This window comes from Metopolophium dirhodum, chromosome 1, assembly GCF_019925205.1.
Source record: "Metopolophium dirhodum isolate CAU chromosome 1, ASM1992520v1, whole genome shotgun sequence".
Taxonomy (NCBI): domain Eukaryota; kingdom Metazoa; phylum Arthropoda; class Insecta; order Hemiptera; family Aphididae; genus Metopolophium; species Metopolophium dirhodum.
Genome location: NC_083560.1, coordinates 84,853,116 through 86,006,548, shown reverse-complemented (window position 1 = coordinate 86,006,548; position 1,153,433 = coordinate 84,853,116). Strand labels below are relative to the sequence as shown.

Sequence of the window (1,153,433 nt, the reverse complement as noted above, 5' to 3'; positions counted from 1 at the left end):
AAAATAGCATGAACACCGAAGACTGAACAATAAAATCATTTATGAATTACGATGCGGGTCGGGACTATTGTAATACCTAGTCCTAGTACTTACCTACAGCTAAAATGTATAATAATATATTACCATATTAATATGACGTTACAATATTATTTTAATGATAATTATTTATAACAACAATAAATGATATGATAGTTGACATACGTTGGCCAGCAATTTAATTTTGAAGAAAATCTCAAAATAGATTACTAAAATACGTCATTTGATTATACCGAAAACCCCAAATGTCTGAAAAGTCAAATAATCGTATAGTCGAGAGTCGACAGCCGGTATCAGTGTTTCATTTTCATATTGTGAATAATGTGAAGACTTGAAGTGAATTGTGATTTGCATTTGTTATACAGTACTACAGTAGTTATAACCGTATAAAAAAAAAAACTGCAGTCAGTATTATTTTCTTAAACTTAATAGTAAATTATAAATTTACTTGAAGGTATGTAGGTATAAGTATAATTAAAAATTAAAGTACCTAAATATATCTGTTTAAAAAAAAAATTGATGGTTAAATAAGAATTTTAATTTTATCTGGAACTAAAAAAGGAACTAGTTCTTTTTCCAAAGGAACGACAAAGGAACGAATTCTTTTTTTTAAAAAAGGAACAAGGAACGGAACGAATTCCTTTTTTTTTTAAAGGAACAAGGAACGGAACGAATTCCTTTTTATAAGGAACTTGACAAACACTGGTATTACAGTGTAGGTACTCGGGGTTACATTGTTGCAGTATTACAGTATACTCGAGATTACTTTGTTACAGTATTACATATATAATTTCATACAATATAGAATATACATGGTCTAACCGTCTAGAAAACGATTTATTGGTTTAGGATTACAGCATTTTTGAACATAACATTAGCATAAATTGTAGTAAGATAGATCTTAAATAATATAATAATTTGATAACGATAACAACAGAATAGTCCTATACTCATGATGGAGGGTGACACTGAAAAAAAAAATGACTGTATTATTTTTTTTTTATTAATCTGTAATATATTACCTTTTTTTTGTGACGGAACAGTTGTATTGACTGGCTAATTAGTTTGGTTGTGATCATAATAATATAATAATTTGATAACGATAACAACAGAATAGTCCTATACTCATGATGGTGGGTGCTGAAAAAAAAAAATGACTATGTATTATTTTTTTTTATTAATCTGTAATATATTACCTTTTTTTGTGACGGAACAGTTGTATTGACTGGCCAAATGTCATACCACACTCTTGGCACTTAAATTTTTTAACTTGTTCGTGAACATCATTGTAATGATTTTTCATTAGTTTGGTTGTGCTGTAGGTCTAATCGCAATGTGTGCATTTGATTTTTGTTATGTATAGTTTTCTGGTGGTACACCAAAAAAAACGATTTTGAACACATCTTACACTTATGTTGTTGCTGTCGGTTATCACTGTATATGACCATGTGACGGATAACTGAGTCCTTGGTAGCAAATTTTTTGTGGCATATGTCACATTCAACAGTCTTCCCTTGACTGTGTGTAGCTAAATGCTTTACCAACCACGAACTATATCTGAACTTTTTAAAACAATACGGACACTGATACTTTAATTTATTTTAATTTTTACAATTTAATATAAGGCTCCTGATATATCGTTCTAATAGCAGTTGAAAAATATTAAAAATACATATGCACAATTTTTTTTATAAGCATTTAAAGTTCAAATTTTGACAACATTTATCAAATTTATAATTTATTAATTATTTTGTGGTTAAAAATTTATAAATTTTTAACTTTTATGGCTAAGGATAGAAAATTTAAAACAAGGCTCCACGTAAATAGGTTATATATAAATTACTTTATTCACAATAATATCATCAAATATACTTGGTAAAATCATAGGCTGACTGACCGTTTTCGCTCAGAATCGTTTTTCTTATACAATGATATTATATCATTGAATTCAAATTTAATACCATCCATAAGGGTGACCCACTTGTAACATACAGTACAGCAGAGCGACATCCACTTATCCACCTTTTTTTTTTTAATATTCATCTGAAATTAATTGTTTGTTAAGATTATTCATTCTTATGTATGTCCGTGTTCTCACTAGACAGTCAATTCCACAAGAAACGAATAGACAATTATTGAATTGTTGGTGTCAATCTATTTATCACATTCTTCATTATTCCTTTACTTTTTATAATATTGTCACCATAAACTAATTTAAATTCGATTTCAAGAAATTTGATTGCTGTCATCAAATTATTTGATGGTAATTTCAAACCACGTCTTGACTTGAAATTAGTCCAACAGTCTTCTGCAAGATCACCATCATCTGTTTGTTTTACCAACTCTGTATATATGCTGTCAAACCGATTACAAATATAGCCAGCTATATATTGAGCACTATCCTCTTCAAGTTCATTAAAAGGTTCATTTCTTTCCATCTAAATCACATTAATTATTAATATTTACTATGTTTGATTGTGTAACTTCGCTTTCTACTAAAATATTTTTAATTTACTTCAAATTCTTACAGGAGATCATCAAAGCACCACTGATTGATGGTGTACATCCACTTCCAATATTTTACTATACGTTGGCTACTTCAATTGGGTCTTCAATTGGGTTTTCTATTATATCTTGATTCAGCCTTCTACCAATGATGTACTCCATACCGTGTTCATCTTTTAAATATTTTATTAAGAATTTTAAAGATGTAGGTATTGCACACTGCTATTCCTATAATCATGAACAAATAATTAATAAAACAATATATATTTCATTATGAAATATAAAATTACAAACTTTTTGAAAAGGAACAAGGGTTTTTTTTTCCATATACTCGCATTTCCAGTATAAAAGTAGTCATTTTATCTAGAAGTTCATCTTGATCCTCTAAATTGATTCCAAAGCTTGGAATACCGCCATCAAACTTATGCTGAGTGTTGAAGATGTCAAACCAATTATTGAACAGTAGAATCATTTCAGAAGCCTATTTTACAGGTAAATAAATATTCATAGATATATTATTCGTAGTACATAAATTAAAAAGCTTCTTACACCCTTCCAATTGAGCTTATCTAAATAATTTTTTCCCCACAATAAGCTATGGGAATAAGTTATTAAGAACATTGATTAAACTACCTTTTTTTACTGAATTAAGTTTAGTTTCTGAATAACATAATTATTATATTTTACCCTTGGCTTTCATTAGAGTTAGTACACCTTTTTAGTATTCTTGGTTCAACTTTATAAGTTGATGCCCATCTTCTTAATGTAGATAAACCTTAAATTCAATTTTATAGTTGATACCTAATTATTATTATTTTTTATTTGTTTTTATATTTTGTTAATTTTATAATTTATCGAGAACCGATTAATTTGTGAGTTAAATTTAATACAAGGCTCCTGATATATTTGTTACAATAGCAGTTGAAAAATATTAAAAATACATAGGCAATATTTTTTTTATAAGCATTTAAAGTTCAAATTATGATAAAATTTAATAATTATTTTGTAATTAAAAATTTATAAAATGTTCAAATTTTATAGCTAAAGATTGAAAATTTAAAACAAGGTTTCACTTAAATAGGTTATATATAAATTACTTCATTCACAATAATATCATCAAATATAGATATTTAGTAATATCATAGGCTGACTGACCGTTTTCGCTCAGAATCGTTTTTCTTATACAATGATATTATATCATTAAATTCAAATTTAATACCATCCATAAGGGTGACCCACTTGTAACCTACCGTACAGCAGAGCATCCTACTTACCGACCTTCTTTAATTTATATTTACAATGTGTGTCAATTAATTATTATTATTATTATGCCAATTAAATTATGGTATAGTCATATTGTCTCATAAGTAATAATTAGGGAACTGATTTTAATCTAAATAAATATTTTTATGTAGTAATAGCATCGGAAAGTTTTCGATATATGTATATATGTTTCATTTAATTTCAAGTAATCTGATGCTAATTTTATTTTCAATATTTTAGAATAATTAAATTATTTTACAAATAAATACATAAATTATGTAATATTGTAGAATTGTCGTGTATAATTTAATTATTTTACAAATAAATATACGTATTCTGTATTATTGAAGAATTCCCGTTTTTATTTTAGTAGTTTACGATACGATATGCGATACGATTAGGTCTCTGTACTGTACGCCTTTGACATCAAACGACAACGATTCTATATCTTATGTAAGTAGTAGGTATACGAGTATATGCGTTCACTTTTCGATCAGTATTCGTATGAGCGTTATTCGATCACGTTCTTTTCGTATTGTGTCCGTTTGTGTAGTTAGTATAATATAATATTGTTAACTATTTAAATATGCCCAAAGTAGCTCGCACAAAAAAGGCCAAAAGTTAGTATTTATTCTGAAGAATTTCCAAATGAAACTTGTAGGAGTGATGGATGAGTTTTATGCTGTCAGTCTTGTGATAAATCAGTATCTATCGACCAACGTGGTAAAGTTATTCAGCACATCAATACCAGTAAACATAGAGGCAATAGAGACAGAAAGCTTATATTTCAACAAAATGTTATTTCTACATCATCCGCATCTACCAATAGTGAGTCAGTATGAATTGTATCGTGCACTAATACGTTCAGACATTCCTCTTTTTAAATTGAAAAATGTTGCATTTCAAAATTTTATGGAAAAATATACTGGTCATAAAATTCCTGACAAGAGTAAGATATGAATTCAGCGTTTTAAACGCTGCGTCGAAGCTGCGCGTCTGAAACGCTGCGTCGAAAACGCTAGGTGTGTAACCAGCTTAAATCGTTATTGTGTTTTTCTTATTATCTTTTATTGCGGCCAACGCCCTTGTTGTCATAAACTTTTGTATTGTTGTTTTTTGTTCTCTCGTCAAATTTTTATTGTCCCGCTATTGCAGCGTTCTTTTTGTTAATGTGATCGTCGTGTTCTTTACAATCTTCGGGTGTACGTATTTATTGGTACACACCAAGCATCTTTTATATATATATTGTTAATTTCGATCTGTACAATCGGACTGTCTGATCATTGTGATCAACCAAATTGTTATTATTACTGCGGTGTTACTTGCGACGCTACTGAAATCCGTCACTGCACCTGCTCATTATTATTGTTTAAAATAAACGGCCAAATTATTACCATTCAAACCGTGAGTTATAAATTTATATATTTTAACTATATTATTGCCATCCGTGGGTCACCTGATCCGACGGCTTGTACGCCCACTTTGCGCCTCACCGTCACCAAGTGCCAGCTCCTCCCGCGTAAGTCCGCCAGCACTCGCTGTAGTGTGTGAGAGGCCGCCCAGGTCTTCGGAATCCGCATTCAACGGGTGTCTCCAATGTGGGCAGGCTGTCCGGGTCCACGTCAAGACTTCAATAGTTTAAGCTTAGTCATTAAGGTTTAGCCAACTCATGTGAGCTCCGTGGTCATTGCACCTGTCCTAACCAACTACGGAGACCCCCCCCCCCCCAATAACTAAACTCTAGAATCTTGTTCTCCTCAACACCTCACGTCCCTTTACTAATCTGAGGTCATCGTTGTCGTCGTGCATATTAAGTTGCCTACACAATTTATAAAAGGCGACATAAGCAATCCAAATCAATTTTTTTTTGGTCTCGACTGTTCGTCGAGTGGTCCTTCGGGAATGTGCTGCGTCAGCTGTCTTGGCGTACACACCCCTGATAATACACAAAAATGTACTTTTACTTTTAACGGACGCCGCGCCGTATATGTGTAAGGCGGGAATAGTGTTGGATACATTTTATCCAAGAATGATACATTTAATTTGTCTAGTACATGGTTTTCATCGTATAGCTAAAACAATTAGATTTCAATTTTCTGAAGTTGATTCATTAATTTCCAACGTAAAAAAAATATTTTTAAAAGCGCCAAGTCGTGTACAAACTTTTAAAGATATGTACCCGGATTTAACTCTACCTCCCGAGCCTTTTATCTTGATGGGATACGTGGTTATCAGCTGTATTATATTATATAAATAACTTTGAAAAGATTAGAAACGGTGTCTTATATTCCAATGCTGCAATGGCAATAAAAAAAAATATCGAGCTCATAGAAAATAAAAATTTGCAAAATAATTTAGCATTTATTTAGACTAATTTTGGATTTTTAGTTGATACTATTTCAAAATTAGAAACTTCTAAAATGCCACTAACGGAGAGCTTAAAAATAGTTGATAATGCCATAAAGCAATTAAAACGTGTTCCTGGAGAAATTGGAGTTTTAACCAATTCAAAATTAAAAAAGGTGGGTAAGTGGATGTCGCTCTGCTGTACAGTAGGTTACAAGTGGGTCACTGTAATGGATGGTGTTAAATTTGAATTCAATGATATAATATCATTGTATAAGAAAAACTGAGCGAAAACGGTCTGTTAGCCAGTAGCCTATGACATTACTAAGTATATTTGATGATATTATTGTGAATAAAGTAATTTATATATTTACTTATTTACGTCGAACCTTGTTTTAAATGTTCAACCCTTAGCTACAAAAGTTGAACATTTTATACATTTTTAACTACAAAATAATTATTACGTTTTAAATTTGATAAATTTTATCGAAATTTAAACTTTAACCCTTAACTTGGCAGAAACAAATATATTGCAATAAAATTCCAAACTATCACTTTTTTTAATAATTAAAACCCGTAAAGTTCATTTTTGACCTTATTTTTAAAAAAGTAACTTTAGTTTTTGAGATATTTTGAGTGGAAATGTATATCTTTAAAGATACATCACCTCAAAGAAGCTGTTTTCAATTTCGTGTCTTTTAAGATACACTACCTCGTAAACGATATTTTATTTTTGTATCTTAATGGATACATCACTATGAATAAGTAAAACTAGGTAGTAAAAAGTCAAAAAAATATTGTTTTTATTGATTTTCAATTGGAAAAATGTAAAAAAAATTATAATAATTCATAACAGTTAATGAATATATTATTTTTTTATCTACTTGGTAAATAATGTATACATATTATATATTATTGTATACAAACAAAAACAATTTTTTAAAATAAAACTAAAAAATAATTATAAAATAATACTGTTTTAACGTATATAAAAATTTAAAGTTATTAGAATTTTGAAATTAGAAAAATCATATTTAAAATCTTTCAAAACAAAATTAATTAATTAATAAATATCAAGAAAACAACCGCATAAAAATATAATTGTATTGCGCTTGTTACTATTTATGTTAAGTGTAGGAACAGTTTCTTTCATCATTAGGAACAATTTAAAAAAAAATTATAATAATACATAACAGTTAATGAATATATTATTTTATATACCTACTTAGTAAATAAAATAATGCACAAAAGATAACAATTCTCTCAAAATAAAACTAAAAAATAGTTAAACATCCATACTGTTTTAACGTATATACAAATTTAGAAATTAGAAAAATCATGTTTAAAATCTTTCAAAACAAAATTAATTAAATAATAAATATAAAGAAAACAACAACATTAAAATATAATTGTATTGCACTTATTTCTGTTTATGATAAGTGTAGAAACAGTTTCTTTCGTCAAGAGTACAAAGTCTCACGTTACATTTAGTACAACCATAAACCGTCTGACCTTTGGGGCATAACATACATCGTCCTTTTTTTAAATTTTTTTTGGTAAATTGTCTTCGTTATCCAAGCGTATATCATCTGTAGGTCTTGACCTGGGTAATTTCTGAATTCGTGGATTAGTTAGCAATTCTTTTATTGGTCTGCCAGGTTTTCTTTGGTTAATAAGAGTTTTAGCTATTGCGGTTCTAAATTGTTTTAATGGCATATATTTAACGTTTAAATCATTATTTAACTCTTCAAATTCACGCCTATATAATAACCACGCATTGTTGACAGATATATCCAATAACTGTGAAAATACAGCCAAATACCAACGATGAGATTTTAGACCAGTACGATATAAAGATACTAGCATATCAGCTAAATCAACACCACCCATCTTAGAGTTATACTCTTTAATTATTGTTGGACAATTAATAGGAATTTTAGCTTTCATATTTTTATCATAGCGACGAACTGAAGACGGTTGTTCATTTACAGGTACAAATGAACTTACCAGTGTTACACATTTGTTGTCTGCCCATTTTACAACAGAAATTTTTTTTTTATTATCACACCTCATTTCAAAACTTCCTCTTCCTTTTTTTAGTAAATCTTTGTCATTTATGATATCACATCCACGCAGTCTATTTTGTTGTATTGTTCCAAGGCTTAAAATTCCGAACCAATTGTAAACCAATTGTCAAAGTAAACAGCTGTAAGTGGTTTATCCGAAATGGTTTTACAAAGTTGGAGAACAACTTTTTGTCCTAACCCAAAATATGTTTCTTCATATTCTGAGAATGATTCTGTTCTAAATGTTGTTTCACCCGCGTATGGAAAAAAATCATGCACAAAACCATCAATTCCAGCTCTTACAAAAAATTTAAAACCCCATTTTTTTGGTTTGTTTTTTATATACTGTCTTCTGGAACCAGCTTTGGTCCCTTTATAAGGAATCATCATCTCATCTATTGAAAACTGCTTACTCTGTTCAATTGACAAACAATTTTTTGTTATGACAAATTTCGTTAAAAAAAATTATTATTGTGATATGTAAAAAAAAAATATTTGAGGACAATAATAAATTGAAATAAATAAAAAAACAAAACATTATTGACAGACGTATTTACTTCTCCAGAACGCCCTATAAAAACATCAAACAAAAAATTAATTATAATATTATAACATAATAGAATAGAGAAATATACTGGTCCAAAATAATTTTGTTATTATGTTATAATTATTATTATGTAGGTAAAAATAAAAATTGTTATTAATTAAATAGCTCATTGCGTGACGTGAGAAATCTGTCATGACAGTAAAATAACAAATTGTTGTGCCCGAGGGTGGAAATTATTTAATTTTAATTTTTTAACACTGACGTAGACGTATACTTAATGTATATTCAAAATAATTATGAAAATTTTAATTTTAAAGCATTATGAACTTACTTCTACCCATAAATCAAGATATATTTATCTTAATAGTTGCTTCTACCAAATACTAACTTGGAACATATCATTCAAAAATATGAAGCAATTTATTTAATATTTAGATTTCAATATATTTAATGTAAGTTATTTTTCTGACATGTGGTATAGCATCAGGTTTTAAATTTTTACTCTCCCTTTGAAGCTAATAATAAGAAGAATGAAATAAAATAAGTTTTGATCTACTTATAGTTATCCAATAAATTAAAAAAATATTAATATAATCCTACTGTAGTCATACAATTTCTACGATAATATCACTAGCTTTGAAATGCTTTTCACATAGCCTATGTGAAATTGTATTTACATAATTTGTATTAATGGTCTGCAATAATAAACAGGGTCGGCGCTAAGTATTTGACGCCCCGTGCAAGTAAAATAAATGCCGCCCCTTTCAACCAATTGTTGCCATTGTTAGCTCATTGCGTGACACGAGAAATCTGTCATTGCAGTAAAATAACAAATTGTTGTGCCCACCCTCGTTCCTCCGTAAAGCGATTTAATTTCAACAACACGGTTGTATAGTATATTGTAGGTATTATTATTATTATTATTATTATTAAAATATACCAACCGAGGGAACAGCTGTGGATTCATCACTGGAACTGTCGCTTTCGTACTTTGGAGGTTGTGCGTTTTGTCTGCCCCTCGGAAACACCAGACCACGGAAGACTCTTCTTGCTGTGTTCCAGTCCGGTGGTTGGCGAACACGGCGTCCCACTGCAAGAGAACTGTCGTTTTCGGTACTCGACAATACTATTATTTCTAATACTTGTCAGGGACGTATTAGTTCTTCCACCGATTCATCCGTTCTAGGATGGATGCGATTGCTAGGCATTGTGTTTTTTTAAAGATATAATCAGAAACAGAAACAGAAACGACAAATAAGCGCTAGTGCTTGAATCTCCAGATGCCAAATTTAACTTTAAGAGGACGCCACACTGGGAAACGAAACCGAGCAATGACCGAGAATGCGCTGTTAGGTGTTTTCGCAATCCGCTAGTACGCGAGGTTTAAGCCACACCCACTAATCACAGTCGCGAACCGACCGACGAGTTACCTCGAATACTGTGCTTAAAGTAACCAACCACTGATCTAACTTTCTTACACAGTGCTTCATGTTGTTTTTCCTTTATAAGTACATCATTAATTGCCTGAAACAGAATAATTAATAAATGTAAAATTAAAATAATACACTTATTAGTTAATATTTAATAGTTATTTCATATTTATTAAGTAGATTTTTTTTTCATAATAAATAAATAAAAATAATGTATACAATTCAAACATTAAAATATAATTTACCAATTGAAATGTGTGAGAAATACATGAACAGATTCAAAATTTCGATGACGAAAAGCTTTCCCCATGATTGAAGCATTGTCGTGGACAAAGACATGAACATTATTTATGTTAATATCCCATTTCTCAAAAATTTCAATAACAAAATCATAAATTTCATCACCACAGTGATAAGATGGTCGAAATGGAATAACTTCCAGCAAAAATATATGTTGTTGGAACATATTATCCAAACAATGACAAGTAATTGATATATAATCAGTTGCATTTATAGATGACCACTAGTCAGATAAATGATTGGCAACATTAACTACTTGCTTCAATTTAGCTACTACCTACTTTCTCAAACTGTTGTGGTTTTATCATCCTTGAAAATGTTGTTCCATTTGGAATGATATAACGTGGTTACAAATAGATAATTAGATCAACAAAACTTGAAATACTCTGATGAAGGTTAAAGGTAAAAAAAATAATAAAAAATAAAATTGAAATTGAAATTAATAATTTAATTTATAATATTTTACTGCCGCCATCCCCCACCCGGGCATGGCAGATACCTACGGGTGCCCAATCAAAAATTCTGCCAAACTAAGCACCTACGTGTTCCTCCCCCTACCAACTTAACAACCTACATTAAAACTAAAAATAGCTAATGGCCTCAGCTGCCGGGCTCAAGATCAATAAAAAAAAAAAATAAAAATATTTTACTAAAAAGGTGAACAATTAACACAGATTCAAAAAAATACAGTCTTGTCATTTGACGAAACGTATATTTCTAAACGTATTTGTTATAATAAAAAAAATAAACAAATCATTACACACAAGAGTGTCCAATGTGTAATTATACGAGATAGACTTAAATAAATGTAGTATCATATTATCATAAAGAATTTAAGCAATAAAAAGTAAAAATTAATTTTGAAAAATTAGTTCTTACTGAAAACTGGAAACAACCTATTTTCTTTGATTATGACACACCAATGATAATGGAATTGTTATTTCAAATTTTAAAGTGTCTTCAAGAAATAGGATTTGTAGTTGTGGCAATGGTGCATGAGATTATAGAAACATTTAGGTATAACAATTGAAAATACTTCATTTCTCCATCAAACAACGTGCAAACAAATACATATATGTTTGGTTACTAGATAATCTAAACTTTATCATTATCTGGAATATCATTCGACGCTATTTCACGATTGTCATAATGATTTGTTTATTATTAAAGATTAGATGTGTACGTATGTGTACCTTTAACGTATTTTTGTTAACACATTCGTGGACAGTTGAAATTCCCGGAGCGGAAATAAACTACTTATAAAAACGCACTTAATTATTACTGCTATAGCAGTAGTAATTTGGGTACTGCTATAGCAGCACTGTCCCACTACATTGTTGTTTACAACTACGTACATCACTGCGCTGCTATAGCAGTATAATTATATTTTAAAAATAATATAATAAAAATAATGATTCAACTCAACCTGGTTTATTTTGTGTAATACATTTTGAAAAAGAATATTGTGACATAAAAAATAAACATAAAAATGTAGTCTTATATAAATTGAATCAATACAATATAAAATAATGAAATGTTTTTTTTACAACATATTTTTGTGAAAGTCTTCAAAACATGATCCCGGACACAGTGGAACATTGCAAACTTTACATTGATACTGGGTTTGTTTTCTCACGTTTTTTTTTGTGCATATTTTGCAGTTTTTGAAGTAATGTTTTCTTTTATACAGTGGAGGTAATGGGATTTTTTCTTGGTAGTGTTGTCCTTCTTCTGGCATTGGTCGTTTGTTTTTTGGATCTTTTGGTTTTGGGGCATTAAAAATTTGATTAGCTGTTAAATCTATTGGAAGGTTTATCATATTTTTTATTAGAATATCGCGAAATTCTTTAAAAGTCATAGAATCGCAACCAAAATGTTTTTTGTATATGTAAAAACTATTCCACACTGTAATATCTAACAGATGAAACAAAACTTTTTTGTACCATCGTGATTGTTTTCGTGGGCTGCTATAATATTTTACCATTTGGTCTGACCTATCGATACCACTCATGTTATTATTATACTGAATAATTTCATTCGGTTTTTTTTTTTCATTTCCAAATCGATTTTTGGATGATAAAAGTTGTGGTTGGTATTTTGTAGTTATCGCTAGTACATCCCTTTTATCTTTCCACTTAGATACATAAATTTTTCCTTGTCGACGCCAAATATAGTCTCCAGATTTCAACTTTTTTGTGGTTACGCATTTTGGGTTGCCTTTAAGGTTACTGCGTAGTGTTCCTGTTGTATGTGTTTTTCGATGTAGAAGTTCTTTAGAAAGACTTATACTATTATAATAATTATCCATAAAAACTGTATGTCCTTTATCAAGAAATGCTTCCAAAATACGAAAAACTAAACTATTTATTTTTGATGTAGAACCGACTTGAATTTCTTCTCTTTTTCCTTTATACATCTCCATATTTAGAACAAATCCGTCGGGTGTACAGAGCTCGAAAAACTTTATACCATATCTTGCTTTTTTAAGTCTCATGTATTGTCTAAATAAAAGGCGACCACGATGTAATAAAAGCGATTCATCAAGTGATAGACATTCGTATGGAATATATGCAAGTTGAAAATTATTTATAAGTTTTTTAAAAATTGGTTCAATTTTTTTTATTGGATCATATTTTGTACTATTTATTTTTTCTGGGTCATTATATTCGACACTAAAACATCTCAAAATCTGTTCAAAGCGTCTACCCGACATAGTTCTCGATATGATAGGATGATAATAGAGCGGATTGTAAGAGAACATATCTCTGATTACAGAAAATTTCACGGATCCAGAGAGCAAACAAATGGCCAAAAATTTATATATTTCCTCCGCATCAACTTTTTTAAACTCAGCTGCACGACAGTGTTTTTTATGTGGACGAATTTGTGATGTTAATTTTACACCATAATTATTTGTCGAGGATACCACCATATCAGTTATTTCACGTGTCCATAACATTTCGAATATCTGTAAAGGATTATCTTTTGCGGAATCAGGTATATTTAGTTTGATTCCTGACATACTATTGTCAAATTGGAAGTCTGGTATATCTTCCCAATTCTCGTACCATTGATCATCATCATCATTGTTATTAGCATTATTATAATCATCATTATCACTTGAACTTACCTCAAACGATTCATTACCTGTGTCACTTTCAGTATTTGTAAAAGTATGAGACGGCCCTGCTCTTGGTGACGAATCTTGTCTCGTACTTGGTAACGAAAAATCTGGGTCAACATCTGAATCATCTTGATCAGAAAAATCAGACGAATCAAACGACTCATCTAAATATTTGCGCACTTTATCGATATTATTACGTGACATATTCAGACACCTATTACGTACGATGTTTATAATCGAACTGAATACTTACACGGACAACAATGCATTTCTATCGGTTATGGTTCAAATATATGGTGTAGACATTTATATATTGTGTTGTATCATTATAAAACAATAATGATATAGCTAAATTATAAATAATAATAATGATATCGAATATAGGGTTCATGGAAATACCAAAAAAAAAAAACGATAAATAAAGCTAAAAATAACACATATATAATACAGTGCCCAATGCTCTGAAGTATTGCAGTGGGACAGTAAAACATGCTCTTTCATATGAGACTATTGAAATTATTACTGCTATACCAGTACTGTGTTAATTTGAATGGTTTATATTCTACTGCTATAACAGTAGTGATATATGTACATCAACTTTTGAAATTACTGCTATAGCAGTAGCTGTCCACGAATGTGTTAATATGAACTGCCCAATCGTCTTTTTTCTGTCGAATTGTTCATAACGTTTAGTAAACGTGCAATGCTCACCGTCTGTTTTATCGTTGTGATTTCGTTTGTTTTCGTACTGATTTTAGTTTTTACTCGCTAATATGCCACGTACAGCTTTGACTTTGTCCGATAAAGTTAAACTTATCGAGTTGAAGGAGACACAAAAACTAAGTACGAAGGAACTTATTACTAGATTTAAATGTGGAAAAACTCAAGTTTACGATAAAAAAATAAAGAAAATATTATGGATGAATGGGTAAATAGCAAAAACTCGGGAAAGAGTAAAAGAGTAAAACTCCCTCATTTGAACAAATTGACCAAAAGTTGTAAGAGTGGTTTGTCAGCGTTCGGTCAAACAATTTGCCAATTCCCGGTCCAATTATACAAACAGAAGCTATGAAATTGACTGAAAAATGAATGTCAAAGATTTCAAGGCTTCAAACGGTTGGCTAGAAAAATTTAAAAAAAGGCATGACATTGTTTGGAAACAAGTTAGTGGTGAGGCTCGCTTAACAGTACTCATGTGTGGTAGTATGGCTGGAGAAATTAGAAAGTCATTGGCAATTGGCAAGTCTAAAAAACCACGGTGTTTTAAGAACATGGACATTTCTTCATTACCTGTCATATGGAAATTTAATAAAAGAAAGCCTGGATGACAACAGAGATAATGGAGCAGTGGTTGCGTTATTTTAACGCAGATATGCGATCTCAGAATAGAAACGTCCTAATATTCTTAGATAATGCTGCATGTCACCCAAAGATCGAGTTATCTAATACGAAAATACTTATGCTACCCCCAAATACCACATCGATCACCCCAATGGATCAAGGAGTGATTTACACGTTCAAGTCTTACTATCGTAAGTTTTTGTTACAATTGTTATTACGCAAGATGGATAATTGTTCTTCAGCTCATCAGTTCGCTAAATCAGTAAGTGTTTTGGATGCAGTCAACTGTATAGCGTTGGCTTGCGATAATGTAAAAGCTGAATGTGTGCAAAAATGTTTTCGTAAAGCCGGGTTTCTTTCAAATGAAGGAACAAATACTAATGGTATAGATTTACCAGAAAATGCTTTGAAAGATATTAATGAGGAATGCATTATAGCCAATGTTAATGTAGAAGATTTTATTACATTTGACAGTAAATTAGAGACGCACCAAACTTACGTTCGGCGATTTTTTTAGAAGAAGAAGAAAAAGAAGTAGAAAACGATGATAATGATGATAGTGAAACCAACGATGAGCCAAAAATAAAAGATTTTAAAACTGCAATATCATACTTAGAAGAATTACAAAAGTTATCAGCCACCATTTCAAATTCAAATCTATTAGAACTTACAACAAAAGCCCGAGAATGTGCTGAACGTTGTAACGTCACGGAATTTTTAGCCTTATTTATTATACTATTATTCCCCGAACACACCTATTGCTAACGTTGTTGACAAGTCAACGCACCTTTATTATTATAACCATTAGTAATAAAACGTAGATATCACGCGCTAATGCACTAATGACCACAGTGTTATGCAATAATTGTTCCCCATTCTCCCCTTCATCATGCAGTGTTCGTCGAAGACGTGCCGCGGTTGTCCGCCACCCGACGCCTCCAGCGCTTTTGTCACGTCCGCCGGCACGGCCGCAGGCAATACTGTCTCGATACACCAATAATGGAACAAATCCCGCATCAACACGACACTGATCCACCCCACCACGACAACTCCCGATCGGCCTCCGATATATTATTTTTTTTTGGCAATACATCACCTCGTGGCCAGTTTTTCGCTCCACGGCACTGAATCGGTTCAACGACACCTGTACATGAATATCTACGTGCTGTTCTACAACAACATGATGGGCTGAGACACGACTACAGGCCCGATGTTCGGGCGAAGTATCCGTCACCCACGTCAATATAGTCAGCAGCAGTCACGTCCATGTATCGTAATTATATTTTCCCCTTGGTCCCCCCTTTCAAAGCACAATTTAGAGGCGTAGCAAGACGCGGGTCCTTTTTTTTTCATCCCCATTCCCCTTAGTATGAAACATCCCGGCTGTAACGAGCCTCCACACACACATTTTCCCGGTAACCCCGTGAGGACACACCATGAATAATATGGTGTGCCGCCTCCAGTGGGCCGGACAAAATGTGCTGAAAATTCTTATACTTATTATATTTGCCATGTGCCACCTTATACTGTATTTTGTAATGAAATTATGAAAATGTTATTATTAAATTATTTATTATTCAACTTATGTAAAATATACCCACGTGATTACCTTAAAATTATAACATATTATATCTTTATTAATCCACCCTTTCCCCAAAATAAATCTTGGAGTTTCAATACCCCATGCGTGTATCAAAGCCTTTGGTTCCACCGACTTGGCCCTCGGGTCTCACGCGGTGCGGCTCACAGATCACGAGGAAAGTGTTCCCCTTTGGGTAGTTTTTTGGGAACTAAAAAGCCCAAATCCTTACAACGTGCTGCTCTTAAACGCAAAAAGCAATCAAATATTAAAAAATATTTTTCTTAATTATAAACAAGGTACAAATATTACTTTTATTTTTTTAGTATTATACACAAAACAAATTTAAATATTAAGTCATATAATATGTATAATTGTATAAATTTAGGTTTTACGAGGTATTTACTTAAAATATAATTTTTTAACACATACGTACACATACATACATACTTGAAACATTTTTTTTTACCCTCTCTAAGACGGAAAACTCTTTATAACGGAAAATTATCTCTTAAATCATATTTAAGGGACCTTATTAGCTCACTACTTATTCGTTAAATGTTTAGTGATATTCGGGGTGATATTGTTCATCGCAACCCGACATTAACATTATTACATGGTTGCTACAATATTTTATTATGCAATTTCCCTGGCTTCTACATTTATCTAAGATACATTACAAAGTAAATAAGTATTATTGTGTATAAGTTTGTTAATTTAATTTTTTTTTTAATTCTTTAATTTAAATATATAACAAATAAATATAACAAAAATAACTAGTTGCCTACTGGGCTGACTAAAGTTTTACTAATAAAAAATAGAAATATTATTTAGATGCAATTAAAAGTAATTCAAATTTATCAGCTAATTATTAATTTCATTAAAATATTAAACAATTTCTTAGGTATAATTTAATATAATATTATCATTATGGATAGTACGATCTTTATTAAGTTGAATAAAAAATTACATGATTGTGTGTTAATTATACTTGGTACACGGATCAGTTTTGTGTCTAAACCTATTCAGTCAATTTCCAACATTTGGGTTAGATGGGTGTACTGTTAATCTGCATAGCACGGCAGTATACCTATAACTATTAATTGAGAAAATCAATTAATTATTCCTATTTCTTCGAAGCTAGCACAATATAAGCAGTAGTTGCTCATAAAAACAATGTATATATTTGGGTAAACTATGTATTCTTTAAAATAATTATAATCCAATAGATATAATAGGTATAGGCTTTCAATTTAAATAGGGTCTTTCAATATAAATCGTCTAATGTTATTTGGTCCTGTTCAAATATTAAATTTAATACTTAATACAAATAAATTAAATAGGTATTACATAGGACATACTTATAAGTAGTGACGACAAAATAGTTTTATTGAAAGCATTTTTTGAATTTTTGGGACCAGTGTAGCTGTACGTTTTGGCATATTCATTTGATATTAATTTTTGTAATATACGCCTCACTGATTCCTTTATATCTCCTCCTCCAATTAATGACAACATTTTTACTTATGTATTAATAACAAAACTGAACAAAAATTATAATTAATAATTATAATTAATAATTGAAAACAAATACTTACAGTTTTGTTATATAAAATAGTATTGTTGGTTAATGCTTGTTGTAAATTATTTAACGATTCTTCATCTGATACAGGTAGTGTTTCATACATTTGTTCAAATTCATGATTAGGTGACGAAGTCGCAGATGATTGGTCAGCAGATGATTTTATTTTTTCTTGCATATCGTTTAGCATCATCATTATTGTATGTAAATATTCCCTATGTTCTTTACTCCGGGCATTTAATGTTACCAAGCTGTCTGATTATCTGTGTTTGTACTAACAATTTTTCTAATTCTTTGAACTACCTGAAGAAATGTGAGTTTTCTGTTTGTTTTGAGCTATAGAAGCTAAACTCCCAAAGTCAATATCATTAAGATTAATTTCTTGCATGATGTCTGCTTGATTATTTACTGTGTCTTCTAAATTAAGAATAATTTAAAATATAATTTAAAAGACAAATAAAAACTAATTTATATTGAATATTGCGTTAATAAATATCTTGTTTAACATCCCCCCCCCCCCCCCGGACTTCGGATTTCAGAGAATACAATTAAAGAGGACCCCCTCACTTTAACCACTGAATAAAATAAAATCAAATTACAGCTGTCATTAATTAGTATTTTAAATAACAAATATTAATATTCTTTGGAACTAGATCCACACTTTGCATTACACCTTGCCAATATTTAAGTACCTAATACAAATTTAAAATATTTACCATAAAAAATAAGTTTTATTTTCAAAAATGTTCAAATATAACTGTACCTGGAGGATTGTAGTTTTAGTTTTTGTTACCAATAATAGATGTCAAATTGTCTAAAACTCTAAGCCATTACCAACACCAATATCTAGTACCAATATAGTTAATTATTTAATTTTAGTTAATATATTGCTTTATTTAAAGCAAATATGAACTGTCTTCAACAATTAAAATAACTAATGAGATATTAAGTGAAATTACAAATTAAACAATTGCAGAGACATTTATAACTAATAAAGTAATTAAAAAATATTATTATTTATACCTGAAGAGACACAATTTTGATTAGTAGATAGTAAAGACTTAAAACCATTACTGAGATCCATATTTTGGTTTTCTTCTTCACTGATAACTGCAAAGAACAACAAAAAATGATTAAAGAACGATCGAAGAACCTTATTTAAAAACTAAACAATTGATTGCCTAACATGTATCAGATTTAAATCATACATAATACAATTAAAAAAAAAATAACATACCAAAAATGTTTTGATTTTCATTAGATGCCATTATGTTTATACCATCATTTAGACTACATTCTTCTGTATTATTGTGTGAGACATCTATACGGGGATTCTGTTTCTTTGGAATCATTTTCTAAAAATCAAAAATACTTATTGTATTATAAAATTATATAATGGCATCTTAAGAAAAACAAATGCATTAGCAAAGCATATCTTACTTTTGAATTTTGGAAGTGTTGGTAGTTCATCATCTGATTGTTTTTCATCACTACCTACTTGATAAATCAATTTCTTTATTCTTTTTTTCACGTTAATTTATTTATTTTATTTTTTTAACATTTATTAGATTATATACAATCTGTAATATAATATTTACAATGAGCATTTGTGCTGAATTTATTTACATGGCTTTTGAATGCGGGAGGTGAGTAGCTACCCAGCAGTAACACTCGACGTGATTTAAGGTTATTTTACATTATATACATTTTACATACTTAAGTAAGTGATTTTTTTTTTCTTTTTCTTTTTCTTATTATTGTTTAATTATTGAAGTAAGTCTTAACTTAAATCACGACACCAGCGCCTCTTTAATCTTCTCGGAGGATAACCTGGAATGTTTACGGAGTTGAGGGCGAGAATAGGTTGGTTGGAATGGTTTGTAAGCCGATAGCTGTACCGCTTGTAGGAGGATGTGGCCACATCGGCTACAGTTGGTCGTCCAAGATCGGAGTGTAAAGTATGGTTGGTAACATAAAAGGGAGCGTTGGTAATTATACGAATTGTTATTGATTGGAACGTTTGCATTTTATAAATTTTCGATTTTTTTGCCGTTCCCCATAATTGGATACCATAAGCCCAAATGGGTTTCAGAAGGGTTTTATAAAGCAAAAGTTTATTCTTAAGGTTTAGCTTGGATTGTTTGCCTAGCAGTGGATAAAGACATTTTCGTCTGGAGTTAAGTAAGAGGCGTTTTTGTTTAATATGCTCGGACCAAGCTAAACGTTTGTCTAAGAGTAGGCCTAGGTATTTAACTTTGGTAGCTGATGGTATTATTTTGTTCGCCAGAGAGACGGGTGGGACTACGCCTTGTCTGAGGGTAAAGGTTATATGTGAAGACTTTTCATTGTTTATTTTTACTTTCCAGTTAGAATACCATACTTCCACGTCATTAAGATGATTATGTAGGTGTTGGCTGGCGATAAGAGGGTTTTTATTAAAAGTGAAGATGATTTTGTCATCGGCAAATTCGGCTACTGATGTATTAGGAGAAATTGGTTGGTCCGCGGCGTATATGTTATAAAGAATTGGAGACGAAATGGCACCTTGCGGTACTCCAGCTAAGATGGGTGCTAGGTTAGAGAACTCTGAGCCTATTTTAGTCACAAAGTGGCGATTTTCCAAATATGATTTATAGAATAAGAAGTAGGGAGGAGGGAGAAATTGTTTAAGTTTATACAGAAGTCCGGTGTGACAGACTTTGTCAAATGCTTGAGCAACGTCGGAGAGAACTGCTGAGCAGTAAAGTTTGTTTTCTAAGGAGTAAGCAATGGCGTCGGTTAAGCGATGTATCTGGTGTATGGTGGAGTGCTTGTTACGAAAACCAAATTGGGTATGAGGAATTATGTTTTTATCGTTAACAAACTGTGATATGCGTTTGATGATTAATTTTTCACAAAGTTTTGAAAAGAAAGGAAGGAGGCTTATTGGGCGATATGATGATGGAACGTCAGGGGGGTTGCCAGGTTTCGGAAATAAGATAATTACTGAGACCTTCCATTGGAGGGGCATGTAATATAGTCTTAATATAGAATTAAGAATATGGGTTAGGTGAATAATTGCTTTTTTAGGGAGTTGTCGAGCTACCTCTGCGGTGATTAGATCTAACCCTGGTGATCTTTTAAGAGGAAAAGATTTAATATAGTATTGTAGTATTGAACCTCGTTTGGTGAGAACGGTTTGGTGGCAAGATAGAGAGGTAGAGGGGAGAAGAGGGAGTTTTCAATATTTGTGTCTAGAAGAGTGTTGTTAATATCATTGTGAGGTTGGAAGACTTTCGAGAGGTGTGAACCTTCTGTTGATGCCTTCTGCATCTGCTTGTTCTTTATCTGTTTTGCACTAGTTGCCGTTACTATTTTTTAGTGGAGCTTGGGTGGTTTTCTGTTTCAGGCAGCTACGGGTTGCCCTCCAGAGTGACCCACGTTCTGTGGTAAGTGATGAGGTCCAGTTATTGAAGGATTCATTTCTTATTTTACTTAACATTCGTTTCAAAGATGAGGCGAGATTATTGAGCAAGATTTTGTCAGAGGGAAGTCTAGTGCGTTGCCATCTAGCTCGAACGCGTCGTTTTTGAGTAAGTAGTTCTCTAACGTGAGTGGGAGTTGCAAGGGAGTTTACAGGATAATTTTGGATGGTAGTAGAATTCCAAGCAGCTGATTGAATGGATTCGGTGAAGATTTGAACTGCATCCTCCACCTCGTTAGACGTGTCTGCCATCAGTCGAGACGTGTTAGCCGTTCAGAAAGGACGTACGTTGCCGTGAGAGCTCCTCAACATTCACACGTGGCTACATTCCATACGCAGACGTGAATCAATTTTCCATATTAAGACCAGCTCAAGTGCGCAGGCGTAGCTTCACCACGCCCAGCGGCCAATAGCCAAGCTCCGCGTGCGCAGGCGTACTCAACGCCCCAGTCCCGCCACGGTCACTAGCCATCAGATCCAGCGACCCCAACCCAGGTTAGGTTTTTCGCGGATATCTCGGCCGGCTTTGGTTGGAGAGCTTCGGGATCGAAAAACGCTTCCACGGACACGATCCTAACGCTGTGTCCTACGTAAACGCGACGAACGCGAAATTCGTATGTATTGTATAAAAAATATAAAAAAAAACAAAAGAACAGCTTCAAATGTAATATACAATGATCGATTGGTATTTGGAGAATATTATCATCTATATCCTCAATTAAGAGAAAATGAGGTATCATTTCGATCATACGCTAGAATGTCAACAAAAACATTTGATTATATACTAGAAGCTATAACACCTGAATTTGATTTTCAAACAACTAATTTCCAAGAACCGATATCAATCGAACAACGACTACTGGTTACAATAAGGTAAGTTATACATAAATATACATTATAAACCTCAGAACGTCATAACTTTGTATTTATTAAAAATAATAATTGGTTCCACACAAAAAACCATAGGAAAAAATTACCAACTTGGTATTATATTATAATAAACAATTAATAAAAATAAACAACTTTTTTTGAAAATTTTTTTAGTAAGAAAATTAACTTAATATTGGTACAAGCAATTTAGATCAATTGACGCATGGGCGGCTTGATTAGAATTTGAAGGAATATACAACGGTTGTGTGGATAATTCGTTGATAAATATTGATTGCATTTGGTTTCTGATCTTAAGTTTTTGTAGGTTAGTTAAGTTATGAAAATATGGGTGAAGGGATTTTAAAAACAGCATATCTTCATCGTAGGTATAGTTTGGTTTTTATTTGATTGTAATAATGCGGATAGTTTTTGTGTTTCAAGTTTTAGCAATTCATCTTCAAAACTTATGTTTTCCTGCTTTTTTCTCCTTTTTTTTGAAGAAACTTCTTGTGTAGCTAAAGCTGAAACATCTGATTCATTTGAAATATTAGATGACAATACTGACGAAACACTTAGAACACTGGCATAAGAATCTGTCTTAAAAAAAGGACTTACGGGACTTTGGATATGTTCAATACTGTCATTATTTTCTTTGACTTCTGACTGGTCTTCTTCGGAAACATTTCCTTCTGTGTCTCTAGGCGTCGTTGTATCTTTTAAGAACAACATAGATTTATAATATATAAATCTATAGATTTATGATATATCCATTTCCCTGTATCTATTTCAGCAGATTCTTGTGCATCTCCTCCAGATCGGCTTTTTTTTACTTTTTTTACTTCCCTTAAAAACGTATCTCTAAGGTTCTACCATTTTTTTTAGCGTCATTTTCTACAAACACATTTATAATAACGTAAGAAATGGTAATACGCGTTTATAAGCGTTTGAAGTTAAAATATTGACAAAATTTGTCAAAATACGAATATTTGGAAATTATTTTGTAGTTTAAAATATTATAATTATATTATATTATATTTAATCACCCTATTTATAGGTACCTAGCAACAGGACTGGCGTTCAGACAACTTGCATTTTCATTCAGAATATCGAAAAGCGCTGTATCAACAATTCTTATTGAGATATGTAAAGCTATTTGGATAGTGCTAAAAAGTGAACATATGCCTACTCCAAATACTAATCTATTTAAAAAGACTGCGATAGAATTTTATGAAAAGTGGGACTTTCCTAACTGCGTGGGTAGTATAGACGGTAAATATATTAGAATGCGATATCCTAAAAACTCTGGAAGTATGTACTTTAATTATAAGCAGTATTTTTCAATTGATTTGATGGCAATAGCTGACGCAAATTACAGATTTTTAATGATAGATGTTTGGTGCGTATGGCAAAGATAGTGATGGTACCGTTATGAGTAACTCGAATTTTTATACACGTATTGAAAATGATTCTTTGAAACTTCCAAATGAAACGAAATTGCCTAAATCAAATATTTCAACTCCTTTTGTTTTTATTCCCGATGAAGCTTTTCCATTGAGAAATTATTTGATGCGCCCGTTTCCAAGAAAACTGTTTCTCAAGAAAATGAAAAAGCATATTATAATTATAGGCTTTCCAGAGCTAGAATGACTATAGAATGTGCATTTGGTATTATGTCTTCGAAATTTCGTATTCTATTAAAGGCAATTGAAACTACAGAAAAAAATGCAGACCATATTGTAAAGGCCATTTGTATAACACTATAATTGATTTAGAAAAAAACATATTAATACAAAATGTACCAGTATCTAATGATACTAATTTACATATGGTTCAGAATCAGATGATAGCACTGAATCATGGAGGTAGAGATAATAATCCGCGTACAGCAATTAACATAAGAAACAATTTTGTCAAATTTTTATGGAAAATAAAATTTAGTGTGTACGTTACAATATGTGGGTGCAATATTATCTATCACAATATTAGCTTATACAACAAGTACTATTATCATTATTATTATTATAAATATTATAATTCTTATTCTACATTATTAGTATGTTAGTATTCTTAGTACCGATTCCATTATTATATTTTATTCTGTGTTAATAAGATTATTAAATAATGTTTCTGCGTATATACCTACTATTTTATAAAATTAATATACTTACTATCCATATTTGTTCTTTTTGCGACTATATTCCACTCTTTGTCAGTGATAATTCTGTCCCTATACTTCTTATCAAACTTGTTCCACAGAGCACTTTTTTTTTGAACTTCGGATATAAGAAGTTCCATATTGTATTCCGTTGAATATTTAAAATAAATTACAATATAATGTGCAGGACACTATGTTCGAAATATCACGCGCGATTAAAAACAAACCAATTTGATTATTAAACACGGCGACCGACGCGAATGAATTCGTTCAGTCGCGCTATCTGTATTTTCACTGTACGTTGGACATTTCCATCTATTTTTATAGATTTTATTATTTCAGTCACCGCGATGATCGCGTCACGACGCGAATTTTGCGTTCGTTGCGTTTACGTAGGACACAGCGTAACACCGAGCTGGTGGGACAGCGATAAGACAATCACGGCGAGGGCGGCTTCCAGGCGCAGACCTGCCCGGAATCCTGCTGACTCAGTCCAGCCCCACGCCCCCACAGAAACCGAAGACGACACAGCCATGGAAACGGACGCCGTTGCCACCAAGGCCAACGTCACAGGAGACGTAGAACGAGAAAAGCCGCGGCCCCCCAACCTCGCACGCCACGCCGGCCCCTACGACGCCCGCGAGACCTACCAGCGTCACGAAGAAGCCGCCAGCAATCCTCGTCATGCCTAAAGTCCTTCGCGGACACCGTGCGCTTGGTCCGCTTCTGCGGGCTCACCGCCCTGGAGTTGGGCTCCAGCGTCTCCATGCGTGAGACCCGTGACGGCGCACTGCTGTTAGAACTGCCGCGGGGGGCAAACTCTGCGGCGGCAATCAAAGCGATCACCGAGGCTCTTGGCAACAAGCTCGGGGACTCTGTTGGGAGAGTGTCCCAACTTGGCGTCCAGGTAGAGGTAGAGGTCCTGGACCTGGACGCTGTGTACACCGCAGCTGAGGTCTTGGAAGCACTCCGCCCTGCAATACACGGTGAGAACGACCCCGCGGCGGCAGCCGAGCGCGAGGCCATCTGCGACGTCCGCATATGGCCGGTCCGGGTGGGCCAACAGATCGCTACGGCCCAGATGAGCCTCTATGCAGCGTCTAAGATCTCAAGGGTCCCGGTAGGCTGGACAATCTGCCGAGTCCGCAGCAGAACCCTCTCCCCAGAAAGGTGTTTCCGGTGCCAGGCCTTCGGCCATAAAGCTGCTCGGCGCAAGAAGATAGGACGGGCGCTTGCCGGAGGTCCGGCGAGGCAGGTTACCCGATGAAAAATTGCACGGCCGACGCCGATCGATGTCTGGCGTGCGAGATGGCTGGACTCAGCAAGACGTCACATAAACCTGGGTCGGGCGCCAATTCTGGCGAACGAAGGGGCGCCCCCACGTTCGTCCGAGGAACGGCCACCTCCATTATTGACGTCAGCTTCTACCGCGGAGTCAACTGCATGGGTTGGCAGGTCCTGGAGGACGGATCGCTGAGCGATCACCAGTACGTATTCTTCTCTACGTCCGCCCTCGGCCAGCCCCCCGTCGCAGCCGGACTTCCCGTCGACGCGCTCCTCGGATGGTCCGTCCGGAAGCTCGACGCGCTGGACCTGAGCCAATTCCTCGCCTCCTCGTCGCTGGAAACCGTCGACGGAGACGACGGCGCCGCCAGAGCGGTGAAATCCGCTGAGACTTTGGACGCGTACCTAGCGGCCGCATGCGAGGCCTCAATACCGAGAAAAAGATACGGCCCGCCGGGCAAGCTGCCGGCGTACTGGTGGTCTGAGGACATCGCTGCCCTGAGAAGGAGCTGCCTCGCCACCCGCATGCAATACCAAAGACGACTTGGCCGCGGCTTACAACATATTCGAAACATTTGACCCGATCCTGAACGAGATAGTCTTAAAGCGGGTCATTCCCGAATTCACGGTTGAAGAACTAAGGAAAGCCGCCAAGCGCCTCCTGGCCGATAAGGTGACCGGGCCCTCGGGGATACCAAACGAGGTCCTCAGGGCCCTGCTGAACATCCGTCCGCGCAGGGTCCTTGGCCTGCTGAACAACTGCCTCCATGCCCTGACCTTCCCGCCTCACTGGAAGAGGGCCCGTCTCGTACTGTTGCGAAAAGGACCTGACAAGCCCGCCGAAGCCCCGTCCTCGTACAGATCCATCTGTATGCTTGACACGCCGGGCAAACTTCTGGAACGCCTTCTTCTCCAGAGGCTCGAGGACCACCTCGACGCACACGGTGGTCGCAGGAGGGCCCAAAACCAGTACGGCTTCAAGAAGGGAGTCAACACGGAATCCGCCGTCGCCAGGGTCCTGGAAATCACTGCCCTCGCCGCCACCGGCCGAGGCCAGAAGGACTTATGCATCCTCGTGACACTGGACGTCAAAAACGCCTTCAACACCCTGTGGTGGACGGTCATTGACGCAGCCCATAGATCTAAGAACCGACGGAGTATCTCGTCGAGATGTTCCGTTCCTGGCTGTCCAACAGAAATCTGCTGACGGGAGCCGAATCGACTGCCAGACCCGTGACGTGTGGCGTCCTGCAGGGATCCGTCCTCGGCCCTGCACCGTGGAACGTGTCCTATGATGGTCTCTTGGAGATGCAAGTCCCGCCCGGTGTCCACCTGGTGAGCTTCGAAGATGACTTGGCCATCATAGGAGTGGCCAGGACGGGTCCGCTGCTGGAAGAAGCGCTAAATCCCACGCTGGCCGCCATCGACGTCTGGATGCAGCAGAGGGGCCTCCAGCTGGCGCACCACAAAAGCCAAGCAGTGCTCCTGACAAACAGGCGAGCGTTCCAGCCTCCCGGCCTGGAGATCGGCGGGCACCGGATAGAGATCGTGAAGAGCCTCAGGTACCTCGGGGTCATCCTGGACCAACGTCTCACCTTCGCGCCGCATATCGACACCGTTGCCAAGAAAGCCGCCCGTTCCGCCGCGGCCTTGGCCAGACTCATGCCGAACGTCAAAGGACCATGCCAATAGAAGCGCAGGCTCTTGGCAACGGTCGTGGAAAGCCAGCTGCTCTACGCGTCAGGCTCGTTTCACACTACACGGTTTTGACCGTACGGCAAAAAACTGGACGGCATAAACCGGATTTGTGGCTTATTACACATTAAACAGTTTTGACCGTACGGTAAAACACGATTTATGCAGGGTTCCTATGCTTAGTATACTTTTGTACAGGTTTAGTTTTATAAGAACACTCAAGTCGCGCGTTGTTACAATGAACGACAAACAAATTATTGCACTATTGTTATACAATCATCGCCGCAAAAGACAACAGAAAAATCGTGTTTTTTGGGTACATCCTATTAATGCTAGAAGAGAGGAAGTGGGATTATTTTATACTTTATTTAATGACTTACGAAATGATGAAAATAAGTTTTTTAATTATTTCCGTATGTCATGTGCTTCTTTTGATGTATTACATGGAAAACTCAAGGATAAGCTTCAACGTGAAAACACGCAATTTAGAAATTGTATACAACCAGTTGTTATCGATTACATTGAGATTAGTAATTAATTAATTTAATATGATTATACTGTTAACTAATAATACTTATATAAATTACGCTAGAAAATAAAATAAAAAACAATTTAATAGAAAAAAAATCGCATCTTTATTATTATAATATAACTGATAATACTTTATAAATAACAATAGAAAATAAAATAAAAATGTTTGACTGTTGATACTAAAATGTACTAAAATCTGGAGTCAGTTGTTTACTGTATGATGGAATTTGGTGATTTCCAGTTGAATATGGCTGAGATAAGAAAACATTGGAGTGGTTGGAAATGTTGAACAATTGTTGAGGATGATATTGAGTAGGATTTGATGTATTTACATAAAGTCGCTGATAAGGTGCGAAATTAGAGGATGTAGCAAGATGTTTTTCTTTCTTACTTTCATTGATATTTTCGATAACTTTCAAAACACCCATTTGAAATTGTAAATAGTCCTGATTATCAAATTGTTGTATGTGAGGTAAGAGACTTTGTAAAAAAGCCATTTTATTGCAAGGTTGATCCTTTTCTTCAAGTAATTTTATAATTCTTAAATCAATGTCGTTCTGACTTTTATTTTTCCTTCCTTTTTGTGGATTAATTGTTTTTTCCCTAGAAATATCTGAAATATTACCTGAAGCTTGCATTTGTGAATCTATGTCATCTTTTTCATTCTCTGGATCGTTTCTCGCTTCCGGTTCCAGGCTATTCAAAGTCGGTCGCTCAACATAAATTTTTGGTAAAAACTGCAATTGATCAAAGTATACATATTTCTTCATTTTTCTTGCTCCTGAGCCATTTCTCTTACACTCTTTGTCTTTTTTGAAATATTTTGAAAATGAATCGCGAAGATTAGTTCATCTTTTAAGAACTCCTTGACCTGAAAGAAAAAATATTAACCAAATATTCAAATAAAGAATATTGATAATTCTAAAAAAATTGTACTACTTCAAAATGTGATGACAGATAAAAAATAAATAAATAAATAAGGCACCCACGTCATTGTAAAATCAATACATCCATCACGCTGTTCAGAATCTAAAAATAATTGTATATGCTACTCATAATTTAAATTTTTTCTAGGTTTCTTGCAAGTGGTTGTACATTTACCGATTTACATTTCAGTTATAGAATTGGAATTTCAATGGCAAGTAAAATAGTAGAAGAAGTATGTACAGCAATTTGGTGCTTAATGAGAGAGGATTTTATTCCAACACCAACGAAAGAAATATTGGAGTTAATTGCTTCTGGATTTGAGAAAAGAGCTAATTTCCCGAACTGCATAGGAGCCGTCGATGGCAAACATATCCGTTTAACTTGCCCACTTAACAGTGGGTCAATGTATTTTAATTATAAAGGATATAATTCTATAGTTCTCATGGCAGTTGCAGATTCCAAATATCGATTTGTGGACATTGACGTTGGAAGTTACGGTAAAGACTGCGATTCGTCAGTGTTTAAGAGGTCTAGTTTGTGGAAGTTAATAGAAAATAATGAACAACAATTGCCAGAAGCAAAATCTTTGCCCGGAATAGACAGTCCAAAACTACCTTACTTCTTCATTGGAGACGAAGCATTTGGATTACATAAACATTTACTGAGACCTCTTGGTGGAACACATCTGACAGCCGATAACAGAATTTTTAACTATCGACTATCTAGAGCAAGAAGATTTGTTGAATGCTCTTTTGGGATCCTCAAAAATAAGTGGCAGATATTTCATCGACCAATTAATGTACAACCAGAATTTGCTGTCAAAATTTTAAATGCTTGCATTGTATTACATAATTTTGTACTTGAGAGGGATGGATATAACGATTTGGATACAATGTCAATCACAGCTTGTCAGATATATCTGATGAGAGTAACGTAAGAGGAGGCCTTACACCAAATAACATAATAAATAAATTGTGTAAATATTTTGTTTCTGACGTCGGAAGTTTACCATGGCAAATTTCGAAAATATAAACTTGAAATACCAGTGAATATTATAACAAATTAACTAATTTATATCGGTATTTCAATTTTTTAATAAACTAAGAATTTATATTTTAAATAATATTTTATTATTGTAATATTAGTAAAAATATACTTACCAAACAAATTTTTGTCCTTGTCATCAAGAGCATCAAATTCAGGGTTAAGTTCTATTAAAACTTCTCGCCAGGCATTTTTTGTAACATTCCTATCTTTGTATAATTCTAAACCTTTGTCCCACAACACTGGTCTCTCTTGCACGAGAGTTATTAAAAATTCTACATCGAATTCCGCCATTATTTAGACAATATATTGTAAGTTTAATCACAAGTTTAAGTAATCGTGTCTCAAAGTGACTGATGTGACTGATCGAACCTAATCTAACCGCACAAATAAAATCGTATAATGTGAAAACGTGTATTTTGTCACGTACGCCACTAAGCTTATCGCGCCGTCCGGATGCCGTATACTGTTGTGGCAGTAGACGGCAGCTGAACGGCACGGCGCCAGCAATTTCCCGTGACCGTATAATATGAAAGCGTATAAGCTCTTATTCGCACCTCTAACAGAATGTCGCTGTCCGGTTTTTTGTCGTACGGTCAAAACCGTGTAGGTTAGGTTAGGTTTTTTTTTTTTGTTTTTGAACCCTTACAAGTCCTCCTCCGCCACCCGCGTTGGACGACCCTTCATGTTCCTTCGATCCACCTCTTCACGCTGGGGATAGCTTGACGGGTCCAAGCACCTTTCTCGCTGGTCTCCCATCTCGTCTGCCAGAGCACGAAGGTCGCTTGTCTCTTCTCGCGCTTGACGGTTGATTTTGACGGACGCGCTGCCCCAGGGTCAACAGCTGCGGATAGCTGGTCCCTGATCCTGGTCCTTTCTAGAGCGACTAGGTCCGCCGGTGGCCAGCGCGCCAGCAACAGGGATGCATCATCGGAATCCGTGCGGTAGGCCCTTATGACCCTCAGGGCGGCAGCCCTCTGGGGCCGGATGAGATTCGCCTTGACACCTGGCTGGCCCACACTGGAGCCGCGTACATAAGTTGGCTCTCAACCACCGAGGAGAGCAGTCAACGCTTCCACTGGCACGGACCCCTTACATTCGGCATAATCCTGGCCAAGGACGCGACCGTACGGGAGGCCTTCTCGGCCGCGGTATCGACGTGAGGTGCAAAGGTCAGACGCTGGTCTAGTATCACGCCGAGGTACCTCAGTTTCCTGGTCAGAGCTATGTGATGTCCACCCACCACGAGACGAGGAGTGACGAACGCGAGCCTCTTGGTGAGGAGCACCGCTTCCCTTTTGTGGTGGGCGAGCTCCAGGCCCCTGTTAGCCATCCACCTGTCGATCGCCACCAGGGTGGGGTTGACGGAATCTTCCAGAAGCTGGCCGGTCCTGGCCACTCCGACCACCGCCAGATCGTCGGCCAATCCAACCAGGTGGACGACGTTGGGGACTTCCATCTCCAGGAGGGAGTCGTACGCGATGTTCCACAGAGCGGGGCCCAGGACCGATCCCTGTGGGACACCACACGTGACTCGTCTCGGGGTCATTTCGTCGCCTGTTAGCAGCTCCCTGTCAGAAAGCCAGGACCGGCAAGCATCTCTACCAGGTATTCGGGGGTGTTCTTTCCCCGGAGCGCCTCGTCGATCACGGGCCACCGCAGGGAGTTTAAGGCGTTTCTGACATCGAGCGTTACCAGTACGCACAGGTCTTTTGTGCCCCTTCCCGCGGCGGCGCCCGCAGCGATATCGAGGACCTTTTTTACGGCGGTCTCGGTTGAGACTCCCCTGCGGAACCCGTACTGGTTCGGGGCTCTCCTCCCCCTCCCGTTGGCGTCGAGGTGGGATTCCAGCCTCTGCAGGAGCAGTCTTACAGGAGCTTTTCCGGCGTGTCGAGTATGCAGATCGGCCTGTAGCTGGAGGGCGACTCGGCTGGCTTGTTCGGGCCTTTCCTGATGAGTACCAGACGGGCCCTCTTCCAGCAGGGCGGAAAGGTGAGGGCGAGCAGGCAGTCGTTATACACCCTTAAGGCGTTGTCCATGTTCGTTGTGACGAACGTTTTCAATATCTCGTTCGGAATGCCCGTGGGTCGTGACACGGCGTGTGACACTATTTCTGCGTTAAATACTTATGAGACGGCTCTTGCTCCATCTGATGCTCTTAACTACTGTGTTTCTAACTTTGTTCCATTGATAAAATACAAAAAGTCAACGTTTCCTCTGTGGTTTTCTAGTTATCTAAAACGCCTAGTTATTCGTAAAAAAAGCCCGTGCTATTTATAGATTCTCTTTGAATCCTTGTGATTATAGCTGTTTTTCTTCTTTAGTGCCCAGTTCAAGTATGAGTCTAGTAGATGTTACCAACAATTTGTTAAAAAAACCGAATCATCTTTCGTCTCAAACCCCAAATCTTTCTGGGACTTTGTACGCAAAAATAAAAATGGCAAAAATCTTCCATCTACTGTAAATTTTAATGGTACCTTTAGCACTGACAATGTAGGTACATCTGAGCTCTTTTCTAAGTGTTTTAGTTCTGTTTTTTCTTATGTGCTAGGAACGCTGTAAATAATGGTCTACAATATGACCTGCCCTCATGTTGTTACATAAATATTGAAGATATTGAATCCGGTCTGTCTTAACTACACTCTGTTAAGTCTATTGGTCCTGACGGTATGCCGGGAACTTATCTGTATCGCTGAAGGTCAGTTTTATGTTACCCACTGCTTCTTATTTTCAATAAATCTCTTGGTGAAGGATTATTCCCGAGTATATGAAAATTAAGTTCAGGCACACTGGTTTTCAAATTTGGGGACAAGTCTAATGTCTCCAACTATCGACGCATCTCCAACATTTGCCATATTGCTAATAAGCTTTTTGGATCCCTTGTGCTAAAATCGATTCAAAGGTCTGTGAATCACATTCTTGTAGATAAACACTATGGTTTCCGTCCTGCCCGCTCTACTACAACCTGTAATGCTATCTTCACCAGCTATGTACTTAATGCCTTCAGCAACCACTCTTAGCTTGACGTAATTTACACTGAATTTGCCAAGACTTTTGATCGTGCAAATCATAAAGCCTTATTGAAAGTCCTCCATGCAACTGGTTTCGGCGAACCGCTACTCTCATGGCTTGAGTCTTATCTAACGGATAGGAAGCAATTCGTGAAATTCAATGGTGTGTTTACCTCAAGGTGATCATCTTTCCCCGGCATTGTTCACCCTTTTCATTAATGGCATCAGTTTCGTATTAAAGAATTGCCAATTTCTCGAATTTGCTGATGCTATAAAATTATTCCTTCGCATTGATTCCTCTCGTGACTGAACTGCTCCAGAGCGAACTTAATGTCTTGGTAACTTGATCTAGACAGCTTGGCTTGGAACTCTGTACTCCAAAGTGTCATTACATGTCATTCGCGCGTTGTCATAGTCCTATTCAGTATGATTATTTAGTTGATGATATATTAAGTTTTTCTGGTAGAAATGTTGTTGACCTAGGTGTCACATTTGATCCCACTCTAAGTTTCAATGTCCATATAGAAAAAAATCACGTGCAAGGCTTTGAAAATGCTTGGTTTCATCAAAAGAATTTCATCTGAATTCAGTATGTGTAGTTCTTTAAAAGCGCTTTATTGTGCCTTTCTTCGTTCCCACCTGGAATACGGTGTAGTGATTTGGGACCATCAGACTATACGTGACTCTTGCCATATTGAGCGTGTATTACGTAAATTTTTTAAATATGCATCTTTTGCTTTGCATATTGACTGCTTACTGCACGATTATACACCAGTTCTAGAGAAATTAAATTTAGAGGCGTTGAGTACTAAAAGAACCAACGCTAACCTAGTTTTCTTATCGAAACTCATGAGTGGGGAAGTTGATGCTCCTGATATGTTGGCGAGGTTAAATTTTAATGTTCCCGGTGCTGATTTGCGTAATTTTTCTCCTTTTCGTGTCCCGTTCTGTGCAACATATTATTTATATAACGATCTCGTTTTGCGAATGATGAAATTAGCAAATGGGACCCATCACTTATAAACAATACTTTTTTGTATAAAAATGTTTTTTTATTATATATTAATTATTATTATCTTTAAGTGCTAAGTATGTGTATTATTAAATTATTAATTATTTATGTTGTATTAAAATGTCAATGGTTAGGTGTTCCGTTTATTATTATAATAAATAAATAAATAAATATTTTTTGAAAATCAGATTCACTTAAATGATCACGCATATTATAAGCTTCTAGAGTTTGAAACACTTTCACTTTATGTTGTAGATATTGTAAGTTATATATCTGGATTTGTAGTTAGGCAAGTAAAAAAAGTTGTTAAATGTAATATTTGTATTTGCGCTTTAATTTCAACTGATCATACATCTCGACTTGTGACTCCGAAACAATATTCTTCAAACCCACAAAGCGGACTCATAATTGCTTCATCTGATGTTATCTATTTGTGTAAACCATTACGATGCCATATCTATGGTAGAGTGTAACATTTTTATATATTCAATGGTTTACGAAATTACGAGAGTATCGCAATAATATCAAATTGCAGTCAAATTGCCTGTACAGAACACTTTTTAAACTATATATGTTTTAATCATAGAGTAAAGAATATAATAAAATACATAATGTATTCATTATTCTAAGTCTTTTCCATAGTATAAAGTTTTCCTATTTTAAATTCGTTCCTTAACTTAACAAGTTTAAATATTTTTTTTTCTTTAGTAAATTATTTATCTTTTATAATTTTAATAATGCAGCACCCCCTACAAGTCAAGCTTGTGCTGGGGAAGTGGTTCTCATCAGTTACAATTTACATACAATATCATAAGTAATAGTATACCTACACTAAAATAAAAAAGTATAGTAATATAACATAGTTTAAAGTATCTATTGTTTGTTCAGATAATAGAATCGAAGTATCATCAGCATAGCTTAGAATTTCTGTATATAAGTTAATGGGAATTATACCACGAATACCTGCATGTTCTAATTTATTAATTAATAGTTCATGAACAATACAGTCAAAAGCTCTCTGAACATCTGAAAAAATACCCATTACCTTATTATTATTGTCAATATTATTTTTAGCAATGTTGTCAACTTGAAAAAGTGCACCTGCCACCTATAGTAGGAAATCCACATAAGATACATAAGATGTTTTCTTCTTCTATATAGTAGAATGCATACTGCATAGTAATATAGAACCTAGTACCTGAATCAGTTGTATTCTTGTCGAGTATAATTTTATATTGTATAAAAAGTAACAACATGTTGTGCAATAAAAACATCGTTGCTATATCGTAGGTAAATTGGTCACTCGTATATTAACCTGACTTTATCATACTGTAGACACTACATTATAATATTACTTATTATTAAAAGCAGTGTTGTCATTTTTGTCTAGATCGATCTACAAACATAATCCTAAACTCAACAATTCTGCATACCAAATTTTTTAGTAACATTATTAATTATTATACATACATAATTGCTAACTAAAATTCTTAAAATCCATTTAACTGTTTAATAGAATTGATTCATTTCAATTAATTAACTAGATTCCATACTTAAAAACATCAACAACATAAAATTAGTAATTTAAAGTTATACGCTAGTGTTTGTCTAACATCCAAGGGATTTTTAAGTAAAAAAAAGTTTGATTAATAAGTACAATATTTAGATTATAATTTTTTATTAATTTAACAATATAAGCTTGTAGATTAAATATATTGTGACTCCTTAATAAGCTCTATTATCTGTCCGTAGTGGATTATTAGTCATTCTATTACAAAAAAAAACCGTACTATGACATTGTATCCATTGTTAAGAATCCCTGAATAATATAATATTATATTGTGTTCACATATAATATAATATTAACAGTATAAGGATAGTGTGTTGGTCGACAGCTCGTTGACAGGAATCCGCTGACTAGGTGATTAGGCGTCCGGCTGAACCGTAGGCCGACACACACGGAGGAGGTTAATCAGTCGTATTAGAACAGAGCATAAAGCCTCGATTACACTGAGCGATTTTACACGCTAGTCGCCGGCGAATTAACCCATATACACCCAGTGGCCTATATGTAGGACACCGGAAATAATTATTGCTATCGGTTTTATTTTTAGAATTTTCCCCATTTTATCGATTTAGGCTGTTAGATAATATAATAATCGACCCGATGATATTATTTTGCGTTGTATAGTCGAACGTTATTACGTGTTAGTAACATTTTGTACACCGCCTTGTTCAAATAGAAAAATGGCTTCATCGTCAAAGTAAGTGAACTATATTTTAGATTTTTTTTTTATACATAAAACACATACAATCATATATATTACTATTTACATTTTATATTTTTATAAATTAAATTAATTTATTCCACATACTTTTTCATTTATTTGCGTTTAAATATTAGTGTTCTACATGTAGGTCACTGGGATATTCTGTAGCCTAATATGTATATTTTTTTTAGATCTCTTTGTGTGAATGATATTATAAATTTGCTGGAAGCAGATGAGCTGAGTGAAGATACTATTTTCTTAGAACCTCCGGATGAAAATATTACTGACGAAGACTCCGATAACGATGAACATACAGGTGATATAAACCATTTACCTGCTAGTGTATTGAAAGCTAATGTTATTTTACCGAAAGAAATTCTCAACACCGACAATTATTACGAATCAAAAAAAAAAAAAGTTGTGACTACAAAAAAAAATCGGGTTGTAGTGGGCATGAAAAAAAGTCAAAAAGATTCATCTCAAATTTGGCGTGAAGGAGATTTAGAGACTCCTAAAATAACAGAGCTTTGGGGTCCAGATGAAAACAGTAAAATAAAATATGGCTCACTTGCGCCATTTGAACTTTTTGAATTATTTTTCGATGATCAAGTTTTTGATTCTATTGTACAATATACAAACATTTATGCTTCTTCTAAAAATATTTCCTTGGACTTGACAAAAAATGAATTGAAATGTTTTATTGCAATTCTCTTATTATCTGGGTATAATGAAATGTCTCGGCAACGTATGTACTGGGAAAAGGCCCCTGATACAAATAATGGTTTAGTGTCCAATGCTATGAGGCGAAATAGATTTGACGATATATTTCATAATCTTCACTTTTCAAACAACAACAACTTGGATAATTCTGATAAATATGCAAAAATAAGACCGTTGATTACTATGATAAATACTAGATTCCTAATGCACGCTCCTCACGAAGAATTTCATAGCATAGATGAATCCATGGTGCCATATTATGGTAAACATGGATGCAAACAATTTGTCCGAGGAAAACCAATTCGTTTTGGATTTAAAGTGTGGGTTGGGACATTGCGTCTAGGATATGCATTATGGATCTCTCCTTACCAAGGAAAAAATACCGGGTTCAACCAAACAGATGTCGGATTAGGAGGATCTGTTATTTTAGCTTATGCTAACCAAATTATAAACCATCGACCTGCTCCATATCATTTGGTGTTTGACAATTTTTTTACGGGTGTCACTCTTTTGGAAAAGCTCAAATCTATCAACATTCGCGCGACAGGTACAATTCGGTCAAACAGAGTTATGAAATGTCCAATTGATTTTGGAAAAATGAAAAAACAACCAAGAGGGTCTAGCTGTAGTTTTGTTTCAAATAATGCAATTTTTATTTGCTGTTGGCGTGATAATAACATTGTTTGCTTAGCTTCAAATACTATTGGGACAGATCCTATTTCTGTGGCAAACCGTTGGTCTACTTCCGAAAAAAAAAGATTACGGATTTCACAACCAAATATCGTTTCTGTTTATAACAAAAATATGGGTGGTGTAGATCGAATGGACCAAAATATATCACAATATCGTATTGGGATCAGAGGTAAAAAATGGTACTCTTCTATTGTTCTATATATTATAGACTTAGCCGTTCAAAATGCATGGCAGCTTCATAGGATGTATAATAAAAATAAAATGGATCAATTGGCATTTCGAAGAAGCATAGTTATTTCATATCTGACACGTTACAAGACAGAACCCACTCCAGGAAGAAGTGGAGGCAAACCATCCAGTGTTATTATGGAAATAAGATATGACAAATTTGAACATTATTTGATTCCCCAAGACTCTCAAACACGGTGTGGTCAATGTCATCAAAAAACAACGACAAGATGTATGAAGTGCAATATTGGTGTCCACGCAAAATGTAACGTTTTATATCACACAAAATAATGTTCGTATGTACCTAAGTAAATTCAAAAAATATACATTGTAAGCCTCTCATTATCATAATTTAAATATAACGTGTAATAATTAATTATCAATTAAAAGTATTAAATTTCAATTATTTTTATTGGTATATTTGTATATGAAAACATAATAATATTTATAATTGTTCATATGCCCAGTGTCCTATATATAGGACACTCAATAACTCTTGTATGGTATATAATTTTTTTTTTTTATAATTTTTCAATCACATTTGGCTCCAATAATATAAGTTTATAGTAGAAAAATCAATTTTATTCACAAAAATTAACCTTGGGCGTAAATGGGTTAACTCGCTGCGATTAAAGTCGCTCAATGTAATCGCCCTAGCTGGCAAAATCGCTAGTGAGTAGTGACTGGTCAAAATGTCGGAAGCTGTAGTTCGTGCGGGAGTTGTTGTGATTTCTCATTTATTGCGACAGGAGTTGGAAAAGAAAAAGTAAAAAAAGAAAAGATTATGGATCAGAAGTTGGATTTTAAGGCGAGAGAAATATGGTGCATTCAGTACATTATTAGAAGAGTTAAAACACGAAGACTCTACAGCCTACCGAAATATTCTAAGGATGAACGGGGCCCAGTTTGATACATTGTTACAGATGATTGACGGCCTAATAAAGAAAGAAGACACTCAAATGAAGATGGCGATTCCGTCGAAAATCAAACTGGAAATAACTTTACGTTATTTAGCTACTGGTGATTCATTTAAGTCTTTACAATATCTTTTTCGCGTTCCTGAATGTACAATTTCAGTATTTTTACCCGATGTACTTACAGCGATTTCTCAAGTGTTGGAACCATTTATTAAAGTTAGTATAATTATAGAAAAATAAGGTACTAATAAATAAAGTTAAATTAAACTAAATATCAACAAAATTATTTTATTTTTTTTTAAACTGTATCATTATTAAATTGTATAATATAATAATTAATTTTAAATTCATACAAATTATTGGTCATTGTCTGAAAAAGAATTTATAATAGCTTGGCTTAACATATCGTATTCCTCGTTCACACGCGGAGTAGATTTATAATTACTTATTGAACTTGACGAGGTAGAAGGTGATGCGACATTTACATGAAGTTGTTCCGTGTATGGTAATGGTTGTTGATGGTATTGTTGAGGTAGAGGTTCCAAAGTAGATAATCTAATCCGAGTAATACAACTTTGTATTTCAGACTGTAACAAAAAAGCATGGAGTTGTGGTAGTTGGCGAAGCTCGTATGCAACATACTTTCCAAACTGATCATACGCTTTTTCTTCATATGCACTCTGAGCGATTTTGTCTAATTGTTCAATTGCAATTGCTATATCAGGGGCAGTTTGCTTTTTAATTTGTTTTACTGACCCTAATAGTGGTTTCATTTTTGTTGGCGACGGTCTTGGTCTCCCAATTGTTTCATCTATATGAATATCGTTTATGGATCCCCTTGTTGAACCTTCATTTTCAATCTCTTCGATTGGGTTAGATTCCACCTCATTCGAACATTGACTTAAATTGGTTAAAATCTAAACAATAATAATCAATTTAGAAATTTAGATTATTTAAAATATGATTCCATACATATTTAAAAAAAATTATTATACAATATAAACTTAATTTAAATTTAAAATTCTGAAGTGCCTGCGACTGCTGATGAATGGGGGAAAATAAAGGATACATTTTTTCATCGTTGGAATTTTCCAATGTGTTGTGGTGCAATCGACGGAAAACATGTGATAATTAAACGACCTCCTGGTTCTGGCTCATTATTTTATAATTATAAAAAAACCTATAGTATTATATTGTTCGCAATGGTTGACGGTGATTATTGTTTTACATACATCGATATGTCCAATGCAATATTTCGAGACAGCACCTTAAATATCGCATTGGAAAATAATACCTTAGGTATGCCCGAAAACTGTGTTATTATTGGCGATGATGCATTTCCATTAAGAACAAACTTATTAAAACCATATATTAAACTGGACTTAATAATTATGAAATGATTTTTAACTATCGTCTTTCACGTGCTAGAAGGGTGGCGGAGAACGCATTTGGCATTCTGGTGTGGCGATTCCGAATATTTTCTAAACCAATTGATCTACAGCCAAAAACAATAGATAAATTAATATATGCAGCTTGTAGTCTACACAACTGGCTACGTAAAACTACTCCAAATAGCTATATACCTCCACAAGCAGTTGACCAAGAGGATTTTAACAACGGCAATATTATTCCTGGGGAATGGAGAGAACACGTGAATAATCTAGAAACTGTCAATAGAATGGGCAGCAACAACTATAAACGAGCTGCAGAAGATGTTAGGAGTTCATTGGCAAAATATTTTATAGAGGAAAATCCTTTACCGTGGCAAAGGGAGAAAGTTGGCATAACTATATAAATAAACCTAATGAATTTATTTAAAGTACTTTTAAGTAATCAATTATGAAAAATTAAATTTAAAGTATAATTAAAATAAGCAAATAAATACATGTTAAGCTATTCATTTACGTTACATTTATATCTATAAAATTAAACAAAATATTCTCTTATTTATATTGTCTGAGTTTTGTTCATTATGAAATATTTATCATTGCACATTATATACTAATTTTAAATAGGAAATAGTTTCTGCATACTTTGAATATTGGTATTAATTATTAATTTATAACACTAACAATATTATTATACTATATAATATTCAAACTTACCAAATTTGACTGGCTGTGTCTTGTTGATAAAACTTCACGAAAAAAGTTGGCAGAGTTGAACCAAGTAAGTTTTGGAGAATATATTTCATCTGCTCCACTTCCACTTTTTCTACTTTTTTCGATTTTTGCAAGCTCATTTCTATAAACATCTTTTAAATTTTTAATTTTTGCCTTGAGTTGCTTTTCATCTATTCCCGTTACCAATCCTTCATTCTCGAGGTCTGCATACAACTTTTTAAAAATTTCATCTTTTAATTTTATGTTCAAATAGTCCTTGTGTTTTATGTTCCACAGTAATGGATACTGTTCGTAAATTTTTAAAAAGTCAACAATTTTATTACAATTCCACTTCATCATTAAATTGTTTTTATTGTATTAATTCATTTTAAAATGTTTAATATTAAAGAAAACGAATGAATTATCTATATCAATGACAACTTCTTGTCACGTGTATATCACATGAATGCGTGTGCGCGACTAGCGAGCGAGCGAATTTAATAGCTCAATGTAATCGAACAAGTCGCTACCTACACGATCATACATGCACGACTTTAATCGCCGTCACGCAGCGTGTAAAATCGCTCAGTGTAATCGAGGCTTTATACATAACATATGTTTAAGAAGAGCATTTTATAATATTTACACAACTAGTTAAAGTTAATACCTGAAATAAAACCTATAATTAATATTGATCTAATCGTGCGTTGAATTATTTGTGTTGGAACCACGGTTCCATAACATTTTTGGTGGCAGCGGTGGGATACATTACAGTACAATACCACGTTCGACTAGTGACATATTTATTAATAATATAGTGTGGTTAAGGCGTTAGCCAACATTTTTACTAAGTGCAAATATTAAGGGTTTCAAAGAACATTCAGAACATTCAGAGCAACAATAAAAAAAAAAAAAAATCAAGAGAAAAGAAACAGAACATTTCAGACAAATATTGATACGTATAAAGTACGTAAAGGTGGGTCCACACTTGAGCAAAATTACATTGTTTAAAAATTTGCGCCGCAAATATTACTTGCGGCGCGGCGCAAGCGATCCGTAGGCCAACGGATAGCGTGCGTGCCGCACACCAAATCTTACGTGACGCACAACTAGTGTGGACGCGGCTTAAGAATAATAATTGATCGGGTATACGTGAGAGACCGAGCCGCCGCGTCGCGTACGTTATTTCCAACGTTGTTGTATGCATCTCCGCCGCGAGCTCATCGCCGCCGTCGACGCGTACAAAGGTTAAATATTGCCGCCCGTGACGTCACTACGCCGTGGCCGTAGTAGGCGACCGTGACGTTACTTCGCCACCGTAGTGGTAGCCGCCGCCGTCGTGGCTGTAACAGCTGACGCCCGTGTTGTAAATAATCATATCATTTAAATACGCGACGCAACCAAAGACAGAATATCAAAAACATCACTGAAGAGAAACCCATTATTATCAGTGGTCCCCGCGCATAGCCGTTTCGGGGCTAGCGAACTTCGATACATCAAGCGCAGACAAAAGGACGATTCCAGAGCATTCCAAATTCAATCAGAGCCGTTACGAGCATTCCTGTCAATCCGAGCGGAACATCACAGACACCATGAGCCAATTCACGCGGTATTGTGAGTAGAAAAAAAAATAATATATTTGTGTTATTTTATTTTTTATATATATTATTATTTTAACCTAAACATTGTAAGAAAATTTTATTTTAATTTTCTATATAGTTGTAGTAGTTAAAGTAGCTTTGATAAAGGGTAAGAATATTTATTCGTACATTTAGAGGGAATTGTTAGGTTGTCAATGAGCGGGACATCCGAGAGTGAACAAGCGTCCACAGTTATAGAGGGTGAGGATCTCGGGGGAACCAGTCAAACCCCACGGACAAGTTTACCTGTGAGATTTTCAGACCCAAATAACTCCAATTACGAACGTCTTGTAGACGACGTCGAACCTGACGATTTAATCCGACCGGCACGTCCGTTACAGAAATTACAAACCTCATACAAAACGTTTCTACCATGTTAGAGGAAGCAGACCGATTCGTCGGAAGAACACAGAACATTCTTGATCAGACCTTTTACGAAAACAATATGGATGCAGAGAATCAGTCACCATTGCTCAACGTGACGTCATTAGGACCGCACATACCGGAGGGGACCGTCTGACCAAATACGTCAAACGAAGATAACAATCAAGGATTCAGTTAGAACATTTCCGTAGAAGACAGTTTGGGATCCGAAGCCATTAGCTTGGAAGCAGCATTAAGACTACTTCCAGGTTCGTTCAATGGAGAAAACCAGGAGGAGATGGAAATCTTCCTGGAAAAGTGTGAATTTGCATTAGCGTGCACTAATAGAAAGGTACAAACTCGTCTCCTTCAGGGGATCACAGTGCGACTCGCCGGGAAGGCCCGGCAAGCAATTAAATTCAGAACCTCTAAAAGCCGCGTTGGAACCGCAACGTACCACTACGCATCTGTTTTTAGAATTATATTCCACGAAACAAAACATAAGGGCTAGGATTGTTGGATTTCATACAATACACTAATCTATTTAGTCTCGACATTGTTATACCAAAGACAGATATGAAAGCTTTTTTACAAACATTATATTCTACAGAATTAATTTTTAATTGAAACTTACAAAGAACTGATTTGGTATTTTTAACACCAGATCTAGGTCTAAGACGCACAATATTTTTTCCTTAGATTAAACCACATAAATATGTGTCTTGTTTTTCCTTTTCCCCAATATCATTACAAATATTAAATATATCAGCCATGTCATCTTCCGATATTTTAGAAAAACAGTTGTTTTTACAAGTACAAGATGTACCTGATAACTTTTATCAATAACTTGTCCACTTGTATTTGTGTACTCTAAGCCAAGGGCTTTCCTGGTCTTGGCTTTATTCCTATTCCATAAACTTGGTTTTTGGCGCCTCTTCTTATCTAACCTTTGACTATTACCTATTTTATCAGTGCTAGATGCTTCTATTACCCACAATGAAGTAGATGGAAAATTAATTTGGTTTTGTTCAGAACCATTAGGGTAGTTATTATTGCTATCATCATCACTGTCATCAGCTAATATATTAGATGTCGCTTGTTTATTATTATTTAAAAATGTTGATGTACCTGAATAATTATTAGCCTTTCGATCGTTTTCAAGCAGTATACTATAAGTGTCCTCGTCAAAATCAAATACAGCTAAACTAGAATCACTGTTCATTCCATCAATAAAAAAATCTGGATCAGAATCCGTGTTGTCAAATACGCTCAGTGATTGATCACTCATTTTTATTAAGACGATATTATATCATAAATATTAATTAATATTTTTTAATAAAATAAGAGACTACCTACATTATAACTTTTTCATTTTTGAAATATTTGTACTGATAATACACCAATGTGAATTTGTATCAAATATTATTTGATTAAATACAGTGATACCATTACAACAATACTTAATGATCACCAAAAAGCTGTACCAGAAGACTCCAACAAACAATAAAATATATTAAAATAAAATAAAATACAACTTTATATTTTTATGCTATGAAAAAAATACAACTCTTTATATCTGGTTATTTCAATCAATGAAAGATCAAAATTTATATGGAAGTGTCGGGCACAAAAAATGGATACATACTATTTCAATGAATACGTCCGGACGTATCTGGTTATTGCACCCAACAGAAATTTAAAAATCAATTTTTATGATTTTATTTCAATACTATTCATCGGACGTATTCGGTTTTTGCACCCATCGATAGAGATTTTTTTTCTGAACTTTTCTATAACAAAAAACGATTTTTGAAAAATTTGGGCGTATCCGGTTTTTGCACCGAGGCCTTTAATTTAGTACATTGTTGAATTTTCTATGGCAGTATCACACGATACTCCGTGTGAAATGAAACCAACAACAAACTAATCTGCTGATTGGAAAAATGTGTTCGACTGCATTCATCAGTGTTTTTTCATAATCAGTCACAAACCGAACTCTGTCGTAATTTAAAGGTAACATTTGTCTGATAATTCTAAGTACACCACAGTATGTCTCTTCAGTCTTCAGTCATACTCCCCAAACTACATACACCATTGGAAATGCTTAAAACAGAAAAAAAAATGTCGAAATAATATTAACTGATAACAGTGATATTTAATATGTACTTACAACACTATTAAATACTATTTGAAATGTCAGCAGACATTTTAAGTCGGTTGGGTGACTAGGTACAGTTTTAAATGTTTCATCAATACCAACCAAAGTCAGTATTTAAATCTTCTCTGTACAGTTCTATTGCAATCCTGTTTGAAAATACAACTCCTACACTTCTTCCATTGACTACCTCTTGCTGGAAAATTCTTGAAGGTGGCGTTTGCGATGTTTGAGAATAGGTAGGATATGATGTTATGTAAAGTGCATGTATGTCTTGTGGTATTGCTGGTCGTTACAAACTTCTCATCGCACCTACTCTTCTAACAGCTTGTAGATGAGTATAATTACGAGCGGTCTCCGCATGTCTTAAGACAACACAAACCATAATTAATATATAATAATAGGTATATATTATTAAAAAAGAAAATATGTTTGTCTAAATGTAAAAGTACAAACGAGTATAGACAATTAAATAGTTAAAGAAATACAACTGACTGGATAATTTCATTTGTATATAGTTCTTACAGATGCTGTTGTATTGGTTGGGTCAAGTCCCTTATTACCAATTGCTTCTCTCAAGTATGGTATATGTAAGTCTTTATCGTCGGCCCGATGGGTTGTGAGGATTAATGAGTGAAAATCTGTTGTCCATAATATCTCTACTTACTGATGTCTTACCGTAACACATTGGATGTCTTTTTTGCCTCTCACAAATTAGTGAAATGATGTTGACCAGAAGCTCACGTTTGTAGTATTTGATTTTCAAATTGTCTACATAGATAGTTGAATTACGTCGAATTCAGGGAGATTTCTGTATGTTTCTGGCGGTACTCCTCCAACTATAACATCTGCAACTACAGCTACATCTTCTTATTCTTTTTCTAAGGGGGGTTGACCATCTACTTCTACAAATTCAAATGTTTATAAGTTTGTAGTTATTGTTTTTAAGTTTTCTTAACTTCAAAACTTCTCTAATTAATTCAACCAGTGATTCTCCATCGGTTGACTTGGTTCAATAAAATCTCAAAAACCCTTCTTATAGTTTCAAATGAATGACCTACTTACGTACCTAGTAAAAATAGAAACTTGTTCATGACGAATCAAAACTTGGGTTTCATCAACAAGAACGCTATAATAGCTATTCCATGTTTAGCACAGTATAGCAAAGTTTTTCTTCAATGATAAACTAATAATTAGTATTTGCTTTAAATTATTTAAAGCAGAGCGATTTGAATTCTCTTATTATTCTACCATATTTCAGTTAATATTTGTCGGGTTACATTGTACTTATTTAATATAAATAAATTTCTTATTTTTACTTACATAATATCAGTGTTACGTTTTAATGTATATATAATTTTTTTTTAGGTACATAGAGCTAATTTAGCTCTCACGGAAGACCTAGAAGTAGAGACAGCTGCATAATATGATTACTACTATCGTCACAACATTAACTTAACATTAAATACGTTAAATACATAAATACTTGAACGTGCCCTCAAAGTCTAAAACATACAAAATGGAAGGTATGTACATATGTAGTTATGACCTTTAAACTGTGTAGCATCCCGTGTCCTTTTTTACCAGTCTGCACCTGTTTACAATGGGTTGTTTATTTTTATTTTTGAGTCTGTATACATTTTGAATTACAAGAGGAGTTAATGCAGGTGGAATACATATAATTCCAAGAATTTGATAGATTTATATGGCAAATATAGGGAAAAAGTTGGATTGTTGAAAATTAGAAGCTTAAAACAGATGTGGGTAATAACTTCCGAAGAAATGAGTAAAACATATGAAATGAAAATCAATCCGAACAACTGTGAAAACCGATGGCGCGTTTTAGAAAGGAATTATAAAAAAATATATATAAAACAAAAACAGCTCAGGACGAGGAAAAAATATTTTGAGTTTAGTGAAGAAGTGGACCAGATATTCGCTCATAAAAAAAATGTTTATCCTGAAATTTTATTAACTTTTGAGGATGTTAATGATTTTTTTTTTCAGTTCAAGATGTAAATTCAACTCAAGAACTGTCTTGTCCAGGGGTCGCCAACCTTTTCAAACAAGTGAGCTACATTTGAATTTTTTAGTCCCAGGTGATCGACATCCAGGAGAATTTAGGTTTTTAGGGAGAGATTTGTTTTATGAGCAAAAAAAAAAAGGTCTAAGCTCCAAAGAATAAATATTTATTGTTTCTTCATAACAATAATAATAATAATGTAATATTTTAATGCACGAGAAAAAGTAAAAATAAAATTTTATATAAATCTGATATTGTTATTTAATTAATGTGATTTTATTTTATTTTATTTTATTAATGTGATAACTGGCATTGGTATTTTGCAAGTTTTGAAAATTTTGGTATATAATTAGAAACAGCTGCTCTTAACTTGAATCCAAATTACTGTCTGTAATTCTTGACCGATATTTGTTCTTTAAGTATTTCATACTCGAAAATGTTGACTCACATAACCAATTTGAACCAAAAAATGAAGTTATACGAAGAGCAATGCTTCGTAGATTTTGGTATTTTTGAGTACTTGCGTGTTTCCAAAACTCCGAGGTTATCTTAAGTATTGAATCATTTTGTAACGTTATTATTTCCATTTCCAAAACTGTTTTATCAAGATAAAACAAATTTCCAATTTCATTCGCTTTTGTCTCAACATTCCCAGTAAATAGATTTGATATAAACTGCGCAACTGGCCCAAGTATTTTAAAGTCGTTGAATCTTCTTTTAAATTCGGAACGTAAATGTTGAATTATATTTATGTGGTTTGTAGGCTCATAAATATTTTCAGAATAATTAATTATTTTTTCTTGAATGGTAGAGAAATGCTGGAAATCACCATTTTTCATTTTATTTTCCCAATATGCTAATTTACTAGAAAACGCTTGAACATGTGATATCATATCAATAATTTGTTTTTCTTTTCCTTGTAACTCTAAATTTAGGAAATTATTTTTTTCGGTAATATCAACTAAAAATGCAAAATCTTCAAGCCATTTTATATTTTCTAATTCTTCATAAACAATATCAATTTCTTGTAAAAAAATTTTAATTCTTTAAAACGATGTAGTACTTTACCTTTACTTAACCAACGAACGTTAGAATGTAATAGTAAATTTCCATAATGACAATCTACTTCGTCCATCAGTTCACGAAAAATACGTCTTTTTAATGCCTTACCTCTGATGCTGTTTACAATTTTCACTACAAGTTCCATAACATTGTTTATATTTATAACTGTCCCACACAATGCTTGTTGATGAATTATACAATGATATTGAAAAAAATGAGGAAACGAATTATCGTTTTTACATAACGCTAAAAATCCTTTTTTATTTCAACAAAATGATGGGGCTCCGTCTGTTGTGATACTAGCTTATTTTTCAATTGGAATTTATTCTTCTTCAACAAATTGTTTAAACGTTTTATAAATATCTTCTCCTCTAGTTCTTCCGGTTAACGATAAGACTTTTAAAAACTCTTCCTTAACAGAAAAATCGTCAAAACACATTCTGATGAAAATAGAAAGCTGTGAAGTATCAATCATATCGTTAGACTCATCCATTTGCAAACTGAAGTATGCAAATTTTGATAAATCAGTCTGTAATTGAGTTTTTGATTTGAAGATATGGCTCCAATACGACGCATTACCGTGTTACTTGATAATTGAATTGAACTAATGGCACCTACAATTTCACTTTTGTTTTTGAAGTCCGTAAATAATGAGTCAGAAGCTTCTTTAATTAATTCACCATCAGAAAACGGTTTTTTCTTCTTTGCTAATAAGTATGCTACTTTGAATGAAGCAATAGTTACATTTCGGGCTATTTTATTTAGATTTTTAAAAACAGACTGCTCTTGGTTCAGTTTTAATTTCATTGTTTTTAGCTTATCTTGTCGTAAGCTGGAATGAGTTGGAAACTTTAAATCGAAATCTGCATGTTTAGTTCGGTAATGCCTTTCTATGTTTCCACGTTTGAAAATAGAAAGAGTATCTCGGCATAATAAACACACGCACTTGCCTTTAATGTCAACAAAAAAAAACTCCAACTCCCATTCCTGATTAAAATGATAAGTTTTACACTTTTTATTTGGATTCATTTTATTTGTTGTAAATTCTAAATAAATTTGGAACTTATTAACGAAAATATACGGAACATATACGCATTGCACACTTGCACGTGACGACTAATAGACGGTCGAGTTATAACTGACAATAATTCTGACTATGTATTATGATTAACCGATAATGGTAAATTCTTAGAATACAATATATCAATCTGCATTATCCAATTATTTATTACGCGATCGACTGATAATGGTAAAATTAATTTTTATAACGATCGACCTATATTCCTAGAAAGATCGACCGGTCGATCGCGATCGACTGGTTGGCGACCCCTGGCCCGGTCCTTCGACATCAACAATGAACACAAATTAATATAATATTATAATTTATCAAGAAGAAGCAATAAAAAAAAAACCTTTAAAAAGGAAAATAACTACAATAGAAAAATTAGATAAGGTCGGTTAAATTATCAACAAAAAAGACTAGACAAAGAAAGTGAAAAATTACCACAACTTAAAACTAGGAATGAGCTCATTAAGGCAAAGGAATATGATATTACAATCACAATCATAATGTTGTAAGGTCAAAGTGTACCAAAATAAGAGTATTTGAGTAGTTATTAGGCTTGTGAAAAGTTTTAAAATTTTTAAACAAAGTGAGAATGTTATTTAATTTTGTATCATTTTAAAATTAATTACTATACTATACTTAAATGAGTTTGAGTACTTATATTAAGCCATAAGTCTTAAAATATTTTTTAATTCACTACAGCTCGTCCCGTCTACAATTTGGACTAAATTTCAGCACCTGTGGCGGTGGAATCACGTTGCGTTTCTGCAATAATTTAGATTATTCCATAATGTTTTTACCAAAAACTAGGGTATAATATATTCAAATTACTGAAATGCGTTTCGTAAGTTTTAATTCATTTTTGAATTAACTACAGCACGTCCCGTTAAAATATTGACCCAATTACGCGCACCTGAGGCGGTGGAATCCCGTCCCGTTTTTTGCAATAATTTAATACTCTTGTTTACACTCGAGAATACAGACGCCAGTGTGAAGAAGATACGTGCAGCAACGCCGAGTTGAAAATAAACGAGGACTGCCTTTTTTACACTTGAGAATATAGATGTCCGTGGGAAGAAGATAAGTGCAACAACTCCACGTTGAAAGTATATGTGGACTACCTTGTTTACAATCGAGAAAACAGATGCCGTGTGACAAAGATACGTGCAGAAACGCCACGTTTAAAGTATATGTGGCCCACCTTGTTTACACTCGAGCAAATAGATGCCCATAGGACGAAGATATGGGCAGCAACTTCACGTTGAAGGAAAACAAGGACAGCCTTGTTTTCACTCGAGAAAATAAATGACCGTGGGACGTAGATACGTGCAGCAACGCCGTTTTGAACGGTCACTTAGTCTGCCCCGTTTATGCCTTTGAAATTGGATGCTCATGGGACGCAGATAAGTGCAGCAACGCCATGTTGAAAATAAACGAGGACTGCCTTGTTTACACTCGAGAAAACAGATAACCGTTGTAACGTATGTTACATCATTAGGGGAGACCGGGTCTAGTTGTAACACTTTTAATATTTGTGGCTGTATCATAGAAAATAATATTCACCATCAGTTTTTTCTTATACCAATAGATAGAGAACGTTGTCTTGTTTAATAATGTGCTTTGCATGCGCTTAGTAATAAATAAATTAATTAATATAAAGTTGAATTTCATGATTTTTTTTGTTATATTTTACCCCGGTAGTGGGGTAAGTTGTAACATGGTGTGGGGTAAGTTGTAACACACACAAATATATTGTTTCATTTCTATATTTATTCAAAAAAACAAAAACAAATAAAACAATTCTGTTAAAATAATAATAATTGTCATATAAATTATTTAAAATAAAATAGTTCTTAGTCATGTGTAATAGATTTTACACAAAAGTAAGTTGTACTAATAAAAATAAACATATTAAAAAATAATGAACATAATTATTTAAAATAAAATAGTTCTTTGTGTCATTTGTAATAGTTTTTATGCATAAGTATAATTAATAACAGCACTACAGCAGTAAAAACAATAATAATAAACAAATTAAAAAATTAATAAACAAAAAAATTAATTATAATAAAATCACTTTTCAGTATTAAGTTAGAGGAACCTTCATTACTTAATAATAATAAAAAAACCATAGGTAATTAGGTATTTAAATTCTTCAGTCTTTTAATAGCAGTTATCACACATATAAAACGGACTCTTACATTCCCTTGCACAGTCTACATGACTCCAGAACTTACACTTACTACACTTAATCCACTGTTCGTTTGCTTTACTCGAACTGAAAGTTTCCATGCACACTAAACAAAACGTCTCACCCTCATCTGAACTATAATTATTTTCCTTAGACATTTTAGCTTTTTTTGGTTTTGTAGTTTTGGCTTTCTGTTTTTGTTTTGATTCAAAAATGTTTCTTTCAATAGCTTTTGCTTTACATTTTTTTTCTATTTCGTTCTTTTCTGGTGTATCAGTCAACACAGCACTATTTCCTTTTTGTCTACCTTTTTATTTAATTTTTGTTCTCTTACTTTCTGGTGAAATCACATTGGAACTTGTTGAAGGTTGGATTATCAGCCATTAAAGCTGATGTTGAAGTTGAAGGTATTGGATTATCATTTGACACTTGAATAGCAACATTTGAACTTACATTCAGTGGCGTAGGAAGACTCGTTAGCGCCCCTGGCAAACGTAGAAAAATGCGCCTTTTTAGCGATTAAAAAATTGACGAAAATACGGAATGATAAATTTGACATTTATTCTTTATATGTATATTATTAGGTAATACCACATTATATAATTATCAATTATTATTATTTATTACAATGTAAATTTCAAACTTTGAAAATGTTCTTTTCTTGCTTTTAAGCTAGAGAATTCATCAATAATTTCGTCATATGAAATTTGTCTAGCAAATTCATGTTCTATGGATAAAATTGCCATGCTTGTTAATCTCTCTTGTCCAATAGTTGATCTTAAGTAATTTTTTATTAGTTTAAGTTTACTGAAACTTCTTTCACAACTAGCAGTTGTTACTGGAAAAGTGAGAAATATTCTTAACGCTATTTCTATGTTAGGATAAATATCTTGTAAGTTTTGTTTATGAATAGACTTTAGTAAATCAATCGGTGCGGCCATTTTGAAATTGGTCATCAATGCAGAAGCCTGGTGTTTAAAACATTCCATTTCAGAGCAAAGCTCGATTCCATTGAGGTCCTTGTTGTATTTGATTGCTAAATCGTTAGTCCATTTTTAATTTCATCAAAATCCATTGACGATAGCTTACTTCCACATAAAAATTCAAAGTCATTAGATAAAATGGTCATTCTTTTAAATCGCCATTTTAAACTCGATAGGATTGAGTCAACTGCCATGTAAAAATCATTTTTGATTTTGGCGTGGACGGATGTTGCACCTTCATCTATTGCTTCTTCTCCTTCCATTCGTTTTATTTTATGCCTTCGTTTTTCTAGAAATTCGGGTGACAGTTCCATTTCGATAACAGTATTCTTTGCATTTTTTAACGAATCCTCAAAATTGTTATCACGAATTTCTTGAATAGAATTATACAAACCGTTTAACATTTTACTTGCCATATCAATTGTAGTATCTTTAGCTTGCAAAGACTTATTGATTTTATCGATATGCGTAAGTATTTTATCCCATATATTTAGTAAACAAAGAAATTTTAGATCTAGTGTCATAGTGTCATAGTTTATATTAGTAGTGTCCCTCATTTGTTTTAATATCATACCAATACTGATGATATTAGTATGCAAAGCTGAAATGGCGTGTTTCTTTGATGACCAACGAGTATCACTATGTTTCTTTAAAGTAACATTTATGACATTTTTTAACATATTCCATCTTGAAGTAGAACTAGAAAATAACACAAATATTTTCTGAACACTTAAAAAAAAAGTTATCATAGCAGGTGAAGTTTCGGCAGCATGAACACCAACAAGGTTTAAACTATGCGCTGTACAAGGTACAAAAACTGCTAATTCATTTAGTTTAGTAATGTTTGCCTGAACTCCTTTAATTTTCCCTGCCATATTTGCCCCATTATCAAAACTCTGTCCTCGGCAATTATTGTTATTTAAGCCATCAACTTGTAATTTATCAACAATATCGGAAGCTAGACCAGTTCCAGTCTTTTCTTTTGTTTCTATAAAATCGATAAACCTTTCTTCAACCATTACTTCATTATTTGAAATTTGTACGTATCTTATAATTTGTGATAATTGTTCTTTGTGTGAAAAATCAGGAGTACTATCAAATAATATAGCATAATATTTACTTTTTTTAATGATTTCAAGAATTTTAGTTTTAACAGTTTTTCCCATCAACTCAATAAATTCATTTTGTATAGTTGGTGAGAAATAACTGATTTTAGATTTTCCCTCATTAAGCGCTATAGAATGTTCTTTTAAAACCGGGTTATAACGACTAATAAGTTCAATAAGATCAAGAAATATTCCTTTTTTCGAGTCTAAAATCTTTTCTGAATGACCTCTAAGAGCAAGATTATTTCTACTGCAAAACATAATAATATCAACGATTATTTTTAAAATACTGCGCCATTTTTCTTTTTCATTTTTCAACATTTGTTGTACTTTACAGTCAATAGTTTTATCATCAAGTAATCTTTTTTCTAGTTCTTTCCATTTGATACAGTTTTGTTTATGCAGTAAGTTACTTTCATGATCAGGCAAACGAGGGTTCAAATGTTGCCAATCGTCAAAACCAGAAACAAAAGCACAATTTGTGGTACAAAATAAAATGCATGGAAAACAAAAAAGTTTATTTGATTGGACTCGAGAATACAGATTCCCGTGGGACGAAGATAAGTGCAACAACTCCACGTTGAGGAAAACCAAGGACTGCCTTGTTTTCACTCGAGACAACAGATTACCGTGGGACTAGGATACGTGAAGCAACGCCGCGTTGAAAATAAACAAGGACTGCCTTGTTTACACTCGGGAATACAGATGTCAGTGTGAAGAAGATACGTGCAGCAACGCCACGTTGAAAGTATATGTGGACTGCCTTGTTTACAATCGAGAAAACAGATGCCGTGGGACGTAGATACGTGCAGCAACGCCGCGTTGAAAATAAACGAGGACTGCCTTTTTTACATTTGAGAACACAGATGGCCGTGGAAAGAAGATAAGTGCGACAACTCCACTTTAAAGGAGAACAAGGACTTCCTTTTTTTCACTCGAGAAAACAAATGACCGTGGGACGAAGATACATGCAGCAACGTTGTTTTGAACGGTCACTTAGTCGGCCCCGTTTATGCCTTTGAAATTCGATGCCCATGGGACGCAGATTAGTGCAGCAACGCCACGTTGAAAATAAACGAGGACTGCCTTGTTTACACTCGAGAATACCTACAGATGCTTGTGAGACGAAGATAAGTGCAACAGCTTCACGTTAAGGGAAACCAAGTGTAACGTGGTCGGGAGAACGACCAGTCAAATATAAGATATCCAAGGAGAATCGTAGGATCCTATAGATATAAATACTGTAGCCAGGGGCAGATATGTAGATATTAGGATCTTAAATATATTTAAATTACTAGGATTCCTTTTCAGTTATAATTATGTTTTATTGTCTACTAAACACTTACAAATATTTATACTCACAAATATATCAACTATGTTCTATTATACTATTTAACTGTATCGTAGTCATACGGAGACCGGTAATCGTAGTGTGTATTGAGGTCTAAGGTGCACACCGAACTAACTTACTAATTATTAGTAACTAATACATTGTGTGTGTTGGCCTTACAATTATGTGTGTTTTAATATTAATGTATCGGTCAGCAGTTAATCGTACATACGGTAGAGTTTGTATTATATACATAGTTTTCATGTAACATATTTATATCTATAATTGTTACATTACCCCCTCCCTTTAGGAAAAAAAAATACAAAAGAAATTTTGAATATAAACATTGTTTTTATCTCTTGACCGACTGGATTGATTGAATATGGTGAAGGTGGACTGTTGATTGAAGTTTTTTGTGATTGAACAATGCTTCTTCATGGATTGGTTAGTCGATATGTTTGAAAACTTACATTTTTTCATTATATTTTAAAACAATAAATTTTATTTTTCACATCCTATATATTATACTTTAGTAAACTCTACTATCTGTATTCTTAACTAATATTTCCTATATTGTCAACTATCATTATTAAACTTTATTTTAACTGGATGCCCCTACCAAACAATATTTCTTCATTAACAAGTGCAGACTATGTGTGTATTACATAGGTATATGTATAAATATACCTATGTATCGTATGCTAACGATGCGTTTTATTGATATGTAAGTAATAAGTATATAATATTTGTAGAGAGGTATGTGTGATGTTGTTAGGTACCTTATATTATGAGCATGACGTATGTTCGTATATATACATGTATGTATGTATGTATGTTTGTATGTATGTATGTATGTATGTATGTATGAATATATGTATTTATGTTTGTATGTGTGTTTGTACGTAAGTGCGTATGTAAGTAGGTATTTATAGATGTGATAACTGATAACATAGATATGAGTTCGCGGCGGCCCTTTGTAAGGTTTAGTGGTTGTGGTGGTGGTGGTGGTGGGGGGAAATTATACATTTCGTACGTATGCGAACGATTGTCGTAAACTTGAATTTAAAATTATGCTGCAGTGTGACTTTTTGTATATTAAATTTCAGGTGACAAAAAAAATACTACAAAAAAGTGCAATCTCCTTATATTTTAAACACTCGTGTGGTTATATATTATATATCTTATACTAATTACTACACATATAAAATTTATATTTATATAAACATGCAATAAATACAAATTAAAATAGAAATATAATGCGCTTAACCGTTTTCTTACCTATATTATTTATTTATTTTCTCGATTTTTAAATTTTTTTAGTTGTCTAACGTGTTTATAGTCGTTAATTAACTGTCCATTCTTAGTTATTTCCACTATATATGTAACATCTGATATTTGTCGTACAATTTTGAATACCCCCCTCCCCCCCGTATCTGTATGCAAATGTTGACCCTTTATTTTCTATCTTTACTAATACTTTTTCTACTACTACAAATCGGATTTGTTTTTTGCGTAAATCATAATGTTTTTTATTTTTTAGAAACTTTTCCTCCAGTAATTTTGGTAACCCGTCTATGTTATTTTATTTTTCTAATTCGTTTAAAATTTCTGGTGCTGTATCTGTGCTAATTATATTATAATCAAAAATTTATTTTGTTGATAACCGTGCAATAGATAAAATGGAGACTGATTCGTTGTTTTATTGACCGATGTGTTATATCCGAAAACCACGTGTTTTAATTATTGATTCCAGCAATTTGTTTTTTCTTGTACAAAATAACTAATCATGTCTATTAAAGTACCATTAAACTTTTCGGTTTGTCCTTGACTCTGGGGGCGGTAAGCTATTGACTTAGTATTTTGTATATTCAGTGCTTTTAATAAGTATTTTACTAATTTATTTGTAAAGTGTAACCCCCTATCTGAATGTACTTCCCCTATCGCCCCGAATTGTAATATTACGTCTATGAGAAAAGCTACCGTTGATTTTGAGTCAGCATGTTTATATGCCTTCGCTATGGCGTATTTTGTAGTCCCGCATGTGCCTACTAAAATGTATGAAAATCCATTACTCGGCGGATTTATCGGCCCTATATAGTCTATAGTGAACCTCTCGAAGGGCCTTCCTGTTATTTTTGGTGATGTTAACATATGACCGTGTGTAGCAGTTTTATCAGCCTTTCGTTTTTGGCAACTTAAACATGAAGTTACAAATGTGCGAATATCTTTATACATGGTTGGCCAGAAATAACGTTCTATGATTTTTTTGTATGTTTTGTCTATTCCGAGATGGGCCGCGAATGGGTGGTCGTGAAAGTTACATAAAATTTCATTTTTATGACAGTTAGGTAACGCTTTTAAATGTACTTTGTTTCGTTTGAACATATGTTTGTACATAAGAATATTTTCTTGATTTAAAAAGTAATTTCTCGATTTTCTTATCCATACTTGGTCCAATACGTCCGGGTTGTCTAATGCTTGTATTATTTTGTTAAGTATCGGGTCATTACGTTGTTCTATTGCTGAATTAATAACGGTAACGTGACTTGTGTCATTGTAACATTATTAACAGTTTTATAATGAGTGTTAACATTTTTTTTTCGCCCGTCATTGTTTTTTGTTAAAATATCGACAACGTCATTTTTAAAATGTGTTCAATTAATGAAAATGAAAAACTAATAAGTGCTATGATCGATGCAATTTGTGGACTATTTGAGTTTACCAATGAAGGTAATTCTGTGGAAGTTGGATTCTTATGCTGGATTCAGACTACACCAAGCACAGAGGATAAAATTAATAATCAAGATTTAATCAGTGAAAAAACTGAGATAGTTTTATTTTGGCCTAGTAATATGGATGTGACGTATGCTTCAGGTATGGTTAAAATATGTAAAAAAAAAGAGATGCAATGGATAAAAGTTTCAGCTATACTTTTAGCACAAGGAAGTGAGTAATAAAATTCAGTTTAGATAATAGGTATATATTAATATTAGTAATATAGTAATTACCAGTGGCGCACCGAGAAATTTTGAGTTAATAAAAGAAGTAATATTTATTGTATGAATAAAATACAGTTTATTTTAAAAATTTTAAATCAAATCTAAGTATGTACTGATTATTATTATTATTTATCTACTTATAATTTACATAAGCACCCATTACACCAGTCATTTACACACACCATAATATCTCCCAGAGTGCCCGAGTTGCATTAGGTACTTATTAAATTATTAACCTCCCTGAGCGTTCCCTTACCGGCCTTACCTACTAATTATTCCAATTTATAACTTAAATAACATATTTTCTTACTTCAACTTGTTATACAGATTATTATTTATTATTATCCTAAAAATATTGTTACAGTGTGCTTTTTACATATCATTAGAGATATTTCAAAACAATATTGAACACATGTTGTTTTTTATTCTTTTAAATATTTTGACAATAGTCCTGCTCTAAATGTACTAAACAAGTAAAGCTTAGAAATTGTAGAAGCCTTTCCAGTTTCAAATGTTATTTGTCAACATTTAGGTATGCTAAATGCTTAAATAATTTCTTACAACAGTACCTTTCCTAAAATACATAGAAAAAATATAACATTTATATATTTATAAATTTATAATTTGGGGGACGAGGTGGCCGAGCGGTCTAACGCGTCGACTGCGGCGCTGGCAGTCGCGGGTTCGACTCCCGGCCACTGGGCGGCATTTTTCTTCGGGCAAGTCACGGTGTCCGGAGAACAAGTGCCGCCATCCCCCACCCGGGCATGGCAGATACCTACGGGTGCCCAAATTGAAAATTCTGCCAAAACCCAACACACACGTGTTCCCCCCTACTACTACCAACAATACAATACACCTAACCAAAACCATACACCAAAAAGACCATACAGCTAATGGCCATAGTTGCCGGGCTTACGATCAAAAAAAAAAAAAAAAAATTTATAATTTATATTTTTTTTTTTTTTTTTTTTTTTTCTTCTTTTTTCCTTTGTTCTTTTCTCTATTTTGTTCTGTTTTATGTTATTTGTATTCACATTACTTTTAAGTTGTAACCCATATTATGTGCACTTAACACAAACTGTCACTACAATATTTTTGTAATTGGAATTTATTTCCGTAAATAAATTATTATTATTATTATTATTATTATAGTATTAATATAAATAATCAAAAATACTATGTGTATACAACTCTATTTATTTATTTCAAACTTTAAATTTTTTAAGTATATTACAGCACATGATGGTAGCTTTCCAAAGCGCTTCTTGTAAAAAAAAATTACAATTTATTAAATTTATATTAGTTTTTAGTTGGCAAGTTGTTTTTTTTTTTTTTTCGTAACCCTATTAGTTGCCTGTGCTAACCACTTTGCTGTTACAGTGGATATTTCATGGTCTGGTGTTGCAATGAACTTCTTATCACTTCTTAAAGCATCTGAAAAAAATACTACAAATTTAAATTAACAGAAACTATATTATTAAAATAACTTACGTTTCTTCATACAAACGCATAATATTATACTATATTTTAAGTTTAAAATAATCCAATTCATTGGTTTTATTTTTCATTTTTATATTAAAGTTATCAAATTTTAAAGAAAAATATTAGGAAGATTTAATGCAATAATTATCATCATTTAAAATTTTAAAATTAATTGTTAATTATAAATATTTTTCTATAAAAAAAGCTTAGTTAATATTCTTAACTTCAAATTTAATAATAATTCAATCACTCTAATATTCAAAATAATATAGATTTAAATATGGATTATTCTGAATGTGCCATTATTTACTATGTTATATTTTTAAAGGAGGGAGACTATATATACATTGGAAAGTATATCCACTATATAAAGTCCACTGTACATAGGACATGGATTTAAAAATAATGATATATGTTATTAAAAAGTAATTGTTAATAGTATTATATTAGTATCTTTCTAAAATTAAAATCAAAACTATAGCCATTAGGGTTAAGGAAAAAAGTATTACCAAAGAGTAATTGACAAGAGTTTAACCCGTAGAATTTTGATTATCCTTTAAAACCTAAAAAAGAATATTGCTGAAGAAAGGAATCTTCAAACATCTTTGACATCATTCGCCGAACTGATTCTGATATACTTTTCCCCACTAATCTTGCCAACAGTCTTACCTAAAATCATTACAATTCCATAAAAATATTTTAATACATAGAACATGCTCAAACTAAAGTTATATATAATGATATATAATTTCTATTAAAATACATATAAAAATATCATACTTCATTTTTTTTTATGTTAGTGTCCGTCAACAGTTGTTCATTAACATCTAATTGCGTTGGATTTGATATAGGCCATATCAACTCTTGAATATCCATAACATTATTATGTTCTGAATTAATAGAAGAAATGTGTCTATCATAAAATGGTCTATCAGAAAAATATAATTTCATACAGTTTGGGTGAAAACTAAAGGGTAAATAGATTTATGTTCAAAAAAGAAACCACTGTAATTACGATATTTTGGATTATCACAATATACATTTTTTCGAAGTAATTTAGGGAAAAACTATCTATCGTACTATGACAAAAGTTATATTTTCTTAATTGTCATGACCTGGTCTATCAGAAAAATACAATTTCATAAAGTTTAGGTAAGAAATAAAAGATTTATAGTCTTATGTGCAAACACAAAAAAACCCGCTAAAACGATGAAATTGTGCCATATATTTAGGTTCAAAATGTGATTTCTGGAAAAAAATTTGAAGTTAAGGTAATTTTTGTATACATAAAGATTCTGTGTGTTATTATCTATCAGAAAAATATAAATTTATGGATTTTGGTTGGGAAATATAGTTTTCCCACTACATTTGGTCCGCAGAGTTAAGAAATATCGTATTCGCAGCTATACGTAAGCAGCCTGGGCTTTTTATTAAAATCTATGAAAACCTATTTTCTTTAATATTGCACTTATCGACCTGATTTTTTTTTTAATTGTTCATGATGATATTATTAGTCATATTTTACCGTTGTCTGCTACTTTGAATGATTATAAAAAAATCGATTGACTTTTTATCGCTTATCCCGTAAGAACTAATAATCCCGTAAAAATTATGAAATTTCTAAAAAATTGTATTTAGTCAATTTTTTTGGTCCGACACAATCCAGATAGTGCAACAGACTAAGAGAGTCCACCTGAAAACGATAAAAAAAAAATTAGACCGATTAAAAGAATTGAAAGAGTTAGAAAAATCGAATTTTGAAAAAAACACCAAAAAACTAATTCTTGCCACCGCATTTAAAAATATAAATATGTTGTCAATAGATATTTTTTTCCTAAAACGTACTTAAACAATTTAAATTCACAATTGTTATTACATTAACCACTGTTAGTATTAATATTGTAATAAGTTAAAATGAAACTGGTTAAAAAAAATATTGCAAAAGATTTACGGTCCCCCTAACGGGTATTGATCCCAGGACCCTCTATCTCCATGCTATACATGGCAGCTTTTCGACTGGCCATTGCGCCAGAGCTGGGCCCCGCATGCAGTTATTAAAAACTACTAGTATTTAAACAATTTAAGGAGCAACATTTCTTGACTTAGCGAACTAAACGTAGTAGAAAAACCTATATTCCTCAACCAAATTCTAAGATACTATGGCAGATACTATCACGCTGAATCGTTATATATACAAAACATGACTTGATTTAAATATTTTTCGTGTAATATGATTTTAGACTCTGAGCGGAGCACCAAATGCAGTGTTGAGCCGAGATAAATATAATTTTATCTAGATAAAGATAAAGATAAATTATAGTAATGTTATCTAGATAAAGATAAAAATCAGGTCGATAAGTGCAATAATCAAAGAACGTACTTAAACAATTAATATCATCCCACTATTAATATATTAGGTAAAATAATACAGGTAAAAATTATATTTTTAACAATTCCATACATAACCAATCTTGAATCTTAATCATCTTATGTGGTTTTAATCCTTTAATTTTATTCTATTCCTCATGTGTTCCAACTGAATAGTGATATTTATATCTTAGACAACTCTACTACTTTAAATAATCAATAATTCTAAATTACTGTACGTCGTAGTCGTAGTCTCAGTCGCACGAATTGTTGATAACTAACATAATTATATTGTGACTATCCAAAATATCGTCGTTTTTACCCCATTAATTCAGTCTTAGGGTTGATGGAAATTTTCCAAATGTAAAATATCACTCAGAATACCATTCTGAACAATGTAAAAAAAAAATCAGGTCGATAAGTGCAATATTAAAATTTAAAGAAAATATGTTTTCATAGATTTTATAATAAACCCCAAGTAAACTCTATGATACGATTTTTTTCAGATAGATCAGAACACACAGAAAAATGTGCTAAAAAAAATTAAATATAATACCTAATTAAATTCATTCAGTGGGATTCAAGATATGGTGGGATTGTACTCTTTGTGGGATTCAAAGTAGCAGACCACAGAGAGAAAAAAAAACTAAAATAATTGAAAACTGACAATGTCTGTAAACAGCTTAAAAAGAGTCAAATTATTTTTTACAGGCTTATACTGAAAAATAAGGGGTTAAAGGGGTTCGCTATAGGCAACTTAATATAGGCAGCTATAGGCAAGGTGGTTATTTTATAGCGTTGGAAACTTTTTACAGGCTTATACTGTATATAAAGTTGTATTTTTCTGATAAATCAGATTGTTTCAAATAGTTATATGTAATTTTTGTCACAGTACTATGGTTATTTTTTTTTGGACCAAAAAAATATACAAACGGCCACGTCTCGCCCATAGCATCATAGGCCGTAACGCCGTATATTCCTTAATCATATAATAAAAATCAAAAATAATAATTTAATCTTACCTTATGATGTTGCAACGATATGTGCCGAGGGCTGGACTCCTTTGTTCGATGCGCATGCGCAAATTGTACATTCATGAGGGATAATCTATAAGGATATTGGGTACTGCAGTATAGTTTAGTACCGCTTTCGTCGTTTCGAACGTCAAAAAAAACGATTTTTTGTATTTGCACGTAAAAATCAATTTATTTTCAATACAAATATTAATGATTAATATAACCTGTGTATATACTTGACAATGTGTCATATACGTGAATATTCTCGTTCATAGAAATTTTTAACGCACACGCGCGCATGTACGTGGGTAAAATACAATATTATTATAGTATAATAATATTGTGTGTATGGTGTCGGCGTGTACCTATGTCATCACATCCACATGCAATGTTCATTTGTATTTTTTTTAACTGTGTGTAATAAATTAGTGAACAGTGTTTATACAAAAAAATGGGCCACCGCAGTCTACACATAATATTGGCACATAAGGTATGGCTTAATTATTATTTTTGATTATTAGCGATTATAAGGCTAATTTACAATTTATTGTACATTCAAATGGGAAGGATGTCCTAGCTATATGACTATTGGTTACTGCAGTAGTCTATTACTACTCTCGTCGTTTCGAACGTCAACAAACCAATGATTTTTTTTTAGTTTTCGCTTAAAAATCGATTCATTTTTAATAAAAGTATTAATATTTTTTCAGGTCGGTAACGGTCCGTTGTATTTAACATAAGTACGATCCAATCCCTAAGCTTTATAATATTTATGCACAATTAATTTCATCGTAATTATTGTTATTGTAGTGTGAGGTATAAGAACAATATAATTAATGTTTGTTTTGTTTAAGTTGAACACCAAAATTGGAATGCGAATAATATATGACGATCCAAAATATCGTAATTTTTACCCTATTATTTTGGTCTTAGGGTTGATAGAAATTTTCCAACAGTAAAATTTGACTTAGGATACCTTCCTGAACAATTAAAAAAAAATCAGGTCCATAAGTGCAATATTAAAAAAAATAGGTTTTCATAGATTTTAATAAAAAGCCCAAAGTGCTTACGTATACCTGCGAATATGTTATTTCTCAACTCTGCGCACCGAATTGTAGATCTGTTATTGAATTTTCAAGAAAACCTATTTTCTTTAATATTGCACATATCGACTTGATTTTTTTTTTTTAAATGTTCAGAATGCAGACTTGGGTAAAATACTTTTTAAAAGTATTTCAAATACATATTCCGAATACTTTAAAAAAAAGTATTCAGAATATGTATTCGAATACTTTGTGATAATAATATTCCTAAGTATTTCCCACTATTAATACCATCCCACAATTAATACAACGTATTACGTAATTTTCGAATCTTGGGGATCGCGAAAAAAAGGCCCTAGGCCCTAGGTTAGGTTTTTTTGCAGTAAATGCAGGTCCTACACTTTGATAAAAACTAGATATAACTTTTTGATATAATTAAAAGTAAATTAAATTCATCAGTCTTATAAATAAGTTCATTAAAATATTAAAAACAAATATGCAATGTCTTTGATAGGTGTAGGGATAATATTTGGTCCGTAGGCAGAATATCAGTATTAATAAGTATACCTACTAAATATAATTAAGATAATATTTGGAAAATATATATTAACTTAACATTTGATAATAACAAAGGAAATATTTTAACATAAAGAAGTAAAAATAATTAATATAAAAATTGTAAATAAACAATATACCTCTATCATGTATTAATAATATATATTTTAATGTTTATAATACACTTATAATAAACATATAGGCATGATGACGCATGAACATATAAGTGAGAAAACAAAATAATTAATTTAATATCAATCAATATATTATTACCTATTAATAAATAATATAATATTTTATAATAACAAAACTTACAACACTATTAATATTACTCACTAAAATATATTGTATTAGTATTCAGGTTTTTTAGTAGATATTTGAATAATAATAATAGTTTTACTTTTATTCCTACTCTCATTTAAATAAATTTATAAAAGCAACTTTAATATCTTATACTTGTATAATATAATATGTTGTATAATATACTACTGCAACGAATATAATAGGTGGTCTACCGCAAATAAATAAATAAAAAATTGTATCATAATATTATAGTATAATAATTGTTGTCAAGAATGATGAATTTTGGGCATTATTTTAAATAATTTTAAAAAAAAATGTAATAATTAAAAAATGTGTTTGTCACCAGCCGATTACAGGTAGACCGCATACTATGACAGCCGCAACTTGTGTACACCACTACTTAACTACTATTTTTTTGTATTCAACACTAAAAAGTAAAAAAAACTATGAAAGTGCCAATAAGTCTCAAAACCTTTAAAGCAATAATATTAACCAAATCAACAATAAAATAATTGTTTCATTTAATTCCTAAATAATTGAAGGGTGGGCGGGAATAACGTGCTATCTAGCAATTCGTAAATTGTCCAGTAACAACTAAAAACGAAAAATGTATTATAAGGTTTATTATACGGTTTCTAAGTTTGTACATGATGATTGTTTGTTATAGTTGTCATTATTTAACCTTATTACTATAATATGTAGCTGGAACGATGGTTATAATTCTAACCGGTATATAATATAACTGGTATAATATGATACTATATAATATAAAATATAGGTAGGTACTTACATTTATGAAACAACTGATGAGTGTTGAAAACAAGCTATAGTAAATATACTGAAATAGTGAAATGACAAATGAGTAAGATGACAGTATTAGGGGTATTAGGTATAATAAAAAATAATATCGACAGTGGTCCGTGGTAAAAACCAAAAATAAATTATACTCGCTACTCGCTAGTCGCTAAACAGTTAATACAATACAAACAAGATGCAGACGACCGATGCGACTCGACGCGGCACGGACGAACGGTTCACAACGCGCGACAATAATAATTTTGTCTCGTGCGTCAAGGGGGCCTCGGGCACTTGTCCCGAAATTTCATGGGAGAAAAAAAATTTAAAAAAATTTAAAAAAAACCAACCAGCTCATCCATGTGTGCCAACATAGAAACCTAAATTCCTCACAAACTATACAAATGGTGATACCAACCCAAGAATTTTAGTTATATATTTATGAGAAAAATTTATTTTAATATTCAAATATTATTGTACAATTATGGCGTGGTACAATTATTATTGTATAATTCAAAAAAGTTAAAATATAAACATTTCGGAAAAACGAAAAGCAAGACTTTCTAAAGAATGCTGATGAGATCAATTTGATCTCTGAGGGAAATCTTCGTAGCACCTTCGGATTCTGGACAAAACGCAAATGAAAATAGGAAATTTCGAAATTTTGAAAATCTCTCTTACGAGTTGTTTTACATTATTCGTTTGAATTACATTAAATGAAAATTTTTATTTTAAATTATATAATACCCTGCAAGTTTTATAAAATAATAAATAATATAAATATGTACAATATAAAGGTTAAAACTTTTGGTTCTCTTTTCAAAAGCAAAGCTTGTGCTAAAAAGAAAGTTAGGAAAGTAGTCAAATAAAATCTATATGAAAAATAACAGTAAGTAATGGTAATAGAACAACGTTGATAGTATACATATAATAAATTTAAAATTGAAATGTTACATAATAATAGAACAATATAGCTATTATAATATAAATTACTAGTAGAGAAAAAAACAAGCTTAACATAATAGTAGTTATTGAATCAAAACATTAATTATATAGTGAAACCTCCGAATAGCAGACACTCTCGGTCACCAAAATTTTGTCCGTTATTCAGAGGGGTTACATATTTGAAATTTATTCATCCGTTCCCCAAAAAACGTCCGCTATTGGGAGGTGTCCGTTAGTGGAGGTTTCACTGTATTTTTTATACAAAAACTATTAAAATTATGAATATTTATATTATAATTAATACAAAACTAAATTAACTTATATTTAGGGTTTTGTTGCCCACATACAATTAACATTATATTTTAATTAGAACATTTAATAATTATTTGTTTAAAATAATAAATACAAAATTACCGTAGAAAAATTTGTTAGGATTAATGGATAAAACAAAATAAAACAAGTGTTATAATATTTTAGAACGATCAACGTTTATAAAAACTTAAAATATATTATAAATATAATTAACAATGAAATTAATTATAGTTGACCATAGAATCTCGGGCTGATTGTAAAAGATACAACTTATCAAACCTATGTAAAAACAAAAAAATCATATTAAGTAATTTACAAAGTTAATTAAAATTAAAAAATATTTTTACCTGTGGATATGGCCCGATTATGCCTTGTACATATCCATCATTGCGATGTCCAGCCCTTCTCAAAAATCCTATGAGGTCCCCATCTTGGTTCAGTTGCTCCACATGACCAGCTCCTCGTTCCCTTCTTGATGCACCATCTCTAATCTGTAATGTAATTATTAGGTATATAATTAAGTTAAAAAAAATAATTAAAAATTAATAATCACCCTGAGGTTTCTTCTGGCTTGTTCAAATTCAATGAAATATTGATTTTCAATGATAGTCAGTTTCTCTGTAAGTAAAGTTATTGATCAGTATGAAATAAATAATTGCAATATTTAATATCTATTTTAATAAGACACATGTAATAAAAATACCAAACCCAAAGATAAAAATCAAACATTTTAATTGAAAATCAAATTTTAAACTACGCATTTACTTACCAATTACTAACCAATAACTTCTTTTTGTTAGGTTACACATGAAACACATATAGTTATACATAAACACAAACATATAAGACAAGCAACACATCTTGGAAGTACTACTTCTTATTAGGTTAAACATGAAACATAAAATACAACATTATATAATACATATATAAAAACAAAGACAAGGGGATGCAACATGAACACACTATGTGCTACAAAAACTCACGAAGGAAATTCCAAACATTAGGGTGTCTTTGCATTTGAACAAGAAGTGTAGCGTGGAAAGACTCCAAGTAGTTGTTGGTTCTATATTCTTCTCCAAAAACACTGATTAAATCTGGACCGACCTGTAACAACCAAAAAGATTCTACATAGCCAATTAAAAAGTTTCTCATGTCTCGTTCAATCTCAGGAAATTGTCTAGTGTAATGAATGATAGCCCTGAAACCATCAGTCATGGAAAATTGTGGACAGCGTGGGTCATTCCTAGTAGCGGGTAGATGAGGTAATGCCAAAACCTAATAATACAATAGAGAAGTATGAAAGAGAAATACAAAATACATAATTTAATAAAAATATCAAACTTATTTACCATTCTGAGAACTCGAGCTGCTACCGGGTTTGTACGAACCAAGTCCAAAACACTATTCATCCTTCGGTGACAATAACGTACAATTGACTAAAAAAAAAAACAATTTTTTTAAAATACAATGATCACTTATTACACACACTTTATAACATAGTTACTTGAGTAAAATGGAACCAACAACATCTTAATTGGCTTTCTGGAAATGATTGCTGAACAGCTGACATCAAAGCTTTTTCATAATCTGTAATAAAACAAACAAGTTCATAATTTAATGGTAAAATATTTCGTACAATATCAAACAGAGCCGAATAAACTTCTTCAGTCATACTCCCCAGTAGAGCATAGACCATTGGAAACGACTAAAAAAAAAAAAAAAAAATTTATGAGAAATATATCAAGAAAAATAATGTTGGTTATGTATACATAATAAAAATTATAAAACACTTACTACACTTCTGAAAACCACCTGGACTGTTAGGAAACATTTTAAATCTGCTGGAACACGAGGCACAGTCTTGAAAGTTCCATCAATCCCAACCAATGTCACCGTGGCCAAGTCTTCTCGGTATTTTTCAATTGCAGCCATATTTGCAAAGATCAGTCCAACACTCCTTCCATTGACCACTAATGCTTGTTGAAAGAACCTAATACCAATTTTTAAAATAAAAAGTAATAATTTTGAACATTCTAACTGAAAATAATTTAATGTATTATTCAATTTGTCATTGTAAGGTTAAACATGATGTATTCACAACTACAAATACCTTGATATAATTTTGTTTTTTATAACTGTGAATAATAATTAATGAGTCAAATATTAAATTTGATAACTTAAAATTTGTAAATTTACAGTGAAATTGTTTAAGAGATAATTATGTCAACAGCATTAAGTATAGAATGCTTATCATATTAATAATTATTATAAACAGACAATGTCCTTTAAAAGCAATATTTTAACTACTTGATGATAAATAGAGATTAAATACACAAAAATACTATTCATAGATATGGGAAAAAAATAACCACAAATGTGTCCATAAAGGCATAAAATATTATTAAAGGTTTTGATAAAAATATAAGCATCTACCTGGAGGTCCAATTATTAATCTCAATTTAAATTACTAGACATTTTTTTATCAGTAATTGTTAATTTAAAATTGAATAAAATATACATTTCACATATTGATATTATATTGTTAATATATTAAATGTATGTGACTAATTATAATAAAATAGTTTATTAGTTATAAGCTTATTACAAACAATTTCATTTACCTAGATGGGGGATTTTGAACTGTAGAAGCATAAATGGCATTACGTTCTTCATTCAGCGCAACAGCAAGTTGTCCTATGTCAAGTGGTTGTAGTGGGAATCTTCTACGTCTCATCTTTTTCACTCGTTCTTGAGCTTGAAGGAATGTGTAGTTGGGAGCTGCTTCTGGGTGGCTAACAGACATAATTAAAAAATACCAACAAAGTAGTTAAAAATTAATTTATATTGTTCATTATTTATAAGTACTAACAAATAATAAATAATATGAATATGATTATATAGATAAGTTTGAATATGACTCACTTGATAATTTCATTATTATACAATGTTCTCATAAATGAAGTTGTAACTGCTGGATCAATTCCTCTTTCACCAATGGCTTCTCTCAAAAACGGCACATTCAGGTCAATCTCTGCAGGTTGGTGATCGTGGTAGTTCTGTAGATGAATCCTATTATCCCTCAAATCTGTACTTACAGTTGCAGTGGAATGACAGTACTGGTTCCGCTTCTTCTGCCGTCCGCATACTAAATACCTATAAATTTAACAAATATACCTATATTATACATAATGTAAAATAATGTTAATTAAGTTAACAATAAAGGTCAAATAAAGTTGGGTGATTAATAATTAAATTGAATAGGTACTATATACAAATTAAAAAATAATACTATTATACATACACGCGGCCTCCTCGAGCTTCACGTTTGTAGTACTTAAATCCTAAATTGTCCACATAAATCCTTGATCGGCTTTGAACTCCAGGAATTATAGAATAAGTTTCAGACACTCCTACAACGACAATCTCTTCATCTTCTTCATCTTCTAGTTCCTCTTCTTCTTCATGCAGTATATGATCATCTTCATACACAACTGGCAAAAATTAGTCATGGTCCACCAAATGATCTGGAAGAGCGACGATTTCTTCGTTGTTCATCATTATTACAAACCTATATGCTAAAGTAAATACACAAATAAAGATAAAAAAAAGTAATTGTTTTTAATTAATTATAACAAATAATATCAGATGAATAGCAGGTAGGCAGTTTACAACGAATAACGAAACACAGAAAATACAAACAAAATAAAATTATTCAAATTACTACTGAATAGACAAGTGATAGCACAAAGTCGACGGAATCGGGTATGACCGATGGTCAAAGTTTTAAAGAGCGACGTACAAAGCACGAAGAAGTCAATGACCGATGGTCAATATTTCAAAAATGACGTGCGAAAGCACGAACAGTCCGCGGAATCAGGTGTGACCTATGGTCAAAGTTTTAAAGAGCGACGTACAAAGCACGAACAAGTCAATGACCGATGGTCAATATTTCAAAAATGACGTGCGAAAGCACGAACAGTCCGCGGAATCAGGTATGACCTATGGTCAAAGTTTTAAAGAGCGACGTACAAAGCACGAACAAGTCAATGACCGATGGTCAATATTTCAAAAATGACGTGCGAAAGCACGAACAGTCCGCGGAATCAGGTATGACCTATGGTCAAAGTTTTAAAGAGCGACGTACAAAGCACGAACAAGTCAATGACCGATGGTCAATATTTCAAAAATGACGTGCGAAAGCACGAACAGTCCGCGGAATCAGATATGACCTATGGTCAAAGTTTTAAAGAGCGACGTACAAAGCACGAACAAGTCAATGACGGGTATGACCGATGGTCAATATTTCAAAAATGACGTGCGAAAGCACGAACAGTCCGCGGAATTAGGTATGATCTATGGTCAAAGTTTTAAAGAGTGACGTGCGAAAGCACAAACAAAGTCGGCAGAATCAAGTATGTCAACGTTTCAAAGAACAAACGAACAACTTAAACAGCTAACGGTGGTGCGTCGTGCGTGTATAGAAGCGAAATAATTCCGTAGACGTAGAGTTCGAGGGCGAGTCGTTGTTCAATCATTTCGACTTAGTGCGGTAGCACATCCTTCGATAATCGTGATGGTGGGAGGTGGCTAGGCGGTGGGAAACTGGGAAAAACGTCTCTCAAAAACCGTTACAAAACACAACAATAGAATAATAAAAAGGCGGGAATTATTAAATACATAATTGATATTGAACTTCAAGGTGGTGAATTTATGAATACTAAATTCTGTATTGAAAAATTTGAACTTATTTGAGGTTGGCTAAGTTGGTTTATCATTTTTTTTTTTATTTTTTCTTTTTTTTTTTCTCCCATGATATTTCGGGACAAGTACCCCTATTCCGCGTCAAGGAGGTACCGATGATCGGAGATAACATAATCGAAATAACCATGTTCATAGATGATAGATAATAGACATTTTATATTTGTATCATTGGTAGTGGCAGCCTGCACTCTGCAGTGGCGTACAGCGTTGAGCGTACTGGTGCGTAATATATTATATTATAATGTACTTAACCATAAATTAAATTAAATCCTATCCTATTATAAATGCGAAAGTCTGTTACTTTGTTACTCTTTCACGTAAAAACTAATGAATGGATTTTAATGAAACTTTACAATAATATAGCTTATACATCAGAATAAGCTGACATAGGCTACAAATCACACCCCTAGGTCATACCAGGGTATGTGCTCTGGTGCTCAGACGGGGATTTAGATACCTATTTAAGGTGGACATTTTTGTTTATAAATGGTCGCCATGGGTTTTAAAGCTATTATAATTATAAATATTATTGGTTGCTGTGAAAAAAAAAAAACAATTAATCAATCACGGATTTTGTTTTCTATCTACACTTATGTACAAACAGCACGGGGTCCCCGATCTACCGGACCTACCTACTGCTGCGATTAAGAATTTTTATTCCGGGCAACGGAAAAGATAAGATAAATGTTGAACACCATACTACACTGAATAACGAATTGAACAAAGTTTAAGTCATATAATAGAGTTGATACATTTAACGGGTAACGAAGTGCACGGGATCAGCTAGTATAGGTAATATATAATAATATAATAAAGATGATACAAATACTAACCAAACCGAACCAACCTACAATAACTATTGTAACAATTTTTACCTAGGTACATCATTACTTATATTTTATAAACATAATAATATGTGTACAATAGCCAACATACACATATTATATATAATAATATGTACCTAGGTATCTATTATTTACAATAATATACTGTTTATATACCTACTGGCTACTATTAATATATTATATTATATTTATATTACTATATATATATATATAGGTACTGTATATATTATTAATACAGCGATTACGTTACGCGCACCTGAACTCTGAGACAATCCCACATTTTGGTATACTTTGCTCGTTCAGCGTCGATTACACTGAGCGAATTTATTCCCTAATCGCTGGCGAATTAACCAGCTTCGACTAAAGTCACTCAATGTAATACTCGCTGCTCGCCCGCGATTAAAGTTGACGGCTGGGCTGCTTTAGTCGCTATTAAATACTGGTGTTTTTATACTCCAGCGAGTAAAATCGCTTAATTATAAAACCGCCCTAGCGGCTAACTGCCAGCTGGCAAAATCGCTAGTGTGCCAGCAAGTAGTGACTGGTAGCGAGCGAGCGAGCCGCGAGCGAATTCAATCGCTCAATGTAATTGGACAGGTCGCTACACGCTCACACACGCGCAACTTTGTTCGCCAACGACTAGCGAGTAAATTCGCTCAGTGTATTCGACACTTAAGTCATAATAAACATTATTTTGTATTATTTATAATTATTTGGATCAATCGTAATTTATTATTGTAATATTAAAATCCTAAATACCATTCGTGCTCCGAGCTACGGTTAAAATATATTCAAAAGAAACTAACTTCTTCCCTGAATATCCTATACTTAACTAAATATGTTCTTGTACTTTAAATAAAAGTAGTATACATTTGTATGTTCACAGTCTACTTTTTGTGTCACCACGGTAATTTCACACCGTTCAAGGGAGGATGTCCCCCTTGGACACAATAATTTTACCGTGTAAAAATTATGAAGAATTTGTACACTTTTTACACGGTAATTTCACACCGTTCAAGGGAGGATGTCCCCCTTGGACACAATAATTTTACCGTGTAAAAATTATGAAGAGTTTGCACACTCAAAGTCAGTTTTGTCCAAATATTTACAGTGTACATGCTAAATGGTTTTTTTCTCAACAAACCTTATTACTAAAATGGAATAATTATTTAAAATACAGAACACAAGCCTTATTATAAAACTGAAATTATAATTACTAAATATTACTATATATTCACATTTTTTTTTCATTTAGGTTGGTTTCACTGTAATTTATCTAATTAATGAATGTCTATATTTTTTTTTAATTTATATACTTTTGAGTTATAAGCTAATCGTTTTTTATATTCAGTCGTCAATGATCCGCCGTTTACTCAAGTTGTGTCTCATTTTACTTTATTTTCTTAAAATTTCATTAAATTGTTTTTCAATTTATAAATTTTTTTCAAAAATGAACTTTCAAAAATGTTCAAATGATTTTCAATCATTAGTTTATCGTATACGAAATAATCCGGCTGCAGTTCATCCAGAATTTTCTTCGTTTTCATCAAGATTTAAAACATTCAAATTATTCCCAAAAAATACTTTTCAAAATAAATATACATTGTCTGAATGTGGCTTAAAATATTCAGGAGTGGATGATGTTGTAGAATGCTTTTGTTGCGGACTTATTCTTCATAACTGGGAAAGGCTGGACGATCCATGGATTGAACATTGCAGATTCAGCCCAAGGTGTTTATTTGTGTTATTAATGAAAGGTAATCAATATGTTCAAAACATATTAAGTAAATATTGTAAAACCGAACATATTTGTAATTGTGAAACTGGGTCATACGATACCGTTTGTTAATCATGTTTTTTTATTATATTATGTTATAGTAAATGAAAATAAATGTTGATTTTTTAAAACAACTTATATGTGTTAATATTTGATTTAATATCTCGTGAACGTATAGCCTAGTGGGTTAGCGCGTGTAGCAATAATTTAAATGTTTTCAGGTAACAGGTAAGTATATGTAATTCTCCCCTCTACTACATGCAGTAGCCGACTATGCTATACGTTCACATTTTTTGCATTTTTTTTTTTTTTTATCTATCAAGTTTAGTATATAATACGCTTGCAAAGTAAAAATGCTTTCAGTTCAAAGTATATCCCTCATCGGTTATATTACATCAAATTTTTAAAAAAAATAATTACGTTTATAGTTTAAAGGTTTTTTAATTATTAAAAAGAAAAGAACTTTAATTTGTTATGGGTCTACCGGTAATTGTGTCAAAATCGGTATTTGACATACGTCCATTTGGTAAGAAGAGTGTTACGGTTGGACTATTAATCAGCAAACAAATTTCAATTATTGTGTTATTAGAGTGTAAGTTAACGAAAAAAATTATTACATTAAATTTAGAGCAATGGTGTACGCTCATGTCTGAATCTAATTACATTTCAATTACTAACAACTTACATACCAGGTGTAGACGTGTAAAAATTACTGAGAACTTTACATATTCAATTAATGTGAAGCAGAGTTCAATAACCTTGCATATAAATGATGATTATATTACACTCTCGCATATAGATTTCTGCAGACTAAAACAACTTCAACATTGTGTCGACCTTTATATCGCAGAAAAACAGAAACGTCTACCGAGTTTTCAAACAACATTCGATGCAGCTTACGAACTGATTAAAAACGATGTCCGTGGTTTGCCCATCAGTTGCCAGAGAAACGAATTCACAAACCAGTATATACAGAACTATGATTTTAGTTATTATTCTCATCTACAAAACGATGACACTTCATTTTTGTATGAGATTTTACAATTTCATTTTAATGTAATGTCTGACATGATTTTACAGGACTTAATAGTATGATATAATACAAATTCATTTATATTTATGTATTGTTTTTTTTATTAAATAAATAAAAATATTTTTATACTACATTTTTTTTTTTTTCATGCGGCTAATTTATTTCTTATTGTACGACGTTCCGGGTCTTTCAAAATTACATCAAATATAACCTGCATGGTCTCGTTTAAACTTGTATTGAGAGTCTGATCTTTTGACTTGTCCGATGTCGTCACCTTGACAGATGCCTCAGAGTGTCGCCACCTGCAACATAAATTAATTATTCAATCAGTTTGGCAGTGAATAAAAACTAATGATTTTTTTCATTTAGCAATAGTTTTTTAATTAAAAAATAAACCAAAGTCTAGTCTTTACCTTTCCTTTGTTGGGACGTTGTGTATATTCGCACACTTGTAATGTGTTATCGTCCAATAATCCGTCGGCTTTTCGTCTGGATTAAATTGGCTTTTGATGGTAGCCAAACCATCTCCCTGACGAAAAGTGACAGAATTAAAAATCTCTTCATCAAATTCTTCCGCCCGCAATTTCTCTTCGAGAATTTCTCTGTATGATGAACTCTAAAAAAAAAAACAAATAAATAAATTCATGCCATAATTCATAACCTTAGAATATTAGATAAAGTATTAATATGATAAATTATTATTTATCTTACTGTTTTCATCTGTTTTTTTTTGTTTTTTTTTGTCTACTGTTTTTTCAGCCCCTCTTTTTAACGATGTTTTGGCCTGCTTTGAAGTAGAAGGCTTTTTTGTGTCCAGGGACTCAAATTCGTTCTATAAAACATAAACTAAGGTGAATAACTATAAATGTATGAGTGGCTTACAGCCGATCTCTAAAACAATATTGAGCAACGTTACAGTCACACTCTAATTATTATTTAATTTTAATATTATGTTTAAAATAAAGTTATAATCAACCACGAATTTATTATAACCATAGCGTTGAGTAGTTTTACGACTGACCTCCAATTTGCTTTAGTTATTAAAGTGATTCAATTACTAACCTCTGATCCGGAATCGATGATCGAAGTTCTGTAAGACATCTTGAAGCTGAATTGTTATAGATGATGAAGAAGTTCTAGTTGCTGAATGTTGACTGTAATATTGCTGTTAATACGCTAGCCTTATATACTGTAATGTTTCCACTACCATAGATACTTTGAAATGTGGAATATTCATAGCAATGTTCATTAAACCAGCCAACGCCCTTAATTTGTCCTCTTATTAATATCAGTTTTATTCCGCCAACGGTCTTATACGACCTCCTATCGATACTAGTTTTTATTCGGACAACGCCCAGTTTTATTCCGCCAACGGTCTTATACGACCTCCTATCGATACTAGTTTTTATTCGGACAACGCCCTAAAATTTGACCTAGCTATTTTTAAATGAATATTCCGGACTACGGTCAACACCAATACATACATTATATATTATAATTACTATTACTACAAAATAACTTAGTTGTTTTTAAAATTAATATTACATGAACAGGTCATACGATTTCTTCGAATAAGTTTTAAACGATAACTAGGAAAGTAGGAGATGATTCTCGACTATATAACGCAGCATTTGATAGTCAAACGATATCAGTCCAGCTTGTGTTCTCTACCAGCAACAACAAGCGGCAGTCATTCACCATCGAATATTGAAAATACTTCAATCCTACCAAGTTTACCAGTCCAACATCGACATCATCAATAAGGGTTCATCACTCAACATTGGAAAATACTTCAAACCTACATAGTTTACCAGTCCAACACCGGCATCATCAACAGTCATTCGTCTCTAAACATTAGAAAATACTTTAATGTAAGTACCTATTTATTTCATTATTTATATATTTTTTAAAAAAAAAAATCATCTTATCGAATCTAAAACTCCACATCTTTACTAGTTTTTAAACGAAAAATAATACACGATAGCAAAAAACATAACATAACATAAGCGTTTAGGGAAGTGGTTATAAGTGGTTATAATGAACCGATATTCAATAGTTTTATTAGTAATTTTAATATTAAATGTACAAGGTTTTTATAATTAATTTTTTTTTTTAAATTTAAAAGGTTGATTAATTAAAATATCTATGTTTATCATGTTGTATATTAAATGGTTAAAAAAATGTTAGAAAGTTGAAATAAGTTGAAAAAAAACAAGTGTATACAGTATGTATATGATTATAATTATATGAATAACATAATATAAAAACTTGATTATTATAATATATAAAATATAGACATATTAGCTTACATTAAATTATTCACTATGCTGACTGATATATTATAGTCATTTTAACTACCATAATGTATATTTAATGATTAAAAAATGCTAAAAAGTAGGGATACGTTTAAAAACAAGTTTGTATTCCGTATACAGTATGTAAATGATTATATTTATTGAATAACATGATATAAAACTTGATTATCAGCTAACTTTAAATTATACGCAATGCTAGTTGATATAGGAACCAGTTTCTAATTATCAGATTTTTTTTTTTTTAACATATTTCTTTATATATATTAGTTCTAACATTTTTTTAACCATTTTAAATAATGAATTCTCACAATGATATTTTAAACGAAATAGACTATTATAAACAAATGATTGAAAGTTATACAGAAACGGATGAAAAAGACCATTTCATGAGAAGATGGAGACTTAAACAGAATAAAAAAAATATTAAAAATATAAAATATCAATTGTTTTTAACTAGAATAAGTCCTTCTCCTTCTCTCAATGTAACTTATATTAACGAATATTATATACATACATGTGTATTAAAAGAAAAATTGCTTTTTTTTAAAGAAGAGAAAGAAAAGATCCTTATATTTTATCGTTCTAGATGTACCGACTATTGGCAATGTATAAATAATTTTAATATGCAGATACAAAATCTTAATTATCAGTTACAGGAATTGGGTACAATCTGTTAAAAACAAAATAAGATTATATTTTTTTAATATAAAGTATTGTATTTATTATGTTTATGTTTAAAAAATAATTTGATGATAGACACATGTAAATAAATAAACATTCTAAATTAAAAGTTTTTTGTTCAATTATTTAATTGTAAATAAGCTAAATATACCAACCATACAAAAAAAATGTTTTATTTATTAATTGAAGTAAACTTAACATAATAATCACAAACTAATGTTTATAGATGATGTATAACCATAATTTATTTTAATTTGTTGATAATATTTATACATATGTGTGAATACATAAGCTAGTCTATTATTATAAGTATTATTCACTAATTAATATACACTATTTTATTTTTTTTATTACTATCAGTTAGTGTATAAAAAAAACTATGACATTTTCAGAATAAAAAAAAAAAAAAAAAATAAAAAATAAAAAATGGAATCAAAATCATTTATTATGGATGAAATTAACGATGTTATCCGAAAGGCCGAGCAAATTGATCAAGCAATGGATGAGGCAGCAGTAGAATTTAAAAAAAAAATTAAAATTATTGATATAAAAATAAAAAAAGCGGGTTTAAAACAAAAAAAAATAATGAATGAAAAAAAAAAGATTGCAAATGATTATTTACATTTGCTACATACAGATAAGAAACGTGAAAAAAATATTCGAAAAGAATTATCTATATTATATGCACAGTACAATTATATGAACAATGGTTAATAGTAATTCATAATTTTCTTGTTTTCATTCATTATTTTTTCACCTCAAAACAGCTTTTTTTATTTTTTATGTTTTGTAAATATATTCTAAATGTATTAATTTATTTGAATGATATTTTAAATAAAATGATCTTTCTACATTATTATATTTTTTTTTTTTTATATATTCTATTACAGTTTCATCATGAAAAGACAAACGGTGAGAAAATGCCAGCGGACAATTTCTACTGATAAAGAATTATTCGAAATTGAACGATTTAAAAAATGCTCGAAAACTTTTATCATTAAAAATACATTGGATTTTATAGATTACACGCTTTTTTTTTAACTATATTTCAGAGAAATTAATTTTTAAGTTAAAAGAATCGTGTAAAAATACATCTATAAAATTTAATTTAGTCGTGGATAGTGTTTACGAAAGAATTATTACACAAGAAGTACAGGATATTGCGTTCAAAACTTTTAATGTTCTTGCATGTAATTCATCTAATTTTAAAAAAATACTAAACGATATGTTCAATAAATTGTTGCGGGAAGAGACAGATTTTACACAGAAAGGTTCTGGATGGACGCTTAAGGTAATAGAAACATTACAGTTGAGAATCAATATAGTGAATCCTCTTAAAGGAGGAACATATATTGATTTACCTAAGCATATTAAAGATAAAAGAGCGATTATTAATGTGAAAAATAGTGATAATAAATGTTTTAAATATGCATTATTATCCAAGTTTGATAATCGCTCTAATAAAACTAATTTTCATGAAAAATATTTTAAGATGTTAGAGTTAAAAAGTAGTTTAAATTTTAAATGTGTTGATTTTCCAACACCAATCAGTCAGATACCTAAATTTGAACGTATAAACAATATTTCAATAAATATTTATAGTTTGAATGACAAAAAAACTATTTTTCCCTTGTATGTATGTAATACCGAAAGAAATGATCATTTTGACCTATTTTTGTATAATAATGATGAAACATCACATTATTGTTATATTCATAATTTTTCAAGATTAATCAGAAGTCAGAAAACGAAAAATTGTTCGAAGCTAATTATTTGTAAGAGATGTTTCACAACTTTTGGTACTCAACCGTGCAAAAGTAAGCTTTGGGGTGTAGAAGGATTAAATGAACATCGACGCAATTGTGGAAAGAATCCGTTGGGGAGGCCTATAATGTTTGAAGAGGGGGATGATGATTTCATCTATTTCAAAGGTTATAAAAAAACGCAGAGGATTCCATTTGTCATTTATGCAGATTTTGAATGTATATTAACTCCTAAACAACCTAATAAATTCATTAATAGACGTAAAAAACAAAAAAATCAGAAAACTCATGTTACACATTTACATGAAATTATGAGCTATGGGTTTTATGTAAAAGTTGACTATAGTATTATATCGAAAGAGCTGGTAAAACAGTTTGAAATTCCGACGAAAGTAATTATTTATAGAGGTAAGAAAGCTGCAAAAAAATTTATGAAAAATATGATCGATATTGGAAATGAAATTAATAAAATTTATCAAATTAATACACCGATGGACAAATTAACTGATAAAGAGGAACAACGTTTTCAAAGAACCAAGTTCTGTCAAAAATGTTCAAAACATTTTAAAAACAATAATTTGGTTAAAGTTCGAGATCACTGTCATTTTACTGGCAAATATAGGCAATGTCTCTGTCTTCAATGTAATTTCGAAATAACTAGTCCATCGTTCGTTCCAATATTCTTTCATAATTTATCTTATGATAGTCACTTCATAATTCGGGAACTAGGTTGCGATGATAAAGATATTCATATTATTCCTAATTCATCGGAAAAATATATATCCTTTAGCAAGGAAATCGCACCTAGATTTAGTATTAAATTTGTCGATACATTCCGTTTTATGAGTGAGTCGCTAAGTAAACTTGCAGCCAATTTATCTGAAGATAAGTTGAGGTTTAGAGAAACCCTAAAAATATTTTCAATCAAATCATTAGATTTAGTTACACGGAAAGGAGTCTTCCCTTACGAATATGTCGATAGTTGGAGTAAATTAGACAATGCTTTTTTACCATCAAAGCTTGAATTTTATAACTCGTTAACAGATGAACAAATTAGTGATGAAGATTATAGACATGCAAAAAATGTATGGAATACATTTGACGTAAAGACTTTGGGTGAATATAGCGATCTTTATTTAAAAACTGATGTTACCATACTAGCTGACGTGTTCGAAAATTTTAGAGACATATGTTTATCTACTCTCAGAATAGATCCTGCTCATTATATGACTGCCCCTGGATTTGCTTTTGATTGTATGCTTAAGTATACAAAGGTTAAATTAGAGAGGTTAAAGGATTATAATATGTTACTCTACTTCGAAAAATCAATCCGAGGCGGTATTTGTCAATCAACTAAAAGATATGCTAAAGCAAACATACCAAATATTGAAGGATTGGACTATAATTCGAATGAACCGATTACTTGGATTACATATCTCGACTGTGTAAATTTATATGGAAAGTCTATGTTGACAGAACTACCTTTTAAAGATTTTGAATGGGTTGATGATCTCGACATAGATGTAACTAAAATTTCTGAAGATTCTGAAGTAGGATATATATTAGAAGTTGATATCGAGTACCCTAAACATTTACATAAAACCCATAATGATTTTCCGTTTTTACCGTTTAACGAATGCCCACCAAATTCGAAAGTTGAGAAATTGTTAACTACTCTATCACCGAAAAAAAACTATATTGTACATTACAAAAATTTAAAACAAGCGATTTCTCACGGTCTTAAATTAGTAAAAATTCATCGAGCTATCCGCTTTTCACAAAAAAAATGGATGGCATCATACATTGAGTTCTGTACAAAAATGAGAGCAGAAGCAAAAAATGAGTTTGAAAAAAATTTCTGGAAGTTGTTAATTAATAGCGTTTTTGGTAAATGTATGGAGAATGTCCGAGCAAGAACTTCTATAAAACTGGTTTCATCAGAAAAAAAAGCGAATAAACTAATGACGAAAACTAGTTTTAAAGACAGAACTATATACTCTAAAAATCTCATGGCTATTCACCAACATAAGGAAACTATTAAATTCGATAAGGCAATTTATGTAGGATTTGCAATTTTAGACGTTTCGAAAACATTTATGTACGATTTTCACTATAATGTCATGAAGAAAAGGTATGGTACTAAAATTAGTTCTTTATACTCGGATACTGATTCCTTGATATACGCTATTCAAACTACAAATTTTTTCAATGATTTAAAAAATGATTTATTACCATATTTTGATACATCTAACTATCCCAAAGACCATTATTGTTTTAGCGAATTACATAAAAGTCAGCCAGGCTTTTTCAAGGATGAATTGAAAGGAATTATACTTAAAGAATTCGTTTCATTAAGACCGAAATTATATGCGTACAAAACTGTAGACGGTACTGAGGAAAAAAAAGCAAAAGGCGTAAAGAAATATATTATTAAAAAACATATGCAATTCGAAAATTATAAGGATATACTACACGCTTTTATAAACCATTTATCTGTTAAGGATAAATTAACTCACAGGGTCATGAATTTTATCCAATCAAACAAACATGTTGTTCAATCGAAAACAATGAACAAACTTGTTCTAAGCGCTAATGACGATAAACGTTATATAAATGACGACGGGATAAATACTTTGGCTTATGGTCACTACAAACTAGATAAATTATATAATTAAAGAAAAAAAAGACTTGATAAATCTCCAATCGGTATAAACAGAAAGCGCTATCAAACGGTAGTGAAGTAAATTTTTTTTTTTTTTTTGTTTTTAAAAAAATTACAAACTGAAAACAAATAATTATTTCAACTTTTTTCTGGCATTTATTATAAAAGTATTACATGTTATACATAAAAAATTATTATTTAAAAATATCTGATGATGTTATCCACGAATTTTGACTTGAATCAAAACCCAACCATTTAACAAACATTTTATTCCCAACTTTTTTCACAATACGTTCAATAAGAAAGGTGTTTGGAAAATTAGTTAATTTAATTTCCTGTTCATAAAAACCACCTAAGATTATATTGTTTGATTCATCCTTTAGTTGATAAGTTACTGGATTTGTCTGTAAAACTTTTGAAACTGTAAATATTTCCGTTGTCCAATTCGGGGTATATCCTTTACTAAATATATGTTTATACTTAGATATTCGTACTTTATCGCTAACTTTAAATTTTGGTTTATACAATGTTTGTAAATTTTTATATGTACTAAATTTAATTCTGTTTGTATCCATTCGAGCTTCATTAGGTGTGCATTTGATTGTTCTATGTTTTGTATTATTATAGTTATTTATAATTTTTGATATTGTATTATACCAATTCCATGTACCTGTTGCAGTGAAATGTTTATATATATTATTTTTAAGTGTTTGTATCACACGTTCTGCGATTGAACATTTAATAACACTGTATGAACTGTAATGTTTAATTTTATATTTTTTCATTAAATCTTGAAATTGAGTATTATAAAATTCTGTACCATTATCTGTCTGTAAAAATTTCGGATTAGCTTTTTTCAATATATTAACCATTCCTTTTGTACATTCTTTTGCTGATTTATTTTTCAGCGGTTCCACAAATACATATTTGCTATATGTATCTATAACAACTAATATAAATTTAAAACCGTAATTTTTTTTAGAATGAGATTGCATATCCATTAAATCAGCTTGCCATAGGTCGTCAATAAACCGTGTAACCACACTACGTCTAGGAAATATTTTTCTCGCTGGTCGATGTAGCTCATTAGCTATACCCTCTAAGGTCGTCATTATGCTATAATATTTCTCTCACGCAGTTCTTCTAAAATAGATATGATTTCGTTATTAACACCAGTATTACCAACACTTTGCGATGATGTCAAAAGATTTAATCTAGTTACTAGCTCATTCGGATCGTCATAATAAACTAATTGGGTTTGAGGTAAGACATCTTTATATAAACCACTACCTGTCTTAGGATCAGGTGATGAAGTAAAATTAATCATATCTGTAGACATACGATCTGAAGGTGAAAAACTGCTTGCTGATTGATTAAAATCAAATGGATCATTTTCTTGTGTTATTTTTCTACGTTTAGCGTTTAATAAGCCAAAAGGACTAGAAGGTAAAGTATTGTTAAATGATTTTAAGTTAATTCGTGGAGTTGTATTCTCATTAATTTTATCTATTTCTTCATTAAACTGTTTTTCCTCCATTTTCATTCGATCATACAACGGTTTTACAACAGTCACCCATTTATGATACCTTGAGGTTCTAGGTTTTCCATCTGCTTTTAAATGGACTCCAGAAGTTTTCAAAATATTGTAATAAGATTCTATATCTTCTATAGTTGTTTTTTTTGGTTCCTTCTCACATAATAAAGACCATAAACCTGGTGTGAATTTATAATATTTATTAAGCAGCAGTAATTTACCGTGACTAAAAGTTACAGAATGTTTTCCTATTTTATATGAATCACTATTTTTATCATAATGCATACCATAGGATTTATCATAACGTATTGATTTAGGACGGTTATTTAAAAAATTTTCAAATGGTGAATTTATTTCGTTATCATCATCATCTTCACTAGTGCATGAGGTTTCTGATTTATTTTCTAGTACAGTTGACTGTGTGTTACATATTTCATTTTGTTTTGCATGTGTACTCAATGGTTCAATTATTGGTTTAAATGCCTCACGGAAATAGTTTTCAGAATCTATAACACCACGTTTCATTTCCATTATTTTTCGTTTAATATTTTTTTTTGATGTTATTAAATTTTCCAATAAAACTTTTTGTTTGTTCATTGTAAATAATAAAAGGACTATACCTGTATCGTATGACTGTCGATAACACTATGCAGATAATAACTGTGTGACGGTATATTTATATAGGTATAAATATATAAAATTATTTTATTTTAATGAACGTATGAAACCCACATCTATACCTTCCTTCATTCATTTCCCGAGTTTTATCGATGACCATAAACCCATAATCACTATGATTCCAACATAAATGAGAAATTTTACGAAATTCTGAGAAATCCATATCTGTAGACGAATGATCGTTGAATATATGTCGTAAATTTGTATCATCTTGTTTAAGTATCATTAAGAAGTTTGCGTTATCTCTTACTAGCTGTTTTGATATTTTAGAATATGTCTGTGCTAAATAAAATACAGAGCTAGCACCTGAATGTCTGCCCATGCTAAAGTATTCTCTGATTACGGATTGTGGACCACATATCACATCATCAAAAATGATAATTGAATTTTTTTTGGTTAAGTTTGGTTTTATAACCTTATCAGCGCTTGTAAATATGAAAAAATTAGCACCTTTTATATCATCTATTATTTTTTTCAGTAAGACATATTTTTCCTGATTAGAGGTTTTCGAGTATAAATAAATATTTTCAAATCTTAACCCGTTTGCATGTGTGATCAGATTATACATTATATTTGTTTTTCCTGAGCCACTGGGACCAACTAGTATAGCACGTATAGTATCAGGTAATAACGAACCATGTCTTGATGGTTTTTTTACTACCTGAACATCTACATTTATTACATCTAATTTATCTTTCTGTTCAATCAAATTCATATTATTTTCGTATAAATACTCTAGATTTTTTAAATTTATAACCAGTTATAGATGGCGTGTTCAACTCGTAAGTACAATTCAAACAAGACTGGTAAAGGATTTGTAAACTCCCTTATAAATAGTCTCCCGTTCGAAGCTCATATTTCAGGATATCAGTATTGTGGTCCTGGTACGAAATTAAAAAAGAGACTAGATCGTGGTGATAAAGGAATAAACCCATTGGATGCTGCTTGTCGTGACCACGATATTGTGTATGCAACAAGTAAAAATTTAGACGATAGACATAAAGCTGATAAAGTGTTAGAAAATCGAGCTTGGGAAAGATTTAAAGCAAAAGATACACCTAGAAAAGAGAAATTAGTTGCGTACGCAGTAACAAACGCAATGAAAGCTAAAAGAAAAATAGGTATGGGTTGCAAACGGAAACGTGCTATAAAAACAAATTGTATACTAGCAGCGAAAAAAAAAAGAATCTCAAAAAAAAAGAATGGTGGTAAAAGGTTGATTTTAGTACCGAGACAATCAGGAGGTGCAATTCCCTTAATACCTATATTTGCAGGATTGTCAGCACTTGGTAGTTTGATGTCTGGAGGTGCTAGTGTGTATAATGCGGTTCAAAATTCAAAAAGAAAAAAAGGCAGTGGTTTGAAATCAAACAAGAATAGGTTAAGGAAAAAAAACTGATGATCACGCTACCTGATAGACCGCTTTCGTCTCAAGATATTATAAAATATATCGGAAAGTTGAAAATCAATCATTTCCGTGGTGTCTTTTCACGTGATAACTTACCTAAAAAACCACATACGATTGAATGTGGTATATTAAACTTGGATACATCTTCAGGCGACGGAAGCCATTGGGTAGCGTTTTATAAAAATAAGGACAAAGTTGTATATTTTGATAGCTTTGGTGATTTACCACCACCAATTGAATTACAACATTATTTCAGACAGTTCAAAATAGTATACAACTATTCCAACTATCAAGACTTCAATACATTTAACTGTGGTCATTTATGTCTTGAATTCTTGCAATGCATGAATCTATTACATTAAATCTAACTGGAAATTCAACTGTATTGTCGGTAAATTATTTTCCATCTCTAAACGTTTACGAGGATTCAGAAATAGCTTTGTTATCTTTGCAAACGTGCAATTCATTTCCAAATATTATAAATCCAACTAATAACCGGCTGAGAATAAAATCAATTCCTCCAGATAGAATAGCAAAAATTCAATTTTTTGTACCAGCCGAATGCCGTGACATAGAAGATATTAACAAATATATGGTAGAAGAGTTATCTCAAGTTAATAAAGTCTACGGAACAAAGCTGACATTCAGTGTACGTATTGATCCTGTCGATTTTAGAACGTATATAAAATGTAATGGAATACTAAACTTTGAGCATCCGTATAGTATAGCACCTGTTTTTGGGTATAGAAAGAAAGTTTGTGGACCGTTTCATGAAGAACATCGATCGGATAAAGCTGCAAATTTAAACACAATTAATTCTATAAAAGTAATGTGTAATATAGCACATGGGTCATTCAACAACCAACTTCAAAACCATTCGATATATGAGTTTTTCCCAAGTGGGAGAAGAGGAACAAAGGTTGTTCAATCTCCGGTAAACCTTATATATTACAGATTAAACAAAACAGATATTAATTCAATTACTGTTCAGTTAGTTGACCAAAACAATAATCCAATTGACAATTTTAACGAAACGTTAACAGTTGTTCTGCATATTAAACGTCACGGATCTCATCATTAAATTTATATCTTAGATTTTGTAATGTATGAGTCAGTTACTTTAAGTTTAACTGGGAATGCTACCATATTATCTGTAAATTATTTTCCACCTATAAACCTTTACGAGGACTCAGAAATAGCTTTGTTATGTTTACAGTCATTTAATTCGTTTCCAAATATTAATGATAATAATAATAAATTTTCTATACAAGTAGCTGAGAATGAAAACAATAATGATCCTATGATATGTTTTATTACATTGGAAGAGGGTTGTTATGAAATTGAAGATATTAAGCAACGAGTTAAGAAGCAAATAGATGACTATAATAGTAAAAACTTAACCAATTTAACATTCGACATTACAGTTGATCCTAACGATTTCAGATCGTATATAAAATGTAATGGGATACTACACTTTGAGCATCCGTATAGTATAGCACCTGTATTCGGTTTTGAAAAACGAGTATATAAGCCACACAATGAAATTCTTCGATCGGAAAAAGCTGTAAATTTAAACACAATTAATTCTATAAAAGTAATGTGTAATATAGCTCAAGGATCATTCAACAACCATCTTCAGAGTCATTCGATTTATGAGTTTTTCCCAAGTGAAAGGACAGGGTTGAAAGTAATTCAGTCACCACCTAATTTAATATATTACAAATTGAATAAAACAAATATTGATTCGATAACCGTTCAGTTAGTTGATCAAGATCATAATCCGATTGATAATTTTGGTGAGGCATTGACAATTGTGTTGCATATTAAACGTTACGGATCTTGAGATGGGTTTAAAATTCAATATAAACCCACTACTTCGGATCAGTACAACTAGTCATAAGACTAAAGTGCTACCAGCAACATCAAATCAAATAAAAAAATTGACGGTGAAGAATAAAAAAATTTTACAAGCTTTGGGTTATCAATTAAAGCAGAATGCCTGAAAGTGATATTTTGGATATAACTTCACAGTACGAAACGGATTCTAAAATTACAAAAATTGAATATCATTCATACGCACCGTATACAACATCATTTAATAATAATGATGAAATACGTATATCGATCCAGCAAACGGATGTCTATCCATATCTACACGAAAGCTTTATTTTTTTGGAAGGAATAATTACTGATGCTACCAAAGTGAAACTAACTAATAACGGTTACTCTTACCTTTTTGAGCAAATACGGTTGGAAATCAATGGGATAGAAGTAGATAGCACGCGTGTTCTTGGAATCACTAGCTCGTTGAAAGGTTACTTATCCGGTACGCCAGACAACTACAATTGCTATGAAAATGCTGGCTGGAATTTTAAAAACGCAACGCAATCAGAAAATGATAAAGGTGAATTTACCGCTTGTATTCCATTAAAATATTGGTTAGGATTGTTTGAAGACTACAAAAGAATATTAGTGAATTCTAGATTGGAATTAATATTAACCCGAAGTCATAGTGATTTAAATGCTTTACAAGTTAAAAGTGGTGCAACTGCCACTGAAGGTAAAGTCACCTTAAATAAAATAGTCTGGAAGGTCCCACATATAACGGTCGATGATGAAGAAAGGTTGAAATTATTGAAACTTATAGAAAAAGAAAAAAGTTTGTTTATCCCTTTTAGATCTTTTGAAACTTTTGAACTCGGGACCACTAAAAAAGTTGTGTGGAATTTGAAAACTGCTTCAAAATTAGAAAAACCACGATTCGTCGTAATTGGATTACAGAAAGGACGCAAAAATGTGTTATCAAAAGATTGTAGTATATTCGATCATTGTAATCTAACAAACGTTAAAGTATTTCTGAACTCAATAGCTTATCCATACGATAATTTGAATTTAGATTTTTCGAAAAATAATTTCACCTTATTGTATAATATGTATACATCGTTTCAAGAATCGTACTATGAAAAAAGTATTCGTAACCCGATATTGAGTCCTTCTACTTTTGTAGCAAACGCACCAATTATAGTTATCGATACTTCAAAACAGAACGATTCAACCACAGCCTCAGCAGTGGATGTTCAATTGGAAATCGAAGCTTCAGATTCGCTTACAGGTGTAACTGCTTATTGTTTATTAATTCATGATCGTATTGTAGAATATGTACCTTTTACTAGAGAAGTAAGAAAACTTGTGTAAATATATTTTAGAATTAATTTACAATAATAAAAAATCTGTTATTACATAACTTGTGTTCTGTATTTTAAATAATTATTCCATTTTAGTAATAAGGTTTGTTGAGAAAAAAACCATTTAGCATGTACACTGTAAATATTTGGACAAAACTGACTTTGAGTGTGCAAACTCTTCATAATTTTTACACGGTAAAATTATTGTGTCCAAGGGGGACATCCTCCCTTGAACGGTGTGAAATTACCGTGTAAAAAGTGTACAAATTCTTCATAATTTTTACACGGTAAAATTATTGTGTCCAAGCGGGACATCCTCCCTTGAACGGTGTGAAATTACCGTGGTGACACAAAAAGTAGACTGTGAACATACAAATGTATACTACTAATAAACATATTGTCAGATTATCTATCGGAACATATTTTATCAATTACTATAGATATTCATTGTCTCAATATTTTGACTTGATGTTGATTAAAATATTTTCTTGTCCATTAAATAAACTTATTGCCAGAATATCTACCATGAAATATGGTATCAATAACTTTAGATCTACATTGTCTCAATATTTTCGCTTGATGTTGTTTAAAATATTTTCTTGGCCATTAAATATATATATTGTTACAATATGTTTTAAACTTGCATTTATAAAATATAGTTTTGTTCATAATATAAACATATTGTAAAAATGTATTCGACCAACATATTTTGAAGAATATAAAGAAAACATGTCTTCAATATAAATATTTTCCAATTGCTGTGTGGAAAAATATGCCTTACAGGAAAAACTCTCACGTATCGTAGATTGTTCCGATTTCAATCATTTTTTTTTGTTGAAAGAGAAACATTTCTTACAGGGCGCATTGGACTTGGATTTTTAAAATTCTATTTCTAACCCATATAATACGATTTTGAATATGATCAATTTTCATAAGATTTTGTTATTTTTATTATGTTTGTTTTAAGCAACGAAATTAAAAATCGAAGTCTAATGAGTACTGTAAAAAATGATCCTCTTTCTAACGAAAAAAAAAATTAATCAAATCAGACCACTCGCGTGACGATGCGAGACGATGTGTGGGTGTTTTTCCCGTATTGCATATTGCCTAAACATTGCGCCTTATTAAGACACACGAGCAGGCCCCTTAAGGCACTCTACTTGAGAGCGCTAGTATCGTTTTTCTAATTTTCCGGATTTTTACGTCCGCACATTTTTATTTTCTGAATTTTTACAGTCCGGGATATAACTGCCTTGCGCCTTATTAATACGCACGAGCAGGCCCCTTAAGGCACTCTACTTGAGAGCGCTAGTATTGTTTTTCTAATTTTCTGGATTTTTACGGTCCGATGTATTATGTTCCACACATTTTTATTTTCCGAATTTTTACGGTCTGGGATATAACTGCCCGTACATTTTGACTTTCCGGATTTTTACGGTCTGTGATATTACGGTCCGAATATTTACATTCCGGAATTGTACGGTCCGTTTAATTATTTTCCGAGATTTTACATTCCGTTATTATTTTAGATACAAAATAATTCTTAAAATGTAAGTGAACTTTAAAGACATTTTAAAGATAACGGTTAAGCCATCGCTCAGTATTGGCAAGTTTATTTAAAATGTCTTCTTTGTTTAGAACGTTTGACAAATCTCTCTCAATTGCTATGATAGATAACTTTGAAAATCGATTTGGTAGCATGGTTGTAAATGTTTATTCGACGCATTACTGAGAACGTTCTTTCACAAGATGCAGAACTCGTTGGAATTGAAAGCGCTAAATGTAGCATTTTGTATAAATTTGGGAAAACCGATTTTTCCACGATACCCTTTAACTTTAAATGTTCCTGATGATTGTTAATAATCTTTTCCAATTGAGTATCATAACAGTTTTTTGCAACCAACATTTTGGATTTTAAGTAGGTAAAAATGCTTGGATTTTCTTCAACAGTAACTTTTCTGATAGGAAAGTGAATCTAAATGGTACTTGGGGGGGGGGGGGGGGGGCTCCTAGGTTATTGTTTCAAAGGCAGATAAAAAAAATTAAAAAACTATAGTCACAATTTTTTTATAAGCATTTAAAGTTCAAATATTGACAAAATACGTAAAAATGACGAAAATTTACAAATTATTTTGAGTTAGAAACTCATAAAAAATTTTGTTTTTAAATTTAAGATTTGAAAATATAATACAAGATTCCTCATAAGTTTGTCTACCTTTATCAAAAAAAAATGTCTACAAGAAAGTCAAATTAAATTTTTATGAGCGTTTGAAATTCATATTTTTACAACATTTGATATTCACTCGATTTCTCATGTAACGATTTTCTTATTTTGTTGTAATTAAAAAACGAATGACTGTAGATACTTGAAAATTTCACTGAATGTTTATATTAGCATTTTATATACACGATAAAATGTATAAAATAATTTGACTTTTTTGATCTGTTTACGGACATTGTCAGTTTTCAATTTTTTTAGTTTTTTGTCTATAAATATCAATAAAATTTTATTTCTTGGTTAAAAAAGCGTGAAAATTTAATGCAAGGCTCCTGATATATTGTTACAATAGCAGTTAAAAAATATTAAAAATACATAGGCACAATTTTTTTTTTATAAGCATTTAAAGTTAAAATTTTGACAAAATTTATCAAATTTATAATTTAATAATTATTTTGTAGTTAAAAATTTATAAAATGTTCAACTTTTATAGCTCAGGATTGAAAATTGAAAACAAGGCTCCGCGTAAATAGGTTATATATAAATTACTTTATTCACAATAATATCATCAAATATACCTGGTAATATCATAGGCTGACTGACAGTTTTCGCTCAGAATCGTTTTTCTTATACAATTATATTATATCATTGAATTCAAATTCAACAGAGGATATGAGGACCATAAAGACGTGGCGAAACATTTTGTTGAGGCGGTACTTGAGGTGGCCTAGAAAATTGAGAATCTGGTGAAGACAAATATACCTATAACTATGACTGAGCGCTAAGAAAAAACACATCAAGAATGAACCGAGTTTAATTTATGTAAAAGTAGATTAGCCGAGGGCGATACAGTTAGAGATCCTGACCACCTGACGGGCAAATTTAGGCAGACCTCGTGTTCGAGGTGTAACTTGGAGTTATAACAGCCTAAATTTGTTCCAGTATTCTTCCATAATCTCTAACTACGACTCGCACTTCATAATAACTGAACTTGGTTATGATACCCAGACTATCAACGTTATTCCGAACAGTGAGGAAATCATTAAATCTTTCTCGAAATATATAACTAATACCTTCGTCCTTCACTGTTCGGTATATCGATACGTTCAGGTTTATGGCGCTGAGTATATCATCCATGGCTGAAAACTTGATTACACCAAAACTAGATAACTTATGTGAGACTGCCAAACATTTTGTCGCCGGAGATATGCCGCTCGTTACATGAAAGTGGGTGTACCCGTACGAGTACACGGATAGTTGTGAGCGGCTGGAGGAGACAAGATTACCAAACAAGAGGAGTTTTTATAGTACGTCGACGGAGACTGGGATAAAGAAGAGGGAATTTGACCATGCGACCATGTGTCTGGGACCACTTTGAGTGGAATACGTTGAGCGAGTACAGCGATTTGTATCTCAAAATCGATGTGCTGCTGTTGGCGGACGTGTTTGAGAATTTTAGAGACCTGTGTATGAAGCCGTACAACTTAGACGCCGTCCATTATTTCACTGCCCCAGAACTCAGCATTGATGCAATGTTAAAGTTCACAGGGAAAAATCTATAGTTGCAGTATATTATTTTTATTTTTAAAATGTTTATTTAATAATAATCTTATATATATTTAATTGCTATACGTGGTAGTTGGTGAAAGCGAGTAAGAGGTACGGAAAGGTAAATAATGTAAAGACCCCGGATTATGATGAGTTTAAGGAGAAATCGTGGACTGTAAGTTTATATTTTTTTCAAAACTTTTAAATATTTTTTTAATTTTATAGGCAACAACTAGCATGGATAGACGAGATCTCAGCACAGTGGGTTCAACTAGGTTGAACCCCACTTAAATGGATTGGGTGATTTGGATGACACCTCTAACATAGGACGAGTTTACCAGGTGGATGTAACATACCCGCATGATGGACATAATGACCTCCCTTTCCTCCCGCAAAATTGTATTCCACGTAGATCTAAAGTACGAAAACTGATGGCGACGTTCGAGAAGAAGACTAATTATATTGTACATTACCGAAACCTGCAGCAGGCTATTAAAAACGGACTTATAGTTGAGAAAGTAAATATTTGTATTTTATAAGATTTTAAACAGATTTTTCAGATTTTTCTTATTTTTATAATTACACAGAGTTATCTAGTTTAACCAGTCAGATTGGCTGGGGAAATATATAGATTTAAACACTGAGATGAGGAAGAAGGCGAGGAATGCATTTGAGAAAGACTTCTTTAAATTAATGAATAACGCTGTATTTGGTATGTTACTTTATAATTGTTTTCTATTTAAACTTTTTTACCAACATTTTATTTTTCCAGGTAAAACAATGCAGTTGAAACGGAATGAAATTAAGATGGAGTTAGTGCCATGTGAGAGAAGGTTGCAAAAACTGATCAATAAGAGTACATTTTAGTACTGTACTAGGTATAGTGAAAACCTAAATGCAGTTACTCTAGAGAGTAAGATGATAACATTTGATAAACCTATTATATTGGTAAATACTAAATACATACTTTTTAAATTATATAATATACACTTTTATCATACATTTATTAACTACAGGATTTACAGTGCTTGATATAAGCAAAACTTTAATGTGCGACTACTATTATAATGTCATGCAGAGGCATTATGGAGATAAAATTAAACTCATGTACACTGATACAGGTAAATATATTAAGACTATTCTCTTGTATATACATAATATATTAATTTAATATCATTATTACAGATTCACTAGTGTACCACATCGATACTGAAGATTTTTATGCAGACTTAGGGCTAATCACAACTTGCTGGACCGATGGACACTGCTAACCTGCCCAGTGCCCATCCGTGTTATGTAGCAGATAGGAAGGAGTCCCCAGGATACTTTTCCGATGAAGTCGATGTCAATGTGATTACAGAGTTTTGAGCGCTGAGGGCCAAGTCATATGCCTTCAATATTTATGCTGGACCAAATGATGAAGAGAAAGATGAAGAAAACAGAGTAGGCGGGGAGAAAATCAAGGCGAAGGGGATAAGGCAGTACGCAATATACATACCTACATAGTACATACATTATACATTTATTAGTAAATACATACATAAATAAATAATTAAAAAATTGAAGTCTTTGTGTTTTTAAATAAAAAAAATGTTTTCAATAACTCGAATTTTTTTTTCGCCCCCAACCGATTCCAGTTATCGAGGTTCCACTGTATTTTTATTATTTCATATGGACCGTGGAAAAGGTTAAATAGTTTCTTTATTTCACCATGTTCCGCATTCGATAGTTGGTGGTTTTTAATAAGTATTAGTTGGCCAACTTCGTATTTTTTCCTATTTAATGTCTTCGTTCTATTTTCTCTTTTTTCTGCCTTTGTTTTTATTCTATTTGCCACCAAACAAACAATGTTTTTGTCCGTGCCTGGTTGATCGGGGTATGATATAATTTTGTGTATTTTGTGAATTGCCTTTTTCTTGAACATAACCTCGAATGGTGTTTCCTCTGTTACTTCCGATTTCATTTTATTCATCCATTCTTCCACCATTCCCAGCATGTTCGGCCATTTTGAATGTTGATCGTTACAGTATGTCCGCAATATTCTCCTGATTTCACTATTGTTTTGTTCAACGGGGTTTGATTGAGGGTGATATATTGTCGAAAACGTTACAGTTATGCCAAGCTCGTTCATTTTTTCTTTCCATTTTTTGTTGGCGAATTGTGTGCCGTTATCCGTCAAAATTGATTGGGGTTTGCCCTATGGTCCTTATGTAATCCATTTCGATTTTGTTTAGGATTGCTTTAGTTGTTGCTCTTTTTAGAGCATATAATTTTATGTATTTTGAGAACGTGTCTAGGACTGCTAGGATGTAATGTACACCACCCCGGCCTGTTGGAAGTGGCCCCATCAAGTCAACGGATATTCTTTCTAACAGCATCGTTGGCTTATGTGCCATTATGTTTCCAGCCGCTTTGAAGTTGAGTGGTTTGTTTCTTTGGCATTCATCACAAGTTTTTATGACATGTGCTATTGCTCTATTCATATTTTTGAATGTACATATATTGTTTAAGATATGGAAAGTTTTGAATTTTCCTGGATGTCCCATGGTTCTATGTGTTTCCCGTATTATTTGCTATTGTATCTGCTCCGGAATTATCACTCTCCATTGGTCCGTAATCTTGGTTCTTGTAAACGTTATTTCATCCTTTGTTGTTGTGAATAATGATTTTTTTCTCTTAACTTTTTTGTATATTGGTCCGTATTTTGCAATTCACCAATTATTTTCAGATTATCAATAAGCTCTTTATTGTACGTTATTTCTTTTATTGCATTGATTGAAATTTTCTTGTCTTTTCGAATATCATTTACTCTTCGATATCTGGTTAAGGTGTCTGCAGCTACATTTAGTTTACCGGGGATGTATTCGATTGTTAAATCATATTCCTGCAATGCCAACGACCACCTAGTTAATCTTCCGCTCGTCAGTCTGCATTTTCTTATAAATGTTAAGGCATGATGGTCGGTTTGCGCTATTACTTTGTGGCCGATTATATACTGTCTAAATTTTGCGCAATAGTACACCATTGCCAATGCCTCTTGTTCGGTGGTTGTATATCGAGTTTCCGCTGGTTTGAGGGTTCTACTAACGTATCCTAGCGTGTGTCTGTGTCCGTTGATATGTTGAAATAGTTCCCCACCGATTGCTGCCGTGGATGCGTCCGTATTTAAATAAAATGGTTGTGAGAAGTCCGGAAATGTGATTATTACTTCTCGTAAGAAGACCGATTTTGCATCCTCGAACGCTCTCTGATGATGTTCGTCCCAACACCATTTTTTGTCCTTCCTTACTAGCTCTATCAGTGGTTGTATGGTATGTGCAAATTTGAAAATAAATCTTTTTATTTGATTGAAATCCTGTATGGTTTTAATCTTTTTACTATCCATCTTTATTCCTTGATTGGAAATGATATGACCCAGAAATGTAGCTTCACTCTTAAAAAATTGACACTTTTCAAGGTTGACTGTTACGTTGTGTTCCATAAATTTTGTTAGTACCCTTTGGATATGTTCATACTGTTCTTCAAGGGATGGTGATGTTATCAATATGTCGTCGACATATATTGTTACAAATTCTTCTGTTAAGTGTCCCAGTACTCTGTCCATCGCCTTCTGGAACTCTGCTCCACTTATACACAGCCCAAATGGCAGCCGTGTGTAGGAAAAGTTTCTCCTGTTTATTAGGAATGATCATGGTGCCCTACTTTCTTCTGCTTAAGGCACCTGCCAGTATCCTGATCGTAAATCTAATGTGCTAATGTATTTCACCCTCTTAAATTTTTCCAGTATTGATTCGATAGTGAGTGGTCGTTCGCAGTCCATAACGATTTGTTCGTTGATTTTCCTTGCGTCTAAACACAATCACACCTCCCCGTTCTTTTTAAATACTGGAATTATCGGAATTGAGTATGGCGATCGTGACCGTTCGATTATCCCCATGTTTAACATTTTTTCGACTTCTTTGTTTACCGCGTCTTGTTTAGCGATGGGTATAGGATATGGTCTTACGCATGCTGGTATGTGGTTTTTTAGTTTGATTGTGCATTCATAATTTTTTATCTTGCCAGGTTCGTCTCTAAACACACTTGAAAATTTCTTTAGAATTTTGTCTAAATAATTTTGTTCTGAAAGTGAATGTGTATTTATCACTCTTGGACAAATGGGTTCTTTTGATACTTGTGTTTGTATTGTTTTCAAATGCATCGGCGCACCGTTAAGTTTGTTCACAAATGGTATTCTCATTTCTTCTTGTTCGATTATAATTGTCATCGTTTTCTTCCCAAAGTCAATTTTGGCGTTGTATGCCTCAAGAAAATCGTTACCGATTATGCCTCCCTCATTTAGTGATGGCACTGTAATGAACGAGGTTTGTATTATTTTGTCATTGACTGACATTGGAATTAGCAATTGTCTAACTACTTTTATTGCCTTGTCCTCGGTCGCGTTATGAATTATCATTCCGTCAGTGGAAGGATTGGTGTTGATTCATCAGTTTTTAATATCGCAGCTTCATATTCAGTGGATAACGCACTAATTTCAGCTCCCGAGTCAACCAACATCTCATATTGTTTTTCGTGTATTTTTACGTTTATGTATGGACAACCGTTTTTTTCATTGTTCAGTCTGTTCTCGTAGTCTTCATCTTTTGTCAGTTCACTAGCAGTGATTATAGACGTTTCGTTACCCTTTTTTTTGTGTGGTTGTAACTTAACGTGTTGTTTTCTATACGAAATTCGTTTTATTGGTTTTTTGGAAGTATCGGGATGTTTGACTATTGGTCTTCCGGTTCCATAGTCTCCCTGTACTCGTTTTTTGATTCGTCTTCATTAAGTGGCTCTTTAACCTCCCCATCGGTTGATTTATCATCAATACAAATTGTTTTGCCTTTTTTTCTGGCTGCGGATAACTCGGTGGTCTGTTGTTGACCTGGGAAATCGGTATTTGGTCATTATTGGGTCTCCTCCATCCTGACACTCCTGTCTTCACGTTTTGTCGATCCGACCTGTCGTTGTTTTCTATCTCGCCGAGTTTTTCCTAGATATCTATAAATTTCCTTTCTTGTGTTGTTTGTATGTAAGCTTGAATGGCGATTGGGAAGTGTTTTGCGATGAGGTTTATTGCCTGATCTTCAGTTAGTTTTGGTGAGTAGAAATCTGAGTTCAGACATCCAATGATGAAAATGTTCTTGGTAATTAGTTCGTATTGGGCGTTTGCCGGCCTCAGTGCATTTTATAAAAATTTCCCATTGCGTGTTTTCAGAAAAGAAATGCTTTAAGAATAGACCCTTGAATGTTTCTTCATTCGGTGTGGCATCTTTGATTATACCGAACCACTTAGCTGCCTTTCCTTGTAGACAGTTCTCGATTACCACTATTTTATCTTCATCGGCAATTCTTTTGTGTGTGAAGTACGTGTTGATTTCTTTTAGAAACTTCTTCGGGTGGTCCGATGGTCGTTCTCCACTGAATTTCGGCATGTTAATTTCCACTGGTTGTGGTCGGTGAATTACGTCCCTACCTCTTTCTGGTCCTTCGGTAATGTTTGATATCAGTCCGTCTTGTCTTGCTGTTTCAACTATAAATTTTGATTCTGCATCGTTGATTAGCTGTCTCAATATTTCACACTGCTGTTCAGATGTGACTTTTAAATCATCAATAGTTTTGTCTTGATGTAATTCCGTAATTTTTGTATTTATGCTGTCTTCTGGTCGTGTTAAGATCCTCTTGTTGGGCGCCAATTGAAACGTTACTTGCTATTCAGTAATATTGCCATTTACCATGAATATTAATACATCTGTTTTATATATATGATTAGTCCTTTATTTATATTTATATAATTTTACATATTACAATATTTGGGGATGGGAAACACTTTTTTCCCGTTAATTGCTATATAATACAAAAGGATTTAGTCATTCTTACAAAATAATAGATGGAACAGATAATTGAATTAGGCCTGCTCAAATAAGTGGCGACTAATTACAATCTCTCTTCGGATTGAGCGAGGCCTAGGCAGGCGCGCTTGGGGGGACTTGTTTTATCAGAGCTGTCCTGAAAAGGACAATTTGTTTCACAATTTGAACCGTCTTTTGGTCGTTTACCCAAGTGTCGAATCCCCGTGTCTGATTGGTTGTTGTTGTCTGTATTTTGTAAGACCCTCCATCGCTGTCCTACACGTTGGGCAAAAACTATGTAGCACGAATCTTATGGTGGCGCATCGAGTATCCACATTGGAGTTCCGGTCTAAGCCATTCTCCGACGTCGGATATAACGAGAGGTTACCACTTAGTTAACTCCGTGGACAAAGATATATAGGCAACCGGCAATGTTCTGGAATTGTCGTTAGACCGCACGATCGATTAGTGGCGATGCTCTAGAGAGTTGCACACGGGATCGTTCCGGTCGTCGTTCGCTGGTCGAGGCACTTGATCGCCGTGGACTGGAGTCGACGTCGTCGTTGGACCGTACGATCGATTTGAGCGACACTCTGTGAGAGTTGCACACGGGATGGTACCGGTTGTTGTTCGCCGGTCGTGACACTTGAACGCCGTGGACCGAAGTCGGCGTCGTCGTTGAACCGTACGATCGATTTGTGGCGATACTTTGTGAGAGTTTCACACGGGATCGTACCGGTCGTCGTTCGTGGCACTTGAACGCCGTGTATCGGAGTCTTCAGTCTTCGTTGTAGTTTGGTCGAAGCTTGAATGAGAAATGAGAGTATACTGATGTGGTTATTATTTTTTTTTTTTTTTGTTAACTATACCAGGCTTTTGCCTCTACTAGTGGATGAAAGTTGGTGAGGGTGGTTAATTAAAATTGTTGGCTTACCCATGATAGTTGATCCTATTTTTAGTGGTTGGAGGGGGGTGAGTTTTACCTAAGAGTCGGATGTGGGCATGAGCAGAGAAGGAGTTTTTGTAGAACATCGATTTAGATTGGGTACGGATAGAGTTTTGGATAGACTTGAAATTGGCAGATTTTAAAAGGACCGAGTTTTTGACGATAGAGGGCATACTTGTTACTGTGCGAATACCGATGTTTTGGACAGATTCGATGCGTTTCCAGTGTGAGGGACCGATAAAGGGTGCCCAAGAGGAGCCTGCATAAGAGAGAATTGGAGAGACGTAGAGTTTTAGAATGTCGAATTTCGAAGTCTTTGGGACGGTGCTAGAACGGTTAAGTATGGGTTAGAGCATTCCGCGAACGCGAGTGGCCTTTTTGGTGATGTTTTGGACGTGTTTATCGAAGGTGAGTCTGCGGCTGATTGTGACGCCAAGGTATTTTGCGTGATTGGACCAGTTCACTGGATGATTGTCGATTATTAATGGTGGGATGGGTGAAGTATTTGAACGTCCGAAAAGGATACCTACGGTTTTGGTTGGGTTTATTTTGATTCTCCAGCGATGAAACCATGTAGTAGCTAGGTTGAGTTGGTGTTGTAATTGTATGGCTGCGCGTTTCGGGTTTTTGTCGAAAGTAAAGAACATCGTGTCGTCAGCGAATAGTGAGAGATGAGCTTTTGGAGTTGTTGGTATGTCGTTTATGTAAATCAAGTAGAGAGTAGGAGAGAGGCAGGATCCTTGAGGGACACCTGCGAGTATGTGTCTGGTGGACGAGAATGAGTCTTTGATTTTTGTGATGAAAGTGCGGTCAGTGAGAAAGGATTCGATGATTTTAACGATTTCAGTCAGGATGTTGAGTTGAGATAGTTTGTAGAGGAGACCTACGTGCCAGACTCGGTCGAAGGCTTTCTCTACGTCAAGAAAGATGGAAGCGGTCTTTACGTTGTTGTTAAAGTTCTGGCTGAGTTGGTGAGTAAGTTTGGTCAGTTGAAGAGTGGTAGAGTGTTCTGGCCTGAAGGCAAATTGTTATGGGCGGATTTTGTCACGGAGATTGTTTTGCAGGTGAGAGAGGATGATTCGTTCGTAAATTTTGGATAGGGAGGAGAGAAAAGCGATTGGTCGGTAACTTTCAGGTAGTCTGTGGTCTTTGCCTGGCTTGGGAATGGAAATTATTATTGCTTTTTTCCAAGCACGTGGAAAGTAACAAATTCTGAGGGAGCAGTTGATAATTTGAGTTAGGGATAGTAGAATGTTATTGGGTAGAAATTTGAGAGCAGTGTTGGTGATGAGGTCATCACCAGGGGCTTTCTTTTGGTGGAGGTTGTTGATGATATTTTGGATTGTGCCAGGAGTGGTAAATAGGTTGAATTTAGTGATTTTAATGTTTTGTAGTGAGTTGAAATGTGCAGTTACTTCAGGAAGGTCGGGGCCAGGGTTTGGTTGGAATTGAAGTTCGAGAGAGTCGCCTATTAACTCGGCTCGATCGGTGGCCAAGAAGACTAGACCATTTGGGCCAGACAGCGGTTGGGATGCTGGGCGTTTGTGAAGGAGACATTTGTTTAGTTTGTATATGGAACCGTCTTGGTGGTCAAGTGAGTCAAGAAAAATGTCCCACTGGTCAGTTTTGTGAGTTTCGAGTAAAGTTCTGATTAGTGAGATTTTGGCGTTAAGTTGACGTTTGGTAGTCGGGTCACGGTTTCTCTGCCATTGACGACGTAGGTGATTTTTTTCCGTTATTATTAGTTTTATGTAGTCGGGTCATTGGAAGGATGAGTTTTTATGTCTGGGGGTAAATACGCTAGCTGTGATCGCGTGTTGTAGGTTTTTAGTCAGACTGTCGATTGCCGAATCGATTGACTGACTGTTGTTGGTCGGATGTTCGGTTAGGTTAGGCAAGTTGGAGAGGATTGTTTTTTATTTTGTCCAGTTTATGAAGCGGTTAGTAATTGGAGGGGACGATGATACCGGAGTACACATGGTCTCCAGAAGAATAGGGTTGTGGTCAGAAGATAGTTCGTTGAGGTTGTCGATTTGGGTAGGGTATGGTAAACGAACGAGAGCGATGTTGAGTATGTCGGGTCTGTATCGAGAGTTTGTCGGGAAGTGTGTGGGGGATGAGGGAGCTGTAATGGTATAGTCCGATTGTTGAACGTGGTCAAAGAGAACGCGGCCGGCAGCGTTTGTCGAGTGGCTAAACCACAGTGGGTGTTTGGCGTTGAAATCACCTGCCAAAATTTGCCATTCAGCACTTTGGGTTAGCAAGTCTAAGTCACGAGTCGTGAGTGTGGTGCCGGGTGGTTTGTATACCGCTGAGATAAGTACTTCGTGGCCATTTATTTGGATAATGACGGAAGAGGTTTGAATGAGTGTGTTAAGGGTGGTAGGTTGGTGAACGATGCGTCGGTGAATTAGAACTGCCGTGCCACCGTGAGCAGGTGAGCCGCGGATGGGTGGCAGATCGTTCCTGTAAGTGAAATAGTTAGGAATATGAAGTTTGGTAGAAGGGGATAGACGGGTTTCGTTAAGTAAGATTATGTCGGATTTAAGTAGAAGTGCGAGGGAACGTAGTTCGTTGAGTCTGTGTTTAATACCGTTGGAGTTCCAAAATAGTATTTTTAAAGAATCCATTTTGGGGTGAGAGTATGGACAGGAAAGTTTTAATTGTAGTTTCTATAAGTGTTTTAGGATCTTGATTGTTGGATAGTGCAGTCAATAAGTTGGTGAGCAGGTTGAGAATCATTGGTAAGTTAAATTGTGGGACTGGAGAAACTAAAGAAGTGTGCGCTGATTTAGATGTTGCTGCGGAGTAAGTCTCTGCAGAGTTTTGTTGATGGGAAGGTGGTGGTGGTGGAGAGGTCGGGATTAGTTGTGATACTTGTTGTTGGGCGGAGTTTTGGTTCGGTGATGGAGATACCTGCTGTTTTAGGGCCAAGAATTGGGGGCAGCCTCGAAAGTTTGCCGTGTGTGGACCGCCACAGTTGCAGCAAGTCGGAGCTTGTTCAGGGGTTTTGGGGCAGACGTTGGCAGTGTGGTTTCCAGCGCATTTAACACACCGCGGCGGGTGACCACAGTTACGGGAACCATGGCCAAAGCGTTGGCACGAGAAGCACTGGGCAGGGCTGGAGGGTTTGAGGGGTTCAACTGAGATTTCCAAGTAGAATAAGTTGGTAAGGAGAAATATATCCTTGGCAGTCGGGTTGGCAGCGATATGCACGAGACATATAGGCATTGGTTTGTCTGGGGTTCTGCCTGCTTCTGCTTCTGATGAGGCTATGCCGAATCTTGCTAGTATAAGTACTATTATCCGTACCGACTAGTAAACACATCTACTATCCGGGTGTATGTTGTGTTTTCTCTCGTGATGAATTTGATGATATCTCCGACGTTTTTGGGGTTACGACCATGGGGAAGGTATTGATGTCTTCGTCTTGACTTCCCCTATCCGTTGATGTGCTTTTGATGTTCATATGATGTATGGAAGTACTTGTAATTCCTTTTTAAGTCCAAAATGTGGTGTTTCACTCTCGTTCTGTCCTGTGATTGGCTGTACTCGTCCTACGCTGTGATTGGCTGTCGTAAATAATAGTTGTTAGCTCTGTTAAGAGCCTTTTTTGTAGTGATTATATTTTATGTACTGTTACATAAATTTAATTAAAAAATCTTGTAAATGTCAGCATATATAAATGTGTGTAGGTATATAAGTTAGCATATAAGTACAAAAAAAAACAATGTAGTGTTTTTGTGTCTGTCATCACGGTTTGGGGCAATAAAACTGCTCCAATTTTGTTCAACAGTATCTTGTTTGATGGGAAAGTGAATCTAGTTGGTGCATTCGGGAGGTAAAATTTTCAAATTTTTAATAGTTTTCAAAAGCACCAGGAAAAACAATATAAAAATTAGGGAAAAATGGGAATTTTTATACAAAACTAGTTTTTGACAAATTTTATTTTTTTATTTTGTTATAATTCAAAAACGAAAAACTACAGATGCTATAAAGTAGGTAAAATAATATAGTATAACAGTTTGGGGTAAATGTAGCACACTTGAAGCTCAAATTATTACGAAAAAAGATTGATATTATGATTTTTTTTATTCATACACTTTGTAAAATGAATTATACAAAAGTACCTACTTAAACTATTCACATAATATAATTTTGTATCATAACTAATAGTTTTAACGAATATTTAGAAAGAAATGCCTTATTACCTTAAATTTTTGAGAACTCTGGTAGGCACTGAGTCAACCAGGTAATAACTGAATTATGCGCAATGCCTGACTTCAGTATTATAACATTTTAAGTTCTGAGCGAAGCAATGATGAACAAAATCTATTATGTTTTTTTGTTGTATCTCAAAAAACGAACAACCGAACTATAAACTTTGACCAAATATTTATACTTAACAGCATTTTCTTTTTATGTATGATAACATTTCATAAAATTGTTATCACCTAATTAATTTTAGCTATGAATATAAAAATAAAAACACTCCAGCTTATAGAGTATTGGAATTTTTATATCCGACTTACAGTGACATAACTAATCACACGATAGATGTATTAACTATTACCGATTTTACGGTTACGTAGGTTTATTTAATATTGCTATTTAATATTACCATGCGATATTAGACGATTGGAATACGATATAAAAATCAGATTTCTTACGATTGTTAAAAAAGTTCTCCTCTACAATTTTTGTAATAGGTATTTTTATTGTAAACCACTTCAATACACACTGCAGTGGTGGCGGTAAAATTCTTTTGTCTTGGTGATGCCGCCGCGGTGGCGGTAAAATTGTGTCCGGACACAATTTTTCCGTAACCGCTACCGCCAACCGCCACTGCTGAAGTGTGAGGGGACTTTTGATATCTTTAAAACATCATGAAATATATCATTATTAATAATACACTTTTTTTATTTTTCAAAAGTTATTTTTAGGACTTAGAATTTTCAAAAATCGGGCTATCTACGGACCAGATAAAAATCTTCTCTACAATTTTGTTCATAGGTGTTTTTATGATTCAACCACTCAGTAACCCATGTTATTGGAACGCGCAAACGTGTTTTTAAAGGAACTTTTCGAGTGATTTTTTTCCGTGACACGTTCGCTTAATGATTTTAACAATATATAATTACATATAGTAGATATGTTGAGTATACTAATAGAATAATGTAATTTACCTATATTATAAAGGTTACTTTGTAATAAAATAAATGAACTCGATTAAGACGATTTGGTTCATTAAGTTATTATTTTTTATGTTTATTATAAATGTTCAATACATATTTATATGACAGTGTTTTTTTTATATTTAATTATACCGTTTAAAACAGTTTAACAAGGAATAAAGTTGATAATATCGATGATTTTACTTGGACTTACGCTAGTTGGTATTTGGACTGGGTACATCACACATTTGGCAGCTTGGGTGGATTGTGGCAATGTAGTATATGAACGGCACAGCGGATGGGCGATTAGCAGCGTTCTCGTGAGCTCGAACTAGTTTTATTCCACGTAGTATAGTCGTACTGGCACTACAAGCCCTACGGCTCAACGGACGGACGGCGGCGGCTCGTACCAGTCAGCGGCGTACGTTGGCAGCGACGGCGGCTAGTACCGGTCAGTTTAAACCAGCGTATGCTGGCCTCAGACATGGCAGAGTGGACGGCACTACAGGCGGCGGTTCAACGGACGGACGGCGGGATGCGGCGTACGTTGGCGGCGATATCCTTCCGACCAGAAAGTACGGAAGAATATAGGGAGTGATCGGAGAGCTTTCCGGGGCCAAGTGTCAGATTGAACCAGCTATTGCTGGGCCCTAGCCACTAGTTTGTCACCGGTCCGCCTTAAATCGTATACCGTGGGTATGGCGAAGTAATTACGTTTTTCGTTTTTCGTTGTTTGGTCGTCTCTCCAGGGGCGTATATATTGACCATCGCGGCTGCTTCCGTCTGCGGGAATGGCCGGTAGTAGCGTGTGTCTTTTATGGGTATTGTAATGAGCTGTGACTATTTACCAGATTAACTAATATATAACACCTATTTAGGCAGTGTCAAAGTGTATACGTAATCATATATAGTAGGTACGCGCCGCGTAACATTAATAGTAATAATAATAACGTAGGCGCTGCGTGTGTAGTAGTACAACGAATATCGAGCGCGTGACCATGGACGGCATGCGTCAATATATATATGACTGCCTACGTATATAAATAACTCGTATAATATGTCCGTATAGATCTTGTGTGGTTATATGGAATAAAACACCACAAATGCACAACAACAACACATATATGTCAGACATCCGGCCGTGTGCAAAGCGTGTGACAATCCCACGGTAGGCCTAACCGCAAGATGACTATGTACGGTTATACAGAATAAAGAAGGGACAGGGACTGACCCATCGAGGAGAGCTGATGGACAAGCGTTCATCAGATGAACAACCGACTAGCTCAAGAACAGTCATTAGTTAACTATAGTCACATCTCGCTAGCTTCAGTTGTATAGTTGGACTTAGAGTATTTTTTATATCAATCACAGTAGAACAAATTAAATAAATCAAATATATTATACCATAAAACTCAAGATCTATATTATTACCATCGTCCTTCCATTCTTTTGACTGCGGCACATTACAGTATTAAGTGGTATATTTACAAATATGGGTGATGGGTTATTGATGGTTAGGGTCTAAGATTACATTCTTACTGTTATTGTTGTTGTTTTAACATTTTATTAAGTCTTAATGATGAAATTGACTACTGGTACGCTCATTCTCATAGCGGGTGCGAGTTGCACGCTATCTAGTGTGTGTGCCCGGCGCGTGTTGCCGAAAACAACCCACTCAATAGTTCATTATTATTCAACTGGTGGCGCGTCGGCGCGTTCGGTTCACGACACATTTACTACCGGGAGTGCACTGCGCGCGCTAGTAGAATCGTTCTTTGCAGGAAATTGGGAGTGCGTGTTCTGTCTCATTACATAGTCCCCTTTTTCACTCATAAAATTGATTGGGCCGAAAATTTGATGAATTAAAATAAATAGTAATGAGATAGAATTTTGAATTTTGATATATTATTGAGTTTCTTTGAAAGTGTTTGGTCCTTATTGTTTCATTGTCTTTTTTTTTCGTTTCGTTGTTGGCGGATGAGCAGCCGTGTTTCCTTGTATAGTTCCCTCTTTCTCTGTTTATTGCTGATCTTGTTCTGGAGTGATGTCTGAGGTGTAGTATTATATATTGCTCCACTGCCCCTTTCTCTCCAAGTGGAAGAGGTAGGTTCAGTTGGAATGATTTCTTCATCTTAGATAGGAGTTTGTCCTCCTCTTTTGTAGGGTTTTCGGTTGGTGTTTCTGGTGTCTGTCTGGATCGGATGATATCCGGTATTGTTAATGTCGGTTCCAATATATAATTTGTAAGTTTAGCGGCAGCTTGTCTGTCATATTTGGCCTGTGCTTTTAATTGTACTATAGCATCCGTTGGTTGCGTGACTATTGGTTGAATCCGTTGAATTGAAATATCGGCCTGGTACTCGCTGTCTAGTTCTAGATATTCCGGTCTGAACAGCTCAAGTATCCTATCCGGGATGTCATTTTCCAAGTGGTGTCGGAAATGTTCGTGTTCCATGATTACTCCTAGCGTTACTTAACTTTGAGGGCCTATAGGAGTTAAGAATGTCATGGTCACAAACAGGTTTATTTAATGGTTTAATTAGGATGAGTGAAGGATTGATCACTGGATATACCAGGATCAAGAGGAAAGAACAAGACTCTATCTTCAGTACCAGACGAAGTGTAATAAGGTTTAATATTTTTTATATTGCACTGAATGATTTGTCGACCTTCGTCTTCTAGCATCACAGTGTTGTTATCGTAGGTTTGAATGACTGTATATGGTCCTTTGTAAAGTAGAAAGAATTTGTGTATTTCATTGTCTTCCGCTGAAGAAAGTTTGTGTTCTTTCACTAGTACCTTTTGACCAACTTGATACTGTTGAAACTTCTTTCGCTAATCTTTGGTTTTGTTTCTGCTTTCAGCTTTAGTGCGTAATCTTCTTCTTACGATCTCGATCACTAGTTCATCGTTGATTGAACAGTCGTAGTCTGGAAATTGAATGTTTGGCGTGATTTTGGTATCAGGTTCTTGTCCAAACAGTATTTGATATGGTGTATACCCAGTAGACTGGTGATGTGAGTGATTAATCCAATATTTAATGTTGGGGACCTACTTCACCCGATTCGTGTGTTTCGCATGACAATATTTTTTTTCATAATACATTTTATTGTAAAGAAAACATTTATAATACAAGTAAATTAAAACATTAAGATTAAATTTTACAATAAATTATCTACCTCCTTTAAATATATGCTTGTGATGGAGGTAGAGAGTTACATTTTATAATGATAGACACAAATTTATAGGTACACTATTAAATGTTAATATTAAATCTAAGATTGTTACATATAGAAACAAGAAAAAGTAAGTGAAATAAATTAAAAAATGTTGCATTTTAATCTTTAAACACTTACTAAAGAAAATAACCATAATTTTATTTGCTTTTTTATACATGCAATTTTAAGATTCCCAATTGTAGAGTAAATGAGTTTTTTAAATGAAGTGGCATTAAATTAAAATATTTCGGACCTAAATAATTAATACATTTTTGCCAAATGCTTTTTTTTAATAAGTTATATTCACATCAAATGCTGTAACTTCTCTTTTTTTTTCTATATATTCCCTATCTACAAATGTTTTGTAATTTTGTAATACATATATAATACATATAGGTAACTACCTTCTTATACACACTCTCAAATGGTAACACTCTGAACAGTTTAAAATTATCTCCCGTAGAGCCTACTAAGTTATTCTTGCATAAACAGATCCTAATAATCTTTCTTTGTAATATTTTTAAAGGTCTAACCGCAAACTCATTCAGACCTCCCCAGACCAATAAACCATATTGAAATATTTATTGGAATAAAGATATATAAATTATACGCATAGTTTGCACAGGTAAATACTTACGTAGTTTGTAAAAACTAAAAGTTAATGTACGCATACGCATTACAATATTATTGGTGTGTAATTTCCATTTCATGTGTTTGTCAAAAGTTAAACCCAAATACCTGATACTAGAGACCTTATATCGCACTCCTAGAACAAAACTGCCATAATTCAAAATTCATGAATTTTGAGTTATGACTACTTTTGGATAGAGAAAAATAAGCTCTATTAAATGCAAGAACGCCACATTCAATATCATTGTCATTTAGCCACTATAGAGATGTGTCAGTATTGAATTATTTAAATATTGGTTAATTTTCAATGCAAGATAGCCATATTTACTTAATGGCAGTATACTTATTTTTATTTATCCAAATTATCACTGAAGTCAAAATTCAAGACTGCCTTATTTCGACTTGTGGCGTTCTTGCACTGAATAAAAACTAATTATCGTGTAATATGTTGAGTGCAAAACAGCAATATTTAGAGTTGTAGCAGTATTGCATTTTATAATTTATAATTGCATTTTTTCATGGCTTAAATTCAATACTGCCATATTTTAATAGGTGGCCATCTAAAAATCAATTTATGTATGCAATACAGTCGCATCTCAAAATATGGCAGTCTTGCATTTACTTAGAAAATTGTAAATGGCCACAAGTCTAAATTTTTGGGTTTAAGAGTGAATTTCAAAATATTTGAAAAATTAATATTGTAAAGTATGATTGTAAGTATTTAAGTGTTAAATTTCAAACGCATAAGTAAAAAACTCATTTAAATATTTTAGGTCCAAACTTCAAATTAATTTTTCTCAAAACTATAAATTTTGAGTTGTGGCAATCTTGTTCTAGGAGTATTATATTGTTTGACATAAAGTTGTATTACAACTATCTTCATTCTCACAGAAACAGATTTTTAATTCATCATAATGGTTCTCATCTTTATTAATTGAAAAGCTTATATAATTAGTTTTTTGATAATTTATAGAGAGTTTCCTATGATTGAGATATTTAATTACTTTTTTAATTCTTTTGTTGTTTTTGAGCGAACTTCATCCCATGAATCACCCGAAAACAGTAGACAAGTGTCATCAGCATAAGTCACAATCTGTCCATCAATTTTTAAATTTTTAAATCACATATAGAGTTGATGTATAATGTGAACAGCAGAGGGCCTAAGACGCTACCTTGTGGTACTCCAAATTGAATATTAATTTCATCACCTTTACTGTCATTGATTTGAACTAATTGTTTTCTGTTTTCTAAATAATTCTTAAACCATTTAAAACTGTTATTCTTTAGACCAAAACTTGGTAAAATGTTGCAAAGCTCATTATGATTTACCGTATCAAATGCTTTCGCTAAGTCTAAAAATATTGCCATTGTTTTTTTACTATTGTCAAGTGCATTATAAATGAAATTACTGGCACTGTACAATGCATTTCCAGTGCTCAACCCAGGTCTAAAACCAAACTGGTTTTTAGACAACAATTAATTTTTTTCTAAGTAAACTACCAATCTAAACTTTATTATTTTTTCAAGTATTAATTTTGTCCTGGGATTTTATTTTTGAAAGATTTTTACTCAAATGTCTTAACACATGCCTTGTACATAGAAGCTGCTTAGGAGTTGGGCCCATTATAAAACTCCATGCATTATAAAACGCTGGCTCGTCGTCTGACATAAATACTGATGGTTTAATAATTCCTATAGAACTCCTTACAGATTCAAAAACAACATAAGTAGCTGTGTCTGATTTGATGCTGAAACAAAATGCCCCTGGAACACCATTATCATATTCATCCACTACAAGCAAAGTATAAAGTTGAATGCTGTAACTATTCAACCCGTGAGTTCCATCAATGCATATCTTGTTATTGCCAAATTGTAGTAATATCTCAGCTTGAAAATTGGTCATTATTACAAGAAAAAAGTCATCTTTTGATAAATTTGATTTGGAATCTTCCTGTCCTTGATGTTTGAAATATAAAATTGGATTCTTTCCATCTTTTTGTTGTTTCATTTGCTCTACCCATAATTGAACACTTATAAAGTCATTTTCATGTCACTTAATTGAATTGTTCTTTATTTTATAATCTCTTAAGATGTTGTATAAATCACGTTTTTCTAATAAATGAATTCGTTTGAAATCTGTCCCAACTACTGTTTCTCTGATATCATTTAGCCCCCTTTAACTGGTACACCAAGAGCTAATTTACCTAATACAATATTTTTAATCATTATTATATATTTATTAAAATATTTTATAATTACTTTTTTTTGATTTATTTAATAAAATAATTTTAAATTTTAATTTATTATTAGTAGGTAGTAAACTGTAGTTAGTTGACAGTTATATGTATTATAATAGTTACCTACCAGCTAACATGGATCTATCCTTTGTATGCAATCTTTGCATTCCAATTTCATTTTTATGCCATAAATGAGTACTCCAATGCTGTACATTTATTATATTTTCTTTTCTGTGGACTATTATATGTGAAGGACAAGTTTTTGACATTTTAACTGATCCAATACTTTTTAATACTCTCTTTCCCTAATTATGCATGTAAATAATTTTTTTAAAGAATAAATAAATTTATTATATAATAAGTTTATTTACTGTGCTTGAAGATCTTGGGTTATTTGAACGATGACAAACATAATATAAATATTCGACCCCATTACGTTGTTTTTTTGATGTTCTACGTACATACTGACATTTATCTTGATTTTCAACCTAACCTAACCAGTTTTCCATTTAAGAAATTCTAAACAAAATTTTCCGTAATAATTTTTTGCCAACATTATTAATCATTTTTTAGTTTACCTTCCATAGTATTGAAATTAAGTGATACCATTTGAATATTCATATTGTGTTCGAATGACACATGTTTTGAAAATGCTTTCATTGTTTTGAATGATAGTTTACAATTTTCGTAAGAACATTTAATATGGCCTAATTGACTACCATTATGTGAATTTACGTGTTTATTTATTTTAATTTTTGAATTAAATGTCTCACCACAGTCATTACAAGTATAAACTTTTCCTTTACATTCCTTCAAAAAAAAAAAAATTTTGAATAATATAAATTTTGAAAACAAAATGTTATATCAATGAAATACCTTTAATACAATATTCACGTGTTTTTTCCGCATATGTTTATTCAAATTATAAATTGTTGAGTACTTAGAATTACAGTAAAAACACACATTACTAGAACTCATAATAAATAATAAATAATAATAAATGTTAAAAAAAAATAAAGTAACCGTTCACTTAGTAGTTAGTATTATATTATAAATTGAAACAATCATGGTATTGGTATTATGTACTGCTGTAAAACTGACATAATATATAATTATATTTCTCTTTTATCTCGTAATAATTAGGTGTACCTATATATGCTGCTGTAATTTATAGCTTTGATGAAGTCACTCATTGTAAGCTTTATCTGGTTATGTTTGGGATTTCCTATTGTGCACAAATTTTATTCTATTATAAAAATAGGAAGCAAAGTATCAATACTATAAAAAAAAAAAATATTACAATGAGCACAATAGATGGAGGGATACATGAGAGGGCTTGGTTTGGTTGATTAAAGAAACTATTGAATAATAGTACTTCATGGCGTGGTTTTAGTCGACTAGTCATTGAACTGATTGAATTATTGATTATTAATTATTTATTGATTGATTTTAAAATTAAGTATTTTTGTAAGTATTTGTATTTATATTTAAATACTTTTAAAAGAAAGTGTTTGAATACGTATTTTAAATACAAATTACACCAAGTATTAAAATACGTATTTTGAATACATTTGAAAAGTATTAAGTAATAAGTCTTAACAAGACTGCCTAATAACAAGTTATTGCTTTCAAAAGTCGGCGGTAAAAATTCAATATTATTTTGTGATAAGAGTGTAATGACGCCATATTGGAATAATTTGTGATTTTTCCTGCGAAGATCCATTCGTGCATATTATAGCGATCAATTTGTGATAACAACTGAACATTTCATGGAGAAAACAATGATTTTATTCGATAATCGAAAAGTATATCGAATAAAATAATATTCGACATTCAATATTTGATAGTTGTTTGAGAATACGATTGATCGAATTTAATGGGTCGAATAAATATTACTGATCGAATATTCACAATCGAACAGTTTTATTCGACCACTGCTTTCGATACCTTTGAGAACAGGCCCCCAAGTACGGAAGAATATAGGGAGTGATCGGAGAGCTTTCCGAGACCAAGTGTCAGTTTGAACCAGCGATTGCTGGATGGGCCCCAGCCACTAGTTTTGTCACCGGTACGCCTTAAATCGTATACCGTTGGTATGGCGAAGTAATTACGTTTTTCGTTTTTCGTTGTTTGGGCTGCTTTGCTTTGAAGGGGCGGCTATGCCGTTAACTATACCAGGCTTTTGCCTCTACTAGTGGATGAAAGTTTGTGAGGATGGTTATTTAAAATTGTTGGCCTACCCATGATAGTGTTGTTTGGGCGTGTCTCCAGGGGCGTATATATTGACCATCGCGGCTGCTCCGTCTGCGGGAATGGCCGGTAGTAGCATGTCTTTTATGGGTATTAAGTGGTATATTTACAAATGTGGGTGATGGGTTATTGATGGTTAGGGTCTAAGGTTACATTATTACTGTTATCGTTGTTGTTTTAACATTATATTAAGTCTTAATGATGAAATTGACTACTGGTACGCTCATTCTCATAGCGGGTGCGAGTTGCACGCTATCTAGTGTGTGTGCCCGGCGCGTGTTGCCGAACACAACACACTCGATAGTTCATTATTATTCGGCTGGTGGCGCGTCGGCGCGTCGGCGCGTTCGGTTCACGATACATTTACTACCGGGAGTGCACTGCGCGCGCTAATAGAATCGTTTTTTGCAGGAAATTGGGAGTGCGTGTTCTGTCTCATTACAACCTTATGCGCAGCAAAGTACTCAACGTATATATATTTATATATGTATCTGTTATTAAATATTAATGTACTAAAATTACTACAACATCGAATCTTATAATATATCGAACATCTAATAATATGTATTAGGTATACTTATGAATTATAACTGAGGGTTACCGATCGGACCATGGTGTGTCGTGGGTGCCGATATCCAATGTGGGTTGAGCTGGTCGTCCACGGGTCCTCTGTATGTCGTTGTCACACATCGACTTCCACTACCGACCATCCTCTAGAGTCTAGGACTCGTCATTCTCGACCACCATTGACTATCGTCTTCGACTACCTAACTGTAGACTGCCAGAAGTCCCGTTTGGTTATTCACACGACGTGAGCTAAACATCGCGTCAGAATAATATATTATACTTCATACATATACACATTTGCCATTACTAACACTCAGCATATTAGCCGTGCTCAACGTAGATCGACAATCGTTACAATATTAATAATATTATTATAACGTATAAACATTAAACATTATGTCGCATATTATAACATTGATATACTGTGTTGGCTAGTATTGTTTATTGTTGACGACGATTGTGCCTATACGAGTACACTGTTTAATCGAATGGAATTAGTTTATTTATATTGTAACATTTGTTAAATGTAAATTGTTTCCAATAAGCATTTAACTTTTTTTTTGTTTGGTATTTATATATATAGTGTTTAAATTAAAGTAAAGCAAAGTAGTGTTTCCAATTAATTGAATTATTTTTCCTCGACTTAAAATAGCTGCCGACACAGTAGGTACTGAGCGTGCTAAGTTTCACGCGTGAAGTTATATTCCGTCAACCAATTAACATGTGGCTGCAGGTCGTAGTTTAGATTGCATTAATTAAAATTAATCATACATGTATAGGTGCACTTAGGATGGATTTGGTAAGCCAGATTTATTCAAAAACCGCTTTTAGTTAAATAATTTATCAGCGTAAGGCCCATCAGCCATGGACTCGTTATATAATGTTTAAAATGTATACGAGACAAAATTCCTTTCAAAATTCAAATCCTAAGACCACCCCTATGGTTATCGTAGTAAATATTAGAACTCGTATTATTCTTCTTGTCGAGTCCGGTTTTATAATACGTCAATAATAATAGTGCTAATATAATATAAACATTTTTTTATAAAAACACAAACATAATAAAAAAAAGAAAAAAAAATTCATGATACATACAAAAGTAACAAAACACAACTTAATAATGGAAAAAATAAATTAATTTATTTGGTAACAAATTCGGTAAATCTAATAAATAAAAATCAGATACCTACTTTGTAACGTTCTAGATGTTTTATTTTTGATGTAGTTTTGCTATAATAATACGTTATTAGGTAAGTACTATGCAAACTCTACAAAATTTAAAATATTTTATACATTATAATATCAAGTCTATATAAAATGTAGGTACTTGATTAAGTATTTGATTAAGATTTTAATTCATTAGGGTTACCTAATCATTTTTAATTTCAACAAAAACATCAAAATAAATTTAATCCAAAACTAGTGTCGTGTTTCGTTTTACCGCTGTTTTTTGTTGCCAAGTTGTTACCTATTATTTGCAATGGTTAAATAGATATAACTTATATTTATAAATATTTTAACCTTGTTTTGAAATTTTAGTTCTTAGCTATGAAAATTGAACATTATAATATTACATTTTTAAACACAAAAAATTTGATAATGTTCGCGATTATGATGGATTTTGTCAAAATTTGAATTTAAAATGCTTATAAAAAAATGTGTGCCTTTAATTTTTATATGTTCGTTACTTTTGAACTTCTAATACCTATGAAATAACTTATGGTCTATGGGTAAATTTTCAAGTTTTTTGATTCAGCAATCATTTCATTATCCTTTTTTGATACATGCCTAGTTTATTATTTCTATGACTAATTAATAGTTAGGTCAACTGTTTAAGTCTTGCTAATACCAAATAACATAACGTACCAAGTCCAATATATTATTATACCTATTATAGGTATATTTCTGAAACCTTAATTTTCTAAAATATACAAGTATCTATTAAATCTTTTCAAAATCACCTTTTAAATATGACGATCAAGTTACTTAAATACTTGATTTTATCGATTTGGCAACGACCAACAAATGATTCAATTTACACTAATCTGTATATACCATTAGGTATATATTTTACTACACAGAACTATTGCTATATTATAAGGATTGTAATATTGTATACAATTTGTTGATATGTCAAATGTTACATATAATACATTTGGCAAGAATTTAAATTGGTTAATACATAAACATATAATATACAATTTAACGGGGTTGGTTAAGAGTTCATTGTATGGTGACCTGGTGAAGCGCGGTGATTGGACGCAGTTACTAATATAGTAATGTGTGCAGCGGTCGAACAGGCTCCCAGATGGGTGACCACCTTGGTTCTTTGTGACGATCTATCTGCCTCACATAAAAATACGCCACCAACTGTAGCCTCCACACAAACCAAATGGGGTTGCCGAGTGCGAAAAAAACGAAGTTCATTTTTGATTTATTTTTGAACCTCTCGCATGACATAGTGAATTTCCAGTTAAAAATAATGGCGTGGAATATTGTCCACAGTAAAAACTAGCTAATAACCATGCAGTTTGAAGTCTTGAAAAAAATGATACTAAAACCTCCTAGTTATTTACCAAAGGACTTAAATTTATTGGCTGTGACTAAAATAGTGTTAGCACCTTTTTATCTGCTAGTCAGCAATATAAAAAAAAAATAAAAACACTTTGTTTCTTTAAATTAATAGTAGGTATTCGTTATAAATGTAGTAAAATGTATAATAGTTGGAGGTTTGATGTTTTCTCAAATCAAATCTAAATGAACACATTTTTAAATGATTTAAAAATAAACATCTAGTTTAAATCGTCATTAAATGTATTTATTGTAATTTGTAAGATGATTTAAATCGATGGTGGGTTGTTGGTGCTTGTAGGTTGACATCCCGCTGCAGCAGTGTTCGCGTGATGTCCGATGTCAATCTCTTACTATTATACATACAGTATGTGTGCTCAATATGTACGTTATGTACATGTCGTGGGTGTTGTGACTTGCGGGACGTAGGGTTTACAAACAATTCAAAAATTCGAGACACTACGAAAAATATTAAAACACATAATATTCTATTCGATTAGTTCAAATTAGAAATATTTGATTTTTATCGTGTTTGAAAATATGCGAGCATATTATTATTTAAGTGTAATATTATGCGGTAAAAACAATTTGTAATCAGTATTTTTACTATCTATTAATTTGTAATAGTTATCTATTCCCAACACTGGAATCATTTCGTATAAGCATTTGAAATTAATTTTTTTACGATGGATATTCAACCGTTGGTTAATAGTTTCTCTTCAAACAATTTTCAATATTTTGTTGTAATTCAAAAATTAACTATAAATAGATCCTTCAAATTTTCACAAAATAATTATGATAAAATATTATAATTTTCTGTAGGTACCTAAATGATAAAATGTTCATAAAATGTCGACTCTTTTTTACCTAATTAAGGACATTTGAAATTTTGAAAAAAAATCAATCAATTTTCGCCGGGTCTAAAAGATTGAACAATTAATACAAGGTTCCACATAAGTTGTTATAATAGCAATTTTTAAATAATCAAGATTATTTTTACGATTATTTTTTTAAGTAAGTATTTTAAGTAGGTACAGATTTTTACAAAATTAGTCAATACCGCGAACATTTGCAAATATTTTTTTGGGAAAAAATTTATAAAATGATCAATTTTTATAACTTATAGATTGGAATTTTAAAACGAGATTTCTCATAAGTGGGTAATACTGTTACCAAAAAATTAAAAAAAAATTTTTATAGCAATATTAAGTTTAAACTTAGACGAAATTAGATGTTTAAACGAAGATTAACAATATTCATTATTTCGTTATAATTCAAAAACATTATTCGTGGTGACTTAAAACTTTTACTTATATTATTATATTTTATACATACAATGAAGTTTTATTATGCAATGGTTTAAGCAAAATTTAATTTTAACACGTTGTTTTACTATTAGTAAAATGAATTACTTAAATAGCTGCAGTATAAATATAAATACCTATATAATATCATCTAGATAGCTATAATTACCTATATGGCTATATTATACTATTATATGTATAGGATGATATAAGTATCAGGTGAAAATGATATTGGCATTAAAACTAAAGCAATTATTAATATTCTTCTATGCATCACCTATAAAAACTACCAAAAGCGGTAGTAAATACTTCCTGAAGTTTGATTGTAATTTCTAAAAAAGGGTTGAATTTGTAAGCTCCTAGACTATTCTTTGTAGGAACCACTTTTTTGATATAAAACCCAAAAAGCCCAAAATAAATACAAATGTAATGCAATTATTTTATGAGATTTTTTAAAAAAATATCCAAATTTTATGGTCCTTTAAAATTGAAAATTGAAAATCGACTCTCTAGAAAGCCTAGTTATTTTGCCAAAGAATTTATACATATTATATTAAAAATTAAAATCGGACATTCAGAAGTATGTGTAATTTACCGTCATGTACGAAAAATACGTGACATGCAATCCCCTTAATATATTGATATAGTACAGTATACTAAAAAAAATATTATGCAAACCATTAACCAAATAATATGCATAATATATTTACATGGATATAAGAAAAAAAATTGAATGGTTCTAATTATTACGGAATGATGTGATGTACCTAACTAATAGCTTAAATAACTAAATTAGTGACTTTGAATATCGTTTTTAGATGATAATAACTTTTTTATTTTGAGAAGATTAAAATATGTTAAAATATAAAATATTATAAATATAATTAATAATTATAATTATGCTATAAATATAATTAATAATTAAAATTATATTATAAATATAATTTTAAATATTATTTAATGTGTTAAAATATTAAATAATGCTAAAATGTAAACATAATGCGGTAAATATTATAACTTGATAAATATTTTTTAGATTAAAAATTGGTGGGGAGGTGGTTGCCCCTACGACTTAGTTCGGGGGGTAGGTGGGTATAAGTAATTTTTATTTTTTTGGGTGCAATATGAGAGGGAAATAATATGGTATTTTAACAAGACAATAATATTTAATTTGCACGTGGCTAATAGTGCACTTAAAATAATATAATAATTTTGGGGCACATAGTTTGTGCAAGGAAAATAGCAATATATGTTTTTTTGTTTTATTTATGAGGATAGGTAGTTATTTTTTAAAGCATGTTTACATAGGATAAATAGATAAAAAGAATAATTTGATGGACATCGCAAGCATGATTTTTACTTTATAAGAGCTATGGCATTGTAACGCATCATACATAAAATAATATAATAATAATAAGCAGTCATCTTCGTACAGGAAATTTGTTACCCAGAGACCACATATCATTTGTGGCGCCCGGAGAGTAGATTTTAAGTCTCAGGTAATTTATCTTTATATGTGAAATTTGAACCGTGATTTACATTTATATTATCATAAATCATAATAAGAACATTTTTGTAAATAACTTTTTACAAATAACTTTAATTTTAACAAAATAACTAAGTTAAGTTACAATTATTTATAAAAAGAAATAACTTAGTTACTAATTAAGTTATTTTCTACATTCTATTTTTATTTTAACTAGTTGAGTTAAAAGTTATCAAAAAAGTAACTATTAACTTAACTTTTAACTTTTTAACTAGTTACTGCCCAGCTTTGCATGAAACCAATAAACATTCATCATTCATGATATCATATATTTTGTGCTTTAGACAGATATTATAAGTCTGGACGTTAGTGCTTGATAAAAACAATAATATTTTCACTATTTACATGATGATATTATGTGAAAGTATCTACCATAGATTTTTACAAAAACCATTATAAGGTGTAACATGCAGTTGTTCCTAATAATAATATAAATATTATATAAAGACTTGTTAGTTTGAAGTGTGTAAGTAGAGTAGAGATGTGTATGTTCTGGTACACCTAATTTCACATCGACAAAGAAAACAATGTGCAAAAAAAACACAACATTTATACAACATTCTATTAACGTATTCCGATCACAAACGATTATAAAACTGAATTTATCATAATAAGATCTCAAAATGCTTAGAATATAACTACAGTTTTTCAGTAGAACTGATAGGGCGTCTACACCTATGCAATTTACCGTAAACGTCTTCAAAGCATGATGAAATTAGTAGGTGGATATTATGCACATTAACACATTATAACACATATTTGACCACCATTTTCAATCCGACTAAGAACACATTTAAAACAAACAAAAAGTAAAAAAAAATTGTTAATTTACCATGCGATTGGAATACGATATCAAAAATCAGATTTCTTACGATTGTTAAAAAAGGTTCTCCTCTACAATTTTTATAATAGGTATTTTTACTGTAAACCGCTTCAATAAGCCGTATTACTTGAAGAACAAAAGTATAGTTTTCATTTGTATAAAATTCGGATTCTAATACAAAATATAAAATCGAACCAAATTAAATAATATTTGTCAAAATAATATTGTGTTGCTAAAAATGTTTTTAAATTATTTTCGTATCTCAAAATTGTCGCCCGTGTATTAGGTGTTTTTATTTGGTTCACTGGTTTTATTGGCATGAAACTTGTGCCGATATATTGACTTTGGTAGTTTCTTACGTTTTCTTTTGGGTACTCAAACAATTTTCCATTATATTGAAAAGGGAATTTCACCCTAACTTTGTCCGATTCAACTTGTTCTACAACGCCGGCCAGCCAAGGACCTCCGTGTATTGTTGTGAGGCCACTCATACCAGGATTTGGTACCTGTCGAAATACGTATTTATTTTATCTTTATTTTATCAAGATAAATCTATATTCAAGTGAATGTTTACGTACCCAAGTTTGAATATTTTCTTCTTGTATTTCGTCAAACAATGAACCACATGCGGCGTCGTTGGGTCGTACCTCTTAGGTCTCTTTCGTTCTCTCATTGACCGGAATTTGTATCCTCGGCAGTCGATTATCGGACGGTCTCCATAAGAGTTTGGCAAATTTATCGTGATTTGATCGTTTAACGTTTTGTTTGTAGAAGGTCCAGCAAAACATTCTATTAATTCTTCGTTATCTAACACATTGTCTGTTGATTGTCCCACGTGTTCTTCTACATAACATTTTCTCCTGGCCCTCCTTAATGGGGGCAATTCCTGGTAATCTACAACTGGAGGACGAATGCGAGTAGTCACTTCATAGTTTCTTGAACTTGGAAACACTGGATGATCATACTCAGCAAGAACAAATTTTTAAGATTGTCGCCTCATGCGGATCGTAGAAATTATTGTGCACTGCACAATTCCAGTCCGACAGTTTTAAGTCATAGGGATCAAAATCACTGTCTGTAAATTTAAACCGTCTATTGATAACTGAGGTGTCCGGAAAAATTGGCTAAAAGCAAATAAATAATAAAAATAATTAAAATGTATGTTGCTACAATGCCTCCACTAAAATATAAGGTATTACTTACTCCAATTAAAACTCGTGGATACCTTGTCCAACATTCAACAAATTCTCGTATTTCTTTATGTTTTGGTAAGTTCTTAAATAATATCAAAAATATATCATTAACCAACTCAGATCTGCATTTCACGGTGTTTTATTTTTTTTTTTATAGATGTAACTTATTAGATAAAAATGCGTATACACAAGTGTTGATTTGATTTTTATACTTTCCTCGTATAACATCAAGTTGTTTAACTATATTAATTATTAGTTGAACACTTGAAAGTTCCATCTATAAAACAAGTTTCTGCATAAGGTAAAATATTTAAAGCAAAATTTAGAGGCAAAAGTCAAAATTCACGAATCAGTTTGTTTATTATCAACAATCAAAAATTGCTTAGGTTCAGCATACATCGTAATTTTCCACTCTTCAGGAAGACAACAATTTTAATTTAACGGTTCATTTTTTTTAACGGAATTTTTTATGTTGGTAATTACTAATTTCGTATGTTACTTTTTATAGAAGACTAGAATTTCAAAGTGTTACCGCTGTATCTTCTAGTCATACAATTTAAAAAAAAATTAAAATATAATAATATTTATTTAATATTAAAAATAATCATCTAATCATCAGAAATATTGTCCATGATGGGCGAAGCCAATTGACTTGGAGTTTCTCGTATATCTAAGGCTCTTTTTTATATCATGTTTAAAAAATAAAATTTATTATTTGAAGTGTGATTAAGTGGCACTATATTTGATATTTGAATAGTTTATACACTCAAATAAAATTAATGATTTCATCTTATATAATACATCATACAATAATATAAAATTATTACTAATTTAAAACTTGCGGGTTTAATTAAATTCGTTGTAATTTTTTCACGGACATTGAATAAAATGTTTTATTTTGTGAACATTTCCACCTAATAGTACTATTATTTTTTCTTAAAATCACATACGAATAATTCTTGTACGGAATTAATGCATTTCCCTTTTCAGTTTTAAAACTATCCATTATGATAAAATTGAAAATTGTGGGCATGTGGAATAAGTTGTATGTTGCAGTTATACTAGGTCGTATGTAACCCATACAATATCTTTATTCATCGTTATCGACAAGGTAATTTACTGTTGATGATAAGATTAATACTTTCTTAAAATGTCATGCAGTACTTATCTAACGTGTAGATACTTTATGATTGTGTTTTTTTATATCTTTTAAGAAACCCTGAATTTTAACGACCGTACCCATATTCCACGATCAAAAACAACCGTACCAATTTTCTGAGAAATTCTGACAATATAAACAATCCTGTTCCTGGAAATAAACCAGATAATATAACATTTTATATTTTTATAATATTATAAAGAAGATCTTCTAAAAGAAGTAATTAATTTAAATTTCACTTTAAAAAAATATTATTCAAAGTTTTAAGTTACTTTTAGATTTTGAGCGAAAGATCTATTGAACAATGATGTGTGTTTTTTTTTTCAGTTTGTCGTCACTCGTCAACATTTTGAATAGTAAAAATGCTTCAATTTTAGAAATCAACATCTATTCTGATAGAAAAGTGAATCTAGTTGGTACTTTTGGGAGGACAACTTTCCAAGTAGTTTTAAAAAACGTCAAGAAAAACAAAAAAAGTGTTAATTTTTAAGTAAAACCAAATTTTTGAAAAATACGATTTTATTTTTTTGATGTAACTCAAACCCTTGACATTTCCCTCAACTAGTTATAATATGAGTATTTTCAATAAATGGTATCATATTCGAAATATTTTGACTCTGTTTGAGAAAGTTATAGCCTTCAGAAATTTTTTCTCGATAAAAATTTTTTACAGAGTAAAAAGCTTAAAAATATAATGCTAGGTTCCTTATAAGTTTAACTAATGAAAGTTAATAGGATATTGTATGGCAAGGGCGGAAAGTGAGCTATTTCAGTCGCAGTTGCGGGCTAACCTAACCTAACCTAACGTGTATGTTTTGTAAGGACTGAGGTATAGATTTCAGTATAAATAATAATTATTATATTAAAATAAATAAGAATAAAAAAAAGATGGGTAAGTGGATGTCGCTTTGCTGTACAGTAGGTTACAAGTGGGTCACTGTAATGGATGGTGTTAATTTTGAATTCAATGGTATAATATCATTGTATGAGAAAAACGATTCTGAGCGAAAACGGTCAGTCAGCCTATATATCACCAAGTATATTTGATGATATTATTGTGAATAAAGTCATTTATAAATAACCTATTTACGTGGAGCCTTGTTTACAATTCTCAATCCTTAGCTATAAAAGTTGAACATTTGATATTCACTCGATTTCTCATGTAACGATTTTCTTATTTTGTTGTAATTAAAAGACGAATGACTGTAGATACTTGAAAATTTCACTGAATGTTAATATTAGCATTTTATATACACGATAAAATTTATAAAATAATTTGACTTTTTTGAGCTGTTTACGGACATAGTCAGTTTTCAATTTTTTTAGTTTTTTTTTTCTATAAATATCAATAAAATTTTATTTGTTGGGTAAAAAAGCGTGAAAATTTAATGCAAGGTTCCTGATATATTGTTACAATAGCAGTTAAAAAATATTAAAAATACATAGGCACAATTTTTTTTTATAAGCATTTAAAGTTCAAATTTTGACAAAATTTATCAAATTTATAATTTAATAATTATTTTGTAGTTAAAAATGTATAAAATGTTCAATTTTTATAGCTAAGGATTGAAAATTTAAAACAAGGCTCCACGTAAATAGGTTATATATAAATTACTTTATTCACAATTATATCATCAAATATACTTGGTAATATCATAGGCTATTTTTTTTAGTTTCACTCAAAAACAACATTTCTGTTTGGTTTTGAGTAAAAATCCAAATTTTCCCTTCATTTTTTGTTTGTTTTTCCTGACGTTTTTGAAAACTATTGGGTATTTTTTGCCAACTAGATTCACTTTCGTACCAGAAAAGATGCTGTTGAAGAAAATCGTTTCGGCATTCATCGCTATAGATACACTCAGACTATAAGAAATTTTAAATTATTTATTTATCCAATAATATAATAATATAATTTTATTACATAGGTAACTATTATTATTATTATAATAAATACATGATATATTTTTTTATATAAAAATGTATTGATTTAACATATTTTTAATTTCTTTAAGAGTAAAAAATCAGAAAGAGAAAACTATTAAACGTATATTCAACTTATTTGCTATATAATATGTAATATATATTATTATTCCTATACTCATTACTTAATATCTCATTTTGTAAAATATAAATACTGATAAACTAGACATAGGGTAAATTTAAAAGCAGGAATCATAATATAATAAGGTAAAATATATAATATATTTATATGGATAAATATGCGTAGAAATTGAATCATATATATTTTACTTCTCCTACAAAATGTAGTTCACATTGTATACATTAGTGTACAACGTTAGTATATGATGAAATATTATAATATATAATATTATATATATAACAGTTTATAATACATTTGAACTATAATAAATAATGAATACAAAACAATTAGTATGTATTTAAGTAATTTAAATTACTCAAACTATTAATGTCGTTAGATAAAATTTGTAATTAGAAAAAAAAAATTGTAATTGTAACAAAAAAAAAAAACTTAAAACTTAATTAATAATCTATTAATTATATGGACAACAATATTGTAAAATAATTTCATAAAATAATCAATCAACAAAATTATTGCACACTCAAATTACTCTGAAAACAGATCACAAAACTTCTAATTTTAAAATTGCTCATACATGGACGGTATACGTTTGGTTTAATATAAAACTATACTTAGATAATAAAATATAAATACATAGGTACTAAATGTTCATTTTTATCAAAAATATCCCATTAATAAATTAGTCAGAGTATAAAAAGTTAGAATAATAATAAATATGCCACTATTATATTATGTACCTATTGCTGGCTACTATAATATTCGTTAAATATTTGAGTGTTCCAATATAATATGCACCTGACTTTAATAAATTATTCTAATCCTTTATAAGACTTACTAACTTTGACTAAACTGATTCATAATTACAAAACTAAACCGTTATTTAAACATACTCTCGATGTAAACATACATTTTTTTGAATTTTAGTATAATATATTGCTTGTCTATTGTCTAATATAGTTAACTAAAGTGTTGGTAATTTGATTTATAAAATACCTTAGTAGGTATTTATCTAATTTTAAAAATTTGTTCATTTAATAAATTCGAAAACAATTTTTATACAGTATATCTATTATCTATGTAAAGTTTTAAACAACCAAACAACTTAATCTAAAGTAATACTAAAGCAACTGCGATAAAAAAAAAAAAAACTAAGATTTACGAGCATTTTCATAACAACTGGAAAACTGCTTTAATATTGTGCTTAGACATGCAAGTGCACTCGAATGATTTTGAATTGAATTATACATTTTCACATTAATTACGTCATAATATATGTGATTGTGTATGGGTGCAATGTGCATGCAGTTTATCTATTTTAATACACTATTATAGTGCCTTTGATAAAAAAAAAAAATACATAAATATATTATATTATATTATATACATATTACCCTGTACATTATAACTACAAAAATATAATAGCTGCAATCTCATATTACTATAAATACCATATTATTGAAAATATATTAATAGAACTTAGCAAATATGACACTTAAAAATTTGCTTCGGATATGGTTAAACAATTTTAAAATAAATATATACTTAAAAAATATTTTCATAAAATTTGTGCGCAACATAATTATAATTTACAATTTTAAATTGTAATTAAATATCACGTGAACAACACAATTATTTATAAAATTGTTAGAAGTATGTTTGTATAAAACTAACAGTGGTCAGTTTTATTTTGAACAAATTTTGGTGTCAAGGTAACATCTTTATTATTTATTTACTATAGTTTGTTTTGTTTATTTGTTTATTTGATTGTACACAATGTTAACAAAAAAAATATATACTTGACTATAAGAGATCTATGTATTTTTATTTAAATTATGATGAATTATAATTAATGTACTATTTGAATATAATTACCTATTGAATCGCGTCATGAACTAGATAAAATAAAACCATTACTGGGACCCCCATAATATAGCATATCTTGAATTTATAATATAGTCGATAAGAGAAATGATGTATAGTATAGATAATGTATATTATTTTGTTATTATTATTATTGTTACTATTATACAATATTTATAAATAGATTATAACGTAATACGTATTATATTATTAATTATTATATTATTATGTGCAATTTGTTTTTGTGTATACATTCACGAAATAAACAAATCCCGATTTCTTAGTAGGTACAAACAAGTATTTTTTTTAACAAGTTTTCCTGATGGCACACTAAATACGATGAATTTAACGATTACCTATATTAGAATATTATTAACGAACAATATCCTAAAAAATTATATTTAAAATTGTAGACTATACGCATTATACGGTAAATTCGAGTTCTTAATTAAACAAATTACAAAACATACCTAATGTATCACATTTTTGTTTTAAAATAACTATATTAAAAATGAAATAAACACATAAAATATTAGAACCCTCGTTGCTGATAACAGATTTTTACGATACGAGTCATGCGAATATTGTGGAAATTAAAACAGACAACAAAATATTTGTCAACAAGAACAACCGTCAATACGTATACCAAAATTAAATGAATTCTATAGCTGATGTTTTGGGAGGATAAGTGAAAAAAAAATGTTACAAAATAGAGATGTGTATTATATTTAATATTATAGTATTATATTATTTATTGTTATATACTACAGTACACGTTCGTTGGACCAAAATTGGCACAATACCATATATAATAATATATATTATATGCGTAAAAATAATTAAAAATTTTGATTAAATAACAATTACATAAGACCAACGAAACGAAAAAATAATAATAATAACAATAATAATAATGGATGATAAAACGGATGCTCGTAAAATATGACGTATCTAACTAAAATAATAATAATAATAATAATAATAGTGTGTGCGCGCACGTCAGCTAGACCCTTGTTACGGTATAATATATTTTCCCTGCATAAACAATGTTTTAAACAATATTGAAGGGCGAATGTCACTGAAATTCAACTGTTAACGATGTTTGCCTCGTTGTTATGATACTATTGTGATTAGTACGTATTGTACTATACGTACCTGCAGTTAAATCACGAGACGTGAACAACACTAGGTATCTATACTATAATTAAAAAGAGATTGGTATGATGCAAGTACAACCATCGAAAGCCTAAACCAACCCGTGAGTCGTCTGTATAAACTATGATAGCGATTTCGTAAATCGTTGAATACGAATTTTACAACGAAATTGCCAGGCAGAATATTTTTTCTCTCCGTTTGTAGTCTATGTTTTAATATTAGGTATTTCGTCAAGTCAATGCGCATCGCTTTATCCTAGCTTTACACAGCCGTGCTCTGGGTCTGTATGCGAACTTTTTTCACGCTCCCGTTCCGAGACAGAGTGGGCGAGGTGCCGCTGAAACCGGGATTCTGGATACCCAGCCCGCCAGCGCCTCCTCCTGCCCCGTTTCCATTGGCCGACCGTGGTTTCTTCAGACTGGATCGCAACGGGCTGCGGACCGGTATTGTCGTCGACCCATTTGAGCTGAGTGTGGGGGTCATCGACATTGTACTGCCGTTGGTCGTGCCGCCCGAGTACGGCTTTCCGCTGGCGTCCGTCACCGATATTCTACCACTGCCACTGCCACCGACTCCAGCTCCGCTTCCTCCTCCTGAAAATATATAATCGCCTAGATATAACACCTTTTACATCATTTTGGATTATGTTCTAACAACTGGGTCATTGAACAACTTGATACTTAAAAACTCATCATCTAGTCCAGTAAATTGTCATATTTTTTTAAAACGATTTACATGGTTAAAACAGTATAGGTAATTAAAAAATTACGTGTTTGACACAGTAATTTTTTTTTGTAAAGGTGATATTTTTTTTTTCTTTTTTTCTTATTGACTGCACGTTTACACTCTATATTTTTTATATTTAGCTGGCAAGGGGTAACAAACAAATCAGCGATGTACTGGTGCAGAACTTCTCAGAATATTAGTTTAAAATTAGGTGGGTATGCATCAACCAAATTTGAAAATTATAAGAGCTATTTTTGAGTAAAATTGTAAAAATATAGATTTAGTTTTTTTGTTAGTATACTAAAAGCTTTTAGGAACTTTAAAAGATATTTTTTTTTTCAAATAACAGTCAATAGTTGACTAAGATAATGAGTGTTCACTATAAAATAATTATTCCCGTATGTAGGTCTCGGGAAGTCAGGACTCAGATCAATACAACTAGATTAGAGGATATACGTTCAGTCACGTATACTCGTATCGAAATCATCTCGGCAATCGTCACGAATGTTGATATCTTTTAATTTTAATAATAGGCATTTTTTGTCTAAAAACCAAATTTGAAAAATTTAGGTAGTATGAACAAAACCGGTTATTATAGTACAGTTATTTTAAATTGAATGTATTATAACAGTAAATAAAATATGTAGCAAGTTATTCGAAACATTATTTAAAATCCATAATTATTTTTCATTCTAATACTTTCCGAATTTGAAATAGCGTGCCATACGAAAAATAATATCGAACAATTGAATTGTGTATTAGAATAGCCAATAGGTGATCCCTAAATGAACATTGTTGATGTAATGTACCTACGTACCATTTTGACATTATTCTAACAATGTTCTACAACACGTGTATAGTCGTTAAAAAAATATCCTAAAATAATAAACACGTTTTATAAAATATATTTCAATAGTTGTAGAAAAAAAAATGAAAAAAAAACGGTAACATTTTTGTCTTTTATTCGCTTTGTGAATAGATCGAAATAAAAATACGAGTATAAGAGCAGTTACGTAGTAATTTCACGGTTATAACTACATTTTAATATTTATCGTTGAAATATTTAGAAATAAAAATATCATTAGTCAAAATATGTTTTGTGATGTGTTTACATGTTATTAGTATTAACTCACTTGGATTCTTTGACATCTTCTCCTTAAAGGCAGGATTATTGAATGTGGTAGCTTCTACACCAGATGGATCACGGTGACTGATGGTCGGGTCACCGCCCAAACGACGGGAAAATATCAAATCATATATTGCAGCCACGAATAGCAAAAAGTTCAATACAATTAAGCCAATCTGTTGAGTAAAAATATTGTTTATCATAGGTATTTTTAATGATATACGATAGTATACCATATACATTATATTATTGTACCTATAACATCAAATTTTCAACAAAAAGTAATGTTGAAAATCCATCTGTTTTCATTAAAAAAAAAAAATAAAATAAATTTACAGTATTCGAGAGTATACAATTATACATATTTAATAGCATACTCTATAATGCATTAAATTACGTGTATATACATTATACTTCATATTATATTAGTTTTTTTATTGAAGTTTAACGAAAGATAAAATATCCAGTGGCATAAAAATTAAATTTGAATAATTCATCAGCACAAGATACAAGAATACAATTTGGTTTAGTGTATAGGTGATAATATTTCATTATGCAGTACTATATAGTAGGTACCTAGGTGTACCGAGCGTATAGCCAAATATTACGCTTGAAAAGAAACCGTGTCCTATATTTTAGAAGACACGAATAGAACAGATGATGTCCGTGGAAAACTTTTTAGAAGAACAATGCACAATAAAATTATAAATTATTTTATGCATTTTGATTTGTAGTTTACATTATAGAAACATTTTAATTAGTTCTAACACTTCAGTGCTCAGTGAAAATAAGGATAATTGTTTGGCATCGTCTGACATCATTAAATAAACTGTAGGTAAGTGCTATTATGTTGCCTATTCGAAAAAAATATATTTATTTTCAATTGTGAATTAAAATTAAAATATTAAATATTAAATAAATTAATAGTTGATTTTATGCCTACTATGAAAGAGAAGATAAAAAAAAATAGATTTTCTACTTTACTAATTTTCATTTTGGTTGTAACTTATAAGCACTATTTTGAATAAAACTTGATATATATATAATACTAAATTATCTTTAGTCAAAATCAATTATTGAATATGAGTCCGTAGTTACTTTAAGGATAAAACCAGGGAAGTCGTTCTGCTATATAGGTTCTAGCGTACCTCGTCATTCAGTTGGTTACAGTAATGAAATATATTATATATTATAATCATTAATATTAGGTATATGTGTTAAATTTAAATTGCATGATAAACCGTTGCATATAATGATGATTCTAAGCGGATATGGCGTGTTACCCCATATTTCTAAGAATATTTTAGAGTTTATTTATAACAATGTTATTAGTAACTTATTTTTTTATTCGGCAGTAAAAAGTACATTAAATTAAACTAAATTTTAGTAGCTGAACCAATTTTTATCGGATAGCTGCGTGTTTTCTCGTTGGACAGAGTATCCAATGATGTAATAGAAAGTACAAAAATGTAATAGACTGCAGTTTGGTGATAAGTTTTGTTGCTCCAAAGCGTGATGACAGACACATATTGTAAAATCAATACATGTATAGCTCCGCTCAGAATTTAAAATAAAATTTTAATATAACAAAATCAAATATACTTATTAGTATTCGAATATTATTATTGTAATTATTCGTTTCGTTTTGTCGAAGACTTTTAAAAAAAAAAAATATTATACAATCGATGATTTGAAAGAACAGGGCGGTACTCTTTTCGCCCACGTCTCATTTCGCCCAAATATTTTAAAACTACTTTCCCTTTTTGCCCAAGAATATTATATAGCGCTTTTCAGCCACATTTTTATAACACACTTTGGAAAACACTATATCTACATCATATATCTACAATGGGCCGCTCAATATTTTGATCTTATCTTTATAATATTTGGAAACTATATAAGTATATAATAGTATATAATATATATAAAGTTGATTTTGAATTAGCTATTCATAAAGCTTTAGAAAATGTCTGGCCGAATACAACAATAATTTGATGCTGGTTTCACTTAACTCAATCATGGTAGAGAAATATTCAAAAGTGTGGTTTAACTTCTTTCTATAAAGACGAATCTTCAGAAATTGGTAAGTGGATACGGTATACATTTGGTTTAGTATTTTTAAAGCCAGATGAAGTGTCAAATTGTTTCGTTGAAGACCTACTATCTGACTGTCCAGTAAATGACGAATTAACAAATTACTGTGACTATTTAACCGATACTTACATATCTGAAGATAGTTTATTTTCACCAAGTATTTGGGCATCTAATACGTCGGAATTAATAAGAACAACCAACGCGTGTGAATCTTTTCATTTTTTTTTAAACAAAGGTTTTAATCATATTTCTCCACAAATAAGTACCGGGTTAAGTGTTATAAATGCAATTCAAACCGAGGTCTACATAAAATTAATAGTGTATTCATTTACAAAGGTGTCCCAAAGATAAAAACAATTATAGATCGACAGCGAAAAAATGAGGAAAAAATACAGCAATATAAAGCAGGAACAATTAATCGGTATGATTTGATTAAATCAGTGTCATTTAACTATTCTATCTAATACTACAATACTAACAAATAGGTAATAATATTTTGACGATTTATATTTTTGATAAAAACTTACTTACATTACATAAAAATTATTTAAATGTGCAATTAACAAACACAATACATTTTTGGAGGGTGATAAAAGCCGCCTCCTCGTGGTACTCTCTGGGTAATGCTAAATGGCTTTATAAAACTAATTTACCTAAATAAATAATTTAAATATAACGAATTTATTATTATGTTAGATATAATTTAAAGTAAGTGTTTTCCAAAGTGTGTGTTATAAAAATGTGGCTGAAAAGTGCTATATAATATTCTTGGAAAGTAGTTTTAAAATATTTGGGCGAAAAGAGACGTAGGCGAAAAGCGAAAGGTCATTTTTGGGTGAACGGGGTCTTGCCCGAAAGCACATAGGTATACAAAAGTAAAAATACAAATATTTTCATTCATTTACGGATATTATAGGTGTATGTAGTATAGGATAGATATCCTCCCGAATTGACATTCATCCCCATAATTTATTAAACTCACCATTATTATAATTTCACTATTACATTACTGTTTGTTTAACTATTACTAAAATAGATATATTTATTATTTAAATTTTTTGGAAATACGATTTAATCATTTAGAAGTGTAATTTTTGTATTAAAAAAAAGTTAAAAATATACATACAACAATTACGTGCAAATCTAGATACCTTAACAAATTAAACACATTTTAAGCAAATCGGCTAGAATTACGATTAGTAAAAAAAAAACTTATTTCATGGATAAAATTTGTTATATTGTGAGACATTATAGTCAGTGCGTACTTATGAAAGCAATTTATTTTTAATGTTTTTAACTAACCTGGGATTTTTATTTAATAATATGTAAACGAGTACATGTAGGTAACCTATACAGCTATTTATAATATCACAGTATAATTACATATTATTATAGTAAGATCATGTTATGAATTACGTAGTACGTTATTAAAATACATAATAGGTATCTCATAAAATATACACTTTTGCGCATTGCGTTGTGGAGTTTTTTTTCTTTTGAATCGTGGATCTCAGTTCTCACTAATTAATGAAGAGCACACGCAAAACAGTTAATTTTAATACTTGAAGTATAGGAAAATGGTTTATCTTATTCACCTGCATATAAAACGATTCCCCTCTGGTCACTTGGTAGCTGTTGTCTTTGTCGTCGGTTTGAAGGGCGAATAACCCGGCTGCGATGATTGCTAGCAGAGCTATATATACAAAAAGTAAAGTCATGGGGTTAGGCACTTCATCCGTGTACGCGCTTAATATATGTGCCATGATATTGTGTATAAATTATTTCTAATATATAACGTGGGCACATATGGATAATATATTTACTTGCTGCGAATGCAAACACCAATTTGCTAGCCACGGTCTTGCTATAGGCGACCACGACTTTTTCCTTTGACACCACCATGGCCAATTGCACTATGCTCAGGATGCAAAACACGGCCAGGCTTAATGTACCCGCTATGGCAAAATATCCGGCTATCTTTACCATTTCTATCAGAAAACACCAAACGATAATATTATTATAATTTATTAATAGGCGATTTACATACAGAGCTCCCACGCGCCACAACGGAATACGTCGAGACACAATGCGTATACGTGATTACTTACCCACAGGATGAAACCTGGATATCGAGTCTCCACATTTCGTTCGTCCGTAGTACGATTGTTTGCACATTTGCCATGGTCCAAAATAACCACGATCGATTCCTGAAGTCCCAATTTCGGCTGCAACACATTACGAACAATGCAATTGTAATACACGTGATAATTAATAACCAAAATAATCATAGAGCGGAATTTTTCGTTAAGAATTCCAATAACAGGTGAAACTTATCCTTACAAATGTATACCATATAATTTAAATGAAAATGAGAAAATAAATCGTGCCTTCGTTACATAAATCATGAATATTAATGTTTTGTTTTATAAATGCACCTACCTATATACGATTTGTGTACGTATAAGATTCAAAATTTGCCGATTGTGAACTTTACGTATTGATATAATGTGCACAGGTAGGTACTACACAATATTAGACATAACTAGGCATATAAGCGCAATAATATAGGTACATCTGGCATAGTTATTTATTTCGAAATGTTATTTTAATTTGTTTGACTAAAATGTTCATGAATGTTATACAGATCACAGTAAATAATATTATTGAGATAGTGAACGATATAATACAAATCTACCTGATGAATTAATTCATTATGTTGTTCAATTTGAAAATGTTTAACATGTATAATAAAATAGAAATAAATTGTTTAATACTGATATATCCCATTTAAATTTATAAAGTAATTTATAAAACCGATACATGTATTAAAAATGTAATGACTTATCTCACTAGTTAATATAGTGTAGGAATATAAAAATCAATCACCCGAAGAAATGTAAATCGTAATACGGAAATATTAGGATGTAGATTTACGACAAGAAAACCTTCAAATTAGTAATACATAGGTAATATAACAGTATTATTGGTTATACAATTATAGGTATATACGTTATATTAATACATTATCGCATTAAATAGTTATGAGGCAATATGTTACAACATTCGTATTTTCCATTCTTGTAAAGCATTCAAATTAAATATTTGATTTAATTTAAGTATTTTAAAGATTTTTTACTTGAATACAATTTTGAATACATTTAACTCATTTAAATGAACTAATTAAATAGGTATAATACTGAATATGTTTTTTGTATTTTTTTTTTATTGATGGGAAAAATATTTTATAATAATAACATGCTAAAATGATAAATAATAATTATTTGTGATTAAAAAATGTTCTTATACATAATCTGTCCCAATCAAGTTTTGTTTCAAATGTTTTCAACCAAATTCAAAAAACTTCAATCACATTCGAATATTTGTTGTGTTATTTTTGAATAGGTACTCTTTACAAGTTACGACTATTACAATAAGACTGCAGGTTTCTTGTATAATGGGACCCTAGTTTATACTGACATTTTGCACAGATGCAATGTAATTACAAAAAAATAATTGAGCAAATTTAAAATTATACCATTTTATGTTAGATTATATTTTAGATTCCTAGAGAACTATAGGAAAGCGTCAATCGACGAATGCCACTGGTTTACAGTGATTTATATTTCTGTGACTACTGTTTAGGCTAGAGAGGGAGTATTGAAAGTTTCAAGTAACCGTATCAATAGGTTTTCGGAAAGTCTAAGTCTTAAGACAACAATATTCGATTTCGTCAGTAGTTTCCGTGAGTGTAAGGAATAACAGATGACAACTTTTGAAAATGTTGAAGTATCTTACATATAGTGTTAAGAAACCCACCCGATGTCCAAATTAATATCCAATTTGATACTTCATTTCAAATTGAATGCAAAAGGACTTATCATAGTAAAATTGCATTAAAGAGTTTACCTATATAATAACAATATTGACCGCCAAACGCCTCTATCCGGTTCTAATATAGAATCAAGCGAGACAAAATATGTCAAAAATATATAGACTCAGAATCCTGTCCAGTATTTTTTTTTCTTTTTTAGAAATTATAATACGTGTCATTAATTATCCAGTTGAGAGGATCTATTGTTCAAATTGCAAGAATAATATATATAAATTCCAATGGTACACGAAGATGGTTCGAATATGATCCTCACTCCCAAGAATAGTTCGCTGATTGTAGTCAATACTCAATAGCCTTTTTTTTTATTCATACATCACGTATTGTGTGTTCTATAGATTTTATTTTGGAGGAATTTTTAAATTAAATTATTCAAAATAGTGAAAAAAAAAGGAAAGAAGAATTGTTTATTGTGCTGTTAGTAGTATATTGTGTAAAAAAATGTTCAAATACGATTGGCGAACAACTTGGAAAGTGATTATTATTATTAAATAATGTATAATGCGCATGATGTAGTTTTCAGCAAAAGTTTATTTTATTTAACTTAAAGCTTTTTAACTATAATGTTTTTTATTTTATGTTAGTAGCATTCAATATTTCAATAGGAAATACTCGATGAAAACATACATTTTTGTTTCATTGAAATAGCTAATTGTTTGTATTGAAGTCTTGTACTGTTAACATATACATCGCATATTACTACGTTTAGTAAATTTATAGTAGTACCTTAGGTTACCTAATAAATTGTATTCTGAGCGGAGTGATGAACGTATTGATTTTACAATGTGCGATTTTTTATTTTATTTTAAGACATGTTTTATAGTATATACTTTGAGCGTAATTTTTGGTAGTAAATTGAATATATAGTATGAATTTTTGTGAAACAAAAAAATTAGGAAAATTTGTTAAAATGTTAATATTATCTTTAAATTATTGTTTGGTAATCTTGATTGGACCGTCTCTGCTCAGAATTGTTTTTCATCGTATAGGTGCTATGATTTATCATTGTATCTTTATGCGTAGTGTTATGAGTTCGAAATACTTCACATGCAATTTTCACTTTAAAATATTTTAATCTTTAGTAAAAAATACCTATATTTTTTTAATTTTGTGTTTTTTTGTATAAAATCATAAAATTATCACTAGATTATCAGACTAATTTCATACCTGATTAGTGATTATCAATATTTAATTTCCAATCACGATGTAGATAAGATATATATAAGAAAAATAATTATTATGTAATTTATATGATGTATGGTGTAAACAATAATTCTATAACATTTTCCACTTAACTAAGTATAGATATAGACTGTACTTTCTACTACAGTTTAAATTGAAATTTTATGTTTTATTTTTCATCAAAACAAAATAAGTATTTCAAAAAATAAATTTCATAAAATGTTTTACCTAACTATACGTTATAGTGACCTACTCAATGATGTGGTACACTCGACACCTACTGTACAGCAAAGCAGGGTACTATTAGTTACCTAAGTACTTGTAGTTTTTTTTTTTTTTTGTTAAAAGTGCAATGATAGCATTATACTTTTACATTTTAATATTATTTTAATACAAAAAATTACTGTTCATCCAATTTGTTTTCGATGTTTTAAAAACCAATGTAAAATCGCATTATTACGTTAATATAATCACATTCGACATTAATAGATATTATAGATATACGGTATACCTCTCCTATAATATCAACGTAATAATATTAAATAATGCATCAATATAGTAGGTAAAAATGCACCTATCGTTTACGCACAAAATATGTTATCGTAGCTACGACGTTGTATACATCACTAACATAAATATAATAAATTATTAATCACTGCACAACTATTTGTGTTTGTGTTTTTAAATTTATTTATCATAATGTCTGTACAAAATACTTGGATAGTAAAAACAATACGTGTTATCTTTATAATACTTTAATCCATGGCAACTGTAAATACTGTAATCCCTATCCCCTATAGTAGGTAGGTACATGCTGACAAACAATAATAGTTTGTTTTACAAACCATTCTTTCAGGTTTGGTGTTAAAAAATGTTTACCTACCTATATGATTTGTGAGACAAATGTAATAGGTATATAGTGTATCAAATAAAAGTGTATGCTTGTTTTTAAAATTTAATATATTTCATATTTAGAGGAAAAAGTATAATTTAACTTCTTTTCATATTTCATCTTTTGTGTTACCTAGTTATTATTTTTCATATTGTTAGAAGAGTCATGTTTTGTTGTAGAATGTTGTAAGTATTTAAGGTGTAGCTAGAGTTTATTGAACTTAAAATGTTAAATGTTTAAACATAATTTTAATTATGTTATACATGTAAAAAACTACTAATAACAGACAATATTTAGTAAAAGTATAATAATAATAATTACAAATTATTCAACTGCCATTAAAACAAATTTAATTATAATAAACATTGGGTTGTGCAATTTAATTAAGTTTTTTATTCTGGTTTCTACATTATTGAGTATTTTAGATTAGGTATAAATTCAAAGCAGTTAGCTTAAAATAATTTAATTGTCTTGCATTTTCATTCTTGTTCAGCGATATTCATTTTGAAAAATTTTCGAAATATGTAAAATAATGTAGGTATGTTTTTAAATTTTGATTTGTTATGTTTTATTATCTGATATCTAATTAAATAGAAATATATAATACAATTTAGGTATTAAGCCAAGTTTAAGAATTAATTACAATTTGTGTATTTGATTCTTGTTATAGTTTACTATTTGTTTTATATAATTTAAAATAAATATGACAAATATTTATAATTCAATGTACATTTACGGAATATCAATAACAATAACAATATAATATATTATTTATCGCTAACTGTTATTATATAGTAGTACATAAAAATTAAAAAGACAATTTAAGATATATTTGTAAAGGTTTCAGGACGTATGCGGCCTATCCCTTTTTCGTGCCAGTTGCGGTCAACTTATTTACCTGAGTATCAAATTTTTAATTTGTTATATTATATTACATGCTAAATATATGCTATAATATATATTTAAACTTCCCTTCATACTTTTCCAGGCTTAGGATTAACAGTATTTTTCACTGACGTGTTTAATAGCTTATTATTATCTAATAATGAGCTAATAATTATAATAATATTATTATAATATATTTTTAACAAATATTAATAAATTTATATCTATCTTTTTTTATTTCTGTGTGAGGTTCTACTCACTTTTCATTAGCATATTTAACTATTTATGTACTGACCATGTTCAAACTATCTAAATGATCAAGTAAAATAAAAAACAAAATAACAACCAACTACAAAATTAATAATGTCAATATTAAATATTTGGATAGCACAATCACGAAACTTGTGCATAGTAAAATGTAAATTCAAACATTGTTAAATATTTGGACAAAACCTATCTTAGTGTGTGCAGCATGAATGATTAATAAAATATAATACTCAAAGATTATGGATAGGTAAATCGTAAATAATATAAATAAGAAGTAAAAATATGTCCGTTTTAAATTCTGAAGAGAAGTCTGATAAAAATAGTTTGGATTAAGTTTCGTATTTTCAAATAGGTATAATACATTTTTAGTACTTGAGTTAATTATTAACTACCTACTGTAAGAGAAAATAACTTTATAATTGTTCGCTTGTCACATGAACTTGCTATACATATCTGCAACTATTTTTCAACTTGATTCACAGTCGTTCGAAAATTTAATACGTGCATTTAATCTCTAGATGTTTTTTCTTTAATAGTCGTAATAAGACAACGTCGAGTTGGCAATAGATAAGTATTATTTTCGTATTTATACGCTTGAGAATATACTGCGCATATTTTTTTACAGTCTGGTAGTACCTACTACGTGCGAAAACGACAAAATATAATATAGAAGAGAGTGTTGATAACAGTAAAACAAAAAAATAACATAATATGTTATTATATAATATTATATAATACTAAATTCACAAGAATTGTGCGTATAATCCAATAATAATAGTATAATTCTTTGCGGGGACGACAACTTCATTCGACCATTTGGGCGAAATTAGGTACTGATCATTCTAATATTGCAACGATTTATGTGCAGGTGAAATGTTTGTAATTTGAATAAAGATTTGATTACACGCGTGGAGATATGAAATTATAATATTATTATTAAACGCACACGTATATGTACCGATTCGAGTATACAATCATTATACTATAATATTATATCCGTCACGACCACCAAGTCCCTAAACGTTAGTTTCTGGTTGTTCATCTACTATACGCTGGTACTGACGATCGCATTGAATTTTCTAAGACGCGAAACAGTGTTGTACATCGTACATGTAAGATGGGAGGACACAGTGGCGTAGCCAAGAATTTTGCATGAATATGTCTTTTGTTTACATTTTAATTTTTTTATTAATCTTGATAAAATTCTAAGGTCAACACAGTCAATGGGGGAGGGGGGGGGCTATAGCCCCCTTAGTCCCCATGGCTACGCCACTGGGTGGACAGGTGGGTATTTATATTTGGAAGAGCAGTGGGTACTAATAGGTATAAAGGTATAACAAGCTTCGAATAATATTATTTCATCGAAAAACTTCATAGTAGGTAAGTATTAATATTTAATATGTGCGTATATTACATTATGACGGAAATAATACATAAATAATAACAGTACATCCGTTCCACGCTGTTTTACGCGTGCTCGTAAAGTATAAAATTCTTATTACGCGCGCGCTTGTATTTGTATGCGTATACATTGGTATAAATACCTAGGTAGCTACCTACGACTATAGCGTAACCACATAGCAGTGGATTGCGTGACCGAACCGTTAAACTTTTACAACAAGGTTAAACCGTTTCGGAGGATGGAACGTTGTGGTGACGGTGACGTCTGAGAATACTACTTTTAACTGTGGTCGATACGCAACGGGCTATGGACGTATATATACATAATATTATGCACTGTACAATACTAAAATCCGTCGTCATAAGACTATATTATGTATATTATTTTTACACTGCCGTGGTCGCAGTCAACTTAAATTGCGAATTGAGGAGAAAATAATAATAATAATGGTACGACGACAACAAGAATAATTGTATTCATTATAATAATACACTCGCGACTTATTATTGTTGTAGTCTCACTAATAACGCAAGACGAACGCCATCAATTCGCACGATTTGTTCTTATTCGTTAATTATTATTTATTACAAATGCGATAAATTGCAGTTATCATTTTGTAATAATAATAATTATTGTTGCGATAAATGTCAAACGATGACAATGAGGATCTATATTTTCAGTCTTCGTGTACTGAATAACGATATTATAAGGATTGGAAACGAGATAGATCAAGTAGGTACACAAACACAATACACAATAAATTACACTGCACAAACTCAATATTGTTCAATTACCTAAATAATATGTTGTGAATAAAAATAAAGATATTTTAAGGTTTGGTTCATTATCATTTTCAGTGTAAATCGTAAATATATTATATACTAAATAATTATATTATTTTACTTTAATCGATACTTGTTTATGAATTATAAATGATGATTATTTGGCTGCGCTAAAAATACAATTTTTCGTATACCAGATACGAGATTGTAGTTCAATTGTATTCTTATCAGTGATTATTAAAGTAATATTTATTGTAATTGATTGGCTGAATACATTAATAAATACTTTTAAAATTTAAAAAAAAATAAAAATATTATACCAATTGCAGATTTCATTTCTACTAATTAATATTATGTCAACAGAAAATATGTATCCACAAGATAATATCACGCTATTAAACAATATTAAGCAAAATTTAAAAAAACAAATTGATTTTGTCTTATTGCATAACAAGTCTAAGTAATCAATATTAATCAATAGAAGCAGGACTTAGTAGGTGTATGCAACTTATTTGCTTGATAATAGACATTTTGTTTTATTTCTTGGCAAGTTAACTAAAAATTAAATATTATAATCGGGAAAATAAGTTGTAAATTATTGATGCATTTCCATATAATAATAATAGGTACAATGACTAACTTTATCCATTTCATTTTAATACACAAATAAAATACTTTGTACCAATGAAACGATTATTTTTGCATTTACAATACATGCTTGCGTGTCAATCGTAAACACGAACACTTCTATCGAAGTTATTGATTCAAAACCTTAGGTACTTTTTGTTCACATTTTGTTTTAAAAACATATTATAATATTAAGCTGAGTACGTTTCATATCCCTAAAAAATAAAAAAGCATTTTTATAGTTCTTTCCATAAGTTCATTTCTAACAGACAGTGGTTTTATTGTTCTACAATATAACAAGACCTAATGTTAATTTTTCGCCTTCTCTCTCTCTCTCTCTCTCTCCTAACCTAACCGAGAGAGAGAGAGAGAGAGAGAGAGAGAGAGTTTCTATTGTGTGATGCACATAATTTTCTCAACTACTATAGTATACCTGTCATTCCCGTTTTCACATTTATATATTGTATGCAGTTTACTTGATCGTTTTGATTGTTTGATCACGATTATTATATGACGTTGTTGCAAACATAATATATTCATATCAAATGAAATATTTCGTTAGTAATCTTCACGTGACCACATTACAATGAGAATATAACAACGATTACTCTTAAAAATCACTGATAGGACTTCGGAGGAGGAGGAGGAGGAGGAGTGAGGATCAAATTGATATATACTGTCAAAGTGTCAATAACAATAAATAAATAGGCGTAAACCTATCAAAAAGCCAAACAGACCATATATGTTGTTGGTAATTGGTATCAACTCAAACTTTCGAACACTAACAAATAGATGGACTGAATTTATTTGATTTAAACATTGATTATATTTAAATATTAGCTGGTGCCTAGCTATATACGTAGAGATACGTAGATTTATTGTAATATCAATAAAGTAAAACAAAATAGTGTGTGGTTACCTATAGGTAGAATATATTGATGCATCGTATATATATAGAGTATAGGGTGAATGTGAACATTTTCATAATCTATTTAAGTGGTGTTTACCTATTCACTAAAATATAAACATGTAAGACAATTAAATTAATTACCTGTTTAAAGCACAATCAATATATTCTAATTTACTTAAACATAGTAAATATAAGTTTAGTAATATTTTAATAACCACACCTTCTAACCTAGGTACTAAAAAAAAAAAATACCAAGGCCTTAAAAAATATAATAAAATGTGTCATGTTAAAACGTATACATCCTCGATTTTACTCAGAATTTAAAATAATTGGTTATTATTCTATATTATGTTTTGTAATTTTACTTCGACTTCTTTAGCGTCATGCGAGTGCACTCTCCCTCCTGGGGCGGTCGTTCGGTGAAGAATGTGCATTCTTCGATAGGTACGCGAACTAATCAAACCGTAATATTAATTTGAAAGGATAGGGAGCAAAAACCGTATTATTATCTTTGTAAAAGCGCACATGAGCATTCTATAGGAGTGAATATAAATTCGTCATGTGTATTCCGCAATTGAAGTTCTGTACAAAGACTCGGGCGGGTACAAAGAGGGTTTTTCTCACGACACATATAATAGCCAAGGACGACGCGATTAAACACGAACATAGTACCTACTATTATCGTGTTTTTAATAAATATACTCGATAAACTGATAATAATATTATCGTCTTTGACAAAATTTTGAAACGAAATATTAATTATTGTTACTGATACTTAAAAAAAGTACCTTTACGCTTCAGTAAAAACATGTAATGTTTATTATTGGTATTTGAAACGTTTGATTAGGTAGGTATAACATCAGTAGGTTGTAGGTAAATTCATATTTAATCAAACTATACTATTATAACAAATTTTAATTTAATAGGTGTCGAGTGTACCTATCATTGAGAATAGGTCACTGTAATGGATGTGTTAAATTTTAAATCAATGATACATCATTTAATTATTGCGTATCTACGCGCAACGTTTCTGAGCGTCGACGATCTGTCATTATTTAGGATATTTTATAATAATATTTTATTATTACTAGTAATTTACAAAAAGTGTCTCCAATCTCAAGGTTTAAAATTCGATATAAAATGATGCATTTACATTTAAAGCAAACAAATGTTGAGTAGTATTAATATTATTTATCATTGATGTTTGTAAATATACTTATATAAAATAATAAGTATAACGCTGTTTGAATAGGATCTTTACAAAATATTTAAATCCCATACAAAAATGTGGTAAATTTAAATTTATAAACTAGAGTATGAGTAATTTAGTAATTGACAAATATTGAACTAAACTTGAAAAATTATGAACTTGATTAATTTTAAGGTTTCATAATAATTATAACAATATTACATATTAACATAATCAGAATGTAATTAAGGCATTATTATTTAATATGATGTACCTACCATCTATACCTTCCTATTTATTTTAATATTTCTATGTATTTTATCAATATTCTATATTTTTAATTTAAGTAATGCTCGTTGATAAAAATAACCTAAGTTATTTTCTGAATGTACAATGTCTACGTTAAAAGGAAATATTAAAAATGCAAGTATTATATTGCAATAAACTTTATATTATATTATTATAATAATATGTTTTTGTTATTGAAATATTAGTTTTCAAAGTTAATATAATATTCAACTCAATACCAAATAATGTGAACACATTTTAATAAAATCTTTTACTAAAAATAGCAGAAATCCCAACCAATAAAATAAATTCATTGATACTGATTTTTCGAATAACATTAAAATATTATTGTTAGACTAGAATGGAATATGATATTCCATATTATTATACAACCACTTCAAATACGAATAAAAGCTCTATAAAAATGTATTAAGGTTTCAAAATTGATAAAAGTTCAGAGTGCGTTACCAGTGCGCCATTTGATACGCTCAAGGTCCTTTTTAGATTTAATTAATTCAGAATTTAAACGAGAATATCCGAGTGGATGGGTGTCATCGTGTCGATCACTCGTGGTAAGTCAAACACACACACCTACATATATATATATATAAGACCTAACTTACGGTGGTTAGTAAGAGATACCTACAATGTTTACGGTTGAAAATTAATTCGACGTTGAGCATTAAAACAACTGTTTGGTAGAAAATCATACCGAAAACCACAATCCTGTCTATTCTAGTGTACGCGCGATGATTTGCAAAATTTGCATATTATATAATACATTATTATTATGATAATTTTCCAACACCTTATTTGGTTTATTATGTTAGTCTGTGGGTATCAGGGCGGCCAGTAAAAATAATATAAATAATGATATTATGGACGGTGGATAAATTAAATATAATATTAATTATTAACGAGTACGAACATATACGTACAATACGAGGAGAACGAGTATACTATATTATCATGGGTACAAATGGCATATTATATACGATTTAACAGGTATAATGTAGTTGCTGAAATAACAATACTATGCCGTACAGCGATAAACGAGGAGAATAATTTGTGTGGCTTACCAATGTACCGGAACTACCATTGACGGTATTCGTGTATCATTATGCGTAGGTAGATCCTATATAATAATATTGTGAACCACCTGTACAAATATAAAATAGCGTTCTGGTTTTATCATTAAAATTAAAATGCACGCGTGCAGGAGTGGACGTTATCAGATCAGGTCACACGATCGATCTCCGTATACAATAAAAAAAATATATAATATTCTATAGGTGGATCTATGATAAAAACAAAATAACAATAACTTCGTAAAATACTGTATGGACGTTATATTTTGTTTTTGTGTGGCGGTCATTGTTTTGATCGTGACGAGACACATATAGGTAACATACGAGAATACGACGCGCGTTTATCTAGACAATGATGATTATTGGTGTGTCGTCAAATTTGCTGTCCTGTTCCAATCAAAGGCAAAAAGAATAACGTTTACCGTGGGTGGAACACCATGCCACAAGATAATGAGTTTTAGTAACGATGTAATATAGGCTTCATACACTTTATCGGTAATACGTGGTAGGAAAAACATCTGCGGAGGCCGATAAAAATGTGGTTGTGCTGTTCGAGAAATAAAAAAAAATTATACAACGGAGGAAGACTTGAATATTATTATAAATAAAAATTGCCTACACCGATTTTATCAAAAGATCATGCAAATAATAAAACATATACATAAATGCATGAGGTATTAATTATTAAGGTATTCTCAATCACGAAGTGTTTATGTTCAATCGGATGATACAAGGTGAAAATGCAGAAATAACTGACAAATATAATGAAATATGGAGAACTTTATGCGAGTATAAAAAGTGAATATAGACGTCAATTTTGGTTAATAAATTTCCTTAAATAAATACTTACAGCCAAATTTTTACAACCATTATTAATAAGCTGTTTTTCAGGAATCAAATTCTTAAAACTTGTAAAAACAAATGTTGTTACCATACTACAAAGGTTTTTTTTATTGCGAGAAATGAATTTATAATTATATATATGGTATTAAAAATATTTTCTAATAAAAGTACAACTTATTCGATGTAATGACATAATTAATGGATGAAAAATAATAATTGGATCCGGGATACAAAAAAAAAACAATGCAGGTTATCTATTGTTTACTGTGTATAGTGTATATAAGTTTTACAAATATCTTTTGAAAAATTAGAAAACAAAATATTATATAGATACATTCAAAAAAGTTTTTATTATTATGTTATTTTCTTTTTCATTCTTTTAAAAGTGAATTTATATGTTTTAATATTTATTATAAAACTTGTATTCAATCATATATATCTTATTTACTAATTTTATATAAGTTTAAGATATTATATACTATTTTTAGTTATTTTATCGTTATACCTATGTAGGGACAAATATGCTAAGTAAATACTCACTATTGATTTAGCAGAAAAAAAAATGCATAATATGCATATCATTAGAAACTAATAGCTAAGATAAATAGACGCTTAAAATTTAAAACAGAAACAAGGACCAAAATTATCACACTGGATTTGTTTTAATATTTTGTTATTCAGCCAGGTTCACGAGTTCAACAACCTGATTGTATTCAGACAATGTGCATAAGCTACAAAAGTAAAATCCATGGCCCCCGTGGCATGACCACATTTTATTTACCTGTCCAACGCACACATATTTTAATAACTCCACCTCCCCACCATAATAGCTCCATCCTAATTTATATACAGCGGCATGTAATATTTTAACAACGAACAAATAATTGACCAAGATTACTGCATCACATATTACCAGACCTGTAAAATACTCATACTTACATAATATGTAATAAAAATATATAATTTTATTAAAACTCACTAGTTTCAATACGATTTAAAACAAAAGCTTAAAACACGTTCAAATAATATATGGATAGTATAACATCCTAGCTACAAGAGTAATAATGTGTATACGGTAGGTATACGTAATACGTATAACAATGTAGAATTTACTTAAAGTTAATTTGTTAAATGTCAAATTTACGAACAGTATTTTACGCATTTTATGTTTATTTTTCTCCATTAAAAGTAAAATACTATTTTACATTGGTACTCACATAGATCCTAAAAACTAAATACCAATACGTTTTCGGTTTTAATTTTAAACAAAACAGGAAATGTCAAGAAGATAAAGTGCAAATTCTTGTGACAACTGAAATTACTAAAAAAAACTTCGTTAACTCCATGTCAAAGACCCGATGTGTAAAATAAACAAACATTTTAAAATGCGTGATATCATCAAGGTTAAGTAATCTATTGCCATACTATAATTGTTATTATATTTATAAAAGATATTCAAAGAGGAGACGCGTATAGACAACATGCCTACTGTACTGAATAAACTTAACTCGGTGATAATACGCACGTTTCAATTCAGTTTAATGAAAGCAAAATTTAAAAATAATATATTTTTATTTTGACTAGATTATTAGTTTAGTTGGTACTTTGAGGGATAAAAGTAAAAATATCACCATAGTTTTCTTAAGAACTAGGAAAACAATAAAAATTATAACTAAAAACTGTGATATTTTTGCAAAATCAATTTTTAAAAAACGATTTAATTATAACTCAAGAATGATTATAGGCAACGTAAGGCACTTACTTGAAATGTTTACCAAATAGTTTGGCTAGTTTTAAGCTATTTATGAACATTGGGAATTTTTGACTTTTTCTCTATAAATGTAGCAGACATTTTTATGTTCTGTCAAAAATCTTATACATTTATTACAAAATTCATCAAAAGTTGTCATTATACTAGAATTTAAAAAAAAGTCGAGAATATACACATTCTTTTTTTATGAGTATTTGAAATTATAATTTGGATGAATGTTTACAAGATCGTCAATTCTCTTGTATTTTCTCATTAGATTAGACTCCGAGAAGAGTGATGAATGTATTGATTTTTCAATAATGTTTATTCTTCAAATTGTATTTCTTATGTATGAACTCTGAAGACACTTTTTATAGTATAACAAATGCTCTGATCTTTGAGAGATATTTCTGGTAGACAGTTGGATCTAATCAGTACTCGGAAAAGGATGACATGTTCCAGTACTTTAAGTTGGTACAACAAAAAAAATAATACGAAATACTGGATTATGTACGCAAATCCTGCTTGTTTTAACAAAAGCGATTTTGTTTTTTTTTTATGTACCAAATTCAGTAACGATTAACGAATAACCATAGACTTGACATTTTCATGAAATATTTATACTATTTTAAAAATATTTTGAATTTTTTCGAGCTATTATCATTTAAGCTATTTTGAAATTGCCTAATTTTTTTTAATTTGTAATCGACTTATGTATGATAAAATATTTTTATGAGTAAAAAAGTATGATATTTTAGTACAAAATTCCTTACACGTATTTAATACAGTGATTAAAAAATATAAAATATATTTTTATAATTATTCAAATTTCAAATTTAAATGAAATTCGTTAAAATTAAAATTGCGAATTATTTTGTAAGCATATGGCCTGACAGCTGTCACTTTTTAGAATGGTATTCAATGATTTATAATTTAATTCAAATTTAACACATCCATTACAGCGAACAATCAATGGCGTGGTACACTTGACACCAACAATACAGCGCTGAGCAAGAGAATTTTGATACCTAATAAGTCTTGAAAATTTAAGACTATATTCCTCATAAGTTTTTCTTACTGGAATTAAATAATAAAGTTTGCGCCAGTTCACATTCATTTTTATTAGTGTCTTTAGATGTTAACAATATTAGATATTCAAAGTTATTATAACGGTTTATCCTTAATCAATAATTGTTATTATTTAATAAATACTAATCGTAGAATCTTGGAACATTCCACCATTACTAAAATTATCTTTTTCTATATTATATGCACACTGACATTTAAAAACATTTGGACAAATTTTTAGCTATTTATAAGCATTACAATTTTTTTAAATAATTTTCTATTAATATTGATAGTAATTTTTATAAACTAATATTGAACTACAAAGATATTTTAAAGTACCTACCTACTTTTTATAATATATAATTATTATGATAAAAATATTGTTACCAAATTATTATATAAATAATTTAGTTAATGTAGTGAGTGTTCCATAATAATTTGAGTCATTTACATAATATATCAGTGCGTTAAAAAAAGTTTTAACAATGTTTTATTTTTATTTTTTTTTTACCATGAAAGGTTTAACGTATAAATATAAAATAATACACAAATTATTTTATCGGGAAAATGCAAACAATTGGCTCTAGTAAATGTGTATAAGTATAAATTAATTAACGAATGAAAAAATACAAACTTTTAACCTAGAAGCACAAAATTATTTTATTTTTTAACTCATATTTACCATTTTTGTGTATTATAGTAATTATTTGAATTAGTTTTTATATCAATAGCCAGTGGAACAAAAATAAACAAATATCTGTCGGAATCGATAGCCGGTGGAATTAATATTAAAACGGCGGAATCGATAAAACTCTTATATAATTCAAAATTGAGGGAAATGGCAACATCGCAGAATTTTTTTTTGCTCCATCGTGTAGGTTTTGTTTTGTATTTCTATTAACTTTGATAAGCCCAGTAGCGAATTTACGAAGGGGGTTGTCCAAGGGCACTGGACACTCCCCCAGACACTGACATATATATTTAAAATAATACAGTCGTTAATTGTTTTGAATAAAAATAATACCTTTAAAAAACATATTATTTTTCAGTTAGCACTGGATACTCCGAAAAATTTGCTCAATCATGTTGTAAAATTTTTTTTTTAAAAAAAACCAAATACGAATTATGGAATATTTATTTGTAAGGTATATTTTGAATCTAATCTTAAAAATAAATGTTTTTTAAATTATGTATACCTAAATAATAGGTCCTCTATACATTTCACTTCGGAATAAAGTTCAGCATTTATAGATAGTATGGCTTACAAATACTTGATCTGTACGTACTTAAGCTAAAAATACTGATTAGCTACGTTCAATTTTATGTCACATAAATCTCAAAATAATAAATTGGTTTTTTTATTTATTTTTTACATAGAATTTTGAAGTATTGCACAAAAAGTATAAAAAAAAGGCTTGATGTTTGTGCTTAATAATGTATTAAATATTTAAAAAAAAACATTAATTTAGTTAAATACAATTATTAACGATTTTTTTTTTTTTTTTGAACAGGTTCAAGATGTCATTGTATAATATTAATAAACATAAAAGTTACGAACATCATTTATAACTGTCGCTTAAGTCAATTGTCACCAATTTCCTTGACCTAGATACTTGATTCTCTATTATTTAATGGTATATTCTTAATAAACTATATTTATATTTAATGAATATACCTAACTATTAGTCATTGAATTGATTATTTTGGGCGGAATTAAAATATCTTCGAACAGTATTTATTATTTATTAAATTAACGATCTGTTTAATACAGAAAAATATTATTATTGTACAATTCATAACTTATATATATAAAGTCTAAAGATTTTTTTATATCTTTAATGCGGCATAGATTGTCAAGAAACCCGTCGAGTTCCTAAACTCGTGCCATCAGTTACAATATATTTGCTAAGTATATAGGTAATATAACTCATATTTCAAAAATGATTTATAAGGTTCAAACTTTTTATAATAGATTTAATATAACTAAATGTATTCATAATATTTTATGCAATAGACAGTTAAAACGATAATAACACATTATCTAAAGTCATTCATTGAATGAATACAATCAGTCAAGGATTATTAAAGCTATAAATAGATTACCATACATTGCGATATAAAATGTATGATAAGAAAATATAAGAATAAAATGAAATTGGGGAAGAGAAAATTCAATAAAAATTGGAAACAGAGAGATACAGTGCGCTTAAAAATAAATTAGTTGAACAGATATCCAATTGGAATTTATTATAAATCAAATTTTAATTATATGCCAATCAGGTTCATAGTTTTCTAAAGACTACTTTAACATGGCTACAAAATATTTTAATGAGAATGCTGGTAACAATTTAAAAATCAACAAAAAAATAGTACCTCCATGGATACTTACCTCAGGTACCTATGTGTAAATGTACCTATAATGTGTATGCATTACGCATATTATGTTCTATAAAAGAACAGTTTTTTAAAAAAATGTAATTATGATTGTGATTAGTTTTAAATTGACAGTCATAGCTGTACTTAGGTATCCAACACGTCATTAAAGATATATTTTTTTAATACAGCCCAATGTAAAAAATAGGTAATATATACTGATGTAAGTGCATAAAGTTGTTAGCATCTTGACTGGTAGTGGCCATGTTAAAATTGTATAACAAATTACATATAATATTTAGTTTTTAAACTTAAAAGTTTAAACTACAATCTACATATTATAATATATAAATTAAAACTGATTGAAGTTTCTTAATTTAATCTACTTAAATTAGTTATTTTATAGTTTTGTAATATGATTTAAAATAAATTACATCAATCATTTTGGATGACGGAAAAACTTTTAAAAAACCAGTAAAAATCCAAAATGTTGTAAAACCACTTTAGCTCGTGATCCTACAAATATAAATACACTTATCATAGAAAAACTAATAACCCACTCCAAATAGATTCTTATAATCGTAATTATATATATGATGTTCTTAATTTTACAAACTGCATAATATTTCCTACTTTAATTAAGTTTGACCTTATTAATTTTATAAAAATTATTAGTAAGTGTCAGTGGTGTTCTCAGGAATTTATAATTTCCCTCCCGGGTTAACCACATTACCCTCCCACGAGTACACCTATGTACTAAATGTATAATTAGGTATTTATCTATATATTATGTTAAGCATGTCCATAGTTAATGTTATAATTGTCATAATGTCAACAATATATAATATCTACTAATATAATTAATTTTAATTTTAATATTTTATTAATATTTGTGAATAAAAACCTATTGTAAGTACAGCGATTTTACGACCCTTTATACAAGGATTTTAGTTCTTAATACAAAACATGCACGATAATTCCACAACCATTGTATTAATCAAATTTATATCAATTTTCAAAACAATATAAATGTATTATAAAAGAAAAATACACATTTTTCAGTCAATCATAGTGTTCTAATACTGCATATTTATATACTCTATGATTGCATTCTGTTTTACAAATATAAAAAGTATTATGATATGGTAGGTAACGGGATTTAATCCTATTAAATCATAAGACATACCAACAACTATATTATTATAGTTCTAGGCTTCTAGCATACCAAAAGTATTTTTTATCAGGTACAGTAATTTCTAAGTGACATAAAAGGAACCTATAAAATGTCATGAAATAAAAACTGTTAAACAATTACACATTAAAATACTATGATTATCTATACAGGTTATTGATACTATGTAATCAACTCATTAAAGAATTACGTGTCCATTAAGCAAACGACAATATTTTAATGAGTCACATAATGAATCATGGTCAATGAAAAATATACTTTAGGTATTTTATTTTTATGTTTACCCACTGAGTCCATTTTCATAGCGGAGTAACATAATTATTATTTAACAAGTTATTTTAAAATACGAAGAACGGTCAGTGACAGACCAAACTAATCTGATCATTCTATATCAATATACATTTATCATAGATTATAGATTTATTCGTAATTATTAATTATAATATACACGCGTATATACAAATTGTAGGAAATTTAAGTTTTATATATCCAGTATAAAATGTGCAAGCTTACAAAAAAATATGCATACAAATATACTATTATGACTTTAATAGGATTTAATTTAAAAAAAAAAAATTGTTCATTATACCCATGATTATTTTAGTTATTACAAATAGCAGAAATAATTTACTTTGATAAATTGTATAAATCATTATATTGTTACCTTGTGTATTGCGTTTTATATGAGACACACAATGTAAACTATAAGAATTTTAGGATTTCATTGTTTTCAATTTAAAATATTAACAAGTAAAAACTCCCGAAAAACTATAAAAATTACCATACAATTTTTTCTAGACAATACCTAACTATTATTTGTTAGGAAAAATAATAAGCTGACCTAGTTTGATAAAAATTAATGTAGGTATAATGTATATACGTATACCTAATACAGTAAAATATATAATATAATATAAAAGATAATATGATATGTCCTTGAATTTCACGATATACATACACAGACTAGTGAAGTAACAATTGAACATTTTAGCAATTTGACTATAGTTGTATTTAATCAGACATCCATGTATTTGACGTGGAGCTGTGTAAATCTCCTCACATAATAAAGTTACCTATAGATTGAGTTTTTAGTTAAACAATTGAATTCGTATTTTTATCTATAAATCGGCAAAACCAGCTAACCGAGGTCATAAAATTCGACAAACGTATCTATATTAACCCGGCTACCGACTTTTAATACACTTGTAAAAATAAAAATAATTTGTTAAATTTGACTTTTATTTTTTTATTGATACAATTTACTGAAACAACATTATAATCCACTCAGTTAATAAAAATAAAAAACAAACAAAATTATGAGAGTGCCTATACTATTAAATGAAATATTTGATCTTTTGTTATGAATACGTTATATTGTAGATGCTTGCTATAGCATATCATAAAATGTTTCTTATTTTATTCATAAGATTATACCTGACTAAATAATTTTTAGGAATTGTATCATCAAACATTAATTGATTAATTTAATTTAAAAAGCAGTGTAATTTAGGCGATGAATGTTTATTCACGAGATAATACAGTAGCTGGTATCATATTATATAAGCTAGGCACCTTTTTGCTTATGTGTGTATGTATGCAGCATATTATATTGGTGAAAAATGTTATATTTATTATTTATTAACTTACTAAAAATAAATATAATGCATTCGAGAAGAAAATATATTGATAGATCGTCGATTAAACATTCAGAATTATACTAAAATATATTGTATAAACATTAAGAACCAAAAAAATATTGCACACAAGAAAATTAATTTTGTCTGAAAGATGATGAATAATTTCACTTTGTTGGTTCATAGGGACTCATATTTTTGTACCCAATAAATATTAATGTACGGTCCCATTAAATCGAAATAATAGAGTAGATGAAAACTGTCAGAATAAATTGGTTTATGCGAATTTATTTAAAGCTGGCCAAATAATATAAACCTCTTATTTGAAAGTTATTGATTGAAATACAAACAATTTTGTTCCCTGTCGATATGCTAATCATGTTGTTTCGGCTTTTAAACAATACCATAATAAAACGGCTGACAGATAAGAATAACAACAATGTTGTTTCCCCGCAAGAAAGGGTTTTTGGAAGTTCTGCGAGGGAAAATCACTCTGATAAATAAATTGTCATAATAATGTTTCAAACAATAAACGTAGAACATGATCTTGAATAACTACCTACGTATATAAATTATAATAGTATTTGATAATAATTTTTTAACTGAATTTCTACTCAAATTTTACATTATATAATACGTAATGCATGTGTTATTGGTGGGTACAGATAGGCATGGGTCCGATAATATGTCTACAATTATATTATAAAATTTAAATAAACTAAGTATATTGTGTTAAATTTTGTTAATAATATATTAATACAAAACTCAGATTTTCGTATCAACCAGATAGTTTACCCCGCCATGCTCGAAACTTACCTTGAGGATTTTCGTAGTAACCCCATAATGGCAATCCAATAGCCGTGGCGGCTAGTGCAAAACAGGCGAACCCTAGGAATGCCACCCCGGACGAATACAGCGCTTTACTCTTGTTTGGATCAGCCATTTTACGCCAAACCACATGATGTTTCCCGACGCTTCTTCGCCAGCCTCGCACACAAAGCTGCAGTCGGTGTCATTCAGCTGTCCGATTTGCTCCACGTCCATCCATCCATTTTTTTAGCATACACTTCAGCCATGTCAACTGCCTGTACGTTAGTTATCATCTAAAACAATAAAGTTATTGTTGATAATATGTTTCTAAGTATATAGAATTCATGTTTTCGGTTAGGTATAGGTATAGACAATCTGGGAAATATTTTCTTTGCTTGTTTGTTGAGAATGTATATCCAGTTATTATGAATTTATATAATGATATATAATGTTATCATTGTTAGTGATATAATTAAGTATTATTAATCGACGTAGTACCTTGGTATCTGAATTTACCTGCGTAATTAAAAACGAAACCAAGTGGCAATCGTTACATTATAATGATCATTAAAATATTAAATAATAACAATACAATAACTGTCTAGTTATATCTAACATTATATTATTGTCAAACATTCTCAGAGTTACCCCTCACCCGTATAAAAAAGTTGTCTCCGGTAAGTCACTTCGATTTGATGTAGGTTTGTGTGCGGTGTAGTATAATATGTACTTACTATTTATTATAGATTGCATATGCCTATACAACATTATCGACGCTCTCTACCATCACGTGATCCCCGGAACTGGTTTTCACTCTTTATAGTTTATTGTATGCATTTTTATTTATTTTATTCACAGTCACTATATTATATTCCCCTTACAGCCAACATGGCGCAATGTCTTCACAGATACTACCACTATATCTGAGAATAGTTGCTGTAGCTGCTGTCGTTTATTAAGTAAAAAAATATATTACAAGGAATTGCCATCGTATCGCAGTATTGGCGATGGCGAAAAAGTAATGAGTTATTTTAGTTCCTACCAATATAATGATATAATATTATATAGTACCTGCATACATAATATAGGTACACTTGTAATTCTGCAATACCTGCGTGTACAAAATGTATCCCATATCTGTGTTATTAATTTTAATTAGGTACATAATTGTCCATGGTTAATTCATTAGTAAAATATTATTTTGAAGTTTATCATACACACGAATGAAAGAAAACAAATATGCCTAACACTGTTTTAAGTTCACGGTTACTGTAGGAAATAACTGTTTTTATACACAAAACCTGTCCCATTAAAAACTATGTCTGGACGTAGGTAGTATATTTTTGTGTATCTCACAAAGAGATTTGAAAAAATGTTTATACAAAATACACGACGTACGAGTTATTTAAAAAAACCACGTTTAAATATTATACGATAATTTATATTAAACACGATATTATTATAAGAACCTATTTGCATTCACGATTTTAAATTATTAATAAACTAGAATTTATTAGAATTCCAATACAAATTAATGATTATTGCGCATGTATACCTAACAAAAAGTAAGCTATATTTATTATAAACTATTAAATTCAAATTTAATTTTTGATTTCATAGTTTGTAAATATAATTGTATAACCTACAACCTATATAACATAATACTATAAACTATCACTTACTATATTTAGTAATTTAAATTCATAAAAAAAATAAGTATGAAAATAATTAGTAAGAACACCCTGTATAATGTATAACTATAATAATAGTCAAGCGTTACAAAAAAAAAAAAAAAAAATAGACGTGTGCGACGACGCGTTTGGTCTGTAGCCACTGTCGGTGAAAGTATTCTTTAATAATATGCTCGTGCGCCATTCATCAAAACGGAATCATAAAACGACCAAGACGACGAGGACAAAGACAACATTTGAACACATGTCGTATACTTAAAAGTAAAATGTAAAAATTTCACACAAAATAGACGATCTAGAAGCTAGAGTTGACATTGATATTTATTATATATATAATATAAAGGAAACATTTAAATTATAATTAAGATTTAAAAATGTAATTAAATACAACGTTAGAAGAGTGCTAAAATGAGTGCGTACAACTTGGTAACATTTATTTATAATATAATGACAAAATGTGCATAATGACAAAAAATAACTTTTTTTGTAATAAAGAATTTTTTTAATTAAACATTTTTTAAATAAAAAATTAAACTGTCAACATTTTCCGGTTTTTAAGTTTAGTTGGGCTTTAGAAAATATACACAGAAATATATAAATGACACGGAACATTGCTGTTTTATATCTATTTATATTAAATTTTGTTATTATATATTTATATCAAACATTTTTACTACCTAAATGTAGTTTTTTCTTAAAAATATGTTTTTATTTATAACTGTATGAGTCTTAACTACGCAATAATACTTATATTGGTACTGATATGGGACAACTTAAAAATTTACTAAAAATGAAAATAATATTTAGTTATTAACTATAATTTTTCTTAAAAAATCGATAGAATTGATTATTTAAAACTTCTTGAAAGTGGGTAAGTATGACAAATTGATGATATGATTAATTATATGGTATTTTAACTATCTATGACCACCAAAACCTATATTCTTAAATTATGTAGACATTTTTATTGGTAGGTTTACAACAATATTGTATTGCATTTTTTATCAATAAAATTAATAAAAAAAAAATCGTTAAACTTTCATTAAATCAATTATAATATGTATCAAGCCATCAGTTCATTATTATGCGAGTAATTATTTCATATAAATATATTAATACAATGACAAGTATGTTACAGTTATGTTACAATTAAGTAAATAAATACGATTAGGTAAAATGATAAAATTATCATGCAAGATTTAACATCTACCTATTTATTTTTCTCGTTAGGAAAATTATAACGGAGTAAGTACAATATATTTAAATTTATTTATATAGATTATGTTTATTTTTATGTTTACTTGCAAGTTATACAAATTATTATTATTGTTATTTTTTTTTTGAGACAGAGCTAGAGTAAAATACCCACTTGGATATTTAAAAATGACAACATTACTTGAAATTAATTTATGATGGCACACCGGTACCTAACACTGTCATTACCTATTCCAGTTTAAAATATGTTTTACTCAGAAAACGGTTTTAAATATAATTTAAACTAGTGAGTTAATTTACATGCTGGTTTCCGAAGACAATAAAATTGCTTCTCTCTGACACATTATAGGCGCGTGCAATTATAGGGTCTAAGGTACATTACATTTTAGTCATTTGACCCGATGAGTGTAATTTATTAACCCCAGCCCACTTGCAATGACATGGTTAATTGTCTATAGTAGGTATACACCTATATTAATATAAGCGATGTTTCGTTATGTAGCTTCAAATGCTAATTAATTATTATAACCACTGTTTTCTGTTTGTACTGAATAGTTTGTAACCAAATATCCAAGAAACGATTGTCTTCTATCATTAAATATCGATGATCAAATACCAAAGGTATATTAATTCTTGTCGTATTGTAAAAGGACTTACCATTTATTTTTAGTTTGCATACTACAATGAGTTTCATGGAGTAAGTTATACATGCTTACTACACATACGCGTGATATAGCCATATAGGTAATAGGTATACTTCAAATTGTAAAATATGCAGCTTGAAATATTACCTATTATATTGCATTATAGACCAATTCAAAGTATAGATATATAATTGAAAAATAATTTATTACCTAATGTATTTTATTCTATTAAATATCCGTTTATATGTCAGTCATAATTTAAGAATAACAATAATATTATACTTAATTTTTAAAAACAATAAATTTTAAAATCTTGGTTGACTTGTATCACATTGCATATTATATATTAGTTAGGTACTTAATATTTATTATTTATTTAATAATTTAATAATATTATGTTTATTTAATATTTTTTTTATTTATTTGATATTTATTTACTTAATATTAACTACTACATATTATAATTATAATTCAAAACAAATTAAATATATTTAATTTATAGTTTTCATTCGTATAAATCTAACTGGATATATTTACTGTTTAATTATTTATAGATATAGAATTATTGATATTATATTATTGTATGACTATGACCTATTTAATGTTTTGACCGAATTTCGTAATCAATAAAATGTGCGTTATAAAATCTTATAAAAAATAGATTTGTACCAAGAAATGTATTATTATTATATTTATTCTATTATAATATATTATATAGTCTTTGTTTATCACAAAAAAATAACTCATGATTCATGAATGACCTACTATTATCTTTATGAAATTAAGTATAAACATTACAATTGTTGACACAGACAACCTAATTAAGAAGTTATTTTATTACTGATAACAATTATTATTCTGAAGAAACTATTTCAATACAAAAAATGTATTAAAATTATTTTTATAATAATGTATAATATTAGGAATACGTAGGACGTAGGTATCTAATGGTATATGATGTTTTGATGATATTGCCATCGTTAAAATAGTCTTTAAAGCAATTTACGAGGATGATTGTGACATTGAAATAAATCTTATAATAATTGTCCTCAATTTATAGGTTGTTAAACCCATATGCAAATTATGAACAGAAGAAATATTGTTCAATCAGAGGTGAAAAGAAATAAAATGATGTATACTAAACACTGTTTAACCAAACATGAATACTTGGCTGTCTACTAAGTACTAAATAGTCTGATGAGGTTAACTTTTAAACTTTGGTGATAAGTTATTTACTTAAAAAAATAAAGATATTAATGATTCCAGATGCATATTTATTTGTATTTAAAATAATTGTAAATTACAATGAATCAAAAATCAACAAAAAATGTTTTTATCGATATTTATAGAAACACAACTAAAAAATAATCGAAAATTTCTTATGTTTATAAATATTTAAAAAAGGATCAACATTTTATCTTGTATAGAAAATGCTAACATAAAAATTCAGTGAAAATATTATGTAGGTCTCTACCATTGTTTTTCTTTAAATTACAACAAAAAAAGAAAATCGTTTCAATGAGAAATCGTTAGTTTACGGGTAGTCAAAATTAATTACTTTGCTGTAAACTTTTTTTTTTTGTTAAAAGTAGACAATTTTATATTCAATTTTCAAATCTTAGATATAAAAAAAAAATATTTATGAACTTAACTCAAAATTATTTTCAAATGTTCGTAATTTTGGCGATTTTTGTCAACATTATGACATTGGTCACTCAACTTTTTTTACAAAATTACACAATTATTTTAATCATAGTATTGATATTATACACATTTATTCAATTCGCATTTTTTTAATCATAAAATAATTACAAGAAGAATCAAACAATAATTGTTCCGGGATTTTTCTGTTATTAGGTATTTATTAATAATTAATGTGCTATACAATAATAATAGGTACCTAATGTGCTAGACATTAAATATTTATTTTAAAAAACAAATTTAGGTATAGGCATGTAGCCCCAAATTTAAATTATGTATGTACTATGACTTCCTTTTTTTATGGCTTGAGTCTCTCATGTCATTTGAAAAAAAAAAAATTTAGTTTTAAGTATATACCTATATGATATTTTTATATGATATTATTATAAGTTTTTTTTGATTTTTTTTTTTAGTTATTTTGTGACTATCTAATCATACATTTTCGATAATCTTTTATGATTAAAAATTATTATATAGACACACATTAAAAAAACTAGATAGCTACATTAATTAGTGATATAATTTGTATAATCACTTATCAAGAACCGTGTTGTAGAATATAGATATGTTATGTATACACTATACACAGGTACATAGATAGAACATACTACTATAATAACTAAAAAGTTAAGAACTACAAGATACTATAAGAACGTAAGTATATAAAAAAAATATACCTTAATTAGTAATATAACATTTACATTTAAAAATGTGACAAACACATATTTTAGTTTATTAGAAGTGAGAAGTTCTATTAAAATTAATTATAATGTTCATCAATTATAGTCATAAATTAATATTATATGGCTTTAAATTGTATGATATAAAATATAAATTATTATTAATTTAGATACTTTTTAAAACCAATTATATTGAGTTCATATATTTTAATTAAAATTATTTAACTCAGCTGGTTAGCATTAAATGTATCCTTAGTATAACTATAAATTATAGTTTTAAATCATTACGTTATGGTTTTAATGTTATGTTATGCTATGCGAATGATCAGTCATTCCTAAAAAGAAAAAAGAAAACATCTCACGTGACACATACAATTAAGAATTTATTTATTTATTGTGAAATGTAATACACATATCTTTATATATATAATATATGTATAATATGTGTTATTGTTTTAGTATGTGCAACAGGTAAATGGTGTTTAAGACATAAATGTGTTGGCGCAATTTATTGTTGAAATAGGTATGTATGCAATTGGAAATAATTATAACTTAATGAAAAGACAACTTAAAAATACATTTTTTAATAGATAAATTGTTATTTCCAGTGATAAAAGTGCATACGTAAGATGAAGTCAAACGGTTATTTGTATGATATAGAAAGTAAAACTGTCCATCGTTATGCTCAATTGACAATTAGTTACCTACCTATACTGTTGGTCGGAACCAACTCGATTACGTAAACTCGGTCGAATATCATCCGTATTGTGCGTGTATAAACGATTCGCGCCAAATTATCTAGTTACCTAACCCCAATGTAACCCAACAAACGTAACGGTCACAAGTGAGTAGCTACCTAAAAATATTTATTTGGTCTGGTGGTCAGTATACTTTTGTCATCAACTGTAAACAATATTGAAAAAAAAAATATTTTATTAATGAAGAAATGTATAATTTAATCACCAGGCTAGTATACACTGACCATCTTTATTACAATTGTATTCGTACAAATAGTTTTCAATTTGTTTATTCATCTGCCCAATTATATAGTTATATTGTCAATTTACTCATAATAAAATAATATGCACCTTTAAAATAAATTACAATATTACCTAGTAAATATTAAAAAAACAACGCTGTAGTACTTATAACGGCATGTACTTAATTGTCTTAATCTTTTGGATTAATTTCAGCCAGAATCATCAAACAAAGATAAACACTTTGAAATATATTTAAAATAAGAAAAATATTTTTGATAATATTTAAGTGTATGTATCATAATTATAACAGAGATTTAGAAAATAAATAATGTACCTATACCTACCAAAATACATAGTTTTATGTTTTATAATATATTATTATTATTATTGTTCAATAGGTTTGTATTATTTTCATATTCCTCTCTCGTCTTACATTTATTTTGATTTCCTTGACTACCTCAATCTATTTTCTTTTATTCTATTACTTATTGTTAATTTTAAAATACCGCTATAATATTATAATTTATATTCTTTTGTCAGTGAATTATTTTTATCGCTTTGAACATCCGTCCAAATATTTAAGTTTCACTCACAATTCACATTGCCGTTTTAATAATATAATATATGCCATATAAATGGTATCACATAAAAATTTTAAAATTATAATCACTTTGTTATATTTTTATTGCGATTTCCTTGTAAATTATTAATATCCAATATTGTTGATCGAAATCATTCATACAACATTTTAAAAACAAAATTAAATAACATGCATTAGGATTTGGGATGGATCAAAATTAAATATAATTTTTGAATCTCCCGTTCAACTTTTCAAAGTAAATTGCCAGATATTGGAAACATTTAATCCTATAAAATCAACCTTAATGCGATGTGTTCTATATTAAGAATTTAGATGGTTGTGGGAAGGTTTAATTTACAACATTAAAATATGAAATAAAATGTAGGTACCAATGTTATAATATATTACATTAGCAGATACCTATTATATTATACCTATAAGAATAATATTAGGTATACAATAAATATATTATAGATATATGTAACTTGAAATTGTCAAATGTAATAGTAGATAAAGGGTATACACTATGTCACTATACATTATTAGTCTCGGTATTAGTACTCGTCAGTCATCATTACCAAATTGAAAAAAAATCTAAAACGTATAAAATAAATATTAACCTAATCTAACCTAACCTAACAAATCTTTAATTAATTAATGTATTATATAGGTAATATAAGAAAATCAGAAGTTGAAAATGTTCCTCGTCATTTCATTTGGATTTTTGTAAACGAATCATGTGCAGTCGTCTCCGTCTCACTAACACATAATATGTAAAATATAACGTTCAGAAGAATTTGTTTACTCTGTTATTTTTAATAATAGAGTGATATGACTTATTATCAAACTTAAAGGTAAGAATATTATCCAGGGCGTCTTTTAAAAAGTTTTTTTTTTTATATTTTAATTTAAAGCAAGTTATTAGCGTATTTAAACACAATTTACAATTTAAAATGCAAAATTCTCATAATTTGTTTCAAAATTAAAATATCAATAAAAACCTTTCGAGGTACCATAGATAATATTCTTTTTGAAAATGTTAAAACCTATATAGTTTACAAAAAGAAAATACATAGGTAGGTAAATGTTAAGATTTTATCAAAATTCCACACGCCTAACTATAATAGGTAAATATACTAATCTAATTACTTATTACCTATATACTTAGTATATTTATTTATTATCATTTATCATTATAAATAGCTTACTAATTTTAAATCAAATAATGAAATAATGTAAAATCTATGATGAAATAATACGATATATAATGAACTTGTGGTAATTTTACATACCTACAGACTACAGAAACAGATTTTTACGAATTATTGTAAATGTACATTATACAATACATTTCTAATCAATAGTTGTGCTTAAAAAAACTTTTGTTATAGGTACTTTTGTTCCTAAAAATGTGGTATCCGAAAAATAATAGGACATTAAGGTATTAGGTATTTGTTTATAATGTTGCATTGATTAGAACCTAAACTTTATGTGGTTCGGGACAAATATAAAAGTAAATTATACTAACTAATCAAATAATCATGAATATTTAGTTAAAATATATTGCTTTTCTTTATGATAAACAAAAATATTTTAACTTGACATAATTTTGAATTTGTTTTATAATAGAATGACATTTACACTAATAATAGTTACTTATATAAGTTAATAGCTAATGAGCCATAACAATGAGAACAATGAGATGGCGTTTTATTTATTCAATTTAATGTTTTAAACTTATAATACATAGGAATATGACATTATCAAAAATATATTATACAAATAATATTGTTTTTATACAAGTTTAGCGAATTTAATAATGTATGCAATCCTATTAATAGATACTGAACGTAATATTGCAGTAAGCTATGTAATTTGTATATTGGATCACCATACTATTATTTAATATATTTTTTTGGAATACGGATATTTAAAATAAATAGATTGCACGGTAGATATACAGGACGTGACAGGGCGTAACAAAACTAAAAATTCGACTTAAAAATAATGGTTCAATTGTACACCGTTTGACGGTTTTAAAACGAACGGATTTTAACACGTACCTGTGTAATACTGCACAATACGTCGGACACGCGCAATAGTGTGTATATAAATTCGCGTGTTTCGTGCGGACACCCATAAAAAAAACATAAACGGTCGATTTTCGAAAAAATAAAACCGATGATGTTGTTGCAGATGCGTCAGTGTTTGCATACGGCCAAAGTGTAATCAATAATAAATTGTTTAAAATGCATAATATTAATAATAATAATATTATATTGGAATTTTACGGAGGTCCGTTGTGCGTGCGGGCGCGACGAAACCTGTATTATTAGTTATAGGTAGGAACCTAACTATACAGTATACGGTACACGTGTGTTATAACAACGAGGAGTGGACTCTTTTTTTTTTCTCATTCCGTACGCACCATGACCAGTGGGACCACTATATACGTCGATAGACGTATACCTAAATCGAATATATTATCGTTTTACGTGTTGCGAAACTAGTGGACGACCAGCGAGCTGCAGGGTCAAGCGCGGCGATGTGTTTTGGAAAAAGAGTGACTCGGTGACGTTGGTATTTTTTAATATTATTATTTATTTGGTTTTTTTTTTTTTTTTTGGTTTTTAATGCAATTGATTAGCAGTCGGAAATCGTTGCGAAGGACGGTGGTACGCTCCCGCCCACATGCACACACAAGCGGACCACATATTTTATACGCGACTCGGACGCTACGCGCGCGCGCACACGACAAACGCGCGCGCACACACACTCTCTCTCACACACACACACACACACACACACACAAACGTTTGTCCGCGACCCGCCGGTTGGCATGGAAATTTGAAACGCAACGCTCGTCGGTGCGAGAAAACTTTTTCCAAATTTCACAACAGAAAAAAAAACCTGAGCGGACGTAATGCGTTTATGCGTATACATACAACTACATACCTACAACTACAACACTATATTATATACTATAAACAATTCTACATATTTAAGCTATAAATAGTTTACATTCTAGCGTGTATCAGATACTTACCCCGATATTATTATTATTTTTTTTTACCTCCATATGATGATAACATATTGTATATTATTATGTAAAAAACGAATTGTAGCGATGGCATCGATATTATGCGTGAGATGTTGACAGTCATTTTGTCAAGTATTACGTAGTATATAACCATAATATAGGTACCATCGATGTATCATCATATAATCGTGATAGCATAATTTTTTCCATAAAAGTGAATTTTAAAAGCGTTTTTTTACTTACTAATGATACGATATAGGCACAGAGTGGCAGCAGCAGCTGCAGTAGGACGGTGCCGCGTACGATAACCGTCGGTCTTCGCGCGCAATCGTCCACTCTGTCAGGTATGGTTGATAACAGTGCTCGAAGCTTTTAAGTTCGTGAAACAGCTTCAAACCGCGGTCGTCTTGAGTGTGGTATACGAGCGACGGGTCGTCACATTTTTCTCATGATTCGGCGGGAAAATTATCAAAATAAATATCGCCCGCGACAATTTCACGGCGGTACACGCTGACGCACTGTGCGTGTAATATAATATATTTTAACAAAATAATGACGAAAATGACCAAAACGACGATGGCGATGATAACAGCCAAAACAACAACAATAATGAGTGCAATATCGTATAACAACTTACTGGCCGTATTACACGTCGCTGGTACACTGCTGGCAAACGGTGTGGTTACAGAGTAGGCCAGCAAGCTCTCTCTCCGCGGCGGCGGCGGTGGAAAAAAAACCATACACACGACAACAAAACAAAACCCGTCCGATGGTGGGGCGACCGAACGAATACACGTAACCAACAACACACTCACACGCGCGGGCGCTCGCGCTCGGCGGCGGCCGTCGGAGTAGAGGTATCTAATACCTGTGCGTATAACGTCATGTAATAATAATAATAATAATAATCTTATATACCGCGGTACGTACCCGTAGCAGGTATATACCTCGGTGCGTTTAATAAAATATATTTTGAAAACGCGTGTCACGTGCACATACGTCGTACACCTATTAATATTAGTTTAGTGATATAGGTACATGCATTACCGTATGGGTATTATTATACGTACCTAAATATATATATTATGTCATTGTAATGTTATAACATGCGCGCACCTTCAGTAAATAAATAAACCACCCATAAAATATCAAGACGTCGTACGACTACCTATGTTTATGGTTAGGTGCTATTGCGCGGATGCTAGAATGATAATATTATTATAATATATTTTATTTTGTACACACACGAAACGCGCGTAATATTACATACGCGAGAATCATCTTTGGCATGAGTGGGGTGGTGGTGGCGGTCGAGGCGGTGGGATGCGTGTGAATCGTATTACCTACGCGCACCCGACTTTTTTCCTCTTCTTTCTTCTCTTGTCGTCGTCATTCGGACGCTGGCCGGCCACGGAAGACTGCCGACGCCGCCGGGTGGACGATGTATCGTCTGCGGTGTGCGCGCGTATTATCGCATGTAGTGGCGTGCGGCGTGGCCGGCCGAACGTGACGGTGACGCGCCGGAGCGGCGCGCCACGGCTGAACCTTACATGTCGTGACCGCCGCGCATCCCCTGCCTTTTTTTCACCGTGCACTTTTACCTATATCGTATTATCATGCCTTACGACGCGGCCCGGCTAACAAATTTATAGTGCGGGAGAACCGACACGGTCATAATATAATATTAATATTATAGTGATATTATAGCTGTTCATTTATCATCATCGTTGATTGGCACATGATCACGGTATCATATTTTTAGGTGTAGGTTTATAACATTATTATGTTAGAAGTTGGAGAGCGTACGCGATAGAGTCGTATGTATCGCACGCGTTATATACAGTCGCATTGTTGGTACCTACGCGCTCGCATTGTTATCGTTATTACTAATTACCCAGTAAAAGTTACCTACCAATATTTCTAATCGTACTATTATACTGCAATAAGACGTGATCACATCATATTATAGTGACCGGGTGCGTGGCGGTGGTGGTGGTTGCGGTGTGGGGGGGGGGAGACGCGAGACGGTCACAGCGGTTCTCCGCCCCGCCAGTTCCGGTTACCGCCACATGCCGCGGCACAACAACTTGCGAAGACGGCAGTGAATATAATATTATTATGTATAGGTATGGTGGTAATATGATATTATTATAATAATATTATGCACGCTGCACCTGCAGTCGGGCCCGGTGTTGAAACCAGTGTTATAATATTACGACTTAGGTACAGGTACGATTTTTTTTTTATCCTTATTAATTATAGCTACGTCGTAGGCGAATACAATTCATTATCAAGAAACGTATCGACAAAATTAATGTTTTATTTTTATTTTTATTATCCAATTAATATTCCACGAATAACTCGTATACCGCTATATAATAGTGTTATCGAGTTCGATGTTTTATAGCAGGCTGTATTTTTATTCGTGCACTTAACCAAATTTGGTTTTGAACATGTACGCATCTGAGAATTTCACGAACCACCGAGCTTGTCACTTTTACAACTTTCTCGTATTTACATAATACGAATTACCATAATTTCGTGTCACTGAACTTGAATAAACTCGACGAGAAAAGTTCCTATCAGGTTATTAGCCCGTCCTCGGTCGCAAGACATTCGACTATAAATTAGGTAGGTTTATTTTTTTGTTAGGACCTACAAGAATTTAGAATAATATTATCAATGTTAGTTATGCATTTTACAATCACATAGAAAACCTGTTTTCTTCATTCTGCTCGTCATCACGATTCCGCTGTTGACCTGTGTTATATTTCTAGTATATTTTGTACCTATAATCGATTCAAGTGATGCATACTTACGGACAATGATATTGTACAAAATATTAAAATAACGCTATTTGTTAGTAAGAAACCATGTCGTAAGAATTAGGTACTACTAAATGCTAAAACTGCATCTGTTTTCACTTTTTCAGTAAAGTTATACGTAATTGAGCATTTTATTTCTTTCAAAATAAAAAAATAATAAATACCTACCTATAGAACAAAATTTTTTTCCAAACTAAGTATAAAATATTTTTTAAAGTATTTAGAGTAACATTATATATATTATTCATTGTATTACCTATACCCACTACTGACTACATATTTACATATTTATTTCAAATAATAAGATACCAAAACCATGAATAATCACTTATATAGATAATACTACGCAATAAAATGGGTTTCATTTCTGGGAAATTAGTTTTTTTTTCCTAGTGGATGAAAATACATTTATTGTTATATTTCTTATGGTGAACATTGTGTGAGACGGCCAAGGTTTGAAAATAAGTGGTTGTATGAAAATTGAAAACAGTCAGTCTCACAAAAATGATTTCTCATTATAATAAATAAAATATCAAAAGTACATACTAAAAAATATTATCAATATTTGTAAAAAATTCTAAAAATTACTCCTAGTAGGTACTATTCCACAGAATAACTGATTAATAGTATATGGTTTCATAGACACCAATTATGGATTATTGACAGTTTTACCAATGACATTGAGCATACGTTTTATCAGTTGCCATTTATGTATTTTATTACCTAGGTACCTACCTTCTAAATAATATAAAATACTATACATTTTGCCATCAAACAATGGTGATTAGTGCATACCTACTGATTATGGCATACTGCATCACTGTATCAGTATTCAGTACAACAGTACCTAATGCTAAGCTTATACAATGAGTATCTTCAAACGTGTAGTTATTTTATACTCTCATCGCCACACTTGAGTCTTGCAAGATGCAACATTATAAGTTATAACTTATAATATTACCTATAACGTGATACGTTTTAATTATCTTATGCGTATTGATTACGTTCTCGGTCCAATTTCTATAAAATTCAATTGTTTTAATATTAATCTGTAAGTTATACAATTTGTGATTTTGTGATTTGTGTAAAAAATAGTATCTACCATCCTATTATTTTGGATTTAACATCACAACACATCCTCATTCATTTACAGCATTTTTTTCCAGGGTACACATATTTAGTTTAGAATAAAATAGGTCAAACTAAATAAAAAAATTACATAGGTATTAACTATATAAGCACCTAATTTATGTATCTATAGACAAATTTGGTTTTTAACTAAAATATTTTACATTTTTTTTTACGTTAAGTTTTGCTTAGAACAAAACAAATTTTAATGCTTGACGCAGATTGCAGAACAACTTAGTTCATTTTTAGATTTTGACAATCATTAAAAATCAATCAATATATTATAGTTTGAAGTTCAAAATTGCGCTCCCGAACAATATGATATTTCAAGATAGTTTTGAGTTTTGGTTTTGAATCGATGACATGTATATGTCTATAATATTATATACAAATATAGTAGTTATCCTGTTGACTATAGTAAAAAAGTCGTCATACCTGACTCTGACTTATGAAACTTCATCCCTTTCATGGAATTCGATACACGTTCTCTTGAGAAAAAATAACACTCTAAGGATGATCTCGAATGATGGTTCATGTAACGTGTTTAATCTAAGATTATAGCTCACGTTCACGCCGTTCACGGTCTAATAATTTTTTGCTATTTATTTAAGTCTCTTCTTTTTTTGTATATCAGTAAAGGATTTTATCAAAAAGGCTCTTACTATATTGTTACAATGACATTTGAAAAATATTAAAAATCCTTAGTGACAGTTTTTATTTATAAGCATTTAAAGTTCAAATCTTGACAAAATAGGAAAATTAGCAAATTATTTTGAGTTAAGAATTCATAAAAATTTTTCTTTTTCAATCTAAGATTTGAAAATGTAATACAAGATTATCTATAAGTTTATCTACCTTTATCAAAAAAAAAAATGTCTACAAGAAAGTCAAATTAAATTTTTATGAGCGTTTGAAATTCATATTTTTACAACATTTGATATATTCACTAGATTTCTCGTGTAACGATTTTCTTATTTTCTTGTAATTAAAAAACGTATGACTGTAGATACTTGAAAATTTCACTGAATGTTGGTAAGTACTAGCATTTTCTGTACAGGATACAATTTTAAAAATAATTTGACTCTTTTTGAGCTGTTTACGGACATTGTCAGTTTTCAATTTTTTCAGTTTTTTTTTTTTATAAATATCAACAAAATTTTATTTGTTGGGTAAAAAAGCGTGAAAATGTAATATAAGGCTCCTGATAATATACCAAAAATCACTTGATTCAAATATTAAACATTCGATACAAAAACACAGAACTTTTTCCGACAATTGAGTTACATTATCTCAGAAAGCAGTCTACAAGAACTTATATTGCTGGAAATTTAAATGTAGGAAAAATGTACAGAATGTACGTAGAATATCGTAAAGAACAAGGTATGCAAAAATGGTCTAATCTCGCTATGTATCAACATATTTTTAATTATAATTACAATATTGGTTTTTTTGTACCAAAAAAAGATCTATGTAATACTTGCGAATCGTACAAAAACACAGAAAATAAAACTGACAAAATAGAATTATTGCAAAATCTTCATCTTTCTGAAAAAAATGCTGTTCGTTAAGGAAAAAGAAGATGATAAACAAAAAGCAATTGATGGTTTTCAGTTTACCGCTTGTTTTGATTTACAAGCTATATTGATTGCACCTGACGGTGAAGTATCAAGCTTTTATTACAAAAGACGATTAGCAACATACAACTTTACAATTTATAATATGAAGAACGGAGAAGGAACGTGTTACGTTTGGAATGAAACAATAGCAAACCGGGGTGCAAATGAAATTGCTACTTGTTTATTGGATTTTATACGTAATGAATTTAATGGTACTGAAAATAATTTAGCAGATATAATATTTTATTCTGACAACTGTTCTGGACAAAATAAAAATAAATTTATTGCATGTTTATATTTATACGCATCATTAGTATTAAATATCAATAAAATTCGTCACAAGTTTCTAATCGTGGGTTACACACAAAATGAAGGAGACTCTATGCATTCAGTAATAGAACGTCAAAAAAAATTGGTACTCCGAAGTGGCCCGATCTATGTACCGTCTCAATGGGTAGCAGTTATTGAGCCGGCAAAACAAAAAGGAAAACCATACACCGTAAAAGAAATGTCTACTGAAGATTTTTTCAATTTTAATGATTTAAGCAAAGATATCGGTTCAAATTTTAACATGGATGTAAATGGTAAAAAAGTTGTGTGGAATGACATTAAAGAAATTCGTGTCGACAAAGCAAATCCATACACATTGAAACTAAGAACATTATTTAACAACATGGATTACCAAATAGTCAAGGTGATTATAATTTAAATTTATTAATATAATAAAATCCAAAGAACTTATTTTTTTAAATTGTATTGTTTATTACTTTATTAGGTTAGGAGAGAAACACGCAATAACAATTTCAACAGTTTGGTACTTAAAATAGCTTACGACTGTCCACCTGAAATAAGTGCAGCGAAAAAATCTGATTTGCTAGACTTCTGTAAGCAAAATTTAATACCCCAACTATATCATAATTATTTCAACAGTATTATTCAAATTTTAAGCATGGCATTTTATGACTTTTTATGTTGTACAAATTATTTATATTAAATATTTATTTTTATTTTCTACTTATTTTCTACTTACGACTTATGACTTAAATTGATGTATTTTTAAACTTACGAAATATTAAATAAAATATGATATTGTAACCCAACAATCATATTATAAAGTAATAGTACGTGTTCTCTTAGTTATTACAAATAGACCCAACTCAAAGGGTATGATAAAAAAAATAAAAAGTAAAATAAACATAACTAATTTAAATATTAGGCCCAAAACTTTTTTAAATTTGTAGAATACATGTTTGATAGAGAATATGAATTTGAATCTATTGGTGTAAATACCAAGTATGTAGAATGAGAACTTAAATTTTTATGTTAATTTTAAATTTTAGCCATTATGATTTTTACCTGTACTGTATAATTATTATATTTGAGTTGTGTCGTTCTTCTTCTGGGTGTGCGATATATCGTTCTAATAGCAGTTGAAAAATATTAAAAATACATAAGCATTATTTTTTTTTATAAGCATTTAAAGTTCAAATTTTAACAAAATGTATCAAATTTAAAATTTAATAATTATTTTGTAGTTAAAAAATTATAAAATGTTCAACTTTTATAGCTAAGGATTGAAAATTGAAAACAAGGCTCCACGTAAAAAGGTTATACTATATAAATTACTTTATTCACAATAATATCATCAAATATACTTGCAGGTAATATCATAGGCTGACTGACCGTTTTCGTTCAGAATCGTTTTTCTTATACAATGATATTATGTCATTGAATTCAAATTTAACACCATCCATTACAGTGACCCATTTGTAATCTACTGTACAGCAGAGCGACATCCACTTACCCATCTTTTTTTTTTTTATAATGATGGAATTCATATAATACGTTCATAGCACCACAGAGTTGCTCACGTTGGACGCATATATTATGCATCCATAGAAATGAAAGAGTTGAGTGCAAAGAACAATTAATTAGTACGCATTATAGCAAGGATGGGCTTAACAACAAAATGCCATTGAGAACAGCGAGTATTCAGAATTCGTTATCTGGGGTACAAAGATTTATTTTTGTTCTTGCATAGGTATATATGTACATAGGTATATAGGTACTACCAGGAGATTTCTGAGGGTTGCCTGGTTTCAACTTTTGTCCGTAACATAGATAATATACTTATGTATACGTATTGTGTACCATTGCCCATCGGTAACAATGCGATAATATAATTACATCGTTGAACATCTTAAAGATTCATGTCATGCGTCATACATCATCAAAACAGCGCGTGTTAAATGTTAATGATATTATTTATTACATACGTGATAATATAAACAACATATAAACAACTATCAATAAATATTGTTAGCCCTGAATATTTCAAATTATTTTTTAATAGATAATGAATCAAAAATAAAAATAATTATTTCAACGATTATTATTATATTAACCTAATATTTTGTGTATCTACCTATCATTTTCATTATAAATTAAATTATTATAATTTTTTTCTAAAAGTGTATGAAACTATATGCCTAATTAAAAATATATAGAGTCTAAGATTTTTACCCAATCGGATAAATTGTTCTTAAAAGTAAGTACTTGTTACTTCCATGATGATAAATTGGACTGAACTACCTAACTATTCAAAATACACCAAGTAATATCAAAATTCGTCAAAATTTTAACTTCAAACGCATAGAAAATAATATGCATGATATAAGAACAATTTATCTTATATTCAATTTTCAAGACTACAATTGTATTGACACTTAAAAAACTAAAAAAATTCAATTATTTCAAATGTTTACGAATAGCTTGAATTTAGTTTAAATAGTTTGAAAATGTTATCAAAAAATCAATTCGTCAACATTTAAATTTCAGGCGCTCATAAAAGTATTTGTGAAATTACACTCAACTTTTTTAATATTCTAATAAGAAAAATGTATATAGTACTTACTTTTGATTTGTGTTTTTTTTCATAGTGTTGGGATTAGTTATAAACTTTGGTAATTTAATAAAAAAATCCTATATAAGTTGTTACTTGTTCTTATAGCAATTTAAAAAATATATTATAAATACATATGAACGGTTTTTTTTTGTATGAGTTTGAAGTTTTAATTTTCATAAAATTCCTTGAATTCATGAAAATTATTATCACAGTGTTATATAGACATTAGAAATTAGTTTATAATAGGTAATCAATAAAGTAGTAAATTCGAAAATTAATTTAACATAAGTACCATATTACTTTTTTTTTTATTCGAAATAAGGCTTCAACATCACCAGTCATTATCTTAGTGTAAAAGAGATAAAAGTAAAATTAGAGGAAAAAGAAAAAAAAAATTAATTATAAATTGTATTGGTCTTAAAAATACGGAGCAAGATTTGTACAATGCTAAAATTTATTTATGAGGTTAATATCGGTTAGAAATGTAATAATTTTAGTGATATTATACAAATTACTATAAAAGTAATATAAATAAATATTTAATTAAATTTGTAGGTAAGTGACTTAGAATATAAGCTGATAGACGTCTCTGCTCAGAACCGTTTTTCATATGCAATACTTAATCATTAAATTCAAATTGAATACGTCCATTATAGTTACCTACTCAATGAAGAAATACACTCTAATTAGGAACAAATACATCAATAGTTAAAACTCTCGTTTCACGAGGATAAGATGGCCAGACGAGAGGAGCACACACAATTGCGTTATTAGGTGTATATACCTATAGAGCAATTGTGGGTGGTGCAATCTTCAGATCTTGTTAACCACCGGGATAACACAACTTTCCGACGGGAAAGTACCTATAGTCTTATGCAGACATCTGATGGTATGGAGGGGGGGAGGGTGTGATACAACGAGGCAGTGATTCTCATTATATTCTATACATTATTTCGTTTTATCTTCATTTTCATATTATTAAAAAAATATTCAAATTTGCTATAACAGATTAAATTATATTGAATTATATAAATATATATTATTACATTCGTGTTATATACGTTATTTGTTATTTTCAGATCAAATTATGTTGTGATTATTATATTTCATCGTGCCGAGTTTACATAAAAAGGTAATCGAGGGCCCTGTTTAAATTTTCCCGAACAAAGACCTATTTTTAAGGTTATTAGTGACTTTTTGGACAAAAAATAATTCTAGACCCTGGGGGGGGGGGGGGGGGGGGGTGACAGTTTTATATTCAATTTAAGGCGTCCCATGACAAAACAAGTTTGATGAAATTTGACAATCAGTTGCACAAACTAATGTGTCTAGGATTTTGGAAATAATATTTAAATTAGTAGGTATTTTAATATATACAATATACATATTATGATCTTTATGACGCGACGTAATATTTTTCACGAAATTACTTAATTTGTACGAATGATAATGATTTGAATAATATTAACCTTTAAAATAACTGTACATTTACATATTAATAAACTATAATAAAAATGTTGGTAGGTAATATCATATACTATTGTATAATATAGGTAGTATTGTAATAATATAACCATAAAAGCTGAGTAACTTTTATGAAAAACAATCAATTGTAGACTATCGGGTATTCATTTTATTGTAAATAAAACACAATAAATGACAATCAAATATAATTGTATTTTATTACACTGTTGAAATAAAAGCAAAAAGATAATCTTTGGTTTTGTAGACTGAGTTATTTTTGAAACAATTTACTTTGAAATTAGTCATTAGAACTTATTTACTTTCCCCATCTCTGAAAGAATCCCATTCTTTGACATTTGCAATTTACTCCCCAAAGATTGCAACGACAGGAACTACTGTTACAGCAGTATTTGGGCCTGTGGTCGCAGTTTTCTCCTCTTGGCACACAATATCTACGGAATATTCTATGAGACGATAGTTTCCTTGTTCAATAAAAAATAGATAAAACAGAACATTTTTAATATTATTTTACTTTCATAAAAATTGTTTTTTGATTTTATATAACATTATTAATTTAATGGAAAAATTATATTTTAATAATTTTAACGATGTATTATAGTAATGTTTTTTCTAACCTTTTTTGTACATCAGGAAAGTCTAAAGCGGATCCATTGTCTTCTGCATCCTTATCCATGTATTCTTCTATGTCTGTCAATAGTTCAACTCCATTTTCTTCTAAATCAAAAATAAAAGTATACCTATAAATTGTTTTTTTGTGTTATACTTCTTAAATACATTAATAATAGAAATATGTTGAAAAAAGTAACATTTTTCAGCGTTAAAAGTTTGACAGAATTGTACTGCTATACAAATATATTATACGTACCGACTGTAATATTATATTTGATATACATAAATATATTATAATTTCATTAATTAATTAAATCAAATTTTCAGTTTTTAAGTAGAAAAGCTACAAAATAATATAATAATAACTATATAATATGATTATACATTGTAGATAAGCCTTATTTGTATACCTTTACACTATTTGTACCTGTTTAGTTTTAAGTTCATAAATATTAATTTCCATAGAATCTTACATGCTTATGTTGGATTATATTTTTACCTTGTATCGAATTTGATCACAAAATGTTAATAATTATCTACATCTGAACTTTAAAACGCCTTGTCAAGACATGTTTGTTTTGATTACTCTGCCAAAATCACATATTATTAAAAATGTTGTAATAGGTAATACATCTTGACTATTGCAACTTTTTTAGATTCACTTGTATATATTTTTAAGGTAAAATATTACAATATTCTAAAAAACTCAATTAACTAGTAAACCGTAGTATTATGTTGTATCATATCAAACAATGAAATGATCAATATATACCTATTATATTTATTAACAGTATAATATGTACATTGTATACCTATCACCTGCACGGCTGCACATAACAACTATTATATAATTTATTTGAAAGATTGGGTAACTAATTTTACTAAGTTATTTTTGTACTATTCAAAAATATTGTAAAATAATATTATATCTTATTTAGGCCACAATAACCAAGGGTTGAGGAAGCCGTATTATTAAAATTGTTTTGACCCTTTTTTATAGACCGTAGTACTGGTTTTGAGTTTATAATATGTTCATAAAATATATTCTCAAAAATATTAATATTGCATGGTAAATTTTGAATATGATTTTCATATCATATTATGTAGTATAGTAGGTAGTTAATCATCAAACAATTTATATAAAAAAACGCACTAGACAATCTAGACTTGTTTAATTATTGTATAGAAAAGGAGTACACAAAATCAAAATTGATGCTAAGTATATTAGTTAGTTGAATCAGTTGAAGTTAGACCAAGGAACTGACATTTAGTAAAAGGACTCTAATATAGAGGTATAAAATGTAAATCGTAAGTATCTCGTAAATATCACGCGTAGGCTGTTAATAATAAAAGCTAATGTGTAAGTCATTGTATAGGTACCTATTATATGTCTTATTAATTATTATTATAATATAATATATAGTTTGGGAACGGAGTGGCCGAGCGGACTATGGCGTCGGTTGTGACGCACACCGGCGCTGGATCAAACCTCGGTTCACGGGTGGCATTTTTCTTCGGGCAAGTCACGGTGTCCGGAGAACAAGTGCCGCCATCCCCCAACCGGGCATGGCAGATCCCTACGGGCGCTTATTTGAAAATCTACCAAAACTACACATGTGTTTACCAACCAACAGTATCCTCCCCTACAAACAAATAAACAGCTAATGGCCATAGTTGCCGGGCTCAATGATCAATAAAATAAAAATAAAAAATATATAGTTTAAAACACTATTAAATTGAATATATTTATTGAATTACTTACATAAATATCTTAATAATATTACTTAATATTATATAGGTATAGATTGAATTATAGTTTATTAATATTGATATTCCTTGTGATTTACAATTAATTATTATATGCTTCAAGCACAAACATGACAAAATATGTACTAATGTAATATTTATAGCAATAAATTTTCAATAATTTTATTTTACTCAGATTATTTTGGTGTCTGTTTAACAAGGTGGGTTGTTAATATTGAAGTTTGCATAATATTAGAAAAAAATATTTGGGCTGATTACAAAACTATTTATCAAAATAAGAGATTTGTGAAGACAAAGACATTTTTTTAAGCGAACATTTCTTCTTACAATATAAATTAAAATGCATACATTTTTGTAAAAACAAATTGTTTAAAAAAATGTATATATATATTAATATAATAAACATTGCAAGTACTAAAACCAGCCATTAACTTAGTAGTCAAGGCATGTTTCTAATAACAATAAAATAATATTTTTACTCGATGATATTCGTTAAGGGAGTTATCTTTTCTCTTTAGCGTACATTTCAAAATTTAAATAATCTATTTTGAGACTTATTACCTTGTTGTTGAAGATAGCAGTGTTTTTATGAATAGTTTTTTTTTTAATATATACCAAACGCATACCTAATATACTAGAAATATTAATTTAAAAAATAAATCTTTTATTATTAACGTTTTTGACATTCACTTTAATAAGTGAACTTGTGGTATTAATGTTGAATTTCAAACAAGCTAAATATTTATTGTTTTTAAACTTTTATCCTAATCAGTTAAAAAAGAAATAATTCTATACTTACCAAGTGAATCTTTATCCAAGTAGTTATCCAGGGGTGATGCAGTTGACGTCTTTTGTAGCAAAATTAGAGATATATGGAAAACCATAAAAATGGTAACGAAGTACTTCATTTTTAATTTCTAGAATTAAAAAAAAAATATTTCTAATAAATCTGTAAAATAAAAATGAAGTCATAATATTATAATACATAGGTATGTATACTGTATAGGCACAAGATACAAATGTAATATGTTTGTATATATTATATTCAGTAAACATTATAATATATAAAATTATTTTATTAACATATTTAAATTAGAAACAAATTTAGTATAAATTAAGATTGATGATGTATAATAATATTTTATATTATTCAATATAGTTAGTAAGATATGGGCTTTTATTAGTTTTATGTTTGTACTATCAGTTTTACAAAAGCGATACTATTACGAATGCTATTTAAACTTCCACAGCTATTAGGTTATTATCAAACTTATAATGTTGTAAAATTACCTACCTACCTAGCCGCGTAAATATTGCATATTTATTTCCATTTGAGTCTTAATTTATTTTCTTCGTTAACGCATGGTTTTAGAAACGAACAAAAACATAATGTAAAGCTGTACACCTACGTAGTGTATTAATGTATTATGCGTCATTATACATAAAAACAGTAGTCAGGAACTATTAAATATCATACAAAACAATTATTTCATAGAAATGCAGTCATATATGTAATATTATTATACATATTATATTCAAAAGGTACCTATTATTTTTTTACGATTTATTACCGATCGGTTATATTAACATATACATACACATTAAAATTAAAATTAAAATAATATAGTGTTTAGGAGTTAACCTGGAATATTTAGTAGTTATTTATGAAATTCATCTTAGAACACATTCCAGTAGTTCGCATTACTTTAAAACAATAGCTGTCGTTAACATAATAATGTGTTTACATAATGACCGATAATGTATGTTTGGCGTGTATACTTATGGGTATAACAAAGCGTTACACCTAGCAGCTATTACACCAAAACCTTTATAGTTATTCATAATATTAGTTATCCATAGAATAATGTGTTGGCAAATGAAGAAGAGAATTCGACTTTAAATTTTCCTCGGTCAGCGTGAATTTCCTGGACAAATCAACTGAATAGTGTGTTCAAACAATATGAGTTAGTTAGGTGCTCGGACGTCTAGGAATTTTGTTATTAAATTTAAATTTGCAACCAAACTAAACTTAAAATTATTGTTGATAAAGATAAGTAGGTATATGTTTAAAATTATATTTTATTAGTTTCTTTATGTCAAATAGGTATACAGTTTTTTAGTAGTCCATTTTTCTAAAATAATTTCATTATATAACGAAACTCGAAAATATGCAAAATAATTATTTGTCATATCTGTCATTTTTTTTTTTTTATTATTATCAGTTGGAACTAGGAAGTACTATAATATGAGTTTTGTGTTGGTAGTAATAAGTTACAAATAGGTGACTAATAAAATCATTGGTTCATAATTTAAAATAATTCATACCCAAGAGAATTAATTTATATAATTTATTTAACTCGAGTATCATGTTTCCCCTTATTTTAGGAAATAATACATCATATTTATACTATCTTTATATTAATATTATTTTTAGTTTTCAATAACTGAAGCCATGATCATCAGTTTAAGTTAAAGTAAGATTGGTTCCTAAAAAATATATTCAAAATTCTAACAAAAAAATAAAAACGTCAAATGCAATTATTTGTATTAAATTATACTTAAAAATTAAAATGCATTGTATTATTTAAACCATAAATGTATGCAATTTATTTTTATGCCGAGTTAAAAAAAAATGTTATTATTAAAATAGCTGTATATTGAATAAAAAATTGTATATTGTAATTTTATTATTATTGTTTTGGTATATATAAGAGTAAAGGAAATCTTTAAATAACAATTAGTATTTATTTGTAGAGTTCAATTTTTAAAATTAGGTATAGATTATTGCTTAAAATATGTATTTATTTATTTTTATTGATATAAAAACCAACGTTCGAATGTTTAAAAAGTAAACATTTATCAATATTGTGGAAACATTGAACGAATCGGAACCCTGACTATCAAAATCAAAATCAAATCATCGTGGCCACTTTTGTCTATCTACTCAACCAAATTTAATATCTCTAAACCGTTCTGTTGTATTAATTAACCGTATTTATTCATTTTTGCATGATAATATTCTATATTTATACAAATAAATATAATATGTAATAAATATAATATAATAAATCTATTCAAAAACAGTGACTACTGATTCCAATGGTTATTTTAAATAAAAAAAAATTATCAATTGAATTATGTCTGAATGAATTTATTTCTATGTCTTTTATTTGTACGATTTATATTCAACATAGCCCGTTATTAAACATTGAAACAATTAAATAATAATGTTTTAGTTTTATAAAGTGATTATGGTTTGTTTATTAAGTGAATTTTTAGTAAAAAAAAAATAACAAATAATAATGAAAATATTTTACATCGTTTTATATAATGATTTATACTTTGAAAGGAGCTCACGGAATTTAATTTATGGATTATCATTATTTATATTGATATAAATTCTTAGCTGTTATTTTTAACTAAATTTGTATAATTTATAAGGTGTATTTATAAAAAAACAATGGACTTAAAGTAATTTTAGCTAATAACCACTGTAAGTAAAAGCTTATAATATAAGATTAAAATAAAATAATAAACTTTAGCTTAATTTATAGTATTTAATCAAGTAAAAGACAAAAACCCTTAGTTACTTTATTAATTTGTTTTACTATTGTATAATATGTATGGATTTTATGTATTTTATGAATTGTATGTATGTAATTGTTATTATTCAACAATCATCAAAATCCTATAATACATTTGACTACCTAATGTGAGACAAATATTATCGTATAGACCATTAATACATTTTGAAAAAAATCTCCAACAAAAAACAAACTACGATTAAAAATAACTTTATCATTTTTAGATGGTTTTCGATGGTGTTTATTTTTTTAAATTTATTTTATCCTGTGTACAAAATGTCTACCAGAAGGAGTGCTTCGATTTCAACATAATATAGTACCTTATCTTTTAGCAAATTGGATCAAGATGGTACTTTAGAGAGGTTAGGTTAGGATTTTCTCAATAGTTATTTAATGCCACGAGAAAAACTACTGACAAATTACGAAAAACCGCTTAAAATGGGATTTTATTTTCAAACGATTTGTATATCACCGTAGCAACGAATAACAAATTTTAATATTATAATATTAATTTTACTTAAAGGCTGTAATAAATAATAAAAATTTAAAAAATCCAGACTGATAAACCGTCTCCGCTCAGAATCGTTATTCTTATACAATGATATTATATCATTGATTTCAAATTTAATACAATCCATTATACATTGTCCCACTTGTAACCTACTGTACAGCAGAGCGACATCCACTTACCCGCTTTTTTTATTATAAAATAGTGTAATTTAAGTATTTAACTAATACATCAATACCTATTAAATTATTTTAAAAAATCTAAAAAAAATGTATAAAACATAATATTTTGTACTACGTATTACGGCAAAGTATTTACAACTTTTTTTCTTCTAATAAAAAAAAATGTAAAATACTATACCCTTTCGTTTAATAGTATAAAACATATTTTACACTCCTATACATTTAGATAGAAAAGTAGGGACAGTATGTAACCAATTTGCTGTAGAGTAGGATCCAAGTGTATCTCGTGATTGAGTTGGTCACTGTAATGAATGTAATTAATATGATTCAACTGATAAATCATTGCATACGAAAAGGGATTCTAAGCAGAGACGACTGTCAGCCTTATATCATATCAATGTACCTACTCAGTACTCATTACCATTATTAATAGGTACCTATAGTAATTTGTTCTACTATTAGTTACACGCAACTATAAATAGGCAATATCATCAAACTAACCTAAATGTTTTGAAATTGTCATCGCGTATATTATAAAATATAGAAATAAACTTGAAAGTTTCAAATCCCCATGAAAATTTTTACTACTAAATAATTTAAATTGTTATTTTCTGTTCAAATATCGAACGTTGTCTAAATTCTAACTTAAAATGTCAATAAGTATAATAATATCTAGTTTATATATTTTTTGATTTTTTGGTTTCAGTATCCTCATACATTGTATTACATTTTCAAGTCTTAGCTATAAAAATAAAAAAATTTAAAATTTAATACATTTTCATTAAAAAACAAAATGAGAACATTTTCGTGATTTTTACTAATTTCATTTTGTCAACATTTAAACTTAAAATATTATTAAAATAATTATCATGGATATACATTTTTAATATTTTAAATAGCTATAACAAAAATGTATTAGGAGCCTTGTATAGAAATTTAAAACTTTTACACAAAAAAAAAAATTTATCAATAATTTTAAAATAAAATCTAAAATAAAGTCGAAATATTTTAAAAACTGTATCATTTAAAATTACAAAATTAATATTTGGTGAATATTTAAATTATTTACAGTTATTAGTTATTAAATAACAATAAAATATCAAACGTTAATTGAAGGAAAATGGTTAGTTTGCGGATGAATATCCAATGTCATAAAAAACTTCAAGCGTTCATAAAAAATGAATGTGACTTTCCGGCAAAATTGTTTTGTTAAAGGTTGAAAAACTTATAAGGAATCTTGTATTAATTTGTCAAATCTTAGAAATAAAATATAAATAAAACTTAAAAATAGTATAACATAATCGTGTTAAATATTGTTAATGCTACCTACATAATATCACGTTTACGTAATATGTATAGTTTTTTTTCGATGACGCTGCTTACACTTATTTAGGTTATTTAATTAATATTATAAGCTAATTACATGTATAACCGTTATTCGTATGCCCTTATTTTATAATTGCCCTTAAAATAATTGTTTATTGAGTTTATTTAATTAGTTCAATATGAAATTTGGTAAGTTTATCTATGTTACATTGGAGTGTATTATAACTATTACTGGAAAGGTATTTTATAAATCAACAAAACATATAACGAATATTTTTATTGAAACTAACCTAGGGTTACTAGTAAATATGTTAAATTGTATTTTTATTATTTATCATTAGTATGATAATTATATATTTTTAAATATATTAATGATTTCATAAGCATTTTTTTATTTTTACAAAAGACATTGAAACGTTAATCTTTTGTGTAAAAAATCTTAATATTTTATGTTAAAAGTTATATAGTTTAATTTTTAATAAGAATATTGTCAAATTCTTAATAGGTACATGTTATAATATGATCAAAATAAATAAATGACGTACTTACCTAGATAATATTATTTTAATTTTAAATACTTATTATAATATAAAACTAAAATTATAAGTATTAGTAAACGTAATATGTATAATATGAAATCCGTTTATTTATTATACGTCCTATATTAAAAAAATTATAGCATAAAAACTTACTTTTAAGATGATTATAGACGATGGAAAACGATGAACGTAAGAGTATGAAGTATACTGAGTGGATTCTGAACAATATTATGACAATTTCTGCTTTTATACGGAAGAACCGCCGAGCGAAGGGTGGAAAAATCACCCAACAAGCCTTGTAAGCGCAAACTCCTCTTCTGATTTGGGCCACACGTAATAATAACGAATTATATGTTATTTAGTTTCTCCGATGTTTATAATAAATATTTAATCAATTCAAGCTAAAATACAAATATAAAAAATATATATATTTATTTATAAATATAGAGTAAAATACATAATAATAATTAACAATCTATACAAATAGTGTATAATAACAATATTATATGAGAAAAAATGAAAGAACATAAATATTAACTATTTATTTATATCGAATATGGGTTAATTAAATAAGTTAAAATACAAAGCAAAATAATTATTTTATACTTTAACATAACGTGGTATTCGTTTTTGTAGTAATCATCTTAAATAAATTAAATTTAAAAATGCATTATTGCAATAATTTGTAGAAAATTAGTATTAATTTATTTTAAATTATATATTTATTAAATAAATCGTAAAAAATGTATTTTGGTTTTTACACTTGTGACTTACACATAACGCTGTATATCAATTAATTTCAAAGAAAAAATTAAAAATATACAATATTAGATCTATTTAAACTGGGAAAACTATATTTATAAAAATATTTACTATAAGTTTATATTAAATTGTTCGACCTTTTTGATTTTCAGCCATCTGTTATTGGAAATGTTGAATGTATATGAGTTTGTTAACACTGTATTAAATTGAGTCCCCCTAAAAATTGGCTTTCGAATGAAATTATATAGTATAGCCAGTACAGATATAATTTAAATTAATAATTATAATTATTATTGATTGATAGTAATACCTATCTTATCTAAGAATAGTAATTAGTAAACTACGTATCTAAAGTTGGATTAAAATGTAATTTTATCTATCTTGTCTTATGAATTAAATAATTGAGTTATGCAAATAATTAAAATGTTTTAAGAACAATAGAATAAGTTTTCGAAGAAAATGTATTAAATAATGTAATAAACGTAATGTCGTCAATGTCGTTTAATTCCCTACGGATAGTTTGTGAGTCAGACGCTAATTATTATTATAATATTATAATAAGATATTAACTAGGTTAATGGAAATATAAACACTTGAATACGTAATTGACTTTAAAAGTTTTGATATCATAACAATTTAATAAGTATTAGGTACTTTCTTCAATAATTCAAAGTTAGATTGTCATCTATGAAAATAAGTATACTTTATATATATTATTACACTTGGGTCACTGGATTATAAACTTTCATAGTGTTTGTTAATTTTAAAATTAAATTCACCATATGAAATGTTTAATAAGGTAAGTTATTTGATAATTTTTTTTTATTTAAGTCTCGGTATCACTCGCCATTAAACGAATATGAACAGTAGTGCCATAATTTAAATATATTACAACAGTAAGTTGTAAGTAAGTTAATTTTCATTATAAGATAGTTTTCATGAAAAACTAAATAAATTATAACATCTAAAACCTCAATATGACATTCTGTGACATTTGAATATTTCATCATAAGAGGCTGCACGTCAACGCTGTTTTGGGCGTCAAACTCATGTTTTAAACTAGGAACTTTGGTACTTATTTTTTAGATTCTGAGTGAAGTAATAAATGTATTGTTTTTACAATAATGTGTATGATTTTTTTTCTTATTTAAAAGATTTATAGTAGAATATTGTATCAATAATTGTTGCTTTTTGGAGTCAAAAATAAAAATAAACTGCTCTGCACCAAACAATTTTCAAAACACCTATATGATCTAGAGTAAATTATGAATCACATTACTTTTGTTTTAAGGTATATTTCACTGGTTTGAATAAATTGACATATTAACTAACGGTATATGCTTATTAAAATTTAAGACAAAACTGATAATTAGTAATTTATAGTGGACCCAAACAAATTAAAATTATTTTAGTTCCTACCTTTATATTTTATAACAGCAATATAACAGTTATAAATTGGTTGGTATTGCTAAAACGAATACTCATAGTCATAAATAAACAATTAAATCCTGATTGCACAGTCGCATAGGTAAACATTCAATTTTAATAGTGAGCTAGTGGTCCCTTAAACATTATACAAAGGCTAATTACATTTTAGTGAATCATTAAATTGATTAATTGTTTATGCAGCCCTGTAAAAATATATTAAAAAATTATTTTTATTATTATATAAGTCATTAAACATTAAATAAAATAATGTATTTATATACTAGGTAGGTAGATGATAAATTATTGTTTGCAAAATATATAGGGTGTAGGTAGTATCCCATCGACAAATAAGACACTACCTACAAGGAAATACGAAATAGCTAAACACACTCATTGTATTTTGTGTCTCGAGTCCCAAAAATCGAAATAGAATTGCATTGTACATATTAATATAATATATTACCATTTACCAATACAGAGACTACTTCCAAAAACACGTTTTTTTTTTAATCAGAAATCAGAATATTATTGTATTTATATTAGCTAGTCTATATAGTTACTAACATAATTGTGTGTGTGTGTGTCACGTGTACTCGCGTTAGAAGTGAAACTTCTTTCGCAGTTGATGAGTTTGTGGAATTTTATTTGTACCTATGTATCTGTAACACAAATTGTATTTTATTATGACTATAAAAAATACTGTAATGTAAAAATGATGTTATTCATTGTAGCCAAGATTGAAAAAAATATTTATAATTTTATTATAAAGTAAAATCAGCGATACAGTAATATTAGGTAATTGGAATTTGGAATATACTGTATAAAAAAAATTGTTCAATTAATTTTTATAGTTTCTGCACCTGAACGTAACACCCGACTGCTACAGTAATGTGACACATTTTTTTTTCTAGGTTCCTACGAAAAGAAGTTTAAGAAAACAGGGGGGTCATTCTGCCGTGTAAAAAGTATTGAGTGTACTTCGTCATTGAATAGTACATTAGATGTATTTATATTTGAATTTATTGATGAAATATATGTTCATCATTGTATAAATTAATATACTATGGAGTATGGACGTCAAAATACGATTCTGAGAGGAGACGTTTTGTCAACCTTTATTTCTAAGTATATTATTTTATTATGTTTACTATTATCTAATTTATTTTTGTGTTAATAAAATTCTTAACACATTCATCGTTTGGTTTCGAAAATAAAATGTAAACTGAAATACTATACTGTACAATTATGACACATTTAAAGATATACGATATGGTACTACCTACCTATTTTTATGATAATAATAATATTAATATTCGTATTTTAAAAGACATATACGCCATCTACTGGTTAATAACTGACGCATTTATGATTATTTAAAGAGTTACATTCAGACTTTTATTAAACTTTGACAGATTATAACAGGAAGAACCACATCAATATTTTAGTGTGACATTTGATGAAAGGGAAAATACCTAATAACAATTAACAACTATAATATTATGTACAACAAATAATTTAAAATATATTTTATTAGTGATGTTTTTATTATTATCCAATACATGTTAGGCTTTAAATTATTATTATTTACATACCATTAGAGATGAACATATTATAAATATTGTACTTCATACATTAGGTAGGAACAGTTTTATTTATAATTTTTGTAATATACTTGCTCGATAAAGTATATTAAACTGTAACAGTGGAAGTACGGAACAGTAAAAGAGCAGTAAGACCTTGTTTAATTAATAATATAATAATTTATAACAATAATAGCGACATTTGTACCTAATGTTCTAATAGATACATTTGTCGCCATAATATTATTTATTATTTTATTTTTTTAGCCTCACGTCGACACGTGGTATATTTATAATGTTTCTTAGACTGAGTTCCTCCTTTGGTTATTTAAAATTATCTCTTAAAAACAAAATAATTTTTTTAGAATAAATAATGTTTAATCTCTATTAGTTAACTCCAGAGCTTGGATTTGAAAATAAAATCCGTTTTATGTTATTTACAATTAAAACATTACACAATTTTTGCGTGTATCGTTATTTAGAATTAAAACGTTATTCAACTTTGCGTTAATCGTTATTCAGAATTAAAACGTTATCCAAGTTTTGCGTTTATCATTATTCAGAACTAAAACGTTGTACAAGTTTTGCGTTTATCGTTATTTAAAATAGTGTTAATACCTAATATTAAATTTAAAAATAATAACTAATGTGGGTATGAATAATGGCACGGATACGGAACATGATATAATCAATTCTTAGATTGCACGAAATGAATGTTTCTACGAAACCAATAGACCTTTTAAATAAATAGATTTTAAAATATTTCGTTTTGCGTTGTTTTTCGTTCAATGATATTCTATAAATTACGTTTTGCGTTATTTTTCGTTTAATGATATTCTATAAATTACGTTTTGCGTTATTTTTCGTTTAATTATATTCTATAAATTACATTTTGCGTTATTTTTCGTTTAATGATATTCTATAAATTACGTTTTGCGTTATTTTTCGTTTAATGATATTCTATAAATTACGTTTTGCGTTATTTTTCGTTTAATGATATTCTATAAATTACGTTTTGCGTTATTTTTCGTTTAATTATATTCTATAAATTACGTTTTGCGTTATTTTTCGTTTAATAATAATCTATAAATTACGTTTTGCGTTATTTTTCGTTTAATGATATTCTATAAATTACGTTTTGCGTTATTTTTCGTTTAATGATATTCTATAAATTACGTTTTGCGTTATTTTTCGTTTAATAATAATCTATAAATTACGTTTTGCGTTATTTTTCGTTTAATGATATTCTATAAATTACGTTTTGCGTTATTTTTCGTTTAATGATATTCTATAAATTACGTTTTGCGTTATTTTTCGTTTAATTATATTCTATAAATTACGTTTTGCGTTATGCTTTGTTTAATGATGTATAGCCGTATAGGTAATTTTGTTCATCGTTATGTCTGGTTTTACGGTATTTATTTTTGATTATTGCTTTCCGTTATAATTACGTTTACAAATTGCAATCGTTTTTTTGTCAAATATTACGTTACAATCATAACGTTATTAAAACGTTTCCAAGCCCTGGTTAACTCCGGTACGACAAAAAATATATGAGAACGTATTTTTATTGTATGGTTTCCAATTTATTTTATTTTACGTTCATAAATAATATTATTCAACAATAACAGTTGTAGATAAATCAAGTATTTTTATTAACCACTATCGTTGCAATATTAGTCTCTTAATTTTAAATGTCTCTCGATGCCTTGTACATACTTCGTCGGTAATTTATGTGCCCTAAAATAACAATATTAAGATAATTATATTGTCAATCCATTATACATTTATAAATTTATAAATATTAAATTATATTTTACCTAAGCCCATCGACTTTCTTTTGCATTGTATTACGTAATGCTTTTTCCCTGGCAGCTTCTTCTTGTTGGTATGTGACGCCTTCCTGAAAAAAGTCTTTTCTTTCCTTGATTCTTTCCAATTCTTTTTCACTAATCTGCTTCAGTAAATTTTTCCTATGCTCATCAAGTTTCTAATTTTAAAACACATTGGATTGTGATCAAAAGTGAATTAAGTAATAATTTTAATCAGCAGCATACCATTTTAGTTTGTCTATCAGATTCTTTCGTTCTTTCGATGTCCTCTACGTTGAGTTTAATAATTTTGTCAAACTCTTCTTTTTCCCTTTGTATTTCAAAAGCATAACTTTCCCTTTGTCCTTCAATTTGTTGTCGCCGAGCTTCCTTCAAATCTTCGTTTTGTTTTACTTTTCTTACAGCCTCTTCGTGTTCTTTACGTCGCCACTCTCGTTCTACCTACGCGTCCACTTTACTTGTTATAAATGCACCACGTTTTTTTATAATTTATCAGTGAAATTACTTTGTCTTGTGTTCGGAGTGCATTTAGCTCATCCTTTGCGGCCTGAAAATCTTGCGTGGCCTTTTGATTCGCTTGAATCTTGGCAATTTCTTTTTCCTTAGACATCTTAAGTTTTTTCATCTCCTCTTCATATGCCATTTCCCGTTCATTCTTTTTTTTATCGTATGCTTGTATCTACGTTTGGAAATCAATATTATATTTAAATACAAGTATTATTTTTATATTAGATGGAGCGAGAAATTTTGTGCTTTTACAATGGTATTTTTTTTTTACAAATTATGAAAAACCACTAAAAATGGGATTTAAATTTCTAGAGGTTTGTTTATCACCATAGCAACGAATATAAATAATCATATTATAATACTAATTCAACTTACAGACTCAAAATAGTTTTTCTTATACAATGATATTATATCATTGAATTCAAGTTGAATACAATCCATTATACATTGGTCCACTTGTAACCTACCGTACAGCAAAGCGACATTCACTTACCCGCTTTTTTTTTTTTTGTAGGGTGAAGGTTAAAAACATTTAGTCTTAGTAAATTCTATTCAATATAATTTAGATGTAGCACTTCAAAATGTATGTAGATACAACCTAACCTATCTTTAACATATATATTGCATATATTTTTGTATAACTACCTGTAAGATTTCAACTTTGACTAATTCTTTTTCGATTGATTTTAAGTCTTTTAGCTGCGCATTAATTTGTAAAAATTCTTTTCTCATCTCAGCTTGTTTTATCAATTTATCCCTGTAATCTATCACTTCAGCTCGCTGAGCTTCAATTGCAGCTTCTGTACGAACCCTTGCATCCTAAATGAATAATTGTAACACATACATTGTATAATCAATCATTAATTATACTTCTGAAGCTCTAGCAGCTTCCCATTCTCTGGTGATCTCATTTTCTTTCATCTGTTGTACAATTTCTGTTGCTTGTAATTTTTTTTTTAATCTGTCAGCTTCTACTGCTTTTTCGTACTTCTTAGCTGCCAATAAACGCTGTTGTTCCATTAATTCCTCCGATCTGCGTTGTTCTTGTTTCATTTCTTTTCTAAAACGTATTTTAATAATTTTTGCCCATCATAGCATGTGAATTAAAATTTATGTTTAAAATGAGTTTGGTTTTTTGTAAACTGATTATTTTAAAATAACATAGGAATACATTATTTCTAATCTAATTTTAGCTGATGACAGATGAATCGTTTCAGAATTTTTCATAGAATAAAAAAAACCAATAGCCAACCATAATCAGAGTGACAGAGTTTGTCAAAAAATATGTACTTGATTTCTGATTTTTACTTGTTATGTACCAATATTATACATTATATTTTTATAATAAGCATCATTTTCGGTTGTCGTAAATTTAACATGTAGTCCTGAGAAATAACTAATAAGATTCATCTTAATAATGTATCGTTTTCTCTACTACTTGCTAGCTATAAGACGTATATTACAAGGGTCGCCAACCAGATCGTACAAACCTTTAGGTTGGTCATGTGCGTAATCTTAAACACACTCTTAAGCATTATATACAAATTAAAGTATTTATTTACGATGGAAACCGTACAATTTTCCGATAGAGAAATAATAAAAGAAGAATATCATTAGATAATATACAATTTATTATTATGCTGCATGTAATAATATAAATACTATATGTACCTTCATATATAAATTGTGGTTGATCACCAGATACTTAAAATGCAGCTTTAATAAAGCTCACTTTTTGTGAAAGGTTGGTGAGTGGGGACTCCTGGTTTAGTTAGATTACTAGGAACATTTCCAATTTAATGTAACCTTTTTGATTAATATTTTCTCGAACAAATTCTAAATATAATCCTAATTCCTAGGATTTACTTTAAAAAAAACTAATTTACCATCTACGTTTGTTGACTCATTCAACTCGTCGTGAGTCATTTTATAATAATTGTATTTAGTACCTATATTGTTGAAACAAAACTGTAGGTACATATTGCTGTAGAGCTGTTTAGCAATATATTACTCACTGTATAAGTTCTTTTTCTTCAATTTGTGCACATCTTATTGCATGACATTTAGTACTCAATATTAACGAATTGCATTGTTTTATTTCATACTCTTGTTCTTGCCTTAATTCATATGCTCTATTCAATAGATAGTTAGTCTTTTTGTTTGCTTCTTCATCTAACTATTAAAAAAAAACGGTTTTTATCAAGGGTTATTATAATCTTTATTATCATAAAGAAATAAGCAAAATTAAGTTACGTAGTAAGTACTGGTAACAAAACAATTTTAAATAGGTAAATTATAGAGTTAGTTTGGGGATGGAAAATTTCTGTAACGTTACGTGCCTACAATTGCTTCGTGCCGTTAATTTATGAAAAATGTGTATAGGTATATAATATATAAATAAAAAATATGTGGTCTTATTATTTGTTATTATAAAACTATTATAAAAAAATACTGTAATATATGCAAAACAATTTCGCTTAGAAATTTAAATTGTTTTTTTTTGGTATTTTGTCATTTTATAAATAATTATAATTTACTATACAATTTGAAATTATGTGGCAAATATCGCTCACCTGAGCAAGTTTTGGCCCTTTAGTCTTAAACATGTTAAACTTTTGTAAATGTTCTTTCCTGGCTGCGCTTTCAGCTTTTAGCCGTTCTTCGTTGGCAATGTGCTGTTGAATAGCCATTCGCCGTTCTTCCGCAGTCACCACCACGGCAGCATTTTTTAACCGACCGTACGTGTTTTTGTCCAGTACCCGTTTGCCCGGTAAAGACTGAATTGATTTACCTAATTTGTCTAGCTTACAAATTTGCTGCTGTAATTTGTACTGGTCCAAATCACTACGCGGCTGCTCTTTGGAGCTTTCTTCGGATTTCTTAATTTCATTATCATCCTTGCGGTCTATTTTGTACGCTTCACATGGTGTACGATATTTTTGAATTTCTATTTTTTTTGAAGGAATAGGTTCCACCACAACATTATCGGAGAACTTTGTACTCATTTTTACAGTGCTTCGTTGAAAATAATTATTTATATAATATATAAGTATATAAACTATAGATACTGGAAGAACGGGGACGTCAATAATACTTTATGATAATGTATGAAACTAAGTTTTAACAATTAAAAAGGGATATGATTTCCGAAAACTGTTCATAATAAATATAAACTACAAGTTTGTTTAATCGGTCACTATGAGTGCATATCGAGAAATATTAACATTTTGCCATCGTCCAAATGTTCGTGTATATATATATATTTTACCAGAAAATGTAGAGTAAATCTAGAAACACCGACTAGGAATATAGTAGTTGGTAGGATATTACGATAATCATTATTATACTTTAGACTTATCAGATGGATAGAATAGGGTATGTAAAGATAATATCTATGTTCTTTATGTAACTCACCGTATATAGCAACCGTTGTATCGAAAACTCTAAAAAAACTCAAATAAATACCAGGAGTAAAAATAATCTGTAGATTATGGATGGGTTTCAAATGTTCAACCTTTTAACTATTACGAGCTGCATTTGTCTTTTATTACAGTTCAAAATAATTGTTAGATGTGCTGAACAAAACAGACCATGTAGGTATTATGACAAATGATGATAAACTTTTTTTTATAAAAATTTATTGTATCAACCGTTTTTTTTATTAAATAAATAACTCCGTTTTTTTTTTTAGTAATAGCCAAATTTAAATATAGTTCGTAATGAATTTACAAAATATGAAAAATAGCTAATCGATGCTTGCACTTTTATCTAGTGAAAAGTGTTATTTTTTTGTACTCGATGCAACGGTACTAATGATATAAGTCAACAGATTGCAGTTTTTGTTTACCTAGCGGCTAGTTTATTGTTTAAATACATCTTCCCGAAGCCCATACACTCTCTGTATACAGTGGACGGTGATCGTAACTTCAGCCAAATAAAAATAATATACCCATATAATAAATATAATTAATAATCACCTTATAATATTTTTGAGATCCATTTAGCACCAATCACAGGAAAGTACCTAGTCCTATGCATACTTCTTTAATGGTGTGTGGGGATGACACTACGAGAAGGCGATTCTCATTATCCTCCAAAAATAATTTCGTTTTATTTTCACTGTCATATTATTAAAAAGTATGCAAATTTGTTATAGCAGAATTAAATTATAAAAATGTTATTATTTTCAGATTAAAATTATCGGGCTGAGCTTACAATCGACTAGGTATTAGTTCATATTACCTGCGATTTCTGGGCCCAGTTTAAATTTCTCACAGTGGATGTATGAATAAAAAAGATTTAAAATAGTAATGATTGAGGTATTTTTACTGTTTCTCGATTTATAGATACTATTAGGCCGCTGGAATTGCTGTGGTTATCTTTATTTATATCTATTAATCAGTTTAATCTAATACTTTTACCATCGGAAATGTTTATTCATTTACATGTAGGTTTTTTGGGTATATAATATGTTAAATGTTTGTATTGCTCTATAAAACATTTCATAGAATAACCACTGTTTGACTTGAAACTTTATTTGCAACTAAGTCAGTGGCTTTGAACCCAGGTTTCATATTTTCAGTAATATTTTCGAGATCATTCACTTTCGTTTTAAGAATCCTCAAGAATTCAGATTTAGATATAGGATGGACAAAAGTGTTTTATCTTCCGAGTATTTAAATTTATTCTCCATTCTATTTTTATTGGTAGAAAAATATTCCATTTTTTAGGGGTAGGTACTAACATTTAGTTTTTCAAACATGTAAGTTAAGATTTCGCATCTACATATTGGTTATTTAACCTATAGATTAACAATTTGACATAGATGTACATTTAATAATAAGTAATTTTAGATTATTATAAACAATAGTAATAAAATATTTTGAAACTATTATGTTCACCATTAATGAAACGATTGGTACAATTTAAATGGTTGGTACCTAATCCCAATTTGAAATCTATTTTAATTAACTAAAATTTTTCAAATCGGTAAAAATAATCATCATAGATTACATTTTCAAAATATTGAAATTGCTTTAGATTTTGGAAAAGTTAACAAAGTCTTGTTTCAGAACAAGGCAATATTTATACAATAAATAATTTTTTATTTTTATACAATTTGAAAATATTTACATACAATTTAAATTTATCCAACACTTTAAATGTTAAGTACAACAAATAGGTACTACGGTAAAATGTTGTTTCAATTGTCACTCAATTAAAATAATATAATTGTTCTCAAATTTAGTATTTGATATTACACAAGCCTGTATGGGCTGTATGGCACGTAATTCAAACAACGGTCTGTACAACGTGTAATGTATAAGAACGTCAGCTATTGACCAATTTGAAATTATACATATATAAAACACATTAAATTACAATGATACAAATTAATATTTAAAATATCCAATTTAAAGTTTCCCGGAAACATTTAACATTAAATCAATTATGTTTGCTAAGATATATTTTATAAGTTCGATTTTTAAGACGAATAATCAGTTCCTTCCACATAAGTGTGTGATGGCATCAATGGTTTGAACGCAGACGTAGATGATATTGGAAGTCGTTGTTGTTGAGAAGAATAGTTAGAAGAGTTGCAAGATGATCCAGGAAAACTGCCGCTATGATGATCTCTGCGTTCTCTGGCTCGGCGGTTTTGAAACCATATTTTAATCTGTCAACAAATAGTACAAATAATTATAATACATAATATTTTACTATGGACTGTTTTATTAGAAAAAAACAATTACATCATACTGTAGAATCATTGTTAAAATATTACAATCGCAGCTATATACTGATAACTGACGGGCGGAAACAACGAGGATAAAAGGTGTTCCAAACATATGTTTAGAAACTTGAAATGAAAAAACTGTATCGAAGATTCTGAAGGAAAATCGTTTGTGTTTTCGGTTCGTTAGACAAAGACATCACAATACGCGTGTGGTCGTAAACGAGGTAAATGTAAATTATTTTTATTTTTATATATTTTTTTTCAATCAATAACTCAGTTAAAACATAACATTAACTTGCAATGAATAATACATTTTGAGATTATATGTTTCCAATATCTCATTTTGATAATATAAAAATTATTGTCACGGCGTTTTGGATAGGCTATTTAGGTACATTATGGTCGTAAGTATTTTTTTCCGGGTATTTCAGCATTAGAGCACCTTATATGATTTATGAATCAGTCAATTTTTTTTTCTGAGTAAATTCATTTTCCTATGATTTTACAATTTATTAAAAATACTTATGTTATTTCTTTAGTAAGTAGTTTAAAGCATGTTTTCATATTTTAAGTTCTGATTGGAGTGAGAAATATATTGATTTTACAATAAAGTGGTTTTTTTGTGTTTGCCGAAACTATTTGGAGTATAAAATTCTTTGAATCTTCAACGTTTGGTAGCAAATATTATATCATAATAATATTCATTGAATTCAAATTGAACATATCCATTACTGTAACAGTGGTCATATTATACTCATATGGTAGGTTAGGTTAGGTAGCAATTTTTTGTTTAAAAATATTATTATAACATTATACTAATATTATTCGTGATTATAATCTTAGCATACAATTACTATAATAATATTATAATTACAAAATACTACCATATATTATATTATACTTAATGGCAAGGTAGGTACATTTTTCAAAACATAATATTACACAAAAGTGCGGGTTACCTAGTTAATAATTTTTAACAACGTTTGATATCAAAATGTAGGTTTTGGTAAACGTTTATTGACAAATTCCATAATAATGTATTTGGCTATATATTTTTCTTATAGAATACATTTGGAACATTAGACTAGAAACTACTCAAACTAAAATATTAAAAACTCAAGAAAAATAATTTTTTTATCATAATATTTTATGCGGTGCGAGGCAAATGGTCAAAGGGTATTGGTCGATGTTTAGTGATCGAAAAAAAGGGATCAAAAATCGAAATGGCCTGTAATCAAATCGTTTTTTGGTCAAATAATTTATGAATATAATCGAAATGTTTTGTGGTCGAAAATTGATTTTTAATTAACTAGACTACTGATAAGTGATAACTCATGTATTGTTGGAGATGTGTTTAAAAATATAATGAACTTAATACAACCAACATTACTTCTACACTGCTTGAAAATATGTTAAAAATTGAGTAATATTTAATTTTAAATAAATTTATTTGGGTAATAAATGTTGTCTCGCATTTTCGGCACTAACTTTTATTCATATTGGAGTACAAGTACCTAAAGGCCACACGGGCTCCATAACATTTTTCGCATCAGGGCTCCACAAAATCTAGTTACAGCTCTGCTGTACGTAGGTTCATCGCGTAATAGCTAGTAGGTATAGTAGGTACTTATGCTAATATCTATAATATTACTTGTAACTAACAATTATTTTTATACATTTTTTTACCTACGTTAATTAATTTTTTTAAAACTTAAAATTTTTTACTTGTATGATTTTTTTACGAAATCAATGATTATTTTATAAACATTTAATGTGTACCAGACGTTCTAGCTTAGAATAATAGCTTAGAATAATTTTTCATCGTGATGATTTATCATTGAATTCAGATTTAACACATCCATTATAGTGACCTATACATGACGAGGCACACTCAACACTTAGTATATAGCTAAGCGACTTCCCCGGTTTTTTAATTTATACATTTTCACATTAATGTTGGACTATCATATATCATTATTATTTACGCACTCCAGTTAGAACCATTTTCTGTACAAATTAAATAGTGCATCATTGTTTTCAAAGAGATAATTCTGATAGATATACATCAATTTTTTCTTGTTTACGGTATTGCATTATACTGATGATAATATTTTTTCGTCAGTGATATTTTGATTACATTAAATTTGAAGTAGGTACTAATATAATGTTATTGTTCATATAAGTACTCACTCTACTTTCCGATAGTCTCAATCTGTCAGACAATACGTGTACATCATTAGTTCCCCCTAAATATGCGCTCCGCCTGAATTCATGTTCCAATACCGTAACTTGTTGAGTGGTAAATGGTATCCTTGGATTACGTCCAGGTCTTCGTTTCTGTCTATGTTGTCCATCTTTTCTTTTTATCCCTATACATTCACAACACACAATTAATAACATTATATTATAATACACATATCGAACTACAAAATATTTATAATTTTACATAATCTCAAAATAGTACAAGGTACATACAAGATAACAACAAAATTATATACCAGCTATAACTTATAACTAGGGCTGAGGACTTCTAGTAATAGTAAATCTGAAAATATGTATGCACTTATGCACTAAAAAATCAACATAAGGGTACGCACTTAAAATATGCTCCAAAAAAATGTATAACTTGACTTTTGATCCTACTTAAATTATACAATTAATATGAAAACAAAAATAGTTAGTAATTAATAGTTTGATTAATGATTATTTACTTTAAACTAAAAACTAAAAACTTGAAAAATTAGTAATTAACACTACCTGTTACACGCGTTGCAGTATTTATAGGCCAAATAATCGACCGATATGCTGCGATTAGTGTAGATTACTATTATATTTTAAACATTAAATTTTCCAAATGTGTACATAATATGCTCTTAATTTGTCAAAGTTTAAAGACCAACATTTTATACTTAACATTTTTTAAAATATGTTCTTATTTATTTTGTCCAAACTAACTTTATTGGATCGAAAACTGGTAAAATATGTTGTTATTTTTTCTAATATACTCAAATATGCATTTATATGCAATAACAAAAAAATATGCAAAAAATATGCAAAATAAAATATTCGGTGTAACTTAACTTGGCAGAATTTTTAAGTGGGCATCTGTAAGTGTCTGCTATGCACGGGTGGGGGATGGCGGCCTTTCTCTACGAACACCGTGACTGCCCGTAGAAAAATGCCACCTGTAGCCGGCATCGAACCGGCGTCGGTGCGCGTCACAATCGACGTATTATAGTCCGCTAGGCCAATCCGTCCCCCCTTTTTACAATTTATAAGTATATTAATTATATATTTTATATTTATGTTTGTAAAAGCAGCTCTCGAGCTCTACCTTAGTAGAGTTGTGAGTGGATGTATAGTGCATTTTGAGTGATTCATTTATAAGAAACATTTGAAGAGAAAATATTCACTGCTGTAAATAAATACGTTTATTTCTTCATTCATATCTAATTTAAATATTCTAAATCTTCACAATAGACAATAGTCAATATATTAAATAATACAAAATGATATCTAGGCTGGATGTTTACATTTAAATAAACAATTTTGTTTCGTTGTGTCTAATGTCTACAACATGTTTTTTTATTTAAAAAAAAATATAAAAGCGTAAGAGTGTATATTCTAATTACAAGTGCACGTAAGCTTCACAATAACAATTAAACATGATAGGTATAAACGGAATAAAAATTATGGCTACATTTTGTAAATTTTTAGTGTGTATTAAGATGATCATAAAATAAATAATTTAATTTACAGACTAATTGTCAACATTTTAAATTTTAAACCAAAAACGATGGAACTTATCCATACTGAAATAAATGTCTTCTTTTTCACGCTGTTTTATATACAATTTAAATTGTGATTATTTTATGATAATTCAGTATTATTTTTCTTAAGTAATTAAAGATAGTTTCGTACAACGCCATCTATACCTACCTACATAAACATAATATTATGTAACTTTTCTTCTGTATTTATTTTTAGTATTTTTTATATCGTGCATTATGTGTACTCCTATAATCTATATTATTGTGTAGAATGTTACTCACTGTCAAGTTTTGGAGGCTTGAATCGTGTACAATACAACCAGTCGAAATGCTGTTTATTTTGCTGGTTGGTATCGTCTTCGGTATTCGTCTCTCCGGCTTTATTCAATATGTAATCCACACTAAATAAAAACATGGGTTTTCTTCTTTGATCATCATCGTTGTGCGTTTTTAATACCTTGTCGTTTTCGGGAGGCTCTGACGTGTCTTGGTTCATTATAGTAGTTTTGGATTCTGGGATTTTCGATATAATTCTAGGTATTAGTCTATAAAATAAAAAAAATATATAATATTATATTAATTTAAAAATTGATATTGTCTTATCCATAATAATGTATATTATATTGTTCTATTTTATGTAATAGGTACCTATAATATGTTTATAAAAACAAAATAATAATCAAACAATTAAAACTTTGTACTTATTTGAATATATTAATAATTTATTTACTCAACAAGTATGAACTTTACTAAATTGTTTAATGTATACAAAATATCAACTACATATACAGAGATAATTACACATTATATTGACACAATTTCATTCGATCAGTTCAAAAAAATACATTTTTTTATTTATATTAATAATTATACTGTACGCTAGTACCTATGCTTTAATCATTAAAAAATCTTATTCGTTTAATATTTAGGCGTTTTACCAAATTGATATTGAATGTTTTTGTATGAAATATAATTACTAATTAGTTCACACAATTTCACATTAAACAGTATTATTAAGAAATGTTAAGAACATAATTTATGTGTTACTTGTAACCGAGTAGTCTTAGGTGATAGTATACCTACCACCTACCTATTATTATTTACTTATTAGTTATTATGCACCTATGCCACGCCGGTGAGGAGTCATGATACCGGCCGATAAACAATTTTAAAGTTATACAAACCAATTGAATGATTAAAAACTATATAGAAAAAACAAATATATTCAATATAATATGTAAGTATTGAGAAATAAAACGAATTATTTCACTTGTAAGATTTACTTAAATTAAAATAATATTTTGAATAATATATGGTAATAACGAATATTTTAATTGATATAATATATCCCATAGGTATATGTAATACAGACATTTTTGCTGTGTATCATTATAATTTATTTATTAATATTGTTTTTATTATTATACCTAACCTTATTTCGATTTCACTAAGTAACTATAATTTGCATCAATGATATTTTATACATTTGTAGTGAATATATTTAACTCATCATACAGGTAAGGCGTTTTATTTTAATTTTATTTTAATATACGTTGTATCTAATCTTACTATAATTATGTGATTTCTAGGTTTAACAGTTCAAATAACAAGTCTATATCATTGAAAATTCAAATAATCTAAAACTTTCAGCATCCAAATACTTTCTTAAGTTAGTTTTAAACATCTTTGATTAGACAACTGAAATTCCAAAATCTTAAGAATTAAAGTTAGTCAGTGAAACTTGGATATCTATTAAATTATTCATTATTAAAAACTAATTTAAATTATTAAACTATTAAACAAATTAATATTTATCCATACTAATATTATAAAGAGGAAAGATTTGATTGTTTGTTGGGGATAAACTCCGAAACTACTGAACCGATTTCGAAAATTCTTTCACCAATACAAAGCCACATTCTTTGTGAGTGTCATAGGCTAATTTAAAAAGGGAAATGATCACCCCCGGTAGGTGCTCAAACAGGAATTTTGAGATTTACGATAGACATTTTTTTTTTTAATGGTTGCTATGGGTTATATATATATAGATAAAAATAATTGTATAGACGTTGTTCTTGTTTTTGCCTATGTCACCAGGTGTGCACTTAAGAGGCCATAACTCCGGAACCACTTATCCCACAGCGTACAAACTTCACAGAAACCATCTACATATAAATCTTAATATGCACTAAAATTTTTATCAAAATCGGTTTGGTACATCTTGAGTTATAAAATTTATTCAAAATGTACACTTATTTTTATATATATAGATTATAATATCAATAGTATTATACTATTATTTAGTATAATTATTACTATTAATTAATAAATAAATATATTCAATGATAATCTATTTATACAAAAATGGAGCGTGAAAAATGTACGTTACCTCATCAATCGAGAACGGCTGGTCCGATTTGGCTCAAATTTTTTTTAAAATTATTCTTCTATAAACCAATAGCGACCTTTATATAAACAATTACTCCCACTGTAAATCTCAAAATTCCTGTTTGAGCACTTCCCCAGGCTTCTATAAATTTGTAGTAGCGTGGTGTTATGATATAGCCTAAAGCCTTCCTCGATGAATGGACAACAAGAAAATAATTTTTTATTTCAAACCAGTAGTTCCTGAGATTAGCATGTTCAAGACAAACAAACTCTACAGCTTTATATATTAAAGTATAGATATATAAATTAATGTTTTTGTGTAGATTAGGCCTCTGAGAAGAAGACAGGCTAATTTAAAAATGGTTAAATTTGGTTTTCTTTTATTCATCTGATATTAGTACGATTAGGTTAGGTTAGGATTTTGTATTAATTGATTATATTAATCCACCATAGGTGGAATACGACAAACTTGGTATAACTTTGATACTTTAGAGTTGAATCATACACTTACGTACAAACAGCACGGGGTCCACGATCTACCGCAGATAGATTGCCTACCTGATAATATACTGCTGCGAATCAGAATTTTTATTCCGGGTAACGGAGAAGTTAAGATAAATTTTGAACACCATACACCGAATATTAAATAACGAATTGAACAAAGTTTGAGTCATATAGAGCTGGTACATTTAACGGGCAACGAAGTGCACGGGATCAGCTAGTTTAGAATAAATTGTAATAATGATTCAAGATCATACATTATATACCTATTATTGTAATCACCTAAATTCTAATAACAAATGTATAATTTTTCTACTTTTTTAATATTTTGATGCAGTGAAAACCAGAATAATAAACCTATATAATGCATACATTTTATATTCAGTAAAATGTATAATTCTAATAAATCTTATATTTACACGCATCATCTATACTTGGTCGAAAATAATTTATTAATCCAAGAACATAAATGCGAAGATGCTTAACAAAAAAGTATTATTTTTAACCAAATTGATTTCACTTGCGTATTATGTGTACATCAATGTTGGTTATTAGCTAATATTTAATTACTTACTAATGAGTAATGATTATCGAATATGATTATTTTTATATGAAAATATTAACAGTGTCAAAGAACAAACCGGTATTTCATAAACAAATTGAAACATTGAATCAATTAGATTTATAAATTAATATTCAATAAAGAAATACTGTACTATAAATTATAGTGGAATTTCTCAAAGTATTGAACCCTAGTAATAATATAATCTCTTGGTAAGTTTTATATTTAATTTTATTATTATATTGTTCTTTTTAAATCAAGACAATTTTTCTTATTCTGAATTTTTATTTACTGATATCATTAAAATATATGTACATATAATTTACTACCATTACTGAAGTTAATAAATAACATACTAATTTATTATAACACATTTTAGATTCTGAGCGAAGCGATGAATGTATTGATTTTACAATGATGTGTGTTTTTTTATTATTTTTTATTTTATTTTTTTATTTTTGTGTCTGTCATTACCTTTTAAGACAGTAAAAGTTCTTGGATTTTCTTTAACAGTAACTTTTCTGATAGGAAAGTGAATCTAGTTGGTACTTTGGGGGGTCAAAAGTAAAAATTTGCCAGTAGTTTTCAAAAGCGACGTGAAAAACAAAAGAAAAATTAAGGAAAAACGGGAATTTTTACGCAAAATCTGTTTTCGAGAAAATCGATTTTGGTTTTTGGTGTAACTCTAAAACAAATGACCGTAGGGACATGAAATTTTGACTGAATGTTTATATTAGCATTTTCTATACACTATTAAATTTTGAAAATATTTTGACTCTATTTGAGCTGTTTACGGACATTGTCAGTTTTCAATTTTTTTAGTTTTTTTTTTTTATAAATATCAATAAAATTTTATTTGTTGGGTAAAAAAGTGTGAAAATTTAATATAAAGCTCCTGATATATCGTTCTAATAGCAGTTGAAAAATATTAAAAATACATAGGCACAATTTTTTTTTATAAGCATTTAAATTTCAAATTTTGACAACATTTATCAAATTTATAATTTATTAATTATTTTGTAGTTAAAAATGTATAAAATGTTTAACTTTTATGGCTAAGGATTGAAAATTTAAAACAAGGCTCCACGTAAATAGGTTATATATAAATTACTTTATTCACAATAATATCATCAAATATACTTATTTCATAGGCTCCTATCATAAGCTGACTGACCGTTTTCGCTCAGAATCGTTTTTCTTATACAATGATATTATATCATTGAATTCAAATTTAACACAATCCATTACAGTGACCCACTTATAACCTACTGTACAGCAGAGCGACATCCACTTATCCACCTTTTTTTATTTAAGAAGTTCTATAGAATAGTAAATTAGGTAATCAGTAATTACTGATTAATATAATACAACTATATTATATATCAGTGTTTTTTTAAACTGGGTGCTGCGGTACACTAGTGTGCCGTTGGCAATCTTTAAGTGTTCCACGTTGTTTTGGAAGTATTTTTTTCCTTCGTATGTCACCAATTTCATTGAACTGTGATATATGAAAATATAAAAAATCGACAGTTTCTATAAAGGAAACGATAAAGAGGACATGCATGATTTTTCATGCATGAGTGTTTATAACAAACCCAATAAATAGTTGGTAAGTAAAACAAAATTGCCATGAAGACTAGATTTACCATAGGGCATGGGTTTATTTTTAGACTTATAGTGACTGAAGTGTAGTTAGTGACTGAAAAATTTGTATTCACCTCTGGGTTACATGCTTTAGATATTTGTGATAATGAGTTGTATCCAAATATTCATGAACTCTTGAAAATATTTTGTACTTTGCCTATTATCTACTGCTACACCTTTTCAAGTTTTTATTAAGTATTAAATCTTACCTAATAAATAGTATGACAGAAGTAAATATTTTATCAATTTTCCTATCTAATATTAAATAATAACTTTAAATTGAGTAATAATTATTATATACTTTGTTTATTAGAATCGACTTAAGGCCCGTTTTACAATCATAGTTTAAACTTCGGTTCGCTTAGCCCATATGGTTTTACCGGTCGAATTCAGCGGTTTAACATTAGTTTAACTATTGCAATACGGGCCCTTAATGTGTTGACTTTATTGGCATGTCACCGGTCAATACAATAATCATACCAGATGAGGTTATCAATGAACTGAGCATAAAAAAAAAAATAGAAAATGGGATTTTGTATTATAACTATTTATTTTGTTTATCGTATTAAACACCGGATTGGCGTTAGTATGAATTTATAATAAATGCTATTAGGTACTATACAATTTGTGTTAATACTTATTTCGCCTTGATCCACACTAACTTCAACAAGTTAGGGGATTTAAAAAAATTATGTATTTATGGATGTACCTATTATTATATATTTCACCCCCCCCCCCCCCTAGCAAAATTCCTAAATACACCACCCCAATGTACACTTAATTTTTTATAAATTATTTATTATTTATGACACTGAAGCATTTGATAATAAAACAAGAAAAGAAGACGATCAAAGTTGAATATAATAATTAATAACAAGCAATAAAATAATAATTTTAAGAAGCAAGGCCACAAGGGTGTTATCTAAACTTATCTCATTATCTGAAAATAGCAATTTAGCTTTAGGGGAAAAACTTAATTTTGGTTTTCTATAAAGTTAAATTAGTTCATTATTGTAATCGGTGCAATGCGATGTTCTGAGAATAGACGTCGGCGAATATTTACCAATTATTATATTAAATACTAAATAAGATACAATCTTTGTATATGCGTCTTGAATGCAAAAACATATATTAGTAAAAAATACGTTGAATTAAAATATTGAGTACAAAGCAAGAGCACATATTATTATTGTCATATTGATTTATACATATTATGACATTCCAAATTCTAATATATTATTACGAGATGTTGACATGCTCTGTTAAAAACGAGTTAAATAGTTAATATTGTAACTTTTAAGTATGTTTTCGCTGTATTGAACTCTTTAAATAATAATCTTAACAATATAATATTATATATTGTTACCTTAAAAAACATCGTCTCAAAAGAAATGTATGGGCAAACGCGACGAATTAATAATGTCAGTTTTTAGAATAATTGTGGTGTGAATTTAATTTTTGTAAGTGTTTCTGAATTATTTTTTCATGCAGAGTAGGTACGCGTTTTTCACTGGTTTCCGCCAAAAACAGCCTTTCGTTTTCCAGCGATATCCTTTTGCGCTATATTAGAATAAACAACATTCCTTTTCGCCACATATAAATTATAGGTTTTAAACCCATATAAAATGTGCACACATTGCAGTAAATAATAAACTATTAAATACGTTGAAGGTCTATAAATAAATCGTGTGGGGCACTTTACACAACTTGCGCCCCCAAAATAGGGTAATTAAATAGATAGTGATAACTTACTATCTGTAGCATACCTTATAAGTTATATTATACAAATTATCAACATTTAGTGTGTATCAAAAGTCACTAATCGTATATATTGGCTTGTAGAAACTAGGAATATAAAATCTGTAAGTAAAAGTATTTTAGTATATCCGTATAGTATAAGATATACCTGAATACATTAGGTAAAAAAAAGTAATATTTGGGTTTTGTTCGAATTATTTCTTTTACATTTTAACGTGTATCTAAGGCGAGTTTTTGTAACATTTTAATTATTATATTATTACGATCACTTCTATTATTTATTTAAATACAATTATATTTATGTTTTAGTTATTAACAAAATACATTTTGAAAGTTTAACCAGTACCTATATAATTATGTATATATGGATAATTGGCATATGCATTTACTGAACGTGTTTTGTTTGAAAATTGTATCATAGCTAGTTATTATTATTTATTTTTTGTGCATTGTATGAAATATTGTAACAGAAAATACAAATTATTATGATTAATATAATATTTTTTTATAATAAGTATAGACTTTTTGCATTGTTTAAAAATATTTAATTTAATAGTGTACATTATAGTATTACAATAAATATTATTTTATGCCATTTAATTATCATGTCAATGGATATCTATGGTTATAAGGACGCAGTTAAGTTAAAAAAGACACGCTGAGATACAAATTAACGGGTTCGGCAGGTTTCCGCTAGATATATATTTTCCCTATTAATCTATATTAATCTATATTTGTATAGATTCACACTATATAGTTAAATAATAAGTCGTAATTTTGTATGACTAATTGCATTTTTACACACGATTTTATTCAAGTTGTTATATAAGTAAAGATATTGTTGTATCGATAAAATGAGTTAAGAAATGTAATTTTATCATACCACTTAGTTATCTTATAGTTTATACTGATAAGTGATAATTCACTAACGTTTATTTTGATATATCTTATATATAATAGGGTTTTATCTACATAAAATATATATATATATAGGTCTATATCTAACATGATATCATACTGAAATTTGTTCAATTTTTTGTAAAACTTATAGTATTGAATGATGATCACTGATTAGTGTGTGATGTATATTTAACTAAGATAGTCTTCAACAGTCATGTCCGCACATAAACTTACTATTAGTATAGTAAACGTGAAAATCCCAAAATTATTATTAATAATTTTAAATTTAGTAAAGTAATTTAGAAGGGAAAAGTACGATTAAGTATGTTGGAAATATATTCGCAAAAAAAAATGTTTATAGTAAAATATTGAACACGGGAAATGAACACAATTACGATGCTGTAAATTAAAATAATATACATTGACAAATTGTTACCTAACGCAAAATAAAAGCACTAAACGACAAAAAATAAATTATTTTACCAGAAATAACACATAACTTAATAAACTACCTATGACCTTTGCTGAACCTTTTTTATTTGGAAGCAACCTACTGATTATAATTTTAGATGCAAGAACCAAAAAGCTTGCACCAGTATCAAGTATATAATAACTAGGAGGTAAGTGGTGGAAAACAGAAATTACTTTTGGTGGAAATCTTTGACGCCCAATCAAATACATACAGTATAATTAAAATGTTAAAAACTTTGAAAATTGAGAAAAAAACATCAAAACATTTTAATAACAAACATTTAGTTTGAAAAAAAATGTACAACGTTTATTTTTGATAGGTAAATGTTTCAATTTTAGTCACAATACATAGCTTATGGTAATTATTATGTTTTTAATATATAAACAAAGAACCTAATGTATGATAAACAAATTGATAAACTTTATTAGTTGGACGTAGTATTTTTTTTTTATGATAAATAAAATAAAAGTTTGATACACCGTTGCCATGAAGCAATAATTTTATAGAGGCTTAACCATTTGTTATACCTAGTTATCATATAATATAATCAGTGGTTATATTACGAGACAAAGTAAATGCCAAATGGAATGAGTATCAAATATAAAATATGCCCATCTTAATAGTGGACAACGCAATTCCTATACCAATTATTTAAGCAAAAGACTTAAAAATATTAAGATATATGCGCGAATACTTTAAAGTGATCACCAATGTAGTTGTCCATAATAAAAGTGCTGGTTAGAAATACGCACTTGGTTCGACACATTTGTTACGTAATAAGACTGACGGTTATAATTAGAAAATAACGAAATTGTAATTTGTTCAGTTCTTTTGAACAGGTACCTTATAGCTAAAATTGCATAGATAAACGAGTTGTGCTTAAACTATCAGTAAAAATATCGTACAATATTGGCGATGACGAGTTGAAATGCGTAAATTTTAAAAAAGAGAATCGAATAAACCAAGTAGAAAATAATGGAAGATGAATAAATTTAAAAAAAAAAAAAAATTTTCGGATAAAATTACGTGTGAAACAGTCACAGGCTGCCGACTTACCCGTGAGTAGGCGACACAAAACCGGCGAGCACGAAATTTGGTTGACGCGCGTGTTGTCGCGGTGACTGGTAGCGGCTGCAGCAAGCCCCGCGGAGACGTTTAGCGGAGACGGTCTAGATGGCTACTGACCGCCGCGGCGGTGGTGCAGATATCACACAAATCGGCCAAAGATAAATGCGTTACCGAAAAATAAACGAGTGTACACACACGAATAAAATGTATACATTTTTTTTTGACTACCACCACCACCACCACCGCCGCCGCCGCCGCCACCACTTTGGTTCTCCGCGCCTGTGAGGGGATCCGTTCTCGTTTCGAAGAAGGGTAGTGGACGAGGCATTGTGCGCGTGTATTATAGTTGGTAGGCAGGTAGGTGCGGTTTATAACCACACGCCGCAGATGATATACAATATAATAATATTATGTACTACCGTATACGCGACCGGGTTAATTAAGCGGAAATTTTCTATTAACTTGTTGCCGCATCCCCGTGTGTACGCACACACACGCCGACCAAACCAGTTTACAGGACGGAATAATAAGAATTATTATAAAAATCTCAGTGCCGCCGCCGCCACCGCCGCCGCTGCCGATGAGAATATTGGCCATCGATATCCGATGCGTTTTTGTTTATTTTTCAATAACCATGCTTCAGTGGCGGTTGGGTATACTTACCACACACACACACACACACACACACACACCCACACATACACATAATGCAAGCGTACAATATACTCGCCGAGGAAGTTATTGTATCATCTTTGCACGGCCGTTTCCCAATTATTGCCGAGTGTTTGTTATCACACGCGCGGTATAAACTTCTACGGAAAATAGGAGATCTGAGCCGAAGACTTGTGCGTTTTTCTCACTCTCACGCAGCGCGCAGATATTACGTAATGTGCGAAAGAGATGGATCGCCGAAAAATATTATGCAGAAACGACGCCGAGGGTCGCCGTTTTTTTACGGGGGCAGCAACGAATTATTTACACTGTCATATTATTATAAATTCGTCTAATCGCGGTATTAAATTTACCGAAAAACCACCGCAGGTACACCGGTTTTCATTTGTTTTTTTTTTTTGTTTTCACATTACGATTAGAATAGCTATTAAAATATTCAAGACTTAGGTTTTTTTACTTTGTTCATAGTCGGCACGAACAAACACACATCTCAATAATGTAGACAAAGAATAGCCGCCTGTTCATACCGAAGACTTCAACAAGCGTTATGAACGGATCAGCGGTTTTTGAAAGGAACGGCTTACTAATATTTTAATATTTATAACATTATATCGTATGTCACGTCTGAGCTACCAGATTTCTCGTAAAATGCATCGTTATTATTATTCGTTTCATTTTACACGACTTTTGATTATTATACCGTTGTGGCGTTGTCAGTAGGCACGAAATAACATTCGGAAAATAACGTCTTCAATTCGTTTTCCGTTCAGTCAGTGAATATGTTGAATACAGTCGGGGATGCAATGAAACAAAGACCATTTACGTTATTAATCTATTCGTACTATTCCTGTACAATGTACATCTACTCGTATGTCAAGTTCTCCTTATAATTTTTTGAATGGCCATGAGTCATTATTATTATGAAGCGAACCGAGTAAGTTTGGTATTTAAATCTTTCAATATTTCAAAAATAATAATAACTATATTTTATAATATTATTGAGTTATTTTTCCAAAACTATTGTCTAGACTCTAGAGAGTAAAAACTAATGTATAAGGTGTATGTAGCTATAAATATTGACTTATAATCATAAAATATATTACCAAAATAAACTATATTTGTTTTACAATTAGGTAGGTACCTATGTGTTTTAATTCGTTTTAATGTTATAATCTATAATAGTACTATAGTAGAAGTGTTCTAAAAGACTGAAACTGAATTACATAAAGTTATAACATTGAGTATGACTGTCACTAAGAGTGCTCAGCTGCTCAGCAACCATATCATTAAATTATCTTGCAATAGCAATATTCATAATAAAGGAAATATCAAATAATTAAAACTACAATAAGGAAATTTCATACTGATATGTTTCCAAAATCGCATGGGTAAAAAACATGGGTGATCTAAATACTAAATTGGATACCCACCACTAAAGCTTGGAATAGTTACATAATAAATCAACAGGCGGGTCAAACAAATTTGCTAAAAATATGATGATAGCAGGGAATTTAAAGTATTCCAAACTTTATTATAAGAATTAAAATAATTAAGACGCGCATATCACAGTTTTAAAATGTCAATAATGAAAATATTATGTACTACAATAGTTGTTAATTGTTTAGTGCATGTATTACATGTTTGCTGTATATTAGTAATATTTGTTCTAAATGGTTTAAAAAATGAAAAGTTGTAGTCTAGTTGTAAAGTTTTTCACCGTTGAATAATACACAGTTATTATTCATTTATACGTAAACCAATCAAACAACTTGTCTCCAAACTAGATGTCCTGTGACTGTGATTGTGATGTCATGTATATTGTGAGCTGAGTAATAAATTACAGGGTTTTTTTAAGAGGGCCGGGGCGAGAACTACAAATCTATTATTATTGTAATATAAAAAAATATTTTATAAATAATAATATGAAATAATTGCAAAACCAACCACATGATCCAAAATTTATAAAAATACTATATATACCAGCCATTGCTATAGAAATTACCAAATTATTTTACAACCATCCTACCAATAAAAATAGTTTTTTGATTAAATTGACATTCGATACGCCCCAAAAAGGGAATGAGGAAAATACCACCCTTTTGGTGTACCACAGATCAATGGTATAGGTTTTTCAGTAAAGGTTTTTTTGTTTATTGATTTTGTTTATTTTTACGCAGCTTTCCTTTGATGTACACCGCCTGCTAGGCCGATCCATAGATATTAAAGAATGGATAGGCCATGGCTATATTAATAAAATAGAGGGTGAAGTGTGCCGGGATGGGGAAGAGAGAAGGACTGTTTTTTTTTATCATTGCCACTCATTCTGACAGAGGTCTTATCATAAATAATATACAATAATTTTAAATATATATCTATTTGTGTTAAGATCTCTATAACCTCAAAATATTTTCATGTTTGTTCCCGTATGACAAGCACAAATGGCCTATCCATTCTTTAATATCTATGGGCCGATTGGAAATTTTGCTATGCGGTATTCAAAAACGCAGAAATCAAATTTGTGACGTCACACTCATGCCGCACGACAAAAGCTGCTTCGTCTGGACGTGCCTTTAAAATATATATTATTTTAAAGGTACAAGTTGCATTTTGTACGTTTATAAGACGGAGACAACACATGCGGATGTGGCGTTCTCAAATAGTCTAGTATTTGAGAGTGACTAACTCTCAAATACTTACAAATCTTGATATAAACGTGTAAATAAAATTTAAAATATTCAAATATGTAAGATGAAATTTTTTATTTTACAAAGACTAATAGACGATATTTTAGATAAATAGTTCAGAAATGTTTGAAAACGTAATTTCCACAACATTTGTGCACAAATACAGATTCTTAACAAAACAGGGGCACAATATATTTTTGAATTATGTTGATAAATTTATTGTTAAGTATGTTTTAGTCGTTTTACTTTTTTCAATAGCTTATACAGCAGTCACTCGATAATTCAAAAAACTCCATAAATCGAACTAAGCACTGAGACCCCTGAAAAAAACCTCTATAATTAGAAGAAAATACATGTATTCCGGTCCCCTCGATAATTCGAAATGTCTGTCGGTGGGACACACTCTACAATTTGATTTCTTTTCCACGAACCTCTATAATTCGAATTTCCTTAAACACGATTATATGTAAGTTCATATGTAGGTATGTACATATAAAGATTATGTACAATCTATTTGACGTACTTGTAATGAAACTCATAACGACGGTAGTTAAATATTATCGTAGTTTATAAAAATGTAATCTAATCTAAACTTTAATATGCATGTATAATAAATAAATGTTAAAATAAATGTAATATACACATGAGATTTTTCACCTCTCTTTAATTTGAATTAATTTGTTTTCCCTTGATTATTCGAACACTCTGTAAATCGAAAACCTCTATAAATCAAATTTTTAACTCGGTCCCCTGAATTTTGAATTATCGAGTGACTACTGTAAATAAAAAAAAATATCGAATGCATTTTTTTCGAATGCAATGACTTTATAATAATAAATATTTGCTTGTGACAAGGTAAGCGTGGGTACAACACACTAAAACCAAATTTGTATACTGTTTATATTTCCTACGTTTAAGTTTTATTATTAATGGGTTTCTATAATGTTATTGGGTTCTCATGCACATACATGGCATATTTACAATACTTTATAATTATTAATAAAAAATATACATGCACTAAAAATAAAAAAATGTATTAAATTATTTTATGTATATTTTTTTATATTTATAACCGAGGCTGTAAATTTCAATATTTTATTGCACTATAAAATCTAAAAAAAAAAATCCAATTTAATATGCAAACAAATACGCATTTAAAATTTTGAAAAACCGTCTTAAATCAAAATGTTTATACTTTAAGAGTATCATATTATTGAAAATAATACGTACCCACCTATAGTTGTATATTCATATCAGCTATTAAAATATATTGGTATTTAATTTATTTAGGTTGGTGCTTACAAAAAATTATAAAACAATATTTATTTAGATTTTAGACTGCTCTACAACAAAACATAATTTTAAAATGTTGGTAAAAAATCTATTGTAATTGGTGGAAATTGTGAAAAAAAACTATTAAATGCAATAAAAAAATAAATAATGACCTTAAAAATCTGCAAAAATGTTTCTAAAATTAATGCATGAGTTGCATTATTGTTGTATAATTTAAACTTTAAGGAAATCTTAAAAAAGTCGGCTTAATTAAATTACAAAATCACAGCCTTAATTCTAACCTAAACTCGTAATTTTATTAACATCAAAGTACTTAGAACTTTTATTATTTTACAAAATGAAGACAGGCGCCAAAATTATTTGTATTTATCATGACCACCGCAGCCATGTTCAACGTGGTTTATACAATTTTGAATTAGTATCATTGATCATTTTATCATAAATCCCTAAGTTACCTACTTTAACCACAGAATAAATGATGTATCGTTTAATCCATGTTTTCATAATGTATCATGAAGTATACATACCTGCTTAATTACATTAAACCAGTAAGTTATTGATAATGATTTTTGATCGTTCAAATTACAAATTTCTTTTCACGTTATACTTTATTATATAATTTATTATCTACTATTAACATTACTAAAAGTTTCACAATCACTAAAAACTCAAAAACTTGGTGGCCATTAAAACCTAAACTAAAGTGGTCCTTTTGTCGATGCTTAGCCGCTTAGGGCGTGCAGATGCATACCCTGCACGCCCCATGACTCCGCCTATTAATATAATGATAACAGAACTGCAGGGATAATAGGTACTAGTCGATGAAAAAAATATGAGTATCACAAGCTATATAGACATTGACACGAAGTCAGCAAATTTTAACAACGTTAACCACTTTTAGGACTTATTGGTAATTAATTAGGGCTTAAATGACAATACATTTTAAATTCTGAGTGGAGCTATGAATGTATTGGGTTTACAAATAAATTATTACGTGTGTGTTATTTTTATTTTTGAATTTACTTTTTGCAGATGTTTTTAATTTTTTACTTTTATTAATATTTTATCGAATGCCGTTTTCCCGTTATCGAACAAATATAATGGGTGGGGCTGGAGTGATGTGATTTTGGCCCCACCCAAGGGTAAAAATTATAAATTCATAACCATTACTACATCATAATTTAGTACGTTATTTTGTATGAATTTATACGACTATCCAAAATTTGTACGATCATCGTGTGGTGGCAATGTCAAATATTTAAAAAAAACGCCGTCACTCCAGCCCCACCCCTCACTCCTCAGCTAAATTACAGTGTTTTCGAATTATTCGTTGTTATATTTTTGGTAGGTTCCATTCAGATTTGAATTAATTATATATTATTTTATAATAAAAATATGTTATATTATATTACTAACTAATATTGTAACTTATACTATATTGTACAATTTACATTGATGCTCAAATTTAGTTGTATCATTGATCATTATGCGTGACGATTACAACTTACAAGTGTAACTATAACGGGTCACTATAACACGCTTCCAGACTAAAAATCAACCCAAAAATAGAGATCAACAATGAAACAAAAAAAAAGTTCATTAGTCTTCAAAATGTAAATGTTTTTCAAACCTCGGTGTGATAGACGGTAGTTCATTATCAATAATGGTACAAAACTAATGAACCCTACTTACGGTTTTCTACATCCAGTGGCGGGTACCTGGGTGGGGGAGGGGGGTAATTGGTGGACCACCCCCCCTCTTTGGGCTTTTCACTACCGCTATACATTATGACAATATTGGCTATAACTATTGATTATAAATATTTAAATATTTATACTGGTGTCATCTTTTTTTCGTTTGTACAATATTATTTTTTCTCCATGAAACCATAAACCATAATTATCTCTGTGGATTTGAAACTCACCCCCCCCCCCCCCCCCCCTCAGAACTAGGATATATCCGCCACTGTCTACATAGCGATTATTACCTATGTGTTTATAATACGTACGATGTATGCCTGTATGGTAAAAACAATCTGTACTAGATTTTGAGAAAAGAACCAATTGAAGAAAGAAGTTTTAAAACGTTTATTAATTTAAAGTGTGATCCATTACCTTTATGTTTAAATATTATATTGTGTAAATTAAAAATTCGCAGGGTAGGTACCCAATACCCATATATTACATTTTACTGGTATAGTGGCATTGGTTTGGATTTGAAGTCATCATAAAGTTCCAAGTTGTTTGTATGGATGTTTTTAGTAGTGGCATAGTATCACAAGTCACAACAATAATTACAGACATAGTAGAAATAAATATTTATTTAATTTAAATACATTTTTTAGAATTCTTATTATTTAATTCGTATTCCTAATAATAATATTTTTAGAATTCTTATTACTTAATTCATATTCCTATAATATTTAAAAATTATTATTCAATTTATTATATTTTTCATTTTAGTCCTAGCTGTCCTGACTACTACTACTGGGTGTCGCACTGTAATAATATAATCATATATTTGATCAATTTTATACTACCTACGTGCTTCCGATTAGTGACTTTTAGTGTTTTAACAAATTTAAACAAATTAGTACCAGCGATGAAAAATATTTACTATAAAATATAAATATTTTGTTTGGGGCAGTTGATGACTTATGTAACAATGTTACATTATAAGTATTCCATACTGGTGTTGGTTCCTTTCTGATGAAGTGAGTTAGGTGTGAGTGGCCTATTTTAGCTCGAGTAATGATTATTTCCTCTCTTCTTATAGTAATAAATATTAGTATAACAGTGTTACAGAAACTGAATAATAAGTAATAACATAAACACTAATCAAAAATTCAAGTACAGTAAAATCAATAATATGTACATTTTGTGTTAAAGCCGTTCAAGGTTGATTTTACGTTTGTGGTATTAAACAGTTTTTTTATACTAATATGTAATATTGTATTATTAATATTGTCTGTTGCTACTAGTAAAATAATATGTTTTAGCATCTAAGTAAATAGTCATATTGTTATTGTACCTAGTATTTTTCAAATAGTACCTACACATAAATTTAAAGTAGGCCTAGGAATTTTTAACCAAATATTACATCTAAGAACAACTAGGTATCTTATATCTATCTATTTTAATTTCATTAATATAATCATTTTTGTAGGAACAATTAATACACCATAGAAATTAATCTTTAAAGGACTAAAAAAAATACCACCTTCAATATGGTACACTTGCCTTCTGCGAGCCCCCAACAATACACGATTGCTAGTGGACCGCTAAAAAGTCATTTTTCCGGGCTGGTCTAAAATTGTAATCCTTCCCTGAGCAATACAATTACCTATATAAAATATATCATAAAATACAAGGACATAACCAGGATTTATTTTAAGATGGTCTTTTAATTTTATATTTAAATATCACTTGGAGGGGGGATTACACACTCACCGTTGTAGTAATCAATCTTTGTAATACTAATATCAGATATAAAATACAACCATATGAGTATAATTTGACAACATATTTTTTGATATCTGAAGCATATAATATAATTTATTATACTACCTACTCGTAAATATATTTATAACAAATATCGGGTGACGGAATAACACCCAATACCCAGCCCCCCTGGCTACTACACTGACAAATTATATTTAGTAGTATAGGGTGACAGACCATCTCAGAATCGTTTTACATGTGTGGCGATTTATGTTTTCAATTACAAATATAACACATTCATTACCACTATGATCAGTTGATACATAAGTACATTACAGCAGAGCGACTTCTTCAGGTTTTCCACCCTTAATGTTTTAAATATTTTATTTTTTTTTATACGTCAACGATGATCCATATTATCTAAATAATGCTATTTTGTTTACCGTTTGTTAGTTATTTTTAAGTATTCAAGGGTACATAGTTTCTCAGACAGGTATACAAGGTCATTGACATCTGGGCTCTACTGTAATGTGATCTGGTAATTTTCGTGAATTGACTTTATTATAGTATAGTATAACGGTGCAGATGGGAGGTCCACGAATGGCCTATTACTTCACATCCGTGTAACGTTAGGTTTTCAGTGAGTTAAGCAAGACGATACTCCACGTCCGGTTGGGTGTGCAATTATCGGTTGCTTAGTCGGGAGAGGTGGTGAAATATGAGGAGGTGGAAGGGGGAAGATAATTTCATACGGATAAAATCGCATGCTCGCATCGTTCACTTTGATCAGCGAGCTCGCATAATATAATACTGTAACCGCCGGCGCTATGGGATACGAATTTCAAATAAAATGGCCGTCGGTATAACGTAATCGGGAGCCACGCGTGATGGGCAAAGATAATCATCGCATCTACAGTTAGCCCCCTTCCATGACACCGGTGTAATGCGCACACACGCACACAGGTATTATAACAGCCAAAATATATTAATGACAAATATAATAATAACGAAAACGGTCGTGGAACCAGGACGGGGCCCATGACATTGTAGGCACACACCTAAATCATATCATATAGAGGGAGAGCTCGACCGCAGCCGGAGTCTGTTGCGCTACCGGCTACCGCTCGGTGTAGTACGACTGTGGTGGTGGTGTGTTTGTGTATAATATACGTGCGGTAACAATATCGACGATACCCTCCGCGGTTGACGTTAACGACCATGTTATAGGCGGAGCGTACACATAACCGTATACCAGTGTCGGTGGCGGCCACCGCGTATTATCATGCCCACAGAAGAGGTACCCTTGTGCGCGTATAATAATAATAATAATAATAATAATATAGATCAGCACTCGCGGGGTAGTTTCCGCATTTGTACTGACAATAGACGCACGCACACAATCGTCTTCGCTTACGCGAATATTTATATGATATGCACACACATGTAATTTATTATCATTATTGTTACACGCGTGTATCGATGCGCCGTGTACACAATATGATATTATATTATTATAACGTCGTTATTGTTGTTTCGGCGGACCCTTTATAATGCGCGGTAAACCTATACCTACCTCCAGGGGTGCTGCGTGGCGCGGGGAATCCAATAAAAACGTTTAGTCAAGCGGACTGAATAAAACAAACACAGTCGCGGAAGCCACGACGACTACGACGACGATACGTCACGGCCGTGGGTCTTTCGCGTTGTTGTTGTTGTAATAATAATATAATAATAATAATAATACCAAAACAGAAAATTATAACAACGTCGGCCGTACATGATGCAGTCAGTCTTGTTCACGGTTCGTCGTTTCCATCGCGTCGCATCCAGAAGTCGGCGGACCCACATAATATACCTGCCACCAAACGCTATTATACACAAACCAGAAACCAGGTGTGTGGTCTTCGGATCCGCGCGGCTTTTTGTGCCTACTTGAAACCACTCTTTCCATTTTCCGCGTATTCCTATACAAAATCGATTAACTCATATGTTTTCCGTATAATAATATGCGCTTTGTGTTCGATATGCGTGTAATAATAATATAATATGAACTATTATTGTTGCAGGTATATTCGGCGGTTTTCGATATATTATGTTTTTTTTCCTTCTGGTTACCGCGTTTCCGCCGACATTTCAACGTGGTACGTACCCACGTAAGAAATAATGATATGCGCCACGTCTATACCTACCTATTATAAACGTCCCGCCTGCAGTGAAACGAGGTTTTATGTCTGTTGAAACGGCGTGATCGCGGTTGTTTAGGTATAGGAGTTGTAAGTACGCGTGTATTCACGAGTTGATGGTCGAGGCGGGGACTTGGGGGGTCCGAGTCTCTCCATCCCAAAAACATAAACAAAACTAACGTCCGATAATAATTCCAAATTTAATAGTATTATAGTGGCTACCATGCAGGGCTTACAAACGTTATAATAACGTTAAATTTGACAAAAAAACGATTGAAATTTGTAAACGTAATTATAACGGAAAGCGATAATCAAAAATAATTAAATACCGCAAAACAAAACACAACGATTTACAAAATATAATATATATCATTGAACAAAATATAACGCATAACGCAAATTTTTAGAATATCATTGAACGAAAAATAACACAAAACGAAATATTTTAAATTTAAAATCTATTTATTCAAAAGGTCTATTGGTTTCGTAGAAACGTTTATTTCATGCAAACAATGTAAGAATTGATTATATTATGTTCCGTATCTGGGCCAATACCTACCGGATACCCACATTAGTTATTATTTTTAAATTTAATAGATATGAAAACTATTTGAAACAACGATAAATGCAAAACTTGTATACGTTTTAGTACTAAATAACGATAAACGCAAAAATTCGCGGTTTTTTAGCTAGGAGTTGTAAGTACGCGTGCATTAACCTAACCTAACCTAACGAGTTGATGGTCGGGGCGGGAACTCGGGGGTCCGAGTCTCTCCACCTCACAAACATAGACAAGACTAACGTCCGATAATAATTCCAAATTTAATAGTAATATGGTATAGGTAGACCTACGCCTATAGTTCAACTAATATAATTTTCTGGCCTAAAAATACTTTAAATTACAATACGTTTTATTATACTCTTTATAATCAATTAGGTGAATGAAAAGATTACAATAGGTTTTTACTACGAACAATGTATTATAATATAATATTATATTCAAAGCACTAAGTAAACCTTATTTGATATCAGCATATTATTATTATCAATAATCGAAAACTAATGCATTCAGTTACTGAACGGATGTAATGCAGCTGTATTAAAACCGTTAAGTACCAACACTATTTAATAAATAATAATCAAACTATTTCTAATGAGTTTCTATATTATTAACTGAAAATTCATAATGTCCCATTTTATTTTGATCACACATTTTTCACAAATATTAACTATGAAATTAAAATGTACTAATTCTGTATTGTAGCTAATGATATTTTAATATTATTTAAATGAATCATTCAGACATAATATATCAATGGGGATGAAAAAAAAGGCAAGTAATGGATTTTATACGTTCAATAGGGCACGAACGAGCTAACCAAAGAAACCAATAATAAATGGCTAATTGGTTTTTAAAAATATTAGAATTATAATATGTTTAGAAATTGATAATGTCGTGTTATTAAATATTAGATAGTACGTACCCAGTTAAATCGATGTAATGCATGCATGTGTGATCATGGTTTGTATTTCAATAGAAACGTCGATATGTACTAATAGTGTTAAATGACTTAAACACTGTGATTAAATTATTCTTAAAGTAAAGTTTTAGTAACGAATTATTTTGTATTTGTCAAACACAATTTGTGGTTATATTTTATTCTCAACTTGTCTGCAATTTATTGAACAGTTGTTTTTTTTGTAAAACAGTTATTTTTCTGTGTTAATCGAACAGTTGTGTTAATATATAGGTATATTTATTTTCTTTGTAAATTTATTACTATGTACAGACGATTTAAACGAATAAACGAAATAAATTGGGTCATCATTATCTCTGCTGAATTACTTGGCCTACCTTAAACGAATTAAAAACTGTATGTCTTATCCATTACATACACAATATCCACAGCTACCTACAAAATAATATATTTTAGATTTTAAATATGTACGTTACTTGATAAAGTCTAGCTGCAGATATTTCGAATCATTTATACCCTACCAAACTATATATATTATATATTTATATCATTCCACGAGGTACAGGTCATGGTACCAATATATTTTTACTGGGATACTGGGTAGGTAATGATCATAATGCTCTATATATTTTACTATCCGTTTGTAAATTGTTTATCAATTGTTTAATTCGTTTAATTTAAGTTTTTATTTAAATATTTGTTTACTCTTTAATTTCTATGTTACTTTATATATTCCGTACAAAAAGCTGTTGGTATGGCGTCTATAAAATAAAAATATTATCAGTGCGGCGTAGCACTAAGGGGAACGGAACGCCACGATTCAGCCGATTTAAGAAGAACGGCAACAGTCTTATTCTTTTCTTTACAAGTATATATTTAAATATTATGTTAAACAAGAGTAGTTTAACTACTTGTTTACTTATTCAATGTACATTTGTATAACTTTCATATTTTTTTATGAATTTGTTTCACGCATATACGAATTTGAATCAATAGCCGCTTACTGTTTGAACATTATGAAATATATTATTTAATTGTATTGAAGGATTATAATAATTTTATCTTATACTATATCATTTAAATCTATGACAGGATATTAATATTAACCATAGCATCTTTAGTATATTTACTTATAATTATTATGTTATATTAATGTATATACAATGTACTACCTTTGTTGGCTATGTACAATGATGCATAGTATCAAAATAATTGTAAGTACATACGTTTTTAGTATAAATAATATTATTAGACAAGCTGTATATTTTCATCAGTTTATTAATATTAACAACCTTCAGTACAATCCTTATATTAATTGACAGATTTTTAATTTATCTAATATTGTCTGTTATTGTATCATACAATTTTTTCTCATATTTTTTGTAATTAATTAATTATTATATTAATTAAATAATTTTAATATATCCGTATGTAATTAATAACTATGAAATGCAATACAAATATTTTCAAACTTTTCGATAAAAAAAAAATTAGTAATAGCATTATCATCATTGTGTACCAATAGTACTTTTGTGTTGATACAACTGTCACTAAATGTAGGTGCCTACTTGCGGCACATGGATTAGGCCATTAGGGTATGACTATTGACCTGAATATAATAATGTGTTGTTTTTTTGAATTGAGTTTCGACTACTGTCGCAGAAAAATACTTACCTACATTATTGCTACCATAATATTTAGTATATGCGAATACCGACATAATCACATTTTGTTGTTGTCGATTATAAGGATTATTATGTTGACGTAACTAATTGTAGGTAATATAAGTATTATAATTTGAGCATTCACGTATATTAAATTGTAGCGGTAACTAATCTTAACCATTTGACGAAAAATCTAGGTAGGTACTACCTACTTAATTTTTTTTAATAAGTTGCAATATCCAATTATACAATTTTTATATTGGTCTATCATCTGTATATATATATATACCGATATAATTATGGAATATATTATGAATCACTAAGTATAGAAACAGCACATAACTATATAAATATTAGTTTTTAATGCATCGATAAAATATATTAAATACATAGATTAACATAGTATGCATATATGGGGTTCATGGAAAAAATATTAAGAAAATTGTGAATCGTAGCAATAAACATTTGTCCTGGACACGAATAAACCTTTTCGTCTAACCTTTTTAGTATCAAAATTGATGAAATGTATGGCCTACTCATCATTATTTAACTACTAAATGAGTGGTAAAAGTGTTATTAGCATTTAGCATGCAATGTAAAAGTATGAGTTATACATAAACATGTAAAATTTTAATATTTTTTACATAAATCAACCACAATTTCTAACCGTTTACCGTAAGAGTAAAAAAAATATGACGTAGTATTCATTATTATACCTACCTGATAAAACCCTGTTAGATTATTGTACATTTTTTCAGTGGCGGTTGTTCTTCTGTTACGAATTTGTCAATGTTCAACCGGTTGACACGTTATTATTTTTGTTGCGCACTGATACATTTTCATATAGATGAATGAATCGATGAATTTAACATTGAAGAAAAGCAGTTATGCTATATACCTCCACTGGATTTTTTGTTTGAGAAAAACGGTTACAAATTATAATATTGGATTTTGGCTCTCTACGATGTCTATTGTCTAAATTGTAATTGTCCAATCCAATTATTTTCAAAGTATAATAATTAAGTGGTGTCATTAGTTGAAAAGCATTGAGTTTTAATAAGAGTTTCAAACGATTCAATGACGTCTTGTAGAGATATAAATGCCAAAAGCTGGTATCAAATGGACATGCAGAGCAAACTCAGAGTGCTCTCTATATTTTTTTTAATAAACTAATCTTTCAGGTGTGTATACTCACCACGACAAGTGAAAGAAAAAACCATTTATAACGGAAGTATCCAAAAAGATTTTGAATTTTTGTTTATTTTACGTCTTATACCTGTCTATTTATTAAAATGTTCATGTTTAATAAACAATTATTTATGTAATCATAAAAATAGAGATAAAACTAAAAGTAACGGTGGAGAAAAATATATTATGATATAGCGGTTAGTTATTCGTGGTTAAGTTTACTTAAATAGTTAAATATTGCATATATAAGATATTACCTAGGTACATTAATAGAATATAATAATAGTACAAAATTCTACGTAATTTGCATGAGCTTTTAATTATATGTGATTTTTTTACGTAGTTGTATTTATTTATTTTTTGTTTTTTTTTCCCCGACAACCGGTATTTTCATAACCAACTTATATTTTAGTGACACCAAAAACCATAACTTGAGAAAGGTACTTTTTGAAATTATAATTTTGTTAAAAATAGATAATAATTAATAAACGTAATACAACTATTCAATTTTTTTCCGTTAAATATGTGTTAAGTGTTCAAAGTATTATTTCTAAGAACTTACGTATGGGGTAATATTTGTTTTAAAAATAAAAATAGTTTATACAATCACTGTCAATACAGTAGATATTATTTTCAAAGTATGAGAGCTCAAAAGAGTTCAGTGTTAAAATATTGTATCGTATTCTTTGATTATTACATGATATCAAAACGCATTTTGTAAATTGGTTCATTTAGTTTCAGTAAATTAATTTTAAAAGGTATCTCTTTTATGTATATAATTTTATTCTGTTAATTAAAGATTTGAATCGCAAATGTTTTGTAACGAATATTCATCCAAATAAGTGTTTGTTTCGTCTAAACTATATTGATCACATTTTAAATGATTTTAAACTTGATAATTTGTTCATTTTTCAATTCATTAATTTTCTAAAAAATGATTAATAGTTAAATAGTTCAAAGTTGAAAGTGCGTCACGCATTAAAAACAGTTTTGTGCAAAATGTTCATCATAACGTTGAGCAATATTTTTAAGAACTTAACTTGGCAGGAATTCTCGAAAATGGCTGGGTATATTAAAAAGTTCACGATCATTAATTACCCGTTAGTAAGTTATTTAAATAATTTGTTAATAGCCAGATAATAGGTATACTTTTATGATCGCTCGATAAACCAGCCATATTATATGTATATATACATGTGTAGTCATCATTCTAATGACAAATCTACAACAATAATCGAGATTCGTATTGGAACATGTTTGTAGCGAACATTGTACCTATACCCATGCATTGCCTTTGATACCGAGACCAATATTGGCATCGGTTGCGATCTGATCGTTAATCAGTGTGCGAGAAACAGTGTATAAAGTGTACCAATAGTGTTTGTTAGTCGACTGTCGAAATGTCTTTTGTTATAAAATGTGTTGCGACAATACACAATAAAGTTATATTAAATGTCAATAATTATGAGTATAATCATGAGATTGCGTGGACGAACCCAAAAACCTCCGATGATCTCTTCAGAGTTATGGTCAGTTGCTGCACGCGTGGAGATTGAATTACCACGAACAACTAACATTGTTGAATCATGGTACAGTCACCTGAATAAGTAAAATACTATAATTGTTTGGTATTCCAAATATTTTTCTCAATGTTATGTTTATTTATAGGTTAACATCCAGGAAGTCAGGCGCATATAAAATGATTACCCAATTTCAGCACATTCAGAACGAGACAGAAAGTTCGATCGAACTGGTTAATGAATTAACTATTCAAAACAGGTTTCCATAAAAGTTCAAAGAGTCCAAACAACAAAGAGAAGAACGTCTTAAAAATCTTGTTCTAAGCTTTAAAAACAATGCTGACAATGCTGATTTTAATATTTTAGATTTTTTAAGGGGAATTGCTTAGGGATTTACATTTTTGTTTTTTTAAATAATATAATATCATATTTAATTGTATAGTTGAATTATAAATAATAATAATAATAATTAATTTTTATACCAAAAAATTATATTTTGTTGATTCCACGATTAAAATAATATTCGAACATTTAAACTTTCTAACAGATAACATTCGAACACTTTTAATTTGGACACACTCATTCACACATAATATTCGAACACTTAAATTTTGGTACATATAAAATTCGAACACTTTTCATTCGTACATATTCATTCGTACACATAATTTTCAAACAAACAACCCCTCGCCAAATAAAAGTTAGTATCGACAAATGTGTTATATATAGATGGTCAATTGATGGCATGCCAATAGATATTGGACAACTGATTGCTTGTAAATTTATAGTTGCACAATTACGTTATTATTTAACTATAATATTTTCAAATTGGTTTTAATTGAAATCATACTAAAGTTTTTTAATTATACTTTATTTTATTATAAATATACAATTAAAATACACATAAAGAAGCAACGGCATTGTAGTCAATGATGGTATCAGCCCGAAGAAAAGCATTCCACGGTTTGTGTATAACATTGAGAAAAATGTTGTTGTCAAGTTTATATCCCTAATGATAAAAAAGTTAAATACATAGATCATAATCACGTTCCTCAAGTTTCCAGAAATGAAGCTAATACCGCGGTCAATAAGATGAAAAAAAAGCTACGAAGTACAGAATAAGTACATGCCAATCGACACACTCGATTCTTGGAACAGTAACTAAGATATTTTAATTTTGTTAATTATAAATAACTAATATTAATATTAATGTTGAAAATGTTTATCCTCCTTTTGAAAAAATATAACTCCTAAAACATTCAGTTCATAATATTAGTTAGTTCCAATTAGTTCTATTATTTAAATAACACAAATATTAACCAGGTTATTCGAATAACCGTATATACATACATATTACTAATACATTTGTCCATAGAGTGTAGACTATAAGTTGTTTGTACCGGTGGAGTAGCCAGGGGGGTTAGGTAAAATGCAGTAATAGTAAAAAAAAAATCAAAAATATCTCATAGCTATAAATCGAGTGACTATCCGATGAACCTTCTATTACAATTTCTTATGTTAGAGGTGAATATAAAAACTTTTACGAATTTCTAACGGAAAAATAATTTCAACCATGAGTTTTTTCCCGCAAAGGGAATTTTTCCCACAATTCGAAAATACTGTCTACAATATTTTGTTGCTTTGATAGTTTATCAAAATTGTTCATTATTAGATTTCTATACGATATCCAGTTAATGACGGAACTACCCGACTACGGGTGGGTTTCCTGTTTCCGGCAGTTATAATATTATTATGTGCGATCCAGGGCCAATCGTATTCAATAATAAATAATAGTAATAATAACGAAACGACTACGGTTGAGTACTAGGGTCACGATAACTCGAAGTTGAAGGGAGATAAAAAATCGCTTCGAGCTACCAAACTATAGAATTTAAACTAACCTCAAGGGGAATAAAAATCGAGTTGTAAAGTTTTTCGAGGTATCGTGACTCGTATTTATTACACGGTTGACCGTAAATGCTTAACGTTCAGCCAGCTATATTATAGTATAGTAATAATTATAATAATATAGACTTCGGCGGTACCTTGGGCGGCATTTACCACGCATGCGTTGCGTGCACATGCGCGTATGGCGATAATAATAATGCGAATATATTATATTATAGTGTACTACACGATGATGATAATAATAATGATAATATTAATAATATAATAACATTACGTATTATACAACGCGTATAATATACGCGACGCGGTTCGCTGAGCAACGAGCATTACCGTCGTTCGATTCCTCCCCATTTATCTCGTGTCCATTATTATATTACGGTACCTAATATTATTATGTATAGTACGTACCTACTACATACGCGGTATTCGATTACCCGAGTGGTATAAAAGCACTTCTTTTTTTTTTGTGCGTATGATCTCACCACCACTCGTTGCTGTTGCGGAAAATAATAATAATATAATAAATAAACTCTCAGCGATCGAGGATTACGATCGGACATTATAGTATTAGCGGGGCAGCTGATGCGTCGGTTCGTTCATCGACATCATAATATTGTATTATTATTATCATTATAAACGGCCGGCGGCGGCCCTGGACCTAGCTGGTTATAATCGTATAATGCATAATAATATCATGTAAGTACCTTTATAATATATGTCGTTGGTCGTTCTCGTTTGCATTTCAGCGGTCACGTCATACACACACACACACACACACACACACTGTACACATAGGCACCCATTATTATGTTATAATATTATATCGCTTTTATTCAGGGCGCACAATGCGAGAACAACCGCAAAAGGGAGAAGACGACGACGACAATATGTCTCTGCGTCTCTAGACGAAAGGTCGGACGTATCGACATAATAATAATAATAGGAGTTAGGCCGGACGGACAATGATAATTCCTATTGTCGTCACCGCGCCGCACCGCCGCACATTTTTTCACTATATTATTATTTATTATGTTTCTACCTACTTTATACTTAGGTACTTCTGTATATAATACATATTGTATTAGAGCATAATGCACGCCGGGCCGCCACGTAAACAAACACAGTGACAGATGCAGCCTAATAGATTCTCAGTGTTACTTCCTCAGTTCCTCGTCGTCGAAACGGTATAGGTACACCGCTGCCGCCGTACAAATAATATTGTCATTAAATTATCATTGCCTGTACTTTTGGAACACGAACATGGTCGGGACATAAATTCTAGAAAACCTATACATGTACCACGGTAACTTAAAATAAGCTATGTATCTATACCGATTGGTTACGATTTACGATTTGAGGTTCCGTTGGTATAGTTCAATATTATATTATAATAATATAGTAATGCGCTTGACTAGTTTGTTTGCGGATCAATCAAAGCACTTCACAATGAACTCGATACATTTATATTTTTACTACTTATATATTAATGTTTCACATTAACCGAATAAAAAAAAAATTATTCATTTTATTTTCATAAATTCACTGTAGTTGCAGGTCATCATCGTGTTAATGGTAGGTATATAATTTAATATAATAATACCATATAGACCTTTATACATGTATGCTATGATATTTGTAAATATTTTTTTTATCATCAAAACCCAACTATATTGACCGCATTAAGAATTATATTGAAAAATGATAAATAATAAAAAGCATAATAAATGACTCCGATGATTTTTTTTTTGTATTACCAATTTCTTAGGTCTCACCAGACTTCATTGAAAATTGTATAAGACGACAAAAGATTAAATTAATGTTGTATGTTTGCGTATAAATAATGTTTTTAATATATTAAGCCTTGGTTAGAAAGAATACTGAGTGAACGTATATTAAAATCAAATCGGTTTGTAATATTTTGATGGCACATAAATGGTTGTTAAACAATATTATAATCTAATAAATAAGTAACTGTTGATAATATGTAATGCTTGAAGACTGATAGTTAGGTAGAAGCGCCGTGTCAGAAAAGTATCAGACATAACAATTAATAACTTAACCAATTAGGTATAAAATAAACCTGAACGATAAAAGGATTTATTGATTTAGAAAATATTTCTTCGGATCCACTTAACAGCTCAAAGCAGTTCACGTACCTATTATTTTATTTTGTATTTGCATTTTAAAATTAATATCCACAAGTGCATGTTTGTAATATAATGTTACTCGTTGGATATTGGCCGTTTGGTTCGGTGTGCTTCAATAGTTTTATATATTTTTATTTTTTTTGTTTAATATTTGTTTAGTCATGCAAGGAATCGGAGCTTGAAATACTGCACACGATTTTCGGCTATATTAATTATATTTTTTAGTATTTTCAATAGGTCTCTGACAAATAATAAAAATAATATTTTCATCTCAGAATATGGTACTATTTGGAGTAATAACTACTTTAGTATGAATAAAGAAAATTATTTCATGAAAATTATTTTTATTAAGTAACAAATAGTAGATAACTGTAATCACCAGTAATCAATAATACTTCAGGATACTTCGATTTACTACGGTCATTTATTTTAAGAGTATTGAAATCTGTGGTTTAGAAGGACTGTATTTGCCGTATTTAAATAGCAAGTGGAAAGCAGCTGTACATTTATGATTTATGGGTCCATACTCCATGGGCGGTATGTTGAGCTCCACCCAGAGGGTCACGTTCAACTAAATTATGATTGAAAGAGGTCACAGTAATAATTGCGTACGTTTATTGGGTAGGTAGCTAACACAAAAGTGTGTAAGAAACGCCAATGATGTCCACGTTCGAAGGGTTAAATAATGTTATAATTGGCTATATACTGCACACACGATCAACAGTCGCGGAAACGGAAAATATATTAGATAAAAAAGTTTAGGACAACAAAGTTACGAGAGACGTGTTTTGGATTTTTTTTTTTTTTGTACCAAAAAATACAATTTTTAACATTATAACGACATCTGATGCCCAAATTGTCTCAAAATACTACGCAGCTGCGGCGGCGATAGAGTCGGACTTGCCACTGTCACTGCTGGTGCTAGAACTTTCGTTACTCGGCAGACGGCCACTGCTCCGGTTAAGGTGTTCGCGTAGGCCATCGATCATCTTTTGCCTGCTCTTCCGGCCGTTGGCGGACATCTCACCGACGGTGTTGGACACGTGCGTCATGACTGCGTCGAGGGTGCCCGTGACCGTGCCCAAGATCGGCAAATCTCCAACGATGTCGTCGATGTTCCTGACACCGCTGGCCAGGTAACCACTACTGGTGGCCACGGTGGCGCTGAGGCCGTCAAACAGTTGACTGCAAAGGTATCCTAGAGCAAGCGTGGCCCGGCCACCGGCCTGTGCAATCTCCTTCAAACACTTACCGGTTTCGCTGCTGACGTTCGATACCGTCGAGCCCGTGTTCTTTACCAGTGACTTGAATACGTCACCGACGTTCTCCACTCCATTGATTGGCGTCTTTGTCCCGTCATTGGTCATCGAATTTGTCTTGTCCACCGTCTCCGAGGCCGTGTTGTCGGGTGTGGAAGCCGTCTGAGAACTTTGAGGCACGGGTATAGTGTGGATGTTGCCCATCTGCATGTGGAAAAATAAAAACGAGAATCACGTTATCAAGCATTGCCTTAGGAGTGCGTATATGAGAGTTCCAGGTTATTTTAAAAAAAAACAAAATTAAATTGTAACTTAAATTATTTAGACAAATTTGTCTTGTTTTCTACGACCGTATAATATATTTTGTACACTGACTACCAGGTATATATCCAATCGTTAATGCACATTAGATTAAGTTGATTAAGGGGATATTATTTAAATGCATATTTAATTCACATTAATTATTTAGAAGATTGATGAAATAAAAATGAAATTAACTCTAACGCACATATTAACGAATAGCGATCGTATATAAACGTGGTTTGTTATGTATTGTAAAATGCCCATTTGATTCGATGCTGTAGATATAATATTAGTGATGAAATACGTGTACCGCAAAATAACTGTCATTAACTACTCATTAACATCAACGATAAAAATAACGTTATATTGTAAGATCTAATGCTGTAAATGCATTTTTTATATCAAGATATTTAATATAATATACATATTATATTTATCTATTGATCCGATTGGTTTTGCGACCTGCACTGCTGAAGTGAACAAGAAATTAAAACGTTTTACGTATATAAACGATATTAAGATAATAATTATTAAGATTATTTATTATGAAGATCGAGTTGAATTATATTGTTGGAATATTAAGTTAAATTCTGAGTGAAGCGAAACATGTGTTAGTGTTAGGTAATATTATGGTTTTAGAATGATGTGTTTTGTCTTAAATTTTTCTTATTTTATAGATATGTGACAGTCTGTAAAACTAATTCTAAAAAATGCACATTGTAATTGATCACACTGAATTATTTGCCCCCGCTTTTCGGTGCAAAAATCTGGCAGTTTATAGTGAATTTTCGTTGGTCTATTATAACAATAATCCTCAAATTAAAGCTGCATAGATTTTAATATTTAAAAACACAAGGTAAATTTTAGAGGTAATCTATAACAAATGTATTAATATAAAATGTAAAAACGACACAATTATAAAAATTTGTTGTATGGTTTAGTATATTTACTAAGCCAAAATATGAATGATTTTTCAGTTTTTAAATAAGTACTAGTTCCAGATCAAATAACCTTTAAACGCAAACATTATTCTTGATATATATTTTATAATAAACCTGGATCATAAAAACAAATCTTCATATTACATAACAAAAAAATCACTATTTTTCTTTTGATGTACCAACAAAAATTATTGCTTTTTAGTGTTGAATATATAAATAAATATTAATACTTTTAATCTATTCATAAATACTTAGGACGAAAAATTAAAAAAGCATACCTGGAATAAACAAACAACCAACAAGTAAATTATTATATTTTTAGTATTTTGAGCGACACAAGTCATTTTGTAAATTGTGTTTTATCGAAATTGAATTTTACCAAGTCACTTGTAATATGGAAGTAATGCTGAAATACCATAAGTGATCGCTTTTATTCAGTGATTATAACAACGGAATAAACATTCAATTAGCAATTAAGTAATATACATGTGTTGTTTACAGATGTGCTATAAACGTTATACTCAGCCTACATTATAAAATTATCAATTAAGCGATTTAATTACAACCAGGATTTACACTTATATCCGTCTCCAAAACAAACATGAGTACATAACCCATTTCTCTGCGAATTTATGTTTTCAACATGTCCCCTACTTGAGGTTTGAGGTCATAATTCTCATAACCGAGGTGATAAAATAAATAATTTCTTATAATCACTTATTTTAGTTTACATAAGACTTCGATATAAACTAAGTAGGTAGGTATGTAACTAATTACTAATTAGCAATTATGTTAAGTAAAGCTCAATTTTTTAACAACTAACTGAGTTTTATTCTCATCCAAATTTTAATTCTAAAATGATTAATATTGTACCTAATTCAAGGTATATTTATTTTATAAGTGTATATAATTTATTAATTTACTAATTATTGAAATGGACATTTGGGTTTTGGATATAACGTTTTAGATTTCAAGAGAAATTTGAAATATATTGGTTTAAACCTTTTGTTTTTTCTCTACTTATATTTTTGCTAATATAAGTACTTAATTGAAAGACCACTTCAAACCGCAGGTCATTTTTCGATATTCTATAGGTCCCTATATAGTATATTACTTAAGTGAAACCCAAACGGAAACCTTCCGGAAGTGTAAACAATAGGTATTGACAAATTATGTAGAACATTTAACAAAACTAATGCTGGCTATCCACTTATACTATAAATACTTATGCTGTAAATAAAAAAAAAGTATTGTGTGAACTCTAAAATATGACGATATATATTTTATCCTACGTTTTTTAAATAATTTAAAATTTAATTAGCTTTGACATTTCCGTATAAGATAGATTCGTTACACTAGCACCACAACCTAAACTAACTATTTTCTTCGAATTTGGTTCCATACTTTGGTAACCGCACATTGAAATATTCTACTTAGGAAGTTCAAAACCAAACTAGGTTTTAGTAACCGATTAGTAACCATTTGTAACCAAAAATTTGGAATTCGTAACCTAAACCAAGTACTAGGAAAACCATTTTTCCCAACCGGGCGCTGATATTATAATCCTTAATATACCTAGTCTTTGAATATTTTATTTTCATAACAAGTATATCCTTGATCAAAAGTATTTTGGATAGTTTTTTTAACATGAATATATAAAATATTTGTATTTTTTAGCTATATTTTTTTCAAAATTTTAAACTAGTATATTTTTATATATATTTTTTATTTTTATATTTTAATTTTCTTACTGAATATAAAACAAAAATATATAAATATATGTTGTTAAGTATGAACATAGGAAATACCTATTTAATTTATCATTGTATTTTATATAAAATAAAGATGTTTTTTATCTAATAAATTATTTTTTATTTTTATTCAATAAAAAAAATTGATTTAAAAAAATTATTATTTAAAATAAATGATAAGTTTAAAATTAATTTTAATTTTAAAAAGGAAAAAAAATAATTAATATTTTATAATTATTTATTATTAAGTCCTTAACTATTTATATTGATATAAATACTATTTATTTATTTATGTGATAACAATTATAATAAATAAAGATAAGATCTTAAAGATAAAGATCTAAAGATAAGATAAGATCTTTATTTTGTTTCAAACCATCGAAATTAAATTCCTTTTCCAATAGTTTATGTGGTGGTGCCTTAGCGTAACGCAGTTGATTATTTTATTTTAATGAAACAAGTTATTTGTTTTAGTAAAATACAAGTTTGTGTGTGTCGAAAATATACTTAAGTAATGTAGTTTGCTAATTATTTTTTGATTTTTCTATTTACTTTTTAACAATTTTCTTAAAAGGACATAATAATTCTATTCACTTTTTGTACTATCAACTAAAAATGTATCAAATAAATAACACAATTATCTATTTCGTATTAAAAACAGAATCATTCGTTGCTTTGCTTTAAACTTAAAATATATTTGTTAATATAGTTTTTGTTTTACTTAGATACCTTAGTTGTTATTTTTATAAGATCGTATAGTAATTACTATAGGAAAACTTTTGTTCTAAAATCAAGTATTAACCAAGCCATATAATAAATACCTTTATTTGTAAGTTACCTATATGAAATAAAAAAATCATAATGAGTAGTGCTCTAAACTGTGCAACTGTTAAAATATAAATAACAATAAAAAATAAAGTTTTTACCTTCTATTTAAGTAAAAAATAAATTAAGATAAAATAATGTATTGTATTAAATTGTGAAAATTATAACTAACTTAACTTGTTTCATTAAAATAAAATATTCTTTAGTAGCACTTGATTAGTGCGTTACGCTAAGGCACCACTACATAAACTATTGGAAAAGAAATTTAAGTTCCATGGTTTGGAAAAAAAAAATCTTATCTTTATTTATTATAATTTTTATCACATAAATAAATAAACAGTATTTATATATATATAAATAGTTAAGGACTTAAAAATAAATAACTATAAAATATTAATTAATTATTTTTTTTCCTTTTTAAAAATAAATATTTTTTTAAACTTTTCATTTATTTTAAATAATTATTTTTTAAATCAATTTTTTTATTGAATAAAAAATAAAAAATAATTTATTAGATAAAAAACATCTTTATTTTATATAAAATACAATAATAAATTAAATAGGTATTACTATGTTAATACTTAACAACATTTATTTATATATTTTTGTTTTATATTCAGTAAGAAATTTAAAATATAAAAATAAAAATATACTAATTTAAAATTATAAAAAAATAAAGCTAAAAAATAAAAAATATTTTATATATTCATGTTAAAAAAACTATATAAATATTTTTGATCAAGGATATGCTTGTATATATTAAGGATTATAATATCAGCGTCCGGTTGGGAAAAACGGGTTTCCTGGTACTTGGTTTAGGTTACGAATTTCAAATTTTCGGTTACGAATGGTTACTAATCGGTTAATAAAACCTAGTTTGGTTTTGTACTTCCTAAGTAGAATATTTCAATATGCGTAAGGTTACACCAGCACCCGGTTGGGAAAAACGGTTTTCCTGGTACTTGGTTTATGTTACGAATTCCAAATTTTCGGTTACGAATGGTTACTAATCGGTTACTAAAGTATGGAACCAAATCCGAAGAAAATAGTTTAGGTTGTGGTGCTAGTGTAATGTACCTGTATAAGATGACTTTTACCAAGTTACTGTGTTACAAATATTTAATAGATAATCTAAATCGTTATTATTATAATATTTTAAAGTGAGTAGTGAATATTATTGATAAATGGTGTTAGTAAATTAAAAAGTAAAAAAAAATGTTTAGTAAAACAAGCTCATTAATAGTTGTTTATAAGAATGTGATTAATTTATCATTGAACTTAAATAATATTTTACCTAACCTTACATATTATCTAATAAGAATACAACAAAATCTAATGCTTAACATGGTGGTTCTTCAACAACAGTAAATCTAGTATTTATATTCTGTTCACATTTGTTATAATAAATCATTGATTTAGTTAACCTTTTTTTAAATATTGCTGTAAATATAGTACTCAAGAAGATATATGTGCTATAACTATCAATTTTAATTTTGAAATTGATTCTGTAGGTGCAACCATGTATCATTTTAAGAGGTTATTATTAAATTTTCTCAATCGTTTATCATCATAATAAATTAATGCTGACAACCATAAAAATGTTGTTTACTAAAATAAATATCAGCATGATCAACTTTAATCAAGCTTATGAGAATCGTTTTTCAAATTTTAAAATGTATTGTTGCTTTGTAATTAAATGTTATCAAACACTATACCTTGTGCCGTGATAATTGTGACAATTTCTAAGCACATAGTTTCTGTATTATATCTGACTTTATATCCATCATAAAAAATGTTTAAACCAATTTTTATATTATTATGTTTTATTAATTGTATGGCTATTTTTCATTCATTTTTTTTCTTGTAATATACATTTTTAATACCTATTAACATTACACTTTATCTGTGTAAGAAATTGGATATTTTTATGGATTTTGAGTAGGTATTTCAAATATTGTCATTGGAATAATAATTGAAAGCTTTACCTATTAAAATTGTTTGTATTTATTATCCATTTACGTCACGAGTCATAAGTATCTATAGTCAATTATTAGATAACTCACAATGCATTTAACTACACTTGCACGCAATTTAATTCAAACAGCGATCGAGTATCATGAAAAAATCTATAAAACCAAAATACATGTCTTTAAAATTGGATTTCACTATTCAGTGACTTACCACTGTTAATTAATGTGATTGCATTAGTTTTGGTTATTATGGTTCCATAATTTATATCGTATTATGGCCATGCATTTTTATGGATAACGCGGCGTATACGTCGACATTAAGTAGTCTGTTCTATCGATACTTGGAAGTGTATAAAAAAAATCACAATATAATAATATAGGTATATTGTACTTATATAGCAGTCTGCTCTCAACAACGTTCAGGAATTGAAAATAAATTGACATTCGGTACGAGTATATTATTATTATTATAATTATAACTATGATAAAATATAATATTTCGTGTTCTAGACAATATTGAATCAGCAGCTTTACATAATGTTACACGTTTTTGGTGATAGAAAACTTAAAGACTAGTGCTCGCGGTTATTACCACAATTTTTTTTTTTTTTACTATATTGTTATGATGTGTAACTATATATAATATTATAATAATACACTGATAGCATTCGTGCTGGTGTCGCTATTCACTGCTGAAAATGCCGCTCAGAAGACCCGACCAACTCCGACCGCCGTTCTTCACCATCTGCCCCATTCTGTTGGCGGTGCTGGTGCCAAAGTTCACGGCCGATTCGTTCATTTTGTGTAAGAACGCCATCATGTTCTTGCCAGATTCCGCAGCCACGTCCGCTGAGTCCGAGTACGCCGAGGCCACGCGTTTTGCCATCGAACTTGCCCTGCTAGTCAGACCCCCGAAGATGCTTTCCATATAGGACGTATCAGGGCCGTCCACCGAAATTGCCTGCGGATCGGGTGCCGCACGTCCGGCGCCGACCTGCGTGCGTGTACAAATATCAAGACATATCCGGGCCAATTGTCATAAAACCTAATCAATTATTATATCTAAGATTTTTGGAAATTTCAAACTATAAATCGTGTCCTCCAATTCTCGTCCCAATGCTGTAATAAGTGTGTGATCTTTGAGTATAATGGAAAATAAACGTTTGGATTATCGTCTACGTTTCCACATCACTATGTAGGTTCCTATACACAGATTTAGGTTTACTTCAAACTTAACTGTCTTTCGTCCTATAAAAATGGTGTACATAGCTAGGAAATTGTGAAAAATAACCATTAAACGGCCGTGGCAGGTGCATTTCACACAGCAATAGTAAAAATCATAAATAATAATTTTTAAATAATAAAACAGCGTATATTATAACAAATAACAAGAGTGATCTAAATGCGATAGCAAGACTCTACATACATTATATTGACTTATTTAGTTAACTAAGTTACTAGTTTGTACAATTAATTTCCTTATTATGGACTATGGTTATGATATATTTTTTTAAATTTAATAATTAAAAATCAAACAAATTCAGTAGATTCAACTAGTCCGAGCCTTTGATCTTCGGTGATTGTATATTTTAGTAAAACAGAAACGGTTCCCCACATGACCAAAAACAATTATTTTTAATACTTTACTACCTAAATAGTATACTGTTATAACTTGATTTATTTTTATCATTTTTTTTTTGCGTATTTATTTAATCATATTTTACGTCATTATTGTGAACATTCGACAAAGGCACCTAAGTTATCAATTCAAAGACGCGATTTTGAAAACATATAATTAAAAGTTGAATTTTGAATTTTTGTTAATTACATAATTATTTATTTATACTGTTATGAGTTTTCAAATTTTGGAATGATTATTTGGAGACTGGACTAAAAAAATATTTCAAATGAACACACCTACAAATAAAAATGTTATTAAATTTATACAATATTATGTTGTTTTAGACTACCTAGGTGTAAGGTTCACATTTTAATGCATTTGTTATTTTTTAACAACAACGAAGTACAGATTTAGTGTGATCATTCAATGTTTAAAATGCAAAATTGTATGTATTATAATATTTTATATAAAAAATAATAATAAATAATAATGTGTTTGCTAACGTCTATTGTAAAATTAATAATTGATGTACAATGTACATATTAACTATAGTCATACAAATTATAAACTTTACATTTTAGCCTTTAGGTATGTTTGATATACAAAGCAACATAGATCATTAATAATTTCTAGTATTCTATCATCACTCAAAATATAAAAACAACAATATTATTTCTGTTATTATTATTATTATTTTTTTTATTAATATTTTTTGTTGACTTTTAAATAATTTATTTTTCGAGAATTATTACAATTTATTAAGTTATTAAACTATTACTAGGTACCTAGTTATATTAACAAAAAAAAAATTAGAAAGCAAATTAAAGTCAACGGAGATTAGTTAGTGCACGGATATTACTGTATTTATTCATCCCTATAACATTTACTGTCTAATCGATGGTCATGAAATCAATGAAAGATGTGAAAAAAATTAAAATGTGAAGACGTTTAACAGAAATATTTTTTAACCATCTAAATTTTTAATTTTAATTTTAAAAACTTTAAAAATAAATTAATGATCAATATAATTTGATTATGTAATCATCATATAAAAAATGATTAAATATATGTATACAACACCTACATATTATATGAATAAACAAATAATTATTTAAAAACAACAGATAGTAAGTACAAAAAAAGCAAAAAAAAAATCCTGATCATAATAATTATTAGTTTACATTAATAACCTAAATATAACTACGTAAGTAACTATTTTAGGATTAGTGTTATTTTTATAAATAAATTTTAATGTTTTGCAAACATGTATTACTTAAGGTATAAACAAATTACGTACTTGGAATAAACAAGCAACCAATAAATAAATTATCATATGTTTAGTATAATACTGATTTAGACAAGTCATTTTGTATAAATTCTTTTGATGTTAAAACTTAATTTGACCAAGTGAAATTCAATGCGGAACTTATACCAGAATATTCAGAGTGGTCGCTTTTATTCTGTGATAAAAAAACGGATGTATGTAGAACAAAATATGATAAATGAATAAACACAAGTGTGTTTACTGAAAAATATTAAACGTCATACGTACCTACTTATTTTATAATGGGGAATGATCAATTAAGCAGTTTAATTGCGATTATAATTTACATTTCCAACCGTCTCGAAAACAAACAACTGTATATTCACTGTTCTAATGTATACCACTGTATTTTTATGACGACACATAATATATTTGATCACATATTATTCGTATGCTTTATTTCTAATGTAGCAATAGCTTTAAAAAATTAGATAACTGTTCTATTGTAACAAACTATACAACAATGTATATCATTAGAGTTACACTACGAGTGAACATCGAGTGTCTTACAAATTATAATGTTTCATCAATCTTGCGTTTTAGAATTATTGAAAAGTTAACAAACAATTTTTGTTATAACATATTGTATTATTATGTATATATATATATAATAATATATTAATATATAATAATATATATATATTAATTCGAAAACATTCTTACATTACATACACTTAATTTATGATATATTTTTATGTACACGTATATATTATAATATTGTTTTAAATTGTTATTTTCTGAAGGATACTTGCCTTGAGGTGTTTCAAAGTGGTTCTTAATACTTGTTTTGAGCTATATCATTAAGAAAATATGATTATTTTAACACTTGCAAGTTACAACTTGTTTTTCAATAACCCTAAACTGTAGAAACGCAATATTCTCATTCATAATATTACGCTACTTAAAAGGTTGTAAATGATTTATGCCATGATGAATAATAGTTATTTTTAAAATATAACCTGTTAAGTATTGTTTGCACTTAAAACACTCTACATTTAGTACCTAAAATATGTTTTTGCTAGGTATTGTAATGATGGTTGATTGTTTCATATTATTTAAATAATTATAGAAATTGCTTATAATTACAACATCCAATGTAAATTACAAACCTCGAGTTTGTGGAAAAGGAAACGATTTTAGTTATGGTTGTTAGTTAATGGCATTATGGATACATGGCGTGAACCAAAAAAATTCAATTAAAATCTTTTATTACCACAGTTTTTTTTTTTTTTTGTAAGAAAATATTTAATTTAAATTTATTGACAGGTTAATTACCTATTCATCTACTTTATTTTTATTAACTTGTTTAAATTAGAAAAATAAACTGGTAAAATATATTAATTTAATAGCGATTTAATTATTAATTAACTTTTCTGCAAAACGTGATCTTTAGAGAATTTTTTGTTATAGATAAATTTGAAATTTAGACTTAAGGTTAGGTATGCTTGGTTTGCAAACAATATTATGGGGTCTAGAAGTCTAGTATAATAATTGCACTCTATTAATAACCATACTATTAAATATTTTATATTACCACATTTGAAACAAAAAACACTGTAAACGGTTAAAAATTATTTTCGCTTAGGTAGGTATATTGTTGAAATTATTTTTTACAAATTTAAAACCAAAAAATTTTTAAAACATTGAACAATTTAAGTCTTCAAAATATTATGGTTTGATTAAGCTTCGAATTATTTTTCCAAACTATTCCTGCATCCTTTGATCAATATTCAGATGCAGCATAGGTATATGTGTTCTATCTCTTATATGTCAAATGCATGGTAAAGTATTTTTGCGTCTATTTTTGTAATCGAATGCTTTCTTATAGAGATCACGTCATCATAATCATTAAGTAACATAGCTTATCTTAAACTGTTGGATACAGTTTGGCAACAATTAATTAACCAATATTGAATAAACAATTTTTACATACCCTGAAAACATGGTCTTAATTGTTGTATGAAACAAACATTTTTAAATTTAATCCATACAATTTATATGAATCTACCTAAGATTATCTATAGTATATTACACGTTGAATTCTTTAAAACTCGTATTAAGTTTTTAACGTGTTTGTGCCTTCTATCCAAATTACCCTTTTTACCAAGAATGGAAATATATAAGTCAACATTTCAAATTACTCGGCCAGGGTTTCTGCTCATAATTTTGTTCAGCTATAATAAGTTGGTAGTAATATATTACATTAGGGTTACGTTTTTAGTTAATTATTTTATTTTAATTGTGTTTAATAGCTTTAGATATTTATGTCTAAATGTTATCCCAAAATATGCAGATTTTTCAAATTATAAATGACGTATATAAATGCAGGTTTTTGATATAATTCCTAGCAATAAATAAATTCAATCTTTTAAAAAGTGTTACTTCATTATAATTGTCATTCTAACCGATTTCCTGGAACAATGAAATAATATTTAGGCAATGTTCTGATTTTGCGTTTACAATAGTTGGACCATAATATTATTTATTGATTAATATCGTTAGTGCCACAAAATTTTGTTTCTAAGTTTATTATTGTGCGCCCATTATTATGGTTGCTGGCATTAAAACAATTAGTTTATTTGTTTATTTTAAGCTATATTATTATATATTGTTCATGGTTTAAAATAATTGTGAATTTTTAAAATTTAATTTGATATTAATAAATAATATTATGTTATTTGTAATTATTATATAATATGCGTACCTAACAGGTGATAGTGTAATAAAAATTTATACATTTTTTTTATTGACAGCTTCCGTCCTTCCACCCATCCCTCCATCGCTCGTTAACCAGGTTACAATCAAATAATGGCTTTCCAAGTTTTTGATTAACGTGGTTATGTACACGGCATAGCCAATTCGATAGGGATTGTTGAGAATCTGTTTCAGGTGGTTGACTGGTTAAACTGTTGAAAAAAAAGATTTATAATTGCACATTGAATGTATTTTAAACATGCACATCAAACTATACTCAGTCTTGTACAATATACTTTTTAAAATAATTTAAGTACAGATACAAATAATCAGTTTGATAAGTATTTAAATACGTGGTAATAAATTAATTATCGAATATTTATACATACTTTAAAATTTGTTTTTCATTATAAATATGCATCCATTTTCATGTTTTACAATTATTTTGTACAGAATTTTACTCTATTTGGTTTAACTTTAAATTAGTCATTTATTCTATGTAAAGGTATTTAAATTTTCGGTTGGGTATGATGCAAAATAATTCATTAAATAAGACTGTTATATTATATTCTTAAAATTTATATTTTTTTATGTAATTAAAATGTAAAAAGAAAATATATGCACTAAAAATAAAGAATATTTGATTTTAAATACAGATAGAAAGTATACTTTGTCCAAGTACTTTTTTTAAATGTATAAATGTATTTAAAATACGAATCGAGTAAGTATGTATTTATTTGATTATTTGAATACTTTTACTCGAATGCCTTACAACACTTACTGTACTCGTACTTGAAATAAAGTATAAATGTATCCAACCAAATACTCAATTACTTACAGCAAGGTGAAATCTCGTGCACATGTTTCACAAGGATATAAACGGCCAATTAATCTAAAAAAATTATCCATATCTTTCCGTTGTTGGTGAGAAGGGTCATCCGGATAGTACGCTACCATCGAGTGAAGAAGACTCCAGGTATGATATCCTATAGGTTTAGAATAAATTAAGTATAGGTTATAAGTCTACGAGATTTGTATTTCACGACGCTGCAATCCAGGTTTATTTTGCATAAAAACTAATAAAAAATTAAATTAGTTGAATTAAAATGCGTGAAGCGTAAATTGAAAAATAAAGTTTTACTTTATTTTTATTTCATATGTATAAAGAAGAGACAAGTGTATTATATAATTTAATATATGTTATATTTTAACACTCATTTATAGCAAATTGAGTGTAAACATTTTTAACTAAAGTTAGAAATATTATTTCACAAAGACCAAAAGTAAGTTGACGATAATGTTATTATTATAATATATTATCTTATAGCTAAATGATAATATTTAAGACATATTTAATTAAAAACAATATTTTCAAGAATGATCACCTATTAGAACCTTACAATTTTTATGACATTTTTTTTTTATCGTTATAATGGCTGAGCACTTATAGATTTTTATATTTTTCTAATAACGTCACAAAACAATTTGAGTGATCTATAAATGTTTCTTATAATACTTGGAAGCTATATTTTAAATTGTATTGAGCATATTTTACTTTACCTACTATATAATATAAGTATATAATATTTGAGCAGATTAGAAAAATGGAGAACATGTTTTGCAACTCTTCGATATAGCAAAGTTAGCATCAAATGAGTTGGGGACAAATATAGAAAATTGCCATTATAAAAAAAAATAATTTCACTTTTGCGAAATTATTTGTCTATTCTATTTATTCATTTATTATAGACATTTATCTAACTTTGTATAAATAACATTTTTATATATCAATATTTTATAGTATATAAATAGGTAGGTATTGTTATTAGTGTCATGTTATTATTTCTTATTTTTTTTAAGTGCATACCTAATAGAGATATTTTAAGTACTAGAAGTTGGTAACCGTTTATTCTAGTTATAATATAATATTATGAAGGAACATTTAAAAAAAGGTACCTAACTAATGTTTAAGTTTTACTTAGTTCCCTCAAAAGAAAGTGATAGCGGTTATATTGTGTTAAGCATTAGTGATCTATCCTTATGTATGGAATAATTTATTTATACAACTTAAATTGTACATAATGTGATAATTCGACTTACCTAATTGTGCTTTATCCAATGGACAGTCTTCCATATAATTGTTGTAAATTTTTTAAATTTTGAATTGTTTAAAATCGTAAACACGTGTATCACTATAGGCAACAAACAGAACTCGTGCATCAAATCTACTTTTTGAGTAATCTTACGTGATAATGGTACCTAATAAAGATTTCATGAAAAACGATTTCATTATAACTTTTCTTTAGAATAAAAAGGCAACCGTTAAACCATATTTTAATACCTAATAATAATTATTTGATGAAATACCTTGGAAATATGGGCTACCTATAATTTATAGTTTTGTCTATAACTGAAAAGCGAAGTAAATAAACAATATAAATGTTTTTTTTTTTGTGAAACTGTTTTGTTTTGTTTCTAATGCAATTATATTTATTCTTTGAAAATTAATATGATTTAATGAACTTCTGACTTCAATGTCAGTTTTACTTCATGTTACTTAAATTCTTAGTACATTTTGTGTTATTGTTTTACGAAAATACTATTTTATTGATAATTTTGTAATGATTAATATGAATTTAATAGTCTTTATTAGTCTATAAACATGAATATAATATGAAACATTTTAGTGTTTACACTAATTCAATCCAAATTACTTAGTGAACTGGAAATTGAAAAATATATTTATTTTATTCTTATTAATAAAATAATAACATGTCTAGTAGTTTTCTTGATTGCATGTACTAAATAGAGTAGTACGTACTCTTAAGAATTTGTTTTAAAATATGTAAATAAAAAATAAGGTTTTAAATTGATTGTATATCAATTAATTGATTCTAACTTTTGTATATTTTTATTACGATCGTACATTTTGTATTAACTAAAAACTAACTTATATGAATTGCAATTTTTCTTGAAATTTAAATTATGTACCTACTTATAGATTTCATAAAAACTATAATATGTTAGATTCTGAGCGAAGCGAACAAATGTATTTGTGATAATTTTTATGCAAAACCAATTTTTTTTAAAATTCAATTTTAATTATCGGCAACTCAAAAAACTAATAATCATAGACTTTTGAAATTTTTACCAAATATTTATATTATAATGTTCAATGAATAGTAATATATTTCAAAATATTTAGACTAGGTATAGTCTTGAGAATTTTGTAAATGTCATTGAAATCATTCTCGATAAATACTTTTTTACCTAGTAAAAGAGTTTGAAAATGTAAAACAAGGTTCCTTATAAGTTTTATTAATGTTAGTTCAAAAATATTAGAAATATATATGCATTCAAAGTTCAAATGTTTACAAAATTCATCAAAATGTCGAAATTTTTCAAACTATTTTCTAGTTAGAAATATTCATAAATGTTTTTCTTTTCATAGCTAACATTAGACATTTTGACTAAAGACAAATATTCCTACCGTAACAAAAAAAAAACTACCGGAAAGTAACATTACATTTTTAAAAATTTATAATTTATTTTTCAGTTGGAAATTAATAAAAGTTTTTATTTTCATAGTTAAGATTATAAATGTTAATAAAAGATTTCCCTTACGTTTTTCTATTTATAAAAACTTTACTTTACTTTAAAAAAAAATTTTAAATTTTGTAAATTATTTTTCAGTTAGAAATTCATAAAAGTTTTCTTTTGTATGCAACATAAGAAATTTTAATAGAAGGTTTCTAACAAGTTTTACACAACGTCTTCATTCAGAATAGTTTTTCGTATACAATGATACCCATTTGTCCACCGTTTTATTTATTTTGTTTATTATTATTAAAAAAGAGACAATTAACGATTTAATAAAAAAATTAATTTATTGGAATATCATTGTGTATTATAGTAAAATAAACAAACAATTGTTAAGTTTATAGCTATCGTTTATATTACTTATAATACATACATCAAAAGCTTGGACAAAAAAAAAAGAGAGAAGAACATGGTTAGGAACACTTTAATTTGAATTATTTTATGATAATATAGTCATCATATTGAGAACATATTTTATTGTTTAAAAAAAAAAGTAGAATACGGACAAACAAACGAACCGTCAACATTGCCAAAATAGAGGGCCATTTCCAAAGAAATACAATTATTACAACTTGTACGTGGTGTAAACAGTTAAGTAGGATGTTAATGGGAGAATATAGCTTCTGAATAATAAATAATATATCTTAAATTGTTCAAACTAATAATTCAAAAGAAGTTAAGGAGATGTCAAAACCGAATGTTTTGTTTCCGTTTTACAAACGTACAGCATAACAAATTTACATTTAGTCGAATAAATGTAGTGATGTTACCTTCACAGTTTTTAAAGTAAATTAATCGAAAGTTAAAGACAACTAAGGCAAGTATACTATGTAAGGAACTACATACATTTTTAGTTTTAGTGTGAGTTATATTAGGTAAAATATTACAATTTATTGTACTACGTTCATAACTAGCATTTTATTTTAAGTAGATATCAAAAAAAATTAAAAGCCTATGATTTGTCCTGGATAATATATTCTTATCTTTAAATTAAATAGTTAAATAGTCAATTCACCGTAATATTCAATATGATAATAAAAAATTGGTTCTGTTCAATACAGCTTTGTTATGTTATACGCTTGTAAGACGGAAAGAACACAATAAAAGAGTTCAGGGTCTCCTTAATACTGTTCAAAGTAATTCAATTGTAAATAGGTACACCGAAGACCAAAGGTGTCAGAGCTGAGATATTTTTAATACAAAAAATAGTTACATGAAAAACTCTCAAGCCCGTGAAATTGTCAATCATATATTATAATATATTTGATATATTACTATTTTTTTTTATTCGGAAACTCAAGACCTTATGTAGATAGTATTGGTTTCTAATTATAAAACTATATTTTAAGAAGTTAATAAACGTCTATCAAACATCACAATTGATTGAGTAATTTGGAATGCATTTTTGTTTAAATGTACATTTCCAATGTTCAGAGTTAATAAAGAGTTAGAGTCTAACCGGAATAAAGTTGTCCTATCCACATGAAAAAAATTAATACGTAATCAAATTTCGACTATTCTATTAGACATGATAATTTTTCGTGTAAATTCGTTTTTGATCGTTGACATTTTTTGATTTGATTTTTTCGTACTGTCTATAATTGTATGGCTTTCTTATCACGTAACTAGAAATCGCCTACATTTTTACCCCTTATTAAAATATAGCCTACTGCGATATGTCTGACACCCTTAAGCCCTACGTACCAATATGCTTATATTATGTATTATAGTTTTGTATTGTTATAGTACTAGCTTGAAGTAGTGTAAGGTTTTTGTCGAGTTTGAATGTGACAAAGTGACAACTCGGTTACGAACGAAAATGGTATGGTTGACAGTGATAAAATTATAAAAACGTGGTAATGTATGGTCGCTATGACTGGACCGGAGCTGTCGTTGCTGGTGCAGCTTCGGCAGTGGTCGCTTGGGCGCCTTCGTTAGTTGGTGGTGCTGCGGCGGCGGCAGTCGTGTCAGTTGATTTGCCATCCTGGCCAGTGGTAGGCGCTATCAGGAACTTTTCGGACTCAGGATGGTAGTTGTCCAGTCCTTTGTCCAATGAATCAAATAGCTTATCACGATTCTCGATTATGAGTTCCGAGTTTAGGCGGTTCGTGGTGGCCAGGCTGGTGGCCAGTGTGGCCGCTCCACCAGTCACGTCGCGCACCAGTACGATGCTGCCAGTAGCGTTGTTCACTAAATTTACGCCAGTGGCCAGCGTGTCCCCAGTGGTCGCGGTTATCGAGAGTAAGCCATTAAACGCGCCGAACAAGGCGCCCATCACGCTTAATGCGGCCTGTCCAAAACCCTTCAAAAACATACCGGCACCTCTGCCAATGGTCGATATCGACTTGTACAGCTCCACTTTGCACTTGGAGAACGTCGATGCTTTTCCATCGTCGGCCGGAGGTGGTTGATCGGTGGTGGCGGTGGCTGGATCGGTGGCTGGATCGGTGTCTGGATCGGTGGTTGCGGTGGTTGGATCGGTTTTTGCGGTGGTCGAGTCGGCGGTTGCGGCCACATCAGAGATCGGCAACGCAGCATCGTCAGACGAACAGCGACCGACCTGCAATGTAAAAATAAAAATATTATACCGTTCGAAAAATTTGTCAAGCTCCATTCCGAGGTATACGCGCGAGAGTATGACACTATAGAGATCGGTTCTCGAGCTGTAAGTACTAAGTACGAACTGCCGACTCCTCATACTTTAAGAAATTAAAACTGATCGAATTATGACCAAACTTTAGTTTGAACTCTTATTCAAATATATTACTATCGAACAGTTTAAATTGGTTGACACTTATACTCCACAGGTTATTATTTATTATTTTTACGGTGTATTATGTAAATCGTTTTTATTTTTATTTTTAATAATAATATGCAACTACAGTTATAGAATCTAGTACTTTGATACTTTTATAAACTTAAATGTGAAACTAAACTTTTAAAAGTTCAAAAAACGTTCGATAAATAGTAAATCTCAAGTACAGTGGAAGAAACCAATTAATCTCTGGTTCCTGAAAATTTAAGTTTGAAACATTCAAGTTTTATTTATATGAATTTAAGAAATTAATAAAACTGCTGATGAGATCACTACGAAGAATTACTTCGAAAATTGTTTTATCTCAGTACTATACTTAGTACTTTTATGTTTCTAGGTGCCAGTATATTTAAATCTACGCTATCTTTATATCCATACTAGCTTAGTCCATACATTAATTACCTTTCAGAGTTCAGATATAATATAATGTCTAAAAGTAGAGCAATGATGTTATATTATAATATTATTTCGTACTCAGAACTAACTAATAATTTGAATTTTTAATATTGATGTTCGTATAAATTGTACATTCAGTAAATTATTACAAAATAAATTATTTTCATAAATTATGAGTTATACATTTATTTACAAAATTAAGAATCTAACATCACGGTAATTTTATTGTACAATCGGTTTGAAAAACTCCATGAAACGCACTAATAGGCAACACAAATAACAGTAGATATTTATATTATAACTTATCACTTGTTCATTTCAGTACTTAGTTAAGAATAGTCAAATCAATTAACTTACATAGTTACATGTTTAGAAGTTACATAAAGTAAATTAATTATAATTATTGGTAATGTTTATTTCTACAATTAGTTATTTATTGTATTAGGCATTTAGGATTCCATTAAATTATGTCATACATATCTTATCTTTTGCCCTTTTTTATAGCTGGTTTTTTAGCTAACCATTTTTGATTCATCTGGTTAATCAAAGACATAGAATATAAACGTTCAAGTTTAACTTGTTAGATAATACTCAAATCTATGGATAGTTCTTATACTAATGCATTTCGTATTTGTACCACATTATTTTTATTCAGGGCTTGATATCAAATTTAAATCGAGAGGTAGAAATCAAAATAATTAAATTCGTAAAAATATAAAAATGTAATATTTTATAATATCGAAAAAAATCGGGTAAGTTAAAGTCACCCTGCTGTACAGTAGGTTACAAGTGGTGACTGTAATGGATGGTGATAAATTTGAATTCAATGATATAATATCATTGAATACGAAAAAAGATTCTGAGCGGAGACGGTTTGTCAGCCTAGGATAATATTTTATATATTTATATTGTTATTATTAATACGGTGGTCGGTTAAGTTAAATTATTATTATTTGTTTGTTATTATATTTGTATATAATACCTAATATATTATATATTAATACACTTTAGAAGTTTCAATTACCCACGAATAATATTTTTAAAATATCACGCAAAACTTAAACTGTTCTTCTTCGTTCAAATAGGCAATTTTAACATAATATTCAAAAAACAACTAAATTGATATTGTGCAATAATATACAAATCGTAAAACTACATTTGTATAATGTGCGGCAAGGGCGGGAATTTTGCTATTCAGTTGCGGCCGCATTTCGCCCAAGACTGAAATTGCCTTCCCGCATGAGCTACACATACTATTTTTTTTCACACCTCTGCGTTCATCAAACACGGCAAAGGTTATGCAAAAATCTATTTAACAACCTGACTATTCTACGAAAACAATTTCATGAAAGAAAAATGTTTACTTGTCATGCCAAAGAGGTTATAATATGAAAATAAGATTTAACCGAAAGTTTATATTTTGTAAGGACCGTGGTAAAGATTTCAGTGTCTGGTTGTGCAAGGGGATACACCCAGCACTTTTGGCTACTTCCATTTTACCATCTAGCACTTTTGGGGATTGTCACTTTACCACCACGAACTATAGTGATTCCCACTTTACCGCCCGCTGCATTGAAAAAGGCCGCTTTCCATCGCTTCAACCGTCATCAAAAACAAAACTTCCGGTGCAGGCGTGACAAAAAATCAATATACATATTTTTAAACAATTAAATCAGAAATAACTATAATATCAATAATCAAAATTGAAATTAAAATTTAATTTCGATTTAAATCCTTGGTTTTTATAATGCAATAATCTCTTTCTCTTATATAGGTATTATTATTATTATTATACTTCTAAGTTCTGATACTTCTGCTTCAGTGACTTATACCATCGCTTGTGAAAGGTTTACGCTTTTAAAATAATGACTATTGTTATTGTCACGTGTTAGCTGCATTCTATTTTAATCCGAACCTAAGATAACCGTTGAATAAGAGAAGGGTAGTAAATCTAAATGTAATTGTGTGCCTAATCTAATTAGCGATATTATTTAAAAACATGTTTAGCTAAAATCTCGTTCATAAGCATTTTTAATACCTTTGTCAATTATAGTAAAGTAGACATATTGTATATTATAATATTGCACTATGAGTATGGTACTAAAGCCATCTTAATACAGTAAACTTAAACGAGCAACTTATGAGACTATGTTTTAACTAGGTGTCTAAAATAAAATTATTGTCATGAACAAATATGTTTGTTTCACAATACAAATTACGACTTTTACCTTGGTAAGACGTAAACATGTTGTTGTAGGACTTTAAAAATGTTCAGTAGTTAACTGACAAATGTATATCCGGGATCGAATAATGTCAGTCACAAAAGCATCTCTGGTTCAAAAATTTGCAATTTCCAAATACGAACGACAACAATTGTTAACAAGGGCATTGGTGAAATGTAGACCAGTATAGGGCACAGCAACACCATATAAAAGGAGGCCCGTAGTACAGCATAGGCAGATGTATCATGGCCATTGAAGTCCATGCACCTCGTCACTATTGTAGGTACTATTCAATTTTAACTTGTGTTTTATTCAATAAAATATAACTGTCTTATTTCAACTGATGTAAATTGTCTTAAATTAATTGATTCACTATAATATACAACTCAATAACTAGATCGCAGGCAGAGCCACACGCAACATGATATACAGAACACACAACTGTTTTACAGAATATGAATATAGTGTTTATTTTTTATTTAGCTAGGTATACAAAATACAGCTCTTTAGAAATAAAATGTCATACAAATAGCTGATTTATTTTTTAGTTACTAAAATAAATAAATTATTACAAATATAATAAGTTATACAAACAAATTTTAAAATACCTTGTATCAGGCGGTAGAAACTAGAAATATAGTTGATAGGAATATAACATGTAATTTATATATACTTTGTGATTAGTAATGTATACATTCTTATTATTCTAATATAGGTACAATAAAAACAATATACACAATTACCTCGGTACCTCATCCATTATAATATATTATTATCTTATTTTCTTTTTCTGTAAAATATAATACAAATTATGACGTACCTACTAAAATACCTACCTTAAAGTAGATCTCAAACTTTTTTGTTCGCACAGCCCACAAGTTGCTAAAAAGAAATCTAAGGACCTCCAAAAGTTAGGAATATCAATTAAAACAAAAAATTATAATAAATAATAATAAATCATAATGATCATTTTAATGCAACTAGGTAATAATATTAAATTTGGATGTGCTGCTGTCTTAGATTATGATATTGCTCAAGATAGTTAAAAAAATCACCGTATAGAATATTGTATGTATTAAATATTATTTGATCATAAAATTATAACTATATACATTTTGTTATTTCACTAGACTAGTTAAAAATTTGTAGGTATCAAATATGTGCATTCTAACTTACAGTCAGTAGCGTAGACATAGTTTCAGAAAGGGGGGGGGATCAATAAAGAAAATGACATAGCTAAATGGGAAGGGAAAATTGAAAAATCCCCTACCCTCTTAAAACGTTTTACAAAGGTAATAAAAAGCCAATGAGGGGGGGGGAGATCTGACCTCTACGTCCCTCTTGTCTACGCCACTGCTTACAGTTTTATATATTAATATTATATATATCATTCGAAAAAATTGGTCTTAGCGTCAATTGATCCGATAATGACCACCATTGTTTATAGATTTAATATTTATACACATTTAATATAAACATAATACAAGTTGAGTTATTATTTTTCACCAAGATAGAATTTGTGTAATTAAATCTATAATTTTTGTAAACAATATATGGGTGAATTTTCAAAGTGCAGATATGAAACGGAAGGACACCATTCTATAATATTTTAGTATAGGTCTATATAGACTAAGACTTACAGACTAAGGTCAATTTTTTCGTGATTGGCCATTTTATTTTTTATCTATCTACCCTGTTTACATGGTAACCTGATAACATATTAGGTAGACACCCAACAATTATCCCTGCTCTTAGAACTTAAAGACGATTACCTTATGTGTACTTAATCGACTATATTTTCCTGTTTATTATATCTACTAAAAATAACAATAACAATTTATAATAATATATTCATTTTCATGTTTGGTACTCGATTTTAATTAAAATATTTACAGAGAGCGTGGATAACGTTATCACCAATTATAGCTGACTGGCTTGGTTACAACAAAATAAAAGTGATGATTATTGTAAAAATGTAAAATATGTAAACGTAAATTTTATTTGGTTTAGAATGGTGTCGTGGGGGGGGGGGGGAAGTGGCGGATCCAGGGCTTAATATTGGGGTGGCATGGAGAGGCGGCCAAAAGTACAAAAAATACATAAATTACCGGGACCGAGTACCCAAAATTAATTTTGCAGGTATCAATGATAACATTACCTAAGGGTATAAAAATCCTTATCTACAAGTTGTGTGGAATGCTTTGCGTGGTACACAATTTTGGTAAGGTAATGTGCAAGAACGTAACACTCCTTTCATAGTTTCTCGGGAAACAATTCCAAAATACAATTTTTGTTAGTCGTTGTGATTAGTCGAATAAAGGTATTTATAATAAAACATATTAAGAACCACTACATGTAGGTATAAACAATTTAAATAAAACTGAGTTAAAAGTATGTACCTGTTTTGTAATTAGTGACCCGAAGTATCGTGCGATGAAATGTAATGATATGACGGTGATATGTGAATTATGTACGTGCTGAGAAACACAATTTTCCGATAATAATCAGAAGTGATTAGAGTAGCCCTAGAATTTTGTTTTCCAAGTCAAGCACTGAAGTTGAGTATAGGTGTGTCGTGCACGATAAAGACATCTGACGTGTATAACATATTATTGTAACGCATGCGCGTAGGCCTTTCGATGTTGTTGAATAATACGTGTTAGGTTGGGCACTGTGCTACCCGATTGGAAAAAACGAGACCGGGCCTTGCTGGTCAGTCGCCGTGGTCGCTTGTGCCGGAGCGCCTGTCTCGCCCGCGGCCGGCCGCAGACGGGCGCCGCTCTCGTTCAGCTTGGCGTTGAGCGCGGCGAGCGCCTGACCCCGGACCACCGAGTCGTGGGCCACGTTGCTGGCCACCGCGTTCACCGCTACGCCGACCACCTCGTGGACGCCGGACGCGCCGAACCCGATCACCGGGACGTGGGCCAACCGTTCGGCCACCGAGCCGCACGCCGCGCCGCCGGCCTTGAGCAGCTGGACAGTGGCGTTCAGGGCCGCGTCCCACACGTAGTTGACAGACTCGCCCGCCGACAGCAGCATCTTGCCAAAGCTCCATAGCACTTTGTCTGACACTCGGGCCGTGTCCCGTACCAGTGCTGCGGCCGCCCGCTGCGCGGCCTCCAGCAGCCGGAACGGTGGCGTCGACGAGGTTCCCGGCGGAGGTGGGCCTGGTTCCGTCTCGGGGAATCCCCATTTTTCCAGTGGCGTAGCGCTGCCGACCTTGATAAAACAGACATATAAAACAAAACCACAGAACAACACGGAACACGCACGGCATCGCGACACTGTTATAATAAGGGCACAACTGCAGCTGGTCATCCAAGTCGCGGGCCACGTGGCGCGTAAATGCATAATAATAATATAATATGTCGGAAAATGTTTCAAGATCAACACATTATTAACCTCGCATGAAAATTGCAAGTCCAAACATACCACAGGACACGAGTTTAATTAAATGCAACTTAAAACAAAACAACAATACAAAATCGTCAAATGATAATATATACAAATGCAGTGTTAATTACCGAAATATAATAAAATTCACAAAAAAAGTATGACTATTACGGTTTTGAGATCTTTTACATTTCTACAACAAGTCTAATTATTCCAATAATTTTTTCAATATATTATATTTTTAGTTGCTAAAAAAACCGTTTTAAAATTGTATTAAATATTTTTTTTTTATTATTTGTGAAATAATAGATTCGATTTAACCAAAAATTTAAAAACCATAACGAATGATTAAGTTAGACGTTAGTTAATATTAACCAACTACTATAGTCCAACTAAGTCAAAATAAGTAGATAGCTAAAATATCAATTATATTTTCAAATTGTTTGTAAGTTTTAAGTAGGTAAGTATTGTGGCTTTTTGTCAGTGAAATAAAAAAAGACATCAAATTTTAAAAATAATCGAAATTTGTTACAAATTATAACACATTATAGTATTATATCAATAATGCAAGTTTGAAATAAAGTTCAAGGAAGTTAAATGTTGAAAAAAAAAACTTTAATATATATTAATTAATTTCTACCTCAATATATATTTTTTTTAAACACGACAAATTATAATTTTACTAAATATCTAACAAGGTAACAAAATTCATTCAAATTGATAATATATTTTATAGATGGATTGAAATATAATAAAAATTTATCATAAAAAATGTATTATTTCTCAAAAGTCAAGACGATAATAAGTACTTAAAATTAACTAAACTATAAACATTTTTAAATATATTCTACTCTTATAGGTGATAGCTCTATAGTGTTTGAAATATTAAAATATATTTTCAAACTATTTATGTTTTAATCAGAAATTTAACTATCCAGTTTGTAATGGCTTCTATAAAATTAAATATATAGAGATACCCGGTTACTTCACTGAACCTTTTATTATTTATTATAATATCGTTTCGATAAAATCTGCTATGTTTTACGTTTTTAGTACCTACCTGTAACTGTAATGCATTTTTTTGAATAAAACAAGTGGGATGGAAAATTTAAATGAAAAAATGTGAAGGGATGACCTCCTCCCGTGTCCAGCCCACATCGATCACTTGCAGTTAGTTATCATTATGATAGTAATATAAAATATAAATATGAATAATATGTATAATGTATAAAGAAAATTAATGTACATATTATATATATAAAGTTAAACCATAGAAAAAGTTTTCAAATGTTTTGAAATTTTTTATATAACAATATTCGAATTGTCATTATGTTAAATTCCAAACGGTAGTACTAGTAAGAATATTTTTAAATATATTTCTGCACCCATTTAATGTTGTAAATCTTATCGTATTTTCCATAAATTTATAAAATATAGAACCGTAACAGAATTTATTGTATAATAAAATAATAAGGACATAAAAAACACAGTGCATGAACTCAAACTCTATCTGGTGGTGACAATATAATGTTGTTTCATCGTTAGCAGCCACGGATAGAGCGCTATAGTAATTACCGTTTCAACAAATTCGACAGTAGAGTCATTTGGTGCTTAGAGTTCGAACTAAATGTGCACTGATATTACATGAATGTCCTGTTATATTATTATTAAGTATATGTACTTATTATAATTGTATATTTTGATACAGATTGCAGTGGGGCTCCTTTAGTATCGGTAATCCTATTTCAATGTACAAAAAACAAAATCAAAAAATATTGAGATCGGTTGTCAGACTCACAATTTGAAGAATAAAAATAATATAAAGCAATTAGACGATTTAGAATTAGGTCTTAGACAATTAAGGGCGTATATCATTAGTAAAATAATATATTATTTTTGAGGGAAAGGTATGTAAAATCTTAATAAATAGGTACGTAAAAAATAGTAAATGATAAAAAATTGATAAAAAAAAAAAATTTAGTTGCCACGCGTATAGGGAGGGGATATTAAACCCAAGTCCCTGTTATCTATATAGTAGTAAAAGAAACAGTATGTTTAAACAGTGATTTCAAGATTACAAGATTCCAAGATAAATATTATCATAACATAACACACTAGTGATAATAAGCGTTAAGTTTTTAATTTTTTTTTTTAATAAAGAACCACATAAGTAGGGATAGCAGATACGAATATCGTACAATAAAATATTATGGTTTTATAGTTATCATTACATTCACTACATACCGAGGTTTATTTGGAACATTATATTTTACAATCCATTTATTTAAGACTTATTGACAAAAAAAATTTAGTTTTCTTTTAAATCGTATGTTACAACGACAATTATTATTTCAAAGTAAAGAAATACCTACATTGATGTTAAATATATACAGAATTTTCATTTCATTAATTTCAATTTATTATTTTTAACACCACTCGTATTGATGTAGGTACCTAACAATAAACATTTTATAAAATTATATAAATATTCGTGAAATGAAAAATATTCTTTGATTATTTATCGATTGGTAAAATAATATATTAAGTAATAAATACATTTTTAAATATCACGAATATTGAAAATATTTTATGCCAAGAAATTACAATGTAATGTTGAGAACATTATGATAATTTAAAAATGTACTGTTAAAACTTAAATATTTCTTTGTTATTAAAATTTAAATTTGGGTATCTATTTATACAACTTTATGTGGTAAGTCATGAAATGAAGTACATACACTTTACTATTATATTAATGTATTATAATAATTATATATAACTTTTTGTATAAGATTTTACGTCAATAGTGTTTTCCTGAAGGAAAAATGAATGTTTGCTGAAGCTGAAAACTAACAATAAGTTTGAAAGTTAATAAGTAGGGAATATAAGAAGTTATAACCATAACATTGGACTCGTAAAAGTGCGATACAATTAAGTTTTAAGATTAAAATAACGTTATTTGAGGGATATTATAAAATGTAATAATACATAGTTGGTATAATTGCATCATTAAAAAATGTAATTTTTATTTAAAAATGATGTTTTATCATACATTTTAAAATATCATAAAATACCGTATAAAAGTTAAGAAAATAAGAATTTTGACCCATTAGTATATTTCTATATCTTTATAGTTTTATACTATATTATAAGTAAAGTTTCAAGTATTATAATAAATATTATAGATATATGTAATACATACTCGTATGAAGTACGTCACCAACAAGACGATCATTAGAGATCGATTATAACCAACAGGATAATGCATCTGAGTTTGTGATTTTATTTGTATTTTAAGATTTTGGCCACGATAAAGTACAAACTGTCACTGAAGAAAATGCGTTTAAACTAATGGCAAGTTTAGCTATTACGCACACGGTGACAATAAATATTGGTTTGCTGTTGTCATTTTACTTGTCATAATACCACCAAACACATGTAAAATACTAAGGTACACATAATAATACACTGTATTAATGAACAATCACGATGTATGGCAAATACCATTTGTTCAATTGACGTGTCATAATTAATAATATGCAGCACTTTACATGTGTCCTTGTCACAATTCTGACATCACACCAAAGTATTGTTAGTAACTATTTTGTTTTTATGTATTTTGTACTTTTATAGTAATGCCAGTATCGGCATTTTATATAAAAATGTATTTGTTAAAACCACAAAATATAAATAAGGTTTAAGTAATTTATTTTTTATTTCAATTCTATACACCTTTTTTTGAAGATTTTATACGTACATATACCATCAATGAATTCCTACTAGATATGAATGTTGAAATGCCAAATCAAAAAAAAATATAAATATTTGAACATTTTTAACGCTATGCATTTGTGGTGGGTATTTTTCATCGATCGCGAGTATTAGACACCTCTAAATGTTTAATAAAATTCAAATTCGATCATTAATGACTGACTTTTAAAAGTTGTTTTTAGTTTCCTTATAATATTATTCAAGAAATTTAAAATTACATTTTTTTTTTCATTTAACTTCAGGTTTGCAAAATACTTATAGGTTTGGGAACTATATTTCCAATTCATATTGTCTATAATAATTAAATTTTTTATGATATGAGAAAAATACGATTATTAAGATAAAAAGCTGAACTCACTTCTGCTGCATAATCGATTTTGAGAGTACCTGGTGCCTATGCCCATTAAGTAATTGGGATTCTTCACTATGATGTGTGTGTTAATTGCAGGTAAATAAAAATCAGTTCTTAGCTAAAGATACATTTTATTTTATAATATTTTATACATTTTTATATATTTATACATCACAGTATATAATAATAATAATAAAACATGAACACACGTGAGAAGGGAGGCCTACCGCAGAGAAGGAACCATTTCATATTATTGTTAGAATAATTTTAAATGTGGTAGGTTGAACTTTTATCACCAAAAAATATCACGTTTAAGTCAGTACCGTAAATGGAGTGAATAATTGTGTTATATACTTGACTTGCAATTAGTCTAAATATTTTAAGAATTGTATTATTGTGTTAGTGTATAGACAATTATAGTACTTACAAGAAATGATGGAAAGTTTCAATTCTCTACGAGTACAATTTATTAAATAACAAGATAATAAGTAATAATCGACAATGTCAGTGGAAAAATCATTATTTGTAAATTGTAATTTAAATATCCAATTTTGTCAAAATGCGAACTTTTACGCTTGTAAAAGTTGTAAGCGCTTGAAAGTGTTTCAACTTTCAATATTATTTGATTCATTTAAGGAAATATTATTAGCTTATATTGAATTGTAAATCTTTTTGACCATTAATTTGAACATAAATCAGAAGAAATCTAAAAAAGTAGATAATTTTAAATGTCTATATAATTAACTCAAAAAGAATTAAAATATTTTTAAAACTATAATATGTCTAGAAATCTCTCACCAAATAAGAGTGGCGTATTGTGACATTATATTTAGAATGAATGATTCATCATAGTATTTCAATAACAATTATTGTACGAATCTACGTGTATCGATAAATGGGGTAATTTGTTTTAAACAAATGTGACTTAAATGCAACAGTTTTATTTTTTTGAAAAACTTTTTCTACCAGAAAATATATTGAATTTGAAGTCTTACTGCTCCAAAAAGTAATGTTAGACACAACAAATAAAAAAACCGTTTGTTAACCGTCAAACATATAATATCAGACTGTTTAATGTTCAACCAAGAGCGGACCACACATAAGATATCCCACAACCTAGACTCTTCACTCGGACCCAATCAAGAAAAAAACATTGATTTAATAAAGTTTATGAAAGAAACCAAATTGTTCAATCTTATATAAAAACAAATGTTTATTATTTAGTATTTAATTAATGTAAATCCTTATTTGTAACTAATGGCCTTTGCTGTCGACGTTATTTTTTTGAGATCAATAAAAAAAAAAAAAACATAGATGGTTGTAAATCAGGGCTTGCAAACGTTATAATAACGTTATGATTATAACGTTATATTTGACAAAAAATGATTGAAATTTGTAAAGTTATTATAACGGAAAGCGATAATAAAAAATTATTAAATACCACAAAACAAAACATAACGATTAACAAAATATATTATATATCATTAAACAAAACATAACGCAAAACGTAATTTATAAAATATCATTGAACAAAAAATAACGCTAAACGAAATATTTTAGTATTTACTTATTTAAAAGGTCCATTGGTTTCGTAGAAACATTTATTTTATGCAAACAATCTAAGAGTTTATTATGTTATATTCCGTATCCGGACCTACCCTAATTAGTTATTATTTTTTAATTTAATAGGTATTAACACTATTTTAAATAACAATAAACGCAAAACTCGTATAACTTTTTAGTTCTAAACAACGATAAACGCAAATCTTGGATAACGTTTTAATTCTGTATAACGATAAACGCAAAAGTTGGATAACGTCTTAATTGTAAATAACATAAAATGGATTTTTTTTTTCAAATGCAAGCCCTGTTGTAAATAAATAATTTTGTCGATTCACTTAGAATCTAAAAATATTTTCAGTATTTATTATTAGTTTTCAGCAGGGCTTGCAAACGTTATAAAGAAATTATATTTGACAAAAAACGATTGCAATTTGTATACGTAATTATAACGGAAAGTGATAATCAAAAATAATTAAATACCCCATAACAAAACAAAACGATCAACAAAGTATATTATATATTATTAAACAAAACGTAACGCAAAACGTAATTTGTAGAATTTAATTAAACAAAAACTAATGCAAAACGAAATAATTTAAAATTAATTAATTTAAAGGTTATATTGGTTTCATAGAAATATTTATTTCATGCATACGGACATAGAACCGATTATATTATATTCCGTATCCGGGCCATTTACATTACCTGCACGCTTTAGTTATTATTAATACATCTGATAGGTATTTACACTATTCTAAATAATGATAAACGCCAACTTTGTATAGCGTTTTAATTGTAAATAACATAAAAGGGAATTTTTTTTGTTCATATGCAATCCCTGGTTTTCAGTAAGTTATACCATGTTGATTGTTGAAGTACTATATTATTTTATTACGTTCGCTGGCCTATATATAAGAGGTTGTTCAATAGGCCACGACGGCGGACTGTGCTGCCGGACGCCGGTAAAATTCCCTGTGGGTCACTGTTCGTATTTGAGTACCTATACCACAGTTAGCTATATACGAAAAAATAATGTACCCCCCTGTATCCGATATCTATAGACTAATTCAAATTACAATATGATTACTGATGAGGCCTATCAACTACTAACTTACCACGAGTGTCAGAGTAGGTATGGCGCGTGTTATGATTGTTTGCATTTTAATAATACAGATTACCGTTTAAAAATAAAAAAGAATGTTTGGAAATTTGGAATATTAAAAATAACGACGAGTGTTTTTCATCACAGACCGTAGAAAACTGTAGAATTATTACTAATATTATATAATTGTATTATTAATGGGAACATAGTATTATTTTTGACGAAGCCGTCGATATTGTTACAATTATATTATCACCTATAGTATACGACTATTTTACACTTGGACCAGTTGTACGCAGACCATGAATTTATCTGGTACTAAGTGCTAATAAATATGTTGACGATTTGACGAATTACATTGCACTTCTAATTAATTTTTTTTATTTTGAATATGGCCACCCCAACAATAAATAGTAAGGAATATAATATGCATGTTGGTATTTAATATTTAAATTAAAATTGATTTTTCAAATTAGTTTTTATACAAAATCAATGATATTGTAAACATAAAACTACCTTATTAAAAGATAAATATTGAAAAATTAGAAAATTAAAGTATATTATAAAGGGTTGGAGCATTTTAGATAGAAAAATAAAATGTTAATTTTACTCTTAACTAGTGACGTGCGGTATGACACAACGCTACTCATTCAATTGGGGCTGTACTGTAAGTTTTCATGTAAAATAAAACACATTTGTTTACCTAATATTCTATGGACTACAGTTTATAGGTATACTAACTTATCTCAGTAGTAAAAACCGGATAGGTAAAGAATATAAGTTTGTAAGTTATATATATATATATGTTATGTTTTTAGTTATTCAAATATATTAATATTATTGTATAATATATATTTTGTGGGTACCAAAAAAGAAAAAAATACTTATTAAGTGACGTGTGGCATTACATACCGCTTATCAACTTTTATATACACACGATGGTCAACACCACGGTTAATATACTAAAGTAGGTGGGTAATAGTAGGTGAGTAACACAGCTGTTTTTAACACATATTATCAGTACTTAACTATATATTTCTTATACTATGATCAATATTCAATACTTACGCTGTTCCGATTGATAAAAATCATATAAATAAAAGAATAATCTGAGCGGTATGAGATACTGCACGTTACTAGTCAAGGGTTAAGACTTAAGAGTGATGGTGATAAGTGATAGGTGACTGTAACTAAATTAAGGCCACTCGAACGGTGATTTTCCTGGATCAATTTTTCCCAGTCTGCGGCTTACGTAAAACCTTTAAAACGCCAAGAAACAAATTTTCAAATAGAAAAAAAAAATCATATTTTTGGAAATCTAAAAATCGATTAATTTCATTGAATGATGCAAAATATGTTATTTTCATTTTATTCATCTGTGAGAACAATATTTAATACGAATAGCCAAACATAATACAACAAAAAGACAATTTATTGTTTGTCAAAAAGGAATTTTATAGTTTGTAATTATCTAAAATATTATTCTTCACGTGTACTTTAATTGTTTTCTTTTTACACATATCCGTTTCTTTTAATTTTTTTGTTCTTATCCAACAAACATTTAATAATATAGGTACTATTTTTGTTAAAATGTTTGCGTTTTGTTTCTACCGTAAATTATTTAAATACCAAACATATATTATGTCGCGCATTCCCTATTATGTTGGCAACGCGATAGTTTAATTATTTAACAATTAGTTTGTGTTTTGAATACTAAACAATATTCACAATATTTGGTGTGCGTAATCTTCTTACGGTGAATCACTCATAAGGGTGCATTTCGTGTTAGCAGCCTATATAGATTCCGAGCTTTCGCGATCGAATAGTTTAGTAGGTAAATAAATTCAACTAATTGAGATGTGTAAACCAGATTATAAGAGATTATTAGTAAGTGCATGCGAGCTCATGAGATTATGAAGGTATGACTCGAAATCCAGTAGGTGATATATATTTAAATCACATTAGGCTCATATTATTAATACCAGCTTGAAATGTACGCTTTTGATTGCCGGATCGCATACTCTACTGATAGTAATAAAACTCAGCATCGCGTTAAACCTAAAAGTGACCCTAAATGTAAAAACATGGTTAGTGTCACTGACACATATTATTGTTTTCCAATATCGGTCGGAGATATTATGTAGTTTTGTAAAATTTATTAACTAAAAAAAGGTTAACAATAAAAATAATAATAAATCGTAATTTTCGTAGTGACGACGACGACACATATTAATATATTGTATATTACAGTTATTGGTCCTGTGTATTATTAAAAAATAACAATACACATTTCATTCAAATATTAAATCAAATAATTATTGTTTTTATTTCAAAAATGTTTATTGTCCACGATGGTCAAGTATCAGTCATTAACATTTATTCGAATAACTATAATCTAGATACGCGCTTAGTAGATTTCATGTTTAAGTTTTTTATTTTCTATCAGTTTGTTCAACCAATAATTTATTTTCAACTTTTTATAATATAACATAAAAATTGGATTTGGTAAAAATTTGGAAACTTTATAAAAAAAAGCTTTTAGATCTTTTCTGTCTAATTGCGCTGAAATTACAGAACATAACTGCAATATAACATAGAGACAGTAATATAATTTCATTTTATTGTTGTAAGTTTGAAAACTTTATCAGCGTACCTACATGTATAAATATATTATAAGACTATAATACGTGTACGATGTACCTTTACAGTATTTCACTGAGGAAAATTTAGTACCGACTACTTACAATTAACAGTATAATATTCATACGTGGTAAGTTATCTGCATATCTTGTGTATTTTGTGTATATGATGATGATAAATGCGAGTTGCATATATTATATTAAATTATTATACTTATTACTCATTTGTTTTTGAAATATTTCATTGAAACATCGATTTTGGTGATAAAAATATGGTTCAATGGTATTATGCAATCAACTTTTAAGAACAAGAATAGTGTCTTCGTGTTCTAGCATAAAATAATATACTTACGGTGTTTATGAGTATATTTACCATTAACCAATACAAGTTACAATATTTATAAGAAATGAATGAACTCGTAAAGTCATGAAACATTATAACACTTCCGTATTATTGTATTGGTATACGCGAGTACGAGACTCATACATTTTATTTTACTTATAAAAGCTCCATAATATATTAGAAAATATATTATATTGATGTGGTCTGATCGGGATTGTTGTGGAAAATGAGATAAAACACTTGTTGTAAAAATTCAATTAATGATTGTTATTACTAGGTATTTCATAAACATTCATCTTATTCACATTAACACACAGTATTATGTATTTATTTTTTTTATTGTTGTTAACATTATAAACTATAATTTATAAAAAAATAATAATTGATTTAAACAAGTGCGTGAATCGTGTGCTAATAAATTATCATAAATATGGGCGTTTCATTTTTTACTCCTCATTTAAAACGAGTTAAAAAATGTGTTACGAAAATGTTCGACGTAGGTAAGCCTTGTATTTATACCGATGGAGTGTGTCTCGTGGTGTTTGTCACCCAATGGCCATTAAACATTACAGTTTGGCGCTCACCATACATACTTATATAGGTACAATGCTGCTATTGACTACCTGTCTATTGTTTGAAAATTTATCTGATTACGTTAGAAACCTACCTATATGGAAATTAGTAATAATTTAACTTTTAAATATTTACATTAATGTTGGTCATCGTAAATGTTTAACAAACGCAAAAAAACTTGAATTTTCTTAATTTCGAGTTCAGGTGAATCAAAAATTACAATCTATATATAACTATGTTATACCATAACAATTGTGGCTCTTTACAATTTAGTAATAAATAACAATTATACGACGTAATTTTGTTTTAAAATATATAGGTAATCAGGAAAAAGTTTATGGGGGCAATCACCAGCTTGAGACACTATATTATATGAAGTATTATTTATGTGCAATAATCGTTTGTTCTTCTTTTAATATGACATATTATTCTTATGGTTTGCTTGTGGAGGCAACGGCTGCTTGGCTTCGAAGTATTTCTTGGCCCCTTTGACGCCCACGCGGCCGACGTCGATCTCAGGCAGGGCACACAACACTCGGCGGGCCCATTCCACGTTTTTGCGTTGCGTTATCAGAAACTGTAAAAGATAAATAATAATAATAATACAAACAAACAAACAAACACATACACATTTGGAGGATTGAAATTTGATTAGCAGGAAAAACGTTACAAGTTATTGCTTTTGGATCAAAGTATATCTGTTACCCCTTTTTTATTTAAATATTATAAAAATCGTATTATTTTGTATTATTTGTATTTATTGTGTGTTTATTAATTTGTCAATTAATTATATTATTATTTTGAGCATTAGAATCTCATAAAACATGATTTTGGAAAATTTGTATATCGTAATATATGTTTGAGTTTCGTCTAAATGAACTATTTAATTTACACGTTTACCAATATCTTAAATGGAAATGGTATACCTATATATGGCGCAAATGCTGGTACAAAAGTATATTCGTGCTCGCTGTTTATTGAAATATTGTCGATTGGTTATCATGGAGACAGATAGTATAAATTAAATAACAAAGCATACAGACGATAATGCTCTCTGCAGGCGTAAGTGTTTCACGAATCACTCGATTGATAACCAATCCCGGTTGCAGATCGTAATGAAACAGAACCATAGTAACAATTGTCGAAGTGATCAATAATTTCACACGTCTTTATATTATACTTACAAGAAACATTTCGGTGCTTAACGAGAGGTTAATTTATGACACTTTCGGCCAACTTTGAGGATGACGTTTTTCACCGAGACTATTATTAGTTTTACCAATTTCGGCATTTGGTAGTGTGATAATAATTTCCGGCCGTGGAAACTATTTAAAATATAATCACGTCGCATACAAAGTATTTCGAAACCCTATAGGACACCACCCAGCGCGGTCGCGCGCTCAACCGTTTACACAAAGCGATTAAAATATTTAATTATAATATTTAATTTAATGCATTAACCTACAAACAATTTTCTTACGCACCCCCATACGGAATTCCGAGAATCCTAAGAGTTTCAAACAGTTTCATATCGTCCGCATCTTTTCCGATTTCCCGTGTCAACATGATAATATATTGCTTTGGTATCACATGCCACCCCAACCCACACGGAAGAAGCGTTTCTGCGTTTTTTCTATAGTCGTGCATTCTAACATAGGCATTGTGATTATATAATATTATAATGTCGTATCAACCATTTTCGACTTTGTGAATAGGCTGCAGTATGCCTTCCTTTGTACGATATTGTTTTCAACCGAAAATCAGTTTCCATAATATTATCATAATACCAAATAATATTATGATGTAATTGTCGTACTAAATCCTGCATATTATTATTATTTTACATAGATGCGTGCTGCGAAATTCAATACATGCTTTATTAGACTGTTGACAGCAAACCGACAAATTGAAGTACGTATAGGTTAGTTTTATGTTTTCCATGTCAATTTTCATACTTAGTTATTAATTCTAAAAAGTTCATTCGAAAAATTTATATTTCTCAGTTAATACATCGTTATATCTATGTCACTTGAAAAAGGTTTGCAATTTCAATTGTTACATTTTGATACTTACCAAGTTTCAAATTTTAAGAGGATAAATCATTTTATTAAAAATGGTTTTTTAAGGTAATTAATAATATTACTATAACATTTTTGAAATAAATTAACTTGAAATATTATAAAATTTGTTTAGGTTTCTATTCACAAATATTTAACCTGCTCGTATACTTAAATATATTTTTTATTATTAATTTAATCAGATTCAACATGAGCTATGTACAATAGAATTTATTATAATATGAACTAAAACACTATTTGTTGAGGTATCATTTCTTCGTAAGTACATAATAATAACCCATAAGTAAAAAACGTTGTAAAAAATAAATAGATGCGAAATTCGTTGTTTTAGAAAAAATTATGTAGCATTAGTTTATAATTGTAGACATTGTTAAGATTCTAAGAAAACAATGAATAACACAATTAGAAAAAACCGTTGTGGTTTCGTAATACGTGGTCTACATAATTCTCATTGTCTAGAGAACAATAATTTCAGTACAAGATAATATTATGATTAACATTATTATTGTAGAAAATAAATCATTTTTTTTTTACTAGAGTAGACAGTATTCTCATGGACTTGAGTAGTTATGGTTTTGGATGGACTTCAGTTGCAGTTTTTTATGTTAATAGATGTAGGTGTATTGTTGTTTAGGTACTTACTCTTTTTTTAAATGCAAACTGAAATAAGAATTATATTTTTTTTTCAAATCAACAGCAAATAATATGTGACATTTTATATTTTCATCGTCAAACAATTATTTAAAAAAATTGTCTAATTCATTTAAAACTCTATGGGGTTATTCATTTTTGAATTGAAACAAAAAAAAAACATTATCTATCGATTTTTTTCAAAAACTTGTATTGTACTAAGTATACGTTACTTAATTCGGAAGGTTATTTCTAAAAGAAAATTTTAAAATTTTAACTTTGATTTCAACTAATTTTTTTTTGTAACATAAATAAAAAAATTTATAACCAAAAATTAGATTGTGATAGTTCTAAACTAACAACAAACAGAAAAAAATGTATAAATAACATGTAAATATTGAATAAACACAATCACACTGACCTCACGAAAACTCAGTTTTCCATCACCATCTTCATCTGCGTCTTTGATAAGCCGTACAATCGCTGAGTGAGTCCATGGAACACCACGCACCATCATCATTCCTTTGAGGTCTTCGACATCCAAATATCCGTCGTTGTCCGTGTCATATCTAATTATTATCATCATGAAAATTATGCAGCTTCTAAGCACACTCAAGTTTTTAGTATTATAATTTATTATATTACCTTAAATAAATTAAATTGGTTATGAAATAGGTACGATTTATTTAGTTTACGTTAATACGCTGTTATAGTGTTATGAGTTATTAATTTGTATAATTAATCGAAATGAAATATATATTTTTAAAAAATGTTATACTTCAAATTATTAAATAATTGTTAATCAATGATACAGATACTAGTTACTAATAGTTATTATTCATTATCTTTATTCATGTTCATATTTTAAATTTTTCTAATGCATTGATTTGTATTCTATTTCAAAGCTATAGTTTAAATTATGTTCAAAAAATTACAAAAAACAAAAAAACAAAAATGTCAATGAAAATAATATGTATTCAACCACAGAAATATGACTTTCCATTGAATAATAGATAATGTCATTTTATTTCGTTAGTTAAAACGAATATTACAAATAAAAATATGTAAACATGCATTGTGTTAATTATAACAGAAAAATATAGTACAAAATGCAAATATTATAGAGGCTATTAATATAACTATGATAATGTCTATAATAGAATTCCTTTAAATTAACATGCGATAAGACTATAATAATATTAATAAGTACTAATTTCATAATATGATATATTTTTAAAATAAACGTTACCTAGTAAACGTTTTTTCGTAACGTTTTATTAAATTTGGTGATAGTTCTGGAAACTCTTTTAATATATATTGTCGCTCTTTGAATGAAAGATTCGAAAACATTGTTTTATTCAGATTTAAACCAAAATAATTTTTAATACAAAACTGTTATTGTTTATTTTAATTGTGTGCGTTATAAAAAACCAAATCACTTTTTGTAGCGAAAATATCACTTCAAATAGACGATAGTCGATAATGTGTAATCGATCAATCTGTTACATATTATCACAATAACTGTTTTATGTTTGGATTGTGGTGCTATTTAAATACTATTGATCAAAACTTACCGGAAATTCACGGACATAACCATGACCACGGAAAATCGTCATTAGCTATGATAATCCCATTGAAAATTACGAGCTAAGTTGTCAAATCATGTTGTTTTTTTAATATTGTCCTCGGCCTTGGTGGTGGGTGAATGCGTTCACGGGGACATCATGCAAAGGTCGGAGATGATTTTTCATTTTTCAGATGCATTTCATTGGGGAAAAAAATTGCAGAGTAATAAAATAATATGTTTAATTTGTTTCATGAGTATTCAGTAGAATATCTGTTTCATTCTAGCCTTTAGAAAATCTAAAAAACCACCTAAAACGTATTATTTTTTTTTATTGACTTACATAATATGACACATGTATGTATACGTTGTAGTACGTTTCATTTTGTTTCATTTTGTTTCATTTTGTTTCATCCAACTATATCTCAATAGAAAAAAGTACACTATTGCAAAACAATGGATACGGCACTGAGTACCTATACCTACTGAATTAAGCCATTATGCACTTTTCCTTGGTAAAATAGTCCCAAGCGTATTTCAATTAAGGCTAACGTCTCCTTATGAAAAACTTAGCTATCTATCCTTAAATATACATCATTATAAGATTAATTATTTAAGTGTTCAGTATAATTTTAGTTTTATTTAGCTCTCGTAAAGAAAAAAACTATACATTTAATAGTGCGTTTTCAAATTCCAATCAGAAGGAAAATAATTGTTTTGAAATTAAAGTAAAAAAAAAACTAAAATAAGATGGAAGTAGGCACTTGTTTAAAATAATATATTTAATGATATTCATTGATATTGAAGCTTTATTCCACCTAAATTTCTTTTAAAATTTGAGCCAATTATTATACCAAAAATATGTATCTAATATAACTCAATGGTGAAAAATGTCTAGGCTGAAAATCAATTACCTAGTAAGATTCTTTTTCTTTTTTTATACATTTTTGTTTTCGGTTAAACAATTTTGTTAGATAAACACAGTATTGTTAAATAATATACATGGGAATTCCAAACCACTGGACTGTAGTATAAAAGTGGTAGTTTTTTTTTTAACTGTCCAGTTTTGTCGCGTTACTTTTATTATAATATGTCTATTACTTGAAGAAAACTTGATCACTGTTTTCCATTGTTGACATAATTTATAGATTAAGTACATTTTTCAGGCAAAGTAATTTATCTTTATTTCAATACTGACCATAAATTAAATTTAACTGTATGACACATTAAAAAAAATATATATTATTACAATTATTAAATTCAGCCAAAGTTTATTTTTTATTAATATATACAATCGGATTCAATAAAATATATAAGTGAGAAAAGGAAATAACATTATCGTGGTGGCGTGATAGCCAAAGTTAAATAATTTTTAGATGTATTATATTTATTTAGCAATTATTACGGAAAAAACTATAAATTATTTCCAAGTGTTATAATTTTATTTAATATTCATTGAAATAAATATACTCCTAATCAACTAATCAATGAGTTAGCTTCTCTAACACTTCAAGGTGACTCAACCAGACGCCTCAAGAGAATATGGTGCCGAGATTTGATAACTTAAGTTAAAACTTATAAATGTAAGAGGTGTCGCAAATGTGTGATTTCTCTCCTCATGTGAATACTGAATAGTCATTGTCAACTGTTGTAAATTAATAATTTTACTTATTGTACATACTGTATGGATCGTAATTTTTCAAATTAAGTCAATTCTTTAAAAAAAAAATAAAAAAATATTCATTCATGGTTATATAACTAGCAATAAATTTTTAATTTTTAATTTTATTATACTTCATTATTAATAGTGAAACATTAATAATAATATTATCTAAAACTCAAAAACAATTTTGTTTGAAACGATAATATGTAAGTATAATTAAATGATTTATTAACCAAAACTGAGTTAAAAACTTGACAAATGGATTAAAATAGTAAATGTAAATACTTACTAAAAGAAAGAAAAGTGATTTTAAATAGAAGATGCCTTCTTTAAAATCAAATATTGTACTTTTTAGTAAAAAATTAATATTTAATTATGAATTATAATAAAAATATTGTAGTAAAAATGAACCTACAATGTTTAACAGATAGAAAGTAAGAAATGTATAGTTTTAGTAATCATTGAAAATTAATATTATACTTACCTGTTTTGGAAGAAAAAAATATGGATTAGTAAGAAAATGATGGTTTTAACTGTTATCGATAATTATATTTTTAGATATTTTAGATGCTAAGTTGTTATCTAATATCGATGTTATCTTAAAAATATGATATACCTATAGGTAGTACTAAATATGCAGGTATTTCAATAGTATCTAGTATTTTCTAGTTACTCGTTAAACTTATTACTTAGTTATGCACTAATGCTTCAGGCTGAAGCCTTCAGCCAAAGTAAGTGATCGATATCACGCTCATATTATTATGACTCATCAAATCGTAAATACGAAAATAAAAATAAAAACAAGATATGAAGAAAAAATCGTCACATGTATATTTTCGTAAAACAATTTTGTAACGATTGAATAATAATCAAACACAATTTACACACTTACTCAGTAATAATAATTAATTAATTATAGTAATAATAATAGTTTTAATAATATTAATAACCGTCCTTAGGACAAAACGAACAAATTTTGATCGATATATTTATGTATTTATTATATTATGCATAATTCTAAATAGATATGATAGAAGTATATATTATTATTAAATGTATATTACACATTATATTGTATATAAACACACACGGATAGTATTTGTAAATTAAACTTCGATCGAATACGCACTAATTATAATCGAAAGAAAAATAGCATTAAATTCTAAACAGAGTTGGCATCTTATATGTGCGAATACGATTACACTTATTGACTTATATTTAATTATATTATATAAGTAGCGACAACGTGAATAAAACAACTTTTTTTCTAATTATGTAAATATTTTTTAAATTAATGAACATAGAGCTATTAAAAACTTAAAAAAAGTTACTACGTAATATTATAATTTAAATGTTAATTATATTATTTATGCGTTGATACTTGATAGTAAAAAGATTATTAACTCTAATATAACACCATAATAATATAGTACAATATAGAACATATAAACCGAAAGTCGGAAAAGAAATAAACTAATAAATAATAATATATAATAATAAAGTTTTGATACAAATTTAAAAAAAAAAACTTTAGTAGTAATTATCAACTCAGTTGAAAAACTAAATTCTAAGATGAAACAGTGTTACTAAATACCTAGTTAATTAGTAGTTGAACAAAATAGTTTTCATTAAATATTCCCTAATATACAAATTTTAATTTACTTGATAAAATCCCAAAAAAAAAAAAAATGTTTATTCATATAAACGAATAGTAGTAATTTCTAATGTCTTACAAATTAAATAAATGTTTCTTAGGTAACCAATAAATGATAATAATATATAATAATAAATTGACAAAATAAAAATATATTTTACAGATCTAGCTACCTACTTACTCAAAATATAAAATAAAAATTTTAAAATGTCGTGTGTGTTTTTAATTTAAAAATGTATTATTATATATCAATATCATTATTAATATTTTGTTTAGACATATAATTAAACTAGTATACCTATTAATAAATAATTACTACGGGTAACTCGTTATCTTTATTGATACCGATATTTAATATTAAATATTTACATAAAATATAATATTATTTATATCAATAATAATAAAAAGTTTATACACATTTTTTTAAATGTCATACCTTATCTCTCAGTAGACTAACGATGTCGCTGGTGCGCGAATCAATGACAGTTTTACTTCAACAATTGTTTTCCAACTTTATAAATACAAACAACAACAATAGTATTACCTAGCCATTAATATAATAAATTTAAACACATATAATTTGAAACTTATTTTATACAAAAATTATAACACTTAACAACTGTCCTCCAGCAAAAAACCAGCATTATTGGTAATTTGGTAAATTATTCACTATGGATGTTATAATATAGATATTATTATTATACAGTTGTACATGGTTGGATTAAATTTGATTTAATTAAACATTAAAGTGAAGATGCAAGGAATTCGTCTAGTTGCCTCACACTCAACACACGAAATAGTATTATGGAGGACGTTTCCAAGATTGGTACCACGTTTATAACAAAGATATTTGTGTAACAATTTAGGCGGGTATTTGAATTTGTTTTTTTAAAAATAATCCATCTACTTGAAATCATTTTGGAATTACACACTTTTTGATACAGTACAACGAAACTAACACGAATTTAACGGAATTTAACGGAATTATTACGCCATGTTCTAGCTGGGCGTAAAACCCAAAAATTACATATTGAAAAACTTGCCACATAATATCATATTTATGTGGTGCGATTTTCGTACTAGATTGGACATATCATTAATAAATTCGAAGGCCAGAAATATTACATAGTATTTCACGAGACGATATTAAATAAGAAACAGATCATGTTAATAATAATAATTTAATTTAGATAATTCCAACTGTCAGTTATCATTTTCATGACTCATAATTAAAATATTCCGGTAAAAAAAAGATTTCAAAATGTCATTATGGAGTAGTTCAAAAGACAATAGAAGTGCATATATACTGGCAATTAGGCGATTATTATACGAAAAATGAATTTAGTAGAGTTTATAATGACAAACACTTAGATGCAACATGAGTACAAATGTTAGAAACGAACATGGGGAAATAAACAGAGGAAAAATCTTTGAATAATATACATTTAGGAAGTTATTAACAAAATACATTCACAATACAATTAATAATAATAATAATAATATTGGGTAATATTAGTTATAATAATAATAATAATAATAATAATTAGGACTATAGGACTATGAATTTTATGTATACATTACATAAAATAATATTATCATACGAATACACGTTTGTAATAATAAATTTAAACGCAGCTTTCCTGTTGGCTAGACATCAATGGAGTTCGGACCGTAACGATTTCCCGATGGTGGTAAGGTGGTAACCGGGACGATACCGCTATGGTTGTCGACATATGTTGTTCAGGTCTATAGCCGTTGTTGCTATAACCAGGTCCAACTGATGTAGCAGGCTGTAATCAACATTAAACAATTTTAATATTGATATTAATCTTTAAAAAAAAAATCACCTCAAACATTTTTATTATGTGTTTAGTCTTTGGGTACTTTAATTAAAATATATTAAATATTTTCACTTGTGTAGTGAACATATTAGTCAACTGAAATAACTGCATTGAAAAGACTATTATATCATATTTTCCATAACATTTAAATATTAAATACGATTGTTACAAAAAAATATATGAATATGAAAAAAAATCATTTGTTCAAAATTTAAACAATGGACCTTTGTTTTAGTTAATTTTTATTTCAATACATAATATTATGTAATTATAATATAATATTGTAATTGATATACAATATATAACTCGTTTATAGGTCAAATATTGTTATGTTGATTACGTTTTTTTAAACATAATTTTGTAATATCTTATTCAATAATGAGAATTTTCGTTAAATTCTATAGTTAATATTAGTTAATATTACCTATGTAATGTATAATATTATAAAACCTTGTAGTTTAAATATTAAAAAAATACAATATGTCCTATCCTCAACTGAGCTCACAATATTTTAATTTACGATTCCTAATGGTTAATTAAAATGTACTTTTAAGAAAGAAAATGTGTGGAGGTTTTCAATTTATCAAATTAAATCCATGTTTTCCTTTCCCGAAATTGATTACACTGAATAATGGCAAGCAGAATTGATTTTCTATGTATAGGTAAAGGATGTGATAATAGATTTGCTATAATCACTTCGGGGGTGTTTCAGGATTTGAGGTAATGTATATCACACAAACTTCTCAGCTTATAGGTACGTGAAATGTTTATCTAACTTAAGTTTTACCAACCAATTATAAACGGTTGTACAGATTTGTGATTAACTAAATGGATAGTGGTTTACCCGAAAATAGTTGTTCCAATGAGTATAAACGATAGTATTAACATTTAACATACATTTTTATCATCAAAGTAATCTATTATATTTTATGGATAAATACAAAAACAAAATCGCAGTATAATATTTTTTTAATTGGATAATTATTGATTTATGCGTATCGCTTGTATGCGTGGTAGTTATTTATATTAAAAACAAACAAAATATAAAACCTTATAATTTATAATTTTTTTTTAGGTAAATTGTAAGTACTGAGAATATGGATAGAGAGAATAACAGGTAAACAAATAATAATTAAATATACCCTATGAAAAAAAATACTATGCTATAAACACAAATAATGGCATAAAATATCATTTAATATTCATTAGGCCTTATTTTATAAAAATAACATAATATATTGTAAATACCTATTATGTAATATGCGATATAATAAACTGAACATTCTAGATGGTCAGTATAAACACCTGATGTCATAATATATGACATATTATTGTAGTTTTAATTTTAATTTACCAATTTATATGTTTGTCGAGATTATATATTATATTTAGATGCGTTTGTCATATTAATCTGTTTTGATAATTATGCAGATTGATAATACCATAACAATTAATAGATTTATCAACGCACCTAGTATTATATTATGATATATTAGGTTATAATGTTATATTATACGTATAATATTTAGTGTATGTATGTCATACCAACGCACATTGAATATCGAATTTTTCATGAACTGGATATCCAATACATATAATTCGATCATGACGATCATAATGTTGTTTTTATTTTCATGTAATGGACACAAATTGTATTTAATTCTTGAAGCTGATAGGTACCGTTAATTTACTGGATAAAATGTGTAAGCATTACATGAACCTAAAAACTACTTAAACGTTATGATAGAAGTTCGTGAAACGGAAATCCATTTCGATTACACTATATTATGAGAGTGACATACACATTTTGAAAATAAAATTGTTAAAATGTATTTAGATATATATTAATATATTATACTTCAAGAACCAAGGAAGAACATGCCGTTTTACTGAAATAAAGAACCTATAATTTAGGTACCTACAATTATTTGTTACTATATAATTTGGATAACAGCTATAGACATCACGTAACTTAGATTCAGATTTTTGAAAATCGTTATCATTTTATTGATACAATAAACTATGAACGTATTATCAAATGAAATGCGCAGTGGACTCACGTGTCGGAGTGAACTGACGGATGGGCGCGAGCCAATACCGTCGACCGGAAGTGTCGGGTAACCGGATCGTTCATCGTCTGATGATTCGGCAGCATCCAAGTTTTCATCATCGTTGTCATTTAATCCCATCATCGGCTGTTGTTGGACAACACGGTATCCGATATTGCCTCTGCTTCCGCCTAGATTAATATAATATTATATGTAGGAATTTCGATGATGATTATCAACAAAAATAGTGTTTTTTTATTTTCAACAAATAATTTCACACGGTAGGTACATATACGCAGTGTAACATATTATTTATGTAGGCTCACAACGATTATAATGCAATATTTGGAATGCAGTATTTCCGATACGATATATATTATGTCGTTTGTTCGATTGCTGCAATAACGGAACTTCAATTTTATATACATGGTGCGTAGGAAAATCAAATCGTTTCGGGCTCACTTGGCGGAAATATATCGTTACGTCTAGTAAAATATGTCATAAATGTATATACTGTAAATTGTTATCGGTGTATTTCACCATTACAAAAATATATATATATATATTTATTATATTTTATATATAGCTTCCGGTGTTTTTTATAATAAAGTTTCGAATTTTTTACACGTATAATGACTTTGACCCGTTGACCAGTGAGTCGTTTAAGCGTGCGGGAAACGTCACTATTAATCGGTAAAGCGGTCACTCAACGTAGGTACTTATAAGGTGAAATCCAATTTTATTATCAAAAACTAGAAAACCTATGCGGGTCTGAATTCGAATTTCCCCAGTGCATCGGTTCACCGTTCATATTGGAATATTTAATAATTTTCCACACGACATCTTTTCGGGAATCGAAGAACGACGTAATAGTAAAAGTATAATGTACCATTCACATAATATATTTTAAAGAAACATTATATTTAGGTATGGCTACTCATTTCCGGAATAAATCAAAAACAAAGAAAATGGTACCAAGCAAGCAATGTTTATCATCGGGATGAGGTAAACGACCATGAATTTGATGGATAATTAAATTATTGATTTGTTTAATAGATAATTGACTAAAATGTGACTCATTGTGAAATACAAAGGTGTTATATACAAATACAACACCTTATTGTGCACTAGATAAATGCAAAGAAATATAAGTGCTTTACTCTATTTATTAAAAAAAAATAATAATAATAATATTGTTTTAAATTTGTTTAAAACTAATATAGGTTTATATGTTTTTATACTTTATGGCCCATAAATAAAAAATATGATTTTTTACTAATATTTTAACCAGTATAAGATTAATTAAAATCACGTGATTAAATTAGGAAATTTCATTACATTTTTAGAAAAAAAATTAAAACAATGATTTATAGTTGCACATAATGTGGAATTTAATTTTTAATTAAAAAAAATTTCTGAAAGACAAAAACCATACCTAACGTAAAAATAAAACTAAAAATAAAGCAATTATACCTATATAAAACAGTGGCTATAATATTGACATAGAATATAGAAGCGTTGTACAACTACATAATTAGGTTCACTGTCAATATATAGAATAGTGTATAGTGCTTTACGGAGGTTATCAATCGAATCACATTAAACAATGATTAAACTCTATAATTATATTAACCTATGTAACACAAAATTATTCAGATCCTCTATCGTGATTCCACCGTATCAATAACTTTTGCCTAAGATGCTAATAAACCAATTTTATTCCATTTACATTTTCTTTTACTTTCGTTTGAATTTCCAATATATTTTCGATGGGCAGCTAAAAGGTGTGCAACTGTTATAGGATAGTCAGTTTTTAACACTACCGTATTGCACCTCGACTAAGGTTGAGATTAAAATAAATGCAAATACGCTGTTAAACGCACTTTTAATCTTCGTCGGCGGGATCAGGTCTGGATTTTTGTCTGGGTCCGATGCCGCCGCCGCGTACTCGTCGTCGTCGTCGTCCGCTTTCTGCTTGCACACGGCGATTACAGCAGCTCCACCGCCGATACCTCCGCCCATAACGCTGCCAGTTCCGGCGCCACACAAGTCCTGCCGACGTTGGTTCCGGTGCCGTCGAGATCGCACACGGAGCGCGCACATCACCGCAGCTGCGGCCACGGCTGACACAATGGTGATGGCCAAAAGGCCGGCGACCACTGGCGTCAGCCGGAAACGGTCGTTGCCGCCGGCACCCACGGCAGACGAACCTGTTAAACCGAAATTAAATAATATTATTTTTATGATAATATTACATTGTACTATACTATTATGCGTCGTCGAGCTTAGAAAGTAAACTCAAATGACGTTTGGTAAAGAAAAAAATAATTTTTATCGTGGAAACCTGATCACGTCAACCGGTGTGAGTGACGCTAAAATGATTTTGGAAGTCCATATTGTGGCTCTTAAAAATATGGTTTTTTTAATGAAATAAAGTAGGTAATACCTACATTACAGTAAATCAAATTTAAGATTATGTGCGGCGTACATTTTCATACAAATTTTATTTATTTTTTAAATTAAATTACAATTGAATCACATTTTATTATAATAAGCTGTTGAAAATAAGCAATAACTAATAACAACTAATAACCCACTAGTATGATGCACTGAAATCGCCTATACAAGACGCCGTATAATCATAATTTTATTATATTATATGAGTATTAATTGTATCATAATAATAATTATCAGATACTGAAGACTGAACAAATGTTTCAACAGTGACAATAAATTAATTTTTAGATGAAAATAATAACAATTTCTCGTTAAAAATATTATAGAAGACACGAATACGTTATTTATCTTTATCCCAGCACTGATTGAATAATAATATTATGTGATCCTATCTGCGGCGTCAAACACGGCGTAGAAGAATACAATTTTTTGATTAATTAAACGAATCACACATTGAACAATAGTCTACAATTAGTGGAGTTGATAAAAATATAATATATATTATTAATAGCAACTTTCAACCTATAGTAATACTGGGCGGCCGAAATATTATGCGTGCTGTGTGATTTAAGCGCCTTATCGTGGACAAATCCAAACGATCGGTAAATATATATACTATAAATCTGACTATATCAAAAATAGGTTAACTGCAAAAGTTTTCGAATTTTGAAATATCTACACGCGTTTGCCCCCAGAGGAAATTACGTGGCGGTGCTGGGTGATATTGCGCGAATAATCTAAACATTTTCTTATCGAATGACAAATTTATGCGTTAGTGGATTGCAAATTTAATGTATACAAATCCGTAAATTTGAATAAAACAATGCTTCTGGCGTTCACAAATAAATTCTCTCCTTTAAATAAACTACATTGTGGGTACCCCTATTATAGTTAATACAACATAATATTAATTATTACACATTTTGTGCGGACCTGTATACGTGGATACAGGTAGTATATAATATAGGTTTATATATTTTCCAATTATTCACATATTGTATAACAATATTATTATTATTGTTATTACTATTTTTATAGTATTTACACTGATACTAGTAAATCACGTGAATAACTATGTCTGAAAATAACAATATTTTTTTATATTTATTTAATTATTAGTTTGTAGTCGTTGAAGTACAAAACATATGGATCTGTCTAAATTTTATTTGTATTACTTGCAGAGTTGCAGTGGTTATGAATTTCGATATATTATGTATAGCCTACGCAAAGCTCTTTTTTTATTTCAAATTGATTGATGGTGTGTAAATAATTTTAGTATACTTGTATTGTTATTTGTTTTTAATCTGCTTTGGCTTCTGTGGTAATTATTTTACATAATGTTTACATAAAATGCTAGAAACAATTTTTATACATGCTTTGTTATTTAAAATAACATTCCATAAGATGAAAATGTTGGCTACATTCGGCCCAATAAAATTGTTGGGTTTACAAATTTAATTAGATCAATATTTTTTGTTGATTAGATTCTATATAAAGTAAACGAATAAATTTTTTGTTTTATATCATAAATGCCTATTGAAATTTTTATCGATTTTCAAAATATATAAATACAAAGTATTAACTGTACACATTTAATACTGCAAAATTAATCGATGTAAATTAATTAAAGCTAATCAGTTGTCTCTAAAGTATAAGAGTACTATTAAAAAAACAATTGTTATCATAACTCTGTAAGTATAATATTATGTAAAAATTTTGAAAAAAAAATAAATTATCACATAGAAGAATAGTTGTATGAACAAGTTGAATATGAAACATAAAACTAATAAAGTAGTTTATTAAAAAATAAAAAATTAAGTATTATTACGGTGAAATATAATCAAATGCTTACAACTTTTATGAATAAAATATATATATAGCTATTTCAAACTTGATATAATATGAGAATATGTTAGGTTTATCGTTGTTGTTCAAATTTGCATTAGCATACTTATAATACAACTTTATTCAAATCTTATTTTATAGCGTTATGGGAAACTGTTTCTTTTATAGTAATTGCATGTCTTAAGAACTCAAAACTTATAATATAAAAGTATATTTCTAGAAAACGTTGAGTGTTATATGCGGTATGCATAGCCGCATAGGTATGGTTTAGAATTTTAGACACAAATAATAATATATTATCATTTTTCTCAAGAAAATAAAATCCATACCAGCACCTGTATAAATATTCACGTTATGTATAGTATGCATTATCATCAAAATGTTTTCTTATGATAATATTTAAGTAATTATTATAACTCTTTTATAACGAATCGACGAAAAACAAATTATCAATATTTAATACCTTGGTACATATTATAAGTACTTATTGCCATATAGATTTGGAACTCCAGGTAATTGTTATAGCTGAAAGCCTTTTTATGAAAGGTAATAAATTATGATTGATTTATTTTATTATATTTCATAAATTGTTTATTTAATGAAAATAACGGGTTTTCGTAAAAAAAATATTTAAGCCTTTGTTTTCATATCGATCTTGTCCATTTTATATAACTTAATGATATGGTATGTCGGTATAGTTTTATAAAAAAATGTATATTTTGTGCTATCTCCCTATACTTGACTCATTTAATCAAAACAATAGAATTGTTAATATAGAAAAAAAATAACTTTATTAACTTATGCATGAATATTGAATAAGTTAATATCTCAGCCGGGCCTATATACATGCAAATGCGTGAACGTAAATTTAATATATGCATAATACGTTCATCTAAAGAGCGCCGCGTAGAGAGAAAAAAAATTAAAATATCAGTTGCTATGGAGGATATGAAAGGGGAAATACGTTTAAGTGATTTTGTTGTATAAAAATAAATATTTTACAGGTTTCCATTTTTCATTAATTTTATACGAGTACCTACATGATAATATTATTATGTATCAAAATATATAAATATGAATATATTTTAAAATTAAGTAGAAAATACAAAATTTTTAATCATGTAATACCAAAATCGAATGGTCTCGTGGGCATTGAGGTTATTAAAAGAGTGCGTAGTGTGTATTAGCTGGTTGTGAAAATAATATAACTGAACCGGAGTCAACATAGGTATATGGAAACATGATAGGTACACATAAATGGTTATGACTATGACAATATAATATTATATCTTTACACGACATTGTTTATGCGTATTCTTCAGTTCTTCGGAGACTCGTAGAACACCGACGGAAGTATAAAATATTAAAATACTTCAGCTGCAGTTGTGCAGTTTTCTACGCGTATATACCTGTATAGTGTATACATATACCACCGAGGTGGAGGCCTCTACGGTGTTTACAACCATAATAATCGTTAACGCGGTACAACGACCGTAAAATAACAATATGTACAACTACAGCGACTACACGCGCACGGTCAGTAAACAGAAGGGTGGTTAAAAAATTTATTTTTATGACACATAAGGGTTTGGTTTGTCGAAAGTATTAAAAACTAAATCAAGTCCAAACATCGCATTATTGGTCAACCAAACAATTTCGTCCTATGTATAGGTTGCTCAATATCATACCTACCCAAATCAAAGTTTAAAACTGCAGTAAAATATGAATTATAGGTACCGAATTCAAAATACCCATTTATTTAAGTATAAATTAGAATTTTTTTTAATTGTACTAGATTATAGTTATGTATAAAGTTTTATAACTAGGTACATAACAATATTATGAAGTTGAGAATCGACTCTAAATTAATAAGAGTCGTTTCCTTTACGATTATTGTTTTCATTATTTTTATATAATTTGTGAATATATTCATAAATTAAAAACATTGTATAGTGTATGCATAAAATAATATTATATATATATCGTCTTGGCTAATATACGTTTCTTACTTCAGCATCAATTGATTCTATAAACGAGTATATTTCGTTTTTCAGCTATTTAAGTCGATACCTTCAAAACTGCCCAACATAATTAACCAACAAATAAAAAAAATTGTTAAAATAATTTGATAATAAAATTGACAGTGAAAAAAGATTTTGCTTAAACGACTTATATATTATATCAGTGCTTTTATCTGGTATATATAAATATATGATATAAACACCGAACATTTTAAGGCAATAATAATTATTAAGCTGGAATGTAACGTAATATTATGTAAATATTATAAATGAATACATTCTGCTTATAATTAAAAATCGTTATATATTTTTTTGTGAAGCGGATACGTTACTCTTATTTGCATTAAAATAGTTATCACAAAGTTTTCTTTATAAACATTATAACCTACCTAGTTTATTGTAAAGTTGTAGTTCTGTACTGTATACATAACTTATCAATTTAACCACCCACATTTCTGTAAATTTTCGTGATTTAAAAAAAAGTTTCAATATAGCCCGAAGTATTTATGTAAGGTTTATTCAATGTTCAATATGTTGCAAGTCTTTTAACTTTGAACATATTTTTAGATTTATTATTTGCTTTTAAGTTTTAACGCTCATCATTTTATTTTATTATTCTAAGACAGATAACGTATGAACTATTATAAAATATGTAAACGTATAATATTATCAAATATCGATTGAACTGTTTTTTATTTACGGACGTTTATAGAGTGTTAACAAGAGAAGTGGAGTGGCAAGGGCCGATAGTCCTCCGTGAATATATACCCTGCGATGCTTTATGCACTGATCGTCTAAACCAGAGATTCTCAAATTTGTGCGTACCACACTAGTGAATTATGGATAGGTCCGTTATTTGACTATTTGACGTTAAATGCATTTTTAACAATAATAATTTAAGTACATTTAACAGTATATTCAGTACCTATTTACACAAACCATAAAATAATATTAGACATAGAGGTACTACAAACATCAGTATAAAAGTATTCATTTATACATTTTCCGTACTACCACCACACGGTCCTTCGCGTACCACCATGTAGTCCTCTGTGGCCCTGCGTACAAAGTTTGAGAACCACCGGTCCAAATTTTAAATTATAATAATTATGTGTACAATCTACAATTAGATTGGATAGATCATAAATAGAATAAATTTGATGAAACGATAATAGTTTATTAACGTCGCGACGGCTTAAGATGATGTCAGCGCACTATTTGTTTTCTCTCTCTAGCCCAAGCGCAACATAGACAAAATGCATTTGCGCAGAATCGTTTTTTCTATGTTTTTAAGTAATCTTAGAGTAAAATCACTCATTACAGAAAAGATAGAGAACAATATTTTTGAGGGAATGACATATCGATTTCTCTAATTATTGTTTCGAAACGATTTAAATTTACAACATATTTTTGTTTATTTTGAAAGTCGAATACAAAGTCAAATAACAATAAAATATAAAACCGATATGTCATTCCCTCTGAAATATTATTCTCTGTATTTTTCGTAATAGGTGATTTTATTCTAAGATTACTTAAAAACATAGAAAAAGCGATTCTGCGCAAATGCGTTTTGTCTATGTCGCGCGTAGGTCAGAGAGAGAGAGAAAACAGATAGTGCGCTGACATCCTCTTAATACAACGGAACATGTTGTACACATCAATTACTAAACAGTTGTCGGAAATGACAAATTACTCGGCGTCAATACGCTGTTAATAATATAATATTATGTAAGTATCGTTATGTACGTACCGGAAGTGGTCTGCTTGTCGGCCGAGTTGAGTGTGTAGGCGGTAAGCCACGTGCGGTCGCTGGTACCACGCGAGTTGTACGCGTACACGGCCAACCGGAGCCCGACGGACGGCGACAGCTGTCGGAGCGTGAAGTCCGGTCGGTCGGCCGTCAGGTTGGCCAACATGGGTGGCGCCGGTCCGTCCGCGGCCACCGCGGGCCCGCCGTACCCGTCGTCCGGACCAGACGGCCCTCCGTCGGCGGCGCCAGCGCGGCCCGCCGAGTCGTACGCCTCCAGGGCGAAGCGTTGAGCAACGCCCCCGTCGAACCCTTGCGTGCACCACACGTGCACCGAGAACAGCGTCCGGTCACCGGAAGTGCAGTTGAATGGTGGGTCGGGTCTCACTGCGATCCAAGAAAGGAACAAAATTAACGATTGCGAAAAGAAAAACCACGGTTTAATATAAAAGTATGAATAATCCTTTTTAAGATTCTTAAATTCCGTTGTCGTCCACGCGACGAGCCTGCAATTTATCCGGACGATTGGAATAACAGACATATTATTAGGAATTCCAAACGGACAAAGGGTCTTGTCTTTTAGCAAAATTTGGATATCTTTTGGGTGGGTAGAACCCTACTTCGTACGAATCACCTTTTTGGGAACACGATTGCGCGCATGTATATATTTCTGCCTATAACAAAAGAACCCCTATAATACATCACGATTGCATACTAAATAGGCTCCAACGTTGTCGAATTTCAAATTATACAATTTTAAATGTAGCAATTAAATCAAATATTTGTTGGTCTGCAGCTTAGAAAAAAAATCAAACGTCGTTTCAAGGAATTAATTAAATTTTGTTTGTAAATAATCTGTAGCATAAGGCCATAGCTAAATATCATCATTAAAATAATTATTAAAAAAAAAAATCATATATGGGTAAGTAGTTTGTGTTTTATGTAAATGTATAAATATGGTTAGCTTGAACTCGTCATCTATAGTTTAAAATAAACATTTTCTTGGAATATAATATTGTAAATTGGAGATAAATATATTTTTGTAAATTTTATATTTATTATTTATTTTAATTGGAGTTTGAGTATAAAATCAGTTGGTCTGATCTAATTAAATTAAATGAAACTAAATATAATACCATGGCACCCCACTTAAACCCCTATTTGTTTGAGAATCAGCTCAACACATGGTTATCGTATGGAAAACAAATAGCCTATAACATGTAAATCGTGTGAAGCAAATAACAAGTCAAACACATCTTCACAAGCTGCATAGGTATTATACAAAGAAGCAAAACTAAAGTTCAATTTACATTCACCCAACCCTTTATGATTCCAAGGTCAAACACCTAATTCCCTTTCTGAAAGGTACCGGACTGGATAAACAAATGTAATATTAACTACAATGAGCAATTTATTGTATTTTACATATTATATGTAAAAAAAATGTAATTTAATATACTAGATTTTTATAGAAATATGTTCAAACTAATGGCCTTACCAACTGAAATTGTATATGATCAATATAAATAAGAAAAAAAAATAAATAAAAGTTAGTCAGATGATCCATTTATTATGGATGCTCCTTGAAATTAAGCACATTTTACTCATTATTTCAATTTAGATCATCATTAATATGATCACTACATGTCTGGGTGTTGCTGGGTGAGCACTATGGAATTGCTTGTTGTACATTTTATGGAAATTTTCCGGACCATTAGTTGTAGTTTAAAACATTTATTATTTTTTTTATTTAGTTATATACAATTCTAAAACTCGTTAATTTTAGCAACATTGCACAAACATAAAATTAATTTAACGTACAGAACAGTATTATGAAAAAGGTTAGGTACGCAATTATATGCAATTGCTAGGCAGAGTTATATTGTGAATACATATTTTGGTCGTCAATTCATCATACTGCCAATACCAGTTTAACGAATTTGATTAAAAATAAAAAAAAAAACAATAAAAGACTTATTATTGTAGCCATATATTTTGAAGCCGTCTACTTTCATTGTAAAATAATTGATTTAATTATCGATCGCATGAAATACCTATACCATATTATATAATTCAATAATTACTAATAGTTGCTAACATACGGTGATGATTAAAACTATGGCAATGCATTTGGTAAATATTAAACAAAGATATATAACATTAATAGGTAACTGATATCTATCACAGTGAACTCAATGAAATATAGCATTTTCTGAATTTTTCCTATTGATCAAAGAGTAGCTAGTAGGCATCCATTGTTATCAGTTTTTATATAAAATCTATAAATATCATAAACTAGGTTCTGTGCCTAAAAGGGTTATTTTACAAGTGGGTACAAAACGTATTTTCCTTAAACTATTTAAGTTTTAAACGTTTTCAAAATATAATAATGATCCAATAATTGTGCACAAAAAATTTATTATAAGGTACTACTTTTTTATAGCTCACGAAATACAAAATGTATTATACATTCCTATGACAGTATGACTAAATTTTCGAATGAAATATTGTTTTTATGATTTATTATTTTTGACATTGTTATATGCTCGATATTTATAGACAGTGCAGTGGCTCAAATGAACCAGACATGTAATTATAATTATAATATATTTGGGTGTTCAATAATTTATACAGAAATAAATTAAAAATAATTGTTATACCAAACTTCTGTAGCTGAATTTATGCACGTTCATTTTATGCAAACAAAATTTCGTGAGTTATTGAAAAAAATTAACTAAGAATAATTGTATAGTGTGCCATGTTGTAATACAACGTATAGGTATAGAGGTACACGATAATATAACGTACTCGTGATGTCAGACTTGAAACGCTTACGAGCCTTGGCCATATATTTACGCTCTGGGATAATAATAATAATATAATTATTACGTCCGTTATTACCTGGGGCGTTGTTATTAAACGTAAACCACCGAGCTGAAAAGAAATAAGCGGTAAAAATTCGATGGCAATTATTGTAAAGCCGCTCGAAATTTCCCCATCCAAAATGCAGAGTATTTAAATGCACGTCTGAATACCTACGTCTAATCCCCGTACGCAAATGCAGCGAATGATTGCGAATTTCATTGTACCCGACGCGATGCGACTGCAGCATAGTTATTATTACCGGAAAACGCAATTGACCGTTGCCTTTTAATGTTTTTTAATTCGTTTATCCTGTGCCACGTGTAAATGTGTTATGCGGACGCGAATTCCGAGTCATAATTTTACTATAAAACGCACGGCAAATAGAAAATAACGAATCGATCGTACCGGATTTAATGATGATAATATGTGTAACAGTTATAGTTTAAATGGAAATTACGTTTTAAGCCACAACTATATAATCATTACAGTTTCAATTTACGTAATAAAATAGACAAAGTACGTTGTACTGAGCGATAAACTATTATATTATTATTATTGTTTGTTAATTATAAATTAACGACATTTCTAATTAAGTGCAATCCATTAAAGTTATCTGTTACCTATCTATTAAAATCCAATGATAAAACTCTTAATTCCACGAGTTTATTAACTTGCCGAATATTCCAAATTATATTATTATTTTCACGTACCTACCTACTAATAAGTCATAGTTAGAATTTGACGTGAGTTAAGTTGACCCGTGAAATATAAGCCCGTGTTCAGGGAAAATGAACGGTAAGTAAATTCTGGAAAATGATGAGCAAATTTATCAAAAGCGTCAAGTCTACGAGTGTAGATGAGGAGGATAAGGAGAGGAGAACATCACGCACATTAGAAATTGAAAAATATCAATTAAGTGCAATTTATAAAGTTTTTCGAAGAACACCTTGGACATTTTAGATTTAAAGTCAATTCAAACCCAAATTCGTCAGGCGTTACAAGGTCTGAGAGTAAAATATTTTTTCATTGTACTGAAATCACCTTTATTCCAGCAGACGTATCGAAAAGTGAATCTTATTGATATGCACACACGCTTGCAACGCACATATTACTATCGTCGAAGATTTATTTTGATGGTAATAATTATTATTTGTATAGGTACTCACCGGCTGCGATCACGTGGAAAACGCAAGGCTCGATTTGCTGTCCGGCGGTGTTCGAAGCGCGGCAAGTGACAGTTCCGTAATCGTTGTCTCCGACGTTGCCTCCATTTCCACTGCCTCCACCGCCGCCACCCATTCCCATGACTGAAGGACTGTACGTGAGCACCGACGATAGTTTGCCGCGCTTGCCGGACGACAACGAACCGCCACCGCCACTTCCGGTTTCGCTTCCGCCCGGTCGGGTGTGCTGGACCACCTCGTTGCTGCCGATTTCGGACGCCACGCCACCAGTCCGATTGAACGTCCATTTGAATACGTCTGGTGCCGGATATGCATCCACCTCGCACACAATTTCCGTGTTCTCGTTCCGGGCCACCCCATACGTCAGCTTCTGGTTGTGCCTGCACACCGGTTTGTCTGCGGACCACCCGAAAAGAACGCCACCATTACACATAATATTATGTTAAATGTATCATTTGCATTATCTGATCCCGTCAAATTGTTATGTTACAAAACATTGATTTAACTTTTTTTTTAACAACAGACCGTTGTTATTTATTTTAATATCATGGTAATATTCTAAATCATAATTAATTCTAAAAATGTTTCAGTAATTGAACAATTTTAAATTTTATTCATTAAATTTAGTATTATTATAAAAATCACAAAATATATCGTTGGTCTCGATAGCTAATGAAGTACCTAAGTTAAATTTATAAAATTGCATAAAGATAGTACATTGTACATCGATGTAAAACCAGGTTAATAAAAGTTTACAACGTATGTGAATATAACGCCGAGATTTATCCATACGTTCAGTATGTTTGTGTGTGAAAAAGTTGTACTAAAAAAAAATAACTACTTTTGACCATTACAATAAAGTTATAGGCCTCTATCAATATTCATTGAAATTACCTCTGACTAGAAGAGTTATATATTATTATTATTACTAACGGAAACTAACGTCAAACGTCCAAGTTCAACACAAAATGTGAATTTTTATATTGAAGTATCAAACAAATTTTTATTTGAAAATGTTTATTTATTAGAATAGTTCAACAATGCACTATTTTTATTTATAAGTATAATTCATTATAATTTATGATCATGTATTTTTGACCAAATAGGGTTATAGTAAATTATTTGTACATTAAAAACCATATGTTGTTAAAACTGTTTGTACTTTACACAATCATAGAATACACTTTAATTGAATAGTGTAATTATTTTAATTCTAAAAACTTCTTTAGAGTTTTGACTTATTTAAATTATTAAAACACCATATTATACTACTTTTGTTTTGTAAGATTATTGCACAATTTTATTTTTGGTTCACCTAGTTAAATATATCATAATTATTATATATATTATATATCTATCTTAATAAAATAAATATAAATAAATCAAAGATAATTTATGATTTTTATACAGCGTAATCCAACCTATTTATTAAGTTGTTACAAATCATAGCCACACTATTTATTTGAAATTTAATTTGACTTGGTAAAATAAATGTTCTGAAATAAAGTATTATTTAAAATAATTTTTCTAATTGTGTTACGTTAATTAATAAAAACATAATACATACATTTTTTTTTATCTTGGTTTAGTGTTTTATTCAGATTACATTCAGTTTTTAAGATATTCATAAATTAATGTATTAATGCAAATTACAATTTTAATAAACATCAAGTCAGTTTAGCAAATATAAATGTATTAATACATTATTTATGTATATTTTAAAGAAATAATTCAATTAATATATAAGATGAAAATTTTATGTTATGTTTTTGTTTACATTACACTTCAAATAATGATACACTGTAGGTATTATAATACTTTAAACAATACAATGAAAATTAAAGTGATTTCTATAATGTTTTAAATGTTTGAAAAACATTACATTAAATGCAACCATAAGATAAAAGTACACCAAATTGAAAACAAATTCCTATTGGTTATAGTATAGTATAACATTTACAATGTATTATTATTAATTGGTAAAAATGTATTAGGATAAATAAATCCAATGTCGTTATTATAATATATATTTTAAGTAAATTGGATTGTTCGAATTGTAAAATGTACAAAATAAAAAAAAAAACCATACTCATTGAGTTCATAAAATAATATTTAAGTTTGTTATAAATGGTAGCATTTTTCAACGTGAAATAATAGGATATTGATTGTCCAACATACATGCGAAATAAGTATATAGGTACCAGTTAAATATACCAGCTACCTATTAAATTTTATAATTACTGAAATGTACTAATATCGTTTGGAACCTATCATCAAGTCTCAAAACTATAGTAATAGTATTAATAATATAAAATATCGTTGAGTAATAAATATCGTCAATTATTATTTTTTATTAGAAAAAATATATATTGTAATCGTCCAATTTTCAATTTGACAAAACATCTTAAATTTAAAAGTTTCATAAGTTTTCGTTTACACGTATACATAAAACTGATGTTCTGTGGTGGACAGACTACATACTATGTATGTGCTGAGAATGCGTACAAAGTTTTATTAAAACACTTTTCCTCTATTGCTAAAACCACAGTGGATAAGCTGGGTGTTTATCAGATTACATAAACGACAACTGTCTAATACGGGGCAGTCGGTAGGCAATTTCGCTACGTTCTCGTAATCAACTGAAACGTGTTGTCGGACGTGAACCGTATGTGTTGTAATAATAGTTTTATTTTGAGTTATTCTCAATGTGCGTTCCATATTAAAAATTACGTGTCTGATAATAATTTAAATGTCGTTCTTATTGTTTATATTATCATTCGGTTGATTAGTATTGATTTTATTAAACGAGCTAAGAATACATTAGTCGAACAGTAGTTGTTATACATTTTGTATACAGGTCAAGGTAGTTTTTAATTTATTTACAACAGTCACATTATTGTTAAGAGTTTCAAAAATAGTTTGACCAACTATCAATAAAAGAACTTTAATTATAAATTATTTTGCCATTACATCGTGTTAAACGTACTATACGTTCTATCATTCACGCAAGCAGTCTAAAATAGTGAAATATCATAATATTGCGATTATAATATTTTATGATAATTATAATACATAATAATATTTTCAACTAGACTCAGATTTTTCTGTACATCGTAGATATTATAATATGAGTAAATATTATCATAAATTGCCCTTACACATGACTGTTAGCCGGACGACGTTGCTCTCGCCGTCTCCCTCCACGTTGCTAGCCAAGCACGAATAGTTACCCGCCTGCTGTCTCTTGACGTTTTGAAGTGCCAGGTCCTTTTGATTCATAATCACGCCGCTTTTCACATTTCCCTGGACCACTTGACCCTGTGTCCGGTGAACAGAAAACAAACACGTGTAGGTATTCATTACTAAAACGCACTCATTACCCTGGACTGTATTCAAGGCATTATATTTTTCACGTGAAAAATGAATGAATTCAGCGATAGAAACTATACGGAGTAATCAGAAAAATACACATATATGCTTAACATAGCACTCGAATAGAACTGTTTTTTTTTAAATATATTTTTTTCTACCCACGCAAAATATTTCGCCTCGCGAACTTACCCTTTTCCGTGTTCTAATGATAACATTAAAATAATCACGTGATTTTTAATATTAATTTTATATGTTTACGTAAATTTAATAATGGATCCTTGAGTTTTGAATAGTTAACTGTATTAAAAATAACTTACGTATGGTTTAAAATAAATATGTGACATATAAATCGAGATCGTACACATTTTTTTTTAAATATGGTACACATCAAAATATACTGAATAAATTAGTAAATTTAACAACAATGAATCAGTTAATCAAAGTTGAACACTACAATAAACCTACATATTATGTCATAAGGTTTTTGATTATATAACTGAAACAGGATTATTCGCTTTCATATTAATACGCTAATACGGTATTGAAAGTTTGTTCAAACGCTCATAAATTAATATCCGAGAACAATTTATTTAGTACTGAAATCTAAAATATAGGTACAATTAATAGAAATATGTTTGACATAAAACATATTGTTTTCAAATTTATTTTATAAATACTAACCAGTCCACCACGACGACCCGAGACTTAAAAAAAAACAATTTAACAATAAATTCCGTTTCATGCTGTATTATTATTTTTTTATTAATATAATTATTGAGAAATATAACGATGACAAAATGGATATCAATTACTTTTTTTGTGTTTAACCTACATCACAGAACGGATTAAGTCTGTGGATGACATAGACGCACACCATAATATAATAGATGTCTTATTGAAATATAATGGAAAATAAAAATAATGAACTGAAAATATAGTTATGAAAAGTAATTACTAAGATGTTTTGACGAAATAAAATGAAAAAAAAACCAACGTGTCTATCACACCACAGCGTAAGTTCTAATATTTATGTTATGGATGGGTAAAACATTTCCAATCAAGAAGTTAGCGAGCACCAGTATAACATGGTGGGTACCATGTTTATCTTTTCTTTCAAATTAGCAGAGCTGGAGGTTATATTAATCAGAAAGGTATTGGAAGAATGCAGTAAAGTATATTAAAAACCGTCTGTGTAACAAGGGCCACGTCGCCGTAGAAGAAAATAGTATTTTCGAACCAATAGTTGATTTTTTATTTATATTTTTTTTTATAAATTGTTTGACGTCCGTTCGCCGTTTCTGTGCGTTCGTTGCGCGGGCGAGGGGCGACGTAAATTTACGAGCATCGTTTATGTATGCACAAAACTCAAAAGCGCTCAGTCACGTCCTACAACCACCTTAACTTGTTGATCCCGTGGACAAGAGGTTTCCATCACTAACTGCAGAATACACAAACGTACACTTTAGATGCAATCGCGCTGTGAGGGAGTTCGGCGGCGGTGTGATAGCGGATTTTCTTAAGACGCTCCCTGAGAACTGCAATTATATAATATACGGGGATGCTCGCGAGTATCTTTTAACGGAGGTTATCATTTTATGTCTCTTCATTAACGCCACTGCTGTATTGTAAGTATAAAATAGGCCGTCCTCCATTTATATGTAACTCCCCTCTGTTTGGCAACAGCACAAAAGACGTCCGACGGAGACGAGCATTTTTTAATTTTTTTTAATAGTGAACAATTATTCTATTATGTAGATTACAGCTCGTGATAAACGTCGATACATTTGTATATACATTATACACGACTCTGAATTTTAAATTGCAATCAGTTAGTTGACTGAATATTTTCTTTGGCGCTACTTGTATACGCAATTTATTATGTTACATTAACTAAACAGAAAATATATTAATTTTCGGATGACTTACGTTATGCTTCCAAATCACTTTATAGGCTGGTGGGTTGGCATCGATCTTGCACTCAAAATACACATCGTCGCCTTCTTCAATGTCTGCTGGATTCATGTTGATTCCCAAAGCCAGTTTCAAAATCGGTACGTCTGAAATAGCATTCGTATGGAATATTTAAAATAAAATATTGTACGCGTGATTCAACAAGGAGTCATGGGTTTCAACAAATCACAATAATATAATTCAATAAATGTTTCAATAACTTATTTTTCTATTCCACAGGTCTATATGATATTATTTCAAAGCTTTAAAATCTTATTAATTCAAATTTTGAAGAATGCTTTATAAATTATTGTTTATAAAATGTAATATTTTATATTATAATATGAACCTAACGAATCAACACTTGAAATTTATTTCATTACGAAAAGGAAATGATATTCAATAAGTAGAATTAATATAAATCAATATCAAGGGGAAATATAATGTAGAGTAGTATATTGTATATTTAAAATAACAGATTTATCTAATTTAATAACATCGAATATCAAATTTCATATTTGTTTAATTGAATCAAATATAATTGTTATATTTGTTTATATTGTAATATTGTATAAACGCTTGATTTTACAACTGAAATTTAACAAAATAAATGTTAACTTTATTTCTCTCTTTTAAATAAATAACCGGAAAATAATATAGTATTATATTATGTAAATATACATAATAATATTTATTTGGTTTCAGTTCTATTAAGTCAATCAGAAATATTTTATGTTTTGGAATCAGAAAAACATTTCCAATATACATGTTATTGGAAATAAAATGTATTATTTATAATTAGTTTATGTACACATATTTATAATTATTGGTTAACACGATTTATCATTTATCATGTATTTACATGTATTGTATATGATCGACTTATTAAGTATATTGTATAGATATACAATTTTACTAAAAAATAAATTGATAAAAAAACCATTTATATTATGTGATTATGAAGCTGCGTCGTCCGTGTCAATAAAATCTCATTATGATTGAACGTTACTTTTTTGGTATCGTGTAACAACCAAGTTGGAACCTAGTATACCAAGAATTCACAACAGCACAACATTTAAACCAATATCGCTACCATGTGTAACCACATATTATTATAGTTACCACTCCCTCGCACGAAATGACACGACACTCAGCGTAGCTGTAAATCCGGGTTTAGTTAGGGATATTTTTCTTTAATTTTCGACATAATGACAACACGTTAATTAATACAACTATTGTATTTTTAGTTAGTTTGTTTTTCTTAAAATTTTTGATTTTTTCATAGATGAATGGAATGAAGAATAATATTATTTTGTATTAGACATATAAACTAAATAACTTACAGTGCACATCAATTGTCCATGAGTCTTCCACTTTACCACCAACCATCTCCTCCAACTGTTGTACGTTTTGGTTTTCAGCACGGCACACCAATGATTTACCATTATCTGATTTTGTTGGTTGGAAAGTTAAAGTGGATGATGTTACGTTACCATCTGGTGATACCTGTTGGATAAAAACAAATAAGCTTAATATTAGTATACGTTTTCGTTAAAGTTAGTTCAAAAGCAAAGTTATTTTACGTTTCTTAATATTCGTCGATATCCAATTATTAAAGTGTAAAGTTTACATTTTGCTCATAAATAATGCCATTTTAAATTAAGGAATGTATTGGAAACTTAATTAATAGTTTTTAAGGTTTTAATAAGACAATTATTTACACTATAGAATATTAATAAAGTTTTTTAATAGGAAGTTTGTTTTAGTAAAATATCTAACACAATTAATATTTAAAATTATCATAAATATTATATAATATGGCTATTAAATATTTTAAGTCAAATCAAATTTAATTGTTAAGACTATGATTAAATATTTGCATACAAAGTAAAATTAGTTTAAATTTATAAATGTATCACATTCCAAATTTCAAGTTTACATAATAAAACTTAAATAGATTACATTTCACACAATTTAAAAATAAAAATGTCTAGTTTCTGCTCATATAATTAAATATTCAATAAAAAGTTGACTTTAGAATTTTTAAGTACGTGCATTTTTGATGGATAGGTTTTAGACTTCCTTCGTTATACGAAATACTATTTCTGAAATATCAAATACTTAAATTACCTACACATATTTTAACAGGAAAATACATACAGACTAAAATTAACTGATACGGTTTTCATGTACAGGAAATACAATTATATAGATTCATTACACCTAAGTAAACACATAGACATGTTTAAGTTCAGGAACAACCGCACACATTTCCTGGCGTTATAGTTATAGGGGGAGTGAGAGAAAACGTAATGATAATATTTTTGATTCTGAGCCCATTCATTGTAGAATTGATATACAATGATATGTGTTTATTTTATTTTTTTGTAATTGTAATCACCTTTACGAGCAGTTAAAATGCTTAGATATTCAACTTGAATATCTTTTCTGGTAAGAAAGTTAATTTTGTTTCTAGTGTGGGGGTGAAAATATAAAAAAAATGTCAGTATTCTTCTTAATTACCAAAGAGGGGAAGTGGAAAATTTGTATGCAAAACTAAAAATTGACAAACGATACGATTTTTTTAGAAGCATTTGATGTTCAAATCTTGACAAAATTCATCAAAATTTCGGAAATTTGCAATTTATTTTGTAGTAAAAAATCTATAAAATGTTCAATTTGTATAACTTAGTCTTATCATAAGTAGTTTGTTTTGAATTCAAAATGTCTAAACAATATTTAAGCAACGTTTTTGACGACATTTAAACGGAGAATAACAATATTAATTATTATGTTGCAATTCAAAAATTATTCGTGATATTAATAACCTTTTCTTCATACATTAAATAAACGTTTCGTATTATAACAGTAAAATAAATTTCTTCTATTACAAATATCGAAATATATGATATCATGAAATATACTTAGTGACTGACTGTTTGTCTCTCCTCGTTTTTCATATTTCGCATGCATTGAATTATCATTTAATTTTAATTTAACACATGCATATTATAGTGACTTGCTCAATGATGAGGTACACTATAGACACCTATTGTACTGCAGAACTATCACCTACTTTTTTCATTTTTTGTATATAAGATTAAATTAATATAAATAATTTAAAAATACTTGTATTGAATTATAAGTGTCTAAATTTGATAAATTATTGTCTCTGCCATTCATTCTGACTTCATTCAGTCAGGCACTTAATGTTTATACTGAATCTATGATCAAGTAATCGAAATAAAATAAATACATTTGACATTTTTACGTGTAATTGATAGCCAGAAGAAACAGCAAGGCCATATTGTGTAAATTAGTGAATGGAGAAGTATACGAAAAAAGTTTCATCAATTTCATCATAACGGAGGTCGACAAGGATTGAGAAAAGTTTAAGATTTTTAATACAATTTTACCGTAAGACTACCGGTAAAAGTGTTCACAAAAATATCACTTGATTATGTATCTTTAGTGCCTACTTGGGGCCAGCCATTCCAGAAAATAAATATTTTTTTCGATTAAATTTTATGAATCAAACCATATATGTATAGTATTTACTTTTTAACCTATAATATACGATTTGAATTCACTTTTTTAGGTACCTGTACACTTGAAATGTATAACTTGGTAATTTATGTCCAAGGGAGATATAAAAAAAGAGAGATTTAATAATAATATAAAAAGATTTTTACGTACAACGTAAAATGTTGTCACAATAACTGTATATTTATGAATGAACGAACTTTTTATGTAAATACTAAAAACTATATTTGTTGTACCTTAGTCGTAGGATATTTTGTCTTCAAAGAAAAAGTCACCATGGTAGTTTGTTATGATCAGATTTCAAAAATATTTGTGTGTCAGTACAAAGTTTAAAATCCAATCCAAAGATAAAATTAAATAGCATCTGCCATCGTGATCATAAATATAAATTGAGTTTATTTTTATATTTTTAAATTTACAACCTATTCATAATAAACGAATTATTATGATATATTAAAAAACTTTTTAAACAGTTAATATAAAAACCCAAACTCCAATAATTTAACGGTAGGTTAATAATTTTCGACAAATATTCAAAATTAGTACCTACCATAAGTTTAACAAAATGTGAAATCCGTGATATATTATATTGGTATTATTATTTATTGTTTAAATATTCAACATTAAACGATTAATAAAACCATTTTGACAGATTGCAAAATATAACTTTACAAATCGTATCGTTTGATGTGCATTTTTCGATTAATAATTTCCAAGTACATAAAAAATATTGAGTTCGCGCTAGACATTTACAATGTAATGTTCTACGAATTATGACACATAATTGATAATATACTCGTATCTTTTTAATGCATACTATGTTGGAGCTAATATAAAGTTTACTAACAATGTACCTCATATGAAATATATTTAGAGGAATAAAGGCTGTGTTAAAACTGTATTTACTATTTTGTTATTTTCTTAAGAAAAATTGGGATCTCATAACTTGCTGCGAAAAAAAGTCTGCGTAAATGTGTAATCATAACTATCTGTTTGGAAATTATAAAAGAAACGTTTGGCTATTAGCTTCATTTGTACCACACGATAGTGAAAATAATACGTTAATGTATTATGTTCAAATGAATATATTACTTATGATCCAAAGGCAAACCAGGCGAGTACAAAAATAAACTGGGTATAGATTTCATCCCATTAAATTTGACGATACGATTTTTCGCTCAACTAACTGTTTTGGTACTTACAAAAATAATATTACTGACGCTGTCATTGAAAATTGAAAATGAAATAGTATTTTTAGTTTCAACTTTAACAACTGTAAACTGTAATTTCTTAGATTTTGTTTGGTAAAAATGTCATGTTTAGATGAATGTATAAGAAAAAAAAATGGCGCTGGCGTGGAAGATTATCGTACGCTTTTTGATTTTCAAATTCTCATTGTGCTTATGATATAATATTATATTTCGTTCCAACGATTCGTACACGGGTCCTCTTAAAAATCGTTAGTGCCGTGGCCTCCTAACGCCGGTAATAATTTCGGCTGTGTATTAATTATGTAGGTATACGTGTGCGGTTTTCGCGACGTACCTACCCCCTAAATAATGCACTGCACGCAGATAAGCGCAATTAAATTTTAATTTAAACCCGGCGACGTAGTTTCGCGCCCAGAAAGAAAAACCAAACTGAACGTCACGCGTTGTCAACCGTCGTTGGATTTCGAGAAATGCAGCGCTGCACCCGACAAACGAAATAAAAATAATTAAATTAAACATGGTAGGTATGCCTATTTAATATCAGATGACATTTCGGGACGGCGGCGCGGTCTCTTACAACGCGAATCCCTTTTTTGATTTTGTTTCGTTTGCGAAACGTCGCGGTGCTTATCAGCGACCGTAGAGTTTGCCCGGAAAGGGTCGCTCAACGAACATTTAGCGGTTATGTCTCGGTGCAAGGGACGAGGCCGTGCAGGGGGTGGTTTCCGAGAGGTAAAAGCACGCACAGATTAGCCAGCGGGCAGGTTGTCGGTGGTGTTGGTGTATGATATTCTTTACTTACACACACACACACGCACACGCACACACACACACACACACACTTTAGTGTAGTACTTACAGTCTGTGTAGCATTGGTCAACCTCTCATTGTCCTTCCACCACGTCACGTTGGCCGGCGGCTTGGAGCCCACCGCTTGACACTGCACCTCGTACGTCCTGCCGCAACTAAGCGGCTGCCTGCTGCTGAGCACTTGAACTTCCAACGGTTTGACTGTGGGACAAATGAAACGAGTTGATTATTACAAAAGAATATTGCCATGGCTAGTAATATTATTTGTTATAATACATCATATAGGCATAATTCGTATACTGAAAGGAAATTAAAAATCATAAATTTTCTAACATTTTAAAATTAATTTTACTTTGATGGTAGGACGACATTGTTTGATATCAACATTTTTACATTTTGGACATTCACGGAATCGTCCATAGTCGTCTTAAACATTTCTCAACATTGTTTCAGAAATGTAACATTGTTATATGCATTGTTATATGTGTTTTTTTTGTTATTCGTGTGCGACGATTGTGTACATTACTAACTTGTAATAACAATATAATATTATCACGGTGTCTTACAATGAACAAAAATATTGATGTCGGTGTATTTGTAGAAAACGTGTTTCGTTATGAAGTTAATCAATATCGTTTATTTAAAATGATTATACGAGTAGAGTGATGAAGTATGATACATGTTTTGGATTTGTGTTTGTTTTTTTATCTGCCTCCGTACCGGCCTAAAGTTTCATTTAGACATATCCTTCTATCAATCAGCAATCTAGTCAAATAGCCAATAGTCGATAAATTAACGGAGAGGTCGTATTAAAGTGTCATCAATTTATATATATATATATATTATATACACGAATGTAGGAAACTACAGATTTAATATATCAGAAAATAATTTAATTTGGAATTTCAAGCATCAAAAATAAATTAATAAAAAATAATAATATCGAAGTGGTTGGGCGTACATGGTTAGTAAATACTTTTGATAGTATAAATTAATATTTACGGATTTCGACTTATTTTCGGTGAGACGCCTTTTTTCGTTAGATCTAACTTTGACGGTGAATGCAATTTCGATTTTTACCGTGCACTGAGCAAAACAATTACATTGACTTTATCCATTCTTATTTTTTACATTAACTTTTTTCAGATTCATTTATTTTTATTTAAGAATCAACAAATTTAATTTTTAAAAGTCTATTGATCTTTGAATAGAATAAATATTTAATTAAATTCCAATATTGTCGAATTTAGTATTTTAGTTCAAAGTAGCTGGTGTGTAAAATCTAAGATCAAAGTTTATTAATTTTGAAAGTTTAAATTGGGTTATTAATCACTGACTAGTCACTTAAACTGATATTTAGAATATTTTTTAAATTTTAAACACACAATTTAAATTCCCGACAGAAAAGTGGTGCTTAAATTTTAATCAGCTGGTTAATCTATTAGACAATACAGAGTTGTTTAACTAGTATAGTTTTTAAAATATTGTTGTTAAATTAATATACTTAATGTATTCCAATCATACGGATCAAAATCTACAAAATATAAAAACAAATTATATAGTATATTCCTACAGTAATAAAACGTAATATTACGTTTTTATAAGTCAGAATACATTACAAATTCGCCTCCCTGGTAGGGATCGCGTATGGCCAGATCACGGAAAATATGCGACAGAATATCAAGTAGGCAATGTGCGAAAATTCTATTTAATGCAAACTTTCATCTAATCTGCCTGATTAACCAATGGCAACCATTTTTAAACAACAATTTCTACAATAAATCTTAAATTTTCCGTTTGAGCACCTCTCCGGGTTGAACCTACCGGTTCAAATTGTAAATCGAAATCATCCCGAGAACCACTCAAACACACGTAAACAATTTCATCGAAATTGGTCCAGCCGTTTAGGAATGCATAGAGCACACACAAGGCATACGGACAAATAACATTCATTTTTATATAATATATATAAAATGCTGTAAATATAGCAATGCAGGGAAATTATTATCTTTATATTAATTGTTTTTATTGATATTTGAATAAAACTCTCAAGCTACTGAGTATCAATATAACCTATATGGCTATATGGTTATTTTATTCATGTTATATCACGATAATTATAAACAAGTTATTGCATACTTATTGCAAAAAACAATTATATACTACAAAGGTTGTATTTTATTAAACAAACATTAAAAAAAAAAAAAAAAATTAAATTAAATAACTCAATAAATTAGTAGAATATATTTTAAATACATCAATTCAATTTAGAATTAACTTAACAAATACCATTACAATTAATTAAAAACATTTAAAAAAATGTCATTAAGTGTTACATAATAAGTAATAACCTTGATTATTATAATAAGACAGTATTGTACTTGATATATTGTTCCTTTAAGGGCAATTGGCAGGAGCGAATACTATATTATGCTAAACTACAGCTATAGTTGATAATATACCACAGCAGTGCAGTGAAATAAAATGGGAAAAATGTACAATTTCTATAATCTATAAAGGTGGTAACCTTAACAAAATTATAAATTTAAATTGAAATGGGCATGATTTAATTAATAGATTATGGTTATTATAATCCCAACAAAAACACTCCGCCAAACTCCGTGAAAAAAATGGCTATGTATAAAAAAAAAGGCTCTAAAAGTTATGATATCATTTTATAGGTAGCTGCTAAGTCTTTGTACTATAGATATTATTTTAACATAAATGATATAATATATAGTTCAATTATATTTTCTAAATTGGTTATAACTCTGTTGATATTATCTAAAATGATTTGAAAACTACACCATATACTTCTACTTAAAATTTCCAATTAGATTATTGTATTTTCAAACTTCGTTATTTAACTACAAATTGTTCGTGATTCATGTTACTTCTTGTAATTGTTGTCCGGCCATTTTCGCGTGTTTTTTGCCTATATGTGTATTTTGATGCACACTTTCCTTTTTATACTTAGGGTGACCCTGCCGGGTCGTTCGATAATAACTTATTAATATTAAATATAGACAAGTGACTAATATTTACCCTATATTATTTGTTTTTACCTTTTGCTATGATAAATTTGTTTTTAACTTAAAATTATAACAACATGAAACACATCATTATCAATTATCATATTTCAATTATCTTATTTTTTGATAATATTTCAAATATTCTATGAAACTAAACATGATAATGTATTTGTTACTACAAATATGCAAATTCAATACTATCTTAATTGAGAACATTAAACAAATATAAGTTAGGTTAATAGCAATTCCAAACTAATAAGTTAAGCTAAAATGCTAAAATTTACTTAACGGATAACTTAATAACTCGTTAATTTTATTAAATTTGATTCAATTACTAAATTCACTTAATTTTAAATATTTATCAAATTGTATATGTATTTTTTTTATTTATGAGTTAACTGCGTAAATATAAAATGTGTTAATATTTTAATAAAAATGTATTGTTGATAAATATCGAAAATTATTATACGACGTACTTACTTAATATATTGAAGTTAGTGTAAATACCCATATATTCCTAAAATTGCTATACATTTGAAAAACTATACAACCTTTAAATTGCCATCTATCTAATCTAAAGCTATAAAGCAGAGACCCGTGTGGCGCTCCCGTGTCGATTTTTGTACTGCTATAGAGGAGAATGGGGGGAAAACGAATTTCTTTTGTGGCGCTCAATCAAAATTTTTGAGACGGCCAATGAAAAAATTCGATGGGCGGTCTCCCAGGCCTTTGCTTTGTAATATTATATATCAGAAAAAAAGTTATATTTACGAAGAACTTAGAGATTATAAATTTGAAGATGTATAGAAAATATTATCAGAAAAAAAAGGTATATTTACGAAGAACTTTGTATTTATATTTAAAAATAAAAACTTATATATTTTATTGATTAGTTTATTTAATAATCTATTAATATAAATAATTTAGTTTATGTATGAAGATATCAATCTTTACTCCTTTTGAGGACTTCCTGCGTCCTTGCTCGGACCTTATTCGCGTTCCCCGCTAGAGATAACGTGCAAACCGAGTGCCGCCGTCGCGCGTGTTTATCGATAATTTTTTAGAAAAGTCGAGTTTTACCACTTTACGTCACGTAGGTATTACTATACACAGGCATAAATACATGTGTCGAAAAGTTCGATTTTTTTTATAGATTTTTTTTTGGTTCAATAAACTGCGTTATTATTATATTATATTTGACTGCCTTTTGTCCTTTTGCCTACTCGGTCACGCCGTGGCTTCCTTATTTTGGTATTTATATATTTGATTTGGCATAAATATACACGGCACAGCCACTGTATCGGTCTGTAGGTAGGTACTATTATAATAAATAAACGTATAAATATTAATTATATAATAAAATATCCCAGCTCGAGTCGAGTCGACTATACTATAGGTATGCTTAATCAAGAGCATAAAATCAAATTAATAACTAACCTACATGTATATACTATATGACTTAATGAGGATCTATTTATTTATTAATATATATTATATAGTAACTGTAGCAGTATTTGTATGCTACATTCAATTATTAATTACCAACATAAGAAAATGGCTATTTGATTACCTCAACCAGTTAACTCACCTGACAACTGTAATATCAGTTCATATATCATAGGTATATACAATATGTGTTTTTTTAGTTTGTGTAGTACCTATATCGTTTACATTGTGTGTCGTCATATACTACGGAGAACGTCATTCGAGGCGACTGACCTGCTAGACATCAAAAGAATCGCGGCAGCTATATGATTTTTTTACGGAATTTCGAATTTCCAGCGGCATAATCCGGGCTACTACGTCGAACTGCGGTGGTCCTAACCTTATCATATTTCCTTATCCCCGGACCTCCTTATCACACACCAACCGGCTCGAGACCGACGACCAGACCAAAAGACTACTGCAGCTTCCGACATTGGTTAAAACTCTTCGCCAACTCGGGGGGTTTGGGGGTCTCCCCCAGTGACGCTCGGAGAGCTAGTTACCTTATAAAATCGAAATATATGATGTAAAATACTGAGATTTAAAAAAATAATCCATATACATTTAAAAAATGCCATTCCATGAATGCTGATGCTGACCAAACAATTGTTGGTAGATCGCACATTTGGATCAAACATTATGTAAACAAGATTCTGTGAACAATATCTTATCCAAAAACATATTACCCACCTAGTACAATACTATAATATGCTTAAATTTATAATATAATATTATAAACAATTTTTGTATATTTTAATATTGTGACAAGACACAATAACTGAATACTTATAGGAAAAAAACAAATTGAATGTCCTAACAAGAGTTTTGAAAAAAATAAAAATATTTTTACTTAACAATGTATTTTTTAATAAAAAATAATACATTCAATTAATATATATTGTATTATGTTGATGAAAAATGTAATTGACTTCGGAAACTTACGAATACCATAACGTATTTATGAAAATCTAGAGAGTACAAAATTAATTTTTTAAATTAATTGACTGTTTATTCTAGAGAATATAAAATTCAATTGAGTTTACTACGTGTTAGTCTTAAAAAAAACAATTTGATTTGGGAAACAATGGAACGGCGATAAAAAAACTAAGATAAAAATGATGCGATGGGTTTGGAACAACAGTAATAGAATAATATTTCAGTATCATTTAACATTTTGTATTTTAAATGCATTTATCTATACTTTCAGTTATACAAAATAATACACGAGCCAGTATCCAGTGTTTAATTTATGAATTCACTGACCAGACAGATCTGATTTTTTTTATTAGAACTTGGCTGTCAGAGTAATATGTCAACAATTTTTGGCGATCACGTGATTTATTGTTATATTTGAACAGTTGAATGTGTAAGTTGTTCTGTTCATATTTTTACTGTTGTTATTCAAAACTATTTATTGGAAATGCAATGGTGATATTTTAAACAAATAATTTCACGATGAGCTTAGAATAATAAACCATAAGCAATAATATTTTTTTATTTGATGATATAAATTATTTCATATTCACATCACATAATAATTAACAATAAGCATTTGAATCTCATATGAATTTCATTATAACTCAAACGTAATTTCAAATACTAATTAATAGTCATTAGCTTTACACTTTTGTGAATCTAGTATTACGATAAAATTACATTATTCAAATATTTAAATACATTTTATCTAGGTATGTAAGAACGTAATATAGAATGATGGAAAAATATTGCCATTAACATTTTATAACACAAAATACATTCAAGAAGAATCTGACATGGAAGCTGTGTATAATGCAGAATAATCTGGTGTAATTATTTTACTATAGAACTTTGTATTACACTACCTACCTATACAGTATACCTAGTTGAAATCTGATTTTTGACAACTTCAATAATGTGAAAAGCAATTTTCTTCGAAAATGGTTTATTTTTATTTTCTATTAAAACCTTTTAAGGAATTCCAGGGGAGACGATCCCGAGTTAATTAAAGTTAACGGATCAGACAAAGGGGCTTTTAAATTGGAGCTTAAAAAAAACAGGGGAAAAAAATCAGTAATCACTGATACGTGGTATTGAAAGCTTGTTTGCCGTCAATGGTAAAAAGTTTTTACCCAACTCAATTTTGATCCAAAAACTGTTAAAACTCATGTTTATTGGTTATTATTTGATGTAAAATTAAATTAACATTTTCTAAAAACCTATACACACATAAATACATTGCCCGAGTCAGCATTTATATAAAGATTTACATTACATCATTGATATATTAAATATTTATTATCTGGTATATTAATTATAATGACAATATTATGGTATTATAGGTACACCTAATTTACACTTTTTGAATTTATAGTGATGGTTCAGAGAATGGAATAGAAAATAATAGTTTTCCATTTAGCTTCTATACGTAACTATAACGTCACGTATTTTAAATTACCCACTCCTTTTCCAGTTTTATCGTATGCTGCAGATACTCCATAACGTTCATAATCTATAATGAATACGTGAAATTAAAATGGTCGACATCACGATTTTGATTAGAGTCACCTACAACGTAACGAGTCGGGGATGAAGGGACCGCGATTTTTTTTATTTCTGAGGTGACGAAAGAATAGGAATGAGTTTTGGAGCTTAAATGATTTAAACCAATGGTGGTTTAAAGCAAAACAATTTTGCTGGTACTCAGAAAATTGACATTATTAATTGATTTTTTATTGTATTAAATGTCAGAGAGCACGCCTCAGTATAATAATAATGTAATACATTAGTTATGTTCTTCGTTATGGTGTGTAGGTGCTATAGTAGGTAGTTATTCGTTATCAGTCATATCTAAGAACGTCTGGTCGTTCGAACCACCGTCGATGTCGAACGTGCTGTTATTACGAAAAAAACAATATAATTATATTTAAAAAACCAATAGATTGAGTAAAAAAAGTGGTATAATACTAAGGGTTTATTTACGTTATTTTGGGATAACAAGACTTAGGTTCTGAGAAAACTTACTAAACTCGATAAACATATACCAAGAAAAGTTCAAACAGCCCGTGGCACAAATATAATAAATATTTGAGAGATAATCACCAGTACAGTAATAATAATACCATACACGTTAAATCTAATAGTGGTCAAGAAAAATACTGAGAAATAAATTAAATAAAGTAAAGAAAATGTAGAGTAACGGTCAATGTGTAAAAACATGACGTCCCTATATGGATATGGTGTAGAGGTAGGTTAGGTAAGTAGGTACGTATTACCAAGTACTTGTTGGATCATCCACAAGGTGAAACATGCCAAGGTTACGATAATTTGTTCTACCCTTATAGTGTTAAGAGCATAATATATGAAAATATATTATATTGGAGACTTGAACAGATTGTTTCACGTGACTATTGTGGCATTGGTGGCAGTATGGAGTCTATCTCTTCCGCAGTAGGACAGTGGCAATACAAATCGGGAATTACATCACTTGTTTCGATAGCTAGAAAATACATTCCCGGAAATGGTGTCTATGTGTGAACATTATTATAATACTAAAATATAAGCTACAAATAAGTACAGCGTTAAGTATGTATTGTGAGAATGTGTATATAAATATATATTATAACCTACAGCAATAGATGTGGTATTAAAATTCTGATGAACGTTTGACGTGTAAGAGGTGGTTAACGAACGACTTTAAGCGTATATACATATTATTATACAGTAATGTTTCAGTGGGTCACCCTGTTCGGGTAATGGATTGGAAAAATGATGGCACGCCGATCCGGAAGCAAGCCGGTGGTCAGGCCAATGGCTTTCTCCGAGTCAGAACTGGCGTACGAGTATATATATAAGACATTTTTCTCTTTCCTCCGATTCCTCATTCCGCACACCCATTGCCCGCGGTTCTACCGACTTTTGTTATTATTATTTTCTTCACCCTTGCTCATTTTTTTCCCTCTTTCTTTTTGTCCGTACTTCTTGTACCGTGAAAGCGCTAACCATTCCGTAGATTTGATCGCGTAACCGGCCATGGTAGTCGACGGTAGAGGTATGGTGGAAAATTCATGGTCAAGCGAGTTTCCATTTTGATCTGTTCCCATTCTCCACGCACGTGCAGTGCTCGCCTACCTATCAACGGAGATTTTTTTTCGAACCATAACGCGCCATCTCCCACGTACATCGAGTAAGTAAGTTTTGGGGAAAGGACATAGATTTTTATGTTTTCACGCCCGCTCGCCGCGATCATGGACATGGACAACAATACCACCTGACAAGCCGACCCGAAGACAATTTTGATTTCTCATATATTATGAAACTATCGTATTTCCAATTTATGCTTTTGAAACACACTCACAATTTATGGTTCACTGGCATTTATATCGTCAACCACAATGGCAAGATGACCTAATTTTCGACGCGATGTTACGGACTTTTCCCGCATGTATTTGCAATTTGTTTTCGCCGATGAGTTTTGAAATAAATGTACCTTTACCCTATTTAAAACCGTTCTTACTCCGGTAAAAGGGTCTGTAAAATCATATACCAGTATATACGTCGTACATATGGCTTGCTGTTACTTTGTAGTGTAACAACGAAGAAAAACTACCAAACCCACACTTTTCAGTTTTAATTAGAAATAAAAGACCGAATTAAATAACCATTATATATTTATCAACTTGCGTGTACTTAGTATCTACCTTGTGGTTATGTTTTATCCATAGGTGCATAGCGTATACCTATAAGAAAACTTGAAATAAACCTAACAAAGTGAAAACTTTACATTAACTTTAAATATAAGTATAGACATATAAATAATATACTAAAACTTTATACCATATACATATACATATATTTATATTGTTTAGTGAAACTATACATTTTCAATACAATGATATATTTATAGACTGTTATTTGTGTAACTACCTACCTAACCATTTTGTTTATTCGACCAACAATTACGTGAGTTTTTGATCAGTCATTATTTATTTATGAGTCATTAAAAAAAAGCAGCTAAGTATTTATGCTGTATGCCGTATTTATTGAAGATTCGAATGTCCCTGCCGTTATTGAGTAGGTTACTGTAAAGGACATATTATTATATTTGATTTCAATGACGAATCATTGCATATGAAAATCGGTTTTGAGTGGATACTGTCTGTCAGCCTATATTTGCAAAGATATTTTTAAATATTACTATGGGTTTATATTACTAGTTATGCCTTTTTATATAAGTAATACCAGTTAATTAAAATACGGTGGATTGAACTAATTGTTTCTATGCTTTAAACCGATATTAATAAATGTAGGTATGCGTGGTCTTACAAATAACATTTGTTTTAATTTTTCAATTGAAAAAAAAATAATTAAGGAATCTTGTACACACTCTTAAACAATTTGTATAAAAATTAAACATTTTATGAAATTAATTAGAAGATAATTTGCAAATTATTGGGATTTTAACAAATATAGTAAAATATGAACTTTAAACGCTTATAGAAAAAATTCATAATTTAATATTTTCAATAATTTGTATTTGTTGTAAGAAAACATAATTGAAACCTTGTGTTAAATTTTCTAGCATTCTTACTCAAAAACAATAATTTTGGCATACAAAAATTGAATAAATAAAAATAAAAAAAACATCTTAGATGAAAATATCACAAAAATAGTAAAAAAAAAATGATATCAAGCTTACACAATGTTGTATTATTTTTGAAGAAAACAGTTTTTCGATGTAATAAACATTTTTGAATCACTACAAATTCACTAAATCAATTTTCTCAGATATTGGCCATGCGTGAAAATTCTCGTACTTCTTACCTTAAAGTTGTATGATTTTCTATAATTATTTTAAAAATATTTGATATTTTTGACTTGCTTTTTACAAAACCCACCATCCCCCCAGACAGCAATTTTTTTGATTAATAATATTATTATAACATTGTAATAACGAATAATATTAGTATAACGTTATTATAATACTATTATAAGATTACAATTATACAAAATGCTGTCTGGGCCCCCACTCATACAAAAAAAAGAAATAGCGACTAGAACTGATTCAATTAATTTTAGAAACCAAGTTTAAGATTAGGTGTCTAAAAAACCATTACAAAATCTGAATTCTCGTTCTGAATTTGAAAGAGTTTGAAAATTTTGTATATATTATGTATTTACATTTTTATTTCATGATAGGGTAGTATTGAAATTCATTACTCAATATTTATAAATTGTATTTAAACATGTGCACGCTATTGAAACTCAAGACAAATATATGACAATTCAGCAATAAACAATATATATTATTATTTACTTCAAAAAATATTAGTATAGTCTTTAGTATGAAAGTTAAAAAAAAAATAAACTAATTTATTAATAAAAATATTAATTAATGTTTTTGTAAATAATATCCATCAGTTTTAATTGTTCATTTTTTGACAAGAACTAGCTTATTAAAATCATTTTAACAACGCCGTCTTGTTCCTAACATATTTCAATCATTTTTTTAAAATCATTCTGTCTTATTTTTATTATTATTCCAGTAGAGACAGAGTAAAAAAAAATAATTCACAACGACATTTTTTATAGTGTAGATTTATAATTTTTATATTTTAAATCATTCGTTAAAAACAGAATATTTGTTCTTGTAATGTGCATAAAGTTGAGTTATCAGAATTAGCATTATAAATGGATGTATTATATCATTATGACCTATGAATTAGTGTAGTGACTTAGATTAGGTACCTATGTTGTATTATTTTTATTTAAAATGTAACTGAGAATTTTTCAGTACAATTATATAGGTACTTTGAAGGTTAGAATTTTGGAAATTATAAATAATTTAGTTATAGCTAGATTTTTATAATATTGTACTTCAATAAAATATGGAATTCTATATAATTCTACATAAATTCTCAAACTACATTTCGATTTTTATATTTAAATGTTAAATATACAATTTCGTTATTAAAATAAACACCAAACCACTTGCTTATATAGGTAATAAATAAGGTTTAATTATAATTAAATGATTGTACCTTCAAACCTACATTTTTTTTTGAACAGAGCGTTGAATGTATTGATTTTACAATAATGCATTTATTTATGTATATATTCATAATAATATAATATATCAAACGACACTAGTCTTAAGATGAACAGCTAAATTAACACATTGACGAACTAAACTGGGTATATATTTTGTTACTTTAAATTAATGTATAATTTAGTTGTAGACATAAACTGTCATAATATACTAATATTTATACAGCTGAATAACAATCCATGCGAGGTAAACCCACAGAATGACACACAAAAAAGTTTTTCAAGCTACACATAAGTAAGATAAAATGAAACCTCTAAATACCGGACACTCTCGGTAACTGAAATGTTGTCCGCTACTCAGAGGTTTCAGTTTATAGAATTTGGATTAGTTTTTTGCCAAAAAAACGTTGGCTACTTAGAGGAGTCCGTTAATAGAGTTTTCACTGTAATATTTTTTAGAAAACTGAGTTTGGTGAAATTATTTTTCATTATCTAATTATTTTTATTTTATATAATTTTAGATTATTAACTGTGGTCAAATTATTTGATTTCTAGAAAAACCAGACCAACATATTATTATTTGAATTGGCCACCTTAAATATTGTAAGCTATTTATTTTTATCAGGTTATTACAATTAAAATAATTATATTAAATTATAAATATTTAATGTACAAATATAAATAAGTACATAATACCTGCATAATATTCAAGTATAAATCAAGTTAAAAATAAACGTAATATATTTAGTATCAATAATACATAATATTATGTGATTAATTTAAATATTTATGTTAGGTATTTTTTGGTGGAAAAAACAAAACTTAAATATAGTAATGCTAGTATCAGAAAAAAATCAACGAATGTTCCTTGCTCGCCCACATTGAAATTCCCAAAATTGTTAGCTATTAATATTTAGCATAATATAAGTAACATTTACACATCATTCCAAGATCATATTACTATATGAAAGAATACCACAAAAACCCATTACTGCCGGAAAAAAATCGAATCTCATGTGCTATTGGTGAAAGTGGTGAAGATGGCGTGACGTGCCATTAAAGCTTTCTCCAGTCCGCGCCATCACCAATTTTTTCACCCACTTCTTTGTCGTGTTCGTCCGGAAATCGGATATCCAGCTGCAACTTATTGACGAGACATGGACATTCCAGATTCCCCGTTGAATACGGTGATGGACTTTTCCGATCTGCGTTGGTCGCTACCTCAATCGAAAACCATCGTTTGTCATTGGTTTCCCCATAATGGGTCCTCGACCCTCTCCTTGTACGATCTGCGGTGCTCATGGTATCGTCCGCGGTTGTCGTCAAGTTGTCGATCACCACGTCGGTCGTTGTCAATTGGTCAGTTGTCGTCTCGGTCGTTTGTTCCGGTAGTGGATGGGTGACGGACTCACCATCCTCAAATGAATGCTGTCTATTTCTCCAATCGGCCATCATCAATCTTGCTGACGCCGGGTTCTTACCGTGTGCGATCAAGACGGTGGTCATAAGTGACGACGGCAAGAATTTCGATATTTTCAATTCATGATTAAAAGCTGAGCTTACTGTGGACTTCTGAACTTCCCGGAATGTGATTCCGTCTGCTGTTTTGGTAGATGATACGCTGTATTTGTTTAAACTATTTCCCTTCCTCGTCGTGTGTGCCTTGTTTACCACGTCCATTGACCTTGCTACATTATGATATGAAGGTTCCCCAACAGTTGGTAGATCCACAACAGACGACGGTATAGGATATCCTCCGGCTTGCTGCATTCCGGTATAAAGTACGGACACAATGACAATTGTTTGGAACATTTTCAATAATGCTTTGAAAAACTATAATGAGGTATAGTTAATGTCGATCAAGTTTATGAATTAACTGTTAAAAAATTATAGACAGTTTCATTGAAAATCGAAAAACTTGTACTTTCAATTACGTATATTTTCCACGCACGTAACTGACTTCTAAAGACCAGCCATTCGGACACTATAAATAATTATTTTTTTAAACTAAAGAAACTTTAAAAAATATGAATGCTTATTCATAGGGCAAAAAAAATACTAGTACTAATACTATTTCTACTACTATAACTACTACTACTGTTACTATTTTTTTTTATCTCATCGCCGGACTCGGGGAGGACTTTGCTTTGCTTTCCCGCAGAGTCACCATCGAACTACTACTACTTCTACCTACTACAACTACTAATAATAATAATACAAATAATAATAATCAATTTACATATAAATGTGAAATTCTTTAAAACAATCAAGACAAAATCTAAGGCAATCCTTTTCATTTTTGACAAAAAAACGAAGTCATTTTCCGTATGCTTTCTGAAGTACACAATTTGCATCGATTGTAAATAGTTCTTAAATAGTTATTTATTATTGGTTACCATGCGTTTTTATGGATATTTAATATTTAAATAAAATAATATAATGCATTTATTGTTTTATATAAAAAAAAACGGTACAAATTTTAATATATACCTGCTTTATACATTAGTATAATACGTGCAATCTATATAATATACCTATATATATTTTTAAATCTCCATTAAACTAATCGAAATGTGAAACCATTATGTAAAAATAGGGTTACATGTTTAACACATTAAAAAGATAAAATTATACATGGATAATTATTATTTTCTGATGATACTTTTTCAAAGTATCAAATTATATGAATACATAAATATTTCTTTTCCTTTTATGTTTTACTATATATTAAATATTTCTTATATTATCTAAGAGTTAATTTTTTTCTTATAATAATTTTAAAGTTTTTTTTTAAGTACTGTTTGAAATGTAGGTACCTATATTACTTTCCTTTGTGGATGCATCATGTTCCATGTTCGAATTGAATTTTAATCAGATACATAATATTATTAACTATAATATTTGTAATAGTGCATTCAAATGTTTGGACGATTACAACAAATAATATGTTTTTTATTTAGTCTAAGAGAACATTATGGTAATCAAATATTTACGTCGTATTTAAATTTAAAAAGATTGCATTAAAAAGTTTACTAGGTGATGTAAAAAACAATAATAATTATGTATTACTTCTCTCTGAAATGTCTCTAGCAATTGCGATATAGATCAGAAATAAAATAATGGTATGGCCTCGAGGAAATTGAAAAGTCGAGTACCAACTATATAAATAAATTACATTTCAGTTTAACTAGAGTACAAGTATTTTATTTTTATCTTTTTATAACATTGATTGGTTGTAAAAAAATTTTTCCTCAAGTCTTTTCTATACTTTGAGAGTTAAAATAATATTCCACTGATTATTTTTTCTTGTACCTAGGTATATTTTTCTTTTTCTTTGATTATTTAATTTTAAAGAATTTTTATAGACTGTAAAAATAATGAATTTGATAAATAGCAGTTTTTCATTGGTTCACTTTGTTTGACTACTAGTGTCACTTGAAAATTACGCGATATCACGCCACGGGTTTCGATAGGTAGCTGAAAAGTCGAAACAAATTAAATATTATTTTGGTACAGTGCATAACGAGTTCATAAGCCATAGGCGTTCCATTGTTCTATAGAATGGGTGAGTTGAGATCTTAAAATGGTAAACATTAATGATGATATTATTTCGGTATACTATTTAATGTTTATAATGGTATTTTATTTTAAGCCAAACAACTAAAATCTATGAATAACAATGGTCGTTTATATGCATAATATCAAATGTGTTTTATTTTTTTTCAGCGCGCAGTGGTGCAAGTATTAAATTGGAGTTTTAAATTATAATGATGTTTTTCTCATAAAATAAAAATGTCCTAAGCTGTAAAAAATTGGAAGTTTCGTATAATGATAATATTATCAATTGCAAAATGGACACAGATGTGTCTATTTTAATTAAATTTAAATAATATGCGTAAAAATTATTGTCCATAAGTCTGGAGAGTTTAAAAGAATTTAAAAAAAAAAAAAAATGGAAAGTGGATATATTGCTTAACTTACAATATTTGTGGAATAACACTCATATATTTTTTTTTATTTCTTGTAATAACAATTTATGAGGAACATTGTATAGTATTGATTTTTCAAATCTCAGATCTGAATAATAAATATGTTACGAATATCTTTTGAACAACAAAATAATTTGTGGTTCGTAATTTTGACGAAATTTGCTTAAGTTCTAATTCCACGGGCTCTTAAAAACATATTTTCAATTTACGCATTTTGTTTTTATCCGATGATTTTGAAAAAACCGGACATTTTAAATTTAAATCCATTCCCCCCACCCAAGTATCAACAAGATCTAATTCGCTACCAGAAACGACCTTCAACATTAAAATTAAAAGGATTACTCTAAAAGGTGATAATAGACTCAAAAAATAAAATAAAAATAACACACATCATTTATTGTAATTTTCATGCATTGGTCGCTACGCTCAGAATCTAATAGAATCATTCTAAGATGTCGTTTGAAAAAAAAAATGAATATTATAATTAGATACCCACCATTATATTATTATAACTTATTATTATTGTATAATATTTTATATTGTTATTACTTAAGTCTTAGTTCTACTAATTTACAGTATAACTATTAATGTATATTAATTGATTAGATAACATCTAAATATAATAATAATTTAAAAACATGTATTTCTACACTTGAATTGTTGTGGATATTTAAAAAATAAGACGTCTTTACTATTTTATTGATTTTAATGTTCAACTTTTAAAAAGAAACAGATCCTTATTCCATATTTGACTTTGCTGACTAAAACAATGCAGATACTGAGTATATTTAAACTACCAAAATCAAATAAAACGGCTACAGCTGTGTATGCGAATGTAGAAGTATGTATTGTATACATAAATTTCACCTTATATGAAATGTAAATTGTATATTACATGTATACAATGTACATAATAAACAAGGCTCAAGTAATATGTGTTAATAAAATATTTATGTTGAGAACAAATGGTAATACATACCCGAGAACAATTGAAAAGCGCTCAAGTTAGGTTTATAAATTGTCACGATGGTGATTTTGAACATTGATGATAAACATTTTTTTTTTTATTTATCTATTCAAATTATTGAAAAATAAATAATAATTTGAATAAAATGTTGCAAATTCTCGTTTGGATTTAAAATTATAATATCGTCATATATGTCGTGACTTAAATGTATTACAATATTGTAGGTAGGTTAGATACCTACTAAAGAATCGTGGAAAAAATATGTAAATATATTATAATATAATATTATAAAGGAAATTTGACACGGCAGTGATAATTAAATTTTTATTTTTGTACCAGAACCTAGTTTCGAATAATTGTTTACAATATAAAATGATTATGATTTGACATACAATTGTGTATAATCAAAACAAAGACATTTATTTTGGTAAAAACATAATTTTTTACCAAACAAATAGAGACAGGAAGTAAGAACTATTTATAGAGTATGATAATATTATATAACTTTTGAAAGTAATAGCCCATTTTTCAAAACAAAATACAAACGATTAATCTTAAATATCTGCTGTTTCCAGAAGTTAAAAATAACAATGAACATTTAAAGACCCAGATAATAATATGGTTATTGAGTATTTTTGTTTTAAAATCATTCTGGACGGATGTTCGACCAATATTAGAGAGCATATTTTTACTAATTATTTATATATGACTAAACAATCATGCAATAACCAATAATAATATGCACATAGGACCACTTGTGAGTTACTTGGTAATAGTATTAACATTCAGTGAACATTTTCTGAAGTTGTAATACAATATTGCTTGTATTAAGAGGACGTTATACCCGCATGTGTTGTCTCCGTCTTACAAGTGCGTAACATACCAAATTTTACACTCAGCAATACACGTGTAAAATCTAAAGGTAAGATCATTATCTAGAAAATCTCATGGGCTTTTTAGTACATTTTAATTTTAAAGCAAGTTTGAAGTTTGAGTAAAATTTGCTGTGTTACGCACTTATAAGACAGAGGCAACACACGCGGGTATACCGTCATCTTAAACTTGTATTGAGCGTATGCTCGTAAATGAACAAATAACTACGCTTTACTTCAAATTCGCACACATAGTTACGTCTTCTACCTGCAGTTTCTATTAGACTTGCATTCAAAAATCAAGTTGCATTTAAGGGTGTAACCGTGGATACCACTGGACAGGTGAGTGGTTTTATACAGCATTAATATGCTTTTGTGGTATTATCCTTTTGCTCGTATACTATGTTATAGACTGAACAAAGTTTAATGAAAGCGTTTTCTGTGAAGGCTATTCATCTCGATTGATGGTATTTAATGTTTCTAGCATCACAGTACGTGATTTGGAGAATGTTGGGTGGTCTAATCTTCAATGCCGGTTAACATTCATTACCTACATATTATTATCTCTGAAGACAATATGTCTACATTATACGCATTGGATAACTGAATATACGTTGGATATTTTATAACACAATAGATTTTCTGTTCACTGAGAAATCAATCTGAGTAATTATGAATAGGGAGACTCTACGAATAAGTGAACATCAGTGGTAGATTTAGGATAGATGTAATCGTAATTGTATACGTATAGGTAACTAAATTTCATGTGTGTATAATATTAACACAAGTTATTACAATTCAATCATTTTGAATTCTAGTGAAAATAGATTATAATTGACAAACAATTCCCATGTTAATCTCAAGTTTAATAATTAATAAATTTAAAAAATAATAATGTTAAGAATTCAGTTTAGAACAGTTTTAATTACAGTTACATTATTAAAGGACAGATCATAAGTAGTATAAGTTAAGTTGGTGTAATGAGAAGAAAAACTAGTTGATACTTTATCTTTTAATATTTGATATGATGATATCAATATATCATAATATGAGATACGACGAGATTTAGATAAATCAAAAAAGCGTTTCGTTTACTGCTTGTTTGGTCCCTAATGGAGTATGGATTTAATTTTCCGTAATTACAAAAGCATGATTACCTACGAAATTTCTATGTAATCAAGTTATTTAGTTAAACATTAATGTGTCTGTCTTTAATGTAATTCGATTTTGATAACAAACCTCACAACGTAATGTTGGTAATTAAAGTATGTAATTCTCATATTTTAGATGTTTGAAAAAAAAAACCTTTGTGGAATTTTAAGAACGATAGACTAGTCTTTATTAAGTAGCCATTATCAATGGCGGATTCTCAACATTTTTCTAGAAGTGGTCCTGAAAGATAATATGTATTTCAAAGGTAACCTAACCTATATTATTATTATTTTAATTAAAAACTGTTAAAAAGTTTTATCTCTATGAATTGACTTCAAAGCCAATCAATTCAATCTAGCCTGAAATTCAAATTTAAATGTAATAATAGCTTTGATTATTGGTTTTATTTTGTTTCTATTTTTTGAAATTTGTTTGGCCCTTCCGGTACTTATTGAATCGTTCTTAAATAGACGTGCATGGATTTTAAAGACGTTTGAAAACTCACTAGCAGCAAGAAAAATTTTTTTCGTAATATTTCAAAAATGTTTCAACCGCATGTTTCCAGATATTAATTTTTTTTAACACGATACTATATAACACTTGATAATAATGGAGCCCACCACGAGACTTAGCAAACATTACACACACAATTTGTAAAATGCACCACCTTGTATTACTGAATATGACAACCAGGGAAATCGTATTAACCATGAATTGACATTTGAGATTTTTACCTTTTTATTTTACTCAGAAGTATTTGAAGTTACTGGAAATTTATAATTTCTTTCAGGTGTCTAGAATTTATTGAGTATGTCATTTTGTGAAAGTATTTTGTCGCAAAATAAACTGATATCATAATTACTATGAATTTAAGGTGAACACGGATTTGCAAAATCATGGTTAGTCTTCGGCTTTTTTTTTTGTAGATAAGTACTACTTATAACTTTAGGCGAAACTGATCTCTTATGTTTTAGTTGATAAACTTTCAATTAACATATTAATTTGGATTAGCATTGACTAGACGTTTCAATAAGTTTTAAAAATAAAGTTTTGAACGGATGTGGTTTTTAGACGAAATTTTTTTAAAAAACAAATTACAAAGTAGTTAGTTCTTACTTTTGATTTTATATTCAACTATCGTAGTGCCAACGTCAACTAATGTCGGCGGTCAAATAAATGTCTATACATTTAAATTGTATGAAATAGCAGAATTAGTGTTGTAATTATGCCCTTTAGAAGAAAGTAATGGTAGAGAAATAAATGCATTATCGCAAGTAGCAATAAATAACCGATACTTTGGATGATTTTATCAAACTATAAATATATAATTGTTGAAAAGTTAAAAATAATTATTCAACATATTATTTCAATATATTTGAAATAGCTGGTAAGTAGGTATATAATAATAATATATAATATAATTACCCTTTGTCCCTATATAATAATGTGTTTTTAGTGTATAGCTATAATATTATACAATAAATATTTATACCAGTGTCTGCCAACTCCCCCCTCTTTTCCCCATCCTAGTAAATCTGTCACTGTCTGCTATTATATTTTTAAAATAAATTTTTTGTCCAAAATTCAAGTAACTATTAATGAATAAAACAATTTAAATCAATTGATTAAAATTAATATGACATTTTAATGACACGTAAACATAATATTACGTAAACTCGTGGTACAATAATAAGACTACTGTAAAATACGTATTTTGAAAATAATATTTTAATATATCCAACGCAAGCCTTTTTTTTTAGATTTTTAACATTGTGAGTCTGATAGTTACGGTATTGGTGTGTACATAGGTATTATGTTCAATGGCTCAGGTTTTCAACATATGAAATATTTAATTACAGACAATGGAAAAGAGGGTGGAATAAAGAAAAAGCAAAACACTTTGACACCCAGCTATCACGAAGGCCATACAAATAATAGACACCGAGGCCTGTTCGGAGGGGCTATTTCCGGAAACGTGACACCCGATCGGGTAAGAAGACACGATTATTGGAATCCGTCCCGCGCGTGTTGGCAGTCCATGATTAGGGTCCGATGACCGATCCGGTGCAAATAATAAAAAAAACACTGTCTGCGCCGATATATAATATATATATGTGTGTGTGTGTGTGTGTGTATGTGCGTGTTTGAGCCAAATTTAAATAATTGCAGTTGTGTATTGGTATACACGATATGTGGTGTGATGGCGTTGTTTACTTCCGGTCCGTAAGTGTATAGCAATATAACTGTATAATACAATTATTATATGAATTCAATGGGATATAAGTGAGGCTGAGTACACTAATGATTGGTTTTAACTTAATTCAGTCAGGTTAAAAATAATATTTAACGAACTAAAAGTCAACAATCGAACAGCATTTTTTTTTTTTTAAATAACCGAGGTTTGTTTAAAGTGCATTAAAAAAATAAATAAAATCAACTCATATAATAATAAATTGAATAAAATAATAATTTTTTAGCACACACGATTTTCCTTGTATTTACGGTATCGACATTGTTTCTGGGGGACAATTTTTTGTTAATAAATTACTGGAAATCCATCAGGTAACTTTCAATAAACTGGGTCAAAATCACAAATTCGTGGCTTATCAAGTGGTTGAACGTAACACGTAAAGTGATACGGTCTACTAACATTATTGGGTACCTTAATTTACTACATTCGGTTCGGTTGTCTAAAATATATCAACCAGAGAAAGAGTCTTCAACCTTTTTTTTTTTTTTTTTTTTTTTAATTTGCAGCTGCATTGGTAATTAACAAATGATTTAATTAACTAACAATTTATTAAAAAAAATCTTGCATGCTAAAAATGTTTCGGTGGGCCTCAAATAAATATCTCTCTGTATGATGTATAAAAATGAGGTCAACTGGCCTAGGCTATAGAATTCCTAGACGAGCCCGGCTTGATAATAATAATAATAATAATAATACAAAACTGTTAGCTATTTATATAAATATATTTTTAGGTTACAGTCAATGGATGTACTTACGGTACATTTCGATCGTGACGCTGGCACTGACGGGGGCGGACAAGTTGCTGTTTGAAGCCTGGCAAGTGTACACGGCTCCCTGGTCGTACCGGCCCAGCGCTTCGATGGTCATTTCGTTTTGTTTCACCGACGATGATGATGCTGTAAATTGTCCGGAAATCCCTTCGTTTCCGGTATCCATTAACGTCTCACCCCGCCACCATCTGACTTTTGGTTCCGGGCGACCTATGGCATACGATAATGATATATTAATAACTATGTATTATACAGAGTTATTTTATTTTATTTTAATTAGCAATTAAATTATTGCAAACGTTATAAATAATATAATAGTAATATTTTACAAGTCTCAGTGATTGATAAATTGTTCTTCTATTATACTATATGTATATAAGTTGGAGGAAGGGAGTAGTTATCCAATATCAGTAAACTAGGATCGATAATATAGCAGTAAGATAGGACGCATCGTCAAATAATTCTAAAATAATATGATATTAATATAAAGCCTTATCTTAGCCTTTATCTATGTTCATGAAATCTCTAAGATTACAATTGCATGTAATGTATTTATATGTTTTTATAGGTTTGCTAAAAAATATCGAGTCTAAGGAAGTGCCTAAAAAGCGCTCTGCCAAATCTGACCTTGATTATTTTCAATCTATTGCAATAGATAACTTTTCATGCATGTAGCTAAAATAGTGTTAGAATTTGTAGAAAAGTCCATAATACTTTCAGTGATTCAGTAATAATAATATTTCAACATTTTTGTACGGTATTGATTTGTTACGTATTTTTATGTGCGTATAGTAAATATTATTGATAACACAAATTTAAATATCACAGCAGCAGGCTGAATATTACTTAATACAAAGGTTGTTAATTATTTCGATCAACGGATTCTATAGAAACATCGACAGGATCAAGCTGATAACAAATTTACATTATGTCTTCAAGAAACTACGTGTGGAGTGCGCATTACCATCAATCGCATTTTAATCGAATTCTAAACCAATCATAACACCAGATCCAATTGAATTCTTCTAGGCTAACCCGTTGAAATATTGAACATCCTTTCTCAATCAATTTCTAGGTGCCACTAATTCAAATTCATTACATTTTTGAAAATATTTTTTTGATTATTTTTATTTAAATGCGTACCTGCCTACTAAAATATTATCATATGGTCAATTTACATATTCATCAAATGAACAAATGCTACCGGGGGTTTTAAGTAATAATCATTAAAACAAAACCTTTCCTGGAAACCATACCCATACCTAGTTGTAATTAATTGTTATTCGTAGAACAATGAACTTCATTAATTGTCAAATGAAACGTAATATGATATATTATTATATCGTAAATTAATTCAAACAATATCTTCTAAAAAAAAAAAAATAGAAATAAATGTTAATAGAATTATTTTTGGATAAAATGGTGTCCTATTTTCTTTTCAATAGTTGACTAATGACTATCCAGCGAAAAGGACACCGAAGATCGTTCATATGTAAAAGGCAACGGTAAACCACTGCACAGTAGTAAAGTTATCTTGTACAAATCTAGTCTGTTACAATAAAACAAATGACTGTTGGTCAAACCAACCTAAAACAGGTTGTAAATTGAAAAAAAAAAAATTATAACATTTTGTTATTCACGTTTTAGCAGTATAATAATCCTTCTGTGTATCGTTTTAATTATTTGCACCAAAACGCATAGGTAGTTAAGTAAATTGCAATACTGTGTGTTAAATTGTAAATTGACTAAACTAGTGTTCATGGATTTTTTTTACAGAACTGTTTACCTACTGGGTATACATATTTTTTGTTTTTATTTGTATTGAATATATAAATAGAAAAATACTATTTGAAATAAAGTAACTAAAAAACCAACGATTAAAAGTACTATTCATAAAAAATGAATTAAAAAAAGTAAACAATAATAACGAAATACTATTTATGTAGCTATTGTTTTTCATATACGTAACGTAACGGGCTAGGCCCAAAACCGAATTAAACAGATAGTATAACATGTAGAATATATTAAAAGTCATTTAATTATTTTTTAATTTAAGTTAAACAGATTGGCGTCATGTATTTTGATCAAAATATATAAAAATAAAATTGTACCAGTTACATAATAAAGTATTACTGTGGAGGATAATTAAATAATATTATAATATATTATTATTGTTCAAATTAATACCGTTAACTATACGCAAAGAAATATAAAAATGATAAAATAGTATGACGTTCGTAATTTAACACCATATTTAGTTTATATGCTATAAGTACCTAGTTTGGTATAAAAATTGATCCGTTTGATAAATTGAAAACATTTAATTCAAAAGTAATTTGTATTTTTTTTTTATTGGTTCGTAAAATACATATTAAAAATAATGTGTTTTTATAATATTGATAGTTAGTAATTTAATATTAACTTAACTTGTTTTAACATAATATGTACAAATAATTTTATGAATAATTTACACAATTTTAATCTGTCTATAAATGGATTACTTTTTAATACAAAGTTGAGCTATTTGATATATTTAAAAGTCTAATTTATTAAATAACTGTGTTTTATTAATGAATTTCAACTAGTCATTCAAAACTGTTTAGATTACTATTTTTAATGAACCAATTTATATTTGAAAAGTCAGTTTTAAACATTTGAAATCCAGTTTTGTTTCGTTTTAATAATTAATTGCCGTTTTAAATACTTTTTAACAAGTTTAATATGTTCAAAAGTAGGTACATTAAAAAACAAACAAATTAAATATTAATAATCTCAAACGTTGAAATTTCGACCTATAACAATTATTACAGGAACATATTTTGTTTGATTTGATTTTAGTATCATAAAATATACAACATAATTCGACTTAGCTTTAATTGAATTTTATTTAGATCGACATTTTTATTTCGAATAATTTGATTCACAGTGCAACGTGATAGAATTTTATATTAATTTTGGCATTTTTTTTCACTTGATTATTATATTATATGACTATAATAAATATAAATTAGTATTAATATACAAAATAGCTGATCCCGCTGGCACTTCGTTGCCCGCTAAATGTACCAATTCTATATGACTCAGACTTTGTTCAATTTGTTATTTAATATACGGTGTATGGTGTATGGTATTCAAAATTTATCTTAACTTTTCTGTTGCCCGGAATAAAAATTCCTGATTCGCAGCAGTATATTATCAGGTAGGCAACCTACCTGCGTTAGATCGCGGACTTCGTGCTGTTTGTACGTAAGTGTATGATTTAACTCTAAAGTATCAAAATTGTACCAAGTTTGTCATTTTTACTTAATTTCACCTACGGAGAATTAATATAATCAATTAATACAAAAGCCTAATGCAACCGTACTATAATCCGATGAATAAAAAAAAACAAATTTAACACTTTTTAAATTAGCCTATCTTCTTTCCAGTGGTATAGTCTACACACAAATATTCATTTTTATACATAAATATATTGACAAAAAATAATAATACAAATATATTATGATTTATTATGATTTATTATAATACACTATTATTATTTTAATCTGCAAGAATAAACTACATTTTTTCCTGGACAGATAGCGCCACTATTGTATTTTTGACATCTAGATTTCCTGCTTTTCTGGTAGATTTTCCTAAAATTTTCTTTCATAAGAACCTTGTCCTGACAATTGCGAACACAAGAAGAAAAAAAATCAGCCAAATCGGCCCAGCAGTTCTCTATTGATGAGGTAACATATATTTTTCACACTCCATTTTTATATTCATATATAGATTACTGTTTTATATATTTATGTATCATAAAATGGATATACATCTCACATGTGTATATAAATTAATGAACAAAGTTGAAGATAACATATTATTATAGATATATAGATATGACTGTGAAACAATGAACACATTAAAGTTGAATATATAATTATAGAGATGGACAATTTACGCAAAAAAATAAATCATGGTAAATATTCTAATCATTGAAATAGAATGGTAAAATATGTGTAACTTGGTATGAATAATACATTATAGGTACTCATCAATATAATTTCTTGGTATAGAACAGAAAAAAAAAATCTGATATCGAAATATTAGAAGAGACCTAATGATGAATAACAATTAACAGATATGTATAATATGTATCATGATGTATGGTAGTAACAACTAGTTAACCATAAAAAATTTTAGTAAATCATTTAGTGAAAGCCGTAACAAAAATTAACAAAACACTAACATCCGCCAAAAATCAATAACACGTTTCACGAATCGTGATCAATTGCAATTAGTTTTACGTGTCACATAAAATTTTAAGTGGTAAAAACATTAATCAGTGAAAAAACAAGTTGGTACTTATAATTTACAGTCAATTATTTTACTGACACAATAATTTTACCTTTTATATTTTTTTTTTTAATTTTTTTTTATTTTTGTATGAAGTAACTTATTGTTTTTATAAAATGTACACATTTCACGATCAAGAGATTTTATTTTCCACTGTCAAAAATATTGTGGTACTCAAATTGTATAAAAAATGGTTTCTTACATTCTATTATTGAAATATATATTGTACATTGTTTGTTTTGTTGTTGTCAAATTCTTATTAGCGAGTTTCCATTGCCACTGTTCATAAACTATGGTTGGACCTATATTGAAACTATAGTGTTGGGCCGATGTTGACCCATCAATAGAATAAGATGCCAAAGACTGTGAGTTGGTTGGCTGTGGCAGGGGTGGCATGCCAGACCCAGATACAACAGGTGGTATCTGAATTCGAGCCATGGAGACGGTAGCTACGGGTGTGCCGGCCGCAGCCACCGCCGCCAAGCTGACTGGGACTGTGGTCACGGTGCGTTTAGCGCTCACCATTTGCTGGGTGCTGCGCAGGGGCGCTTGTACGTTTATGCGCAGCTGTGCGTTTAGCTCCAACAAGAAATCATTAATCGCTTGCAATTGATCATTGCTCTTTTTAAACTCAACCACATGCTCACGCAATATTTCCACCTCATCTTGCAAAAACCGATATTACTGTTGATGTACAGGCCCAGGTGGCACGGAAAAGTCCAAGACGCAATTATCGCAGGGTAATGGGCGCCCTAACGACATTTTGTTGTCAGATTCGTAGCCCCTACCTTGGGATCGGGCTCTTCGAAATCAAAGCGACTGCGGAACAGCTCATTACCGAAGTGGCATCGCTGGCTGGGGTGAATTTAAAGGACCATTAGGATCTCTAACAGGTACATCAAGCGGTTGATCAGTTGTTTCAATCGTCGTCAACACTTCTGGTGCCATGCGTCTGGTCCAATTATAATACTCCTCATCCTCACGAGAACAATGAATGAACCAGCAGTCATACCGACTACACTTGACATTTTGAAAGTCATGGCAAAATACATATTTGCACTGATCCTCTTCTACAGGAGGATGAAAAAATTTGCATGATCAGCCTCACATATTGCGCATGAAATCACGACATAGATCGATTGTTTGTGATTCCTGTTCCTTTTTCCCCAGCGTCCCTTTAGAAGATTATTTTTACAAAAATTAAACCAAAACTCCAATTAATTATTGAGATGTAGGAACACTGCGATAGCTGTATTGAGACTATTTAGATCAACTGTATTTTTTTTTATATACTATGAAAAACTGTATAATATACAACAGTAAAATTAATGTTTAAGGTTTAAGTTACTATGGTTAACTCGAATATCATACTTTGTAAATTCATCAATTGGTTTTACAATACAACAGTATATTAAAAATAACTACCACTTTTTTAACGCATTCACATCTCTAGTTAGGTTATATTATAATATAATGTTATAGAATATTACATTATTCTCTTAACTATAAATTATTACCAACATTTCCATTCCGAAATAAAATGGTCTATAAAAGGGGGGAAATATAGAATATACTATAATTAACTATAATCGGTCGATATTTTGATGAGATACATTACTTTATAATAGACTAGGTGAAAGAGCAAACGAAGTTACGAATGATGGAACTGCATTTAAAATAACAGATTTTTCATTCATTATCAAACTAATTAAATCCACTGTGTTAATATTAACGTTCGCTGTTTCACAAAATATGAAATAACGTCACAATCGTTCTTGTTTTGAACGAATACTACACTTTATGCAACAAATGCGATGGTCGGTGGAAACAAATAATTGCTAATATTGTCGTTTACAATAATTGAAGACTAAATTCAATGGATAGCGATACGATATTATTTAACCTATTGTTTATTCGAAAATAATTTTGAAAGCCGTTAAAAGTTTTGTTATTTATAAGAAGTCACAACTTGATACGCACATTAGCTGTCGGCAAAAAATTTCCAATATCTAAAGGATTTAATTACATTGTAACACGTCAAACATTTGAAATTCGGTTAAATAATATACTTAAAATATGTGTGTGCTTGAGAAACAACAGTAAGTTTTATATGAATAAAGGAGCAGGTGACACAGCAAAAATAGCAGTGAGGTAAAATTTTATATTATACACACATAAACATCTTATATATAGGTTAAGGGATTTATTTTTACGGAAATAAATATGGAAGTATTAAAGATGAATTTTCTACAAATGTATATTTTTTTATTTTATTATCTTCCAAAAAATACAAAGAAGAATGAAAGGAACAATATTTATACTAATTTGTGTCAATTTGCAATGTACATAACGGAATAAAGTGCATCATAAGTTACCATGGAATCAAATAATATGATTTGGTTGCCATCATTTTGGGCAGAGAGATTTCGTATAGTTTTATTCATATTATTAATATAAGGAATTTTTGCATTATTCACCTTTCATTGTTATTTGATATGATAAATCCATATAGGATTTAAATCTTGACGTTTAATTTAGAATATCATTCCATACCCGAGTAATCTCGCAGCGTTATTATAAAGTAGAATATTTTTGTTTACATTTTTATCCATTACGGTGTCGTTTAAATGCAAATCGCACAAAGCGTTTCGATCACCATTAGCATATTCGAAAAGAGTAATGCCTAGGTACTTGTAAATATTCGTTATTATTTATAAAAATCAATTGCATTGCGAATCATTTTACTAGTTTAGCATTTTATTTATAATACCTATTTATTGCATTTTAATGTTATTTATCTCTGAATTTATAGTTTCCACTGAAGAAATGAAATATAAATAAACAGTTACTTCATTTATAGGTACGAACAAATAGCTATTTTTTTTATCCATGTATCATCAATAAAGAATATTAAAATACTAAAGTATCAATATTCATGTTGAAATATTAAACAATCTGAGAAAATTCATATAATTCTGTTTGAAATAAAGACTTAAAAATATTATTTACAATTATTATTTATTCTCCATTACGACTAAAATTATTAAAAAAAACTATACAAATTAAAAAAGTTTAAAGTTTTAAGTATGTGCAAAAAAAATTATTAAGTCATCATGAAACGTGAATAATAAAGTTTGGTACACGTTTAAAAAAAAAACAAGTTAATTTGTATAGATGAGATTTAAAATAATAATTAAAATATTATTAATTTCCTTTCTTAATGAAAAAAATGTTTAAATATCTAACCTAACCTAACCTACACAGCTTAAAGTTGTAAGAGCCACTATTTTATCGTTATGTTTAGGTATATAATGAAAAGTTTTGTTACAAATATTTAAAAAAAAATCATATTATGTAGAAATGATTTGTTGGCTATAAACATATTAGGTAATTATTTTTCTTAGGAATCTTACTGACTGGTAAAAGTGAAGAAGTATGAAGTAGGTACCTATAATTGGAAATAAAAATAAATACTTTTTCAGTTTTCTATTATACGAGAGTAATTTCAAATATAGAAATAGATTAGAGTCAAATTATAAATGTTGCATTGTAAAAATAATCATAAACAACAATAGTGTAGGTTAGGTTATAGATTTTATAAAATGTCTTTGTTTATTTTGGTGAATTTTCATTATCAAAAGTCCCAAGTAAAAAATCATAATATTCATCATATTTTTGCACACAATTCTCAAAAAATAACAATCAATTCAACAGGAGTGGAGTAGAATATTCTTATATCGGGTTCACAGATATTTCAGGTCATATTGGGATAAGTTTGAAAATTGTATATTTGATTATCACACATTTCTTTCACTCTATTAGTCTAAGTAATATTTTAATCAGAAAACTGTTTGTACAATCTCGTGTGATTACTCAATAATTATCGTTTTATTGAATTAAATGAACGTTGGATTTCATCACATGTGATAATTCGTAATGACTGTTACAATATCAAGATTAATTTAATTGTAACAAATAATTTATAATTTATTGCTATTTTGGTAACTTCAAGAAAATTCGACCAAACTCAGGAAAGTTTTCAATATTCATTTAATTGGATTACTCGTTTACCCTAGAGATAAGTACCTACTCAATATTTTTCATGCAAAAAATAATGGAGAATCGGAAAACGTGCCAGTTAGAGTTTTGCAGATTAAAAATTATATACCATGTTGATGAATCTGAATTGTTTGTTCGTCTTACACCGTTCCCAAAAAAAGGTTTTAGTGGGTAAACGCAAGCGGGGGAGGTAAAGTTTACAATAAAAAAATATAAATGTATTTTTTTTTGTTTATTTGTGTAGTTCAGATATAACGAAGTTCAGATCTGATTCTCTAGGTCCACGGAAGAACGAACTTGACCATATATAAATATTAAATATTATATATAATAATATTATGTTTTGGTCTACCAAACTCACATGACTGTCATCGGATCAATTTTACACATTCTCGCCCGAAACGCAATAATAATAATAATAATAATAATAATAATAATAATATATATTATAGTTTCTCGCGAAATCGATCGTTTTGGCGCGTAACGTTCAGATTACCGATGAGTATATTATATATATGCTATTACACGTATGATATCATGCGATTGTTGTATAAGACGCATCTTACAGCGAGGGTTGAGACTATAATAGTATATAGCCCGGGCGGTTAGGGTGACAAATAACTGGAGATTTTCTGGGTTATTTACCGCTCGCATATTATATAAACCGCGCGACGATGTTATCTTATTATTATTATTATTATTACGATCGCGGCGGTCGTATAACGAAAAATATATCACTACGGGTGGAGAGGATACCGTCGATAGCATTGGCCGAATAACGAGCGTCGACATTTTTATTATTATATCTTTCGTATTTCATACCATTGTACAGGGTGGTTTTCCCATTCCCCATGGCTCGCGTGCAGATAACACGAACGAACGGGTAGACCACTCGCCCTGTATAACTATGTAATATGTGTGTGTCCGTGTGTGTGCATAATAATATATTACATACGAACTTGCGTTATTATTATAATAATACACCGCGACCGCCAAATCGATATCGTGGTCTTGCGGCCCGTGACGACCGGCCGAGCGATGATAACGTAACAAAATTATAATATGCTTATACAATAATATAAGGACGTTTATTCGATAAATAAATTATATTATTATTTATGGCTACGAAAAACGGACTTTGGACGAATTTTTTACCGGCTGTGTAGCGAATTATTGAATAATATTAACACGGACATTGGCGCCACCCGGGCCTCGAGTTGTATCTGTCACGTCCCTATACTGTTACGTATAAACGACCCAATTTACGTTTCACTGCAGATGTTTCAACAAACTGTACAAGTGCTACTCGAGAAGAATCGAAAATTCCGGGTGGATACCTGCATGACAACAAATCGCGCCTTACCGTCAATGCGTTAAAAGTATGATATCACGTACACTCAATGTTATCGGACTCTAGAGTTGAGGTGATATCATAATATACCATAGCAATTTGTTTATATTACACATAATATATCTCACAATATTAAAAAATCTTGGTCATAAGTTCCCCGAGAGCAAACTTACAATAATAATAATAATAATAATAATAATAATATGTGATATCGTTTAGGGACAACATAGTAATATGATTTAACTCCTAATAATAGTTTCCCTAAAAAATAACAATTTTAACTGAATGTTAATGATTTAAATTAGTTCGGAAGCCAAATTTTGGAGAGCGCCGTAGTCCGTAGGTAACGTTGAAGCAAAACAACAGAATTAAACCTTTTACTTACCACCTAATAATATGAGCTTGCCGTGTTATGTATATGTATTATAGCTAGTGGCAACTTGTGGAATTTGTTTTAATTTTAAGTAAACATACTTAAATTAAGTATTATTACTTAGCCTATTTTTTTACCCACATCTTATAACGAAGTGTGTTTGATGTGATATCAACGTTTTTGTTTTAACAATAATTATTTTTTTTCAACACAGTTTTATAAATGTCATAATTACAAAGACTAATGGGTGCACAGACTGTATATTTAAAATAAGTACAAAAAAGAAACCGACACGCGATAATATTGAACGAGAGCAAAATAAAGAATGTTTTTGATTTTTTTATAAATACATTTCAATAGAGCACATACAAAAATATACAACTGCGAATAATAAAAACATTTGATCATGTTTGTGGGTAGGTTGAAACTGATAATTTATTTTTGCAATAAAAGTGTTTTGAAAGTTATTTTTTGTATCCTGATTTGCATACTATAATTTATAAATGCATTAACTACGCAACATTTCTGATGTTTTGATATGATTTATAAATTAATTGGCCCATATTTTAATTAGCTACAGGGTGTTATGGTGTAACAACAAATTTACACGGTTTAAACGGGAAACTTTTGGTTCAAGATAATACACTCACATGGTTGCGGGCCCCTATTATTAATTTAACTTATCAGAGGTTACGGCCATGGTACATGTGCTGAATAAAATAATAATATAGTATGGAATGTAAGGCGCCAACGTTAAAATAATAATCTGAGATAATGTGGCAATAGTAGATTTCGTGTGGATTTTGGGAAAATTACTGCTTCCCTCGACAAATTACGAGTACACAAAGACTAAATATAAAAAAAAAAATAATACGATTTTTATTCGGTATGCTCACCGACTTAAAGGTATATGTAATGTATGATTGTACATGTTAAAACGTTTACTATGATAATGTATTGAAATTTATCTAAAGGGACCTCGATTCTTGGCCGTAACATAATATAAATTATTGTTTAATCAAAGTCAAAATATGATCGTAATTTTCTATATTTTACATAATATTATTTAAATATATTTTTTCTACTGTCAAGTTCAGAAACATTTGATCAATATTAACGTTTTCTTTATTTAAGCATTTTTTTTCAATATATCTGGTAACATGTATTAAATTATAACTATTATAATTATTATATTACTTGAAGCTATTGAAAATATTTATTCATGAGCTTGTAAAATGTATTTGCAAGACATAATATTATTATGGTCTATTAATGTAAATTACCTCCTTTGATGAACAAACCAAACATATAACTACTAATTTAATTTAATTAAATTCTATTATCGATAGGTAAATTTAAACTTTCAAAGATGTTATATAAAAGACTTCAATGAAATAAACGTAATTACAATGTCAAACCATATATACAAGGTTTTTTTTAACGCATTAAAAGCCTGTTCCCTCGTGAATCAACACAGTACCTTTAAAACAATTCATATACTTTGAACATTGAATTATCTTATTATTTTCAACCATTGTAACATATTTTCGTTAAATTGTTCAAAAGCCACTAAAAGAGACAATGCCGTATTGTTTTCGGCTGGTTGATAAATTTCAGTATGTTAATTAATAATTTCAAGCAATATTAATATGTGTTTTATTCGATAAGCGTTTTAATGACGCGCAACTCTGCACAATTGCAAAATAAACTGTGTGTTGAAAGAAACCAAACAAGTTTCGACAAATGTATAAAATAAACTTAACCATAACACACTACCATACTTAATAAAATACAATATAAGTATAATAAAAAAAAAAAGTTAGAATAATATACGATATAGGTATAGCAGACAGTTTTTAATTAATTCGTATTCTCAAAACGTATAATGCGCGAACTCGTTTTAGTATGAAAAATGTGTTATTATTATATAATGTATTGTACTGTAAATCAAACAGAACCAAATATATAATTGTTTAAAACAAAATTTAAAAAAATAAATACATTTTGTAAATATACAACAATATAACTTTCCATTTTTCGAATATTTCGCACTGCCACTGATAACTCTACAATATATATCCAACACCCCGTCATATTCTGGAAAGTCTTTAATATAATGTATGACTTAGAAATAAATTGTGATTATATGTGGGCAATGTAATATACGCCTTGGTAAACATATCGAGTTTTTGGTTTCCCCGAAGACATTGGATTCCTAAAATATTTTCCGTCATCGAGACTGACTACTTACAATATATTTGAATTCACGTGTTACAGTTATTACTTATCTGTCGAGGTGCAGCTATGGTATACAAAGAAACTAATGCTTTGGAGACAAAACACCAATATGTTATTTATTGCACATGGCTTATCATTAACATACAGAAAACGTTAACTTATTCAGTTGTTTAACTGTTACGTCTTTATCAGTTCTCTGGTTACGAAATTCATATTTTACAGTTAGTAATAAATCAATTTCTAAATCCAATCCTTAGGTAGTTAGGTAGCAAACTAAAATATAAAATCAAGGTAATATACATAATATTATAATTAGGTTTTTAAAATTTCATGAAATTTATTTTCTTGAATTATTTCATTTTGATGAAAAATAAAATAAAATGTTTATTATACCTAAAAGTTTATAGTCGTCAACTTCTAAGTGAATATTTTTAAAAGTTGGTTTATTGTATGAAACAAAAAAAAAATATGTAACATATTTATATATAACCTATAAGTTGTTTAACAAATCTATAATAGTTATTACAAACTATATGATCCAAGTATTAAATAATGAACCCAGAGCGCCTTCACATCACTCAGCCACATAATACACACATATTAAACGACTTTTGTACACTTTATAATAACTGAAAATACACTATTATTTCATTCATTGTTGGAATTGACTTCAACTTTATAACAAACCATTATCTTTTGGATCGTTGATATACAACAATATTTTAAAACTCATGTTAAAAAATATTTTTATTTCAAAATAATGCCAGGAATATTTTTCAGCACTATATAATATATAATATACAAAATAAATATGATGTAATAATAATAAGCCAACAAAAATAATATGTTTTTTTTTTTAATTCTAAGTGTGTAATCAATTTATTGTTTCTAATCATCTATAACCGAACACGTTTAAAAGAAGAAAAAATATTTTTCATAATATCATTGAAATATTACAAGAACAGTGAAATTTTCAATTTTGAAAAATTTCAAGTGAAATGTTTCAAATTTAGAACCCTAATTATAATCACATTATTAAATTAGTATTAAATAAATTATGTTACAGTTCATAAAAGTGAAGTTAAACGTAAAGTTAATAAATAATGTATTTGTTATTTAATCAAATAATGTTAATTATAATAAAATAAAATGATATCAGCTTAAAGAACATAGTGATGTACCTAAATTGCCTATCCAAATCGCCGTGTTATCATGATTCCATCATAGATATTATAATAAACAATTAATATTAAATATTATATTAAATTCAAGGAAGATATTTTAATGAAATTTATAAAAATTACTTTTAAGACTACATTTAAATGATGAAATAATTATTAAATAATAACGAAATAATATTTGTAAAAACAAAAACTCTTCACTGTACATTATACATATTATACCCATAATCTTATTCGATTGACTCAATATAGTATGATAAATATAGTTTAAGTATTTGACCGATGAACAACTTATCGGTAAATTACAGTTAACACGAATAAATTATATTTAGATACATCAGGTAATCCAATAATCTGTTCGATGTATGTTTGTCAGTGTATCTTTAGAAATAGTGTAACTGACGCGAGAAATATTATTATCTCTAGGTGGTTTACGAATACATAACAATAAGGTATACGAGAGTAGATCAATGACAGCATAAGGTTTCGTATATCGTAGAAAACCGTAAGTCTTACGTATTGTGACAGACTAAAGTCGAGTAAATTTTCGAGAAAAAAGCATTTTATCAGATTTCAAATTTCCCACGTATTCTTGCACAGCGATCATTTTCAAATAAACTAAACAACTTCCGTTACGGTATCCTTAAGTATAAATAGTGGGAAAATAAAAGTTAGGATTTTCCGTTTACTCGATATATATTATTAACGTTTTCTTTTCGATTTTCCACTCTAAAAACCATATGTTATTGACTATTTCAACTGTCGTGAAAAAACCCAAATAAGATTGGGTGTAAGGAAACTGTTGTGTGATAATGCCACAGTACCTTTATATTACCGTAGTAGAGTAGAATTATTTTACTCAATAATTCTACACTAATGAACTTCAGAAATTATAATTTTTCCTCTACGTCTTGCTAACAAATTTAAAACCTTTCCAAGACTGCTTTGAAGTCTAAATTACAATATTCAAAACCACCTTATACATATTTATTCACTCATGCACGATTATCAGTCTTATATAATATTTTGTCCAAAATACTATAAAGTTATAAATCAATTCTTCTTATCTCCGCTTGTTTCATGTAGTCAGGCACTCCACCACGCTATGCGCCTATTGCTGATGTGCGTCATCCCTGTTTTACATTTATTTTAGATTTATATATTCGATCCGTCGGAAAATCTGAGAATCCTTCTCGATACCGTATCATTACATATGCCATAATGCTATTACTGTACTATTTGTATAATATGATCCTTGCAATTGCAGACTACTACTGCCCGGAACAAATGAAAAACTAACAAGTAAATACGTCAGCGAGTAGGTATTTTGTTGAGTGGATTCTAGCCTCTAAGGAGGAGTTGACCCCACGAATCTTTGAATGCAAATGTTTAATATGTATATTTCCGACCGTCGTCAATGGATCATTATTATATATTATTATTATTATTATTATAATGTCGTATTGTTATCACGATGTACAACCGTAAAGACGCGTCATTGCGTATTCCGACGAATCACATGGCACATCCGGAGAGAAACGCATGATATATATATAAATATATTAAAAATTACATAAAGGGTGTTTCACCATTCACTAAGTATACGCTCACGCCTAATTTTTTTTTTATAATTCAGTATTCATTGAAATTATTATTTTTAGAATTTTTATATAATATACTGAATGTATATTTTCAATTATTTAAAATCGTATACCATTTGAGGAGTGTCCTGAGATTGTAAAAGTTTTATTTTTTTGAACCAACCTTTTGTATTATAAATAATTAAGTAGATCATTTTTTTTCAAAGTCGTTGGTGATGTATCTAAATTATAAATTAAAATTTGAACGTGTAGTTTCTGTGTCAATATAATGTAAGGAAATAAATAAAACGGCTAATTCAAAAATATAAAATATGGAATATTGTATGTTTTATTTATTATACTTAGACAATTTTTACAAACTATTTAATGTTGATAGATTAATATTAATTACTAAAGTTTTCAAATCAACATGGCCCCCATTTCAACACATATTATAATGATCATCTATAGTACACAAATTTACACTTTATAAATGTTATAAAAAAATCTAAATATTTTAAAACATGGCCTTTAAGTATATTATTTAAAAGCTTAATTTTAATGAACTCATTATTGAAGAAATACGTGGGGGGGGGGAATGCTTGGAGAATAACCTTGGCCATGTGTGTCGCACGGAAAGAGCACGTCATATTGTACTGAACGTCACATGCAGGGGACCAGGACGTGTGCAGAAGATCCAAATTACTCCGGAAATTGTCGTGAAATGGTGGGTTCAGCGAGAGAAGCGGAGGGAGTCGGAGGGAGAAATTAGTTGGAAAATATTATTACATTTCACAGCAGTCGATTCCGACCGCTAATGTAATACATATATACGGCGTATACACACGCAGGGTGGTACCTACATTTTCCGATAGCCGACTCGTGTAGTACGGTACACAAGTAAATATAATATACTAGTAGTCGGAGGATGCTAAAGATTTTCGACCGGACGTAATTTTTCGATTTCTTCGAGCAAATGCGTATATTGCAGATACCTATTGTTATAGGCCCCCTGCGACCATAACCCGATTTACAAGGAAACGTTCGGTGAAATCCGGTAGCGCCGGTCAGTGTACATAATATGTCGCTAGTGTATTCCGTACGAACAAAAATAATCATATTTCATTCGCTCGATTTCGATGACATCGTACGCATACGCCCGGCATATTGTAAAATATAGCTGGGGGTAACGTTGAAAAGTATTCGATTCGATTTATATTATGAATTCGACAAAATATCAACAAAAAAAATCGATTTGTTGTAACTACTCGTGCCCGAGCTATTATGATACAAAGGTACCAGCCCGGAGGTAAATGTACAATATTACCACTAAAACGTAACAGTGTATGAGTAAAATATATACCTACGAACAATTAATTCGAGGTAATGTATGCAATTATTTATTCTTAAAAATGTCCGTTTTATTTTTTTTAATTATCGACTTAGTTGACTTATCAATATTAACGTTACACTAAATAGTATGTTTTTTTGATATTTTACAATGTCAAATTATTTAAAGAACCTGTAAAAATGAGTATCTATTATTTTTTCTGATTTTTATTTATAATAAATACGTTTTAATGATATAAAAAATAAAACCAAATGTTATCTTTTATTTTTGCTACCTATAGTAAGTTTTATTATGACAGTAGTTACTACTAAGCAATATTACTAGGTATATAATAAATTAATTTGAAATAGGTTGATCGATGTTCATTTCACCGGGACGAAGTAGATACTTACTTATTTCTAAATAATTCCATTTAATAACGAAATATAATACTTGTTTATTTAATCTTAGTTAGCGTAAAAGTAGTGAACTCATATTACACTTTATTGTTTACAAAAGAAAATTGTTGATGTCTATAGAAAACTACATTGCAAATTTCTATTTCTCATGATTTATTATTTTTTTTGATCTATTTGTACCCACGGAAAAAACAAATCTTGAAGTTAATAATCAAATCACCTCTAATTATATTTATTATTAAAAAATATATAATAATACATTTCCGTTTAATGTGATTTCAAAATGTATTCAACTCATATACATTTAATAAAGACCTCATCATAATATCATTGCCTTTGTTAGATTTAGAGCGAGCAGGAGTATTGATCATCATTAATTTATCCCAACAAAGGAAATATATTTCTTTGTTTTTCCTGTTTATTAAGAAAAAATAAAACAGATCGACGTTATAATATATATTATTATTAAACAGCGACAGAATAAAACTATGCCCACCTGTATTGCAACGTTTCGTTTGTTTTGAGAAAATTAATGGTGCGTTATTTTACTTTTAAAATCCTGATTGGTTTCATTATTTTATGGTTTATCAAAAAAGAGCAAAAAAATGCATTTTATTAATATCAATTTTAAAACAATTCCCAATAACTGCCGTTTCCCGACGGCCGCGGCATACCAACGATATCGGCGATTTATATCGGACCCGTCATAGGGTAGAGTTGTTTGTCATTGGTCGAGGGTTGCAAGCAAAAAAAAAAACCCTTTAGTGTCAGAGACATGAGACCTCCGCATTAGATGCCCACACTTACTCGTATAGACAAGACGGTCGCAAACGAGAGCGAAAATTAACATGCCCACAACGCCGTCTCGCTGCAGCACACTGTTCCATTATTGTTATTATTTTTATGATCATTGTTATTTATTTATTTTTGTTTTACTTTGCCCTTCAAGTTGTCAAAAATTCCCGAGTACCTACCGGATTTTAACGAGCACCGTTAGCAGTGAAATAAATAATTTCGGCTATTTATATTCGTCTCGTTAAACCAGCCCCCCCCCCCCCCCATCACGCTCGTGATCCACTTTTAGCACCTCCCCCCCACGAGAAATATTTCGTTTGTACCCGTTAATGTGCTAACAAGAACGACCATCTCGCGCGATTCTCTTCCGGCCCTTTCGTAAAACGTCTGCCTCAATTATTCAACTCCGACGAAATTCTTCACTACTTCGTCGGCGGCCGCCGTCGTCGTCGCGGCAGTCGGACGCACCTGCACGCCGTGTTCTTTGTTCACAAAACGACGAGAGACGTCTCCCACGGACGAATCGAAATATACAAAATACGCGACACACCGGGTGAAATTTGAAATTTTTTTTGTTCTTTTTTTTACATTTAACTATTGATTTGTATATTTTTTTATTGAAACGCATTTGTGTTAAAAAATAAAATATAATATATTATACGTTTCGTATTGCGAAACAATACGATGTTTTTTTAATTGGGCACACGAAGGGTTTTTACGGATGCATAATATTATAGAGAATGATCACGGTAATGACCATAATGAGCAATAAGCATATTATTATGATTATTTCGACGTCATTCGTCGATTTAACACGGTGTACATATCCTGGAAGCTCGGATGTAACATTATATTAATTATTGTATGTAATTATGTAAGCGTCATATTATTATAGAGTAGTTACCGTGTACACACGTTGAACAGCATCACATACCTATGGTTTGTTTTTAACGGCATAAGTGACAAAAGTAATGTCACGTCATCGAAACGAAAACATTTAAATTCAGTAATGTACATGATATGGATACAAGTATCACTAGTGAAAACTGAAAATAATATCATATTTTCATGGTTCATGAGAGCAAAAACACATGGAAGTTGGCTAGGTGACTGCAATGGATGTCGAGTTATTTAGTGATTCAATTTAAATCATTGCTCAAGAATAATGGAGACGGTCCTATATCTATATGGATTTTTAATTTATTTATAATACAATATTAATAATTTATTTTTCTGGTAGTAAGAGAAAAGTTTACCTTACATTTATATAATGGTTTATTGTTATTATAATATCGTATTACCTATATATTATTGTTGTTTACTTATAAGTTATTACCACGAGCCCTAGAAAGGAGTGAAACGGTTTGTGGTATAAATAGTATTGTTCATGGTCTAAATATTTTTGAAATTTATATTGTAGATTATTTAAGTAATACAAAATTATATTATGTTTAAGTCATAAAAATATTTTGTGAATTATGACGAAATCCTTAATATTTGTTTGATCGTCATAAAAATGCCATTAGAAATGTATCTACATAGGTTTACGGTAAACCTTTATTAGAAGAAAGTTATAAAAACATAATATGAGGAATCTTGTATTGATTTTTTAATCTATAAAAATAAAATGTCATAAATTCATTCATTTAAAATAATTTTTGACATTTTTTGATTTTGTAAATTTTCTTTGAAATGTAATCTTTAAACTTTCATAGTAAAAACTGATATTTATTTTTAATATTTTGAATTAATACAAAACCTAGAGAATTCTCATATAAATATTTTGGGAAAATTACATACATCTACCATGATTTAATTTTGAATTATAATGAAATAATAAAATAAAATTTGCTGAAAGCTGATATTATATTATGTAAATATTCCCGTTTTTCCGTATTTTTTTTTTAGTTTTTATCAATTATTTTGTAAAGTTGGTATTTTTACCTTTTCAAAGTACCAACTAAATCAAATTTTCTACCAAAGTGTGCCATTGCCATTTGGAGCAGTAAGACCGCTTTAGTTTTAAACATTGAGGGAGGTACCTAGCTAATTTGATCTAGTCGAGGTCAAAAGTAAAAGAATTAGTACTTTGCAAAATAATTCGGAAAAATATTAAAAAAAACGCATTTTACGCATCTACGGTATTGATTAATAAGTTAATAACAGACAGTAAACAATAGTATAAACTACTATTATAATAATAACCACTATATAAAATATGCGATTTGATTTTGTCCACAATTTTCTCAACCTACCTGATTAATAATTTTAAAATAAAGTACAATTATGTATATTCAATATAAATATAAAATAGTCTAAAAAATATAGGCTGAAAGGCCTTCCACACACAGCCTTTTTCCATCATATTAATTATATTACTTAATGATTTATCATTCAAATTTAACAAATCCACTAAAGTTACCTACACAAAAACGATAGATATACTCGACACCTATTAGACAGCCTTCCAAGGTTTTGTTAAGTAATAAACCTAATAACACGTAAACTCACAGTTATACAACAAATTTAACTGAGCTATGTATATAATATTATAACTTACAGTTTATTATTTTTAATACCATTATTACGATTATACCTTCTTTTAAATAATTGACGAATATATTAAAAAATATTAAAAAACAAGTTAATTTCACTAAAATCAAGAATTCGTTATTGCTACATATTTTAAATTTTTGGTTACAAGACGAATTTCGTATACATTATACACAGATAATTTAGTTTTGTATTTGTGTAGAACTCGATAAAACAATAATAATAATTATGATCATATAATTTATGTCATCTGAGATTTGCGTATACAGCGGTAGTATAACGTTAATATAAAACAAACAAATGCGCTCAATTATGTTGGTGTTCAATTAAGAAAATACAGTCAAGCTCAAAGAAAAACAAATTATTCTTCATTTCTGTGTATATTTTAGAACAATATAATTTTTCAAGTGGTTTCTTACCACATCATCATATTATTTTACTATGTCATATTTCAATTAAATTCTCATAAGGCATTATAGAATATAATTGCATCTTATTATTGGATTGTATTCAATATTTAAGTGTTTTTCCTCCACAGTTCTACACTAAACATTATGATAATATTATTCTATATATTTGTATATGCAGTGGCGCATTTGGAATATATGCGGCCCGGGGCGAAATAATTTTAACACTGCCTCCTTCTTTCCCAATTATATCCACCAACTACTCTTTACAATCTCAGACCTATTCCCTCTCCACCCTCAAATACTGAAAATTGTGCTCCTTGCTTGTTTTGAATAACATTTTAAAATATATATCCTATAGGGTTTAATAGCTTACAATTTCAAGGTGTTTTATTTAAATAAACATTTATTCCAAATTATAACATACCCAAGTAAATTTCAATAAAAAAAGTTGAATTACAATAATTTTTTGCTTGCCTGTAGGTGATTATTCTTATTCTTATTATTATTATAATTCAATAACGTCATAATATTGGAGTTCACTGGTTAACTTTGATTCTAATAAAGTATGGCAAAGGAGTTTAACCTATTCATACCAATTATAGACCGCAGATAATTGTAAACTTTTTAAGAGTAGAAAATTACCTCTCTTGCGTTGTTTCACTTATCACAATCAACTCAGAATGAATTAATACGATAATCTGTTATCACTTATTACTATTATTACTTGGGGTACAAATAGTGTATATAACATAGTGCAGAAAAAATTCTACACTAACTTGATATAAAATCACTCACGGTCCTCTTATACAACAGCGCTAACAATAATTATCTATATCTTGAAAAACAAAATCGTTGATTAATCAATTTATTAATCAATGATGCTATTAAATGTTATACATTTTTTGATACACTCAATAAAACTGCCACACCTAAAACTGTTAAAATGTTGTCGCTGGTTGAATCACCCCCCTCCTCTGGCCCTAAAATTCACCACCGTCATGCATGTATATACATTTGTAATTGAGTCATAACTGCAGTTATTACTCTTAGATTTGTTTATTATCGAAAACACAATAAAATATACACTGCATTGAACATAATATTTCAATCGGGCCAGGAAGTAAGTAGTCCATAGACGTTTGAGATTTTAACAAACATAAAACAAATGACAAAAATAAATAATAATTACCGGCAAGGTATCACCAAAAATAGCTTTTATTTCATTTTCTCAAATGTCCTACTGGACCGTATAGTGAAGTAAAAATCGTTTTTAATTCCATAATGGTTTTAAATTGCCTCATGAACTGATTGTACGAGGACATGAATACAAATGTAGAAGATAATGTACAAGTCGTGACAGAGGAAAATACACGTTCTTTACCGTACATTCTGTCTATATAATATATATAAAGGAGACCATTATCTTTATACGGTGGACAATTGCTGGTGGCCAAATGGATTTTCCATAATGGTAATATCCAAAGTCCTACTTACGTTTCAAATAAACCAGAAACTATTTTATTACTCTATAATTTTTCAATTATTGGTTTAAATAGATTTTCCCATCTGTATCAATTCAAATTAATTTATTATGTTTTTATGGGGGTTTCCGTTTTCCGCCAAAATGACCCTCGCCCGTTATCACCATGGCCGTTTTCCGCCAAAGGTTATATTCCGATTTCCACCAAAAAATATTATTAAAGTATTTAAGATATTTTTTGAGAACCCCTGAACTAAATTCATCGAATAGCAATGATTACGATATTATTATTTTTTCATCTCAGCGCTATCCGCTTTCAGCCGTTCGCTGTCAGTCTGCACCTGTCAGTTGAAACCACGGTGTTAAAAAAAAATGTCCGAGAACATTGAAGTGATAAGAAGTAACCGCAGTCATATTATGCTAGTATACAAACATTTTAAATTTACACGTGCGTACTCGTCAAAAGACGGTATTACTCGGTGGAGGTGCTACGAGAAACAGTGGGGTGCTAAACTTTTTACAAAAAATAATAATAATAATTACGTACTGGTGAAATTTGAAGGTAGTCATACACCAGATCATAGTGCTATTGATAGACGTATAATTGACAGACAAATTATTAATTCAGCCTGTGAGCGTAAAGCGGTAAAAGATGTAAATATGAAATTATTTTACGGGAAATTGGACAAAGTTCATGTACAACTATTTCCGTTAATGACGTAGATCGTGTACGAAAAAATATGTGTAAAATTGGTATGTGGCTAAGGCATACCTTTGGTTTATTATTTTTAAGTCCCAGTGAAGTAATGAGTTGTTTTATGGAAGATTTTATGCCACAGTGTCCACCTGATAATCGTGTTCTAGCGTATTCACAATATTTATTGAACAATTACATCTCAAATACAAGTACGCCCCCCCCCCCCCCCCCCAAGTTATGGATGGAAGCAACTTCTTCATTAACAAGAATGCGTGTGAATCATTTCATTCCGACTTCAATCAATCGTTTTATAAAAACTCGCCTTCGATATTTACGTGGGATCAGAATTTGATTGATGAGGTACAGCCCAGTGTATATTGTAAAATGTCAAATGTGAATCAACTAAAAACTCCACGAAAAATAATTCAGTTAAGACAAATAAAAAATCAAAAATACATATATGGGCATTTAACTAGGTCCGAGTTTGTCAAAAAAGTCTCTTTTTCGTACAGTAAATATTCAAAATTATGTTAATAATCAAAAATATTTTATACTTAGGTATACTGTTTTTACACACAATTTGTTTTAATTTTAATTTTTATAATAATGTATTATTTGGACGACAAACTCAATATATCGTATAATATATACTATATATATCGTTTTAATTTTATTGTGTATTATAAAAACGTATACGTTAAGAGATACATTGGGTATAGGTACCTATATAATAGGTGAATAATAATAGTTAGATAAGATATAGTCATATAGATAATAGTTTATGATCAATATGTGTGATACAAGGTTAGCCCATACATCAAATTTTGTTCTTCAGGGGTTCTCAAAAATATTTTTTGGCGGAAATCGGAATATAATGTTTGGCGGAGAACGGTTACGCCCGCTTTTATTGACACTTTTACTTATAGCAAGATCAAAATAATTAATTTTACTAAGTCGGTAGTAAAAAAAGTAAAATTTACAAACATTTTTATTTTAAGGTGAATAGTAAGAGGAAATAATAACTCTATTTTTAGTATTTGATATGCATTTAAAAATGGTACAGTTTTAACGTAATAAAAAAAAAAATAAATGCATTTTATTGTTCTTCTTAGAATCAACAATTATCATTTTATTATATGCGTTGATAAAAATTGTATTGTATTAAAATAGGATCTTTTTATTCATAGTTTGAAATTTTCATCGTATATTTGTTTCTTATTTTATACAAGTTGTAGACTTTATAATATTTCTGACGTAAACAATTATAAAAAAATATTTTATTTAATAGGTAAATTAAATTAAAACAAAACATTACCTTTAGTATTTCAAACTTATTAATATTGTATATATTATCCTGTAATAGTGAGTCATTTTTAAAATTAACTTTAATCTCTGCACACTTTGTTACCTAGTTAAAGTACAACTTTTATAGGCATACACTACGACTACATAAACATAACAGTACTTATACATTAATTTCACTATAATTAATAGTTCACTGAGAAATTGTTATTTTCATAAATGTTTACTTTTACTTTGTTAATATATTTTATAGGTACTATATATTACGTTGTATGTGGACCAATTCAAGTAATTTAAAATTCATACAGAGTGATTATTTTAACAGTAAACATACACTATCATACAAAATTAACGTTTTAGAATATTTATGTATTTATTTTGTTTACCTAATTATTTTGTAGTAATATTCAACAAAATTCTTGAAGAAAATTATATAATTATCTATTATTTTTAATATTTTATATTCTCAAAATGTTATGAAGTTTCTTAGTTTTTATTTTTTGGTTTGTATGGATATTTAAAAGTCCATACTACAAAACAAAATATTTTTCTGAAAATTATGATAAATGAAAACAGTAATTCAAACAAGGAGTTAATTTGTTACAAGTATTTAAATTTTAAAATATTTATGAGTAGAGTAGTGTGGCATACGCTACAAAATGTTGATGAAATATATGCGCATCCAAACATTCAATAGGTACAGAATAATAATTAAAAGATAGTTCAAAATTAATACAAACGTACAAATGTTCAGACTATATTCTGCTTTAGATTATGAAATTAAAAAACTTATATTGTTTTTTTAAGAAATTAAAAACTTAAACATTAATTACAATATCAATTTTATTTTATAGAATCATATAAATATAAATATTTTAGAAACCATTAATAGTTTTTCGAGATTATAATATGAGATTTTACTGCTGAAATAATGACCCATCAGTATGAGATAACTAATTTTATTTACCTATTTTAAAAATGTATAAGTGTTAATTCAATTGTTTATTATTTAAATTAGTTCACCCAACTGATCTTAAACGTCACTAGAAAACTTCTAAAACAATCTGTATAATATATTAATATTAAAACAAACAATAAAATAATAACTGAACCGTATTAAGTACTCATGTTTAATACATAGTAAGTAATAATATTATGATGTAACTGATATAATCATTCGATAATACAAATAATTTACTTCTCAATTTTAAAGTCAATAAACAATATTATGTATATACTATTTATATTATATTTCTTAATATTTATCGTTGAAATACAAAAATACATTGAAATAATATATATATTATTGTTTCATTCCATTGCATGTGAAGTATATTTTTGCTTAAAATTGAATTATATTTTCGATACAGTTAAAATCAAAGATATACTTTTTTGTATTGGTTTAACATTTATGAACTTGAAAACAATTGATAGCATGTGTTAAAAAGTTTGAAATAAAATCAAATCGTCTGTAATGTTGAACACGCAACAACACCACTTTACTTGATCTAGCCTCGCGGTTAGAAATATAAATGTTTTTAATACGAAAAATTATAATATTATAACGATTGCGCGATTGCTGCGTACAAACACGCACAAATGCATTATTCCTTTGTAAAATATATAATATAGTCGACGGTCTTATTATTATTATTATTTTTTTTTTTTGTTTCATTTTGAATATTTTTTACGACCGGCAAATGCTGTCAGTCATAAAAAAAAAACCATCGCCTTCGCACGTCGTCGTGTACCTACTCGAAGTGAAATGAGTGCATAAAGTAATATACGCCAAATCCTTGGGGAATAAAAAAATCTGTAAATTGAATTTCACACGGTGGTGACGAGGGGATAAATCTATCCAAGTATTCGGAATGCAATTTGTATAATATGATGTTATCTAGGCCACAGGCTTTTGCAATTTTGATTCCCGCGCCCTTCATTCATTACTCTGGTCTCGGTATTCAGTGTTGACCATAATAGTTGGACACGATTGTCCGGAATTTCTAGTAGTTAGAAATTATTATTACTAATAGATTGGCAGGTACCTCCACTTCACCGCCACAACATAATGGTTGCTACGAGAGCATGTTGTCTGATATCAACCATAATCGTTACGCTTCGATAAAATAGGTACATGGACAGTACGCAGTATATCGTGTACCCGATTAGGTATAATGATATCTATAATTCTCATGATAATGTTTATTTATGGTGTTAAATAATTAATTGAAGCGTAAATATATTTTTTGATTGATTAATCAAGTTAAAGAGTGACTAGGATGAGAGATATCATATTATATATGAATGGGATAACAGGTATAAAATGGTAGCTGGCGGAATCGATAAGTTCTTTAAAACTACCTGAACTGGCGGATTCCATGCTATATTGACGTGATAGATGGGTCCAGTGATCTCCCTCTAATGGCAGCATTATGAACGCTCGAAAAATTTTAAATCGTGATTCTCTAGCAATACCATTCTCGGCTTTTATAATAAAAATAATAATGAAACGACATCCGAATACGATTTTTTCCATTTCGCATACCATAATTTTCCATTAATTAACGCGTTTTATGTAACCCAAAACTATGAACCAAAAACAAAAGAAAACCTTAAATTGAATAGGTTTAATGTACAAGTTCAATAATTTCACGCTGTTTCGTATACTGTAATATTATGGGGTCTTTGGTATTTTGACGGCAATCTTGGGCTGTAATTGCATTTACGAATGTTCTCAGAATTTACACTGTTCTATCAAAATATCAAATACTTAAGACAAAATAGGAAAACTTGCGTTTTTTCAACAGATTCTATAAAATTGTTTTCCATTTTACGATATCTAAGTCTTGTGGGGGGCACAGATGAATTCCGTTACCCATAAATTATATTTAAAATTTAAATATACAAAAGCCACAAATCAATGTTCATTAAATTATAACGAATTACTGAAACGGAAATCTGTTCCTGTTTAGTAAAGTATAACATACCGTCGATAAAAATGAAGACAGTTTGAGGTTTTTCTTTTCAACCAACAGAAAAATGTATGGTAGATAGCAGGTATATTGTATATAAAAATGTTTCGGTTGTACGTGAATTTATTTTGGTGACTTTTTTTATCACCACAAAGAATATGATATGGATGGTAATTCTATTGTTATTATATACTTGTAATTTGTTTTTTCGATATGCAAAAATGGCGAATACTTAATAAATAATAACACAACACCACGATGTCACAGTCACTCTAAGAAAATTATAATATGTTGATAAGTCAGACTACGGTGCATATGAAATTATTTGTTTCCTTCATTTATTCAGTATGATTGATAACTATTGAAATATAGTTGTATGGTCGGGTAATTTGAAATTTAAATGAGTTTGAGATATCTCACGAGGAAGACGAAACTTCGAAGATGATGCTTTCGTTAGACACATCATTTGAATCGTAAATTGTGTTTTTGTTTAAATAAACGACGTGGAAGCAAATTGGAAGGTATGCAATTCCAGAGAGAAACTAAACTTTGATGTTGGCAGGCACAATTTGATTAATAATTATTATCTACAAGTAAACATTTGTCTTGCTTTTGCTAAAATATTTAAAAAAATATACTGCAGAAAAACTGATATTTACCATTTCACTGGTAAACGGTTGTTACTTCTCAAATCACTTCTCATTAAATTTTTTCTGCTTGTAGATTTTATGGTAGACATAACGTCCTTTACAATCAATGAAAAACTACTTATTTAATATATTTTAACGATGCACATTATTATCGTTAACTATCAAACAGAACTTTGAAAGTTTGAAATATTAAATGGTTATTTTAAGGTTAGTAGAAACACATACCATGTGTATACTGTAAATAGTTAATCAATTTATTATAAATTTATACATCTGTATTTGTCACTGTTGTATGTTCTATTATATTTACGCTTTACATAATTTTTATTTTACGATTGCTAATTGATCAAAGTAGATTTTAATTATAAGAATCTAATTAGTTCCTATGAAAACATTCACTACCCAGTCAAGAATAATATTTTTTATCTGTTATTCGTTTTAAATCAAACTTATTTTGTTTGGTATCAATGAGCTAGCCAGTATTTTTAAATATCATAATTAATAGGGCAATAATTCCTGTAATTTGAAATAAACATTTGTACAATTTCACTAAATATTATCTGGAACGTATATTTTTTTTTTAAGAGGTGTATTATGAAAATGATTTCTATTTTAATTAAAATACCTAAATAACCAATAAATGTATAAAAGCGATAAAAATTATCAAACGATATAGTATAATACTATGAATTATTACATCTACACACCGTACATTAATAAATACACTTAAATTCATTATACATTTTCAATTATAATCAAAATACGTCAAAACTTATTATAACATTTATACATTTTAAAATCTAAATATATAACCTTATAATTAAGCGTATAGTATAAATAATATAAATTTAAAAGATACCTTTCCTGAAATAAAATATATTATTTTTAAACTCGGTTTTATTATTAACACTTTACTTTATTGTATTACAGTATTTAAAATTGTGATATTGATTGTTTTTATTCTATTTTTAAAAACATTTCATATCATAATATTTGCGGTTAAATAAAAATATACTATGCTTATTTGACGGTCACTTATCTATTTATCACATGTTGACCTTTTCCGATTAATTTATAATTAATAATCAATGCATACAAATTGTATATTTCCATTGGTGTTTCATATTGTAATAGGTAATTTAATATTTTGAAATATGAAAATCGATTTTATGAATTGGTAAAATTGATTTTATTACATTTGACTTTTAAAAATTAACTAACGATAGTATAGTAATACCCACTTTGCATAATATTTGAAAATAAAAATATATTTCTTTGTGAATAAATAAACTTTAATTCATAATAGGTACTCATATACACATAGTAAAGATTAGGAATCTTTAGTTTTCGATTAAATAAACTTGTTTATTTAATTTTGTTGTTTGTATTTTTTTGATTTAATTTAAATTAAAACGACACTGGTATTAGTGTATATTATATATTATCTCAATTTCTTCTGTGATTTTCAATATAACAAAAATAATATTTACTACTATTAAAATATGCTATAGCATTATAGTAAGAAAAATGGTATTGAATATTATATTTATTTTATTTGTAAACAATTATTATTTTTCCAAGTCAATCGCACATAATAATATGTAATATTAAGTCCGTACTTAGATTAACGCGTATCGTGTAAACTCTATCCATTGGTTCTGGGAAACATTTGCTATTAATTAGTATACAAGCTTAGATAATTTTTTACCTTAGGGATTCATTGTTCTAAACTTCTCAAGTTAAACATAATATGCAGTTATTAACCTTTTGATTTTCTTGAGTTTGGAAATTCGTCTTTTGAATTTTATGTGACATTACATATTTATATACATACACAACATAATGTTGGTTGGTATAGTTAAAATTAATATGCATTACTAAATAAGGTCACTTATTGTGGGTGTCAGATTGCTTTTTAAAATAACTCTACAATGTTTTTTATGTGAAGTATTTGGATTAAAAATGTGTAAAGTCATCAGTTAAATTTAAATTGTTTTTTGTAAGGTTATGACTTATGAGTATGAAATTGTTCACATGAAATTTTCACTTTGAAGTATTTTAATCTTGAAACTCTCATCCTTCTTGAAATATTTCAATGAAATATTGAAAAAATTTTTTTAATTTTGTGTTTTTTTGTATAAAAGCATAAAATTATTACTATATTATGGTCAGATTGATTTCATACCTGATTGGTGATCTTTAATATTTAATTTATGATCATGATGTAGATAGGACATATATAAGATAGACAGTTGTTATGTAATTTATATAACATTAATGTAATATTTCAATAATATTTTCCACTTAACATGTTTTGACTTTTATTTCTTATTTTTCATCAAAATGGAATATGTCATGACATTTTAAAACTCTATTTTTTCGTGCAACGCGTTTAGACAAAAATATTTATTGCACTAAAGAAAATTTAACGAAATTGTATGAACCGTTTTATAATAATATATAGTCAGTTGTACAATATATAGATAAATTGTTTTTATTTTTATATTATGAACTTGACTGGACGTCCACACCCTTTGAATTTTGGGTAACAAAACTTAAAGCCTCTTAGATAATTTTGGGCTAAATTATACTTGGTTAGGATAATATATTTTGTCTTTGATAATACACTCCATTACCGTTGTTCGTTTAAGACCGTATATTTGAGTGTAATTACAATTATCTCTTACAATATTGCGAAATATTATTTCATTTTTCTCTCAGTTTAATTGTTTATGATAGCGTCATAAAAAGTTTGTTTTACAAAATATGCAGAAGCGTTTAGTAAGAGATAACCACAATACAAATTACCTAAGGACATGAGGTGTTGGGAAATTGCCTCCTTAGCGCTCACTTCAACGCAATCTGGTTTAAAGAATACATATTATTATTTTAAATTTTATAATAATAGTAAATCGTTGTATTTGAAAATCAAATCAGAGCGAAGATCGGTTTACTTAAAAGTGGAGGAGATTTTATTAAAAATGGGTACACTATATATTATGTTCTTTGCAGTTTTCCAAATGAGTTTTTTAAACTACTAAGAAATTTGACCTTTATAAAATACGAGCTTTGTTCAATTTCCAATCAATTGATAAGGTCACACGCAACACTTTTACTATCCTAAAAATTGTTTTCGAAAAAAAAAAGAAAAGCTATTGTAAACCAAATAGCTCCCTCGATCCGCTCTAAATCTAAAATGGGAGCAATCGGATTGTGGTTTTTGATTATTTTTTTTTCATCATTTTGGTTCGTTATAATATTAACAGAAATTAAGTTTTTGTTGATATTTTGTTTATTTATTTTAGTGATATAGTTTTATGTTACAATACAATTAATAAGATGACTATTTTATCTGTAATTTGTTGTAGAATAAATTTATGTTTGAAAACATTTCTTTCACACTGTTTTGAAGTCGTTAACTTATTTAAAAAAATATTTATATTTTTTAAGTTAGTTATTTTTTAAATAAAAACATTTTTATTTTTTACATTTTAAAATAAACAGAAGGTTTTCTAAAAATGTTCATGTTTAAAAGTTGAATTTCAAACCTAGTAAAAATGTAGATTCATCAAGACATTTCACACTTATATCAGTGACCTATAATAACTAGTTAACTAGTTAACCATTGGCCGGATATTTGATTTTTGTGTATAGTAAATCGCTTTTTGCTTATTATTATTTACCTTACCTAGAATTTTCTAAATAGTTGTAAGATATTATATATGTAACATAACAATCTTTAATAAATCAATTTTTCAAATTTTAACTTTTGAAATACATTACCTTTGAACATTTTGTTTGTTATAAGTTACTGATGGAATTTTTTTGAGTTTTGGACATAAAACAAACCTATTATTTTTAGTATATATATAAGAAATATATACTGCTAGAAATATACACTACTAAACATCATCTGAATTTATTATTATATTTTTGACCGTCAATTTAATTTTTGAATTATTCAACATCTGGCTATTAGATCTTTCTCCAGAGCTTATATTATTTCTTCTTTCATTTCCGTTTATGTTTTTCATGGTGGATAGGTGTCTAAAAATGGATGTTATTATCTTTACTTACAATTTTCGGATCTTTTTGACGATTAAGTATAGTATAGATATATATATTTCATAAAAAAAAATTCATTCGAAACTTCTATGAAAAAAGGATAAAATTACTTTTTGATGTAGGTACCTACTACGATTGGTGTAAAATTTAAGAACTAAAAAGCGAAGAAATAATAGAGTAATAGAGTAAGTAATTGCTTTTATCTGATATAATAAATTTTAAATACAGACTGAATATTTAATGATTTATCGTATATCTCAAGAACATAATTAAATATGAAATTAAAACAATGACGTTAAGCTAACATAGAGCTTCCACTGCTGTCGGTTATGCAGGGAAAAAAATAGCTAACATACTCAGAATGAAAATTAATTAAACGGTATTCTTATTTATTAATAAACTACCATATTACCATATGTGTTTTTTTTTAATTTTGAACCATTATAATATAAAGTTAAAAATATATAATTTTTCATACTTATTTTTTGTATGCAGGTATTGTATGGATTTTGTACGGATGTCGTGTGGATATACCTTTATTCTAAATCAATTTAAAACGTTCCACTTTAAGTATTGTATTTGTCGTTTTCATCACAGAATATGGATTCATTAATTTGTAAAAAAAAAAAAAACATTTTTTGGTTTTGAATGATATAATTCATAGTTAATTTGAAAATATAATGTTAAATAATTTAAAACTGCGAACAGTAGTGGACTACTTAAAACAGTGTCATATAATTTATACAATATAATATACTGCACACTTTAATCTAAGTTCTTTTCGTGTAACAGTATATCCTATTTTTTTTTCTCAAATGTATTTTTGTAGTGATTAACAATTTATAACAAAGTAACTCAACTCTATAAGTTTTTGACAAGATCGCATATTATAAAGTATACAAATTTTATGCTTCTTCGCACTTTTCCTGACATACGTTATAAATGATAAAACTTTTAACAAATATTAATCCAACTTTAAGTTACATATTATAAAGTTTATGCGACTAGCTGTAGTATGTAATGAATACGTAATAATTTTAACTTACCTTATATGTAGGTAGCTAAAAACTATCCATTTTACATAATAACACGATCGTATATAATAATGTTTTATTTGTTAAGTAATTTATTTCAGCGAGAAATGTGAACACTGCATTATGTGGTAGTAGAAAATGCTAGAATGCCATCACGGTCATAATTATAATTCTCCGTGGTGAACTGTATAAATTAAACATATGATTCCTAACTTTGGTACACGCAAAATCAAATCATGAGTTTTGTTTTATATATTATATTATATACCAACCGTCTACAATGTACATTGACGAGTATTTAAAATAAAACGATACACTTAAAACGGAGAAACGAAATTAAATAATCCGTAAGATATTTATGACGCATTTATTTCGAATAAAATATTTGGTATGTCGCATTCTAGTACAACACTATAGCTAATAGCACTGTAATGTTTTTAATTATTTAATCGACACGGTCGAGTGACATTTTAAACGTTCAATGTTGGCAGTATCTACACATTAAAACACGATGCACCATGTTTTTTTTCCCCTTATGCGATTGATTATCTATTGCACAGGTACGTATGATATGCCTATCACACATAATAGTATGTAATTGAACATAATGACCATGGTGATGACAGTTTATATTACAGTAAAACTTCCATATTATTGTAAAGTCTCAGGGGCAACAAAAAAATGCAGTAGGTAACTAAAAGGTACCTATTATTGAGAATTTCGTTTAATATAATTAAATAAATTTAGTTCTAATATTTTGGTTTGGTTCTCAAAAATATTTTACTAAACAGGCAATTTTCTTGAATGAAAGTTCGTTGTAACATTATGGAATTGTATTTGTTGTACTGTATTTGGAGCTTATAGTAGGTAATGTTTGTTTTAAGTGGACTCCCATTCGTTAAAAAAAACTCACTATGCCACAATGGGTTGTATAGATTTATTTTATTATATTGAAAAAGTCATTAAAATTATATTACCTCCAGACACCATGCATGTCAACTTCACGCGATCGCCCTCGTAGAACGGTCCTGTGTGTTCTATCTCCTCGTTGTACTCGCTCAGGATGACCGGTTTCTGTGGTGGCACTGTGGAACGATAGATACTCATAGTTAATAATGTGATACTTATAACATGTAAAATATGCGATTATTGACAAACCGACCAGAAAAACTTTCTTAGACAAGGTATAAGAATAGTATTATATAATATATTATACACGTGCGACATATTAATACGCACGTGACGCAACCCTCAAACGTCTCCTAGTTGTTAATATTGCAGGATGCACGTTATAATAATATATTGTTATTATTTTAATCAGAAAACCCACGAGTATAAACACATTTATTTATTTATCATTATGCACTATTATTGTTTTTTTTATAGCCATTTAAATGTTAAATAAATTGAGTAATAAAAAAAAATATTAATAATTCAAAAATTAAATAAAAAAAATAATATATTTATGTAACACAATTATTTTTCAAAAGAAACAGAAAACCTAATTTTCCGAAAAAATGTTCATGGAATAATGTCAAGTACTTATGACATACGTATGACAGTTTCCAGGAGGTACCTACAGAAAAATTGATGGTGGTTTCAGGTAGAAAATTCGATAGAAGTACGACAAGTAACTTTAAATAATACAATAATAAAATTAGATTTATAATAATACACAGAGTTAAACGAATACAAAATAATATAACATTCGTTAAAGTATTATTGGCCATGAACCACCTTTGTTACTGACTCGTTTAACAGACGCATTAGCAAGCTGATGTGGCGAATACGACCATAGTTGAAGACACGTAAGTGGATTACAAAAGGAGCAACAGAGTGGTTGAAGTATTTGGGAACTCGGAAACGTATAGGTACAGGATAGGAAAGTGGATACATTATATAATGCACTATCAATAATTCTTTGGAAAAACTTTAAATTGGCATCAACCCTTTTATCTGATAGATAGTTACATGTCTAATGCATGTGGGACAGTCGCTCAATACTGTGGTTGATATTGAGAACGTGACTCGCGAAGTAGAGGAAACGCCTTTACACACACTCTATAATTGATGAGGTGGATGCAATATAGGGGTCCCATAGGACGGAGCTGCACTATAATAGGGGACGAGTTACAGCGCAGTATTAAAACAGCCTCCATTGAGGTGGACCCAGCTTGAACTAGTATGAAATACGTTTTTAAGAATTCTATCGTCTTGTAAGCTTGGCAACTTATGGATCGGATGTGGTTATTTAGATACTACAGCTGGTCGGGCGGAAATGTCATTGAAATATATTTTATTAACAGTGAATGCAGAAAAGTTATTTGTATAATTTGTGTATAAAGAAGCATTTTGGGAGGAGATTATTATTTGAAACTGTGAACTCTCTATTTCGGAGGGGCTTTCCCACCACCAAAATTATTTTTCAGTTATGACATGTATAATATTAAGTAAACATATACATTATTAATATAAAAACTATTAACTAGGTCATTTAAAAATGTAGTACTTATTAAGTCTTAGTCAATAAGTTTAAGTAGATGTACTAAATTGGAAACTAGGTTAAACGATAGCATATAAGTGATAGGAATAGACAAAATATGTCGGTCCGAAATATTATTGACTTGAAGTGGTCACTGTGACACTGTGACACTGTTGGATAAAAATAATAAAGTATTATATTTTAATAATTATTTTGTGCGTCGAAAGCCATTGGAATATACGATAGTGCACATGATACCAGTTCGCCACCCCAGACGAGCTTCATATTCACCGCTGGCAGCGATTAAGCAATTGGATGCGTACTATATGCGATGTTTATCAATAAATAATGTTTATTACATTAAATTGTATTATTTCTTAAGCAAAAGTAAGTGCGATCACTGGATGGTTTCTTCCCTCACGCTATTCATGTTTTTTTTGTTTTAAATATTGTTGTAGCACATATTCTTATGATGCCTTTGTATATATAAATTGTATATTCTCTAACAATATAAAAATAAAATAAATTGCATTATATATTATAATATCATTGTTTGTTTATTCTCAAAGAGTATAATTTTACGACCACGACTATAACAAATTTAAAAATTTAGCCAAAATATGATCAGTATCTCCAGTTTGGTAAAGAATATTTTACAGACGGTGACAGCTTGGATTACATTTTATTACGAGGAAATTTACGACAGCCAGCCTAATATTCATTCCATTAATCGATTTTATTGACAATACCACAGGTACTGAATTGCCGAAATCGAAAACTTTTTTAAGTTTCCATTAGATGAGTTTCAGTATTTGGCTTTAATTTTTGCCCGAGTTGAAATCATGATAAAGTTATAATATGTGTATTATTTAACCATTTCCGGTGTTCTGAATTATATATTATTTGATTTGAAAAAAATTTAGTGCTTCCGGTCCGATTTATACATTTTTTAGTTCGAAATGGAAGAGATAAAAATCGCACGGACCCATTTAAATCATTTATAATAATTAATACGAATAAAAGCATGAAAAAAAAAATGCTCATAATAAATGTAGATTGACATATTATTACTATGCAAAATATAATATAGTATACCTAATATAATATTATATGGGTACTTAATAATATTATAAAAATAAAAACATAGTTAATTATTCACGACCCCCTAACCAATAACTCAGTAGCTCATGTTTATAATAATAGGTATGACATTTATTTTGAAACTATTAAAATGAATAAATAAAATATAATATCATAGCAATGTAATGTGAATGATTATTGTGCACATTTTAATATTATGTTTGAAACTTCATGACTGTATGCACCTTGTAAAATATAATTACACATATTATTTTAAATAAAACTATGGGACTTCCCACAACTAACTATACTCACCAATTCTTCCAGATTATACAATTGGGTATTATCTTACCGGATATTTAATATATAATATTTTTTATGATTCAATAATATGATATATAATATCGTTTTTTTTAGATTCTGGCCTCTGGGTATAGCGATGAATTTATTGGTTTTACAATGATGTGTGTTTTTATTTTTGTATCTAAAGGCGTTGTTCTTCTTATTGGAGAAATTCTCTAAACATCAGTTTCGATGGAGGTTTCTTGTATAAAATTAGATCTAGTTGGTACTTTAATGATGTCAAAATTAAAAATTCTCAGTATTTTTGAAAACGATCGGAAAAAATTAAAATGAACATTAGATACATTTCAATATTATTATAGAAACAATTGTTTGGTGACTAACGTTACCTAGATTACAAGTTAAACCATCTTCGCTAAGAATAATTTTTCATCGCATCCAATGATTTACTATGAGACTCAAATTTAACATATCTTCCATTACCTACCTACAACAGTGCCCATTCAACGACGAGGTACACTCGACATAATATTATATTTTATACTGTAACAGGAGTTCGGTTACCCACTTTCTCCCTTTTTTTAAATTATTATTTTCTCATTTCTTGGTCACCATGGCAATAATTATAATGCACTAAATAATATTTTGAAAACTTTATTTTGTATAATAGAGATAATATCTAAAATATAAAACTTAAAACTTGAATGTTACGTCGTATTGAGTATCAATATTATTTTGAGTACCTACTGCGCATGCTATGATAGTGATGCTATTTACATGAACAACTTTATCTCATGTTGCGTTAATATTGGTGCCGTATGATATCTACCAATATCATTTTATCTTAAGTACCTATATAATGATACAACGTTTTGAAATTCCCAATTATTGGATGAAATATTACAGGGTACCTATTACCTTACAATATCTAATCAGAAAACGACTTCACATAATAATCGTAATTTTTATATACGATATTCAACTTACTAAAACTATTAGAACAATTGTGTTTTTATTTGTAAGTATCGTAGTTAGTTTTTGTGGGTTTTAAAAATGAATACGTTTGGTGATTTATATATTATTATCCAGCCATATGGTTTACAATGACGAAACAAACGTTCTATAAAACCAAGAAACTCATTTGAAATTTTTTTTTAGATATGGCTAGAATGTTTGAATTGACAACCTTCATTTATTAACATCATTTATACCTATCAAATAAAATTGTTTTTTAAACAAGGTGAAATATTAATAAATTAAAACGATAACTATAATAAAATCTACTAGCATTCGACATCTTTAAAGTTTGTTTATACAGAATACTACCCATTTCATATTAAGTATAATAGTACATTATTATGAGACATAGAGATTCAAAACTATACAAACATTATTTATTTGTTTAATCATGATTATTATTGTGCTTATTCGTTTTCTTCGATAACGTTTACTAACTACAGTGGAAATAGGTTGTTATAGTTATAATTATTTACACGTAAATTGTATCTTGACATAATCAAATATCTACATTAAGTATCTACATACTTAATCTTTTAAAAATTATAGACTTTTAAGTTCCTATTGTGTATTATTTTAAAATTTCTTTTAATTAATATCAATTCAAATCCGCTGATTTCTACCCGTTGATTTTAATTTGTAATATTTTTTTATTCCTTTATATCTTAAATTTCACTTTAACGAACCTGAATATTATGCCTGAACAAAATCTAAACTACCTTATTCAATTTGTTCCCTTCTCTAATTATTATTTTAATTATTCTATTTACATAAAACGCGCTAATAGAGTCAATTATCCGTTATTGTTATATTTTTTTTACAACTATATCACATAAAAATGCTATTATGACAAACACTAAAACTACATATTTAATAACATTAGTACACATTTTATGATCGTGCTCCATTATAGCTCATAATTCACGCTTAAATGGACGATTAATATTATATAATTTTTTATTTGCACAAAAACACATAAATTCGTGAGCGTGCGGTTATGTTAGGTAATGAATGAACTATATTTTCTAAGTCTAATATTAAATCATAAATATAAGAACTAGTTTTATACAGTAAATAATATAAAAACTCTAACTATTTCCAGCCCTCCTGTAGATGGTCTGCAATATTAATACATAGTAAATTTATGTAGGTATACATACACCAATATGTCATTAATTACAGATAGGACGTTGATGACCAAAAAAATATAGAATATGACCTAAACAATATAAAACAATATTCGTGAACAGAATTTAGTAAACATTTAAACTGTAAGTTTAATTTACAGTAAAAATAAATTAAAAAGTAAAATATAAAAAACAAATGTATTGGCTCTCGATTAATTTAGTTACAACCAAAACCAACCAATAATAATAACATAATTTTTTTAAACAAATTTTCTTTAAAATTTAAACATTTAAGAAAAATGTCCCACATTGTACAAAAAATACACAAAATGAATTAAAAATACTAAAAAAAAAATAGGTTAAAATAAATGCATTTACCTATATCTAAAGCAAAATTCATTAACATCCTTTATCTAGTCATGATTCATAAATTATCTTTAGGTACGTAGGAAATAAATATTCATTTGATAATATCAATAACATTAAGTTATTAAATGATTTTTAAAATAGTTAGATTTATTTGAGCACAAATTATATTGTTACATTTCCACCCACCATCTCAAGTTTTAGACTTTTTAATATAATAATATAGGTAAAAATGTAAAAATCTTATAACATATTCATTATCACATATTATTTTGAATACTGTAAATGTGCTATACATTTTCAAAAACAAATATATTAAATACTTCCACCCCATAAAATTTTTCAAAAAAACCGTATGGGTTAAAAATAATTCTCTCCCATTTTCTATCTCTCGCTCTTTTTTTTCTTTCTAAGTAGTCGAAAACGTATAGCAAAGAAAATGGAGAAATCTAAACAAATAAAACATGTCTTTTACGTTCGGGAATTAAGAAAGTTTAAATTACTATCAAATGAAATAAGTTTTGCTAATGTGTCTGTTTCATCATCGTCAAATTCTGACATTTGCAATCCCAGAGCCCAGATTTGTATCCAGTAAAATCGTTTAACTTTCAACGAGTAAAATGTTCATATTATATAATATTAAGAAAAAAAAAAATGAAAATACTGTCTTGCTCTTGTAATATATAAGAACATAATAACATAATAAATGTCATCTATTACCATTTGAAAGACGATTAAAGTTTTCAAAGCTCAACATTTACCTTAATCTTATCCTTTTAAATGTAATTCGTATTTATTTTAATGAAAGCTACAAATGTGTTTTATTGACGGTCCTTTGATTTTCATAAACTTTAAGACTTAATGCATTTAACAATAACCTTAGAGCTGCCTAATAAAAGAACCCCCTTGAAACTTAACAGTTATAAAATACGGAATCGATATAATATGTTATTATTAAAAATGTGAGAACAGTAAATTGATGATAACCAAAAGTGTATTAAAAACCTGTCATAATATTAATTTTTTAATTGTTTTTTTCCCCTTTCAACCGGTTACATTACAGTTTTTTATACACTATGAAAAATATTAGTAAACACAAGGTTAAAATAATATGAAACAATATAATTTTTTAACTGCATATCCACATAGACCCAATTTTTTTTTTATGTATACTCATCAAAGTTTTTGAATTTGATAAGTGTATTTATTTTTTTTGTTGTTGTAAAACAAAATGTTCAGAAAATTTAACCTTTGTTTCAGCAGAAAACCGTACGATTTTATTTTTGAAATTTGTTCTACGGTTTTATAGAATTCGTGTTGACATTTACAATGTAAATTGGCCAAAAATTCATTCGACTGTAGGTTTTAGAAATAATCACGTTATTATGCTCGTCATTCCTTCGATTGAATATAAAGGTCATCGGAGTGTATATAATAATAATAATATCCTTTCACGCAATAATGTTGACATAGTGCAGACGTCTAAATACGTGTTTTATTCGTATTTATTTAAAGTATTTTAAACATTCTCTGTAAAAAAAAAAAAAATGGTTGGAAGTTCCCATATGCGTTTCTTTAATTTTATTCCGTGTGTTTTTGTATTTTGTTATTATAACTATTGTTGATATAATTTTGTAAAATGTATGCTTGTGATAATATTGTGACGTATACAATGCGCGTTACAACATTACAAATCTACTACCTAATAAACGTTAAACACCCAAAATAGTTATAGACTTGTAATGGGCTTTCTTAGATAGATGTGTCAAAATTACACTGTCCGGATGCTCTTAAATTAGCATATTTTTAAGATAATGATCATAGATAACTCTCGAGCGAACAAAAATGATGCTTCATGAATACATAAAAAAAACACATTCTGAATTTGTTTGCATATTATTGTTATTTTAAAACTACAATATAATAATATTTTCATTTATATGTATTAAATTTTATTTTTTTTTTTAGTTGTAAGAACATTCCTTATGCATTTCCTACCGAAAAATGAAGCAGCTACAACTATACAAGTTTAATGTATTTACGTTGAAATTTAAGAATCCGAAGATTTTTTTTAAAAAATTATTCAAAACATAAAACATTTTAATGGAAATTAAAGACAATCATAAAAAAATACAAACACAAATTTTGTCTGTGATTCCGTCGTTTTGTCTTACAAAGATGGAACAGGTAAATATTAGTTTTGTAATACTTGTAAACACAAATATTACATTTTAAGAGAACATTATATGTATTAAACATAATAATATGTTACATATTACATATAAAAACAAAAAACAAATATTTATTCTTAAAATATAAATTTATTATTATTTGTAGGTAGGTATTGAATTAATACGTAAATATTACCTCGAAGCGCAAATATTTTGCTTATTGACATTGTTATAACATTAAATTAACTACGAACATAACTTTAAATTAATGAAAAAAGTAATTTATATTTGATAGCTTAAATATCATAATAAATAATTTCCCATGTTCATCATGGACATAACTCCCAAAACTAACTAAAATGAGCTAACGCCCTTTAATATGACTCCCTCACAATAAATCTTCACCGTATTAAATGTGTTACCTTACGGATGTATAATTTACTGTTACGAACTTTTAAAAAACTAATATCGGATATTATCTGATTAAACGTTTATTTAGTGTAATAAGTTAGGTGAATTATAATTTACGCTCAAAGTGTGAATATAATAATAAAACAGACTACGCAATTAATTACTATTAAAGCTCTGAGTCATTGATTTTCCAGCAACATCGTAAAATCATCCTATTATTTGATGTTTACCCACCATAGTATTTTGGAGAAAAAAATGTCTACCCGACCAGTGTTCTATTTTGCGTCACTACGATCGTAAATTTATGACCTCAAGATAAATAATTCAACTTAGGTAGATAGGTAAGTGTAAACAATACAGCAAGCTCATATTATTAAATGATAAGTATTGGTTTAGTTTTTTAATTTTATAATATACACAATATAATATTCTTTATACATATTTAAGATATTTATCAATTTTAAATGCACTCATAGCATTTACTGAAAAGCGACAAGTTGAAGTATAATAATATATCATTAGTAGTTAAACTAATTTTTGTATTACTCAATTTATTTATCTATTTTTTATTTTTATTGAACTTCAGTCCGGCGACTATGGTCATTAGCTGTTGTAGGGGGATATGAACTGTGGTTGGTCAGATTGGTGCGGTAAGGTGTTGTTACGGTAGGTAAGCAAACACTTGCTGTGTGGCAACATTTTTACTAGTACGATCCGGGTGGTCACCCATCCGGGAACTAGTAGCAACGGGCGATACTTACTCTCAGTCGCATTATTTACTCACAGCCAACGCGCAGCGCCAAGCCACTTAGTTTATTATTAGAGGTTTATATACATTTAGTATTACCAAATAATATAACAATGTTTCATGTTTTTTGATCAATCGACCCAGTTTTTAAACGGACTTTGAGTTGAAGTGTTTTCGATGTGATTGAATCTGAATGACAAAAAAGGACGTTGCTTGTTATATCGAGTGTACGATGTTTCCATAATATAAAGCTGTAGTAATTTAATATTAGCCTTCTATAATTATATCCTCATACTTGAAATTGTGTATGCTTGCTGATAATAACGCGATATATTTAAGGTCTAATGGTAAAGGCAAGTTCAAATGCGCACATTGCAACACAATTTGCAAACATCGACTAGAAATTGCTCCAAAATAATATATTTAAAATCCATTAGAAAAGCGAGACAAGTAATTGTATTATCAAACACATTCAGTGGACGATGATAGAACAATATTAGATAGCATTATGTTTTAGTAGGTAGGTACACAATGTGTTCCATAATTTATGAGTTAAATAAACCTTTTACATTCTTATTAATACATAATTTATCAAATAAAGACGTGTAAATATTTGACGTAAAATGTTTTTCAAGGGTATGAGATTCATTAAAAGGATTCAAACAAAATCGAATTCAAAATTAATGCAAACGACTATGCTCGTAATTTTATTTATAATCCTTGTCTGTTCGAATGAAACATTTATCGGGCATGAATCTCAATCCTTAATCCTTACGGTGTGTTCCGGTAAGTTTATTCAGACGGGGATTTTAAACATTGTTTATGTTAACTCGAATAAAAATAATTAATTACTAACCGATTGTATTTATGTACTTATATTCAAAATACGGATTACACGTGAACGAAATACAATGACGAGATGAAAAACAAAAATTGAAACATCCACACAATAGCACTGGTGCAAGCGTAAACCTAACAGAACACTAAACTGTGTTTCGATTGAATATCTAACGAATCGTTTTATAATAATACACCACGGTCCACGGTTAGGGGGGGGGGGGATTAATGGCATAATAACAATATCCCTCGATATTGTTATTAACAATTTAGTGATAACACGCAGTTATTATAATATTATTATCATCATCATCGTCATCGTCGTCGTCGTCGTCGTAACCGTCATTGCAGCTAGCGTTTAGTGAATAAAATGGATATTGCTCGTAAAAGAATCCGTGCGTGCGCGATGGTGGTAATTCGAATTTCGAAAGAAAAAAAAACCTGAAAGATTAAAAATCACAATAGTTATATACTGCTACATAAATCGAAGACGTAAATATGCGAGTTACCCGCTTAAACATTATAATATCACACGCGCGTATCAAATTATAATTTATTATTATTGTTATGCGTATAGTGACCTAAACGCATCATAGATATCCGGCCGGCATCAGCGCTTTAAACAATACGTTTTGTAAAACGTATGTATGCATTTTAACACAATCACTCATATTGTATTGTACAGTTTAAAAAAATTGACAAAATTTGAAATAATTGAAACAAAATACAAACGGGTTTACTGTACCTACGTCTCACATATTATATATAATATTATGCTAAATGTAAAGAGGCGTTCAATAAATTTTCATGATCTTCACAGTCCATAGATACATGTTGTAATATTATATATTATAATCGTTATTTGTGGTTGGTGTTTAGATGCACGACGGTAATGTGTAGGTATACTTTTATTTAACGAGGATTACAAAAATTAACAAATGTGAATTCAAAGGGATCGAACAAAGTATTCAAAATGGTAGGTATTCAGTTGGAAAAATAGGTGTTAAAAATACCGTTGCAGAAATAGTTGGAAAATAAAAGTATTCGAATACTTCACAACACTATGCCGACCGGACAGGACTGTCGTAGTGGTAAAAATCGTCACGCATTAAATTCTCCCACTCGTATATTTTTATTATTTTTATGCCCAACCGCTTCGAAACCGATCGATTCGTTGCGTGCACGCATAATACAATACATCATATGATCATAATAATATGTAATACAGCCAAGAAAAAAAAACATTGCTCACGTGTGGATATTAAAATTTAACGATATGAATGTTATTATTGCATGCCAAACGTGTGTGGGATATACACACACACACACACACACACTTACATGATATAAATTATAATATTATATATAGCACATATAAGGCGTTGCTGCTACTGCAGTTTGTTCGACGAAGGCACGCGCTACCCGTTCTTCCAGAATCGAAATCCCCAGCTTTTATAATATTATTATTATTATTATTATTATTATTATTATTATCGTATACCTATATTATTATGTGTACGTCACGAGTGAGGCGACGACCGGCGGCGTTTTCAGGTCGGACCGAGCTCGTTTTTTTCTCTATTCCTCACCATCACTCTCTCTCTCTCTCACTCTCTCTCTCTCACCCTCTCCCGCTGTATATACGCGTTTTATATTTCTCACATTTTATAAATTTTTTTTAAAATAAAAGAACGACTGCTGCAGCTCTTGGAACGCATACCACCGTGTGTATAATATATTATATGCGTGCATTTTTTATGACGTATATGACATGGGTATATTATACGCACAACATCAAATGCGAAACACCGTATCAGCTCTCGAGGGCGTGAGAGAGTTTATCTGTGCGTCGTCACAACGCTACCTGCCACCGCTGCTGCTCCAATCGGACTGCACAATGTCTGCCTTTGGTCGATTTTTTCCCTCGAATTATATTTTGTGCAGACTGGCCACGAGATTTTTCGCAAAAGTCATTCCCAGATCGTTACAGCCGTTTTGAATAGCAAATTCATTAAAAAAAAAATTTTTCCTTATGCGTTTATCTGAGATTTCTATCGTAAAATTGATTTTAAATATGCCGTGGTGTCCGTTCGGAATAGGTTATCAAAAGAGATGTTGACAAATTGTGAAATTTAAAATTTTATTAGAACAATATTGAAATATACATTAGCCCTAACTCTTATGCTAGTACATTTATAATTCCAATTTATTATTTTAAGAAAGTTGTAACATACATTTTTTTTTGCAAATATTTTGACATTTATTATTTGTCATTTATAATAATTTATTTTAAGTTTGATATTTAAAAATATAAGTGTCTAGAGAATTAAGAAATTGAACTTTCAGTATTTTTTGTCTTAGAATCTGTTTATAAAAATAGTATATTGTGTGGCAAGGGCGGGAAGTGAGCTATTTCAGTCACCGGTGACGTGTGTGGCACGAGCCCTAGGCGACGGTAGCATTTCGCCCAAAACTGAAATGGCCTTCCCGCACGAGCCACACATACTATTTTTTGTCACGCCTCTGCATTCATCGATCACGGAAAAGGTAATATAGGGATCTATGCAACAGCTAGACTATAACCCTACGACAACAATATTTCCATGAAAGAAACGATTTGGTTTTATTTATTTTAAGCGTCACGCATGTTGCATCAAAATCGTATGTTTTGTAAGGACCGTGGTATAGATTTCAGTATGAATAATAATTGTTATATTAAAATGAAATAAGGTGCACTATGTAGGGATCATATGCGCAGTACAGATTATTCTACGAAAAAAATTTCATGAAATAAAAATGTTTTCGCGTCATGCAAGGAGGTTATAATATGAATATAAGATGTAAGTATGTAACCAAAAGTTTATGTTTTGGAAGGACCGTGGTATAGACTTCAGTGTCTGGTTGTGCAGGGCATACGAGCGTGATATGTGTGCCTAGCACTTTTATGGATTTATATTTTACCACCCGGCACTTTTTGGGATTTTCACTTTACCGTCTGGCACTATTAGGAATTCCCACTTTACCGTCCGCTGGACGAAAAAAGGACGTTTTCCAACTCTTCAACTGCTTTCGAAAGCCAAACTTTCGGAACAGGTGCGACAAATAAATATTTATAACACTTATTCGGGAAAAGATCGCCGAATTCGATATGTTAAGACAGTGTCTGATTTTGTTTAATGTGAGTCAAAATTATTTAAAATGGATCGGATTTATGGCATATTAAAATTCATAATATCATCTTGGTTGTGACAGAATAAAATACATCGGTTAAATACTGACGTGCGTTGAAGAGGTTCGATTCGACGTTAAAGTCACGTGTACCCACTCAATTTACCACTTAGAGCACACGAGAAAAGGCGAAAATTCTTCATAAACTGTGCAGGATGCAAAAAGGTATCATCGTATCGCCGGTATGCTTAACGTAATATTTCGAAGTTAGCAGCCATTTAATACATCAATAATAAGTATATGTTAATAAAAAAAAAGTATTATTGTCTATGCCTAAAGGTGCCCACGTAAAAATGACGATATTAATGTTTAGCGTTGTATGAATTGTACATTTATGAATATTACAAATTGCATATTATAGGAACACTATACCTACACATTATGTGGCTTATAAAAGTAGAAATTATAGCCATACACACGGTAAATATTTCAGCCAAAATAATATGCTTAAAACACGTTTAGAAAAACGTTTTATGAGTGACACGATAAGATGTGTCCATTGTTCACCGAGATCTTTGAAAACGTTGGCAATTCTTTACCGCAGAGATAATAATTGTTTGATAAAATATAAAGTGTGACAACGAACTATCTATTTAGTTTCAGTTTAAACGAAGCATAATAATTGTGAACGTATGTATAATGAAATAACAATTAAAGCAATGATTAGCATTCTTATACATTATCCCTAAAACTACAATATAATATATTATTATTATGAGAATAAAATAAAGAATTTATTCTTAACTAGGTACATTTTACGTTTTTCATTAAGTTTGACGTGTTCTTACATAACATTATTGTACAGTTCAGTGTGTACAATTATACTCAAATATTCTATAAACCATAAACGACCTAGACTAAAAAAAGTAAGCAAATATTGGAGTAAAAATCAAATGAATATGAAGTTCTTTTTAGAATTTATTTAATTAATCTATATATTTTTTGGAATACAGATCGACAATAGATGATGACGTATGTACTTAGATTCTATATTGACTTTTTATGTTTTATGAATAACGCATGAGAAGACGTATAAACAAATTACCAAAAATTGATCGCAATCATATTTCTAAAAAAAAACTCATGGTTTTTCTTGAAATTATGAAACTCAATACATTAATAAACTTGACTGAACTGAATTCGTTTACATTCGTACTCTCGGAAATTTCACGAAACTGACCTTATTTAATGTGATGTTGTATACGTTTAAAATATGAAATAATCATTATTTACTCGACCTTTGAACGTTAAAACGTTTGTATAATGTTGATGTAATAGGTAAATCAAATTATATTAAAAAATAAAAATAAAATTATGATTGATGTTATATAAACCACACGAAACAGCAGTTGAAAAGTATAATTATTATTATTTCTATGTACCTATACGTATTATATACAGTAACAATTTTGTACAAATATGTGTATATATATTTATAAATATAATATTATTGAAAAATATCATATTTATTTTTCGATCATTAATTTAATACCTACTAGAATAATATTTATGATGATAATTATTTAATACAATATTAATAAATAAAGCAACATTAAATTGAATGCATAAAAATAATATGTAAAGATAAACGCATCATGTTTATTACAAACGATAGTATTATTTAAAATTGTTTATATCATAAAATAAATCATCAAATTTAAAAAAATATATCCATTAGAATACATGCAATAGCAGAATGTCCTTATAGACGGAAATTAGCAAATAAATATTGTTATTCACTTTCTAAATAGGTATCAAAAATAAACACATTAATTTAAATTAGCATTTTATTATAAGCTGCCTATCTATATAATTATGAACATAATATCTACAATATATTAATTTAAATTTGAAAGTGAAGTTTCACAAGTATTATTCAACGCGTTAGATTAGATACCTAGCTATAAACTATAATTAATTTAAAATTAAAAATTTAATTTTCGACATTGCGACGTTGAGAAAAAGTGCAAAACTTTTTGATTGAAATTTTAATTATTTAATCAACCATCGTGATTTTCGTTTGGGGATGCACCCACCTAATTTTTCTAAATTCAAAAAATAAAAACGGACATAGTTTAGATGAATAGCATAACAAGGAAAAGCTTTATAATATGTGAAACCTGTGCACTAAGTAATTTCATATTCACCTGTAATTTTGCGAATTCAGAGAAACGCTGATCATAATTAAATTCATAATGACTTGTCATAAGCTCTAATAAACTTTTCGGAACGTAACTGTGTAACCCTATTAAAAATGTATGTTATCTTAAAACAGTATACCTACATCAGTTTGTACTCAAACTTCAGTACCTACCACCATAACGGAATTTCAATAGGTTTTAGCGTATATTGTAGTTTCACAGCTAGTAGCTACATGATGATATTAATAATAATAATAAAGAGATAATAATAATAATTATTATTACTATCTCTTTGGTTCGTAATATTATAATTTATTGATTATTCAGATAATTCATAAACGCGATTTCTCGATGTACGCGATTTTTACAAAAATAAAAAAAAAACACTCAAAAACTATACATAAAACTAGACATAACCAAACCTCATAGATTTAAATTGAATTTTTTAACAGCCAATAATAATGTTCTGAATTTGAAAATCACAATATAATGGCCACGGTATAACTATAATAGGTATAGTTAAATTAAATCTTTTTCATTAATACATAATATTTATATAATATGTTTTGTATAAAATATTATTTGTGGTTGGTTTACTTAGCACCTAAATCATATTAAATATTAAAATATAGTTATAAACATGTTTTGTTTTATTTATTTTTTAGACTTGTGAAGTTCACATCGGAGTATTATATTATTATTTACGATTGTATAGGAGAAACAACGATGATCGGTATTGTATTATTGTGTAAATGATTTTTTTCAGTGTATTGATGTAGTTAACAATGGAGTGTCACAATGAGTATTTTTACAAAAATTATTTCTTAAAAAACTAACGTTCTGTGTGTTCATATTTGATTTGATACAGAAATATCTAGAAAAAACTTCGATTAGAACTTATGACAATAGTGAGATGTTTTCAAACGGTAAAATCGATTTTCTCAGATCTTAGATAGAAACATTACACACTTCTGCATCATTTCTCCTGTTGTGATTCAAACATATTTTTTTATCACTGACTTTTGGTGACAATACGGACACCAAGCCACCAGTATATAGAATCATACAAGACAAGTTTAGAGATTACAATATTTCATGATGATTCAACTCGATTTCAAAATTAAATTTACATAATATCACAATTTGGTGCCCAATTTCGATAGTGGAAATATAGATAATAATCGCAAAATGTGTTCAAAACATATATTTTCGGATTTCAAACGTAGTATGAGGGATTCGTGAAATGTTTCCAGGCTGAAAGTTTTGTACTCATCAAAATGGAGAGAATACTATGGTTTGTCAGACGTTTTTACGTTTTTTTTTTTCGTACGCTTTTCATCCGGTCTAATTTATCACTACTAAAACATAGTATGCAAAAAAAAAATTGTCAAGTGAAAAAACTTAACACATTTTTCACAGTTGTGATATCATGTGTGCGCGCTAAGTATGACAGTCATAATTCCCATTTTACTATCATATTAATGCTTTCGTGTACCCAAAATACATGGGTATGATATCACGAATTTTAAAAATTGTAATCTTTTATTTTGTAATTATCATTTAAGATTAGTTATAAAAGTATACCTAGATAGTAGCTTGTTTGTTGCAAAATTGTTCCTCATAATGTAATAAAGGTATATTATGACCATTCATTTTTGATGAAGTGAAACTATTAAATTATTTAAAAACATTAATTGTAAAACCACTAAAACAAAAATCCACTCAATAATTATATACACTAATTCACTTTTGTAATATACGCAATAAAACAACTCTGTATTCATACAAACTGTGTATAATAAATATATGATCAATAAAACCGCACGATGAGTGGTGGTTAATAACCCTATGATTTTTATAGTTTAAACTACACTATTAATGTATTAAATGTGCATTCATATAATTGTTCAATACAACTGTGGATCAATATAGTATCATCGTTATGATTTAAAATATATTTATAATTAATATACATATAACACTCAGAATGAATCGAGGACATTGGACTAACATTTATACACTTATACATGTGTGAGTGTACTGTGATACGTCAACATCAAACACCATCTCAGTCGCGCATTCGTACAAGTAATAATAATAATAATAATAATAATAATAATAATAATAATAATAATAATAATAATAATGAAGACAGGCAGATGGAGGTAAGCGATCGAACGAAAATATAATGAAACCGATGGTCTTATAATACCAAATACTAGTCTCACCACATAATATGGTTGAGTCGTAAAATGTATTTTTCGAAACGACGTCGTGGTGTTTGACCGGTATTCGTCGCCTCTTCCGTAGCGCCCACACCATATACGACCCATCTCGGAGTGAGTGTGCGAAACGACTAGTTTAGAACGGATCGAGGGGTACGACAATATACACAATTATACAAATATATTATACATTATACATACATGTGTGTGTGTGTGTGTGTATTATAATCCATCCCAGAGTACCTATGTGTGCAAAACGACTAATTTAGTACAGATCGAGGGCATGGGGCTAAAATGTATACACTTATACATGTGTGAGTGTACTATGATACGTCAACATCAAACACCATCTCAGTCGCGCATTCGTACAAGTAATAATAATAATAATAATAATGAAGACAGGCAGATGGAGGTAAACGATCGAACGAAAATATAATGAAACCGATGGTTTTATAATACCAAATACTAGTCACACCACATAATATGGTTGAGTCGTAAAATGTATTTTTCGAAACGACGTCGTGGTGTTTGACCGGTATTCGTCGCCTCTTCCATAGCGCCCACACCATATACGACCCATCTCGGAGTGAGTGTGCGAAACGACTAATTTAGAACGGATCGAGGGTACGATAATATACACACTTATACAAATATATTATACATGTGTGTGTGTGTGTGTGTGTGTGTGCATGTGTGTGTATGTGTGTTATATCTAACACGCGCGCGCATCAGCACATACATTGATACGTGTAATGTGCCGTGCGCGCGATCATATAATGTATACCGGACAATCACGAAACGGTTTTAAGTGCAGTAGAACGTTTAGTGCAAACAAAAGAGGAACGCCCCCCTCGTTTTCCACTTAAACCCCTTGTCTTTTCCATTCAATAGCAAAGTTGTTCGAGTTGCTTAATGGTCACCACCCGGCGTACATATATATATATATATATATATATATGTATATTCTCTTCCTTTTTTTTGCCTTTATATTTTTTTTTTTTTTGCTCCTTCCATACCCATTAAACTTTGTTGGTCGGACAGTATAATAGTACGCATGTGACAAGAATGTGATATTTATCTGAATTTAAGAGTTCCCTCTACCTCGTGTACATGTCAGAACTCTCGGAACGTATTCATAATTTACGCAATTAAAATGTAGAATACACTCTCTTGCTGCTGTTACAAAAACTTTTAACAATGTTGTTATTTATAACTAGGAGTCGAAAAGTTTTAGAACCACAAAAAAAAATATTAGTAATAAAAACTGTATATATAATACAGAATAAGCATGTATATATATATATATATACAATAATAAATATAGAAACGTATGGAACAAACACGAGTACCACAAACGTTTAGGTACTGGCTTCGGTGAGGTGACAATAGAGCGTAGTTAAAATGGTATGCGTGCATTACTCGCGTTTATCTTATTAATTGGTAGAAAATTATAAGTAGGAGGTACCTATATTATATATCCTGCGAATCATAAATACGACTGTGGGTGCATTTAATTTTTTTGAAGAGCACAGATTCGTACGGGGGAAACAAAAAAGAAGACCGAGAAACTAAAAAGGCGATGTAGTTGATGAGCGGACCACTGACAGAGGTACCCAATATTATAACCGTTTGCATACGTCAAAATCCAAGTAATCGTCTCAGTCAAAATTGAATGGAAAACCTTATGGCAATAACTGGATTTAAGACAAAGGAAAATCAAAAGCACTAACGTTTAATGGTCAAGTGACAGTACTGATTCAAATAGAAAAATCGATAATAAATGGACTTCGCGATGGTCATACAAGACTAACTAATGGGCACTCAGAGATAATAAACGACCAATCGATATATCATATTTGAGAAATGGTACTCACAGTACACAAAATATTTTTATTACGTAATGTCACAAATGCCCTGTCAACCTTACCAGCTAAAACATTCCTAAACACCTATGCCAAAACCCGAACTCATCAAACAAATTATATTTTCTTAATTAGCGAAATGTATAATGTATAATATAGTGACTTAAAATCTATAATGATAACAAATTATGTTAATATTGTTATGATTATTATACAGTGATAAATAATAATAAACTATCGATTTGATATTTAAATTATAATTTTTAACCCAAAAGCATACCACCAAAGTCAAACAATTATTAAAAAAAAATATGACATTTTCAAGAAAATTATTTTAAAAGATTTAATGAATATTTTTTACTAGGGTTTCATTTCTTATTGTTTGCTTGTATTATGCAACCAATAAATAAATATTGGAAGTGCTATTAGTTTTGATAAAAAATGTGTCAATTTTGGAACCCTGACAACAGTTATTTGCTTAAATCGGTTAGTAGTTACGAAACTCATAACTTACAATAATAATAATAATTATACGAAATGTATACATGCGCATGTTATAACAAATTTAAATAATATGAAACCCCAGCTAAACTAACAATATAAAATATACCTAACATTTTGCTACCTATTGTGGGATAGGTAAATTTACATTTTCAAAATATATAACAGAATAATATTAATATATAGTAAAATACAAATACAAAGTATATGAATTCTCGAGTTTCCAAACAAATCGTACATTTCTATGAATTGAAAAATGCATAAATAACAAGAAAACAAGTATAATGTAAATCACACCTGTCCACAGTCCATTATTATTAAATTTTGTTTTCTAACCCGAATCGTAATGTGTTTGAGAGAATTACCTTTTTTATCGGAATGAGAAAAGCAATGCGCAGGGTGAGTTTCATATAATGTGTTTGCGTGTGTATAATGCAATGTGTTAAGGTGATGGGAAATTTTATTTCGTGACCGTAAATATTGTCAAATATTTATAGATTTATCGAATGATCTATTATGGTTATAACATTTACCATTGAACCTATAAATATCAGTAGTGTTTGAATGTTGGAAATGTAAAGTCGTTATGGAAGTTTTATCAGTTATTACATGTAGTGTATTCATCACACCCGAATATCTATTAAGTAACTAATGCATTAAAACAAATTTAAATAGAAAAAAAAATTCAAAATGATATATTCACAATATTCCTCAGAAATGTTTGTATAAGCAAGAATATTTACAAACTTGAGACAAGTGCTTACATGATAGGTTAAATAATAATTAGGGAGTAGATACATACAGAGCATTGAATTATAAAATTTCCAGGCAAAGAAATTTAAAACAAATATGTTACTGTAGGATATATGATACAGACGGTTTTGAATATAAAAAACAATGCATTTATAATTTTCATATCAGTTTAAACAATACGACTTTTAAACTTGATTCGTGATTTTTAATAATGAAAAAAATTCAATGAATTTTAAATGATACCAGTAGAATTCATAGATAGTCTGAATTTTATTAAAATAAAAGGGAATACGCTTTCATAAAATACTGTCCAAATGCATTACAGAAGATTAAAAAATGATCACCAAATAACTTTTTAATATTTTTCAATCATTTGTGCATACGCATCAGGTATGCATGATTGCACAAAAAATGCATTGCAGTTTGTACAAACTCGTCTAAACGCATACACTCTCAGAGTTATTTTCACTACGATTAATAGGAATTTCGGGTAATAATAATTATACGATATGATACCGAATCTGATTGGTTGCCAATCGGCCGTCTGTATTGTTTTCTGGCTAATGCTAAATGGTGCTTATTAATGTGCGTACAAAAATATTGAATTATAACGAATACCAGTAGAACATTAATACTATGAAATTTCAATTCAAATTTCGACAGTGGAATTAAAATTATATACCTGTTTTTCGTAATAAATATGAACGAATTTGTATATCATACAACAAAATACGTATTTACGTAAAACAGTTTTAATATTTTATAATACTATTATAATAAAGATAATACAGTGGAATGTAAGTATTGATCCATCATCAATGTCAGAATTTCTAAATTCAAAGTAAAAAATGTGGGCAAGTGGGTGCACTCTGCACAGTAGGTTACAAGTAGGAAACTGTAAATTAATATCATAGTATACGAAAAATGATTTTGAGCGATGACGGTCAGTCAGCCTATGGTATATTACTAAGTATATTTGATACAATTATTATAAATAAAGTAATTTAGTTACCCATTTACGCGGAACCTTGTTTTAAATTTTCAATTCTTAGTTAAAAAGTTGAACATTTTATAATTTTTCAACTACAAATCATTTTTAAATTTGATAAATTTTGTCAACATTTGAACTTTAAATACTTATAAAAAAAGTTTGTGCCTAATACATTTTTAAGATTTTTCAACAGATAATATAACAATACATCAGGAGCCTTGTATTAAATTTCCAAACTTTTTGATCCAACGAATAACATGTAATTGACATTTATCGAATAAAGAACTAAAAAAATCGGAAACTGAAAATTTTCGTAAACCGTTCCAAACAAGGAAAAATGTTTTTAAAATTTTAAAATATAAAATGCTAATATAAACATTCATTAAAAATTGCACGTATCTACGGTTATTTGTTTTAGAGATTTTGTCGAAAACCAATTTTATGTAAAAATTACCGTTTTTCCTTAATTTCTAAAAATATACGGATATCCTCTACATAGTACCTAAATTGAATGGCCAGTACCTATACCTAATACGTACAACTTAGGAAAATTTAAACATTTGAAATATTTATTGTATCTTTATGTCTTAAAATCAATCAATACCTACATAAATGGTCAAGCTCTGGTAGAAATATACACAATATACTTAAAAGCGTAATGATATAATATCAATGACAGTGGGGAACATTATTCATTTCGAAATAAAATATTTGATATTATGTGAAGAAAAAACAACCAAAACCAAGTAAAATAAAATTGTTTTGTGAAATATCACGGTTGTTGCATTGAAGTTATGATAATGATAATGAAAGTTATAAAAATAAAACCACACAATACGAATGCCTCCTAAGACTTTTTATCCCGTACAATATTATACTTCAGCAGTTGTTTAAGTCTTTAGTGCGTTCAAAATATATCAATTGATATAATTATAATATTATAGTATTAGGTATGTTTACTGATGAATTACTTAATAATAATATATTTATTTATAATAATGCGCTTGACATATTAGTTTTATAATTTATCGGTTGCATCCAAAATGTGGTAAATACACTTATTGCATTTAAAATTCCCTTTCCAGTATTTCTGACCTAACCAAAATTGTCAGCATGGCAACAAAATTGAACATTTTCTGGTGTAGATATCAAATTGTAAACCCTATATAGTGTATAATATTGTACTTACCTTGGTAATTATTATAATAATATGTAAACATATAAATATATATATACATGTATATTTTTTAAGCAGTATAAGTTTAAAAAAATTTGATTGATTAAATTAATTGCACCTTTATTTAGCCTTGTGATGCGTTAACTATATTTTCCAAGAAGAAAATTCCATTAAATTGTGTTCCAGAAAATTTTCATCCAGTACCTGATCTGAAGTTAACAACGTATCAATACCATAATTTAGTAACTCACATTGTATACGTTTAAAAGGTATTTAACGTGGATCATCGAGGGCCTTAATTGGTATTATCGTTAACTACTAAATACTAAGTATTTGTTTGTTCAAAATTTCAACTTTGTCTATCGTTATTACTCAACGCTAAAAATGTTCGATTTTTATAATTTATAATTTGATATACATGTCATACATGTCATTCGCTTAATATGTGTCAAACGTTCAACATTATTATTTTAGCACTTCAAAATAAAATGTGTACCCATCGATAGCAAAAAATTATTTTATTTTGTCACCTTGCCATACATTTGTCAAGACTTTCGTACTGCACAATTCTTAATCTATCACTGACCACATGTCCGTAATAAACGATTTTTACGATATACGATAATGAGACGTATAATGATACGGATAATGAGACGTTATATTAAAGTAAAATCCTGTGATTTGTTAGTTATCATTAGTAATATCACTCGAAAACCAGATCACGGTTGCACTAAAAATAAACTTAGCATACAACTCGGATGTTATGATTTTTAATCTTTATCTACCGCATGTGATACGTGCAAATTTGTACCTATTGGATATTCTACGAGATTTTTTCTGAAATGCCCAAAGGTTGACACATGACAAAGAGCTATACATAAGCCGGTGAATGATAAAGGTCTAGAAATAACATTGGAAATAAAATAAAAATAAATACAATGCACAGCATGAGATTAAAATGTGCGTGTTGTACAGTTCGATAGAAAAGTGACCGTGGCAAGGTCATGACTTTCTTATAACAAATTCAAAATTATTTTTTGTCATATGATTTATGGACATTTCATGGAAATCATGCATCACTTCACTACCCCGAATAATTTGCACCAACGAGTTTCATCATAATAATATGCTGTACTTTGGAGTGATCTGAATTTTTTTTTGAAATTGGGAAAATTTTATAATATCTCAAAAAATGTGCCTTAATATAATATCTCGGAATCTTTTTTTCTAATCCATCAGTTTTTCGTTGATTTTAAACGAATTAAGACACTTACGAAAAAAAATTCGTACATCACACTGCCAAAGAACGATTGATCAACTTTGCACGTCCTGAATCGCATATAGGGTTTATTTATTATTATGTTTTTTTCTCGTGTAATTCCACGAGGTGCTCGGCCTTATACGACAACATGGTTGTGCACAAAGAGACACGAAAACATGTCCCTTATTGAACTGAAACTATATATATATAATATACTATATACAGTAAGGAGCTTACGCGGAAAACAGCGTCAGCGGTCGTGAGAGAAATGCGAATCGCTGAATGGATCTGCAAGTGGTGGTGGTGGAGGTGGTGGTGGAGGTGGTGGTGGCGGTGGTGGTGGTAAGGAGCTTTGTGGGATACGATGATCAGACCATCGCGAATCAGACAAGCCGGCTGAGTCTGGTGAATAGACTGAAACGTCGGCGGACGGATGAACACAAAGAAAGTAGTCGTCATCGCCACCGCCATCGGGGTGCAGATCCGATAATCTCGAGTTAATCTCGTCGGGCAACGACCTGGTATCAACCATACCCTATACATGCCTACATACCTGGGAGTAACCCGCGTGCATTATACCATCACGCAAAACACAGGTCGGGCGCACATAATATACTTGGGTTGGGGTGCACGTGTTAAAGGAATTTTCGTTGGGGGCGCGTGCCTTTACCAACATACTGCCCCAACCTACCCCTCGCTGGAGCAACTCACCTTTTATAAGGCGTCGCCATGGCCCTAATATGACCTGCAAATTTCATTAACTCCGAATCGTCCGCCACCGACCGCATTACGTTATATATATATAACCATGCTCGGTTTGGACCATTCATTTTAATGCGATGAAATTCTCAGTTTGTGTGCGCCGCGCGTGTGTACGGGTACGTAAGCGTTTATAACGTCTTCGTTTTCATTTTCACGCAAACGGCTAAAGGACTTGCTCGCCCGGCCGTGTGATTGCACCCGTCCGCACGTGACCATGAACGCGGTAACATAATGTTAATTTAATATTATACACGGCGAAACCGCCTCTAAGCGGCCGTCACGAGTCTTATCGCCTATCGTTAACACCACGAGTGCTTTTCAAATTTCAAATTTCACCGGATGGCGGATGTCGATTTTCTGAGACTATCGTTATACCAAACAAGTTCACCCAAACATGTTTACGGTTTTATTATTTTTGTTTTTTATTACCATGCACAATCGATTTTTAAAATCATTCGTCAGGTTAGCTATAGATTCGAGTGACAGTGTTTGCTACGATTATGCAACACAACGCATTCGAAAAGTCTTACAAATCCGGATTAATGAAATGACAACAACTCGTCGTGCATATATATTTACGTTTTAGAAGAATTGTGAATGTCTCACTTCTCTCCGGGGGTTCGTGATGCCGATAATGTAATCGATATGGCATGAAGATTGATGACTTCGTGCGTTCCGGCTCATTTGTATCGATTGACTGGCTTATAAACTACGTACCGACATCGTGTTAATATAAATATTATATAAGTAATGTTCATAGCTGTTAGCGAAACATTAGTTCATTAACTTGGGTAATTCAGATGCTAAAAAAAAAATACGAGTGGATGTCCCTATCACAATTATTATTTATAAATCGACTATAAATTATGTATGTATTGAAACCTATTCAAATATTTTTTTTCAAACTGAAATTAATAATGTACTTTGTTAAATAAAAAAAATATTCATCGTTGAGATAGTACGTATAGGACTCTTTATTTGGATTTCCTAATAAATTTTCATTTATGATTTACGTGTAGGTAGGAAAAATTTTTCAAATCATTTATAATGCCGCTAAACGTACCGTAAAATGTTTGTCTAACATTTAATTTTATTCGGGATTTGAAGCTCGGTGGATTTCAATGGTCACCTATAGTAACCGCCGTGCAAATAGAACTTAAATCCCGATAGACGAGACTAGTTGGTACCCAAAAGTTTTCGGCTTAAACTTTTCAAACCACTATATAAATTGACTTATGTGCGAGGACGGGAATGAAAAACCAACATTTGAGAAGGTCAATATGGATTTCACAATCTGAGTCGCGGAACGAATTTAAATTGTCCGGAAAGCGAATCCTCCGTCTTTAATCACGTAATCCCGTAGACCCGCGTATATTCTTTCCAAACACACTGCCACGGTCGGATTATGGGTAGACTCGCAAAATGAAAACCACACAAACTTGCTAAACCTTTCCAGGCCCATATTATGCAGCGACATTAACAAGTGTAAGTTATACTAGGCCAAAATGGTTAAAAACAACTCCCGAAGATAAACTATCGTACGAAACCCGTATTATTATACGATTTAACGTCGTCTACCAACCAAAAACATGTGTATAATAAAACAATATTGTATTTCGTTTGATTGTGCGTTTACGTTACCTATTTTTTTTTACCGCGAAACTTTATTCGAGACAAAAAAAAAGCTCAAACTTTTTGCGATGAACATTTTCGTTTTTATTTTTTTATGTTCAATATTAATTAATACTGAAGGCATGATAACATAGTTTCAACCATACATGTTCTCGTAAAACTATTTATTTGAGTTTAAAGGAATTTCGTTCTTTTATAGATTTTCAAAGTTTTGAATTTAAGTTTACAAACTTTGTATTGAATATAAATATTTCATATTTTTAACGGGATGGAAAATGTATCGAAAATTATACCAAACCATGTATTATTTATACAGTTTGAATAAAAAACGAAAATGAAAAGTTCACAATATAATTTATTATTTCTTTTGGTGTGTACCGACTATATAATATTTATATAATTTTTGTTTTTCACCAATTCAAACATTTTAATACGATTTCACGAAACAAATTTTTAATATGACAGGCGATACAAATTTAACTGTTATCGAACTTAACGAAATAACAAGTGCATTTTTATGCACACAACTTTTTTAAACTTTTAAAAAATGCAAATGTAATACACGTTTTTTGTCCAAAATAACCTACCTAGAATCAAATTCAACGCGAAGACACCAGCGTTAACTTTTTTTCAAAATTGTAAAAAAAAGATCAAGCTTATGATAGTGATTGTAACACTTAAAATATTCCTGTATTCGATTGTTATGTTGACTAGACATACACATGAGTAGATAATAGATGCACAGAAATAATGGAATAGGTACTATGAAATTATAGCGGGCGAAAATAAAATCGTTGCCTGGTGTGGCGTGGCAGTCACAAAACGTGTTCTGAGGTCAAGCGTCAGTCAGTGTCACTAGTTCCCGGATGGGTAACCACCCGGGTTTTCGTGACAAATCCATATACACGCGTGCCCCAACCAGCCATACCCTCCCCACAGTTAAAACCTACTAAATGGCCTTCAGACTAATGACCGTAGATGTTGAAGCCATAACTCAAAAAAATGAAATTAAACTGTAGGAATAATGGAGACTCGTCGTCATTGGTCAAGCTCGCCATAATATCGACTTTGCACGTCATCTAGGACGGCGGTTAATATATGATAATAATATATTCACGGATAATCCCATCAGCAAACACTATGTATAATACGCAGACGCACAATCAGCTTCAAACGGTTAGGTATATAAGTATAGCCTCGGATCGTATCGTAATTTTATGTGTTTTGGGTAACCAAGCGCACATAGTGTTGTGTACGAGCCCCGACGCATCGGCCGCAGTAATGATACGAAATTAATTTGTAGGATTTCTGCCTTAATTACCTGAGCTCAGTCCATATTTACCGTACGTATACACAGTCGCGTATGATCGCAAATACGCGCACCCGCAACGCATAACTACCCACACACACACACACACACACACACCTACACACACTCGTGTTATAAGACGTTCACCACGAATGTACAGCCTCGGGAAAATGTGACTTGAGATAACGCAAGTTCATGATATTATTGTGAAATTCTAATATCTATCAGAAACGTGGATTTCTTTCCAGACATTCGTTCCGGTTGTTGTAAAAAATAACTTATTTAACTTCAGATGGAGCGAATTCTACGCTGAACGTTGAAATATAAAACTAATTTCGAAATTAATATACATATTACCTATATGTAATTATTATACGTATGAAATTACATTTAAACTATGTATTTAAGACGGTACCTATAGGTATTTTTAGCTGATTATCGATACCATCGATATTGATAACAATACTGGAAAATTCAGTTTTAAGTTATTGATAAATTACATAATCAATTTTTTAATTAGTCTAATTTCATAAATCAAAATATCATTAAAAAAAAAATTACAGTTTGTAGTTTAAGACCCGATTTTAATCACTAGCAAGTTTTTTGTTGTACTAAATGACCGTGAACCAAGGAAACTTGAACGATCAATATTCCGATATAATTTATAAGCTCCCAATCAAAAATTAATGATGTGAAATAATGTAAAAGACTGAATTTAGATTGACAACGACTAATCGTTTTACTAACGATATTCAAAGGTACACTATGTTAGCCGCGTAGACAATTTTTGTATGTGGCAGACATTTTCCAAACGAATGATTTTTTTTTTTTAATTCATGATTTATGAGAATTAAACTTTCATTGGAACAGAGTAAAATGTTTCCGAGTAAATGAGAAAATGTATTGTTCCACAAATGTTCAAGATGATTTGAATTTTGAGTTCCGAGAACGCGTCCAAATTAATTGTTTGTTCAGACACTGAACTTGTTGTAATATCCCAAGCTTTAAATTTTTTTTCTTTTTTATATGTATTCTTATAATATTATGTTCTCGACCAGATTAAATTTAATTGCGTACAATTAAATTTGATTCTTTGCAAGTCAACACGTATTGTTATGCTTAAAAATGTTTTTTATTTTTGGTAGAAATTCAGTCACAGCCTCTTGAAGAAACCCAAAACTATTTCGATCCAACCAACGCCGTTACACGTTAGACTGTCTGAAGTTGTGGGAGGGGAATTGAGTTGCCACTCAAAACAATAAGTTGAAAATAACGACTAGCTTAGTTCATTTTGTTCGATTTCGTATTTCGATTGATTTATTAACATAACATTCATCGTTTTAATCTTACGCGTTTGCTATAAAAAAAAATACAATACATATAATACATTTTTAAGAACGACAGAAGACTGCGACAGTCAGATGGAGACATAATGGGTACACGACGCAACTGAACGTATCGTATATTGGTTATTGGAAGAGGCGGAGCTACAGTCAGTGGTTATGGTAAAAAACACCATTTTTTCACGACATTTCAACAGATTGTTACATTTGTTTTTTTTGCGATCAGAACGGAACAATAATGGTGAAAAAATAAAATGACATCCGTTACTATACGACTGGACAATACTATATTGTATGACAATAATAATATTTCCGTTTGGACGTGCTCCTCGGGGAAACATTAAGTAAAATATTATATTCGTACAGGTATAGCATAACGCTGTGTTGTCAGCCACCATAATAACGGTAATAATATTATCGTTTAACGGATACCACACCGAGATTGTTTCAATATTTATTATTTATAGTTGAACGGTCGGTGGTTTTAATTTTAAACTCTTGCGTTGTTTATCAAAAGATGCATAATCATAATTAATGAGCTTGGCGCAACATTAAACGATAGTATTGCGTATATAATCAAAATATTATGTATTGTATCCAAACGTTCAAACAAAGCCCGCGGGAGTCCATGTTTGTATTTCGCCGAGCGCTCGATGATATTATGAAAACTCTCTGACTGTATATACATACTGGACTCGGCTTATTAAGTAAAATATATTGAATGTTGATACTAAACAAGCAATAGCCGTGTCCGTGCTGTGAGCGGACTGTTCGCCGAAATCAATTTTTAATACGCTTATCAAATAACATAATAATAATATGCTCTGACTTAAAACTGTAAATTGAAATACGACTTACTAAATAATTGCAGGTACAGTTTTATATTACGACGATTTGATTTATACCTATACCGTATCATCAAAACCGTATCGAGTAAAATTCCCGGTGTGGCGTCTAAATCGCGGTTTTTGTTTTTAAAATCATAAACTTTTCCGTTTGTCGCTTAGATTACACGACGATTTATTTAATATGTTGATTACTAAAGCGTTTATTGTGAAACTTTTTTGTCGAAATTAAATGTTTGTCGTCACCGCGGTATATACCTACGCGAGTTTTAGTTCACCGAATGCATGCGGGTGTATATTGGTGTTTTATGGTGCCAAAATGTAATATGGGTATAGAACATTGATCAATAATGGATTTAAAGTTTAGGATTTGTATCATTAAAAAAGTTTACTTAAACGACCCGAATTTTCCAATCTCGTAGTTTTCTCGTTGCCTGGTGAATAGAAGCCCAGAAAGTAATTGTAAACTTGTTTGGAGTCACACACATACGACAAATGACGCGTGCAAGTCGAATGTCACGCCCTTGCCAGCCAGCCATTCGTACAACAGTTCTACACAGCTGTTTTTTCGTTAAATACATTTTATTTTCTTAGAAATCCATCACGCGAGTACGACCAACGTCCATCGGTTCAAGTATTAAAGTATATTACGATATATTGTACAATAATTCTGCGGCATTGTACATTATACCTATATACCGAGATGCGAGTGAAATATCCGATTTTTTTACCGTGAAAGCTGGAATAATATAACAAAATGCATCTCATGATTTTCATTTTTTAACTTATTAATCTCTCTTCATTCCAAAACTTTTTATAAATGTCGTTTATTTAGTAAAAGTTTTCCAAACCAAACACATTTTAAAAAGTTAGATTACAACTTTCAACGCAAACTGGGGTTTTGGATTCATCAATACGACCTTGGTTAAAATTGATGGGATTACGTTTCATTTTTGTTTTGATTTTTTTAACAATAAGACGAACAATCAAATTGCTGGTCTTGAAATGAAAAACTATTTGATAGAAAAATAAAACTTACAAAAACATAAAATATATCAAATTATTTTTAAAATGTGTGTCCATCCACATGCAGTATTAATAATTAAAAATAATTAGAATTCAAAAACAACGAGTTAAAACAAATAGTTATTTGCGACGTAATGCAAGAAATCGTATCAATATTAAAGAGGATAAATATGTATTATATAATATAAAATGTTGTCACTAAACGAGTGATAATTGAGGGCAGTGACCTCGGATTAACTCCTTAATATATTAATTATGGTATTTCACTATTTGTTTTTCGTTAGAAATCCACATTTTCTCAATTATTCTATCACTATCAAATGTCAATACATCTAGTAGATGGTTGGCCGGATATAGAATGTGTGCGTAGAAAGGTAAGATTTTGGTGGTAAAAGATAACTTTCGTTTGGTCCTGCAAGCGAAATAAAATAATTCAATATAATTAAGCAATAACAGTCTAGGATCATTGTGGTTAGGTATTGTTTTTCTAAATTATTATCGTTCTACTATTGAATCAATAATATATTATACTATTATTTATTTTAAAATACGTGATAGTATAAGACACACGACCGAAGTGAATATTTAAATAAATATTTAACTTTGATTAGATTTATATAAAAATGTAACATATTATTTTGTTTTCAAACATCGTTTAGTGTAACGAGGAATACGTAAACGAATGTAGAGCGCCTTCTCTGAGCTTCCATACCACGCGTCTGGATTACATATGATATTCTATGGCTATGGCAAGGAAATGGGCTCTGGAAGTTTGCAGTTACTGCTAGGTGCAAACAGGTATACCATAATTACCATATCTGTACGGTAAAATACGACCAAGTATGGTATACTTACATACAACTATATATAAATACTAAATGTCCCGTCCGACTACGTTTCCCGGGCCAAAGATTTGAATTTGTAAAAAAATGTAAATCAAGTGTGTGTTATTAGGGGTGTTGAAAAAATACGATATAAACATTCCGCAATCCTCAAGGAACCTATTGATATAACTTTATGAAAACGGTCCAGTAGTTTTTGAGTCTATTAACTTTGGATGAATCAACATCCATTTCAAGCTGTATAACCCGACTTTCTCATGAAAAAATTAAAAATATAAAATATGGAGCTATATTATAGGTGAATCTTGGTTTTGGTGTACCTAGGTTCACGGGAAAATTTGCCTCTGTGTACCTCGATTTGTGAACTAATTTGACCGAGATCGACAATTCGCTTGCTGTGGATTGGGAATGAAGTTTTATATAAATCGAACCTAGTCAAATCTAAATCTAAATTTTCCTGAAATCTCCAAAAACGATTTGAAATATTCCCAATATCGGTTAAGCAGTTTTTAGTACCCATATAAGCAACTCTTATATTTGTTTTAAGATAAAATTTCTTTGTTCGAATCTACAAACGGAACATTTTAATACATGCTTTTACCTCATCTACCCGAGTAACCAACGGCAACCATTTATAAACGAACCTAATTTTCAATTTCAATTAGAAATTATTTCCATCGTAAATCTCAAAATCCTTTCTTAAATTTGCAATAAAAAAAGGGCACTTATCGAGATAACAAGTATCCTATCTCTGAAGTTGGACCAAGTAATAGACATTTACACAATTTCATTAAAATCGGTTAAGTGGTTTCGGAGATTAGAGTGATCGAACATCGTGACACGAGATTTATATACATATATACTAGCTGAGTATCCCGACTTCGCCCTTGTGCAGTTTTTTTTTATGGCAAATCCTATATGGTATATTAATACGCTATATAGGTGTATTTTAGTCTTAGTGTACCTCGGTTCACTGGTAAATTTCCGTCAGTATACCTAGCTTGTGAATTAATTTGGCCTAGATACGCAACCACGAGTCATGGATTGGATTTAGCACTTGGTATATATTTTTTTAACACGGTTTAAGCTACTTACTCTCTATACTATAAAAACCATTTCTGAGATTTTCGTCGAATTGATTTTCAGCCAGATCTGCCCAGTGGTTTGGACTGTGCGTTGACAGATCAGTCCGTCAGTCACTTTATCCTTTTATATATAGAGAGATAAATAATATGTTCAGTTTGTGATTATCTTTCTCGTATTCACTTCTGGCATACGAGGTTTTTTTTTTAAGTTACTATAATGAAATTAAGGTACCTTACCAATAATGTACTATTACGGTAGTCCTTAAGACTATAGGCACAGACATACTTTAATAATTAGTATTGTTAAAGAGTATTTTAAAATGATAAACACTCGGTATGAATTTTAGAAACCTAAACCATTCAGAGTGTCGCCGATATCCCTCTGCCCACGAAAAAACCAACCCCCCTCCCACCAAGAAACATCTCACCAAGAAACATCCCTCTGCCCGACCGAGAGACATCGGTCGCGCCCGGTTATCGTCGAGGGAAATGAGAAACGATTATCATATACGCGGCGAGTTATTTATCGTCTACCCCACACGTACTGCACACTTGTATTGCACATTCGGATCATCTAGACGTGATAAATAAACACGAACGCGTTATACATATACTCGTTGTATAATATATATATATATATATATTATATACTATCAAGTGTGTGCTCGATTGACGTTGGCAAACGCGTCTGTAGCCGGCGTGGGAGCAATATTCGCGAGTATAGGAACCGCCGACGTCGTGCATCATTTGTCGAGAGAAAAGCGAACGCGAAAAGAGAATAATAATGCGTTCTGCTCGTTGATCGTCCGTCACGATTACGTTAGTATATTATTAATAAATCGCCGTCGTGTATTAAACGGGGCGCGTGTATTAAACGGGGGTGCGTGTCTCAAAACGGCGACGTCGCGTAGTTGCAAAACGAAACGGATTTTTACGATCGTCGACAAAGAAAATCGTATACGATTCACGGATGAGCCACCGTGACCGCCCACCGGTGCACGTGTCTGAAATTAGTTTTCGCGTGAACTTTATTGTGATACCTTAACGGAAGATTTACTATCGAACGTAATGCCGAAATATTTCCTCTGAAAAAGTGCGAAAATGTCGGATAGACACGATTAACTCTGTGTCATGGAAGGTTGAACCAAAAATAATGCATTTCCTAAAAAAAAAATATATAATCGTTTGTATTTCTTGGGAAATTAAGAACGTGTTATTTCAAACAACGAAACAAACATAAAATAGAATATAAATTAAATAAAGAATTTCAAACTTGTCCCTCACAATTTGTTTTTACTAAATCATAATTACAGACACTGATTCGTCATAATATAATTATTATTTAGCGACAACTACTGTGCAGGGAATCAAAATATTACAAATTAAAATAAACGACAAATGATTATGTAATATATATACACGCGTAACCTATAATATTATATTGTATTTTAATCAATATGTTGTGTAGATGAACCATTTATTAGTTTGCACAATAGTATAATTTTGTATATTCGTGGCGTTAAATACATTGAACCGATTTAAAAATGTATGATATATTCTCTCACCCATATCCGTATCTTAATTGAAAAAAACGTAGGTATATATTACCTATATGCATTAAGTATATATATTGTAATGACTATTATTATTTTACGGTGACTAACATTTTTTTAACAAAAGTAGATGAAGATAAATCAATATAATGTTTATGATCATAATACGTTTAAAGCCAAGTATAATATTCTTTTTTATTTATTTATTATGTTTTTGTTCGATAAAGAGAAGATAGAAAAATAAATTATTATGTGGCTTTGCTCGTCTTAAAAGTTATTATATTGTTAACTTGTGATAAAAAAATATGTGCTACCTACTAAATAGAATGAGGTGTAACAACTGAACCGACGCACCATTATGATATTATATACATTTATATATATTATATTATGGGTAATCATTAAAATGTAACAATACTCGAATGATAAAAAAAAAAATAAGTGCATCAAAGTTGAAAATAACCGCAAATGCAAAGTCACTAGAAACCAGAAATATAGAAAAGTTTCTTATTCTTAAAACATTATATTGTGTATACCTACTGTATATATTGGCAAAGGGTTAAAATGGATTAATTTTGTTTGGCATCCTTTAAAATAAATTTATAATATCAAAACTTTTGAAAATAATTATTGAAAGAAAAAGTTTGAGGTACCTCACAACTTTTTCTTCTTCATATTATCATTCAGAACATATTATTTGTATTTATATATTTTGTTTTAATAAGCCTTGAAAAGTCAATTTTATTTTCAAAGCATTACAATTTATACGCTCTTTTTACAGTAAGATAACTTCAGTATAATATATACAAAATTACACTTGAACACGTATATTTCTGATTCCATATAAATGTGAATTTTCAAACTTTTAATGGTTTATTCTATTTAAAAAGCACGTGGTAAGAGTTATTGAAATTTCAAGTATAAATATTGAAACATAATAGAACAGTTTCAAAACAGATTCACCTAGTACCGTACATGTTTTAACACCACATAGTGTCTAGAGTTTAAGTATACAAAATCCGATAGAACAAGACTGTACAACAAAATCAATAGTTCGAGATTGTTGTAACAGAAAAAAAAGGTTATAAACGACCGATGAAAAAACAGCCAGAAAAAAGAAAGTATAATTGGATCTTAAAATTATTCTAATCGATCGACGGTCGGATAAAAACCGCTTGTTTATTTCTGTATATTTGAATTACTCGGTCACCAAAACTTTTTTTTTATTTTTTCATTTCGGTTTTTTTTTTAATGTCTTATTGGTCTTTTTAATACCAGTTGTAAAATAAAAAAAAATAAATAAATAAATCGAAAAAAAGTGGGGAAACCAAATCGCATCGCTTAGTAATTTATTTAGTGTCTTATAAAAGTCTAATTAAACCGATATTTAATGCTCCAAATAAACGCAAACTCGCGTATTTGTTTTTATATTTATTTTTTTTTTTCGTCGTCATTATTGAAACGGCCGAAAGAAGTTAATTTTAATTCTCCTAAGGAACACAGCCAGCACAATCTGTGGCGACGCGACTGAGCCTTTAAATCATCTCACGTTTTGCCGACGACTTTTACGCGTTACGGATTATAAATCGAACAATTTTCTAAAATATCGCGTTTACTGGCTTGTACGATATAACGTCGTGTACACAGTAATTTTCCACTACCTTTGTCGATGTAAGAGTGTGTGCCACGCCGCCGTGTTCACGGACATTACACATTCCATGACATCGTCCGATACGATGGTCCGTGCGGCGAGTGCATAACCATGTACTTGATTAATTTATTGTAAATCAGAACTGTTAAAATTGTACAATTTTGTTCGTATAGAACACACTAGTACTCTACTGTGGATATCGTATAATACCTGGTCTGGGACTGAATCGAAAAGATCCTGAACGATTAAAAACAAACATGACCCACAAATGACGAATTTTTTTTTTATATGTTCTTAGTAAACCGAATATTAAGAACGGATATTTTAAAGTGAAAGATTTTCCATTTTTGTTTCACTGTTTTTGATTTTAATTAAATATTCAATTGGTGTACTTAATGCAAAATATACCAATATGTAAGCTCGGAAGATTATAGTAATGAAATTAACATTAATTAACAATTAACTCGATTCTGATCGAATTAGTTGAGGATAAAATAGTTATATTTTTTTCTCGTACGGCCGTAATTATTAAGTTATATTTAACTAACAAAAAAAAATTAAAAATAGGTATGTTTATAGAGATATTAAAATATTTAATTTTGAAAATACTGATTAGTGCTGGAGATTATCATAGAAAAATTCTTATTTTGATGAATTAAGATCTATACAATCATTAAAGTATCCAGTATAGATTTAATCATTCTTGGCTAGCTACTAAACAAAATATCTTGCCTTTTAGTGGGCTTGCACAATAGCGTTATACATCATAATATTAAATTACCCATTCAATATCAATAAATCTATTTGAGTCGGACAACATAAATGAGAGACTAAAATGTGCGTCCGACATACCTTTGGTAGATTAGTCGCACCCAGCATATTTTGTAAGTTATATTTTATTGTATACCATCACAAATTAAAATTAATGTAATAAAATATTATTTTTTTAATCTGAGTATTTAAGTCAGATTGAGATATTTTGGCAAAACATTTTTATTACACTAAATATAATACGGCTCATCGCACATTTTATTACTTTAGACATTTTATAATCATATTATTACTAGAACTAAAAATATAGTCCCAAATACAATATGAACATTTTATAAAAAGTTATTCGTGTTTATAAATACTATTATACGATACGATACTTTCGTTTATTTAATAACCTTTTCCATAAAAATGACATAAAATTATCAAATCTAAAAGTTACGTGCGTCTGAAATCCCGAGATGCAATTATTAATAACCAGTCAAAAAAAAAAAAAAAAAATTTAACGACAAAATTGGTGATCTGGGACGCAACAAGTTTGTCTCTAAATAAATATATTATATACGGATAAATATAATAAGCTACGACGTATATTCGACTGAAGAAAATAATTAATTTATATTATAATATAGTAATGTTAAATCCATAATATTATTACCGTTCGTAATAATATTCCAATCGTTTCAAATGCTACGTAAAATATTATAAGGACAAAAAAAAAAGTTGGATTGAACAGCGTATTACGCAGCGATTACGCATTGCACAGGTATATTATATTTATTTTGCCTACATCATAATATCGTCGCCGTCAGTCTACTTAAAATATAGTTTTATTTTAGTTTTCGAGCACAAGTTGTAATGCGAGGGGTTATAAATCGTTGTACGTACGAGATTCATGATCGCACATGAGTTGAATACAATTTGATTTCCCACCGCCACACGCTCCCATACAGTTTGTTTTTGACACATATACGCACATATGGTATTTCAGTGGCTCTTCTCACTGACTCACTGATGTGTTAAAGTCGTTCTCAAGAATTTTCGTATTTGGAGACATTGTTTGGCTGACGTTAGCAGGTTTTAACGAGATGTTTGAGAGTGAGTTTATTATTTATTTTTATAACATTGATTTTATATATTGTACAATGTATATATATACAATGCATGTGCCTATATATAATATTATATAATAACGTGTTAAAACGAGATTTAAAGGACGAAAAAAATATCCAATGTGTGACGTAATTCGCCGACACCTGTCAATCAACCATAGATTAGACCTGTATACAATGACAAGCTTTAAGATGGTGGCGACGTTTCTATCATCTCTTTTTTGAAAGTTTTTAATAAACGCTAATACGATATGAAAATAATAGGTCACGGATTATTATTTTCGTCTTTTTTCCTTACATTTTTTTTTGCTCACACAAACATTTAAAATTTTTATTCACCCCACTAAAATATAAAATGTGACAACATTAAAATTCAATTATGAGACATAATAACAATTATACGTTTTGAAAAAAATAATATTTCTACCTTACAATACATATCGAATTTAAACTTTTAATGGACACAAACATGAAACATTTTGAGTAAGATTTAGCTTTCGGTGAAATGTTTTAAATTTGTTTTATTTTAAAATGTGCGTCATAAAAATAGGAAAAAAAAAGAATCATTTCAAAAACTAATTGCAATACGAGTTTCACAAATGTTTCTTAGAATTTGTATAATACCTAATATAGTTAATATTTAATTATAATTATTAATTAATACGATACTTTAAAAATAATAATAATTGAACAAAATCAATAATTTATACATGACTCTACAAAATTATTTGTTATAAATTAAAATAAAATCTTAATTTATTTTTAGTTGTTTATTTTGTGGGTGAATTATTAATATAAAATATTATGTTTATATTATAATATTATGGAAAATTAACGAAAATCAACGTTCTTTGCAAATATTTTGTTATAAATCATGTTTCTGATGTATAAATACAAAATTTACTTGGGTACCATTTACTTTTAAAAGTTAAATTATGTTTGAGTAGGTTCCTAATAGTATTTGATAAAAAAATATATAACAAAAGTTATTATAAACACGAAGAAAGTACACAACGTTCACACGAGTCTACGCAAAATGTTGTAAAAAAAATATGTTACTATAGTTGGTAAAATATTTTAATATTAATAAAAGTATTTTCAGATATCTATTAAAATACATAAAACCATATTAAGGACCCATTACAAAATATAGCTTGGCTTTGAAAATTGGTTGAAATATGTTCCAGCAACTTGGTCTTGTATCATTCTATCCAAAAATTTGTTAGATTAAATCGGTGACAAATTGAACGGTTATACTACAAAAATTTAACCGGTGGTAAGATATGTCCACGTTTGATAATAATAGCTAACCCCCTCCTACAACAAAATAATTATCTTTTATCATGTTATCATTGTTTATTTAATAAATATTGATAACATGTGCCATTAATTAGGAGAGGTAATATAAGGATCGGGGACTATAAATTGTAACCGTCCATAGGAGACGGTCATTATAAGAGTTTGACCGGTTTGTAACCAAAGTGATCGGTTTGGTAAAACAAGTTTCTTTTTTAATCATCTATTATAATTTTAAGGGGAAATAGTCACCGATTACACGTAACAAAGTTCCGGTATGTTAAAACATTTTTGACGAACTTAAACTGTATGACAAGGCTGAAGTATAATATTATTTAATTATGCCGGCGTGTTTTATAGGCAAATTAACTACACGTATGATAAAACTATTTTAGGTTTTTAGTAATATTATTATAATTTTATTTATGTACACTAAAACAGCAAAGCGTTATATTATAATAATATTTATTCATGGCTAATGAGTGGTTATATATTTTAAATATACAAATTGTTACAGAATAAAGGAATATGTATTGTTTGTAAAATAGAGAGAACACGATTTATATTGTGTCGAATAACATAACAAGTGTTTTGTGTACATAACATTTTGCAACGAATGCATATTTTTAAAACATTGTTATTTCAGTGAATGTATATAATTTTTCTCTAATATGTTAAAAACTAATTTTTAAATTATATTTTATGAGCACCTTTTCACAATATGTATGGGAGAATTTGTTTTAACTACTAAACCATGCTGGTTTTTGTGTGCAAAATAATAATTTCATTTCATGTAAAAATGATTAAGACACATTCGTAAGTGGTAGAAACCATTTTTGATCTTACATCTCTGATTTAGATTTATTTGTAGAGTATTTAAATGAACATTTTACGTATGCAAATTAGACTAGGTACTCAATTTTGTTAATTAACATTTTATTTAAAGAATAAACAATTAAGATAAGATTACATTTTTATTGATTTCGAATCTTCGGATTATTTTTTCTTTGAAACTTTACTTTAATTTTAATCTATAAATATTTTATATTTTTATTTTTTGCTTTGTTATTTCAAAATATATTCTAGCTAGCTATGTGTGTGAAGAAGAAAAATGATTGCAATTTTTATAAAAATATAATACAAAGAATTGATTGAACACACATAAAAATGATTGTTTCTGACTGCTGGCTGACCATATTTTAACGGAAATGAAGTGAGAATTTATTGCTCGTAGTTTTTTTTTTTACTTCAAACAATGGTTAAACAAAACATATCTTGATGCCCAATGGACATGCCGAGAGCATTAAGAGAACATTTTTTTCGTATAAATCATAATCGTCAACATTAAAATAAATATTATATTTTTGGTATAACTACCATACACTTTACTAATGATGTGTAGAGTTAGCAAAATCGGAAACATGTTAATTAATGTTATTGTCTATAATCAATCGTTTATGATACGTATTAGTTATATATGTAGACAGGTGTAATTTTACATTTTAAAAACGTCACGATTAAAGTTGCAATTGTATGTGATAAAAATGTTAGCATTTATTTTTGCCAACAAAATTGGTTAAAAATAATCACGAAATGACAAACACCGAAATGAAAACTGAGATCGTATGACAAGAGACAGATATATCCTTTCTTCTCAAGTGAACCGCGTTGGGCATAAAATTCTCTACGGTATTTTGCGTGTGTGTGTGTGTGTGTGTGTGTGTGTGTGTGTGTATTATATACAAGTAAAATAATTTGATCACGTTTCTTAGGTTACACGTATGGTCACAAAACGTAATAAGAAGCCCTGTGCTGAAAAATTCATAAAAATGGAATTACATTGCGTTCACTTTGGTGTGTCTCGTGTGATATTTTTTCTACGTACGACATTTTATTCAGAACACATGATCTCAAAACAAAGATAAAAAATATCAAACGCGTTACACGGCGTGGGTGTGTGGACCGTGGACACTGCAAGTCCATTCCCCAGTGTCAGTCCGGTGCGATATGTCTTGATGATTTGGGACTCGACAAACGCGCTCAGAACAAAACCACAAAACCACAAAGCGACAACTGGTAGGTACTTACCAATAACTGTTAGGTTCAGTCGGGAGTTTCTGGTCGGTGATTTTCGAAAGTCTACTCGACATCTGTAAATTCCGGCGTCCATTTCCGATACGTTATCGATGGTTAACATGGCCGGTTCGGATAGCATTCGGAAGTGTGACCTGCCCTCCAACGACTCGTCTTTCCAATGCGACTTGTTTGGGTCCGTAAACTTGTCTCGGATGTCCACGCTGTGAAATTCAAAACACACAATATCAATCGGTGAAGCAAAAAATAAATATCTTATCGTACAATCCTATGCAAACTAAACGCACAGGCCGTGGGTACTTAAGCTCAATTTATTAATGCCATCAAAATACGCGATAATACGCACTGGTTAACGTGGTCATCGGGTACAGTAATATTGTATACAGGTGGGGGGAATGTTATAATTATAATAAAAATAATTCATGACATAGTTAAATGCGGACCTGGCGTTTCGTATGCTACAATGAAAAATCCATCAGAAGCATGGTTTGTCGATTCAATTAAATAGGTATGGGAAATATGATGGCTGTGTTCCAAAATAAATGCTTTTAAACCATTGAATCAATTGAAAGAAAAATTTTTGTTTTGAGAAAAATATAATATTAATTAGGCCGACAAATATTAAAATACGAATGCAAACATATTTTAATAAATTATATTTAATTAGAAAACTATTATTCACAATCGAAACAATATGCATTTGCTCTGCGAAACTTGAGTATTTTTTAAAATTAAAAAACTCATAAATTTAAAGTACATAATGTATAGTTTTATAATAAACTTGGTAAATAGTATTTGATAATACACTTTTTATACGCATTTCCGAAAAAAAAAAATTAATCCATATCATATTATTATACCATGTGCATACAAGTTTTAATTAAATCTCGTCATGCAACATTTTCATCGGTTGGTGTATGAGATCCTAGATTTCTCTATATAACTGGATAATTTATTCAGTATAAATAATAATAATTAAAAAACACACGCATACACAGTTTATTTACTGGATGGGAAATAGTGTATTGAAACTGAATTCTATTTATTCACACTAATTAAGACATGAAAGAGAAAAACATTTTTTTTTTTCATAATAATTAAAATAAGAGCTTATATAATATGAAGTTGGCAAGTGCAATATTATATGTATGTAAATTATGATATAATATCTAATTATTGATTTTTGTGTCTGATTTTAATAGTTTTACTAAATTCTATAAATTTGAGTATGATTGGTTTCTAGAAAAATGTTCTCCTAACGGAAACTTTTCTATTTCTAGATTTTTAAGTGTTTTTTTTATAAAAAATTTTTAAAATATGTAGACAATAATAATAATTTAATTAAGTACAATATAATATTATCTTCATTGTTAAATAGTATATTTTGTAAACACATTTCCACCTCGTTACATCTTGGTCAGACCTTTCAGAACTAGAGTGTGTGGGTGGTCTATTAAATACATGAAAGATCAAATGAAAAATAAAGGTGGCTTTTGTTAGCAAAAATTTACTAAAACTACAACGTATTTTCGATCATTTTTATAACTCGTTTGCGAACAGATTATTTTTCGTTCAATAAATTGTTTGTACATCTATTATACACATATTATATTTATAATTAAAAAAATGCTTATGGAAAGCTTGGTCTAGGTAGATAACCAGATTTTTAATTTGCATTTGTTTTCTCAATTTGTTATGGTGATTGAGACTGCAAACAGAAAATATTATTTTAGCCATTTAGGAATCTCGCAGCGATTATTCTTATACTATCGTAGTAACGAACTATTTTTTTATATTCAAAGAAACTAATATTGAATCAAATTGAATGTATAATATACAATTTTACATTGAGGAGAATCATTTTTTATTTGAGTTTTGTGACTGATTTTTCAAAGTTGACGTAAAATTCTTCGATAAAAAGTTTTCGATTGAGAAGATTACATTGACGTTTGTTTATTTTATAAAAAACAAAATACTATTGTTATGTAAAAATATTTTTTACAAATATACTTTGTATACCGATGAGTAAATATTTTTGTACAATATGAAAATAGTAGGTATATACTTATGTGCATAAACACATATTATATTATCGCTCAAATGAGTGGTTATTAATTCTATAGTATTTTTTGTAGCCGAAAATAATGCATGGCGTGGGATTTGAGCTTTACATGCCATGTAATTTTATACCACCGTGCCAACACTGAGCCGCCGCAGTCTTATCAATTTCTATTAAACCTCTGTGCATTCCTGTTTGGGTCGATGTGCACGTTGTATGGCTGATGAGAAAATGCTACCGTGTCAAACTATAAGGAAAATATGACAAAATATCCACGTTAGTTTTAATTAAATTTATCATTGTTGAACTAAGTAGTTTTAAGCACAATATTTTCTAATTAATACCTTTTTTGAGTGTAAAAATAATTGAAAAATAATGAACCCAGCAAATTGGAAAGCAGTTTTGAAATTCCCGAGGCGCGGTAAATTTATTACATAATATTATGAAAATATGCACTTTGAAAATGTTAAATTTAATTTAATAAAATTTTGTAACAAAAAACTTTTAGACAAGTCGTTATTGTTCAAAATTACATAAGTGTAAGTAAATTTACATACACTTTGTGATAAAAGTGATTCGGAAAGGTGCGCATTTTTACAAAACTGCTTATGCATTTTTCTTTACATAAATGTAGAAGGTACCCAATAAATTATTTTAAATGAAAAACAAGATGTTGCTATACTAACCAACGTTCGAATATAATAAAAATAGTAAATTTACAAACAATCAATGATATAATATACCTACTTCAACATTGGAAAACAAAATATATTAGCTGAATCAAAGGATTTTTGAGCACAAATTTAACAAATATATTTTCAGGTAAATTAAAAGTTTTCCATATCATATTTTAAAAATAGCTTATGAATTTTTGTTTAATAATATTATTGAGTTCTTAATAATAGCTCTAAATACGTTTTGAATTTCAACCTAGATGGTATAAGAACCAACTACCAACATAACATAGTATATATCATTAATTGTTAAAAATCAAACAAATTATAATAATTTAAATCATAAACTGAATAACAAATATTTAACGAAAGACTGTTCCGTGCATAATTATAGTAAATTGTATTTTGTGGAATAGAATAAAACATTTTTATGAAATTAATTTTGAATTGCTTGCAGAGCGTTAAACATGTATGTATATTTTAAATGTCTCATTTATGTCAGTACAAGGACAACTTATCACTGACTAAGGACCCGACCATAAGCTATAAAATTGTCCAATAAACAAATATTTTTATATTTTACAATTTATTTATTTCTCACAAAAAGTTTAGATATTATATCATTTCTTTCTAAAAATATGATATAAAAACAAAATAAAAAAAATATTGTCATGGTTTAAGCCTACATAATATTTTAAAATGTAACAGCGCACAAAAAATACTGTACATCATAAGTCATAACGTATGGCGACGGATAGACATTCGTCTGTCTGCTTGGCATCCCTAATAAGTTAAAAAAAAAAAAAAAATAAAAATAAACGGAATTTATGTGGTAAGTCGCTCGTTACAAATTACAAAATATATGTGCTTGAAAATTGTCACATAATAATGGTTAGCAAATTCCTATGGTACAACGAAAAGTTAACAAGTTCAATTCAGGATCGCGGCTCAAGGAACGTCGTCGGTGGAACGGAATACTATGCGTATCTAGCCCGCGCCAAAGTTCCCAGAGCATAGTTTAAGTTTTTTATGGTGGGTAAGAAAGCACGGAAATCACCTAAAGTCAACAGGAGTTGTTTAAAATATGTTCGTCGCAAGAGGACTTTTAGTCGTTTAAAGCCGAAAGTGCGCACCTGCCCGCCATTTAGTGAGTGTATGTGTGTGTGTGTGTGTGTGTGTTGCGCAATGATATTATAATTACGTGGCTACATACACTTTGCGCATAATGTAATCACATAATAATAATATATTATACCGTTACGGTGCAGTGGCGGTGTAATGTATGATGCGAAGGTTCGATTGCGAATTCGTGTTCGCTTAATATTACAATAACAACGGCGGTAATCGTTCGTCTCGAGTGCCAAATATCGTCGCGTTACCGGTTCGGAACGAATCAAATTATAATACCCACATCATCGGCGGGGTGGCGATCGCGGGTGCCGTGGGGTTGGGAGACGCGTCATCCGATAAATCTTCGCGAAACGATCGTCTCGGATCGGCAAACACCGTGTTCGGGTGCAAAATATGCGTCGGTGCATAATACGTGTGCGTAAACGTCGGTCGTGTGTGTGCGCATAACATTGTCATTGTTGCGTTTAATTATTTGAATTGCCGCCGCGGGACGGTTGCCAATGAGCGAAACCAATACAACAAGTGTTGGGCGTATTATTGCCACTCGATGGATGCGCCTCGTCGTGTCACCCGCCACTGGTCCGTGATACGAATATATATATATAAAGTCGTTTCCCGCACACGTTTTCTTGCCAACGATCTCCGTCGGGTGCACCCCTCGAACCCCCCCCCCCCCCACCCACAAGCGGTCCAATAGACCTTACACACGCGTACATACTGTGTAATATTGTATATCGTACGCATATAATATTATTACTCTATCGAACGCGCGCCCGCAGTGCTATGCGTCGGATTACTGTACACGCTCGGATCGATAAGACAATAATATATTATACTATAGTACCTATACGCACATATTATTATTATTATTATTATTATTGCACGACGGACGACGTTCGTGAAACGAATGAAACGAAATCGTTTACTGTTTACGTCCACGCAACGTAATAGCCAGGCGCGGGCCTAAAAATCTAAAAAAAAGTAGTAGGTACATAAAATATATTATTATTATAGATATAAGACGTACGAACTATTTACTATATTGTATAAATAAATATAATATAATACTATATTAGAACATTTACAAAGGTGGGGGGGGGGGGGTGCTAAAGCCTCTTTGCCCTCCTGGATCCGCACCCGATACTTATAGCATGTGGCAAGTTATTATATATCAAGATTACATTTCGAGGATTTACCGATCAGCGCATATCTACGTCATTGCATGGGTTGCTTTGTGGGTGCATTTATGCATACAGTTCCGTGCATTCCGTTATAAGCTATATGCTGATCATAGTTATCTAGATAACCATGGTCCGACCCACGGCTCTAGATAATTTTATTTTACCCTACTTAGAAGACATATTGCAGTAAATATATTTAAAAAAAACAACGATATATCAGGAAGTGAGAGACGGCGGCAGACAGTTATACATATAGATAAATTATAATAATAATAATGAATTATATTAAATTAATATTAATCTGTAATGTGATAACATGTTGTTTGTTATAAAGACAAATATTATTTTCCTTTTGGCAGCCCCAGTGTGAATATAAATGAGTAAATTGGCCCGCCAACTACCAAAGGTTGGACCACCCACATCTAGGCAACTGTGGTCGTGGCCGATTACGCAGGAAAACAATAACATCATTATTATTATTATTGTTATTACAATGACAGTACTATGCGATTCCTCAGAAACAAGTGTGATGTGTGATTTTGCAGCTAAATTTTTTTCGCTGCACATTTTTGTGGTTTTGTGTTTATCGATGTTGTACAAACGACGTTTCAGTGAAAAATATAAATTAAAACAAAGCACTCGATACGTGAACAATGTTTCTGTGAATTGTAAAAATATAAACAAAACACTCGATGCGTTCTGTTTAACGTTATTTACACGGTCAGATGAAAAGAGCTGTAGTATTTCTGGTTCGTCTAAATCCGATAATAGTATAGGTATTCACAAAATACTCGAGATAGGTATTATAAATATATCGTCTATCAGAATCATTGCTTATATTGCACTCGTACTACCTTATGGTACACTTTTGGTTGCAATGCACGCTAAAACACTTTAACCCCTGCAATAGATAGCTAACCTAGGAATAGGTATTCTTAAAATATGTTTTAATTTTTGTTGAACATATTATTAGACTAATAGATGTTTAAAACTACAACAATCAACTGAAAAAAAAAAAAAACAATAAATAGAAACCAAATTAAGTTAAATTTAATTAAATATAGGTTAGATATTACATGCAACTGCAACAGCGAATATATACATATATTTTTAATATTATATCATTGTGGAATAATTCTTAATATTAACAACGAATTAATAATAATTGTTCATTGTTTTATAAGACTAGGTACTGATGTTTTTATAATGGTACATTAAAGCATAATGCTTTAAAAAAGTTGTTTGTTATCCGGCGGTCAAGTTGTGTTGATTAACAGAAACTTAAATTATGTTTTAGTTTTCAAACGGAACAAAAGCAAAAGCCCTGTCACCAACTACTTTACATGGCATAACGACTATGTTACTACGTATCCACATTTAAAATAATTTTCGATATTATAAATTACATTATATTTTACAATAATTCTGGAACTACAATATAATATGCGATAAAAAAAAATTGTTCAAGTCTTCCAATTAAAATTATAGTTGTTTAACATGTCCTATTGATGAAAATATAATAAATAATTCGTGGAATTCCGTGGTCGAAATGATTTTACGTACAACTGAGCACGGAAGAATCAAGTCATTTTACAAACACGAGTCCGGGCTAATAATAATTATAAATATAACAAATTACAATATTACAACGAACGTGGGTGATGCCATCGTCCACCAATCGGCTTGTTGTATAGATTTCAGGTAATATAATAGGTGATATAGTAATATAGGTACTTATAATAATAGTAAAATACTTAAAATACAACAAGCTATATCACATACTCGTATTTTATGTTTCTGGAAGGTAGTCAATTCACGTTCGTTTGATGGAGAAAAATAATCAAATGCCTATGAAGTTCAAATTCCATACAATAATCGTGTAAAACATATTATTTATTAAACATAATAATATAATATAGTTTATGCATGGACGGACACTTGATCTCTGAGCTGAATTCTTAAACCAATCAGCTTTAGACGGAATAATGCGTTAATTTATCCTATGAGTATTTCTCGACCTCTGCAATTTGAGATATTCATTAACATGGCTAGACCTACAGATCCATCATAGATATATAATGTACTCAATGAATAAAATTATATAGACCAGAAATTCACCATCACACTCTCAAGTAATTTAACGGTACATTGTGTTTAATTATAGTATAGAATATATATTTATCTCTTGCACCTTAGGTAGGTATTAATAGGAAAACTATAGCATGCTAACCGTTAACAGTGGTTGGATGAATCTGAATATGCTCAGGCACATATTAAGCCTACATATGACATTTTATGGTTTCATATTACGAATATTTTATTAAAGACAATTTCGGTAGGCGAAACAGTTATAACCCGATGATAGATCGTAAAAATCTAGTGTAAGTTGTACGGACTCTGGAAGAAATCGGGTCTTGTATAATAGACATCATATCGATGAGATTATAACTAAAAACAAGGACTTCTCTAAGTGTTTTCCAACACGAAAAACCCATTGAAGCCCTTCTCTTAACCTACACGCATACGAGTAAGCAGTTTATGAATGAATATGAGTTCAGCACTCCTCGGCAAGTCATTCATTTTATAGCTATTGAACTTTGGACTAACGGATCCCCGTTTACCATTGTCCTTGTTTTTGGCTGATCTCGTGACCCAAAAATCGAGTAAAAGCTGCAACCCAGCAAAGGCGTTGAGGGATATAGTAGGTGTCGGGTGGTAGCACGTGACGTCGAGTATTTTACGACTTATCAAGAGATTCACAATCTTTCGATCGTGGTCGTATGTGTGTACATGACTCGAGAAAAGTTTTGTCCGTTTTTTCACCCCATCCTCCCTCCAGCACACTCACCGACACCGCCCGCCAGTGTTCGTTAACGTGTTTTCTTTCTTGTTTCACCCGGACACACGCCCGTAAGTTATTACAATTTGTTTGGGATGAAACCGCACGTAATGACAACTACTATAAGTGTGGTTTTTTTCCCTTCCCTTCGTTTTTGATTCACGTCGTTTTCTCTGTGACCGTATACTTTTGCTCTATTTGACGCGACATCTATAATATATATATACCTATTCCCTTACCTATTTAGAAATGTCCCAGCCTGTCGCCAGCTCGTACACACACACACACATACACACACGTGCGAGTAACGACTCGTATTAAAGGACAAATGTCCGAAATGATCGGATGCCACCAACGACGGTGCGGTGGCGTTGCAGTAAGCAAAACTTTTGTCTACCCGTGCCCGTCCTTAGGGCGGCGGAAAACTGTTCTCGCGGGCGACGCGCCCTCGTGCCACGGGAGAAAAGAAATTCGTATATATAATCTATATATAGCTCGTAAAAGGAAAAAAAGTTGATTAATCTAGTCGCGGTAGGTGAGCGCGGTGTCGCCTCGCCTTTGTAATAATAATAATAATAATAATAATAATATATATATAATAGAATAAAAGCCCAGTCCACGTACAATATTTTACGTGCCTCTCGCCACTGCCACCGTCACCGCTATATATAATAATAATAATAATAATAATATATATACACTCTCCCCGTTTCCTCACGCACAACCATTCCTTCCTCCGCTCTGCTTCACCCCCTAAGCGAATCGTCCCCGGAGTCCCTTTTACCCGAAGCACGGATAATCTTCTTATTTGCGCTGGTTTATTATTATTGCCGTTTCTCGCGGGGTTAGTGTCTCACTCACCTCACCTCTCGCACTCGTCGTAGCAGTGTCGGCGGTGGACTAACCGAGATAATATTCCGGACGTGTCATCTTTTACTCTTACTCCCCCGAACAGCGGTGCGTGAGTATAATAAAAGGCAAATTTTATTTGCTTTTTTTCCCTTATGAAATCCATTTTATTCTTCTTCTCCGTCGTCTTCATCGACGTCTGCAGCCGACAATCACCGATTCCACGAGTAAACCTACGCAGGAAGAATGTTGGGACTAATAAAAACAAAAATCCCTCTGTATTTAATAACTAAATCACGTTAATTCGTTTCCGTTGACAAACTCGCCGAAATATTTGATTTTCGTTGAACCTATTTTTTTCACGATATTATTTTAGAAAATACCATTTGTTTCGGTCGATTGGTTTACTGCAACTCCTGCATGTGGTTCGAATTCGATAGTAAATGATAATATTACTGACAAATGATTGGCAATATACTCTCAATTTAATATTTGCTCACAATGTAAATAAATTAAGACAAGTACGGTGAATACAATTATAGCTCGTTCGACATTAATAAGTAATGCAGGTCTATGACATAAATGAGTGAAAAACACAATAATAGTCTTTCAAACTATCGTAAAGATATAAACGCGTTCTTACCCCAGCTGCAATCAACGCAACGGATAGATCGCTGGAAAAGTACCGTTTCAATTTTATACTCGCATGATAATTTACAAAATTCGTTTGCAAAGCTAGAGAAGTACATATTATTTTAATCCAGTAGAAAGAGCCAGTAACATATTATTATGTATATATAACTATGGAATAATATTTATATATATATATATATGACGTCAGCAGACGAGTTTTAAACAGCTAATAGTTAAGTTCTAGACGTTCACGTATTGGATGGAAAGAGAGTGAATGAAATATCCACGTGAATTAAAGTACAATAATTGTTATAACTACGGGAAGTACGATGTAGTTGCCGCAGCGTCTAGGTCCGTCGACACCTCTCGTGGGTATTCAGCATCGAGGGGAGGGGTACGTAAGTATAATCGTTTGCGATACTAAACGAAAGTCAGGGGATGATAGTGCATGGGGTGTGCGTGGAGGTGGGTCATGGGTCTAAACACACGTGGTAGTAAAAACGAAATGTTAAACGTTCTTTCGGGCAGTCGTAATGCGTTTCGCGCCGTCAAAAACGTATTCACGGGCCTCGTTCTACCCACCAATCGCCACACCACCACCGCACCGGTATATGCAAATATTTGTGCGCTTATCTCCACTCGTTCACCTCTCCCGCACCACACACTACTTCCTATTTCACAACAACGCCGCCGCCGCCGCCGCCACCGGTCTTCCGTCCACAGAGCGGGTAGTAATAATTCACAAACAGCCGACGACGCTATTTCATCGGCAGCACTATATAGATGTACCCAGAAAATATATATATAGGTACGTAGTCGCAGCATTACCGGCACGAAGAGAGAGTATAATATCACGAACACACCCACATACACACTCACGTTTATATATATATACTATGTATATTATATATATATATATATATTGTGACCGATGTTCGTATATAAATATATATGCGATACCTATACATGCAGTCGGTGGTGTTGCGGCTGTAGTGGCGGAGACAGTCGGTGAAGGTACGCAAAGGACTCGTGCGCAGATTTCGACGACTTCCTCTCTCCCCCTCCCTCACTCCTACGCCTTCTCTCTCACTCGCTATTTCATCATATAATATCATCCTCGCCCTCACCACGATGCGTGTTTGACGTATACGCGCCAACGTTCGTCGAGTATGAGTTTTTGCAGTGTACGGCGCAAGGCCCTCTCGAGCAGCGTTATACGACGGCGGTAATTGTTTTTTACTCGCGTGCCTTGACTTGTCACGCCACCTCCACCAACACCACCGTCGACCACGTATTGTTATTTACGACTGCTCCCCTCCCCCACCCCCACAACGACACTGAATCCAAACGTTCCTCTACATTCCGGAACCGAAAACTACCCTCCTCACGAACACCTCCGCAGTCTAATCATTACGTCGGCGGAGGAGGGTAGTTGTGTGCTGAAAGTTTCTCGTGTGTCGTGCATGAGCGCGTCTCGGGACGGACAGAGAATAATTGCTCGGCAAAGTGATAAAACGTCATTTTAAACATCCGAGAATATAATATCTACTTCGAATTATTGTCAACGTCAAACTATGATATTATAAACTATAACACAACATCAGCTATATTATACACACACATATTATGGGTGATAATGATGTAGTCTTATACTGCGATAAGGTTGGATCTTATTGTATTTTCGAATATCCGATCGAATCATCGCATCTGGTATATAATAAAATAATAATGTGTAATAATAAACCGAAACATCGTCATAAAATGTATTTCGTCTCGTCGGCGAGCCGCGCATGGCATGCTGCAGTGTACTATCAATATCGGGGTAAAGTCTGACGAGCCGTCCATCAGTATTTACGATCGCTCGTGTAAATATTATACATCGGACGTTGTTGATCGTTCCCGGCGATTATAGAATTGCATGGCATATTATAGACATTATAATAGACAGTGGTGGAACTACATAATACAATGTGGGCGAAATTTTCCACAAATGGTTGCCCGCTAAAATTAATTTTTTTCAAGCTTTATTTCAATTGTATAAAACTAAAGAAATAATGAAACCCTCCTAATTTCGTGAAAAGTAATACGCCTTTGAAGGTCTTATAACTGCCAGCAAATTAAAAATATCTCATAGTAATATTTATTTGAACGCAGAACAAATGATTAAAAGTGTATGATTTACGAAAGTTTCAATTATTCAATATTTATAGAGAAACAGAAAAACTATAAAACTAGATAACATATGGTTTTCGCATACATAAATACATAAAAAAACGCATATTTTATGATAAAATATTGCATTTTAATATATTATATTACCTACATACCTCCAATATATGGACCCTAAGTATTAAAAAAAAATGTTGAATGATTTCTATCGAGAACTAACGTGTTAAAAAAGAGTACATTTTCAAAAGACAAAAGAAGGAAAAACGATTTTCAAAAATGTATATTATTTGCTTTCATTACGTATCGTTTATATTTTTAACCATTAGGTAAACAGTGGGTGTATATTATATATCACATATTATTAAGTATATATACATAGTATGTATTGTTTTACATTAGTATGCACTGTGTAGTACTGTGTACTGTGGTACCTATGGCCAATCACATTAGGTAGAGATATTTTATGTGTGTACATTTATTGGTTGCCGTTAGTAGTAAAAGGACCATAAAAATAAAAATAACTTAGGTGGCCTATGGGAATTTTATCAATAGACCTCGAGAAACCTAGCTCCTCCTCTGGATTAGGATTCGTGAACGCTTTAGCGGTCGGTGTTACAGTATTTGGTAGACTTTGCAGTTATACCTATACTATACTTATCGTTCTCAGTATAAAGTCGCAATAGACATTTGGAAAATATAAAATTTTTTTTTTTATCACAATACTTCATTTTGTGCGTGCGTCTTTGTCTTTACTTTTGTATTTGTTGTTTTATGCTTTCCAAGTGACGCACTCACACAAGCGCGTGCGCACAACGAAAAACAATAAAAATGGCTTTGCCACGGTCGCATTCCATTTTGAGTAATCGATTCTGTAAGAGGAAAAGAATTGTGTATTAAACAAATAATTGAAATACCTTCGAGGGATATATAGTTTTTTTTTTTTACAAACTTGTCACGTCAATTTCTACAAACCCTCCACTTCGGGCTGGCAAAAGAAAATCGACGCACTAATATTATTGTACCTGCGTATTAGGTTACCAGGAAGAAAAGAAAACATTTATTGTTTCACTTCAACCGTAACTCGGGGTAAAAACCATATACCGTACGGCGGATATTGTTTAGGTATATGTGCATAATAAAGATACATGCATTTTTTTACCTCACTACGAGTTCTTTGAACGTATCGTCGCTATTGGTATTGGGCTGTACAAATATAATAATAACATATAATATTACATATTTTTTGTAACTCGACATTGTGCTTATAGGGGTGTCGCGTACCGCTTGTTCACGATCGATTTAATAGTGCGCAACAATATTGTTGTAAGACATTTTAATTCGTTTCATTCCATTAAATTACGGCCAACAGACACTCGAGGACATTGTTCTTGGATTTTCAAGTCTGACGCTGACTTTTAAACCAGCCTCATACTATAGCGCAAAAGAAAAAAAAATATCGTAATACTATTTTATTTGTATAGCACAATGAAACCGCTGACGTACTAAATGAAACAAAAGCGTTTCCCTTAAAGTGAAATAAAAGATCTGCCATCAAAACGCGTTACATTTCAAAAGCGATTTGTTCTGACATGATTAAAGTGGGGATACGGTAACCAAAAACAAAGTCTTTGGAAGTCGTAGATCGATTTAGACGCTATACACTGTATCGCTTATGATATCCGTCCGTTTCGAGTGTTGTGTTCACCCACTCCCGAGACAATCGTTAATTTTCTAGCATATTCCAAACTTTTCACAAATAATAAAATAAACCTTTCGCGGTACCGTGTACTTTGATTTTCGTATTTATATTGACTGATGCGTGACTAGTAAATTGATTTGAAAACAATAATAGTTTCGGTGTACGTATATAGTATAAAAAAAAAAATAATAAAATACAATCGAGCTAATTTCGAAACGGTATTGTCGAGGTGAAATCGATATCATCTCGTCATCATTAATTACCTACAGCATTTTGAATATTCATCATATTATGACTTAATACCATAGCTGCTGTATTCATTGCAGAATGGAACGATTTCGAATTACGAATACGACGTAACGAGCCTGGGTTTGGTTGTCACGTACTTATACGTATGTGTGTGTTTGATTTGCACAATAATATACGTTTGCCGTCTGTAGTTAGCAGGCCTCTTATCGTGAAGATTTGTACCACAGCTACTGCACATATTAATATAATATTTCTGTTAAAATCGACGTCTATGTCTAATAAATCCACGACGTTAATACTATGAGGGATTATTCATATTATTACAAAATTGATTTGTTTCTTCGAAATAGTTTCGAAATCGTAATTTATTACATGCTACAAGGCAATATAGTATATTGTTGTATTATAGGAACTTGAGTGATGGAACGTCAAAATATACTTAAAGATAATTTAGTCACTAGGAATTAGGATGTCATTGGAAATTCAGTATTGTAATAATATGTAACCAATTCTCATTTAGTTATAGCTGTTACCCAACTACAAGAGACGGAAGAGTTATCAACGCTATTCTGTAAAAATCAAAACTCTCGGCGTTTGTGAAATTCGATTTAATTGTAATTCGAAAAATAATATAGTATCATAAAATTCAGAATATAAGTTAACAGTTTTTATGATTAAAAATAAAAACATGGTACTAAAATTTTAGCTTGTAAAATTTAGCGGAGTAGTTTTTAATTAAAATAAATATTAAATGATTGAGAGAGTCTATATTGATTCTAAAACATTTTTTTTGTTACGAGCCTGACATTTTTTAATGTAACATACCTAATAATATATTTAATTGATTGAAAACTACAATACTATTTAACGATTTTTCCATTGTAAACTGTTTTATGCTTTATTCATAATTTGAGTGCAAATAATTACCTAGTCTACACAATATTATCGGTTTAATAGTTTACGTATTATTTATGATTATCCATGGTTGAGTAAACAAGCACACTTTCGACATTATTTTTCATTTTGAAAATCCAAACACACAATATTGATTTTAATTTTAATCAAAACGATTGCAAATAAAATACATTTATCAAACTAGAATTGTATTGCTTATCACAGAGAGATTTGATGTATTTTACATTATCGAAGAGAACTTACAATATTATAAATAAATAAAAAATGAGCTTTGCGTCAGCACAGCATACACGTCAAACTTAATACAATATAATATTATTATAAGGGTAAACGCTCAAAAATACGAGAGCGATAAAAGAAAAATTGCTCTCACGGAGATAGAATATATTATTATAATTTTGTAAAGTTAAGCGTATACGGGTAACACAGGAACATTTCGAATTATAAGTGTCGACTTAAGCACAACAATGTTTTCCATCAACCGTAAATAGTTTAGTTACTTACACATACTAATTACTAACTCCTCCGCAGTTCACTGAGCTAAATATACGTAAAACTCAACCAATAACGGTCGGATGCATATTGTTTACCGTAAACGTCGACTTACACGGGTCAACGGAAATAAGTCGCATGCGATGCCACTCGGTAGTCGGTCTCGTTTAGTATGGATCACACACCATCAAAACACTTGGAAATGTTTCAATAACTGTTATCCTTCTTGAAATTCAATAAAAATAATTTGTCAACGACGTACTGACAGGAACTTACGAAAATGCATTTTCCGCTACACTAATGTAATGTTTTTTTTATTATTATTTAACTCATATAAATAACGCCCGGTAGGCGCACGAGAACTTTACACCCCGCATGTATTGTCACCGTCTGAGTAACGTACAAAATGGAAAAAAAAAAAAAAAAAGTAAAATCCAGTTTTCTCTATTTTCTTTTATATTAAAGTAAACTGACCCATTGCCAAATATAAAAATAAGATTATTTATCGTGGTAACTTTTTTTTTTTGATATTTTGATTTTGTGAACAAGCTATGAATATTTTAAAATTTACAAGACATTTAAAATGTTCAATGCTGATATTTTCTTTAAAAAATTAAAATACAAAAAAAATTACGAAGTAGAGGTTTTTACCCGAGATAATATTCTTACCTTTAAATTTCATATAGGTCAAAAACAACAGAGTAGAAGTACTCCTTCAGACGTTAAATTGTCTATGATGTGCTTCTGTAAAACGGAGACGACACATATTGGCGATTGAAAGCTTACCAATTATCAGGCCGGCGGGCGGTGGATATGTAACGGGGAACTGGTAAAATAACATATAAATGATACACAGCGTCCCCGTTATACATCCTATCACTTTGAATCGACAATTATATGGTGTAACGCATAATTATCTTAATAAAACTTCTTCATTCATCCTCCATTTATTTTATCAGCATCCAAATTTCAGATTTCATGAGATTTTTATTTTACCTCGCCATCAACGTTGTCCTTCGTTATTTTTAGTATTTGTTTTTCATGTAGCTATTGAATTTCAATACAATCAATTCAGATTTTGTTAAAATTATAAAATTAAATGTGATAAAAAAAGAAGAAGATTGACTTCGATCGGGTTACGTAAGAACATAATGTGTAATATTATCACCTCGGCGTAGGACAGTGGTACCTATTCTCTGTTATTACATTTTAAATAATTATTCTCAAGCTTCGAATTTCTAATGTAGAAATTATAACAATATAGTCATACTTGGGGACATTAATAAACTACAATAAAACGATATATTAAACGGATCAATGGATGTAACATGACGTATTGGTTGGGAATGTTGAACTAAACACATCAAACCATTAAGGGTGTACCAAATAATAATAATTAAAACTTAAATCCAAAAGAACTCGTGCTTGTGTAGTTGCTTTCTTCTGGTTGGATGATAAAACACGACTTGAGAAAATCCATTGTCAGATAGTTTTTACACAGATTTTACAAACTGTTTTTTAGACAGTACCTATGCAAACAGTTGATAGACACTTGGGGGAAATTCATACCGAAACTCACTAAACTAAAGACACTTAGCTGTCAGTCATCTTTCGGGTCTTAAAAGTAATAAAGTTATTTATTACGCATGCGTATTATGTATATCAACCAATTCTCTAGACTATTGATAAATTCGATAAATTTCCACGCCACATAATGATCAGGTCACGTTCAATAAACGGTTCAGAACGGAACTCGACTACAACAAGTCACAATTTCTTCAATATTAGTTTTCGATGGTTGTTAGTAGTTGCTTTTACGTACTACGTTTAACGTTCGGGAAAACTATTATAAGATTTTTGAATTATAGTGTAAACAATGCATTATTATATTATCATTATCAGTACCTATCTCGCCGCTGGTGTAAAATAAAAACTAACGATTTTTAAATGGATGTAGTTCAAAAAGTTTTCTCTTAACCCGTGTTGTTGGCGTCGTAGTATTTTACAATTTACCGAAAAGTTACTGACGAATTTCAAAAATTACATTTTCAATTTTTCATCTCCGTAGAACACATAATTTGACTTTACGGAAAAGCTTTATAAAATATATTGGAAACAACCATTTTATCGAGAACTATGTTTAAGAAAAAAAAAAAAAAACAAAAAATATTCCCATACTTATACTTACTGTACTATTTATTATAAAGCCCAATACTACATAATTAGATTAAACGGCTAGCGGCCTGCTCATAACATATTTAATCACATAAAATATTATATTATTGTTATGGTGTACAAAGTTGTGTGTATAATTTCACGGCGAGTTGATCGTGTTAAGTCATTTCAGTGGCGCGGGATATGCGACGGTAAAAGTTATGAGGAAAAACTCGAAGAATATTTGAGGAAATAATAACACAACGTGACGTATCGGCATCGTCGCATTGCGCAGTAAATCTATAATATACGAACGTGGATACATCAAGTACGGTGTAATAACTAACCACAAAGTATGCTTTCATGTACCGTCATAATATTTTATCGATATTCGATTTCCAAAGTCACCAAATATCTATATAACATATGTTTATGCACTGTGCTTAAGGAGAATGGCGATATTTAAAATCCTGCACCACGATCGTAAATATGTTTATTACGATCGACGCTGTTTTTTTTTTACTGGATTCGAACGGATCGTTGGAAACATAAAACGATATTTACTCGGTACATATTATTATAGTTGGAGGGTTATCGCCAATCGGGTTTGATGCTTAACAGCCATCCGCCGCTATACACCGTGTCTAAATATAATAATATTATACATTTTTGGTGCTATATTTATGTTTGTGTAGTCTTCAGTTTGAATGGAATATTTCACAGTAAAGGATGCGATATGCATCCTTTTGCCACGCAGCACATGTGCAAAATGAATACGTTTTGTTTATAAGGATCGGACATTTATTTTAGGATATAATATATTATAATCGGACATAACAATTAATCATTAAACCGATTTCTACCCATCGGGATTGGACGCAACCACAATTTTTACATATAGTAGAAGCTTTAGCGTCTATTGTTATTATTATTATATAAAGTTATTTCAATATTTTACGGTATAGTTAATATAGTTAGAATTAATTTATATTATTAATATGCCACTCAAAGAATCAACTATAATATTATGTGAATAATTTAAATAATAATAATAATATTATTATGCTCTTATGAATATATTACTTGTTAAGTTAACTGTATTGATAATTTATCACGAAAAATAAAACTGCAGTCATAATATATTTTAATACATTTTCAAACAAATAACAATATATTTTATATATATATATGTACTGATGCCAGTGACGAATACAATAAGTTATGAAAAGTTCAATCGAATTCCTATTAACTTAAAAATGTATTTTTTTTCTCAGTGATTCTCTATAAGTTGTATTTTGTGTTGATTTTTTTTCTTCTTTTTTGATCCTTTCTTCACATACGTTTTTTTCATTGAAAAATCGGATATTTTGTTCGTTATTTTTTAATACACAATATTATATAGACTAGTAAAAAGCTAAAGGAGCTAAGGGAAAGCATAACCAGTACTGAACCTAAGGGGGAGGAGGCAATGCGGAGTCCATGCCCCGGGTGCTAATTATAGAGGGGCGCCAATTTACAATTATAAACTCATAAAGCACATAGCATAGGGGCGCTAATATTATGTTGTGCCCCGGGTTACATAATTTGGAGATCTGGTACTGAGCATAACTAACAACTTTTCATGAGATAAAAATAAAAATAGTTATAGTATTATAACATATTATTATGTTCTTGACTTTTATGTTGGGACTTTATCATAAATTATTTAGGAATTTGATAGTTAGGTATATATTTGTATTACATAATGTATTGTTATCTTAATAGCTTGGGCACTTCGATACTAGTTATTAAAACGCGCATCACTTGTATATTATGATTGATATCTATATTATAGTTTTAAAAACTATAACACTTTATTCTGAACAATATTTCAACTTAGAAATTGGTAATAAATGTTTTGAGCTTACCTTACAAAGTATAAGCTATAGTTTTAATCGTGTCATTTGTATCTAATTTAAAAAAAAAGAGATAAGTTAAAATAGTTAACCCGTTAATAGATATTCCACAAAATGTTTACAAGATTTCCGTGTGTACCGCAAAAAGTCACTTAGCCCCTGCTTTTTGTTATTTATGTTAGTAAATATCACTTTCATTGGAAATTAAAAGTAAAATATCTCATAGTTAAATGGCCTGCAGAGGAACTCTAGTGTTGTGCATTCGATATCTTAATCTATCGGTTATATAGATACTTCTATGGTAGTATACACGTAATGCATGTGTAGTATGCACTGTTGCTTAGCCCATAAATGTTGCTATGTCCCTTTTTATTTTTACCAGTCTTTAGATAGATTAAGATATCGAATGCACAACACTAGAGTTCCTCTGCAGGCCATTTAACTATGAGATATTTTACTTTTAATTTCCAATGAAAGTGATATTTACTAACATAAATAACAAAAAGCAGGGGCTAAGTGACTTTTTGCGGTACACACGGAAATCTTGTAAACATTTTGTGGAATATCTATTAACGGGTTAACTATTTTAACTTATCTCTTTTTTTTTAAGTATCTTACATTTAATATCATCAAGCTGGTCCAACCCGCGGGCCTCAAAGCATTTTTTTCTTGGCCCCCATGAGAAAACATATTATATGTATTGTAATCATTTAAAGTGATTGGCGATTGGACACGGTGGCTGTCGTAATAACAATAATTAAATTATTCTGATGGTTTTCCTAGTCAGTAATCACTAATCAGTCAAAAAATAATAATTTTGGTTTTCCCCCAGTATTTAATTGGCCTTCCAACTACAAAAGGTTGTGCTACCCTGATGCATGTTACAACACAAACTGCCATGTAGTATACGGTTTTTTTATACAACCGATATTTTCAACTTTTTTCAAGTAAATATGATATGTTATTATGTTTGCATTATATAGACCGTATGGAAACAAATAGGATAAATCGATTTTTTTCTATCTCGAGAATCAATATTATAGTGGCGCGTGTCCATGTAGTTGGGAGATAAAATCGCCTGTGCGTTGACTTTAAGTAGAGCGTCTACTGTAAAGAGTGTGTCGACATTGTACAGGTGTCCATTAGCAGAGGTTTTACTGTGAGTAATATAATAATGCATATAATAAATATATATAGTTGAATTGACCGACCGCTGCTAATGACCGTTCGGTGTATAACGCAGAGTACAATCCCGCGGCCTTTGAATACGACCAGTCGAAATCTGGTGTATTTGTTTGCAGACGTCGAAAATGGGGGTGGCCGTTTTCGACGGAACATTGTTTTTCGATTTCTTCGACAATAGCCACCAGCCACCACCTACCCCCGTGTCGCCGACAATCAACACCACCCCCCGGAGTGCAATATAATATAATTATTAATCGGCCGATTGCTGTTATACGAGCCACGTCACGGCCCACGTACACCATAATAATATACGTGGAACGTACACGTGCATACACAGCCATGGACATAATAAAACGATCGTATTTTTCCATGTCAGCGCCCGCGTTCATTTTTCCGGGTTCAGTTAATTATTAATCACGCCGGACAATAAACGGGAAAATTACAGACGAAACGGCAGTATACGTTTGGATGCAGTTGAGGGCTGAACTGAAAATAATTTTGATAAAAATGTAAACGGAGCGGAGAATTGGACGCGAAAAGTTATAACAACGGTATACGTTAAATAATCTAAACTTAATTTACACCAGTGATGATTTCAACAGTTATTTGAAGATATTTTTTTAAAAAATCTATTACGACATGTCGTTTTCAACGAAAGAAGAAGAATAAAAAAAAAAGAAAACAATATTTAGGCACTATAATAATATGTTTATAAGAAACAAACCATTTATTCAGTTTAAAAATGGTTTTATGCTTGCGAAAATTTAATATGCATGTGTGTAGGTAAGATCGGACTCTGGGAAACAACATTAGGTACTAATGTAACAGCGTTTTACCGCGCGATAAACTGAACGTAAACTGGCATATTATTATGTACTACAATTAAATCTTTTGTACGAGTACTCTATCTAAAAAAGTTTTGGATGCAAATCAATAATACGGCACGACATGATTAATACAGAATTGTTTATTTGTTTGATGTATCGTTATTATAATATTACACAATCAAAGATATTTACGGTTAGAAAATCAACATTACGCATGGTTAATACCATATTGTTGAAACATTACGATTCATGTTCATTTGGCCGGAGAAGTTTAAACAATGGTTTTAGAACCCGCTGTAATCTACCTATCCTTATTGCGCAATGTGCCTGATTTTGGCAGGATAATATTGCAAGTTTCAAGCAGACGTCTCGCTAAATTTTGTGATCAAATCGAGTTTGTAAAATGTGTACCAAAGTGTCTCGATTTGTACCGATAATAATATGTTCAACGCATTGGTATTATTTGGTATTTATTTTCGTTGCAAGGCATATGTTTTTAAATATTAATTGTATTCCTATTACTATTAACGAGTTTAGGTTCAATTATGTATAAACGCATAATAATATAGTCTATAATATTATAAAATGTAAAAAAAATATATTTATCTTTTTGTTTTTTTAATGGAATTGCCATATAGGTAAGCTTGTAGACTAGGACATCTCATTAACTAACCTAAATCCCTGGTAAACAAAAATAAACTAGATTGATTACCCGTCTAGTTTGACCTTTAAGACTATTGCGCCGCTTTAACAGGGTTTCGTCTGTCCACATTATTATTGCGTTACAATCTGCGTCGATGGTTAAGTCGTTAACGTATTCACTAAAGAAATCAAATCATAATAACTGATAATATTATGAACGACGTGCCTATAATAGTTATTAGACTGAAGACTACAAATAAAAATAACAGTATATGTACAGTAATATTATGAATGTGGCCAACGAATACCAAACGGCTATTACTATCACAATATTTATATAAAGTATAGTGCGACGACATTTAGTGTTTTGACAACTTGAAACTTAAAATAATCGAAAAATAAAGATTTTCTTATTTACACAAAGTCTGGTTTTATAGAAAATAAATATTTTCAGACTTCGATAACTTCAATTTTTTTAATGTGTAATACATTTTTTTAAATGGATTCGATCCAACTTTGTTCTATATCAAAATATAATTACTTATATTATGCAAATTGTAACTAGGTACCTATAACCTATAACTACAATATTATATTTTAGTAATAAGATACAATACTTATGAAAAAATTTTTAATTCATCATGGAGTTTTCACTTTTAACTTTATTTTTGATTTAAACAATAAGATCCTTCAAAATTTGATTTTTAAATTTTGATGAATATTATGCAGAATTGAATTGGTATGTATAAGTTATGATTATAATATTGAACTCAAAAAGTTATTCTAAATACGTAATAATTTATTGAAAATGTATTTTTAAGTAACAACTTCATGACGGATTTAATTTTCGACTTAAGAAATGATATCAGATCTCAATGCAATATTGGAAACATGATATATTGATAGCTTCATAGCTTTAGTCAAACAAAATAAGTATTACCAGTTTAGTGCGTTGATCACTCGTGCACCTGTACACGCTCACTCGTACATAATATGCAAAACACAAATGTCCTTAAAATGTCCCATACACAACCCCTGAAAACGGTTTGGTTAGGCAGGTAAATAATAAAACAGTCAGGAAACTTGAACACGAACGAGTAGCGAGTAGAATAAAAAGACATGTCGTCGTCGTGTCTTAGGTTAAATACCAGTTACCCATGCCTATATTTTACGTAGATATTTGATGCTTTATTTTATGTTGTAAAAATTGAGGTTCGACTCTACTACGATGTCATATAAGCGTCTGACGTGGTACACAGTTGTTTATAATAGCTGATTGTAGCACATATGCACACGAATGACCGACATATCATAATAATATTGTATACTCGATAGGTAAGCATTATCCCGCAATTTACATAATATTGTATACTCGATAGATAAGCATTATCACGCAATTTACATAATATTGTATACTCGATAGATAAGCATTATCACGCAATTTACATAATATTTTTTAATTGATCATGCCAAATTTCGTGTGGCATCCGACGGTCAATCGGACGAAGCGCAGGCGCGTAAATCGGACCCGACAACGCAGCCGGTCGGCGGGGCATGTTTTCTGACTATTAATTCTTTCTTTCCGAACGGTCCCGCGAGACGTATTAACCCTTTCTCCGAATTAGCTTTAATCATTTTCCCTCCGTAAACGGGAGATACATCGATTGCTCGGCCGCGCAAAACGTTTCCGCCACCGTTTATTACCAGCTCCCTGTCGAACGGCAGTCCCGGGACCGCATGCTATCACGTGTATAATATATACGTATATTATACATATTATATATATATATATATATATTTATACATTATCCCGATCCAGTAGACTTTTTTAGTCTCTTAAATCACTCGGAAAACGATATTTTTTTTTTCGCTCCCGGGACGCATGCGAAACGCTTTTTTGGTCACCGAAACCCAGACCGGAAATTTATTGCTACCGAGAAAAACGAGTTATTGTTTAATAGTCGTATATCATGAACAACTTTTAACAGCGGCGGCGGCGGCGGCGACGGCATCGCAATTTTTCTTTCACAGTTTTTTTCTTTTCCTTTCCTTCTTTCTTTTCTAGTAGTCGCGCGTGTCTGCGTTGAATAATCGCGCGACGCCTAAATATTTAAATACCCTATACTCGTGTAATGTATGCCAACGAGATTGTTTAGTTCCATCACCGAAACACTATACGCGCGCAGTAGTGATAAGATATCATTGGATTGGCGTTCGACGTGTGCAATAATACTATTGTTATTAAATCATAATAGATATATTATAGTCTCTATGAAATCAATGCGGAAAAAAGCAAGGCTGGGCATTAACGAGTTAAAAAGTTAAAGTTAAGTTAAAAAGTTAATTTTATTTTAACTTTTTAACTTAACTAGTTATTTTTAGTTTTTCATTAACTTAACTGTTAACTTATTAAATTTCTTTCTTAATTAACGTGAAATTAACGAGTTAATTTTTCATTTTAAGAAGTAAGTTAAGTTAATTTATTTTGTTTTTAATTTTATAATATTTCATTATTTCAATCTATTTAGTTTTCATGTCAAAAAATAAAAAAATATGTATTGTAAATTGTTTAAAGTTAAACATTTATATCATTCGAATCTTACTTATATTGAAATCTGTATGAAGTATTAACACTATATTCTATAATTTAGTTTTGGGTTGGAAAAAAATTAAGTACGTTAGTGTTGTATAAACAAATTAACTTTTTTTTTAACTTAATAAAAAGTTAACAAAAAATGTGTATTAACTTTTAACTTAACTCAGTTAACCCATAGTTAATTTAACTTTTAACTTTTAACTTTTTGTTATTGGTGCATATTAACTTAACTTAACTGAGTTAAAAAAAATCATTAACTTGCCCAGACTTGGAAAAAAGACAGGTAGATGCCCTGGACGACTATTGTGCATCAATGCATCACGATCACGAACGACCTAAATACAAATAAGCTAATACTGTGATTTATTATTATAGCCAAGCTTTTGGAATTTATGAAACGCTGTCGGAACAACACAAAGTGGACATTTCTGATTTGTATTTTTTTTCTTAATTTAATTTTACCATTTCATTTTACCTACGACAATTAATATTCCAAGCGATCTATGTACAACGAAATTATAAATTATCGATTGAGATTATTGACCGACCATATTAATATATTTTAGTAAACTGTACTTTGTGAGGTACTTATGTACGTCATTGTCAGAGTTTACATTTTCGTAATATATTATTAGCTGTACACTTCCAAGCAGGATATATTACAAAAATACAACAATTGACCACTTCGTCTTTCCACAGTATTTCTATGGAAATTTAATAGGAAATCCCGAACATCCAGTATTTTTACATTGAAATCGAATATTAGCAATTTCTTATACAAATGCAAGGGTGGGTCGCCAACAACTGTCAATGTAGCTCACGTTAAGAAAGCGCATTATAATATCGTAACGTTTGATACCTATCAACGATGTAGTTATAAAATCACGATAAAAAGAGTGAAAAGAGGAAGAAAATTCCTTCTCTGTAGAAAAGAAAAAAAATGTATTTGAAGTATAATATCAAATATAGGTACTTGATTAGACGTTATATCATTATGCGATGTGATTGCACGTGCAACAGACATAGTATTCTATAATATTATAAACAAACTGGAATTATTTAAATAAAAATAAGTATCTAGGTACCGACAAGAATCCCTTTGACCATTGCAAATGAGTCAAACGTATTTTTCTTTTGCACGCATTTTTAACAAATCAACATCCGTGGCATATAGTTACTCAGTCAATTATTTCTGAAATCGCTGATTTGCTTTTTGCCAAGAATAGTTGATATTTATGTATAGGAGTATTATATTATATTATATTCATGAATATTATCAATATAACCTTAACTGTACATTTTACGTGTATAATTTATATGTACAGCTTCAATATTCTTTGCAAAACCTGTATCGTACTTCAAACAAATAAAAACAAATAATTTGATAATTATCACAGATTCCAGTTAAATGCACTTACAAATTACAATTGTCGCATGTATTTAAGTTTATTTGGGCCTTTAAAAAAAATAGCAACAAACATTATAGTCACTCTCTATAACAATAACAAAATAATACAACATTCAAAACTTAAAAATATATAAGTACCTGCCGCAGACACACACGACAACTCACTTATTAATAGTTTCTTATTTTGGATAACATATTATGTTAGTAAATATAATGATTTAAGTCTTATTGTAAATATTATGACCAGGGTGATGCAAGGTGGTTACAATGAAAATATTACATAACACTTTACCGAGTATAATACTTATTATACTTTTTTCTTGTTTCTGTCATTACTCATTATCGTTTGGGGCAGTAGAACTGCTTCGATTTACTTCAACAGTATCTTGTTCGATGGAAATATGAATCTAGTAGGTGCATACGGGAAGTCCAAAATTTGAAAAACTCAATAGTTTTCAAAAGCGCAGAGAACAATAAAACAAAAATTAAGGAAAAAAACGGTAATTTTTACGAAAAATCGGTTTTCCACAAAATTCCCTATTAATCGCATTGCAAAAAACCCTGAGAAGGTATGCGAGGGTATACGAGTTTGTAAAAATTGCAATGGATTTTCGTGCAATCATGCATACCTAATGCGTATGTGTAAATGATTGAAAATTATTACAATGCATCGTAACCAACTGTACAGCAGAGCGACACCCATTTACCCACATTTTTTATTCTCAATTTTCATTTAAAACAATGCTTAAAAAATTAAAATATCAAATAAATTTAATATTTCAATTTTTAATACGTTTGATGTTACCTACTTTGATGTTATACGAATCAAATAATTAAAACTAATATTTAATATTGGAAATCATTGACCAGAGAGCATGATTGTCCTAAATGTACCCAAACTCGATTCCGGTATAATTTTATGAATCGATATAATTTTTATTTTAACAATTATGAACCACAATATTTTAGTATACGATTACAAAAAATGTTTTATATTTTTACAAAGAATTTATGTTTGTCAGATATTATAAGTATTGTTATTATTATTATTATTACTATTTTTTATTTTTTGAATAAGTGCCTACAATGTTTAAATAAACCTTCAAAAACATACAACATTTTTTTCATATGAAATTATAGTATAATAGTATGATGTAATTTGGGTTTCCATTGAAAATAATTTTACGCTTTATTTAACCACCTGAATGTTGGGTGATTTAATACCAAAATATGGAAACCAAAAACATTGACGCCTAATGACTCGAAATAAGTACATAAATTACCTTGGAATGTATGTTGTGTTTTTATTCTTTGTTATACTTGTATACTTTAATAATTACTATACGATTGCTACCCATTAGTGCATTACGGGTTTATTTACAAGTCTGTGAAATTGATATATTCAACACATTATTATCAATAATATCGTAACAGACGTAGTCAGACTGACACGTAGACATTTCCATTACAACTAAAACAGTTTGTAACAATGTATACACATACCTATTCAAAATTATTAACTATCGATACATTATCATAAATTAATAGCAACCTAGTTTATTTTTTTTTTAATAGATTATTCCATTTTTAGTGATCGGTTGATTTAAACTCAGTGCCAACCGCAAAGTTGTCATTCATTCGATTTACGAGACCCCCATTCGGACGAAAAAGAAAAAGGTAGTAAACACTTTCGACACGTCCACTCCATTTACAGAAAAACGTAAAAGTTATTAAAGGCTATATCGACAAACGCTACGATTGCTCGCGTGTGTATCTAGTCTTTCGAAAACGGAAATTTGGAATTGGATGGCTAGTCCGAAATTGGACTCGAAAAATGTGAAGGGAAAGAGATGACCGCGTGGTGAAAACGAAGACGCTGCAAAATAGACTTACTGTAGTAAATTGGCGTACGTGAAAAGCTGTCCTTTTTTTTTTTAAAAAAAAAAGAAAATGCGAAGTGAGCGAGAGAGATTTTAATCTGAAGTCCATGGCTTTTATTTCTGCCGAGTTTGTATTTAATAGCACCAATTCCACTTGAAAAAAAACTTTATTTTCTTACTATTTGGTTTTTCCCAATATATTGTTATTCATACAATTTAGATCAAATTAAATACGTTATAAATCTATTTCCATTATGCGATCACAGTCCCAATAACAAATCAAGTATAATAAATTATTATTTTAGATTGTACTTATAGAAATATATTATAAAGTTTAAGATGTTCATCTTCAAATTAGAATATTAAAAATATAAAACTAAACGAATATATAATTCAATATCTTTGAATAAGTTTCTGCACTTTTTTAATTGAAAATACAGAGTGTATCAAAATACTTCATCCGATTTCAAAAGTATATATTTATTTAAAAAAATAAGGGTGAAATAAAGTAAAATATATCTTTAAAATAGTCAAGTTGTATTAATCAGTCAACTATTAATACATGAGTCGCTAACTTGCGATTAATCGTTGCCGAACTATATAAGTTAGTTATCGGATGAAGACTTTTGAAACAGCCTGTATATTATTTTAATGTGGAAAAACACTCTAAAGAAAGAAAAATAATTAATAATTTATCATTATAAAATGTATATTAGATAAAAAAATAGGTATATACTATATAATATAATATGTAATTGATTTAAGTATATTATGGTTTTTTTTGTATTGTAAATTACTGTTTTGTAATATAATTACTAAATTACTAGATACTTAATTGTTTTAATACATTTGGAGAACCAACTGACAGTAATATATTATGTAAAAATATCATATAAGTACGATTTTCTGACAGCAATATTTTTGTAATAGAAAAAAATTAAATTGTATTTAACAAAGATAGTTTTATTTTAACAAGTGCGCGAGTTTACATTATTGTTTAAAATTTAAAATTATATGTTAAAGAATAAAATTACCGTATTATTTGGTTCTTAAATAATATTAAACATTTGATAATTTCTTAATGTTGATCAAAATTATAACTTAGTTTTAACGTATTGACGACATGATTAAGTCACAGTGATATTTTTAAAATTAAAAATTAAAAACTCAAAATAATGTAACTTGGCTGAATAACAAAAATAAAAAAACAGTAACTTAAGAATAATTTAATTACAATTTTGAAAGGTAATTTATAATGTTATTTAATTACCAAAAAAAAAAATGTATCATCCCCAACACTGCATACAAGTATAAATGCACCATAATCCGCATAGTCCATCGTTGTTTTTTTAACGCTAAAATGAAACAGTTTTTTTGTTATTTATATTTTAATATGAATATGGACCGTTTTTTTTTTTTTTTGTTGGTTTTTTCCATTACTTGATTATAAAATACTATATTTATTAATGTGATATATATATATAGAAGTGAATAGGTAAAATATAAAAACTCATTATTTACTTTATATCGTTATACAGCCTCTCCCATTAAACGTTTTTTTTTTTTTTATAATTATTGAATACCAGTCACCAATTTTTTTCCTATTACCTACCTGTCCATAATGAAACGTTTGTATATAAATTACTTAATGCATTGTATTTGGACGTGTTTTTAAAAATTTCATTTTTTTGTGATCGATCAGTGAAAATGCGGAGGTATAATATACATCATAACAATGGCTTTACACGAATAAAAAAGTCACCAAAAACAGCTAACTACCTAAACACGTCTGTCGTCAGGTAAAGGAACAATATTTTATACATCTACCACGAAAACCACAAAAAGTTTCTTTTATTTTATAGACGTGTTATATTACATTTATTATTTATTTATAACGTGGTATGAGTGGTTGTCGTTGGTAGAAAATCTTGAGAAATGTGAATAGTATTATTTCTGTCGATTTCATTGTAACGCATTCAAGAGTCAAATTAAGATGAATAGTTATAAAGTTATAACGATCAATTAATAATAATTTATGTTTGGCTTATAAAATGTGCAGTTATCTATAATTATTATTCTGTTATTGTTATCATTATTTTTTTTTTAGACCAATCCTTATTTTGAGCAATATTCAGAATGATATTATATGGTTATTGTCCCCGTAACAATTTTTTCAATTACTATCATGATATTAATTAAAATTATTACAATTTCCAAGTGAAAAAAACTGATATTTTATGATATATCAATTTTTAAATAAACGTCTTGTTATTAAATATTTATTATTTCAATTGTCAGGATTTATCTAATGTCTTGATTGTTGCTTCAAAAAAAACTATACAAGATAAATCCATTAATATAATAACTCTGTGGGAACTATTCTAATGTATCTGTTTGTTACAGCCAAATGTAATTTTGCCCAAAGCATTTTCTTCTGCATAATATCCTATAGAGTACAGAAGTCACTTTTCAAAAAAGTGGACTTATATGGATGTTGTAATCAATTATTTTACTAACATAATTATTATAATTGAATAAATTAACATGACATAGGTACATCTCTTGTAATTTATCTAAAATACAAAATTAAAAGTGAAAAACTTAATTTTTTAAAATTTTAAAATACCTCTTGAATTATTTTTTGTATTTTAATATAGCTGATTTAAATTTATTTATTTCTTATAGAAATATAAGAATATAGTATATAATATATTTTTAACCTCGACTAATTTTTTGTTCTTCAAATATTGTATTTATTTATAAAAAACATATTGATAGGTATTGCAATACATTGTTAGTAACAAGTGATCATTTGAAAAAAACATAAAATATTGTAGTGTGCTTCTCAAAATCCCCTAATTATTAAAACTGCTATTGAAGAAAACATTCGACCATCTAATTCGTATAATAGATTTCATAGATCCAAATATTACCAGAGATTTAATAGTTAATACCTACTTATTGTTACATGATTCTACGATCACCAAATACCAGAATGCACACCAAACCGTACAATAATAAAATAACGTGTACTAGGATAAATACCGTAAAAAAATAACTGTCTAATTGGATTCTTAACAACAACAAAAAAATAAACAGTTATGCTCTAAAGTCAAGATTCAGTGAATATAGTTTCAAAAATAAATTATAAAAATGTTGAAAAAAGTTTCTATACGTCAGCTTCAGACAGCAATAGGATTTAAATGTTATATATTTTTTACCTACCCACCTATCGATTAACTTACTTTTATGGGGTTTGATTCGTTGAAATGAAAAAATATTCCTCCATTTATGATAAATTATAAAATTAGTCAAACTATGCGATTATTAATATTATTTTTAATCTTCTTACATAAAATATACCTCAAAAATATAACTGTGTGCCAAACATTAAGAAAGTATTATTTTAAAATTAAACACCTGTTATTTTTCCTATTACGGTACGCGTGGATTTCAAAAATTTTCTCTTCGAACCATGATGGTGTTATATAAACCCTTTTAATTAAATAAATAAAATAAAAACGATTTATAGTACATAATAAGCTAAAATCCTACATATTAATTTCGGTTCACTGTTTATTAGTACCTATAATAAATTTAATTTAAAACGTTGTGTACTCGTTAATAAATGTAGAAAAAATATATTTATAAAATGAATAATACCTAACAGAAGTATGATAGGTATTCTATAAAAATATTATAGTTTATTATAAAATATTATATTTTCTTCAGCACTCATACTAGTCATACTCCCCAGAGTTTCATTAGAACAAAAATAGCTTTAACGTACACACATTCATCCGTTATTCGTGTTTAATGTTTATTAAAATAAAAATGAAATTATGTTTGATGTAAATAGCTGATAGTAATTTTCTTTGGTCAGATATAATACGAGTAGGTATGTATAATTTAAGAGTACGTGCGGGTAAAATGTTATTGATTTTTTTCACATAGTATATTACTGAGCAAATAATTTTTTCATTACTTTAAGACTTCGTCCGCAGTATAATATTCATTGTAACGTAGCTAAATTGTTATTATTTGTTAGTTATAACAATAAACATATTATTATTGAATAAAAAGTATTTTGATGTCAAACAAAAGGTTTATAAAATAATTTAAATTGGATACTTAATATTTTTAATTTCTATTTATAGCATATTAAATATTTTCGTAATAAATTAAATTGTGTAAGTTTTATGTGCATGAATGTTACTTTGATACTAGATAATTTATAATAATAACTATTTTCTTGTATTGTGTACATGATCATATCTATATTATAATAGATGTTTTTTTTAATTTTATGATATCAAGTACAGATACTTCACTTTCAATACTATTTTTTTTACTGGTAACACATTCAATTCTTTGTATAGTAGGTTTACAGTGTGGTACAGGATGAGTCTTATTTTTTTCAAAAAAATGTTAATATTATACTATATACCTGGTTATTCAACATGCATTCCATCGCTCATTTTAATTACTCAATTATTTTTATTCAGATCCTTTGAATTGAAGTATACTTAAACATCATATTTTCAAATACTTAGATTTTTTTATGTCATTTAGGTAAAAAGTGTGGGATCCTGTGCAAGGCAAACTTCCTTTTATCAAATGAAAACCTCCCCTGATAACTGTACATTGTTAAGCAGATGATTTATTTAAATTTGTATTTATAGTTAGCATACATATTTTAGTTGGCCATTGTATGATTATAGAACACAACAAAAATATATATTAAAGTAGTTATACCAAATATGGGTATTATAGGATCACAATCATTTTATTAATTTGACTCGTACCCGTAAACAGATTAAATACTGTAATTTTCTTAGATAAGTAAAAATATATTATACAAAACAAACTTTTGTTTTTCCAAACATATTTAAAATTCAGACTTAAAATAAATGAGTACATTAATAAAATACAGTAAAATAAAAATGATGCATTTAATGTATTTGTTAGGATTCACATTATACAATGTACATACAATTTAAAAAAATGATTTTTTTCTATACACCAAAACAAAGACTCCGTAAAACGACTATTTTGTTTGTCTAAAAAAAAAATAATAGCAGCAACAACAACAACAACTTATTAATTTCACTCATAAATTAAATGTTGACACAAAATGTATTTCAATTTCAAAGCAACGAAACGTGAAGATTGTAAAACTTATATATATGTATGTTGCATACATATAAATTACGTTCGTAAAGATTTTTATTTCTCTGAGTAGGTATATCGAATTTTATCAACTATACAATGGGTCATAAACTTCATGTTGGGGTAATATTCCAGGATATTAGTATTTTTGGTAAGTATATTTATCCTTCTATGCATTACCAGCTGCCACGGGTGGTAGACAATATTGAAGGTATAAATTACTTTTAACACAGAAAGTAGACGTTTAATTTTCTACGGAGATGCTTTTGCAGAGCTCGGCGATTTTCGTTTATCACCAAAAATTCGATAAAATTCGAAAAACTTTACGAAACGGTAAAATAACATTACTCCAAGGGTCGATTGGATATTTAAACCATCAGTCCATCAGTTAATTTCCCTAATTCGTCCCCAAGGGTGCAGTTTCGGTTAAGCGTAATCGGTTACCGTACGGCTGGTGATTTTTTTTTTTAGTATCTCAATTTAAAATAAATAAAAAAAAACCTCTCAATAATACAAATGGAACTTTTTGTTTGTATTTTATTTTTTTATTTTTCCTAGTGATTCATATCTGACACGTTTACCTTTTTTCGTGTACCGAGGTAAGGCCCTCGGGAACGCATCGACTTTTGTATAATCCGTCTTATTTTCCAAGAGTCCCATAGCGCTCGGCTCAATCCCCTCCCCAACAACCTCACTTGACGCACACCCCCGAGATTCACCTCCCCCGAAATTATCTCCAGGTATGCGTTGCTGGTCAAACAAACCTCCACGCTTATTTCATTTAAGAACTTTAGCGTCGCCAGCAGTCTCTCAGGCCCCGACATCCTATACAAGTGAACGGAAATGCACGTACGCGATGGTCGTTGAAGAAAATTACCTCGGACTTGCGCGTTTTGGTCGTGATAGTTGCAACGTGGAAAATAAAAACAAACCATGTTTTTCTTCATGGCTGGTATATACTGCAACCGTGGTGTTGGTTATAGAAATCAACGTAGGTACGTACATGATGTGCACACGTTTTCCCCAGTATATCAAATGTAACGACTGTAATACAGCTAATAGTCCATAGCCTAGCAGTTGTTTCTCGAGATTATCAAACTAAAGAACTATAAGTTGATTAACATTTGATTTGTTATCTTGTGGGACATTTAAATATTGTTCGATAAATACAATATAAAAATGTACAAGCTGCGAGAAAGCAACGGAACCATATCCGATAAAATAATGAAATCCAATTTGTCATGTTATTTTATATAAATTAATAAATATGCTGATCTTTAAGATACGCGTTAATTTGACGTTTGACAAATACTTGATAGTCGAATACTGTTGTTGATTTTTTTTTAATTACTGTGATATAATTGAATGGCTAGGTTGGTTCTTTAAAAAAAAAAAATTGTAAACGAAACGTCGAATCAATTACTTTTACAATAATTTAAATTATAACAGTTGACCGATGACAGTGAAAGATATCCGATTGCGAATAAGCGATATCGTTAGAACCTTTTTTTCCTTCCATGACTGCGATCGGGTTTCTTCCATGAAAAGTTGCTGTTTATTTTATTTATATCATGTCTATTGTATACGTTATTTAATTAATATTAATTTACACGTTATGTCGATTTTCGTATCGTTTTCGGAAAAGTTGATCTATTTATATAATGTTGTATAGTTTCAAGAAATTAAACGTAAATATATTTTATTATTACTTAAAAGTCATAAAATAGTTTTTATACAATTGATATATTATTCATCACAATTCAACCATAATGAAATGTTGCATTGCATATATTTATTTTTAATTTGTTGGAATAAATATTATGTATTTTGTTGTTATAAGTAGGTACCTACTGTAGGGTAACATATAAAAAAAAATATTTTGAATTTCGAAATGAGTTTGGTCAATACAAATAAACAACACTGAAAATAAAATTTAAAACAACCTATAGGATTTTTGTGGATTTTTAAACAAACACCTGAGGACTTGAATAGAAAGTTTTTATTTTTTGTCATAGTATAGCTATATATCCAGTTATTTGTAGATATTTATTGAAACTCGTTGGTAACTTAAAAACTTTATATTTTTTGATGTTTTGATATTTGCAATTTCATGAACTAAGATGCAAATGCACATATTATAATCTTATTTATTTTAATGTTGAATGTTGAATATTTGTATCAATCGATGTGTGTAAAATGTATTGAACTCTATCAGAACATAATATGAGGAAGATCCATGTTTTTTTAATAAAAAATATGAACTAAGGAATATTAATTCAGATTGTCAAAGCGTATAAGAAAAATTGCTTATTCTATTGGCAGAACCGACCAATGTTCTTAAAAATATAATAACAATAATAAATTCATTTTCAACAAATGTTTTTTTGAAATTACCTAAATGTTATGTGAATTACATTATTATTGATTCCACGTAAAATATAAGAACTTGATAGTGCGCATCTTTTCAATCTCTTTTCTTAAAAGTTATAATGGTCTGAAGTTTAGGTTTAGTTATAAATTATCACCAAGATAATAGCTTGCATTTAAGACCGTGGAAAATTGATACACTGTGCATTGTTCTTATTATAAATTATTATTTAATATAATATTAAGATCACTAAAATTATACCCAACATAGTAATTATTATTATTAATAGGTATTAGTGAGTAGTGTAACGTTGTAATGCGAAAAACAATTCAGGAAAAATGAATGCACAGTTACCATGCGTATTTTATTTTATCTGTATAATTTCAATGATTATTTCACTTACTACAAATTTATTTGCAAATTATTTTTACAATCTATTTAAGTTTATAATATCGTATGATTTCATGTTTTCAGTATCATATTTATTACGTATTTTGGTAGTAATGGTGCCTACAGAGGGTAAAAATCATATTAATAATATTTAGGAATATTTATCATGATATTATCGACATAATATAAAATGAATGGAAGCAGAAGCCTATTGCACGAATGGACCAACCGGAAATGTTTAGAAATTATAATACCTACCAATCGATATCTGCATTTACTAGCTGACTCCTATAGATGGTTTTTCTTTCCGATTCAGTGTATCTGGTAGATTGGGAAAATGCACTAGGACATAGAACGTGAACTAATAATTATTATAATTATAGTTTTTTTTTATAAAAATAACAATAGTTGTATATTATATCACTTTATAACAATAGGTCGGTAATTATAATAACATAATATTATAAGCTACAATATATTATTATAGTTACGTGTGTATAATATTATTATTATAGTCACGAAGTAAAGTTAGTTTGATGGTGATGGACGATGGCGAGGGACGAAAAGGTCGAGACAAATAATTAAATCCGATTGTTTGGCGCGATGGGACTAAACCTTGCGAAAACGTTGTACGATAATAATTATACGAGTAACAACAACGTAAATAATAACGCGTACACCTGGAATATTATTATAACGTCCACGTAATCCCAAATCCATCGAAATTAGCTTTTCGGTACCGATCGGCGGAAAAGGCTATTTATACCCACCGAATATTGGTATCTCCGGTACATGGCTGACTTTGGTTTTATTTACCTCTGTATTCAATATGTTTGTCCTATGATTCTTAGAAGTATTATAATATTATCAGGTGGTAGGCCTAGGCCCAGAGGGAGAGGACACGGTACGAGATTCCAGGCTGGCTGTTCCTATAGAAACCGAGCCTCGAACATAGAAACTCTATTTAAAGATTAGTCGAAGTAAATTTTTGTCGGATGCTACCTATAAGTCCGAAACGACATTAAATCATAATTGTGAGCCTCCCTCCGCAGTCATCAGGAGGGTACTTAAATGGTATAATACATTATTTTGTGGTAAAAACGATGACGAACCTGTTGATAAGTTCAAAATTGTTGAAAACAATTAAATATAATAATAATATGTTGTGTGTGAAGATATTTGAGACAATTTTAGATTCCTGTGACTCCGGTCCAACCATAGGGGCTTTTTCAAAATTTTGCTTTCACCTGGATTTCATTTATACAATTATAGTTGTGCTATAAAAAAGACTTTATTTCCACCTATTTGACAATTACTATTCACTTTAAACGATAAAAACATTAGTAGTTAAATATTTACATTATTAAAGTAATATAATTATGTATCCGTACATTTTATTAACTGTATTTATTACTAATAAGTTTACAAACAAATTGTTCGCCAATAATATTTTTATGAATTGGTTTTATATGACTTACACAATGACCTTAGCAGCCGAATAACGTCGTTAAATAGCTATTATAATGATAATATTAAGGTAAAATGCTCGATAAAAAACCCTTGGTGAGTGGTTACCAAATTGTTGTTATCGTTTATAATGAAATATATGACGATGGGCGAAAGCCCAATCTTTTTTTTCTGCGTTTGAGCAAAAACTACATTTTGGCGAAAACAAGGACGACGTTTAAACACGCGCGGTCGACAACGCCGACGAAGATAACACTACCTATGTAATATTGTAATATACACCGTAAACTAGAATATTATGTCACTGTGTGTACCTGATCCGATAGTCGATTTATTCACAGAGCACGTACCCATAATACCGGTCGAACGATGGGGTCACGGTCGATTGGCCTGCGATGAAAATTCGACTAATCCGTTTGATCGCCAAATAATATTGTGCAACGGAAATGAAGAAAAAGAGACACAAAAACCACAACCATTGATTTTTGAGGAATTACAACTACATTTTTTCTTCCTATCCCTCTCTCCCCCCCCCCATCTTCTGCCCATTTTCCAAGTCGCGTGTTATGCATTTTGTTTTCTAGGTTTTTTAAATGTCGACGCCGCGACCGCTGGTTTTGTGTAGCGGTTTTATTCATTAATTTTTTCCCCGCAGCTCTCCGACCTATTCCGAGTCTAGATGAGCAATTAAAAATCTATCTCGGCACAGCAAACGACTCGTCGTCTTGGTTTTAATTATTTTTGAACTCAACCTTCGGCTTAATGTTTTAATAATAATCTTATCCTCGCGAATATTTATGGTCAACGTAGCCTATTTTATTTTTTATTTTTTTTTGTTCATCCGTAACCCTCTCCACGGTCGGTGGTGTTTAATTTCTTTTTTTCCGGCGGCGTACGGCTGCACGGCGGCGATGGCAATACGCTCGCAAAAAGTTTACGAAACAGTTTTAGATGGTAGCGGAGTTATCGCGCAAATTACAAACAAATTAAATTTTTTTTTTTTTTAGTTTTTTAATCTCTGGTAGATGCGAATACAGTTATAACGGTAATAATAATAACAACAATACGTCATAAATTCAAAAATAAACTTATTTACACAATAATAATAATAATATCTATAAATTATACTTCTATTTTAACGCTCATAAATTATGTCATTTGATGTAGCCAATTATTTTATGAACTTTAAATTATATGTATATTAGACGAATTTGAAATATTTTAACAGTTCAGAAAATATATGGAAAATAATGTATAATGTTTTTATGATTTATATTATATTGCGTACCTACCTACTTATAATTTTGAACTTTTACTGGCCGATATAATAAATTTTATGATTAAAAAGTTGTTTCTAAAATATGGTTGACTCGAAACATTAAGAAGTACAACTCTTGAATCATATTTTACATTCAATATATTATGTTTGTTTTTAGTGTCTGAATGTCATGAATTGATGACGGAAATCATAATAATTATGCGAGCTATTTTAGACTAATTCTATTTTTGGTAGAAACAATTTTTATAAAAAGGTAAAATATAGTAGGTACCTAAAACATATAAGTTTGATATATTACAAAACTAAATGACTTATTTTTTAATGATTTCAAGATAACGAGTTTTGAACATCATTATCAAAACTCGTTTGTAGAAATAAAAATAAACGCTCAATGAAACGATTTAAAAACATTTTTAATTTAAATATATTATTGAAGTAGGTACTCTCCAATCCTATTTATTACAAAAATAAAATAAATAATGATGTTAATAGATATACTTATATATAATACTTTAGGTACACGAATATTAAAATTGTTAACATTAATTGATAATAGTATTATATAAAAAATACAAATGAATTTTGTTCATTCAACCATAATTGTGTTTTATGTTGAAAGTATTCAAATATATTTTATGAGGATACCAGTCCATTAAACGTACCCTAAACAGTGAACCATACAATGTCAAACTTGGATACATAATCATGACAATATCAAATTATTTTGTATTTTGTAATATTTTAGTATAAATTATATGGTTCACTATAAATTATAATACATAAAATAATAGTTTGTAATAGTTAATGCATGACTGACTTTTTTTCTAACGAAATGAGAATTATTTTTTAATTTTCACACAACCTTAGTGCGTTCTGAGAACTGTTTTAATATGCATAAAGGTGTATAATAGTTAAAAATCAATTCAAAACTTGAAACAATAGTGTATACCTACGTAACTTTATACTGTGAACACTTGCCAGTCAATCCTATAAATATTCATACTACTTTTTTCATTTTCCACTCATGGCCTTTAGTCGTTTTTCACTATCTATCGTGTTCAATACATTAAATAAATATTGTATCATAATATTTCTACAGTGATTAAAAAATGTAAAAAAAAAAATATATCAAAATAGCTAAAACACAGCCAAACTCATTATGAGGCGCAGATCAAGAAATCTCAGATGGAGGAGACTAAATTTTTTTCAGAAAAATGAATTAATTGTTTTGGTACATAGATAATAGATTCTAAATAATATTATAGATAAGACTTGATAACGATATGAAACATTTTAACAATATTATAAATGTATGAACTTAAAGAATTTGAACTGTTATACAAACACATACAAAACAATAATTTTATAACACTTGAAACTTCCTCTGTAATCACAACTGCTTATAATTATTAATTAAAAAGGAAGCGACTAAATGTTTAAACTATATAAATTAAATGCGTTATATAATTATATGGAACACATACCTTCGTTAAATGTAATAAATACACAATCTACTGATGTGAAGTAGAAATGTTGTGCGCTACAAGTATCATACTATGTCAAATAACTTTGTATTGGCTAATCGCCGATTTATAACACTAATATGGGCGGACCTTGTTTGTAATTTGTAAATTACCAAATATCAATTAAGTATGAAAACAAACAATTACTATTACAATAGTAGAATATATATTATTGTACTGATGTGTCTATTATGTAACAGAAACAGAAACGTAAGGTTAGGTAAGTGTAAGGTAATCATTTTTATGGTCAGTTGAAATATTGTTTCAATAATATGAACATTACTCGAAATAATAAAAATTGGTTTAAATATTTAAAATGTTTCCAAATAATAATATTAAGAATTTGCCGTTTTAATACTGGTCAGGACTTTAAGAGTACAACTTTGTTCCCTGCTCTTCTCGGAGTACAATAATTACGGTGTATAACATAGTTAGAAACCTTTTGTTTTGTTCATATTTGATTTGGCTTTATAATTGTTGAGTAAAAAAAAATCTTAAATTAAGTGTCATTTGTTTGAATTTCAATGAAAATGTTACAACAAGAAATTCAGAAGGTATGAAAAAAACACAACTGAAAAATATAAACGTATGTATAATATATTTATATACCTACTATATGTAAATATATGTGTAAGTCCTAAATATAGTAAAATATACCGTCTGTTCAACTTTCAGGCCATACAACCATTATGTTGTTTGAACGAGAATCAACGAGAGTCAAAATACAGATGAAAAACAAAAAATGTAAATCTTGTTTGTTTCTTCAGTTTTACGGATTTCCTTTCTAATGGAAAGGTTAGGTTGACATATCCAAAGTACAATCTACATCCAATTTCCGATCGATTTCATGTGCTACATGGACTACATTTACTATCCTAAAAAGTGTTTACCGAATGAAAACACATTATCGTAAAGTCAATAGCATATCCTCTCTAAGCTTAGTTGAAAATCGAAAAACAAAATAATTTTAGGAAATGTATCGTTGCTATTGCCGTATTAAGAAAGAAGAGAATAATTGTAATATCGACTGAAATAACGTTATACGTATAGTCTTTAGTGGTATCTATATAAAAATCATTAAGAATAGGGAATTTAAGTAAAATAACCAAACATTTCGAAAACAAATGATTAAAAAACTTAGTCAAAAAAGTTAAAAAATAATAATGAAAATAGTTCAGCGTTACATAATATATAGTTTCTTTTTTGTAATGGTAGGTAACTACTAAAAACATTTGTAAATTTAAATATTTAAATTAATATGGTGTAGGTACCTAAGAACATAAAAAAAACTGAAAAGTAAAATAAAATAATATTATTACAAATTTAGTTATTTTACAATAAAGACTTACATTGTATTTTTTATAGAATTATATTTATCAGTTTGAAGATTGAATGAGTTAATATTATTTATTTTTGAATTTGGGTCCAGGTGACAGCAGTAGTCCAAAATATGGACGTGTGTTATGTTATTATCAGTATCTGTCACTTTAATTACAAAACAGTGCTCGGAATTTTTGTATACACTCTTATTATTATGATTTTATTTTAGTTTATAGTTTTTATATAAACAAAAGAGTTTTAAAAATGTATAGAAAGAAAAGTTTTGTTATTCATGTTTATTTTAGTCACACAGAATGTAAACCTTAAAAGTCCATAATTTTAATATTACAAAACCAAAGTCCAACCACGCGTAAGCATAATATGTATTCTAGTAACAAAAAAAAAAAAACCGAAAAAAAACATTACTCTGATAAAATAAAACATTATAAAAATATCAACGAATTTGTTCAATAGTTTTTCAAGATGAATCGTTTTTTTTTTTGTCTGAATTTAAATTATTTATGTTTATTGTTGATGAGTACAACTGGAATTTAACCACGGTAGAAACGATCAGCCTCCTATCACCTCACAAATTATTGTTTTTTTTTTTTTTTTACTGTAAATTTGAGTACTTAGTATTTGAATTAATGCTTCAAAAACGATCGCAACTTATATCGAACGTTTTCCTGACAGACGAAATTAATTTCAGCTATTTACCGATGCTCAGCAGGAATTCGAATAACCGTTGCACAAAATTTTTTCTACGAATTTCACTCGAATCGCTATTGAAATGTATTTATAACCTACGCATATCATAAAACATCCGAACCATTACCAATATCGCGATGATCGATGATAATATTAATATATATTATTATTCTCTGTTCAGAACAAACAAAAACCGCACGAGCGGTGTGCGGGACAGAGACCAACTACCAGCTACTTCTACGCAATCGAATCGTATGGGAATATAACTCTTCTCGATTCGTACGTACGATGAGGCCCCGAGCTTTTGCCGAACGGTAATCGGATAATTACACAGCACTTGGGACGTATTCGGGTATTTTGTAATATGATTGGAAATCCGCGACGACGGTGGCCTCCGTGTCGGCAACACTACAACGGTCTGAATTAATTCGATGTTCGTCGATCTCGTCGAAGCCTCGTTTATCGTACTTATGTATTTTTATGTTGTTCCACGGTCGGCACAAAATATGGCGCAATATTCATCAAACGACAGCCGCGGCGGTAAGTACCCTGCTGCTGGTTCTGTGCGCACCGTAAAGGATTTGCCCCACGTTTGGATTAAAAATAGTTTTTTTTTTCTTTTTGCGTTTTGTTTACCGTTGCAAAAACATGCCCACAGGGCGCTCCTTGTGTTCGTTTATTTTTTATTTTTTGTAATCCCTCCAGAAAACCCGGATGAGTAATTTCGAGACGAACGGAGAAATGGTCGAGGGGGAAAAACACACGCACACATTATACACACGAAACCGCACGATATTATACCTCCCCGGGGCCTGATTAATAAACCGTTACGGCGTGTCCGAAAGAAAACGATTTTTCGGCGAATCTAGAGCGCAGTAAAAAGTCGGAATTCCACGGCGATTCGCAGCAACCACCTCAGTCCGCGGTTGACAATATTTCGTTATTATTTGTCAATTATGACGATAAACAGATTATTAAAAAATTGTTTTTAATCACACGCCATCTATCGCGCGAATAGTTGAAATTCGGATTTTCGTGGTTTCTGATCATAGAAACCATCCGTCGAAGAGATTGTCACTGTTTGGGTTTGAGGATTTATATTCAGCTACTGTGGTCAACGGTTTACGATATTTATAATATTATGCAATTACGGTCTCGTGCGAGGTACGTCAGAGATACACGTATCGGTGTATCACCATTCTTCGTTCTATCCTTCGTGTCTGTACTATAAATCTTTACCATAATATCTATCGTTTATGACTGCAATGCGCAAATCGATAATCGTCGTTGTCGTCGTATTTACCTACAGTACTTATGTTTACTCTCATTAAAATTTAAAATAAAAAACCATTCGCACAATAATTACGTGGTATAATAAGTACCAAATAATTATAATGATAAATAATAATATTGGTGTAAGTGAATGGAGAGAAAGTTAATTATACACTTATACCTAATTTTATTATTTATTTATTTAGTATATTAAATCTCTATCCCATTTGTGCCGGCAAGAAAGGTTATCAAGAATAAAAAGGGAGACCATATTTTTTAGGTTGAGTGTTAGACATAAATATTTGGAATGAAAACGTTTGCAATGAAGTTTGGAAAGCTCATTAAGAGTCATAATTTGTAGACGTTTGTGTAATGTTATACCACTATAGGCACCAGTTACAACAAGGAGCGATATAGTTTTAAATGCTTGGATTGGGCGGATGTTAGTTGTATTGGCAGGACCCCAAATGTGTGTATCATATTATATATTACCAAACTGGTCTGATCACTGCCTTGTACAGGAACCGTTTGGTTCAGAGATTTAATTTTGAGTTTAGAAGAGGGTGAAATAATTAAGTCTGAATTTTGATACATTTCTCTTGGTTTGAAGTTGAAGTTTCCAGGTTTATGGTTTGTCCAGTATTATTCCAATATATTTGGTTTAATTTTTTACGGATATTATTTTACAATCTTAACCCGTGTGGTATATTAATATTTCCGACTAAAATACATAATAGTTTTGAAAATCATTTCACTTAAGTATCTTCACCGGTGTAATCTAAACTAGAAGGACGTAAGGAACCTTTCGCTAATAAATATATTGTAAGTACATTGATATCGGTTTTGAATAACATAATATATAACTGTAATATTCGTTAGTTAAAAAGAAAAAATAATGGAAGCATTGAATCCGTGGACTACTTATTATGACAACAGTGGCGGATCCAGGGGAGGGCAAAGGGGGCATTTGCCCCCCTCAATCACCGTAGTTTCCCTTTGTTTTACACTGTGTTTAGCCAATTTTGTAGCAAATGTATGTACTTTTTGTACTTTTGCCCCCTCCATGCCCCCGCCAAAATTAAGCCCTGGATCCACCACTGTATGACAATGCCGTGTACCGGGTCATATCACACATTCATATTTAAGATCTGAAACGTATTATTTATATTTATATTGTATAATTGTAAGTTAACCAATGAATACATTGTTAATATTTATTTCTGAAACGCATTAATGGAAAATTTTAAATGTAAACTTCTGTAACGCAGTGCACCACAGGTAATTTGTTTTTATACAACGTGTAAATGCTATCTTAGGTGGGTAGTAGTTTAAAAGTTATTAAACTTTACCGATAATGTTTTTTGTTTTTAATGAATAATCATAGGTTTAGTTATTATAATATTAATTTAAATAAAAAGCAGTTAGAACGCAAATAAAATATTATATTCTATTGGTCCCATATAGAAACTAGAAAGCTGTTGCAAGCGAATAAGCTTGTAAAATATATAACTATGTCGAAAATATTATCACATTATATTTATAAACAGTGCAATACGTTCACATATTTTTTTCGTATTTTAATAATTTGAGCATCTTCACAGGTACGACTTAAAAAAATTAGAAAATTATCTATCATCATATAACGGACCGTAATAGTGTCAACGACATATGACTAAGTACAACTGAAAAATGTGTTAACACACACAGGAATGGCCGAGTGTTGATGACTATGACGTTGATGATGATGATGACGATGATGATGATGGGTATAATATAATTGTCTTTATTGTCCACAATTCGGTCGACGGAAATGATTGGTAAAACAATGAAGAGAATTTAACAATAATTATTATTATTCAAAAGTCTGGCCGTCGGCAATCAAACGGCTACAACGAATCACTAAATAATATTATTATCGTTTTGCCCAGCGTCCATTGTTTTAATTGTTGTGTAAATCTTCAGTGATTGTCAAAATACGTGTTTTTGTACATGCCGAAAATCGACTGCAATGACTGGTCACAAAAACAGTTTTATCCGATTACGACGCGTTCGTGTATGTTTTTGGTGTTCTTCGATTTTCCGTTTGACCACACCAGTAGAAATGAAAATTTAATTGATAAATATACCTCTATTCTGCGGTCGTTATGTTTTGGTGGGAGTGTGTTCGATTGTTTTTTACAAATACATTTTAGAGGTATTACTCTATAGTATTTTGCTAAATTAAACCAGTATGAAAACGTATAGTTTAGTTAACACTTTTTTTTTATAATTCCAAACAAACGTCTTTTTTATTTGCGAAAGTTGAACATAAATCTGTTAAATTATAAAAACAGATTGTCAAGTCAACGAGGGACATTTCGTATTTCGATTTTTTCCAGCTATAAATGGGTTTTGCACTTCTGCCCAAAGAATTACTGGTCAATATTATATCTTTGAAAAATATTTTCGGTCAAAATAACTCAGTAAGAGTATCTATTCAAATAATATACCTATTCTACATCAAAAATACCTTTGTGCGGACATTTCTCCAAAATTTGGAAAAATGATTAGGTAATTCAATTTTCCGTTTTAATTCTTTGTTATTGATTGGGTGGTAGATTTGTATGAACATAATATAATAGGATGTTTGGCTCAAGTATACGTAAATACGCAGTTGATTTAAATCCTGTGATATTTATTATGTTATTCTAAAATATTTATTTATAAATAATATAATTACTTTAATATTAGGCATTTCAATCATTTACTATAATACAGATACTTAATTAAGTTTATAATGATAATATAATAATAATAAATAATAATATTATTCTGACTGTGAATCAAAGTATTTACCTAAGTTCAAAAACGTATAACTTAACCATGCTTCAAACTAGTTTACTTTTAAATTTGTTCTAACAGTTTTATGGGTATATTTGACTAAAACATTTTTACAAAGCAAAAATACAAATTAACAAAATATAAAATTCTGTAAATATAAATAGAACGGACCGTCGAAAAACACATTATTACCTTTTTTGTTTTAATAAGGGACTCTTGGGAAAATGTTAAGGGCGTTCATTATTATTTGCGATTTAAAACGACTTTTGTCCCAAACATTTTTCTCTCCTATTTAATCTCCCCAACATATCTTATCGTTTAATCTCTGGTATTCCTTTATTTTGAAATTTAATTTCAGAGTTCACACAGGTATTACCATCCTTGTCACGTAAATACATACGAGTATTTTAAATTATAATCCTTCTAACTCACACAGCAAATCTCCAAAAACAGTATTTCGTTTGATACATTTTGTTCTTTATTAATAATAAAAACAATTTATATTTATTTGTGGAATTCTGTTTCGAAAAACACTAGAAATTTTCCCATCTTTTAATATAATATAATATGTGGAATAAAAATTCTAAGAACTCACATTACTCATTTTCAATCATGGAATTATAATCATACGTTGTATTATAAAAACGAGTAAACATTACCTACATCAAACATTCGATCAATAATTTAATGGTATCATTGATAATTTAATATGAGTACATTATTTTGTTTATTTATAGTTTGAGCAGTTTATTAAATTAATTAAAATTCCACTTGAAATAACTTTAAATATTTTAATTATTTTAATTATCTAATATCGGTCTTACATTAGTTGCCATTTTCGTAAATAAAGATATTATTATTATTGTAATTATTTTCACTACAACTATATTAGTTTTTTTCAATCGTGTGATTTCCAATTACTTACTCAACATTTTGTTGAATTTTACTTAGATTTAATTTTCCCAATTCATTATAATAATTATTTTCTTTTGTTTAACAACAACAATAAATAATAAAACTTGACACCAGTTAATATAATTATTCTATTTTTTTTTATTTTTATAAAATTAATCTTTCAAACAAAGCAACGAATATAAATTCTTCATTGATGTCACTATTAATAAGTAATTGTTGCGTAGTGCTTACTCAAGTAAAAATCACAACAATATAGAACAAACTTTAGTATAAACTACGCTGGCCATTACTGCAGAATAACTAACGATAAAAACGTATTTAAATTTATACTTTGTACTTTGCGATTTTTTTCTCCAATTGACCGTGTAATAATTAAAAATGATAATATACACATTTGTATTTCAACTCGTGTAATTTTATTTCGTTGACGATGTTAAAATCCTTTAATTGAGAATGCCAAGAAACAGTACCGGTGATTTTAATACCGTACGGTATAATAGTGGCTGTGTCGAATATTATGATGTCGCAAATGATTACAACCGTACTTGTAATATGTCACCATAGCCGCACACGTAACATTATTATTATCACATGAAATATACACCGACGAACGAATTCGCGAAACGAACGAGATTTATTAAAATTAATGGAGAAGACTAACGCTAACCCGTAACGTAATCAGTGTGTAATTTTTTGAGTCAAATTTTAAAATATATGATACCTCGGCGTAGAGCACCGCGCTGCAAATACTGATTAATGGTCGCGGCAGTATAGGTACGCTCGACATTTTAAAAATGAAGTATTGGGCTGCGTTCGCACAATGCAATAATAACACGTCCGCCGCGGCGGCGCTGGCGAATCATAATAAATCAGCGGGCACCGGGAAACGTCGGCCGATCGATCGTTAATCTTGAGAGACCGAGTCGGGATGCATGTGTAAATAGAACCGAACGTACAGCGAGAGGGCCGTGAAATATCGCCCGGGGTCGTATATTTTCCATTTTCGTTTTTCGCCTCGCGGTTATCCAATGGCTATAATGGGCAACACCCTAACCGCGGACACAATAATAGGCGCCGGGCGCCGCGAGTTTTCGTGATATCCTAACAACAATCGGGACGACCACTGCGCGTGCCGGCTACGACGCGTCGTCTGCACTTGCATAATAATGACGTGCGTGTAAGAAGCATGATATAATATTATACTTTTGTTTTCGAAACGAGCGCGCGCCGACAAAAGAATACCCGCGTCGGTACAACGCTGATGAGAGGGTGCGGGTGCAGAGGTGGATTGGGTAGGGGCAGGAGGGGTGGAGACTTTGTCTAGTCCGCGGGTGTTTTGCATTTTTGAAATCACTCTCCGCGCTGCAGCAGTGCAGTCACTTCGAGTCGGGGGATCCATTGCCGGTTTAAAGACAATAACCGCAAACGCGAGTGCATGTGTGCTCGCAGTGCACACACAACGTCTCGAGTGCTTTTAACCATTCGGCGCCGGTGGTGGAGGCGGAGACGAGTGCGAGGGTTAACGTCAGAACCATCGTCGGCGGTAGTGGAGGTGGTTCGGGCCGCGCACAATTCCCATGACTCCCTGCAGCATTACTGCCGCTCTCTCTACATTAATGCAGGTGGCCTGTGCCATTACGCGGCTCCCACCGAGTTTTATACCGAAACCTAATTGGGATAATATTCGCATAGTATTATCGTTACGTACAAAGCAAACTGCTTTTTTTTTTTTTTTTTATTTTTTTTTTTTATTGCTCCCAAGCACATTTCAATTTAAAAGCGGCTTTCAGCCCGTACGGATTTTATCGAAACGATGGGATTCCACCGATGAGATGATAACGCGAAATTTCGATCCACCGCGCAACCCTCGACGTTCCTATATAATTTTTAACAGTTCCACACATAGGTAATGGATACATCGATTGATTCCGATTTTCGGACATGTTATGAAGTCGCATTTCGACACGTGGGATTTCATCAGCACATTTAATAATAAACTTGAATTGAATCAAGTCCTTATCATTATTCAAATAGTTTCCGGATTTTTTTTTATGTTTAAGGTCTATTCTTAAACTAGTTGGTCCAAAGAACTTAAATTTCTGCATCGAAAACAAGTATAAGATAAAAAATATTATTATTACTTAAGATAGTTTGATCATTGAGAATCCACATTGCAGACACTATTATAGTCGTAAGTTCTATTCATCACTGATTAGTCACCAAATTCTTTCATATTTCTAGTTTCAGATAATTGCATAATTAAAGCACTTTTTCTACATTACGCATAGAATCAACGACTGTAAAATACTTTGAACAATTATTTGGAATAAATATTCGAAAAATTATAAACAATTCATTTTGAATATATATTCGAATACTATCCTAGCATTTCGAATACTTTTAAAAATATTTATAATATTTATAGGTTATAGGTTAGGTATTCTTGCACAAAATTGCATTATTTGTACTTTGTTTCATAAATTGTTGAATTATTTTTTTTAATCTAACCTAATGGTATTATTTTTGATTGAAATATTCATACATTAACAAATGTGTACCAAAAATACAAAATATTACTGCAATGTAATATATATAATATAACCATTAACTGTCATTTACTGAAAAATAAAAATATTTAAAAGTTTAAGTTACTTGGTTGTTTAAACATTAGTTATTGTGTATACAATTTCTAAAACCCAATTACATTAATGAATGATTTTTTTTATTATTATTACCAATTCAATACAAAACACTCTAAATATTAATTACTAAACGTCATTACTAAAAAATAAGAATACATTCGTATAAAATCGAATAAAATCAAAACAATTTCCTATTATACAAATACTATAAAAATAGGATTTAAATTGTTGATTTAAAATGTGCATGGCATTGTAATAGTTTCCACGAAAACATTAGGAAAAACCATTATCGTAGTAATACAGAGGTATTTTTTTTTATAAGAATAAAATATTTTTTAATTGTCTTCTTAACAGTATTCTAAGTAATTTATTCGGAATATTACCCATGTCTGCCACCGACACAGTACATTGTCCATCAAATATTTGAAATAAAAATATAATAATACATATTATGGTCAGGTGATTCATCAAATATGCTAACCCACTTTTTTAGTATTTAATAATGTATTTAGTTCAATTCTTATGTTAGGAATTTTCACCTATACCTAATCACTATATTTTCAAATACTTAGAATTCTATATTATTCAAACATTTTAATGTGGTAAAAAAATCATTTTTTTTTAATGACAACTGCTGTTGTTTACTATAAATTGTCGAGGAAATGACTTTTTGGAAAATGTGGATGTATATAATTCATAATCGTGACGTTTTTCAGTTAATAAACTGTATACACAGAGTTCTAAAATGCTAATCGATTAACATTAATTCCATTTAAATCTTGTATAGTATTTAGCAAGGCTGGGCAAGTTAATGGTTTTTTTTTAACTCAGTTGAGTTAAGTTAATATGCATCAATTACAAAAAGTTAAAAGTTAATTTAACTAAAGGTTAACTCAGTTAAGTTAAAAGTTAATACACACTTTTTGTTAACTTTTTATTAAGTTAAAAAAAAGTTAATTTGTTTATACTACGGTAACGTACTTAATTTTTTTCCAACCCAAAACTAAATTGTAGGATATAGTGTTTATACTTTATACAGTATTTCCATATAAGTTAGATTCAAATGAGATAAATTTTTAACGTCAAACAATTTACGATACATATATTTTGACATAAAAACAAAATAGACTGAAATAGTGAAATATTATAAAATTAAAAACAAAATAAATTAACTTAACTTACTTCTTAAAATGAAAAATTTCATGTTAATTAAGAAAGAAATTTAGGAAGTTAACAGTTAAGTTAGTGAAAAGCCAAAAGTAACTAATTAAGTTAAAAAGTTAATTTAATTTTAACTTTTTAACTTAACTTAAACTTTTTAGCTCGTTAATTCCCAGCCTTGGTATTTCGCCTCTACATATGTATTATAAGCCCAATATCATTGATTAATCTCAGTACCTACATAATACAGTAAAGATTAATAACTCAAAAAAGTATGACTAATTCGAATCGCTACTTGTTTATATTGTATACATCATCATAGTTCACTTTTTAAACTTTAAATAAAATGAGAAGAATTTTAAAAAATATGGTCGTTAAGTGTATTCAGAAATTTAAGAAATCAGAACTCACATAAATTTACTGAACCAAAAAAATGGGGGGGTGAACATACTTGGTTATCTAACCTGTATTGCTGTACTATACGCGTATATTAATATCATATGAATATAATATGTGCTATTAAATTTTGATTAGAGTTTTCGAGGTTGAAATGCGCATGTACACTATAGTTATCTCATGTAGAATATTATTACGCAGACGAAATGCGTATTATTACTTTAGGTAAAATATGTTTAAGTTAGCTTTCATCAAATATTACCGTTGTTTATGAGTTATGACTTTACATTTGCGCTAGATAAATGTGTAATATATTTTATATTTAATTTTTTTTTTGGAATAAACATAATACACGAACGTTTAGAGTTAAGGTTTCCCAATTGTAATTAATCCAAGTAATACAACATTTTTACGGAATTCACAATGCGTTTTACCTTTAAATCAAACGTCACAACAAGGGAAATAAAAAAAACAAAAAAGTTCAAACAATGGAATAATTATATTAATGCCTACGAATTATCTATTCTGTATTACAATTGCTCGCCATGTTTGACAATTCGTGAGATCAAAACCATTTAGTAATATTCAAAATCAGGACTCGCAAACGTTATGGTTATAAAGTTATATTTGATAAAATCGATTGAAATTCGTAAACGTAATTTTATTATAGTGGAAATAAGCGATAGTCAAAAATAATTAAATACCGCAAAACAAAACATAACAATTAACAAAATATATTATATAATATAATTAAGAGGATGTCAGCGCACTATTTGTTTTCTCTCTCTGGCCCACGCGCAACATGGACAAAACGCATTGACGCAGAATTTTCTATGTGTTTAAGTAATCTTAGAGTAAAATCACCGATAACAAAAAAGACAGAGAATAATATTTTTGAGGGAATGACATATCGGTTTAATATTTTATTGTTATTTGACTTTGTATTTGACTTTTAAAATAAACAAAAAAATTGTGTACATTAAAATTATGGTTGAATAGTTTTGATACAATATTTAGATAAATCGAAGTGTCATTTTCTCAAAAATATTATTCTCTATATTTTTTGTTATAGGTGATTTTACTCTAAGATTACTCAAAAACATAAACAAAATGATTCTTTGTAAATGCGTTTTGTCTATGTTGCGCCAGAGAGTAAAAACAAATAGTGCGCCGACATCCTCTTAAACATAACATAACGCAAAACGTAATTTATAGAATATCATTAAACGAAAAATAACGCAAAACGTAATTTATAGAATAAAATTGAACGAAAAATAACACAACAAGAAATATTTTAAAATCCATTTATTTAAAAGGTCTATTGGTTTCGTAGAAACATTTATTTCATGCCAACAATCTAAGAATTGATTATATTATATTCCAAATCCGGGCCATTACCGACCCGCATTAGTTATTATTTTAAAATTTAATTAACACTATTTTAAGTAACAATGAACGCAAAACTTGTACAACGTTTTAGTTCTTATTATTGATAAACGCAAAACTTGGATAACGTTTTAATTCTAAATAACGATAAACGCAAATATTGTGTAACGTTTTAATTGTAAATAATATAAAACGGGATTTTTTTTCAAATGCAAGACCTACTGAAAAATAATATAAAATTGTTTAGGAGAAAAATATTGAACTTGAAATTGTTATAATATTGTTTACTTTAGTCATGGATGATAAAATAATAATTGTCATATCTCATAAGTTACTGCATAAAAATAATAATTAAAAAAGTTTTTTTACACTGATTCTTGTAATTTGGGTTTGATCTAAGTTAAATTAAACGTAAAAAAAATGATAATGTAAAAACAATTAAATTATGGACCAAAACGTTTTACAGATGGGTTTGGTAGTGAACTCATTTTTTTCACGTAGTTTGAACTTGTTTGTTCTGAATTAAATGCATGTTTCCCGGGAAACAAAATTCCGTTACACAAAAGAGAATGCTTTATAGAATTTTTCATTTTGTTGATAATTAAGAAGGATCTAAAATTGTTATAACATAATAATATAATTATTGTATGGTCGACACAATGAATATGATAGTTAGGATTTTATGGTTATCACTCATGAAGTCATGTATGACTAATTTATTTAATCAAACATAATGTAAATAGATCTATAGTTAACCTAAAACTTCTATTTAGACCCCTACTAAATAACACATTCGTACATTTTATTGATTTAGAAACATTTAGTATAATATATACGTGCGTACAATAATAATTCCATTATTATATTATATACACAAGTACACAACATAATCACTAAATAATATACGAATATAAATGTTTAAAACGACTTAACGATTTCTTAATTTTTTTTTTCAACCAAACTGGCACTGATTTCAGATGATTAATAATATAATGATTGGTATTTATTGTCGTTGTCGTGACCCGTACCAGTCAAACATGAAATGCGACAGCGGCCGACGTTTGATCACAACGTACTCCCAAGTATACAGCGCGATAATATTATGAAATTGGAAACTTACCTATATATCGCAGTTTTCTCATATCTGTACCAAACCACCAGTATGACAGTGTCCAGGGGATCGTGGGGTATCGGTGGTGCAATGTCACACGGCAACAACGCAGTTCCGTGTACGACGGCGAAAATCTGACGCACAGCACCTGTGAACAAATTCCAATGATGATGATGAGAAACATGATGGAAATATTATGTTTTTCGAACCTAACCATAATCATGCTTTTTTTGAAGGGGGGGGGGCTGATAATTGTTTATTATTTACGGGAAGCTCAACTATAGAATCCCTCACAAGACGTTTGATATGTGTACGACGTGGACGTATACAATTTTACATTTTCGCATTAACCTTCATAATACGAATTAAAATTTTAATACATGGCTACGTCGTATAAGGTAAGTTTTCCTGCAGTCCTTCACTCTGCGACAAGAAGCGGACTATATCCAGGCTATAGCAGCTGCTTCTGTAGACATAAATTACCTTCAGGCATTGGCAGAATTAGGGGGGGGGGAGTGATGTTATATATAATTCCAATTATAATAAATAAGTTAGGTAAACCGTGTAATGCATACAAAAGATCAGGTAAATTAATAATTTATTGTTAACTTCCCAATCTATAAATAATACATTAAAATGATAAGACAAATTTATGAAAAATGATGTAAGCATTTCACTTAAAAGGCCAACAGGTAATGTACCTATCTATTTTAACGGTAGTTACAAAATAAAATTACGATTGTGTAGACTAGACCATTTTAACCATTTTAACCAACTTAACCAAGTTAGGTTTTTGGGTTATTTTACTTACAATAGTTTCAAGGCCTGGTGAGATGAGTTTTCGTTTAAATTTGTACCGAGCCAATAATATAAAATTATATATTTAAATCATCTCATATACATTCTTGGTCTCCACTTGCATTTTTTTTTGTTTGAATTGAGTATTTTTTAATTTAAAAATAATAATTAGCTGCTTTTGTTCACTTATTTATTTTTTCATTTCATTGGTTCATGTAAGGGACATTATAATGATTCAGATTATTACTATTGCCTATCTATATTATGACGGTAGTCGTTATTATTGTTTTAATTAATCTATTATGTTCACGTTTATTTTGTTCACAGTTTATGCAGATTAAACAAAAAATAGATATGTAAATTCTCACACTATCCCTAAATCGAAATTAAGTAACGCTTGTGTGTTCACTTAACATGATCGTTAATAACTATCTCAGGTAACAATTATTATTATTATGCAGGCAGATTAATTAAGACGCACTATCGCGACATCACTAGATTTAAATGGAAATAATATATTGACATAGTTTTTTTATTATTAATATTTGTCAAGTGAGTATCGTTATTTATGGTGTGATGATACATTTGAACACGGTGGCACTTAAAAAAAATGGCGATTTAAACACTTCCAACGTAATTTCCAGAGATTCTAGAAATATATAAATCATAGCAAAAAGAAGTAAACTGCCTGGGTAAGTAGAATTTATTGAAGTTGGTATATTTTATTTTTTAGTGCGTTGTAAATTCTCGAATTTATTTAAATTATATACTTTTCAAATCCAAGTTATAACTCGTATTTTATATTTAGTAACATTTATTATTTTCTAAAATATACTCCGTGGGACATCGGTTGTGGTACAGTGAAATCCCGATGCCATATATTTACATATTTGGTAACCAAAACGCTTTTAACAGAACTGGATTTTGAGATGATCCATAGGAGCATTTGTTTCATGAAATTTGAAGTGAAAATATTCGGTAACAAGCTGGAAATATTATAAAATCCACGATAAACTTGAATTTTGAAGTATCTTGACGGCAGACCATGCGTTTAATAGGTGGATGGAACCTAATTCAAACGATTGTCGTTTATTTTTTAAATAGAAATATCGCACACTTTGCAGTATAGCCTGTTAAGGGTTAAGCAACCATAGCCTATTTATTATTAACTTCTAACCGCATCATAAATCAAATTTTAGATTTTACTGGATAATCATTTTTTATCTCGTTACCACTATTTGCGTAAAACAAGGAACAACACAAAAGGGATTGGAGTTTCGGGTAAAACATGTTATTATTATTATAATCACCACCATAACCATAGTGTTTTGTTAAAATATCGGTTATTATAATACTGCGCTTAAGTAGAAAGGTAGGTGGTAGGTGCATTATAATAATAATAATTATTATTATTTTAGGTACATAATCATTTATATGAATATTATGTATCAAAACTGCACAATTTTCGTCCAAGTTTAGTTTGCCATTATTTACAGTTAAAATATTTCTATTCGATAACGATCATGGGATAATTTTCAATACCTTATTAACGTATTAACAGAGTAAACAATATGTTGGTAAAAATAAATTATTACTTTAATTTTACTTGCGTTCGTTTTCACGCTGTATTTTATTAACCATAACAACCATGTTTATATAGGATTAATTTTAAACGAGACACCCACGGATAAATATGAATTTATTATTGACGTATGTAGAAGTCCCCTTTTTTTAATTAACAGTTAATATTACAAACGTTCTTACATACAAAATACTAAAACATAAATCGATAAGAAAAATATCGATAATAATGACAATAATTACCACTATAAAAATAACTCATAATTGAAATACGAAATTAATGAAATCTCGGTCATAGACACTGTGCAAAATTTTACCGTTTTCATGTATACTCATACGAATTATTGCATTGTATTGTTATAACTTCTAACTGTTTGACCGTAGACGTGATCATTGTATGACAAATAATAATATAGGTACTCTGCTATTATATAAAATATTATATATTTTAGGCAAAATACAATGTGCAAAAGATCATAATATAACAAAAATTGTATGTGACAGCATAACATTTACAGCACTTTGCTATGGATTTTTACTGAAATACAATATACGGCAGCACCGAATGTGGTAATAAGCATGATGAACTAAAATAAATTATTTGATAGTGGCCTAGATGCCTTATTTTATTGATTATTTCAATGCCTCATACAATTTTGATTTTATTATTCATTTAAATGGAAATACCTAGGTATACTTCCGTCGAATACTGGCTTAAAATGTTGGTGATTTTGACGGATTTTAATAAACCATGTAAACAAAATAGTCTAGTAACCACGGCATTGTACGAAAAACAAATACTAGTGGGTTTTATACATAAAACAATACAGTCAGACTTTGTTTAACTTTATTTGCACCTACTATTTGGTGGTACGTGAAAAAATAGTCACGATGACGGCGAGATTGACATCGAAAAAACGGATGTTGCCATTTTCAGCCAGCGAATGTGTTAGCGACAGACGGCACCCGTGCAATGTTTGCATTATACCATTCCCCGATACCAGAACTACCAGAGTTACCAGAACGACACCCCAACCGACGAACACTGTTGAGGAACAGTACACTTGCAATGTATGTGATCAGATGTTCATTCGGAGCGGAATTCTAACGGTTGGCAGGAGGACGATAAGGGGCGAGAAACCTTACTCTTGCGACGTGTGCAACGAGTCATTTACCAATACCGTCCAACTAATGGTACACCGGCTAACACACGCGAGTGACAAATCATACCTATGCAACCTGTGCAACAAGTCATTTACCGATGCCACCCAACTAGCGAAACACAGAAAAACGCTGCACAAGGGTGAAAAACTGTACGCGTGTGACGTGTGCGATAAGTCATTCAGTCAGACGAACCATCTGATAGGACACCAGCGGACGCACATGGATAAGATACCATACTCATGCGATGTGTGCAAAAAGTCGTGTATCAGTAAAAGCCAACTAGTGACACACCGGCGAATTCACACGGGTGAGAAACCTTATGTGTGTCACGTGTGCAATAAACCGTTCAATCAGAGGGGTCATCTAAAGTTACACCGTAAAACGCACAAATCCCAACGCTAAGATCTTAGATCTATGAACAATGTAAAAAAAAAAAATCTTGGGCCAGATTGAAATTTAGTATCCAATCGTACTCCGATAACGCTATTCAAAGGTTTATTTTTTCGAGTAATATTTTCTTACTAAAAAATAAATTATGAGAAGATACAGTCTATCACTGGACATACTCCCCCCCCACCACTAATACTATGTCTTCGTGTAAAATATTATTCATTATAATAATTGTCTTAGTGTACTCATGATGCAGATTGTAAACTGACTATTTCTATAAATAATAAATAAATGATTTGCAGTTTTTTTATTTTTTTTTTATTTTTATATTTGCAATATGATTTTTTTTACAAATATGCCACCTTGTTATTAGTTTTTAATTAAAACTTTAAATTGAAACTATTCACGTTGTGTATAGTGCACTTTAAAAATATTGATTAGTTAAAAATGTTTAGAAATGAGTCTTGAAACAATTTTGTTTAAAACCGTTTCCTAAATGATCATTTGACGAACGACATCAATGCAACGTTATTCTGAATTTTTACATTGTCTAGATTTCATTATAATATTCAAGTCACATTTTAACCATTCGGTATTTCTTTGAGTTTTAAACAGGCAATTTAATTATTTTTAATTTAAAAATGTTTGTATTCCTGGAAAGTATATCTATTATGACATCACGTCTAAACTACATTATTACACAATAATAATGTATTTCCTTATAGATACCATATAATAACATTATTGTGTTTATTTCTAAGTTTTCTCTTTATTTAAAATAATACTGTCACTTCTATAATAATATGATAAAAATATATATCCAAATACGATCACAATTTTGTGTTCAGTAAATTGCACATGTACACACAATATGGAGTAATATAGACAAAAATACACAGAATTTAAACTAATAAAATACAACTACCTATTTTAAATATTTGAAATGTTTAAACATAAAATATTTTTTTGGACTGGGTACAGATATTTTATTTTCTAACCGATTTTAGGTAACGCTTTGTTTATCATCATAGAAACGAATAAAATGTAAAAATTACCTAACTCCCCCTAGGTATGTAATATACTAATATGTATACAATTAATGGTTACTTATTAATACATATTTATGGTTCACACATTTTCTTCGAAGTGGAAAATATCATGCTACGTTTGTCATTTGATTATTTTTGTTTATAACACACTATCTTTTAATAATTATAGTTTGTAATGGTTGGTTATAATAAAATATATACAATTAAGTCTGTTCAGTTTTTAATCTAATGTATATCTATATAATATTATAAATTACAAATATTATAACACTGTAAATTAAAAAAATCAAACATATACATTTTGGAGAATACTACATTTTTACCATAAACAAAACGTTTTTAAATGTATTCACCTTGCCTAAGTCATGTTAGGCGTATTATAATCATGGTATTCTTAAAATATAAAATAAAATATGGTTTTTAATTTATTATATAATATTAATTTCTGAAATGTATATAACCTATAACTATAAAAATAAATCAGTTTATTACTATAAATTATTACAATCGATTCTATAACGGCGCGTTGTATAGGCAATACAGCTACATGCAACATTTTAATATTATTGTTACTACAATTTATTTATTAATTTAGACTTAAAATGACAAAATATTATAAACATAACAAATGTATTCGTCAAATGAGGATGGGTGGCCAATCGGACTAAGGCGTCACGTGCACCGACACCGGTTCAAAACCTCGGTTACGAATGGCATTTTTCTTCGGGCTAGTCACGGTGTCTGGAGAGAAGTGCCGCCATCCCCCACCCGGGCATGACAGATACCTACGGGTGCCCACTAAAAAATCTGCCAAACTAACAAACACACGTGTTTAAACCTACAGTACCCTCCCCCATACTTAAAAACCACTCAATGGCCTAAGTTGCCGCGGGTTAATTAATAAAAAAAAAAAATTTATTCGTGTGGAAAATAATTTTCCAAAATTATGTATTTTGTATATTACATTAGATCATCGATAATACTGTAACATATACATATATAATACCTAACAAATAAGAAATTTCCTAATAGAAATAATACTAATTTTCTATCTCGTACACTTTACAATGCTAGTTATCAATAATACATTACTATTGGTATGCAATGGTTGTATGTTATGTATCTTTTTTTATTTGAAAGGACTTAAATACGTTTAGCAAAATACATAAATAGTGAAATAAATATACAACTAAGACACACGAGAAAAATCAGATTCACCAAAAAATGTATTATCCGGCCAGTGAATCTATTCCATATTCTAGCACATATTTTCACATATTATATGAATATTTTACATTTACTTCAAAATAATAAAAAATATTAAAAGTCCTTAGGTATATTATTTTTGTGGACGTGGTAATAAAAGATTGTTCACATGCACTAACTACTTCTCTAAGATAATAGTTTTATTTTAAATTAATATTTGTTCACTTTCAAAAATGATTTTATTTGTACATTTTACAAACAACAATAACATTGCAGTATTTAATACGACGCATCTTTAAAATGAAATTTTAAAACGAATAACAACAGCTATATAAGTAATATAAGTAATATATCCATATTTTATAAGCTAGTTACCTGAATATACATATTTACTCATAAATTCAAAGTTATAATTAGATACTAGTGCATGTTTGGTGAAATTTATTCTCGGAAAAGTCATTAATGTATTTTCGAATATTACTTATTATTCGAAGAAAGCTCGTTTCATGGCATTTAGATGATTGCAAATTTGTCAAGAATCATTGTACTTTCGGAAAAATGTTGAAGATTTTTCCGAGTAAAGTAAATTGAAATTAACCAGAAAGAAACATTTTATGGACAATGATCTTACGCAGCAAAGTAAATTCGTTGTGGTTTAATTTGTTTTGAATGATAATATTATCAAGTAGGTACTACATTGACCTAAATTCCAATAATACAATTTGAAACTTATTACATGTAAATTGAATATGCCATAGAAGAAAAAATAAATTTTCACCATAAAATTATTTTTCTCTTTTTGATCACAGTGACATCACTAGATTATAATATTATATACCATTCGGCTCTGTGGATGTCGAGTAATGGTGGCGTACGCACTATAAGGGCCCCCCACACTTTTGTTCTACATTTTTTAACCCTTGACCGCCGCCGCCGTCACACAGTGTGTTTACATGCAATTTAAAAAAAATACGATTTTCTCAGAAACTCCACTACAAACCAAACCGACGCAACTCAATACATTTCATATATTATGCACATAAAAACAGAAATGTTGTGTTGATGATACTCAAGAAATTTTTAAGCTTATCGGCATAAAACAGCCTCAATAGACCGTACAAGTGTTACCAACGCACAATTATGTATATAGTATATCATAATAATAATAATAATTAATAGTAGGTGTGTAACACGGAAGTGTGTTATATGTTCATATGGCACGGCCGTCATTATTATATGTTGTCCCATCGTATTAGTAATTCTTTATGTTATTTTTCACTGAACTTACGGCATGACCATGGAATTACACGTTTGATAATTAATAATAATACAATGCATTCAAATGTTTATTTTTTTATAATCAAAATACAGTGAAACTTCCAAATTACGAAGTCTTAAGGAACACAATAGAAATTCGTATTATAGAAATATTCGTTACATGGAAGTTTCAACGTAATTGCGATTTCGGAAATCCAATTTTTATTTTATTTTAATCGATTTAAATATGTAATTTTAAATGATATAATATTTTTAGTCGTTTTAACTTTTTGGAAGTACAAATGATATTTGAATTGGTAATTAAATTTAATAGTTCAGCTAGTTTCATAAACATTTTATGAAGGTAAATTTGCGAAATGGTCATTTTTGCAAAACGAGATGAATAAATGTATTATAAAATAAAACAATATTTGAGTAGGTGTTATACGTTTGATCATAACGTTATTATCATTAGTTATAACGATATTAATTTAATTGTTCATTTAAAGTGCATTTGATTAAGTGGTCAGTGGCTGCAGTTTAACAAGATTACGAACGGTGAACTCACCTGTAACCAATTATTATTATCATTTCTATGTAAATTATGCAAAAACTTTGTTATAGAGTCTTTGTTTTCAGGTGATTCCGGTCAGAGAAAGTTAAAACAATTACAGAAAAAAAAAAATCCCAGAAATTGTTGTCAGTGAAATATGTGCGTTCGATATGAACAGGGGATAAGCACACATAGAAATATTAAAAATGAATCGTGATTATATAGGACGAGGGTATACTTTAGTCGGCTCACGGGGGTGTATACAAACGTCTGTAGGTATAAGGGCTTAAATACGACCCTGGCACTGAGTAGAGTTCACCGTTTTAATATAATATAACGCCGACACGCGTACCTATATGAATATCATATGTTGGCCCCGAAATAGTCACCGGCTCCCTTTATGTATTATATTATTGTTATGATATTGTTTATTCGCTCTGATTAAGACTGGACGCTGGAGACGCATTGTGTTTATTTTAATTAAACCTCTCTATCCGCGTGTACCAAGCGTATACATACCTACTTTCCATACGCCATCGAGGGCGAGTAATCAAAATAATAATAATAATAATAATAATAATAATAATAATAATAATAATAGTGATAATAGTGATAATATGCGCACGTCAATAACATTTTACATAATAGACACAATATACGCAGACTATCATCGTTGTATCTCCACGGGTGCGACATGAAATATATTATTCTCCATCTACTGCATATTACGGATAGCGTAGACATAACTTTGAAGAGCATCCAGGCATATCCGGCCGTCTGTCAATAACTGTTAGAGCTAAACGGTCTAATTTAATTGATTCCGGTGCCTACAATGGCGGAGTTAGGGAAATCAGCAGCGGGTCTTTTGTGTGAAAAAACGTGAATAAAATATATCATTCGTTTGAACATTAAACTTAATATTTTTCCTATGATACTTTTTATTAGGTAAGCAGTACTTAATAAACAAAAGTTAATAAAAACGAAAACATTTTCAAACACATTTACAATAATTTATCGGTTCAAAATTCGATAAATATTAAACAGGATGTATCGATTTTGGATGGTTTGGTGTATACGCGTATCTTTCAAAAAATTTAAATACCAATAACGTTTTTTTGATTTCCAAACCAATCAACACACTCAAAAATGATGTCCTTAATTTCATAATTATGAATATTATTAATTATTATTGTCAGAGCTGTGAATTTAACGTGAAGTGAATTCTTTATAAGTTATTGTAAAATATAGCTTTTTGAACACAAAGTTTGAATGAGATATAAACATTTTAAATTTTGAATCCTTGATTGTGAATTTTAAGACAAATTTGAATTTTTAGTTTTTTTATTCATACTATAGTACAACTCTACGTTGTTATTACTCTTCGATACTTTATCCCGTTAATTAAAACTTTTTACACACATTTTATGAATCGGTTTTTTTTTTAATTTTGGTCTTAAATATTTTAGTGAGCAAATAAAATTAATAATTTATTAAAATAGTATAATTTTTTCGTAATACAATTTAATAGATTTTTATGCGTGTTCAATGTTGATTTGTAATACATTTTCGGGAATTATAGAAAATTGTATGATTCTAATGCAATTTTAAGGTTTTTTTTTACAGCCTTGTTTATTATTATAATATAACATCACGCCCACGCCATTCGGTACACGTCTGAGTGTATGTTTTCATTCCGTTCTTTTCGGTATCCCGGTACATTTAATTTACCGTTCGTTAATTCCGGCGTTTTGGGAAATGGATAGGAAGCAAACCGCCGTCAGCAATAATGTCGGTTGTCAGGGGGGCGGCGGTGGGGGAGAAGCGACTATAATGAAAACGCGTGAGGTTATCAAAATGGAAATCGCGACTGTCATTTTGAAGGCACCTCCAAGCTTGTGCGACCCGACCCGCTAAATAGATAACGGAAACTTTCTCGTCGCCCGGCCGATAACCACGGTAACAGCACTGTATGACCGACAACAACGACGGTGCAGGTATTATTTACTATAATAATAATCGTTATAAAACGTGCAACAAATATTATGAACACCAAAAGAATGTTATTAACGGGGATGGACATGACGTTGTACTTGCACAATCTAATGACACAATTTAATTCACGCCCATGATATACGGCATAGTATAGCATACACTGGATTCACTTATATTCAAACGAATCATTATTTGAGCGTTTAAAACGCGTAGTTTACATATTGTACAGGCTACGGGACGGCATAAATCAATAATTATAATTATAAAAAATCACCATACACCAGTAAATCATTTAAGTCATATAGGGAGGAAGATATTTTCTAAATACCATCAAAGTAATATTATTTGGTTCAACATTAAACGCTCGTCATTTGTAAACAGTTTTAATGATTTTTGGAAATATTATCATTAGATACATAAATTTAAGCCATTACAAAACCATTTTTTTTTTTTTTTTAAACACATTCAATTTCAATGAATTTTAATAATTGTTACAAGTTGTTATATCAGGTAAAAGAGGACCAATATTTTGAAGTAGTACTTCCCACTTCACCCAAATTGTAAGCTTTAAAAAAACCACTTTTTTAAACCACCATCAAACTGTTAATACAAATTGTTTGTATCTCATGAGAATTACGGCGAGAATATATTTTTTTGCAATTATATCAGTTTGAAACGTTTTAAATTATAAACGAACAAAAATTTAAAAAAAAAGAAACCATATTATATTAGAATAGAAAAATCAATGATCATAATATGATTAAAAAGTAATCAGATATTATATAATTATTTTTGTTGATAGTGATTCCACGTACTAAAATATAATATATTATTATAAAAGTGCTTTTTGGTAAACATAATAATATATTCCATTATATTGAGCGTGTACCTATAACGTTTCTGTTTGATTAAACCACAAGAAGAATTATACCTTTATACCGACCAATTTTCAAATTATTTTCAGACAACGGTTAAACACATTAACTCGTATTTTCCACGTATAAGAAAATAAAAATCTAAAACCATTTTCCAGACGTAAGTGGTTTTTAAACGATTTGCCGGAAGAGGTGTTCACGGTTCGGCATAATATAATCCATTGAGCCGTTTACGTTGATCTTGTCGGAAACATAACATTTTAATTTCATAAAAGTTCAGTGAGGAACATAATATTATATTCGCCGCCGACACGTTTATTCGAACGCCATAATACGCGCTATCGATGTATTAACTTATAACTTACAAGCCGCGCACCGCCATGGCCGCGGCCGTTGCCGGTAAGTCGGCTTTTTACGAATTTTTTTTCGTTTGAATAAAAATATCATATTATTAATCATTTTACGTCGTATCAACGACGACACGGTGAAAAATAATAATACAACATTAATGATATATTATTATTTCAGGAACACACACGTGTATAAGGCAGTAGGTATATTAAAATGAAAAAAAATACACTGAACTTTTGGGGCGACGGGCGTTGGCCATGTAGGTAGGGATAATAATATAACGATATCCGCGAAAATGCGCCAGTAGGGGGGGGTAGCGCGCGGTGGCGGTGACTGTTGTAGTATTAGTGGTAGTAGTGGGACGGCGAAGGTGTCAGCAGCGTAGTAAGGGTGCGGATGTGGGTGGTGTGAAGGGAGGGGGTCAGAGAATATTGAACCTCTGAGCATAAATATTAATTAGCCCGGGACCATTTCGCTGGTGGTTTTTTTTTTTTTTTTTTTTTAATATTCAAACATTATAATGGTTTTCCACCACCGCCGCCACCGCCGCACTAGGGCCGAGTGAAAGGGTGTAGACGGTGGCCTAGAACGAAGGAGGCGTCGGTCCGTACATAATTCACAATGTAGGTACCTTGACAAGCCTCTCCTCTCTCCTGCCGCCCGTCCGAGCGGCATCCTCCGCCGGCGATCACGTCCCGAAAAACCGTGTCGAGCCGGTAGCGATATTATAATATCTGCGGTGGTGGTCCTAAGCCGTCCGCATGAAAATTTAAATCGCGTATAATTGAATTCTCGTGTAAAACATCACGGCCAGACCCAATATATATACATATACATTTATATAGATATTATAATATTATTATATTATAGTCGCATCGTCCCGCGTCCTCCAGCGTGGTCCGACAACGATTACCACAACCCGCCCACCCGCCCACCCACCGCCAAACGCGCAAAACGAGTCGTCAAATCATTTTTAGGTTTTCCGACTTTTTTCGTATGCTTCAATATTGTCCAAACGACCGTTATTATGCGGAAGGTATATTATTTTATTATTACACACTGCTGACATTACGCGTTTCGTGTGCGGTGTAGTGGAGAGAGCTGCGTGCGAACCAGACGCGGTCTACACGACTTTAATATTATACTCATATTTGTGTAGTATTAATTATTATCTCTTTATTTTTCATTTCAATATATTCTCTTTAAAACGACATCAGCCATGGTTACGTGGGGGGGGGTTCGATATAACTGTTAGGCCTAGTTTTGGATTTACCACGACTGCTTGACGTAACATTATCTCGTCACGCCGTTGTGATGACACGTAAGTAGCATCGCTTTACATAACATAACGCGCGTATACGGTATACCAACAATATTAATGGTAGAAAAAATATTTTTGAATTTTTTCACAAATCATATATGTATGCTTGTTTTTTTGTATGGACCTAAAATATAATGTGATCAAATTATGTAAGCTCATTCATTCACGAACATACACAAATGTAAATTGGAAGATACGAAAATGTCTAATATCATATTTTTCTTAATCTTACGCCATGAATACTCCCGGATTTCGGTTGCTGTATTTACTTGTCGGTTTTTTTGTCATTATTATTTTTATTATTTACGAATAAATTAAAATTAAAATGACGAATCATTGTTGTTTTCTTTGTATAACAGTTAATTTTTAACATTAATTTTTTTATCATACTATAATAAGCAACATTGAACCACACAATAAAATAACGTTGTTAATTGAATGGAACCATCTTCTATAACTGGAGGACAAAAAAACTTTTAATAAAAGTGCTTCTTGTAATATAAAAGTTAACTCAATAATTTGTCAAAAATACAATATATTTGACTGCAGTAGGTCGTTAAATTTTATTTTAAACTATTTACTATAGTATTTCAGTCTACTTTGTGAGTCCCTTGTCTTTGAAGTCGAAAAATACGTTTTGTCGTATAACATAACAAATAAATATAAAAATAAATCCATTTATACAATTACAATATTTCAAACGTTTAAAAATGCTTATACCATTTGCATTGAATGCCAACTTATTTAAGTATATTATAATTCAATAAGTTAACAACCATCAATCTCATAATGCACTGCTACGTATTTCATTAACATTTAGGGTACCCAATTGTGTTAGGATAAAACTCTATAATACAGAAAGGTTATCCTTCAACATCAATCGATGGCGATATTAATTTCAATAACGTTACTGGCAACTTTAATTTTAATAATAAAAAAGGAAACGCTCCTTGTACGCAGACCTTTCAGTTCATATAAGAATTGGAAAATGTAATGAAAAAAATATATAAACTCAATGGATCTCGTTTCGCAAAATGTATGTATATACGATAACACTTGAATCACACATGCGTTTCATATTCGATTGGTAAACTGGTCTCAACGAAACGCACAGCCGTTGGGTTAGAGTAAACCCATAAACTATAACATGACCCCGAGACGCGGTTCGTCTTTCGGGCCCTCCATCTATAATAATATTGTACGCCGTTATTAATATGATGCCGAGAACAATTTATTAGATTTCGAACGTTATTTATCGTAGCAAAACGTTTCGTTATACGGAGAAATCAACAACGCCTTGGATGGAAATCGTCGTCATCGGGTAAGACGTATTATAATACTATTTTATATAGACTATCGTCTATAAAATTAAAGTAGAATAACACCCCTATCCGACGATCCTCTACCAAACCCCTCCACGATACACGTACAACACAAATGAAACGAAAAAAGGAAAAAATAAGTAAAAAATGCGGGGTGAATAATTTATCAAATTAGACGTGTATTGTGACCGGGCGGTGCCGCGAGAGGGTGGTGGTGGTATCGTGGGGCGAATTCTTATATGAAATATGTATATATATTACATAAAAAAGTCCAAAGTATTTTTAGTTTTCTGAATAGAAAAATTCGCATAAAGTACGAGCGTGTCTAAAAAATAAAAAGTAACGGAAAAAACGCACGCTCGGTCAACAGCTTGTTGTCATGTACAGCGCGATCGCCCGAGCAAGCGTATACAGTACGCGCTTACACGCATTTATGAGTATAAAATTTGAAATTTTATGGCTTAAAGGTCGCGTCCAGTTTGGTCAGGGGTGTTTCCGGCATTAATATCAGAATAAGAACTGTTTACACTTTAATGTTTACCATAAGCAATAGCTAATAGCCACTGAGACACTATAGTCAGCTGGTACAAGATCTAATTGTCTGTTTGTAGAAAACTATTGTACATACCTACCTTGTTTTATCATATTTCAAATGAAACTTCAGTGTCTTAAAATTAGGATTTATGAGTTTTTCATCAGAATATTTGATTTAAAATAAGTTTATCATTCTATAGATTTAATTTTGAAAAATTGGAGTTACTGTTAAGTGGTCTCCTACCTCATACGCCTAGTAATAAAAACAGTATTTTTGAAACTCCAATATCTGTAAGATTTAAAATATTTAACTTTTAATGAACGATGCCTAAACAGGGGCCTCGTCGTAAGGCTTTATCCTAGGGGGCTTAGCCTTATAACCTAACGTCGAGCACAATAACTCAAGGGCGTACATTCCAGTAGTTCCAAATATCCAAAAAAAATTTTTAAAATAAGCATCGAGATGGAGTTAAGCTATACTAACCTATATAGAGTTAACTATGCAGAAACCTTCGAATGATTTAACACTAGCTCCGTTTAACAACAATATTAATAGCAATAACAACAATAACAACGACGATAACAATACGTTTGTGAAGCTGTTGTGGGCGTATAAACGCATCGAAGTTTTTCGATGCATGTTTTTTCCCCTCCAGCACACGATAAACACACAATTTGTGTTATTCGATACATGGCCAGTCGTGAGCGGTGGACTTCATAATATGGCTCCTTCAATTTGCCCAAGCAGATGGTTTACGAATGAAAACGTTGTGCGCGGATGACCCGTTCAACACGGTTTTCGGTTCAAACAGTAATTACGATGAAAAAAATACAATATATATAAATATAAAATAGTATGTACGAGCAAGAAAATAATGGCTGGCAAAAAACAAATTATAACTGCGGTTAGTGTTTTTTTAAAATATTTTTTACAATCATCAGATTAAAATTTTAAATTCGTTTTCATACAGCACAAAAAACGGTAGCTAGAACAAAAATGGGGTTAAAAAAAATACTTGATTTTATTCATTTATCACTTTGAAATTCAGAAAAGATTTGGTAAATGATTTAACAAATACGATTTATTCATTTTTTTTAATAAAACAAAAGTTTTCATCGAGTTTATTTATATAATACATATATATATATATACATAAGAAACTTCTGTATATTTATATATATATACATATTATAGTACTGGTAAATGGTGAAACAACCGTACAACACCAAAAATATTATGATAATGGTATTGTTTCTGTGTGTATTTACAATTTTAATCAGGTTTTTTGAATCCTTTAATATTTAAATCTATTGAAAATTTGAATATGAATAATATCATTTTTTTTTTTTTTAACAAATGGATGCTAAACACGTTTTTAGGATATTAAATTAATAAAATAAAGCCAAAAATATTTATTATACTGTAAACAATTATAATATTTTTTGTATTTACTCTCGACTTCGCTACTACCACGTTTTCGTAAGAAAAATTAAACTATCTAAAAAGCACTAACCGTGAAGATTGTTTGATTACGCCGTTCGTTGGATAAGATAAAAATATTATTTAATTTTCTTACACGAAGATTACTTATTGACAAGACATTATACAATTCAAACATGAATAATAAGATTAAGTATATATTTGATTATGGTTTGTCTATGAATTTAAATGACTGCCTTTAATTTAATACATAAAACGTGATCGTTATTGTGATTCTGGGACAGTTCAACCGTACAAATCCTAATTGCCTTGGCTGTTCGGTAAAAATAAAACTACGTCCAATAATAATCTAATAACATAAAGGGGCAATTCATTTTTTTTTTTTTTAAATTGTAGAGAAAACAATTTTGTTCAGACATTTTTACACGCGATAGCGTAAAAAGCAATTTGTTCTCATTAGTGGATTTTTTCTGTTTTTTTTTTTTTTTTTAATTACTATCACAATGTCAGTCAACCGGTACATAAAAAGTAAAACGATTAATTCACATTGAACGGTCCACCGGACGAGCAGAAAATGACTGCGGGGAGCGTTATAATAATAATCAGCAAAAAGGACTCGGGACGCTATCGCTTTGAAATTTAATACTGACCGCTCGTATAATATTAATTATTATGAAATAATATTTTATAATACAGCCATCTTCATAGCTCGGCCAGATACGGTTTAAAAAAACATATTTTCAAGAATTACAAACCATAATACTCACAAAGTATGTCGAAAAAGTTTCATATTAGTTATGTGTGGCTATGTCCCAGTCATACGGAGTCTCGTGTCGTATTGTGCTTTCGTGGTGTATGATTTTGAATTTTGATGACCACGGGGAACTAGCTGTCCTAATAAATCTAGGTCATGATTGGTATATTTAATTTTATGTATACATTTCCAATTTATATAGTTTTCGAACTGTGTACTGTGTTGAAAAAACTTCATTGAGTACTCAATTTCGACATAATGTTTTTGTTTGCTGCACAATTATAATCTTAGCTTCAGCCGTGATAATTTTGTAGCAAATAAATTATAAATTAATCAAAAGAGATAGATATTTGAACAACGACATTGCTGTACGTGCCGTAGTTGAGTTTAAAAGAAGACAACTGTATCAACCACACATCATTAAATTGACTATTGGACTCGTAATTTGTGATCGTAAAATATTTAAACTTTTATTAACCTTTGATGACTTTACGTTACCAGTACCGAGTTTTTTTTATACTATAGACTATTATAGACTCAGGATCACAAATTAAGGTAGATAATAAAACGGTAACTTTGGCAATTGAAATTGCTCATGAGTATTGTATGTAAATATTAAATTTTGTTTTAAAATTACATTAGGTAGACAATTAATTTTCACAAGAATAAGCATGATATTTTACTTAGTCTGTTTTTTTCTGTTGGACCGATTTTTCATTGATATTTTGCTATGACGATTTATACCGTGACCATTTTACCTATAACCGTTCTTATATTATAGTGTGATTGGCAACATTACTTAAAATTTTTTGTGTACACATAATATTTTATTGTGTTAGTCAGCAGATATGATGTCGTATAAGCACTATGCGTACATACATCGTAAATATCTTTTACGTACCATAATTATTGTAACAGCATCATCGATTTTTTTGTCAACCAATAGACTTCATTTAAATTTTAAATACAATCTTCCCTATCTAGTCTCAGTAAATATTATTTTAGACTTCGACTGCATTCGACCAAAAATAATTAAATTATAAAAGTTTTTTTTTATTTTATAATATTAAGCTGATTAGAAACGAAAACAAATAATCGATATATATATATATATATGATGTACAGCGCGTTTCTGTGTTCTTCAAGCAATATAATACAATCTATTTTCTTGTACTTTGATCAATAGAAGGAAAACAATAATTATTATTCTCGTCATAATGGTCTTTGTCAGGAGATTTAAAAATACCATACCTTGTTTTAATGAGCCATTGATAGCTATTTAAAATACAGACCACTTGGCGGAATTGTAAAACGTCGACATCGTTCAGTGGTAATAAAATACTATCGATTTACGTTGTATACATATTGTACGTTATGTTTGTTTGTATTTATATTATTTTATCGTAATACATTATGTTTCTGGTTTAAAATATCCAAATAATTGTGTGCTTTATATTCTTCAGGTAGGTAACCGTATAATAAAACAAAAAATATAAGGCTGAAATAAAATACGACAAAAAAAAAAAGAAGGATTTCAGCCTAAACCGACATGGTCACGTGATGGATATCAATAACCCGTGTAACGTTTATGTACAGTTTAATGTATAAAAATTTCAGTTCACAACCAATTTATTTTTATTATTTAATGTCACGTGACCATTTTAACATTGAAACACTCATTGTGAAAAAATATGTGAAACTAACGTTATTTTTGTAACACATATTATTATAAATATTGTTGGTATATACAGTTTATAAAGTTTATAATTATTATTACTATCATTTTTATATTATTTTTTTACTGATAAGTTTAAATAAATAACAAACAATATTATAATATACATGAATATGTTCGCAGTTAAAAATATGTTATTTGAAATTTATTACTTATATTTTAAACCAATTAACTTATGAAAAAGCTTAGTAAGTGAAATGCGTAGGAATGATATAAAAAAGTAACATATGACTAACAGTTACAATTTTAATGAGAATCATTTTATGAATTAAAAAATATATATATAGTTATAAAACTATCCATATAATTTGATTTTAAAACAACCTTTTTGGTTTAAATAAAGCAATCACGTTTGGTTTGATTGTGTTTAATTGGGTGATTGTTCATGAATGAAGTATCATTTTACGAGTTGAACAAATGGTATTTTTTTACTTCTATAAATCATTTTAATTTTTCATGTGAACTGTTGAATATAAAATAATCATAATATATAAAAACACAATCTAAAAATTTTAAAAATAAAAGTTTATAAAAATATGGATTTATTAAGGCCTTTCATGATGAAACAATTTTATTCTCATAATAATTTATCTGAAAGTCTAAAACCATAAAAATATTACATTTATAATCAATTCATACTCGAGAAGGATGTTTTGAGTTTCAGCGTGATTCAAGAAAGAAATACTGATTTTTCACATTTCACATTAAATATTTCATACGCCGTAACCGTAACGAAATAAACTGCAAACAAGATTCTTAGAATTATTTAATACCATCTGAATAGTGAAACAGAGTCGACTAATTGACTTATCCTGTGCTTCAAAATACATGAGTGTTAAACAAGCGGGCCCGAGGGCCAGAGAAAACCGTAGTGTCATCGTTGAACTAATCGTTCAAAGAGATAACAAAAAATGAAAATTTATATAAATTCAGGGTATTGTTTTTCGACATTGTATCACAGAATTTCGTTTTTATTTTTTTGTTTTTTTATTTGAAGTATTCTACTATCTTACATGTTCTTAGTATAATAAGTAGGTTTGATGAATGAGTGACAAGTAAGAATGATATGAATAATAAGATCAGGGAAGATACCCAGTGGTAACACCCTATAAAATTTCTTAAATATATTTTATGACCTCTCATAGTCTTAAGTGATTAGACCTGTTTAAACTGTACTTACACGACTGTGGTAAACATAAATTGAAAATTACTATTGAAATATTGGGTGTTATAATTATTGGTTAAATTTATGATTACGATGAAATACTAAATAGTGTAGATAACTTAGGTAGTTTTGACCATGTCATACCAACAAAAAAGAAAATTTTTAAATATTTTGTTACAGTAAAATTATATATATAGTGGATTCTTAATCTAGCAGTTTTTTTTGATTTAATAAATGATAAAATAGATAGTGAATACCATATTATATTTCATAGTTGATACACAAAAATTAATATGAACCTATTTAATAATTTTATATGACGTGGTTTATATTGCTTTTATTTTCATATTGTAGAAACAACAAGTCTGTACTCTTGGTTATAAACTATAGTTCTAATAAGCTTAAGCAAGTATGTATATTTTACATGAGTCAAATAAGTGAAAATAACGAATTTAAAACAGTTATAAATCTCCAAAAATGTACGGCCACACATATTTTGGATTTGTATTAACTACCTATTTTTCATACACATATAGAAGCATCACCCAATTGATTTTTCACAATTAGGTAGATAAAGTATAGTTACGGCACAGGACTGATCGTAATAATACGCTGTTTAATATAATATCGACTCAAAACCTATACACAATCATAATGATTATAATCGACTAAAGTAATTTGCTTACTGACGAGATGCTCACATAAGATAATAATTAATACACTGTTTTTGAGATTTTTTAACTTGTCTTACAGTGGAAAGCTAAACCCGAAATCAATTTGACCGTAACGGGTATTGTTCGGTGCCGATAACGTAATAATATGATATTTGACATTTTATCCGAGCGATAGTGCAAAGCGTTATGGTAGTTGTAGTTGCGGTTGAATATCGTTATAATAGTGGTTATACTATAACAATAAAATATCTTTGAAACTTCAAATAATATCATTATCCTACTTCTCTGGTCCAAGTTCTGTGCGCGGCCGTATACAAAGAGAGACGAGTTTCAATAATCACTGACCGTGTTGCCGATTAAACCCTCAGAGACTTTCCTCTGCTAACGGCTGTTTCACATCCAGATGGGATCTTATCTCCTAGGGCTCTAGGTCTCCTCCGGCTAATCAGAGTGCAGTGCGGTCTGTAGGTACACGTAGTTTATCTATGCGAGGCATCAACGATGATGGGCCACTGCACTCACATGACGTGTCGCCGGAGATATTTTTTCAACGCTTTCTCTTCCAATGCACTTCCGGTGCAGCATATACGACTTTTGGGATAGGTATACACACGGGAAACGGTGCTCTGCCGAGACGATATTTTTCACGGATTTTGGTCATGTTCGCAGCGGGATTGATGCTGCGTGCACCGGACTTTCTGGAACACGGAGGACCGCCGACGGCGTCTGTCTCCACAAAATATATGACAGTGTTGAGATTGATATCCGGAGACTGTCGCCACCACCGTTGTTTTGTGGTTTCTCCGAAATTTTGTACAAAGGTAAATAAAGCAGTTTGTACCGTGCACGTCTATACTTACACTATAGCCACCGACGTACAAACCACATTCGCATTGACCAATAGATGTTTCAGTTTTGGTTTTCGGGAGGTACCTAAATACTTAGTATCGCGTAGTTTACCAGATAAACATTTTTTTGTTAAAATTATTTTTTTCTGTTGTCTTATAGGTTATAGGTAACTGGATAATTTAAAAAATGTTATTTGCTTTTAGAGAGAAATCAAAAATGCTGAACCTAAAATATAATATAATATAGTGTTCAAAATATTAGCGATTTTCAGGATTTCCCAGCGTAGATCATGCTTACTTGTCATGATACCGGCTGACCGATTACCGGAGTAAAACCAATTAACGACTAACGATCACACATATACTGATGAACGTGACACTAATAGTCTGTACTGTCCTCGTCTAATCAATTTAGATATTTTTTTGAGTTTAACGATAATCGAGTTTGTGCCTATTAAACTTGACGATCGTAAGCGAGGCACTGTAACTAAATTAATAATATTATCATGTAACCACAAATCGTTCATTTTGAAAGATCAACCTATTGGAAGATGTACATGATAATTTAATATTATAATGTTGTTATTATTTATTCAAACCGATATTTAAGATGATGCGAAATCAAAAGAATTAGGTTACATATTTTAATATACCAGGTAGCTACGGCTATAACTGTAACGCAGTGTCGGTATAATAATAAATAATAATAAGCATACCTATGTAGGGAATTTGTATGCACACAACACACACTTGATTTCGGTAAAGCATCGAAGAGTGATTGGCGGCAACCACGGTAGTGGTGATGATTCAATTTGTATATACCTATAATAATATGTAACCGACACGCGTGCACACCATTATGCGGTTCATGGCGTTTTCAACATCACAATATATTATATTAATAATATGAACTTATAATCGTACAGAAGTCGCGATTATCAATTTGCGAACGTGTCGCATTGCGTGCAGCATTAAAAACAATCTTCGTTACCTGTCAACGCAAGTACTATGGTTATGATTTCCAAGTGTTCGGGGATCGTGAGGCGCATGCGCAAACAACGGGCAACCTTATAGAGTTGGCGCGGAACGACTTATATAGTTTTATGTGCACTGTTGGCGGGGAGAGCAGTGAAAACGTTTTTCATTTTACGTTCACGGCGATATTACGCTGGTGTGCTTCTGTTATTTTCTCTCTCTTTGCCACAGTGTCGTTTATTTTTTGCGTTCTGATCTGTTTACAATGAAACGAGGTCAAAAACAACACACACGCGCACCGACACAAAGTATATGCACCGCTAACACAAACTACCGCACGGAAATAGTACCTACTATAGAATAACTACTATTTTATATTATATATAGTCACTTTTTGCCCATCCAGTCCAATCCCGTCGCCCTCCTCGATTTTCCACCGCCGACTATGTGTCTCCCCCGCCGCTTCTCTCTCTCTACCTCTCTAATAGAGTACGTATAGTGCATAACAGCATCAGAAGCACCGTACTATACAGTACGGGGGCAGCAGTGGTGGAATAGTGGCGTGGCAGTGGCGGCCTAATATCGTTAGGGAAATGGCTATGGGCAATAAAGGAAATTACGTTTTCCGACCGTCGCGTCCTATTGTATAGCGCACTCTTCCCGCCGCCTCCCGCCACTGCGCTTCGGTCGCCACAGCAGACGCCGCGTGAAGCTCTTTTACCGTAGAAAAATAAATATGTCCGTAAATCCCCTCCGGGTGCTATTTCTGCTGCTGCTGTTGTTGCTGCATTCGCTGCCGCTAGGAAGTGATATTTATAACGGCCGATTTGTTATCAGACACTTTCACCCACAGCCACCGACGCCACAACCCTCTCACCGACCATTATGTAGGCAGTAAATGCCACGCGATATAGCCGCCGCACGCAGACGCCGTTTTCAGAAATATAAAATCCGAAATCATTCCGGTGCCACCGAACCCGTCGTCCGACTTCCGTTCTGTGTGTGTGTGTGTGTGTGGTTAGGTACATAGGATATTATTTTATTTTTTTTTTTTGTAAGCGCGATTTATTCCCGATTGTCTCGCCCATAACATAATGTTATAACTTATAATAATAACATATTGTAATGGTATTAACTACGCTGTATGTTATGTACTGTTGTTATTCGCGTCATGTCCGTCCCGGCGATATAATCGAACACCGTTTCATTTATTCCATTTTCGACACGTTTTGTTTACGATGTGCGAATGCGATATTCCGCGTTATACTTAAACGACTTTGCAGGCGATTATAGCACATTATTGTATATTATACGTGCGCCCCAAAAACTGAATCGCCCGAATAAAAATGATTTGAAATTTGTAACGTCACGTTTTTGAAATCCGCGAACATCAAGTAAATATCGTTTTCTGAGCGCTCATTTATTTTTATTATTATTTATTTTCTTAATATCCCTTTTTACGCTCACTAATGTATTATGTTATGTAAGTAAACATGAAATGTTATTATGCTGAACAACTTTATTAAGTTGCAGATTATACTATCTGTTAATTTATCAGGCGCTGTTATAATATGGTGTGCAGCAGCACACTTAAGTAAAAAAAAAAAACCTTTTTTGCAAAGAAAACGCCATTAATGATTTTTAAAAGTTTAATTCCTTAATAAAACATTTTTAGTAGTTTAAGATCGTTACACGAATTATCTTTTATTTTTTATTTGAAAAAATTATAAACATTTTTTAATATACCATATTTTTGATAAATAATGGAGCATAAAATATATCTGAATTTCAAATAAATCAACTTTTTTTATGATTACCGCCGTATTATTTATTAAACATATTTTACGAGCATGATTCGTGCTTCGAGTTAAACTAAACATTTCACGTGATAAATATGAATTATATTATATTATATTAATATAATATCGCATAGATACTGAAAATAAGCATGCAGCTATTATACCAGTGTAACACTGCAGGGCCCCGTGCTCGTATAAATTCGTAAAAACTACTTAAAACGGCCCCACATCATATTGGATACTAATTAGCATTGCGGTGGAATTGATTATTGCTCAATGAAACTAGTAGAGGTACCTAACTGCTACCACTGCCATGAAAACACAAATAAACCGTATGTAGTGCACGGGAATATTATTATATAGATACACGCCATTAATTTAGAGTCAATACGTCGGTATTCCGTTGCGGTATTAAATAACAAAGTTTTAATTAAAAACTGCAGTGCAGCAGTTAAAACCCAGCTAAATGATCGAGCGGTTATTAATTTTGCCGTACACGATAAAAATGCGTAGACAACGCTAATGAAAAATTAATATTCTGCGGTATGATGTAAGTGAACGGTACGGAATATTATGACCCTCGACAAAACTAATTGTAGATACGGGTGTAAGCCAAAATGATAATAACCGAAAATTTTTTAAGAGTGAGCCAGTTGACCTCCTCGTGGTTCGCCCTATACATAATGGCAATGACTCTAAAAATTAGCTGGGGGACTGGACGCACTCGGGCTACGACGAATTAATATGGTCTTTTTTTCATGGGACGCACTCGGGACGTTAAATAAGGGACATCTCGAAACGCTCTCGAAAAACTCCCGAGATTCGTGTAAAATGCGAAAGATTCTTTCTTATAATATATTGAAAGGGAACCGTGGAGTAATCCTGCAATAACGTTATACGCGTACGCGTCCAATGGCCATATAATATGCCACGCAGACAGTGTTTTAATGATAATAAAAATATACACGTGCAGTAATAAGCCGTTATATTGTGTGCTGGAAAAGCACTGTATTATTTTATTTATTTTTTTTATTTTCATTTTCGACTTAAGCACCGAAATGCGTGTTTAACATTTAAATTACTGTAATTAAATACTACACCGACGGCGCGCGGCGCACACAGAAAACCCCGTTTGGCATAAAAAATATTATAATATTGAAATACGTAGGTATACTATTATATAATATATTTTATAAGTATTAAATGTGACTATATAATAATAACTCCCGTACACCCCGTAATGTGGTTAAATAATTGATCGTACTAGTTTCATTCTTTGTTTTACGTTTTCCGTGTAATTATACTCTCGGCGCTACTCGTTTACAGACCTTACTGAGTACATAACGTAATAATATAATCATTTACATGAGTGTAACGCGTTTTTTTTTTTTCATTTTGGTAACGTGTTTCGCCAGACTGAATAAAATATCGCAATCGAAATAAATTTCAAACGACAAACTTGACCCAAACTCCGTTTTTAGATCTGCAGTCGCCCCGTTTTGGACAAAAATTTCGGTCAAAAAGACATTGTGCACCGAAGATAATATTATGAACCAGGACGCGATACTTCACCAACAAAATACAAAATATGTATACCTAGTATACTAATAATACGCAATAATTATACGAGTTGTGGTCACGATGCAATCGTCAAAATATAAATTCCAAACATATTATTACATCAAGCGTACAATTATATTATTACTACCGGGATATAAGTGTTTCCCATAATTTTCAACTACAGAATTCTGCAAAGATTACTGAATTAGTGATACATAAATAATTTAAATTTATAGATATTTTATGTTTTCATTTCTCGAAATAAAATTAATATTTTCGTTTTTGTATATTTTTCTCAAATACGAACAATATTTTGTTTATAATGTATAGAGCTTTTTTTTGAAGACATTTAAAAACCAAATAACTGATTTTTATTAATAAAACATTTTAAAGTTTTGTCGAATTGAGGTGCCTATACAATATTTAGCAGACGAGAGGAAACGTGTTGAATATTAATCATTTGGCGATTCGTCTTGCTCGTATACGTGAATCGAACAAAAAGTCATCAAACTCATACCTACCAAATTATTATTCATCACGAGCTGTTTATTTAAACAACCACTTACGCATTACATTGAGTAAACAATGAGGTGGTACTAGTCTAATGTACATTGTACGTGTGAGATTTTTCGCGTTGACATTCCAGAAATTATTGGAAATATCGTAATAAATGCTGTTTACTGTTAAAATGGTCATCCCGTACATTAATGATTATTGCGTATGGATCCAATGATTTCTACAGTGGCGCGTTCATTCGTATACGAATATCAGGCCCCTATACAGGACTTGGGGAAAAGTTGAACCCTCCCACCAAAATTTTGAAGTAGTCGTAATAAGCCGGTGGTTTCAGGTAATGACTTAAATTGATATAAAATCAAATTCGACATGATACACACAGTTTGAGATCCAACGGGAGTTCGAAAGTTTGGAGTAGTTCGCTGCAGTACATCATTTAAAACTTCGACTAATATGACATTATTTCAGTTATTCGTTTGTATCAAAAACATTTATATAACAATTATACACGAATATATTTGAGCGCGTTTCGCCGTTGGAATTCCACGCAAACTGCTCGTGAACGATTAATTATGCTCTGTATACTATATGGTCATTATGCCTATGCACGGTAGACACGCGACGAGGAAGGTAGGTAGGTAAGTAGGTACACGTAAAACCATACTCGTATACCGAATACGATATGGGAGTAGAAAAAATAAAATACTTAACGTATATATATATAATAAAGGATTATGAAATAAAAAAGTTGGCTGTGCGAAAGCCGTGAGAATTTATCAAAGTCTATATCACATGGTTCCACCGACCACGCTACCGGTGTATAGGCAATCCTCTTAAAATGTTTAAAGATCTAAGGCAAAAATAAAATGAAAAACAACCAATATCTAACCGAGTTTGCCACAGCAACGGGGTAGTAGAGTAGTAAGCGAGTAGTGTTTCTTTTTTTTCCCCATCATCTTAGCCGTCTCTTAGAACTGCACGTACACCTGCATTATGAGACATTAACACGGTGTTATATTGCAGTGAAACCTCCCAATAGCGGACACTCTTGGTCACAGAAATACTGGGAGGTATTGGCTATTCAGAGACGATAAGTGTTTGTGTATTAATGGTCTCAATAAGGACACATTTTTACCCCGAACTTAGCTAAATCAGACAAAAGTTCGTTATCAATCGCACTGCTTTCACAATTTTTTGATTCCATCAATTTGTGATCTAATTTCCATCTTTATTTGAAACGATATTCACGATCTGAGTTTTACTAACGTGAAACATTTCTTTAAATACAGAAATTCATATATTTTCGTTGTTTTGACAAAATTTGAGAATTATGATTTTTTTTCATGAAAACAACCTCTTTCGCTGTTTCAACACACTCATCGCGTTGAAAACTAACTTATAACTATTAGAACATGCAACACATTGGCAGTCGAGAAAATAGACGTCCATTTTTGTCATATGTATGACCGTATGGATTATTTGCGTCGTGCGTCGTCAGCTAGTTCGTCATCTTTAAAATATTATCGTCTTGCCATTGTATTTAAATTAAGATGAATATAGGTTCCCGGCGCTATTTGGATGATTCCCCACTGGAAATTAGTGAAAATGAAGTCACCCATACAAAAAAAAATAATAAAATAAAATAAAATCTTTTGCTATTGAGATGTGTCCCGCTATTGGGAGGCGTGTTAGGAAAGTCGATTTCACTGTATACTATTACTGCCACTAACCTTCATAAAATTATACGAGATTCATCGTCGTCGTCCGACAAGTGACGTAAGACGACATGCATAATATAGAGGATTAACGCCGCGCGCAGTGTATCATCGCACACAGTAATAATATATCATATAGATCGGGATTATAACAACAACAACAACAACAACAACAACAACAACAACAACAACGACGACGACGACGACGACGATAATATATTATCGTACCGTCGTGTCAGAACTCGGAGTGATGATATATCATAATAATATTATAGTGGTGCATCATTATATTATTATATTATATCAATTTGGAGGGGGGGGGGGGGACGTTTCCGGTGGATTGTGGAAATCGCGCGCCCGGAGGACACGGGTCAGAGAACGGGACGTGGCGCGTTCCGCACGGTTGTTCGCCGAGGATAAAACCCCGTAAGCCGATTACGCGAAACGCGGGCCCCGCCGCGCACATATGACGGAATTTGCAAATTAATTTCGCCGGGTGCGACGTCGGATAAACTGCGTGAAACTGCTTGGGGACGGGGGTGGGGGCGGGGGCAGCAATCGGTCGCGGATTTGCGGAAACCATATAATATGCCGTGCGATAAACCAATACGCGCATATTATAATATTATTATCGTGTAGGTACGCACGGTATATAGTGGTATGATAATACCATATACCTACATAATATCATACGCACAACACGTGTACGCGTCGCACACTCGCAGCTGCTGCCGTAGGTGTATTAACGTGACAAATGTGCGTGTTTCGATGATAATATGCACCGTGTGCGGACATAGTACGTGCACGCTTCGTGAACGGTTTATAATATTGGAGGTAATGATATTGTATTTGATGGGAAATCACTGGCAACTTGACGTAATAGTTTTTCCACGCAACGATAGAATTCATCTCAAGGTCCGTTATTCCTCAAAATATTAAATATTGAATAGTAGTTCGGTTATTATACAATAGTTCATCCATACGATAAGTGAGTTCGATATAACCATGAACGTATTTAATATAGTATATTATATGGACTGAAGGATAGACGGAGCATTACAGGTCGGCGGGGTTGGGTGGAGCGGTCACAGTCTCATAGCAGTATTGTCATTTCTTACAACATAAATATATGTTTATTCGCATATATATACAATATATAATTAAGACACTAAATTAAAAATGGATATTCTTTAAAAAATCATTTTTACCATAATGGTTAATAAATAATAAATCATAATTTTATATTCAATAAATGAATATATTATTCATTCAGAAACAGTATAATTTTTGTGCATTATTCATCAATCCATTATCATACAATAATTATTAGAACTTAAGAACCGAACGCCCAACCTGAAATTATATTGCGCATGTGCGTATTAGGGCACTCTCGTGAGCCCGCTGGAACTAAGCCCATGCTCCGTCTATAATTATAAGGTCTGCTGACCTTGCATTAGTTTACCAAGTACCAAAATAGTAAGGAATAAATAATCAATACCTACCTATAATATGATGGCACCTAAATTGTACCTATGCAATCTATTTTTAACGATACCGATCCTCTGTTTGTTTATTTTGTTGGTCCATTCCTATAATATAGGTTTACATTTGTGTAACGGCGCCCTGCATAGGCAATAAAGCTGTACAATTGTAGTGGGTGCATTTTTCTGGTATCTCATTACAGTAACATATTTTTATAGTCTACATTTTTAACAACATTTAAATCCAAGAATTTTATTGTATGACAAGCATATCACAATATTATTATTATTAAGGTAGTCAGTGGTGAGGTTGAAATGGTTTTTTTTAATTTTTGCATTTTAAAGAGGGGCTCACACAAGGGTTTGGTTAATCACGAAAAACTAATATTATTTTGTTTGAATAGGGTTGCCATAAGTTTTAGAAAATTAACTAGGTAGTTATTATAATTGGATATAATTTTATATTTGGCAAAAAATAACACCTGAATGACTGTTTAAAATACGTCTAGCTTATATTTAACAGACTTTAAGACAGGGTAAATTATTACTGGCATTACACCACTGGCATTATTATTAATTTGTCACAGATAACGTCGCACAGGATCAGCTATAATTAATAAATATATCTACTAAATAAAATAAAAGGCATGAAATAGATGACTCTGGAGGTGGTTCAGGACTTTTATTCGATTCAACCTCCTATGATAATATATTTATTACGTATTTATAATATAAAATCAATATTATATTATTTGGTCAAGACGTATAATATTATGCAGTCCATTTATCTAACGGCATAAATGTCGTCATTGCCACTGATGTCTCCTATCGGTCATATGTTTCTCGCGCGATTTAGACTTTTTCAGCTAACTGAGGGTCCAGGTACATAGATGTATTATACAATATATAGGTAAGCTCCGAGCACTTTATCCTAGTTGCTTATACTGTGTGACCTTTCCACTCCCGACCAGTTTTTGTATCAGAAAAATGTTCACTAGCATCTCTGACAAGTCTGCTGATTCGACAGTTTTTTTAGTTTTTCACTTAAAAAAATAAAATACGTAGGTATGTATAAAAATAAAATAAAACATGCCGACTGTTTCGGGAGTTTCCGGTAACAATACATCACTAGCCGGCTTCGGTCGGAGGAAAGGTTTCTCGATTATTAGGCAGTTTTTCCCCCTCGCACGAGTTGTTCATTATTATAAATTATAATTTCTGATTTATTTTTTTTCCGCATTTTCCCGACCCAGTCAAAAAGCAACAATATGGCGATCGAGCAGTGTATATGTACGTAATATTATATACTCGCATTAAAAAAAAAAAAAAACTCCACGTAATCATCTTCAACGACCCGTGAAATCGATTTTCGTTTTTCCGAAATCTCACGCGTGTATTACTTTGTACGGGGTGCAAAACACACGGTTGTCAGACCACGAAATATAAAAATCATTAATACATCTGGTCGTTCATGAAAATTATGATTGATGTCCTCCTATACGGGTTTTCTGGATTAAATATCCAGCCCGTTCTCCCATTTTCCCGTTTCCGGCGTTGTGCGCGATGTGCACTGCAGCCTTATCGACAAATTGTTATTCGCCCCTGCACACTGAAACCCTTTTGGTCTTTCCTATATTATATTTTCTAATAGGTACTATATAAACTCTCGCGTAAACGTGTCACATAATAATACATAAGGGCCATACACTTTTTCGCGGAACCGGACGGGGTAAAAACGTTTTCGTGTGTGCGTGCGCGTGAACCAGAGGGGGTTGTATCTCTTACCCTAAATAAATGCTGCAAGTATAAATCGTGGCGTGCCACTCACTGTCATGATATTATTATGGAGATCTGCGTTGTTGAATAAGAAAAATATCGGCTGATTGCCATTTGCCAATGGTATACCGATGGGAAATCCCACGAATAATAGATATTATTTATTGTATATTGGGGAAAACCGACCGTAATCGTCATCGATGACCTCGGACCCGGTTGTATTGTTTATTTAGCTGTTTCTGATGTGCTGGACATATAATAATTTAGGTATTATATTATTATGCGCCGGCCACAAGGGTTACCAAACTTTTTAACAATCAAGATCATAATGTAATACAGACAAGTGACATGCTTTGACCGAGCCAAAACCGTACAAGCACGTCATTATGATAAAATGTATACATTTTTTCATAATATTGTATTTTTAACACGCACTACGGACGTAATGACTTAAGAACAAAATATTTATATTTTTGCATTTTATATGAATAAGACTTTTTATTATTACGTCTTATACTTAGTATATTCAACGCTACTTAACGAAATTTCTGATAGCCGTTTCCTTCGAGATAATTTTGATTTCGACTGCCATTTTGTGGTTTTTTAACCAGTGGTTTTTAAACTTGTGGGTCGTAGAGTAATATTAACTCTATATTATAGATAATCATTGTGACCAGCTAGTCAATAATATACCTAAACTATTATAATTATAATTTAGACGCAGTTGGATGTTAGACCTACAATTCCATCCGCTATAATAGAGCATTAAAGACGTTGGAGTATTAAAAATATCGCTAAAATTGTATTATATTTTAACGAATTGTAGTTATAGACGTATTATACTTTTTAAATAGGAAAAAATCGCAGTACAAAATTTGAAAATAATTATTTCTCTGGTACACAGTGCCATTTGTATAGCTAAGTGATTACTACAAACGCACTACAACAGTGGTGTATTCACTGCCACTCGTAGTGACCAGACAACCATTATTATAGGTTTGCCGTTTTCAATTATTTTTAATCAGCCAACTGTTGGTAGATCGCAACAAATCTTTGCTTTTCCGCCATCGACGTTGGCCCAGTACAATTGAATAACGTTTTACTTTATTCGTTTTTCATGGTAATATTGTATTATTTACGGTAACGACCATATAATGCAAAACAGACCTGCATATACGAATAGCAGTGTTGTAGTAGGTACCTAGTAGTTGTATTATTTAGCATAAGTGGTATAATATCGGTGTCAGTATTTACAATTATTGTGTTTGTGAACAACAGAATTATAATAATATTGTAATAACGAAATCTCGTCATAATATGTATATATTAATACTTAATTGAAAAGAAAAAATATTTTCACAGCGGTGTATCCACACCAATATTTTTACTTCTAAATTATTTAGAGTACAAGCAAATGTGCGTCTCTAGCTTATCAAAATCCAAGAAGCACAGTTAGGCATTGGTACTAGTAAGTATTGAACCAAATCTGTTTTAATTTCCTTAAGAAATTAACAATTTAATAGCGTACAAATATAAAATGAATAATAAAAAAAAAATTAAGCAACAAGATGAATACCTCCTTGCTTATGTACTTTACACATAAATTATTTATATTTATGTCCACTGACATGTCTGAAGACTGTTGTTCAATCGAGAGAAGAAATAAATTAACGAAATATTGACGTTGTAGTTTATGACGTACAACCAATATTGACATATTTGACTTGCACTATAATGTTATTACTTATTATGAAAGTGGATTACATTACACGTTCGTGATAGAATATTATTATTTGATAAGTATGCTACACTTTTCTAGTATATTGGTTTAAATTTTTTTTTTTTTTATAGTTTTATTTATATCACTGTGGAACATTAATATCGTCTGGTCATTAGTCATTTACAAACTATTTACCTATTTTTTGGTTACAAGTATTTTAAACGTGTTTTTAAAAGTTCTTCCTGTTAAACCCAATACATTTATACATTTGGTTAACTTGATTGGTTTGCTTTTTCCGTTGAATAGCTTCGAATGAGTAGGTAATCTAAGTTATGTGAGATGTGGTGATCAATCTTGTTTTTTGTGTATTTTTTGGTGTTCTGCTTTGTATGGTGTGTCGACTGAAACAATTACTCCACCCAGATTCATAATACACTTGTTTCCCCTTTGATGCCGTTTAATTTTTAATTTCGCATATATTCCAAATATTTTGCAATTTATCATATTAATGATATCATTAGGGTAGTTTCACCATTATCGTAAAAAGTGTGTTCAATTAGTGGAGTTGCAGTAATTTATTTATTTTACATTGCATCTGAATGTTATTATTTTTAATAAATTAGATTGTTGAAAATATAAGACAAACTAACGAATGATATAGGTAGAAATTGTTATTATTTATAGCGCTGTAATGAGATATTATAATATTGTTATTTTATAAATAATTGTAAATATCAACTGCTCTAATTAGTAATTACTCTACGTCGGTTTTGCATTGTTATATGCTCGTAACCGTAAATAATACAATATTACCATGAACAACGAATAAAATGAAAACGTTATTCAATTCCTGTGAGAACGCAGATAGTAGAAAATTGAACATTTGTTTAATTAGCGTTTGTGTTAAATAATAATTGAAGTTGGTATAATTTTTGTTATAGATATTACATACCACGCGTTAAATATTCAATAATATATTCGTTTACATTACAAAATTGTATCTTATTAAAATAATTTATTATAAACATGTAATATTAACATAATAATACCGTGTTCTGTGTAATATTATATTGGAGGAACTAAACTGTTAATAATAATATTATTCAAATCAGTTACAGTCACTTACGGTTGCATATAATACCGGATAGTCGACGGCATAATACGTTAGCTAAAATAAAAACGTTCTCTTAACACGTGCGTGCAATATACTTGTATTGTAATATTTGCAAAGTTATAAAACAGTAACGCCGACGACGTCGCTGTTAAAATACCGGATTCTCGGGGTTAATTCTATTTGTTCGTCCTGGATTTCAAAAATAAACGGCTCGTCAAACGTTATACCTACTCGCATGGTTGCGTGTGCATACTTATTTTTTAACACCTCTGCTCGTTTAAACGTATCACAGAATAAGAATAAATCACGTACCTACGCTCCCCATTTGCACCCCCCCCTCCCATCCACATCTCGCCATGCCCTCGAGAGAGTCAGCTTCGTCACTAGTCCTCACACTATAATGGGGACCACGTGTAGTGGAAGTGTAGTGGTAGGTAGTATAATATAATGTGCGCGAAGCGATTCGAGTTTCATCCGTATACGGAGTTCTCTGCTCTATTTACGAAACAGAACGCAAACGACCAAATCTATTTTCGAAACTCTAAATGCAAATCGAGTTTAATGTTCAGCCATCAAAACCTAAAAATAATGTAAAACGTACCCCGTAGCTACGGGTAAAACATAAATCCATTTTTTTTTTTCCTCAGAGAGTGCCGAAAAATATAAAATATATTAATATAATGTGATGCTTACAATGACGTGCAATAATATTATACTTATAATGTACGAGATGTGTGTCAAACCGAACCCGAACCAAATTTACTTGAAATCCGAAATAGAATATCGAGGACGTCTATTGTGTGCACAAAAATACGAAATAAGATAAAATATCGATCCAATATTATATAAATGTAAAATCACTATAGGTGGATATAGTTATTAAATTGAATGGATTTTTATTTTTTTTTTTCAGCACAATGTAATAATTTATTAAAATTCATGTTAACAAACGACAATGTTACTAAACCATAAAAAACCGAGCACGGAATAATAATATTACAAACTAATTCAAATGTTTATTTTGCAGATTTTCCAATAGTTCAATGCCAAAGTTTGAGCATATCGTATGAGCTCGTTTCTATGCTATGCTCGCTGGAATTACGATTTTCTTCAACAGTATCTTGTTCGATGAGAAAGTGAATGTAGTTGGTGCATTCAAGAGGCCAAATTTTAAAATTCCCAAAATTTCTGAAATGCAACGGGAAATACAACATAAAAACTAAGGAAAAACGGGAATTTTTACATAATATCGGTTTTCCACAAAATCGATTTCGGTTTTTGGTGTAACTCTAAAACAAATGAATATTCAACATGAAATTTTCACTGGTTGTTTATATTTGCATTTTCTATACACGATAAAATGTTCAAAATATTTTGATTTGTTTTGAGCTGTTTAGGAACATATTCATTTTCCAATTTTATTAGTCTTTTTTCAATGAATGTCAATAAAACTTTATTTGTTGGGTAAAAAGCTTGAAAATTGAATACAAGGTTCCTACTATATTGTTGCGATGACATTTGAAAAATATTAAAAATCCTTATTCACAGTTTTTTTTTTTATAAGCATTTAAAGTTCAAATCTTGACCAAATACGGTATAATCACGAAAATTAGCAAATTATTTTGAGAATTCAAAACATTTTTCTTTTTGAATCTAAGATTTAAAAATATAATACAAGATTAGTCATAAGTTTGTCTACCTTTGTAAAAATAAAAAATATCTACAAGCAAATCAAATTAAATTTTTATGAGCTTTTGAAGTTCATATTTTTACAAGATTGGATATTTCACTCGATGTAGTGGTTTTGTTATTTTATTGTTATTCAAAAACAAATAAACAGTAGGTACACGAAAATTTTACTGAATGTTTATATTTTCATTTTCTATACACCATGAAATTTTGAAATTATTTTGACTCTTTTTGAGCTGTTTACATTGTTAGTTTATAATATTTTTAGTTTTTTTTTCTATAAATATCAATAAAATGTTATTTGTTGTGTAAAAAAGCATGACAATTTAATTCAAGGCTCCTGATTGATTGTTACAGTAGTACTTGAAAAATATTATAAATACATGGGCACAATTTTTTTTGTAAGCATTTAAATGACATAATTTATCAAATTTAAAATTTAATAATTATTTTGTAGTTAATAATGTACAAGATGTTTAACTTTTATAGCTAAGGATTGATAATTTAAAGCAAGGTTCCACGTAAATAGGTAAATATATAAATTACTTTATTCACAATAATATCTTCAAATATACTTGGTAATATCTTAGGCTGACTGACAGTTTTCGCTCAGAATCGTTTTTCTGATACAATGATATTGTATCATTGAATTCAAATTTAACACCATCCATTACAGTGACCCACTTGTAACCTACTGTACAGTAGAGCGACATCCTCTTACCCACTTTTTCATTTGGATTTTGGAAGAAGTGTTCTTATATCTCGGTAAATCGGTGCATTATTTTTGAAACGCCCTAGAAGTGTGCAGTTTTATAATAGGTATACCTATAATTTTCTCCCTATCAATCCATCGTGCGACATGCGACGCTAATTAGTGCAGAGTGCAATAATTTATAATATTAATATGATATTATTATGTACGCGGTCTGCTACGAATAACTATTATCCTCTGACGTAAACCTCGTTAGCGGATAATATAATATTTATTATTATTATTATATGTACCCGCACAATAAACACTTCGTGTTTACAACCAGGCCCGTCATATCGATAGTAATGATTCCTCGTGACAAATGTACAAACACCGATACCACGTCCCAATCGTGTTATAATTGTGTGTGTGTATAATTATTATTAATTACGCCAAGTAAATCTCTAGAGATTCGATTGAAAGCGTGTCCACAGCATTAAAGATAAAATACAGTAATTCGTACCTACGGATTAGACGTTTGACGAGCATTCGGAGTCGCACGATGGTTTATACACCATCCATAATGCGTGTGTATTCATACTGAATAATTTAGCGAAATTGAAATCCCCTTAGACATCGGTGGCGTGCACCAGGCCACAGAGCTGGGCATATAGACCATCATCGGTGGTTGTATAATATATTAATATGATAACGATGCGTGTACGATCGGGATCTAGGGCAGTATTATAGGTAGTTGAGTCAAAAACATTTCCTCATAGATATTTGAGAAACTTGAGAACAAAAAACAATTTTGTCAATATTATTATACTTTTTGTCAAAGTACTTTTCATTAAAAAATACAAATATATTATGTATACCTACTTAATATTTTGAGTATGGTTTTTATTTATCGCGTTAAATTTTAATCATATTAAAACAAAAACACAAAGCTTTTATATTGTCTTTTACGACGAATATACCGGATATCAACCAATGGCGTTTATATTATATTAAATTGGTAAATCGCCTGTCTGTTGTTATCACAATAATAACGTGGTATCGAAACAAGGGCCGTGTCGTAGATGACTTTATAATTTTGTTCAGAAGTTAAGTTTTTCTACATAATATAATATTATATTAAACCAATATTAATGGGTTATAACTTATGATACAACAGAAAGGTCGCTATTGCTTTAGGCGTGGAATTACGAAATTTGCATTTATACTGACGTTATCGATTAACAGGCCGTTTATTTTTTTTTTTTGCAATCATAAATTTACTTTTCACAGACGGTGTTATATTATGTGACAGGCACTTTGGGCTCTTATTTCGCTGGCGTACGTACAACAATTCTATAATATGTTAAAATATACGAAAATAAACATAAATATCGAAATGTTTGAATTAAAGTGTCATTACGCAAACAAATCTTCAATATTGATACATACACATCGCGACTTCTGGTCGAAGACTGCATAATATTTATCGATTTTCAAATACCTATTATAATGTAATGTAATGCAAAATTCGTTGAATTATCATAGTAAATATTTTACTGTAAATTGTGTTTGTTGGCATTGACTGGAACGAACCATAGGTGCCTTTGATACAATCAGATTGGGACACCGATACTTTTTTAATGTATTGAATGAAATTAAAACGTGGAAAAATTTAAAATCAGCACCTATATATTATAATCGTTGGCTAGCGAAACGATAGAAATCGTATGCAGCGTTTGTTATAAATTCAATACCTATTTCCCACTTTTTTCTTAAGAAAAAAGAAAAACATTGACATCATAAGCTGTGGTTATAATTATACAGAACATGAACAGACAACTCCTACGTAGGCCAGATTCCATTTTTTCGGTTATTAATATATTATTGTTAAAGAACGGAACGAAAACAAAAAATATAAACTATTACAGTTTTGGAATATTTTTAGTAATGGCTTTTATCGCACACGTAGACTTTTGGCACCAAAGACAATCAAAAGTCCAACTCTTCTGCCATCGCATACATATTTAACGTGTGCAATACAAATATTACTTATATACGCGTGTATATGGACCTGAGAACGAACATCCGTTGACCGTCGTTTCGGGCACGAGTGCATTTAATGGGTCATTACTGTTTGGACAGATAAGTTCCGTTTTCTCGGCTTGATTCATAATTGAACGATTGAGAAATGAATCCGTAGCTGGTGAACTACTGACAAAATCAATGTTCGCGCGGACAGTGTTTTTCGCGACTATATTATTATCCATTGCCACGGATTTTTTTGTTTCTTGTTACGTCACTATTTATTATTCTTCGTTGAAATGATATTATAACCATTTAAATCCGGAAATATTGAAAAACAAAATACAAAATCATTAATATAGGCATGCGGCAGCGTGTGCATTGATGATTTAATACTGTTTAGTTGTACAGTGTTCATTTCCTGAGTGTTTTAAACTACCTGTAAATGTACCCGATATGATGTAGTCTGATGTAGTTATCACTACAATAATAACCGTACTCTAACGGTCTACGACGTTTATCAATCCGGATAAACATAATCCAAGCAATTTATACCGTATACTCATTACCCACTGTATTACCCACACGCATCCATCACTAGACGGCGGACTAACTAAATTGCGTTTGACAATAATAATATATTATAATATATTATAACTGTACTACGTGACATTACCATAACGACGAAACTTCGCACTTTGAATATTTATTGATAACTAAAGAAAGGGTTGAGGCGCGGCGTACGGGTGCAGAGGGGTGGGGGGTGCATTCGCGGACGTCGTACTACGCTTTTTGGGCGTGAAAATGATGGGGGTGTTGAGCAGGTAATCAGTGGCGAGGACACGACAGGGGAACAGGTGGTGGCGGTGGTGGCGGCAATATTATGGTGAATGGCACATCGTTTCTAATTACCTGCCGCAGTGGAAGTGGCGGCGGCGCGGCGCGGTGACTGGTAGAACACGAGGCGGACATTTCATTTTTTGTTTAATGAATATTCAGAGGTCAAGATGGTTTGTTTGCGTTAATTAATCGTTCCCGCGCGGCGAACGATTGTTTCTGACATTCGAAAATGTCTCAACGAATCAACAAAGAAAAAAAAAACAATCTGCCGGTCTCCGTTCAATATACGTACATAATATTATAATATCATCGTCTCTTTCTTGGCGCGTGCGACTTGGTATTTATTTTATCGTCGTTGTTCGGAATTTATTCGATTACGACGACGATATCGTGTGGATTTCGTACGCAGACACATGGTATAATAAAAACGTTATAATCTGTCTTCTGACTTGGTGGGTGGTTGGCACGTGGAAGGACGGGGTACCCACCTTCTGAAAAAATATATTCCAGCGTTATAGGTGCTCTTTTTAATTATGCAAATCGATAGTTCTTAGAAGAAAGAAATAGAAACTCGCAAATGGTTGGTGTTTTTTAAGAAGGAATTTTTTCCCGACTCAAGCAGAGCTGGTTATAGTATAATTTACAATTGTATTAAACGTTATAACTTATAACAAATATTTAAAACCTAAAGAGGCGGAGGATAATTGGCAACCATAATTTATATGTCACCACGTTTCGTCATTATTTAAGACAAATAATTTAATCTGAACAATTTTTTTTTGTTTTTTGGGCTTGTATACGTTCTTTAAAAAAAAATTCTCTGTGTTTGAAATATCGATATAGGTATACGTGCATTTATGTAATAGTTAGCTGACGAAAAATTAAATGTAACGCCCAACATTTCGTTGATGGTTTTAAGCTACCAGACCAGAATTGTATTACTTTAGTCGTTTTCTAGTTAGTTATTAAATACAAACGTTTCCACACAATTATCGTACTCAATTAAAATTTTCCTGTAGTTTTTCATTTAAAGCAATACAGTCTTGGAGTTCTCGGAGATTTCCCCTCGAGATTATATCAACAGTATAACGAGCAAACCAAAATATTTCTTCTCGTCCGGTTACAACCATATAAGTGCAGGTTGTGCGTATACCTAGGTGTATACCAGCTATACCTTCAAAACGGTTTATTAATTAATTTCCAAAAACCTTTTTAACATTATTGCTTTTTCCAAGGACAAGAAAACCTCCTCCTGAAAATTCCATTACGCCATACGTTGAATTATTAAAGCATAAATGATTATACTACCGGAAAACGCGATTGCAAATTTGATATAACACTTTATCGTACTAGGTATCTTGATGTTTAATAAAACCGTCGACTTAAAGTGATTTAGCGAAACACGTACATTATATTACACTACGTGAAAAAACATAAGCCAACGAAAAACAAAAAAAATAATACGATTTATAATAGTATACATATCGTTTACGTAGGTGGAAAAAAAGTAAAAAAAAAAGCAAAACTTTTGATATTATGTGATATTATACTAATAAAATAAGATAAACTGCGTGGGTACAAATAATATGGACGAGTAATGTTTTAATTGAAATCCGATGGGACTCAATGATTATGTTACGCGAGAGGTAACTAATAACACCAATAATAATAATAATAATAATAATAATAATAAACCAAACGTAATAATATTAATTATATACCGCGTAATAAAAATATAATAATACATTAACAATAATGAGCATGTAAAACCCAATGGCCTATGTTGCCGAGGGCTCTTTTCCTCTGAATAAAAAAAAAAAAAAAAATGAGCATGTAGTTTAGGTGTACAATCGTTATGACGTGTTTTTACAATAAATTACGTTATTGATATTTAGGCACAGGAGGTAGGTATACCTAAATTTTTTTTTGGCAGCGTTAAGCGCTTAACTAGATTTTTAAATCAAATGTCGGTAGGTATTTATATTATAATATTTTTTATAATAATATTTATTTTTTTGTATTTCTCAATTGTTCACACAAATTAGTTCCGAAATACTGCGTAATCAAAATACTCTATATAATATTATACAGACATTGTTTGACTAATTAATACGCTACAGTTAATTTAAATTTCCCAAATGTATTAAAAATCTTTGATGTATTTATCATAAATTGTTTACGTGATTGTATCTATAATGTGTCAAACAATATTGATGTATATATATAGATATATTATAGGGTGTCCCACCGCGGCGGAGATTATTCATTATTTCATAAAGCTGAAGTAGTACGTAATCCGAAATCCACTAACACCACCACTTTAAATTAGTTTTATCCTCGTGGGAGATCGTCGTTTTATTGGAGGGGGTCAATCGAAAAAAAAAAGTATTAATATTTTTCAGATAAAGGGAAAACGTCCGTAAGACCGTAACGCGAATCGTGAATATAAAATCAAAAGAAAATTTAATCATATTATTACTATTATATGTTTTCAACGTGTACGTGGTATTGTTAATATATTAAGTTATATATTTCGTTGGTTTTTGCGGAAATCGAACAAGCCTATGAAAATGTGATTGATACGAAGTCGTTTAGACAGAAACGATGAAAGTCAAATTCAACATTTAAAATATAGTTTACATCGTTTAATAATAATATTATATTCTACACACAGCTAGCGTGCTGTAATACACTCGGGCGCCAATAATAAACAAACTACCTGTCCCAAAATGATTACAATTTAAACACACGACGGTCACACGATTTATATCAAAGTAAAATCTCGTTATGTAGACGAAAGTCACACGTAGACACACTCGAGAGGAACAGAAATAAGTTCGTGTTGAGTTTTATTGCAATGCTAATTTATTATTAATTCAGAGGGATTTCAATTTAGTTGGAGATTACACGGAATTCGAAACATCGACGGTCGACATGGTAAGCGACAACTAGTGTATAATATTAAATCGTTGTTTTGCTATAATTATTGTTGTCGACAATCATGTAATATAATGATTGATCGAGAGCTATTCCGTTTAATTTTTACTCGTACCAGTTTACATACCTATCATTATGTCATCCGAGTCAATTTTAACGTAGCCGACAGCGATTGCCTAACATGCAGTGCACCGAACAACGGAAGAAGTCGTTAATTATTTCGGACGTACAATAAGTTATAAAACTTTTTCAAAACGCGAAGGCTAACAATCGAGGATCGTAATCCGATTACATTTTAATAACATATAATATGATTATTCTGTCACGTTCGTTCACGCACATAATATTATAAACTATATGAGGGTGGAAATGTATAGCCTTTAAAAAAACCCCGAAAATTCCCTAAAAGTTGAAAATAATGCCTATAAAATGCATTAAAATTACCTAATTTTAAGCAAGTTTTCAACAAACTAATATTTTTTTTATAAAAATCAAATATTTCTTTTGCCTAAAAAAGTTCAAAACGAGTCAAAATATTTTTATAGTCTATAGAAAATGCTAGTACCAATATTCAGTGAAAATATCGTGTATCTAATATACACGGTATTTTCAATTTAAGTTACACCAGAAACCAAAATAGATTTTTTCAAAAACCTATTTTGTATTTACCTTCGATTTTAAAAATTAATTGCAATTTTAAATTTTGAGCTGAAATCAATGTATTCATCGCTCCGCTTAGAATCTAAAAATCAAATTGTAGTGTTAATTGCTCTAAGAACCCTAAAATGCATTGATAAATTATTAAAAACGAGCTAAGTATTATCGTCAAAAAATACGATTTTCTTATTCAAAAATACATGAAACGTATATTATGTTACAACGCGATCATCGCTCAGCTAACTTTGGAGAGCAACGAAAAATGCATCGAAATATCAGTCCCAGTTACGACCCTGTAGCTTAATATCCACCGCCATGAAAAGTATGTTTCGAAAAATTACTAAAAACCGTGTGACTTCACACAAAGCGCGTCAGGTCGCGAATATTACAATCTCTTCAGAATATTTCGTGCCGAAGACAGTAATATCGTCGTGGCACTTGATGCAATACACGTGTAGGTGGATATTATAGAGATCGCACAAAGCACTGTTCTCGGGCAAATTGGTTATATATTACGGCTCGTAGGCGGTAAATGTTTGTAGTCGTTTGGCGTGTGTGTGTGAGTTTTCGCTGTCCGTAAACGTATTTTATCGATCATGGTTTATTTTTTTTTTTTTGTACGCACTCGCAAATCTTCCGGAACAAAACGTTTCCGGGACACGCAATATTTTACTGGAGCATCACAAGACACGTGCATTGCTACAATAGGACCGGACGATATTATTATACCTACACACTTTTGTCCGGTCTCCATGCCGCCGGTGCAATATTATTTTTATCGTTATTATTTTTTAATCTTGAGTTGGACGTACGAGAGCAGACCCGCACGCAACACAGGTAGACATCACATCACATACCCACACGTGAGAGGTACCTACCTATACCTGTCATACCCGACGATTATAAAAACGCGCGTTTTTCTCCCATTCAATGGTGGGACACACACACATCACATTTTTTATTTATTGCTATATTATATTATTGTATATCATAATAATGGCTGGACGGTTTATTTATGAAACGCTCACCGATCCATTCCACAGATGATAAATCGGTTGTCATTTCATATGCCCGGTGTCGCCCTTGTTAGACGGGATTGAAAATCGCGTATCTTGTACATCCGTCGTACCGAATTATTATTAAAATATCGCGTCGGCCACCCGTTGTAATAGCGACGAGAAATTATTGCCAAACGGTACAGATGAAATTTGTGAGTTAGTGTTTAATGTATAACCACAGAGTGCGTAAATACAACACGAAAACCATTGTGTTTCCGTCGCAAACATTTGCCTATGCTCGTCCCTTGCGATTTTGTTTTTTCTTCCTTTCGGCCATCGAGGAATTTGTTTTGGATAAAAAAATATTCTCATCGCTACTCGCATGTACTGCATATTTTATTCCAGGAATTTCGAGATTTCCACACGAAAAACGTGTAGGTACGATTAAGGACAAAGTATATTATATATAGCGTAAGCGAAATGTGTTTTCAATATGATATAATAATATTGTAAGTACATATAACATTGCTGTGGTGTTCGAGTAAATGGAAAAACGTATATGATCGTTACCTACTTTTTAGATTATTATAAAATGAGACATTGCAAATTTACTGAGAAACTCTTTTCATCCTCTCATCCTCCCCATACGATTAGTTTCTAAATATTTTAAGCTAATAGCATATGAATATCGAATTTTTTACTTATCCCTCTTTTGCCTAACACCGCACACATTGTATGGTTTCGGACTCGGCTACATCATCGTTGGACCGTAACGTTTGTCCCGAATTCGTTCGAACGCATTGTAATCGTATCCGAGCGTAGGTATTATGTATATGTATATTTATGTATAACGCAAAACATATCGCGTCGTTAAGTATGCAAAACCAAAGTACACAATCGATTTAAAACCCTTGTAAGAATTACCATATACTTTAGACTGCCGTAGACATTGTTGTTCGATAATAATAAGAGTATGGTCCGTGGGCGCGGATGTTTCGCACATTGTGCACAAATCACCTCGTGCAGTAGAACGTTGCCAATAACGCGGTTAAACAATGCCGGCTGCGATTGTAAACTGTATTGTTTTTTTTTTTCAACACTAAAAAAAGTGGGAATATTCCTTTATTGTTTTTTTATCTTAATAAAAAAAAAACGTATAGTCACATTGAACAAAAGGGACGATACAGGTACTGACATCATAATATTATTATTATCAATCAAACATAGATATTAACCTATTCCTACTATCATTACAGCGAATTAATTTCAAATCGTTTTATTATAGGACAACTTTAATGGGTGCCTGACTTCAAAATATACATTTGTTTCGTGATGACTGCAATTAATTGGAACATTTAATATTTAATTTTGTTGAATTGGAAAACTTTAAAGCGCGTTTTCGTGCGGCAATTTCAAAACCTTCAAGTCAATTTATACGTATATTAGTACAGTTTTGGTTAATTTAAAAACATTGTTTTTCATTTACGGTTTGCTGTACGCGGTGTTTCAGCATAATAAGTATTTCATAAGACCAAACGTTGATGTAATTAGTACTCAATAATTTATTACGAAGATGTATGATTGTTTGTTTTTCTTAGTGAATAAAACTTTGGTATATTTCAATATTTAAATAAACCTCAAAATACTTTCTTTTTTTTAAATCTTGTTCAAAACGAAAATTGTAAAAAATTTAACACCGTGTGGGTTTTTCTATGAAAATTTTTTCAGGTGTTTGGTGTAATCCGATTTTAGAAAGCTGATCCTGCTTTCAAGTTTTTTAAATGCTCCAATGTGTCTAAATGTCCTAAGACATACAAGTTTTTCAAAAACATATTGGTTTTATTCGTTTTAATTTCAAAACCATCGATGATAGAGAATATATACTATCACAAATTACGTATAAATAAGGTAACATTTAAATACAGTTTGAACATTATTGAGAGTAATTTGTTTGGAATTTTTTTAATAATTTCAAATAATTAAATGTTTTATTGTGATTCGTTTTTTAGACAAGTTTTACTAAGAATCATTTGTAAAAATGAATTTTTGAAATGAACTCAGCAATGGTGACGGATGATCAATGTGTCAACGGTATATTATACATAATGACAACCTCGATGAAAACCTGACGATACAAATCTAATTTTATATTTTATATATTATGAGTTAAAATATGATAAACATAAATAACAATTTTGCATATTACGCAAAGAATATTATGTACTACCTATCTATAATATACCTAAATGTTTCTTCAATAAGCGAAATCCATATTCATTAAATATTACAAATGTATTGTTTTATTATTTTGACAATTATGATTCTTATATTTTGGTGATTAATAAAATATTCTTATTTTATAACCTATACAAAGGTGTTTTTTTTTTGAAAAATTAATTTGCTCGTATCTTTTATAGAGGGTGTTTCTAATTTTTAGAGTATTATAAGCCCAAATTCTTCAGATTACATGACTATTATCAAACAAAGTAAATAAACGTATCTATGAGTTAATTTACTATATATATATATATTAACGATATTGTATGAAACAATTGAATTATACAAATTTAAGAAGCTTAATAACATGTTCGTGCATACCTAGGTATATTGTAATATAATAAATATAAATATAAATATGTACATAAAGTATGTTCGTAATTTGTTTAAAGTATAATAAAAAGTTTTATATTTGTTTATTATAATATATTCACGCAGAGCACCTGTTTTAAAAACTTTCCATTTGCACTTATCTCAACACAAGTTTCCCCTCAACCAGAGGACTTTGCGGTTGTACTGACCTCGTGGTATGTCTACCGTAAAAACTAGTAAACCACTTTATAATTATTTTTCTGGTTGAATTTGTCCCTTTTTTCAGAACTCATAACTGTTGTTGTCCAGTTATAATAATTTGTCAAAACTTTTGGAAAACGATGGTGACAAACGTCGCTAGCTGTTATAAAAATTATTATTCCTGCGTGTTACCTATTGTAGTGAATACAAAAAAATATGCCTGCCCACTCTATTATACGGTTACCATTTGTATTCATAAATTAAAATATATTCTATGGCGAGGTGAGTGAGTGTCAAGACTGTCACCAAAACGTCCGATCGCTGTGTGATTTGTATGTTTTATTATAGTTGAAATACAGTTTTGATGCTGATTTGAATTCTTTCGAGTTTAAGGAGACTTAGGTTATCCATTCGTCCTTATCAAACATATTATTATTATAACTGACTTTGATATGATTTCGAGTTACAGAAAACTTAGGCTATAGCCTATAGGAACCAGGATGTTTTCCAAGACTAACCAAAAAATGTCTAAATTCATAGATTTTAAATTCAACGCTCGAACAATGGGGCTGTATAATATTCATTATTCAGAAGGTGTGCAACATTTCGTCCTCAATTGTTTGTTATTATTATCAGTATTAAATTGTTTTGAGTACAAAAATTAAAACTATATATTATGTTAACGAAGAGTCCAACAATATTTAAACACTCGTTTTTCCTACATAAATAATTTTTTTTACACAATTATTCTCGATTTTTCAAAAGATAGTTGCACACTAGTCGGTATAGATTTAAAAATATTGATCGGATTATAAAAGCGGGGTTTTATGGATTCGTGGTGTAAATAGCTTACAATATTTCGTTTCCCTGAAACGTGGCCGTCAGTTCGTAATCCGCATGAACATGACAATATTGTTTTACATTATAACAAAACGGGGTGTGTGCCGGCTATCCGCGTAGTTTCCGGCGGACAAGTCTGACACGACTATCGCGAAGGTGTTGAAATTACAATAATATTATTTAATAGTCATAATCATTTTATTGTTATCATCATCGACCGCAGACGAGTCTTCTTCGGGTGCGTTCGGTTTTTCGGAATTGGTGGGTGTGATGTACGCACACCAGCGCAATTTAAATAATTATTATTCTTATCATGAATACAAATTGCAGCAGTCTACTATTAACGATGGCCGAGCGTTATCGGCCCGGTTTATCGGCGTCGAAATGGCGTTTTATAACGTAGTTGCCGTTATGCCGGGCAGTGCTCATTACACGAGGTGTTATATTATTAAAACTCTGACACACACACACAATATATATATATACGAATTATAATATTTATACTCGCACTACTTGGGTAGGTACTATAATATTTTAATACGCCTTCTGCTGTATATTTCATAAAACCCACCCGCACACGTCCTCGTCGCCGTATCGTGCCGCGCGTGCATCACAGTCGTCGGACGCGGATAAAAAGCGATGATTTAAATACACCACCTGCCCGTTTGACCGCCGACGACGACCGACGGCAGTGGTCGCGGGTCGTCGGCGTGTGTCAGTGTCGGAGGTTAATAATAATTATTATTACTAGGGGCTGTAGATTGTATAATATGCACGCGGCAGTGGCGTTTGGGGACAGGGATGATCGCCGTTTCCGTGATAAGAGAACGGAAAATTAATTTTAATGAGCCTATGTATATAATACACCTACCCACCAATTATTATTATTATTATTATTATTATACGACGTGTATATACGTATGATGAATACGCGCGTTTATTTATGGCGGTGGCGGGTCGGTGACCGCGGCAGACGTTCGGCATACGTCACACACACACCGCGTCGGCCGGGTCCGGGGAGAGCCCTCCGTCGGGAGGGTTAGGTCGTGGGCACCAACGCCACACACCTGGCTTATCTATAATTAAATCCAGTCCTTAATTATTGCCGGCTGATATGACCCACTCGATTGCCCGTGTTTCCCGGGCGGCCCCGAGAACGGTCCGCTCGCAGGTCGGCCGGTGGTGTTGCGCGTGTGTGCGGGCGTTGGGTTGTGCGGGTGTGCGGGTGGTGGGTTGTGCGGGCGAGGGCTTAGGGGAGACGCGTGATTTGTTTTGCGCCTGCCGCGCGTATCGGTAATTTTCCGGTTAGGCCGCAGTCATACGTTTCGACCGACAGAGTTGGAGGTGAGCGGTGGGTGTAGGAATTATATTATTATCCGAATGCCGCCAGAGATGAGTGTGTGCGATAGGCGTCGTATTGGCGGGCCGAGGGGAGAGATCGTTCAGGCGTGCGATCCGGAAACGTTTGGCCAACCGTATACGTCATAAATATCATATAATGTACCTATATATATATATATATTATGGTATGTATTATTTGTACTCAACCGATGAGCGGGGTACGACGACCGCGTGATTCAAATAACGAGCGTATTATCATTACATAGTATTAATTATTATGCACGATCGTCGGGCTTTCCGGCACAAAGTGTATACCTGTTGTAATTTGTAATGTCATTATATTACACATCGTGTGTACATAGGGCGTATAATACGACCGCAGAGTGATCGCTTTCTACGCTCGCAGTCCCCAACGTCCGTCTTCAAATGGTGGACTGGAGCGGCGGCGGTGGGGATTCGGGCAGTGGATAAGTGATCGTGAGAAGAAGACGACTTTTTTCAAAATGCATACCAGAAAAAATATCACAATACACATGAAACCTACGGAGGGCCTCGTAGTGCACATCCACTAAACGTCCACAGGATAATATTGTTTTCGGTCGTCTAAAACGCTGACGGGACATATTATTATGTAGCACACCACGCGAATGTGTCCGACTCGAAACGTGTCGTACAACTCGATATGATTTGAGTCGGATTGATAGTCATCGCGTTACTACTGCAACGATTTTCGGATATCGACGTGCAGTGTGATGTTTGTTGTTGTATGTTTCAATCGAACACACATTTTCTGTCTAAATTATGAAGTCTAAATCAAATGTGCATAATATATGATTAAGCATACAAAATGGTCTGACAGACGACAACGAACTCCTATTATAGAATATATTTTAACCGTCGTTAACTGATATCGTTGCACTGGTGTTCGCTTTTCAAATTTCCCAAGATACACGTTGTTCCTGACAAAATATGATCGCACACAATGTGTGTCATGTCATGTCATGACGACCATGTATGACGCTTGATAAAACTCATCCCAACGTTCATAATAATTTTCTAGAGATATTAATAGATTTATAACAATTTTCCAAAAAAAAACTTTTTTATTTCTGATTTGAGTAGGGTTCGTATTGGTTAAACATCGCAAGGCTAATCGGTGTTAAATAGCAGTTTTTAATATCGGTAAAAACCATTAAAAACCAAAATCAATATGGAAACTTAAATCGAAATCATACAAATAAATACCAGTAGGTATTGGTATCATATAAACCAAAATCGAAATCGGAAAAATCAATACCAGTACACGTATCCGAAATTGAAATTATAAAACATAAATATTGGTGTTTCAAAAAGAATATTAAAAATAAGAAAATGTATTCGGTTTCAGGCCTAGTAAAAATATTTTAATTTCCACATTTCAATCTACACTGATATTTTTAAATACAATATATTTTATATTTTAACTATGAAATTAATGTATAATATACTTTAGCTGACTCAAAAAAATTATTAACAATCTAATAATAATAATCACAGCAATACACCTAACATTATCCATAAATTATTTTATACAACTATACCTTATGCATATTATGATATTAATCTATAATTCAAAAATGAGAAATAATAATGATGGTAGTAATTGAGACAAATTTTATCAACAAACGTTTAAAGCTAAACGGCATACACAATGTTACCCATATATTTTATGAAAATCAGTACGAGTGTATCTCTACACTTGTTGTTTATTATAATTATTATGAACACATTACGTCTTTATAATACTAATATGAGTGTTAATCTTACTGCAGTATGGTATTTATAATATATAAATCATCTGGAAAACTTGCCATCCCCCTCACCAAAAATAATAAAATAAATTCTAAATCTTGCACTACTGCACCCTTTATCTAACCTGTTGACGTGAACATGGTTACATTAGTAATTTTTTTAAAACAAATATATTACGTAGCTGGTGGCATACACCAACAAAAATAATTGTTCTTAATGTCAGCAGAACAATATCGTAAAGGGTGTATTACTGGTTGTTTTCTTATTTTGGTCGTTCTCCAAATATATTCATTTGGTACGTATAAAGGGGACGTTGATTAAAGTTCTTTTTTACTTTCTCTCCCCCTTTTATTCGTCTTTGTGATATTGATTAAAAATGAGAATGAAAACATTCAACTGTACTATAATTACTGGATCAAAAACTTGGTGAGGGTTTTAATCGAACATTAACGACTTAAAAAAAAGCGAGACACTCAAAGACGCATCGACCCTGTGTTTTTTTTTTTCTTTATAATATTATCACAAAGTTAATGCGCTTTTGTGTTTTTTATACTTTTACCGTACATTTACGCATTAATCGTTATTTTAGAACTCCACACGTGAAAGCGTATATTTAAAACTACCATTAAACATTGTGCACATATTGCATTAAGTGAAACGAAGAACATTTAAATAACAAATATAAAACGTATATTATAGCATTTCCATTACGAATTTTATCAACACATAATAATATCCAAAATGAAATTATTGTTCTATATTTTCTCTCCAACTGTTCGTATATATATAGCAAGTGTGTACACTAAATAATAAAAAATACTATGTATATACAATGTATATATAATATATATTATTATATACGGATAAAAAATCTCGGTAAACAATAAAGCAACGATAAATAATAATAAAATGAAAAAAAATAATGCATTTCGAAAAACTTTTCGGGTTGATTGTAGAAATGTGAAAAAATGAAAAATACGAGACTATAATTTAAAGTCCGTGTAGCGTTTTCGATGAAACGGGTATTGGTTGGATTATAAACTCGAAAGAAAAAAATCTATCGCTATTCCATTGAAATATAAATTTTTATTATTTTAAAAACTTTAGTTAATCCAATATTTTCTTGACTTTCTTTTTTATCCCCTCGTATAATTTAAAAACCGACGATACACCGAACGAAACAATAAAGCAAGTTTACGATTTTCAATAAGTTACAAATTGAATTTATTCGAGATTCTTTAATTTAGGATTTAATGTAAAAAATTATGAAAATGTCGAGTTGGAAAAAAAATGAGAGTAAAAAAAGTAAAGATAAATAGAGTTCATGAAAAATGTTAATAAAAACTTTTTTAATCACATAAATAAATTACTAATTTACATCATTTTAACTCATGTGTCTACACAATATGCGTATAGTAGTTTGATATAACCATTTGTTATGAACGTTATTTTCTCGGCAGTTGGTATAATAATATGTTTATACGGTATATGGTTTATTAAAAACAATTCAAACGTATCGAGCTCGTACCAAGATTTTATGGAACATAAACAGTTATGGCCCGGGTACGTATATAAATACATGTAAAATTGCACTTGTAGAGATGTAAATGTTGTACATTTTATGGGCAAAGAAATTTTTCAGTACCTTCCTAGCAGTATTGTAGGTACGCCGTACAAGTTCACCGACGTGTTTTTGTTTCCCTAGTAAATATTTCGAATTCACATTTTTTTGTGCCGTTGTTCCTAAACGCGTTTTTATATTATTACACGTTGACTGTGATAAAGATAATAATATTCCGTTCCGTATTCAGCTTATCAATAATTGAGAAATGTATTTTTTTTTCTTGTTTAAAATGCGATTAGACATTTAGAACGCTCCACAAGTCATTCGTATGAACTTCTTTCACGGCGCAAACAATTTTACATTTCACATACATAATATAATAATACGAATATAATATGGGTACTCAGCTTGTCCCCCGTCTGAATACGATTCGTTAACACGCTGCCCAATGAACGATTTTAATACATTTCCACCGTATGTGGTGACGGTAATTTTTATCGTCTTGGCTAAATTTAACAAAACTTTTATTTAAAAAAAAAAAACATTCATAAATTTAATATTGAATTGGAAAATTGCTATGTTGTTAATCGTAAGATTACACTATTATTATAGGACCATTGACCTGAAACACTTAACTGTGAAAACTGAATGAGAACAAATTGCGAGGAGAGGAAACTGCAGCCTCTGCTTGCCCACCTCCTTCCCCACCACTAACTCCTTGTGGACGTCCTTGAGTGCTTCGATACTACTACCTATATTGATTAAGTATTGAAAACCACTAAAGGAGTAGAAAAAATTCAGTGCTTGAAGTGGGAAGCGATTATGGGGGGAGGGGGGGTACTATATAATGTTTCCATGCAATTTTAAGCGTTCCATACATAATTGTATGTATAATGTCTTATATATATGAAATGAATAAACATTGGTTGTGTAAGCATCATACTCATCCCACTTTTAACACTGAATAATTTTCAAGGATGAAGTTTATTTTAAATAAAATTTAAATCACAATAATAACACTACATTTTTAAAGGTTAAATTTACGCTTTTTAACTAACATCAGATGTAGGTGGACTGAGTCCCTTTGCGTCCCCCCCCCCTCTCACTTTAACCCTTAACCCCTGATAACATTGATGTGTTTAAAATCAACGTTAAAACAGAAAATTCTAACCGTGGGCCTGATTTTACAGCGCGCCTTCGTCGTTTTAATATAATCGGGCTGAACAAAAAAACTTATTAACTATTGTTCCTCCGGAGGAAATACGAAATTATTTTAAAACGTTAACAAGGAAATTAAATATTATGTTTGTTGACCGGGGGATGTGTATAATTAATCAAAATTAGCTTAACGCCTGGACCAAGAACGGGACAAATTAATTAAATAAGCAGGACAAACAGAAAATATAACGCCGAGCACGTCCAAGTAAACTGTTTAAGTGAAATTTAAATTATAAAAAAAAAAAAAATGGGAAAAAAAATGGCATGCAACCAAACTATTCGCGTCGCTATAACTATGTGTACCTGTACATAATAATATTATTATTATATGGCACCCAACGTTATGCGGGTTGGTCACTCGGTTATTGTAGGTCAGGTGAATAACGAACGCGCGTGCGACGTGTAAATAGCAATCAATTTCGCGTAATTAGTTCAATCCAGTTATACACACTATATAATATACCTACCTCCTCTGCATACGCGTGCATAGTACTGGTGCAGAATAATAGGTGCACCGTCGCGGGTTTAACGATTAATATCATTATTATTATTATTATTATGACTACTACAACAACCAGCCCTGTGTGTACACCGCTCACAGGTGTAAATACTAAACAATATTATAATATTATTACTGTCATACAGTGGCGGCGAATCGAAAATCCACTCCGTCCTTGAGGTCGCGCGGAAGAACGGTGATGGTAATAATAATATATTATATTATTTTGTAAGTACACAGCTACTACAGTGTAGGCGTGTAGGAGTTGTACGTCTAAACTACATTATATTGTATAATAATAATAATATGTGATAACAACAATGTTGAACGTTGTACGATTAGATCTTAAGAGGGCGCAACACCCGCATCTGACGTTTATATTATTATATGTTTATCCCAACACGCCTTCCGAACGCCACGAAACTATCACCTTCTCGCAATATTCCGCAAAGTATTATAGTACCTACCCTTAGAGCTGTGACACAGCAATATAATATGATAATGACACAGGCACACCGTACACGTCATGACGTCATAATCACACGTTATTATTGTTAATTATGATTAGGGACCGCGGATTTCAATGCGAAGTGCATTCTATTCTGTTCTATTCTAGAACAATGCATTCCAAGTACATAATTCGTTTCATGTAACAGATGCTTCAGAGGTGCGACTTTAATTTTGCATTTTTTTCAGAATTTTCAGGTCATTTCACTAATGTTTAGTGCATAATATTATATGAGCTTATATTGTGAATTAGAAAATTAAAATATTAAATCAAGAAAATATAACAGTTGCGTTCATGGCTTTAAAGTTTTGATCAGTACCAATATGTAATGTCGATCGCTCTGTATATTATGAAAGCGATGAAAGTCTTCATCCATCTCCAGCGATTATCGGTGCAGTGTCACCGGGACTCAAACAAATAAGAATTCTAATAATAATATTGGTCATAAAATCGCGATACCAATTATTTCGAGTACACTGTTTATTTATTGTGTGAGCCTAAGTTTGGTTTTTGTATTATTGTTAGTTTATTTAAGACAAAGAAGCATTAAAAATGTCGGAAGCTATACTGTTGATTTGTTATGCAGAGTTCCGAGCCTAACAACAAAAATGTAGTCATTTTTAAGGGTATTATTGATTTTGAAAGACATTTTTGAAAGTTATTTTCTAGAGCATGTTTTGATAGTTTTTGAACAATTTAAATTCGGACCTTAATTAATATAATATTATTTGACGAAAAACGGCGGTCGGATAAAAACGATACAATAATATCGTTTTCAGGACGAACGGTCATTACGAAATTGAAAATAATATTATACTTAAAAAAATGTCTTTGAAATATTTTTTTTTGATATTAAATCGGTGTCGAAAACCTAATTTCGAGGATTTTTCTCGGCATTACGAACGTATCTTGGGTATTATAATATGATCAGATTAAAACTCAATTCAAAAAATTTCAAGCAAAAACGTAATACCTCTGGAGGATTACTAGCATATTTTTATAAAATGCTGAAAATGTATCAGAATACGTTGAGAGATTGTTTTGTGATGCCGAGAAGGAAAATTAAAAATGTTGAGATTTTTATAATAAGTTACGAAATTCTGTCGTAATTTTTTATTTTATTATCAATGTTGATTTATTTTATGTACCGACTTAGGGTTCATAATATTATTTTCTCGCACTTATATCAACCATTGCTTATTAGTTGTCAAGTTATTACGGTTATTTTTTAACCTATTTATTTGAAATAATGTGTATTGTGTCCGTGCAATACCGTTTTATTGAGTTGATGTATTTTTATATTTTTTCCGTCTACAACCATACACATTTTTATACTTTTTTGATACCTTCTGAAATAGTTACCGATTTTTTAGTATTTGTGTATACCTTGCTCGAACAGATAGGTTAAGAAATTCTGTTTACGTAATTTGGGTGAGTTATATTTTGACATTTTTACTGCACATTTCATGATATTTAACTATTTAAGGCCATATTATACCACATTTTTTTATGATTTTAAATGCTATAAAATCCCATTCCCGGAAATAAAATATACTATATTAGCATTTCAACCTAGGTACTAACAATATCGATATTATAACCACGGGCATACAACACTTCTTTGCTCTTGTAATTCCATTCAAAGTATACTTAACTTTACTTAAAATAATTGATCAATAAGATGAACGATATCATAATATAATATTTGTATTATATTACATTGTTTTTAAATATTTAAAATTGACCATAATAATTATTGTTCTTATTAAAACGCCGGTGAAACAATTTTCACATAATGGGTTATAGATTAATGTCGATAACAATATTAACTATTTTATTTATTATTTAATAAATATAACATAATATAACGTTTTAAAAGGGGGGCTAAACAACTTACCTCCCCCCCCAGGATCCGTGCCAGGGTTCCGCCACTGTCGGTGGTGAAATTCTTTCTTTTTTTTATTATCTGAACTATATAATATTATGTCGTTATTACCAAAGCCTCATCACAAAGAGTTACCGTCTGTGGTTGGCGGCGGGTCGGAATCAAAACGTACTTGTATTGTTCATCCTACATAAATTGACTTTTGCGTGCGCACGGCTCGATGGCAGTGCAGGCGGGCAAATGGATATATGCACAGCCAGCCCGGACCCGGCAAGTGTATCTTCGTGTGTGTCTTTGTGTATATACCCAGAGTACCCCTTCTTGTATTTATAACACAAAATATTATTATTATCAACATTACGTTTAATGGAGTTTTCGTGTTGTCGTCGCATATAATAATATCATATTATCGTAACGCGGACGACGATTTTGGCGGTCTCTAATGAAGAAATAATTCTGACGGGCATACTTCACTGGTGCAGTGTTATACACACTGTCGTGTGCACGGGGCACGCGCTCCTTCTCTGTTACAGACCACAATTTGTGTGTGTGGGAGAGTGTATCTGTGAGGGGGTAGGGGGTCGGTTGATTTATCACCTCAGGTGTGAGCTTTTCGGCCAAAAAAAAAAAAAAAAGAAATAATAACAACGTTGTCGTCGAATTTTCACGGGGGGTGCGGCCCACGCGAGACGACGAGATGAGCCGGCGCGAGCAAATGGTTTTCGTTGTAAGTTACACTCTCCGACCTCCATCCTTATATTATATACAAGTATATTATATTCCCCTACTGTACATACATATATACCGACACTACTTATCATATTCTCAACTCGTTTCCCCTCTGCCCGTCGTGTTCTGCACGCGCCGTGTACTCTCTCGACACCCTATTTTCGTGGCATTTTATTTTTTGTCCAAACCACAATAAACCATCCCCCGAGGTGCAATTATTACCGTCACGAAATTATTATATTACACCTATATGTATATGTATATATATTTATATTATTATATTATATATTATAGTGTACCGCGCATGACGATATTTCTCCAAACCCCCCCCCCCCCCACACCGCAACAACTGAAAACTAACGAACCTCCAGTGACGACGGAAATTTATTTCGTTATCATCCGTGTTTTTATCCATGTGCTGCCACTGCGACATCGACTCATAATATGACGAGCGTTGAGATAAGAGTGGTCTTTGAGCTGGGTGTGCGAGGTGCGAGGTTTTCCGACTTTCGTCGCGGCAGAAAAGCGGGCGCGCAACAACGTCAATAATTATTATTTACCGATTTTCCGGTACACATTATTATTATTCCGACAGTTCGCATCCATAATTATTTAAAACAATACGAAATCGCTTTTTTTTTTCGTTTTTACACTTTTCCATCCTCTCGATAAAAAAAACCATACTACCATCACTACCTATATGTGCACGACGCGTTAAAATATATTTAATATATTATATTAGGGATGATTCATATAGAGGGTGTGATATAGAAGCGTACCTACGATTATTATAATATTATATTGTAAACGCCGGCGGACGTGTGGATTTTGTATTGTTACTCCGGGACTACAATTATTTAAAATTTCTTGATTTCATTATTTTATTTTTTTTGTATACTGCTGCAGCACTAATGCACATTATCGCATTGAATTTACATACATAATATATTATTTTTTTAATTGTCACGTGTTGAACACCACTGGGTTCATTGTTGTTCGATAAAAAAATAATATGTACAACAATGGCACAAACTCGAACATCTGTGGCTGTACGATGAAATGATGAATATCCTCACGGTAGCTATAATACACATTGTTCGTTGTAATAATGTAGATGCCGATATTTTATATTAAAAAACGTTTCATACGGTTGATGTAAAAATATATGAACAGCGTTTTGCTGAATAATTAATAATAACATCGCGGACCATAATAGTAACGATCGCTGATCGCCGGTCGTCGTTCGCCATTCATCTTATACGCACACAAAACGTCATTATAATATTATTATATCTTGCGTAATATTCTAAAAATAGAACAAACATATTTCCGCCAATTTCATTTTACGAAACCGCCAGTTTATAATTATTTCCTTATTGATATCGATACACGTGGGCGTTATATATATTATTGTAAAGCACGCGTTACACGGTATATACCTACTATACCCCGCGAATGCCGAACACAAAACAGTAGGAGTTTTTGGTTACACTTTTTTGGTATTATTATTCAAATTATACATCGACGTCACAGACGTTGAAATATATATCAGTAACCGTAAAATGTCAGGTAACCAAATATTATCATATTCACACGATAACGTTACTCCTATTTTGTTTTTATTTTTTAAGTGAAATTCGTTGATCATTAATTGATGTAAGAATAATAAAACAATAACAATATATTAGTAATTATAATATTATTAACACTTAAAAGCATTAATATTTTACGATAACCTCTCGGCGACACGAAACCTGTATTTATACGTGCCTAGATGCATTAAAAATTAAAGCCAGAGAAATTGTTTTTATATTTATGAAGTTCGTGTCTACCTTAAAACTGAGAAAGAACAAACGGATAGTTTACTTCGGACCTACAGTGTACACATGTAACTATATACACATAAAGTGTTGGCGACCCGACACCAAAGTATATTTTATTCAAAAAAATGTAAATTATTTTACTCAACAGAAATAACTAAACTTTAGAAGGTTTATACCCAAAGCATAAAAAAAAAAAAATTATAGTAAAAACAAGTGTGTATAGTGTATACTCTTTTACACCTACATAACGCGTTCAATCCACGGAAAACTACATTTAACGGTTTTTAAAAATATTAATTATGTGTAAGTAAATATTATGATAATATTTCGTTTTACTTATTATTATTTTCAGCAAGAGCGGTCAGCGATAACGTGGCAAGCGGTCTCTATACGTTGAGATTTTTGTAGGTTATTAAATGAAAAAAAAAAAATTGCGTTTTGATGAAATGAAAACTGTTTTGGAGATTTAAACTGAGGTAAGTGGCGGTAATGCACTCTCAAACAACGCGTTGTAAAGCGATTTCAATCAAACGGGTTCATCACTGTTTAATCATAACAACGATTAAAAATGTTTGATTGAAAAATCTTCGAGAAACAAAAATGTTCTTTCTATACACCTACCACGTCGAAAATGTCGGCGTATAATTACGTGGGTGTTTAATTAAAATAAAAAAAATAATAATAGTATTATAGGTATCGACGCACGGCGAGCGGCCGAATTACTTTTAGTGGGTAATTATATTAATACCAAGTTCGATTGCTTCACCGATGAGCGTACAATATGATGGGACGTGCGAAGGTCATAATATTATACTATGATAGGTTATTACTCTAAGACTTAAGAGTTTGCATGTTTTCTAATGGTCGTCCAAAACATAATATAGCTCGGTGATATAGAAATTTATTTTGTAATAACGAGAGTCTGCAGTATAGTCATTTTTTTGGTTTTTGCATATTTTGCATATTATTAATTAACTCTTTTTTTCCGTGTTAGTTCACGCGACGTTTGTAATTTATGTCCACATTTCACATAATATCTACGTTTTTTAATTAGTATATTTTAATGTTTCTCTAAATTATATATAATATATATAATATATAATATTATGAACCGTCGATATTAACTTTTATCTACACACAGCTGACTCCAAACATTGTATAAATCTTAAAAACAGGTCACGGAATATTTTAATCAATTGGTGTTAGTTCGTCAATGTTATATCTTTTAATTTGTATGATTTATGATTATTGCCGTACGTTCTATAGTTTTCCTCAAGCTAAGTATAAATTTAACATATCATCTTTTTAACAATATAAATTAAAAATGTTATTAAAAAAAAAATGTTTTTCATATCATAGGTAATTAAAGTGTTTCGGTTTTTAATGCATATTTAATGATTACTTATGACTTACCTATTTATTATCACTTATATAATATTAAAAATTTCATAATTATTTCAAGATTTTTCAGGAAACGATGTCCTTAGCAGTACAGTTAAAATGTATTACTATTTTCGACTAGATTGAAAAAACATGCAAAATTATCCAATTTAATTGTTTGTGCATGCGTGTGCGTCTTAAATATCAACTGTATACGTACTTGTCAATCCCGCGTTAAACCTAAACGATTTTCAAAGAACGATTTCAAAAACGCTTTTTATTATTCTTCTTATTATGTTATTTTGTACTCGGTAGTGAATCCGTAATATATAACAGCCGTGGTCTCGACGAAACACGGTATACTGTGTACATAAATTCCAAATGTGTGACAACGTTGTATTTTAATGCTCTTTAGAAAAGGAAATAAGGAACCGTTCTTTTTTTTTCAATGGTTGTATCTATATATGTGTAGTGATCAATTTTATCGTTTCACAACGTCTTTTTTGTTTACACCGTTTATCATCTTTTACATAATATATTATGACTATCGATATGTCTATCCGTCTATCTACATATTCGTCATATAAATATACATATATTAATTCGCTATATGTGGGGAAAAAAATGAACATTTGATATTTTGATGTATCTGTCAAGTCAAATATCCTCGTGATTCTTAGTCATGCGTTTTTTACAAAGTTAAACATATCGGAATTGGATTTTTGACGTCTTCAGCATAAATGCGATACATCGTGTATCACTGTATTATCACTATATATTGTATACGGTGGTAAAAGTTTTCCAATTTCGACATTTGCATTACGTTGCAATATGTAAATTTTTAGTCCGTAGATTTAATTAAAACATTTATTTATAGCCATAGTATGTTTATCTTACTACGCCTTAAAAAATAATCGAGTACCTCTATCCGAAAAAAATTTGATACTTTCATTACCTAAGTAGTGCATATTACAAATATAACAATATAAAATATAATAAATAGGGCATGTGTTTACAACAGTAAGACAAGGTAATTTATCAGACTTTGATTTAAGCACACATTTTGCAGTATTTCACATGCCAGTTTTGTAATTTATGGACCAATAATAATAATTAAAAATATTCATATTGAAAGTTCAAGAATTCGTTAGTGCTGAACTTGGTAAATTGTTTAGCTATAATAAAATAAAACAAAGTAAACTATTATCTTTTGTCGTACATAACATCTAACAGTGCCGTTATTGTAGCTCAAAGGGCTGGAGTACGATCTCCAAAATGGATTTTATTTATTGCAACTTAAATAATTAAATTGAAATACTTGATCCGAGGTATTTTATAATAGACAACAGTCGCCGTTGAAAAATATTTTATATTAAAATTAAAACAACTCTATGTCATCACAAGTAACTTATTAAAAGGTTCGCATCTTACAAAGAAAGACCCTTTTTGTTTTACTTAGTACGTGTTATAAATAATATATAGTTTCTTGTTTAATTTGCTGTTGTTTTTTTAAGCAGATAATAATAGTCTACATTAAATGAAGAATCCACGTAATGTACGTTATTGTACCTTAAAACTTATAGCAAAAAGCAGTTTTTCTAAAACAACTTCGATATCTTGTATGGCCGTACATAATTCTATAAGTACCTACCTAGTTGTGGCAGTGTTTCACATAAATATTGTACATATTAGAGATATATAATTGTTTCAAGTTAAATAATTAAATTGAAATATTCGATAAAGTATAGCAATAGACAGCAATCGGAGATGGAAAACATTTTACCTCAAAACTAAAACGACACTATACTATCACAATTAACTAAAGGTTTGCATCTTACAAAGAAGGACACTTTTTGGTTTCACTTAATGCGGATTATAAATAATATATATTTTCTTGTTTAATTTTCCGTTGCTTTTAAGCAGTTTATAATATTATTTATGAAATGAAGAATCTACGTAGATAATGTACCTAAATATTTATAAAAGCAAAAAGCAGTTTTTTCCAAAATAATTTTTATATTATCCACTATGCCAGAACATCATTCGATACCTGACATAAGGATTGTGTCTATTTGCGATAAAATTTAATATGCGAAATAAAAAAATAATAAAAACAAATCATGATAATATATTATAAAAGGTATTCTATCTCTATCTGTAACTCGAATATAAATAAATCCATTTGAAATCTTCGATCTGTATGCACTTCAATAATGTCTATGTATTATCGAATACGTTTTTTGATCACTCGAATTTGTTTTTTTTCTCTTGAACTTTTATACTATAATATAGATGCCGTGTTTCTATACTGTTCAGTGAACAGTGTTGACCCACATTATATGTATAAGATACATATAAATACATTTATATATGTTTTACCTTTAGTAAAAACGTGTTCTTTAGTACGAAAAAAAACTTTGTACACGAAAAACATATTTATGGCCTGGACAAATTTCACCTATTGTTTGTTTTAGTTTTATAAAAACGTCGATTTCAGTTTTTTTTTTTTTACATATTTTTCCTCTAAAAAGACATTTGACCACCGACCGCGTCGTACTTTAGTTTGTTAGGGTCTTGTCCCAATATCCAACAAGCTGTCACGAAAATTGACTTTGCGTAGTCCTCGTTTAATCTTCTTTTTTACAAGGAAAAAATAAATAAGAAGAAAAGTACACAATCCGTGACTAGATAAACCCGAATACGTTCGCCGTGGACCGTAATACGCAAATAATATTTCCGACTGGGGTCCGATCGAAATTACATTTTCTGACAGATTTCCGAATTGTTTTTGTATTTAGAAAAGACAAATCGGCAGTGGCAGTCGGTAGACCGTTCGCGTATTTTCAGGCAAATCAGTTTTCGTACAAGTAAAAACATAATATTTTATTGAGCTGAATAATTGACTGTTATACGTTGGACTTATTGCTGGTTTTCGACGTCTACACCGCACAGCCACAGTCCCGACTCCCGAGTAATCGGAAAAATTAGCACACCTCGGAAAATGTGCTCTCCAGGTTTTTATTTTTTCACGGGCTCAAAATATTAATAACATAATTAATAATAATAAAACTTCACGATGTACGGAAATATATTATACCTTGTGCTACTTTCAACGATATTAAAGGTACCTATACGTATACAACGGGCATTTATTATATTGTGCGCATTTCAAACTTACAGGTTTAATTAGTGGGTAGGTGGAGTGAAAAAAAATCCAAACGAGTCTAAAACGTTTGACACAAATTAGTTTGCGTTTGAGTCTTAATGCTGTCGGCTTTGATTATTTACGCGCGGATCCGCTTCGTTTAACGCTGTATGTTTTTTCTTTTTCAATTAATACTGATTTTTTGTTTTTCGTTTTTAATTTTCGTACCTACCTACCTGCCTAACTAACTAACTAACTATCCCACCCACCTAACTAACTAACTGCGTCTTTGATCCACGCGATCGACAGTTGTCGTTAATTTTTCATTACAATATATAGCTGCACAGACGGCTCCACGGATTCGGTGGTTTATTGTTTGTTCGTTTACCAGGTACCAGGTGTATATATATATATTATATACCAGGTACCTGGGGTACTATATAATAATATGTGTGCGTGCAAATTTTTTTGCCACCCAGACATATGAAAAAAAACCTCTTGGAATACATCATAAACGGGAATTAAGCATACAATAATTATTATTTACCGCGTTTGCCGTATATACATTTTCATTTCATACGCGCCGTTGAATCTACTCTCCGGGGACTAAATATATAGGTACGTAGGTATATATAGCGAATGCCTTTGATCGGATCATGTACCGTGTATATACAGTATATAATATACGACCTCGAACGAATCACCAAACCGCGCCGATGTAAAGGTTAACTTGCCGTGGATATGTAGGACGTACTATTGACACCGCTGAGAGTAAATAATACGCGCGGATTAATATTATAGACGGCAAGATTGGGCAAACGTATAATTTGCGTGCAGAGATACCGCGTCGGTTCTCCGGCGGATATCAATAAATTATAACATTATAACATAGCTGGTACGTCGATTTCGCGTTTGCCGACTGTTTAACCGGATAAAGCAAGCGGCAGAAAAAAAAAAAACGCCACTCCATAATATTATATACCTGCCACGATGTATTTCAAACATCTGTACATAAAATATTATATTATTATTATGTTTGAAACCTTTCGAACGGATTTCGTTTGAATTATTGAATCGCCGTTTCGGTAGAAATACGACCCGCGTCGACCGGTGACTATACAGACTGTTCGGCGACGAGTCGCTGAGTTTTCAGTGATATACGCACGATTTATTAGTTTTATTATTATATTTTATCGTGAAGAATCGCTAATACCGAATAATTCATAAATATAATATTATACACAGACCTACTCGGGAAAATGCATAATGTCCCCTGTCGCTGGCATTTTGGGAGAGTGAACTTCTCCAGCTGATTGAGAGGAAGGGATAACGAGAGGAAAGTTGAAGATTTTTTTTAATAATATTTTAAACGATGGCTCACGTGCACAGGTAATATGATTAGGTGCCGTTAAAAATATAATATGACAATAAAGATACATTAAAAGTAAAAAGAATAATTTGTAATGCATATTCAGATTTATAAAAAATTAAAAAGTTCGCAGACAAGATTTCAACTGAAAATAAAATTTGGAGTAAGAGAGAATGTCCACTTTTTTTATATAATATTATATACCTACTGGACATTCATAATTTTTACATTCAAAATATAAAAACTTTTTATTCTCTTTTTATTACTACTTTAACGAAAATATACAATTATTCTTAATACAATATTCACAGTTAAAAATTTCGAGGAAGGGCCCGGACCCCTGAACCTCACCTCTCCTAGGTTACGGCCTTGTTCGTAGCAAGAAAGAAGGTAAAAATTATATAGGTATTATATAAAATTGAATTGGTGATAAATTATTTTTGACAATAATTTAATAAAATTATCTGATACCATGTAAATATGGATCGGTCATTGCACTATCATAATTTAATTATAAAAAATAATAATAATCCAATAATAACAATTAATTTAAATAAAATATGATGGCCATTGTGAAAATTCCATCATGCGTACATAAACTTACTAAAATTGAACAATATTGACTGTGTTTGTACACGAAACAAATGTACTAATTATATAGGAATAGGTAGGTATATATTCATATTTTAAGAAGTTTATTATAATAACGTTAAGACAAAAGATTTATTTTTAATATAATATCCATTTTATTTGTTTACAATGATGTAGTTGATAAAGAAACTGACAAAAGTATAAGACGATTGTAAAATATACAGAAATGTAATGCGCTCAAATTATTTCGGTACAAACCGACTAAAACGTAGCCGAACGTATTTCTATAGACAACTTATTGTGCCCGGGAAGATGATTATAAATTTATATTATAAATCTGACAACACATTGTACTTTAAATTATTTAGGGGAGGAGTCGCTGGATAAACAGTTGACAATGCGATCGCATCGTATGATGCAGGTTTTTCAATATTTATTCAGACGATTAAGTTTAAAAACGACGGAATATCCGCGGTGAACATGACGTCGGTGACGGTCGTATAATATAATAATATTATTTCATATTTAACGAGATAAAATACGCTTCGAAAAAAGAAAAAAAAAGAAAAGCTCACGTATTTATACGATCAACGTAAGGTTTGTGTAGTAGACGTCGAACGGCGTATATAAAGTGAAGATTATTATTAAATTGATCATCTCGGCGGGACGTCGGCGGTCCGTGAAAATCGGCAGAACGCTCTGGCCGTCGAATAGTATACCACAGTTACCGGACGACGAGGGTCGACCAATATTTTTGACGTCTCAGGTGTTTACTGGTGCACGCCACCATTTTCGGAATTTTGACACAATAATAATATTCGTTTCGCGGCGTGGTCCTCAATCCCATAGGTAGCATGGCAAACTTAAGGTTTACCATATTATCGCCAATTAGACTTGTGTGCAGGTTTAGCGTCGACCTAGATCGCTAGCACCGCATAATATCGTATTGAATGTATTAGAATGTAATTAGAATAAAACGTATTTGATTGGATAGGAATATTTTTGTTATGATAGCGGTGGGAAAAATGTATTGATTTTAAAATTATGTGAGTTTTTACTGTTTGTAAACACATTTTCAGATTGTGCTGACAGTGCTCTGATCATAAACGTCGATAGAGATTTGTTGTGGAAAATTTGATCTAGTTTTTTTGGAAGGTTAACATTAAAAATTCTATGCACGTTTAAGATAATCGGGGAAAATTAAAAACAATTGCAAAGTTTGTTAAAATTGTAAAACTGTTATTAAAACAATTGCTTAATAACCATTTAAACCAAAAAGTTAGACCATCTTTGCACGGAATGATTTTTTTCATCGTATACAATAATTATTTATGATTAAACTCAATTTTAAGTATTTAACACATCCATTACAGTATTTACTTAATGAAAATTGAAGAGGTACACTTGTCTCCAACAACTTTACAACAGATCATTCAGTATTTTCTCCATTTTTTAATTTTTCATTTAAAAGCAAAATATGATTTGAATAATAAAAATTATAAAAATCAATAAATCATCAGCCAATATACAACCTTGAGTAAGTACCTTTAAAAACCTTTGATACGGGCCCAATATTTTTTGATTTAACTATGGAAGTGCGTAAGCTTCAGTAATTCTGAGTATTCACGAAATCGGTACCCTTTTAGTATCAATACAGTTCCGAGTCTGCTGAACAGTGAACATGCACCATGATTCATGGTATATGGTATACATAATATTCCACCACACCAGCGCAGTTATCCTACGTTTACCGATTTTGGTCGATCCAAAAGTTTGAAAAACGAACAATGAATCCATGTCACTACTAAATAGTCATATTATACCTATCCATTTTTTTAAAAATATTAAATCAGACATCAGACAAATGAATGATTAACAATAATATCTACCTCGGTTAAGCAAGCTAGTGGTGTAGGTTGACTGGTAGATAGTTAAAATAATTTTTCATTTAGAATAAAATAATAATCAGAAACAATTCTTATGAATACATTTACATAGAGTTTTAAATTAAGTAATTATAAATTAAACAAGATTATTACAAATGCATTATATACAAACAAACTATACTCTAATGGTGTGAATAACTAATTATCAATTATTTTATTTATATTGGAGTTTCTAAGATTCTTAAAGTTATTGAACACATTTTTATTTTTATATATAAAGTGACAATCAAATAAAAAATATTGTGCCAAGATATTTCACTAATTTATAACTTAATGATTTTATAGTGAAATTTGATTTAGCATCATACGCCCTAATTATTGGGTTTAAAACACCTAATAGTTTTAATTTATTACTGGTTGGTCCTACTAAGTTGTGTTTACTTATCAAGATCCTATATTATCTTATACAGATCCTTGAGATTTGTCTTTCTTTTATTAGAAACTGTTGTATTGTATTCATAGGTATACCCTCCCCCCCCTCTGAACCTCAACGAACTATATTGGAAAATCACTTGTTTCAAAGAGGAATAAATTATGCGTAAAGTTTGTACTGGTAAAAAAGCCCTTGATTTGTAAAAACTACAAGTTACATGTGCGCAATTGCGATACAATATTAATCGTCTCATATTTTTATCAATAATCAAACCTAAATATCGAATACAATATCACGTCATTACAAAGGTTACCATGGCGAAATTATGTACTTTTAAAATATCAACATTTTTTCAATTCATAAAATTGAAAAATTAATAAAATTTGTTTTTTATAAATTAATTGAAAGTTTTCTATGATTTAGGTAATCTAAAACTTTCTTGAATTCCCTTGTAGCTTTACTTTGAACATTACTTCAATATACCTACACCAAAAAAAGAAGACAATAGTGTCATCTGCATATTATTTATCAATTTAACCATCAATAATTGCTGAATCACATAATATACTTGCTATTAATGTACAGGATGAACGGTTAGGGCTCATAAACGCTAACTTGTGGTACTACGCAAGTAATTAACATTTCATCACTACTTGATCCAACTAAATTACTTTAGAACCATTTTAAACTTGATATTTCTATACCAACATTTGGTAGAATATTAATAAGTTCAGAATGATTAACTGTATCAAACGCTTTGGTTAAATCCAGAAAAATTCCCATCAACTTGTCAAGGGTATCATATAATATTATAAGCATCGACTCTAATAGATAACTCCTGTTTTTGGCGTAATGAATTAAGTAAACCCGAAGTTATATACCTAAATACCTCAGTCCGATTTTCTCTCATTGATAATTAATGTGATAGTCAAATATGTACCTACTAATCACAGATATCCGTATTTTATTGTGTTTATTAGCAACGTACCTCTACTCGACAATCATTAAAATCATGCTGTAATATAGGTATTATGATATTCCTTTATACGGTGGGAATCGAGATTTTATTTATAATGGCGACCACTGCAGATTCAATATATTTTATGACTTAGCGGTTTTACAGACTAGATATTGACATTTTTCCGATTATACCAACCTATAACCACTAACCAATGAACTATTAAAGTCTTTAGCTGAGCAATCATTATCGTTGCAAATTTATTGGTATTTTCGATGTCCATCTAAAGTCTAAACTGATGGCCTTAACGATCAATATTTTATCACAAAAAACGGTAAATTTCACGAAAAGATACTAACAACAAAGATTATATCTCACTATATGCAGACAACAGTATACATACATAGGTACTATAAGTAGATGTAGATTTGTCTGTTCGGTCACATAATTATATCAATAACTTTTGTACGATGCAGTGAATTGAATACGAATAATATTATGTTATCTAGGGACTCGGGGCCATTATTTTCCGAACAGAAACACTCGGAAACTGTAATTAACAACATATTATATTAATATATTATTATTTATAGTAAGATATAACCAGAAACTTGTTTTGGACGAACATATAAAATATAAATTACAACACACTTGTCTCATTATAACATGATTATAATATTATATTCTGTAAGTCTGCAAATACCTAGTTAATAAAAAACTAAACACTATCGATAACATTGTAAAATGTTTAATACATACATATTATACCTAAATGGCATAACATTACACTCAGAGATTTCATTTTACTTTATGAATCACACTGACTTATCGTCTAATATAGTTGTATTTTTCTTATTATGTGAAAATTATGATCTACGAGTTAATATACTTATATCTCCGTTTCCTTATTACATATTTCATAATATTATTACTATGGCATAATTATTATGCATTTAGCTCAACGATTTATGATGTGTATTATATTTTTATGATCGACAATAATTATAGTTCTATAAGAAATTATTTTTTTAAAAATGCTCAATATACTATTTTTACAAGAAATATCATTATCTTGTGTGAACGGAAACCCAAACCAACAATATATTTAAAAATAATTAAATTAAATATCAGATGGTTTTTATTCTACATATTATTATTATATACCTGATTTAAATTATATTGAAAATGTCACTTGTAGTAAATGTTTATAAATAACATATAAACAACAATAAAACCGGAAATGAAATATCGCACTTGCAGTTACTTTTGATTTAATATCGCGAATGTATTAAAATTTAAAATAATAAATAATAACAAAACTGTGATAATATAATAATATTATACATATCGTTGCAGTCGGGTAGAGATCGTATAATAATAAGTAATAACACTCAATGACCTATATATTCCGTTTCTCCGGGTGTTATTTTAATGTATTTAGCAGCCACTAAGACGTTATTTTAATTATTGTAGACACTCGGTCGTCGTTGTCGAAACGTCGGCGAAAAATTCTAATATTTGTTTTCCACTCGGAAATACTTAATAATAATAACGTACCATATTCGTCCGATAATATCATATTTTATTGGTTAGGTTACATTCGTTTTTATATTACCTAAGGGTGCGTGTGTGTGTGTTTTGTTATTATATTATACGTATATAGTAGGCCCCCGATAACCAAATAATAATAATATAGTATAAGTATTAAATACGCATTTGACGATATTTTATTGGCACATTTTACGATATTACATTAAATTAAAATAATGTTATTTCCGATATCGTTTCGCGTCTGTGCCCGGAATCAAAATGTTTATGGCTTTTGGTCGTCCAACGCTGGAGCGGTAATAGCTGGTTGGTCGGTGAGGGATGATGAGGAGGTGGTCACCGGGCAGGGTAGTTCATGTGGCAGCGTGGAAATACAGAAAATGTTGAACACCCCTTTGCAAGCCCAGAGCAATACGCTGATCAGCATCTACGTACAGTCACTTAATTTTACAAATAAACACGATAAAATAATGGTCGTAATAATGACATTATTTTCGGATCGTTTGATAATTTCCAAATTTAATTGAAGTGACCCCAAATACATTAACTTATGATCAAAAGACAAAAATGTATTTAAATCTACGTAGGTAGGTACTGTGAAGACGTGTAATGTACGCGACTGCTGGTATTCTGAATAATTTTTATTTTATAAAACCAATGAACCAATGATTTGCCGTCGATCGTTTATCGATTGGAAGAGTCAGTGCATTAAAATTATACTGAGAATACTCTATGACACAATTATTTTGATTCTACTAAACAGTGAAATATGCTTCTTTTTAGGTTTCAAAACACTGGCTTCAGTGGCATGCTGACCCTTTTTGAAATGCGGGGGATATAAATATTGTTGACTATTTTCAGACCACGTCATATAGCGGTAAATATACTTTTTTTGCTTTATCGTATATTTTATATGAAAAAAAATAATCCAAAGGGATTTAAGAAATTCGCCTATTATAGTGATGGACCTATGTAATGTAAATTACATTCCTAACACATTGTAATATTGTATGTGTGATAAAAAAATTAAATGCACTATTATAGTAGGTACAGTGTTTCTCAATCTTTTTTGTACCGCGACCCGAATTTCCATCGAAAAATCTTTCACGGCCCACGCGATTTAACTTTTCAAAAAGTAATTATAAAAAACCAAATTTGTTTATTACTTTTATTAGGTATTTATCATTTTATAGGTTTATAATCAATATATTTTTACAAAATAATGTACTTTTAATAATCACGCGTATTAATGCCCGTCGTAATCAATAAATATACGATGAATTATTATTTATTACCCACGTAATTTTTGGTACTATATAACTATAGTAATATAAGTATAGTTAATATTAATTCAACATACACATCTTGAAATCTATATAATTCAAAATTTTTTTTACGACCCACAGTTTGAGAAACGCGCTGCTTGACTATCGTCATAAACAGTTAATACTTCAATATACCTACAATAAGGCCTGTTTAGAGGTGGGAGGAGAGGTCTCGGGGGGTCAAAATTGAAGACCAAATAATCAAGGTGCCTCATTCTCCTTTAATATATTTATATATATATAATGATCATTTTTCAACAGCATAATGTATTATATATTATTAGAAATTGGTCTCCAGAGTGATGCTCACAGTCATCATCATGTGGCCACACTGATTTGGGCGGACACCAATTAGAGCACGGTATTTATTTTTTCTATCGCGTTATAGAAAGTGCGCTGTCTGTTTTCATAATATAATCTGTGACTTTACGAGCAACCACGGTTAAAGGCTACAATAAAAGGTATGAAATATATTATAAAACTAGATTGTATGTGTAAGTAAATCATTATAGACATCTTAGGACAATCATGAATTTCTTTAAAACCAACAATATAAAATATGTATTGTGCGCAATCGTGTTGTGTTTTCTAAAATATAAAAAGGCAAAAATTGTGCAATCGTGTTGGTTTTTTGCAGGTAAAAAGCTAAAAAGTGCGCAATTGCGTTACGCCTGGATTGCATATTATGCGGAAAGCTTATCGCGAGCAATAATGATAATATTTAGTGGCCGTACGAGAATCGGGACACCGTTGTTGTAGATAATTGACTACTTAAATTACGAAAATGGAAATAGCGTATCACAAGATTTCAGGAAGAATAAATACATTCAATGGCCTTTTTGATTGATACAATTACGTTATCAAATAAAAAAAAAAATTCTGCTAACAGACTTAAACATTATGCTTGAGAAAATTAAGAATTATAACTATGTTGCATGTTCGACTGTTGTAATCGTGCGAGTGCTTTAAATGCTTATAATATTAATAAAATCTACTTTTGCAACATTTTATGCAATTATTCTCCAAAAATAAATTTGCTTTTAAATAGTGGGAAAAAAAGCATGCACAGTATATTATATATATTATTTGGAGTTAAAAAGTATTCACTACGAGTAAAACAAAATGGGTATGTAAAATAAATATTGATTAAGTACAACAAAAACCGCTATGATTATCATACATAATAAATTACAGAAAGTGGACCAAAAAAGTATTTAATCAAAATATTTGCAGTTACCTATAGCTGTTGGGGCGTGATACGAAAAAAGTAATCAAAATGTACACAATAATAATATTATACATTTTTAGTGAAAAATCGAATGATTTTTTTTTTTTGACCATTGTTGCAGTCCCGATTGTCTGAGTAAAACTTTTCATATTCATTCCACGAACTTCCATTATAATGTTATTACTGTTATACACGTTTAATCAATTGCGTATGACATAATATGTTTATAGGTGTATGAGAGGATAATAATTGCAGGTACAGTATTATTTTGCGATATTGAAACGACTATTTTTAAATCATGAGAGTATGCGACAACTATATAATATTCATTATTTGCAGCACTTCGTCGTGTATCGTATGAATGAATGGTAGTACGTTCGATTGTGAGGTATATGCATACTTTTTTTTTTTTTTAATAACACGCAATTTCACGGTTTGAATGCACGCGATAAAAAGTATTATCGAATAAATCATTCGATTTAACACTTCATGTATATACATTATAAGTCGGTACAATTATAATATTCATGCGCTGTAAATACAATGTCTACGCACAATATAATATTCTACATATTATTGATAACGTATTTTTTTTCACCGTGAAATGCAACCGTAAAAATTGTCCATTCTATTATTAATATCACCTATTATTTTTGATACGTTAAGTCAAAACCAAAAGTATTGGCAATATCGATATCAAAAACCGATATTTTTTATAAAAGGAAGTAGACCTACGACCTACTTATAATATGTATTATTTTAATTATTTTCATCAATAACAGATTAGCCTATAAAAATAATAATATTTCAAAAACTGTGATCAAGGTATATCACACATTACATTTTGCGTTTTAAATTGCATATAAATTATAGTCAGTCATTAATTTATAGCCATCGTTACTCTGTAACATTTCCTTTAAAGAATATCGAAACAATTCTGCAATTGTTTAATTTTAACTAGAAATGTTTGCATAATTGCATTACGACGTATAAAAACAGTGGTAATTAAGATTAACAGGTGGTGATATCGATTGGTTGGTCATAAAGTGAACCAAGTAACCATTAAATGATGAATCGATAACATAACATAACGTTGGAAAATTCCTATTTTAAATGATACTCTGCTCAGTGAAACCGTAGACTTTTAACGGTTAAAACATGATGTTCGTAGTAAGTTTTTAATAACAGAACTCAAAATAACAAATGCAGGTTACCTGGTATAAAAAAGTGCAACAATTATAAACTATATGAAACAACATTGTGTGTTGAAATTCAAATAAAAAACATAATACAAGTTAAAAGCATGTGAAAATGTACCCAATAGTTTTATTTGGTTTAAACTTATTAAAAACGATTTGTTATAAGCAAGACAAAAACATCACTATAAAAAAAAAATAGCCGGAATACGTATTTGTCAACGGTAAATATTATAATAAAATAATATCAATGAAAACACCATTTAGAATTGGCCAATAATATTGTTTATGTTCCAATTGTATCGTAATCGTAATAATATAATAATCAAACAGAAATGACAATTATTTTAACGAGTCAATAAACTTAATAATTATATTATTATCTAGTAAACTTTATGTTATACAAAAGCTCGAATAATGTATAGTTTATATTTTGCTTTCTTTACTTTTGTGTATATATGTTATAATATAACCATTGTAATTTGTAAAAGTAGATTGTTGTTGTTGTTCAGTTATTATTTACTAATTGAATCGTATATGAAAACCTTTTAATTTTGAAATGTATTATTTAAGATAGTCTTAGGTATTGTTTGAGTTTTTTTTTTTATACATTTTATATTTGACAATTATAAATTAACTATCATCACGGTAATCATCGTTTTAATCGATTATATTGTTTTTATGTTCGTAGGTACAATGTTTATACGGATTATAATAAAACGTAAACATCTTTCACACTGACTCAATCATAAGAATTAAATAGAAATATTATTTAATTATATCAGGTATATTAGGCATATACTATATTATGTATAAGTAATATTTTACAAAGATGGAATCATTTTAAAATTTAAAATTTTGGGATAGTGCATTGGTCTAACACTATAATTTATTAAAACTGCAGTTTCTATGCGTTGCACACAGTGAATGTGAACAACAAATTGTAATAACTAAAATTGATTTTGCTGAATAAAATATGGATTTTAAGCTAAAATTGTTATAAAATAATGATTACTGAGTGGTATAACAGTAGTATTTTTCGATCGTAAGCATTGAGGGTTCAATTATTATTCAATACGCAATAACGGTTAGCGTTATTTCCATAAAAAATAATTAAAAGTAAAGGAATAAGTAAATATAAATGTATACACAGCTTAACTATATTCGATTTTTTGAAGAGTTGTTCGTATGAGTATTAAGCAGCACTTACCTACACGAATAATAAAATTAGGTTAATATTGTTCATTTGGATTATATAAATATATATTATTTTTTATAATTTTTTTCCTTTTAATAACTACATTTATATTTATTTTTTTTTGTAATATTATTAATTTTATATTTATTTTCCAATAACATTTGAATTTAATTTAAAATTAGAACTTCGAAATTCCTTAGAACCATTTACATTGTAAATCGAAACAATTTTTAATGTAACGATTATTTCAATAAATATATTACAAGTTTCTTCAACATTCCCATGCAATAATAACGGACAAAATAATAATAAAAATACAAGTATTCAATGAAATAGTATTGAAATGGAAATAAATGTTATTGGTTTTGGCTTTTATCAATCACTCTTGACGATATCGACGAGACGCACAGTTTTCCCTTCGAGAATTCCATAAATGATTTATTTATTTTTTTATTTTGCTCACCTCCCATTATTAATATTTTTGGCGTTACTGTATGGATTTTGTTCATAAATCTGTCGAGTTAGTAAGCCCGTGACCTGTGACCGTTATTATTATTATTTAAAAGTCAAAGAATAATGAAAAAAAAATATTCAAAAGTACCTCGGAATTTTTTTAAGTAAATACCAATAAGGAAAGAACCTTCACATCAAAGAAGGCTTATATATATAATAGCAGTATGACAGTATGTATATGCATCCATTTGGTGACATATTAAATAGAAAGCAAAATCCAAACGCATTATAGATACACCTAATCGAGCCGACATTGGAGGGAAGTGAGTAAATAATATAGAAAGAACTCATTTCATCATTTTTTTTTTTTTTTAAATAAATGTATTTATTTATTTTTCTCTTATACTATATTATAGGACTATAGCTGTCAAGGCTGAAAAAAAAAACCGTTCAAACCGACCACTGCGATTGATTGGTGTCTGGTGTAGGATTTACTGGAGCAGACTCCATAGTTTCATGTAAGTATATACACAGTGGAAACGAGGAAAACGACTAATTTTGTAAACCCACCTGCATGAATAAATCGTGATTGTTGTGTATGCCATACGCAGAATAATGTCGCTATATCCGATGTGCGGAAAGCTTACTAAAAATTATGCACACGATTTAACGGCAAAAAGATGGGGTGACGTGAAAATGATAAATCTTAGATGATGCGGGATACATCGCCGCGGCACTGGCTCAATACAGGGTGAGTGAACACTATGTTACAACGATTTATTAACGATCAACTGCAGTTGAGCAAGATTAGGTCGGTGGGTACTATATATATATATTTACGCGTTCGCGGGTTAAGTCCCTTACGGCTATCTCGGAATTGGATGCACAATTCTGCCAGCGTTTGTTATACTGATCCCGTTGGCTTACTAAAAAAAAAAGAGTCAACAAACCGCAATAAAATAATCTTCGCTGAAAAAAAAGAAACGGCTCAACGTAAATTTATCACCGACCCTTGTACCGACGGTATTTTGTATGTAAAAAACAAAATTGTATCGTTTACAGTAAACCGCTGTCGGAAAGACGTTTGGAAAACGCGTGCGCATTATACTGATGCAGTTTAGAACTGCTTAGGTAGTTATTAGAATGAGAAAATCAATTTACAACAATACTTTTTATGCAATTAGTCTGATTAGGTAATACACGGTTCACCAAGCATGCTCGATTCCATTAGTTCTTACTCTGATAATGAATTTATTCAAATTCTAACTGTTTACATTTTTAAATATTTAAGACTTTTTTGCCATTGAAGGAGTGTCTCTGTGACGCTACTTTTTCAAACAAGACCCAACCCTCTTCATTGTAAATTGATAATTAGATAATTAATTTTCACGATTCTAAATCGAAATGTGAATCATTAGTTTCTGAGTTATTAAAATAAATACCAAGTGATCACATTTGAATGTCTACACTTCTTAATTAAACAATTTTGATTTTTCATCGTAAAAAAAATGTTTGAAATGAAAATTATATTTTTTAGTTACAACTTTTCGAAATCACGAACGTAGACACTTAAAATGGATCACCTTCTTTACTAAGACGTATAACACTCTTTAAAAATGGATTTGAAAAAAAAACATAAAATAAATGTAAAATTAGTTCTCTTATTTATTACATTCGAGGAAAATGACATCATCATCGCACGATCATGTATTCATGTATGTACAAAACTTGATTGTTTTAATATAATATCGTCATTATTAAAATATTCGAGATCACCAAAATGACCATGAATATAGATCATCTATAACTTTGGGTTGAATTTAACCTAGCGATGAAATTGCTCATCCCGAGAATTGATTTTTTTCTCTTTCAGTATTGTTGGTGAATTATAATAATATAGAGGTAATTGGATAGAGCCGACATCGTACCACAAACAATTCCACGGTGAAGATTAGATTAGATACATTGTTCTGGTGGATTTTGCCAGTTGTTTCTAACAAATAATAACATAGTTCGATCGGTTCATCATTGGGCATCTGTGGGCATAGTTTTGGCATAAGGTTTTAGCGAATGATACCATATTGATATCGTATTACTATTTTCATAATGTGCGTACAGTCAGCTAATAATCAAACCGTATAAATATTATAATACTTAAGTCTCCGACTACATGCACACGTTGCACCTCATCTCATGTAATCGAATTAGGATATAATTGCATGAATGTGTGTCGTATTTTTGCATCGTGTCAATGTGTGAAAATTCAAAACTATTATAATGTAGCCAGAAACATAACGCATGCGTAATTCCTTGATAAAGTAACCGGAAAGACGATTGATAATAAATTAAAAATACAAAGTTGGAATTAAATTAAAATCATAGCGTAGCTGTAACTCGATTCTACGGGTCGACACGTCACGATTATTTTTTTGTTTTTGTTTTTAATTCGGTTATTAATTAATATCTCAGTCGCGACGCGTAAAAAAGTACCTTCCTACAAATTGTCCACGTAGGAGATCTTAAAACTATGCAATTATTATTTTAGTCATTTTACTCATTTTCGGTAATCTAACAATGATTGAGCCGAATCACGACTTCAAAACGCGTTAGAATATAAATTGTATTATACGTGTGGTATAATAATATAATATAAGTATTAATCTTATTAATAAAATATATATATTATATAAATCAAAAAACCGAAGACAAAATAATAAGTGAACATATTTTAATACACATTATATTCGGATAAATGATAGTAATAAATTTGGACAAAAATGTATAGTATTATTTTGTTTTGTTTTTTTTTTGTCCCAAACGATCTCCAAAATCGCGTACATTCAACAACAATCGTAAAAACAACATATTATTGGTAATAACTATAATATTTATTATCTACCTATGACTTTGGAAAACGAACTAAGCGATATTTCAATAATTATTGTATAATAATATGTCATATAAAAGGCGCGCGTAACAGTTGTTTGGAGTAGTTATAATAGTCGGTAGGTACCTAAATGTTGTTCAAATTACGGTAAATTATGTTTATTAATTTAATAATATTTACAAATTATAATAATAACAATATATACAATTAATAGTTTTGCCGCGGGGCAGCTTCGCAAAGTGTAATAATAATAATATTATACACAAAACGTAAATTGATTAGTTCTTTTGCGTTAAAAAACAATGAATAATTCCCGTAAAATTGTTTGAAATAACAACGAAATAACTTTTTTTTTCCTCCACCCGCAGCCGCCGAATGCTAATTAACCGCGCATTGTGATGTTGTTTCAAAGTTTTAACAATAATGACAAATGGGCTGCGGAGTGCGGCTGCTAATTATATAATAATATTGTCAAACGGTATTGGAAAATTAATTCGTAACGACGATAATATCAATAATATTATACTGACCACCGACAGTCGAATGGTGTGCGCTGTGACGAGTGCAGGACCCGCGTAAAACAATATATGACGATGATGACGATGATGATAATTAAAATGATTCAGGTACAAGTGCGGCAGAAATGCAGTTAATTCGGCGTATGTGGTAAAAAAAAAAAAAAGTTTTCGTCGGGACTCTATGTGTGTATACAACTAGGACGAGCAACAGCAATAACAACAGTGACGGGTACGCTCGTAATAATTATGTTTATTTTATGAATTTCGACGCAGCCGATTGTCCGGGGCCAGTTCTGCCGCTTTTTCGGCCAAAAACAAAACAAACACGGGACGTGCTGGTAAAGTATGTCCGCAGACTGTATAAATAAAATTTATAATAACAATATTATAATGCCTCCACCGCCGGTGTTCAGCGTTCGATCAAATCGTGTAATTTTTAACGAACTCGCCCGAAAAACGCGATGTCGGCCGCGGTGATTAACAACCGATTTCGCGTCGACGGCCGGTGCGAGTCCCACTCACCCTCGTCCACATACAGCTGCATAGGACGTGAAAAAAAATGTAGCAATGCAATTTCCTAGCATAGATAGAGTCTCGACGATCGATATCCAAAGAGTCTTTTGGTCTTTGTTCACGCCAACAATATTATGTAATATAATAATTAAAAAACAAATCAAAACATGGTAACTTCTTATTACTCTAATAAGAAGACGTTACAATCACCGCTCAGAGCCATGATGTATTTTCGATATTTTTAAATGTATCGGCCAAATTGTCACTGTGTTCAATTGTTTTCATTGGGTTGAAATGCTTGAAAATGTAATACAAGGTCCCTCATAAGTTGATAAACCTAATAGAAGTCAAGAAATATTAAATATCTAAAGACATGATTTTTTTTTTAAGTATTAAAAATCTAAATTTTGACTAATTCATTAAAATCTCAACAATTTTCAAATTAGTTTGTAGATAAAAATAATGTTATATAACGTTCGATTTGTATAGAAAAGAATTAAAAATCTCTAATAGGAAAATAAATTACTTTAATAGCAATTATATCATAAAATATACTTAGTAATACAGACAGTATTCGCTTAGAATCGTTTTTTGTACCTATACAATGATTTTATATCATTGAGCTTAAATTTAACACATCCATTACAATGACCCCTATTGATGCCTACTGTACAGCGTTACTCACTTGCCCACCTTTTTTTTATGTTATAATATTATAATGTACCGAACAAATATTGTTAGCTGTCTATAAAAACATAACACTTGGCACGCCAAATAAGTAAATAGTAATGATGAACTATCAAGATCAAGGTTCATCCATATATTATAACTTCTTAAATAATTTTAAAAGTGAAATTTTAAATCCCATTTTATTACAAAACTAGAGCATTAGCGAAAACATTATTCAAAATTTAAAGTTCATACGTTTTTGAGAAATAGCGATGAGTGAGTGGGATTAGACTTTTACATAATATATTGTTGATTGAAAAATATATTTAAAATGTTCAATATTATAAATAATTGTACTGTGTATTAAAAAAAAAAAAACAGTTTTAGGTATGATATGACGTTTATCTAAAATATAAGCTCCCATTTATCTAATATATCCCCTCCCCTCCCACCAACAACAGAACAAAATTATAACTACACCACAGACAAGTAATCAAAATACATACAATACAATTATAGCCTCAAAGTGTGAAAATTAAAAGAAAAAAGTCAAATCGTGGTAAAAGTTAAGCAACTAAATATGTATAAATATGTAAATTATTTTGGGGGTACACGATTCAAAGTTTTTAATTATTATTGATGACAATTGATTTTTAAAATCTTGTTTTTTTCGTAATTTCAGTATTTTTCCAACTTGTTTTTGATGAGCTTGGTGAATTTTATTTATTCAAAAAAACTAAATACCTAGGTTCTTGTTAGCGATTATATAGGAAAGAGATAGAAGATAATTAAACTATATATTTAATTTACCCAATTTGTGTGTAGGTATAATATAATATATCGTAATGTTAATACTAAAAACAATTGTTTCATATATATTTTACTACTTAACATTTGAAATAGTAAAAATAATAACATAACTTTGATGGTCTAAATGGTGTACATCAAAAACCGGGAGTGGTGCTTTGAACGGAAAATCATATTAAATACTTCTCCAAACGTCAAGCTTTAGGACGGAAGAAAGAAATCAAAACAATTGTTATATAAAATCATAATAATCGCTGATACCAAAACAAATGGCGTTACAAGTCTGTGAAAATATAATATGAAATCGTCGTACGCTTCGAGATAATATCGACTCTATTGCGGTACACCGTAACATACATGAGTGTTATCCATGAATGGGAAGTGAATTATCGTTAAAAATAATTGCGTACTAAGTAAAATGGTTCTCACTCAAATCGCGGTCCTATAAATGTAATGATTAAAAAAAAAAAAACTCTTCAAACGCACGTGTAGTATTGGTACTCTCGGAAATTCTCGGAAATTCTCGGAGAGGAATATTCCCGTTCCTGGGAAATTCTGAAAAGTTCAGCAAATTTCCGTAAATAATAATAACTATAAAAAATTACGACTTTTTTCAGTTATGATTATTTTTTTTACTATAGAAAGTCACGTATGTATTTTTTACATACGTACCTCTACAGTAATTTTAATTTAATTTTATATATTTTAATAATTTAAAAATATAGGTATTATAAAATCCATGTATAGTATACTGGATAGTAATTAATACAGTTAAAAATAGTTATTTTGTTCAGAGTAAGTACCTTTATGGCTATAGGATATGATACTATAGTTGATATATCAACTATTGGGAAAACTTTTTTAATAAGTTATTAGGTTCTGAGAAAAATGAGTAAGATATAAAAAAAGTTACTCAAAAGACTCAATATTGTAATACTAGGAACACCGACCAAATATTCATATGACATCTACCTAGTGTCTAGTATATATTATATCCTCACATCCCACATTTATTTGACCTATTTGCTAGTTCCATTGGATGCTAACAAGCAGTTATATATTTGACCTTGAGTTTTGATTATTTTAGGAGTGACTTAAATTTGGATTAAGGCCTAGAGCGTCTATAGATTTTGAGTGTTTAAAATGTTAAATAAATAAAAAGATTGAATTATTCCGTAAATTATCATCAATTTAAATGTAATAAAAGATTTTTTAGATTAAATATTGTTCTCACCTATAATGCTAATTGTTAGTTTATCTACTTTTTTGTATTAATTTTAAATTTTAATACAAATTCGTTGTTTCATCAATATAGCATCGATTCTATCAGTACACAATATCCACATAACCTAATCGATATCTAATTTTTGTTATATTTTTAAGCAATAAAGTGCTTTTTAAATGTTATCTTATCAAACAATTTGAATATTTTAATGAAATACACCGTTATTAGGCCTATGGTACGTAAACTATTATTTGTTCCCGCAGTTTCTGTAATGATTCCTCTGAATTCCCACGTGTTCCCAGGAATTCCCGCCACACTGTGTTCCTAGGAATTATCCATCCCCTGGACACGCAAGAGTCAAGTATTTTTCTGTTGAATTGTTTTGGCCAGCGATAAATGTTTATTGAATAATATATAGTTTATCGCCTATACAGCGTATTATAATACCATCGTAAAAAATAGGAACCGATATAAATACCGACATAATTATAATATTATGATATTAAAATAATTTCCCGGACAACAAATAACTTTCGGAAGTCGATAATAACACCAAATTGTACACGAAAGCGGATGGAAAAAGGGGAAGTTATATACCAAACCCGTATAGTAATTAAATACTCGGTCACCGCCGACGTCACAACCCCAATAGAAAGTTGATTCTCCTCGCAACGCGCGGCTATATAATTACAATACAATAGTAGACACTCATCGGGGGCGTTTTAATGGGTGTAGGTAGTGGGTATATGAGAAAAAATTGTTTTATAAAACAGCCATAAACGGTGTTATATGGTGTTATATTCTGCTACAGGACTCGATGCGTTGTCTAGTTTCTTTAGTTCTAGGGAAAACTTACATCGGTGAAGAACGGGGAAAAAATCCCACTTCACTGACAAAAAAAAAAACTGACTTTAAATAGTATACCATGACTGTATGGGGTGTATTCGTGTACGCGGTCATCGTTGAACGGAAATAGACTCGTTGTGGAAGTCGGCGTGGTGGTGATAGTATCTATTAAGTAGAACCAGACCTTTTTCGGGCATCAAAAACGTGGTATTTTTTTTAGAATATTTTTTATAATTATCGGGTGTTTACGTATTATGATATATAGGTAGGTACACGCCCCGGCGTGACGTGTCGTTCGTCGTACCTTCGTCAGCTGGGCCTGTGGATTTTCGTAGTTTTCTACGATTTATGACGACGGTAACGGTTGATATAACGATGGTAATAATAATTATATAATAACAACAAACGTTAGCTAGGGGCAGATGCGTAAACGTCGAGGAGGGGCTAAATGAATTTCACTTTTGACGCTCGTTGGCGCCACGTCGACGGTTTTAGTTTTTGACGAAATAATGAGACTGATCGGAAGTTTCAGCGGCTAATAATAACGGTTCCGAGAAGTTTGCTTTCGTACAAAAATATTTTATAAGCTTCGTTGTTATTATTACTGTTATACGTCTGTAAGACGCATGCGCACTCGTCGCTGATCATTGTGATAATAGTATAATAATAATATTAGGGTGGAATTTGCGCGCATAAGGGTACGACAAGTAGACAAGTCAGTGGACGCTGTATCGTAGGTCGAACGCAATGACGTGTCCTGATTTGGAAAATGGCGCATGAGGGTGCAGATCTGCAATTATCCAACTCAAGACAAATTAGAAGATAATATAAATTTATTTTGCTTACAATAGTTTATTACGATTTCCCAAAACGCTGTTATTAGGTTTACTAGTAAGGCTTTCGATTAAGCATTAATAACTTCGTATCAGCCTCCTGTATAAACATTAAACAGCAATACGCAATATAAAGAGGGATCCCACAATTATTTTAGGGTGCATAAACTCCTCCCGATACCGAACCAATCACTGCGGGAAAACTTTTCGCTGTTATTGCTTATTGGACGTGTAATGGGTTTAAGAAAATGCGGTCTTAAATCTTGATTAATATCCAAATTGATTCTATACGATATCACCTCGAAAATCGGAATACACCGGCATTGAAAGTTTTAATTTACGCGAGTCCTAAATAAAATAGTATAATTTAGTCGGACGTTATAGCGAAAAAAAAAGTACGTAAATTAAATTATGTTTTCGTCGCCCAAGGTACGTCTTGCGTACCGGTCGAAGGTATTAGATGGGCGACGGTGTGTGTATAATAATATTACATATTGTGCAATATTACACGGGCAAGTATGACATTACGAATTTATCTCCACCGGACATGTGTGCAGTGGCACCCGAAATAAGCCTCTTTGGAGACGAAACCGTTTTAATAATATATATATAATATAATCGTCACGGCCAAGAAGGTATAACGAGTTTATTCTACCGGCCAGGCGATCGACGCCGGTGTAGCTCGGGGTTGACGGACGGAGAAGATTTTACTACCCGAGAGATACTCCCATAATGTTGTATGATACTTATATATATACACACACACTGTTATTACGCACGTCTACCGATCACTATATTACCCCTGCGAACGTTCTCATCCCCCGAAAAAAAAACCATCCCCTTCTGCCGCACCCCACACCCATCCATGCACAGGTCCCTCGTGCCGAAACGAGACGAAAGACGCGATAGTTATTAAAGAAAGAGGCGCGTGTAACGACGTGTCAAAGCCACTAGACGAGACGGTGGCGGCGGAGGCATATATATTGGATTTTTCGGAAATTGAGCGAACGAAATTCACCGGCACCCCACACCGTTTCCGGCCGGAAGTGGATTAAAGGTCTTTTGCACGCGCACCCGCAAAACGTGGGCGGCGACGAGGGGAATGTATAGTACTATATGATATAAGTATATATATATATATTTCAGGTATAAGTATAATAATATGTGTGTATACTAAAGCTACAGTATATACTATCCACACACAACACACACACACACAGACACACACACACACACACTGACGCAGCACTGACAAATCGACGTGTGTGCTATATAATATACTATATTTATATATTATGCGAGTTAAGTGAGATTTTCGTGTCGTCGTCGGCTCTGAAACGATTTCGGCGGAATGCACCGTCGTATACTCCGGAAACACTATACGCGTAAGCCTAAGTATATAAAGTTTTTGTTCACTACTACAACACAAGTATATTCAGTATTTAGGTAGGTACATATTATTATAATATTATTATATTATAGGTACGACCGAGTGAGTGATGCGACTATGTTATAATCCGTTTGAAATTTAGGCAGACAACCGACGGCGTGTATACTGTACCAGCGAATCCAGAATATTGTAACGTTTTGATTTGACTTCCACGCGATATACCTATAATACGTACTATTATGTATGATTTATAGTGATGAATATAAGATTTGTCGGATAAAAGACCGTCGATATTATTATATAGGTATAGCGAAAATTGTTTATGAACTATTCCAGTTGAAGCATACATTTTAAATAATCATCACTTTTTAACGTCCAACACTCTGGTAAATTGGTTTTTACTATCATAACTACACGTATTACATCAGGTGGTAGGTTACGCGACCTTATACAGTATTACATTGATAAACTGTTATAATTATAAAAAATCGAACAAAAATTGTTCAATAGTATAATTTATAGTTATATTCATAAAATAATCAACTATATTTATTACTATTTAATTACCTATTTAATTTGCCTAAATGTCAGTATGTTTTACCTTTACTTGTTTTTACCAATTTAAGTTAAATTGTATTAATATTTAAATATTTTATTTTTAAATGTTAATCAATGAATAATTGACGATACTATGTTCAATGACACTATCGATTTAAAAATAACACTTTTAGTGACACCCCCACATAAACCTGTTCAGTGGGGCCCATTATCTTTTCGAAGAAATAATCAACAATAAACAATACAGTTATCCTGTAATACTGAAACTGATATATTATATTCATTATATGTATTTAAAATAATTCCACATACTTCTTTAAAAGGTCAATCAAAAATGCTTACATTTTATTAAACATAATATTTGAAAAACAAACATTTATTTATGATGGTTATCTTTGTTTTGATACAAGTAAATATTACAACTTAACAATTAATTAAGCAAACAATTAATAACGAAAAAACAAAAATTGTCATGATTGGCCAACATAATTTATGGTATGCCAAATATAACTTGTATATACACCACCCTCCTTTTTTTAAGTTGAGAAAAATATCAAATTAAAAATCCATTGGAGGAATTTAATCCAAACAGAATTAATTGTGGTTATTTAAGACTATTTAAGTGAATCTATAGAATAATATTGTCAAATAAATTCTGAAATTTGTAAAAACCAATATTGTTATAATAATTTTGAATTTTTATCTACGATATAAAAGCGAAAATAGTTTGAGTGAAGCAATATTGATATTATAAAAATACTCAAATGCATTACTAATTCAAATTGTCGTTTAAGACGGTGAAGTCCAATATTATTTGTAAGTTTGAAACGTTATGAACTGGATTCAAAAATATTACCTGAAACAAAAAATATATACAAAAATTAGTTGAGAAAATAATCATTATTAATAACTTAATATTGTATTACTGTACATAGTATAAGAATAATAGGTAAGTACTTAAATTATATTATACATTAAAGGATTTATTTATAGAATAACAATAATTTGGAGCTCAACATAGTTTTACTGACGGAAATGTAATGCTGGTTTGATATAATTGTGCATAATCGGTGGTTTAACTTTTAAAATATCTATAATAGGCATAATATTACGATACTAATAACCAATTATGCATTTTTTGCAAGCTTATGATATTTATTATACAACATATTATTTTATAGTGTTTTTTTATTTTTTTTTATTTATTGGCAACTTAGGCCATTGGGTGGTTTTTTTTTACTGTGGAAGAGGGTACTGTATGTTTAAACACGTGCGTTTTGGTTTTGGCAGATTTTTTGGTGGGCACCCATATGTTTCTGCCATGCCCGGGTGGGGGATGGTGGCACTTCTCTCCGGACACCATGACTAGCCCGAAGAAAAATGCCGCCCATGACCGAGGATCGAACCCGGGTCGGCTGCGTCGCAACCGATGCATTAAATCCGCTCGGCCACTCTGTCCCCCTATAGTATTTTTATTTTCAATGTTAGAGTATCACTGTAGTTAATATTATATAATTATTGATATATATTATGTATTAGTAATAATCTTGATATAAAGTGAATAAAATGCATTTCTCTATTGATACGAATGTTCTCGAAATGTGAACAAAGATGCGCGAAATGGCCAAAAAACAAAAAAACAAACAGTGATAGATTTGCACAATAAATTATAAGCTATTCTTCGACATTAAATGTTTGAACAGGTGCGGTCACGGATTGTTAAAAATGAAAATAGCACCTATTTTTCCAACGAGTCATAATATGTTCGCTTTTGTTTACATGAGTGTGAAAAAAATAAAACTCCGGCGTTCGGTGGTCTTATCGACAACCGCGATATGTATGTGATTACTGATTAGTAACGTCCAGATTCCAACGCAATGAGCATTATTTTTTTGGGTGCTCTGGGGACCAGGACAATATGCCTCCCTGGCATCATGTAACAGATACCAACTTGTTCCAATACGATACATTATTTTTTCGATGTTCTGAATATTTAATTTGTGATAGTATTTGGTGTAATTTAAATCCGGTCCCTAGTCATAAGGTACGCCTTTCCACCGTTCGGAATCTGAAGTTTATCCGGTGGCCATAACAACTAGTCCGCGAGGTACGTCTTACGTCGACACTCCGGACAAATATTAACGATAAATAATCATAATATTAAGACACTTTTCCGACGTGTACTGCGGTAGCGCGAAATCGGTAATGAAATGGATATTATGTGGGTATATCAATAATATTGACTTATAGTAAAACTATAATATTACTATATAATTGCAAACATAATATGACGTCGGCGCCAACGACGGTGGTCATTGTACGCATAACGTAAGCGCCACTACATAATATCATAATATGCCGCCCCCGTCTAGGTATTTTTTTTTAGTCGATAAACACGTAATAATAATGTACAGGTACAAAAGTGCACGTGAAAAAACCTACTCGCCTATATAATAATAATGTTGTTTTCTGGTATAATACTCGTGTGTGCGTACACGCACTCGGCATTTCAGCGCACTCCTCTCAAACCGGCATACTTTCCCGAGAGAGCCGGACACGGGTCTACGCCGGGTTGTATATTGTGTACGTATCATAAGGGTATGTTATATCATTAAGATAATGCAACAATAACAGACGACGAGTGGCAGAGGACGAGAAATCAACAAATTATATAGCGACCGACCGTGTGTGCACGCACACTAATTTTGTACGGTGCGCATAATACGCGTACGGAGATCACGACGACCACTATAATATTATTATATAGGCCAAGTGCATCGCCGTTGCTTTGTTATTAGACCGTGTTTTATATACCTACACGCGAGTATGGTATTATTTTGTATTATATTTACGGTTTAAATATTTAATATAATGTATGGTATTGTGTGGTGCAGGGGAAAAAAACCGGCCGGAATGGCTCCGGCGATGCAGTTGTAAGACGTGCACCGGAGGAATGCAAATAATTAAGATGTTCGCATATTATATCGCATAATAATAATGTACACGGGTTCTCTTGGTCGGCCGAATAATAATCATCGTGTATAACTATTATTATTATTATTATTATTATTAACGAAACGCGTAGACCGCGCTGCAATGGGCCCGTGCCATTCTCCGTGTGTATATATTTGCATAGTTTCCAAAGAAACTGTATAATATAATATAATATTATGAACTTCGAGTACCCTACTTGCTTTTACCTGCACGACGCATGTTGTATAGAGATCGAGTGCATATGCACATGGACTGCACACTGCGCTCGAAGCGCATAAAATAATATTATTACGGACAAAGTATGGAATCACATAATATTGTATATTGTTATTACAGTGATCAATATAAGATGGTAACAATGGAAAGTCAGTCGAACATCGTCCTACAATTTATCATTATCAATTTAATTAGCGTTTGCTTTAACAACTACCTATTCTATAGAATGAAAAAAATGTATTCTTTGGTTTTTCTATTACCCGTGCATAGAGGTACACTTATAATTTTATTTATATTCGATTATCACTGATCGAATCGATCGTCATTTTTTTTTAACAATCCCATACTGTCCTTTATTTACTATATTTTTTAGTTAATTTTCAGTCAATGTATTAGTGAAATTATAATAATATGTCGTTATGTACACCGGCTTTTGATAAAACTCTATTTCGGTTTGTTTATCGTTATCGAAAAACAAATAATATGCCTGTAATAGACTCATCTAGCCAATTATTTATTTAAATATTGCATAGACGCAAAAACATATTCAAAGAAAAAAAAATTAACAATGATAATGTAAAATGTACTATTCAAAATATTCGGTGATTTTGAAGTTTTTTTCAATTTGATTGTTACATAACTTGCACGAACAAATTAAATTTTAATTGTTACGTTGCCATGATTGAAATGCCACAAATCACAATACCTACCACATTAACTTCAATAGAGTTTAATCTAATAATTTATTAACGCGTGCGGAACGTTGAAACTATTTGCGGATTTACGGCCGACCAACTCACAAAAATATCGTTTTGAACATTTGTTTTTTATTGATGTTCTTTGACCAATACGCGAGGAACCAAAACAAATTATTTATCTCATACCCATATTATAATGCATACGTGTTTCGAATAAAAACACGAATTTCAGTGCTCTTCCGTCTTCTAAATTCATCAACGAAAATATTATTTTTTTTCCACGGGTTTCAAGATAAAATATTCAGAATCCAGAGGAAACATATCTCAAAACTTCAATTTGTTTCACAAAATAATATTATTTAGATAGGTAGCTAATATATATTATGTATACGTATATTATATTCGATGTAGAAAATATATAAAGAAACGGAATATTGTTTCGAGTCAGCCTCGTGAGATGGAAATAATAAATTAAAATTGGAGATCTGCCGAGTTCTATATAATGTATAATATAAAAAGAACGAAATGACGCTGAAAGTAGGTTGGGACCTATATTGTGTTGTATTGTATATATAATGTGCCGTGTTGAGCTGGTGTTTTCATCCGTAATTCCTACTTGCCCCGGGCAGTCATCTTAAGACTAATTTTCGTCTGCAGTGTGCATATATTACACCGGCGCAGCTGAAATAGCCAATACATTTGTGCGCTTATTTAGCTCCGTCTCCGCACCGTCGTCACATTATATTATAATATATTCAGTATTGTCGCCATTTCGCGTGTAAAATAAAACTTATTTCATTCCAAACGGCGGAACACCGGCGGCACTAAAACCCGACGCGCTTCAGCCGCCGCCGCCGCCGCCACTTGTCAGGTGTACAAGAGCTTTTATTATTCACCCCCCGCCCATCGCCACTGCAGATGTATAAGTGACAATTGTTCGGTACACAAATAACAATTTAAAATATTCCTATAATGTTGTGTGTATACGCTATACGCGACTCTGCGATATTCGCATGCTATAGACGTTTCAATTTTATTTGCATATTACCGCGCTCTGGTGGGTGGACGCGAGTCACAGGGCGGAAAAAAATGTTTCGACGGTCACTAAAAATTTAGCAATGAATGTTTGTTTTTTGTTAGGTATGTATATGATTTGGTCTTCGGCGTACACATAGTATACAATAATGTTGCAAGTGCCTACTTAATTGTTAATGGGATGTACCTATCTAAATCGAAATTCAAACGAGTGGTATTCGTGTCCTTAAATTGTATATTATACGTAGGTTAGTCCAAAAAGGTTTTACGAGAATATAAAATAGATGTAATTTTAATCTAGTACTATTATTATAGGTAGGTACCTATTTCAACAGATTTTACTAATTATAAAATATTATCATTATTTATTAATGCCTGTAAAGAAATCATGGATTCTATCTTTTGCACTTATTATTGAGGACCTATAAACCTCGGTAAACTTAGTTGAATATCTCAAAAACTACCTAGTCGTTCGAATTCAAATTTACATACCTACATCGATAATTTTAAATAAGTCATCTGGTCAACATTTTCCAGTCAAAAAAGAGAAAAAAATGTTAATTTAAAAAAAAAATAAGACGTCGTGGATTTCCACAGGACTCTCCTTGGTAAAATATTTTTAAGTTAGTATATTTATATAGAAAGTATAATACTTAAATGTTCCAATAATCTGAATAAGCTTAAGTTCATCAGAAGAAGAAAAATAAGATGAACATGCTCGATGAAGCACCTTGTATTCCCCCCTTTTTTTGTGCAATTTATTATATTACTTTCGCTTCGACGAGTCCAACTAATAGGTAGTCGAAAAGTCTTAAAATAAGCATGCACGCGAGCTTGTTTGTGATATAATTTATATTTTATAGTGTTTAGTATTTACTTAATGTGTTTACATTACTCGAATCATATAAATAATAACATATATATCGTTGTGTGTAAGTAATATGTCACCTTTAGTTTAAACCCACACGGCTGCTTAAGTCTTGCAGGAGTAAAGACGCTCGTAGAACCACAGACACACACATACACACGACACACCACCACACAATGGATTTCCGAGCGATATAAGCAGCTCTTGTTACTCGAAACTGGGCCGGAAACAAAATTGACCATTATCCGAGATTACACCACAGGCTGTTTACCACGCAGTCACCGGCGCGGGGCAAGTGCGTGAAGTGAATCTTTTGCGGCGTGTGACATGGTATATATAGGTAATGGTAATAATAACAGCGATATAATAATCCGCGACCAGGTATATGTTATATTATGGTAAGTATACAGTATAACAAGTAATAAGGTTTTCGTTCCTAGAATACCGAAATGCGGGGGAAAAAAAAAGCCATCACGTGTTTATAATATAACGAGAAAGGGGACTCGCATAACCGACGACAATTACCCTCTGTACCTAATTTATATATATTACGATACGTAGGTACACGTCGGCGACAAGGCAAATTTCAAGCCACTCTGATATTGATAAGCTTATTAGCGCGGTAGGTTTCTCCTCTGTGTGTATATATATATCAGCCGCAGTCCTCGGTTGCTCGACGACAACACTTTGCCGAGATAATAGTGTTTTCGTAATAATAATAATAATAATAAGATTGTACGGATGTGCAGCGAGCGTGAAAAGAACGCCGCGTGGAACAAGTTCCGTATAAAAGAAAACCACAGCAATTTCACCTTATTTATAATACGTATATTATATACAACGGACACTTAATAATAATTATTATTTTAGTTTAAGACCGTCGCGCGGCGGTGGCACTTTGCTCGTGTATACAATACATAATATAAACACAGGTACTTATATCAGTGGAATGGAGGGCATACTCATGTGCCACCGCGGTATACCGAATCTAATCGAAACTTAAGCTACCAGTCATTAAAACCATACTATAGTAACTCTTTAAATCACTAGGTAACCCAAATGTGACTACATTAGCTTAAGTTTAGCTTAGATTCTCGCTTTACCGAGATGGCACAATATAATGAGTGGGGACATACAGAGTGCTCACCACTTTTAATTTTTACCTTTCTCATACCCCGAGTGCGTCCACGGTGTTATCGACAATTTCAAAGAATAGCCCAAGTGCGTTTTTTTTCCGGTCCGAAGCTGTATCTATATTTTAAGATAAGCTAATCAGCTAAACACTTTTAAGATACCTGCTACAAGTCCTTACGATCGACTATAATTTTTCAAACGTAAAAAAATATTATAAAAATAAGAACTACACTCGCCCAAACTTGTTGAAATGGGTGAAATCCAAAATAATATAATAACTACATATTATTATTTACGATGTGCGCCGGACACCGTCAGTTCACTCCTCGTGGTCCATCTTGGACCAATCTAAATTAACTAGGACTCACTCGGTCTACGCCAAAAAAATTGCATTTTTTTCTTGGGACGCACTCGGGATATTCAATGAAGATGATTTAGGGACGCACTCGACAAATTCCGTTTTCGGGGTGTGGACTTAGCAGTGTTTGTGCGAACAAAATCAGCACCGTTCGTTTGGATGCCATGGCACAGACAAAAAAACATACGTTGGAAATAGAAAATTACTTATTGTAGCATCAATACATTATATAGTATCTGTTCATAACTGTTATAGGTATAAGACTAACATTTTTAGTGACTTAATAAATGTTACGTCAACGAAATATAACATGAGACGACGGATTATGTATAGCTCGTAATAATATGTGTACTGAGAACGTTTTTGGTCGGTCGTGTTTTAAAGATGGTATTTTCCTTCTTGTTTTTTTTTCTTTTTTAATGAGACGTTCTTTTATTTTATTTTTTAACTCTTGTCGTCAGCGATTGAAAAATATAAGCAGAAACTTTGATTTTTTTCACCCTCGTCAAATCCACAACTTCATCTCAGTGACACGCCGAGAGCTTTAAGATTTATCAACTAATTGGTTGTACCAAAAGATTTGCTGCTGAAAGCTGAATTTTCACTCGATCCTTATAATATAGTAACGAAGTAGCAGATATATATATTATATATTATGATATTTTTTCTTCGGTTGTTATAATAAACTAGCAATTGAGATTTTTTAACGCTTGTATACACTAACTAGAGTATTATTGATTAAAAAGTAATTATATTTTTTACTAAATACATAATATTATGTACTTTTATACGCTTTTTGTAACTCAAAATATTTCTTTTTTCATTGAGAAATATATTTTACACTTTATTTAGGTACACTAAAACACAATAATTAATGTATTGTATATAAAAAAAAATCATAAACAGTGCTTAATTGCAGTAGGTGTCCAATGTTCATTGACACTGCTTCAAATGTTGAAGTTTTTTATTTTTAGAATTTATTTGTTTGTCTAGAAACAATGGATATTATAATTAAGAAGGTCTCTGGGTGCTTAAGCCGGGCAAAATAGTTTTAATAATAATACTATACAACATATTTAATAACTAAATCAAATATTAAAATTATATAAATACTTTTGAAACATATACGAATACGATACGATGGTCGAATATCATCAATGTTTCATTATGGTATTTTACGTTACCTAACACAAATTATTGACTATTTAGTGACCTAATGTTCACTTAAATTTAAAGCCATTAGTAATATTATTTTAACTATTTTACAGTATGTTTGAAATTAAATAAAAACAATGCTTATAGTTACAGTATTAAGTACAGAAATCATAAAAAGAAATTGTATTTTCCTACATACTTTTACATTATTTCAAACATTCCACTCATTTTATTCGACTTGTTCATATTTTTAATTAATTTAAGGCTATTTTATTCGGATGAAATAATAATCCACGCACACGTCTAACGATTTACCCACACAAATACAATACACACATATACATCATGTTAGCTGTCAAGTTACACTCTTATTAATTGGTTTGAAAAAATAAATTAAATTAAACGCAGTAGGAACCATTATTAAAAAAAACAAAATAATATTATAAAAATGTGCTTCAAGTTTTTATATTATTTAATGACGAGACATAATATATTATTTATTACCTTACTTCATGACAAAATTATGACATTTCAGTTTGAATCAGTCTAAAAATAATGTATTTATGAAGTTTAAATTATTTTACAATATTTATAGAAAACATCTTTGGAATTTTATTTTCCAATAATATAACCTTATGATGATTCTTTTCAGATATGGTCTAAAAGCAAGGCATAAAATAATATTCTTTGTACTTTAGGGAGAGAGACAAAAGTCCTAACCTCGTTATTATAATAATAATAATAATAATAATTGTTTTTTTACTAAATCAATTTTCATTATTTCAAGACAAACGGTTTTTTCACCCAATAATGTGTTTAGCAACCTTTTTTTAATTAATTTAATAGGTATACATTGTTTTTTAGTTTACAGCAAACAAAAGTGAACCGAAAAATTTATTGCCTTGACAGTATCAAGGTACTTTTTTATCGAACGTCCTACACAGTATTATGAAAAAAAAATATAAGTGTGTGACCCAATACGCCAGCTACATTATAAATTCAAATATACCGTTTTTCGTTGCCGACCGTATGAAAACAAAACACTACACCGGTAGACCACGTCGAGTCGAGCTTTTTTTTCTAGTGTGCCAATTATTACGTTTCCGTTCTTTTTTACAGCTCGCTTTTTCATTACACAATAATTATTATATGTTTTACTAAAAAAACAGATGATATGTGTACTATTGTTCCGAGCACCAATTATAGGAACCAGCTATCGTCCCGCCATCCGCGCGTAGATTGTCATGTGTGTTACTGTCGCCGCGTAATTATACCATCTACGTGGTTATTGTTCACGGCGCCCGGTAATATTACGACGGGCGGTAACGGCGGTGGTAATAGTAATAATATTTTTGCTTTTCACGGTCGTTTATTGTGGCGGTATAGCGGCGCGTCATTCACGCTCGTGCTAGAATCCCGCAGCTCCGGCGTCTCGCAATTATCAATATTAAAGTGGTCGGGTTTTCTTCTTTCAACCACAGTACACACACACACACACACAGAGCACAAAACATAAATACGCGCAAACCACTTTCGGAATAATATTAAAATAGACGTCAATGAGATTTGCATTTATCCAGCGCTCCCGGTTTTCTACAAACGCCTCACGGACGGGTCGAGGGGGAGGGGGGGGAGTAAAACTGGCACCGCCGCCGTCACTGCGTGTAGTATAACTTTGTGATACACATAATATAAATATTGTATATGCATATCATGTGTGAGTGTGTGTGAGTATATATATATATATGTACACACTGGTAGTGCCCATCATCCTTCTCGTTCGGAATGAAAAAGGGAAAATGTACGAGGATATTATTATCGGGCCCGGCGCATTGTCTGCATCAGACGACTAAAGCGCTCAGTGTCACAATACGAATGAACGTCTATCTGGTTTTTATTTCCCGAAACGGAAGTGTTTTCCATCTGGAAAATGACTCTGAAGGGAACTGTTACAACGCTGCCGCCGCTGACTATACAACGACGCGATTGCATGTGTTCGCGTGAGATGTGTACTCATTCTCCCCCCAAACCTCCGCCAACTGGCAACTCTCACTTCCCTGCCCTACCACACACCCACACCAGAATCCCACTACACCCGCTCAGCGTGTCCTGTTTTAGCGAAAACGTCCACTTACAAAAAATACAAGGGGTAAACAATGCCGATGTATTTTTTCGATCAGGTTTTTTGTTATACGCTCGCGGAGTGAAACGAATTTTCACGCGGAAGCGGACCGATCGCGATTGGAGACGTTTTACCAATCACCCATATACCATGTGCATAGTATAATATACGTGATGACTTTCGTGCATTAAAATATGTTTAGTGCGTTCTGTAACGTTGGTTAACACTAAGTAAATAAATAATTATTATATTGAAACGAACCACCGTGACCGTAACCATAGGGTTATTGAATTAGATCAAATTCATCTACCTTTGGTTTACTTGACTTTGGTCGTAACAAGACAGTAATGCAATTTCGAAACTAACCGATGCACGTTTCAATCACGGTAAATTTGTTTATCAATTATTTGTTGGTTTTTTTTTTTTTTTTAGAAATTATCTGTGGATGAAGCGAATTTGTAGAAAATAGCTGCATAGCACATTATATTATAGAATTTAATTGGATTCAAACGTAAAATCGTAAACACAAAAGTTTCTAAAAATTAAACAATATTGATACGGTTTTTGAAATCATTTTACTGTGTCGATATTTAATAAATAATGTAAATCATAACTGTGTATTTATCACATAGGTGATGATTGCTTCAAATGTTTGTTGTTTTTAACAAATAGGTACTTATATCTAATTTAAATAAATAATAATATCATACGAAATGATGCAATTTATTATTTAAGAAGGACAGCCAAAAAGTAAGTGATAATATTTAATAACAATAATAAAAACAAAATTGGCACTTGTGTGGCCTCTTAGGTATAATATTTGTAAAATAAATATTACGATGACTGTGCAAAACGTACCTTGTCAGTGTGTGGCAAGTACCTGAGATGTTTTCCCACTAATATTTTTTACTGACCAGTTTCCTACTTATCTAATGTTATTGCCTACTGCCTAGTTTTAAAAAATACATACACTATTCACTGACTTCATTTTTAAGTTATAATTATGCGTGCAAAACTATCAACAATATAATAACTAAATATCATTGGTTATATAGCACTGTAATAGCATAAGCGCCGGCGCGATAAATACACTTTAATATACTGTCTGGTAAGATAATACTAAACGGTTTGATGTTATGATTGAGCAGGTGAGTGAAGTCGGAAGAAAACAAAATCGAGCACTTATTTCAGCTATAATACCATTATATTTAGTGCATATTATATCACAAAAAATATATAATATATTTAAGACTTATATTCATGTAATATATAATATTTATTACATTTACATAACTTAACTATGGCGGTGTATTTGAGCGTTAATGAAAGGCCGAATATCAAATATTTAAGTTTGGTGGTACCGTCGCAAAGTCGGCCCGCTCTCCGCCACAAATGAAACCTCTTTAGAAAAATGACTGGAGACGGCAAGTATGTATTACAATATAATATAATGTTCATGATAATGTATTGCTTTTTTATTGTTATTATTATATTGTTATTGTACAATCATTGCTATAAACGATGACGATAATGATAATTATTATTTATGCAGACGACGTTATATGAATGTGGCGGCGACGGCTGATCGAAGTCTGTCTTCTGATTTCGCCATATTTACGCGTAGGCCCGCCGCAACCATAATAATAATAATAATAATAATAATAACGCATTTCGGCGGCATATCGACAGCAGGCCGCGGAGGCGGAGGCTGGGAGGTTATCTATTATATTATAGTGAATATAATAGTAATAATAATAATAATAATAATAATAATAATATAGAGACGATAATATTGTTGCCGCCGTAAAGTAAATCTATAATGTTATATTATAGTGTGTCGACTCCCGCACGCATTATATGATATAACATTAATAATGTATACAGCTAACTGCCTCGCGCGTATAATATAACACAATATATATAATACGTATAATATCATAACTCCTCTACGCGATCGGTGCGAAACACGTTTGTGGGGGGGTGCTCGGGGGGTGGGCATTAATGCAATAACGGGGTAATCCGCACGCAGTGGCGACCGGTGTGCGACGGCCCGCGGTTTTATCCGCCGCCGCCGCGCGCACGGCAGATTAAACTGTCGGGTCGCCGCCGTAACAGATTGCGCGTCCGACGGTCAACTATGACACACACACCCGAGTGGGGTTATGGGGTTGTTCCTCGTGTATAATATATATATATATATACACCTAAGTACATGTGCACGCCGCAGGGCACCCACATGCTCGCACGATATATAACGTGTATAACGATAATACATGATATTATGCACTTCGCATACGAGTCCGGGGTTGTGGACGGCGGTCAAGTATGTGGGTGAGTGGGTGGCAGTGCAGCGGGAGGGCGGATGCGCGAGACGACGACAGTAATAATAATAATAATAATAACGACTTGGGGACGGTGGCGGATCTTTGTCGTCCGCGGATATTGCTCATCGCACCACCCTCTCCACTACAATAGCCTGTGCGTGTGTGTCACCTCCGTACTTTGACGTTTATTAGCTTTGGTGCTGTGACGAGCGGCTCTGGCTTGCAGGGTGCAAGACCCGCATGTCGTCGCTCAAACTATGTGGAGATTATTGACGCGTTATCGTCGTCCTCGCGACTGGAACCTGGAATGCGACTTTAGACACTGCCTAAAAATAGCTGTCGTCACTCGTCAATATACAAGCGAAAGTGTGTGGAGAAATGATGATTTTCAACGCTTGAGTGTGCAATTGTTGGAAAGTGGTCCACTGTCACATAAGTCACTTAGTAAGAGATCAGTCGAGTCGGAAGTATAACGAGTAATCATAATAATAATATAGTGTATTTTCATAATAAAATAACAAATTGATTTTTTTATCGTTACAAAAATTCACAAACTAAGTGACACCAGCAACTAGACGAGCCCGAAAGTGGTGTAGAACTATCCAGAATGCTGTGGCACCATACTTATCATTTTACTAGGGAACCACGAAAAATAAAATAATAACATGTCATGTTTGACGTGCAAAATGGATCCAATAAGTAATAACGTACAAACGTCGAGATGAAGAAGGGGAAAACTGATCGACAATACTGCACACCTAAGCCGAAATACCACGAATATAGGCATATTTTAATATACAGAGTGATTCACCAAGAATGCTCACCCCTGTTTTTCCTTTAATAATGTCCTGATATTTTTTTTTGTCGTACTAAAGGAGTGTCCTGTGGTGATAAAATGATTCTTTTTTTTTTCAAATGAGAACCACCTTTTTCACCATGTAAATTATTAAATGGATAATTTTTTAGAACATTTTGATGAGTCTATTTCAAAATGCGAACGATTAGTTTCTCAGTTGTTAAGATATTTATTTGTACTAAGAATAATATTCCTTAAAATTGATTTAAAAAAAAAATAAAATAGAATTAATATTGAATCTTTATCTTTTAATTTATTATATTTGCACTATTTTAAAAAACTATGTAGGGGGGGATGGATAATAATTAATAAATAATCACTAAAGTCTCCATATCCCCATAAAATTCATTATCATGGACCTATTACTCTTACTAGTTTAATACACAAAGTAAAATAACACAAAAACAACTAGTTTAAGTTTTGATTTTGATACGTCAAAATTTTTAGAAAAATTATCCGCTAAATAACTTACAGTAGAAAAAGAGGTTATCATTAGAAAAAAAAACAGTAGTTTGTATTTCCGCTAGACCTCCTTAAGTAGTACAAAAAAAAATAACAACCATTTGAAGATAATATGCTCAATAACTAATAAATTATATATTTAAAATTTACAAAAATCTGATTTAGAGTAACCGCATTTTTTTTTTAAAAAAAAGGGGTGTGAGCATACTGTGTATTATATATCAGTATTTAAAGGACAATTTCATGATGACTTTTTCAAACAAAAATTCAAAATGCGATTATAGTAAATCAATTTTTTTTCTATATCATAATGTATATTACAATTGATAATTGTACTCGGAACAATTGTGATTTAACGGTAAAATCAAATGAAGTAACAATAAATAAAATTATATAGAAAGGAAAATAAAATTTACCAACTAAATTTCACTTATTTACGATTATACAAAAATTGTTGGTCGACTCTCTTGGCTCTCGTAGAAACTATTTTGATTATATGCTCGAAAAGTTTTAATACCACAGTGTTTTGGGCAATTTCTCTATTATACTGTAATTTTAATTATATACTTGAATTTTTATTTGTAATTATTATAATATTTTTCGGGTCAGTTGACAAAGTTGTTATCGAACTCTGTATAAGTACAGATAGGCAATTTTCGAACCGAAGATCGGTAATGCGTTTTGCCGCTAGAACAATTCCCAAACTTAGGTAATTTGGAGCGCACAAAGGGGATGACCAAAACTTAAATACAACATTTCTGGTTCATATATTATTGTTACCTATATTTGATGGATTTAGTGCGCATCACTTGTTTATCTAAATTTCATATTAATTTAGCGTTTACGTACATTATGATGTCACGTATTCCACTATCATACACCTACGTATAATATATAATATGGCTTGGTTATCACACTTACGGATGATGTGGTCACACATCAGCGTGCTCATTGTGAACTTTCAATCGTATTGATTAGTCTACCACAACGCGCTCGTGTCTTCGTCGTATTCGTGTTTGTATTCAAATACAATCCGATGCCATTAATTATCATTTATTACGAAATGTTGAAACATTGTTTCTCGTGAATAATTGCAAACACTTTTTTACGCAACAGACTAGAATAGCCTCGGATGTTCGGGTGGAGAGAAGTGTGATTTTGTCATCGGTGCATGGACGCCAGCATTAACTCTCGTGCACGGAACTTCCAAAGTTTGCGTGAAATTATAGTCGGAGATCGCATACGATTTTTTAATGTAATAACTCCAATCAGTTTTTTTAACGCACGACTAGTGGACGACCTACTACATAATAGCGAGATATTACGGCACTATATTTTCATATATTTGATCGCGAATAATCTATTAATAGTTGCGTCATCGAGTTATGCGTGGAATTGGTGTTTGCGATTTGTATAAATTATATGAGCATGATACTAATGTAAAGGTAGATTACACTTACGGTGTTTGTTGATACACGACATTCGAGCATTCTGATGATAATGTAGGTACCGTGTCCCATTCAAACGTATATTATAATTTATTAATGTGTCGATGTCCGCGATACGTCACGTATCGTTAATCGAGCGAAATCATGTTACGCCTTTGTCTAAAAATATGGATTGACGTGCCTGATACACAATTTCTTTGTATACTCCGTAATCGGCTAATAACAACTATTACCTGGGTATTGGTTGTATCCAGAGCCGTCCTTAGGACTTCCGAGACCCGCAGTCCAAAAATAAATGCGAAGCCTGACATAAATGTAGGATTACAAATGACAATATTGTATTTTCAATACACATACTTTTTTTGCAATTCATTTTATAAGCTGTTTAGTAACTAGTTAACAAGATTATTGATCTTTGGGGGAATGGTACGCATCTTTCGGTAGAAGCGGAAAAAATTGTGTAGTTGAGTTGAACCAAAAAAGTCATAGCAGCTGTTATGAACCATTAGAATTAATGCTCCAAGAAAATCAAGGCTATCGTGAACAGTGCATGGAACAAAAAAAACTCTTGGGTTTTCTAAAAGTACTACTGTTGTATAGCTACAACTCAATGGTTTTGTCCTGTTGTATTTGTTCCATTATGATAATAATACGCTTGACCGTACTAGTTATTTACTTATCAGGTATATATTAAGTATATGTATATTGGTACTGCATTTCTAAGATATTCCTTAGTTATATGACGTTATATAATAACCATCGTTATTTCTGTATGAAACGTATAATTTTAAATTATTGAAATAGTATTACTTTGTAAGTTTTTCTATTGGTTTTTTTTTTGTTCTAATTCGATAACCCAAGTCTAAGTAAAAAACACGAGACCTAGCTTCTCTTAAGAATGACGCCGGAAATAATGACGTTACGTACTTACATTAATTTATTGTGTGTCTATCGTCAACGTACGCCATTATTTAATAACGATCTATTAGGGCGACGGATACCGAATTTAAGATTGACGAACAACCACTGCCGAATGACACACAACCACGCGGCGTTCTTATCGTTATACTTGAATTAATATTATCTGATAACAGCCGTATTATATATATAATACTATGTAGATATAAATTAATATATATATATATATTATCGCTGTGTACCTATAATACACGATGATACGTTGCGAGTTTGTGTCGGTATCGTGTGTAAGTATAATAATAATAATAATAATATTATTATTAATAATAGTAATATATACGTATAACATACATCGTCGAGCAGGAACTCTAAAGCCGAAGCAGTGTCTGAGACCGCGATAGCGCGTGTTTACATTGATAAAGTATAGCGTACGCGCTATTGTTGTTGGAGCCGAGAAAGATAGAGAGAGAGAGAGAGAGAGAGAGAGAGAGAGAGTGAGCCGCACAGTAGTTAATCCTCTCGTACGCACGGTTAAACTTATTTAATTTGCATTCCGAATTTCCACAAAGCGAAAACAGAATATACACGCGTATAATAATTATTACAGTTGATATTATAATAATATGTCCGGGCGTTCATTATTACCATTGATATTATTGATAGCATCATCGTTATACGATCACATCGCCGCATGATGGGTATTCGTTGTTCAGTATTTGAGAACAATTATTATTGGAAAACCGCCGCGTGCGCCGTCGGAAAATATTGCAGCTGCGCTATCGTCGCGTCACCGGGAAAAGCCGTGGGTATGAGAAAAAAAAAATAAAATCGCGACACTCTTCGGGCTGGTTTGGACTTATTACGCGTCGTGTTATTTCATACACGCAGAGTCATCGCCGGCGTCTGTGTCGTGCAGCACTAGCTATAGGTGGGGCAGTGTACATACTAATTTTCCGAAGACGTGAACGTTATATTGTTTGTTCGACGATTTTTGTTTGCAGACATACCGTTTTCAGCAATCCGCTATATAGTTACACGACTTATGAATGTATTGCGACGATCCTCGCCGGCACTCAGTGCACGTATTACATAAACGCAAATATTATTTTATTCGGCACTAGGCGAACCACCCTGCCACCGGCACCACCGCCGCTTTTCCACGCACCGCTTTTCCGGCCTGCGATGCGATCCGGCGCGTCTTAAACGTCGTATAGGCCTTATCGACCGGTTGCTACAATACGCACGGCGCGGTACAGAATAATAATATTATATGTCTTAACCGCGTGCAATATTATACTGTTGTACACGTCACGGTACATAACGTAATAATATTATTACTATGCGTTTGCAAACCTCGAAATACTCGCGGCGGAATACGTTGTACGCCGTGCGCCGGAAAAGTGGAAAAATATTTAATCGATTTCCTCGGCGGATATACATACGACATGTACACTAGTAGATATAGTCGTGTGCGTGTGTGTGTGTCATACGCCTTTAGATTTTCTACCGTATAAATGTACGTACCAAGTAAACCTTACCCGCGTATTATGCGGCCGAACCACGTGACGACGCTGAGGGGCGGAGGACGAGAAACGAAAACCGCGACAAACGCAACGTCTGCGGCGAGGGTTGGCTGTGGGTTGGACTTTGTTGGAAAATGCGCGAATGTCATATAATATTATAATGTCATTGTATATATTTTGGCATTAACGACCCGGCGGCGTGCGTTTGATGAGTAGGTAAACAAAATCGTCGTGCACCGTGGTAATTTCGTTACACCCACACACACACACACACCCACACGCACACACGCGCGTATATATATATATATTATATACGTATACACGATCAAACGCGCGTAATGATATATCTGTGCTCGTCTCCGTAAATTATCATGATTTGCAAACCCACACACCCACACCCACTGCGCCCTCCACGCCACGGAAATCTTAAAGACTGCGACCCGACGGACGAGGGCTGGTGGTCGTGACGGTGGAGGTGAAAGAACGGTGTGTGTGTGTGTGTGTATAATAATATATATAGATATATACGGCGGCAGCAGAATTTGGGATGGTGGGGGGGGGGGGGGGGGGGGTTGGAGGGCGTGGACGTCGGATTATCATTGCGCGAATTCTCTCAGCAGCGGGCGAACGGTGCTCGCGGTGGAGGAGGTGATGTTAATGGTAAAAAATTAGGCCCCGCGACGGAGACGGAAAAAAAACCTAACCGGGTGACGTGTCGACACCGAACGTACATAACGAGGAGTAATGACGCCACAGTGTGTGTGTGTGTGTGTGTGTGTGTGTGTGTGTCGCAATAATATTATTATTATTATCATCAACGTCGTCAACGCCACGTGCGCGCGCGCGCACTGTCTCGGTGCGAGGTCGATTTATAATATTATGGTTTTCCCGTCGTTCGTGTACAGACATAATTTACTACCATACACATATATAATACTACTCTTACGATATTAAAATGATATACTATACTAAAATAATATATATATATATTGTATACATATTATACGTCTAAAGTTATCGCGACGATATATCGGTGACGCACAGCAGTCGAGCGCGTGAGGTTGTCAGGGGTATGGGCTCCAGCAGTCAACCGTGATAATATTATGCAAAGAGCGTTTAGGTAAATTTTTTTTTCTCGCCCACTCGAAATATGCTCGAAAAGAGCGATGAAATTGGACGTCGGCAGTTGTAGACCTTCATGTGGCGACCGTATACACTTATACTACACACCGTCCATCGTATTATTAACGGATCTATGCGTATACCTGTGCACTGAGACTACTTTGCGTTTCAAATTGTAGGACCTGTAGTAGGTGCCTATATAAAATAATATAATAAGCATATATTATATTGTTTTATAATATAATACTTACTATAATATTTTACTAAGTGCACTAGCAATATGTCACTGCGCCCCGGTGATCGGACAGCGGGAAAAAAAGGTCCAAAAGGGTCCATATGCCTTTATATTTTTCAGCACAGTGTGTATATCTGCATGAATGTTAAATATATAAATCATGCGTGATATTATGTGCAACGAACATCGATTATTGATATGATGAAACCTCCTCAATATTACGTTAAAATTATCAATAATTGATTATAATTTAAAAAAAACCTCAAATGAGTACAACATACAGATTGTTTTAAAGTCTCTATACGATTCCCGATGATTTATATTGGACAATATAGTACAGTTACTCTTTTTTTTTTTTTTAATATATATAAGATACAAAATTGGTATTAGACGAGGTATTAGACTAAGTTATAATCATGGTTGAAATATACAGGTTATTGCATATTGACTCGGATTGTTATCATCATAAACAAAATGGCTGCGTAAAGGGACATCACAAATATAAATTTTTCTCATCATCAAAAACACGCTGACAAAAGCTAACAAATTTAAAATTCCCGCGCATGTATACTTGATTATTATTGGCTCCATTTACGCTGCCATTTTTGTTTTTATCATCAAATATTTGATCTAGAAGGGGTATAAATGCAATAACTTTGTATATTTTAACGTTCAACCATGGTTACAATAGGAAAAAAATGTATTTTTATAATTTATATTATTAAATGTAATAAACTATTATCTAAAAATGTATCCTTATATTATACTGTTTTGTAGTGTTTTAAAGCTACCCACAAAAATGTTTTCTATTTTAAAATTTTTATATTTTTATTTCTAATTTATGTTCTTATCATATTTTTTATAAATAAGTAACTATTTCTATCTGATAAGATGTCTTACCTAAGTAGAGACCAATGCTAGATTTTCCTTTTGTATTAATATATCTTACCAGTATGTAATATTTTACACTACATAGCAATATATATTATACAACTTTAGTTGTAAAAGTAACTTTTTAATAAAATCTAATTAAACACGATAATCTGATATTTACACAAACAGTAATTTATTTTGATAAATTAAAAATAATAATTTCTATTCAGGTGTTCAATAACATTTTTTCGATTCGGTGTAACCTAACTATTATTATTATCAACAGTATAACTGATTTTAGTCGTACGCATATAGTTTATTATCTACCGCTTTCTGGGGTGGCACAAGTAGATTTTATAGCATATTATACTATTATCACGTTGCCATTTTATTATAATAGTGTTGGAATAATAATGTGGTGCAGTGTGTCAGCGAGTGGTGAAAGTCATATAACTTATATCATAAAGGTATATTATACAAAACAATACACGTAAGCTCCAGAACGAGAGATAAGAACGCCTTACGTGTAAATCATATGGTACATAACCGCCAACCATACGTATGACATTATAATGAATTTGGACTGGGAAAATGCAGTAGACACCGGACAATATTGAGGATGGATTTCCCTAACGAGTCTGACGGAATCGTCAAGGCAGTCCGTGCAAACGAGTGATCGTTTTATCGTGTGGGTGTATACACTGTACAGCAAACACGACGTCTATATAATATACTGAGCGGTCCGAGAGTGTTGCGGAAAAATCTCTACGGTAAAAAATATCGTTTTCAGTGGAATATTCGTCGTCGGGTCTTCCTAGCACTTAACGACAATTTTTTTTTTTTATCGACTCCATCGTTCGATTACTTTCCGCGTACAGTGTTATAATGATTTTTTTTTTTACGCGTTACTGACTTGCGTGTCACCCTGCTCGGCGAGTGTGTGAGCGATATTATTATTATTATTATTATAACTATTATATGGAGCATTATGGCGGAAAGTGGGGGTGGAGAGGGTCGCCACTAACCCGCCGGCGGGTCCTATATTATATACCGGGAAAAGGTTATACAAGAGCGAGAGCGGAAGGATCGGAGGCGGCAGCGGCAGCAGTTGACGTATCGCCGCCACTCCTTGCGCAGAGCCCGTATTATACCGCCGCCACCGCCACTGATATACAGCTATGTATCCTCGTGTCGAGGGAGCACCTAACCGGGTTTTAACGGTTTATCCCCGAGCCGCCGCACAAAAGGTTTTCTCCTCTCTCCACACACCGGGCGCCACCACCCCAAAACGCCGACGATCCATTACCGTCGTCGTCGCAGTGCCCTCTCGACGGACTTACACACACACACACACACACACACACACACACACACACACACACACACACACACACACACACACACACACACACACACACACACACACAAACACACACACACACACACACACACACACACACACACACACACACACACACACATATACACATACACACCGCACACGCAATGCCGGCGGTGGACGTGACTTTTCTACCTAGCCGCATATATATTCCCACCCACCGTACAACACTCTTGTGCGATGGACGAGAGTTGGCTTGACGAGCGATTTTTAACGTCGACGATATAACGAGCCCACCCTCCCGCCGTCACTCGGCACACCCCTCGTCATACACGCCGCGTGTCGTGGTTCGATCGTCGCCTGGAACGCGTAGGTCACTCAACGTCGTTTAATTTGTATTAATTTTTTTTTTCACTTCAAACACAGCTCAACTTCTCCTCCTCCGCAGACGACTTTCGTGTACACTGTGGTACTACGGTGTGTGTGGTGTGTGTGTGTGTGTGTGTGTGTGTAAAGCAGATTCGCGGTGTTTCGAATTACAGTTAATTAATAGACGAGTGGAACACGTAAGATGAGTAGTTCGGTATGTAGGTGGTACTCAACGACTCGCCCGGAGTTGTTCGTGACGCCCGCAAAATGGAGGAAAAAAATAATAATGAAAACCATCTTGACGTAAAATTTCATCGAGCCTACTCAACCGTGGAATACTGAAATAATATATATATATATACAATTTAGGTACTCATGAGTAAAACTGCCGACGAACGCGCCGCCGTGTCGTCCAGAAAACGTGCCAATTATTAAAAACGACGACAACGACTTTTATATCCATATTTCGAACAGGTCGACAGGCAACACAATATGCATTATAGTGTACTCACACTGCTATTATAATACTTATAATACATTGTTCGGGTTCGTAAAAGGTATGTCCAGCGTGTGGGACGCAGAAGTAACGGACCCGCGAAATTAAAGGAATATTTATGATTAATGGTAAAAATGTATTTTATAGTATTTGGATTGTACACATATTATACAGCCACAATGAAACGGGTTTTCGATTAAAATGTTTTATGATTTTTCATAATAGTTTACTCTAAAATAACAGTTTGGTCTTCGGTCCGTTTTGTCTTGCATCAATGATCTAAAGAATTCTAAAAATCAAAGTTTTCATTACAAACAGTATCGATTTTGTCAAAACCATGTCAAATCCATGATAACTATCATAATATATAAGTTATGACATGACTGTGATAGGGACTTTATATTTGCATGGTACCTTCGTACCACCATGCAGATAAGAACTAAGGAAGAATTTCCCAAAATTCGTATTCGAGGTGCCATAGGTATTTTTCGAATTACGAAAAACGAATATTTTTTAATATTTCATTGTGTTTATATAATATGGTTATAATAGGTTACCGAAAATAAAACGGTTATTTCGATATTACACAGTTCTGGACACGTGTCTTATATTTGGTCAAGACCACCAATATAATATTATGACCGTGTTAGGAATCTGTGTAAATTACGGAACTTAAAAATCCACTGGCAATCAGCTTGTATATTATGATAGATTATAATATGATACCACGTAATCGTACGATCAAGTCTTTCGATTTTATGCACTTGCGAATTTCTCGTCACCCCTACCTCCACATAAAAACCACTCGCTCAACATAATATGCAGTTCACTTCGAGTACGGCAATAAGTTTTCATTAGGCCCGCCTAGCTATGGAATAACATGTACGTGGTGGACACAAGGCTTGTACGACGACGACAACAACAACAACTACAACAATGCACCAACTGTGTATGTCATAAAGGTACTGGAGACGGGTGGGCAGGTACGTATAAAATATAACATTATTGTGTTTGCAGTGTTCGGTTATAATATCACTGTCCTCGTACCCGTGACGTGGCGACGTTTACCGAAATGAAGTTTTCATGTCTCGGAACAAGTGTCGTGTACCGAGTGGAGTTGAGTCGGCGACAAACGCTTGCAAAAGTTTGACAACGTAACCTCGACCGTGTTTTATGGTGTGTGGAGAAGGAGTGGGGGGGGGGGGGGGTGATGGTGGAGGCGACTTAGGGTTACCGTTGGCCCCTGTGCAGCCGCTCCGCTGTTGGTAGATGTATAAATTGTTGTTGTTAATTATTATTATGTTGCTATCGTAACATTAAAAGTTGGTATTTCGATTCTCTTGAAATCCTTTTACGGATTAGAATAAAATATTAAATAGGTGGGTGAGCAAAAATGAATAATTATACATTTATAAATGCATTTTCATAGTCCATTTACTTCGGTAAAATACCCCAAAAGCATAATAAAATACAAATAAAAAGTAAAAATTCAGTAAAAATTGAATGAATCAAAATGTTGGCTTTACGAAACTCGATTTCACTACTTTGGGCACATGAATTGCGTTTTCAAATTGCTTAAATCCTCCCAGAGTGAAATCTCATTGATTTCCACTCGTACTCTTATACGTATTATATTATAATAAATTATTATATCATATAATGCCGTTAGGTACCTACTTCTATATTTAACGTCAAGTAAAGTACATATTGCTGTAATTTATACAATAATATATATTATTATAATGAAAAAAGCCTTCGTTCGAAAAGGAGTGTGTTCCGGAGCAAACCACACACAAATCACGATTTATAATTTATTATATTTTGACAAACGTATTTCGGATGACGGGTCCATGACGAGGTTCGGTTTGGCGGGCGCTCGGTGGGTTCGACGATCACAATGTATCGAATCGGTGTGAATAAAAAAATATAATAAAAAAAAAAAAAAAAACGCTTTCCCATCTTATATAGTATCGTTAAGGTGTATATTTTAAAATGGCGTGCGAGCATAGATAAAAAAAATGTATATGTTTATATATGAAGTAATTTATTTGCTGTCGTCGTGGTGCTACCGATGTGTGTGTGTGTTGTGTGTGTGTGTGTGTGTGTGTGTGTGTGTGTGTGTGTGTGTGTGTGTGTGTGTGTGTGTGTGTGTGTGTGTGTGTGTGTGTGTGTGTGTGTATGTGTGTGTGCGCACAATTGTGCGTTATACAATATCGTAATTTACATAAATCGAACTGCAGTAATACGAGCTGCGTGCCGTTGCTAAATCGGCCAAGAAAATGACGGTCGGTGTGTGGATGAAAAGCTATCTGATAAATTGCGGTTTCTAAATCGTTTCGCGGGAGTTCGTTTCGACACGAGACGATAATAATATAACGTTGCTGTTTCTTCCAAGTTCTAATCAAATATATTAATGTCCGAGCCAAGGTTAGGAAAACATATTATCGTGTGTATATTTCTTATACCTACACATATTATATATTATTATTATTATATAAGACATATATATATATAGTATACAGTTGTATAATACCGACCAAGTACCTAATAACAGAGTGGCGGGTTCAGTGTGCCGGAAATCGTTAATGAACGTCGCGGCAAACGACTTGTTCGCAAGAATAATGCGATTGAGAATTTTTTTTTGTCTGACAAATTATTCACCAACTTGACTTTTCATCAGCGACGCCATTGGTTCAAACTTAATTTGATGCGTGGAAACGGTGTAAAATGTAAATATAAAAATATTTTTTTTATTTTATTTAACAGAATTACAGTTTGTCATTGAGACATAATCGAGGTGTAAATAAATTATTTCTAGTAAACCGTACGAATAACTAATTAACTATTACAGTTTTAAACAGAGCAATTTTAAAAATAAAAATATTGTTTATTCAATCTAGGCATATGTAGAAACAACATTTGTTTTTCTAAGTATATTACCTACACGATGATTCGCCAAGCTTGACAATGTCAGTTTCACCATCAAAGATTAATTTGTTAAAATTATTAATTTTTAAGTATATGACCTGAGGACAATATTTTTAAATACTTAGATTTATTATACAACTAAATGAGTGTCTTAAGGTGATAACCTACTTCCTTTTGGTCGAATAAGAATCAATTTATTTCTGTTAATTGATAATAACATGACTTTATTGAACATTTTGATAATATTTATAATGTATTATATCTAAATACAAATTATAACGAGTAGTTTTGAGTTATTAAAATGTACAAACTATAATAGTCTTAAAATGGTGCAACAAAATTTTAAAATATAATATGCTATATACTCGTATATTGGTACTTCTATATAATATTATACTCATACATAGTTTTTACGAATAATAAAATATTGTCATATTATTGTTGATTACAATAATTTTCAAATCTTCGATGCACCATAGTACAAAAAGTTAAATAACCGAAAAACCGTTGATTCGAATTTTGAATTAGACACAAAATTATATTTATTTATTATTTATATTGTATTGACTATAATATTATAGTTTTGTTTTCTTACCGTGGTTATTTTTCATTAGACTTTTTTCCGTGTACCTTTTCAAACACGTCATGCCGTTATCAATTTACAGAGAAGAAGTGTGATTTTCATTTTTTTAAAAAAGTTGATATCGACACATTGTTACGTAATATAATAAACTCAAGTGTTTTGAAAAAAAAGTTCCTTAAGTTCACTTATAAATTCCATAAATCAAAATGGGGCTGGGCACGATTGGTGAATGAACTTGATAATTTTGCCTCGTTTGGAATGAAGCATATTTGATGACTCACATTTGACGCCTTAAAAATATACACGAAATTTGTTTTACAACTATTTAATATAATTATATATTCGGTTCACTCGAACTCAGGACCGCGGTGCTGCAATCGATATTTTGACGCGGTTTATTATGAACGTATAAATCGTTTGTAATATCCATTCCATACCATTGTGATAATATGAGTTTTATATACGGTGGTGGTGTATAATAGTTTATTTTGTAACTACGAAAGTAATGGGTTTCCCTGAATATTAGCCAGTTTTTAAATTGTTAGACCTCATTGCACTACAGTAAGTTGGGAACAATTGCTTATACATCTGTGCACTCGGTAATAATAATTATATGTCTCTCATATATGACTATATCCGTCAGGAATCTTAATTATATAGTAAACTAGCTGACACGGCAATGCGTTGCTATTTCTAGGTTTTTGTGATTATGCGAGCAGTGTATTATCAAGGAGGCAATCGATCGCGTGGTGGGTAAGTAAGTGCACAATTTAGCTCTAAAGTATCAAAGTTATACAATCAATTCATACAAAATCCTAACCTAACCTAACCGTAGGTACTAAAATTCAATTAATAAAAAAAAATAATGCAATTACCTAATAACAATTATTATTGTTAAAACAAACAGTAACTATTTATTAACAAACATTTAAAAAAATAAACAATGTAAAAACAATGCAAAAAATGTGTCCACTGTAACCTTGGTCTGAACTCGAGACCCCTGTTTCAATGCCTTGATTGAGAACTTCCTCGGGTTGAACATCTCATTTAGATTATTTCACCACAAAATGTAGACTATATTCTTCCCTAAGGTCTAATCTTTCTCGGTACCAAATCGCATAACAATCGGATGAACGGTTTAGGAATACATAAAGGACACAGCTGCGAACATTGTTTGTCTTTTATATAATAATATATTAGATTAATATGTTTACTACTTTATACTTACACAATATAATATAAAATATTATAATCATCTGTTTTTATTAATTTCAAGCAACTGAATATACTACCTAGTGTATTTATAGCCATGTATTAATACATAATAACATAATATTATAGTCTTGCTACTTAGAAAAAAAAAATTTGAAAAATGGTAACAAAATACGTGTATTTGTCATCCACGAACAAAATTTGCGATCGATCAGTAAACTAGGTAATGTAATAATAACATACGAAATATTTTGTATAATTTCCAAGTAAAAAAAAAAAACCAATCATTCGAAAACGAAACCGAATATTATAATGTAATGTTTTTCATTTAAACAATTCATGATATTATGGTTAGCTGTTATTCTGTATACTATTTGTAATACCTACCAAATAATAATGTCACTAAAATATTATAATATTATCACGTTGGCTGGGGTGGTGTATATGCAATTTCGGTACATCGGCGTGTAGGTGGCTCACGACCATGAACATAATATTATTGTATACTGTTAGTTAGCTTTCGACTGTAAGTTAACGACACAGTTGGCTCTGGAATTTAACATTAAATTCCGTTGCTGTTTTATCTACACTACGAAACTCTTATATCATGTACCATATTAATTATAAACATAACATTATATGAATTTGGATCAGGTGTTACTCGTCGATGGATGGTGATAAATGGATGGGCCTTTGACCGTTGTGTTGGTAGACCGATGCCGTTTCAGTTGCCTTAGTCGTGTCTTGGTCCAAGGCAAGGTTAGCCGTAGGGGGAAATGGCAAATTTAACCATGCCCCTGATTAACATTATAATAATATGTTATTCGAACACTCAATTATTTAAATCACCGATAGATTAGAACCTATTGAAGGAATAAAATAATGTTAGTGAAATATTTCTACGGCAGCCTTGGTCGCCGTGTGTTAGCAGAATTTTTTTAAAACCAACAATTAGTCAATGGGAAATTCCACATCAGATGACTGCACGAGTATTCCGAAATTTCAGAAAATGCTTTAACAAGACGTGTATTCGAGGAGATAGCCAGCATACCATTGATGGTGTTTTTTTTTTTTTTTTTTTTTTTTTTTTTTTTTTGATCGTAAGCCCGGCAACTATGGCCATTAGCTGTATGGTCTTTTTGGTGTATGGTTTTGGTTAGGTGTATTGTATTGTTGGTAGTAGTAGGGGGGAACACGTGTGTGTTGGGTTTTGGCAGAATTTTCAATTTGGGCACCCGTAGGTATCTGCCATGCCCGGGTGGGGGATGGCGGCACTTGTTCTCCGGACACCGTGACTTGCCCGAAGAAAAATGCCGCCCAGTGGCCGGGAGTCGAACCCGCGACTGCCAGCGCCGCAGTCGACGCGTTAGACCGCTCGGCCACCTCGTCCCCCCATTGATGGTGTGTTCCATACATAAACTGCACTTATTACAGAATCTTGTAAATACAATTAACATTTAATTAAATCAATTGTTTGGGTTTTATTTAATTTCAACCCCTTTCTAATGGGGTTGAAACCCCCTAGTTACCCCCTAACCCCCAGCATATAATAATTTGTATCACGCGCACGATGACGTGTACTGCGTATAGGGAAATATACGGTGGGTGTACCATCTTCAGATTATAACTTGCCCATAAAATAATGTACGTGGCAAACATTTCGAGGATCTATTATAATACAAGAAAAACACACATAACTTGTATGTAATTTAATCAATTTAAATTGTATTTAAATGCCACACTCTAAAAACACTCAATACGCATCCGCATAACGTGTTTTACGTACCAAACAAACAACAATATGTGACAGTAAACATAACGAAATGTATTTATATTATAATATATCCCATACCTAGTCTAGAAAATATTTTTACAAAGGTGAAACAAAAGTTTATTTTACATTTATTTATTTTTCTTATTGCTCTCGTCGAGTTTTATACAAATATTATTTATGCACATTAAACACCTGAGCATATTATTTACAGTCTGTGGTAAAATACAATATTATGTCTAACCACGAAAAATCATCGTACACGTTTATGTTTACTTTTGGCTTACCCACACACTGTTATAATATAAGAATACAATTATTATAATAATCTCTACCTATAATAAAATGTATACCTGCTGAATTTTATAATTTGTGAACGTTTTTCGTACTTTTATAAATTTGTCTTACCTACTTGACTTAAATATTACATTTTATTATTATTTTTATTAATTTAGTTAAATAATTCAGAAACTACATGTTTAAAATTTTAAATATTATTTTAGATTCATCAACATTTAAAAAAAAAAATTTATCTCCAACAGCAAACAAAGAGCTTCTCATTTTAAAGGAAGTTTGTTCAAGACACTTCTCAAACTTCATTAAAAATCCAAGTGTGATATTTAAACTTTACAATTTAATAAAAAAAAATCAGAATTATTTGAATAAATGCATAATTAATGGATAAAAGGGTAGGTGAGCATACTTGGTGAATCAACCTGCTGTATATTATGCACTATAATTTGTATTTTTTTACAAGGACATCGAAAAGTTCGCCTAAATATTTGATATACCTACTCCAAAACGACCCCGGGGAAGAGATTATTTTGTTACTTATCAACTAGTCTATCCTCGAAGTCTCGAACCGTGGCCAATCCTTCCAAATCACGTGTATACTTTTTTCCCCAACTGTGCATAGAAAAGCGCACGTTCTACTACCCCGCGGGGGTATTTGATTTTGTTCACGATAAAAATCACGTCTAGGTAGGTATATATCACAAGAAAAAACCCATCAATATCTCATTACGTAAAATTAAGTGTCCGTCTCTTGTGCTTGTTATAACATTATGTCGTATGTAATGAAAACATAAATAATAATAATAATAATAAAAGATTTGTTGAAATTGAAATTATCTGATTACATAAAGACATAATGCTGTTAGTTAATTATATATATATATATTTATTCTTTCTCGCCATTATACCCAGTATGATCACGAGAGCTGTGCATTTATTATGCATTAAATGCATGTTTTATGTAACTTCGTAGAAGGAAATAAGCTTGGTCAGGATTCGATTCACATAATTCGTGCTTATACAAAATACTTTTGCATTATTTTGCATACATAAGGTTTTGTAAAAATACACTTTAGTGCTATTATACACAATAAGTAGGTTTCTTAAAAAATTCTAATCATATTTTAATATGTAATGTATTATTGAATATAATCATTAAAATATAATCTAATAGCAGGTCATAACAATAACAAGACAATTATCCGAGTTAATATTTATATAATATATTTTATTAAATTGACACCTACGCTTTTAACAGTTGTTAAGTCTTAATTTTCCTGGCAGTTTTGTGTTATGACGTATTTGTCTTATTTTACACGTGTGTGTAATAGTGTGCATGAATATATTTTGTCCTGTTTATATATATTTTTTCAAGGGACCAATCTGTTAAAAGTCGTTTCAAAATTTTAACCCGCCACCTGTACATTGGATTTCGAACACAGGTTGCACTTTGAAATAGAAGACGTCTTTCCAAAGTAGTAAAATAACCGAAAATCCTTGTCAAAATATTATAGTTTTGAATATCATGAAATACATATGCGCATACACCTACGTTGTACATTCGCATTATATTGAACGATCAAATGTCCGGATGAACCGGAAACGTTTTTAGTCCATCATATTATATTATTGTGATTATCACGTCGATATTGAAAACCAAATATTACTGCGCTGCTATCGCACGCATTGAGGACATCGAAACATGTTGCCATTCGAATGAATAAAAATCGAAACGTGAGGAGAGATGATGTTATGAGTCTCATACAAAATGTACATGTACCTAACGAATAATAATTTATTGTGATCACCCGCGACCATCCGACAACTGCAGTAAGTTCATAGGCAGATCCCAAATGGGATAATGGGATGGGGTGGGTTACTCGGGGACGTATTTCACATTTTGAATACTATCGACATTAAATGTTATAACATTCCTTGAGATTTAGAGTGTTTGTATATTTTTTTAATCAATACACCTAATTAGGTAGCTAAAGCATAGCTCGTACATGATTTCTTTTTTGTTTATTTATAGGGTCGCCATTATCTGGTTATAATACTATCATAGTTGGTAGATAATAATTTATGGTATAAACGTTTGTTAATAAATATTATGTATTTTATAAAAAAAGATAAATGCTTCGTACGGATAACGCCTCGTGGGACAGCTAGAAAAATAAAAAATATCAAACGAACACTGTATAGGTCAGTAAGTCAAATATAGCTTATGTAATGGGAGTGTATGAAATTTGGGATTATGGGGGTCAGCGTGTCATGACCGACATGAGTCTAGCGCCCTCATCAATTTACCCCAAATTGCGTCTACGATGTGAGTTGCAGTTCGTCTCAAACCGCCGTTAAATCGATTTCGTCGTTGTTGCAGTCCGTCCAGACACCGAGGTGGCGGCGGCGTCGTCGTACTCGGATTTCTTCTGGGCAGGTGTGCGCGAGAAAAACGAAAACGTCTGTGGCGCAAAAGTTAATCATTCCGAACGTTTCGCCACAAATCACGCGATTAACACTGCGTATGCGATTTAAAATACGGACACGTATAAGAGCAGCGTCATTAGCGTTCGGCAGACAATTCGAAACCGATTAGATGTGTGTGGGGCTGTGTGTTATGAAGTGTTGAGCCTTATGCAACGTGTTACCCCGTTCGCAGCAGTGTTTTCTCGGACCGCTAACGACCGTTTTCGATAGCCGTTAAATTCAATTGCTTCCCGAACGACTTTCCCGCTAACTTAAAGGTTTTCTTTTTAATTTATTTATTTTTCCCTCCCCCGTGCCGACGGTCTAGGTACGCAACATTATATTATTATTGTTATCCGGTGGTGCTGCGGGTCCTTAATAATGGGTTCAGTAGTTGTTGATATTTTGGCAAAATGTATTTGTTTTCCAAATTACTTTTTTATTATTATTAATAATACAAACGTACGTACTACATTATACAATATAAGTATAGGTAACATGATTTAAAACGGTTATTGAATATTCAAATATAAAACTAAATAACCATCGAATTATTATTTATTTTTTCTCCAATTTATATGTATACGTTTGAAAACTACCACGCTATACGAGCGCCACGTTTGTTGTATTGTATGTTAATATTTACGTTTTATTACATTATGTGTAATTACATCGATTATATATCATCCAGTGACGCATAAATATAAAACACATAGGTAATTGTTGCGATATATTATTGATATATACCGTAACGTTTTCTACCACATTTATAATACCATTTTATATAAATATACCGTTTGAAGTTATCTTTGAAAATTTTAAAGATAACTCAATACGAGTTATCATTGTTTTTCCGAAGCAATTAAATAATTAAATAATATGAATTAAAATAGTGTGCACGACATGTATAGCCTACGTATGCATTATAGGTACATAATATTATTGCATTGCTGAAATTATTGCGATGACACTATCTTAGGCCTTAGGTTATTTATACTTAGCTCTGGTGCTTAGCCAAACCCTCCAACATAATCCGTATTCAATCCAAATGTATCCGTAAAATCATTTAAGTCCCATACGCTACGTATATAACCACACACTCCATAATGACGTCTCTATTCCCTTCGTCCAAAAAGTGGCCTACACTCTTTACAAAATACTTCAATCCAATCTATAAAACCATCGAAACACTTCAATAGAAGACTTCTTCACCCACCCCTCAATTAACCTAACACCCATACTAAAGCACTTACACTTATTTTACGAAAAAAATAATTACAGATTGTGTAATAAGCAATTTAAGTCAAAAAATAAAAAAAATATACTTATTTAGTCTACTATTTTTCACAAGACGCAAAGTATGATGATATTATGATACCACAGTGATAGAATCGGGATGACTGTCCATTTGATTGAGGCCAATGACTTGAAATTTTTTGACTTAATTAAACTTTTCTTTTTTATCTCAATACATTATTTTTCAAGACCCGATGACAGCATAATAAATGAAATATATTCCAATGCATAAGTACATATATCTTGGCGTACACATTTTTGTTTCCCTTGTTTTTAGCATAAACGCATAAACGCATCCTCGCAGCGCAGAGCTAGCTGTATCGGCAGTGGGGCCTATCTATCTAATTTTGGGTTAGGTCTGACCAGTCTAAAATACTTATTTATTCGACCGACGCACGCTACGTTTATTATATAGTCATATTCAAATTAAAACAACGACTAATGGTATTATAATAAATTACTTTTTTCTCGGAAATAATGACTCCGAAATTAAGTTAATACCAATAATTATTATTAAATACGCAGGTACTTGGACGTGGGCACGTGGGCACCGAACTCTGGAAACCCCAACTGTTTTAATGGTATTGCATTATTATAATAATCCAAACACAGGCACGAACAGAATAAGAACGTATAATCATAGGCGTCGTGCGTAACTAGACAATTATTATTACTCCGTGGAAGTTGAAGGGCTAAATAATGGTGTTTTTTTCACCACTATTTTGTCAGCCATTAACGTGTTTAAAAAACATATAAATTGTCGTGGGGCGAGTATTTAGATATTATGTTTTGGTGATTCACAACCAACTCCCCCCGACATCCTCGATTGCGCCCATGCGCTGATGATTCCGCGATATCACATAAATGCAGTTTTATAATAATTATTATCGTCGATAAATATCTTCCGTAAACACTAAAATAAATACGGACATGTGTATCGAACATTTTATGTGACGGTAGTAGTTACGATAGTTAATTGAACATTTTATGGGGCGATAGTAGTTACGATAGTTATATTGAAACGCCAACACACATACGCGTATCACTATATTACTATTAGTAGTAAACAATAGCACTGTATACTGTTACCATAATACATAATATTGTGTGTACGGTGTAAATAATTGACGATGCCGATGGACAAATATCATCACGTGCGTTTGATGTAATTGTTTTAACAGCTCGCGTTTATTTTTATGGTCGCATGTGTTCGATATATTATTATTATTATTACTTTACGAATCACCCACGCCGATGCCGCCACCGTTGCTGCAATACCGGCCGGATCGATGAAAATATTATGTTATTGCTCAATGATATCCGTTAAATTTTCTGTGGGAAAAACGTGAATTTTTCCTTAAACTTTCTTTGAACCGGGCACGGAAACTTTGCAAGGCAGAGTCTCTACGACTAGTGGGAAACTCGACTAAAGTTTTCATTTTTAAGTCATTTGTAAATTCCGTATCGCAAACCACACAGCCGGGTTCGAACTTAGCGTAAGCCTCATTTCAGAGGTAGTTCAGTAATCCGACATTGAATGCATGGGAACACATTTCAGATCAAAGTGGAGCGAGTAAGCTATTGGTTTTAAAACGATGATTTATTTTTGTTCTCGTGTGCACGTTTCTGCGTAGCAAGTGTGCATGGACAATTATTAATAATACTTATACGGTCCCCTCTCCGTATTATTTATATAGTGGTTTCATTGAAATAATTTTCTTTCTGGTGGTCATATGGATGCAGCCACATATTATATTTCATGCACGACATGGCATTATACTGTATATTTTCAATGTATATTTTAAGATTTAAAAATATATATATGTATATCGATTAGCCTACATGTAAGTGCATGAGTATGAATTTCGCATGTGAAGTGGTATTTCAACTTTCTACATTTCAATTGGTTAAATATAATATTCTACACAACTCGAATTGCTATTGAATAATATACATTATATTTTATTATAAAAAAGTATGTTTCAATGAAGTTATTCTTATGAAACTTTTAATTTTTGTATGAAAAACCTTAGGTAAATATAATATAGTTAGGGTACTGAACAACCTATAATATAGTATTCACAGAAACTACCACATTTGATATACTTTAAAAATATCTACTCACGTTTGCCAAATGCAATATGTATATGCTTACATTTTTCAAACAACGCACTGAACACAGCGAACCTACCTCGATTCAGTTTTGTTATTGAAATTCGTAACGAAATTACCGCTGTTTTCAGAATATATAACAATTAATAACATTTGTCTGTAGAAATGGAACACCATCTAGCGTAGTGTAGAGCGCATCAGTAGATATAATACGTCGCAAAGGCAGGCACGCTGACACATTTACAGTGATCAAACAAGTTGTAACTTCTGTACAGCTAGTGTTTTATTAATATTTAATTTTTGACTAATTTGCAACCATCGGATTATCAGAACTCGCTGCTCCCTAAACCGTGAAAATTGTATCAAACGAAACCGCTGCATTTCATTCGATTAAATTACAAATTAAAATATTTTGGCACCCCCCTAAATAGATTAAGCCTAATCATGCGTTACACGCCTATACAGGTTGTTATTGTGGTAATCAATATTATATTATTTAATCAATTTATAACTTTTTATTATTGAAGACAACTTTTATTATGTGTTTGCAAACTATAGGCACCTATATTTTGTATACAATCATGACCTCTATAAATTAAAATGCATTAGCAAGGAAACACTGAAGTCCACTATGATCGTGTCACTAGCCGGTTGAAAATAAATATAATTAAGTAAGCCCATAACATTATATCAAGTCTAATGTCCTAAATGTCAGGACTTCGTGTGTGGTTCCTCCACGTGATAACAATATTGCCACTGGCATAAGTACATACCCAATACTTAGCTGCTTGTCCCATGGAAAATATTTCCATAATTCTATCTTCATAATATTAACTGAGAACAAACTTTATTATAACTTTATTTATATAATTTATTGTAAAAGTATACAATATATCTATCCTTTTTTTTTCCTCAAAAGTATGTTTATTTTTATTGTAATACCAGCAATGCATTACGCGTGCTATACGTCATTTAAATAATTATGAAAATCAAACTTTATGTAAGCATGCAAAGTGTACACTTAACTACTGTTTACCATTTGTAACCTAGCAGGAGTGATTGACAGGGGTGGGAGGCGATAGTGGTGACCAATCCTAAATCCATTATCTCTTCTATCCTGTGGTCTCTGTGGTGGGTCTAAGAGGGAACTTCCCCACCACCTCCAACACTGTAGTTGCTTAGCATGTTTTAGCCTTTGGTTTAGTGTCGTAGTGTATGTAAACAGGTGTTAAGTTATGTTGTAAAACTTTAATACCATTATTAAATATCATCAATACCTATTATAATAATAATTAGTTCTATAGTATTTACTGATGTTGTAAATTGTTTCGCACTTTTGCCCCTCCTCCCCAAATTGAGCAGTAGATCCTTCACTTTGTGGTCTCCGTCTCTCGTTACGTTTATCGATTGTCCACTGTTTAGAACACGCCGATTATGTCCAACCCTTAAATGTAACACCCTGCATTCGACTTCGGTTCCGCCAAGGCAAAGTGCAGGTTGGAGATACGCAGAGGAAACAATTTTCGTCGGGCCACGGCTTGTTCTCTCGCTGGGGATAGGGTAAAGTTAAGTCGCGATTACCTATATAGTATATGGCATGGGTATAATAGTATGTTAACATTGCGTGCGGGTATAGCTAACATGATTTCGAATTATTTTAAGTTATTCTTTAAGAAGATAATACTACAATGAGTATATAACAATAATTATAACTATAATAACACTAATAATATAATGATATATAAAATATTTTTATGCGATCCACACGTCTATAACGTTTATTCATAAAACATAAATAATCAATTGCCGGTGTTACCCTTTTATTAGGAAACGTATAATATGTGTATACATATAATATGCGCTCGAGCTGTGTGCATTTTAAACGAACGCTTTACGATAAACGTCCTTTTTTCATCCGCGTTCACTGGCGCAAATTTTTAATTTTTTCTCATAATATTTTACACACGTTCGTTACCACCGAGTAGTTCTTTTGTTCAATCTTTTTTAATTTTTTTTCACATAACACGCACACAATATTAGATATTATTTATATCAAAGAACTGAATCCGTTATTCTGTAAATTGACGTAATAATGTAGATAGTTTACAGTATTTGTATAAAAATTAAATAATTAATCAGCTATACAGAAAATGTAAATGCTATAGCTAGTTACGAATATGATAATATTATATACAATGTATAATATTTTATTTTATTAATAAATTACATGGATACGAAATATCGATATACGAAAACCATTATATTCACATAGAATAAAGTTAAGAATATTAAATTGGGTAAAATATAGAATTATAAAATATAAAATTAAGATAATATTACATATTGTCAATATAATATTATTAAGTAAGTATAGGTACATGGGTCGTTTTATATAATATAAGATAAAACCTCAATCGCTATGTAGCAATAACGGATTTTTTCATTATAGAGGAGTTTCCGTTTCGGGAGATGTTATGCGAGACTGTTGTTATTTCCGTTGCAGAATGATTTATGTGGGGTCAGTTTTAAGGAGGTTTTACTGTAATCTATTTTTTTTTAAAACATTTTTAAATAAAAAATTACAAAATACAGAAAAAAAAGCAACAACCATAAACTATACCTAATTAAGTTTTATTATTGATGAGTTCCGGTCAGGCCGGTATTATAGGTTGATGGGTATAGAAATCATGTTTCCTAGTTTTCTGCTTCGAAAAATGAGCACGAATGTTTAAAACTTGTACTGTCGAGAGATTTTTATCCTTAATCGCAATGAAAAAATAAATAATCATAACGGAGTTGTTATTTTTTAATAATATAAAAATTTTATGAGTAAATACCGTGATAATTCATTGTACCTACATAGGCAATCTGCATGGGACCGATCTGAAGAACACGATTTCTGTCTTCGCCCTGTACTAAGTACTTAATATAGTGTATTGCGGGCACGAAACAACACCGTTTTACTCTAACACATCATATTATAAAATATAATTACACTTATAATTCAATGATCGGCATCGCACGCTCTATAATATTGTTCGGACCGATTTCGTAAACGATACGTTGGCGTGTTTCGTACCTATACGCCACTAATTGCACTTTTCGGCAACCGCGACGACGTGATGAACTCGGTGGTTGATCGATTGTCATGACGTGTGGGTGTGCTGCAGGTGTGTGCGAAAATGCTCGGCGACAACCCGTTTAAATGCACGCGAGAGGGACTTACGACGTGTACAATATAATAGCTATGACGTAAATAATATTATAATTTCACACTTATATCGAATTAACACACGTCTATATTTATTTACTTATACGCACACATGTTAAATTATTACACGTACATAATGCCAAATTATTATTATTATTATTATTATTATTTTTTCGCAGTCGAGTGCCGTCGACACACCGCCGACGTAGATGTATATTGATTGATCGGTCTGTTTATTTATTATTCACGTCGGAGTTTTTCGATAAAAAGTTCGAGTTAAAAATCCGCTAGTCACATCGTTTATTATATGTATATATTATTATTTATACACGTTGTTAAATTATATAGAAATTCTTCCGTCTCAGCGGGCGACCTTTCGGAGCTATTCTGAAGGTAGATATTAAATTTACTTTATACCTATATTTATATATAATACACGTGTATTGTGTGTATTCAGAGGTGCACCTCCTGCAGAGTTCAACGCAAATATTTGAATATTTCATATCGTTGTACACGCGTGACCGTATTAATATTTAGATAATTCGCGAATACATTTTGCCATAGTATACCTACGTCGTTGTACCTAACTCCTCGTACAGTGTTCGTGCTATTTATGTAGGTAAGGAGACGAACGAAATGTTAGCTGTCCACGTCCGGTCGTATTATTATCGTTTTTGTTTTTCGCAAAGGTGTGTATGAATATAATTATTAATACAATGCATCAACACGTTTTAAATTAATAACGAATACACTGGTTTTGTGATACCTATTGAAAATAAAAATCAATGTTATATTCGACGATTAAATTTAATATCGAAAAAATGTTTTTGAATAAAAAGTCGTAATAGTTAAAAAAAAATAATAACAATAAAGCAAAACTGTATAGTGCATTGGATTTATTGAAATATGTTCGTGTACAGTCATCGATTTCAACAAACAGGATTGATAGACATATATATATATATATATATTATTATATTTTATTATTGTTATATGATATAATATATGCATGAAAATCGTCCGTCCCGCAGCAGTTATTATTGTGAATTTGATTCTTCTCTGTACCATACGCGCGTATTTATATTTTATTTGTTTACCGAATTCATTTTTTTATCCGGTAAAACGGTATACGGTATAGGTACGTGCAATAACGGTCGTGCGTTTATCAAACAAATTGTTCGCATACGAAGTACAAACAAATTCCAAAGCGACACGGAATATAATCGTATTATTGTTTATTGTCAATAATAATATTATTATGAATATCGGTTAGTTTCCCGGTGATCGTGAAAATATATTCTTGTTGAGTATACGATCCGCACATTTTTGCTATACCTACATAGGGTAGGACAGTATCTTGCGTATAAGTACCTCAGATACAATATTGTATATTTTATCCTGAAGCAAGTATGGTAAGTACGTATAGAGTTATTTTATATTGCGATACATTTTTAGTCGAGTATTTCATAAGAATTTTTTCAACGAAAGATAATACTATGAAATATTCTTTTTTTTCTTCTAAAGATTAACAATTTTTATTAATATAAAAAGTAGTATTTGGTTAAGACATATTTGTACCATCAGTGTCGTCGTAGTAGTTATTAGTGTTAATATCACAAGCCACACGATTCGTATACTCGACGAATGAATATTCGTCAACCGTTATGCTTTACGATAATTCATGTGAGCCAAAATGTACCATACATACGCAATATATGGTATGTAAAGAATAATGATTATTTTCACTCGTCGAGTCACCCATGGTTTCGCATTTGATTCATTATCAGGTCCATATTTTTAACACACTCGCCATTATCCCGAAGCAGGCATGGTAAGACGTATAGAGTTATTTTATATGGCGATACATTTTTAGTCGAGTATTTCATAAGAATTTTGCCACAAAAGATGAGAATATAAAACATTCTTTTTTCCTTCTAAAGATTAACAATTTTTATTTATATAAATAGTAGTATTTGGTCAAGACATATATTTTGTATCATCATTGTCGTCATGGTAGTTATAAGTGTTAATATCACCAGCCACACGATTCGTATACTCGACGAATGAATATATTTTATCAACCGTTGTGCTTTACGATGATTGATGAGTAAGCCAAGAGGTACCAATGTACCATATATACGCAATAGGTGGTAGTATGTAAAGAATAACGATTATTTTCACTCGTCCAGTCACACATGGTTTCGCATTTGATTCATTATCAGGTCCATATTTTTAACACACTCGCCATTATAACGAAGCAGGCATGGTAAGACGTATAGAGTTATTTTATATTGCGATACATTTTTAGTAGAGTATTTCATAAGAATTTTGCCACAAAAGAGGAGAATATAAAACATTCTTTTTTCCTTCTAAAGATTAACAATTTTTATTTATATAAATAGTAGTATTTGGTCAAGACATATATTTTGTATCATCATTGTCGTCATGGTAGTTATAAGTGTTAATATCACCAGCCACACGATTCGTATACTCGACGAATGAATATATTTTATCAACCGTTGTGCTTTACGATAATTGATGAGTAAGCCAAGAGGTACCAATGTACCATATATACGCAATAGGTGGTGGTATGTAAAGAATAACGATTATTTTCACTCGTCCAGTCACACATGGTTTCGCATTTGATTCATTATCAGGTCCATATTTTTTACACACATGACATACACTGCAACTCCTAGTGTATGGTGAACATTTTCATGTGTTTGTAGGTACATAATTATTATTATCTGCAATAAAAAATCATTTTTATCGCCTTAATTTTGTTTGAAACATATCTTAATATCGGAGAAACCGCTATAAATATTATTATTATGATTACATATTAATAACATGAAACAATTAAAAAATTATAAGGAAACTAAATTCATTCGTTAATCCAGATTGTTATATTGATTCAATATTATTACACATATTTTAATTACATGAATTATAGACGTATAATAATATGATATAGTGAAATTTATTTAATATTTTAAATAATTGTTTATTTTTTTAAAGTATCAACTTTCAAGAATTGAGTATCGATATCTAAATACAAACACCTACAATGTAAGCACCGATAGAATCTTATATCATAATACTCCAAAGACTAGCATCCAGTATCTAGTATTGCGATACTCTAAAGACAAGTATTTAGCATCTAGTATCGCGATATTGGTTTTTGAGTATCTTGCCCATACATCTGTGCCCTTTTAATATTGTTCCAAGTACCATAATTGGCGAGTAAGACGAAAGCAAAATCCGCACTTTATAACCTAGCCGTGTAGTGGGATTTAAAAATGTATAAAATAAATTATGAAAAACGACTCAAAACCTTTGGAATTCATGGTCGTTGTGGACTCGTGGACCTTTGAGCAAGTGGAGGCTACCCTCTCGGGAAACCGGCGCGGCGCGTTCCTCGGGACAATCGACCGAAAAGCCGTGGAGATAATATCTCTTAATCATCCACTGAGAAATTAATGCTCCTCTCCCCCACCCCAGTGCAGTGCGCCGCCGTGGTATATATGGTTAGGCCCGGTGGAGGTGGTGGTGGTGGTCAGCGTAAACTCCCTGCAGTGACACGGTCAGACCCAACTTTTCTGCCTTCCGACCTTCACCCCGACCACCTCCGCCGCTGCTGCCACACAACACCGAAAACTAGTCCAATTTGTCGCGGTCTCCGGCCTTAATGCACAACTATGCCGGAACTCGCTCATTACGGTCAAAGCGTTTCGGTGTTATTGCCAGAATACAAGTTCGTATAATATACCACCCATCCGTTCCACCTAACCATTCGACCGCCCCCGACGGGATTTTCGTTCCAGAGATTTTCATTTTGCGCGAACCGTGCCCCAGAGAAACAGCCCCGCCGATCGATAAAATATTATCGTTGTACAAACATACAATATCGTGTGTGAATGTGCTCGATCGCGTTATTGTAATATTAATAGAATATTATTATACACGTCATTCTTTTGCAGATTTGCTATAATATTGTCCTCCTTATGGTTGTGGCTCGCACACACGATAAATTATATGCCATTATGCGCGTACCTATGTGGGCCGATATAAATATTATGATACAAATGTGCGTGTATAATAAATATATCAAAAAATGAAACCGAGTCACAAATCATCGTCAACTTTATAGTATTATGTGCCCGAATATTCGCAATCGTTTGTATATTCGTATCACGTGTCGCCGTGGACACGCATTTCGTTTTACATAATAAAATATGAAGGTTATAGGTTAGGTGAGGTTTCTTAGTATTATGGTTTATTATATACCTGTGTCTGTGTATTATACGATAGGTACCGACTAAACGAGTAAGTTTATACAATGATGTCCACGACGTAACCGTGTTAATTTTTAAATGAATCTAGTAGTTATTTCTAAGACATTTAACACGTTACATTGTACATGATGATGATATTATAATACAGGTATTCCTTCCTCAATTCCAGCACGGAAATTAATAAAACCCTGCAAATATTAATATATTGTTTTAATAATATGTAATATGCTGTTAGAGGTGTACAGTGTATATTGTGTATACAAAGTGTTATGAGATAATAATATTACGCACCACGACGTTGAACTTTTGGATTGAGTTTAATTGTGTAATAAACAAGAAAACAACAGGTATTAATAATATACTCGATAAATATACGTTAAGTATACCTAAGACGATTTTGGTAAACTGTAAACAAAATAAACTGCACAATAAATTTGAAGATTGTTGTCTGACTCAAAAAATGCGTATACAATAATCCACTTTCGATACGATAAATCATCGCATATAATAATCCACCGATACCGTGTGCCGCGCCCCTTTGATAGGCGCGATAGGAGTTAAAGACCGTTATAAGATCGTTAGGTAGAGAATTGTGGTGGAGTGGAGTTTATTTTTTTTTTTAAAACGAAAAAAAAGATTTATTTTCCAATGCAAAATCTATAGTGACAATCGTTCCATACTGACACATACAATCGAGATAAGAGAGAGAGAAAGAGAGAGAGAGAGAGAGAGAGAGCGAGAGAGAGAGAGATATTAAATTAATTAGGTATGGTGTTATAGTATTATAATGAACAAGTTACGTCTGCAAAGAGGTACCTAGGTGAAGTTGGCTAAGACATGACGTATAGACTGTAGAGTACTAATCCCCTATGTATCACTAATATTCAGTGCTTGATTAGTGCTTTCAGAGTATATCAAAATATTACAACTAGTGCTCAATCGGGAAACCAGCTAGAGTTTTCCACTTTCAGCGAAACTCCGTACTAATAACTATACACGACGCGCCGTGGGGACATGAAGAGCACTAAATATTATGGTCGGCTGTAAAGTACGCAGGTCTCAACTAACTTCCGCCGCAAGCATAAATCTACCACCGTCTGTTCCATTTCAAGTATTAATTATATTGCATTATAGTTTGGCAGAAGTCAAATTCACGATTTCCGTCGGGTTACTCGGTGATGGATTCGTCTACAATGTCGTTCATCTATTTAAGATGAGTATAACAGACATAATATAACTACATAATAATAATAATATTATACTACTACAGAATATATTATAAATTATTTAAAAAAGTTCTTGGGGAATTTATTTAATTTTGACCCCCTCCTCCTCCAATATCACTTACGACAAATTTTTTATAAACAGGAACCACCCTTAAAGTTGACTGAGCCATTTTTTACTGCTCCAAAAGGTGAATACAGACTAAAAAAAAAAAAATCGACAAAATACCTTATTGTTTAACCAACACATTCATCGCTCCATTCAGAATCTAAAAATATAAGAGTAGACCAGATTATTAAGTACCTATTGTAGTGTATACGGTGTGATAGAATTAAGGTCACAATATTCTAAGTCCACCGACTCCATTTACTATTTTTGATGTAAACAGGTACAAAATAATGTTATTATTTTTTTAAACTTTCAATAGAATATAATGCCTATACGTATGCGTCACGTAATTCAATATCACTGTTTGAGTTTCATAAAAACTGTAATATAGTTTTAAAATATAAGTTTAATTTCAAGATGTTTTTTTTACAACAAATATGGTAATATGTTTGTCTTATTAACTAATAAACAATGCGCGTTTTAAATACGCTAACCGGACTTTATTACTTTGATTACAAATAATATGCTTTTAGTTTTACCACGTCTAATATTTTATAATATATTGTACATCTGTATGTATTATTAGGGCAACGTCATATTTTAATATTATGTTATACGCACCATTACTGCGTAATTTACACGAGATAATCACCTCGGACATGCTTAATAATTTGTCAGTGTATGTATTACGAGTGTAATTATAAATTACGGGAAAATAACGTAGGTACAGGCATGGCGGACAGACGGCTACAAAAAAAAAAAAACACATATAATTAATGTCATACATTAGGTAATGCGTCCGGGCCACGAGAAATGATGGGTGTCCCGCGGAGGTTACCAACGGTTCGTGATCTCTACGAGGTCGTGGAAAAGTCCTGCGACCGGTGCACGCAAGTATTAATATTATCAATTTCAAATAAATTGATAGTAATATTATCGGCCGTTCATAATCATTTGCTCATAAAAAAAATATAACGAACCTATTAATAATAATATATTATGCCGCGGTGTCGCCTCGTTTCCTATAAACAGCATTATATCTCGCGTCAACGATTAATCAACGATCCGATATAATATTGCGTCTAGTGCAAACAGGTGCTAACGATAGAGTGGCGAATAATACCGAACGGTTAGTTTTTCACCACCAGGCCAAAATGTCAAAACCACGTTCGCTGCTGCTAAAATTCTCCAATAAATCAATTTTCCACCGTTTTCCGGTTCTCTCCCGCGCGATTCAAACATCCAACCATTTTATACGAATTCGTTAATGCACTTTTGTGTGAGCTATGCTTTTTAGAGAATGCGTGAAGGTAGTTTTGGCGGAAACAAATACCGTCGACAATACTATGGGTAGGCGTTTTATTTTATAGATACGTGTATTATATTATTAGGCCTAGTGCGAGCCTAACGCGTTCGTTTTCTGGATTTATTATAATATAATACTATATTGTATCGGATAAAAAAATACATTCCGACGATCATCGCTCAGTCGCCGATGTAACTTAACTCTTATAATAATATACACTTTGTATATATGGACAATAATTAAGAAAACACTACAGTTTAAAGAGGGACGTATTGAAAACTTAATTTTCACGTCAGTGCACTTAGACATTTCTAAGGCTAATTAAATTAAATACCTAGATATTATATTACATTATTACATTGCAAAATATTATTAGATAGTCTAATGGCACAAACTTTTAAAATGTTCTAATATATTATTATTCTTGTATATTATTACAATTGTGTTTACGTCAAATTTCGGTACTCAATAAAATCGGCCAACGGTTTGTATAAACGAACATTATATGACACAAATATGTTGGTATGGATACTTATCCAGTGTAGATTATCAACTTAACGCATAAATGTGGAGGTGGGTAAAAATGGTCTACGATAAATTACTAATAATTTAACAGTTTATGAGGATCGTATTTTATAATTTTGAAATTCACACACTTTAATCAATATACGCAGATCATCCATACGTATATAATGGATCAAAAAGTAATATACGGTCATAAAGTAATAATAATTCAAAATAGGTATAATACTTTATTATAATTAATAAAAACAAAGCTCAACGAAATTAATCATGGATGACAATGATTGAATTTTTGATTACGGAGTATGATTAATTTCACAAACTAGGTTTCTCCATAGTGAAATTGTGTTTATTTGAACATCAATAATGCATAAATAGAAGAGAATATAATAAAATAAAATCGCTGTACGATAACATGAATATTTTTTTTTGAAATTTGGTTTAATACGCGTTTGAATAAAAAATCTACCCGTTACATAATATTCTGCCTATATTTTCACCCGTAAACACACCACCACGCATTGTAGTAATAATCTAATTCTAATAATAATTTATGTATACGGATGAATATAATATACACATAAAAACATTACCCATTGTTGTTTTTGGCCATGTTTTAGCATTGTTGACGGTGGCACTAGGTATACTATAACTATATAATATTATATGTATAGATAAAACTCGATATTATACAGTATTTACACAGAGTGAATGAAAACAGAGGGTTCACTCGACCTAAAACAATAGACCGGTAATTAATGACATCTTGTCATTTGGCGAACACGAACGAGTATAGTTAGATAAAAGCATTTTAATATTGTTCAAATTTTCAAACCACATTGTCATAATAGTATTATAAAAATTTAGAACAAATTAATTGTTTTAAAAACTCAAACTACAACTAAAAAAAAAAACAATTTTAATTAATTTCTTCGGTGATTGGTGCTGTTTATTCCTATGACGGGTTTCCAAGTTATGAGAATGAAAAATATTACAGTACATATTGACCATAAGAATCAAGGAGATATCTTATTCGAAAACTTATATTATGCTAATAATATGTGTACTCATATTAAATCTAACTTAATATTATTTCAATAAAATCTCATTCTAAGTTTCAACAATCGGTATTTTCTCGTTGGACTTTCAGAATTCAGAATTCAGAGTAAATTAATTAATAAGAAAATAATATTATTTTGGTATTTGAAATAAATCCGACGAATTACGGACCGATTTCTAATTTTATTAGATCTATCTTTTGTTTATTTTAAACATTTAAGGAATCCATGAGAATTTATGCCACGGTCCCCTAAAATTCTTTTTACGCCACTTTGTAAGAGATGGGGGGGGGGGGGGTCGGTAATGAGAGAACAGGCTGATCGGGTCGCTGTGAACGTGTGACTGACCAACGGTCGAAAGGCGTGACCAACGCCCTAACAGGTGTGCCGACCCCGGGGAAAAGTAATGTGGCAGCGGCCTGCTACATATGTCTAATCACCTTCGACTTGTTTTAGTAAACCTATGAAAAACTCTTGGGGTCTGTACAAACGAGATTTCATATTAGATAATATTATTATGGCGGTCAACGTGTTAAAAATCATCATAATCGCAATAAAATTGAAATATCATAAACATGCTAACGTATACTAATACAGGTACTTAATGTTCTTAATTTTAAGTTTGACGAAACGTACAGTATGGCGTAGCCAGAGGTCAGATGAATTATAGTATGAATATAATATGATAGTATTATAATATAGCGATAGAAATTGTATTTATTATAAATAATAATATTTTTTATTTTCCCCTCCCCTTTTTAGAAATCCTGGCTACGGCACTGAATACGTTTAAATTGACGCTAACATCAAAGTTTAAACCACAAGATTGGGTTTGCCAAACGCAAATTTGCTGTCGTGGGTCAGTGATAGGAAACAAAAAGTACGTTTACCTTCAATATGCCTGTCATTAAAAATAATAAATTGTTCGGTTATCCTGAAGAATAACTAAAACCCTGATGCACTGATACATGCGGGATACCTTATATTGATTATTGATAATATATTTTATTTATATGCTGTGACGTTTAAAACGTTTGATACGAAAAATTGAAAGAAAACAAAATATTCAAGTGTAATGTATTAGGTATGCCATTCACGTCAACACGCATCATTCCAACTAACAGTAGCTGATAATAAGCTTTTAACAGAAATGCTCTTAAATAACTGTTACGAGAAGAAATGCGATACAGATAATAATATTATGCAACTAGATCTACAATTTGTGTGCTGGCGATGAAAATTCAACAAGTGACAAGGCACTAATAGCAGATGCAAATTGGAACGAATGAAGTTAATATTCGGTTCGAGGCGAGAAGAATTGGAATATATCAGCGAAAACTACATACTTTCTACTAGCGATAGTATGTCAAAAGCGTTTGGGAGTTTTCAGAAAAGCTTTTTGTATTACATTTCAGATATATTTCATTTCTGAAACATATTTCCTGAAAAACAATGCATTTGCTACAAACAAATTCAAAGAATGCTTATTTATTAAAACCTGCGTACAAGTATAAGCCGTATTAAACAGAAGCTGGGACAATATCGACACTGTTCGGTATATCCGTTTATGAAATCGCGGTTTTACGCAAGCGCTTTAAGCTTATGGTTGGCCGTTGTAAGACACCAACCATGCATATGAATGAAGGCGATCGAGCGGTGAAAAAGCCGAAGAATCGAAGGAGGGGGTCGCGTATGTTGTTGACCGACTGATCTCGTTTTGTATAATCTTACCTTTGACGAAAAGTGGTGGAAGAGTTTCAAGTGACGACACAGGTGGCTAACCTGCACTTCGAGGAAGAAGCGCCTGCGCTGCACGAAGAAATAGCCGCGTCGCGTGATGTGAATAGTATCGTGTGTCTATATATTACAACGTAACACCGCGGAGAATATGGGGAAAAACGACCCTGGTCGGTGAAAAAAAAAACAGTCAAAAATGTCTGTCTTCGGGAGGGGGTGCGTGAAAAGAAATCACTCTGTGGCGGAAGGCATTATGCAAATATTTCCGCGTACCTGCTCCGAGGCCGACGACACAAGAGACGTTTTATCCCCGTCCCGCGCAGTCATCGTCATCGTCGTCGTCCGGCCATCAGCTATAGCACATGGTATATACCTGCGGTACTCTGGTCCTACACACTTCGGTAATAGAGGCACCGTCGACGTGCGTGTCGAAAGACGATTAGCTCCGTCCGGGGGTGATGATAAATCGTCGTGCGGGTGGCATGGCAGTGGGTCAGGAAGTTTTTACGGGTCGCCCGCGAGAATGGAAGAAAACGGCCGTGGGTAGGGCCTCGTGGGGGGGGGGCGACCGATGGTTATTTGATTCTATCGTGTAAACGACGAAGGTAGCGGCGGCAGGGCACTACACAATAATATTTCACGCTCTCTCCAACACACACTGACACTGTACACGCACGCACCTTCTCATCAACCCACCACCTTGCACCCACCCCTCATCCATAGGTGTGAAGGGGTGGTGGAGCTGAAGATACTCGTCCCACGTCTTACCCGCAACCCCATTAAACAGTGGCCTGAGAGCATTAGATTTTTTTCCCTACACTGCGAAGTTACTCAAAGTATAATTTTAATCAACTGACGACCGAAAACAGTATGATCGTCGTGCTGATTGTCTCGTCCTCGCGAAACCGTTTTATCGTATACGTTATATCTGACAAAAATTTTCAAAATAAAAATCACCACAGAGGTACCGCATGATCGTCCGGCAACCAGTCTTTAGTTTGTATTTTTCGTAAAGAAATTTGTTCGTTCCCACCAATCGGGCCACTGTTTGAGATGGTGAAGCGAAATTTACCCAAGACGTTCATAATTTTCTATCGGCTCTCGACCATTCGAAATTCAAAACAATGTTCATAGAAGTTTACTAATCAAATAAGTCGGCGTCGCTGCCACCGTCATGTATCCTGACATGGGTGATGTTTCGTGCCGTGCGGTTGCGACCTTTCGATTGGGGTCAAAAAGTTTTTCGTTATTTTTCCAAAACAATAATAATTATCCCTTTGTGTTCCGGTTCTATTATCCCGTTGGCACGTGCGCACGACCGCGGCCACCTTACCCACACACACACTCACAGAAAATCCAAAAACAATAAGGACGTACTAGATATTGATACATTAATAATATTTCACCTACATGGCTACAAAATATAATAATATAGGCGCATATTATAATGGGTGTCTACCGTTTATGCGGAGGCGCCGTGCGTATAGACGAGCACAACAGACAACAATTACCGTTGATACGACAACGATGTACGGTTGGATCGCATCGTCGAACTATGCACGGGACAACAACCGCTATGAAAACTATTTTGGGGAAAATATAATTATCGCATAAAGATTAGTGGTTGTTGCTCAAGAAATGCGCCCCAAGTATGTAAGACTTCAGAAGTATAGGTTTGGCCGTGAGAAGAAAAAGGGCAAACAGCTTCCGCTTCTCAGGCCGCGTTGTGGCAGTCCCAACTCCCATTTAATATTATTGTTATAGACAACGCGAAACAATTTAATTAGGTCCGAAACGTCTCTAAGGAAAACTCCGCAAACTTCTCGGAAGCAATATTGCGTTCGCGCGCTCGGACTACTCCCTCCCCGCGATCCACATCCTCTTCCTCATCATGAAGCTCCACCGCCGCTCACACCTACGACGCCGATACATAAGAAGAATGCATTATGATAGTATAATACAACTCTGAAAATTATTTATGTATTATGTTATACACAAGTATATATGTATCGACCACATTAATTATTTACGTTTTCGATCGAACACATACGATCGTTATAACGCGCCACACGTACTAACGCGATAACAATATTACTATCCATACATAGTAGTTACACGCATACTTGTTCAAGTATGTTGTAATGGCAGAATACTCGACAATTGTTTATTGTTAGCGAGACGATTTGCCATTATAATACTCATATAGTATAATACGTACCTACATGCGCATTATAATAATATAGTACATATTATTATAATTGTGAATTGTTTTCGCCTTATTTTTCGAATAAAAAACAAACAATATCTAAGTGCATCAACTTTTAATATTTTAATTTTGACGACAATTACCTGCAGCAGACACTGTAACCATCCGATGGACGTTAATATGCGTATTAAATTATAATACTATGTGGACAGACTATCTATTACTTAGTTTAGCGTGTTGTGTTCACATAGTTTATAATATACTATTGAAATATCATAATTTGTCATATTATGCGGATTAAGGCTTCAGTTGTATTTTTACTCGAAACAAAAAAAGCAGCTGACTGTCTGTAGGTATTTGTTTTTCAATTTCTATTTGCCGGTATTTTATTTCATTGACTTCTTAGTTATTCAAATTAGTAGTAATTTACAGGTATTTTTTTTGTGCGAATCTTTCAAAATTAGGTAAAATTATAATAACCACATAATATAATTATTTTAGACCAAAAGGGACTGGTTAAACAATCATTAATTTAACTTAACTAAACGGTGACTGGTGATTAGTATAATTATGTATGCTTACTTATTTCGATTTTCAGATTTGAGATTGCTGCGGAAATTAATTCTAATTTTCATAATGATAACCCATTTGCGTGAGGTAAAAACTTATTTGTTACCTAGTGAACTTTTTGTTTTTACTCCGTGAGTCGTAAATAAAGTTGTCATCATCAATAATGTCGTATTGTTTGTCACCTTAGGTTCAAAGTGTTTTTTTTACACCCAACTTACTAGAGTTTGGTACAACTTGGGTAGAGTGCGATGCAGAATTCGTATTTTGGTTAGTAAAACTTTGTTGTTTAAGATGTGGAAAAAAAGTCACGCTAACTTAACGACGAGTTTTCACGAACTTCAGTCCACTAATTTCTCAACACACTATTGTCGAGTTCAAACGTAAGTTTGTCTGGTTATAGAGCGTGAAACAATTGAAAGTAGTCTGAAAAATTGTGTTTCTATAATGTTGGTGATTTTATAAGAAAATACTTAAACGAATGTACACTTCCAGTTGAGTAAGGTCAATAAAAAACAATATAAAGGTAATGTATATTATTATTTTTATGTTTTATGTAAAATAGATTTCCCTAGTCAGTTACAGTTGAAAACAACAAAATATTAATAGTCCATAACTCCATTTGGAGTTAACTATTACCGAGCGTATTCATTCCCCTTATTTGAACGCATAACAAAAAATAATATTTTAATTTCAAAAATCGACAATAAATCGCTTCATGTGAGGAAACTATTTTTTAAATGTTAATTGTTAAAATCCGCTGTTTAATAATTATAATATATATAGAGACAAATGATCTGAGACCTAATGGTATAACACAATATATTCTATTAAAATAAATATAAAATATGTAAAAATAAAATTTGATTTAATTTGTATTTTAAATTCACATAATTGTTTTTTTATTTAAAATCATTCAACACTTAAAATTAAAATATGCGTGTTTTAGATCAAATTATAATAATGTCCATGTTTCCACAATTTCGGCAGTTTCAACAAAAACTAACAACAACTTTATTCACAATTCTATACTTGGGGGACCAAATGCGTTCGACACCCACGATTATTTTCCATCAATAAAATACTGACGAAATAAACAATAGTTAAATATTTAAAGTTTCTATGACTATTATTTTCTGAACAACAACAAAATAAACAAAATGTATAGTTTTCGCTTTGTAACAAAACAGCTGGGTATACCTTCTAGGGTTAGGTTTACAAGTAGTTATTAGCAGTTTATCGGAAAACCACTGGGAAATTCAAAAATTGACCTCTTTGAAGTACTAACCGTATTCAATTTTAGTTAATATAATATATTGTTATGTTAAACTTATCGGCAATATTTATTTTTATCCACATATACCATATATTTTATATTATGAATTTATCCAAAATTGCATGCTCTGCTCAGAATCAATGCCAACTACCACCATTCAACGAGTAGTAACAAATTATTTTGTACTCAAAAATTCATTTATACAAATTATTTGTAGTTTTGATACTGTTCATGGCGTTGGATAATTTAACGCAAAATCCCTCATAAATAAGTGTTCATTAAAAAATTAGGTTTAAAATTAAATTTTGACAGGGTAAAAACGTAAAATAAGATTTTTTCTCAAACGATTTTCATCGTTTCGTTATAACATGATAAATAACTATCATATAATCTTGAAACATTTCACTACTACTAAAAGCATAATTTTCTATATTATACATATTATTTCTAGTTATAGACTCAATTTAAGCAATTTATTTCATGAAAATTCCGTTCTGCTGAACATCGCTATTTACTTATATAGTTTATACATCAATAACAATAATATTATGATAATATTATTATATTATAAAACATAATATAATGCATCAATGCTGTATAATAAGGTGTTAATTGTAATTAGTTCGTAACGTCATGCTCCACGCGAATAATATGAGGAGAGTTCAAAATATGAAATATTATGTCTAATTGTAGTCAATCATGTTATGATACCATGGTTATGTTGTAAGAAGCCTTTTCGTATTCATGTTCGTCAAAACAAGTCCGTCCCGATAACGGTTTTAAACTTTGTTTACTTTGTCGTGTGCCTCGTACTGCGCAGCCGCGTGCCCGGCGTACGAATAATTGTTTTTTAACTCGATAAACATTTTTCATCGGGCCCGTGTAATAACGTTCAGCAAACTCCTTGAGTCTCGAAAGTCTCATGGGGAAATAAACTTTAAAGGAGGAACGCCCGGATGGACGGAAGAACGAACGACGGAAATAATACTTACCAGGGAAAAAACAGACCACTTTACTTGTAATTACAAGACTAATATTCATTACGGGATAAAATTAAAAACTAAAGTAAATTAGGGCTTTGCACAATGCTCCGCTTTCGTCTCGTATTAATTTTCTACAAACTTAAAAGTTATCTCCTGCCTGAACGGCGTTGCACTTGCCATCCATATACTGTGCATAAACCGTCCTGCAGTTTCCGATCAGCATATTATCTTGTCCGTATTTAGTGTACTATTATTATTATTACTATTGTTATTATTATTTATTGCTAGTGTTGTTTTTAAAGTATTGGCTTTCATTAAAAGTAATAATGCGTATTGTATTGATTCCATTCCTACCAGTTTTCAGTCAGCCAAACTTGAATATAATATCTCGCTAGGTATCATGGTATAATGAACATATATCAATATGTTCACAAAACAATTTAAAACACGATCTTTAATTATACACCCGAGTTTCTATATATATATACTATACAGCTACAGCATGGTGTTTCACATTACCGATAAACTATTTTCACGTAATTCGATCTATTCTGAGACTTTATAGACTTTATTTCATGTTTTGATGATCAGATTCTTAGATTATTTGTTTGTCTCATTTATCAAACCCCAAACATCGAGTTTTCCTAACTGATAGCATTCAGGTTTACCAGTTATACATAACACAGGATTAAACAATTGAATACGGAGAATATAAATATATTGACTGTGAAATCGATAGTATGTATAATTATAGGTCTACGTGTACGATGTTTTAAGCTGTTAAGACATACTATTTTATGTTATGTGGGTACCGAGCAAGCAAAAATCTCAACTCTGATGACCGGTGGCTACCTTTACCGATTACTAACACAACTAAAACTATAAAACTATACACATTAAACATACTACGTATCATCGGCTCTCGAGTTGTGTTATTAATTTGCAAGCTGTCCAGTGAAATATTCTTACATTTATATTTGGACGGATATCGGTTGATTTTGTTTCTTCGCTAGCTTTTACTTTCTTTCCAGAGGCTCGGAGATCGCGAATTTCGCTCGTCATCGGAATGAAAATGATAAAATTAAAGAATCGTATTTTTCGTATCATGAAAAACTATAACTAGGTACAATATCCGACCACGAGCTATTATAATTTGGTGTTGGTTTTGAGGGGTCCCTATTTTTTTTTTTGTTAATATTATTGAGACACGTATGTAGCCATTTTATAGTGATTACGAATATTATAAACGTTAACCCATGTAAGCCATCTTGGCCTAGTTATGTTATAACTATTAAATATATGGCATTAAAGTTACACAAGGATAACGAATTATGATATTCTAATTTCTGAGGGTGGTTGTATATATTAAAACCAAAAGAAAACAGTATAATATATAATATTAAATACTCCAAAAACAATTTGTTGACTGTTATTGAAACAATAAATCTATTTCAGTAAAGCCGGGAAAACTAATTCATTTTTTGGAAATGTTCTGTTATTTTGTATTTTATAGATATATATCGTTGATGGAATTAAAAAAAATATGAAACTATCCATCTAAATAATAAATTATGTCTAGTGTTCGTGGTATATACTATTTTGACAGATTTCTTCATTCTGAAATACTGGAACTAAACTAAGGTTATGGATGAAAATCAAAAAAATTGATTAGTTTTAACTGGTTAAAACTTAAAATCATGCTTGGGGGAATATATTTTATTAAATAATATTAATAATATATTATTCAAAATTTCTTTGTGGATTGCATTATACGTTTTTATTGTCATTAATAAATTATGTACTTATTTTCCATAATACATGACGCACAATAATATTATATAATAATCTAATATATAAATTATAGACGTATAAACTTGATAGGCAAATAATGAATGTATAACAACTTTTATGAACTTACACTATACAATATATTATTTACTAACTCGCAACCAATTGTAAGACCTATAGCCAATATAGCAATACACACTATAATATAATAAGTAAGAAAGGTTGAAAGTCTCAATCATCATCACAAGCACTCAGCAAAACACAATCTCCGTATGACTACGAGTTACGACTCAGCCACCTAGGCACTTATATAAACATTTTCGAAACACTTTGTGAGTATTATTGTTTTCAATTCAATAGTTTGCAATAAAACGTAATGTTAATTGAAACTGAGTTCTTGTTATTTAAATATAAAATATATAAGGCCTATTATCTACCATCCACCTGGTGCATAGCTCATACCTAGCTGAATTAGGTCTAATCCTCTGGATACCTGGATATCATAATATTATGTCTACCGAGTGACCCCCTCACCATGATGCAGAACAAAAGAAGTGCGTGTAATTAAAATTCAATAAAATTGTTGAAAATCAAAATATATTCATAGCCAGTTAAAAAACATGGAAATACGTATAATTATTTTATTAATAATATTGTATAGCTATCCTAAATAGTAATTAGGTTTTGCATTGGTACAGGCAGGCTTTTTTTTTCTATCTTTTGTTTAACAAATTACTGGTATATTAGTTAAATTATACTAAACAAAAAGTTAAAATTAAAATAAAAAGTTATTATTATTATTACTTTTTTTTTTATACATTTCATTATTTGACCATCGACGTGATATGAATTACAATTTAATTAAAAAAAAAAAAAAATACAGAACGGTTCTTGTCATATTCAAAGAAATTAATCATGTTGCGAATTTTAAAAAGGGATACATTTTAATTAATATTCAGTATTTTTGAACTCATTCCCGAAAGTATAATTTTGATTTTCTAAAACTAGATTACTTTATTTTACTTAAGTTTTTTCACGGAAAAGTTTAAAGTCAAATTTTACAATTAGTATTCCAAACAGTACGCTCTTTAAATTATAAAAACATTGAATATTTTACCGAGGCGAACATTTTAAATCTAAACTATAGCCGTTGATTTTTTTTTTCACTTGACCTTATTAAATAGGAAGAGGATTAAAAAAAAATACAAAAAATCTTCCAGTAAACTGAAGCACAAACCCAAAAAATGACACTTCACGGATTTATCTAATCCTATAAATGGTTGTATAGTATAATTTCTATGATATCATTGGTTATCACTTATCGATGATGGAAACTTATTGTATAAGCATAAAAATTATTGAAAGTACATCACAATATAACTTTTTCAATACCTATTAAACATTTTGCGAGCTTCAAAGTTTTCTATTTCAGCTTTAGTAAATTGGTATATATGTTCACGAATAGTATGCTACAAATCGTCTATCGGTTTCGAGTTACTTTTTAATATTTTATTTATTGAATACTTTATTCAGATTTTTTTGATATAAATTACTTGACTGATTTTGTTGAAACTTTGCAAACTACACAGTCCCCTGGGATTCTGAACGAAAATGAAAATGTACTACTTAAATATTTGATTAAATTAAAAATATACTTTAACTTTAGTTGGCATACTGAGTAAAAAACGATACTCGGAAGTCAAAATAAAGCATTCGGCAAACGATAATCTTTTTTGTACCTGCCTACACTGTACATTATAATACGTACGACGCATAATAATGTTGTAACCAGTGATGAGACTTATCTGGATAAATATTAATCAAGAAAATTACTAGTCAAGTAAAAATATTATTGTTTACTAGTTTATCTAGACAGAAAACAAAATGTGGTACATCTCATAAAAATATAACTCTATATTATCATCTAACGGTAGGCCGAGACGGTAGCTATGAAGGAAGTCACGTGATTTGGTGATATGTTATATTTAGAAGGTATTAAAAAAATTATAGTATCGCATTACCGTATACCGTTTTCGATATTGTTCCAGAAATATTATATTATTACGTGTATTATCTTCTATATATATGCTATCAGTGACATAATTTGAGGGTGGACGAGGGCCTGTCTGATTTTATGAATAATCAAATTTTTGAGCCGGTTATTGGTGAAACAACATAATTATAATTGTTTCAATTTTGAGGAAATATATTATTGTGAAAACACTAGAAAACTATTCACGATGCTAATTAATATTTATATTTGTTTAGTTCCAACATAATACATAATATAACATATTACATCTATAGAAATTTTAAAAACAAAATTTTCACTCTTAAGTGTATCTATGATTTTGAAAAAACCGCTATAAATTATAATAGATTGTAGGTACCAGGTACCTATAAAAAAAATGTTTTTATTCTTCAATTAAATTTAAGAGTCGTGTTTCATGTTTTTATTTAATTTGTTTGAACCCTCTAAAAAAAATATGAAATGACGCCACTGATGTAGGTGCCATAATTGTTTAGCTCATTGACGCGTTTTTTGCTACAAAATGAGGCTATTTTCGCCTCAGACACGTAAAAAAGATATTATGTAAGATGGGAATTTTATTGAAATAAAAATATGAGTGGAAATTAGCTTGCGAAAAAATATGGATATATTTTATTTTGGTTCACTGGGTTTAAGAAACATTTGCTCCCTGCTATTAAATTAAAAACTGAAATGACGCAACTTGGTCTGTTTTGAGCATAGTTTGCAGTCCATCGAATACCAAGGTATACTTATATTTTTTTTTTCTATTAATATCAAAACACACAATTTTTATCTAGTAAACTTTTGATTTTAATCTCTTATCTGCATCTATGATAATATTATCTTTATTATGTTCCCAACACTGCTACTACAATACTTCTCTCCCCTCTCCGCCAGTGAGATATTTGGTATGCGTAATAAATTATGCCGTCTATCGCGTACATAGTCGACTTAATATACAATACACTTAGGTAGTAAATAGCAATTAAAAAGCGGGCCATAAATACTATTTTATTACACAAAGTAACAGTAGTTATAACTTCCGTCGTTTCGCACTCACGCACAGCTTTCGGGCGGTCGGGGTGCGTAAAAAATTAAAAAAAAAAAAAATCGTCAAATGCATTGATATGTTGGCTGTGATTGAACGTTATCGCTACAACAACACCCCGCCATGTTTTGTCTTTATTTATTATTGTTTACTCTCGGTCGCACGTGCACACGTCACAGTCGGTGCGGTAGGTACGAATTTTTTTTTTTTAAGCGTATGTGCATACAGATGTGGATAATTTAATATTATTATATTTAATTACCGTGCGGGCGCATCGACGGAGAGTTTTATTATTGCGAGAAAGGGTCATTTCCGCGCATAAAACACGAAATTACGACCGAAATGTGGACATTTCATTGTTGTTATTATTTTTAACAATGTTACCTTGCCGAACTGGTAACGCGATAAAGGTTAGGTACTCGGGTAGACGCACACACGCACACGAATACGCGTTTTTAATTTTCATACATCGTGATGGCCGTCGTCCTCCTTTTACATCCAACCCAATAATGACAACGGCGACGGAAACGTTGACACCGTTTCGGACACTCTTTACTTACGAATTGTATTATGATACAGGACCGATGGCGATAAAATAATAATAATTGTGACTATCCCGACGGCGGCGGCGGCGGTGTCATGCGACCAAACCCCGTACAGGGCGAGGTTAATTTTCTCGGGACGACGTGTAATGGCAATATCAACGGTGCCGGTCGCCAAGTAAAGGTCGGCACCCCGCGGGCCACGATGAAACGACAATATAATAATATCATTTATAACGGGCGTCTCGTCTCACGAAAACCAAAATGTCATTACGGCCATTAAAATGATATTTATCGTCGGCCGGGGCAAGCGATGTGCCCCGCGTATAATCATATACTCGTCACATACACATAATAACAATATTATAATAACACTATTCACTGATGACGTACGTCATAGTATTGTACAATTTATGGGTACCTACAACGCAGTGTTGAACCGAAAACGCAAGTGTGATTTGGCGAAATCGTTTTAACGGACTTTTCGAGAAATTTTTTACTTGAAATCTGCATTAAAAACCTTTTAGGCACGAGGCTAGGTGATCGACATCGTGCAGATGACGGATATCCTGATGCTAGTAGGAACCTTGAGTTTGGAGTTGACCTTATAATAACAACTATGTGACATTCGTATGTGCAGGTACTGAGGTACAGGAACAATATTTGGGGGCTGGGTAGAGAAGTTTGCCTTCTCTAGTTGTTCTCTGACTAAGCCAACCATATCCCGCCCTAAATAATCTATGAAAAGTCGGACACTCGTTGATAATCATAAATCGGAAATTTGTGAAAAAAGAATATAGTTATTGAATAATGTATATATATATATATATATATATATTTGCTGGGATACATTAGCGGGATAGTAGTTTATTACCCACATGAAATGTCTGTATTAAAATTCTTAAAAGATATAAAACTATAGTCGATTCACAATATTCCCGTGCTCGTCATTTGGTTTCGAATCGACATTCTCCAGTCTAATATAATAAATTGTTAAGTATATAAACGTAACGAAAACTAATAATGAACCACAATCGTCGTTTGAACGGCGGACAATCGAACCCGTACGACTTTATGCCCTCTATACTAATGTCGTAAAGCCAGGAAATCTAGTGAAATACCTCTCGTCGCAAAAAAACTCGAAAAAAAATGCACATACATATAGAGACGCGTAGTAAGGCCGAGTCGTGCGTTTTGTGGGTGGTGGCGTCGTGGCAGGGTGGCACTGTTACTCCGGACTAGCTCGTTTTCCACCCTAAAGACGGTAAAAACTTATGCTCACGAAATATTCCGGGTGTTATGTATGTAGTATGAAACGAGGTGCTGTAGCCGTGTTATAATAACAAGTATAGCCGTGCATCACACGCGAACATAATGATATAATATACCCGCGGCGTGTCACCCGACGAAGTTATAAATCTCCATGCACGGTCTTCCGGAAAATTAGATTTTGTTTTATAAATAAAAACATGCATATTTATTATGCACTGCTGCGCAGCTTTATAACGCGCGCGCGCGTGTGTGTAAACATTTTCATATCCCACAAAATTCCGAAGTGGAGTGAACATAATATTACCGGATACCTAGGTACCTATATGTATATTATTGCCTAATGCTACGTGGTCGGTAGTCGGCGCGGAAAATACTATTATTATGATTACGATAATAATAGGCAGTTATAATAATTATTATTGTTGTGACCGGCATTGTTACGACCACACGTGAATATTATTTGTTCGACCGCAGCCTATGCCGTCCTTTGATATTAATTGTCGCGTGCATGACCACCTGCAGCACATCGACCTATTGGTACAATTTAATGCATTATATTATGATGATTGTGCTATCATGAACAAACACGATCCACGTAACGAGCGTACGTCTATAGTATAATCTGTCTGGATTTGTTTTCGATATTTACGTTTTATTTTTCATTTCTGTTAACCTCTGCTCGTTGTGAAAAACCCTGGGTCGGCGTTCATAGGAAAATACGACATGAATGTGGGTGCTCGTATTTCGGTCCAAACGATCTGCTGTCGTTTCGTTTCATTGTCACAGGATACTACTTTATTTAATAACGGGTAATTACCGCAAAATGTTCAAACAACAATGGTCTTTTTCAATTCCACAGATAGGAGGTACCATAAAACGAAATGATAAAAACAAATAATATAACGTTGAGGGAAAGAAGAAAAAAAGCTATATATAATTATATAGGCTATATCATTATAATCGAGTACCTAAAGGAGTTTTTCTTCTCTATTTCACTCTCTCTCTCACTCTACAAGGCGCTAACAATAAATATTCCAAATTTAACAGTTTCCCAAAGTTGTTCGCCTAACGTCTTTTCTAAATTTGTGCAAAAATATCTTTAATGTCAGAGGGCTTTCAGCTTAACGACTTTGTATTTGCATAATAAAATATTTTCTTTGCCACTTAAGATATATTCATAATAAGACACATAAACTAAAAACCAAAAACAAAAACAGTGAAAAAAAAAACTATCTAATAATAATTACATTTTGTTATTTTTCAAATTGATTTAATTATTAGATATTATAATTTTCCAGTCATCCCCTTTGGAGGTACTTATAATGTCAGTGCGCTTTGAATAAAATATATTCAGTGATACAAGTGTTTTTTTTAAACTCTTGTCTCGACAATTTCCAGCACAAAATTAATCGATAATTTATTTAGATTTGTCTTAGTAGCTACACATTAAATTTTAATATTATTTTACCTGGGAAAATGGTCAATACAAGGTCGGGGATACCAATTATATAAGTGTCACACTGTCACCTGCGTTGAAACAAAAATCGTTAATATCTCATAAGACTCTTTTTTTTTTTTTGGAAAATTCGTTCGGTTCGGTGAATTAAATATTATAGAATTAAGTGAACGTTCTATTAGTAAATTCGTTTACGCAGACATTTTCCATTTTGCACAATTTTGCAGTAAGCTTCTAGGAATTCGCGAATTCCACACATCTGATATTATAGTATCTACTATACCTGTGTATAATACATTTCATCGACAGAGGGTTAACGCAATGCATTGGTTATTCTGTGTTCGAAATAGCGGTTTACTAGACGTGAAAAAACTGCATTGTCGTTTAACCAATAGTTTCCTCGTTACCTTTTGGAATTTAAAAGCGAAGAAAAAGTTAAACAACGTTTTTAAGAATCCGATTTTATTAAAAATTATTAATAATACAAACACATAGTACGTGCCCTATACTAAAAAAATGTTTTAAAATGTATTTTTTTCAAGATTAAATAATATGTACCATAAATTGAACGTATAACAGTATGTCACGGTCGTCGTTAAACAGTATTACATGCACAACTATTGTTATACACTCGCAGTGGTATTATTTTAAATTTTGAATTTATAAATTCAAATTCTATTTTATTATATCGTCTTCGATGTTGTTATTGTTTTATAAATATCATTATCGCTCCATCGATTTAACGGTGATATTAAGCACATTTTGCCTCCAAGTTTAAATATTGTCAAAAACTATGATGGACGATGGTGTCGGACTTAAAACTGTACTAATAGTTATATAATAATAGTTTCACAACAACGCGGATGATATTATTCATTAAAAACAAAATATTCTACTCAGTTCGTTTCCGGTTTATCTGTAACGTTATTCATTTAAAAAAAAAAAAAAAATTTACGTTTGCGACGGAATAGAGGACACATTAAAAAGTCAACAGATGTTCCACACGCGTGTTAGGTACATTAAAAGGTAATACACGAATTTGATTTTCGTTTCGAAATTCGCGTTTACTTACAAATTGTTAAATAAACAGCTACAGGTAGGTAGGTAGGTACGCGTATCCGTGATCGGATAGACGCGCGTAGGGTTCTAAATTTGAAATATTTCACTTGAAATTTCACTGTTCTTGAAATATTTCAATGAAATTATGAAAAATATATTTTCTTCTTTTAAATGTGTTTGGTTATAGATGATTAGAAACAATAAATTGATTACACACTTAGAAAAATAACATTATTTTTGTTGATTTATTATTTCATATTTGTATATTCTGTATTATAAAGTGTTAAAAAATATTCCTGGCATAATTTTGAGAATAAAAACATTTTTTTACACGAGTTTTAAAATATTGTTGTATATCAGCGATCCAAAAGATAATGGTTTGTTATAAAGTTGACGTCAATTCCAACAATGAATGAAATAATAGTGTATTTTCAGTAATTATAAAGTGTAAAAAATTCGTATAATATGTGTGTATATGTGGCTGAGTGATGTGAAGGTGCTCTGGGCTCATTATTTTATACCTAGATCATATAGTTTGTTATGACTATTATAGATTTGTTAAACAACTTATAAATTATATGTAAATATGTTACATATTTTTTTTTGTTTCATACAATAGACCAACTTTTAAAAATATTCACTTAGAAGTTGACGACTAAAACTCATAGGTATAATAAACATTTTATTTTTATTTTCCATCAAAATGAAATATTTCATGAATTTTTCATGAAATATTTCAAGAAAATAAATTTCATGAAATTGTAAAACCCTGGACGCGCGTATTGAATGAGAAATTTCACCATCGGATATAATACTACGTTTCCATTGGAATCGAGTTAAGGTCACACACACACACACACACACACACACACACACACACACACAATACATATATCGTGTTTACACGACAGACGGTATCTATATATATTTAGGTATATGCGTGCACTATAGGTACCTATGTGCGCGTATAATGATTATAATAGTGGTCAGTGAATAAATCTCGACGAGCGGGTTTCGGACGGGATCGCGTAGTAATCGGATTAATGGTTAACTGCACTTAATGGGTGGGTTTCGGTACATCGAAACCCGCGTATGCGGAATGTGAAATTCGCTGCTCCGGAATCTAATAATGCGACAGATTATCGTGCGACCGTCGCGGGACAGAGAGTGGTTTTTGGCTATATCGCGCGGACGAGAAGTCACCGCAAAGATGTATTATTATTGTTGCGTCGCACCATCGTATTGTAATTATCGTTATTCGCGTGTTTCCGAATATTTAATTACCCGTTATAATAATGATATTTTGCTGATAGCGAGTATTGTTTATGCGGTACACAGCCGATGTGATTTGTTCCGCTATACCTATAAAGATACTGATGTCAATGTCTATATCCTAACAGCATAACGCATACTTCATACAATATATCAAAAATAAAATTGTACATATTTAAATTCCGTATCATCGAAGAGCTTAATAAACATGACGCATCGTCCGATAAAAACTAAAAGTTCTCCACCGCATTCTCTTCATTAGTCATTTCACCAGAAATATGAATGCTTCGTTCGTATATTCAGTTGTTTCAAGGGGATGCAACACGACCCACCCCACGTATGGAAAATCGGTAGTTTTTGCTATGCGCAACCTTTAGTATTATTTGTATTACCAACACCACTATTTGTACAGCACTGGTAATTGAGTTGTAAAAATAATAAAGGGTTCGGGCCGGTGAAATATCCACCCATTCACACAAATTTTAATTTCGTACTTCCAAACGTTTGTAGGCCATTTGTATTAATTTGTATGATATGTTGCAAACCCTTATTTTATAAACTACCCCTAGGTGGCCGGTGACACTCTCACACATGACATCATTAAAAATTTTAATTTATCATTCCATGTATGCAAAAACCTCTCTCCCCGACTGTATACGTTTTTAAATTGAAGACAACGAATATGGGTTAGCTTCCTCTAAACACCTATTTTTACTGAATTACAAAAAGAAAATGCTGATAGTCTATAAAGAGTGAGTTTTACACTTTTAATTTCGTATTTCGAATCAAAATATTTTTCTGACAATTTGAATCTACCGAAATCCAATTTTGAACCAGTGATTCATTAATGATAATTACTTAAAGTTTGGACAAGTGGTGTAGTGGATCAACATTTTGTAGAGGCTCTTATGACACTCCATTCCGCTTATCTGAACATCGAACATTGAATAATAATTATTAATTAATATAAACTTCTCGTTCAAATTTCAATATCTATAATATATCAAACGTCTCAGATAAAATATATTCTCCTGCAGAATCTAAAGTTTAAAATGTATGCTGTGACAATCTGTCGTCTAAAAAATTAAAAACTTTAAAAACAAAAATCATATTATATATTAGCAAAAATTATAATTTTTTTTTGTTACGACTTCAAATTAGGTATGTTTTAAAAAAAAAAAATATTGTCAAAACATTAAATACTTTTCCGGACAATAAATGCTTACTTTTAATATAATAATCTATATTATATTAATGAAAATACATTATTTTTTCAATGGTTGTGCTAATTTCCTAATTCATCAATGTAATAATGTATATATACATGGCAACGGGGAATAAAATTTTGGTTTTGTGTCCGTCTGAATAGTATATTAATTTTTTTAAAAACGATTAAAAAAAAAAACTATTACCATAAAACAATATCATAATGTATACAAAAAATTGTTATATAATTTACTCGGAGTTTATTTTTCGGATCAAACCCTTTAAAGAACAACCATAACGGTATTATCGTATAATATGCGTACTGCTGCATGCGAGAGGTGGCTTAGGGAAACGCCTTTGGAAATGAAACATTTTTTTTTTTTCACTCGATATCATTATACAGGCAATTATTTCGTGCGGTTACCATAATACTTTATATTGTACACATATAATAATAAAATGTATATTATACCATCGGGCCACGGTGTTTTGCGGGTATGTTAATTTTTTTTTCCTCCTCCCAAGATATGTTTAACTGAAACTATACAAAATATAATATATATATATAATATGCATTGTGTTGTACAAATACATATAGGTATAATATAATGCACACACATATATATATATATTATGTATATTATGTTTATGTGCAGTACGTTGGCCTGTGGATTTGTGCGATTAAACAAGCAATTTAGTTAATTGAATGGCATTTCGCTGCGACGTGAACTCGTTATATGATCACCGCCGTAATTAAAATACGTCCACCGAACATTATTACTTATATTGTCTGTATTTTAACCGCTATGAAAACGAAAAATATATCTTTCATATTTTATACATTTATAATTTATCATTTGTTTTTCGTTTTTTTTTTTTCTCTATTAATGAACACAATTTGTGGAATAATATCTGACGTGAATTTATAAGTGTGCACGTCGGTTGATTTATTTGTTTTTAACGAACGAGGATATTATCACTGATTATGAATGTCGACAGCTCTATGAAATTATTATAATATATTTTATCCATCACTGACAACTGAAATGTAATTCTGTTACCACCGAAAAGGTGTATAGGCCATTATAATAGACGCGTAGTCACTTTTCGCCCCATGTGCTGAACGATACTATACCTAATCATAATCGTTCGTCCGATCGGTTTTGGCTCGAGAACATGTCACTTATGTTGGATTGATAGCAAATACACCCACTTGATTCCGTCGCCGAAAAAAGAAAACTAGACGCTTCGGGTGGTTATCTATCACCGTAGTGTCTCGGCGAGCATTTTATTACGGAAAGTTGTCGCAATATTCCTAAAAGACTTCATAATAATTGATGGTGCAGTATTAGACCGACCTGCTGTAGTTTAACGCTATTAGTATAATACTATAGAAACAAGAAATGCCAATTTACGACATCTCAATGCAATATTAAAACCTACAACAGATCTTAGTAATCGTGTGATCATTTTATGATAGTTATTTCTCGTGTACTATCAAAGTAATAATTATTATTATCGCCACTGTGCTGTATAATATTATTATTAAAATAACCACTTTATGCATGTTTCTAGGCTTCTGGCATGTAAAATATTTTGAGGTAATTTTCTATAAGCAAGTTGTATTTTACAACGTCTATGAGCCTGACCGAAAATAATTTACAACTCAATAGGTCAAAATTTAAGAACAAGAACAGCCATTTCGATATTTTACATATGTATGCCAACGACACGGTATACACGACACCTAAATTCTATATTTAAGCCTATAATGTACCTTAGTAGACGTGTAATAATTTAATTATAATTATTTCTTGTGTACTATCAAAGTATCAAAGTAATTATTATTATCGTCACTGTGTCGTATAATATTATTATAATAACCATTTTATAAGTAATATTTCAGGCCTGCAGAATATAAATTTATTATTTATAGTTTTTAAAGTTGACTTCTGCAGGCCTACACCGACAATAGTTTCAAACTCAATAGCTACTTCTGAAGTTTATCCACGAATTTGACAAAGTTAAAATTAACACAAACCATGTACACGCGTATTGGACGGGTTGAACAAATAATAATTAGTTTAACAACATATTGTTTCGTTCATTAATAGTGCAATGAAGTCTGTTGGAATAAAAATAAAAATATATCTGTAGGTACCTATAGGTAATTCCAATGAATTTAATTGAACGCACGTTGTTTAGTAATGAGTTCATAGAAATGAAAATTGTCAACATGTATGATTGATAATATTATCAAAAACGGTATTAGAATATATAATATTATTATGATTGACTGAAATATGGCCGTCTATATATTTTGTGTTGGAAAATAAAAATATTCAATAGCCATGCAGAGAATAAAATATTTTCTTAATGAAAATTCCACTGCGTGAAACTTTTACCAATATAACTATATTAATATAATATTGTCTCTCACACGATTTAATTAAATATATAGGGCTGAATAAAATAATACGATATAATATAGATCGATAAAGTGGTGGATAGTTATCAAAATGTTCTAAACTAGGTACGGATAATGTGACCATTAGTATCCTGTTCAAAAGGTCGACTATTTATAAATGTTTTAAGAATTACTGGATACCTGAACTACCTGTTAGATGTTGGATAACATTGTAAAACGCTTAAATTGTTTTAACTTTTATATTTTAATATTATTCGTTAATAGTAAAATAATATTTGAATACTTCCTGATATTTGTAAAATATTAAGTAATACTACTTTTTTACTTACCATTGTGTATTTATAATATAATTTAATTCTGACGATTAAATAATGGTATTTGGTCGAGGAAGGGTAGTTATAACTTAAAATAACTATTAGCTATTATTACTATCTCATATATGTGGTCATTGGCTCCATGGTGTTAGTAAAAAAAAAAAAAAAATATTTAAAATGTTTGTGAGTGCAGTACTATAAGGCCATTTAAAATAGGGGTGGATCTCAAAAATGGAATGATGCGCTCTAATGTACTACGTCTGGTTCATATCATGTATAAAACACGAAACTCTCATGGCTAGGTTTAGGTTAGGTGAGATTAGTTTAGCCTCACGAGTCTCCTGTTCAGGTCAGACTTTGAAGCCAATTTTCACAACATATAGACCATATAGTGAGTATGTTATCAACCTGCCGTGAATTGTGTACTTTATTTATCTATGCATATTAATAAATGTATTATTTTATTCTCTTTTTCTGCCATTTGGAATCGTCATCGTAAATTTGTGTAGGTTTATTACAACTACGTACTTTTTCTTTGATGGTATTTGTACATTTTTTGTCATAATTCAAAATTTAAGGCATCTACTTTAATTTCTTATGATACACTAGATTGCCTAGCTCCTTAGTAAATTAATTGAAATATCGTGTTCTCCAGATGATTCGTACAGTTTAGATGGAGACCGAGACATACGAATAATAGCTATAGTTGGTCCATGCATGGAAGAGCCGATATATATATATATATATATGTTGCTCATATATAGACAACCTCTTAAAGAGTCACTGTACACTGAGCAATATAAATATACATGTCAATAGAGACATGTAATGCTAAGTGTTGGACAAATAGAAAAGATGACCACGTTGATGGCTGGCCGTTGTAATATTACGTGATTTCAGCATTTACACGACGATATATTATAAGTTATAAGGTACTCACATTAACATTCAAATTAATCTCGAAAGAAATCACAAAAATGATTTTTTTATTACAATTTTAATCGTATCCTATATCGCATCTACGAAGTACATTATTATTTCAAAGCATACTACGTATTCATCTTCGGGCCACTATGACCACGTTAGAATTGCTTCCTTTTAGTTGCATAAGACGGCGAACTGTGCACTCACTCGTCGAGGAATTCCAAGTCAAAAAAACCGCATCAATACGACACGAACAAAAATGATAAAATACTATCGAAAGCCAAATCTTAACGACGGAAATGAACAATTATGGAAAATATTGTGTAGAAAAAAATTGTGTGCAGATAATGTTGTAAATGTCAGATAGGAATGGACAATCGATGGTTAGGGGACAATATTATTATGTGAGTGTTGTCAGTGACCCAAACATATTCGAACGTTGATTCTAAAAGCTTAATTAAATTAAATATATATTAATATATAACAATATAATAATATATATTATTATATTAAAAAAAAAATTCAGATTTTCAAATTTCGTGTTCTACGTTGATACTTATAATATCATATGCGATACCTATAATTATCGCGTACCGACCGACTGTGATCCTCCGTTTTAATATCAAATCGAAATACTATAGATTCGCAGTAGTGCGCGCATAGATCGTAATGTCAGTGAAATCTATCAAATTGTAATACACAAAAAAAAAAAATATACAATGTATAATAATGTCATGTTCGTTAGCAGACTATATTCGTATGTTTGGTATCACCCTAACTGTCTTAATAATAATATATAGGTCCCATTAAAAATATAATATGTATTAAGTAAATAGATATATTGACGCATGTTAGATAATTGTTTTACATATGATTGTATATTATGTGTGTTGGTAAATTTATTTTTCGCTATTGCATAATATGCATTTTATGAAGTCCAAATGAAAAAAACATAAAACCGAAAAAGGGTTAAAGCAAAATAGAATATATATTATGATAAATAGTTCAATTATTTTTTTCCCGTATTTTATTTTGTTTTTAACAAATGCATTTTTGACACGGTCTTTTTTTTTTTTATTACTTTTTGCTAAATAGTGTGCATAATACGTGTGCGTGTTTGTGTATGTGAAAAATGTAGTTTCGTTCTTTTTACGCTGCAGACACACACGCACACACATGCACACACGTTGCAAGCCGCGTTGTTATTATGCATTTTTTGTGTTTGTAAAATACAATTTTTTTTCCCCCCTTTTAAAACGACGAGTATTGTTTTATTTCATTTTAATTTTGTACGCACGTTTGCATCTATTTATTAATATCGAATGAAATGAACCAACCGACTGCGTACCCGTCCATGCAGCGACAACGAAATTTAGGACGAATCGTTTTGCAATTTCATAACGTTATTAATATAATATTGTATTATATAGGATTGTAAGCACATACGGTGTTGTACAATATACGAGTACTATATACGAACGATGTTTTTATTCGTCGAAAGCCCTCCACGATAGGTGCGAACGATCGAAGTGGCAATATTATTAAAATAGTATCACCAAAACATATATATATATATATATTTATATAATATGTGTAACGCGAAAATGCCTCCGTCATAACCTAACCACCGACACGGATCATCGCAATGTCGTCGACGCAATGTCGGTTCGTCGAAGGGCTAATAACATCGTCGAAGTCAACAATATTATACGGATTATGGCCGGAAAATCTAGCGCCGTGATCCATCGCCAAATAACTTTTATCCGGTCGTTTTCGATCTCGGCACACGTTGCGCACCGTTGGCGCGTGCGGAAACACGAAACGTTTTACGGTTTGCGAGTTTACTCTCGGCCCGCGCAGTAATCGCCGCTATACCACGGATAACACTGGTTACACCATAACGGTAACAATGGAAGTATTTGTGAAGACGTTCGCCAGTGTATTATAATACTGCCGATAGACAAGCTGTCGACGAGTATCATATTACAGTGTAAGTTGTCATAATATAAGAGTGCACAGGCGACTTAGGGTCGCAGGGTATGCAGCTGGTAAAAATATGTGCTCACGAATGCTCATATTATACTACCATTGCCTAAAAATATTGATGATTTCCGTTATTATTTTATTACTGCTACTCATTAGAAATATTTGGTGTTTTCAACATTTTTCTTACGTAATAATATCGATTGTATTGTAACGGTCATAAATATAAACATTATGTTACATGACACCTATGTATAATGTAATACGAACTCTACCTTATGTACAACAGACGTCAATACATACTACGACTACCGGACTCCATATGACTACGATACAGTCGCATAATATAATAGAACATAGCTTATATATTTATAATTTGTAAGTGATTAGTAGACGATAAAACATAATTATAACTGAAATGGATTGCTTGTCATTTAAATACATTTAAGATTTTGATATCTACGCATTATTATCCACCTCTGTCTACGGTATTTATAGGTTATAGGATCCTACGATTCTCCCTGGATATCTTATATGTAAGTGGTCGTTCCCCCGACCACGTTACAGTATCTACAGACACCTATTTTTTTATTTTACATTCTTCTACAAAGTTTTATTTTGGACTTTCGTCATAATATGCCATCCGAAAAAAGTGTCCTTCCCCACAGGGTACGCAATCGTAGCTGGGTGGCTGTGCACGCATAATATGATAGTTGTGCTGTGCGTATATCGCATTGCAGATTTTCGTTAGATATCACGTCCCGTTCAGAGCGCCAAACTATTGTGAATGACATGATTATTATTTTCGTTAGTTTTCACGATGAGACGACTATAGAGACTTATATTTTTTTTCCGGACGACGACAAAACAATAAAATTACGTGCTGCAGCAGTCTGCAGGGTACGTAACGCGAGGGGTGAAGAAATACAAATTTAATCGCACGCGAGCGCAAATAAAATGTTAAAAATGCGCTTCAACATTATGTTTTTTAGAGACGCAATTCGAGCGGGATTAACCGTCCGTGACACGTATAGAGACGGAAAACCCGATGACATTGTCGTCGTCATCGCCGCATGTAATGTTGGGTAAACTGTAGGGACACGAGTGTAGGACGTCACAATAACTATTATTTTTGTCGTTATGATTAAGAAAATGTGCGATTTTTATTTTTAGTGCCTACAATAATAGATGTCTTAGTTATAATCCCGCAATTTATTTCTCATTTAAATTCTCTTTAATTGATCCAATAGTTTTCTTCCTAACAGAGGTTTTACACAAACTCTTTGCTCCGTATGTAATATTTCTCTCATTATTCAATTATTCGTTATATTATTTTATATATTTTGTTATCGTGCTAATAACCATAATCTTATTATTTTACACTTGCGAACATACGAGATATTTATAAGTTATTATGTAATATTATCCACCTATATGTATATTTTTATTAATTGTCGAGCTGTAATAGATTTTTTTTTGGTTAAAATTAATATTCAACGATTTTATTAAGTAATCAATACAATATTCAAAGTATGTAAATTATATTATATTCATTTGATTAGGCCAATTATATTCAAAAAAAGGAATTCTATTTTTTTAATCACCTTTTTGGTGAATATGAACTCCATACCCACCACCTAATTTCTGTCAATGGTTTTCAGTAAGCTGCACATAATATTTTATACCTCTTCTAAAAAATTAGAAAAGATCTCGGAGTGTAAGTTCGCATTTCATTATATTCTAGAATTGATTGATTTGGCGATGCTACGCGTGGTGCCTCTTTCTATATTTTTCTAAACGAGACGATCAAAAATTCTTTTGTTTATTTTATTATTAACCATGGGGTGTGAAAGTAATATCAATCGTCGGGTGTTTACGTTACGGTTTTACAAAGTAGTCGATTGCACTGATTGGTTAGCGACCATACACATGTGTCTTGCCTTTCAAATATTTATTTGTCCGGTTTTAATATCGGGTTTATTTGAAACGGTCTATTAGTGTGTTGTGCGAGCATGTGTGTGTGTGTGTAGAAGTCAACGAAACGGTGAGCTAAAAACGTTTTCTATTGCATAGCTCCATTTTTGGATTCAATTTCCTAGCCATTTCTATTATTTTTCAAATTAAAGCACTGAGTGTATTATATACCCAATACAACAATAATCATATAGTAAAATGCCTTTTACACAATATCAACACTCTTGTGAGGTGTGCTAGCTATTATTATTGTATTGTAAGCACTCGTTGACGAGGGCCTTTCGAATCGACAGGTTTCACAAATCAAAAAGTGAGAAACCCACACATTTTTCATTTAATATTTCGGTTGATCTTACATACACGGTAGGTAGTGTGAATTTGACACCATACTTCGGTTCACGAATTCAAGACGGCTCCGCAGACACGTGCACGCAATTATGAGTTAAACGACGCCGCTGCCATCACAATAATAATCAACGCTACGAATGGTTTTTTTTTCGTTGAACCACCGAGCCAGAAAACAACCGGAGGAATCTTTTTATTTATGATGATATCAGATATATAAACACGTGAATAACATTGCTCAAGCCATTGGAATAAAAAACGCCAAGTGACTGTCGAGCTAATATTTCGAGTAAAATTATATCATGTTTTAATTGTACATAAACCTCTGAGTTGATCAAATTACATGATCATATTATGTTAGGTTAGGTTAGGTTTAACCACGAAACGATCGTCCCATATTTCACCTTACAGCCCTTTGATCGTGATTTTGATTGTATTTCACATATTCCACAGGGAGTGGATGCCTACAATAAAGGAGAGCGTCTCAAATCAGGATAAACTCATGAACCTGGCGAGAAAGCGTGGTGTCCAAAAATCACGAGTACGAGAAGACCTTTTAAAAATTGATATACCACGACCGGTCACCGCATGGATCGCGTAGGTGATGCGCAACCTCCAACAGTATAAAAACGATTTTTTTCCAATGGTTTTTTTTTTTTTGTTTTTCTCTTTTTTTTTATTACTATCACTTCTTGGTACTCGTCCAACAGTCTAATATCCTTTTCCCGATGTCTTGAGCGCGCGCACACGCTCCGGTATGTGTGTGCGGGTAGATTTCGAGTTGTTGGCAATTTTCCCGACGTATATACTTATTATACGAGTAGGTGTATTTTTTTCTTCTACGAATGCTTTGTTTCGGGTTTGGTTTGGTTTAGTATGTTTGTTTTCTTTTATATATATATTATTATTAATTGCACAGAGCGCCCGAGATTTTTCGTTTTCGGCTACGATGGACGAAACGAAACGTCCTGCAGACGGTCGACAGGTGTTAGGCCCGCTCGTTAGGTAATACCTAATCAGTTTCAGTCGGCCCGCACAGCGCAACATTATCAGTCGTACCGGTCGCATTAGTAAACGTATGAAGAATAGTGAACAACACGCCGGCCGCGTGGCAGAAATTTCAAATGGACCCGACACCAGTGACTCCAAAACACCCCCTGAGGGTCGCGTTGGAGATAATTCAATGTGTCCCCGTCTGCCTATTGCTCCTCGTTAGACCAGATTCCGATTTTATTATCAAGAAAATAATTTTGATTTAAACGCTCTCCAGATTTTATGTCATTTGCTGCTCGCGAAACATTTGCAGCAGCAGCAGCAGCGAGGCAGAGTAATAGGCCTTTCGGGAAATCAGCGTCAGTTTTATTCAAACACTTATTCACATTTATCCACTAGGATTTTGTTTTAATATGTCCTTATCTATATATCCTACTATATATATTATATACAGAACATAATAATTTTAGCTATTTAAGGATAAAACAATTATCCGTGTTATACAGCTAGTGCAACTGTAAGTATATTGTACAATAAATTATGAACAACAATTTGATTCAAAAACAAAATTATAATATGATTGGCTTAATATACTTTAGTTGAATTTTATTTGTTATCGTTATTAAAAAAAAAAAAAAAATTATCAGTACGCTCAAATAATATTATGAACATAGAAGTTTCTGTGAGTTCTTGACTACGTGGGACGAGGATTTTTGATTTTAAAATGCGTAACCGTTTTCACAATGATTTGCTTCAAACATAAATATTGTATGTTTTGAACAAGACGTTATAAGCAAATTAGTTGTTATTAAAACGTCGTTTATATAAAATATCCATCACGAAATATAATTTATTTTTACAGTGTTTAAATCATACTAACCTACCATTTATGGCCATCATCCATTGGCATTTACACCATATAATTTTAACAACTTTGTGAGGTGGTTTTGGTAAATGTGTCAAAACGTAAATCAGGAAGTCGTAACTAGTAAATGCTTTACAATAAATTCATCGTAGTGAGATTGATGAATTCGCATATTTAATTTTGGGGGCAAGACATATCAAATAGTTAAAACTAATAAAAACATTAATCCCTGAAACTATAATCATTTTATTGTGAATATATTATCAAGAATCTGCTCACGATGGTCCTCACATGTCGTTTAACTATATCTGCCAGACTCACTGTCATCACCCAGGACATTTGAATTTCGACTAAGTTCCTACACTAGTGTAGCTACTATAACATGGTTTGGGTCTAAAATAGACTCTCCCAGTTATTTGACAAATTGAGTTCAAAAGGCTGACATATACATTTTTATACACTTTACCTTTTACCTACTATAAAAGGGCGTAATTCAAACACCAGAGGTAGCTTGGATACAAGGGCCAATGTTAAAAACATAATATATTAGTTTGTTTTTAAATAAAGCCATGCAGACAGTAGGTATAATACCTACATTATTCCAATAGGTATCATTAAATATAGACATTACAATATACATGCCTAACAATATTATATATCCGTGCGTACAATAGAAAATACATTTTCTTTCTAAATGTCCTTTAATAACTCGGGCATTATAATAGATAATTATTAAACATTCTAAATAAAAATGTTCTTATATTTCCCAGTATATTATTATCTCCATCATTGTATTGAAAAGCCCGTTCATATTATGTGATATTTTCTACATTTTATAAATATAATAGGTATAATCTATATAACAAACAATACCACTGCCAGGTTCACAAGTCATATGAGGTTAAGCCCTTTTGGCGACGGTGGTGGTGGCTTTCGGTTGGTTCGAAGGTTTGAACCGTAATAATAATAATACCAACGCCAAAAACCGTAGGAAAATAATCTGATTTTTTTTCGCGAAAATGACATTTTCTAACCCTTCCGGCGGCCACCGCGCCGTGAGCAGGTACGAGCAGTTTGACATTTACTATATTTTGCTTTCATTTAACGCCAGTACGTTACATTATACACCTACGCGACCACCCACATTACACGCGAATGCTCGAAAATCACGTTTCGCTAAGGTAAAAATGAATTTTGTACGGAAAACCAACCGGCGCGCGTATATAGGATGTGTTGTAGCAAAAAAATGTGTATAATGTTTGAAAATGTCTAAAAAAAAAAAAAATCTACGGACATTTTTATTAAACCGCCCTGATTGATAGCTAAGCGCGAAAAAAAAAACCGACAATATTCGTCAGATATTTTAAAATAAACGATCCTATTATTATAATAGCTGACAAAATTATGTATTATATATATATATGAGCGTATACAATTATACATATTATTTAATGGGCTGTGTAACTTAACTAATTGACGTGGTTTGTATAACAATTAAATTAGTTATATTTAAGCTATGATTGACTCGCACAAGTTATCGAACTAGTATAAAAACAGGTAATTGACATTTTTTTTTTTAAAACACATTAATCTGCCTCGTTCATAATATTACGGTTATGAGTTATTACAATACCTAACTGCCGGTACGTTTAATTTCGGTTCATATGTACGTACACTTTTGTATAACCAATAAATTAAATGTTTTATTGTTTTACATCGTTTCATAATAAACCCACCAAATCTATTATATTGTTAATGGGACTTCAGTTGGTGATTTGCTGGTTCACTGACACCCAATGTTAAGCTTATTTTAAAATTAAGTTTACAATTAATAGTTAATTTGTTTTTTTGTGTATAGCGTTATATGGGTAAAATTGTTTTATTAATATTTATTTATTTTACTATTTAGTTCACCCAAACATGCCATAAAAAGGTTTTTATTAAAAAGTTTAGTGTTTCATAAAAAAAAATTGAAAGTTGCACAATTATTACTTTAATTTTATGTGAGATCAGATAGCAATTAAAACTAATGAATTAACTCATTTTTAATTGAGACAACTTAAAACAATTTCTTCCTTCATGTTGAACTTATAAAGTTATACTTACACATTTTAATGGGGTAAGTATACTTACATAACACACTATTTTAAGTAGTTTTCACTTTAATATTATTGTTTTTTTTTTTTAAATTTAATCAAGACTAAAAACATTGCATATCATCATTGTAACCCATGCATGATATTTTAATATTATTTCAACGGTTAATAAAAGGTAGTTGTTTTGTACAAACTGTGCCCATCAAATTTGGCAGATTAAAAAGTTAATAATGATCGTTTATTGTGTAGTTTTATTATTGGCCATACAAATCTGCCTCCCTATATTGACCGTATAACTTATCTCGTGCCTATACAAAAAGTAAGCCTATAGTGTCGGTCTGGTTTTTGTACATGCTTGAAAAACAGTATTGGGAGTAATTTGGCCGTCTCCTTTTAGATTGATTATGTTTATCGTTCTTACCTGAAACAAAAAAAAAAAAGAAAAAACAATTAATTATTTATTTACGACGTATGCAGGAAGTACCTATAGGTACAAGTTTACAAATCATTCATCGTTACAATAATCGTGTCTCATCCTACGTGTTTAGTAATCTATACATTATTATATTAAATAATTATATTCTATATAGATTATAGGTGAGTAAGTATAAAGTCATTGCAAACAGCCAATTGTATTATTGTAATGCATAACCATAAGTACTTATGTACTATGAGTACTTATAAGTACATATGTATGATTATGTGATGGACATTTTAAACACTCTCCAGTATATTTTCACGTAGGTAGGTATCGAGTTTCCCGGAATAAAACTCTTGTAAACATCACGTAATAGTTAGGGTAGTAGACATCGGCACTCGTGGACACTAACATTCGGAGGTCAGTAGTTGTCAACCCGTTCGTGTAAAGCGAATAATTTAACGGCAAAAACTCGCATTTTCGTTTCGAAAACCTCATTGACAGTTTATAACTATTTTCGTTTTCGATTCATTTTCACAATTCTACAACATTTTATAAAAGCCCGATAAACCTTACAATTTTTAGTGAAACACTACTGAATTTTGATTCTTAAACATATATAATATTATTTTAATTTTTTAAGAGAGGTCACCTCACAAACATTCTGCTGTTCTAGCCAACTTGCAAGTGCGTAATATATTCCAAAAGGTGCGTGTCGCTTCTAATTTATTTGATTCCAAAATCTCCAAAAATATTTTTAAATGTCTGAATTTAACAATTATTATTTATTTTTATAATATTTTGTTCTGGAGTGCAGTACGATTTCACAAGGTTGTTATGGTTAATAACTCTTGATGAGTTTACGTTTGAACTTAAATAGAAGTTATGTAACGTGGTTTTTTTTTTTAAATGGTTTACTAAAAAACTCTTAGAGAAAAGGGAAAATAATAATAAAGCGAAACGAAGTACAAGGCTGACTTTGTCGATTTCTACTTTTGGTCGGTGATTTTTTAAAAATACGATCTAACAATGATTTTATTATATTATTTTTTTTTTATTTTATCGGCATCGCGTTGTGTGCCTCGACGGTAAAATATTTGGTAAAAGTTTAAAGAAAATTTTTTTTTTTTGCTCTGGCCGTCGATTTTTCAAGTACACTGTTCTCTTCTCCGTCCACGCACACACCGCCATGCCGCAACCACCATTGAACTGCCATTTCCATTTTTCCCTTTTTTCCGTTTTTTTTTTATTATTATTATTATTATTATTATCTGCTACATCTACCGGGAGCGCTTTACCTTGTAACAATAGCCTTAAGTATATACTCATTTCACAGACTACCGAACATTCAGTTTTCTTGTTTACAATCAAAGACATTGGGTACAAGTGTACAACTACTACTACAGCAGTGGTCCGACGAACACTGACAAAAGATTGCATTTAGGTAACTCCTTTGGAAAATACATTGTGTATATGAATAGTTTTTTTCTCAGTAAAATATGTTTATATATAATAATCAAATTCCTAGACACAAATTAAATCTTTAAGACTAAAAAATATAAAATTTTCAGTTGAGTATTTTAATAATCATAAAAAATAACTGAATCGTGATATATCATTATAAAACTAGAATCAGTACGTTTTATAGAAACAACATTTTAATGGCTAGATATTATAACCTAAGGTGAAGTTAAAATTTAATTTTTATAATGAAAAAACAGTTTTAAAGAGAAATAAGACTCGAGTGGTTGTTGTTATTAAGTAAATAATAAATTGACTATGAAAAATTTAATTAAAGTTTGCTTTGTTTAAAATTAATTATTTTATTGTAAAACTTAAATTGTTCTAATTTAAAGACAGTACAGGCTATACCATACATATATTATATTGGAAAACGTAATTATTTTGTTTCAAATAAAAAAAAATGTGTTCCAACTATAATAATACGATACAAATTAAAAAAGTAAAAATATCCGTGGATATTATATTATTATACTTTCAATCGATATAATCAATGTGTTGATCTATGGGAGATCACAAGGGATTATTAAAATCAAATTTAAACTCATATAAATCAATTATGTAATAACAATAACCGAAACTTGATGAATGTGATGGTTATGCGGCACGAGAGTCTAATGATATATGAATAAGACACATTAAGTAAATTTACGCATCACGTGTAATGTGTATATTATATTATATTATAATGACATGGAACAGAGCTCAATAATTTATGTGTGTGTGTGTGTGCCCTATTGCGCACTCCTAGAACAAGACTGCTACAACTCAAAATTCATGAATTTTGAGTTATGACTACTTTTGGATAGATAAAAATAAGCTATATTAAATGAAAGAACGCCACATTCAATATCATTTTTCATTTAGCCACTATAGAGATGTGTTAGTATTGAATTATTAAAATATTGATTAATTTTCAATGCAAGAGAGCCATATTTACTTTATGGCAGTATACTTATTTTTATTTATCCAAATTATCACTGAAGTCAAAATTCAAGACTGCCTTATTTCGACTTGTGGCGTTCTTACACTGAATAAAAACTAATTATCGTGTAATATGTTGAGTGCAAAACAGCAATATTTAGAGTTGTGGCAGTATTGCATTTTATAATTAAAAATTGCATTTTTTCATGGCTTAAATTCAATATACTACCATATTTTAATAAGTGGCCATCTAAAAATCAATTTCTGTATGCAATACAGTCGCATCTCAAAATATGGCAGTCTTGCATTTACTTAAAAAATTGTAAATGGCCACAAGTCTAAATTTTTGGGTTTAAGAGTGAATTTCAAAATATTTGAAAAATTAATATTGTAAAGTATGATTGTTAGTATTTAAGTGTTAAATTTCAAACGCATAAGTAAAAAACTCATTAAAATATCTTAGGTCCAAACTTCAAATTAATTTTTCTCAAAACTATAAATTTTGAGTTGTGGCAGTCTTGTTCTAGGAGTGCGATTGGTAGATTAGAAATTTAATTTTTCCTATCTGAAATACTTTTTCAATCGAGTGAAATGTATTTGCAATATTGTTCTGTTGACCAAAATTCACCACCTGCCCAAAATGGTTGGTATTAGTGATATAGATACAATTAAAAAATCGAATTAACCATATAGTTTTCAAGCTCAGTTATTTTATGCTAATTGTATTCAGTAAATTTAATGAAATTAGTTTTAAATATGCTTCATTACCGTAAAAAGACTTTTTTTTTACTTTATTTTTAGTAAGTTTCTACTTACTTACTTATGCTTTTTTTTCTAAGTATTACCAGAAAAACCAACCGTAAATCCTCTTTAAGCTGCTATCTACTATCCATTATTTAGTTTTAATTATTATTATTTTCTACTCAAGTCATTTTATCTTCAGAAGCGATGACATTTTCAAATATTTGATAAACCACCTGACTTGAGTTGTCCAGTTAGAAACGACATCTTTCATAGCGCGATCACTGATGTATGACATTTCGGAAATTTTGGAAATTTTTGTAAGAATTGTACAACGAGTAATGATTGTTTTTAATGTCTTCTTCCAAATATTATAACCACTAAATATATATTATTTAATTGTCTAGCTGTTGATTATATTCCCCACGTAATAATGTGCCATCGACATTATTTTTTTCTATTTTTATTCACCAAAAAGACTTTTCAAACTGTGAGTTAAATCACAACTTATAAGCTAATTTTCATACAATTCTGGTTCATTATGTATTTGCGTCGGATAAATAATAAACTGTGCACCGTAAAGTGACTTTTTACTCAGCTGTTAATCCAAATAGACAGCTGTCCAAGACAATTATTTTCTCTACATTTTATTAATGTGGCTCGATATTTTGGGGCTTTTACGCATTTAATTGAGCTCACTGGAGGAGTAACTATCCATTTCAAATAAACCTTAACACATACACACACAAGCACATGCGCCTCTGATAATATGCTCACATTTTAAAAAAAGTAATCGAATACTTTTGTCGAAATAAGTAATATCCTTAACGTTCCACAACAATCTTTTAGTTATAATTCATATTATGAATATAATTTCGAGACGATATGTTTTCGTATCGCTAAAACAAATTTTATATCAAAAACAAACTTTCTCGAAATTACATTGTATACGCGAGTTGAGCGTGATATCGACGCATCCGTCTAATTTTGAATGGATCTAGGTTTACCGAAAACTGTCAGGTCATTGCCATTTATAGTTTACGATTGTTTTAACGCAATAAAATAATAACAATGTATTTTTAATATTACCGTCTTCAAAATTGTTTTGAAAACAATACCGGGACTTACGATAAAATTAGTTTTTAAGTGATATCTGTATTCAAATATCCACACACAACAATATAATATGAGTGTATAACGAGTGTTTTGTGAATCTTTTGTCAAGTATTTTTTTTTTAGAATAACACAATAATTGCGTAGAACACAGCGTAGTTTGTTACTACAAGCGTAGCTCAGAATCTTTTGTCAAAACTACATATTTCACAATTAATTCCAACCGTTTGAAACGCTATATTATTATGTTTGTTATTCAAAAAATGTTTTGGTAAAGTAATATATTTTGTTTATAAATAATTTGATTGCTTGGAAAATAAGTTAGATATTACTTGAAATTGGTGAAAATAACTAGATATCATCTTAAAAATTATCGATGGCGAGCATTCAAACGTATTACCAGATTAGGTATTAGATTAGGTACCTTACATTGTAAACTATGAGATGAAAATTGTTATTTGTTAGACTCTTAGACATTTTCGATAAATTATATGTCAACATAATAAAATATTAATTTTTAACTCGACTGGTAATCGGATTATAGCGCGACGCGTGCGTCGCCAAAATTAAATTTATTTATATAGTTTGATACAGTTGAAGGTCGCGTTGTTTAACGTGAAACGTATGTGATATGTATTACCTTAGTTTAAACTATATTGGAAATGGTCTCGTGTTCATAGGACTTTTTTTTTTATTGAAAACCACATGGTTACCGCAATAATATTATTGGTAAGATGTCATAAGAGTATTTTTTATTAAAACAATCGTTTCACGATCGGTTTCAAGCTAGTAACTCAAGTTAGGTTTTGAATAGTAACTCCAGTAATCACTTGAAAAGTCAGAGACATACAAACAGTATGTATGTACTTATAAGTCACCAAATATTCACGTTAGTGGAACAGTTAAACTACAAATTGGTTTGTACAATATTATGTAGAAAAAAAAAATAAATGTAGAAAATGTTTTATCATCAAAAATTATTATAAAAGAAAAAATACACAGCTCTAAATTACTAATTTTATTTCGGTTGTAATATTGTAATATATGATGTTAAAAACATTTCACGAGTATCTGAAATCTCAGTAGAACTACTATATTAAGGGTTTATTACTAGTTTTATCTATATTTTGTAAAAGTTTGATGCCTGTTTATTTGTGGAAACGTGTGTGAGCAGTTATTACAGTTATTATTATTTTAGTCGTTTTGTCCATTAACGATTTGGCGATCAATACCAGTTTGAGTTTTTTATAATATGTTTTATAATTTGTTATAATTGTCTATACGAATGAAGTACTTGTGGCTTTGTCATAATATTACATAATATTATAGATATTCTCACTACAGTTGATTGGTGTTATTCAATGAAAACTACTCTTAGTCTAACTTTATGCCGTAAAAAACCAGATTCTAAGTTTGACAATTTATATAATTTGGCACTCAAAGTGGAGTTTCTTACGTTACAATAGCCGAGGAGTTCGACACACGATAGTATAATATTAAATCATGACGTATCTACACCCTCCCCCCAATTGTCGCTTTTTCAGCAGTCATCGATTAAAACATATGGATTTAATAAACACAATAATATTTTATACATTATCTCCATGTTCTACTCCATTTATATTATACTCTCGCGATCATCTGTTATGCATTTATAATATAATGCATATTTTATATTTAGCCTTTCGCTGTTATCTGCGAAATGTTTTAGACGGAATGATACATTTAACGTATGACTCTCAATATTTCCAGAGAACACTAATGTTTTTGAAAATATTTCTTTTATCTAACTGTAAGTAGAAATTATATAAACAAGATTTAAAAAAAAAATTGTTTTTTAAGTGTTCTACTCTTTTGAATAACACAATACATTTTAAATTTCAGAGTACAATATTATAAATTAGTTTGCAGTAATTTGATCGTTTAAAAGACAGAAAAATGTATATAAAATGAATTTTAACTCTGTCTAACTTCAAGTTTTATGGAAAATTGGAAAGCGCATGCACGGGTAGTTCCTTTGTCACTGAGTGATTCGGCGAGAACGTAGGTACGACGATAGTGCGTGTGAAGCGACGAACGTAGTACGGGCTAAGTGTTCCGAATTAGTGTTTTATTTATGTTTGTTTTACATTTTAATAAAAGTGTTTCTGACCTGAAAACCCGAGTTTTATATTATTTCAAGTATTTTTCGTTATTACCTTTTAGATTGAAACAGTGCTCAGACACACTTAATACAGACAGTCAATGAAGTTTTGTTTTTTACTGAATAGCACTCCGGTTGTGGGGTCCTAATAATCATTCCAATTTTGAGGAACTGACGTATAATCGACGAACGCATACAATCGTGCCTCAACAAGTTATCAGTACTGATCTGAATTTATTCCAGAGTGAGTCATTAGCTTATAGAGCATTAGAGCGTATGAGGGTAAGGCGTGTAATAGGTTTTACCGCGTATCATTCTAAACGGGTGATACCACACAACTTAAAATGAAGTGAACAAATATTTTCAAAAACGTTAATAGCTTTTTTTTTATTAAATAGGACGGCAGTGGATGATATTTTCAGGACAAATCTATGAACCATTTTTTTTTTTTTTTTTATGTTTTGTTTTTACACCGTGCTACCGAGTATTATACAAATGGACGTTTGTTGGCTGAGGTGCAGACGGTCAAGTCCACACCACTCTTAATCCATACACACTGCTAATTAATATCGAATTACACGCTCAGTTTGAGACTATCTGCAAGACGACGAGGAGAGAAATAATAATAATAATAATAATAATAAAGGGAGCCAGAGAGAGAGAGAAAGAGAGAATAACGTGCGAACCTCAAAACGCGACCCAGGAAACGCACTATACACTTTATTATAATATACAAAACGCGACGAAGGCTGTTGGAAAAAAAAACAAAATATATAATATATACATCGTACTCGATTAAGTCCCGGAATCCAGGCAAGTCGTTATAATATTTTAGTGCGCGTCACTCATTAAAATCGACTTACGCGCGTGTTTCATACAGTTCCTATTTATTTATATATTATTTATTATACGATATGAATGTTGTATAATACGAGGCGAAACGGGTCTTAAACGCGTAATGATTGCCGCCAATTAGCGAGTCTACGATACACCTGTATTATGCTATATTTTCTGCGGGCAGGCGTATTATACAAATATGACATCTAACGTCAACTATGACGAATTCAGCAAGGTACGATTTTATTCTCAGGCCGATAAATGCGCTTTTCCATCATCACCGTGTTGCGTAGCACGTGATCGACGTTATTCGTGGTTTTGGTAACCCGGGTTCGGTATATTATATTTGATATACGGTCGCAGTTGTTTTGCATGAGGTATTGAAACCACACGTCAATCGACTCGGAATATTTCAACTTAACGGTAACCCGCAGCTGTGGTATCTATCGGTCGATAACACGAATTGACCAATCAGTGAATATTGTTTCACACGGTTACGTGAACACGGCTTAAGTAGGCCTATGTGGAATTGTGACTTGACGAGTTATATAGAGATGACGCCACGCTGCTCCGACAAAATTTCGTGTTTTTTTCCGAAAAGAAACGCAGAAGATGACCGTTTTATGGTACGGAAAGCGAAGCGAACCTTAAGTTAAGTGAAATTGATTTGAGTAAAAGCCGATGAAATCCTAAGTAAAGCCCCAAGATACGGAACATTATATTATTATACACGATATCCGACACTTTCCGATAATGATAATTTATTTTAAATAGCAATAGAGATAGTTCGATCGTATTTATCAAACATTTGATTTGACGAACTATTCGTTTTCCATGTTTCGTACTTCAATATAATCACTAGATAATATTGTAAAGATAATAACCATAATAGTATAATAACCTCGAACAAAAAAAAAAAAAAACGAACTAACATTTTAATAGTATGCATAATATCTACAGTGCTAGACAGTAGCCCACAAAAGTAATAATTATTTTGGTTCTTAATTTGTTAATTGACCAAACATGTGTATTGACTTACATTTCAGAGTAGAAGTTTTATATCAAAAAATATATCTCTGGAATCCAAAACATTATGTTGTTTTTTTTTCAAGAATTCTGAAAAGGTTATTTTTCCTCAGCTTAGATTTTTATTGACTTGTCTATTTGTGGTCTGTTTCGGAATGAAGTGCAATAAACGAAAACTCACGTAAACGGAATAGATAGAATTTGAGAGAGAAAATAGAGAGACGGAAGGTCGGGGATATAAAGACGAAATTCTGCTTTTTTTTTCTGACCTGTCAGTGGATTTTGATGTGCTTGGTGTAACGAGTTTTATTACCATTCCATAAAATATATTGATTGTAACGTAGCTATATTTAAAGGCATGATTTATATCAAACTCAGTATTGGAACGGAACAGAAAACTTTAAAATCGTGTTTACTTTGTGATATATTTTATTTTCTCGTTTCAATATATTACCTACTTCCAAGGTCGACGATATACCTGCAGTTTTTATTTGATACGAAAATGACAGAAAAAAAAAAATAAAAGAAACTAGCTCCAGTACTTATTTATGAATACAATTTCAAATTGAATTTGACGTATTTTCATATATGAACAGACATCTATCTACTCAAGTTCTCCGAACAGCTAAAAATTGCTCTACAAAGACTTAAAAGGAATACCATATCGATGTATTTTGTTACTGTTTGTTTCAAATTCAACCATATGTTGATAATGCAATATTTTATTATTTGATACGTTAATGTTTATAAGAATTTCACTCGGTAAATATTATCTTTTCGACAGTGCAATACAACACAAATTTGTCCGAAATATAAAGATATATTATAATATTATTATTTACATGAAATATAACTATATATAAGCTTATAACCTACTTCGAGGTTTGAAAACATAATGAATATCGATTCCTTGTTTCATTTTATTTCATATCTTCTAGACTCTTGCCAAGTTTAGGGTTGAAAGGTTTTCGCCTGAGAATCACGTATTGAGTACACTTAAACGATTTGTTTTAAACCACTTGACTCACTTTTGCATACACGCAGACGTAACTCAAAGGGGATACTTTGGAAAGTCTAGACGTCAAAATCTGAAATGGGTAAAACTTGAAACTCCAAATGTAGAACTGTCCGAGTACATTATGATACGTACCAGACGGAACAACAACAAAAACTACAACAGCAACAACAACAACAACAACAACAACAACAATTATTGACGCGACGAGAAAAAACGCATCGATGATATCGAGCACATACGTACTATGGAGCAGCTGCTGGTATGAAATAATTTTATCATAAAATACCATGTTCTTGATTCAATATCTTATTTAAAGTTACTACGGATAGTGTGTAAGGAATAGGTAAAATTACAGATGAGATAAAACTAAGTGCATGGGTTCATAATGTGCTCAATTACAAATTATACATTTTAAAACCTTAAACAAATAAAAGACAAAAACAAAATTGTTGTTAAAACCAAATTTCTTACTTGCTTCTACACATTAAACACATTTCTTATGAATCTCATTGACGGAATTGTAAAAAGTATGATGGCGTACTCTAATTTAGTCAATATTTCATATTTATCAATCATAAAATCGTGAGAGCACAGCAAATCGTTTATTAATAGTGACCAATGAACAATGGGCTTTGTAACTGGAAAAAAAAGATTTGTAATTTTTATTGATGGCCTTAAAATTAATTGTACAAATGAATTATGACGTTATCTGTCTTTTTTTATATAATGACATTGCTATAATTATTATTATTTTTTATGAACACCAATAATTTTTTTTTCTCCTGGTGGGAAACTATTATAACATCACATGATGGTATCTAAAACGACCCTGGTTTGATACAGACAAGTCTCGCCTTGTATTGCCATATATTATAAAGTTTAGACGAAATGAGCCGTTGGAATCGTCACAGAAGCAAGAAGTTCGGTCTCATTTTTCCTAATCGCTGTCGTCACCGCGAAAATGTGAAATATTGATAAGTCTTGAATTACCGCTCTGGGTCTCCGACCAGTCGTGGGTGTGCGACTTGTGCGTATATAATAATTTGCGTATCGGCTCGATCGGCGAAAAGCGAATATGCTCTTTTCGCGTTTTGTTTTCGCGTGCGTGATAAACGACAGCGGCTTGCCATATATATATCGGCACCGCAGACCAACGTGTGATCAGTTGCTGACGGTGGTTAAACGAGATACTGGCACGGCAGTGGTGGCATTTGAATATAAATAGACTTACGCGGGGCTGTCAGATATACTTGGTTTTCAGATATATCGGCATTACGACCGAGCACGCACACGATCGCACTGACGTTTACACACCCACACCCACACCGACACCAGCGCGCGCACGCACACAGATATTATGTTTATATTTATTGATATAAATATATATATGTGTGTGTGTATTATGTGCGTGTCTGTGTGCGGGGCAGGTGGCGGTAGTGGCGGCAAGGAAAAGAAAGGAAATCGCCGATTTCCTTTGATGGCGTAGGTATATAGCGCGCGCGAGAGTTTAACGTTCTCCCGGGGATTCAAAACCAGAGATTCGAGACGTTGTGGCACGAGCGTGTATATATCTCATAACGACCCTGGTTTTCCAAAGTCGCTCTTTCAACCTACCCCCAACTCTACCCCCACCGTTCGCGAGCGCTTGCGTGTGTGCAGTCGACGATAGGAGCGATAAAAAAAAAAAGAGGAAGACGGAGGCGAAAAAAAAAGCTCGCGCAAGAATTCAACTTGTAGTGAAGTCGTAGTGTATAATAAATATGTGTGTGTGTGTGTGTGTGTGAGTACACAATACAACGATATGATTGTGCTACTTGAAGTTAGGTGGTGAGGGGGTGGGGGTGAAAATAAAATCCGTGAATTATATCCGTCCGCACGCGTGGGGAAACCATACGCGCATCTCTGGTTATTTATCTTCTCGTACGACGCACAGCTCTTGAGCTAGAATATAATATTCCTATTATTATTATTGTTACCGGTGCGATTAACTGTCACGATCGGGCGGATACAACTCGATATAGGTTTATATAAATATTATAGTATTATGCTCGTGAGTGTAATATTATTATATTCTGAAACGGAATATTGGAAAATATCCCCACCCGGTCCGTGAATATGATGATAATATTATTATAATCTATAATATACCATACGCATCACAATAATACTGTTGTTGTCATTAATTTCGTTATTATATCATAATATTGTGATCGCCTGTCATATTATATTTAATACGATAGGTACTTTCTATTTTTTAACATTCAAATTCAATTTATAATAATTAGTAAATTAACTACTGCCTACCTCGTGTAAAAATAATAAAAAAATATTAATTTTCAGCCGTATTTGTAAATAATAATGGATTTTCGTTGGCCACGATTGCCTGTCCTGACCTAAGTGTATGTCGGTGTTGTGTGTGCGTGTCACTGTGTGTGTTCGTGTGTGGAGTATATGGACGTAAACGGATAAATCAAATAGTGTTTATGCATATTTTATTGACGTGTGAAAGTACGTAGGTTCAGTGGTTTTCGCGCTACAGTAACGTCGTAATTGCTTTTGAATTTCGTGTACTTTAAGCACAAACACACACACACACACAGGTTTATAAGACTTCGGTGGTACCTTAATCGTATTTCTATTGACGTGTTGTCTTATAGACTGCGATATCGATGGAGTTTATTAAATAATATTTAAATTATTTATGTATTTATTTATAAAACGCAATTGCATTATAAATTAATTATAAACGACCGAAATGTATTAAAAAAAAAAAAAATAAATATTATAACACCTAGATCGAGTGCTCAATATTGAATTGTTTAAATTATTTAGAATTAGGTAACAGCCGAACTTTAGATTCATTAATAAAATAAACTTTTTCTGACTAAATGGTTTGATCACATTTCACAGTTTCGTGTGGAATGATTATTGTTTGTAATGTTATTCACTTCACTGTTGTCGTTATTTTCAGTCGTATGCTGCAGGTAGTAGATATTCGAGTAATATTTAACTGTATTATCTTAAGCTATCGTTGACATAATATTAAATAACATAATCTAAAGAACCAATCCAAAACTTCTTATATATTAACTTCATACAAATTAAAAAAAAAACTGTATGGATGTCATTCGCAAATTAGTTTTGGGTTAAGGAAAGTTCAATAATTTCCGCCAGTCTCAATCAAAATGATGAGACATTAGGAGTAATAATATGTCTCTTTAAACGTCATTATCCCTTGTCATATACTTTGGAACAAACCAGGCTGACACATTACAAAGTAATGAGCTACCAAAGATCATTTCAGTAGTAAATACATTAGAAATTTTAAGTGGATTAAATATTTCGTTATTAATATTCCGAAATGCCATTTATTGGACAATCGAACGAATTATATGTGAGTTAGGATCAACTCAGAATGACATTGACGCCCAAGTTACATCCTGAAGGGTGACGTAAATAATTATCAATAATAGCAGGACTTATCATAATAGCATTTTAATTTTAATAAGCTTAAACGGTTTCCTTTAATTAAACTTATACATATTTATATTTTAATCTTATTAAGAATTAACAGTTGATTATTATTAAAACATTGATAGTTTAATACAAAAATAAATAATTTAATTACAAATTGTATTATTTCATTCATCAATTTGTTTTGTGCTGCACGTATATAATCGATCGAAATTCGTACAAAATAAACACGTCCTAAACAAAATACTCTAAACGTATAAATTAACTGACCCGATGCATAATATTACTGTGGGTAAAAAAATTAGACGTCGGTAAATATACTTATTGCAACAGCGGACATGATTATTATGGATAATCATTATCGGTGAAAAGTGTAAACATTTTATTTTTCATATTATGAGACATACAAACAGATAACCCACGCAAACAGTATTTTATTTCCAATTTTACAACTCGGCTATAGTTTATTTCATAAAAGGTATATACAGATATTACTTAAATACATCACAAGCAAGCAATATGAAATTTGCCATAAAAAATCACAACGAAAAAAAAATGTGCTTTAGAGTTACTAAACATCTAATGTAAGTACTGCAGACATTTTGACTTTTCATCTCAAACTATTCTAGTATTTAGATCCTTAAAACGATTGTGGTAATAGAGTAATAGTCAGAACGGTCACAGTTATGCCTTGTGCTGACTGTTATGGTACCTAGTCCATCTGCCTCGTATAATATAATATCTATGACTTACTTCCGGTATTCCGCTTCCGGTGAGTACTTCATGGTGACAGTGAACCGTGTTAAGCCCATCCGTCGTCACGACAGTCACAGTAGCTAATACCCACAATGCGGGCCCTTCGAGTGTACGATAATATTATGTCATTATTGAATTCGGAACAATTGTGTTGCAAGATTTGAAACCAAAATGAGATAAATTTTGGTTTTAGTTTCGATTTATGGTTTTTGATTTTATCGGTATCTACTTCGAAACAGTTTTATGTACATTTTCGGTTACGATTTACATTTTGAAAATAGGTTGTTGTTTTTTTAGATTACCATTTGGGTTTTCAATTTTTTCGGTTGCGATATTTGTTTCGATTTTGATATCACAGTTTTTATCACCGATATTTAAAACCAGTGTCAAGCATATTTTAATAGGTGTAGATTAACACATAATTTTATGCAAATTGACGCATAATAACAATGATTATACTGCGCAGCTGCCGCGAAGACCGATGAGATTTCTGCACAGGTGTGGGTGGTTTGTGATGCTATAAAAGCATTTCAGTAGTGCCACGACAATAGCGACGGGATGGATGTGGGTGGAAAGTTGATAACGCGATAAGTTCGATCACCCATACCGATTTTCACTCAACAATCCGCCACCGCGATGTATTTCAACCACGCTTGACCTGACCGGGTAAATCGGATCATCGTTTTATATAATAATACTATATTGGCATGCGTACAGTGTAATGATAAAATAGTGTCATGTACGGTGTGGACGTTCGGCGTGCTCCGGACGAGTTGGCCCGGACAAAAAGTCTCCTCCACCGTACGCATGTACGCCTACTATAAATTGATATATATTGTAGTGGGTGGTTATATCATATACCACGGTAGTGGTCGTATTAGGCATATTATATACATATAAATAATATATCGGTCTGGTGCGGTCAGCCGGTAAACCGTGTTTTGCAGGGCCCCGAAATCGAATTCCGTCGCCATGGATTTAATAATATTATGCGGGTGAAAACGGACGGTGGGTGGGCTACGCGACAACTCCGTCCACTCTCTCCCGTTAGTCGTCGGCGGCGTTTCACCGCCACCACTACCTCCTTAGAGTCATACCATCTACGATGCAAGCGCTCACACGCACTTATTTATATATCGTTTTGTTCTCGGCGCGAGGGCTATTTGCTTTCAGGCTCTGATGGCAAACAACTTCTGAACAACGCGAGACCCGACCCTTGCCCGCGTCGTCGCCCCATTGTGTCCGATTTCCGTCGGGTGCGAGACCTGTAAACATATTATGCCGTATGCATGCGACAACACACAAACCACACGAACAGTATGCATTGTACGAACTTACCTCCACGCACCTCCATCACCGCCTATGTCAGTTGATTTAGCCCGCCGGGACGCCCGATCCGGTTTATGTTAAACAGCGGCCGCCCCCGCGGATATAATCCCTTTCCAGACGTCGTGTGCGTGCTTTCCGACCGTTCCCATCGACGGCGTTCTCTGTGGTAGTTGTGTGTGTGTGTGGGTGGGTGTGGGTGTGTAAGCGCTGTTCAACCGACCCGCCGGGCGAAAGTTCCATTGCGACTCGGCAGCCAGCGATGGTGGTGGCAGCGTTTGCGATCCGCATTTCGCGTGTACGAAGCGGAGTCCGGGTAAAATGTCGCGGACACGCCTGCCACCCCCCCGGTGGATTATAATAAATAATAATATAATATACGTACATTTAAGTCATAGTATTATTATGAGTGAAAAACGAAAAGTTTTAATATTCACAAAAACGACCGAATCAACTACTATACCCAGTCGGTACACGCTTCGTCGTCTGACGTTAATAGAATCCGGAGTGACACATTCTTCATAATATATGCATAATGTTATATTCATGATATTATTATTGCTATCATTATTATGCGCTTCGTCAGTAACGATCATGGTAACACGGCGCCCTGGTTAGGCAATTTAGCTACTACACCATCATAAATAATATTATTTAAGTCTATGACGACTGAATAAACATTACTTAATATTACCCATCTATTGACTCATCTACTTCTGATTCCTTGAGATTCCTTGCATTGGCTTTTTTCACCATATTTTTATTGATTGTAAATGATAATAATTTTTTATTTTAAACAGTAGCGTGTTGTTTAATTTGAAACCAGAATTGATAAAATGAAAATGAAATCACGTTCATAGTTACCTGTACAAAACTTTCCATGTTATCACGTCGAAGATTTTTCGTACCGTAGTTGGGTACAATATTCCAGTTTGATTATCGTGATAATGTAATGTAATATAATTTTAAATATAGACAATTCGTAATATTGACAACTTACTACCAATATTGTTTGTATCTTGTCGGTGTCTAACGGTGTTTCTCCACGTGTTTATCTTTTTTATTTAAACTTCTACCGTATCACAAACATTTTTATCTTCGTATTAAGAAGTGTAATCGGTAGTGTACATATCACGTTTTCTACAAGTCAACAGTGTTCCATGTGCATAAATCCAATAAGACGTAATGGGAAAATGAATATATTTTCTGATGAAAAAACGATGAGCACCGCAAGGTGTAATTGATGTTTCGTGTATAAATGTGAGTAGAATCGAAGCACTTACGTTTTGTAAAATTCCGTACGAACGTAAAACGTTATACTTTACAAATATACACACAACGCTACAAAGTCACTTTTTGAAGAATCAACAAAGTTTAACTCTTCTTTCTTGACGCGTAAAATCGTAATTTAAAAACTTTTAAATGCCGTCATTACACACTATTATGTACTATGACTAATTAAAAACAATTGGGTATTGGACAGTATAAAATATTGAAGTTTATTCAACAAATGAAACAAATAAATAACTGAATATTGACTTTTTAAACAAATGCAATAAAAAAAAAAACTATCTAATTTTGGTGTATCTGTTTAATCTTTGTATATTACACCATAATAGTTTGAACTTTAAAATTCTAAACAAACTACAGTATTAAAATAGTGCAAATGGACGTACATATTTTGTATTAAATGGACAAATTTTATGCTAGTTTTCTAGACTCGAATTATTTTTATTAAGCTATATAGTTTAAAATGTTTAAATACTTGATAAACTCTTTAATAATTTTTATATTTATATCGTAATAACCGACCGTGCCGTAGGTACTAAAACCGTTGTTGGACCGAAGTTTAAAATTTAAAATTATATTTGGAATTTATTATTTTTTTTTCTTAATTATAAATTAAAATACTTAAAACATGTTAATAAAAAACAAAATAGGAACTATTATTTTTTATATCAGAAAATATAAAATACAGAAACAAAATGTATTTCAAATACATTTGATTGAAATACTCCCCATCCCCGGAACGCAGCATTTTATGAGTTTTAGATATGTTTGTGATGTTATTTTGTTGTCTGTAAAATTTAATTTCACGAGGTACTATGTAGTGAAGCGTTTAATTTTCGGATATTTTTTTTATAAATTTCCATAACGATATCAACGTTTTGGAAATGCGTTGTAATATAATATAAGGGTAGAAAAGTATAGTGAAAAAAGTACAATACGATTTAATATTAATTTTTTTTTTTTTTTGAGGGTCAAATTTCACTTCTCGGCAGTAGAAAAAATATAGAGTGGATAGGCACCAGGTCGGGGAGGAAAAAATAGTGAAAAAGGGCAAACGATGGACAGATTCCGGGGGCATCCTTTTTCTGGTCCGTTCATCGATATTGGCCAGGGTCCAATAAAGTAATTAACGCGGCTAGCGTGTGCTCGTTTAAGTGAACAAGCGTATACTTTTTACAATCCACGTGGCCTATATATACGGTGTGCTGGTGGAGGGTGGTGGGTAGAGGGTGAGAGTTGCTGTTCGCCGTGTGTGTTTTTTTCTCGTGGAGAATAAGTGAAATTGAAAACCTCCATCTGTTAAAACGAGTGTAGGTTATATACTTGTATATTATATATATATATAAATAAGGAGAAAAATAAATAAAACATCGATTGGGCCGTACGTTTTGGCGACACGTTTAGCGCGAAAAGAAATCTTCTGGAGACGACAAACACGATATCGCCCTATACATGTTCGACATCCGTGCAACAATGTAATAATATATACGCAACGGAAGTTAGTTTAGGACTCCAACTACTGGTGGTCATTCGAGTCGGCTGTTAAGGTTTTTATAGTATTTATGCGACGGCGGCTGATTTGTACGAAAATAGCAAACGTATGGACTTAATATTATTATTATGACGCATAACTATGTATATAAGTCAGTGTGCCGATTTCGTGGCCGTGAATTTATAAGGCCTGAACATTATTATTTTCGCATAAACGCAGATTCCCATTCGCGTACAATTATTTATACGTCACCGGATTCACGCCCTTTTATTTTTTCCGCCATCGTTGCCTTTTGATACTCGGGATTCCCGCACGTTTCTGGTGCAAAACGGGTATCCACTCTAAGTACCATGGTTGTGGGCTTTTCGTTCTGAGTGAAATTCTTCAAACCACTCGAGCTTATATAGTGGTAAAGAGCTCAACAGGAAGTCCGTTTGCTGAATCGCCGGTGACCATCGTAATATATGAGCCACGCACTACTGTTCCAGTGGAACCGACGTCAGAGCTCTTTATTTCTTCTGTCTCCGAAATAGCCGCTCGTTTATCTTTTACAGACGATCGTCACACGTGCGAATAAACACTATGAACGCAGAGTCGAATAAGAACAAGAAGACATTTAAATATTTTATACATTTTTTTTAATTATTGCGGGTAAATCTTTTCAAAAATACTTGTTAGAACTAAAATTGTTAAATTACTAGTTGAAATTGTAATAATAAAATTAGATAATTTTGAATACTCTCTCTCACTTTATACGTGTTCACATCATAACTTGCCAAGTAACACGAGATCTGATCCAACCAAGAAGAGGTATCCATAATCAGCGTTACTATTCAAACAAAATTCGTTACAATCGTAAGTGGAGTTACACATTTGTATATTTCTCAAAACGTGTACAATTAATATAAAGAGTACATCAGATTTTACCTGCTGTTAATCACTCACATCAATCACACGTTGTTAGTTCACAAAAATAATTAGTTTTGCCTTTGGATTTGGACACCACCGCTTTATGGTCATAACATGTGTACACGATAATAATATATTGAATGCCACCACGAAAGACCGCCACTGCTAGGGCGTTGCCGAGTGTGGTGATAATAGCGACGATAGCAATAATAATGTATTATAATTTGTAACTCGTCAACGCCACAGAAGGAACAAAAAACTAAAACACACACGTCCGAAGAGTGACATATGTTCGCAGTACCTCCTACATACATAATGTAGTAGTATTATATAGCTGTTCTAGTCGATTTTCGACGTTTCAAAAACAACAAAGTACATTATACAGAAACAAACACAGCGGGCACTCGAGCGTGCCATGCAATGTGTGTGCACACGTTTTAGTATACTTTCGGTTATTGTCGTAAAATTGTCGTTACAGTAAATAGTATTTAGTAGGTACGCGGAGATGCACGTTTCTGTCGACGATTTAATGGCACGCTGCAAACCGCAGAGAACATAGGTACGACTGGTATCCGACACTATAGTGTTTTTATGAGTAATCATTTTCACAGATTTTCAAATTGCAATTAGTTAAATGTTTTTATAGAGTTCGTTGTAAAAACAAATGATGTGTATCTAAAAAAACAAACGAAAATTAAGTAAAAAGGTAATTTCGTTTTATATTTGGGTAGGTACTCGAGCCAGGGGTATATTATAATTTCGTTACAGGGCAGTATTTAGTACGCAGCGTTGCACGTTTCTGTCGACGATTTCATAACATGCTGAAAACTACAGAATATTATGCGACTGGTACTCGAGGCTGGTGTTTTTATAATTTTATGAGTAATAATAATAATTTTCCCGGATTTTTAACGATCTTTTAAATTGTAATTAGGTATATGTTTTTATCGAGTTCATCGTGAAAAATAAAAAATGGCTATGAAAAACGAAAAATAATTGTATGTCTAATAAGAACTGGTACCAAAAACAGTAAAACGTCTATTTTTGTAACAAAACAAAAAACAAAAAGGTAATTTTTTTTTGTATTTGTGTAGTTGAGCGTTCCATATTATAATGCGCGTGCACACGTTTTAGTATTTTTCAGTTATTTTCATAAACTCACCCTACGTTTTCCCAAACAGTGGCGGCGGCAGGTTAGGTTATTATACCACTAGTGACTAGTGCTATAGTATATTGTCATCACAGGATAGTATTTAGTTCGTGGCATTGCACGTTTGTTTCCCGTATGATATTTGTTTAATATGATAATTATCTCGAAACATATTATAGTTATAATATAATGTTATGAGACCAGTCATAACACGCTGAAAACCACGAAAAATGCGACTGGTATAATTCGCCATTGTTGTTTGTATAAGTATGTTGGACCAATAATAATAATTTCCATAGATATTCAACAAGCATTTTATATTAGTGTAATCAGGTATGCATTTTATCGAGTTCGTTGTGAAAAATAAAAAGTGGCTATGAAAATCGAACCATTGTATGTTATATATAACGCAAAAGTCTAACTTTTTTTACAAAAAAAAAAAAACATAAATAAAGTAAAAAGGTAATTTCGTTTTGTATTCTCGATATTTTTCTCCAAGTAACGACGTACGTGACTTCGGATGCGTTTGCTCCCCCTAACAGCGTTCACATCAAACGGAATACTATACTTGCATATTATTATGTACAGTCATACATATATAATAGTCTAACCTAATACGTCTAATGTCTGTCAGACTTTTTGTGCTTTATGAGTAAACGCGAGCAGTATTAAAACCCGCGTGACTTCCGAAGTCGGCTATTACTTCTCACGTGTGGAGCCTTCTTCGGCGACAGCGTACTATGTACCATAGGTATAAAAACGTTAACTTAGTCGAACCTTGGACCACTTGGAAAATATAATATGTAGTCGTGTAGAAATAATGATGTTATTTTTTTATATCACACCCTCGACGATGATCGCACGCAGAGAGGTGTATATACGAATGCGATTAATATTAATTGTTTCGAAACTGTGTCAAAAGAAACTGTGTCACAGTTGACCCTTGTTGACGATCGATGGGATTCGTATCAAAACGGCGTACGTTGGTCAAACGAGTAATTCTTAAGGACGTTGGCTTGCAGAGTCGTCGCCGTCTCCGGTTTATAAATAATACAAAACGCAGCGATATATCTCGTGGGCAACTCTGAACGGGCGCGAAACAATGGTTTACGACCAAATAAATCTTGTGGTTGACCGAACAGCTAAAAGCCGTCTTTCGTCACACGAGTTGGCAGACGGCACGGCAACCCAACACGGTTTGTATTATTTGAAGAAAAAAAATGCGGCGGTCAAAGGTCACGCATATATATATATATATATATATACGCACATCCGGACTACAATATTATATGGCATTAGTCTTGTGTGCGCATTTTCGTTCATCAAAGGGACGACTTCGTAGAATTCGGACGGAAAAGGTTATAATATAGGCAGCGGACCAATCTCACTTAACCGTAGGTAGTATAAGGAAACGTACGATCATCTTACTTCGATACATTTGTGAACATTATTGTAATTTATTACGAGGGCATTTGCGAATAATATAAAGGAAACTCGACATATTTTGCATTAACTCCTTCTGCAAAACTCGAGACTCGCATCCGTAATGGTAGCTTTTATTTTTTTTCGCAAATTATATATATATTCCGTCTCAGTGGACTTAATAAGAACATAGATTTCAAGTAGAAATACATGAATAGACAATTTTGATGAAAGAAGCCACTCAGTGACAACTATAAGTAATGTCAATTAAAAAAAAACCAAAGCTCTCATTATTTCACAAATTATTAATGTTTTTGAAAATAAATAATAGTCAATAATTTTATTCTATTTTTGATCTTTTATCATTTTTAAATTTTAAATTTTTTTTAATGGCCACATACTTTTTAATTTCTTATTTAAAAACAGAATATTTTTGGAGTATTTCAAAACATACAAAACAAATTTTGGATGAGTAGCTTATGAGTTATGAGTTTTATGAGCTAATAAAGTTTTTTATAAATGGAGTAGTATGGTACAGAGTTCAGGGGTTCAGAGATACCTCTCACAGTATGTTGCTTTACTCTGAGTAAAAAACAATTATGTATAAAGATAAAAAATATTGTTTTGTAGTTTATTATTGTTTTAAAAACGTTATCGTTTTCTGAAATAATGATTGACTTACGTTAAAATATGGATCACCCCGTATAATATTATATTATACGTCGTGTGTCGATTGTGAAAAAAATGCACGAACTTATAATAATATTATATATTATTACCCGAACAAGGTATAGGACAGCAATATTAGATAGGCAACTACTGTGTTTGGCCGAATTAATTTATTTTGTTTTAACTATTTCAAGAGGGTGCAAAATATGATTCGCCCATCACCGTGTCGAAAGGGGTGAAATAGGTTAATGGTTCGCCCTTAGGTTACGAACGCGGCTGACAATATTTTAAATAAATGTGTACTAATGATACGGTGACGATGACTGTGGAAATAATAATAGTTATTACAATAATAATAATAAATAATGATAATAATGATAATAATAATAATAGTAATAGTAATAATAATAATATGAATTAGTGTGTGTGTGTGTGTGTGTTTGATTCGGTCGCCGAGTCCGCGTGTCAAAATCTATTACGCGCGCGCGCCGCCAAAGTTGTTTTCCACGGCCGAGATTGGGATGGAATGGGTGCCGTTACAGTCGCTCACACCCCTTCTCACCCCTTCCCCCCTCATAATAATTTTCAAAACAGAACTTTTAATGGAGTTGGCGAAAGTTAAGCAAAACGCCCCACCGTCATCGTATATGCGCGTCCGTATTGTCGCACGCACGCACACCATTCTTCCGACTATCCCGCCGCCGCCTGTCCACAAAGCGCTTGCTCGGTGTTAATATTATCATAATGTTCACCTGAGACTAGCGGTTTGCCGGTTTTAGTTTATCGTGTAAAATAACCTTTTCTCTGAAATAATATCATATTGACCACCTCGATTTTACCCACCCTTTTTGCCACACGGCTGATTTCGTGCTGTTACCCTCTGCGAATTCCACCGTCGTGAGCCACGAAAATGAGAATCCCTCGGAAAACAGATCGTCCGAATAATCGCGAGAGTCATCGAATATGACTGCACGCCAAAGTACAGTCGAGTCTCGAATCTCAAGAGGAATACAATTAAATTCGATTTATGTATTTTTCGAGTCATATATATACTTAGGTGTATACACCTCAAACACAACTTAAAAGTCCTTCAAGAGGCGAGTAAAAGATTCGAGTTATCGAGACTCGAATGTATAAGGTAATTATATACAGTCCACAAAAACTGTAACATATTATTACCGTAACATGTTATTATATTACTGAAATATCATACGAATATGTTGGGAGATAAAACAATTCAGTGCCACCACTGTACAGTAACACAAGATAGCAGTTTCCAAACTTGTTAATTCAAGTTTTCCAAGTTTTTCAATATACATTTATCTCGCGTCCTCCCTATGAGTGGTATAAAATAAATATGTTAAGAATTATTTAATATTATTTACTTAAATTGAAAACTAAATCTAATTTTTTATTGAGATACATATACAATATATATTTTTATTCATTTCACAGTATAAATTGGAAACTAAATCTGACAACAGAAATGGAGGGGAGAGACACATTTTGGGAACTTATGAATTATAAGGTACCGAAGCATGTTATACGTTGCATCGGGGCTCGAAGATATTTGTAAGGTGTGGGAAGAAAGAGTAGGCATACTACTTTAGTTTCGAGTGAGTACTAAGAACTGCGAAAAGTGGTCGTGAAGACTAAAGTTGAAACCATGAACCACCGGCGGATTCGTCGTGTTAAACAGCACTCGCAACATATATCATAATGGAACTTTGAGGGGTTGTCCTTACACGGCCGCTTTTTGAAAATATACAGGATCAATACGTTTTTACATATATCACGTTGGTAGAATTCTGTCGAATGTTATGTGTCTTATGTATGTTTATTTAGATAATATTATAAACATTGTTATTATAAATTAAGATACATTATATCCCAGTCAGAGCACATTCAACGAGCTATAATCGTATTTCTAGTCCATGTCTTCTGAATATAAGACACAAATGTATTTTTCTATTGCCTAAAAATTTTGGGAACTTCTGAATTATAAGGCAAGCATATTATGCGTTGCGCTGGGAATCGAAGATATCTGTGTGGTAGGGGGCGGGGGAGAGGTTATTCAGACTCCCCTGGTCTCGGGAAATTTCTATAAAAAGAGTGAACAGCAATCACGCAGACTGAAGTTAGACCACTGGTGGATTTGTCGTGCTCTACAGCACATGCAACTATACTATGATAGTGCTATCTTATACCACATGTCGAGCATAATATAGAAATCCAGCTATAACCGCGTCTTCGGTATCCGTAGCCGGACGTCATACCCGGATCGCGGTTACTGGTATCGTAGCGATCTCGATTGGCCTTGACACTGTGCATAATATAATTTTATAATAATGTTATTATACCTAACATGTAGGTAAGTAATAATGCGGTACCAGGCTGTATTATCGCGGGCTTCGGCCAGATAATCCGTAAGCGCACACGATATTGTTACGCTCAGAGTATATAAGTACCCTACGGAAAGTCGTGTACGTGGATTTGTGTAGGTATATACCTAGTCGGCGTACTATTACCACTCAGATAATGTATGATAATAACATATTATTCATACATTGTTATACCATGATTCGTTAGCCATAAAAATACGGATTTACGCGCGGGAACACCCACCAATGATTTTGTTTTACATTAAAATAAAACCTTTCACATATCATTCGCATATTTTCAATATTATTCGAGTATAGAGGTATATTACGGGTTATATTGTGTGACGATATTATTATGGTAATATTGCACCGTGTTCACGAGCTTAAAAACGAACAGATGATATTTAATAAATGTTATTGATTCATTTTTCTATGGGTGGGGGGAGGGGAGTTATATAATAATATCATGAAATATATTATTATAGATATTACAAGACATATTGTTGCATCTAATCGGCAAACACACGTCGTACTAATGATTTGTAAGTTAACTCATAAACAACCCTGATAGTCCACAAGCCTATTAAGCTAAAATCGTTTTGATCAATAAAATACATGTCAGTTCATAAAATACACCTACTATATTTACGACAAACAAAATCAATAATTTCAGATTTTCATTAGATAGGTAAATACGATTTTACATTAGTATTTACTATTATTTTCAAATAAATATTCGAAAACTCTAAATACTCAATTATATGCATTTCGATTAAAATATGCAAAAATATGCAAACTAAAAACTGTTCTATTAAATTCAATACGATCCAAATCATGAACATAAATGGCAACCAATGTATTTGCAGGACTAAAGGAATAAACAATGCTAATGTATGGATGTCCTAGATATTTATATCGAAGTCCTGATAAAATGATGTACCTACGCCGTTTTATGAACATGACGTAAAACGATAATTCACGTGTTCAAATTTTTAAAAAAATGTGACAACGGTATCAAATGTCAATTTGTATAACATATTTATTGCGAACATACAACAATTATAAATAAGGACGAAAGTTTAACTTGAAAAGAGAGAAAACCCGTTGACGAATGATATGAAATGTGGCGAGAACGAGTAAACGAAGACCGATCCGGCACCAAAGTATATCTGTTGCTATGAACTAAAATATCTCGTGGAGAGGCAAGCACCCGCCTTGTTTCAAGTGATGGGTGGGCGGGGGTAGGTGGAACTATGGGTGAGCACTGAATTATTATGGTATACTGGTCATATTGGTATCGTACTAACAAAAAATAATAATAATTTAATTTTAACTTATAAAATGAAATAAATTTCACAACAACATAATGTTGTGATATCGGATCGTATCGCGGGATGAAAATGTGCTCCGAGGTCCGGGTTCACAGAGTTTTGGAAATTAGTAAGTATCACGGCATTCCCACGTGAAATTACCTGCGTAGTACCTGCACTTTGCTATATAATATATAAAATATATATATGCGAAACGCTGTCGTTTCCTCGGCTGCGGCATTTCCGTACCACATTAAACATTGCGCACGTGTATAATGTCTTCCGACTAACCACTTTCGCAAACATTAACGTACCTACCCGCTTACTCGTGTGCGTGTGTGCTCGAAGTTTGTTTTAATTAACGGCGCCCCGGCCTAGACGAAAATTCCACGCGACGGCGTCCTATCAATTTCGCTCGTGCGTGCAAAAATGCTATAATATTATATTTATGATTATTATTATTATTTTCTCGGCCTGCAGATTTTTGTAATATATATATCGATCCGAAAATATTTTTCCAGACATATTTCGCTAGCCGCAATCGGTTTTTGCTAAAATGGTCGATCAACAGCGTGGCTCAACGAATTCAAACACGACTCGAGAGGTACATGTTATAGCGTACGCTATTGGTTTTTTATATCTCTAACCCATGTGAAGAACTACCAATAAAAAGCACTAGCGCACTATAGTTTTTTTGGAGTAACTTCAGAGAAACGTAAGTTATCACATTTTACTCTAAAATCACTTGAAAACCTTTAGATACCATTTTGTGTGGATGCATTTTGTCTAAGTCGTGAGACGGTCACAGAGCTAGGGAGAGAATCATATTGTGCGCTGACATCCTCCTAATATAGTCGTAAAACAATCGTATACAATGGCGTGGCGAACTAAAAATTTTCAAGAGGCCAAGATACAGTGATAATAAGCGGGTATTTAAATACGAACAAATTTGCACCGAACGCGGTTTTCATGTTGTCCGGAAAACCGTCAACAACCGTGACAGGATATTGGTGGTACAATTTCCGGGAATATTTCTTTAGGTTTCGAATTTATCGATATACGACACTCATTCGCATATTATTATGGTAGAATTCAATAATTTCAGGTTGATGACAAATACATTAATAATAATTGTTTGTGATAGATCGACCGCGATAACCATCCCACTGACTTTTTTCACTCGGTATTTGGTTTATACATACCAGTCACGTTTTTCCGAAATATTATGAGAATGGGATATAATACAGCGATAAAATATCAGATGTATAGTTGGAACGTTTAATGTCATTACATCACCTCCGCTCATTTTACTATGGTTGCGATTAAATTAACACCGCGAAATTCATGTCTGGAAATCAAATATGTTGTCACGCGTTTTCACCGTAGAATCTTCTATTGTTGAATACAATATGTTCAAATCATAGAAGTATTTTTCGTAATAGTTATAATAATAATAATAGTTACAATAATATTAATAGTTAGAATAATTAAAATAATAATAATAATTATAATTAAATTAGTTATATTATAACACCACATTATTGGCATACCAATGACATGCCGTACGCGTAACGGCCCGTGAAAATTCCCGTAACCTTTTGACCCCTTTACACGTTGCACATTTGCAAATGTATAAACAATGTTCCGCACATAATAATAATATTTGTACCACTAAAAAGAAATTTCAAAAAAAAAAAAAATGACACATCGCCAGGCTGTTTTCATTCCGTTTGGACTCACGTGAGTACAATTATTAGTGCGATGCGCAACATGTATTATTATATTTGGGTGGTTTTTATTTGGGAAAATGACCCAAAACCACATATTATTTGAGCAATTTTTTGTCATTCTATTTAAGTGAAATTAATATGGATACCTATATAAATGTATCTAATACGTTGTTTAAGAGAAATTGGTTTTTTTTTAAGTTTCCCTGATAAAGTATTCTGCACTTACTGTTGATTTTAAAATACAACATCTGCAGGAACAAAATATTAAGTTAAATTATATAATACAAATGAGATCATAATAATACAGGTAGTTACAATGTTCCTTAAATAACATGCAATATATTATAACAGATATATTATTATATTATATTGGTACCAGCTATTAATAGTGGTATACTGTCAATAGATTCAGTGGTGAATTGATAGTGTGACAATAGATAGTGGACAATAGATTGCACCACAATTGATGGTGTACAACAATTGACAGCACCTACGGGCTATGACATTTTCAACAACATTTTAAAATTATTTAAATTTATTTAAATGATAACTATCAATACATAAAAAGTATACTTTGTCTAATAGATGATATTATATCGGAATAGAAAATTTCGTCTTCGTGGTTTGCGAGTTTAGTTGAACGTATTATTTTACCAAGTTTTCAGTTTAAGCACCATCTATATTTTCTTTTCTTTTAATGCAGCAATAGTTCTTGTTAATTGATCCAATGTCAAAGACTCTAGATAGTTGCAACCAAGTCATATAGTATTATTATAGATAATTACTCTAGATTAGTAAATTGGCTCAAACCGGAACGTTGATTAACTTTTTCTTGCCGAAATGATATATTATGTTTGGGTACATTTTGGGCTATTCACCCAAACAATCGATGCCCTTGTATATATCAAAGACGACTGATATAACAATAATATATCGTCAGGTGTTTCGGTTTTGTGAGATTGCATCGTGGCGTGCGCGAATAATTTGTGGTTTGAATTTGCGAAATTTTCCAACGCCGTTCCCTCCCCTCCCCAGATCGCGATGGTCTCCGCCGGACCCGCGACCCTCCCCTGAAAAAACAATGCCGACTCTGCTGGGAAACATTATCTCGGATCGTGCATAAATATTCGTATCGTCGTTTTATCTACTGAGCGCTCCCTGCAAGTAGTCCGTTGGGTTTCGTTCCCCGCCACCGACCTCCCATGCGCACACGCCGACCTATCTTGCGGTATATCTCTGATATGAAAAACACAATATAGGTATATATGTATATAAAATAAAACGCATAGGTACTTTTTATTATTTGTTATCCTTTCCCGAATAATGCAATAATACACGGAATTGACCTTATACAACTAAGTATATATACCTATATATGTACACGGTCGTCGCCGCAACATGATCAGATTATTATACGCGCGTCCTTTTTTCCTTTTGTTGTTTGGCTCTCGAAAAATATCACTCTGAAATCGTAAGTCACGAAATCATACAACATATACCTCTATATATTATTATGTATAACGTTATAGTATTGTAGTTGCGTTGCGTACATTTGTGATATGGTTTCATAATTTTATGATGTTATAAGTTGTGTTTTATTTTTTGAATAATCGTTTTCACAACTTCTGTTTAGTACATTTTGTTATTTATCATTGTTTTGGAAAAAATCTGGCTTCTAAAATATCGTAAAACAACATATAATTTTATAGTGGCGAATTTTGTTTTATTCAATTGATGCTGTTTTACGTGTGTTTAGATTTTGGGTTAGGGTGACAATTTTACTTTTGAACGTTTTGCGCTGTTAACAAACGTTCTGCCTTGCTGTGAGCGCAATAATTACGAACGATATGCCCAAAAGACGACGAAATGTAAATTGAAAAACTTTTCTAATAGCCGAACAGTATAATTTCGGGTTTTCGGGACCAGAACCGGAACACGCCATAAAATTCGGGAGTACCGTTTATTTTTCAAAACACATTTGAAATGCATACAAGAGCACAATAAATTACACATAGGTAATAACGTTATTAGCATAAATATATATATGGACAGACAACGGTCCATATATCTTGTAGATATTGCATGAAGTACACGCTACAATATTTTATAATATTATGCCATTGCATTGCCAATAAAAAGTTAGTGATTTTGTATCGGCCTGTCTGCAGTATATTAAATACTATGCGGAGGGGTCGCGATTAACGTTTTCAGAGGGTTGACGGGGTGGACATTCAGTACGAATATGATCCCAAGCACGCACGGATAATAGTTTAAGATAACCGTAAAACATTATACGAACAGCACGAAGTCGTGTCGTAAGTATAAGCGTATTATACATTTATTTGTGAGGGTGGGAGCCGTAGTCCACTGCATACATTCTAATACCTGTTTGTGCATATTAATACGATGTAAATGTTCACATATGTCGTGTACTGGCAGAGGTAAATAATATAATATAAACATACACGCGACACACTGTTTACAGTCAGCAGCGCAGTCGTAACGATTTCCAAAGGCAAAACCTTTTGTGTAGCCTACTCAAGTCGGGTGGATATCAATAATGCAATTGAGTTAACATAATCCACCTCCAAAGGAGTATTTAGAAATAAATAATGGTTGGGTGGGAGGGGGGGGAGGGTGGGCATAAAAATACACCGAATATGTAATCATACAAATTCATAGTTATATAAGTTATGCTTTTAAACCATATATTATACAATGATTGAATAATATTATATGTATATTATGTACGCCGTAAGGCTTTAATACTTATCTGCAGTTACTAAATAGTAAGTAGTAAGTTAGTAGTTATAATATATTATATATATATTATATAGGTGCATGGTGCAGCGCATGGGGGGAGGGGAGCCTTATCCCATAAATACGCCACTGCCTCCTCTTTCGGCAGTACCCGCTAATTCTTTTTCGTATGCCATTAGTTTAGTCGTCCATGTGTACGGATTTTAACCAGTGTTTGCTGGGTCGTCGCCGTCAAATATATTGGAAAATAAAATAATATGCATACGTGATAATATTATTGTCACCTACCCATTGGTGGTAAACGAAAAATTGGTAAACGGTAATTATAAACTCGATTTACTGGTGAATAATAATATGAATATTATTGTAAAGATTTTAGAACCCCTGAAAATTACACTTTGAAGAATAATCTAACTAACATAATATGTAGGAGTGGTATGATGAAACCATATAAAAATACCTGTGAAATATTTCGAACGTAACTTTTGCCTTCCCCTAATCAGGACCGTATCGGCACCGTCTGTATGTGTTTTCTCTTCGATCTCGTTTCCAGTGAATTTAACACTGATAGATGTTTGACCCGTCTCTCGATAATTTTTCAAGAAAATGTTCCGAAATCACGGCACGACTCTCCCCTCACTCCGACCACCCCTCTCTACGATTTCACGGATTAGGGCCTCACGACAATCGAAACCGTCCTGACCCCCCGGGCCTGTGCATTCTTAATAATATGTGCTCACTTTTCGCAAAGGTAAACGCAACAACAATATTTGTTTTCTTCAAAAATAGGTTTATGCGCGCCCGTGGACGACTTTCGTTCCACCCCTTCCAGCAGCCAGCAGCTCAGAGTCGCATTTCGAACGCATTTCACCAGTAAGTAATATATTGTGTGTATATATACCATCTTTATCGGTCGAGTGTAAACAATACGTTTTTAGTATTTGCCTTTGCCGCTATATATACATATGAACGCACCTGCTGTTTGACAAAGCAAACTATAATATGGTAGAAAATCGGATAAACATTAAGGGACGGAAATCGATTCCGAAGAGCTTATTTCCGTTATTTTTCGACACAAAAGTAAATAGTATAATAATATTATATTATAATGGACACCGACGACGTTTTCGACTCTCGTAGCCACCGTATCGTCGTAGGTTGTCGCTCGCGGTGGAAATGTTTTTCCTCGTACATACCTTATATTATATGTATATTCTGTCGTGAAAAATAACCTACCTACTCATAACGCACGGGGTGAATGCGCAAAAAAAAAATAATAATAAAACACGATGGCGATTATCACGCATTGTTCTACTTACGCAGGTACTGGACCGGGTCGTGCGAATGACGCAATTAAAAAGGTAAAATGTCATTCTGCAGTTGCGCGCGACGACTACGACGACGACGGTGACATTATATGCGTTATTATATCATATTGTTATTTAAATCTATGACCGGATTACTCGAAAGACCCGTCTGGTGGCGTTGCTCTACTTTGTCGGGAAAAAAGGGAAATTTAAAATGCTATTGGCCGTATACGGACGGATAAAATGTAATAATAAAATAATATGTTTGTATACACCGTATGCGAGAAAGTGTTTATTTCCTTTCTAATTTGCTTATGGTTTTGCTCGATATATTCAGCTTTTATCCGGTCATTATTGCCTCCTAACCAAAATATAATATAATAAACAACGTCGGTCGACGGTAAAAACTGTTGCAATATTACATGGGTACACCACAACGGACGAGTCACACAATGATATTCCATTTATCGATTGTAGCCTTACAAAATCTAACCTTATCTCGTTCACAAGAGCTGTCAAATTCATCGAACACTCTACTTTCCACATTACTTTCTATCCATGATATAATATAATTTGAAACAAACGAAATTTCATTTTTCATTTATTCACCGACTGACATCACATCTGACATTATACCTAATAAGTAACAAAGTAATAATGCTACCAGCAAGTCCAAAAACATCTACTTTAATACAACGGAATAATATGAGAAGATGCTTCTTGCTTGAAACTGATCCAGTATTTCGAAAAGATACCAATTCCATAAACAATCATACAACATATTTGGAGACACTTACACTGTCATATGTACCTTTAATAGGTACTCAATACGTTTCCTATCCAACCTTTTCCTAGACACCTATATCGAATACTCTTTGGAAAGGGAGTGCATCCAACAATACAAAAAGAATTTTTTTAAAAACCCGTGGCTCTACTCGGTGTGCGCATATTATTATCGGTGGACCGGTATGGGAAAACAGATTCCAATTCCATCGGCTTTTTGGAAATTTCACCCTTTACGAAAGAATAAATAAAAAACAAAACAAAAATGATGGGAAAAATAAAAAGCTCACGGATCTGGTGAAGCAGAATGATGGATGGTCCTATAGTTTGTTGAACAGGAAATTAAACTCGAACCCCGTCGCGCAACGCATCGCCGCCGCCTCTGTGCTTTTTGACAGTGTGCGCGCCGTGTAATAAAAATAACGTTAATAATAATAGTAATAATAATAATAATAATATTAATAATAAATAATAATAACAAACGACGATAATCGTAAAGCAGATTGTCACAAAGTTCGAGACACCTGCAGTTATTCACTCACAAACTCAAATATATATTTATAATAATAAATAATTCCTATTACATGTTGCTTACAACGCATTTAATTAAATTTCGATTATTTTATTTTAGAAAATAAATCTAAATGTTCTGTTGTGTCAGTTTGTATTGCTATTATTCAATAATATATTATAAATTCTCGGACAGATTTTTCGTTCACTTTTGTTAACGGACACTGTCTAGACAAGCCCAAACCGATCGACGCTTTCCATTTTACGTGCGCGGGTCGTGAAAAACTGTAAAACAATTGTCAGTTTTGCTACTATTGAAACGCATAGCATGGCTGATGGATGATGGTACATAAAATCGATCGATTTGAGCGCACGAGTTCGGTCTGAATTCAATGATGTTTAAATGTGCGGCGGACATTCGTTGAATAATAAAACGACAAATGGACTTTGAATAATGTATCAATTATGGTGCAACTGTCGGTTGTACTACGCTAATCGACGACTATATACATTGCCAAAAATAATATTTACCTATACATTTACGACCAAAGATAAAAAATAAAAAATAGGTTTAAAACAGCCGTTGTACACCGTTTTTAGTGTTTATAGATTATACGATTAGGTCATAATATTTAAATTTTCAAATGTCGTAAAGTTGTGGATATTTATTATTTTTATATCGATGATAGTATGTACAGCATCAACGGTGTACCATAATGCGTTTATGAATATCTAAAACATTGATTTTCGTTAAAACTATACAATATGGTCTGCGGCAACATCGCGGCACAAGCAGCACTTCTACAACAATACAGAAAACCTATACCCGTCCGGGCACTATAATATTATAATATATTATAGACACTCACATTATATTTTATACTGCTTTAAGTGTTATGCCAAAAAGAAACACGAGTGAACTAAACAGATTCGTGTGTGGTAATGTTTAAGTCGAATCAACCACGATTTTTTGAATTCTACGTCCGCAACAATACTCAAATTATTTGAAATATTATCATTATGTTATGTGTCAAAACGAACGCTGAATAATCTGAATAACCCTTTTAATCTAACGAAAAACTGTCTCGAAAAATATCTATAAAATTTGAGATTCCTATGAGATGCAAGTATTTCACGTCGATAACCTTAGATTAAATGTATACCTACCATACACACATAATACATATACTTTAAACATAACTTGTGATAACACAAAATATATCATATTGGTTACAAGTACAAAAACCAAAGAATACATAATACTATACAGGATGTAACAAAAAGAACTAGCTAATTTTGTTATAGTCAACATTAGTTCTATTTTATCTCTGATTATAAGAACAATTTTTATTGTAAAAACATTTACCAATCTGAGTCGAGTAGGTTATTTTTTAGAATTGTTTGAAATATCCATATTTTTTTTTTGAGTAAATTAATTTAATACTTAACTTAATAACTTTTTGAAAATATTACTTTTGTAATTTCCTGACATAAGTATAATTTTTAAATTATTTATTATTCATGTCGTACGTTTAACTAGCGTAATTTTTTTAATTTTTTTTTTTTTTGTCATCTTTCTGTTACATCTGATATATTTTCCATGCTTGATATTAGTATACAAAGTCGAATAGTTCAAAAACTAATAAACTATACTTTGATTTAGGTAGGTACATTGTCAACATTTATAAAAAAGTGGTTCTAAATTGAACAAAAAGATTGTACCTCAACAGGCGATTCCTTGTTAAGAAACAAAATAAAAATTACTGTAAGAACGAAACATTTTAAGATCCTAAGACATTCTAAAAATCATAATTTTAATAAAATAGCCATTGGAAGAAAGAATTAGGTTAAGCATCGTTTTTGAATCGTATGCACTGTGCTGGCTGATGTATGTAGATTAGGTATAGATTAGTATATCACGCAAATTTAGCAAAATAAAACAACTGATTTATCATAATAAACGTACTCAGAATTTGCAATACAACATTTATCAACTACAATTCTGTAGCCAAAAATGAACGTATTGGTGAAAATCAGCTAACAAAATAAAATTCATCTAGTATGAAGATATGAGAAGATAAAAAGATTCACCACTCATCCCTGGGATTTCGAGACTTGAGAAGGAGTCAACAGGCGGAATCAAAAATGCATTTATACAAAAACTCCGTATGAATAAATAACAGTAAAATACATGTGTATTTAGAGAAAAAAAATGTAAATAACAAATAATTAATAGAATAAATAAAACGTGTCGTTGAAGCATATAAAATAATAAACAATCCTTTTGATCGCGTTCAGACGTTCGTGTCGCGTATAACGAGCAAACCGGCATACTTGAAATCTGCTTCACCGTGATGACACCACAGTGACTTTGTACCTACACTGTGATACAAACACAACATTTGTATTTTTATTTTCGCCAACCTACATTTTAAGAAATTTCATTAGAGTCCCGTGAAATTCCTGTATCGCAGTAGAACGGCGTACACCAGTGGTGTAGGGTATTTTCGAATAATTCATCATTGCCTACGTCACGTGTTATAATTTGTAATTTAATAAGCCGTTTGAAGAGTTGAATGGTATTTGAAGTCTAACCTTGAGAGAGAATTTTTTTCACGCATTATCGAATGAAAAGTAGCTTATTTAATATCGTTAATTTTTTTCATATGATGAATACTTGATATTTTACATACCTATTAATTTTTGTACTAAATCTATTACACAAGTTTAGCATTAAAAACCACAAAATAAACCCGCGACAGTTGCGTAATATGAAGCGGAAGTTTAAACCAAAAAAAATGCGGCTTATATTCTTTATCGACAGTACAATCAAACGTCAGGCGAACTCGTGATAATGTAATTCAAAAACTATTATTATTACTATTGCCATCAAAAGATTAGTGTTGCGTATAATATTCGTATACATGAAAGTACATGCAATAATAGTGCTCGTCATGTCATAGGTCAAAATGGTATGTCGGCAAATAATAATTGAACGGAATCGAGGGTCTTGGTATGCGTCGGAAGGCAATCAAACATAGACATAATTGATGTATTATGCCGAGGATATTCTATTAGTATAAATTGAAATTCGAGACGTATTATTATTATTAAATTATTATATCGTCTCACTGATGAATCCGGCTGCGGTGGTGTGGTTTCGGTAGTATTCCAATACTCGGGGAGTGTTTTGGATGTCATACAAACAACTTACTGAGATACAGTCGAAATCCATTACTTTCGTACATCAATTAATATTATAACTGTATTAAACTAAAAAAAACCATTTATTTCATCGAAATATAAAAGTACCATCATCGTCAATATTTTTTTTAGTTTCATACAATACCGCCTGATTATTCATAAATACAAAGAGTATTGCAATATTTTTAAAACCAGTAGACCTTTTGTGGCAAGGAATGTGGACATATTCGGATAAATTAAGAGTTGCACAACAAATTACTGAAATGTGTCAATATATCTAAGTAGTTCTACCAATCAAAAATAATTTTTCAAGATTTGTGTAAGTTTTAGTAATTCAGTTTTTGGAAGCACGACTGCCAGAAAAAATTTAATAAAATACATTAACACTCTTTTTGACCATTATAGTAACTATATTATTATAAAAAGTGGGCAAGTATCATTGATTGGGTAATGGACATTTTAAAATTGTGTTTCAAAGATTTACTCTCATCGTATATATATTATAATAAAAACTATTTTTATACTTTTTTTACCCTGAAATCTACTACTTTTTCTTAATGATTAACATTAATTTGAGTATGACAATCAAAGGAAAATACTCTCTATATAATAATTTTCAAACTAGTTGTAAACAAAAATTTGATCGTTTTAACTTTTTACAATAATTAGTACTTTCTAAATAATCTGTAATTATTCGTACTCATAAATTGGTAATTTATTTGTTCAGCAGATTTACATTACCCACAAAAGTTTATATTATTGAGACTAATTTCTTCGAAACCTGACCATTTGATCGTTTCCATATTTATGACCATGCCCAATGATTTACGCAATCCCGATTCCGTAAGTATTTGTGTTTTGACCACAAACTAAAAATGTGCAAGTCGCCTTTCCCTTCAGCACCTCTAAAAATGAAGTTATCTAGTGTGCTTTATAACATTTTTCGAACTCTATAAACGTGCCACAATTCGTTAATTTTTCATCGAACTTTAATGCTACAACCATAAAACATACCTACATCATTATTTTGCTACGAATTAACAATATTTTTCATCGCCACGATCAGACTTCGCTATTTGCTAATTTTTTTGATAAATATTTAAATTATGCACTAATATGATATTGTCATGTCGTATATAAATAAATGGTTACAACAATTCTGTTGGTTTAGTAATACGAGGTATTTAATTGAACAATATTTTTTTTTCAATGTGTAATTTAATAAAAAATAATGTACAATCACTCATCACACATGTTTTTTAGTCGTCATCAACACCAGTGCTGTACAACTACCCTACAAATATTTTTTTTCCGGGTAGAAGTGAAGAAATGATGAAGGGAAGACGAATCACTCACGATTCTCATTTCAAAGCACTTCCTACAATACAATAATATATTTTATAAACTCGTCCATCTGGGTTTCGTTCCACAGAAGATTGTGAAACGTCAATATACCTACCATACCATATTATCATTATATTTTACAATATATATCGAGCCGATATAGTAATATATACTCGGCCGGTGAGTACCTGCATCTGCCTATAGTATGTGATATCACGTGAACGACTTGTTCTCGAAAAACGCCAACGAACAATAATAATCTTCGTATTGGCTACAATATAATATACTAGCAAAGGCTTACTCTGACGCAAATAATACCATCGCTAACCATCGCCGAGCCGAGTGACGTGCACGGGATTCCCGTCGAATGCAATAATAATAGTTTATACAAAAGAGATTTGCTCGGTTTTACACACTATCACGGCAATGACGTGGGCGGATTTTATTGTGCCGTGGAATACGATAATAATATTTCGTACGACTGCGATTTCGTGTCGTCGCGGAATTCGTAAAAACTCGTCTAGACTGGCCGTATAATAGTGGAGAAGAACTTAGGACTTCAGAAGCGTGCGGCGTATTAAATACGTTTTCCGAACGGTAGTTAAGGTCTACCGCCGCGCATATTATAATAACCGTTTGCTCGGCCAGTTTACAAAGGCATGATGATATTATAGTCACAGTGATTCACCGCCGCCGAACAATTGTTGTTGTGTGACTACATCAAATGGACAAAATCGCCGTCCCCGACGCGGATAAAGATAATCGTTATAATTGGATTTCTCGGGCACAGGATGCGGACTGTTCGAAAAGCGGAAGTTAGCAACAGAAAATGGTCAACATCGTTTCCCAGCTGTAATGAAGACTAACGTCCGGCGGCCATAATATACAATAATACGTATTGTCATCATCACGATCTCTTCGTCGTCGTCATCGTCGTCGACATGGTCGGGGGAGTTGCGCGTCTGCAGCTCATATCAATCATCGATTAATTAACGCACACGGATGCTGCAGTTACCTGCAGGTGCTTTTAATTCGGGTCGATAAATTATTGCTATCATGAGATCGCCGCGTGGTGGTCGTGCAATATAGGAGTCGCCCCGGGGGCGGAAAAAATAACGACTCCGACTACAAACCGAGTCAATTACTATCACGGCGGCGTGTACGTACATCGAATCGCAGACGGTACCTATATATTGTTATACGGCGGTGCAATTGATATTTATTAACATCGGTGGCCATAAAACGTAAATATAAGTACGGCGGCGTGTGTTCTATAGACCCGACCCGGGCGAGTTGATTTTTTCTCTCACACATAATATACGATTATACCTATTACACGAGATGGTGTGTTAATGTTCGCAGTACAATACCGTAATAGCTGTTGTTGGTGTCCGCTATACCATTACGCGTCCTGCCACGGAGTGCATTAAGCTGCCACATCTGTCAGCAACAATCGCCGCAGTCACGACCTACGGGGTTTTTTTTTTCTCCGGATTTCAAGTGTTTTTCCTTACCCCCTTTTTATTTCGTTTTCAGTGAGCAAGTGGCCTCGTCTCGATTGTTTCGATCGACGAATTTTCGGCGCCCAAAATTTAAATTTTACAAGAATAACTCCTCATCCTCCTCCTCCTCCTCCTCCTCCTTGAGATTAGAAGTACACTAAAGTTTGTTCAAGCCAAAATGATAATGAGACGGTACGCGCGGTGTTAATTAATCTGAACATGATAATAATATGTATAAGTTTTTTTTTCCATAACTTTTAACGTCAGCTCACTAATTAACTCGGCTACCTACGTCAATTTTTACCGCGGTTCCATGTAAACGCGACGAGTTGTTTAAGTTATTTTCCAACATCACGAAATTACCAAGATAAGTTAATTTAGCTTATAAAAATATAAGCAAACATGTTTGATTCTTAAATTTAATATTTGAAGAACAGAAACAATTTTAATAGAGTTTAGAGAATTAATTAATTATAAAGGTACGTTGGAAAAAATAAATAATATATAAATTAACATTTTTTTTTTGTTTTATTGAGGTATTATTAAATTTGTATTGATGAAAAAAGTATAAGCTTTTAATTGATAACTTAAACTTTGTCAATATCGAAAAGCTACTTTTAAGTAATATATTATTTTCTTTTGAACTAACTAAACTCGAACTACTTAAAAAAACAAAGTACTTATCTGGAAACAGCGGCCTTGACACAAGTGACTAAAAGTGACTTAATGGTATGCACTCATAATACATTTATATAAGCACGGACAAGATACAAAAACTCGACAGGGTCTAGTGCAGGCGCTATTTTCGCCTTATTTCGTTAAGCTTGACGAAAGAAAGGATGTCATGATATTATTCAGCTTACACAACTGAAAATTCCAATTTCTAATGCCATTGTCTTTGCAATAGGTGTCGTCGAAAAACATTCAAAATACACATATAAAAAAAATTTATTCATTAAATAATGTATGTCTAGTACGTATTTTATCCTGTATATATTTTCGAATACTATTTTACTGTTATCTATTATTGAGATGGAAATCTGTTCACATAAAAAATAAAATGGAAATTCAATCGGGCAAAATACCGGACGGAGACGTGCACAATAAAATATGATAACAATGAAATAGAAGCAGCTGTAGTTTAAAAATCACAAAATCTGAAGACCCGTTCAAGTGAAATACATACTCCCGAAAAAAGGGAAAAAATGTTTACGCTTAAACTATTGAACCGATTAAATTAAATAAAAGCTTATCACATGTGACTGAATAAGTACACGTCTTATAGTGAGTTGGAGTATGAAATATGTTGAAAAATACATCAAATCAATAATATTGTTTTTGTTTACCATCATTGTGATAATATTTTAAAGTACGCACTGCAAGGACATCGTGTTTTACACTATAGTAGTACCTATATACAAACAACAGTACATCTGTACACTATACAACTAAGCCTTCTGACATAAATAATTGTCAACGTTGACGGAAACCAACCGAAAATCTTGAATGATGTATTTTAGTATAGTGGTATCGAAATTAAATTTTATTTTTAATATTAAATTTATATTCATTACGATCGCGCGCGTGTGGGAAGTTCTTCGCATTTTGTATAATTTACCTCGATTCAAAATTTTAAAATAGTATCCCCACAGTGAAAGATTCATCGTCCATAAAATGTATGGCAGGTAATAATACAGTAAATTTTATCGGGCACCTCTAAATAACAGACTTTTTTTTTTCGAGAACAAACAACACATTCTATAAACTGAGCACTCTCAATAATGGACACCTCCAAATAGTGAACAAAATTTCGTCGATCAAGAGTATCTGGTATTTAGAGATCTTTTATCTAGAATTAAACAATTTGATTAGATTGTCCTCCCAAGAATAAAAATGTATCTTAGTATTATTGAGATGGCTGAATGTGGCAAGACATTGGTGTAGCTAAACTGCCTATTCAAGGTGCCGTGTTACAATGATATTATAATTGAAATGCTACAAGTCCGAAACAAATAAACAAATCATCATAATAATACTGAACTAAGAGACACTTGGAAATTAGTGCAAATGCTAGTAAGAAAAAATTTAAAATGTTCGTAGTACACCTCATTTGGTTGAAATATTATCAATAATTTATGTAACAATATTTGGCTAAGTTTATTATGTATGCTTAAATATATTATCATCGGTGTTGTTTAGATCGAAATCACGTTAAGTTTAATTATAATTCAAAATAAATTTTGCAGGGAGCAAGTCCCTTTTTTATTTAGGAATCAACACGTAGGTGTGTGGTTATATACGAAAACATCGGTTCCGATTTCCGTTTTAGTTCATAAAAAATGTAAATACGTGTTCCACCGGTTCCAAGATTGTGATTATTTTTATTTTATATTACAACCACTAGATTTTGAAATATTCAATTTTAGAGTGAACAATTATTAGAAACATCTGTCAGATTTTTAATATTTATTGGTGACAGTGCCCGATATGATGCAGTGGTTTTCATTATGTTTTCAAACGATGCATTTGTATTTTTTACTATTTTAATGCCATCTGAGAGGATCATTGAGTATAAACCAGAAATATTTCAGAAACAAGAAAAAAATCCAAGTAAAGACTATTAAGTGTATATTAAATCTATAAACACGAAATGGACGTTTTGCATAGATATTATATAGGTAAAGTGATCAGAATTTAAAACCACAGAAATTTCTTCATATATAAGCATACGGAAATGAGAAAAATGTATAAAATAAAAACTATATAAAAAATAATTAAAAATACTAATAGGTAGGTCCTCTATACATTTTTCAAATTATTATTAAGATAATTTGGGAGGGGGGTATAGCTTTTGAAAATCGAATGAATGAATGTCAAGCAAAAAATACGTTCAGATATTTTTTTAATGAAATTTAGTGATTGAAAAAACAATTTAAATGTAAAACTCTTTGTCTGGTTGTAATTTAAATTTTTAAAAATTTAATTGCGTCCTCTCGCATTCTGATATAATATGAGGTGAAACATATTATGTGATGTACCTTTCCGCCACCGCCACCGCCGCCTCTCTACATTATCTGTATTCCCGAATCCCGGTATAGGTAGCAAAATTCATTAAAATCTAATGATCTTAATAATTATAGCACATAATAATTATATGAGGTATACCTACTTGAAACAGTTTATTATTTTAACTGAGCAATTTGGTGAATTTACACATATTATACACGTCCCATACATGATACTTAACATCACATTATATTGTGTGTACCAACACTGGAATATCAAAAACCACTTTTTAAGCAGTTTAAAGATGTAAAAAAATATTAATTTTGTAATAAATCACAATGGCCAGCGTGGGTTATTTTCATTAGACTTAAGTATCCGCACTGAAATACTTGAGCGTTAAAAGTTAAATTAAATAATATTTTTACTCGTAAGACAAGCTTATAATATTAGTGGTATCGTACTGTAATAAGATTTAAACGGGATTTTTCTTTGAATTATTTATTTTAAAACTTTAACTTTTAAACATAATTTATTAAAATGTACCTACGTAGTTATCATGATTTTTTTTTCTTATCCAGTTATACTTAAATCCATTACATATTTTTTTTGTTTAAACGATAAAATTCCAATACCATGAATTGTTTATCAGTATGTATATACATATTTGTATCAACATACAATTTAAATTAATTTACTTGAAGTTAAAAAGTTATTTTTCAATTTAATAACTTAACTAGTTAATGAATAAATTATAATAATTAACTTTTTACCAGTTAATTTAAAAAAAATATATAAGTTATAATGGTGTGTATATATCTTGAACTGTAGTTAACACTAATTAATCATTTTATTTTTTTAATCATGATGTGTACAATGATTTTAAATTAAAAATAAGCAAATAAAAATATATACTCTTTGCTTTACTAATTTAGTTGACAGAAACGTTTAATTTTATAAAAGCCTACATATAGTGTGTAACGAGAAGGAATAGTTGAATGCATTTTCAACGAAATGTTTAATTATTGTTTAAAATATTTTGAAGTTGGACAATCACAATGTATGACCCAGGTCGCTAATTAATCTTATTTTTAAGTGACTTAAACCAGTATTTTTCTCCATGGTATTATTAACATTAAACTTTTAAAGTTGAATGCATTGTTTGTTAACTATTAACTCATAACCTAACCATAACATAAGCTAACCACTCTCAAGGAATGCAGTGTGTAATAACTCATGCAACACTAAAAATGGTTTTCGTAACAAAAAAATACTAAGTCGCGAAATTATTATTATTATTATTATTTTAAATATAAATATGAAATTTGTATGAGCAGCTATATTGTTATGTATCGTGTACGACATGTCAGGGCCGCATAATATGTGTGGTCAAAATATAATAATAATATTATTATATATTGCGCAATGGCGGAAGGAAGAGTGCGGTCTAGGCGGGACGGGAAGACGGCTGTGCGTGGAGATGAGACAATATTGACAGTAATGTTATTATCGTGGACCACATTCGTCACTGTCGTATTATTATTAACACGTAACTAAAACCCGTTTGGTTTATCTTCGGCACAGTGTGGTTGACGTCATCCGTCAAAGTTTCAAAAACACTACACTGACAGCACTACTACAATATTTATAATATATAATATGAAGTGCATAATGCGGTGATGCTGTGTTTCGTATGAATCGTAATAATGTCGCACAATACCAGTAAGGAAAGTAAACGTACACTCTATACAGGGCGATTCGCCGGGCATGCTCACGCCCTTTGTCCCCCTTTCATAATGAATTTATTCAAATTCTGATTTTATTATACCATTCAAAGGAATGTCCTTGTTGTGCGGTGGATAACAACATATTATTTTCATATGAGGACCACCCTTTTTTCTTGTACATTTTTAATCAGATGCATTGCATTTTCCGAACCGATAGTTGAACCACTACCGAGCCGTTGAGTTATTTAACTTTGCGTACTAATTATAATAGGTCCGTGATATTGGCATTGGAAGGTTTGAAGGCTATTAATATTTGGACATTTCGGTAATTAATAATGATCCATTAGCATTGTATAATTTAGAAAAACTGTAGAGTTCAATATTATAATAAATACTACATCGAATATTACATTAATATTACATCAATTCCATATTTTTTGTAAAACTATTTTAAAGACTTTAATTATTGCAATCATAGTATGCATTTTAATAACTCAGAAACTACTTGTTCGAATTCTGATTGAAATGCATCAATATTTTCAAGAAAAAAATTATCTGATTAATAATTAACAATAAAACAATAATAGTTTTCGTTTGAAAACATGGAAAATTTGATTGGTGAATCACCCTGTGGTCTATATACTAAAACCGTGGCACCAGTCTGTTAATGAGAAGAAAAAATGCAAGCAATCATATTTTAGTCCCAATAGTTGAAATATTCTATAAAAATATGTAGTCAATACCACCGATATACCAACACTAAACTACGACTGTGCCTACGGCATGATGATCGAAACGAATATAATTTTAAGAACTATCCTAAAAAAAGTTTAAATAGGTACTGTAAGTACATTTTATTATGTGTGTATTCGTCGAACATTGTGCTAATGGTGATTATTGATCTCCACAGTTTTTGAATTTTTTCATCGGCACACTTCAATTTGTCAACGTCTATGATCGGATATATTATTGTACAACAGTGTCGTGGCGTGTATGTGAACGAGTGGTATGTCGAAACACTATAGGATAACCGAAGTCTTGGATGTAAAGAATGGAATTCGCGAAAAATACAATGGATTTTCATTTGAACGAGAAACTGTCCGACGCGAACGAATACCAACCCCAAAACTGTACCGGTTGTATAAGAGCAATAATAATATGTCCGATAAATCGATTGAATATCACAACTGGCACACTAAAAACGGGGCGTACAGTTATGAATAAAACACGTTCCTACCAATTAGCTACCAATATTAATATACCTTAAATATATTATGCCTCATAATATTAATAGATATATTGTAATGTTTTGTCGAACTGTACCATATTAATATATTGTATATACGTATTGCGTCTTTGTGTACAAGTCTGCCTTGATGGGTTTACCGGATGTGTGCAACACACGACCACTAATCAACAATATTATACACGGCGTTCATTTTTATTACCTATTCAACGGAGTGTAAAACAAAAAAAAAAATCGTAAGCGAATTCGTGCAATCATTATCTCAATTACCGCCAGAGGTTTTTTTTCCTCGGATGTTATACGCCTCCATATATTCTTTTGTTTCATTCAAAGGCCTGCGCTACACTTGACGCGATAATTAATTATTTTGTCTAGTGAACCAAATCAAAAATAAAAACCGAGGTAGTCGCTCTGGTGTATAGCAGGTGTCGAGTGTACCTCGCAATTTTGAGGTCACTGCTGTAATGGATGTATTTAATTTGAATTAAATAATGAATCATTGCATACGAAACACGATTCCCAACGATATAATGGTTGGTCATTTCTAAGTATTTTTTTTCTAGTAAATTTATATTACATTAAGACTTCAGTATAGATAAAATTACTATTTTTTTTTTAATATACGAATTTGACTTTTGAGTATTGGTTACACAAGTTCAATTATGTGTTGAGAATGCATTGTTCTAAAGCTGCCAAAAAAACTATGGATTTTGCATTGAAACTCGGACCATATATATTAACTTATAAATCAATATACCAACGTACCTTATAATGATGTGAATAATATAATTATTATTACATATATTTATGTACAATTGCTTATGTATTGCTTAAAATTGGTCTAAATATTTTTAGATTTTCGTTGTCTATTGAAAATAATCATAATATTTGCAAGTGCTTACAATGATATTATTTTGCTGTAAATCCAATGGCCGACCCCAACCACTATACCGAGGTGCCGTCATTAAACAGTAGTAATATTATTATACTGTGGTGGAAGGTGGTCCACCGATTGCGGACGATTTTCAAGACGACCGGAAAACTGAAAACTGGCGATCGCCCAAAACGCGTTACGGGAACCGACGAAGCGGCCACAGAAGACAATAAGGCGCGTGCACCGCGTTGACTATATTTTTATGAATTTACGATAATAATATATTATATCGTGTAATAAAGTGTACGTCGTCGGCGGGTATATACGGTACGTATCACGGTGCAGGTCGTACGGATAATATAATATGCGATTAATATATTGTTTGTGTTGTTATTGTTCGGCGGCAATCGTGTGAGATTTCGGACCGGGGACGTGCGTTAATTTAGAGGGAGCGAGACGTGTTTTAAAATGGAAAATGGGGGAAAAAACTTTTGGCGCGGCGAAAGTTTTTCGAGTGGAGAAACACAGCACGCACGTGGTGTGCGCCTGTGATGTATACGCGAATACACGCGGACGTTACTTTCTGACACACGCAAACCGTGCCACGCACACACACGAACAATCACGGCCGCTGCTCACTCGGAAACTTTCGTCGACGTTCCCGCCACCACCGTCGACGACGGTTAATTGCTCGGAAAACATCCGTCCGTCTGTCTTCGGCCGGGTCTTGTCCTCCTCCCGCGTCGTGGTTGGTCGCACGCGGAAAATCACAGCCCGACCAATCGCCGCCGAAACGACGTACACGCGCAACGTGGCAGCCGCTCGCGACGCACATACGTCGTGTCGATGTTGAAATGTGATTTTAGATATATCCCACCGAAGCATCACTTCAGAAGTAGTAGTTTCATTTATAATTTTTTCCTCTGCGGGTATAGACAGACAAACCCTCACCAAAACCATATACTGGTGAGATTTCGTGCTGGTTACGATATTATTATTGTTAGGTCCTATAAATTGACATTGCTCGGAAAGCATCCGTCTGTCTTCCACCCAGTATTTTCCTCCTCCCATAACGCGGGTCACACGTGGAAAATCACAGCCCGACCAACAGCCGTCGAAACGACATACACGTGCAACGTGAAGCCGCTCGCAGACGAACATACCTCGAGCTGCGTATCGATATTGAAATGTGATTTTAGATATATCCCACCGAAGCATCACTTCAGAAGTAGTAGTTTCATTTATATTTTTTTCCTCTGCGGGTATAGACAGGCAAACCCTCACAAAAACCATGACCCGGTGAGATGTCGTGGGCGTTACGATATTATTATTGTTGGGTCCTATAAATTGACATTGCTCGGAAAGCATCCGTCCGTCTTCCACCCAGTATTTTCCTCCTCCCGTAACGCGGGTCGCACGTGGAAAATCACAGCCCGACCAACCGCCGTCGAAACGACATACACGTGCAACGTGAAGCTGCTCGCAGACGAACATACCTCGAGCTGCGTATCGATATTGAAATGTAATTTTAGATATATCGCACCGAAGCATCACTTCAGAAGTAGTCGTTTCATTTATAATTTTTGTCTCTGCGGTTATCGACATGCAGACGCTCACCACAACCATATACCGGTGAGGTGTCGCGCTGGTTACGATGTTATTATTGTTAGGTCCTATTGACATTGCTCGGAAAACATTTGTCCGTCTTCCACCCAGTATTTTCCTACTCCCATAACGCGGGTCGCACGTGGAAAATCAGACCCCGACCAGCCACCGTCAGAACGTGAAGCCGCACGCAACGTGAAGCCGCAGACGAACATACCCTCGAGCTTGATATTTAAATATAAAATCAAGTTATTAATTTTAGGTCATTAGCGCGCGTACGAGTTCACAAAACGGGTAAATGAAATATTCGTATTTGTACGCCCAACGAACACGGTCCCACGAGGAGATTACTAACTGGTGACATATTTATTCAATAACGATTTGCGTCTTAGACTGTTGAGTACTACGCTGCGTGCAAATACGGTTACAGACCAGGCGGCGTGCCGCACTGCAGTGTGCGATGGGCTAGCGACTTTACTCCATGTCATATACCTAGGTATTGGTTTTGCACTGGCGTGAACTAAAATCAAATCAGGAACTATTTACGTTATCAAATAATAAACTATAAATATCTGCACGAAGACAGTTCTATTAAAAATACTATAGAAAACGAGTGATATTATTATCAGTTAACTTCAATTTAATTTCCTACACCGAGCAAGAAAACCGTAAAATAAGAAGTTTATCACATCGCCTATAAATACGTAGTGGTTTGTATCAAAAAATAAATGAATGTTGCTCAAATAATTGCAGGTAGGTGACCTACCCATCACAATATTGTTTTAACTACTGATTAAATGTTCTATTATCGTTCTATCAATACCCACCCGCTCACCCATATTTAAGGTGTTGCCTGAGCATCATTTATTCCCTGCCTATATGTTACATGCCACTTTATAAACATTTAATCGATTAAAACAATAATTATTCATAACATATAGGTGGTGTGGATTTCACAGTTCTACAAAATGTTAGAAAGTCATAGGTATAGTAGGTATAGTATGTAAATTCTAAAATACAAAAAAAAAAGAGTTGATACTTTTTAATGATGCTAAAGTATGAAAAGGATAGCGATAATATCAATGCGATCAATCGAGTTCTCCAAACACTTCTTCTTCGTTATTTTTGATATGATTCAGTTGGTTTCTTAAGTATACGTTGAGATCACATCATTTACATCACACATCGACATAACTCACATGGTTCACAAACAAAATTTAAAAGCAATTATCCGAGTTATTCGAGAGTGGTTCATTTTCCACGATCGACAATAATAATAATAATAATAAATTATGACGTTTACAATGTGGCATATCTTCACTCTATATATCGTTACAAAAGTTTTCAACGCGCTCACTGTAATATGCATAGAATAAGTATCGATAATTGTATAGATATTGTCGTTTACGGCATTTGTAACGTCGCTTCGGTCGGTGGCGTATATTGTTCGCATATCCCACTGCTCATTAAAATGCGGTAAGTCAAACGCCTACGCCCAACAAATGTATAATATACGACCAATACATTTCCGTGCAGTTACTTCAAAAGTTTAAATTGTTGCCAAACCACTTAAAAGTTGGTAACATCAAAGAACATTCTGGCGATTCGACAAAGCTCGAAAACGCGTATATTATATGAGAAATTTGTATTTACTGCAAACAGTGATATTATTTTGGAATGCACATAGTAAAATATATATATTATACGATAATAATATATAATATAAATGTATTAATTTTATTTTCTTATATCAATATCAAAACCTTATCGTTGCAGGGTATATGCAATATTTCGAATCCATTTATATTTTGATATCATAATATTATAATATAAAATATAATCAGTCATAGTGGTAGTGAGTATAGTGTGATTGATTATTAGCAGTGTTCGGACTTATCTAGATACATTTTTCTAGATGAATATCTAGATAATTATTTGTTCATCTTTTATCTTATCTAGATAAGTGGTTACAAGGTATCTAAACGTCCATCTTAGATAATGTTTTTACACATCTAAATGAATTCATCTAGATAAATTTTTTATTGATAAAAATCGCGAAATTGTACAAACGCATTTAAATTTATATACAGATATATCATCATTATTATTACTATGTTCCTAGTGCCAACTAAAATATACCTAACTTTAAAACCCATTTAAAAAAAATTGTATTTTTTTTTTATCTAGATAAAAAAGTATTTATCTTTATCTTTATCTAGATAAATATGAGTGAAGTTATCTTTTATCTCTATATAGATACATTAGAGTTGCATTATCTTTATCTTTATCTAGATAAAAAACTACTTATCTAATCCGAACACTGATTATTAGGATCGTTGGCCAATAGTATTTGAAAACAATTAGTAAAATCGAAACCGTTTCAAATTTTAACGGTTACGATTCCGGTTTTTGAGAACGGTTTTCTACATTTTCTGGTTTTGGTTTAGGTTTTAAGATCAGTTATTCAATTTTTTTATTTTTGGTCTCGATTTCAAAAAATGTTATTCAAATTTATCAGGAACGGTTTTTGAAGATTTTAATTTTATTTTCCTGTAATTACCTATAATACTAGTATACCTGATTTTTACTATCTATTACCTATTAAGGGCTGAGCCTAAAGCCCTAAAATATGTTCAATTTGTATAATTAGTGTAGGTATATACAATTTAGCAAAACTAATTTCGTGTTAGTCACTTAAATATGTTGTACCTATTTTTGCATACAACATATGGTTGAGATTAACATGGTTTTTTTTACAATAACATCATTCTATATTACAGTATAATAAATCTTTTGTTATGTGATTATGTTGTTCCGGTTACGGTGTTTGAATGTGAAGAAACCGCGGTTTTAACTGGCTTTTCAGAAAAGATCCCTGAATTTAAAACAATAGTCACGACGGCAGTTAATCATCTAGGAATAAGTAAAAAATTTACCCATTTTATGATGATTAAACACACAGTTGGTAGGTATACTTTATTATTGTTTTTAATTAAATCCAGCCCATATTAAAAATTTAATAATATTAGGCGCTTTTATTACTATAAATATGGTACTTATAAAGTATTTTATTTTTATCTGACTGTCTTCCCTTGGTGTTAATTATTTTAAATATATACATTTTTTTGAATGCTAATATAATGATTGTTGATCGTTGGGATATCTGATTGTACTTTTAATAATAAATAAACGAGCTGAATACAGTATTAATAATACTCAATAATAAAAACAGTTAGATCTCTACCTATAGTTAACGGTACACTTGAAATTATACTGTCCGCAATTATTATCAATTCGCTTTGTTCATACAGCTACAACAGGAGCAATATGAAAACGTACTTCAAATTTGACGGTTGCTGACAGATATATTTTATTTCCTGCGGTACCTACAGGCAGCTATAAGGTTATAACTTATAAGTTATCGAAATACTAATCAATGAGAAACAACTTCGGCCGTATCATCGTTTTGCTGTGGAGCTTCGGTCTTTTTGTTATGCTCAATTTCATTTAAACGTAACATTCGCCAAATTATTAATAGCACAAAAGTGTGCTTCAGGCTCACTTATAAAGTTACATTTATAATGGAAGAAACTTTAAGCTTTTTCTGAACAGAAACATTTTCAGGAGATATTTCTTGCTTAAAACTGGGTTGGTGGTTTTACGAGGATTTCAAAACGTATACGATGGCGTAACGTGTGGCTTTTGAAGTAAGAGGTTAACGGTTGAAACTTAATAATAAATTAACAATGATAAAAAAAAATACAAACCATGACATAATGATTTTTATTGTTATTGAGTGGTATAGCCGTACTGATGGAAAGTATTAAAATATTATAATAACTACAGCGTTTATAGGTAGGCACCCACAGTTTTAATATAATTTGAAATATTATACTATCCTAGGTATTGCATTAAATATAAAAAAAACACTGTGAGTACATGATGTTATTATCTTCAATGATGATTTATTTAATTATGTCATGTTTTCATTTTTAAGGTGGACGATGACGGCAATAAGTTGTTGATACTAAAAGACGACAGCCAATCGGAGCGCAGCCTTTACCATATTGACCGATTCTTCCTATTTTTTTATTTTGCGGTCACAAACCGAGATAATGCTTTCAGCATAGTGTTCAAATAATAATAACGCCTAATCCCTTGGTGAAAAACATAATAACTTATGACACCTTTATGGTGTCGGCTGAAACATTTAGACGACAATTTTAGACAACTTCCGTGACATTTGGCGGAGGGGTTGAATAATAATCAATGGAAACCGGAAACAGTTCTAGACAAAGTTTTATACGCGGGAATAGAACTTCTGTAAAACTTCGTACAATAGGATATACTTGGGTAATAATGGAAATAGAAACTCTATTTTGGCACAACAATGTTCACATCATTAATATCCCACAGAGAGAACCGTTGTACCTGCGCGGTTTCAACTATTCACCGAAATTGATTCGTTTTATCATTGTTATTTTTTTTGTCTGCACGACACATGATAGATACTCGCAAAGTTATATCATTTTAAATATAAAACTAAAAATAATATATTTTTTTATATAACTTAGGTGGGTACTTACGATATCATAATATTGTGACATTAAAAATTTGGCTTTATATAAAAATAAAATATTCTCGAAAAAAAACCTTCTTTTGCCTGACATGGGCAATTTGTGTATAATATGTATACGTAATCGAGTCAGAGTAACAACAAAAATTGTTGAACTGCGTTATTAATTCATCCGTTCGAATCTCAGAATAAATTCTTCAAATCGTCCAATAGGTACCACTGTCCGCCGGTAAAAAAAAATTTATATTTTCAAGTTTGTTTGACACCTATTTAGTTACACTGGCATAGAACGATTGATTCGTTATTTGCGTATAAATATATATCATATGGATTATGCACGAGTTCATATGACATCAAACGACATTTTAACTTCTTATCGATTAACATCGCCAGGGTTTCAAACTAGTAACTTTTTGTACTACCATTTACATTAATTATGAAATGATTTGAATAAGGATTTGAAAGAAATAATTAGTTAATAACACAGTGATTTTCGCTTAATGTGATCACAGCATTATAGAATCAACCGTCATAATACCAAACAATGAAAACCTAAATCAGATCATGTGTTTAAAATGTTATATTTATCTTTAATTAGAATCGTTGTGTACCGGTAATTGGTCCAATCTTATGCTTTTAAATAGTAAAACTAATAATTTATTACAATGATAACATAACATCATTCTGTAAACTAATATTGAAAATAAATTACGTGGCACACAATTGAAATCACCGCCATTGATAGTTTCTATTATTAGATTGCATTTTTTTTTTATTCTAATATAATATTTTATGTGTATAATAATATGAATTAAATTTGTAAAATTAAAATTTATAATTAAGGATTGTCGTAGATACGTTTAATATTGTATAAACCAGTTAATAGAATTTAAGCAATCCCCGCCAATGGGATCGTGGAATTCATATATATATATATATATATTATATACATCACCCAGTTAGCTATTGCAGTGCGTGTGTGTAATGTTAGTATCAACATGTATTTACAACCGTTTGATTTGCATGTTTACGAACAAATAACAGCGAAGCGTGTGTTGTACCGTTGCAGTTGTCTAATTAAATGTATTGATTTAATCTTTTTAAAGTCAACTCCCCCCCCCCCCCCCAATTACTTGTCAGGAATTACGTCTGAGTGAAAACCGATACTGCTGCTAGTTTGAATCATTATAATTTGTATTATAACGTTTACGCACAAAACAGGATAGACACCTACAACGATGTGCGACGAGTCCCCTAGAAGGTCCATTACATGATATTTTTTATTTTACCTACAGACATTGCTCACCTGTATCCTATTGGGTACCATTCAATATCATCGTACTTGATATCATGACGATAATCGTTGTCAACAATGATCTGCTACAACAATCCGATGATCAATAATCATTAGCATAATGGTCTGTATAGTTGCCCTGCAGTGCTGGTTTAAGGGAAATTGCACTTAAATCATTATTTCGTCTGCACCAGTACGCGCAAATGTTACCACCGAAATTCTTTTTTATTTAAGCGTATGAACATACCTGCATAACAGCCACGCGCATACCACCAAAACATACCTATCAAAGCATTCCATAAAACATGCCAGTTTACATTATCCACCTAGAAACAATGTTCAGAACGTCCATCAAAAATAAATTCTTTAAATTCATGTTAATTTCTTACAATAAATTATCATAATGTTTGTATGAATCGCATTTCGTTTACAGTGAATTATTTTAAGTTCATCAAATTATAGGTAACCTTTTGTATACTTGTTATTATTTCAATTACTTAAGTATCATTTTTATACGTTATTCAGTGGTCATTATTATTTTGGGGTGTGGTACAATCGGCCGACAGACATTTGGTCGACAGACATTTGGCTGACACGCAATAGGCCGACATACTAAATGGCCGACAAATTTATAGGCCGACACGCATTAGGCCGACATATTAAATGGCCGATTAAGTAATTTTATGTTGAGATAGGTAAATTATGCACACACACAGATATATATATATAGGTGATACTTATTCTTAAAAATAAAATTTAGTGTATTGTTAATAATTATAAGTACATTTTATATTCCTAATATGTTTTAAAAATTAAAAAATTTGATATTTATACATAAAAATAAAAAATACTAATAAATTATTATTGAGTACATTTTATATTCCTAATATGTTTTAAAAATTAAAAAATTTGATATTTATACATAAAAAATAAAAAATACTAATAGTTTATAAAATTATAATTGATAATTATGTTATATAGTTAAATGTTAATAAATAAAAATTAATAGTGCAAATTGTATGCAATACCTCTTATTGTCTCGAGGGTTGTTCTGTTTTCTTTATCATTTAGAATAGTTTGAATTTGGTTTTGACGTTTTACGTACTTTGAACTTTGTTTTGGCCTTGCTTGTCCGGATAAAATAATTTGAATTTGCCCTGGAATCAAAATGTATGTATAAATAAATTATATTTTATTGTAATATTAGTAGAATATTTTTATTCGTGAACTTATCTTACCCACAACGTGTTGTTGCTCTTTTCTCATTTCCTCAATTATACGATACACCCCAACGTGATCAGCTCCTACTAATACTTTCCATCTTTTGTGCCATGCTTCGACTTTGTTTTGTGTCCTTGGAATATTGTTTTCATGATTGAAATGTATTGACCAAAATGATGGTGGAAACAATGGCTCATATCGAGATACTATTCCATTTCTAAATTTCCTTCGTACTTTTCCATGCACGTAATTTTCTTCAAAGTAATTTTGAATGTCATAGGGTAATGAATCTTTCAATTGATCAAAAGCATTAGGTATATCTGATGGGTGTAAAAATGCAAGTGACCACATACATCGAAGTTGTAAACTAAATTCTTCATTTTCTCCATATTTAGTAGCCAATCCACTAGACTGGATTTTTCGCCAAATATTTTGGCCTAAATGAAAAAAACACCCTTTTTGTTGGCATTCTGGAAATACTTTATTAGCTGCATTAATTGCAGCTTTTTCGAAATCTGTTATAATACATTTTGGTGAAACATCGAAACCGAAATCATCACAAATTGATATTAGGTCTTCGAATAAACGTTCGTAACAACATTGTTGTTTACTGGTCATTAAAACATATACTAATGGCAAAATTCTAGAATTATTTCCACCAACAGGTGCATGTATGGTGTACATTTGTAAAAATATACTTGGCACAGTTTTAAATGTACCATCCATAACCCAATAATTGGCATTGACAAGTTTTGATATTTCATCTTTAGTAGAAAAAATATATATTTTGTGACTCTCAATAGTACTTTCTTTTAGTAAAAATGTTTGACCATTAAAAGACTTACATAAGTTAAGAGGAATATCTATTTGTGAAAGACTTGTTGGTTCTGGTGGATTCTGATGTTTTCTACACCGTGAAATAATTTTTCGCGTTGCTTCAACTGATGGCATGTATGGCTGAGAATTGACGGGGATGCGACTCGTTGCTTCCTGTATTATTTGCGAAGGTTTATCTCTCGAAGACAGAGCTTTTGAAACAATATATTTTATGTTTTTCTTTACCAACAATCGGCATGGGTCAGGCCCATGGTTGTGATTTAAAAAAGAATTATCTTTAACAATATGATTACCATCAACAAGAATTGTTACTGCTCTTGCATTACAATATTCATTATTACTATTATGCCGTTTAGTATGTTTCCTCTTTTCACATTCCCAATAATATTTATTGTTACGGTTTTTGTTTTTAATCATGATAAAATTGTCAATTAATAATTTTGTACCAAAAATTTCAATTTTATATTCCATAATTATTTAATGCAAATACATAAATTAAATTAAACAACGACACAAAAATGAATGCAAAGACGCGGCGTGGTTACGAATCAACTGAAACAGTATTTATGAACATGCAATAGCAATACCCACTGTAGATTACAGGCTATAGGTATTAGGTATCGTTAAATTTCGATAAGTTATCGATAACATTATTACAACAAAAGACAACACTACGTTATCGAATTGAAAATGTATAGCTTATACTTAATTTATTTTAGTGTCGGCTTTTCGTAGTGTCGGCCTTTTGACCTTGTCGGCTAAAATAGTTTCGGCTATCTGACTGTCGGCCTATATAGCCGTCGGCCGTTTGGATTCGGCCGGATGTCCGTATTCCATTATTTTGACCGAGTAGAACAGTAATCTTTTTAGTCAATCCAGGTTAGAAAACATACACGACGGTGATTAATTGTTTTTCACCTGTCGAGGAACAACAAGTCCATCGCCGTCATAGAGTCTACCTTACCAATTTTTGCAGTATTTTAATTTAGCTGCACGTCTGCTCAAAATTTGGCCACCTATAATATGTTTCTCAACTGGAAATGAGTTCCAAGTTCCAACATGAACACAACGAAATTGTCATCAAAATCGTGATCGACTGAATAATGTCCATTATTTGGCAGGTCCGTCGGTCGTGTTTTTTTGACTGGTTACTCGTTACATATCTAGTAATTATAATCACCAAACAATAGGACTACCACCGAACAGCAATTATAAATGTATACATTATACTATGTTTTAAATCATCCATAGCCAGCACAACTACCTATTGTTTACACTAATACAAAAATGTACATCATAAAATATAGACAATGTCAATGTGTTCGGTTATATTCGTAGAGACAGAATCATTAACAATACTATTGTACATGCGGTGTTCCGGGAAAACGAAAAAATTTGAATGCAGCGTTGGTAGTACTATAACCCAGGTTATGGGTGGACCGTGGTATCATTGTCAACACAGTGAACTGACATTTTGTAATTTTGAGCCATTTTGGGTCGGTTAATACCATAGGTCATAGTATTTAACCAAAAATTAAGGTTCACACGTTGCGTGAATGATGATGGCCCTGGAATTATGATGTATTACAAAAATAGTTAGGTGAGATTAGTGTATACGTACGAACGGGCACTATTTTATGGACATCGATTTCAAGGCATGATATTTTTAACCTTTGTACTCTTAATGGCATATAATGTAGTTTATGTTTTCAATAAAAACAAATTGTAAATACAGTTTTTTTATACTTCTTTGAGAGATATTTCATATTTTTCCGTTTTCCTAGAAACCCCGTAATAGATTATCGCAAGACCATCCGATATGTGTGGAGAAACCAGACGTTACACTAACGTTGTGAAAATTCGATCATAAATAATTGTATTAGTTTAAACAGATCAAAAGAGAAACGAGTGAAATATGCATCTTCGTTTTCGCATCGGACAATGGGCCTTACGAATGGATATCTATCGTATCGTCTACGGTCATCTTTCCACTCAAGTTGGATTCGATTTGGCGAAATAAAACAGAGACAATTTTTATCGCAACTATATTATTATTATTACCATAATGTAATCAATAGTAACCTAACTCGATTGGAACGTACACTTTTCACTGTAGACGAGTGAGATGACCAACTAAAAGAGAATTATGAGCGAATTTTCAATCGTATTATTTATTCAAACGGTTCCGGGTAAAAGTGCCGGAAGATATATTTCTTTTTAATTTTATTTTTTTTCGTTAAGTCACAATTATTATTATAAAGACGGATTAAGGTTTCATTACAGACGCTTTACAAAAAAACCCGGACTGTGAAAGTTTCATTTTTATACCGAGCGATAATTAAAATATAATAGAACATTCGGCTTTCAAATCTGAACGCTAGAACTTTTAGGACCGACGGGTACTGATCAAATTTATAACGATTTCGTTATAAATAATTTAATTAATTAACATTTTTTTTTTCCCATAGCCGTTTTAAGATGAAAAGAATGTCTGTTTCGGGTTTTTTTATTGTCTGGAATTCGCATGTTTCAATAATGGTGGAATAATAATTATTCGTTTATACTCAATTCTAAACAAATAAATGCAGGTATACATTATTATTTATTTGTTTTTCAAAACAAATTCATAATTTTCATCTTTTTTATATTTAAATCAAAGACAATCGAAAATATTTTTATTCGTTAAATGTAAAATACATTACTATACTGCGGATGAATGATAAGGGACACTACTGGAGTGATGGTGACGATATCTATCATGACGGAGATCCCTTGATCGTTCACTAATTGCGTCGTTTATATACTAAGTAATTAATCGAGGGAATGATCACAGCTAAGCGAACAATTCAGTTTTGTCGAAAGAAAAATATTTGTTGCAACCGCTGTATGGTTTTTATCCGACTTCAATCTTGTTAGTTATCACTTATAAATATTGCATGAGCATACATATTGCATTTCCCAGTGTGTCTATTATTGAATTTAGGGAATTTCTCCACCCATTTATCCCTAAGCCACAGACCAAAATAATCGGATCGAAAGCGGTGGCAACATTTTCAAAAATATACGCATGCAAGTAGAAGAAGAAAAATAAGCCGTAATATTATGTTTCCATTGCTGAAGCGAACGCACAACAATCGCAATGTAACGCCGCCGCGGTTTTATTTGTTTACAAATATTTTTACTGTATCATAAGCTAAGAGGAAGAAAAAAAAACCGAAAAAACAAACCACGAATAGGTTCTTGTTTCCCTAACGGATATACACAGAGCGCGTCTTCTAAATAAATATCAACAAACAGAATAAAATTGCTGCCCTTTTCCATCAGCATAAAACACTGTGTGCACATATAACCCCGCGCACGCCCACCGCCGCATAGTTTCTTTCTATATTGTGTTACGAAATGTTTTATATATATTATACAAACAGACCGTATACCATATATATATATATAATATATGTATATACAATATGCTTCTTATTCGAAAATAGATGAAAAAGAAAAAAAAATTAAATAACGTCCCGGACGTACTCGACGCGAGCGAAGCAAAGGAAAACGGTAAAAAAAAGATTTGACTTTTAGATGCAGCATTATAATATCATTGTCCTGTATATACACAGAGTCCGATACCTATTGTAAAAACGACAAAAACAAAAGATACGAAAAACACTTGACCCCCAAATTTCATTAGCATGTTATCGGCAGATATTATCGTTTTTAATAACTGTAAATTGCACATACTCACATCTCACATTTAAATTAAAATAGAAAACAAAACAGTCATATATCTTACCCTAGTTTAATAATAAGTAAATTTACTTTGAATCAAAGCTAACAAAACAAAGTGATAAAACCGAACGTAAATTTGCTTTTTTTTAACTTTGTTGCGTCCTGTTAAATATTATTATACTTCACACATTTTAAATAATAATACTATACAAGACGATTCACAAAGCATGCTCCCACGATTTTTTCTTTATCTACGAATTTATTCAAATTTTGGTTTTTGAAGTCTTTAAGTATTTTGAGGACCATATTATTATTATGTTCAACAGATGCATCAACAATTAAAAACGAAAATCATATGACTGTCAATTTACAGTAAAAACAGTTGGTACAAGTTTGAAATAACAAGTCTTACCTTCAACACAGGACATGCCTTGATTGGTATAATAATCTGAATAATTGAAATCATGGTCCTATTAAGGTACTTAAAAATTTCAAAAAAAATCAGAATTTGAATAAATGTATTATCAAATTTAAAAATGGGGACAATCATGATTTGCGAATCAGCCAGTACCTACGCATTGTCGTGTGTACATTGTATAGGTAACTATAACGTATATCTATTACATTATTATGCATAAAATGAACGGACGTTTAAAACTTTTTCGCGTTGTTCTCGGCAATCGGAAAATGTTTGTTTGTTTGTTTTTTTTTATTTTAACTTTATTGCACTTTGTGCGCATTATATTAATACGTTATGGAAAATCTGTCGGGGGAAAAAAAGGGAAAATTTATCGTAAGCGTGGAATGACATTAATTTCAATACGGCGATATAGGTACGCGCGCGTTCGGCTAATGGAGTAGACGCGCACAGTAACAATAATAATAGTAATAATAATAATAATAATACGGTCGAACGCGTGTCGCGTAGTTGTTATTACCAGCTATTAGTACTTATAATAATATTTCCACAACGCTGAAAACTTTATTTATGTACATAGGTCTCAACACGACGCGGAAAAAGCGTTATTGTGTGTGCACGGCTGCTGCTACTATACAGTGAGGTTATAATATTTAAAGAGGTCCCCGGTGCCGCCCTTTCAGAATTTCGGGTTGAAACTAGGGGCTTTCGTTTGTGCCTGTTTGTGTCATAAGTCCCTTCGTTTGGCTCAGTCCCTTCCAAAGTTTTTTTTTTCCGTTTTACCTTCGGTTTTAACTCGCGGCTTGTGTCCAGATTCGAAATTCAAAGTTTGCATTTTGAATATTTCCCCCCCCCTGCCTGGGATAAAACGCGAATAACTTTAGAAAGGTCGAGCACAAACGAAAGCCCCAAGTCTTAACCCAAAATTTTAAACGGGTGGTGCCGGGGACACGAACCTTTTTGAAATACCAACAATACATAAGGCGTGCACAAGATCTAAGTTTCAGGTTGTGCCACAGTATATGGAATTCCTTTTTTAGTTAGGACCTCTCCTTGTTAAACATTATTACGAATGAATAATATTTATATTAATTTATTTTACTTCTGTACATAAAATATTAATTATAATTATAATAACAGAATTAAATATGCAAATGTTTAATAATATTTCACCTATTACCTAGGTACTTGAATTATTGAGTTTATTTATTACTGAATCTAAATCAACATTTGAATACATTTATTGTTAGGTATGTCAAGATTAGAAAATTAATGATTATAAATACGGCATTGGGTCATGGTATCTACTTCTAATACCATAAATTATGGTCTTTATACACGAAATTTTAAAATGTTAGGTTAGGTACGTTATGTATTATAACACGAAATAATAATTTATTTTTATTAAACAATGTAATTGTTCTGTTAATAATATATTAGATCATTTCTGACAAAATTGCATTTTAATTAGCATAGATAACAACGGACAAAATACGGACCCGCAACTCGTGGCTTTTACTTTTTGGCTCACGATAATAACTATTGTGTAATTATAAACACAATGTCATTAATTTCCAAGGCATGCCCGGCATTTAGGTATATCCCCTTCACGTACCTTATGCCTAAAAGAATAATACTATGATTTTTCACTAGATTGGTATACGGTAATGTTTTCCGCGTTATATTCGGAGGGAAGGTACCTATTGCGGTCAATGAAACCTTCGAGCACAGAAAGTCGAAAGTGTTTTTTTAGCTGATAAAATATTCACACTATAAAATATACACTTGTATTTATTATAAGACCCCAGTAAACGCCAAATTCCTTTAGTCGGGATCTCAATGATGAGGATTTGTGATTAATAAATGAATCCATCGATTTTTGATATTTTTTGTGAACATAATTATATCAAACTGTATCAATCTTTTTCTACATACCTACCTATAAATTTGAACAAAGTTCTACATTTTATTGATCAGCAATGATAGTGGTGAGTGGTGACTAATTGGAGTTAGTTTATAATTTGTGTAATATTTTTGTCTATTTTTAATTTTCAGATGAAGGCTATAGAAGGTTTTATTATTTTTATTTTTAATCGTTTTAGTCATATATTTTTTTTTAGAATAAAATGAATTAAAACTGTGGCTATCGGCTGTCACAAAACATATGGCCTTGACTAAAATCTAAAACCGTAAGTAATATTAATTATATCACTATATCGAATTGCATTAAAATACAGTAAAACCTCCTTATATCGGACCACCTATAAGACGGGAAATAACAACAGTCCCGTATAACGCGTCTATTATATCCGGTTAGGTATTTAAGTCTCCCTATAACGGAGAATTAATGAGTTGGTACCGAGCGATTCTCTTACAAAGAAGTCTTACTGCACTGGTGTTTTTAAGCCAATATAGGCACATAAATTCGATAAAATCTATGAAATTCAACAAAAAAAAAAACCATTTTCCTATCATATGAATATAATAATATAGTTGTGTCACATCGCACACATTATTTTCGTCGGGTACGACTAACTAAAACTATGCGGTACAACAGACATCAGACCTCGGTGAATTAATTCCGAGTCCAATCCGTTTTTCCGTCCGCGGTCTCCGTGACAACAATTATATCACATCGCAATAACGTTGATTACAACCTTTGGAATTCCCGTACATAAATTGAGCCACCGCCGTCGACGATTTTCGAACTCCCCGGGCGGACCGTATAACCGAATTCGAGGCGTTATCGTCGGAACAATTCGAAACGTTCGTACGGAAATGTCAGTCCATTAAAACTATATAATACGGCATCGTGTCCACCGTGTCTCCGACACATTTTCTAATATATTATTACGGATATAAGATAACATGTACATAGAGCGTCTCGTTTCGGTGTCGTCCTCGTGCATATTCCCACGCCAGCGTTTCATAATGTGCTTCTCCCTCGCCCAGAGATTGAAACTTGCATAGGTATTTATATACGATGTTTGCGAATGTCAAACGGTCGTTAATAACTCAGATTTTTAAAATATTTACATACGAAATTATAGGTTCGGCAAAATCACCATAATCACCGAAATTCTATGAAAAAAAAAACCAAAGTTTTTATTTTTTTTTTCTTCCTAATTTAGGACGAAACAATGTTTATTTTCTTCTGCGCAATTGATTTACGCAGATGTTATACAGAGACGCTAAATGATTTGAATACAGAAACGTAATATTTATGAAACAATAAAACAATATATTTAAGGTTCTCAGTAGGTGAAAACAAACATTTTAATATATTAAGTATAATATACGTATAATAACTCAGCTTTTAAAATATTTACATAAATTATAAGTTCTACGAATTCTCAATAATCATCGGAACGCTACAAGTAACCAAAAACGTTAATGTTTGTTTTTTCAAACGAGTTTGGATTAAACAATATTTTTATTTTCAAGCAAAATTTATTTATTCAAATTTAGTTCATACATTAGATGTACATTATTATGGCTAAAGACTGCTTGCGCATACTATCATATATGAAACTAATATTTTGTCTAATCACGATGGTGAGTCTATTTGATACAACTGAGTCACAAAAATATTAGAGTAGGTACAGAAACATTATAATATATATTGACCTCAAGAATATTACGCTAACGTTTCTTAGAAGGTGAAAACAAAAATGTTTAGTATGTTTATAAAATTAAGTCAAATATGTTTGACCGAATCTAGATACTTTATAAAAATTATAATAATATATATTGCTTTTCGAGAATTGCATGTAAAAAATAAAAATCAATTATGATTATAATATACATGTATGATACTTATTTTTTTTTATTTTTTTTGGGTAACCCGCGGCAACATAGGCCATTGGGTGTGGGGGAGGGCACTGTAGGTTTTTATATTGGGTTGGTTGGTACACGTGTGTGTTGTGTTTTGGCAGAATTTCTAATGGGGTACCCGTAGGTTTCGGCCGTGCCCCGGATGGCGGCACTTGTTCTCCGGACACCGTGACTTGCACGGAGAAAAATGCCGCCCGGTGATCGAGGATCGAACTCGGACCGGCTGTGCCGAATCCGTCGCGTTAGACCGCTCGGCCACCTCGTCCCCAGATACTCATTTTATAACTGTAAAAAACAACTTAAATGTAATCTAAATTAGAGCAATCAGTGTAGTAGTTTCAGGTAAGGTGAAAAAAATTCCTAAAACCATGAAATATGTTTTTCAAAACTAGAAACAAAATATGTGTCGACGAGAACAAATACGGTTTTATTATACTGTATGAAGTGTACCTAACCGCAGCATGTGGTTATCGTATCGAAGTCTGTGGTGTGATATTAGTATTAATAGTGATTTGATTATTTCCCTCTTTTTTCTTCACCGTATTAAAATCAAAGAATTTTACCCTTGCTAATTGATCATAATCCGTTTAAATTTACGCGAATTTATGATGGTTGGATTTTAATATCATTGTTATAACGCTATTAACGAAAGAAATAATATTATAATATTATATTATAACGAAAAAAGAGCGTTTTTCTCTCTAGAGAATCTCTGAAATTGTTTTATTTGAAACACAATTATTATTGTAAACACGAGATATAATAATATATATGGTGTCATTATAATAATTACAACGGTTCGAGTTGATTATGACGTATTATTTTCATTACAATGCAGGGAGTGTTGTTTTTTCATAAATAGGTAACCGCGAAATAATTAAATTAAAAATAATCATAATATACTCAAACGGCGGATTCGAAATTCAAACATCGGCTACGACTACAAAACACAATGCGCTGTACCTACATAATATTATAATAACAGAAAACGTGTATTTGATATTAAATATTGTAATTTACCGGGGAAAAAAAAATAACAATTCCAAAAACGCTATATATCACACGAATATGTCAATTAGTAATGTTGTGTAGGTACGCGTAATGAACAAACTGAATAAATCAACACCGAAAAAAATAATTGTCTGTACAACAGTACAATATGTACATTACTAGACATGACCGTAACATGTGGCGCTGCACATTGTGTATTAGTTCGAGCTTAAAGTGCATAAGTAATACCTATCATGTACAAATTTTTATTTTGAATAATACGTTTCGCCTAACGTGTTATAGTGTATAATTTTTGTTATAAAACGATACGAGTGGTACAATAGTTATACTATTCGTCGTCTCCGGCGAAGACACTTTAACTTCGTTGAACAAGCGACTATATTATTGTTTGTTAAATATTATACGGTTTCGACGACCTCGTGACATCTATCTACGTCGTTGGCGACGAATTCATATTAGTCTCAAAACACCACGTGGTACTCCAATAATGACCGAATAAAAACAAAACACAAACGACAGCTTATTATAATAACCTAAAAGATGTGTACCTATCATTAATTGTATATTTTAATACTATATATTACTGTGTAGCGTCTAGCAGTTGTATATTACCGACGGCAAACAATCCATCGGTAGGAATGAAATTTAATATTATTACTATGCCGTTTTCGGTAAAGTTTTTTTTTATTAATCCCGATCCAGGTCCGCCGAATCGGCAGTCGTTGGCTGATGGCCTGACGGGAAATTACTTTAACTGTCTACCAGAAGAACTTCAAAAGTCAAAAAGAAATTCGCGCTTAAAAAATGAAAAACAAAAACATCAAACAGACATCGCGGAGATATAACATACAATATATTTGTATTATTGGTATATTACTATGGCGGGTGAGTGGCAGGATAAACCGTTCAAACTATATTCCGATTTGCAATCGTACCGTGCGAAACAAAGTACTCGTAACTCATGCTTGCACAAAGGAGAAGGAAACGGAAACGCACAAACGATAGTAACATACATATTTTGAATCTTCACTGAGGGTGTAGTAAAATTCGAAAATCGAGTGAAACCCGTTATTTAAAATAGGTACATAAACATAACATATTATACCAGATATCGGGAACAACAAAAAAAAAAAAAAACTGTTTGAATTGATTAACTTTATTTAAATGTCCTGTGCGTGGTATCTATACGCACGATGTAATAATTAGCATATATTTTATGTTAACAGTGATTGGGCGACAAAACACATCTCTATGTATGGGAAACCACACATAATATAGGTAGGCACATATTATTATATTATTATCATAAAACCGAATTTTAAACGATGACATATGCCTATACCAAACTGTTGACCGGACCGCAGACAAATGTGCTATAATATTATTATAGGTGCGTGCGTTATTTTTAATCGTTGATCCTGAATTATTCAATTTGTATTTTCTCTGAGACGCACGACTGGTGTTATACACTGATTTTATTTATTACAAATTAGAAAGGGTTAGATGATCGTTTACGTAATAACGTTTACACTGTACCGATAATATTATGATAATAACAACAATTGTTAATCGACCTATAATAATATTATCAAGTTACCTACGAAAAGTATTGAAATATATAATTATATAGATAGGTAAAAAAGCCACTAGTCCATTTTGCTCGGTTGACACCAAATGGGATCTTATCGATTTTTTTAGAAATTACATTTTGTTTTATTCGATAAGTCTTTTATTATAGTAATATGTTACAAATATTGTTTATACAATTTGATAAAACGTTATTACTATTTTTAAACTTATCTCACATAAATCAGAAAAATAATCATTATTTTGTCGGAAGAAAAATAATTGAATTGGCCAAATGCTTTAAAAACAACCATTACTATAACAAAAACTTATCACCAAATCATTGAGTTGAGTGTACCTAGGTGGTTTATGAGATCGAAGTTGTTTGAGGTTTCATTTGAAAACATAAACTGAAATTTTTATTAAAGCGTTCGAGGATACGCGTCGATAAGCCGAAATGGTATTTTAGACGATATAAAATAATATAATTAAATATAATATATATTATCATATTATGTATTATAATATACTATTGGTCAGATAAACACACATAATATAATATCACGTGATCGGTTCGCAGACGGTTTGTATAAATTACCGTAAATACGTTTTTATTACAGCAATAATATCGTGTATATTATGTCCGTTTTCGTAATCGTGAAACGTACGACGGAAATAGGTTTAAAGTTCATAGTCATATATATAATATTCGTATTTAAATAACGAGACGCAATAAAACATATACACTAAAGTACACACTTTTCGCGCTTGTCGTAGTTATATTATGTGTGTGACTGCCTACGTCCTTATACACGGGCCGTTTGCCGATCGCGAAAGCAAACGGGCGCAGTGACCGGAGAATACAACAACTCCTTTGCGAAGTGAATAATAATATATAAAAAAAAGAAACCATGTCGGAACTTTTTTTTTTTAAATAGAAAACGCGGCGGTGGACCGAAAATAATGCACCGCGGGTAAACGGTAACCACAACAAGACGTGTAATAAAATAATATATGCCTATTATAATATTATTAATATTATATTCTTTTCGTAATGTCGCACTGTGTCGTTTCACTTTAACAATTATTATTGTTATATTAATACTATGACGCGCATGCGCACGCTAACAATAATAATATTATTACCTAACTTATTACCTAATTCGTTTATAAAATATATTAATTTTTGTTTTAGTTTCTGATACACGAACCGTGTTGGGCCCTTCTCCCTCCCTTAAATCTACGCTGGCTGTAGATACCTACCATCAACGTCTGTAGTTAAGGGGACGCCAAACATCCAATATTTTTTTGTAAAACGTGAAAACTGTCACACGTGGCAAAGCGCACTCGAGGTACAGTCATGTTGAACTGAATTTGTACACTACATAGTAGACAATAAAAATAATATTTGCTGTCGTTGCGTTTTCATTTTATTATATTATTACAAACAAAAATTAGATCTTATCGACTGTTGGCCGGTTATCTAGTGAAGAATTTATCACTTTGAAGAAATGTTTAAGGAATAATGTTTTTTTTTTATTTATTGTTATTATTATTATTACAGCGTAGTACAACATATTATTATCGTTCCTTTTGTGGTCCGCGATATTGCTGCGACACTCTTTCAAAAGTGGCCGTAGATATTTCAAAATTGTTGGTGTATTGGGGTGGTATACAGCGTATACTCATTTCACAATTTTTTTTTAGCGTATATTCTCTTAATATTCGACAATTTATGGATACGTATTAGAATTGTTTCAAGGGAAGAGAATTTTTTTTTACTTGAGAGTCTCTTTTCTGTATTAAATCATGTGCACACAAATACTAGTAAAAGATTAACAGAGAAAGATTCGGTAGAATGTATTACCATGCAATCAACAACAGACTAAAAAATCTATCAAGCAATATCAAGTATATATTTTAATTTTAAAGCAAGTTATGAGTACAACTAGTTACGCACTAACAATTTACAATTTTAAAATACTCATCACTTGCTTTAAAATTAAAATATAAAAAACCTATGAGATTCACTAGTTAATATTCTCACTTCTAAATTTCATAATAGGTCAATTTGCTCTAATATTAATCATAACAGAATTACATGGATTATTCAGAACGTACAATTTTTCAAGTTAGTGTGTGTAGTGGGTGTAGCGTCCTTTTAAGAAGTTTTTTAGTTGACTTATTCTTACTATACGAACCGGTCTTGAGATAGGGTTATTCGGTTGAAATTATACTGAATTATTTGATTAGTATTTTAAGACATTAAACGAATCTATACGTATTATCACGATCGGCTGTGTAAGTTTGAACGCAGGTTATACATTTCTGTAAAATTTAACTTAGAAAAATTTTTTCCTATCAATCCAAAACTTGGTTCTCAAGACATTTCCGTGTTGGGAGTAAGCTAACCAACTTCTACCTAACTGTATAGAATTAATAGTAAACATATCGACAGATAGGTATTCTTGGTTAGACAGAACGATGGAGGTGTGTCGTTCATTCTATCACGGAGGTGCATTGTGTTTTCATTGAATCCTATGGGGGCCTGAACGACATGGATTTTTTTTAATAGAATTCATACTTTTTAATAAATAATAGAATAAACTGTAACTATAAATATAAAGGGACTGGAAACAAAATAATATGTGGACAATAATTATATATATAAAAAAATATTTAGTGACTGAAGCAGCCAAATATGCCACTACTGTAACAGAGAAAACACGTAACCCAGAGACAGTAATAATAATATAAATAAATAATGAAGACAACTGGACAAAAAGACCGTCCCGTGACATTTGTATCGTTATATTACTATTAATATAGAGAGAGGTACCTAACTGAATTTTTGTAAATAAAAAAAAATAATATTAATAATAGTAATATTATTGTATGGGTAAGTAATAGGTAGGTATCTTATTATGTAAAACGTGCACGGCTCCGATGAACGGTTATCGGAAAATAGTAATAATACTAATAATAATAATAATGATACGTTGTAACCTATCGTACAGGACAGATATTGAATTGAGTAAAATAATAATAATAATACTAAATCATAATAATATACGTCAAACAAGGGAGCAGATACCCACCGGTCGTCGATATAACGTCTGCCCACGGAAATCGTCGGGGAAGAGTCTTGCCGATATAGCTACGCATCTATGTTGATGGAAATTCAGAATAAACGAAAGTATAATTTCCACGACGAAGGAAAAAAAACAAACGCTGAAGCAACGGGGTAGTGCTCAAGTATACTTAAAAAATTAAAAATTAAATTTGAATAAGTTCATTAAATAAAATATGGGATGATCGCGCTTGGCGAATCACCTTGTATGTAAGGTCTGAAGGATAAATACGATTTTCGCGTTTCACCTACCAAATGATAATGACGTGCATATGCATACCTACCTAATAATAATATGTGACCACCATCAAACACTAAGTATTTTGCATCCTTTCTCGTAAAACTACAACGGACCGGCGCGAGGGAGAAGCACATAAACATTAAATCAACGTGTTGGACGCATTATTACAGTAATAATAATATGTTTCATAAACACGAAAATGACGTCATAGAAACGATCCTTTTAATGGTATTATCTTGTGAAACACGCCGTTGTAACATTAAAAGTAAACGAACATTCATGATGTTGTTGTATGTTGAGAGTGGGGTAGGACGAGAAACAGTTTCGCGGGGGGGGGGGGGGGGGAGAGAACGACTGAACAGCAGTAGCGAGAAAAATTGGGTTTCTACATGAACTAAATTTTAAAAGCACCGTTTTTGTCTTCAGTGATATTATACCTAATTCACAACGGGCACCGAACGTCACGTGATTCATTTTGTCACATTAGTTTTTTCGTCGACCGTGTTCGTAAATCAAACCCATCGAACATAATGTATGTGTTACGCAGTCGTTAAATCAACCGGCATTTTTCAATTTATTATTTTTTTACTATTTCATCTAAACGGTAAAATAGGTAATAATAATATAGTGAGTATACTTATACGAGTTGCTATTTTCTGAAAATGGGCAATAACACTTTGATCAAATGTTTCTAAGCACACAATAATATGATTAAGTATATATTTTTATTTTTGGTATTACCAAATAATCAGTGATTTTATCAAGCAAATTTTCCGTTTGTCGATTGTATCAAAAAAAAAATTGCCGGGAGAAAATAAAAATTTATAATATTACATAATACTTATACTATTTTTTAACTCTGTGACATTATGAAATAACATTGACTACAAATACCCATAATAATCATTAAAATAATCATGACAATAGTGAATATCGATTACATAATATACATACATATTTTACCTCGCCATTTTAACATTAATTACTAAATGCCTCATAATAATTGAAATAACAAATACAATTAATTGTCTGATATCATTAGGAAGTTTTTACGAGTACTATTCTGCAATAGTGCAATGATAACACATAATATATTATATAATTTAACTATATAAGCAAAGTTAGTATTGTCGTTTAAAAATTAAACCCAATATATTTCCTTAGTCGAATTAATAAACGTAGTAGCAGTTAGCAAATAGTTTAACAACATATTATGTAATGAATTTTTCATTTTAAAAATTCAACAGTAAGATATTTTTTATTTTAAATGTTTATAATTTATTTTTATTGTATACAGGTAAGTGACCAAAAATAATGGCAGTGGAGGCGTTTGAGGAGTTTTAGAGAGTTAGTGACCTGGTTAAACAGTCATAAAATGGACGAATAAGCGTGAGGTACATGATGGACGAACAATAATAATATAATATAAATTATTGATACATATAATAATTTTAAGCGACAGCCACACACACAACGCCAACGCATTACAACAAGGACTTCGTTGACGGCTATTGAGTTAAAAGTTTTTGCACACCGCCAATTCCCTGGTTTCGATTACCGGACATGACGATGACCAGTGTGCAATACCACGATGCTTAAACATCGTAAATGTGGTTACCCAACTACCTGCCTCTATACTTAATACTCATACAAATCAGTGCCGTATTTAGACGTTTTCCGTCTATACAGACACTTTCCAATTCACTGTTTTCATCACCCCATCACTCATCAAACCTGTGTAATACATATAATTATTACGAACATAAAACCTGTTTTATTATGATTATAACTTTTTCGTTATATATATTCTATTTTTCTAAAAAAATATTCGGTGGTCAAAAACACTATCCAAATATTCTACCGTTTAAAATGAGAGGTGAAAATGGATGAATCGCCTGCTTGATACCCGAGTGAATTATAATAAGCTAAAATGTAGAGCCTGTGCCTACAACTTGACCAGAATTGTTTAAGGAAGTAAAAAAAAAAAAATGAATAATTTCTTAACACACAACCGCAGTATAGTTATGCGATGACGCCATGAGGTCAGCGAGACGCGCCGTTGAGGACGTCGCCGGCGACAAAGGGTCGGCGCATTTTTTATTATTATCATTATTATATTTTACAGACGTCGGCGACAGCAAAAGGGATCGTCGCCACTGGACAGCGTGCGTGACGATTCCGTACATATATGCGTTTATGTCGTGCACCTCATGATAGTGTTGCGTGTGTGCAGCGTACCCAGGTATGCACAGCACCGTGCGTGGGTGGGCGTGGGCGAAGAGAGTGCTAAGTAAAGGACGTGGAGCGTTTCGGTTAAAAGCTCTCGAGAATTACTGCGGCGGAAAAGCTTTCATTCGAACGTGATCAAAATTATATTTTCTTGCAGACCGTGCGATACGGCGACGGTGGTAAAGGGGGGAGGAGGGGGTGAATGATGGGCGATGAGGAGAAACACTTCGCTTCCGCCTGGGGTTGTCTAAACTGTATCGATTGTGCGTGGAGGGGAAATCACTTTTGCGTGTCCGACACGAAACGTTATACGCCGTACGGCCAAATCGAATTTCTCAACCATCTTCCGGTGGTATCTGTGTTTCTCTCACATTATATGGTATATATCATATTATTATGATATACCTAGGTATAACTCGGTCACCACGTCGGTACGGAGAGACGGACTCCGCGGAGACGGAAAATCCACACAGCTGACCGCCGCCAACGCGGTACATAATAATATAATATGTAGCTATTATATTATACACTATAATACAAGTATAAAGTACAATAATAATATAATGTACGCCACCCGCCGGGACGAGTAGACTTTGCCGCTCTTGTCGACCACCGCCCATCCCTCCGCGTCCAAATTTGACACGTTTAGTAGGTATATAACAATTTACGCACGTACGCGGCACACACACACACACACACACACACACACACACACACACACATCTCTAAAAACTCGATGACGGTCAACTGCCGCGACGACATGCCCAATATAGTATATAAAAATACGTTTACCCGTGCTCACGTTGTCACAAGTTATGTTCTCACCGGCGTCGCCACGCCCCCACGAAGTCTATTGAATTACTTCACACAAAGATTTTAGTTGATTACAGCTGTCTACAATGTTAGTTTAATATTATGTGGTGCGGAATATTATGATATGTAATGATCGCAGGCAAATTTCCAAAAATTCGACGGTTCGGCCGGTCTGAAATCAATATAAGTGCGTCTACGTCGTTCATATTACCAGTTTGTGGTAGGTATACCATGTATAGGTTTATGTATACCAAGTCACGATTACCACGTAACCTGCGAAACTCCGTCGCGGTAGACCTGGGCGAGTACAATAAGCTATACGTATATACATATAATATATATATATATATATATATTTACCGCTATTACAATATGTACCCTATCATGTAGGTAGGTATGTAATTATATTCCTCCGACGATAAAACAAAGTACATAATATTATTTATTAAATTATACGAAAATATATAGGTACGAGAATAACGTATATTAATAAACGTGCAATTACGAGGATATAACTCAAAAACGGCATTATTAAAATATAGAGTAGGTGGTATATTATTACGTTATTTTAGATGAAAACGGTTTCAAATTGTCGACGCTATCCGAACAGAAATAATCAACAGCTGCGCAGGTATACACGATATCAGTTACAATTTTTTTTTTCCTGGGGGGTGGGGGTGTTCGCAGGTGGTAGGTGGTAGGTACCCTTGGCTTTGAAATTAGCACCATCGTAATTTACGCCGTTTGTGGACTCGCTGAAAAAATAATGTGTTTCAGCATCCTAGGGTTTCTTATTGAGATCGGGTCATTTGTGTGTGTGTGTGTGTAATGGATGGAGATGGATTAAAAGCGAAATTCGAACATATACAGAGTGCATCACTTAATATTATCTGACCGTCTGCAGGGCATACGGCGTTGGGAAATAAATATGTCATGGTGGCTATACACTCCGTACTCGCGCAAAAGTCGGCGTACCCATAACTATATTATGCATATTATAATAAAGTATATAAAATGTTGAATTGATTCACTCGTAGGTCGGCCCTGCGTTATTACCGCGAAAATCCACAGTGCACTCGGAAAGTGCGTATACTACTACACTGCTTTTATACGCATCGTAATATCGTATGCGAGATGCGACCGGATTTAAAGATTATAAAAATGACGGGTTTCCTAGGCGGCAATTTTTTTCACGGCACACAGTTACATTTTGACACGCGTAATCCAAATGTATTCAAAACGTTTACATAACCAGAGGGTGTAATGCCAAGCGGTAGCGCGCACGCGCACATAATAATATAATATTATTCCTCGCGGGGTGAGTATTTTTTTATTTTTATTTTTCTGTATTCCTACAAATACATATATACCAATATAATATTATGTACCGTCTATATTATGCGTTTTTCTTTTTTCGGTTTTTTTTTTCTCTTTGCGTTTTGTCCTATATCGCGTTATCTGAATTCGAGCCAATATATTATTTTCCGTACACCGAACGGCTGTATAAATCGAATCTGTTTTATTTTTCTCACTCCGACATGCTCGAATCCATAAAATAATATATCTTTCCAACTACTCTGTGAGTATAAGTAAATCTGTTTTTGTCCCAATGCATAATTTCCAGTGATTAATTTTAAATTTGTTTTCCATAGATGATGTACTCTGCACGGTGGAGGAAACCCGGTTTTTCATCGTGTGTGATAAATATTATATTTTTTTTAAAACAATATGTATTCAATATCAAAATTATCATTCAGTTGGCTAAATTAATATGCAGTAAATATTATAATATTATAGCAATATAGTATAACAATTTACTAAACGTCTCCTAAGAGAAATACACTTTTGAAAAGATAAGTAGAAATTATTAACTTCAAATTCACAGTAGTCAAGAATTGACATTGAACGCAATACGAATCTAATGAGCATAAATCGGAAATAGGTAAACCTATGATATCGTTGGTCGGCGGACGTCATATTGCGCCAAACATAAAGCATGTATAAGACAAAAATTTAAATCGATCCGAAGACAACGATATTTCTCATGAATCTGTTGTAATGATAGTTGTCTTTAGCTCGAGTACCTTTGTACATATATTATGATGCTCTTACCTAAGTTCTTGTTTAATTAATTCCCATGTGTATTTGCGCGTCTGTGTGTGATATTTCCACGTTATGAATTATTCATCATAACTGACTTTGGTCTATTTCCAAAGCAAAACGCTGGCAAATGATTTATTTTCTATAACTTGCCATGGCTTCAATCAAAGCACAAACATCGGAGATTATTAGTTTTCGTCGAAACGAATAAATACATTGCACAGAACGCAATAGTATAATATTTTATTGAGACGTATTGTATAAGAAATTGTCAAATTCATCGTCTCCGCTTTAATGTCAGATGCATGCACGGCGAACGTTGTATAGAATACCTTAGTATTACATAGTATTGTATTAGAGTTATGTCCAAATGCTCGTTTTAAAGTTTCCCAGGTCAAGTTTCGTAGTGTTTTTCCGTTTTTTTTTTTAACCTCATAAAAAAGAGATTATGTTATGTCTATATTAATAATAATAACACGTAACACGTCATTGTTTATCGTTTACGGTAATGCGAGTGGTATACAGCCATACAGATATTTCTACCTTTGGAAAAAAAATGTCCACTATAAATTTGTTAGTTTTTGCTATGATGCGCATTTCTCGAATTAAAGGTTTTGTAGGTCGGTCACGCAGTAGGAACAGTGTACAGCAGTTAAGGTGAATAGGAACGATAGTATGCATAACATAATATTATACGACACACGATATTTTATTTTGTTTTTGTACAACAGGAACTCGAATTATATTATTATATCGATTTCATTGATTTTATTCGTACACATATCTCGATACCATCTCAGTGGACCGTACAGATTTATCGGCTGTAGCAGCAGTAACACTATATTTGACTTACCAACAATTATTATTATACAAACGAGAGTATAATTAAATGACGTACTATATATACAGGTACTAATATTATGCGTGTTAGAAAACGGTTCATGACAAGTTCTAAGAACGGAACTCAACTCAGCGTAATGAGTACACAATTATACGCGTACAATGTAAGTATAATAAATAAATATATACGTTCGAAAAACATGGTCTGTATATTAAAACATAATTATTATACCCACAGTTAGGTCGAACGAGATCTACCGATAACCAGAACTGACGCGCGTAGGCGGCGGCGGATGAAGGGAAAACAAATTGACTTTGAGAAACTCGAACTACACGAGTGGTAAAGAAGCCTACAAAGAAAAAAAAAACTAAATCGACGCTGTAAAATTAACGAAAATTTTAATCTACAAAACTGGTTTTATACGCGTTTATAATAAGTCCCGATGTCTCACTATGGTCGTCGGTTATTGACTATATTAATATTATTACAGAACGGTTAATAGTCTTGGGTTAAGATGTTTATGAATTAAAAATTAATAAATACATGCATATATTTATGCATTAAAAATAGCTAAATACGCGTAAAAATGTTTATACTTGAATTATTTAATGAAAATTAAAGAAAGCGTTAAAATAATAATTTATATAAATATTAATTACAAGTACCTAAACAATAAATTATATACTGTACATTTCTTAACTAAGAGAGTATTGGCATAACAATATAGTTGCATTCTGTATATATCTTCAAATATGAATATATGGTAAATTATAAGCGATTATATAATATGACCTGCCAATCACGTTTTTTTTTTTTTTTTATACACCTATTGTGTATTGAATACAATTAAATAAGTGATTAAAACTAGAAAAAAACCTAAATATTCTCAATTATAGTATGCTGATTTCGGAAAATATGCAAATAAAATTTTGATATTTGAGTTTGGAGTTTAGACATCTTGTTGAGACAAGGATTTTGAATCATTCTTACTAAGAACGCATGCAATTGAACAACGTAAAATAACATGCAAAATCGTATACAACCAAACCCTAGAACTATTACCATACCTATTAACTAGGTACTATAATAATATAGTAACATGTTGTTTCATGTTACACATTTACACCTGCATTAAAACGGCAGGAAAAATACTGCGTGTCCACGAGAACCGGGTACACTTTATAACTCAGTTACCTACATTACCCAGTAACCTATACATATTTTAGAATTCTGTCTGCCGGAGATTGATGATCCAATAGTCTAGTTAGTCAATAGTCTAGTTTCAAGTGCTGCAAACAGAATTCAAAAATATGTACAGGGTACTCAGTAATTTGGGCAATTTAATTATATAGTGTACGCCGTTATCGTGGACACTCGGTATACTCACATATCAATAATAAGTGATAAGACGACAAAAGCAAACGTTTTTTACACAGCGATGGAATTTTTTGTGTTGAAATGAGAAATGGAACAAAGTAATTCGCTATTTTATTGCGTTTGTGGCTATAAGAAAACAAATTTTAAAAGAAGTTCGTTCCATATATGATAAAGACCGACATTGTTATTGATTCAAATGCCCGCCAATATATTGTATATAAAATATAGCAATTTATAAAAAACAAAAAAAAAAAAACTTTATAAACGCACACTTTTTTAGTTACACAGTTGCAACGAGTAAACAAATTCAAATATGAAATTTAAAATAATTTAGATTTCGATGCAGAGTGCCGTTTAATGTTTCTAAGGGATTTTTCAAGTTACGCGCAAACACAGTTTGTTTGGGCTTACGAAATATTCCAATAAAGTACGTTTCAAAAGCCCGATAATCGCAATAATATCAAGTCGCAATACGATGGTATTATAACAAGAGCATGATATTATATAAAAAGCCCAACCTAAAAATTGATATCACATCAAACAGAGCTTATAATGGCAATATAAATGCATTTAAAAATATAACATGAAACGTTTCAATGAGCTGGATGATCCGATGTACGACCATTTTTAGATGGAATTAATTAATTGGAAATATTGTTTTTATATTCAATGGTTCTCAGGCCGATCATCTAACTCGTATGTATTGAATTATTATTTAACACAATGCGCGCACGTGGTGTTGTTTGATTAGCTGCACAGTTTTTGTTGATTGGGTGTACAATTGTTGGGAGCAAGTGAACAGATCCAAAACAAATTCGAACAGTTACATCAAATAAATATCATCGAACATTATATTTCAGTGTAAAAATCGATTGTCACGCTAATGTGTGGTCGGTACCTATTAGGTATATTATAATTGTTTTAGATTCTAAGTGGAACGATAAATGTTTATTGAGATATAGCACGTGGCAAATTGGATCTAGTTGCTGGTCACGCCGGGTCAAAAGTAAAAAACATCCGATAATTTTCAAAACAACCAGGAAAAACGGGAATTTCTACACAAAACCGGGATTTGATTGAAAATTTAATACAAGATTCCTCATAAACAGTTTATTATGTAAACAAAAAAAATAATATAAACAAGTATACCTACACAGATTTTTCTAATCATTTTAGCCATTTTAACTTCAAATGTGGACGAAATTAGATATTATATTTTACCATTTCAAACGATGAATAAAGATTTTTGTTATTTTTTGTAATTTAAAAATATTAATCGTGGGTACATGAAACTATGAACGTCTACCTATTATTATATATTTTTCAAATGAAATGTTTTGGGCAAAAATTAACTCAACCATATTACCAATATAGAAATATAATAATTACTTTAATAGCAATATATATAAATCATAATATTGTAAAATATACTTAGGTAATATAAGCTGACAGACCGTCTTCGTTCAAAATCGTTTTTCGTATGCAATTATTCATCAACACAATATACTGTGCAGGACAGAGTGGTTACCTACTTTCCCCCTTTTTTTTATTGTTGTTGTTGCTGCAGCTGTACTGATAAAATACAATTATGGTAAATAAATAAACAAAATAAGAAGGGATTTCGAAAACTATTTTTTGAAAACGTTTGATTTCATAAACGCGTTTAGGCTGCAATCACTACACATTACACGTCATGTCGTCCTATATTGTTTTATTGTTCTGTTTTGTTTTGTTTTTTTAATACTAATAACACTTGAGGATTTGAGCTTAATCCCGTCCGTCCTCGCGTTACAACGAGTAGCTGTGAAAGGTCGACGTGCGGAGCATCAATGTGGAGATCCGTCGATTTTCATTATTTTTTTCATATTAAATTCATTTTTAAATGGATAAATCGTCTACCGTTCACATAAACATGCTCTAAACCCCGTAGAAAGTAAAACCATTAATCGTTTTGTTTTATTACATTTTTCTAATTTATATAAAGTCGATATCCCATATAGAAGATGCGGGTGGGACACCTTCTCAACAGTCGCGGTCCGGTGTCAAAGATACTATTATTACCAAATATCGCCTTAAGGTACAAACATGAAAAACTCAACGAGAACAGATTATTTATCGAATCGAATGTGGACAATCGACCGACACAATAATTATAACGCATAAAATAATCATTAAACTCTATGAAGCGAAATGGGAGAAAGTCAAGCTTATGTGTAATACTCTCCAGAATACATAACAAGTGGCTTTGAGCTGCATGCAATAAACGCGAGCAAACGTGAATTCCCGTCGTCAAAAACTAAAGGGTATTTATTTCGTTTATGTGAAAATGTGTGGCGAAAATTACAAGGTCTTGGTTTATTCATCGAGTATGGAGTTAATGAAAACTTCAGCATCAAAGTAGGTAGGGCAAATGTTATCTCTTGAACTTTTCCCGAAAAGAAATTCGCGATAATATTATATTCAAAGAAATGAAAAAAATTACTATACCTTGCAAAGCTTATATCTCTATACGGCTGTTTGAAGACTATACATTATTATTATTAGGTAGGAGATGTCTACTATATTTAATAACAATTCTTAGTTATAATTTTTTTTAAATTAGCTGTTTGGTTTATTTCCTATATATTATATGGATCTGTTTCTACGGTTTGAAACCATTCTGATGCTAGCTGATCGGTGATGGAATGAATTGGTAGGATGGGCCCTTTTACTCTTACGATGGAACTTCGGAAAAATCAATGTAAGGCTGAGGTTCAATGTAGGTGAGGCTATCGAAGCAATCATTAGAAGAGTTCCATGTTCATATAATTTTAAGCAACGACGTGAACCGCGCTTGAAGATGGCTTTTAATAATAGTAAGAGTATGAGACACTTTTAGAGCATCTTCGAGGTATAATATTACTCACGGCCTCTACATAGTATAATTTGTCTAATATTTACCATCGTATTTATACTTACTACTTACTACTATGCATTTTTATTGAATATTTTAAGTTTCATTTTTTTATTAGTTTACGAATATATTATTAAGACCAGTATTAATGTTATCGCAATTATATTATTAACATATGTAGTCAATGTTCATTGTCAATATTCATTAAGGATAGGTTTTCAAAATTATTTAGAAGAGTATAAATTAAAAGTGACATTTAACGACTATTGTATGTATATTATGTAGGTACTGTTGGATTACAATAAATTGTCGATCGAACGTCCCTGACGGGATTTCGGTTGTCAGTCAATCGACAAAGCACCTTGACTAATAGGTAGAATATATATATATTATTTGCATAAATTAATAACTATTCCACGTCACAATTTTATGCGTTAAACGATATTAAAACGTGTCTTTTATAGTTTTATTGCCACGTAAATAGCATAGGTATAAATTCTATATTTTTGGTCTGTGAGTCGATATTTCGCGTTCCTATATACTTATTTTATGGATACAGTTATGCAGAATTTATTATCGCATATGATACCTCTAATGTATTAAAATATATTTGTTCACAAAATCTGCGATGGAAATTTTACCCGCTCCTTCCACTGTTTCTAGAAAGCCGAAATTTAGTGTACCCACTTAATTCCACACATATATATTTACAATATAATATACGCACCCGAGGGAGATTGCCACAATGGTATACTGCTGTGCGGCGAAAATACGAAATTTCATAAAACGTGAAAGTAGCTCAATATTATGATAATTTATGTGCCCGTAAATCATATCGAGATTAAATTTCCATAAAAATGTGTATAAAAAAAAGGTAAATGAAAAAATTAAAATAAAAACAATTTGGTTTGAATGATATTGTCGTCGATTTCGTACACCTACGCATCTTCGATTGATGTCGGTTGATATTATGACATGCTGATTGATTTGATTTAATAATTATTATTAAAACAATGAGAAAATAATAAAAACGTTAAATGAAAATTCAAAATTCAAATATTTTGTCAATATAGTACATATATGCATTTATATTTATATGAAAATGTATATATTCAACTTAAAACCAGAAAATAATGATAGTCTCTTTTATAACACATAATATTATATTATGTAAAAATTTATTTTTATTCGTAAAATGAAAATATTTTGCGGTAAAGAGATGTATTATCACATAGTTATTTGCATCGCTATTTCATGGTTTGTAACAAAAATAAATGAATGAAATTTAAAAAAAATCAAAAATAAATACATAAATACCACATTGATAAAAAATAAAGACAATTTCTAAAATAAATATTATAATATGTAGATGATGTAATATTATAAGAATAATACATAATTTAGTAGACTTAATTATTAATTATACAATAAACAGTTTAATATACAGTATTAAAATTATTTTCAGGGATACAAAAGTACACTTTTTGTAGCATTACGAATGTTTTACTAAGTTATTTGATACTTGACCAAATGAAATTCTAATGTTTGCCAATCACCATATAATATTATGATTAAAATCATTGTTAAATTTCAAAATAAACTATAACTATAATTGTATTACCTATTTAATTAGTTGTGTTTGCATACTTAATATTTTTTCACTGTTAAAATAAATTAAAAACCTTTTAACTGGCAGACAAGCTGACATTTTAAATGAAAATTCATCAACTTATATATCAAATTGATCCATTTATTTAATTTTTTTTTAAAGAGCAACTCCATTCTCTGTGTAATACTTAATAATAACGTCATGTCAATTATTATTAAAAATTTCCATTAGAGGAGTTGATTCTACAAAACCTATTAAATCAAAACTGAAACTGAACAAATATTATCAAAATAATTCAAACATTCGCTTAACTATTTTAATAACATTGAAAAAAAAAAATATTGTCATTTTATTTTTTTGTTACTTTGTAATTACCTAATATTTGATTCGGTAATTTGCATCTATCAGATAAATTATATCTATGATTCTATTATGCTGACTACTCAGGAATTTAACCATATTTGTGAATACAGTTATTCATATTATTAATAAAAAAATCGTCTTTAAATAATATAAAATGTAGGTATGTATGTATTATTATGTATAAACAAAATCATATCTCTATACATATAGGACAAGTTATAATTAACTGACATATTGTTACCTACAATCCCATCTTGTTTAAACTATTCATTTAACTGCACTGATTTAAGACAAACCCAATTTTTAATATTTGTATTATATTATATAGTATACTGTATTTGCAATGGTCATACGGAAATAAAATAAATAAAATCTCTATAACGACTTTTTTTTCAAAACGATGATGTTATTGATTTTTCAGAGATTTTTTTTTTTGTAACTGTTCTTTTTTCCATTTCTTAATTTAACTTTTTTTTTTTGTACTGGAGAATTTCTATTTGGTACTTTATAAAATGATTAAAATTTCAAATACCTCGATAGTCCCTGGAAATGTTGTGATAAACTGCGTAAAAAATTCTGCGATACATTATGTTATATAGTCGACTTCCATCTCTAAAATCAATTTCCTGTCAATTCAGTTATCCAATCTTATCAGTTAATTACCGTACTCATAGTCAGTATTTAACGTATTCAGGACATACATTAAGATAAATAATTATCTGCTTTGAAATACTGTAAGAAATGATATGCATGTTAAAGTTAAAACTACTTGTAAGTTGTTACTTTTTTATTTTTTTTTCATTTTCACATCGATCCAATGTCAAATGTTAAACATTTTATATGTATATATATATATATTATATCCTATACTGGTTATGTGATTCTTTTAATTTTTAGGTCTGCCATCATTTTTAAAACAAAAATTGTGTGACTGAAAAAAAACAAATCTGTGATCGAAAACGTGGAAATACGCGCAGGTGACAGCCGTAAAAATGCTCGTTTTCATATTTCTAATTTTCTAGCCAATAAATAAATTCCAAATACAAAACATACAATCATATAAAACCGATCATAGTCGTTTTAAACTATATATTCCACTTGGCTATAATTAAAATTGCGATTGTTATTAATTAAATTACAAGTCTACATATTTGTATATCCTAACAATAACGATTGTTCATAAACGATGCAGGTTATAATATTTTACAAATACACACGAATTAATTTAAAATTTTTAATTAAGATGTTATTCTATCTTATCAGTTATTAAACGTATATACTAAATTTTAATTAAAATGTTACCTATATATTGTTTTATAATACGCATTTTTAGATGGAAATTTTTTGGAACTAAGATAACTAGATTAGTAAAAACCAACTATTATTATGCAGAATACAATCAGCTTGGTAATTAAGCTATTTTTGTGATGATCGTTATTCAATTAATGATAAATACCATAGAATTCTGCCAAAAACTGACAAAATCTATATATTTTATAGGTAGTCATCGTACGTATATTTTTAAAACAGAGATTATTGAGTCAAACGGTTGTGTTTTAAGAATACTCGAACAATTGATTAGGTAGATATAGTTAATCGTTATTAAAATCGTATGCTTTTTTGTATTTCCAGCACGAAAATCCTCAACTATTGTACTTGAATAGTATTATTCAAATAATATTTATTAGTATTCAGTAAAAGTTAGTAGCGACGGGTTTGGTGATCTGAATAACAGAACACTGCAACGTACAGACACGACTTATCTAAATAAATGTTCTGACAATTTTCGGACGAGAACCAAACGGAAAAAAGGTCCGGGAAAATCCCCCGGGGCGATCGACATTTATAATCGCATAAATAATAATAAAATTACAACAATAATAAAGTCGAATACATTACAACAAACAAGTCCACCCGTTGCCGTCGCGTCGTCGTTAGTCGGCGTAAAATTGGCTCCAGCCGAAATTCACCCATTGTTCACCCCACAGGTCATCGGGCCGATTCGGTCGAACACAATATAATATAGTATTTTCTCAAGAGGGATAATATGCATTATTTGTTTAGTCCATTATTATTCCAGTGTACGCTTATATACGAGTATAATGTTATATGGTTAGATATTGGAGCGCGTAATACAGTTTTGGGGCACCTATTCACACCAAGTGCACAGGAAACACACCATTTGCATAGAGAAAATCGAATTAATTATCATCCCGCAAGCATATAATATATATCTATGTGTACAAGCCTCATAAATATTTATACAGAATGTCTCGCCGCGTCGTTTGTCGTCCCAGTCAGTGACTTTAAATATTTTTGTGATATTATGTTTTTAAACAATTATTGTCGCTGTAATTAAAATTAAGAGGGCCATGATACGATTGAATATACGACAAGAAATAAATTAAAACGTCATAATTATTTTCGTTTAAATTATAATATTATCAAAGTATGAGATGGCCAATATGCATATTATATAGAATTCCTGTGTGACATTTTCCAAGTTAAATATTACTAATTTCCGTTGAGTATTATAGTTAAAATTGAAATAATGAGTCGAATTTCCAATATTTTAAACGGTTGACGGCAGATGAGTGAGACGCGATTTAATAATATTATTATAATGCGCTCGGACAGAAAATGTGAAGCACATTTCTCGATAATAATACTAATGTCACGGTGGTAATCGTTCATATCGCTTTGCGTGGAGTAACAGGTATTTATTATTAATATGAAAAATAAACAGCTTGATATAAGAACGTAAATATAATAATACCTACAATATTGTCGATGTAACGAATGGGGCCATAGTAGACTGTTTTATATTATTACTAATATTTTTATTATTATTATTATTGTTCAAGAAATTATTAAAATACATTGGAGCATCGCTAAATAATTACTATACATTTGTGCATTATCAATGAGCGAAGATCTTTTCTATCCTTTACTTGTGTATAAGACTGCAGGACCCTTTGAAAGGGGAATATAATTTAAAATACATATTTTAGAGCATTATTGTTAAGAGAAAGATGGCATAATAATAATAATAATAATAATAATAATAATAATAATGATAATACCTCGTTTAAACAAGTCTTTGTGTGTGTATTTGTATTGTTAAGCTTAACAATGTCTATTAAAAAAAAAAAAAAAAAACAATCTAATGATAAAAAATAGTTTTAATATTATATTAGTATTATGTTTATAAAAATAGTAATATTTAGTTAAATACTGTAATCTGTAGTAAAATGAAATCGTATGGTAAAAAGTTTGTTAAAAAATGATTGAAATTTCGATTATTATAAATATATATATTTTTTTAATATTATAATATGATTATAATATGTCATAATATTGATTTGTTTTTCATCGTTTGAATAATATCAACATTTAAAACGTCTGTATACAATTTATTAATATCATTAATTTTTTTTATGGATTTATTTTAAGGTAATTTAGTTGTATACGCAATACAACAATGGATAATCCTAATTGTATTACGAAAATGTACAGGTACGTACATACATATTGTTATGAATAGTTTAAGTTAACGGATCGTAAGAGCTTAACGTGCTTTCGGTGGAACCAGATGAGACAATGGGGATTTTATATGAAATAAAATAAAATTATTAAATCCGTTCGCTTTCTATAATTCCATTCCACACTTGTGTTATTCGTGTTTCATCACTATACATATTATTTCTTGTAGAACCAAAATCAAAAACCTACATAAAATATACCCTCAAATCGTTCGAGTAATGAGTCTAAAACATATTTTCCATAATACTCGATGATGACTAAAAATATAAAGTTTATATCGGTTTCCCTCTGTGCCCATATTATTATTTTATATGCACAAAAATAAAAAAATACAGCACTCACATCATAATATAGTTATTGTAGTTATTGCACACACGCACACACACACACACACACACACACACACACACACACACACACACACACACACACACACACACACATGCACATTTAACGTATTAAATGATTTCTACATTTATTTAAGCATACAAATAGACGATATTAATGGAGGTACACACACATCGTAGGTATATGATATTTATGTACATAATATTATTATTATTATGATCAAGTTGCATGTCCGTCCTCAAAGGATTTCTTAGTATTTGCCATGCACGAGACAAGCGGTAAGCATAAAACTAACAGTATATAATAATATTGTATATTATAATATACACATCGCGTGATGGATCACTCATATTCCGCTAGTGAGTATTATACTTTATTTATGTAAATATTTGAAAATTTCAAAGTGAACCGCCATCGTCATCGTGTAAATGTAAATCAATTACTACCTCTATATATATATATTATATTATATAAACTTGGGTACCTACACGATTTGTATACTATTTTTGAAATCCCTTTTTTTCGACCGAAAATAATTACACACCCGCCGCAGGACCGGAAAGTTGGGTGTTTTTATTTCGCGATAAATAAATTCCGATCAGCATCCGAAACTAAAGTAATATCATAATACGTATCACAATCGTAATGTATACTTAATATAATATAATATGCTATATCGTAGACGACGCTCAGTGTTTTGGCGCGACGCGTGTACGAAAAACGTAAACGCTTAGGCGGGCACGCGGGACGTTGGTGGGTGGGAGGGAGGGTGTACGCAGATGTGTTTTTTTTTTTCTAGTCGGAATTAACTGATTTAGCAATAAAAACGCGGTCGTCGGATTTCGTGTTTAATGTATACAATTGAATTACGATCGCGTTACAGCGGCACCGAACGGCACAACGTGACGGCAGTCTAAGCGGATGGAAAATAAACGTAAACCAACGACGTTGCTAACAATATTGCGACGATATTTCATCGAGTGTCCTGTGTTACGACATCACTCGCAATAAAAAAGCTCCTACAGTCAAATCGTGTACAATGATAGTTCGATCAATCCGGTACACTCCGCGAGACGTGTTCTTACATCCATAAAAATCGTATTATTTTCAAAAACATTTGTATTCAAATCTATTTTACAATTTCCGTCGCGTGCGACTGACTACATCGCGTTCGAGACGCGTATGAATATTACAGAACGCAAAATTGTGTTTTGAAAATTAAAAATAAAGTTAATTTACGGCGGCGACACCGGATAATATATTGTATTATTATTACCAGTTTTTATTTTCAATCCCATGACAAACCCAACGGGATAGAAGCCTAGGGTATTTTTATATTTAAAAAAAAAACAATTTTATCAACACGCAGAGGTAAATTTAAATTTGTGCTACAATGTGAACAATATGACCTATTTAATGAGTAGATTTTATTTGTACAAATCATATTTAAAACGTAGCTCATCAGCTCACAGATGCCGCTAGTGTCGTCTCAAAGAATTTGTGCGTTGTGGCTGCTACTTGTCTACTCAACTCACCTATAGTCGTAGAATAGTAAAATTTTACTCTTGGAAGAGCATCGGTGGTTTATTATCGTCTAATGATTCTTGGTTTAGTGTAGATTTTTTAGTATGTTTTTAAAAATGTAAGTCGATCGTAAATAAAATAAAGGTAAAAAATAAAAAGTTATAGTTGTAACTCGTGAGAGTAATCGGATCCGCTGTAACTCGACCATTAAAAAGTCAGAGCTTTTTTAAGAGCATTAAACATTTGATATTAAACTAGTGTCATAGTTACTATACTTTTCAATTTGTTACGTCTAATCCAATGATCGGTGAAAATTACAAACATCATCTGGTGTTATGATTTTCCCAGTAAAAAAATCGCCAAAAATATAAAACGGAATAAAAAAAGTTGTGTGTGTCACGTGTACATTTTTCCATTTTTTTTCAAATCACCATTCATGATTCGTTTAAATTAAAAAAACTGCTACACTGGAAGCTCCTTATCTGTTTCCAAACTGTCTGCATATAACTAACACGTGTCTACGTAAGACCTAACTATATCTAAGGATTTCTGCTCGCTTCGCTCAGAATATTAAAAATGTGTAAATATATTTCAAAACAAAACATAAAATATGTATGCTACATTGTGACTGATAGTGAGAATCGTAATCATACTTATGTCTAAGGATTTCAGGATGACTATAATAATATTACGTTATGGTATCGAACAATTTAAGCAAATTATATTATTCAATGTTTAATATAAACGTGTTTTAGTGTTATTGTTTTACATTGTTGTAATGTCCTACCCGATATATAAGTCGTATCATTTACAGGGCGATTTACTAAATATGTTTGTCCCACTTTTCCTCGGCTAATGCAACTATTCAAAATTCAAAATTTGTTTGACTTTGTGTAGTAAGGATAATAGGTCCATGATAATGGTTTTGTAAGATATTATGGGGGTTATAGTGATTTGAAAATTTTAATGATTATAATCACGTTAATAATTATTTTGTGAAAACGATCCAAGTATAATAAATACTAAATCCAAATAATATTACATCTACTTTATATTTTTGTAAAAACAATTTTCAAGAACTAATATCCTTATTATAAACAGTATTTAATTACCGAGAAACTAATCGTTCGAATTTTGAATGAGTTGAATGAGCCACGTTAATATTTTCAAAAAAATAAATACCCGCTAAATAATTTACTGTAAAAAGGGGGTTCTCATATTTTGGAAAACAGAAGTTTTTACCACCATAGAATACTCTCAAGAAGAGTAATCTCAAGAGTTTTAAAATACGGTTTTTGATTAACTCGTGTTTAGAAATTCCAAAAATCAGATTTTGAATAAGTTAATATTGTTAAAGTAAAAAGTGAGCATGTTTGGCGAATCATCCAATATGTTTTATTATTTTAACCAGACGTAATATAATAATAATATGTATGGTATTAGCAATCACGTGGGATCCATAAAGTATATATAAATGACTACCGGGAATTATTATTATCATTACACAATAATATTGTTACATTATCAGCCCCATTTGTTTAACATATTATTATTATGCATTTACGGTACATATACATGTTATTACATATAATAATTATGCACACAACCGTCCAAGATAAATACTCAGATTTGTAAATACACATACGCCTATAGATACGTATACAGCTATATTTCGGTGCTCGCTCGTGGTCGGTTTTGCACATATTATTTGATTAAACCGACCTTATTGACTTTTGTATAACATTCCGTCGAGATCGTGTTTAATACCTATATTACGTGTGTGTGTGTGTGTGTGTGTGTGTGTGTGTGTGTGTGTGTGTGTACTTACAGAGCGTTTACGGCATATTTGCTATTTAGCTACCGGCAGTCGTGTTTTCCGCACCGGTTTAATGGTCCGGGAAAAACGGTTTTCGGTCGGGTGTGATAATAAGAAACCTAGCTGGGAAAGTGTATATTATGGGCGGTGTGGGCTCAATTTCCTCCAAATATATCAGATTATACTGTTTTTCTCCTGCACTGTGTACATTTTCCTCCGAAAAAATAAAGGTACTGTCCGTGTTCCTCCACACAAATTGTTCGACTGGGATCATGCGATGTCGGTTTTACTCCAAATATTAAAATCATAATATAATATACAGTATATATTTTTTTTTTTATTAAAATTATTTTTTTAGTTTTTAATAATTAACTAATAATATTATAAGATTGATATAGGTTTAATTTTTTGTAACTATTTGTGTTATACTAGAGCAATATTCTTGGCGATAAAATAATAGTTACCTGTTCTAATATTACTAATATGTGGGTGGAAGTTTCTCATTTTGATACCGGTGAAAGATGGACAGTGGAAGAAATGGTTAAGATTTGTTTGTTTTTGGAGGAAAATGAGCAGTAGAATGTTGAATGGATACGGCCTTTGGTAAACCATCCGTACTCAAGGTTTCACCACAAAGGGGAGGGGGCGGTACAATTATTTCAAATCAAAAAGTAAGACCGCTATCGCTGCATATTATGCATAAGTGCGTGCATCACATGTCACATTAGGAATGACGGCAGACGTGGGTCAAACTAACTTGGATCTCCATCACGGATGCTCTTAGTGCTGATTTTTTTTTTATCATATAGGTATATATAACGCAACTTTGTGCTTTGAAATCAAGCGGCACCGACAACTTTTAACGGTAGCTTTGGAATTCGTTAAAACTCACCACCCAAGGCAGTTAATATATTGTGGGTTATACAACATGGGCACGCCGTTTCCAGTGTTAGATTTAAAAATCGCCCAAATTAAAATCACCCACTCTACGGACTTTACGACACGCCAGTGATGTTCTAATTTAGACTCGTGTCTTTTGTCTGCACCGTGATATTATAATCGGCTTATATTGTTATATATATTAAGCGTGTATATAGTTAGTTGTCGTTACGACACTGACTTCAGTGTAAAAAATGATTAAAACCTGTACGGATATAATACAATATTATACTTAAGCGCTGTTTACACATTATTGTAAACACATAACCTGGTACCGTTGTTGTTCAAATGTTATTATATATTGTTATACCCCTTAAGTTAACTAAGTAAGAGTTATGAAATGGGAATTTCCTAGTTCGGTATATATGTACGTGTATAGTATTTGTCTGTAATATATCACGCCGGTGTAAACCTGTGACCTTCACAGAGCCACATAAATAATTTAACCAAATAACTTCACCCACAGCCCCTCGCCACCCCTCACAGTTCGCTCAAACCGACGCCGCCACGACCTCCACCGACGTCCCCGCCATCGTCCACTGGGTCTCCTAATGAAGGATTTAGTACAATTGTTTACTTACCTTCTATACCATCAAACCAAGAGTTGCAATTATTCCGAGTCCTTGTTCTCTCCGCCATTCTTTAGGCCGTTCTCTTAATACAACTTTCCTCGTAACAATATAGCGTCGGGAACTCGAACGTGCGCGCTAATTAACGGGACTTTGCGCACAAAACCACGGGACTGCGGACATTCGTCGTCATTACTCGTCCATTTTTCTTCCACGTGTCGATATAAACTTGATTATTAAAATATAATATGCATAAAGCACAGTTAAATAGTTTTACGAAAAAAAAAAAGCCAACAACGAACGGAAATAATAAACAAAACCGTGCAGCGGGCATTAAAATATTCTCCCTCGTTATAACGATGAAGTGACATTTCAGAGAGGTTATACGTACATGCCCGATTCAAATTCGAAAAATATATTTATAGAGCAATATTTCTTCATCATTGACGATCGAACAATTGAAATTTGAACATTCCGTCCAACTCGCCGACCAAATATTTGAGTAAAAAATATACTACGTCAACTATATAGAACATAATAGTTACGTTTTTAGTATTCCGACTACTTTACCCCTTTGTCGTTTAGACATTTTTCGCACTACTTGGGAAGCGTGAATATCTAATTTTTAAAAATCGGCTCGCGTACCTACATAAATTTGTAATCATTGTGAATTCTCCATTTCTTGCTTTTCCCGTGACATAAATGCGACAGATATCGTGGTGGTTGGTACACCTATACTACGCTTTACTTTAGCTATTCTCGACCCGATGTTGTCGACCTTTTTTATAAGGTCAGTAAATAATATTTTTTTATGATCACCAACTCAATTTGATATACCTAACCTATATTATGCATTTGAATCAGAAAAATATAATTTCTAATTCACGGGGGGGTCGTCACTATACATATTGCTACCCAAAAAAAACCTTTCCTTAGAACACGTCCACCACTGTAGTTGGCATCTAAAATAAATTATATAATACTGTTAACATGTGCAGCTGTAGTTATCATATAAAGTACTGTATATAGATATAGGTACACCCAGAAATCTGTACTTAGCCCATGCGTTAGGGTACTGTTCAATTTTTATGGGTAATGAAAGCAAAATATTATGGATCACCTGGCTCAGGAAATTACGATTGTGTTCTTTTCTGCTTTATTTAATACTTAACTATAATTATTAGTATTTAATTTTAGTAAAATAATATTATGCTAACAACAGTTTTTTTTAAATACATTTTTGAATGTTTTTAATATTGCAATTTAAAAGTTTACAGAATACTGTGCACTATACGTTACTGCATATCACAAATAGTACAAACAACTTACATAATATTTTACGAATGAATAATGTAATGTAATTGTGCAATATTAAATTATTCTTCAATTACAAATATAGGTAATTACTATATCTAAGAAATTAAAACTGATTTACCGGACATCCATTAAATTGTTAATGATTTTAAATTATTCTGATAAGCCGATAACCTATATTAATTTTGTAGATTAAATAAATAATTGTATAATAATTAAACAATTTTGAACCTTGATACGTCGATAATTGATGAGATAATATTATAGAAAGTTTTACACAGGTAGGTCGATGTATTTTAAATTAACAGAAAAAATAAACGATGGTTTAATATTACTATGACTATAGAGTATAGCCTATATAATTGATATAGTTAACTGGCTAGTACTACAACTTAATAAAAAAATACATGATTACCGCCTGCAGTGTATATGAACTAAATTATCAGAAAACATAGTGTTTCTCTACAGTTGGTTATTTAATCAAATTATTTAAATTTTTTTACGTGCCGAATTTTCTACTGGAAAAAATTGTACTTTGACCGGGAAACGTGTTACTCTGCATGTGCAGAATATTATCCAAGCGAGTTGCCCGAAAAAATCGTGTAAAGTATACATTGATCGGGAACCGGATCGTTACATTAGCCACCGAAAACGCGTATACATATATATTTGAATATAAAAAATATTCAACCAACATTCATTTCGAGTCTAAAACAATTTTGATTTCCAAACAGCCATCGCAAAGTACGATGATGTTATTACGACAATAATGACGGATGTGGGGGGGAGGGGTGCCAGAAGCTACTCTTTTCTAAAGCTCGCCGGATCGGTCCACCCGTCTCCTGTTCCATGACCATTGGTACGCGACTATATTATAATATTATTATATCCGTCAACGTCACTCGGAACCACCGGCGGAACGGTCCCGAAAATAAAACCTTTCGACGCTAATGGACGGGACGTGACCTGTAACTTGTGGCAGACACAGAGTGTCCTCCGAATTAGGGGCTGAAGTTGCAACCGGAATAATTGGGCCAAACCCGTACCACTATAATATTATATGAGTAGGTACCAACTCGCAGATATGTGCACGGACACAATCACGCACGCGTGACGATATAATATTATTGTAAATATTTAAAAATCCCTTATTTATAATCACCGTTCCGAATACCGCCAAAGACGTTAATATGCTAAATTATTATTATTATTATGAGCGGCTTATTAAATGTATGGTCACGACTCGAGAATGTTATAGGCAGGTGGCGTCTGTTTATATAATTCGTGTGCAGACGATGAACAAGACGTGTTGCATAAGTGTTTACGAAATTGAAAATATACATAAAACAATAAGTCACGATAGGCGTGATAAGGTGGAAAAAAGATTGAAAAGAAGAATGTGGAACAATCGATTAATCTATATCGAATATTGTGCGATTGTTACACACATACACATCCACACACGTGTCTGTTTAGTATTTACCTCTCATACGTTGGCCGTCAATCGAATAGCACCAATAATGCACTATTACTGTTTAATACAGTTTCCGTTTCAACAACAGACTACAACACTTATCGTGCTCGTAATATAATATCACAGACGTTCATGTCGCGTGCGGGTCGGCTTTGGAAAAGAAACGCTACCCGCTTCAATAAATTCAACAGCGACTAGAAAACCACGAAAATATTATCGCAATAATATTGTAGAAAAAACGACCCGGGTGAGCACGGCCACCGCAAACTTGGTAATATTATCTTTTATTTACAAAAAAAAAAAAAAAAACGCGAAATCGTTTCGAAAGTTATCGTGGAAAACAGCGGTGCAAATAAGCGGGCCTGCACCGTGTCGTTGTAACACGCGCTTTTCGCCACTACAAAACTAGCCGAAGAAAACTTTGCGTTGATTTTTTTTTATTATCATTTGATTAGTCCACACACGTGCGAGAAACACCACACACGCACTGATAATGTACAACGATATATTATTATAATTCGTCGCCAACACTGCAGATGCTACTACAGGGAAACTCTTAAGGTACCTGTATATTATTATAATTTGTGTCTAGGCGGTATAATATTATATTGGTTCATGACGTGATTGTGTTATAACCACTAACCGGGTATAACCGCACAGTGGCTTTGTTTTTTCAAACAGTTTCCCAGCTGTGTTGTTCATTTTATACCATTTACGTTTTTCGTGAAAATCAAGCATTGTTATGGACAGACTTGTGTAGTATTTCGAATACATTTTAAATATTTTTTTTTTTTACAAGTATTCTGAGTACAGTGTTCGGAATACTTTTTTCCTTATATAGGTATACTCTTATATATTACTAATTATTACTTATTAACTATATTAATTTGAATATAATTTATAACTAATAGATAGGTGTGTATTATCGAGATTATAATAATGTTCATTTATAAACACAGAATTGAAAAAATAATATTTTTGCTATTGAAATTTAAATCTACTAAAAAAAAGTATTCAAAAAATATTTGAAATACTTTTTGTGAAATATTTGAATACATATTCTGAATACTTTTTTTTATGTATTTTTAATACTTTTAAAAAGTATTTTACCCAAGTCTGGTTATAGGTACATATTATTATTATATATTTTTACACCGTGGTAACTCCTTAGTAAATGTTCAGTTAGCTTGTGATAATCTCAAAACGAAACCATTCGTGTGGCGAGCCGTCGATAAATCGATTTCAATTTGCCACTAAACGTTAATATTTATAACTTTATTTCCGTCGTATAATTATTATCATAAACGTACGGGATATGTTATTTTTAATTAAATTTCCGTCGAACTGCTTAAGTACTGAAAACTCAATAAATATTACTGATCGGTGGTACCTATGCAATATGTGTAAAATTTCGTTTTATTTGATATACGAATATACGTGGGCGTTCTATATAATACGACATGGAGTTTGGTCTGACCATAAAATATTCGAAAAGTAAAAATTGATATACCGCACTGTGTATTATTATCGTGCATCCTTAATACCCATATTGTATTAAATTCCACTCAAAACCGATTACTTATTGTATTTCCTTGTACCGATGCATGTGTGGTTAAACCGAAATACGATTCAAGTACCTATGCTTTACTACCTATACCTACCTTAAGTGGTGCATATAAAATCCATAGAATATAATATTTATTAAATGTTATAAAATATCGTGATCAAAACGTGCAGTTTTCGGTAATAATATAATAGAAATATTTAAATTTTTTGTCGATTAAATACGTTATAAACTGATAAAACTGTTTCGATTAATTTTGTGGAAAGATGCACCACACATTTTAAACACGTCAATTAGGGTAATTAAAATTCATGCAGAGATCAAACCGAAAGTCGTTGTCGATTTGAGATATTATTATTATTAACGCCCGCAGTGGGTAAATGTGCTGTGAGTTTCAAAAATACTTGACACGATTAATAATTAATTAAATAAATATAATCATTTCAATTTGGTTATTGGATCAAAATTAAAATCAAATTTGAGTAACTCAATACACGACTATTAGACAAGCGGCATATTATCGAAATGTTATTCACATAATATTTCTGCATTTTTCATATGGGTACCATCTCCACGAGCTGTACGCACTACACACGCCCGTTCGGCAAACTCCTTTGTTTCGTATACATAAGCGGTACCTAATAATTGTATTAATCAATCCATCTGATCGAATTTTGTGTGACTACGTTATAACCTGCAACCTTTTAATAATAATTTGTCTTTTAAACGACGCTTTTAAGTATAGGCTCCTTCTCCTCCTTTGTCTACTAGTAAAAAGAAGAAACGTGTCCGTACGGGACGCGCTACGTTCAAAGATTATTCTGTACATACCGAGTGTTCGCAAAAATAGGGTACTCAGCAAAAGTGAAGCTGCGGCTCATTCGCGAAATACAATATTTAAAAAAATTGTAAGCCATAGACTATAATTATGATCCAATAGATTTGTCACATATCCAGCGATCAGAATTCAAAACTATAATAGTATAATATAAAGGGTACTGAATATAATAATATAACTAACCGAGTGTACCCTGTTGTTGTCGACACACGGTGTATAAGTGTGCAGCTCCTGCAGGACGTGCAGGGTACATAAAAATCATTAATTTCATTAGCCATTACCGTAACTCCACGACGTAAGATATTATAGGCACTATGTATACAGGTATACATAAGATGACAAATCAGCATAATTACCGACATCAAAGCGAACGGTCGGTGCGCCGTTCTGCAGCGAACGAATGGTGTGCATATATATTTATATTATATATTATTATATATATTTTATACATATTAATGTATATTATGCACATTACTGCGATAAATTGCCTTCCTCGAGGGGACGTCGTCGGTCCGCCGTGCATGTTCGCAATGATTATTATTATCGAAATAAACAAATAATGTCATAACGTACCTGAAACAAACAAAATAAATATATATTAAACTAAAGTACTAATTTCGTCGGAGCACCGTATTATTATTATTATATACATAAGCAGTATAAATACGCCTATTAAAAGCACATGTATAAAACATTAACGTCATATTATTATTATTATTATTGCGTACGTATGTAGTACAACTGCAGCCCTGTGATAATGACGTCATGAATCAATATATCCCTTGCCATTAAAAACATACAGGTCCGTATGGGTATTTATGTATAATATTTTTTATTTTATAATAATTAGGTACCATAATAATATAGCATATAATCATTTTATAACGGCGGCGTAAACTCAGCATATTATATTATACGTATATCATCGAAATGAATATATAATATTTCGTTCGATATCGATATGAATGCGTAGTTATTAATATAATTTTAGAGGTACTTTTGTACTAAAAGTGTGTCACGTTATGATATTAATAAGCGGTGCATTAAATGTATAAAACTTTTATACCACGCCGAAATAATATATTATATTATTGATATGGTATTAAAAATTTTGATTTTATATATATTTTTTTAATGATGGCATCTAATTTTGTAGTGCACTATCGTACAATTTACAACTGTTGGAAAACTTTTTGGTTTGACGGTTGTTTGTTGAGTATATACTCAGGCTATATTATTTAACGTGCATGAATATAATATATTATCATACTAGCAGACCCGGCGAACTCCGTTTCGCCACCAGATTCGTTTTATGTAACATTTCGTTTGGTGATTTAAAGATGAAGAAAAAAAATTTTTTTTGTTATATATTTGAAAAGGAAAATATTTATTTCATTTCACAACAGTAATAAATTCATTTCAATTACCTACTAAAATGAAGTGTTATTTAATTGTTTCATTTTTTTTTCAAAAAAATCATCTTCTGAATTATTTTTAGTAAAACACGGTTTTTCTGTATCGGAAAGTATCTGGAGTCTGTATCGGCACGATAAATCAGGAGCAGAAAATCTCAAGTTATTTAATTAAATAAATAGTGTTTGAAATAACTGCATTGTTGAAGAAGAAAAAAAAGTTGGCGAATCACCCTGTATAGTATATTATACAATATTATGATAACCAATCGACTTCCGAACCACGTTGTAGAGTTAAACATTTAACTGTTGATGCCACTGAGCGTTTCGGGATGGCATAGAATACTCGATGAAAGAAAAATGTGTGCGGCAGGAAGTCGTATTTTCACCAGTCCCAAAATCGCAATATACAGTTGTATCGGTTTTGTCATAGTAGATAATATATTATTATTATCAAATGACGATTACTTCACAAAACACCATCGAATCGTTATTGCGCAAAACATAATATAATTATAATATACGCACTATATTATTATGTATTGGTATAGATAAAATATTTTGTTTTCGACGCGTTTCGTAATAACGTTATACATTTTGCAAGAAATCGTCATAAACGGTATAATGTAATTATTCGTAATAATATATTACCACGCGTTACTCTGAATATCATAAGTTCGTATATTATTATACCTATTGTGTGCTTTTTCTGTGTTTATCGCGAATATTGTCCGCGGTGACGTTCGAATAAAATATGTATCTCACCGAGAGCAAAATTTATCGTTTAAATAAAAATACAATGATAATATTATAATTAAAAAAAGGCGGGTAAGTGGATGTCGCTCTGCTGTACAGTATGTTACGAGTGGGACACTGTAATGGATGGTGTTAAATTTAAATTCAATGATATAATATCATTGAATAAAAAAAAAACGATTCTGAGCGAAAACGGTCCGTCAGCCTATGATTATTACCAACTATATATGATGATATTATTGTGAATAAAGTAATTTATATATTATAACCTATTTACGTGGAACCTCGTTTTAAATTTTCAATCCTCCGCTATAAAAGTTGAACATTTTATACATTAATATACATAAATGATAAATTTGATAAATTTTGTCAAAATTCGAACTTTAAATGCTTATAAAAAAATTTATGCCTATGTATTTTTAATATTTTTCAACTGTTATTAGAATAATATATCAGGAGCCTTATATTAAATGTTTACGCTTTTTTAACCAACAAATAAAACTTTATTGATATTTATTGAAAAAAAAACTAAAAAAATTTAAAACTGTCAATGTCCGTAAACAGCTCAAAAAGAGCCAAATTATTTTCAAAATGTTATCGTATATAGAAAATGCTAATACAAACATTCCGTGAAATTTTCAAGTATCTACAGTCATAAGTTTTTTGATTACAACAAAATAAAAAAATCGTTACATGAAATATCGAGTGAATATCAAATGTTGTAAAAATATGAATTTCAAACGCTCATAGAAATTTAATTTGACTATCTTGTAGACATTATTTTTTGATAAATGTAGACAAACTTATGGATAATCTTGTATAACATTTTCAAATCTTAGATTTAAAAAGAAAAATTTTTATCAATTCTCAACTCAAAATAATTTGCTAATTTTCGTGATTTTTCCGTATTTTGTCAATATTTGAACTTTAAATGCTTATAAATAAAAACTGTGACTAAGGATTTTTAATTTTTTTCATCCGCCTTTGAAACAATAACCTAGGAGCCTTCTATTAAATTTTCAAGCTTTTTTACTTAACGGATAAAATTGTATTGATATTTATAGAAAAAAAAACTAAAAAAAATGGAAATTGACAATGTCTGTAAACAGCTCAAAATAAGTCAAAATATTTGGAAAATGTTATGGTGTATAGGAAATGCAATTATAAACATTCAGTCAAAATTTCATGTTCCTAAGGTCATTTGTTTTAGAGTTAGGTACACCAAAAACCAAAATCGATTTTCTCGAAAACAGATTTTGTGTAAAACTTCCCGTTTTTCCTTAATTTTTCTTTTGTTTTTCATGTCGCTTTTGAAAAATTCTGGGAAATTTTTACTTTTGACCCCCCCCTCCAAAGTAACAACTAGATTCACTTTTCTATCAGAAAAGTTATTGTTGAAGAAAATCCAAGCACTTTTACTGTCCTAAAAGGTGATGACAGGCACAAAAAAAAAAAAACACACATCATTGTAAAATCAATACATTCATCGTTCCACTCAGAATCTAAAAACACGATTCGATTTTTCTATTATCCATTGAACGAGTAAATAATATCATATAATACCTACAGACGAAACGGCCCCGAACAGGGGTATTGGAATGCATGGGTGATTCAACAACCTTGTTCACCCTCATTTTTTTCCTTTGGCGACAAATTTATTTAAATTTTGAATTTCTTACAACATTTAAGGAGTGCTTTATAACGGTGCCAACTAATTTTTACTGTACAATATAATATCGGACGACATTTTTCAGCAAACAAAAAAATAATCTGATTGGTGAATCGCTCTGTATGATAATATATATAGCGCGCAGTGTCACGGCAGTGTACCCGAATAATAATATTATGTACCAACGAAATATCGACTGTTATTTGCGATCGTTGGGTTTTACCATTCTCGGTTTTTCGTTTGAACATGATAATATTCGTGACTTTGAAAAATTGCCAGTAACTCGGCTAAAAAAATAAAACGTCGATGCGCGTTTACGTTTATATTAGACTACGCCACTTAAATGGGCTGCCGAACGAGTGCCCAAATTGCGGTAATTGCAGTATTCATGCGTTATATTTCGTCGTTTGCAAGACGTATGTCTTTCGCGAGCGTGTAAATATTCGAAATTTATGTAAATTTAGCTGTCACGCGCGTCAAGTCCTCCGCCCACCGCCGCACAGCAGCCGTCGAATGGCTTCCGAAATTTCGCACCATAGCTATGTATAATATTATATAATATAATGTACGTTTCGTTTTCATTTTGTCACGACCAATTGCAGGCGGCCGTACCTCGTACACAATTTATGTATAATAAATATGAAACGCATTATGTATGTATTATTTATATACACATTTACGGTTATGTAAAGGGTGTTGCGCGTTTCGAGAATTTTCCGAATGACTGGTCTCCTCCCGGCCGGCTCAACTGCACCCCCGCAACGCAGAATCCGTGTCTTGGGATATTTCGATTCGCCCTCTTCGATCTATGTATAGGGTACGAACACCAACCCCGAATCGACTGTGTGCGGCGATTGCAGCTTTTCGTGTGCCCATCATCGCTGGTAGGTTCAAGCTGCCACACTAGTCGCGGTGGTGTAGGATAGGTGGATATACCCCCCCACTCCTCCACACCTCTATGAAGTTACTATCGAATTGTGCATGTCAAAAAATCAGCCGCACCTCCGTCGTGAAATAATCATTCGGCCGCCACGCTGTACTACATCACTGGTGGGGGATGGTCGCGTGTAGAATTATTAAGAAGTATTATACTGCAGGCGAATATCGGCATAATATAAATTCATATTTTGTTGGCGATAGAATAATGCGTATTCAATAACGCGCGTGTTCAACTGCTATAAAAAAACATTGTGTGCGTTGAAAGTTATAATATAATAGTTTGGAGGGGCGTTTGCAGGACTGAGTCGGCGGCGGACACACAACCGTCGAGTGTTATATTTATTTTCGGGTGTGTACTCTCCCGATAATAATATTTTCCACGTCCGCTTCGGCGTACACCGTTCGTATTATATCCGACGTTGACGATGTGTCGCGCGGAAAACCCTGTCGTTTTCTTTCGCGCGGGGTGAAACAAGTACGAGTCGCACGCACGACAGCCACCCCTCTCCCCCCCCCCCCCACCCCAAAGCCCACGGCAATCCATCTCGGCCCTCCCCCGACTGTACTGCAATCAGCGGCCACAGCCGTAATTATATTATTATTATATACCGACGCGCATTACGATGGCTTTAATATCAATCATATTATATTGTTATCACGACGGTTGCTCGGCAATATACTCTATATAATGTGTAATGTATATAGGTACATCGCCCATCGTATTTTCGTTTATCTATTTCGCAGGTGTGTTCCACGTGTATGCGGCGACATAAGTGCCTATACTTACATCGGGACGTGCGGCTGCGATGACGTTCGATGAAAAGTGCCGGGTAATCGTTTGTTGGCTTGGGCTATCGATTGGGCGCTGCGTGTGTGCCACGCCGATATCCCGCCCGGAAAAACAGAAAGCTCACCCGGCTGCTTCAGTGGGTATATATATAGTAGCCGCACGCACGCACCCACTCGCGTGTGCGTAATGATAGATTCTATATTGAAGCCTTTTTTTTATATTTAGTTGCATCGTGTCCGGGTGTGTGTGTGTGTGTGCGTGTGGGGGGGAGGGGGTTGGAAAACGACATTTAATTTCCTATTATAGATAAATGTCGGTATTTTATTTTATTTTATTTTTTTTTTTTTTTGGCACTCGGCGGACTGCGCTCGGTATTATATGCACGACGACTTCCGGACTTTCCCACATACACACACACACACACACACTTAGTTGTGCGCAGAGGGTGGTGGTTTACGGTGTCTTTTTTTACAGTACAGGTTTTTTAAGTTTTTTTTTTTCCAAATCCTCTTCGGAAAAAAACATTATGTAAAGACGACTTAGGGACAAGCTCTTTTTCGAGCTCTTGGCTTCCGGTGGTGACCGGATCGATAGGAGACATTACGCATTCCGTATAATATTCAACGCACGTTGTCAATATTATGTCTACGTAAATAATGTATGACGTACCACCGCCGTCTCGACGTCGCAGCGGGCCAGCGTGCGCCCTGTATGTGTGTGTGTGTGTGTGTGTGTGTGTGTGTCTGAGTGTCTGTGTTATGTTTTTCTGCAATACAGGTATATACACAATACACACACACGTCCGCTGGTGTATCTAAGTTATATTATATACTCTAAGACTATATACCTCTCTGCACGTTTGACTTTACATATAGTAGGACGCGAGTCTGTTTAAATTGCATTTGCGATACTACCTACAACCTAATACTGTGAACGCAAAGGAATTCATTTTTTTTTCAGTCCCCGCGGACGGCGACGACGATATTCGATTAGCAATTATAATACGGCAGCACACTGTCACCGCCTGTCAAAGCGTTCAGAACTCTCTTTTCCTTTAAATATGATGTTATACACTAATATTCGTCAATACACAATACGCATTTTACACTAGTCATGACGCCGCAAAATTTTACCGCAAGATATATTTTTTTTTTATATTTAGGTGATGTCAACGATCCATAAACAATTTCGTCACGTCACGACATAGCACCACCCCTGTGGTGTTGATAAGACTGCAATTACTTACACGCATTCACAGAAAAGTAAATTAAAAACGAATTAATCCACTCGTGGGTTGCTTTGGAATCACATTTCAGTTCCAATGTAAATTAATTCATAATATTAAAGTCGGTATATGTACCAAAAGCACAACCCACGAGCTATTATACAAACGACAATACATGGGTACCTACTATAATATTATGTTCAATGACAATGTCAGAATTTGAATTTTTATAAAAAATAAAACCCACGGAAAATATCATTATATTTTTAGATATAGGTAATATAATATTATTATTAAACTCCTTCAACTGGTTGGCTCGTATATTTTATTTGTGAAATCGTATCGAAAAAGTGTAATTAAATCGAATGTCTTTTATAGAGATTTCCGCAATAAAATTAATCTTATCGCTGTAAATTTATAGCATCTTTGTGCTTCGTCTGCTATCGTTAATAGTTAATAGCCGATTAAAATGATTATCCGATCGTTGTACATTAAATAGCATAAGGGAAATTAGTTAAAAAGTCGTCTGAAAATTAATGAATAATACCCATAATGAGTCATAATTTTACCACAGATAACTATTAGGCTGTGTCACTGTTGTAATAACGAACACAATTCCAATTTGTTGAAAGGCATCGGCGCCATTTAGACAGCATCGTCATAATAATATATTGAAACCTAGTTATAAAATCTCAAATGTGGTTATAGGTCATATCCCCCTCACCCGTTTTGTCGAGTCAGTGCAGACGTGCACATAAATTGACAAGATAAAACACCTAATATAATATGTTGAGCTCGGGTGGTGGATATGGAGTATATTATATAGATTATAGACCCACTCAAAGCATAGATTGGATGGGCAAGGATGGTTGGGAGGGATGCTGGTCTCATAGGTATTCGCATTCGATTTCAGCTCATGTGACTTACATAGGCTTGAAAATAATATTTGAAAATAGGTTTGGTGAATTGTATTGTGTTTCTTTTATTTATTATTTTTGAGGGCAACGATGGAATCCAAGCACCTTGCAATTTTGCCACTATCCAAACCAAGCAGACCTTAGCGACGGTATAATCATATGGTTTTTTTAATAAAAACGTCGTTGCAGTTTTAAACGATTTCCGACCGGCCGCTGAGTAGATGAGATCGGCGAATATCGACGTTCAAAAGTCGTTTCCAACGGTAAGCAAAAAATCAATTGGCTTGGATAGACGTGCACATACCTACGCCATAAATTGAAAAGATAAGACACGTCATATTGTTTGAGCTCGGGTGGTGGAATTACCCCCTCAAATAAAAAATGGTATGTCGGGGGAGGTGGATGCTGGTTCCAGCTGGTATATTCTCATTCAATTTCATTATATGGGACTTAATCTTGAGAATAATATTTCAAAATAGGTTTGGAGAATTTGGATTATTTTATTATTAAAATTTTCTTTTTTTTTATTTTAACCTAACCAAGGAAATTGTCTAAACAACTACAATTCAAGCGACTCTAAACCGTACATATTATAGCGACAGTAGACGCTTATGTATTTTAATATAAACGTCGATGTTTAAAACGATTTCTGACCGGCTCTTGAGTAGATGAGTTCGGTGAATAGCGACGGTCAAAATTCGTTTCCGACGGTAAAAAAAAAATCACGTGGGTGGGCCGGTGGGGCGGGGTCGTGAAAATCAAAAATTCATCGTACGCCACTGCCGCTGCTGTTGTCCTATTTGCAGTAAATGTTGTTTATACGAATATAAAATGGTATACCGTGCTCGTCGTCGTTGTCGAATCTAAACGAACCTGCACAGCCGTTTAATACTTGTTTGCGGTGTAGGGCGCGTTTCGTCCGAGAATAGAATGACCCCTATCCTATACCGAACCCAGAACGGGCGGCGGTTAGGGTGGAAAATATCACCAAAACTGCCTACGTTTATCGAGAAAATCCGACCCGATCACGTGCAATTTCAGATTTCGGGTCGACGATGACCCGCGGCTGTGGCCAGACATATTTGGAATATTTTTGCATCTCGCAGTACCGTCGTCGGCGCTTGTATAATAATATTACAATATATAATTCCACGTAAAATAAAATTGAAAATCCAAAGTTCTCGGACGTTACGTTTTTCGAATTTTTTAGTGCTTTATAACACGTCCGCCATAGCTGCAGGCGTCTAACGCAACGGGTCTAAGAATAGTAACTTTTCTGACGGTCTTAAGTAAATCATTTCATTGCACTTATAGCCAAATATATTGTACTACATAAATCAATTGTGTAATAGGTGAGTATATTATGTCTGTTTATAGTCTGTTGCCGAGGGAAATTTTGTTTTTGAATCGGTCGCACGCGCACGGACCGTTGTTGACCACACATTTCACGGTCTGTGGAAATTGTGACACGCACTACTTTTTAAAATAATAATTATAGTAGGCGGATTGCGGTAGAAGAAAAAGACTATAATAAAACCGCCACTTTTGCACCGCCCATTTTTCATGACACCTCAGAAGAAATGTCTAGAGTGGAAAATAATACAGTGTTTCTACATAAATGCGAAAGGTTAAAAATGGGAATTTATATCGATTTGAACGACAAATATGTATAAATTAATTTATCAAATGCTATAGGTAATATAATTTTTGGAAAAATGAAAAATTATATGTTTAATAATTAGTAAACTATTTTTTTTTTTTATTAAATTACTGTAATATATTATAATATTATAATCGTAATGATAGTATGGTAATAAAATGTATATATTCTTCAGTAGACGGTGGTGATTGTCTCTCTCGAGGTGGATATAATGTTGGTGAGAGGAACGGAGGTAGACTTAGGGGCGGAATTTATAAATTGAATAATCGTTTAAGTTTAACAGTATAATAATATTATGTACCTTCGCTGTACAGTTCATATAACGTTAATTTTCTATGTTAATTCTTACGGGTTTGAAAGAAAAAATATCGTTTTTGACTATAGGTAGGTAGTTTGAATAATATTATACAGGTACTTTTAATATTTAAACACCTCTCACTTTTCTATTGTGAACTATATCGTAGGTGGGTAAATGGATCACCCTGCGTACTCATATGACGTCATATTATAATTATTATAGACCCATTATGGGCGTCCCGGTGGGATGAGAAAGACAGAGAAATACCCCCCCTAGGGTTTTAATTATGTTGGGCGAAACATTTATATACTGATATAATAATGTAATAGTGTGTAATTTGTACATTTTAGACCTCTACGATATAATAATAATAATAACATATTAATGTTTAGAGTTTCCTATGTAAATATAGTAATTTATTCTTAAAATTATTCCCCCTTCCACCGACCACAGAAAAATGTCTGAGGCCTACCGTGCGCAAACCGTGTCGTCTACTCAGATGTCTATAAATCGTACGCTGCGGTGCAGAAGTCACGATAATTATGTATAATTCAGCCGCATGCACTATGATTTCCAACCATTACCACCGAATGCACCAGCTATTATATTGTACCATAGTTATAATAACATTATTTATCTCGCCGCGTCTGATACGATTGTGTCCGTATTATACACGAATAAATGGTTTTCGAGTGAGAAAATATCTTGTCTGTTGGTTTTTTCACCAGCCAGAGACCGACGGCAACATCGCGGAGACGGTTCATTTAGTTAACGGTCCACCGCCAACTTAATAACAACAATTTAGATGCTCACCGCATTGGTACAGCGCACGCATACAATAATATCATGATGTCGGTCCTGAACCGATGAGTGCTGCAGTGGCCGCGGTGTGTCCCGTTGCGGGTGGGCAACGTCGATCGCGTTATTATGCCGAACCAAGTCTGGGAACGTATATGTGCTCTCACACACACACACACACACACACACACATATAAATATAATATGGTAGGTATATAACATCGGGTAACGAAGAATAATTGGACGAGGGGACTTTGAACAATATAACACGCCGCGGACGCGTGCAGTGATGGATGGTCATCGCGGGGCTGTGTATACATACGTCCCAGCGAAAGAAATTAGCCGACGATTAATCGTGATTACGGACGAAATATGGTTCTGCTGGACTCGTCACCGAGGAAATCGATCTCAACAGAACGTATATAATATATTATTCTACACGCTGATCAATACGCCGACATCACATAAACACGCATTACTTTGTATTATGCGGCGGTGCTTATTACCACGTGTATTTTGGTCATCGCGCAGGTATTTACCACGGGCTCGGTATCCCAAAAGGTGATTCGAAACATATAATACACGATTGTCCGGGAGAATGATTATTGTTTTAAACTTCCGACCGTCATATGGTCGTTAGTAATACGAAGGCGGTTTTCAATGATTGTCAAAACTAAAAATGAACGGTCAGGACTGTTAGGAGTTCTTGCCATTTTTTTTTTTGTTCCTATCAAAACTCAACGTAAACAAATAAACGATAATGTAAACAATTCGCTAGATAAGAACCTAAAAGTTCTACAGATAGAACCAACTTTTGGTTGTTAATATATTTTCTCACTTGGAACTTTTTCGTTCTGAATTAAATGTATGTCTTTCTATGGTGTAATACTAAAATATGACTATCTGTAGGTAATAAGTATACCTACCTACTTTTTTGGTATCACTAATTTATTTAATTTGGTTTATGCACTATGGTTAAGATCTAATATACATATTATAGGTTCTATTTATATCAATATTAAACAACTAATTCGTAAATAATTGTATTTATCTAGCACCTTTAGGTTATGGATAAATCTTTCAATAATGGGTATAGCTTGAAATATAAAGCGTTGGTAGTCTAAACATGACCTACGAATAAAGTGGATTTTCAAAAATATCAATTTATCCCTTTTTGGTTCTGAGTCGATCCTATGTAATTTGTACTTGCTCGGCTAAGTAAACTCCTCTTTGAAAATATTCCTTTCATATCATTATGTGGCCGCATTGTTCTAATAATCACCAAATGCGACGGTTTTCGTACCGTTCTATGTTATCTCTCCATATTATATTATTAGGTTCGCGTAAGAGAAAAAAAAACCATGTACACGAAACATACACAAAAAATATTCACATTTTATATTGAAACCGAAGTTGTAGACAACAGTTTTCGTGTGATGAGCCGTCAAGTGCCGTCGAACAATAATTGTCAGCGACAAGCATAACGCATGTCGTATATTATACAATGCAATAATATTATGAACCCACATGGAGGTCACCCTTTCCAGGGTTTGGAATGAATGCATCCACGTGAATGCATTCATTTTTCAATGAATGAATTCTCGAGCACTTTCAGTTTATAAACTATGAATTATAAATGAAATGCATTCGCTTTAATAACGAATGTGAATACGATAATGCGTTCATCTACTCAAATCAATAAACAGCGGGAAATATTTTGGATTAAAAAAAAAAAACAATTTATGAATCTCCAGGCATCGCCATCAGCTGTCAAACATAACTAGATTTACAATACCTACACAACCTATAATCACAATGTACGTGTGGTTACTGGTAACTGCATGTACGAAAACACTAAGTGTTAAGACACTGATAACTTATAAGAAAAAAAGAGTTTTATAATTATTTATCATTTAGTATTTTAGACTACGATTACGTTTAATGTGGTCATAAATTGTATACATTTGTAGAGGATTCATATTCAATTATTCTATTTTTGAATGATAACATACCTCGTTTAACAGGAATGAGTGCGTAATTTTCTTCAAAATATCTTATAAATATAAAAATTATTTAACAATTTGCTTGGGTTTTTATGGTTAATCCAACATTTTTTGTGCCATTTATTTTTGTTTCTTATACAAATATTCAGACTACCCTTCAATCTATCCGCCTCCTGTAAAAATATTAAAACAAACACTAATATGTTTGAATATCTGAGTACCTACTGGATAGAACGAGTGATTGCAGAATGATGGTTATCTTTTTGTATTTTTCTAGCACTGTTTTTTCATTCTTAAAATATTAATTCCACAAAAGTGGTCATAATAATATTGGGGTTGTGATATTTGAATACAACCCTTTTAACGTGGCGTTAATGATACGTCATCGTGACGGCGTAGGGCGTAATGATTTCGACGTGTAATATTAGTATAATAATAATAGTCATTTATATTTTGTTTGTTAACAATGTGTTCCGAGCTGGGACATATTGACTTTGTTCATATTATATTATATTGCGCTAATATTATCGTTATTATTATATACGCACATTACACGTATTATGTATGCATAATTTTAATATACGAGATAAAAGGATGGTCTCTAATTGTATTAAAGAACTTCGGGATTAGTTGGCCGCCACGTCCCGGTTTGAAATTATTCGAAACACTGATTAATTCGAATTCTCCGAAAATATCCGTAACCCCTTTTAAATGTTAATAAATTTGAAACCGCTAACCAAATATTTTCCGAACCATAAGGGTTTTACAATGTGCAAAATGTACGTTGTATTAAATTCATTTAGAGCCTCTAATATCTCATATTATGTTGTTCGTTTCCGTTTTGTAACATCGCACCTACATTTAGTATTAAATTGTGTAATAATGGGAAAGTTAACTATTATTTTTTAACACGTTATTTTACCTTAATTTAAAAGGTAAATTTCCCACCCTTGTATAATATTATATGATACTACATAAGTGAAAATATGTTACTAAATAAAAGTATAGAGGAGTCTAAATCAGAAATAATCAGAAAAATAATACATGCCAGGGTAATATTGACAGTAAAAATAACATAAAGCAAGGTTATCTGATAATAGAACCCTACTAGGTAATTAAAATTATAAATAATTCAAGTTAATTTTTAAGTGATCATGGCACCAATGTAGAATAATATTTAATCTTTGAACTAGTTTATCTGGAAGTGTAATTTTTGGGTAATATGTTCGGGTAATATTGAAGACATTTTATTACGATTATAATTTTTTTTTTAATAATACCTTATTTCTGATAATTGTTTTATTTTCTATAAAAATAATAACTCACATGGAAATGAATGTATTTCAAATTATGGAAATTATACAATGGATAAATTAACTTGACGAGACTTTAAAATTAATTGACTGATTAGTAACTACAAATAATTTAACTCGTTAAGATAAGAGTAACTTTCAGAAAAAAGTCTACAACTCAACTTTAATTATTTATTTCGTTAATGCACATCCTTGATTATATGTATTTGTAAATATAATTTCCTAATATATCCTATATTATGTACACTACAACGGTTGATCACTTGGACGAGACTGATTTAAAATTTATTTTTTTAGACATTCACCAAATTACGACATTAAACATAATACAATGATCAATGTTCTGGCAAAATTCAACGCATAATAAAATTCACCGTTGATAATGTATACATCAAACCTTTACTTATGTAACTCTGTATGTTTTCGGTAAGCTTAAGGGCTTAACTTTTAATCACATGACACGTTTACACGATATGAGATATATACAATATTTTCGGCGAGCTTCTAGGTATTAGGTGGTAAAATAATGTTAGTAAGAACTTAAATATTTTAAGGCGATGAATTTTTAATAAACAATAATTGCGTAGCCCGCAGGACACCGCTGTCTTTAATAAATATGTGACATAGACTCATATAGTGTCTTCCGGACGCAACCGCCATGAATTAATTAACTTTTTCGTACTTTTCTATTTAATTTGCGTTTCACTACAAAATGTCATCATCTTTATCATATTGAAAAACTATTAGTTTTATCGTCGGAAAAGAAAACAATTATATCTTTTCTTCCATACAAAACCAACCAATCGGTTGCGAATAAATCAGACTTTTGCACCATAAAATATGTATATGTTTTATACACTATAAAAGTAGTATAATACATATCATTATAATATATGCCTCGCATATGCGTATTCTACTTTCGTGGAGTTAGTTTTTACGACTGTAATATTATTATAATATAATATTATATATATATATATATATGTTTACTCAATAAATTATACGCAGTGTTTAACGACAAACACCGAGAGGCTAATTTGTTTTGAAACTAATACGAAATACGTTACAAATTAAGTGTGCGAAAATATAATTGTACAGTGTGAGTCACCAAGCATGCTCATTCCTTTTTTATCCAATAATTCAGTTATTCAAAAACAGACTTTTGGAATTTTAAAATATACTTTAAGACCATATTTTCGAATTCTTGAGATTTTTTGTAATACATTAAGTAGTGGTCTATGCTCATTCCCTTCTTATGTGTTTTAAATGAGAATTCCCATTTCCTGCTGTAAATTATAATATACACCAGCCAATTTTTCTGAAAATGTTTACGTATATTTACTACTCAAGAGTAGTATATTTAGTTATTTAATTTTGTATACTAAGAATAATATATCCACAATAACAGGTTTGGGAGATTTGGGGCCATGGCGATTTGAACATTTTAGTGATGAATCTTACTATATCAGTAATAATAGGTAATAATTTGTAAAAATGGTCTAAGTGTATGATAAATATTAATATCAATATTACAACTTTATATTTTTAAGGATATTATCCTTAGCCTCTGTAAGCGTTTTAATAACTGAAAAACTACTACTGGTTTGAATTTTGAATTAGGTACGTCCACGTTTTCAAAAAACATTGTATCCACCCAATAGTTTGCAATTAAAAAAAAGAAGTGGTTTTCGTTTGAAAAAAAAAAACAGAATTCCGATCATCACAGATTTTACCGGTTCATAAAATCTCAAGAACTTGATTGTAATAATACAGTGTTTAAGACGTGAATCGATATTAAGAATTCCAAAAATCAGATTTCAAATAGCTGCATTGTTGAAGAAAAAAAGGGATGTTCATGCTTGGCGAATCATCCTGTATATTATAATATGCTTCAGTGGGAGTAGCACCGTGTTTTCACGTGTAATAAGGTGTTGACTCTGCTGCGCCGGTAAACAATAAGATAACTCGGTGGCCCTCAACTCCCGTACGACATGCATAGGAAGACAATACACTTGTATATTAGACGTTTATACACCGTCGTAATATTATTATTATCGTAATGATTGTTTTATCACCCTCTGTACAAATATAGCTGCGCGCGCGGAAGCGCCTTATGTACGTTAAGTATGAGTTACTACGAGGCGGACATATTGTTTTCGTATGGGATTTAACTGAATATATATGTGTGCGTGTGTGTTTATATGTATAAACGCACGCGACAGCAACCCGGCGCACCCGTATATGCTATAACGAAGTTGTTAGTTTTCGAAATCAAGTTAATTTGAATAATCCGGATGCGGTTTCCGACGGTTCCGAGTGCCAATAACGGCGACGGCCAACCGCGCCCGTTGTGTTTGGGCACGTAAACCGCAAAATGATATAAAAGCTTAGCGAACCTGTACGGATAGAAAAACGGACCGACCATCGAAAAAAAAAAGCTTATTATAATAATTCTAGCAGTCCCGCCCGGCGTTGAACATGCCAAATAGAGGACCCGCGAGACTCGCAGCTGATAAGGATTGAGGTGGTTTTGCGTGATTATGCGAGTGGTATGATATTATCAGACGGACAATCCACCTAACCTCAGGTGGTGGATGGCAAACCCCACGAGATGTGTACGTAATGTGTGTGCTATAATGACTAAATTTAACGAAAATTTGTTTTTTTTACTAGTGAATAAAATCGACCAAAACTCCAAAAGGCAAATAAAAACACGACCCCAATTTTCTTTCAAAAGTTTCAACACTTTCATGTACATTCATAGTACCATTCTAGATTCAAAATACATTGCATTTATACTTTGATACCGAATTTTCCGGTTTTTGTGAAAACATTTTTGGCTAAGTCTTTGCATTATATTATAATCGCGACGCCCGCCCTCTTCCGGAAACGACCGCAACACCGTCTTTATTGTCCTAACGGTTTTCGGATCGAAATCGATGAAACTATATTATTATAACTAAAGCACATAACAAAAATGTAGTTTATGAATGATTGTAATTATTATGACCGTTATATATTCGGTCCGTGAAAACCATCCTCGTCCACCGAATGTCGTAACGCGGTGTGGCCATCGTCTATCGCGTGTGCGCGATTATGTGTTCTCCAACGATTTTTCTCAATCGTTTGTTAATATTATTTTTTATTTTGTTAGGCCGAAGTCTACACGTTTGTATAATATAATAATAATATACGTAGTGGTCGGCCGAGTTTTAAACACGACTATTGTATTGAACAGCAATTTTATGGAGCGCAAGACCGCAACAAACCATCCGAAAGTTTTTGAGTACGTAACGATTCAATTCTACACAGTAGGTGCATACAAACGTCTTCACTCGGTTATTTTTCCAACTTCTCGTCTTTGTTTTTATTATGTTTTCATTTTTATTTTTGTTGCTTACGAACAACGCGTACTATTCGCTTTGAATCAATAAACAACGCGTCCGTAATCGTTAATATTTATTGGCAAACGGAACACTATGCGCGTAACTTGTCTCTGGGTGAATGTATATATATATATACCGTCCGCACCCGTTCGTTGCATTTTACCATATTAGTTTACTACACACCCGCGAGCATGCCGAGCTACACATGAATAATAAACGAAAGTTAAAACGAACAGGATAATATAACTCAGTGGAGTATCGTAAAAAAAATACGAAATTCTCGCGAGATGAGATATAATAATTACATGACGTACACATGTTGTACAGTCGATAGTTCCATAGTATAATAATATACGATATTATAATATGCACACATGGCGGAGAAACTTTCAAACAGTATGGAAACCCGCGTAAGGACCAGAACTCGTAAGGAGTAATTTCATTCGCCATTCGCCGTGGCGTGATATTAACGTTTAATATTATAATGTAGGTACCTTTAACTCACATTCCTCGAGGCGAAATCCTAACTTTTGATGAAAAATACGAAAATATAAGTTCGTTTAACGCCGTTTTTGTGCGTACCAAAAACGTGGCGACTTCGGGGGGGGGGGGGGGGGGGGGGGGGGTTGGAATCTATTGGTTTTACGGGTACCTACGTGCACACATTAGTGACCTTAAGGTTAAAACAATAATAACAGAGGTCAGAGATAGTGGCTGATTTAAAATTCGCTTTTAGCTACTTCCCCCCTGCCCTCCCTTACCACCACCGACCAGTAACTATCAAGTTGAGCCAGAACTATTGAGAGTGGTCTGTCTCATTATATATTTAATTCACTCCGGAAAATGTTCTGAAAACTTTTAACCACCGCCGAAGCGGACGCGTTCCAGTTATCCAGTGAAAATATATTTACACTGCAATATTATATATATATATATATAGGTGCATAATATAGCACACACCGCGTTCGGGCCTGGTTGGGTTTTGCGCCCGCGTGTTCTCGATAAGGTTAATAATAAAATAAGAAAAAAAACCGACCGACGGGCGAAAACTGCAGCAAGATGGAAAGAGGAAGAAAGTGAAACGGGATGTGAAGATGGTCTCGTCCGTTTTCTTCGTTTTTCGCCCGTTGTTTTAATTGAAATCCATATCGGATGAACGTTGTTTATGGGGTTGGCGGCGGCGACGGGGACAGTGCGCGCGATTTTTAATTAACCCGGGAGAGGCGGTGGCTCTCGTCCAGAGGCCTACACAGAATCGAGTTGGCTTATTTGTAAGCGATGAAGAAAACCGGAAGTTTATTTAAACTTTGCCGTTCACCCCGCACCGCCCCGAGACCCGACCGCCGACGAGCCCAGCGTTTTAACTAGTTTGTTGTCGGAGAACGAGCGGCGGCAGCGGCAGAACGGTTTCGTGGGGTCCTGTTGATGGGTATGTAAGAAGGAAGGAGGGTGTGCAAGTGCTGTGTGTGTGTGTGTGTGTGTGTGTAGAAATAGGGGGGATGGCGTTCACCTTATAATAAACGCTATTAAACTCCATTTTACCGAGTGCTAACAGTATATAATTTATAATATAAGGAGAGCCTATCCTATGTATAATGTACAGCCACCATGCACCGCTCCCGCCACCCACTTGTGTATAATAATATTATTTTCGCTCGGTATCGTCACCCCTCCGCCACCGCCACTACAGGCGTTCTAACAGAGCGCTGTATATAACGGACACGGTTAAATCTCAAGAAAAATGGCATCGGATTATAAACGATTTAAAATTCCCTCACGTATTCCTTATGAGCGAAATACACACCCGACCCCCTTTTAGTTGTGCTGCCGCCGCCGCCGCCGCCGCCGTCTCTGACGCCAGAAAAACTAAAACTTTCAACATCTGTCTGGCAGGAGGGCACAACACGCACGGAAAAACTCACCGCCACCTCCCCTCCCCCTACCATGCTAAAACAAACGATTTTACTCGTATTATTTAGGTCGTATAATAATATGCACGTATACTGTACGCATTATACGCAACGGTAGCACATCACGTGAACCGGTAGTCACAGCTCGCACATGGGCTCGAGCGGATCTTTGAAAGTCGTTTAGGAAAATTCGAGAACGGATCGACAATAACGTTGGTTTGTGTCAAATTTAACCGTTTCTTTTTTCCCGCCACTGCACCGCCGCATAACATAACGCATATTGTAATGGTGAAAAACAAATTGGGGGGGGGGGGGGGGGTGGTGAAAAAACTACCCCTCCACGTCACATAGCTATATTACCCGAGTCGTTGTTGTAAGAATATATTATTATTATTGCTGTAGTTTTTGTTGTTGTTGTTGTTGTTGTTGTGTACGTATATTGTGATATCGAACACATAATATTATTATGTTAGCCGAGTGTTGTTGTTGTTGTTCAGCTATATAGGTACCTCATGCAGTTGTTGTATTAATTGTATAAGTATACCGAAAATGTGATAATCGAATATAATATAAGTGAATCGGAGGTAAATCGACATTGCACACGCACGGCTATACCTACCTAAACGTCGTATACATAATATTATAACAATATTATGATACAACAGCTTACGTACATATTCGTTTTGAACGAAAAATCATTACGCCACTGATCGGGAAATGTGTGTTTGATATTTTATTTATTTTCGGTTTTTTTTTTTTTTTGCGAACCCTATGCGTAATAATATGTTTTCATCCGATAATATAATATTATTATTGTGAGCACCACCGTGTTTGGAACTATTCGAGTGGCGAAAGCACCGTTTCGGTGTTCAAATAGTTTAAATCGATTACGCGACGACTATACGGATTTCGTCCGAAGTCAAAACGTAACCTGACGCCAAAGCTGGGCACTAACTAGTTAGAAAGTTAAAATTAAGTTAGAAAGTTACTTTTTAAGTAACTTTCTAACTTAACTAGTTAGTTTTAAATCATATTAACTTTGTAACTTAACTAGTTGAATTTAATGTGTAAAATAGTCTTATCTAACTCGTTAGAAAAAAAAGTAACTAGTTATTATTATAATTTTTTTTTCATTCCAAAATTCCAAAAGCTGTTCATTAATCATAACATTACGGCTAGGTTATATAGATTATTGGCTCATATAATATAATATTATTAAATATTAGTATTTACTATTTATAATAATGTACGCACAGAAACCACGGTTTTTCCGCGTAGTCTGTAGAATGTAGATATCTACTAGATGTCTAGATATAAATAGTATCTATACGGGTGGCTTAACCAATTAGTATAGACACAATATCGTATAAATCGTATAATATCAAATAATATTTACGACTGTCGCGACGCGCGATTATTCTAGAATCCTACACACATGCACATGACGACTGAGAACCAAGACACTTTTGTGACACTTTACGATCGTGATTCATACGCGCTGTTGCCTGTTGTTGTTTTCTTTTTTTAAACAGTTTTCAGTACCAATACGTCTCGTGCCTACTTTCGTTGTTGTGCAAATTGTTCATTATAAAATTGAAATGAGTGTTATCGTTGCTGATTCGGCTGTTGCCGATAGTAATTATAATTTAAAATGGCCACAGTTACAACAGTTTTTTGAACAACAAGGAAAGATTGAGGATAAAAATATTGAATTTAAATGTGTATTATGTAAACCTAAACATAAAACATTATCCACTTCAAGTACATCGTATTCAAACTTGAGAGCACATATTAAGGTAAATTTAATCTTGGAATATATTTAATTATTTTTAATAAATAAATTTTTTTCTTCTACTTACTGGCATGGTTGTATGGTTATTATTTGTCCAATTAAAGTATACATTTGCTGATTATTATTTAAAAAAATTAATAACATATACTTGAAAAATGAATAAATAATCACCCGCCTACCAGCAAATTAGTTACTATGACTAGATATGGCCTAAGCTATTTAGCCATTAAAATAAAAGGTGGTTCTTTATTATTTTTGTTAATGGTTAAATCTGAAAAATTACTAATTAATAATTATAGATTATATATTTATACTTGTCATTGTTTGATTTTTTTAGAGTACACATAAATCTATGTTAGATAAGTTTAATGATATGGTTAAAAAAAGATCACTTAATCAAGATAAACCGAGTACATTGAAACAATTAAATTTACATGAATTTAAAAAACAAAAAACTAAGTTGTCTCAAGCTACTTTTGATAGAGCCAACATGGAATTAATAATTAGTACGGTGTCCCCTTTTTCATTCATTGAACATCCTGCATTCCTCAAATATACTAATACTGTGGCACAAATGGTACCAGTATCTAGAAGAACATTGATGAGAAATATTAATTCAAGTTTTGAAGAAATGAAAAATTCAATTATCAAAAAGTTTAATGATTTGGAATATGTATGTGTTACTGCAGATTGCTGGACTGCATTCAGAAGGTAAATGTTTTAGTACATATAAAAATATTTCCTGTTTGATTTATCAGCTTTTTCTCTAGTTTTTACTATATTAATGCAACAGTTTTAAATAAAATTACTTTTTAATAATACCTACCTACCAGTCCTATCATCATGTCTTTTTTCAACTACTTAGGTACCTTCGTATTATAATATATATATATTTTAAATTAATCACAATCTATTCAAACTATTCACAAATCATTGTTACTTACACACTTCTAATGCTTGTAATTTATTTTATTTCATTATTTGGTAGGTCTTATATGGGCTTTACTGCACACTGGATTGATCCATTCACCTTTGAACACAAGTCGAATGCCATTGCTTGTAGGCGTATAATTGGTAAACATACATATGATGTTCTAGCTGATATGATTGAACTTGTGTTGAATGAATACAAAATAAATACAAAAGTAACCTATATGGTTACAGATAATGCATCAAACTTTGCTAAGGCATTCAGGTATAATAAATATTTATTATTAAAAGAATAAAAGAAGAGAATCGGCTAACCATTTGTATTATTTGGTATTTTAATTTTTAAACAAATAGTGAACTGACATCTTCTAAATATTGTATTGTGAGACAATTGTTTTACTCATACCTACTTAAAGTAGTATTTTTCTTTTTACATGCCTACTTACTTATATCATAATTACAATTACAATTTTTTCATTAGACTTTATAGCACTACTGAAGATGAAATAGAAACTCCAGAAAATGATTCACTTATATATTCAACGGATATTTTTGAAATTTTAAGTGAAGGGGAAGAAAGACATTTTAGGCTGCCTAAACAACTGCGCTGTGCTTCGCATACATTCAATTTGCTGGCCACGAATGATGTGAATAAATTACAAATCAAAGATGGACCATATAAAACATTAAGTAGAAGGGCTTTTGGAAAGTGTAATGCACTTTTCAATAAACAAAATATGAGTACATTGGTGGCAGATAAAATTAAAAATCATCTAGGTCGATATTTAATCACACCAAATGATACACGGTATTTAAAATGACTAACTATCATAGTATACATCTATATAATTAATATCTTTATTTTGAATATGCCTATTAGTTATTCTTTTTGTTTTTGTAGTTGGAATGCTTTGTATGACTCTTTGAGTTTTATTATAAGCCACTTTGATGAAGTAGAGAATATTTGTACTGATATTCAGTTGCCTTGCCTAAGTAAACCACAAGAAACAGATTTTTTGACTGAATATTGCAAAGTAACTTTTAATTATAATATAAATGTTGATAGTATTATTAACCCCTAAAGCAGTAATGATTTAACCAATAGACAATCTCAATATGCTTTGATAAATAAACTATTATATTTTGATCTTTAATTTTTCTAGGTTATGAAACCTATTGCAAAAGCTTTAGATATACTGCAAGGAGAAAAATATATTTCTATTGGTTATCTTCTCCCTACATTAACAGCTGTAAAAAAATCATTAAATCAACTTATATTGCATGGAAACCTAAAATATTGCAAGCCATTAGTTGAAGTGCTGATCAGTGGATTAAAAAAACGGTGATTAATGATTTTGAAATTGATTAATGAAATTTTATTAATTTTAAATATAATTTATAAAATATTTCATTTATAGGTTTGATACAAATTTTGAATCTTCAGACATGAAATTAGCTGCTACTTTAGAACCAAAGTTTAAGTGGAATTGGGCTGAAGTAGAAATGGTCAATGAGTTGAAAGAATGTTTAAAAGCAAGATTGTTTGAGCTAATTGCAGAAAATACTGAATGTATTATGAATGATAAAACCAATGAAGTCACATATGATGATTTTTTACATTTCGATGCTTTAGAAAATCCAGAAACAGATAAACTTCAAAATTTATTTAATGAATATTCAAACTCTTCTCCTAAACTACCATTAAACACATTTTCTGAAGAAATACAAAAATTATATATTAAGTATAATACAAGTATTCCCTCTAGTGCTCACGTCGAGAGACTTTTTAGTGCAGGAGGCCAATTGTTTGATGAAAGGCGTGGATCTATGTCCGATGATACTTTTGAAATGTCACTTCTGTTAAAATTTAACAAATATTTTGAATAAAATATACTAGCATATAGTCATATAAATTATATTATGTATTATTATTAAATATTAACTTATTATTTACATTTTAACAAAAAATTTTTTTAATTTTTATAAACTAACTTCTAACTTCTACTCTAACTTAGTTACTATTTTCACCAAACTAACTTCTAACTAACTAAGTTAGAAATTTTTACAGTTTCAGAAACTAACTTATATTCTAACTTAGTTAGTTTTTTTATTGAAGTAACTTAACTTCAACTAGTTGAAAAAAATGACTAACTTGCCCAGCTTTGCCTGACGCGTAGTCCACCGTTGTATGGACGTTACACCATGAGCGTGTTGTGTACTATAATATGGAAATAGAATATAAAACATTGTATTTGGATATTATTATAGTTCAAACGCGTAGGTAATCCGATTCCTGCAAACCTGCAATGGCCGGTGGATTGATTTCCATCGGCGATGATATTGTAACATTGTGGTTACCGTGTTGGTCGGTTCTAATTTGAATCAAATACACATTAGGGATGATTATAATTACGGAAAATCTCCAATCAGTTAGGTCTGAAAATGAATAACTTATTATTCCGCTGGTTTTATCAGCAAATACTACCCTTTAAACGCGTTTCTGTATAATTAACGAGCCGAATGTGTAAAAGCGCAAGCTGTTTTGCATTTCATCATTACAATCTCAATACCGAATAGAGGACGATAACGTTTACATATTATTATGTATACAACACGTGTATGCGTAGGTAGGTTCCGTGTATAAAGTTATCTGTACATTGTATATTAAATGCGAACAAGCGCAAATAATTAATGCCTCGGTAATGTCAGTAATCCCCAGACCACTTTGTATGACGTTTTTACAGTTTTCTTGTGATTTTTACTTTCAGGATAGTTCACCAAATCCTCGGAGACGTTCTTAATATTTCGTGCAGCAGCCGAGCGAAACTAAGTAATATCCAAGGAGTGATCCATTTGAGTATCCAATACGATCATTATTTCGAGAAGTTTTAACTTTTTCCAAATAGTCGTAATGCGTAATTTAATTTATATTTTTTATAATTTTGTACATACCTAGTCGTACATTTTTTAATTTCATGCTACAAAGCAAAATATTTTTCGGAGTTTTTTGATACATACCAATTTAATTTTGAATGAGTTGTAAATTATTTATAAGGAGTTAATATTTTTCGTAAGCGAAGTACCTAGACGTAGACCAACATTTTTGAGGTGGGTAACCTCGTATGCCACTATAATCCACTCATCAAAAACTTTAAATACTTACCAGGTTTCACTAATTAACTACTAGTTAAAAATTCAACTTTGATATATCAAAATACTTCTGAAAATATAATTTACTCCAAAATATTAAATAAAAAATGTACATTGTAGGTAATTCAAATCAATAAAGAACTTAAAAAAATAAAGATATTGTGAAAAATTGTTATAAAAATGTATTTACATCAAATTGTATAAAAATAATATTTTCTTAAAAGTGAAGACCTCGAAATAATGAGTGTAGACACATCTTAAATTTGATGATATTGTAACTTGTAAGGTACTTATACACTAAAGATAAACATACTCGACTACACTAAACCTTATAAATGTCTATATACAATATTCAAACTTTAAATAATAATGGATTTCGAACAATAAGTATGGTGGTGCTTTTTAGGGTGTGCCAATCATTTAGGATGGTTGTATCTATTATATGTTTCTTTTTTTTTTTGTTTTATCATTACATTCTATGCTGAGTTACACGATATTGTTTAAAATTTCAAAAAATTTCAAAAAAGGTATTATGTTATTTACAACATTGCGATATGAATATTATTATATATTTACGCGATCGTAAGACTATTAGAACGGAGCTCTGTTAAAACTTAAAACCGATATTTGCATACACCACGCTCAATCGCATTTTCTTAACACTTATCAATGATCGATAATAGTTGCTCGCTATATATGACGCAATGTAAGCTTACTGAGAAACTATTGAAGACATCGGAAATGACCTCTTCAAACTACTCTCCGGCACTCAGTTTCCGATTGTTAGAAGTTTGACGTGAAAATTCTCAAGCACTTCTACTACACGAAAAAAGTGTTTAAAGAATTGCTTGGAATTTAAAATGGACAGTCGTTTGTGTAGGAATGCTAAGGGCCACGACGGTCGGGCGGTTTACCTAACCTGTACAAATAACAGTAAAGTGATTTTCGCACTCGACTTTGTTGGTGGTTTTTTTTCACAGTTTGACCAAACTCGATTACGGTATTTACTCGAAATAAAAAAATATGAAACTCTATACCTGCTGTATTGTAATAATAATAATAATTAGAAAATATAATGCATGTGGGATGGAAAATCAGAGTGATAGTCATAATGACTCGGTTAAGAGATGGGGTGAAAAAAAGGCCGTTGAGAATCTCGTCTCTTCCACGAGGCTCATGTTACGCAATTAGAAAATGTCGTGACGTCAGGAACAAGTGGCGGTGGTAGTCATGGTGGAGGCGTGAGTGGCTGGTGGAGGTTGTGTTTTTTTTCGTACTGACAACCTAACTTTCTACGGCTCCACGACTTTTCCGTTCAATTCACCCTACCACCACCATTAATATTTTCTTTAACGACATCTAGTCCCTCCCTTATCCCATTCTAACTCTACGCAATGTTCTCATTACTTGCTTATAACGGCGTCGACGATTTTCCTTCACTCTCGTCGTACCCATTCGGTTTTCCCAATCCTTCTCGCCAGTCGTTTTTTTGTCACACCTCAGCCATCTACGCTGTCCGTATACTTTATCGACATCGACACCACTCCAATACAGTGCAGTTTTTTTGTATTGTTCTCTTCGTGTCAATCGCTCTTTTCTGCCATCTTACCTGAGACACCACGTGGTGCAAATTGAAGTATTACTAAAATCGAATAAGAATAGTATGTCTCTTCTAGATGAGGATGAATATTTAAATACTAAGTAGTTATACCGAGTGTAAATCATCTACCGCCTAATCCTCAAAATGTCTCGAAATGTGCGATTATACATTGCACCCATGCTCACCGGCCATTGTCAAATATAATAATATAATATACCATCATTTCAGATATCACAGATTACCGTTGTTTGATATTTCACAGTCGCGTCGTTTTTAGTATTAAAAAAATATTTATAAAATTATAAATCTGTCTATAAACCATCAATTTAATTTACCAACAGGTACAGTAAATTATATTACTTATCAGTATTGAAAACTGTATAAATTTTTTTTTTATATAGATATTTTGAACCATAATAGTTATACAAAATAGATTCGTATCAAAACAATTTGTTTTCTTTACCTAGTGGAAGGGGGCTGGCCAATCCCAAAAATTTCAACGATCAGCCCTTAAAAAACTATATGGAAGCAAATGTGCTCTTATCCCCCCCCCCCCTCCCTCGCAGTATAAAGTTACTGGTAATCGATGGAAAAAACGAAAACGTTTCACTTTTACTCTACGCATCAACGGTGGTCATAATTTATTAATTGCTTGTTCATATAAAACGCGTTCCGCCAAAGTGACACTAAACAAACAATTCGAATGATTAATTACATTGTTTCGGACGTTGTCAGTGCTTTGATTACTGATAGAATATATATTATATTTAATATTTATATAGGTTAGGAAACAATACAATTATCCACTGATAACTATCGCATACTATTATAGTATTAATTAGTTTAGTTCGATTGAACAAAGTATCATGTAAGTACATCGCTTTGATTTATTATTCATTATTTCGCACAGATGAGTTACGATCGTTGACAAAACTCAAAACCGAACGAATTCCTATTGATGACATATTAATAATAATATTATAAGCTATTACGATTACGAATTATGTTTCACCTTGCAGTGACGTGTGTTAGGGTGAAAAATCTAACCCTGGCCGGCTAAGTATTTTCTGTGTTACGATGGTGATTGATTTCTAAAATAGTACAGTACATGACGTATTCGGAAAATAGGTTGTGGATCAAACGATAACTAAAACGACTATCGGAACGAGCCCTACGCCCTAAAGCGTAAAACAATATTATATAAATAATGATAATCGTACCTATACTCCACAATATTATAATATTTTAAATTGTGTCGAAAAAAAGTCAAACTTTAAATAATATACCTACTTATATGGTTAGGTTACCTAACGCGGTTCATAAATACATTATACCGTATATGAAATGCAAAACGTGCAAAGAGCGCACACAGAGTTTTCGTGCATATAATACGTATAATATCGTATATAATTGCTTTTTGAAAACGACATAATAAAATCCACTGTCGGGCTTTTTTTCCTCAACACATTCACTTATTATTATTACAATACAAGTTTAAATAACGTTCACGTTTATAATTCTTTGGAAAACCCCGGGGCTGTAAAATTGTTATTTCGAAATTATTTAAGTCAAGTGTCACCTTTTTTTTTTTATCCTTTCTTTTTTATTTTTTTTTTATCCAGTCGTAGCTGCGGCATTACCTACTATACCGTCTTTACTCGGAATGTCTAAAAATCTTGTTTCATGTTACGTCCACAGAGGCACATGATAATAGTTATGAGTTTATGACATGTGTATCCCTCGTTGCACTGTACAATATACCCTAACTATTATACAATTCTGCCTACGCAATAGCACTATATTATTATATCGTATATTGTATAAAGCGCGTTCCGGCTTAATTCCATCACGGACGTTCAAAGAAATAAACAAATTAACTTTTACATTTTTAAACAGATTTTCCGCTGTACCTACATACGCGGCATAATGACATTATATAGATCAGTCGAATAGTGTTATACGTAGGTGGATAATGTCGTTTTTTTTTTTTTTATCTCGCATTAGTTTTGTTTCGTTCTACTCGTATATTATTATTGTTATGACGTAGGTACTCTGACAAAAATTATGGATTAAACCCTATAATAGCAACACACGATGAATGATGTTTTTTTTTCCGTCACGAGTAGGCGGTTATAGACAAACAATTCTGGAGTACCTATAATTTCGTCCTAATTATGGGAATATCCGCATGGTTGGATTGTTATATAGAATTCAATTTGTATTGATTCGTTTTTGCCATTACTCCGTGTTAAAGATTTTTTATATACATGGTTTCTTCGATCACGTGGTTATTCTAAATTTAATTTGTGTAATATTGAAATATACTTAAATATCATATTTTCAAATTATTGATAGATTTCGTACTACTCAAGGCGGGTCCTGTGGTGGTAGAAACATCTGTTTTTCAAATGAGAACCCTCCCCATCCAGGACATTTCAAGTACTTCAAAGGAATTCAAGATTTTGAAAATATTTGAATTCAAACGAATTCAATATTGAATGGAACAATGTGGTTGAGCAATGAGCATGCTCGGTGAATCATCCTATATAACGTTATAACGCATCGCATGACTTTATGTTACAATAACCCTTCTCCCCTCATTCGTTTTCATGTTTGTTTTCAAAATTATTGTTCGTAGGTTTGAGGTAAAAAATACGCATATTTTTCGTTCTCTAAACTACGCATTGGACTATTGTAATAGTAAAATATGACCTACTCACGACTCAACCAAAAACAAATAGTTGGTAATTAAACCACATACCTAGGTGATAGTTAAATAGCACTATTTTTGTTACATATTTTTTTCATAGTTTGGTTTGAAGTTTTACGATTGTAAATCTATAATATAATGGGTGTGTTGTGTTTGGATTTAATTACGCCTAATACGAACACGAATGTGACACCAATAGTTGCGCATTTTTCAAATGTAAATTGCAGTAAATCAATCGATTCGTTAACGAGATTTCAAAACTTAAAAATTGACTGGAAATAAAGGATGAGAAATGCCACCAAAATTAAGTGAATAATCGCAAATTGCAAATTGCTCACCAGGTCGTGCGAAAAATGCATTTCATTTACTTGGGTGTCTAGTGGCTACGCATCAGAATAAACAGCTAAAATACTCACCTAAGTAGGTGTATTATATTATTATATTTAATGAATTGTATGCACCTTTCGGAAATCACAGTAAAAATACAATATTTAGTTAATTTCGTTTCATCGTCACCGTTTCATTATTACCGAGTTAAGATATATTCTGAAAACGATTGAAATCCAATCAATGCGAAACGAGAGCAAAATAAAAAAAAAACCTCTGTATTACGTTTCATATAAACATATCGCATAGTGGCCATTATTATATTATGGTTGCATTTTATTTTTATCACTATATCTTGTTTCGTATAGCGTATTCACTAGTAATTATGCAGTGGGTTAAAATAATTTCTCACGAATCTTTTTTCGTAATTAAATCTAATATTTCGTCTATTGAAACCTGATTTTATAAATGTATTTACTCGTCTCACGAGTTGCGGTGTACATTATATAATATTATTATATTCGACAAGCGCGGAGACAAATATTTCACTCGTTTGAATTCGAAACCATAGCATGAGGTCATAGTCAGGTCATAGTCAAAATATGTAATTGAGGGAGGACAGGGCTGCATATTTTTTTGAAAGAAAGACAAATGTAATTTCAGGTAATTTTAATTTTTAACATATTAGATTAAAGATGATGTATTTTTGAAATTTTTATTTTTCCTCCGAAAGATGAGATTTGATAACAGTATTGAAAAATAGATTCATATTTTTTATGTATAGACAATAATATTAAAAACTAAGAAATATTTAGAGAATTTCAGCGCACTTTGTTCTTTCTATCTGATCCACACGCTTAACATAGAAAATATTCGTTCAGCAATACCAATCTTGTGTTATAGCTTTAATATGGATATAAAATTACCTATGATCGAACCTAAAGACAAAAACATTACATAATAATTCAATTTGCGTACAATCAATATACTTATATTATATGTAAAAATATTACGATTTCAAAAATGCTCTTATATTACAAACAAACTAAACTGTCATAAACGATTCGACTGTACGTTGAAAATAAAGATAGTTTTTTTAGCTTTAAGTTCGATTATTATAGGTAAATCAACTTTAACATGAGCTAAAAACACAAGATTGCGTCGTTCTGCTGCAATTAAATTTTCTACAGTGGTAAATTGGTCAAATAGAGAACACAAATAGTGCACTAACAATAGTGTATTTGTTATAAATATAAAAAAAATAATACGTCCAAATTGAGGGAAGTGTTCACCACGCTTAAGCATCATAACTCCCCCTTCTGTTGGATCCATGAGACGGCCTTGGTTTATAAAGTTTTCAACAGAAAAATCACAATTATGACGTAACCCTCGAGGGAATTGCATATGCTATATAATATTGTACTAAACATGTGAACTGTAAATACATCGATAGTATTTTTTTAGTTATAGACCACACTAATTCTAAGCGATATATGAATCACATGTGTCATTTTAACTTCATCCCCGATGATAAACTGTTACTATCGTTATTAATACTGTGATTAGACGTTCTGCTCTTAAATAAAATGTATTACACTTACGTAAATCATTGCAATATGCAATTTAAGAACAAAGTACCGAAAGGTGTTTCTTCCGTTTGTTAAACTCCATTTTCGAAACGTTTTAAGATTATTAGCAAATAAATGTTAATACATCGTTAATAATAATGATAAATTCAGAATTGTTTTTCTTAATTATAAATAAATATAAATCTAAAATCTCTCTCTCTCGTCCCGTTTTCGTACATTTTAAAAGGCCCCAGGAAAAATGTAGGCATCATAATATAGTAGGTATGCCTGTTGGTATTCTCTCTTAGTAAGTACACAACACATTATATAATGTAGTGTAAGCACCATAAATATGTTATGAAAATAAAATCAAGAAAATTAAAAACAAATATTTATTTATTAGTTTATACTTAGTTGTATATTTAATAAGAAATAAACGAAAACTCATGGAATAATTTATATATTAATATTATTATTATTTTAACGAGACAATTTATATTATGTTATGTAAAAATGTAATGTTTTTGGATTTTATATGTGGAGTTTGTTTTTTTTTATTCAAATTGTTTAGTGTGGATAATTTTTTTTTAGTAGAAAAAAATACTCCAAACATCTACCTTGGGTAGAAAATTTGATCTAGTATGTATTTTATTCTAAAGTAGACATTTTTTAGTCAGTTTTGAAAAACACCCAGAAAAACAAAAAAATAACTAATATTATTTTAGTTTTAATGTAGGTAATTATTAACATAATTATTTGGTACCCAACCACGGTTACTAAAATAGTAATTTTTTTTTGAATACGGTGATTGGATATATTACCATCGAATTAAATTTAACACGTCGACTACAGTGATCTAATTAATGACGAGGTACACTCGAGATCTACTGTACAATAGAGTGGTTACACAGTTTTAGGTAAATATTATTTGAGTCGTTAAGTTAGTTTAAATTATAATAGATTTAATCACAACCCATGACGTTTGATTAAAAATTGTATATATGTATCTAGAAAACGTTTAATTTATAATAGTATAAAGAATAGCTCTTCACGTGTGTCCCAGAATTACTTATTTTAAGTTATTTTATCAATAAAGTTATAACTTTTGGTTTAAAACATTTTAAAACTATAACTGTATTAGAGAACAACGGAGATTAAAATTATACGGTTTACGAAAAATAAAAAATAAATATTTAAATATTTTCGCGTTCCCTAAATATCCGTGTTAGCCGATTGATGTACAATATTTTTAAATTTCCAATTATTTATCTTCTTTATGTATTCAAGCATTTCAAGCAATATATTATTGAGTATATAAGTTTGTTGGTAGATTACTGTTGTCAGCAGATGTTTACTCAGACAAACATGGGTAGACACCATATTATGTATAATAAAAACAATAAAAACTCAAAAACTTTACGTATACCTGGTGTATATACAATCAGCACGAGTAGGTATTAATTAATAATATAAGGGTTCGCCAAGCATGATCACATGTTATAATAATTCATTTTTTCAAATTCTGGTGTTTGGAATTTTTTAGTCAACTTAAAAAACCATATTTTCAGATACCTACTTACCTATATAGTTTATAGAGTTATTTAAAGATCGCCCTGCTGTGGTGAAATTAACATTTTTTTTTTTCAAATGAGGTCCACCTTTATTTCTCGTAAGTTGTTACATAGATGATTATTTGCTTGAAAAATGTACGCATCTAATTAAAATTTCAAACGAGTAGTTCCTTAATAATTATCAAACTCTAACCTACTGGGAATAATAATCCTTAGTAATAGTTTTACAACAAAATATTATAAAATAGAGAAATTTTAAAACTTTCTTATTAAAAAATGCTAATATATTGGTATTAATATTTTTAATTACCTACCTACTATACTTTTATATTAATTATAGCCACCGATATGTTATCTATTACATAATAGATAATGGACTATAATATTATCGTTACTATTTTCATTTTAATAATTCGAAATCAACCTATTAGCTAGGATAATATATTTCTCATCGGAAAATCGGAAGTTTTTCACCACGAGACACTGAGTTAAATGACATAATTAAAATGGTCTCCTCTGAGCAGTATATACTGAACGATTTCAAATTCAGAACAAAATATGTATTAGTGAAGAAGAAGAAATGGGTTCGAGCATGGCTGGTGAATCACTATAATATTGTATTATTATTAGTATTGTATAGCGCGTGTGCAGTAAGCATTCGAAAATTTAATTTTCTTCTATTATACACGTGTCTGAGCTTTAATACTCTTGGATGGATCGCTATTATTTCGAAACGCTGTCCGGATACCTTCAAACACTATATGGACATATTATACATATATATATACGGTGTACGTATATAGCCGAATCAAACCAAGTGTAAAATATATACGCGAGTGTGTGCGTGTGAGTGAGTGTTATTATATCTATACACATACAAGTGTATAAATGATTAATGAATGCATATAGACAGCGATGCCGTCGAAATAAAGCAAACACCTGATGCCACATAGTAGTAGCGCGTGTGTCAATGGTAGACCGACAAAATAAAAAAAAGTAATATTATATAATATAATATATATATTATATGCACTATTGTACCTATATCATATCAATTTCGTTCAAAAGCCAGTTTTTTTTTTAAAAAATAAATAATTGTTATTTCAGCAAATATGCGTTGGCTTTACAATATAATGGCTAAACAATCAGCACCACCGGTGTTTACCTTCAACTGTAAAATCAATATTTTTGAAACGGCATGCAATAGTAGGAACACGGAGAGTCAACCAAAATATTTTTTATAAAATATTTTCAAACAATTTCAGTGCGCAAAAAATGTTTTAAAAAAACCCATTAAATTCGTCACCACAGCTACTGGTAAACATTGTCGTATACCGTACTATGGAATACAACTTAAAAAATAAATCGAGATAAAACGTAAGCCAACATGCAATAAATTATTTCGTAGTGTTATAATATGACACTTCAATTTTGTTCTGTTCAAGAAAAATTATTAACTTTGTTAATTTTTGAACAATGTTTAAAACCACCTCTCCTCTCCACCTACCAAATCACTGCATAATATTGATTAATTTGTTTTCTAATTTTTATGTAGATTTCAAACATAAAATGTCTTTTTTCTTATTTAAAATTTACGTTTTTTTGATCTTAACTTTTATTTCTACCTACAAGCCATACGTGTAATATTTATGCTTATATTACATAGATACTGATGAACAATGTTATATACCTACTGTCTATTGTTGTTCTACAACAGACTATTTCATAAAAAAAAAACTTTTATTATTTTGATATGATTTAATGATTTTAATTGTTTTTAATTTCAATATAAATTTGTATAGATATTAAGTATAAGAAAAGATTTCTATTTCAAAACTTCTTAGAAGAATTTTAAAGTTTATGGATGTATACATTTTATTTTGAAATCGATTACAAGCCCTGATTAAAATACAATTTACTGGCCGACGATATGTATACAATGTGTACCAATTTAATGTGTACATTTAAGTTAAATTCTTATAACAAGATTTTAGACGTATTATGATCAATACTTTATATTATGTATTAAAGCTTGATATTATTATAGTGAGTATTAATAATATATATTTTGTGCTAATAATCATGTCTATATTGCCGGCCATTAGCTGTTGTCAATTTATATTCTAGACCGACCGCGACACGTTAAATAAATAGTAGATAAATTGTAGTGGTTTTACATCTCGGTCGTGGAATAAGGTATAATAATATGAAGATGCCTCCTATTTGATTTCGTGTCATGTTCTCGAATTGTTTACTCAACTCAACGGTCCGTCCGAATATATTATTATTATTACTTAGTAGTATCATCGCCCACGCGGGTCCAAGCGAATTCCACTTACAAACTGCCCAGCGTCGTATAATAATATACAAACTTGTGTGCGCCGATTTTGTCTACTTTAACTCAACACAATATCATATATCTACCTACGATGCAGATGGTCACCGGCACGCGTTGTATAGGTATAAAACCAAACCCAGTACACAACACTGTCTGGTACTCGACGTAATGCGACATAATCGATTTATTGCCAGACAGTTATTTGAACGAGTTCAATAATAGTTTGTACCTCCAGATTGAATATTTTCTATGGTGATGACGATTTAAAAAAAAAAAGTAGAAAAAAATATTAAAATTTAGAACGTCATATTACTATAACGACGTTATATGTCAAAATATGTTCTTGGTTGATTAAACACGTCAATGCAATATTATAATTAATCGCTCGTGTTATCGCCAGTTTATTCACAGTGTGAATCACCACGCATACTAGACCCCACGATTTTCAAGGATTTCCACATCGAAGTCATGATGGATTTATAGTATATTATGAAATAAAATAACTCAAAAACTATTTATTAGAATTTTGATTTTAATATGTTAGTCAAAATTTAAAAAAAATTAAAGGGAAGGTAAGTTTTTCATCTGAAAAAACATAGGTGAGGAACGTGCTCAGGATACTGCGAAAGTAGTACGAAAATCTCAAAAATTTAAAATATACTTTTAAGTAGGTATGTTTGAAAATTTCAAAAAATCAGATTTTTAAAAACTGCATTATTGGAGAAGAAATGGGGCAAACATGCTTGGCGAATCACACAATTTATGTAAATTATTTTTTAAATCATAATGATTATGTTTTTGTTTGGGTATACCTATTTGGGTATGCCTATTAAATACATCACTATAATATTTTCACGGTTTTCCAACAACTACAATCGAAAGAATATCAGAAAAATGTCTGGCACATCAGTATCTAATGATCTCAATACGAGATAATAGTATGCACAATATTAAAATAGTTCTCCCCCCCCCCCCCCCACCCTTTGAACAATATAGAAAGGAAAATCGGACAACTGATTTAATTTTAGGTTCCTGCACTGATACGATGCTGAAACCTGGAAAATTACATAGCTAGAATCTATAAAAATTGGTAACGTTTCGGCTGATAGGTATCCACTTATCAATGTCTTACACTGATCGTACTTGTCCTTTGACTTTTCCATTCACTTAACATCAACCGTAACAGACAATTTATAAAAAGCAAATTTTGGTTTACACTTGTCACATCCGTTTTCGAGTACTTTACAATGTCAATAACAATAAAAACAGTAAACACTGATGTATAACATCGAATCATTTTTGTGCTGGTGTGAATGTCAAAGTCGTTTGAGCCCAGAAGAACAAAATTCCACGAAATAGTGACCTACCGGCTACCACTGATTGTATTCAAGTGACCAATCGAAATAGATCTTTGGATAAGTTTTTACCATGTTTGCGCGCATATACGTTTTACCTAGGTGTTTACTATTTCAAGATTGAGGAGATTTTTCTTGATTCCTGTCCGATCGGTGGTCAAAGAAATATTATATCGGTCACATTAATACTATATAGTTCTATAAATCTAAATATAATCAAATAGAATATCAAAACGTGCCATAATATTATGACATTCTGAATATTATAATCAAACCTATTGCAGATATACCTGCAGGCTAGGGTTGGACGTTGTTGAGTTGTAAAAATAGTTTGCTCGATATAAATAAACTAATACTAAACCCTGGTGCGGACGTATCACTCCAATTTCTAAGTGCGTTCTTTAGGAATTGTTGTCATGAAATCGCACAAGAAAAGAATTTTATGAACATATTCTTAACAATAAAAAACTCTTCATTTGTTATAAATTATTTGCGTAGCATTGTTATTATATGTAGTCATTTTTAGCTGAATATTTCCTACGGTAAAAAAATTATTAAAAAGTCTTGAGTTACAATTGAAGAATTGATGCGATTAAATCCCGTTTTTTTAAACATTTAATTTAAAATAGAAGTGTTAATGAAACCTTTCTTTCAAACTTCAAATGGATATTCAAGTCAATTATTTAGGTACGTATAAAATATATGATAATGTTCCGAATATAAAACTAAAAATTACCGAGGGATTTTCGACCAAAGTCAAATAATCGAACACTGCAGCACTCGTTATTACTACAACAACTGCGGTACGTCATAATAATATTAATAATACATAGTAAATCGTATTGTTTTATGCCACCGAACAACTGTGTATTATCCAATGTGTATATGATGACATATTGACCGACAACGATTTCAATTACGGTGACACGCAACCTAAACAAGGTAAAATATTATGTACATACATAAAACAATTAGATTTGTCTTTGAATAGAGTACGCACGTATGTTTCTAGGGATAAAATAAAATGGTTTTGGAATGACAATGCGATCGTTAATGTCAAATCCCGGCCGACTGACATTTCCATCGTACATAATGTTATTATTATTATTATTATCACTACCTACCTACTACATTATTGCCATGTACTATACTTGCCACACGTGTAACCAATGTTGCAGGGCAGATATTTTGTGTGTGTGTTGCGTTCGTTGTAAAATATATGAAAACGAATTGTTTATTGTTTTTCGATTTACACTGGATGACGAACACAACATATTGAACGTCGTCGGATTGTTACGGTTTTCACATTCATGTAGACGCATCATAAAGTGACTATTGTGCCGTTGTGTTAAGATAGCATTTTAATATTACAAATGACTAGGGATTTTGTTATGAATTAGTTATGTTGTGTATGGGCTATAACACACATTTGAAGGAAAAAAATCACCTCGAGTACAAATCTTAATATTTGTCCTCCCCCGAGCACTGTTTGTAGAACAAAACGCTGGTATTGTGCATTTATATTATTCGTATAATCGTTTGTAAATAATGTAATATTCTAAAACCATTTCCCTTCAAAACGTGTCATTTCCTCTAAAAGTTCAATATCCAAAGCGTTATGTAGGTACATCATTTTCAGAAAGACAATCAATTTCTATGCATATGACAAAACGTATAAAGGATATTACGTTGCTTATGATGTGAAATAAAATCTGTAGTTTTATCAAAACTACTATAGAACGTTTTGTGTGCAAATCGAAACAGAAAATCGGTAAACAAAATTACTATGGAACAATCATTGTCATTAACTCAAAGTCAAAACTGAAATTCACTATTTTTGGACACGTATATTATTGTATATCTTATAGCATATTATACTGCAGTCTGGTGTACGTCTATAGAAAAATCGTATTGTAAGAGGATGATTTAAAGAAACGTCACGATTTTTGAAACAACGACAAGTATTTATTGTTAAAGTAAACGTGGGAAAATAACGTAACGATAACGTTATTCCTCGGTGTAATTAAGAAACTTATCGTGGATTAATGTTGGTATATAATCTTTTTTTAAAGCAAATAGATGGTTTGAATAAGATTTGACAACAGTCGAGTAGAATGCGCCTTCACGGGACGAACACAAAATATAGCACGAGAAAGTCAATGAAATATAGTGAACTATAAAAACGGGACGAGAACGGTTGCATAAAGATAATTCGAAAAGAAAAAGTGAATTAAATTATGGCCACGGATTAGGTACTGAAAATATAATTGACATCAAAAAATAAAACGTGAAGGCTACATTTTGAATACTCGACAGATCCATCGATAATGAAATAATAATAAAATTCACATAAATCCTATAAGTACAAAATATTATAAAGGTATAACATTGGGTTCTTTCACAAGTACAATTTTTAAATATATATTATGGCAACAAAAATACATTAATACGAAAATATTTTCCGATAAAAAAACTTAATTAATATTTTATAAGCCGAACACAGGTTGGTCTGCAATTTAACTTTTTGGGAAACGATTAAAAATAGCAATAAATAATAATTTTGGATTAAATAATTAACCATTAGAACCAAAAGAAAAAAAAAGATTAATTGCATTTCGACTGTTAAGCAGTATTTTCGAAGTACACTACTAACCTTAAAAATGATGTTCGTGAGTCATTGTTTAAAAAATATTATTTTATTTTAGAAACACTGATTTTGCTTTTGAATGAATTGCACAGAAGCTGTGAATGTTTGCTAAGCGTTTATGAACGATGTATTATAAAAGTGGGCGCTAGAATGTGCATCGAAATCATATTTTTATGTCAGCACAACAAAAGTTAATCATTTCTGTTGCAATTAAGTTTGATTATAATTTAGTCTCGAGAATGAAATATGGCTGAACCGGGAGCGAATAATCAAAAAAAGCTACTGTACTGTACAATAATATTGAGACGCGCAGCTCTATTATTATGTCACCGTTACGACGTTATAGCCGAAATATCATTCGTGTTTCGTTTATTATTTTTTAATAACATGAAACTGTATTGTACGCATCGGACTCGCCGGTTTCCGTCATTAATTATATCGCCGTGCAGCGTTGCCGTTTCGATAAGTCTTATTTTAAAACACAACCGAAAAGATCGTATTATACGATGGTAAGTCTGCTCAAAACCCATATTTTTAGGAGTAGTCCCCATTTTAGGAGTAGTCATGCGAGTATGGAAGGCGCCTAGCGGCCTAGCTGGTTGTTGTGGGGATAAGGGCAGCCCTCCATAATATTCCAAGAAATATTTTTGTTGATGGATTATTTAGTCTGAAGCTTAATACGATTAAAATATTACACTAAACCAAGTAATAATTGATAACTTTATCTTCGACAAGACAAAAAATGTCCAACAAAACAAAGGCGTTTGAATTCCCAGTACTTTTCTTTATAATTATTGATAAAAACTACTAACAAGATGGAAAAAACAGGAATACTTACACATTATCAGTTTTTTACAACATTGATTTTGTTTTTTTGTTGTAATACAGATAAGAATAACCATAGACTTTATGACCATAGAGATTTGAGAATTTTACTAAATATTCATATATTTGAATTTTCTAGACATTGTATCATTTTCAAAATATTTTTACAATACTCGAAATCTATAATAACATATTATACAGCATATATAGTGACTTCCCGGTACTATTTTAAATTGTATACCTACTTAAATATTGTAAATAATATGTACCTAATTTTTTGTTAACCGTTAACCGAAATTCAAATTACCTAGTTCATTTCGTGGTAGCCACATTTCGTTTTAAAATCTAAATGCGAAAAATGACAGGATCGCGTTAGCATAACATTAATGATTTCCTACCCAGACCCACGCAACGTCAAAAGTATCTTAGAATTTATCTATAATTCAAAATTAATTGACAAAATTTAAAAATGTGTTTATATCTAACATATAACTTTTTATTGTATAATGTATAAGAAATGTATGAAGTAGTATGAAGTATACGATATTGTAAAATAATGTCAGTCCAATGACCGCAGTTGCCGCGGACTTTGTTTGATAAAAAAATAATAATAATAATAATAATTTCCAGTGCATAAAACAACGATAATAGACGAATGACAAACAGTGAACCGTGAGTTGACTTATTTTACCGTTAAAAATAGGTGATATTATTGAGACACTTGTTTTCAAAATAAATAATAGTAATAATATGTTATAACATCGCACTGCAGGTAATGTATCGTGGATACCGATCCCCCTCCCCCCCCCCCCCGCCGATAGCCGGTTTCAACAGGACGGAGTCGATCGGTGCCGGTATATCGCGGTACATACAATCTAGAGGTCGGTAAACGCTTTCGAATCGTAATTAAACCGAACGGTGGCTGTTTGTTGTTGTAGGCCCGAGGGTGGGTGGGCGGGCGTAAGGGGGTAGTTAAATCGCCGGCGATACACGTTGGGCCGGACGAGACGCGTGTTAAATTTATATCCGAAACCGTTTCACCCCGGCCCTACGACCCCCGAGCGTGACTTAACAGCCGCGTCGATCTATCATTGTCCGCCAACGAATTCTCGTCGCTACCCGCAGCGACGACGATTGCGATCCGTCGTCGTAATTTCCCGCGGTCACGTCGGCGGCGAATCGATCGCACTTATACACTTATACACTGTTGCGGACAAACGTGCTCTATACGTGGTTAGGCGAACGGACGGACGTCGCCGAAACGACAGCTGACACATCATAATAATATAATGACGATGATTATGTGCCCGACGATTGTGCGTGATGCCGTTACAAAATGTAAACAATAAAAAAAATGATAACGATAAGAAATAAAATATGTTGTTTTTTGAAGTATTTAAAAATGATTACCGGGGCTGAAGGGTTGTTGTTTCGTCGTCGATAGAGTACGGGTAGATTACCTACTCATTACCCGTCCGAGTCAAAATATTTTTATAATTATTATCATCACCTACCTCCTTACCCGAATTATAAGTATTATATTTTCGTCGTCCGCATGACGACAGTGCACGTATAACGTATCAAAATATTACGTACCTACGTTCGGCTGCCGTTGACGTTTAGCTTCCGAAACATCGTACGAAATTAAACGATTTTCTTGCACATAAAGCTGTAGGTAATCGGTTACACGTCTTGGCGCGAACTGTTGATGCGTCACAAATCGCATAGCGTGTTCAGTCGAATGTTTAGTGCTCATCGGATTAATTTTACTTGCGAGTCTACGTCACATTCGTCGTAGATTATAATAAATACGCGTATATATGGCTAGGTACCTGCAGACTGCACAATGTGTACATTGTATCACGTGATGTACATCGCATACGATTTTCCTTCGAACTTGTAATGTGGTCAATAACGCCACTACACAATATGGTTTCCTAACGAGCTAAACCACGGCTCGAATGTATACATAATATGTAATATTATGACGTGTAGTATGCACACATCATACGCAATGTACATAATATAAATATATGATATAGGAACTTAGTAAAATACAAAGCGTTTCGGCTGTGCCAAGCAACGCCCTGCAAACATAAAATCACCCATGAGATGTATGTCGTATGTGAAATTGGTACGAGAGGATACGCATTATAATATTTTCATATTTGTTTTAGTCAATAATAATTGTTCAACAAAAACAAGAAATAGATAATTGATAAACAGCACCGACAGTCAATATATTTGTAATTGATATGTTTATATTACGTCAGATTTGGAATGCACGGCTGCTCATAATATATTATTATAAAGACTAAAAAAGCTATGAGATTGAGTGAATACATGAAGCCTCGTGGAACAACAATGCTGTGGGCTCAAAATTGGACCGCCCTGTCTGTATTTGAGAACCACCACTCAGTACCTGCAACGTGTACCTATGTAACCTTTGAACAGCATTATAGATCTAAACCTACCCCGTGTCGACCATATTATATTATATATGAATACCAACGCGGGTTTCTGAAACCCGTGATAATAATAATATCAGGTACTTACACGGGTGTTTGCAGTGTTTTTTTTTTTTTTTTTGGGGGGGGGGGGGGAAGAGATAGATAATTTTAAAAATAAATGACAATTTTTTATGAGACCCCGGGGATGCTCATATTATGATAATACGGTAAAACAAAAATAAACAGTCGTGACACATCGTATAATTTTGGGCAGACTTTTTGGACTGTCAAGACGTATTGTACTCATAATATATAACTCGTCGTGTGGTGACTCTTGAGTCGTATAATATTATTTTTATTACTAGGTATATCACGAAAACTTCTGGCCAAGGGATCATCACTGCAGCGCTTCGGGTCCATGGCTATAATTATAATCACAGTGATCACACGGACGGGACGGCCGGAAAATCAACGACGATTGTCACTGGGTCCCGAGTATACAACATAATATACATGTTTACGTGACATTATACTCCCGTGCATGGGACGGCAAAGATATGTCGCTTTTGGCAGCACTTCCATAAATATGCATATAAGTATATAACACTAAAATATGTACAACGCACACGAGGGATGACCGGTGTAAGTATCCGGACCGGCGTGGCGGTCGATCGCGACCTGAAAACTGTTTGGCCGGAGTCATTCCGTTTCGCCAAATTCGAGAAATAGGGTGGTGGAGGTAGTACCTAGGGGTAGCTGCGGGAAGGGAAATGGTGAATTCCGGGCCACGTTTGAATTATAAACCACCACTCGAGTGCCCTTCATTTTACGGGTCTATATATTATATTAGTGTATAACGTATATATTTCGTACGAACGGTGTGTTGCAACATTTCGCGAGAGAAAAATAATAACCTAATGAACGGGGATTAAAAGTTTCCTCTTTCCGGTGCTCGCGGGCCTGTTTTGACATTGCGCGCGCGCGTTCGGGTCTCGTGGGATGCTTCCCTGGTAATTAATACGAGTCGAGTTCGAGACGCAGCGATATAAAATTCAAAACCGTCGTAAGGCCGAGGGAGGAAAAACATTTACTTTCCATCACGGGAAAACGGACATTACGCATAATAATAACACAATCCAGCAATCTCGAAAATAACAATAATGTGTTGCCCATGATAATGTGATTAATGACAGAAAAGTAAAGTTGTTTTACGGTGTCTGACTAATGCATGTTTGACATTCATGCTAAACGTCACTTGTCGGCAGTGCACTTTGGTCGAATCAAGTGGAAAAACTCATCGGTTCGAGTTCTCTGAACCCCGACTGTCCATCATGGAAAAAACAAACATGTAAAGTGAACAAACTTTAGATGCAGTATTCGGAGAAAAAGCAAAATTGAACAGCTCTAGTTGACGTGGGGATACTTTTGTAAATTATTACGACTTTCGGTGGACGCACCCGCTGAAACCTTGGAAATTGTGTTTACCCAACAAGACATAAATATTAAAAACGTAGACTTATAAACAAAGTTAAACTTTTTTCGAACTTTATTCGTTGCCCAAAGTCAAAAAAAACTATATGAAACAAGTGAGTAATAATAATATTATTTTAATGTTTTAATATGCGTATTTGTCAACAACGGCTTTAAACCTATGCTCGTCAGTGTAGAACTATTTCAACTATAACGCCTTCACAACAACGATGTTGTTAATAATTACTGTTAACAACCTTATATTTATAGTGTTTTGTCATAATATTACACCGATGTTTATGCACGTCATCACGTGGGTGGTATTTTATTTTTTTTGGTCAATTTTAACAGAGTCCCGACCATATACAATAAAAACAGTGTATTTCATTATTTTTATGACTTTAACCACTTTAATACTTTATAATATAAACCCTTCCCTGTGATAGAAACTACGTACTATTATATTCTAATCATTTAAAGCGTACTTACTGTACTCTATCCATGCACATATTATATTTTATGCATTCGGTGTGCAAATACTTTATATTTTTAATTTAAGAGAACCAAAATACCTTTCGAATTCGTGTTTGACAAACAGAGATTAAACTTGTTACCTGCAACTTATAAACGGTATCGGCAAATGTCAAAATAATCTCGAAAGAGTAATAAATGATAACCAAGTAATAACAGAAAAAAACATTTATAATACACAACAGTGATTATTAAAGGAAAAAAATATAAAATTAAAAAGAAAGAAATTGACTTACTCATTTTTGACAGTTATAACTTATATACTTTATACTATATTACTGTATAGACTATAGAGATACAAAATAAATGGTATATAATATACAGGTAAACTATATTATTTACAATGTCATCAATGTTTTCCCTTTCATAGAATAAACTTATTGGTTTTGTGATTAGGTTTGAAAAATGATTATAGTACAACGTTTAATGTCCATTGAATTGAGAAAAAATGTACCTACGTTAAAAGGAGCGCCGCCTATTTGTGTTATACAAATTGCATCCCCCGATATTATTGCGTTATAAATATTCAACGGTTTGTATTTTTATTTTTACGCTTCTACTTCTTTAAGTCGGGTTTTTCGACACTTTTCCTGTTGAACTTCCAGTCTTCTATTTATTGTGAGATCTCGGCTAGATTTACCTGTCCGCATTTTATATACGTCGAAAAGTTTTATTTTATGTTTAAAATACTATAGAACTCCGGAAGTTTTTGTCTTTAACGTTTATTTGTTTTCGTTATTTCCACCCTTGCTCGAATACGCACATTATACTTTGTGCACATCCACACAAGCACACACACACACACACACACACACACGCACACATTACACCCACACCGACATTACATCCGCTCACACAGTCAGCCCAACATACACAACGCGTCCGATGTAAATATATAAATTCGGCGGCGTCCGATACACCTGAACGGCATCGTGCTCGGATAAACGAATCGGATAAGAACCCGGAAGTTGGCGCACCGGTATCTCGACGGCGGGCAAACTTATAAAGTCGAATCGACAAATTACCTCGCGATATACCGCCACACCACACTTCTATAATATGGTAGGTACTACCTCCACCGTCACCAGCAGCACCGCTTCTATTCGTACCTACGGCATCGCCGCGGTAAACACGCGCCTTGGACCGGTGGCCTTTATCTACCGAAATTTCTCGAAATGCTATCAGCCGAGTCATCTGCAGGAAACTACACTCCCGCTCAAAGGCTACGCGGCCGGCGAGCGATTAAAACTCCACCACGTGACATCGATACCGTCCGATCGGCGTTCAACTCTCCGACGACGCGTCCAATCTGAATTTCAGACTTCAAAATCGTGCAGTAAGCATCACGCGATTAGCGGGCTACATAATAATATAGATTATAGATAGTATAGAATCGAGTCGCGTGTTATTATTGCAATAGTTATTTCTAGAATGGCATGCCCGACTCTTGTATCCATTTAATAATTATAGTTGATATGGCTGTGATTGAATAGATAATTATTAACATCATATTATTATTGTTGTTAGAACAATGAGGGACCTGGTTTGAATACTGCGCCGGCGATAAGCTTCCACCTCCTGCAGGACCACCCTTTCAGTATCAATGGGTATCTATATAAAATTAGTCCTTTGATCATATCTATATGAAATATTATACGAGTTTAGTAGTAAAAGTCGACGATATAATATTACAGTAATATTATATTGATATGATACCTGCTGCAGTCACACCGAAGGACCAAAACAATAATTGATGCGAAAAAAGTACGGTCGTCTACGTCGTATAATAATTGTAGGTGTAGCTAAGTTCGATTCAAAGACGTTATAAAAATTAGTAAAAGATAAAAATATTTTATTGACCACTATTATATCAAAGTATTTTTATTTTCGTTTTATGACGATACGATATACTATTTACGAGTATATCCGTTTATATAGCGTGAGAGATAACGCGCAGCCGTCTCTTATACTCTCTCGTTTTCTGTTGCACTCTTCAGATGCCGCTCGTTAAATAATATTATTATCCTTATTATCCGTCGTGGATCGCGACAGGACGAATCGAAATCGTTTGGGCATTTTAATAATTAACTCGTTTGCGTGTTTTGTATGTATTTATATAGCACCGCTGTATACGAATTATACGCCACACGTGGCGACGGACATACAGGAACTAATAAGTATGTAATTCGACGTATGATATAATAATACAATTAATTTTTTATAGAGTACCAAACCTATTTCATTATATTATTATACGTCAAAGGACGGCGACAGTAAAATCTTAGTCTTATAAATATAATAAAACGAGAAAACCTGACCGGGGACGCAGAGGATTTTTTTTCCGTACGCCGAAATTAATTTTATAACACCGCTTTTCGATATCGTCGGGATAATATTATTATGTGCGCACGGTGTTGGTTTCCGCTGGCTATACGTATTTAGTATTACAAAAAACGCCAAAGTGGGGGAATACAAAAAAAAACTAATAAAAATATCAACAAAAGTTCGTAAAAATAATGTGTATATTCACAATTATAAAACAAACATAGGTGATAGGTGTGTATAATAATATTACATACACATTACGTATTATGTACCTGTACATTTTTTCCCCGTGGCATAAAATATTGTGTGCCATCGTCAGTCGATACGCGTATGATGAAAAGCGGTTTTATAAAATAAAAAATATCAACAGCACGAAACAGAAAAAAAACCCGTTGTTTATCAATGGTATTATTTCGTTACAAAGGTTTTAACACCGACACGATTTAAACAGGAAATCGAATTTTTTAATACAAATTACATTTGTATCCTAGGGCGCCCCGATCAATGTTTTGAACTCGGCTTCAATTGTGTTGGAAAAAATTCAAAACATTTCTCGTTGAATTAAACATTTTATAGAACACATTATATTATTATGTCTCGTAAATCACCGAAAACGTTGTACGACATTTATTTGTAGTAAATCGAATATAATTTGCATATTTTAACATTGGCGTAAAATATTCATTCGCTATTAGATATAGGTAGGTCCGGGTAAAAATATTACTTTTACCGTTTTTTTTTTTTTTTTTTTAGTCTATTAAGTCCACACAACAACTAACGAGAACCGCAGTTCGTGATTGTAATACATTTGTATATTGCCAATTGATTGATGAACTCTGCAGATGAAGCGCATATACATTTAGATTCAAGATGTCTGTTTACCAGCGATGATGATTAATAATTTTGAAAATAACTTATTGTGAAGTTTAAAGTTTTCCAGATGTTTATTATACGCTCAGCTTGCGCAAAAATGTATATTAACACGTTCGCAGCTGACAACGCTATAATTCGCCATACAATATACCGATTAATGTGTTTTTAATTCAGTCTCAGCGTTGAAGTTACGCTTTTTAGTTTTGATCGTCAGCGTTATCGTTATCGCGACGAAAACACAGCGCTTGAAACCATTTATTCAATTTCTGAAAGTGTTAACCGTATTAATAAGGCGATGGTGCTAAGCAATGGTCATAATATTAACACTTTTTTTTGGTCCCCCTCTTTAGAAATTCCGTCAAAAACATGCCTTACAACTTCGTAGGGGTGACCATATAATATGATTCTAATCACATTGCAGGGATTGTGTCAAATGCGTTCTTATAACTTTACCGTATACTTAAATGTGTTTTATTATTGTTCAATTTTATCGGATTACACGAACATATTATTATGAACTGTTACGAGTTTAAAAAAAAAATGCAATACAATTATAACTAAATATAACACTACTCTATACGATACTATAGGAACCTGTAGTAGTTTTAATACCGTAATCTGAAGCGGAAAATTGTATGAACAAATTTACGCAGAAACGTTGTCAGTAGGTACTTCAGATCGTGTAAAAAATATCATGAAAAAAAAGTATGAAAACCGAACAATCGAAAAGTGTTCAATATTAAAAGAATCGTCCTGTGCACATAATGCGTTCGCCGCGAGCGAGTTGAGTTGATCGACTTGAAATACCACGGTGCAGCACCGGATAAATAAAATTAAAATATAATCCTCACGTATTATAAATTCCATGTGGTGTTATACAAGTTGATCCATTGAAGTGGCTAAAACCATTATTTCGATCTTAACGTTTTTGAAAATATTATTTTTTACATAATTTGATTTCATTACAATACAACATTTTTTAAAAATAAAAATATTTTTACAATTTTTATCGTTATTCTCTTCAAGTTTTTACGTTTTTCAATGACAAAATTAGTTTTAAATTTCATATTCCGGAGCAGAATAGTTGTTCGGAGTATTTCGATACATAAATATTAATTTTGAACTAGAGGTTAATTAGTAATAAGTAGGTATTTAAAGTCTGTGAGTTGAATATAGAAGCACATTTCCACTAATCGGAACTTTAAATACATCTTATAGGTAATAGTTCAAAATTCGTTTTTAAGTTTGAAAGTATATTGAAAACTATGGGCATTAAAAACAGAAAACAAAATATGTCAAAAACGATGAAAGATTGTAAAAATATAATAACAAAGTCGTAGGAAAAAAAAGAAAAGTCCGTCGAAACCTACGATGGATACACAATATAGAACAATGTAGTGAAGAACAAATTGTGTTTATTAACTTTGTTTTCCCACAGAGGTCAATAACGATCGTTCGTCCAGAAAACCACGCGGTTACCCCATTCGTGTAGGTATTATCATACACCTCGGTGAAAATATAATATTATTATAATCGTCGGAAAACTCATCTCGCGGTAGACGAACAAAACTTAATCATAATTTCGCATGCACTCATCACACATTACATAAATATTATATTATTATTATTATTATTATTATCATCATGATCCGAGTGCGTATCTGCTTTTGGCGGGTGCCAGAAATCAATTTCGACGCGTTGTGCCCTAAATAATAGTCGTATCAAATGCCAGTATAATAATAATTATTACGCACACGTATAGTATTATTATTATTATCATCGTATGTGCGCCACGGGGTCGGACAAGGTTTAGAGGGTCGTATTAATACGAGAAGAGTTATTAAGCGGACTGATACGATAACGCGTTGATGAATAAGTGTAATTTATTATTTAAGTAGTGGTCACGCGCGTTTAGAGTCCACACACCTCTATATACGAGGGTGTCAAAGTCCGAATAATAATAATAATAACAGTATTTCAGACGATAGGCCCATCAAAAGTAGGTCGACAGAAAAATAGGTATAAATACGTACAATATCGTAATAATATTATTATTTACGTACGTCGTAAATAAATAATAATATTACGGCGCTAAAAGCGCACAAGGCTACAGTCGCCATCAGATTTTTTGATATAATATTTTATAAACGACCGCTTTGAATTCTGATCGCACGTATTTCACTCGTTCGACGATTTTCCAAAAAAGACGCGGACCATTTACTAGATTAATACGGAAAAATCAGAGAGATAAATCATTACTATTTTTTTATTTTTTTATAAAGGTTTTTATAAACGATTACTCATATAAAATTATATTATATTAAAGTCGTATACGTACACGTATTAATAATATAATATAGCCTGTATGGATGTGATTCAAGGTATAAGGTATATACCTCATAAGGCTCACTATACATCACGAATTAAGGGTGTGTGTACGTATAATGGCCCGAACGGAATTAAAGTCGCATAGTTCTGAAAATCCCCGACAGATTTTGATATCTCTTTTAAACTTTTCGCACACTCCGATCGACTCTTAGAAAAGTCGTAATGACGCCCACTCGCACGCGTATTGTTGTCACAATAGTTTTTATAAATAAAAACGTACAATTTCGGCGATGTGGACCCTAAAAAAAAAAACCACTGCGCGATAGTATGAACCCATATGGCCATATTATTATATATATATAGTGTTGTTGTGGTGACTGGAGTACATAATATATAATATAAAAAGGTTAATATGGTCACCCATACGCGCCATCTGCGCGGTCGAATATGACGTTCACTAAGTGCACCCCAAGAGTGCAATAAAATTTCGCCATCCGATAGTAATTCGAATGAAAATAAAAACGCGTCAACCAATATTACCGGGGGCAAGCTCAATAGCATTATTGTTACCTTAGCCATATTATAGATATTATGTTTGAATAATCACACTGGGACCTTTAACAAAAAAAAAAAAAACTATTTCTGTATAATAATAAATGTCACTTTATTTATCCGCTCAAAAACTACTAAATTGTTTTCAATAAAAGTTATATTAATAGATTCCTTGAAACTAGAAGAGGGTTTGTACCTTCATTTTTCAATCCCCATATAGGGTGGCTCACACGTGACTTCTGTTTGGATTCATGAAAATCGAATATTCTTATGTTTATATATTGGGTTACAGATAGTAAAACAGTTACTATGATTTTTAATCATAACAGTCGTTATAATAATAAACTGTCTATATTGTATAGAAATGATTTGTCATTTAAGCTAATAGCTATTCTATATAAATTTAAAATCGAGTAACAACTATTATAAATAAGTGTACGATTGAAGTTTATAATATAATATACTAAAAAATATTCTGTGGCTTGGCGTGGCACGTTGGCTGCTAGCAGTCGCGGAATGCAAATGGGAGTAAGTAACGGCCACAGCTACTAGCTCCCGGATGGGTGACCACCCGGGTTCATAGTAGTTAAAAACCTTGCCACACATACACGTGTTTGCTACCTACCGTAACAACCGTTAAAACAATCGTAAAATCAACCTACCGTACCAACATTACCCCTACCACAGTTTATAACCCCTACAACAGGTAATGTCCATAGTCGCCGGGCTTAAGTTCAATAAAAAAAAAAAATATTCGCGACCGATTTCGACAAAAACTATTGAGAATATTTCGATTATATAGCATTGAGTCTAAATTGTTACAATATAATTAATACTCAATGATAAAAGATAGTAGGATAATACAAATATCATAAGCCAAGTTAACCATTTCTGAATAAATTGTGAATCAGATCGAAAATCCACAGTTTTTGAGCAATCGGCGCCACATTTTATATTATTTCGGATCCCAGACGTGTCGTAACTCGTAATAAGAGTATTATAGAATAGAAGCCACGGGTAACACCTACCTACCTGCTATATATAAAATGAAGCTTATGGAATCAAAATATACTCGACTGATTTTGACGATTCGAGGATAAGGATAATATATTGAACCACCGGCTATGCTTACCCAATAATAATAATAATAATAATAATAATATTAAAATCATAACCTCATATTCAATTATTTCTGCTTGTAATTGGTTATATTATGTAAGAAAAAAATGTACTTATTACCATCCGCTGCAGATATCCGTCTCATTTATCACCAGGCTGCAACGCCAAGTAATATACAGTTAGGTAGTAAAATATTACACAAGTGTACTAATGTTTTAAGTATATTTTAATATTGTGTGTGTATGTTGAATCGAATAAAGGTTTTCGTGTGCATTTATTTTAAACTATTTATTTTGGAGTAGATGATGTACAAGTAAGTAATACGGCAGTACCGATAGAATTATATTCGATCGATATAAAAAAAAAAAAAAAATTCCTGGCAAACGATAGAGTATAGTGACAATAATATTATAACTGATATAAAGAGAAATGATGATGACATTTTTGCGCGAAATCGCACGCTATATTATAGGTGGTGTTATAATAGCACTCGCGCGCTCGTGTGACCTCGCTTGTGGCAAACGAAACTTTTTGGCTTCGGTACATGTTCATTTATATCATAGAATTCACAATAAACGTATTGTTATATTATTATTATAGTTCCTTCAAGTCTCTTGCGGCCTTATATAAATGTGCAGTGTGTGTGTGTGTGTGCGCTGTTGTGGTTTAAGCGAATTAATGTGTTATATTCGCCGTGTGTCGCGCGGCCGCGCGTAAGTAGATTTAAAGGTCCCGAGGTTGTCGTATTTTCCGGGCACTTTCACCCCATCTCCCAGCCCCCCCCTCTCAGCCACACCCTCTCGCACCATTCACCGCCGTTTTTTACGCGCACGCCACGCGCCATTACTGGATTTTACACCGCGCAACCGTTATATTGTAACCATATATCATTATCCACTACTATATTATACCACCGATGTAATATATGCACACATACATGACATCTACCCCGGTGCAACCGCGCATATTGCCCGATGGTGTTTTGCACAAATTTTACTACTTGTAACTTGAGCTGCCAATATTTAGGTAGTCATACCTACATTTAAGTGCGTTTGCAATCCGCGTCAATTCGCAATTCGCAATGCAATTCGCAATTCGATAAAACTTCAACATGTAATTTGAGGTACACCTAAATATTAATATTTTCCAGATAAATTTATCGAGCTCACATCAGCCATAGAATATCAAACGTGAATAAATAATATAGACTGTATATTAATAACATGAAAAATGAATTGTTCTATAATAAACCTAATTTTTAAATATTTTACTATCAAATTAAAATATTACTCATTTATACACAAAGTATGTATTAAAGAACAATTTAATAATTTTCTTGAAATGTACCAACAAAATGAACTCGATTGACGACGATGATTAAAATACATAGGTAAGTATAAATATGTTTTGAAAAAAAACAATATTATTAGTTATTTTAAAATAGCGAAAATCCCAATTTCGTAGTTACGGTAATGAGCAGACTACCCGTGTGTATCTAATTGTGTGTGGTGCAAATCACCAAAATAAATTTTTAGATGTAAATAGTGTAAATCAATTTTTTTTCATGTTGGTTTTGGCGCAAATAATATGCGCCACGTTTATGATATATGTTATAATTACAGGTGCTAGCAAGTGTGTGTGTGTACAATATCGTATACTGGAGACAATCAATTACAAATCATTTACAAATTATAGTAATAATTGGATATTAGATATAAAAACTGTTAATATAGGCCAGGCCATAAAAATGAATGTGCTGAAACCACAAAATATTATCATTTGACCAATATTGTAATAAAACGCCACCGTATATGGTTGTCAGTATTCATTATTTCGGTACTATGACGGCCGTACGTGTGGGTAAGCGACTCACAACAGTATATAATTTTTTTTATTTTGTATTCATTTTATCTTAATAATATGTTTCTGCGTATATAATATACATACTATATAATATAATATATTATTGTTCACCGTTTAATTTGGAGTGACTACAGCCACTGTTGTAGATTGCTACTCGTTTGAAACCGATATGAAAACGACCAACGGTTGTGTCAATATTAGCATGTCAGAGAAATACGAATGTCGATTAGAACGTTATAACCGATTTACTACAATCGACTGTGCGATCCTTTTACAGGTAGACGTAACCTATACCTACCCATTAATGAGTGTATGTGCTGAAGTATATTTTGTTTTATCGTGTTTTACAAAAACATAAATCGACGTTTTTTTTTTTGTTGTTATAATGGTAGGCGTTATCCACGAACGGAAGTAATGCGTCATTTGAATACGACAATACGGAAAAATTAAACGAACGAATATTATTGACGAACTGTAAGCCGGGTAAATTAATACAGGTACTTACATTAAATATGAATTCAACTTGTCTTAAAAAAAAACGGTTCACTGTTCATTGTACGTGATAAAACCACGACGCACGCCGACTTCTAAACTTCCATGCGTCCGTTTAACTGAAGGCAAATAATAATAATTTTCAACGATAAGAAGCCCGACAAATCCAAAAGAATAATATTATGGTTGTAAAACGCGACATCGTTTCTGGGTGACTACAAGCGTGTAATCGTATATGGAAAGCGAAAACGATAGGTACTGTCTAATAGTACAATACTACGGGTGAATAAAAGGGGTGATGAGGAGGTCAGATCCTCACTTTTATAATTTTATGAAATAAGTATCGTTTTTTTTTAGAAAAAAATTTATTTAACGCTATAGCTAATATATTATTATTCGTGTTCATAAAAAGTGTTTAATTATTTCATTGTAATACATTTTACCAGGGCTTGAATTTGAAAAAAAATTCCGTTTTATGTTATTTACAATTAACACATTGCACAATTTTTGCGTTTATCGTCATTTAGAATTAAAATGTTATTCAACTTTTGCGTTTATCGTTATTCAAAATTAAAACGTTATCCAAGTTTTTCGTTTGTCGTTATTTAGAACAAATACGTTATACAAGTTTTGCGTTTATCGTTATTTAAAATAGTGTTAATACCTATTAAATTTAAAAATAATAACTAATGCGGGTAGGTAATGACTCGGATTGTTTGCATGAAATAAATGTTTCTACGAAACCAATAGACCTTTTAAATAAATAGATTTTAAAATATTTAGTTTTGCTTTATTTTTCGTTCAATGATATTCTATAAATTACGTTTTGCGTTATTTTTCGTTTAAGGACATTCTATAAATTACGTTTTGTTTTATGATATTATATAATATATTTTGGTAGTTATTTATGTTTTGTTTTCCGGTATTTAATTATTTTTGATCATCACTTTCCGTTATAATAATTATGTTTACAAAAATCGACTTTTGTCAAATATAATCATATTGTTATTATAACGTTTTCAAGTCTTGATTTTTACACATAAATACAAACACTATACACTATAGCAGGGGTGGCCAAGCTTTTTTTGATAAAGATCGACCGAGAGAGTATATTTTTCTCTCGAGAAGCCATTTAAATAACATGTAACTATTGTCACCAGTATTTTAGGAGGGGGGTAGGATACCAAATGTATGGTAATAAATTCTAACAAAAGGGGATTGTCTTTAGATCCGTCCACAATCAGCCATTTGGACACCCCTAATGTATAGTATATAGTATATTATTCTATATATTATACACAAGATAAGATCTCATCACTGATCTTGCCATCACTTATTAAGTCGAGTCCACACGGTGATGGTAAAATGTGATATTCCTTACGCCGATTGAGATGTTATAGACAAATAATTGGAAAATAAGACAAATGTCTAATTTTACAATGTAATTATTTTAGTATTCTCACTTTTACAGTTTTGAAACAAAGCGTATTTAATATTATGTTTATTACAACCAAAAAGTGAAGTGCTATTGAAATTTGGTAGCGTGGGGGTCAAATGTTTTAGCATGAGTTATATTCATGCTAAAAGTATTAAAAGTATTCATGCTATATTTGCATGCAGTATTTTCCCCTTACCTTTTTTCTGGTCACACCATAAACACCCCTTAAAAAACCGATTTTTTGTCGTACAAATTTAACTTTTAACTTTTTTTTTTTATTGATACGTATTTACCCATCTAATACAAGATTCATATTCACGCAAACGTAAGCGATACGTCATTCCAAAACTGCGAAGTTGTAAATAATAATACGGACTAATAGTTGATCACACGATGTTCGATATCGTGAGGGAATGATTGATATGATATTATTTACAAGCGTCCAGTGAGTTTAACCACTTTGAATTAGTTTTTGAACGAATAAAATATATCTGACGAGGAATTATTAAGTGTGACTTAACGCTGTCGTTAGGTACATTAATGTGCGCGCGACAAATGTTCCGTGTCGCGGAGTGCTGCAGAAGGATAACGACTGGAAAAACTTCAAAAACAGTTTCACCGTAATTTAATTAAGCCACACCAACATATTTGGCAAATATTCGCACGCTTAATAACTAATGCAATACAATGTATGGGATAGTAGTTATGTATAGTTACGTTTCAACCACTTGTCCGTGGCGCATATGCACTGCACGTTAAAAATTCACCAAGTCATAATGAAAATATTTTAAAACGCCGTCGCTGAGATTTCATTTAAATGCATGAGCTCAAAAATAGCGACTAACCGTTCGTGTTTTTGTTATTCGCGAAAAAAAATAATCGAAATACGGGTTCGCCACGCCCGCAAACGACACCGGCGGGGACGTCGACGATATTTCCGTGCACGCGTATATATGGATTATCGTCGAATTCCGTTCAGCGTTTCGATTTATTTCTGAACTCACGAAATACTAATATTTGTTATATTAACGATGTATTATGTAAATTATTGTTTTCTTATTTATTATAACGTACGCTATCGGTTTTAAATCAGGCACGTTCTCAGACTCCCACGCAGACGCATATCATAATCATCCGCGTTAAGCCATGTGCCGGATGGCAGTGGGAGGGAGGGAGGGGGGGGGGTGACGTTGAGACGAAATTGGTACATGGCCTCTCGTTAGAATGTCATTTCTTGTCGGTCCACAGTATTAAATACACACGTAATATATAACGCATCTCCGGTCTACAGTAAATCAGACGGCCGCTTAATATTATATATTATTATTATTATTATTATTATTATTATATTTATTATTCTCGGTACAGCGCCAGATCGTCCTCGGGAGAAAAGGGATGCTGGTGTACGATACGTAAGTAGGCAGGAACACTGAAAAATCACATTATCGTCACCGGGATTCGTTCGCGGTTTCGGAGAATAGGTACCTAAACCTATATACAACACTAATTTGCCATTCGGTTTTATATTACATACAATACCGCGCAGAGCCGCATTATAAGATAATAATACAATTCAATACAAATTCTATTTTTATTGAATTCGATATCCATCCGATTATCTTATTGTTATTATCGTCCGTCCATATTATTATAAGTGAAGCAACAGAAAAAAAAAAAAAAAATCATTACATTATTGAGATTTGTTTTTTTTTTTTAAGAACCGTATCGCCGCCTCTCTCTGCCGATGCTGCAAGACGACCTCTGTTCGCTGTGAAAAACAGAGTACACCTACCACCACAAATTGTTATTTGCGAGAAAAATAAATAATTTATTAAACCGTAAAAAAGTACATAATATATTGTAGAATGAACAACGATTTGTATTCTTTTGGTTTATTTTTTAATAGGAACACGGCGGCGTAAAAGCGTTTGAAAAGAAACTACGCTGAACACCGCTAAAACACGTTTCTCGACAAATAATATTCCAATTGAAAAGTCAGAAATTCACTTTGTTACGAAAACACATTTTCCTATATGGCTATACAACAATGAAATTTTCCTCCACAACAGTAAATAAACTTTACAATCGCACAATAGTTTCACTCGCGTATATGTAGCCGATGATAATATTATAGACTTGATATCGGTAACCGAAAACTATATAGTGCTTAGTACAACTACTGCTGCAGAGAAGTTATTTCAGAACATTGCGATAACTCTGTCGACTATATACATCGTAGAAATTAATATTTTCTAAACACGCCTGTACCTAGCTAAAAGGGTACTTGTTTTTTTGTTTTCGTTGTAGAGGTAATTATCAATTATGCTATTATTAATAATGAATTCTTCTCGAAACCTAGATATTAAAATATGGTGCATTTAAAATGTTATGAGTTTACGAGTAGTGATAAAAGTAACTGTGAACATTTTGAAACTTTTCAGACAATTTTAGTTTTAATTATTATATTATTGAAAAGTTCATTAATGCATTCCGTGTATATATACACAATGTACATTCAAGATTAAAAATAATTTCAAACTTTTTAATGTTCTTTTGATAGTTTGTTTCATTAATAATAACTATACTATTATTTGTTGTTGTTCGTGAAAAGTTAAGAGACTTTAAATTTTATCTTAACAAAATTATTTTTATACATTTTTATGAGCTTACCAGTTACAAAACAATATATTATAAAAGGCCAATTTTTTTATTCTACTAGAATTATATGAAAAAGATTCTCACATAAAACATATTTGCAAAATGCCACCGTTGGAAATGTATTGAGTAGGTATTTATAGGATTCTGAAATGTTATTATTTTACATTTTCAGTATTTTAAATCTAAGAAATTGAATATTTTAGAGCAGGTATGTATTTTATATAGATATTGTAGTCTGTGTAATATAATATGTGCATTAGGCACACAAAAATAATATGTTATAGTTAATATTAACTAGTAACTATCTAAACGGTTTCACTTCTCGAAAGCCGTTGAACAAAATATCAATTATTTTAAGATGTCGTCGCAATAATATTAATAATGTTTCATAACTGTAATTCATGAATATTTACTAAATTAATTTAAGTACGATCAAATGAATTACAACTGTTATGCAATTTAATAATATTTCACTTTTGTGCAAAAACGAATCGATCGATCGCATTCAAACGCTATATATGTGTACACCTAACGCGGTTTATCGGAGACAAAATCAATTCGATATTACGTGCGCTCATCGGTTCTCCGTCGGTGGTCTTATTTAGTTAATCGAGACTATAACATTATTATGTCGATCGTTTATCCGTTTAACTTTAACATACCGTCTCTATAATATAGCTGTATCCGGTTAATTGAATGTTAATAAACGGAAGTGCTTTACTCGTCTTCGGTAATTCAATAATCAACACTATATAATATTATTATATACAAAAAAGAGAATCTACGCCGATCACACACAATTTACCGCGTAAACGTATGGTGTGTTTAGAATATACGTCCGACACGCTGCACAACACGTGTGTTCATTAACTATTACATTATGTATTTGGTTAAAAATAAATGCACTCACTAAGTACGTTACCAATATATATAGTAAAATATACGAAAGTAGACAAACAAATAAATTCTTTTGTAATAAATACAATCTACTCAGTGCAATTGCATTTTGTATTCCTGTACCTACGACATATTATATGTATTATATCCATTGTGTAGGTAGGTACTTGATAAATTCTTTCGTGGACTCGGATAACAAGGGAAAAAATACGTTCAACCGAACACATAATATATAGTAACGTTTCGAAGGGACTGAAAAATAAAATGTGATGAGAAAAATTAAATCGATGGAAAGTGGGGGGAAGGAGAAATAGAAAAAATAAACGTTTAAAATGTCATCCAAATCGAACAAGACGTGAACTTTCCCACATTTCGGTATGCGAGACAGCTCCAATGGTACAATGTATACAGGGTGATTCACCAAGCATTATCACCCCAGTTATTTTCCCAATACTGTGGTTATTGAGTATCTGATTTTTGAAATTTGTAAATATTCTTAAAGAACATTATTTACAACTCTTGTGAATAAATATTACATTTATAATTTGTATTTTTGCAAAACCATTATTAAGGACTATTATCCTTAGTATAGACAATTAATAACTGAGAAACTAATCGTTTGAATTTTGAATTAAATAGGTACCTACATTAAAATGTCCAAAATAATTATCCACTAAATAACTAATACAGTAAAAAATGGGGGATTTTCATTTAAAAAACAAAAGTCTATGCCGCCGCAGAACACTTTTTAAATAGTATAGTAAAATATGGTCTTAGAGTATATTATTAAAAACATCCAACAACTTGAATTTGAATAAAATATTAACTATCGAAGAAAAACGGTGGTGGGCATATTTGATGAATCACCCTATAGATATGGCTACATTTTTACAGGAAAAACAAAAGGTTATAGTTCTCTTAATAAAAGAAAAAATTGGCAAATTTTTGGATAGAATGTTCGGTTATAAAGGTCCAAACCATTTATTGTTCCACAAATGGCGCTGTCGCATCCGAATGTAATTAATTACTTGATTAGTTTTTTTTTTTAATCGTCAAATATTAAATGAATATATATATATATATAAATATAAATTATTGAATCATACAACTTTGAATACTCGGAAAAAGAACGTTTGTGTTAAAAATATATTTGCGTACAATAGAGGAAAAGAAATCAATCAATAAAAATGGTGACTTAAAAAATTCATGAATAATAAAAAAAATAAATAAATATTTTTAGGCATAATAATTACTCTCTGCAGAGTTGTATAAAAGAGGGATAAAAAATATAAAATACAATTTCAATGGCTCCAGCTTTCAATTGCACTTTAACTTGTATTTACTTGCATTTATTTTTCAACCATGCGGATACGTGTTTATACAATATAATATGTTATATACTGCAATATAATATTTAACGGTATAAGCACTTCCATAAAACCTTAAATCGAGACGGAAAAACTTATAATATATTGCTAAGCATAATTTGATCGATACATAGAAGTCCGCCGCGGCCGGACTCCATAATAATAAGAACACACAATATAAGTATAATACGACCCGATCAAAATATAAGTATCTGATCGGACCAAAATATATAAGTTATGTGACCTGACCAATATTATGTAGGTACCTATATACACTATTTTATGTGAAAATAATAATATAAAAGTTCTTAATAAGGCTGGTCATAGATAGAAAAGTGGTCGTCGTCGGGGGTCCTGTGTGTAAGAAGTTATATGGAATAAACAATATCTTGATCCTTTAACGTGTATGTTTGTTGAAGAAGAAATCATAAAATTTATAAACAAATATGAAACTATTAATAATATGTTAGAATTATCATCTAGCAATAAATTAAGAAAACTAATATTTTAATATTAATGTACAATTTATTTAATTAATGTTACCTAGTATATAGTATTAATATGTTCATTGATTTTTTTTTTCTTTGAAATGTTGGGTTTATTATTTTCTATTTTATGTATAGAAATTGTGAAACAAACATGTACAGTATGCAGCATTGTTAAATATAATTGTTTTTTCTTATAATTTACTATTGTAACAAATAATTAATAAAGAACCTAATAAATTATTTTTGTAATTAAAAATATATGTGCTAATGTTTTTATTGGGCATCGGGGCCCGATCTTGAGACAAACGGAAAGTGTGCAGAGTACCTACGAGTATTGCTGTGTTGGGGTCTCCGGCAAACGAGTTTTTGGTCGAATGTGCTACCGAAACTAAGCAAAACGCAACGTTATAATATATTGTGCGAGATAAGTGTCAGGTGACATTATATCGTGTGCGTATGCGTTCGGTGTCGCCGCGGTGTGTATTATTGTAATATGAATAAATCGTCGTTGCTTTCGGTGACAATATCCGGTCCGACCGTCGGATTCGTTGATTAATATTTCCAGGAAAAGGGTCGTGGTCGTTGTGTCACGGCGTCGGCGATGGCGGTGGTCAATAATAATAGACCCCTAGCTGCGGTACAGTGGCGTTCGAGTGCGGCGGCGGTGGAGGGACCTGACAGCAGACTGCCGGAGAAAGAGCATTAAAGGTTTATATTCGGACTTCCGCGCCCGCCGTATTGTTGTCGGATCGCGTTATCTCGCGACAATATAACGTTATATGCATATACAAATATATTATATAGGTACCTACACCGCGAACGTTTCGAAACGTTTTGAAACGATTCCAAGCCAGATCGCCGCCCAGGGCTGTTGTGCCCAGTATACCCGCCCCGACCGGCGCAGAGGTCATATAATAAAGGCCTCTTGCATATACACTATATTATTATTATTGTTGTATATATAATATAGTACGGGCCTGGAGGAGGGACTTGGGTGATTCCCGTGGGAATGGAGCACAAAGTGGGAATACTACCTAGACGTTATGTACGTCTATATTATATGTCATGTATATTATGTACTGCAGTAAATGTAATCATGATTTTTGTTTATTTTTTTAGCGTTTAATTATCGCAGAAAAAGATTTTAAAAAAAAAAAAATATAAAAATATAATATACATCTGCAGTAGCTCACTGCGGCAGCAGCACAACCAACTATCCCGATACAGAACGATACCGAAAATGTAATTTTTTATGCACACATTAAAAAAAAAAACATTTTAGTTGTTTACAGTTTAAAAATGTTTTGTAACTCATATTTTTTTGCACTCGGACTTCTCCTTCGTGAAACTATCGACTTCATTATAAGTGGTGGTATTAATAATTAATAATATGCTATCAAATATTTTATTATATTTACGTTTTTCCACAAACACCGTAACAACATCAAGCCCGCAGGTAATTAATTTGAAATATAACGTTTGACCCTATACCAACGATATTGTGGTAGCGGAGAGGAGTGGTTATAGACGATCAACAAGAAAATATTTTATTTTCACATTTTAGCGTGCTACGAAGTTAGATTGTAAAATACGACCCAAGACATAAAAATGTTAACACGCTTCACAATGGTTCTTAAGCTGTAAAAAAAATTACAACGATCGTCTTCTCGGGTCTCAAAGTTCTCGGCTGCGCGGTGTAATCGGATAGGAGGTTTACGTTTCCAAAAATTGGTACCTACCCACTTAAAATCGTCAAAACGATATTTTTATTTATGGCACAGAACATTACGCTGGTACGTTTTATTCATCCACCATCACGGTGATAACGAATAATTATATGTTAATGAATGTGTACATATATTACAGTGCCAGCGGTGTAGATTACGTATGACTCCACGTTTTTCATAAATCCGTTATTGTACATTAAAGTTGTATAATATTTTATGTACAATATAATGTACATTTTGAAATGTGCTCTCTAAATATTAAAAAAAAAACCTCTCCTAGAGTATCCTCTATACTATACATGTATACTGTATATAGATAGTCGTTCTTGTTTTTTTTTTTTTTAAATTATACGCCCCCGTTTTTAATAATGACGTTAATGCAGTTTTTGTACCTGTAGAGAATATTTTCATGAAAAATAATGGCCACACTATGAATTTTAACGAAGTAATTTTCCAGCGAAAGCTATTCAAAGTTTTTAAATAGTCGAAACTTTAACGAGATATCACTAAATAATTATTTAACAAAAATGTTCAAATTGGCAGAAAAAAGAACATAATATCTCATACTATAATTAAGTCGAATGTAGAGGGCGTGCTGTCAATAAATTCGTTTTACACAAACACCAATTCATTCTCCTTCATGATCTATACTTTTAATATCACATTCTAAAATAGTATATTTTTCCAGACATTTCGATGCACAATATAAATAACGTCAGACATGAACCGATAGTTTATTATTTACAAGTGTTTGAGGTTTAGTGGATTGGTGCAGGTGCGCAATACTACAGTACAGTTTTGGCGGGTTGAAGAGTATATCTTGCCATTATGGCATACCGATCTGTACTCTAAACTTAAAATACTTATAAAATATAAATAATAAACTATTGGTTCAATATTCTTCGATATTTTTTTTTAAAAATGTTTTAATAAACATTCGGCTTTGAACCACAGAATTCAAAATATGTGTTACATGCCAAAACAAACAAATAGTAAAAAACCAAAAATATACACCTTTTCAAGTGAAAATATTTTAGTACATTTTCAGAATAAAAATCATAAATAGAACACCTTACCAATCTGAGAACGCATTTTACAATATTAGATAGCAAAAACGAAATAAAAATAATATCTAATAGCCAATACGTACATAACGTGTACCTGACGCGTACCTATTATACATAATATCGGATCGCAAGACGTATACAAGAGATGTGTTTCTAATAAAAATAATGAGATTATATCGTATTAGGCATTTAACGGTTCACGTCACCCTAAAAAAAACCTATTAAAAAGTTGACAAGTTAACGATTGAAATAGAATTGTCCGAATTCGTACTTGTTTGTTCGGTACGTAATATATCGTCTTAAACGACCGCGGAGCTAATTTACCGTCTACGTCCGTCTACTCGCTCGACCGATCTCTCCGGTGTGTGGAGGGCTATGATGATGTGTACGTACATTTTATTATGGCCAACGTTCGGAGCCCTTTTACCGGCCTGCGAAAAAAAAAGACGGTTTTCCGAGGGGAAACTCTCATCATTGTTGTAAAACAAACACGGCTGTTTCCGGGGCCTTGTTCGGGATCTTGAAAGCATATACCTACCGGCGACGAACTCGGAATTTCGCTTAAGTACCGGTGGGGCAAACAAGGGGTTTCGACCGTCAGAAACCGTAGGGATAGCGAAGGCCGGTGAAAATAATGGAGATTGAATCTCCGCGATCGTATTATATTTTCAGTGCCACATGACTTATAATAATTAAATAATATAACTATAACGGTAATAATTTTTATTCGTATATCGATCGAATTTCAGTAGTACAAATCGTCTTCGAATTACGTAATTTCTCACCGTAGACTATATTATTATGGAGTTATTATAATTAGGTACGTATTCCATGTACGTTATATAATATAATATTTATATTGTAAACATGATTCACATAATTGTAAAGAAGTAATGTTTTTGTTTATATAGAGTGACTCTCGAAACAATAAACATTAATTAACTCAAAAAGTATTAACGTTTTAAAAATATTTTTTTACATAGTTTAAAGCACCTACTACGTAGCTAATATTTTAACTAAAATAAAATTCAATTTTTAAAGAAAGAAAATTCTTATTGGTTTTATAATTTTTAAGTTTTTCACTCTCTTGAATGATACCATAACATGTCATTTCTATTTCATATCCTGAAGCTGATAATTTTTTGAAAATTTGTTAGGTATAAAAATCGAATTTTCAACGAGAAGTCATAATTAATATTGTTATAATGACTTATGATTACTTAACATTTTTATGAGCTTAGTGGGTGAGGAACTGTGGGGTGTGCATGCAAAATATTTACTTAAATCCATTCTAATCTACATATCTTAATTTCAAACACATATAAAGTAACAACCAATCATTAAAAAATATTTGGTTATTAATATGTATACATATAAATTCTCAAAAATATACTGCTTTGGAATACGACGTAAAAATTGTGTCATTTAAATAAATTTAAATAGTTAAAACAATTTCATATTATTGTTTTCAGAAATGTTGTTTTGTAACGACTTCAAATTAAGTGGACAAAATATTTTCCAAAACGTTAATAGTGTTTGAAATAATGAGTGTTCATTGTTAAAAGAATCACCTAATATAACGCTATGTATAAAATGGTACGCCTACAAGGAATTGCAGTGATTCGTGGAAAACTTACTCGAAAAAAATTATATTTTTGTTGCCAACCGATTAAAGTTTTACGCCGTTTTCTACTAAACAATTCATAATATGTGAACATCGGAACTTATATATTTTATAATATCCGCGAAAATCGATCTTCGGTGACGTCGTCTGACGAACTTTCAAATTTCATCGCATCACAAATGGTTTGGATTTTTATAGAACTTTTTTACCAACATTTTTTTATAATACCGCTCTCCACATATTATTATTTATTAAATTCAATACCATAAATCTCAACTTACAACAGCCCACAGGCCAATTTCGTCTTGTCAAGCTTTTGTAACTGGCCGACAAGCTGACAAATGTGTTTTGAGCTCCTTGATCTTAAAAAAATGTATCTTAGTTATTGTGAGGAAATCATTCGGGTCAGTAAAAATATAAAATCGAAAATCAATTTTATCCGTTGTACAATTTCAGTGAAACGAAATAATTAAACGATTCCACTTTCTTTCTCTCTGAAATCTCTACTCCTCCCCAAACAATTTTGTCTACCGTAAAACGAAAAAAGTTGGGTCTCCAGCAATATATCATAATAATATTATTATACTTATTCTGATGTGTATATTATTACAGTACTGGCCTAAAACCAGTAACCAGTGACCACTGAACGATATCACGAATAAACATGCGTCAACCATTCTTATTCGGAATTTCTCAAGTTATCAGATGAAACAATGAATTCTTTCAGAAAAAAACTATTAATTTAAAAATTAACAAACTTTATCATGACATTATTATTTAGCCAGAGTCACGGCTAACCATAATATTATCATAATCTTATTATGTTTATTTGCAGGTGTCGATATACTACTATTGTAATGCATATAAGATTATACATGTATAATGTATACCTACATCATGACATACTAGTGCAGCGTACGATTCGGATTATTCTAATAGTCATTGTGCAAGACAATATTACATTATTATGATTTACGACCGCGCTGTGTATTCATTATATTATTATTTCAGACTATTATTACCTAGTATTTTATAGACACGAGCAGACATGAGTGACTGCGGTTCTATTATCAAACTTCCATATTATTATAACGTGGTGGCATAGGCGATATAGGCGTCATCACAATGCACTCGTATCATTATTATTATTTTATGCGCTCGAATACTATACCCGACGAAGCACTTGAACGGCAACTGAAAATCAAAAATCCGTTACAGAAGCGAAATTATTAATTAACTATACTTTCTTCCTAGAAACTGTATTATGCTGCCGTGCGCCTATTATGTGCGTGCCCACACATAATATTATATTATAATAATATATTGTTTTACTCGTCTATGTTAATATAATACCCAATATATTATAATATATTACGATTAATTTAATGTATGTGCCTGGATGTGGTTTCGACGTATTAAAGTATAGTAATTTTATAAAATAATATAAACGAGTTCAAGCTTAGTAATATAGTTATATTATATTATTGCGGGTAGTGAGCCTTCAATAAAACAATAATATGCGATATAGGTGCAAGCGCGATATTTTATACTCTCATTCGCCAGTCCCGAACGTTTCGTCTAATATTCGTTATTTTGTTTTTCGGTTTTTAGAAATCGATAAAATATAATGTATAAAAAATGCCATTTTCAAAATGGAATTAAACCCGATACGTCCACAGTGCAATACTCGTAAAATTCAGAGTCGTAAAACCTCAATATTTACGTTTGAAGAATCTGATATAGGTACCCCGTATAGATTATATTAGTGTTAAAAAAAACAATATTCCATAATAATAAAAACAATATTTTTCAACGGCACAGTTCCCAACTTGTTAAGCCCAGCCATTGTATCGGAACCCCTTACATAATATTTATATAAGGAGTTTCTTTTTGGCCTTAACAATAGCCTTGGGGACCACGAAGTAGTTGCACCGAAATCTCAAAATGAAAAACCCGAAAAATAGCGTACAGAAACAATACTTGCGTGCCAGCCCACACCGCGGTTTTTCCACAAAACAAAACAAGGAAGCTCCAACAAAATACACGGAAATTCTGTCGAAATAAATGAATCAATAAGTACCTGCCTAACCCATACAATATAATACTTCACTTTGAATTTCTAATTTAACCCTTCATTTCGGGCACCATGTACCTATATATATATATATATATATGTGTACAGATATTCCACCATTATTAAAATAAAGGCCATATATACATCTACCTACCCTATAAACGTTTTTGTAATTCCACTTGCAACCAGCCCCCGACACTTAAGTTATTGCTCCACCATAGCTCCTGGCTATATATTTCTGTGAAAACCCTCGAGGTGAATAAATTCACGCCCTGGGATCTTATAATATTCTTTCCGATACTAATTACCATACGCACAAAATACCTTTGACATAATTATGTATACTACACCTGTACTATATTTATATACATAAAACGCCATCTAAATTACCTACTATTACGAGAAACAATCTATATGTATACACAATGTTTATAGGTGCTCATTTAATTTCTTATACTGTGAGGGAACCAATAAAAAAAAAAAAAAAAACAGTAATTAAAAATTTATCTCTTTAACTCAAGTTCTTTGTTAGTTTTACTTTGTCCGACATTTTGTATTAAACAAAAACAAAATAATAGTAATAAAAATAAAGAAAAAAATTAAAACCGTTGTTCTTCTAAGAACACAATTTGTTATCGTTGATGTGTTTTGGCTTTTAATTTTAAAAGTAAATTCTAAAACGTTAGACATCATTTTCCGGACGTTATAAAGTTTGAATTTTTAATTGAAATGGTATACCATCACTGAATACTTAATAAAAACACTATTTCTTCGGCCCGTGTAAAAGTCTCGATATTTATTATTAATGTTTATTATAGCCGTTAAAGGTTTTTGTTTACTGGACACACTAGTTTGCAGTAATAGCAAAATAAAGGGGTTGGCTGTCGGGAATTTACGATGTGGGCATCGTCGCCAGCCAGACCGAAAGACGATTTCGATCTAAATATTAAAAACGAAAAAAATAACCAAACACCCGGGCGAGTAGTCGCAGTGCCCCGAGGCTCATTTCAAAGTGAAAACACAAAATTATTAACAAACAAAAGTCTATCCTAACTTATCTGGTTTAGATAGATACCTTCGGTATCCTCCGTTAATATGTTGTGGACGTTCGCGTTTTCACTCCTTGCCGCTGGCTCTCAGACGGTGACAACGGATTTTCATTCATTTTCTTTAAATGCCTATGTATTTATTTTTTTTTATAGAAAACGTTAAAAAAACATATTTGGTGGGCGCACGCGATGCAGGCAATACAACATATTATATCGACAAGTTATTATTAATTGTCTGGCGGACTTGCGAACTGAATTTTAAATGAATATATTGTGATATCATACCTACGTAGGTGTATTCTGTATAATATAAACGTAATAGAGTTTAGTATAACATATTAATCGCTACCGCCGCCTAGTCCATGTGCGATCCACCGCGGGCTCGTAACAACCAGTGTTTGTATTTTATATTATAATATTTATATATGCTCGTGTGATGATTACCATCGTTAAATGTATATTATTATAGCGTTTACTACCGCGGTCACCACAGACTTGGCCGCGTAGTTCTTTCAAGCCTTAATGTTATTGTTGCCACCCACGCCACGACGTGAATCCAGTGGCATACTCGAAGCGGTACTATACAGTAAGTATACACGACGAGTGTGGGCACGTGATCAGTGAATGCGAAAAGTGTGATATTTGTTTGGAAATTGTTTTTTCAAGCATCTGCCTCTGCTGCTGTTCGTGAAAACCCGCGCAGGAGACGCGAAAACAATATGCGATTGTTCCCGGTGCAATGGCGCGCCACCGAAATTTCGCCCTCATATAACGTTTTCCGGGCGATCCTAAACGTTTGCCGGTCTGCTAATGGCAGCCATAACCGTCTGCGCCGGAAACTATAATTCAATTTTTAGACCTTTACCGGAAACGAGTTATACTCGAAATATTAAAAAACGATTTTTTAAACCTAAACGATTTGACCCCAGCCATTATTATATATTATAGTCGATAATCCAATATTATGGTGGCGTTGCCCGTGCAGCATTCGGGACGTTACGGAGCCCCGTTCCTGCTAAATTTTCGTCCCGGAGCAGTAGTAATAAAAAATAAAAATGGGGTGGGGTGAAAAGAAAAAAGGGAGAAGATAAAAAACAAAGGGACCGTAATAATAAAATATAATATATTAAACTGATATACGCAACCACCCGCCGACCGTGACCGCGACTGTGCTGTGGCCTTCTTGACGTTATTAGCCGTATTGATCATTATAATATATATTAGGACTGGCAGTATTTCAAATGCTGATATCGCAGTATCCGGTATTTGTGTACACTACCGGTATTAACGATGTTACCGATAACGTGGTATTAATGATAATTACAGAATCACGGTATACCGGTAGGTATTAACTGCAAAATAATAAATTGAAAATACCTGAAGCTGCTTTATTATAATATTGTATTAAAAACTTTTATAGCCGTTAGTATTATAAAAAAAAAACACAAACACCAATATTATTTTTCAGTAAATACTTTTTAGTTTTTTCACAAATAATTAATACGAACAAATTATCGAATTCGTGCTATGATCGACTCATTATTATAGAAGAATATTAAAGAAAAACTGAACGATAAAAATAATAATTTGACAACTTACATATTTTTGGGAAGGGGTAATATGAACAAAAATTTCATTTTCCCTCCTCCACAAACATGACTAAATTACGCACTAACACGTAGTGTGTTTTGATTGTTGGACTCGAGGTGCGAATAATTACATCATTACAATATTTTCTTGACAGAGGGGAGGAGCAAACTCCTTAAGTACATTTTACATAATATATAATTATACACACCCATTATTTTTATTTTTAGAAAATATAAATCATTAACCATTAAGCCAATGAAAATCAACAACCGTTTACTATTAGGAAATACCTACAATATATCCACTGTTATCAAACGCCAAAGTTTCCTTAAGCTACAAATCTTCAATCTCTATTGTAAGACGCAACGTAGGTCTTACCACGTTTTCTTAACAATATATCGATTGTGTATACAGCGATTGTTATCATTATTTAAATTGTTCATAATAATATGATAATATTATCAATTATAGCCAAAGGTACTTTACGATTTTCGATTTATAATATTGTATTATCCCAGTGAGAAATAAATCACCAATTGGTAACGATATTATTGGATTTTGACTAACTAAAAAAAGGTCATAGAGGTGACTGACCGCCTCAGGACACCACAGCAAAGGTTCTTAAATCGAAGGCGGTGCAGGTCGTACAAGATTAGGACGAGCATTTTTTTTAGTATCTTATAAATCAAATTCAACCCGATATCTCACAGTGGTCGTAATATCTAATAACGCGTGTTAAACCATAATAATAAAAAAAAAAAATAATAATAATACCGTCGTGACAGTTTGGGCCACCGCTGCCCCGAACGAACTTACACCGCGGAATAGGAGCTGCACATCGCGCGACACAGTGGTGGGTGGCGATGACACTGTGACGGGTCGGCTCCCCACCGTGCGAAATGGTATGGTAATAATAATAATAATGCGTACGAAATCGATACGCCTAAAATAATATTATGTAATGTTACACCGATGCATTTGGGGTAAAATGTCGTGTGAGGGATAAAATGCCGTCGTACGCGAGCTATATTATTGTAACGATATCACTGCGTACAAAAGTGGCGACGTCGACATTGGCACAAATCACCCAAAAATATTAGGGGGGTGGGGGCTTGAAAACCAAACAAATTTTAGAGGAAACAGAACCACGAGGGGCTTTGCCCCACACACTCTGCAACAGTATTTACCATACCATATCCGTCACGCATTTGTTCTTTGATAACAAAACAAAATAGGAAGGACCTATATAGATTTAAATCCTTCTTTTACAATCCCTGAGACCCTGATAACCCCCAGAGACGTCTTGAACGATCCTGGCCTAGAGATCTCCTAATTTAAACTGTCGGGTGGCACCACTGAGGAGTGCCTTCCCTTATCTGTCGGTCTCGCTATGTAAATAATACCTATCTTAAATCAAAATTACTTATTGTACAGATGTTGTATAGATTGTAATTAAATATACTTTTAATAGAAAAAAAAGATTTAAATCAATTATAACACATTATATGCAAAACGAATTATTTTTATTCATTACCTAAAAAGTAATAATTATTATACTAGAAATTGAATAAAAATGTTCCTACACTTGTTTTCAGCATCTTTATTTAAAATAGTTTCATTAGGTATTAATGACTATATAATTATATCTCGTTTGACATGGATAATTATTAATTAATAAGTCTGATAGTCAATCATGACCCATAGTTATGAATGACTAAGATTTTAGTTTTTAAGATATTCAAAGGATTCGGGATGCTTGCGTTCAAATTCTAAATGCTAACCTGACCCATGTAATTTGTACTAATGGACGTCAAACACACACGTATATAATAATATATATATAATACGCAGATGTACGTGCAAGATGATCAGTGGCAAATTTAAGGGGGTTGGGGGTCCAAGGATTCTGGACATCAACCCCCCCCCCTCCACCACAACAGAACCAAAAAAAAGAATATAGGATTACTACATTTTATGAAATATATGCCTGCAAGATATTATGCAGATAACAGCTGCAATACAATGATTATAGACAATAGACATACCCATTAGGTAAACAGTTACTATACGTCTCAGTTTTTAATATGCATAACGACTTTAATCTTGGGAGGGAAAATCGTCCCGGAATCAAACTCCAATTATTTATGTTAAAATTGCGTCTTTTACTCATCGTATTATTTTCTAATAGAAAAACAATAATATTGTTATGATGAGTTATAGAAAAGTCAAGTTGAAACAAAAATGTTTGTCTCGGTAAAATTAAATATGACAACCACACTAGTGTATACAGACACTTAACTTATAGTTAACCCATTTTGGAATTTTTTTCAATCCACCACTGATGATGATTATTATAGCGAGAATGTTGTGAATGAATGGTATGTGAATATTTTAAAACGAAAAAAAATATATATGGACGAGCCCCATTGACGTAACGTATAATTATCGTAATGATAATATAATATTATTATGTCTGCGCCTATTCGCTGCACTATAAAACGTAATAATAAACGACGTGTATAATATAATATTATAATAAACGCAAATGTGATATTTCATATATTTTACTCGCCGGCTATGTATGAATAGCGCTGATGCCAACACTAATAAATATCAATAATGTCAGTCGATGTATATTATTGCAAATTATAATTTATATTATAAAATATATTATAAAAGAAACGTCATAATAACGATAATACAATGTATACATACCCTTTTGAATTTATTATTTTTGTTCACATTATAAACTATTGCACAGGGTTTGGGTATATTAAACGGCAGCAATGTATACGCGAAACAAAAATAACCCCATTTATGAAAATTGTTCTTTACGATTTTTTATGCCACGTAATAATCACTTGTGGGGCAGAAAAAAAATGTGTTGTTTGTTTTCCACCGAGAAACGGCGAGCATAATATTAAATAATTAACATTTATTATCAATCGTTATCATAATCATTCCAAACTATATTAATATTTATTATTCTATATTCGCCGCGAGATTATTAAATCAGTTTTTATTCATTTTAATTTTTTGATTACGTCTTATTCGAAATCGTTAATGTTTCTTTATTATTTTTTTTTTTGCTTAGCTATTTCTGTATTCTTGGAACGACTCCAAATTATTATTACGCGAATGTACACAATAATAATATAGTCACCCTAATATTTAACTGTCGAATAAAGCTGGGCGTATAAAAGTGCGTGTGCTAAAAATTCCAGATGATCGCCCGACCCAGTGATATTTAGCTCGGGTTGACTTCAATGTGTCCGATTGGAATACCCATCGCACCATGGCGGTATTTTAGTTGTGAATAGTTTTGGATTTAATGAGCAAAAGTTAAACATAGTTTTTATTATTTATTTAAGTATTTACAAACAAAAACAAAATTTAAATATTAAAATTAATAGTAATAATAAAAGTATAATTTTGTTTTGTTTTTGTGTGTTTAAGCTAATAATAAAAATGTTTTGAGTATCATATCATGTGTATTTTTATTTTAAATTACGAAATCAGATAAAAAAAAGGCGGACGAAATTCACAATTTTTGATCAACCCACCTACATTGAGGATAGAGGCGTGTTGTGTTATTAAATTTAAAGTAATAATACATTATTTCTTCCAAAAATGTTCGGTGGTTGTTGGTAGTTTTTTCCTTATATTTTACATATTTAGAAAAACTGTTGAGAAATCCAAGTTGTTCAAACAGTACCTGTACGTACCACACAAATTCGACTTCCGACCTTTAAGGGCACAACGTGTGTAACATTTTAACCACTCGAAAAATCAACTAAAAAAAAATTGTGTTTGCATAAACATATGTTGAATAGTAGTTTAAGTATACTAGTTTTTGGATTTTTTTTATGTAGCGAGTTCATAAAAGAACTGATTTAATATGAGGAACTTCCAAAAAATTTCTTTTCGCAAGATCTGCAAAATAATTCTACACACGCCTCTGTGACGAGTTATAAAAAGTAACAAACGGTAATAACTGTAAATACGGTGTTATATAATATAGTCACGATATATTGAATTTCGGTCTGATCACATTATAATACTAATCTATGTAAAAATGTGATAATTTAAAAGTTTAATTTCCCATTAAATACATGGACGATATAATAACTTTATAATACCGAAATTTTATGTAAACAGTTTGATTTAACTAGAAGGTTAAAATAATAATATATATAATATGACCTACGCACTATATATTGGTGTGTATAAACAACATCAAACCGTTTACATTGTAGTCTGCGGACTACATGTGATGATAAGCAGAGGGCAGCAGTAAAAAAATTACATACAAATTTAAACGAGTGTAATACATTGCACGACGGAAGTGGCTCTGAATATTGTAATGAAAACAGACGGTTGTCGTTTAGGTTATACTTGAATAATTCGTTTATTTTCATCAACTAATATTTTAACAATATTTTTGATCCAATTTTTACAATATTTTCTTTTACTGATCAATATTAATACTCAAAGAGTTTACAAAAATACAAATGATTTATCTGGGAATACATTTAGTGGTGGGAATCATACATTGAACTCACGAGGTGGGTCTGTGGATTGGTATGAGGTATATGTCTGTGGGGCAGCCTCGTGGATGTCGTACTGCTCCGGTCGTGATGGTACAACGGGGTACAGTCGGGTGACGGCGGCGGCGACGGCTCGGCGTTCTCGGATAGACTTACGTAACGGGTTGGACGGCGGCGGCGATGGCTCGACGTTCTCAATAACGGTAGCGGCACAACTGGGTCCGGACGGCGGCGGCAACGGCTCGGCGTTCTCGGATAAACTTACGTAACGGGTTGGACGGCGGCGGCGACGGCTCGGCGTTCTCGGATAGACTTACGTAACGGGTTGGACGGCGGCGGCGATGGCTCGACGTTCTCAATAACGTTAACAGCACAATTGGGTCCGGACGGCGGCGGCAACGGCTCGGCGTTCTCGGATAAACTTGCGTAACGGGTTGGACGGCGGCGGCGATGGCTCGGCGTTCTCAATAACGGTAACAGCACAATTGGGTCCGGACGGCGGCGGCGACGGCTCGGCGTTCTCGGATAAACTTGCGTAACGGGTTGGACGGCGGCAGCGACGGCTCGGCGTTCTCAATAACGGTAGCGGCACAACTGGGTCGGACGGCGGCGGCAATGGCTCGGCGTTCTCGAATTCACACTTGCGTAACGGGTTGGACGGCGGCGGCAATGGCTCGACGTTCTCAATAACGGTAACAGCACAATTGGGTCCGGACGGCGGCGGCGACGGCTCGGCGTTCTCGGATAAACTTACGTAACGGGTTGGACGGCGGCGGCGATGGCTCGACGTTCTCAATAACGTTAACAGCACAATTGGGTCCGGACGGCGGCGGCAACGGCTCGGCGTTCTCGGATAAACTTGCGTAACGGGTTGGACGACGGCGGCAACGGCTCGGCGTTCTCGGATAGGCTTACGTAACGGGTTGGACGACGGCGGCGATGGCTCGACGTTCTCAATGACGGTATCGGCACAACTGGGTCCGGACGGCGGCGGCAACGGCTCGGCGTTCTCGGATGAACTTAGCGGCACAACTGGATCAGACGGCGGCGGCGATGGCTCGACGTCCTCAATAACGGTAGCGGTACAACTGGGTCCGGACGGCGGCGGCAACGGCTCGGCGTTCTCGGATAAACTTAGCGGCACAACTGGATCAGACGGCGGCGGCGATGGCTCGACGTCCTCAATAACGGTAGCGGTACAACTGGGTCCGGACGGCGGCGGCAACGGCTCGGCGTTCTCGGATAAACTTACGTAACGGGTTGGACGGCGGCGGCAATGGCTCGGCGTTCTCAACAACGATAGCGGACAGGGTAGCCAACTGGACGGATGAACGTCACTAGTTGGTGGGAACAGTCTGTGGCATCACCGTATCTGCCGGTCATTAAATACCGGCCGGCTTCTGCAGACTGGAGGCAAGGCGCTGTTCTATTGTTTGGCGGAAGTTCCCGTGTCTACCGGTCACAAAGTACCGGCCGGTTTACTAGCTCGCCGCACTCAGCGAAGGGGACGAAGGTTGCTGTTGCTGTGCTCGTTGGCCCATACTTATGTTAAGTCTGGCCGTAGCGATAGGGGTGGTGTTATGGTAGCGGTTTTGGTCTCTTTGGGTGGTCCGGTCGTACCTAAAACCACTTAAAATATCCTGGGAGATAGCTCTACTGGTCTGGATTCTGGATTACTTTCAACTTTGGTTTTAAGTTGAGGGGTTTTTATTTAATCAGTGATTTCCCGGAGGGCGGCAGGCGTCCGGAAATCGGGTACTGCATGGGCGCTATCTGTGGCTGTGCGGGGCGGTTGGGTTTGGGCGTTCGCCGATGTTTCGCCGACTCTGTAATCGCACGAGCGCGCGGTAGTCTTTGCAGGTGACGGTGGGGTAACGGGCCACGAGAGTGCGCCACCTAAATGGGCACTCCGTTTTATCCCGTTACATAGTCCCCTTTTTTAGTTTTACAGGAATAGTGAGATCCGAGTTATTCTGTAAAACTAAAAACTTCAGATGTGGCTTGTTTCTTCATTGCCGATGCTGTTGTTTTAACGCTTTTATCTGTCTCGTATTTTCTCTGTACATCTGTCTTTTGAGCTGGGTCTTGGACATTCCTTCAAACTCTTTCACAAACCTCCTTGCCGTGAATACGGTCTCCTTGAGTTTATTATAGGCTCCTTGATAAGTTTTTTTTTTTTTTTTTTGTGTTTTTTTTTTTTTTTTTTTTTTTTTTTTATATTTTTTTTTTTTTATTGTATAATTGTTAATGTTCAACTGGTACCCCAGCAGGCAGTCCCACTTCGTGGTACAGTTTGATATTTTTTAAGTTGTATGTGCGTTGGGTTCCACTCTGAGTACGTATGGTTACCGTATTGTTTTGGTGTACTTCGTGGATCTGATAGGGCCCATGGTACAATAAGAATAACTTATGCGTCTCGTGGTCCTCAGCTGACGATAGCCGGTGTTCCTTGACTAGTACTTTCATTCCGACTTCGTATTTCGGAAAAGTTTTGCCTTTGTCCTTTAATCTGTTTCGCAATTGTGCCTGTTTCTGAGTCTTCTTGATCACGATCTGAATGACATCCGGGACAGGTTGATCATCTTTGTATGGTGGGAAAGTGACGAGTTTGGTGATGGGCAGTTGGGTGTTTTGTCCAAACATCACATATTGAGGCGTGTAGCCGGTGGATGAGTGATTGGTGTGGTTAACCCAAAATCCAATATTGTTCAACCATCGCAACCAGTTGGTATGCTGTTTGTGACAATATGTTCGTAGTAACCTACCAATTTCTCGGTTCGTTCGCTCCACCGGGTTACTTTCAGGGTGGTATCCAGTGGTATGTACAATTTTGACTTTTAATCCTTCCATGATCCTACTCCACTTATGGCTTGTAAACTGCGTTCCATTGTCCGTGAGAATCTTCTGGAACAGTCCAACCGTTGGTATGTAATCCGTCACTATCCTCTTGACTATAGTGTCCGTTGTTGCGCGTTTTAGTGGATATAGCTTAACGTACTTAGAGAATAGGTCCAAAATGGCTAGGATGTATCGGCACCCTCCTTGTCCCCTGGGTAGTGGTCCCATCAGGTCTGCCGATACCATTTCGAGTGGCTTCTCTGGCAACAGACTCAGTGTCGGTCCCCTGGCTATCCGGTTGCTGATTTTGGTCCGCTGACAAAGATCACAGGTTTTGATGATCCTTTTGATCGTTTGATACATGTTTTTGAATTGGTGATTTTGTTGTAGCAGTTTGTATGTTTTATAAGTACCGCAATGTCCGTAGATCTGGTGCGTCTCGACGACAAGTGGTTGTACGAGTTCTTTCGGCACAATGACCTGATATTCCCCTTGGTGGGATTTGCGGAACAGCAATTGATTATGCTCGATTAAGTTGTGATCTGCTCGGCGATCTAGTCGCTGTCTCAGCTTGGTAATATATTCGTCGGCTTGTTGTACTGTGTGCAGTTCCTTGAATTTCTCCCTTAGTTCTGGACTGTAGTTTAATATGGCTAATTTGTTGATGACGATGGTCCGATCTTTTATCGACATTTCGTCCGTGGGTGATTGCGGGTAACGAGTCAATGTGTCAGCTCCGACATTTTCTCGACCTGGCACATGTGTTATCTCCAGCTGGTATTCCTGTAAGAATGTAGCCCACCTCACCAGTCTTGCATTTAACAGCTGACATGTGTTTAGGAATGTCAAAGCATGATGGTCTGTCAATACGTTGACTTTGTGTCCTAACAGATAGTGACGGAACTTTTTGCAAGTGAAGACTATCGCTAACAGCTCAAGTTCCGTTGTGTTGTAGTTCCTTTCAGCAGCATTAAGGGTTCGGCTGGCGAATCCTAGGGATTGGTGGTGTCCGTCTTCCTCTAGCTGGTACAACTCGGCTCCAACATGGGTGGTGGATGCGTCCGTATTGATATAGAATTCTTTGGTAAAGTCGGGAAATTGAATCATGATGTCTTCCAGAAACTTTGATTTAATATTTTCAAAAGCCTGTTGTTGTTGATTTCCCCACTTCCATTTTGCATCCTTTTTCGTCAATAAGCTTAACTGTTCGGTGTCTTGAGATAAATCCCTGATAAATTTACGGTAAAAGTTTATGAATCCTAAAAAAGATTGAACTTGTTTCTTCGTTTTCGGAGGTTGAAAATTTTGTATTGCTTGGACCTTATCCGGGTCCATAGTAATCCCTTTTTCGGATATTATATGTCCTAAAAAGACTATTTGGTTTTTTAGAAATTGTGATTTTTTCCTGTTGATGGTGATGTGATGTTGATTCAATTTTTTAAAGATACTTTCAAGGTGTTGCATGTGTTCCTCGAAGTTACGTGAAGTGATGTGGATGTCATCCACATAAATTGCTGCAAATTGGAGTATTTCTGGCCCTAATACCTGGTCGAGTATTTTCTGGAACTCTGCCACAGAATTGATTAAACCAAAGGGTAACACCTTAAACTGGTAATTCCTCCCTCGATGTAGAAAAGCTGTTATCTCCCTACACTCCTCTTTTAATGGACATTGCCAGTATCCGGCGGTGAGATCAATAGAACTGAGATACTTCATGCCGCGGAACTTCATCAGTGTCTCCTCCATGTTGGTGGGGCACTCCCGGTCTGGTATAATCATGGTGTTGATTTTCCGTGCATCAAGACAGAGCCGGATGTCACCATTTTTCTTCTCTGTGCAAACAATCGGTGATGACCATGGTGATGTAGATTTTTCAATAATTCCTAATTTGAGCATTCTCTGTATTTCTGCGTCCACTTTGGGTATCCTGGACACTGGTATGGGATACTGTTTTTGATGGATAGGGTCCCCTGCCTTCACTCGTATCTGGCACTGGAATGTTTTAATTTTCCCTGGTTTGTCTGAAAATATTTCATCATATTTGTCGAGTAATGATATAAATTGTTGTTTCTCATCACTGGTAAGATCTACTTGGTCTTCTTCTGGATTTTCGTTTATCTCTACATTGAGTAAGTGCTCCTGGGCGCTGATCACTCTTGGGTTTTGGTTGGCGAACGGTATTTTGTGTATGGTCTGGTCAATCTTGAATTGAATAACTTGTTCTTTGAATTTGATTTGAGCGTCATATTTTTTCAATATATCAGCTCCAATTATCCCTTTTTCATTGAGATTCTCCACCTGAATGAAATTGGTTTGGATATACTCGTTCCCTATTTTGCACTCACAGAAAATCTGCTTTGATACTTTGCATATCTTTTTTCCGACCGCGTTACTGATTTGGATCCCGGTCACTGGAAGCTGTGGGATTTTTGGATTTTTGTTAGTGATAATATCTACCACCTCCTTCGTCAGTACACTGATTGTCGCTCCAGTGTCGATGAGTAGGGTGACTTCCTCCCCTTCTATTGTACATTGAATATACGGACTAACTGATTGATTAGTGGTATTCAATGAGTTGATTGCATGTTGTTCATTGCCACTAGATCCTGCTTGCTCTTCACTATTCGTTGCCACCTGTTGGATTTTTTCCGTTTGTGGTGTGCTGTTTTGTTGGGTCTCTCCTCGCTTGTCATTGCTGCGGTATGGTTGGTTGTTCCAACGGTTATTGCGTGGGGGCATATTGCTCCAACCATTACTCCGCTGGTTGTTCCAACTGTTGTTGTTTTGAGTATGGCTGTTGTTGTTGGATTCGTTTTGGTTAGTTTTTTGATTATTTGCTCTGTTTTCCGTGGGTTGATCACTTTGCTCTTCCTCACCTAGTATCTTCATGGCTGTGAGTATCGTACATTCGGGTAGTGACACCAATATTGCTCTGAGGTATCCTGGGTAGTGTCTTGCTATGTGCTTTACAATTTCGTTCTCAGACAATCGTGGTACTTCTAAGTGTCGAAGTTTGGTTGCCCACGTGGCAAAATGTTCACGGTAGTTGGTGTTGTTTGGTATGTGCTTTGTACTCAGACATTGACTCCATACCTGGATTTGTATTTCCCTGGACCAAAATTCGTCAATAAACGCCTTCTTGAAATCATCATAATTGGTGAGTTGGAATCGGATGGTAGAAAACCAATTTGATGCGGTTCCTTTTAAACAATCACCCACAATAATTATTTTCTCACCGACGTATGATTGTTTTACTGCAAAATATTCTTCCAGTCGGTACAGAAAATCTATTGGGTGTCCATCGCGGTTGTTTCCATAGAATATCGGACGCGATATCTCAGTGTTGTGTATTTGTTCCTTTTTATTATTACAGTCATTATGTACTGGTTGTCTACTGCTATTCTCATATTTCAGTTTTATATCATGGAGTTGAGCTTCAATCAAATCGATTTTCCTTTCGTAGTTTTCCACAACTTCTCCGATTTTCCGGTTACTCTCGTCTTCTAGGTTGTTGCACTTTTCTTCTAACTTGTAAATTTTCTGCAACAGCTGGTCAGCTAAATATTGACCGTTTCTCTCCACTTCCGCTCTGAACGCGTTGAAAGCCTCTTCGGATATGTTTTTCTTCGGTGTCATTGTTAGAGATGTAGTTTTCTTCTTAATCGACACGAAGTAGTTTTTCTTCTAAATAACGATGTAGTTTTCTTCTCGTAGGTCGAAGTGGAATTTCTTCCTAATCGAGCACTGCAGTTGGGCGCCAATGTAATGAAAACAGACGGTTGTCGTTTAGGTTATACTTGAATAATTCGTTTATTTTCATCAACTAATATTTTAACAATATTTTTGATCCAATTTTTACAATATTTTCTTTTACTGATCAATATTAATACTCAAAGAGTTTACAAAAATACAAATGATTTATCTGGGAATACAATTTAGTGGTGGGAATCATACATTGAACTCACGAGGTGGGTCTGTGGATTGGTATGAGGTATATGTCTGTGGGGCAGCCTCGTGGATGTCGTACTGCTCCGGTCGTGATGGTACAACGGGGTACAGTCGGGTGACGGCGGCGGCGACGGCTCGGCGTTCTCGGATAGACTTACGTAACGGGTTGGACGGCGGCGGCGATGGCTCGACGTTCTCAATAACGGTAGCGGCACAACTGGGTCCGGACGGCGGCGGCAACGGCTCGGCGTTCTCGGATAAACTTACGTAACGGGTTGGACGGCGGCGGCGACGGCTCGGCGTTCTCGGATAGACTTACGTAACGGGTTGGACGGCGGCGGCGATGGCTCGACGTTCTCAATAACGTTAACAGCACAATTGGGTCCGGACGGCGGCGGCAACGGCTCGGCGTTCTCGGATAAACTTGCGTAACGGGTTGGACGGCGGCGGCGATGGCTCGGCGTTCTCAATAACGGTAACAGCACAATTGGGTCCGGACGGCGGCGGCGACGGCTCGGCGTTCTCGGATAAACTTGCGTAACGGGTTGGACGGCGGCAGCGACGGCTCGGCGTTCTCAATAACGGTAGCGGCACAACTGGGTCGGACGGCGGCGGCAATGGCTCGGCGTTCTCGAATTCACACTTGCGTAACGGGTTGGACGGCGGCGGCAATGGCTCGACGTTCTCAATAACGGTAACAGCACAATTGGGTCCGGACGGCGGCGGCGACGGCTCGGCGTTCTCGGATAAACTTACGTAACGGGTTGGACGGCGGCGGCGATGGCTCGACGTTCTCAATAACGTTAACAGCACAATTGGGTCCGGACGGCGGCGGCAACGGCTCGGCGTTCTCGGATAAACTTGCGTAACGGGTTGGACGACGGCGGCAACGGCTCGGCGTTCTCGGATAGGCTTACGTAACGGGTTGGACGACGGCGGCGATGGCTCGACGTTCTCAATGACGGTATCGGCACAACTGGGTCCGGACGGCGGCGGCAACGGCTCGGCGTTCTCGGATGAACTTAGCGGCACAACTGGATCAGACGGCGGCGGCGATGGCTCGACGTCCTCAATAACGGTAGCGGTACAACTGGGTCCGGACGGCGGCGGCAACGGCTCGGCGTTCTCGGATAAACTTAGCGGCACAACTGGATCAGACGGCGGCGGCGATGGCTCGACGTCCTCAATAACGGTAGCGGTACAACTGGGTCCGGACGGCGGCGGCAACGGCTCGGCGTTCTCGGATAAACTTACGTAACGGGTTGGACGGCGGCGGCAATGGCTCGGCGTTCTCAACAACGATAGCGGACAGGGTAGCCAACTGGACGGATGAACGTCACTAGTTGGTGGGAACAGTCTGTGGCATCACCGTATCTGCCGGTCATTAAATACCGGCCGGCTTCTGCAGACTGGAGGCAAGGCGCTGTTCTATTGTTTGGCGGAAGTTCCCGTGTCTACCGGTCACAAAGTACCGGCCGGTTTACTAGCTCGCCGCACTCAGCGAAGGGGACGAAGGTTGCTGTTGCTGTGCTCGTTGGCCCATACTTATGTTAAGTCTGGCCGTAGCGATAGGGGTGGTGTTATGGTAGCGGTTTTGGTCTCTTTGGGTGGTCCGGTCGTACCTAAAACCACTTAAAATATCCTGGGAGATAGCTCTACTGGTCTGGATTCTGGATTACTTTCAACTTTGGTTTTAAGTTGAGGGGTTTTTATTTAATCAGTGATTTCCCGGAGGGCGGCAGGCGTCCGGAAATCGGGTACTGCATGGGCGCTATCTGTGGCTGTGCGGGGCGGTTGGGTTTGGGCGTTCGCCGATGTTTCGCCGACTCTGTAATCGCACGAGCGCGCGGTAGTCTTTGCAGGTGACGGTGGGGTAACGGGCCACGAGAGTGCGCCACCTAAATGGGCACTCCGTTTTATCCCGTTACAATATTTTATGTTAATAAAAATAAATAATAATAATAATAATAATGACGGTCGAAAAAAAATGCATTAGCCTGAAAATTATGCGAATACCAATAGCACAATATTATTCACTTGCATATTTTGTTACCGATCACATTATAATGTTTCATTCTTATGAATACGTCATAAATAAAAAATAAAAACCGAAAACAAATAAATTAAAATAAAACCGTCGACGCATGTTTAGGGTGCGGTGCAGCGGCAATACGACACCCCGCGAGTGCAGCTCCAGCTGCAGGTATAACATAACGAGTGTGTACGAGAGGTACATCGAAATTCCATTTCGAAGTAAGGTTATTATTTAAAAGACAACGCTTCGGTAGGTATATATATACAACGTCGGGACCGCACGCTTCGGTTCGCTTTACATTGATGAATGTACGTTTTTAGACCCGGACGTCCGCGGTCACGGTTGACAACTTACTGGTGAACGGAAAAGAGCTAATTTGAAGTGTTTTCCCGAAAGAAACGGAATTCTCGCCGCTGTCGTAGACGGACGATGTGTGAGAAAGAGGGGGGGGAGAGAGATAGTGAGAAAAAAATAGAGAGAAAGAGAGAGGGAGATAGAGTGATAGAGTTTGACTGACGGACAGCCTACAGAATGTCTATCAATCTTGCGAACATCTAATATGTCGGACTTTTTCTCGATCTCTGTCGTTGATTAATATACCTAGCCAGTTATTGGCCATCGATTGTGGCGAGCGCAATATTATTGAATTTTGACGAAGATCGCCCGTCTTCACCACCTCCACCCCAGCCACCCCCCCCCCCACGCCCACCCAAAAATATCGAAGTCTCTCGACTGCCGATTACGCGGAGGAAATCCGTACGGGTACGCGTCGTGCCTATCATTTCGTATAATGTTCAATGTACATTATAATACACATACTACACATGTGGATTACGAGCATAATACGACTTACGCCTGTACCTACGCATAATATAATATCGTATGACAACACGCCATACTGTCGTTGGGCACACGTAATACATTATACAATATCATATACCATATATAGGTATACCTGTACGGAAACAGAGTGTATACCGTGTAAGAACTTTAACCCGGCAAGCGCAATAATATTATTATCTCGGTTGACATTATGTGATTTCGAAAAAAAAAAACAAATACATTTTTGCGCGGGCGTTTTTCTTATAATCCTTTTAACCCGAGCATATTTTCCGTCTGCAGTAGTTAATTAATATAAATTACACCGTGTGTTTATCGCAACCTAGAAAACGAGTTATATATTATGTCTTCGTAATCATGGTGGCCGACATCAGCACGATTTAATCACATTAATACCTATATTCGGTATGCATATATTTATATACATTATGCACGGGGTAAAATATAACCTAACTTACAGATACGTCATAATAACTTTTGTTCTTGTCCTTTTTTTTTTCTATTTATTTAATTTTTGGTAATTTGGTTATTGTTCATTATGTAATAGGTACTTAAAAAAAAAAAAACGGGGACTGCCGCAGTAAAACTATTGCATAGCAATTTTGTAGCTATGTGTCATGTAATTATACCTATTTATTTTTATATGATGTTAATTCGAGTTACAATTTTTGAGCGCGACGATCGAAGAGAAAATGACAAAATTAGTTGTTTTTGTTGATAATGGTAGATATAAACACCGTACGGAAATATTTTATTTGAGACTTTTTTTTCTACGGTTAATGGGTATATCCTCACGGGACACCCTGTATACTATTCATGTTACATACGTAAAAAAATAAGTATTATATTATAACATACATAAAGTTTTAATGAACATTTAAATTTCGGAGACGTTAATTATTGAACAATTAAATTTGCTCCTCCACGGTATAGTCACCGGCAATATTGCTATACACATTTTGAGTCTCGAATATTCCAACAGTCAGCGAATATAAGTTAAAATAACGAATACATTTCCATTATATCACCGCCAACATAATATGATAGTTCTAGATATTAGGTACGTATTTTATGCAAATTTCAGAATTTCGGAATAATTGATTTTCGGAATTATTAAGAAACAAAATAAATATAATCAACATTAAAGCTACTTTTGACCAATCCCTATATTTAAATCTCTTCAAGGGAGTAGTGAGTGTACTCGGGTATTTTTCAGTTATACAAACATGGATATCATCATTACTTAATTTATTGTTTTCACAAGTTTAACACTAATAATAAAATACATTTATTACATTATACCTAATATAATATTATTTTCTTGAATTCAATACTCGATACGATTGCGGGTATCGTTTAATCCGTTTTATTTTGTATTTTTATTATTCATCCATTTATTTTTTTTTATTCAATAACAGTGGTTGAGCCGTAGGGACGAGTTTATGTACCTAATAACATTATAACCTGTGTATAGTCACGACACGCCGCAGCGGATAAGTATATATATATATATATATAGGTACCAGCCGCCGGTCGAAAAATGTTTTATTATTATTCAAATATACACAACGGACGACTATCGTTTTATACGTAACGATTTCGACCGGCAAGTCATATTTATTCACTAATAAAACCTCATAGGAAACTATAATAATATTATGTGTAAAGATATAATTATTACCATGGGCGAACGCCGGCGGGGGGGGGGGGTGATACCACGTCAACGGTTACACCACCACATTCTGAATGGTTTTTCAAAATACACAGAAGCACTAGGTAAAAAAAAGATCAATATCACCGATTGTCTGACTTAATTCGGTGATTATTCAAAAACTTACCCTCGCCCTACACCCTTACCCGACACCGTTTTTTGAAGATCTCCCCACTCCCGCAACAACGAACGCACTCCCAAACACAATATCTTCTCGTCGCACCGCTACGCTGTATGATAATATGTATTAGGTATACCTAACCTAACCTAACCTAACCTAACATAACGGTATACCTATACAATATAGCAGTGCCGCGTTTGACGCGTTTCATTCTATAATTATTTCTAAATAACAGTCTAGTTTAATGCCATCATAATAAATTAGTGTTTTTCTGAACGTTTGACGATTACAACGAATTGCTTTTTTCCCGCCGTTGTACTATAATAGTACAGCTAAAGCCATGACAAGTTTGCGTTTAATTATGACGCCGATCCTAATGCCACCGCCCCTCACCCCCCCCCCCCCCCCCAGCTGCCGCCCCGTCCTCGATCGAGTTAAACTCTCCGGTTGTCGTGTCCCATTGTAACCCTTAACCGACTCCACCTGACGTTTCGCTCGTAAACCGAAAGGTTTTTTTTACCCGTTTTATTTCTACTATAAATTACTTTTCTCCCGCCGGACGACCGCAGCCCGACAATATTTCTCGGCGGTTTTGAGGTTAACCCCGCGCGTGTTTGAACACTCGCGCATACACGTTACGTCCATAAGTCATAAATACAATATATATATATTAATTTGCATACAGGTGTACAGCACGTGTGTGTGTGTGTGACATGAAAGGTTGATTAAATGGAATAACGCAGCGCAACAACAATGACGAAAGTCGACGACGATTGTGTTCGGCTCGCCCGTCACACAATGATAATGATAATAATATAATGATCTCGGTGGGGCGCAAACACGGCGGCCGCGGATATGAGAAACGAATGCGGTTCGTACGATTCCGCGGTCGGTCCGGATTTGTCAACTCCGCCGCTAAACGTCATCACTGATTGCACCTCGTCGATAATGTATCGTACCTGGTAGGCACGTAAGTAATTATAATCAAACGCAATATTGAGATCGCCCACGTGTTATATGCGTCCGCTTTGAAAAACTAATAATTATCAACCGACGTCGTCGATGTACCTATATATATTATGCGCATTAGTAGACAATAATAAATTAATTATATTATAGACAATATGGTCGTAATACGCGTACCGTAAATGGATAATAGAGAAATGGACGGGACTTACCATTAATAATGTGCGGCCGAAGAGAGCGCGTGTTACCATAAGGTAATTAAAATAAAAACATATATTTAAATATGGTTATCAATAGCGAATGAAAAATGATCAAATTAAAATAAGGTCTAATAATATAATATTCTATCAAACCAATACCGATCCAAAACCTGTGAATTTAAAACAATTGTGTGACTCTATAATATTATTATGAAAATTAATTACATTATTATTTGTAATCGTTTATCGATTACCCATTATCGCAGAACAATATTATTATAGACTCACAATGACCATAATATATTATAACCACTGCATACCACTGTGGTATCTAGAATTCTATTTGGACACACTACGTAACGTGTATATTAAGTACACAATATGAAGTGCCCATCTATTTATTTATTATATCCATCGTATCGTGCCGATCGACGACTACTGATCGAGTTGGCGTAAAGAGATTTTCCCCTCGTTATGACGGCTTTGTACACGGAATTAAAATTGCTAAACAGAAGAGAAAAATTGAGCGGATCGTTATTACAGGCAACTCCTTTATCCGGTTCGCGATAAGATTAGTGGTTAATATCTTTCATATTCCTCCCCCCTGCAGTCGGCGTAAACCTTTTAAATTACCGTGGAATTAATTAGGGGCTTTATTATTTATTTTTTAATTGCGCTATACAATTACATCAAACTGATAATTCTGATTAACACCCTCGGGATTTCGGTGATTTATCGTCGTGGTTAACGCAATCGGCAACACTCATTTGTAAATTCGTAATACGCGTTTTGTTGAGTTCGTTTACCCACGTGGTTACGTGGTAACGCGTATTGTGAAAAGTTAATTGCTTTATGGGACACGGGCAGAAAGTATTAAACGTTACACGAGTTAAATACTTGAACATTGCAACCGTTTAAATATTAATTCATTTCGTCGTACCTGTAGTATCGTGTTTAATATTATAATATTTTATTTTAACAATTCGATCCAAAAGTTAAAATTGCATACCTATACCTAACTGAAATTTCATCGAATGTCGTCGAGATTCAGAACGAATTAAAATCATTAATGTCCGTTTTATAATATATGTACATGGTTTTTTTGTACCCATTTAAAGTGTATACATACATAATGCTATGTTAAACCATCGTTTTCGGTTATATCTGATATCATAAGAAATAAAAAGCTTTCAATCAATACAAAGTAACAATACCGTGGTAATGGTAAGTGCTTACACTTTTTTATTCGAAATAAATGAATGTTTAACTTTTTTGATAAGAAATTAAAATATATTATACTGATATAACTAGAATTACCATAATGTCTAGATTTACCATATTTGTACCATGTCCTTTTCGTTACATTTGATGAAAAATTGTCTTCATTTTATTTCTATAGAAATAGAAATAGTTCTATAAAAACGCTGAGCAAGAGATCTATCCGTACGAGAATCGGAAATAGTAAAATCCATCGATTTTCCGACCTCTTATAACGATAATAATTTATTATTCAAAATGACGGAAATATCACGACCATACTTACGGTCTTCGAATAATACGATAAAAAGTGGCGGCGACGTCGACTCCGGTTACACAGTATATTATTACCCAATGAATATAGTAGTAATGGTTATAGTAATAATATTATTACACCCGATGATTGGTTTGTTGGTTGTTACTTGGTTATGGTTACCGCCGCTGACAAGTTAATACGATCATAATATTGTAGCAAGCGTGGTAAACGGATTCGGTCGATAAAATATTACCGCGTCGGAACGTGTATTATACTTATACACAGGTACCTTACCTATACATTCATACATAGTTATAGGTATGGGTGGGTAAAGTGCACTTTTCCTGGCGGCCAATTTTAATTGGATACGACTCGCGCATAATATGTATATATACGCACAGCATTATCGTTTTCGGGTCTCTATATATATATATATATATATATATAATATATAATATAATAAAGTATCGTCGGTGGCGTCCCGACAAGTACATATTATTATTATAATATAGCACACATAATAATATTATATACGAGTGTGAGTAAGTTTGTATGAAGTGCTCGTATACCTACATACTATACACATACACGCGTAAGTTATGCACACATATATATGTATATATATTATTGTAATTTTCAAAATTCTTCTATCGAATCTCGCAGACGCGCGTAAATATAAATTGGAATCCAAAAGGAAAATAACGCGCCCCGGAGGAAGTCTGCGGGCGCGAATATATAAATATTATACACAACATACAGTACATGTACACACACACACACACACACACACACACACACACACACACACACACACACACACACACACACACACACAAATACACACACCACGGCCCCGGAAATTAACTGATATTCACGGCCGCAGTGCCGCGCTCGTCGCCACGCTCGTTATTGAGGCTGCAGCGATGTTTTTTTTCGCTGCTACCCTTATACATGAACAGCCGAAGTCTGTCGCGTGGAGACGTCTTCTTCAGACGGTTTCCACGAGAATCGTCACGCCATCTCGTGCGTCGGAGAGGTGCAGCCGAGACGAAAAGGAAAACGATTTCCATATTTCCTTCCCCGCTCGCAGCGCCAATCTACGATTCCCCCACACTGCACGCGCACACTCAACCGCAAACACGCACACATCACACGTATTTACCGAATAATCGAATTTTAATATTTTAAAAAGTCTTTCGGCCCTTTTGATCGACTACCTATACATATAGTATGTATATAACACAGGTATACCTACTTACGTCACCCTATTTACATTTAATATTCGTGGATTTACATTACCGGAACGATTTCGGAAAATGCCGCTCACTTTGCGAGAAACGAAAAAAGAAACCTCTTTACGGCATATAGCGGCTGAGAGTATACGGGTAAATATAATATAATATCACATCAACATAATAATATAAAGCCTGTCGATCGCCGAGCGCAACCGAACGTTTTACGTATAATATTTAGCCGCCGTGTACATGTACATAAGAACCGTTCGCCAATAGCACACGGCGTGCGGGGTTATAATAATACGCGCGAGTCTCCGGCTCGGTATAAATCTGAGCGGGTCAATTATTACTACGACGACGACTGTCCGTACTATGATGTATACGTTTAGCTATTCGATAAAATATACGACCCCCATCTATTAAACATTATATTGCACTATTATTTTTATTATGAACATAATGTTATACGTCGTATGCGCGCCACGGCAATTTTATCGGCCGACGGACTGACGAGGTTAAACGACGACGACACAGCTGCCTGCTGGTGCGTCTATATCTACTGCAACTCCGGGTCGTCGGGGCCAATTATCGCGACGTGTCACGACTGTATATAGGAGGTCGTGAAACCACAACGTCGAGTGGTCACATAAATCGTATATAATGCAATATAATGTGTACGCGACGATGATGGGCATTCTGTATGTATGTATGTGTGTGTGTGTGTGTGTGTGTGTGTGTGTGTGTTATATTTAGAGCCTGCGAGAGAGCGAGGAATGTTTCTCATCGAATTACGTTTTGATTTGTCTTCGCCCCGACGAGACGCTGTGGCGTCTCGACCCGTGTGAGTTTCCCGCGTTTATTACCGGCATTATAGTATATATATATTTTTTTATTTGAATAATGATTTCGACTGCTAAGGTCATTAGCCTATAAGGTTATAAAATGGCTTATATTACAAATTATAATATTATTACGCTCAATTTTGTTCATTACCTATATACCTAACATTATATTATTATTATATTTATACGTGGACCCCCACAACAGCTATATATTATAACCATAGATAATACATAATGGATAGGCCATATTGGTTATTAAACGTTCTTCGATCTTCTGTCTCACTCAGCAAAAGAGTATACATTCCATGATATTTCAAAAATATCCTTCCATGAAAATAAATTGAAATTTGAATTTTTTATAACAGAAGTGAATATGTCGTAGGCATATAGTCAAAACACTCAAAACAGGCATTTTATTATATGAAAACGTATAACAATTAAGACTTAAGTCCACGTTAAACGCACGATTCAAATCGCAAAATGCAAGTGATATATAATGTCGGTTATCAGTTATCAGTGTTCTGTGCTATAACACGCATGGCAAAACACACAAACCATGGAAGAAAAGATAATTTTTTTGCTGAGTAGGATAGAAGATACGATTTTTATATTTCTGTCTCTCTTCTTTATTCGGGAACGCTATGTAACTAGTATTATACACAGGGCCTATCCATTATGTACTATCTATGATTATAACGACTCGTGTCATATTATTTTATCATCACGGGACAAGTCGAACAAATGTATATGTTGTACATTACGACCATTACGTAATTAGTCAGATATGTAACATTATAATTTGTAATGTAACTACGATAAGTGTATAACTGATATAATAGTTGGATATTTTTCAGGGACAGGCGAAGTGGGGTCGTTGTAAAGCGCATAACTTTAGGAATATATGGTTATTAAAAAAAAACTAACTTTTAAGGGGGTTAATAAGTAGACAATTTTGTCGGATAAACACTGCAGGAAAGGATTAGAAAGTTAATGCTTTTGGAACCTGTGAAAGGGGAAATCATACGAAGGAGTTTGATTTGTAATAACATAATTTATTGTATTACTGTCTTGTATTTCTATGTTATTTTGTCGTTGTCCATATCGTCGTCGGTACACAGTAATAACAGAAGGTAATGTTGACCATCGGCGATACAGTAGTCGAATAAAAGGCGGGATAACCTCTAACGGTCGGCGCGTTTCGGCCGAAGACTATAGTATAATGTACGGCTTGCCGCCGCAGCCGTGCGTATCAACAGGTGCGCGTATCGGTTTACATGGGAAATACTGTGTATAAGAACAAAATAATCACAAGACAACGGTGGTTTGCGACTGATTTATGGAGATATTCGGTTACTGCGTGGAGGCCGTTTTTATAACGCACAAAGTAGGTACCTATATAATATCGGGGCAGCATGAAACGTTTCGAAACCTGTTATTTTCATGCAGTTTGTTATGTAGGATGAGGGAGTTTTTTATTGTCTCTCGCTCGAGTCGTAGACAAACGAAGACGTCTTTATCGAATGACACCAATTATCGACGCGGCCGCAACGACGCCACTGCAGCAAAACGGCGGTGGTGTGGCGCTATTGATTTATATAATATGGTCGACCGGAAATAACGTGCACTCCAAGAGAGCTTTTGAAAACACTAAGGCGCAGAGACGTGCACGCGCGTCTAAAACAACACGGCGAAATTTTTGATAAAATTACAACGTGTTATTGCTTCTGCCGGCCACAACAGCCGTAGAATTGTAAAATCATCGACATGGACAAAAGAAAAAAAAAACAGAAAAAAACCCCATCATAAAGCTAAATTCGTTTCAAATATAAGTTGGTGGCGTGGAGGGTGTGGCGGTCATCCGTTGGCGCACATTTTTAAAATTGTATGTAACTGAAAACCGACTGACAACAAATATTTTAACAACCAGTAGTTCGCACACCTTTAAAACAAAAATACATTCCCAGAAACCGATGAACCGTTTGTGCACGCATTCGCCTCACAATATTGGAATACTGGATGTATCAAACGACTAAATATATTTTCTACTAACATTCATATTATACGTCATAATATAATTAATAATTAATATTAATTTACTAGCATTGTCATTACATTGAAGATCTATATTAATATATTTTTTAATAGTGACAGTTGTGTAAAAATATTCGCAAATAAGGGGGGGGGGGGGGGTGGGATATTTGGCGACTACTCTGGTGCATGAGGAGCACGAGTGTATATCGTTATCGAGTATAGGCATTGTATAATAAAATAGATGTGTTAATTCTGAGTTCAATGATAAATCAATGAATACGACGAAAAACAATTCCGAGCGAAGACGGTCTAACTTTTTAGTAACAAAGGTTACCGAACAATGGTTTTAGGCTTATCGATTGTATACGAATTTTGTGAGCCGACGTGTTAAGAGCTTTGTCTGCGCAAACGGGCGTCAACCAAGTGAGTAAAGCCACAATCGGGTTACCTTTATTGTTTTATACCGAGGTAAAAGAGGGCATCCGGTATACATAATGGACGTGACGATACGAGCCGCAAGTGTGCAGTGCCCGCATTTGATGGAAAATATCGATGTGCGTAATATTATTAAAACTCTAATGGGAATTGTTTTTAGTTTTTTTTTTAATTTTCCCCGCTCGTCGTATCGCCCGCCACCGCGATTGGCTACGTGTATAGTCATAAAATATTTGGTCATCAGCAATCCACACCACCGACGGATACGCTCAACGCGCCGGCATCGTCTATTAGCACTCGAATCATCGACATATTGTTATAGTATACGCGTATGATATAATATCATATTATTATTATATACACCACGACGAGTGTCGTCCGATTCGGCTTTTGTCAGATCCGTCACGCCGAAGGGGGTGTGAGACAACGGCGTTTTTTCTATTTCCATACAAACCATGGCACACTCGAACTAGTATGTGTGGGGCGTGTGTGTGTGTTTATGCACTTTGTACAGTACCTATACACTCTCGTCGTCTGCGCGAAACCTACTCACGGCGCGAGGAGATGGTATTATTATTATTATTTTTTTTTTTATTCCCATACGCACAAGAGCATATTGTTGACTTCTCCTCCCGTGCTGTTTAATTTTTTTTATATTTAACTTTTTTTTTTTTTTTACACAGCTTCGCGTACAATACGTAGACGCGCATATTATATAGGTACGTAGAGTGGCGAACATTACGCCGCCGCGGTAATAAAGTTACATAAACGAGAAGCGTGATACAGGTAGCTTGTACATAATGTAATTTTACACTCAATGATAATGCGCAAAGCGTGTGTGTGTGTGTGCGTCTATATCATATCGTGTTGTGGTGTGTACGACCAAACAACCCGTTTATACGATACGGTGTTTTGTAATAATATATACATTAAAATATTATATTATTATCATGTTTCTACTTAATTATATTATGCATAGGTAGTCATAGTTGTATTTGGGGTGGGGGAGGGTCACTGACGTACGTGAATGGTATATTCGTTAAAATTAGGTTAAGAGATGTATAGGTAGATACGTAAATTACAAACATAATTATTGGACATTTTTAAATAATACGTTTTAATGATTTTAATAAATATTCAAACACGAAATAAAAATACTTGAAAACTACCCAATTTATTTTATTGGTATTTACATAATTTTTCGTATTATCAACATACGTATACGTTGAGTAGGTACTTTAAATTGTAAAATGGTTTTAAATAACTATCAAGTTAAGGAAGCTTACTCCGCAAGCGTGATCTATTCCACGTATCTTAAAAATTCGACTTTAATAATTTAGTATACAATTTCAAAAGAGTTTTCTAAACCTAGAATAATATACTTATCTGTTGAAATCTAAATAATTTAAATAACTTAATTTGTAAATAATTAACAGGACATTTTTTTTAAATTCTTACAGTATTTATTTTTTTTTGTTACTCATACTTATTTACTTTTTAAAATATTATTGGTTTTCATGAATTTATATTAAATACACATGTATTATATATGATTTGATACTAGTTAGTATGAATTGACTTTTAACAGAACCTTTATACAATATTATTAATAATAATAACATTTTATAATAGGTAATTATAACGTTACAAATACCTTTTACATCTATCTCCTTGTTAACCAAATCAACGATGTACCCGCAGTAATTACGGACGAACACATCGTAATAATAAGCCATAATGTAAGTATATAAACATATTATATTATTAGAAACTTAATACACATATAGTTATTTTATGAATAAAATATCAAAAGTTGAAAAATGTATAATATATAATTTGAGAAAATAAAATGTATTCTACATTTCGAATGACACATACGCATTGGTATTTACTATATTATATTTTAGTCGTAGCATACCTACTTACACTGAAGGTGGTGCGAACGTTTCGAGTACAGCACTGATTAGAATGTCTGTTGCATAATATTATTGTTATATAGACATGCAATCCCTGGCATTGGGGTTGCGGGGTGAAGGGGCACACAATCCTATTCGACACTCAGTTTTCGGGATAAATCAATATTATACCGAACGGAATAAATCCGTAGACTTATAATTATTGCATTCGGCTAAAGATCACCGCAGCCTGCAGCAGGTCGCCGATGTCGAGTGGTGTACGTCGTCTGCACATAATTTATTATTAGTGGGATCCATCGCCACGCGTAGTATTACTATGCATCATTATTAACGTTATTATTATAACTTTGTAGGTACCGACATTCTCATTCGTCGTGATAATCAGCCGGAGGACATTGTGCCGACGACGTGCGACAGCCGTATTTGTTTGTCTTCCAGAGAAAAGAAAAACGATATATTTGTCTAGCATTCGTAGGCGTGAATGATAATATACAACAATAATATACAGTGTGTTATTACAACTCGCGTTTCTTTGCATATCATAAACAACGGTACAAATAGTTGCACCCAGTACAAAAGTATTTTGAGAAAAACCACCCTTCTTACCCTTTTCATATAATATTCACCGCACTCATATATTTATAGAAATTCTGTTCGCATAACATATTTTATTTTAAACATTTAGAATTAAACCTTACAAAATATATTGGTTTTAGCCTAATTCCTATAGACCTTAAACAGGCTCTGCCGGCCAGCTCTTATGCCTCTATTTACAACAATCGAAGTAGTTATATCCCCGCGGGACTGACTTTCTGTTGTTTCCAGATATATGAATATATAATAAATGCAAGTAACATTTTTAGACACTATTTATAGCAGTTATACTTATTTTTATGGAAAACAAACATAATTATATCAACTGTCCCAATTTTTTTTATCAAAATTACCAACAATAGTCAATAAGATAAATACCAATCCAGTCTATTTAAGGACATATTTATAAAACACACATTTAAATGGATTACGCATCTTAGTGATTAAATATTTAAACGAATCAGTAAATCACTGTTGTTGTCCATAGAAATGAATTATTATCATTTTACACAAGCTTCCCGGCGACACCAGTCATTTACACCCACCCCCTCACGGGAGCATAATCATCAGTTTTGCATGCTACTTGGTAACCCACCTGCAGGACACACTGAGTAGCAGCTAGTAGGTATTTTTTATTATTACGATGATGATGATAATGATGTTGATAATAATTATAAAAAGAATAAAGAGGAAAATAATGTTTTCCGAACGTAAAACATTTCACGTATGGTTAGATTAAAAAAAATATACATATTACGTCATAATATGTAAAATAGGTAGGTAGGTAATATGGTAGCTGGTACTGTGTTGTATTAAATTCATTTAGTAATTACACACACACTGTGCGCTACTACTGTGATTCATTCAAATATTAAGTGTTATCATTATTATTGTTATTTCCTTTTTATCTATCAAAACAAAACCCTCGAGGATATTTTACAAATGCATTTGTGTTATTAAACGTTTTGAGCACTTTAATAACGTAAAAATAAATAAATTCGAACCAACTGCCTTATTTACCCATCACAAATGGGCATCGTTTTAAACTTTCAAATTGATGACTATATACCTATCCAAATAATATATATTATATTATTCATGTATTTATATTTTAGACAGATTATTATTTATTATCATTATCATGAATCACTTATTATAAAAAAATATTTTAAATGTCTTATCAAAAAAAAAATTGCAATAGTTTAACGTTCTTAATAATAATTGTTTTGTATAATTTTGTATTCATCATTAGTTTAATTTATTAATATTATAAATTATCTAACCGTAATAAATGTGTCAATATTTGAGTACGCCTTAACTGGTTTTAAATAAATGCTAAATATTATAACGCTATACCAATATTAGAATCAAAAAATATATGTTGCAAGGTAAACATTCCGATATCTGTGACCTGTATGTAAGTAATTTAATTTGACTGAGTGCAAGTGAAAAAAATCTTAATAACTATGATTATTGATGCAAAAATCAACGTTAAATGATGCATTAGGTTATTATATAATAATAAATATATATATATATATATATTAATAATATTTTTTTATAATATTATAAAAAATAAATAAAACAGAAAATATCGAAGTTATGTTACTTTAGCAAACATGTTATTTTATTATGTGTACTGAAAAACATTTACCTCAAAAAGAATTACATTAAAATATAATTTGAGTGTAACAGTCTGGAAAACGATATTTCAGTGAATTTATTGTTTTTTAGAAAATAAAAAATACTTTTACGTTATTAAATTTCGTTTTCGACTCGAATGGAATGGTAGAAAAATGTATTATTTGTATTTCGTTAAGTAGGTAAGTAAAACGTTTTTAAATCGTTTTATAAAATATAAGTAATAAGTAGGATTGAATTTTCATTTAAATCCATCGCTGTCATCGCTGTCTTAACTGTTAAAGTGAATCAATCAATTTGATGGCAACAAAAATTGTATGAGTAAAGTTCAAGTATATCACGTATTCAGTCGAGACTAAAGCTTATAAGTATACTGTCAAGAGATCGATTGAAAAAAAATAATCCTGGTAAATAGTACATAATGTATTTGTTTTAAATATAGCCATCATTTTGCTAGCCAATATACACCCAATCATATTCTACGTGCTTAAAGCTCCAATAAAAATATAAATTTTAGTTTATTAAAATACAAACAATGGAAAAATTAAAAAGTAATTATACTGAATGATAAATATTAGAAAATATTAAGTGAAAATTATATAAAATAATATGCTACTCAGTATATTGTATAAAACGATGATAACATGCAAATATGAAACAAATATTTCAAATGTAAAGATAAATTATTGTTGTAAAAGTAGATTTTATGATTTCAAACCAGAACATACAATTTTGTGGAAAACAATTTCCATCCGAGATTAGTTCCACGGCTGTATTTACTTTGGTAAGTTTTATTTTTCTTTCTTCTGCATTAATAGGTCAATATAACATTAATATACCTAACCATTTATTAAAATGTAAACGTAATACTCTATATGGTACGTAACTATGTATGTACATTTAATTAATATATTATTTATAATGATCATATGTTGTGTGTTTTTGACTTTATAACCGCAAAATCTGAGTTTTCTTAGTAATCCACCTTTGCTGTCTGTATTTAGAGAGGGAATAAACAAAAAAAAATCCAAAAACGTTCCATTTTCGCAAAAAGTTATGATCGTAAATATTAAACATTAGCTGGCGGACGAAACAACGTTTGGTCGTGCCGAGATTGGTCGCTGCTGAAATGGGTTTCCCGGTTGTATGCATTTTTCTTTCCCAGGTATTTTAAACATATTATTTATACAGGGTGAAATATCAAGAATTCTGACCTCCTTCATATTCCTTTAATAATGCACGTATTCAAATTCTACGTTTTGGAATTTTTAAATTTACTTAAGAATCATATTTAACATGTTTTGTTCTAAGCGGTGTCTAGTGATGATACATACAAATTTCTGTTTTTAAATAATAACCACACATTTGAACTCTTAATTGTTAAGTGCATTATTTTTTTGAAAATGTATATGTATCTAAATTGAAGTTCAAACGTCTTCTGCTTGTTTAATCTGAGGGGTCTTTTAAGGATTTTATTTTAAGAGCTGATGTATATCAGTTTACTAGCTAACTATAATATGATAGCATGTTTGGAATGTACTTGGTTTTAGGTTTGATATCATAGTAGTTAATATTGGGAAATTGGTTGAGGAAAATCATAGTAATATATTAATTAAAGTATGAAATATGGGTATGTTGGTGAACCACCCTGTATGTAAATACGAACATGTTATATACACACATACATACATACAAGTACGATAGTAAAGTATCCAGAACACACACGTGCGCGTGCGCACGCAGTCGAAAGAAAAGTGTACTTGGAATTAATTGCCACGAACCACGCCACACACACACACACACACACACACACACACACGCACGCACACGCACACTCACATACACACACGCACTATAATATAACGCGTACGCCCAGTTATGAGAGTCGACCGATAATTACACGCCGGACAACAGAGAACAATTTTTTTTCGAAAAAAAAAAAAAACGAGAACGAACGAAAAAAAGTAATAAAAAACGATCATACACGAGACTTATATTTTTTACGGCGTATCCCTGGGCGGCGAGTGGCGGCCGTGCACCGCCACTCCCGCGCGTGACTGTACGACGTCTTCGGATTATATTTTTTCTCCGTCGGAGGTTATTTTTTTTCTATTTCTTATAATGTTTTTTTTTGTTTTTTCAATCACGGTGAATTACGTTTGCTCCCAGTTTGCTTTTTACCTTTTCACTGCGGATGTCGGCACTCGCGGTGATCGGACATAGGACATCGGCCCGGGAAACACACACACACACATAAACGACTGAAAAATAAAATGACGGCATCGGTGGAAATAGGGGAGTATCTGTAGAGAAAAACCAACGGGACCGGTGGGAGCTTTTATGCGCACCCGAATCCAATTCCCGGCGTGGTGCTATCGTTATCCGGCGGCGGATCGAGAGAATTTCACCGAAGACGAGTGACGTCAAAAAATGTGTGTCCCTGTCCGGCGATGGAGGTCAGAGTGGCCGTAATATATTATGAAATACATATTTTAAGACATACTGATAGGTTAGGTTAAAGGTAAGTAGGTAGGTATTTACAATATAGTATAGTGTATCTATGACGAATTCCACAGGAAAAACACAATAATATACTCGGTAAAAAGTTGTCCAAAATTGAAATATTCAGATTTAATAGAAACATTTTTTATCCCAACTCAAGAAACAAAGCTATTTATATATATGTATACCTAGGTTATATTATTATATTATATATTTTTAAATTAGAATGCCGACTAAAATTCGAAATAAATATCCTAAGATAATATTTCCTGTATAGAATTCCGCGCAGAATTATGTCAGGTCAAGTGGTTTTTCATCATTTTTACAACCTATAATAATAGATAGTATTATTTGGTGCCGTAATTGAACAGTTATCTTAGCCATCACATCTGATAGACATCACAACAACAAGACGTGATGCAGTATATTGCCAGTTATCAACAGGTACCTAAATGCAGATGTTGACAGGTATCAGCATGTAGAATGCAGAAAAAATTTTATGGTAGTACCCAATATCATCCACTAAAGCATGTAGGTACATGATACGAACAATTTCGGTTTTGGTCCACTTCAGAGTATATATTTAGTGATATTCTATTCGGTGATATTTGTTGTACTTATGTATTACTCCTGTATAATAACGACCGGATACACGATTTGGTGACGTTTCGTCTGGTTTCGACCGTGAATTTGGTATAAGCATAGCTATTATACCCATATAGTATAATATTTGTGCTGATATTATAAATATGTTTGTTATTGTTGACGTGTACAAAGTATTTTGTTTAGAACGCGTACCTTTATAGATATAGGCATATAGGTCATACGTAATAGATTGTTAACATAATATAATATAATATGTCACTGATGATAATTTCCCTAATGTAGTCAAGTGTAGGTATGCACGTCATGACTTTGACATAGTAATTAATTAAAATTGAAACGATAATTTCCTACATTAACCTGCTATCCAACATACAATATAATATAATATTATAATATGTGTAAAGTGTAGACGATAATTCCATTATACACTGGTTTTAAGTTTATATATTTTGCGAGAAAATAGGACATATGTTGAGCATTTAAATATTAATATTTTTATTAACTGTATCTTTATTTGGATATGAGAGGGATAATAAATTAGCAACAGCATTTTATCAATTTTTCTCTCGCGAATTTGGACTTGCAAAATCAGATAATTTATATTATAGCTTAGCTGTGAATTTCTGAATGAAAAAAAATATTGAAGTTCATTTATTTGAGTCTTTATACATATTAATCTAATTTCCACCGGATAATATAGGGTTGTAAACAGAGTGAGATGGAATGTGCATACGAGATATTGCATTTTTCTTTTTTCTTATCTTATCGCAAGTTCATTGTGTAACAGCAATACAAATATGATATTATAATAATAACATTTTTTTGTACCTATTTAATATTATAATATTTAGAGTGCAGTGAAGAGCGCGAAAAGCTGACATCGGATTTGTGGTTAATTTTTATCTCACGCGTGCAGTTTCTAATTTAAAAAAAAGTTGAGCGTCCGGCAATTATCGGGTGCATAATATTTTTAATTATTATTACCATCATCATCATCATCATCATCATCTATATAGTGTATAACCTAACCGAGATCTTACACCACAGCGTTTTTATTTACTATTAAGATTATTATTATACACGCATGTACGTTTTTCCGACACGAGTCTATTTCGTCAATAAACTGAATTATATTGGCATTATACTATATTAATATTTAATACAAAAATAACAATATTACAATGTGCTGTGCCTATAATATTATTATTATGTCTGTTTAAGTGTTTTGGTTCTACCGTTCTACGGTCTTTCGTACACGGTCAGTAACGTATAATTATTGGTGGGAGAGGGGGGGGGGGGGGTTGAGTAGATTCCCCGGACTTTTCACCATTCTCGCGAGTAATACAATAATATAATATGACAAACCGATAATGTTTAGTAAATTATCATTATACCTAGAATTACGAAATATTCTTATTGTGATATGCATATAACATTATAATACACAACATAAAGTACGGTTTGTAGAAACTTATAAAGCACAGCCGTTTTGAACAAAATCAATTTTATTTCTGTTGCTTAATAACCTCGGATACGTGCCATTTTGTAAACAATTTAATTCGACATTATAATATACAATGGATAAAACATTCTGCATAATATATTTTTTTGATGCTTTTATTGAACCATTAGCAAAATACTAACTTTACTCACGTACGTCATACTCGTATATAGACATAGGCAGTAGGCACCTTCAGAAATGTTTTATTTCTATTGGAAGGAGCAAGCTTTCATATCTATACTTTATGCACAGGGTGATTCACCAAAAATGATCACCAACATTTATTTTTTCCTTAATAATATGTATTCAAATTCTGATTTTTGGAATTTTTAATGATCGTTTATTTTTATATACTTATGCATACCAATATTTCGTACACGATTTAAGGAGAATTTCGTGCTGGAACAAACTTCTCTATTTCAAACGATAAAAAAGCCATAATGGGGAGGAGGCACCAATTTTTCTGTGAATACTGTTTATCAACTATTGCATTAAGATTAATTTTATATTTTAGTAAAATCAATAGGTAATAATGATAATAAAGAGTTAAAAAAAAACATACAAATGATGAGTGCCCTGCAATATCATTTATGTTAAAAAAAAATTTTGCCTCCCCCCCCCAAAAAAAAAAATAATATGTTTATTTCAATTACGGCATTGAATGAGAACCACCCTTTTTGCTATACGATTTTATTCAAACTATTTTTACGAAAGTGTTGATGTGTCTAAATCGAAATTCAAAATAACAGTTTCTGATTTATTAAACTCGATGTAACCAACCCGTACTTGTTTTGATATATGAAAAATATTTCGCTATCACTATAGTTTGATTCTAAACGGCCAGGGAGAAAAATATGTTCATCTTGCGCACCCCTCCCCTCCGGACGCCAATACGCACTACACTTCAGTAAGTTATCGATTCGTTTAATTGCCGACAGATGGTACAGACCATTAATAGTTTTAACAATAATACCATCATCGTTCTTTGGTTGTCCCGACCATGCCTTTTGCCTTTTTAAGTCCCAACGCCATTCGTCACAATAACACAATATTATTATAAACACACGGAAACGTATATTATCGTGCAGTACAGTATCACGTGCAGTGTAAGTCTGCAATATTATTCCGTTGGATTTCGCAGTGGCATTCGTAATATTATTATTACGCCTTTGAAGCGTGGTGCGTTTACATTACATTGATATAGCACATATTATCATCCCCAGCGAACCATGACACCGGCGGGGCGGCAATCGAACGGACATATTTTATTCGAAACGTCGCGTACGAAATCCCGCGAAAAGAAATCCGCATAGACATAATGATATTACACGCTCACAATCGATAAATGTCAAATGACACGCGTGTTAAACGTGAACGGAAACCCGTAGATGGTACAAGACGAACGTAAATATAATATCATTGTTATATTAATACGCGTAATTAAAACGTTTAATATAATATAATATAATATAATATACGTCTAGTATGATATAAAACTTATTTCAATAACAACTGTTAAAATACCGCAGAAAATTCGAAAGATAAAACTCGTTTGGTTACTTCGTTACGGCGGGGCTCGCGCGGGGACGTGTTTATTTAGTGCGGGGAAATTAAGTTTTAAAACTAATGTTTAAATAATAATCGTGATATTCGTTATTTATCGCCCAACATCCGCCGAACATAACATCCGTATCGGCTGTAAAGTTTTCGATGTTTTGGTACCGTTCAAATTTATGACACCATACCAAATTTAGTAAGAATTTTAAGATCGGGTGTTTACAACGTCACTGGATGCGGACGACGTTATAATATCATATTTTGCGTTAATTTTCAACAGTGTTATCATCACATGCGCTTGATGTCACCGGCTCTGTATAGTCATAGTATATCATCATCCCACTAAAACGACGACCGGCCCAAAACAGAAACAATATAAGGACATATTGAGCTCACTGGCCGCAATCCACACACTGGCAATAGAAAAATCAATGAATTTAAATTTCCCCAAAACCTGTTTACAGAATTTTTTAGCACCACTTCCCCCAGTTAAGGAGCTTTTAAAAAACTACCCCTGACCAGATCAATAGTTACGCCTATGAATGAGAATAATACGTATATTATAGTCTGTTTAAAATGAGACCGTACCTCGGTGGCCAACTTCTGGGCATGGGCGTGGCTTTGTTCCAAGGAACTTGGTTCGCGCGTCGTATCGGTAGGGAAGAATCTGACAATGAGTCTGACTGTTACGGACGAAAACTTATCACCGCCACGGTACGTTCTTATTCTGAATAGACCATACACGACGGAATATTTTTTACAGCAATAGGTATATAATATAACTATATACAACTAGTGTAGGGAAAACAGCCGAGCAGTGGGCCAAGGAGCATTGGATGTGAGGGGGGGGGGAGATCGAAAATTTGGGGCTCTTGTAACTATTACTAAAATTAACTAAACTGAAAAAAAATAAAATATTGAAGAATTAACTTTTTTCAAATTAAATTTGTTTGCATCTAGCCTATAATTATTTAGTAGTATAATAAATATGCCTTAATAGATAATAACAATCTTATAATATACGAGATGATAAATAGTACCTAAATTGTAATGATAACATTACAACATTTTTTTTATTTGTCAACAACATTTAATACAAAACAAGTTATAAGTTATCTGTTTTTAAACAATTGAAATTAGTCGAGTTGCATTACACACAGTTTATGTTGTAACAAAGAAAAATTTTAGGTACCTACCCATTTTTTTTTTTATTTTAGAGGGGGTGAAATTGTTGTCCACGAAACTATATTATAATAACTATACATTTCCACCCCTACAACATATTATTATATACCTACTATTGTTTTCACGTCCGTCGTGTTTTTGAAACGTTCGACTAAACTATTGCATTGTTTTCTCAGTCTTGCACGGAGCTAACGATTTTACACTCAGCGAGATTCGATTACGACACACTGACAAAACACACACATAAGTACATAGTTTTAATTCAATGTCATGAAAACACGTCACAACGACTACAATGATGTCTCTGCGGAGGTGTTCATATTATACTTGAAAGTTCATATACCACCCTGATACTTTTAGAATTTGACCGAGTACTTTCGTGCAAGTGTCTAATGTCCCTATATATGACGTATAATCCGTATGGATGGAATATAATATCGTTTATTTTGAAACATTATTAGTAGGTAGCATTTGTATAGTATATTATGTTATTTTTATAGAATACCATAAGTAACCAAAAAGAAGCAACATTTTTATTTGTATTGTTACACGTTTGTCACAATTCTGAACTTTTTGCAAATGTTTGGCAATATTATTTTTTTAATCATAATTTGTCGTATTTTGTATTTATTTTTTTATATTTTCTGTCGTGTAAAAATGTCATATTATTTTTTTTACAACCCATATCGGTCTTTTAATCGACATTTTACCAACTTTATTTTTATTTTATTTCATAAATATCCCAACCATTAATATTTAATACTTAAGTCCCATCCTTAATTCACGAAATTAAATATTTTGAGTATTTTTTTCAAACTCTGAAACTTTTGTTAACACTTGTCAGTTGATAGTATTTTGTCCATACTTTTTGATTTTTAATTTTAAATATTTTCTGTTTTAGAATTATTTTAAGATAATATTATGGTGGCCAATCCTGTAGAAGTATCAATGGTTAAGTCGTTAAACGTATCTCAAAAAATATAATAATATATTTTCCAGGAAAATAATAATATTTAGTACCCGTGAGTACTTTTTTAGTACTTTTTCACTCGTATTGAAATGTATATTTTTGATGATAAATAAAAAACCACATCTCATTGACTGGTTGATGTTAAACAACTTTTAGCTTCATAAAAAACTATGTACAGAGTGCCCAAGCATGCTCACCCCCATTTTTCTTCGATAGTGTAGTTATTCAAAATCTGATTTTTATAATTTTTAAATATATACTTAAAAAGTAAAGACCATGTTTCCAAATTCACGAGTTTTCTGGCAGGCACTACTTAAGGAGTTTCCTGTGGAGATACAAATTACTGTCTTTTGAAATGATAACTCCCACTTTTCTACTGTAAATTATTTAGCGAATAATTTTTCCGAAAATATTGGCATATCAAAATCAATATTTGAACAAGTCATTTTTGAGATATTAAACATTATACTGTAGTATGGAGAAACCATCTATGATGACGAGTTTGGAAGATATGGGGGTTATGATGAATTGAGTATTAATTAACGTTAATCCATCAAAATGTATAATTTGTAAAACTATTTTTAAGGACTATTATCCTTATTAGTTATTATGCATACATTACAGGACACGCAACATCTGTGTGTTTAATGTTTTATTAATGCTATAGTAAATATTTAAAATAGTGCCTAATGTACGACACTAATACATTAAATTTAATTCACACTAAATCACAAAAAACTTATCCAGCCCTAAGATCCAAAACAATTTTTAAAAAACAACGTTTCTACTAGGTATTTATATAGTTTCCTATAGGATATAACGGTTTCATACTGTTAATATTATAAGATCACAATACATAATATTATTTAACTAACAGAATATTACAACCATTTTTAACTACAATCAAATCAACACACGGACATATTTTTAACCTTTAGCCTTGGATCTCTCATCCATCTATACACATGTCATATAAAAGGGAGTCGACAAGGGGGGGGGGGAAGCTTCTTCGTTTTGGCGGCGGTGGACACGCATTCTTCAACTAAGAGTTTTTAATTAAATATCACGTCCCTAAGCCCAGTGATGTATTTCCCGCCGTCGTCGTCGTTGGGTAATTAATGTGTTGCCATCCACTCGTCCCTTCACCACCCAAACATACATACACAATGTGATTTTATATACCTTTATATATATAATATAATATCACGAGCTGCTGATTTCACACGGGCTTATTACGTAGACGAGAGTGACGCATACACGCGCGCCATCTACAGTATAATATTATATATAAGATAATAATATAAAACACAAACAGGGGAAAAAAAAAATCACTTTGCCCATTTAATTAACATACTTTGATGTCGTTCGTTCGTATTTTCTTCCGACTTTCCGCACACGCACACATAATAATATTATGATAGTATTATACATATATATTATTATAAATATATTTATTCGCGTAATAACACACGACGAATAATGCTAACGTGGAAATCGCGCGGGGAACGACCGTGAAATCGGTTTGGTTAGTCTTTACATTATATTTAGTCGTGCTCACGGCACGCGGAAAACACCGCCTTTGCACTCGTTTCGAGCAAAAATGATTGCCGATTGTAGACTTCACTTACCGCAGCCCACGTAAGCGTTCGTCGCGGGACCCTTTGGACTGGGAGCCTGGGAGCACATTTCTCGCCAAACAATATACCGACGTCATAAAAATAATTAATATATTATACGAAGAATTTTAGGTTTTTTCACAATTTTCATTTGCATATTCGTTCGCTAGTCGTACCTGTATGTCTCTATGATGGCAAGCAATAAATCGTCACGTTTTCTCCGCTTATATCAACCCACCTCCCCACAAACCCACCCCTTTCGACTAGGGAAAATCTGAAGAGAGAGTGAAATACCAAACTTCAAACAATATAATATTACGTAAATCAACTTCGACCGTTCACTATTGATTGAACGAACACGCACATAATACATTTCGAATTTATACAATAAAGAAGTATACCTATGCAAAAGAAATCTATTTAGATATAACTAGTTAGGTATATTGAAATACATAGTAATAGTAAAAAATAGTCATAAGATCTTATAGTATTAAATATGAGTTTTTTAACGACAAAAATAATGATAACATAACATTTTTAACATAATATATTATATATAATATTGTACGAATAATATATATCCATAAATATAGTTGTATTATAATATAATTTATTATGTTGGTGTTTATATAATGTTTTTTCTTAGGTATCACATTGGTAGTAAGTTAGGTTGTACTCCAACTTAATCCAACCGTTAGGGAGTTATTTGGTTAATAACCCCATTACAAATATCAGTAAATACATTTTTTTTTTTAGAATTTTGTTTAAAAATGAGTGTAAACTTTTCCGACCGAAATTCGATGCAAACACTTAATTAAGTTAAAATATTAAGTTTGAGTCACCTTATCAGCTGTAACTATTTTCTACCTACTTATATATCCACGAGATAATTTAAAATGGTTTTAGCGTCTACTGGAAATATCTATTATAACTATATAAATTACACTACATTATATTATTATCGACATTGAGAAATTTTGAGAAGGTTGCAAGTTTTTTTGATAAAGAGATATTTTACAAAACTTTAACAATCCATCACTTTTAGATCTGATTAAATGTTGACAAATATATTTAAATTAAACTTTTATTTCCATAAAAAATGCAATTAAAACGATAGTATTCAACGTCAAAAGTGATGTCATCTCTAATTTTAAAACGAAACATTGTCCAATCAAACGAAAAAAATATTTCCCCCCCGGAAATGGGATCATTATTTTTGTTATTATTATTATTATTATTATAACGAAATTTCTAGTAAACGTTATACGAGCAACGAGTTGTTAAACGATGACTGACAAGTGTCGGTCGATAAGTCTATTTGAACACGGTGGTAGCGGACGATCGCCTATAGAGCATTCCACGCACGCATTATATTATAATAATAATAATAATATGGTCTACAGGCGGATCGGAGTGCGGGCGATTAGGCTGTATATATATATATATATATACACATATATAAATCATGATTTAAAGTCCCCACAGAGTTATTGATAACTTGGGACTATATTATTATTATCAAAACTGTTATATTACAATCCCGGCGTCCACGGCAGCTATAGTAATTGTGTTCTCACTCTGACACACACACACACACACAATGAAATGCAATGCCAAGGATATATAATTGTATTGTGTGCAACTAAAATAATTAATATTAAGCTCGCAACTTACAACTGGAATGGTCTTGAGTTAAACCACGGTTCGTACGAACGAGCTGCAGGAATAGCCGGAGACGCGGCAAACGAACGGTTAATAATACGAATAATTACTATCAAACCGGTAGTTAAAACGATTAGAAATATATACCTGATAGTAGTTATAACGTTTGATAGACTCACGATTGTCTTAGCAGGTGGCTGGGGAACAATATCACGCGGCTGTCGTTAAATTAAACATTTTAATCTGCGGTGAGAAATGTGCTGTATATTAGTACTTATAATCTGTGCCCTTCTGGCTTCCTCTAAGTCTATCATCGGCTGATCTGACTTGGAAGTAAATTCACACTGTGGAGATGGTCAATATTACGGGAGTGGGTAGGTTCACCCCAATCGATTTTCTTTTTTGGAACCAATTTTAATAACAATATAATATTTTAGTCATCATCAATTTATTTTGAACATTTTTTTATTATATAATATTATAAGTACCTATACATTTAATTTGTATGTGTTGAAAAACCGAACTGCTTGCCTACAATACATAAATTATATTGACTGCAATTTGTGAATTAGTAACTATGATAAAACTAAATTAGTACTTATTAATTAAACTAAGAATTCATTTATTTGCTATCAATATATTAATTACATAAAATAGGTACTTATTTGATCTTATTGTACAACTTGGTTGGAAAGTTTGGACTACTTGTGGTGATAATAAAGCATATTTTGTACGTAAAAACTAATAACTTCCAGAATATTATGTCTAAACAGGCAACTATCATTTTTTCTACAACAGCACCTGAACCTTTGCGACTTCCAAAACCAAGCCATTGCGTCTATTGCCCGGAAGATCCTATAGTCCAACAATGATATCCCCAATAATAAAATTGTGAGTGCGCCACTGATACGAATTTATAAATATTATTTCTGTAGGTATATTATCAGCTATTTAATGAGCGAACAGGCTAACGAAACATCACCATATAGGTACTATTACAGCGCAGCCACTTAAGTCGTATATTTATCAAAAATGATAATAATATTGGTTGGCAAAAATCATTTGATGAAACGAACTATTTGTTTACATAGTAATTAATAAATAGTTGTACACAAGTAACGAGATTGGGATTATAACTGTATTATAATATACAGCTGCTCCCGAGCCCCGTGGACCGTTGGAGTTGTGTACGGTGGAGCACAATTTATGATTTTTAGATTATTTTACACTGATATTCGTATAGTGTGCTTCATTTTTCAGTTAAATAAAATCCGGCAAAACGATTCGTTTTACAATCAGTAATATTTTAATACAAACAAAATGCGGCGTATGGATTATTAAAATGCTGTGTAATTTATGAATACGGAAATCCGATTATCAAATCGATGACTATTCATAATATCCATACGTATAGGTTAACCTGCCTATTTATATAATTTAAATTGCTTGCACGTACACTATTTTCGTTGAATCCTTAAAAATGTTTTTGCACGCAACTAATGAAAGGCTTTTATTTTCTAAATAATTAAATCTCTACAGAACGTAAACGTTTAAACTATAATGCATTTAAACAAAACCCTTTACGCCCATCTGACATGACGGTATTTAAGTGTTATAATATAAATCGTACCGTCTTATGGTTAGAAAAATATCCTTGACAAGATACAAACAATTAACCTACCATTTGGTTAAAGTTTAAATAGTGTCTAATTATCACAAGTTATAAATACTTATAAAAAGGCTTACGTATCGTGTCGGCGGATTTAAAATGGGGGAGGGGAAAGGATTAAGGTGGTGATACGATGAACTTTTTTTCAATATTTATAGTAATATAAATATTACCATTATAATATATTTATAATAAAAAATAATGCAAATAAAAATCATCCTCGCCTCTCTTTCCCGTGACAAAATCATTTGACCATCACTGATGTGTGTATTAAAAACAGATAAATATAATCATACGTTGCTACTAAAAACGCGTATATATCTATTATACCATCATATACCATATGTATGCATTTAGTTTTTTTCATACTACATCAATATTAAAGTACCTGCCAGTCCCTTCATATACCATCAATAACATTGCAATATTAAATAATATATTCCCGATTGGAGCATCTACATTTAATCTTTAAATATTTTCTTGGTTCGATTATTTAGAAACTTCCTTGTAGAATGACATTAAACAAACCCTCGTCTCCGCTATCCCGAAAATCTGTAATTTTGCTACTTGATATTCACTGTAATATTTACTGGTGAAAACGGAAATTGGTAATATGACTAACAAAACACAAAAACATTATAATAATAACAGCAAACAACGCGACGCAGTAAACATATTATAATATTCGATTGTATATTATTATTTTATGTAATCGAAACAAATCGTAAACACATTTTTTTTTTCGATAAAGGCTACAGCACACATTTAGTACTAGATCGAAATAACAATATAATGTGATAACCTATCGAGCAATGTAGACTTAAGAAAAATTCGTATTTTTGAATCGAATACATACAAATAAAACATTATATTATGATAGTTGATAATATTGCCATATAAACGGCTGAGGGTAGTTTATCGTTTCTCGGAAACAACATTGAAATGTTTACATGCGCATGACAGTTCCTCAAACCAGATGAAAAACCTTTCCGTCCTCGTCGATCAGTGGTGTTTTTTTTAGGGGTTGCGTCAATTGCCTTTCTCTCTTACCATCCGCTTGGATTTAAATATTAGTATCTTTATTTTAAAAATTATTGGTATATCGAAACAAAATATACGCTAGAGAAAAGTTTAAACTGTATATTAATATGTATATTTTTAGTTCATTGAAAATATTTTAGTATCGAGTCATGATATGAGAGGCGGTCGTGGTCCTATACTGTATGAGTAACATTGACAAATTCAATATTATAACTTGGTTTAACTCGTCATAAAATTCGAAAAATCCTCGTGTGATAGTGAGTTGCTGTATTCCAAAATCGATTTATTGTTTGCATACTTATCATATGGTATAATATTATGATATTAATAGAAATAATAATAATATTAATAAAACACGCATTAATATATACCTTTGACGATGACGTACTTGACTGAAGAACGTTGTAAGTCATCACACTCGTTGAATAATGTAACAAAATAATAATAGTATAATATTTTATTATAATTTATAATAGAACTGTTGCGAATTATGTACGGGTGGTATCGGACGAATAATAGTAAAGATTTTTTACTCGGTTGCTACATATACCAGGAAAAATTGAGAAAGACCAGCTAGTTTTTACTACATTTTTTTTAACTTCTAAATTTATATTTATTTAAAATTACAGGACAAAACAAAAAAAAAAATAAAAATTATACGACGTAGCGAGTATAAAAAAATACAATCGGGTAGGATAATTGGGATGATAAAGTGGGAGTCATGATTTGTAGTACTCATATAAGCCAGATAAAAGATAAATTGTCCAAACAATTCGAAAGTGGTGTATAATATATGGAACGAGACAGGAGAGCGAGTGCAGCGGTTATATGGTGCTTCGATGGCTAATCATAATAATCAATAATCAATAATAAGTGCTAAAAGTCGTTTTTACCAGTTAGGATAGAAATACAAGATTAAACGCCGATCAGTAAGACTTGAGAGATTTATGAAACACCAGGCAGGAGTAACATCATGTTGGGATACAATGGATATTTAATATAGACATTAGACGCAGTCATAGTGCAGGAAGTTTCTTTGGACTCGTTTAACCACAGCACAGGCGTATATGGCAGAGGAAAATTCGATGATTGGCCATACATGTATGTATAGCCAATAGCTACTAACCGTAGAACATTGAAAGGGTAGCCACGAGGTGAAAATCGTGAAAGGTGAGAATTACTAAGTTCAATTGGAATATGTTACGACATAATATTTTGATATTCTTTAATAGTTAGTATATTTGCTAATTCATTTATTTACATCATGTTGGGATACAAGGGATATTCAATATAGACGCAGTCATAGTGCAGGAAGTGTCTTTGGACTCGTTTAACCACAGCACAGGCGTATATGGCAGAGGAACATTCGATGATTGGCCATACATGTATGTATAGCCAATAGCTACTAACCGTAGAACATTGAGAGGATAGCCACGAGGTGAAAATCGTGGAAGGTGAGAATTACTAAGTTCAATTGGAATGTGTTACGACATAATATCTTGATATTCTTTAATTGTTAGTATATTTGCTGATTAATTTATTAATATAACTTGTCAAAGAATCCATTGTAAGATATTAGCTTTTCCAGGTAATTTGAAAAACAATACTACGTTAATTTAAATTCATGTTTATACATACATATTATCTAGAACTTTAGTACTTTAAAACGAATTAATAAATTATCTTCTTTTTAGTCATTGTGTTTGTCTTTTTATATACTAGTAGTTATATCCATAGCTATGGCTTTTAATACAAATAAATTATATTCTTTGATCTAACCGTTTAGTTGACACAAACGTATAATTGCCTAAGCCACTAAAAGTATAAAGTGCAATAAGAAAGAACAGTATAGGAACCATTTTTTATGAAAATACCTACTTGGTTATTATTTAAAGATAGAATATTTGTGACCAAGGCGGTAATTAAAAAAATAAATGAATACGTGTGTGTCAGTAAACAGGACAAAAGTAAATACTTAAATAAATATTTAACTTTGATTAGAATTGAAATAATAAAATCAAACTTAACTGGATGGTTATCGACCATCGAATAATGCTAACAACTAAAATTCAATTGTGGACCGATAATAATTTAAAAAAACAATACCTCAGTATTAAGTGACAAAGAAACTTATTATATCGAAATATAAATATACGTGTTTAAGCTTTTGTAATTCGTTAAATATTTTGTTTAGTTATTAAAAATGTTTATTTTTTACTCAAACATACAACTTAAATTTCAACAATAAGTTGCAACGATTACCTCGTTTTGCATTCTGAAAAAATATTACAATTTTGCACAATATGTACGAGGGATCTCGATTGAGGCACATTTTTATAATTATATTTAGTTGATTAATATTCATGTTTGAAATTTAAATAAAAGAATGTTTTAAATGTGTTAAACAGAGGCCGCTGTCGCCTAGAACTATTAACTTAAAAAAATTAATTAAATCATTATAACTTGGTCAAGTTATTATTTTTCTTACTATTGACTGTGCTCCCTTTTTGAATCAAATATATTATAATATGTTAACTATAATACTATTATAGTTATCAATATTAACTAATAGCTAAGCGTTCTTAAAGTTGATGACTTAACTTGTTTCATGTTCTTTGCGCCATATTTGAGCAAAAAATTGTGGCATACTACTTTATATTTTTTATATTTATAATAATATCGATCAAATGACTGCACAGGTAAACGTATTTTGAGAGTATAAACGACGGGGAAAACGAAACACGTCCCTATATTACACTTTTTTGCGCTTACACCGGCTCTCCAAATCCGACCTCCCTCTCGCACCACACAACTACACACACCCGGACGACCACGACGGTCTCTCGGTCACCACCGTGATTTATTCATAATATTATGTGTATATATATATATATATATATATATATAAATATACTACACGCCGCCGTCACTATACATATAATAATAATAATAATAATATATACATAAACATGATATAATAATACGCACACACGCGCCGGCACACATACGTATGCGTGTACATATATATATATATATATACACTCTCAGCAGATCTACGCGCGCGTGTTATCATTACTGGCCCATATATCACACACTACTTTAGTATGTTTTGGCGTTCATGTGTGCGTGTTTACATATATATGTATATAGTCGGGTTATATATGTATATATACACGTGTATACGCACGCATAATGTTGTACATGACGACTCACACACACACACACACTCACACACACGTATTAGTAATACTATTATACCATATAGTATATACTGTTGCTCTACTGCTGCTGCTGTAATATACAACTGCAGCTATAATACATATATATATATATATATTATATTATGATTTATCGTGCTCGCACAGACAGCCGGACATATTGAGACTATATACTAGTATGCAAAACGTGAGTGTGTTTTTGTTTTCTATTTTTTTTTTTTTTCGTTCGCAATCCGCTGAAATATTAGCTGCGGTTAAAAGACGCGGTGGTGGTGGCGCGCGACGCATGTCTCGCGACTCCTCGTTCGCATACTACGCTCACACACACAATTTACGACGGCCGTCGATTTATATGTAAAGCCGTGGATTTCCAGAGACCCGGCGAGCAGACGTCGTTATTATCGTGTTGTATGTAGGTACGGCATCGCGTCCGGTTCGCGTGTTTTCCTTTGTATTATTTCCTTTTTTCCTCTACCAAGCGGCGAGGGTAGATGTGTATTGCTGTTTTTCCGTTCCGTTCACATTCACTTTTCGTTCGTCGTCGACTCTTTTCCGTTTTGAAAAATAATGGCACGACCGACACGCGACATACGCGCGTCTGTAATATTGTCGTGGGGTGAAGGTATATAGTAAGAATTACTAATTACTATGGATGGGGAGGATGAGTTTTCACATCGCACGTATACAGTTATAGGTAAAGGATAAAATCATAGGTTTTTCTAATAAAAATATAAAATTATTTGTAAATTTTTGTAAAAAAAATAAAATTGATTGGTTTTTAACTCATCTATAACTTTTTTAATACCTATCATTTTCCTTCGCCCTTTTTTTTTGAAAATGAAATTTCAAATCTATAACCATTGAGATTTTTGAAAGGGAGTCTTCAAATGATATTTCTTTCTTTGAATCACAGAACATTCATGTAGCCATTGATGTACTTGAGCATCGAGTAATTAGTATGCGTCGATCTATACCTGGTCATATGGTGGGAGGCATTACAAAAGTCCATAGGCGGAGTGGAAAATCAAGGGCCAAATATGTATATGGAAATATATTTTATTTGAAACGCGGTTCTTGTAATTCTGAGAAAACAAAATAACATAACTCTATCGGCGTTGGATGATAGTGCGGGAGTGAACAGATTATAAGGGAAAATTCCGGGCAACCACAAATTCTTTTTATAATACTGAGCGGACTGTGATGACTATTTTACGATCAGGGACGACGTAGGTTTGTAGAACATTAAATAAGTTTGGAAAAAAAAACGTTTGCTTAAATGAATGTCAACGACATATTATGTATGATACAGGTACGAGGTACAACATAGAAACGGTTAAGTGGATTTTAATGAAAAAATTAATGCTAATATCAAGAGACTTCGTTGTTTCTGATCCTCTCTGCTACTTTCCCGTCGTCGTATGTGAAAACATTATTTCAATGTAAATGAAAAACGATTTTTACCAGAATTGAAAACATTATTCTGGAACGCAAATTTGCTTCAAACTTACTACTCACGAGAGACCTGGTGCATATTATACACTGTACACAGAGAGAATACAATAATTTATGGTAATCGTTTTGTTTTTGTTATTTATATGGATATATTGCACAGTGCATTCAAGTTATGATAAACTTTAAACAATTTTCCTATTACAAATTATAATATTTATTCACAAAAAAAAAAACGCATTTACTCGTCTAGCGGTGCGAATATTTACGTTTGATATTACCTACTTTCATTATTATACAGAAATATTTCGTATTTTTATCGTTTTTTTTCAACACTCCATGTGCATACAAAGTATAATAACAATACAATAGCGTTCTTGTATCACAATAAATAAGTAGGTAAGATATCTGACTACGACTAGGTACCTAAACTCTGAATGGTTGGCATTTTCTACATTTATTACAAAGTTATTCAAATCGCGGTTGGTTATTATCATACAGTCGCCTTACCTATACGCCGTACGGATTTTTAATGGTCAATTAAACATTTAAAACGTGCGTCTCATAACGATAATGTTACTTCCACCAGTATTTATTAAAATTAAATTAATTAAAACGAACCCTAACCATAATAACAATAATCATATTGTTGTTGTTGTTGTCGTTTCTGTTGTTATTATTATTACGTACTAGGAGTATTATAGAAATAGTTACAAGTGCACAGCGTAGGTAGGTACTCTAATCGCAATCCGTTTGTCTATGTCTTCATTAAGATAATAACGCTACGTCGAACAATAAAACTAAACGTCGGGCTATAAAAGAACTGAGTATTAATTTTTATTATTCGTTTGTTAAACTGTATTTTTTGTATAGTAGAACGGCAACGATTTAAGCCAAACAGATGAAAATATTTTAATAAATTGTTAATCATTTCTACACATAGATTACTATAGTACCGACGTTATATATTTTTTGAATACTGTAATGACTATTACAGTATAATATAACATTGTACCTACCTATACTGACTATTTCCACTATTGTGGTGAAATTAATACAATAATGAGGGGAAAGGATCCTCCCAAAAACCTTTTATTTACTGTTTGAAATTTGTATCAATATAATATACCTAATGTAAAATTAAGCTTTAAATGTTCTCAAAATGAAAAAAAAACAGAGATGATATTTTTAGGAAATCGGATATAGTTTTATAAGCTGTACTAGGTATATATTGTATTCGTAATATTCAGTATTTTACTTTTATTTTATATTTGGTTAATTTCTACAATTTCAGGTTGATATGTGATACACAATAAAAATCAAAACTGATGAGTGATGAAATTTACTTATTTTATACATTAAGTAGACTAGAATTTGTGGGTGTGGGAAGTCTCATCCAGTGACAGCACTTAGGTGTTAATTTGTTAATAGTAATGAACACGATTTAATATTAAACTGTATTTAGTATAATAAAACAACAATGTGAATAATTATGTTCCTTAGAGAGTTAAAAGTTTTTTTTGGATATGATACTCGGTTTTAAATTAAAAATGTATATATTGGAATACCCTACCCTTCATTCAAAGAAAATTTCAAATAGTGGCACTGTGGCTATTCCATACCTTGCAGTACCTACTTGTGTATAAAACCACCGTCATTACTGTAGTGATTATAGATAGATATTAGGATAGGTTATGACTCAAATATTGTCTAAAATTGATTCGCCACGGCATTGAATAGGAACGCGATCTCGGATCACGTCATTATACCCTCAGACCGCCGCACGTGTACATACTCCACGCGGGGCTTAACTACTAATTCCCCAAAGATTATATCTAGGCAACCCTTTACCGCCACCATCACAACCGCTACTTCTACTACACAACCTCACATATTACGCGGAACTATATTATTGTACGTATAGGTACACAATACATGGTATATACTCCCTTTAACGGTAAAAGTATATAACCGTAAAAATCCTGAGTTTTCTCGTCGACGGAGGGTTGGCGGCGAGTAGGTAAAAATAACTCACCGTCCGCCGTAAGCCTCTCTCACCCTTCTTCTCTTCATAATATACTGCTCTCTCACTCTATTTCTCTCTCTCTAATCTATCTTTCTATATCTATATACATATCACTCTCCCACTACCTATGAAACATATAGCAGATATAGGACTGAAATGAAACTTTTACCAATAAACGGTATTTCCGACAATATACATTACCTATACGTGATAATACAACTATGTATTATATTATATAAGGTTCGCAGACTCAGTCAATCGTATACAATTATGTTTTTTTTTTTTATCTTGAATAACAATCCTGTTTGAGTTTTATGACGCTAAAAGTTCAAAATTCTGGTATTTTTTCAAGATGTTTCTATGACCCTTATCGGAAATTAAAGAAAAATAGTAAATTGCACGATAAAAATTAAAAATATGAGGTTTTTTCTAAAACAAAATAAAATGCTGCACGTATTTCACCACCTCTCCCCCTTTCATCACAGCACACACACACATACACACACACACATAAGGCAAATAGGTAGTTTCTGGTATGCTACCTTTAACATACATTTACATACCATTTTCACGACTAAATAAGACATATATTTTATACAGATTAAAGACAGCGTGGGATTAGTGATTTGCGATGTTGCAGAAAAAATATTCAAATGTTACATTAGCCCCAATTCCTTGAAAAATTGATTTTCCGGGTGAACCAGAATAGTAAATTTCTAGATGGGCGTGCATATTCATACTGAGGTAGGTAACTTATGTGCAAAAACTTGCAATTTAGTTTTAAAAATCGATTCTCAAGTGAAAACTTAGTTCCACGTTCTTTTATAGAGGAGGCAAATAGTTAAATGTAAGTACAAACTATTGAGTGCACATAGTAATATATAGGGTCACCATTGCATACGTGGTGTGTGAAATTAAAATTTTAAACATGTAACTCAAGTGTTTTTTTTGTTATGTACATTCTAGTCTTCAATAAGAACGCTACACCCACATGTACGTTGTCTTCGTCTTACAAACACATAAAATACCAAATTTTATGTTCTGAATAATCCATATAACGCTGTAAAGTTTAATATTAGGGTGATTTGACGACTCTTATCAAATTTAAAAGTAAGAATATTATCTAGTGAATTTTATAGGTCTTTTATATATTTTAATGTAAATTATGAGCTTTTTAATATTATATACCTACCTATACAGACAATTTACAATTTTTAAATGATCATAATTCGCTTTAAAACTCATATTTTATTCAAATAAAAATCAATTGGTGAAATGTAATCATCTATACTTTAACATAACGTGACTTACATGATTTGATTAATAAATATACTCGGTAATTTGAAATAATGTTTAACTTTGACCTAAATTAGGTTCACTAACTTTTTGGAAAAAACGAAATATTTTCAGAAAATAACTTTTTACAAGAAACGTTGATCTTTAATGATGGTAAGTGAACTTACTCGTATTTTACTCCGTCGCCACCTCAAACGATGCTATTATGGATAAACGATAACGTAATACAAATTGTTACGCCCCCCCCCCCCCGCGCTCACCGCAAATGCGAATTGCCCAGTTCGTGAACTGGACTGCGATAAAATATGCGTTGCTCAATTCGTAAACTGTACAATTACTATAGTTTTAGAACTAAACGACCAGCTAATAAATTACGTTAGACTTCGACTTAATTTGTGTATTACCGTGGTTTTACACGAAAGTACGAAACGGCACAGAACAATAATATTAATAGTACGAAATGTTTTGTAAATCGCTATACATGCCGTATACAATGTAGGTAGGTATATAAAATTCCATCATTCGTTAATGGGGTTTAAATTGTATTGCTTTATATATTATTTTAATAGCACAATTTAATAATATGTAGTCGAAAATAAATAAATATGATATACTGTGGTTATGTATTCACAAACAAATTAAAAATATTAAAAAAAAGTTCTCAACAATATTTGAATATTTGAACAGTTTTTAGACTCTGAGCGATGAATGTTTATTGATTTAATAATGTCACATTTTATTGTCACATTTTTCAATTCTATTGTTTTTTGCTCCACTTATAATAACGTATTGGTTTTTGCTCCGCTTATAATAACGTATTAGTTTAACAATTATGTATTTTTTTATATAATATAATATATAAATTTATATTTTTTATAAGATAGGAGAAGTAAAAACTAAACATTTAACAATATTCAATTTTGAGAATGGTTTTTGGCGGAAAATTTGATATATTTTGTATTTTTGACGGCAAAAACAACGGTAACTTAATTTTATAACTAAAGACCGGATTTAATAAATATTGCAATTATTTTTATTTATATCGGATAAATCAAATCTGATCAAATATGCACAATGCAATTTTTTGCAATTTTCAACGATTATGCAAGTTTGTTTACTTATGATAAAATATAAAATGTATTACATCTTGGGTAGTTTTACAACAAAAATATAACTATGATGTAAATTTTCACATTATGGTTTTTTCTAATATTAAAGAAGACTATCAACCATAATAATAATATTTATTGGCCAACATATTCCAGGTCCCAATGTGAAAATATAATTAAAGATTAATTTAAATAATATATTTTAGAAAAAATGGAGGATATAAAACTATTAAAACTTACTCTGAGGTTATGTTAATATATAATATTTGATTATTGATCAGATCAATGTTTGAAATTATTTAAAATATGCACTGAGGACATGTGTAGACATTGAACGTACTTTTTCATTATATAAACATATTTTAAGTAATAGACCATACAGTTTTCAAGAAAACAATTTAGAAATGTATAATATACATTTTAAAATATAATATTAGGATTAAAAAAGTATTTAAAAATTAAATTACTTTTTTAAACGTAATAGGTATATTTTTTACACTATTTTATGATAAATTTTGTAATTTTTTGAGTTCCATCATATTATTTAAGTAGCTAATTAATTAACAATAATATAATATTTTATAGGACATTTTATGATTTTATTATGTAATTTTAGTTTATTTTTCATATCAATTTTAACATATTTACACTTGTTTTGCTTTGCTTTGGGAGGGGTGGCTATGCCGTTTACTATTCCAGGCTTGTGCCTCTACTAGTGGATGGATTTTGGGGTTGATTGGTAGGTTCAGTTATGTTAGTCAGTCCAATTTAATGGGTATGGTTTGAGTAAACGTTTGGTGGTTGGAGGGGAGTGGGTTTTACCTAAGAGGCGGATATGATCGTATTCGGAAAAAGAGTTTTTGTAGAACATTGTTTTTGATTGAGAGCAAATGGAATTTTGAATAGATTTGAAGTTGGCTGATTTTAAAAGGGCCGAGTTTCTAACGATAGTGGGCATACCGGTTATCGTGCGTATGCCGATGTTTTGGACGGATTCAATACGTCTCCAATGGGAGGGACCGATAAAGGGTGCCCAGGAAGAGCCAGCATATGTAAGTATAGGGGTCACGTAGAGTTTAAGTATGTTAAGTTTTGTTTTCAGCGGAACGGGACTGGTACGGTTAAGTAAGGGGTAAAGCATACCACGGACGCGGGTAGCTTTTTTGGTTACGTCTTGAATGTGTTGGTTGAATGTAAATTTACGTCCAATCGTGACGCCTAAGTATTTGGCCTGTTTTGACCAGTTAACGGGTTGGTTATCGATGGTTAGAGGTGGAATGTGGGTTGTATTAGAACGCCCGAAGAGGACTCCTACTGTTTTGGTCGGGTTTATTTTGATTCGCCACCTGTGGAACCAGTTGGACGCGAGGTTGAGTTGGTGTTGTAGTTGTATGGTTGCACGTTTGGGGTTTTTGTTACTAGTAAAGAACATCGTGTCGTCAGCGAAGAGTGAGAGGTTGGCTTTAGGAGTCGTTGGAATGTCGTTAATGTACGTCAAGTATAGCGTCGGTGAGAGACAGGAGCCCTGAGGGACTCCTGCGAGTACGTGTCTGGTAGTAGAGAAGGAGTGTTCGATTTTAGTGGTAAAAGTACGGTCGGTGAGAAAGGATTGGATGATTTTTACGATTTCTAACGAGATGTTGAGTTTGGAGAGTTTGTAGAGTAGGCCTTCGTGCCAGACGCGGTCGAAGGCTTTCTCCACGTCGAGGAAGACGGAAGCAGTGTTTAAGTCGTTGTTAAAGTTTTCGCTCAGTTGGTGGGTGAGTTTGGTCAGTTGTAGTGTGGTCGAGTGTTCGGGTCTGAAGGCGAACTGTTCAGGACGGATTTTGTTTTTGAGTTTGTCTTGTAGGTGGGTGAGGATGAGTCGTTCGTAAATTTTGGACAGGGAGGAGAGGAGGGCGATTGGTCTATAGTTTTCGGGTTGTTTATGGTCTTTGCCAGGTTTGGGAATGGAGATGATGACTGCTTTTTTCCAGGCAAGGGGAAAGTAGCAGATTCTGAAGGCGCTGTTGATGATCCGAGTAAGGGACAGTATAACGTTGTTCGGTAGGAATTTAAGAGCCGTGTTGGTGATGAGGTCGTCACCTGGGGCTTTCTTTTTGCGAAGGTTGCGAATTATGTCTTGTATCTGGCCGGGAGTGGTAATTTACACTTGTTACGGAACAAACAGCATGATATATGAAAAAGGTTTTTTTTTCAAGACCACCAAACAAAATGATAGGACAAAACAAAACGATGTGACAAATGAAAACCACACCGTGTAAATGAAAATGTTCAAACAACGGTGTGATGTTTATTTGTCAAACGGAATCCCTCGGGCCAATCAGCACTGGACTAGATTGTCGAAGAGGGTATAAATACCGGACACTCTCGACAATCTAGTCGTCGATGTAGTCCGTGAATCCATAATCCAGCACGACGATTCTATCTACAAAAAATCAATATTTTTCTCTCCTGGAGAAGTAGTTGAAGCAATCCGTAGACTTCCAAATAAAAGTTCTCCGGGTCTCGATAACATATCAAACCGTACACTAAAACATGGTGGTAAAAAACTAGCCTTCTATCTTTGTCAAATATTCAACGCCTGCGCCAGACTTGAATACTTTTCAAAGTCATGGAAAAAAGCGGCAATTATAATGTTGCCAAAACCGGGCAAAGACCCCAAAATTCCTACTAACCACAGACCAATTTCCCTACTAAAAACAATGGGCAAAATACTAAAAAAACTGCTTCTATCAAGACTAAAAATATTCATAATGCCGGAAATCCGTCCAGAACAATTCGGGTTCAGATCGGAACACAGTACAACCGTTCAACTGATCAATCTTATTGATACAATTACCAATAACCTTAATATAAGACACAAAACAGCAGCAACCTTTCTGGACATCCAAAAAGACATCGAAGCTAACATTGCGCTATTCGCGGACGACACACTGTTCCACGCTTCCGGAGCAACGAACAACGCAGCGATAAGAAGGGTACAAAAACAAATCAACCTTGCCGTTCCTTGGTTCAAGGAATGAAAAATAACTTTAAATCCCACGAAAACCAAGGCAATAATCTTTACCAACCAATCTATGTACCAAGCACCATATTTACATTTCAAAAACATACACTTAAACTGGTCCTAGACAATAAATACCTTGGAGTGACCATCGACACAAAACTTACTTTTACGGCACACACAAAAACTGCGTTACACAAAGCATCCGGAGCAAAATATACCTTGTTTCCACTACTCAATGAGTTCAGCCCGCTTCCTCTAAAAACCAAACTGTACTTATATAACGCGTATATTAAACCAATATTACTTTATGCCACCCCCGCGTGGGCACAAAACATAACTAAAACAAGCTGGACTAAACTGGAGGCGTTCCAGTCAAAAACACTGAGGATGATAACGGACAGCGTGACTGGTTCGTCTCAAACCATTCAATAAGAATGTCATTGAACATGCCATCAATAAATGACACTATATTAAACGAGAGAACCATAATCAAACAAAAAATAGCACACTCAAACTTCAAACACATCAACGAAATAGTAAACAGAAAAAGCCATAAAGAACATTTCAAAAGAAGAACACTGACCTAACCTAAAAATAGACATGAAACTCCATAAACAATCTCTACAAAGACTCCATACTTTCTGGAAGAAGCGGAAAAGCTTGAAACAGAATAGGTTTATACAAAGCAAAGCAAAAAAGCACAATCTAGTCAGTCCATTTCAAACCTTCAAACTGTCAACAATAACAACAATTACTTCAACAAGAGTTCCAGACAGAAGAACGACCCGGACCACTCAACATACCTGCAGCTCAACGACGATAACGCCGATCCACGGCTGCAAGTATCGTTCGACTGCCGACCAGCTACGAGGCCACCGCTCTACGGTGTAAGACCCGTGTCGACCGTCAATCCAACGACGACTACGCCGCTCCACGGCTACAAGCGCCGTTCAACCGCCGACTAGCTACGAAGCCACCGCTCTACGGTGTAAGACCTGTGTCGACCGGCAACCCGACGTCATCTTAAGAAAACGGCCCTTTTCGGGGCCACCACATCCCCTGACAAGGCACTTAATTAAGTTGTCCTTCCCGAGCCAGGTTCGCCGTCGGAATACCGCTTAGTTAAGTTTGTACCGACGGCGGCCGGCTCCCTCTCCACATCATTTGTACCATAAAACTAAACACCGATGTATGGATAGAGTCCGGTGACTACCCGACTACCCCAAGCGCCTCCGATTGTGTTGACTCACTTATTTAAGTCCGGTCGACACAAATCGACGCTTTACTCAAACCCACAATATTGTAAATATATAAATACAACATATAAATATAGGTATGTGATAAGTGAAAAAACTTAATTCTTAGTATTTATTTACGACACGAGCCGTCCATCCGGACGAACCGTAACACACTGCAGTTTTGATATATTTTCATTGCAATGTTGACATAATTATTATAAGTGAAATGTTGCCAAATTTTTAACGCAACTAAATCCGGTCTTTACTTATATAATAATATAACCAACAAGGTCCAATTTTTTAGAACTCTTGCAAAGCTACATTAAATGATACAATTTTTTTTTTTCATAAAAAATATCGTATTTAATAATATAGTATAATAAACTATAATATATCCTATAGGGTCCTACAGGAGTTATGTGAAGTATTTGGCACTCATCTTACATTAATTGGAATTTGCTTTTTTCACTGCATCAAAACTTGAAACTTGATTAAAATATTGAAAAATGAAATGTATCAAGATACATAAAAAGATATTATTTTTAGACTAGGTACATAGTATTAAATTTAAAAAAGAAGCACAAGCCAGATAAAAAAAAACTTCCACAGGCCGCTAAGCAGTTGCCCATCCTTGGGTTGAAGAGTAAAGATAATTAAGTGGCATTTTGACGTTACATGAAAACGAACATGCAAAGATGATTTTTAGTAAGTACTTTCACAAGCTCAATAGAAATATTTTTGATTAGTACATACGGTTATAATATTAAAATATAAACCTTTCCAAAAGTTTTCGAGAAATATTACTATTATAGACTGCGAAATTATTGGTATAAAGCGGTATCAAGTATTTGACCTTCTTTTATAATTCTATACAAGAAGCGACACACACATTCGAACACACAAACACCATTTCCAGAACGATCTTTGGATCACATATTATTTTTATTTAACTCATTAAATTATATCATATTGACGTAATTACACAGTAGTCCGAAATTAAAATATCATTAAATAACATATAAATATTTGACATTTATATTTTATCATGTATACTATTACTACATATACAAACACTCACACACACACACACACACACACACACACACACACACACACCATCTCTAGAATGATCTTTAACAACATATTATTTTTATTTGACTGATTACATGGTATTTTATTGAGTATTGTATTTACACAGTTATAGTCACCAATTAAAATATAATTTTACAAAATATAAATATTCGACATTAAATTTATCATGCCCACTATTACAGTATTACCAATTCTTACAACTGTGTTTAATATAAAGTTATAAAGTATAATAATATATTATTCTTTCCATTAAAGTCCATCTCGTCGTTATTCTACTACCTATAGAAACTACTCGTGGCACATGGAATAGAAGCATATTGCGTATAATATTTTATCGATGTTTAAACGCATTCAGTAAAACTGGTTAATTTAAAATAATTTAATCATAAATATCGGTTCGTCGATACCGTTTGAAGAGCGGGCCTATATTGTACACAATGGAGTTTTACCGATGATATTATAAAACTTTCAGAACGCAGTTAATATTATTGGATGTCTACAGCATTTAAACTTTCATTAATATTGTTTTCGTTCAGCTATAGTAATATAATACTTTATTTTATAACACATAGAATACAATGTCTAAATCATAAGTTCATGAACTACATTATAGAAATACAACATTTATTGAGTTTAAAATGTTTCAATACAGCATTATGTTTATGTGTACATTAACTTAAACTTTATATTATGTACCTATAGTATAAATTAAAACAATTTGTATGGTGTCTTACATTATTTTAAAATGACAATTTATATATTGTTGGATTTGTGAATTTGAAGTTACCATGGTAGGTGTTTCCTGAGTTGGATATAATGAAATCACTTAGGTCGTTTAAACAATTTAAAGTTTAAATTAGAAACGATTTTTCAACGATAGGAAATACATTTTTAAAAATTTTAACAACTTAATAATGAATAAATAAACGTGTTTTTTTTTGTTTTGCATAGTGAATAAATGAGACTCGTTGATTTAATTTAAAAAGTTTATATTTTACGTTGCATAGTATACAACACAAGAACGACGTAACTTTATTATTACTCGCATCATGCAATAAAAATTGACGTAATAATAATATATAATATGTATTTAATTTATTTTTAATCCACACGACGTTGTATTGTTGTAACAATACTTTATAATGGCAATTTGTTTTTATATCATAACAATTTTGTTCTCCTTGTTTATATAAGTATAAAAACAAATCAAATTAAAAAATAAAAGTTTTGCGTGGGGGCTAAAATTACAAATACTTCAAACATTATAAAAATGAATTATAATTTAGGTATCGGGCATGGTAAAGATTTATATAATAGGTAGTAAAGTAATGATGTAGTTTAGATTGCCATCGCGATGGGTAATTTAATCACACTTATCGTTCTGTTGTAGTCGTCGGTTTAAATGTACATAATTATATATAAATACCAACTTTATATTTTTTTAAACATATCGGTTTTCGATGACATCAATGTAATAATAATATCAAATTAACTACATTAATTAATTATATCAATAAATTGGGTATTATTAATTGAAATCGTTCACCCTATCTACATTTGATAAATATTTACTCTCAAATAATAGATCAGATACGTAAATCAAGACTATTACACAATTGTGCATATTATATACGTACAGAGCGTATTATCAAAGTGAGTAATATTCCTCTGTCAATAATTATTCGTAATTGTATGTAATTTGAACAAACATAACAGTTTTTTAAAATAAAATTCGGTAATTTGATATATCTAGTAGATACATTAACTTAATTAATCCACGGTGCTATACATATAGTTTAATCGCAGTTTTGGGAATTCAACGAGATAAGGAATGTAATGAGTACTACCACATTTCATATTCAATTATATTATCGAAAAACATTAAAATCGATTTTTTTTTATGACCGGGCAATCTTCTAGCTGAGTTGCTGATAAACTTTAAAATAAAACCTAATATGTTTAACCGTTGACCTACAGAACGTATTAGTAAACTGTGCGAATAGAAAATGTAATTAATTTTCATCGAGTTAAGCGTAGGTAATGTAGTTCACTCGGGAGTTGTATTATAATTTATATGGGACTTATTTGTAAGGACCAATTATTAATCATATCGCATATACATATTAGAAAATAGAAACACTGCAAACATTATTTTGCTATAATCTCGAAATTTAATCATATAGTTTAATGTATAGACTGGAGATAGTTAATATATGTATTTAGAGAGCTCATATATTTAATGTTTAGGCCATCAAACAGTAAAAACCGCGAAGATACCACGGCTAACAACTAAGAACTAAACAAAGCTGGCATATAATAGGTATTGTGATTAACATTTTATCAGCTGATCTACATAGTATAATATTATATTATGTAGATTTATTGGTAACTGTAATACTACAATTTTTAATATTTTTAAGTTAATATCTGTGTACGCCAATATACTCAAAGGCTGCTTATTGATTGTATTATAATAATTATAATAGACATAATAGACATGAACGAATTAACAATGACACAATTAGTCAAGACACAATACCACGTTAAAGGATAATGGTGAGAGTATCGGTAACTTAGGTGAGATGTCAACAATTTCTGAAAATAATAATTAAATTTACTATATACATATTGATAATTATAGCATTGATGTATTAGCAATATTGTGACTAAGTTTCAAGTTCATAAAAATAATATTTAATGTATTAATGTATTATATAAAAATAGTACAATAATAAATAATTCATATATTACATCTTAAAATCTATAGATTTAAAATATAAATTAAATTGTTAATATTGTTACCTATAAAATTGTATCTATAATCTATTATGTCATAAAAGGTATTGTATTTTTTCTGAAAAAAAATTAGCCCTCACCCCATTTTACGTTTTTGAATTCACGCCTGCCTACCTATTACAAAATTAGCTTTACGGTTAGGGTATAAACAATTTCAGAATATGACACCGTCATAACGGAATGACTTGTAAATGGTAATAAGAGAATAATAATTTGAATACACATCTATATAATATTATAAACACACACAACCTAGTAAAGGAGTATTATGATGTACAGTGCAATATTATTTTCATAAACGTTTAAAATACATTCCGCACCAGCAGTCATGTATTTACATACTATATAATATAATATATATCTATATACACACACGATACTATAATAGATGTACACACGATACTATGTAGGTACACGATATGATGGTTTTATTTCGTGTTTTTACGACGTTTTATTTACGGACGGAGTAGAAGGTATAGACGCATAAGGCATATACATTTATACACCCAATTGAGTCTTATCAAAATCTAATATACAGGGTGATTAGTATCCACGTGAACCAGCAAACTTTATTAAAAGAATAATTTTATTTATTTTTTTTACATTATCTAACGAGGTAAAATAAAGTTTTTAAAAATAACATTTACAATCCAAAAAAAGAGATTACATAAAATAATAATTAAAAATTAAACTGTAAAACGCATATAAAACGATTATAGGAAACCCGTTCATAACTTTTATGTTTGATGGACTGCATAGAGACGTTCCATATTATATTAAGATGACAAAACAGCTTATCCAATAAAACGATTGTATAGTACCAAACTGGTATATTAGTATACCGGACACAAAATTGTAAAAGCGCACGGGGTTGAATGTATAACATATTATGTACCTATTATTAAAAATATGCATTCAATTTATACTCGTAGTTAATGTTACGGAATAGTATTTCTAACTCCGAGGTTTTAATGTTATATAATGTTATTATTCATTCAATACTTTGGATATTATAATATTAATTGTGTTAGTCCATATAATATATGTAACTATGACACGCTTGTATAACATACGTCCCTACAGTATTTACGCAGGAAATGTATGAACATTAAACGACTTATATAAGTTTAATTTGATGTTTTTAATGGACAAAATATTAATAAAAGGAAGTTTTTTTTTCAAGTCAAAAAACGCCCAGAAAATGTTCAAATTAGTTCAACGTGTTTAGGGGAAAGGGGAAGAAATAAAACGCTGCTGTAGATGTTGTCGACTTTCGAACCATTGTCTTAAAGGGCCCGTTTTAAATCGTTAACCACTCTACTAATTGGTATAGCAATACGGTCTTAATTGGCATTCGCATTCTTCGTACAGCGTTCTTCCTAGATGTTTGTTTTTTGCTCAAATTTAAGAAATACGAGAATATATTGCATGAGTATAAACACTAACAACGCTGCAACTGCAGCACACGTTTTTTAAACGACTTAATTTGTGTAATAAAACTCAAAAATAAATCCCGGCCTATATAATATCTTCATAGTATAATAATATTTTACGTATAGTTTTAAGCCGAAAACATCATATGTAAAACTCGTACTTTAATAACTCTCGTTCAACCCTATCATGGTCGAAAGGAAAATCTTCAGTCGTCACTATGGAATTATATTATTTATACTATACATATTGACTATAATTCGTCTACGCCAATACACCATATACCTTTCAGTGGTGTTGGCCTTTAGGAAAGTGGCTGTTTTCTGTATAAAACTAAATGCGTATAATGTTAATAAACGATATTTTACTCAAAATATTACCCCCAATTTTTTGGTTTAAAAACATTGTTTGAAAATTATAACGCATGAGTGTAAATAAAACATTTTAATTTGCGTAGAAACTCATATTATGTATCCCCTTGGGTAATAATATTTGCCATAAACAACACGCACGAAAGCCTTAATAACATAAAATCAGCAAATTCGATAAATTACATAAGTATTATGATGACAGTAATTATGTTTCCTAATCTGAAATAAAATCATTAAATATAATATAAAAAAGGTACACTGCATTTTATTTGGTGAATAATTATTACCATTTCTATATAATATGCAATTAGGAAACATAATAATATTGTATTAGTTTAGTAGGTCATATGTTGATTTTTTTCTTATAGTTCAAACAGTTTTTTTCCGCGTCACTAAAAGTTACTGCATACTCAAGGGAATATAAATTATATTAGGCGAATTTAAATTATAATTACTCTTGCCGTTATCTTTTCTAGAACTAAAACTTTGATTAACGGCGTAAGGGCCAAACTCGAACTAAAACTTCTCATCCAAGATTAAAGCATTATGTTTTTTATGTGACTCCTCAATTATAAAATATGTAGCTTTGTGACTTGTGGGTAAGGAGAAGTAATAGAATTCACACCGAAAAATTTTGATATGAATTTCGGTTAGCGTCGCGATAGAATAAAAAAAATTCAAGTAAGACCCAATATATGCACGATTAAACTTGGTATTACCTAACCATTAGAAATTTGTGAATTTTTTCTGGTTGAAAGTTTGAAAGTGAAGTTGCCTAGGTATAGTGTAGTTAATTAGTAGATGTGGTACGCACACGTTTAACGGTTTGCAGCTAAAATATTATTATGTATACAGACAATGGTTCATTGTTGTAGGAAGGGGTAGGGAGGGGGTGAAAAAAAGAAGAGAAATAAACGAAGAATGGCCAAAAGTTTAAATTACCAAGTACCAGTAATGCAATTTTCCTTATATAATATTTGTTCTACCCTTCCCCGTCGCTATTATATTGATTCGGTATAGGATTTTTGTAAGTGCATTAACGTTTACCGAGATAGGGAAAATATATACGCAGGAAAGTTTCCACCAAACTAATTCGCGACAGAGAAAAGTGAATTTCATAAATACAAAGAAAGTTTTGTTTTTATCAAAAATTTAGACCACGTTATTTTAGACTCTCCGATGTTCGGAGCCGCGTGCAACGTGTCGTCATTAAATCGATCATATACCGCTCTTCCGCGTGGCATTTTTATACCAGATGACATTTCCACGGCTATATACCGGAACCAACAGTTTTTTTTTTTTTCCCGAACGCCCTCGACCATTTTGTTGATTGAATAATTATTATTTGCGTACAACTACTCATGGGACTAGCCGTTTGAATATAATACATACATATTATGTACGTGACATATAATATTATATCAATTCCATTTCATACATTATAATACGCCTCATCTCTTCGCCACATATTCGATACGACAACGATTACGAAGATTTGACAATTTTACGCTATAAATCAAAATTGGACACTTCAAGTAATCACGCACTATAAATGTGTAATAACAACTATCTGCGTATATAATATCCCTAGGTATGGAAATATTTTACGACGTCCGTGAAATACACTAATACACGCGCGTACACGCTTCGGTGATAATATTTCCGTTTGCATGTGTAGTAGGTTTAGCATGTGTGTGTGTTTGAGTGTTTCCGTTCGTTAATATTATAAATAGTTAATTCGATTTTCGATCTCGGAGATATGGCACACGGACTTTGCGTGTAATAATATATCCTCCTCGTCCGCTTTCAGATGAGTCGATAAATTATCAGTGGGACAACACATACCCAAAGTCCATAATATATTACTATTAAATTATGTATTATGTAGACACTATTGGCATAGATACGCACTAACAACCGATATCGGTGTACGAAATAACGGCAAACGATGTAGATTATTCTCTTATCCCCTTCTATTTTAAATATTAAATATAATAAATAATATTATAACCTTCCGAGTTATATCTTACATACGATTGTAAATCATCATATTAAATAATAAGAGTCAACACATCCGTCTATATTCAATTACCCTACCATAGGATATCCGATATAATGTTATCAAATTCACAATCTAAGTCATAATTCATATTATAGGTACACGAATGTTTTTAATGTTAGCCATATTATTATGTTAACCACAGTTGAGTTATTTTTTATTTTTTGTTGACATTTTAACAATTATTGTTTTGGTAATAAAAAACTAGTTATCGAATTAAAAATTAGGCGTGTGCTTATTACAGCCTAAATATTTCAATAAGCAACCACCTCTCAGCTGTTCATATTATATTCTCTCCCTTTCAATTTGACGATGTGTGGTTTTAATCCGATTTTAATTGAAACCCTACGACGAAAGAAATACGATGTGATATGTTTGTCTACCCTGCACGTTAAACTGCAGACAGAGATAGAGTGTTATAATAAAATGGTGTGACGGCCTCTTTACCATGTCGCTTGAAACTTGCTAGGTTTCGACCCACCGGAAATATAAAATAGGCCAAAATCAATGATTAATTTTGATACAAATTTCAATTCCTAGCAACATTTTCGGTGTGAACATAAATCACAACTAGGAAAAACTAAACCTGATTAAATGATTTTACTTCGTCCGCAGAAAATTAAAAATATTTCCTTTCCATAAAAACATATTGCTAAAATGTCAGTCGACGTAGTTACACTTGTGATTAATCGGTCTACAAAGTTACTAAGATGACACGCAAACCTTGAGAAAAAAATTCAAAGTATAATTCCCTCCCCGTTGCGCGTTCGTGATAGACCCTTTCGTCACTCATAGAAATTGCTCGCAAACACACCCTTGTTGAACTAGTCTTATCTACGGTGTCCAGGTCAGTCAAAATATCGTTCTCAGAAAAAAGAAATACTGACTGTTTGATTTGTACCTACTTATAAAGTACCTATGAAAAAGTTTTTTGATGTAATTATAATGTAATTATAAGTTCAATTACAATAATTTTCACTATTTCACTTACACCACTTACCACTAGTGTATGTGTGTGTGAATCGTTTTGAAATTCTATTTTCTAAACAATGGATTCTAACAAAGATTTAGTTTCACTAATAATATAATAATATTAAAAACAATAATATTCACAGTAGGGATGGCTACACATAATAATATTATGTTAGAAAGCATTCTATTTTTTTATAAAAAGTAGTTATTGTACATTTTTAACTGAAAAATGTCTTTATTTATTTAATCACATAATTTTATTTATTGAACATTTGGTACTGACAACTTTCTATGAATATTCACAATATATCAATGTCATATTTTATAGATTATCTTAAATGTAAAATAAAAATTAGAAATATAAAAAAGCAACTACCTAGTATGCACACACTCACCAAATTTATAAAATTCAAAAACGCACGACAAAAATAAAAACAAATCACCATGCCAATATATTAATTCAATATAATCAAACTAATAAGTATAGATAAAATTACATAATAAGTAATATATTATAATATTATGATAGTGGTGTTTCTTACTGACAAGTGACAACAATACAACCTTCATCTTAATCACATTTTAATTTTAGTTAATTTCTCTCTTAATTGTTATTTTATATTAATCTATTATATGATTTAGATGAAACAATAAGCATATTACGGTGTCTTAATAATATGATTAAGAACATTTATTAAAATTATGTAGGCATAAGGCAACTTATCATTATTAGTTTTGTTTGCAGGGAAATTATTTTCCAAAATACAAAAATAGCAATGCTGAATTCACAAATCAAAAAAATAAAACGAATTAAAAAATACATTATAAATATTATATATATGTTTGAATTAGATTCAGCCATGGATGAATTTATATTATAGAAAATAATAATAATAATAATATAATAAAGGTTTATCTACTTAATGCGTTGAATAGTGTTATTTAACTACTGAACGTTAGAAATAATAATGCACATGGAAACGAAAGTGATAGAAAGTATTTAAACGTGAGGGTTCTGCGGATAATTTATAGGTTAGTCGAATCCAAAAAGGATATCAAGAAATAAAAGAGGTAGCGTTTAGATTAAAAGGCAAGACGATGATAATGAATTTCGCGATAAAGAAAAAAGTTTATATTAGAAGTTACTCCAGAAATAAATTTAACATATAAGACCGTGGAAATAATTCATTAGAAAGAAGTAAAGAACGACGCAGAGCCATAAATAACAGCTTTAACGCGTAAAAGAATAACGTAAATTATATTAATTGTCGTTGAAATAAATATTTAAACCTTCCGGACAGGATACAGTGACTGTGTGCAAGGCACGAATCTTGCTTCGTCCACGCCGGAGCAGGCCAATGTTCTGTTAAATAAGTCCTAAAGCAACGATAAATCATCTCATTCGCGAAACGATTTTCCTCAAAACATCTGGAAAACCCGTGCTGTATCGCAGAGTCACTGACATTTCTTCGATATATTCCGACAGTTTTCACAGGTTTTTCCTTACACGTGATTCGGGAAATCGGTAGTGAAAACCTTATATCTGTTAGATACCGCGTATTATAATGTACACGTACAGAATACCGTTATTTCCAATACCCAAAAAAGTAAGTGGCGTTGTGACAAACTGACAACCATTGCATAACTCGCAGAATTAAAAAAAATATACCTAAGTGTCAATATTATTGACAGTGGTCGATATGTATTATAAATTGCGTTATTCCATTGAACTTTTGAACGTATAGGTGCAACGTACACATTTAATAATATAATATTATCGAATCGATTGTTGTAGTGAGTTTCGATAATGAAAAGTAAAAGACTTCGAAAAATGATCGTTTTGCAGTGTACCAATAATAAGTCGTAATTTTTTTTTTTTAATTTTATTAGCCGATTCTTCGACAATATACTAAAGTTGATAATAATAATATCTATATACGAATGAATTCGGACAAAAATCAATACTCTTCAGCGAAACACATAGGAATTTAATTTACCCAACGCTTTATACCTTACATTTTACTTTATACCTACCGGCAGAAGAATACAGCTCGTATAATATACTTCATCCGCAATTATTTAGTATTAAACAATACGCGTATTAAGCCACTCGTGTGCAAGTTGGTGTGTGTAATAAAGATCATACAGACAAACGAGTAATAAAAATACAGCGAAGAACACGAGATAAATATAATGTATATAATATTATGTGCGTCCGCAAAAGAGTAACGCAATGTTTCGAGAGAATAATAATGTTTAATGACCATTTCAGATTTGTGTGTGAAAACGTAATATTCGTTACGGTATGCTGCTCTGCGGGGATAAGAGGTGTTTGCCATTCATAAATCTGTGGAATCTTTAGATGACATTTTATGTTTCATGTAAATGCATGCGCGTGTAAAATTCATTATTACCTATACATATTTTATACATTGATGTTTAGAAGCCGAGAACGTTTATCGATAATTTTCAAATATTTTTGCTACTTTAAAATATAGTACATAATTATAGAACATAATAATACAGTATGATACTACCTACTGCTGTTAAAAAAAAAGCTTTAAATTATAACATATTATTATACTATCTCGTTACCTACGTCTATAATCACATTACTAAACACAAGTACAAAAAGTAATTGCTTTTTAGTGAACATATTATTTGTTAGTACACCGGTATTTCTTTTACACTATAGTCACACACGCCATTTATAATGATTACTTACAACTCACACATTCACATGACACGCACGCACTCACTTAAAAAATTCCCTTTAATGTTGAATTCGTTATAACCTGTCGGTATTGCATTTTCTTAAACCCAATACAAACTGTATGTTTTATTTTCCTAATTGTTTTCGTGATTGTAATAATTCACAGGCTGGTCAGTGTCCAAGGAAAATGAAAAGAAAAACACAAAGCTAAAGTTTTGTCACACTGTAATGACGCGAAGCTACAACGAGTTGTTGGAGCATAAAACAAATTCGGCGGCGTCGGTGGCAGTTCGCTTGGACGCGGCGTGACGACTAAGTTCGTTTTTCTCGTGTACGATCACGGGAACAATGCGTGCGACCGATTTCATGGGGTTTTCAAAATCGTAATTACTGAGCACTGCACCGGTATCATTATTGTTCCTTTGAAAATGCCCTGTTCCACCCTACCACCCCCCCCCCCAGAAAAAAACTTTACCAGGACACGTCCATTTCATTTCCACCCGGTGTCGATATACCGCGATCCAGTGGCGGGCTTAACGGAGAAAAAAATGGACATTTGCCGACCTGGCCGACCCGTTCCATTACACGCGTTACGACAGTTAGTTTTATGAAATTGTGTTCAGTACTTTTTGTTTTTTTCGTTTTATCACAAATCTGTTGAGTGTACACTGTGTATTGTTATAACGTTATATCTAAAATATTGTGTTTTGCTTCATATTTTGGAAATTTTATTTCCATAATTGCAACAATGCAATTTCCATTTCGAGATCCCAAGAAATACATTCGTCGTATTTCGTATGAAATAAAATAATATTTACAACAAAATTCTTACGAAATTCTTAATTTAAATATCTTCTAATTCCAGCAGTAATATTAATCTATTCTAAGAGTTCTATAAAACAAACAAAAAGTATTCCTTTAAACGTCTTGTTATATCTTTTGACGTTCATATTATTATGATAAATATTTTAATTAAAAATCCGTCATATTATAATAATTACTCGTGATATGTCCAGGAATCCTTAAATCAATTTCTTCCACGAACTAATATTTTTCGTGGATCTGGAACCCACTACTCCTCTTTACATAATTAGAGTACTTCTCATGCACTGCAGCATAAGTTTCCAAAAACGATATCATGATAATAATATATACATCAATGAAGACAACAAGACGTCATATACCAGGAATCTAACTGCCGGGGGTTAACGAACTATAATATTATTTAGACTTAATTATTAATATATTATGCGAACATTTACTGGAATGAAATAATCATATTATAATAGTTATAATTTTATCAATTTAATCAATTCCTAATCCCTAGAAGTCCGTTATCCAGCGATCTTCAGCAACAGAACTACACGGGCATGATATTGGACTGTTGATTGACCCCGGGAAATCTGAATAGTACGCGGAAACTGACGAGGCAGTCACCAAGGTCGAGGAACCGATTTCGTCGATAACATGAGGTTTCCTACTAAACATTCTATGGTGTAGCCAGTGTAGGACTGTTGACATAATATAGTCCGCAAACTTTCAACCGTCGTCGCACATTACATCATATTGTTATTGCTCGTCTACTACAGTACACGGCGGACTCAGGCGAAAGAAAATTGACGAGCGAAACGAACAAAATAAAATAGTATAATACAACGACCCGGCCGAAAGTCGGTGGTGCCTATGCACAACTGCTGTTGTATTATGATTATTATAATAATAATGAATAAACACGCCATTTCCGTCGGCGACGCCGTCGTCGGTCGTCGGATAGGTGTCTGCCATCGACGCCTCCGCTGTTTCAGCGGTGCGCTCGTGCCTCTGTGTGCCCCGCCATATATTAAAACGTTTCATTTTGTCATCATTAATAAAGCCATTGTTGAGAAAAGCGTATGTATATTATGCGTATACAGACTCAAAAGCGGCGCGAGAAAATGAAATATTTTATGTTTATTAGAGCGCGCCTATGTTATAATATATATACCTATATATAAATACGTACATAATATAATAGGTGGTGAGAGGACTGGTGGCGACGTTTCTTCCAGATGACGTGCATCTGAAGGGTTGAACGCGGTCCAAATCGCGTCTCTACCAAAACCATGTTTCTCTATCACTCTATCTTTCTCTTTCTCTCCCACCCTCACACACACGCTCTCTCTATCTCTGCAGTGTATTATATTAATATATTATGACGTGTACGTATGTATAGAGACTCGTATTCGCGTCCGTCTTCGCATACGCTAGTCGATCACAGTATTATAATTATGCAGATGCACGTGATATATAAATGAGGTGGCATTCTGGAGATATTATATTTTAGTCATCAGTGGTTGGTCAGAGATTCGGAGTATGTGTTAGCCAAGACGACGACCCCCATTATTTTTCGATAAAGTCGCTGTAGATGTGGGCGAAATTCAAATTTTCAGAATATTTTTTTTGATTTTTATCGTCACAAACTATATTATTTACTTTTAATAAATAATTGTTTCATCACCAATAATCGGATGGTGATACACCTACATTAGTGATCACGTGTTTCTAACGATGTCAATATAATATACCTTTTTATTACATTCCACACGGTGCAAAAAATCCATCTGTGACTGAGGGATTTTTTTTTTTGTGAAATAAGATTATTACAATATACTACGTTTCCAGCGATGTCTGCAAACGAGCTTAGAATTTTCTAGTTTATCAGTTAGTTACATCAATGATATTATCGTTATTATATAGTATTGGCGTTTTCCGCCTGGCGACGTTATTGATTAGATTGTGTTTAAAATCGTAATTGATGACTTTCCTAACAAACTTGTTTTTTTCCCCCTTTTATAATATGACAACGGAGCTATTTTCACATCAGAAACAATTATTATAATATCTAGTGAAGTACTTGGATTTCCTTAAACTAGTATCGTTATAAATCGCGTATAATAATGTTCAAATATACTTTTCATCAGCGTCCATGCACATAGCGTCTTTCTGATTTTTTAATATTTATTATTTTAAATATGATATCAATTAACTATTTTGACAAATTACTTTAGTAAAGTACTATTTGTACAAAAACGTAATTATACGGAACATAAATTAAGTTATAATTTTATCAGTAAAATACCTAAGTATTCGTATACTTACGAATAGGTCAAAGATTCTCACAGTGATACTATAATGTATATAAACTAGGTATAATATTATAATAATTGTAAAGAAATATTTTTATCATTATAATGTACGACTGTAGTATGCCTATATAAATATAGTATAATAATAAATATTATGTTTTTATATTTATGTATTATATACAATTAAATTTCGTGTCCGCAAGCGTTCTAGAAATTTATGATAATTTTGATTATTCATTTGTATTTATTTTTATTACTGTTTAGTGTTTACTAATACAATGTCGGCTATAAATCAACTTTTTTAAACGATTGAACCAAAGCAGGAGAATACACCCGTCATTTGCGTACCTAACTATATTTCGTATTGTTTTTCCGAGATTTACTGATATACAATATAATATGTATACCTATAATAGTTGATTGGTAAAATGTGTTTTTGCTGAAGGTTTAACCATCTAATACATCGACAACCATTCGAGGGCCATAAAAACATCTCTTTAATTCCATATGTGTGTTCCACATTGGTCGATACACATATAGAACCGTTTTAAAACCATATTAACAACATCGTTGTTTATACGTTTGTACTGGAATAACGTCGAGTCACTGGTTATCTTACCCGTAAAATAATTTTAACTGCATATTTATTCGTAAGTTCTTATATTACATAACAAATGTTACTATTATGTACATACATAATTAGTTTGATAAGATAAATTATTAAATTACTCAATCCGGGACATAATTTTTTTCAAATTAAAAAAAAAAATTATACATAATATTTTAATTTAATTTTTAATCAATGCTACTAGTATAATTAAGATATATAACAATTGTAATGTACAAGATAGAAGAAAAAAGAGATTATTTAGTATATTATAATAAAACCAACTTCCAAAATAAACGATATTACCTAATTATATTATTACACACGGGTATTTTGAATAAATAACTTTCTTTTAGATGAAGATAGAAATAAATAAATAATGACAGCAATGAAAAACGTTAAAAATACATTTCAGAAGGGTGAAAAATTGAAAAAGTTATCTTTATCTCTGATTTAATGAAGTTAAACTTATAAGTTCAATCAAAATTAACGCAACAATAAAAAATGGGTTCATCATGCTACACAATATTTTTAAAAATAACATTATAAAAACTATATTTACCAACACATTGATAACTGAGACTAAAATAATAATAATATTTTCATTGTACATGTTTCTATCGTCCACACTTAATGTTTACTATTCGGTTTAGTATCAATATAAAGTAAAATTAACTCGCAGAGAAAATATTTAAATAAGATAATATTTAAAATTTTAAACTATACTTTAAACATAACTATCTATTACTAAAATACAGACAGTGACTATTACTATTATTGGTAACCAGTAAATTTATCAGATTGTCTATAGCTAACGAGATTTTAATTCATATATTAAACTAAAATATTTCTATAATAATACAAAAAACTAGGCATACAACGAATTATCAGCGATAAAATTTAAAAATATTTAACAAAACACAATATTATACATCAAATAATAATGCAGTAAGCACGCTGTTACCCTAGCTTGATTAACAATATAGCATGTTATATTAAAACTTATGACTGTAGGTAATTTTATATTGTAATGTATAATTCATATAAAATTGTATGTCGAGTTAATATAGATTTGTAAATTGAACATAATATCACAAAAAGTCCCATAAATAGTTCCATATATTTTTTTTTAAATTTCATACAAAAAATTTTTAAGTTTATGAATTATTGGTAAAAAACAGTACTTGCGTATTATAATAGATATTAGAACATTTTAGTACGTGAAGAATGATTTTTAAAACAATACTACATTAATTAATAAATTCAAAATGAGAATATAATATACAATTTGTGAAAAACACTAAGAAATTTGCTTTCATTAATTATTCATTCGTAAATTCAATTATTTCCATATAGGCTATATTATAATATTATCTGATTGTTGGTATTTATATTTATTTTGTATATCATTTATATTTTCCAAATGGATATTTTAACATTTATAGTAGTTATACCATTCTATAAAAAAAATAATAAACAAACAAAATAGGTAAGTTAATACCTAATATTTTAAATGCAATTCTATTATGATTTAAATTAGGTCATATTATAATATTAACATTTAAAAAGTATCAATGTACAGTGTACATTTAGTATGTAATATTATTCTACACTTTTAAAATTATTTTTTAAACATTAAATTAAACTTTGCTGTCGAATTTAAAGTAAAAACAATTCAACAATAGGTATCTGAACAATTAATTTTAATAAATTGTTTATACATTATTAATCAACAAGTAAATATATGAAAAAAATAATATATAATAATAATTTTGATGTGTAAAAATATGTATAGTATAAAAATATAAAACTCGGTTTAAAAACATAATCATCAATCCATTTTTTTTACTACATGGTATGTTTGTTTTGAATTTTGATTTTGATTGTTTTTTAATTAAATGATACAATGTTGTATCCTATATTATTTTAAATTTTAAATTATAATATATTATCTTCCAGGCTGGATTGAATCTAAATAATAAATGTATTATAATTCAGCGAAAATATGGGCAATATATTCAATTCGAGTCCTATATTGTAAAATTGTAGAATATTATATAGTTTTTATTGTTAATTATGATGAATAGTTCATGATTAGAAAATTATTTTATTCATTATTTTAAGCTGATAATCTTTTAGTTGATGATGTATGAATCTTTTTGATTTTAAAGCAGGGATTATAACTATCTTTAATAAAACACGTATTTTGTGTTATTTAGTCAATTTGTTATAGTTATCAAAAAACATATTTTAACCTTTAAATTTAAATGTCTAGTCTCTATAGAGTGTATACTCTCATTATTTCGTAAATATGTAACTTTTTTTAAATTATTGTTTTTATATTTCATATGCATGTCATAGCAAAACACCATTTATAGCAAAAAAATTTTATTTTTCACAACTTTCCATCGTTTTCACTTATCGTTTAATGTTGCGTTAACTGCTCTGTTGAATGATAATATACGTCTTTAATTTTATACTCCTAAGTAGAAATTATTTTTCAGATTATTTCAATATCTTCATAAAATTGAATTTTGAACGAGTAGTTAATTATTTAATTAGTTATAACTATTTTAAGTTTAGATGAGTGGATTAGTGTCACAGGGGTAGCACGCAAATGTTGGTCCATTCACTCACACACTACTCCGCACATCAAAACTTTAAGTACTTGTATAATAATCTAATTATACTGACTAATAATTAACTACCTACTCGTTCAAAATTCGATTTGTATGTATCAAAATACTCAGAAAAATATTTTACATCCGTAAATGAAATTAAAATTGGATGTTGTCCTTAAAGAAAATAAAAACCGTTTTTTTTTTATGTTGTTTTGTAATAACATAAGCAACAACATTTACATGGTTATAGATGGTATTTTGAAAAAAAGTTAAGACTAAAATAATGAGGTGGTTGGAGGGAACTCAAGCCCCCACTACAAAAAATGTTTCAAAAAATATGTTTTTTTGAAATTTCCATCTATTAAGGTTAATTTATATACTATGCGTATAATTATAATTTATTACATATTTATTAAAGTTTATTATTATTAAAAATATCAATTTAAGATTAAAGACAAAAATATTGTGTTTTATTTTTATTATATAACTAGGAACTTGCATGGTCACGATAGAATATTTCATCACATAGTTAGATAGTTATTAATGCCAATAGATAGCTATTATTATATTCAATGAATAACTAAAATATATTTTATCCTAAGTTTCAAATTTAAATTATTAAGTAGTATTTCTAGACATGTATATATACAATACTCATGAATAAATATTTAAATAAATTTATATTTTTACAATTAAATAGCTATTATGATTTTCTTAGAAGTATATAATTTTAAATCGTTTTAAACATATTTATTTTATCATAAGGCATAAAAACATTTTATATTTTCTTAGTCTCAATATCATAATATTTATAACGATAATATACTATCATATTATATTGTCCTAAATAAATATCAAATATGAATCTGTGTTTTTCATTACAAGAACGCTACACTGCCATTTGTTGTCTTTTGTCTTCGTCTTACAAGTGCGTAATATAACACATTTACGCTCAAGAGAACGCGTTTAGCTCTGTTATTTTAAAAATAAGAGTGAATCACCTAACATGAATCTTGATGGTATGTACATTATCTGTGTTTGGATGTAGGTTTTTACGATAGTTCAATTTTTTGTCAGTTATGCGTATATAATATAGCGTAAATTAAAAATGCTCATAACTCACTTAAAAACTGAACTATCGTAAAAAACCCACATACAACTACAGATAATGTTCTTACCATCAAGTTACATAATTCACTCTAATTTTTAAACTAACTGAGTTAAACGTGGTATACTGAGCGTAAATTTGGTATGTTATGCACTTGTAAGACGGAGACAACAAATATCTGTGTAGCGTCTTCTTAATAATTGGTTTTCGACTGATATCTTTTACTAACTTTTATTTTATTGTTTATTTTTCACAGAAAATATTTAACTGTTGGACATCAAACAATTCGCCGTCCACTCAAAAATATTCGGCAATATCGTTTGGAAACCTATATTAATTTGTGAAATTTAAAATGAATTACGATAACAAAACTTAATTGTGAACATATTGAATGAAAACTTCAGTTGGCAATAAATGTGTAATTGAGTGAAAATATAATTTATATTTTTTATATAAATATTTGCACAAAAAAAAATAATGTGTGGCGTGAAGCTTTTATAAAATTTCAAACTATCTCGAAAGCGACTTAAATACTCTAAATTCTAAAATATATTTTAACATGTTAAAATATAATATGCAACACAAATATTTACGTTGTATGTATGGGAACATCGAAATATTTAAAGATCATTAAACATATTAGCAGCTACATTTTTTTTTATCCTAAATTTCAAAAATATAATTGTTTGTCCTTATAATATTTTAACGTATAACGAATTTCAAGAACAATACAGTTTGAAAATAAGTGTAATTTTTTATTAATTTGATGAGATAATTTATTTTATACCTACCTACATAAATCCTGTATAAAGTGGATGCTTATTTCATCAATTTGAAACTTTTTAAAATCAAAAAAATATATATCGAATATATTGATATATTATACATTATCGATATTAATTAGATGTAGAATATAAATTTTAGCTTTTTATATAATTTTTTTTTATCAAAAAATGGGTGCCTTTACATTTATAAAATCATGAATGATTGTATTCTTTGAATAAAGACAAAATTGAATTATTGCAAATATAATGATCAAGCTATGAATTGTTCAAATTGGAATATGAACGAAAATGATACAAATTGTTAGTACCTTTAGTTTTTAAATATCTGTTCCTGATGCCAAATCATTTTAAATATTGTATTCGATTCAGTCATTCAAAATATAGACAGATGTAGGTTATAACATAAGTCAATGAAAATAGAAATTATTAGTTTCAGATAAAATATTATGATGTGTTTGTAAATTTAAATTTAAAACAACTGTATCAGCGTTTACGGATGATTTATAGTCGATAGCAACACGTGGTCCAGATAACACCTATTCTCTAGAAATTCGATACGCACGTTAAATAGTTGTATGTAATTGGGATTCAAAAGAAAACTAACGATTTGGTAATAAAAAAAAAATTACGACATTTTTTTCGGGAAATTCAGTAAAATTATAATATTATTAAAGTTTATGTTTTCCACTACTCAACGGCTATATACAATTATAATGCGTATAGATTCAGGTTTGTTTATTCAGTGTGTAGGTATAAGTATACATATTAATGTAATATATGTGTAGTTCGCGGCCGGACATACGATGGTTGCCGTCTGGTTGACCATTTGTTTTGTAAATAATAATTTGGGAAAGAGTGCGTTAAAAAAAAAAAAAATGAAAAGATATAATAAAAAATATCGCGTGACTTTTTAACGACGTGACCAAATTGACAGGTAAACCGAGGGCGGCCTCCGTATGCGCGAATAATAACGTGCACAACCGTAGGTACACACACATTCATCATAAAACACACACAACTCGTATTTATGGTACATAATATACGCGTACACACACATATTTATATATTAAATATATGTATATGTATTATGTATAAGTATAGTAAAAATAAGGGGTGAAATTACCTTGACCCGAAACTCCTCCTGGACGGGCGTTCAGCCAGAACAGCAGCGCCAAAGCCAAGACCACCGGACGGACCATGGCTGCAGTGGGACGACGATTTTCCGTGGTTTGGCGGCGGTTTGTCCGTGAAAACGGACCCGGACGCGTTTGTATAATTTTGAAAATTTAATTTAAATTTTTATTATAATTATCCTTTTCTGGTGGCACACGGTCACTCGGGTTCGCACGTCGAAAAATCTCTCGAGGGACTAGGTCCGTTATCAGCCCACATCGTACATGATGTGTCCGAGCCACTAACGGGGGGGGAGGGGGGGAGTGGGTATAATTTCGGACCGGTTCGAGGCCGGATATGATCGACGATCGCACCTCCCGCGAGCGGTATGTCGATGGTTACCACGGTACGCAAATATTGGTACTAGGACGAATCGAAAATATCACACTGCGAGATCGGCGGATACCGCGAGTACGAGCGGAACGTACGTGACCGTTACCGTGCGGTTACCACGACCAGCGCGCAACGTGACGGTTAGGCGACTGGCGCGCGACAGAGACTTGATGGCGGGCGCTCGCTCGTGTGGTGTGTGTGTGTGTGTGCGCGCGTGGTGCGCCGCCGTTCGTAGCGCCGCGCCGCCGACCGACCGGACTCGTCAGTCGGTGGCAAAGTGCCCCCTCCTCCCCCCCAATGGGCACAGAAAAGTCCCGGCCGACTTCGCCACGATCCGTAGATCCATCGTATCTCAATATAATAATGTGATGTGTCCGATGACACAAACTGCAAAGATTATATTATTATTATTAATACAAGTACAACTACTGGCCAATATAACAATATTATAATATTAATATGAATATATTATTTTAGAATCTTTTCAGAGATTTTTCCAAACAGCGCGCATGACGTATTGTTAATATTATTGTCATTATTTGTAATGTTAATAGTCGACAGATGATTTTTTTGAATATGACTCAAAATGATTTTAATATTATACTAAAACATCTATTCACTGGTGTTGATGAATGGGAAGGGGTGAACGCGGCGGCGACCCGACGTGGAAAATTAATATCAAAACGTAACACGCGCCGTGTTCGCCGACATTTCGACTTTGAAAACGGCAATCGTTTGAAGACCCACCGGAAACCGCATTATTTCTTGCGCTACTATTCGGTTCAAATTTTCATCTTCGGGTGCTTAGTGATAGTGGTAACCTTGCGGTATACGAACCGTGCACAGACCGTCGGGACGATAGCGATGATGATGATGATGATGATGATGATGATGATAATAATAATATTAATAATATTAATAATAAAAGGTATTCGTGGTGCTTGTTCGAACAGTTTTCATTACCGGCCGCGACTAATTTTCCGGACCACAATAATTGAATTCCAAAATAATATGAGTGTGTGCAACTCCAATAACATTGTAGACTGTGGTGGATTTATAGAAAGAGGGGTGATATCACACCTCAAGGAAATCAAATTTTGTTTTATAAAAAAATCTTAAATCGTTAATAATATTAAAGTGTACAAATTACATATATGCGCAGAAGAACAATGATATACATTCAGCTCCCCCCTTTTATTAAAATCCTAAATTTGCCACTTTTTTTACTGTGTTCCGAGTACAACTACCCATGGTATCATAACTATTGCACGGATTTTTATGTAAATACATAATTTTATTGAATGTAGTTCGATTTCTTAATTTTAATTAAAAGTGAGATATGTTTCTCAACACCCTAAATAAAACAAAACGTATTTCATATTTTCACATCATATTTTGAAGTAAATGTTTTTACTCAAATATTTATCCATTCACAGACATTTTATTGACAATAATCATTATTCTACGGGAAATCTGTTAAATCTGTCGTAAATCGTAAAAGAGAACATTGTAATTCATAAGATAAAATAGATAAAGGATTTTTGAAAATGCCATAATATCTATTATACAATCTAATAACTTTGGTTCATTAACTTGCTTTTCTATTCAGTGGGTACTTTTCTTTTAATTATATTTTTAAAAATTAATTTTAGATAAAAACTTTATACATTTAATTTCTTTTTGTATTACATAATTTTACAAAAAAGGACAACATTATATTTAATATTTACATATTTTGACATATTTTGGCATATTATGTTGTTTGGTGTATTGTTAAAGATATAACATTAATCGAATACGTCGACATAATTTATTGGTATCTATTTATAATATTCATGTAGGTGTTTGGTTCATATGTCTACGTTTTAGAATGTAGAAACGATTTTGGCCAGGTATATTTATCGGAGTTGTGTTCGTCTACGATTTATAACATTGGGTATTTGAGGTAGAATTATAATTATAGATTTTGGTCTTACTTTGGGGCAGTACGATTTACAAACATGGCCATGCAATTTCTTCAGTAGTTCCTGAGAACATTCTACAGAAAAAAAAGAAAAAAAGACATAATGTATAAAATCACGTTTACGCTCTGTTTCAGCTCTGATCGCATGATAATGTCTTAATTTTTTTTTTTTTACAGTGCACTTAATGTTGTTTAATCTGCTATGTAAGACGTATGATGTCATCTCGCTCCATGTTGTACATTACTCTTCGTTACACAATTATTAAACACTGTGTTTTCCCTCGATGATAATGAATTTCCCGGACATTTTTTTTTTATCTCACTGCGGTCTAGGCATCAACCTACGATATAATCCCCGAATGTAAAATCGCTCCTATGATAATATTGTCTTTCAGGTTTTTTTCACCAAATTTCACTGTGGGGGATCACAGTGATTAAAATTATAATAACATAAAGAGTTTTCCTCGAGTGAAATTGCATAAATGAAATGCTCAAATATGAGAGATGATTAATTTAATTAACATAATATCATACTAAAATAAATTATATTGTGTGGTAAAAAACAACTGCTCTAAAATCCTAAATATTAAAATGTAATATATTTTACAATTTCACAAAGGATGCAAATTACTTCTGCTGTCAAAAAGCAAGAAATAATAGTTCTTAAGCATGATTATTATTTTTAATTCTGAAGGAATATGAAGAATTTATTATTATGCATGTTATTTCTGTATTTATAAAATACATTTTTATAGATTAATGGGTAAGCCCAAGTTACAAATTCAAACATTTTTAAATATAGGTAAATCATTGCAAAAGAATTATATTATAAATAGTATTTATTGTAAAAAAATATTCAATTCAACCCATTCCGTAACAATTTAAAATAGATGTACATCTTGCAAAAGCCAAATTTGTATTTTTAGATTTATGAAAAATTATTAAAAGTCTTACATTATTATAGTATACGTCATAATATATAATATAAAAATTATGTAATTCAATAATTTCAAATCTCTAAAACAAGTTTAATATTACATTTTAATTAATACCATATTACCATATTAATAATATCCTAATATAAACATTTAGTGAAAATGTAATTTTAATCGTTTTTAAATAACAATAAAATGTATGTTTTTAAAAACTTATTTTGCTTGAAATTCGAGTCATTAAACACGTTGTTATCAGTCAATAAGCTATACACTTATTGAAGTTTATTATTTTTATTTATTTCATAACGTTTCACAAAAATAACATGTAATTAAATAATTATAATAATTATATAATAGTAAAAATCAAACAATACATTTATATTTAAATGTGTTCATTGATTTTTTTAAATAATAGTTAAAAATTAAAAAAATATATAATTACTAAAACCAATCATGGTATAATGAAACTTATATATTTAGAATGAATTAAAATAGATTCAAATTAAATATTAATGATAACCCACACAGCATAAAAATATTTCCTAACTATGGAAAAAACTTTTTCAGGAAAATAAGTTGTCAAAATATTTTTAAAAGTTACGTAAATAATTAGGAAATATTTAATTTATATTCCTTGGGCCAAGAAGTTCATATTTTTGAAAATATTTTATAAAAAAACATAATATACAAAATATATTTTCTACAACATTTTTACGGAAACTTTATAAAAATATTAAGTCAAAATTTGTATGCAATCATTGAGTACAATATTTTGTAAGAATCAGAAAATATTATTTATAAAATATTATTAGTCAAATATTCATTGTTCAAACATTTTGAAATATTCACAAAATATTATCATCCCCCCCCCCCCCAAATGTTGTGTGGGAACGTAATATGGTAAAACTATAAGTTGTCAAAAATGATCCGGCATAGGCATTTATAGTATAGGCTATAAGCACAATATAGTTTGATGTATCTGAAATTATATATAATTTTTAATTTTTATAATATTTTTTAATTATAATATATTCTTTTACATAAAATATGTATGTACAATGTAAATATATATATTATCTAGATAATTAAAGTAACTATACACACTTTTAAATTACCTTAAAAAAACATTGTATGTACTGTATTCTTTAAAATTAAAAAACTTGTATAGATATAAGGTACCTACACTAACAATTATTATAACTCTACCTTTATTTTTGCAAAACTAATATACAGCACATGAGTTATTCTCTATCAAAGGGATTTTTTTTAGGTTTTTGCACCAACTTTGTGTAATAACTGTATACAATAAACACATACTGGAATAAAAATGTATAAGGTGCTAAAGGTGCAGTATTTTGTAGTGTTTAACATTTAATGTTAAAACGTATTGATTTTGTGTATGTTATTATAGAACATAAAAGGACCGCTAGAAAAATATAATCTTAAATAATTATTTTAATTTGGAAGTTTTGTTGCATAATATGTTATAAAATCATAACTAACAATAATATTATTGTTTCGTTAGGTATGCCTATCTTTTATATATTAACAAAGTGTTGAAGGATAAAAATTACAAATATATTAAAATGTGTAATGTGTTGTGGTTTCATTCTAAAGTTATCCATTCAATGACAATATTCGACTCACGAAAAAAGTGAAATGAGATAGCCGGATAGGTATTTGATTCACACCGACCCAGTAGCAAATAATGAGCTCTCACTAGCTAATCAATGAACGTAATATTACCTATATTGCCCTTTTTGCGTCCAATAGTTTAAGTTTAAGAAACAATTGTTGACATTGAGAAAAACCAAAAATATTGTGAATATTTTAGGTATGAGCTTCATTCTATCTTTCCAATAAACATTTGGTGAACATTTCTAGTAAGAAAGTGTTTACAATTTAGAATCGAAGCATTATTTTCATTAGTAATCGTGTGCATCCATATAAAAAACAAACATTTCTGTAAAATCAAAACATTCATCACTCCATTCATAATTTAAAAATGTCGTAAAAAATAAAATATGCATTTATGGCTAAAAATGCCCAAAAATGTGAAATAAAATTTGTATAATAAAAAAAATAAAATTTTTTTCAGCTATTTAGCTTCTGGAGGACACTTTAAACAGTTTAAACATTTTCGTCTTGGCGCTTCAACTATTGGAAAAATTATAAGTGACGTATGTTGTGCCATATGCGATATTTTATGTCCTACTTTTATGCCACCACCTACAACTGAACATTGGGTAAAAGCAGCAAAAGTTTTTGAAGAACTATGAAACTTCCCGAATTGTCTAGGTGCGATTGATGGAAAACAGATTTCAATACAATGCCCTCCTAATGCTGGTTCAGAATATTATAATTATAAGGGATTTCATTCTATTGTACTTCAAGCTGTCGTTGATGGTAATGCTAAATTCATAGCTATAGATATCGGTGATTATGGACGAAATAGCGATAGTGGTATTTTTAAAGAATCCAATTTTGAAAAATTATTAAAAAACAATAAATTAAATATTCCGCAGTCCAAAAAAAATGACCCTCAGATTAACGATGAGTTTCCATTTATATTTGTTGGGGATGAAGCATATCCTTTGCAAACAAATTTAAAGAGACCTTTTCCAAGAAGAAATTTAACTAATGAAAAAAGAATTTTTAACTATCGTTTATCGAGAGCCAGAAGAATAGTAGAATGTGCATTTGGGATTCTTGTGAAACGATTTAATGTTCTAGAAAATAAAATGTTAGTTTTTCCTGAAAAAGCTACTATTATCACAAAGGCATGTTGTATTTTACATAACATAATAACAGATAAAGAAGGGGCTCCATCTGAAATCCAAGATGAACTTCAACTTCAAACAACCCAAATGGTTGCTCAAAGCCAAATTACATCAAGATCAATTAATAGGGCATCTACTGCAGCAATGGATATCCGAGAGAAGTTCATGAATTATTTCAATTCAGACATTGGTTCAGTTCCATGGCAAAATATGTACAATTTATAAGTTTTAATATAACATTTCTTTAAATTTTAAAATTAATCAACAAAATATTATGATATTATAATACACTATAATTTTAAATAGCTCAAAAATGTAAATGTATAAAATATAAATAGTTTGACTATTGGTTTAATTTTGATTTATATTACAGATACATAAATATAGAACTACACTACGTAATCATCATATAAAGTAAAATACAAGTATTTAAATTATTTTATTTTTATATTTTTACTAACCTGATGTTTCCATTTCTGTGCTGATTTCATTCCATAATCTGTCTTGAATGATTTTATTGCTAGGCTCTTTATCGGTAAAATCGTAAATAGATTTTCTTAAAAAAACAAGATTGATCAATTTCTCTGCTTCGCATCCCATTTTAAAATAATTGTGAAATATTTATTTATTTATGAAGCATAAAATCATAAAAATCTGTGAGGGACACCAAAATAACGAGTGTTCAGTTGTAAGCTATTCATATAAATAAACAAATTTATACGATTACATAATATTTTCGTATTTTACTCGGAGGAAAAATAGAACCAGACCGAACAAGACCGATCATGCTTCGTTTTGTCTTGTCGTGTGTTGATGTTGACTGATTAGTGTGCGCGCGTCACTTACTTCACATATGTTATAATTGCCTACAAACAGCTCCGAGCTACTCCAAGCAGCTCGGAACAGTTTTGCTCTATCAGTGTGCGCCCGGCCTAAGAGTATCATTACGCACGTTGAGTCACTTTATTTTGATTATTCGTATGAAACTAAATCAATTTCTCGAATGATGTTTATTTAGACTTTCTGTGTAACATTAAAGTTCGTTAATAAGAACGAACAACGTTTAAAAAAACTTTAAAATTATTATGAATTAGAATATTATATTTTGTGGAGAGTAAAGGTACCTACTGTTATACTACAATAATAATAATATATTATTATGTATTTCTTTGAGCCTTTCGCAGAGTAACTAATAATCACTGTATATTATGTTGAATATAGACTACCGGTAGGACAAATGGACAATGTGTATAATTAATTTAAAAATGAAGTTGAGTTAGTTTTGTGAAAAATTGTGGGTAATTAGTGGGTAACGAAAAAACAATAAAACATAATACCTAGATACATTTAAATTATGCCAATCTAGAAATACTTGCGTTTAAACAAAATTTTGAGATAACTTTGTTATTGGCTATACCGCTATAATAATATATATAGATGTATTAATATGATTTATTTATTTTTTGATCTTAAGCCCGGCAACTGTGGCCATTAGCATTTGGAGGGGGGGGAGGGTGGTCCAGTTGGTTCGGAACATGTGTATGTGTGGCGAGGTTTTGTCACTAAACCCCAGGTGGTCATCCGGGAACTATTGACGCTGACCGATACTTGCACACAGAACACGTTTTTGGGGCTGAGGACCACCACCACGCCACACCAGACAACAGTAATATTATTATATTATAACATGTTAATATTTATTTAATCAATTTAAAAATGAAAATTTAAAAGCGTACCTATATGGATTCAACATTAGAAGATAAATAGTTTTTCAATTATTTTGACGTCTCAAATAAATAAAGTATTTAATTTGAAAGTGACTAGGCATCGGTTTTGTATCAATAGATGTTTTTTTTTAATTTGAAAAAAAATGGACACTTATAGTTTTTTTAATATAGCTTACACGAGTCACGAGTTCACAATATTTTAATTAAACGTAGCTTTTTTACATTTTAACCTTAATTGAAAGTTCTTAGAAAAACATAAAGAAAAAAAAACGTCTAATAAAACCAATAAAGTACCCCAAGAAAGAAATATTCAATTTAAATGCATAAAATCGTTGGAAAGACGATTGTTTTATAATTTTCTGATACGTCCATCTAATAGGATTGTGTTTAATTATATTGTTTTAGCAAATAGAAAACAAATGGATTCAAAGCAGACAGACCACTGTTACATTTATATAAACTCGGTAATGAAAATGAATAAACAAACTTTAAATACCGATACAACCGTTGTTAATTATTACAAATATATAATTTAATTATATAAGCATAAAACTTCGTGTTTTAATTTGTTTGATTATTAAATATGATTATTATTTGCCTTTTCGAGAACAAAAAAATAAAAAAACAATTAAATGACAGGTACTTGTATAGGTTCATGAGTTCGTTGGATACGATAATATACGAAATTACCCTTAACACGCGAGCGTGTGTATATTATTCGTAAATATTAATTTAAAATTCACAAACAAAATTGACCCGATCAATGTAACTGCGGTGGTGGCATGGCGTCTGGAGTGGCGTAACATTTGATTGGAAAAGCGATTCCGACGAAGAGCGTTTATCGGGTCTCGGTTGATCGTTTAAAATACGATCCGGTATACGGTTTAATAATACCCGCCCTTTTAACCCCTCTTTTAGGCGACCGCACAGGTAAAAGTATCCCAAGAGGATAATTGATTCTGTAACACAAAATGTCAAACGTAATAGATAACGTGGATGCAATATTTGATCAATTTTTCACCCAACGTCTGCCCGCGGTGGTAACCGTGGTCGCAGGATGGTAGATGCTGAATTAAAAGGGTACGGAGGCGTAAACTCTACCTGCCTGAAAATAACAAATAACCGTAAATACGCTGCTCGTATTCCGACTTACAGCTAGAGCGCATCAGTGGCGCGCACATCCTTTTCGCAAGACAATATTTTATCATATTGACGGTAATAAATAAAAATAATGTACTTATACCTAATTGGTGCGCATAGTGATAATTGTTTCTATTTAGGTCTGCGAGTAAGAGTAACTAACTATTGTACATGTATACCTTACTAAAGCAAATAACGATTAATATCATATTTCGTTTTTTGATTCTTACAGAAATAATCTCTTATTTTACGATTATACTTACGCAGTTGTAGCTAGTATAAGTGTTTATTAATATTATAAACATTGCTATTTGCTAATCATGTTGATATTTTAAAGGGAAAGGTTAGATTTAGTAAAACAACTAAAATAATTTAAATAATAGGTAACATTTACTTCACATTGTATAGAAATGAATACAAAGAAAATGACGACAAAAGTTACAAAATAGGTAACTTTGTTTACGTGCGGGAGGGGCTTTACTAAGTCAGTTTTCATTTAACGCCGAGAACGCTGAGTATATAGAGATTCATCACAATCGGTGTTGTACTAACTGACGCGAATCTGATTAATACAATAATACCGAGGTATGCCTGCAACATACACGCGTTTCCATGATTAAATTTTAATCTAATACAAAGTTCTCTGTATGCTAGTCGTGATATTATACTGGTATTGGCGTCCGATCCATATGCGACTACTATTCCGCGGTTTTCCGACTAAATCCGTCGGCAAACGGCGCGCAAAGAGAAGAGAAATGATAATAATAATAAAATGTAATATAATTATATTATTATTAATAGTAATAAATAATAATAAATAACTATATCGCTGCAACGTCGGTCGGACATTAGGTAGGTATATTATAATCTACCTAACTAACCTGCAATACGTTCGTTGCATAATAAGATGAACGCTTCAACTCGCGGCTAAACTAAGTTTAATTTAGCAAGTGACCCAATAGCTCGTCCGGTTGGAATTTACTTATTTTCATACATAATCATCGAGTAGACAGATTCAGTACGCACGTCACCGACAACTACGGTTGCCGTCTGCAGCTACTGTGTGAACTTTTGTGTATAATATTCCTGAAATTGGATTCAATTAATGTTATTAGTTTAATAAAATAGATTAATACAATATTTAAAAAAAGTGGAAAGTATAATAATACCTAGGTAATGTATATATTGATTATTAATCTAGGAAGATTGATTACAAAAATAAAATAAAAACGATTCATTTTTGAAAATAAATTTTAGTAAGTATCAATAGCTATACCTACATTTTATTTTATAATTATATTTTTCTCCATCTTAACGTAATTTACTTGATACATTTTTTTTCTTATTTTATTAACATTTATCTTTGAAACCTTATTTTAATATATTTACATTACAACTAGAGTTATAATTTTTTTTCGTTAAATGGCCAAACCATCTAAATTGTAATCAATGAATATTATTAATAATTGTACGCTTAAAATTTACAATGTTGTATGGAAAGAAAAAAAATTCCATGCACTTGCGTTACAATTGTGTGTAACGTATAAAAGTAATACGTATTACAAACAAAGACGATAGAACCCTTTGAATTATTATTGTCTTAAATATTGTCATGCGATTGTACGTAACCGTGTAATAAATATACTTCCAGTCTTTCGCAATTATTTTTGGGGAAATTTCAAAAGTCTACAGTCGGAAAGTTTGCAAAGTACCTATATAATCCCTTTGTAGTACTTACTGAAAAATTATAAACTTAATATAGTTTATTATAAACTTGGAAACAAATGACTATCTAAAACCATAAGTTGTCATATAGAGTTTTGGTAATTACTGTATACCATTTGTATATTATACACTGTAAAACGTATTGAAATGAAAGTTAATTTAGCTATCAATATATACTCAGAAAAAATGTTGAGTTTTACGAATGAACAAAAGAAATGTATACTTACCTAATTTTCAACGAATGAAAAAATCATTTTGTATTTTTATAAAGATCATAAAAATGTATGAAAAAGCTCAGAAAGTAATAACATACATTTCTTGGATGTAGGTTGCAATATTATTCAGTTATTTTTTATGAAGAAAAAATACAAAAAGTAATGAATACAACTTTTTACAGTAATACGATAAATTAAATGTATTTACATATCTTTTTCTCTGTAAAAAATAGTAATCATCAAAAATCTTAAACTGGCCAAAGGCTGAAAATTGAAAAGTATAGTAGGTAAGTAAGTAAGTCTTCTTCAATCCTACTCTGTTTCATGATTGGTTATATATAATAGTATGCACCTCAAGAACCAAATTATATTTTATTAATACTTAAAATTATTTATTTTTTTTTACTACTTAGTATTTTTTAATTAATTTCAACTAAAAAAAAGTATATATAAATCGGTAATAATAGTTATATACTCACCTATACTGGCATACGTCACAATGTTAAATAAAATCGAATTTATAAATTTTATTTTTGAATTATTATGTTATGTTGGGTTGGTAAAATATTAATTTAAAAATTCTAAATAGAGTAACGAGTAACATTGTGAATAATATATATAACTGTTTTTATTTGTTTATTATTATTTTTTTTTCGTGCTTGAGCTTAACAACAATGGTTATTGCTTTATTCACAATATTATCCATGTTGATTATTTACAAATGTTTTTGTTTACTAGCTGTTTTTTATAACTATTTTATCTATACTAATTATAAAAATGTATACAATTATAATTATTTTAAACAGTGCATGATTCTTAAATTAATTATTTGTCGGTAGCTTATATTTCTGGAATTAAATATATAGTAAACATTGTAAAGTTATGATACAATAATATAATATTGAAATAGTGTACGTACCAAGTCTGAAGTCTCTATTTGATACTGTTTAGTTAGAATAAATATATGGGTTATTCATAAACAGTATTGACGATATTGGTTGGCGGGTTGTTGTTACCTATCCTACTTCGGTGTTATATTATTATATATTATGAACTTTATGTACAATAAAAACAGGATTATTGGCAATTTTCCCATATTTTTTTTTTAAAATCATTCTTATAAACATATATAATTTATATGGAATTTTTTATGACACATGAATGTTGAAAATCGATATCACGAAAGTATAATATTATATGAATTACTTCAACTTGGAACTTATAAGTTATAAATTATATTTCAGTAGGTACATTTAGGAGCGTGTGTGTCTATGATATTAATGGTAGTGACTATAGAGAGTACGGGCACCTGCCCTGTTACAATTTCTGAAAGAAAAAAGGGTATTTAATATATTTTATTTGGCAGACATAATGTTTCAATGAAAATAATATGAAATTTCAAAGAAAAGGATAAAATGTACCTACTTACATATTATTATATCAAACCTTGGTTGTGTGTTTATTAATGAATGCATCCATCATATATTTCCGACACGTACCGTGGTAGTAGTTGTTGTAACTTGTATTGTCAATAATGTATAACCTTTGCAGTTGTCGGTGATATAGTTTCATCCTGTACAATGGGCCAGCAGATGAGCGTTATTGGTACTGTGAAAATATTATAATATTTGACATTATTGTATTTCAGGTTAGGTTACAGGTTATTTTTTTTTCTAATCATGTGAACAAAATTATTTATTTAACAATAATTATATTACGAGAAAGTAGGCATAAACATTAGACATAATAGGTATGCATACTTGCAAAAAAAAAAACACATTTTATGGTTAATACAGGTATACCTATTAATTAAATAATTGTTATTGAAATGTGGGTACCTAGGTACTTGAGATTTATAGGAATGGGCTGCAGTTTTTATACAATGAAAGTAATATGATATAAGTCGTATCATATTATGTCGTTTGTATCATGATAGTCTATTTATGCTATAATCGTTATGCCATACTATCACAATATGATGTTTAAATTGAGATGTGTATCCGGCGGTCGGGGGGCAGGGCTAAAGTGCTTTAGTCGTAAATTTAAAATATAAATAAAATTGTTATCAAATCTTATCTATAATCTATTATGTAAATACTAAATTATAATTGTATTTTATTCTGAAAAAAAATATAACCACTAACCACGATTCAGATTTTTATACACATGCTTGTTTAAATGTAGGTATATCCATTGGGCTATATTATATATTTAGGTAAAAAGGTATTATTTTAATGCATATGAATGAAATTAATTAATTCAATGTTTAAATTATATAATATACGTCCAAAATTTCAACCGAATTTGTCAAAATGAAAAAAGTGTATAAATTATTTTGTTTTAAAAAATTAATACAATTTTCAATTTTTGCAGCGAAGTCTTAAAAATGTATGAAGATTCTTATTTATATTCCCCAAAAACAAAAATATTAATAATAAATAATTAGAATTGGCATACATAGCATAAAATTAGTCAAAATATTTTAAAAATTGTATTAATCGTAGAATAGAAAATTATAATTTAATAAATAGTAAAACGTTTCAATTTGTATGATAATTAATTTTTTCAATACATATAAAAAACCAAAACCATATGAAATTTAAACTTTAAAATTTAAACGTCATATGCCAATTTAAATTATTAGCGGAATAAATTGCATTTAACTTTTTTTATAATTTTAGTAAGTTGAAGTTATGTGAATTGTGAAGTCTTGTATATTATATACTATTCAATCCATAGGTAGGATTTTAGCAGAGATTTCCAACAGAACGATAAATGTGTTTATTTTACAATGATATGATAAAAAAAAAAAAAAAAACTATGGCATGTCGAAAAAATTATTTATAATTATAACAGTTAAAAAAAGATTTTGTTACGTAGTTCGTAGAAATTGGAAAATACATTTTTTGTATATTTTTCCAAAGGTTTGTTTAAATGTTACATTGCATAGTTAGTGCTGTCATATGTGATACATACCTATTAAACAATCAATTTGTTTATGCCTTATTTTAAAGGACGCTACTTGTATAGGTATAATAATATGATATTGATAAATTATAAGTAGCGAAATATGTAATAATATTGTATTACCTATTGCTTTCCATCCAATACTTGTTTTGATTTAAATTATTCGTTCGTATGTTTCTACATTTATGTAATGAATCTAATTTATGAAAAGACATTTTTAAAAATGCGTTTATTTATCATTGTGTTACAACAATAATAATAATAATAATAATAATAACTGACACAGAAGTACACTGTCACTATTATAATCGTTGCTAACCAAGAATTGAACTTGTTCACCCAAATGAAATAATAGATATTGCCATATTGGTATTTATTGTGGTTTCTGTAATTTATTTGAGTGTGATACGGTATTAAACATGTATACAGGACGTCGAACTGACCTGCGAGAAACAAATAATGGTACCTCGGAAATAAATCGCCATGTGCCAATCATTATAAGCACCAATATTGTGTAGCATTATTTAGTGTAACAACAAGTGAACTATGTACCTATACGAACAATACGCCGCGGTTTAACTCACACATATAGATAATAGTAAGTCAATATGCTCATCGCTGTAGTGAATAATCTACATCATGTATCATGAGAACTATTTTATTTAATTTTCGAGGTTAGGCTCTGTAAACACACACACACACACACACACACACACATATTATCGCAAATGATGTGCTGGCATTTTACAACGCGGTATTGCGGCGTGTATGCTTTTTCCCACACTGAAATATTAAGACAGAACCTGCAGGATTAACTATATTGCATCCAAAAGTTCATAAAGTCATTATACGTCGGAGTTGTTTCAATTTGAAACCTAATGGTGGTTCTAGGTATTCAGTCATATATCTAACGTCAATAAACCGTCGATAAATCAATGCCTTATTCCAAAAACTTAATTCCTGACCAGTTGGTACGTGTTCGTGTATATAAATATATTAAATGACGTATGACGTTCATTATACATCACGGGAATCTGATGCAGTTATATTATGTATATGCGATATTGCAAAGCGCAATTTCGCTTTGTCACGTCTCAAGTCTGTAATAAAAAAAAGGGTATAATAAAACGGACGACGTCCTTCTCGGAGGACGTGATACACAGATTTTTTGTCTCTGTCCAGTATAGACGCAACATGGTAAATTTATTTTTCACATAATCAAAACAGGAAGTTTTTAGTTGCTATTCAAATTTAAGAGTATACGCTTTAAACTACACACGATTATTAAAATTGACAATATTGTTATAAGATAACAGGTACTGATTATGAAAAGTTATAAAATACTTACGTCCAATATATTGTATACAATTTTAATTATATAATATTATTATCTAATAGATAGATAAGATTCATGGGTTTTCAAACAGTTCAGTATTCAAAGTGAATCGACGTGAGATTCACAATAAAATAATTTTATTCTAAATTAAATTTCGATTATTTTACTTAAAATTCTTCAACCTATTGATTGTTGAAGTATAATTTAAATCTGAAATATCCCTAAATAAAAACAAATAAATTCTTAAATACCTAACTCAACATTTTTAATTTTAATTGTTGCTAAATGAGATTTCAGATTACAATATTAAATCATCTTGACGATGTACCTAATTAAAACACTTGAAGCATCGTAATCACCGTCTCCATCTATGGCCTTATACTAGGTATATGACAAAAAACACTTACAATTAATTTATTAATTTAAGTTTTAGTTACACCTAAGACCTTTTCAAACAAAAATGTACTTATTTGAGATATTGTTTCTCCTAATCTCTATATCCACCCAAGGGCGTCCGTAGGAATTTGTCTAGGGGAGGGCAAAATATTTTCCTTTTTACATTTTTTTTTTCACTATCCTATTAGTTATAAAGTATTTTTGTGACATAGTTTCTTTCATATAGACAAGGAATGTAAAAATATTTATGAATTATACGTACATAGTTAGTTAAAACTTAATCTTGCAGAATTCATTTTAATTAACTGTTATGTAATTTTAAATTATCAAATACATTATTTTTTTATAGATAAAATGTTACCATTGGTTTTATAATTTTAGGTAATTTATAAAATTAAATGTTTCTAGCTTATTCAGTCACTGATACCATAACCTTGGAAAATTGTAGCTATTGTAGGTATGCCATCTATGAACATTTAATTTTTTTATCAATAAAGTAAAAACTTGGTTGGCACTACATTATTGCACTTGGTCCCACAACTACATCTCATAATCTATAAAAGCAACGTTCTTAGTTCTGATTTAGAATCGAGTGCAATAAAAATCACCCTGTAAAAAAAAAAATTAATTTTTAATATAAAAATGTTTATTTTGCGATATTTTATATCACAATGGTAATGATTGAGGTTGGGATTATAATGCACTGTTCGTTGTTTTCCAAATCTACGCAATACTCGTTTTATAACATACCTACATTTAATTTTTTGACGATTTTAAATTTTAGGTCATTGTTTGCATTTAAAGATTTTTAGAGCAATTTTAAGTTTTTTCTAAATTTAAATTTAAAATTGTGTTTTTAAATTTGCACATGTTTTTATATGATGATGTGCTACACAGGTTCATCTTCATTGTTGGACACTGTTGGACAAATTTCAGAATTTGTTGGACATAATGTTAAATTTTAGAAGTTATCCAACAATGTCCAATAATCTACTAACAAATTAGTTGGATTGATTAGATCGATGTCTGCTTATGTTAAGCTACCAAGTGCATAGGGGTCACTTAAACACATAATAACCAACTGCCTTAATGGCTAAATACAGTGAAACATGTCAATAGTTTGGAGCTGGTATGATTATAATTAAAATAAATAATCTGCTTAGTTGAACTAGGGATTATATAAGATGGATTGTCACGTGATAGTATCACGAATTTCACGTTTATTGCCGTGATCATGCTCACTCCGACGTTTGCTTCTAGTGGCATTAACGGATTAAAGAATAGCCACTCAAATATCTGAGAAACCTTTGTGTCTTTTGTGCCTAAACGTGTAATTAGGTTTGTAGAAGCAATCGGTGTGGGTTTCGAGTCAGCCCTATAACAATTCCCCCCGTGGGGATGGTTTTAGATATCCACCATAACTACAGTTCATCCCCCAGGAAGCCGGTGAGTAGCTTTGTAGTTCGTTCAGTCATACGTCATAGTTTAGTTAACAACACAGGTAACCCGTGCATCAGTTCAATAGCAACTGCCCGTGTGTCAAGTTAGATTAAGACCCCCAACTTTGTGGGAAATCGTTTGTTTTGATCGAAGATAATCTAGGTGTGTATTGGACGTTCCCCTCAACTACTTAAAAAAGTTACACCCCAACCCTCATTTTTTCAACAAACCATATGACCGATATGACCATGCGACCGACGGAACTACAGCACAGGAAATATTCTAGGTACATCATGGCACGCTAGGTTCATCCATGATGAGTGGTGGGAATAGTTCACGTGGTTCCGTTTCGGCAACCTGATAGTCTACAGACTACCATTTAATGGAGTACGTTGATTTACTGGAAGAGCTCAATCGTTCCCTACATGCCTTTTATCAGTACGGAGTTATCCTCGCTGATGACTTCAACGCTTATAGTACAGGTTGGGGCTCCAGGTGAAACAACTGAAGAGGTGACATGCTCACAGACCTTGTAGTCCCTTTAGTACTACCTTTCAGTGGAAAATATCTGTAAGATTCCCACCTACCGAATATGGGATGCCTCGTCGTTAATTGTCGTTACTTTTTACAGAAGCGTTGAAGTAACTGATTGAAGAGCATTAAATGAAGTTTTTTCCCACAGCGACCATCAGTATCTTGAGTATACCACCAGTACCATGCAGTTGATGGTACTACGTGCAATGCAGTTATTGGTAGTCGGAGGACATACTGAATTTTCGTCGGCTGCTCATGTCCTCACATGCCCCTTATGATTTCCCAGCACAGTTTGAGATGTATAGGACGAGAAGGCAGCATCAGTGCTAGGATTCAGTTTTCCAAAGCCAGAAGGACCTTACCCTGTATATCAGAAAAGCTTGAGATAAGGCATGGAGCGAGGTTGGTTTCCAAGTAGATGCTGACATTTGAGGCAAGCCATACCTTTGCCTAGGCAAAATCGGTAACACAGCATTCAGAGGTAAATAGATGGCAGTCGCTGACTATTTGTTTCCTTCAGACTTGCAGACTGAAGCACCGCGCCTACTCACGTTGTCCTCAACATATTTGACGTATTTAACTCGATCTCACCCGGGTAATTACTGAATTCACGTCGGAGGAGCTTATCCATGCGTCCAAACATCTATCGTCAGGCAAGATGCTTCAGACACTTCAGGTATCCTCAATGAAGTGTTGAAACGTGGTCCTGTCTCACCCCTGGATTACACTCGACGTATGAGACGTATAAGTCTTAGCGCGCAATGATTTTCTAACAGGTGGAAAAAAGCTAATTTGGTTCTCCTGCACAAGGGCCACGGGAATTCCCTCGATGCTCCATCTAGTTACCGCCCTTTATATTTACTTGACACATCTGGTAAACTGTTAGAGAGGCTCCTTCTTCAGCGTCTTAATGCTCGACTCACGGAGAGTGTACGAGAGATTACCTAATCAGTTTTGATTCAGAAGAGGTGTTTCCACAGAGTCAGTTATTGAGTTTTTGACTAGGCTAGCAGCCCACGTTGCTGCTGGACCAGTCCGAACTAAAGACATTTGCGTGGTGGTCACTCTGAAAGTTTAAACCGCTTTCAACTCACTGCACTGGCCAGTCATTGATGACTAAGGAAAAAAACATCCTTGTTAATATACAACCCAAATAGATCAGTTTTAGATTCTGAGCGGAGCGAAATAACTTATTGGTTTTACAATGATGTGTGGTTTTTTTTTTTTTTTTCTGTCTGTCGACAACATTTCTGATAATAAGCATGCTTCGATTTTTGAGATCAGCATTTTTTCTGATAGAAAAGTGAACCTATTTTGTACTTTTAGGAGGTCAAAATTGAAAATGCCAAGTAGTTTTAGAAAGTGTCAATAAGAACTAACAACAAATTACGAAAAACCGCTAAAAATGGGATTTTAATTTCTAACGATTTGTTTATCACCATTTGGACGAATATAAAATAATAATATTATAAGGACTACGCTAACCGCTCAGAATCATTTTTCGTATACAATGGTTTATCATTGTATTCGAATATAACACATCCATTACAACTACTGTACAGCAGAGTGGTACCCACTTGGCGGTCGGAGTTGATTTGGTGATACGAATTTGTAATAAGGCCTGGCTCTTTGGCACTCTCGGTTCGAAGCCGGGAATGTTTAAAAGTCGAGTTTCAGTGTCTAAAAGTCTCGCATGGCCCATGAAAATCGGCATTCCCCCAGCGTATGTTCGGTGCTTTTTTTGTATGTTTAGGGATTGGCACCTTTGGCGGGAATGTTAAAATTGTTTAACTGTCGGTTTTTAGTTGCATGTCCGGTGCCTTTTCATGTGTGGGACAATTTAGAACCGTGTTAGAGTGTCTAGCAAGTTAGTCACCTTAAGTGAAAATTCTAGTTAGGCACTCGGAGGCGTATCAGGTATGTATTGCATTGTAGGCACGATGAAAATTAAAATTAGTGATTGGTGGATAGGAAGTTTAGTTTAAATGTTACAGAAATAGTTTGAATGTTAAAGGCATAACATCAACAAATATTTGAAATGTACGCAGTTACTCACTGCATATTCGTTCAAAATTTAGTGTTTCGTGTCGTGTCATACCGAAATACTGTGAATAGGTATAGAGATTGTTCACATAATTGTCGAAGAGAAAAATTATTATGTGTTACATTATTATTTATGCTCAAACACTTATATAATATATTTAATTCCATCTTAATCAATATTTAAACACCACTCCGTAAAATGTAATATAATTGTTTATGATGCTGGAATATATAGGTTGTGTTCTTAGTTAAATAATAAATATATATACTAACGTTGTCGATAAATAACAATTCTGTACGAGCTCCGTCACCGGTTTGAACCTTGGTCTCGAGTGGCAATTCTCTTCAGGCAGTCATGGCAGATACCTACGGGTGTCCACTTGACAATTCTGCCAAAACTAAAAACAAACGTGTTTAAAAAATCCTACAGTACCCTCCTCAACAATTAAAAACCACCCAATGGCCTAAGTAGCTGTGAGTTAATTATTAAAAAAAAAAAAAAACAATTCTGTAACCATAGTAGTATAACATGGGCTCAGAACCAAGAGGTGCTAAATTGATTTTTCTAAAAATTCACTTTTATACGCACAGGTTTAAAGACCAATGCTCTATTATACAAGTTTACATCCAACCACGTTTTATTGTGGTTTTTATGGTCCATTATTTTAAGAGTTATCCAGAACCAAATCAATCAAATTTACGCATTAGTTATTTAATAGCAATCTAAATAGCACCTTTTGGTTCTTAACAAAAGTGTTAAAACCAAAAGGTTTTATCTGCATGATAAAATAAATTTGTATTAGCCAAAAGTACTATCTCATAAAGGTGCTATTAGTCTAAATAAGTTTAATAGATCTATAATGTTATGCATACCCAACTATTATATTCTTACAGAAAAAAAGATTTCTTATCGGCCAATCATGGCCACGCTGCTGCCAACTATACCGGATTACTAGCTGGTAGTGGTTACGTATAAATAGAACTAAGAGTTTCATTGCTGTGTAAAATGTTATTATTTAAAAATTTAAAATAAACTAATAAAATGTTTTGTGTTATATTCAGCAAAATAAACTCTATTTAAAGTATAAAATGTCATTCAACAAAATAATACAGGCTTAAAAATCTGGCGAAGTCAATAATTACTTATCGATAATATTTAGAAAATTTACTCCGTGTAACCGAATAATATATTGTATGAATAACAAATATGTGTTAGATAAATTATTTAAAAACAGAAGCAGCCAGAAATCACACCGGCGGACGCATGGAGAAGAAACTTTACCGATGTGATTTCTGTGACAAGATGTTCAGGACAAGTAGCTATTTAAAAATACATCGACGCGACGCACCTATACTAGTGAAAAACCGTATGCGTGCGATGTATGCGACAAGTCGTTCTCTGTAAGTGGAATGTTTGCACCGGCGATCCTGTGTTCCGGTTGTCGCCTGACACACGGTTCTCGGGATGTTTGTGGGTAGGTCAAATGTTCAATAATTAACAAAGTTTATATAAAGGGTAAATAGATACGTGTGTATTAATATTATTTGTCAACACCAGGGCATATGAAACAATATTATTAAGTACACAAGGTATAAGGGCGGGGATCACAGACTGGCCTGCACAGTTGCTGCCAGATGTGGTCTTGAGGTGACGGCTTGAGATGGCGGCGGCTGAACTGCTGGCTATCTCGGGCGGTCGTAGTACGGTCACGATCGTGTGTACTGGACTGGTGTGGATCAACGCTCACGAGCGAGTGAGTAGTGTGGTGGAGCTGCCGACAACAGCCAAACCTCTTGTGGAGCAATGGATTCGGTTGGACGTAACGGTTAAACGAAACGTGACAGTCTGTATAGCAACAGTAGTAACACGTCGAACAACGGAGCGTTAAATATTAATCCAATATCACTGGCAATGGCCGTCGAACATGAGCGGCAACGAGCTAAGCACAAAAACCGTGGTTTTGGAGCAAAACCGCACACACACGTAGACACCGGAGCAGGATACAATGCTAACGGACGGGTTCGCTGGCGCCGAGCGCCAGTAACGGCAACCGCGACAGTCTGGCCAAAATTACAGCCGATGGCGCGTAGTGCCCACGAACCAGGTTACCGTGGCCATCAGCCCAGTGCGACCGCCGATGGCGGCAACTCCGTGGTCAAAAGGATCGAACATGGAAATTTAAAGGCAGACTCACATGGTACACTGATCGGATTGATCGAAGATCTGTTATCTAAGAACCGTATTAAAATACGATAAATTATTTTCACATATTATTATGGTAGCACTGTTAAAGTTTCAATTTAGTCCTGTACAGTTGTACATAGTCTTTTCTTAATACTACATTCCTAATTTGTTATATGCATGAATAAAAACAAAGGTGTTTTTAATTTTCTATTTAAAATATTGTGAATTTTGGACTTAAATAATATTGTTAAGTTAAAAATATTTGCAACACATCTAATTTGAACGAGTTAATTAATTATTATTGTTGTATAATGATAAGACTTATCATTTATCTATAGTTATTTTTTATCGTGCGTGACAAAAGTAATTTAAATATCTACGTTTTAATATTATTATTTAAACACTGAATTTTTTTTATGATTATTATTATAATTGACAATTATATTAATATATTTAACTAATTGATGTATAAATAGAGTTTCATTAACCTAACCCATATCAAATTAAATTAACCACTACCTATAATGGCTTATTTTTAGAAATTATTTTTTTTTTAACAAGTTTTAATATGATTTTCGTATTCTACGGAAAAATATGCAATTTCCCCTAGTCTCCTCTTGTGTATAACAAGTTATAGGTATGTGATTACGTTTTTAGCAAAACTAAGTTAAATTTGCTGAATATGGAAAAGACTATTATTTTACAAATAATATAATATAACCTAACCAAAATGGCAATAATATAATAAATATAGTATAGGTACCTACCTAATAATATACAAAATGACAATTGAAATAAAAAAAGAAAATTAATATTGAAAATTGTCATTTAATATTTACACATTTGAATAATTAATACTATGGGTTTCGCGGTGAGTTAATAGAAAGTCCATTAGTCCGCACCATTAAATAATGAGCTAGTTTATTGAGCCACATTGCGCGTATAAATAGTTATAATATTATGTCAAAATATAATACTAACTGTTATACATTATGCACTTACCTATAAAGCTAATTATTAATATACATTAACACACTTTATTTTTTAAATATAATAACATTATTGTTGACACAAACATAACTCAAGTGTATCGTGTGAAAGATTTAGACGGAAGCATTGGTATACAAATATAAAACAGTCAAATGCAAGTGTACACTGTACATGTATTAACGAGTATTAAAAAATATAATATTGTACCCACAAGATTTCGAAATGATTGAAAACCACTCTGCTTTCGGTTCATACAGAATCTGAATGCTAGTGAAAAACTGATTACGAATATTATATTACTTATTCGAAATTTTAAAAAATAATACACGCGTATCTATACGTAATATTTTAACCACTTATATTTTCCATCGTTTTTAACTAATATCTCGTCAAAATACTACACCGTTAGGTTTCGTACACACGAACATAACTTAATCGGTCGTACTTGAAGAGAAATTTGAGTTAAATACCAGGTATCTACGTATTATATAGGTAGTGACCTTATATTAATATAGACTTTTCGTGTTTAGAAAATATGGTATACTTAACTGCATGATATATTGTAAAATATTATATAATCAATGATGAAAGTTAAATCGTGGCAGCTTTGATTAAATTAATATATTATTATTATTATCCGGAATAATGTCAATGAGCGAACAAGCTACAACTGTAAGACACTACGATTACAAAAATAGCAACTAATATTGATGAAATTCACTTACATAATATTGTATAACAGTGAAACCCAACGTAAATTAAATGTAAAACGGTTGAATGTTAACACGCAAATGGTATTGTTCGTAATGAATTCCACGGGAGTACCTATTGACAATTTGGCGTCCAATCGTTTCCGATTGTCGTCTTCTCTCTCTCTTTTGTTGATCGCGATGACTTTTGAGCCTCATAGACAAGCATCGACAAAGAAATAAATAAAACTATAGTCTGACTTACAAAATAATATTATAAAGCAACATAATTATCGTAGACCAAAAGTCAATAATAATGAATACCACAAATCGCACATTGTCCAACTGATGCAGTCGCAATTAGATTGAAATATATTGTTTATAATATTAGGTATAGGTATACATTCTCTAAAAAGGACTGAAAATAAATTATTCAATATATGTTTTGATGAATTTATTTTACTTGAATGTCTTGAGAAATAAATGTATCAACACAGATTGTCGATTTACAATTTTTGAGCTCGTTTATGAATTTAATATATACATTATACGCCTAGTATAAATAGATAATAATTAGGGTTAGGATGTTTATGATTGTGCATTCATTTTAAGGTTGTTCTATTGCATATATTCTTAGATGAGAATTTGTTTCGTGACGTCTGGATTGAAATATTAACAATTTATTACCACCTATCTACCTTAGAATTTAAATATACCTACATATTACGTGGTAAATATTTCATCCAACAGCATTTTATTGTGTAAATAACTCAAGGCAAACATTTTTTTAATACAGTTTAAAACTTCATGTAGTTAAGATTAGCTAACGTTTTGAAACGAAAAATTAATTTATTAAAACATATTGTATCTATTTATATAAAAGGACGATATTTATTTTTATCTAGGAAATCACGTCATGCGTGAAGTTGGCGCCTCCATTTTATGCTGAATTCAAACCTAGCATATGTTTGAAAATAATTTGCTAAGAATATTTGCTAATAACTTTTAAGAATTTGCTAACTCTCTCGTTCCTCGTGAAAAAAATATTATCTCTTGTCAGTACAATTCAATGTTACACTATTACTTAGTACTACAGACTAAAGGTCTTAAGTAAATTTACTCGTTGCAACCACACAGTTTTAATCGAACCCTCATAATTGATGCCATTTATGGTTAAATTAATATACACAGTAAAAATCCATTATTATTATTATTATTATTAATATTATTATTTTTTAACTCACGCTATGGTTTTATAAACAATGGATATTAATAATATCATATTATACTATAATATTATACTTAAAATAAACATTAAAACGAAGTTCCTCAGATTCAAATTCCCAAAACTAATATCGACAATACATAGAAACATTTTCATTTTGTAAGAGTTTTAAGTTTAAATATTTAAAAAAATCATCAGCATTATAAAGTGTGCAAATTATTTTGTCATTAATAATGTATAAACATTTTAATTTTAATATCTGAGTAGGTATTGAGAATTAAATATAAGATTCCATATAACAATATGATGTTTTACTCACTACAACTAAAAATAATAAAAAAAATAAAGGGTAAGTTATAATAATCTCTTTATATAAAAATGAATCCCGATTTCCTTGGTCATCGCATCACGCGTGAACGGCTGGACCGATTTTTGTTGTGTTCGTAATTGTCAGGAGAAGGTTCTTATGTAATAACATTTTAGGAAACTTAACCGGAAAAGTAGGAAATATAGATGAAAAAACAACAAAAGTGGCTCCATCTGTCCGGTAAGAAAATAAACTAAATAATAATATATTTTTGTTTATTGTAAGGTCACTATTGGTTATGATTGAATATAATTATAAACAAAAATAACAATGATGCATCCGTCAGAAAATTTTTAAAAATGCCAGCAATTGGATTTTGCTAATTTTTTTTTTTGTGTTCGTATTGTCAGGAAAAGGTTCTTAAGTAATACAATTTTAGAAAAATCCACCGGAAAAGTAGAAAATTTGGATGTCAAAAAATACAACAATGACGCCATCTGTCCAGAAAAAATTAAACTAATTAATAAAAAATTTAGTTGAAGATTAAAATAATAATAGTGTATTTTATATTGCTTGCTATTGGTTACGGACATGATTGTTGATTTGTATTGTTATTTTTTGTCAATATATATATATAACATATATATATATATATATATATATATATATATATATATGTTCTAACTATATAAATGTGAAATAAAAATCTTTGTACAGGGTAAACTCTAATACTACTTATCAGATTATCTTGATTTTTTTTAAACGAATGAGCTTATCACGAAGATTGTTTCTTTGAAAGAAAATTTTAGGAAAATCTACTAGAAATGTATGAATCTAGATGTCAAAAATACGACAGTGATCAACATGTTAGGTTAGGATTTTTTATTAAATGGTTATGTTAATCCACCGTAGGTAGAATACGACAAACTTGGTATAACTTTGATACTTTAGAGTTAAATCATACACTTCCTTAAAAACAGCACGGGGTCCGCGATCTACCGCAGAATCGCTCAAAATAGCTTATTGGTAGTCAGGTAAGAAATAAGCTATATTGTTTTTATTGCTTATTATTAAGAGGAGAGAAAACCTGGAGCAACAAAGGTATGTCAAATATGAACAATTTCGAACGAAAATCAAACAAACATGCTATTTCTGAAAGGCATCTCGTTTGTCAGGAACAATTTAAGTGACTTGGTAAAAATATAATTGATCATGCACTGTAGGAAGGGTGACGCTTTAAAGTGTTTAAAACTGGATTCAACTTTTCCCCTGGGAAGACCATTTGTTCATCTTTTACAAAAAAAAGAGTCAATGATCTAGAAATCAAACTAAATTGTACTCAAATCGTCAACAAAAATACGGTTAAAATGTTAGGAGTTTTATTCGATAAACGTCAAACTTGGTCACCTTACATAAAACACCTAAAAAAATTCATAAGCAGCTCACTTAAAATAATCGAAATATTATCCCATACTTCATGGGACGGTGATCCCAAGTCTCTCACAAAAATATACAATGCAACCATTTAATCCAAAATCAACTACGAGGCAATATTATATAGAACAGCAGCCAAATCAACCTTAAAACTGTAAACAGTAAACAATAGCGGATTAAGACTAGCACTAGGAGCCTTCCGAAGCAGCCCAAAACTCAGTATTGTGGTATCACCCGTATTAGACAATACGCGGTAAACCACGTATATTCTCTAGTTAATGACACTCTCTAAAGTTAATTAGAATGGCACTGTTAACTCGTTGAGGTACGATGATATGCGCTTGTCAATTCTTAGTTCGTTCCTATCTAGTTGAAATGACTCAAAGATTACATATACCTTGGCACTATTCAGTTTAATAAAACTTCATTGACACATAGTACGTATATACCGGTAGTGTTCCTATAAAAGGTAAGAACGTAAGGATGACTAAAATAATGTTTAACTCGGGTTTTCAGGTAGGAAACACTTTTATTGTATTAAAACAAACATAAATAAAACACATAGCAAATTCAGATCGCCTATCCCGTACTACGATCGGCGTTTCACACGTTTCCTACGTCCTCGCCGAACCATTCAGCGACAACGGGGCCCCCGTGTCTGCGTGTACGGTGGTGTTATATAGAAAATATTATTGTAGCCTCAGCACATATTGCTTCGCTGGCATGACCTATGTCAATAATTTACAATTTAAAATTCCCACCTATATTACATATATATTAAATTATATTATTTTGACGACTGTCTGCAATATACGACAGCATCTATAACATAGTTGGCGTACCCCCTCCTACACTGAGAAGAATAAAGCTATTCAATAAATACATCGCAAGACTAGCTAGTCGCAACGGAGTCAAATACAGTAACATAAACAATTCAATTGCTAAGCTGGCCAATGAAAACGTATTCACCCTAGTCAGAATTATCCCTCGTGAATTCAATTCAACTCCCCCTTGGAAAAACAATTATCAAATTAACACCGAGTTAAACACCTTATCTAAACAGAATAAAGCTCCAGAGATATTTAAAAGAAACGCGTAGGGAATCCTAGATGACTTCAAGAACTTTCAAAAAATATATACAGATGCCTCCAAGTCATATAATGGGGTTGGAATCGCAATCATACTTGAAAACCAAAATTTATCATTCAAACTTCCTAATGAGTATTCAATATTCTCTGCTGAAGCTCTGGCAATTTTACGTCATGTATCTTTTAGCTATTATTACATTTTGATTTTATAATTAGGTATAATATTAAATGATATCTGGTATAATAAGATATACTGGTTTGAAAACCAGGTGGTGACTTAATTTTAATCTACCATAAACAATAGTCTAGTAACCATGTCAATGTATGTAGAAAAATATATAAACAATTATTTTCCAGGAGCAGACAAAATAAAGGTATTAACAGCTACAACACTGATTTGGAATTAAATCACTAAAATCAATGATCTCACCAGTAGGAGAAGAAAATAATGGGCGAGAGACCGTTATATCCATGCGATGTATGTGACAAGTTGTTCGATCGAAGAGGTAATTTGACAACCCACAAGCGTACGCATACAGGTGAGAAACCGTACCTTTGTGATGTGTGTGACAAATCGTTCAGTGAAAGCGGTAGTTTAACAAAGCACCAGCGTTCGCACACAGGTGAGAAACCGTACCTTTGTGATGTGTGCGACAAATCGTTCAGTCAAAGTTGTAATTTGAAAAATCACCAGCGTTCACACACAGGTGAAAAACCGTACCCCTGTGATGTGTGCGACAAATTGTTCAGTGAAAGCGGTAGTTTTACAAATCACCAGCGTTCGCACACAGGTGAGAAACCGTACCTTTGTGACGTGTGTGACAAATCTTTCAGTCAAAGTTGTAATTTGACAACGCACCAGCGTTTGCACAAAGGTGAGAAACCATACCCTTGTGATGTGTGCGACAAATCGTCCAGTCAAAGTTGTAATTTGAAAACGCACCAGCGGACGCATACAGGTGATAAACCGTACCTTTGTGACGTGTGTGACAAGTTGTTCGATCGAAGAGGTAATTTGACAACGCACCAGCGTTTGCACACAGGTGAGAAACCATACCCTTGTGATGTGTGCGACAAGTCATTCAGTCAAAAATGTAGTTTAACAAAGCACCAGCGTTCGCACACAGGTGAGAAACCGTACCTTTGAGATGTGTGTGACAAATCGTTCAGTCAAAATTGTAATTTGAAAAATCACCAGCGTTCGCACACAGGTGAAAAACCGTACCTCTGTGATGTGTGCGACAAATTGTTCAGTGAAAGCGGTAGTTAAACAAAGCACAAGCGTTCGCACACAGGTGAGAAACCGTACCTTTGTGACGTGTGCGACAAATCGTCCAGTCAAAGTTGTAATTTGAAAACGCACCAGCGGACGCATACAGGTGATAAACCGTACCCTTGTGATGTGTGCGACAAGTCATTCAGTCAAAGTTATAGTTTAACAAAGCACAAGTGGACCCATACAGGTGATAAACCGTACCCCTGTGATGTGTGCGACAAATCGATCAGTGGAACCGGTAGCTTAACAAATCACCAGCGTTCGCACACAGGTGAGAAACCGTACCTTTGTGACGTGTGCGACAAATCGGTCAGTCAAAGTTGTAATTTGACAACGCACCAGCGGACGCATACAGGTGATAAACCATACATATGTGATATATGCAACAAGTGGTTCAATAATAGCAGCAATATGACAGTACATTGGCGGACGCATACTGACCGGATTTTATAGATACTAATCTAAGGACTGAATGCGTAGATGATGTTGGGTCATCAAATTCAGTTATCGTTTGTTTATTTTGTATTAGTAGAGTCTCAATAATAAATTGGCTTTTTAATGCCAATGACATTGTTTGTTACTTTGTCGTTATTTAAAATAATCAAATCTTCTATTTATTCTATTGAATTTATATGCTCTAAGTATTGTAAAGTTAGTCATAAAATCATCATAACAGTGGGTGTTTCACATATGCGAAGATGTATCTTGAATTAATCAAAATGATCATTTGACACACGCAGTGTTCTTTTGAATTATTGCATTCAGCATAATTTATTCTATAAAAATGCCTTTAAATAATTCTATGGTATATGAAATTATTTTAGTTTTATAAGTTATTAGCTCATAATGTTATGCGTTTGAACTTTGCGTTTAATTAAATATTTTTTGACTATTATTGTATAATATCATTTTAAATTATATATATTATGATATTACATCAAATATATGGAATCGGATTTTTAACAAAGAGCACAATATTGCGGATTATGTAAAGAATAAATAAAATCAAGCTTTATTTAATATTTCATATTCATGGTGTTATGCTAAATACCTACTTTCAATATTATATAACTAACTAGCTGATCCCGTGCACTTCGATTCCCGTTAAATACTTAAATTTACCAACTCTATATGACTCAAACTTTGTTCAATTCGTTATTTAATATTCGGTTTATGGTGTTCAAAACTTATCTTAACTTTTCTGTTATAAAAATTCTGGTTGGGAGCAGTAGGTATATTATTAGGTAGGCAATCTACCTGTGGTAGATCGCGGACCCCGTGCTGTTTATACGTAAGTTTATAGTGTAGGTTTAACTCTACAGTATCAAAGTTATACCAAGTTTGTCATTTTTAATTAATTCGACCTACGGTGGATTAATATAGTCAATTAATACAAAACCTTAACCTAACCTAACCGTACTAAAATCTGACGAATAAAAAAAAACAAATTTAACCCTTTTTAAATTAGCCTGTCTTCTTCCCAGAGGTCTAATCTACACACAAAAATTCATCTATATATACAAATCGAGCGTGAAAAATGCATATTAACTCATCAATCGAGAACAACTGTTTTTATTTATTGACAAAAAATAATAATACAAATCAACAAACATGCCTGATTAACCAATCGCAACCAATATAATATAATACACTATTATTATTTTAATCTGCAACAATAAACTACATTTTTTATTATTTAGTTTATTTTTTCCTGGACAGATGGCACTACTGTTGTATTTTTTACATCCCGATTTCCTGCTTTTCTGGTGGATTTTCCTAAAATTATCTTTCGTAAAAACCTTAATCTCCTGGCAATTATGAACATGTTAAAAAAAATTTGAGCCAAATCGAGCCCGCTGTTCTCGATTGATGAGGTAATGTACATTTGTTACGCTCTATTTTTATATATATAGATAACAATTTGTATACAATATATTCAATTTTTTTTCAAAAATTCATTATAAAACTTAAATCTTTGAGTTGTGTTCTTATTATTTTTGTATGCAACATAAACTTCTTTTTTCATTTAGAAATGTAAAAAATCCATCTCAATTTAATAAACTTCTGTATGATAAAGGTACCTAGAGTATAAGGTTAGGATCCCACTATGGGTTTTACCTGTTGCTGAATCCATTTTAGTAGTTGTAGATTCATGGTTTGTATAGATGTTGTGGTCAACGCTATCGACATCAGACGAAACGCTAGTTCTACAGCACTCACAGTCAATAACTTTATAACTTATTAACTTTAATCATATCTAATTAAGTTACTCATATGCCGGCACATACGTACCTACATACGTTTGTCATATTGTGATGATATTTTCATGTTATTATGATGGTTCTTATGACATAGACTTGTTGGAAGCAGACACCGAGATGTTGGTTAGCGTAATATAATGGTTTACAATGAACTGTATTTCTATCTTTATTTTTAGATTCTGAGCGGAACGATGAATGTATTGATTTTACAATAATGAGTGTGTTTTTATTTTTATTTATATTGATTTATCTGTGTCTGTTTTGACTCGTCACCTTTTGGAGCAGTAAATATGTTTTGATATTGTACTCTAGTATATTTTCTCGTCGACAATTGTGTTATTTTGTTATATTTCAAAAACCAGTAACCATAGATTTTTTAACTTTTCAACAAATTGAAATTCTATCATTTTCTATATATTATGATAACATCTTCAATTTTTTTTCTGTTTTTTTTCTTATATATTATACCGCTAAAGGTTTTCGCTTGGGCAAAAAGCATTAAAAAAAGATCCTTGGTATTTGTTACAATATAGCAGTTTAAAAATATTATAGAATCGTCTGTCTCGCGAAATTAAGGCGTACCGTGTCTTGACGAAAACTGTTGAACCTTACGCATCCCTATAACACATTCAAGAGGTCTGTAACGACTCTTCGGGCTTCGATAACGATTGTAATACCGAGTAAACGTGACGGCTGTATTAGCTGCATTGACGTGAACCGATCGTTAACCATCGTGATATGTCGGTAATAATATTAAGTTAAGAATTTATTACGACTTAAAAATTCAAGACTGTCAATATTTCCGGCAAAGTGCTTACACAAAAAGTATACATTGCGAATTTACAAAAAGTATTTATTTAAAAACAAAAACAGCAACACCTATTACATTTAGTATTTTTTTTTACACCTTAACGCAATCGTCGTCGTTATTATAGTGTATTAAATTTATGAACCGATAAAAGTGGGGTGTGGGGCGAATGCATTTTTCCAGCAATGAAACATAATTTAAATGAGAGGCATCGTAAGATCGTACCTACTAAATATATATAAAATATATGTAGGTAGGTACTTAGTTTTATAGGGTGATAGACAGTCCTCGTTTTTCTCACATATTGATTTTATATCATTGGATTCAAATTTAACACATCCATTACAGTGACCCATACGAAACCTAATGTACAGCAGAACTGTATCAACTATCGCTACCACCTACGTTTTTTTTTTTTGTTATTCCCGACCCTTTTGAAAACTACTGAAAATATCTTATTTTTAAACCTAAGGTACCGACTAGCTTCACTTTTCTACCAGAAAAAAATGCTGAAGTAGAAAATTGAATCATATTTACTACCGCAATAAGTAATTGTAGACAGAAATAAAACACATATCATTATAAAATCAATACATCCATCGCTCCGCTCTAAATATGTATTATGGTACAAATTGAAACTTTACGGAAATTCAGTTCTTTAGTTCCTGATTGAAATATCTAAATTTCTAGTGCAAAGCTAATATGCATCATAAGCATTTTTCCGTATCTTATAATTATGTTTTATATCTGTTATAATAATTTAGCATAGAGAAAATGTATTTACTAATGATGTTTTTTAGTAAACAACTAAAATATATTATAGAATAGAATAGAAAAGAAGAAAAAGAAAGAAATTCATTGGTCAAGTGAACAAATTTTATGTAACTCGTGAAAGTAAAACTATGGTTTTTGTAATACAAATTGTATTGATATGAAATTATTTGGATGCCTTGAACTCCGGAATGATTTTTCATTTGCAGTATAAAGCAATTAAATGCACAACAATATTGAATATATATATATAGATAGAGTATTTCGCAGAATAAAAGGTTTAACTAGAATAACATTTTGAAGAACTTTTACGTTTTATCATTACGACCCTTTCTGTCAAGTGAATCTTTGAAGTGATTCTGAATTTAATATTAATTTGGGAGCATTATTTATTAATTACTATTATGGCATGTGAATTAGGTGGCTGATGTATTGAAAATCGTGTTGAGAAAACACCTCCATAATAAAACTAATGAATTAACATCGTTTAAAGGAAAACGAAGAAGTATCTGCTCGTAAAACAATTCAAAAGTGGTAAATATTGAGAAATACAAATGCAAACTAACAACACATAAAAGAAAAATCAACTTCATATAACAGTCATATAATATATTAACTGATAGTACACACAAATATATTATATCGCGATGCAAAATAATAGTACAACTGTAAATAAGACTTATAAAGTATATATATTATATATTGTGTAAGGTTTCCGATGTTAAAAAGATCAATAAAAAAAACAATTCAAAAGTTAATTTGTAGGTACTTATAGTCCATACCTACATATTTTGTAGATAAAAATTTCAGAAAACAATTTAACCATAAGATCATATGAACAAATATATTTTGACCTATAGTCAATTTCTGTATAGAGCTCTTAGACAACATTGACAGTTCTCGTACTTATAGTATTTACGAATAATAAAATGTTCACATATTCAGCTTTTGGTAATTTACCAAATACAATTACATTACTCGTTACACAGCAAAAACAATTAATTTACTATTGCATAACATATAAACTAATGAAATAAAATAACGTTCATATTATCGATAAAAATAATTGAGTTACTATAAAAACTTCCATCAGTTTTAATTTCGATTTTAAAATAATGAAAAAATATACAATATATTGATTTAATTTATTTTATTTTTGAAATGTATCCCTTAATTAAAAACAAAAATAAAAACTCTAAGTATAAAATGTTATTGAATAGACAACTCAAAACAAAAGTAGTGAAATTAAGTTATATTTGATGTGCTTATAGAAATTGCCAAGCTTCAGACAAAATATGTATTAAGTACTATAAAGGCTATAACATCCTTTTAATATTTATGATTTATAATTTTACTGTAGCTAATCAAAAATATGCAATTTGTATTAGGTTATGTGAAAATAAATTCTTATGCAATTTCTCAGTATCAATTCGAAGCATCATGCAAATAGATATATAAATATAAAAACAAATAAATATGAGAGTACCGTTATAATTGTCGTTTAAAATTGAGTGCTAAACTCTTTCATGACAATTTTTCTGTAGCTATACATAAATTATTCAAAAAAAAATTAAATATACTTTTCAAATAGTAGCTTTTTATGATTTATTTCCATCTTTTCAAATTTAATTTACTATAAAATATAGATATTATACGTACCTACATCGAAATATATTATAAATAAATAGATACGTAACAATAATCTTTAGTTTCGCAATTGTTTTTGTTAACTTTTTAAGTGAATATTTTAAAGTCAAAACGTAGTATATAAAAAGGTGTATTCACCTATATTTTTTAAGGTAATAATTTTGAAAGAATAATGAACCAATTTTGATCGTATCAATATATACCTAATTTAATAAAAACGATTCAACGTTTAAAATAAATCACTTGTATTCTCATAATAACAATTTAAGTTTCAGTTTGTCATCTCACAAGTATTATTATATGTGACCATTCTTAGCATCATGAATTACATCTAAATGATATGGAACTTCCTAACAGACGTAATTAGCCAAAATAAAATCATGATCAATCTATATAGGTTGTTGATAATGTTATTAACTTTTTAGTGTTTGAAGATAGTCGCGAATTTTATGGCTGTGGCAGAAATCAGAACTTAGAAACCATTGCTTTAAAACGATTAACAATACTCACTATATTAATAACTAATTAATTTTTTTCTTGAAATCGGTTCTTTTTTTTATAATTATCAAATATTTTATTTTTGTCGAATACCTATAACAATGACGCAAAAATATATTTTTACATTAATATTAAATGGCTAAACGTCTGAAATTATTTAATGAACTGACATTTACATAAAATAAATTTGAAATATTTTTTTTCGTGGTATCTTATTTAGTTTAGCAATATTGCACAGGTTAATAGGTACACCACGGCTCACTGATAAGAAATATAAAATTATATAAAGTATATTATAATATTTATCGAATACGTCTATTTCATGGCGGACACTAATGCCGATTTCGTGTCTGTTCGGCCACAAACTACGTTACCTGCTTTGACCCGATGATGGTATCGCATTCTGATGATGAGTATGGCTCATTATTATTAGGCCACGTCGATGAACTTTCATTGTCCGTCCGTCGAACCGCCCATCATTGAGCTAAACCGGGTTAAAAAAAAATGTGCACTACACAACATAATATTATCGTACAATATTATAATATACCTTCTAATTTATTTTGTAGGTATAAATACAAAATAGTTGAACAAGTGCAACGCAAAACACGTATGGAGAGTCATAAATATGTCTAGGACATAAATTACATACAATATTAGGGTAGAAATCGAATATAATTTTACGTATAGTTTTGTTGATTGGTCATCAAATAGGCGTATATTTGGTATAGTATTTTATAGTCCTACAGTGGAACCTCGGTATCTCAAACTCCAGTAACTCGAAGTTTCTCTATATCGAATATTTTTTTCAGTCCCTATTCACATTTTTTAAATTACTTCGGTAACTCGAAGTTTCGATATTATGTCGAATTTTTTTTTTGGTACCTCAAGACTTTGAGATACCGAAGTTTCACTGTAGTTGTTTTGTGTTATCAAAATATGATTAATGACCTAACAGTTACTTATGCCCATTAGGGTTATTCAATTTATACGGCATAATATGTCAGGATTTTGTTCACTTTTAATGCATATTTTTTTATTTATATTTCAAATTGTGAACTCATGGGCCCCCACATGAACATGTGGCCATTATCTTCTTGAAGTATAGAAAAAATATGTACTATTATGTATTTTATATTTTTGTAAAATTAATTAGTAGGCTGCTAAAAATTTAAATTCTTATTTCATTAAAACAAAAATTATCAAGTTGTTTGATTTTAAAATTGTAAAAATTATACTTGCCACAATTTAAGGAAATATTGTTGGTATTTTTTTTATTTTTTATTTTTAAGATTACATTTATTTAGTTGATATTATGAAGGTATTTTTAAAAAAAAGTATCTTTAAACTACAATTTTGATTTAAAATTATCATAATATTATTATTATAACTGTGTATTAAAATAAATAGGTCCTATTTCTCAGGGCATATAATTCTGTGCCGTAATATTCATTACTAATACAAATATTATTTAGTATAATAAAAACTGGAGAAAAAAAACATTTTTAATAGAAAAGACACTATATAGTAGGTACCTACGTCATTATACGGATTAATGTTATTCGTCGTAATAAGCGTGAAAAGGAAAATGACGTGTCCTCGTTTACCTCAAAGGGTTCGCTTTATATTGTATAATATATAATAATATTATGGCCTTATTCAATTCCGTGGGGAGAAATGTTCGAATAAACCGGATCTGTGGTGTTAAAATTAGAACGGTCCGGTGTCACGAATTCAGTTGGAAATCCTGTAAAATTAAAATAATATATTGTTCCAAGTTAGAAATCTGGTAGGTATAGGTACTTGCACGTCGAAATAAACGAAAATACCGTGTTGAACCTAATCTTAACGACGGATCTTTCGGATTTTAAATATAAAACAGGCGCCAAGGGATTTAAATATTGTATATGATAATTTTATTGCCCTAAACAAGTTCTCGCATCTGCCACATACAAAACCGTAGTTAAACGGACTCGAGCAGTAATTTTTTTTTATTATTTATTCCAAATTATAATATGCATATAGGTACTATATTATAAATAAGATTTACATTTTAAATAGTGGCTCATTTAAGAGATGCACGTTTTCAAATATTATATATTTATTTTTAACCTCCGCAGAGTAAAAATATAATAACTATTTGTACCTAATTAATATGTTATGATTAATTTATTATACTCACTTTAGATAAGTCAATGGATATTTAAAACGATTATCTGAATATACGATGAATTAAAAATTATAAAAATATATAATTAGTTCTAATAATGACAAATTAATTACTAGATAATTAATAAAAAAAAATTTCAAATTTTTATGTCTAAGCTTGTTAATTTAATAACTTTATACTTTTAGATTCTGAGCGGAGATATTGATTTCAAAACGGTGTGTGTTTTGTTTTTTATATTATTTTTTGTCTGTTGACATATTTAGAGCAGTACAATGTCTTCGGTGTATTACTTTGAGGGTAGTTAATGTTAGAAAATTGGATTGGTTGGATATTTAAGTAAAAATTAACAATTTTAGTTATTTAATATTTTAAAGATTTTGTAATAATTTAAAAAATATTATTCGTAGGGTCTTAAATAATTTTTCCACTACTTAAATATTATTATTTACTATGTCAAGAACAATTTTTAAAATATTCAATTTCATTTTTAGTCATTTTACGATAAACCTATTCACACCATTCTACGTGGTATGTCAGGATTTACTTATATTATATGTTAATATAAGAACTTAGTTATAATACTTTATCAATTACTATTGGTATTATTATTATTATAAAATATATGCGATTTATTTTTAACAAAACTAGTTTAACCTAGCGTATTAGATAAATTTAGAAACTAATTGTAATAGTAATATAAATAAATTATAAAATATTCTTAGAAATATAATCAGAACGTCTCCGATCAAAATTTTTTTTCATCGTAGGTGTAAAATGATTCATTATTGAATTAAAATTGAATACACCCATTCAAGGGCGTCCATTATCGTGAGGAGGAGGGGCAAGAGAGGGTGACTCCATGTCCTCCCTGGCTTTTCCGTGTCCATCATACATTTATATGTAATACCTATATTATAATTGATACATTGAATAAAGAAAATTGATAATCATAGTGTTCGTTAATAATATATTGTTCTATAACCACAGACATTAATTTTATTTATTAATTATATTAAATTAATATAACAAAAATGTGTCGATGATCATATTACGCAATTTTAAACAATTGACAAAACGTTTAAACGGGCATAGCCCATTCGGCTCCCGATTTTCCTTAACGGCTCCCGTTTTCAAAAAGGTCAATTCCCAAACGGCTCCTGTCAAAAAAGGTTTTACGAACAGGTAAAATCCGGGTAGTAATCCTGTTTTTTACAACACAAATTCCTTCCCACTTCATACAGACTTAGGACTGTCTCTAAAGAGGTGTGGTTAAAAATGTGTTGTTGTTTTTTAAGGTTAAATTATAAAAATTATATTCTGTGAATTAAATGTAAAAAGTTTTGAAAAATAAACAAAATTTTATAAATCAAAATATAAAAAAAAATTATAGAAACGGTAAATTTTTGATGCACAATTTTTTTATATAAACTATGATAGTTATTTTATTTGATGAAAATTCTCGGATAATGTTTTCAATGAGCTCCTGTTTTTTTGTTGGTTTTGGTGTATTTACACCACTTCGAGCTTTAATTTGTGTTTCGGATTGTATTTCGGTTAGTATGTCAATAACCTTAAAAATATTAGGATGAGCAGAATTGAATTCATTGTTGAATCTGCTGTGGAACGATTCACAGCCATTTGTGGTCAAAGCAAGGGAAGATGAACATTCAGCCCACATTTCAGGAGGAAAACGACTAACTGACATCATATAATTTTCAAAAATATAGTCGAACACTTTGTCCACTTTATCGTCTATCGGTTTCGTGCACTTTTTTCGAAGGGAGCCGTTTGGTAATTTACCTGTTCGTAAAACCTTTTTCGACGGGAGCCGTTTGGGTATTGACCTGTTCGTAAAACCTTTTTTGACGGGAGCCGTTTGGGTATTGACGGTTTAAACAAATGTTTTAAATTTATGTTTTAAACATGTTTAAAAGAAGTTGCTTACAACATTGTGTTTAAACATAACAACCCTGGAGGCTGGAATACTAGTCATATAAAATTATGTTACGTAAGCTTACACAAAGCAGTTTAACAGGTTAACAGAAAGGTCAATATTATTGATAAAATACAGTGTCCCCGTGGATTTTCAAAGATGGACGCCTTTGCAACCATTGGCCATTACAGTGGCCTACTCAACTCCTAATATACACCGGAGTGACTACCTTGGTTATATTTTAGTTATGCTTTTAGTAAAAACTGTATTGTATATTTGTATTACTTAATAAAATCTCCTTTAAAATTGAAATACGCCAAATTAACTTATTATTTACGCATTAAACCATTATTCGTTTAACATTTGTCCTCTTTAAATCAACGATTCCAAGTTAACCAGAACTGTTGATTGATGTGCAATAGTGTCGTTTTGTCAGTTAAAATTTATATATATTTAAACATCAAACACCAAGTTAACCAGCTGGTCAAATAAAAACACCATCCTAGTTTTGACACTCATATTCTTTCCAACTCCTATACATATCATTTGATTATCATACCTGAACGAGATGAAAAATAATAATGATTAGTTGCATGCAATTTTAATTAATTTATTGAATAAATAAAATTGAACGGACTAATCGTGGTAGGAATACCTACTATTACTATTGATTCAATAAAATATTAGTGATTTTTCGTGCAACCCAGCATCATAAGTATACTAATTAAGTCTCAGTATAAAAAAAAAATATTACTAATAAATGGCCAATTAAGTCTACACATAGAAAAAGTATAATACATCATTTAAGTATAGTAGATTATTTTATGTTGTATGTGTTATATTGTACATTTCTATAATTATTCTGATTGAAATATTTAACTTAATGAAACATTATTTAATTATTTATTGTGTGCATGCATGTATATTTATCACATGTGCCTACTTATATTTTACAGATCACAATGGTTGGGCTGAGTGACTTTTATGATATAAGGCAACTTTTTGTGTGCGTGTGTGTGTTGGTGCGTAGGAGGAAATGTTTTAATCCCCCCTACACATAAACATGACCAAATTACTTTACTGATCTATAGAACTATGAAAACTATGAATAAGTATATAACCCAGAGTACAAACCTAACCAAAAAAATAATTATAGGTTCCTATTATAACTAAAGTAAATTAATTCTTTTCCCTTTTCACTCGTATTTTTGTTTAATTGAAGTACTTGTTCATTTGATATTTTTGATTATTAATTTGGGTTTTGATGTCTAGAATTTATTCCAAGCTGCAGCAGTTTAAAGTTTAGTTTAAAGCAAGTTTAATTGTTTAAAGTTATTTCTGATACTCTGTAAATTGCCATTTCTATGAAGGTAAATTTAATTTAAAATCGATTTTTTCGGTCATTTTAAAACGTATGCAATTAAATATCTCTTATATAACTAAGCTCTTTCATAATATCTTTATATTTTACTTTATTACCTGTCTAAACAAGTTTTTTATAATACCAATGACGTAACCCATTGTTGATTCGACATTTTCCTGTTTTCTATTTTCTAATTTATTTTTAAAAGTATAGAAATCCTATTAGTTGAAAATACTTGTAGTTCATTAAGGAATTCGTCCTTTAAATTGTCTAAGTTATCCAAAAAGATGTTTGCTGTCTTTCAAAAATATTGACATACATTTTATTTTTTATTTATTTTTCCAATTATTTTTCTCTGATGCTTTTTCATATTATTTTCATGTTTAAAAAAAAAATGTTCTTGTCTGGAAAAGCTGTATGGTTTTATTGTTACCATGTATTTATTCCCTATCATTATCTTTAAACATTTTTGGTGTGTTGAATATAGTATAAGTGATGGTTGATTGTGTGATATTTTATTTTTCTTATTGACGTTGGGCTTATTTCCTTGGAATATTACTGTTGTATTTTCGAAATTAATGGTTGTGTCTAAATGTAGTAAGGTACTAGTTAATTTTTATTTTGAAATTTTGAATAATTTACTTTGAATGAATTTAAAATGTCTTGAATTTCATTCGAAGTGAGTAAACGCTATTGCATAAATTATCAAATGATTCTAAGATATCTATCTGTAGCTTTGTATAAAGGTTTATGTGTAATTTGTATATTAGCTTGAGCGGTTTTGAGACTTAACTTGTGTAGACCTGTTTCTTTTTCCAATTACTATTATCATCAAATAGATAATTATTTTTATCTATTACTTTATTTAAAATGTTTGTACGTTTCTCATTCCTCGATATATTTTCTACGTCTTCTAAACTCAAAAAACTGTTACGTATCTACTAAGTCAAGATCATACATCACATGACTAACCTATTCAATTAAACTTTTTTTGATTCACAATATTTTATTAGATCTTATTTTTTTAGAATTTAAATGTCTGTAGCCTTATTAATTGAGATTTCCGAATTAGTAATTTTTAAATCATTCATTAAAGCATATTTTTTTCTCCAGAATAAATACCACGATAACGATTACTGGAAACGAAATTAAGTATGACATTGGTAAGCATAACATTATGTCTTGCTACCTTTTACAAAATATTGTCTCGCCCAAACGTCCCAGTATTCATACTTGAGATTAGGAACTTCAAAATAAGGGTAAATTATTTTAAAAGGGAAACTGAAATATAATAATTTCGACGTTACAATCAAAAACAAAAATAACTATAAATTAAATATCCGGTCGTTAGCCACAATACCTGAATACCTCGTGAATGCTCGTCAACCCCGCTCCCGCCGTCGCCGACGCCTTATATGGTTATTTAAATTTGATTAACTAGGCATTCGTCGACTTCTACTACGTATGGAATAATAACTTGTAGGAAATATGATATTTTTAAAAACCATTCATATACCTATAATAAAACACTGATAAATGTCCTTTCGATGTCTGGAGTTTGAAAACATTAATTCATAGGAATCACATAATATTATGTATTACAAGTTATTTCAATGCTCATTGATGTTAAGAACGTATGTGTTATGTTATAAATTAGTATGATATTAAAACAATAGCAGAAACTTGTTTCACCGAACGACAAATAATTGTGATAAACTTAATCACGAAACCAGTATTATTTTAGCATTTGTTTACGAGTAGTGTAGTACTGCAGAGAATATAATAATATAAAGTGATAATATCACTGCACTTGTACTTGTCGCAAGTGTTAATTATTTGCGAAAATATACAGCACAAGTACCACTTATCGTGTACCACGGAGATAACGTTGAATATTATACGGTAGACGTCATTGTCGTGGGTCTTGGTGATATTAATATTTATAATATGCTTTTGAAATATTTAAAATATATTCTCTGTCGTATAAATTCGTTTTACGACTGTATTGTGACGTATAGTTATGCATTCGAAATAATCGAAGGAAAAAAAGCTGTTTCTAATATAGACATATTTTTAGTCCTTTGAATCAAACGCGTCACACTCAGTTAGGCTGGTTAAGTAACACTTATAAGATGCTTTTGAGCTAAAACTAAAAGTCCACCTGTCATAATAATATATTTTAAAGACGACTTCATTTTTTTTTTCAAACAGCGTTGTGGGCGTATCGCATTTGTGCAAAAATCTTGACAATTTAAATTCCCATAAGTGTGTTCTCATTAAATTAAAAATATTAAGAATATTTTGGTACACATTTGTTTGTAAGTGTTGGAAGTTAAAATTTAGATAACATTCGTAAAAACTAAGAACATCTGCAAACTAATTTGTAAGTATAGGAATACATATAATTTTTAATTTTAACACATATGGATTGAACATTGAATATACAATTCCTAATAAACAGTTCTTTTTAAAACTTTAAAATCGAAAACAAATACTCTAACTTAACCTAACATAACCTTTTTTTTAAATATACGTATTATGTTATTTTAGGTACAGACAATAGTCCTCATAATTTTTACTGAAATATACAATTTGAAAAAATGCATTTGTTTATAGACATTTGAATTTAAATTGTTTACAGTGTTGGATATTTAAACAAAAACAACAATAATTGTTAGTTAATCTGTTGTAATTAAAATATATTATTCATGGGAACTTGAGAGTTTACATTTTCAATGTATTCATTTTAAGTTATTGCCTATTAAATATAGTTACTATACGAACCTATACATTCTACGGTAAGTCTCAAAAGATAATTGCAATAATAATATATGTGTTTTTTTAAAAATATTTACTATTCGATAATAATATAAAATAAATGTGATATTTTCGGCAAATATTAATTCAAACTATCATAATATAACTAATAGTGAAATAAATTACTACAGTGGCAATATAAAATATATATCATGAAAATATTATATATCTACTTAGTAATTATTTATGTACACTAACAGACCATCTCTGCTCAGAATCATTTTTGGTACGCAATGATATTTTATTATTGAATTACAATTTTAAACAACCATTAAAGTGACCTGTTCGGTGCTTAATGACGAGGTACCCCCAACACCTACAACTGTGTAGTAGTAAATAATGGTTACTGGTTATACCTACTAGTCCACTTTTTTTTTATGCTTTTATCGTTTTCGTGCGTTGAAATGGAAATTGTATAAAATACTGAAATGGGCGTAGAACCTATGATTATAATAGATATTATATGGAAATAAACATAGGATATTGTATATCTATCGTCGTTATATTTTATCATTGTGATGGAAATTTACATTCGGGTTCATTCAACTGCATGTCCGTATGGAAGATGTGTTTTAATCGGTTTATCGGGGAAATATTCGGCAAGTTTCTTATCTGATCCATTTGATAATGTTCACCGTTGAATAATAATTGTTCATTCTTGTGACAGTACATGTGATATTATCATAATATTATTACATTGTCATAGATATTATCCCTCCGAGAATAGTTCGATTGACCTATACAAATTTCATGTAAATTCATTAAATTATCTCAATAATATTCCAGCTATAATAATAACGATGGTTTAAGTTTCACAGATTTCAATTTTATATTACCAACAATAACACATATTTCAACGGTGGTTAGAATAGTTATGGTGATAAGTTTTTGGTGGTGTACATTTCATCTAAACTGTAGATCTCAATCCGATGAAAATTGTTATGGTAAATCGTTTTTTTTTAGATATTCAACAATCTTATTAAACAGTTTGAAACTCAATGAATATTTAGTAAAGATCTTTGAAAGACACATATAAGAATTGGAATGTATACATGAACTGTAATATTATCCAATATCGTAATCTTTAAAATATTCACAAACAAAAAATGTGAGAGCATTGGTTATTTTCTATCAATTTTTTTTTTAAATATTAAACCTAATATTAATCGAAATTAAATTTTTTAATTTTATTTTCTTATTGGAATTCGACAACAATTAATAATGTTTGTTAGAATAACATTATTTCTATAAATTTTTGTTCCATTTCAATTAACGAATCATGGTTAACTTTTACATATATTATACTGGCGTTATTAATAACTATTTTAATTATATTTAAATATTGGCGTGTTTGAGTTGTCTAAGTTAAATTCACATTTTATTCGTATTATTCTTAAGTTGAAAATGAGGTAAATGTGTTCAATTAGTTTTTCATTTAGTACCTTATTGGATGTCTAATGACTAATTGAATGCCTCGCTTTATAGTTTATACTTTTACAGTCTTTCAATTGAATCCGATCGAGAGAATAAAAGCTGTTAAATCGTATTTTACTATACGTAATATTTATTTTGAAAAATCAGAGATTCCCACGGGGGCTGAACTTTGTCTAGTATTATTTCTCATTTATATTAATGATTTTCTATCTGCAGTATTTGATTCTCATGGTCGACCAGTCATATATTACTCGAAATATACTGAATTATATACCATCATTAGACGTATTTCTGATTCACATAAATTATATGGCTTACTTATATTGTGTCGTTTGAACGAATAATCACTATATACATTTTAAATAGTCAAATATTGATGAGTTATGGAGCACATTTCGCTAATAATATTAACCATATAACGATATAAAGATATCGATACTACACTTGTATAATGACCATCCTATAATACTATAGAGACACAAAATTATTATGTCAATAATATGAAATATAAGAACATAAATAACTATGTAGGTACCTATGATGTCGTTAGTGTGATATAACGTAATATAATTCAAACTAATAAATCTATTTATACCAGTTTACAAAATAATAACAATTTATTTATCTACAAAATGTCAAAATATATCTGAAAATAAATTCTAAATCCATTATTATTACAATTTTATATAATTGCGTACTGGCAATATTTTATTTTATTATATAGTTATTCTAAATATTAAATTTACATTACCTAATATATTATGTATTATAAAATATAAATAGTTTATTCTAACAATATTATGATTTTCGAAAATAATTTAAGTTAAAAATGAAACTAAACCATCAATTAGGTAGGTACTCATATAAAATAAAATTTAATTAATTACACCATACAGTTAGTTGGTTGATGATTTCTTATTTTTAACTCGTTAATTATTGTACTTAAATTTACCTGATGAAATAACTTATAACACACATTTTTACATAATATAGTTACTTCCTAATTTTGAAAATATAGCCACGTTTACATCGAGGCATAAATAGAGCTAGGTAGAGATAGCTAGGTCATAGGTATAAAGTTAACGATAAAATCATAAAGGAATATAAACAGATTTAATTTTAGGTACTTGTAATAGATTGAATGGCAATAATTTTAAAATAGGTACCTACCTAGATTATGTAAAATGAGACATTACTGGTTTATTTTGTTTATGTAAAAATAAGTACAATTTTAATTGTAAAAGTTGGGTGTAGTTATCTTCATTTAAAAAAAAAATACAAACTCAATACATTTTTAAATAATTGTTATTTTAAAACTGAAGAACAGTAAGTACTGTTAAAATAATTATACAGTATAATTTACGATGGTATATTTTTTTATTTATTAATCGTATACACAGAAGGTATATTATGTATAGTATACCGGATGGTTCATTGTTCGTCGTGGTGATAACTGGATTGTATACTACTTGCACCCCCCCCCCCCTCAAAAAAAAGGTAAATTAAGCGGGTAGTGTATTCAACTTGTGTCTAGCTATTATAGCGGGACGTAAATTGGCTTTAGCATAATATTATACAGATTATCGACATGGATTATGTAAAAGTCGGTAATCGAATGTTTTGCGAGTAATTAATATTTCTTTCAATTTTAGCCTGTAGTATTATACCTACCATATTTGAAAAACAATTTAATTAAAATGATTATATTATGTATGGCAATTATTATTTTATTTTAACATAAATAAGTTAATGGACTGGATACAACATTTTTTGATTCTGACCGATTTTCTGTAAGATTTTTGTTGCCATGGTTACTTGTTTACAAAACTTATCATACAGAATTTGTATCACATTTTATTTTACATATTCTTCCACTTGCAGAAGTGGTCATTTTTCGTCTCGTTTTGATTCTCGCATCGGAGATGGAGAAAAACTGTACGTTTTGTATTTCGTTTTCGGTTACCGAACGTTTCGTATTCGCTGTTTTCGGATATTCGATAACAGCGCTATCACGTTTATTCGCCGATATAGATACCGGACTACCATATTTTATGGGAAATCAGTAGTTTTTCGTACCTATTCGACCTTTGGTAAACCATTTGTATGAATAATATGTAAGACTGACAATACCATTTGTACGACACTTCAGCAACCTGCAGGTAATTGAGTTATAAAAAAAAATGAAGTGGCCGGAGAGATGTCGAGCCTCACGACAACCCTCATACATTTTAGATTCTGAGTGGGGCGATGAAAGGGAGACCTGGTACAATTGTAACATGGAACAATTTTGACACAGGCAATAAGTTGTTCAATAACCAATAAAATAAATTCAAATAAATATAAGACTTGGCCTTCTGTATAACAAACGATGTTTCCTTATCAAAATAACCTTAACAAGATAACCGTATGAAAAAATTAAACGTGTTTTTGATAACATATAGGAAATATAAATCATACACTTACTTTTTATTTGAGTACGGATTTTTATTATACTATGTTTGACTGTAGTTATATTGATATACACCAAAAGTTGTGTAGTTTTTGTTGGATCTGGTCTGAATACCCTAACTAGTCAGTATTTTTTTTCTAATATTTCAGTATTTTAAAAAATATTGTATGGGCACAAATGTAACAGTCTCCTAACTGTGATACACTGTTCCACCTTTTTTATTTTATGTTATTTAAATGATATTATGTTATATATTATATTATATTATTATTTATATTTTATTATTATTTATATTATATTATTATATTATTATTATTATATTAAGTTTTTTAATAATTTAAAAGACCAAAAGTTTTGTTACTATTTATAATTTGAGATAATCTGTTTACCAAATTTATATTTTATTTTAAATAAAGGTTATTATATCATAAGTGTTTTAGCAATTTAAAAGTAAAAAATTATGTTATTATTTAAGTGTTTACCAAAGTTATGTTTTATTTTATTTTAAAATAACTATTATAAATTATAAGTTTTATAATAAAAAAAAAAGAAAAAAAATATTTATGTTACATTTACCTGTATTGGGTACAGTTGTAAATTTTTTTTTTTTCTATATTTATATTTATTCAACAACATGTGAAAATAAAGATTCAAAATACTCATATTTTTAAAGGTAATAACTTACTTCACTAATTGAAAGTATAAACGATCCAAAACCTTTTAAATTTTGGCAGAAATAAATAATTTTATGAAAAATGTTACAATACTTTTGTACCCGGTCTCCTTATTGACTTTACAATGATGTGTGTTTTTAAATTTTTTTTCGCCTGTATACTCGATAATTAGTAGAAATAATGCTTCATAGCAAACATTAGAAACCAATAGAATCTTCCTAAAAAGTTTTCTACTTATATCAAAAAAAGTTAACCAGAAAGTCACGCTATTTATAGCCGTGAGATATAATTTAAGTAATAAATTTGATTATTTATACAAATATGCTAAGATGACACAACGTCTCCACTCAGAATCATTTTTCGTATGCAATGATTTATCATTGAACTAAATTTCAAATATAATACATCCCACGCACCATAAAAATATTTCGTAACTATGGTTAAAATATTTTTAAAAGTTGCGTCAGTAATTAGTAATATTTAAGTTATATTTTTGGCCATGTAGGTAGTTCATATGTTTGAAAATATTTTATTAACAACATTTACAAAATATTTTAATTATATATTTCCAAAAAAACATTTTCATGGAAACTTTATAAAAATATTAAGTCAACATTTGTATGCAATCATACAGTGCAATATTTTGTTATCGTGAGAATAAAATATTTATGAGATATTATTAGTCATTTATTATTTAAGCACTTTAAAATATTCACAAAATGTTATCATTAAATTTTCCCAAATGCTGTGTGGGATCCATTACAAAAGCATGCTCGATAATTACTGCACTGCAGAGCTATACCATCTTTCAACCTTTTTATTGTTTTAATTGATTAATATTATGATACCAGTCGGTGCCGGTCTAGTGGATGGAACCAAGTTAGCGTCACAGTGACAAAGGGATTTGTATTTAAACCGTCGATCAAAATTATTATTATTATAACTATTAGAAGTGCCTTAGGCTAAATGTATAATTCAATATTACTACCTAGGGTATTGTTATTATTGCGTGGCTAAATAATTGTCTAGATTATTTTTCTATTGCATTATTGTGCGGTGAAAGAACGTATTCAAGAAAGTTTTAGAGCTCATTTTAATTGTAAAATCCCACTTTAAAATAATTATTGGTATACTGCGGGATCATGCTTGAAGTTAAAACTGACTTTTAATTAAAGTTCATCCAATAACCACTTTTTAATAACTAATGTCACTTTAATTTCATATGGTTATATCAAAATATTATGATGTTATTGATATTTGAATATAATATCATGGTTATTGGTTAGGCATTATTGTAGTTAATATAAAATGTTATTTAGTAGTTTTATTTAAAAATGTATTGTAAAAATTTGATTAGATTATTAAAGAAAAAAATATAATATAATATTTTATATACCTTTTCTGTATTATAATTTATATTATATTTAATACTAGTTTTATATTAAAGTAACTTTTAACTAAAGTTGACTTTAAGAGTGTTCTTGAAAACGGCCCTTTATTGTTAGAATTATTTACTATTATTTATTATTCTATGGCTGAATAGCTTGTATTTTATTATTATTTTTTGCCTGATGTGATATTGTTATTATTACTTTTTTTTCCAATGCAAAGTTTTATCGTTACATGTAGCTATATAGGTATATTGATCCTGTTTACTATTTTATATTATAATGTTATAACAAAACATGGGCTATTTATTTTTAAAATTAATTTAATGTAACCATCACCAGTGGATAGCGTTTATCTATTATAGCTAATAGGTACTTTATGCCATAAAAGGTGGTTGAAAATTACCTGAATTATAAAATGTGACAAAAAATCGTTTACCCACTGATATATTTTTATTTTGTTAATTGATACTATAATATTATGTGCCCCAGACTGTAAAACTCTGATTATTTATTTAAAAACTGGGAAAAAAACACAAAAAGTCTAACATAAAACCGCTTAAACTGATATTTTTCATTATTTAATAATAATGATAGCTTAATTAATGTAATAACTACTAACATAGCCTCAACTGATAAGTGGAGATTATTCAACCATCACATACAGTAATATTCTGTGAATTTCGCCTTTAAATTAATAATCGACAATAGTTGATATATTTGTATTTAGAGGCTTAAGTACTATTATACCCATGGCTTTAGTTGGAGTTCTATACGTCACGGTTAAAATCCAGCATCTAACTAAACCAAATCAACCCTGAACAAAAATATCGGATACAGTTCTGAATGAACGTCGTCAGTACACGTAAGTCAAATTGATATCCTACTAGTCCTTTTTCTCCTGGTATACAGTAAATCATCAAACACTTAAAATAAATCTAACACAGAATTTAATTATAGTAGCTTCTTCTCTTCAAACAAAAATACGATTGCACGATAACCATTGACCATGTCTGGCCCTGTCTGGCTCTTCTGTAAGTATTCACACCTGCAACAGTTGCCGAGGATGGATTACTCAAAAGCCAATTTTAAAAAATAATTTTGGCATAAACAAATCTTACAAAGATGCACAAGTTTTTAAGTAAAATTATTGTTACCACCTATGCTTTAATTTTTAGGGATTCCGATGTTGTAAAATTTTCGGCCTATAATTTCTGAAACTATGAAACTCAATATCTCTCTTCGCGATTAAATTGTCTCTATGTTAATTTAAAATCATCAGTATTTAAATTATGTATAGATAAACACAAATCTCGTCCCTCACTCAACAAAAACCAATTTCCTTACCATCTTACTTTCCCTCTAATGTTAGTTATTTAAATAAACCTCCATATCAAGTCCACACATTGGAAAGCAATATATACGATTTATCTTAGTACCACACGTCCACACTTCATACTTTAAAGTTTAAATTATTCCAACACCTCATTAACTAACCTTAATTTTTTCTCCATTTCTACCTTATTCTCACTAGTCACTGATTAAATCTTTTTAAAATTAATTTCATAAAATTTAAAACTTTATCTCACCATTCAAACAAATAAGTTTACCTCACTCCATCTCACATTTCTGCCGATACCGGATACATTATAAATTTACCTATTTAAGCTTCTACTTTATGAGATACCTCAGTATCTCCTCTTTTTATTTGTTATTTATTTTATATTCTTAAGCTAGGTATATGTACTATGTATGTAACTATATGATATGCCTTGACATATTTTTTTTATTATTTAGAAGAGACGTGCTGTGTTATAATTGTAACCTAAGTGTTACACGAATTTCCCCTTGAGTCTGGTTTCATGTCATGCCTATAATCCTTAAATACAATGCCTTTTTAAAAATAAATTTCTTAAAGTTTAAAACTTTATCTCACCATTCAAACAAATAAGTTTACCTCACTCCATCTCACATTTCTGCCGATACCGGATACATTATAAATTCACCTATTTAAGCTTCTACTTTGTGAGATACCTCAGTATCTCCTCTTTTTATTTGTTATTTATTTTATATTCTTAAGCTAGGTATATGTACTATGTATGCAACTATATTATATGCCTTGACATCTTTTTTTTATTATTTATATAAGATGTGCTGTGTTATAATTGTAACCTAAGTGTTACACAAATTTCCCCTTGAGTCTGGTTGCATGTCATGTCTATAATCCTTAAATACAATGCATTTGACTACCGTATCCGTATATATCCCCTCGTTCATAGTAATCAAATCAATTATTTTCTATTTCCATACATTAAATTGCTTAATTCAATTTTTACAGGCTCCAGTTACATTGGAATACATAGTGATGAGGTTACCAATAACCAGGAATAATTCATAATATGTAACTATATTTATCCTTTATTTACTCCATCCCCTAGTACTGATATTATAATCCTAATTTGTATGGCATCACATAACTAATTCCAGGTCCGCTCACCGGATTCATCTATCAGATGGACTTTGCTTCTAGGCTTAAAACAATTGTTGCTATTTAAGCTTAGCTCAAGGGTATCTAGATCATAAATCATTCAATTCAATCTACTAGATACGGCATATGTTAATATCTACTCATACTTACACACTTGTATATGAATTCCCAATATTTATATACAAAATACATTTAAATGGAAGTAAATGTGACCCTCTAATAATTTTTTTTTTTAACTTTATTTAGTATAATTATATTTGTTAAGCTATCACAGTAAATACCTGAAGATAAAAAAAAAAAACAAGTCTTTATTACAGATGTAGTTTAAAATTAAAATACCCAAAAGTATATGAAGTATTGCGTTAAATTCGAATCAAATGGTAATAACTATTTAGATAATCATTGTTATACTCTATAAATTGTATTTAAAAAAAAATCATTACATTTTTTTAGATTTAGGGTTGTTATTCTAATTTCTAGTGAATTGTGAGATCTTGAACAAACATTTACCAATATTATTGATGAATATAAGCTTTATATAACAACAATAAAATATTGGATTTTTAATTTTCGAGTAAATGAAGCTATGCTGAAAATTTAAATTGAATATTTTCGTTCCTGCCAATGAATAATTAATAATAAATAATAAATATAACTCTAATGGTTAAATTGGCTTTATAAAATAACAACTACATCGAGTCAAATATTAATTACATTTTTATTTTATTAGGTACATAAAATGAACGAGTATATTATTATAAACCGAAACAATATTATCTTCATATTATTTAAATAACAATTTCACCACACTTGTTTGGGTCGTAAACTCGTAAATTGAATAATTATGTGAATACAATAATTATTTTCAAAAGCATCCTATGTTGTAATAGGTATATATGCATACATTATTGCTAATACTATGGGCTTATAATACCTACACTTTTCACTATATATAGGTAAGAATTAAAATTGCATTTAATTCCATATAAGTAGGTGCTATATTATACATTATTAACTAATCGCTATTAAAGAATATTTAGTTTATTTTTTACGAGTGTTGAACAATAAAGGTTGTACATAATAATATATTTAATTTCCATTGGTTTCTGACCCATACCTACAGTTTAAAATTTTCTACATTTCTACGGCGTTCTTAAACAATAATTTAAATATTTGAGGTTTTCCTATTGCACGTGCGTTTTTTCCGAGCAGAGATCCTTCTGTAGAAATATTTTTTCTGTTAGTATTAATGTAGTACGTTACACGATTACTAATGTTTATGACTGTATAGATTGTTGTCGTCGGTATATAATGTATTCACGTCTACGATAAAATGAACTGCGAATTACTCAATACAATAACGCGTTTGACATTGTTTTGCATAATATGTAATGGAGTATAAATATCGTCGAAATTCCATAAAAATACTGCGTAAATTCGTATGACACTATGACGTATAAACTAATTATTTACGTTAACTTGATAGTTTGGGTTAGCTCTTCGTTTGAGTATTCATGTATCATTTACATTGAGTAGGTAATATTTTGTATCTCTAACAATAATATAAAATATAGATTTCCAATTAGATTCACCGAGGATCAACAATAACAATATAATATTATCATCTATGTGTGTCGGTTGTACGTATCCATTGGTATTTTCAAAGTAATATTTTAAAGACGTAATTTTGTTTAGTGACATTATAATTTAAATTTAACACTCACAATTTATTATACTATTATTATAGTTAGCCCGAGTTTGAAAAGGTATTTTTTTTTTCCAGTGGCCTAGAAAGCAACAATGAAATTAGAACAAACTGAACAATGGTCTTAGATTTATAGCATACAGACTACGACCCGCGAGCAAATAAGGTTTGATTGCAGATTAAAATCAAATATTACACCTTATGTCTAGTATTTTTGCTGGCTGATGCTTTCCTTATTACGATTTATCTTAATTGATGCGATTTTTAAAAATAACCGTAAAAATAAATGGTCTTTGTTATAGGTACTTAATCAAAAATAAAATTAACTCAAATTTAAACAATCAGGCTTGTCCCGATTTTGATACAACTTATTGGTTATCATTTTTATTTCCTCGATTTTCTATCATATCAGTTGTCACCTACGTCATAATAATAAATAAATTATAATAGTTTATAAAAATATAAAAATATTTACCCTCATTTATAATTTGTCATTTTCCAATAATAAAAAATAATATGTAATTTACACGTATACGGTATACCTATGATACAACTATTAATATAGGTACCTATCCTATGATTAAGCTTATTTATATTTGATATTTTGGTGGACTTACACAATTAAGGTAGATAGGTACCTAATGGCTAATGTAATGTTAAACTGCTAGATTAAACAAATTTTTCAGTGGCATGACTGCACGAATTGAGTGAATTGTAAAATTAAACTCACATAGAGCCAATCGAAGAATGATAATATATTGAGAACTTTTTTAGAATAATGTAGTATGTTAATAATTAACAATTATTGTTCAATGTATTTTTCCTGCTCCTAATAGCTTTATTAATAATATTTCAAATGTAGAAAATGTAATAGTAGGTACATGTAGGTCAGTGGCGTATTTAGGAATTTGTCATGGGGAGGGTCCAGATCATTTTCAGAACACAGAGCTGTGGGTACCTTATAAGTACATGTGAATTTTATAAGTTTTTAATCATCTAATATATAAAAATCTCGTGTCACAGTGTTAGTGTACGAACTCCTCCGTAACGGCTCGATCGATTCTGATAAAATTGTTTTTATACATTTAGTAGGTACGAGAGTAGGTCGTAAAGTATTTTTCACCCTCCTAGCCCCACCCGGGGAGTTGCTCAAACTGGGATTTTGCGATGTGGTTTGGCAATGTGAATGCTGTGCAAAATCACAATGTGATACTAGTAATGTAAATTAATAACAAAAAAAAATCACGATATTAATTGAAAATTTTGACTATTGAAGCGACGAAAAGTTTTTACAAAATCTTTCGTATCGTATGATAAATTTTTTTTTTAATCATGTAGAAACAAAAAAATTAACAAGTACGAGACACAAGTGAATGGGAGGGGTCCGGACCCCATTGACCGCCCTCCTCCGCAAATACGCCACTGATGTAGGTACTTACTTGTTATAATGATGACTATCTGTTTAAATTATCGAATTATTATTAATAAGCTATACAATTATAGATACTGGATGTTAGACCTAACCAAACTCGCATGGATTCACACAATAAGCATATTATAGTGCTGTAATCTATAATATGGTGTTTTTAATATTAATGTACATTTATAAATATACAGTGAAATATAAGGCATTGCACTTGAAAAATGATTCTAAGTGGATCTCCGCTGCTAAAAGTTTGAAAACTCAACTTTCTGGCCAGAGATTTATTTAATATTGTTCACAGTTTTTCTGGTCCTAACGGTGAAGAATGTAGAAACTATCTTAAATCTGTATAAAGTATTAAGTATCAACTAGACTCGACTTTCAATCGACACGTTCAAAGTCTATGATATATATTATATTACCTATATTAAATTACATTTTTTCATCTGCTTTATAGTCCGAAAAAGACGTGTCCAGTGTCCAAAGATAAGGAACTGTTATCAGTTATCATATAGAATGATATTAAAACCTTTAGAAAAATTATAGAACAAAACACAATGTTCATTATTTCAAAATATAATCTCTATTTCGTTTAAAAATAATTGTGCTTATGGTTGATGTGTTTATTTGTATTTGTAAATTTTAAAACATTGAAAGGTTCTGTGGTCCAATGTTTAAATCTACTAACTTATGGAATACGTATGAATAACATCTAAGTTTAACTTACTATTAAATAATATTAATTCACACTTTGAGGTTAGTGAATATTCAAATGGATAGTGCTTATTTAAATCATGGAACATGTACGATTGAAATGATATTTCCGCATTATTATAATAATAACCATTCTTGTCAAATACCTTCGATAAACTGACAATGAGTGGCGAAAAAAAATGATCTCTGCTAAGTAGGTAAATGAGTCTGCTTTTAAAAAATGATGCCAAACACTGAGCCAAAACATAATATTTTCTGAAAACGTAATAAATAACTATGCTGGTATAGGTATCGTATGACGTTTCGTTTATAGTATACTATATTAGTTAGTTATTATACTATATTGTTTACAATATTATGAGCACTGCGCGTATGGATATTCCGGTAAAATCTAAAGCCGATACGATAACATATTATGCGGCGGCGATGGAACGGTGGGTCAAGGGGTGTGTGAGGGGTGGTACGAGTGGGTGTGGAGGTGGTAAAAAAAATGATGAAGGAAACCTGACCTAAGCCCTCGAACGTTTTGCGATATTAATTATCGATCGGGCGGCGGTGGCGACGGCTAATGTATACGGGTTGGATTTGATTAATAGTGTTTGACTATAGTCGTTTCTCTATACGCTTCACTTCGGATTTTTCGTGGTCATCGGCACATTCACACACACACACACACACACACACACACAGCGCATGTGCACAAACGTATATTATATATTACATACAATATATATATATATATATAGATATTATATTTATTACACTCGCGTGGCCGAGTTGCGAACGGGAAAAGGGTCGGCCGACTCCGACCGGGTTGCGGTGCGGTGCGCGCGTGTAATTCAACTAAAGAAATGTTGCACGTAGAGAAAGCCGAGGCGGTGCGGTGCGCCAGACATTTGTCAGTGGCGATGGTCGGCGGCGGTCGGGCGCGCATCGGCACGTCCCACACCCTGCCAATAAAGCTAGATTGATGACACGTATTAACAAGAGGACACTCACCGCCGCCCTCGACCCCTTGTCGGCCTTCCCTCGGGGGGGGGGGGGGGACAGCTGCCTCCACCGCCGTCGCACACACCACACCCCCCCGGTCATGACTGTACGTACACGCACGCAGCAACCGAACCCGACGACGACGACCGACGTCTTTTTATACAGTTTGCTCGCACGCAAACTACCCCTCTCCCCCCCCCACCCACACACACGCGTAAGTATATACGCACCCTTTGTCTTCTTGTCTTACACCTTAAGGCCGCTCGGCCGATTTTTTTCTCCGCCACCTCCGATCGCGCAAATCTCCAGCCCTCGAAAATTTCTCATCCATCCCGCTCCGTTCGCGGTGCCATCTATCACGACCCCGCCAAACTCTGCGGGCGTCGCGGCTTCACCGTGGGTCGGCCCCGAAAACGGCTCATAACAATATATTATTATCGCGGGCGATACTTACCGCTGGCGAAAACAAAATAGTGTGGCCATAATATAATATATAATGTAGCGAGTACAACGCGCACGCAGGTAACACGCGTGCAGGCTCTACGGTGGAAATGTAAGCCTAGGAAATTTACTGTTTACCGACTTATTCTTTTTAACCGGTAAATCTTTTTTCGACCACAAAAAAAATACCCAAAATTATATAGCGATCCATCAAACTATACACATCTTCACGTGTCTAATGTTTCTGACATAACAATATAGGTTGGTTGATGCGAAACGTACATTCATAAATTATACCTACCTAATGACAGTGTTGCACAAATTATGTACAATATCAATGGGAATTATAACGTATTGAGATTTTAGTCGATCTTCAAAACAGCCACGCACAGTCACCTTACCTGACCTATGGTATTTTATGATTTTAAATTGGACCTATTTTGGTAATTAATCAATATTATTATTTACTAACCATTTTTACTAGTTTCGGTCCCAAATTCATTTTCACACTCTTATTTGTCTCTGCTGACTGCCACGTTGTTTTAATTGTATGATTATGTTATTTTTCTTACTTATAATGTCCAAAAAAAGTATCAAATCAATACTATAATCAATATATACTTAAAAACATTCTAAAACCGTAATTAGCTTGGTGTAATTACATTTTAGATTCTGAGCGGAGCGATGAATGTATTTATTTTAAAATGATGTGTATTTTTTAGTTTGTGTGTGTCTGTATAATATGATAAGTGGTCGAAATAAATCTTTGATTTTCAACTTCAATAGCTTTTTTGGTAGGAAATTGAATCTAGTTGGTTAATTAGAAATTCCCAGTAAATTTAAAAAGCACTGGGGAAAAAAAAAATTAATTTAAGAAAAACGGGAATTTTTAGACAAAATAAGTGTTCGACAAAATTTTGGTTTTTGGAGTAATTCAAATAAACTTACCGTAGATATATGAAAAATTCATTGAATGTTTATACCAGCATTTTATATACAATGTTTAAAATATTTTTTTCTCGTGTTGAGAAATGTACTATAATAGGTAAATGTAATTTTCTATTTTTCTATTTATTACGTGTTTTTATTGTAGTTATCGTGTAGTATGAAATTGTATATTCTAGCAGTAAACATATATGGGTAATTGTATTTAAAGCACACGTATTAAAGAGTGTATACATTTAAAATTATATATATAAATATAATATTTTTATAAATGGAAATATTAAAATCTCTTAACTCAATTGTTTTAATTTTAAACAGTTAATATAATAGGTACTTATATATATTAAGAAAAATAATTAAAATATTCAAAATCAAATTTAACAATTTTAAAAATGATCACGTTTCAAAAGAGTTGAACGTTAAAATAAAATACTTAACTGAATAATAGTGCAAATAATATTTAATAATACTTCAAAATTCGAATTTAGACCATAATTCCATAATATAACTGCATTTAAGTTTACATTACACCTGGAAAAAGAAACATGTACATTATATTCCTAATTATTTCTTAGTTTTTAAAATGTAATTAATTAATGGATAAAAAAAAATTTTGAAGTAAGCTGAACCTAATTAATATTATTGGCCATCACTTATTATAGTGAATTATATGAATCCTAGGCTATAATGGAACTAACATCGTAGCTCTATACGATCAATGTCCACCGTCTGGAAAAGAGATGAAGAAACCAACTTTCTTTCTGGGTAGATTTGCATGGAGGTTTTTTTAGCCTTATATAATTCGTTTCATCAGTATTAGCCTATAATAGCTATTATTATGCTATTATATAGGTTTTTTTTATTATTATTTTATTTGTTACAAATGTCAATGATTTTCGTCGGTATACCTATTTATTACTTCAAACCGACAATTTGAAAAACATAACCACGCGTAATTTGTATAGAAGAGCTTGCGAAAACACCGAAACCGAATTCAATTTAAAACAGTAATGTCCTTCTCCTTTCTTGCTCTCTTATACTAACGCTGCACTTATTAGTTATTTGTGCGGGCGTTCGGCTCGCCAAGTGTTCTTGTTGGCCTGCAATACACATAACATGGGCATTACGGTAGGTATATGCAATTGAAAATAAATACGTTCACACCCATATAAGTTTGTTCGTAAAAGTTTGGGGATTCATTTTCTATCGACCGTATTTTTTCGATTCCTTTAAAAGTGGGTTCCCAATTATCACGCTTAGCTGAATCCACTGATTGAAAAAATCCTTGGGCAAGTGACACTTAAATTGAGTGCAACAATGGAAAGATTTTGCATAGAAGCGCCATAATTAATTTATATAACCTAATAATATAACAATGCTATTAAGAACCGCAGAGAATAAAAAAAATATTCAAAACAAAAAAATTTTACCCCCGTGCGTCTTTGCTCTTTGAACAGTATTATTGGACTTTCGATCTTAAAGTACAAATTCTTAAAAACAATATTTTAGAAAAAGTATATTGTTCGTGCTCATTAGTTACAATTATTATTTAAATTTTAGAAGTATTTAAAAATTATATTTTTCAACTAAATTTTAAATTATTACATGATTTGAATACAATTTTCAGTTTGAAATATAAAATATTTATATTCTATATAGGAGTAGTATTTGAATATGAATCAATAAAAAAAATTCTCTCTAAAATTTAAAATTGTAATTATAGATTACCATTTAAAACCAAAAGTTGATACTGTTTTTTTTTTTTTTTTTTTTTAAAGGAACAAGAATAAAATTATTAAAGTAACGAAAAAATAAAGATAAGTATACTTATGTGGTTAAAAGTAAACGTCATAATTTCGAAAATTTGCATAATATTCGTGGCTGCTAATCGTCTGTATAGATAAAGTTTAAAAAAATATCGCAACAGGCACCATTGAAGTACTTATGGTTGGCATGGTCAGATAAACCTCTCTTCTTCCATGGCCAAAAAAACATTCAACATTTAAATCGGGAAGAATATCATAGACACTCAGATATGAAGATAAACATAACGACTGGGTGGATGTAAGTATAAACGTACAATAAAAAAAAGCGATTACGTTAAAATATTAGAAGATTAGAAGTAGAACATAGTATAATAACATGATAAATGATAGATATAATCGTAAAAATAAACATAAATTTATTAAAATCCCATCAGAATGAAATCTTAGTCAAACTACCTACAATGGTCTACAACAACTTACTACCTACATGATGGCTAAATAATTCAAATATACATAATTTGATTGAAATTCTATCATTAATTATTGATAAATTTTAATATTACCGGTTTTAATACTCCTGCCTTTAAATTCCTGCCGTATTACACACGTATAATGCAAATGACAAATAAAATACAAAATTTTTACAACACTGCTATAATATGCACACTGATAAATATAAAATTGTATTCAATAGTCCCATCATATCGACCAATATATTAAATGTGATTTTAATCACAAAATCACTTGGATTGAACGGAAGACCTATTAATGTAACTTTATCACTCTCAATGTTTTGTGAATAATAATAATAATATTTAAGATACAATATTATAGTATTATAAATTGTTATCAAACAACGCATAATAAATGGTTTACTACATAAGCTCTGCACAGTTTGAGTACAATTATTTTTGTATAAAAACATAAACATATATTGTTCAAAATAATTAATCTGCGTGGGTTTTGTTTATTCATGATTGTCAGTAGGACGTTAACTATGGGTAGGTAATTATTTAAGTTCCAGCATGTTATAATTATGAACGTTTCGATGTTATATTTTATCGAACCGTTCATTGTAGACCCGTGGGCATGAATAAATCATAATTCATAACGATATAATTTGTCGAACGCTGTCTTCGAAGTATGGAACGTGGAATTCGACTTATCATTCGTTTTTGTTCCCTGTAATTATCCACAATGTATAATATTATCAATTCTTACAAAACCATCATCATCACTCTTTAAAAATTATGTTTTGTTTTTTTTTTATAAACAACGCATTTTAAATATTTATGATGTTCTCTACACATGTACTATTGTGATATTTTTCCTTACTAGATTATTTTGCGCTTATAAAAAAATAATAACAATAAAAGAATATTATAATCGTACATACGCTTGCTATACCATATTATATTTGATATTTATAATATTTTTAATATTATTATGTAGCCATTCGATTGTTGCTCATTTAAGAACAATTCATATTTTATTTCAGTGTTCAATTCGTTTGAAGCAATCGATTTTTTTATGTAAAAAATAATAATACAGTATTTATGATTTTTTAGTGAGCAACACTCTATAATATTATATACTATGTGGACTAATCCGAATGCGTATCACGAGTGATTGATTTGTTAAAAGCATAATAATGACATAATATATTTCGTTGCATACTTACGAAACGATGGTAGATGGGTACACTAACCGGATTTCAATGAATTGTTAATTGAATATTATGCAGTGTGATATCTGTCACGATCACATAGACATCAATATCTGATTTTTTATTGGTAGCCTGGTAGGTACTTATTGACCAAGAATATGGCTGTAAATCTAATATGCAATACAACATGTTAATCCAAGAGTTCATATCAATTGCGCTTAAAAAATTTAGTTTCATGTACCAATAATAAATTGCGATCAAAAGGTTATAGTATCGTTAGATCAGTTACGCTCGGTCATTACCAAGGTTGAAAGACATATTATATTGCGCTAAATAACATCCGTTGGCAGTGTTGAGTTTATCTAGATAAATGTTCTTTCATCTTTATCTTTATCTTTATCTAGATAACATTATTATAATTTATCTTTATCTTTATCTAGATAAAATTAAATTTATCTCGACTCAACACTGGTCGTTGGTTATGTAAACTTAAAATACGTAAAAATAATATTGATTATATTCAATAATTTTTATTAAGTTAATTTACTAAAATAAAAACACTTATTTATAAATACAATAAACATGGGTATCGTTATACAGCGACCTGTGCACAAGACGGACCCGTCCTATATTTTTCATAGATAGATCCATGGGAGACTTACGTAGCATAATATAATATTTCCATCAAAAAACTAAAACAGTATATCCCCCAACCCCCAGAATATGATATAATTTTTACCAAACTAAATACAACACATCATCAAGAAATCACCATGTTTTTCTACGTCATAGCGCCGCCCGATCGGTATTAACATAACAGTTACCAATAATGACTAATGACTATCAGAGATATTTTATATTTTGATTTATACTGTTTTGAATTTATTCGTATTTAAATGAAGGTACTATTAACACATTTTCTACGATTCAATTATTTTTAATAAATCATTCGAATACATAAATAATAATGTAAATAAAATGAACATAAACAATTTCATAATAAATTATAAATGGATTATGAATGAAGTTTTCATCTAAGATAGATAAATAGACAACGTTTTCAATTCATATCGTTATAACCTTGACGATGTACATACTAAATTTCATATTAATAGGTTCTCTGTATACAGTAAGTTGTAACCTAACCTTTACTCTACTTATCCACTTTTTAATTACCTGTTAAGCTCGAGGTTCTAAGTGAGTTTGACGAGTATATTTTACTGTAATTTGTATGAAATATACGCTGGTTAAATATACTATGCAACTATTAAAAGGTTTGTTGGCTATAATAATATGATTTAATATTAAATATTAATTATTTCAGTTCTCACAAAAATATGGACTCGGATAGCGCGTCCGAGAACTTTCGAGAGATGTTAATCAATGAAAACTAATTTGAACGCCGAGAACGTTGTTGATAAGAAACCATTATAAATTAAAACTTGGAGAATATAGCTTTACCATAAACTATTGCACCAACATAAACGTGCATCACTACTATTTCAGTATTCTCTTAAAAAATATATGTATGAACGTATATTTTCGAATATAGTAACACGCCACGTCGTGAATTTTAATTACTTTCTGCAGTTATTATATGGAAAGAAACCTACTCAGCAGTCCTACTGTATAATATTACTGAAGTTCAGATGAAATAATATTAATGAGACCGACCAAAGGTGTTCAGTTCCGTTAGCCTATGAACCCGAATTAAAAATTTCAACTTCAAACCTACATAATATTGGAAAATTAGTAACCAATTGTAACTTGCAAAGTCAAGTCCTACTAATAAGCTGAACTGACGTTAGCCTGGAACTACAAATCAGGTTTTTAATTCAAAACATACAATACAATTAGTAACCAAATTGTAATTTTTTGTAACCATGAAATTAAAATATGTAACCAAAGTCGTATCCATCATTCTGGTGTATCCAGTTAAAGGGTGCTAGGATACTTCCCCCTAGTTAGATATTGCGAGAAAAATTGAACGACCGAAGCATCAATATTAGGAAAGAAAAAAAGTACCGTCAAATTTAGTACCAGAAAGCACTGTCAAAGTTGAAGATACAAACAGTTTTCCTACTGGAAAAATGTCTTCAAACACACAAAAAAAAATAAAATTAATAATAACTGCTCCACTTAGAATCTAAAATAACATAATTTTAAAAAAAAAGTATAAAATATAAAAAACAAATTGAGAGGTGACATTTTAAAAACGTAAATACTGTTTACATTTTACACTTTTCTCAGAAATGAAGATTTTCCATTTAATTTACTTTTGAACAATTGTAGAAACATTTTGAAATAATCAAAAAGTTCATAATAATACATTGATTTAGTTTATAATGATGTAATTTATTGTTATACCTAACTAATTGTACCTACAGACGACGATTTAGCAATTAGGTCATACACGGTTAAAAAGTGCCTCATACCTGCTTCATACGCCACTGAAACCTATAGTTTAGATAGACACGTTTTGTAAGGGGAGGGGGCAATGTTTGTAGTCCATTTAATGGACAGTTAATTTTTACTGACATATTATTAATGGGTATTAATTGTATCAGAAAATAAATGAATTTACATATTATATAATATTATATTTTATTTATTATTATAACCTTTTGTAAATAAAAGCAATTATTACAGAAAAATATGTTTCCTTAGGGCGCAAAATGTTCAAATATTGCCCTGAGTTCAGCACAAATAAAAAACTGCTTCGCCTAAAGCCGCTATAAAACAACGGTAAAAAATCACTTAACAAAAAGCAATTATATAGTTATTGAAAAACATATCCACTGCATAATGAATAGAGTACTGGCAATAGAGCAGAGAATAATCCGTCAAATCATTAAACAACTGCAACTTCGTGCCATCGATACACATTATGTGTTGCCTATTTTTAATTATTCATTTCGCACCACGCTTCCCAAAACCTAAAAAATTCGACAACAAACATTTGTCGAAGACACAATAATCCATTCACACAGTCCAGACAAAATCAGGTTAGGTGGCAATTGACTAATGTGCCCTTTCCATTCGTAACAAAACACCAATCAATCACGGGCTTAAATGAAAGGGTTCTAACGCTCGTAGATTTTTTGAAACGTTTCAAAACAGAGCTTTTAATATATAGATGGCTCTGAAATATTTTTTTTTGATAATATTTTGAGAAATTAATTTGGTTTAACAGCATCCAATAAATAATTACGAAATCCGGTAAAAATTGTAAATCAATAGTAATTTCGTATTGTTTCAGACGACAATGAAAAAGGCGTTCTAATTATTGATACAATGCAAAATATTGATTAGCCATTTTATTTTTACTTTATAGTTAATAAACAATAACAATAGGTAGTATTGTTAACGTTGTATGTATACTAATATTATACGTATAATGACGATTTTCTAATACGATATTCCAGAGAGAAACCATCGGTTATTCTGTTGGACAAAATTAATGGGCATTATAGAAGTTTCAACTGCACACCAAAGTCAATGTATAACATTAGTTGGAAACAAATTACGCACAACGGTCAACGACGACCACTGTCGTCCATCGAGTTAAAGTTTAATTAACGTTTATTGGTGTGTCTGATATTTTTGGGTACGTTTCGTAAAACTTCTTTGCACGTGACCATAGTGCCGTTAATGTTTATTGCCGTTCGAAATTACTACACGACGGTTCAATTTAAAATACACTCTATATGGAATATTATATTATATTTGTACACACGTGAACGTAAATCACCATATCCTCCAGAAAGTTAACTTTTTCGAAACAAATTTGGTTAAAACAAGATCAATTTGTTTATCATAACAGAAAGACATTTTGTATTTTTTAGAAAATGTCTACAAATTATTGCTGTTGCACAGATAATTACACCTAATTTGTTTATGTGAATTATTTGATAGGCATAAACAAACACAAAATTATTGCACCTATAATATTATATTAATTTTTTTTTTAATTATCCGATTTTCATTATAGTATTTAAAATAAAATAAAAACAGGTACTCGTGAGTGATATAAATATATATTAGTACTAAAATATTGAGTTACGATTTTAATGGAGTTATAGACTCCATTTTCGATTTAATATTTATATTTATCTTTTTAAACTTTATGAAAAATGATTAATTTAAAAAATCTGGCCATAAAAGAACTATAAATTTACCTAAGTGAACAAACAATAGTTGTAATTTAAAACCCACCGGGTCTACCCTAAGGGCAATGAATATCTAATTTTAAATTAATCTTTGTGTTTTCATAAGAAATGTTATATAAATAGAATTAATTTTTAAGTTTGAATGCAATTTTTCAAAATGTGATGTACTGCAACTCCTAAAACGATACATAAAATATTTTCATTGTTCGATTGTCTGTGCACAAAACTAATAAATTTAAAGAACTTTATCTTTGTTCGTAAATATATCAGTAGTATTTTGATTGAAACGCTCAAACACTATTGAAAAACAGATAAATTTCAGTAGACTACTCGTTATTAGATTTTATTCTGTATCGTCCACAAACTTAAAGTATCCGTAATTGTATTAACTGGCTACAATATGTTAGAAACCTACACATAATTGCCACCGATAACTACCTAGTGTAATTTCAATACCCCCAATCTTTAATTTTTATCCTTAATCGTATTAGATGTATCATATTATATTATTGTTTTAATCAGAGCAAATTGTACTGTGTACGTTTTATTTGTGATGTATAATTTTGTTATGACGGCCGTTACACGATTTTGCGTGGACTTGGATAATTGTTATTATATCATAGTCATTAACAACAATGGTTTGCTTACCGTGTTCAACTGAATTTTGAAATTTATACGAATTTTAAATAACATTTCACCTGAATGTAATATTACTCTTCACTGAATTCATCGTGTGTCAACTGTGACAGAAGAATGCAATTTAGTAAAAGAAAAACGCCTGCATGAAAAGTCGTTTAACAATTAACGGAAAATGGTGGTGGAATTTTTAATTAATTTTTTGAGAAAAGGTACATGTTAAAATAAATCATTTCGAAGCAAAAATTCACATTTATCCGCGAAGAAACAGTAGGTTAAATTAATGAACGCCTAAACGATATATTCTAAATTACCAGTCGACGTTGAATAATATACGGTCTATACAACAAAGGAGAATTGTTTACGTAATATATAATAGTGATCTGAGATATCGATGCGAATCTCCGTGTCCATGGTATCTAGGACAAGACGAGTAGTGTAGCCGGAAAATTTGAATGGGGTTATGTGTTACAGAACCCTCGAGGAAAAAAGTTGTTTTAGTGTAATAATTAAATACGGTAAAACGCACACAATAGCTTGTAAGGATATTAATACATATTATCTACAATACTAATTAAGTAAACTTAATTTTTGGATAATGTTATGTGTAAATATTAATAATGTATACCATATTGATATAATAGATGTTCAAATACTAACTAATAATAATTAGGTACGAATTATAGTCGTAAACAAATCACGCTTAGAAGACATAAATCAGACAATCAGTTCGTGAACGACAGAAACAGTGAGGTAAATAAAAACGTCAGTTGTAGATGAGACATGTGATGCCTGGTCGTAAATTGAATATTTATATGTCGATAAGAAATAGTTACAGATATGATAAATTGTCAAAAACCGAATATCTAATTCAGACATCCATATTCCAGTATACTAGTAAATTTAAATTTTTTATGATGATTTGATTTATTGTGATAACTGGATTGTTAATCATTTTCATTTTCAAAATTATTTGGCATTTAAATTTAAATAATTCAATGGTGAAAAAACATCAATTACCAGTGCCGGGGTATGGTAGAATACTAGATCACCCTTATCCCCCCGGCTGCGCAATTGTCCAGGACTTGGCACATATCATCAATATTACTTAATTCAAAATAATGTATTACGTTTTGACAGTAAATCAAGCTGTTTTCAAGTTTGAATTTTTTTTGAATAGTTAACCCTTTTTCCCAAAGTTCCTTTTGTATTCGACTTACAAACATACAACCTATATTTATATTATATTAAATTATTTAATAGGTCATATAAAAAAATAAAATACCATTTGCCTCATTTTTATGAAGAACTTTAGATGAAAAGTTATGATGGGCAAAGACTCTGATAGAGGTGGACCATATATTTCTGGGAAATATTGACCTCGTAGTTTTCATTAAGAATGGCTATTGATTATTTTAATAGATCAGCCGTGTACTTGCATATGTAAGTCTCATTTTAAGTGTTCGTAGGAAAATAGTAGCGCACCATCGGGTCGATAACGGCGGGATGTACAATATTACATTTCATAGTAAATAATATTAATAGTGGATGCATAATTTTCATAATAGCGTCGATTCCACCTTCCGCGTAACAATATCGTATCATTTCCAAGCACTCGTTAATAAACGGAAATTACGATATTTTCTCTGGGTACCTTTGGGTATCTACCTTTGTCTGGATGCTTTGTCAATTTATCAAACGCATGCTTTTATATCGTTCGTTTCGCTCTCCCCATGGCTGACGCGTCCAATTTGGCGACGACAGGACAGGACGCGACACGACACGACACTCCCGCGCACATCGTACACACGTCCGCGTTCAAATTGATTGATTTGAAATTTGTTCGGAAATCGATCGAAAACGTATTTGGAAAGTTGTGAATGCCCGGCATATAATATATGGAAATATATGAAAATATTACAACACGCGACGCAAGTGTGTGTTAATTTTAATATCGTATCTAAATCGATGCGGTTGATAAATAGGTAGGTGGTCGCGGCACTCGGTTTGGGCTTTAAAAATTTTAAAAACCGTCTCGACTCCACGTTACGGCCGGAAAAAATGTCGGACAGTGCTGATCACACACACACACACACACACATGGTAGTATAATATGTATATTGCATTATAGGTACCATTACAAGCACAAGCCGTGTGAAAGGTGAGAGAACGCCCACCGGAATGTTATGACCGCTAATAGAGACGTAACCGTAGCGGAGGATGGGACGCCGCCGCCACGCGCTTCACGAGAAATGTGCTGCATGATTGATGCCCGCGGCGAACGTCTATTAATTTTATTTATTATTATTATTATTATTATTACATTATATTGTAGTTGTTCACCGTGCGCCTGACGACCGCGACGTGCGTTTGTTTCGCTCAGAGAAAAGAACAAAAGTGTTATACGTCGGCCGTGTCGTCAGGCATTTCGGAGTGCGCCCACGAACGGTATTAATCCAAACATTTGACGACCGGTTTTCTGTTTAACCGTCCTTACTATACCGCGGTTCATGTAATCGGTAGGTAGTTCGAGGCGCCTCCAGATTCTATAATAGTTTTCTTCTTCCGGCGCGTTTCCGTCAAAATGTCGGGACGGCAACAACCGCCGCCGCATATTATTATTATACGCGCGGTATATGTATATAACACGTCATTATATTATCATCGCTGTTATTAAAGACTCTGACGGCGAATCGTTGATCGTCACGACATGTATGCCCCCTCTTACGTGGTCGCAGGATCGATGGTGAAAAAACGATGGTTTAATGTTTTTCAGCGGAATTTTTTCATCAGCATACGAAAAAAAAAAATTATACAATTTAACTAACTACGAAATCGCTGTGAATAATATGGTTCCGATCCGCAGTAGTTTCACGCCTAAACGGTGTGACGTTTTCACACGGAGTGAGATGGCCACTTGTTTCAATCATTACTTATTCACATTAAACCAGGGCTTGCAAACGTTATAATAACGTTATGATTATAACGTTATGTTTGATAAAAAACGATTGAAATTTGTAAACGTAATTATAACGAAAAACGATAAACATAAATAAATAAATAACACAAAACAAAACGTAACGTTTAACAAAATATATGATATATCATTAAACAAAACATAACGCAAAACGGTATATATTGTATTCCATTAAACAAAATAATTAATTTCCAATTATTTAATAATACTTAGTATTATTCAATTATTTATTCGATCCAAGAATTAATTTTATCCCGTATCCGGCCTATCCGGGAGATCCCGTATTAGATTTATTTTAAAATTTAATAAGAAGGTATTAATAGAATAATTTAATTACCAATAGCTAATAATAGTGATACTCTGATAATATTATACTGTACTATCTGTACTACGGTCGGAATTTATACCATTCAAGTTATTCAACTATTGTGTTCGGTGATCATTGGTATTTATTTTGTTGTTTGTGAATGTTCTATTTAATAATGGTAATATGGTAATAAGTATAATTTAGATAGTATAAATTATACTATGTTGTCTACACTCTATAGTATATTAGCTATGTACACACTTTTATATTGCCAATACATATTATTTAACTTTTAACAACATAAATTATAGATTCTGATTATTTTGTCAATTTTATTGTAGGAAGGTATAAAATAAATGTTGACAAAGTATGTCAAAACAATCAGAGTAAAATATGTTTGAAACATAGATTCCTGCTTAAATGATATTCTCAAGCACAATATTGTAAAACTTACTAAATAATTTTAACATTTAAAAACCTAATAATACGTTCAAAATTTTAAAATAATGATCATGATTTTTTTTTTTATATTTATTATTTTATAATAAAGTCCTTAGAGCCTAGGCAATTTATTAAATTCAATAATACATTATCACTTATAACTTAAGATTAATTATCATCATACTGTTTTATCATTTATTTTGTTTCCATTTCTTTACGAACTATGTATATTGTAATTTAATCTGTATCACTGTAGTCTATATTTTGTAAATAATATGCAATTGGGTTATCTAACCCATTTAATTAAATAAATAAAATTACACAATACCTACTTAAAACTCAGAATAGGGACCTGTGTACTTTTAAAACAGGTATCTAAATACTTTTAAATATTAAATAACGATAAACGCAAAAATTTTATAACGTTTTAATTATGAATAACGTTAAACGCAAAAATTGTATAACGTTTTAATTCTGAATAACGATAAACACAAAAGTTGAATAACGTTTAAATTTTGAATAACGATAAACTCAAAATTTGTATAACGTTTTGATTGTAAATAACGTAAAACAATATTTTTTTTTCAAATGCAAGCCCTGCATTAAACTCGTTGAGGATATATATAGTTTTTTTAGTTTGGTGGATTATTAACTGTAGAAAAATAGGTTTAAAAATAAAAAATAGGATTTTCTTAGCATGTTATTTATTGACATGTTATCTATAAGACTGTGAAACGTAAACGGACATAAGTGTGAAAAGTATCAAAGTTAATATAAGTCATTATCACATCCGAGTATAGAGAAAAACAAACTAGGTATTTCCTGATAGTTATAGATACACAACGCACGCACACGCATAATATTATCTACTATACTAAACATATACTATATAATAATAACTCACTCAATTTTCGTTCGATAAGTCAAAAACCATGACGAAAAAACTTTGAATGCTAACATTTTGTAGTTCTGTCATGGAACTTATATTATTATTTAATTTTGGATTGATTGTGTTCAAAATTATATTTTAATTTAAAATGTAGTTTTGATAGCTAGATCAAATAAAAAATTGCTGTGTAGATTGTTGTCAAAAATATCACATAGTCACATAGAACATATTATTTTACGTCAATAACAACATACAGTGGAATAGTTTGGATAAGTTCTTGGCACAAGTAACTTAAAATAATAAATATTTTGAAAATTATATCAAACAAAGGTATACTAAATGACAATATAAGTAATAAATAATAGGTAGCGAAAAGTTTCAATATTCAACAAATAATATTTTTGGACTACAACAATAAACTAAAATAGTTGAGGAAAAATCATTGTCTATGAGGAACGGTATTTTATATGTTCAACATTTTTAACAAAAAACAATATTCTAACTGTATTAAAATAAATAAAAACAAATTTTATAAGTTAGTTGATTGTATATTTCGAATTTCTAAAAACCAATAAATAAAATCCAAAATAACGTGAAATCATGTTTAAAGCAATATTTTATGAAATTAAAATATATTGTAGAGTAGTACTACTTCTTTCTGAATAGAAACGAAAAACAAAATCTATTTTGTCAAAAACTAGGTAGGTACTTAAATACATATAATTATAAAAGTAAGGATAAATAAATCACGTGTCAAAAATATTCCTGCTTTCGCGCTGTTTTTTTTTGTTATTTTTTCACTTTAGAAAATCACAGAAATTCTTACACTTTTTTAGATCAAATTTTCAATGTTGACGGTTGAAGCAAATTTTCTACTCCAGAACGTGACATCAGACACGAAAAAAAAAAAACCACGTCATCGTAAAACCAATAACATTCTTGTCTCCGCTCAGTATCTAAAACCAAAATAAAAACGCTTCTTATCCTGTCCGCTCTTTCCCATAGACAAACGAAAACTTCTAGTAACGTAGTTATTCCCGTTTGGATGACCTCATAAAATGAAATACGATTTAGTATCGCTGAGGTTAATCACTCGTATATAATATACCACGGTCGGTGCATGTCTTGGACGAGATCACTAGTATACTATAGGTATCGCTCTTTATTATTCTGTAGAATTGCACTGTGTAGAACGTTGCTTGCATGAGACGATAATATTTGATTCGTCTAAAAACGTTTTCGATAACGCAATGATAACACGTGTAATATAATGTTGAAACGCACCTAATAGGTAATTATTATTCTATTATACAGAGTGCCGGTGCAACCCATAATTATTTTTTAACATTACACATAATATTATGTAGTTGTACCTAGGCACGTATATGTATATTACAAAAAAAAATGTTAGAGGCTTCGCACAACCCACATCCTACTTTGTACCACTTACTGATAATTATTATGAGAACAAATTGCCTCTACATATTTTTATAATTAATACTGCATGAGTATTATAAACACGTTTGTATGTGTGGCAAAGATTTGTAGCTAAAAATCTCGGGTGGTCACAGAGAATTTCCGCAGTTGAGTGTACGGACCGCGTCACACCATGCCACCTTAAAATATATCATATTTATTTAAATTACACACATTTTAAGAATAAAAATCGATTTAACTTTATTTTTAGCATAATACTTACGTCTTACATAATATGATTAATTGGCACATCAAACATATTGTAGGATATCGAAAAGAAAATGATGTTTTTAATAGACTACGCGTTGGTCACACCACAACCACTTATGGTTTCCTAATGACCATTGATGAACCGGGGGGGGGGAGGGGGGGGCAAACATGTGGAATTCAGTTATTCATACACATAATCGCTAAGTGCATATTAAAGTATAATGAAAAGCAGATTGAGCCCAAGATATGCCAGAACCTAATTGTATACTTAATAACTTAATAATAATGTAAAATTATAATGACCTGTGTTGTCGATGTTTATTTATTTCTGTTCAATAAAAAAAATGTTGTCATATTATTTAATACTTCATTTGAAATTAAAGTTACAATACATTTGTAATAAAAAAAGTGTTTTAAACAAACTTTAATAAATATATAATCGTACATAAGTTGAAAGTAAACTAATAAAAAGATTATAATTTCAATTTTAGTAAAAAATTAGTTTTCTTGTAGGTAAAAAAAGATTTAAAATTAAATATGAGGTTACTCATAAGTTGTTCTTACCGTTATTAAAATAAACATAATCACGCAACTGTTTAAAGTTCCAAGTTTTACGTCCAAATTTTGAAAATATGTAAATTATTTTTTAATTTAAAATGCGTAAAATGTTTAATTTAATCCCTAAAGTATTTATATTGAATACAAGATTCCTCGTAAGTTTCTTTTTCTTTTTTTTTTTTATCAAAATTTAAAACAAAATAAGTTTAGTGTAGGTAATATTAAACTTTCACTATAACTTAAATTATATTTGTCAATACACAATGCCATTTCCAAAATATTTAGGCTAATTTTAAGCTATTTATGTTTTACAGGCTATTTGGATTTTTTGGATTTAATGGATTTTTCCATAAATATTTGAATTCGAATACTTTAACACATCCGTTTAAGTGGCCTTGATTATGTATAGGGGACACAATGGAGTAGCCAGGAGGATTTGGGTGTTTACCCCCACCACCATCATTGCCTTCCGCCCTAATAAATGTATTATGCTTATACAAAATCTGTGAAAACTTAGTTTAGTTTATACTTAACTCCCCACATTCATAATATTGGTCACGTCATTGAGTGTACTCCATCACCTATTTTATTTTATTTATATATTTATATATCATGGACAAAGGTCCAATTATAAATGTGATGTAGTAATTCTTTAAACTCAAAATTCACAAGTTGAATAAAATAAAAGTAATTTAATTGTACAACAAGAAAATTATAAGTTACTAATATTAATAATTGATTTTGATACAACATTTTTACTGACACAGTTACTATTCATTAATAGAATATTAATCAGGGAAATAAGTATGTAATTGAGAGAAGACTTAATAAATAAGAATCATCTATTGTATTACTCCATAATTTAAAAATAAAATAATATAAGACTCTTTTCTACGAATTTTTAAAGATATATAAAATTAATATAAAATAAATTGCATCAAGTTTTCATAATCATATAGTGTTATGCAGCACAGCGACTTTCCGGTTTTTTAAGTTTACGACACACAAATACACAATATCGGGTGGCTGTGATTTGTTGTGTACACAAGAGTATATTATGTACCTTTGGGGTTTGGATGGAACGTACCTATATAATTTACGTGCAATAAAATCGTTTACGAACAATAATTTACGTGTGTCGATTACTCGGTGTGCTTTATAAACTAACCAATTATCTGGCATTATATCGTCTGGCGTATATATATATAATATATGTGTGTGTGTGTGTGTGTGTGTGTGTGTGTGTGTGTGTGTGTGTGTGTATGTGTGTTCGGTGCAAACGAATCACCAAACGCTTTCGTACTAATTCGTCAGGATGATTGTTTTGGCGCGACTCCACGGTGTTTATTATTTTTGATAGTTATTTCTTACTATATTGGCCACGTACGCTTTAAATCTACAGCCATAGGACGCAGTTATTGGAGATACGTAAATAGTACGAAAGAAATAAATAGCATAATAATTTATTAATAATCCCCTAACCACCACTGGATTAAACTTAAAAATGTACAGTAGATCAACTATTTTAATAATCTAAACAGAAATGTTCATTTAAACTTTTAAATAATATTGACTTCATCAGTTTTATAGATCTTACTTTTTACTTTTTAAGTATCAAAACAAATAACAATAAGTAAAAACTTTCTAGTTACAATACGTATGATTTAACAAAGATTTGTGCTTTTTTTTATCATTGAGTTAATGTTGATGCTGGCTACACTATTACATAATTATTATCTAGGTATATTACAATTTATTGATTTACATATAATAATTTTTTTTTAATATACTAAATAAACTAGCAATAGTTTGTGTTTAAAACATTTAGCTTTAGACATTTTAATTTACAAACTTTTTAGGTTGGTAATTTTAAATCTTTTTAAGATAATTAAGATACAAACTTTGAGCTTGTACATGTACCGCAGATACCTACACAGATGATAATGTTTATAACGCACATTACCTATGACTATGTGGTGTGTACGCCAAACATGTACCTAAATTTCATTTAAATAACATGTTATTTACAATCTAGAAAGGCATAAAGATTGACATATTTCTGATTAAGTCTAAATATAATATATTATGATATATTTTAGTGAATAAATATGAAACTTAAAAATAATCTTAGGAAGTAACTCTGCTGTATAGTATGGCCTGCCTTCCATATTTTTAAGGATATTTTATTATATTATATTTTTATGTAATATTACATTATTATAGTTTATAAGAAGTATAATTACTAATTAGTTCTTTTAAAAATTTAAAAAATATAATAATATAAAATTCAAGTTTTTACGAAATTTATTTAAATCAAGAAATTGTGTGAGTCATTTTGTTATTTAGAATTAAATAGAATTAAAAATTAGTGCGTTTATATTATTAATAAAAATATAAATTAGGTATATAATAAAACATCCTAATAAATATAAATAGACAGTTTAAATTCAGAATGATTGTTTGTCTTACTTTATAGCAGTAGGTAGGTACTATTTTTTAAGGTTTTCCTGAATTTTCACTTTTGACTCTTGGTAAATCCCAATTTCTACCAGAAACGTTTAATTTTTACTTTCACAAAAAGTGATAACAGAGACGGACATAAACAAAAATAACATTGTAAAACCAATACGTCCATCGCTTCTGTTTGAATCTAAAGTAATTTGTAGCTTTTTTTTTTATAAATTAAATGGTAGGTAGGCCGACAAGTTAATATTGCGACTTTATAGTGAATAAAATAAAATCACCTCCAGATGGAGCAATATTGGTAGCTATGATATATTTAGTTTTGTTTCAACAACTTTTAAAAAAGCTCTTGATCCAATCCATACATGTATACCAATTTTATAGTAGCACATTTTATCTGATAGGTCCAACACACTGTAAATTACACAGAAGATTCGTTCTGAATGATTTTATTGAACATTGAGATTTATTATTGCTTTGAAATTCAATACATCCATTGATCTATTACAGCGACCTACTCAATTACGAGGTACGTTCAAAACCTACATTATAGAAATGAGCGTCTTTTCCGGTTTTTTAAATGAGAACCACTATTTTTTACTGTAAGTACTGTTAAACAGGTGGTGTTTTTGAAAATGTTTATCTAGTTATCTAAATATAAATTTCAAGAAGAAAATTTAAGTAATTTAACTATTTGCGTTCTAAGGACAATTTTTCACGATCATAGGGTTGACAGACATGACGATTTGAAAATGTATTATAACAATTTAAATAATTTAATATAATTTGAGAAATTTTCTGAGAAATGAGTATACGTGGCCACACAATGCGGTGGTTGGCTTCAGTCACAAATGTGTTCTGAAGTCAATCATCAGCCGGTATCATTAGTTCCTGGGTGGATGACCACCCGAGTTTTAGTGACATATATACATGTTCTAACCAACCATATACCTTCCCCACAGTTGAATACCTAGAAAATAACCTTCAGGTTAATGACCATAGATGTTGAAACCTCAATAAAAAAATGAGTTTACCTGTTGGTACTATATTGAAATATAATAAGTAATAGACAATGAGCACATAATATTATAATATATTTTATATTTTGTATAACCATTAACCCTTAATGATTTTTATACTTATTAACATACGTTTTAATAACTCAATGACTACTCATTAGAATTTCAATTTCGATACATTAAAAAAACAAATCATCTGCTTAAAAAATTTCAGTTAAAAAAAAGCGGTTGATTGTATTGTCACAGAATACTTCTATTATGGTATAACAAAACCTGAGTACCTGTCGGAAAATATGATCCTATATTTACTTAAAAGTTTAAAAAATCAGAACTATAAAAAATGAAAATGCATTATTAATGAATAAAAGAGGGTGGGAACGCTTAGTGAATCACTGCATGTATATTCATATAATAATATTTTTATTATGCACCTAATCATTTTCCTTAAACACATTATCACGATATATTCTCAACACTAATTATTTATGGCGCATTGTAAATAGTAGATACACTTTTATTTCTCCACTTAAAATTTTATGCATATAATATCGTGCTATCATGATATAATAATATTGTATACTTTTGTCCGATGTACATGTGAAATATATTGCAAATGTTTATAGTTTAAAGTGCATTTTTCAATCGAACATAAATTAAGTGCTTCATAAAGTTTGTAAGTAGGTTTATAAAATGCGGGTGAGCTATAAATTCTCTAATCCGAAATGTTGTAAATAAAATATACCTACCTATACACGCACAGAAACTTATAACTTATGGTGAGGCAACAAAAATATGATTTTCATAATATAATAAATATATACATAATATAATAATATTATATTAAGTTAAACTGTTGGCACAATAACCTTCAGGAACAGAGTTTTCAATTATTTTGTATGAATTATGTCTACCTACGTACAAATTTGAAATTGAACACGCGTGGAAACTGTTGAAAGTTGAAACTAATGTTCTTATTGGAATGAATTAAATCTCACTGTAGTTCTAAGCTGTGGTATCGAATACTTGCGAGGTGGTTAAGTAAATTATTAATCATTTTAAGGATAAACTACATAATCATTACTGTGATTTGTTATACACACAATCATCATCGGTATAATCAAATTAAACATTTGTGAATGGAAATAGTGTATTGTGTGACAATGGCGGAAGTTGCCTTCCTGCACGAGCCACACATACTATTTTTTGTCACGCCTCTGCGTTCATCGATCACTGCAAAGGTAATGCAGAGATCTATGCAACAAATGGACTATAATATTATACGACAACAATATTTCATAAAAGAAACGATTTGGTTTTATTTATTTTAAGCGTCACGCATGGAGGTAAGAATGGACCGTTGTAAGGACCATGGCATGATAGAAGTAATAATAATATAATATAATATAATATATAAGATTACTTCTATCACGGACCATGGTATAGATTTCGGTATAAATAATAATTATTATATTCAAATAAAATAAGAATCTCAAAAATGCTATCACAGCAAAGGTAATGCACTATGCAGGGATCTATGCAACAACCACATTACTCTACGAAAAATATTTCACGAAATAAAAAAGTTTACGCGTTTTGCAAGGAGGTTATAATATGAATATAAGATAAATTCAAAAGTTTATATTTTGTAAAGACCATGGTATAGATTGCAGTGCCTGGTTGTGCAGGAAATACGCGTGATAAGCGCACCCAGCACTTTTGGTGATTTCCATTTTATCGCTCTGCACTTTTGGGGATTTCCACTTTACGGAAAAAGGACGCTTTCCAATGCTTCAACCGCTATCAAAAACAAAACTTTCGGTGTAGGCGTGATAAAAAATATATTGTTTAGGGACAATGTTACATTGTTACATATGTTGCAAAACAATAACCTTTAAAGCATTTATTTAAAAAAAAAATTATAACTATTTTACCTGCCTATATAATAATATTTATTACTCTGATCTCGAGTATTTCAACTATGATTGACTTAAATAAAACCACTTAAATAATATACAGGTATCGTAGGTATATAAAATATATAATATTATATTATATTATATTATTATGATTATTGATATTGTCTTTACTGAAAGATTTTCTATTAAAATTTATAGGCTATTGGGTCGTATATTATTATAATACCACAGATTGTGTAATTACATAATTTTAAGTTTAATATTATCATCCGTGATAATACTTACATTATATATTATAATAATAGATCCTTCTATGTATGAACATTGTGATATTATCATAGTGCGACTGTGGCAATAATGAATAAATAATAAAAGTAATAATTTACTTCAATCGAATTTGTGAAAATATAAATTTTTTTCAGTTTTTAAGAACTATTAATTCGTCTTAGTGCAATTTGTTTGTACACAGACAATTTTTCACCGAATATCGTATTATGTCATGCATTTATGTTAGTACGTATTATAATGTGTGTATAATTTATATACTTATTATGTGCATGTTTAACTAAACAAAATCTGATAAAATTAACATTTTGGTACTTATAATGAATATTATATAACTGAAATAATAACGACTATGTTAACTGATTAATAATTTGGAAGTTTGGTTATTCTAGTCAGACATTTTGTAGTACAGCGCAGAGAAAACATTTGGCGTTTATCGTTTTAATGAACTATTGTCTATCAATGGCCCTAAATAATGTATTTATATTATATGTATATATATAATACAACAATCACCGATAGATTAATTCAACGATTTGCAGTCCATAAAACAGAAACTGTTATTTACATTGGATAATTTGTTTTCATTAAAGCAGAGTATATTCAGGGAGGCCGTCAAGCAATAAATTTGCAATTCTTGGAATTAATGAAAATATGTACTGAGAAATATTTAAAGTACCAGCGTTGTAATTAATTCAGCGATCTGGCGGAAAACAGGAAAACTGTATCACAAAGAGAAAATGGCGGCATTATTAATATTGCATTATGGCTAGTACCTATAACAACATTTGAATGAAATGTATTACGATAAACAATATGTATTAGACGAGTAATAATCAAACAACCATTGTTATTATTATTATTTAGACGACATGCGTAAAAACCACTCAAAGATAAGTAAAATGACACGTCAACTAGGTGATTCTATACAAAATACATGATCTACATTAATTAAAAATTTTAATGTACCGAAGTGTAAAATACTATATACAAATGATTTCTTTTGAACGATGACTATATGAAACCAACGTCATGTAGAATAATAATTCTATAAATCAACTTTCATATTCATTGTTTTAAGATATAATTTGTTTATTCGTGGCCATAAGCGTGACAATTTGATGTATGCTTTATCCTCATCTGCCCGAGAAATAAACTAATTAATAAATCATATTTTTTTACATTTACAGACGTTCCACTCACATAGTCCACCAATTGATTTTGGTAATATTTTTTTGGCAAATTCAATCCAGTCGATCCTTTAGATAAAATAATTATAAAAATAATTTCTTCTGGCTACGGCACTAATAATATGGAATGTATTTTCCGTTAAGAGGACGTAACACCCGCATGTGTTGTCTCCGTCTTACAAGTGCATAACATGTGTAATTTAAGTTTTATGAGCGTTTTTAATTTACGCTATATTATATATACGCATAACTTGCTAAAAAATTTAACTATCGTAAAAAACCAAAATATGAACACTGATAATATTTTTACCATCAATTTTCATAATTGGTCGATTCACAAAGGTTAATTTTGAAACTAACCGAGCTAAACGTGATCTGCTGAGTTTAAAATTTATATGTTACGCACTTTTAAGACGGAGACACCACATTTGGGCGTTCTCTTGATAATACATACAAAATAGATCCATTTGAATAATAATTAATAATGTCTATTAAATTGATATTATTATCATAAAATCTGAATTACGTTTTAGGAAGATGTAAATAAAAATAAATTAATAATAGGTTATTTTTATTTTATCTAGGAACCCAATAATGTAGTAAATCACGAAATAAGATATATAATATATTTTATTATATCTATGTGCTGTAGATCTAAATTCAAATATAACATAGAATTATAATATAACAATTTGATACGATTATAGTTTATTTTTAGTATTAAATAACATGAATTAACTCAATTGTACATAATAATATATAAACAAAGATAAATTTAATTTCAGGTTATTGTACAAAAAAAAATTGTTATAAGTAGCTACTAACAATTAAAGTCAAGTTAAGATTTTTCTAAAAGCTAAACATTTTCGTTCTTCAGATGTAAACATGAATTTACTTGTATAAATATTTTTTTTATCGAGTTGAAAAAGCTTCAACATCTGAGGTAATTAGCCTGTAACTTATACATATTTGTCTTACTTATTACTATGTGGATACATTTTTTGAACAGTCGAGGGGATTTGTAATATAAATTGTTTTATAGTAATTTATTTTGATACGTCTTTGTTTGTGATTAATATATTCTGAATTGAATTATAATATTTCAGTAAATTTATTACTATACTGTGGTAAACACGCGCTGGATTTATTTTAATATTTATTTTAAAATACAAAAATATTATATTTCTGTAGAAGATATCGAAACGAATATATTATTTTATCATCGAGTGCCGTACTATACTTTTATATAAGAAATAGTCCTGACATAACATATTGTCTTTATACCTATTCCATACAATTTTAATATTTAAATTTGTTCAATTTTAAATGTTGCGTTTAAAATGCAAATCAAATCATTATTGTCTCCTCTACGTGGGTTTTTCCGTACAATTTCTCTCGATTTCAGTATTAAAGTGACCTGATTTTTTTTCCTACTTCTAAATACATATTCCAAGAAAAATTTTGAGTTCAAGAAAGATTCTGGCGAGGGATAGGCAAAAAAAACAACAGGGCGTGTCGCTGAGACAAAACACTCGCATTCGGAACACTAATATAACGACGGATAAAAAAGGTATTTTTTCAACCATGATAAGTTCAAGAGAAGGTGGCATAATTAATATCTCTCCCGGTATCATGGACTTAAAATATAGGTGTTAAGGTATATAAGTTAAAATAATATCTAAAACTAATGTTAGGGACTGGGAGAATAGTGTAAAAAAATTACATTAATCATTAATGTATCACTGTATTGGATTGAGACAGAAAAAAAATGTTGACGAAAAACATTTTTCCATCACATGTATCACAGTAGTAAATTTACAACTTACATTATGGTGTAGTTTTTACAAACGGTTTTCAACCATTATTATTTGTTGTTTTGCACCTAATGCATTTGATACGTGAAAAATTGGTTTTGTCCTAAGATTTGGCAACTCTCCGAAATTTTCAATAAATTGCAATGTTTTTATATTGTGTATAGACAATTTATTCACGTATACACCTTCATCGGTTTCTACTATAATATTTGGCAGCACTCCAGTTTTTAGAGTTTATTGTGTGTTCGTTAAATGAAAGGTACGCTCTAATAAAAATCTGAATATCCGAAAACAAAATAGACGTGCTTTTTGAGAATTGATACCTAAAAATTCCCCGATCCTTCCTAGAAATAAAACACATTTTCAATAGGTACCTACTAACTTAAAAGATAAAAGAAAACCATTGAACAAGTTTTTGTATCGTACTTCTTCAGCTTTCAAGTAAGTTGGAGTAACTGCATTTTTTTAATCTTGTATATAATATAAATTTATTATACTTACACAAATATTGTCGAATAAACATTTAAATGCAAATGAATAAATACTAGAAAATTGATTTTTATCCTTAAATTAACTATATTAAAATATTCAAAATATGTGCTATACATATAGAATATTGATATTTTAAATTTCAAACTATTTTTTGTTAATTTTTATGAATGTTTATACAACTCAAAAAGCTTGAAAAATTTAAAACAAGGTTTCTCATAAAATGTTTTTTTACAGAAATTTAAAAATAGTAAAGTTACATAGGCATGAAGTTGTACGCTGTAAAAGTTAAGCATGAATTTCAAGGTAAACTATTTGTTCGTTATCGACAGAAAACCTTAATGGGGAATGTCATATTCAATTTTTAAATCTTAGATATAAAAAGATAATTTTTCATGAATTACTTAACTCAAAATAATATTCAAATTTTATGTTACTTTTATGAATATCATCAAAATTCTAACTTTAAAGTTTAAACACTTATTAAAAATCTACATCAAATTGATAATATAATATGTCTTAAATAGCTTTTAATCCTCACCAAAAAAACAATATCGATTTTGTCCAAAACTAGTAGATATTAAAAATGATAAAAATTCCTGTTTTTCCTTAATTTCCCCCCTCCCCGATTATTATTATTAAGAAAAGTACTAGGAATTTTCAATGTTTACCTCTCGAAAGTACTATCTGGCTCCGCTCAGATGTTATTTATTATGTTCTGATGTGAAACACGACTATGATAGCTTATAATTATAATTGCAAAAATGATAATATTAGGCAGACAACAATAAATCTGGGGGGGGGGGGGCTAATTCTCACACCGGAGATACTCCTGTATAGTTATGTATGATTTTATAGGAATTATTTTTAGCCACGGACTTTAAAGTACTGTCAGTCCACAAAGGAATAAAATAATATACTTCGGTACCTATAGGTACTACCAATATATTATTACAAAGGTAATACTACTCTATGGTTATAAAAATGACGTTTAGACGTCTAAAACAAAATGAAGGGCCGTGAGTTTTCCAGTTCGAAATAATACCATTGAAAATATAACATATCATTATACTAATAATATTACGTGTAACATAATAATATTATATTACGCAACAAATATACGTTATGCATATTTTTATTAGAACGGTTCTCGTATTGATTACTATTTATACAATAATATTACAATACATTTCGAAGGCATGAATAGTTGATACGCATACACAATATAGAAGGCACAAGCATTGATCCAGATAATAGATTTCTGGAGTCCATGAGGTTTGACGTAATTTTCCTGAACGCTGTTGGGCGAGTTTTGAACGAAAAACGATGATGTGTTGATGCATCGAAGAAAAACATAATATATTATAATTAAAATATATATTTAACCATAATTTCTATGGCGTATTTCAGTATTTTTTACTCATTCCGAAGCTAAATGCTTTGTAACGTACTGTAATGACTATTTGTAGTTCATCCGACCATTGCAATTATTACAGTTTCGATGAAATCAATGTTTTAAAACATTTGAATAACATTTTTGGAAAATTATAAGAAAATATAAAATCTGAAGTCACTATTACTGGGTCCAAACAGGATTATAAACAGTATCGTTAATCCAAGGGCAAACTGTACTGCTGGCAACTATACACACTATACACAGTGGGTAATGGTATTTTATATTTTCTTCCTGGCCTGAATACAATCACCTGCATTGTAAATTATAATTGTTGAAATGATTTTGAAAAAAAATGTGGGTATTATAGTTGATAAAAATTAAATTCAAGCAATTTGACTTTTGAAATGTAAATAACTCTAATATTATTAATTTAAAATCTGACTTAACCGTTTCTCACAACAATCGTCCAATTAAAGTATCGAAAAAATCCATCGAAAGGTCTTGTTTGTAATTTTGAACAAAATAAAGAAAAATTATATTATTTATTTCTATAGTTAATATTGTGTGAACTTGTAGTTATGTTTTATACGATTTGAAGTTATTTAACGTTATTCGTATCAATATATTATTATTCATTATATTATATATTTTATCTATACTCAATCCAAATACTTTTTCCTAAGTATTTCAAATATTTTATATTTTTTTTTTTTTTACAGTTGCTTATATATTTTCTATTAGTTCCCCACCATTACCGATACGAGATTATCCTGAATTGTAATATTATGGGGTATACAACTGTATATTATATCATATTATATTTATTATTGTAATATGATCTTGTTGGTAAATAAATATTATTAGCATAATATTATGACAACATAAAAAGTAATAATCCAATAATTTAACTTCACTTATTTTTTTGTAAAATATACATTTTCTAACTCTCCTGGAAATTATCCAACTTAATAAAGTGATATATATTATGTAAACAAATAATTATTATTTTCGGTAAATAACACAGGAGTATAGATTTTATAGACCTTCAATCTGTGCGAATCTACGTCTACGTAGAGTTTGTGAATTAATTAAGCACATTCGTCGTAATGACAAGTTTGAATTTATAAATAGATTTTTACATTTATTATAAATTGTTTAAAAATGACAAATGGGTATCTATTAGCAATTATTTGTAAAAATATTTAATTTTCTTGATTAAAAATATCATTGCAGATTAGAATCGAATTTAAAACTTATTAGTTATTACTTGTATGAATGCAGTATGGAAACCAGATAGCTCCTCTAAAGAAATATTTAAACAAGACACAATTTTACATAAAATAATTACATTTTGTAATGTTCATTTTCCAAGTATACATTTTATTCGATTTGACAATTCAACATTATAAATGACTAAATTGTCTAATATAATAATATTTCAAAAGAATACACGGCATTAAATGTATTATTTTTTCGCATTTAATAAAATATTCGTTTAGTATTAGTATTTTGGAAAAATTTGTCCGTATTATACTGTATGTAGTATGAAGATAAAAGCTTATACGTATATGAATATATTATCGAAACATTAAGTTTATTATATTATTTTTAGCTTACCTCATTTAATGGTCATAAGAAATGTCATGGAAATTGCGGGTGTCATAAGATCCAAGCTCTAGTTTCAAAATATGTGATAAGATACCTACAAAGTTATGTTCTTAAAAATGCTCTTAACATTTAAGAATAATCAAAATTGTATAAATTATATTACGAATGAGGAAATATGTCAAACTTAATATTATATTGTGATGCTTTCATGGCTGCTCTTTTTTTTTTAGGAAGAGAGGTGCAATATTGTCTCTTTCCCCTTGGTAGAGGTCCGAGATGGCGAGATATCATTTTGATTTTTTAATACAGACACAATAGTATCAGGCTAATAAATGTTTATAGTTATGTACTTAAATCCGTTACATAATATTGTAGCTGGTAGGTGGTATAGATTATGCTAAAACTTTAAAGTAAAGACGCATTCAACCTTAATCACAATATTTATTTTTTTACAATCGAATTTTGGTAGATTTATAAATAATAAATAAATTTGATAAATGGCTCATTAATTTAAAAATAGCTTTGATGACCGTAAGTTGTGAGTGCCTCAAAAAATGTTGTTTCGTTGTTGGACAGTATTTTACGTTTACGAAGTTCATTTTTATTCACAATTATACTTATAAAATGTATAGGTACAGCTGCAGCATTTAAATTTCAATTAAGTAGTATTATTTACGTTAATAGGTACTATAATAATATATAAACCATAGACTACATTTTAGTGAAATTTTTTTTTTCTAATGAATAGTATCTACATAAATCCATATTCAATATTATAATCATAAAAGAATTCTAAATTTAAAATAATTTAGTAATTCCAATTTTAAAGCAAATTTATCACATGCTTGAAACCAAAAAAAATATTAATAATAAATAATTATATTAAGGTTAATTTCTAACTCATCATGTTCGGCTATCTAATGGTGAGAAAACATATTAAGAGGACGACGATTGAATAAAAATTTCAAATTTATGTTCGAGTTCGAAAGCTTATGCTGACTAGTGAGAGTAATTTCAAGACGTAACTTTTATAACACACTTTATGTACTAAATATATTTTTACTTGCAAACTTAATATTATTTATTGCAGGTACCTAACTCTAATCAAAAATTATTTACAAATTTACTACGTTCTTGGTGCCTATATTCAAGTTACTAATAATTTTCCCTTAAACTATATTAATGAAAACACTAAACTATATTTACATTTGTTTAATAATTATAGGTAGATTTATAAATCGTTATACGTAACTTTTGTTGTACTCATAATATTATATTGATTAAGAAGTTGTATCGTACAATATTTTTTAATCAAATAAAACGTATCGTGTCTTAAAAGTTATAATAGTTGTTTTTAATAATGGTGTTTGACACGAACCTCTTGAACTTATACATCCACCAATAAAGATACCCTCTAGTTCACACCAGGTTCCTTCACAATATCGATTATTTTGGTAACATAAATTATTGATATATAATTATTTGGTTCTCTAATTTGAGAGTTTTTTGATTATACCAATGGTAAATTTCAAACTGAGGTCGCGCTCTGGCGGTAGTTATTTATACAAATGGAACTTGGCAGTAAGCTGATCCATCACAGAGAAGATTCTATTATCACCAGAATAACAGAGTTTATTTTAAAAAAACGTAATCACTTATAAGTGATAAGTAATAAATGCAGTCTGGTTTCCCTCTTTTTATTTTCTAATAATGAAGTCCAGTTTTAGATATTAGAGTGATTTAACCTATATCATTAAACTTATAGATTTGAACTTCACCTGTGTCATTTCTATGGTTTTTTACGATATTTTAATTGTTTAGTGAGTTATGAGTATGTAAAATAATAATATTTTAAAATGCTCATAACTCACTTAAAAATTAAAATATCAACATATTGTGTGAGACTCGCGACGTCCTCTTAAGATTATACGTGTACTAGTGAATCCGTTATCGATAAATATTACAGTAAAGTTCTTTAACGTTCTTATTTAGATGTGAATAAAACTTCTGTTAAGGATAATAAATTAGAATAAATTATTAATTAAATAGATTTGATGAGTAGTTATTTTAATTATTTTAATTCCAAGTTAGATTTAGTTTTAAATGAGATGAAAGCCCCAAAAGCGGAAAACTCTGAAATAAATTTAGAAGATATAAAACTTAACAGTGAAATTGATGCATTAAAAATAAAACTAGATGAACTGGAAAAACACAACCTTTGTCACAGTATTGAAATAAAGGGAATATCAATGTCTCTAAATTAAAATTGTTTAGATATTAATTAAACAATTTCTAAAACTGTTGAATGTAACGTTATCGTTAATTTGGCATATAGAATTAACATGATGGAGAACATCTCAGAAATATTAATAGCAGAGATTAGCTCAGTGGAAATGAAAAACGATTTTATCTTTTAAATTAAAAAAAAAAACAAATTTTAATACAAAGTTGATTGCCAATATCTGGTTATCAGACGTTAAAATATTTGTGAACAAGAGACTCACCAAATTCGAAAAAAAATGTTTGGATTAATAGTTCTCAAAAACCTGCTAGTCAGAAAAGAACATGGCTCTAAAATAATAACAAATAATAATTAATTTTGAAATAGATATTAGTAACTATACCTACATCACTTACTTTGAGCATATCTATAATATATGAAAAATGTATAAAACATAGAATATTTAAATATTTAAATAACAATAACTTTTTCTCAATTAATCATTTTGGTATATTGAATGGAAAATAAACTAATGACGCATTATTAAGCCAATTTAGAATATGACAAATTAGATAATAACTTCAAGGTTTTAGGATTATTTCTAGATAAGTATAAAAAAGGCACTTGATTGTGTTAACCATAAAATACTGTTAAAAAAATTGTATTTTTGTAGCAAAACGTATGTTTTATTAAAATTTTACCTATCCAACATAACACAAATTGTTAAAATGAATAATTCAGTAAGAAGGTACATCACTTGAAATTACACATAGTGTTTCACAAGGCACTGTTCTTGGCCCTCTTCTATTCATAATAATATATATAAATGGGATATTAAATATTGGTTTTAATGGAAAAATAATCTGTTATGCTTACGATACTGCTAAATTAATGTGTATCAATAGAAGCAATATATATAAATACAAATAGTATTATTAATGATTAATGATATTAATTATACTAAAGATTGCTTTAATAATAATTAACTAGAATTAAATTTAAATAAATCTAAATATATGAACTTTAACATTAATAGATGTAATTAGTTCAGATTTAAAAATGTTTATACCTTCATCGAAATGTCAATCTAATCGTTGTTATAATTGCGTTGTTCTTGAGAATATAAATTTTGTTAAGTATTTAGGTCTCATTGTAGGCAATAAACTTAAATGGAGTCGTCATTTAAATAACCTTAAGATAGTATTAGAAAATGTTTTTATATTTTTTATGATCTACAGCATATATCCAAAGAGGACCCTTACATTAATTTTACCTTTCTAAATTTTTTTTTTTTTTTTAAACCACTCAAAGGCTTTTTTTATTATAACTATCAATGATCTTTAACAATACATTTAAGAGGTGTACACTGTACATACATATTAAATATTAACAAATTAATGAATAAATATTTAGTAAATATATACAAAAAAGAAAAAAAATATGTTTGAGTTATCACTCCCAGTGGAGAGGTCCTTAGTCTAATAATTTATACTAAGTCATATGGTCTTCGGCGTTTGAGACACCTAATGTCTTGAGAGTTATCAAGTAGTTAAATTGCTGCTGGATTGGTGTGTTTATCTAGTTTTTGCTCGTGTTTTCTGGCAAACTTGGTAATCTCTTCCTGGACGGAGGTCATCATCAAATCTCGGTGGATAATGTCATTTCTGTCGTACCGTGTAACGAGACAAAACCGGACGCCCCGCTCACGTGGCGCACTCTCGTCACTAACCATTTATTCTCGCGTACCAAGTACCACGACGCGCTCTTTCGCATCAATAACGCATTACGCCCGCTGAACGCAGCAATATCCGTTAACGACGCAACCTAGAGCGCGTTAAGAAGCAAACTGGCTTTGCGACGGCGCGCCGCCCGAGTTAATAAACGCATGTTCGTACCGAACCCATCAACTTAAAACCCTTCTGAGGACATCATTGAAATCAGTATGTTCCGAACTATCGGTAATAGATTTCAATGGGTTTTAAGTTAAAAAGAAAACATGACAATCTTCAAAAACCTATTACATGTTCTATGCATCCCGTAAAAGTCATGACTATGATAAGTTCCAGCCAGAAACACGGCAGACACCAGTTTCCCCGCCGAGTTCGGTATATTAGTGAGCCGGACGATAGTAAATCATCGTTATACACGGACGCTAATTACCAAACATATAACAGCATTGCCCTCAGACTGAGTAAGCCGGACGATATTAAAAACATCGTTACACACGGATGCTCAATAGTCTGTCCCGGCATTCCCTTTCCGCTTCGTACGCTGTGGAAAAGTGTGTTGTTGTCACTCTTTGCTCTACGTACACTCTGTGAGACGACCAATACCAGGCACCGCAGTAGTCAATCCGTCAGTCGAGTCGAGAACGTCGCCGCCGTCCTCACCTACAACCCCATTCTCCGTCCACGCCGGTAAGTCACTATAAAGTGTTACCATGCCACTGTACGAGCCATTGTTATTGAAAGTACGCCGCCATCGAGAGCAGAGCATACTTCACCAGCTACCGAACAAAACTGTGAGTTATATGTTCACATTCCCACCCCTTTATGTAACCCCATTAAATATTTTTATTGTACACTCTGATGAGTATAATTAAAATAATTCATAAAATATTGTTATACAAAACATTTGAATTATATAAAACTTAGATGATGAGCACATTGGTTCAAAACATGATATTTCAATAAATAAAAACAATTTAATACCAACCAATTGCGTTTCATTACAACCGGTATGCTGCGACAATAGTACAGAGAGCAATGTTTTGGCAACGTTGGATTATCTCAATATTGGACTAACTGGTACAGCCCCACAGCTGTATTCCATAGGTCCATATTGGTTTAATTATCGCTACATACAAAAGACGTTTGCATGTGAGATCTAATTCGGAGTGTTTACCGATTAGCCAATAAAGTTTCCTCAATTTAAGTTTAATTTGCATTTTTTTCTGGCAAACATGATGTTTCCAATTTAATCGTGAGTCGAGGTGCATTCCTAGGTATTTTTCAGAATCGTTTTGTGGGATGATCTGCTGATCCAACCATACTGGGTAGTATACACTTTTACGCAAAGTATAATTTACGTGTACCGATTTTTTGCTGTTAATTTTTATTTTCCAACGCTTGGTCCAATTGGAGACGTTTTTAAGTGTTCGTTGAAGTTGATCAGTCGCAGTTTTCTGGTCTTCATCAGTTGCCAGTATTGCTGTATCATCGGCAAACATAGATGTCATAGAGTAGTTGGTAGTTGGAATGTCAGCTGTGTAAAGTAAATACAAAAGGGGTCCGAGGACACTGCCTTGTGGTACTCCAGCTGATATGTTTTTCCAGTCAGTTATAGCTTTATCGTTTGACGTTCAGACAGATAGGATTCAATGAGTGCGCACCAAGTGTGTGGCAGCTGTTCACGTAGCTTAATATGTAATCCTTTGTGTCAAACTTTATCGAAAGCTTGTGCAACATCAAGGAATACCCCACAGCAATATTTTTTTTCCTCTAGTGCATTGTTTATCACATTTGTGACACGATGAACCTGTTGAATAGTTGAGTGTTTATTCCGAAATCCAAACTGGTGTTCAGGAATATGCTGTTATTGGTTTTAATCGCTTTAAAAGTAGTTTTTCAAATAATTTTGATAAGCTTGGAAGAAGCGATATTGGTCTGTATGAAGTTACGTGTTCTGGGGATTTCCCTGGTTTAAGTAGCATGATTACTTGAGCTCGTTTCCATTGTTTAGGAACGTATTCTGTACGCAGGATGGCATTGTATATGTGTGTTAAATTAATCATAGCATTTTTGGGTAGTTCTTTCAGCATTTTTGGGTTTATTTGGTCGTATCCAGGCGCTTTTTTTAGATTGATATTCGTATTGATTTCGTTTGCAATTTCGATTGGAGTGAAGAACTTAATCTTTTCACGTATTTCGTTCAATGGTTGACACTGTTCTATATCGAGTTCAGAAGCGATATTGTTCGGCTGGAATGCACGTTCCAGATGACGTGCATACGTTTCAGCTTTGTCTTGATCACAGCGTGACCATGATCCATCTACCTTGTGAATTGGTGGTACATAGACTCTGGGCTTTTTCATTTGTTTTGTAGCCCTCCACAACGAATAATCAGTGTCTTTCGTTGCAGAAAGATTACTCAAGTAAGATTTGAACGTTTCGTTTTTGACTTCTTTTATTTTATCATGTAAAAGTCTGCAAGTGCGGTTCCAGATGGTTTTATCCAATGGATCTCTCGTACGGTGCCATTTTTTCCGCGCTTTTCATTTTTTCTTTACTAACTCCCTGATTTCCATAGGGTAGGTGATTTCACGGTTACTTCTTGCTGGTATTTCAGGTGTTGCCAATTTCGCTACTTTAATAACATTGTTAGTTAGTTGTTCGATAGCGCTATAAATTTCAATTGGCGTTCTAAACCTTACAGTGAGGGTTAACATTTCATCTAGATTAGATCTAAAAATGTCCCAGTTCGTTTTTTTATTTGGTAAGCGACACCTTACGTTGTTTCATTATAACATTTGAGCTTAACGTGAGAAGCACTGGTATGTGATCTGACGTTAATGCCACGAGTTCTATTATTTCGACATAATTAGAGGATATACCTTTCATTACGAAGAAGTCTAGTAAATCGGGAATATTGTTCTGGTCAGATGGCCAATATGTTGCTTTTCTAGTAGAAATTATTTCAGCATTGGTATTGCTTGCAGCTTTTAATAGAGCACGTCCCTTAGGGGTGATAAGTCTCGAACCCCAATATGTATGTTTAGAATTATAGTCTCCTCCAGCTATGAATCTAGCGCCCAAGGTATAGAAAAATTCTGTGAATTTAATTTCATCTGCACCCCCTTGCAGTGGACAATAAATTGCAGTGACTATGAGGTTGTTTATACCGTCATTTACGATAACACTGGTAGCTTGTATATGGTTTTCAGAGTATTTTACGTGTTCATAGTGCTTTATGGACTTTTTTTTTATTACAGCAGAGCCACCACAAGCTCTACCACTGGGATGTAATGTGATATACGTTTGGTAGTTTCTTATCTTCAGGAAAGTCCGCGTTGTAAAGTGTATTTCTGATATAAGAGCTATATCGATAATATCTCTATGTAGGAGGTCTTCAAGCTCCTGTTTACGCTGTACTAGCCCATTGGCGTTCCATGTAATGATCCTAAGTGTATTGTTCATTTCTTTTTCCGTTTGGTGTTTTTGGACTTAGTATGTTTTGTTTCTAACTTGTCCATTCTCGCTGTAATATTTACTAGTGTTTGTGTTACATTAGTTAACGCAACTAAAATATCATTAAGTCTTGGATCATTATTTTCGTTAGGTTGATGTATTGACATTTGAGGTATAGAATGGTTGTCTCTTAGAGCACTTGAAGTAGCACCTTTATAAATAAAATAAAATTTTAAAATTATTATGTGAGATATATTGTTATGAACAATTTATATAGGTATTACATTTTAAATGTCCGATTTTTTTTTCCAATTATGGTGTTTTTAAATACAAATTAAAAATGTCAATAAAATGTTCTAAACAATTTATTTTTACAGAAATTAAAAATATAAAAGATACATATTATGTACAATTTCGTTATAAACACTTTAACTTAAAATTATGATGGAATCGGATACTTAAGCCCAAAATTAAAACTGTAGTTAGAATGTTTTAATTAAAAACATATTATTTATAGACTTAAAACTTTTCATCACTATGCAAAAAATAATTATTTACTGTATACAAAAAAAATTTCAAAATAATTAGATAAGTTTTAAGCTATTTTTACCACCAACCTATTTACTCCGTTCTACACGTCGCGCATCGGCGTTGACCCACAAGCTAATAAAATTATTTGAAATAATATACTAATAATTACCTATCATATTATAATATAATTCGATTTATTTTAGAATTACATTAGTTCAACCTATTTATTTAGATAATTTACTAACAGTAATATAATAATTATTGTATAAATATCTTTAAAATTAGGCTGACAGGTCAGGAGGTGGTCTTTTTAAAACTGTCTTCTAAGTACCTACGCCAAGACCATTTTATAAGTTAGTGAAATTGCCTCTAATGTATTTATTACTACATTCTGTGTTTTTGAACAGAAATTAAAATGTAAAATTTAAGTACTTAGATGTAATCATATAAGTATAATGTACATTTATGTACTAAGTAGTTGTTGAAATTTAATTTGATTAGATTTAGGATTTTGGTCTTTAATAAAGATAAATAACACGACTTTATGACTATGATTATACTGTAATAAAACTAAAATATATTTTGCTGTCGTGAGGTGAACAAATTAAACCTATTCTAAATGCTGCACATTTTAAGAAGAGTTTCTGAACATGCTCAAGTTGTGGTTGGTCAACTGACGTTTATGCGTTCTATATAATACATACTAAAACATCCCGTACTAAGGAACAATAATGAATAAAGTGTTTAGCAAAGCTTAGGTTTCCAAGTTTATAGCAGTTTGCTTTATGAATTCAAGTAACTTCAGAGCACGGCGATAACATAAAATTAAATAAATTAAATTTAAGGGTAGAAGTCGAGAGAATGGGTTAATCGAATACCGAGATCATTGACATAATTTAATGTGTGGATTAATAATTATATGTATATTGAATATACCTATACTTATAGGTCAGGGGTGGCGAACCTTTTTTGGGTCAAGTGCCAAAATTTAAAATCAAGTTTTTTGAAATATGTTCACGTGCCACCAAAAAAAAAAATGAATTTTACTAGGTAAGATGAAAAGAAAAAGCATGCAATAATTAAACACATTTTATTAGGTATATACTATATAATTTAATAAATAAATAATAAATAAATAGTGTATATGTAAAGTGTTATTTCATTTATTAATGTGATTTCTGTTGTTATTTTTTAGAAGATAACATTTTAATATCTGGAGTATAGTGCATCTTTATTTGATAGTGCACGTGAAATAAAACATTTTAGTTCATCGGCAGATTTTGTTAACAGTGTTTTATGAATAGTTTTAATATGACGTTTGACAGATGAAGTCCGACATCCAACACTTTCTGAACACAGTACACATAACGCTTTATTATTTTTGAATATCATACCATATTTGAATGTCCACCATTCTTGAAAGTTTCGACTCGTTGATTCTTCATAACATTTCATTTTTTTTGAAAGTGACATATTAATAACATACTCGTATTTATTTGATTATCAATAATCACAATAGTTGACGACGGCCGATGGGTAACTAAATTATAAGTTCGTTTGAACCTTGAACGGCTGACAAATGTGCAATTGTTGTTATCGCAACCGGTCGCGGTATCGGTAAATTTAAAATAAACTTCGTAATCGAATGTTGGGTACTTTGTACTTCTATCGTAGCAATAAGAGTACAAAAATCATAAATATTATTTATTATAACATTTATAAACACATTTTATTACAAACTTATAAATTTGATTCTTAAAATTTCTCATACTAAAGTTTTAAAATATAATATTTTTTTTTAAGATGAATAATATTTGCGTGCCACGAAAATTTGGTCAACGTGCCACTTCTGGCACGCGTGCCATAGGTTCGCCACCCCTGTTATAGGTACTATATTATATTATACGGTATTCAATGATTATAATATGAAGACTAGATTGGCTAAATATCATAAACTCATAGCCTTATATTATATGTCTATAATATATTGATAAAAATACCGATATCTTCAGACTAAGAAACAAGTAATTTATATTAATCATATTGACATTTAGAATCATTGATATTCAAATTTTATAAAGTAATTATTTAATGTCGTCGGTGACCATAAGAAAACAGAATTTTCACTACACTTGGTGGACGTTACAAAGAAATTGATCAGTAAGAGTGTACAATATTGATACCCTTGTGGCACTACAATATACTTTATAATTGGACGATTTTATGTTTTAACTCTATTAGAACGTTCGAAATAATTATGTAATATTTATACACAGCGTTATCGTACCATATTTTGTTTTCATCACTCAGTCGGCAATAACACCGCCTCACTATACCAACGACACCCTCTCCGATCTCGACCATATTTCGGACGTTGCGTGATGCTCCGATCACGTAATATGCACCTACATACATATGTTTATGTATAATATACCGGCCAATTATTATTATTTTATATTATCCCGTCAGCCGTTTGTCACGTCAGACAATCGTTTATTTCTCTGTATATTGTGCGCACACACAGAAAAAGCTCCACGTGCATAGTGCCAACTAGGATTTAATAGTTACAAGGGTAAGGGTCAAGAGTCCTAGAAAACCAAAGTTAAAAATTACCCGCGAGATGCCCACTCTCTCTACCTTGACATTTGGTCCGAAAGTCTTGCTGTCCAATAATACGCTACCATCGACCATCGTCGCTGAAGGTGTTATCATCATTACCAAACGGAATTTCCTCGGAAAATATATCCAAGTTTAATGTTGAGCATTAACTATAGGTATGTGCGCATGAGTGTGCAGTGTGCCTTTTTATTGATATGTCTATTACTCCTTATCAGGTCCTTTGATGGTGACCTACTTAAAGTTTATTTTCAACCACCGTTCGACAATCAGTAATTATATGTATTTATACGACCACCTCGTTGAGACGGTTATTTTTATGAGGTCAAACTAGGTATGAGTATATCGTATGTATAAATTGTATACATATATTTTGTTATTTTGCTGCTCCCTTTACTTCGTTAAATTAATTGTGCTTGTTTATTGGCGATCAGTAATGTTTACCGACCACTAGACGATGTATGTTTCCGCGGGATGGTTAATTAATTGCCGAATTTTTTTTGCAGACCACCGTCATTTTGTTTTATTACTGGTTTTTCAATGATCACATTTAAACACTTTACCTATTCTAGGTACGTATTACATATAATTACATACATTTGTTGTTGTTGAACTGTCTATTGCTCTGTAACCAGTTAGGATGACCGAGTTTTGATGGAGACCCGTCATATACGTAAGGTATCCTCTCGATCTAACGAGCCCAACATGTCTCCAGTAACCAAGGTAAATACGTGGTCACTAGTAACTACTTAGAAATCTCTACACCATTTACGATGCTTACCACAATTTGTACAATTTATATCATTACGAATTCCGTCACTCAACCCAAAACTTCAGCCTTGAATCCAGGTGATAATCCAACAGGTGATAGCAGACATTTCCACCATTCATGGAAACACTTCATCACAGATTGAGATGTTATAATTAAGGACTTAAACGAAATTTTCCTAATGTCTAAAACAATACCGATACACTTAAACTCAATTGATAAAATTGGAGGACAAAAATATTGTTTGAAGAACTTTTGCTCTTTATCATACAATCATCATTTGTTGTACGTCTAGTCGTCTTACTGTACTCGAGGACAAAACTAGTTAAAATCTAGTAGGATGAATTCCAAGTACCCACAAATTCTGATTCATCACTCATTTTACCAAACTTACAGGTCTTTCGATTACCAATCTGGTACAATCTGGTATTCTTGAACTTCATTTTGCTTAGCTGACGAAAATAACTGTTGCAAATATTGGTTGTCAAAAAATGACGTCAATTTAGAACTAATTGGATAAAGTCAGGATGCCAAAATCACGTACGTTGAAAATATCTCACAAATATGTAGTGTTTGAACTTTTTGCATACTCCAGGGTTCCTTGTAAATAGTTTCCCGAATTTAAAGTAGCTGTATGAAATTGAGTTATTTGTGGTGTCTGAAGACTGATTTATAAAACACATTATTAATTTGTTTCATCTATATACTTCAATATTTATTTTCATAACTAATCAGCTGGTTGCATTGAAATCGAACAAATAAGTGTAAGCATATTAACACTAATTTTTTGTTGAATGCATTTTGTACTAACTTGAACTGCTTTCCAACTTGGAGCGATAAAAATTACGTCACGGCCGGAAATACGAATAGTTTAATGTACTAAAATACACCAAGTATTAGTTTTTTTCTGTTTTGAATTTAGACGTATAAAAAATTGTACCCAGAAATGCAGCCTAAAATAAAATAAATTGGTTTGATATAATCCCTTGTAAATTATTATTACTTTGTCTAATTTAGTCGTAAGCTGCACATTGGTGTAAATCTAAAATGAAAACCACGAAAATATTTTAAATGAGAACAGTAACTTGTTATCCATGATAACCCCGCAGTATTCATGTCATTATTTCAACGTTCAACTGTATTTTCTTTATATTTTGTACGTGTAGACCGTTTCTTTATTGGCCTTCATTATACGAGGGGAGCGCTATTTCATTTTTTTCTTATGAATCACGCAAAGTCGACTGTATGAATAACGTATTCAGTTATTGTATGAGACAGTTTGTAAAACGTTCTGTTATTCGTGTCCCGGGTCGTAAAATATCTTTTTTTCCGAGGTATGGTATTATATGTAATAAATGTTTTTCCCCCGAAATGTTATGCTCGGAATTTTGTGACGCATTCCAAATTCGATGGACAAAGGACGCAGGGGATGATTTTTTTTTATTATCCTTCGTGCAAATATAATTTCGTGGAATGACCACAGACAAGCAAAAAGCTGTATTCCATGATCTTCAATCGATTATAGAACGATATGTGCTGCTATATGTTGTAGTCTTTGTCCACTATATATTGGTATCCCATCGACATGGGAGTGAAAGTGTGAATAATAAATTACACAAAAGGGTTGTCACCGTAGGAGTCCTTTGGTGATAATAATAAATTCTTTTTTTATAGAACGCTCGTACCTCGGGTACAGATTCCAAAATACATATCTAAGTGTTTTTTGAGAATTTTCATGTATTGATATATTAATATTATCTGTGTGCACTTGCATATACATAAATATATGTATTTATACCATAATTAAATTATTAAATCGATAACAGTTAGGGAATATTCTGTATGGAACATTTGGAGGAAATTCAAAGTATTATAACAATGTTCAAAGTCACATCCAAGAGTCAAGACAATACCTACATTTAAATTGTAATCCGTTTGGATACTCCAATTCAGTATTATAATGTTCATTTAACGTATTACTTATCCGAGTCCATTGAGTCCATTAACGCTCAACTCGTAATAATGATATATTTCGGAAATATATTATCATTAAGATTATTACAAACGTTTAACTCTCTTTATTTTACATCGTAAAAACACCATATTCCATTAGTCTACGCAAATATAGCATACTTATTAGAAATTAGCCACAGATTAATTTTTTTTAAATAAAATTATATTTTTAACTTCCATATGAATTAAACCTATTGGAATATTCTTAACTCCTATTTAAAAGTACATGTTCACAAGAAAATGTAACGCTAATTTCTGTTTAAAAATGTCAAGAATATTTCACGTCTAGTAAAGTTATAAAATTAGTGATATAATAAAAACCTTCTTGAACTTGAGTATCGTACAAAAAGCAAAATATTGAAAAGTGTAACTTTTTATTTAATTCATTATCCATAATAAAAGTGTATTGTGCCAACCATGTTGAAATTATTTAATATATATTTTAACTTGTTTGCAATATACACATGAGTGTGAATACAAAATAAATAATTCAAGTATTATAATATTCATTTTTTGAAAAAATGCTGTGCTTTTGGAATCGTTCAATAACAATTGATGAATATAGTTAATTATTTATTATTAGGTACGTAATATATTTATAATATTTATTTTAAAACTTTCATTGAAATGTGTTTTCACTGTACCTATATTTTATTTAGTAAATTTAGTTTAATTTATAACCAAATACAATAATTATAATAATATTATTAACATTAATATAATATTGTCTTCTTACATCTTACTAGTCTAGATCAATTCCTGAGTTTCATATGAGTAGCGTGTAGACAATATATGAAGAAATACCAAAGCAATATCTTATGATAAGCATAAAAGAGAAAAGACAAATACAATTTACAAATAGCAAATCAAGCATAACATTATACAATAACAATTAGCAGTCATAAAACCTAAAAAAAAATTAAACTAGTCGACAAATTAAATTTTTTATAGTAAAAATTAAAAAGGTGGGTAAGTGGATGTCGCTCTGCTGTACAGTAGGTTACAAGTGGGTCACTGTAATGGATGGTATTAAATTTGAATTCAATGATATAATATCATTGTATAAGAAAAACGATTCTGAGCGAAAACGGTCAGTCAGCCTATGATATTACCAAGTATATTTGATGATATTATTGTGAATTAAGTAATTTATATAATATAACCTATTTACGTGGAACCTTGTTTTAAATTTTCAATCCTTAGCTATAAAAGTTGAACATTTTATACATTAATATACATAAATTATAAATTTGATAAATTTTGTCCAAATTTGAACTTTAAATGCTTATTAAAAAAAATTGTGCCTATGTATTTTTAATATTTTTCAACTACTATTGTAACAATATATCAGGAGCCTTGCATTAAATGTTCACGCTTTTTCACCCAACAAATAAAATTTTATTGATATTTATAGAAAAAAAACTAAAAAAATTGAAAACTGACAATGTCCGTAAACAGCTCAAAAAGAGACAAGTTATTTGAAAAATTTTATCGTGTATAGAAAATGCTAATACAAACAGTGAAATTTTCAAGTATGGTCATTTGTTTTTTAATTACAACAAAATAAGAAAATCATTACATAAGATATCGAGTGAATATCAAATGTTGTAAAAATATGAATTTCAAACGTTCATCAAAATTTAATTTGACTTTCTTGTAGACGTTTTTGTTTTTGATAAAGGTAGACAAACTTATGGATAATCTTGTATTACATTTTCAAATCTTAGATTTAAAAAGAAAAATTTTTATGAATTATCAACTCAAAATAATTTGCTAATTTTCGTTATTTTTCAGTATTTTGTCAAGATTTGAACTTTAAATGCTTATAAATAAAAACTGCGACTAAGTATTTTGAATTTTTTTCATCTGCCTTTGAAACAATAACCTAGGAGCTTTTTTGTAGCTCGGAGATCGAGTTGCGATCACTCATAATGTATGGTTTCCTTGCAGCGTCAAACATTGGAACAGCACGCCGATCTATGTCCAGACTGGTAGTTGACGCTAGGCGCATATAAGAACGTAGGTTTAGGCAACCCACGAGGCCGTGAACCCTACTAAGCACGCCCATCAAAACATTTTGTTTGCGTGTTTTTGATGGTGTTTAAAATTGTTTTTTCGTTGTAAAATAAAGTAGTAATAGTACGTAATGTACAAGTTAAATTTCGTTTTAAATATTATTGGATATAATAATTGGTAGTGCTAGAGTAACATTTCTGCTGGACAGGCGAGGTAAAATTGTTTTTACATACTTAGATATACAAACAATTTTTTTTTAACTGTACACAATTAATTTTGTGGTGCAAAATTGAAAATAGTCATTATAGGTACTCAATACATTGAGGTGGCTTAGTTATTCAACTTTAGATATTATTTTTTACCTACCTAATCTAGTATGTCTATTTAGTTACTTTTTTTTTGTGTACAATATTGCACCCTAAGAACATCCTGACACCTACTTTATAATTAGCCAGAGGAAACAGGTTATACATAATCATTTTTTTGTATTGTCATAATATATATTATGATGTTTATATATGGTGCAAAAAAAAATGCAATTTAAATCAATTACCCATGTCTTGATTTGAGCCCTTTCACCCTACTACCAAACAATAAAACCCTGATTGTGACAGTGCTGTTAGCTAATCTATAACCAGGACCTACGGTTTTTACAAGAAATAACAACCTGAAAATATAGTTATTAATATTTGGTTTATGCTTTGACCTTTACAAAATAACAATAATAGTCGTAATAATGAAAATTATAACAATAGTATCGAAATGGATGGTTGGCTTATCAATGAGTGTCGAGCATGGGTCCCCTATCTACTGACTACAACTGCATCCTGTCCAATCAGGTGTACTCCGATCACTAGCTATTTACTAAACTGTTGGTATGTCAGAAAGCTGAAGGGGGTTAAGGGTTTCATTAATTGTCAGTCACATTGTTTCAACACGCGTTGACTTCACGTGCAGGGACGGGTCATTTTCTTTTATACAATATAATTAATTTTGTTATCTGAACGCTGACATTGTCAAAGCTCTAATCTGCCTTGAATCGAGTGCTCGAACATCGCGTTTAAAACGGAAAAACTAACATAGGGAAATTGTAGAAAATAGCAGCTATGGTCACGATTTTTACGATTGAAGGACACTCTTTGTTTAGTCTTAAAAAAGCGTCCACAACGATGAGATCATGTACCTACATTGGAAAATCAATTTAAACAACTACACGCATGACATTCATCAATGATGTTTTAAGTTAAGACTCTTAACACTTACTTGTACCAAATAATAATAATACAATAATTTGTGATTGATTATAACGGGATTCGTATAAAAAAAGGAAATTAGGTAATACAAGTATTTCAAAATTGATATTCAAACGGATTATCAGGTTGCAATGGGGCGATGACGACGACGATGATGATAGTAATAATTTTTCAATATTGTTCCATATTATATTAGGTTGAATTTAATTGCTTGTATAGATATTTTAAATTGTTGACTTTATAATGATTAAGCATTCAAGTGTAGTGGATACAGATTCAACTATTATACTACACTTCTAAAGATTACGAATTAATAAATATATTCTGTGTTTTAATAAAAACGTTACTTACACTGTCTATTTTCCATAAATTAAAGTTGAAACAACGTGGATGTACTGTTACATTTCTTTAATTTTTTTTATACTTACGTACTTTGAACTGATAAATAATTTTGTTGTAGAATTTATATTGAAGCCCTAACTATTTTATTTAATAACCATTATTTGTTTAATTGGGTAATATAATGTACAGTAAAAATATCATAACGTCTAGACTTCGAGATAAGTCCGCAAATACAATTTAAACATGTTTCCTTACTTCAATATTATTATATAATATTACCTTTATGTGCACCTACTGTGTATAGTGTATATATTGTGTTTTATTATTTATTCCATCGATTGACCCTCGGTTTTATTTTTTGCTATTTGAATTCCAGAAGGTCCAATAACAATATTCTTATCGATTATTCAAAGCATTTCAATCTTATAGAAACGGTCAGAATTTTAGATGCACGAATGAATATTTTGTTTGTAATTTACATAATGCTACTAGAACGTGTCAATTGGACAGAACAACTAGGTATGTATGATTATCTTTAACCAATGGTGTATAGATGATATATTTGTATTGAATCATACGTAAATAATCATCATTAGTTGTATTACAATGTGGTTTACCTAAACGAAATTGTAAACATTGATTAAACTGATTTTGTTCAATCTGCTTGACATTATTTTTGCATAATATAAACATTGCGGATTTTGGAGAGCTTTTATTCACGGCCGACATATACCAAACATTTGTAGATATTTATCCAAATTACGTTGTGTATAGTGTTTTTACAGTGCATATAATCGTATCGTACATGATACATATTTATGTATACAATATACACCAATATATCCATACATATATAGGGTGTAACAGGTAGACCTAACAAATAAAATGCCTTTTGTTATGCGTTTAGCACCTCCTGGGTAGATGAGGTAGTTAAAGAATCTCTAGACTAACACTTCAACGCAATCTACAAAAAATCTATATTTTTTTCGCCAGGTGAAGTCTGGCGAGATAATATAATAATATAATAACGTCAAATACACTAATTAAGCTCTATAATAAAAAAGCCCCATGGCCCGACCAAATATCCAACTGCTCCTTGAAACGTGAAGAGAAAAACTTGCTATAAATATGTGCAGAATTTACAATGCGTGAATCAGGCGAGAATACTTTCCCAAGTAGTGGGGAAAGTGCAGACATCATAATGATTTCTAAACCGACTAACCAAGACCTAACAACATACCATTGGCTTATTTCTCTTCTAAACACAATTGGTAAACTTTTCGAAAAACTCCTTCTATTCATATTAAAAACTCACATTATGCCACTAATTAGGCCTGAAGAATTTGGGTTCAACCCTCAACATAGCACAACAATTAAATTAGTCAACTTCATTGACAACATCACGGACAACTTGAAAGAAACACTAAAAAACTTCTGTGACATATAGAAAACTCATTATACAATCTCTTATACAATCTGTACCACAACCACTGGTTTCCATCATCCATTCATTTCTCGAGGCTGATACTTCTGTATAAAAATTGGTGACACAAAATCTTCACTCAGGAATATAAGAGACGGAGTCTCTCAGGGGTTCTGTCTCTCTCCCCGCTTGTTTCCCGTCTACGTCGATGACATGCCGTCAGTCCCAGAGGCTAAAATAGTTCTATTTTCGGACGACACGATTTGTTATGCAGCTAGTGACAATAACTATTCCAAAATGTTGATCCTCCAGTCACAAGATGATGTCTGAATTCAGTGGTTCCACCGATGGAAATATTCAATAAATCCACTCAAGACTTCAGCCATAATGTTCAATCATACACAAACACAAACTAATGAAACTATAAAATTTGGTACCAATCACATCAAATGATCAAGTAACGTCAAATATCTGGGAGTTACTATAGACACAAATGTAAAATGTTCTACTCATGTGAACTAGAGTACCGTGCACTCGTGGTTGTCAACCCACCGACACACAACAGAAAACGCTCTTTCAGTGCCGCTGAACACGCGTCCCACCCGAAGCGCCTGCTTAGGCGATCGTCCCCAGGCCAACGTTCCCTACTAATGTCACTCAAATAAACAGGCACGGAGAGTATGACGGTCCTATCCAAGTATTTTTATTTGTAAATAACACCAGAATATTTCCCACTATTGTAATAACTGATAGACTATAAGCTGTTTGACTACTCGTGCTGATCACTTGCTTAGGTCGGGATCGACCCCGTTGTCCCAATTTATATGAATACATATTATGGCATTTTAATAAAAGCAACGTGATATTAAAAAATGAAGTTTTATGATTGGACGAAAAGGAAGATAAACCGTACCAGTGTGATTTTTGCGACAAGTCTTTCCATCGAAGTGATAGTTTAACAATCCACTAGTAGATGCATATAAGCAAAAAACGTTTGCGACAAGATTTCAACGTTAGTGGCAATCTAACGGTATATTGGGCTACCTACAAGCTCATAAAATATGTAAAGAATCATGATATCTTATCTGGTTAGTCCTGGTTCATTTTTTATTCAGTAGATTTACAATAATAAATATAAATAGGTTTTTCAATAGTTTATGACGTCAGTCGTGACTTTGTCGTTTAATTTTCTATTTAAATTATTATGGTATATACAAGTTGTGTATTGTGAAGTTTATGTTCATCAAACTGGTATGATACGTGGTATTTGATGTGAATGTGTTGAAACCGAGTCTAAAATGATCATTTGACGGGCTCAGTGCTCTTCTTAGTTTTTACATACCTATCTACTTTGTATTTACTAATTTTAACATACATAGATATGTTTTTGATACACGTTTTTTTGTTTCTGATCGATTTTTTGTGAGGTTTACATATTAAGAACAATATATTTATACCTTTATACCTTCAGTATAACTTATCTTATAAAGATATTATCTACAAATAATACGAGAACTCTGATAATATAATATTTCTATTTCCTCATTAAACGTGTGTCCTGACTATCTTAATGGCTTTTCATAACATTATAGTTACCTAGAATCATATCGTAGACCTGGTCTACGTAGATAATAATTGCATGCATGTATCTAAACGGTATTCTATAGGAAAACTCTCCAGTTTTTGTTGGTCAAGCATTCGTGATTTTTATTATTATTTTGATTATTACTCTGGTTAGTTGGTGTCATATCTACCAAGGTTGGACTTAAATATTATAAATGACAATGATGATAATAATATAATAATATTCTTGATTATAATTACGGTGTTTATTCTGTCTTTCACCGCAGAACAACTATTCAACCAATCAACTACGGCAATGTCGTCACCACTCACTTAGAAAGTACAAACATGTATTATACACAGGACGCACATCGAAATGTAGTTTATACTATATTATAATATGGAAGTTAACTACACTTGGAATATTCACATACGTATTAATCTAAATTATACTTATATCGTGCATATATCGATCAGAAAATTGTGTGCCGTCACCGACGTTCTTGCGCTCTTAATTGAGCCGTTTCCGAAACTTCTGTAAGCTATCACATCGTCAGCGTTTATGAATATAACAACAATTCACACATCAGATATTAAAGTGTATTATGGTTTCGTATGAACGATCGATTGTAGTTGATTTATATTTCATGGTCTTAAAACCAGTTGGTGCTTGTTGTAATCATGTCCAGCAAATATTTTATAAATTAAAAACAAAATGAAGACTCGGAATAATTAATAAACCAGAAATACTTATTTAACCCGAAATTACTATTTTGTGATGTTAGGTATGGTGTTGCCAACATGGAGCTTCATTTAGATTGTAAGATTAAGAATATTTTCACATAGTTAATTTTTTCTAATGAAATAGGTTATAGGGAAATCTACTGTTGTATATGCGTTTAAACATTTAATTGAGGAAGAATTTGCTAAACAATGATGTCCTAAATAGTATTATATATGCGATTTGTTTTTGACAAAAATTAAATCAACATATTGTATTCCCAGTATAAAAAAAATTGCTTATAGCATTATAAAACATACATATAAAATTGAATATCCTTAGAAATATTGGCTAACATATCGTCTACACTCATAATAATTGTTTATACTTACGCATTGATTTATATAATTAACACACACTATGGGACAAAGGCCCAGTGGCGGCTTGAACTTTTTTTTTCTTGACTCACATTTAATATTTTTACACCAACCACCCTAAAAAATTTTTCACTGCTCTCCAAAAGGTGAATTCATAGTTTTTTAGTGGATAAGTTATGCCAGTTATAGGTATTTAATTGGTATACACAGTAATTATTATATAACCCTGTATCACCCCTGAACCAATTAATAATTGTACTTATATTACATATCAATATATACATTACATTTAGAAAATATTATATAATAATACATTATATTCTAAATGTTAAGTATTAAATGTAATATTTTCAACAATAATCTAAACTAAAAATTTAATTTAATGATATTAATTTAAAAAAAAAATCATGTGATACCAGTGTGTACTTTGTATGCACTAACCTGTAGTTATTGAAAATTTCAAGATAATTTCTTATTTCTTACTTATTTTAACGGTTTAAAGTCAATTGTGAAAATTGAGTGAATATAATAAAATTAATTAATGTGGATACATTATTAATATAACCATGAATCATGATCCTCATGAGAAAAAAAGTTAACCTGCTCCAACTTAGTAAATTTGAATATTTTTTTATTGAAATAATTACATTAAATTGGAATTATTTTAAAATAAAAGTAAATAACTTATATTATGATATTACTATTTATTAATTTTATTTGAACATAAGGTGTGATTTTAGTAAATCTGAAGAACAACCAAATCTATTTATAGCTTCTTCAATATTAATATCTATATCCTTTTCACAACTTAAAAGAATAAGACTTTCAAGTCGTTCTTCACCCATTGTTGAGCGTAGTCGCGTCTTTCACTTTTATTTTTGTTAATAAAGCGTATAAAATTCGTCAGTATGACAGACAAATCTCGTAGTGTTCTTTCGTTCTATAACTAATTGCTACAAATCTTTCGAAAACTCTACACCAACTATTATAACTAACGTTAATAGTTAGCTTTCATCGATAATTTCTTCGAATTAATAAATATAATATTTATATTCCATTCTTTACACATGCGGGTACCGGGCTTAACCTAATGTTGGCTGTTACTGATACACATGTAGTCCATATAGAGCTGAACATTATATTTCTAATTGAATTACCAACTTTTAAAAATTCTTCAAACTAACTTTCCCAACCACGGGACACCCACCCACCCACCCATTAATATTTCTATGAATCACATGATTCAAATATACCTCTTTCGAGCCGCCACTGGACAAAGCTACTTCTCCGATTTGGTTTCTTTTTTGTAATTAAAAAAGATGCTCGTAGAGACATGATTTTATTTAGACATATATATGAAAATTATAGGGTGATCAACAAATTTGGAAATGCTTTAATTACTGTTTACATATTTGTATACATATACTTACATATAAAAATAACAGATAACACTACTGAACATTTAGTAGGTAAAATATTTAATCACCTCATTAATTATATTATATTATAGTAGCTATATTTTATCAGTTCTAATTAGTCCAAACTTTTTAAATGCTCGGTATATGTAGTATATTTTTCAAAATATTTTGGCTCTTTTGAGCTACCTCTTTATACATTTTTCATCTGTTTCAATAAATGTTGATAGAATATTAATTGTTTCCCTATCAAAATGTTTTTAACTGTAATATAATTCTATTCATACGTTCTTCTTACAACCTGCACTAAAACGTATCGAATAAACATAGTTATCTTGCCATTACGTTTATTATTATAACTTAAACACGATGCAATTTTCAAAATATTTGGATTAATTTCAAGCAATTTATTTTACGGTTTTATTATATACAGTGTAGTAAATTATACTCCATTCTACGGTATGCTGGTACCTATCAAAAATATACTTTTATAATTTTATTAACAATGTTTTTTTGAAACAATGTGTCCAACATTCTGACTATATGAATTGACTGATAATAGTAGTATAATATAGCATTATAGTAGATATATAAATTAATAATAGTTCCTATAATAGTTAATGTTAAAATAAATCATAAAATATTATCCTTAGACATAATGGCTGATACACAATCAGTCACCGATTAGGATCGTTTTATTTATACAATGAGTTATCAATGAATATCATTTTAACCAGGGCTTGCAAACGTTATAATAACGTTATGATTATAACGTTATGTTTGATAAATAACGATTGAAATTTGTAAACGTATTTATAACGAAAAACGATAAACATAAATAAATAAATAACACAAAACAAAACGTAACGTTTAACAAAATATATTATATATCATTAAACAAAACATAACGCAAAACGGTATATATTGTATTCCATTAAACAAAATAATTAATTTCCAATTATTTAATAATACTTAGTATTATTCAATTATTTATTCGAGCCAAGAATTAATTTTATCCCGTATCCGGCCTATCCGGGAGATCCCGTATTAGATTTATTTTAAAATTTAATAAGAAGGTATTAATAGAATAATTTAATTACCAATAGCTAATAATAGTGATACTCTGATAATATTGTACTGTACTATCTGTACTACGGTCGGAATTTATACCATTCAAGTTATTCAACTATTGTGTTCGGTGATCATTGGTATTTATTTTGTTGTTTGTGAATGTTCTATTTAATAATGGTGATATGGTAATAAATATAATTTAGATAGTATAAATTATACTATGTTGTCTACACTCTATAGTATATTAGCTATGTACACACTTTTATATTGCCAATACATATTATTTAACTTTTAACAACATAAATTATAGATTCTGATTATTTTGTCAATTGTAGGAAGGTATAAAATAAATGTTGACAAAGTATGTCAAAACAATCAGAGTAAAATATGTTTGAAACATAGATTCCTGCTTAAATGATATTCTCAAGCACAATATTGTAAAACTTACTAAATAATTTTAACATTTAAAAACCTAATAATACGTTCAAAATTTCAAAATAATGATCATGATTTTTTTTTTTTATATTTATTATTTTATAATAAAGTCCTTAGAGCCTAGGAAATTTATTAAATTCAATAATACATTATCACTTATAACTTAAGATTAATTATCATCATACTGGTTTATCATTTATTTTGTTTCCATTTCTTTACGAACTATGTATATTGTAATTTAATCTGTATCACTGTACTCTATATTTTGTAAATAATATGTAATTGGGTTATCTAACCCATTTAATTAAATAAATAAAATTACACAATACCTACTTAAAACTCAGAATAGGGAAATTATGTCCCCAAAAAAGGTCATAGTCATATACTTTTAAATTGCAGCCTGTGTTTTTTTAAAACAGGTATCTAAATACTTTTAAATATTTAATAACGATAAACGCAAAAATTGTATAACGTTTTAATTATGAATAACGTTAAACGCAAAAATTGTATAACGTTTTAATTCTGAATAACGATAAACACAAAAGTTGAATAACGTTTAAATTTTGAATAACGATAAACTCAAAATGTGTATAACGTTTTGATTGTAAATAACGTAAAACAATATTTTTTTTTCAAATGCAAGCCCTGATTTTAACTCATCCATTACAGACACGAGACACCTGCTCGTTGGCTCATTGACGAAGTACTACCAGCAAGTTCGTTTTTTATTTTATTACCTATGTAACTTCATCATGTTTTAATGTATTGAAATACATATCTTATATAATATCTAATACTATGTAACGTTGTTATAAACTATAAACCAATACAAATAACGACAATTCGTTTGAATTATTCATTAATAAGCCCATAGTGGTGTTCTCTTATTCTATTTTCAAATGATTTCCTTATCTTAAGTTTTAACTAATACCAAACGGTAATAGTGAATATTTTGTTCAATGTGTTATTTTCAATAATGTGATCATTTTACTGTGAGGTTACCACAAATAGTTTCATACTTGATAATACAATAATATTAGCAACTATCGGTTTAACAGTATTTCTGATGCTTTGAGTATAATATAATTTACTACAACACATTATATTACTGATCTACTAGATACCGTACTGTTTCCTTTATCACTTGCCTGTGTCATCATTGTAAAATCCTTGAAACATATTAATTAAAATTTAATTTACTCTTCTATTATTTATAATTAAATATTTTGATAACAAATAAATTATACTATCACATAAAATATATAAATATATGTGATTTTTTTTTTAATTTGTTAAACGAATGCATAATATTAATTAATATATGTAATTAGTATTACACATAGTATATCTTATTATATTCACCACATTGGCATTTTTGTAAAGTTTATACAATATGTTGTATAAGTGTGTATACCGCAGAAAATATAATATCGATAATAATGTATAAATGTAGTATAATATATTATAATATAGGAAATCTAGCATAATATAGTAGGGCACATTTTGCTGTTTAGTATACATATGTTTGTAAGACGTTTGAAAACAAATTTATTATTATAACTTACGCGTAAACATAATATATAGGTACACGGCATAGCGTTGCAGCTCCAGTGTTAAAATATTTAAAGAGGAATAATTACTGCGTAAGGGGTATTTGTTGGTATGTGGTATAAGTAATACCAGGACAACGGTCACGGCCTTCAATTGACCAGCACGTCGCGGCCTGCCGCTACTCACGAGTCACCGAAGATATACCTACTATTATTATTATTAGTGTTAATTATATGGACACCTCCTACTAGTACGGAACCAAAAGATTTGAACGCCCACTCGACACGTGGCAATAGCTGCGTTTTAACGCGCTGTTATTAAAACGAAACGTGCGTAACAGTTCCTGCGACAGCAACTGCGGAAAATAATAAAATTAATAATAATACCTCGTCTACCCACACGCAATAAAACGGGTATTATAAGATCTCAAAGCCGTACCCGCAGACCCCTTCAGGTGAAATACACATCTCTGGATTATTGTTATAACATCTACAGTGTACACTTGGCTTATTAATAATGATAATAATAATTACCAGTCACTAATACAGTAAAACTTTCCATCACGTTTATAATAGGTATTAGGGACTATACACACATAAGCATTTAGGAACCATCGACGTGATGAGCTCATTACTGTTGTCTGTCTGTTTCACAAAAAAAACACGTTCACCGGGCACCGTTTCAATGGACATCCTAAAATAATATGCCCAAAACCATATTGTTATAATTATATACACGCGTATTGACTAGATTTTTGAGAATTATTCAAGAACTATAATTTAATATTATATTTGACTACTGATGGAGTGTGGGATGGTAAAATTATAACTTGTCACATCCACGAGTACCTACCACTTCAGCATTAATTTTTACTCTAATTTTTACCTTTCAGGTCTGTCACCCAACTCACGGTTAAATTAATAATTATCTTCTAGACTATCTTTTATACACCATTGATTTTTTGAAATCCAATTGGTTATATTTTCACAGTAATGAATATTTATACCATACGTACAGAATAATTATAGCTGATCCCGTGCACCCGTTACCCGTTAAAAATACCAACTCTAGATGATTCAAACTTTATTTAATTCACTATTCAATATATTAAGGTATATTATGGTATTCAAAACTTAACAATTTTCATCGATCATCTTAAATCTAAAAATCTCCTTAGGACTTAGGAATACCTACCATTTTTACTAAATTATAAGTTTTTGACCAAATACACTATATAGGTCTAAAATAATATTCAATCATAACCAATAGCAACCTTAAAATAAACTAAAAAACATTATTATTTAGTTTATTTTTTTGCAGGACAGCTACTGTTGTATTTTTCTATCCAGATTTCTTTCATTTAAGGTGGATTTTTCTAAAACGTTTACAAACCTTGCCCTAAAAATTACGAACACAAAAGAAAAAAAAGTCAATAAAATTGGTAAAGGCATTCTCAAGTTATGGCATGACCTTGGCATGGAAATAGGGAATCATTTATATTTATATAGATAAAGAAATTAAAGAAATATAGTTTTTAATACGATTGTTAAATAATCAGGACTGAGCTATACCTGTAGACTATAGAAATGACGCGTATTTACTATAATTTCATGAATATGATAATTTTATATAAATATATAACAATATATTACATGATAATTAAGAACCAGATAGTTCGCTGAATTCTATTGTACCTCGTTATCGAATGATAGCTCACTGTATAAATGTGTTAAACTTGAATTAAATGATAACACATTAATTTAATTATTGGTTACAAAAAACTATTCTAAATTGAGACGGTGTGTTAGGCTCCTTTTCCAAGGATATTATATTATATTAATTGTTACTATTAATAGGTTATAATGTATACGATATGTCAAACTTATTTTTGCCAAAAACATCACATATATAATTATAATATTATGGTGCACGTTATTGTTATTAACTTATAACCAAAAAATCAATACTATATTCCACGAAACGGTGTGAATAGGTCATGGAATAAATAGCTTAAAATTGTTAAGTATATATTTTTTGGAACTAATATTGTATATTAAAAATAATAATGAACGTTATGGTGAAAAGTTTGAAGTCGCACCAAAATTACAAATACAATACTCAAATAACAATGGATTATTTTCATAAAATAATTTAAACCCACATTTTCACATATATTGTAAATATTTTACCAAAAGATGTGAGGAAACGTGCATGATCCATTACATTATTAATTATGTTATACTCTTATACCTATGTGAGCGCAAAACACTTTATACAATTATTGTTTGTCAATTGTCATCCTGTTTATCATATTCAATCTCGCTTTTTGTAACCTTACATAGGCTTAAACTGTCACATAATAACTAACGAGTCATCAATTAACTTGTACTCCTATAGACTATTGTTACTATCAACGTGATTTTCGTTCGCAACATTGACAATAGGTTAAAATTAAATAGGTCCACACTTCCACAGGTTTTAATCATAAAGGTATTATTTAAAATAATAATAATAACTAATTAACTAAAACAGTTATGTCATAGCTTGTTCAATGTTTTACGTGAATGTTAAGTACAGCTATAGAATATAACGAGTTTATTATATAATATAATGGCTTAAATAATTAAGATAAAATAAATAAACAGATAATTAAGTTCTCGTGGGGAACTTCATAAATATAATTACAGTTGCATTGATCCATTTTGGAATCTATTAGGTAGAATGGTGTATAAAATATGTAACTACTGTCTAAATACCTGCCGAGTACCTATTCACTATTTTAGTTAGAAATCCAATTAAGCTATATATTGTAATTGGAATTATTGACCATAGCACGGTACGATTATAATTCAGTGACGCACGTACTTAGGGTATTTCAGTTGAACTGCTTTAAACATTGGGTGGGTGGGTTCCAGTTGAGTAAAATAATAGATTATACTTACACGTTTTTCAGGTACAATTTTATTAAACACACAGGAATGTTATAAAATAATTTATACATACTTAATCAGTTAAGATCGATTGACAGTGGTGGGTGGGTCAATAAAACTATCTGGACTGCCAGTTTTAATTTCTTTCAGTGCCACTGGATTATTATATTAGATTAAGAAGACGTTATTATTGAACTAATTATAATTATTATTGGTAAATATCATTATATATTAAATAATAATAATATGATTTGCCAAAATTAAAACGGACTTAGTGTGAATTATACAGTTACTATAAAGTTGATAAGACAACGTTCGTTATGATATGCTTTGTTTTTGCGTTACTAGGTACTCATTACTACTTTAAAGTTTAAAGTACATACAAATATTACATTTTTCCAAACGAGATATTAAGCTAACAATCAAATCACGGTCTATACTAAATAATGGTTATCCTTATATAAATTTCAAAACAATACCAAAATAAGGTAGACAAGTGGATATATCTATCTGCTGTACAGTAGTTGTCGAGCATGTATATGTAAAGGATGTGTTATATTTGAATTAAATGATAAATCATTGTACACGAAAAACGGTTCTAAGCGGAGATGTTATGTCATACTTGTATAAATAATCAAATTGAATAGTTAAAAAAATATTTATAAAAATCTAAAATATCTCATCGCCATTAATACCTTGACTTTCCGGTTAACTTATCTTTATAATAGAACTAGAAAAACTTATTGGGAACCTTCTATTAAAATGTCTTCTGTTAACTTACTGTGAAAATAAAACATTTATGAACATTTCTAACTAAAAAACAATTTACAAAATTTGAAAAAATTATCATGGCTATAAATAGCTTAAAAAGAGTCAAATTAGTTTGAAAATATTACAATCATAGTTGCTATTTGGGGGGGTCTAGGGGGACTTAGCCCCTCTAGTTTTATTTAAGCCCCCCTAAGTTTTTAATTAATATATTCATTCTTAAATCCACCTAATAAAAAAATTATGCGAGTCTGTATTGATTATATAAATTTAGCTCCCACAAATCAGTTGTCCAAATTGCGCCTATGGTTACAATGAATGGAAAATTCTAATTTTAGTATTTGACGAACTTGGTGCACGATGCGGTTGAAAGTAACGGTTTCTGCTACTAGTTCAAGTCAAAATTAGTAAAACCCTTGCCACATATACACGTGTTTGCTTACCTACCGTAACAACTGTAACAACACCTGACCGTACAAACTTTACATATACATTTTATAATCCTCTACATCAGCTAAGTTGCCCGGCTTAAGTTCAGTAAAAAAATTTTTATTTTAGAAATGCAACTAATATCAAATATAGAACAATAATTTACCGCTGAATATAAAATGTATGTTTCATTTAAGAATTCTTTTTTTTTTTTTGTAACCAGTAGAAAAACATATTTGAAATCTTCTATTAAAATTTTTAACCTTCGCTATGAAAAGAAAATCTTCTATGAATTTCTAACTGAAAAAAAATTTACAACATTTCTTGAAATGGCTAATAACTATAAATAGCTCAAAAAGAGTCAAAATTGTTTGAAAATTTTACCATAATATATGGAAATGTTAATTTTTAAATTTTGTCAAAATATCAAATATCAAAGATTTATGTTTTTGCATTACAACAAAATATAAAAATTGACAGCTGAAAATTCGTTAACTTATCGATGAATATTTTCGCTCCACTCAGAATTTAAAATGTCTTTTAGTAGGTAGTAGTTAGAAGTTAAAAGTACTTTTCTTAATACAAAAATGAATATAAGAAGATACTAGAAATCTCTACCGAATATTCATATAGGTAAATATTTTCAACAAGTAATTATAATTATGAAAATATTTCGACTCTTTGGTTTTGACTATTTATAAATACTAGACAATTTTTTTCAGTCTTTATACTATACAAATGTTTCGTTCGGTCAATATTCTTGATAATGAAATAGAAGGAGTTCATACTAGAACCAAAAAATCTAAAATATAAGTAAGTACCTACGCAATTATTTATCATAATCATTTGAAGTTAAAATTTGGATAGTTTGGATTTTATATTTAATCAAAATATACCTAATGGTTTTAGTTAATTAGTTATAATTATAAAGCATTATTTTGTATGTGGGGATCTGAAAATTGTACGTACATTATTATATTATTATATTTTGTGTACACAATGTAACAATGACATTTTCAAAACATTTATAGCTATTGTCTATACCAATATACCACGAACCTATACTCACATCCTTCTACGGTAAAACGGTATTGAATCGAAAGTTAATAACAATACTATATGATATAAATATATACTATTAACACAATGAAACATTAACAGTATAAATGTTTAATAAATGCAATGTTTTAGGCAAAAATTAATTCAACCTACTGTATTATTAATAGTAATATAAATTACTAAAATAGCAATATAATTATAGCATAAAATATATTTAGTAATAAAGTATTCATTTAGAATCGTTTTTCGTATTCAAGTGTAATTCAACTTTAACACATAGGTACATTAAAGTAATTTACTTAATTACGAGATACACTTAGAACCTACTACTGTACGAAGTGTATATCTTTTTTCCCTCTTTTTTTTTTTTAAATTGTTTAATGCATATTATATTCATTTATTATTAAAAATATTAAATTACACCTACAAAATTAATAATAATTTTAATTAAAGAAATAAAAGCTAAAAAAAAAACTAAATCGAATTAAATTGTTTATTCAAATACTATCATAATGGTTATTTAAAGGACTTTGAACTATAATAATTTTAATTTTAAAGAATTTTCGTCTTTACTTACTTTAAATGTTATGTAAATTAACTTTACTTGTTAACTAATTAACTGATTCCATAATTTATTTATAATATTAATTTATTTATATAAGTAAAATGTGCTTAATTTATTTTCTGAAACATTTTTTTTTTAATTCTTTACAACTAAACTAATATAATATAAGGTTTATACAAAATAATTTAAATTGAATCAAAATACCAAATTTGTATTTCTTTATATAATTTAAATTTCATAATTATTTAATTTAACGTGCCACTAAAATTCAAAACTGAAAGCATTGGACGTGATACGTCATACAACAACAAAAACGGTAGTTTACAACACTTACAATAAGTACATCACTTATATTTTCAAAATTATTTAAAAATAAAAAGATTAGGAATCTTAGGCATCATTTTCTTTGTTAGGTAAAACCTTTTGTCAGTATTTATTTATCAATGCATTTTTTTCTCTTATTATCCAGTTATTTCTATATTTACCTATAGTTATTATAGTAATCATTTGTTTGGTGCCAATATATTATAAATAAATAATGTAAAATATGTAATTTGTATGCCAATTCGATTTCTTAAAAGTATCAATTGAAATGAAAAAACAAGGTTATTATTTAAATTTTTGAGAAGATTTGATTTATTTTTAATATAAATATCAACTTTTTTATAATGAAAAATATCATATAGGAAATTAATTAATCTTTTTTTAATAATGTATTATCTAATATAATGGAAAATCATGATATAGGTAAATTAAATGAACAAATATTTATAAATTGAATTTACATAAATAAGGATTTAAATGAAAACTTTGTTCATTTTTGGATGCCTAGTTATTATATTATAATATATTATAATAATGTATAATATGTTCATTAAATGTCACCCAGTGGCCAGTGCATAGTAATGTGGTTAAAATAAAATACGGTTTTTACGTGATTTATAATTCTCCTTACGACCTTACACCAAAAGTGCTTTATCCGCTTAGCAAATGTTGCCCATCATCGTAGTCAGTTTGTCTTAGTTAAAACTATAATAATATAACCTATGTGATAATTTACATGGCAGTTGCAAGAGAATTTGCTATATATAATATATAGTTGTAATCACAAAAACTGCAAAACTTCAGAGAGTGTATAATTAACGTAAACCTAGAGAAATATTATGAACATAACTAAAACCAGACTGTAAAAGAACTCATAAATGCAAATTAAAAAACTGAATTAATACCTAGACACCTGGAAAATTATTGACTGGTTAACCTCTGATTTAAATATATAATCTCAAACATGTAAACCAGCATCTCCAAACTATAATGAAATTGAGGAGTAGTATTATGCAAACAGACCCTCCTCTGCTGTCAGTTCAAAACGGAAAAAAAAAAACTATAATTAAATAAATCTTAAAATAATATCTTTATAATCTTCACAATAAATGAAATGCACCGTGAACAACATTATTTTTACATAGTTACAAATTTTAAAATGATTTAACAGTAGTTACACGTTATAAATGTAATCTTGTCATAAATATTATACATAAAATATTAAAAAATAATAATAATATTATGTATAAAACAAAGCTTGCATTTGAAAAAAAAATTCCGGTATTTACAAATTTTGGGTTTATTGTTATACAGAATTAAAATGTTATCCAAGTTTTGCGTTTATCGTTATATCAAAATAGTGTTAATACCTTTTTATATTAAAAATAATAACTAATGTGGGTAGGTAATGGCCCTATTACGGAATATAATGTAATCAATTTTTAGATTGTGTGACTGAAATAATTGTTTCTACGAAACCAATAGACCTTTTAAATAAATAGAATTTAAAATATTTCGTTTTGCGTTATTTTCGTTCAATGATAATAATATGTAATATATTTTTTGAATCGTTATGTTTTGTTTTGAGGTATTTAATTATTTTTGATTACCGCTTTCCGTTATAATAACATATGAAATTTCAATAATCTTTTGTCAAATGTAACGTTATAATCATAACATTATTAAAATGTTTGGAAGCCCTGATATTAAAAAGCAATTTTGGCAGATGCTTAAAATATTAGAATAGTAAGTTATTATGACAATATAAGATTTTAAGAGAAAAACTAAATTATCATCTATAATCTATACAACATAATATTATACATTTTTTAATGACTTTTTCATTCAGATTGTTCACATAATAAACTGTGTATTCAATATACATACAATTTTATAATATTAAGTACAACGTGAGTAAAATATTTACGCTCGTAATAAATATTACTATGTAATATAAATATAATTGTAATGCATTGAGAAATTGAGCTCTATCGGGACACTCTGTTGGTTCCTTTTCTTTTGTATATATTTTTAGAATATTAAAATGTTGTCAAACAATGATTATAATAATATATTTGAATGATATAATAATACAATTATAATTTATAACACGGCGTTATGGATAGATGATTTAAGTACACCATTGTATATTTTATTAGATAGTTATAATTCATAAAAATATTATAACAGTTTACAAATATCCAGTAGTTACATTTATTTTCATTTATATATTATAAATATTATAAGTATGTTACAATATTTTTATTTTTAGGTATGAAATAGTAAATTTGATTCAATAAGTTAGATCTTAAAAGATGACATTAATTTTACACGTAAATAATCATGTTCACCTGCCCTTAGATTGGTTCATATTATTAGGGCAGGTATATTTTACAACTTAGCGTATTTTTCTTGTTTGTAAATAAACGTATGATATAATAGTTTCAACGACCAGACGAGTTATGTCGCTGGAATAGGTTTGGTAATTAATAAATTACACCATGCATACAAGTATAGAATATATTATATACAACATATTATCATATCTCATGCTTATCACTGACAATTGTAATAATTATTCATCGCTAATCGATGCTCGTTCCACGAACATTTTGGTTTCAAATTTTAATATAAAATTGTTAGGTATAATGTAGGTGTATACTTATTATAAAATCGTTTTGTATTTGTTTCACAATTTTTGGGGATCGAATATTCTCGAAAACTCACTGATAAAAATACTACAAATATTTTATGATGCCATTTTACACGTCATAACATTATAAACAAAACATTTCCTAATTTAAAATCCAAAAATAAATCCAGATTAAATTCGAAGAATAATAAACTCTTCTATATTATAATATAACCGCGGCTCTGCGTGCCTTAATTCTGATTTGATATAATAATATGGGTAGTGAATTTGTGCAGTGTGGCGTACACAGTTTGTGAGTTTTTTTTAACACTGTTTTTATTTTTTGAATAAAATAAGCAGAAATATAGAAAATTGGTTATTATATACCTAAATTCTGAATAGTAATCTTATATTCTTAGATGATAAAAACGTATTTTCATTGATTTTCTTATTACTGACTAGTGATTAGTAGTCATTACTTCTAAGTAAGTTCAAAATCTATAGTCAATATTGAAAATATTCAAAACCGGTATTCAAAATTGAAAAAATAAAAATAGTGGACAAGTAGGTACCGCTCTCCTGTACATTAGACGTGAAGCATGTCATTGCAATGGATTTGTTATAATTTTAATATAATATAATAAATTATGAACTGAATAAATGCATTGGTTCAAAGTACAATAATGTTATTCAAAGCTTCAGGCACCTTTTTCGGAAAATAAACTTTTAGAACAACATTTTTGAGTGTTTCTATTTCTTAGAATTTTAGTTTTCATTCCTAGTAATATTATTTTGTTTTTACTGATTTCTCACTAACTGCACACGAGTGTGTCGTAACCCCTCGACTCTTTTGTTTACCCTTTGATTTTTTTTTTAAGATTTTCTTTTCACTATACTCAAATAATAGTAGGTACACATTGAAAAACAATATTTATATTATTAATATAATATATAACTGCATGTATGGAAATACGTGCATGATATTGAATTAAAACTTAACACTCTCTTTCCCAGTTAAGAAATAAGAAATCACCTATAGAGCTCGCGGTCCCCTGATCCTTAATAAATTGGAAGTACCACACCTATTTATATGATGTGCTATGAAATTAGGTCCAGATTAGAAAATGTGAAGTGTGAATAACATTTTTATTTATTATGTAAATTTTGAAGATATACGTTTTCTATATTTAATTTAAATTATAAATAGTCAATCTGTTTGATTTAACTAAAGCTTTTAATTAAACTATTAAAAAATAATTTAAAATAAAATATATTTTTTATTCTTATAGTTTATTATTTCTAATTTACTTGAATAATGTCAATGATAACTAATATATTTGTAAAAGCGGTATCATTTGAAATTAAAAATGTTATTATAATATAACACACTTTTACAAATAAATAGCTAAATCACTAGGAATCTAAAATATGAAAAATAATAAATTAAAAACTGTATTGAATTATATAAAAAATACAAACCTAACATTTTATGTAAACTGTATTAAAATATTTGTGTTAACAATGTTTGTACCAAATATAAAAAAAGTTATATAGGTATTCTTTCAAATATTTTAATTTTTTTTTTTTTTGTTACATTATTCATTTATTTATATAATCTGTAAATTTATTTTTTTACAATAAGTACAAGCGCTGTGGGAGTTGATGGATTGGAGGCTTGAAAAAAGGATCCATCCAGTGATGGAACTTCTTGACAGATTTAAATATTTTAATCATTTTTAATTGTATTTATTTGTTTTTAATCATTCAATCTATACTAGTATACTATAATATAATTTTATATTAGTTTCACTGGTAGTTGATACGATAAGCATTAAAATATAATAATTCTTACCATTAATTATATGTTATTTTTTTGATTATAATTTTATATTATTTAAAAACAAATTTTAATCTAAAGCTTATGATTTTTATATTTTTATCTGTCGGTTACTGTTCGATGATAATTAATTCTGGAATCGGGTGTTGTATTATCAGTCCAAAATTGCACATAATGACATAATGTTATTAAAACATCAAGTGTATTAGGTAGTTAGGTACTATTAATATTTAGGTAAGGTTAATAATAATGTACCTAATAAATTTAAACTCATTGAACTAGTTTAGTAGATATTCAAAATATTCAAACTATAAATTATTTGTATTGTCTAAGACAGTATTATTATAATATTGTCTTAGATATTAAGTGCATGTTCTGAGATTTGTATTTGGTTTCAAATACTATAAATATTATTACAACTTTTATAAAAAAGCAGGTAAGTGGATAACGCTCTGCTGTACATTAGCTATCTAAAGAGTCACTGGATGTGTTAAATTTGAATTCAATGATATAAAATCATTGTATACGAAAAAATGTTCTGAGCAAAGACGGTCTGTCAGCCTATAATTTATATTACTTTGTATATAATATGATATCATTGTGATGAAAGTAATTTATTTTACTATTAAGTATTAGTACGACAGTAGGTTAAATTCATTGTTGCCAAAAAAATTTGAAAATGTCACTGTGTGTATAAAATATAATAATATACTCTTAAAGTTGCATATACTCTCGAATAATATTTTTAAATTACAACAAAATTTAAAACCGTTATTTGTTGTTTTAATATTTAATGTTGTCCAAATATGAACTTGAAATATATGTAAAAAAATAACTGTGTTTATATATTTTTTAGATTTGTTGGTTAATGTACGAACTATTTATGTGAATCCATAAGTGGGATTGAATTTAGAGTGACAACTCATTAGTGAGTTTAAGTTTGTGGCTTTTTTTTTTCATATAACATGTGCGAAATAAAATAATAATTATTAATATAATATAATGATTTTGTTTAAATGTTTCCCAAAATAATAATTAAGCTGGAAAATGTAATTGATCAATAAGAAGTAGGTACAAAATAATAGTGACAAACATCTGATTTAGTAGACGTTATCCGTATTTTGATGGGACTTTTAATGACTTAAGAAAGTTGTGTTTTGTGCACGGTTCATGATATTAATGAGAATAATACTGAATCAAGGACGTATTTTTTTTTAAAGTTAATAGCTTAGTGCTTCCGTTTATGGCTCATTGTTATCTATATAACTACAACAATATAAATTATAGTATATTTATTTATTATTTCATTGCCACCTAGCGAAATAATTACAATCTTTATTTATATAAGACAATATAATCCATTTTAAATCTACTTTGCATGCAATTCCATTTAATCTGAAATATATAATGATATACTTTTAAAATAATTATGTTGATGACATCGAGTAAACTTTATTTATATGTTAAATTTCCACTGACAAGGGTTGTAACTTGCAAAATTTAAATAAATTACCAAAGGAGAAAAAATATCAAAAATAATTTACACTTGCCATATAACTAATTATTAAATGTTTCCAATAGAAAATTACTATATTTTGTAATCCAACAGTTTGAATTTCTCTAAAATTAACGGTGTACACACGTGTATCCATCTTTGATTGTGGTTGTGCCTCATGTCGTGTTCATATACTTGTAATAAAATAAACGAACTCGATTAAGACGATTTGGTTCATTAAAATATTATTTTTTATGTTTATTATAAATGTTCAATACATATTTATATGACAGTGTTTTCTTTTGTATTTAATTATACTGTTTAAAACAGTTTAATAATTAAAAATACGTTTAACAAGGAATAAAGTTGATAATATCGATGAATTTACTTGGACCCACGCTAGTTGGTATTTAGACTGGGTGATATAGTTGGCAGCTTGGCTGACAATGTAGTATATGAACGGCACAACGGATGGGTGATTAGCAGCGTTCTCGTGGGCTTGAACTGGTTTTATTCAACGTAGTATAGTCGTACTGGCACTACGGGCTCTACGGCTCAACGGATGGACGGCGGGATGCGGCGTACGTTGGCGGCGATATCCTTCCGACCAGTTTGGACCAACTATTGTTGGCCCCAGGTACGGAAGAATATAGGGAGTGATCGGAGATCTTTCCGGGACCAAGTGTCAGTTTGAAGCAGCTATTGCTGGGCCCCAGCCACTAGTTTGTCACCGGTTCGCCTTAAATCGTATACCGTGGGAACGGCGAAGTAAAGTCATTCGAAACGGTACGGTGCGAGCTTGGGAGTCGTATCATCGTTTAACGTTTTTCGTTGTTTGGTCGTCTCTCCAGGGGCGTCGCGCCTGCTTCCGTCTGCGGGAATGGCCGGTAGTAGTGTGTATCGTTTATGGGTATTACGTGGTATATTTACAACTGTGGGTGGGGGGTTATTGATGGTTAGGGTCTAAGGTTACATTCTTACTGTTATTGTTGTTTTTCTAACATTTTATTAAGTCTTAACGATGAAATTGACTACTGGTACGCTCATTCTCATAGCGGGTGCGAGTTTCACGCCATCTAGTGTGTGTGCCCGGCGCGTGTTGCCGAACACAACACACTCGATAGTTCATTATTATTCGGCTGGTGGCGCGTCGGCGCGTTCGGTTCCCGACACATTTCCTACCGGGAGTGCACTGCGCGCGCTAGTACAATCATTCTTTGCGGGAAATTGGGAGTGCATGTTCTGTCTCGTTACATACTATTATTTTCTATTAAATGTTTTCTATCAAATGTATGACTATTGTATACCTTTAAATGTGTATTGAAAAATATTTTAAACGTGTACGTAAAGTAACATCTGAGGCGGCCTGCGAACCGGCGTAAACTGAAATCTTACAGAATAATAAATAACGGCCAGACTTTCGTTCGTAGAAATCGGTCATCCCCAATAAAACTATTGTCACCGACAAAAAGGTCTTTGCCGCCGAAGAGAAATCTATTTCGGGGATATACAAAAACCTTTGATAAAACCCCCTACCACTCTCTGGTCGGTATCTTCGTGTTGTCCCTTAAACGAGTGCATGAACACCAACCACCAGAGTAACAACCTCTCAAGTCTCAAAAAACCGATTTCAACGAGCGACAACTGGACTCCTTATGCGAGCAATAATCAGTGCGTTCTTTAATTCAATTTTTGTATTTGAAGTATTACTTTGTTTCATCTAAAACCTAAAACTCCTACAATATTATCTACAAACAACTGCGAATCAGGTAAGACATATAATATAATATTTTATATTGATTGTAGTTAATACATTAATATGTGTTTTTTACATAAAATTATATTGTACGGTGTATTTGATCTAATTCTCGAATACACGATCTCGAGAGCCCTCCGAACACCTGGACGAAGGTAATAGCGTAAATTTACTATTTTATCGTTCGATTTTAATATAACTATCGACAGGAGTCGTTTTCATATTTATCTTGTTTCTACGTTATTACAGTACAAATTAGGCGTAGCGAGGTTCGCGAGTGCGACGGCCGGCCTGAATAGACGGACCGTCGCGGTGAGAGCTCGGCGCAACCGGCGAAAGCCTGGGGTCCTATGAACAATGACAGGGAATATGTTGGGCATATCGGCGTGTTACAGTCGCCGTATGGACGGGGTCAATTATATATCGTCGCGCGTGACTCTCGGGAAGCGGCTACAACGGTATATCGTATACCCGGGGTAGTTCGACACAACACGATCAAGTGGCCAGAGGGGGGGGGGGGTGGTACGGGGAGGTCCGTAGACTCTTGATCGTTGGCCGATGTTATCCGAGGGCGTTATGTCGGCGATTAGTCGGGCACGACGGCGGCAACTACTGGCTGCGCTCTTGGTACTCTAGGATCTCGTGGATCGTCGTTCGCGCTCTGGACGCGTTGCCGGGCTTGGAGTGTTTGTCGTCGGCGGGTGCCGGGCCGCGTGTATTGGTGCTCAGTGGCGTGCGGAAACGTCGCTTGACGGCGGGCTTAGGTAATTCGATCTGGAAGCGAATTACGGCCGGCTCACGTCTGGCCTCGCTGGTCTGCTCGTCGTCGACCGGTGGCGGGTTCGGTGCACACGAATTGCGTACCAAGTCAGGTAAACGAACCTTTTTGAACGAATTGCGTCCCGGACGCAATTCATGTTACTTTTTTCCTTAAGATATTTTTTAGTGGTTTCCAAATTTATTAAAATTTTTTAACAATTTAAATATTTATCACAAATATTATTATTATATGAAAACTAGCTTTTAGTGGGTTTGTACTTTTATAGATATTTTTATAAAAATATTAGATATTAGATGGAAATGTACAAATAAAAACTGCAGATCTTTTTTACGGATAGATACACAAGATAAACTAAAGGTTAGTGTTAGTAATTTAATTCACATTCACGAAAAACTAGAATTAAAAATTCTGAATCGCCAAAAGTTTAGCAATAGTTTAAAACGGAAAGCAGTTACAGACGTATCAGAACGACTTATTAAATTATTTCATAGACAATTAAAAGATGAAAACGTGTCTACACTAACATTAACTGATATTACGTATATAAAAAATAATATGCATTATGCACGTAGAACCTGCAGTTACCCTCAATTACCAAAAACTATAAGCGATGTTCATTCTATTTTAAACTCGATAGAAATTAAAACTACCGACAACGAACAATTTGTATTTAATAACTTGGACACTGGCATAGTTATGTTTTCATGTCAAACTAACTTAAGCTTTTTTAGCAAAATAAGTGTATTTTATGTAGATGGAACTTTTGAATACTGTACTAAATTTTTAAACTGTACTAAATTTTTTTAAATAAATTCACAATTCATGGATTTTGAAATTATTGAAATCACGATTAAAGATTATGTTAACATATTAGCCAATAAATATAAATATAGACAAAATTAAATCAATACTTTTGATATTAACCTATGACTTATAAATCTAATAAACTTTTTTAAAAATATGTGAATATGACGACTTATTATATTACCTATACGAAATTATGTTTTCACAGCTTTAATTTATTTATTTTTAATAATATGTGAATATGACCATTTATACCTATGATATTATGATTTTACAATTTAAATTTTTTAAAAATATGTGAATATGACAATTTATTATATACGATATTATGTTTTCACAGACATATCTTTATTATTTCAATGTCATTTTAAGAACCACTCAACTGTAGATAAAAAGGTAACACGAATTGCGTCCGGGACGCAATTCGTTCAAAAAGGTTCGTTTACCTGTTTTGGTACGCAATTCGTGTGCGCCCGGCGGGTTTCGCCGGATGGTCAGGTCTTCGTTTCTTCTAAGTGTTGTAATGTTACTGGTTAGAAGGTTGGATAAAGACTGATGGTGTGTGCTTACTTACTTACTTGGTAGGACGGCTTTACGCCTATATACTATGCCAGGCTTTTTGCCTTTGCTAGTAGCTAGATGTCAAGTGGAATTTGCAAATTAAGGATTTTTTTTTTTTTATTTATTTATATATTAACTTACTGCCCATAATATTTTACTCTAGGTCGTTGTTTATGTCTAGAAGCTTGTGATGGGTGGGAAGTCTGGCCAATATTCTTTATATGGATGTACTGAGAAGTTGAGATATGGTGGAAGGTTCCTAAGGCATAATTTTTGATTAAGTGCTTGATAGGGATGAAACCGGTTGTGTGAAGAAGTACTGAGTTTTTACTATGGACGGTTGACCTAGTATTACTCTGATACCTATTGTCTGTACTGCGTCTATAGTCCTCCATGTAGATGTGCTGATGAAGGGTGCCCATGCTTCACCGGCGTAAGTTAAAATAGGGATAATGTACATTTTGAAAAGGTTTAGTTTGGTTCTGGTGGGGATTGGGCTTTTCTTGTTTAAAATTGAATATAGTAGGCCGCGAATTTGAGTAGCTTTTTTGACAATGTTTGACGCGTGAGTAGAAAAGCTTAATTTATGATCAATTGTTACTCCTAGATATTTAACGCTCCTGGACCAAGGGATTTGAATGTTATTTATTTGGATATTATTGATGTTTGTAGTCTTTGTACGGCCGAACAGGATTGCAATGGTGTGTGCCTGAAATTGTCCGGTATATATACTGTCCTCCGTACCGAATTGTAAACTGTGCGCGACTGCCGTGTGCGGTTGTGTTCATGTGCGGTACGGAAAGTGATCTTGTTTACCCCGCTTTGGGGCTGTGTGTACGGGGTTGGGGTCGATGGCTTTGTGGCAGCTTCCCCTACGTTTATATTTTGGATTGATGTATCTGGGACAACTTGAGGTCCTGTAATGTGGGTTCCAAGTTGTTCTGGTGGTTTGCGCGGTAATACTGTGTTCTGATTGGTTGGTGCTGAAAAGGACCGTTTTATGTCGTGCGCTGGCGTACTGTTACACATCAAAATATGAATGTGAACAATGGACATGTTATGGAAATATAAAGCTATATTTTAAAAAATGAAAAAAAAAAATATTAATTTTAATTAACAGTGTTAAATTTATCTGGTCTCCGGTCACCTCCATCAGTGCAGACGACTTGACGACTTCCATCACAACTTATATCTTCAAACTCAACAATATATCAATAATTAAGGAAATGTAAACAAACATTTTTGTCACAAAACAAATCAAACAGCATCGTCTATTTAAAATCTCAACACCTCGTGAATGATAAAAATACCAACATAATAATATAGCATTTAAACAGTAGGTAGGGCTTTAAACCCAAAACCGGTAATGTCATTGGATAATTAATAATTTGGTAATCTAAAATTATCTGTACATTCAATTTAATTTTTTAACTTCGTAGTTGTGTTTGATATTTCTCCCTAAATATTATAAATAATAATATTTTTAAAAAATATTTTAATTTTTCTTTCAGAGCATGTTGCAGTTTAAAAATCAATCTAGCAGTGAAAGATTTTATGTACTTAACGTTGGTATATAATAAACTGTTAAGTAAGATATTTAATTAATTCATGCAAATACCTACATCATAAATAGTAATAATGTAGTTCATAAATGGTAATACAGTTGCGGTTTTCAAAAATTAAATTTACTAGATAATTATTATATAGTAATATATCCTACCTATATTCTATTAGGTAAACGGAATAATAATTAAATACATTATATGTATAGTAATGTAAATAATACGAGATAAATAATATTACGACGGATTAAACTAAATTATTTTACAGAAAGGTCGGTTTATAGTAAGATTGGTAAGATTTTCCAAACAATATATATATTTTTTTCTTTTTCAGAAACATTTAAAAGTTTATCTTTTTCCAGTCAGTACCAGAACAATTAGTACAAATCATCATTAAGAAGATAAACGTTTCTATTTCAATTACTCAAAACATATCTTCTGATTCTCTAGGAAAATATATATAATACTTACGTCAATTACACTATACCTACCTATAACAAAAATGATAACACATAAAATATCCTAGTCGGAATAATAGCAAGACATTAAGATAGTCGCTGATAATGTATGTATAGTGTGTAAAATGACTAATATTAATCCTGTGTACGTATAGGTATATTACCTTATTTATAGGTAACCAATACATTTAAATATGTTGCAAATCATACAACATTTTATTGTGTTTTTAATATTATTTTCTTTGTGTTAGTGAGTGAGGAGATGGTAAACTTTGACTCAGATACACTGATACACTGATATACTTACAAATTGTCGATATGTAAGATGTGACATAACTTAAAATATACTATGTATGTACCTGAAAATAGCAAGGATTGAAACCGTTTTCAAAACCAATTTCAGAAACCGGTATAAGCCGTTTTAAACCGAAACCGAAACCGGAAAAAAATTGAATACCGGTATTGTAATTTAGAACCAAAATCGAAAAAAATTGGATACCGGTATTAAATTCAAAATCGAAACCGTAAAACAATAGTAACTGGTATTAAATTTAAAACCAAAATCTGGAAAAATTGGAAATCGTTATTTTTTTTTTTTTATTGACGTGTTTTTACATACGTAAATTCCATTAATACGCATAATTAATACTGATAGTAAAATTGAGATCATGATTAAAATGTTGTTAGCCATTTCATTATTTGCAAAAGAAAATTGAAAACCGATATACGAAACCGAAACCGAAACCGAAATTTCTTAATACTGGTATTGCTAAGTCGAAACCGAAATCGTAAAATTTCAAAACCGGTACACAAAATTGAGACCAAAACTCAAATTTCCTAATACCGGTATTGAAAAATTAAAACCGAAATAGAAAAAATTAAAAACCAGTATACAAAATCAAAAGCGAAACTGAAATTATTTCAATCGGTTTCAAGCCCTGCATGATATATAGTATTATACACACAACGATAAAGCCGATAATGTAAATTATAAATAGGTGCTTGACTGATTTATTATTAAATAATATAATATATTTCAGAATATATTATATTTTTGAAAATACATAACACACTTTAAATTATCTAATTTTACTTTTTACATAAAATATATAATTATTGCTAACTGAACCACATTACTTCTAGACGTATAAGACTAAACGCGGCTTATAATAATAATATTAGTGAATTTTTCACTACGATTGTGATATATTTTATAACAGTTTGTATCTATGGGTCTATTGTGCTTTATCAATTGTATCACAGTATGTATAATAAAATATATAGTTATACATCGACCATTTTTCACATTGTTTATTTTGTCATATTGTATAATATATACATAATTTTTATAATTTTAATTTTAAAATAAATATAAAGAATAATTTGCATTTCTCCTAAAACAATTCTTACACGCGTGACCATTTTTATTTAAAAAAATGTATTATAAGGATGTAGGGTATCCTTCGACTATATACTAAACATCATTTCCCGTTATATAAGGCACGGAGACTTTCACATATAATGATAATCAAACGAGATTGATCAACTGACGTTTTGGCAAGAAGTTTGTTATTATTCTTATAATTTTATGAAAGCTACATTTTATTCTATACATATTATAACTTATCATGGATAATCATCACTTGAGAATATCTACATACAAATTCTCTTTTTTTTTTTTGTTAAAATAATGTACTTCAGTCACAAAAGTTAAATCAACCTTAAGTTTTTTTCATATAGGTATATTCTTTTTTAAAATAAATTAATGTTTGAATTACCTTTTGGTACTGTTTTAAATATTTAATGAAAAACAAAACATAAACAACATTTAACAAGAAAAAACTAAAAAAGGTGGACAAGTGGATACGGCTCTGTGTACAACTGTCGTCGAGTATGTACTATGTTATTGTAATGAGTTTACGCCAATTGGTCGTATACTCGTATGGAATTAGTTGCGGTAAAATTGGTCGTTCGGAAAGTTGGTCGTGATATATTTTCGTCGCGAGACGTGAATACCGGTTAAACAAAATACAAACGGGCAATAGCAATTATTATAATATTAGGTATATTATGTACATTTTGCCTACATACTTTCCGAAAATAAGTAGAATAACAGCATGTAAAAATGTATAACCATCATTATCACACATATAGGAATTCTAGATGGATATCCCGGCTTCACCCGAGTGCAGTTTTTTTGTGGCAAATCCTGTATAATATTGCATACGGTAAATAAGTGTAGTTATCTCAGTTTGAATGTTTCTAAGTTAATTTTATTAGCATAATAGCATTTCCATTGATTGTGATCGAGTCTAGTGATAATTGCATAATTAATACAAAAATACAAAAATAATTATTTTTATGCATGGTCGTGAAGGTAGCCTCCACCTTCATAAAAATGTTCCAAGGTAGTGCAAATATATAGCAAATTAATTGTGAATGATTGAAATGTGATTTTTAGAATATGCAAATAAAATGCAAAGTTGCAAATTAATAATAATTAGGTTTAGGAGGGGTAACTTCTTAGACCCCCCATTCCCATCCCCCCCATACATTGTGGGGAATCTTGTATTAATACTTCTAATGTTATTTAAGGTAAGAACATTTTTTATGAATATCCAACTAAAAAATAATTAAAAAATGTTCGACATTTTGATCAACATTTGAAATTTAAGTTCATATAAAAAATAATATAAATAATATTTTAATATTTTAAACTAACATTAAAAAAAACATTAGGAACCTAGCATTCAATTTTCAAGCTTGTTTACTAAGTAAAAAAGTTTTTTTCAAGAAGAATTAATTAAAAGCTAATTTACGAAATTTGAAAAATTTCACAATGCTATAAATAGCTCAAAAAGAGTATTTCAAAATGTTACCATATATTGGAAATGCTAATATCAATATTTGGTAAAAATGTCAAGTGTACGTTTATTTGTTTTTAAATTACACCAAAACATTTAAATCGATTTTTTCAATAATTGGTTTTGCGTAAAAATTAACACTTATTGTTTTTCCTGACACTTTCTAAAATTATTGAGAACTTTTAGAGATTTGAAAATTACATCTTGCTAGATTTTCGCATCTGTAAATCTGATTTTATAAACTGAGGTATACATTTAAATTCAATTCTGCATAATGTGAAGTACTCTTTAATCATATAATACATCAAAAATCAAAAAAGTAAGAAATTAAGATGTTAAAAGTAATAATAAAGAGTCAATATAAATGGAGACTTATCATAATAATTAAGTCTTGTAATATTATATAAACATTTTGCGTCTCTACGGTCTAATCGTATATAAACAACCCAAATAAATTATATTAATAACTAGTGCCTGTTTCCAAATATTTCTGTTTAGTGCCTGTTTTATAATATAATTGCGATTATTAAGAAAAGTCCTACCAATTTCCTACTCTCCATCTATTGATTTACTATTGTCTCTAAATAACAATTACAAAAAGATCAAAATATATACTATAAATAAATTACCATTAATTGTTTAGAATTTAGATTGAATCAAGTTTTATTATTCAAAATGTATGATCTGATAAAATATAAAAAACACATACACCATAATAAAGCAAAGCATTGTGACAAATTGTATGAAAAAAAAAAAAAAAATATTAAATGCACAAGTGGGTACCGCACAGCTGTACAATATACGTGTAAGTGAGTCACTGCAATAGTTGTGTTCATTTTTAATTTAAAGATATATCATAGTACATTAAGTACTTAATACTACATAAATTAATGATTTAATAGAATAGTGAATTTCCCGAATACTTTTGGGGGACACATTTAACAACTGTATTTGTGTGTGTTCTGGGATATAAAAGGTTTTAGTAGAGTAAGAATAGTAGTCAAAGTGCTCGACATCACCATAGCACAGCTATTACTTCAAAACTAGATATTAAACTGATGTTTTAACCTATAATAACATTAAACCAAAATGTAATTAAAGAAGCAAATGTATTAGATTTTAAAAAATATCTTAGTAATATCATAATACCTTAATAGAACGGTATAATCATTCAGAATCTTTGATAACATAATTTACTACAAAATAGTGAGTTATATTAGAAAAATAAAATACAGATGCATTACCAACATTCTTTAAAAATAAAATTCATGGTTTATACTTTATATTATAACACAAGCTGATCCCGTGCAATTCGTTGAATGCTAAATGTACCAACTACATATGACTGAAACTTCGTTTAATTCGTTATTTAATATTCGGCGTATGGTGTTCAAAACTTATCTTAACTTTTCAGTTGCCGGGAAAAAAAATTCTGGTTGTTCAACTCCTTTTGAGCGTAACACACTGTGGAAGCAATGTCTTTTTAAGTGTAAATTATTATATTTTAATTTATAACTATCTCGATTGGCTCGTCCGTGAGATTCTCAGCAGTATATTATCATGTAGACAGTCTACCGGTGGTAAATCGCAGACCCCGTGCTGCCTGTACGTAAGTATATCATTTAACTCTAAAGTATCAAAGTTATGCCAAGCTAGTCGTTTTTACTTAATTCAACCTACGGTGGATTAACATAATCCCCGGTATGGAATTTACACTTTTTAAATTGACCTATCTTCTTCCCAGAGGTCTGTAGATTAGACAGATTTCAACGCAATCGGTCCAGGCGTTTAGGAGGAACTGCATAAATGCGTGATGCCATGGCCAAGGGAAATAGGATCCATTTTTATATATTATATAGATATAGATTGACGAAAAATAATAATACAAATCAACAAACATTCCCGATTAACCAATAGCAACCTAATGTGTATAAATAGTTTAATACACTATTATTATTTGAATCTGCAACAATAAACTACATTTTTATTATTTAGTTAATTTTTTTCTGGACAGATGGCACCATTGTTGTATTTGTGACATCCTGATTTCCTACCTTTTTGGTGAATTTTCCTAAAGTTTTTTTTTTTTATATAAACCTTGTCCTGACAATTATTACGAAAACAATAAAAAAAAAAATTAACGAAATCAGTCAATCCGTTCACACGTGATGTCATAACCAAGGAAAATAGGATCCATTTATATATATACTAGATGTGTCCCACGTGCTCCGCTCCCGTGGATAGTTGTTTCCAAATGTGGGGCTGTTGCTTGTACAGTCGTGCATAAGATTTATTTATTTTATAAATATATATGAATTATATTTCGGTCAAAGTATGAATAAACCAGGCAGTCGGTTTCTATGTCAGCGTCCCCTATAAAATATATCTGAAGAAATTTCTCAGTTTCGTCCGGAAAGGGTAGCAAAATGTGTGGTATATTTGTCCTTGAATCTTGAACGTTGGCATAGAACCACCTTCTCTGATTTCTTTCGCTCCAAACGACGTCATTTGGAGGCAGCTGTTTTTATTTGCGAATGTTTTGTAGAATGAGTTTTGATTCTGGAGTTGTTCCTGATGTGAGCGACGACAATGGTTCTGGCGGATTCTTGAGAGGTGTTAATTTTATTTTTCCATTAGAGCAACACATTGAAGGAGTTTCTGGTTTGAATTTCCGCGCAGAACAAAGTGGACAAACAATGGTCACATCTCCAATCAAAACCTTAGAGTGTAAGTGGTAATCGAAATCTGGTTCATAATGTAGAGCTGTTAGCTCCAGATTAATAACCCCTCGTTGACATTGCTGCAAACACATGTAATTAATTTCATCTTCAACTATATTGTTCCTAGATAAGTGCATCCTCTTGGCACCATTAGTGGAGCGACCAAGCTAGGTTTGATTTCCTCTTTATGGGCATAAAACAATAAATTTCGACCAATAAACAAAAATTATTCAAAGTTAACTAAAACTATGGTAATCATAACCAATAGCAACTTTACAAATATTACTCAATTTTTAGGCGTATTGTTGAATACAAGTAAGTTGTATGAAATCCAGAAATAGCTGATGTAAGTCACAAGTAAAACCAGTAGGTTGTAGGTACAACGACAGACATAATATGTTTGCTCCATACCCCCATAATTCCATTATCCTAATCTATCCTCTTTAGTAGACCTTAGAAGTTTATATAAACTTTCTTTACTCCAAAAACTATTCTCAGGTACTATGGACTCCTCAATTTACCTAGCCCTTATAAACATAATGGACCCGGCTTGGTTCATTCATAATTCTTGTCTCGTATCTATTCCTCTTAGCATAACTAAATAGGTATTGAAAAAACTAATCTAGGTACGACATTTTTATGAGGCTTGCTAATCCATCATTTCTTATTTATTAGTAGTTTTATCCTTGAATACAATTGTATTATATATACCTACTTATAATGTTATACTGTTATAATATAAACTATTATTTGTAGCTATTTACATTTATGTAAATATAACTGGACATATAAAACAATCTTAAATTAAATATTTACGATTATACTATGTACATTTCTCACAAACAACAGATATAATTAGTATATTTCAAACATAAAAACGGATTACAGTTCAGTTACTAAAATGAGTAAATTACGAATAAAATCACGGTTTCTTACACAACAGGATTATAGGAAATAATCTCTCGGAGTATTTGGAACAACTCTGTGAAAAAAAATCGTTTTTTTAAATGACCTCCCAAAATCCCGTAACATTTAAATACAGTTTACCCCCTCACCTAACCCCATCAGATAAGAAAATTAAAAATCGGGTGATGTGGTGACACTGAAGAAAGTATTTGGAACAACTCTTTAAAAAAAAAATTGGAAAAAAGTTCAATAGTGTCATCGGAAAATTGCTACATAAGACAGGCTTGTTCTTTTATATATATGTATATAATATTTACAAATATTTTAAAAAATCTAAAGAATAAATTGTACATACAACCTAAAGGATTTCAAAAATAAATCACTATCGAACAATACGTAGAACTAAAGAGGTTTATGTGAAAAGTTTGCTTTCTCTCTGCGATGGTTGTAGAAGGTAAAAATAAAGTAGGATTTGAGGATTTACTTTTGGGTAAATTCGGCATAATATTCACCATAAATGGTAATTTATTTTTTATTTTTTTTATCTGCAGCTAATGAACATATCCCACAAAAACATTATTGATCTTTTCTAAGTTCTACATTTTAAACTGCCAATAAATTATTATTATTTTTTTTTTTTTAATTTAAAGTTATTAAGTGTTTAACTTTGGTCTGATGTCATAATGGTATATAGGTACCTACATCAGATGTGTTTTGATTAACGTTTGAATAAAATAAATACATGTATGAATGAGTGATTTAATTTTTCAATCCTTATAGTTATATTATATTATATTAGTGGCAACAGTCATTGGAATATAGTAACATATTCACTGGCAATGATGTATTTACTTAACTAACCAGTGGTGTAGCTTTGAATTGGGTATGACCAGGGGGGGGGGGGCAGGCTATATCTAAATGGTTATATAATATTTTTTCCAAATTAAAAATAATATTTGTTATTATATATTTTTTTAGATTTTTTAGTTACAGTATTAACTATCTGTACTAACTATCAGAATTTGACTTTCCGGTAAACTTATTTATTATTAAATGTAGGTAAACTTAAGGGGATCCTTGTATGAACATTTCAAATATTAGATATACATAGAATATTTTTAATGAAATTCAAACTTGAAATAATTTTCTAATTTCCGTGATTTAGATGTATTTTATCAACATTTTAACCTCAGACCCTCGTAAAATATAATTGTGAATTTACGCTGAATTTTTTTTTTTTAATTTCCGCCAACAACAACCTATGAAGACCGTTGTATTAAATTTTCTAGTTTTCTAAAAGAGCGAATTGCCATTTTATCGTACATAAAAATTGCTAATATAAACATTCTATGAATAAATGTTATGCAGCACGGTTATTTTTAAAAGAGTAACAATAAAAAATAAAATCTCAGTTTTTCCTTAACTTTTGTTTGTTTTTCCTGACGCATTTTAAAACTATTTAGAATTACAACTAGAATAACTATTTACAACTACAATTATTATGGCAGATAATAATTCTCCGATCCCCTTGTTGGTACTTGATATGACCAACAATTTATCGTACTCTACAAATTATTACAATCTTTGTTAATAATCATTATTATAGTTGGTTTAAGTGTGTTACTATACTACTACTACTATCTATAGTACCTATATAATGTATATTATACCTACTACCTAGGTAGGTACTATCGTATTAAATATGAAATTTCAATGTTGTAATGTACTAGTAATACATGTTGGGTATCAAAAGTTCGTCTCTGGTTTCAAAGTCCAACGTGACAATATTTAATTATTATGCATAATATGAGAATTTATAATAAATGTCGTTTTTCCAGAATATTATAACGTGCTGTTATACTTATCATCGTACTAAACTTCAAAGTGACTATTGTTGCGCATTTTTCAAAAAATATCCACGTTTATACAAAACGTAGGTATAACATTTTTAGATACTTTAAAATAAATCGAACACCAAAGAATGAAAATTATAAATAACATTTCAATAGAATATTATAATATAAATAAATTATTATAAAAGCAAAGTTAATAACTTTAGTACGATTACGTTTAAATATACGTTTAAAGTATAATAAACTTGATACCGCACTCCAAAATTAATATAAAACAAATTATGATGGACTTTGATAAATAATAAAAAAAACTAATAAATAAATTCGCTGCAAAATTAACAAGTCTGAAGAATAATACTTTTTACGTTGCACCAGTATAAGTAAAATACATTCCGTTCTCAATGATTTCATCACAAAATTAATTGCTCTTCTATAATTTTTCTTAATCACTACTAGTACAAAACAATATTCTCATAATTTGTCGGTTTTACCTATTATATGATTATAATTTATAAGTATAATTTGAATGTGACTAAATTCAATTTATGAAAGAATTAGGTAGGTACCTACTACAAATGTTCACACAGAACGTAATAAAATATGTAATTTTTTTTTTGTGTAACACAATATTTTTCTCTCTACCATTTGGAATTCAAAGTATTAAAATTGATTTCTTCAATTAATAAAATATAATAGCTTTTAATTGTTTTACACTCTACAATACGTACCTAACCTAAATAATATCTCCAAAACCACACTTTAATATATGAAACCTTGTAAACATTACGTTAACGATGTTAATTATCCCATTAAACGATTATGTAACTAACTATAATAAATGTGTTTCAAAATTATCATTAGTATATTTATTATTAAATATTATTATTTATGCACAACTTCATAAAAAAAAGCTACCATTAGTGTGTAATATGTTTATCATTAAAGTGGTTAAATAAAAATATCTCCAGACTCCAATGTGTATAATGTGCTATAATTATGCTTGCAAAAAATAAGAAAAAACCGTAAGTACTTATTGTATAGTATTACGTCGTAGTTTACATGAGCAACCCCTACGATGTTTTTAGTCGTTTACTTAATTATTTCTAATAGAAATTTACAATTATTTATTATACCACCGTACAATATTATATAGTTTACTATATTAAAATATCCACTCTAATAAATCCTCTACTAAAACGGTTTGAAAATAACTGTAATTTTACCATGAGTTGGGCACAGTTATGAGATGGTAATTATGTTTGCAATAAACAGATATACGAATCACACATTTTTACACATAACATGTGTCCCAAATATAATTGTAACCCATTATAAATCTAACATGGTCGTGATTTAGTATCTATGGAACTAGAACTTATAGGTTCTTATAAATATATAATATCACAAAGGTGCTGTGTGGAAATCTATAGTATTATTTTCTCATTCATTATTTCTCAAGGAAGTATACCAACTAGGTATACATATATTATATTAAACTTAATAATTCGTTTTACACTTGAGACCTCAAAAAGTATTGAACAATTTTGATTTTTACTTTCTGGATTTTTAATCAAGTAAGTATGGTAATTGAAATGAAAAAAGTCTGAATTTTTAAACCTTCAAGAATTTGTGTTAATAGGAAAATAATAAAAACGTAACTCAGTAATGATGAGTAGGTAGGAAATTTAGCTAGCTTTAATATACAATATTAATGATGGAGATTTGATATCACACCCAAGCGGTAATCCACTTAAATCCATAAAAACGTCGGCGTGAACAGTCCCAAAATTTCTATTTTATAACTTTTCTCCTAAACTATGATAGCTATAAAGTTGGTTGACCCATTAAAACGGGATTATCAAGAAGATACAAAATGTGGAATAAAAATTTTTTTTTTTAAATTATTTTATTTTTACAGATAAAAAAAGAGTTTTTTTTGCTACATTTTCATTTGGCGAAGTAGATTTCCGAAACTGGAGAACGGATTTTTCTGGATTCAAGTTGTTATACCACTCGGGTGTGGTTATCAGTTAATAAATTTCTAAAAATAAAAATCAAGAAAGTTTACATACCGATTCCTCACTAGGCATGCGTTTTTTTAATACATTTTTAAATTATTTTAATACAACATTTTTGAAGAAAAAAAGTTTCTGTTTTTATTGTTATCATTTTTTTTTTTACTTTTTTACTATAATATTGAGAGGACGTAGCAATGTTTTTCGTGGGACTACGACTTTACTCTCTCTGTAGTTAAAGTATAATTACCGAAATTCCACATCGCACATGGAAGAACTTTATGTATGTCGTAGTGTATTAATTTTTTTTTTGATAGCACTAACCATTAGTTTTTAATACATTATTAATTTTTAAAACAAAGAAAACCTAATATTCTCAAACTGGTAACATTAAATGCATTTAACAAATAATAAAAACACTTCGACACAAATAATGTTCTTCCTTACGCTTTGTTGAATTCTGGTAATTCTACTATAAATATACAGAGGGAATGAAATTGTCCCTCGCAAAACAGTTTTTGCTATGTTGTACATTCGTTATACGGAAACAACACATGCGGGTGTGACGTCCACTTAATGGCAACATAAATAATTTATTTCATATTTTGACCTATATTATAATATTGTATTATAACATAAAGTACTTACAGTTTATAGTTTATTTATTACCTATAACTATTCTCATTTGTTGTATCACCTTTCAATAGGTCGTATCACATGCACTAAACGTGCTATCGTCTGACGTTCGTACTCTATAAACTTTAGAGTCTATAGTCTAAGTCAATGACCAGACTGTAACTAAATTTAGCCGGCTCTGTTTTGCACGATAGGTACAATGGTATTAATTTATCTATTATACGTTCGTCCCTTATAAATATCATTGACTCAAGGTTTCGTATAGTATAGCGCAGTTCAGTTTAAAATATAAGAACGTCAAACGGTCCAAGACAATCTAACACAATTTTTGGATAGAAACACTTTCATTCTTAATTAAAAAAAACGTAAAATAATACACTAGTCTGTGTATACTGTTATTATAGCTATTATTGTTATTATGACTAACCGCATACGATTTTCACTTATACTAACCTGCCAAACACTCCAACATCAGCGGGACTTCCCTCCCACAATTCGAAATTTTATTACAATGGTAAAATTATAATGTTGTGGTCCCAATACATTAGCTTCATTGGCTTAGCCTATGTTAATAACTGAATTTACTAAAATGTTACTCTTACTATAATTTTACCGATGTCTTATAAAATATTTTTAACTATCACCATCAAAACATGTTATTAAATTATGTTTATTATTTTAAGATTCACTGTATATTACAGTGTATAATCCTGTTGAATATTTCCTGGTAATAGTGGAAAACTTATCGCGAATTAAATTACAAATATATTTTGGATATTTCAAGATGCAGTTTCGTCAGTCGTTGAAGACCATCGACGTTAACGTGAGTAGGATGTATCTTGTATAATATTATACAGCCGTACAACAAAGACGATGAACACAGCTCTTCCCTCCACCAACAACAAATTATGTTGCTAAGCTTTTATCTGCTACTCTATTTATGCACTAAAACCTGTGTATGGAACTTACGTAAAATAAAAATATATTGTTATTTTTTTTAATTTAAATTTTAGATTCTGAGTGAAGCGAAAGAAGCTATTAATATTACAATGACGTATGTTTTTTTGTCTGTCATCAACATCTGTGGTAGTAAAAAAATATGATTTTCGACATCAGCCTCTTTTCAAATAGAAAAGTGAATATAGATGGTACTTTGCTTATAATATGAATGAAAGATAATACATCACTTGATACGGTTAGTAGGGTTGCGTTGGCCACTCGATCGTGTGTAATAAAACAATTGTGGTTATGGCATCATGGTTGATTTATATTATTTCCTTTTCTTATTATTATTATATATATATATATAATGTTGGGGGTTAATAGTAAAGCGTCGATTTGTATCGGCTGCCGGTCGTGCTTAACTAAGTAAGCTGGTACAGTCGGCGAAGCTTGGGGTATCAGAATGAAGCGTGATCTACTGGCAGAGGTGACTTAAGTAAACGGTTTCCAATCGGTGAGCGGACTCAGGCAAGGCACATCTTAACTAAACGGCCGAAGGATTAATGCTGTTTCGTGAACGGGTACGTCTGTGTTGGTTGTCGCGGTGTCAGTCGGTCAGGACAGTAGTATGACCGATCGGACGTTGTCGATGAGTGATCACGTCGATTGATACGCGTTCCGTGTAGGCGGTGGCGGAATCGGTGTAGGTCACGGCGTTGAAATACCAAATGACGCGACCCGACCTTTCTGGTCGTCTGGTACCGTACGTCGGTACGTGCAGGTATTTTGCTCCACGTCTGGCCCGCGGATACCGGCACAAATCTACGTGCGTCACTGACTCAACTTAAATTTGTGGCAAAGACGCTGGAGAGGGTCGGCGGGTGGTCGGCCTGGGACGAGCGGCGGGGTTGTGCTTATGGCGGCGGCGTCTTGGTGGCACGGTCCCAGTGTTTCCAGTGTTGATGAAAGTGTGTTGCCGGTCTGGTCTGTTGATTGCTGGGTGGTCGAACCGAGCGTGGTGCGTGTCAGCTTCGGAACGGCAGTCTGGGCTGCGTTGGCAGCTAGCGGTGGTCTTTAGGTCTTCGGTCGTCAGGGTTTGAAGTGTTGAACTTGTTGACGGTTGTAATGATGACGGAAGACTGAAGATTGAAGTGAAGTGTCCCTATACTTATACTATTCAGTCGTCTGTTACTCTGACCCGGGATTGTTCGTGTTTGACGCATGAGAATCGCTTATCTGCCTGACACTTCGTCCTTGTTTTGTGTGTGTCTTATTTACCTAAAGTGGTCGTTTCTGCGTGTTGCAGTTAAAGGGTTTTTGGTGGTTCCGAAAAGAACCGTCTTATGTGTATGTGAGTACTTGTCCTGTATCACACTATTAATGTATTATGATGTTTGTTCAAATCTAATAAATTTGTTTATTTGATTACATTTTGATTTAATAAAATTATAGGCAAGCACTTGGACTACATCTTACTCTACTAAAACTTTTTGTATCCCAGAACATACACCAATACAGTAGTAACCCCTTTCCGCCAAAATTATTCCACCAAATCGTAAATTGGAAGATTTTCGTTCTTGCTACATAAACAAACTTATGAGATAGCCATACACCATCAAAAAAAAATCCTCTGAATCAGACTCTCCTAAAGTGAAAGCTAACATCGCAGTAACACTTCCCAATCTATACAAAGTACATAAAAAAATTCTCGTCAACAATTCAAATTTTGTTGCAATAATACGAGCATTTGCCAACGTATAGTAATAATTTCCAGTATCCGGGAGTGTGTCAACATTCCAACCATTCAGCATTGAATTTATTTAATAATGTAAAATAAAATCCGGAAAATTTACTAATAAAAAACTATCGTAATATGTATAATATCATGCATAGGCCACACAACCATGGACTTGTAATGACGTTATAATATGATAATAAATGTGATGTTTCTCTAAGTGTATAGTATTTGTATGCCTGTTATTGGTCATACATTATAACATACATTTATTTTTAAATTCTCATTCTATTTTGATTTTATAATTTATTAGGCATAGCATTAAATGGTAGGTACCTAGTACAATTGATACTGGCTTGAAAACCAAGTGGTAATAATACATTCTAATTTAACATTAACAAAATAGTCTAGTAACCAGTTCATTTTATGAAAAAAAATCTACAAACTATAATTTTGCATAACCAAACAAAATAGAAGTGTTAACAGTGACAATTCTCATTTGGGGCTAAATCGTTTAAGAACGATCCAATCAGTAATCTTAGGATGGTCGTGGAAGTGAGTTATACCCATGCGATGTATGCCACAAGTTCTTCTATCAAAGATGTGATTTGACAAAGCACATCAGGATACATTCAAGCGAGAAACTGTATCAATGTGACGTGTGTGACAAGTTGTTCAAATGTAGCAGCAATCTAACGGTACACCGGCGGACGCACACTGGCGAGAAACCGTACCCGTGTGACGTGTGCGACAAATCGTTCAGTACTAGCAGTAATTTAACAAAGCACCACCGGACACATACAGGTGAGAAACCGTATCCGTGTAATGTGTGCGGCAAATCATTCAGTCAAAGCGATAATTTAACAAAGCACTACTGGAGGCATACAGGCTGGAAACCGTATCCGTATGACGTGTGTGACAAGTCATTCAAGGAAAGCACCAATTAAACCGTACACTGACAGATGCATACCGGCCGGAAACCGTACCCGTGTGCAAGTGTATGACAAATCGTTCAGTCAAAGCGGTAGTTGAACAATCCACCAGAGGAAGCGTTCGAAGTGGATTTTATAGAAATGGGTTGAATTCTATAAATTGAATTCATAGATGTTATTTTGAGTTATCATATTCAATGCTTACTTTTTCATTTTTTCATTTAGTAGATTCTCAATAATAAATTATCGTTGTTTTAGAATCTGAGCGGAGTGAAGAAGCTAGTGGTTTTACAATGGTGCTTATTTTTTTTTATACTTCATACCAAATATCTACCAAAAGGAGAGCTTTGATTTCAACATAATATCTCATCTTTTAGCAAATTGGATCAAAATGGTACTTATTAGAGAGGTCATTTTTCGATTTTCTCAATAATTATTTAATGCCACAGTAAAAACCACTGAAAAATTACAAAAACCGCTAAAAATGGGATTTTCATTTCCAACGCTTTGTTTATCACCATACAAACGAATAAACAATAATCTCTATATATGAAAATGAATCTTCCTTGGCCAATCGCATCACGCCTGAACGGCTGTACCGATTTTGCTAATTATTTTTTTGTTGTGTTCGTAATCGCCAGGAGAAGGTTCTTATGCAACACAATTTTAGGAAACTTAATCGGAAAAGTATAAAATATGGATGAAAAAAACAGCAACATTGGCGCCATCTGTCTGCTAAGAAAATAAACTAAATAATATATTTTGGTTTATCATAAGGTCGCTATTGGTTATGTAATTATAAACAAAAATAACAATGATTCATCCGTCAGAAAATTTTTAAAAATGCCAGCAATTAGATGTTGCTAATTCTTTTTTTGAGTGTTCTTAATTGTCAGGAGAAGGTTATTATCATAGAACAATATATAAGCAAAACTCGATCAGCTGATTGGGGTCTTGGTTACCTATGATCTGAAGTCTGAACCTATGAAAAACATGAAAACAGTTCCACGCACCAATATGATGTTAGATCCATGGTTACCAATATCATGAAAACGGTTCCAATACTATGGTGGGATACGCTACGCAGGGTCAGCTTGTTTACCATTCCATATTTCACGTATGCCACGCCCCCTCTGGACACCGTGTTCAAGGCCACAATCGCCCGATTTGGCCAATTTGCGGAGTTTCATACCCCGTTTTTAGAAAAATTCACCGGAAAACTACAAAATTTGGATGTCAAAAAATACAACAGTGGCGGCGCCATCTGTCCAGAAAAAATAAACTAATTAATAAAAAATTTAGTTGAAGATTAAAATAATAATAGTGTATTGTATATTGCTTGCTATTGGTTACAGATATGTTTGTTGATTTGTACTATTATATTTGTCAATATATATATATATATCTTCTAACTATATAAATGTGAAATAAAAACCTTTGTACAGGGTAAACTCTGAAACTACATATCAGATATTTTTGATTTTTTCTTTAAACGAATGAGTATATCACGAAGAAGATTTCTATGAAAGAAAATTTTAGGAAAATCCACTGGAAAAGTATGAATCTGGATGTCAAAAATACAACAGTGACCAAACATGTTAGGTTAGGATTTTTATTAAATGTTTATATTAATTCACCATAAGTAGAATACGACAAACTTGGTATAACTTTGATACTTTAGAGTTAAATCATACACTTACGTATAAATAGCATGGGGTCCGCGATCAGCCGCAGGTGGATTGCCTACCTGATAATATACAGCTACGAATCAAAATTTTTATTTCGGGCAACGGAAAAGTTAAGATTAATTTTGAACACCATAGACCGAATATTAAATAACTAATTGAACAAAGTTCAAGTCATATAGAGTTGGTACATTTATCGGGCAACGAATTACACGGGTTCAGCTAGTTATATTATATATTATTATTATATTATGTGTACTGCGATGCCCATTGCATCGGTGACTGTGAATATGTGATACGGAGGTTTGTTTTTAAAAGCAGTTTCGAAATTCTAAGGACCTGATCAAAATTAAGTTAATATATGTGTTATATTCACGGTCTTATTCTAATTACATAAATAATCAAATAATATTAATATTATTATTGTGATGTGGTGTCTAACTTGATCTTGTCTTAACTGATGTGATATGCACCGACTGTTACCACTTGTTCCCTCCCACGTTGTTTGTGACAAATGCTTGCTACACACACACACACACACACGTGCCCGCGAGCGCGCGCGCGCGTGTTACGGTTTGACGTATCAACCGTACCAACCACAACCTCTAAAATACCTAATGGCTTTAGTCTCCAGGCTCAAGATGAATAATAATAAGAAAAAATTATATTAGGTATTATTTTTCAAAACTATGATTTAAACCTTATTTTTAGAGTTTTTGAAATAGAATAGGATTTAGATGGTGTTTTGAGGTTACACCATTGTTAATTTATTCATCTACATGTATCATTAATATTTAATATTGTTGTAGGCTAATAACCTAATCTTTTGAAGCGGTACCTACCAAGTTATCCAAAGTTATATAAAAATATATTATTACAATACGATTAATAAGTATAGTCTAGAAATAATTATAAGTCTATATAAGGTAATCTTTAAATGGACTATCTCCTTGAGATTCAGTGTATCATCGCTACAACTTAATATGAGATCGTTGCAACCTACTAATACTATGGATCACAACATTGTAATTTTTCATTTTAACATAACTATAGTGCAATCAAATTCAAAGTTTTTGATATTTTGTTGGTTATTATAAAAGAAAGTGAGTAATATTATCAACTTTTTAATTTAAAATTATGGTTGTAAAATGATCTGAACAAACGATGTGAACGATGATATTTAGGTGGAAAAGCTTATAAAGAGCGCAACCTTCTAGTGATTATATAAAATAATTGTTTTATTTATGAGCTACTGCATGAAAAAAAGGAATCTTTACAATAGTATAAAATTGAATTTCCTATCAATTTTTCGATTATTATTTATAAATATGTCTGTACAACAAAATAAGTTATTATTTATTATTAAAGAAAATCGTAGTACCAACAATATAGACATTGAATGTAGGTAAATTTTTTTTTTTTATTTTTTATTTGAAATAATTTACAATCTATACAACGTTAAGTACAATAAGCAAATTTTATATTTAATGGTAAGTGACAGGAGAATTTAACATTTTTGGGTAGGCACTCAGCAGCACCACACAGCTGGGTACATTTTAAGTATCAAGGGTTTTTTTTTATGTAGGTCTCTAGGCCATTGTCTTTTGAGTCTCCTACATACATTGCCAGGAAGTGAGGTGGAAGAAAGTTGATTTATTAATGGGGTACTGTGAGATGTTAAGTTGGTGCATATAATTTTGCTAATTGATAGAGTGTAGGAATATTTAGGTCTTTGTGAAAATTATTGTTTGTGAAGTACCAATGAGAGGATGTTATCACTCATAGGCAGATGGATTGAAAAGAAGCGTTTTGGTATTTGATGGCTTTGCAGTGACCCGTAACTGGATATCGAATGTCCAAACTGGTCAAATTATTTATTCGTATGTAATAAGTTTTTTGGATAAGGAAAGTTTGGATGGTACATAATGTAAAGATTTATTTTAAAATAATTCACGTAGATACCTACCACAAATATATTTATGCTGAAATAATTATTTATTTATATTTTCCAAATATATAACATTAACAAACAATAAATGACAAGTTATAACAAAAACAATCTCCACTTATTTTTAACTAAAGCATATAATATAGCAAGATGACAATATAAAATGTTTTTCTTTCAATTCCAAAAACAATGCATTTTATCAGAATTTAATTTGCTAACTTATTTTTAATATAATAGAAAAATGGTCAAATATTTGAAAATGCTCATTACTCACTTCTAAATGAAAATATATAAAAATTGATGTTCCAATCACAGAAGATATTTTCACCTTTAGGCCTTTAGTCATTTTAGGACTTAAAGTAGGTATCAAAGGTATTATTACTCAAATAGAAAAACTCACTAATATAAAAGCTTATATTACTGAATTGTATAAACAGTCTACTGGAAGAAAATGTGGTAGGTACCTATCTTGTATGTCCGTAGGCCTGAGACAAAACACAGGGATGGGCAGCAACTTAGACACCTATATTTGTATCTTTTATTTTTTCTATTTTATTTTTCGGCTTTAAAATACTAAATAAAAATTAAGATACATTTTGATCAGGATACAAACAATTAATATTAAGTATGTATTTATTCAAATAGGTTTTTAAATTTACCCATAAAGTTTTAATTCCTTATCTGATTGATTAAATCTCAAAAAAAATTATAGAAAACGTTTAAAAAAGTCTACACTTTCATTGAAATTTAGTAAAAAAATTACCAAACAATTTAGTAAAATCTATATGATCCCAAGCACTTTATTACCCGTTAAAAGAGTCAACTCTATATGATTCAAACTTTGTTCAAATCGTTATATTTTAATAATATTATTTGGTGTATGGTATTCAAAACTTAAACATATACATCGATCATCTTGAATCTTAAAATACTTCTGCAAACACCACTTTAAATGCGAATGTTGGAAGATTGTTTCTAAGTGCACACTTACATGGTGGTACGAAGGTACTGTGAAAATTGCAAGAGCTTTCATTATTTGGCTCTACGTTGATCAGCCGGTGAGTCTCTCAGAACACATTCAATCATATTATATTATAGCCATGTCGCCCAGCATTGTCACGCTTATGATTAAGTGAACAGTATATATTTAAAGGTTGGATTGCAGACCCCGCAAGATGCATGGATAATTACGAATATATTATTCACACGTTTTTTATGATGTATGGTGTATGTATCTATGTTCCCGGGACAACAGTCGTAAAATCAGCGTTAGGAATATCATTTTTACTAAGTTATACAGGGCTAAAATTATAATCAACCATAAGTCATAACCAATAGCAATCTTACATTAAATACAAATATATTATTATTATTTAGTTTATTTTTTTTCTGGACAGGTGGCGCCATTGTTGTATTATTGCTATCCATATATCATATTTTTTCGATATTTTAATAGTTATTCTACTATTTGGGGTGGAGACGAATTTGACAAATAAGAGATCATTACAGTAATTGGTCCAACCGTTCTTGAGTTACAAATCGTGTAACTGACCGGACATTGTTTCATATATCACGCTCACCCGCCTGGCAAGGACGGCCCAACCGGGTCACGACGAGTCAGGCGGGTAGACTGACCAGTACAAGTACACACCTGCTACCGGCCGCGCCAAGACGAGTCACGTTGAAAGACTGGCTGACTAAACTGGTCCGGGAAAGGGGCAGGCGGGGTACGGTCTTAACGAAGCTAGCCCTAGAGCTTCGAGTTAACTGAACTGTAATCACAAGGGCTCGGGGCAGGCCATGCTTGGTGCTAGCGAAATTACTAACCTAAGTGCACGCTAAGTCACAAAAGGTCTGAAATGGGTAGGAAGGCGGGGGGGCGCCCGAACAAGGCTACACCCTCGAGCGCCCTCACGAATAGCTCACCCATGATTGTGCAGAATCGTGCGGAGCAAAAGAGAGCCGCGGGATTGAGACCGCGGCTGACGATGTCCCGCCTAGGTACAGGACTGGGCGGATGACGAACGGCCGGAAGGCGTCTTCGCACCCCCGGGCCACCTGAGGACCCCGTTCCAATCTCAACGCCAGTGGAGGGCGCATCTCCAAACCGAGCTTCCCGGGGTAATAGGAAGCACCTGGAGGTGGTCTCAGAGACTTACCGGTGGTGACGGGGAAGGGTCATCAATGAAGGAAAAGAGGACTGGCTAGGCAGTTTTCAGCAGACCAGCCATTCCAAAAGTATATTCCAGAGATGGGCAGCTTGCCAAATGCAGGTCCTCAAGGTTCGCAGAGCATCTGCATACACATACGACTGCCCGACCGTCAGCTACGAAAAAGTTCCGCGCTCAAGGTGCAAGCGATCGGAGCGGACCGAAACGCAGAGCGCGGACTCACGGGAAAAACCAATAACCGTGTTCCAGGCGTATCAACGCACTGAGGAAGGGAAGACCTGATAGGCACGTCAAAAGACCTCGACGTGGGTCCCCGTATAAAGACGACCGAGGTGATGGAGGGCACCTTCCTTTTAACCGCACAGGAACCATCTACCCAAGTGGGGGAATTACACCACCTGCGACAAACCAGTGGGCTTGGGCGAGAGGCGCCAGAGCATGACGAGGGAAGCAGATGTGGACCTTCGTTAGCGCGCTGGGGCTTCTAGCACGAACCTGACTGAGAGCACACGGGCCCGACCAACTCGTGTGCGAACACGTGCAAGGTGGAAGTCCGGCTGGGGGACACCCACCGACAAGCACTCAAACCCGAGCATTCGGTACGGACACGGCACCCGGCAAAAGAAAACCGTACCACTCAAAAAAGGTCGCATCGCGTCAGCGTAAGAACTGCCCCGGTGTCGATGCTAGTGGGAAAAGAGTCATTGTGAGTACTCTGGATAACGAATCCTTCAATCTCATCCCGTGGGCGACGAGGACAGCCCCACTGAAAACCCGACTTAGCTAACGCCCGAACGGTAACAGTGCCCGTCGAGCTGTGTGGCGTGCGTCTGGCCGACGCGCGCGTGTACCTCGCGTGCTCGCGCTCGCCGGCCGCGCGTTCGCGACATATGTGGATGGCCTCGCGGGGGCTGTCGGGAGTAGCGCCTTAGTAGAAGGAGAGCTATTTGACTGGGTCGAATCCAGCGCTCGCCGACGCGGTTATACGAAACCCACCGATCTATCTCGAACGAGAGCAGCCGGCGGAGGACCGTCAGCCTAGCGACAGGGCGCCCTGACGTAACCCGTCGGAGGGATGTTTCCGCGTCACCCAAAGGCATGAAGGAGCCTCCCTCGCGACATATGGCTAAAGGTGTAAAAACCCCCGAGGGAATGGTCTTATAACTCCCCGTCACACAGTGGTTAGTAATGTTTCATATATCTATATAAGATTATTTTGAATTTCTAACAAAAGAAAACAACCCTAATTTTATTGGACATAGATGTAGTTGTCTTAGATATAGGTTATTGACTGCATTATAGAATTTTTTTACAGATATATTATACTATCATAACTCGTATCTATACGTTGTAGTATTACGCATACAATTAGTTATACATTTTATTAGGTATTAACTAAGATAAACTATTTATTTATTTATTTGTTGTTAATGCCCGACAGGCAGTTGTTACGGAACAACTTTGCCACACACAACACGAAAACGGTTCTTTTCAGGACCAACAACCAAGATAAAACCGTTTCGACCAATCACAGACTGAGATTGGTCAAACGAAGAAAAGACACTTAAAATCATGGCATACGGAAACAAGGGTGGTATCAATGGATAGGGAAAGAGAAAACCTATCCAGAGATATCACCAAATCCACCAGGGAAAGTAGAGGCGACGCCCAATCGAGAGGGTAAGGGAGTCAGTACAGCTGAAAGGAAAAGAGGGGAAGAACGATAGGAACACATGGTCCAACAGGGTCGGTGGCGGCAACATAGGATAGGGGAGATAAACCTATCCATAGGCACCACCCGCGATCGGATCGGAACAGGAGAAGGGGAGATATCACCGGATATAAGAGCACAAACAGACGCCGACCGAACCAACCAAAACAGGAGGTTGACTAGTCAGTACGGTGACGTGATTATATACCGGTGTCCCACCACCGATAAAACAACATCACAGCCAACAGTTATCCTGTTAAGACGTCCTCTGCCAACTATACTCTGTAGCCAGCTGTTCTCACCGCTTCAACAGGGCACCAGCGCCCACAAGTAAGCCGTCGCGGAAGCGACGTCCCTCCGTTATAGCTGTCATGGGGCCGCGCCCTCACATAGCCACAGCATCCCCTCCCTAAACACACCCACGCCCATCACACATGGGCAAAAAACGCAAAGGGGGTAACCCCCCCCTCCAACCACCTGCTCTAAATCGAACGTCAACGTTCTGCTCCTCCCTCTCCAACACCATCGAAAACTTCCGACTCCGAAACATTAGACTCCTTTTCTGACTCAAGCGCCTCACGATCCTCACTAACTTCCGTACAATCTACAGATACATTACTTCCTGCAACAACCAACACCACCCCAACAACCCAATCACCGTATAAATCTCCAACAATCCCCAGACCACCTCCCATAATCCTAAGTTCCGTTTCCTGGCGTAAGGTCGCGCACACCATTTACGCACTCCCCGACTTGTAACCAGGCTCCCTGTCGGCCAAGTCCTCCGGCGAACGGGTAACCTTAAAGGCCGCTGATGCGACCCTTTTCCGGCTAATCCAAAAAACTCTACTGCAACATGGTACCGAATTCCACACCTTTTCACTCCCCGAAGAACGATCCATCAAGGTAGTTCTGAAGGGAATACCTAATGACATAACTTCTGACGAACTCAAGGATGAACTTGAGTCCCTGGGTTATTCCGTAAAATTCGTCCGCCGCTTTGGCACCCCAGACAAACCAATGCCTATATGTCTCGTGCATATCGCTGCCAACCCGTTTGTCAAGGATATATTTCTCCTTACCAACTTATTCTACTTGGAAATCTCAGTTGAACCCCTCAAACCCTCCGGCCCAGCCCAGTGCTTCTCGTGCCAACGCTTTGGCCATGGTTCCCGTAACTGTGGTCACCCGCCGCGATGTGTTAAATGCGCTGGAAACCACACTGCCAACGTCTGCCCCAAAACTCCTGAACAAGCTCCAACTTGCTGCAACTGTGGTGGTCCACACATGGCAAAATTTCGAGGCTGCCCCCAATTCTTGGCCCAAAAACAACAGGTATCTCCATCACTGAACCAAAACTCCGCACAACAACAAGTCTCACAACCAATCCCGACCTCTCCACCACCACCACCTTCCCATCAACAAAACTCTGCAAAGACTTACTCCGCAGCAATATCTAAATCAGCGCACACTTCTTTAGTTTCTCCAGTCCCACAATTTAACTTACCAATGATCCTCAACCTGCTCACCAACTTACTGTCTGTACTATCCAACAATCAAGATCCTAAAACTCTTATAGAAACTACAATTAAAACTTTCCTGTCCATACTCTCACCCCAAAATGGATAACTTAAAAACACTATTTTGGAACTCCAACGGTATTAAACACAAACTCAACGAACTACGTTCCCTCGCACTTCTAGTTAAATCCGACATAATCTTACTTAACGAAACTCGTCCATCCCCTTCTACCAAACTTCATATTCCTAACTATTTCACTTACAGGAACGATCTGCCAACCATCCACGGCTCACCTGCTCACGGTGGCATGGCAGTTCTAATTCACCGACGCATCGTTCACCAACCTACCACCTTTAACACACTCATTCAAACCTCTTCCGTCCTTATCCAAATAAATGGCCACAAAGTACTTATATCAGCGGTATACAAACCACCCGGCGCCACACTCACGACTCGCGACTTAGACTTGCTAACCCAAAGTGCTGAATGGAAAATTTCGGCAGGTGATTTCAACGCCAAACACCCTCTGTGGTTTAGCCACTCGACAAACGCTGCCGGCCGCGTTCTCTTTGACCACGTTCAACAATCGGACTATACCATTACAGCTCCCTCATCCCCCACACACTTCCCGAAAAACTCTCGATTCAGACCCAACATACTCGACATCGCTCTCGTTCGTTTACCATACCCTACCCAAATCGACAACCTCAACGAACTATCTTCTGACTACAACCCTATTCTTCTGGAGACCATGTGTACTCCGGTATCATCGTCCCCTCCAATTACTAACCGCTTCATAAACTGGACAAAATACAAAACAATCCTCTCCAACTTGCCTAACCTAACTGAACGTCCGACCAACAACAGTCAGTCAATCGATTCGGCAATCGACAGTCTGACTAAAAACCTACAACACGCGATCACAGCTAGCGTATTTACCCCCAGACATAAAAACTCATCCCTCCAATTACCCGACTACATAAAACTAATAATAACGGAAAAAAATCACCTACGTCGTCAATGGCAGAGAAACCGTGACCCGACTACCAAACGTCAACTTAACGCCAAAATCTCGCTAATTAGAACTTTACTCGAAACTCACAAAACTGACCAGTGGGACATTTTTCTTGACTCACTTGACCACCAAGACGGTTCCATATACAAACTACACAAATGTCTCCTTCACAAACGCCCAGCATCCCATCCGCTGTCTGGTCCAAATGGTCTAGTCTTCTCGGCCACCGATCAAGCCGAGTTAATAGGCGACTCTCTCGAACTTCAATTCCAACCAAACCCTGGCCCCGACCTCCCTGAAGTAACTGCACATTTCAACTCACTACAAAACATTAAAATCACTAAATCCAACCTATTTACCACTCCTGGCACAATCCAAAATATCATCAACAACCTCCACAAAAAGAAACCCCCTGGTGATGACCTCATCACCAACACTGCTCTCAAATTTCTACCCAATAACATTCTACTATCCCTAACTCAAATTATCAACTGCTCCCTCAGAATTTGTTACTTTCCACGTGCTTGGAAACAAGCAATAATAATTTCCATTTCCAAGCCAGGCAAAGACCACAGACTACCTGAAAGTTACCGACCAATCGCTTTGCTCTCCTCCCTATCCAAAATTTACGAACGAATCATCCTCTCTCACCTGCAAAACAATCTCCGTGACAAAATCCGCCCAGAACAATTTGCCTTCAGGCCAGAACACTCTACCACTCTTCAACTGATTAAACTTACTCACCAACTCAGCCAGAACTTTAACAACAACGTAAACACCGCTTCCATCTTTCTTGACGTAGAGAAAGCCTTCGACCGAGTCTGGCACGTAGGCCTCCTCTACAAACTATCTCAACTCAACATCCCGACTGAAATCGTTAAAATCATCGAATCCTTTCTCACTGACCGCACTTTCATCACAAAAATCGAAGAATCATTCTCGTCCACCAGACACATACTCGCAGGTGTCCCTCAAGGATCCTGCCTCTATCCTACTCCCTACTTGATTTACATAAACGACATACCAACAACTCCAAAAGCTCATCTCTCACTATTCGCTGACGACACGATGTTCTTTACTTTCGACAAAAACCCGAAACGCGCAGCCATACAATTACAACACCAACTCAACCTAGCTACTACATGGTTTCATCGCTGGAGAATCAAAATTAACCCAACCAAAACCGTAGGTATCCTTTTCGGACATTCAAATACTTCACCCATCCCACCATTAATACTCGACAATCATCCAGTGAACTGGTCCAATCACGCAAAATACTTTGGCGTCACAATCGGCTGCAGACTCACCTTCGATAAACACGTCCAAAACATCACCAAAAAGGCCACTCGCGTTCGCGGAATGCTCTACCCCATACTTAACCGTTCTAGCCCCGTCCCAAAGACTTCGAAACTCGACATTCTAAAACTCTACGTCTCTCCAATTCTCTCTTATGCAGGCTCCTCTTGGGCACCCTTTATCGGTCCCTCACACTGGAAACGCATCGAATCTGTCCAAAACATCGGTATTCGCACGGTAACAAATATGCCCTCTATCGTCAAAAACTCGGTCCTTTTAAAATCTGCCAATTTCAAGTCTCTCCAAAACTCTATCCGTACCCAATCTAAATCGATGTTCTACAAAAACTCCTTCTCTGCTCATGCCCACATCCGACTCTTAGGTAAAACTCACCCCCCTCCAATCACTAAAAATAGGATCAAACCCTACCCACTATCATGGGTAGGCCAACAGTTTTAAATAACCACCCTCACCAACTTTCATCCACTAGTAGAGGCAAAAGCCTGGTATAGTTAACGGCATAGCCGCCCCTTCAAAGCAAAGCAAGCAAGCAAAGCGATAAAACAACCTTTTTCTTCTCAACACTTTCACACTCATTCAGACTTCAATCATCCATACAAAACGGTACGAATTGAAATGTGAAAAGTAAGAAACCTGAAGAAATTGCAAGCAACGACAATCGACGAAGCGACGCAGAACAGCCAGCCCGAGGATGTAACACGACGACGACGCTGGAGCCCGGTATATCGCCGCCGTTACGATTACAGCTACCAGCAGCACCGAACGGTAGACGACGCCCCATCGGCCCGACGCCGCCGACAACGAACTCGGACCCACCCGGCTTACTACTGTTATTGCGTTGACGGTAGATTGCCTACACCGAAGACCATACGGCGCTCTCTTCTGAGTGTTCGCCGACTTACGTATCTATACGGGGTGACACCCGCAGTTCCCGACCGACGAATCACCCCGGATTGGACGCCCGGAGACCAGCGAACGACAGACCGCGGAAGCGCAGCCACCGATGACCGAAGCTCCGAGAAAGCGATCGATCGTCTGGCGTGACACAGATCATCACCGACTGGTGGAACTCCCCGGCGACCAACTCACCCATCAACCGCTCGGACTAACAGACTCAAGGACTCAATTCTGACGACAGCAGGCCGAACCCCGAGAACGATAATCATACCGACGCTTGACCGGACGCTGCCGTCATTCAAGATTACCTTTTTTCGCGACCTCACTATACCCATAGCACTTATTCAAGTCGACTCGCCTCCGGAGTACCGCTTAATTAAGCTTGTACCGGCGAAGGTCAATCTCTGATCCCTCAATTGTACGCATCATCTATTATGCCCCACAACTTGTAATTAGAGTCCGGCCTCGGCCCGACTACACTTAAGCATCACCGACTGTTCCGATCCACTTACTTAAGTCTGATCGGGACAACTCGACGCTTTACTTAACCCTATTCATGTAAATATATTAAAGTTAAATAAGAATACATGAACGTAATCACCATAAAAAACACACGTGCGTTCAAATTATTTCACGACACGGGACGTTTTACTGACGCACCGTAACACAGTATTTACAATTTTAGAATAAATTTGCGATTTGAAGCTAAATAAATTAATAGGTACATATATTATATTGATATAGGTACAAAATATACAAAGATTAAATACAAATAGAAGAGGGCCTTAGAACCAAAAAATCGATATTAATATATATTATAATCGTTAGGTGAAGTTAATCCAACACTATTTATATGTACCGATTTCAAATTTTACAAACCATACTTATTAATCTAGTTATTAAAAACAATGTATATTGTATTTTAGTTCTTAAATATAGTATCTAATACCTTGTTTTCGTAAAAAAATAAGTAGGTATCTAGTATCTTGTATTTAGAGGTAAACAATTTAATGCACCTGTCTATTCATATTATTTTACATGATTGTATCTAGATACTTTTTTTCAAGTAGGTATCTTGCCTATTATACCGACCATAGGTACCTATCAAGTGGCAACCATGCGGGTGTTACGTGATCTCACAACGCGTACCTAATTTTACATCGGCTAGCCAACCGATATAATTGAGTACTTACATAATATCATATTGTTAGTAATTAAGTACTAAGTATAAAGTGCCCGTAAAAATATAATTAATTGGTAGGCTCGTTATGTTATTGCGTATAATATAGCCGCCGACCGCTTGCTCGGGTAGAGATATATTATATATATTTTATAAGTACAATGTACATACATATTATTATAACCATAAATTTACCATCGAGCCTGTGATCCTGGGGCAGTAAAAGGATAACAACAATAATTAACAATTTGTGATTAACGAGTCGTCGATGGTATGACACGTCGTCGTTAAACAACGGCGGTGGCTTGAAGACAGATCCCCAACTAGCTCTGACGATGATGATGATAATAATAATAATAAGAAGAAGAACAACCTAACTTTTTTATCGGCAAATTTGGCGTTAATATATCATTACCATCATTATTTAATATTAAAATAAAACATTGACAAACAGTGAGAATTATTAAAATGATAAAAAGGATTCCTTAATTGATCTATTTTTTAGTAAGTACCTAAAATAGTTTTTTCTTATAAATTGTACTTAATCTATACATCGATCTTATAGTCTTACACGTTCTATAATAATGATTTAAAATTTAAACATGTTTATCATTGTAAATAATATTAGGCGATAGATGTATTATAGCCTATAATCGTACTCGTACATATAAATAATAACATATATTACCTATTACCTACAATTTTTAAATTTAAAATATTTATTTCATAATTTATTATATCAGATTTCTGTTTTATTTTGACAGTTCCCAGTGTCACTTTGAGCAGTATGGAGATAGAAAGACTTGGTATGTCATTTGTACCATTATGGCAACAATGAAAATACGAGCGCGTTTTCCAAATTGCACAAAAAATTACCTTTTCATATACCAATATTGCACTCGGTCATTGTATTGGTTGACAGACCAAAGACCTATAATATAGCGCTCAGTTGTTTTCAGGGTTGATATATTATACCGATTCCGCTGAATTGGAGCCTAATAATATTCATGATATTCAATAATACATAACATTATTTTATATAATAATAAATTTTATAATTTAATATAGGTACATAAATATAAAATTACAATTCTATAAATCACTATTATAATACTATTGTATTTTACAGTATACTTTTGTAAAAATGTATATTAATAAAAATTCTTCGTAGTAGCCAGGAAAGTATATTATGGTATATACATAAATAGATTTTTTTTCAGATTCAATATAATAATAATATATTTATCAATGTATTCAATTGTTATACATGTAACATGTGAACGTCAATAGTAGTATGTGTTATTAAATTATAACCTAATAATATACATAAATATATAATTACAATTTAATAAATCACTGTTTTAATTGAAAGCATATTTTTCTTTATATTTCATAAAAAATGCTGTTCACCAATAATGTTTTCAATTGTTTTACAATGAACTCCAATAATAATTAATACATTTATATAATCAATAGGTAACTAATAATAAACATAAAAATATAAATAATTTAAATTTAATAAATAACATACCATTTTAATTAAAGGCCTTTTTTATTATTTTATGTTTTACTATAATAATAAGAAACTGATTTAAAAAATTCTTTGTTAGTCATTTTTCCAGAATAGAATATTGGTCACAAATCAAAAATAGCTTTATGTGTTACGAAAAATCGATATATTAATGGTAAAAATAAGGAGCCTGAAATTATAAGCAACGTAATAAATTAGTATGCTGACCTAAAATATAAGCAGCGCAATAATTATATACTGACCCTGAAATACAAATTTTGTTCTGGGCGTAACTGGTCCTCGCCCAAAATTATAACTGGTACAGCCACTTTGGTTGGTGTTTTTAGTAGGTGCAATAGCAGTATTAATCAAAAGTGTTACATTGCGTCACCAATAAACAACAACTGCTATGACAATACTTATTCGTGAATTTCCGTCAATGTGATAATAATTAGATTGCCTAGGTGTATGTTATTCATCTGATGAATAGCATCCACGGGAGTGCATAATTAAATGCATTTGTGGTCGAGTAGGCCGAGCAAGAATTCAATATTTAATTTACATACACCGAAACGCGATTCGTCGTGTGTTTGACACTGTCTATTCCACAAAAGCGTTTCATGTAACATATTTTGATATCTATAATCAATAATGTAGATTGATTAGACACATCAGTATATGCTAACCATACTTATTTTACTTAAGGTTTTGAAAAATATAGTGATTTCATATAAGTATTAACAGTATTATCTAACGATTTAAATTTATAGACAAAATAGTTATTATTTTTTTTTTCATTATATTTTCAAGCTGTTTGAACAAGGAAATCTGTAATCTTGTATCGATAAAATAATTTAAAAAATTTAAAAGGTCTTATAAATAGCTCAAAATATTTCGAAAATGCGATCGTGTATCGAAAATTATAAGATTAAGATAAGATTAAGTGAAAATCGAAGGTATTTACAGTTATATTTTGTTTTTTGAGTTACGACAACATATCAGAAATCGATTTTTATACAAAAAGTTAAATTTTTTTTTAATGTTTGTCGGTCATTAGACTATCCCATCACATAATATTATCATATCCTATCCTCCAACCTTCCCTATCAACCACTCGGGCTTTCCAGTCTTTTCTTCCATTCAATGCTTTTACGTCTTTTACAATTATATCTTCGTATTTTAGTTTATCCAATTAATCACTGAAGTTAAAATTCAAGACTGCCCTATATTTAAATGTGTGACGTTCTTGTCCTAAATAAAAACTAATATTATAATATTATAATATTGATAATATTGAGTGCAAAAAAGCAATATTTAGAGTGGTTCATATTTTGGCTATTGACTTTTATGATTTGTTATATTGCAGCTGCAATACGAAATACGTCTGTCTTGTATTTATAAATAGAAACGTTTTACTGCCACATCTCAAAAAATGGCAATCATGTATTTACTTAAAAAATTATTAAAGGCCATAAGTCCAACTTTTTGGGTTTATACCAACGAAAATATCATATGGTACAGCATGTTTGCAAGTAGGTATTTAAGTTATCAGTTCCAAACGCACAGGTAAAGGACTCTTAAAAATATCTTAGATTTAAACTTTAAATCACTATTTCTCAAAACTATACATTTTGAGTTGTGGCAGTATTGTTCTAGATGTGCAATATACTCAATATAGATAGTAAAAGAAATTACGTTAATAGCAATATTATATCATAAAATATACTTATAGTATATTATAGGTTGACAGACCATCTTCGCTAAGATTCGTTTTTCGTATGAAATATCATATATTTTATATCATTCAATTCAAATTTAACCTATACATTATAGTGACCCACTCGACACCTATTCAGAAGAGTGATACCCACTTGCCCACATTGCTTGTGTTAAGGAGACGCAAACATGTTAGTATCGCTTTTTACATGATTGTTTTGAATATAAAAATATTTCAGTATGTAGGTACTTGGTATTATAGGTGCCAGCTATTTACATTAATTATGTCGTTGCTTTCCATAATATAACAACGTAATATTTGTCCCAAGAGTCAACTGGGATTTTTATATAACATATTATAGTGCAACGTTAGTGCTGTGACACACAGAAATAACTTAGGTACCTCTCTGATGTTTCCGATCCACCCGACATTCAATGTTCGTGTCCAAACGATGTGATGGAATTTTGTATTCTCGACAATCCGACGTCAAAAACTTTACCCACCGTCGTCGGGTTTGCGTGGGTTAAATTATTTAGGGACCATTTTCTCGTCCCGCCAAAACAATGTGAAAGTTTTCAATGCAACATCTGACCAGTGGAGTACCTACCATTCACGTATATACAACCAACTGACTCCAGAATGTTAGACACTATTAAATATTTTAATAATTAGGAATTGCTTGCATATCTGATCCTATATTTTATGATGTTGTTAATTCACGGTCTAGTAAATTCACGTTTCATACAATTTTAAAAACATTTATTTTCATTTTTCCTTGACAGATGCTGCACTTAAATAAAATAAAAAAATAAAATACAACACAAAGCAACTGCTTCTTATTTTGATAAATTATAGTCACAATTAATTTTTTAGCATATTATCTACGATATTTTTTATGGGCGCTTCGAAATGATGATAAACTAACAGTTAGTTTATAAACGATACAAAATTCAAATATATAAAATGTCTATAGAAACTATTATCGGATACGGATATTATTCTACAGCTTTCTTGATTTTAAATGTTTACTTGATAGACGCAGCATAATATTTTCAAATATGAATGCTCTAGTAAACGTATCTTACATTCATTAGAGCTAGATTAAGACTGAAGTAGTACAGTTTAACCTAAAATTAAGTTTTTACTATAACAAATTCAAGTACTGAACTCACTTTAAAAAACATAATTTTTATACTAGACTAAACACTTGACTACTAACTCTTTACGATCACCATCTTTTCTCTTATTCGTCACACGATTCCTACATTATGCAGTTCCCACCATTGTAAAAATATTGTCAAGCAACGATGCACATCAGCTTTTTTATTTCTGAGCTACTGAAAATTGCTTGTTTTTCTAAATAGATATTAAATCTAAATCATATTAATGTCAAAAAAGTCGTCTAGTTTTAATACAATCTACATTTTTTTCCATTTGTGTGTTATATATTTTTCTGTCATCCTACTTCCTTCATATTTTATATACATTTATGTTCTTGTCTCGTTGGTGTGCGTGACTTCCACAAAAAAAATTATCGTTTCTTGTATCATCATAATATTGTAGAAGTACCTATGAATAAATTGGTGTATGATAAAAAATATGTATGATGTAATTTAAATGTATTGTCATCCATTATTTTGATATGAAATAAATGATTATGATATTTATATTTAAATGAAAAAATACCTATTAATTCGCAAAAACTACTGTTAATTACTATTTTTATTTCATCAAATATTATAATAGATATACCATGTACAATATAATATTACTAAACAGTAAACACTGAATACTAAGAATTTACTTATTAGTTATTACTTTTGATGTACATATATGTTGTATGTTTGTCAAATAGAAATTGTTAGCAAAATATTATTGGTTGAATATCTACAATGAGATTAGTTAATAATATCAGATCAGATGTTTGATGATTCCAATTTACAATGGATTAATGTACGATACTAAAAATAATGGTTCTAAAATAATTTCAACTACATACGTTACACTGTCTAATTATTTGCATCTGATCGTAATAATTGGAGTACGCTGGTATTATAGGTATCCATAGTAAATATTTATATTATGTAAAAACGACCAAAAATGATTATGAATTTATAGATTTTGACTTTTTTATTCAAATAGTTAAAATGTATAAAAAAATATATGCGCTTTACTTGTACATTTAGTTTTTTTACAAAAAATTACTTATTTCAATGTTGAATTTCTTTTTCTAGCGATAATATTATGATTGATTATAACAAAAATATTAATAGTTTCAAAAAACGTATTATTTTTACAATTTAAAATTACTGTAATACGAGGTGAGCCTAGTCAAAACTAAATTAAAACTTATTTTTTAAAAAAGAAAAGCCATTTAAAAAAAATGAATTTGTTTTTTATTCATATATTATGTATTATGAATATATCACATATTATGATATACCATCTTCGTCTATATTTCATACAGGTTTCATAGAAAAGTCAGTTAAAATGTTTAAAACATTAATTATAAGTAGATAGGTGTATAATACTCAAATGCGATTAAAGATTCATACGGGTTTTAAAATGCAAACGATATTCGACGTCTATGGTATTATGTTTCTGTAAAAGATGGAAAAGCTAACGTTGGCCGCAAGAGAATTGTTTGCCTGCACAACGTATAATATTATTATGTGACACTGGCAAGCAGGTAAAACGAATCATTTGTAGGTGTAAATTATATTTATATTTTCTTCTATGGCCAGGCGGGTAGTGGGATCCAATTGGTGTCGCTGAAGTTCCTTCTGCAGTATAATTTTCTAGACAAAGCTTTTTCTCAGTTGTTTTAGTTTTATCTTGTTTTACATATCAAATGATCGTTCACGTTATCATACATTTAAAAGCTGTTTCATTAATAATAATAAATTTACGAATTCGTAATAATTAACGATCATGCAGATTCACTGCAGAATTTATCACCAAATATGACGTTATGATCAAGTCTTGTTGTTAATGGAGATAAGTACAAATCTATTGTAGAAAATTATTAAATATAATGATAACATTTAAATTTACATTCTTCAAACATTAAACACTTTGTTGATTATAATATTGTACTATATTATATTGTATTACTCGCGCGTAATATTATAATGTATTTATAAAACTGTTGTATACCTGCATAAGTACATATCTAAGTGACTAAGTTGGAAATAGTCATAGAAGTTAAATTGATTTTTGATTTTACGTTCCAGTTTATTATACGTTTTGTATGTTAAACTAAGTAACATAATATTAAAATATAATTATTGAGTTAGGTATGCAAATTTATTTAAGTTATAACCCTTAACTTGGCAGAAACAAAAATATTGCAATAAAATTCCAAACTATCACTTTTTATAATAATTAAAACCCGTAAAGTTCATTTTTGACCTTATTTTTAAAAAAGTAACTTTAGTTTTTGAGATATTTTGAGTGGAAATGTATATCTTTAAAGATACATCACCTCAAAGAAGCTGTTTTCAATTTCGTGTCTTTTAAGATACATTACCTCGTAAACGATATTTTATTTTTGTATCTTAATGGATACATCACTATGAATTCCTCATTTTGAATCTAGTATCCATTAGTGTACATCACTTGATTATGTCTATTCTAAGTTTTATTACTAAAAAAATACTAAGTCTAGTAATAAGTCTGAATCGGAATCGGAATGTAAATTAACTGATTGCAAATTATTTGGAGAAGAAAGATCTAATATATTTTCGACGATACTTAAATTAATCGGATTATCAATCATATTATTTCGTTCAACATTAGGCAAATCTAAAATAGAATTAGAAGTAGAAATAGAAACTTCAGCCAAAGTATCATTGTAACTTGTAGTTGGTAAATGTATGTAATTGTTGATGTCCGTACCTAATTCATCAAACATGGGAAAATCATCGATATCGTTGAGATAGTTCTCTAGTTCAGAAGCACCACTTGGAGGACTTGAAGAGTGTGTACTGCTATCAGAATAGTCTAAAACAGTCACGGTGGGGGTATTTAATTTCTTTTTTAATGATAATTCAGTCTCATCTTCAGTTTCAGAATCTTCTGAATCCAATGGAGGAAGAACAGATTTCAAAAGCCGCAAACTTCGAGACGAAATAATTTTCTAAATTTCTAAACATAGTTACCTAATAAAAATTAAATATTGATTTTATTATTTATTTATTCGCGTGGCTTGTATAATGATAAGTAGAAATGTTAATAAATAAAATAATAACATACTTTAGATAAATAATTTCGTAATAGTAAAACAGAAATACAAAAATAATAATTATTATTATAGGTCCTATTAATTAATATTTAATACGTTATTTCAGAATCTAAAGTTCTGTATCTTTTTATATACAACAATAAGAATGAGGCAACTAAGCATTGTATCTTATTGGATACATAAAATATCAATCAAAAAAAAAACAATATTCGAGCATTATAACCTAACATTTTATTGTATTCAAATGATAACGAGGATTACCTAAATAAATACTACTAGTTTCAGATTATTGCCGCATATATTCAATGACTTATAGCACTCTAAAGTCGCAGTAGACCACAAACAGATAATAACACTAATCCACGTGTGAGATAAATGATAACAGCGTAATCAATTTTAGCTATAATCAAACGATATAATAAATATAAACTCTTTGGAATATTTAGAAAAATGTACAACAGTTTCATGGAGAAAATAAATATTGTTTTTAAAATCAAAATTGACTCAATTACGTGTATCTTTTAGGATACAGCGTCAAGTTAAGGGATAACAATAATACAATTATTATTATGATCACATACACTCGTGAAGTTGGCCCACCTAAGTACATAAATTTTTTTAAATCTATACCATTATTTTTCAAGTTATTTGCAAGTATTTGCAAGTCCAAACTTTCACCATGAAACCAAAAAAAATGGGAAAATGTGCCAACATCACGTAGCACACCCATTTTGATTGAGAACTTCGAAATCGGTAACAAATGAAAGCTAATAATTAGCATGTATTTGTTAGCCCCTTTTTTAAATTTGGAAGTCACTTGGCTGCCACTATAAACTTTTGAAATTGTGAAGTTGGGTCACTAGTTTTGACCTAGAACTTTGAAATCAGCAACAAAGAAAAATAAAGATATTAGAATTTGCAAGTTACCCGACCAGTTAGTAAGAGTTTTCAAAGTTTGAAAATCAGCCCACCCAGTAATTCTAGATCTTTTAAAATGGTACCGAAACGATAGTTTTCAATTTGAAAGTATTTACAAATAAATTCTAAGAATTTGCCAGTAACTCGGTATAAGCTTTTAAAGTTAGAAAGTTAGCCCATCCAAGTTGTCCTAAGACTTTGAAATTTTTTTTTTATTTTTTATTTATTTTTTTTTTGTTTTGTGTCTGTCATTACCTTTTAGGACAGTAAAAGTGCTTGGATTTTCTTCAACAGTAACTTTTCTGAGAAGAAAGTAAATCTAGTTGGCACTTTAGGTGGTCAAAAGGAAAAATTTTCCTGTAGTTTTCAAAAGAAAAAGAAAAAGAAAAATTAAGGATTATAATAATAAAGGAATAATCGATTTTGGTTTTTGGTGTAACTCTAAAACAAATGACCGTAGGGACATGAAATTTTGACTGAATGTTTATATTAGCATTTTCTATACACCATAAAATTTTGAAAATATTTTGACTCTTTTTGAGCTGTTTACGGCCATTGTCAGTTTTCAATTTTTTTAGTTTTTTTTTCTATAAATATCAATAAAATTTTATCTGTTGAGTAAAAAAGCTTGAAAATTTAATAGAAGGCTCCTAGGTTATTGTTTCAAAGGCAGATGAAAAAAATTAAAAATCCTTAGTCACAGTTCTTAATTATAAGCATTTAAAGTTCAAATTTTGACAAAATACGGAAAAATCACGAAAAATAGCAAATTTTGATGAGAATTCATAAAAATTTTTCTTTTAAAATCTAAGATTTGAAAATGTAATATAAGATTACTCATAAGTTTTCCTACCTTTATCAAAAAAAAAATGTCTAGAAGAAACTTAAATTAAATTTTTATGAGCGTCTGAAATTTATATTTTTACAACATTTGATATTTACTCGATTTCTCATGTAACAATTTTCTTATTTTATTGTAATTAAAAAACGAATGACTGTAGATACTTGAAAATTTCACTGAATGTTTATATTAGCATTTTCTATACACCATAAAATGTTGAAAATATTTTGACTCTTTTTGAGCTGTTTACGGACATTGTCAGTTTTCAATTTTGTTTAGTTTTTTTTTTTTATAAATATCAATAAAATTTTATTTGTTGGTTAAAAAAGCTTGAAATTTAATACAAGGCTCCTACTATACTGTTTCAAAAGCAGATGAAAAAAATTAAAATCCATAGTCGCAATTTTTTTTTGTAAGCTTCTAAAGTTCAAATATTGACAAAATACGGAAAAATTGACGAAACTTTGCAAATTATTTTGAGTTAGAAATTTATCAAAAATTTTCTTTTTTAATCTACGATTTGAAAATAGTAAGTTTTTCTTCCTTTATCAAAAAAAAAACCAAGAAAGTCAAATTAAATTTTTATGAGCGTTTGAAATTCATATTTTTACAACATTTGATATTCACTCGATTTTTCGTGTAAAGATTTTCTTATTTTGTTGTAATTGAATGTTTATATAAGCATTTTCTATACACGATAAAATTTTGAAAATAATTTTACTCTTTTTGAGCTGTTGACGGATATTGTCAGTTTTCAATTTAATTAGTTTTTTTTCTATAAATATCAATAAAATTGTATTTATTGGGTAAAAAAGCGTGAAAAATTAATACAAGGCCTCTGATATATTTTAGATTCTGAGCGAAGCGATGAATGTATTGATTTTACAATTATGTGTGTTTTTTTTTTTTTATTAGATTCTGAGCGAAGCGATGAATGTAGTGATTCTACAATGATGTGTGTTTTTTTTTTTTATTTTTTTATTTTTTTTTTATTTTTGTGTCTGTCATCACCTTTTAGGACAGTAAAAGTGCTTAGATTTTCTTCAATAGAAACTTTTCTGATAGGAAAGTGAATCTAGTTGGTACTTTGGGGGGTCAAAAGTAAAAATTTCCCAGTAGTTATCACAAGCGACGTGAAAAACAAAAGAAAAATTAAGGAAAAACGGGAATTTTTACGCAAAATCTGTTTTTGAGAAAATCGATTTTGGTTTTTGGTGTAACTCTAAAACAAATGACCGTAGGGACATGAAATTTTGACTGAATGTTTATATTAGCATTTTCTATACACCATAAAATTTACAAAATATTTTGACTCTTTTTGAGCTGTTTACGGACATTGTCAGTTTTCAATTTTTTTAGTTTTTTTTTCTATAAATATCAATACATTTTTATTTGTTGGATAAAAAAGCGTGAAAATTTAATATAAGGCTTCTAATATATCGTTCTAATAGCAGTTGAAAAAAATTAAAAATCCTTAGTCACAGTTCTTAATTATAAGCATTTAAAGTTCAAATTTTGACAAAATACGGAAAAATCACAAAAAATCGCAAATTTTGATGAGAATTCATAAAACTTTTTCTTTTTAAATCTAAGATTTGAAAATGTAATATAAGATTACTGATAAGTTTGTCTACCTTTATCAAAAAAAAAATGTCTAGAAGAAACTTAAATTAAATTTTTATGAGCGTCTGAAATTTATATTTTTACAACATTTGATATTTACTCGATTTCTCATGTAACAATTTTCTTATTTTATTGTAATTAAAAAACGAATGACTGTAGATACTTGAAAATTTCACTGAATGTTTATATTAGCATTTTCTATACACCATAAAATGTTGAAAATATTTTGACTCTTTTTGAGCTGTTTACGGACATTGTCAGTTTTCAATTTTTTTAGTTTTTTTTTCTATAAATATCAATACATTTTTATTTGTTGGATAAAAAAGCGTGAAAATTTAATATAAGGCTTCTAATATATCGTTCTAATAGCAGTTGAAAAATATTAAAAATACATAGGCACAATTTTTTTTTATAATCACTTAAAGTTCAAATTTTGACAACATTTATCAAATTTATAATTTATTAATTATTTTGTGGTTAAAAATTTATAAATTTATAACTTTTATGGCTAAGGATTGAAAATTTAAAACAAGGCTCCACGTAAATAGGTTATATATAAATTACTTTATTCACAATAATATCATCAAATATACTTGGTAATATCATAGGCTGACTTTTTAACGTTTTAATTTTTAAATTTCAGATGTTATCGTTTGAGAAATCAATCTTTTTATATGCTATACAAATTACACAACGTAGTGGGGAACTTTGGTAGTTTGGTACCTATATTTTTTAATGTGATATCAAAGTAACACTATTTATGAAAAAAATTTAAATCATCATGGTAAGTACTCTGGTGAATAAAAATATAATTGTATCAAAGTTGCCCTACGAAATCATAGTTACCCCCTTCTACGAAAAACGATTCTGAACGAAGACGTACTGTCAGCCTATAATATTATTCAGTACCTAGGTATATCTTATGATATTTTTGTGATTTAAGTAATTCATTTTAGTATTCGTTTTAGTAAATCATTTAGCGATGTGTACCTGTAATCAGAAAAAAAAACTTAACATACCTACTACAGTCAAAATTTTCCATCAAAATCAAAAGACTGACATTTTACATTTTAGGTGGATAGCTATGTAAAATAAAGAAATGAGGTATCCTTTATTTTTGGGCCAGTCATTAAGTTTTGGAGTAGACGATTTTCAAATATTGAGGGTGGGATATTAATGAAATGGTGCAGTGCTTACAAACAGGGTGAAGGGGGTTGTTGGTGGTTATAATATATATTTACTGATAATAATACATTATATTCTATTGCATATGAAAAAAAAAGTTATTAAAAATAATTAAGTTTATGATATTTATATCTTGTTTTATTATATATTATTATAAACAATAAGTGAGTTGAGTTATAATGAAATTTTTCAAAATAAATACGAAATTCAACTCTATATTATTTATTTTGCTTTTATATTATTGCACAATTATATTTATTTTGTAAAAGAATAATGTAGGATATCAAAATATAATTTAAGCAAATTTAAAATTTAAAACAAAACGTAAATGAAAACTAGACAGATAATATATGATATCATTTGGAACTTTTTTTAGATATAATATGATAAATTACACTTGCATTCGATTTTCTATGTCCTTTTAAGAACTTGAAGTAATATTTGAGTTGACAATAATTTTCAGTATTACAAAAACTTGAAAAATTTGCAAATTATGATTGGTTAAAAATTCATGACATTTTTAATTTAAATACATAAAGAGACATGAACATTTAATGTAATGTTTTTCATAACTTCATTTCTAAAAAAAATTTTAAAAAAAATATACCCAATTATTTTATAAACGTTTGAAAATAAATAGTTGATATAATTGTATATTTAACAATAACCAATGATTTTTATCAAGTTAATTTGTTGTAAAACAAAAAATACTAATTTAACCTACGACTATAGTGTTAATACGATACATATTATGTATTATTATTTTCTACTCGCAATGCAATTTATAAATGTTCAGACTATTTTTAAGCTTTTATAATATTATTATACGCATGTATAATAATTTGACTAATTTAACATTCTGTCAGTTTGTTTTATACAATTTTTAATTTTTGGTACTCTTACAAGACTTTGAAATATTATTTAAGTTCAAAAAAACATATGTTCTAATTTATTTTATTAATATTTGAAGTTAAATCCTTATCTTTCACGATCATTTTTTCGTAACAATAATTAACATTATAATAATATACATATTAACATTCCATTTGAGTTTTTTTTATTGATAGGAGGTTGAAAGGTTATAATAGACATTTGATATGTATCAGATGTGTGATTTTTACGTCATTTTACTATAGGTACTCTTACAATCATAGGTATTATACAGTATATAGGCACGTCTTGTAGGTAAACACATATTATAAAAAAAATCATATGGTTCTTTAAATTATGAATAATTATTTGTTTAAAATATATTTGTATTTTTAATTCTATAAATACAGTCAAATACTGAGATTAGCTCATTTGACAGTTCTTTAAATAAATAGAATAGTAAGTTACATTTTTTTTTTAATTTATGAAGAAAAAATACAAATATTCAGCATACATTAAAATTTTCGGATTTTTGGTTTTAATTATAATAATACTTACATGGATATTTTATACTATAAAATTACTTTTAAAATTTAAATTATCATAATAATAAGTTAAAATCTAATTTTAGAAATGTTTTTTTTTAACCTGAACGTGCTATTATATACCTTGTAACATGTAGCATAATATACTATGTAGTGATAAATAGATAATTATGTATATTGACATATTTTCTTGTTTTCCTAAGACAAAGTACTCAGATTAAACATTTATCTAATAATGTACCAGGTACCTGAATATTTAATTTCAGTTAGATAGGAGATAGGAGTGTTTTTCATAATATTGATTGAGGATATTTTTGAGATTTTTTTTAAAGTGAAAGTGATTTCTTCAGATTAATTGTTAGCATCGATTTTATGACGTACGAGTACCTATAGGTACATATTTTATAAAAGCAATAGTATAATATTTAATTCGTCATTATTTTACAATCACGTTAATTTTGTTTGTATGATACTGAAATAGTTGACCAACTTGAATTGAGGTTTCCACTAGTGGCTAGGATGGTCACTATATAGTTTAAGCGGAGTAAATACTTTTTAACGAACGAGATAATATAACACATGCTTTGTAAAACACTGGCATGATTTTGATGGTATTACCTAAGGTTTATATTTTTATTTCAAATTATATTTAAGATTCTGAGCGGAGCTGAATGAATGTATTCATTTTACAATAATGTGTGTTTTCGTTAAATTTATAAAATGTTCAACATTTTTTTTTTATAGTTATTTTATGTTCAAATTTGGTCGAAATTAGATATTTAAATGAAGAAGAACGATTTTAGTTTTGTTTTATATTTTAAAATTATTAATCGTGGATACTTGAAACTTCTAAAGTATATTATTACTAATTATTATATACAAATATTATGATAAAAAATAATAATAACTGTATTAATAAAAACAATATAAATATAATATAAAATATCTGATGCTGACAAACTGTTTCCGCTCAGAATCGTTTTTCGTATAAAATCATATTATATCATTAAATTTAAATTTAACACCATCCATTACAGTAAACCACTTGTAATCTACTGTACAACAGAGATACTTCCACTTACCCAATTGTTTTTGATTTATTTCAGTTTCAGTTTAGATATGCAAAAACGTAATTAGAATTTTTCTGGTTTTGGTTTGGTTTTTAATTTTGTAAAGACTTTTCCTGAGTAATAAGATCGGTTTCAATTCCTGTTCAATACATTTTTTTTTTATAATGTAACAAATAACTAAATGTATCCATATTTTTGTTGTTATAATGTTATAAATAAGGCAATGGACAAGGAGTAGGTAGCTTAATTTGATTATTATTTAAATCTAAAAAATATATTAGATTATGATCAGATTGAAAACGTAACTGGTTATTTAAAATTGATTTTATCCAACAATTTTAATAATAATAACAAACAATACACATGGATCCAATATGTTATTATAAGATTATTAATGTATCGTAAAATGTGTTATTATTTTTGTAGTTCTTAATATAATACAGCTATAGAGTAGAATTTAATAAAATAACACAATTTATAACAAACCATTATTTAGCAACCACTTAAGTTTCGGAATTATAAGGACGATAGGATCAAATACATAAAAAGTAATTTTTCATTAAACCATTCATATAACTATATAACTTTTAATTATTTTATATGAATTAAATTAATATAATAATAATAATTTTTTTAAGTATTTGTCAGAAAAAAAATCGTTTTTTACGCTTTTTTTATATTAATTCAGTATATAATTTATTATAAACACACACAACAATATGAAAAAAGTATTATTATACGTTCTGAAATTGTTACAAGACATCTTAATTTCTATGGAAAATCAAACAATAAAATAAAACTATTTTTAAAAAACGCGTATCCCATTGTAATAATATTGTGTATGTATGTTGAATAATAACCTTTACCTAGTGGATTGGTCCCGGAATTTTCATAACGAGTTTGAATTGTAAATTAAACTTCAAAATGTCAACCAATAAATTGATTTCAAATGAATCTTTTTGACTTGTATTTATATCGAACTTTCATTAAAAACAAAAATAAAAGCACATAATATGCCTATGCTTAAATTGAATTTCGTTTCTCGTAAAATAAATTTCAAGCAACTCATAGTTACGAGTGAAAAGTAGTTTTTCTTTAACATGATTCGCAATCAGAATGATTCGAGCTACAAGACTTCCATTTTACTGGGTTTCAATCACGGTCATTCTCTCGGAGGCCTTTTAGCATCATACGAGCTTATTCTCTCTGATAGTGATACAAACATTTCGCTCCCTGGGGACACAGGTAATGTATCCTATTGCATTACTAGAGGATATATAAAGGATTTAATGTATGGTATTCCTTTTCCTCGAAAATATGTCTATTCTTTAAACAAACAAAAACTCTAACTCGATATTTCGCCCCATTACACTCTACTCATAGGTACTATCTTTATTCTGTCAAAATGTTGATACGGACTGTTGAAATTAAACTTGCTTCTGCCCCCTTAGTGTACATTAATCCGGGATATTTCACACGTATTGTAAACGAAAATAGTTATATTCGTATGTGATTTATGACAAAAACAATAAATATTGAGTATACATCGATAACACAACAAATAAAAATAAATACAATTGTGTTTATATCTAAAGTTTTTGATTAAATGATTAATATGTATAATATTATAATTTACCTATATACCATTTTGAAAATTAACAATACACTTCACATAGATAAAATATATTGAAATATGAGACATAGCTCTAAAAATTATGTCAAGTTTAATCCTTTTTTCATCGGTGCATAATAATTACAGCCCCAAAAATATTGTCTTGTAGAACTGTAAATATATTACTATTAGGTTTAATAAATAAAAGTATGTTCAACGTGCTTGTATTTTATTCAACTTATTTGAAAGATATTGAAACCATTTATATTTTAATTTATTATTTGTTAAACATGAAACACGTTATTCTTGGATAAAAATACCAATGAATGAAAGCCAACGACTTAAAATAAAGAAAAAATAAATGTTTGTATCCCTTCCCCCTCTGCTGTATTTATTTATATTGAACACATTTTAAAACATTTAACTGCCAGTTAAACTGTCAATTAATTGAGTATTTGTCAGTGAGATTATTAATTATTTTTATATTATAAATTGTATTATTTATCAACAAGCAACATCAACAATTAGAGTTAAAAATATCTGTGTCGATATAATCTTTATATGGCATGGGTTCATAAAGAACGAAAAAATATTAATATTATGTAAATTGTTTAAAGTTTATTTTTTTTTTGATTTTTTTGTATTAAATAAAAACGTAGTTTTTACTGTTGATAATATCGGAGTCCTAAAACATAATATTGTATGTACAGTAATATAAATAATTTTTGTATTAAGATTTATGATTAAGTTTTCAAATAAAATATGAAAAATAGTTAAGCATAATATTACAATATATATATATATATATATAATAAGACAATACACATTATAAAACCATATTAGTTGTTATGGCAATGATATTGTATTTATAAAGTACTTAAGAAAAATGACAATTTACAGGAAATTATTATTTTTAATTTTTTAAATCATTTTTATTATTTATAATATGTATTGTTTCAAAATAGTTTTTACATTGTATATTTAGTTGACTTATTTTTATAGATTAACAAATTTTAAATACCTATGAAACTGAAAATTATTTAGCAACTGATTTTTAAATAGGTTGCTGTAAGTGTAGTTATAGAGCTATGTCTCTTCGGTTGGATTAAAATCAAAAAAGTTCAAATTTACCTACCTATAATGTTTATATTGTAATCTAACTAACTAATATTTGTTTATAAACAACATCCAAAGTACATCATATTTGTGTATAATATCTACAATCATAGATGATAAAGATATGGATATGCCACTATGTTAAATATATTTGAATTCACGGTCCCGGAGGGGAAGGTAAATGAGACCATTCTATATTGATAGTCGATACTCGATATAGGTATACGTTATTTGTCCTCAATTGTTCCCTTTGATTACCGCTGATAAGACCGTTATGTCCTATCCATATCTTTATTATCTATGTCTACAATGAATATAATTATCTAATAATATTTAATAACTTCTATGGAATATATTTTTCCAACACATAAATAAAGTTAAAAAACAATAAACTATAAGGTGAATACTTTGTAGTATGATATTAATCAGATAGGTAGGTACTAAATTTAAACATGAATATAAACTTAAACTAAACAATATATAAAGTAGCTAGAATAACTATTCTACAAATATTTAATAAAGCATTAACTTGATAAGTACCTAATATAATTTTTATATTTAATTTTCTATAATTTTTAAACCACACAATTGTTTTATCTAATTAAACATAAATAAATATAATGGGAAAAAGATATAACAATTATTATTTTTTCACTGAATTGTCCAATATCTGTTTTAACCTTAATTTATAATTGAATCATTGACAAGGATGAGACACCAAATTAAGGTTCACTTTAAACACTATACTTAATTCATTAATTTATTGTTTGGGCAACAAATACATTTTATAAGCTTAATGAATAGAGTACAATGAAACGTGAAAATATTCTTAAAATTAAATCTCGGGCGACAGACATATTGTAATTGGTGTTGTAAAAGGTTACCCATTCGTTGGACCTATTAATTATTGTACTAATTAGAAAATATATTCTACAAATTAATATCTGTAAGCTTCCGGCATAATGTTTGAAATAAATTGAATGCGCGTGTACGGTTTACGATAAGACGTAAGAAACTTGTGTCGGTACACACGTATTTTTAAAAAAATATTTTAATGTCTTTTTCGTACTTATTATTTTGAGTGAGTATAATCGTAAAACGACCGTATACAGAGTATATACTGTAATAATTCGTACGCGTAATAATTCTTGGTGTCTGTCGTCCGTGTTTATGAAAATTGTTTTAATATTATTATTTTTATTGTTATAAGACTGGCGTTAAATTAAGACCGAGAGCATGTTGGACAGATAGAGTATATTATAGGTAGGTAAGTAGACAGATCGGTACATAGAGGTTTTGATATACAGTTGGAGAGAGAGAGAGAGAGAGAGACAAAAATTTTCGATTTTTTTTTTTAAATCGAGGAGTGTGATGTATATTATTATGACATATTTTTTATTATATTAACATTGTTATTTGGACATGTTTATTTTTTGTCGGCGCCGTCGTTCTTTTCGTCATTCAAGCGTTTTCTGGCCGCAAAACCGCGGACCCTTGCCTGTATTTTAATAGCCGCTTGCTCCAGCTCTTTTGCTTCAGCCGCGTCGTCCGGCGTGGACACTTCGGTCGGAGTAGCGAGTCCCGACAAAGTGGTAGTCGGATTCGTCGCCAGATTTGCAACGTTACCGCCGCCATCGATGTCCTTGTCATCGCGCTCGAAAACTTCGTCGTCGCCGGTCTGCAGCTGATCGTCGTCATCGTCGTCGTCCTCGTAAACACCAACACCAAAACCAACACCAACTCCAACACCTGCACCGACATGAGCACCCCCAATATTACCGGCACCACTTCGACCATCACCATCACCACCGTGATCACCACCGCGATCACTATCACCTCCACCGTCACCAACGTCGCCGGGGACACCGGAAACACTATCACCGACCTCAGCAACGGGACTTGGCCCGTCACCACCGTCGTCACTGCCATCATCACCTCGTCCGTCGCCAGCGCCACGTGGCTCGCATCCGTACTCTTTGAGCGGCGCATAGGTGACGGACACTACCGACTTTTGGTCGTCATCCGACCAACATTGGCTCTCGTCCGTGGTCGTTGTGGCCGTGGACGGGGCCGCGTTCTTCAGGGACTGCCTGACCCGGTAGCCCCGGAAGCCCGCTTGGATCTTTACCGCGGCCGCGTTCACAGCCTCCACGTACTTCCGGGCCCTGAAACCGCGGTACACCGCCTGTATGGTGGTCGCTGCCCGGTCATCGGCCCCGTTATCCTGCGCTACAATTATCGCTGCCTCCACCGATCCGTCGGACGATCCACCGTTGGCCGTCGATTTCATGACGGCGTCGATTTCGTTACCGGGACGATCGTTTTCTTCCCTACCTTCACCTACAAAACAAAATATTACATTACATTATTATGCACAGATTTATATTCCATATTTCTTGAAAAAACGTTAATGGATATTATCACTGTATTTCAAATCCACGATTATGTTAATATGATCGGTCGTATTTTTTAGCTTGCCACCGAAACATGGAGGTTAGGTTAAATTGTTATTCAAATAGTCATGCACGTCATAACGTTTAGCTTGCTGAAGGAGTTAACTGTAATATTATTATATTTATTACAGAGGATGTGAATCACTCTATATTATAGATCAGGTAAACAGAACATTCTAATAGCAGACATTTTTTTTTTTTTGAAAATTACTGAGATGATTTACTTGGCATATTCGTAAGTAACAAAATATTCATATTATTGACATAAAATAATCGTCAGATAAGAGCATAGAGCCGCATTAATACTACAGAGTGACTGATCAGACAACTTCCGTCTTCGTGTCTTTCCATCAAGTAACTATTAAAAAATGAGGTGACGGCACACGGAATCTGTATATTATAATTTTAAAAATAATATTATCTGACGCAGAACAGTCTGTGCTACGATCAAATAAAAGACGTTCGTATAAAACGTTAAATTAGTCGTAAACAAATCAATCAATTAGTAGGTAGGTAGGTAAGAAGTAAAAATATCAATATAAATATTTTATTTTATAAAATTTACGAATTTAATGTATAGCTTGGTCTGTTACACATCAAAAATTCAAAAGCATGTAGAAACTATGAAACTCATATAATATTTGAGTCATAATTATAGTAATTTTAATAATATTAGTGATTATGAAGGACATAATATTAATAATAAGCATTATATTTAGCATTGGTTAGTAAGCGAATGCATGCGTGAAGATGATATGCATTTTAAGCCTATTTAATATAATTGAATCAAAACAAATTTAAATTAAATTAAAATGTTCCAGTCAAAAATATTAAGATGCGCCCTGGTTTGTACAAAATACTCAAACATGAAGCACTGAACACCGATTTCAAGCACCCTCCATTCAAACTTTATAATTTATATTGATATGCTTTCAATTAACTTCTTCGATTACACAAAACATTCCAGCAGTCTGCAATACTACCACCCAGACAACATTCCTACCTTTCGTTGGCTCAAATTTGGACGCCCCCACGATGTTCTCATATAATAAAATAAAAATTAATAATATTATGTGAATTATATGTATACATAAATAAGATAAAAATAATATTTAAAAAGAAGACACCAATGTTAACGTTTAATTATAATATTTATAATATATCTATTTTATAATATATAAATATATTTATAATATACCTATTTCTATTATATAACTATTATTATAAGTATTGTACTATTTATTATCATCATCATGTAAATGTCTATATTTTATTGCTTATGTCAAGAAATGTATTTATAGTGTAATATATCACTAATATATTACTGTTATATCACTACCTAGGCAAGTTTAACAGACTAAGTCAGGGAAACTTAATACTTATTACTTCAGGGCAATGAGGTATTCAATTAGGGAAAATATTATAGACTACTAGTCATCATACATTTTTAGACTAAATATATAATATATTATACTTTGACAATAAGCCGGTATGTTCACAATATTAATATAATTTGAAAAGTGAACTCTATACATGTATTATAAAGAAGGCCGTTTAAACCGTTCCATACACATGTAAAGTAATAAACTAAGTTATTATACCTACTAAATGTAATGCACAATAATGTGACCATCTTATTTTTATGTTTTTTTTACATATAAAAAGTGTATCGAATAAAAATAAAAACAAGTATCGTACTTGTATAATGTCTGTGCCAATGTTGACTCTGTCTTACAAACTCGTAAGGATCATTAAAATTATTCAATGATTGGAATAATTAATGTAATAATCATAAATACGATTCGTATTATAAATTTAAAATATAGTAGACACACTACTTTTCCGATTATATTTATAAATAGCTAGGTACATGTAATAGTACCTATAATATGACGTGATCATTTATCACGTTTTAAAAGCCAACGATTGTTATTATTTTATTTTTTGTACCATGAATTTATAAATGTATACGTTTTACTTGTCAGATGTACTAAAACGATATACCTACCTACCTACCTCAAAACTAGAAATTATTAATCCAAAGTTATCTATAGGAAATTATTTTTAATTTTGGAAAATAGACAGAAGTTTAGGTATTACTTACAATTTTAATTTCTAGTTTTAAAGAATTATATTGGTAAAAATAAGGTTTTTCGTTTTTCAATTTTCAATTTGCAATGCATATGTAAATATAATAATACAAGTTAAGTATACAGATTTTAAAATTCCACTATAAAGTATAAATAAAAAAATACAGCCACCTTATACGTTGATTCATAATAACTTTTTAATTTTTGTGATGATTTTAATTAAAATAAATATTACATTTTAAATTCAAAATAATCGCAAAGTGAAATTTACATTTGGAAATATAAAACTATTAAGTAGGTAGTTAATAATCGATATTTTGATATTAACAATAGTTATAATGCTAGGCACTATCGTCTTCGGTATAGTATATTTACACAAATATACACTGTGTAGCATTATGCGTCGGTACTTAAGGTTAGGAATTATTTCACTGGATAGCGCTAATGGTTTCAAATGTGCTTGAATATTGTGGATTATACACGTATTTCCAAACTATAAAATAATTACATTTATGTTTATACATTAAAATATATTAAATATTACTGAATATTTACTAATTATTATTTATTTTATATTAGATTACAAAAATAGGTAATTGTATTGGTGTTTATTTTAAGATTACTTATTATATTCAAATCATTCAAAATGATAATATGTTTTCAAGAATTTAAAAAATGCAAATACTGCAAATGTTCTATGTTTATGCATGTAAATAAATAGGAGAATACCTATATATGTTTTTGAACAGAATGTGTTTTGTTTGTACGATGTAAGTGCGATGACATCTCGGTGAATAGTGGTGAGACATTTTTTTAGACCCATATAGAACGACTTAAACGAAACGGAATCTAAACAGACGTAGGATTGCAGAAATAACAAACATACCTAAAGAATAAAATAGCTTTAACAAAACGTAGTGTTTGATGCTTGGAATTTCACGGTTCCTATAAAACGACAAGTGTCATAAAGTTTGTTATGAGCCACACGAAATATCGGCTAGAAAGTGATATAATTATATATTATATAATGTACCAAAGTAATAATATCGGTTATTGGATATTTTTGGTCCTGGAAGGAAGATAGACAGCTCTTTTTACATTTCATTTCATATCAACAGCTAGCTTCACCGTATCATATTAATATATTATGCATACCACTTTATTTGATACAATAAATAGCGAGATTTAAAACTGTTTTGGGAGTCCAGTGAATAGTAAAACACTGACGTGGAGAAAAAAAGTTACGGCTACTTCAATTTTAAAGTGATATATTCTTCAAGTAAAACCAAATTTACCATTTCGTAAACAAGATTGAGTACCTACCTTATATTGAATTCGACACGATCGGAAACGTTACTCCTACGTTGGTGAAACTTATCATCATACAATTTTTAACATAACGTGATCAAATTAAACGTTTCTCTAACCAATACCTATTTTAATTAAACAACAAACTATTTTTTTTTATTTTTGAAGTCCATAGTATACATTTAAATTGAAGTTTGAATAAGTATTAAATCATGGATAGATCATTATTATTAGGTAATGGATTACAGGGAATGGATTTTTGTCATTATTTAAACTTGGATTTTCATTAACACCTATAATGTCTATATCCTACTTTATGGCGGGTGAACATCAATTTCGATTGTTGTAAGTCTTGTGGAAGATAACTCTACCGTTTACTGTTTTTAGATTTATTACAGTTTTTAAGATCCGTGCCTATAATTCAAACTAAAATTAAATAAATTAAAAGTACCTACGTATTTTTAAATAGATACCTACGATGAGTGCCATGGTACGCAATCGTATTCCTCCCCATAAAATATGTCATAGGATTAACGACTGTGTGTTATTATAAAATATCTTCGTAGAAATTATTAAATACTTTATTAAATTTTTAACCGAAAAATATTTTCAAACTTGCGTACCTAATTATTAAAAAAATTTACTATTTTGGAAAGCCATAAAACAATTATTCTATTGTAAGAACAATTAAAAAATTTTATTCATATTTATAATATTATGACCAGGGCTTGCAAACGTTATAATAACGTTATGATTAAAACGTTATATTTGACAAAAAATGATTGAAATTTGTAAAGTTATTATAACGGAAAGCGATAATAAAAAATTATTAAATACCACGAAACAAAACATAACGATTAACAAAATATATTATATATCATTAAACAAAACATAATGCAAAACGTAATTTATAAAATATCATTGAACAAAAAATAACGCAAAACGAAATATTTTAGTATTTACTTATTTAAAAGGTCCATTGGTTTCGTAGAAACATTTATTTCATGCAAACAATCTAAGAATTGATTATATTATATTCCGTATCCGGGCCTACCCTAATTAGTTATTATTTTTAATTTAATAGGTATTAACACTATTTTAAATAACAATAAACGCAAAACTCGTATAACTTTTTAGTTCTAAACAACGATAAACGCAAATCTTGGATAACGTTTTAATTCTGTATAACGATAAACGCAAAAGTTGGATAACGTCTTAATTTTAAATAACATAAAACGGATTTTTTTTTCAAATGCAAGCCCTGATTATAACCAAAATTAACTATAATCGATCAATGATTTTTATGATAACAGAATCTAATACGATTTGATATATGATGGTGAATATCTATTATGAATGTATGCAATTTAGTATGGGTGCTAAATTTAAGTAATTTTAAGTATTTTCGACACTTACTTATTTAAAATAAACATCTAATTAATTTGATTTTTTTATTGGTTTCTTTTAATGTACATGCTTTTATTTATCACTAGTATACCACATATTATGTATTATAATTGATAGATCAATAACTTAGTGGTACTCAACCGGTATGTGGGACATTATTATTTATTTTTTTTTTCCCCTGAAAACCTTTCAATTCTTTTTCAAATATTACTCAAGCGTAAAATAAGTACAATAAACCCTAAAGTTATTCTTTCATTAAAATATTCTTGTATCAATGTGTTCACAAACTCAAGTTTTACTAGAATTTTTTTAAAAACTAAATACGTTGTAACATGACCATGATAGGTACTATTATAAATGTGTATGACGCTTGTTATATTGTTCAATGTGTAAAATTATAGCCACCTATAATATTGTACTTTAGTATGTGCATAACTTATGTTTGTGTAGCTATATAATATTATTATAGTTTTTTAGATGCGTATAATGTTTAAATTTGAAATAACATCCTATTTGGTCACCGCTGGTGGTGACATAAATGTTAGGAGTTTTTTTTGCCTGAAGAATTCTTTTGGATATTTCACAAAAACGTACGAATATCACTACTATTTAATAACAATGAACTAAAAATATCCTTTAGGAATTCGATTGGTCTTTTTGGCTCGACAAGCGTAGCTGTAGCATGACTTATGAGTTATGAGCATTACGCGCGTGTCCTGCCATTGTGCGTATTATTATTGTCCTCGTTCGGTAAAAGAGTTCGTTGGCGTATCTCAGGGAAATAAATTCACCACCCCTAACGTGAACGATCCTGACACCACGTACATTTCCCCTGTGGAGGGATGGGAATACACAAATCGCATGAAGTTCACACCCACTTTACACATTAATGCAATACTCCACGTCTTCAACCCCAAAGATAAAAAAAAAAAAATAATAATAAAAGCGATGATAACAAAATATTAATTATAGTTAGGTATAACAATAAAGACTGAGTGAGCATGCCAAAATGAATAATAACTATAAATATAAATATAAAAAAAGAACAGATGGAAAAATGAGCGAAACGTATAATATGAATAATGAAAGCTTGCATGGTACGGGGAAGAAACAGTAATAAAAAAAAATAATATTATATTGTTATGTCCGATGTTTGGGAACCGAGCGAATCTCTTACGTCAATTCCGACCATATTATACGCGGCTGAGGCACCAGGATAATCCTCGGGCTTACGTTAAGACATGTTCGACTCTATACAATATTATAATTTATTATTGACGCGTGTGTGTAGAAATACCTACAGTGTAATATGTGAATAATAATATAAATATCCTTCGGGTAGTCGTTTTTATTAGGTTTCGATTTCCAAGTAAATAAACGAAAACAACAATATTAAAACGTGCTGTTGCATATACGAGACGCGTGTAGTTGGCTGGCAGTACAGCTTTATGTAATATACATTTTATCTTACGGAAAACGGGAAACAGCTGTTTGAATGTGGAGGTCAAAATAATTAATATTCCGGAGATCTACGCTCGCACGGGGGAAAATATAATGGTGTTCACGCACGGTTATGCATTATGGTACCGGTGAAAATTAAGCGCGATCCCGGAAAAACCGCCTGTGGTCTTGGGAAATATTTTCGTACATTTTCTATTGTCGTCGCTTATTTCAAATTTTCATTTAAGGTGATCCGATACCGACCGTTTTAATAAATATAGGTACCATATATTATGATACTCGTTCGTGTGTCAATTTTTATTTCAGACCAAAGTTTATGGGTAGTTCCGTAACAATTTTGTTATAAACTGTTATATTATTCATATCATATAATCAAATGCAAAATGGTATCTATTACACACTACTTTTTGAAGACAAACCTAAAAAACGCCTCTCTCTTCGGAAGCCTTAAATATTGTTCATTCTAGCACCGTTTTCCATTACCACTGTATTATCATTACTAAAAATACGATTGCAATGTTTGAACTCGATTATTTCGTTTATTTCCGAGTGTACGTCATTACATTCCGCCGTTAAGACAAATAACAAAAAGCACATAATCCTCACGAAATGGATATTGTGTAAACTTAATATTTTATTTTTATTTAGTTCTCTTTATTATTATTCGGTTAAACGTGTTTTATACTACTGCTTGATTATGTTTTGGTAAATATCAGTTTGTTGTATGAAAATATTCATTCAATGAAGATTAAAATGCATTAAACGTCATGATTGCGTTACATAATAGTGCACAAATCGTGTTTTCCGCCATAAAAGTATGTAGTAACGTTTATCATTTCCAAGCCTAAGACACTTGTATTTTTAAACACAACATTTGATATTATATTTCAACAAAAATTAATTTTACTATAGTTTAACTAATTGACTTGCAATTCAAACGATACAATACAAGATAAAATAACTCTGAAAATCCGAAAACAATTATTATTGTAATTATACCTGTTTAATATAATATTATGTTTAATTAAATGTCTGAGCTCTTGTTCAAATTTTAAATAGTTAATGAAGCCAAGTCGTGGATTACAAGTTTTTAACAATAGCCAGAGTGTAAAATGTTCTTGTAAATTAAGATACTGAATCATTATGTATAATTATTTCAAGTTTTATAATTGTCTTTTATTAAGCAGGAAGTAAGAAAAAGTCGTTACACGAATTTTCATATTCTGTAATCTCGGATTACACATTACTAAAAAATACTCGGAATTTAATACTTCTTAGTTCTAAACAAATATACCATACGTACACACATCGTAGACGAGATGCATGAGCACATTTTATGTTTCGTTAGTAATTAAACGTTACTGTAAATTAACATTGAACATAAAATAAATTTATTTTTAAACAGCATAAAACGTTAGTGAGTGAGGAGTGACTTATGCATACTTAAAGACAATATTGCTAAAGGTGCTTGGTGTAATAATAATAATTCGTCCAACAAACTTTGAGCTCAGAATTAAATAATAATTATAGTTCACTGAATAAACAGTACCAAGCAGAAAGTAGCTCACAAAAAACATTAATATTTTATTCAGCTGATCATAAATAATTATGTAACTTAAAAAATGTCTAGGTTAATTTATTAAAAATTTAAACACACTATAATAGTTTCATTTATTATTCTAAAGTTTCCTTGATTTAATTTTAATGACAGTTTATTTATCCAAGTGTTGATCATAATAATTTATTAACGATCATTGCTTGCAATTGAATGTCAAATTGTTTAAGACTGTAGACAATCTGCTGACCTTCGTGGATAACTAGCTGCGAGTTTCATGATTTTTATTAAATTAATTTCCTACACAAATATCTAAAACGGGGATTCACCAGCAATGCGCATAATTTTTGTTTTCTTGGACCACGCCACAATGCCATGTGCATACCTATTTTTGTTACATTACACAAATCGATCATGGTAATTATAGGGTCTAGTGTAGGGGAGGGTGTTTGGGGTGATTCAGAATATATAAAAATAAAATAGTTATTATCTATTATTCTATTGTATATACCCAATAATTAATATAATAAATAAGTGTGCTTTTATTTAAATTTTTTATGGGACAGCTGGATTATTTTATAGTGATTATATTACCTTAACCTTTTTGTTTAGCTAATGAACGTAACAACAAAGTAGTTACAGTAAATCTAAGAAATTGTTTTCTTAAATTATAATTTTCATTTTATAAAACTCTTTTTGAATTAATAGAGCTTAAAACCATTTAAGCCGCTCTTGTATAGATTAGTATAATATTATTTTTAAATGTCTTACCATTTATTGCAAAAATCTGAATTTATCTAATAATATCTTTTTTAACAAAATATCAGCCATAGTTAAACATTAAAATTATACTAGTAGGTAATTTTTGTAATTTGTCTCTATTTTAGCTTATTAAGCGATATAATATTATCCCTCGAGCTAAAAGAGCCATGACATGGTGAGATTAATTTTTAGTCTTATTGATCATGATCAACTATTTTTTGTACCTATTCATATTTTATTATGAAAGATAGCATATTATGTTATACATACTTTCAAAATTGTATAAAAACAAAAATGTACTTGTTCAAAGAATTATTTTAGGATAGCATTGAAGAGGTATTGTGTAGCTAATTGGGAAATTGGCTCAATAAAAATTTATGAAATTAGTTTAGAAAATACGTATTTTAATTTATTTGAATTAATCAGATTTAGCATAATATGTCGGATAATTGTTCATTGTTTTCATAAGTTTTCAGTCCATTTGAAATTAAAATGGAAATTCACTTTACCAAGAGATAAAAAAAGAATAGAAAATAAAGCGATGGCGATCATCGTGGTCCTTAAGTAGCTGGTAATACCAGTGAAAACTCGGAGGGTCAAATAATTTCGGATAAATATATTATTACGCACTTTATAAATCAAATAAAATTGTTCAGGTGAGATTACTTTTTGAACTTTTAGTTTGTAAAAAAATATGGATTATTTAATTCTCTGTATATTATTTTATTTATAATCAATACTATTACTCACTTTATATGATCTACCTAAATAGTATGGGGACATAATTAATTTTTTCGAATCAAATGATTCATAAATAAAAAATAGATAGCATTTATTTGGCGATTGTGGTTGATGATAAATAATTATACTATGTAACCCTGAAACTAATTATTTAATTTAATTTTTGACAAATATATAGAAATGTTTTGAAGGAATTACACAAAATTGGTCAATGGAAAGCGAATACGATGTATATTTTATGGGTGTTCATTGTTGATATACTAAATGATATATTATAATATATATAATTAATAATTATCACTAGAATGTTTCCATTTTATGCAAATTGATTGTATAATATTTTAAACTAGTTATGGTTTTTAAAATTAAACCAATAAACTACATTTTTTATATAATATATCAAGTTTTGTGAATTAATTTAAGCCAAAAAACATTGCATGTAATTCAACATCTAATAAGTCAATTTATAGTACTGACATACCATAAAATGTTATGAAATAGGTTCATGGTAAACAAAGTTTAAAAAAGACAAAATAAATTTAAAATAATATTATGTTTAAATTATTTGTGAACATTTCTATCCTCTACTAATATCATATTATATAAAAATACAAATTTTTATGTGACGTTAATATTTTTAAATAATATAATTTTAAATTTATGAGCTAATAAAACATATTTTAAAAATTTTAAATTTCAATGATTGCATTTTTAATTATCTTAATCAAACATTGAGTCAAATTCCAATTAGGCGAGTCAAATTATCACTGTAGGTAAATTAAAATATTAAACAGTCAACTGCCCAGTATTCAAATAGAATACATTTAAAAATAATTTAATTCATTGGGTTTCTTGTTTATTCAATTTCGTACCTAGTTATTTCTTGAAAAATAATATTACCTATTCGATTAATTTATAATTTTAATTACTCATGAAAATTCTATAATTGATAAACAACTTAATGTCTTACAATTTACGAATACCATTATTATTTGATTAATGAAACATGCTGAACACAATAATGGGAGGATTGATAAGTGATGAACCCAGATTCCGCTTAAGCTCGATAAACTGGCAACTGGCCAGATTGGTAGATTTTCATAGATCCAATTACTGAGTTTATAGGCATTGTAATTAGTTTCGATGGTGGCAGAAATATCGATTTTAAGGGTTGGTGAATAGTTTGAGACTAATTTATAGGAGTAATTTTACTAACTCAATTTGGTGGTTGCTCCCGGTTATACGATTAATAACGACGACTTTATAGACCCACCTGCCAAAACACCATATTATCGAGTTAAAGTGAAACTATAACGCATTTCTAATTGCTAAAATCATTCTACTAATTTATATCAATTGTACCTACACATTTTTTTCTATGCTAACTATACTCCGTATTGCGTATAAATATATATTATGATTGAGGAGACTATGATACCACATTATTCTTATTTATATCATGTCCGATGTAATGAAATTTAATTACTAAATTAAGTCCATATTTGGATGGTGTTATGGTTTTAAATGTAGTATCAGTTTAAGTTATAAACCGTAACTATAGGTTCGATTTTTAATTAAAATTGTCAATAGTAAAATTTCCAATGAACATATTATTATAGACTTGATATAAATTTATAAAACACCAGTGCAAAGAATATTGTGATAAAACAAAACATTTTTTTTTTTTTTTTTGTAACATTATCTTCTTACATAGTTAAATAACTGTAAGTATGTAATGGTGAAATGTTCAGCGTGGAAATTAATTAACTAGATTGGAAATTAATAACAAGATTCAAATAAGTGATGATGTTAACAAATAGTTTTTCTATTTTTTTTTTTTTTTTAAATACAATATTTTTATATAATGTTTAATATAATTATTTGTTATGATGTTTTATTACGTGCTTAGCAATGTCACAAGCACATCTGTGATTTATAAATACATCATAATTACGAATATTAATATATTCTGATAATCTGACGTTTAACAAATTGTAATTAATAGGCTACCTATATAATATAATGTAATATGAATTCGAGTTGTTTGTGAAAATGCCACTCATACAATATAGGTGTTTAAGTATTACATTTCAAGAATTAAATTAAAAATCAGTAATAAATTGCTTTTGATAAAATCGGATTAATATGTACATATTCATTATCATTTCAAAAGTGTTATTATACAACCATGCATACGAGCAACACGAGGTCGTTTATTAAGTCACGACTTTAAAGCCAAACTTTGTCTTTATACGAGAAAAAATGCGATAAACGTACTATGTATGTGTTTAATGTATAAGGTCATATCCATTTTGAAGTCAAGAGTAAAAGGACTGGACAACTATTGCTGGATGCAGCGGTCAGAAAAGTTCTGTAAAACACGCGAAGCCGATATAATAATATATACGCACCACTGGTCGATGACGGTCTCTCGAAAATATTATTATATTCTCATTCGAAGTAATTCAAAGGACGAAGCACTCGAGTCACTGGATGGCTAAATATTTAATATTAATAATCATCTTTTAAAACGTAGCAAAGCTAATTAAATATTTATCCAAGCATTTCGTTGATAGCGCCCGCTGGTGGAGGTTTTTTTACTTTTCACTCGAAGGGTCAACACGGGAATAATTATGGTCTATTTATTTATATTTCAAAAAAAAAAAAGAAAATACAGAAAGTCAATTTCAAAGACCACCGCAGGAGGGCCGTCGGGTAAGGCAACGCGTATTATTTTTCAAACCTCGGCCCAACTGTCCGGTCCTTTTCTAACCATCACCTTCCACATCCAGTCCACATCCACCTACCACCACGTGGACGTATTACTTAAAAATATTATACTTATGCCGGGATTGATTCCTCTATTTATTATTTTCGTGTAGTTGGACGATAATATAAAAAATAGAATAAAATTATGTGGGTGCTTAACGTGGTCCCTATGAAGATAAATATCGTTACTTGGTAGTCCAGGGCCGTTGCACCGCTCTGGAAGTCAGGCGTCTGGTGTCCGGAAATGTCTATTCACGTTAAAGAGACAGTCACGTCGAAAACGATCGGCTCCGTCCAATGGAAGACTCAAATCGGTCGTGTGGCGCATATACGAGGGTGTGTGTGTATGTGTGTGTGTGTGTGTTAGTGTTTGTGTGCGTGCGTGCGAGTAGACTGGACTGTGGTGTTGTGTTTAAACAGCTCTACATATGCGCCCGACAACGATATACAATCGTAATGCGACGACAAACGATCAATTGACTCTAGACGCGAGCGGGGTCAATAGTTTTTAAAAAGGATCAATTTAACATCGCGCGTTATGTAAGACAAAAAAAAAAAAAATTGAAATGATTGGACAGACGCACGCAATGTGCGACCGGCAAAAAAAAGTATAAACAATGTAATGAAAAGGAAATTTAATGGAACGTAAACACGCTGGAGACGAGCTTTGAAAAAATGTTTTGTTCGATTGTCCGTGTGGTGGCGCAAGAAAAATCACAAACATACCTACACATGGTGTACCATATACATTAGTGAACGACAAATAGAATACTTGTATGTAAGTATGAATGTAGGTACCTATGTATGTATGTATGTATCTTTGTATGCATGTAAGGATGCATGGGAGCATCAATGGGAGGAATAGAAGCAGTTGCTTCAGGCGATAGGGGCGGAAAAATAGTCGATAATATTATCGTAATATAATAAAAAATAAAATATTTAGTAGAATAGATATTAATATTATTTTAGTTTACAAATTTTCGATGTCTCTTGTCGGAATATCTGAAATTGTATTTAATCTAATATAAGGACTATTAGATACTTATTGGGACAGATCGCTGTAAGTTGTGGTCTTATGGACCTTGTTTTCGCACCTACGTGTTATTTTTAATATTATTACTACATGATATATTGAGTATTGACATATATTCTATATATAGATATATTTTAAAAGACAATATGCGTAGCCAGACTAGATGACTGATAAGTAAGCATATAGTTTTTTTTGTGAGCAAAATGTATGCGTAAAACGGCTGTTCGAGGCGTAGAGATAACATTTTTTTTTGTTTATTTATTTGTAAAAAATAGCGTATACTGAATATTAGGGGCGTCATATTTGTGTTTGCTTCCCCATATATTGTTCTTAATACGGTTCTGTATGTATGTATGTATGTATGTATGTATGTATGTATGTATGTATGTATGTATGTATGTATGTATGTATGTATGTATGTATGTATGTATGTATGTATGTATGTATGTATGTATGTATGTATGTATGTATGTATGTATGTATGTATATATTTAAGAGTACCTGTGTGTATGTATTTAAGAGCACGTGTGTGTATGTATGTGCCACAGTACATGTGTGCGTGTGCGTGTGTGTGTTTGAAATTTTACATTTTTAGATTCGTTATTTAGTGTAAAATTGAACATCATACTGTTATGCCGTGGTGCAGTATATTATAAAATATAAAAAGATAACTGTAAAAATCACTGGCTACTCAAACCAACTTCAGCCTTGAACGGTTTCTTTATTTTTCATTATATTTTACTAAAACTAAGACAATGTCCGTAGAAACATAAAATAAATTGTTAGTTTAAAATTATATGTTTTTTTACTATCACCATTATAATATTCCCTTTATCTGATATACGATGGTTCAATTAAATTTCTAATATTTTAGTTTCTGTATTTTTCCACACTTTTAGTTGATGCCTACTAATATTTCACTGCGATCAATCATAATTCATAATAATTAATAGCCTATTTAGTTGAGTAGCTAGTAAAAACTACTATCGTTTGTTACAGACAATTCGAGTGATACAAAATTGCCTATATGCTACAATAATATTATGGTATCAGTTCAGAATAATATTATGATAAAAATCACCAAAATGTTCAACTAATCGTTGTTTATATTATAATATATTTTATAAGAATTGTAATTTTGATTCTCACCAGTCATGATCGCGTCTGCATATTAAATGAGTGTATATCAATGTAGATATACTTAGTACCTATCTTCATATATCATATTTTTATATGTAATAATATTAAAATATTCGTACAGTGTGTGATTATATTTAACTCGAAATTTTGAACTGCTCCAATGTGTACATATATACATAACCTATATAAAAAATATTTATTTTTTTTTATCTCCAAATCACATAAATCAAACAGATAAAACGGGGCGTGTGGTTTTATTCTTCATAATTTATTAGGTAATGGATCTTTACACGTTTCGTACAGGCCAGAAACTATATCGATCGAATGTCAGCCTTACCGTATACTCAAATACCTACTGCCATTTTAATAACGCCATATTTCTTTAGTATAAAACGTATAGAAATATAAATGCCTAGTTTCATATTTTATGTCGTGGCTGCATTTTAGTTTGACGACTGCGCAGGCACCTATTATAGTGACGTAAAATTATTTTCTTTATGTCTATGCGGCTATGAAACGCACCTTATTACGTTGGCTTTTACTTGAATAAAAGTTTGAAAAAAAAAAAGATCTCAATTTGTGAAATATTATTTAAGAAATACTCAATACGAATTTGTTGTACTTTAACAAATCTTCGTCGAAGTAAACATATACCTGATATTAAATTCACATAAAAACACTTTATAAAATACATGACGTTAATTTAAATTATATATTAATCCGTTCAGGCTGTTATTACCATGTTTACACATGGCGAGACAAAATTAACGAAAAATGGAGTGGCTGTGTATAATATGTATAACATGCACATTATTGTTACTGCAGTATTTAAATTTTAAGCCATTATAGTTTGAAATTAATATTAAACATAATTATATTCAAAGAATTATAATATGTGTTTTTACTCTAAAATACTTGTGAATATCACAATTTCAAAACATTTACCTCAGTAGATACTTTCAATGAATTTAAATATTTTACATAACCTACATATCATTATGACTATCATTCAATGGACCATAAACTTAAAGCATTATTAAATTGTTTTAAAAATATTTTTCAATTATTAATCATATTTTATATTAAAATAGGTAGTCATTTTCCAAATTAAGTGAGTATTAGTTACTTAATTTATTGTTATGTTTATAACTTTGTGTTAGTTCATTGATGTAAAATAATACTACAGAATTATCGATTTTTGATTAAATATAGGCACTCTCTTGCACAGTTTAATTTGAATAATATGTTTTGGTTGATGAACATATTGAATTATATTTAACAGGTTATATTTTTACACTAGGGAAATATGTTGCTTAAAAAAATATTACTTTCTTCAATTTTATTATTTTTATTAGTAGCATATTGCAAAATCCTCATTGTTTTTGCTTGAGCTCGTATAGAAATATTGTCGTATGTCTAATACATGGAAATACTATTTTTATGTACATATTATAATGATAATAATAACAGTGTTAAGATATTACAAATAATAAGCTCAGTGTGGTGCATAGATTTGAACTTCAGAGATACTCATCGTACAATTTTTATCAGCACCTCAATGAAAATGTTGGAGCGATAATATAATTTTCTTTAAAATATATCAACATAGTTGCTACTATCCAATAATATACTTTGATGTAACATTAAAAACATGAATAATACAACATTCTGTAATAATGTATTTCTTAATATTTCGATATAATTCATTTTTTATTTCAAGATATTATTATGAACAAAGTTGTTGTTGATTACAAATAACACAATTAAGCCCTGCGTTGTATGGAAGATTCAGCAAACTCATATTCACACAGTGACAATATCGATGATTTTTCATCGTTTCGATATTATCCAAGGCAGAGGTTCCCAAACTTTTGTTTAACGTACCACTCATGTATATTACGGATCAGTCACCAGTTACCGTACGAGTTACCGTACCAGTTACCATTAATGACTAAAAAGGGGGTGATTGAGTAACGTTGTGTTAAGTTTGAATTCAATGATAAAAAAATAATTGTTTATAAAAAACGATTCTGAGCGAAGACTGTTTGTCAACCTATAATAATACTAATTAGGTATATTTTATAATATTATTGTGAATCGTGATTAAAGTAATTTATTTTATTATTAGGCATTCGTATTACAGTAAGTTAAATTAATTTAGGTCGTAAAAATTGAATGTCAAAATGTCATTGTGTGTATACAATTTAATAATATACTTACTCAAAAAGATTCAAAAGCCCACGAATAAAATTTTTAAATTACGAAATAAAAAAAAACTAAAATCGTAATTCTTGGTTTTAATATGTGATTTCGTCCAAATTTGAACTTATAACTATTTAAAAAACTGTGTTTGTAAATTTTTATAGATTTTTTGATTACAGAATGAACTACTTATATGATCTACCAATTATATGTCTAATGAACCAATTCGTTGATTAACGCAACTAACAAATTTGGACCCCATGACTAAGAATACATTTTATCTCATGACTAATATGTATTTCTGTAAATTAAATAACAATTTAGAATGACGAAATTGCAAGTTTGAAATCAGCAAGAAAATGTCATGTTTAGTTTTATTTAATGTAAAATTTACTTAATGCACGTTAATAATTACTGCTTAATTACGTATTTTCCATGATTTGGAATAACAGTTATGAAACGCACAATAATATTAATAATAATTTACTCAAAATATAAAATATTATTTTATTTACCACAAACGTTTGTAAATAAAAAAAAACCATTTATTTTCCACATAAGAAGTATGTGGCCTTCCACGTACCACCATGTGGCTTTTCATGTATTATAGTTTGGGAACCTCTGATATATGAAAAATATTATTTATAAAAGTTTTAATCCTGTGAAATAGTAAAATGTTAAAGCCACAAATTGTATTGCTCTACTAAATAAATACGTGCTATATTTTCTGAACATAAAAGTATCGTAAATAATACAATCGTACACTAATTAAAATGCAAATTATGTAAAACATGGCAAGGATAATCTATATTAAAATTAAAAAAAAAAACAAAAAAAGAACAAACTAGAAAACATTCCATAAATAATATAAATTAAAACCGCAAAACAAATGAACTAGGTAATTATAGTCTATGATTTTCTACTGTAGTAAATTAAGTACTCTAAACAATTGAGTAATTATTACAATTATAAAGTAATTTCCCAAAAGGTTTTGATTTACACTAATTTTTACTTTTTAAATTACTACATATTTTTTTTTACTAGAATTGTCTACCTACCAGTTTCTGTATCGTCATCTGATGGTAAGCCAGTGGCTTTCATTTCTTCATCAGAAATATCTAATTTGTCAGATGTTGTATCCATTTGATCCATATCCGTCGGAGGGTCCGGCAAATCAAATGAATACTCTGGTGCCAGAGTATGTTCATCTGATTCGTAAATTTTCGGTGGTGGTGGCCATGATGATTCTGTTGGACCCTGTAACATGCTCCGTTATTAGTAACAAGGACAAAATGATTAAAACACAACTCAAATATTAGAATATCCAAGTATTATTTATTATATTATGCATACCTAGCAATATACTCCATACCGTTAATATATTTCATAATTAAATAATCAAAATTTATAATCTAACGATTTGTAATAAAAAAACACACATCCTCGTTCACCGAATAATTACCATAGATATTTACAACATTCTCAGTTACTTTTATTAGCGATTGAACAAAGAAGCACCTAAGTTATGACAAACTCCAGAAATATCAAATTAATGTAATTAACATAACATTATCGACTAACGTTGAGTAACACAAATATATAAATACCATATTAAGTTCTTGTTTTTGAATAAAAATAATACATTATAGAATATTAAAAAACTAAAATCTTGAAATAACATGGTAGGTTATCTAGTGAATATACTGATAATTCATTAAAAATATAGAATTTTTGATAAGTTCCTTCAATTCCAATTTCCGTGTAACGTTGATTGATAACACATTATTTGTTAGATTTCAGTTATAAAATAAAAGTTTAATTTTAATTTAATAACTTAGGATAAATACATACGACCATCGATCAATAATTGTATCGTATTTTATTTTACCTAGACGTACTCAACCATATATTAAAATACATTTATTGTGATTGATCATTTTATTCCATGAAACATTTTTTATTTGTAAAGTAATACTATTATTATTATTATTATTTTTGCTATACCTAACCAAAACAATTTGGCAACATTAAAAATGTTATAAAACTAAATACTTTTACATAATATATATGTATTTAATTTAATTTTAGACTATTTTTTTACTCGTTATACGTTTTGGAAGGAGCGTTCTAAAGGCTTATGGTATAGCGGTAATTTTATTAATGGATCAATGTATTATGAGTTATACCGCGATAAAGGTTAAATGACATGACTCTGGTAGTTCAATCATTCTTTAGTGACGTGTTCCTTATAGTGGATATTTATGATAATGAAGCATAAATGTTTTTAAAGTGCCAAATGACTTAACACCGAAGGTAGATATATAGTTGCATTATGGTATATTTTATTCGAAACAGCTAATAATATATCTGCTACTTAATGCCCTCCCATGTTTAGCTTGATAATTATAAGTTTTATGTATCCATCCATATATATCTAATCATAACATATTTCATAATTTTTTTTTATAATATTTTATGAATATGTTTACTTTGGATAATTAAAATAATTTAAAATTCAATTAATGTAAACGATTTTTAACTTTAAGATTCAGAGAAATTCAAACAAATATTGATTGTAGAAACATGAAATATTTCACTATTTTTTAAATTATAATTTTCTACAAACAATAATATTTTTAAAAAATGTAGACTTATTTCAAACTTTTAATAAAAAATTTCAATTTTTTAATATTTTATAGAGATTTTTTTTATAAATTAAGATAAAAAATGATTTTTTTGTAATTATTATATTGGTGAGTTACTCTCACCAGTTAACTACTCACTTTATAGTAAAAACTAAAACACAGATATTATATCTATAAGCACAACAATTAATTCATACTAAATCTGTTTCATGTGGATTATGCTAAATAAACAAATATAATAATATAAAATTATTGCATTGATATTAAATTTGGAGGCGTAGGAATTATGACATCAATGTCAAATGTTTTATTCAAAAGTTGATTTATTTTAAAAGTCATTACTGACTTACAGAACTTATATTGTTACAAAAGAGACAATTTCCAGGAATGTTTCTATAAACCTACACTAATAAAATAAAACAAGGGTGGATATTTCTCCTGAAAATATTATGGGTTCACAATAATATTATGGTCAAGATTTCAAAATAATACTTCCTTGGAAAACACACAATTTATGTACCCTTATTGGAAACTTATTGACTGAAAAATGTTTATTTATTATTCAAGTCTAATATCATATAGTAATTGTATTTATTTCTGCTGTAACATCACATAGTAAAACATACTAACGCCATGATAAATAAAAATGCCTGTTTTAAATAATGCGCAATGGTACTTGAGTACTTCATATTATATTTAACGAATTATGTTGAAGAAAAATAAATAACATTCATACAATCTGTAGCCAACTATTTTTTAATATATTTAATTGAAAATATGTTGAGATAAACTAAAAAAGGAGTATTTTTTGTTATACTAACTAATACATTAAATAAGCCATTATATAGTTAAAAACTAAAACTCCTATGTACATATGTGCAATATTATAATATGTGTAAGTCAATGCATTAACTAAATATTTAAAGAACAGATTTTATGCTTTTTAAATGGTAAATTTTGATTCATGCACCTACTGAACGTAAAAAAAAAATGTATTTTCTAATTAAAAATATTATTTTAAACCGATTATAAATTGAATTTGGCTTATTGATTTCAAAAACATTTATAAGAAAATAAATTTAAAATTAACTCAACTGTGTCCCCAGCCATTTATAAACTATAATTTTTCTCTAGTTATTTAATATTTTCTGTATTTTTAGATATTAATTATTGTTTTTTATTTATAAATTAAATTAAATTAATTGTATAATCGTTAAAGGATTTAGAACTAACATGTTTAAACAGTGAATTCAGTTAAGTGACTAATATGTAATAACATATTAATAATATGTACAAACTGTAATACCACTAATTTAAAAAATGTAGTCAGGTCAAATGCAAAAATAATTTAATGTGGTAAAAAACATTTTTAGCATTGTTGTCATTTTTTCTTCGGTGAAACAAATGAGTTAATGAAATTGACAAAATGTTATTAATTTCACGTCATTTTACAGCAAAACTTTTACTCAAATTATAATCACATATTATAAAAGTTCCAGATGTTTTTAATTTCTTGTTTTTTTCTTTTTATCATATTCGCTCAATCTGAGTTATTTCTGTTTTCCTCTATCCGACGCACACTCAAATATTGTGCACTCATTTTCACGTCAAATACGAATACAATTAACTAGAAATACATTAAAAAAATTGCATAAGACTTCATCGTCCTCAAAACTCAATCATTACACCATCATTTACGCCCTCCTCCCCCCCTCTTTCACACACACACTGAAATATAACGTAGTCAGATAAATTCACACTTTACGAATAAAATAATATATTTTTTCCTCATAATAAGGTTATACACACCATATCACATCAAATTCATAATTTAACGTCTATTAGTTTGTATGCTATAATATGTGACATAATATTCATACGACTTACCAAGTCTAACGGATATTGTTGGGGTAGTGGTGGCAGCGAAAATTCACTGCTTAAGTTATCTGTATATTCTGACTGATCTCGATCTTTGAGAGAACTAGTCAAGGTTGAAGCGCTGTTACGCTTATGCATTCCTCTGACTATGGCCGCGGTCTTCTCCACGGCCTGTTCACATATACGGTTCACAGCCTCCCGAACGCTGTGTATCATAGTCAAACGGAATTCAGTTTCCGATTCCGGTTTCTGTTCCTTGTTGGTGTTAGAACCTCCATGTTCCTGGTTCTTTGGAGGAGCCTCTTCGACGTCATTTTGATTATTTTTATCGACTGCTTCCATGTTTACAGGCTCTTTTTCAGCTTTGGGGACTGGTTGAACCTCATTGGGTTTATTGATCGTATCTATTGTCTCTGTTTCAACTGATACGTCCAGCTTATGGTTTTCTGCTTGGTCGTTTGAATTTTTTAGCGAATCCGGTTTGTCAATAGCACGTGGTATGATTGGGTCACATTCAATTGCAATTGGTATCATATTTTTTACTTTGTCATCAGCCTTACGTTTGGTTATTTTTGTTGATGTTTCTGCACTGTTGTTATCGTACGGCAACGAAGACCCTCTATGAACACCATGTTGTCTCTCCGTCATTTCTATTTCAACTTCTGTTGTAGTGGATGGTACCTCCCTAGATGGGAGGCCTGTAAGAAGAGAAAACAATACAATAATTAGATAATATAAAATATCACAAACTTAGAGGTTACAGTTTCAGAAAAAACAAATTATAGTTAAAACATGTAAAATGTCTACTTATTCATTCAATTCAAACAAAAAAGTCATTGTTTATTATTATACTATTCATACCTCCACCTATGATTTTTATCAGTTTTTCTTTTTTTTCCCCCATATGTCCTTAATGTCTTCAATATACCTTCATATTTTACACGAATTTTGATCACTAGCTTAATTTTATTTCAATCTTTTTTTTTTGTGTCTGTGTACACGATAAGTAGTCGAAATAATGCTTTGGTTTTCAACTTCAGTATCTTATTTGATGGAAAAGTGAGTATTGTTAATAAAATTTTCAAAAGCGACGGGGAAAACAACAAAAATTTAGGAAAAACGGGAATTTTTACGAAAAATTTATTTTGGTTTTTGGTGTAACTGCAATTTTCAATGTTTATATTAGCATTTTCTATAAACGATAAAATTTTCAAAAAATTTTTATTTATTTTGAACTGTTTAGGAACATTATCAGTTTCCAATTTTATTAGTTTTAGATTCTGAGCGAAGCGATGAATGTATTGATTCTACAATGATGTGTGTTTTTTTTTTTATTTTTTTTTTTATTTTTGTGTCTGTCATCACCTTTTAGGACAGTAAAAGTACTTGGATTTTCTTCAATAGTAACTTTTCTGATAGGAAAGTGAATCTAGTTGGTACTTTGGGGGGTCAAAAGTAAAAATTTCCCAGTAGTTTTCACAAGCGACGTGAAAAACAGAAGAAAAATTAAGGAAAAACGGGAATTTTTACGCAAAATCTGTTTTCGAGAAAATCGATTTTGGTTTTTGGTGTAACTCTAAAACAAATGACCGTTGGGACATGACATTTTGACTGAATGTTTATATTAGCATTTTCTATACACCATAAAATTTTGAAAATATTTTGACTCTTTTTGAGCTATTTACGGCCATTGTCAGTTTTCAATTTTTTTAGTTTTTTTTTCTATAAATATCAATAAAATTTTATCTGTTGAGTAAAAAAGCTTGAAAATTTAATAGAAGGCTCCTAGGTTATTGTTTCAAAGGCAGATGAAAAAAATTAAAAATCCTTAGTCACAGTTTTTAATTATAAGCATTTAAAGTTCAAATTTTGACAAAATACGGAAAAATCACGAAAAATAGCAAATTATTTTGATGAGAATTCATAAAAATTTTTCTTTTTAAATCTAAGATTTGAAAATGTAATATAAGATTACTCATAAGTTTGTCTACCTTTATCAAAAAAAAAATGTCTAGAAGAAACTTAAATTAAATTTTTATGAGCGTCTGAAATTTATATTTTTACAACATTTGATATTTACTCGATTTCTCATGTAACAATTTTCTTATTTTATTGTAATTAAAAAACGAATGACTGTAGATACTTGAAAATTTCACTGAATGTTTATATTAGTATTTTCTATACACCATAAAATGTTGAAAATATTTTGACTCTTTTTGAGCTGTTTACGGACATTGTCAGTTTTCAATTTTTTTAGTTTTTTTTCTATAAATATCAATAAATTTTTATTTGTTGGGTAAAAAAGCGTGAAAATGTAATATAAGGCTCCTGATATATCGTTCTAATAGCAGTTGAAAAATATTAAAAATACATAGGCACAATTTTTTTTTATAAGCATTTAAAGTTCAAATTTTGACAACATTTATCAAATTTATAATTTATTAATTATTTTGTAGTTAAAAATTTATAAATTTTTAACTTTTATGGCTAAGGATTGAAAATTTAAAACAAGGCTCCACGTAAATAGGTTATATATAAATTACTTTATTCACAATAATATCATTAAATATACTTGGTAAAATCATAGGCTGACTGACCGTTTTCGCTCAGAATCGTTTTTCTTATACAATGATATTATATCATTGAATTCAAATTTAACACCATCCATTACAGTGACCCACTTGTAACCTACCGTACAGCAGAGCGACATCCACTTATCCACCTTTTTTTTTCTATAAATGTCAATAACACTTTATTTGTTGAGTAAAAATGCTTGAAAATTTAATGAAATGCTCCTACTATAGTTTTGCAATGACATGAAAAATATTAAAAATCCTTAGTAACAGTTTTTTTTTTTATAAGCATTTTAAGTTCAAATCTTGAGAAAATACGAAAAAATCACAAAATTATTTTGAGTTTAGAATTTATAATTATTTTTCTTTTTAAATATAAGATATGAATATGTTATGCAAGATTCCTCATAAAATTGTCTACCTTTATCAAAAAAAAAAATGTCTACAAGCAAGTAAAATTAAATTTTTATGAGGGTTTGAAGTTCATATTTTTACAACATTGGATATTCACTCGATTTCTCATGTAGCGATTTTCTTATTTTGTTATAATTCAAAAACGAATAACCGTAGACTCTTGAAATTTATCATATGGTTATTTTATCAGTTCCTATACTTGATAAAATTTTTGAAATATTTTGATTTGTTTTGAGCTGTTTAGCTGTTATGAATATCAATAAAGTTTTATTTTTTGGGCCAAAAAGTGTCAAAATTTAATATAAGACTCCTAATATATTGTTACAATAGCAGTTGAAAAATATAAAAAATACATATGCACAATTTTTTTTATAATCATTTAAAGTTCGAATTTTGACAAAATTTATCAAATTGAGAATTTACAAATTATTCATAGTTCAAAATGTATAAATCTGTTCAACCTTTATAGCTAAGGAATAATAATTTAGAACAATTTTCCATGGACGTAATTAATTCTTTAACCAAAAAATCTAAAAAATACATTACACAGTTTATTTTTAAAGTTATTTTAAGTTCAAATTTAAACGAAATTACATATTAAAAAAGGTTGGTTAGTGGATGTCGCTCTACTGCACAGTAGGTTACAAGTAGGTCACTGTAATGGATGCTGTTAAATTTTAATTCAATGTTATAATATCATTGTATAAGAAAAACGATTCTGAGCGAAAACGGTCAGTGAGCCTATGATATTACCAAGTATAATTGATGATATTATTGTGAATAAAGTAATTTATATATAACCTATTTACGTGGAGCCTTGTTTTAAATTTTCAATCCTTAGCTATAATAGTTGAACATTTTATAAATTTTTAACAACAAAGTAATTATTAAATTTGAAATTTGAGAAATTTTGTCAACAATTTGAACTTTAAATGCTTATAAAAAAAACTGTGTTTAGGTATTTTTAATATTTTCAACTGCTATTGTAACAATATATCAGGGGCATTGCATTAAATTTTCACGCTTTTTTACTCAAAAAATACAATTTTATTTATATTTATAGAAAAAAAACACTAAAAATATTGAAAACTGACAATGTCCATTAATAGCTAAAAAAGAATCAAATTATTTTCAATTTATCGTGTATAGAAAAAGCTAATATAAACATTCAGTTAAATTTTCAAGTATCTATAGTCATACGTTTTTCATTACAACAAAATAAGAAAATCGTTATATGAGAAATCGAGTGAATACCAAATGTTGTGAAAATATGAATTTCAAACGCTCATAAAAATTTTATTTTATTTTCTTGTAGACATTTTTTTTTTTGATAAAAGTAGACAAACTTATGGATAATCTCGTATAACATTTTCAAATCTTAGATTTAAAAAGAAAATTTTTTATCAATTCTCAATCTCAACTCAAAATAATTTGCTAATTTTCGTGATTTTTCCGTATTTTGTCAATAGTTGAACTTTAAATGCTTATAAATAAAAACTGTGACTAAGGATTTTTAATTTTTTTCATCTACCTTTGAAAAAATAACCTAGGAGCCTTCTATTAAATTTTCAAGCTTTTTTACCCAACACATAAAATGTTATTGATATTTATAGAAAAAATAACTAAAAAAAATGGAAACTGAAAATGTCTGTAAACAGCTCGAAATAAGTTAGAATATTTGGAAAATGTTATGGAGTATAGAATATGCTAATATAAACAGTCAGTCAAAATTATAGGTACATGAAATTCCCGTTTTCCCTTAATTTTTCTTTTGTTTTTCATGTCGCGTTTGAAAACTACTGAGAAATTTTTACTTTTGTAGTCACCCACTTGAAACCTACTGTACAGCAGAGTGACATCCACTTACACAACCTTTTTTTTTATTCGACACCAGTTACTGTACGCTACGGGATATTTTATTCCACATTGAAAATATATATTTATTTATTTTTTACACAAATGTAACTTATTCATACTCGCATTGACTTTATCATACATTGTTTTTTTAATCATTAACATGATATAAAATATGGTACATACTTACAAACATAATACTGTGTCACATTGAGAGACATATAATATTATCATGAAATTCAATTATTTTCAAGATATTTTTAGCACGATTCCATTACCTGATATTTTCATACACATTATAATATTATAATATGTAATCGTAATACATGTACTTATTCATTTAATCTATATATCCATTTATCCACTTTCTGTGTTCATTTTACTACCTATCTATTACTTTAATAACTTTATAATGCATTTTTAGTTTATGTTTATTATAAGAAATGTAAATTTGAAGTGCATAGAATCAAAACTTTAGTCTCACTTAAAATTATGCAGCCATTGGAAAAAACCAAAAAATATAAATATAAAAATATCCATATAAACTATACAGTATACACTTGACACTACAATACACTATGACTATACAATGCTATACAATGATATGCCGATATTGAATTTTAAATAAATACTGTTTGTTACATTTTATGCAGATAAATATAAAAATTTTATATTTTGATAATATCGTGTTTATTTACTAATGCTCTGTAACTAAAATATTACCACTAGGTATATATGGCAATATTTTCGTCTGAAATAAAATGTTGTATTAGAAGTCATATTGTGTATCCCTATTTGAGGATTTTCATATAATGATAAAACTGATGACAGTTGTTATTGTATGCTTTAGTCCATGGCGTACTTGATTAGTGATGTAGTTACTCAAATGGAGGTAATTGTATTTAGTCGTGAGAAAGTTTTACACCTGGGACCAATGAGTAGTACACCATACTATTAATAAGCCCCTATGCACATAATATGTAATACATCAAATTTTAGTTGCATGATTTATAATGAGAGATCTTGGCCCATTCATCTGACATACTTAATAACCATCATTAAATTAATTTAAATCTCATCGTGTTCCACAGATATTACAATATTTATAATGTTTTAAATATAAATGTCTTTACTTTTTACTTTAAGTATTAAATTAAATATAGAGTCTACACCAAACACACTGATTGGACTTTAACTAACACATATTTTATTCTTGAAAAAACTAACATCAATATTTTAATGATAGGTACAGGTATATTCAAATATTTTCGAAACATGTGATTGTTCTATGTAGTAAGGTTAAGCAAACTTAATTTCAATATCATTTTCTTCATTTTTTAATTTAATGTAGTGTCAAAAATATGACTTTATATATTTGAAATAATTAATTTTAGTACTAAAAATTGTTATAAATATTATTAGTACATAATTTTTAATAAAATATTTTTCGAATGTTTATGGTTAAAAACTTTAAGTACCTATTCACATAATAATATAACGATACATTGTTTTATAATTACTAATCGGTTAAAATTTAACTTGAGATTAATAATTTGTTATTTATTCTTTACTTTGTAATCAATAATAACTAATTTGTTTAATATCGCTGTTGCTTTAGAGATGATTACCCAGGCTATAAAATACAATTGTTTTGATGTAAATGCTTACACAGTATATTCAGGCATGTACTGACGTCATTTAATACAATATACAAATGTATAGTATAAACACAGGTTTTAATAACAACTAAAAAGCACATCCATTTTTAATAGATGTTGAAATCAGCAGCTTCCCAGTCGTTATGATATGTGGGTAATATGCTACACTTTCATTTAAAATAAAAGTAAAATTATAATTAGGTGTTTGTGAGCTAAATGCCCAATACTTATCTTACATAATGAATTCAATAAAAATTATATTACGTTTGATAGCCAAAGTTATTTTTTCAAGCCTTCAATGACACGATTTTCAGAAACCTAACCTGAAGAAGCTACCTAACTTATCAACTACAAAATAACACAGAAAACTTACTTGCACCATATAACCCCTGTTATTTAAGCGTTTGTATTTTACGAAATCCCCAATGTTTTGCAATCAGATGTTTAAATGGATTTATCGACCTCGATAAATAATTTATTCCACACAAGTAGAAAATAAATATATTTATTATGTATATATGTATGTATTAGTGATGTGCAAAATTATCTTGGTCTTACAGTCTTGGTCTTGGTCTTGCTGCAAGACCAAGACCAAGACCAAGACCAAGACTACGAATTGCTTTGCAAGACCAAGACCAAAACAAGACCCACACCACAAAAGTCTTGCAGTCTTGCAATATTTATTGTAATTTTTTTTTTGAAAATGTTCTCAGAAAACACGTAATTTAGTGTAGGTTAAAATAATTTATTAGGTATATAATAAAATTGTAATATTGCATTTGACGAACAACACGTTCCAGGAATTGAGGAAATAACAAATTATTGAATTATTGAAAACAAGATAAGAAATAATTGGGTACCACTATAATAATATATAATGAAATATATATGTGTATGGTACCACTATAATAAACAGTATCAAGTGGTTTTGTAACAAATGCAGAAATTTAATGGAATTATTTTTAGATGCCAAATATGACACAAACGTTGATGTGCGATCCGTGAGCACATACAAATATTATAATAATAACACCAGTCACAAATACGGGCAATACGGTATATATATAATAAACAGCAATATTTATTTAGGGCCGTAAATACCTCTCTATTGAATATAATTTTAAGTAAATAATTTAAGTTGGTACTTGGAGTATTATCATTAAATTGTACGCATCTATTTCGTTATATCAATTTATAAAAAGTGTATTAATATTATTATGAAAACAATAAACATAATAATTATTTAAAAATAAGTACAAAATTAAATAACTGTTTATGTTTGAACTTTAAAATATATATTTATATATTGTACAATATAGTTATACCTTAGAGATAAAAAACAATTAACAAATTCTACAAACTCATAGCACAAATAGAGATCTTTTTTTTTTTTAAATATTGCAAGAGTCTTGCAGCAAGACCAAGACCAAGACTGAGTCTGAGTCTGCAAGAACAAGACCAAGACCAAGACTTCCATAGTCTTGGTCTTGATCTTGGTTTGCCCATCACTAGTATCAAACAGTATATCAAATTTGATAATGATACCATTTAATGAATTCTTTCTCTATTTAGTGTATAATATTATTATACAATATTATACTTGTATCGTTGTTATAGTATATTGCGTATATTTTATTGTATCTAAATAAAAATATAGTTATAAAAATCATATATAGAAAAAAAAAATGTTGTATACTAACATAATATTTGTATTTAAAGGTTATTCCATTATTATTGTTTACTCGTAAATTGTAAAAAAATATACTTTCTATATAATATAATTAGTTTATTTTAATTTAAATAATCAAACAAATAATTTATAGTTACATACATTTTAATATTTAACCCAGAAATTGGTAAAGCATTAATTAATGGTATATATTAATTGAATGCAACTTTGGGATTTTGATCATACTACGATAATTACCGTTTATTGGACTCATTTAGAGACCTAACCATTTGATTCCGTTAACCGAACAAGTAAATAAAACGAAATTCCATCCAAAAAATAAACACATACCTATATATTTTTTTTAATGTAATTAAATTAAAGTTATTAATTAAAATTTTTCGACCTGAACTTTCATTTACCAATGATTCTTCTTTTATTTCCTGCCGAGACATAGATTCGTAGTGAGCCTAATAAATAAATTTTTTTCCTTCTTGATACGTGAAAATCGACCTGATTTTATGTTGAATAGGTGAATAATTTATAATTAACCAGTAACCACAATATCTAAATACTACATTTATAATTTATAATGAGGTTAAATAAAATTATATACCAAAATTAACTTAAAATTATTTCAGAAAATAAAACCTTTTGAATTTCGATATTGGAAGAAAAGGTTGGTTATAGGTACTATCAGGTTCGTTGATTGGTAATATTGGTTGATATCATAATTTTATTTCCATATCTTCACTGGTTATTAATTTGAGTGTAAAATAGTAAATTATTAATACAATTTTTTTTCAAATAAATTATACAATTACCTAACGCATTCCACAATTTTTTTGAGTAAAATGTTTTTAAATGTTGTTTTATTTTGTTTAATTCCAATTTACTTAAGGGCTCATCATTTTCAACATACATTTTTCATTTTAGAGATAGCTAGGTACCTAGGCATTTACTTATTTAGGATATTATAGTTAAATCCCAAAATAATATATTTTTTCAAAAAATATATTATCAATACCTATTTATATTTTACAAGGATATTTAACGTTTAACTTATTCAAATAAATTAATAACTAGTTATTATTGATAACATACTTTTATTTAAAGTTAAATACAATTTTAAAGTTTTGTAGTTTTCATTAATTATAAAACGAATGAATCAGGAACTTTCATATTTAAAGAAATATTGCTTTTATTATTAAGAAGTTTAACTCACTGTACAGTGTACATCTTAGACATAATTTTCTTTACAAGTAGTAACGAAGTTTTTCATTGTACTCTTTATATTGTGACTGACAGTTAGACAACAATAGAAAATAAAAAATATCTAAAAATGTAAAATAAATAATGAGACTATGTAAAATAATTTAGATTTTAATTAAAATATAATATCCTATTTTATAGTTATCATGTGTATTTAATTATTAGCACTGATCAAATTCTGTGGTCCTTTTATAGTATCGATCTACATAAATTCATATTTTTAATGGTGTCTATTAAAATAATATGTGTATATTACTATATTATAATATAATATTATTCTTAATGGATAATTTAAGATTGGTCGCGAGTAAATAAAAATTGTTGAAGTCAGCAAAAAATGTCGATAAATATTGTTACATTACGTCTACAGTGAGTTCGGTTAACTGCAGAAAAGTAAATTGTATTTCCTCTTGTATCATTAGTATAATTTATTAATTTGTTGCATTTGTTTAAACTGTGTTGGGTATCACAGGGATTGATGAGGGCATATACTTCTGACAGTGGTGTATTTATGGGCCAAAAATAACATATAAACAGACAAAGTCTTTACACTTTTTATTTTTAATGAAAGCTCAGATAAATAATTATGCAATGATTTGTTAACAGATTCTTAGTAATTTAATCTTTAGTTGTAAGCATTTAAAATTTATAATTTTTGTTAAGTTTATTTTTGGCATATGTCTGATAACATTTTTAATTCTCAGTAATAAGGCTTAAAAATATAATATATATTAATCTCATTAGTTGTTTTGTTATTTTTGTAAGCATTTAAGCTGTTTAAATTTTTCACGAAATTGTACACATATTAAACAAAAATAAAGATTTTTCCTCAATGTAATAATTTTAAATATATTAATATTTATAATTTAGAGATAGTTAAAACTTTTCAACGCTATGCGTGTAAATACAACGTGTATTAAATAATAGTTCTTATTTAAATAATATTTTGACTGATTTTAATCTATTTATTCTACGAACTTTTTTAGACAATTTTCTGGTACATCAATATTGTATTATAAGTTACAAGTTACCTATATTGTTATTAAATTCTTTGTTTTTGTCAAAGATACGTTCAAGTGGTATGGTAGCTTATGTTAATTTTACTAAATATCAAATTTACATATCGATAAACTATTTTCAATAATTCAATACACAAATACGAAACTTCCCACCAAATTCAGAAAATAATAATACAAATATAAATGTGAAATATCCTTTATAAATGCCGAATCACTCGCATCTTTTGCTCAGAATCGTTTTTTTTTTTTCAATTCAATGATTCGTTATTGAATTCAAATTTGCCACAAGCATTATAGTGACTTACCCAATGACGCGTTACACTCAAAACCTTCAATTCAACAGAATGAGTTCTCAGGTATTTCAAATTATGAAATATTGGTGTGCTTTTCAGTAACAAGCAAAACTGCGTATATTATAACTACGTTAGTATTATTGGGCAAATCAAGGATGGTATCATATAAGTGTCGTAATTTTAAATGTTAAAAAGTGATTTCGACGAAAATGTATTGACAAGATTTATCAACGAATACTTACATGAAATATAATATTTGCCAGTTTGAATTGGTGAACCTTTCTCGTATTTATGTAGGTACTATGTTTGTTTATTATTATTTTTTTTCTCATTAATTTGAATCGTATTCGACCACAAAAAATAAATTTCGGTTTGTCACTACCTACCCACAACCCGATGATAGAAATGGATTCTCGACAATGCAAAAATTATTAAATATTTACGAGACGTATTTGGAAATGACATTATACACCTCAATGTATTCATATATTTATGTATTCTATTATAACAGTTATTTCTATGGAAACGTGTGGTTATTGTTACAATTTTACTTTATATATAAATAAATATTTAGCTTAACATCTATAGAGTTGTATGATGACATATTTGCATTATATTTGTATGTATATATTTCATCTTATTTTACACGTCTGATCAAATAAGATAATTCAGTATTGGACGCCTGTAACTTCAAATTGATCGTGATACACATGCTAATGACGAATAAACATTTAAATACAAATATTCTCTTTCATCTTGACTAGTAACATATCTATAGGTATATACATATTTGTAGTTTATGAGTTTTCAATCATATAATAATAACTTGAAAATAAATATTTAACGCTGCAGTGAACAGAACACAAAATATAATGAGGTCTACACAACTCACGTCATGTCCGACGTTTTACCAAATATTATTTGGATTTGACAGTGGTTGCTTATACAATATAATATACCGAGGAAAATTAAAATTCTGGGTTTATACATACCAATATTATTTAATATACAATGAATTAATAATTATAATAATATAAAACCATAATGAAGTAACTAAAATAAGTCAGGGATCGGAACTGGAATAATTAAAAGAACCAATATTGGTCTTATTGGTTATTATACTTTAATACATACGGTATCTGAATAAATGTGTACCAAAACATTTAATTTAATGTATTTTTTTATTATTTTAATTGCGATGTCTATTTCTTTTTTTATCGATTTTGAGGTGTCAGAATAGAACTGATAAGATAATGCAGTTTTGTATCTTAAGAATCTCTTCGAAGTGAATTATATATATTTTTATATCATCATTAAAGGCACCTCAATTTCAAATTACAAATTCATACGTTTTGTCATTTTGTGAAAAAATAAACATAAGGAATTTTATTTTATTTATTGGACAGATGCAGTCACTGTTGTATTTTCATTTTTTTCCATACTTTTCCGATGGATTTTCCTAAAATCGCTTTTCATACAAAGCAGAAACTGTGTACTTACTAACAATTACGAAGACAATAAAAAAAAATCAGCCAATTTCACTTGTATTTATATAGATAGGTACTATATTATATTATTTTAAGGTTTCCTAAGTAAGTTAACTATTGTTTATAAAAGAAAATGGCAACAGAAATGAATATACTAGAGGAAAAACTTAATAACGAAATAAACATAAATTTAAATGAAAATATAATATCTGATGAAGAGAAGAAATGATGAAGGGAAACTTTAGAGCAAAATCATTTGAGAATCAAAAATCATTAGTTAATAGTCACTTACAAAAAAATCTACAATAATCTAATATCCAAATTAAACTAAGGCTTTAAGCCAGACCACTAAAGGATAACTGTTTATTTATCCCATGGCCAAAGGAAGAAAAATTGGCTGCCGCCAAGTAACACTTACTTATGGGTACCTAAAGTACCAAAATCATGAATACCTACGAAGGGTTTTTAAAACTGAACCCACAAGAAACCATGGAAAAAAATCATTTGTTTTCCATGGAACAATTAGTTTTAAATAAAATAAATAAATAAGAACTTAATTTATATTGATTTTACTTTAATATACACAATACATTTGAATGAACTTATGTTTCTGTTGAAACATATTGTACCTACGTAAATTCTTTTAAGTCTTACTGTGTGAATATTAAGTGGTTTACATCAAAAATGATTTTTATTTTCTCTGATAACTTCATAAATATGTTGACGATAATAATATTATTATTGTTGTATAGTACCTATACAGTAGTCTAAAATTGTTGTGACGAATTAAAGCTTTTCCTCTAAAAATGCTTATAATTATAATTACACACCTCATTATATCACAAAATATCAAAACAATAAAATGAATTTGTTAACTTGAAAAGTTAACTCTGAGAGACAACTTCTAACTCTTCAATAAACCAGAACAATGGTATATAAAAAGTATAAAAGTATACCGACCTTTTTTAACAGTAGGAACAATTTCATCCTAGAATAAGCGGGTTAATATAATGTTGGATATATTTTGGGCATGTGTGATTAAAAATTCTTATTATTCGGTACGATTTCTCTGCTCAAGTGGCTCTGGTATAGGCCAGAGAAAATATTAAAAATCAATAACAGCAAATAATATTATTAATAATAAAAAAAAGCCTGTTTATTAAAACTTACACCAGCGAGTACTTATGCACTATTACAAATAAACAATCACTCAGAAGCTTGGACGATATGGTTTCCACTGGCCACCTGAACAAGTGTCGAACCATATGAGGCGCGTAGCACGAGGCTAGTAATATTTTGATGTAGGCGACGGTGATTTCGATGAAGGATCAATGAGATAAGTATTACATCTATCGGTCGAATGCAATGCGCATTTGCCTCCATCGTCGTGCAGTTAAAAATTTGACGAAATTTATTCGACAACGGTAATATTAACTATTAAGTAATGATGAATAATAATTATGACGACGCGTCGTGTCCGTCTCTGTTTCGGTGTCGCCCCACAAGTGGGCTTACCGGACCACCGAGTTCCACGTGATTGCGGCTTCGTAATACAGGTTGTTGCGCACGATCACAGTGCACCACGGAGGCGTGTGCAGTGTGGTTATGCACTTTTCTCGGTACCCGTCGCTGGCCACCACCCGCGTCATGCGGTCCAGCACCATTCGGTCCCAGCACACGGACCGCGAGCGGCCCCTCTGCCTCTGCCAGCCCTGTTGGCTCATAGTCCGCACCCGGAACACCATGTCCGGCGGCCCTTCGGCGTGCTTTGTGGGCGCATCCGGGTCGTACACCTTGAGCACGGCCACTTGGATGCCGGGCACCGTCGACCTGGCCGTCGTCCGGGCCACGCACACCCAGTAGAGCATGTTGTCGTCCTGGACGTTCCTCGTCAGGTACGTTCGGCGCATGGGGCCCTGCAGCCCGAACGTCAGATCCGGCATCAGGAACTGGTTTTCCTACGATCACGCCACACGCCAACGCTCAGTGAAATTCGTACTGAACGCTTTGTGATATGTTTATATACATTTAGGGCCCGGATGTCTCAATGCAAAGGGTGTCATTTTATTTATAGTATAGGGACAACGCATTCCAGGCTCATGATTATTATTAATTTCGTGAAAAAATTAGAAGTGAAACTTTTATTTTGCATTTTTTTTTTAGCTTTTTCGCGTCATTGGTTTTTAATGCATGCAATTTTATTGTACGAGCTATTAGTGTAAATTAGGAAATTCGAAATATTATACTATCTAGAAAATATATTGTTTTCTTAACGTTCTTAACGTTTGCCAAATTTCAATCGTTCTATAATATATGAAAGCAATAACGTCTTTATCTAATCGATTATCGCGTGTGGTGGCGCCAAAAAATTAGCAACTAATTGGTCAGTAGGAGATAATATAATATCGCGATCGCATTTATTTCCAGTCTACTCTTTATTTATTGTGCGTTCCTAAGTTTGGTAGTTAGGACTTGTACTATTGTAAGTTTAATTAAGATAATGTTTTAAATATTCCGTAAGTTAAACCATCGTATTCCTATTAGTTGCAAAGTAGCGTGCGTATTAAAAAAAATTGCTTATTTTTAAGTGCATTATTGTGTTGAAAAGGTATTTTAAACCATTTGTTGATAGTTTTTAGGGAATTAAAGTCCGATATATTGTATTATAATATCAAATGGTGGGTGATACCATAACTCTGTGGTACTTAGGCAAAACAAAATGTATCGTCATAGTATGATTCGACTAGTGTCTAATGTTCATATTTGAATTACATTTTTATTATTATTAAAACTGTACACGTGGCTATATTATCAAAATATATTGTTCGAGTTAAAAAGAGTTTTTAAATAGTAGATATATAATATTTAATTATTGTAAGAAATAATATTGGAAAATTCAAAATGTATTACAGAATTCAAACAAAAAATAAAAATATATCTATATTAAAAAGAAAATCCAAAATAAACGTTAAGTATTCAATAAAAAAAAGGATTTAAAGTACCAATACAAATACTTAAAGTTGAAAGTTTTTAAATAAGTATTGAATATTAAAATGAAAGTATTTGAATACTTTTAGAGTTTTACTTAAATAGTTTACAACATTGTTTGTACACAACAATGTATTTTGTATTTCCATGGTATAATGATTGAATAAAGAAAAATAAATCTTTTTTACATTTTAAATTTAGCATGTTTCCGAGAATCGCATACCTAACTCTAGTATATAATATGTATATACATATTATAATATTATAATATAACATGTCTGAAATGGTTTGGTCCGACAAATAAAAAATATTCTCTTTCATGTAATAGTTTAAACATAATTCGGGTAGAGCCGTAGTATACAATTTATATAATATATAACCCACCTTGGACCTTGATCACCCCAACCACCCACCGGGTATAGCCGACACACGATATACGGCGTGAAGGGGGGGGGAGGGGGCGTGTATCACGATATATGTACAGTAATGTGTACGTTACCATTACGTCGTAGGCTGAAAACTGGTGGTCGGAGGCGACGTGCTGGAACGTATCGCCGTAGGCACCGGACCATCGGCAATAGGGCACCATGCAGCGGACGTGCGGGGCGTAAGGGCACAGAGACTCATGCGTGGCGGCCGATATCACGTATACCAGGTAACGGCAGCCGACCGGACGGTAAATGCACGACACCTTTACGATGGACATGAACTCGTGCAGCTTGCGGGCGGACTCCGGCGGCGGCAGTGGTCGGACGGCCCCCGTTGGCCGTGAACTGTGCGACTGGTGATCTGAGGCCGCCGTCTCGTCCGTCGGCTGTAACGACGCGGGCGACTGTGGTGAGCATGCGTCCTCCTCCAGGCGGGCGGGCGGTGAACGGCACAGCGGACACTTGGGCGGCGTATCCGGGTTAAGCCTGTTCATGGTGTACGAGCACTCGTCGCACAAGCCGTGCCCGTTGTCGCAGCACATGGAAATGGCACCGGACAGTTCCTTGCACACCGGACACTCGAGCGCACGGCGCACGGCGTCCGACAGCTGTTGGATTTCGTCCACCGGCGCCGCCCCTTTCCCGCCGTGGACAGCAGGTTCGTCTGCTGTTTTGTGCGCAGTGGCCGCACCATCGCCGAAACACCCGTAAGTCCAGGCCAGCATCGGATATTGGAACTGGCGACACCCGTCCATTTCGCCGACGCCGTCGTTTTCTGCGCAATCACCACGTGTCCACTGAGCGGAAACGGTATTTGGATAAAACGGAAAACAGACACACAAACGCGTTGACGATTCCGCGCCGGACAATATTACAATATATTGTATTAGCGCCGTGTACAATTATTTATTATTATACGGTTATTATCGTTGCGATCGCGAGTCAATATCAAATATTTGTACGGCTCGCCGACAGTCGGTCGAGCCGAGTGTTTGTTTTTTCGAACCATCTCGACTGCATGACCACTGTTGCTGGGTGCACCGCTGCCTTGGCGACCGCACGAGTGTTTGGCCGACTCACGATCCGTCGTGCCGAATGTTATTCGCGGAGGGGGGGATCGGTAAAATTAAAAAAAAATTATAAACCTGTAGGTAAAAACGAAAACGAACCGATAAAGCACCGAGTAAACGAGAGTTACACAATAATTATAATTATAACTGTGGGTCACACAATAATAATAACATAATTTGCATATTATTCGCTAACGAATGTTGACGAAGATATTATTATAACAAGATGACTTGAAAGCTTCTTTTTACATCCAAACGATTTACTGTTAAATAAGTTGATGATAAATTGATAAATTGATAATAATACGTCAATCCCTAGATAATATTATTGCAGTTATCGGCAATTATATTTTTTTATTGATCTATTTATTTCAACCCGGCATCATAGGCCATTGGTTACAGTTTTTTTTTTTTTGTGATTCTTTTGTTACATAATTATATTTACATTTACATTTACAAATGGCAATTATATTATTATTATGTGTTTTTTGTAAAATATTTTGAAGCATTGAGAACGTTATACATTTTGGTCGAACGATTGAGAAAACATTATAAGAATTCACGAAGAACTCACTGAGAAAAACTGATAAGATTTTTTTTTTATTATTTTTAAAATGTTATTTATTTACAATCTATATAAATAAATACATAAGTAAATTTAATCATGGAAGAATAACCAATACGACTGAGATCAAATTTACGGGCAACGTTGCTAATCATTTAGTCGGAATTATATGCTTCAGTTCGTTGAACTTTTTGAACTGAAATTTTAAGTGGAACGAAAAATAATCTCAATGACATAATATTAAATAACAAGTTCAGAATTTTGTATCACATGATATTTTATTTATTTTTATTTTTTGGTTCTTATAGAAATGTATCTTTCACTTTTTCATGACATCAAAATTGATATTAGAAAACGAAATTGGCCATTTTCCCAGGTAATCAAACCTTTTAAATGCATATCGAAGGTGATTTTTTATATTTATCTGAACCAGTAACAAATATCGTACTCAATCATTTGATAAAAAATATGAAATATACTAACTTTGGAAAATATAAATATAAATTGAACGTTCTAAATTGTATAACAAAATATCATTGGTGTAGGCTACAAATATCGTAACTAAAAAACATTGAAAAATCATTAAAATTCGTTAATAATACTGTCTTGGTTTTTCAATTTTTCGTGGTTTTTAATTGACTTAAGATGATTGCATCATTATTTTATATGACTTACACTATCATTTATCAAGGCATGCATTGAAAATTATTGCTATACTTGACATAAGATAGTCAGACCATTTCAAAATTATGGATCCGTCCGATCCTCAAAACATAACTAATATAAGTGTTTTCCACCTGATATAATATGACTTAAAATATTTAAACCAAAACAAATTTTACTGATAGTGAGTTATAGTTTTCACTTAGGTACGTAATCTGTACAAAAATAATATAAAAATGTTTCATTTTAGTCATGCTATTTGCCAAAAATTTAAATTTTTGACTTAAGACATTTATACCATACACCAAATAAGTAATTCCGTTCATAACCGTTAAGTTCCAAATTATTCCGTACCGATAAGTGACCATGTTAACTAAGTTCCATCCGAGTGAACTTGTTTTTAACGATTTTATATATTATGATTTCGTGATAATTACATTACAACCAATAACAGTACAGACATGATGTGATTTTGTAAATAACTATAAAATAGTAAAAATCTAAATTTGTAAATGCTTATTAATTCATTGAGTTGACGCAGGCACTCTTAATATATTATTATAATTTATAATATACCTTGTTGTCAGTGATCATTATTATATGTATGTCATACTTAATAGAACCTGTAAAAACACTGTTGATTATCTTATTTTTCTGCTGTTTTAAATTCAGTTTTTCTTATTCAATATTATCATAATTGGTATTCGTTACCCCTAACAAGCATCCACCCCTATACATCCGCTGCTCGTAGTCACTCCCGAAATTCAGCCGTTTATCTATTTTATTATTACAATATAAGGCGCCACTCTTGTTGTTATATGTACCTATATATAATATAAGTATATATATATATATATTTAGGTATAACATATATACGCACTATTCGCGCTGCCGTCAGCCATAAAGATGAACGTAATTTCCTCGAACGATTTTCGCACGAACGATTTGCATTCTAATGCAACGCCAAGTCCATACAACGTTTTAGTGGGTTGGCTATCAACGTTTTTTTTAAAAATATATTTGTCTCCCGGTGTTACAGATATTCGTACAATATTATAAGATTATCCGTTATAACATTAAGATCAGTGGTGAATAATGAAAAAAAAATCGGCCAGTGTTTTTTCCTTGCTATAGCTTTTTTGATTTTTTTTTTTTAGGCTTGAATGCATGCTTATTTCGAAGTTGTATAGAACAAGTTTTCCTCAAATTAGTAATTATTACAAAATAAAATAATAACTTACATTTTACACTAACCCAGATAATATTTTGTAATGATAATATTATAATAACGTTAAAAATTTCTGTCTGGGAAGTGGGAAGTAGAAAGTGAAAATAGTATTAAATTTAAAAAAAATGTAAGTAGATCCATAGTTTTATTTAGATTTTTATGTAATAAATTGCTTTTATTTTTAGCAATATCCATAATGCCTTCAACATCAACTTAATATTTAATATATTTTTCTCTACAACCGTAAGCAGCAGTCACTCAGTTATTGTTCATATAATATTGTGTGTACTACTGTATTATCACGGCCCACTGTGGAAAGTCCTCATATCCTGCTGGTATAGTCCACCACTGATTATGATCCAAGTATGAACTTAAAGCTTATTCTAAGTGAATTTGTGAAAGGGACAGGTTAAACGTCTGCACTTGCCAATGTACTATACGATAATAATAAAAATTTGTCTGTCATAGGATTGCTCGCTTGAAGAATGGTTGAAAGAAAATAATATATTGTTTGATTCTCAAGAGCAGTGATGATTTTCTAAAGAAATAAACTTGATTGAATTAACAACGAAATTCTCACTTAACTTTAAAAAGTTATAGTTTCTTGACAAACAAAATTGTTTACTAATTTGTTGTTTGAAACTCGTAAACGACAAGACAATACTATAGGCAATTCTCGTATTATGTAATTTGAAAAACTGGCATTCATTGTTTTAATATTAAACCATAAAACTTCACCAGTTGTAGGTAGGTACCTATATATGCCACTATAACTTTATATCAAGCAGAGGAATCCAATAAAAGATAAATTACTTTGGTAAGGATCAACAACGGTATTTTTGGTCTTCATATAGGTATAATGTTTACTTATGTGCCGGTGTTTGCGAGGAAAGGGTGGGTGGGGGTAACCATACTCCGGAACTACAAATTGTATTAATTGGTCTGTCAACGTGTCCTTCGACAATATTCGTATATATTCGTTAACCCTTTGGAACTATATATGTGTCTTATCTGCAGTTCGAATCTTTGTCTCGGAACAATCACTATATTATACCTAAATTGTTATAAATTGTAACCCTGAGCGAAGTAAGTCGTATTTTGGCAACTGCATGTCCCACGAAAAAAACAAACTTAATTTTTATTCATCTAAATATGGCGTATACTTAATATTGTACAAACCATAGTTGTATTATTGTCGAAAAAAAGCCTGACACATATTTTACAATATAGAGTCATAATATATTTGTCGTAGGCATTTAGTCATATAATCAGGCGTTTAACTAAATGCCTATTTCAAGCCAGGAAAATAATTAAAATGAAACGATTTTGTATTATTCTAAAAATTAAGCTATATGACATTGTTTAGCTGGTAGTATGCAATATTTTTAACTTTGTGTACTTATTTTTTCAAGACTTAAATTATTATAAATAAATATAGGTTGGTAATATTACTATTAAGTATGATAGTATAATAAGTGTAAAAAATGAATAAAAAATTACATGATAATTACAAATTTTTGTAAATTTTAGTTACTTTTAAACTAATAATAAAAGTCAAATTAAATATTCCAGAAATTCCACCAAACAATAACATGTAGTAGGTAACTAAAAAATAACGACAATTTGAAATTATAATACAACTTTTTATTGGTTTCGTATACTCGTACTATCATACCTAATTAGTTATTTATAATTTATGTTTAAAACAGTAGTGGGCACTGGAGGACACTTGTGTTTTACATATTAATAAATCATACATAATTTTTTAAACATTATTTTTATAGTTAAATGTCTAGACGGAATCACATAAAAATTAAATTTCTTCGACTTTTTGCCTAGGCATTTAGTAAGATGCCTGCTTTGACATTATGCCTACGATGTATCGATGACAAGATAAATAATTGATCTGACATTAGTACTAGTATGACCCTATAGTTGTTCACTATAATAATTGTTTGGTCTCGAATCAGTTTTAATTACGAACGATCATTATAATACCCATGATATACGTCTTGCGTATTATTTCTGTTAAGATATAATATATTATTGATGTCAATTTGTTATGATATCGATACCCAGTTTTTTTTTTAAATGTACTATCGAACTTTTGGCAAACATCGATATTGTATTGTTATTAACTTGTTTTGGTATGTATTTCAGTTCAATTAAAGAACACAAATATATCTTTGGCATCCAGTGGGATATAAGAATTAAACCAAATTTAAATATTTTAATTGTAATCGTTTAGTGAAATTTTTTTAAATTAAAAATAATATTATAATGAATGATGATTTAATTGATTCAATTTCTTTATATGTGGGCACACAAGTCCAGATAGGTTTCATTAATTATTATTCCATATACTATCGCGGAATACAATTTTAATGCGTTTCTATTATAGTGGATTGAGTATCGATATACCGCCGTGGCATCAACCTTTTTGCGTTCGACGAAAATAAAAATCAATTCATTGCTGATGCTTTACACGTAATGCGTAATATAAATTCCGTGTAGGTACTTATACCGTATTGTATCACGGTCAATCGATATTGTAATAATGGCGTAACGGTGTGCGTTTTGTACAACCAAGAAACAATTGAAATATTATCTGTCATATGTCCAACCGTCACTGTGGATATTGTACAAAGCCAAAGGCTGTACATTGTCGACACACCTAAGCGTTTCGCGCGTATACTAATGACTGAGCTTAAAATAACAAAAACGACAATCCATCCAAAACGATAATGTCGTCGGTGGGAAAAAAGGGGAAAACTATTATTTACGGCCGTTGCATTTATGACGTACACCACAGTGGGCTGCTTTAAGAACTTATTTTACATGTATCGTCAAAGCTTTTGTGGTTTCGGTGAAATTTGTGTTTTAATTTTATAATTTGTGCAATATAGATAAATATATTATAAAATATAGTAACTACTCGTGAATAACGAATAAATATAATTTTATGAAAATTGTAAAAAAAGATAGGTACTCTTAATACCATTGATTATAATAAATAGGTAGTACTATTATGCATATTTCATCTATAATCAATGCTAATATCTAAGGAAGTTAGTAAACTTAATAATATTGTCTGAACATTTCAAACCGAGAGCTTTATAAATTTATGTTTTCCTCTTTTCTGGATGACCAAATGGTACATACAATTTGTGTTATACATTATTCTAATCAAATTTGAAATTTGGGCTATGACTGAGGAACATTGAAGTCGATAATAACTCATCAATGAAAATCTGGCAGTACCTATATAGTACATTCTATATAGACACACCTAGTTAGCTATCTATTAATAATAATATAATGTATTCACGCTGCATGTTCAGGTACTTACTTTTGGACTTAGCCGGTGGACATTTGGCGAACACTGGCATGTTCACCATCCATCCAGTGGCGGCGGAAAATTCATCCTCGGTATATCGGGATTTTGTTTCGTTCGACTGTCGGAGGAATGGCTTCCGGGAGGACGAGTCGAACGTCGAACTCCCGGTGCCCGTCCTTGAACGAAAACCGTGTTTATCTGACGAGGGGGGTTGCACCCTCATGGTCTTAAACATATCTTCGTGGTTCAAAGAATCGCTCTTCAATCCCATCGCACGTATGACTGGCAATGGGATGTTCTGATCACCGCGACTGGCCCTCTGCGCCTTCGGTAACCGTTGCGCTTTCGTCGGCGGTGGCCGCCGCTGGTCCGCCGGTTCGCAGTCCAGAACCTCAATCACACCTACAGGTATGCGATCAAGATTGGTTTGTTTTGAGCAACCGGCCACCGGCCACTGAAGCGGCCACTGATGTGCCGATGTAGAAAACGGCGACGGAGACGGTGGCGGTGGTCCGGCGTCCTCGGCCAATGACCGTATAACCCTGTGACCGGACTTCGTTGCTAGATGCTCAGCCCATTGTTCTTCGGACAACCACAGTTCTTCGGTTTCCTTTACAGGAATTGAGCTCGCTACGGCTATAGTGCCTGTTCCGGAAACCGGTTCCCTAACCGGCACCGGCTTCACGTCATCAAGCATAGACTGCGATACCGACCCGATAAGTGGCGGCCGCGGCCCCGGTGGCAAAGACGACGCCAACGGCGATGGAGATGACGACCGTTGCCGTCGGATGGGCGGCGACGTGGCCGCTGGATTGCTTTTGGCCGTGGCTGGCGACGCACCCGCTGACTTGCATTTGGCCGTCGTTCCAATTATGGCCACTGAACTTGAAGTTGCAGCTAAAGTGGTCAAGGCGGTAGCCTCCACATAGTGCACAGAACGGAGATCGTCTTCCATATCTTGTGCATATTTCTCAAAATCATCGCACTTTATGGCCATATCCTCATCGCTGTCTTCGTCATATTCCACGTCACTATACACACGGTCATCTGCCACTGATATACCAGTGGCGGACGTGTTGTATGATTTTTTCGGTTGCCGTGTGACCGGTACCGTCTCGAAATTCGGAGGTTCGAAATCCCTATCTGGGGATGGGCTCCTGGATTTTGATGCTGAAACAAAATATGAAATAATTGTACATTTTCACCCGCAAACACTTCGTAGGGAACTAGGACGAGGTAGTTGTTGTGGTTATAATGGTTTAAGGTAATAATTCGTTATTGATATTATTTTTGTTTTACCTATAATCTCAAACACTATGAATATAATTATTTTTACTAGACAATTTGTATTATAGCGATAGTTATACACTGTTAAATCGAATACTCAGTTCAAATTTTAAAACAATCTCAAAATACAACAAATGGGAATACCTTTCTGGTGGTCCTTAGGCCTTACCTCATATGGTATTCATATATTGTATTCAGGTAACTAAATGTTTTTTACTATCTTTGTTAACTTGGACGCAACCATCTTCCCTAACATGTTTTTCGTTTATTTCTTAATTATTTTCACCTTTGCTTACTTGTTTGAGAAAATTTTTTTTGATTTTAAACACATTAACTTTCATTGCTTACCAGTTACCAGTATAGTATTTAATATAGCACATCACAAAATTACCGTGATTTTCAACGTAGTCGCAGTTAAGACCAACCAATTGGTCATCGGAAATAACTCAATAATTAGTGACTGTGTCATCTATAAGAGATTTAATAGATTGAGTAACTGTTTTTAATTTGTTCATAATATTTGAAATTAGGTAGGTACTATCAGTAAAAAAACCACGATTTCACTATTCCTCAATGTTTATCACAAATCGTGTAAAAATAAATACTAATTCGTAGGTATGGATTTATTGATTAAAATATCTAGATAAACTATTTTAGATTCCTGACGTTTTATCGATAAATTAATAGATATTGGTTAGACTTTTATTTATATAAGATAATAGATACCTAATACAATTTTTGTCTATATAATATGATAAATGCAATAATATTATTATAAAGATAATTCTCAACACTTCTTATCACTATCTCTAATTATTACAGTCTAAGAGAACCTATCACGGCTGTCTTCTGCAGGTTATCCCTCTCTTAATATTTACGATTTCTAAATTACCTATAGCTTACTTCCCAGAATCGCAAATATTATGTTGAAAGCATTAATTCTCTTTGTTTATTTAACAACTTAAAAAAGTTATTTAATTTAAATCATTTTTTTGCTGTTATTTATTGTGTCATAATGTTTTGATTAATAAATGGATTATAATATAAATGTATATATAATTTATATATTTTATATAGATAAGAGTGATAACTATATGTAAAATATATAGATGTAAAAACTGAAATACGTTTCAGTATGACATGGGCGATTGAGTGATTCCTATAAAAGTTATAGGACTTTTAAAAGTCAGTTGAAATGACATATTATGCAATTTTTAAATTATTCGTGAAATCTAGTAAAATTACATGGTGATTATGAATTTTAACATTGTGTGATTAATTAAGACAAGTTTGGGTAAACGGGTACAACTATGTTTATGTCAAATGAGTCAAACTATTTTTATGCTATGGCAGGACAGGGACATTTCATTACGGTTTATTTTATTGTTATTAGTTATTACTTATTAGTATTAATATGACACCATTAAAACTCAAAATTTTTATTAGCTTCTGCAGTATTGCGCGCCAGAATCTCGAAACAAATAATTTACCTAATATATTTACACTTTTTGACAATCGATAATGTTATACGCAATAACACTTGGAATCTATTGCTCGTTATACAGACGTTGGTTTCAAATTAGTCTTATTGCTTTTGATATACGACTAATTATAGTATATGCTTATTGCTTATGCGAACGTTCAATCTATTTATGCATACATTAAATAGTGAGATGTGAGAGTATAATTACTCAGAGTAGCCTTAATTATTATTTTATGGTAAACATTACAATGGATGTCAAAGGGATGTTTAAATTTTAGTTGGGTACATTTTTACTACGGAAGTTTATCTAAAACTTTTGTCCTGCAGAATTGGCATGAAAAAGTTGTACGTACGTTTTGATGACGTGCATACGATGTCTGGTTAGGTATATATATATATATTTATTCATTTTTCTTCAATCGTTCTGTGTATTTCTATTTTACTCGAATTAGTTCTTATTATTATGCAGTAATACTTAAATTTACTAGGAACAGCCACCTTTTCTTCTATCTTAGGAAATATTATTAAATTCTAATTTTATGGCAGCATAATAAATAATATTTTAATATACATTTTGATCTGTCTTACAAATGTATGTTACCAAGACACAATTCTAATTTTATATTTACATGCAAGTTCCTTACAACAATTTTAAAAATTAAATATAAAAATATTAATTTTATTTCGTTATAAATTGATTTTAGGTAAATAAATAGTGACTTAATTTATTTCACTTAAGTTAAATAACATACTATTTCAATACAATTCTATATTATAATTTATAAACGTTTGGTTTTTCGATTTCAAATTTAACATATCAATTACAGTGTCTTAGATACTTAATGACGAGCTACACTACTACTGCACATCAGGGCAGTTAGCTAATTTTTTTATAAATATTGTTATGCTTGGTAAAACAGTTGTAAATATAATATGTCAAAATTATCAACATTTTCAAATAATGTTTTAGCTTATACTAGTAGCATACTTGTAGTATACTTGTATCTTTTCTATTTCAATAGCTAATGACTGAACATATAATTCAAGAATCTTCAATAATTTTGAACAGTAATTTAAAAACAAGAAAAATGCATATGCCCAAGGGGCATCATAAATACGATTTACCACTTTCTGGATTTTTACGGCCAATGATATTATGGGGTCCGAATATTTATATTCCAGAATCCTACGATCCATGCAATTATTTTCCGGGATTTTACATATGAAAATATATTTGATTTGTTAGAAAGGTGTTATCCTGACCAAAACTACTTCCAAATAATGAAGGTTCCATTACACAAATATGCATCAGTATAAAACAGAAGTAAGAGTAGTACCTTAGTAAAAGTATAAGTTCATAGTGTTGGAGTATGAAAACAATTTTTTTTTTTTATTAAAAGAGTTTTTATTCGATCTGTTACAGAATAGAACAATAAGAACAGCTGATGGAATAATTTAAAATTAAATAAAAATATGTTTATAAGTATATACTGACGAGTGATGGTCCATCTCCACTAATAATCGATTTCTATATACGATTGTTCAATCATTGAATTCAACTTAAAAACATAATAGTGACCTACTCAATGATAGGCACTCGAAATCTACAAGTCTACAGTTTACTGAATAGGGAATTCTTCAGTTTTAGATTCTGAGCGAAGCGATGAATGTATTGATTTTACAATGATATGTGTTTTTTATTATTTTTTTATTTTTTATTGATTTTTTTTATTTTGTGTCCGTCATCATCGTTTAGGACAGTAAACATGCTTGGATTTTCTTCAACAGTAACTTTTCTGATAGGAAAGTGAATCTAGTTGGTACTTTGGGGGGGGGGGGGGGAGGGGGTGGTAAAAAGTGATAATTTTCCAGTAGTTTTCAAAAACGACGTGAAAAACAAAAGAAAAATTAAGAAAAAACGGGAATTTTTACGCAAAATCTGTTTTTGAGAAAATCGATTTTGGTTTTTATTGCAACTCTAAAACAAATGATCGTAGGTACATGAAATTTCGACTGAATGTTTACATAAGCATTTTCTACACACCATAACATTTTCCAAATATTTTGACTTATTTTGAGCTGTTTACGGTCATTTTCACTTTCCATTTTTTTTCCACTTACCCACCTTTTATTTATTTTTATTTACTTATATTACGAAAAATAAATAAAATGATATCAAGTAGGTAACCACTCTACAGTACAGTAAGTGTCTAGAGTATCCCGTGTCCACGTCAATTGAATAGGTCACTGTGTAGTGGACGTTTGTATGGTAACCCTTGTTAACGTACAATTATTTTAATAATAATAATAATAATAATAATAATACAAATAATATATTATTGTTTTGCTGATTATTTTAAAAAATACTGAATAATGTATACATTCGATCAACTAAAGCACAAATAAGATTCAATGTCTACCATAAATACTTTTCACTCCACAATAATAAGAATATGTTATCTCAAAATCTTTGTTTTCTTAGTTTATACTACTTTATACCAGACTCAAAATTGAAAATACAATATAGGTGAAAGTTGTTTTCGCAATAGTTTGGGAAAAAATGTTGCATAAACCCATAGTATATAATGTATATTATATTGTATACTCTAAATATTATAGGTACATGTTTAATTATATTTTTAATTTAATGAAAGATAGGTTCCAAATTCCTTGTGAATTAAAATAATATAGTGAAATAATGAAGAGGTATTACAAACATACAAGGACTTCTTTATGACATTAATTATCAATTCCATGCAAGTTTGAGAGAGCACACACAAACAATATAATATTATAATTATAGAAAAAATGGTTGAAATACATAACCCGAAAGACTAGTGTGAAATTGGGATTTAAAGAAAATCGGGTTTGTGAAACTAAAACTGGAAGATGCATCTCCCCCTATACTTTTTGATGTAGTTTACTAAATACTAATAAGTTATGTACTAAACAAATAAAGAAATGTAAGATGCATGGAAGCAATGGGCCACGTTATTAGCAAACTAAGCACAAAATGACTAGTAATGACTAGCAAGTGTTGAACAAGGTAGACCCCTTTAAACAAGTAGATAATTTAACACACCTAGAAGATAATAACAATAGAAAATGTAACATACACAATACAAATAAATAAGAATAATGAATAAAGAAATAGATTATATATTTAAAGCTATTATATTTTTTTTTTTCAAGTGTATGAAATAGTTAGAAATTATGAAATCTTGTTATATTAATTTATAGCATTATATTTGTACTTAATATATTTCATACCCATTTATATTGTTTGATTTTTTTTTAATTTATAATGTTAAAGATTCGTTTTTATGATAATTTGTTGATATAATTTATAGTGAACATTTTTTTACATTGAATTGTGATATAGACACAAAATGTTTTATTTATGTACATAAATATATGAAAAATTATTGTAATATAAACATGATATGTATGCTTATGTATGTATAATATATTTAATATTCATGCACTACACGCATTCCAGAATAAATTCTCCTTTATAAAAAATTAATTTCCCCAAGATCTCTCATATGTTCGGTAAGTTTTTGGAATGCTGATGCTGTGGGTAAATTTTTAATTTTGGTCCCTGTACATATTATTGTGGAGGATACACGAGACACTAATGGCTACGTTACCGCTACTAATAATACCGGTCGGAGCACACTTTAATATTCGAATACCGTGTAATTTTGTTAAAAAAAACAATAAAATAAGAAAATAGAAATTAAATTAAATTCTATAAAGTACCGTTTTTAGTCTTTTGCATCAACCTTCGTACAAATTATGGGTGCGCATAGGTCGCCTTCCAACGTACCCTAAACTGTAAATGTTCTCGTAAATGAAAATGGTCTTTCACTATTTTCTCCAATGGCACGTTAAGAAATGTGTAAGTGCTTCCTAAACGATCAAACCTTTCAAACATGAAAATAGATCTGTAATTTCAAAGTCATAATTTATGATTTTTGTGTAACTTTATGATTGATATGATTATATTATTAAACGTTGAATTGGTATATAATTTTTTTTGTGTACGATAATAATATAATCAAAACGAGCCTATGCAATAAAAGTTTATAGAGGTCATGTGTGGTATCGTAAGTTATCGTTAGTTGATTTCCAATACTCGTATAATACAGGAAGTATGGTTTTATTTTTACAAATTATTAAGTGTTGTTAATATGTTATAACTAGTTAGATTTTTATAATGGATAAATTTGAAGTGTCGAAAATGGTTAGTGAATAGGGAAACTGGGTTAAAATCAGGGACTGGAACCGTACCGAAAAGAACCGGTTTTGGAACCGGAACCCTTTGAATAATGGGAACCGGAACCTCACCGAAACCCTAATTTAAATTAATTTGAAAACCGGAACCCCACCGGAACCTTTATTTGAATTAATTTAAAAACCGTAACTTTACCGGAACCGGTACTTTTTTTTAAAGGTTTCTTACGATTAATTTCGGTTTTGTAATAATTCTATTATTTTTATTTTTATTTTTCATTATTATTACGACGATTAATAATATTCAAAAATAATCATTCAATTACCTACAGAGTACAGAGTTCAAGCGTCTGAGACATCGAGACGTGTCACTAAGACTAAACAGTAAACACTTGATTATAAGCACTATAAGCTATAAATATTTCTACGTAACAACTGATAATGTAATAATAGCAATTTCCAGCAAAAATAAAAGTCGTTATTTACTGCACAATATACACCAGGTCCTGTAGGTCTGCTACTTCCAGTTACCACAATAATAACTAATAAGAAATTCATAAAATATGTTTATAAATAACTACGAATGTTATGATGTTTACATTTACTATGCTTATAGTTTTATTATAGTATCGTTATTCGTTATCAGATTATCTGATGCGTATAGCACGCCTAACGCGTTTCTTTGATTCTTAGATTCTGTCTTTCATTGCTAGTGTTGTGATTTGTTACTGTTTATTTCATTATACTCATTATAGTGACTTGTGGCTGTAGGTACCTGTAGCCCTGTAGGTGGTGTCTAACTTCGTTATTTTAAACTTAGTATTATATATCATAATGGGTCGTATACTTTCGTCAATAATACATTCATATTATAAATATGATTGCAATGAACGTGAATCGTCGTGTAAGCATTGTACTTGCAAAATTAAAGTAAGTGATAAGTAAATTATTAACAAATATTAACATTATTATCTAGGTATTTGAAATTTTAGATTTAAGCCCTCAATTTATTTTTATTTTTAGTTAAATAGTTAAATAATATTATATTATAACTTATCTACATAATTTATTATAATTGGTAATAATCAAAATAATGGTGTGAATTGTGTGTATAGAAAAATCATGAATTTAAACCTAATTTTAATTTTCAAATGTTCTCATAATCCCACATTGATTTTCAACTTCTTCAAAGTAATATATTTAATACAAAATATTTATTGTTTTAACTTTTAAAATTTTAAATCAATAATCACCATGAGAACAAACCATTTAAAGATAAATTTCATTTCATAAATCATAGATTCATTTTTGTGTAGTAATATAATAACATAATACCGATAATATAATATTGTATATTTATAATTGTTTTAATTTAAAATGTTTTTAAGAATTATTTATTTCAATTAATTTTCTTCATTAAACTTAGAGTACCTATATACTTTTTAATTATTTTTTTAAATTTTTGTGATGTAATAACTAATAATTATAAATACAAATGAATACCTAATCTATATATTATATTAAGTAGGTACCTATTAATCTTTATTTCATTGTTTGCATATTATATTCAATGTTTGAAGATTTGTTTACTATGAAATAGTATATTTTTATTTTTATATTTTATGATTAATAAATATTTATTTATCATTATTTTGTTTTTACTTTTTACCCAGGTATTTTTATAACTTGATAATATATAATATATTATAGGTAATATGTATAATAATAGTAAAAAAAAATGTTTGACTGCCTCAAATTAAAGTCTTATTTTTATAGGGTAATCATGGTACAAATTTAAAAAAAACATCTCGCAAGCCATCATAATGAATTGTATGAAGAGTTTCTGGAAAAAGGATCTAAAAAAGATAAAAAAAACAGTTGGTGTTTCTAAGGTCAAAGCACATCAACAATTATTTCATTTTAATGAATCAAAATATGTTAAAGTTAATTTAAGTGAAAAAACAATTATTGATGCTTGTGTTGATCTCGTAACCATAATGGACGACCATTCAGCATGTTGAACGATTCGGGATTTCGTAGAATACTCGATCAAGTTTTGAATGGGTTTCAGAAGAAACTAAAAATTAATTCAAACTCCATTAAGTTAAGTTTTTTTTTAATCATTTAGTCTTCTCATTAGTTTTAAGCAACTGGTAAAATATCTGGTTGAAAATTGTTATTGACCTGCCATAATTGATATCAATTATTAAGTAATGAAAATACTAATATTTTTCTAAAGAATCGAAGTTGAATAAAATTTTTTAAGTATAAAACTAAAAACCTTAAACAGGAAACGTAATTTTCATTTTATAAGAACCGAAAAGAACCGAAACCTAAATTTAAAAACCGAAAAGAAACCGAAACCGAAATTATAGTTTTTTTTTAAAACCGAAAAAAACCGAAACCGAAATTTTAGTTTTTTTTAAAACCGAAAAGAAACCGAAACCGAAATTTTAGGTTTTCTAGGAACCGAACCGGAACCGGAACCGTAAAAATCATCAAGGTTCCAGTCCCTGGTTAAAATAATCAATAGTTTTAAATTTGATTATAAAAATAAATAAATTTTCAAAAAAAAAAAACTGAATGATTAAAATATATAAAGTTATCTTTTAAATTAGATGAAAGCAACATCATAATACTACACAAAATAAGTTAACAAGTACTTAATAGACAAGTTATTAGTAACTCGCTTTAAAAACAAAAGTAGTCAATGAAACTTTATTATCCGAAAGGCTTTCAAAGTTATTAAATATAGAATCAAGACAGCAAAAAATAGGTACTATTACAAATACTGATGTGATGTTTATTGTGAATTTTACCAAACTTACCTAAAACGAGAAATGACGTTCATAATGTTTCAGACAAGATATATGTGAAACAATAATGTTTTATTACATAATGATTTAAATTTTAGAAAGCAGAATTTTTTTATTTTTTACTAAAACTAATTTTGAATTTCTCGTAAGAATCAATATTTTATATTACAACAAGTATATTTATAAATTATTTTTGCTATTCATGGATTAATAAATATTTATTTATTTATTACCACACTCCTTCTTGAATAAAAGATTAAATTGAAAAAATACATTATACTGCTATATGTAATGCGTCATATTATGTAAATAGGATGTGCTTAATAATAGATAATAATTTAAAACCAAAAACAAATAAATATTTCGATTATGAAAAATCCATATATAAATATATAATCATGTATAAAAGTGTGTGGCCAATCACTTTTAAAAAAGGATGCCAATTTCATCTAGGTAAAACTTGGTGGCTCAAAATTCGGTCACTTGGAATAGTTTCGCATTACTCTGATTGCGATTCCATTAGACAATATTTAACGCACATATTTGGTTTATCATTTTTATATCTAGTGATAGAAGTGTATATACATTATACATTCTATAGATCTAGCAGCCATACAGACTTTAGATAGTAAAATAACCAAATTGTTTTTAGTAGGTATATAATAATAGAGTGCATGATTCAATTTTTCTCACTAAAAAATTATGGGCAAAAAATATTTACACAATTTAGCGCATTACCAATGCATGTTAATGTATAAATTGTTATGCATTACATAAACACGTAATACGTTCACAATTTTGAATGTATTTTTAAATATCTCAAAAATTTTTGGGAGGGCTTCAGCTCCCTCAACCTTCACCCATGTTACAAAACTGGGATAACCTTAAATATATTTAGAATTTAGATGGAATATTATTTCATGCAAATGTTCCGTACAAAAATATGATATGTACCTAAACGAAAATAAATGCATTATACGATTTATTTAAATTGTGTTCAAAATAAATATAGTATATTTGAAAAGAAATAAAGTTTCGAAAATGCACATAAAATTACTTTTTGATATTTTGATGGATTCAATTTTACCAAATATTCTTCACGTACGAAATCTTGGAAATGGTTAGCAATGTAAAAAATTGTAATATTATAAATTGTTTTTATATTAGACATCGGTACTATATTTCACTTAATAAAAACCTATACAAATGATGAATAAGTAAAGTTTAATTGACTGTCAATATAGTGGTTTGCGCATATTTTGCAAATTTGAACTGAAATTGATAGGCCGATTACGAGGATATTTTTAGAAAGGTCATAGCATCTTAGCGCATATTAAAACAACTTGGAAAAATACTTAAATACGTTTGAACTAATTAAAATTGCAAAACTCATTACACAGATACTATGATTCTAAATAAATTTCGTTAACTGTTGTTCATTATACAAGTGCCTTTATGAGCCACTTAGCGGGAAAACTTGGAAAAATTGGCAGGCGTTTCTTGAGGTTGAAGTGCATGTATCCGTGTAGGGGATTGTTCAAGAATAGTTTCACAGAGATGATTTGCACTGCACAAAAGTATCAAATGGATTATATATTATATAATATATATTATACATAAATTACACATCATATCGGCATATCGCAGACGATGAAGTGAAAACGGTTCGATCGAAAGTGTTCGTTTAATAGGACGGTGTCGAGACGACGGAGATGCGGAGAAAATAGATCGTGACCACTGTCGTCAAAAATCTTAAAATCGCTCGCCGTGATTATACCGTGGTACTCATACAATGATAATAATATAGTCGGTGGTTGCCTCGGCCGACCTCAACGTGGTACTGAAGAGTGAGGACAATGGATTTATAGAGCTTCACTGTGAAATCAGCGGTCAAATATGTTTGGGAATAAGTTGCTACTAAAACATTAATCGACTTAGTCCGATGAGGTCTAAACTTAAATAACGGTACGCAATGAGCTTGACCAAGGAAACTGCTGACAATAATATTATTAACGGTACTCTTGATGATGATCCCTAGCCACGATATTTTCCGTTGGTCAGTGTTATAAAACTTTCGTGGTGGCTTAGACTAGCGATTCTTCACCTGCAGGTTGCCAACGAATTTTTTTAGGGTTATCAATACATAACATAAAAATAGCTATTTTTAATTAAACCCTCCGGCCAAGACAACCCCCACGTTCGTCTACGCCAATTGATTCTTGGTCACACACCGATTTTTCGTTTTATTTTTCATTTGTGTTTGCGACAATATTATTCTCACCACGAATCTCGATCTGTAACCTCCAACCGTTTTTGAATACGTTTTATATTGTATAGTGTAGTAGCGAATCGAGGCTTCATCGCTTACAAAGAAAAGTGGTGTCTACAGTTTATTGAGCAACACGCGTCGGGTGGAGTGTCAATATGAGATGCACAAAGTCACATACATTATTATTTATTCAGAGGTTTCTTGTATATACGAAGCTGTACCTTAATCTATAGGCTTCAAGTACAACGACAGAATTTATTTCAAAATCTTTAAATATTATAATAATATGGTGAGGCAGACTGGAAATCAAAATGATATTTTTCAATTTAAATTATCGTTATTTGATTTTTTGGATTTCAGTTAAAAATAATATGTTAATTTTATAATTTTATGATTTTTATACCGTTGCACAATATTGATTTAATGGTTTTCTGATTTTAAAATATAATTTTTCATACATTATTTTTTTTTTATTTTTTTTGTCTATAAATATCACTTTAATGTTTACGACGTTAATATTATGATGTCTACTTTTACAAGCTAAATGCGCAAGATACGCGCGTGGCTGTGACATGGGCCTGAGAAAACGGAATATTAGGTAGTTATAACTTATATTACTACCTGCGATGAACAAGATGATAGACCTGTTGCCTGTTGGTGATTGTTGAATTTTTAATCATTTTGTATGTAACAATTTTACTGTATGACGATTATTATTTTGATATAAAGTATTAGTTTAAAATTTTTCGATTTCAATATAGTTATGTATTATGAATATTATATAAGAAAAAAATTTTGATTTCGGTATAACTTTTGATATTTTTTGATATTATTTTTTAAGATTTATATCGATAGTTAAAATTAATTTTTAAATCAAAATTTCAAGCTCTGAAACAAAACCTTGATAAAATAATCTTGTAACGCTTTGTATTCTGTATTGTGTTGAGTTTTAGTATAACTCTATTACACAGTGTATTATCGATAACTATCTTTAGTTTATTTACAAACCATCGAAATACACTGTGCTGGTTTTCGTCTAATCTAACATCTTAATGTAACTGTAATGTGGGTCCCATCTTTCCGATGCTTATAATTTGGTTCGCGACGAAGCCAATCCGAACGTTATCTGTATTCTGGCGAACATTTCTAAAACTACTTATTCGCCCAATGAATAATCTATGTTATTCCTCGATGGTTCGAAATATTATTTAATATGACATGAGCAATTCATGGTTTGTCACATTTGTCGATGTTTGTGAGTGGACGGTCTCTTACACATTATCCAGTAAAATGTTTAAAACGATGTTGATACGTAGAAGGGTGCATTGGAATTGCAATGGAAAAGGTTTATCAAATTTCACTGAACACAATAATATAAAAAATATTCACAATCGATTATCACTCATTTGATTATTTGATGAACAATAGATGTGTTTTATTAACGCGTAAGTAATAATTAATTAATGTCGACTAATAATAACATTTGTTTTTTCCTTTAAAATTTGGTGACATAATGTATTTAATAATTGCATTTTATAAATGACATTTTGTCGAATACCGGGTTAATATTCATCTGTAAATGTCGCGTATTTATCCATGTATAACATTACTTTATACGTCCGTAGTCATGGATTCTCATATTATAATTTAATTTTCTTGTTAGGTTTTCCCCGAAAACTTGAAATATTACATTCTTTAGTGCTTTACAGTATATTTGTATTGCCCCCAAAATGTACAGTATTATGATTGCTATGTTTGAAACAACGTTTGATTATCCTGTTTTACTTGATAAACAATAAACATCTATAATCAACTAAAAAGTTTCTGACGGAAGTGATAGAATTATTATTAGTCGTGGGGGGAGGGGTGATACATAATTTATATATCAACAAACAGCAGAACAGTAAAAATTGTTAGCTTTACAACATTTTGTATAAACAAAACTAATAATGTAAAATGAGTAATGTGATGTATTCTATTTTCCGAAAGCCACCTCTAAAACGTGTAAGCTATAAAAATACAAATTCAAATTTTTAGAATTTTATGTCTTCCATTAGTTATCAAAACGTACCTATGATGAATAATAATTTATTATTTTATAATGGAGTTTAGTATACCTAGTAGTTTTACAAATTCTAATCCTATAGTTTAACCATTACCTTTTTATCGTTCGAATTATTTTAAAATTCTCATTGGAAATATTATTTAAACCTGTATTTATATTTATTTACAACTGAATAATGGCATTTTATTAATCATTTATATCATGAAAAAAAAAAAATATTTTTTTCACGTTCAGTACAAATGTACAATTGAAATGTAATACCATAAATCATTTTAAATGTAATAATATGTAGTGTGTACTCAAAATGTCGAACCATATAGGTAGTTAATATAATAACCCTATTTAATTTTAACAAATCATAAAAGAGTATGCATGCGATTGAAACAAAGATTTTATTAGATTGTATCATTGTTAGATCTAACTGATGCTAACAATAAGTGTTTAAAAGAAAACAAAAGTTATATAATATAGTACGGATATTCCTGAACAGTTTTTTAAATAATAAATACTCATTATTAAGATAAGCGTTAATATTTATCAGAAGAATAAAAGCAAAAAATTGGACAATTGGAATTAAATTAAATTTTACTTTAATATTGTCGTATAATTATTAATTATTGAATGATAAAATATTGAAGGAATATTTTTATATTTATATAATCTTTAAATTTTAGATAAGAGGTAAAAAAGGTGGGCAAGTGGGTGTTTATCTGATGTACAGTGAGTACAAGAGAGTAAATGTAATGGATAGTGTTAAATTTTAATTCAATGATACAATATCATTGTATAAGAAAACCGATTCTGCGCGAAGATAGTAAGTCAGCGCCTACAATATTACGAAGTATATTTGATGATATTATTGCAAATAAAGTAATTTATATATTATAATTTACGTGGATCCTTGTTTTAAATTTTTAATCCTTAGCTATAAAAGTTGAACATTTTATAAATTTCTAACTACAAAATAATTATTAAATTTTAAATTTGATTAATTTTGTCAACATTCAAACGTTAAATACTTAAAAAAAAAATTGTGCGCATGTATTTTTATTATTTTTTAACTGCCAAAGTAACAATATATCAAGAGCTTTGTATTAATTTTTACCCAACAAATACAATTTTATTGACAATTAAAGAAAAAAACTAAAAAATTGAAAACTCAAAATATCCGTTAACAGCTCAAAACGAAACAAAATATTTTCAAAATTCATCGTGTATAGCAAATTTTAATATAAAAATCAGTGAAAATTTTAAGTATCTACGGTCATTTGTTTTAGAGTCAAACCAAAAACCAAAATCTCGGTAAACATATAAGTTTTTCCTTCATTTTATTTTGTTTTTCCTGGCGCTTTTTAAAACTATTGGGAATTTCAAATCTTTACCTCCTGAATGCACCAACTAGATTCAGTTTCCATCGAACAAGATACTGTTGAAGAAAATTGAAGCAGTTTCACTGCCCTAAACGGTGATGACAGGTACAAAAATAAAACACATATCATTGTGAAATAAATATATACATCGCTCCGCTCAGAATCTAAAATAAAAAGCTCCAAGTACCATTTAACTTATTTAGTCTTAAATAATTACCAATAAAAATATATTTGCTCAGCCTTTAAAAATGATTACCTAATATATATCCAAATTATTGGACATTTGGTTTGATATAATTTATTAATTTCGAGAATTTCTGAGTAAACTAGTTTTTTAGCTGAACGATGGTAGATTATTTATTATTTATTAACTAATTAACTTGCATACAATTAGATGTATCATGTGTATTGTGTATATTATTATGATTTTGAAGAGGTTTATTTAAATATACGTACTAACATAATTTATTATTTTGAAAATATTTTTTCGTAATTAAACTGTAGAAGATAACATATTATTAAAAATAGCGTGAAAAATTTACTTAAACAATTTTGATATGGTAAATATAAACAACCCTGGTTTGATATCGTAGTATATAAAAATAATATTAATAAGAATTTAATGAGAATAAAATCCCATAGAACCATTTAAATTCTTAAAATGTACATAATTTATAATATGATTCATGAAGCATACCCAAACACGTCACCTTGATGTGAATCGTATATATTTTATAACATTAAAGATTAAAATAAAACGCCATATTTTTAAATTTTAAATTCTAAGCAATTGATACCAAATGGAAAATGTTAAAGGATACTATAAAAACGGTTACAGACATGGTAATAGGAAACCAAAAGAGAACAAGGAAACCGTGGTTCAACAACTCCTGTAGGGAAGCATTTAATAGAAGAAAAGAAGCCAGGACTCAATTGCTCAACGATCCTACTAATAGAGAGAAAGCTATGGTATACAAAGAACGCCAAAAAGAAGCTAGTAATATATTTAGATATGAAAAACGGAAATATACAAAAGATGTACTAGAAGAAGCCGAGATTGATCATAGAGGAAATAAGACTAGACAACACTATACCAGAAGATAAATTCAATTAGAGGAAAATACAAAAAACATAATAAGTTCCTAAAAAATGACGGTGGTTCCCTAGTAACAGAACAGGACAAAATACTTGAAAAATGGAAACACTATTTTGGACGACTACTTAACTGTGAAAACCCAGTGGAGACATTTGCATGGATGCCAACGGAACCTAATGACACTGAATGCCCGCCTCCAAGCAGAGATGAAATATTACAACAACTCAACAGGCTAAAAAACTATAAGACTCCTGGGGAGGACGGAATCCAAGGAGAAGTGCTAAAAAACCTAGATGAATTAACGATAAATAAAATACATAGTATTATAGAGAGCGTTTGGCATGAAGAAAGACTTCCTAAAGACTGGGGCACCGCATCAATCTGCCCTATTCATAAAAAAAATGATCCACAAGAGTGTAGTAATTATAGGGGTATAGCATTACTAGATACAACGTACAAAGTTTTAGCATATTGTATACTGGATAGAGTAAGACCTATAGCAGAGAATTTACTAGGTGACTACCAGGGAGGATTTAGGCCCAATAGATCCACAACAGATCAGATTTTCGTTATAAGACAGATCCTCCAAAAAAGCTGGGAATATAACAAGGATGTACACATATTGTTTGTGGACTTTAAAAAAGCTTATGATTCTATTCATAGGGAAAGCCTAGTAAATATACTCAAAGAATTCAGATTTCCAAGTAAAATCGTAAACCTCATTGGAGCTACCATCAGCCAGACAGATATAAAAGTCAAGATAGCAAACACAATATCACAGCCCGTGGGAGTGACAACAGGTCTCCGACAAGGCGATGCACTATCTCCAGTGCTGTTTGACTTGGTACTGGAAAAAATAGTTCGAGAAATGAACATCTCGGAAGGAATTGAACTAGGTCAGGTAAAAATAGGGCTCATAGCATACGCAGACGATATTGCTCTCTTAGGAGATAATATTGAGGTGATAAAAAGTCTGGGAAAGAAACTTATAAAGACCGCGGAGAAAGTAGACTTAACTATTAATGATGATAAGACAGAATATTTGGTTGTCAGTCGAAGTAACAGAAATTATAGACTAGAACAACATATTGAGCTAGAAGGACATACATTTAAGAAAGTATCACAATTCAAATATCTAGGATCGATTATTACCCAAGATAATGAACTTAAGACAGAGGTGTCGTCAAGAATACAATTAGCTAACAAGGGATATTATGGATTAGATAAATTACTAAAATCGAGGACACTCTCTAAAAATTTAAAAATAAGAATGTATATGACATTATTACGACCTATTGTCCTGTATGGCTCTGATACGTTGGCATTGAGGAAAGCTGAAGAACAGAGACTAGGGGTTTTCGAGAGGAAAGTTTTAAGAAAAATTTATGGACCGGTCTTTGACAGTGGAACAAATGAATGGAGAAAGTTACATAATGATGAACTCAAAAGACAGTTTCAGAGACCTGACATAGTTAAGGAGATCACAAAAAGAAGACTCAGTTGGGGGGGCCATGCCTGGCGTAAACAAGGATCCCTAGTTAGACTGGTAATAGAGAATGAACCAATAGGTAAAAGATCTCTAGGAAGACCCAGACTGAGTTGAGAAGACTGTGTTAAAAAGGACTTAAAAATGATAGATCCAGGAATCAGATGGAGAGAAACTGCAGAGGATAGGGACAGATGGCAAGATTTGTATTTAGCGGTATGGTCTTAAAGGCCGAAACCAAGAAAAAGAAGAAGAAGAAATTCTAAAAGAATATTTTGTTGATTTGCATTGTCTTACTAAATTTTCAAAACACAAAATCCAAGATACATACAAAATAATACTGTTTTTAATATAAAAAAAATTCAATTACTATAATATTAAAAATCAAGAAAGTTCAAACTATTGTAAAAAATCAAACGAATTATTCAAGTATATACTAATTTAATACCTATTAAACAATATATTGTTAATAATATAAGCCAATAAATCTTTTAAAATCAATTAAAAATGCATTCATTGATCCACTCAAAATCTAAAATAAACAGTTTTATTTTTTTATATATATATTAATTAATTATAAACCTTATTATATATATTTTTTTATTTTATCACAAAGAAAATGTTTTTCTGAATAAATTACAATCACCTATAATACTAGCTATTTTTAAATATTTTGCTTTCTTTTAGAGAAAAAGTACTTATTTAAGTTAATTGTTTACAATAAAAACTGCTGACAAATGGTATCATATTCATTAAAAATGTTTAGTGGTTTTATGTAAAAAACAAATATTATCAGTATTTATTAGACTAGAAATTTGTATTTTGCTTATTATGAGAAATTGTATGAATAAAAAAGTAATGATATAATGTGTATCGTTAATTAAATAAGAATAATTCAATTTTTTTTATATTGATTGATAATTATGAATTTAAAGGAGTTTTAAATAGGCAATTTTCTAAGTTCATGCGTGTGTGCGTGTTGTATAAGCAGGTATAAATGTGATGGTTTAGTATAATAATTTTATCATTAGTATTTAAAATTACCACTCACGTGTAACTAATCTGTGGTTGACGAATAATATTTATCACACATAGGTACTAATTGTCTATTTGTATATTGTGTATTTTTTACAATTCCGTATAATCACTATATAATAATTTTTCAATATTTTCTAATTTTTAAATTTAAGAGAAGATAAGATGTAAGTTTAAATTGGAAAATGTGATATGATCGATCTCAACTAAACTTCATAATGCATTCAAATATATTATTATCAGATTTCTTATCTCACTACTATTGTTCACGCTGTGATAAACAAAACAGGTGGGTTTTCTAAAGTAAAATTGTTTGTTCCAAATTCTATTAAAGTTAGTTTAAAACATAAAATTTGGTTATTAACGTTAAATAAAACCTAAAACCTTTGTTATTTCAAAACACAAATAAACTCAAGACCAATTAAAAATCGTAAATAATTTCTTGTTATATATAAATAAATTATAACATTGGTTTAATATAATACATAGTATTGATTATACAATATATAAATATTAAATATAGACAATATTCTATACTTATTCCTGGATTTGTATTACGTAGCATTACCACTGGGGAATTCATAATCATAATAGGTAATTCACACTATAAAATTCATATTAATAACCACCAAAATTACCAACATAATGTTATTATTGTCATATCAATATTTAAGTCTAGCATGGAAATTATATTTTTAATTACAGTAGAAATTATTTTTATAATGACACCAGTTATAGGGAAATAGCAGATTTAATTATCAAACTGAAAGATATGATATCATACAAAACTATTATGTCATATCTATTCAAATAAACTAAATAAAATAGTCGTCTGTCTGTCGGGAAAAGCCTTTGAAATCACAAGGAGAGTAATTCGCAAGTATTGATCTAGGCCACTTTTAATCCCAGAAATATTTATTTTTTCTGCATAAAAATTGAAATACTCTTGAAATAAATGATGATTATTATTATCATTATTATTATAAGTTATTAATTTTTTTTGGCTGAAGGTACACCTAACCAACTATATGTTGTATAAGTATATGTATAGTAAAGTGAATACACCGATCAGTGCCAGAGCCGTATTTTATAGTTGATCATTTTGTTTGACAAAGTGGGTAATACTATTAACACTAATAAACTAATATTATATAAAACACACCATTTTAAAATATTAATCTATTGCATCGTTTAAATACAGTCCCAGACTTATCGGGTAAATATATTTATATTTTGATGATATTAACAATTTAAAATTGTATGAAATTAACCCAACCACAACCGGATTACCACATGCCTTACCCTTTTAATTTTTTGATTACTTCCTCAAAAAGCATACATAATAGTCTCTGTTTATTCCTAATAATCCTTATTCTGTTCTCTTTAAACGCAGTATCTCGTTCACTTTTTCTGAGGTTTCTCCCACTAACACAAATAAATTGTAGTACATTCAACTCTCCGTAATTTGAAACTTTAGGCCTTGTAATTGTCAATGTCTTGAATATAAAATTCTTCTTCAAATGTCGTAACTCTAAATTGATATAATTGATACCCTGACATTTTTAATAACTCCAATTTTTTCCATAGCCTTGAACTTTGAGCTCCCGAGAGTCGAATGTAAAGCAAATTAATTATTGAGACTTAAACATTTATGTATTTTTATTGGATGAAGGCTTTGACGACTGAGGTCATTAACCTGTAAGGTTGAAAGTGTTGGTACAGTATGGTTGGAATGGTCGGTATGGTTGTAAGAATGTGTTGTATGTGTGGTAAGGTTTTGAGGCGCTATAAACCCGTGTGGTCACCCATCCGGGAACTAGAGGTAGCGGCCGTTACTCGCGTTATGTGACTGATAGCAGCCAGCGCCAAACCACAACTTTTTTTTATATTATTATCTTCTATGAATATAATGACACTTTCAAATAATTTCGAATAATTTAAAGTCATATATACTAAGAACCTATCTACACCATTATACAGCAAGTATATCGGTAGTGACTTATATATGATTTTGTGCCAACAAATAAACAGGTGAATTGACGGCTCACAATAATATTCTTAAAACATAGAGGCTGTCCAGACTTTTTCTTTAGCTCAGAACCATTTGTTTGTATCCAAAAATGTATCATTCAATTTAAATATATTACACCCGTATTACAGTGACATTCTCAATGTAGAGGTAACATAGATACTATGCAGAAAAAACTAGTTCACTGGTTTTGGTAATTTTTAGCCTTTAAATAAAATTAGTTGAATGCTGACTTGTACAAAATTGATCCATAGTTGAGTTTGGATTGTATAATTGATATGTGTATATTGATTAAAGTATTTGATTCACCACCCCATGAAGTATGTGATAGTATTTTTAGTATGTTTATTGAGGCCGTATGTCAGACGATAGTCAAAAATAATGCCCAGGATTTTAACCGATTTTTTGTTGGAAATTAAGTTGTTGTCATGTGTAATATGAAATTTACCTATATTTCTCTTTGAAAATGATGCAACTTGATTTTTTTGTAAATAAGTTAAAACCAGCCTTTTTCTAACTAAATAGTTATTAGTTATCTAGAGGTGATTTTTCATTGTACTTAAGTTCATGCTTCGTCAAGAAAAATTAAAATTATCAGCAAAAAGATAACATGTTACTGGTAGGCAACAACGTTTGTTTATGTCGTGTATAGCTATCAAAAACAGCCTTACAGATAGTGCAGAGCCTTGGTTTATTTCATTATCCTGGATAAAATCTTCGCATAATAGATTATTTGCTTTAACTTTAAAAGTGCGGTTTCTTAAAAAATTAGTTATTACATTTAGAAGATTGCCTTTGCAAAGAATTTGGTTGAGTTTAAGTAGAATGTTATGTCTCCATGTTGAGTCATGTAACTTAGAAATGTCAAGGTGGACTAGCCCCATTATTTGTTTGATTACAAGGGACTGGTTTGCTTCATGTTTAATATTAATTTGATTATCCATTGTACTGCGGTTTTTCCTAAAGCCACTTTGTTGCGGTGATAGGTAGTTGTTTTTATCTAAAATAAGTCTATTGTTGATGATTTTTTCAAGAATTTTACACATTGTGTTCAATAGCGTTAAAATAGGTCTATAACCTTCAGGTTTCAATTGATCTTTTATTTGTTTTGAAATCGGAATTATTACACCGTTACAAGTCAGCATAATATTCTATCCTCAAATCAATTGATAGTATATTAACAACTGTAAATTAAGACTACCGATAGGAGTTTTCGAGTTTTCCGCAGTAGCCCTATTTATAGTTTATATAATATAGCTGGTAAACCTATACCCGGGATAAAAAGGACTGATATATCTTTGAAAGTCATGGCTAGAATAGTTCGTTCTAACAACAACCCTTATACAAAGGAAATTAAAGAAATTCAGGGTAAACTAAAAGAAATTGGTATCAACACAGCCCAGATAAAACAGAGATAACTGGTGCCTAAACCACTGTGGGTATTCAATTTAACAATAAATATAGAACTCAGCTCCCCTTTAAAACAATATACCCCATCCAAAATGTACAAAAGTTACCTCCACCACATTTTAGAAGGTTACAAAGACTATCATGAAGTATACCCAGGCGCATCTAAAACATTAGACGGAGTAGGGATATCTATAATACTTTAAAACAAATATATATCGTTTAAACTTACAAACATATGATCCATATTATACACGGCTGAAGCAACAGCGATTGTGGAGGCGATACAAATCGTTACAAATAAAAAACGCTCAACATTTTAATACTTAGTGACTACCTGAGCACCCTCAATAATATAAAAAACAAATTGAAAGCAGGAGATCTAGTTATTAAAATTCAAAACAAATTAAACAAAGGCTCATCCATTAATAAACAAATTGTTCTCATGTGGATCTCTGGACACATCGGAATCAAGGGCAATGAGATGGCAGACATACATGCAAAAATTGCCTTAAATAACATTGACTTGAATATAAGGTAAATTATGACGACATAAAAACCTACATCAAAGAAACAACGAACTACAAATAGCTCAACATATGAAACCAACTAAACACTGTCAAAAGGTCGAATATCAGATGATCTGAAAAGGAAGGAAGAATCAATACTTAACCGCATGTGGATCGGACACACGAGACCAACCCACGGATTCCTAATGGCAAGAGAAGAACCACCTATATGTGCAGTTTGCGGCATCAGACTCACGTTGAAATACATCGTAACGGAATGTCAGAAATATTAACCAGTCCGACAAAAAATCCAAATCGACGAGACCCTTGACTCAGCTCTCAGACCCAAAACCGAAGACAACTATAAAATAATCGACTTTTTAAAAGCATCAGAATAATACAACTTAATTATTTAAGTACATGTGTGTCACATTTATATTTTATATTCATTAGTTCATGTGTAAAATGTAAATATTTATAAATATTTTAATTATTGGAACTACAAACCATATTGTCACCCCGTTACTATAAATTAAATGTATCATCTCTATAAACACACCTAAAATATTTTAATGACTGTAACTAATGGCCTTAGATGCCGGGTTATTTTTGAAATCAATAAAAAAATAAAAACGACTCAAAGTGTATCTGTTGCGTAAGTTGGAATGAGTAAGTAGTAAGTGAAATGGTCTAAGAATGTAAATTTAGTCAAACATGCATGAAAATTATTTATTCATACCTACCTGATTTTATATATTGTACAACTGTACTGTATATTAATAACATATATTGACAATAAAATGTATGATAATATCAAAACAAATGCATCTTTATTCTTTAATATGTTGTATTTGGTTGAACTTGAATTCTAATTTGAGCATAAATAAACAATTAAACTAATTCGGAACTGCAAGAAATATTTAATTATGAAACAATTTTTTTTATCGCTGTTAATTCTTCCAAAAAGTGCAAGCATCTATTGTGTAACAAAAAAAAATAGCTCGCAATAAATTTGTTACAAAGCTTCAGAAATATTAATACGAAAATCTTTTTAAAAATGATTATCAAAGTTTTGTGGTACATTTTATCAAGGTTCACTTGGCTTGTTGTTAAAGATTGCATATTTGTAAAAGCTTTCCGTTATTATATTTTAGTACTGACTTTATAGTTATAATTTATTTTAAAAGCGATCTACGAGGGCATTTAAGAGTTTTTCTAAGTACTTATATGTCGATTGCGCCTATCAACATTATTAAACAAAATATATTTCATTTTTATATAAGGACCTACTACAGAAGTAATTTTAATTAAATGTCGGGTACTTAGCTGCACTGAATACAAATTTATCATTCAATTATTGAACACATTATGTTTAATATGTTGTTCGTTTTAATACCCAAACATAACCCTGAATGATTTTAGCAGAAAAAAGATATACGTGTTAAATAATTCATAAGTAATTCCTAGTAAAAGTTCTAAATAAATTAGTCGAATATTGCACAGAAAATTAATCTTAAATTCTTAACTACTGATTCTTTTTTTGTCGTTGCATAATATCTCATAAATTAAAGGAGTTAAATACAGACAATTTTCAAGGAATTAAATATACCCAATTTTCAAAGGGGTTGATTGTTGAGGGCATATGTAAGTACGTCGTAAGTGATAATAAATGAGTATTTTATTATAGTCAAAAAAATAACACATATTATCACCAATATTTGGTTCATGAGTAATATTAATAATTAAAAAAACATGTAAGTACTTAATATCCGCCGTAATGACATAACTACTAATGTGATAAAAAATCTGAAAACAAGTTTTCACTCGTTACGAAGTTGTGTTCAGATTGGTCATACAATTTTTTTTTAAAAACTTTTTCACATTGTGTATGATCACTGTTTGATAATTATCCAATTTTACATTTTAAAATAAAATTTAAAAGTAATATAATAGTCAATGGGAAACCAAAATTAATTTTTCCTTAATCTTTTGAAAATACAATAATAATATATGTCATAACTCGTAATATATTCAAATTTCATCATTGCATTAAATTAAAACTAAAATTTCCTAATAGAATAATTGCTTTTTGTTCATCCAGATAAAGTATGATACTTAAATGATATAAGTATGATAATATTAAAAACTATGAAGAGTCATAGGTTGAATCATTTTTTTTCATGTACTTATGTCTATCAAGTAATATAGTTGCATACAATATGATTATTGTAAATATTATATTATGTATGGATTTGATATTTTATATAACATAAATAATAAAAAAAATTACGAGTTTTATTTATTCTATACTTCCAATACGTGTTAATTGTATGTCAACAAATAACTATTCAAATAATAATTATTAAAAAAAGATAAGTTTGTGACAAATTAGTTGGAATAATAGAAATTTGAAATATCTAATAGTATTGTCATATCACAAATACTATAAATCTAGTTAATATCTAAAAACCTTATAAGAAACTCTGTTCTTAGATTACCTATATAGTATAATTAATTGAAGATAACGTATCCATATTAAAAAAAAAACTTTATTCAATGCACTATATTTTGTGTTCTCTCAAATGGTTGAAATATGATACAAATATTGCCGATTGGAAACAGTCTAACGATAATATTATTTTTGTTTTCAGTGAACAATAAAAATGATAGGAAATTATTATTATAGAAAACGGCGTTTGAACGACATTTTATATCGTTTGATTTTTAATCACCACAATAAACGCCATTTTTAAAGCTACGCATTAATAATCATTCCATAAAAAAACCCGATATTTTAATTTCAATATCACTCTAAGATTTAACTGATAGTTAAAATTAAATATAAAATAATTTACAATGTTGTTATAGTATCAAAATAAACTGTATAGACTGATTAAGAAATTTGGTATTGGTAAATGCGTTACCCATCCTTTAAAATTTTAAACCAAAATTATGTAATATGATCATAGTGGACGGTTAAAATTTGATTAATTATTTATAATTTTCAATAGCTTATAAATAAAGATATAATATTAAATCCTCAATATCAAAATTTTGATTTTTAAAAATTTTAATTAAATGTCAACGAATATTGATTTTATAGATTTATATTAGTTATTTTAAAACAAGCTTCTGTTTCCTTCGCTCCACGTAAAAAGTATCTTGTAGATACTACAGTTACGTGTTAGTGTCGACAGAGTTGAATATAAGAGTGATTTATGGACAGTCATTTGGACTTGAGCCTCACATAAGCAACAAGGTGGAAAAAGTGAAACTTTTATGTGAATACCATTGTCATGTCTGGTGGTTGTGATTTTGGCAATGTCATCAAAAGTGATGTGCTCAAAATTAGGTTTAAATTAAGTAATAGTGATGTTATAAATTCAAATTTTACAAAAAAAGCATTACTATTATAAAATTTTAAATGAAACGTTGCCAAACAATTTGAAATCATCATCATCATCAACTACCTAAGATTAAATTTATTTATTATTAATATGATAATAATGAGAATATAGTAACAAAGCAATAAGTATTACTTATTAAAATCATATTATATACTAATACCTAATATTAATTATAATATATTATATTCTATCTTTCCTATACCTGTACTAGTTTAATTTAAATCGAACTGATGTTATCTTTTAAAAATACCATTAGCTTACACTTGATCTAATATTATGTTACCTACAACAATGTTTGATAAAAATTGTATTATTGTGATTGTAAGGCATTATAAAAATATCATAGCTATGAGATACGGGCAAAACGTACACACAACATTGGTGTAGCTAAATTGCATATACATAACGCCGTGTTATCTTAAATGTACGCCATGTAATATGCATGAGAAAATATTATTCAATTGAGAGATTCCTGATAAATAGGCCCGATAGTGTTACAAACTTCGTAAAAAAAAGAGAAAAGTCTTTTCGATTATGCCTATGAGGTCGGTTGTTTATGAATATTAGACCAAATGGATAAAAAAAAATCTCAGTTTCCATTTTTGAGTCTTTGTGCTGTAGCCGACGAGTTACGCTTCTAATATAATATTATTATACTTCTAATATAATATTATTATATTATTAGAACATATTCAATCGTATATTATGCATAATTGTATTTGATAAATATAATATGTAGGTATAAATTATATTTTATACTTTACTTTTTAATGAATCATTTCAGTATTTTTTAAGATTTTTTCCCTCTTATACTCGGAAATTTTGTTTTAGATTCTTAACAAATAAGATAAAAGTATTTCTAGTACCTATTACAAAGTTTAAATTTGCCATAAGATAATAATATGCACTGCCCTGATACTTTAATCTTCTTTACGAGTATTATAATTTAAAGTAGGTATACAAAATGGATAATTGCAAAAAATTAAAAAAAAAACTCATCGAAATAAGTATATGGTTTTCAATGGATAATATAAAAATAATAGAAACCTAATTTGGAGTAATGAATTATCAACAGTTAAAAAAAAATGTAATCACTATTAAGTTTAAAAAATATATATAATATTATTATCTGCGTGTCATTGACACGGTAATAACACTGCATTTTGTCTACTATATCGTAAAAACAATGACAATATTCATTCTACAGCTGGTAGCAAAACAACGTCCTCGTATCTGCACAACATTAAACAATAATAAACAATAGTAGATTATGATAGAAATAATTATCGTTCGAAAAATCCACTCAGTCGTTAACAACTGTACCTATTTGGTTTTTGGTTTCACACACGATTTGTTCGTCGTCCATGATAGTATAATATGATAGTATCACGTGTAATCTCGTCCGGTATCGTAATTTATAGGCTTGACATTACTCATTTTTCCAATAATGGCCCGAAAATGTTGTCTGACCGGTAAATTATAATTGTAAACAATCGGATTGTCTCGAATTTAATATATACCGTTTTAATATCGTATATTATTGTATCTACATCGTGGACAAAGAGCGTTCAAATCGATGAGATATTGTTCCATAGACGTATTCGATGAGTACGAAGTACAGTAAACCGTCCTTAAAATAAATTCGGCCCATAGCCTATTCACGAGCGAAAACCTTTTTATTCGACAGATTACAAAGATATTATGGTATAAAACAATTTTGAAAAGAAATGATTATAATATGCGCTTTATCGAGCAGCTCTGCTTTGACTTCGCCAACCACCATTCAGCTTGGACGAATCTTGTTTATTCAACTACCATCGACATTCCCCGCAAACCAGCGCAATAATATGATGTTATTCGAGATCTCCTTAATAATAATATGATAAATATATTTTCAACCTAGGTGGTATGATTATTGTATTTGTACAGCAAAAAAACGTAATATTAATAAAATATTTTGTCTACTCACAGTTTTTCGGCTGATACAATAACACAACTACAATATTCAAAAATTTATTAAAGAGAAACTTTAAAAATCGTTTATATACTCATAGAAAAGAAAAATGCAGACGAATTCGGCAGACTTATTGAAAAGTTTAATGATTTTATGACTAAAAACCTTGGACTGAAAACCGTTTAGCACATACGAAATATTCTGATTGGTGTTGAAAATTAAGACATATTGGATCTTGAGAAGCAATGAAATATGCACCAATATAACGCCTATTGTGATGTAGAAGACAAATTTAGTAAATAATAGGCTGTTTTGAGTTCAAATTACCGAAGTTTTATTTTTGAAAGTCTAAACTAATATGAGCTATATGTTTATCTACAGAATAATAAAACTGTTTGAATTTAAAAAAAATCATATTTTATACTTATACACATAATATAATACTTACATATTTTATTTATATCAAAATATAATATATTATTATTTGCACGTCTTGGCTTTTATATTATAAAAAAATTACAGTCCTAGACTAATCATTATATATTTATATATCATTGGTTTTTAATTTTTATGTAATAATCGTTAATTATAAACTATATAAATTTACTATTAATAATAGTAAATTATAAATACAAATGAATTTAACGACTTTCATTAAAAACAATGTTTATAATATACAATTTGTATAAATTTTTTTAAAACTATTGCTGTTACATCTATTGTAAGCCTAATCTGTTGCAACTTGGTCGGTTTTCAATCAAATTTAATAATTTTCTTATTAAATTGTTAAAAAAATTATATAAATAAATGTCCATTTGAAAAATACCAAAAATAGAACTTAATAAATAATTGTTTTTAATGTATGCTATTAAATGTTGAAAAAACCGAATTTAATTATAATATATAGACTACCAAGTTCTATGATAGTTTTGGAGTACACCGCAATTTATTTATATAAACATATGGCACATTATGCTACAGTTTTTGAAAAAAATCTATTGAGCATGGAAAAAAAAAGATCCGGCAATAGATATTATTCTGCATTCTGCTATGCATAATATTCTCCATAGGTTCACCGTTGATGCTCTCTCATTAAGTTGGAGGTATTCGGGAAACCGACCGGTGTATGGACATTTAAGTACAACGCTACACTAGAATTCACCGTCCTCGAGCTATCCTGTCCACAATATACGTATTAACACGATATATTATTATATGTCCACAAAAAATACAACTGAGGACTTCGGGTTTGGCGCGAGCAGAATCGGCCGAGTGCGTCCCGTCGGCAACGATGCCGGTGGACACACTCGCCCTCGACCCTGGCCGCTTGCCCGGTACCTTCGGTGCCAAATTGTTTAACCGACGTCGCCGCCGACGCTACCTCTGTGCGTCATCACCGGCCGCAGTTTATTGTTAGCACATATCGGTGGGGGTGGGGTAGGCACCGGACTCGACCACGTAAAAGTCCAATATTGTCGCACGATTACTCTGAGATATAAAACCATAGGCGAAGAATTTCTGACGAACTTTAGGCAAGTAAACACTCGGTACGATATTCATTGCGACTCGGGTTAACGGGGAGGCCGCGCCTTTTACATTCCAATATTGTGGTGGTCGGGAGGGGATAGGTTTCATTGTAAATCGTTTTTTATTTTTTTTTTTTTTTTAACGAGCGTGTTGCGAATAATAATACTAAAACTATTCTATTAAAAATATCTTTGGAATTTAATTTCTTTAGCCGTATTAAAGTAAGTTTTAATCAATAATACAATCGGGCAAAGGCATTGTTTTGGTTTTCAAATTTTATTTTATAGAAGTAATAAGTAAATAATGGTTTTTACGATTTTGGTTTCTATTTTTCTATAACATTTTGATTGTAAGCGGAGTGATGAACGTATTAATTTGATAAATTAATATATTCTAAGAGGAGCGATGCATGTAATGATTTACAATGATTAATGTTATAATGTTTTTATTCTGAACGGAGTGACTAATTTTTTGTTGTCGAGTACACTTTTTATAATAGAAAAGCAGCACTGATCTTCATTTTTTAGCGTTTGATTTGGAAGAAAATTCTATCTAGTAACCATTTTACTTTAAGGGGGTCGACATTTAAAATTCCTTATAATTTTCTTGATAATTTAGAAAACCAATAAACAAATTAGGGGAAAACAAGAGTTTATAAACAAAACCAGTTTTCGAAAAAATCGTAAAGTATTGATTTTGTTGGAATTCGAAGTCCAATACGGTCGTATATACTTTAAATTATCACTGAATGTTTATAATATAATTTTCTATACATGGTGTATTTAAAAATATTTACAATCTTTCTGAGCTATTCATAGACATTTTCTATTTTCTATTTTTTTTAAATACATTATATTATAATATTATAAAAATGAATAAAAAAATGTTCGCTCTGTCACTAGGCTTACAAATTTAATACAAAGTACCTTATACTTTGTCGTAGTTGTGATTAAAATAATATTTGAGTGTAAGTTTATAATAATTTTTAATCAGCGTTTCATTTAAACTTTTAAAGTTTATAACATTTTAAAGAATTTTGTTAAAATCACGAAAATATGCAAATTATTTTTTAGTTAAAAATGCATTAAATTGTTGTTATTACATTGGATCCAATAGTTGGTACTTTGTGAGATCAATATATGATCATAAAAAAGAAAATTCAAAGAACTACAATATAATTGGAAAAAAACAAAAAAAAAAAAAGTGGGAAACCGAGTGACCTTTCTAACATAAAGTAGGTGTTGCGTGTATCTCGTCATTAAGTAATTCATTATAATTCACCTATTTTCTGAAATTTTCATTCAATGAGATAAATTACTAATAACTACGAAAAACGAGTCTATCAGTCTATATTACTAAATATATTATATGATATAATTGCAATAATAGTAATTAATTTTGCAGAAAACATAGTATTTTTTTTTTTACTAACATTCAATCATTATAATAGTAAAATAGAAAAATAATATTTATTGTTGTTTGATTTCATGTTAATAACGTAGAATGGTGTGAATTGGTTTGAGGTAGAAATTTGTAATAGCTAACAATTATTTTAAAAAAATGTTAAAAGTTATTGTGTATAATATACTATATTATAATATAGTATTAATATACATATAATTTCTAAATCCAAATGAACAATAGTATTGTATTTCAAGAAAATAACTAAAATCGTCATTCTTTGTTCAAATATCTAAATTCATTAAAATGTGAATTTAAAATGTCTATAAAAAATTATATTCGTTTATATTTTTAGATTTTTTGGTTATAATATTAGATGCATATGAATAACTTATTGTATTATTTTTTCAAAACTGAGAATTAAAAATTAAAAATAAATTCATTTTTAACTACAAAATAATTTGCGAAATGTTGTCAACATTTGAACTTTAAAATATAATAAAAAAAAATTGTGGTACGATGTACGATACGTTTTAATATTTTTATTATTATCTACAAAAAATCCTTTTGAGTATTTTTATATTAAATTGTCAAGCATTTGGGCCTATAGAACAATTTAAAGAAAAAAAACTAAAAAATTGAAGATGTCCATAAAGAGTCTAAATGATTTTTTAATTGCACCGTAAATAATTGAAGTATCTGCAAATACTAGTTTTGAACTATGCAATGAAATAAATAAGTCATTTGATTATTGATTATTTTATGAGTAAATATTAAGTTTTGACCAAATTTAAACTTCAGACACATTAAAATATTTGAACAATTTTCCCAGTAGGCCTACCCGCCCATGCTACCACATCACTAATAGAAAATGAATTACCTATTTCAAGTTACAAAAATATATAATAAAATATCCTTAGAAATAGTGGTGGATATACCGTCTCTTCTCAGAAACATTTTCCGTATACATTGATTTATCGTTGAATTCAAATCTAGTACATTCATCACACCAGTAACCTACTCAATGACGAGGCACACTGCAAATCCACTATACATCAGAGCGAGCTCCTCGGTTTTTCAATATTGTATTATTGAAAACTATCGATTTGTTTTACGTTAGTGTTATATTATATTTCCGTAATTTCTCGATTCACATCCCGACTCGGAAGGTCTCCGGAGCGCTGCAAATGTACTTATACGTACCTAACTACCCTGCCATCCCTCTGGGCTTGTGCATATGGGTACGCATAATGATGTTGTAACGACGTTACGCGTATGAAATGTGGCTGTTTTCACATTTCCTCTCCCCTCCCCCCCCCCCCCCCCCCCCAGAGTGCTGCGCCCGTGCTGCGCTCGTGACCTCATATCGTTTTACGCACTGAAAAACTGAAACTCGGCCCATAAACATAAGTTCAATATAAAAATTCCGTTGAACTTACAACTAATAGTATATGCAGGAGGTAGCTGTTGCTATTTTGACGTTCTTCGGCTTTATTATTTTTTTTTTTTCTTATTCCACCTCGTCGGGAATTTCGTTCAAATATTGTAGATCGGTAAATTCGCGCCTCGCTGATTATAATATTGTATAACTTTTATCGTGCAAAATATTATACCTAACGATTTCGCTTCCAAATGTTCGCGGTCTCACACAATAAGTAGACCGTCGTAGTTTTCGTATCAGTGCACTCATATTTCAGATACATAATTCCCTACTCAGGATTTCGTCTAAGCATTAAAATATTGTAATTGTGTGATTTTTACGTGATTTGTGTAACTCAGGTGTTGAGGTGTGCGAAAAACGCATCACAAATCACAATTATGTAATATATAAAAATATACCAGTCATACAGGAATGGTGTCCTCCGATATTGTCCATAAGCCAACATATTTCTAATAGCGTTAAGTATGTTTTTAATTTTGCGTCACCATCCAAAGTGATTTGAGCTACCTATATATGGTAATTATTATACTTATGTATACCGGTATATTATAGTGATTGAACCCTGACCAACAGAGCAATTTTTTTTTAATTCTCTAAAAATGGAGGTATTTTTAGTTCCGGGTCCTGGGATTTGGGAGTTCTCATAAGGCGTTTATAGTTTTGACTTGAAGTACCATTTTTTATATAACTACAAGCAATGCCTTTTCATTATGAATTTAAAGATATTTTCAAATTATAATTATATTAAATATTAAATACCATTTTTTAAGAATATAAATTATATTGAATAAATTATTTTACATTGTTATAGTATAAATATATAATTTGTGTTCATCTATTAATTAATTAATTCACTATTAATATGACGGTTCGAAAACTTATGATAAACAAAAAAATTTTCAATATCGAACATGGAATATCAATTAAAAGTTTTTAAAACAATTGTAATTGTGTAGTCTTAATAGTATAATTAGAAATATTCATAACTTCACATTGTTGATCAAAATTTAACTTTTCTTATTGTTTTCAAATACCTAGTCATTTTGCGAACAATCTATATAAGATACCTATATTTTATAATTAAAAACTGTCATAGCCCATAGGTAACATATTAAAATATAAATCTGAAAAAGAAAAAAGTGATTGGAAAATCATTTTACTTAAAAATAAAACGCTTTATAAGTATATTCATTGAATTTCATAAATTGGGATTCCTCATAAATATTGGGTACCTACTCATGATATCTATTAAAATGTTTTTTTTAAAATTATATTTTAGTCTGACCATGGCAGCTTGACAATTTTATCAAATAATATACAGGCTTAATTGTCAACAAATATTACATAACGAAACCAGCTTCTATACTAAGTTAATTTTTTTTTATGGTCATTTCAGATATACCTAATACTGTGCATAGAGGGGAGGGTGGTGGGAACGTTCAGAGATTTCAGGTAGCTGAGAAAAGTTTTACGCTTGGTACATACCAATGATGGAAAATCTATGAGTAAATGTGAAAGGTCACAATTAAATAAATTGAATAATATTTCAAAGGTTATAAATTCAATGATTATTATTAATTTCACATAAATAACGTGGTTGTATTTATAACAATTTATAAATACAATTTCTACATCAATTAAAAATAATACGGTATGCTACATCGATTTTCTTTAGACCCGTTTCCATAATAAAGCTCATTTTTTAAAATAATTTCGTTCTTTAATGTACCTATTATTCTTTTGACAAAATTTTTTTGGATTGCCATAAGATCACAAAGATTATTTTTCCCGGAATTCATATTTATTTTATTTATATTTATTTTTTATTTTTTTATTCTCTTACTGTTATTGATCTCAAAATGTTTTTGAGGCATCATATAACTTTATATATGCCTAATAGGTATTCGGTGTGCAGTAAAACACTATAAATTGATTTGCATATGCGTTAATGAAATATTTATACAATGTACATAATAGCATCAAAATGATAGCTCTTTAGGCATTGAAAAAATGAATACGCATTATCGAAGACTTTACTTTGATGTCACGATTACTTATTCAAATGAATATCAACGTTTCAAATATTACCGAAGGCCTACGGACTATGACATTGTATAGTAAAATGTATCAAAACTATTACGTAGACACGTCATGTTGAATTGATAGTTAAAATAATTCCCAAATTCATAATTTCCATTCAAATTTTACGAAATAGTATGTCATAATATTAATGTAAGTAAAATATTAAGATAGGTATTCGTAGTTATACAACTTACAAATAATAAAAGAAAAAACTCAATTTTTCTATATTTATAATATTTTCTAAAATGGTCAACGACGCTTTATCTGATTCAATTTTAATGTTATGACAAAAATACTAAATTATATTTAAGACTAGCCAGCTAGTCTTTTTTATTCCTTTATACTTCTCAACCATAATTTAATTTTTTTCAAAGTACGAAGTCAACATTTAAATTAGAATAAACATCTTTATCACACGTTTTCTATAATTCTAAATTACCTAATTCATATAAATTATATTATAACTACTGAATTTGACTTTCCATAGTACAACTACAGACTTAATATAATATAATTGTCTTAAGCAATAGTAAGTACATTTGAGTTAACTTATATATTTTCCCTTTAGTCTTAATAATATTTTTTGAAATTTTTGACTATCTGGTTTAGGGTTTTTTGTATAAGTTCTACGTATGACTTAACAATATTGAAGGGGTGGTGTGGGTTATAATATATATGAATTGTTCTTGGATCTACCACTGTCTTTACCCTTTAGTAGCTATTAATAAATTATATTTTTAATTGTAAAATCTACTATTTAATAACAAGAGTAATAAGAACATTATAATTCACTAAAATGTATTGTACCTACTAATACCTACAAAATCAAAAAAATAACAGATTTTTAAATGATTTTATCAAAAAATCATACATTTTCATTGGCGTAGACAACATTTAAAGGACCTTATAATGCAAACTTTTTATTTGATTATTGAATTCCATAATATATTTTGTTATTTATTATTTTCTAGCAATATTATGTTTTTTAATAAATTGTACTAATTACATTTGAGCAAAAAAAGTATATATATATGTATTTCTAAAAACTATTAAATCACTTAAGAGGTTAAATAGAATATTTACCAAAATTACATCAAAATTAAATTTATTTTAATTTCATTATATTCAATAAATGCCAAAAGGTAAGTACCGATTGTATACCAAATGTGTACCATAATTTCTGCCAATATTTCAGTTGATAGAAACGAGTATTGGATGAAGAAAAAAACGACACTTTTGGTAGAAATGTAATCTTACACTAGATTAAAAATTCAAACTTTAAATTGATAATCACAATTGGATATATTCTTTTAAGAATGATCAAATATTGAATATTAACACCAAGTAATTATTCTCAATTGTCAATCAAATATTTATTTGGACTAGAAGATTGACTTGTAACATTACAGTTAAAATGTATCGGATCTAATATTTTATATTAAAACATACTTTTTTAATTACTAACAGTATCTATACAAATAATATTGGTTATCGCATTGAATTAAAGTTCTGAACAGAGTGCAACTAAAACCACATTTTCTGACATTTTTTATTTAAAATATGTAACTATTTTAGGTAGGTTTTTTGTACGCTTAGAGAAACCATTGAGAAAATTGAAAAAAAAACATCTTCTTATTATCATACAAACTCGATTTTTTATCTGTAGTGGAACATGCAGTTTCTCGAGTATGCTTTTCACTCAAAAAATTTGTTTACAGAAAATATAAAAATAATATATTATTGAAGAACACAAAGAATTTCTTGTTATGATCAAGATTTTAATTTTTTTACTACATGATATTACATAATTAATATTTAGTCAATACGTGACAACATAACGCGCAATACTAGTCATAAACTATTATGGGAAACACATGATCAGATCAAGTTTACATGTAAAATTTATCTTAAAGCAATTGTGCCACCCACATAGTGTATTGCGCATTAGAGTTTTGTTTTCGCAAACAATGCGCCAATAATCGCTTCGGACAACAATGAAGCTCAAACACGTTGCTCTAATGACGCGCTTTGGTCATCAGCGTGTCCTGTACGACCTTTTTTTTCTTTAATAATATTTTTATTTTATTTTTTAATATATGTACATAAATTGAAGGACATGGTTGATGTAATTGGCTATTTATATGATAATGAATAGATTTGTAATTTGTTTGTATATAAACTAACTCTGTGCACTATGTTAGGTGCAAAAGCAATCAAAATACGCGGACAAACTGTAATGTAGTCAACGATAGAATATTCGATTTGGTAGAACAAAAGTCGACATTTTAAATTTTAGAGCAAACCAGGAAAATTATTTTTTGTTAAATAACATGGATAATAAATTATGTTATTATATTATACTTGGATATTAGTGTTTAAAGTTTAAAAATAATATTTTTGAATTAAAAATTGTTGTCATTCTATATTTTAGGAATTACATTAGAAATATTATGTTCAATTAGTATAATTAGTATTCTGCCGTAAAAGAAGTCATACCTAAGTATACATAGTATGTCAATTGATTCTTTCTTTCTTTCTAAAAATAATATATAATATTATTAAACATGCCATGCTTAGGAATATTATTGTAGTGAACATTGTATATTTTACATTATTTTATACTCTGCAGTATTGCTTTATATAATGGTTTATAATAACTGAATTTAAAATAACAATGTTAACTAAAATACAGAATATTTTTGTTCTACATATAATCATTAATATTTATTCGTCATCCTAAACGGCAGGACTGATTTTGATGACATTTTTTTGTGTTTTTTAGTGAGTCTATGAATAATTTGGATTCACGATTGGATTCATTAGGTCCTAGTCGAAGAAGTGATCAAACAATGATTTTGATATTTACGATGGAAATTTTTATTTATAAATGGTTGCTATTGGCTACTCTGGCTGATGAGGTAAAAGCATCCATCAAATCTTCACGTTTATGGTTTCGAATAAAGAAATTATATTCTAAAACAAATATGAGACTTGAGTGTATATTTATAGCTGTTTTATAAAAGCTCAAAAACTACATTACCGATTTGGTAAAAATTTCAAATTGTTCTTGTAGATATCAGGAAAGTTTAAAGAGTAGTTTGAATCACGTTTGACTTATACCAAGTGCTTTATCAAATCTACCCCAAGTGAATAATTGCCTATCTTGGTCGAATTAGTTTGCAAAGCAACGCAAATTTCCCTATGAACTGAGGTAGTTGGGTACACCAAAACTAAGACACACTCACATAATCTAAATTTTGTATTTTTATTTTTTCACGGGCGAAATCGGGTTATACAACTAAAAATTGGATGTTGATACATCCGACGTTATACCCTAAAAAAACGACTATAGCGTTTTCAATAAAATTTATATCAATGGATTGCTTGAAACTTGGAGGGCGTTTATAGCATAATTTTTCAACTCCTATTTCTGGGCTATATATAGCTAAAGGGTAGCTCATACATGAATTTTTTTCAGCTTACGAAAAAAGAAAATATTTTTTGTTTATTTAAATGGTTTCAATTGGTTACATATTATATTAATATTATAGTAAAAAAAAACGGCATATACATTTTGTGAAATTATATTTATTAAAAATACAAATCATTGGCCTGGACAACGTCGGACATCTAGTTTTACATATTGTTTATATAAATAACCTCATAAGACAACTTAAAATTATTAAAAATTAAAAGACTATTTTATATTGATGATATTATTATCTACTAAATTTAAAACGAATTATTTTCCTTGGCTTCCGCACTGTTTTTAATATATACATTCACGGTAATTTTCATAGAACCTCAGGAATGGTTACAATGTCAACATAATTAATGGATTCAGAGCTCACAGTTACGTTAATGGTAGTGTATTGATCAGCTATTTTCTGTTTTTATAATTTAAGACTAATTTATTTAATGATGATTTATAATAGATTTTTAGTTGTATACTCATATGAGTGACGACTAAAGTGTCACTGAGATGTTTCATATCTTAATTTATTTTGCATTTATCAACGTGGTAGAGTGCTACAAATGTATATTTTATATTATAGTGATTGATATTAAGTTTTTCTACTAACTGGTCGTTAGATATAGATGTAAAAGACTTCAGACTGCTTTAAGTAGGTAATAAATTATCAATTTATTTCACTTTTACACTTTTTTTTTCTAATATTGCAATATTATTATTTACTATCCATCAGATGTTATAATAATAATACTTGTGATTTTTCAACACTGATTAAAACAAAATAACACATTAAAATAAAAGTAAAAATAATAAAATATACATCATTAATTATGTTCTTTGTCGCTAACAGTCTAAAATTGTTCAAAACAAGAATAATATATAATATTAAATAGGTACACTTGATTAATTATACCAACAAATGTAGAACGTAGCCACGGAGGAGAACATTTAAACATCAATAGAGAATAATACTATGAATTACCCACGTATAGTAGGTAGCAATATAAATGAAGCTTCGTTTCGCAAGCATTGCTCTTTTTTGAACTTTAATTCCAAGCCTCGACAAAATTATGTATAATTTCGTAAGAAAGTAAAAACAGTTGAGAAAACCCATTATTTCTATGCGCGTGCTCGAGAAACATTTCCCCAGCACTCCCTTTGTCGAATTTTATCAAATATAATTTTAGTTGGCGCAGTAATATAATATGTACATTTTTGTGTGACATCGTTACAGATTAAACAAAACATTTTATATCTCCGCGAACACATGAAAACTTGTATTTTCGATTTTTTAAGAAAAATTTGATAAAATACAATTGTTATTGATATAGTTTAGTGTATATAATATATATTAATGTGCCTACTAAAATTGTATTTGATCAAATTTTAGCACATGATTAGCAGTGGAGGATACAAGTATTCTCGAAAAAAAGTACATTGCTAATATCGTCAAGGTTTGGTGTTAAAATTCGAAAGTGGTAGTGCTGATGAGACGTAGCTTATAAATGAGCGTAAATTAGTTTTCCATACAACTATAGCAATTTATATCAGAGAATGGATCATAATGCAATTTAATTTTGTATGAAATATTATATTTTGATTTTTGTCTGCTCTCAAGCAGTGAACTAAATGGAATGTAATCATGGAGTATAGCTGTTTTCGGAATAAAACAATAATTACTAATCAGATTATTTTTAAGTTGATATGAGTAAGGAATAAGGATATTATAAAAATAATAACATTTTATGTTAAGTGTTATATCTCTTATGCAATATACTAATAGAAATGTACCTACAATATTATTATTTATCACTTATTTTTGAATGGCATTGAATGTATCATAATCATATTATATAATATTATTTCTGATGTAAACTTCCATTTTTCTCAACGAAACTATATGCAATAATCCGCTCACCAAAAGATGCGTTATTGATTCCGATTCCGGCCTAGCTCAAACACTTTGCGTTAAACGTCCCTATTTCGTTAAAAATCACGTTTAAATGAAACAAAAATTTACCATTGTCCAATGTATCTAATAGATACGCACACACATCATGGTCAACCGTGTCTAAAAAAAACATTTTTTGCTAATATAACAACCGAAAACGACTATAGGACGTAGAAAATAATCCCTTCTTCAAATGAATTTTCAGATATTCAATATTAAAACGTAATATACAAACACGTAACGTGATCTATCTATGGTTTTCGGAACGTACACACAAAAAGTAATTTTTTTCGCAATCCTTACGAACATACTATATCATTTATCACGCCTCTGTAATTGTACTCAGTACTTCGCACAAGCCAACTAGTATATTAAATATATTTAAAAATTTTAATACAACATCAAGTATTAATATTTGTTGAAAATTCTATAATAACGTTATATTTGAGTAGTGCTTTTAATATACATAAACTGAGATTAATTAAATTATCTAGTAAAATATGCATATCAACAATATACTGTGTAATGTTCCTATATGTATTGTCTTATGCGTATTTTAAAATAAAGTTTATGAATTGGTAAACAAATCGAGTTAGGTAAAACAGTTATTTTACCCATAAAAAGATAATAATATAATATATTATAACATATTATGTTCTATATTTAAGACAGCTAATGTTCCTGGGCTGAAAGAAATTATTTAAATATTTTTTTTTGTTTACAAACAATCCATCAGATAAAATACATTTTTATTTTTCCAAAAGTTTGATAAAAGTTTATTTATTTTGTATGTAATATAATTTTTTGTGAAAATAAGCCAAGTATTTTATATGCATTGGAAAAATTATGGGTTGACACTTCGTTAGGAAAATATCTGGGTGGTTATCAATATGTGATTTATAAAAGTTTGACGTGGTTTTATTTTTATAAATGACACATGACACGAATATCCACGTAATCAACCTCCAACAACGTAAAGTATAAGTACATTATGTTAGTTTTATGCTGACAGAAGAAAAATAAACAAAACTTTTATTGAATACCTATAAATTTGGAGTTCGACTTTTCTCAGATTATACCGTGAAAGGGAAAATAATTAAATTAGAAAGGAAGAGAATCGTTTTTAAAACTTGAAAAGTTATGAAAACTTTTAGTAGTCCCTCTGCAATTTAAGTACGAAACGTATAAGATACGTACATTTAATAATATTTTGAAATAACCGAAAATATTGTTTCCAACTTATACCAGTATATCATTCGGTATAGTTTAATATAGTTTTTTACGAAATTAAGTAATTATTACAATAGTTTTGTACTTTTGTATATTAATATAACGAAAACAAAGAATAAGATTATATCGACTTCAAATTTCAAATAAATTAGCAAATGTACTAAAACAATTTTTAAAAGATATTATAGACAATAATAATGCTTGGCACTTGTCTTACTTAGCTCGCCTTGAACAAGCCATTAGCGTTACCCCATATAACATATTCATATATAGTGATAAATAGTCACATTTAAAAACCTATCCTTTCTGTATTCAAATGCAAAATTATATTATGGCATATTTTATCGAATCTAAGTGCTCATAAAAAAAATTTACGAGTTGATATTTTTAGCATTTATTGTTTATTGTTGTATGAGTAACATAGTAACTTAAAATTTCAATTTTAAGCTTAAAGTCCACAACTTCAAATTGTATATACATAAATAAAATGTTTAAATAATAAAATTATTCTAAACGAATTTGAAAACATTGCGATTTCAAAATGTTATACAAAGCATAAAATATAACATGACTTAGATATTGGGTCATGTCTATAAAAGGGCGCCTGTGAGTACGCGGGGGACCTCTTAGGTAAATCTATACATTCCTATCTGACTAAAAATTATACACTATGTTAGTTTCTGTTGTTTGTTTAAATTGAAAACAATTATAGTTCCCAAACGAAATCAAACAAAGTTTAATTTTCAGAAATAGGGCTAATAATGTGTTTATTTTCGTGTATTGAACTATATAGTATATACGAAATTATAAATATAATCCAATTCAAAATATTTGTAACTTGTCACAAACTTACAAATGCAAGAATACTGAAACAAAATGCATTTTAAAATAATTATTATAACATGAACCAAACAAATTATAAAGATTTGTCTTGAAAAAAATAGTTGATTTTTTTATAAGTTTTTATATACTTTTTACGCTATTGATTATATTTTTGATTCCACATTCATTTAAGTTAGTTTATCAAAAAAAAAAAAAAATTTAAACAAAGCCATAACATAAGTTGTTACACTAATAAGTCCTTAGTCTGTACCTACAAATAAATAGAATTTGTTAAATAATATTAGTAGTTTTCAGCTTTAAAGCGATGTATGCGCACTAAAATAATAACTAATTATTTTCACTAATATAGGAACTTACGTCTTACATAATATATATGGCTTTACTATTTAGAACTTATATTTTTCCTTAAGAAATAAAAAGACAAATAATTATAAAAAATATCAAGTTTTTTAGGATTATTAAATAAGTGAGATGTAGGTAGTGGTACCTAAGATAAGCCACAGGTTCATCTTGAAAAGCAATAATGCCATGAATCATTGAAATCGTTATAAGGCTCATCTTGGATTAAGTGTTATTTAAACACCTATAAAATTCAAATTTAAGTGAACCACTTTTACAGTCAAATAAATTATTAAAACTTTATTGAAAAACTTATTTAGCTCTTTATCTCCACTCAACATTTAAAGTGACATAAAAATATTGTATTATAATGTATTTTATAATAACACATGTAAGTATTTTTTCATGAAGTTTTCCACGGAAAAAAATGATTAGAATACATTATTTGAATCTGATAATGTAGTAAAAATACTGTTTTAATTAAAATTATTATTACCAATTGTTGTTAGTCAATAATAGCGGTATGGATATTGTGATATTTTATAACCAAATATTGTGTACTAGCAATTGGCATGTTTTTTTTGGTTAAGGACTAAGAACAATCAATTAAATTAATTAAATTAAAAATATAATAGTGAAATTGAAAAACAAATACAGGAAAGCAATTATATTTTTAAAGTTGATTTTATCAATTACCAAGTAATACTCAAATAAAGAGTTGATAGTTATGTAAATAGATTTACAAAAAAAAAAATTTAACCACCAACTGAAGTTTTAATATATACTTTCATAGACCGGAAATCCATTAAAATGGTAGTAAGTTGTTACTATTTAAATATTTATGGAACGACCTTCCATCTTTATATATAATTTACTCTATTTGCGTCACTTCAAATATAATTTATTATGGAAATCAATTAAAGAAAATATGCAATGTTGTTTAAAATAGAAAATAGAAACAATATAAAAATAGGCATTCAGAAAGAATGCCTATCATGCGTATAAATATTTGAACAAAATACATTATGATAATGAAAAATATTTAACTTGAATTTAAATGGGTTGAATATTACCATAGTGTCATGATATATTCACCAAAGTCAACCAAATTAGTTACCATTGCATTCGAGATAACGTTTTCTTTTCAAAATTAACACATTTCACATTTAAAAACTAAACATTATAAAACGAATTTTTAAGGTTATTATGAAGCAGATTGTAGCTGATATACTTATGTAAAGTTATTGTATTTATTTAAATGTTATATTTACATTTGTACCTCATTTTTTGATATTTTTATACTTTTGATGATTTTTTTAATGTTAGATTGAGAAAATTAAGTCGAATGTATTTTGTTAAAGCCTTTTAAAATATTATAATATATTGGTAGAAGTAGATAATCCATATTGTTCTTAATATGTACTTAGATTTTTACGTATAAGCTCTGCATGATAACATACCTTAAGAATTATCTATTCTATATGAAATGTAAGAATCTTGAAATTTGAATTATAGTTTCATACTATTGATCATTTGGTTGTAGAAAAAATAAAATAATCATTCATCTCGTTTCGTTTGATTTAGAATTTAACTACACTGATATCAAGTTACTGGTATAGGTTGCATAATATTTTCCATAGAAATGATTTTTTTTCATTAAAATGGTATTCATTTATTGGATATCAATATACTTTTTTATATTTAGTTTTTTTTTAACAGCGTTGTTTTTATAAAAAAAAAAGTATAATAATAATTTATTAATGCCTGGTAATAAATTTAAAACTTGATGCGCATCGCGTACACATTTTACAGTATACACTAATACCCGATCGCTAAAACAATTGTACGGTACATGTGAATTAATAGTGATTTATACTGTTGAAAAATATAAATTAATAAGATTTAAGAATCAATTGAAGAATCGACAAAAATGTTTATCCTAATTGTAATATAGTTTAATCGACTAAGATAAACATAGTTTAATTTGTTTGTATAATACAATGTGTAAGGAACAATTTAAATTCAAATCCTATTAATACAATGGTATACATATTGTAGTTTGTAAAAAAAATATTAAACATTTTTTAACACAAATTACATTACGCGATTTCGGTTTAAATAATATTAATTATTATTGAATTGTTAGGCACACACAAATGAACGTGTTGAATCTCATAGGGCTCAAGTATATTTTTCATATTTGATAAAAAATATTCGAGTTCAGAAACTAACGAGTTAGGATTATAAATATAGGTAGCTGGAATTAAGAAGAGAAAATCGACATCACAAGATAAGCGTTGGTACTATTTTGTGTACAAATAAAATGTACTAAGCTGATTTTCTCACACTTAAAGTAATACACTGTATACTTATCTACATTTTTTTTTTTATACTATCTTTGATTATAGTAGTTTAACAATTATTACTGTTTTAGTCATAGTTGGGTTGTATGCGACATGGATCCACCTTAGTTGTTTAATACTCCTATGACAACGATATAAATGGTTTTATTAGCTTAAAACTTATTGAGAAACTGACGAACCAAACTCGTTCGAAAGTTTTGAACCAGGGAACTACCTTATTCAAGTATAACAGCATATTATATCGTCACAGTGTTTGAATCGAGAGGGAACGCGGGGGGGGGGACTAAGTGCCTCTGCTTTTTTAAAACGAATTTACGCATAGATCTTATAGCTATTATATCCTAATTGATATGCAATTTAAATATTTAAGTACTCAATTTTTTTTTTCACTTTTCATCCCTTTCTATATTTTTTTTTTTTTATCAAATCAAGCACTGTATAACGATGTTATATTTTATAATCTAAGACGATCGTTCAGTAAAATGTATCTCTAAGGTTAATTTCGTCATATTGAGTACTCAAACAATTACTTAACTTAAACGATACCCACCTATTAATCAAAAGAAATCAGATTTTGTGAAACCAAAGAAGGAATCTAAATATTAGACAATCGAAATCCGAAAAGTTATAGAATCATGGAATCAACCATCAGTATTGGTACTTAAAGAGAATTATGTCATTATACAATTATGTGCATATCATTTGTATCGAATAAATGGAAATCTTACCACAATACTAATGCAACGCTATTACTTTATTATATTGAAGCCAAGTAAATCAAATTAATATTATTTCTTTAAGCCATATTGAACATCCAGAAATAACTCCTGTACGGAGTTTGATAAAATCGATACTTTACCTAATTGTTTAATAACTATATTTTGAGAATGCTTTGAGATAAAAAAAAAGGTCTAAAATATGATAAAGAAGAATGCAAGTTGAGTATTCTGTTTCATAACTGAAAAATAAACTATAAATTATTTAATCTTCTTTTTAAAATACCTACTAGGTATAAGTGATCATATTAATATGAATCGTATATTTCAAATATTTAACAGTCGATTATATTCTATAACGTTTTAGAAATAATTAAATCGATGAATTGGTGAATAACGTTAAAATTACCAAATATTTAATGGCAGGGTTATATTCAAAAATGTACAAAAAATATAGTTACCTACCATGTCAAATCCTGTATCTAGAACAACTTAAATACTAACGTTCCCGTGCCCATAGCTAAGTTGACATTTAAATTTATTAAGCCTAATACCTAATAAGTAAAAACCCACTCAACCCCACACAAAAAAAAATTTTATTTTTTGAAAAAATAAACTAAAATAAAAGTTACCTTAGTACTTTCACTAACAAGCAAGAACTCATGATATAGTAGAGGAAAAGTATAAAAACAGCAGGTAAAATGGTTATGTATTATATTTGTATTGTTGTGTTGAGAAAATATTATTTATTTATTTATTATTTATTATTTTCTTATCGATTATAAAAAAAAAAATTGTTGTTTTCTTGTGCTAGCAAAATATTAATTTGTACACTAGTGTTTTTATTATGAGTTTAATAAACAATAAGAGTATTATTCATTAATATTTTAATTTAAAAACTATATTTAATAAATATTAATAAAAAATGTTTCTATAAATATTTTAGTAAATTTGTTCAATAAAGCATTGATGCAAAATAGTTCTCTTATAAATAAAATGAAAATATTTTATACAAAATGTATATTGAAATTAAAATATATCAGGAAAAATGAACATTAACAGACTGTTTAACTACCAGGCAGGCAAAGTAGCCAATTTTATAATTAAGGAAAATTAAATGATATATAATCATAAGCTTAATTATCGTTCTGATAGCAAATAATGATGACTAACGTGATAAAGTATACATTCTAAAAGTTTTTATCAATTGAGTATAAAAAACAAGAGTGTGACATTATAATTTTCCCGAGGCTTAACACATCGTAAACTTCCGTGAAATTAAACTTGACGATTGCGTAATAAATAATTTGTAGTAAATATTTATAAAAAAATACATACATACATTGCAGATTATTATAACTTATATAAATGCTACTATTTAATAAACACTCTCATTCGAAAATGAATCTTTACTCTGTAAAATTGTTGACAATGAACTTCGTAAAAAAACTTTCTCCGTACGTAGGTACTAATATTCTTGAAAGAAATTTCATATTATGAAGTTGTATACCTTTCAACGTGTGTTTGAAGATTTATATTTTATAAAAACCTATTTTCCACTCAACAATTCCTAACACAAAACAATTCTCACCATTTCTTAAGTATCGTTATCGGCTTTGAAGTGAATAACCATATTTTTTGATAATTGAATATATTTACTATTTGTAATTCAAATGTTACATAAAGTATTGACATTTTTTGGTGACATGTAACTCCATATTTATCTGTGATACGACATTACAATTGTTTTTAGATTATGAGCAAAGCGAGAAAAGAATTGGTTATACAATGATGCAAGTGGTTTTATTGTGTGTCTATCGAAGAAATTTATAGAAAACAAATTGCCCCAATACTCAAAATTGGAGGTAATTTCTGTTAGACAATGTCGTATCTAGTTGGTACATGGAGGTTCAAAAGTTGAAAACTTTGAGTAATTTTTCTAATAACTGTAGAAAAACAATAGTTATAGGAAGCAATATTTGTTATTGCTTCATATAAATAATATTAAAGTTTTTTCTAACTTTTATCATACCTAGATTGTATAAAAGTATAGTTTATTTAGTGTCTGAATCAGTATAAAAAACTCAGTTGTATTTGTTTTCATTTTTTTGGTCAGGACATTGACATAGACTTTGACGCTACGTGATGGTTTATCTTTAGTTCAAATCTATGTTTTTCCGATCATCTGGATTTGTGAAAAACGTATTTAATGTTTTGAGTGGTATTACATACGTGAGTGTCACTTTTTTACAACAGAATATCATTTGTCGGTATGGTATTTTAAATTCAATCAATAATCAAAATGTATGCTTAAAAAATGTAATATAATATTTTCATTATTTATGGAACTTTTAAATTTACCCATAATTCAGATTGTAAGTACTTTTAATGACACAATTTCATAGGAAATTAAATGTATTATAATATTCACATAAATAAAACTAAAATAGAATAATATGAGAATCAACTTTTATTATTTTATAAATATTTTCAGAGAATATAACAAAATATATATTTATTTTTATTTGTGTATTGAGTCAACAGTTTTTCAAAATTAAAACACAACGAAATACCAATATAAATGTTGGTCAACAATTCAAGTATCTAGCATTATTAAAAAGTTTTAACTATGAAAAGTTTTTCATGACCCCAGGTGGCGTCCAGCAGAGGTAGCGGTTATTCGATAGTGGTTTGTAATTTTTGAAAAAACAACTGTAAAATTCCAAAAATGACCTCTCTATAGAACTATACTGCCATCTGTGCCCTGCAACTTCTAGTATTTATATATAAAACTTTGAGAGCATTCCTTCTATCTAAAACGGTGTTATGTATATACTAAAAAAAAACATCATTTCAAAACCAATAGATTCCTCGCTTCGTTCAAAATCTAATACAGTTTCTATCAAACTGTTATATTGCCAGAGGAACATTTTGCTCGCACAAATAGTTTAATATATTTTCTACATTGTTCTATGACCAGATCGACTTTGATTTGTAGTTCTGTAATAAAAACACTCGATATTGTCAATAAAATACCAATAATGTTTGTCGGACAATCCAACAAAACAATTTCAAAATACATAATTTTACACATGAACATTATAAACATTTATTCGAGTAACTCAATGTCTATAATATAATATACCAATGGAAGGTAATAAGATTCATATGACCCAACATAACGATAAATGGTAATCTCCAACAAACTTATTCTTATATTATGTATCTATTACTTAAGAATATAATTTTAGTGTTATATTAAAAACAATGGCGTCACGTTTTTGAGAGGGGGCAAAATGTGTGACCTGCCTGTAATAAAACTGGAAAAAAAACCGATCGCTAACATTTACATTACATTACCCTACAATTGTATTTTTATCTCAATACAAATAGCCTTCTTACATAATTTTATACTTACTAGTTACTAAAACTAGAAAAACTGTAATCTGAGATAACCGTGGTTAGTGGTTACTGGTTATTATCATAGAAATAAAAAAACCCATTTTTTTTTTAGCGATAACAACGACTAAATAATTAATACATGATTTGTAAAGAAATACCCAAATATATCACCTATTAGCTAATATATGAAGTTAGTAGTATTTGCTTTACAATACCTAATGATTTGATTCGATTTTATAATTTTAACAAATCATTTTTGAAGAAAAGGTAAATAGTTGCAAAACGAGACAAATCATTTTCCTATTAGGTATTAACTAAATGCGTACCTACTGGTAATATCAATAAAATATATAGTGAAATATTCATGAATGAATTCTGAATGATTCGTTAATGTTTAGGACTACCGAAATTCGTAATACACAAATTCATATATTATATTGGAAAATGTATTCTTTTTACGATAATTTTGTAGTGATTTAATTTTAGTTTTTTTGTAAAAACATTTGGAATTTTAATTGCGAAAACATGGCATTTTATTCAACCCAAGGCTGTTTAATTCATTTACACCACATTCCAACTACGTTGTCTTAAATCTTTACTCACAAGTTTACTATACATCACGTAATTGAACTCGGATAACGACATCCATAATAATAATTTAGGCTTAGTAAAATGGACTTTATTTAGAATCGTTGTCTTTAAAATCAATAACAGTAGTTTGAATTAAATATTTTGAATACGATAATAATAAATCCATACATTATAACCGAATGCCTTTCATATGAAATGGATAGACGTGAAGCAGGCATCTCAAACATTCTGTCAGAAGCCCTCCACCCAGACAACACAAGACGCATGATAACCTTTATTACTAAGCCCAACCTTATCAATAGTATTTAATATGTAACTTATATAACTTGTAAATAATTTAGAGATAAACTCTTTGTCGCCAATGGCCATAGTTGCCGAGGCTTAATTCAATAATAAAAATAAAAATAAATAAATCCATGTTTATATCTCGCTCAAAACTGTGCAAAATTAATGTAACAAGTGTTAAAAAATGTTTTTCCAACTTTTATTAAAAATAATTTTAAGAACGTTTGTAATAATATTATATTCATTCCACAACGCCTAATGATGTTAACGACCTATGCGTATCACGAAAAAAATGATAGCTACTAGGTAATTCAATTTAAAAATACATACTTCAATAATTATTAATAACATAAATCTACAATACATCAAAACTTTTAAATTGGTTTATTTTATTTAAAAAACATTTTATAATCTCAGATCCTGACCAGAGTGAAAAGAAATTAATGATTTTTCTCAAAAAAAATAACTTTTTTGGGTTATAGAACTTATCTAAAAGTGACATTCAACCAACCCTAAACAAACATAAGAACTTTAGCTCATTATAATGATATGATACTTTAAAGTTAAAGAATTAATTATTTCAAATAAAATCCATTTTTCAGGAAATTTCGTGAAACGATCCGACCTGTTTATTGAGTTCAAAACATTTTACATTTATATTACAATTCTGGGTATTTTTTCTATGCATTTTATACAATTCTAGATTAATTTCAAGCAATCGCATTCCATATTAAAACACAAATTATGGTAAAAGAAATCACACAAGCCAAAGGTTATATAAAGTGGTGCCACAAAAATGTATAATAAATGAGTTTTTGATTAAGTGTTGTAAATTGTTCCTAGTAATCATTCGTTACTTTTATTTTGCAATCAACTTACTAGTATAAAATAATATACAATTTGTATTCTCTGAAATAAAATTGATTAAGCTTCTAATATTGAATATTTTTTTTTATTGTTATTTACATTGTAAAAATAATAAAAATGACAAGTAAAAACATTAAATTAATTCACAATATTATGTATCCCGTGTATTCGGAAAGGGTGAAAATTAGATTCAAGTTTAGAAATTATTGTTCCGTTTTAGTTTAAATTGTAAAGTGTTGAATTGGTGTCTATCAAATTATCCCTAATTTTAATGCAATTTTTGGTTTGCAATTTATTTCCCTAATGAACTGGAGTAACATTAAAAAATGCACCTTTTTACGTAACGAATTGTATAATTCGAACAATCCTTTGTCGAGGAAAAATCATTTATATTATTTTGGTTATTTAATCCAATTATGGTTTAATCATCAGTTAACGTGGGCCTACATTAATATAAATACAAATAATGTAATGTAGGTAGTATGTATATAATTTATTTATAAACGTGCATTCACAAAATATACACCAGTCACCGGTGGTATAGATGTAATAACAAGATAAAAAATACGTGAGAGTTTATAATACGGATTGAAAATCGTACCTTTTGTTATTTTTTTTATCATGTCCAATATTAAAAGAGATTATTTACAATTTTTAGGTTAGGACATGTACAAACTGCTGTGTTCCTCGAATCACTGAAATAAATGTTTTAATGTATAGATTTTTATTAAAAAAAAAAACACATCAATGCGTTTATGTATTTATTGTCATAGGTTATGATGAAATATAATGTATTAATTTCATACAAAATAAATATTATAGTTGTATTCATCGTTAAACACAAAATACACCTATGGTATACACACCATTAAAATGATTTTTTTTTTAAAGCCCACTTAAAAATAATATTGGCAAGCTTTAATTACATATATATTAGATATGTGTATATTTCACATAACAATATTATTAAACAGAATATAATAGAATACTACATAAGTCATTTGAAACGTACCTATTCATCTATAAAAAGTTTAATTATATTTTAAAATAAACTTTAAGTAGGTACAGAGTTAAGTTACCTTTCATTTAAGTAGGTATATCAAGTATTTGTATTGTTAAACAATCTAGTAGGTATACAAGAACAATAAAAATGATTCAACCATGTAACATTTCTTTAACATTACTTTTCTGATAACGCATAATAAATTAGTGGAGAATGGTATTCGACAACAGTGTTATCGAACTTTGTGCAGAAGTCGACGGGAAACAATTTCACTAAATCATTGCATACCAAAAACAATTCTGAGCAGAGACAGTGCGTCGTCCTATAGCATACGTTATGTATAAAAAAATCAAATTTAATAATATTAAACACCACTAAATATCAAACACTGTAAAAAAAAATGAAACCAAACGTTTATAAAAAATGTATAAGATAGAAAAACTTGTTGGAAACTTCAATTCAAATTTTTAATGTTAGCTAAACAATTTAAAATTTTTTTAAGTTCTAACTGAAAAATAATTTGTAGTTTTTCGGGATTTTGATGAATTTTGTCATAGTTCGATTTTGAGTGGAACAATGAATGTATTGATTTTACAATGATGTGTGTTTTTTTTTTTTATTATTATCACTTTTGTGTCTGTTTACACGATAAGTAGTCGAAATAATGCTTCGAAATATTGTTGATGCATTGGGGAGGTCAAAATTTAAAATTCCCAGTAAGTTTCAAAAGTGCCATGAAAAACAAAAGAAAAATTAAGGAAAAACGGTAAATTTTACGCAAAATCGGCATTGGTTTTTGGTGTAACTTTAAAACAAATGATATATGAAATTAGATATATGAAATTTTCACACTGGTTGTTTATATTTGCATTTTCTATACACGTACAATTTTAAAAATATTTTGATTTGTTTAGGGACATTTTCAGTTTTCAATTTTATTAGTTTTTTTTTCTATGAATGTCAATAAAACTTTATTTATTAACTAAAATTACTTGAAAATTTAATACAAGGCTCCTACTATATTGTTACATTGACATTTAAAAATATTAAAAATCCTTAGTCACAGTTTTTTTTTTATAATCATTTAAAGTTCAAATATTGACAAAAATTTGCAAATTATTTTGAGTTAGAAATTCATGAAAAATTTTCTTTTTAAATCTTAGATTTTAAAATGTAATACAAGATTATCAATAAGTTTGTCTACCTTTATAAAAAAAAAAAAATGTCAACAAGACAGTCAAATTAAATTTTTATGAGCGTTTGAAATTGATATTCTTACAACATTTGGTATTCACTCGATTTCTCATGTAACAATTTTCTTATTTTGTTGTAATTAAAAAACAAATGATTATAGATACTTGAAAATTTCATTGAATGTTTATATTAGCATTTTCTATATACGAAAAAATTTTGAAAATAATTTGACTCTTTTTGAGCTGTTTACGGACATTGTCAATTTCCAATTACTTTAGTTTTTTTTCTATAAATATCCTTAAAATGTTATTTTTTGAGTAAAAAAGCGTGAAAATTTAATGCAAGGCTTCTGATATATCGTTACAATAGCAGTTAAAAATTTATAAAATGTTCAACTTTTATAGCTAAATATTGAAAATTTAAAACAAGGTTCCACGTAAATAGGTTATATACAAATTACTTTATTCACAATAATATCATCAAATATACTTGGTAATATCATAGGCTGACTGACCGTTTCCGCTCAGAATCGTTTTTCTTATACAATGATATTATATCATTGAATTCAAACTTAACACCATCCATTACAGTGACCCACTTGTAACCTACTGTACAGCAGAGCGACATCCTTTTTAATTTTGAACTATGCATATAAAAAATAATTTAATTTATGTTTCTTTAATATTTTTTAACTGCTATTAAAGCAAACTATGAGAGACCTTGCATTATATTTTCAAGCTTTTTACTAAGTGAAAAAGTTTTTATGGACAATAATTAAACAACAATTTACAAAATTGGAAAATTTCTCATGGCTGCAAATAACCCAAAAAGTTTTAAAATATTTTCGTAATTTTGCCATGTATGAAAATGCTAATATCAATATTTGGTGAAAGTTTTAATGGTCGACGAATATTAGTTTTTGAATTACAACAAAATATCAAAAATTGATCTATGGAAATTCGCTACTTTACGCTGAATATCAAATATCGTTAACATTTTAAACTCACAAAATATTAATGTTATATCCCAGTAAACTTTCGTTATTGTAAAATGCAGAAAAACTTGTGGGGATCTTCAATTAAAATTTCTTAATATAAGCTAAGTAAAGAAAAACTTTTGTGAATTTCTAACTGAAAAATAATCGACAAATGTTCGGGATTTTGATGAATTTCGTCAACATTTAAATTTGAAATGCATTTAAAAAAAAGCTGTATATAATATGTATCTTTAATAATTTGAACTTCTATTAAAACAATTTATGAGGAGCCTTGGATTAAATTGTAAAGCTTTTTTACTAAGTGAAAAAGTTATATCAACAATAATTATAAAGAAAATTACAAAATTCAAAAAATTTCTTAAGGCTATTAATAGCTCAAAAAGATTTAAAATATTTCAAAAATGTTGCCATGTATGGAAAATGCTATTATAAATATTTGGTGAAAATTCAAGTGTCAAAAATTATTGGTATTTGAGTTATACACCAAAACAAAATAATATCGATTTTGTAAAAACTTGCTTTTGGTAAAAATTCCCATTATTCTCTCAATCATATTTTGTTTCCTCATTTTGTCAAATGTTGATGATAGAAAATAAAATACACTTAATTGTAAACACAGTACATTCTTTCGCTACGATATTTCGCGACGCTCAGAATCTAAAATAACTATGTATTAATGATTTTTTATAGAGGAAAAATTAATTTTAAGTCAGACTTATAATAATCTGCGACATATTATCGGAAAATCATGTTTTAATATTAAAACGTAAGTATATATGTTAATAATAAATCACCTCTAAATTGTGTAGAATAAACATATAAATAACCCATATCTTAGTACCTGAAGAACAACAACGCAATCATAGACTAAATTTAATTCTTTTTTTTTTTTAATCGGTCCTGAACGCCGTTTTTTTTTTGTTTGTAGCGGAGGAATTGTAGGTTTAGAAAACATGAGTGTTTTGGTTTGGCAGATTTTTTTTTTAGTGGGCACCTGTAGGTATCTGTATGACCGGGTGAGTGAATTGCCTGAAGAAAAATGCCGCCCGCGGCCGGATTCGAACCGACGCATCAATCCGCTCGGCTACTCTGTCCCCCAAAATTTAATTCTATGTTATACAAAATGTGAAATAAATAAATAATTTGTGTACCCAAACAATAAAAATATAATATCAAATAATCATTGCGCAAATACAACAATACAATCATAATAATATTATATCCAATTAGATTGATACTATTAAGTAATAGTTTACAAATTTCAATTAAAAAAATGTTTTTAAAATAATGAGAAAAGTCATTAGTTGTAACCCCGGTTGTAACTAATAACTATTGTATTAATTTATTTTTTTTTTAATCTAAACTGTAATAGCACTATAATGTTACAGTCCATGAATAGGGTTGGACAATTTCCGGGAACATAACTTTGGGGAATTCCCGGGAATGTTTGGGTATGGCCTGGAATATCGAAAACTTCACGAGAAACAATTACTATTTATTGATCGTTATGTTAGTTAATAAACGATTTCAATTAGGTACGTACATTTTTTGATCAAATACAATACATACTACCTACATAGTTGAGTTACAAGTGAAAAAAAATGTAATTATAAATTAATTTGAATAGATCAAAGATTTATTATAAAAATGAAACAAACGTGTAAAAAATGTATATTTTGAGTTTGTGTGAATTTTCATTGGAATGTTACAATGTACAATATTTGATAAAAAAAAAACTTAGTAATTAAAATAAAATATAAGTATACATTAATTAATTATGTGAATAAAATACTAACAACAGCTTTAGGTTGAATTTTTAAAATCAAAATTCGTGTTGGTTATGGTATTTTATAAACAATTTTCTTTTGTTAAATGTTTGGTTGTTTTGGTAATTTTAGTGGTATTTTTTGTTACAATAAAAAGTGTTTGCCTAAATTAAGTTTAAAATTATATTAAATATCAAAATAGTTATTACTTATATTAAAATATAGTAGTTATAAAATTTCACAGCTGTAGCCATAGGTGAAACTACGGGCTAGGATAGTCTGGCCATAGCCTGACCTAATACTGACTGGATAACGTCATATACAGACTTAAAAAAATTGAAAATTAAAATTAAAAATGTATCTATCATTTGACCTTGTAGTCTTTTCTAGTTTCGCTTATGGACCCAATACTCGATTAATATAGGTACTCTGTACAGCATATTTTATATCTATCGACATCACCATCAGGTTGATGATTAATAATAGTTAAATAATATAATATTGGAACGATCCACATTTACTTTATTTACTGAATACCTAATATTTATTTGGGAATGTAGTTTTTCTAATACAATAAACATTTTATTTTTCAAATAGAATTTATAAAATAGGTAGGTTATAGGTTAGGCGGTGCCCATCACTAAGAAAAATCAAATAAAAATATACGTTTTATATTTTTGTATTCCCGGAACTATCGCGTTAACGTTACCGGAGACTTTTGGCCATATCTTTGAACAAATACCATTGAGTAGTTACTACGATTACATGTGTAAACTGATAACATTGTTTATAAGTCTGATAAATTTAAAATGATTGGCAATATTCTATCTGAAGGTTAATGCTTAAGAAGGGGTGTGCTAATCATGTTCGAAAAGGTAAAATAGATAACAATGCTTAATGATGTACCAGTAAACCTCAATTACGTGGGATTAATATTCCACCCTTATCGTGTGAAGATTAATTTTTTTTATAAATTCTCTTTTCCTCGTTATGTATGGAATAATATAGCATTTTAGCTGGTATGTGATTTGTTAGAGACGTAAGAAATGAAATCATTTTACATAGCCTTTTGTATATATACTATACACAGTACATAAAGCTCGAATTCTACATTGAATTTTAGACTCTTGAACTCCATATAATATTTCAATGATATTGACATTGATATTAAATATTAAATTCTGAGAATACCGACTACAAACATGGTCGTTTATAACATTTTATTATTTTTGAACACAAGTGGACATCTTAAGCTATCCCGGATTTTTTTATTTAAATTTATGAAAAAAAAAAACTTAAGATTTTATTGTCATATGTTTTTATAAAAAAACCACAATATTTTGAGTTCAAATCTTATGTTGTCAATCTTGTCCAATATCACTCAATACCACCCTAGGTGCACTCAAAACATTATTGAATTTCTTCAAAATTATTTATTATTTGAAACTTTTTATCCATCACTGATCATGTTAATATAATTTAAAGCTTTCGCAATATAAGTCATCACCGTAACGAAGTAAATCTATTTTGAAGCAAACGTAAGTTTTATGTCCAACGATCCTCAAAATTGAATATTCTCTATTTATTAAACGTTGTATAGTATTTACTATATTGAGTCATTGACACATTGTCTCCAGTGTGGAATTTTTTGTGTGGAAAGTATATACTTATTGAATATTATTTATTCAATGCATCAATTAACTTAAAAACTACGTTGAAACGATGATGAAATTATTATTTTGATAATTTTACCACTGAAAACCCATCGCCAAGGTCAAAAGTTTTGACACGTATACAAATGCGCTTTGTTTTTGTTTTAACTTTATTTTAAAAAAAACGTAAAATAAGAATAACGCTTTAATGTTTCTTCTACAATTTATTAAAATAATCCAAAGATCAGGAATAAAAGAAAGTTGTAATTCAAATTAAATTAATAGGTACCTAATGAATTTACTATTTTCATTAACTACCTAGGGAATCACTTTTAACTATTTATTATATATTATATTAAATTTCTTCACAGAATTCATAGGAAAAATGTCTCATATTAAATTGTATACTTGAGTAAATAATTATTTTTGACTATGATTTAAAATTAATAAACAAATCCATCTACAGTTAAGTATAATTTATTTTTATAATTTTGGTGATGTATTTCTTTTTTAAAAGTTTCAAATGTTTTAAATTTAATTTTTACACACGGTTTTTTAGAACAAAAACTGTCCATTACCTTTGTAAGTTTTGAAGTGAAAAAAACGTGAAATTGAGATATTTTACCACAGTGAATTTTTACGTTTAAATTTTTTTTTTTTTTTTGTGGTAACTCATATTTAAATTTCATATCATTCTGTTGCAGATTATTTTCATAAAATGTTTATGTATACATTTAAAATATTTAACAAACATTATAGCTTATAGGTCCTTTGGTATAATCATCAACATTATCATTAAAAAAAAAAAACATTGCTTCAAAATATAAAATGTTTGCAAATTTCAAAATTTGATGTCAAAGAAAGCTGACTCCAAACTTTGTACATAAATAAAAACAATTTAATGCAATAACACACATTTTCCGAGTGTCTTAGTACAGTACAGCAAATAGATACATATACAAGAAACCTTACCTATATATTTTGAATGAAATTATCAATACTTAATCTCACATATTGAAACTGAAACTGAATAGTATTTTTAATTAAGCTGATTAAGGCATAAATACGCATTAATTGTTCTATAACACCAAAAAGATTTCTAGCAAAGAATATTTTAAATTAGACAAACTTCATGCATTTTTACTAAAATGAATAATGATAATCACGCCACATATTTAGACATTGTGCAGAGTATACTGTTGGTTTGTGCATTATTTTTTATAATAATTTAACGATATTGATCTTAAACCCTAAGACATTATCATTGTAACGTTTCTGTGTACGACGGGAATTAAGATATTTTGTTTTAATATCTATTATTTACGGTTTGCAATACACAATATATTTTAATCAAAATGGTTATTTTTAGAGTTAATTAGTTAAGGCAGCGTCTAGTTCTAAGCTACTTTATCACCGGTCCCCGACAATTTCAATGGTTTTTGGCGCACTGGAGATTGTTACTATCATTAACAAACAGAAATGGAGACAAAAATATTTGCTCAGACACGCGTATGTAGCTTACAACGGCATAACACTATTATTCGAACATAATAAGTAATTAGTTATTAATAATATAATATTATCGTATTCATGTATTATGACTAAAAGATAGCCGACATAGCTACTTTCGCTCACAGGGCATCGCATCACATACGTCTCGAATGGCTTTCGAAACTTTTTACTTTGTGTCAATTTCGCATAACACTCGTTCGAGTAGTGAGAAACATTGTCCACCAAAAAGTGAAACAAACTCGTTCCCGAAATAACTTTGCCCCTCCACCTCAACAGCCGTCAATAACGTATACCGTGCCGAAATTATTGTCGGTCACCTCCTTCCTTCTCACCATTACCGCGCTCGGGCGAAAAAAAAGAGTTGGCACGAAACTTGGCAACGATACGTTATTTATTGGACGTAGAAAAAAAAACCATTGGGCACAGAATATTATGTATGTATACTATTATTATTATTATTATTATTATTGTAATGGGACCGAAACACGGGGTGGGTATAGTGTTGGTGCTGCAGAGGACCGGGACCGGCCGTCAAACTTATCCTCTCTTACTGCTTATTATCTGTTTTACGACGTTAGCCAATATATTCGGTTGGCATGGCGATAGTGGCGTAGTTGTTGTGAAGGGGCGACGGGTTACGGAATGTGTCGGGTGGCAGGAGGATGTGCGCGGGGTGGCGATGGGGGGGGGAGACATGAACGAAGGGTACAAAAGGGGAAAAAAGGGTGAAATTATAATTGAGCGGATCGCAAAAACCGCCTCCGCCGCCACCACCTCCGATATGTAAGTACTTACAACCGGGTTGTACACGTATATTATAATGTTTAATAATAATAATAATAATAATAATAATAACATGCACCAGGCCGAAAAACGATGATCAACACCTATTCCACAGGCGACACAATATAATAATAATAATATAGTACTCGTGTACAGTGGATCACTGCACCAGTGCACCCGCAGGTCAGGTGCAGTCTACGATGGTACCGTGGAATTAACACCAAAATGGAATAAAAACGACAACGACAACAACAACGGCGGTAATGTGGTTATTATATTATTATTGTATACTTTATTATTATGAACTCCCGTGGTCGTGCATACACACAAGATGTGGGTATCTATTATAGGCCGGTGGTATTGCTGCACGCTGGGTCACGTGTGGGTACGCAGTTGTCGCGCCGACTGCTGCGGCAGACGTCAGCGGAATAGGAAGACTGGAAATAACGTAAAAACCGTAAAACAATGATAACGCAAGTACCGACGACGACGATAATGACCCCGAAGCACGCACCACACGTTATCCACATCATTCGATCGTTCTGACGCCGCTCGCCGTGTACGCATATTATTATATATTTTAATATTCTATTCTATGCATCGTGAAATGCGCCGTATACTAATATAATAATAACATTGATAATACCATGTAGCCACGTGGGCGTTCAACTGATTTCGTATTATACGCGAAATGCGAGTCAGGAGGTAGTTGTAAGAGATTTGATAACAGTGTTTGAACGTATCAACTATTCACTATAATATGTGGAATGAGAGAATCCTAGAGGGAGGGAGGGCTAATTTTAGTAAATTTTCCATTTTAAACAGTGGCTCACACAGGGAATGGTTGGTTCGCGAAGACAAAACATAGTTTTGTTAATTTAAATGGTTTTCGCTTTTCATTGGTTACAGATTACACTTATGAACACAATATTACAATCCATGGCGCATTTAATTTGTCACGGCCATCGCCTAGTCTGCCAGTGTACAATATTAATAATACGCGGGCCTAACAATAAAAAAATTGCAACGACTGACTCCGTGGAACTCCGTGATATTAAAAAAAAAAACTTGTCCTAAATATTTCCGTCTCCAAGATGTATACATGATATCATTATAAATAGACAAACACTAATCTGATAAAAATCTACAAGGCCGTGTCACCACTGAATAGCGCATTTATCCGATTTAAAATAGCTTTAACGCTTTTCTAAGACGGCTTATAACTATAATACATAGTTATTGTTATTAAAATATAAAGTTCGTCTTAGGTATCTCGGCCTCATTCACGTGCAAGTAAACGTAAGCGTTTTAGCTAGAATACGTAATATTCAAAAACCAACAAATAACGTTCTCAAACTCTGTTATTGTCCATCTAAATAGTGAAAATAAATTGTTGTTTAGCGTTTAAAGTAGAAAGTATAATATGATTATGATACACCGATAAAACGATTAATAAATGTGTTTATTTATTAAAAATGTTATATTAGTATATTATTATTATAATACAACCTAAAAACAAGGAGGTTACTTCTGCTGTATAGTGGGTTGTGACTTTGTGAGTGAACTTCGTCATTCGGTACGTGACTCATAATTATTAGGTTAAAATCGAATTCAATACTAAACCATTGTACATGAAAAATGAATATGAGCGAAGGGAAGGAAGCGGGCAATTGAAAATTGAAACAGTCGTGGAGAAAAAAAATATACATCCTGTATAATATCATTGTATATTTTTCGATAATTCTAAATGTCTGTAAAAAAATATTCACGAGGGACCTTATATTATTACATTTTCTAGCCTCATCACCGAGAAATAAAAATGATATCAAAAATAAAAACAAATTTATAAAAAAGGTGGGTAAGTGGATGTCGCTCTGCTGTACAGTAGGTTACAAGTGGGTCACTGTAATGGATGGTGTTAAATTTGAATTCAATGATATAATATCATTGTATAAGAAAAACGATTCTGAGCGAAAACGGTCAGTCAGCCTATGATATTACCGAGTATATTTGATGATATTATTGTGAATAAAGTAATTTATATATAACCTGTTTACGTGGAACCTTGTTTTAAATTTTCAATACTTAGCTATAAAAGTTGAACATTTTATAAATTTTTAATTACAAAATAATTATTAAATTATAAATTTGATAAATTTTGTCAAAATTTGAACTTTCATGCTTATTAAAAAAAAATTGTGTCTATGTATTTTTACGCTTTTTCACCCAACAAATAAAATTTTATTGATATTTATAGAAAAAAAAAACTAAAAAAAAAAAGGTGGATAAGTGGATGTCGCTCTGCTGTACAGTAGGTTACAAGTGGGTCACTGTAATGGATGGTGTTAAATTTGAATTCAATGATATAATATCATTGTATAAGAAAAACGATTCTGAGCGAAAACGGTCAGTCAGCCTATGATATTACCAAGTATATTTGATGATACTATTGTGAATAAAGTAATTTATATATAACCTATTTACGTGGAGCCTTGTTTTAAATTTTCAATCCTTAGCCATAAAAGTTAAACATTTTATACATTTTTAACTACAAAATAATTAATAAATTATAAATTTGATAAATGTTGTCAAATTTAAACTTTAAATGCTTATAAAAAAAAATTGTGCCTTTTTATTTTTAATATTTTTCAACTGCTATTAGAACGATATATCGGGAGCCTTATATTAAATTTTCACGCTTTTTTACCCAACAAATAAAATTTTATTGATATTTATAGAAAAAAAAACTAAAAAAATTGAAAACTGACAATGTCCGTAAACAGCTCAAAAAGAGTCAACATATTTTCAAAATTTTATGGTGTATAGAAAATGCTAATATAAACATTCAGTGAAATTTTCAAGTATCTACAGTCATTCGTTTTTTAATCACAATAAAATAAGAAAATTGTTACATGAGAAATCGAGTGAATATCAAATGTTGTAAAAATATGAATTTCAAACGCTCATAAAAATTTAATTTAAATTTCTTGAAGACATTTTTTTTTTGATAAAGGTAGACAAACTTATGGATGATCTTGCATTACATTTTCAAATCTTAGATTTAAAAAGAAAAATTTTTATGAATTCTCAACTCAAAATAGTTTGCTAATTTTCGTGATTTTTCCATATTTTGTCAAGATTTGAACTTTAAACGTTTATAAATAAAAACTGTGACTAAGGATATTTAATTTTTTTCATCTGCCTTTGAAAAAATAACCTAGGAGCCTTCTATTAAATTTTCAAGCTTTTTTACCCAACAGATAAAATTTTATTGATATTAATAGAAAAAAAAAACTAAAAAAATGGAAAGTTAAAATGTCTGTGAACAGCTCAAAATAAGTCAAAATATTTGGAAAATGTTATGGTGTATAGAAAATGCTAATATAAACATTCAGTCAAAATTGCATGTACCTACGGTAATTTGTTTTAGAGTTGTACCAAAAACCAAAATCGATTTTCTCAAAAACAAATTTTGCGTAAAAATTCCCGTTTTTCCTTAGTTTTTCTTTTGTTTTTCATGTCGCTTTTGAAAACTACTGGGAAATTTACTTTTTACCCCCCAAAGTACTAACTAGATTCACTTTCCTATCAGAAAAGTTACTGTTGAAGAAAACCCAAGGACTTTTACTGTCCTAAAAGGTAATGACAGACACAAAAAAAAAATTAAAAAAAAAACAAACATCATTGTAAAATCAATACATCGCTTAGCTCAGAATCTAAAATTCAAGTGCTAATAAATATGGTTTAGTTTAAATATTTTAAAAATATCAATGTGAGTAGAAAATAAAAGCAATGGCAGAAATTCATAAAGTATGGCTGAATGGCTTGTCCTGTCCACACAACTTATAAGTTACCATGGCATCACATTCATATTTTTTTTTTCCAAAATCATATTTAAATTAAGTTGTGTACAGTTTTTTTTTTAATAAGTCAGTCACGTTGTTTGGTCATCCGTTTGTGCCATGGACATTATATTTGTGACGTCATATCCATACGGCATGAGCAACCTGTGCAAAATCGCTTGTTGTAGCGAACAGCTTTTAAAGTTTAGGAACCCAAATTTCTCGGAATTTGTTTCATAACTAATAAAACATACTAAACTATGATTTACATGGTAAATCTACTCAAAAACGTGAACTTTTAGGGAGAATTATTTTAATCAAAAATAATGTCATGTTTCATAATATTTAAAAGTCCGATGGTTTAAATTAAATATGTATTTAGATCAAAATCACAATTTTACTTTATAGGTCAGTATGTAAAGAAGGATAGTAATATAAGGTTACATGAAAACATAAAAGCACCAGGTACATTATAATATAGAAGTTATTATGTTTATAATGTTTACATGAAGTAACTCAAATAATATTTGAAATAATATTCATGAGTCATGTTTATGTCATACTCAACAAACTTCAGACAATATACCTATATACGTGTATTTACATTTTTAGTGGGCATTAAAAATGTAATAAGCGTCCTTAAATAATTTAAGCATCAAAATAAGTCCTAATTGCTGTAACATTTTATAATTTTGTATTATATATTATGTTTTCTAAATCAGCTATTTATTATTACATTCAAATGTTCAATAAAACAACATATTATTGTGCCAAGGTGAGTGAATCAAGAATAATTTGTTTTAGTCTATCCTGTCTCTGCTGTTTTTTATTATCATATCTAAGACATTAGTGATAATTAGTTATTTACAAAATATATTGAAATTTTTTTTTCCTAATATTTAATTAAACCCTTACATTTCATTAGAAAGTCTATTATTTTATTTATTAATTCGATGTGAGGTCCAAATATTTGCTCCATATTTTATATTTATATTTTTCCCAATCATATTAGAAATATTCTTCTAAAAATGGTTTAATTATATTATTAATTGTGTTCTACATAATTGACATGAAGTAGGTGTTTTTCTTTTATCTTAAATTGAATATTATTTCAACTATTGGTTTTTTGATATATTTAAAGGGTACATTTTAATTTTACACTTTAAGAATAGTTTTTCTCTGAATTTATGTGAACACTTGGAAAATATTATATAGATTTGTAAAATTTTAATCAGTTTTATTTATATGCGTTTCTTTTGCTTAATATAAGCTTTGGATTAACAATGTACACGTTTTTCTGACATTAGGTAAAATTACTTTTTCGCAAGACTATAATAGCGAAAAAGTAGGACTGAAGTTCGAGATAAATAAAAATGTTACCCATTGGCCATTGTATTCAAAGCATCTAGGGTTCCATTGAAAAATTCCAAAGAGAAGATCATTATACATAAGAAATTTGCTTTTATCTGTTTATAGAAATATTTTACAAATAAACATTTCTCTGGTAATCTCTAATGTCATATATATTATTAAACTATTAATACCCATATGTTTAATAATTAAATAAAAATGTCTACATATATTATATTAATTCATAACGTGGTTGTTTGAATATAAAATCCTCCAATGAAAAAAAATCTTTTAAAATAGGTATTTTCAGATTTTTATACATTTTAAATGAACATTATCAATACTCCATCCTCATTAGTTGTTTTATCAATCATCGATTTTATAGTTGATTTTATTGTTTGTGTTCAACAAAATCCAATCCATCAATAGAAAAAACAAACAATGAGAACATTCTTTGTATTTCACATAATTTATAAGTTTATAACACATTTTCATTTAAAATAATTATTAGTTATAGTGAAATCACGGAGAAAATACAGTAAAAAAATGTTAAGTCGCTTTTATTGTTCTAATTTCAATAAAATGTCAGTGCTGAGAATGTTTTTTATGAACTGTTATAAATGTCAGATAAGTCATTACTGTGACAGTTAAAATATGTGGATATTGTATCTTAGGTATATGGCGTGTTGATTATTAATTGTTAAATGTATGGTTATTTAAATTTTCAAATATTAATCATTCGTTCGTAAAATAATTAATTCTTCAGAAATCATCTATTTATATTTACCTAGTTAAAGGAATATAATGTTCAGTATAATCCATGAACGAGTTCAAATTCTTAATTCAGAAATGTTTCTATGTTTTTGTTCTTGATAGTTGATACTATTTATAAGTTACCCAATTTATTTGAAAATACGTATTACGTTTCTAAAGGGATTGAACTATTATTTGGCATAACTGATATAAACGTAGAAAATGAATTTGATTATCGGATAGGTAACAACGCACTGAATGGCATAATAATTTCTCTTCAAAATGAACTATCATAAAAAAGGGGGAAGAAACGATGACAAGTATATACTATGGGGCTTTTAATAAAATTACGTCGGCTATGATTATATTAATAATGGGTGCTTATTCAACAATATCTGAGAATTTACGGGAACATCTTCACGAGGGAAATTATTTTCGTGGTGTGAAGGTAGAAAATAAAGGGATATAGAGAAAGTAAATTTATTTAATTAAAATAGTCAGGTCCTTTGCAGCGAGCTGGTGAGGCCAAGAGGGCAGCGTTGGTGATTAATATTGTCTTTGTCGGGCATGGTAAGTTATCCTATAAGCTTAAATGCTTTAAAAATAATGAAGTACAAGATTCGTCTTGAATACGGTATTGACAGTGCAATTGGCCCAGAGAAATAAAGCCGAACTGCCGTATAACAACAGGCCGTCGGTGAATGACGTTACAATACCTTAATCGACCACCCGCGATTAGAGATCAACTGATTTTGAACTTTAAAATTGAAAACAAATCCATGAAAAATGTAGTGGAATCGTAATGCTTTTAGATTATTCAACAGACGTATATGCGTTGCGTTTTGTCAATGCCGCGTTAGGTATTTCCATGTGCTCTACTACTATTACGTTTTATCGCTTAAATTATTTTTACACGGCTTTCGGTTGTCAATAAACGTAAAGCAATAAAATAACGTCTCTCGAACTGCGTTTAGAAACACTTTCACCTGTACATTTGTTGTTAATGTGACAATATATAATTTACTCTACAGTTCATAACGAAAATAAATAAATAAACGCAGTAAAATGATTCAAATTCGCACAATGATGAACGATAGTAAATTTGCAAAAAATAAATTATAACTAATCAATAAAACCAGCGTGTTTTATGCCGTCCATTATCGATAATAATGGAAAATACCGTGTCTTAATGGACAGGTACATCATTATTATAGCATGCCTATAATATAGCTTTACCATTATGCAAATTATTCAAACGGGTAATCATATCTTAATTGAACATAGAAAATAAATAGAAATATCCATACTTTTACAAGGTTTGAAAAAAATTGTATGATTTGTTACCTACTTTGACTATCTATTTTTATATTTAATTAATTTTTTAGGTAATACTTATAATATATTATACACTATAGTACGTTTTTCAAACAGAAATACAAATGTTTGATACCTCAAATATTATGTTTTAATGTTTAAATACTTTATAATATACATTTAAATTGCACGTAACATTTTATTCTGTAATTAAATAAAAATCAGTCAAAATTATGAAAAATATTTTACTACTAAACATAGATATTTTATCTCCGTAATATATTGTCTAAAATAAAATCGAAGATATTATTTTCTACTGAGAATATACTTTTAATGTTTAAAAAGTTCAATAAAATAAGAAACGAAGTTTTCAATTTATATTAAGATTACAATAGGACTATTTCTTGTTGAAGCTACCTTTGCTCATATATTATTTTAATTCGTTTTTTATAGTTAAACCACAAAAATATTTATCTTCTACTTTTTTAAGCTTTACCTAACCGTGAACCTAAAATTGTAATACAAATAATTGATCGTTATCACTATCCAATAGTTTAATATTATGATAATACATGTAGATATGCAATCCATTTGAGTCAATGTTTGAAGAATAAATATACTTTTTATAAGGTATTTTACTATTTTATAGCCCTGTCATTTTAAAACAACAAACAAAATTATACTTCATGATCTGTTTACAAATCGGATTATTTTTTATTATACTAAATCATTTTGTAAAAATATAGATGTAGATATTACATTCATGTGATATATTCTATTTCTTCATTGTTCATAAGTGTATGTTTATTCAGAAAAGGCACACACTGAAGAAAATAATATTTACTTAGCGCAAAGTATATTTAATATCTATTTGATTTAAATACAATTAAATAAACATAATAATGTATGCCACAATGCGCAGGTATAATTTATAAAATATGACGATGACTAACATATTGGGACATATTAATGTATCGTATACAAATATATTTCAATGTTATGAATTCTCAAATCTGTCAAACTTTTCAATTATATCGATGGATCAAAATTAGTTATACATATTTAGAAATAATGTAAAAATATTTTTAATTTTTATTTTGAAAGCATGATTTGATACAATGCCTACTAACATAAACTGCTACGTTTCATAATATTATATAATTCATTACCATATGCTAATATTTATTTCAGATTATATGTAGTATAAATACATTTAAGACTTTAATAAATATTGAATCTTTTTTTCCTATTATTTTTTTTTTAATGGAAATCATCTGAAGTCGTATACTAAGGATAAAAATTATTCTTGTATAGTTAGGTTTCTTTAAAACGAAAATGAAAACTATCGTAACACATAATTTATGCATTATTTGTGTGCTAAGTGCACATGTTGAACAATATATAGCATGGAAAAATATTGATGTAAAAGTAAGTGACTAGACGCCAAATTAGATTTGAAAACTATGGCACAGTTACATGTTCCTCTAAACGTTTAAGAAATATTCTAATACATTATGCATTTATTTTCAAGTATGTATGTGTTTAAGTAGTTTGTCAGATTTTTTGTTGTTGAAATGTCTCATTTAAGAAACCAGAGCCCAACTACAACACAAACGGTTTGAAATAATACAATTACTTATGATAATTGCTTAAAAGCTGTTGCGTTACAAAAAAAAAAAAAACTCTGAACTATTCTCTTATCTCCATTCGTAATAACACTGTAAAACAGTTAAATATTACCTAAACATACATTACACATTTTTCTATGCTCGTAGAAGGTTTAATGTTGATCCACTACTTTGTCACGTCCGTTAACAGTGAAGTAGACAACTTAAGTTGCCAGTTCGCGACTCTTCATTTGAAACTTACTTCATCCATTTAAAAAGCCAAAAGTTATTATTTATGTGACTCCTTAAGTTTGAAATGTAACACTATGTATAGGCATTGACGGTGATTTATTATATTATGATGAAAATGCTACGTACCAAAGAAACACACGTTGCAAAAAGGTCAAAATAAATTCATATATTGTCTTCGGCCATCCATCCTCTTTTGAAGAATAATTTTCTAGGCGTCCAAGTCGGAACATCAAGTTTATAACTGACAATATATGTATATATGTACATATTACATTTATATATGTATTTAATTTAAAATTCCAATATGTCAAAAAGGGGAAAAAATCAGCCTCGGCATTTAGTTAAATCCAAGGGACTTGGCTATAATAGTATAATACAAAACACGTGGTCATTGGTCAGTGTTGTTCCCGATGAAAAATGAAATGTGAGGAAAATGTATAATTATATAGTCATATTTTTAATTCTTAAAGTAAATAATACAACTTAAAATAATTGATTTATTGTTTTATCTAAGTGAAATACAAGTTTGTCACTGCCTTTTCAGTTCAATATGAAACTTAACTATGTTGAATCTGATTAAATGTATTTATATGAAAATATGTTTTTGTTAAATTATTATAACACGTACAACTTTTATTAATGCTCATTAATATTAATAATAATAATATTATATAATGAACTTTTATAGATAAATATCAAGGCTGGGCATTAATGAGTTAAAAAGTTTAATTAAAGTTAATTAATTCGTTACTTTTTTTTTCAAATTAACTTTTAACTTAATAAGTTACTTTTTTCAAGATTAACGTGTTAAGTTAAAGTTAATTTTATTTCAAAAATATCTAAATTAAATAAATTTTTACCTGAAGAATAATGCAAATTTTTTAATTTGTTTTCACTTTGATGTATCATTTTGAATTTCCCCACTAATTTTCTTGAACGTGAAGAAAAACTATCTAATAAACCATATTATGTGTCTGGAATTTTTTAATTTTGCAATTTAGCTAATTTTAACTTTACACTAAGTTAAGTTACTTTTTTTTTCAAAGTGAACTTTTAACTTAACGAGTTAACAAAAAAAATAGTAACTTTTAACTTAACTTAACTAAATTATTTTAAAATAACTTAACTTAACGAGTTAAAAAAATCGTTAACTGCCCAGCCTTGACTTTTGGCTTTTAATTAACTTAACTGTTAACTTACTAAATTTCTTTTTTAATAAACTTGAAATTAACAAATTAATTTTTTTTTTAAGAAGTAGGTAAGTTAAGTTAATTTATTTTGTATTAATTTTATTATATTTCAGTATTTCAGTCTATTTCGTTTTCATGTCAAAAATATTTACCTTGAATTTTGTAAAGTTAAAAATGTATTTCATTCGATTCTAACTTATATGGAAATACTTTATAAAGTATAAACACGACTCCAAGGCTGGGCATTAACGAGTTAAAAAGTTAAAATAAAATTAACTTTTTAACTTAACTAGTTACTTTTGGCTTTTCATCAACTTAACTGTTAACTTACTAAATTTATTTTTTAATAAATGTGAAATTAACGAGTTAATTTTTCATTTTAAGAAGTAAGTTAAGTTAATTTATTTTGTTTTTAATTTAATAATATTTCACTATTTCAGTATATTTCTTTATCATGTCAAAAAATATGTATCGTATATTGTTAAAAAGTTAAAAAGTTAAAAATGCATATCATTCGAATCTAACATATATGGAAATACTGTACAAAGTATAAACACTATAGTCTATATTTCTATAATATTTAGTTTTGGGTTGGAAAAAAATTAAGTACTCTATTGTTGTATAAACAAATTAACTTTTTTTTAACTTAATAAAAAGTTAACAAAAATTGTGTATTAACTTTTAACTTAACTGAGTTAATCGATAGTTAAATTAACTTTTAACTTTTAACTTTTTGTTATTTGTGCATATTATTTTAACTTAACTGAGTTAAAAAAAATCATTAACTTGCCCAGCATTGCTATAGTCTATGTTTTAGTTTTGGGTTGGAAAAAAATTAAGTACGCTAGCGTTGTACAAACATATTAACTTTTTTTTAACTTAATGATAACTTTTAATTTAACTATGTCAACCCATAGTTTAATTAACTTTTAACTTTAAACTTTTTGTTATTGGTGCATATTAACTTAACTTAACTGAGTTAAAAAAAAAATCATTAACTTGCCCAGCTTTGTATTAACTTAACTAACTAGTTCGGTGTTTTAATTAACTTAACTTTAACTTAACTTATTTGCCTATACATTAGCTTAAGATCAACTCATATTTTTCTTTAGTTTCCCAATTAAGTTAATTTTGAATATTCTTATTCTCCAGAAAATATTTTGTTTATTACGGATTTTCGGTTTATAATAGTTATTATAATTTAGCCAAATATAGAAAATATTATCAGAAAAAAATAAAACATATTTACAAAGAACTTTGTATTTATGTTTAAATATGAAACTAATATATTGTATTAATAAGTTACTTATAAATATTAATATAGGGGTAACAATGTAACATTAATCACCATTATAAAGACATCGATGCCACGAATTATATTCATAAATCATAATAATATACCTAGGAATGATGATTACTATATTCAAGTGATTATCACTTATTTTATTAAATAATACCTCATAAATGCATATTATTTTATTACTATTAACTTAACTTATTAATTGAAATTTATTGTATTTGTTAACTTAATTTAAACTTGATTGATGTATTAAAAATGTCTATTAACTTAACTTTGAATTAAATTGAAAAAAAAATACTTAACTTAACTTAACTTTACTGAGCTAAAAAATATCATTAACTTACCCAGCTTTGATAATAATAGATAGTTTGCTATAGATTAAGCTATCAAACTATACGTTATAATGCGTACATTCATAATAAGGATTGCCTGACTGATAATGGTTATCGAACAATGCTTTTAGCCTTTAGGTATATGTCAATAAATTATTTTAAGACTGATGAGAAAAGAAAGATGAAGGGACTAATTAATAAGTTTAAAATGTATATAAAACTTGAAAGTGTCAGCGATTTTCTGTTGCGTGTGTGAGTATTAATTTATGGTATCCAACTCTTAGTTAACCAAAAATAAATCATAGTAAAATAACATTTATTAATATTCATATTATTAATATTAGTGATAACACAATATAATTCTGATTAAAACTCGATGAAAACCATGATAATAGATATGATTTCAAAAATGTTTGACAATGTCTTTCTTTACGTTAAGAGAAACTATTGACCTTTTTTAACGAACTTCTGAGATCTTAAGTCATGGTATAAACTTTTTGATTATTACTTATTATACCCGAAAAAAACTAAACAGAAAAATATTTTTTTACTTAAACATAGTTATTATTATTTCATTGTAAAACTAATGAAATATGTTTTTCACTTCACCCAAATTATAAAAAGTATTATTGTAAACCAATTATTTTAATATTATAAAATTTAAGATTTTTCCGATATTTTTTCTCAATCTTTTACATGCAATATCGTAATTCGTAAACAACAGATAACTGTTGAACTGTGACAAATTAGTTTTTCTAACGGTAACTTTTCAATGTGAAGTGTATTGTTCAAAATCACCATTACATGCTATGGATGAAGTTGTAATCATTTGGTAGTATAAATTAAATATGTGTATACAAATAGTAATAATAAGGCAACACAAGCAACTGATTACGTATAAGTTGTTTTAGAATAATTTATAATCATTCAATTATTATTATCTAGGTAGTATGATTTATAAGAACAGTAAAACGTCTCAAAATATAAAAAAATCTATATTTATATAATTTAATTATTAATATAACTGTTCATCTACGGTTTAAAAACGATAAATAATTTTGTTAATAATGTATAATCAAGTTATTTTCTTTAGTTACTATTTTAAAAGTAGTTATTTAATTACGATAAATATTTAAATATTACAATCAATTTAAATGTTTTCAAAATTTAAAAAACCTCATACAAGAATAATTTTTTTCATAAAATGATCAATCGATTGCAAATATTAGTATTTTTGGCATTTGGAAAGTGTAAGTTTCATGAAAAGATGTTTAATTTATCATAATACGGCATTTGGAATAAGAATAACATAGGTACTACATTATTACGTTTTGTTTTTTTCACAAATTTCCCGAAAACAATGAAGAATTTTTTTATTTTATAACGGATAAATCCCATTCTACTGAAAACGGCAATCATTTCAAAATTTTATTTTAAAAAGATAACGTTTTTTTTAATATTTAAAGATCGTAAACCTGCATGATTAAATTCACTCAGCATCTCAAATGTTGATTGGAAATTATTATTCTACATAATTGTTCTATTCAGACGCTAAATTACAAACAAAATTATCTTTATGAGTTATATGATGACCTTTATTTTAATATTTTCCGATTGATTGATTATAATAAATAGTTAAATTTTCAGGAAAGAAAATAACTTTTTTTTACTTTGGAGGAGGTACAGACATTCAAAATGTGATGCAATATTTCAAATCAGTGTTAATTTTTTTGTCCATTATTATTTCCTCTTCATTCAAAAAAACCATGCATTTTTAAACCCTATATAAGTAAAAAAAACAACAACAACAACAAAATAGTCTATATTTAAATATTTGTAGGTTTCTTTAAGATGAATTTTACTATCAGTTTTCGGTTATTATATTATTATTATGTACTTCGTATAATTTAATGTCTTATTAATTAAAAAACCATACCAAGTATCTATGTTTCAAGCCTAATGAAGGTGAATCTTAAACACACATGCACATTCATATGTTAAATAAATAAATATTATGTTTCATATAAATTAATAATACATTAAATGTTGGTAAATCATATTTGAAACATATATTAATTGTTCCATTAAAGACATTTAATAAGACAAAAAACCCTTCTCTAATTAATGTACCCATTGAAAAAGTAACTTCAGCTACTTAACTGCAAGTTTTGTATACTTAAATAATTTAAGTTATTCACTTTCATAAAATATACGATATTTCAAAGGTCTCGTCATTATGTTTCAGTTAACAATTAAAGTTTCAACTACCTCGAGCATTTATAAATATATTACATATCATTGGGCATCATTTTTAACCATGACAATTCGATGGATAATACTTCACAACACGATTGTATGTGATTTATAAATCATCTATTATTAGATATAAGATATAAGACCAAATTATTATAGCTAGTTAGTATTTAATATCACTAAATCAAACGTTACTTGTGTGAGTAAAATAAAAGGAGATTTTCTAAAAGCTTAACAAACAATTAATCATTTTGTTTTTTTAAATTTAAATCTAAAAGGTCTGAATTAAATCCTATAAAATCAATACTTGTATTAATTAATGAGCAATGGCCAATGACTAATTAGAAACAAAAACTAAATAAGTTTTATTCAACGTTTTTCTTGACAATTTGTTTCCTTAGAATATCTTTTATTAGGTAGTGACTATTACAAATATTTTAATATTAGAGTATCAAATTTTTGTAAAACCATGTACAAATCATATAATATCAAATTAAAATATTGATTTAAAAAAGTTGAGAATTTATGAAGTTTATACCTATTTGTTTGTCACCGTGCAAAATATGATTTTACTAAATATTTAAATATTTTGTTTCGGTCAAAAATAACTTAATTATACAATATTAACTAAATTACTAAACATTTTTAAACTGTAGATCATCCTTAGATCAGTTTTATTAATAATTGAACTTTACAAAAATGAATTTTTTTTAAATATTTTAAGTGCATCATTACGTTTTACTATTCATGTAAATGATACTGGATAAATGATGACAATGTGTGATTATAAATTATCCTAAAATCACTTATTACTAATTGCTTAAGATGTATTTTTATACCTAGTAATGTATCTATTTTATTTATAGTATAAAATAATCACCATCTCAAACATAGCATATAATGTTGATTTTGAAAAATACGCTTCGGATTGACAAGTTACCGATAGAACAACCAATTAGTCACAGTTTCCCATTATTTATGATATTACATAGAAAAGCTTAAGAAAATACTTCGGAAAAATCTTGAATCTCCCAATTCAATATTGGAAGATCCCTATTTCCTAGTTCAATTATTTCCGCTAAACTTACGATTTTTTCCGAGGTTATATTTCTTATAAAGTTGGCTTAAAATATTTTCCTAAGCTTTTCCTATATACATTGGTTATTTTTTTTTACAAGAAAATCTAGAAGCTCATAAGAAATACAATACTTTAATGATACACTACAAGTAACACGTGGCAATGTAATAAACTAGCGAGTAGTGAGCATATACGGACATAACGTAATTGAGTATAATTGTGTCGTTAATTTTGTAAACATCGCATGCAATGAATTAGTAGGTACCACACACATAACATTATAATAAACGTGCATTGTTAAATTTATAATATAGTATGTTACACATAAAACAATTATAATAAGCTATATTATTACAAAACTAAATTTTCAAAGTCAAAATTTTTTTTTAAATACAAATTATTTTTACTGCTTCCAAACGGATGGTTTTATTTTAATACCGTACAACGCATTAATTTTTTATAATGATTTATTTAAAAATATATTTTACAGTATGAATATTACTTTGATTATTATTATTTTGTTTTAAAATGTGTAAATTTACTATTCAATCGTGGAAACAGATTTCCCAGGCAAAGCAAAAAAAAATGTCTCTGAGAAATCATTTCATACATTTAATATAGTTAAATTGTTTTTTTTTAACTACTAAAGCACAATACAAAGAAAAATGTTCACTTATGATAAATGATTAGTTTTTTTTTACAACATGCGTAGTCGAAGAAGATACGTAGTGCCAAGTTGTCAAAAAGCAGCTTTAATCGGGAACAGTTACATGGGTTCTATGGAAAACTATAATTATTATAAGATTTTATGATTTTATGGAATCACGCATAAAAAATAAAACAAAAATGAAAATTCTTGATTCAAATTCAATTATACTATTTATAAATTATATTACATAAATATTAGATAGCTATAAGTGGTTTCTTTTGAATTGTAGGGCGTTGGTTAAAAATCAAACAATAAATTATATTCTTATTGTGATAAAGCATGTATGCTATATTCAATTTACGTGATATGATGAAAACATCAGTGAAGTCTTAATAATTAACAAATTGAAAATGTAATGAAAGATATTTCATTTACCAAATTCGGCAGTGGAACATATTGCAAATATGAAATGTAGGTACTCTACATTTTCATTCTAATTGAATTAATTATATTATTTATATAATTATGTTACATAATTAGGTATTGGTGGTATCTTTTAAATTTTTTTTGGGATATTTAAAAATAAACAAACAAATGTATTCACATTATTATAAGATAGGTATGCTGTATAGTCAATTTCTGCGATATTATTAAAACATCATCGACTACTTAGTAATTGACAAATGGACATTTAACGAAAGCAATTGCATTTACCAAACTCGGTAGTGGGAGATATTGCAGAAATAAAATGTAGGTACTCTAAATTTTTATTCAAATTTAGTTATATATATATTACATAATTAGATATTGGTTGTCTATTTTAAATTTGCTGTGTGATAGTTGAAAAAAACAAAGAAATGTATTACCATTATGATAAGGTTGGTATGTTATATACAATTTACGCGGTATGAAAAAACATCAGCGAATACTTAATAATTGACAAATGAAAATTTAACGAAAGATATTGCATTTGCCGAACTCGGTGGTGGGGGATAATGCAGATATGAAATGTACTCTAAATTTGTTGCCTCTGCGAACAACAGTGCGTGATCATCAGAGTGAACGTTATAACTTATAAGTGTTCGGTCCGTAGGAACCGACTTTGAAGTCGATAGATTGTTTTTAAAAGCTCAAAGAGAAAAAAAAATAATTAAAAACGGAAAATTCAGTGGAACAAAACGGCGTGCCTGCATCATTCTATTATGACGTGGTTTGCTACTCGTTAATTATAAAAATAATAATATTATGTATATTAAAATTAAAAAAAATATATATTATATATTACGTATATTCCACGCACTCGAAGAACACACGTACATTATGATTATCTTTACAATCGAGAATCACCCAACGGCTCATTCGCTTATTGTACCATTCGTTATAATACAAAAACCATAATACAAACACTTTTGCTACTACTACAAGCTAGCGTTAAAAAAACGTACAACGACGACAATAACAAAAACACACGTCTTATTACTACATATTTTATGATTAGTGTTGATAAAACAATTTTAAAATATCTAAATTATTCAAAATATGATCGTGCTATCATCGTGTTTCGGTGGGAAGGGCGGGGGAGGGGGTCAAGAGTGGGCCCCGGGCAGCCAATCATATTGTAAATATACGCAAAATATAGTCGTGTTTAGTATATCGAATACATTTTATTATGAATATATAAATATTACCTACATATTATTACTATAAACATACAAATATTACATATTATTATTATAAACATACAAATATTACATATTATTATTATAAATATATAAATATTACATATTATTATTGTGTTTAAAATATTATTATAATAATATAATATACGTACCATTGAAAAGCGACTGAACGCATCCCATGATATTTCGTATGTGCTCCGTTTTGGCGCCGTTTGCGAATCTTCTTCAACCAGTCAACGTGCCACCGCTCGCGTGTGTCTTCGAATCTCTGCAGTTCGCTACACAGTCCTATCTATTTGTTTTTATTATTTTACTTGTCACTACTACCTCCTGTCAGTGCACGAAGATTGGGCCGCGTGTGCCGTCTCATGCCGCGGAAAAACTTTTGTATGGCTTTCTAGGCAGTGGTTTTTTTTTTTTTTTGGAAGTGAGGTGCGGCAGGAGGGGCCGAACGGACCGAGAGAATTGTCAAGAAAAAAATGATTTTACTTTCAAGTTTTCGTGATGGATCGCGGAGTAGACGGTGACAAATTTCGGTGATTGGTAGATCGGGTCGGACGAAATTGTTTTCGTGACAGAAAATAGCGCGGGAACCCTAACGGTGTTTTGAAAACGCCGAACGCGGTGCGCCCAGCGCGGGGAACGACTACCGTCGCGGTGGTGGCTGTAAAGCTCGCGCGCGCGAAAATGAAAAAAAATAGAACGGCGGCCGCGTCGTCGTCGTCGACGTCGGACGAGAGCGTAGTCTGTGCGGTGGCGGCGGCGGCGGTGGCGGCCGGCTACGTCTCCGGCCGCGCTTTCGTTAATCGCGCGCGCTTCGATCCGGCCACGTTTCGCGGTGGTCCGTAGGTTATCGCTTCCGGTGGCGTGGTCAAACGGAATACAGACGAAGGACGACAGCAGCCGAAACGAAACGATAAAAAAAATATCAATTATTATTGAGGGCAAATGGTCGAAAAAATGTATCGGTAAATACGAAGTGTGGAGATGTGGTGTAGTTGTGTCGACGAGGAAAACCGCAGAGACAGCGACACGGCAGTGGCGGTGGACACGTTCGATCTGGAGAGCGGTGGCCGCAGTATAGATGATGGGAACGCAAAATCGCTCTCACACGCGCGCCCGCGCGGCGAAAACCGCGATCATGCCGCCGCCACCGCCGAAAACGGCTATACGACGCCGACGCCGACGCGCCCGCACCGAGCGGCCGCCCCAACAAGTGGCCGCCGCCGGCGGTCGGGAGACCGCCTCCTCCCCAAATCCGGCGGCCGGGCATCCGCCGCTGGTCGAGTTCGTGTGGGGCCCCCTCCCAATCACCCCCACCCCCCCCCCCTTTACGCTAGATGTACAGTTCGACGTGACTGCCACTACCTCATACCCCTCCGACCAAAGGCTTTTTTGATTTTCGTGCTCAAAGTCCATCGTCACCGAGCGGCCGAAGATGACCCGACCGCGATTTACGCTCTCGTTTTTGGATGGTTTTTCGGTCGGGCAAACCGCATTATTATTAATCGAGTAAGGTTGAATTGCATGAATTGTCTTATCGTTTTCGAAGACCGCCCGGCACATATATGCGCAACGGGTAAACGGCACACTTGGGCTGAAAAGGTAATAATCGAACCGCACTACCGATAACCACCCCCGACGAGGTGTGTATAGTTGTGCAACGCCACTTGACATCACGCATGCGTTTATATGTTTTTCGTTATAATATGAATAATTTTCATTCTAAAAAATGGGGAAGTAGGAGGTAAACGCTCTGATGTACATACTATGTAGATGCAGTGCTATTTAATAAGTCACTATAATGAATTTTTTTAATACAATTTCAATGAGAAACCATGCAATGATACAATAAACGATTCGTTATTAATTAGTTAGGTGTGTTTTAAAACCTAAACGGTTTTAGGATATGTATTATATTGCTAACCCCCCACCCCTCACAAGTAACAACAATATTCACATTCCTACCCAAAAATATACTTTAGTTGAACATCTATGCATTTTTCATATTGTATTTTTGACAAAAAACACAAAAACACATTGTAAAATCAATACCTTTATGTACTGCTCAGAATTTAGAATTAAATCATAGTTCAGTTCAAACGATTTAACAATAACATGATGGCATAATGGTCACGTGAAGACGAAAGAAATTTTACTAAAATATTATACGCACTCTTAAGTCACAAACAATATAATGTATAGTATATAATATTATGTATACGTATTTTTATTTTTTATCATATCGTACATAACTATTATTTTTGGACAAAATACCCGCTTTTATGTTGGTCGTCGATGATCGCGGGGTCTCACCACATTAATTTATGTTTATTCCTAATAATTAGTTATGTCAAGTAACACTTAATCGATCGACACACATGATGTAATATTGTCAACTGAAATTAATATTTATAAGTTCTATAACGTGGTCCACAAAAAATACGAATATTTCCTTTTTTGAACATTAGTATAAATTCCAACGTTTTGTTTCAGGTATAAAGCGTGCAGTTCGACTATACTACTGCACCCGATTAATCGACAAGAAACGACCCCTCGGCCAAGTTGGATATAGAATCGGACGATTCCAAAAAAAAAACACGAGACTCGGACGTGGTTTGCGGTTTTGGCCGGCCCCGAGGCTGTTGACGATAAATGCGATAGGTAGGTACTGTCGTTATCCGTTCGCACAAATGTAAAGGTATTACCTTAGAGGTAAGTACGCAGTGCTTAAATTAATATCACACACGTTCGTAACGACGGTACACACAACACGAAATACATACAAATAAAAAACTATATTGTTGTTGTTATCATAGAAACAAATAACGGTGGTAAAAGTTTGGGGCTTTATAACTTTCACCGATCTCAATGAAAAAGTTATTATGTTTGCGTCTGGTAGTTTATGGAAACTCGTAAATAGTTGTTTTTTGCATTGCGATTTGCGATAGTAATATGATAGTTGTGACGAATCACCACTACGCATGGCTATTTAAAACTGCATAAAATTCCCAACAACATTATTCTTATGGATCAACATTTTTCAGTAATATTTAATTTTTTTCGTGGCCATAACTCTCATTGTAGTCACGCTATAGGTACTCATAATATAATTAATTTAATTGTTTAGTTAGATTACTAGAAAATGAATTGAGAAAATTACCTGTATTAGTTAAATAGTATTATATTATATTATTCCCTTATTAAAAACGGTTTTGACAAATTTTTATTTTTATTTTTTAATCTTTCCTATGTTATAGGCTTATAAGTATCATACGCTAAGTTAAATGAAAAATTCACCCCCTCCCCCTCTTCAACACTTAATATTATATTATAATTATGGTTTTGTACTGTTCATATTATTATAAATGTATTAATATAAAATAAGAATTATAACTCACCATAATGGGAACACATTATGAGGGTGCTGCTTTCAATCTAGCGGTGTAAAAATATATTCCTCCCCCAAATTTCACAAATTTTATGAGTAGAATATTATAGAAAAATTATTTGAAATTGACTTTTGGTGAAAAGACCCGCCGAGGAATCATTCTCATTTTCATAATTTCATACTGACATTTTATGTTACGGCGAAAATAAAAATTATTGTTCATCGTAATTTATTATAATGCGCGTGTTAAATATTTCATGAATCCTAGTCATTTTTATT

General features: G+C 30.8%; 21 protein-coding genes and 4 pseudogenes across 24 annotated transcripts; 8 read left to right on the top strand and 17 right to left on the bottom strand.

The window, feature by feature from the left end:
• The first annotated feature begins 14,956 nt into the window (after positions 1-14,956).
• LOC132942935 (tigger transposable element-derived protein 4-like) lies at positions 14,957-15,723 on the top strand. Its single transcript, XM_061011654.1, has 2 exons — positions 14,957-15,431; positions 15,476-15,723. Exons 1-2 carry the CDS (start codon positions 14,957-14,959, stop codon positions 15,721-15,723), a joined length of 723 nt encoding a protein of 240 aa, XP_060867637.1.
• A 13,529-nt stretch (positions 15,724-29,252) lies between these two features.
• On the top strand, positions 29,253-29,981 carry LOC132942909 (uncharacterized). Its single transcript, XM_061011623.1, has one exon. It carries the CDS (start codon positions 29,253-29,255, stop codon positions 29,979-29,981), a length of 729 nt encoding a protein of 242 aa, XP_060867606.1.
• A 6,259-nt stretch (positions 29,982-36,240) lies between these two features.
• LOC132942894 (piggyBac transposable element-derived protein 3-like) lies at positions 36,241-38,313 on the top strand. The gene is made up of 3 exons (XM_061011599.1): positions 36,241-36,375; positions 36,573-37,005; positions 37,144-38,313. Exons 1-3 carry the CDS (start codon positions 36,359-36,361, stop codon positions 38,311-38,313), a joined length of 1,620 nt encoding a protein of 539 aa, XP_060867582.1. The 5' UTR covers positions 36,241-36,358.
• Positions 38,314-44,893: 6,580 nt separating this feature from the next.
• LOC132942887 (uncharacterized) lies at positions 44,894-48,429 on the bottom strand (annotated as a pseudogene).
• A 10,866-nt stretch (positions 48,430-59,295) lies between these two features.
• LOC132942880 (uncharacterized) lies at positions 59,296-60,320 on the bottom strand (annotated as a pseudogene).
• A 7,042-nt stretch (positions 60,321-67,362) lies between these two features.
• Positions 67,363-70,463, bottom strand: LOC132935982 (uncharacterized; annotated as a pseudogene).
• Positions 70,464-75,316: 4,853 nt separating this feature from the next.
• LOC132936567 (uncharacterized) lies at positions 75,317-76,758 on the bottom strand. The gene is made up of 4 exons (XM_061003310.1): positions 76,259-76,758; positions 75,908-76,028; positions 75,610-75,812; positions 75,317-75,498 (listed from the first exon to the last, which is right to left on the bottom strand). The coding sequence occupies exons 2-4, from the start codon at positions 75,914-75,916 to the stop codon at positions 75,342-75,344; spliced, it is 369 nt and encodes a 122-aa protein (XP_060859293.1). The 5' UTR covers positions 75,917-76,028; positions 76,259-76,758; the 3' UTR covers positions 75,317-75,341.
• A 2,629-nt stretch (positions 76,759-79,387) lies between these two features.
• Positions 79,388-82,630, top strand: LOC132942875 (uncharacterized). Its single transcript, XM_061011561.1, has 2 exons — positions 79,388-82,369; positions 82,457-82,630. Exons 1-2 carry the CDS (start codon positions 79,418-79,420, stop codon positions 82,628-82,630), a joined length of 3,126 nt encoding a protein of 1,041 aa, XP_060867544.1. The 5' UTR covers positions 79,388-79,417.
• A 3,945-nt stretch (positions 82,631-86,575) lies between these two features.
• On the top strand, positions 86,576-87,324 carry LOC132936196 (uncharacterized). Its single transcript, XM_061002886.1, has one exon. The coding sequence runs from the start codon at positions 86,578-86,580 to the stop codon at positions 87,316-87,318; it is 741 nt and encodes a 246-aa protein (XP_060858869.1). The 5' UTR covers positions 86,576-86,577; the 3' UTR covers positions 87,319-87,324.
• A 40,017-nt stretch (positions 87,325-127,341) lies between these two features.
• Positions 127,342-166,088, bottom strand: LOC132935054 (uncharacterized). The gene is made up of 7 exons (XM_061001505.1): positions 165,566-166,088; positions 154,798-155,084; positions 133,829-133,945; positions 133,544-133,708; positions 133,316-133,413; positions 129,634-129,802; positions 127,342-128,367 (listed from the first exon to the last, which is right to left on the bottom strand). The coding sequence occupies exons 2-7, from the start codon at positions 154,922-154,924 to the stop codon at positions 128,036-128,038; spliced, it is 1,008 nt and encodes a 335-aa protein (XP_060857488.1). The 5' UTR covers positions 154,925-155,084; positions 165,566-166,088; the 3' UTR covers positions 127,342-128,035.
• Positions 166,089-175,406: 9,318 nt separating this feature from the next.
• LOC132935654 (uncharacterized) lies at positions 175,407-184,020 on the bottom strand. 3 transcript variants are annotated; one of them, XM_061002253.1, is made up of 4 exons: positions 183,950-184,020; positions 178,457-178,606; positions 175,896-175,995; positions 175,407-175,742 (listed from the first exon to the last, which is right to left on the bottom strand). In XM_061002253.1, the coding sequence occupies exons 2-4, from the start codon at positions 178,563-178,565 to the stop codon at positions 175,577-175,579; spliced, it is 375 nt and encodes a 124-aa protein (XP_060858236.1). In that variant the 5' UTR covers positions 178,566-178,606; positions 183,950-184,020; the 3' UTR covers positions 175,407-175,576. The 3 variants fall into 3 exon arrangements, with proteins under 3 accessions (XP_060858236.1, XP_060858238.1, XP_060858237.1); XM_061002255.1 differs by having other exon boundaries at positions 175,896-175,992; XM_061002254.1 differs by having other exon boundaries at positions 178,457-178,574; positions 183,950-184,004.
• Positions 184,021-189,242: 5,222 nt separating this feature from the next.
• Positions 189,243-192,910, bottom strand: LOC132933576 (cilia- and flagella-associated protein 45-like). The gene is made up of 8 exons (XM_060999844.1): positions 192,479-192,910; positions 191,921-192,081; positions 190,776-190,965; positions 190,551-190,724; positions 189,904-190,077; positions 189,624-189,839; positions 189,387-189,556; positions 189,243-189,306 (listed from the first exon to the last, which is right to left on the bottom strand). Exons 1-8 carry the CDS (start codon positions 192,908-192,910, stop codon positions 189,243-189,245), a joined length of 1,581 nt encoding a protein of 526 aa, XP_060855827.1.
• Positions 192,911-194,840: 1,930 nt separating this feature from the next.
• LOC132935909 (homeobox protein MSX-1) lies at positions 194,841-208,863 on the bottom strand. Its single transcript, XM_061002547.1, has 4 exons — positions 208,694-208,863; positions 199,695-199,957; positions 197,833-198,011; positions 194,841-195,582 (listed from the first exon to the last, which is right to left on the bottom strand). The coding sequence occupies exons 2-4, from the start codon at positions 199,906-199,908 to the stop codon at positions 195,391-195,393; spliced, it is 585 nt and encodes a 194-aa protein (XP_060858530.1). The 5' UTR covers positions 199,909-199,957; positions 208,694-208,863; the 3' UTR covers positions 194,841-195,390.
• Positions 208,864-229,312: 20,449 nt separating this feature from the next.
• LOC132935484 (uncharacterized) lies at positions 229,313-231,809 on the bottom strand. The gene is made up of 2 exons (XM_061002052.1): positions 231,664-231,809; positions 229,313-230,345 (listed from the first exon to the last, which is right to left on the bottom strand). The coding sequence occupies exons 1-2, from the start codon at positions 231,727-231,729 to the stop codon at positions 229,752-229,754; spliced, it is 660 nt and encodes a 219-aa protein (XP_060858035.1). The 5' UTR covers positions 231,730-231,809; the 3' UTR covers positions 229,313-229,751.
• A 4,491-nt stretch (positions 231,810-236,300) lies between these two features.
• On the bottom strand, positions 236,301-239,008 carry LOC132935242 (uncharacterized). The gene is made up of 2 exons (XM_061001718.1): positions 238,850-239,008; positions 236,301-236,925 (listed from the first exon to the last, which is right to left on the bottom strand). The coding sequence occupies exons 1-2, from the start codon at positions 238,916-238,918 to the stop codon at positions 236,614-236,616; spliced, it is 381 nt and encodes a 126-aa protein (XP_060857701.1). The 5' UTR covers positions 238,919-239,008; the 3' UTR covers positions 236,301-236,613.
• Positions 239,009-241,619: 2,611 nt separating this feature from the next.
• Positions 241,620-243,892, bottom strand: LOC132937337 (FAD-linked sulfhydryl oxidase ALR-like). The gene is made up of 3 exons (XM_061004161.1): positions 243,671-243,892; positions 242,409-242,556; positions 241,620-241,782 (listed from the first exon to the last, which is right to left on the bottom strand). The coding sequence occupies exons 1-3, from the start codon at positions 243,702-243,704 to the stop codon at positions 241,620-241,622; spliced, it is 345 nt and encodes a 114-aa protein (XP_060860144.1). The 5' UTR covers positions 243,705-243,892.
• A 1,546-nt stretch (positions 243,893-245,438) lies between these two features.
• On the bottom strand, positions 245,439-257,437 carry LOC132935854 (uncharacterized). 2 transcript variants are annotated; one of them, XM_061002490.1, is made up of 2 exons: positions 257,199-257,437; positions 245,439-247,730 (listed from the first exon to the last, which is right to left on the bottom strand). In XM_061002490.1, exons 1-2 carry the CDS (start codon positions 257,262-257,264, stop codon positions 247,041-247,043), a joined length of 756 nt encoding a protein of 251 aa, XP_060858473.1. In that variant the 5' UTR covers positions 257,265-257,437; the 3' UTR covers positions 245,439-247,040. The 2 variants fall into 2 exon arrangements, with proteins under 2 accessions (XP_060858473.1, XP_060858474.1); XM_061002491.1 differs by lacking the exon at positions 245,439-247,730 and adding an exon at positions 251,066-253,822.
• A 6,608-nt stretch (positions 257,438-264,045) lies between these two features.
• Positions 264,046-268,543, bottom strand: LOC132935925 (EF-hand domain-containing protein D2 homolog). The gene is made up of 3 exons (XM_061002575.1): positions 268,297-268,543; positions 267,469-267,616; positions 264,046-264,916 (listed from the first exon to the last, which is right to left on the bottom strand). The coding sequence occupies exons 1-3, from the start codon at positions 268,395-268,397 to the stop codon at positions 264,752-264,754; spliced, it is 414 nt and encodes a 137-aa protein (XP_060858558.1). The 5' UTR covers positions 268,398-268,543; the 3' UTR covers positions 264,046-264,751.
• A 2,539-nt stretch (positions 268,544-271,082) lies between these two features.
• LOC132937501 (uncharacterized) lies at positions 271,083-853,134 on the bottom strand. The gene is made up of 14 exons (XM_061004322.1): positions 852,603-853,134; positions 448,606-448,744; positions 395,187-395,395; positions 354,168-354,275; positions 320,349-320,573; positions 298,872-299,023; positions 294,602-294,764; positions 293,235-293,365; positions 291,095-291,254; positions 287,919-288,332; positions 283,891-284,274; positions 277,701-278,027; positions 275,830-276,008; positions 271,083-273,718 (listed from the first exon to the last, which is right to left on the bottom strand). Exons 1-14 carry the CDS (start codon positions 852,676-852,678, stop codon positions 273,554-273,556), a joined length of 2,832 nt encoding a protein of 943 aa, XP_060860305.1. The 5' UTR covers positions 852,679-853,134; the 3' UTR covers positions 271,083-273,553.
• Positions 665,273-670,314, bottom strand: LOC132937214 (uncharacterized). Its single transcript, XM_061004035.1, has 2 exons — positions 665,961-670,314; positions 665,273-665,879 (listed from the first exon to the last, which is right to left on the bottom strand). The coding sequence occupies exons 1-2, from the start codon at positions 667,249-667,251 to the stop codon at positions 665,725-665,727; spliced, it is 1,446 nt and encodes a 481-aa protein (XP_060860018.1). The 5' UTR covers positions 667,252-670,314; the 3' UTR covers positions 665,273-665,724.
• Positions 728,826-735,884, top strand: LOC132936189 (uncharacterized). Its single transcript, XM_061002883.1, has 6 exons — positions 728,826-728,923; positions 729,140-729,466; positions 729,560-729,692; positions 729,822-730,000; positions 730,077-730,517; positions 735,764-735,884. The coding sequence occupies exons 1-6, from the start codon at positions 728,832-728,834 to the stop codon at positions 735,882-735,884; spliced, it is 1,293 nt and encodes a 430-aa protein (XP_060858866.1). The 5' UTR covers positions 728,826-728,831.
• Positions 853,135-855,707: 2,573 nt separating the features above from the next.
• Positions 855,708-858,888, top strand: LOC132942862 (putative nuclease HARBI1). The gene is made up of 2 exons (XM_061011537.1): positions 855,708-855,711; positions 858,182-858,888. Exons 1-2 carry the CDS (start codon positions 855,708-855,710, stop codon positions 858,886-858,888), a joined length of 711 nt encoding a protein of 236 aa, XP_060867520.1.
• A 21,664-nt stretch (positions 858,889-880,552) lies between these two features.
• On the top strand, positions 880,553-939,838 carry LOC132942855 (zinc finger protein 271-like; annotated as a pseudogene).
• Positions 939,839-1,024,277: 84,439 nt separating this feature from the next.
• On the bottom strand, positions 1,024,278-1,150,798 carry LOC132933742 (uncharacterized). Its single transcript, XM_061000018.1, has 5 exons — positions 1,149,916-1,150,798; positions 1,072,311-1,073,468; positions 1,049,790-1,050,478; positions 1,046,316-1,046,514; positions 1,024,278-1,028,676 (listed from the first exon to the last, which is right to left on the bottom strand). The coding sequence occupies exons 1-5, from the start codon at positions 1,149,941-1,149,943 to the stop codon at positions 1,027,763-1,027,765; spliced, it is 2,988 nt and encodes a 995-aa protein (XP_060856001.1). The 5' UTR covers positions 1,149,944-1,150,798; the 3' UTR covers positions 1,024,278-1,027,762.
• Positions 1,063,243-1,066,479, bottom strand: LOC132935844 (uncharacterized). Its single transcript, XM_061002472.1, has 2 exons — positions 1,065,507-1,066,479; positions 1,063,243-1,063,977 (listed from the first exon to the last, which is right to left on the bottom strand). The coding sequence occupies exons 1-2, from the start codon at positions 1,066,188-1,066,190 to the stop codon at positions 1,063,531-1,063,533; spliced, it is 1,131 nt and encodes a 376-aa protein (XP_060858455.1). The 5' UTR covers positions 1,066,191-1,066,479; the 3' UTR covers positions 1,063,243-1,063,530.
• Positions 1,150,799-1,153,433: the final 2,635 nt, after the last annotated feature.

Excerpts from the sequence above, each read along its gene's own strand:
- LOC132942935 (XM_061011654.1), top strand. The coding sequence starts at position 14,957 with ATGGAGCAGTGGTTGCGTTATTTTAACGCAGATATGCGATCTCAGAAT. Across the intron at positions 15,432-15,475 it reads AGATTTTATTACATTTGACA|AAGAAGAAGAAAAAGAAGTA; the intron begins GTAAATTAGAGA and ends CGATTTTTTTAG.
- LOC132942909 (XM_061011623.1), top strand. The coding sequence starts at position 29,253 with ATGGCAAGTAAAATAGTAGAAGAAGTATGTACAGCAATTTGGTGCTTA.
- LOC132942894 (XM_061011599.1), top strand. Across the intron at positions 37,006-37,143 it reads ATCAAGTTTTTGATTCTATT|GCCCCTGATACAAATAATGG; the intron begins GTACAATATACA and ends TACTGGGAAAAG.
- LOC132936567 (XM_061003310.1), bottom strand. Across the intron at positions 75,499-75,609 it reads AACGTCCCAACAAAGGAAAG|GTGGCGACACTCTGAGGCAT; the intron begins GTAAAGACTAGA and ends TTTATGTTGCAG.
- LOC132942875 (XM_061011561.1), top strand. The coding sequence starts at position 79,418 with ATGTTCAATAAATTGTTGCGGGAAGAGACAGATTTTACACAGAAAGGT. Across the intron at positions 82,370-82,456 it reads AGGAAAAAAAAGCAAAAGGC|GATAAATTAACTCACAGGGT; the intron begins GTAAAGAAATAT and ends TTATCTGTTAAG.
- LOC132936196 (XM_061002886.1), top strand. The coding sequence starts at position 86,578 with ATGCATGAATCTATTACATTAAATCTAACTGGAAATTCAACTGTATTG.
- LOC132935054 (XM_061001505.1), bottom strand. The coding sequence starts at position 154,924 with ATGGCTGATCCAAACAAGAGTAAAGCGCTGTATTCGTCCGGGGTGGCA. Across the intron at positions 133,946-154,797 it reads TTACTACGAAAATCCTCAAG|CCGAAATTGGGACTTCAGGA; the intron begins GTAAGTTTCGAG and ends AATGTGTTGCAG. Across the intron at positions 133,414-133,543 it reads GGTGTTTGCATTCGCAGCAA|CTCTGCTAGCAATCATCGCA; the intron begins GTAAATATATTA and ends TTGTATATATAG.
- LOC132935654 (XM_061002253.1), bottom strand. The coding sequence starts at position 178,565 with ATGAAGTACTTCGTTACCATTTTTATGGTTTTCCATATATCTCTAATT. Across the intron at positions 175,996-178,456 it reads CTTGGATAAAGATTCACTTG|AAGAAAATGGAGTTGAACTA; the intron begins GTAAGTATAGAA and ends TTTTTGATTTAG. Across the intron at positions 175,743-175,895 it reads TTTCCTGATGTACAAAAAAG|GAAACTATCGTCTCATAGAA; the intron begins GTTAGAAAAAAC and ends TTATTGAACAAG.
- LOC132933576 (XM_060999844.1), bottom strand. The coding sequence starts at position 192,910 with ATGAGTACAAAGTTCTCCGATAATGTTGTGGTGGAACCTATTCCTTCA. Across the intron at positions 190,078-190,550 it reads TCAAAGTTGAAATCTTACAG|ATACAAGCATACGATAAAAA; the intron begins GTAGTTATACAA and ends TTCCAAACGTAG. Across the intron at positions 189,840-189,903 it reads CACTCCGAACACAAGACAAA|GTAGAACGAGAGTGGCGACG; the intron begins GTAATTTCACTG and ends GTGGACGCGTAG.
- LOC132935909 (XM_061002547.1), bottom strand. The coding sequence starts at position 199,908 with ATGAACCAAGACACGTCAGAGCCTCCCGAAAACGACAAGGTATTAAAA. Across the intron at positions 198,012-199,694 it reads CAAGCCTCCAAAACTTGACA|GGATAAAAAGAAAAGATGGA; the intron begins GTGAGTAACATT and ends GTGAATGTATAG. Across the intron at positions 195,583-197,832 it reads TGAGACTATCGGAAAGTAGA|ATTAAAATATGGTTTCAAAA; the intron begins GTGAGTACTTAT and ends ATTTGTTGACAG.
- LOC132935484 (XM_061002052.1), bottom strand. The coding sequence starts at position 231,729 with ATGACTTGTGTCGCTCAAAATACTAAAAATATAATAATTTACTTGTTG. Across the intron at positions 230,346-231,663 it reads TGGTTGTTTGTTTATTCCAG|ATGGGCAACATCCACACTAT; the intron begins GTATGCTTTTTT and ends TTCCACATGCAG.
- LOC132935242 (XM_061001718.1), bottom strand. The coding sequence starts at position 238,918 with ATGACTTGTCTAAATCAGTATTATACTAAACATATGATAATTTATTTA. Across the intron at positions 236,926-238,849 it reads TGGTTGCTTGTTTATTCCAA|GTCGGCGCCGGACGTGCGGC; the intron begins GTACGTAATTTG and ends ACACGCACGCAG.
- LOC132937337 (XM_061004161.1), bottom strand. The coding sequence starts at position 243,704 with ATGGAAGACTGTCCATTGGATAAAGCACAATTAG. Across the intron at positions 242,557-243,670 it reads ATTGGATAAAGCACAATTAG|GATATCATACCTGGAGTCTT; the intron begins GTAAGTCGAATT and ends CTAAACCTATAG. Across the intron at positions 241,783-242,408 it reads GCACGAGATTTCACCTTGCT|TTTAACCAGTCAACCACCTG; the intron begins GTAAGTAATTGA and ends TTTTTTCAACAG.
- LOC132935854 (XM_061002490.1), bottom strand. The coding sequence starts at position 257,264 with ATGCATTATCCTGTTGGTTATAATCGATCTCTAATGATCGTCTTGTTG. Across the intron at positions 247,731-257,198 it reads TGGTGACGTACTTCATACGA|GTCGGTCGCTGTTCGTCTGA; the intron begins GTATGTATTACA and ends TTTACATTGCAG.
- LOC132935925 (XM_061002575.1), bottom strand. The coding sequence starts at position 268,397 with ATGTTTTCGAATCTTTCATTCAAAGAGCGACAATATATATTAAAAGAG. Across the intron at positions 267,617-268,296 it reads TACGAAAAAACGTTTACTAG|ATATGACACGGACAACGACG; the intron begins GTAACGTTTATT and ends GATAATAATTAG. Across the intron at positions 264,917-267,468 it reads GAAAACTGAGTTTTCGTGAG|TTTCTGATAACGCAACGCAA; the intron begins GTCAGTGTGATT and ends TATCTTTTACAG.
- LOC132937214 (XM_061004035.1), bottom strand. The coding sequence starts at position 667,251 with ATGGAATATAAAATTGAAATTTTTGGTACAAAATTATTAATTGACAAT. Across the intron at positions 665,880-665,960 it reads AGAGCAACAACACGTTGTGG|GGCAAATTCAAATTATTTTA; the intron begins GTAAGATAAGTT and ends TTTTGATTCCAG.
- LOC132936189 (XM_061002883.1), top strand. The coding sequence starts at position 728,832 with ATGATTGAACTTGTGTTGAATGAATACAAAATAAATACAAAAGTAACC. Across the intron at positions 729,693-729,821 it reads TTTTGACTGAATATTGCAAA|GTTATGAAACCTATTGCAAA; the intron begins GTAACTTTTAAT and ends TAATTTTTCTAG. Across the intron at positions 730,001-730,076 it reads ATCAGTGGATTAAAAAAACG|GTTTGATACAAATTTTGAAT; the intron begins GTGATTAATGAT and ends TTTCATTTATAG.
- LOC132937501 (XM_061004322.1), bottom strand. The coding sequence starts at position 852,678 with ATGGTCCGTCCGGTGGTCTTGGCTTTGGCGCTGCTGTTCTGGCTGAAC. Across the intron at positions 395,396-448,605 it reads GAGAAAACTGCGATATATAG|CGTGGACATCCGAGACAAGT; the intron begins GTAAGTTTCCAA and ends TGAATTTCACAG. Across the intron at positions 278,028-283,890 it reads CGACAAGCAGACCACTTCCG|GTTCGTCTGCCGTGGGTGCC; the intron begins GTACGTACATAA and ends TCGGTTTAACAG.
- LOC132935844 (XM_061002472.1), bottom strand. The coding sequence starts at position 1,066,190 with ATGGACGGGTGTCGCCAGTTCCAATATCCGATGCTGGCCTGGACTTAC. Across the intron at positions 1,063,978-1,065,506 it reads TTTCAGCCTACGACGTAATG|GAAAACCAGTTCCTGATGCC; the intron begins GTAACGTACACA and ends GCGTGATCGTAG.
- LOC132933742 (XM_061000018.1), bottom strand. The coding sequence starts at position 1,149,943 with ATGGGATGCGTTCAGTCGCTTTTCAATG. Across the intron at positions 1,073,469-1,149,915 it reads CGTTCAGTCGCTTTTCAATG|CATCAAAATCCAGGAGCCCA; the intron begins GTACGTATATTA and ends ATTTTGTTTCAG. Across the intron at positions 1,046,515-1,049,789 it reads AACAATATCCGTTAGACTTG|GGTCCAACAGAATCATCATG; the intron begins GTAAGTCGTATG and ends AGCATGTTACAG.